The sequence below is a fragment of the Callithrix jacchus genome, chromosome 11 (assembly GCF_049354715.1).
Source record: "Callithrix jacchus isolate 240 chromosome 11, calJac240_pri, whole genome shotgun sequence".
Lineage (NCBI taxonomy): Eukaryota > Metazoa > Chordata > Mammalia > Primates > Cebidae > Callithrix > Callithrix jacchus.
In genome coordinates this window covers 113,101,484-114,107,231 of record NC_133512.1, presented here as the reverse complement: position 1 = coordinate 114,107,231, position 1,005,748 = coordinate 113,101,484, and the positions used below count along the sequence as shown (strand labels likewise).

The 1,005,748-nt window shown below is 39.1% G+C and overlaps 1 protein-coding gene, 1 long non-coding RNA gene and 2 pseudogenes across 6 annotated transcripts; 3 read left to right on the top strand and 1 right to left on the bottom strand.

Moving 5' to 3' along the window:
* Positions 1-44,038: 44,038 nt before the first annotated feature.
* Positions 44,039-44,933, top strand: LOC100410841 (large ribosomal subunit protein eL6; annotated as a pseudogene).
* Positions 44,934-147,470: 102,537 nt separating this feature from the next.
* On the top strand, positions 147,471-955,945 carry EXOC4 (exocyst complex component 4). 2 transcript variants are annotated; one of them, XM_035255084.3, is made up of 19 exons: positions 147,471-147,584; positions 171,343-171,532; positions 184,993-185,187; positions 202,332-202,516; positions 215,905-216,014; positions 254,992-255,235; positions 275,330-275,504; positions 372,854-372,999; positions 377,586-377,674; positions 422,703-422,789; positions 527,461-527,557; positions 716,449-716,668; positions 788,619-788,755; positions 809,861-810,016; positions 828,809-828,987; positions 886,590-886,731; positions 894,124-894,302; positions 897,215-897,374; positions 954,494-955,945. In XM_035255084.3, exons 1-19 carry the CDS (start codon positions 147,499-147,501, stop codon positions 954,729-954,731), a joined length of 3,015 nt encoding a protein of 1,004 aa, XP_035110975.3. In that variant the 5' UTR covers positions 147,471-147,498; the 3' UTR covers positions 954,732-955,945. The 2 variants fall into 2 exon arrangements, with proteins under 2 accessions (XP_035110975.3, XP_002752019.3); XM_002751973.5 differs by lacking the exon at positions 422,703-422,789.
* LOC118143825 (protein PBDC1 pseudogene) lies at positions 459,472-463,548 on the top strand (annotated as a pseudogene).
* LOC118143779 (uncharacterized) lies at positions 899,094-999,801 on the bottom strand. 4 transcript variants are annotated; one of them, XR_013524250.1, is made up of 5 exons: positions 998,201-999,801; positions 963,364-963,492; positions 951,119-951,398; positions 901,189-901,267; positions 899,094-900,394 (listed from the first exon to the last, which is right to left on the bottom strand). It is a non-coding gene; the product is annotated as an uncharacterized LOC118143779 (long non-coding RNA). The 4 variants fall into 4 exon arrangements; XR_013524249.1 differs by having other exon boundaries at positions 899,094-901,267; XR_013524247.1 differs by lacking the exons at positions 899,094-900,394; positions 901,189-901,267 and having other exon boundaries at positions 918,065-951,398.
* Between the last annotated feature and the right edge of the window lie 5,947 nt (positions 999,802-1,005,748).

The window sequence follows — 1,005,748 nt, the reverse complement described above, 5'->3', positions numbered from 1 at the left end:
GACAGAGAGGAAATGCATCAACTGTCATAGCCCTGATTTAGTATCATGAATATGGTAAATCATATTTTCCAAAAAATGGCCAGAGCAGCATTTCCAATATTTCTAGTCCCACATGCTTTTCCTGAACTTTTCATTTCCTATTAAGGGGTGGAGTCTGTTTTCCCTTCCTCTCAACCTGGTTGGGCTTTCTGACAGCTTCAGGGAATAGACTGCCATAGGTGAGACACCGTGTGGCTTCGGCAAGGCTCGGTTATAAAAAGCAATATCGTTTCTGCCTGGCTCTCTCTTTCTCAAGATGCGAAGTTTTGGAGCCCAGCCACATAGAGAGGAGGGAACCCTGGGCCACATAGAGAGGCCATGTGTGTTTGTTCCAGCTGACAGTCCCGGCTAAGGTCCCAGCTTCCAGCTGGCAGCACCCACCAGACCTGGGAGAGAGTGAGACTTCAGGTGATTTCAGCGTGTGTGGGTGGAGCTCAGATGAGCTATCCCTGCTAAGCCCTGCCCAAATAGCCATTTGTGAGCAAAATGAATGCCCTATTTTTTCAAACCATAAAGTTATAGAGTAATTTTGTTGCAAGAGGCATAGCAACTGGAGTAATGACTCTTCTAGATCTGGAATCGAGAAGCCTGAAAAGACTACTGCACTCCTCACTTACTGAGTCAGGTCACTCTCAAGCCAGGCCCAGAAACACAAATCCTTTTGCACGATCTCACTTACAAGTGGAATCTAAAAGAGTTGAACTCATAGAAGCAGAGTTGAATGGAAATTGACAGGGGGGAGGGAGTAGGAAAAATGGGGAGATGTTGGCCAAAGGGTACAAATTTTCAGTTATAAAGTGAACAAGTTCTGTGGTCTAATGAACAGCATGGGTGGTGATGGATGTGTTAATTAATATGACTGTGGTAACCATTGCACAATGTATACATATGTCAAACCATCACTTTATACATCTTGAAGATATTCTATCTTGATTTGACCATTCGATATTTCTTTGGGAGGCTGTGGCGGGCAGATCACTTGAGGTCAGGAGACTGAGACCAGTCTGGCCAACCTGACAAAACCCAATCTCTACTAAAAATATCAAAATTAGCTGGGCTTGGTGGCGTTCACCTATAGTCACAGCTACTCAGGAGGCTGAGGCAGGAGAATTGCTTGAACCTAGAAGGCGAAGGGTTACAGTGGGCCAGGATCACGCCACTGCATTCCAGCCTGGGCGACAGAGTGAAACTATTTCTCAAAAAGTATGCATATTTAAAAAAATTTTTTTTAAAGATAATACCAATGCTTTGCTCAAGTCAACAAGCTCTGTAAAAAAGCACTTGGTACAAGCCAGGTGCAGGATACACATCTGTAGTCCTACATCAAAGGCTTGAGGCAGGAGGATACATTGAGCCCAGGGGTTCGAGACCAGGTTGGACAACATAGTTAGACTCTGCTTTCAAAATCAAATCAAATCATTTTTTTCAAAAGCAGCACTCATACAAATAAAAGGCTTGATAGTCTTACTGGAACTATATAGAAAAAGGTCTAGAACAACAAACATCAAATTGGTCATTTTTGAGGAGGAGAATGGAACATGAGGTGATAAACTGGGGACTTTAGTTTTTTGCTTTATATACTTCTGTATTATTTGAAAATACAAACAAGTATTTTATAATTTCTAAAATTATAAAACCAACCAACTAACCAATTAATAAGTAAAAGACTTGCTTGTGGCTGGGCACAGTGGCTCACGCCTGTAATCCCAACACTTTGGGAGGCTGAGGTGAGTGGATCACCTCAGTAGATTGAAACCATCCTGGTTAACACAGTGAAACCTGGTCTCTACTAAAAATACAAAAAATTAGCTGGGCGTGGAGGCACACACCTGTAGTCCTCAGCTACTGAGGCTGAGGCAGGAGAATTGCTTGAACCTGGGTGGCGGAGGTTGCAGTGAGCCAAGATCCCACCACTGCACTTCAGCCTGGCTACAGAGTGAGACTCTGTCTCAAAAAAAAAAAAAAAAAAAATTGCTTGTTGGTTGACTTAGAATTGAAAAGATAGAATGGACATGTCTTGCCATCCCCAGGCTCTTTCTGGAGCACTTGGTCCCTTTCTGGATGTTGGCAAAAAGGACAGTGATGGGGAATCTTTCCTTAGACTTCTTCCCCTTTTCCCATGCAGGGCAGGTCTGGTCAAGTACAGGACACCTGTGGCCGGTAAAGTCCTGGGATGATTAGTGAATACCAAATCTAAGCAGCACCAAGCAGTCTCCCTCCCAGGATTTCCAAGAAAGTCTGATACCCAGATGCTGTTTCTCTCATTTGAATGTGAGAATGAAACTGTTCCTTTACTTTTCTTTTTTAGAACAAAGCTTTTAAAGCCATACCATCAGTTGATCATGCCTCTTTAGTTGCTTATGTAAGAATGGGAATACCTTCTCAAAGGACTACTGACAAACACTTGCCAGGTTTCTCTGACAGCCGCTCTGGCTCAGTTTTGGGAGATGTTGGTTATGAGTAGCTGGTGACACTGGGAGAGAACGGAGACTGAACTCATGGTTGAGATCCAGTAAAAACAGATGTTGGTCATTTTGAAGTGAATACAGCTAATCTTGTGAACAGAACATGGTGTCAGAATACAATGCATTCTTATCATATACTTTATTTACTAAGCAAACAGAGGTGAATGGCTTGATTTCTCTTATTTATTTATTTATTTTTTTGAGAAAGAATTTCACTCTTGTTGCCTAGACTGGTGTGCAATGGTGCAATCTCAGCTCACTGCAACCGCCTCCTGGGTTCAAATGATTCTCCTGCCTCAGCCTCCCCAGTAGCTGGGACTACAGGCATGCACCATCATGCCTGGCTACTTTTTATTTTGTATTTGGTAGAGACAGGGTTTCACCATGTCAATCAGGCTGGTCTCGAACTCCTGACCTCAGGTGATCCATGCGCCTCTGCCTCCCAAAGTGCTGTGATTACAGGCGTGAGCCACCAAGCCCGCTTTGATTTCTCTTTTACTCCTCCCCTTAACATTTAACTAAGTTCCCATTTGCACCAGAATGTTTTATCATTAGTAAAATGAACACAGATGACATATGAGTGACTTGTAGATACAAAAGTGTTGCCTTTTCCTTGGATATGCCTTGGCCAGGCCATATGTAACTTAAGCCATGGCTACCGAGAGTGACATTGTGTTAAGTTCCCCAGGGAACAACAGTGGCAGAATCAGAAATAAAAAGTTGACCAAAAGCTCTCATTTCATGCTAGCTGGAATTTACTGAAAGTGAATCCAGATTGCAAAAGGGTACTGAGGCTGGGTTGGAAATGATAAACCTCAGTGAGACACAAATAAAACACACTTTCCTATTGATGAGCCAGCAGTGCGGGCGAGCACTGCCCACCAACGAGACATCTGGGAGCATCCCTTCACAGGGATTCAGTGAAGTGGCACCGGGGAACAGGTGGCATTTTGATTGTGAAGGTTTCTTTGATTTGGCACTGCTCTGAGATGGAGCTGTTCCATAATAGATTTAGTGTGGTTATATACACAGTCTTGTGATGCTGGCTAACAGAAAGTTTGAATACTCAAGCGATACTTTAAATAATATACTTTTCAAAGAAACGTATTTTTAAGTTCCCCTCAATTCTTTCATTTCTTTTATCCTTTGAAACTCAAGGTAGGTGTTTCCTGATCAAATGGTACATTCTCTTTAAATATACTAATCATATGCTCAGCACTTCTTGCCTTCTTTTTACAAAATGATCAGATTAGGAAGAATGACATTGCAACTGCATTGCTAATTTCTTTATCTGTCCTTACAAAGGTTTAGCTGTCCAAAGCAACTTTAAACTTTAAGTGTCTATGAAATGCCATGCGCAGTCAGATACCGAAGATACAGTTCCCCTTGCAGTGACTTTCTGTTTCCAATGGCAGTTCTAAGCATTAATGTATTAATGTGCACCAGAACCACCTAATACAGTTTTTTTTTGTTTTTTTTTTTTGAGGCAGGGTCTCATTCTGTCACTCAGGTTGGAGTGCAGTGGTGCAGTCACAGCTCACTGTAACGTTGACCTCCCAGGCTCAAGTGATCCTCCCACCTTAGCCTCCTGAGTAGCTGCTACTAACAATATGCACCACCACACTCAGCTATTTTTTTTTTTTTCTTTTGAGAGAGAGACAGGGCTTTGCCGTGTTGCCCAGGCTGGTCTCCAATTACTGGGCTCAAGTGATCTGTCCACCTTGGGCTCCCAAAGTGCTGAGATCATAGGCATGAGCCAATGCACCTGGCCTGGGATACTTTTTAAAAATTATCATTATTATTTTGAGACTGAATCTGGCTCTGTTACCCAGGCTGGAGTGCAGTGACCTGATCTTGGCTCACTGCAAACTCCACCTCCTGGGTTCAAGCGATTCTCCTGCCTCATCCTCCCAAGTAGCTGGGATTACAGGTGTCTGCCACCATGCCCAGCTAATTTTTGTATTTTCAGTAGAGATAGGGGTCTCACCATATTGGCCAGGCTGGTCTTAAGCCCCTGACCTCAAATGATCCACCCGCCTCAGCCTCCCAAAGTGCTGGGATTACAGGCATGAGCCACCATGCCCAGCCTGAGATACTTTTTGTTTTGTTTTCTGAGACGGAGTCTTGCTCTGTCGCCAGGCTGGAGTGCAGTGGAGCGATCTCAGTTCACTGCAAGCTCTGCCCCCGGGGTTCAAGCAATTCCTCCTACCTCAGCCTCTGGAGTAGCTGGGACTACAGGTCAGTGCCACCACGCCTGGCTTATTTTTGTATTTTTAGTAGAGATGGGGTTTCACCATGTTGGCCAGGATGGTCTCGAAATCCTAACCTCATGATCTGCCCGCCTTGGCCTCCCAAAGTGCTGTGATTACAGGCATGAGCCACCGCACCTGGCCTGGGATACTTTTTAAAAATTGTCATTATTATTTTGAGACCAAGTCTGGCTCTGTCACCCAGGCTGGAGTGCAGTGACCTGATCTTGGCTCACTGCAAACTCCACCTCCTGGGTTCAAGCAATTCTCCTGCCTCATCCTTCCAAGTAGCTGAGATTACAGGCACCTGCCACCATGCCCAGCTAATTTTTGTATTTTCAGTAGAGACGGAGGTCTGACCATATTGGCCAGGCCCTCACCATATTGGTCTCAAGCTCCTGACCTCAAATGATCCACTTACCTCAGCCTCCCAAAGTGCTGGATTACAGGCACGAGCCATCATGCCCAGCCTGAGATACTTTTGGTTTTGTTTCGTTTTGTTTTTTGAGACGGACGGAGTCTTGCTCTATCGCCAGGCTGGAGTGCAGTGGTGCGATCTCAGCTCACTGCAAGCTCCACCTCCGGGATTCAGTGATTCTTCTGCCTCAGCCTCTGGAGTAGCTGGAACTACAGGTGAGTGCCACCATGCCCAGCTATTTTTGTATTTTTAGGAGAGACAGAGTTTCACCATGTTGGCCAGGATGGTGTCGAACTCCTGACCTCATGATCTGCCCGCCTCAGCCTCCCAAAGTGCTGTGATTACAGGCATGAGCCACTGCACCTGGCCAAGATACTTTTCAAACATGTAAATACCTGGCCCCATCCCCAGAGGTTGTGTTTCATTAGGTCCGGGGTGTGTCCCTGGCATCTGTCTTTTTAACAAGCATCCCAGATGATTCCGCAGAGTGGTCTGCGGCCGACACCACCGCTCCAGAGGTGAGAATCTCCTCGGTGACCTTCCTGTCTTCCTACACTAGAAATTGCCATTGCGCAGCATTTGATACTTCCCCGTCATTTTGCTTTTCAGAATTGACTTTTTATATAATGACTTTATTAAAACTCAGTTTTTACATTTTCCTGTTTGTCCCACAAGGTCCAGACTTGAGATAGAAATAGGTTTGGAGGAGCAAGATTACAGGGAAGTGGATGTTTAAAGTCTAAATCAGAATCTCATTTTGATGCAAGGTATAATGTTCACTTACTAAAAGCAGCTTAGGGATTCTGAGCTAAGACATATTCATGTGAATAAGAAAAAAAATCCATTGTAGAGGTAAATTACATATTCTTTTCAGAAATTTCATCCTCTATTTCATTAAAACAGTTTTAATGCTAAAGAAAAAAAGGGATGAATCCTGTTTAGCTTAACTGTAATTGCTGAAAGCATCATGATAGGACATTTCATTCTCCCAGCTCCCAGGCTTCCCTCAATTCTTGTTAATAGCCAGGTTGACAAGACACACAACTTGAACGCTGAAAAGGTCATCACATCCTGATTCAAGACCTCATAGCTAAAGAATTTATCATCTTATCATTGGGTCAAAAAAATTGTTACTTCTGTTTTGACCTTCCATAGACCTTCTTCTCTCCCTAGAGTTCCTCAGCATAAAACAGAATTGAGACCAAGGAAGCAGAGTCACAAATATTACCTCCCATCAATTCCCTGGGTTTCTTAAAGATGGTAGCCAAGGTTAGGAGAGTGGATATTACTCCTGAAGTGTGTGGATAGGGTGAATAAAGTTGTGAAATCTCCTCTCCTTCGATAATTAAGGGCCTTGAATAAAGTTGTGAAATCTCCTCTCCTTCAATAATTAAGGGCCTGACCACAGGAGAATAAGAAGAATTAGAAAAATGAGCGGTAGTGGATGATGATTGTTTTTTGTGTGTGTTTATTTTGCCCATTTAATATTCTTTTCTCCTTCTGGTAATTGAATCCCTCTTTTCTATGGGAAACTCTTTATGTGTGGTTTGGATAGAGCTGCCCCTGTCAGTCACCATAATCAGAGTACTCGGGTTCCTCCTATTATCCCCTCCGTTCCCCAGTCCCCATCCCTGGAATGGTTGGCTCAGGGATAAGCATATGCCTTAAAGGGGCCAGTCAATAACCTCCCTGGTACTTTTCTGCCAGAGGTAAGAGAAACCTTCTCTTTCCACTGGGATTGCTAAACCAACAGGAGGGGGATCTTGGGCTGTGGGGTGTCATCATTATCATCACAACAAAAGATCCTACCTGAGGGAGGAAAAGATAGATGGAGCTCAGGTGACATTATGTGAGCCCTGAATGCAGCCAAATCTGATTTTTAAATATGTGAGTCAACAAAACCCCTCCCATCACTTGAGACCAGGAGTTTGAGATCAGCCTGGGCAATATAGTAGACCCTTATCTTTCCAATTCAAAATTTAAAATAAGCTGGGCATGGTGGCACGTACCTGTGGTTCCAGCTACTTGAGAGGCTGAGGTGGGAGCATCGCTTGAGCCCTGGAGGATGAGCTGTGATTGTTCCACTGCACTCCAGCCTGGGTGACAGAGTAAGACCCTGTCTCAAATAAAATAAAACCCCTCCATAGACTGTTTGCCTGTAGGTTAGTTGAAAGTAGCTGTCTGTCATTTGCAACCAAAAGAACTCTGAGTAATACAGATTGCACATTTGTCCTAGAGATTTCTGGCATGGTGGAGTAGATGCTACTGATGCAACCAGTGGCCTCAACTCCCAGCTGCTATGAGTGGTATCTGATGACTTATACCTGGTGCCTTCCTGGAGCATTGCCCTTGAATGGCAAAGCACCCTCACCCTGTAGTGCCTGGGAAATTACATCTTACCCAGGAGACAGGCATGCACTTAGTGATATACTTCTACCGCAAGGTGGGACAGCTCTGCAGAGCAATTTCTGAGCCCGGGCTCCCCGAGAGATCCGCCAAAGCTAGAGTTTACCTGAGGCCACACAGTGCTCAGCTTTCACCCTTCCTTATCTGCTTTTCTTGCTCCCTTTCAGTTTTCCTGAAGAGCCTTCCCTCAGTACATTTCTGTTTTATTTCTTGAGATGAAGTCTCACTCTGGCCCAGGCTAGAGTGCAATGGCGCAATCTCGGCCCACTGCAACCAAAAACGTTCTGAAATCCGTTTACTCTTGCTTCATCTTCTATTTATTTTGGTCTTTGTGAGTTTATCCCTTTTTAAGAAATTCATTTACTCTTTATTATCTCACAGAGTTTTAAGAAAGAGGAAAGACATTACTTCTGGTTACTGTTTCTCCACTGGGGATTTGTTTTTAAAGAACATTTCCTTATTTTAAAATTAATGTATGTTTATTGAATAAAACACAAATAAGCAAAAGCAGGAAAATTAATATCACCTGTGATCCCACTGCCTAGAGAAAATAATTGTGACTATGGATTTTTCCAGAACTTTTTTTTTTTTTTTGAGACTGAGTCTCACTCTGTGGCCCAGGCTGGAGTACAGTGGTGAGATCTCAGCTCACTGCAACCTCTGCCACCCAGGTTCAAGTGATTCTCCTTGCCTCAGCCTCCTGAGTAGCTGGGATTACAGGTACGCACTACCATGCCTGGCTAATTTTTGTATTTTTAGTAGAGACGGGGTTTCACCATCTTGACCAGGCTGGTCTTGAACTCTTGACCTCGTGATCCACCTGCCTTGGCCTTCCAAAGTGCTGGGATTACAGGTGTGAGCCACCGCACCTAGTCCAGCACTTTTTACTGTATGTCACATAAAAACAGTTGTCATTCCTGTTGTTACCCACTGCCAACCCTATTAAGGGGTGGGAGAAAGGATGCTGGTAACAGGAGATCCCATTGTGAAACATTATAATGGGAAGGGTAATGCAAATTTGGAGTGGGAAGCTGAAATAGAGGATTATTCTACATAATTAAAGGAGATACCAATGTGTTTGGGGCTAGAGGGAAAACCTGGAGAAAGTGTACAGAGGCCAATGTTGAGTGTTGTATCAAAGATGAGTGGCAAAAAACAACAACAAACAAACAAAAAACCTATTGGCGGGCCGGGCGCCGTGGCTCAAGCCTGTAATCCCAGCACTTTGGGAGGCCGAGGCGGGTGGATCACGAGGTCTAGAGATCGAGACCAACCTGGTCAACATGGTGAAACCCCGTCTCTACTAAAATACAAAAAAATTAGCTGGGCATGGTGGCGCGTGCCTGTAATCCCGGCTACGCAGGAGGCAGAGGCAGGAGAATTGCCTGAACCCAGGAGGCGGAGGTTGCGGTGAGCCGAGATCGCGCCATTGCACTCCAGCCTGGGTAACAAGAGCGAAACTCCGTCTCAAAAAAAAAAAAAAAAAAAAAACCTATTGGCATCAAGGTAAGGAGAAGAAGGACTTTCAAAGCTGGACCTGACTGATGGATTAGTGCTTGCTTAAGGACGTGAAGTGTAAACCTACTTTGCTGTATTGTTCAATGATATCTAAATTAGCAGGCTCTTCCTCAGAAAATTCAAGAGCTACTTGGTCATCTGTACAATTCAGCATGAGAACGAGTATTACATATGGATAAAGGTGATATTTAGTTTTCTTAAACATATATGTATATTTTTAGGAAAAATGAGACCATTTTTATACTGGGCTCTTGTGAATCATGTTTTTTCCACTGCGTATACTATGAATGACTTTCACATTATTAAAAATTCCCCTACTGAGACAACCGAATAGATATCTAACTGCAAAAGTAAAAAGATAGCATACAAAAATGGGAGGAAATATTTGCAAATTATATATCCAGTATCCAGAATATGTAAAGAACTCCTACAACTCAACAGCAAAAAGTAAAACAAACTAAAAAAAAAGGAGACAGACTCAAATAGACATTTCTCTAACGAAGATATACAAATGGCCAGGAAGCACATGAAAAGAGGCTCAGTAGCATTAGTTATTAGGGAAATGCAAATCAAAACCACACGATGATACCTACTGGAATGGCTATAGTAAATCTTTTTTTTGAAAGACAGAAAATAGGCTGGACATAATGACTCATGCCTGTAACCCCAACATTTTGGGAAGCAAGGGGGGAGGATCACTGGAGGCCAGAAGTTTGAGACCAGCCTGAGCAATATAGCAAGACCCTGTCTCTACAAAACATTTGAAAAATTAACTGGGCATGGTGGTGCACATCTGTAGTCCCCGCTACTTGGGAGGCTGAGGCCGAAGGATTACTTGAGCTCAGGAGTTTGAGTTTGCAGTGAACTATGATCACACCACTGCACTCTAGCCTGGGTAACAGAGTAAGAACCTATCTCAAAAATAAAATTAAACACAGAAAATAAGTGTTGGCGAGGATGTGGAAAAAGTGAAGCCCTCATACATTGGTGGTGGGAATGTAAAATGGTTCAGCTGCTTTAGAAAATTAGTTTCTTTTTGGTTCCTCCAAAAGTTAATTATGACCTAGCAATTCCACTCCTAGGTATACACTCAAATGAATGGAAAACAGGTACCCAAATACACGTACGTGCATGTTCGCAGCACTATTCATAAAAGCCAAAAAGTGGAAGGAATGAATGGATAAAGAAATTGTGGTACATACATACAATGGAATATTATTTTCAGCGATAATAAGAGATGATCAACACATACATGCTCTACAACATGAATAAATCTAAACAACACTCTCAACTGAGACCCAGAAGCTCAAATGTCATATGGTTCCATTGTTTTGACATACCCAGAATAGGCAAATATATAGAGACAGAAAGTAGGGTAAGTGGTTGAGGGCCAGGGAAATGGGGAGAAATGGCTTCGAGTTTGTGGGTTTCCTTTTGGGGTAATGAAAACGTTTTGAAACTAGATCAAGGTGTCAGTTGGGCAAAGTGTAAACGTTCTGACTGCCACTAGGTTGTTCGCTTTAAAATGGTTATTCTTATGGCATGTGAAAAATTTCACCTCAAATTTTTTAAATCCCCTCAACATTGTTTTCAATGACAACAGCGTTGTATTTGGCAGATATACTAGAATTTTTAAAAATCAGTCCTTCATTTTTTGACATACAGGTTGCTTCTGGTTTTTCCCTGGTATGAACAGACTGTACAAACGCCCAGCAGCTAAATATTTGCACCCATCCCCATTTAGGAACAAACAATCCCAGAAGGTGAGCTTGCTTTGGCCAATGAAGATATATAGTTAAAGGTGTTTAGATAATTTTTCCAGATTGTCCACCAGAAACACTGAAAAAGATTAAGATTCATCTACTCCAAGGAAACGTTTTGTATCCACATGTTTTAACCATTGCTTAGAATGCAGTCCTAGTAACATCACACAGATTTTCCAACCTTACCACACTCCTGCAGTCCCGTGCCAACCATCTCTCATTCGTTTCTTCAAATATCTCCTCTGTGTGTATAATGTCGAAAGCTCTGTCTCCAGCCCAGCTTTCCCTCTTGAACTCCAGTCTTACATACTAAACAATTAGCTAGTTTATACTGCATCACAAGCCCCAATATTCAGTGCTTTGACCCATCTTTTGCTAATCAGTTTTTCCCCCCACATGGTACAATATGGACCAGCCAGTGGGAGGTGGAGGGAGGGGTATCCCTCTGCCCTGTTACTCAGGGACTGTATTAGCCAATAAGGACTGCCATAACAAAGTCCGCAGATTGGGTGGCTTACACAACAGAAATTAACTTTCTCACACCTCTGCAGGCTGGCAATCTGAGCTCAAGGTATGGGTAGGGTTATTGTCTTCTGGGCCTCCCTCCTTGGGTTGTAGATGGCCGTCTTCTCCCTCTGTTTTCATATGGCCTTCCCTCCATGCATATCTGTGTCCTAACCTCCCCTTCTTAGAAGCACACCAGTCACATTGGACTAGGGTCCACCCTATGAATTCATTTTACCTTAATCACTTCTTTAAAGATCCTATCTCCAAATACAGCTACATTCTGAGGTCACTTCAACATAGCAATTTGGAGGGCCACAGTTCAGCCCATAACCAGCACCCGTGTTGACAGAGGCTCTAGCATGGTAAGGCACTCTCTGGAACGTGGAGCCTTTCTTAGTGGGGGTGGGCTAGGGAAGAGAGAACTGCGGGGTCTGCATAAAGATTCATGCTTCAGCCCAGACATAGGACATGTCACTGTCATGTACAGCCCATTGGTCAGAACAAATCACACAGCCCTGCTTGTCTGCAAGGAGGCTGTGAAGTGCATTCTTTCATGAACCTGGAAGGAGAGGAAGAGCAAGTATTGACAAGTGCCAGCAATGCCTGTCACAACTACTGACCAAACATCTCCATCGCAATGGTACAGGCACCTCACATGCAACAAGTCTCAGACTGGGCAAGTCATCTTCCCCACTCCACGCCACCTGACCCACCCCACCCCAAGCCTGAGCTATGCTTGTTTGGAGACTGGCACCATTGATCAAGTTGCCCAAGCCCAAAGCTGGAGGCCACATTCTCCCTTTATCTCTAAATACAATTGGTCATAAAGTCTTTTTAATCCTGTTACCCTACCAGATTTTGGTTTAGCTTTCCCATTCCGCCTCTAATATGGTCTTAGTTTCAGCCCACCTTCCTTTTCTTCTAAGATACTAGAAGAGGCTGTCTTTATCGTTCCAGCCTTCTGGCTCCCATTCACTCTCTACTCTGCCAGCAGAAGTTACCCCTTAAAATTCAAATTGCAGTCATGTCTCTCCAATGTCTAAAATACTCCACTGCTTTCAGTCCATAGTTGGAGCTCCTTGGGGATGTAGGATCAGGTGCTGCTGCTATATGCTCCAGAAGTCAGAACATGTCCTCCTCTGCTCCGAGCCTTCCCATGGCTCTTCATTTCACACAGAGTCAAAAGCCAGTATATTTCCAGCGTCTCACAGGATCCAACTCAATCTGCCACCTCCCAATACTTCTCTGCCTTCACCTACTCCTCTGCTCCTTGTTCATCTTGCTCCAGCCATGCTGACCTCCTCAGCATCCTTCAAATACTGCAGGCCCCACCGTCATGGGCACTTGTATTGGCTGAACTTTTGCCTGGAATCTTGTTTCCCCAGCTCATTGCAGGATCGCCTGTTGTTTTCTTTAAGCCTTTTCTCCAAGGTCCCCTTTTCAGCTTTTCTCACTGTATTAATCTGTTCTCATGCTAGCAACAAAGACATACCTGAAACTGGGTAATTTATAAAGGAAAGAAGTTTAGTGGACTCACAGTTCCACATGACTGGGGAGGCCTCACAATCATGGTGGAAGGCAAGGAGGAACAAAGGCACATCTAACGTGGATGGTGGCAGGGAAGAAGGCATAGGCAGGGGAACTCCCCTTTATAAAACTGTCAGATCTCATGAGACTGTCACTACCACTATTCAGTATCATAGGAATAGCATGGCAAAGACCTGCCCCCATGATTCAGTTACCTTATACCAGGTCCCTCCCACAACATGTGGGAATTATGGGAGCTACAATTCAAGATGAGATTTGGGTGGGGACACAACCAAACCATATCACTTTCCCTACCCACCCCTCGCACCTACCAATCTACCCTGCTTTTATCTTGTTGTCCTCGTACTTATCACCTTGTAACATGTTATGCAATTTGTCTGTTTATTTTTGTTATTTACTTTCTGTCTCCTTTCTACTGGAATATAAGATCCGCGAAGGTAGGGAACTTTTGTCCATTCTGTTCACTGATGCATCCCTAAAGCACGCCCAGGTGCATAGCACACGGTAGTGCTTAGTGAATGCATGAAAGATTGAAAGAATGAATCTCTGCTTTATTTATTACCTTGCACAGAATAGTCAATTACCTATTGACTTTTCTGTTGCTCACACTACAATGTGAATTATTTTATTTCTTTAACTGCAGTCTGATGCCTGACACATACATGCTCAATCAATATGTGTGAAATAAACAAAATAAGATAAATCTATCACTCTAACAATAAGAACACAGAGGCCATAGATCTTGCTCCATACCGCACAATGAGGAAATGGTGAGGTCAAAGCTAGAAGCCAAGTTTTCTCTGTCCCTGGGCTGGTATCTCTCCACTATCCCACTGAGCTCTACTGAAAATAGTTTAAAGTCCATCTTGGCTTCCAATTATGTTATAGATTCTTGAGATGGGGCAAAACACCAAGCTGCTTTCAAAGCTCCCATGGTGCCTGATACGGTGCTAGATAGGCCTGATACTTATTCAATAAATATTCATGGTTTGAGTGCTCAGTAAAAATATTATTATTGTTACCATTGTTTCCACTTTTAATGACAGAAATGATAATAGCCTCCCAGCAGTCTGCTTTAAATAGGTTCAAGACACTGAAATACAATTTGAACAGTGTCTTCCATCAGCTTGCTCCCCGGAGAGATGAAATGAGTTCATAATGAAATTCCTGCCATGAGTCAAAAAGCAGAGGGAAGGAGTGCAAGGTTTTGCTGCAGTGGGCACAGATGCTTCACTGGCATTTGAGAGCCCAATTTTTCTCTGGGACTCAGAGGTAGCACCAGTCCATGGGGGACGTGCTGCAGCATCCAGCCCCCCCTCCCCAGCCCCCAATACTGAGCACACATTGTCTTTTCTGGGCACTGTCCCTTCAGATCTAGTTTAGCTGTGACAGAGGGTTGGTGGAGAACTGATTGTCTGTTCAGAATAAATGTAGTGTGCTACCAGCCTATGGAAACCATGAACTGCCTGAATCTCACACAAAATCACACATTCATTAATTGCCAGCAACTACAACAGGTTATTTTCTCAGCAAGAGATTGGCGCAAAGACTCTTACTTCAAGTTTCTGTTGCTAATAGATTTGACTTGCTTGATTTGAAAGTATAGGTTAACGCTAGCCGAAGTTTTGAAGCTTTGGCGGTGAACGTGTTACTTCACTGGAATCTGGGGCCAGAAGTGGCCAAATAATTGCATGGGTAAGGGTAGGGTTTCATCATTTCCCTTTATGCAACTGGCATTTCATTAGGAAAAGGAATAGAGGAAGGAGGAAAAATGAGCCACAAGGTCATCCAGCTCCTCACCTTGGAACACTTACTCGGCTGCTCTGGATTGAAAGGGCTCTTAAGACACCGCCTTGCTCTTCTCTATCTGAGGTCAGCCAGGGACGACTCCCCAGTGACAACCTTTCAAAATGCTGCTCTGTTTCTTCCATCTCCTGAGATACAATATCCAAGGGTCTTTTCCACCTGAAATGACTCTCCCCGTTTCCAGCTCCCTTTTTTTGTCTGTGAAACCATTTAGAGCCTCTCTCAGCATCTTCAATTTGCTTCCTCACAAAGAACTTCTTCCTTCATCAACCTTACAGGTGAGAGGGTTTGGAAATGACAAACATGTTTTCCTTTGTCACAGTAAGGGAAGGGGGTTAAGTGGGTCAGCTCTGGTCAGGGCAGTGTTCCAGTGAGGGCTCTGGGTCCAGGCAGAGGCACTGGCTGGGAGTGGAGATGTTCAGCAGAATGCACTTGATATGGTTCATATTGGTGTCCCTGCTCAAATCTCATGTCAAATTATGATCCCCACTGTTGGAGGAGGGGCCAGGTGGGAGGTGATTGGATCATGGGGAAGGATTTCCCCCTTGCTGTTCTCGCGACATTGAGTGAGTTCTTAAGAGATCTGGTTGTTTAAAAGTGTGCAGCACCAGCCGGGCACGATGGCTCACGCCTGTAATCCCAGCACTTTGGGAGGCCGAGGTGGGCAGATCACCTAAGGTCAAGAGTTCGAGACTAACCTGACCAACATGGAGAAACCCCTTCTCTAGTAAAAATACAAAAAAAAATTGGCCAGGCGTAATGGCGCATGCCTGTAATCCCAGCTACTCGGGAGGCTAAGGCAGGAGAATTGCTTGAACCTGGGAGGCAGAGGTTGCAGTGAGCTGACATCGTGCCGTTGCACTCCAGCCTGTGCAACAAGAATGAGACTATGTCTCAAAAAAAAAAAAAAGTGTGTAGCACCTTCCTCTGTTCTCTCTTCCTCCTGCTCCTGCCATGTAAGAGGAGCCTGCTTCCTCTTCGCCTTCTGCCACAATCGTTCGTTTCCTGAGGCCTCCCTGGCCATGCTTCCTATACAGCCCAAGGAACGGTGAGCCAATTAAACCTCTTTTCTGTACAAATTACCCGATCTCAGGTAGTTCTTTATAGCAATGCAGGAACAGACTAATACAGTGCTTCATCCCTTTGTTTCCTCATAAAGTGGGATTAATAACACCTTCCCTACCTCTTCTGCAAGGTGGGATTCTAGATGAGAAAGCACTGGAGAGAGTAATTAACAGAGTCTGCGAAATTACTTTGCCCTGGCCAGAGATTCTGTGATTACCTTCCCAGTCTTACAAGTTCTAGTGGTTTCCATCTGTAATCATTCTTTCTGTCTCCTTTCCTCACGGGGGCTAAAGAAAGCCAAAGAAAGCCTCCGGAACGGTTAGTGCATCACATCCGTCTAGTGCAACGCGTGCCTTACCAGCTCTTTTCCCCACACCCTTCTTGTTTCTAAGAAAAACATTGCATTGAAACTAAAAATCATCATCTTTCTATTCCTGATGCGCATTTTCTTCACTGAGCATTTATCTCCCAAGGTTTCTAGGGAAAGCACAGGGAGGAATAGTCACAATAGTAAATCGAATTACACTGTAGTGGGATGAGGAGGATTCTCAGGTGAAAAACAAAACAACGTATGAGGTATCTTTTATTATTTTTAGCAAAAGTATTTCTTAAAAGATATTTCACCCAAGGATTTTTCTATTAACTTGACACCCAATTTAGACACACACACACACACACACACACACACATTAAAAAGGCAAAACAGAGGAGAAACTGAAAATCAAATTAGATTGAGAGGATCTTTCTTCCCTCCCTTTCTCTCTGTTTTGCCATAATTCCCTGTACTGACGGCGAGAAGGAGACAATCTTCTGCCTGGGCATTCGTTGCTGTTAAGAGGAAGAAAACACCCACGGTGGGTGGAATTTTTCTTTGATGCCAAATTCTATTGCACAGGCTTTCAGAAAAACATTGGTATACTTCATTTCATTTTCAAAAAAGTAATCTCAAAAAATTTGGGTCCGGGTGCGGTGGGTCATGCCTGTAATCCCATCACTTTGGGAGGCCAAGGCAGATGGATCACCAGAGGTCAAGAGTTCGAGACCAGCCTGGCCAATGTGGTGAAACTCAGTCTTTATTAAAAATACAAAAGTTAGCCAGGCGTAGTGGCACTTGCCTATAATCCTAGCTACTCAGGAGGCTGAGGCAGGAGAATCCCTTGAACCCAGGAGGCAGAGGTTACAGTGAGCAGAGATCGCTCCATTGCACTCCAGCCTGGGTGACAGAGTGAGACTCCATCTCAAAAAAACAACCAAAACCAAAACAAACGAAAAACTTGGAAGCTCTTAGCACTACCTCGGCAATACCGCTAAATGTCCTAGGATTCGGTATGAGTTCTGAAATCCCTTCCCAGCTTATCACTTTCATACTTAATGGACCTGTTGATTCCACGACATGCCAGCACACGAATCCATCTGTCACAATGGCATGGTGCCCTTTCTGTAGGATGACATGCCAATAGCCACCAGCTCCAGTGCCAGCCAATGTAGCATTAGCAACAACGCCCTGCATGACACAATAAACTGTATACCGATTCAGCAAGAAGGTCTTCCCAGGGAGGACGTGAGCTGCCAAGTGAGAGGCACGCTACTCATTATGGCAAGTCGTGCATGGCCCATTCTAGTGCAGACCCTGTTCCATGGGTCACATTAGCTCTGTCTATGCGGAGGTATGATGATAGAGACCAATTCTGTCTTCAGCAGCCCCTTCGTGGTACTGACAGAACACACTCTGGAGAGGAGAACTATCAAATGTTCAGACACCCACCAGGGTGACCAACCATCTTGGTGTGCCAGGGACTGAAGGGTTTTCTGGGACATAGGACCTTCAGTGCTAAAAACAAGAAAGTCAAAGAAACTAGAATAAGTTGGCCACACTACCTGTATCCCCATCTTATTCCCCACTGGTAAGTTCCTCCTTGTCCTGTGTCTTCATCCAACCTTGTTTCACTTCCACTTTTATGGTAAGGCTCTGAAATGGCCTCAGTGAGCCCACTTCCACTAGAGAATGGGCTGGACTTACGCGCTTATTTCTAAGAAGGGCAGTAATGAATGGATGTCACTTCTGAGATTATCTTAGAAAAAAAAGACAACGGCATCCACCTTGGACACTCTATTTTTAATTCTCTTCCCTTCCCCAACATTCAACCCCTACCATTCTTTCCTTCTCCCTCTGAGGGTAACCAACTACCATGTTGCAAACAGCCCCATGGAGAAGCCCATGTGGCAAGGAACTGATGTCTCCAGCTGTTGGCTGGAGACTTTCCAATGGCCCCCTGAATGAGCTTGGATGCAGAAACAACCCAAGGTCTGCCAATAGCCCCCAGAGTGGGCTTGGATGCAGCTCTTCCTCTGTCCAGCCTCAAGATGACTGCAGTCCCATCTGATACCTTGTTTGCAGCCCTGTGAAAGGCCCCAAGTCAGGGCACCCATCTAGTCATGCCTGGATTCCTGACTCACCGAAGCTGTAAGATGATCAGCGTATGATGTTGTAAACTACATGGAAGTAGAGAACCAAAACAATTTTAAACTGTGAAGAAGCAAGACTCAGTTCTGAGACAGAATGAACTGAGAATAGCACTTTAGAGTTAACAGGAACCCAAGAGATCAGCTGTTCCACTCCATTCATTTGATAGGTGAGGAACCTGAGTCCAGGGGAGGCTAAGCACCTTGTTCTATAGCCCATTAGCTACTGCTAGACTATGCCCTGGGTCTGCTGACTCCTGCTTCGGTGCTGGTTCTCTTCAGTGCTGCTGCCCAGATTGACAAACCCAGTGCCCAGATTTTCAGGCTGTTCCTGGTTGTTAGAATCCTGCTTCCTCTCGTCTGGTTCACAAACAAAGATTGCCTTGAACAGACTAGTATCTTCTTAATCATCTCTTCCCTGCTGGAAACCTTTCTAACTCCTATTAGCTCACTGGATGCTTCTTTCAAAGGCTTTCTAGATGGGGCAGAATGGAAGTCCCATCCCGTGATTTGCTTCCTTTTTAAATTGCACTGTTTCTCTGAGATCTGGCAGGGAGAGAATTTATCTCCAGCTTTGTCACAGGGTTGATAAACTTCATAAAATCTTTTCTACATGATCTAGAAACACTGCAGATTTATTTCTGGCTCTGAAAATCAGGAAGCCACATAGCCTCTTTAAATCAGATTTCTGCAATGTAAATAAGCCATCATTTCAATTTAATTCAACAAATATTCCTAAAGAACCTATACCATTATTTGTTCTAGAAGGGTTAGAGTGGAAGAAGCCAGGAATGGAAAAAATGCGTAACATGATTATTATTCTCAGGGAACGTTTCTGGATGGAAGTAATAATCATTATCATAGTCATAATAACATTTGGCAAAAGGGACTTATCTATGTTTTTCTATAATGTCTTATTTTCTTTATTTAAAAAGATCTGAAAAAGGATGAAATGTTAGCAGTTGTTAATTCTGAATGGTGGCCTCATGGGTGTTATATTACTTTCTTTTTTAAAAATATATGCCATATTTTAATAACATATTCTTTATAATTATATAAAAACATTTAAAATCTACATTATATTTTGAGTATATATTATATATTAAAATGCATTATTATTATTATTTATTTAATTAGTTTTTTAGACAGAGTCTTGCTGTGTCATCCAGACTGGAGTGCAGTGGTGCAATCTTGGCTCACTACAACCTCCACCTCCTGGGTTCAAGTGATTCTAGTGCCTCAGCCTCCCAAGTAGCTGGGACTACAGGTGTGCCCCACCATGCCTGGCTAATTTTTGAATTTTTTTGATAGAAACGGAGTTTTACCATGTTGGCCAGGCTGATCTCGAACTCCTGACAAGTGATCCGCCTGCCTCAGCCTCCCAAAGTGCTGGGATTACAGACATGAGCTACTGGGTCCAGCCATAAAAATGCATTATATTTTCTAAAGGTAATTTTTTTCAAATTAAAAGAATCTAACATAATGACTCTGTCTGAGGCACTCTAATGAGCTCTTTGCATGAATATCTCATTACATCTTCCCACCAGTCCTCTGAGGGAAGTTCTGTGTTTTTGTTCATCTGTATCTCAGAAAGATTGAGTAATTTATTCAGAGTCACCCAGCTAACAAATGGAATTAAAATCTAGTTCTGTCTTATTCCAAAACCAGTGATCTCCATTGCCAATCTTTTTTTTTTTTTTTTTTTTTGAGATGGAGTTTTGCTCTTGTTACCCAGTCTGAAGTGCAGTGGCACTATCTCGGCTCACCGCAACCTCCGCCTCCTGGGTTCAGACAATTCTCCTGCCTCAGCCTCCTGAGTGGCTGGAACCACAGGCACGTGCCACCATGCCCAGCTAATTTTTTTTATTTTTAATAGAGATGGGGTTTCACCACATTGACCAGGATGGTCTTGATCTCTTGACCTTGTGATCCACCCACCTTGGCCTCCCAAAGTGCTGGGATTACAGGCGTGAGCCACCGTGCCCAGCCCCATTGCCAATCTTTAATTCCTGACAACAAAAAGGATATCTAGGCGGGAAAATGAGAAATACATGTATGAAACAAGTTCAGACAAACAATTTCAGCAAGCTGCTACATGAGATGTGTGTGTGTGTGTGTGTGTGTGTGTGTGTGTGTGTGTGTGTGTTAGACAAGACAGGGTACTGCTGCAGTGAAACTCACATTGTAGTGGGTTCAATCAAAAAGTACATGTCAAGAGTGACAATCAAAAATCATATGAGACTGGGCACGGTGGCTGGCGCCTGTAATCCCAGCATTTGGGGAGGCCAAGGTAGGCAGATCACTTGGGACCAGCAGTTCTACACCAGCTTAGCCAACAAGTTGAAACCCCGTCTCTACTAAAAATACAAAAACTCGCTGGGCATGGTGGCAGGCGCCTGTAATCCCTGAGAGGCTGAGGCATGAGAATCACTTGAACCCAGTAGGCAGAGGTTGCAGTGAGCCAAGATGGTGCCTCTGCACTCCAGCCTAGGCGACAGAGTGAGACCTCATCTCAAGAAAAATAAAAGTACATAAAGAAGACAGTTTCAAATTATGGTAAATACTAGGAAGAAATTAAAACAGAATGAAAGAGTAGTGGAAGTGAGGGCTTTTAGGTTGATTGGTTCAGAACACTCCACTGTTTAAAGTTTGAAATCAGTTTCCCTCCTCCTTCATTCTACAGAGGTCAAGGTCTCATGACTAGTGCACCCCCAGATTGTAATCAGTGAAGTTTATGGGGATGGGGCCAGTATGTGAGAATTGACTCTTTCAGGCAGAGGACCTTATTCTTCCATGCATATAATCTCATTTGGTAATATTTGGATATGTTAGGAGTGGGTGGTAAATAGAGATTTGCCCAATATGTGCTACATGAGAGCAAGAAAAACCATCATGCATTTGGACAACAGTGAGAAAGCAAATCAGATTAAAGGAGAGTACAGGGTACACAGTGGGAATTAGGGACAGAGGACTGCAGACAGATAAGGAACGGCCAGACTTTTGAAAGCCAGTATGGAGCCTTGGATAAAAAATTAGAGCCTGATTAGATACTGAGCAAGAGAATGAAATGATGAATGTGACAGTCTAAATGGCCTACTCTGCAAACACAGTATATAGCGGTGGAGATATCCGGGCAGGAGGAATCGTTTCAGAAGACTACAGTTTATATTGGCCATATGGAATCCTTATCTAAGAAGGCAGGAATTGAGAATGGAGTGATGTATCTGAGAGACATTGCAAAGAAAGAATCAACTGCTCAACCCCAAGAGGCAGGACTTTTGGATGAAAATTGCACGAGCTCTCAGTGGGAGGTGGCAGCATTGTTTTGCCCAACATTTCTGGGGATTAAGTTGCTCTGGTCTGTTGATGCTTGAACAGATTGTGAAAATGATCTCTCCAACTTTTTGGTTTTGGACCCAAGATGGAAAGTTTATCTGAACTATTTACTTGGGTACGTGGGAGGATCACGCGTAGGACTTGAGCTTCCGGGGGCAGAGAGCTGTTGCACAGATGGATACGTTACAAAGCACAGATCACAATCAACTCCAGCATTTAGAAGATTTCCTTTCTTACTAAAATTTATTCTACCCTTTGAGAAATAACAAAAGAACTCATGCCATATGCCTCAAATATCACTAATGCTTCAGTACTTTACAAAGATATTTAAATTACTATCCCTTCTCATGCCTATAATTAACACCCTATTTGCCAACGTATATGTATTTTAATTAGAATCTGAGTTTCAAAGAATAAAGATTTGCCCAAGTTGCTTTAAAATTCCATCTTGAAGTATGCTTCTGGAGAATGCAACTTGCAATGCTATTGCTATATGACCTCAATAGTCTTGAAATGTTGATTTCTTTTTTGGTCCTATCATGTAGCCAGTTTTTGTCCATTTTTCCATGAGTCCTTGTAAAGCATCATCATGCTAAAGATGTTGGCGCTGTGCTATCGGATGCCATTAGGCCAAGCTGGTTAATTAAACTGTTGCTCGTTCTAGTCATCTATATTCTTACCGATTTTTGTCTACCCTTTCTATGAATTTCTGAGAAAAGTGGTTAAAATTTCTCACTAGTCAGGTGCAGTGGCTCATGCCTGTAAACGCAGCACTTTAAGTGGCCAAGGCAGGAGGATCACATGAGTTCAGGAGTTCGAGACCAGCCTAGGAAACATGGTGAGACCTTGTCCCCACTAAAATTTTTTAATTAGCCAGGTTGTGGTTGTACACGCCTGTAGTCCCAGCTACTCAGGAGGCTGAGGCAGGAGGATCACATGAGCCTGGGAGATGGAGCATGTAGTGAGCCATGATGATACCATTATACTCCAGCCTGGGCAACAGAGCCAGATCTCATCTCAATAAAAATAAATAAATAAATAAAATCTCATGCTAAGATTATGGATTTATCTATTTTCTTTTTACTTTTGTCCATTTTTACTTTCTATACTTCGAGATGATGTTATTAGATATATATTAATTTAAATTTGCCATTTTTTTTGGTGATCACAATTTTGTCATTAAGAAGTAGTCATCTTTACCACTAGTCGTTTTTTTTTTAAGAAAGGGTCTCCCTCTGTCACCCAGGCTAGAGTGCAGTGCAACCTCCACTCACTACAAACTCTACCACCCAGACTCAAGTGATCCTCCCACCTCAGCCTCCCAAGTAACCGGGATCACAGGCACCACCATGCCAGGCTAATTTTTTTTTTTTTTTTTTGGGTAGAGACAAGATTTCACCATGTTGCCCAGGCTGGGTCTCAAACTCCTGAGCTCAGGCTGTCCACCCACCTCAACCTCCCAAAGTGCTGAGATTACAGGCATGAGCCACCATACCTGGACTACCACTAATAATTTTTTAAACTAAAACTCTGTTTTGCCAGGTATCAGTATAATTAAATCAGCTTGCTTTTCATTAGTATTTGTCCAGTATAACTTTGTACATCTTTTTACTTCTCTAAAAAACCGGCTCTACTGAAATATAATCAACATATAATCAATGATACAGAATTAAAAACCTACGGAGAAGTAAGTATTAACATAACACACACGAGATTATCAGCACAATCAAAAGAATGGACGTGTTCACCATCCCTGAAAGTCTCCTTGTCCCCGTCTCTTTCCCCCACTCTCCCTGCACCCTCCCCCACCGCTTCCCAGGCAACCACTGAGCTTGCCTTCTGTCACTATAGGTTAGTTAACTTTGTCTAGAACTTATATAAATGGAGTCATAATTATGTACTTAAAAAAAATCTAGCTGTCATTCACTATAATTATTTAACTGTATTCCTGTTATATGTATCCATAGATCATTCTCTTTTATTTCTTTTCTTTTCTTTCTTTCTTTTTTTTTTTTTTTTTTTGAGACAGAGTCTCACTCTGTTGCCCAGGCTGGAGTCCAGTGGAGAGATCTTGGCTCACTGCAACTTTTGCCTCTTGAGTTCAAGTGATTCCCCTGCCTCAGCCTCCCAAGTAGCTGGGATTACAGACATGCACAGCCACACCCTGTTAATTTTTATATTTTTAGTAGAGACGGGATTTCACTATGTTGCCCAGGCTGGTCTCAAACTCCTGACCTCAAGTATGCACCCACCTTGGCCTCCCAAAGTGCTGGGATTACAGGTGTGAGCCACTGAACCTGGCTGCATTCTTTTACTTTTAATCTTTCTATTGACTCAGGTTTTATATGTGGTTTTTTGTAAATAATGTGTATGTGGACCTTTTAAATCTAGTCTCAAAGTCTTTATATTTTAACTGAAGCATTGGTCTACTTTTCTTAAGCAATTGCTGATATATTTAGGTTTATATCTACTACCTCGCCTTTATATTATTTCTCTCTGCTCTATGTTTCTAAACTTTTTCTAGGCTCAGTGCAGTGGTGAGTTCCTCTGATTCCAGTGATTTGGGAAGCTGAGGTGGGAAGATTACTTGAGGCCAGGAGTTTGAGACCAGCCTAAGCAACGTGGTAAGAACCTATTGCCACAAAAAATAAAATAAAATATTAATCAGATGCAGTGGTTTGTGCCTGCAGTCTTAGCTACTCAGGAGGCTGAGGTCAGAAGATCACTTGAGCACAGGGAAATTGAGGCTGCAGGGAGCTATAATCGTGCCCCTCTACTCCAGCCTGGGCCACAGAGACCCTGTTTCTAATATATATATATTTATATATTTATATATATATATATATATATATAAAACTTTAAAAAATGTTCGCTTATTTCCCTTTTTGCTTTCTTTTGAATTGATTACTATTTGTTTTTCTCATATGTTCTCTGCAACTGCCTTGGAAGTTACTGGGCTATTATACTTTAAAGAAGCAAGTTTTGTAAACCTGATAATACAGTCAACAAGATTGAGAATCAGGAATAGACCAGAATCCAGGTGCCATAATGAAATCACAACAGGATTCTGAAAAGAGAATTTAAGGAATGAGAAGTATCCAGCATGGCTACTGAGTAGAAAATTAATTAATAATGGGACAGGAGATGCTGAAAGAGAATAACTTGTTGTTATCAGCACAGATTCTGGTGGCAGAGGTAAAATAGCAATTGCAGCAGTACTTTTAATCATGCTTACATGCCTTATGGGGCCAAGTGAGCAAATGAGTTTCTAAAGATTTCAGAGATGGTGGGAGGTGGGTGGTAAATCTAAGCTTTCTGGCTGGGCATGGTGGCTCATACCTGTAATCCCAGCACTCTGGGAGGCTGAGGAGGGCAGAGCACCTGAGGTCAGGAGTTCAAGATTAGCCTGGCCAACAGAATGAAATCCCTCTCTATTAAAAAATGCAAAAATTAGATGGACATGCTGGTGGGTGCCCGTAATTCCAGGTACTCAGGAGGCTGAGGTAGAAGAAGTGCTTGAACCTGGGAGGCAGAGGCTGCAGTGAGCCAAGATCACACCACCACACTCCAGTCTGGGCAACAGAGCAAGACTCCATCTCAAAAAAATTTTTTCTGCATCTTGTTCTTTCCTTAGGGAAATAATAATAACAATGACAGTAATGACAGAGTAGCTTACACTTTTTGAGTACTTAATTATGTAACGTACAATGCAGTTTTATATGGTTTTCTCATTTAATCTTCCCAACAATCCTTTGATATAGATACTATGTAGGACATCACCTGTGTACCACTTCAGATGCCCTCATCATTGCTCATCTGCTAATTTAACCACTGCTGCAGTGACCTGTCCTACACAGATGCAACCTGGTGACACTTGCTCCCAATCCTGTTCCACACACCTCTTGCTTCCTGCCCCAAAGCTTCTTTATTGATGCCACGACATGGAATCCTAGGAGAAAGTCCCGGAGTATGTCATTGGGCTAGATGTACTTGGAAGTTTGGAAGAATCTTCACATTATTTCTCTGACCTATAGAGAGCTTTCTACTCCACCTTACTGGTCAAGATAATAATAAAGCAATCATACATCCCAAAAGGAATTACAGTGATTAATCCCACCATGAAAGGTTTAAAAGATATAGGAGGCCAGGCGTGGTGGCCCACGCCTGTAATCCTAACACTTTGGGAGGCCCAGGTGGGTGGATCACCTGAGTTTAAGACCAGCCTGGCTATCAGGGTGAAACCCCATCTTAAAAAAAAAAAAAAAAAGATATAGGAGTAGCAGTCCCCACAATTATTCCATTCAATGCACCTGCCTGTATGCAACAAAGAGCAATAACAATATAGCTCATGGTAGATGACAGTCATAACTCTACTTAGATGGTATCCCCATTTCAGCTACCATGTCAGCTGCCGTATCTTTACTAAGGCAGATCAGCACAGTCTGTAGCTCTTGGTGTGGCTATTGATCTGGGAAATGCCTTTTTCCCCATCCAGATCAGTACAGGGAGAATCAGAACCAGTTCAATATTACATGCAAGGAATAGAAGTGCATTATTTACTGTCTTGATCCAGGGCTATGTAACGTTCCTGTTCCCTGCCCTGGTAGAATCTGCAGGGACCTGATTGCCTTAATGTTCTACCAGGACTTAATGACATCTTACTAATAGGCTCTGGTGAGAATGGATGGCCAGTAGGGTGGATAGCCTTGTCAGTGAGCCAGTTTGTGAAGATAAATCCTATGAAGACTCAAGTGGCAACCCCTTCTAATGTACTTATTTACTAAAAAGTTAAAGTTGTTTGAATTAAAACATTTAGAAACCTTTCTTATAGAAAATATTAGACAGGGCTGAATACGGTTGCCCATGCCTGTAATCCCAGCACTTTGGGAGTCTGAGGCAAGTGAATCACTTGAGGCCAGGAGTTTGAGACCAGCCTGGCCAACATGGTGAAAACCCATCTCTACTAAAAATATAAAAATTAGCAGGGCGTGGTAGTGTGTACCTGTAATCCCAGCTACTTGGGAGGCTGAGGCACAAGAATCACTTGAAAATGGGAGTTGGAGGTTGCAGTGAGCTGAGATCATGCCACTGCACTCCAGCCTGGGTGACTGAGTGACACTCTACCTTAAAAAAAAGTGGGGCAGCGGGGGGAGAGTGAGAGTGAACCAATGGACACATAACTCAGGATCCTTTGGTCCAACGACCTATCCCATTATTCAGAAGCAACCAGCTTAATAGAACACTTTACAAAGGAGAGTCCGATATGGTTTGGCTCTGTGTCCCCACCCAAATCTCATCTTGAATTGCAATCCTCACATTTTGAGGGAGAGAGCTGGTGGGAAGTGACAGGATCATGGGGGCAATTTCCCCCATGCTGTTCTCATGATAGTGAGGGAGTTTGCATGAGATCCAACGGTTTAAAAGCAGCAGTCTCCCCGTGTGCACTCTCTCTCTTGTGGCCATGTAAGACGTGCCTTGCTTCCCCTTCACCTTCTACCATGATTGTAAGTTTCCTAAGGCTTCCACAGCCATGCAGAACTGTGAGTCAATTAAACCTCTTTTGTTTATAAACTATCCAGTCTCAGGTATTCTTCATGGCCGTGTGAAAATGGACTAATACAGTGTCATCCCCAGGAAGGTTCCATTTCAGAGCTAACACTCTGCTAGATTTGCTCTAGGATAGAGAAATGCATTGAGCCAAAAGAAGACATGTGGTACAAGCTCTCCAACATCCTGTATCTGTGGTGGAGTGTGGGATGGATGAATGAATCCCATGGGACGTAGTCATTGAGCTTGAAATGGCCACTACCACCTAATCACTCTGGGATCTTCATGCTGAAGGACAAGGTAACTAAGAAAGGAATCATGACACTAGCAAGGGTAATGGACTCTGACTGCCACAAGGAGCTACTGCTACACGATTAAAATAGGGAGGAGTGTGCCTGGAACTCAGGGGCTTCAGTGGGGGCATCTCTTCAGGCAACCTCTGTGCGCCCTACTTTTCTCATCTGTGAAACAGGGGTTGTGAGGATTAAATGAGGCCATGTAGATCCTGGCATAAGTTAGCGCCACAAAATTGTTATTTCTCTTTTTCTCATTCTGGCCCTTAGTTTTTCTGCCTTAGTTCTTAAACATTTATAAGAACTTTCTACTAAACAGCCAACCTTCTGACAGGAGAAGCCAACTCCAGGAGGCCATTGGCTGTGATGGATTAGCTACAATATAATATTTAGGAATTGTTTACAAAGGAAGATAAAGTTATAGTCCTGGTGATCACATAGCTTTTTCCAAAGAAAGAGAAAAATAAAAAGTTACAGACCCATAATTACAGAGTTTTGTCACATTCACCGTGGAAACAGATTTGGGTTACTAACCAGAGGCATATAAACACAATGTAATAAAAAATAGATGATACTAGAGATGATGCTCCTTTTATTACTTTAGGAAATTTAAACTTTGTTTTATATGCATGGCAGTATTAACAAATGCTTTTTGAATTCCCACTATGTGTTCATCATTGCACTGGCCCCTGGGGATGGAAAGATCGATGCAAGCTGGTCCCTGTCCTCCAGACTAAAGTGCTGGAGTGTGGTATACATGAGATTTCACAGGTAACATATGCCAGGTGTCTTACTATTAGTACAGCTGCTTTGTCCTGGGCTGCCAATGGTCCTAGATAGTGGGCCAGGAGCAGTGATGGGGGTGGGGTGGGGTGTTGTGCAAGCCAGGCTGAGAGGATAATAAAGTGGGCAGGTCGTGGTCTACAGGGGGATTCTGGCTGGGCCCTGAGTGATATTAACCGTAAGGCTGCAGTTTCTTGTTTGAAGCAAGATGAGATTTAGTTGCAGCTCCACCAGTTCCTGATGGCTCCTAAGGAAGGATGTCTGAAGCTTGAACAAATGCACATGGCTGACTCTGGCCCCAGCTCCTATGTGGGGAATCCTGGTATTGTGAGAGTTTCAAGCTAAACTGTCAGCCTGTTGGGGTTCAGTATTCAGGGTAGCCCTTAGCTCTCCTGAGAGGACGTTTCTCCAGGTTCTTGGTCTATCCCTCACCCAAGAATAGGAGACCACAGCGCAGTGCTATCATAAAGTAAATACCAGACTCAAGGCCGGGCGCGATGGCTCAAGTCTGTAATCCTAGCACTTTGGGAGGCTGAGGAGGGTGGACCACGAGGTCAAGAGATCGAGACCATCTGGTCAACATGGTGAAACCCCGTCTCTACTAAAATATTTTTAAAAATTAGCTGGGCATGGTGGCACGTGCCTGTAATCCCAGCTACTCAGGAGGCTGAGGCAGGAGAATTGCCTGAACCCAGGAGGCGGAGGTTGCGGTGAGCCGAGATTGCGCCATTGCACTCCAGCCTGGGTAACAAGAGCGAAACTCCATCTCAAAAAAAAAAAAATACTGGACTCAAAAAGCTTTTGCATAAAAGTGATTTCTTTAGGTAGAGAATGAGAAAAAGGAGAAGAGAGAAAGAAACAGCTAACTCTCACACTGAGTGAGAAGGGTTCCCAAAAGGGGGAAAACCAGAGTAGGAAAGCTCCTCTTACAGTGAGAGAATCCAGAAAGCTGGAATCCAGGAGAGGAAAGCAGCTTCCACCCTGAGTGGAAGGAAATTGAGAGAGAGATGGAGTTTTGGAGGGGAAGACAGGCTTCCATGAGAGAGTGTGGAAGGGGACTCCAGAGGGAAAATCCAGGAGAGAGAAAGACGGCTTCCACGAAGGGAGTGTTCATGGAAGGGGATACAAACATGGATTCCAAAGGGGTGTGGAAGAAGGGGACTTTTAACCTGGAAGGAACCCCCACCTTCTCCAAGCCCCCTGGCCAATGAAAGGAGTTCCTTAGAACTTTGACTGGAGTGATTGACTTTTGATTCTTCCTGTGCCCGCAAAAATTAAAACAGAGACGGTTAAATATCCCAGATGGAGAGAGATGGGAGGGGGGGGCATGGCGCTGGAAAGTTCTTGCCCTTAAAACTACGCCCTTTGTGGACCCAGAAAGAGAACACATTCCCTCAAGCTGATCTCCCTTAATATGCAAAAGGAGGTTGAATTTGAACCTGTGGCAATGTCTGGGTCCTCCCTGGCCCACCTTGATGTGGTTTTTCCTTTTTTTTTTTTTGAAACAGATTCTCACTCTGTCACCCAGGCTGGAGTGCAATGGCACAATCTCAGCTCACTACAATCTCCAACTCCTGGGTTCAAGTGATTCTCGTGCCTCGGCCTCCTGGGTAGCTGGGACTACAGGCATGCACCACCACGGCAGGCCAATTTTTGTATTTTTAGTGGAGGCAGGGTTTCACCATGTTGGCCATGCTGATCACAAACTCCTGACCTCAAGTGTTCCACCCGCCTAGGCCTCCCAAAGTCCTGAGATTACAATTGTGAGCCGCCACCCCTGGCCTCGATGTGGTTTTTTCATGAGTAATTTAACATCACTGAGGGGACTGGGTTTCACTTGTGGGGTTAAAGCCCCCTTCTTGTTTCACCCTTGGCAGCTCATCTAGGGTCTTCAGGTTTCACTAGTGAGAATTCTTCTGGAGGGCATGCTCCTTGCTGGAAACTGGGGTCAGAGGCATGTCTGGTAGCATCTTTGAGCGTCCACTGAAGGGAGAGTCCCGAGGACTGAGAGGATCAGAAAAGGCCTCCCAGAGGTAGCATGTGACGGATTAGATAACCAATCACATTGTGGTCTGTGGAAATAGAGCCCTGGAGCTGTGCAGTGCACAAACTGTGTAACAGTATATGGCATCCCGGTAAATAAGCAAAGAAGAAGGGGATTAAGTAGTCCAGGAAGTGAAGACAACAGGAGCAAAGGCCCAGAAGCTCTCATTTGGTCCACATTCATCTATTACCACTGTACTCCAAGGAACATTCTATAACTCACAGGCATTTTCACCTCATTATTACTTCATTAACTCCCTCTATATCCCGAGAATTACTTTGTGAAAAGCATTATTACCCTCACAGCATCCCGAGTAGAATACATTAAAAGTAGCCACTTGGATTCTGAGAGTGAATTATTGGCCAGAGGCGGGGAGTGAGAATTTACCGCCCCGGACTCTAGCTCCTCTCCAGTCTTGCCTCAGATTCTATCACTTACATGTTTAAAAATCAACCTGACAGTTTTGAGGATGATAGGGGAAAACAGCAAGCTGGCCATGAGTACACTCCACCAAACAAGGGCCGAAGCTGGAAGGAAAAAATTAAAAAGTCACTTATCCTTGCGCAGTGACAAACTGAAGTTGCTATAAATGCCAAGAGAAAACAATACAGAGAAAATGAATGGAGTTACAGGAACATGTTCCTAAATTTATTCAGTAAACGTGCTGTGCATTCCCCAATTGGCAAATGCCCAATATAAGACAATATGAAGATACTGCAAAATCTAAGTTAGTATAACATTTCCTCACGATCCTATTGAGATTTATTGCCTGAATTTTTATGGGTTTTAAACAGCTTTTCCTTGACATTAAATGTTTAGCAGTTAACAGTTAATTTGTCGTTTTAATCTCAAATTGTTTCATACTGCATAATATGACGGGAGTCGGAGGGGGAAGAAAGAAGTGTGATATGGTTATGCCTTCTCACATTCGGATTTGTGGGCAAGCCTGGAGATGGGAATGCCAGATCGGAAAATTTCAATGTTTTGATTAATCTCTTGGACTTAAATTGATGAAATGATGTGTTTCAAGGCTCTCATGGAAGGTATTTGGGGGGTGAAAAGCAAGGTCTTTACTAGCATCACTATCCACTCCATCCACTGTTAGCAAGGAGAATAGATGTTGGTGATAAATTTCTACATATGAGAGAAATTAGGTACCAAAGCAAGTTTCACGTGGTTAGCAAAATATCGATAATTATTGGATCTGCATCGTGGGTACATGGGAGACCGATTAGTGCATCCCCTCTGTGTTTTCTTTTTTCTTTTTTCTTTTTTTTTTTGGTAAGTTTGAAAGTATCAATAGCAAAAAGGAGAAAGAGAGAGAGACTCTAGAAAAGAATACTTAAAAAGAAAAGAAAAAGCACGTTTTAGCCCATGACAAGATATGACTGAACCTGGGTGGCTGTCCCATTTTATCTGCACCATTTCCCTTGCAGGCATTCCTTCAGGCCTTTCTGAATCATGGCTTAGCACCTTGACTGCAAATCAGTATCGGACCCCTTTTAAGATTTTAGCTGGGACTGAGTGCAGTGGCTCATACCTGTCATCCCAGCACTTTGGGAGGCCGAGCATGGAGGACTGCTTGAGCCCAGGGATTCAAGACCAGCCTGGACAAAAGGGTGAAACCTCATCTCTAAAAAAAAAAAAAAAAAAAAAAAAAAAATACAAAAACTGAGCCGGGCATGGTGGCACGCTCCTGTAGTCCCAGCTACTTAGGAGGCTGAGTTGGAAAAATTGCTTGAGCCTGGGAGGTGGAGGTTGCAGTGAACTGTGATCCAGCTTGGGCAACAGAGGGAGATCCTATCTATGGAAAAAAAAAAAAAGAAAGAAAAAAGTATTTCATTTGGGAGAAGCCATAGGAATAATAAAAACATCACATTAAAAAGTAAGCCAGGCACAGTGGCTCACATCTGTAATCCCAGTGCTTTGTGAGGCCAAGGCGGGTGGATCGCTTGGATTTCCCCCTCGTGGGATCAGCAGGAGAATTTCACAAGTGCCAAACAGGAAAAGACCCCAGTCAAAAAGTCTGAGGTTCAGGGCAAGCCTCTTGGCCCAGCAGAAATCCTGGGAGTTCATATCAAGTACTCAGGGTCATTTGGGCTTGAGACCAGTCCCTGATTATCCTTTTTACTCTAACCTATTCTTGTCCCCTCCACCCTGTGGTTGACATAATGATTCCAGGAAATACCACTGTAAAGCTCACTGTGATTTCCTCAAGGGAAAGATCCATACATTAACCTTCCATACACTGTACTTTCTAATGCAATGCCTAGTTCCAAGTAGGTCCACAAAAATGTCTGTTGACAGTTGAAAAAATGAATGGGAAGAGTCTATGCAGCGATATGATATAGAAACTTCTCTTCTAAAATCAAGATGAGCCAAACAGATCAGGCCTGTCATTTGGCCCATTTCCAACAGTGCACATAACTCCCTAATTTTTCATAACTCAAAAGGTGATCACTGAAAATAGCAGGCAGTCCTCCACACCTGACTTCATTTGGACCTTCTTCAACCATGATCATTGCACTTGGACCTCCATGAGACCAGAGCTTCATTCCATGTCCCAGGTCTCCTTATGTAGGCCAAGCTTAAAATCCTGCAGTGAAGAGCTAGAAAAGGATATACAAACTTTGGAATGGTCAGACTTTCTCTCTTTGGATCTGTTTCTCATTCTAGGGTTAGCCCCATTTCATGAGCATCTATTGCCTCATTGCTACTGGAATCCAGGCTCTGGTTGCAGCAAGGAGAAGGCTCTCAGAGAAGCTCACTCAAGAACCTTGAGTCATCCTTACTTTGATAAGAGTCACTGGGAGAGCAATGCTCAACATGGCTCAGCCCTTATAACATGACTGAAATATTGGTGAACTTGCCTTTGCTTCTTACCACAATCCAAGGTAGTTGAGTTAAACCAATAAGGTACCTGCAAGCACAGGTACCTTAGAGACAGTGAAGACAGCAACTTACTCTGAATCACAACCTTCCTTTGCAGCATCAACCTTTGAAGCTGTGCCTGGGTTCCCTGTTGCCAGTGGACATCCCCTTTGTATCAGAGCCAGGGGCTGTGCAACCACCAGCACCAAGAAGATTGAAGCTTACCTCTCAGCTTTTGTCTTGCATCTTTCAGAGTCTGATGGATTGGTATAGCAAGCTTCCTGCCAATGCACCATCTGGAAGGGCTGGAGGCACTAGGGAATCTGGGTCTGCTGGGCCCCTCTTTCTCATTTGGTTTCTCTTATTTTGCTGGAATTATCAGTGTCTGTCTTAGTGTCCTCGTGATGGATGAGTGATATAGCACTTCGATTCCCCTTTAAGAAAGGAGGAATTGTTGCCCTAGCTGCTAAGAGCTGTAGGCAGCTGTCAGCCCCTTTAATAGATTGCTGGAGAGCCACCTTGCTCAAGGTCATGCTTCCTTCCCATGGCAGTCAGCTTCTAATGATGGTTGATCCACAGTAAATTTAAAAGACAAGCCCTCTTGCCCCAATAGGGGCAGCTCTGAAGCTCCTGATAGTGTTGGCCAAAACCATTGTTGAGCTGCCTTACAGCTCTACTTCTCCCTTAGCCCAATCCTACTATTGGAAGTCTCTTCCCTTTCATTTTTATCAATGCCAAGAGCCCTTCCCAGTAAATCCCCTAATCCCTGGAGAGCCCAACCTCCAGGCACCTGTGACAACAACTGTGACACCTGTGACAACTCTCACACTCCAGGTGTTGAACTTGCAAGTGTGGGAGTGGAGGGTAGAGACGTTAAGGTTTATCTATATGGACCAGTTGCAGATGAGTCACTGTCAGGGTGTGCTCCAAAGAGTCAAGGAGTGGTAGAAGAGATTTCCAGACATACCTAGGACCTCGGGACCTTCTCAACCCCGTTGTTTATTCTCTGTTCTCCTTGGATTGGCTAAATTGGTCTCTACCTTAATTTCAGTCATCCAAGGGTAAATCCTCTTGAAGAGGCCAGAAAATCTGAGCAGGGAAAAGTTGAAGCAATGGTTTTCTCTGCCAAGTATGTTTCAGTGGGGTTCAATGTTCCCTTTTTGTTTTCTTTGTCTTCTACATTGCTTGCACTTAATATAGGTTTTTAACTGACATTTGAAAATTAGGTTCTATTTTCTTTTTTTTCTTTCAGTAGAGTCAATTTGGCAATTAGCACTAAGCACTCAGATTGTAGCCCATGTAGCAAAGCTCATAGCCTCATGGAAAGAAGAAAGGCAGAGGGTGACTTCATGTATGTTTACAACCTTGTTAAGGCTCTCGTATCTTTTACTTTCCTGCTATGTTTGAAATTTCTCAATCCTGGTGGGGATGAGCTATACTCTGCATTCACTGCCTCTGAAAAAAAAATAGGGCAAGTTGGAGAGAGGCAAGGCAAGGGCATCTCTGGAAGCGGGATTGAGGGCACTTAAAATATGTTTTCTTTAAAATCATACATCCCTGGAACTGGACTATGTATATGTTAGTACACCTAAATAGAAGAGGGAACTCCAAAATTACATCTCCAAATACTGACTCTTATATTGACTTTGATAAGAGAACAAGAAAACTCATTTGCCCTTTCTCTGTTTTAGGGTCTTTATCTATTAAGGAGAAGTAAGGCTATCAAGCTGACTTCTGTGATTGGGCAGAAACATACCTGTTAGATGGTCAAATTCTCACAAATACAGAGCATGAAAGAAATATGAAGCAATTGACCTTAAGACATATTGCTTACCGCAAATTCCAAATACAGCAATGGTGGGAAAAATCTTTTAAAAAGCAGATCTGCAACTGTGGGTTTAACTATTGCCTTTGATCTGTGCTTTTCTTTAAGAATAGTGCTTTTCTTTAAGAATATCCCTGCCCTTCGGTGTTTAAAACAAGAGGGAAAGTTAAAGGATTAACTCCAGAATGTGAGGGCTTCAGTTTTTTTTAAATAAAAGTTCTTTTTCTAAATGGCAAAACCGCAGCACTACTGCTCAAAACTTTTTTGAAGAAGGACATGCTGTTGGAGGTGGAGGGATGAAATTGTAAAGAAGGGGCAGAAAGGGACCCCAGGAGACCAAATTGTTTCAAGGCAAAGTTGGCTCAGAGAGTGAACATTCCTGAATTCTCACTCCAGCACCACTGTCACAGGACACTAGGTACTCACTTCCCGTATCTCTAAAATGGAATTGGTCATACGTGGTGCCTCTCAGCTGTTGTAAAAGTCAATTTAAGCAAAATAGATCTTTCCACAACATTTTCACCTAGACGGAACCAAGAAGTGATGAGTGTCGAATTCCAGATGTTGATGATCCTCTATTGCCATCATTTCTCTCTGCTCCTGCCTCTTTTTTTGACAGCCCAGGGTATGGATGGTATCCTGAGATGGCTCACTGCTCTCTCTGTCTCTCTCCCCTCCCTTCCTCCCTCTCCCTTCTTTTCCCCCCTCCCTGTTTATTTCTCCCTTTGATGAACACTGCCATCTATCAGAGTAAAAAACTTTGCATATATTTAAAGGAAAAAAAATTCTTTTCTCCCCAGATATTGCACAAGTAGCAAACACAATCAAAGATCAACTGCTTGGAAATATGAAAAGTGTCTTTTAGATGGTCCCAGGGAAGTCGGATGCCTGTAACATGAAGAGGTTTACCATCTGCCATCCAAACATATTCCTTTTCTTCAGGAAACAGCATGGTGCTGGGCTTAGGGAGGTCCCATTCCTTCCTCCCTTTTTTTTTTAATTTTAAGGAAAAATCCTGGCTAATGGTTTAACTGGTTTTCTTAAAGACAGCAGCCTTCCTACAGTTTTTCATGATGCTTGCAGTTCTTGATGCCTGGAAGCTGTACTGATTGACAGAGAGGTAGAGAAATGCTAATGTATCCAATGGGTCATCAGACACATCCAGGAGCCAAGCAAACTCATCTCATCCACAGAGGCAAGCTTCCATTGCTAAGAAGCACTAAATGCACACAGATCAGAGGTCTAGGCAAGTTGCTGATGGGTGATTAACACTCTCTGAAAAGTATTCTGTATTACAAAGAAGAAATGTGAAAAGGCATCCGATAGAAATTAAAAAATAATAAGACTGGGCACAGTGGCGCACACCTGTAATCCCAGAAATTTGGGAAGCCAAGGCAGGTGAATCACCTGAAGACAGTAGTTCAAAACCAGCCTGGGAAAAATGGCGAAACCCAGTCTCTACTAAAAACACAAAAAATTAGCCGGGCATGGTGGTGCGCACTTATAATCCCAGCTACTTGGGAGGCTGTGTCAGGAGAATCACTTGAACCTGGGAGGTGGAGGTTGTAGTGAGCTGAGATCACGCTACTGCACTCCAGACTGGGGAACACAGTGAGACTCTGTCTCAAAATAATAATAATAATAATATTTATAAGGCACTCTGTTCTTTTATAAAGCTTGAAACATGTTTAATTCTCATCACAAATTTATAAGTTAAGAAAGACAGTTCTTTTCTAGTTGGAAAAGATAAATGGCTTACCATTCTTAGTCAGGGACCAAGACACAGTAAGCCCATATGGAATGAAGGCCTTCTGACTCCAGAACTGTGTTCTTTCCAGCACATGAGGCACGTGTTCCCCCAGGAACTGCCAGGCCAGCCAGGGGATCTGAGTAGCAGCAGCAGGAGGGAACAGTCCAACAGCATGCATCACAGCCTGGGGCCAAAGCTCAATCGTACCCCTACTCAGCTGCGTGGACATCTCTGCAGCAGATGGTCATGATGCACCATGCAACATCTCCTTCATCCACTTGATTTCAGCACCGCGGTGGTGGACAGTTCCATACATTTTACAGCATCCCTCCTCCAACATAAGGTCTCTGCCTTGCTCACACAAGCCTTCCTCTGAAGTTCAAAAGGCACTCAGCAGCCACCTGTAGGTGGAACCTGGACATGCAGAAAAGATAATGAGCACTTAATCAATGACAGAAGATCCATGGGTAAACACTACAGCTCCCCTGTCCTAGTTCTGCACTGTTCCTCTGAGGGTTCCCAGGACTGAGCCCCAGCTGCCCACAGCCGTAACCAGTCATTAACAGACCCTTTATTAGCTTTTCTCCCTTCCTGTTTTACTCTTTCCATTCCTCACTCCTGGCTCCTGAGCTCACCTCCCAAATAACCTTTCTATACTCAAACTCTTATCTCAGGCTTTGCCTTCAAAGAAACCCAAACTAAAGTCAGTCTCCACTTTCCCTGCAACTCTCACTGTAGTATTAGTCATGACCAGCCAGCCCCACCTTCTTTTTTTTTTTTTTTTTTTTTCTTGAGACAGAGTTTCGCTCTTGTTACCCAGGCTGGAGTGCAATTGCAATGGCGCGATCTCGGCTCACCACAACCTCCGCTTCCTGGGTTCAGGCAATTCTTCCGCCTCAGCCTCCTGAGTAGCTGGGATTACAGGCACACGCCACCATGCCCAGCTAATTTTTTGTATCTTTAGTAGAGACAAGGTTTCACCGTGTTGACCAGGATGGTCTCGATGTTTTGACCTCATGATCCACCCACCTCGGCCTCCCAAAGTGCTGGGATTACAGGCTTGAGCCACCGCGCCCGGCCCTCTTTCTTTTAACCACCCTCCCCTCCCATTTCATTGCTCAGTCAGTCCTCTTTGTAACAGCATTAACAATTGCTGGTGGCTGTTTGCCATCTTTGCTGTCCTGGAATCTTAAAGGCAGGGAGTTGCTGGCAATATTGATCACTCTTCCTAGCGCCCATCACATTATGAGGTAGCTTCCTCTTACATGTGCATGCCCCAAGACCGTGGCTGGCAAAATTTTTCTCTAAGGGGCCAGTCAGCAAATAATTTAGGGTTTTCGGGTCATACGGTCTCTGTTGCAGCTGTTCAACTCTGCTATTACAGTGAGAAAGCAATCATAGACAATATATAAACACATGAGCAGGGCTGTGTGGCACTTTACTTATAGACACAGGTCTGTGTTTCATATAATTTTTATGCCATGAAATTTTTTTTATTTTTTTCAACTTTTTTCAACCATTAAAAAATGCAAAGGCCTTTCTTAGCTCTTGGGTTGTACAGGAACAAGCCATAGCAGGACTGGCTGCCTCTGCCTGCCCTTACCCTTGGTTTTGAGCTACTTGAGAGAGGAAATGACTTGTTCAGGCAGCCTCTCCGATGTTTAGCACAGAGTGTGGCACTCAGAACGTGCTTAGCACTCACTGGGTGGCTATATAAATGAAGCAAATGCCAGCCCTTAGATTGCTTCCTAAACAACATTCGCTTGCTCAACCTCATATCCCATCTCCCCGTGAAGTCTCTCAAAAGGCAGCTGCTTCCCCAGCTTAATGTTCCTCAATCATCTGGGATGTTTTCCTCAGCACCAATGGCTCTCTGAAAAGCACTTACATTATATGAATTTGCGTTCATTGCCAGCAGCATAAAACCTCTTTCCCAGTCTTGCTTCCAAAACTTTCCAGGAAACAGTTTAGTACCCTAAGTATCTGAATTTGGGTGTCGAAAACAGGAACTTAGGTAACAGGTGTTTCTGTTCTGGCCAGGAAAAGGGGAAAATTTCAACCATGTTGAAAGCTTTGTTGTTGAAATGACACACACACCATGGAAAAATAATTATTACAGTCTGATCAAGCAATATTGCCAGACCGGTATTATGTAAGCCCCGAGTACATTCCCTTAGATGACACCCCATTGATTTCATCCGCACCGTTAGGATAACCATCTGCAGACTCAGCCTAAAGGATTTATCACCTCCTGGTTCTGCTGCTAGAACAAGTGCCCGTTGTCGATAAGATCAGGAGGCTGATTTAACAAATTGAACTCTAATATGATTTTCCTAAGAAAATTTATCATCCCCGGATCCCCTCTGGCTTGTTGAAACAGTCCCCACAGGCGATAAAGAGATAAGGAAGTTCTGAAACAGCATGGCCTTTGGGCTCAGCCCTGCCCTGATTCTTGGATCAAGCTTTGTGGCTGTGTGGGCACACGCCACATCCAAGAGCTCCTGGAGAAACATAGGTGAGGTTGGGGCAGACTGACCCAGCCAAAGCTCCTGTGTGGCGCAGGGACGCTGAGCTGACCTCAGGCAAAGGTAGGATGGGCACATCCATCTAAGCTTCTGATGACCTCATCTGAGTCCCCCTCTAATTGATGTGCTCCATACACCCCTATTGCCCAAAGCCAGGCCCTTGCGTCTTGGCCGACTTCTTCCCTATTAAAACTTGTTTTCGGAAACAATATCTGATGAACTTATTCATACTGAAATGCTGACTTCCCTAGAATAATTATAACTAATTGTTCAATGCCTATCTCTTTCCATTGGAATATAAGCTCCGGAAGGCCAGTGCCTGCTTATACCTTTTTAAACAGATTATCAATACATCTTTTTTATTTTATTTATTTAGAGATGGAATCTCACCTCAGTCCCCCAGGCTAGAGTACAGTGGCACAATCTTGGCTCACTAAAACCTTTACCTCCTAGGTTCCAGTGATTCTCCTAAATTCCCCATTTGTATGATCAGACCTGGTATATCAGTTCAGCATTGCTTTCCTTCCTGGAGATTATGATTATTTTGATAATGAAGATATAGAGATGATGAAGAAGATGAAGACAATGGCTTCAATTCAATGTGCTTTTCACATTCTATTCACTGTACATGAAGATCTTCTTTTGGCCAGGTGTGGTGGCTCACACCTGTAATCCCAGCACTTTGGGAAGCCAAGTCGGGTGGCTCACTTGAGGTCAGGAGTTTGAGACCAGCCTGGCTAACATGGTGAAACCCCATCTCTATGAAAAATACAAAATTTGCTGGGTGTGGTGGCAGGCACCTGTACTCCAAGTTACTCAGGAGGCTGAGGCAGGAGAATTGCTTGAACCTAGGAAGCGGGGGTTGCAGTAAGCCAAGATTATGCCACTGCACTCTAGCCTAGGTGACAGAGTGAGACTCCATCACACACACAAAAGAGGGCTCAAAGTGTGTGAGCCAAGATCACACCACTGCAATCCAGCCTAGGTGAAAAAAATGAGACTCAGTCTCAAAAAAAAAAAAAGCTCTTTTTTAAAAAATTAATTACCCTATTTAATCTTAGAAATAGCTCTCATTTTTATCTCCCTATTTTACAAACTTACGGAGGTTATCTAACTCACCCAGGGTTCAAATAGCTTATAACCAGCAAGGCAGAGATTCAAACTCGGGTCTGTTGTTATTCATATGTACTGTGGTAAAGGCCTTGCTTATTATCACCTCTAATTCTTGCCACAATGCTGCAAGGGAGGTATTAGTGGCACTTTTTTATAGCTGTGACAAATGAGGTTCAGAAGAGCTAATGACTTGTTCAGGGTTACAGCTAAAAAGTGATGGAGTTGATATCTGAACTGAGCATTGTTTCTTCAGCATGCAGTTTTGTTGTTCTAGAATTGTGAGTCATTATTGTCTCCTTTAAATTTAAAAAAAATCAAATTTTCAATAATAAGCATATATAATTTTTACTTGTATTTTTAATAGTCTTTTATTACAAAAGTAATATATGAATGCATGCTCACTGTAAAAACACCACTTTAGAAATTATATTACTTTTATAATGAGAAGAAGAGATTATAAAAATATTATTGCATGTTTCTTTATGTTTACTGATTCTTCATTCTTGTAATCACTAGTAATTCTTAGAGAAAAGGGGAAATACCCCCATTTTTCAAATAAAGGCCCTGGTAAATAGTGAGAGTGCTTTTTTTTTTTTTTTTTTTTGCAGTGAAGTGCAGTGGCGCAATCTTGGCTCATTGCAACCTCCACCTCCTGGATTCAACTGATTCCGATTCTCCTGCCTCAGCCTCCCGGGTAGAGTGCTCTTCACTATTGGTTTCTATTGAGAGATCCAGCTTATCACTCATCCTCCTGCTTCTACTCAGTCTGCCAATACTGGGACAGTCAAGGTAGGCTTCAGCGATACCAAGGGGAGATACACTTCTCCTGTTCCTCCTTCAGAGGCAGTGTGGCTTACAGTCTGCAGGGTGCAGGGTGATGGGGATAGATTAAGCACATAAGGAAATATTGGTGGTGATGAAGATCTCGAAACCCCGAGGATCACTAGGATCAGAGCAGGACAAAGCCAGTCCACTCAAGTGAAGAAATTGGTACTTAATGAAAGAGCTACTTACAAGGGTGTGGGCAGGGTTAAAGAAACCAATAAGTGGGCCAGGTGCAGTGACTCACATCTGTAATCCTAGCACTTTGGGAGGCCAAGGCAGTTGGATCATCTGAGGTTAGAAGTTCAAAACCAGCCTGGCCAATATGGTGAAACCCCATCTCTACAAAAAAAAAAAAAAAAAACAAAAAAATAGCCAGGCATGATGGTGTGCACCTGTAATCCCAGCTACTCAAGAGGCTGAGGCAGGAAAATCACTTGATCATGAAAGGCAGAGGTTGCAGTGAGCCGAGATTATGTTATTACACTCCTCAAACTGGGATTACAGGCATAAGTCACCATGCCTGGCTTCCTTTTTGAAAACAGACAAATTTTTAGGAAAGTATTAGAATTACAGAAAATGTTTAAAGGTAGTGCAGAAACTTCTACCCCAAGTTTCCCCTATTATTAACATCTTACATTAGTATTGAGCATTTGCTATAGTCAATGATCAAGATTGATGTATGACTGTTAATTAGAGTCCATTGTCTTTTCAGGTATCCTTACTTCCTCTGCAATGTTCTTTTTTCATTCCAGTTACCACATCACATTCAGTTGTCATGTCTCCTTAGGCTCATTTTAACTGGAGTGGTTTCTTAGGCTTTCCTTGTGTTTGAGGTCTTTGACAGTTTTGATCAGTTCTAGTCAGGCATTTTATAGAATACCCCCTCTGTTGGAATTTGTCTGATGTTCTTCTCATGACAATACTGCAGTTACGGGTTATTGGGAGAAAAGCCACAGAGGTAAAGTGCCATTACCTCACTTCATATCAAGGGTACCTGCTATCAGCTTGATTAGTGACTGTTGATGTTGACCTTGATCATCTGGCTGGAGCAATGTTTGTCAGGTTTCTGGATGTAAAGTTACTCTTTTTCCCCTCTTCTAAATATTATGCTCTTTGGAAGGAAATCACTGTGCATGGTTCATTCCTATGGACTGAGGGATTATGTCCCCCTCCTGGAGGGTGGAAGATCTACATACATTATTTGGGATTCTTCTGCACAGGAGATTTCTCTCCTCTTTCCTATTTATTGATTTATTCAATAATCTATTTATATCAGTATGGACTCATAAATTCTTATTTTATATTTTGGAATATAATCCAATACTACTTTATCACGTTGTTCAAATTGTTCTGGATTGATCGCTGGGAGCTTCTTCAGTTGCCTCCTGTGTTCTTTTGACAAACCTCTATCAATGCATCTCTCTCTCTCTCTCTCTCTCTCTCTCTCTCTCTCTCTCTGTCTCTGTTTGTGTGTGTGCGCGCGCACGTGCAGTTTCTTATCTTTTGGCACATGAGATGCTCCAGGCTTATTTTGTGTATTTCTGCCCTAGTCCCAGAATCTGTCATTTCTCCAAGGATCCCTGGTTTCTGTTATTGGAAAATGATATTTGAAACCAAGATTTGGATGTTAGGTGTGCTTGTCATCATCAAGGTATTGTTTCTTGTCACCCCTCTTAACTGACAGCAAAAAATATACTTGTATATCCTAGCTCACATCTATGTCTATACACACTTCTTTTTTTTTTTTTTTTTTTTTTTCTGAGACAGAGTCTTGCTCTGTCACCCAGGCTGGACTGCAATGGAACAACCTCGGCTCACTGCAACCTCCGTCTTCCAGGTTTAAGCAATTCTCCTGCATCAGCCTCCCAAGTAGCTGGGACTAAAAGTGTGTGCCACCATGCCTGGCTAATTTTTGTATTTTTAATAGAGACGGGGTTTCACCATGTTGGCCAAGCTGGTCTCAACCTCCTGAACTTGGGTGATCCACCTGCCTCAGCCTCCCAAAGTCCTGGGATTACAGGCATGAGCCACTGCACCCAGCTCCATATATATGCACTTCTATATGTTACCATCCGTATCTATACTAAGCTAAACATGAATTCATAGGATGTGTCCCACTCTAATCTTTTACTACATGAATCTCCTAGGCTCCCATCCTTGCTGATCGGTCAATTTCCACTCCAATAGTGATAAACCTGGCTCCCTCATCTGCTATTTATTCACTTAATTGTTCACATCCAATATATACGTATAGCAGTATCAGAACTGCTGGTGCATGCGCCTGTGGTTTACAACCAACCAACTTGTATAAATGCAGTGCTTTATCAACTAGAGTACAGTGCTTAGGGGCTGTTTCTTTTGTCTTCAGTCTTAGATTTCACTAATTACTGGTGACTTCGGTCAAAGTCATTTCTCTTGCCCCTTCAGTGAAGTTGTTTCTTTTATTTGTAACACAGTTAGATTCTCTTGCCATAGTCTGCACTCCTTCCTGGGACTCGTCAATTTCCTCAATGATTTTTTTTTTTAAACGTACATACATGGGCCGGGCGCGGTGGCTCATGCCTGTAATCCCAGCACTTTGGGAGGCCGAGGCAGGTGGATCACGAGGTCAGGAGTTTGAGACCAGCCTGACCAAGATGGTGAGACCCCATCTCTATGAAAACTACAAAAATTAGCTAGGCATGGTGGTGTACACCTTTAATCCCAGCTACTGGGAGGCTGAGGCAAGAGAATTGCTTGAACCTGGGAGGTGGAGGTTGCAGTGAGCTGAGATCGCACCACTGCACTCCAGCCTGGGGGACAGAGAGAGACTCTATCTCAAAAAAAATGTACATACATTAAGCTTCACTCTTTGTGCCATAAAAGTTCTGTAGGTGCTTCTTTCCCATCTTGCAAGATGGCCGGTGAAAAAGTTGAGAAGCCGGATACTAAAGAGAAGAAACCTGAAGCCAAGAAGGCTGATGCTGGTAGCAAAGTGAAAAAGGGCAACCTCAAGGCTAAAGAAAAGCCCAAGAAGGGGAAGCCCCATTGCAGCCACAATCCTGTTCTTGTCAGAGGAATTGGCAGGTATTCCCGATCTGCCATGTATTCCAGAAAAGCCTTGTACAAGAGGAGGTACTCAGCGGCTAAATCCAAGGTTGAAAAGAAAAAGAAAGAGAAGGTTCTTGCAACTGTTACAAAACCCATTCGTGGTGACAAAAACGGCGGCACCCGGGTGGTTAAACTTCGCAAGATGCCTAGGTATTATCCTACTGAAGATGTGCCTCGAAAGCTGTTGAGCCACGGCAAAAAGCCCTTTAGTCAGCACGTGAGAAAACTGCGAGCCAGCATTACCCCCGGGACCATTCTGATCATCCTCACTGGTCGCCACAGGGGCAAGAGGGTGGTTTTCCTGAAGCAGCTGGCTAGTGGCTTGTTACTTGTGACTGGACCTCTGGTCCTCAATTGAGTTCCTCTGCGAAGAACGCACCAGAAATTTGTCATTGCCACCTCAACCAAAATTGATATCAGCAATGTAAAAATCCCAAAACATCTTACTGATGCTTATTTTAAGAAGAAGAAGCTGCGGAAGCCCAGACACCAGGAAGGTGAGATCTTCCACACAGAAAAAGAGAAATACGAGATAACAGAGCAGCGCAAGATTGATCGGAAAGCTGTGGACTCACAAGTTTTACCAAAAATCAAAGCTATTCCTCAGCTCCAGGGCTACCTGCGATCTGTGTTTGCCCTGACAAATGGAATTTATCCTCACAAATTGGTGTTTTAAATGTCCTAATAATCTAATTAAATAACCGATTACCTTTAAAAAAAAAAGTTCTGTAGGTTTTGACAAATAGATAATAATATATATGCGTAATGTCATTTACCTACTGAGAATAACTTTACTGCTTAAACATCACTATGCTTCACCTATGCATCCCTCTCCTCATACCTTTGGATATCTGGAAACCACTGATGATTTTATTGGCCATATAGGTTTTCCTTTTCCAGAATGTTCTATCACTGGAATCATAGAATACATAACTTTTTTTTTTTTTTTTGAGACAGAGTTTCGCTCTTGTTTCCCAGACTGGAGTGCAATGGCACGATCTCGGCTCACCGCAACCGCCGCCTCCTGGGTTCAGGCAATTCTCCTGCCTCAGCCTCCCGAGTAGCTGGGATTACAGGCACGCGCCACCATGCCCAGCTAATTTTTTGTATCTTTAGTAGAGACGGGGTTTCACCATGTTGACCAGGATGGTCTCGATCTCCTGACCTCGCGATCCACTGGCCTCGGCCTCCCAAAGTGCTGGGATTACAGGCTTGAGCCACCGCGCCCGGCCAGAATACATAACTTTTTACGACCGTCTTAGAAACTTTGTTTCCGTCACGTATTTTTGTTACTTAATAGATAGCTCACTTCTTTTAATCACTGAATAATATTCCAGAGTATGAGAGTAGCATAGTTTGTTGATCCATTTATCTATTGAAGGACATTTGGCTGCTTCTGGTTTTTGATGATTATGAACAATGTTGCTAAAAACATGGATGTGCAGGTTTCTGTGTGAACATAAATTTTTATGCCCATTGGGTAAATACCAGGGATCATGTTAAAAGATTATGCTTAGCTTTGCAAGAAACTGCCAAACTGTGTTTCAAAGTGACTGTAGCATTCTGCATTCCCATCAGCAACGACCGAGGGTTCCTGTTGCTCTGAGCCTTCCCTTTTAACTCAAATCATATATCTCACAACATGAAGAAAAGCTCCTAGCCAAGCTTCTTGCCACAGAAGGCAGAGTTTCCATAAGAAGACGTAATGGGCCAGGCGTGGTGGCTCACGCCTGTAATCCCAGCACTTTGGGAGGCTGAGGCAGGTGGATCACCTGAGGTTAGGTGTTCAAGACTAGCCTGACCAACATGGAAAAACCCCGTCTCTACTAAAAATACAAAACTTAGATGGGCGTGGTGGTGCATGGAGGCTGAGGTAGGAGAATTGCTTGAACTTGGGAGATGGAGGTTGTGGTGAGAGAGGTTGAGATCATGCCATTGCACTCCAGCCTGGGCAACAAGAGTGAAACTGTCTCAAAAAAGAAGAGAGAAGAAGAAGAAAAGAAGAAGAAGAAGAAGAAGAAGAAGAAGAAGAAGAAGAAGAAGAAGGAGGAGGAGGAGGAGGAGGAGGAGGAGGAGGAGGAGGAGGAGGAGGAGGAGGAGGAGGAGGAGGAGGGGAGGAGGAGGAGGGGAGGAGGAGGAGGGGAGGAGGAGGAGGGGAGGAGGAGGAGGGGAGGAGGAGGAGGGGAGGAGGAGGAGGGGAGGAGGAGGAAGAGGAGGAGGAAGAGAGGAGGAGGAGGAGAGGAGGAGGAGGAGGAGGGAAGAAGAAAGAAGAAGGAAGAAGAGGAAGAGGAGGAAGGAGGGAAGAAGGAAGAAGGGGAAGAAGAAGAAGAAGAAGGAGGAGGAGGAGGAGGAGGAGGAGGAGAAGGAGAAAGAAGGAGAAGGAGAAGGAGAAGGAGAAGGAGAAGGAGAAGGAGAAGGAGAAGGAAGAAGAGGCAATGACTGGGGCATAAGTCCCTAGGATTCACCATGTCCATAACTCTAGCAGTCATAAGTTCATAGAAAATATGTAGGACTGCCATATTTTTGCAGTATGGGGGAAAGTGATGATTCCCTGAATGAATAAGAGAATAAGATATAGGAGATACACAAGATAATTGGACTTCTCATTATGCAGTCAGACAGTAGTTTTCTGATATCAAAAAGGAACTTCAGTAATCAACACTTGAGATTAACATATGTAACCTAGGTCCCAAATTTCCTCACATACATGACAGTCAAAACAAATTAACCAGGAGGAGGTTTTACAGCATGAAATTGTGACATAACAGAGCAATTAAGAACTTGCTACTTTTTCATTTACCAACACTCAACCTCAAAGATTCATTGGGCCTGTGCTATGGGCCAGTCACGTGCAAGGTGCTAGCATCCCAGAACTCACAGTACCACCAAGGAGCCTAACATGCCCCCAGATCATCCCTATCCAATATGGTACACAGAATATCAAAGAAACACACATTGACTTTGGAGCTGATGATACAAATCTGGTTAGGAAGACAGAACAAGTTCCGTGGCCATTTCAACAACAGTCTTTCATCCAAGGAGCCTGGTCAGTCAACCTGAGGGACCAGAATTACTTTTTCAGGGCTTATGCTAAATTACTGCAATGAGATTTGTATAGATGGATTTGAAAGAGGGGATGGATTCCCTGTGTTTTTGAGGCTATTGTGGAGGGAAGGGTGGCGGGGTCAAAGGAAGAAGTTCAGTGGTGGAGCAGCCCTGGGCAGAGAGAAGCAGAGACATTTATTACAGGAGCAGCTGCACCCCACACTCACCAGTTTCCAAAGCTTCCCTGTCATTTGGAGAAAAGGCAGCACACATTTTAAGGACACAGTAGATTGCAAGCAATTGATGGGTCAACACGGCTGGCTGGGCTGGTGATTTTGTAATTACGAAGCAGATTTTTTAGACAGAATGGTTACCCCAACTGTGTAATTAAGAGGATCGTTAAGGAATGTTGCTGGGCTGTGCATCACCCTGGGGCTGGAACTGCCACATGGTTACAATAGAAAAATGCAGTAAGGCTTCATCATACAGCCATTGCTAATTAATTGAAACAAATATTTGCAATAACAATTCCTATAGATGATATATTTGCAACAGTTGAATGCTGAGAGAATCTTAATAGGGAGGTCTGATCAGGGGTGAAAATAATAGAAAACCAGGTGGTAGTCCCCGGGTTAGAGAAAACCAATGGGCCGGGTGAAATTGGATGGCCTCAGTGCAGTTTTAGCTGAATCCAGCTCTGTAGCACTAGTTTGGACTTACTTTGTCTAGTGTATTTACTGTAGAATGAACATGGCTAAATTGGAGAAATTTCAAGATTGGTTTGAGTTGGAAAATAGCACCTAGGAGGAAGGTGAGAAAGAAAGAGATCATTTAGTCTGGAATGTAAGTCTACATAACACATTAATAGAGACTTTCAACATGATGAGAAGTTTTCCTTTCCAAGAATAGAAATTAGCCACGTCGATCTCCTCTGAGCAGAAAGAAGACGTAAACAGCTGCAGAATGAGGAATTGAACTAAGCAAAAGTTCTGATGTTTTACATTGTAAAATAGGAGACTACACAGGTATTTGATCCAATTCCCGTGAACACTTTTTAGAACTGCAGTGAGGCTGTAAATCCCAACACAGGTCCCTCAGTGATCTGTGCAAACTTTCATTTTGCTTCGTATTATTCTAGCCATCTTCTTGGTTGGAAATCTTTAAACTCCTTTTGTTAGATGAAAGCACTACTTTGGTTAAAAAAAATATAGGCCAAATCATTAACAAAGGACCCGATCTCATACATCAGAAGTGGGGTCGGTTTATAGCTTATAACTGAATCCACTTAAGGCTTAGGTATGGGTTATATATTCTTTGGAGGTGGCTTCCAACTTTAGGATTCTAGAAGGAACCACTTTCTTTGTATCTCCCATGACTGCTACTGTGCTCAACCCTTAGTAGGGGCTCAGTAACTATGGCTACTAGAGAGCATATGTAATAGAAATCCGCAGTGTTCTTGTTTAAAATGCAGATGAAATCAGAATCTCAGGAAATTTACATTTTAAATAACATCTGCCCACGATTTTGAAAACTCCTGGCCTAGGGCAACCAAACTTCAGCACTGGGCTTGAAGTCATCTTCCTGGGAACGGCATCCTAGGAGAAAATGCTAGGAACTCAGTGATCAGAGGGAGAAGCTCTTATCTGGTTAACAAATTCAAGCTGCATCTACTTAGCCAGCCAGGTTGGCATGCATAGATAAAAAACAGGAAGACCTGCTGAAATGAACCAAGATGTTTCAGGCACTGCAAATGCCTCATGGGTATGTGTGGAGGGTCTGTGAGAAGTTGACACACGCATCGCTCTCAGGGCCTGATTACGAATCAGTTTGTTCCAGCAGCCCCCTTTGCTTCTGCAGGGGTTTGACCAGGCAGGAAGGTGCATCACTGATAGCAGACAGAGGTGCACAAGACCCTCAGTGCTCCAAAAGCCAAGTTCCTTCAGCTATGGTGTGAGAAACCACAGGATGCATCTAATACCTTCCTAGTTTGTCAATTTTATTCAGTGTTCAGTAACTAAAAAAATTTTTTTACATTAAAACCAAGATGGTAGGCCAGGCACAGGGGCTTATGCCTGTAATCCCAGCACTTTGGGAGGCCAAGGTGGGCAGATCACCTGAGGTCAGGAGTTTGAGACCAGCCTGGTCAACGTGGTGAAACCCTGTCTCTACTAAAAACACAAAAATTAACCAGGCATGATGGCGGGCACCTGTAATTCCAGCTACTCGGGAGGCTGAGGCAGGAGGATCACTTGAACCTGGGAGGTGGAGGTTGCAGTGAGCGGAGATTGCATCACTGCACTTCAGCCTGGGTGACAGATCGAGACCCTGTCTCAAAAATACAAAATAAAAATTAAAAAACAAGGTATATGTATTATATTATAGAATGAAAAAATTCACATCTTTAAACACACACACACACAGAGAATAAAGAAATTTCTCCCCTAATAACATTCTTTTAGAAGCTCCAGAACCTCAGATATATGTACTCACTCTCCTCTAAGGATGTTGAGGGCAGCGCTGTTCCTAGAACTTTCTTCAACCAAAGAAATGTTCTGTATAGACATATATGCTACTGAGCCCTTGAAATATGACTGGTGAGACTGAGGCACTGAATTTTTCATTGTATTCCATTTTAATTAATTTAAATTTAAATAGCCACATGTAGCCAGTGGCTACTGCATGGGGCAAGTTTAAAAGAAAAGTTTACATTTTAGTCCCAATGTCTCCTGAGAAAAGTCTTTGGGAATTAAGGAAGAATTAAGAAAATGGAGCCAAGCAAGAGGCATCTGCAGCATTTTCCCTCTGTCCATCATCCTTCACTTCTGTTCCAAACCTTTTCCTTAACTGGAGTCCCTTTTCCAGTCTGCAGGAAGAAGGAGCACGCAGCAGGCAGAAAGAATGGCTTCTCTGGAAAGCCAAGAATGAGGAAGAGGGAGTGTGATAAAGAACCCATCTTTGGCCGGGTATAGTGGCTCACCTATAATCCCAACACTTTGGGAGACCAAGGCAGGTGGATCACTTGAGGTCAGGAGTTCGAGACCAGCCTACCCAACATAGTCCAACACTATCTCTACTAAAAATACAAAAATTAGTTGGGCATGGTGATGCACACCTGTAATCTCAGTCACTCGGGAGTGAGAATCATTTGAACCCAGGAGGCAGAGGCTGCAGTGAGCTGAGATTGCACTGTTGCATTCCAGCCTAGGTGACAGAGACTCTGTCTCAAAACAAAACAAAAACCCATCCTGGGTGTCTTCTGTCCCCTCAACAAGATCTTAGGAATCTTGGAGGCAGTCATCTTCAAGTTCATCTTATGGAAGTGGAAAATGAGACTTGGGGGTAGAAATATTTATTGTCCCAGTGACTTGGTGAATGAAATGGTGCTAGCTTTCTCAGCCTTCTGCCACCGTGAGCTCACTCCTATACTGCGCATGTGTCCTTCTCAGGGGAAGATGATGGATTGTTCTTCTTTAGCCTGCAAGGTTGCTAAGATTTCAAAGCAAAACAATATCCTTTAATTTGACCATATGTATCCCATGATTTACAAATGCCCCTCTGACCTAGGGATTCCTGCACTAGTAATTTATTCAAAGTAAATCATGGGGAAATGTGAACAATATTGAAATTAAGTAGAAAAAAACTGTGTGTTTGTGTGTGTGTGTGTGTGTGTGTGTATACACACATACAAATATATATATATTTTTTGAGGTAGGGTCTCCCTTTGTCACCCAGGCCGGAGTGCAGTGGTTCCATCACAGCTCACTGCAGCCTCAACATCTCAGGCTCAGGTGATCCTCCCACCTCAGCCTCCTGAGTAGCTGGGACAATAGGCACATGCCACCATACTTGGCTAGTTTTTGTATTTTTAGTAGAGACAGAGTTTCAACATGTTGCCTAGTCTAGTCTCAAACCGGACTCAAGTGATCCACCTGCCCCAGTCTCCCAAAGTGTCAGGATTACAGGTATGAGCCACCACACCTGGCCATATATTTAAACACATATATAATCTCAAGAAGAGTGTGTGTGTGTGTGTGTGTGTGTGTGTGTGTGTGTGTGTGTGTTTTAGATGAAATTTTGCCCTGTTGCCCAGGCTGGAGTGCAGTGGCATGATCTCAGCTCACCACAACCTCTGCCTCCCAGGTTCAACCAGTCCTCTCCTCCTGCCTTAGTCTCCTGAGTAGCTGAAATTACAGGCATACAGCACCATGCCCAGCTAAGTTTTTGTACTTTTAGTGGAGACAGGGTTTCACCATGTTGGCCAACTGGTCTTGAACACCTGACCTCAAGTGATCCACCCACCTTGGCCTCTCAAAGTCCTGGGATGACAGGCGTGAGCCACCGCACCTGGCCTGTTCTCAAGAGTTTTTTTTAATGCATGTGTACATTTATTGCAAAAATTAGAAAATATATAGTGATTATCTCTAGTAGGGTTATAGATGATTTTAGTTTTCTGCTTTATGCTTTCTGTACTATAATAGGAAAGGCCAACTGATAAACACTGACCCTTCATTTATTAATAGTGATTTAGTAGTTGCGATCAGTGAAAGCCTGTAATATCATCTTCGCTGTTGTGGACAGACCTTAGCGGGCTTTGGTCCTGCCTCCTGGGAGTGGGTGTTCTAGGTCAGTATGGAGTTTTACAGATCCTCTTCACCTCCCATGTAAGTTTCCTCTGCAGAGGACCCTGTGTGGAGGACGCATGTTTAGGAGGCAGTGCCCAGGCAAGAAACAGGTAGCCTATGGTCAAAATGTACAGCCTCATAGGCACCTGCTAGGAAAAGCAGTGCCTTAGTTTATAGTAAGTTGACTTCTGGCCGGGCACAGCGACTCACACCTGTAATCCCAGCACTTTGGGAGGCTGGTGGATCACCTAATGTCAGGAGTTCAAGATCAGCCTGGCCAACATGGCGAAACCCCCATCTCTACTAAAAATAAAAAAATAGTTAGCCAGGTGTGGCGGTGGGCACCTGTAACTCCAGCTACTCAGGAGGCTGAGACAGGAGATGGAGTTTACAGTGAGCCGACACAGTGCCCCTGTACTCCAGCCTGGGTGACAGAGTGAGCCTCCATCTCAAAAAAAAAAAAAAAAAAAAAAAAAAGTCGACTTCCAGGCTAACACTAGCCCTGCACAGACAGGCTTTTTGGTATCAGTGACTTGATCCTATTCACAGTGAAGCACAAACCTGGCAAACACATGCAGGGGCTACATGGGAAGTCGCCCTCACAAAAGCCTTCAAAAGTGAAGGCAAATGCCAATGTCTCAAGCACACCTAATTCCTAACCATACAATGCAATTCCAAGTTCATCTCTTCCCTGAGGTGGTGTGAGCTTGAAACTGGTGGGCTTCACTTTTGAAAGCATTTGCTAATAGAATGTGGGATTTCTGAAAGCAGTTGCTGATAGAACACGACTAATAACTAAGGAGTGGTTTCTAAGGTGTTGAGAGAGCTCATTGCAGAAGTGAGCCAGCTCCCCGCCGGACCACTGACAGATGTGGGATCAGTTGAGGCTGGGCTATCTGTGGTGACGTGCTGCTCCTACTGAGAGCACGCTGCTTTGCAGGCAGGACACGTAACGGTGCATTATATATCTCCCAGCTTGCCACATCCTGTTATGTTACATCCCATCAGCCTAAGCCATGATGGAGGCAAACACAACCCGGGATGACATGGAGCGCTTTGTAATGCATTGTAGCATTTAAATCTACATTGGCTAAGTTGCACACATCAGCTTGGACACAAGATGCTCATTATTCAGAGAATGTGATCTAATGTGCAGGGACTGCTGGCTGAGGGTATAAAACGCACTAAGGGAGAGCATGTGTGTCACACTCCATCTGAGAACCAAGGTTCATCCACTACATTGAATTCCCATTTCTCCACTGGAAAACTCCACAACCACCAAATCCTTACGAGATGGGATCTGATAAACAAAACATTCCAAACTTTTGGAAAGAAGAAGATGCCTCCTGGGCACTATGGGAAGAATCATGCCTTCAAGTATTGATTCTAATGAGTAGTAAGATGATTTCCAAAGCATGTGGCTGGATAATAGCTGGCAACTCCACTCAGAGTAATGCTAATTGATCTACTTGGAGTTTAAACTTAGGATCATTGGAATACAATGCAGCCATCAAAAAGAATGAGATTGTGTCCTTTGCAGAAACATGGATGTAGCTAGAGGCCATTATCCTATGAGATTAATGCAGGAACAAAAAGCCCAATGCCACATGTTCTCACAAGTGGGAGCTAACCATTGAGAATACATGGACATAAAGAGCGGAATAGTAGACACTGGGGCCTACTTGAAGGTGGAGTTGGGAGGAGGGTGAAGGTCAAAAAACTACATGTCTCACTACGTGAGTCATACTCACTACCTGGGTAATGAAATCATTTGTACACCAAACCCCAGCAACACTCAATGTACCCACATGACAAATCGGACATATACCCAGTGAACCTAAAATAAAAGCAGGAAAAAAAAATACTTATCATCTTGTTATTAACCTTCTTCTAACCAGGTCATTTCTATACATGGGACTTTTCAAGAGAGCTATGATGATGAGTGATGAATGAATGAAATGTTTTAAGGCTCAAAAGCCAACCCTTCACTACAAATAAAGGTTTGACACCAGAATTCTACAGTCTTCTCCAGCCGCTCCCCACAGGCCCAGGGCCTGATACTCAAGGGAAGCCTCATGCTCTCCAAACTCATCTCAAGGAGCAATCACGGGGCAACCAGCCCTCAGAGACTAAGAAGCGCTGGCATACAGCTCAAGTCGTTAGTCTCTCAGCTGGTTGGGAATCCTCACAGTTTCCTCATATGAAAGAGGGATTTGCTGCAATTTCAGGAGAGCTTCAAGAGCTCATCACCTCCCTTTAGATTAACAGGGGTTTTCTGTTATATCCTTTTTGAAAATTTTGTGTTCTGAGGTACTCTTGGCCAAGTCAGAGGGCAAAGAAAGCATCAGATAAGGAATGTCAAGCTCTGTTTCTCAGGATAGTGTTTTATTAAGTAGAATTGGAACCTTCCAATGGATAAGAGGACTGGGAGTAAGTGGGAGACCCAGAGCCATGGTGATGTCAGGTAACTTCTTAGCCTTCAAACCCCCGCCATCCTCTCCTGCTGCGACTAAATTCTCACCTTTCCCCTGAGTTGAGACTATTTGGTTAGCGGTAACAGAAACCCACTTAACCTAGCTCAGTCGGAAAAGTGCAGCTAGGCCAGGCACAGTGGTCCATGCCTGTAATCCCAGAACTATGGGAGGCTGAGGCAGGAGGACTACTGGAGGCCAGGAGTTGGAGACCACCCTGGGCAACATAACAAGACCCCTGTATCTACCAAAAAAACTTACCTGGGTTTGGTCCCAGCTACCTGGGAAACTGAGACAGGAAGATTGCTTGAGCCCAGGAGTGGGCTACCTCAGTCCATTTTAATTCTCCTCAGTTCAGGTGACTGGCTGAAGAAAGTGCTCATATACTTTAGATCCAATACACAGTCCCAAAAGCTTTGGTTCACATTGGGTCTACCCCAGTGCAATCAGTATTGTCCTCTGATCATCCCCCCAAGTCACTCAGTGTGACCTGGAAGGCACAGCTATGCAATGCACATACAGCTGTCCTCATCCACTCCTGTCACTGTGGAAAGTTCCCCAGATATGGGGCTGTGGGCTGGACGTGCACCTCCAAGGCAACCTTGTCCCATCTATTTTCTCTCCACTCTAATCACATCCCTCATCTCCTCTTCCAATCTAGATGTCACATAAACCATGGGATAGCGGAAGAGAATAGACTTAGGTTCTAATACTGGCTCTGTAATTACTAGGTTTATGGCCTTGATTAAGGAGCATAAACCTCAATTTCTCCATAAGAAAAGAGGAAATAGCATCTATCCTAGGAGCTGATTTTGAGGATAATGACCCATTTTGGAAAGAATCATCTAAATACAGAATTTCTATTTCTTCACTTTTCATTTACTGTATACCCACTTATTTGTGGCTTCTGCTTCTACCAGTCCCTTAAAATTGTTTTCATTAAGGTCAGCTATGATTTTTTCTGTTGCTATTATCTGTCCTATCATATTCGTTCTCTTTTTAGGATTGTCACTGTTGACCAATCTTTCCTTCGTGAAAATGCTCTTTCTATGACTTTTATTACAATACATGTTATGTTTTTTCAAATCCATGTTGGTTTCTTTAAAACTATTTTAATATATAAATAAGTGCTGGGTGCAGTGGCATATACCTGGTAGTTCTAGCTACACAGGAGGCTGAGGCAGGAGGATTGCATGATGCCAAGAATTTAAGGCTGCAGAGTACCATGATCAGGCCTGTGAATAGCCACTGCACTCCAGCCTGGGCAACCTGGTGAAACCTCATTTCTAGATTTTAAAAATTTATTTTAATATATAAATTAAGAAATCAGCAATTATTTGTATCATCACCAAAAATTAACTACCATTAACACATTTGATTCAATTTTTTTATTCTTTTCTTTTAAAAAATTCAATTAATATGGAAAGGTTAGAAAATATTTTAAATTTTAAAGTAGCCCAAATCCCTACATCCTGGAGTCCCATTTCCTTATTAAGGATAGCACAGTAAAAACTCTTTGTTATCCAAGGCATCTTTTTTTTATTACTGTACTTTAAGTTCTGGGGTACATGTGCAGATCTTGCCAGATTGTTGCATAGGTACACACGTGCCATGGTGATTCACTGCCTCCATCCCCCCATCACCTACAACAGGCATTTCTCCCAATGTTATCCCTCCCCAACCTTCCCAACCCCAGCTGTCCCTCCCCTAGCCCCCCCATCCCCCAACAGACCCCAGTGTGTGATGTTCCCCTCCCTGTGCCCATGTGTTCTCATTGTTCAACACTTCCCTATGAGTAAGAACATGTGGTGTTTGGTTTCCTGTTCTTGTGTTAGTTTGCTAAGAATGACGGTTTCCAGATTCATCCATATGCCTGCAAAGGACATTAATTCTTCCTTTTTTATGGCTGCATAGTATTCCATGGTGTATATGTGCCACATTTTCTTTATCTAGTCTATCATTGATGGGCATTTGGGTTGGTTCCAGGTCTTTACCATTGTAAACAGTGCCACAATGAACATACATGTGCATGTGTCTTTATAATAGAATGACTTTTAATACTTTGGGTATATACCCAGTAATGGGATTGTTGGGTCAAATGGAATTTCTATTTCTAGATCCTTGAGGAATCGCCACACTGTCTTCCACAATGGTTGAACTCATTTACACTCCCACCAACAGTGTAAAAGTGTTCCTATTTCTCCATATCCTCTCCGCATCTGTTGTCTCCAGATTTTTTAATGATCGCCATTCTAACTGCTGTGAGATAGTATCTCAATGTAGTTTTGATTTGCATTTCTCTAATGACCAGTGTTAATGAGCATTTTTTTCATATGTTTCTTGGCCTCATAAATGTCTTCTTTTGAAAAGTGTCTGTTCATATCCTTTGCCCACTTTTGAATGGGTTTTTTTTTTCTTGTAAATCTGCTTTGGTTCTTTGTAGATTCTGGATATTAGCCCTTTGTCAGATGAGTAGATTGCAAAAATTTTTCCCCATTCTGTTGGTTGCCCAAGACTTATTTTTAAAATGAAAGTGTAGAACTAGAAAAATAGAAATGCATTTTTTAAAAATGAGTTCAGGCCGAGTGCGGTGGCTCACGTGCCTGTAATCTTAGCACTTTGGGAGGTCAAGGTGGGCAGATCAAGTCAGGAGTTTGAAGCCAGCCTGGCCAACATGGTGAAACCCTGTCTCTACTAAAAATACAAAAAAATTAGCCGGGCATGGTGGCAGGCACGTGTAATCCCAACTACTCCGGAGCTTGAGGTAGGAGAATTGCTTGAACCCAGGAGGTGGAGGTTGCAGTAAGCCAAGATTATGCCACTGCATTCTAGACTAGGTGACGGAGTGAGACTCCATCACACACACAAAAGAGGGCTCAAAGTGTGTGAGCATAGGAGAGGGAGATGAAAAGAGGCTGGTGAGTGAATACGAACTCAGAGTTAGATAAGAAATAGAAAAAATAAGTTCTAGTGCTAGATGGCAGGCTAGGGGAACTATAGTTAGCATGAATATTTTTATATATTTGAAACTAGCTAGAAGTGAGGACATAAAATGTAACCAATGGATAGAAGTGATAAATGTTCATGGTGATAGGTACCATTAATGCCCTGACTTGCTCCTTACACATTCTATGCATGTAAAAAATACTCATATGTACCCCATAAATATGGAAAATACTATATATCAGTAACGGGAGAAAAAAGAAACTGTAAAAAAATAGGAGGATATAGTTACTACATTTCTATTTAAGATATTGACACTCCTACAATTTCTCCAGTCTTCCTTCCCCCACGTCTTGATTTGTGTGGCATTATTGTTTGTTTGTTTGTTTGTTTGTTTTGAGATGGAGTCTCACTCTGTTGTCCAGGCTAGAGTGTGGTGGCACAATCTCGACTCACTGCAACCTCTGCCTATCAGGTTCAAGTGATTTTCCTGTCTCAGCCTCCTGAGTAGCTGAAATTACAGGTGCCCACCACAATGCCTGGGTAATTTTTGTATATTTAGTAGACATGGGGTTTCACCATGTTGGCCAAGCTGGTCTCAAACTCCTGGCTTCAAGTGATCTGCCCACCTGGGACTCCCAAGTTGCTGGGATTACTGAGGTGAGCCACTGCGTCCAGCCTGTTTTTATATGTTTAACATTTCAGTTTAATTTCTGTTCACATAACTCCCACTGTGGTTGCCTGGAATCTGGTTTTGACTCTATATTCAAATGTATTTTATGCTTCTATGAGGTCTTTTGTCATGAAATGTCCAATCCAAATTTCTTTGTTTTGATTTACCTCCATGTGGAATTTTGTTATCAGTAGTTTTTTTCAGAAGTGCTTAAGTGTCTATATTCTTTGATTTATTTCATGTGTTTGAGTTATTTTCGTGTCTGTAGCTTTTTGCTTGAAGGCTTCTTGGAGAATGTTATGCTCACAGTCACACATACTTTCCCTTAGAACTTTGATGATGTTCCCCCTTTGCATTTTTATGGCATTGAATGATCTTGTGGAAAAGTCTGGGGCAGTCTTATTTACTGTTACTGGCTTGATGCTGGGCAAAAAAAAAAAAAAAAAAAAAAAAAAAAAATCTCTCTTTATCTGTGTTCATTTAACCAGATTAGTTTAGTTAGACTGGATCATGGTGTTCAGAGGCGATTAAGATTATGTTTGTTAAAAAATTGATGTTCATAAAATGCTCAGCTCAGAATCCAGAATGGGGTCAACAAATTATGGTCTACAGGCCGAATCCAGCTCACAAACTACAAATAAAGTTTTACTAGCACACAGACATATTTGTTTATGTATTATCTGTGGCTGCTTTCCTGCCTCAATGGCAGAGCTGAATAGCTGTGACAGAGACCATATGGTCTGCAAGTCCTAAAATATTTACTATCTGTCCCTTTACAGAAAATGTTTAACAATGCTATTCCCCAACGCACATGCTCACTCTGTCCTATAGAATCAGGAAAACGGGCTATTGAAAGTGACTTTACATCTCACTTTCTAGTCTAACATGTTGTTTTCTGCAAAAGCAGTTTCCATAAAATCTAGTTATGTGCTCCATCAACCTTAACCACTTTCAAAGAGAAGTTAACCTGCATTCTGTAATGTCCATATTACATGGTATTTCTTAATTTGAATATTCAATTTACTCTTTTGTGAATTGTCAGTTTATACCTCTCTAGGATTTTTAAAAATAAATATGTGTGTATATATATATATACACAATGTTTGTTTTTTAAATATATATGTGTATATTTATGTATTTGTGAGCCAGAGCTCACAAAATAGCAGCACCCGTGGAGGAGCCTAGAACTAGGAAAATATATATATATACACTTTAATATATATATATATTATAGTATATATATATATACTTTATGTCCTGGGATACATGTACAGAACGTGCAGGTTTGTTACATAGGTATACACATGCCATGGTGGTTTGCTGCACCCATCAACCCATCATCTATATCAGGTATTTCTCCTAATGCTATCCCTCCCCTAGCCCTCAACCCCTTGACAGGCCCCAGTGTGTGATGCTCCCCTCCCTGTGCCCATGTGTTCTCATGTTCAACTCCCACTTAGGAGTGAGAACATGCAGTGTTTGGTTTTCTGTTCCTGTGTTAGTTTGCTGAGAATAATTGTTTTCAGCTTAATTTATTTCCCTGCAAAAGACATGAATTCATCTTTTTTTATAGCTGCATAGTATTCTATGGTATATATGTGCCACATTTTCTTTAACCAGTCTATCATTGTTGGACATTTGGGTTGGTTCCAAGTCTTTGCTATTGTGAACAGTGCTGCAGTAAACACACACGTGCATGTGTCTTTATAGTAGAATGATTGATAATACTTTGGGTATATACCCAGTAATGGGATTACTGGGTCAAATGGTATTTCTGATTCTAGATCCTTGAAGAATCACCACACTGGTTGAACTAATTGTGTCTTCCACAATGGTTGAACTAATTTACACTCCTACCAACAGTGTAAAAGTTTTCCTATTTCTCCACATCATCTCCAGCATCTGTTGTTTCCTGACTTTTTAATGATGGCCATTCTAACTGGTGTGAGATGGTATCTCAATGTGGTTTTGATTTGCATTTTTCTAATTACCAGCGATGATGAGCATTTCTTCATATGTTTATTGGCCTCATGTATGTCTTCTTTTGTAAAGTGTCTGTTCATATCCTTCATCCACTTTTGAATGGACTTGTTTGTTTTTTTCTTGTAAATTTGTAAGTTCCTTGTAGATTGTGGATATTAGCCCTTTGTCAAATGGGTAGATTGCAAAAATTTTCTCCCATTCTGTAGGTTGCCTGTTCATTCTGATGATAGTTTCTTTTGCTGTGCAGAAGCTCTTTAGTTTAATTAGATCCCATTTGTCAATTTTGGCTTTTGTTGCCATTGCTTTTGGTGTCTTAGTCATGAAGTCCTTGCCTATGCCTATGTCCTGAATGATATTACCTAGGTTTTCTTCTAGGGTTTTTATGGTTTTTAGGTCTTACATTTAAGTCTTTAATCCATCTTGAGTTAATTTTTGTAAAGGTGTAAGGAAGGGTCCAGTTTTGGTTTTCTGTATATGGTATTATCTTTTGAAGACAGGCTCACATCTATGTCCAGCGACCCACCCACAATTGATGCATAATGATGTTTCAATTTAAAACTATATTCAGAAACTTTCCCTATTACCACCTCATGGTCAGGTAGTCCATGCCCAGTTGCATATAACCAATCAATATCAACAATATGGCTGTGGTACTTCAAAAGTGGGACAAGAGAAGAAAAAAAAGTTTTGTTTTTTTTTTTTTTAGAAAAACCTAAGAAAATGTTGGCTCACACCTGTAATCTCAGCACTTTGGAAGGCCGAGGTGGGCGGATCACAAGGTCAGGAGACCGAGACCATCATGGCCAACATCGTGAAACTCCATCTCTACTAAAAAAATACAAAAAAAAAAAATAGCCAGGCATGATTGCACATGCCTGTAGTCCCAGCTACTCGGGAGGCTGAGGCAGGAGAATTGCTTGAACCCAGGAGGTGGAGATTGCAGTGAGCTGAGATTGCATCACTGCACTACAGCCTGGGTGACAGTGCAAGACTCTGTCTCAATGAAAAAAAAAAGAAAAAAGAAAAACCTAAGAAAACGCAATGATACGTCTATAAAAGATGATTTTGAAATGGTCCATGTTTTAAGAGTTTCGCTGCAGCTGCAATGACTTTGAAATGCACTTGAACTGGAGTCATCGGGTCCTTCCTCTTGGGGAATGGGCAGCTTTCTACATAAGGAATACCTGCAGAGATTATTTCTGGCTCTGTGAATTGCTGTTCTGCATTCACTATCTCTCATGTACCAATTTGGGAAGAGTGATGAGGGTGGTGAGATAAGAGAAAGGATTAATAGTCTGCTTTCCAGTCACTGGGAATGTTGAGAATAGATATTTAGCAGAGAATGAGATAAGGAATCTCCACACTCTATGTGTGTGTACATGGAAGATATTATCAATATATCAGCCTTTCAGATAGCCACTTGCCTTAGGTCAGTAAAAATTAGAGGCAGACATTTTATTTAACCCTGTGTTATCTCCCCTTTGCAACCTGAAGTAGACATAGGCTAGTTAACACAGACTGTATCTTGGGGTGGATACATACTTGTAATTTATATAGAAGGCTGAAATATACCTTATTCTATTTCCTTGCCCCAAAATGGAGTAGGCCTTTATAAACTTCCTATGAAATATTACCACCTTAGAGCCAGCAGACCTAGGATGTGTGAACTTGGCCAAATTTCTTAATCTGCTGTGTCTTAGTTTTCTGATCTTTAAGTTGGAGAAATAATAACAAAAGCTAACCTTTGTCCAGCACTGACTGTGTGCCAGGGATGGCTGTAAATGTTTTCCGTGCATTTTCTCATTCAATTCCCACAACTGTTTAAGGTCTATATTTTACATATATATATTTTTTTATTTTTTCCAAGACAGTCTGGCTCTGTCACCCAGGCTGGAGTACAGTGGTGCAATTGACTCACTGCAACCTCTGCCTTCCAGGTTCAATCAATTCTCCTGCCTCAGCCTCCCAAGTAGCTGGGATTACAGGCACCCACCATCACACCTGGGTAATTTTTGTATTCTTAGTAGAGACAGGGTTTCACCATGTTGGCCAGACTGGTCTTGAACTCCTGACCTCAGGTGATCTGACTGCCTTGGCCTCCCAAAGTGCTGGGATTACAGGTGTGAGCCACTGCACCTAGCCAGGTCCATACTACATTAGGATGCCCCCTTGCTTGAGGAAACTGAAGGATGCAGGTAAAGCTAGAATTGACTCTGGCAGTCTGGCTCCAAAGTTTGTTCTGCCTCTCGCTAGTAGTAAGATTGTTAAAAATATAAAAACAAAAAATCAAAGAATATATTATTATGTCCTTTGTATATAGTAAGCATGAAACAAATGGTAATACTCTATATAATAGTGATGATGACTGTGATGAAAAGAACAGTAAAAAACAGGGTGGCTCATGCTAGGCAGGGTGGCTCACGCCTGTAATCCCAGCACTGTGGGAGCCAGTGGTGGTGGATCACTTGAAGACAGGAGTTCGAGACCAGCCTGGCCAACACGTCAAAACCCTGTCTCTACTAAAAATACAAAAACTAGCAGGGCGTGGTGACATGTGCCTGTAGTCCCAGCTACTTGGGAGGCTGAGGCACGAGAATCATTTGAACCCAGGAGGCGGAAGTTGCAGTGAGCTGAGATCACGCCACTGCACTCCAGCCTGTTACAAAGCAAGACTCCATCTCAAAAATATATATAAAAAATTCAAATATAAACAAGGTGATTTAGAAAATATATTATTATAATTTCTGAAAGGGCTTCTGGCCCCAAGCAAACTATTCTCCTACTAGAGAGAGGGATTTCTTAATTTGTGCATGGAGCTGACTTGGGACAAAGATTATCTGCTCATCCCACAGTGCTGATGATGTTCAAAGTAGCTGAGGCTGAGGCTACTATCACATCACAGTTCTGGTGTTTGGTCTTTGACTACTGGGCTTGTGTTCAGCCTTTGTCTTTTGCCAGCCTTAAAATCAGGGATGATTCTCATGTATTCACGTGCACTTCTGTCTTGGCCCTAGTAGGCAAATGGTGAAAAAGAGCCTCGGGAGAGAAACCAGAATCTGTAAGTTAAAGAAGGGAAGGCAGGGAGAGTCAGTAAGGAAAAGAGGTGGGATCCAGGCAGTGACAAAGAAAGGCTGTGGCAGGAGCTGTGAGTCCGAGAGGATGAATGTTGGGATAGGGTCACATAGTGAAGGTTCTACTCTTCACCACACTTCTAAAGAGTAGGAAAAGACCAGAAGAATAAAAAACCAGGACTTGAACAGATATTTGTACACTCATGTTCACAGCAGCATTAATCAAAATAGCCAAGAGGTGAATACAACCCAGATGTCCATTCACGAAAGATTGAGGTCAATGCTTTTCTCATTCCTGGAGACACTGGACTCCAGGAAAGGAGTTGATGGATGCAGCTGCAGTATCGCCATATCAGCAGATGAATGGATCAGCCGATGAGTGGATCAACAAGATGCTGTAGGTACATAATTGAACATTATCCAGCCTTAAAAAGGAGGAAATTCTGTCACATGCTACAGAATCAATGAGTCTTGATTCAGTGCTAAGTGAAATCAGCCAGACACAAAAGAGCAAATACTGTATGATTCCATTCATACGAGATATCTGGAGCAGTCAAAATCACAGAGACAGAAGTAGGATGGTGGTTGCCAGGGGCTGGGAGAGGGGATATGGGGAGTTATTGTTTGTTTGTTTGTTTTTTATTTTTTATTTTTATTTTATTTTATTTTATTTTTGTTTATGAGATGGAGTCTCACTCTGTTGCCCAGGCTGGAGTGCAGTGGCATGATCTTGGCTCACTGAAACCTCTGCCTCCTGGGTTCAAGTGATTCTCCTGCCTCAGCCTCCCCAGTAGCTTACAGGTGCCTTCCACTAGGTCCAGCTCACTTTTGGTATTTTTAGTAGAGGTGGGGTTTCACCATGTTGGCCAGGCTGGTCTTGAACTCCTGACCTCATGATTTGCCTGCCTGGGCCTTCCAAAGTGCTGGAATTACAGGCATGAGCCACCACACCTGGCTACAGTTATTGTTTAATGCCATGGTCCCTAACCTTTCTTGTACCAGGAAGTGGTTTCATAGAAGACGTGACAGGGGTTCGGGGAGTGGCTTTGGGATGAAACTACTCCACCTCAGATCATCAGGCATTAGATTCTCATAAGGCCCTCACAACCTACATCTCTCACATGCGCAGTTCACAGTAGGGTTCACACTGCTATGAGAATCTAACACTGCCACTGATTTGACAGGAGGTGGAGCTCAGGCGGTCATGCTCACTCACCCGCCACTCACCTGCTGTGTGTGGCCCAGTTCCTAACAGGCAGTCTGTGGCCTGCGGCTTAGAGACTCCTGTTTAATGAGTACAGAGTTTCAGTTTGTGAAGATGAAAAACTTCTGGACATAGATGGTGGAGGTTATGGTTCCCCAACAATGTGAATGTACTTAATGCCACCAAACTATATATTTAAAAAAATGGTTAAAATGGTATCTTTTATACTATGTCTATTTTAACACACTAAAAATAATAAAGAAAATCTCATAATAAAAAATTGGGCAAATATGAATGACAAGACTTAACTATAGCAGTCACCATTTAATGCACATCTATTATATAGCTGTATGTTTATGTATTCAGTAGTGGTGGCTGGGGTGAAGAGGAAACTGGCAAAATGTATGGAATTTCCATTTTTGCCAAGCGAACCAACCCGTTGGTCAGAAATAGGGCCTATAATTCATTCCAGGGAACTGTCACAAAATCTGGGCAGCCCTGCCTTCCCACCAATCACACTCCAGAAAGGACCATGGTGGCCAAGGGACACCTGCCTGTTGGAGGGTCATCACCAGGATTCTTGAAGACTGGAGCTGGTGTGGTTAGATCAGCAGGGAAGTATGTCAGTGCAGAAGCCACTTACTGGCTTGCAGAGACGTCGCCTGGGGTGCAGAAGAGCAGGCGGTGCTGCCGGCCATGCATCAGGACACAAGTACCTTCTTACACACCAGTAAAAGTTGTGAGTATCACAATAGCTGCCTAGAAACCAAATCACAAGATTTCCCGTGACTCTGGCAGGCTCGCTAGTGTTGGCAAATCAGGGCCTCACAGGACTCTAGTCTCCCTACAATTAAACAGATAATTAAGAAATAAGAACATATTTTTCTAATATAAATTGATAGATTCTAGTTGGTTATGTTAGCATCAGAAATAAATTGAGCTGTAATCTGCAAAGGATGTTATTGCATTATAAAAACAAAGATCTGTCTCTGCAACCAATCAATTCAGCAGATATATACCAATGATCAAATTGTTAAAAATGACTTCTATAAATTACCCAGGGTTCTGTCTAATGGTGCCAGAAGCAGCTGTGATACAATTTCAGGCTGATGTAACCATACGGCGAGAGTGCTTTTTCATTCTGATGTTTTTCATTCTCTTCAAAGCAGTTGTAGTAGAGCCCACAGCTTTGTTTAGTGCACCCATGTGAAAACGAAGTGTATTTTACTCCATGGGTTAGCGAAGTCATTTTGGCAGGAATATATGCATTTAATATGGGAAGAATAATTCAATTTTCTTTCTATTATTTCAGCTACAAGCTTGCAATATACTTAATTCTTCATTAAGCCCTCTGGCTTGCAAGAAAGTTGCCGTTCTTTATGAGCTGCCATACCTCTTTCAAATGAATGTGGAAAAGACCCACCAAGGGATAGTTATAATCATGTATTTTTCAGTCTTGTCTAACAGCCATTCCAATGAAATCAGAATGATTTAGTACTTTTTCTTAATACCTGCAGCACTTGAAAATTCAGTCTGTCCAAACTTTGATTGTTAATGCCTAATCACCAAGCCGCGCCAGGATCTGTCGGTGGCCTTTTTTTTCCATGCATATTCATGTCAGCTGAGAAAGCAGTTAAATGCTGGCTGAACTGAAAGCAATTTTCCCACTTGGGAGCCTTGACACAACAGGAATCCATCTTTAATATAACAGTTCCAAACTTAGTTCTTCCATGGAGGTCTTGGCTAGTAAGCTTAGATGGTGCCCAAGCTGAGACATGGTTTATTCTCCAGACGCAGTTAACAATGAGAGCAAAAACACAAACAGTAGCCACTGGACTCCCAATGGGTATTAAGTTCTTTCCTCGGAATATGAGACCAGGAGATGCATCAAGACAAACAAACATGATCCCTGCCCTCAAATAACTTACAATATAGTAAGGAAGTGACTAACAATTTGAATGGCTTGAGAATAACTAAGTGGATACAACCTAGGGCGAATCTCAGGAATGGATCTGCTTTTGGAGAAAAGGTTCCTATTTCTCTGTGAGATGGAGCTGAGCAGGCTCTGCACGGGACATTCAGCAAGGTACAGAAGGATCTAACAATCTGGTTGAGGAAGAAATACCAAATAATGGCTGATAGCATAAGGTGAGAGAAAGGAAGAAATTCAGGAGCAGGGGAAGGAGAGTATAGTTTGAGGGGTGCTGGGGTCAGGGACAGGTTTAGAGAGGCATGATGAGACACACTAAATTTGACATAGAAATGGTGCTCAACAGTCAGTTAAAATCTAAGTCTGGAACTCAGGAGAAAAGTCAAGACTAAAGATTAAGGTGTAGGTCAGGTGCAGCGACTCACATCTGTAATCCCAGCACTTTGGGAGGCTGAGGTGGGTGGATCGCCGGAGGTCGGAAGTTCCAGACCAGCCTGGCCAACATGGTTGTTGTAAGTGGAATTTTTGATGCTGCAAAAAAAATAGCACTAGAATATAAATTTCCTCAGCAAGGCAATTTACTTCTATAGAAGGGTGCAGCTCACAGATGGAACAATGGTGAGTGCATGCCAGGACAAGGAGGGGAAGGGATACTTATGTCTGACAGAGGTTGCCCCTATTGCTGTGTTGTTCTCCTATTGGCTAGGGTTAGACTGCACAGCCTAGTTTAATTCCAATAGGCTATTTTAAAGAGAGCAGGGGTACCAGCCGGAGTGGTGGGGTGGGTAGTTGGGAAGGAGGGTTACAGGCAGGTCAGAACAGGTGAGCAGGGGTCAAAGCAGGTGGCCAGAGGAGGTGAACAGAATGAGTCAGGATGGGGCAGGGGACCAGGGAACAGATGTGAAGTACTGATTAGAACTGGTGGAAAAGGTTGTTTACTGAAACTACAAGGAGGTTAAACTTTAAAAAAGAGAATTAAAGAATTAGAGAGCTGAACATACTAACATACTGATTCTTTGAAGAGAAACGTGGGGTTCACTATATCTAACATGGTGAAACCTGGTCTCTACTGAAAATACAAAAAATTAGCCAGATATGGTGTCAGGTGCCTATAATCCCAGCTACTCAGTAGACTGAGGCAGGAGAATGGTTTGAACCCGGGAGGCAGAGGTTGTAGTGAGCTGAGGATGAGCCATTGCACTCCAGCCTGGGTGACACATCAAGGCTTCATCTCAAAAAAACCCCAAAAAGATAGCGATATAGAGGTATTGCTTTTCTCCTAGTACTAGTCAGATATGTTGTAAAATGGCAACTAGAAATCCTGTTTTTTTTTAACTGATGCATAATAGTTGTACATATTTATGGGGTACTTTTTTTTGGTACATGTATACAATGTGTACCTTATATCAGGATAATTGGGATATCTATCACTAGAAGTCCTGTTTTGGGCTCTCAAAAATAGTTCATTTCTTTCCTGATGGGTACTCATTCTGAAATTCTCCATGAACACTCCCCATCCTTCAGTATAATATTTGGATATAAACATTTTGATGACTCCGAATTGGTCCTTGTACTAGAGATTTTCTGGAGGCATCTCCAGATTCCCTCTCCACTCTTCTCCTTCCTGCTTTTGCCCCAGGAGGCTGAGCTATGTGGACTGCATCCCCTTGCCCACTGGCTGCCAAATGGTTTGGCTAATGTGAGGCACAAATGAGAGATAACAAGCAGGAGGGAATGAGGTCAAGGCGCACATTGGTCATGAATCTCTCTTCGCCTAGCCATGATGAACCAGCTGCTTCTTTGTACAGCCACGTGCTTCAGGTTTCAGTCAACATTCTCCCTACTTGCCAGTCTGGCCTAGAGGTGACAACTACTGTTGTTAGCCTGTGGGGACTGATGCCATCCCTGTTAGTTTTCCTAAACCCTATCTATTCTTTTTAAACAGTGCTTTTGGTAAGCTTCATTAGCTTAACTTAATGAAACTCTTCTCAATTACCTAGTTTGAATGCACTATGTGTTTTCTGACATGACTGAAAGAGTCTTCTGCAAATATTGATTGATTGATTGATTGACGATATTATCCAATCTTGATTCTAATAGATCTTCCTTTAAAAAGTTCTACAACATAGTAATCACACTTGGGCTGATCTGTTTTCATGAAAGAAAGTACTTAAGATAGTTTTCTCTAAGTTAAATATTAATCGATAGAAAAATGATTAAATAAATTATGATCCCTCTCTCTATATGATACTGATTTTTTTTTAATGAGATGATCAGCTAGGCATGGTGGCTCATGCCTGTAATCCCAGCACTTTGGGAGGTCAAGGTGGGTGGATCATGGGAGGTCAGAAGTTTGAGACCAGCCTGGCCAGCATGGTGAAACCCTGTCTCTACTAAAAATACAAAAAAGTAGCTGGGCGTGATGGCAGGCCCCTGCAATCCCAGCTACTCAAGAGGCTGAGGCAGGAGAATCTCTTGAACTCGGGAGGTGGAGGTTGCAGTGAGCTGAGATCACGCCACTGCACTCCAGCCTGGGCAAGAAGAGCAAACCTCTGTCTCAAAAAAAAAAAAAAAAAAGAGAGACAGAATCTTACAGGTATGGACACAGAAATATCTTAAAGACATACTAAGTGAAAAAAATAAAGTGACAGAAAAATAGGCTCAGTATGACCCCATTTATGAAAACATTAAACAACATGAAACTATACATTTTACATAAACTCATATGAACACATGGGCCTTCAAACGCTAGTCCCACACTTCTTCCTTGCCTGGTACCCTGTTATTTTCCCACCTCAACCTTACACTTCAGGTCAGCAACTACATTATGCAATCGCTGAGTTAGAGTAGGCAGTCAATGTTTGTGGGATAAATGAATGAATTGCACTTTCCAAACACGTCCTTTACTTTCAAGGCTCCCTCTTAGTGTTTGTCCCAAGCGTTCCATCAGCTTAAAAGGCTGTTAACCCTTCCCTCAGCAATTGTGATTTAGTTAGTCCTCCAGCATCCACTAAATTCCACTTGATTTGCAAAGTCTTCCCAAACCCCTTAAACTAGAATTTCTGGCCCTCCTCTGCTTTTCTAGAGCAATTTGTAACTTCACCTGTGCACTCAGAACATCTTGATTTGCAATCAAATCCAGCTTCCCCTACAAGATTTTAAGATCCTGGGGGAGCTTTGACAATTTTGTATTCCCCATACTCAGCATAACATCTCACACATAGTAGTCACTCAGTGTGTTACCTTTAATTAAATCTAATTGACTGTTAGGGTCCCAGGGGCCAGGTACACCAGATCAGGTAGAGTAGAATAGGTACAATGCCTATTGTAGATTATTAATTGAATGTCTCCAAAGTAAATTGATTAATCATAAATTGAGTGCCATCCTTTAAATGATTTACTCTAAAACTTCAGGCAATTTAAATCTAAGACGGAAGGCAGGTGGAGTGTGTAAGAGCCTCTGTAGGACAAAGTTTTCTTTGTTGGATATCAAAGGGCCTCCAGGAACGATCTGGCCTGGCCAGTGTGGGAATGGACAAGGGAGAAGTACATAGCTGAACAACCTGCTCTTTCTTCTCTCCCGAGGAACCAGTGTATCTTCCCATTGACTTTAGTGGCAGGTGCCCCCTGTGGATTTCCCAATGACTCAGAAGCTGCCTCTGCACAGACCCCTAATCCACAGCTTGTAGGTATTTCCCAAATCTAATTTATTCAAAATTCATTTATTTTCAACAACACCAGATTTGCGATTAACTCCCCGCACCATGGGTTGTTTCATGCAGTGGGTTTCGTTGTCATTTCTGATTTCCCTAAGTGCTTGATTGATAGACGCTATCGTGGGCTTAGTCTGTCCATGTATTGTTCCCTAGTCAAGTGACAACAAAACACTTTCTTGATTACATTGCTGGATGTTCCCTCATGGCATTGGAGACTCATAGGCGTTAGGCTTTCACTTGGGCAACTAAAAATTATGCCTGGAAGCTTCACTGAGATGCAAGGCAGTTACCTGTGCACCTCCTGGAAAAGTCTGGCAGAGTCCACGGTTGTGTTTTCTCATCTGGTGCCAAGGAAGAAAGAGGTTTATTTTCATTTTGCCTTTTGATACGGGTGATGAAACGCACTAAGTAGTTCAGAACGGTAAATCAACTTTAAATACAACCAGTCTTATCTTTTGTTTTTATAATTTTTCTGACCCATTTAAATATTCAAGGAGAGTAACCCTTAGAATACAAGATAGAGTTGTTAAGCCTCAAAAATAAAATAAAATGAAATATGGTGGGGAGTGGCAGCTCATGCCTGTAATCCCAGCACTTTGGGAGGCCAAGATGAGAGGATCTTTTGAGCCCAAGAGCTCGACACCAACCTGGGCAACATAATGTGACCTCATCTCTAAAATAATAATAATAAATGAAATAAAAGCAAGAGCTGTTGCCACGCTGTTTGTGTGGCTAATCCCTTAACCTGCCTTCTAAACTGAGATTACTTCGTCAACACATCCATACACCTGAGCTACCCACAGATGTGAATTAGGCGGGAAAGCTGCCACAAAATGTCAGTAAAGGGGAAAGAAGTAGGTTTCCCACGTATTAGCAAAATGTCTTCACAATTTAGCACTTTCGGTTTGCTGAAATATCGCAGATCTCCCTTATATACCTTCCTCTGGTGTCTTTGGTGCTTTATCTTCCTAGCTAGACAAGGATCCTGGATGGAGGAGAATTGGTCCTTCAGTGCAAAGTCCAACACCCTCCCATTTCTCAAACATGAGAACAGATAACTTCCTAAGCAGTTCTTCCTTTCTGAACATCTCCTTCCACAACCCTCGGTGACTGTAGCCCAGAAATTTGGATTAACTTCTGTGCCAAATTTTTTCCCGTTAGCATGCATCTGACAGCTGAGATGTTGTGATGTTTATGAACTGTTCAGTCAAAGAGATTATTTAGCACCTTGAACAGCTTAGAGGACACACACTGTGTAAATCTAAGCACTAAGAAGTCAGGAACCTGAGAAGAAACCATAATTCAGGATAAGTCTCCCAATACCTTCCAATCACCTCTACTTGTCTCCCTGCGGGAAAACTCTAAGAGGGCAAACTAGAGAATAATGGCACAGGACCCAGAGTTCTTGAGATTTCACTTCCCTGGGCCCTTTCATTGAATATGAACAAGCCTACTTATGGGCAATCTCTTACATATAAATACAACTTTTCTGACACTGTAAGAAAGGTGAGCCCTTTGAGATATTTCTCAAGAGGTATCTACAGTAGTTTATCCACTAACATTTGTATGTAGACATGTATTTACTGAATGACTACATTTAGGATGAATTAGCACCGTTTACAAAAGCTATAGTTAAAATTATGCCATCCCCATTCTTCCCTAACTGATGAGATTTAAAAGCTAATCATTAAGATGTTCAAGACATGGAGAATGGGGAATGGATGCTTTTTGACATTGTTATATGTAAGTTGGTGCAAACCCTGTGGAAGGCAGCATGAGAACATCTGTCAAAGTTAAGATGTGCAGACCATACGCAGTGGCTCACGCCTGTAATCCCAGCACTTTGGGAGGCAAGTTGGGTAGATCACCTGAGGTCAGGAGTTTGAGACCAGCCTGGCTAACATGGTAAAACCCTGTCTCTACTAAAAAGATAAAAATCAGTCGGGTGTGGTGGGGACGTGCCTGTAATCCCAGCTACTTGGGAGGCTGAGGCAGGAGAATCGCTTGAACCCAGAAGGTGGAGGTTGCAGTAAGCTAAGATCGTGCCACTGCACTCCAGCCTAGGTGACAGAGCGGGACTCCATCTCAAAAATAAAAAAATAAAATGCACAATCAGAGATGTTTTTATTTTAAGATGGTAGTGAAAAGACTTTTTTCTGCCCCGCTCGTTTTAGGAAATTACCCCAAACCAACAAGGGTGATGAAAAAAACCTGCAAATTTCATTTCCTAATCCATGAAATTAGGAAATATTTATATGAAAATGAATGCAAGAGTTTTTAAAATGATGTCGCAGATTGGAGGTAGCCTGTATTGTTAATTAGTGACAGGATTTTTTTTTTTTTTTTGAGACAGAGTCTTGTTTTGTCACCCAGGCTGGATTGCAGGGGCATGATCACAGCTCACTGCAGCCTCAACCTCCTAGGCTCAGGTGATCCTTCCACTTCTGCCTCCTGAGTAGCTGGGACTACAGGCACAGGCCACCATGCCTGGCTGATATTTGTATTTTTTTGTAGCGACAGGTTTACACCGTGTTGCACAGCCTAATCTCAGATCCTGGGCTCAAGCAATCTACCTGTGTCAGCCTCCCAAAGTTCTGGAATTATAAGCATGAGCCACTGCATCCAACCAATGACAGGATTTTGGATGTTTTTTTTTTTTGAGACAGTTTTGCTCTGTTGCCCAGGCTGGAGTGCAGTGGTGTGATCTTGGCTCACTGCCACCTCTATCTCCCAGATTAAGCAATTCTTCTACCTCAGCCTCCAAGTAGCTGGGATTGCAGTTGTGCACCACGGTGCCCAACTGATTTTTATATTTTTAGAAGAGATGGGATTTCACCACGTTGGCCAGTCTGGTCTTGAACTCTTGACCTTAGGTGATCTGCCTGGCTCAGCCTCCCAAAGTGCTAGGATTACAAGTGTAAGCCACTGTGCCTGGCCAATGACAGGATTTTTAAGACACTAAATGTCACAGAAAGTAAGGGTTAGGAAAAGGGCTAGAAGTTGGGAGACTTATTAAAAGTCCATATAAGGAGCAGAGAATACCCCACCCTCTCCTGAGCAGCCAGGTGATTACCCCTCACATAATCCATACCAGAAAGAAATTAAACCAGTGAACCCCAGTCCAGTGAAAGGCTGGTAATCGGCACAAGGCTAAAAACTATCACGTGTAAAGCGAACAATGAGATCCTTACTGCATGCTCAGCTTCCAGAACACTGGGAACCAGGTTTATCACCATGGCCCCCTCCTTTTCCCACCACCCTCTACGCAAAGAGAACAAATTGTAGAATTCTTCTCCAGAATAACTGAATATCCAAGAGAAAATACCTAGAGATACAGATAGCTGTGAACGCTACCAATAAAAACAAGCAGCCTGCTACTCCACTCATCTACAATGAAACCAACAATGGAATTTTCTTTCTTTCTTTTTTTTTTTTTTTTTTTTTTGAGACGGAGTTTCGCTCTTGTTACCCAGGCTGGAGTGCAATGGCGCGATCTCGGCTCACGGCAACCTCCACCTCCTGGGTTCAGGCAATTCTCCTGCCTCAGCCTCCTGAGTAGCTGGGATTACAGGCACATGCCACCATGCCCAGCTAATGTTTTGTATTTTTAGTAGAGGCGGGGTTTCACTATGTTGACCAGGATGGTCTCGATCTCTTGACCTCGTGATCCACCCGCCTCGGCCTCCCAAAGTGCTGGGATTACAGGCTTGAGCCACCGCGCCCGGCCACAAATGGAATTTTCAATCAGCTCTTCGATGGCTCCTTTTTAAATATGAACTGACAACCAGGGATCACTTGACATTTAAGAAAATATTTTTCAATAGAAAAGACTCTGAAACATACACAAATGTGTGCATATGTATGCACACACAGAAGGAAAGGAACTAGGAAGAAACAAAGATAAGGTAGGTAGCAAAAAATTATTTTCAAAAATTAAATCTAATTGATATTCTTAGAAATAATGAAAATATTAACTCAATAAAAAAAGATTGAAAACTATATAAAAAAATAAGAGAAATGGAGCTCTTAAAAATTATAGATATTGGCTGGCCACAGTGGCTCATGCCTGTAATTCCAACTCTTTGGGAGGTTGAGGGAGGAGGATTGCTTGAGTCCAGGAGTTTGAGACCAGCCTGGGCAACATAGGGAGACCCCAGCTCTACAAAAATTTTTTAAAAGTTAGCTGGGTATGGTGGTGCATGTCTGTGGTCCCAGCTACTTGGGAGGCTGAAGCAGGAGGATTGCTTGAGCACAGGAGGTCAAAGCTACAGTGATCTGTGATTGTACCACTGCACTCCAGCCTGGGCAGCTGAGCGAGACCCTGTCAAAAAAAATTTTTTTTAGTATAAAAACAAACTTTTAATGTTATTTCAATAAAGAGGAAGAAGAAAGAGTTTAAGAAATCTCCCACACTGGCTGGGTGCAAGATCCTGTAATCCATGGCTCATGCCTGTAATCCCAACTCTTTGGGAGGTCAAGGCAGGGGGATCCCTAAGTCTTGAGCTCAGGAGTTCAAGACTAGCCTGGGCAACATGGTGAGACCCCCATCTCTACTAAAAAAAAAAAATGCCTGGCATGGTGGTGCACACCTGGGTCGCAGTTACTCTGGAGGCTGAGGTGGGAGGATTGCTTGATCCCAGGAGGTAGAGGTTGCAGTGAGCTGAGAGCATGGCACCGCACTCCAGCCTAGGTGACTGACAGAGTGAGACCCTGAAAAGAAAAAGAAAGAGAAAGAGAGAGAGAGGAATGAAGGAAAGAAGGAAGGAAGGAAGAAGGAAGGAAGGAAGGAAGAAGGAAGGAAGGAAGAAGGAAGGAAGAAGGAAGGAAGGAAGAAGGAAGGAAGAAGGAAGGAAGGAAGAAGGAAGGAAGGAAGAAGGAAGGAAGGAAGGAAGGAAGGAAGAAGGAAGGAAGGAAGGAAGGAAGGAAGGAAGGAAGGAAGGAATCTTCCACAGAGTATAATAAAGAAACAAGGAAATAAACCTTAGGAGAAGCTTAAAGGTTCTATTCAAGAGATTCAACATCTGATTTGTGAATGTTCCAGAGAGAGCAAAGAAAGTAAGTCATGGAGAGGAAATTATCGGAGAAATAATTCAAGAAAAGTATAGAACATGAGTCTCTAGATTAAAAGAGCCCTAAAATGTTGGTAAAAAGAATAAAAAGCACCCCCACCAAAGGACATCATTGTAACATTTCAATATGTCATCAGAAAGACTGTAAGCCTTTTGTAGATCAGAATGGCCTCAGTGGTCAGAATGGCGCTGGACTTTTTTTTTTTTTTTTTTTTTTTTGAGACAGAGTCTCACTGTGTTGCCCAGGCTGGCATGCAGTGATGTGATCTTGGCTCACTACAAACTCCACTTCCCAGGTTCAAGTGATTCTCCTGCCTCAGCTTTCTGAATAGCTGGGATTACAAGTGCTCACCACCATGCCTGGCTAATTTTTGTATTTTTAATAGAGACGGGGTTTCACCATCTTGGTCAGGCTGGTCTCGAACTCCTGACCTCATGATCCACTCACCTCAGCATCCCAAATTGCTGGGATTACAGGCATGAGCCACAGCACCCAGCCTGGCACTGGACTTCTTAAAAGCATTATTGGAAATTTAAAAATAGGTGGGAAAATGTCTTTACAATCCTAAGGAAAATCATACTCTACCTATATTGAGCCAAACTATCAACTATGAGAGTAAAATAAAGACATTTGTCAGTAGGAAAGAACCTATATATTCTGCTCCTCATGACCATTTTCGGGAAGCTATTAGAAAGTGTACCCCACAGAAAGTATTAAAACAAGAACAAAAAAAAAAAAAAAAAAGAGAGAGGAAGCAGAAAATTGAGGATCAAACAGGGGAGAGAGAGATAAAAAGAAATAAGAGAATGATGGTAAAGACCAGGTAACCCAGAGAGCAGCAAGTCCAAAGAGCAACTGTCAAGTCGGAGCAAGAGAATGGGAGGTTCTAGGGGAAAGAAGAAACTGATTGATTATCCGGTGAGTGTGATAGCATGAACAACAGCACAGAAAACTGGATTGAAAGGTTGTTGGAATAAAAATTAGATATTTAGCGCCGCCCCGCCCCCCCCCCCGTGCAAAAAAACCAAAATGAAAAATATAAGGCAATCATTAACATCAGGGGAATAAAATATCCAAGAAAGGAAACAACCACAGTGTACTACTTGGCACATCAATGAACAAATTTTGCACAGTCATGAAAAATGTAATGTAAATACAAATGTCCGTTTAACCTTAAACTGTGATTTAACCACAATTGAGTTTGGGGAGTCTTGAGGGTGGGGGAAGGGGTATGTAAGAAACCTAGACTTTTTCAAATAACATGAAATCAATAGAAAACATCAGAATGGATAAACTGAACATTATCGTTATCAGTAGGAGGATGTGACTTAGAAATACGGTGAAAACCAGAAGAAGCAAATAAAAGGTTGAAAGTGAAGGAATTGGCATGTGGGAAATCAAGAAATAGTGGGACAGGGGACTGTGGTTTTTAGTTATAAGGTTTATAGCCCTATTTGATTTAAAAAAATTGTCTACCTGTGATAAAAGATGGCACCTGTTTAAAAATAATACAGGAGGCCAGGCGTGGTGGCTCACACCTTTAATACCGGCACTGTGGGAGGCAGATCATGAGGTCAGGAGATCCAGGCCATCCTGGGCAACATGGTGAAACCCCGTCTCTACTAAAATACAAAAAATTAGCCAGGCGTGGTGGTGTGTGCCTGTAGTCCATGCTACTCAGAAGGCTGAGGAAGGGGAATCACCTGAACCTGGGAGGCAGAGATTGCAGTGAGCTGAGATCTCACCATTGCACTCCAGCCTGGTGACAGAGCAAGACTCTGTCTCAATAATAATACTAACAGGATTATATGATATGATCTTTAAATGTTTTTCTTAGCTATAAAATGCACTATTTGCTGGCGGTAGTGGCTCATACCTTTGGGTGTGATAATTCCAGCATTTTGGGAGGCCAAGGCAAGAGGATGACTTGAGTTCAGGAGCTCAAGACCAGCCTAGGCAACATGGCGAGACTTCATCTCTACTAAAAATACAAAGAAAAATTAGCTGAACGTGGTGGTGCACACCTGTGGTCTCAGCTACTCGGGAGGGTGAAGTGGCAGGACTGCTTGAGCCCAGGAAGTGGAGGTTGCAGTGAGCCAAGATCACACCACTGTACTCCAGCCTGGGGGACAAAGCAAGACTCTGTCTCATATAAAAAATAAAAACTTCATTCTTAAAAAAAGTGTGGGGGGGGGTGCTATTGAAAATTTCAAAGGAAAGAAACTTCTTGAAAGAGAAAAGTATGAAAAGTAACTAGCAGGTTAAAGAAATAAATGCTTTTTTTCTGCATATGCTTCTTTTTTTTCTGCTCTTATGCTAATTCCGTAAGCTTTGGACTAGAAAGGAAAATGTTTGTACAGTAGCTTAGACTGGAAAAGAAAATGTGTGATTAGAACTTATATCTGAACTTGGCCTAGGTTAACTTTCTGAAGCATAATTTGAAAGAACACAAACAGAAAAACTACTCGGCAATAAAAGGGAACACATATCTGATACCTGCCACAACATGGCTGAATCTTCAATGAATTATGCTAAGGGAAAGCAGCCAGCTCCCTAAGACTGTATAACGTGTGATTCTATTTATATGACATTCTAGAAAAGGCAAAACTATAGGGATAGAAAACAGATGAGTGGTTGCCAGGGACTAGACGTAGGGTTGGGGTTGACTCTGATAGTTCTAGAAAAAAATTTTGAGGTGATGGAATAAGTCTATTTCTCAATTGTGTTGGGGGTGGAACAACTATACATTGTCAACTCACAGAACTGTTTTCTGAAAAGAATGAATTTTATTTAGTGTACATTAACTGTCAGAGAGAGAGAAAGGAAGGATATGGCTTCCAAAATAGTTTAGCTTTATGTATTGCCAAATAAAACTAAAAATATCCCACCTCCTTGAGCCTCTTCTCACTGTACTGGGTATATCATGAAGACCCCATAAGACCTTCTTTCCCAGATGTGCCAGTTGGGATAGGAAACCCCAAAGTATCATGTAGGAGTCTATATTAGCTTCATGATCTACACAGTTTTTCTCCAAATTTTCTAAAAGCCAAATATTAAACATTAAAAACATCTCTACGGTAGATTTTGCAAACAGCTGTAATTATTCCTCTCCTTAAACCCACAGTACTTGGCAATGTGCCTTTGCAGTTCCTTCCCTCAAGAGGAAGAGTCTAGCTCTCCACCCCTTGACTCTGGGCTGACTTTGCGAATTATATTACTGACCAAATACGGTGGAGGTAAATTTGTTGCAGTTCTGAGCAGAGGCCTCAAGAGACCTTGTCATGAGTTCACTTGGAGCCCAGCCTAGCTACCATGTGAAAGATCCCAAGCTAGTCTCCATGAGAGATGTCTGGCCCAGTCACCCTTGTCACCACAGCTAATAGCTTGCCAACTTCCACACATTTGAGTGAGGCCATCCTACACCAGTAACCTCCAGTAAATCCACTGGCTGACCAGGAAACATTAGCACCCAGTCAAGTTCAGCCAGGCCTGGCCCAGAGGAGCTGAGTTATCCAGCTGATCCATAGAAACAGAAACAATAATAAATGGTTATTGTTTTAAGTCACTAAGCTTTGAGGTACTTTGTCATGCAGCGGAAGCTAAGTGATACAACATAAAAGAAGAACATACTTTTGTAAAAAAAAAAAAGGGGGGGAACAGCTCACATAGGTGTCTCTCTACTACTAGATATTTTTGACTAGAGATGAGTCATAAGATAAATGACTTCTTAAAGTTTCATAAAATAGCATATTACGTTGTGAAAAAATCAGTTTTACTTGCAGGAATTTACTCTATAGGTATACAATCGCCGTGTGTGTATCATTAACTAAGTGATCCCTGATCAGCCTAAATAAAGTTTTATTGGAACACAGCCTCAGTTAGTCATCTACATATTCTCTACAACTGCTTTCACACTACCATGGCAGAGTTTCATAATCTTGACAAGGTATATGTGGTGTGCAAAGCCTAAAATAGTTACTATCTTGTCCTTTATGGAAAAAGTTGGCTGACCCCCACCCCCACCCCCACCCCGCCGCCGTCTAAGCCAGTGGGTCTGGAACGTTAAGCGTGCATCAGAACGGCTTGAAAGACCTGTTAAGACACAGATTGCTGCATCGGCCTTCAGGGTTTCTGATTCAGTCAGTCTGGATCGGGCTGAAAGTTTTGATTTTTTTCTTCGGTCTCATGACCCTCAAATTAACCTGTGGAGGCAACTGCCTGTTCTGTGGCCTCTGTGAGCTCCTCAATCATCCAAGTGCAATTTAGAGCAGAGCTCAAAACAGCATTGCTGTGCCTTCCATGCACTGAGCATTCTGCTGAGCAGGAGGGTTGAGCTCATGGCTCCCACTTTGTCTTTTAAGTGAGATATTTCACCTTTCCTCCTAGGCATTTGGAGGGAGAGTCACAGAACCTGGAAAAGACTGTTAAGAACTGGGTTCAAGTTTCTACTGTGCTGTGTGCTTGTGTCAGTCAGTTTACCTCTGATACCCTGGAGATAATGAAATACTCTTCCCTACTTTCCAGGGCTATTGTGAGAATTGAATGGGAAATGTTATGCAAACTACATCAATGTTAACATCTCATAAAGTTAAATTATGTATTATCATTAGTAGTCTATTGTATTGTAACATTGGTAACCTCAGCAGTTTCAAGGGGAAGTTGTCATCAGCAGAGAAAAAGGCTTTGCCCAGAAAGAATAAACATTAATGAAATCAGTCCCTGATTAAAAGGAAGGCCTTTCACCTGTTATGTAGCTTCAGCCAGTACTCTGCATTCAAAGGTAAACATTTATCTTCATATTTATCTTTCAGGACATGTAAGTGGTGTTGATAGATCTGAGTTGTCAGTCCTGGGAGCTCAAAGCAAACCCTTCCTGTATCCCCATCCAGAACATCTCCTCAATCTTTTGGTTCCATTCTCAGCCTCCAAGGCCATGAGCCTCTGAGCACCTCCAGGTGCTCCAGCAATGTCTGCTGAATTGCCCCAGGAGGACTTAAGGCATCAACACTTGCCCACACAGGAATGCTAAGGAAATGCCTGACAGCTGGCTTCAGGCTACAAAAAGCCATTAGCTGCTCATGACCCCTGGCACGGCTGCTACAGGCTGGATTGAAAGTTGATGCATGTTCAACCCAACATTACCATCGCTGCTAGCCGTCCAGCTCCCCAGACGTGTCCAAGCTGACGTTTGCTGGCTGGCTGATCTCCTGAATGTCTTTGCTGAACCTCAGCTCTGTGCTTCTCGGGGAGGTTAGCCAGAGGGGGAGGCCTGCCTATTTGCGTCCTGTTTGCTCTTTAGCTGTTATTTCAAGGTCATCTTAACTCAATGGCAGCCAGGCCCCAGATTTCCCATCAGCCTGGTATATGCATCTGGTGTCCTGATTTGAAGCATGGTGCCTACAAGTGCTTTCCCTTGCCATACTCTCTGAGGGACAGATTTACTAATTCCAGCATTAGTGGCCTCCCAGCAATTCCTTGTGCTCAACTCACTCAGAACTCAGGTGAACCTCTGTGAGAGCTCTGGGCTGATGCCAGTAATTCAAATCCCAACAGCATACGGCAAGAAGGCTTGGAGCCCACCAGGGCTGTTAGGTAGCTTTAAGGGAACAGCTGTCGTCTAGTCCACAGGGAGGTGGAGTCTCCTGATCCAGCCTTCTTAGAAAGCTGTGCCTCCGAAAGTTAGAATGCATGTGGCTTCACCCTTGGAGGCACTAACAAGTTTGTACTGATGAGGCCAGAGCCCTCAGTGGACTTCTGATTAATAGCGTGTGATCTTCCCTTAGAATGAAGGAGTCAGAAGGCTGGATCTCATCTTGTTTCTGCCACCAGTTTACTCTGGGATCTCACACAAGTCACATCACCTCTCAAGCTCTTGGTTGCTTTCTCTAAAAAGCAAGGAATTTGCATTATGATTTCTAAGAATTCTTTGAGTGCCAAGGTTTTATGGTTCCCTTGAACTCTAGGGATGGTAATTCTACCCCCTCCCCCAAATATATACACACTCATAAAGAATGCAAACAATTTTTAATATGAATACAAGCAAAATGTAATAAAGAAGGTAAATTTGCTGCCCCAAATTTGCATAATGTATTCTCAAGCCAAGCAGAAATGGCATTTGGGTTGTGTGCTGTTTTGAATTATCTGCACCACCGCATCCCTGCATTTGTGCAGATAATTGGAAGGTGACTATATATGGGGCAGATACACAGTTGTCCATGTGGGTCACATCACAATAGCATTTCTCAGAGTTTAGGTTAATGTGATTCACTTAGTTGGTAGAATCCAAGGAAGACTACGAATCAGATCTCTGCAGTTTTATACACAGAAAAATCTCTTTTCCAATGTCCCAAGGTGTACGCCTGATCATAAAAGGAATAAAGAGGGTAAGAAAATGCATGTGTTAACTAAATTCTGAATCAGGAAACTCTTGCATGCATACATTTTGGTTTGTGATCAAAGTGACTCAAACGGCAGGTAAGATAATTTGTCACTTTATTGAACTATGAGCTTGAATCACCTGTGGTAGGTGATAGGTGACAAGAACAAGAGCTACAGATGGTGATGACACCAACCCAGTCTCAAGACAGACAGGCGGCCACTCAGCCTTGTCCTCATAGGCAGCAATACATGCAAACACTGTGAAGAAGCATTTCACTTAGACACTTTCATAAAGCTAAAAAGGCTATAAGCTTGTTCGTGAAGATATGCAAAGGAAAGACGTGATTTGGAATGCAACTCTGAAGAAAGCCTGGATCCTATACGAATGCTCCAGTTCACTTGAGTTCAGAAATGTGAACAGGCTCTTGCGGTGAACGTCTCAGGAACTACAGAGGTAGCCCCAAGAAGCTGTCTCAGGAGCTTGAAAGGGGCGGTTTCAGGACAGATACAACAAATTACTACTCGACAAAGCAGGTAGTAAAGAAATGAAACATGTTGCCCCTGAAGGCAATACAGGCTGAAAATAGAAATAGGTTCAAAAATTGCTTTGGATAAATTTAAGACCTATAAATCTACAACAGAGGTTTCCTTTGTAATAGGAAACCTAGGTCTACTTGACACTTGACAGAATAGCTGTGCTTGCGACAAATTGTCCTTCTTGCCACTCTCAGAAGCACTGCTGCTACCACTGCCCTTTGCTTTTTGAGTGCAAGGCACTTGCTAAGAGCTGTACATGCATTGTCTTGTTTAATATTCACAGGTGCACTGTATCGGGTACGATGATTCTCATTTCAGAAGAGAGGAAACTGCGTGTTGCGCAAACCTCCTGGGTGAACTGCTCGGCCCTCACAGTCTCTCCCCCACGTGACCACATCTGGATCTTGTGATCCTGCTCTCCTCCCCCCATCGCCAACTGATACATGGGCAAACCCCTGACCCAACCCAAAGTGAGTCAGTCACATTCTCTCTCCCAGAGATGAGAAGTGAGAGTGCACAGATGTGGCGCTGTGTCCATTAATGGCAGAAATCCAGATGAGGAACATAGTCTTGGAGAAACCATAACCCTCTGACACTGATGGTGGGAATGTAAAATGGTGTAGCCACTGTGGCAAACAGCTTGGTGGTTCTTGAAAAAGCTAAACACGGAACTACCACATGACCCAGCCATTCCACTACTATGTATGCATCCAAAATAACTGAAAATAAGGACTTAGATACTTACACACTAACGTTCATGCCAGCATTATTCACAGTAGGCAAAAGCTGGAGACAACCCAAGTATCCACCAACGGATGAATGCATAAATAAATGGAATCTAGACAATGGAATATTATTTGGTTACAAAAAGGAATGAAATTCCAATACATGCTACAACACAGATGAACCTTGAAAACATTATGCTAAGTGAAATTGACCAGACCCAAAAAGGCAGATAATGTATAATTCCACTTAAGTGAATTACCTAGAACAGGCAAATTCATAGAGACAGAAAGTAGGTTAGAAATTACTAGGAATTGGGAGAAAAGGAATACAGGAAATCAGTGCTTAATGGTTACAGAGTTTCTGTTTAGGATGATTTTAAAAGCTTAGAGAAAGATGGTGGTGTTGGTTACACAGCATTGTAAATGTAATTCATGCCACTGTATTATACACTCACAAATGGTTACAATGGCAACATTTTCTGTTATGTATCTTTTACCCCATTCAAAAAGTAAACAAAGACACAGCCTTCTACTGCTAGCTCCCCAGGGCAGCCCCAGCTGCCTGGATTCTTCACTTGGCTGTTTAATTGAAATGACTCCGAATTATGACAATAAGTTTCCTTCTGTTATTTAACTAGCCAGACTCAGTGATTTTACTGATGACCACTAAACTGAAATCATATATGAAGGTTTCAGGTTTCAGAAGGAACTTGCCTAAAGTCTCACAGCTTCAGAGTATCAGAACTGGAATAGAAGCCCACAAGCCCCAAACTGTCTGGCCTCAGACAGATCTCAGAGCCATAACTGGAACCACAGTGTCAGAAAACTGAAGTTGGACTGTGGAGGTCTGCAAGCATCCACTCTTCCAGAATGCAAATATCCCAAGAGCATGAAAAATGAATTCATTCATTCATCCATCAAGCAAGTTTCCCAGACAACCAGTCGATAGCTAGGTATTTGTTAGGTATACAGCACTGTACAGATATTCAAAGAGAGAGGGAGAGGGAAGGAGGAGGAGAGGAAGATAAAGAGGAAGAGGAAGAAGGAGGAGGAGGAGGAAGAAAGGAAGGAAAGGAAAGAAATGGAACCCCGCACTCTATAACTTTGCAATCCATTTGGGGGCCAAAAGCGTGGATAAAATACTAAATAACTAGGCAGTGTGATCAAGCCTTGCATGTCAAAGCATCTGAGGGCAAGGAGATTGAATAAAAAGAAAAGAAAAATTCATATGTTGTGAATTGGCTTCAGCAATAAAAGAAGTTCTTCTGGTGGACAGTCTAGGCCTGATGGAGAGAATTATTTCCAATTGGTTTAGCAGCTCAACACCCTCAATTACCGTCCCCAAATCCACTACTAAGATTTAACCCCTAGGCTGGGTGCGGTGACCCATGCCTGTAATCCCAGCACTTTGGGAGGCCAAGGCAGGCAGATCACTTGAAGCCAGGAGTTCAAGACCAGCCTGGCTAATGTGGCAAAACCCTGTCTGTGCTTAAAACATGCAAAAATTAGCCAGGCATGGTGGTGCATGTCTGTAGTCCCAGCTACTTGGGAGGTTGAGCCATGAGAATCTCTTGAACCCAGGAGGTGGAGGTTGTGGTGAGCTGGGATCACACCATTGCACTCCAGCCTGGGCAACAGAGCAGACTCTGTCTCAAAGAAAAAAAAAATTAACCATTTAACCCCTTATGTTATTCCTCAAAAGGCACTAGATGCCCTTTGTTTCATCATTTTTGATGTTACTCCTCATGTTGCTGGCTCACTAGATTTAACTGTGAAATGTTTGGCCCAGTTAGGAAATGGGGAAGGGGTGTTCGGTGTTCAAATCAAGAATAGGCTTGCCTTTATTTAGGCACAAACTTTTTATATAGTCAGAAATCTGACTAGTTACAGATGTTTTTAAGAAGAGTAATCCTGCATTTCATTGTCAAAAGAGAGTCTCACAAAGTTCCTATCACTGTGAACCACCTTCAAACCCAGTCTTCTCTCTGACTTAACACTTGGGATGAGCCTGATTTATCAGGTCAGATAGTTCAGCAATCAGCCATGTTAATCATAAAAGTATGTCTTAAATTTAATCTGATATGTTCTACCCATGAATACACACAAGGAAACACCCTTATATATGGATCCAGGAAGAAGTAACAACCACTACACCTGACTTGCTAAGGTATCTCCTTTGGCCCATGTGGCAGACACTCTTGAGAGATTATGCAGACACCTTTCTCAAACGGCTCTTCCTCGGCACCTCCCACTATACAGGGCCCTCTTTGCAACTAAGAGGGGTCTCATGATCCAATTCAGGCCTTTGAGATGTAAGTGCAAGACTGTTGGGTCAGGGTGAGAGGAAATTCTGGAAAAGAGCTTGCTTTCCTGATGAAAAGGGAGATGCCCCCTTCTTCATGTCATGAAGGTGAACATGACCGGGAGGGATGGTTATTGTCACATGCAGTGAAAGGCTTAAGGATGAAAGCCAATAACTGAAGATGGTAGAATACAGATATGTAAAGAGGGGCCCTGAGTCAATACCAGATCCATTGCTTTTGGACTTCTTCCTCCTCTTTTTAAATATTTTTTACTGAACTATAATATGCATGCAGAAAAGACCCCTACCATAAATGTACAGCTCAATGAAACGTCACAAGCTGCACACACAAGGTAAGCGGAACTCAGATCAAGAAAGAGAACATGGCCACCACTCCAGTGTCCCCTAATGTGGTCTCTCACAGTCTTTACCTCCAATGGGACAACTCCTTCCGTCTTCTAAAACCATTGATTAGTTTGGCCTGATTTTTGTGCTTTATATAAGCGGAAGTGTAGGGTGTGTATTTTTGTGTGTCTGGCTTTATTTGCTCAATATTATGTTTGTGAGATTCTTCCATACTGGTGTTGTGGTTTATTCATCATCTTTATTTTGTCCCATGTGTAACCCATGTGTGTATATATCACAATTGACTTATCCATTCTCCCTGTTATGATTATTTGTATGTTAACCAGTTTTTGGTTATCAACAAACATTCTTTAACAGTCTGATGATAAACACATGTGCACATTTCTGCTGGGTATTTACCTAGGATTGGGATTACTGGGTCACAGGACACACTGCCAAACAATTTTCCAAAGAGGTTGTGTCAGAAATCTTTCTATGCAAGAAAATATATATATTTGTTTAAGCCACTGTAAGGTAGGTTTTCAATAACTGGAAGCTGAATGCATTCCTAACCAATATAGCTTTCTTAGTGATTTAATTTTTTTCCAATTAGCTCAAACACATACATTCAGGGAACTTAACATGAAAAACTGCATTTCTAGCTTATCCTGAAATGTTAGAAGATCTTAAAAGATAGCACACATTCCTGGATAGAAACAATTGTCTGAATTTAGAAATAATAATTGCCAGCATTTATTCTCTTCCTACTATATGCCAGAAACCATTCCAGTACTCACAACAACCTTAGAAGGCAGGTGGTAGTGATGAGCTCATTTTACAGATGGGAAACTGAGGTGCAGAGAGATCGCATTTTTAGGCCATGATCACACAGTGAGAAACAGCAGAAGCAGGGTTTGAACTCGGACGGTCTGTTTCCAGGATCTGTGCTGTTGACTGCATACCACCAGTAGCAGGGCTGTGCCTGCTCCGGTTCACCACAGTCTCCATCAATCTGTCTTCTGACATCTAGGGATGCTCTCATTAATGTCAACTTGCTTGGTTTCTGTAGACTTTCAAATTTGCAACCTCAGCATTACATATTTAATGAGGGAAAGAAAGCCCAGCATATACATTTAGGATTTTTGCCATAACCTCCCAGGATCCTTTTCATACATTTAACCACATGCAAATTCCATACATTTAACCACATGCAAGAATTTTGTAATTCTATCACCTATTAAATTTCCCACCTCCTAACTTCCTGTGGATTTAAAAAAACAAAAATAAACAAACAAAAAAGTTTATTTGAGGGCAATAGTTTCAGAAGTAATTTGTGTTTCCATATGTTAAAGTCAGCAATGTTTTGCAGGTTAGAGGCCCCATAGGCCTGTCAGCTCAAAGATGCTAGTAGAATAGTGCAAAGGGAAGCATTAAGAGAGATGGGAGGCCAGGTGTGACGGCTCACACCTATAATCCCAGCATTGGGTGGCCAAGGTGGAAGGATCACTTGAGCCCAGGAGTTTGAGACTAGCCTGGGCAACATAGTGAGACGCTGTCTCAGCATAATAATAAATTTAAAAATCAGCTGAGTGTGGTTATGCACACCTGTGGTCCTAGCTACTTGAAGGCAGACTGAGATAGGAGGATTACTTCAGCCCTGGAGGTCCTAGGTTATAGTGAGCCATGTTTATGCCACTCTACTTCAGCCTGGGCAAGAGAATGAGACCCTATCTAAAAAAAAAAAGGGGGGGGATGGAGGGAGAGAGAGAGACAGGAATGGACAGCAGAATGGTACAGAATGCTGTGATGTAAGTGAAGGAAAGCAGAAGTAAATAGAATCTCAGAAAATGAACTGAGCAGAGCCCAGTCATCTAGAAGCATCTTGAAAGCAGGGAACCAATGCTGAAGGGAATATTTTCACTTAGGCCGAAAGCTTTGAGCAGAGAAAGGAAGACAGGAAAGGAGGAGTACACCATTTAGATTGACAAGCAACTGAGAAACTCATTTTCCAACTGGAACTGTAAGTAAGTGAAGTTATTCCTGAAAAGCAGAGAACAGGACCTTAAGTTTCTAGGGATGCAGAGGAAAAAAATAAAAGAGGAGAAGGGCTATGTGGTGGACACTGATTGCTTTTGCTTACCCAGAACTTATTTCCCCTTCTTGGTTATAACACTACTCCCAGTCGGCATCATTCTGATAGAACTGACCCCACCCATGGCTCCAGAAATTGGTATGTGGCCCAAGCATGGCCAGAGGATTCCATTCTTCTGGCTACCCTGGTTCAATGTGGGGAGTGCAATCTAAGCCAGGTGATCTAATTCAGTCCCGTGACTTTCACTGGAATCATTAGAACATTTACGCTTTCACAGATATTGCTAGCTGTATAAACGAACAGTAGATGCTAGAAGCTGCTGGGAGCTCCTATAAGGAGAACAACTTGAAAATTATGCTAATACAGATGAGAGAGAAGAAAATGGATTTGACATGGTTGAAGCCTCTGAACCCAGCCAGATCTGAAGCTCTGGACTTTTCCATCATGAGAACCAATAGATTTCTTTTTGTTTGAGTTAGAGTTCTGTCGCTTGCAACAATAAAAAATATCTTGATTTGTTTATTTGTTTATTTATACTTAGATTATGATCTAAAACTGTGAAGCTAAGCCATGATAAAATATAAACTCTTAAAAATTAAGAGAGAAAAAAGAAGAGAGAGACATAGTACAGAATAAAAGGAGGGAGGGTGTGTCTAAGTACATATATCCCAGAACTATCCAGAGAAAAGTGGAGCTGGGAAAGAAAACTAGAAGCGCTGCTGGTACCTTGTTGGTATGTGAAAGCAGGTTGGTCTGAATGAGCCATGGTGTTTGCTCCCTGCCCAGTCTTTATGCTCAGGTCTGGGCATAAACCTGCAGAGCCGCATCCATGTCTGTGTGATGTGGAAAATGTGTTTGAGAAAGAGCACCAGGGAGAGTGAATGCAAATGGCTCTGGACATAAGATCTCATGCTTTAGACACAAGAGCTCTGCATCTCCGGAAGACGGTGAATACATTCCTGTTGGTTTCATGCCAGCAATCTTCTGGGTTTGAGGAGGGCAGAATCTGGGGGTTGGGCTTTCCATGGCTGCTGGAAATCACAGGTGGACTCTGAGCTGAGCTGATTCACCAGTTGCTGCTAGTAGAAGTCCAATCTATGGCAGGATGCTGGGACTGGGGCTCAGTTATGCAGTCAATTAGCTGGCACGATGGAAACTATTCCCATTGAACAACTCCCCATTTCCACATTCCCCCAGCCCCTGGAAACCATAATTCTCTCTGTTTCCATGTGTTTGATTATTTTAGATATGTCATGTAAGTGGAATCACATGGTAAGTGTCCTTCTTTGATTGGCTTATTTCACTTAGTATAACAACCCCCAGAATTATCCATGTTGTCACATATGGCAAGATTTCCTTCTTTTTTATGCTCTGGCCCATGTAACCAATGACTTTTCTTGGGATTTCTTTTACTTTTCCATCATTTTTTTCTTTTCACCTTCTCCTTCCTCTGATCTGATTTTCTACTCAATTTTTCTTTTTACGTTTTTTAATCTTCTCTTCCTTGGGAATTCAAAAGAACTTCAGACTGTCATTAATTATTTGGCATTTAATTAGGTTTTCACTAATATCTGTGGATGAAGGTCACATCCTTCACTTGGAATTTCTGGCAGAATAGTGAATGTGTATGTAATTCTAACCCTGAGCCCCAAACTAAAACAGTATGGACTAGCACAGATTACCTGTCATCATTATGTTAATGTCCAGCTCCAAAATCATAAGACAAGTTTCTCAAGTACTACAGATAGTTTTAATTTCATCACCAGGACTATCCTTAAGTGAGCACTCATTTCCACTACTGAATCTTTTTTTTTTATTGCATTTTAGGTTTTGGGGTACATGTGAAGAACATGCAAGATTGTTGCATAGGTACACACATGGCAGCATGATTTGCTGCCTTCCTCCCCTTCACCCGTATCTGGGATTTCTCCCCATGCTATCTCTCCCCAACTCCCCATCCCCCACTGTCCCTCTCCTCTTTCCCCCCAACAGACCCTGGTGTGTGATGCTCCCTCCCTGTGTCCATGTGTTCTCATTGTTCAACACCCGCCTGAGTGCCCTGTTTAATAAATGGTGTTGAATCATTTTTTTTAATTGTGATAAAAACACTAAACATGAGATTTACTGTCTTAAATTTTTAAGACAGTACAGTATAGGGTTTTAACTATAGGCACCATGTTATACAGCAGATCTCTTAGAACTTAATCAGTTTGCATAACTGAAACTCTATTCCTGTTGAACAACTCCCCATCTTCCCACTGCCCCAGCCTCTGGCAGCCACAATTCTACTCTCTGTTTCTATGTGTTTGATTATTTTAGATATGTTGTCACGGGATCCTTGGGGTGTCACTTGGACAGCTGGAAACCTCTGTGGCCAGTGGCACCTTTGCCCAAGTTTTGCTTGGGCCCACTGGGCTCATTCTGCCCACTAGGCCTGGAAGGCAGCTCTCACCTCGCACTACTGGCCCGGATCCCACACCTGCTAAGGGTGAGCCTAGGGCAGAGCATAAAGGAGTATGTGAGCAAGTGAGCATGTGCACTGCACACAGCCAGGCACACTCGCTGCCACAGGGTGGACAGCTCCAGGAGCCAGCATGAGCGCTGGCTCCCTGCGAGGCTATGGTTAGACCAGGCATACTGCAAGCAGATTCCACAATGAGCACTGGAGAACGTAGTAGCACTCAGGAGCTTGGAGACGCCAGGAACTACAGAACCCCAAAGAGTCTGTCACAGCCCTGGCTCAGGGAGCTCCTAGGTCTGGGCTCCCTGAAGGGCCACAGCCTTAGCTCTTCTCTCCTTCTCTCTTCTCTCCTTTTCATCACCCACAACATGGTGAGTCAGGGGCATGTTTCAGTTGTGTTTGTGTTACAGTCCTTTCAGTCCTGCCATTTGGTAGTCTCAAGTTCTTGTCCAGTGTCCAGGAAGAATGAAGAATGTGGACAACTGGAGGGTGAGCAGGGTGAGAGGTGCTTTATTGAGTGACAGTATAGCTCTCAGGAGACTAGAAGTAGGTAGCTCCTATCCACAGGCAGGTGGTTGCCATCATCTGCAGCCCTCAGCAGAGAGGAGACCCAGAGTGGGTAGCTCTTATCTGCAGAGAAGTCATCCCATTGTCTGCACAAGTCTGGCTGAGTCTGGGGCTTTTATGGGTTTCAGAGTGGAGGTAGTGCCTGCTTATTGGTCTGTGGGCAGCCAAGGGTGGGCCAAGAAAAGCATCACAAGTTCTTTCTCCAGTCTGTGGAACTAGCAGCCCAGCCCCCATGCTTCAGGCCATCCTGGCTTGAAGGTGGAGCTTCACTGGGGACTGCCACTTTCTGCTCAGGAGTCTGTCTGCCTCCTGCCACCATCAACCTGTCATCCCTGGTGCCCAGAGCCCAGGCTGTTTGTGCCAAGGGATGTCTATAGGCCTGTGCCAGCCTGCCTTCAGACCCCGTCAGGGTACCTCCCATGCTCATCAGCACCCGAAGTCCAGAGGGGGCCAAGGAAGCAGGGGGCTGGCATGTCAGCACTGCCCTGAGTAGGTACACACCTGGCCAGGTACCAACTGCCCCCAGGCTCTGCCACAACCTTGCTCCAAAATCGGAGTGGGTGCTGGGAGTGGGGAGAAGCCAGGCAGTGTGAGCAGCCACTTCTGAGCCTGTGGGGGGAGAGGAAATCCCCAGGTCCCCAAGAACACAGGAATGCCTGGGCCGCAGCCAAAGCTGGGTGGCTGCAGATGCACCTGGGAGGGTGGGATGGGAGCCCCACTAACTCAAAAGAGGGCAGGGCTCCCACCTGTTCCTCCATGGAGCTGCAGCCCTGGCCAGGCCTTCCCCACTACAGCCAGTATTTTCAAAGTGGCTGCTCCAGATGGGCCGCTACTGCCATCAATGTCATGTAAGTGGAATTGTATGATCATTACCCTTCTGTGACCAGCTTATTTCACTTAGCATAACTCCTCCAGGTTTATTTATGTTGTTGCATATGGCAGGATTTTCTTCATTTTTATGGCTGAATAATATTCCATTGTGTAAATGTGATGGTTAAGTGTCAACTTGACTGGATTGAGGGATGCCTAGGTGGCTGGTAAAGTATTGTTTCTGGGTGTGACAGTATTGTCAGAGGAGGGCTGGGAGAGGAAGACCCATCCTTAATGTGTGTGCGCCATCCAATTGGCTGCCAGTGCAGCTGAAACAAAGCCAGTGGAGATGGGGATAGGCTTGCTTGCTGAGTCTTCTGGCTCTCTCTTTTTTCCCATGCCAGATTCTTGCTTCCTCTCCTCCTGCCCTTGGACATCTGACTCCAGGTATTTCGGCCTTTAACTCTGGGACTTAACCCAGCAGCTTCTCAAGGGCTCTTAGGTCTTCAGCTGCAGACACAGCTGCATTGTCAGCTTCTCTGGTTTAGCTTTTGGAACTTGAACTACTGGCTTCTCTCTCTCTCCAGCTTGCAGATGGCCTATCTGTGTGAGCCAATTCTCTGTAATAAACTCTCTTTTATATATACTTAGATCCTATTGGTTCTATCCCTCTGGAGAACCCTGACTAATACATTTTATACCACATTTTCTTTATCGGTTCATCTGTCAATGAATATTTAGGTTGTTTCCACATCTAGCTATTGTGAGTGCTGCAATGGATGGACATGGGGGTGTAAATATCTCTTTGGGATCCTGATTTCCCAGAACTGAATCTTTTAATTAAAAACCCTAACACACACACACACACACACACATATGTATGTATATATATACACACATATATATAAAGAGGTTGAGAATATGGGATACCTTTTCTTTTTCTTGTTTTAATCCAAAAGTTTCAGGAGAACACTTTTCCTCGTATGCTTTTTCTTTATGTGACTCAGGTAACCTTATTGATTCCATTTTCAATTGATGCTTATTATCACAACTGAAGGCAATATTGGGAGACTCCTTCTACTGTAGTGAAACATTAAAGGACCTCTTGATAGTTACATGTCAGTGTAACTATTGACCCATCAAAAGTGTTTGGAAGCAATTGAACTATCTTTCCAACATGTGTACATGAAGTTATCTATTTTCCATTTTCATTGGCTTCCTCAAAAATCATAGCTAAACTTGACTTAGCTATTTATTTTGCAGTCTCTTTTCCTCTTCCCTCCCTCTCTCATTCTCTTAGCCTCTCTCATTCTTTCTCTCTTTCTCTTTCAACATTTATTGAGGGTGCATTTTGTGTCAGTATTGTTGATTCTGAAATGACACTCAAATATCCCTTAAAGTGAAGTTATAGCCACTCTTGTTCCCCATTATTTAACTTAATACACTGAGAGAATAGTTTTTAATTTCATTGCTAGAAATTTCCTTAGCTTCTGATTTCCCCAGGGGATTGTGTGTTAAGCAAGAAAAAAATTATTCTTTTTTTTTTTTCATCTTAGTGAGTTTGAGGGCTGATATACATCATTGAAGTTAGCTATTAACATTAAGTTAGTTAATTATGGCAAGCACATTCTCAACATGCTGTGATGATGGAAGAGAGAAAGAATAGCCCATCAGTCAGAGAAGCTGCTGAACGATTTTGCCATAATCTAGGGATATTGAAATTGATGGGTCTCAGCCCATCAACCAACCAAATATAGAACCCGGCTCTTACCTCGGTAAGATGAGATCTGGAGTTTTAGGCAGGTTAAAATCCCCAGGCTCTGGGGTTGGTTGCAACATGTCACACTTGAACAAAGAATTATTTCCGTATCCCTCTGTTGTACCTCCCACACATGTCATGGAACAAACTTGCCCATATTCACTACACCAGCTGTCCTCAACCTTTTTGGCACCAGGGACCAGTTTCCACTGACTTGCGGGGGATGATTTTGGAGTGATTCAAGCACATTACATTTATTGTGCACTGTATTTCTATTATTATTATATTGTCGTATGTAATGAAATAATTACACAATAATGTAGAATCAGTGGGAGCCCTGAGCTTGTTTTCCTGCAACTAGATAGCCCCATCTAGGGTGATGGGAAACAGTGACAGGTCATCAGGCATTAGATGCCCATCAGGAGAGGGCAACCTAGATCCATGCATGCACAGTTCACAATAGGCTTCACAGTCCTATGAGAATCTAATGCCACCACCCATCTGATGGGGGCGAGCTCAGGCCGTAATGTGAGCCAGGGGGAACAGCTGTAAATACACCACATGCTGTGCAGCATAGTTCCTTATAGACTACGGACCAGTTGGGAACCCCTGTACTACATGGCCTATTCTTGGTGTCTTACGTCTTTTCTGACTGTTCCATTGCTAAGAGACACCTCTGGCTTTGACCCTGAAACTTGTCGCTTTGCCACCTGAGTTATGAGTTGCATGATTGGGTATGCTCCGGTGTTCCAGTCTTTGCCTCCAACCACAAGCTGCAAGATGATATCAGCCATTATAAATATTTTTTAAAAGATTTTTATTGTTACTATTTTTTGAGACAGTCTCTCTCTGTCAGCCAGGCTGGAGTGCAGTGGCATGATCTCAGCTTACTGTAACTCTGCCTCCCAGTTTCAGGCGATTCTCCTGCCTCAACCTCCCCAGTAGCTGGGACTACAGGCATGTGCCACCATGCTCAGCTAATTTTTGTATTTTTAGTAGAGATGGGATTTCACCATGTTGGCCAGGATGGTCTTGATATCTTGACCTTGTAATTGGCCCGCTTCGGCCTCCCAAAAGTGCTGGGATTACAGGTGTGAGCCACTGCACAGAGCCTATAAATCTTGAGACAACAGAAAATTTAGGAGCAGCCACTCCTGCTGTCCCTGCTGCGAGCCCCTTACTACACACCCACCTTGCCATGTAACTGGGAACGGGCAGAACTTGACAATTGAGATCCGGAGCTGCTTTGAATTGTTAATCATGGCTATCAGCAAACGGTTGGAAGACATTTTAGAAGCTGATGGAAATACCCATTCCTATAGGCCTTCTCAATCACCAGTTCCCTTCTCCTCCCCCTCTTTCTCCTGTGCCATCTTTCTCCTTGATTGATGCAAATGAGTATATATGGAACTTCCTTAATTGGACAGGGAGTCCTGGACTAAACTCAGTGCTGCTGGGAAGAGAGATTTATAACCCCATCACGCCAGGTCAGTGTGATGGAAGTCTCATAGTGATCATTTTCTAACCAGAAAAGGTTTTTAGAGTCTCTATACCAACCTGCTCTAAGCATTCCCCTCCATCTCGTAGCACGTCTCTGTCCTCATCTGCATACGCTTTTTCTCCTTAATAAGAGCTTCAGCAGCCTTGAGCAGTTCATGTTTCCAGCCTGACCTCTTCTAGCAATAGCTCTCCCTCAAAATTACCATGTATCATTTTCTCTGATGAAACTGAATATTAAAGAAGAACACAGAGAGAGGCTTTAGACCACACAGGATGACAGTCTTTCATCCTCGGCGACAGAGGGTGTTAGAATGTTCTACAGTTGTGCATTGAGGAAATTTCTTTTCCCTCACACCTCCATGCAGCCTAGAGCTATGTCTAACAGGCTTTCGGGGCCACGTTTAGCACATATTTACACTCTCACAGCTCCTAGACAGACATCTAATCTCGTTTCAAAACAAAGTCAGCCGGATTGGACCACCTTATCAGTCTGAACCTATTAAATCTTATTTATTTCCCAGCTGCTAGAGATTCAGGTAATGGTTATTTATGTAGGAATTTGGCAAATGTCAGACAAACCCAGTGATGCTTGTCAAGAATCCTGTTTGCAAAGGATGGCAGCCAAAGGGTTATGTGAGTATTTCATAACCTTTTCTCCTAAGACTACCCCCACTTGAGGTTTTAGACAACAAGGCCATGCAACGTCTAATCAGGAAGGAAATGGTGACAGTGACTGTCCCTTGAATGCTGAATGCTTCCGGAAGTAGAGCATGATTTATATCAATAGTATAAGCTGTTTATTCCACACAGTCAGGGTGCAAATATGTTCACAGGTCTTTTGCTTTTCTCATTATTGTTTGCCCTATGGCAAAACTTTCTCAAGCACCTATTGGCAGAAAGCCCAGGGTTTCTCTGCTGAGGTCCACCCTAATACCTTGAATTGTTACTGGATACTAAAGGCTTAATGCCTAGGGAGGGCGTACTGGGGACAGTGGTGACAGTGCTTCCAGAGACCCAGTTTACCAGCCTGCCATTGCCCAGGAGTGAGGTCTGTTGGTGTTTCCAGTCTTTCGTTGTGTTAGAGCCAGTCCTTCTTCCACGAACCTTTCGTTCCTCCTCTACCCTTCCCCAGGTGTTTCCCTTTCAGGACAGTCTTGTGTCTCTGTCAGTTGGTCCGCCCTTTCCTCAGAGACTGTCACCTGGGTGACAGAGATGCTGTCTCCAAAAAAAAAAAAAAAAGGAACAAAGAAATGACCATGTGGCCAGGGGAGCTGGCTTATACCTACAATCTCAGTGCTTTGACAAGCTGAGGCAGGAGGATCTCTTGAGGCCAGGAGTTTGAGACCAATCTGGGAAATACAGCAAGACCTCATCTCCCCCCCACCCCCCACCCCGCACACTAGCAGGGTATGGTGGTGTGCACCTGTAGCCTCAGCTACTCGGAAGGCCAAGGCAAGAGGATCACTTTTTTTTTTTTTTTTTTTTTTTGAGACAGAGTCTCACTCTGTCACCCAGGCTGGAGTACAGTGGTGCAATCTCGGCTCACTGCAACCTCCATCTCCCAGGCTGGAGTGCAATGACGCGATCTTGGCTCACTGCAACCTCCACCTCCCGAGGTTCAAGTGATTCTCCTGCCTCAGCCTCCTGAGTAGCTGGGATTACAGGCATCTGCTACCACACCTGGCTAATTTTTGTATTTTTAGTAGAGATGGGGTTTCACTATGCTAGCCAGGCTGGTCTTGAACTCCTGACCTCAAGATCCTCCTGCCTTGGCCTCCCAAAGCGCCGGGATTACAGGCATGAGCCACTGTGCCTGGCCCATTTCTTTGTTCTTGAAGCAGGTGTAAGACTGAAAAGCTCCCTAAAGTAACCTAGATATCCATAGACTGCAAGCTTATGGCAAAAATGAAAGTGCTCACGTTACCCCAGAGCACCATTCCCTTGAGCCCTACTTGCCAGACCTCCTCAAGTTCCCCCTGGTTCCTCCTGGGAGTCCCCTTCACTGCTTGCCAGCTGTCCACAGCAGGAGAGAGACAACTCAGATGTCCTTGAGGCCGGGGCCAGCCAGCCTGCAGCAGTGAGACCTGCTGGGCCTCCTGCTGGCCTGGAGTCCCCACCCAAGCCCCTGCCATCAGTCCAAATGGAATGTCAGGCAGTGGCAGCCAGCCACATGACTGCCTGGTCTCTGAAGGGTACCGCTCTTTGAGTTGACAGCCATTTTTCCAATAGAGGTCTCACAGTGCTAGGAAGGCTGAGTGAGAAGTTTTAATCTATAGGCCTAACAAGCAGAGACAGCCAAGCTACTCATGCTAAGTCCAGGCCACCAGCTCAGATTTTGTCCTCTTTTGTGGTGGTCTCTTCTCAGGGACCTGGATGTTCTGTTCTGTAGTCTGGCCTCAGGCTGGAGCACTGGTCTACCATAATACCTGTATGTATTTCATAGTCAGAGGAACTTAGACTCAGAGGTCTAATATATGTTCCCTAGGTAGCTCTTCTGCCTCTTATTTCTGAGTGCAAATTGACGAAGGCTAGAGTGGGAAATTACCTTTCTTCCTGCTAATAGCCAAGAACCATACCTCATCCTCCCATCCCCACCACAGCTCAGCCTTGATTCTTGCCAAGCCAAGCCTAAAATGGTCGGTTTTTTTTTTTTTCTTTTTTTTTTTTTAGACAGAGTTTCACTCTTGTCACCCAGGCTGGAGCTCAATGGCACAATCTCAGCTCACTGCAACCTCCGCCTCCTGGGTTCAAGCAATTCTCCTGCCTCAGTCTCCTAAGTAGCTGGGATTACAGATATGCACCACCACACCCGGCTAATTTTTCAGTAGAGCCCAGCTTTCACCATGTTGGCCAGGCTGGTCTCCAACTCCTGACCTCAGGTGATCTACCCATCTCCGTCTCCCGGAATGCTGAGATTACCTGTGTGAGCCACCGCACCTGTTCCTAAAATGGTCTTCTATAGCCACATGTGATGACAGTGATATATCTCATTCACACGGCCCTTTGTATTCCTTTCGCATTGCTAGTGTAATAAATCACCACCACCAAGAACTTAGAACTTAGAACAAGAACTTAGGATTTATTTTCTTATGGTTCTGTAGGTCAGAAGTCCAAAATCGGTCTCACTAGGGTGAAGCCAAGGTGTCTACAGAGCTGGTTGCTTCTGGAGACTGTGAGAGGAGAAGTTTCCTTATCTTCTTCAGCTTCTTGAGGCTTCCTGCACCCTGTGTCTCGTGACACCCTCTTCACGTCACTCTCACCTCTTGTCCCCATCACCACGTCTGCTACTCACTGCAATCTCCTGCCTCCAGAGCTCTTAAAAAGACATTTGTGATTACATCAGACCCACCCAGATCATCCGGAATAATCTCCCTATCTGAACATTCTGAACTTCATCTCATCTTCAAAGGCTCCTTTACCATTTAAGGTATCATATTTGCAGGTTACAGGAATTCAGATGCCTACGTCTGGGTGGAGAGAATCAGTCATCTATTATTTGGCCTACCACACCCATGATGCTTTTCAACAATGTTTTTAGATAAATTATTCCATGTAATATTTAAGACAACCTTGAGAGACAGGTTATGGCAATTTCTATTTTACTAGATACAAAATCACACAGGCTACAGCTATGTCATCCAATACGGTAACCACTAGCCACACATGGCTTTTATCACTTGAAATGTGACTAGTTCAAGTTGAATTATGCAACAAGTATAAAATTTACAATGGATTTTGATGATTTCTTATAAAAGAATGTAAAATATCTCAATAATTTTTAAAATCAGATTACATGTTGAAATAATATTTTGCATATATTAAATTAATTTTACCTGTTTCTCTAAAAATGTAAGTACTAGAAAACTTTAAATTACACACGCAGCCCACATTCTATTTTAATTGAGCAGTGCTGAGCTAAGGTCATACATTTAGTGATGGCCTGTCTTCTAACCCTCCTCTTAGTGCCCTACAACCCACGGAATAGCAGGAAAATGATGGGCTTCAGATTTAAGAGAACTGGATTCAAATTCTGACTCTCTCACTTATGAGAAATGTTTATAAATATCTCTGAGCTTCAATTTTAAAATCCGAAAAAGAGGCTAATAAGACCCACATTATGGGATTGTTTTAAATATTCGGTGGATGACCTACATGGAACATCTAGCATAGAAACTGGAATTGGGGAGAAATATAGTTATTCTCTCCTTCTTGTCTCTTATGTATAAAACAGCCACCATATGCAAATAGATAATAATTTTAAAGGTCATCAATTAGAGAAAAATGTCAGACTCACATAAAACTTTTTCTCGTCTACATTAAACCAGGGAAATCTAGTTTTTATAGCAATTTTTGTATAATTTTAACTCCGGGTACCTACTGTATGGTAGCTATCTATATAATGCCTGCATCTCCACCAGTGGACTAGTTTCTTCCATAGATGCAGAAGGAACAGGGCCTGTGGACATCAAGAAAGAAGCCAGACCCTCCTGGGACCCATTGTACCCATCAGAAAAGAAAAAAATTAACCGGTAAACACTTATCTTAATTTGTCAGAAGCTTGCCTTGAGTGAAGTATGGCAAATGCATGAAGATCAAGTCCTTTGCCCCATAGAGTCTCCGTTTGTAACATAAGCATGAAGCTATTACGCAGTACTCCACACAGAACCATGACCAGCATTTCATTTATTGCTGTTTAGCAAAGTGTGTTTAGCAGGAAATTAATAAATGTCACATGAAAAGAATACCCTGGTGAAACAAGTTCAGAAAACTGGGTTGAACAAAATATGCTGTTCTGCCTATGCTAATGTGCATCATGACTCAGCAGGAATCACAGTGCAGCGTGTAGATTTCCAAACTTACTTGACTAAGGAAAGCCCATTTTCTTTCGGCTACATATGGAACTGCTATGGAACTAAGTATGGAGTTTATATTCTGGGGAAATACTTCAGGGAATGTTGATCTATTTAAATGGAATTTTTGTTTTCTTTGTCTCTGTCTCTCTCTCTGTGTATGTGTGTGTGTGTGTGTGTGTGTGTGTGTGTATCTCAAAATCAGTTCTCAAGTTATAACCTAGACATGTTGTTGTTGCTGTTTATTTGAACCTCAGGTCCAGGTAATTCTATTATCATACTCCTCTGTTCATAGCACACGGTCAACATCACTTAGATTTGTTTTCCAGATCTTAAAACTCAAGACTGGGTGCAGTGGCTCATGACTGTAATCCTAGCACTTTGGGAGGCTAAGTAGGGAGTATCGCTTGAGGCCAAGACTTTGAGACCAGCCTGGGATCCATAGTGAGATCTCATTTCTACTAAATATTTAAAAATATATATATTAGCTGGGGAAGGGGTAGCTCTAGTCTTAGCTACTCAAGAGGCTGAGGTGGGAGGATCACTGGAGCCCAGGAGTTGGAGGCTGCAGTGAGCTATGATTGCATCACTGCACTGCAGCCTGGCCAACAGAGCATGATTCTTTCTCTAAAAAGAAAAATAAAAAAACAAAAAAGGCTCGGAGAAGTGCTTTCATTACTTTATTCTTCTTAGGACATCCTTTTATTGATTGATTTACAAGATAGTCAGATTCCCAGAAGAGAAATAACGGGATAAAGAGCAAAGGAGTTATTTTAAAGACAAACTCTTTAAGGATGAGGTACTTAAGTGGACTTCAAATGTAAAGGAAATCATTTTATTTTAATAATATGAAAAATTATAATGCAAATGTCTTCTTGCTTTGACAACCATGCTGACATTATCAATCTTTTGCTTCTCGTAGCTTGTACCATGCCCCGTTTTGTCCTTACCGAAAGGAATAATGTAAATCTGTCCAACTCTAACTTCCTCAGCCCACTTAAATGAGTCCTGAGAGCAGAAATCAGAGCTCCTGTGTCCTCTTCGTAGCAACTTTATAACTTTCTCACCATTCCCTGGCATTCGTACCAAATATATTGGAACAACTTTTATTTTATTTATTTATTTGTTTGTTTTTGAGACAGAGACTCACTGTCACCCAGGCTGGAGTGCAGTGACGTGTTCTTGGCTCACTGCAATCTCTGCCTCCTGGGTTCAAGTGATTCTTCTTCCTCAGCCTCCTAAGTAGCTAGGACTTAAGACATGTGCCACCAGACCCAGCTAATTTTTATATTTGTAGTAGAGACGGGATTTCACCATGTTGGCCAGGCTGGTCTCAAACTCCTGACCTCATGATCCACCCGCTTCAGCCCCCTAAATGCTGGGATTACAGGTATGAGCCACCACCAGCCAGTACAACTTTTAGATGAGCTGGATGCATTGTCTTTCTAGGACAAACAAATGGGTAAGCATTCTTTTCTTTAATGATGGCGTAGTCTTACTTTCTCTTTTTTTTTTTGAGACAGAGTGTCTCTCTGTTACCCAGGCTGGAGTGCAGTAGCCTGCGAACTCAGCTCACTGCAACCTCTACCTCCTGGGTTCAAGCAATTCTCCTGCTTCAGCCTCCCTAGTAGCTGGGATTATAGGCGGGTGCCACCATGCCAGGCTAATTTTTGTATTTTTAGTAGAAATAGGTTTTACCATGTTGGCCACGCTTGTCTTGAAATCCTGACCTCAAGTGATCCACCTGCCTCAGCCTCCCAAAGTTGTAGGACTACAGGCGTGAGCCACTGTGCCTGGCCATTATCTTACTTTTAATAGCAATCATTCTAAAAAGCAAATAGGCCGGGCGCAGTGACTCATGCCTGTAATCCCAGCACTTTGGGAGGCCGAGGCGGGTGGATCACAAGGTCAAGAGATCGAGACCATCCTGGTCAACATGGTGAAACCCCGTCTCTACTAAAAATACAAAAAATTAGCTGGGCATGGTGGCACGTGCCTGTAATCCCAGCTACTCAGGAGGCTGCGGCAGGAGAATTGCCTGAACCCAGGAGACGGAGATTACAGTGAGCCGAGATCGTGCCATTGCACTCCAGCCTGGGTAACAAGAGTGAAACTCTGTCTCAAAAAATGAATAAATTAATAATAATAATAATAAAATAAAAAGCAAACAATCTCATTAACTACTATCAAAAAGGAAAGCCTAGTTGGGTGTGGTTGCTCATGCCTATAATCTCTCCACTTTGGAAGGCCAAAGCGCCTCCCAAACCTGCAGGGCTCAAGAGATCCTTCCACCTCAGCCTCCTGAGTAGCTGGAACTACAGGCCTGTAGCTGCCACCACACCCAGCTAACTTTTCTATTTTTGGTAGAGATCGGTTTTCGCCATGTTGCCCAGGCTGATCTCAAACTTTTGGACTGAAGCCATCTGCCCCGTTGGCCTCCCAAAGTGCTGGAATTACAGGTGTGAGCCATGGCGCCTGGCTAGCACATGAATTTCCTATCAACAATGTGGACTATCTATGCTCCAGGTCCCGAACTACCTGCTATTCAGTGTCTGTTAATTACTCACCTGAGACCACTGATTAATTGAGAAGAACTGTCAGAAAAGCATTGCCAAAGATACATCCTCCCAGCCTAATTCTCCTCTAGCCTAAGTTCTATCCTAGGCTGAGTCAAAAAAAAAAAAAAACACCCAAAAACTAGCAGGCCGGGCGCGGTGGCTCAAGCCTGTAATCCCAGCACTTTGGGAGGCCGAGGCGGGTGGATCACAAGGTCAAGAGATCGAGACCATCCTGGTCAACATGTGAAACCCCGTCTCTACTAAAAATACAAAAAATTAGCTGGGCATGGTGGCGCGTGCCTGTAATCCCAGCTACTCGGGAGGCTGAGGCGGGAGAATTGCCTGAACCCAGGAGGCGGAGGTTGCGGTGAGCCGAGATCGCGCCATTGCACTCCAGCCTGGGTTACAAGAACGAAACTCCGTCTCAAAAAAAAAAAAAAAAAAAAAACCACCAGCAAATACCACACCTGTGATAGACTTCTTTAAGCTACCTGTGAGAAAACCTTAACAAATCAATGACTTAACCTTCTTCCTTAGGCACTTTTCAAGGATATATTTGAGAAATTTTCATATAACAGTTTCGATATCTCAAAATTAAATATAATAAATCTACCATATTAGTTGAATATCTCTATGACAGATAAATTCAGTTTAAAATTGAATAGTAGGAAAAGCATTTTTAAAGTTGGTATATTTAATTTCACAGATAATAAAGCCTAGCTCAGTTATTATCTTCTCTCTTTTTTATCTTGGCTTCCAGGGTTCTCAGAACCATGTTTTGGGATCAATTTCAATAGTTTTGCTAGAGCTGAGTTTTACGGCACAGCTATAATCCGCTATTGGTTGGCTCATATGCTTTCGCTATCTTTTAGTGGTTATCCAGTGTTTTAGTCTTTATTGTAAGTCATTTCAAATCCTCTTGAGCTATAGATAAAATCAAAATAAGGCCGGGGCAGCGGCTCGTGCCTGTAATCCCAGCACTTTGGGAGGCCGAGGCATGTGGATCATCTGAGGTCAGGAGTTTGAGACCAGACTGGCCAATATGGTGAAACCCCATCACTACTAAAAATACAAAAATTAGCTGGGCATGGTGGCGGGCACCCACAGTCCCAGCTACTCGGGAGGCTGAGGCAGGAAAATTACTTGTACTTTGGAGGTGGATGTTGCAGTGAGCTGAGATCGCACCACTGCACCCCAGCCTGAGTGACAGAGTGAAACTCTGTCTCAAAAAAAAAAAAAGTAAAAGTGAACCACACTTAATTTTTATATCATTTTCTAGGAATTTGGTAGAGTATAATTAGTGGTGGTAAGAGAATGAACTGCCACAGAAAAGGGGAAGGCACAGATGCAGAGTAAGGAAACTTCTGTTTAAGAGGAAAAAAGGGAAGAAATAATCTGACCTGTGCAGCCCACTTATTTCCTGAAATGGATTATGGTTTTTACACTCTCTGGATACTAAGCAAATCTACTGCCCCTTTGCACAAACTGTTAGTAATCTTTTAACAGAAAGAGAGGGAGATAAGATGTAATTCATTTTAAGAAGAATAAAAAATTAAGCCTACCTCTGTACATGAAACTTTTTTTTTTTTTTTGAGACAAGGTCTCACTCTGTCACCCAAGCTGGAGTATAGTGGCACAATCATGGCTCACTGCAGCGTCAACTTTCCCAGGCTCAGATGATCTTCCCACCTCAGCTTCCCAAGTAACTGAGACCACAGGCACACACCACCATCCTCGGCTAATTTTTGTAGACATGCTTTCATCAGTTGCCCAGGCTGGTCTGAAACTGCTGGGCTCAAGTGATTCACCTGCCTCAGCTTCCCAAAGTGCTGGGATTACAGGCATGAGCCACCATGCCCAGCCTGTACATGAACCTTTTAATGGTGTATGTTTGTTGCTTGCCTGCTTATTTGGGGGAAATTTTTTCTTTTCTCTTTCCTCCTTTCACTCCATGGTTTGTTCCTAGACTTGTCATTTTCAAGTACTCTAGAGACCAGGAGCTCAGATGTGTTCCACAGAGACACCCCCTCTCATCAGCGCATCAGTCTCCTGCACTGCCTTCTATACCAAAACTCCTTTCTCTGTCTTATGATTCAAGGTCAGAGTGAATTGACTGGGTGGCAAGTGTCTCTGACAATCCCTTCAACAACTTCAGCTGCAGGGCTGAACAACAAACAGGATGTCAGGCTCAGCTGATTCAGCTGATGAGATGGATTCTGTTTAAATAAGATCTGACGGGATGACTAGCACAAGACTTTCAGGTGCTCTGACAGGCAAGGGTCACACTAGGAGAGAAAAATTCAGAAGGGAAATTTATATGCTAGCAGCTTTAGATCTCACTGACTATAGAAAGGTATCTCAAACACAAGTTTAGGGACTGGGTATGGTGTCTTATGCCTGTAATCACAGCACTTTGAGAGGTGGGCAGATCACTTGAGGTCAGGAGTTCAAGATCAGCCTGGCCAACATGGTGAAACCCCGTCTCTACTGAAAGTACAAAAAATTAGTCAGGCATGGTGAATCATGCCTGTAATCCCAGCACTTTGGGAGACCGAGGCAGGCGGATCACTTGAGCTCAGGAGTTCAAAACGAGCTTGGCCAACATGGCGAAACCCCGTCTCTATTAAAAATACAAAAATTAGCTGGGTATGGTGGCATGTGCCTGTAATCCCAGCTACTTGGGAGGCTGAGGAGGCAGGAGAATCATTTGCACCTGGGAGGTTGAGGCTGCAGTGAGCCATTGCGATCCAGCCTGGGTGACAGAGCAAGTCTCTGTCTCAAAAAAAAAAAAAAAAAAAAGTACAAAAAATTAGCCTGCATGGTGACACAGGCCTGTAGTTCCAGCTACTCCAGAGGCTGAAGTGTTAGAGTCACTTGAACCTGGGAGATGGAGGATGCAGTAAACCAAGATCATGCCATTGCACTCCAGACTGAGTGACAGAACAAGACTTCATCTCAAAATACAAAAAACAAACAAAAACACAAGTTTAGGGGAAAATGTTACAATAAAAATTTTTTAAATTTTGGCTAACAAACCAACTTTGTAGTATGATCGTAATATGTAACTGTAAAGATGCCCACAATAATCAAATTCAGGTTCTATTAAGTGACAGTTAGTGAAATTTTTAAAACTTGAATACAATATTGCATGAGTTTGTGCAAACGTTCATCCTCCTGGAAAAAGGACTCATACTTTCATCAAATTTCCAGAGGTCAACACTCAAAAAAAGGTCCAGAACCTCTCACTGATTCAATCCAATGCCCTAATTTCCTAGAGACCATCCAATCAAAACTAACGTGAGCAGAGCTGCCAGGTGAGGGATTAGGAAAGATCAATTGCGGGAAAGAAACTTTTCTAATGAGTTTTTGTTTAAGTCCTATAGCTTGCAAGGCTAAAAACCTTGCATAAGGACAGAGAAGGCCTCGAGTCTCCCAACTCTTCAACCCCACCGCTGCCCCCAACATTTCAACAGATGACATTCATTGTCTCTTACTATACAAAGAAAATAAAGGTCATCAGACTGAAAATTTAGCAACTTCTTGCATCTGCACTGAATTTTTTTCCTTCCATTCTGGTCCAGTTTAAGCAATGTTTCTCCTTTGTTTAAGTCTAATTTCTCCTTTTTTCTTCTGGGTCCCATTCCCTCCAGCCTCATTAAGGAAACTCACTCCAATTACAATCCTTCTTTTCCAGCAGCATCAATCTTTCCTGCTCTATTTACTCCTTAACACAGTTCTCTAATCTTTAAAAAAATTCTCTACCTCAGACTTGGCAATAATCATCTTAACCAAGTGGTCAAGCTTGGCATCCCCCAAGTGGGACAGCCTGATAGGGTGTGACTCCTAAGGTAATATAGTTGGAGAAACAGAGGCTGACTTTTGTGGAGTTCTTTTTTTTTGAAACAAAGTCTCACTCTGTCACCCAGGCTGGAGTGCAGTGGCACGATCTTGGCTCACTGCAACCTCCGCTTCCCAGGTTCAGGCAATTCTCCTGCTTCAGCCTCCTGAGTAGCTGGGATTACAGGCATGTGCCACCACGCCCAGCTAATTTTTGTATTTTTAGTAGAGATGAAGTTTCACCTTGTTGGTCAGGCAGGTCTTGAACTCCTGACCTCGTGATCCACCCACCTCAGCCTCCCAAAGTGCTAGGATTACAAGCGTGAGCCACCACGCCTGGCCTGTGGAGTTCTTACAAGACAAACAAACATGACCTGAAATTTATGGCAAGGAAACAGATAAACCCAGATTGTGGGATAACAACTAGCCTAGACTCTTCAAATGATTCAATGAGATGAAAAATATACGGGACCATTGGTAGAAACTAAAGAGACACAACTGCCAAATGCAAGGTGTGAATCTTGATTGGATTCTGGATGAAAAATAAATACTAGGCCGGGTGTATGTATCAATAGTTAACTCCTATACGTTGCTGAGTAGTGTGCCATTATAGAGATATACTACAATTTGTTTAATCACTCATCTGTTGATGAACATTTGGGTTGTTTTCAGCTTGGGACTATGGCAGATAAGTCTGCTATCTACATGCGTCTTTAGATAGACATATGTTTTCATTTCTGTCCCTCCCTTTTTCCTTCTTTCCTTCTTTCTTTCTCCCTCCCTCCCTCCCTCTTTCTTTCTTTCCTTCTTTCTTTCTTTCTCCTTCCTTCCCTCCCTCCCTCCTTCCCTACTTTCTTTTTCTTTTTTCTTTCTTTCTTTCTCTTTCTTTCTTTCTTTCTTCCTTCTTTCTTTCTTTCTTTCTTTCTTTCGAGACAGCGTTTCACTCTTCTCGCCCAAGCTGAAGTGCAATGGCGTGATCTCGGCTCACTGTAACTTCCACCTCCTGGGTTCAAGCAATTCACCTGTCTCTGCCTCCCGAGTAGCTGGGATTACAGGTGTGGGCCACCACGCCCAGCTAAGTTTTGTAATATTTAATAGAGACAAGGTTTCATCATGTTGGCCAAGCTGATCCTGAACTCCTGACCTCAGGTAATCCACCCGCCTTGGCCTCCCAAAGTGCTGCGATTACGAGCATGAGCCACCGCACCGGCCTTCATTTTTCTTTAATAAATAATTAGCAACCGATGGCTGGGTCATATGATAGATAATTTTAACTTTTGTAAAAGCTGCCAAACTGTCTTCCAAAGGAGTTGTACCATTTTACATTCCCACCAGTAGTGTATGTAATATACCAAAATGCCAGTTACTTCACTCACTCACCAATGTGTGGTATGATTAGTCTTTTACTTTTAGCCATTATAATAGGAGTGCAGTGGCATCTCATTGTTGTTTTAATTTGCATTTCCCTAATGACTGAAGTTAAGCATTTTTATGTGATTATTTGCCATCTAAATATCTTCTTTGGTGAAGAGACCCCTCAAGTCTTTTTTTCCTATTTTTGTTTCTTATTGACTTTTGAGAATTCTTCATATATTGTATATTTAAGTTCTTTACCAGATATGTAATTTTAAAATATTTTTCCGAGTCTGTGATTTGTCTTTTAATTTTCTTAATCATGTCTAAGTTAATTTTGATGAAATTTGATGTATTAATTTTATCCATTATGCATTGTGTTTTGGGTATTTTTCATAAGAAATGCATAGTATTTTTCATAAGAAATCTTTATCTAAGGTCACATATATTTTCTTCTATGCTTACTTCTAGAAGTTTTACCATTAAATCTAAAATCCATTTTGAGTTAACTTTTCATATGGTATAAGGTATGGATCAAAGTTTATTTTTTCCATATTGTTGTCCAATTGTTCCAATGTTTTGTTGAAAAGACTATATTTCATTGAATTGCTTTATGTCTTAGTGGACAATCATTTGGCCACATATGTGTGCATATATTTCTGGACTCTCTAATCTGTTTCATTGATCTATTTTCTGGGTTTGTTTTCTTTTTTGGCCAATATCATGCTGTCTTGATTACTGTATCTTTATAGTAAGTTTTGAAATTAGGTGTAGTATAAGCCCAGAAGTGAACATATTATCTTTTTAGTCTTATTTGTGTCTTTATCTCAATGAATGGTGCTGCCATTCATTCATGCCAGAAGCCCAGCACTATCTCGTACTTTTTTACCTCCTACATTTCATCAATAACCAGTACTTACTTTTCCCCACCCTTCTTGTGGCTACTCTGAGCTACATTTTTATTACACATTCAATCTTTCTCTCTCTCTCCCTTTCTCTCTCTCTCTCTCTCTCTGTCTCCCCCTCACCAATCTTTCATGGGGCTCAATAAATGTTGGTTGAGCGAACAAATTAATTAGTTAACTTATCACCTGGATTTCTGCCACATGTACAAATAAGCCTTTTAACTGGTGTTCTACAATCTTGGACCATCCAGTACATTCTCCACAATACAACTGGAATAGTTTTTCTAAGCAAATCTGATCAAATGCATTGCATTTTAAAATTCCTTCAATGGCTCCTCATGACCTTGAAGATACCATCCAAATTTCTTAAATTGATTTTCACTGCTCTTTTGACCTGGCCCCAATTCTCATCACATCCATCTTTAACCTGACGTTCCATATCCTCTCTTATCTTTTGATCTTTGCTTACGCTCTTTGCTTACTTATACCAGTGTTTTACACTATCCCCTCTTCCTTTCCAGCAAGTTAATGCCTACTCATCCTCATGTTTCAGCTGAGATGTCTTCCCTGAATTTGCCACACCTGGGTTAAATGTTTTTCACAGTTGTGCTCAGAGCACCAGGTCTTTCCACCTATCACAAAATATTACAGTTACCCATATCCATAGAGGGCTTTGGAGGAGCAGGGAATGCAGCTATCTTGATCCTTGTATCTCCAGCTGTTCCTGGCACATAGTGGGGTGGGTGCTTCACAAATATCTTTTGAATAAATGTTGCGTACTCTGATCTATATGATTCTAACTGTGTGTATTTGAAAGATTCACATTATTTCAAATATATTCTTCTGTATTAACAGATTTACAACTCTTTTGAACTGTCCAACTTAAGACCTTTGAAAATGGTTTTGTTGTTGTTGTTTTGTTTTGAGACAGAGTTTTTCTCTTATTGCCCAGGCTGGAGTGCAATGGCACGGTCTCAGCTCACTGCAACCTCTGCCTTTGGGGTTCAAGCGATTCTTCTGCCTCAGCCTCCCAAGTAGCTGGGATTACAGGTACCTGCCACCACACCTGGCTAATTTTTGTATTTATTTAGTAGAGATTGGGTTTCACCATGTTGGCCAGGTTGGTATCGAACTCCTGACCTCAGGTAAGTCACCCATCTTGGCCTCCCAAAGTGCTGGGATTACAGGCATGAGCCATCACACCTGGCCAAAAATATTTAATTTTGATATATATGAAGTACTTTTTTTTTCTTTTTTCTCTTTTTTTTTTTTAAAGGTGGGGTTTCACCATGATGGCCAGGCTGATCTTGAATTCCTGACCTCAGGTGATCCACCCACCTCAGCCTCCCAAAGTGCTAGGATTACAGGCGTGAGCCACCGCGCCTGGCTATGAAGTACTTTTAAAGAAATCAAAATCTAAGCCAGCACTTCTTAAATTTTGGTGTGCACAGAATCATGTGGAGAACTTTCAGGAATTCCAGATTCCTGGATGCTGTTCCTAGAGTTTCTTGTTCAGCATATCTGGTAATGGGGCAAGAAACCTACACTTTTAATAGGCATTGTATTAATCAAGGTGTTCTGGTTGCCATAACAATCCTGCTACCCTAACCTCAGATGGTGAACAGAATAAAAGGTTCATTTCTCGCTTATATCCCAATCCAAATGGACTGGCAGCCTTCCATGCAGAAATTCAGGGACCTAGGCTTCTTACACTTTAAGGTTCTGTTGCTTTCCCAGGACTTGAAGTGCTACATGGCAAAACTGTCTCCAACCAAAAGATGAGGGAAGATTGAGAATGTGATATACATACTGTGTGAAAGGTTTGAGAAATTTTATAGGCTATCATGGCAGCGGGCATATTACGTCCAGAGCTGAACTCAATCAAGAGGTCACAGCTAGTTATAAATTGGGAAGGGGGAATATAATCCCATGATATGTTCAGGTAGAACAGAAAAGGCCTGGAGATTGGTGAGCACTAGCATTCCAGGTCTCTTATGCACTTTATTTCAGATGCGCTAGTCCATGGGCAATAGTTGGAAAACACTCTCGTGGGTGGTAAACCACGTTTCACTTCTTACAAATCCTGAACATTATCATTCTCAGCATGATCTACCTTCACAAGACTTGATTTGAAATGTCTTTGTAATTTCTCTTTAATTCTTATTTTAAAATCAGATAACATGTCAGAGGGTCTCTGTAGTCTGCCTTAGGGTGAAAAGTTGTTTTCGTATCTTCTGTCAACGATTGGCTATTGTTTTAACTCAAAGAATCATTTCGGTGACTCCCTTTCTTCACAGCTTCTGCTGAAGTAGTTTCTTTTCAGTTTCAGGTCTGATCATCAATTCTTCCCACGCAGCAGGAAAGGAGGCGATTATGACCAGGTAAGGCATTTCAGCCCTTCAGCAGAAACCTCTTGGTAATTAATTCTATTTCTAGGTCCCTCTTCACTTGAGTGCTTTTACATCTTTGCGTTTTACTTTTCTTTCATGGGAGAGCTCACTCCAAGTTATAACCATTTGATCAATATTTTATTTTGCACATAAATGATTTTCCTTAGTAACTTCTCAGCAACTTACAACTTTTATAAACTGCCTTCTTAAGTAAACTGCTGTCTGAGAAAGATTACATAAGAAAGTAGTTTGTAAAGATTATAAGCTGTAAAAGAGGGCTAATAAAAATTATTGTGAGCAAATTGTGTTTTTGCTTGCAGAATTCATATTTGGAATAGCATTTTAGCACCAAAACAAACCTGTTTAAAGGAGATTTTAAGTGTTTTTCAGGACTCAATGGCTGCAGTAATTATATGAATTATTTGGATGATTGGAAGTGGGGGTGTATGGGAGAGAAAGTGTTTCTTCAGCATTAAACATGCAGAGTCCATCTTCACCTTCATTTTCTGCATTGGGGAAAGAGTTATAGGTGAAACATAGGAGGAGATAATTATTCTGAGATGCTGAGGAATCACTGAGGGGAAGAAAGGGGAAAAATTGGGAAGCCTCTGGCTAAGTTTCTAATCAATTCATTATGCCATCATGGGTTTTCAAATTGCTCTTTTTACAGTCTTGGATATCTTTGACTCCATCACTTCCCTACTTCCTGCCTCAGTTTTGCCACTTTATGAGCCAAAATGTCCTGCACTAATCTTCGAACTTAGAGAATCACAGGTCAGAGAAATTATGTCAGATCTGAAAACCTCCTTGAATTCTATTTTTTAAAATAGGAAAATGAAAGATTGATAAAAATATTGTTGGTGAGACAAGGCCCTGTCTCCATTTATTAAAGGCATCGTTCTCACTCCCAGACCTTTCTCAAATGGCCAGGGAGAAGGGTCGAAAAGAGGCTCAGCCTCCTTCCAAATAAGTAAATGTTAGCTCTTCTAATGCAATCTAAAGTTCAAAGGATAAGCAAGGAGAACACATCTGGGACACAGTGGCAGGGGCTCTGTACACATTTCCAGGAATGAAATTCCCTTAAGCCTTGAGAGGGGAAGAGCCTGATGAGCGGTGGCCTTTCTCTCTCACCGCCTGGCTTCTCTCTCACTGCCATTTTAAACACTGGCAGATGAAAGTTTTGATAGTGTTTCAGTTTAGTATTTCCTAAGCTCTGACTCTGCGGACCTCACTGGGACTGAGTGCCAGGGTCTCAGTATTTTGATCTGGCTAGGTGGAGTGGATTCTGGAAGGAGCTTAGTTAGGATGGTGAAAATAGCCCTAATCTAAAAAGTTCTACATCATCCTCCTACTGATCCTAAGGTCTAGGAGCTTAACTTCCTTCTGTCTTTTTTCACGTTGAAAAACTTAGATGGTGCTGTCCACTAAGGTGGTACCAAAAGATGACAAGAGGACATATCTTATAGGAAGAATTTCTCTATGGCTTATATGCAATGTCAGACATATCACTAAATTTAGATTGCTTTTTTAAAAAGATATTTTTAACTTTTATTTTAGATTTGGGGGTACATATGCAGGTCTGTTACATGGGAACATCGCACCATGCTGAGGTGTCAGGTACAATTCATGCCATCACCCTGGTAGTGAGCATAGTATCCAATAGTTAGATTTTCAGCATTTCCCTCCACTTCCTCCCTCCTCCCTCTAATAATTCCTAGTGTCTACTCTTCCCATCTGTATGCTGAGTAGCCAATGTTTACCTCTCGCTTATAAGTGAGAGCATGTGGTGTTTGGTTTTCTGTTCCTGCATTAATTCACTTAGGATAATGGCCTCCAGCTGCATCCATGTTGCTGCAAATGACATAATTTTATTCTCTTTTATGGCTGCACTTAGATTACTTTTATATCAAATACAGAAAGTAGCTAATACTAATGCTATATCTCATGTAAACTTCAGGGGTTAATTAATTACGGCAAATACTGTATCGTTCATTAGAATTAACATAATTATAGCCCTTCTTAAAATCTATTCAACTTAATTTTTTTAAATACCCTTCCCAACTGAATTTTTTTTAAATACCCTTCCCAATAATTTCTCTCTCTCTCTCTCTTTTTTTTTTTTTGCCTTAAAACAATACCAATTGGAAGTCCAAAGTGAATCTTGTTGGGCTAAAGTCCTGTGCTCCTTCTGGAGGCTCTAGCAGAGAATCTGTTTCCTTGTCTTACTTAGCTTCTAGAGGCCACCACATTTGTTGGCTCAGGCCTCTTTGCTTCACCTTCAAAGTCAAGAATGTCAGGCCAAGTCCTTCTGACATTGCCATCTCTCCGGTTCTCTCTTCTGCCTCCCTCTTCCACTTACAAGGACCTTTTAGGGTTTGAGTGTTTGTCCCCTCCAAAACCCATGTTGGAACTTCATCTTCTAGGTACAATATTAAGATGTGGGATCTCTAGGAAGCAACTGGATCATGAGGGTGATTTCTTCATGAATGGATTAGTCCATTCATGAATTAATGGATTAATTGGTTATCACAGGTGTGGATTAGTTAGTTATAGTGAGAGTGAGTCTATTATGAACAACAGCTTGGTTCTCAGGGCACACACTCACTTTGTGATGCATTTTGCCATGTTATGACAGAGCACAAGGCTTATACTAAAAGGTGATGAGATGCAACTGCCCAATCTTGGACTTCCCAGCCTCCAGAACTGTCAGACATGAACCTTTTCTTTATAAATTATCTAGTCTCAGGTATTCTATGATGGCAACAAAGAATGGACTATGACAGGACCCTTGCAATTACACTGGGCTCACCCAGACAATCCACCAATCTTTTTTTTAATTAAAAAATTTTTAAATTGTGGTAAAATGCACATAACACAAAATGTACCATCTTTCTTAAGCTAGGTGGGGTGACATGTGCCTTGTCCCAGCTACTTGAGAGTTTGAGGTGGGAGGATGGCTTCAGCCCAGGAGTTTGAGACTAGCCTGGGTAACACAGCAATAACCTGTCTCTAAAACAAAACAAAAATCTTAACCATTTTTAAGTGTACAGTTTAGTACTGTCAAGCATATTGTTATGCCTTTTAGGTAATTCTTGTGTTAAAAAGGAAATTCAAGTCCATTTAACATATCATTTGAATATTCAAAACACATTTCTCAGATTTATTGGTTTAAAAAATCAATAATGAAATTGCATATTATTGAGAAATGAAGGACCCTAATAACTCTACATATTAAAACTCGTTGGATGTGTCCGAGGAAAATTAAAGCCTTAAATACATTTATTAGAAAATAAGAAAAATTAAACATAAATGAACTAGCCATTCATCACATAAAACTTTGAGAAGAACAAAAAAGTACAAAGGAAGTTTTATAAAAATAAAATCAGAAACTGATGAAACAAAAAGCAAATATAGTAGCCGTAATATAAACATAAATGAATTGTCTTAAAAGAATAATAAATGAATGTTTGCCAATTTTTATAAAAAGAAAAAAAGAAATTTTTGCTAATTTTTATAAAGAGAAAAAAATAGAAAAAATAGTAAGAAAAAAGAAGCAAGTAAAACTTATAACAAATGAAAGTACATGAATAAAAATTTTAGCAGTGGTTCTCCTTCCAAGAGAGTATGTAAGTTTTCTACCATTAAGTTTGAATAGGTAGCTAGAATGGATGGTTTTCTAAAAAAATATAAATTTTTCATATTGACTAAGGGAGAAATAAATAGTAGAAAACTGAATAATTCAATAACCATAAAAGTAATTTAATAGGCATTCAAATATCTATTCTTTAAAAGGCTCAGTCCCAGACAATTTACAGGCAAGTTCTAACAAGCTCTCAAGAAACAGATAATTCTTGTTTTATATAAATTATTCCAGAAATATGAAAAGATGGAATGCATTTCAGCTTGTTATACAGACATAGGACAAAAAAATTACATGGCCATGAATGCATATAAGTATTGCAATGTTAGCAAATCTTGTAATTTTCTACATTAACAAATGAGGGAATTGACATTGCTAAATGCTTTAAAAATCTGCTCTATTCAATTCTTTCTGATTAATATTTTAAAAACCCTCCTACTAAAATAGTAAAGGGAGAAAACACTCATTTTTTTTTAAATTGCATTTTAGGTTTTGGGGTACATGTGCAGAGCATGCAATACAGTTGCATAGGTACACACATGGCAGTGTGTTTTGTTTGCTTTCTCCCCTTCACCCACACATTTGGCATTTCTCCCCAGGCTATCCCTCCCCACCTCCCCCTCCCACTGGCCCTCCCCTTTTCCCCCCAATAGACCCCAGTGTTTAGTACTCCCCTCTCTGTGTCCATGTGTTCTCATTTTTCATCACCCGCCTATGAGTGAGAATATGTGGTGTTTCATTTTCTGTTCTTGTGTCAGTTTGCTGAGAATAATGTTCTCCAGATTCATCCATGTCCCTACAAACGACACAAACTCATCATTTCTGATTGCTGCATAATATTCCATGGTGTATATGTGCCACATTTTCCCAATCCAGTCTATCATCAATGGGCATTTGGGTTGATTCCAGGTCTTTGCTATTGTAAACAGTGCTGCAATGAACATTCGTGTGCATGTGTCCTTATAGTAGAACGATTTATAGTCCTTTGGATATATACCCAGTAATGGGATTGCTGGGTCAAATGGAATTTCTATTTCTAAGGCCTTGAGGAATCGCCACACTGTCTTCCACAATGGTTGAACTAATTTAAACTCCCAACAGTGTAAAAGTGTTCCTTTTTTTCCACATCCTCTCCAGCATCTGTTGTCTCCAGATTTTTTAATGATCGCCATTCTAACTGGCGTGAGATGGTATCTCAATGTGGTTTTGATTTGCATCTCTCTGATGACCAGTGATGATGAGCATTTTTTCATATGATTGTTGGCCTCATATATGTCTTCTTTCGTAAAGTGTCTGTTCATATCCTTTCCCCAATTTTAAATGGGCTTGTTTGTTTTTTTCCTGTAAATCTGTTTGAGTTCTTTGTAAATTCTGGATATCAGCCCTTTGTCAGATGGGTAAACTGCAAAAATTTTTTCCCATTCTGTTGGTTGCTGATTCACTCTAGAAACTGTTTCTTTTGCTGTGCAGAAGCTGTGGAGTTTGATTAGGTCCCATTTGTCAATTTTGGCTTTTGTTGCTGTAATGGAACAGAAGGAGTTAATTAAGTTTACAAGTCATGGACAGACTTTATGTTGTCTTCATTTCCTTATCATTGGGAGTATTCCGAGCTCAGAATTTTCCCAATGCAAAAAAAGGCTCTGAAGAGCCGGACCTGGGAACCTGGCCAGTTCCCTGATCCAATTTTTGGTAAACACCTCAAGGATGTTAGTTACATGATGAAGACATGGACAGTGTCCTGACTTGACCCTTCTTTGTTTTAAAAAGTATAAAAGATTGTTTAGCAAAAGCCGAACTGAGCTTCGATGGTGATTTGGTTTGGACTTGCGAAAACCCGTGCTGCTTTACTGCTGGTGTTGAAGTTTGTGAGCGTCTCTAGGTATCCTTGTAAATAAACTCTTTTTCTCTTTCTTTGTAAATAAACTCTTTTTCTCTATATACCTCGGCTGGTGTTTTTCTTCCCACGAATCTGCCTGAAAAGATTAGGAAATCCAAGCTTGGTACTGAGCAGTGCTCACACAGTTGCCAATGCTTTTGGTGTTTTGTTCATGAAGTCCTTGCCTACTCCTATGTCCTGGATGGTTCTGCTTAGATTTCCTTCTAGGGTTTTTATGGTGCCAGGTCTTATGTTTAAGTCTTTAATCCATCTGGAGCTAATTTTGGTGTAAGGTGTCAGGAAGGGGTCCAGTTTCTGCTTTCTGCACATGGCTAGCCAGTTTTCCCAGCACTATTTGTTGAACAGGAAATCCTTTCCCCATTGCTTGTTTTTGTTAAGTTTATCGAAGAGTGTATGGTTGTAGATATGTCGTGTTGCCTCCGATGCCTCTGTTCTGTTCCATTGGTCTATATCTCTGTTTTGGTACCAGTACCATGCTGTTTTGATTACTGTAGCCTTGTAGTATAGTTTGAAATCCGGTAGTGTGATGCCCCCCGCTGTGTTCTTTTTGCTTAGAATTGACTTGGCTATGTGGGCTCTCTTTTGGTTCCATATGAAGTTCATGGTGGTTTTTCCCAGTTCTGTGAAGAAAGTCAATGGTAGCTTGATGGGTATAGCGTTGATTCTGTAAATTACTTTGGGCAGTATAGCCATTTTTACGATATTAATTCCTCCTAACCATGAACATGGAATGTTTCTCCATCTGTTTGTGTCCTCTCTGATTTCGTTGAGCAGTGGTTTGTAGTTTTCCTTGAAGAGGTCCATTACGTTCCTTGTGAGTTGTATTCCAAGGTATTTTATTCTTTTTGTAGCAATTGTGAATGGCAGTTCGTTCTTGATTTGGCTCTCTTTAAGTCTGTTATTGGTGTAGAGGAAGGCTTGTGATTTTTGCACATTGATTTTATATCCTGAGACTTTGCTGAAGTTGCTTATCAGTTTCAGGAGTTTTTGGGCTGAGGCGATGGGGTCTTCTAAGTATACTATCATGTCGTCTGCAAATAGAGACAATTTGGCTGTTTGTTATGATTTCAGTTGTTTTGCATTTGCTGAGCAGTGCTTTACTTCCAATTATGTGGTCAATTTTAGAGTAGGTGTGATGTGGTGCTGAGAAGAATGTGTATTCTGTGGATTTGGGGTGGAGAGTTCTGTAAATGTCTATCAGGTTTGCTTGCTCCAGGTCTGAGTTCAAGCCCTGGATATCCTTGTTGATTTTCTGTCTGGTTGATCTGTCTAATATTGACAGTGGAGTGTTAAAGTCTCCCACTATTATTGTGTGGGAGTCTAAGTCTCTTTGTAAGTCATTAAGAACTTGCCTTATGTATGTGGGTGCTCCTGTATTGGGTCCATATATGTTTAGGATCGTTAGCTCTTCTTGTTTTATCGATCCTTTTACCATTATGTAATGGCCTTCTTTGTCTCTTTTGATCTTTGTTGCTTTAAAGTCTATTTTATCAGAGATGAGAATTGCAACTCCTGCTTTTTTTGCTCTCCATTTGCTTGGTAAATCTTCCTCCATCCCTTTATTTTGAGCCTTTGTGTATCCTTGCATGTGAGATGGGTTTCCTGGATACAGCACACTGATGGGTTTTGGCTTTTTATCCAATTTGCCAGTCTGTGTCTTTTGATTGGTGCATTTAATCCATTTATTTAGGGTTAATATTGTTATGTGTGAATTTGATACTGCCATTTTGATGCTAAGTGGCTGTTTTGCCCTTTAGTTGTTGTAGATTCTTCATTATGTTGATGCTCTTTAGCATTTAGTGTGATTTTGGAATGGCTGGTACTTGTTGTTCCTTTCTATGTGTAGTGCCTCTTTCAGGAGCTCTTGTAAAGCAGGCCTGGTGGTGACAAAATCTCTGAGTACTTGCTTGTTTGCAAAGGATTTTATTTTTCCTTCATTTATGAAGCTCAGTTTGGCTGGATATGAAATTCTGGGTCAAAAGTTCTTTTCTTTAAGAATGTTGAATATTGGCCCCCACTCTCTTCTGGCTTGTAGTGTTTCTGCCGAGAGATCTGCTGTGAGTCTGATGGGCTTCCCTTTGTGGGTGACCCGACCTTTCTCTCTGGCTGCCCTAAGTATTTTCTCCTTTATTTCAACCTTGTTGAATCTGACGATTATGTGCCTTGGGGTTGCTCTTCTTGCGGAATATCTTTGTGGTGTTCTCTGTATTTCCTGCATTTGAGTGTTGGCCTGTCTTGCTAGGTGGGGGAAATTTTCCTGGATGATGTCCTGAAGAGTATTTTCCAGCTTGGATTCATTCTCTTCGTCACATTCTTGTACACCTATCAAACGTAGGTTAGGTCTCTTCACATAGTCCCACATTTCTTGGAGACTTTGTTCATTCCTTTTTGTGCTTTTTCTCTGATCTTGGTTTCTCGTTTTATTTCATTGACTTGATCTTCGACTTCTGATATTCTTTCTTCTGCTTGGTCAATTCGGCTATTGAAACTTGTGCATGCTTTGTGAAGTTCTCGTATTGTGTTTTTCAGCTCCTTTAATTCATTCATATTCCTCTCTAAGTTATCCATTCTTGTTATCATTTCCTCGAATCTTTTTTCATATATTTTTTCAAGGTTCTTAGTTTCTTTGCATTGATTTAAAACATGTTCTTTTAGCTCACAAAAGTTTCTCATTATCCACCTTCTGAAGTCTAATTCCGTCATTTCGTCACAGTCATTCTCCGTCCAGCTTTGTTCCCTTGCTGGTGAGGAGTTTTGGTCCTTTCTAGGAGGCGAGGTGTTCTGGTTTCAGGTGTTTTCCTTCTTTTTGCGCTGGTTTCTTCCCATCTTTGTGGATTTATCCACCTGTCATCTGTGTAGTTACTGACTTTTCGATTGGGTCTCTGAATGGACACCCAGATTGTTGATGATGAAGTATTTCTGTTACTTGGTTTTCCTTCTACCAGTCTAGCCCCTTCACTGTATGACTGCTGAGGTCCACTCCAGGCCCTGCTTGTCTGGGGTGCACCTATAGCAGCTGCGGAACAGTGAGGTGTGCTACCAGTTTCTTTTTCTGCTATCTTTGTCCTAGAATGATGCCTGCCAAATGTCAGTCTTTTGGATATAGAGGGGTCAGGGAGCTGCTTGAGAAGACAGTCTGTACTTTATAGGAGCTCAATTGCTGAGCCGTGAGCTCTATTGTTCATTCAGGGCTGTTAGGCTGCTATGTTTAATTCTGCTGCAACAGAACTCATTAAAAAACCCTTTTTTTTCCCCAGCTGCTCTTTCTGAAGGGGTTGGGGCTTTATTTTTGAGTGTCCGCTGTGCTGTCCTGCCCAGCTAGGAGGCAGTCTAGTCACTATTTGCCTGCCGAGGCTCCGCCCTGCTGGTGTGAGGTTTGCCCTGTTGCTGCAGGCTCTGCCCTTCTGCTGCGGTCTCCGCCCTGCTGCCACGGGCTACGCCCTGCGGCGGAGTCTCTCTGTTGTACCGGGTTGCCTCGGCAATGGCAGGCTGTGTCAGCAATGGGCGTGTACCTCAGTAGGGGCTGATTGCCTCGGTAATGGCGGACGCCCCTCCCCCACGGAGCTGCGCTTTAAGAAAACCTCCTCACCGGGAGCGTTTGGAATCGCCGTTTTGTTTGCCGCACTGCGCTACTCCAAACGCTGTGTCCCTGGGATTTCCTGGGCTGGCTCACTGTCCAAGTCCCGTTCAGTCTCAAGTTCAGCCCTCTCAGGTCTCAGTTTGCCAGTTCAACAGGGCACCCATAACAGTGTGCTTTTGTATGGAGCGCTGTGGAGCACCTCTGCACTCCGGTGCGGGCCGCAGCCGCACCAGCTGCCGGCTATACCAGCCAAAACCTCTGCCTGGTGTCCCGCATCTCTTTTATACCTGGAAATTTCCCCGTTCTGTGGGCAACTAAGATCCATCTGGAAATGCGTCCCCGACTCACCCTCTCCATGCATCCAGCGAGAGCTTCAATCCTGGGTTGTTCTCACAGCGCCGTCTTGAGTCCTCCTCTGGAGAAAACACTCTTAACTTGATACAGACTACCTACCATAACTTCAGCATAAGCAATGAAACTTCAGAGGGAACATTAGAAACATTTCTGCTGACATCAGGACAAGGGAAGGGTGTCTGTATCACCTCAGCTATTGAACATTGTCCTGGAGCTTCGAGTCAATACAGGTTTTATTATTTTCATTGCTGGGTCATAGGGTATGTGCATTTTTGATAGGTACTCCATTATCTTTCCAACATAGTAATATGTTAAATCTGTTTTCAGTATTATGAATATATAAATATTGTTCACTGCTAAGCCAACCAATGTGCTATAATTATATTTATTTTCTCACACAAATTATTGTTTTTCCTGGAGTTAAAAATATACTCATATTTTCATTTACTTAATCATCTTTGAACCTACAGTTAAGCTATCCTATACAATTACAGAGACATGTAAAAATGCTATTGCAAAGAATTTTCTACATAGTCGAACTTTGCAGGAGATCGATCCATTCTAATATTCATTTCCTGGAAATATTCCTCTTACAGCCTCCACCTTCCCACAAATCTGGACCCTCTCTGGTTCAATTTCTCCAGAAAATAAATCTCTCATCTCTTGCATGAGTGAGTGTGAGAAACCTGTTGCTTGGGGTTATACTAACCAGATAGAGTTTGTGTTTTTGTTTGTTTGTTGTCATTATTGTTATGGATGATTCCCAAGAGGAGAAAGGGGTGTATTTTTCAGGGTCCCAAGAGGAAACATGTGCCATGCTAAATTCAGAGTGATTTGAGAAATGTTCGGTTAATGGAATGTTTACAAATGTATGAGCTGGATGTAGAGGAACTACAGGATACTATAGTGCCTGGGGGTATAGCAGAGCTGTTACTCACTTAGCCTCTTGCCCAACAGGGAGAAAAGAGACAAGTAGAACCCAGAAGAGGGAGTTAAGCAGAGGAAGCCGTTTTGAAATAGTCAAGTGACCTTTGACTCCAAAGGGAGTGTTAAATATAGTGAGCTCCAAGTTTCTCTTCAAAGAATCAGTATGTCAGTATGTTCAGCTCTCTTATTCTTTGTGTCCCATTTTAAAGTTTAACTTCTTGGTTGTCTTTGGCCCCTTGCCTCTAGTTTCAGTAAACAACTTTCCCACCAGTTCTAATCAGTAGTTCACATCTGTTCCCTGCTCTGACCTGTTCTGTAGCCATCCATCCCATCAAACTGTTCAACCTGTCACTCTGGCTCATAACCCTGCTCCCTTTAAAACAGCCAGTTGGAATTAGCTTAGACTGTGCAATCCAACCCTAGCCAATAGGCGAATGACACAGCAGTAGAGGCTACCTGCGTCAGGGATTAGAATCCTTTCCCTTCCCCTGTTTGGGTGTGCACTCACCATTGCTCCATCTGTGAGACATAGCCTTCTATAGAAGGAAATTGCCTTGCTGAGAAAAATTATATTCAAGTGCTATTTCTTTTGTGGCACCAAAAATTTACATATAACAGGAGGTAGAACTCTAGATGCTTCCTTCCTTTCATCTCCTGTGAGTGAAGGGGATGTCCCCCAGACTGCAACTCAATCAGGAGCCAGAGGGCCAAGGGCCTGTTGACAGCTTCGCACATACATATCAATCTCCTTGAGGAAGAGAACATGGTAGAGGGGAAGAAAATGGGTCTGGAGGGTTACACAGAAGATACCTGGCACAGGGGTAGAAATCTCTTCTGCAGCTTTTTAAAAATTGGAAGTCTGATATCCTGGCTTTAAATGTTATCTCTTATTTGACACCTAAATTGATGTTATTAAGGCCTAAATTTATATCTCAAACCAGGCTTCTCTTTTAAAATCTAGATTTATAGCTCCAGCTGCCTACTTAATAGCTTCACTTGAATGTATAACTGACATCTTGAATGGAACATGTTCAAAACAGAATTCTTGATTTTTACCCCCAAATGTGTGCCTCCCCAGCCTTTCCAAAATTAGCAGTTGCACTGCCAGTTTCCCAATTGTTCCAGTGAAAGACCTAAGATCACCATTGATTTTTCCCTGATTCTACCGTCAAAATACATCTTGAATCATGCCACTTCTCTCAATCTGTGCAGCCACGACCCAGGCCTGAACTCCCCTCATCTCTTGCCCCAATTATGCATTTAAAATATCTTCTAATTAGTTTCTCTGTTTGATGGCCAAATATCAAAGGCTACAGCTATGATTCATACTCTCTTCCAGCCCACCTAATTTTTTTGGTTCAAGAACTGATTGGTCTTTGTTGCATTCAGTTGTTCCCAAATTCTGCAACTAAATCGATCAACCCATTTCTATAGTCCATTTTCATACTGCTATGAAGAAATACCCGAGACTGGGTAATTTATAAAGAAAAAGAGGTTTAATGGACTCACAGTTCCACATGGCTGGGGAGGCCTCACAATCACGACGGAAGGCGAAGTAGGAACAAAGGCACATATTATGTGATGGCAGGCAAGAGAGTATGTGCAGAGGAACTGTCCTTTGTAAAACTGTCAGATCTTGTGTGACTTATTCACTTTCACAGGAACAGCCCTGGAAAAACCTGCCCCATGATTCACTTACCTCCCACCGGGTCCCACGTGGGGATTATGGGAGCTACAACTCAAGATGAGATTTTGGTGGAAATACAGCCAAACCGTATCAGTTGTGTTTAATAAGTAGCTTTTAAAAATTCCTGAAAATTTAATAGCTCTCATACACCTGTAGGGGCAAGTTCTAGCACACCACTGACTCTCATCTAGTGGCTTCCAAATTTTTTGGTTGCAAACATCTATCAGTAACAATTCTTTGAGCATATCATTGCAAAAGATTTGTAGTTATTTTTACATTATATACACACACTACCCTAATAACATGGTTATGAAATTTTTGAGGAGAAAATAAACAATATTTTAAAATAACTTTTGTTTCATTTATTTGTGATGTAATCCTTTTATTATGGAAACAAACTTTTCATAAACAAGAGACATGTGTCAGTTCTATTACATCACCACTGTTTTCACCTGTAATATGACTGAATGAGAGCTCATGCCAGAAGGAGAAAAAGTTATCAGCGCTGCCAAATTCTTATTGTTGCCTTTTGCTTGTGTTATTAAAACTCAATTCAATTCATGCTCTCTCTGCAGGTATATTTTAAAACTAAATAAGCTAATCCATAAAACCATGTAACTTTTTACATGAAAATTGCAATATTTCACAATTCTAGGAAATAGAATGAACGAGAATGGGGGAGTCCGTCTGTGTTGTCACAAAGGAATATCTGAGGCTGGGTAATTTATAAAGAAAAGAGGTTTGCTTGGCCCACAGTTCCACAGGCTGTACAAAAAACATGGCGCTGGCATTTCCTTAGCTTCTGGTGAGGTCCTCATCATGCTTCTGCTCACAGGGGAAATCAAGGAACCCATGTGTGCAGAGATCAGACGGTGAGAGCAAATCAAGAGAGCCAGATGGGGGAAGTACTAGGCTTTTTTTAATAACCAGTTCTCCTGGGAACAAAAGTGAGAACTCACTCACTGCACCCACTCCCCTTACAGGGAGGGCATTAATCTATTCATGAGGGATCTACTCCCATGACCCAAATACTTCCCATTAAGCCCCAACTCCAACATTAGGGTCGAATCCCAACACGAGATTTGGAGGATTCAAACATCCAAATTATAGCAGAGGTCATTGTCAATCCCAACTCATTATGGAATTCTCACTCTTCCTAAGACACTTGGCATACCAATGAGGGTGTCTTTGTGTATCCATATAGCAAACATTAAAGTTGAACTCCTTTCATTTTTAAGAGAAAGAGATAAATGTTTTATAATTTTTTCCTCATGTATGAATAGATCATTTTACCCAAACCCTGGAACGTCGCATTCAGGAATGAGGAGGAATACCTCACCCTCACCTCCCCCTTTACAGACCTATGGCCTAATCCTTTGCTAGAAACTAATGCTGACATATGGTGTTAAATGGCTAAATACAACCTCCCACAAGCGCTCCTGAAAGGCACATCCCCTTTTGTAAGTGGTAGGGAATCACTGGATAGAATGCAGGGGATATAAGAACACAGGGGATATGAGTTTGGAAGTGCTTAGCTAACTCTGGATAGCTCTCCCATGACACATGGGAATTATGGGAGCTAATGAAAAGACCAGAACACAGGAAGAATGTGTAAACAACAAACAAAAAATAGTAGCAGAGACCTAACATGAGTGATGAATGTGACAGTCAGAGTTACAGTGCTTCACTGAAAGCAAAAGTCTAGAAAAGTAAGATAAATGCATCACAAGCATCTTTTGAGTCCCTAAAGTTTCCTTTCCTGGGAAGATTTAATAGAAGAATATGGCAGTCACCATCCTCTGGCATAACATCTATAAATGTGTTATTCCTCCACCCCACCACCCAAAAGTCTTTCAAGGTGATCATTCAAATGCATATTTTTCTGCATATTATACAGTAATTTTTCACTTCCTTTGTGTTTTGATAGATGTTTGCTGGTGTTTAGCTTCAGAATGTTTCCTTTCATGCATTTGAAACATTGTCATTTCCGGGAGACTCTAATGTGGCTTTAAAAAGAGAGTATCACTCCGTCCCCAACTGTCACCTGCTCTCCAAGGGGGAGCTCAGTCCCAGGACATTGGAAGGTACTGATTATCTAGCCCGTCTCCGTTCAGCTTTGTTATCACTGTTATAACACCTTTGTCTAGTTGCTGCGGTTAGGGTGATGGTGAAGAATGTATATTGACAATGTTTCTTCTCAAGAGATCAAAGCCTGTATTAGTTACAGTATCGCAAAAGGAAAAAACCATGTAGTAAATTAATTGTTATAACCACAGCCTTTAACATCTTACAAAGAATTTACACGTCTTTTTCTCATTGAAGTCTACCTGCAGTCCTAGGTTGAGATTATTTTTATTTACCATTGAAAAAAACTAAGGTCATGTTGCTTACACAATTGACACAAGCCTTGTTTCTAAGGGAAATATCACAGACACAGCAGGTCCCTTGTTCTATGATATATGACAAGAAGAGACAAATGGAACATGTTTTTCCTTCTCTTTTGCTTCATGTTTTTCACTGCCTTCCTAACTCCATCTATTCCAGGTTGAGGTAAGCTGACAGTCTTCATTTACTTTCTGCTTGTTTTGAGAAGACTCTTGAACAAAATTAAACCTCAGGGGCAGGAAAAGAAAACTGGAAGAAAGAGACAGGTTCATTGGAAGACATAAACCATGAAGATGATCGCCAATATGGGGACAGACAAGGTTAACTAGAAATCTGTTTGGCTATAAGGCAGGAAAGATAGAGCCAGAATAGGAGGATCGGAAAAGAGACAGGAATCAGGAAAACTGCCACATTTTCAGACCACAATTTCACCTTTTCATAGCACCTTAGGATGAAATGAACAGAAACCCAGTTTCAGTATGTTAGACTGTGTAAACTACATGAGCCACCTGTATTCTCTGGGCCTGTTTCTCTCTCTCCTAAACACACACACACACACACACACACACACACACACACACACAAATTTAAGATAGCCAAATAAAATACCAGATACCCAGTTAAATAAGGATATCATACTAAAAGATAAATGCTTTTTTCGCCTAAGTATGCCCCATGAAATATATGAAACATACTAAAAAAATTGTTTCTTTATCTGGAATTCAAGTTAATTTGGTGTCCTGTTTTTTTTTAAATTAACATTAAGTTCTGAGGTACATGTACAGAGTGTGCAGGTTTGTTACTTAGGTATACATGTGCCATAGCGGTTTGCTACATCCATCACCCTGTCATCTACATTAGGTATTTCTCCTAATGCTATCCCTCTCCTATCCCCCAACCCCCCTGCTATCCCTCCCCTAGCCCCCGACCCCCTGCCAGGCCCCAGTGTGTGATGTTCCCCTCCCTGTGTCAATGTGCTCTCATTGTTCAACACCCACTTATGAGTGAGAACATGTTATGTTTGGTTTTCTGTTCTTGTGTCAATTTGCTGAGAATGATGGTTTCCAGCTTCATCCATGTCCCTGCAAAGGATATGAACTCATCCTTTTTTATGGCTGCATAGTATTCCATGGTGTATATGTGCCACATTTTCTTTGTCCAGTCTATCATTAATGGGCATTTGGGTTGGTTCCAAGTCTTTGCTATTGAGATCAGTGCCACAGTAAACATATGTGTGCATGTGTCTTTATAATAGAATGATTTATAATGTTTTGGGTATATACCCAATAATGGAATTGCTGGGTCAAATGGAATTTCTAGTTCTAAATCCTTGAGGAATCACCATACTGTCTTCTATAATGGTTGAACTAGTTTATACTCCTACCAATAGTGTAAAAGCATTCCTGTTTCTCCACGTCCTCTCCAGCATCTATGATCACCATTCTAACTGGTGTGAGATGATATCTCAATGTGGTTTTGATTTGCATTTCTCTAATGACCAGTGATGGTGACCCTTTTTTCATATGTTTGTTGGTTGCATAAATGTCTTCTTTTGAAAAGTGCCTGTTCATATCCTTTGCCCACTTTTTGATGAGGTTGTTTTTTTTTCTTGTAAATTTGCTTATTTATAGATTCTGGATATTAGCCCTTTGTCAGATGGATAGATCGCAAAAATTTTTTCCCTTTATGTTGGTTGCCAGTTCACTCTAATGATAGTTACTTTTGCTGTGCAGAAGCTCTTTAGTTTAATTAGATCCCATTTGTCTGGTGCCTTGTATTTTTATTTAGATATCTGGCAACTGAAACCTAATGAAACTTGAGATCAACTTGCTGCCACTAATTATAACCTGATGGAGCTGAGGAAAGCACTACTGACCATGGTTGGACTCTATTGGAACAGTCATTTTCTTGTTTTGAAACATGCATGTTAGTTGCAAATCTGTCTGGAGTTACTAAAAAATTTGTGCTTTAAGTGCAATTTCCACTCTGTAGATGTTGAGACAAGTTTTCAAGCAGGTCAGTTTTGGACTTTGTTCTCTCCTTCCCCATATTCCAGAGATGCTCAGCCCTTTCCACTACCACAAAGATAACTTCCTTTGCCAAACTAGCAAACATGTTCAGTTAATCATACACTGAACTCAGTGTCGACCTCCCATGGATGAATTACACATTACATGTGCCATTGGTGTGTATGTATTACACATTACTTCCTTTGCCAAACTAGCAAACATGTCCAGTTGAGCTAATGTCAACCCTCCATGGACACATTACAAAGACATAATCACCAATGTCGTGATTTTCCCTACAAATCCTACTCATTGGGTATAAGATCTATTATGAAAAGTTTGTAGAGCCTCCTTTCCTGGGAGTTGGTTAATTTGAGAGAGGTCATCTCAAATATATCAAATTCAGGTGTATCAAATGCCAGGGGGAAGGAATAGACGACTCCTCAGACTCCATCAATTATACTTTAATTTGTTATATTTCATTCTCCATTTTGCTAGGGAAAATATATGAAATTGGACTTGCAAAGATGGTGAATCATCTCTTACAAAGACTGTAGAGCGATACTCTCATCCCTGCATCTGACCATGAATTTGACCCTTTTTATAGTCCCCATGTTAAAAGCCAAATATGGGGCTATATGTGCTTTGTGTGCCCTTGAGGTGATTTTGGTGTACAGAAGAAAACATTCAGCAATCTAAATATTACTATTGAATGTATTAACTGTTAACTATGAAAATATAAATCTCATATCTTAAGTCTTTTCTTGAGGTGAAATTCACTTCAGATTAGCCATGTTGACCAGTTGTGGTGGCTCGTGCCTGTAATCCCAGCACTTTGGAAGGCTGAGGCAGGCAGATCACGAGGTCAAGAGATGGAGACCATCCTGGCCAACATGGTGAAACCCCATCTCTACTAAAAATACAAAAAATTAACTGGGCATGGTGGCAGGCGCCTATAGTCCCAACCACTCAGGAGGCTGAGGCAGGAGGATCACTTGAACCTGGGAGGCAGAAGTTGCAGTGAGCTCAGATCACACCACTGTACTCCAGCCTGGTGAGTGAGACTTGGTCTCAATAAATATATATATAGTTAATTAATTAAGTTAAAAAAGATTCGCCATTAAAAAATGGACAATATAGTGGCATTTAGTCCCAAAACATTTCCATTGGTCCAAAGTAAAACTGCCTTCCCATTAAACAGTCATTCTCCATTCCCACCTTCCCTCTCAACCTTGGAAATCACTAATCCGTTTGTTATCTCTATGAATTTGCCTATTCAGATATTTCACATAAATTGAGTCATATGGATGTGGCCTTTTGTGTCCAGCTTCTTTCATGTAGCGTAACATTTTGGAGGTTCATCCACATTGTAGCATGTATCAGTACTTCATTTCTTTTATGGCTCAATGATATTTTCCTTAAGTTTTTTTTAGTTCAACTTACAAATCTTATTATTCTATTTCCTGGAGTTAGCAAATTTTGAATGATAGCTTTTAAACTGACTGATTAATATTTAGTCCATTGACATAGTTAATTAAAATCCCTTTAAAATTTCAAATAGTATATATACATTTAACATGTTCAGTTTTCTTTAATAGACTTTTTAATTGAAGTATAACAGACATATGGAAAAGTACACAATTCCTCAGTACGCAGTTGCATGAATTTTGACAAATGACCATGCTTATGTAGCTACCAGCCAGACCAAGCAGAAGAACATGATCAGAATTGCAGAGAGTTCCCCTGCATTTTCCTGTGAAAGAATCATCTTTAAGTCCTGAATCTGTATGCTTTTCTGTGGAAGAAATACTTACCTACCAAATGTTCTACAAATTATTTGCCAGCTTCTTGTCTACCTTAACAGAAATGGCTGCAGGGTGCAAAAGACATGATTCAGAAAGAATCTCCCTGTTGGTCTTGTGGCTTTTGGTATCCCTCAATCTGTAGGCAGGGGCTTTTCAAATCCCTGCCTACATATCCATCCCTTTGTGCTGAGTGGATAGCACATATTGCCCTTCAGTGTGAAGGATGTGGAAATAGAAGAGAATGACACTATCTCAATTACAACTGGGTTTATGCTGAAGATCCTCTGCTAGTTGCTGTATATACATTTCCTACAGTTTTATGGGCAGTTAATCCTTTTTTTTTTTTGAGATGGAGTTTCACTCTTGTTGCCCAGGCTGGGGTGCAATGGCACCATCTCAGCTCACTGCAACCTCTGCTTCCTGGGTTCAAGCGATTCTCCTGCCTCAGCTTCCCAAGTAGCTGGGATTATAGAAATGTGCCACCATGCCTGGCTAATTTTGTATTTTTAGTAGAGACTGGGTTTCTCCATGTTGGTGAGGCTGGTCTCAAACTCCCAACCTTAGGTGATCTGCCCACCTCAGCCTCCCAAAGAATACTGTTTATTTTATTTTGTTTTTAATTTTTTTTTCTGAGACGGAGTTTTGCCCTTGTTGCCCAGGCTGGAGTGCAATGGTGCAATCTCAGCTCACTGCAGCCTCCACCTCCCAGGTTCAAGTGATTCTCCTGCCTCAGCTGAATGAGTAGCTGATATTACAGGGGCCTGCCACCATGCCTGGCTAATTTTTTTGTATTTTTAATAGAAATGGGGTTTTGCCATGTTGGCCAGGCTGGTCTTGAACCTCTGGCCTCAGGTGATCCACCCACTCTCCAGGCATGAGCCACCTCGCCCGGCCCAATTAATCCTTTTGTTATGAAAACCCTTTAAGTATTGCCAGATGTAGACAGGGAAATTCAATGGAACTCAATGGCACACACTGTTAAGGGTTCCTGTGACCAGACTAGGTAAATAGCCCACTCTTAGAAAAGATGCCCTGAGAATTCTTTCTAGCCAGAACAGACTTTAATAGCAGCAGCTAGATGAACAGAAAGCCCAGAGCTAAGATAGATGCAGAAAGTAAGTAAGCGTTCTGGTGGGAAAAATCGTCTGGGGCCGTACAGTACAGAGCTTCAAAAGCTAGGGCAGGAGTGTGTTGTGAGGCCATCAGGAATCACTGGAGGTTTGTGAAGGGAAACCCATTGGGGCGAATCATCCTCCTCTCCTGTATCATTGTTTTTATTTTCAGAGGCAGCTTCTGACATGAAGAGTAGGACTGATGAGTGGTTTTTCACACCTGTGACTTCCTGGGGGCAATGACTCTGTTCACAGAGACCTTTTATGAGCCCTCTGTCCTTACCGTGGAGTTAGTGAGCACTTACCCGGCCTTGTATTTTTGAGTGATGTTGGACATGTAATTCCTAGCAACCATAATAGTAGGTAACGGTATTTATAATGTGCTTGCCACTGTTCTAAGTTTTTAATCTTTTTTATCTTCACAGCAATCCTCAAAGTCAGTACTATCATTATCCCCATTTTATAAATGACGAAAGTGAAGCGCAGAGAGGTCAAATAGTTCACCCAAAGTCACCACTAGCCAGTAAGTGGCGGAAACAGGATTCACAGCCAAGTGGCCTGACTCTAGAGCCCATATGCTTAACTTAATCTACCCTATACTGATTCTTAAACCTAAGATATTTTATCTACATTAAAGCTGTATTTAATGCTCATTTTTGCACATCTGTAGGCTGCTATTGCAAACGTGGGATGAGGCTTTGTTTTTTTCTCTGTCCTTTATCATCTGGGCCCTGGGCAATTGCTCAAAAGTAGGGCTGTCTTCTGCAGCTCCTCACCTGTGCTTCAGAGGACAAAAATGGGCAGCCTGCATCATTTCTTGCCCAGTTATTCAACACTCATTGAGTGCCCATCTCAGGCAAAGCACCGAAAGGATTCAAGCTACACAAGATGTAATCCTTGTCCTGCAGGCTCTTACACCTCATCTGGATCCAGGGGCATTTACAGGAGAAGACGGACAGGCCTGGAAACCATTAAAAACAGGAATACTCACCTCCAGCCCTGTTAGGCTCCAAGCTTTGTATCTCTTACTCCATCCCTGAATCACTGGGGTGCTGTGGAAAAGCCACCACCTTCATGCATCTCCTTTTCTACCTGAAAAATGGAGCTTTCCTGACTTTTTTATTGTTTTTGAATAGGATACTGGCATGGTTTGTTAGAGTAAAAGTGGTTTAAGATCTAAGGGGAAATAACAAAGTGTTATTATCCGAGTACACAGCACACACTGCCCTTTCGGAACTGTTGCCTGTAGACTTACTGCACAGAGCAAAGCCCTCTGGGAACAAGCACTTACAACAAAAAATGGCTTATTATCATAATGGAGTATTCAATTATTTGCTCTGATGAGAGGTGGAGGGGATTCTAAATTCATTGTATTAATTTAGAGTTTGGGGGAGGGAAATAATTAAAACTGTAGGCCACCTATGGGTGCTACATAATGTGGATGATCCAGTGTTGTTATAATGGGAATGTGATACATTTTATTTATACAGTCTCTAGCTACAAAGAGTATATTAGGTATTTTGCAGTGGGGCTTAGAAGCCTAAAACAAACAAGATTAAAATCAGCAATAAAGCAGATCGGGAGAAGCCAGTGAAATTCAGCAATAAATCTGATGCAAAGCCAATGTGATATGCCAAAGGCCTTTTAGAATTTGCTGCGGGCTGATGATTATGTTTTCTTAGTTTAGTGATATGGGAGGATATAGAAGGTAGGGTGGATGACTGTGAAGGAGAGGTCAGCCAGGGAGCACTTCCTGCTGAAGGAAGAACAATTCTGACTTTGTGGAGGAGAATAGAATGTTCACGGCCTAAAGGTTTTTGTGAAAGCTGTGTGTGTGTGTGTGTGTGTGTGTGTGTGTGTGTGTGAGAAAGAGAGAGAGAGAGAGAGAGAGAACAAGAGTTTAACTCTCCACAGTTACTTATTCCTGTGTGATTCTTAAGTCTTATAGTCAGAAAATTCTTTCCACATCACCCCATATCATTTTGGGGGGTTTTCACTAATGTTCTCTTTGTTTCTTCCAGTCCCATGCTCTGCCTCTACTCTTTAAAAATCCCCAGACTCCGGTAATAATTACTCCTGGTATTCCTCATGGTAATAACACAGCATAGTAGACAGAAATAAGGCCCAGGAGAGAAGAATGTGACTTAACAGTCTTATGGGGTTCCCTGGGTCCGATCTCAGAATTCTATGAAAATGGCAGCAAAGATTTGCTGAGAAAGACTGCAGGTACCGTCTATTTTTCTCTTGTACACTTATATTAAACATGCCCTAAAGCATATCTTCTAATTCCCTGGCAAAAACTCTTAGCTCATATGTTGACGAAAATGGTTCTGGTCTAGTGTGTGCCCTCCTTTATGTGTCCCATGTTGTTCTTGCTGCGAATATAGATGCATTTGCCTGTCAAAGCATCACTTCTAAGGACTGAATATTATGTATTTTCTTTTCTTTTCTTCTTTTTAGAGACGGAGTCTTGCTCTGTTGCCCAGGCTGGAGTGCAGTGGCGCCGTCTTGGTACCCTGCAGCCTCCACTTCCCAGGTTCCTATATATGTATATGGCAATGAGCCATATACATATTGCTATATATATAAAACAATAAGCCAGACATGGAGAAAAAAGTATATTTACTGACTAGCTTATATAAATTTTATATATATATATATATATATAAAGAACATTCATGGGACATTTAATATATATGTGTATATATATGTGTGTATATATATATATATATATATATATATATACCATTTATTTTCTCATGTTTTCAAAAAGTTTTGAGGCATAATTGTACATCTTTATGGCATTACAGAGTTTTATTTTGATACATGTATACAATGTGTAATGATCAGAGAAGGGTAACTAGCGTATCTACCACATCGAACAGGGATCATTTCTTTGTGTTTGGAACATTCAAAATTCTCTCCTTTAGCTATTTGAAAATATACAATAGGCCAGGTGTGGTGGCTTACACTTGTAATTCCAGAACTTTGGGAGGTCCAGGTGGAAGGATCACTTGAAACTGAAGTTCAAGACCAGCCTGGGCAACATAGTGAGACCCCATCTCTACAAAAATTAGAAAACATTAGCCAGTGTGGTGGCATGTGGCTGTAGATCCAACTGCTCAGGAGACTGGGGTGGGAGGATTGCTTGAACCCTGGAGGTTGAGGCTGCAGTGAGCCATGATTGTGCCACCGTACTCCAGCGTGGGTGAGAGCTGGGTGACAGAGCAAGATCCTGTCTCTAAAAAAAAAAAAAAAAAAACAATTAGCCAGGCATGGTGGCACATGTCTATATAGTCCCAGGTACTCAGGAGGCTGAGGTGGGAGGATTTCTTGAGCCCAGGAGTTCCAAGCTGTGATCATATCACTGCCCTCTAGCCTGTGCAACAGTACAAGACTGTCTCTTAAAAAACTGACAAAAACTAAACAATAAATTAATAACTATAATCATTCTGCAGTGCTATAGAACACTATGTCATTCCTCCTGTCTAGCTTTGCTTTTGTATCTGTTAACCAACCTTTCCCTATCCCCCTCTTCCCACTCCCTAACCACTCTAGTAACCACCATTCTACTCCCTACTTCTACGAGCTCTTTCTTAGCTTCCACATATGTGAGAACATGGGGTATTTATCTTTCTGTGCCTGACTTACATCATTCACTTAACCCAGGTTAATCCATTAACATCTTACTATGAAAATGCTCAAAGCTAACTACAGAAAAATTGGAAGATTAGAACAGTGAAAGCCTGTACACTTTTACCTAGACTTACCAATTGTTAATATTTAGCCACATTTGCTTTATCTGTTCATATATACCTTAGTTTTTTCTAAAACATTTGAAAATAAGCTGCAGAAAACAAATATTTACATTTCATTTGTAAACATTTCAACACGCATTTCTGAAAGATAAAGATGAAAAATATATATAACCACAATATTGTAATGACACCTAGGAAAAATATACAGTTCATGTTTTAAATTCCATATAACTCAGGAGGCTGGGGTGAGGGGATTGCTTCAGGCCAGGAGTTTGAGACCAGCCTGGGCAATGTAGTGAGACCTTGTCTCAAAAAAAAATTTCATAATCTCAAACATTAAAAAAAATACTTGTTGTTACTATTGCTTTTATAAAAATATAGGACTTTATAAATGTTCATAAATTGAATTTTGTTCTTACATCTAAAAAGTCACTTTGAACAAATCTGGAAGTTACAAGTCTTCATTTATTTACTGTTTATTTACATTCATTTACTGTTTCTGTCCCACAGTTCTTCTTGGTAGAATCTGTGATGATTATTGCTACCTACAAAGATGATTGAGAAACTAGAGATAACAAGAATAGAACACGTAGCACAGGATGTAGTCAACATATCAGACACTTGTTACTGGGAATAGCTAAGATTAGAACATGGCTGATATTCTGGTGATATACGCCCATACAATTGCATGATTGCTAATATCAAAATGCGATTTACTGTTGGCACACTGTGGCATCAAGGCCTTAATTCCTGCCACCCCAGATGACCTCCAGGACCAAGACTAAGATGTCTGTTCTAATTGGTCACTATCTGTGTCGTGCTCTTAATTGAAAAAATATCCCTCCTGGATGAAAAAAAAATAAAAACCTCAAATAGACACATTCAAGAGTATTCTATTTCAGTTCTCCTGTCTATTAATTGGGATTATGGTTTTTAAAAATAGTTTTAGAATTTATATTTTACCAAGTCATTCATAGATTTAGGATTAAACAGTTTTTACTACTTACTATTTAGGTCATCCTGTTACTCTTATCATTTTCTGTGTTTTCCTTTTCGTTATACTAATATCAATCTATCATACATAAAAATTTCAGACCTATCTATATAACTATCGTATTTCCCAAAGGTAGAGCACATTTTCCACATGTTTACTGCAGCCAAAGAACCCCGCATTTGGTGTTCAAATAAAAGCCGTATTTATTATTTTATAAGTGTTGGCACTGAACAGATAACAGGTGGTAGTGACTGTTTCTTAAGAACTGTGTGCATATCTGAGCATTTATTTACTTAATATTTTTTAAATTAAGCGTAAAAATTTCACAAACCTGTAAAGCTAAACAAATTTCATCTATTTTGCATTTACTCAGTACATACAAGTGTTTACAGAAGTGGTGTTTCTGAGCAGCTATTTACATAGTCAAAGAATTTGATGAGATTTTGAGCAATAATTTCATTAAAGTTTAAAAAGTTTTAGAATGTATAAAAGTGACGGAATGGTTATGTATGAGTTCTGAGAACCTGCATCAGAAATGCCAATGAAACACTGAAGAGATTTTTTTTTTTTCTTTGAAACTGACATGGGACATAGACAGAGAATGCTGGAAAAAGAAAGAGAATGACTGGAAATGAAGAGTGGTTAGCCGGGTGTGATGGTTCACGTCTGTAATCCCAGCACTTCTGGAGGCCTAAGAGGGCGGATACTCTGAGGTCAGGAGTTTGAGACCAGCCTAACCAACATGGTGAAACCCCGTCTCTACTAAAAATATAAAATTAGCCAGGTGTGGTGGTTCATGCCTGTAATCCCAGCTACTCGGGAGGCTGAGGCAAGGAGAATTGCTTGAACCTGCGACACGGAGGTTGCAGAGAGCCGAGATGGTGCCAGTGAGCTGAGATGGTGCCATTGCACTCCAGCCCAGGCAACAAGAGTGAAACTCTGTCTTAAAAAAAAAAAAAAAAAGTGGTTAACAAGCTGTCGTCACCTTAGAACACAAATGTGAGCCCTGTGCAATTCACAATATGAAGTGCCAAAAGAAAAACACCTTAAGTAAAAGCAAGAATATTGACACTACTAGGATCTGCCAGAACAATGCATGTTATACGGCATAAATCTTGTTGTAATAATTTATTATTTTCTGAGCAAATACTAATTCATAAGTTTCAAAATTTAAGAAATGCACCCCTATCCCTCAGCCATGTATTTTTTCCCAAGAGGTGACCAAGATGATCATGTTATCTATTTCTTATATTCTTACAAGAATATATATTTCATATAATGTATATACATCTATATGATCAGAATATATATTCAGTGCATATGTTCACATTCAGAAAAGTGAACGTGTTTGACAATATATTGCCAGCTTCAGAAAAGTTAGTAAAATAAAATACAATCCCTACAAAGCACAAAATATAAAACACAAAAATAAATAAAACATAAAACAAAGTTAATATCTACGTAACCAAGAAAGAGAACCTTACCAGCACTCCCCGATTTCTACCCGGTCTCTCTTACCTGGAAGGTAACCATTATGTTGATATATAGCAATATATTTTGCCTGTTTTTTGAATTTTATATAGATGAAATTACACAGTACATATTCTTTTGCATATTTATTCATTCCATTTTATTTTGTTTTGTTTTATTTATTTCATTTTTGAGACACAGACTCGCTCTGTCACCCAAGCTGGAGTGCTATAGTGTGAGCACAGCTAACTGCAGCCTCAACATTCTGGGCTCAAGCTATCCTCCCACCTCAGTCTCCCGAGTAGCTGGGACCACAGGCACATGACACCACACCTGGCTAATTAAAAAAAAATAAAAAATTATAGAGACAGGGTCTTGCCATGTTGCCCAGGCTGATCTTGAACTCCTGGGCTCAAGCAATCCTTCTGCCTCTACCTCCCTAAGTGTTGGGATTATAGGTGTGAGCCACCATGCCCAATCCCATTTCATATTTTTGAGATTCATTCATGTTGTCTTGTATAACAAAAGTTGGTTTCTTGTTCATTGCTCTAGTATTTTCTATTGTATGATTGTGATACTGTTTATGCATTCTACTGTTTTGGGACATTTCTCTTGCAGTGCCCAGCAATGCTACAAACATCTTTTTTTTTTTTTTTTTTTTTTAAATACAGAATCTTACTCTGTTGCCCAGGCTGTTGTATAGTGGCACTATCTCAGCTCACTTCAGCCTCCACCTCCCACGTTCAAGTGATTCTTGTGCCTCATCCTCCCAAATAGCTGGGATTACAGGCATGTGCCACCGTGCTGGGCTAATTTTTGTACTTTTAGTAGAGACAGAGTTTCAACTTGTTGCCCAGGCTGGTCTTGAATCTGCCTGCCTCTGTCTCCCAAAGTGCTGGGATTACAGGTGTGTACCACAACACCCTGCCACAAATATTTTTTTTATGTCCCTTAGTGGACATGTACCCATATATCTGGAGAAGAAGCATGCACACACACACGTGTGTGTAAAATGTTAAAAGTTTTAATGTGTTATCTCTCCATCCACACACAATGGCTTTTCTTCACAAGGGCTTTTATTTTATGAAGGACTAATAGAGGCAAGTTGGTTTTGGGGAGCTTATTAGATTATATTATGTGGGTAGCTGTTTTACAACTATAAACTAAACCAACTCACCTTGATAATCTCTTTTCAATGGATGTTCATTTTAATACTATTCACACGATTTTTAAAAGGCACAAAAAATGTACAATAGTAGGAGGTTGGTAAAATAATCACATACCTGTTCAAAGCTATATTATTCAGCTATTTTTTTTAGTAGTAGATTATGTAATGATACAAAAGTTGTTTATTGTTTAAAGTAAAGCACATAACGAGAGAGTATGTATTGGCAGATATATAAATAAAATCTTAGAATACAAAACAAAATACTAATAGTGGCTATGTCTGAATAGTGGCTATGTCTGAAGTAGAATTATGTGGATTATTTCATTCATTTTGTTGCTCCATGTTATATTTTTCTATAATAAGCATTAGTTTCATATTATTTAAAAAGTTACTCAAAAAAGTGGAGGCAGAGGCTCAATGATTTGTTTTCTTGGACAGTGGTGAACATCTTGGAACTCTGTGGTGCTATGCCTCTTTCTGCCATGACTCCCTTTCATTTCCCTCTCCGTATGACTCTCTAATGGCTTTCTAGAATCTCACTTGATTTTTCTTTAATATCCTCTTGTATTCTTTCTCTCTTCCTAGGTTCCTTGTCTGTCCTGGGTGCTAAGGGAGCTAGGTGACTTTGCTGAGCAGCCATTGCTATAGGAGGTATCCTGCATATCATGAATCCACCCATTGATTCACCAATCCATGCAGAGCAGTTGAAATCATCTGTTAACTGGATTTCCCCTCTGGATACCTCCCTAACTTCGGCTTATCTATGGGGCATTTGTTATAACAAATGAAATGATCTCTGTGGATGGCTGAAAATACTCTCAGAGGAGTTAAACAGAAATGGTGGTCATGCTGTTGAGGCTAGTGCTTGTTGCAATGTGAAATGTGATTTTAGCATAATTGAACTTCTTGATGTCTGGTACACTTTTTTTTTTAACACTGATTAGTCAATTAAGGACCAAAATAGGCATCAACTAAGTACTAAGAGGCAGGCAGATCACAAGGTCAGGAGTTTGAGACCAGCCTGACCAACGTGGTGAAACCTAGTCTCTCTACTAAAAATACAAAAATTAGCTGGGCATGGTGACATGCACCTATAACCCAGCTACTCAGAGGCTGAAGCACAAGAATGCTTGAACCCAGGAGGAGGAGATTGCAGTGAGCCTAAATCATGCCACTGCACTCCAGCCTTGGTGACAGAGCGAGACTCCATCTCAAAAAAGAAAAATAAATAAATAAATTTCAAAAGCTTTTGTATTTGGATAGTGTTTCATTCCACACTAAACTCTATAAGGATTTTTTACAAAATAAGCACATGGATTTTTGTATCATCTACAGTTTTATTCATACATGGGAAAAATGTAAACATAACAGATGATTTTACTCCAGACAGTATGAGAAATTTTGGATATGAAATTATGCCACTGATACGGTTTTAATATTCCTTCCAGTTTTATGTATTAAAATAAGTTTATGATCTATAAATCAGTCAAAAATGATTTCTATTTTTGTTATTGTTCCCAAAAGACAACTTAAGTTTGCATTAATTCATCTAAACAGTGAAGTCTTTTTAACATTATAAAGGAAATACTGTGTTTAAGTCACTTATCATTAGTTTGACAACTGTGGTGACGTTTACCAGCCTCTATGGTGTAATTTCCCTTAAAATGAAGTATTTTTGAAAAGTTCAGTCTTAGCCTCAATAGATATTAAAGTAGGATAGAGGATGTTTCAATTCAACAGACACTGAGAGCCCTGCTCCATGGAAAGCATTGAGAGTATGAAAATGAATACAACGATGTTTCTGTGTTCAGGTTTACAAATGAACTTGACTAAAGGGAACAAACATATCTTCTATAACAGTCATATTATCTTTTTTTTTTTTTTTTTAGACAGTCTCTCTCTCTGTCACCCGGGCTGGAGTGCAGTGGCATAATCTCGGCTTACTACAACCTCCACCTCCTGTGTTCAAGTGATTCTCATGCCTCAGTCTCTCTGGTAGATGGGATTACAGGCATGCGCCACCACCCCTGGCTAATTTTTGTATTTTTAGAAGAGATGGGGTTTCTCCATGTTGGCCAGGATGGTCTTGAACTCCTGACCTCAGACGATAGGCCTGCCTTTGCCTCCCAAAGTGCTGGGATTACAGGTGTGAGCCACAGCGCCTGGCCAACAGTCATATTGTGTTGTTTGGTAGATCATACCAGTACTAACCAAGAATGAACAGAGTTATGGTGTGTAAAGGTGTGTGAGTGCTTAGGTGAGCTACTCAACTTTGACGATGAAGTATAAACAGAATTTTAACCAGATGAATTGAAAGAAACTTTTCTTAAAAAAGAACCCAATGCTGAGTGTCCTACATACATATCTCATTTTCTCTGAGTTTCACAACAACACTGAAGAGAGGTAGCCACATTTTAACAGATGTAGAATCTGGGACTCAGAGACATTTTAGGTATAAGGAAGAAGGGAAATATAAGAAACCTGGCTCACTTGGCACTTGGTTAGAGACTGGGGTACAATGGCAGAGTAATCAATAAAGAAGCTGAAAAGGTAGTTTGGAGCTGGTTTTCTAGTGAACAGTTTGTAAAACAGTTACATGGGCAGTGGAGTCCTTGGAATTTTTTAAAGCTAAGTTAGAAGGATCAGATTCACACTTCACTATATTCAGGAAGACGTGTGGTGGGTAGATTGGAATGACAACCAATCTCTTTTTTGTATAAGAAAAAGGGGTAACAACTGAGAAACCATTGCAACAGTTGATGAAAGAGAAGATGAGGCCTGGTCAAGGCAAGAGGAGTGGGAATGTGGAGAACATGAATTTGAGAACCACTGGCTGGGCTCAGTGGCTCACGCCTGTAATCCCAGCACTTTGGGAGGCCAAGGTGGGCGGATCACCTGAGGTCAGGAGTTTGAGACTAGTCTAGCCAACATGATGAAACCCCATCTCTACTAAAAATACAAAAATACAAAAATAAATAATTAAATAAATAAATAAGCTGGATGTGGTGGTGGGCACCTGTAATCCCAGCTACTGGGAGGCTGGGGCAGGAGAATTGCTGGGAGAAAGATTGCAATGGGCCAAGATTGAGTCATCACACTCCAGCCGGGGATGACAACAGCAAAACTCTGTCTCAAAACGAAAACCAAAACCAAAAAACAAACAAACAAATAAAAACAACAAAAAAACCTAGAACCACTGTGCAAGTGAAACTGATGATGGAACTTGGTGACCAACTGAAAGATGACTTAATGGATCCTAAGTTGGGGACTCAAAAGATTTTAGGTAGAGTTTGTAACATGAAAGGCACCATTTGAACATATACAATTTGGGAACATTTAATACATTCATAATGGTATGCAACCATCAAGGCTATTCATCTTTTGGACTCTGCATTCAGTGTTTACCGAACGATGGAATTTGGGAGAGAAACTGGGGGGCCAACAGCAGTCAGGCTTGCATCCCACAGAAACAAAAAATATTCCTCTTTAAATGAAGCTGTCCTTTAGTATGGAAAATAATATTCTTGACCAACTTCCTAAACACTCAGAAAGTCAAATGCAACATGAAGATTAAATCACAATTCCCCCATTAGACAACATAGGCTGAACCAGGTATTGAGAATATGGACAAGAAAGCTAACAGTCTATTGTGATCTACTTACAACATTTTCCTCCAAGTAGAATACACTCTGTGTATATGTTTAAGCTTTTATTTATTTAATTTAATGTCATTGAAAAAGCTAACATAAAATTTAAATCCTGAATAAAATAAAACAGTTGCTTATTTGATGACAACAGAGTCATTAACTTTTCTCTTCGGTTTCTAATCTATATGCTATACCTTGATTTACTCAGCCTTGGCTAAAGCACGTTTTTAATATCTTAGCTAAGCTGACTTGTAAGCAGGCAATACTGATGGGGGAAGGGAAATAGCCCCTTTCCAGGGTTCTGCCTACATGGCTGATATTATGAGACACTTCATTTTTTTTTTTTTCAAATCTTCTCTGTCTGCGTTGGGTGTCCTATAGACACCCAAGCCTGGGCATTTTCTGTGAATCTCAGGGAGCCTACTCTGCTGCTGAGCTAGCCTCACTTACACATTTCATTTATCCACAATAATAAGAATATCAATACCTTGGATTTATATAGAGCCATTCATCCAAAGAGGTCAAAGCATTTTAATTTAATTGGATGTTCCCGTGGCTTTAAGAGCCCCTAGATATATTTACAAATGTAATATTAGGAAACGGTCTTCCCTGGTTTAGATAACATGAAACAAGACCTGCATATATACTGTTTTTAGCCAGGTGTGGTGGTATGCGCCCGTAATCCCAGCTACTCCAGAGGCTGAGGGAGCAGAATCACTTGAACCCGGGAGGCAAAGGTTGCAGTGAGCCGATATCGCATCACTGCACTCCAGCCTGGGCAACAAGAGCAAAACTCCATCTCAAAAAATAAAAATAAAATTAATTAATGAATTTGGGTGAGCTAATTTATTCATCACTTAATTTCATGTCCATTTTGTGATGAAAGTAGGCCATAATTTCTGACACATCCAATTCGCCTTTAAAGGAGTACTTTTGTGTATTTCTGTTCATAAAAAGCAACACCTGGAAACTTTTTTTTTTTTTTGAAATGGAGTCTCCCTCTGTTGCCCAGGCTGGAATGCAGTGGCTTGATCCGGGTTCACTGCAACCTCCACCTCCCTGGTTCAATTGATTCTCCTGCCTCAGCCTTTCAAGCAGCTGGGATTACCGGCACTCTCCATCGTGCCCAGATAATTTTTGCATTTTTATGAGAGACGGGCTTTCACCATGTTGGCCAGGCTGGTCTTGTACTCCTAACCTCAGGTGATCTGCCTCCCTTGGCCTCCCAAAGTGCTGGGATTACAAGCCTGAGCCATCACATCCATCCCGGAAACTTTGTAAAAACAGAAAAGTGTAAAAAAATAATTACCTATATTATTGATGCTCAAAACAACTTTGTAATACCCCCAGAAATGTATTTTCAACAAAATTAGTCAGACATTAGTAATAATAGCTGATATTTACCAAGTGCCAATAATGTACATCTCACATATTCTTACAATGATCACCAGCTTTACAGATAAGGAAACTGAGGCAGAGTAAAGTTAAGTTACTTGCCCTAGGTAATCTAGCCAGGAAGTGGAAAGCTGGGATTGAAGCTAGGCCATCCTGCTACACAACTTGCATTCCTTACTTTTTTTTTGAGACAAAGCTTTGCTCTTGCTGCCCAGGCTGGAGTGCAGTGGCGTGATCTCTGCTCTCTGCAACCTCCGCCTCCCAGGTTCAAGTGATTCTCCTGCCTCAGCCTCCCAAGTAGCTGGGATTATAGGCTTGCATCACCATGTCCAGCTAATTTTTATATATTCTTAGTGGAGATCTGGTTTCCCCACGTTGGTCAGGCTGGTCTAGAACTCCCAACCTCATGCCCTCCCAAAGTGCTGGGACTGCAGACGTGAGCCACCACGCCTGGCTTGCATTCTTTGCCTTTTTAAAGGTGTGGTTAAAAAACACATAGCATAAAATTTATGATTTTTAACTACTTTAAAGTTTGTAATTCACTGACCTTTAATACATTTACAAGCTGTGCGACCATCGACTGTAGTTCTAGAACATTTCATCACCCCAAAAGGAAACCCTGTATCCATTAAGCAGTCATTCCCCATTTCTTCCTACCCTGTAGCCCCTGGCAACCATTGATCTGCTTTCTGCCTTTATGAATTTGCCCATTCTGGGTATTTCAGATGAATGGGATCATACATGATACTGTCTTTTGTGTCTGGCTTTTTTCATTTAGCCTGTTTTCAAGATTTATCAATATTGTAGCATATATCAGTACTTTATTCATTTTTATGTGCAAATAATATTACATTGTACGAAGACAGCACATTTTGTTTACACCACACTCATACACCTCATATTGTCGCACTTCATCGATTGTTGAATATTTGTATTGCTTCCACCTTGGGGCTATTTTGAATGGTGATTTTATGACTGTTCATGTACAAGTTATTTTCTGAACACTTGTTTTCAATTCTCTTGTGTACACACCTAAGAGTGGAATTGCTGGGTCATATGGTAACTTTACATTTAATTTTTGAGGAATCACCAAATTATTTTCCACTATGACTGAATCACTTCACATTCCCAAAAGAAATGTACAAGGGTTTCAGTTTCTCCACATACTTGCCAACATTTATTTTCCATTAAAAAATTGTAACCTACCCAGTGGGTGTGAAGTGGTATCTCATTACGGTTTTGCATTTTCCTATGATGACTAACGATGTCGAGCAGCTTTTCATGTGCTTCTTGGCCATTTGTGTATCTACTTTAGAGAAATGTCTATTCAAGTCCATTGCTCAGGTTTTAATTTTTATTTCCTTTTGTGCTGAGTTGTAAGGGGTTTTAAATATATTCTAAATACAGGATTCTTATCAAATACTGTATATAATTTGGTTTTATTTCTCCCATCCTATGGCTGTCTTTTCACTTTCTTGATAGTGTACTTTGATGTATAAGGGTTTTTAATTTTAATAAAGGCCAATATATCTATTTTTGTCTTTTGTTGCTTAAGCTTTTGATCTGTAGCTAAGAATCATGAAAATTTATCCTTATATTTTGTTCTAAGAGTTTTATCTCTTATATTTAGGTCTCTGATTCATTTTTAGTTAATTTCTGCATGTTGTATGAAGTAGGGTCCATTTTTACCTTTTCGCTTATGCATATCTGTTGAGGAGGCTTTTCTTTCCTTACTGGATGGCACTGTCACCCTTATTGAAAATCAATTGATCGGTTGGATGAGTTGGCTCACACCTGTAATCCCAGAACTTTGGGAGACCAAGGTGGGCAGATCACCTGAGGTCAGGAGTTCAAGAACAACCTGGCGAACATGGGAAAACCCCATCTCTAATAAAAATACAAAAATTAGCTGGGTGTGGTGGTGCGTGCCTGTAATCCCAACTGTTCCGGAGACTGAGGCATGAGAATTGCTTGAATCTGGGAGGCAGAGGGTACAGTGAGCTGAGATTGAGCCACTGCACTCCAGCCTGGACAATAGAATGAGACTCTGTCTCAAAAAAAGAAAAAGAGGCCGGGCGCGGTGGCTCAAGCCTGTAATCCCAGCACTTTGGGAGGCCGAGGCGGGTGGATCACGAGGTCGAGAGATCGAGACCAACCTGGTCAACATGGTGAAACCCCGTCTCTACTAAAAATACAAAAAATTAGCTGGGCATGGTGGCGCGTGCCTGTAATCCCAGCTACTCGGGAGGCTGAGGCAGGAGAATTGCCTGAACCCAGGAGGCGGAGGTTGCGGTGAGCCGAGATCGCGCCATTGCACTCCAGCCTGGGTAACAAGAGCGAAACTCCGTCTCAAAAAAAAAAAAAAAAAAAAAAAAGAAAAAGAAAAAACAATGAAAATCAAAGTTACTTCTGTATGGCTTATTCTATTATGTTTATCTGTGTGTTTATTTTTATGCAAGTACCATGCTATTTTGATTACTGTGTATTTTAAATAAGTTTTGAAATCAGGAAGTAGGAGACCTCCACATTGATTTTCCACCCCCGCCCCTCAGATTGCTTTGGCTATTTGGGGCTCTTTTCATTTCCATATGAATTTCAGGATCAGTTTTTCTGTTTCAGCAAAAAAGCCTCTTGAATTTTGATTGTAATTATATTGAATTTGTAGATAGATTTGGGGAGTTTGGCCATCTTAAAAATATTTGGGGAGTTTTCCAACCCGTGAACATGGATGTCTTTCCACTTATTTGAGTCTGCTTTAATGTCTTTCGGCAATGTTTTGTAGCTTTCAGTGTATAAATTTTTCACTTCCATGGCTAAGTTTATTCGTAGGCATTTTATTCTTTTTGCTGCTGTTGAAAATGGAATTGTTGTGTAAATTTCCTTTTGGATTGTTTATTGCCAGTTTACAGAAATACCACTGATTTTCTGTTGTTGTTATTTTGTATTCTGCAACTTTGCTGAATATTTTATTAGCTCTAATAGTTTTTTGTGTGTACTATCTAGGATATTCTATATATAAGATCATATCTTCTACAAATAGATATTGTTTTATTTCTTCCTTTCCGATTTGGATGACTCATTCATGTTCTTGCCTCATTTCTCTGGCTATAACTGCAGTACTTGGTTGAATAGATGTGGCAAAACATGGTTATCCTTTTCTTGTTTCTACTATTACTGGGAATGCTTTTAGTTTTTCATCAGCTATGATGATTGCTGTGGGTTGTTTATAAGTACCCTTGATAGTCTATAAGAAGTTCCCTTTTATCCCTAGTTTTCTGAGTGTTTTTATTGTGAGGGTGTTTTGGATTTTGACAAAGCATTTTTCTGGATCAGTTGAGATGATCACACTTTTTATCCTACGGCCTGAATTCTTCACCACTAGGCCCAGCTACCTCTCCCTTTCTGTATGAATTATTTAATTTTATAGCACACTTTTTGCACTTATACCATAAAAATCTTTAAAAAAAATATATATAAATAGATGTCTTGAGACAGAGTTTTCCTCTGTTGCCCAGGTTGGAGTGCAGCATGCAGCGAAACAATCTTGCTTGCTGCAATCTCCACCTCCTGGATTCAAGCAATTCTCATTCCTCACCCTCCTGAGTAGCTGGGATTACAGGTGTGCCACCACGGTCTGGCTAATTTTTGTATTTTTAGTAGAGATGGGGTCTCACCATGTTGGACAGGCTTGCCTTAAACTCCTGGCCTCAAACTCCTGGCCTCAAGTGATCCGCCTGGCTTGGTTTCCCAAAGTGTTGGGATTACAGGCGTCAGCCATCACATCTGACCCAAAAATCTTATTTTCTTTAAGAGCCATTAAAATTATGATTTCTAGAAGCTGTTGTTATTTCCTCATTTTAATGTTACATGATTTATTTGATACTGTGTTATTTCAAAAATTTCATTACTCTATTTTTATTTCTTTAGGAACAAAGTCACTAGAACTAGGCCAAAGGCTATGAATATTTTTAAGTTATCGTATCATATATATATGTGTATCTGTGTGTGTGTGTCTAATTTTTGACTAATTTTTAAAAATGTGGACTTCTACCAGCTTGATGTCTATTTAATAAAAGTAGTTGATGTGCTCTGAGCTTGCTGCTCTACAACTCCAGGACCTCTAAGTTAGTTTGCTTTCCATTCATTTAAGTTATTCAATCTTTATTGCTACTGAGCAGACCATCTCCTTCCTTCCTTTTAAATTTTTGTTATTATTCTTGTTCCTCAGTCTAACCATTTTCCACACACATTCAGATCTTGTTTGTTTTGTTCATTTGAGCTTATGAATTAATGACTAAGCTATTGGAGCCAAATGCAGGAAATACCAACAAATTACCAGTAAAAGTATTAACACAAATGTGCATTATTACTGTTTTTCATTTAGCATGGAAAAAAGGAATCTGTAATGTGGACTGTTTGTTTTTCAGTTGTACTGTCTTTCTTTCTTTTTAAATTATATTTTAAGTTCTGGGATGCACGTGCAGAACCTGCAGGTTTGTTATATAGGCATACACTTGCCATGGTGGTTTGCTGCACCCATCAATCCATAATCTGCATAAGGTATTTTTCCTAATGCTCTCTCTTCCCTAGCCCCTGACCCTCTGACAGACCCCGGTGTGTGATATTCCCGTCCCTGTGTCCATGTGCTGTCATTGTTCAACTGCCACTTATGAATGAGAAATACTGTCTTTTCTTTATCAATATTCATTTGTTCATTCCTGTGCATGTGCTTTTAGGACTATCTGGAAATATATAAGCATTGGGAAAAATTGAAGTCACACATAAACCTAATGTAGAAACATTAGTTTTACAGAATAAAGAAAAGCATTTCTGCTCATATTCATTTCGCATTTGACTGAATTTTTAAAAAATCACTTGTGCTTAAGGCAAACTTCGCACATAGGCATTCAGCAGAGAACACCCTCTTTCATTTAAATGCACACCCTCACACATTTGGCATCATCAGATAATTTGATTTAAAGCCTGACAAAATTCTAAAAGCAAGGAAGCCGAAAAAAGCTCGAAGTCAGAATAAAGATAAATGAAGATACTCATTATAAGACTTAGGAAGTTGCAGCTGATTTAGCTTTCCTGACCGTCCAGGAGACGCAGAAGGAAAACTACGATTCCCAGAGTGCTTAGAACAAACACGCACATCGCGGCCCCGAAACTTGCTCCCTTAGTCCCGCCTCCTCCCTTCAGTGATTGGGTTTTACCCTTCCGTGCCTCTGGAATACTCTTCATCCATTGGTGGAGACTCAGGGTCAAATACAGAATTTACGCACACTTGGCTTCCTTGGAGCCCAGCGGCTCTCCCCACGTCCAAGATGGCGGCGGAAGCAGCTGGTGGGAAATACAGAAGCACAGTCAGCAAAAGCAAAGACCCCTCGGGGCTGCTCATCTCTGTGATCAGGTGAGGGAGGCAGGAGGCAGGGTCTGGGGACGGGGGGCAGCGGCTCGACCTTCGTTTTGGAAGGGTGAAGGGTTAGCTGGGTCTCACCCTGCTCTCCCTCCCCTTCCCTCCTTGCCTCCCGCAGCTCCTCCCCAGGGCCCTAACCCCTCCCCAGGGCCCCCGCAATTTCCCCGCCCGTCTTTTTTTTCTGGGGTTAGCTATAGAGGGAGGAGCCCAGCCTCAGTCTTTTCTTTAGGGGCAACACCTTCTATTAGAGTCCCCGGCCCTTAAAGTACGCTGTTTGGGTTTGGTAGAGAAAACCAGGTGAAGGTGTGTTCATTGATTTCCAAAATGCTTGTTTATTGTTTTACTTTAGCTGCACTCACTGAGAAAGGCGTCTGTTTCTTGGACTTTGGGGTGGAAGGCCTTGGAGTCCGGAGACTCCTGTCACGAGTTGCAGATTGTGTTTTCACACTCTGGATACTTTCAACCACCTGTGCGTGGCCCAGCCTCAAATACAGGAATCTGCAATGAGCTGGTAGAAGGACTGTGGGTTTGAAGGCACACATCGGTTTTCGATTTTTGTTCTGCCTTCCCATTCTGGTCTATTTCTTAAAAGAAACGAAACCAAACCAATTTCAAATTATCCGCTGTGCATTCCCCCTCTGCACCTCCCAGAAGATTGGGGTGGGAGTGGAGTGGGAGTGGTGGACGTTTTAGGAGCTTTTTAAAAAGAGTCAAATATATCGAGGATGGGGGAACCCTTTCAACACCTTGAAGATGATACAGGGACTAAAACCATCTAAATAAAATTTATTATGGCACCTTTTTTACGTTGTTGGCATTTGAATTTCAAGTCAGTTATTTTACATAAACACTCCTACTTTTCCCCCACATATGCTAAACTTTTGTTTGCATTCTTGGAAGGCTCCTGGAGTGTCTTGATCATCTTTTCAAAATCCAGGGCCCAACATTATGTTAGGTACTGAGCACTTCAATAAATGAGTGTATCAGACCATTAAAACGGCTTGCCACTCACTAAGACACATCTCATAGGTCTTATTTAGGGGCCTTTAAGATTATGGGCTGTTAAATCATTACTGTTAATTTCATTTTGGGCGTAAGAGAATAAATATGTGTGGAAATGCTTAGGACACTTGGTGGACCATGCAGAGGAAGTACTGTTGTGAATCTGTAGGCCCGCACACAGGTAGCCTAGATGTATCTAGTGATACTAAAATTCCAATTAGAATGTTTGTCGTTTCCCATCTGAATTTCCTGTGAAATTATAATTCTTGGACATGAATTTATTTGGATCCTTTTTTGAACTTTTATTTTTCTGCCTTATCAACATTCATTTAAACAGTAGGTATTTAGTGCCAGTTTGTAGTGTGGTGTCTGGCACGTGTTACATATTTAATATTTGTTGACTGAGTAAATGCCCTGAGTTTTGCAAAGATGAAGCAGACACAGTGTTACCCTTGAGGAGAGTATAGTTTATCTGTGGGGGATAAAATATGTCAATAAAAATGATGACATAAGACTACAAGAGTGACATGAAATGCTATGGAAATCCAGGAGGAGTAGCTGTTTCCAATGGAAGTGAAATGTGCCATCTCATTACTTTTGATTCTCCAGGCTGTTCCCATTTCTTTTATGCTATTTGTGTTTTCTTCAGTGCCAATTGAATTTACTTTAAATGTCATATTTTTGATCACAGCATGAAAACCAACCTAAAGCTTTTTTTACTAATGCTAATTCAGAACATATATTGCCTTTGGTTGACCATTCCTTAATGTTCTCCCAAGGAACCCCCCTACTGCTCCATGGTGTGCACTGTGATTTTATGGTTATCCATCCATCTCTTTTGACACTTTATTAATATATGACCTTCACTTTATCACTGTGATTTTAGGCTTAGGCATTTTTTACTTTGATTTCTGTTGTGCATTATTGCTTTTCATTTTTCTTTTTCTGTTTTTTTTTTTGAGACAGAGTCTGGCTCCATCACCAGACTGGAGTGCAGTGGTGCGATCTCAGCTCACTGCATTCTCCGCCTCCCGAATTCTAGCGATTCTCCTGCCTCAGCCTCCCGAGTATCTGGGATTACAGGTGTGCACTATGACACCCAGCTAATTTTTGTATTTTTAGTAGAAATCGGGTTTCACCATGTTGGCCAGGATAGTTTCGATCTCCTGACTTTGTGATCTGCCCGTCTCAGCCTCCCAAAGTGCTGGGATTACAGGTGTAAGCTACGGCACCCAACCCTCATTTTTCTGCTTTATCTTTGACCACCTCAGACCACTGAATAACACTTTTGTTATATATTTTTTTACGAGTATGGTGTAAGGGAATGTCGAGACCTAGTATGCTGGCAAGTTTAGTAAGGCTTGGGATGTATCATTATATATGACCTTAAGACCTGGGCATGGTGGCGCGTGCCTGTAGTCCCAGCTACTCAGTAGGCTGAGGCAGGAGAATTGCCTGAACCAGGAGGCGGAGGTTGTGGTGAGCTGAGATCACGCCATTGCACTCCAGCCTGGGTAACAAGCGAAACTCCGTCTCAAAAAAAAAAAAAAGACCAAATACTGTTGGTGTTTGTATTTCAACACTTCTTTGAGTCACAGGGAGATTTTGATGTTGGAGTAAGGATATTGGTAGCTATGACTTCCTATTATTTGGTGTTGGAGTAAGGATGTTGGTAGCTATGACTTCCTATTATTTGGTGTTGTAAGGATATTGGTAGCTATGACTTCCTATTATTTGGTGTTGGAGTAAGGATATTGGTAGCTATGACTTCCTATTATTTGGTGTTGTAAGGATGTTGGTAGCTATGACTTCCTATTATTTGGTGTTGTAAGGATATTGGTAGCTATGACTTCCTATTATTTGGTGTTGTAAGGATATTGGTAGCTATGACTTCCTATTATTTGGTGTTGGAGTAAGGATATTGGTAGCTATGACTTCCTATTATTTGGTGTTGGAGTAAGGATGTTGGTAGCTATGACTTCCTATTATTTGATGTTGGAGTAAGGATGTTGGTAGCTATGACTTCCTATTATTTGATGTTGGAGTAAGGATATTGGTAGCTATGACTTCCTATTATTTGGTGTTGTAAGGATATTGGTAGCTATGACTTCCTATTATTTGGTGTTGGAGTAAGGATATTGGTAGCTATGACTTCCTATTATTTGGTGTTGGAGTAAGGATATTGGTAGCTATGACTTCCTATTATTTGGTGTTGGAGTAAGGATGTTGGTAGCTATGACTTCCTATTATTTGATGTTGGAGTAAGGATGTTGGTAGCTATGACTTCCTATTATTTGATGTTGGAGTAAGGATATTGGTAGCTATGACTTCCTATTATTTGGTGTTGGAGTAAGGATATTGGTAGCTATGACTTCCTATTATTTGGTGTTGTAAGGATATTGGTAGCTATGACTTCCTATTATTTGGTGTTGTAAGGATATTGGTAGCTATGACTTCCTATTATTTGATGTTGGAGTAAGGATGTTGGTAGCTATGACTTCCTATTATTTGATGTTGGAGTAAGGATATTGGTAGCTATGACTTCCTATTATTTGGTGTTGGAGTAAGGATATTGGTAGCTATGACTTCCTATTATTTGGTGTTGTAAGGATATTGGTAGCTATGACTTCCTATTATTTGGTGTTGGAGTAAGGATATTGGTAGCTATGACTTCCTATTATTTGGTGTTGGAGTAAGGATATTGGTAGCTATGACTTCCTATTATTTGGTGTTGGAGTAAGGATATTGGTAGCTATGACTTCCTATTATTTGGTGTTGGAGTAAGGATATTGGTAGCTATGACTTCCTATTATTTGGTGTTGGAGTAAGGATATTGGTAGCTATGACTTCCTATTATTTGGTGTTGGAGTAAGGATATTGGTAGCTATGACTTCCTATTATTTGGTGTTGGAGTAAGGATATTGGTAGCTATGACTTCCTATTATTTGGTGTTGGAGTAAGGATATTGGTAGCTATGACTTCCTATTATTTGGTGTTGTAAGGATATTGGTAGCTATGACTTCCTATTATTTGGTGTTGGAGTAAGGATATTGGTAGCTATGACTTCCTATTATTTGGTGTTGGAGTAAGGATGTTGGTAGCTATGACTTCCTATTATTTGGTGTTGGAGTAAGGATATTGGTAGCTATGACTTCCTATTATTTGGTGTTGGAGTAAGGATGTTGGTAGCTATGACTTCCTATTATTTGGTGTTGGAGTAAGGATGTTGGTAGCTATGACTTCCTATTATTTGGTGTTGGAGTAAGGATATTGGTAGCTATGACTTCCTATTATTTGGTGTTGGAGTAAGGATATTGGTAGCTATGACTTCCTATTATTTGGTGTTGGAGTAAGGATGTTGGTAGCTATGACTTCCTATTATTTGGTGTTGTAAGGATATTGGTAGCTATGACTTCCTATTATTTGGTGTTGGAGTAAGGATGTTGGTAGCTATGACTTCCTATTATTTGGTGTTGGAGTAAGGATGTTGGTAGCTATGACTTCCTATTATTTGGTGTTGGAGTAAGGATATTGGTAGCTATGACTTCCTATTATTTGGTGTTGTAAGGATATTGGTAGCTATGACTTCCTATTATTTGGTGTTGGAGTAAGAATGTTGGTAGCTATGACTTCCTATTATTTGGTGTTGGAGTAAGGATGTTGGTAGCTATGACTTCCTATTATTTGGTGTTGGAGTAAGGATGTTGGTAGCTATGACTTCCTATTATTTGATGTTGCAGTAAGGATGTTGGTAGCTATGACTTCCTATTATTTGGTGTTGTAAGGATATTGGTAGCTATGACTTCCTATTATTTGGTGTTGGAGTAAGCATGTTGGTAGCTATGACTTCCTATTATTTGGTGTTGGAGTAAGGATGTTGGTAGCTATGACTTCCTATTATTTGGTGTTGGAGTAAGGATGTTGGTAGCTATGACTTCCTATTATTTGGTGTTGGAGTAAGGATGTTGGTAGCTATGACTTCCTATTATTTCCTTCCTAATATGCTTCTGAACATACCCAGTGGTTTATATTTTATAAACAGTGATAGTGAATGAGAGGAGAGTGGTAGTATTACTTTGGTGTTTGGGATGGGGGAATCGGGGGAGAGTCCTGAGGGTAATAGAACCAGGAATGTGTATTTCTTGTTAGTAAATTGCACTGTCACTAGGAAGTTGCTGCTTGTTTTTCTGTTCAATTTGTATCCTTATGTTTCCCTTCTTGCAACATTGTATACATTATTCTTAATTCCTCATATAAAACTTTGATTACCTCCTCCTATCTTTAACCTTTTTATTTCAAATTCCCCCCAAAGACTGTAGCTTTCTTGGTTGCTTTGGCAACAAGCCACAAAAAGGAAAACCCATCTTAAGCTCACATTTATAAGGTCTGAGCATTCCTAAAATGTACCGGGTACTTCCCAGTTCTCTTTCATGTTTCAATGGACTTCTTTTGTCACAAAATAATTACTTGTTGTAGAGTCTACTGTCTTTTGAAAAGTTTGTTCAGTTTGTCTTTTTTTAAAAATCTTTTTCTATCACTGAGTAGCTTTTCTTTTTTGAATAGTGAATGTTAAAAATGCTCCTTTAATTCTCTTGCTCATGTGTGTAAAAATGTCATTTCTGTACTATATTATGTATTATCATAAAATTTTGTATTTTTTCAATGCTTTTTCTAATAGTCGGAGTAGCATTTATTGTTAGTCATTTTTTAATATTGTATTTTAACACTACAGGTAGAAAAGTGTTTGACTTAAGGACAGAGTAGGTATAGACGTGGGGCATGTCAAATTCATCGCTATTTCCAGCCTGTGTACTAAATAGTTAAATAGTGAGTCTGCATTTTGCTAGTATAAAGTATTCTGGTAATATAAAGTGTTTAAGCTTTAAAGCATTTAAAAGCCAAAAATTAAGATGTAGTATAGTTGTAATGCAAGTATTATATGATTTTTTAAGTGACTTGAGACTCAAAGATTCTTAATTGTTTAAGAATATTGAATAAAAATGTTTTAGGACAGCCGGATGTTTCAAAGGGTAGACTTCAGGGCTTTATGGAAGAGGTCCTCAGGCCTGCGAGGTGGGGCTTTGGTGAGGGGACAGGTAGTGATTGGGAGTCAGAGGCTACAGGTAACTGCAGCTTTTGGTTTTAAGTCTTACCACTGGCCCTTTAAAATGGAACTAGTTGGGTGGACAGAATCCCGATTACCTGCTGATGTATGATGTGCGATTTGGACAATTTTACACACACACACAGACACATACACCTACTTTTCAGTTGACCTGCTGATGTACGATTTGGATACAATTTTTCTACTTTTCTGTTGATTTCCCCTGCCAACCTTTTGTTTGATGGGAAGTCAGAGGAGGCAGCTTCTCTAGATGGGAAATAAGAAAGATGGCATTTTGGAGACACCTTATTTCTGTGAGTTCTTGTCAGATTTTTACTTGGGAAATGTGTCTACCATTTACTGTTAGGCGATTTGCTTTCCAATTAAATGTTGTCTTTCTTTATAACTTGGCCTGTAACGGCCAGTTTAATTGGGAAGACAAACTTTGGTTGTGACTTCAGAAGACCTTATTGAAACCTTGGAGCAGAGCTTTTGAAGACACATGCTGGTTACAGATGTCAAGGAGGTTTGAAGGCTCACGTTTTCATCAACTTTTATGTCTTCACAGAAGTTGAAATTTCAAAAACTTAGAAAATCCTTTATTGTAGACACCTGTTAAATTTCCTTCCTCCTTCGAGAGTATTTTGGTCAGCTCTGTTTAAATCAAAGTAAACTTTGTTGAAGCGGTCCAGGCTTTGATCAGGGCTTTGAACAAACAGCTTTGAGGCGCATGGCACAGTTTGTGGCAGGGAAGGAAAGTGGTCACTGTGTTTTGAGCCGAGTCCTGGAAGTTGGGTTAGGTGTTAATGCTTTTTTCCAGCACCATTTCTTCTCTCCATTTGAGCCCATCACATAATGGTTTTTTGGTCTCTAGCTCTCTTTGCACCCTGGTACGTCCTAGCCCTACTGATGCTGTGTTGTTTGAAAATTACTACTGGAATACCCAGAAACAATGCTGTCAGGGGGTCCTGGGATGTCTGGCAGCGTATGTGAATGTAAAGGGCCAAAAAATTCCCATATTCTGGTTAAACATGCAGATTAGCATCTCGTGGACCCATGTTTTAGTATACCTCATGTAATCGTTAACGCTGGGATTTCTTGAAGGCTTTGAGGCCTTTGGTTTTGATGGTGGGTGGTGTGGTCAGGTTTTTTCAAGCCATTACTTGTAGATAGGTGTGGTCATAGCCTGTGGTGAGAAGTGCTGTGGTGGTATGTTGTAGTTGAAACTTGCTGTATTACCTGTGTAACCCTAGACCAGTTACTTAAAACCACCGTCTTAGTTTCCTCAGAGTGGTTGGAAAATGGGCTAGTAATACAATCCGTGGTTTTTCGGAACATCTCACGAGCTAAGAGTATATAAAAGTGCCTAGCACAGTTTGGCACACCGTAGACACACAGATGTTCATTTCCTCCTTTCTAGGATCTGTAGTCTCTTTGGTTAAGAAGAAGCTTTTGATTTTAATATATTTCCCAGATAGCAACTAGGTTATAATGTTAATTTTCCACCAGGAATAACCCTGATGGGTTGACTAGAGTGTTTGATTCCATTTGTCAGAATGTTGTCTTTATAACCAGGAAATCTTGTACAGCTGAATTAAGATAGTACTATTACTTGGTAATTTGAAAGTCAGCTAAAAAAGCTAGATTTAAGTATATTATCCTTATGTGTGTATGTGAAACATGTAAAATATAAACACACATCAAGTATAAAACATATTAGAAGACAGAAAAGACTACAAACCAGCAAATCAAGGGGCCCATACTCTTAAGATAATTCTTGTTGTCCTCTATAAAAATTGTTTTGTACAAATTTGTAAAGACTAGTGTCATAGGAACATTGTCCAGCAGTCTCATTTCCCAAAATATTACCTGTTTTTCTTTTTCAGTTTTTCTTATGGATCTTGTCCATGTAGATACATTTTCTTTTTTTAATATTGCTATACCGTCTTCATAGTTATATAAGTTTTTTAAGTGAACAACTTAAACATACATACAACATTAGGGGAGGAAAAAATCACCCATATTTTCTTTCTTTTTCTTTTTTTTCTTGAGACAGAGTCTTGCTCTGTCACCCAGGCTAGAGTGCAAGTGGTGTGATCTCAGCTCACTGCAGCCTCCGCCTCCTGGATTCCAGTGACTCTCCTGCCTTAGCCTCCTAAGTAGCTGGGACTATAGGTGCATGCCACCACACCCAGCTACTTTTTGTATTTTTAGTAGAGAGATGGTTTCATCATGTTGGCCAGGCTCGTCTCAAACTCCTGACCTCAGGTGATCCACCTGTCTCAGCCTCCCAAAGTGCTGGGATTACAGGTGTGAGCCATGGCTGGCCCACCTATATTTTCTTCACCAGAATTATGCATTATTATTACTTTTGGTTCCAGTTTAAGAAAAAGAAATCACTGTATTGTTATAAAAATCGTAGTCCCATGATAAATAATTCAAACAATGAAAACGTGGAAAAGCATGAAGATGAATGTAAGAAAAAATTATTTCAAATTTTATCCTCAGCAAGTTACTATCATTGATATAAGATGAACCTAATTCCAGACCCCTCTCTTTTCTGTGGAATGTATGTATGTATATGAAATGTTGATGGCCAGAATTATTTTTTAAAGTTAAATATGGGATCTTACTCTATATGCTAATTTTACTTGTCCTCCTCTTTGAGATATACATATATATGCTAGAGTGCACAATCTCAGGTATATGGCTTGATGAATTTTTGCCTGTGTAATTACTGTCTAGCTGAAGTTAAGGAACACTTCCAGCATCCTAGAATGATCCTTTCTTACCAGTTTTTTTCCAGTATATTTTGTGTGTGTGTGTGTGTGTGTGTGTGTGTGTAAGGATATCCATTTGCAACACCACTTGTTAAAAAGACTATCCTTTATTTGCTTTCTTTTGCAACTTGGTCAAAGACCAGTTTACCAATTTTATGTGTGTGGGTTTATTTCTTGACTTTCTAGTCTGTTCCATTCGTGTTTATATTGGTAACAATACTACACTGTCTCGATTACTGCTTTTGTAAGTTCTGAAGACAGTGTAAGCCCTTTAACTTTATTCTACTTTTTCAAAGTAGTTTTGGTCTTCTAGGTTGTTTGCATTTTCTTACGAATTTTAGAATAAGCTAGTCAATTTCTACAGTAAAACCTGTTGGGATTTTTATTGGGGTTAATATATGGAATTGACATCTTTGAGTCTTCTGATCCATGGATGGGGGTATATATTCCATTTAATTCTTCGTCAGTTTATTTCAGCAATTTTTTTGGGGTAGATTTTAGTGTCTAGGTTTATCAGTCTTTGGTCAGATTTATCTCTAACTATTTTAGGCCTCTTCAAGTTGTGTCACAGTTTATGGAATGTTGATATTCATTAAAAAATGTATTTTTTTCTTTTGGTGTTTTGTTTTATATAGTTTCTGTTGCTATGCTAGTTCACTAGTCTTTTCTGCTATTCCTAATCTCTTGTTAATCACATCTAATGTTATTTTTATCTTAGATTGTACATTTCAATCTAAGATACAGAAGCTTTTCTTCTTTATCTGGAAGTTTGATTTGGGTCTTTTTCATGTCTCTGCTTACATGTTTAACTTTTCCTGTAGCTTTGGGAACAAATGTAATACAGGTATTATAACAGTTTTAATGTCCTTGTCTACTAATTTTATAATCTGTGTCATTTCTGTGTTAGTTTCCGTTGGTTAATTTTTTTCCCCTCTTTCTTTACAAGCCTTGTAGTTTGTTGTTGTTTTGTTTTGTTTGCTTTTTTGAGACAGATTCTAGCTCTCTTGCCCAGGATGGAGTGCAGTGGCACAATCTGCTCACTGCAACCTCTGCCTCCTAGGTTCAAGTGATCCTCTCACCTCAGCCTCCCAAGTAGCTGGGACTATAGGTGTGCCACTGCACCCAGATAATTTTTGTATTTTTATTTATTTTTTTAGGTTTTGCTATGTTGCTTAGATTGATCTTGAAATCTCGGCTCTAAGCAATCACCTGCCTCAGCCTTGATAAGTATTGGGATTCCACCTCCAGACACCTTGTACTTTCTGATTTGATGCTAGACATTGCCAGTTTTATCCTGATGGCTCTTGGTTTTGGATATTTTTGTATTCTGGTATTCTTGAGCTTTGTTCTGAGATGTGGTTATTTGGAAACAATTTGGTGTTTTCAGGCCTTGTTTTATGTTTTGCTAGTTAGGAGCAGAGCAACTTTAGTCTAGGGTTAAGTTTGTCTCACTACTGTGACAAAATTCTTTTGAATAATCCACTCAATACCCTAAGAATTATGAAATGTTTTCACTCTGGCCTGGGGGGATAGGCACTATTTCCAGCCCTGTGTGAGTTCAGATCATTATTTCCTCTAATCATTTCAGGTTGTTATTTTCCTGGCTTTGGGTAAGTTACCTGTTACACGTGTGTGATCATTACTTAGCTGATGACCCTCTACAGATTGGCAGACTTCTCTGTGCAGCTCTTTCCCATCTCCATTTTTGCCCTGCAGATTCTAACCACCTTAATATGCAGGGTTTTGAAACCTGTTTTGTTCGTTTGTTTGTTACTTTGTTAGTCCCTGCTGTTTCTTCTGTGCCTAAGATAGAAGTCCATCAGTACTTCATATTTAAAAAAAAAAATCTCTGAAGTACTATTTTGGACTGCATCTTCTCAAAGAGGGAAACTAAGATATTCAAATGTGCTATTTAAAGTGATGACAGCTCAGTGCAGTATGTGCCTGTAGTCCCAACTACACCAGAGGCTAAGGTGAGAGGATTGCTTGAGCTCAGGAGTTCAAGCCCTGTTGGGGCAACATAGTGAGACCTCCCCCTAAAAAATAAAAAAAAATTATAAAGTTATGACGTGAAAGCAAATGAGGTATCTCAACACTGATGGTCTTTGCAGAGTATTAAATAGTTAAACACCTTTACTTTCGGCCAGGTGTAGCTCACACCTGTAATCGTAGCATTTTGGGAGGCCTGAGGTGGGTGGATCACTTGAGGTCAGGAGTTTAGGACCAGGCTGGCCAACATGGTGAAACCCCATCTGTACTAAAAATACAAAAATCAGCTGGGCGTGGTGGCTGTGTGACTGTAATCTCAGCTACTTGGGAGGTTGAGGCAGAAGAATCGCTTGAACCCAGGAGGCAGAGGTTGCAGTGAGCTAAGATTGTGCCACTGTGCTTCAGTCTAGGTGACAGAGCAAGACTGTGTGAAAAATAAACTAAAACCCCTTTACTTCCTATAGTACTTTTTTTGGGAACTTTTAGAACTCATAGATATGCCTTGAAACTTAGGCGTGTTTATTTTATTCTTCATTTTTAAAAATAGAGATTTGTTTATTTAATGCCTGCAGTAGTATTGTAAATTATTGGCTTGAGGTGTAATGTGGCTGGTAGCGGGTTTTCATTGAGAAGCACAGTATTTCCAGTCTTTTGGTTGGTTTCTGGTTTTGTTTGCATTTGAATGTTTGCAGGGGTGAGCTCTGCTCTCTATTGTCTTTATGCTTTGCTCTGTCTTACATTTTTGTTAGCTACTTTCAAGCCATGAAATGAATTACGACCTTGGTCCTTATAGTGGTCAGTTTTTTTTATTTTTTATTTTTAATGTGCTAGGGGTTTAGCTTTGAAAAACTTGGGTGCTTACATTTAACAGAAAGTAATAAGGGAAAATTTTGTATTACATTTGACACTCTTGGTAAGAAAATTAAATATTTCAAGATTTCTAGGAGATTTTTTTCTGGCTTTCTTTTAGAAGTATTTATAAAGTCTTTGTCTCTAAATAAAGTAGAACATAATTAAAAAGTGTTTTTCCATTTAAAACCTGTGATTGTACTAAATATTATGGGAGAGTTATTTTAAAAATATTACTTGAGAGCTTGTTAGAAATGCAGAAACTCAGGTCGTACCTGACCTACCTGAGCTGAATCTGCATTTAAACAAGATTCCTGGGTGATTTGAAAGCACAGTAAAGTTTAGGTAGCCCTCAGAACACGAAACCCAGGCTTGAAATGTTCTCAACACATAGAAATGATAAATGCTAATGGTGATGGATGTCGTAAATGCCCAGATGGTTTGGCTGTGTCCCCACCCAAATCTCATCTTGGATTGTAGCTCCCATAGTTCCCATGTGTCACGGGAGGGAGATCTTTCCTGTGCTCTTATGATAGTGAATAAGTCTCATGAGATCTGATGGTTTTATCAATGAGAGTTCTCCTGCACAAGCTCTCTGTTGCTTGCTGCCATGTAAAATGTGACTTTGCTCCTCATTCATCTTTTGCCATGATTGTGAGGCCTCCTCAGCTGTGCTGAACTGTGAATCAGTTAAACCTCTTTCCTTTATAAATTACCTAGTCACAGGTATGTCTTTATTAGCATTTTGAGAACAGACTAATACATGTGACTTGATGATTACACAGTCTATGAATATTACAAAATATCACATGTGCTCCATAAATACGTCCAAATATTTTGCATTAATTAAAAAAGATAAGCCAATTGCAGTTGTTAATTTTTTTTTCTGAGATAAAGGTTATATAGCTATGTTTTTTTAAACAAGCTTTTTTTTTTTTTGTGGGAGGACAGGGTCTCTCTCTGTCACCCAGGCTTGAGTACAGTGGCACAATCTCAGCTCACTTCATCCTCTGCCTCCCAGGCTCAAGCAATTCTTGTGCCTCAGCCTCCTGAGTAGCTGAGACTACAGGCATATGCCATCATGCCCAGCTACTTTTTGTATTTTTTGTAGAGAGGGTGTTTCACCATGTTGGCCAGGCTGGTCTCAAACTCCTGGCCTCAAGTGATCTGTCTGCCTTGGCCTCCCAAAGTGTTGGGATTACAGATGTGAGCCACCACACCCAGCCAAAAGCATTATTCTTAAGCAGTGTATATACTGAAATATATACCGACAAAAATGATATCATGTCTGTGATTTGCTTCAAGATAATGAGAGAAGGGTTAGAGTCACTGGGGTTGTCAATGAAGAAGATTGAAATGTGTTGATAATTGTTGGAGTTGGATATATTTGACAGATTTAAAAATAAATTTTTGTTTTGTATTAGAGATGGGGTTTCACTCTGTTGCCCAGGCTGGTCTTGAACGCCTATCCTCAAGTGATCTGCCTGCTTTGGCCTCCCAAAGTGCTGGGATTACATGAGTCACTGTGCCCAGCCTATTTGACAGATCTTTTAATTTTTGTACATGGTTGAAAATTTCCATAAAAATGTATATGTGTATGTGTGTTTACATATGTATATATTAGGGGGAGGGAAGATGGCGGGAAGCAAGGTTAATCGATTGATATTTTAATAGATTAGTATATTACAGAAATGCTATATAATCTTTATGTCGTTCCGTCTCCCCCAGACACTTTGAACAATAACATATTAAATTGTTTCTGACTTCTGCGTTTAAGAAATCTGCTTCAATTGTGTAACCCAGAATTTCCAAAATTTGACCACATAACACCTCTTAATATTTTGTAAAACATTGTTTGAGGAACTCACCAGAAAACAAGATCACTGTGGACAGTGCTTGAAGAAGGATGCGAGGCTAAAAATAGAAGTTTAAAAAGAGGTAGAGTTGGGTGAAGTAAGAATGGGGGTAGATTTTAAGTTGACTTCGTCAGTGTTGGACTCAGTTTTATGCCTTAGTGAGGTGATTTCACTTGGTATTAGATAATGACCTTCTTTGTTGCCTAAGAGATTTGTAGCTTTTGGTCTCCAGAAGTGTTCTGTAACTGAGTTAATTGAAATATTGGAAAACTGTATGTGTTGGGTGTAGTAATTGGCCCTAAGTGCTGTCTGAAGCAAGACACCAATGAATTTTCAATTGACTTTACAGCAAAAATTGTTCACTGTCACTTGATATTAAATAAATCTCTTTGTACTGTTAGGGGATGTTGTTTTTATGCATCAGAAAACTTTTTCAGAGGGACTTGTCATTGTGAATTGCTATCAATTGGGATGGGATTATCTTGTATTTTGTGCACTCTAATAAGACATAATTAAGAAACAAGCAATCACAATGTATAATTGAATATAGTAAAATCCGATTTAAAAGTGTAATGTAGATTTGGTTATGCTTTGAGTGAAGCCGTATCTTATGTGATTAATAGTGATACAAATCTCCATCATTTCTTAAATGTATACTTTTTTTTACACATTAAACTCAAAATTCTGAATAACTCAGAATTATGATGAGGGTCTCTTATTTTTATAATTCACTGGGAGCATATATAGGCTGTTCATCATATACACAATATTCAGCTTAGAATAATAGGCTTGGAAGACCTATTTCTTAACTTATTTCTTTAGTGTTTATATTCTTACCTATCTCTTTTCCTCTTCAGTTTGTACTTTGATTCTATTCATACTTAAGACTGTCTTCTGTTTCCCTGATGACATAATAGGTATATGGTGCTGTCAGGCATTTCTGAGATTGGCTATTTCGTATTTTAAAGGCGAAGAGAACCGGACTGTCACACTGTGAAATTAAGGCTGAATAGATCTAAAAACATAACCTAATGTCTTCTGGTTAAAAGCAATTTGGAAAAGAAAACAGTATTTGTGTTGTAAAGAATCACATCAGCTTTAGACTCTTTTTTTTTTCTTGCATTGGGATCAATAGCAACAGGAATATTATGTTCTGGAAAAATCAGTAAGCTAATAATTCATTTTTTTTCCTTCTTGGAGTGAGATTTTATGTTGTAAAGAATCACATCAGCTGTAGACTTTTTTTTTTTCTTGCATTGGGATCAGTAGCAACAGGAATATTATGTTCTGGAAAGATCGGTAAGCTAATAATTTTTTTTTTCCATCTTGGAATTAGGTTCTGAAACTGGTCTTCAGCATTTGTTGAAAGTTTATACTTAGTTTTTGCTTTATGATAATGTCTTAGAATATTTTGTAAATAAATCAGGATGACTCCCTCTCTAGTAGTCTTTCCAAATCTCATTGGAATTGCCCCACCAAGAGAGATGGTAGCGCTGATTGGGCGGTTCAGGTGCTTGATGAGTAGAAAAGGCAGGGATTCAGTGACATAGTTTATCCAGTTATGTGCCCATTTTGAGTACCCATTTAAGAATGGGAGGGGTCACTGTGGAGATTTGATTGTGATTTAATCTCTATAGAGATTATAGAGCTGTTGCTTCCTGATAAGTGATTTTTGGATATGTGAAGCTCTACTTGTAATTAGTTTTTCTGTGTTGCTTGAAGGGATTTCTATTAATTGTTTTGTTAATCTTTATTATTCCTGGAGGAGAGGTCACTGGATGCCAACAAGTAATGTCCTTAGTAGACAATTAAGCCCATTAACTGTTTTCAGATGGCATGACTTAATGCTAATTATTCTGCAGGTGTCGCCAAAATTCAGGTGTATTACATTAAATATTTCATATAGCCAGTTAATTAGTTTAGTTATCTGGGGCTGTATTAGGCAGCTAATTCTTGTGGATTTGCCAAGAGTCTGTGTTGCATATGACTAAGGAGAGTGATAACATCTATCTTGAGACATTAACCAAAATAACACTGCCTGTGTTTTAAAGTGTGGTCTATTAGTCTGCTTGGGCTGACTAATATATCAGCCAACACTTCTGTCACACTTTATATTTTCAAAACACATTCACATGCTTCTCTAGACCTTAAAACATCCTGGTGAGGCAGGTATTCTTATTATCTTACCTGTTTTACAAAGGAAAAAAACAGATGCAGAAAAGTTAAGTCACTTACTGAAGGTCATACAGCTTGAAAGTTGCAGAGCTCTATTTGAATCTGGGTTTAAAAAAAATTCCGGAACCTGTGTTCCTTTAATATGTATGCAGATGGCTCTTGTTTGACATACTTGATGAGGTAGTAAGAGACTTTTCTCATGTATTCCTAATGGTAGAATTCAAGATTTGGGTTTTTCTTTTTGAACCCTTTTATTCCACTTGGGTGATGAGTTACTTTTCGTGACTGACCTTATTTTCACAGGTGTGCTTTTTCCTTTATTTGATCTTTCTTTTATCTTTAAGAATAATACTGACTTTTATGTATTTTCTCCTATTTGGACTCCATTACTCTATTAAGTCCAAAGTGAAAGCAAAATTGTTCCACAGAAGGAACCAGTGATGGTGACTGGTTATTTTCCTTTCAAAACATTTGATCGATTACGCTGAAATACAGAAGCTAGTATGAAAATGGGAAACGGACAAATTTAGTTTTAGATCTCCGGTTATTTACCCTGGGTTTTAATACTTGTTTATGGGACTCACTTGGAGCTCATGATTGTGAATCAATCCACTAGAACTTTGAAAAATATTTGTTCCTATTAGATGCTGTTAACAGTAGCTTAACATGTTACCGTGGTCCTTTTAGCCCTTTATGTAAATAAATTCCTTCCTGGGGATTAATTAGTCATGGTTAAGATGTAATTCATCATGCAAAATACCAGAGCTGTCTTAGTGAAAAATTCTTAATGATCCAGAAATGTCTTTGTGTCCAGCTTAACTGAAATCTAGTTTATTCTTTTATGTTCCTCCATGAACTTGACAATAGTTTTTAAGTCATAATCGTTTTGAGATAGGAATGGGAAAAAAATCTAGAGTGATTCAATAACTTGAATATATCTTGGGTTGGCAACATTATACCATTTGTCTTTTGATCATGTCTTTTATTTAGCTCATGCTTTTGAATCTTGTCCAGACTCAAGACTGTTATTACTGAAAAAGCTGCTTGGTGCTCTCTTTTCATCTCTAGCTGTCTGCTGTTCTCTTTACATATGAACTGTGGCTTGATGAGAGTACAGTCCTGCAGCTCAGAAGCTGAAGGCAGGAAAGATAGGATTTTGTAACATGTATAGTAGAAAGAGCATGGATTTCAGAGTCAAATATGCTTAGCTTTAATTTCAACTCTGATGTTAACTGTGTGCATTTGTATAAGTTACTTTACCTCTCTGAGCCTCTGATTCCTTATCTGTAAAAAGGCTGGTGGTAATATTTTATTATACTAGACTGCTTTGAGTATTGTCTTAGATTAGTTATGCAAAATAAGCACCGTATTGCCTGGTATATCATAGACACTCAGTAGTTTGCATCCCGTGCTTCACTTTCACCTTCCTTTCCAAACATGTAGGACGCAAGGATGCATGTAAATTTCGGCATTTAGTTTTAAAATTTAACAAGTAGAGGATGAGTAGGAGCTGACGTGTCACTTACTGTCAGAGGGATCTCAGATAATTTTTGTACTATATTTTAAAAAATGCCATGTAGTTTTAGGCTAAATTATTAGAAATATAGTTTTCACGTTGTGTGACATAAAACCTCTTTCCATTTGGAAATATGTTGTGTTTACTTCTGAGCACATCTGAGAGGCAGATTAGTGAAGCCAAGAAGAGTCATAGGGCCCAGGTTTGAGGTCAGACTCTGCTCCTTAAAGACTGTGCCTTGAATAAAAAACTCAGTCTCTTTATTTCTACAAAGCATGGCACTGATATGGTTTGCCCGGGTCCACATTTCATCTTGAATTTTAACTCCCGCAGTTCCCACGTGTTGTGGGAGCAACTCAGTAAGGAGGTGATTGAATTATGGGGGTGGGGTCTCTCCAGCACTGCACTTTTCTATTGATAGCGAATGGGTCTCATGAGATCTGATGGTTTAAAAAGGGGGAGTTTCCCTGCATAAGCTCTCTTCTCTTATCTGCTGCCACGTGAGACGTTCCTTTTACCTTCTGCCATGATTTTGAGACCTCCCCAGCCAAATGGAATTGTCAGTCCAGTAAACCTCATTCTTTTGTAAATTGCCCCCCTCAGGTATGTTTTTATCAGCAGCATGAAAACAGAGTAACACAAGTACCTACCTCATAAGGTTGGTTTTGAATACATGAATTATTATGTGTAAGCCACTTAGATTAATGCCTGGCACATAATAAGTTCTCTGTGAGTGTTACCTGTTTTTGAGGTGACTCCAGAGGAAAGCAAGAAGGATGGTGGGCTCCTGGAAGTCATGGTGTGGAAGAAACAGTTGAAGAAATTGGAGGTGTTTAACCCAAGAAAGAACTATTGGGAGTCCTTTACCATTTAATGGGAAATTGTATGGAAGAAAGAATAGACATGTTTTATATTACAGAAAAAGATGGGACTAGGATCAATGGGTAGAAATTATAAAGAGGCTGATTTTATTTTATTTTAACAGAAGGCTTTATAATAAGTAGAGCTGTTCAGAATTGCAGTGAATTGCTTTGTGAGCTGATAGAGCTCTGCATTGCACAGGGGCTTAGAAGGCTGAAGAGAAGTTCATGACTTGACTGGCGGGGTGAGCTCATTGACAAGTGTTCTCTTCTGCCCTGATGTCTGTTCAGGTTAAGGGACTAGAGATAATCCCACACTGAAATTTGCTGGGATTTGCTGGCATGCATGAGAACTTTCTCCCTAGAATTAGTTAGCTCTTTCATGCTTTTATGGTCTATGATTTATTCATTTTTATTGAATATTTATCTCAGACAAATATTTATTGTCCGAGACATTGTATTTCTGGTCTCATATTGCAGAAAAGAAAACAGAGCTTGGAAATGAATATTCACTGCCTACTGTTGCTTGGCACCATGCATTCAATCCTTGAAGGAACCCAATGACTTTACCTCAGGTCTCTTGTGTTTCTGAAGTTCTTGTGAGCCAAGCACCAATTGCCCTTTGTTTTAGGTTATCTTGCCAAGGACATTTGTTTAGCAAACAGCTTTGGAAGATAGAGATAGTCTCTCCCTCCAGAACAAGGGGCAGGTGTGTTTCCAGTCCAGTCTCTGAGCTTAGATTTAGTTTTCTGAGCTCAGGGTTCTTCTCCAGGAGCTGCCTGTGTGGGCAGGCTTCTTTTTGGGCCCATCTGCCTAACTCCTGTGGGACTTGGGGCAAGGGGAACTGAGGTGAACATGCTGTACTTACTCTACTTGCTGTGCTGTGGGTGTGATCAAGTCTTGAGTTTAGGAGCTCCAGGAGTTTTGTGTCTTCTGCTAGCATCTGTGAAACTGTGGCTACCCTCTTAGCTTGCCAGTAGGATAAAATCTCAGCCTTCACCATTCTTGACATGAAGGAGGAATAAAGTGAGAATTAGAGAATTTAAACCTAATGGCCAGAGTTTTTTTTTTTTTCTTTTTATATGAATAAGTATAAAAGGAATTGAAAAAATCCCGGTCCCAGATAGCTTTACAGATAAGTTCCAACAAACTGTCTTATAAAAGCTATCTTCTAGGCCAGACACGGTGATTCATGCCTGTAATCCCAGCACTTTGGAGGCCAAGGCGAGCAGAGGAGGTCAAAAGTTTGAGATCAGCCTGCCCAACATGGTGAAACCCCGACTTTCCTTTTTTTTTTTTTTTAGGAAGAAAAAAAAAAGAAAAGGAGTGAAGGAGAGGAAGAAAGAGGAAGAAAAAGAGGGAGAGAGAACGGGAATATAGCTTTATTCTAAAAATGGATATTAATAATGGCCGATCAATATTTTGTGTATTTAAGGTGGAGAATGTATATTTTGTGTATTTAAAATTGAGAGCTCTATAAATATTTATTGAGTTTACTTGTTCCGGATCTGAGTTCAAGTCCTGGATATCCTTATTAATTTTCTGTCTCGTTGAGTCTAAATCTCTTTATGGGTCTTATGTATCTGGGTGTAAGGATTGTTAGCTCTTATTGTTGATTGATCCTTTTACCACTATATCTTTGTTGCTTTGAAATCTATTTTATCAGATGCGAGAATTGCAACTCCTGCTTTTTATTTATTTATTTGTTTTTGCTCTCCATTTGGTTGGTAAACCTTTTTGCATTCCTTTGTTTTGAGTCTTTATGTATCTTTGGATGTGAAATGGGTCTGGATGTAGCATACCATTGGGTTTTGGTTGTATCTTTTGATTGGGGGATTTAGTCGATTTAAATTTAGGATTACTGCCATTTGATGTTAACTGGCTATTTTATCCATTTGTTGATGTAAATTCTTTATGTTGATGCTCTTTTCTTTTTGGTATATTTTTAGAAAGGCTAATACTAGTTGTTCCTTTCTATGTATAATGCTTCTTTCAGAAGCTCTTGTAAAGCAGGCCTGGTGGTAATAAAATCTCTGAGTACTTGCTCGTTCATAAAAGATTTTATTTTTCCTTCAATTGTGAAGCTTAGTTTGGCTGGATATGAAATTCTGGGCTGAAAGTTCTGTTCTTTAAGGATGTTGAATATCGGCCCCCACTCTCTTCTGGCTTGTAGGGTTTCTGCTGAGAGATCTGCTGTAAGTCTGATAGGCTTGCCTTTGTGGGTAACCTGACCTTTCTCTCTGGCTGCCCTTAGTATTTTCTCCTTTGTTTCAACCCTGGTGAATCTAACGATTATGTGCCTTGGGGTTGCTCTTCTTGAGGAATATCTTTGTGGTATTCTCTGTATTACCTGGGGTTGAATAGTGTCCTGCTTTGCTAGATTGGGAAAGTTTTCCTGAATAATATCCTGAAGAGCATTTTCCAGCTTGGATTCATTCTTTTTGTCGCATTCAGGTACACCTATCAAACGTAAATTAGGTCTTTTCACATAGTCCCATATTTCTTGGAGACTTTGCTCATTCCTTTTTATCCTTTTTTCTCTATTCTTGTCTTCTCGTTTTATTTCATTAAGTAGGTCTTCGACCAGAGTTAAGTTATCTAGTATTTGGGGATGGTGGGGTTTTAACTTTTGTCTTCAGAAGACGTACTTTTTATTATATTATGGAAAAACGCTATTGCTTTTGCTGCTGCTATTACTGCTGTTATTATTAGAGCAATAATAGCTAATGATGAAGACCAACATTCGTTGAGTGCTGATGACATACCAGACTTTGTTTGATCTCATTTAATTCTAACAACCCTATGTGGAAGGTATCATAGTATTTCCACTTCACAGATGAGCAGAATAAGATGCCATTCCCAAGGTCATGAGTAGTCAATATGGTGGAGCCACGATTCTAACCCAGGCAGCTTTACTCTGCCTGAAGAGACCCCACTCTGTGGCTGTTATGAGCGCAGTCTGAAAGCAGACCAACCTGAGTTTTAAATCCCCATGCTATTTCTAACCTTCGTTGTGTGAGGTGGTGCCAATTAGATTAACTTCTTCAAATCTCAGCTGTTTCATGTGGAAAAAGAGGGGAGGGAATAATAACAGGACTTACTCCAAAGGCCTGTTATGAGGATTAAACATACATTCTATAAAATGTGCAACACAGCTGGCTCCTGGCGGCTAGTAAGCCTCTCTAAATATTAGAGACTGTTATTATTTTTATTATCCTTACTGCCTTCCTTTTCTGTAATTAAAAAAAAAAAAGCTTTAATGGTGTTGTCTTCTGAGTTCTCTACTGTAATTACTTTTCACTAAAGACAAAATGTTACTCATCCCAGTTTATATCAAGAGGATACATTTCAAATGTGGGGCAAACCTGGCACAGGATATTTCTTACATAAGTATTTTCTTGAAAAAAGGAAAATGGGAGACAGAACCCCCTGTAGACCCAATTTGCTCTCTAATCTTCATTTTAGTAACCCTTTCTATTCCCTAAATAACTGCTAATGATCCAGTAATGTGTTAACAGTGACAGCTGATGCTCGCAAAAGTGTCCTCTCTGGGCCTGACATTTTCCTTAATGGTAATTCTTACTAGTTAAGGTAAACAATGTGAAATGTTTGGCATATTTTTTTTTTCTCAAATGGCAGTGGAGCGGAAATCATGAAAACCCTTGTAAAGATGGCAAACTGATCTAGTGTAGCTTTGACAATTCTGTGACTGCTGTTACAAGGGGAAATAATAGAGCTAGGAACTCTTACCTTTGGGACAGTTGATAAATTGAAGGCATTTTCTGATTGTGCTTTACTTTAGATTAGCAGCCTGGAAGTTTTCAGATTTAAAGAGCAAAGTTGTGTATCATTGAAACAAGAGGAAGACATGATACATGCTAAACTGCTCTGTACCCAAATATTGCGAGTAATCCTGGTAGCTCTATCTTTGAAGCCCAGTTTCGCTTACATTCCCCACCCTGATTTACTCTAACAGTCCAACACTTGGGTGGTATTCTGTACCCGCAAGAAACTTTGGAAGTAGTCTGGTTTAGGGGCACCAGTTTGCAGATGAGGAAATGGGATCTCTCATGTAAAGGCTTTAAATCAAGTCTTGCGGTATCCAGTAGTGTTGCTTTCCCGAGCATCCTGCACTGTCCTTAGTGGGTTTTGCCTTTCCCTTCATCGCCTTTGTTCTTGCCCTCCCCACACCCATTCGTGATATAGCTGATCTTTTAGCATCCGTAACACCTAACAAAAATCATTGTAAAATTCTTTTTGGAGGTTAGATTGAAGTCAAAGACTGCCTTGAATTTCCCTATAAATTGAAAAAGAAGTTTTATATATTGTGTCGCTCATGAGTTAAGATCGTTTGCTCTAAATGACAGTTCAGAGCAGATTGTTGTACAGTATTTTGCTTGCAAATATCTAGAAGTGGATATGTGATTGATTTGCTGACAGACCATCTCTGAAAGCAGTTCTAATGATGGACTTATAATTGATGGCATCCGTCGTAGAACCTAAAATATCCCCCCTCCCTAAATTAAAAAAGATAAATGAAATAAACTACGCTGAATGTATAACCTGACAAATCTGAGGGAATTTAATGAAACTCTAAATTACCACAGACAACAGATAAGAGGAAAAGGTTCCTTTGTTACTGATTACAATACTAAATTAAAAAAAATTATCCGAGAAGGATAGTAGAGGAAACGGATCTGTGGTCCATGTATCAAACGAAGTTATTGAAATATTTTTAATAAGTATGTCTATCTCATTCCCTGCTTATTGTTGATTCATATCAATCTTGTTAGTGCTGTTTGAAGATGAGTGAGTGCAGGAACCGTACTGTAGGATAGCTTGGATGCCTGTTGTGGTAAGAGATTTTAGAATTAATATGACCTTATTTCCAGATTGCTGGGGACTCCATACCAAATTCAGGTCATTCAAATGAGCTGTTTGGAAGGTGCTTCCTCAGTGTATTTTATCAGTTACTGTGCTTTCAGCTATGTATGAAAGAAGAGCAATTGAAAATGACTTAAACAATGGATATTTATTATGTCCCCTAAGAAGTTCTGAGGTAAGGCGGCTGCAGGGCTGGCTGCTTTGGTGGCCAAGGACATAGTGGTAGCTTGGCATTCCTCTTGGCTTTTCCTTCCATGGTTGTAACATGGCTGAAGTGTCTTGAGTATCTTACCTTTGTACAGTGATATCTAGGGTTGGGAAAGGGACCTTTTCTTGTTATTATTCTTGCAGGAAATTGTTCCTAGTACTTCCTTAGGTATATCTCATTGACCAGACTTGTCACTGATAAAGAGAATGGAATTATTAGGAATTACAACAGTTCACTCAAATCAAGAGTTACCCAGTCTCTTGAACAGTTCATGCCTGCCCACTCTCTGATTAAAATCAGTTCTAGTGCCCATGACACAGGTGAAGAGAAGGGCCCCTTGGATAGGCAACAACACATCCACTTAGATGGGCTATTGGAATTACTGTGGAGGAAGTTTTGTGTTTTCTGTTGGTAACTTATTTCATTTCCCATTTAGTAAGATGAATGTGCTAGCATGTGGACTAAGTCAGCTTTCTTTTGCGTTTTATTTCAAGTTTACTCAGCTTGATCTACTCTCTGCCTTCACCAGGACTCTGTCTACTAGTGATGATGTTGAAGACAGGGAAAATGAGAAGGGTCGCCTTGAAGAAGCCTACGAGAAATGTGACCGTGACCTGGATGAATTGATTGTGCAGCACTACACAGAATTGACGACAGCCATTCGCACGTACCAGAGCATCACAGAGCGCATCACTAACTCCCGAAATAAAATAAAGCAGGTATTCCTCCTTTCTTCTTGTCTGGTGATGGCAGCACTTCCTGTCAGTATAGGTGTTGCAGCTTGGAGAGGAGCCACAGTAGTGGCTAATGGTTCTTAACAATTGATTCAAAATGCTACTTTTCTGCAGGTATCTGGAAAGCCTGGCTGGGAAAGATCACAGAAGGCATCCTCTGTGTCTTATCCTTGGTTCTGCCATTACTGACTTCTCCTCTCCCCCGTGTCTTATCCTTGGTTCTGCCATTACTTCTCACTGCAATGTGATGGCCTCTGACAAACTAGGAGGAGTACTGGCCCTCGTATTCTCCATTCTCATTCTAGCAATTATTCTTGTACTTCACACGTCTAAACAACAAAGCAGAATATTCTGAGTGTTGAGTCAATGCCTGTTCTGAATCTTAATGGCCAACCTATTTACACTTACATGAATTGGAGAGCAGCCAGTTGAATACCCTTTTATCAGAATCCAAACCACATAAGAGGATATATCTCCTACATTGAAGTTGGTTGTGATTTGTCTGCAATTATTATGGATTCTTAGTATTTTTTGTGAAGTGAAGAAAATTTAACCTACAAATTATTTAAAAATATAATGAAATGTTTATGAAAACAATTTTTTTAAAAAAATAGAATTGAAGCCTTGCTCTGTTGCCCAGGCTGGAGTGCAGTGGTGCCTCACTGAAGCCTTGAACTCCTGGGCTAAAGCAGTCCTCCTGCCTCAGTCTCCCAAAGTGCTGCAATTATAGTTGTGACCCACCATGCCTGGCTAAAAACCAAAATTCTTGAATATCATGCTTTAGTCATGACTGGTTTGTATTAAATTTTATTTTGTAATTTTCTTTTCATGCTTTGGAGCAGTTTCTTTTTTATTCTTGTTATCTTTCTTCCTTTTTCTCCTCCTTCTCCTCTCCTTCCCCCCATTCTTTCTCTCTCCCTCTCTCTCTCTCTCTCTCCCCTCTTCTGCCACCCCTCCTTGTTCCTTCCCTGTACTATGCCTTTAGTACCTAAAGGATAAACGGGTTTGTAAGGAGTATTTTCATAATTGGCCAGAGAAATTTTATGAAAATAAAAAATTGTTTTCATAACTGATCAAATGAGGGTTATGTGGTATAACATTGAAGTGACGTGGTTCTCAGTTGTGTATTTTGAGATCACTCCTTTAATACCCTTTAGTACTACCCTGTGATAAATAACAATGATTGCTACCTCTTATGAACACTGATTCTTTGCAAGGCATGATTATGTCTAATTATCTCTCAATGAATTTGGAATTTGAACTCTGGTCTTCCTTATTCTAAAGCCATTGCCGCTGGTTTGCAGGCATTTTTAAAGCAACAGAAACCTTTTTTTTTTTTTTTTTACTATGATATTTTGCAGAATACCAGCATATCAAACATTAAGAGAGGCAATGTTCTCCTCTTACTTGGTTTTGGGTGAGAGGTCCAAAGCTTCATGCTTGGTCCCCTCTCCTACCATTGTGGGACTTAGGGATGCATGGTTTAAAATTAGCTGCCCTGTGCTATGAGATTGGTTAGGGGACTGCCTGGCCTGTGTCTGCCCAGGAATAGCTGTGCATATGGCATCTTCATGTTTTGTTTTCTGTCCATTAGACCTTACATTATGATTTTGTAAGCAGATACATAAATTATGCTTCTACAAATAGTGATGATATGTGACTTTTAGCTTCAAAGAGTCTAGTTCCAGAATTAGTATGCTCTTAACCTTTTTGGAAACCATGTGTTGATCTCTTTACATTTTAAAATTAACTGGGCATTCTTTTTGTTTTTATTGAGACGGAGTTTTGCTCTTGTAGCCCAGGCTAGGGTGCAATGGCATGATCTCGGCTCACCGCAACCTCTGACTCCTGGGTTCAAGCAATTCTCCTGTCTCAGCCTCCTGAGTAGCTGGGATTACAGGCAAACACCACCACACCCGGCTGTAACTGGGCATTTTTGAAAGGAGTACTGTAATTCTTTGCCTTTATAAGTGCTGAGTTCATCCTATGGATTTATCTGTGAAACTAGGTAAAGCTATAGATCACTTGCTCTAGATTTAAAGTAAACTGTAGTCCATTTTGACCCAATATTCTAAGCTCAGGAGGGGTCAGACCATGAATGTATAGAGCTGCCGACCTTCTGGCTTTGCCTCGGGTAATCACAGCAAAGGTGAAGGACCTCATGGTATTTGTGTTTTCTGATTAGTCTCGTTGACTGAAAGGACTTTGTCCTAATCTCATGGGAAGCACCAGCAGTGATTTCTGCTTTGCTTCCCATCACTCTGAGTCGATAGCATCTTTGCTGCAAACAAAGAATGTTCGCCTGATATTGAAAAAGAGCCTTGTCTTGATCATTTCACATTTGTTTTAGTAGCCACGTTTCTTACCATCCTCATTTTCAGTATGCCAGAGTTTTGAGCAAAAGAAAATAACAAAACTTTATTGTATCTGATAGTTGTCAAGAAAGTAAATGTCATATTATTCTGGGTTATGAATTAGCTTCAATATTGAGAAGAGAAAGGGTCAGAGCTCTTTTCAAAAGAGCCTTTAATAATTGATTAATGTGAAAATAAAAGTGTTGGGGGACAATGAAAATGAATTTGTTTTTGTTGCATAATTTGACAATTTTGTACCGTGACAGTCCATTTCTTATCACCAAGGAAACACTGATGCTTTCTCACTAATCTTTTCCTGTCATTTTTGATTTTTAATTGCACTTTGGATTATATATGAAATATAGGTATGCATTTTTTAAAAGTGAAAACATGGATGATTCAGTAACAATTGGGCTACGTTATCTCAGAGCCCAGCAAGATGCTGAGAATGTGTAGATCTGAGTTGAAATTTTTTTTCTGTTCTCTGCCAGATGAATAAGGATTCATGCAGCAAGTGTTTGTTGAGTGGCTGCTACATTGCTGGTTATGTTTTAGGTGCTAGGACTGCACAAGTGGGAAACAGCAGTTCCTGTCCTCAAGGAGCTTATGTGCAAATGAGAGGATAGAAAATGAACAAATAGATAATGTTTAACAACATTTATGTAGTGTCTGTGTATCAAGTGTCTGCTTTGTGCTGAGGATTGTTCTAGATTTTAGGGTATACAAGTGAAGAAATCACAAAACATTTCTGTCCTTGTGGAATTTACATTCTAATCAGGGGAGACAGACTCCAGACTGTAAATGAATGTATAAGTAAAGTGTGATCTAACAGTTGGTAAGAAGTGCTACACACACACCCATACCCCCCAACATCCCCCACCCTCCACCCCCACCCTGCAAGGAAGGGAGACTAGGAGTTGCTGTTTTAGCTGGGTTGGACAGAAAAGGCTTCACTGAGTTCCCATGTGAGCCAATACCTAAAGGAGGTTAGGGACAGTGCCAGGAAGAACACTCCAGGAAGAAAGGAAGCAGGTGCTCAGGTCATAAGGCAGGGGCATGATTGGAGGTTTGGAGCAGCAACAGCAAGGTGGTTGGTGAGACTGAAGCAAAATGAGGCATGGGGAGAGATGGCAGGAGAGAGATGAGAGAGCTAGGGCATGTGGTGTGGTGTGGTGGATGGGTGGGTGGAAGTCATGTAGGGTCTTGTAGGTCACTGGAAAGACATTGATTTTTAACTCTGAGTATAAGGGGAAAAAGTTTTGTAAGGTTTTGGGCACAGGAATGACATGATGTGGTTAACATTTTAAAAGGCCCACTCTATCTGCTGTGCTGGGAATAGATTTCAGTGGGAACCAAGGCAGATGAAGATGTTCATATTTGTGCATTGTCACCTTTAAAGCTTGAGATCACAGAACTGTTTATGCTTCCCATTTGAGATAGGGTCTCTGTCCATCACCCAGGCTGGAGTGCAGTAGCATCATCATGAATCACTGTAGCCTCAACCTCCCAGGCTCAGGTGATCCTCTTGCCTCAGTCTCCTGAATAGTTGGGACCATAGGTGCATTCCATCAGGCCTGGCTAATTTTTTTATTTTTTATTTTTTTTGCAGAGACTTTTACAAATTTTTTTTCTCCCTGTGTTGCCCATGTTGGTCTCAAACTCATGGCCTCAAATGGTCCCCTGCCTTGGCCTCTCAAAGTGCTGGGATTACAGGTGTGAGCCACTGTGCCTGGCCTACATGTCTCATTTTTTAACATTACTTTTATACATTGATTTATATTATATTGGTAGATTCTATGTTTTTGAGGATACATATGAGCTGACATATGGATTTAACTTTCTTTTCTGATAGTCGAAGCGTTTTTTTACTTCTTTCTTTTCCTTCCTTCCTTTCCTTTATTCCCTCCCTCCCTCCCTCCCTCCCTCCCTCCCTCCCTCCCTCTCTGTCTTTCTCTCCTTCCTTCCTTCCTTCCTTCCTTCCTTCCTTCCTTCCTTCCTTCCTTCCTTCCTTCCTTCCTTCCTTCCTTCCGTCCGTCTCTGTTGTCTGGGCTGGAGTGCAGTCGTGCCATCATAGCTTTTTGCAGCCTCAAACTCCTGGACTCAAGGGATCCTCCTGCCTCAGCCTCTTGAGTAGCTGGGATTATAGGTGCTTGCCACCATGCCTAACTAATTAAAAATATTTTTTTTTTTTGCAGAGACTAGGTCTCATGGAAGGCTCATAAGCTCAGCCTTGGTATCATGTACAATTGATCAGGTCAAGTAATGTGGACAATAAACAGAATAACTGGGCATTTGTATTACTTTTGAATGCATGGTAAAATTCTCAAAATGAGATGTTATTGCATTGGAAAACCTCCGATTTCATAGGTTCTGCCAATGTCTCTCGTAATAACGACCAGCTTATTATAGCAGCAGCACCAAAATAGATGGATGTGAGTTGACACAAATTGGGGACTTGGGCCAAATGAATTGGTATGTTTTTCTATGGTGTACTAGGTGAATGAGATGACCTCAGATTTCTTTAAAGATGCAAAATAGTCTAATGTTTATCACTGGAGCAGGGTAGGTTGAAGGGAGATAGATACTTGGCTCTGTTGTGATGTGCACACAAACACTTAACGTTTCATCCCAATTTTGGCTGCCCTATTGGTGCTAGATCAAGCTCTGAATCTCATTTTTCTTGGCTATAATGGAAGTAACTGTACGTGATTATTCATGTGAAGTTGTTAGGGCGGGCTTAATCACTGAGTACTGAAACATTCATTATTTAATATGTTCCTAAAATAATTTTGGCTTTTAAATGAGAGTGTACCTTGAAAGGTAGATTTAGAATGAGGAATAGCCTTAATATAAAAAATGTCCTAGTTGAACAACATGGTTTGGTAGGAAGTTATTTACAGCCCAAATATAAGATGGAAAATTCTAGCTGCTTATATTAGAAAAGGGAAGAAGGCCTTTGGGTTTCTAGAAATGGACATGCTAAACAGTGGGTAATAACGAGATACAATTTTAAATGTGTACAGCACTCTAGAGGGCATTAATGCAGTTGCAGGAACCATGAGGTGATCTTTCTTTCCATTAAGTTCAGGTGCGTGTGTATTTGTGTACTGTATTCATTCAGGCTCTGCAGCTCAGAGGAAGGTATTGGAAAGGGTTGAGGGGAGCCTCTCAGAATTTCAGGCCTTAGAGTGGCAGCTGAAAAAACCCAGGGAAAGAAAGCATGGGCAATAAAAGATTAAAGGTAGTTTAAAAATAATCTGTAGTTCTAAAAGGCTTTTAAACAGAACAATGAGTGGTATTTTCGAGATTCGTTCTTTCTAGGCGCTTTCTATATGACTGCATGGAAAAAAAATGGGTTGGTCTCTTATGGCAGGAGAAAACCTATGATAATGCTTTTATGTAGATTTACTTTTGCCAACAAAATTCAACAAAAACAAGACATCTCAATATTTTATACTTTTAAAATTAAGAATAATGTCAACACATTCATTTTCATTTACTGTCCTTTGCTCATAGAGACTTTTCAGGACATTTCCAGTCTATAGTTTCATGAGCTGTTTGCATATTTATTGTATTTTATTACAGATAATATGTATACACAGAGGCATTCCTTCCCTTCTTTATCTTTTTCTTAATCCAAATTCAGTACTTTTTTTTTTTTTTTTGGAAACAGAGTCTTGCTCTGGTGCCCAAGCTGGAGTGCAATGGTGTGATCTCGGCTCACTGCAACTTCTGTCTCCTAGGTTCACGTGATTCTCCTGCCTCAGCCTCCTGAGTAGCTGGGATTGTAGGCACCCACAACCATGCCTGGCTAATATTTGTATTTTTTAGTAGAGATGGGGTTTGACCATGTTGGCCAGGCTGGTCTTGAACTCCTGACCTCAGGTAATCTGCCCAACTTGGCCTCCCAAAGTTCTGAGATTACAGGCATGAGCCCAAATTTAGTACTTTTCTGATTTTATGACTTAAAAGTTACAGCCTTCCATTCACTTCCCCAGGCCTGTGTCCATCAGCCCCTCTCACTATATATATCTCTGGTCTTCCTCTTGCAAATGCTAAGGGAATGTTATACAAAGGCCCCATTAGCTTTTCTCACCCCTTTATCTTTCCCAAGAGAGGGTTGCAAAAATTTCAACTTCTCTGCTGTCTGTATCGCCTTATATTTCTATTCACAACAGCCTCTTGGGCTCTGTGTTCTTTCTTTTCTCTTTTTTTAATCGTCTCTAGTTAGGGTGACTTGCAGTTTTTGTGAAATTTTAGCTATTGCTGAGCAGGTGATTATGAGCAACTGTAAAGTTACTAAACCTCTGAGAAAGCAAAGGAAATTTGTTCCTGACTTGATGTCATGGCTTGAGCAAGCTGACTTTTCATAGATTGGTTTAAGGAAGAAACAGAGTAACATAATTTTTCAATCTTAATTATTCTTATAAATGAAATAGAATGAAATGAAAATACTGTCATCACATTTATAAAAGAACAGAGTTTTGAAAGATAAATGTTTCAGTGGAATTTGGTACTTTTCTAAGATTTGAATGTTATTATTCATTGATGGGTAGAGGCCTATTTCATCTTCCCCATTAAAAAACTTCATTTTTTAATTTAAAAAAATTGACAAATAAAAATTACATATATTGTATACAGCATGGTGTTTTGAAATATGTCTACATTGTGTAATGACTAAATCAAGCTGATTAACATGCACATCACTTCACGTGTTTGTCCGTTATTTGTGGTGAGAATACTTAGAATCTACCCTTTCGTCCATTCTTAAGCATACAGTACATTGTTACTAACTGTAGTCACCATGTTGTACAGTGGGTTTCTTGAACTTACTTCTCTTGTCTAACTGAAGTATACGTTATTTGATCAACATGTTCTCAACCCATCCTCTCACCCCAAGCCCCTGGTAACGACTGCTCTCTACTTTCTGCTTCTATGAGTTTGAATTTTTTAGATTCTTACATATAAGGAAAATCATGCAATAGTCATCTCTCTGTGTCAGGCTGATTTCACTTAACATAATGTCCTCCAGGTTCATGCATGTTGTTGCAAAAGACAAGAGTTTCTTTCTTTCTTTTTTTTTTTTTTTTTGAGACAGGGTCTCACTCTGTGTCCTAGACTGGAGGACAGTGCCTCGATCTTGGCTCACTGTAGCCTTGACTTACTGAACTTAGGCGATCCTCCCACCTTGGTCTCCCCGGTATCTGGGACCACAGGTGCGTGCCACTATGTCCAGCTAATTTTTTGTGTTTTTTATGGAGATGAGTTTTTACCAGGTTGTCCAGGCTCATCTCAAACCCCTGGGCTCAAGTGATCCACCCACCTTAGCCTCCCTAAGTGGTGGGATTATAGGTGTGAGCCACCGTGCCAGAACAGATTTCCTTCTTTTTAAATTCTGAATAGTATTCCATTGTGTTTATACCATATTTTCTTTATTCATCTGTTGATGGGCACTCAGGCTGCAGTGATCATGGGAGTGCAGATATCCCTTTGACATACTGATTTCAGTTCCTTTTGATAGAGACCCTGTAGTGAGATTACTGGATCATATGGTAGTTCTATTTTTTAATGTTTTGAGGAACCTCCATACTATTTTCCATAGTGGTTGCATTTTCCATCTTTATTGAGGTCTAGTTTACATACAGTAAAATGCACATATTTTGAAAGTGCAGTGCAATGAGTTTTGGCAAACGCATATATCCCTGAATGTATTACCATCACCCCGGAATTCTCTCCTGTCTCTTTGTGGTCAGTTCTCTCTCACATCCTGTTCCAAGCAACTACTGATTTAAATTCTGGCACTATGGATTCGTTTTGCCTGTTCTGGAACTTCGTACATTCAGCCCTCTTTTGTGTCTAACTTCTTTTGCTTGGTATACTTTTTTTTTTTAAAATTATACTTTAAGTTCTGGGGTACATGTGCAGAATGTGTAGGTTTCTTATATAGGTATACACATGCCGTGGTGGTTTGTTGCACCCATCAACCCATCATCTACATTAGGTATTTCTCCTAATGCTATCCTTCCCCTAGCCAGCATAATGTTTTTGAGATTTTTCATGTTTCTTCCTTTTTGTGGCTGACTGACCCTATCCCCCGAGTTTTTTTTGTTTTTGTATTTTGAGACAGAGTCCCATTCTGTCACCTAGGCTGAAGTGCAGTGGTGGGATCTTGGCTCACTGTATCTTCTGCCTCCCAGGTTCAAGCGATTCTTCTGCCTCAGCCTCCTGAGTAGCTGAGACTACAGGCGTGTGCCACCACGCCCAGCTAATTATTGTATTTTTAGTAGAAACAAGGTTTCACTGTGTTGGCCAGGCTAGTCTTGAACATTTGACTTCAGGTATCTGCCCGCCTTGGCCTCCCAGTGCTGGGATTACAGGTGTGAGCCACCGCGCTTGACCTCCCCCAATTTTTAAAAAAACATTTTTCATGTCTGTGACTTTCTAATCATAAAGCAGAAGCCTCAGGGCAATTTCGTATTAAAAGATCCTGTAGTTTTGTTGGTTTGTAGCTTTGTTACTGCAGTTTAGAGAATTTTGTTGATGTCATTTTCTACACAGCCTGTTGCCAGTTTTTTACCCCCACAAATTTGACTTCACCTTTCCTTCCGTGTAGTAAGCAAAAGTGAGAATTGAGCTGATTACCTTGTGTATATCCTAGTGTGAAATGCCACAGTTGTCATTTTCCAATCAGATAGGAGTTTGCCAAGCTGACAATCAGATAGGAGTTTACACTGACACCCTGTAAGTTTGTTCCCCACTCTGATCAAGAGCCTAGTTGGGTGTTGTGTTACATAAAATTTATTTTTAACTGTTTCTGCAGTAACCATTGCACATAGAGGAAAAAGCTGAGAATTATAGTAGCAAGGTGAGATGAGTAGGCTATCAGAAGTCAGATTCTAACAGATTTAAGCTAACATTTAAAATGGAGCCAGGTGGGGTGACTCACACCTGTAATCCCAGCACTTTGTGAGGCCGAGGCAGGCAGATCATGAGGTCAGGAGTTTGAGACAGCCTGGCCAATATGGTGAAACCCCGTCTCTACTAAAAACAGAAAAAAAAATTAACGGGGCATGGTGGTGCATGCCTGTAGTCCCAGCTAGTCGGGAGGCTGAGGCAGAAGAATTGCTTGAACCCAAGAGGTGGAGGTTGCAGTGAGCCAAGATTGTGCCACTGCGCTCCAGCCTGGTGAGAGAGCAAGAGTTCATCTCAAAAAAAAAAAAAAAAAAAAAAAAAAAAAGATTTAAAATGGAATGATTTAATAGCTGGAGTTCTTAACCCAGAGACTAGGAACTCCAGTGGAATCTAGGAATGGCTTTGAGAGATATATTTAAAAGTCAAATAAAATCACAAATGATGATATAAGCCTGGACTCCCCTGCTTAATCCTATATCAGTCCCAGTTCCAACATCTCAGAGGTGCTGACTTTTACTCTTTCAGTTTTTCTGTTTTAGGTATTTCTGTTTTTAATAGTGTGCTTGTGCTGTGTTTTTTTTATTTTAAATATTGTATATTAGCTTCCAACTATGGAAGATGAGGAGTTAGCTCCCTTCCCAATCTCTCCCCTCATCCCACCACGTCCTCTTTCTTCATCCTCTCTATGTAGTTGTATTCTAGTTTTGGTTAAATAGATGATCAGTGCTTACCTTTTTATAACTACACTAATATTTACATCCAAGCCATACAGTGCACGGTGATTATGTTTTCTCTTGTGTGGTTGTGTTGTTGTTTTCCTGAAGTTACTGATTGAATAGTCCTGCTGCCTTTCTTCTGTATTGCATTTCCTGGATCCCTTGTTTCTTTCCTTCTGTTTTCTCTTGTGGTGGAACACATTCTTCAGTAGTTTGCTGAGATACAGTGCATATAAAGTTGATTTTTGAGAGCTTGCATGCCTGAAAATGTCTTTATTCTTTCCTCATATTTGATTGATAGTTCTTCTGGGAAATAATTCTGCCTTAAAATTTTGAAGGTATATCATTTTTTTTGTTTTGTAGCTTTTAATGTTGCTGCTGAGAGAATCCGATGTCATTCTGATTCACAAGGCTTGGTGTAGGCTCTGTTTTTCCTTTTTTCCTTTCACAGCTTCCATGATTGTCTCTTTATGTCCTGTGTTATTACATGCCAGAATAATGGGTCCTGGCTTGGGTCTTTTTGCCTTCCATTTTCTTGAGCACTTGGTGTGCCTTTTCAATCTGAAAACTTGTGTCTTTTGTTCTGGCATTTTTTTTTTTTCTTCTTCTTTAAAAAAAAAAAAATTAGAGTCTTGCTTTGTTGCCTAAGCCGGAGTGCAGTGGCATGATTATGGCTCTCAGCAGTCTCAATCTCCCAGGCTCTAGTGATCCTACTGACTCAACCTCTTGGGTAGCTGGGACTACAGGCATGTGCCACCATACCTGGCTGATTTTTGAATTTATTGTAGAGACAGGGTCTCCCTGTTTTGCCAAGGCTGGTCTTGAACTCCTGAGCTCCGGCGGTCCTCTACCTTGGCCTCCCAAAGTGCTGGGATTGTAATAAGACACTGCACTGGGCAGGCAGTTTTTAAAAAAAATTATTTAATTTATTTAAAACTATTTTTCTACACTCCGTTTTTCTCCCACTTTTCCTTCCTTGGAACTCCTATCTGGTAAGTGTTGGACCTTTTGGATCAATCCCCTTGTTGTGTTTTACCTTCTATATCATTTTTGGTGTTTTCCTCTTTGGAGATTTCCTCCTCAAGGGTACCTTCTAACCTTTCTATTGGACTTAAAAATTTTCAGTTTTAATTTCTAAGAGTTGTTTTTCATTTCTTGAAAATGTTTATATCATCCTATCTTTGTTTAATTTATGTAATAGTTTCTTTTATTTTTCCTAAGGATGTTAATTATGGTTTAACAAAATTCTATTTCCTGCATAGTTTCTGTTCCCTCATGTCTGGCTTCAGTAATTTTTTTTTGTTTGATGCCTGTCATTCCATTTTGCAGGCTTACCCTGAATGTCTGGTGATCCTTGGCTAACCATTTGTGTGTAAGAGGCAGGCACTACAAAGCTGATTGGAAGCTCAGAACTTGCTATGGAGCTTGTCTATGATGATTGGGTAGGGACTCAGCAGTTTCTTCATTGAAACCTCAGATGTCACTATCTGTATAGATCTTTTCACTTGGACCCATTCACTTTCCCAAGGGAGAAGTCATATGTCCCCTGTGTTGGGGTGAAAAGTCAAGCTGCCAGTGTTTTGGAGCCTAACTGTTTGATGAAGACTGAGGGTCCCTGGGGCTGAGGATCATACTGTTGAATAGGTCCCACTTTGACTTCATCCTCCTGTTTTCTGTCTCATGCCCTCCCCTCACCCGTGCCTGGCTTTTCTTTGTCTAGAACCTTTCCAATTCATTTGCTCCTGATTTGGCCAATGCTGTGGGGAGGGAATTACCCATGTGTGTGGCTTGATGGGGATTTTGGGCTCAAAATAGTCCTATAGAAACTTTTAAGCCAATACCTCTGCCTTTAGTGTATTTGGTGCCTCCTTTTTAGTGTTAGCAAATCCTACTCCAGGCTAAGGTTTTCAGATTTCTCTTGCTTGCTAATTTAGTTGCTACTGTCCACCTTCTTGCTAGTTTCCAGTTTTGTTACCATCTCTTATTTGCTGTTCTTCCTCTCTGTTCTCTTTTTTTATGCTTAAAAAATTTCTTTGCTATTACTTTGGTAGGCTTGCAGGAAGGAGTAGAATCATTGGAATCATCTTCTTCAGGGTCTATGACACCCCCCCCATCAATAATCAGTCTATTATACTTATTAAGAGAGGTTTCAAGGTCTTCTTATTTGACTTTTTTTTTTTTTTTTTTTTTAACATGGGAGAGTTTCATAGAAGCATGATTTAGGTGTTGTCAAGAAGTTGTAGGAAGGGATTAGGTACTTTCTCAAGAAACCTTTTAATCTTAGCGTTTTGTCTTCATATTTTCCATACTTGTTGAGTAAGTGTTGAAATATAGTTTTGTAATCACCAGAAGTATAGTGTCAGTGAATATTTTCATCACCACACCAAATCTTGTAGATGAAGAATATAGATTTTCAGTTATCAAAAATATGGTAGACTCTCTGTGGTGATGCATGTGTCCCATGTATTGAAGAAGATTTGGATTTTACAGGTGTGTGCATTTGCCAAAACTTAACCATCTGATATACTTGAGATGTCTTCATGTGGTAAATGTTACCGCAAACAAAAACCAGAAACAAAACTGTGAAGAAATATTAGACTCAAATTTAAATAAAAATACATGTGAGCACTATCAAAAATATATGAAAGTAGTTCTGTGAATTTTGAAAGATCATGGTTTTTAAAATTTTTCCGTATTGAAAAAGTTAAAAATTTTCAATTAGGGGAGCAAATAAAAACTTACTCCTATTAGGTGTATCACAACTACCTCCTCCATTCCTCTCCAGTCCCCTTTATTTTGTCATGTTTTGCCTATGCTGGTTACTATACTGTGCAGATCTATAGGAGTGGTGGGGATTGTCTTATTTAATATCTAATATTCAGAATGTAAGGCATAAAAGCCTTGGTATGTCCTTTTATTTTGATATTGTCTGTGGTTGTGCCTACTCTCTTTTGGAAAATGGGGTTATTTTTATTTTAGTCAGTTGAGTTGAGCATCCAGTTTCTTGGTTTTAAACTTTAGCTGGAGTTTTAGAGCTAGAAGCATGGACCAAGTGACATATCAGCTGGATAGGACATTTGCAAGGAGAATTGGGGAAGGTATCATAGCATGGACTCTCACATTGATCATTCCCCTTTTAGATGTATTAATATTTATGTGGTATTTCAAATTTTCAGAGTGCTTTCTCTTTAGTAGTTTTTTCTAGATTCACTCAAATGTAGGTTGGGAATAGTTTTCTCATTTCATGGGAGAGAAATTATAAACAGAGAGAGGTGGAGATGTGCCCAAGTGAGTCAATGTCAGAACCAGGATTAGAATATTGGAGGCAGACTAAGGAGAGTAAGTGGCGGTGGGAATTAGGAACTGCTACATGCAGTAGTACTAGTGAAGACTACTAACTAGTTCATAGGTTTAGACTGGCAAGACTTTGGACTGACCAAAGACTGAATCTGTTTTATTGCAGGTAAAAGAGAACCTGCTTTCATGCAAGATGCTGCTGCACTGCAAACGGGATGAGCTTCGGAAACTCTGGATTGAAGGAATTGAGCATAAGCACGTCCTGAACTTGCTGGATGAAATTGAGAATATCAAGCAAGTGCCTCAAAAGCTGGAACAGTGCATGGCCAGCAAGCACTATCTCAGCGCTACTGACATGCTGGTAAGGGTCATTTTTGTTAAGATGTAAAAGCATTCTCTTTTGTTCTCTCCGAGCCCTGTAATGCATATAGCACATTATAAACTGCCCTCTTGGGATTCATGAGCCCTTGCAGGTGAAGCCTGGCTGGTTCTCTTTCTAATTCTCGTGTTTGAAATGGTAGGTGATTATTATTTATGTATTATCTGCCTTTGTAACAATGGCAAGAAATATAATAGTAAGAAACCAGTACTTAAATCAGGTTAGAATGGTAATGAGAAGTGTTTTTTAGCTTCAGAGGAAGATAGTTAATGAAACCAATTTTAAAGAATGAAATTTACATGAGACAGGACTTCTGAAGATTTATATACTAGTGTTCCACACATTTTTTGGAGGAAATTTTACATTAGGTCTTTGTTCTTTTCCTTGAAATTGATAAGAAATAAAGTTTTAGGAAACTAATACTGGAAGAAACTTTACTGAGCAAGAGTACTCCACTGTCTAGCCTTTAGCCTCTGTCTTAGTTCATTGTGCATGCTACTTTCTGAATTGCTAAAAGTTCCCAGAAGGATGGAATTGGTGGTTCATGTGGCTGAGTGTCAAGAAGATGAATAAAAAAATGGAAATACAGAGTTTTCTCCCTAATAAACCTGACTTTCCAGGGACTGTGGGTCTTAGGGCTGCTCTTTCTCCCTTCCCTTCTAGCCACCCGATCCCAGTTCCATCTCAGAGTTGGCTGAGGACTACACGAGCTCTCAGTAGCAGATGGGCTGTATTTGTATTGTTGTCTTTTTCTTCCCCACAGTAGGTGAAAGCCCTTTATCTTTGCTTCACCAAATTAGATTGGCTTTAACGCTGGAAAAAAAAACTGAGGGGAATTGGTAGAGACACAGGTTAAATGCTCTAAGTAGTTCTAATTCATTTAGACTTCCAAGAATTATGTTGCTAAAAGTCCTTTCTAAGAAGCTTTTTAAGGAAATTTGGTAACCAAGGAGTGAGAAGTGCCACTTTAATATCTGATAATATTTTATCAGCTATTAAAACCAGGTTATGTGATAAGACCGAATGGTTAATTTCCACAGTGGAAGGAGATTAATAATAGTTGACCCTTGGCTGGGAGTTCGAGGCTGCAGTGAGTCATGATCGTGCCACTGTACTCCAGCCTGGGTGATAGAGCAAGACCCTGTCTCAAAAAGAACCCCAAAAAACAACAACAACAAAATATTGGCTCTTGGGAGTGACAAAAGAATTGGCTATTTTCAGCATCTTTTTTACGGTGGCATCTTCTTTAATAATAATGACTATAGGGTGTCTGATAGGAAAAAATTACTTTTCACCTTTAGTGTTGATTGATGCATTATGAATGCATACTTGTGCTAAATCATCAAGATTCAGCAATCAGAATAGATAAGCATGTATATATTTATGTAGCAAATATACATCTATTTGAGTCACGATTTTTTGGAGTGGGCTTGTTTTTAAGTAAGTGCCACAGACTAAAATAGGTTGTTAGAATTTGTTTATGTGTTAATTATGTTCGTTTTAGGATTTCAGATTTTTGTGTTACGGTCTTTTTACTTAAGGGCTAATTTATTTACTGAATGGCTAATCAATAATGAATACTGTCCCTTTTTTCTGATATATTTTCTTCAAGACTCATTAAATACTTTAAATTTTTGGTTTTAAGTTACAGAAATTCACCTCTAGCTAGCTTAAGTAAAAATAATTGTTTGACTCATGTAACCAGTCTGCCAAAGGAACAGGAGTGTACGTGGAATGTCACCTGTGTGTTTTCTCTGCATGTCCTCTTCATTGTTCTACTGAAGACTGGTCCCTACTGTGTGTGAGGGAGGAGGTTGGGAGTTAAGGGAAAACGGGGTATAGGCTGTGTCTACATCTTTCCACCTTTACAGAAGAAAATCTTATTTTTTTCCCCCTAATTCAGAAATGTAGGGTTGGGTATTTCCGAATTGATTCTAAATTGAGCCAGGTTGGGTATGATAATCATCAATAAAACTATTTGGTTGGGGTGGGGGTGTGGGTGGAATAGGGAGGAAGAACAGTCACGTCCACCAAAGAGTGAGTGTGTAAGACACATTTTCTGGAGGTTTGGTTCCATTTTCTCTGTTTGGTTGTTTATATATTCTGATATTCTTCTTGTCTGTTAGATGGATTGCTAATATGTTCTCCCAGTGGGGGGTTTATCTTTTTCCTTTGTTTATGGTGTCTTTGTTACAAAGAAATTAAAAATTTTAATGCAAAAAAATTTCTCAGTATTTTTTGTTATGTGATTTTTTTTTTTTTTTTGAGACAGTCTAATTCTATTGCGCAGGCTGAAGTGCAGTGGTACAATATCAGCTCACTGCAACCTCCGCCTCCCAGGTTCAAGTGAGTCTGCTGCCTCAGCCTCCCAAGTACCTGGGATTACAGGCATGTGCCATCATGCCTGGCTAATTTTTGTAGATCAGGCTGGGTCTCGAATTCCTGACCTCAAGTGCTCTGCCTGCCTTGGCCTCCCGAAGTGCTGGGATTACAGGCGTGAGCCACTGTGCCCAGCCTGTTACGTGATTTTTGATGTAAGAAATTGTTTTCCATTCCAATGAATCTGCTATGTTTTCTTCTTGAAACTTTCAAAAGTCCATTTTTATATTGTATCAACTGAGGATCTAATTTTATCTTTTTTCTATATAGCCGGTTGGCTCCGGCTGTTTATTGAATCATTTTCCTACTGATTTATAATGCTATTTTGGACAGATACCACCAAGTTTTCACATATGCATAGATCTGTTTCTGAGTTCTTTATTTTGATCAATGGTATTATTTGTACCTGCACCCAAACCATACTGTTTTAACTCCTATAAATTTATAATACATCTTGATAGGATATGAAGAGATTCTCTGATCTTACTATTCAAAATTGTCTTTGTGGGTGGACATGGTGGCCCATGCCTGTAATCCCAGCACTTTGGGAGACTGAAGTGGGCAGATCACTTGAGGTCAAGAGTTCGAGATCAGTCTGGCCAACATGGTGAAACCCTATCTCTGCTAAAAATCCAAAATTAGGTGGTCATGGTGGTACATGGCTGTAATCCCAGCTAGCTCAGGAGGCTGAGGCAGGAGAATCACTTGAACCTTCAGTAGCTAATGGATTGAATTTAAGAGAATTATCTTTGCAATGTTAAGTCATCTTATCTGTGAACATAGTATTCCTTTCATTTATTAAAATCTTCATTTGTGTCCTTCAGTAATGCTTAGCAATATATTCCTTAGAGATACTATATATATTTTGTTAGATTTATTTCTGGGCATTACATTTTCTTGTCTTTTGAAACAGTAGCTATTTATTTATTAAGGTTTCTAGTTATTGGTTGCTGTTGCATAAGGATGTGATATATTTTTCTTTTTTAATTGACCATATATTTCCCTGAACTGATTCCCAGTACTGTCTGCCTGGAAAATGATGACTTATTTCTTAAGACTTCGCTCAAATTTCATCAACTCTCTGAATGTCCCACATGTTCAGATAGCTAGGTGCTTTTCTTTGTTTCCATTACATCGCATGTTTCATTTTAATATAACTCTTTTTGTTTGTGTGGTAGGTCATTGAGGGGGGAGGGGTTTTGTCTTATCTATTTTTGTCTATCCTGGTTCTTAGCATAGTGTAGCTCATATAGTCAGAGTTCACAAATCATTAGCCAAATGGGTGACTATCTGGAAGACTTTAATACCACTACCTAGAGAAAAAGGTGTTTCTTTTGTGGGAGCTTTGTTCTGCTTTTTCTTCATTATTTATTTTTTAATGGAAAGGTTCTCTAGTTTCTAACCTTTCCTTTTTGTAATAATTAAATGAATGACAATGATAACTGTAGCTAGTATATATTGAGTACTTACTATGTTCTGGTACTATTTGAAATATGTTACATTTGTTGACTTATTTGTTTCAACAACTCCACTTCTCGTATCATTACCATTTTACAACTTTGCATGATCTGGGGAATTGGCATATCCCAATAAACAATGATTTGTATATCCCAATATACAAAGATTTCGTGGAGGCAGGATTTAAAGTGCAGTTAAAAGGTTGGGAGATATCTTCAACTTGGTCTTCGGTATATAAAAGTGAGTAGTAAGCTCTATAATTGCTCTTTTATTGGGCTTCACATGAAAAACAATCACATTTTCTTTCCCCATGGTTATGTGCTGTTAGAAGTAAAATCTACTTAAGGCATCTCAAGGTTCCAAATGGAAGTCTTTGCTAAAAGACATCAGTAGAAAGTGAAGACAAAGCAGTCTAGTCTTTCAAAACTCCCTGATTTCCTTGGATTTATTTGTCAAAAGATTTTGCATTTCCATTTTAAGTCAGATGTAGATGCTTAGTAATTTCATCTCTACTCAGAATAGATTAATAAATCCAGAGTAAATAACTCTACGGTGACCCATTGCTCTTGGCAACTCCTGCTATTCCTACTTCACCATCAGACTGGTCTGGTAGCTATAGGCTTGGCTTGTAGGTGAGATATTATTTCTTCTTTTGATATGATAACCTGAGTATTGCATAAAATAATTAAATTGTCATGACAGGGAATGTCTGCAAATAGGTCTGGCCTTTTGTTTCTTTCTTCAAGGTAAACAGCTGCTGTTGGCTTATGAAAAGCTAAAAATGATCTTACAAGAAGCCTGTATCCATCACACTGAAATCAGAGACTTGATTAATATTGTAGCCTGTAGCTCTGTGATATGTGTGGTTTAAATTAGACCTTTGCAGTCATTGTGCTGGGTTGATGCAAGCACATTAATGACATAATTTCTGGTTGCTGCATTACATTTCTGCAGTCTATCCTTTGTATTCCACTCACATTAATTGAAGTAATTTTGCCAGTGAAGCGTGTTTCAAACCTCTGCATTTAAATTGAAATTTTAATTCCCTTATTGTCTTGAAAAGACGGCTGAAGATGCCTTGTTACAGGTTTCATTATCACTCAAAACACTCCAGCTGCTGGTTCTAATGTACAAAGACTGATTAATTCGGGGAAGAAATATTAATATAAGAATAGCAGCTTCTTCCCAGTGGCATGAGCTAACTAGGAAGGTATTTCATGATAGTTAATATTTTTATAAACTTTTTTTTAAGGGAAAATTTGTGTAGAAGTCTGCATTGAACTAAAATTGCACAGATGAGCTTTGAAAACCACTTACACAAGTTCTGATTTATCATCCCATAGAAGTCAATTCATAATTGCATTCAATCAGTGGAAACCAAGCCAGTGCAAATAGTTTTGAAGCACTTTAGCTGACAGTCACAAGGCTTGTGACTAAAATAATTTTTTCATTTTGAAGCCTTCCTGAGATTGTAGAGATTTTGAATGTCTCTTAATCATTTTGTCTGTCTTTATTTATATGCCTTTTAAAAAGAATCCATAGCTGTGTAGTCAGATAAGGATTATTATGATAATTATAATAACAACTTATATTTATATAGCTGCCTTCTTCCCAGAGGATCCCAGAGTGCTTTGCTGAGAGAATGGTGTAGTGGAATTATTTCACTTGCACTTGGAAAATGTGGCCATATCTGGGATAAATAGAGTAGAGTAGGGTAGCTATTTAATTGAATAGTTTTCTGAGATCTTGTGTAATAAAAGTAAGTATATTCATCGTATTTTTGATTAACAAGATCCTTTGTAATCGTTGGATAACATGGAGGGTTGTGAATGTCAGCATGGGTCTTCATTTGGGTTAGGTCGTCGATCCTTGAATCCAAACTTTGACTCTTACTAGCTTGGTGACTTGTGGTTAGTAATTTATCTTTGTTGAAAATTGGAGTTAAGAATAATATGCTATCTCCAGGCTGGGGGTGGTGCCTCACACCTATAATCCCAGCACTTTGGGAAGCCGAGGTGGGCAGATCACCTGAGGTCAGGAGTTTGAGACCAGCCTGGTCAACATGGTCAAACCCCATCTCTACTAAAAATACAAAAATTAGCTGGGCATGGTGGCACCCACCTATAGTCCCAGCTACTCTTGGAAGGCTGAGTCAGGAGAGTTGCTTGAACCTGAGAGTTAGAAGTTGCAGTGAACTGAGATCCTGCCACTGCACTGCACTGTACTCCAGCCTGGGAGACAGAGTAAGACTCTGTCTCAAAAAAAAAAAAAAGAAGAATATATATCTCCAAGGATTGAGGTATTAAACTATGTACATAAAGTATATGCAGTATAAATTAGTTTTTGAAATGTTATTTATAATAAATTCATAAATTTTACTGATAGGAAATGATATGATTGCTTTCATGTTATATCTCAAAAACTGTCTTGGGGGTGGACTTCTTTTGAGCTAGTAAAAGTTGAAGTAGGGTTGAATTAAGCAGTTTTGATTCCTTTTCTTCTTGGCCCAACATGAACGTGTATCTGAATGAAAGGCCAGCCCACCTTTTTCAAAGTTAAAGGAACTCTTGCAGGCGGATAGGATTTTTCTCAGAAAGCAATTCTAGTCTGCTCTAACACATGCACAGATGGGTCACCAAGACCCACAATTCTATGTTATACTTTTGGGATTTCTCATGGACAAATTTCGGATTCTGTGTCATCAATTACCTACTTGGTCTACATTAAAAATATGTTCATAGGGTACCAATTGATTGTATAATGGTAAGCAATGTAATTTGTTCATAAACTATCAAAGATCAGCTTGTAAAATTTACTTTTAGGTAACTAAATATGTTAATCCATTGGATATCATCACTAGATATAAGCCAGATCAGTACTGGAAGACGTTTGTCATCAGAATGTTTTAGTGTTAGAAGAGTTGGTGTTAAGCTGTTGTTTCTGTGAGTAATTAGATAGGAAGACCAGTGGACCAGTGAGGTTGCTTGTTGTGTCATTAGCAAATAGACTGATCTTATTTTCTCTTCTTTATGCACAAGGAATGAGTGATCATGCATCCACTGCGAAATGAATAATGTGCAAGCAAGAAAAAAGGGGACCGAAATGTATATCCCTTCCATCTGGCTTGAAAGTTTCTGAGATCTCACAACTGTTTTTTCTTATTACTCTGGGAAAAGTATCGATGTGAAAACTCTGTAGATAACAGGAGCTGGAATATTCTAGTGAGCTTATTGGACTAAACCTGAAAGTGTTTCAGTGACTGTACAACAATGTTCCAATATTCCATATGGATTTCTTCACAACATGATAAAAATGTATCAGTGATCAATAATGAAATAGCCATTACTAAAGCCCGTCTGTTCCTAGTGGAGAAGAGCAGCTTAAAAGACTGAGGCCAATATTCTGTGCTAATAATTCATCGGGAAATAATCTGGCACATATTTTGATAGAGACAAATGATTGGGTCTTTAACATGTGATAATGCCATTGTTGATAACTTCCGATGTTGGTATGTGTATCTGTGAAGGTGGCCTTAACCTTGGAGGATGTTACTTGCTAGTGGGAGGAGACAGATGGTGAACAAATAGTGTCTTTCATATTATGATAAGTCTAATTATTATGGAGAAAATTACAATAAGAAAGGGAGACTGGGAGTACTGGGGATTGGGGTAGGGGTGGTGGAGTTTGCTATTCAAATAGGGGTGGTCAGCTGTACCTGCTTTTAGCCACATATGGGACCCCCCTTCATTCTGATCTTCCCTTCAAGAAGATTTAGGAAAAGCTGAAAACAAAATGAGTAATTTGTCTTTTTATATCTATAATTAAGTGAGTAGTTTTGTGACACCTTTGTTTTTCTCTTACAGATTAAAAGTGCAGGGCTTTGTAGTAGCTATTTTTCATGCTGCTCAAGGCCCTTTTTATTTATATTTGTTTTTTAAATGCCGGGGTTTTTAGAAACCAGATTGTCTGATAAGCATCTGGTTATTGTATTCGTTTTCCTTTTAAAAATTTTTTTTTGCTTTTTTTATCAGCTGTTTATTTGCCTCTTTTATTTTAAAAACGAAAATTCTTTATTTTTTGATGATTCTTTTATTTCTTTATTTTTATTGCACTAAAGCCTACAAGGTTCAGAAATTTCCATTTGGCTTGCTTGGCTGTGGCGCAGTGATTCCCACACTGCACATTAGGGGATCTTGCAAGAATTCTAAACTCAGCCACGTCCTAGACCAGTTAACTAGAAATCTCTAGGGGTGGGCCACTGACTTCGGTTATTGACATTCTCCAGGTAATGCCAATATACAGACAAATTTGGAACTGTTGGTGTAGGGTGTAGCTTGTTCTGTGGAATTGAGCACTTCTTTTTTTATTGCATTTTAGGTTTTGGGGTACATGTAAAGAACATGCAAGATTGTTGCATAGGTACACACACGGCAGTGTGGTTTGCTGCCTTCCTCCCCTTCACCTATATCTGGGATTTCTCCCCATGCTATCTCGGAATTGAGCACTTCTTATTGTCCTTGTCTTCATTTAGCGAGCTGCAAGTAGTTGGAAAACAAGTATTTATGTAAGGCACATAACACATGGGGTGATATTCACAGTTATGTAGAAGTTTATTGTTTGAAGTTGCTTTGTTGCCATACTTCACTGTATGAATGAATGCATACAATAAAGTATATATTTTTATTGTATGTATAAATACATAAAGTATGTATTCAAGTATGACCCTTGAATGAATCCCCTTTATTTTCCCTTGCATGTCCTATACTCTTATTTCTCATGACTACGATTTTTACATGAAGACCAGTTTACTGGTGTCATGCTGTAAGCAGAAGTTACATGGATGACGTTATTACATTATTAGGTTTGTATTAACAATTGGGATTTATTGTAGTTTTGGGATAGAGCTGATGAGTATTTGGTTTTTATTCTGATTTTGTAGTCTGATTATTTCGTCAAATAGGTTTAGGTTAGTAGTTAAATGTGATGATTCTCCAGGTTTGGAGTGACTTGCACCCTTCAGAACTGTCATCTTGATGCTCTAATTTGTACATCTTTGCTGTGGGTCCTGATGTGACCTACTGGAGGGATTTAATGGATTGAAATTAGAGAATATATTTACTAATTGACAAGTGGTGGATAAGTGTAGTGTGTCATAGTAGAAACAAAATGGATTTAAAAGAAGGAAGTTCTTAGTTCTAGTCTGATTCAACAACTTACCAGTTCCTTAAGCTTAGATAAATAAATCACATTATTTCTCTGTTTTTTTAGTATCCGGATCTGTAGAACAGATAAACAGATACTTACCTGTTTATATTATAGAATGCTTATGAGATTAAAAGGGAAATATAGTGCAGGAAAAGTGCTTTGTAAAATATAAAACAGTATAAAAATTTAAAATGGTGCAGGTATCACCGTTGTCATCTTCTAGTGCCAGGTAAAAAGAAAATGCAGGAGTCTGGGCTTGTACACTGAGTAGCATTTCTATTCTGGTCTTACCATCACTAATGCACACCTGTTTTAATCACACAAACCAAATGTGACTGTGTTTACACAATTGAGTCTACAGAAAGACTACTTGGGGTAAAGAAGAATACCTAAGTCATTTGCTGCTATCCTCTTTCGTATTTCTGATTTCAACCTCACATATGACCTTTCTTGAACAGATTTTTGATTGGCCAGTCTGTAGCCAGATGGGAACTAGATATTTGTGTAAATTGCAGCTGATTTGACAACCCATGTTGTTGATAGGAGACTTCAATCTCAAGTTGATGATGGTCTGAGAATTCTAATCAGTAGCTTTTGCTTGGCTTGACAAGATAGGAGGAGCTTGTTAAAGAAGTCTATTTTCTCTGAGATTCATCCCAATACTAATTACTTGTGGTTGCCTAGCTCTTGAAATGAAAAAAGCCATATTCCTCTATCATTCCTTTGTGGGATTTTAATAGTTCATGTTAGTAAAGAGCTGTGTAAGTGCTGAGCGTTTCTAATGGATTTGGGGCTCTTGCAGAGTGTGGGCGAAATTGTCTTGATTGAAGTGTGAGCCTGAAGTGACTCTGAGACCTCCTTTGCCAACTCTTAAAAAGAGAGTTGTTCTGCAACTTTTTCTTGTCCCAGAGTAACAACATGACGGGGTGAGTGACTTTAGGATGCTTGTTAAGAGAGAATGGCTTTCCTGGTGGTCTCTTCTATTGCAGTTTGTAGTAGAAACCTAGATTTTAATGCTCTCTTATAGAACACTGATGGGAACTGGGAATTGAAGGGACCATGAGGTTAGGAACAAAAAAGGTTTTTTCTAAGCTTTACTTTGAGCAATTTACAATTATCTTTCTCTTACAGTGTTAAGTATAGGTATAGTTTAATATCATCAGGAAAGTAATTGTGAACAGATCTGTTACAAGTAATTAGGCTCTTAATTTGGAGTTATACATTGGAACCCCTGCAACTGTGCATAGCTTAGCACTTGGGATCCACTTCTAGAATTTTATTTTAAGGTAAGAATGAAGAATTGTAACTGTGTAGTGTTAAAAATATGTACACAAGGATACTTACCACAGTAAGATCTATGAAAGTAAAAAGATAGCAATGACTTAAATATAGGGAATTGGTTTAAGTCATTGTATATTTATACTCATGCACTAGTATGGAAATGCTAAACATAATGTTTAGGGATAGGCACTTGCTCCCACTGTATTGCCAAATGGAAAAAGCATGTTTAAAAGCAATTATTTTTGAAAAAACTTTGCATGGAAAAATGATTGGAAAGAATTAGCTTAAAATATTATATATTACTGCATCAGATGAGTGACAGTATGCTAGTCTTTTTTCAGGTTTTCTTGGTTGAGTAGGTATTATTTTTGTAATTTGGGAGAAATGCAAAGCTTAAGAAAAAAATATCATTATAGGTCTCACTTTTTTTTTAATCTGTGAAATTAGAGTGGGACCCCAGTCTTGACAACCTTTAAAGGTTTCTTTCAAGAGAAAGCTCTTACTTTTCATCTCTCAGATACTGCCGTTCCGTGAGGCTGAGGCTGAGAGTATGATGGAGTATCTTAGAAGACCTGGCTTCCCCTACTTTAGGAGGAAGAAAAGAAATATCACTTTTGCTTTAATAAAATATTGGAATTATTTGTGTCAGAATGCCCTGATATTTAAAGAGGAAAAACATAAAAAACAACAACAAAAGAGGGAACCCAAAGAATGCTTAAGAATAGCTCAATAAAATGGTATGCTTTTTGAACAAGTCTGCATTTCATGGTAGTAATGGGGTGAGTTCTGTCATGAAGGAAGAAGTCACATTTGATCCTGTTTTTGAATTTTATTTTCCAAGATAGATCTGAAGATACTTTAAAGAAGAAATTCACAAGTAAAGGTCCTTTTCTTTGACAGCACTTTATCTTGCAGGCCCTCCTCCCTTCATTCAATATCAATAACTTCATCTAATTTGCCTTATCCTGTAAATTCCATTATCTCCCTGGCTGGCAGTCTATTGCATTAAGTCCTTAGTACCTAATACCGCCTCATTTACATTGACACATGCTTGACCTCAGTCCTTCTCCTCTTTGTTAATGCACCAGCAAGCATTGATATCTCTCTGGAGCATTATCATTTGCTGTTAGCTCAACTAATAACAACCCTTCATTTGAGCTGATGAAGGTTTATTAAATAAAAACATGCAATAACGCTGGCAGTAATGAAGGGAGAGTGGAGGTAGACAGCATCCTTTTTTTAATGGTGAGAGTACACCAAGTCTGCTTTATACGTATGGTATTGGGTTTCCTAAGGGAGACAGGGCACCTGAATGGGTCTGATCGATATTGTTTTATCAGGCTTATTTAAGAATTGGCACTTTTGATTGTCTGACTTGATCAGTGTTGATTAGCATATAGGCTGAGGAGTTGGGGGAAAAATGTATTCTTGCTCTAGGCACTTGGCCTTGCTCCTGATGCAGCTATCTTTGAAAGTCTGTCTTCAGTACCAGACTGTCAATAACCCCGAGGCTTTCAGGCAGTGGCAAAGCTTAGCCATAGAGAGCCAGAAACATCATCTTAGCCTGCTCTGGTGAAGCTTAGAATCAGAGGTTGTTTTTCCCATAGATCCCACAAGAGTCCCCGAAACCTTCACAATAGCCCTCACCCTTGAATGAATCCTCTTAGTTTCCCTTGCATGTCCCATACTCTTTTTCCCCCTGACTACCATTTTTACATGAAGACCGTTTTACTGGTGTCATGCTATAAACAAAAGTTACATGGATGATGTTATTAGGTCTGTATTAACAGTTGGGATTTTTGGGTTCACTTGCTTGCACATTTATGTCACATACATATATTGTGGTATATTGTAGTAAAATTGTTTCTAGTGTGTCTGATGCACAGAGTTAAATGCACAGAGTTCTATAAACGCTACAATGTTCTGCAAAAAGTGCTGTGCTGTCCGAGATGTATCAGAGCTTTCTGCTGCTATAATTGTTAGGTTGGACCATAGGAAATAACGAGTATTTGGTAATTTTTGACCTGTAAAAAAAAATAGCAGTATTTTCAAATGGTTTAAATTAATAATGTGATGGATACCATGTTTGGTTTTTGTTTTGCTTTTTTCTGAGCTGCATTGTTTGTTCTACTAGTTTCTGTCTGATAAAGATAAAAATTTCTGCCTTGGGAAAAAGGTATAGCAAAGTAGAAATAGTTGGTGAGTGAATGATCTGGGATTCTTGGCTCCTATGTGATAAATACCTTCCCTGCTTGCTTAGGGGTGAGTCTGAATTATTCAGCATTCACTGGGAGATCTGGAGGCCTCTTGTGCCCACCCCAGGACTCTCTGATCCTGAAGGTGGACACTTGGGGGTAGGGGGTCCTCTAGGGAAGCAGGGCCTAAAACCACTGGAAGTTGCCTTCCAGCAGTTTAGGGGCAGGGCTGTGGCAGGTGGGTGACCTGGGAACTGAGTAAATCTAGGGCTTCAGGGCATGTTTCTTTTGTTCATAGGCAGAGATTTTGTGGTGTTCTTATTTATTAAATAGTTGAGACTGCTCAAAAAGTTTGTTTAACTGTGTCTTCCATATATGTGGGAAGAGGGAGCCTATCAATTCTCTGGAGTAGCCTAATTTCATATCTTTACTGCATCTCGAAGGTAGACCACAGCAACATTTTCATAATGGTTATGTTGCCTTACTAGAAAAATGCTTCCTTAAGGGAGACTGACTGACCTACTGAAAAGTGATAAAACATTTTGGAACCACATAATTTTCAGAGTCCTCAAGGAAATATTTGTTTTGGATTCAGTAATGGCAATACATTTGCTTTCCTTAGGGAACAGCGTTTCCCAAATAAGCATTTTCATTAGCTACCAGATGGTTTAGTTTATTAGTTGTGTTTTTTGTTTATATACATGTTTTTCTTCTTTTTCTGGCTTGAACCTTATTTCTATTCAGAAACAGATACTCATGTCATTTACCTTTGTGTGTCTTACCCACCTCAACTAAAAAAATAAAAAGATCAGTAGTTTCTTTTACAACATTTCTTCAACAAAGCAGCTGCTGAGGAAGGCCAAGTTTAGTGTTCCTCCAAAATATTTACATTGGTTCATGTCAGAGCACAAAACCAGATCTTTTTACTTAATAAGCTTGATTAAGACTGGCTAAAGACAAGCATTTAACTATGAAATAATTATTTCCTGTATTTTAAACTAAAATGAAATTGAGAAATAGGCTTTGGGAAAGAAAATGTAAGGCTATGGTGGTTCCTAATTGCAAAGATTTTCCTTTGTTGTAGACTTACGTCTCAACTCAGGCAAAATTTTTTTTGAATTCTTGATTATATACATTTTAACTGTGTGTTTTTGGGCTATTCTTTTGGTTATAGAAATATTTTTTAGAATTTTTATATTCTTACATGAATAGGTTTCTAATAGCAAAACACGCTTCCTGTTCAATATCATGTGATAAAATATTTGGAAAATGTTTGCTTATCTTCATAATCCTAAAGGAAATATTTGTTTTCAACTCTAAAACAGATTCCTATTATCTATCTGAGCAGTTTCCAAGTGTGTTGACTAGGACATTAATATTCTATTAGATGGTAATAGGGGTCCTGTGAAAAAATTCACTGATTTGCTTTTTCCTCCAAAATGCATTTAAAAATATCTCTATCTATCTATCTATCTATCTATCTATCCATCCATCCATCCATCCATCTATCTATCTATGAAGAATTCCAAATACATTTAGGTGACTCATTATTATATATTTGTGACATTATTCAGCATTACATATCACACTTATAAACCTGTTTTTTTCCTTTAATTTCTTATAGCAGCTACCCTGTGAGACTATTTTGTTGCTGTCTACTTTAACCCGACTGTGTCTCTTAAATTTCTGTTAATCTTTCCGTGTGTTATTTAAAAGTGACTCTGTAGTCATTACATTTGGAAAAGTGAAGTAATTTGTATAATGACCACTTCCCATATATTAAAACCATCTTTTTTTAATCATTAATGATGCACATTCCTAAAGACAGATGATTATTTTATGATTTCTAGTAAATCCAAAATCTTAGGAAATACCTGGAAACCGGACCTCCCAGAACAGAATTGACTGTCAGTGGCAGTCTGTCGGGAGGACTGCTGCCTCACCAACTTTTCCTTTATGTGGAAACTTTATGTTTCACACTCCTTAAAACCAGAGGAGATTTAGGAAGACTACTTTGTTGCTGTCTACTTTAATCCAACTGCTTTCTTATATTTCTGTTTAAGAGATTTAAATATTTTTTAAATTTCTCTTAAATCTCTTTTAATATGGCATTTGATGTGTGAATAGAGGCACAGACAGCATTTACTAATTCACTGTACCGTGTATGTTGTCTCTTAAATATCTTTCTAAACTGATAATCTAGAGAGCAAATGTTGCATTCGCAACTATTTTCTTTCAGTTGGTTTGAGTGCCACTTAGTATGGTTACAGTAAGTGAAGCTGGTGGACTTGTCCAGCTCTCATAATCATAGCTTTACAAATAGAACGTTAATAAGTGCAGACCAGAAAATAAAACACAGTGTTTTCCTGTAGAGATAAGAGACTACTCTGTCTTCTCTTTTGTGGTAAGGTTTTCACATATTTGAAGTTCTGAGACTACCTTTGATAATAGATACGTTAATTGTACTACTTGTATTTTGGGTCAAGGAAACATATTCAAAGTTTGTCATTTAATTGGTTACAATGGTTCAAAGATGGAAGGACCACTTACTGAAAATCCTTCACTAAAACATGGGAATACCCTCTCAGGTTTCTTTACTCATAGAATTAATAGGGATTGCTAAATATAATTTCAGTGAGCACTCAGGAGGTGCCAGGCACTGCGCTAAGTGTTTCACCTGAATTTTTACTTTTAATTTAATTAGGTGGCTTTGAAAGTTGACACTTCTCATAAAATTCAGTCTGTGGAACATATACTGTTTGGGTTAAAAATCTTCATGTAAATTCCTACAAGCAAATCGAGTGTGGATGTGCAGTGGGTGATTTTTAAGCTTAAATATCTCAGCTGGATTTAATTACCTTAAGGGATAAGGCTACATGATGGGCCAGTGGTTTACCAAATTATTTTTCATTTTCTGGATCTCAGTGTCACTGAAGGTTAATGCATCTTCTCTTCCCTGCTAGAGACCCGAGTTAAAATCCATTTTAGGGCATAAGTGTAAATGAATTTGTTGTTGTTGTTTCCTCCTTGGGGACACTGTGGTCATTTTGTGAGGCTGCCTTTCCGTTTGGAATTGCTGGCAGCTTGCTCTGGGCCCAGGGGCTCTCATAGCAGGGGCAGTGCAAGTCAGCGCGCAAGTCAGCGTGCAAATGAACTGGTAGGCTTCAGAGGGCAGAGCTGGCCCTGGGCTTGTCACTCTTCCATTCCTTGATTCTTTCTTGGTTAACTTAAGGAAACTTGCTTGCTACTGACATTTGATTATAGCACATCACAAGGCAAGTGATGTGGTTGTGGGTAAGCCATCACATTTTCTTTACCTGATTTCAGGCTGGTTTCTGTTTGGCAGCTACAAAGGTTTCTCTCTTCACTGTCCACACACTCCTAGATGACTCCTTAGAGTGGTGTAGATGTGTGATCAACATTTGTGATCAATATGTTTCATGGCTTTCTTTACCGATTGCTTTAGAGTAAATGCTTCATTCTTTAGGAGGATGTTTGTAGCCATAATTACATTTAAGGGTTTTACCCCGAAGTATTATTAGTTATTTCCTTTATCTGTACTTATTAGCAATATTTAATATAACCTAAGCAGGGAATAATACTCATAGCATTTTCATCCCTGAAGGAGCTCACTTGTGTTCTTTCCCTCTAAGCTCATCCTGTCATTTCTTTCTCTCAAAGAATAGCATGTAGAATATGTTCTTTAAGTTTTTTTCTTTGAAAATACACAAGATCTTTATACATAAAAACAAACATAATTTCGTATACATAAAAAAGTGGGATTATATCATGCATTCTGTCTTTTTATTTTTTTCTCCTTTGCAGATGTCACTTTGAGTTTCAAAGTGTGTTAGTTGCTCCAGGTTCCCTGAATCCTTCATGTTCTCCGTTTGCTATAGGCATTCCTGTACCAGTTTGATTTATCCAGCCCTTTTGTCTTGAAAATCTCCCAAACCACTTTGCGCTGGGAGTATCTTCCTCTTCATGTTTTGTCTTCCAGTCACCATTCATATCCCATTTCTTTTATCAAACTGAATCAGGACAAGGAGAGGTGATGACTACTATTGTCCACTTATAGCATTCATGTAAAAAAATGTATTTACCTCTGTGTGATGTGTATTTGAAAAGAGTGAGAGAGAGCCCGACTCTTGGTAAACACAGAGTCATGATTGCTGTGAGAATAAGTTCTTTTTAAAACATTTACATAGTGTTTATTTTTAAAGTCTTAGTTTAAAAAAAGCTAACTTTGAGTGAAAGTTGATTAAACCATTAGTACATGGGATTCTTGTGAGAATGTGAATGGTAGAATCATTTAAATAGGGAAGTCTCTTTCCATGTGTCCATTGACCAGTATGTGTGTGGGCATAAATAGTGTGCTGTGGTGCTGTGCACATGCTTTCATATTTATCTTTGTCAAGATTGTTTTATCATTATCTTAGGTGAGAAAAACTCTTCCCTAGCCACATTATACTCTACAGAGTCTTGTACATGCTGGTAAAGTTCTCATAAGCTCCCTTTTGTTAGTATTTTTTTAAGAAGTTTTTCTTATTTATAATATTGCCAGGTTATTAAGTTGTACTTAATTGTCTCTGTTTTTACTCTTTTCAGGTGTCAGCAGTTGAGTCTTTGGAGGGCCCTTTGCTCCAGGTGGAAGGACTGAGTGACCTTCGTTTAGAACTTCACAGCAAGAAGATGAACCTCCATTTGGTTCTCATAGATGAACTGCACAGGCACCTGTACATCAAATCGACTAGCCGAGTTGTGCAGCGTAACAAGGAAAAAGGGAAAATGAGGTTGGTTAAAAAACAAATGGGTGGAATGGTGTGCACCTGTAATCTGAACTACTCCAAAGGCTGAGATGAGAGGATGTCTTGAGCTCAGGAATTTGAGCTGCAGTGAGCTATGAGTGTTCCAGTGTACTCTAGCCTGGGCAACTGTGAGAAGACCCTGTCTCTTAAAAAAAAAATAGATGTAATGATTGAATTATAAGATTCTTTGTTACTTAGGGTTATGTTCAACTTTAGGCTGTACTTTTTCTAGAATAGTTTAGGAAAGGTTCAGAGAGAACGCTTTTATTCCTCGGTTGGTAATAGCATAGCCCTATATTTAATGGCCTGGATAGTCTCAAGAAATTCATTAGCCTGGTAGGGAATAATACTAGACCTTAAGATGGTAAAACATTGGAGTTTTTAACGTATGTTAGATAGCTGTGCATAGTACATGTCCTTCCAACATTTCTTTAGAATACACATCTTTTCAGAGGGCATTTTAGCACTATCTACTGAAATATATGTGTTCACACTTTTTCATTCAGATATAGACAAGAAGAGCACTGGAAGCAGTATGTACTGGGAATAAAGTCTTTCAAGTCTTATCCTGTTTGAATAAAAAAATCCCAAATTTGCATATGATGCTTCAGGTTAGTCACAGACCCTGACAGAGGAAGAGAAGATTTTCTTTTCAGCAGTTGGACACTAGAAAAACTTCTGGCAGGCAGGCACACAGAATTGAGCTAGGGATATATACCTGAGACATAACTTCAAGACTGACTCTGACTAGGGTGTCTGTCGATACCTCAGCAGAAAGTGAAGTGATGGCTAGGGGAGGTGCTAAGGAATTCTTCCCACAATGCCTGGTGCTAAATAGCAGATCTGAAGAGATTTCTTCCCATGCAAGGTTAAGTAATAAAATCACTATGAGTTTTGTGACTATGTTCTGTATTATAAGGGAAAATGAGCATTACTTTGAGGTCTCAGAGGAAGAATGTTTATTTAAAAAATTTTTTTTAAAGCAAGCAAGAAACATTTAAGAGACTTAAGCTCAAGGTTTCTCAAAAAATACAAGAAACACGATGTAGTAGACTATTCAGAATAATCACTCCTTCCCCCTCTACTTTAGTGGGAGAGGTATATTTCCTACCCTTTGGTTTTAGGGCTTTGGCTTTTGCCATCATTAGGGTACATGACACAAGCAGGGGCTTCAAACGTGCATATGTCGGTGAGTGTGGCCTCTCATGCCTCTGCCATTGCCTTGCTGTTGGTCCCAGGAGAAGGGTGAGAGACACAGGGAACTGACTGAAGATCAGCAGACCTGCCTCGCCTAGATCAGCCAACCACCAAAATGTATGCTTATTGTTGAGATTTTGTGGTTATATGCAGCAAGTACATAGCTTCTATGAAACAGTAACAGGGAGCGACAAGAACAGAAGGAGGAGAGATGCTAACAGAGCCAACTTAAACATGAACAAAATGTAAGGAAACCAAAATGAAGTAGAGACATTTACGTCTTTATTTAAAACTTTAGAGACAAGATCTGAATCACTGATGTGGAGGGAAAACTTTCCTCAATGAAGAAGAAAAAGACAAGATGCTGAAAGGAAGATGATAAATACAAAAGTTGAGCAGTGGTCAATCCAGTGATTTTAGGGTTTCCAGAGGATCACACTAGAATGATAGTGTTTGGGCTGAATTATGTCCCCCCTAAAATTCATGTTTTGAAATCCTAATCCCCAGTACCTCAGAATATGATAGTATTTGGAAATAGGGTCTTTCAGGAAGTAACTAAGTTGAAAGGAGGTTATTCGTGTGGGCCCTAATCCAGTAGGACTGATGTCCTTATGAAAAGGAAATGTGACGTAGTTGGAGGGAAGACCATATGAAGACACAGGTAGATGGTGGCCATCTACAAGAGGAGAGAGGCCTCAGAAGGAAGCAACCACGCCCACACCTTGATCACAGACTTCCAGCCTGCAGAACTGTGAGAAAGTAAATTTCTGTTGTCTAAGTTATCCAGTCTTTTGTTACTTTATTATGGTAGCTGGAGCGAACTCAGAGGGGATCAGAAGCAATAATTAGAGTATAAATAAACCTACTTAAAAAGAAAAACAAGAACTTGTTCTGCAAATCAAAAGAATTTAAGGTAAAATTAATAAAAAAAAAACTTTACTGTTAGATATAATCTGGAAATGCTTATGCTTTTCAGAAAAGAATTTTATAAGTACCAGGAAGAAATAGTATGTGATCTGAAGTGACAGAGATAATTATTTGCCCACCCAATATTCATTCTTCCCTTTATTTTTAATGACAATCTTTACTTTGTTCCTGGTGGCCATAGGCCCAGCTATAAGGCTACATTTTCCCTCCTCCCATATAGCTAGAGAGTGATTAGTGGGACTTTGGTTTGCAAGCTGTTGAATGGGGAGGTAATTAATTTTTCAGATATTCCAGTTAAACTGGTATACCCACTCTTTTACCCTTCATTTGCCTTTCCTTACTTTCTATCTGGTACATAGATTGGTGCCATCAAGACATCCTAGACACAAGGTGACTTTGAGGACAGAAGTCGCATCTTGAGCTCCATGATTCACACTGAACCTGCTTTCTAGTTCTGGGTGGGGTACCTCTTTTCTAGCTCTGGGTGGGGTACCTCTTTTATATGAGAGGAAGTCTTTATTTTACTCAGACCACTATTATTTGGTCTTCTGTTTTACACACTTAAATCCAGTTCAGTTGCATAGTAAGGAACAAAAATCAGGCTCACCAGGATTTGCTAAATAGTAAATGCCAGAAGACAATAGAGCAAAGTCCATAAAGCTGAATAGAGAAGAATTGGGATCAAAGACTTCTCTACCCAGCCAAGGGGATGTGTCAGACATTCTCAGAGATGAATTTATAATAAAAATCATTAGTATTCTTTTTCTGAGCAAAATACTCAGAGGTAAACTATAACACATAAGACAAAATTACAACTGGAGAACAGTAAAGTTGTTGGTAGTTTGAAACAACTTTGAGGGTCACATACCGTTAAATATATACATGTATGTATATGTAAGTAAGTGACATATACATTTTTACAAGATTGAAAATATCAGCTAAAAACCATTGTTGGAAAAAAGGTCGGCCGAGTGCAGTGGCTCACACCTGTAATCCCAGCACTTTGGGAGGCTGAGGCAGGAGGATCACTTGAGTTTAGGAGTTCAAGACCAGCCTGGTCAATGTGGTAAAATCCCATCTCTTCTAAAAATATAGGCCGGGTGCGTTGGCTCACGCCTGTAATCCCAGCACTTTGGGAGGCCGAGGCGGGTGGATCATGAGGTCAAGAGATCGAGACCATCCTGGTCAACATGGTGAAACCCCGTCTCTACTACAAATACAAAAAATTAGCTGGGCACAGTGGCGCGTGCCTGTAATCCCAGCTACTCAGGAGGCTGAGGCAGGAGAATTGCCTGAACCCAGGAGGCGGAGGTTGCGGTGAGCCAGGACCACGCCATTGCACTCCAGCCTGGGTAACAAGAGCGAAACTCCATCTAAAAAAAAAAAAATAAATATATATATATATATATATATATATATATATATATATATGAAAGTTAGTCAGGCATGGTGGTGCACGCCTGTAGTCCCAGCTACTCAGGAGGTTGAGGCAGGAGAATCACTTGAACCCATGAGGTAGAAGTTGCAGTGAGCCAAGATCACGCCACTGTATTCCAGCCTTAGTGACAGAGCAAGACTCCATCTCAAAAAACAAACAAAGAAACAAAAGGTCTATGTAGTTAAGGAATAGCCTCTAATAACAAACAGGATTTAGATTCTTTTTTACTCAGTTGATAGTCACTAGGAAATTTGGATAGATAGGAGAAAGCAATGCTGAATTCTTGCTTAAGATGAGTCAGAAGTTTTGTTTTGGACTTAGAATAATTAGGGAAAATATGTTTAATTTTATTTTTACTAATCTAGATATGAATATTTAAAGATTTTTATATTTAAAAATTAACAGAGAAGACAAAAATGTTCCCTATTACAAAGGATATTGTAAGTAGCCCTTCTTTGTCAGCAGGGGATACATTCCAAGACCCACAGTTGGTACCTGAAACTGCAGATAGTACCAAGCCCTGAATCTACCTGCACAGTAAATCCTCACTTAATGCCCTCAATAGATTCTTAGAAACTGTGACTTTCAGTGAAACGAAGCTGTAACTTTAAGTGAAATGACGTACAGAAGGTCCTAGAATAACATTGTGTCCTTCAAGTTCCTCTGTTGATGAGAGAAAAAAAAAGTGGTTTCATTATATGCCAAGATTCTTGATTGCAAATAGAGGAAATCAGTCTGGGTAACTAAAACAGGAAAATAATTTATTGGAAAGTTATCAGGTTGTTCACAGAATCTATGGGAAGTCTGTATAATCAGGCTCTAAAACCCAGTAGGAACCAACGGAGATTAAGCAGCTGAGCACATAGTCTTAGACAAACCACAGGAAGGGTCTGTTTGGATTGCTGTTTTTGCTGGCACCATGCCCACAATAGCTGGATTTTAAACTCTGTAAATGATCTCTAAATGTCCCTGCATCTTTCCTTATCTCTTCAAGATTAAAAGTTCTGGATTCAAGCATCCAGTTTGCTGGCCTCCTTCAGCTTCCATAGTAGGAAGTGGGGCCTTTTTGCTTTGATGCAGTCAGTGGGAATAGACTGGTCAGATTTCTACTGCAAATTTCTACCAACAAATTTCTACTGCAGGAGAAAACAGGAAATCACACGAAGGCACTTACGTATAAAGACCAGACATTTTTGAAGTAGAAAATAGGCAGTAGAATTGGCAAATGAAAGAAAGGTACACGCTTACATACAAATAATAAAAATTCTATTTGGAGGAAATGAAATGAATGATGAGACTCTCCTTGTTTTTGGCTCATAAAGATGTCAGTTCCGGTTAAATTCCAGTTGAAAATTTTGAAACTGTCAAATGAAATCAGAAGTTCACATGAAAGAATACATCCATAAGAATTGTTTAAAAGAATTGTGAAGGGAGGTTATGAGAGGGCGTTTCTTATATGATATTAAAGCATATTGTAAAGCTATTTTAGTCAAAATAGTAGAGACATGCAAAAATTAAAAATTAAAAAAAGAAAACAGTACAGACAAGAAAATAGAAAATCTGGTGGTTGAGAAATAGACCCCAGGATATATGGACTTCAGTATTTTTGAATGGTAGTTCAGGTCAGTTGGGGGGTAATGAAGGCTATTTAGTATATAGTGTTGAGACAATTGACTGTTGATTTGAAGAAAATAAATTTAGATGCCTACTTGTTATGAACAGATTATTCAGCCAGATTAAAAATCACATAACACTTTATTAGCATTAGAAAAACATATAGGAGAATATGTGTGGAGGAGCCTTTTCAAAGCATATCAGAAGACATAAAGAAATATATTAAATGGTTTAGCCACTTAAAAACCCAAAACTTATCTTCAGTAAAATGGAGTCAAAGGATAAACTATACTCTGAGAAAATATATATATATGTCATATAAAGCTTTAATATCTAAACCATGTAAATATTCTTAAGCTTAGTTAAAAAGGGATATAGACAGTTCGTAGATTGAAAATGTAAATGGCTAATAAACATAAGGTTATTCAATATCATGAGTAGTCAGAGAAATACACACTTGAAAAATTAAATGCAATTTCTTGTTCATAAGATGATCAAAATAACATTGATAGCATGTTACGGTGGCAAACATGGCAGAGATTTGTAGCTTTCTCTTGGTGAATAACCAGTATGCCTCTTTGGAAAATAAATTTGCATGTTCTTTGTCAAGGGAATTTTATTTCTATGTCTACATCCTACAAAAACAGTACCAGTTCATAAAAATACATGTAACGGGACATTTGTTGTGACATTGTTGGTAAGAACAACAAAAATATGCAGCTTAAATGTTCATCAAGTGGAGTATATTATATTGATACCATGTAATTATAGAACTTAAAAGGAATGATAATGATCTCTATGTGCTGATGTGGAAAGGGTTCTGAGGTGTGTTTTTGGGTCCCAAAAGCAAATTGAAAAATAGCATAGATAGTATGAACCTATTTGTGAAAGATTGAAAGGATAGAAACTTAAATATGTATACTTTACATATAGTATAAATATTTGTGTTTGTATAAAAAATGTCCAGACAGATAATGTCAAACCCTGATAAAAGGAATTACTTGTGAGAAGTGGAAATGTGAGGTGGGGAACAGGGAAGTAGAAATTCTTTTATTTCCTATGTACATTGTGAGCATGTTTTCAAAAATAATAATACAATTACCAATGATCCTTCTGAAGATTGTTTTTAAATTAAAGGGGGGGAAAAACGATCCAAGATGGCCGATCGCTAACATCCCGGGATTGCTGCTCTCAGGGAAGGCGCGGAGAACTAGAGGACGCCACACTTTCAGACAAATTCTGGTCGCTCACGGAGCAGGAGATCCCCCAGTGGAGGAAACACACGGGTGGCCAGCGCGACTCTCCTGGCCGGTGCAGCGGTTCCGCCGGCACCTTGGCGCGGCAGCTCTCGGAGCAAAGTAAACAGGCTCGGAGGACCGGCCCGGGTCCCCAGCAGGACACCAGAGCCCGGCAGCGGCTGTGATGGCACCTCGGCGCGGGAGCCCTCGGCGCAGAGTAAACAGGACCGGTTCCCCTTCTGACCGAGGTTTGGAGCCCCGGGAAGGCAGAGTCGCCTACTACGGACACAAGAAGGAAGCTAGACAGGAGAATCCTGGGCAGAAAAGCACCATCAGTTTTAACGCCGCTGCTCTGGCCCTGGGAACTAACAACCTGGATGTCCACTCAAGAGACCTAATCTGAAAGTTGGTAATTTCAAAGACGACAGGAGGATAAATTTACAATGACGGGAAGAAACCAGCGTAAAAAAGCTGAGAATACTCAAAGTCAGAACGCCTCTCCCTCTAAAGATGATCACAGTTCCACATAAACAATGGAACAAGGCTTGATGGAGAACGAGCTCATCCTGATGACAGAATCACTCTTCAAGGAATGGATAATAACAAACTTCGGTGAGTTAAAAGACCATGTTGTAGCCCAACGTAAAGAAACTAGGAACTTTGAAAAAAGGTTTGATGAAATCCTATCGAGAATAGACAACTTAGAGCGGAGTATGAGTGAATTAATGGAACTGAAGAATACAATACAGGAACTCCAAGAAGTATGCACAGGTTTAAACACTCGAATTGTTCAAGCAGAAGAAGGGATATCAGAGGTCAAAGTCCAACTTAATGAAATAAAACGTGAAGAAAAGATTAGAGAAAAAAGGATAAAAAGGAATGAGCAAAGTCTCCAAGAAATGTGGGACTATGTGAAAAGACCAAATTTACGTTTGATAGGTGTACCTGAATGCGATGGAGAGAATGAATCCAAGCTGGAAAATACCCTTCAGGATATTATTCAGGAAAATTTTCCTAAACTAGCAAAGCAGGTCAACATTCAACCCCAGGTAATACAGAGAACACCACAAAGATATTCCTCAAGAAGAGCAACCCCAAGGCACATAATCGTTAGATTCACCAGGGTTGAAACGAAGGAGAAAATACTAAGGGCAGCCAGAGAGAAAGGTCATGTTACCCACAAAGGCAAGCTTATCAGACTTACAGCAGATCTCTCAGCAGAAACTCTACAAGCCAGAAGAGAGTGGGGGCCAATATTCAACATTCTCAAAGAACAGAACCTTCAGCCCAGAATTTCATATCCAGCCAAACTAAGCTTCACAACTGAAGGAAAAATAAAATCTTTTATGAACAAGCAAGAACTCGGAGATTTCATTACCACCAGGCCTGCTTTACAAGAGCTTCTGAAAGAAGCATTACACACAGAAAGAAACAACAAGTATTAGCCTTTCTAAAAATACACCAAAAAGTAAAGAGCACCAACATAAAGAAGAACTTACACCAACGAATGGATAAAACAGCCAGTCAACGTCAAATGGCAGTAACCCTAAATTTAAATTGACTAAATCCCCCAATCAAAAGACACAGCCAAAACCCAACGGCATTTTACATCCAGACCTGTTTCACATGCAAGGATACACAAAGACTCAAAACAAAGGGATGGAGAAAGATTTACCAACCAAATGGAGAGCAAAAATAAATAATAAATAAATAAAAAGCAGGAGTTGCAATTCTCATATCGGAGAAAATAGATTTTAAAGCAACAAAGATATAGTGGTAAAAGGATCAATGCAACAACAAGAGCTAATGATCCTAACACCCAGATACATAGAGACTTAGATTCAATGAGACAGAAAATTAATAAGGATATCAAGGACTCGAACTCAGATCCGGAACAAGTAAACTTAATAAATATTTATAGAGTTCTCCACTTCAAATAGACAAAATATACATTCTTGTCAATACCACATCACACCTACCCATAAGTTTAAATGAAACATTGATTGGCCATTATTAATACTCAATCTTTTTCAAAATAAAGCAATACTTCCATTTACCCTCCCTCTTTCTCTTCCTCTCCTTTACTTATTTTTTTTTTTCTTTCCTTCTCTCAAAAAAAAAGAAATCAACTTGTAAACCTCTAGATCCAGGTCGGCAATGTCTCTCTCATTGCTTGATTTCCTTCCTTCCCTTCCCTCCCTCCCTCCGTCCCTCCCCGCTTCCTCCCTTCCTTCCTTCCTTCCTTCATCCCTTCCTTCCTCCCTACCGCCCTTCTTCCCTCCCTCCCCGCTTCCTCCCTCCCTTCCTTCCTTCAAAAAAAAAAAAAAAAAAAAAAAAAATTAAAGGGGAGAATGTTTAGGTTATACTTTTGAAGGGAAAAACTAGAATTCAAAACTATGCAGAATGATCAAAGAATGTTGAAAAGGAGCATGTGTGCCATTTTTGAGGTGTGTGATATGGGGAGGTGGACAGACAGAGACTCATTTTAAAATATTTTTTCAAGCAGTCCTTTTACCTCAGCCTTCTAAGTAACTGGCATACCACTGCATTTAGCCTTGATGCTACTTTCTGTAAGCTGTTTTGGAAGGCATTTATAGCAAAATGATGTTAATGGATTATTTTAATTTTTTGTATTTTCAAGAAAGGATTTATACCTTTGTAGTCAGATAAAATTAACAAAAAGTTGTTTAAAAAATAATTCTTTTATTTATTGTATGCATTCTGGGTTAACACTCGGTTTAACCTTGCTTCCTCAGCCATCCTGGGACATCCTGTAGCTCATGGAAGAGAAAATTTGGTGTCCATATTTGTCTCTGGGCATGTAAAGAGTGTTCTTGACTCCATTGTATTTGCTTCCTAACTATTTTGTTTAAAGATTTTTTTTTTTCTGTTTACATATGTTGGTTTTCTTTTTCTTTCAGTTCTTTCTGTTTTTTTCTTTTCCTTCTTTGCTTAGATTTTAAATTTTTAGCTTCAGTTTATTTTCTGTTACAGTGTCTTTACCCTTGGTCTGTTATTTGAAAGCATGACTCTTTTTTACTTTTATACCCTGTAAATCATTCATTATTCTTTCTGTATGTTCCACCAGATCTTAGAACTATTGAGAATTACTATGCCAGACTTTCCTGTTTCATTATTTAGTTAAGTCTTCTTACTAAGGGCACATTATCTTTGACAGATATTTCTGAGCTCAGTTTGATTTAACAAATTTATGAGCACTTGCTCTTTGACAGGTACTGCACCAGCTGTTCTGGTTATAGAAGTGAGTATATCAGTTATTAGATTTACAACTTAAAGTTCAACTCACCTCTGTCAGTTTTTAGCTTCATGAAATCAGCCAAATGAATTGCAGTTGTAAATTTTGGACATTGTTGAACCCATTTATTGCTAAGTGAAGGAACAGAAATACTTTATAATTAAAAAGTAGATGTTTAATAAGCTGTCAGCACTTCTAACTCCTCTTAAAAAACTGTTTTCATATCTTGAAATTCTGAAATCTAACATTTAGAAGCAGATCCTTACGAGTTGGATGGTTGGTTAATGACCAGGAAGTCCTTGAAGTTACAGTAGTTGTTGGTTGTTTTTGGTTTAATTTGTTGTATACTTTTTCTGTCCTCTACCATGTTGCTATTAAATGGCAAAATGCAGTCAGTTACAATATATAATTGGTAATTTTGGGGGGACCACTTTATACTAGGAGGGATTTACTGTACATCAGCTATCTTTTGATCTCAGCTATGAATGATTCTGAATGGATTTAAAATAAACATTTGTAATCATATATTTAAAAATCAAAATAACAATATTTCCAACAGCCTAATTTTGATTGTATTTTTTGTTTTCAAAAACTCTGAGAGATTAAAAACGCTTTGAAGGTATTAATTATTTCCTTCTTTATCTCTGACATGTGGTGAGAAGAAGTCTTTTTCTCTGTTATGAAATGGAAACAGGTCCCTACTATTTTATGCGATATTCTGTAATAGTGCCTACCTTCCACCGAGCTTCATGTCTGTAGTCACAAAGTGAGTGGGTGTGCCTCCTTTCCCTGGAACTTTTGAGACTAAGTCCTTTCATAAAACAGCAGGAGAAAAACTAAAGTCATTTCCAGAGTTATTTGCCTTTGGGTTAGTGCTCACAAAGGAGAAAATTGAAGCCTAAGGGAAAATTTTAGAGAGAGAAAGATGAGTGTATGAAAATAGTTTTGCAGTAAATTGACTTTCTAAAAGTTTATTGATGGAGTTCAAGGGCCCTTCTGGCTCTGATAATAAAATCAGCAGGTTATGTTTTCCAGAGTTGAAATGGCAAGCCATTTATCGCCCTATATTTAACTGAAAGATGTTTTTAGGTTAAAACTGAGAAGATAATTGTAGGATTTAATCTAAAGTGATTCATGTGTACATCTGTGTTCATAGAAGTGTGTACTATTATAAATACATACATAAAAATATCAGTGTGCACACACATAACTTTCATCATTAGGTGTGGCAGGCAGTATTCGAGCTATGTAATTGATTTTCTCTGCTAATTGATACCTTTGTTTACCTGTGCTTTAAAAATAAACCATTTTGTTATAGAAATATTTAGACAATGTATGATATATTTTTTCCTGCCATTTAAAGTTGAAGTTTTTTTACTCTATAGCAGTACCATGAACCTGTGTCTTCTTTTATAATTGAAAATTTTATTTTACTTTATTCTTTGGTCTGTTGAAGCATTTTATTTGTAAATATGTATTACATCCCTGGGATTTTCTCTCCTGTGTGTTTTTATGATGCTTCTTCATGATCCATGATGTGAGCTGAATTAGTGCAATGAAACCAAGCTGGTGGGATGGAAGCAGATTAGTCTGTGATTTTTCTAGATCTTTGCCTTCGATGTCAAATCTGGGGCTGATCGCTTCACGCTTGTTCACAACAACTATTCCACACTGTGAGGTTCACAACAATTTTCCCAGCTCTGTGATCATCAGTGATTTCGGATTTGTCAGTGTACTCATGCTTTGTCATCACAGATGAAGATGACACGAGACTATGACTTTGGAGCACAGTCTAATAAGAACCAGGTGTTTGCCTCTCTTTTCGGCATTCTCGATGGTCTTGAAAGCAGCAGACAGGACGTTTATGCACACCATTATGGTGGCAGGGAAAGATGGTGGGAAGAGCTCTCTGTGTCTTTGGGTATCTGTATCCAGGGCTCAGGGGGACCTGTAAAGCATTTTCTAATTGTGAGTAAAATGCAGGTGAAAGAGGATGAGGTCATTGAGTGGAAAAAAATGAGAAGACAAAAGAAGTCATAAAACATGAAAGAATGGACACATCTGTTATGTAATTTATTTTATAAATAGCTAAACCATTATGAAAAGTTATTGGATTTGAGTGCTGTTGCTAGGAACTTGTAGGTTTATACTGGTGGAAAAGAGTTTTTGGGAGGATGCCAGTTCAATTCCTGGTAAATGCTTTCAGTTACTTTAATATCTTATACTTCACTTTTCACATTAGCCTGTGAGTGATTGTAACAATTGGAAATATGCTGTTTGGTTTAGTTCATATCTTAGTCATACTTACATTCTCAACACTGAGCACAGGGCCAAGCACATAATGGATGCTGAAGAATTATTTGAGTACTGATTCCCTGTTTCCCTGTAATAAGTGAAAAGGGAGAAGTTAATGACTGTCATAGTAATCCTCAAGGCCTAGGACAGTGGCTCCCATATTATTTGTACTCAATAAAAAGAATAAAACCTTAAGTGATAATTTTGTCCTCTAACACAGTGAAATTATTAATTGAACCCAAATTATTACTTAACAAACTTTAAGTTTGTTTTTCAAAGTTCTCAGAACATGTTTGTTTTTTATTGGATTGTAAATACACACATACTTTCTTTCGTTCCAAAGGGAGTGTGGGAGGAAGATGGGGATATATTGCTGTGGTTGGGGCAGACGTTGTTCACAATTTCACACATCCTTCCAGCCTTCTATTTGAAGACATCTTTTCTGTGGGCGTGGTCTCTTCCCTGCTTCTCCTTTGCCTGCTCTCCTTAGCCACTGCTACTGATGATGTATTTCAGTACTAAAAAGTGACAGTTATGGCTTTGACTTCCCTACCCTTGGACTTGGCTTTGAGAGGCTCTTCTGCTGTAGACAGTGTGGCGAGATGATTTCATTTCTTGAGGGCAGGGAATAAGGTTTAGCTGGCTTGGCATTGCCTGTATTCTTGCACTTAACAGGTGCTCGTAAATGGAAATTACTTTGAAATTTTGTTTTTTATAGTTTTTGTGATTTAAAAGTAATGTTTATTTTGAAGAAAGTTGATTTATTAGTTTATTTAAGGTTTATTAGTTTATTTGAAGTTAATCATTAAGATAAGGGGCTTGGCCTTGTTAGGAAAGGTGAAATAGGTAATCAAATACTAAATTAACCTGTTTGACTTTTTAAAATCATTTTAATTGTTGTGATTCTCAATGTCATGACATTTATGAGTCTCTTTTAAAGAAAACTAAATGTAGTCAACTTCTGGAATATGTCAAAAACTCTAGCTGGAAAAACACAAATAAACAATAGTTAAACCTTTATTCGGTATCATGGCATGGTGTCATTTGATCTTTCTTTGTTGATAAAGGAATATTTAATACAGATACAAAGGAGGATAGTGAAATTGCCTGGCATCATGTTATTACAAGGTGGTCATCCGGTTGATCCAGAATACATTACACTAATTTTTAAAACAGCATTGAATGAGACGACAACAATTTAAGTACTTGGAACCCTAGTAATACATTTTTATACCCCTTTCTGTGACAGTCACCTCTTTATTGGAAGTATACTGGGGAGCTCCAGATGTTTGAAGGTCCAGTGTAAAGAGGGCTCATGACAGAAACAAAAGTGATAAGGGTGGGGTGTGTAGTGGGACTTCAGTTGGTTTTGGAGAAAGTGGTAACTAGTACTTCTTTTCCTATTCAGCTCCCTTGTGAAAGATGCTTCTCCTGTTCCTCTGATTGACGTTACAAACCTCCCTGCCCCTCGAAAATTCCTTGATACCTCTCAGTATTCTACTGCTGGAAGCTCAAGTGGTAAGTATTTAATTCTCCAGCCACTAAGCTTTTTAGTATGCCTCAGTTCCTAGGCAAAGGCCTGGGGGAGCTTTCTGGGGGCTGGCCTAGGTTGGGCTGGGCTGGGCTGGTGAGCCTGAACCTGTGATGAGCCCTTAGCAGCCTTCAGAGCAGATATGCACAGTGACTTATTGGGATGTTGCATTATCAGGGTTGAAAAGTGGCAGCCGAACCTGGCCTGCCTTGCGAAATCTAGCTGCATCTGTGTTTTCTTTTCTTTCTTCCCTCCCTCCCTCTCCCTTCCTTCCTTTCTTTCCTTTTTTTTTTTTTTTTGGATGGAGTCTTGCTCTGTTGCCCAGACTGGAGTGCGGTGGCGTGATCTTGGCTCTCTGCAACCTCTACCTCCTGTGTTCAAGGGATTCTCCTGCCTTGGCCTCACGAGAAGCTGGAATTACAGGCACCTGCTACCATGCCTAGCTAATTTTTGTGTTTTTAGTAGAGACGAGGTTTTCACCATGTTGACCAGGCTGGTCTCAAACTCCTGGTCTCAAGTGATCCGCCTGCCTTGGCCTCCCAAAGTGCTGGCGTTACAGGCGTGAGCACTACACCTGGGCCACCAGCACTGTTTTTTTAAAGTTGAGTTTGAATGCTTTTTGTCAGAGCTTGTGCTTTTCTTTGTGCTATAATCTTTATTACTTCTAGTAGCTTTTACCCAACTGTCTCATGTATTACATTCAACTGCTGGTCCTAGGGAGCTTTTGAGTGTGTAACCTCTGCCCTAGGCCCTCTCCACTCCTAAATGTGCGTGCATCCACCTGTGCACATACAGTCATACCTGTAACACACTTTGAGGAAATGCCTACAAACTTATATTTTCTTCTTTGGGGATATCCAGTATCCTGGTGAACAAGACCAAGCCATTTTGGGGTTATGTTTAAGGTTGAGGGCTGGAGGGTACACTTTGAGTCTGAATACAAAGTTTTAGCGACTCTGGTGGTTTGCCTTAAACCTACGTTTGCAGAGGGTTTAGCTCAACTGGGCTTGGAGAGCTTCTGGGCCTCTGCAGAGAGTTTCTCTGCTCTTGTACCTTTCGGTTGGGAGAGACGAAGACTGGGTGTCTTTTGTGGGATACCTCACAGGTGCTTTCTTGTGGCAGCCAAAATCTTCATTGCTTTTCAAAGAAATTGTAATATTTATTATCATTGTCTTTTCAGATAAAAATTAGTTCTTAAAGTTCTTATTAGTTTGTAGAGCTTGAAATAATGAAAGGGTGGAAAAAAATAGAAAAACAATTTGGATTCAATCAGTACATTTTGTCTAACTAATTGGAAATGTTTCTGTTGAGAGCTTAGTAATATATTGTTGGGGCATATTTTGTTGCCTTTAAAATGCCACTTAAAATTATTTAGGGTTATTTAGGCTTGGGACCTTGAAGTTTATTACTTTAACTACAGGAAAGTATAGAATTTTATATAGATTTTCCTTTGTTAGTTTAATTAGTAGCTGAGTTTTAAAAAATTGCGAACATTTATTTTTATTATGATACTTTTCAAAAGTTTGTACTCCAGCCTCTTCTTGGAGCTAGAAAGGTTTTGTTTTCTCCCTCTTTCTGATGTAGTGTTGCTTTTGAGTTTTAACACTGCTCTGAGCTGTTGTAGACTGTGGAATTATGAAACAAAATGCATTTATAGGTTTGATTTGTAGTTTATCTCTGCCTTTCATGGAAATTACCAATTATTACATCTTTGCTTTTTTATGATGTGAATCATCACTGCTTAGCCTGGTTATATTAATTTATGTAAATGTTGCCAAGTCAGTGGCCAAGTGAAATAAGAAATTTAATTATTTATGAAGAAATGATAGGGCAGGCTTTGCAAATGAATGCTGTATAAATATCAAATAAGGTGAAATATGTCAATTACAGCAAATTTCAGTAGAAACTAATTTTGTTACATCTATTCTTCGTTTTTTTTTTGAGACTGTGTCTCGCTCTATCACCAGCCTGGAGTGCAGTAGTGTGATCTCGGCTCATTGCAACCTTGGACTCCCTTGTTCAAGTGAGTCTTCTGCCTCAGCCTCGAGTAGCTGGGATTACAGGCATGCGCCACCACACCCAGCTGATTTTTGTATTTTTAGTAGAGAAGAGAGTTTTACCATGTTGGCTAGGATGGTCTCGATTTCCTGACCTCATGATTCGCCCGCCTCAGCCTCCAGAAGTGCTGAGATTACAGGCATAAGCCACCATGCCTGGCCCTATTATTCTTAATCTGATAGGCCTTACTATTTGATAGGCACTTTATCTGTCAAGTTCTGGTGTTTGCAGTCATCACTTAGTGGAGTTTATGGTAACGCTCTGACTTTGGTATTATTAGGAATTACTGTTGAAGAACTGCTTGGTAGTTGACTGGGTCTAGGAGCATTATGGAGACTGCTTGTAGAGATAGGTATAAATCTTTACTTATATATATATTTATTTGAGACAGAGTTCTGCTTTTGTGGCTCCAGCTGGAGTACAGTGGTGCGATCTCAACTCACTGGTCTCCTCCTTCTGGGGATTCGCCTGCCTCAGCCTCCCGAGTAGCTGGGATTACAGGCATGCACCACCACACCCAGCTGATTTTTGTATTTTTTTTAAAAACGGGATTTTACCATGTTGGCTAGACTTGTCTCAAACTCCAGACCTCAGGTGATCTACCTGCTGTGGCCTCCCAAAGTGTTGGGATTACAGGTGTGAGCCCCCACGCCTGGCCAGACCTTTCTTTTTAGATGGTTTCATTTCCTTGACTATTTTGAAGACTTCATCTAGCGATTTTTTTTTTTTTTTTTTGGTGGGGGACCAAAAAAGAAGGTAGTTAAAAATATATTATTGATTAAAATCAGTAATAGCAGAAGTTAATATGTGTTTAGTGCCTACTAGATGGTAAAGCAATGCCTTAAATGCTCTATGTGAATCAACTCATTTAGTCCTTCAGCAGTCTTTATGAGATGGATATTGTTAGTCCTGTTTTGCAGATGAGAAAACTGAGGCACAGGGAAGTTTATAATTGATAAACGTTTACACAGTTGACAAGTAGTTGTGATTTGCTCAGAGCCAGGTTCGATATGCTCTTCTAACCAGTTGGTTTTGCTGAAAACAAGCTAGGTATCCTCTGTGTATTTATTTTCTATGCACACAAACTCAGTTGGTTAAACAACATAAATGTATTATCTTACAGTTTTGTAGGCGAGAAGTCTAACACAAATCTGATTGTGATAAAATCAAAGTGTTGGCAGTGCTGTGTTCCTTTTTGGAGGCTCTAGGGGAAAATCTGTTTCCTTGCCTTTCTGGCTCCTAGAGGCTACCATATTCCTTGGCTCATGGTCCACTTCCTCCATCTTGAAAACCTGCACTTGTGGGTCACATTTGTCCCGTGTTGCCCCTCTCTGACCCACTCTTCTTTTTTTTTTCTTTTGAGACGGAGTTTTGCTCTTGTTACCCAGGCTGGAGTGCAATGGCGCGATCTTGGCTCACCGCAACCTCCGCCTCCTGGGTTCAGGCGATTCTCCTGCTTCAGCCTCCTGAGTAGCTGGGATTACAGGCACGTGCCACCATGCCCAGCTAATTTTTTGTATGTTTAGTAGAGACGGGGTTTCACCATGTTGACCAGGATGGTCTCGATCTCTTGACCTCATGATCCACCCACCTCGGCCTCCCAAAGTGCTGGGATTACAGGCTTGAGCCACCGCGCCCGGCCCTCTGACCCACTCTTCTGTGCCTCCTTCCTCTTTTTAAGGACTCATGTGATTAGACTGACTCCACCTGTAAAATTCAGGCTACTCTTCCCATCTCAAGGTCCTTAACCTTAAGCACATCTGCAGTTTCCTTTGCCATGTGACTAATCACAGGTTCTAGGGATTAGGACATGGATATCTTTGAACAACCATTATTCTGTATACCACACTCCGCACTGCCCATTTTATGACTTACCTTTAGGAGCAAGTGTAAAAAAAAATTGACTTTCTTCAAATTACGTAGTGAAATCTTTTTAAGTCATTGCAGTCTCGTCATTAGGACTCTATTAATCTGGATCACATTATTAAAGGGAATTGTATAAATGAGGAAGATTTAAATTATGTAGAGAACTGCACAAAATGTTACTAAATACATATAAAAGTATGGGGCTGATGAAATATACTATAATAAAAAGCAGTAATTTTCTCTTATTCTTAATAATGAACTGTAAGTCCTAAGAGTCTATTTGTGAAGTGCTCTGCAAGTCAGCCTAGAGAGTAATAGCCGTTTTCAGCAGGGAATTTAACATAGGCTCTTAAAGCTCCCCTCTCATTTTGTGAAATAGTAAGATTGAGGGTATAATCCATTAGAATTGACACTTTTATAGAGGAAGTTCCAGTAGGGAATCCCTGGGTAGTATGGATCTCCCATTGGGGTACCATAAATTAAGGTTGGAGGTGATTCCTGAGAACTTTCAGGTTATTATTAATTAAATGAGAATTTTGATTGCTTACAAACAAATTGTTTTTTACATGTCCTATTTTGAGGTAGAGTTGTGGGTGACTTTTCTGTGAGAGTTTTTTTTTTAATCATAATTTATAAGTTATAGTTTGTAAAATATATCATTTAAATAATGCAACAGTCCTATAAGATAGTTAGGGTAGGTAGTATGTGATTACTAGTATAATTATTGTGTTTATTGAATTTAAGTGTATGATCAGATATAAAACATTTGCTTAAAACATGCAAAGTCCAGGCACAGGTTGGTAAAAGCAAGTAACCCATTAATTAGAAAAATGATTAGCATCCACTTAGCTTTCCTACATATTACTGAAGAAAAGAAATGAGTAATAAAGAACTCAGCAAATAATGGAAAACTCACAGAAGAGTCCCTGTTTATGGAAGAATTGGCATTTTTCTGATGGAGATTAAGTATCTAGAATATGTAAAGAACCTCTATAAATCAATAAAACAAGCTAATAGGATAATAGGCAAAATTATGAACAGTCAGTTTGGATAAGGGAAAACCTATGCTAATAAATATATGAAAAACTACTTATATTTTAGTTAATTAGGTATTATTTTTCAGTCACTTTACAGATATGGAAGCTAGGGACTCTAGGGAGGTTAAGTGATTGGTCCAGGTTCAACCAAGATGATAGTTGTTGGAGCCTGGCCTCGTGCTGTTCCCAGTGTAAATATGTAGCAGATGTATTTTGCAAGCCTTTCTCTTATTCTCCTCAGTCACAATATTTTGTAACAGAGAAACTGACATCTAATTTAGATGTAGTGGTTCAACCATAACTTAGGTAAAAGGATGGGAGAGGTGTGGAGAAAAGCCAATAATTGTAGTAAAATGTTGGTTTAAGCTTTTAGACTCCCAGTATGTCTTTTCATTTGGCAAACTGCCTTAGCAGTACTCCCTGGGTACACAGGCATTTCATTTGTAGCCTCTTTATTCATTTTATTCATGCTTCTGCTGGGATTGCGTGAGTATGACTATAATGAAACTGGACTTCTTAGTTCTTTTATTTTTGGTACAGGCATAGGTTAAGCAATAAAAACCTAAAGAGAAAACAAATTAAATGATTTTTTTTTTTTTTTTTTTTTTTTTTTTTTGCTGCTGCTGTTTTCTTGATGTGCATTGTATTCCATAAAGTCTTATTCCAAGACTTAATATATATCTTAAGTATTTGGTATCTGGTATTTAAAGAGTTTGCTAACATAGAGGGAGATGATATTTCTCCTCTTAGAATTCACATATAGTGGTAGTGAAGCCCCGATTCTCCAAAATAATATAACACTTTTTGAGTTACTTCTGTTTTTAGGTCTGGGCCTCTCTTGGCATTTTACGTCAACTATTCCTGATCTTGCATTTGCTATTATTAAATATCTTTGTTGATTTCTATTATCGATTGTAAGTACAGTTGAAGAATATATACCAGGGAGACAAAATAGAATAATAGAATTAATAGTTTAACTGTTTCCAAATGTAGAAATAAGGCAAGGCCAGAGTTTATTGTTTAATTCTTTAAAATATATTGATTATAAATCTGTATTATAGCATATGAAGATTACATTTATATTTCAGAGATCAATATTCTCTGTCACCCCATACACTTCCCACTAGAGTAATACATCTTACTGTTTGCATATTTGCTTCAGATTCTCTTTTTAAAAATATAATAAAACGTTACAGATACTCTTTATGAGTGCATGAATCCTTTCCTCTCTTTTCTACCCCAGAAGTAATTGCTACTTTGAAGTTGTTCTCTTTTTGTGTATGTTCTGATACTTTCACTACATATGTTTATGTATAGATGGTACTTTTGTATACATATAATTTATATATTTGTGTAAGTATATACTTATTTATAAATAATGTTTATTGTTTATATATATTCAAATGACTTTTTTTTGAACATTTTAAGGCCTAAGGAAATTGTATAATGGAGTCTGATATTTAAAAAATATACATCATTCTACTATTTGGGTTTTTTATTCAACATATTAAAAACATTTTCACGTGACAATATAGCTCTAGTTTATTAAATTTAACTACTATATAATAGGCCACAATTTGTTCCTTCTCCTGTAGATACATAAGGTATGCGTTCTTTCCAGTTTTTCATTATTATGAACATTATAGCAGTGGATATTCTTGTACTTACTTTCTGTAGGACAGAATTTCCTAACCACTGATTTCTTGAGAATGGGTTATAGATACATCTGAAGTACTGAACCCTTCAGCCTTTGGGGCAGTCTGAATCCCTAGGTAAGTCATTTCTAGCCAAATGCAGCCACTTCCACTTTCCCTGTTGGGCTGTGTGAGCACTATTATTTTCCATTTGTGCCATGACGCTGAAAAGGTGGAGAAGCCTTACACTTAGGATGCATGTGTGTATGTGTAGGAATGTTATACATTTTAAACGTAGCTTGTCAAATTGCTTCTAAAACCTGATTATACCAGTGTAGATTCCTATAAACAGTGCATCAACTTTTCTTTCTCTACTTCTTTGCCTTTATACTGGTTTTGCTAGACTTACATTTTTGCAATTTGTTGTTATTGTTGCTTAGTTTGCATTTTCTTTTCTTTTCTTTTTGTTTTTTGAGATGGAGTCTTGCTCTTGTCGCCCGGGCTGGAGTGGGCTGGAGTGGGCTGGAGTGGGCTGGAGTGCAGCGGTGCGATTTCGACTCACTGCTACCTCCACCTCCCGGGTTCAAGCGATTCTCCTGCCCCAGCCTTCTGAGTAGCTGGGATTACAGGCGCCTGCCACCATGCCTGGCTATGTTTTTTACTTTTAGTAGAGACAGCATTTTATTATGTCGGCCAGGCTGGTCTCAAACTCCTGACCTCAGGTGATCTACCCACCTTGACCTCCCAAAGTGCTTACAGGCGTGAGCCACCGTGCTCGGCCTTTAGTTTGTATTTCTCTGGTTTGTAGTGGTATTGAGCATCATTCCAGGTATATGCACCATTTAGGTCTCTTGTAAATGATCTGTTGCTAGCCCAGGTTTTTCTTATGCCATTTCTTTTGCTCATTAATGTGTATGGAAATTAAGTGGGTAGTAATCATTTTTCTGTCAATAGTTTGCTTGCAAATATCTTCTAGTTACAGCTTGTCTTTGTGTGTTATTCTTCTACAAATGTTTTAGATTTTATTTTAATTAGTTAAATTTATCTATATTTTCCTGTGTAATCTGTATTTATCCTGCCTTAAGAAATTCTTTCAGCTGGACTTGGTGGCTCACACCTGTAATCCCAGCAGCTGGACTTGGTGGCTCACACCTGTAATCCCAGCACTTTAAGAGGCTGACTTGGGCGGATCGCCTGAGGCCAGGAGTTCGAGACCAGTCTGGCCAATGTGTTGAAACCTCATCTCTACTAAAAATACGAAAATTAGCCAGTCATGATGATGCACCCCTGTAATCCCAGCTAATGGGGAGGCTGAGGCACGAGAATTGGTTGACCCCTGGAGGCAAAGGCTGCAGTAAGCCAAGATAGAACCACTGCATTCCAGCCTGGGTGACAGAGCGAGACTCGGTCTCAAAAAAAAAAAAAAAAAAAAAAGACAAGAAATTCTTTCCTATATGGTTTCATAAAAGAGTTTGCTTATGCCTTCTTACTATTCAACAGGTTTGCTTTTTGAACTTGGCTCTCTTAAGCTATTTGGAATCTTTGTTTTTATTTTATCAGAAACTGAATTTTGTGTTTTTATGCCTAGTCAGTTATTCTAGCATATTCTGATAGACCATCCTTCCCCAGTAACTTTAAAATTTTTCTTAGACTGTTTATTTTAGAATAGTTTTCAATTGGCAGAAAAGTTGCAAAGACAGTACAAGGAAGCTAGTAATTTTTAATGCCATTTTTGTCATGTTTTCACATAAGTGGGTTTTTATAGTCTCTTGTTTCACTGGGCTGTTGTCTGTCCCTGCACTAATACCATACTGTTTTATGATCTATGGCTTTATGGTTTATTTTGATACCTGGCAAAGGAAGTATTCCCATTTGTTCACCTTCAATGCTGTTTGTCCTTTTCTTGGCCCTTTACTCGATACACATTTTAGAATGAGGATGTCGAGTTCCATTGACAACATTGTTGAGATTTTGATTGAAATTTTATTTCAATCAAATTTATTCTATAAATTTTATTTAATTTATAGAATTACAGAGGATTTATTGGGACTTCCCATCTATAAACTTAAGATAACCTCTCCATTTAATTCTTTAGCTTCATAAGTGTCTTGCTTATCTTTTATTAGAAGTATTTGTGAGTACTTTGTATTTTTTGTTCTTGTTGTGAATGATTTTTTGGGTTATATTTTATGTTTTGTTATACTTCTGGAAAGTTTAATTTTTTTTTATATTGATCTTGTATCTACCAATTTTGTTGAATTATTTTCAAAGTTCTAATAGGATATTTGAAAAAAAAATTGTATATTTTCCTTAATATTGTATGTAAACAGTCAGTGTCTATCTGCAGTTAAGGACAGTGTTGTCTCCTTTTCTTAAAGATTTAAAAGTTATTTGTCCTTTTTGTTTATTTGTTTTTAATTGTTGCATAGCTGGGAACCTATAGTGTAACTCGAATGGTAGAGGCAATAGTGTGAGTCTTGCCCGTAATGGAAATGCTTCCAAAATGTCATCAAGTATGATATTTCCTTTTCATTTTTGACTGGTTATTTACTCTTCTGCTGAGTAGGAAGCTTAATTTTTAGCTACTGTGCTACAGAGATATTTTAAAGTTATCAAATGTCTATTTTTCTTTAATATTTCAAATGCAGTACACATTTCCAATGTCTCATTCTTGCCTATAGCAGTTACCAGATGTTGGCCAAATCATGATTTCTTCTGTCATTTTTTTTTCATTTACTAATAGAATTTTACTGTGATGAAGAGCTGTGTCTTCATGTATTTCTACACTCATTCATTGTTTAAATCAGCAAAAATTTATGGATATTTACTTTTCTCTATGACTTGTAATCAAGTACTGTCATTATTTATTGCTCAAATTGCCCCAAATTTGGCCACTGGTAGCTCCTTCAGGTTGGTTCCTAGGTTGTTCCAACATGTCCCCATCCATTTTTGAAAACTTCTTTACATTCTGGTACCACAAGACATTTCAGACTCACCTTGTACTTCCCCTCCTTTTGCATTGGAATCAACCTTTTCTCTAAGGAGCTCTGATTTTTTTATTTTGGAGAATGATATTTTGAAACCTAGATCAGTATTCTAGTTGAATACATTGCTGCTGGTGTGTCATTGCTGTAGTCCCTCTTAGCTGACAGAGCTATGAGATAGGTATGTGCATTGCTTATGTATATTACATGTGTATAGTTGTGTACACCATACGCATGTATAGGCAGAAACATATACATATACATGTGTATCTATTTCGGTATCTGTATCTGTTTATTTCTGACCATCTGTATATATAAGTACAACATGAGTTCAACTCCAATTCCATGTCAACTACTGCGGTACAGTTGAGCCTTCTTCCTTTCCTTATTTCTAGCTATTTTCAATATTGAGAAACCTGATTCTTTTAACAAGCAACTTATTTGTATAAAATAATTTCAAAATTGCTAACCAATGAAAAACAATTCAGGGCAGTGAAAAACAAATTTATAAACTTGAGTACAATGTTTGTATGCGGTTCAATTTGCATATTAGAAGGGTTGTAATATTTAGTCCAAATAGTCAAAATCCAGGTACTTAGGTTAGTTCTTTTTGACCCCAACTCACTCACTTACGGTTATGTTATTTATTTGCAATACATTTGGGTTCATTTCTTACTGTTTTTATTTCATTTGGGTTCTCCTAGATCTCAGTTGATTCTAAGTATTTATTGTAGGGGGACATTGGAAACATTATCATGTTCTAAGCATTAGAGCTGTAACACACAGCACTCAGGCAAGTGTCACTTTTCTATCCCTATCTTTTATCCCATTCCCAATCTCCTTCCTGTTTGATCTATCTGTGCCTATAGGTCATCAATCACATTAATTTCTGCTTTATCCTTCCTGTATTCCTTTTTGCACAAGCAACAAGTTAAATGTATTTTTTCGAAAATTCTTTCTCTCTTACATGAAGGGTAAGAATACTATGGATACTCCTTTATACTTTGCTGTTTCACTCTATAATATATCCTAGAAATCACTCTGTATTAGTTCATCGAAATTCTACTCATTCTTTAGTGTTCTCTTTATATCTGCGTAGTACTCTGTTGGGTTGATTTATCATAGTTCAACCACTTTCTGTTTTTTTTTTTTAATACTTTAAGTTCAGGGGTACATATGTGGTTTGTTACATAGGTAAATGTGTGTCATGGGGGTTTGTTGTATAGATTATTTCATCACTTAGTTATTAAGCCTAGTGCCCACTAGTTATTTTTCCTGATCTTCTCCCTCCTTCTACCCTCCACCCTCCAGTGGGCCCCAGTGTGCATTATTCCCTTCTGTATGTCCATGTGTTCTCATCATTTAGCTCCTACTTACAAGTGAGAACATGTGGTATTTGGTTTTCTGTTCCTGCATTAGTTTGCTAAGGATAATGGCCTCCAGCTCCTTCCATGTCCCTGCAAAGGACATAATCTCATTCTTTTTCAGTGATGTAATATTCCCTGGTGTACATGTACCACATTTTCTTTATTCAGTCTGTCACCGATGGGCATTTAGGTTGATTCAAAAGGTAAGCCCATATGTATGGAATCTTTTTTAATAGCTTGAAAACATTTTTTAATGGATTAAAAAACTCATAAAATTTACCGTGCCATCCATTTCTAAGTAGACAGTTCGGTGGTGTTAAGTATATTTACATTGTTGTGCAGCAGATCTCCAGAACTATCTCATCTTGCAAAGTTGGAACTGTGTGCTCATTTCACAACTCCTCCTCGTCCACCCCACCCTAACTCCTGGCAGCTACCATTCTAGTTTCTATTTCTATGAATTCAACTAGTGTGGATACCTCATATAAGTGGAATCATGTAGTATTTGTCTTTTGTGACTAGTTATTTCACTTAGCATAATACTTTCAGTATTCATTCATGTTATACCCTGTATCAGTATTTCCTTCCTTTTCAAGGCTGAATAGTTACGCCACTGTATATATACTTTGTTTATCCATTCATGTGTTGATGGACACTTGGGTATAGTTATAGTGATACTATGAATGTGAGTGTGCAGATATTTCCTTGAGATCCTGCTTTTAATTCTTTGGAATATATACCCAGAATTGAAGTTGCTAGATTATATGGTAATTCTATATTTAATTTTTTGGGGATCTGCCATGCCGTTTTCACAGCAGATATACCATTTTATATTCTTACCAACAGTGTACAAGGGTTCCACTTCTTATATCCTCGTCAACACTCGTCATTTTCTGTATTATTTTCTTTTGATAGTAGCCATTCTAATGGGTGATTATTGTTTTGATTTGCATTTCTCTAATGATTTGTGATGCTGAACATCTCATCTTTTCATGTGCTTGTTGCCCATTTGTATGTCATCTTTGGAGAAATATCTACTGAAGTCCTTAGCCCATTTTAAGATTGGATTATTTGTTTTTGTTACTGTTGATGGTACAGGCTCTTTATATACTCTGTATGTTAACATGTTTTTAGATATGTGATTTTCAAATATTTTCTTCCATTTCCTGGGTTGCCTTTTTGCTCTGTTGATTATGTCCATTGATGCATAGATGTTTTAAATTTTGGTGTAGTCTAGTTTTACTTTTGTTATCTGTGCTTTTTATGTCATATCCTGGAAATCCTTGCCAAATCCAATGTTAGGAGGCCTACACCCAGTGTTGTTTTCTGAGAGTTTTATAGTTTTAGGTCTTTGATCCACTTTGGGTTATATAGTTTTGTTAGGTCTTGCCAAATTCTCCCCCAAAGAGAGTAGTACCACTCTGCATTCCCACTACCATTGCATCATGGTGCTTGTTTCCGCACAGCCTTGTCCACAGGATGTGTTTTCATACTTTATAATTTTTGCCAATCTGGTAAGTAAAAAATGTTATCACAGTGTTAATTTTCATTTCCATAATTATGTATGGGATTTGAACAGTTTCTAATATGCTTAAGGTTTATTTTTATATATTTTAGTGAATTATGTATTGTTTCTATTATTTTATTTATTTGAGATGGAGTCGTGGTCTGTCGCCAGGCGGGAGTGCACCTCCTGGGTTCATGTGATTCCTGCTTCAGCCTCTGGAGTTGCTGGGACTACAAGCATGCATCAACATGCCCAGCTAATTTTTGTATTTTTTAGTAGACATAGGGTTTCACCATGTTGGCCAGGATGGTCTCTATCTCCTGATCTCATGATCCACCCACCTCAGCCTCCCAAAGTGCTGGGATTACAGGTGTGAGCCACTGTGCCTGGCCATGTTTTATTTTTAAATGTATTAATATGCTATATTAATGGATTTCCTAATATCGAGCCAATTTTTCATTCTTGAAGTAAATCTCTCTTGACCATGGTGTGTTGTTTTGTCAGTGTGGTGTTAAATTCTATTTGTTAATATTTTATTTAGTATTTTTACATTGATGTTTACAAGTGATAGTATATGAATGATATTGTGATATTATATGAATGGTCTAAACCTTACCACATTTTGGTTTCATTGTAATTGCATCATAAAAGGAAGTAGAACGTTTCCTTCATTTTCAAGGCTTGGAGCAATTTATGGAGCGTTGGGACAATTTGGAATTTGGGAATTTTTCTGTGAAACCATTTGTGTTTTGTACTGTTTAACATTTTCACTTTTTTTTCTTTATAATTTTTTCTGTTTCTTTTTCCTGTACAAATTGGTCCTTTTAAGCATTTTGTCTCTAGTGAGATGTAATTTAACATCTGTATTTTTTTAGGAAATTACTCATTTCATCTAGTTTTTTAACTTTATTTATATAGAGATCTACAAAGTATTTTCTTATGGCTTTAAAATTTTTCATGTATTCCTTCTCCCCTCTACCCCCATCTTTCGAGATGGAGTCTCACTCTGTCACCAAGGCCGGAGTGCAGTGGCATGATCTTGGCTCACTGCAGTCTCAACCTTCCAGGCTTAGGTGATCCTCCCATCTAAGCCTCCTGAGTAGCGGGGACTAGGTGTGTGGCACCACACCTGGCCAATTTTTGCATTTTTTGTAGAGACACAGTTTCTTTATATGTCCTAGGCTGGTCTGAGACTTCTGGGCTCAAGTAATCCAACTGCCTTGGCTTCCCAAAGTGCCAGGTTTACAGCATTGAGCCCCCGTGCCCAGCCCATTTCTTATTATTTTCTGTTTGTATTCTCTCTTTGTGAACCTGCTAGCAGTGTGTCTATTTTGTTAGGCTTTCTCTCTCTCTCTCTCTCTCTTTTTTAGAGAAATAACCAGGATTTTGATTTATTGATTAGTTTTACTAGTTTTCTGTTCTCTATTTCATTACTTTCTGCTTTTATCATTATTTCTGTCTTTATGCTTTCTTTTGGTTTGTTACTCTTAAAAAATTTTGAGCTAGATATTTAAATCATATATTTAATTTTTTCATTTTACTGATAAAAATGTTTAGTGATAGGAAGTTTTCATTAATCACTGCTTTGAAAATACTCCAAAGGCACTAATATGTAGTTTTTTTTGAGATGGAGTCTTGCACTATAGTCAGACTGGAGTGCAGTGGCGTGATCTTGGCTCACTGCAGCCTCTGCCTCCCAGGTTCCAGTGATTCTCCTGCCTTAGCCTCCCACGTAGCTAGGACCACAGATACGTGCCACCATACCCGGCTAACATTTTTTTTGAGACGGAGTGTTGCTCCTGTTACCCAGGCTGGAGTGCAATGGCGCGATCTCGGCTCACCGCAACCTCCACCTCCTGGGTTCAGGCAAGTCTCCTGCCTCAGCCTCCCGAGTAGCTAAGATTACAGGCACGCGCCACCATGCCCAGTTAATTTTTTGTATTTTTAGTAGAGACGGGGTTTCACCATGTTGGCCAGGATGGTCTCGATCTCTTGACCTCATGATCCACCTGCCTTGGCCTCCCAAAGTGGTGGGATTACAGGAGTGAGCCACTGCACCTGGTCGTAGTTTTCATTATTTTATTTTATTTTTTAAAATTGTTTATTTCAATAGTTTTTGGGGAAGAGGTGGTGTTTGATTACATGGATAAATTTTTTAGTGGTAATTTCTGAGATTTTGGTGAAATTACCACTAAAAAATTTGGGTACGCTCACATGAGCAGTGTACACTGTACCCAATGGTGTAGTCTTTTATCCCTCACCCCCCTCCTTCCTTGCCCCCCGCCACCAACCAGTCCCCAGAGTCCATTGTATCTTTTTTTTTTGAGATGGAGTTTTGCTCTTGTTGCCCAGGCTGGAGTGCAATGGCATGATCTTGGCTCACCACAACCCACACCTCTTGGGTTCAAGTGATTCTCTTGCCTCAGCCTCCTGAGTAGCTGGGATTATAGGCACGCGCCACCATGCCCAGCTAATTTTGTATTTTTAGTACAGATAGGGTTTCTCCATGTTGGTCAGGTTGGTCTTGAACTCCTGACTTCAGGTGATTTGCCTGCCTCAGCCTCTCAAAGTGCTGGGATTACACGTATGAACCACCGCATCTGGCTTGTTGTATGATTCTTATGCCTTTGTGTCCTCATAGCTGAGCTCCCACTTATAAGTGAGAACATATCATGTTTGATTTTCCATTCTTGAGTTACTTCACTTAGAATAATGGTCTGCAGCTCTATCCAGTTTGCTGTGAATGCCATTATTTTGTTCCTTCTTATGGCTGAGTAGTATTCAATGGTTGTGTTTGTGTTGAATAGGGTGTCCTTTTCCTACTTTATGGTTTTGTCTGCTTTGTCGAAGATCAGCTGGCTATAAGTATTTGGGTTTATTTCTGGGTCACTAGTCTGTTCCATTGGTCTGTGTGCCTGTTTTTATGCCAGTGCCATGCTGTTTTGGTGATGGTGGCCTCATAGTTTGAAATCAGGTATTATGATGCCTCCAGATTAGTTTTTTTTTTTGCTTAGTCTTGCTTTGGTTATGCAAGCTCTGTTTTTGGTTGTATATGAATTTTAAGATTGTTTTTTCTAGTTCTATGAAGAACGATGGTGGCATTTTGATAGGAATTGCATTGAATTTATAGATCGCTTTTGACAGTATGGTCGTTTTCACAATATTGATTCTGCTCATCCGTGCACTTGGGATGTGTTTGCATTTGTTTGTGTTGCCTATGACTTCTTTCAGCAGTGTTTTGTAGTTTTCCTTGTAGAGGTCTCTCACCTCCTTGATTAGGTGTATTCCTAAGCATTTTATTTTATTTTTTCAGTTATTGTAAAAGGGGTTTAGTTATTGATTTGATTGTCAGCTTGGTTGCTGTTGGCATGTAGCAGTGCTACTGATTTGTGTACATTGATTTTGTATTCTGAAACTTTACTGAATTTATCAGGTCTAGGAGCTTTTTGGATGAAGCTATAGGATTTTCTAGGTATACGATCATCATATCATCAGTGAACAGGGACAGTTTGACTTTCTCTTTACTAATTTGGATGCCCTTTATTTCTTTCTCTTGTTTAATTGCTCTGGCTAGGCCTTCTAGTAGTATGTTGACTAGAAGAGGTGAAACTGGGTATCCTGGTCTTATTCTTGTTCTCAGGGGGAGTGCTTTCAACTTTTTCCCATTCAGTATTATGTTGGCTGTTTGTTACAGATGGCTTTTATTACGTTAAGGTATTTCCTTTTTGTGCTGATTTTTCTGAGAATTTTAATCATAAAGGGATGCTGGAGTTTGTCAAATGCTTTTTCTGCATCTATTGATGATCATGTGATTTTTATTTATAGTTCTGTTCATGTGCTATATCACATTTATTGGCTTTTGGATGTTAAACTATCCCTGCATCCCTTCTGTGAAACTCACTTGATCACAGTGGAGTATCTTTTTGATATGCTGTTGGAATTCAGTTAGCTAGTATTTTTTTTTTTTGAGGATTTTTATATCTATGTTCACTGGGGATATTGGTCTGTAGTTTTCTTTTTGTGTTATGTCCTTTCCTGGTTTTGGTAATAGGGTGATACTGGCTTCATAGAATGATTTAGGGAGGATTTCCTCTTTTTCTATCTTGTGGAATAGTGTCAATAGGATTGGTGCCAATTCTTCTTTGATTGTCTGATAGAATTCAGCTGTGAATCTGTCTGGTTCTGGCCTTTTTTTGTTGTTGTTGGCAATTTTAAAATTACCGTTTCAGTTTTGCTGCTTGTTATTGGTCTGTTTTGAGTTTTCATTTCTTTCTGGTTTAATCTAGGAGCATTGTATATTTCCAGGAATTTATCCATCTCCTCTAGGTTTTCTAGGTTATGCTCATAAAGGTGTTCATAGCCTTGAATGTTCTTTGTATTTCTTTGGTATTGATTGTAATATCTTCCATTTTATGTCTAATTTAGCTTATTTGGATTTTCTTTTCTTGATTAATCTTGCTAATGTTCCATCAGTTTTATTTATCTTTTCAAAGAACCAGCTTTTTGTTTCATTTATTTTTTGTATTGGTTTTGTTTGTTTCAATTTCATTTAGTTCTGTGCTGATCTGGTTTTTTCCTTCAGCTGGGTTTGGGTTTGATTTGTTCTTGATTATCTGGTTTCTTAAGGTGTGACCTCAGATTGTCTATTTGTACTCTTTCAGACTTTTTGGCATAGGTGTTCAATGTTATGAACTTTCCTCTTAGCACTGCTTTAATTATATCCCAGAAGTTTTGATAGGTTGTGTCACTGTTACTGTTCAAAGAATTTTCAGATTTCCATCTTGATTTCATTGTTGATGCAGAGATCACTCAGGAGCAGGTTATTTAATTTCCATGTATTTGTATTGTTTTGAGGGTTCCTTTTGGAGTTGATTTCCAGTTTTTTTCCACTGTGGTCTGAGAGAGTACTTGATATAATTTTGATTTTCTTAAACTTACTGAGAATTGTTTTGTGGCCTCTTATAAGGTCTGTCTTGGAGAATGTTCCATGTGCTGGTGAATAGAATATGTATTCTGCACTTGTTGGATAGATTGAGAGCATAAATATCTGTTATATCCATTTGTTCTATGAGTTGATTTCCAATTTTGTTCCACTGTGGTCTGAGAGAGTACTTGACATGATTTTGATTTTCTTAAACTTACTGAGAATTGTTTTGTGGCCTCTTATAAGGTCTGTCTTGGAGAATGTTCCATGTGCTGGTGAATAGAATATGTATTCTGCACTTGTTGGATAGATTGAGAACATAAATATCTGTTATGTCCATTTGTTCTATGGTATGGTTTAAGTCCATTGTTTCTTTGTTGACTTTCTGTCTTGATGACCTGTCTAGTGCTGTCAGTGGAGTATTGAAGTCCTCCACTATTATCATGTTGCTATTTCATTTCTTAAGTGTAGTAGTAATTATTTTGTAAATTTGGGAGCTCCAGTGTTAAGTACCTATATATTTAGGATTGTGATATTTTCCTGTTGGATTAGTCCTTTTATCATTATCTAATGTCCCTTTTTGTTTGTTTTAGCTGCTGTTGCTTTAAAGTTTGTTTTGTCTGATATAAAAATAGCTATTCCTGCTCATGTTTCCTGTCCATATGCATGGAATATTTTTTTCTACCCCTCTACGCTAGGTTTATATGAGTCTCCATGTGTCAGGTGAGTCTCTTGAAGACAGCAGATACTTGGTTGATGAGTTCTTATCCATCCTGCCATTCTGTATCTTTTAAGTGGAGCATTTAGGCCACTTACATTCAACGTTAGTATTGAGATGTGAGGTACTGTTGTGTTCATCATGCTATTTGTTGCCTGACTACTTTTTTTTCATTGTGTTATTGCTTTATAGGCCCATCAAATTTATGATTTAAGGAGGTTCTGTTTTGTTGTATTTGAATTATTTGTTTCACGATTTAGAGCTCCTTTTAGCAGTGTTTGTAGTGGTGGCTCGGTAGTGGTGAATTCTCTCAGTATTTGTCTGAAAATTACTGTATCTTTCCTTCATTTATGAAGCTTAGTTCCTCTGGATACAAAATTCATGGCTGATAATTGTTTTGTTTAAGGAGGCTAAACATAGGACCCCAGTCCCTTCCAGCTTGTAGGGTTTCTACTGAGAAATCTGTTTATCCGATAGGTTGCCTGATGCTTTTGGCTCACCGCTGTTAAGATTTTCCTTTTGTCTTGACTTTAGATAATCTAATGAGTATGTGCCTAAGTGGTGATCTCTTTGCAATGAATTTACTGTATGTCCTTTGGATTTCTTATATTTGGGTGTCTAGATCTCTAGCAAGGCCAGGGAAGTTTTCCTTGATTATTCCCTCAAATACGTTTTCCAAACTTTTAGATTTCTCTTCTTCCTCTGGAGTACCAGTTAGTTTTAGGCTTGGTTGTTTAACATAATTCTGAATTTCTTGGAAGCTTTGTTCATTTTTTTTTTTTGTCTTTGTTCATGATTCTTGGTCTTTATCAGATTGGGTTAATTTGAAAGCCTTGTCTTGGAGCTCTGAAGTTCTTTCTTCTAGTTGTTTCATTCTTTTGTTGAAACTTTCCAATGTATTTTGCATATCTGAGTGTGTCTTTCATTTCCAGAGATTGTGATTGTTTATTTCTGGTATCTATTCCTCTCAAGATTTTTCCATCCATAGGTTGTATTAATTTTTAAATTTGTTTTTCACCTTTCACTGGTGCCTCCTTGAGTAGCTTAATAATTGACCTTCTGAATTCTTTTTCTGGCAATTCAGTGATTTCTTCTTGTTTTGGATCCATCACTAGGGAGCTATTGTGATCTTTTGGGGTGTTACAAAACCTTGTTTTGTCATATTACCAGAATTGTTTTTCTGGTTTCTTCTCATTTGTATGGACTATGTCAGAGAAAGGATGTGGGACTTAAGGACTGCTGTTTAGATTTCTTTGTCCCACAGCATGATTGCTTGATGTGGTGCTTTCCCCATTCCCTTATGAATGGGGCTTCCTGAGAGCTGGACTGCTGTGATTATTATTGCTCTTTTGGGTCCAGCCACCCAGCAGAGCTACCAGGCCCTGGACTGGTACTGGGGAGTGTCTGCAAAGAGTCCTGTGATGTGATCTGTCTTTAGGTCTCTCAACTGGTCTCTCAGCTAGCACCAGCTCCAGTTATGACCATCACACCTGGCTAATTTTTCTATGCTTTGTAGAGATGGGGTCTCCCTATGTTCCCTAGGCTGAATTTGAACTCCTAGGCTCAAGCGATCCTCCCACCTTGGCCTCCCAAAGTGATGGGATTACAGACGTGAACCATGTACTTGACTTAATCCTATCTTTTCTTCCATTTTTTTTTCTGAGTTTTATCACTTTCTTTTCACTCTTTTGTGTTCTTTTGTCCATGTCTTTTCTTAGTTTTGGAATTTCTGGCTCAAGATGAGCTTTTCATATCCCTCATCCTGCCTATTTCTTTACCTGTACTTTATTCTCTATTTTGGTGTCTTGTATTTCCTCAGTGCTTCTTATGAACTATTCATTTGAGCCCTCTCTTCGCCATTTAATAATTTGTTATTTATTTTTGAGCTTTTTTCCTTTTTTTTTTTGACATGGTCTTGCTATGTTACCTAGACTGGAGTGCAGTGGTACAATCTTAATTCTCTGCAGCCTTGAACCCTAGGCTCAAAGGGATCCTTCTGGCTTTGCCTCCCAAATAGTTGGCACTACAGACATGAGCAACTACATTCAGTCAACTTTTTTATTTTTGCTTTTTTGTAGAGATGGGATCTCATCATGTTGCCCAGGATGGTCTCAAACTCCTGGCTTCAAGCAGTTCCTGGGATTATGGGCGTGAGCTCGGAGCACCCGGCCTATTTTGTCTTTTTCTTCAATTTTTTTTCTCAGTGTCATCATTTTCTTTTCACACTTCCCTGTTTTTTCGTCCATATCTTAGTTTTTGAATTTCTGGCTCAAGGTGGCTTTTCATATCCCAAATTCTTGTTTGAGTATATTGGTTCCATCGGGAATGTTGCCTTCTAGTTGTCTTGTGCTTCATGGTTGTTTTGTTGAAGGAAATTTACCTCTGTTGCTATGTGTTGGCTTTTCTGTCCTTTTTAAATAATACTTCAGTATGAGTCTGTTCATCATTTTTTTTCTGTTCATTTTTATGATAGTGGGGTGTTTTACAGGATTTTTAGCTCATTGGCTCCCTCTTCTGTCACTATAGCAAAGTCCAGATACTTTTATGGGTTTTTTGTTTGTTTTGATGGCAATGGAAGGTTGTGTGGTCTCTGAATATTAGCTCCCTTTGGGTCCCTGAATTTTAGCTCTGAAATTTAGCTCACCTAAATTCTTATTACTTCCCTCATTGGATTGGTTTCCAAATTTTTCCTTTTTGCCCATTTCTCTTTTGGCCATCCAATAGCCAAAGGGCATTTCTCTCTCTTTTTTTCTTATTTATTTCCCAGAATCTACATGTTTCAAAAACTGCTCCTTAAAATTGTGCCTGCTTTTACATCTCATCCCTATAGTCAGCTCTCTCATCTGTCTGGATACCTTTATAGTATTTTGAAACTTAGGGTTGACTTTATCTTTCCTCCAATGGTTTTAGATCAACCTTAAGTTCATCCCGAATTCCCTTTTCTCTTTGTCTTGGTTTTTCACCCTCTGCTTTTGTGTGCAAGAAGTCCTTCTGACAGATCAGGGCAGAGGAGGAGCGTGACAGATCACTTGCTGAGATTAGGTGTTTTTTTTTTTTTTTCTTATTTTTATTTACAGTTGTTTTGGATTTTGGTCAATTTCTTTTTTCAGTTGATCCAGAGGACATGGTTTTTGTGTAGTTTTGCTGCTGCTTCTTCTTCTCTCTTGCTTCTGGAGGAAATATTGAGAGAGAGATGTAGACATAAGCAACCATCATTGTCAGCCTGGAAGTTTCCAAAGCTGGATGTTTTAAAAGTACACTTTTCATTATTTTTCTTCATTTTGAGTTTTGATGTTACATTCTGTTACCTTATTATATTTGCACACCTCTGAGCTACACATATTATCTCCATTTCATGGATGAAGAATTCAAGGTCCAGCAAGATTAAATGACTCAAGGGAGATCACACAACCAGAAACCGGTAGAGATTCTAATCAACTCTAAAATTGTTTGATGCCAAGCTCTTGTTCTTTCCACTACGTCTTGTCATCTCCCTGAGTAACTGAACTTAGAAAACTCATGTATTGATGAAAGACTGCAATGTAATATATTTTAGTGATTATAAATACAAACTGTCAGTTTATTCACTGTTCCTTGTTCCTCCTGTTATTTTGTATTCCTTTTATATTTTTAGTAGCCTTGTCTCCACTGGCTGCTACTCCTTGACCTTCTAACATATATTTTCTTTCCTATAAATGAAATCATTGACATTAAGTGCTGTCCCTTGAAAAAATGATTCAACAGATGTCAATTTTGTTTATTTATTTATTTTTCTGATAGCAGTTTCTACTGTATCTCCCCTTAAAGCAGACCTACGATCATTTTCCTCTTGGCCCACTTTCACTTATGGGAGGACCTATGCATACTCACCTTGCTTTCAAAACTCACTGCCTTCCCTTTGCAAACTGACTACTTCATGGAAATGATAGCCCCAAGTAGCAGTTGGCAACGGCTTTTGGCTACCTCCTTTCTGGAGTGTGTGTTATATTGTCTGTAGTTTTCTTTAAAGTAATTTAATCTGCACCTTAGGGGTGCTTAGTTAACATTTTTGAAGTACCTTAATCATGAAACTACACTCCAGGGGTAGTTAGTTAACATTTGAAAGACCCTAATCAAAATTCTATACTCCAGAGGCAACCAGTGCATCAGACACTGTTCTCAACCTGCACCAGTGGGTGCATTAATTAGAATAAAAGATGTAAGATGTAATTTTTCACTGGTGAAGGGAATGCTATTTAAGATATGTAGTTGGCCAGTTTCCTACACAGAGCTAAGACATGAGTGGAGTCTAAGGATACAGATTTGGTGAGGGCAGCAGCCTTCCAGCCTAGGTAGGACCTTGATTTGGTCCTATGTTTGCTGCTTTTGATGAAGGATTTGGTTTTGTTGGCTCACCTGTCCCGTGGAGTGCATTAAATCTCCATGACCCTGCATAGGCCAAATCCAGCCTGCTTCTGTCTGCTTCTCCACCGAGTGTTCCTTGGACCTGTACTCTGGCTCCACTCATTGTTTGCATTTCTTGTCCACAGAGATTTTACTCTCAATCTTGAGTCAGATGATAGCTTTTTAATTTCTTAATTTATGTTTTTGCATATAATTATGTTTTGAGCATATTGGATATGTTAAGAGTGTGAATTTATAGTGCCATTTTGATCAGAAGCACTCGGATTATTTTTAAATTGTAACTTTCTTACAATTTTTTACTTGAGAGTATTTTCAGTATTCTGAGGCCAGGTTCCAATCTGTGGGGCTTGTAGATAAGTAACTTGTTTGATACTCCAGTGGTCTAATTAGGCTGAATGATGTTTTTGAACACTCCTTTTTATATTGAATTCTATTCAGTAGTGGCAGATAGTTCTCATGTTTAGAGGGATAATATTTTTGAATATGTATGATTAAGTTATATAGACTGAAATTATATACGTGATTTTTGTATAATTTTTGTATCATGTGTGGTATAAGGAATGACATCTACCAAGAGTTTCTATGGTTAACACTACTGTTGTCATATATCTTAGTAACATGTACAAATATAAATGAAATAATACAGTTTATTCAGTAAAAAGTTGAAGAATGTCACCAGGACCTTTATCTTCTGGGGTTTGGTGATGTATATGTATGGTATGGCATATGTTACTGATCTTGTCTTACCAAATATACTGAGGAAAGGAAACAGCTATGATGAACTGGTGGTCTAGATTGCTTTCTGTACTTGCTAGGACACAAAGTTATTTTTAAAATAAAATATTTAACTGCATAAATAGTCTGTTTAGCTTCTTTATATGTTATTTTAAAAATGATTAGTCTATATTATAGATATGCATATAAGTAGCTATAGGCTGTGTAACCAAGGATATATACACACAAACCGTATTTAATGGAATCATGGAATTGTGGAGAGTGAAAGGACCTTAGATATTATCTAGTCAATCTTTTCGTGAGTCCCAGATAATTTGAGCTGTGCCCTCCTTTCATGATTCCATGCTTAGCTTCAATCACAGAGACAATTTATAGCCATTTAGACATATATACCAATATATCCATATCTACCAATATATCCATATCTATACATATAACGTGTGTTCATTTAGACATATATACCAATATATCCATATCTACCAATATATCCGTATCTGTACATATAATGTGTGTGTGTGTAGGGGGGTGTGATCACAAGCACTTGGGGCCAATAGGATTTTAGTAGAAATAACTGATTAAATATTAAAATCTTTTAATATTTAGCATTATCCTATCAGTCTGTGAAAGTCTTCAAAACTAGGTTTGAGAAATCTGCACTCGTTAAGATCCTCAGAGCAAAAAAGTCAAGGGTCAGCGAATTGGGAAAGGAAGTATTTCTAATTTTAAAGTGTTCTAAAACCAACACGTTGAGTATATAGTAGCAATAAAGATACTAGGGAATGATTTGGAGTTCAGTACTTTGGAAATATGTATATTTTGTTATAATTCTGGTGTGAGACTTCACTGAATTCCCATTCAATTATTTTTGTACAGGGCTTTTTTCAAAAAGTACCAATAATTTTACCTGACCTCACAGGGTTTTGTGATATTAGACTAGTCATGGTTGATTATATTATCCTTTTAAATTGCCTTTTAATTTTCAGCTGAAGTAAGTGAAATAGATAATATAAATTAATTAATATTGGCTCTGTTCAATGTTTATGCTCTAGGAGATTTCAGGAGACAGAAAGATAAGGTTTTAAACAAGTGCCATTTGGGGCTGTGTCATTTATTATTCATTCCTTGCTTATTTGTTGTTTTTTAATGGGCTATCTATCATATTAGTGTGCATATAAGAGGCTGTATGTGACATAATCTCAGGCCTTATTGATTTAAACTGCATTTACCTCATCACTAATCACCCTTGTGGCAGGTAGCTGCAGTGTTCAGGTGGCACTTTCTATGTGTCAGGTTTGTGACTCGTGGTCTTTTGTGAAGAGCATTTTGTCTCGTCTAAATTCCTATTACTTTTTTGTCCTACCTGAAGCTCTGCTTACAGTTTTGCGTATTTCCACCCCCTACCCCCAAACATGCTGAATTTAGTTTGCTCGCTGGCCGCTAAATACTTTTCCTTCCTTGCTGTGAGGTTGGTTTTTTGGGTTTTGTTACATGGAGTACTTCTCTGTCCTGAAGTATCTAGCTTCTTCATGTGTAAAACAAAACCAGTAACTGAAATGTCGTGTTTGGAAATATCAAAGACTTTTTTTGATTTGTCTTCAGAGTTGCATTGTCATCTTTAGAAGCTTAAGACTTGGTTTTATTCCAAGTTTTACTAATATTGAAAAAGTATATATATATATATTTTTTTTCCCTCAGTGCTGGTTTCTGCATTTCTTTTTCTTTTTTTTAATTTTTATTTTTTATTGCATTTTAGGTTTTGGGGTACATGTGCAGAGCATGCAATACAGTTGCATAGGTACACACATGGCAGTGTGTTTTGTTTGCTTTCTCCCCTTTACCCACATTTGGCATTTCTCCCCAGGCTATCCCTCCACCTCCCCCTCCCACTGCCCCTCCCCTTTTCCCCCCAATAGACCCCAGTGTTTAGTACTCCCCTCTCTGTGTCCATGTGTTCTCATTTTTCATCACCCGCCTATGAGTGAGAATATGCGGTGTTTCATTTTCTGTTCTTGTGTCAGTTTGCTGAGAATGATGTTCTCCAGATTCATCCATGTCCCTACAAACAACACGAACTCATCATTTCTGATTGCTGCATAATATTCCATGTTGTATATGTGCCACATTTTCCCAATCCAGTCTATCATCAGTGGGCATTTGGGTTGATTCCAGGTCTTTGCTATTGTAAACAGTGCTGCAATGAACATTCGTGTGCATGTGTCCTTATAGTAGAACGATTTATAGTCTCTTGGATATATACCCAGTAATGGGATTGCTGGGTCAAATGGAATTTCTATTTCTAAGGCCTTGAGGAATCGCCACACTGTCTTCCACAATGGTTGAACTAATTTACACTCCCACCAACAGTGTAAAAGTGTTCCTTTTTCTCCACATCCTCTCCAGCATCTGTTGTCTCCAGATTTTTTAATGATTGCCATTCTAACTGGCGTGAGATGGTATCTCAATGTGGTTTTGATTTGCATCTCTCTGATGACCAGTGACGATGAGCATTTTTTCATATGATTGTTGGCCTCATATATGTCTTCTTTCGTAAAGTGTCTGTTCATATCCTTTGCCCACTTTTGAATGGGCTTGTTTGTTTTTTTCCTGTAAATCTGTTTGAGTTCTTTGTAAATTCTGGATATCAGCCCTTTGTCAGATGGGTAAACTGCAAAAATTTTTTCCCATTCTGTTGGTTGCTGATCCACTCTAGTGACTGTTTCTTTTGCCGTGCAGAAGCTGTGGAGTTTGATTAGGTCCCATTTGTCTATTTTGGCTTTTGTTGCCAATGCTTTTGGTGTTTTGTTCATGAAGTCCTTGCCTACTCCTATGTCCTGGATGGTTTTGCCTAGATTTTCTTCTAGGGTTTTTATGGTGCCAGGTCTTATGTTGAAGTCTTTAATCCATCTGGAGTTAATTTTGGTGTAAGGTGTCAGGAAGGGGTCCAGTTTCTGCTTTCTGCACATGGCTAGCCAGTTTTCCCAGCACCATTTGTTGAACAGGGAATCCTTTCCCCATTGCTTATTTTTGTCGGGTTTATCAAAGATTGTATGGTTGTAGATATGTCGTGTTGCCTCCGATGCCTCTGTTCTGTTCCATTGGTCTATATCTCTGTTTTGGTACCAGTACCATGCTGTTTTGATTACTGTAGCCTTGTAGTATAGTTTGAAATCCGGTAGTGTGATGCCCCCTGCTGTGTTCTTTTTGCTTAGAATTGACTTGGCTATGCGGGCTCTCTTTTGGTTCCATATGAAGTTCATGGTGGTTTTTTCCAGTTCTGTGAAGAAAGTCAATGGTAGCTTGATGGGTATAGCATTGATTCTGTAAATTACTTTGGGCAGTATAGCCATTTTTACGATATTAATTCTTCCTAACCATGAACATGGAATGTTTCTCCATCTGTTTGTGTCCTCTCTGATTTCGTTGAGCAGTGCTTTGTAGTTTTCCTTGAAGAGGTCCATTACGTTCCTTGTGAGTTGTATTCCAAGGTATTTTATTCTTTTTGTAGCAATTGTGAATGGCAGTTCGTTCTTGATTTGGCTCTCTTTAAGTCTGTTATTGGTGTAGAGGAAGGCTTGTGATTTTTGCACATTGATTTTATATCCTGATACTTTGCTGAAGTTGCTTATCAGTTTCAGGAGTTTTTGGGCTGAGGCGATGGGGTCTTCTAAGTATACTATCATGTCGTCTGCAAATAGAGACAATTTGGCTTCCACCTTTCCTATTTGAATACCCTTTATTTCTTCTTCTTGCCTGATTGCTGTGGCTAGAACTTCCCGTACTATATTGAATAGGAGTGGTGACAGAGGGCATCCTTGTCTAGTGCTGAATTTCAAAGGGAATGCTTCCAGTTTTTGCCCATTAAGTATGATATTGGCTGTTTGTCATAAATAGCTTTTATTACTTTGAGATACGTTCCATCGATACCGAGTTTATTGAGGGTTTTTAGCATAAAAAGCTGTTGAATTTTGTCAAATGCCTTCTCTGCATCAATTGAGATAATCACGTGGTTTTTGTTTTTGGTTCTGTTTATATGGTGAATTACGTTTATAGACTTGTGTATGTTGAACCAGCTTTGCATCCCCGGGATGAATCCTACTTGATCATGATGAATAAATTTTTTGATATGCTGTTGCAGTCGGCTTGCCAATATTTTATTGAAGATTTTTGCATCTATGTTCATCATGGATATAGGCCTGAAGTTTTCTTTTCTTGTTGGGTCTCTGCCGGGTTTTGGTATCAGGATGACATTGATCTCATAGAATGATTTGGGAAGGATTCCTTCTTTTTGGATTATTTGGAATAGTTTCAGAAGAAATGGTACCAGCTCCTCTTTGTGTGTCTGGTAGAATTTGGCTGTGAACCCGTCTGGACCTGGGCTTTTTTTGTGTGGTAGGCTCTTAATTGCTGCCTCAACTTCTGCCCTTGTTATTGGTCTATTCATAGTTTCAGCTTCCTCCTGGTTTAGGCTTGGGAGGACACAGGAGTCCAGGAATTATCCATTTCTTCCAGGTTTACTAGTTTATGTGCATAGAGTTGTTTGTAATATTCTCTGATGATGGTTTGAATTTCTGTGGAATCTGTGGTGATTTCCTCTTTATCATTTTTTGTTGCATCTATTTGGTTGTTCTCTCTTTTCTGTTTAATCAATCTGGCTAGTGGTCTATTTTGTTGATCTTTTCAAAAAACCAGCTCTTGGATTTATTGATTTTTTGGAGGGTTTTTCGTGTCTCAATCTCCTTCAGTTCAGCTCTGATCTTAGTTATTTCTTGTCTTCTGCTGGGTTTTGAGTTTTTTTGATCTTGCTCCTCTAGCTCTTTCAATTTTGACAATAGGGTGTCAAGTTTGGATCTCTCCATTCTTCTCCTATGGGCACTTATTGCTATATACTTTCCTCTAGAGACTGCTTTAAATGTGTCCCAGAGATTCTGGCATGTTGTGTCTTCGTTCTCATTGGTTTCGAAGAACTTCTTTATTTCTGCCTTCATTTTGTTGTTTATCCAGTCAACATTCAAGAGCCAGTTGTTCAGTTTCTATGAAGCTGTGCGGTTCTGGGTTGGTTTCTGAATTCTGAGTTCTAACTTGATTGCACTATGGTCTGAGAGGCTGTTTGTTATGATTTCAGTTGTTTTGCATTTGCTGAGCAGTGCTTTACTTCCAATTATGTGGTCAATTTTAGAGTAGGTGTGATGTGGTGCTGAGAAGAATGTATATTCTGTGGATTTGGGGTGGAGAGTTCTGTAAATGTCTATCAGGTTTGCTTGCTCCAGGTCTGAGTTCAAGCCCTGGATATCCTTGTTGATTTTCTGTCTGGTTGATCTGTCTAATATTGACAGTGGAGTGTTAAAGTCTCCCACTATTATTGTGTGGGAGTCTAAGTCTCTTTGTAAGTCGTTAAGAACTTGCCTTATGTATGTGGGTGCTCCTGTATTGGGTCCATATATGTTTAGGATCGTTAGCTCTTCTTGTTGTATCAATCCTTTTACCATTATGTAATGGCCTTCTTTGTCTCTTTTGATCTTTGTTGCTTTAAAGTCTATTTTATCAGAGATGAGAATTGCAACTCCTGCTTTCTTTTGCTCTCCATTTGCTTGGTAAATCTTCCTCCATCCCTTTATTTTGAGCCTTTGTGTATCCTTGCATGTGAGATGGGTTTCCTGGATACAGCACACTGATGGGTTTTGGATTTTTATCCAATTTACCAGTCTGTGTCTTTTGATTGGTGCATTTAGTCCATTTACATTTAGGGTTAATATTGTTATGTGTGAATTTGATACTGCCATTTTTATGCTAGCTGGCTGTTTTGCCTGTTAGTTGTTGTAGATTCTTCATTATGTTGATGCTATTTATCATTTAGTGTGATTTTGGAATGGCTGGTACTGGTTGTTCCTTTCTATGTGTAGTGCTTCTTTCAGGAGCTCTTGTAAAGCAGGCCTGGTGGTGACAAAATCTCTGAGTACTTGCTTGTTCGCAAAGGATTTTATTTTTCCTTCACTTCTGAAGCTCAGTTTGGCTGGATATGAAATTCTGGGTTGAAAGTTCTTTAAGGATGTTGAATATTGGCCCCCACTCTCTTCTGGCTTGTAGAGTTTCTGCCGAGAGATCTGCTGTGAGTCTGATGGGCTTCCCTTTGTGGGTGACCCGACCTTTCTCCCTGGCTGCCCTTAGTATTTTCTCCTTTATTTCAACCCTGTTGAATCTGACGATTATGTGCCTTGGGGTTGCTCTTCTTGCGGAATATCTTTGTGGTGTTCTCTGTATTTCCTGCATTTGAGTGTTGGCCTGTCTTGCTAGGTGGGGGAAATTTTCCTGGGTAATGTCTTGAAGAGTATTTTCCAGCTTGGATTCATTCTCTTCGTCACATTCTGGTACGCCTATCAAACGTAGGTTAGGTCTCTTCACATAGTCCCACATTTCTTGGAGACTTTGTTCATTCCTTTTTGCGCTTTTTTCTCTGATCTTGGTTTCTCGTTTTATTTCATTGAGTTGATCTTCGACTTCTGATATTCTTTCTTCTGCTTGGTCAATTCAGCCATTGAAACTTGTGCATGCTTCGTGAAGTTCTCGTATTGTGTTTTTCAGCTCCTTTAATTCATTCATATTCCTCTCTAAGGTATCCATTCTTGTTATCATTTCCTCATCTTTTTTCATATCTTTTTTTAAGGTTCTTAGTTTCTTTGCATTGATTTAAAACATGTTCTTTTAGCTCACAAATGTTTCTTATTATCCACCTTCTGAAGTCTAATTCTGTCATTTCATCACAATCATTCTCCATCCAGCTTTGTCCCCTTGCTGGTGAGGAGTTTTGGTCCTTTCTAGGAGGCGAGGTGTTCTGGTTTCAGGTGTTTTCCTTCTTTTTGCACTGGTTTCTTCCCGTCTTTGTGGATTTATCCACCTGTCGTCTGTGTAGTTGCTGACTTTTCGATTGGGTCTCTGAGTGGACGCCCAGATTGTTGATGATGAAGTATTTCTGTTACTTGGTTTTCCTTCTACCATTCTAGCCCCTTTGCTGTATGACTGCTGAGGTCCACTCCAGGCCCTGCTTGTCTGGGGTGCACCTATAGCAGCTGCGGAACAGTGAGGGATGCTACCAGTTTCTTTTTCTGCTATCTTTGTCCCAGAATGATGCCTGCCAAATGTCAGTCTTTTGGATATAGAGGGGTCAGGGAGCTGCTTGAGGAGACAGTCTGTACTTTGTAGAAGCTCAAGTGCTGAGCTGTGAGCTCTGTTGTTCATTCCGGGCTGTTAGGCTGCTATGTTTAATTCTGCTGCAACAGAACTCATAAAAAAACCCTTTTTTTCTCAGATGCTCTGTCTGGGGGTGGTTTAGGGCTTTCCTTGTGAGTGTCCGCCTCGCTGTTCTGCCCAGCTAGGAGGCAGTCTAGTCACTTTTTGCCTGCCGAGGCTCTGCCCTGCTGGTGTGAGGTTTGCCCTGTTTCTGCAGGTTCTATCCTTCTGCTGCGGTCTCTGCCCTGTTGCCACGGGCTGCGCCCTGCAGCGGAGTCTCTCTGTTGTACCGGGTTGCCTCGGCAACGGCAGGGTCCGTCAGCAATGGGTGTGTACCTCAGTAGGGGCTGATTGCCTCGGTAATGGTGGACGCCCCTCCCCCACGGAGCCGCGCTTTAAGAAAACCTCCTCACCGGGAGCGTTTGGAATTGCCGTTTTGTTTGTCACACAGCTACCCCAAATGCTGTGTCTCTGGGATTTCCTGGGCTGGCTCACTGTCCAAGTCCCGTTCAGTCTCAAGTTCAGCCCTCTCAGGTCACAGTTTGCCGGTTCAACAGGGCACCCGTAACAATGCGCTTTTGTATGGAGCACTGTGGAGCGCCTCTGCGTTCCGGCGTGGGCCACAGCCACACTGGCTGCCGGCTACACCAGCCAAAACCTCTGCCTGGCGTCCCGCGTCTCTTTTATACCTGGGAATTTCCCCGTTCTGTGGGCAACTAAGATCTGTCTGGAAATGCGTCTTCGACTCACCCTCTTCGCGCATCCAGCGAGCGCTTCAATCCTGGGTTGTTCTCACAGCGCTATCTTGAGTCCTCCCTGCATTTCTTTTGAAAAAGTATATTTGTTAAATTTCATATATCAAATGCCCTCCACATGGCAGGGAAAACCACGTGAATCTGGTCATTATGCCTCTGTCTCCTCGTGGGTTTCAGGATTCTAATGAGTCTACTAAGATTCGCATCATGGATAGAGGACTTCTTCACATAAGAATAAAACTTGCGTAAGTGGTTATCATGTGTGTAATTAAAATGGTTTCAGTTCAATTTATATGCTTTCTTTATTGTGGTAAAGTCACATACCATAAAACCTACCATTTTAACTATTTTTAAATGTACTGTTCCACAGTATTAAATACAATGATAGTGTTGTGCAAGTATCACCACCATCCATCTCCATAACACTTCTCATCTTGTAGAACTGAAACTGTGTACTCTAAAGACCAAATCCACATACCTGCTTTCTCCCAGCTCTTGGCAACCACCATTCTACTTTCTGTTTCTATAAATTTGACTAATCTAAGTATGGCAAAGAAGTAGAATTATACAATATTTGTCTTTTTTTTTTTTTTTTTTGACTGACTCATTTCATTTAGCATAATGTCCTCCAGGTTCATCCATGCCTTAGCATGTGTCAGAATTTCCTTCCTTTTTAAAGCTGAATAATATTCCATTGTATGTATATATCATATTTTGTTTATCCATTCATGTGTTGATGGACACTTGGATTGCTTCCACATTTTAGTGAATGTGAATAAAGTTGCTGTGAAAATGAGCCTACTCTTCAAGACCCTGCTTGCAATTCTTTGAGTACTTAATTAGATTTCCCGAATGTATAGTAATTCCGTTTTAAATTTTTTGAGGAACCACAGTACTGGTTTTCATAGTGGCTCTACCGTTTTACATTCCCACCAACCGTGTATAAGTGTTCCAGTTTCTCCATATCCTTGCCGACCGTTGCTATTTCTGATTTTTTTGGGAGGGTGATTGATATTAATAGTAGCCATCCCCATAAGTGTAGGGCAGCATCTCATTTTAGCTTTGATTTGCATTTTCCTAATGATTAGTGATGTTAGGCATCATTTCATGTGCATATTGGCCATTTATGTATCTTTTTTGGAGAAATGTCTATTCAAGTCCATTGCTCATTTTCAGATTGACTTTTTTTTATTGAATTTAGGAGTTCTGTATATATTTTTTATATTAATTCCTTATCTGATAGGTAATTTTGAATGTTTTCTCCCATTCTGTTGGTTTACTTTCTACTCTGTTCTTAGTGTCTTTTATTTTTTGATACAGAGTCTTGTTCTTTCACCCAGGCTGGAATGCAGCGGTATGATCTTGGTTCACTGCAACCTTCATCTCCTGGGTTCAAGTGATTTTTCTGCCTCAGGCTCCTGAGTAGCTGGGACTATAGGCACATGCCGCCATGCCCTGCTAATTTCTTAGTGTCTTTTGGTGCACAAAATTTTAAAAAATTTCCTGCAGTCTAATTTGACTATTTTTTCTTTTAGCACTTGTGTTTTTGGTATCACATCCAAGAAATCATTGCCAATTCCAATGTCATGAAGCTTTTGCTCTGTGTTTTCTTCTGAGAGAAGTATCGTTTTAGGTCTTACATTAAGGACTTTCTCAATTTTGAGTTAATTTTTGTATATGGTGCTAGTTAAGGATTCAGCTTCATTTTTTGTATGTAGATATTGTTTCCCTGTATAGCATTTGTTGAAAGGCTGTCCTTTCCTCATTGAATGGCCTTGGCATTCTTGCCCAAAATCATTTGACTGTATATATGAGGTTTTTTTCCCTAGGGTTTCTTTTCTATTCCATTGGTCTACATATTTGTCTTTGTGCCAGCACCACAGTGTTTTGATTTCTGTAGCTTCTAAGTAAGTTTTGAAATTCGGAAGTCCAGGCTTCTTCTTCTTTTTCGAGATTGTACTGGCTATTTTGGGTCCGTTGAGATTGCATATGAATTTTAGAATAGTCTCTCTGTCTGCAAATAATGTCATTGGAATTTTGATGGTGGTTGCATTGAATTTGTAGATTGCTTTAGGTATAATAGTAGTGACATCCTAACAGTAGTAAGTCTTCCAATCCGTGCACATGGGATGTGTTTTCATTCATTTATATGTTTCTGTTAATTACAGTTTATTAATTTATTTCAGCAATGTTTTATAATGTTTATTATATACATTTTTCACCTTTTTGGTTAATTTTTTTAAAATGTAAATAGAATTATTTTTATAATTTCCTTATGAGTTTATTCACTGTTAGTGTAGAGAAATGCAACTGACTTTATCATGGTATATAGTCCTATAAATATGCTGCTGAATTCAGTTTGTTAGTGTTTTGAGGATTTTTACATCAGTGTTCATAAGGTGTAACGGTCTGTAGTTATCTTATACTGCCTGTGTCTGGTTTTGGTATCGGCAATGCTGACCTCATAGAAAAACTTAGGAGTGTTCCTCCTCCTTCTAGAATTTTTTGGAAAAGTTTGATTTTCTTTATATGTTTGATAGAATTGACCAGTGAAGCCATCAGGTCTAGGGATTTTCTTTCTTGGGAGATTTTCGAATACTTATGTAATCTTTTTACTAGTTAAAGATCTATTTGGCTTTTCTGTGTTTTTGTGATTTAGTGTTGATAGGTTTTATGTTTCCAGGAATTTGTACATTTCATCTATGTTATACAATTGGTGTTGTACAGTTATTCACTGTTCCCTGTTGTACTAATTTACTTCTCTAGAACCAATTGTGATGTAACTTTCATTTCTAAAATGTAGTCATTTGAGTCTTCTCTATTTTTTTCTTAAGTCACCTGGCTAAAGATTTGTCATTTTTTGATGATGTTTTCAAAGAACCTACTTAGTTTTGATATTGTTTTTCTATTCTCTATTTCATCTCTGCGCTAATCTTTATGTTTACTTTCTTCTGCTAGCTTTGGTTTAGTTTGTTCTTTGTTTTCTAGTTCCTTAAGCTGTAAAATTAAGCTGTTGTTTTGACATCTTTCTTGTTTTTTTACTGTAAGCATTTATAAATATAAATTTCTTTTTTATTATTGCTATACCTGCATCCTGTCAATTGTCTTTCATATGGTGTGTTTTCATTTTCGTTACTCTTTAAGTAATTTTCTAATTTCCTTTGAGATTTCTTTTTTGATCCATTAGTTTTCAAAGAATGTTGGTTTACACAAATGTGTGAATTTTTTCTTCTTAAGTTACTGATTTCTGACTTCATCCCTATTTAGTTAGAGAAGATACTTTGTATGATAATTTCTACTTAAATCTCTTGAGACTTAATTGGCAGCCTAATATATGGTTTGTCCTGGAAAATGTCCCATATGTACTTGAGAAGAGTGTGTATGTTGCTGTTTTGGGGTAGAGTGTTCTGTTTATGTCTGTTGTTAGATCTAAGTTGGTTGATTGTGTTAAGTCTTCTGTTTCCTTATTTCTGCCTGGTTGTTCTATCAATTATTCAGAGTAGGCTATTGAAGTCTTCAACTATTGTAGAACTGCATATTTTTGCCTTAAATTTTGTCGGTTTTTGCTTCATATATTTTGATAGTCTGTAATTAGGTTTATAAATGTTTGTAATGGTTATATCTTCTTACTATATTGAGCCTTTTATTAATACGTAATGTCCTTTGTCTCTTGTAATCATTTTTGATTTAAATTCTATTTTTTCCTGATATTAGTATAGCTACCTCTGCTCTTTTTTTGCTACTATTTGCAGGAAATATATTTTTCCAGCCTTTTACTTTCACTCTGTTTTTGCCTTTGAATCGATTTGTGCTTTTGTGGACAGCATATAATTGGATCATTAATTTTTATTTATTCTTCTAGTCCCCAACCAATGTTTTGGTTGGAGAGTTTTTTCTTTTTAAGTTACTGATTTCTGACTTCATCATTTTTCTTGCCCCCCATATTTTACATTACTGTATTATTTTGTGTTTAGTTGTCTTTTTATAATGAAATGTTTAAATTCCTTTCTCATTTCCCAATGGTATACATTCTGAAACATTTTTCTTTGTGCTTATCATAGGAATTATATTTTACATTCTAAAGTTTTAACTCTCTAACTTGAATTTATATCAGTTTAACTTCAATAAAATACAAAACATTCACTCCTTTAATGGCTCTGTCCCTATCATTTCTGGTTGTTGATATCACAAAATTACATCTTTATACACTGTGTGCTCAAAAATATGAACTAATAATTCTTTTAAATGCATTAGCTTCTTATGTAGAAAACAAGGTGGATTTACGTATCAAAGTTAGCAGTAATACTAGCTTTTAGACTAAGAATTGTGTTTTAAAAATCTTTTAATGTCTTAAATTATGTAGAAAACGAAAGTTACAGTTAGAAATCATTGTCTTGTTACAATACTCCTAATTTTTATAATTGCCTAAGCATTTATCTTTATTGAGATATTTATTTCTTCATATGCCTTGTAGTTACTGTCCAGTGTCCTTTCATTTTTAACATGCAGGACTTTCTAAAGCATCTCTTGCATGACAGTCTTGATGGTACTGAAATCCTGTAGCTTTTGTTAATCCTGTAGCAGTTTTGTTTGTTTGTTTTTAGCATTTTGAATTAATCCACTGCCTTCTGGCCTCTGAAGTTTCTGATGAGAAATCTGTGGATAATCTTATTGAGGATCTTGTATGTGATGAGTTACTCCTCTCACTACTTTTAAGATTCTCTCTGTCTTTTGAAAGTTTGATTCTAATGTGTCATGGTATAGGTCTCTTTGAGTTCCTCTCACTTGGAGTTTGTTGAGCTTTTTGGATGTTTATATTCATGTCTTTCATCAAATTTGAGATGCTTTCTGTTCTTATTTCTTTAAATATTCTCTGCTCTTTTCTCTCTCTCTTCTTTCAGAACTCCCAGAATATCTAAGTTAGTGCATTTGATTGTATCCTGTGGGCTCTATTCACTTCTCTTCAATCTTTTTTCATTCTGTTCTTCAGATGATAATTTTTGTTGTCCTATCTTGATGTTTGCTAATTCTTTTCTTCTCCCTGCTCATATCTGCCTTTGAATCTCTCTAGTGAATCTTTCATTCCAGGTATACTTTTCAGCCCAATAATTTCTTACTCATTTTTTAAATTAGTTTTTATATCTCTTTATTGATACTGCCAGTTTGTTTGTACATCATTTTTTTCTTGACTTTCTCTATATTTTTTGTTAGTTATTTGAGCTTAAGACAAGTTATTTTTAAAAGATATTTTTTCTTTTTTTTTTTTCTTGAGACAGAGTTTCGCTCTTGTTACCCAGGCTGGAGTGCAATGGCGCGATCTCGGCTCACCGCAACTTCCACCTCCTGGGTTCAAGCAATTCTCCTGCTTTAGCCTCCCAAGTAGCTAGGACTACAGGCACATGCCACCATGCCCAGCTAATTTTTTGTATTTTTAGTAGAGACGGGGTTTCACCATGTTGACCAGGATGGTCTCGATCTCTTGACCTTGTGATCCACCCACCTCAGCCTCCCAAAGTGCTTTTCTTAATATATCTACCATTAAGTCTTTTTCAGGGACAGTTTCTATTGATTTATTTTTTCTTTGAATGGGCCACATTTTCCCCTCTATTTGTATGCTTTGTGATTTTTTTGTTGTTGTTGTTGAAAACTGGGCATTTCAGTTTAATGATGTGATGACTCTGGAAATCAGATTGTTTCTGTTTTCCAGGATTTGCTGGGTTTTGATGATGTTATTGTTTTGTTTTTTAAATTATTGTTGGCAGTGTCTATTCTAAGGATCAGCCTGGGTGTTAATTTAAGATCTCCTCAAATTAAGCTTTTCTAGGCCTGCATCTTTACATGAGTATGCATGGTCACTTTATAATTTTTTTAATACATGCATTTGTTTTTGAATGTCTTAGTCCTAATGTTTGCCTTTAAAAAGGGGAGCAAGAGAAAAATGAAGGCAGTTGAGGGGAAGACTGCTGGCTCTTTAAATTCCCTGAAATTTACATCAGCAAGAGTGGGAGGGGCTTGAAATATTGGAGGAGGTGCAAGAACAATGGTCATCCACCTCTTTGTACCTCTGTGATTAGAGGAAGTAATCAGCTATCAGAGCTTAGATTCCTGACACTTGGCAGGCGGGTCCTTTTTGCTCACCCTGTCCCCCACCAGGTGCGTGCAAGCTACTCCAGGAACAGGTACAGGGATGTCTGCCACAGTGCCGGGTAGCTATGGTAGTAAGAGCTATAATTGACTGAAGTTAACCACAATTTACCATCCAAGACTTCCCTTGGAAGTTGCAAGCTTTCCATAGACTCCAGAGTTAGAAAATAGTTATTTCGGACAGATACTGCCAGTGCAGTTGTGTAGGTCGGGAGATTCCTGGTGCTTCCTACTCTGCAGTCTTCCCAGAATTCTCCTTAAGTGCATTTTGTAAGTTGGGAACCCCCAAGATAGGGACTGAGGAGAATGGCCTACAGTGGATTTCACATCCTCTGAAGTATAAGTTTTAGAGACTTTATGTAGCAGTTACAAGAACTCATTACATATACTGGGATGTTTTCTTTCTTCCCTGGTAGATTTCAGTACCATTACAGTAGTGCTGACTAACTTAGAATGGCTTGTAGTCTAATTGAGTTTAAATCTACTAAGGAAGAATGTATTCATTCTTTCAGGATATTGCATATTTTAAAAATTTCCCATTTTTTTTGAGGGATGAAGGACAGAGGTGGATGGGGAAAACTTTTGACTGTTAGGCTCCATCTTCAGGCTTATACTGAATTTTGCTTTTGCATATCTTAATCCAGCCATATGTAAAACGAGGCAGTTACTTTTAAGCCAGAGATTTGTAAACTCCGGTTTTTATGGCAGTTGTGAAACCGGGGATTCCTATGTGAAGTTTTGCATATATATACATTCTTTGGAGATCAAGGCCTATTGCTTTCGGGAGATAATGGAGATCTCCTATCACCAGTTCTTCCCTCTCCCCAACTTGCCACAGGGATTAAAAACCAAAGTTTTGGCTATTCCATTTCAATGTCAAATTGTTTGAGTGATGCTATATTCTAAAGATCTACAGAGGCTTTTGACATATAATATTACTTCTCAGAAAACTTTCATGGATTATTAGCAAGATCTGTCTCCTATAGAGAATGATGTTGTAGCACACACATGTTTAAAGAAAAATAGGAGTTTGTTCTTTTGTATTTATGAAATACCTCTTCATTACTCTATTTTCTCAAAGTCTTGTCTCACTTCTAAGGGTATTGTTTTTCCTTAATCTTTTAAAAAAATTTATTACAAGTTTTATTTATTTACCACTCATCCCCCTGTGGGTATTTATGATGTCTTTTTCTCCAGCGACTTATCACTTCTAACTAACAAATACAAACCTGAGGCTAGGATCCAGCTCTTTAGAATTCTCTTACAGCTCTACATATGGCATTTTATAAACAACGAGTGCCTAATAAATGTCATAAGCCAGCGGACTCATGACAGAAGTAGTAGTCTGTGGAAAACTTCCCATGGTGATTTGTATACTCATTTTCATTGCATCTGCCTCTTATTACTAACTGATGGGTATGATTTGAGGAATATGAATGTTATTTTGTGACTCCTGGATGGTTACTCTATAAATATAAGTTAATTGAAAAATCCTCTTTAATTCTTTAAGAGAGTAATCAAGGCAGTGATTTCATTTATTAGACTGCTCTGTTTTGGGGTTTTTGAATGGAACCTGTGTCTATTATTATTGTTATTTAATTTTTCAGTGAGGGAGATAAATCTGCAGGACATCAAGGAGGATTTAGAATTGGATCCAGAGGACAACAGCACCCTTTTTATGGGTATCCTCATTAAGGGTCTGGCCAAACTGAAGAAGATCCCAGAAACAGTTAAGGCAATCATAGAGCGCTTGGAGCAGGAGCTGAAGCAAATTGTGAAGAGGTCTACAACCCAGGTGGCAGACAGTGGCTATCAGCGTGGGGAGAACCTTACTGTGGAGAATCAACCAAGGTAGGTGGGAGTGTAGTTTATATTTTTCACAACTCTGGTACATTTCTATGGCGGGGTGTAAGTGACTTAATCTTCTGTTGGTGTTTTCTTGAACTTAGGATACTATAGCCCATATAGGCCAGGTGCAATGGCTAATGCCTGTTATTCTAGCACTTTGGGAGGCTTAGCCTCGTGGATCACTTGAGTTCAGAACTTCGAGACCAGCCTGTATGGGTAGTGAAATCCCGTCTCTACTAAAAATACAAAAATTAGCTGGGCATGTTAGTGTACCCCTGTAAACCCAGCTGCTCAGGAAGCTGTGGCAGGAGAATCACTTGAATGTGGGAGGTGGAAGTTTCAGTGAGCCGAGATCACACCACTGCACTCCAGCCTGGGTGAAAGAGTGAGACTCCATCTTTTAAAAAAAAAAAAGAATACTATAGCTTATACAGACTTAGATTGGTAAAAACAGCTTGACTAGGCATAATTCAGCTGTCTGTTTTCTCATGTTGTTGAAAAGTTTTAAAACATATTGTCACTGAGTGAAAAATATGGACATATTTATAATAAAGATTGTCGATATTTAGACATACTTAAAGAATAAATAAATTGAATGAAATAATGTAGCAGCTATTGCACACATACTAAATACTAAGCAATGTTCAAGGCAATTTATGTATATTATCTCACTTAATTCTCATCACAACTCTATGGGTTAGTTATTAGTATCCATATATTGCAGTTAGGAGAACTGGAGCTCAGAGATTGACTAATATAGCAAACTCTTAGAACAGGTGGCTTGTCTTGGTGTTGAATATTAGTCCATTTGATTCTAAAATCCATGGTTTTGCCTCTGTCTGATGCTTCCTTCTTTAATGTATAATGATATTTTCCAATAGACAAATCAGTCTCAGGAATTTTTACTGAAAACAATAAGGTTTGAATTGCATAATTCTTGTTTCATATGGAGAGTATTGAAATTGAATTCCGATTCTAACTTTGTGACTATCATATACTAGGAGATCCTGCATGATAAACTAGAAGGAATCATAATCTTGTAGATATGTTGTTAAGGAAATATCTACTGTTACACTTAAGGCTTAAAATATTTTTTTAAATAAGATAAAATTAAGGAGAAATAATAATTCATTTAGTATAGCGTTCTCTAGACTTATTTAAATTTTTTGTAAAATTTAATGTATTCTGTATTTCTGTATTCTTTTGTGTATCTAACATTGATTTCATTTAACATTTCAAAAATGATTTCCTTGTTAACTTGATTCGAAAGTGCTATGATTAGTGAAAGGAAATACCCTCTATCCTTCTCCTGCCACAGAATGTTCTAAAGTAAATATTTGGCCAGTTGCGGTGGTTCATGCCTATAATCGCATCACATTGGGAGGCCAAGGTGGGCAGATTGCCTGCGGTCAGGAGTTTGAGATCTGCCTGGCTAACATAGCAAAAGGCCTACTCTACTAAAAATACAAAAATTAGCTGGTTGTGGTGGCACATGCCTGTAGTCTCAGCTACTTGGGAGGCTGAGGCACAAGAATTGCTTAAACTGGGAAGGCGAGTGTTGCAGCGAGCCGAGATCACACCACTACTGCACTCTAGCCTGGTTGACAGAGTGCAACTTCGTCTTAAAAACAAAACAACAACAACAACCCCCCCCCCAAAAAAAACACAAAGTGCATTTTTAATGGCTTTTGGGACCTGACTTTGTATCACCTGGCTTTGTGATTTTCAAAAAATAATACCTGTCTTACCTAAGAGTTGCTTGCTTTAGATGTGGTTATATGGTTGCGGTGCATGCTTAGTGGACTAGCACCAGTAAGTACTGTAACGTTCATGCATGTTTATTACCAGTGTCTTCCTCAATTCCATGTTCTTTGATCACTTACGTCATGATCCAGAGAAGCTGAAGAATGGTTCTTTGAACTTTGCCTTTTTTCTTTGTGTGGTACCTGGATTTTTGCAAAGACCTTTTGACTCCTTACTGATGAATACTCTAAAATTCTGGTTTGCTCTTAGCCCTGTTGCTGCAAGTTCCCAGATGAATACAGTGAACTTTCCTAGGGAAATAACATTACTATAGTATATTTTGGAAATAAAATGAAAGGGCACGGATCAATAGCTTTTCTGCAGATCTCATTATAGTACCTTTAAAAGCACTGTGTCTTTCATAGGATTTTCATCTTTGTTTTTTCACCTTGCCTAAACCCCTTACAGAATTCACGAGTAGAAATTATAGCACTAGAAATATAATAGAAATTCAGCACATTGCCCTGGGAAATACTAAATGTTTCTCTATGAGGAATGAGTCAGCAGCAGGATTTTTTCCCTGTTAAGTTTCTTTTTGTTGTCAGTAGTTTAGAAAGCTTTTGTAGGCAGGATATATTGGACACTAACAAGTGAATGAGCTGTTTGCCTTGGCTTTATGTCTGTAACATAATCCCATTTTGTAAAACATACAAATTCAAGATTTGGGACCCAAACTGTTTATTTCTCATAATAGTGCAGAGAAAGCAAATATTTGGAGTAAACCACTTAGTTAGAAGATCAAAGATTAAATTTTGGGGCTGGGATTCCAAATGAGTGATAATGTTGAGCACAGCTCAAAATTATCAAATGGTGGTTGCGTGCTATCAGATGCTTTAAAACTTTTCAGGAATTCTCTTGAATTAAGCACAGTCATTAAAAAAATGATAAGCATTATTGCTTCTAGAAGATCGGAATTTTAGTAGTAATATTGTCAAATTATCACTTGAAGCTTGTGGTGCATTGAACTTAGGAAGGTATTAGTGGCATTGATTTCAGAGAGAAGTAAAATCACATTACTTGGCATTATTATTATTGTTTACCATTCAAGGAATTTTATGGCTACAGATTCATGAATTTTTTTTTTTAAAGAAAGTTGGAACATAGGCCAAAAAATTCGTGAATTCTTGTTCCCAACATGCATATTTTCCCCCCACCCTCCAGTGAAATAGCCTGTTCCAAAACATTAGCTATTCTGAGACAAGATACTGTAACTTTCCCTAAAAGTTTCATCATCTTATTAAGTATATTCTGGTTGTGATGCATTGCAGGCTTGTTTTCATTTGTTTTTATGTAAAGAGAATCAATGTGTGCTCTTTTGCTAGAAATGTAGAAAAGGAAACAAGCTAGTGAATTCTTTCTTGCTTTTAATTCCTACAGAGTCAGGATACTTTCCCAGCCAGTTTTAAAAAAATCACTTTGGTGACCTACTTATTATTTTATTTTATTTTGTTTTTGATCTCCCAAACTATCTGTTGCCTATTTTTAGGAGAAATATTTTATCTTTTCTGTTCATTCATAATCTTTCAGTGTCTTTAAGCCTCCACTTACTATTAAAGGAAAATATTCAACTACAATTATTGCCAACTTGATAAACATTAGGGTAACATGTGCCTTGCTAATTTACCAGAACCACCTGCTACCCATTATTTCTCTAGAAAGACAGGCAGCATCTTCAGCTTCAGATGGTGACTGTGGCCTGAAGCCTCTGCATTTCAGAATCAGTTTCTTCAACTTCTGCTGCCTAACTGTTGATTCTTTCCCAAAATCTAATTCATGAGTATTTTTATATTATTTCTATTTGAAAGAAGCTGGAAGGAGTTCTGTAATATTTAACAAATAAGAAAAGCATAAGGAAGAGATGGAAGAAAAACTTCTCAAAGATGTGATATCTTGTCAAGAATATGGAAGAAAAGAATGTGGAAAAAGAGAAATTGGTATGTGTGAGGCAAATTGGCCTGTTTAAATGTGAAGGCAAAAATTAATTGCAGGAAGAGATGGTGGAGGTCAGCTTCATTTAGAGCTGCTGGTCCTAGAGAGTGCAGAAAGCATTGCGGGAGTTGCAGCCATGGCTGCCCGGGAGGTCCTTCCCTCTTTTGGAAGGAAACCATTTTAAAAGGGTCATTGACCTCTGTTATGAAAAGAGAAGATTAAATGTCAGATGTGAAGAGCAGAGAACTTTGTGTGTTTTGGGCCTGTTGTGATATTAAGAAAGATTCAGGAAAACATGGGTGAGAAATATACTTTAATGCTAAAAGTAGTTGTGTTTGGATAGTAAAGTTGTAGTCTTTGTTTTTTCCTCTCTATTTTGCTCCTTAAGTTATGGTGAAAAAAATTCATTATCAAAAAATTAAATTATTAATCGGGTTATTTTAATCACAAGAAATTATTAGAAAATAAAATGCCTATATGGGTATGAATGCTCATAACTCTAAATTTTAATATAGAAAAATATACCTGTTTTTAGACCAACTGGACAGTGTTCATTAATTGTATTATATATGTGTATCTTTGTATATGTTTGGTTATTTATTGACTGCTTCTAGAAAGCAAGAGAAGAGAGCACTAGTTTGTCTTGTTCAGCACTGGTATATCTCAAGAATCTAGGACAGTGCCTACCTGATCCATAATACATATTTGTTGAATGCAAGGAGAAATTCCACATTTATTAAATATCTGCCATGGACCAGACATTGGTCTAAAATGTCCAGTGAATTAGATGTGGTCCCTGTCCTCATGGATTTTAAAGGAGAAGAAAGGCATGACTCACAGAACCCTAAGATGTGAGAAGAAAGCAGCCAGATTCTTGATACGCCATTTTCATTGTTTTTGCTTACCTCTGTGTTGATTAAATTTTTACTATTGCCAAGTGTGCTTTTCTTAGAGACGATGCCAGTTTTTCATGTCATGAATAATGTTTGAGAGTTCCTATATCCCCTTGCCAACAGATTGTATTATCAAATGCTTTTATCTTTGCCAATCTGAGAGGTGAAAAATGGTGTTTCCAGGGTGGTTTGGATTTGCATTTTTAAGGTTAAACTTCTCTTCTTTTGTATAAAAGTAACTTGTTATGATATCTGGGTTATATTTGGATGTATTGCTTCAAAATAATCTGAGTTGAGAGTGGGTGAAGCTATAGATACAAGAAGCCATGAAATAATACTGAAGCAGGGTGATAGGTACAAGGTGGTTCATTATCCTGTTATCTTCACTTTTTTAGTGTTTGGAATCTTCAACAATATAATATTTAAATAGTGTTTATTTCCTTTCCAATGCACTATTTTTCTAATATTTTTGTTTTTTTTTTGATTTGTAGGAACTCTTTATATTTTTCTAGTATGTTTGTCTTTTATTATTATTATTTTTGAGATGGAGTCTTGTTTTGTCACCCAGGCAGGAGTGCAGTAGCGTGATCTTGGCTCACTGCAGCCTCCACCTTCCAGATTCAAGCCATTTTCTTGCCTCAGCCTCCTGAGTAGCTGGGACCACACAGGCATGTGCTGCCTTGCTTAGCAATGAGGTTTCACCATGTTGACCAGGCTGGTCTTGAACCCCTGACCTCAAGTAATCCACCCACCTCGGCCTCCCAAAGTGTTGGGATTACAGGTGTGAGCGCCTGCTCCCAGCCATATGTTTGTTTTCTATTGATTTATAGGAATTCTTTACATACCTAGGAAATTAGTTCTTTGGGATTTATTTTGTAACTTTCTGCCAGTTTCTTTCTCTTTTGACTTCGTGATCTTTCTGGGCATGTAAACATTTGTTTTAATTTTTTATGAGGCTATATTTTAATCTGTGTTTTATAGCTTCTCAGTTTTGTGTCATACTTAGATCTTCCCTACTCTTAGATTATAAATAAAATTTTCAATACTTTTCTAGTACTTATATAGTCTCATTCTTAATATTTATATCTTTAATACATCTGGAATCTGAAGGAATGGCCAAACTACTTTTGAGCACACTTGACATGTAGGAAACTATATGGTAAGGGGTTGTACACCCCTTTCATTTCTGTCACCCATGTATCTGTCATGTAATTGATTATATGTGTTAGCTGCATATTTGCTGAATAATTCTAACACTGAATCTTTTACAATATAGTCATGGTTCTTTGCAAGGTTGGTATTTGCCTCATTTTCTAAAACTCTTTCATCCCTTCTGTTTTCTCAGTCTGTGAAGACTATAGATTTTCAGAAATACATTGAATTATGGCTCTAAAATTAGAAAAATATACTTTTGAAATATTTTTTGTAATTTAGAGGGTAGAATTCGGAATGAGAGCATACTGATGTAATAGAACATTCTAATAAAATGGTTTTATCTGTGAAGAAGACTAAAGGCTCAGGCCTCAAAGATGGTTTTATAGTATAAATACAATGTTTATGGAAAAATAAATGAAATATTGCTCATGATTTTTTTAGACCTGTGGCTAGAGTCAGGCATGAGTTTCTTTTTCACATAAATAGCATTTCCTTTCATCTCTTCTTTCTATATTGGTTACCCTTCTTCTGAGTATCTGAAATGCAGGACATAGTGGAGTTGGTCATTTTATTTTACAGAAAAGTCATTTAAGAACAGCTTTGAAGCAAGGTCAGGCATTTGTCCTTGTGGCTTCTTATAGCCATTCCCAAGCACCACATGTAGCACCTGGACATGCTTGGAATCAGGAAGGGCCTCTGTGTAATTTAGATGAGTAGTTAATTCGAATCAAAGCAAGCGGGAAGCAAGTAAATTTGACTTCAGTGATTATGATTCCATTTGATTAAATCTCTACTTTTGATTACATGTATCAGTGAGAACATACTTTAAATATACCCAACTATTAAATATTGAAGGGGATGAATAGGATGAACCAGGGACATATAGAAGAAATTCCACTTTTCTTCAACTAGGATATATCCCCTGCAGCTTAACTGAAATATTTTTAGAACAAATGAAAGGAATTAATTTTTTTTTTTTTTACATATGGGACTTATTACTCCAATTGTTAACTAAAATATATAACTCATTACGATGGAGGGTCCCAAGCCTATATACTTTCTAGTAAAACTTAAGTAAATTAATTGATAATAGCTTCATCACAAACACAGTGACTTAGAGATGTCGATAATGTTCATAGTTCTTTTGTAAACATGATGTTGGGCAGCTGTCATTCTGGTTGTGTATTGTTCTTTGATTTATAGTCATTGGAAAAGGTTTCTTGGCTGAATAGTCCAGTGATGTTACTCAGTATTATATTTCTTCAGCCTTTGTTTTTTATGAGGCAAAGTAAAAAACCAAAGAAACACGAACTCTGCCTCCAATTTCTCTTGTTTTACTTACTATAGCAGGTTCAAATTAGAGATCGGAACAGGCTAAGAGGACTAATAGATACAGTCTGTTTCATGGACCATCGTAACTTCGTTTAGATGTCAACCATCGTGCTCTATCAAGGCTGCTTCTCTATTTGCTAGAGTGGGAGCTGCCTTAGGTTTTGTCATTTTCGTGCACTTGCTATTGTCATAATAGGAAAGGTGCCCCAGGCTCAAACTGATACTGGATCTTTTCATTGCAAGAACAAACTAGCAAACCTATGTCAAAGGAAATTGTTCCATTGATGATGTGTAGGGGTGGTGTCATAAATGATTCAAGCACCTTCATGTGTATCTCAGGCTGTATTTCATATTGTCTGGGCTCTTCTAGCTCCTGGCACATCCCCTTGCTATAGTCTCTATTGAGTTTAGACTGTGAGTTTATAAGGGGGTAGGAGAGTTTAACTTTGTGTTTGAAGCCTGATTAGGGCTGAGCACATATTAAATGCCTAAGAGTTTGTTTATTTTTATGGAGATGTGGTCTCACTCTGTTGCCAAGGCTGGAATGCCCAATCATCATGGCTCACTGTAGCCTTGACCTCCTGGGCTCAAGAGATCCTCCTGCTTTAAGCCTCTTGATGCGAATACCATGCCTGGCTATTTAAAGTCAGTTAGTTAGTTAGTTAGTTAGTTAGTTAGTTAGTTTGTTTTGTAGAGATAGTGTCTCACTGTGATTTCCCAGGCTAACCGTGGTGAACTCCTGGTCTCAAGCAGTTCTTTCACTTTAGCTTCCCCAAATACTGGGATTACAGGTGTGAGCCACCATGCCTGGCCAGTTTTAATCAATGAATGAATAAGAAAAAGATGCAAAGAAGATAATTTTTTAAATAAGTGGAAGTGATTTCTTTTTTAGCGTTACTGTGGGCCCACATCACAAGCCTCGCTTGAGAGTTGGAAATGCAAATTTCCCCAGGAAGGGGTGGAATGTTTGGGTGCAGGGCCCACAGGACTCTGTGCTTTAGGTGATTCTTATGCACACTGAAGTTTGAGAACACTCTTTAGATAACATCAGGAACATCATAGAGTTTTGCAGTTTTGTAGTATTCATGCTTTGCAAAGCAGTCTGCCATCTGGTATCTCACCTGAGTGAGCCTCACTACTGGCCTCCTCACAGGCAGGAGCATTATTATTAATCCCAGATTTACCCAGAGAAATGTGAAAGCTGAAATAATTTGACAGTTCACAAAGCTTGTTCGTGGTGCAATTAAGATTAGAAGTAGTCTTTTTCCACCATTAAGTTTGCTTTCTGGCATATATAAAGATGATGTTGCTAACACATGTCATGGGCCTGATTTTGTTTGTCCTCAGAAGGACAATATCTGTACTAAATATGCATTTTCTTGCCTATACCCCACGTTGTGGCCAGTGGCAGGCCTCAGAAATAGCTGGACATGTTGAGAAACGTGAAAAGCAGCCACAGAGTGCCTGGAGTCTAATTAGGTCACTTGAGAATCAAATTTTATTATCTAAACAATTGTGCTAGAGGCATTCTTGTACTAAACGATATACAAAAAGTACTAAGAATATGCACCTAAATCGTAACTTTTGTTATCCCCAAGGAGTGGATTTATGGATAATTTTTCTAATATTCCACTACAATGAAATATTGCTTTGGAATGGGGGAAAGGATTTCAAAAGAATGATCCTGATACTTTAATTCAAAGAAAGAGGGCCTGGGTTTATTTTCTGATTTTCACCACTAACTTGGCATACATCAGGATTAGACGTGTGAGGTTATCTCTCCAGCATTCAGAAATGACTTGACAAGGAGGGAGAAACACAGGAAGGAAGTGACTAGAGCCAGGCCCCAGTTCAGTATTCTTGTTACTTTTACTGTGTTTCATTCTATATTACTACTAATTTTTTCCTGCTCTTTTCATAGAGCAGATGGAGAATTAGTCAGCACTTTTTATTTATTTTTTTTTTTTTAATTTTTTATTGGATTATAGGTTTTGGGGTACATGAGCAGAGCATGCAAGACAGTTGCGTAGGTACACACATGGCAGTGTGCTTTGCTTTTCTTCTCCCCTTCACCCACATTTGGCATTTCTCCCCAGGCTATCCCTCCCCACCTCCCCCTCCCACTGGCCCTCCCCTTTTCCCCCCAATAGACCCCAGTGTTTAGTACTCCCCTCCCTGTGTCCATGTGTTCTCATTTTTCATCACCCACCTATGAGTGAGAATATGCGGTGTTTCATTTTCTGTTCTTGTGTCAGTTTGCTGAGGATGATGTTTTCCAGATTCATCCATGTCCCTACAAATGACACGAACTCATCATTTCTGATTGCTGCATAATATTCCATGGTGTATATGTGCCACATTTTTCCAATCCAGTCTATTATCAATGGGCATTTGGGTTGATTCCAGGTCTTTGCTATTGTAAACAGTGCTGCAATGAACATTCGTGTACATGTGTCCTTATAGTAGAACGATTTATAGTCTTTTGGATATATACCCAGTAATGGGATTGCTGGGTCAAATGGAATTTCTATTTCTAAGGCCTTGAGGAATCGCCACACTGTCTTCCACAATGGTTGAACTAATTTACACTCCCACCAACAGTGTAAAAGTGTTCCTTTTTCTCCACATCCTCTCCAGCATCTGTTGTCTCCAGATTTTTTAATGATCGCCATTCTAACTGGCGTGAGATGGTATCTCAATGTGGTTTTGATTTGCATCTCTCTGATGACCAGTGACGATGAGCATTTTTTCATATGATTGTTGGCCTCATATATGTCTTCTTTCGTAAAGTATCTGTTCATATCCTTTGCCCACTTTTGAATGGGCTTGTTTGTTTTTTTCCTGTAAATCTGCTTGAGTTGTTTGTAAATTCTGGATATCAGCCCTTTGTCAGATGGGTAGACTGCGAAAATTTTTTCCCATTCTGTTGGTTGCCGATCAACTCTAGTGACTGTTTCTTTTGCTGTGCAGAAGCTGTGGAGTTTCATTAGGTCCCATTTGTCTATTTTGGCTTTTGTTGCCAATGCTCTTGGTGTTTTGTTCATGAAGTCCTTGCCTACTCCTATGTCCTGGATAGTTTTGCCTAGATTTCCTTCTAGGGTTTTTATGGTGCCAGGTCTTATGTTTAAGTCTTTAATCCATCTGGAGTTAATTTTAGTGTAAGGTGTCAGGAAGGGGTCCAGTTTCTGCTTTCTGCACATGGCTAGCCAGTTTTCCCAACACCATTTGTTAAACATGGAATCCTTGCCCCATTGCTTGTTTTTGTCAGGTTTATCAAAGATTGTATAGTTGTATGTATGTTGTGTTGCCTCCGGTGCCTCTGTTTTGTTCCATTGGTCTATATCTCTGTTTTGGTACCAGTACCATGCTGTTTTGATTACTGTAGCCTTGTAGTATAGTTTGAAATCCGGTAGTGTGATGCCCCCCGCTGTGTTCTTTTTGCTTAGAATTGACTTGGCTATGCGGGCTCTCTTTTGGTTCCATATGAAGTTCATGGTGGTTTTTTCCAGTTCTGTGAAGAAAGTCAATGGTAGCTTGATGGGGATAGCGTTGATTCTGTAAATTACTTTGGGCAGTATAGCCATTTTCACGATATTAATTCTTCCTAACCATGAACATGGAATGTTTCTCCATCTGTTTGTGTCCTCTCTGATTTCGTTGAGCAGTGGTTTGTAGTTCTCCTTGAAGAGGTCCCTTACGTTCCTTGTGAGTTGTATTCCAAGGTATTTTATTCTTTTTGTAGCAATTGCGAATGGCAGTTCGCTCTTGATTTGGCTTTCTTTAAGTCTGTTATTGGTGTAGACAAATGCTTGTGATTTTTGCACATTGATTTTATATCCTGAGACTTTGCTGAAGTTGTTTATCAGTTTCAGGAGTTTTTGGGCTGAGGCGATGGGGTCTTCTAGGTATACTATCATGTCGTCTGCAAATAGAGACAATTTGGCTTCCACCTTTCCTATTTGAATACCCTTTATTTCTTTTTCTTGCCTGATTGCTCTGGCTAGAAGTCAGCACTTTTTAAATAGTAACCGCTTTTTACGTGAAGATTTATTAATAAATGGTAAAACTTATTTCTCTCCCTTTAAAGTGGGTATTAGATAACCTTGAAGATTAAATGAGCTCTATGTCCTATTTGAAATGAAAAATAGTTGCCCTGCTAAGCCGATTACGGAATTGTGTATGAGAGATATAGGCAGGAAAAACAAAGAACATTTTTATCTAATTGATTGTTCATTTTTTTTCATAAATTATAAATTTTTTATATACAGTCTAAGCTCTGGGTTCACTACTTTCTTCCCTTTTAAAGCATAGTGGGAGGGAAATAAACATTGTGTGGTTATTGCCTTTGTCTGTCCGTGGGGAAACATAGAACCCTGATATTAAGGTCTCAGCAGATAAGTAGTAGAACAGAACTGATTTTTCTACCTTGTGTGTACCTCTGCTTCGTGACCAAGTATGGCAGCTTCTTGGCGGCAAACGTGGGTTTTCCAGCCAAATGGCTAATTCAAGGTTCCCTGGATGTTAAATTTAGATGGAGGTAGTCTTATCTCACCTTAAATATCGAACATTTTTCACAGCTTGATGATGCAGCTTTACACTGTAGCTGCTTCTTGCCTTGTGTAACTGTGACTACTCCTTAACATGTGCCTCTTCTTAGCCCTCTGCCTTTTTTCATGGTGCACTTGAAGGTGAGATACATAGGGATTGCTTCCGGTAGGAAGTTAGTAGATGATCTGGGAGAATAAGTAACATTTTACTTCTCTAAAAAGTCTGGTTTAAAAACCTACTGGGTAATTGTGTTTAAAGAAACACTTTTCTTCATCCTGATACTTTTCTGTTTTAAATATAAAATCGATTTTATTGCAATATTGTTAAAGTTGGCTGTTGTGTGTGTATCATTCAGTTCCTAATTCTACCTCGTGTTCTCATGTTTAGCTTGATAAGGTTACCTTTTTGAGAGCGTAGTTTTGTGTGACATATTTTTTATTGTGAGCTTCTAAAAGGAGGATATAATCTGTAACACTCATTTTCTCACCAATTCTTATCTGTAATCAGGCCTCTGTCTCTCCCATTCTGCTGGAACCCACTTTTTCATTCCTTCCTCAACAAATACTCATTTATTGCCTATCATATACTATTTTGCTAATTGGTGTTATGCCAAATATTGGAATAAAGTAGTAAATCAGAAACTTACACCCATAGCGAACTTACAGTAGAGGGGAGGAGGAAAGGACTAGGGGGAAGGAGACTAGTTTGAGGACTGTTTTATTAATCCTGGCAAAAGGCAACATGGCCTGCATGAGCAAGCTAACAGTGGCAATGGAGTGAAGTAGGCCTACCTGAGAGACAGTAAAGAGGTAGCAGTAAAGAGAGTTGGTGTGGCTTGGGTATGAGGGAAGAGGGCAGGTAAGGATTTTTTTGCTGGGGCAAGCATTACCATTTACTGATGTAGAGAACATGAAGAAATAGGTTTGGGGAAGAATATGATGAGTACCACTTAAGTCATGTTAAGTTTGTGGTCTGCAGCTCAGGGGAGTAATCTGGCCAAGAGATACTGTGTGAGAGTTGATAGCAGGTAGATAATTGAAGAGGTAGGGGCAAATGAGCTCAGCTAGAGAGAGTATGAGGGTTGAGAAGAGTTTACTGCATTTAAGGAACAGGCTGAGGGTGAGGTTCCTGAGAAAGAGCAACTGGAGAGGTGGCAGGAAAGCAGAATAGTGGAGGGTTGTGAAGACAGTGGAAGACTGTTTCAAGAAGGCATGAGTGGGCAGTAGAAACAACTGTAGTGGCTATTTGATTAAACACCAAAGTAGATTTCTTGGATAGAGCGAAATTATTTTTTAGCAACAGTTGTTTTAGTAGACTCCCAGGGGTGAAAATCTGTTTGCAGAGAGAAGTAAGAGGCGGTATAGACAGTTCTGTTGGCTCTCTTTCTAGCCTTGGCTTCCCTAGCATTACAGAGGACTAACATCATTTTGACCTCTCTTCTAAAATAGTTTCCTCGGTTCTAACACCCCTAAACATTCTTCAAAATTGTTTCCTTTGTTCTGTTCTTATCTCCGAACTTCAGTTCCCTTGTCTGTAAAATGGGGATAAAGTAGTACCTTCCTCGTAGGACTGTCCCGAGGATGAAATGGGAGAATCTAAGTAAATCACATAACACAGTGCCCAGCGTGGTGTTGTGAGTAATCAGGAAAGAGTGGCTATGATGAGCATAGTTCTCTTTTTTGTTGCTGTCATGATTTCATCGTCATTGTCACTGGTATTTCAGTCTTACTTTCTTGGGGATCTCTTCCATTATGACAGGTCACTAACTATCTGCTCCCTGTAGAAGAAGGACTTCAGGTCATTATCTTTCATCCTAGACTTCTGCTCATATTGTCATCCTGTATTGCTCATTTGTTTACTCATGAACTCATTTGCCCTCAAAATTGGACTGCTTTCTTTATTCTGGACGTTGGCCCATGTGTTGGAGGAGAGATATGTTTACAAAGAACTATAAAAGAGGGATTCTGCCTTCGCTTTCTGGCCCAGGAGGCCATGCATACCTGTTTTGTCACTTCTCTCAGTTCATTGTAGCAGTTTGTTTGGAGGGACTGTAGAATCACAAAGGAAAGTTAGAATTGGCTCTTATTCTGTGGATTAGGCCTCTTTGGTTATTAGTATCAGAAATTGAAATCACCTAACTTAAGCAAAGAGGGGCTTTGTATTAGAATGATACAGAATGATCATTATGGAATATAAGCAGGACTTTACTAACCATGCTATAGGAAGGAGAGAGATGCAGGGCCTTAGGAACATCCAGAGAATCTCTTCCTTCCCTCTAGAGAGTAAATGTTAAAGGTACAGCAATCAATTCATTGTTACTTTTAGTTTGCTTTTTTTTTTAGTGTTACATTTTTTAGTGTTACTTAGCATATTTTTATATATAGCCCTCACTGTCAATTTCTGATTAGGAAATTGTGACTGAGGAACCTGACATTTGAAGTCTGTGATGTCTTGAAAGCCCCATGTCTATTTAGCACAGCTGGTATTTGAGTCCTGGTTTCTAATTCCAGTGCATTTTGCTGGCATTTATACCTCATTGCCATCCAGGGTTAATATTTTCTTTCACCAACTGTGATGCTCTATTGGGTATTCCTACATACTGTTTTGTGACCTTGGAAATAACCCGTGAGAAAGGGGTATGTGGGTAACTTTTTTCTGAAGGGTAGAAATTGCAGTTAATTGAAATTCAAATCTCTAAGGTTCTTAGGCCTTTACTAATTCAGTTCAACCTAAGGAATCATGAGGTAATTTAATGATCTTGTCTGCCTTTTTGTTTTTTAAGATCAGTGGTGAAAACCTTGATCCTAACAGGATGTAAGCAACTGAGCTAGTGGCAACATAATGTTTTATTTCTATTATTTAATATTTTGTGATGCGAGTGGGGCAGGGAATGATTTCAGTGGGGCCTTGTGTGTGGGTCATACTTAGTGTGTCTGCAGCTAAAGGCAAGCACCTCTTTCTCAATCTTGTGTTGTAGGCAGTAGGAGAGAGTATATAAATATTAACAAGGTATTTCAGTTTAAATTGGGCCAAGCTAGTGCAGATTTACATCCTGTTTGTGTGAATGATTCCTAATCTCTTTTATGCTTTGATGCATCAGAGGAGCATCGTCTTCCTTTTTCCTTTTCTTTTTAAAGGAGTGTACATGCTGGTGAGGGACAACGTATGATTGGCTTTGGTTTCCTTTTCCTTATTAGTCATTCACTGCTTATCCCACTATTGAGTTCCACTCAGTGATCCATTGAAACCCTTCTTGTCAAGGTCACTGGGGACCTTAAGTTGTAAATTTCTCTCTTTGCTTTACCTGACCTCTGTCATAGCCTTTGACTTTTCTGGTATTCTCTTCTCTTTTGTCTTCTGCAATGTTTCTGGCTTCCTTCTTCCTCTCTAGTTACTAACCATCTTTTTAATGATGCTCTTTCCTGGAGTGTTGGTCCTGGACTTCACTTGCTTTTCTTATTCTGCATATTATCCCTGAGTGATCTCATCTCATCAAGTATTTATCTCTTTTTACATTTCCAGTATCATTCTCTCTACTGAGCTCCAGACTTGCATATCTGACTACCTAAGGATATAACACCTTAAACTTAACATATCCAGATAAAAACCCAACATCTCTCCTTCCAGATTTCTAATTTCACTTCAGTTTAGTGTGCGTGCTCTCTCTTTCTCTCTCTCTCTCTCTCTCACACACACACACACACACACACACACATACACACACACACACACTCACTCACTCTCTCTCTCTCTCTCTCACATAAACCAAAGAGTATCTGAGGTGGGTCTCAATTTAGGAAGTTGATTTTGCCAAGGTTAAGGATGCACCCATAACATAGCCTCAGGTCCTTAAGAAATGTGCCCAAGATGGTCAGGGCACAGCTTTTTTTTAAAAAATACATTTTAGGGAGACATGAGACATCAATCAATATGTGTAAAATATACATGGGTTTTGTCCAGAACGCTGGGGCAAGTCGAAGTGAGGAGGTGGCTTCCAGGTTGTAAATAGATAGAGACAAACGGTTGCATTCTTTTGAGTTTCTGATTAGCCTTTCCAGAGGAAGCAATCAGATACAAATTTATCTCAGTGACCAGAGAGATGACATTGAGTCTGTCTGTTCTTTGTCCACTAGGAATTTCCGTGTGGACAAATTGTGAGGGAGGTATGTAGCTTTTAAAAGAAATCTTTGTACCTGTCTTTTTAAGGACTAGAATGGGAGGCAGATTTCCCCTAAGCAGTTCCCAGCTTTACTTTGCTCTTTGGCTTAGTGATTTTGGGGTCCCAAGATTTATTTTCCTTTCACACAGCAAAGGTATCCATTCTTCTCACTGTTGCCAGAAATTCAGACAAAGGAATCCTGAACCTTCCCCTCTCTTTAGCATTGTACCGTCACCTCAGCTAGTTCTGTCCATTTTCCAATACGATTTTCCAGCAGTGTCGTGAGTCTCTCAGAACAGTTATTAAATAATACTTTTGCTTTGCAGATGGGGCACTTGGAGAAGTTGGGAGATTTTTTTCATAATGGAAGTTGTAGGAAGTGTCAGTGCTGGGAAAGAGTGGAAATCTGTTGTTTCTTACATGTTATTTAAGAAGGAGAAACAGATTAAAAACCAAGAGAATTAAAAGAGAAAAGTTAACATCCTCATGGTAGTAAGAATGTAAAGGAATCAGCTTTCACAACAGCTCACTTTTTGAGACGCCAGGTTCCATTTTTCAGTTTTATATATTTCCTGTTAACTGCTAGAGAGGTGTTGGATCTTTACCCTCCCCACTCAGAGCCACAGCTGCTGTTCTTTTAACAGCTATATTGAGGTATAATTCACTACTGTGCAATTCACCCACTGAAAGTATACAATTCAGTGGTTTTTAGTACGTGCATAGAGTTTTGCAACCATCACCACTAGCTGGTTCCAGCATGTTTTTGTCCTCCCTAAAACAAATCCCATATACTTTATCAGTCAGTTTCCACCTACCCGCAGCCTAAATAACCACTAATGTATTTTGTCTCTCTCTAAATTTGCCTACCCTGAACATTTTATATAACTATAATCATGTGACCTTTTTCCACTTAGCATAATAATTTCAAGGTTTATTCTGATCATACCATGTATCAGTACTTCATTCCTTTTTATGGCCAAATAATATTCTATTGTATAGATATACCACATTTTGTTTATCCATTTATCAACTGATGGATATTTGGATTGTTTCTATCTTTGGATTGTTATGAATAATGCTGCTAAGAACATTTGTATACAAGTTTTTGTGCGTACATGTTTTCATTTCTCTTGGGCATATAGCTAGGAATGGAATCACTGGCTCCATATAGTAACTACATTTAATGTCTCGAGGAACTGCCAACTGCTTTCCAAAGCAGCTGTCCCATTTTACATTTCCACCCGCCCTGTATGAGAGTTCCAATTTCTCTACATCCTTACTGATACTTTTTCTTGCTTTTCTTGTTGATTATAGTTGTTCTAGTGGACTGAATTTCTCTCTCATTGTGATTTTGATTTGCTATGGCTCTGATGGCTAATGGTGTTAAGCATTTTTTTGTTTGCTTATTGGCCATTCATATATTTTCTTTGGAGCAATGGATATTTAAATCCTTTGTCCATTTTTAAATTCAGTTGTCTTTTGATTATGAGTGTACGAGAGATTTTAGATTTGTCTTTTATCAGATTAATGATTTTCAAATATGTTTTCCCATTTTGTGTATTGCCTTTTTTTTTCATGATGGTATCATTTGAAGCACAAACATCTTACATTTTGGTGTCAGAGCTGTGCATTTAATTAAATAATAGGACACCATTGTGCTTTGGTAAGGTGGACAGAACTTTCCTCTTGTTAAAATGGTTGGAGGTCTCAACATAGGTAGAGCTCCTTGTGAGGTCTCACCACTTGTGGTCTATCTCCTCCTAGCTATTATTATCTGTCTATGTGATCTATCTCCTCCTGGCTACTCCTTTACTTCCTCCCTGTGTAGGCTGTTCTGTGGCTATGATGACCACACTGTAGGAACAGGCCTGTTTTGACTTTGAGCCTCCAGGAGTGGCAGAAGCTGGCACTGTGTCAGCATTTTATAAAGAGATTGCTATTTCCAAGATATTAATAGATGCTGTGAATCTCATCTTACACCTCATTTCTCTACTGGGTTTCTTTTCTAAATGTAGCACTGCTCCTGGCTGCTGAGCAGCTCTTGTGCTTGACTGACAGGCAAGGTACGCAGTCATGGAACTCGTTGGCCCTGGAGATAACCAGATAACAGCATCCCTAATAAGAGGAGCCACTTTTCCATGAAAACTTTGCTGCTGGTTCACAATCCTGTATCTAGAACTTCATGCCACTGGGACATGAGACACCAGTGTGCCTTAGGCATCTGAATGTCATGGATCAATATGATATCAAAAAATGTTGGGGTATTAATATATAGTTACTAAGTTTTAATTTTCTCCAGTAAGGAAATTTGGTACCATAACTGCCATCATGGCAGAAAATAACTAAGATTTTCCTATCAAGGGAGTGCAAAAGATGTAATGTCAGAAAAATTTACCTTTGTGAAAAGTCAATATCTTGTTCTTACTTTGCTATCCACCACTCAAAAACATATTACAGTCTATAGATTCATATTTGAGAACCACAGTCTTACATACTTAGCGTAAAGCTTTGATGGAAAAGTAGAACCTTCACTTAATCAGGTATTTACTGATTAAGTTACTGATCTGTATGATGCCAGGTACCAGTTTTATACCGATTATTTCCCTACACCATAGTAACTGTTTCCTTTGGGTATTTTTAGACACATACTTCTGTATTTTGTGTGTATCTCTGCTGATATTCAAGTAGTTCTCTAGTAACACAGATGAGAAAGTGGAATTATTTTAGATACATGTGAGTATAAATATGAATTTGACCTTTAAAGGATCAAAAAGAATAATCAGTCAAAAGGTAGAATAGCTTCTATTTATAAATACAATGTGTAATTTCTGGATTATGTATGTGTATTCTAGGCTGGGAGTACTACATAAATTCTATTGATTTTTATCTCATCTGAATTACAATGTCAAATAGATATTAGGATTTTACCATAAGATAGTTATGGACTGTCACATTGGCACATTAATTACAATAATTGGGCAGTAAAGAAGCCATAGGAATAGATAATATGCTGTACGTTTTGATGAGATTGTAGTTATAACTCCTTATTTATGGTAATAAAACCTTGTAAATTGACACTGCTGACAAGCTCTTTTGCTTTCCTTTTCAACTTTCCAAGTTGGTTTATCAGTCTATTTAGGAATTATAGGCCGTGAGCCATAAAATATACAATAAAGCTCACATTCCAGGATTTTCTGTACTCATTCATGCTGTACACATTAAATTCATTCTGTAATGTTTGCTAATCATTGTCCTAAGTGTTGCTAATCAGAGATGTATAAAGCAGTGCCTGCTCTGAAAGCTTAATGACAGAGAAGTGAGGTAAAATGTCTATGTATAAATAAATATGACCGATACCGATTGAACCACATATGTGAGGCACATGTGATAAGTTCCTTAGAAACAGGACAAAATACTGTACAAGTTCAGAGGAGGAAAGGATGATTCCAGATCTGCGTGATCACTGAAGCTGTAAGGCTCAGTGGTAGAGGAATTACTTTGCATCTGTGATGTAAATCTCTGAGCTATCTCTAAAGATACATCTGCATTTTAGAACTGTAGTGAGAGGTAGGTGGCTAAATGCACTGACATGGAAATCAACTTTTTTTCTAGGCCCAGCTGCACTGCAACCTTATTTTGTGTCCTTGAGTATATAAAATTGATGTAATAATATGTGTCCAGCATATCTCACTATGATGAATGAGATAATATGGATGCCTAAACTGCTCCCTGTGGTGAAAGATTGCTTGGCAGGTGTATATTTTTTTTCAGGCAACTCAGGCCATACATTTGTATGGTAGTAAGCATAGTTTTCCATGACTAAAAGGATTAATATCTGTATCAAAGTGCCTAATTTATTGCTAGGGAAAAGCATATTCTGTGTGACATCTGAGCTGTTGTCTGAAAAAATTGCGTGAATTCCTTGGAGAAGCTACCTGCATGAATACATAGTATTATTGTAATCAGTGAACTGTGTTACAAAGGCAACAAATGTTTGTTGAGATGCTATTGCTGGTTTACGGACTTTACAATTGGTTTTAAGATTCTTATATCATTTCTAGTTTATAGCAGAGGAAACTGAGGCTTAGATAAGTTTTTAAAAGTCGCTTAGATCATACAGTTGTTTGAATTCACATCTGCTGAAGTCTAACATTTATGCTGTTTACATTGTAGAATGCTACGTTGCTTTAGTTTGATGTTTTTCTTGCAGGTTACTGCATGCCATTAATATGCAGGTGTGAATATGTGTAAATGTTATTTCTTTGTTTATGTCACTAGGTTGCTTCTAGAACTGCTGGAGTTATTGTTTGACAAGTTTAATGCTGTAGCCACTGCACACTCTGTAGTCCTGGGATACCTGCAGGACGCTGTAGTGACTCCGTTGACTCAGCAGGAAGATATCAAATTGTATGATATGGCAGATGTGTGGGTGAAGATCCAGGATGTTCTACAGGTAAGCGCCTTTTACAAAGGGTGTCATCTTGATTCATAGTAACAGTTTAGAACAACAACAGCAACAACAAGCCACCTAAAACATTATCTTAAGAGTCATAAACAGGGTGAGAAAGTAATGCTTGCATTTGAATCTGATGCCGCTGATGGCATTAACTTCTACCATCTTCAGAAAACTTTTTAACAGGGTGGGTGCAGTGTCTCACGCCTGTAATCCCAGCATTTTGGGAGGCCAAGGTGGGCAGATCCCTGAGCTCAGGAGTTTGAGACCAGCCTGGCCAAACGTGGGGAAACCTCGTCCCTACTAAAATTACAAAAATTAGTTGGACATGGTGGTGGGTGCCTATAATCTGAGTTACTCAGGAGGCTGAGGCAGGAAAATCACTTAAACTGAGGAGGCAGGGGTTGCAGTGAGCCAAGATCATTCCACTGCACTCCAGCCTGGGTGACAGGCCAAAAAAAAAAAGAACAAAAAACAAGACATAGTAACAAATTTCTTTTTTTTTTGGCCAGACTTTAAAAATAGAAGTATATTCTTAATATGTATAGTATCTGGCTTTCTGTTTTAGTATACTTTACTTCATTGGAATTAGTAATATATTAAGGTAATAATATTAAAATATTCTTAAGCATGATTTTATAAACATGTATGGAGCTTAATTTTGTTGACTATTCGCTTTCAGTAAACTTCTGCATATAGTGGGTTACATGACAGAACAGAGCTTATTTTGAGAGATGAAAATTGATATGTAAGGTGTAAATGTATCATTTCACTTGATTTGTTGAAGATTAGAGGAACGATATTTCTCTTTGGTATGATGCTGCTGAGATGATATTTAGAAATTGTATTATATTTTTTCTCCATGTGTGAGCAAAATATATTTTATTTGGCCAGATGGAAATTAGAAATATAATTAAGAGTTAGCTGAAGCAAGTTTCACATAACTAAATAGAATTGACTTAGATAGTATCTGCCAATATGAAAAAAAATTAAGTATATGTAGGGAATTGGAAAATGTAACTGTGGAGGAATAAAATTACTTGCATGGCAGATAGGAGTCTTTGCAGGAAAAGTGAATCATGAATGTAAATTATGGTCATTTTTCAGAATGTAGACTTGCTCTTGGTGGATTGAATGATTGATTCTTGGTTTTTCATTCATTAGACATCTTTTGGTACAGTGTGTATGCTTTACTGGTGGTTCAGTAGAAATAATATTGGTTGAAACTACATTCTCTGAGTTCCTTTTACTGCTTTGCCAATTACCATGCCTATAGTAGGTGCTTGGTGAATATTTGTATATTGAATAAAATATCTTTATGGATTGGAGGCTGGTTATTTAACATTTTGTATCTTGATTTTCTTATCTGTCCTATGTAAATAATGTGTGCCTTTCATATCCATGTTTAAGTATGAAATAAGATAATGGATTTTAATGCTAGATAAAACATAATTAGAATAATTAGGGACTTCTGCTTCTCATCTTGATGAAGTTACCTTTTGCCATAAGCAACTTAGGTAGTCAGCACAGACAGCTGAGAAAAAAGAACACACTAGGTGAGCTCCACCTTCAGCCCTGTATCTTCCTGAGGGATACTTTCCAAATTATTAGCCCTTTGGTCAGATATAAAGCTGTGTATAGCACAAGGCTTAGCAGAAAACAGCTACTTTGGGACTGTGAGTTGAATGAAGATTTCAGAAGTTGGAAAATTCTCAGCAGTGTTGGAGCTCAGACCAGCCAGTGTGGGGAGAGCTTGCTGAACATACTGCGTTTTCAGCTGTGACCTCAGAAAGGTCACACCTTATGAGTAGGGCCATTCGAAGAGTAGAAGACAGGTTACTATAGATCTCATACAACAAAGCCCCAAACCAGGCCTCTATTTTATCATCTTGATCCACCTGTAAATTTCTTGTCTGATAGAACAAAACTCTCTCTAAAGTAAGACAGCATAATCCAGTTTCTCTATAACAAAGCACCTGCAATGTCTAGCACAGAATTATTATGCTTGTTAAAAACCCAGAAAATGTGACTCTTAACCAGGATAAAAAAGTTGATAGAAATAAGTATCTCAAATGACGAATTCACCAGGTTTGGTGGCTCACGCCTGTAATCCTAGCACTTTAAGAGGCCAAGGCAGGTGGATCATTTGAGGTCAGGAGTTCGAGGCCAGCCTGCCAATATGGTGAAACCCATCTCTACTACAAATACAACAGAATTAGCTGAGAGTGGTGGTGGGTGCCTGTAATTCCAGCTACTCAAGAGGCTGAGGCACGAGAATTGCGTGAACCTAGGATGTGGAGGTTGCAGTGAGTCGAGAGTGTGCCTCTGCACTCTAGCCTTGTTGGCAGCGTGAGACTCCGTTTCAAATGAATGAATGAATGAATGAATGAATGAGAAATTCACCAGATGGATTTAGCAGCAGATTACATACTGTAGAAGAAAGGATCAGTGAACTTGAAGATAGATCAATCTATATCATCCAATTCAAAGCACAGAGAAAAAATGGACAAGTGGAAAATGAACAAAGCTATAATATCTTCAAGGTATTATGCAGTTTAACAATTGCATGGTTTACAGGTACAGAAGGCAAGAGGACAGAGAGACTGGGGTAGAAAAATATCAGGAGAAATAACAGAACGTTTGATATTTGTTTAGAAACATAAACCCACAGATGAAAGAAACAACAAATCCCAAGCAAGATAAACACAAAGAAAATCAACACATATGCACATTATGGAAACCAAAGAAACAAAGTCTTAAAAATAGCCAGAGGAAGAAGGACATATTGCCTACAAGCAGTGATGAAAATTATCAGTGACTTCTCATCAGAAACAATGCAAGCCAGAAGTCAATGTATTCATTCTAAAAGTGCTGGAAAAAAACCAAAATTGTCAATCCAGAATTTTGTATTACTGAAAATGTTCTTTAAAATGAAGGTAAAATAGAGACATTTTCAAATGAACTACAACTTAAAGAATTTGTCACCACTAGACTTGCACTTAAAGAAATGTTATAGAAAGTTTTTCAAACTGAAGGAAAATAATACCAGATGGTAATTTAGATCTACAGAAAAAAGTAAATAGGGCCAGAAATGGTAAATATGTGGACAAAAATAAAATGCTTCCTCCCCCATTTCTTGATTTCTTTATTTTTGTTTAAAGAATTAAAAAAATTCCTGTTTAAGTCAAAAACAATTACAGTATATGTGGGTTTTATAATATACTTTGAAATGCAAAGTATAACAGTAATTGCATAAAAGATCGGAGTACTGTAAATGATAGTATGCTATGTGAATTTCCTACATATTACATGAAGGGATATAATGTTTAGGGTAGCTTGTGATAAGTTATGCATACATATTTCAATTCCTAGAGCAAACATTATCTGAGATAGATACATAGCTAAGAAACCAGTTGAGGGGATAAAATTGAACAGTGAATAAATATTTGGTTAATTCAAAAGAAAGGAAAGGAGGAAAAAGAACAAGGAAGAAAGAAATGATAAAGAACAAAGCAAAGATAGAATGAATAGAATCCAAAAGCAAGATGGTAGACTTAACACCAACCACATCAATAATCACATTAGATGCAAATACACTAAATAGTCCAGTTGAAAGACAGAGATCATACTGGATTAAAAAATAAAAAACAACAAAACCAAGACCCAATCATGCTATTTTAAAAGATGCATTTAATGATACTTTATTACTTTTTAAATTTTTAAATAATTTTAAATTTGTAGAAAAGTTGTGATAATAACAGTAGTACAAAGAACAGCCATATGCCTCTTTATTTGGATTCAGCTTTTCTTAATATTTTACCACTTTATTACCTATTTTCTCTATCTGTGTATATATGGTGTCTCTCTCTCTCTCTCTCTCCCCCTCTCTCCCTCTCACTTTTTTTTTTGAAAAATTGACTTCAAGTTATTTACTCCGCTCTCTGTGTTCTTGTTTTGTCAACTGACCCAGTAATGTTCTACATAGGAGTGTTTTTGCCTCTCCAGTACAGAAACCAGTTTAGCATCAGGTATTGCATTTAGTTGTCTTTAAACGTGAACATTTATCATGGTTTTTTTTTTCTTCTATGATAATGGCACTTTTGAAAAATATATCTCCCCTTTTAATACAAGTTTGTTATTTTGAGTTTTAAAGATACCCTTAAACATAAGATTAAAAGTATGAGAATGGAAAGAGATATACCATGAAATACTAATAAAAACAGTATTACACAAATACATCAGACATTATTAGAATATATAAATGTAATTATTTGTGTTTTAGTACTTATGACATTTAGAACTTGAATACGTCAAGGCCTTGAATGTACGTTATCGACTATGTACTTTTACTATGGCAAGGTCATAAAATACTTTCTGAATAAGTTTTTATAACCCCCTAGCTTTGGCTTTTACTTATGTTCTAAATTGAAAACAACTATTAAATCTGTTAGGATCCTATTTATAATACTACCATGTGGAATTAATTAATGATTATGAACAAAGCAAGATACCATGTCTTCCCTAAATCTGCTCACTTAGTAATTGTCAGATGTATGTAACTCCTGTACAGCTGAAAATGAAACCGATTATTTCATAATAAAAATGATTATAATGAACTAAGCAACTTTAAATTCCATCAGATATTAACAGGTTAAATTTACAGATTAAAAATAGATATTTCTGGCTTATTAAATGAGTTATGCCTTTTATACATGTAGTTTAAAATGAGTGATTTGGGAATTCTATCTTTAAGTTATAGAATGAGTTATTTAAATAGCTTTATTGAAATATTTATGTGCTATAACATTTACCTATTTGAAGTATAGATTTCAGTGGCTTTTTAGTATGTTTATAGAGCTGTGTAATCATCACAATAGAACATTTCCATCTATGCCAAAAGAAACCTTGTGTCTCTTAGCAGCCCTCATATCCCACTCCCTTAACTTCCTGGCCTAGTCTGCTAGGTACTGATCTACTTTTTGAAAATGACTTATTTTTATTGTGGATCCATGATCTTGATTTTTTTTTTTTTATTTTTCTACAATATGGATCCTTGGAAAATATTGTTTAAGAGAAAGTAGACAAGATTAAGACACTAAAAGATGTATTAGTTATGTGTTACATCTATCAGAAACTCGTAGTTTCCAAATTAATTATACACTGGGCAATACTGCTGCTATTCCGTGTTAATGCATACAAGCACCAGTGGCATAAGCCATTTGACAGAGACAGAACATGGACCTGAAACTGTTCTAATGAAAGGTGAGAGATCTGACATAGAAATAACATTTCATTTCATGTATGTAGTTTAATTGCTCTGAGGCCAAGATATGGCAGTGTTCTTTGCCTTTTTACTTGCTTTCTCTTTCTCCATTTTTCTTCACCTCTTAGCTATCTACTTTTCTGCTCTTATCTTCTTCCTTAAACATGTTGTGGAAGAATGACCTTAGTTATGACTTGAGTTAATCTGTTGTTTCTTAACTATTTATTCTCCTCATCTTTATCCTATAAATTTGAGCATAGAGGACTTTTGAATAAGAGGTTTATATAAATATTTTAAATTGTAATTGCTATGTAATAAAAATGTTATATAACTTTTAAATTGTTTTTAGATTTTCATGTTTTCTAATTCTCTCATAATTCTTTCAGGTTACACAGTACTGAATAATACTAGGCTATATATACCCATCAATGAACTAGATGGCTAATGGCATAGACATGCAGAAGGACTAATGTTGCTGAACGCAAGAAGAGTAGTAGATGTAATATGTAATGTAATTATTCTGAGACATGTTGAATGGCCCAAGAAAGGTTTTTGAGATTGATGATGACTTGATCCTTAGAGAATTCCTAGAGGTATAGGAAATGGGAAATGGCACTCTGCGTAGATGGAAAGGCTAATGACATAATGTTTGTAAGTGACAAAAAGGAATGAATAGACAAGGATATTCAGGGATAGGTAAGAAGAAGAGTTTTTAGCATAACCAAGGGTTTATTTTGTGGATGTGATGATAAGCTTGGATAGGTAGATTTGGATGCAGGTTTGAAATGCTTTTAGGGTTATCTAAGAGGTTTGTGATTTATCTTTAGAGTAATAGTTTTTGAACCTGGCTACACATTTGACTTACCAAGGGATTGATTCTTAGCTTCATCCTACACCTTATGAATGACAGTTGCTGTGGATAAAGACTACATTCTGTTTTTTAGCTCCTAAAGTGATTCTGATATATTTGTTTAGGAATCTTGTATTTGGAAGTCATTGTGTTGGGTAAGTCGTTCTTAACATATATTTCTTGGACCATCATCAGCGTTATATGGGAACATATTAAAAAATGCAAATTTTTATCCCCACCTTTGACTGAAACAAAAACTCTGGGGGTGGGATCCTGCATTCTGTGTTCGAACAAGTCCTTCAGGTGATTCTTAGGCACACTGAAGTTTGAGGACCTTTGCTGTAGGTAATATGGGACCTTTGGAGATTTGGATTGGAGTGTGATGAGATGAAGGAAGATTAATGTGGTAGCAGTGAAAAGGACTGAGTATAGAGGCTAGAGACTAAGGCAGGCATACTATTTTGTAGGCTAATGGAGAGTCTATGCCTATATTACTTGAGGTATTTTTTAATAGTAAAGTAAACAAGACAGGGTTCGATGGTGTATAGCAAAGGAATACAAAGAAGGGAGAAGAAGATTTATAAACCTGTTGAGAGTCTTTTAGAAAATCTGTAAGATGATATGATCCATCTATCAGCCTCATTTCCAAATACGATAGATATTTTAATGATGGTTTAGTGTTAAATTATTGGGGCCAACTATGTGCTGGGTACTGGGGAATAAAAAAAAAAACATGAACACAGGAGAACTCCTGGCTAGGAAATAATTAATGTTCACTTATATGGAGGGTTTAGGACGAAGATTTTTGGTTAAGTTTCTATGTACAGTTTTACACATAGGGCCAATTTAGTTTTCATATACTTGCTGAAGGAATGTTCTTTAGGTTAGAAATCATTCCCGGAGAGCGAAATAATTGAGCAGAATACTAGAGGCCTTTAGTGAAGTATGTAACAGTATGAATGAAGGTGATGGGATAATATGATGAATAGAGTTATAAGTGTTTGGAGTTCAAATTTCTGTATTTCTTTGAATGGAAAATGTTTCCTGCTGAAGAGTTGAAATTTTCCTTGTATATTAAGTTCTTCGTCTATTAAATTAATTATTGGAAGAGAGAATACTTTTTGCTCTTTAATGACTTCAGCAGTTTTGTTTTTTTTTTTTCCACTGGAACTTGGGCTTTCTCTGGCGGCCAGAACCCATGCTTTAGTTGGAAGACTCATTTGTCTCAGCGTGTTTTTGTCTGGAGACAGACAGTGAGGAGACAAGGCTATAGCTATCATAGTAACGGGGTGTCATAGTTTTTCCCTGGTGTCAGCCCTGTGACCACACACCATTGCACTCCTTTTTCAGTTTTACACTCTTTTTGAAACTGTGATAATGGAAATACATGTTTTTGCCCTTTTGAGCAGCAGCAGCACCTTCCAAAATGTCACCTACTTGGTAATATGTGTGTCATATTGTTGGCTGTGTGTTTTCAAGTGTATAAAAGACTGAGGTACACTAGAAACACAAAATAGTCAATCTTGTTGAATTCTGCATAGCAAAGGAAGAGGATCACTTGAACAAACCCATCCTCCAGATGTTCTGATTCTGAAAAAAATCTAATTTTTTTCACATTCCATTTCAAAACAAAACTGTTTAGCCATTTTTTGGCTTAAATGTGTAACCCCTTGGCATGCTGAGCAGTGTCTACAGATGAGGACAGTGGGTTTTGATTACATCATTTACCACTAACAGTGACACCTAGAACAAGTCACTTTACTTTTTTTAACGCTTTGATTTCTTTTTCTGGAGTTTAATGGAGACAGAATGTAAAATCATTTTACTTTTGTTAACTGCCATATATATGTTTAATAGTGGTAAAATTAACCTCTTGCAGAGAGAACTTGAGGTTTGCTGTCAGGTAAGAGAATCCACAAAATTATTAGTATTGATCCATGACCTGGAGGGGGTTTTCAAGGAGACAGATGCAATTTCTATTTTGAATCCAGGTCTGAAACTAGGTTATTCTTAGGTTTTGTTGAATTTGATATTTTGGTTAGCTGAGGATTTCATACCTTAAAGAAATCTAGCCTATTTTAGTCTTTCAGGCCAGAAAATTTATGAGAGCATTCTCACAGAAATAGTTTTTCTTCATTTCTCAGCCTGTAAAATTTTTTTGATGACCTCTGTTTTGGCTGGGATCGTGAAGTCATGTTGTCGGCAAGGCCGCTGAGTCTCCACAAAAGTGCTTGCTCCTAGAATGTTTCTTCTGTCTTGTCAATGGATAGTATGCTGCCAAGTGAACAGAATATAATTAACATTTAAAAGTTAAATAAAATCTTCTAAATTCAAGTTTGTTTCTATAGCACCAGGACTCTCCCTGTGTTATTTTATGTTTACTACCAATTCTTCAAGCAGGGACTGATGGGCAGGGAGATTCCTCTGGCTCCTAGTACAGATGTAGCAAATGCCCGACTCAGAGTGCTATGGTGTCTAATGCCTAGTGAAGTGTGGTATCAATGTCGTGGACATCTGAATACACTGGGGAAAACCAGAGAAAATAGTAGCTTGGCAGGGGATTTCCCAGAATAAGTTGATCTGGAAGGAAGGCTGTTCTCCTTAATTTTCACATTTCCAGGATCGGTCTGCTCGGGCCTCATTATGTCTTAGTCTAGAGAACACAAGTGTAAAATGGCAGCTCTTCCTTTTCATTCATTGCCTCCAAAGCTTACCTCTGTCTGGTTTGGTCTGAGATTTTAGAGGGTGAACTGTTAAAAGCCAAGTGTCCATTAGACTGATGCAGCCACTGCTCTGTTGGTGTACCTGGGCTAAGGCAAGAATATTGCTAGGAACCAAGAGGCCATGATACATGGTGGTGATTAATAGCATGAAATGAAATAGTGTGATGTAGAAAGTATCAGGCTGTGATTTGAGTGAAATTAAAGCTACTGGCATGACTTTCACTGACATATTGCTCTTGCCTACTTGAGAAGGTTTTAGAGCAGCAATAATTACATTTTCCTGAATTGGTCATCTTTTTTTTTTAAGCGTATTAAAAAATTGTATTCTGATTGTAGAAGCAATGAGTATGTCTGAATCCTTGAGTATAGCAATAGTTCTTTTGATTTTTTTTTTTTTTTTGCTGCATACCATATTCTTCAGAAACTTGGTGACTTAGGACAGCAACCATTTTATTTCTCATTGTTTTGTGAGTCAGGAATTCATGAAGGTTCAGATGCACAATGCTTCTACTTGACATGCATTGGCTGAGATCATTCACTTGAGTGCACATCTGCAGCCTGGACTGGGTTATAAGGTTCAAGAAGACTTTACCATCATGCTTCTCCATGTGGCTTCTGTTTCACCACAAAACCTTGCAGCAAGGTTGTCTCAGGGTAGTTGGATTTCATACATGATAGCTAACTTTCAATTGAGAGCATTCTAAAGGGTAAAGGCTGCAGGTCTTTTAAGGCCTGGCCTTGGGCATTAAGTGTATCATGTCTACCATGATTTCTTGGTCGTTTGGGTAGCTCGGATTCAAGTGGAGGGAAAATAGAATTTATTTAGTGTGAAGAGTGGCAAGTAGTTTGCAGCTATTTGTTTTTCTACCACTTCATTGTGGACTTTGCAAGGTTACCTTTATAGAGCCACCAGAGTCAGAAACTGGCTTGAGGTTGTTGTCTTTGGGTTTGTGTCTCGAGATAGAGGTCTGTGTTTCATTGTCTACTGCTCTTAATTTGTTAGAGAATCCTTAAATGATTACCAGAATCAGCAACATTTCACCAGTTTGATCACCTGAAAGTCGATTCAAGATACATTTAGGAAAATACAAGTCTTTTACAGAACTCCTTTGTTCTAGTGTGTTAATTCTTTTTTTTTTTTGAGAGAGTCTCTCTTTCGTTGCCAGGCAGCAGCTGGAGTGCAGTGGCGTGATCTTGGCTCACTGCAACCTCTGCCTCCTGGGTTCAAGCAGTTCTCCTGCCTCAGCCTCTCAAGTAGCTGGGACTATAGGCTTGCACCACCATGCCCAGCTAATTTTTGTATATTTAGTAGAGACAGGGTTTCATCTTGTTGGCCAGAATGGTCTCGATCTCTTGACCTCATGATCCACCCACCTTAGCCTCCCAAAGCATTGGGATTACAGGCGTGAGCCACCATGCCCGGCCTCTAGTGTGTTAATTCTTACAAGAGTTACACTTTGTCACTTTATGCTCAAGCGTCGAAATCATTTTTTTATGTTATTAATCCCTTTGATCTTTCTGTTGTTACAATTTGTCATACTGTGCCCCATTTTAGAGATGGAGAAAGTGCGATGGGTTTAAAATCATTTTTTTTTTTTTTAGCATCGAAGTGTCAAGTATGGAACTCAGCATGCCCTAGCTTGCTTTCAGAATTTTTAAGTCATTGATTTAAAAGTCTACTTTGGCTTGTACTTTGGCTTCTTGACATTTTCCTTAAGAGAATCCATATTAACTCTTTCAGCTGATTCATTTAGTTGAAATGATTTCAGTTCACGTATTTTTAAAATTAAGACTTTGTGTTGAGGAATGTCTAGCCAGGCATTTTACTGTTTGTATATGTAGAAGTGTGTTTACAATTGTACATGTATGCATGTATGATTGTTTTCCAGTTGTGAAGATTCAGGATTTCAAGTTTATTTTTTACATTGACAGATATAATTGTACATATTTACTCTGTGGATTTCAAGTTTAAAAGAATTGCCATCTCTGCATAGAGATTTGTTTTTTCCTGTTTTAAAATACTAAAGATTTTGATAAAGGCACTGAGATCGGTTTAAGCCTTTGCATTACCCTATACAGTCAAGGAAAGTAAGGCTATGTCTTTTTTTTTTTTTTTTTTTGCAATGGCTTCAGATTAGATCAGCTGAATGTTCTGAATGTTTCTAGTTGCAGCTATTCCAGTGGTCACTGGGTCTCCCACCATTACTCTCCAGAGCCAATGGTAACTGTAATAGCTATGACTTCCTCCTTCCCTGTTTTTAGAAGGTGTTGTTTTCTCTTTTATATCTTGCTTTTATGAAGTGGCTGCCAGCAGGGAGCACAAAGAGGCTGTCTGGCAGTTCCTTTGAGAGTGTGCTGCTTTTGCCTGTTTGTCACTCCGGTGAGGACGGCATTCTGGTAGTGAAGGGAGCAATCCTTTGCCATGTTAGTTTGTGCTGCTTATACTCTTGTTCAGAGGGGAAGACTGGAATATAGAATGGAGGGATATTGCTGATACATGTACCATAATGTGTATACAAAGCTTAATTTAAAACTGACAGGAAGTGAAATTGTAGGATATTAATATTTTATGCCCTTGACTTTAAACCTTCTGTGGTGAGTGAAAGGTGACGTAGAACCTGTTATTGCACCATTTCTTCTAATCTTGGCCTGTAAGATCTCCATTAGCTGGAATTCTGCAAATGAAAGATGTATTGAAAGAAGAGTATTTTTTTTTTTTTCTGTGATGCTTGCTGTACTAGGCAAGACCCAGTTCCGGTAAAGAGGTCGTGAGAAACGCCAATGCAGAAGTCAGACACAGTGTACAATAATGTATTGAACCCCATTATTTGGTCTATTTTAAATATATGTATAATCTGATGGATGAAGTCTTGTGGATTATGTAATCCTAATAATGGACAGTCTTAGTTTTGTTATCTTTAAGCAGCAAGTCTCTGTGGGGATGCACAAACAGAATGGCCTGTGGACCACACATCTCGAGAGCATGCTTCACTAGGATTCTAACTGATTCTAATGCACACTCCTGGTTAAGAAGCATGATGAGTAAGTGATACAGGACTGGTCATATTAAAATCAAGTCCATTAAAGTCTTAAGGGGTTGAAGAGGTTTACAGAAGGCAAATTTTGATTCATTTTGAAAGATATGTCACGTTCAGGAGAGTGTTTGTGTTCTGTAACATATAGCAAATGAAGATAGAATATGAAACTTCATAAATATGGGAAAGTGTTTTAATGTACATTACTATAAAGGGAAAAGAAAAACTAGACATCTGTGCTTTAACTGATCTCCATTTACAGATTTTGGTCAATTTTATTTAGCATAGCAGCCAAAAGTTGGCAAACATGGATAATTCCTATTTCTGACTTGAACAGTTGAGAATGTTGACACATCCATTATTTTATCCAATAAGTTTTTGGACTGGAAACAATTACATGATAATGTTAATTGTCTGCTATTAAGAAGGGGGTTTTCTAGGTTTTTTCTCCCTCTACCTTTCCATTTATTACTTGCATGAATTTTTTAAAACTTCTATTGATGGGGGTTTTTTATATAATGAAGGGGATATATTTTTTCCTTTTTAACATGTTCATGTAAAAATAATTTAGGAAATTATTTTAATCTTGCTGGGAGCTAAGACAAAACACCAACCAAAAACATTGCAGAACAGTTTATGGTCCCATGGACGAATGTTCAGTCTGAACACAAGTGCTAGAAAAGACCTTGGAAGGCTGAGGCCAGGATGGACTAAAGAAGTTGAGTTCATGGGCGAAGCGGGGCTTGGCATGCTTTCACACAGTTAGGTGTAAATGTGTAATGTGACTAGCGTTATAAAGAGCTAGGGAGGATGGGTTTTCAGGGGTTTGTTTTCTTAGAACATGTCACCAAAAAAAAAAAAAAAAAAAAAAAGAAATGGATTGGCCGGGCGCGGTGGCTCAAACCTGCAATCCCAGCACTTTGGGAGGCCGAGGTGGGTGGATCATGAAGTCAAGAGATGGAGACCATCCTGGTCAACATGGTGAAACCCCGTCTCTACTAAAAATACAAAAAATTAGCTGAGCATAGTGGCGCATGCCTGTAATCCCAGCTATTCAGGAGGCTGAGGCAGGAGAATCGCCTGAACCCAGGAGGCGGAGGTTGCGGTGAGCCGAGATCGCGCCATTGCACTCCAGCCTGGGTAACAACAGCGATAACTCTGTCTCAAAAAAAAAAAAAAATGAAATACTTTTGGGTGATAGGGAGACCTTTGAGGAGGAGATTGGGCAGGTTGGACTTTAACTTTTAAGCCATGAGCTGCCATTATATTTTTTGTTTTGTTTTTATTATGGAAAATTTCAAACATTGAGCCAGTAGAATGGTTCCCCATATATTCATCATCCAGTTTGATCAGTTTCAGCATTATCAGTTTATGGCTAATATGTTTTCTACCCCTCCCTGTTTCCCTCTCCCTTATTATAGTGAAACATTCCTTGAAATTATACTGTTTTATCTATATGTTACTATGTATCTTTAAAAAAATAAGAACTCTCTTTTTAAAATTGTACTTAAAAACTGGCTGGGTGTGGTGGCTCATGTCTGTAATCCCAGCTCTTTGGGAGGCCAGGGTGGGCAGATCACTTGAGGTCAGGAGTTTGAGACCATCCTGGCCAACATAGTAAAACCCCATTTCTACTAAAAATACGAAAATTAGCCAGGCTTGGTGGCGTATGCCTGTAACCCTAGCTACTTGGGAGGCTGAGGCAGGAGAATTGCTGGTACCCAGGAGTCTGAAGCAGGGGAATTGCTGGTACCCAGGAGGCTGAGGCTACAGTGAGCTGAGATTGTGCCACTGCATTCCAGCCTGGGCGACAAAGTGAGAATCCACCTAAAAATAAAAATAAAAATAAAATAAAATAAAACCTAAAAACATAATTTCTTTATCATCACATATCCAGTCAGTGTTCACACTTCTAGTTGTCTCAAATATCATAATTATATTTTTTTTACATTTTGTTTGAATCAGGATCCAAATAAGTTTTAAATATTGCAATTTGATTGATAAGTTTCTTAAGACTCTTTCAATATATAAGTTCTTGCTCCATCTGTCATTTTATTTTTATCTCTTGAAATTTATTTATTGAAGAAACGATATCATTTGGTTTATAAAATTTTGCACAGTGTGGCTTTGGCTGATTGCTAGTGTCATTTGCTGTTTATTTTTGTACTGTAACTTGGCTCTAGAACGTTGATCAGATTTAAGTTAATTTTTGGAGACATGATTACTTCATAGGTATTATGCTTTTCTTTTCTTTGATAGTGTTTTTAGGATGGTTTACCTGGCAGCAGTATGGAAAATGAATTGGTAGAGGAGAAAATAGAGAGATTCCAATTAGAAGTCAAGCTCAATCAATGCTTGAGGGAAAGGCTACAGTAAGGCAGGCGCAGGGAAAAGAAAGGCAATAGAGATGAGAGAGGTTTTCAAAGAATGAATTTTCAAAACATTTTAGGTTTAACTATTAGAAATAGAGAATTGGCCGGGCATGGTGGCTCATGCCTGTAATCCCAGCACTTTGGGAGGCCGAGGCGGGTGGATCACGTGAGGTCAGGAGTTCAAGACCAGCCTAAGCAACATGGTGAAACGCCGTCTCTACTAAAAGTACACAAAAAACTAGCCAGGCATGGTGATGGGTGCCTGTAATCCTAGCTACTCAGGAGGCTGAGGCAGGAGAATCTCTTGAACCCAGGAGGCAGAGCTTGCAATGAGCCAAGATAGCGACATTGCACTTCAGCCTGGGCAACAGGAGTGAAACTTCATCTCAAAAAAAAAAAAAAAAATGGAGAGTTAGAGTCAGGGTGAAGTCGTGAACCTAAGTGATTGGGAATAGAAACAGGAAGATGGTGCTTTGTGCATGCTGAATTGAAGGTCTGTGTATTGGTAGACTATCCCTGCAGAATTGTGTTACAGGTAGTGTATTAGTCTATTTTCACGCTGCTGCTGCTGCTGCTAAAGACATTACCAGAAACTGGGCAGTTTACAAAAGAAGGAGGTTTAATTGGAATTACAGTTCCGCGTGGCTGGGAGGCCTCACAATTATGACAGAAGGTAAGGAGGAGTAAGTCACATCTTACATAGATGCAGCAGGCAAAAAAAAAAAAAAGGGGCTTGTGTAGGGAAACTCCCATTTTTAAAATAATCGGATCTCATGAAACTTACCACTATCACAAGAACAGCACAGGGAAGACCCACTTATATGATTCTGTCACCTCCTACTGGGTCCTTCCCACAACACGTGGGAATTCAGGATGAGATTTGGGTGGGGACACAGCCAAACCGTATCAGGCAGCTAGATTGATTCTGGGACACTAGGAGAGAGGTGAGGGCAGGAAATAGAGATTTAGGGATTCTCTGTCTGCCTGAAACTATACAAATGGATCAGCTCAGAAACTTATGAGTGAAGTGAGGAACACTTTCCTTAAGTAGCTCATCAGCTTAATCAGCTCTTCATAGGCGTCACAGCAAAATAGGACACAGTCCTTAGAGACTGGAGTTTCTCATGATAATGCTGCATTTTGCCTTTCTTTGCTTCAGTGATTTTTCATCATGTATAGGTAATTTTTGGTAGCAGATTTTTGAGCAGGACCCAACTGCTGTTCAGGTCAGGAATGTTAGCTTTCTGAAGCTGGCGATTCCACTGTGGATGTAGACAGACAGCTTGGGAAGGAAATAAAAGCTGAGTCCGTAAGTGAGCCTGGAAGGAGTGAAAAAGCAGAGCAAGCAGGATAGAAAGTAGATGAGGCCCGCTGTAGGCAAGACCTTGGAGTTGAGGGGCTTTGGTAGACTCTCCTTAGTGTCTTTTAAGTCCTTCAGAAGCCCAGCCTGAACTACATCATGAGGGAACTGGTTAGTGAGGATGTGGCACCAAGAGTTCCCTAGTGTCTTCTCCTGCTGTCTCTCTCTTATATCCACTGAGACTACAGAGAACCTAGTTAATGGGAAACTACAAAACTTCTATATAATCATTTCAGAAGTCCTCCCTAGCTAAAAGGATTTTAAGAAAATGTGCTATTCAGAAATATCCTTTAACCTGTATAGTAGCATCTTATTTACTCTTCTGTGTTTTATGAATACTTTTCCCTAGTTGCAGAAGGATGGCAAAATAAATGTTTGCTATCAAATCTATACCTGTAATTCAGTGAGGCATTGAACACAGGTGATGGGCCCTTCTTCACAGGGGAATTGTGTTCAAAATCATTTTAACTTTTTATCCTCAGTAAGATTATATAGCAAATCTTATAGCTCTCAAAAGTGCAGATGATATTTTTCTGTAGTAGTTCTGGGCTTCCTAAAAATTTTTCTTGGTGTTGCAAAGAGTTGTATCACATAAGTGAGTGGTACAAACCTTTTTTGACTAGCCACCTGAAAATCATGAAGGGTTTTGAAAATAAAAAGAAAAACATAAAGTGAACACTACCACCACCACTGTCAACAAAAGCCATTGCTTTGGATATGATTCCACAGGAAGATGACGGCTGTCACCAATTGAACTACAGCAAATGACGAAAACTCAGCACGAATTAGCCAGTCTCACTGGGGTGATAAATGACAGCATGTTAAATATGTGTTAGCAACGTGATATGGCAATGAAAAAAGCCAACACTATTTTTGGCGGTGCTGCACAAAACAGCATCTCATCGCTGAGCTGGGGCTGATCATTCCTTTCTACCCAGTACTTGTGAGGCGGCATCTGGGATACTGTCTTGAGTGTAGGACACGTGTGCACTGGAAAGACAGACAAATGAGTAGGAGTCCCAAGCAGAGCAGCTGCCGTGACTAAGGACTTTAGATAAGACAAGTTTTGGTGCTTTTTAGAAGTGGCGTATTTAGGAATGAGCATGGAAGTAAAGAGATGTTAACCTTTTCAGAGACAGGATGATGTTGAAGAAATACATCATAGAGTCCTCAATAGTTGGCAGTAGTTTAGTACGGTGCGCTTTAGAGGAATTACCCAAATGCTTTTACAGACAACATATCATCAAACAGGGTCTCTAAAGCAAAATTAAGCAAGGACTCATTTATGGTCAACTGCGTTTTAATCAAGAGATTGACATTGGCAGTGCTTGCTATATTGTGAGAAGGAATAGAAAATAATAGATTATATAAGTCAGGTGCTTTTGATTGGAAATTCAAATGCAAATATTAAACCTGGGAACAGTGGGGGTGAGACTTTTTAGTTATCTTTAGAAATTCAAGTAGGAAATAAAGGAGTTACTTACTTATTACAATAGATAGGCAAGCACAGCTGAAAGAAATAATATAAGAAATACAGAGTATAAACTGAATGTCAGGGAACATTTTTGCAGTGGGAACTATTGGACCATAGGATATTCCCCTAGGAAAATTGGGTTGAATTTCATTGGACATTTGATCCTGACAGAATTGAATGTGTATCAGTAGGGAAATAGATTGAATATCCCTATAGGCATTTTTGATTTCTCTCTTCTCTGATTCTGGGCCTTGTTGATCTCTGCACCTGCTGTGATCAGGAAGAAATTTCATCTCTTGTTTTTCTCCACCCAGGGACATTTTAGATGCTTTGCTGATTGACTTAGACTAAAAGTGGAACTTCATTGCCCTGAGGCTGACCTGGCACCATACCTCCTGATATTATAGAATTACTCGTTTCTATTTGGAAGGCAGTGTTGGGGTCCTTTACCAAAGGTGAATACATGTGATATAGAATGGGCCTATGTGTATGGGGTCAGTGTCTTCTTTAAAGATATCTAATAACCCAATAGGCTGCAAGCTGGCCTTTTTGGGTGCTTTGGGAGTGAATGATGGTTTCATCTCCCCCTCTTCTCCCAGGACTTTACTTTGAAGAAGAAGGATATTTAGCTGACTAGGAGACCACAGATTTTTACTGTGTTCTTTAGAAATGTGAAAATTTCAGGTTCCTTGATGGGAAAGGGCTACTGGAGAAGATCTTGACTCCTTATGGTGTGGCAGTGGTGTGTATGCCATTCTTTGCCTGTAATAGTATCATTGTATAATCAAAGAAGTAAATTGAAAATGCAAACTAAATTTCAGGTTCATTACAAATGGTCTGTATTTCCTTGTTATAGACTAGTCTGTTGGATAAGTTTTTTTTTTGTTTTTTTTTTAGCATGGCATTCAAATGCCTGTATAATTTGGACAAAGTCTCTACTTTTCCAGGCTTAGTTTTACACTTTTCCTATAGAAATGCTGTATTCGAATTAAATCAGTGTTTCTTTCTGTTTTCTAAATATGGCTCTGTCTTTTCTTACAGTAGTAGTTTTTTTTATACCATATATGTTTCCTACTGTCCTTGTCCTCATCCCTGAATACCTTCTCTGGTATGTTCCAGTCCTCTATCTTATCTATGAAGCATTCATTGATCATTTCCCTTCAAGAACTCATTGCGCTTCTTGTTTTTACTGCTCATTTGACATCTCTAACAGTTATATTTTTCTTCCTCTACTGAATCCACATCTTTCCTTTTTAATCAGATTAAAAAGGCCCTCTTGAGGACCATTTCTTATATCTCTTTAAATTTCTCACAGTGCTTTTGCACTTCCATTTTTAAATTCCTTTTTCAGCTAGTCTTTGAGCCTTTAGAGAGAAGGAACTATGAATTATTATTGTCTGTCTCCTCCCCTCCACTCACAGAATTTGGCAGTATGCACTTAGTAAATATGTTTTAAAGAAATGAGCAGTAGATATTCTATACATATCTATTGATTGGTTGATTGAAAATTTGCTATAGACTGAATGTTTATGTTCCCCCCTCCCCACATTCATATGTTGAAATCCAAAGCCCAGTGTGATTTGGAGATGGAGCCTTTGGGAAGTGATTAAGTCATGATAGCAGAGCCCTTATGAGTGGAATTCGTGCCCTTATAAAAGAAGCCCCAGCGAGCTCCCTCAGCAGTTCTGCCGTGTGAAGTTACAGCAGGAATATAGCCATCTATGAAACAGGAAATGGATACTCACCAGACATTAAATTTGTTGATGCCTTGATCTTGGACTTCCCAGCCTCCAGAAATGCAAGGAATAAATTTCTGTTGTTTATAAGCTACCCAGTGTGTGGCATTTTGTTGTAGTGGTTTGAACTAAGACAAGGTTGAATTTTAAATGCCTTGTAAATGTGATGAACTTTGTAGATTTAAAAATCATGTAGCAGAGGATCGTAAAACTATGAAAGGTTTGCTACTTTCCCAGGAGACCAGTTCCTCCTGCTTTTTCCTAGACCACCAGCCTGCAATTAAATCATCTCTATATGAAGAGTTTCTGTTGGCCAGGCAGATTTTTAGCTTAGATTTCCGGATAAGAAATGATATCATGAAATAATGCTGGCAAGAGAAACCATTAATAATTAGGACTGTCATAGTATTACTATTATATAGCCAATGCTCATGCATAGATAGATATCATTTCTATTATAGGTACGACAAAAAAAATGTAGAAAAATGGTGAAAAATTTGATAGTAGGTTAAGTGAAAATAGATTATACAAACTTGTCCCTTATTTTTGAAAACAATTTAAATTTTTTATTTTTCTTTTTAATTTTCTTATTGGTGTTTAAAGATTTTTCCTTCATATCTTGCTATAAGTGAAATGTACTTGCTACAAAATAAATCCACTTCTTTCAGTGATATCTTTGGTTTGTAATTACCTTCTTTTAAGTGTTAAGTATGTCTTTAGGAATGATCAGAGCTTCTATTATATAATTCTTTGGAGTAAACGCCAGTTAATCAGAGCATGCATTTCACTGGAGGGGCAGCTTTCAGTGAATGATGTGAAGGTATTTCCTTTGAGAAACGGAAACAGTTATGAAGTGTTTTGGTCCTCTGGGAGTTGAGGTGCTATAGAAATGTAAGTCTTTTATTACAACTCCAAACCTACTATACAGGACCATGCTAACATCATTGATTATTCTTTTGCATAATCAAAGAATTAAACATAAAAGTCATATTAATTTTCAGCTTCATTAGAGATGCAAGAATCAAAAGAGATGTTTGCCAAATGGGAAGGCACTAAATTGGTAGGAGAAAGAATTCTAATTTTAAGCTTCAAGTGAATGTTATAAATAACCTAACATAAAAAAAGACACTACCCAAAGTGCCTGACAGTGTCCGTTTTAAAGATCAGCAGCGTTAAAAAGGGGAAAATGTAAAAAAGAAAAGAAAAACAGAAACTACAAAAATACGAAATTAAAATTGCTGTATTTGAGTCAATTTATGGTAGTAAATTACTTCTGAGGGCCTCAATTTGAAGATGTCCAGCTAGTCTATGGTAATTAGTATAATTTTGCTGTGGTCACCAAATCTTTATATCATATTTGTTGGTCAAATAGCAGTAGTTTTTGCCTTTTTTTGTTTTTTAACTTGTTCGCAATTGAAGATGATGAAAAATCCATTTACTCGTGAAAGGGTAAATGCAGCTTCCTGAAGTGAAATAGGGACATTTAAAGCACTCACATTAAGGAAAGTTTACATTTTAAATATGAAGTGGTCTTAAAATTTTTCTCTACCCACATATAAACAGCATTTCATATGTGTCAAGAGCTGTTGTTCATCTTCTAGGATCACTAATCAGAGGATTAAAGCCATGAGGAAGTATATACAATGAAGAATGTTGCCCCTTTCTTTAAAATAAAAATGTGGAGGCAGCCAGAAAAGCTTGGGAAAATTCTCATATTTTGTATCTATTATGCTCTTGATTTTATATCTACTGCATCTCCCTGATCTGTGGCCAGCTGGGATGCAAACAGGGCACAGCCAGTTAGCAATATCAAAGGAGCAGGTGAATAGGACCTCAGAACTGTGATTGTTATCAAAGTATTGAGATTATTAGATTTAGGCCCTATGTAATTCTGGAGGCAGTGAGTTTTGCTGCTCAGTAGAAAATTATATATATATATATATATATATATATATATATATACTGTATATATAAAATACATACACACACTGTATTTAGAAAGGAAAAGACCATCTGTTCATTCTGTCTACATTTCTGTGGGGATTTAATCTGACAGTGAATCACTTGGGATTTGTACAGAATAAACTTGCGGTAACATTTTATGAAAAAGGGTAGGGAGGACGACCAAAATTTTCTCTTTAGGGATTGTTTAACTTTCAACTCAGCAGATGCTTTTTTCTTTTCTTTACAGCGTATGAACATGACAATATGATGATTGACGTTTAAAAAAAATTTTTTTTTTTTATGTTAGCCTTTTCTGATTCTACAGGAGATGTTCATTCCTTTGTCTTAGCATGAAAATTTCTGAGGATAGACAGTAGCATCAGGAATGGTCTTTGACAGACTAGTGGTTCTCAAAGTGTGGTTCCCAGACCAGTACCATCAGCATCACTCAGGAACTAGTTAGGAATGCAGATTCTAGTGCTCTATCCCAAATCTCCTGATTGAGAAACTCTTAGAGGATGGGCTCTGCAATGTGTGTTTCATAAGCCCTCCCGGTTTTTCTCATATGCAGAAGAACTATGGAATTAGACACAGACTGTAATGATGAAATGTTAGTGTTATTTCAAGAAACTTCAACACTCAGACTCACTTATACTGATGAATATGACCTGGGCCAAACCTTAAATATCTTATTTCCTTCCACCCTCATAACACGTCCGAGAGCCTGCCATCATTATTCTTCTGTTCAGGTGATGACACTCTGTTCATGCTCGTTTGATTGGTAAGCAGTAAACCAGACTTTCAATCTTGGTCTGCTTTCAAAGTTTATTTTCTTAACTGCTGTAGAATAGGAAGATCTGAAAAAGAATGATTTTAAGTGCCTATTCTTGTGACTTTTTACAGTTAAATATGTTATCAATTAGGAAGGTACCCGAGAGGTTGAGTGGCAAGTTGGGTGCCAAGCGCAAACCAGAGTGTAAACTAGAACTTAGTTGTAGCCCTGACTCTGCCTTTACTTTTTCTCATTCATTTAGATGGCCTAATATCCTGAACCGGCTTCCTCCTGGGAGACTTGATTCCTTAGATGACTTTACTTGCCCTGTGAAGTGTGCTGCCTATTTTACAGTGAGACTTTCCACTTCAAATTGGAAAAATAAGCATAGTAGAGTGACTTTTCAACGTCATTATCCCCTTTCAATGGGAGAGCTGTTGTTTGCTTCTGTTCACTACCATCCTGTTTTGATGCAAAAAGAGATATAAACCAACCAAGATACTGAAGTTTGCTTTTACCTACATTTTATTCAGGGGTTCATTTGCAAACCTGAGGTACTTCATTGACCTGTACCTTTGCTGTTTGTCACAACAACAATCATGGTTCTTCCGTCTCAAGCCTTGATTTGAAACAGCTTGGATCTGGTCCAGACAGAGCTCATGTATCTAGGCCTGTCCATATAATGTTCATTTTTGTTTCATTTGGTTTTCTTACCTGTCACCTAAAGTTGCAGTCGCCTTAACTGAATTGTTAGTTCTTGGGCATTGAGGACCGTTTCTTTGCTTTTGGAATGTAGACTATTACTGTGTCATTTTCACAGCACGAGCTCAATAATGTCATAAGGAATTAATATTTGGCCTCTTCCTTATTTTATTGTCTTTTCCTATTATTTTCCAGCCCATCTTCTGTGTATTATTCCATTTATCTTTTCTGTTCATGATGTTTTCCTCTGTTCTCTCTGAGCATTTATACTTGCCATTCCTCTACTGCAGATACAGCATTGTTTTCTTCTCTCCATTAATAATAAAAAAAAATTAAAAATTACAGCTAACATTTGATGAGCATTTACCACACACCACTGTGCTTAGTACTTTATATGCATTATTTCATTAACCCCACATTTATAATGCCATTATCAGTCTTAGTTTATAGGTGACACAAATGAAATTTGGAGAGGTTAAGTGCCTTCCCCCAGCGGTTAAGTGGTGAGACTAAGACTCAAATTCAGCTGTTTCCTAATTCCTAACCAGTTAAACATTTAACGACTTTAGTATATTGTCTCCTCTGTTTTCAAAAGATGTAAAAACCTTTATGGCTTTGTCTGCTTTGCTTTAATATGACATCTTACTCATGTATTAGGCTTAACCTGCTTCTTGTAATCTGGAAAAAAAATATGTAGAGACTGCTAGGCCGATAGGCACCTACACCTAGAATATGGATTTTCTGCTAGAAGGAACTGAATGTCATATGGGGCTGTGATGAGCTACAGCCTCCCAGGCTGAGACTTATTTCACATGGTTCAAGCTATCTCCTCACTCTAGCAACGACATGTTAATGTGTATATGTTCATAACTAAGCTTGGATGCCATTTTTAATAAATACTAATACCAGTATAAGGTAAGGACAAGGATGCACACACAGTCCTATTAGGAAATAGGGCTGTATCAGCATTTTTGTAGTTTAGTTACTTCCTTCTGGTATTTCAATTCCTTTCAATCCAGGATCTTGGTGATTTTGTGTTTTGCATGTAAACCTTTTTCCTATTTCATGCTCCCTCTTTGCATGTGCTTTATTCAGTTGTATTGAATTTCTAATGTGGATTAGAGCAAACAGTAGGGCTGGATCTTCATTTTAGTAACTTTCCTTTCCAGGCACTTCTCAGTAATCGTTTCTTTCTTTAAGCCAGGTTTAAGAGGTAGCTAAAAGCAGAACAAGACATTTGAGTTTGTATTGTTGTTCTTTATTTTCCTAAGTTCCATGTTCTCAGCTGAATTTCTATGGATGAAAGAGAACTCAATTACCTTTAGTTCCTTTCAGTGCTGTTGTAACTAGTGACTTGACTTCCATTTCTCTAAGTGGAAATATTTACATATATTTCAGAGGATGCCCTCTGGCTTAATTAGTATCTCTACACTGATTAGAGAATGTAAATTGATGTTTAAGTGCTTATTATTTTTTAATTACATTTATAAAGGTTAAAATATAGATAACTCAACCATTATTATTATCATCATTTAGAATTTGTATACCATTTACATTTCCAAAGTGGTGTGTTTATGTAAATTAGCTAGGCCTCCTGGCATTCCTATAAATTATGTCAGTATTAGCCTCTGAAATGTTGCCATTTTCAGTTTATAGTTATTATTTTTATTTCAGCCAACTACACCTTGTTAAAAAGGGGAAAGTTATTAATAGCTTTAAAACCACTAAAGGTAAACATTCTTCAATACTCTTGAATTCAGGTAGATGCCAGAATTGCTGAGATGACTGCCAAGCCAATGTTGGAGAATTTATTTTTTTGTACAGATCATATATCTTTGATTTTCTTCTTCTCTTCTCTGCTTTGTATTTTTTATTCCTACAGGAATGTGCACACATTGTATATTTTTCACAAATGTTTATGAACTAAACCTACCCACTAAACCAACGCTTGGGTCAGGAAACAACAGGCTACCAGCATCACTCATTTATTGAATCTTGATTTTAGTGCGCAATTCTGCCTTACGGACTGAGTCTGTCTAAACATCAGCATAGCTGGAATTATGGACACAATGAGTTTTCATGCTCAGATGTTGCTCCTATTATAAAACTCATTTCTGTATGTTCCAGAAATGTTATCTTACTGGATTAAAGTAACACTGAGTAGTCACAGTAAGAGATGTACACAAGATGTGCCTCATGAGTGGTGTAGACAAGATATACTGTTGGACATCATAGGAGCAAAGTTGTACCTTTTTAGAAATGCTTCACATGGAGGTGGAGTTAGAGCTGTATTCCCCACTAGGGATAGAGGGCTTCGATGTAAGTGTAGGCTTCAGTAAGAGAAATAAAAATGAGCAAGTAGTGGTGGCATGTATCCCAAGCAGGGAAGATATGTCTTGCACATTACATGTTTTGATGCAGGGAGATTTCCAGTTTGTTTGGAGTGGAGGGTTCATGTAAGGGTTTAGTCACCATTCAAATTTGAAAGTTAAATGGAGGTCAGATCTTTGAGGACTTTGAGTGCTAGCTAAAGACTCATAGTGAACTAACACTGAATACCAGCTCTGTGTTAGGCACAATGCTTAGCACTTTTATGTACATTTTGAATTTCTGCTCAAGACACTTGAGGCTGCAGGGGCAGGAGTTAATGGCACTGAGACATATGGGCAACCTGTGGAAAAATGGAGAGGCCAGAGATAGAAATAACAGAAGGCTATTATAGTCGATGATACCTTAGATTATAGTTGATCCTAAAATTTATAAATTTAGCTACTTAAGACCTGGTTCTAGAGGATTGAAACTTCCTGTTTTCTTGGTTATTCTACATATAATCTAGTTTAGTAAGAACTTACAATAATGAGTATTTAGTTAATGGATATTTATCAATCACCTCCTCTCTATACATCTCTTTGTTAGATTTGATAGGCTGCTTACTGTCTCCCTCTGCCCACCTGATGTTAGTTAATATGGGAGACAACCATGTAATAAGTTACTTCATAGCATCTGTAATGACCAGTTATTTGGGAGTCACTTGATTGACTGAAGACTGTTTTTACAATGCTTTCTCCTTTATTTTTTTCTTAGGAAATTTTTTCTTTTCTTTTTTACAACAGCATAATGTGTCGCATCACTGAATCTAGTTTATAGTTTTTCATTTTTTTCCCCCTCTGTATTTCCATCATTTTAGAAACAAAAGCCACATCTCTTTGAAGAAGTACTTCTTTAGTTCTTGGTCATAACAACTATCTAAGGTTTGTTTTGGGCCCTCCTTTCCTTCCATCAGCCCTCTGAGGAGCTCTTGTGCACTGTTTTGTGTTACATGGTAGGTTAATAAATGAGGTAATGAGGGGATGAATGTAGAGATGGGTGGAACATACATGTTGTTAGATTAGTGGATATTATGGAAAATGAATTGTGTAAGAGAAGATAGAAGTTGAAAACAGAAGGATGGAGAAAATGAAAAGGTGTAAGACCTCAGAGTGGTGGCATGAGGAGCTGTTTGTAGCCACAGGTTTCTGGTTAAACTTGGATTCCTAAACTCTGAGCTGTACAGGAAGCAGTGAAAGTTATTCAGATGTCTTTCTAGTTTTCTTTACCATCTAGAAGAGTGGCTGGGATTTTTAATTTTCTTTTTAGGGTGTGCCTAAGAATCTTAGTACCATTACCATTTGTATACAGTATTGTTCTTTGATGCTAGAGCCTACTTTTTTTTTGTTGAGCAATCTGAAGAGACTAGGCCTCTTTGTAGAGGCTTTGGTGCTAATATTGATCCAAATTTAGTTTAAGTGCCAGTTTTCTTCTGTCTTCTATTCAGTCAAGTATTTAACCTCTCAGTGATTTTAGTTGTCCTGAAATTATGGTCTTTCTTAGCAGGGACAGTTTATTTTATGTTCTTTACTAGTTAGAGGATGACTGGGCTCATGCCTGTAATCCCAGCGCTTTGGGAAGCTTGAGGTAGGAGGATCATGAGCTCAGGAGTTCAAGACCAGCCTGGGCAATATAGTGAGACCCCCTCATCTCTACAAAAAATAAAAACATTAGCTGGGTGTGTTAGCATGGGCCTGTAGTCCCAGCTACTTGAGAGTATAAGGTGGAAGGATTGCTTGAGCACAGGAGGTTAAGGGTGCAGCGAGCTATGTTGCTGCCAGTGCACTCCAGCCTGGGTGACAGAGTGAGACCCTGTCTCAAAAAGAAAGATAAATCATTACTCTGAAACTTTTTCATTGAGATTTTTTTTAAATAGCTAAAGATATTAGGTAGTGTATACAGTGATTTCTGCATTATTTTCTTTTATTTTTGTCTAAATCTTGTTTGCCTTCTTCAGCCTTTTAATCTGTTCCTGAATGCATTATTTTTAATAGATGTGCTATTTATTAATATTTTGGAATTAGAATATAAATTACCCCTTTTAAGGCAAATCACTATTCAAAACACATTAACTGTGCCTTCACTAAGAACCTTGGTAACACATTTGCACCTGACAAAAGAGGGTGGGCAGAAAATTAGCTAATGAAATAGTTGTTCTGGATTACTATATAATTAAGGGTTTTGCAGAGCCCCTGGGGAAGCTGGAAGACTGGGGATGAGTTAAAAGTATGTAAGTTTTCGAGTGCTTTAGTAAATAAATGTGTGGTGGAAATGAAAATTTTCCTCTGGAAAGTATTTAAAACAAGGGCAAACTGTAATTATATTAGCTTGCCTAGGTATTCTGGCCTTTAGGAAATCCTGAAGTTACTTTTGGATGGCTAATTGCCACTAAGTACTCATGTATAGTGCTTTGTAAGTGGTATAATTTGAAGGCCGTTGTTGAGTAACTCTTTCAAACATTTATGAAGTCAGCAGTGCTGATGTTTCATTTTATCTATAGGGAATAAGTTGTGGACAAGTCTCCAAATTCAGTGCTTCTCAAGCTTTAACACGCATGTGAACCACAATCACTGGGAGATCTTAAAATATAGACTTTAATTCAGGATTTCTAGGGTGGGACTAGAGAATTTGCATTTTTTTTTTCTTCTTTGAGACAGTCTCATCTCGGTTTACTACAACCTCTGCCTCCCAAGTAGAAGTGAATTCTCCTGTCTTAGCCTCCCAAGTAGCTGGGATTATAGGCATGCGCTACCATGCCCAGCTAATTTTGTTTTTGTGTTCTTAGTAGAGACGGGGTTTCACCATGTTGGCCAGGCCAATCTTGAACTCCTGACCTCAACTGATCCACCTGCCTTGGTCTCCCATAGTGCTGGGATTACAGGTTGAGTCACCATGCCTGGTGGAGAATTTGCATTTCTAACAAGGTATCAGATGATACCAGTGCTGCTTAGACCACACTTTGAGTAGCAGGACCCTAATACTTCTTAAAAAAGGGGAGAAATCCTTTACTCACAGGAAATATACATACGTAAACACATGTGTGCACAAGCATGCCTGCTATCTCTACGCGTTTGTCATCTTTCAGATGATGGAGATGTTTGAGACCCTTAAAGGACTGTAGTCACGACTCCTGTCTTCTCAGTATCCCTTTTCCCTAATCACTGTGATTCTACTGCATTTATGGAAAGACTGCTGGCGAGGCATCATATTTGACCCAGAGCTGAAGTTCTCAACTTCCTTGTTGATTGTCAATGTTAGTAGGAATGAATTTAACCTGTTAAAGTGATTCTCAATTAGAATGATACCGACATTATCAATTAAATCCTGTCTGTTTGCTTAACTCAGTTTTGGGTGCTAAGCCAGCTGTGTTCTCCATTTTAGTAACTTCTGAGTATTACCATTCCAGATGCTTTGCATCAAAAAGCTGCATATCGCCTGGGTGTTGTGGCTCACACTTGTAATCCCAGCACTTTGGGAGGCCAAGGCAGGAGCATTGCTTGAGCCTGGGAGTTCAAGACCGGTCTGGGCAACATAGCAATACCTCATTTCTACAAAAAACATTAAAAAATTAGCCAGGTATGATGGTGCACACCTGTAGTCCTTGCTGCTTGGGAGGCTGAGGCAGGAAGCTAGCCTGAGGCATTAGAAAAGTTCCACATCAGTCATGAAAGTCTAACAATTCTACCTCTTCCTGCCTCTAAAATTCTCTTAAGTCTCTTTATGTCTCTCTAAGACCACAGCTTTAGTTCAGGGTACTGGTCTCTCTCCCCGGCTCACTGTACCATCCTGTTAACTGATCTTCCGGTCCTATTTGGATATACTCTCCATAGTGCAGCTGGGATCAACTTTCTAAATGACAAATCTCTCCTTAACATTTGAAATCTGAAAGTTAATTCCAAATTGCTTGAGATGGCACACAAGGCCTTCCTTGAATCTGGCCTTGGAAGCTGTGTATCTCACAGTAGTTTCTTGCAGCGGGGGTGCGGTGGTTCTTTTCTTTCTTGCCTCCAAGAGGGGTAAGAAAAGATACCCTCTATGCAGGTTATCTTTTCTACCCCTCTTTCTTTGGGTACCTCATTTATCTTTTACTTTTCAGCTTCAGTATCAAGCTTTCTGGGAGCCAGTTCCAGAACACCCAAAAGAAGATTAGGTTCCTTTGTTGTAGAATTCCCTAAAGTGCTGTGCACATTTCTGTCCCTGCAGTTTTCGTCTTTTGTTGTTATTGCCTTTTCTTGGCTCAACTGGGAACTTTCTTGGGGCCATTACTGTGATCTGTGCACATAATAAATATTTATTGAATAAGAGGCGAAATGAAAAAGAAAAGACTGGGTGCAGTGGCTCATGCCTGTAATCCCAGCACTTTGGGAGGGTAGGGTGGGAGGACTGCTTGAAGGCCAGGAGTTCAAAAGCAGCCCGGGTAACATAGTGAGACTGCACTTCTTTTCCCCCTCCCCCACCGCCAAAAAAATTAGTTGGGGTTATAACCTACACTTGTAGTCCTAGCTACTTGGGGTGCTGAAGAGGGAGGATCCCTTGAGCTCAGGAGTTCAAGGCTGCAATGAGGTATGGTCATGCCACTGTATTCCAGCTTTAGTGATAGGGCCAGGCCCTGTCTCTAAAAACATTTTTACAAAAAGAAAATTAAAACTTAGGTAAGTACTGTATCTTTATTTTGTATAAGGTAGAATTTGCAATGTTGAGGCTATGGAAAGTTTATATTACAATCATGCAACATTGATTTAGTAATAAAGCTTTAATGATGTATGTAGAGCAAATGTCAATACAACAAAATTTGTAATTTTATATTAGTATGTAGGCAATGATTCATATTAAGTATGAAAGAGGAGGGAAAAGATCTGGAATAATTATCGTAAGACCAATAATAAGTATTTGAGTATAGATAGAAATGTTGTAGAAAGTTAAAAAGTAAAATTGTTCTCCTTTTTGTGGTTTCTCTATTTAGATCATAGTAAACTGATCAAAATATTGCTATTATAGTCTTTTTGTTTTTTGAATATGATTTATTTGCCTTTGGTAGCAAATGTACCACCTTAAGATGGTAATTGGATTATAATTCAGAGCTAAAAAACAGGAAGGAATTGCCTCTGTCCATCTATAGAGCAGTCTTCCCTTATTCGTGTCATATAATTTCCAGGCTCCCCAGTGGATGCCTGAAACTGCAGATTGTACCAAACCCTATATATAGCATATTTTTTTTCTACACATAACTGTGTTACAGTTTAACTTATAAATTAGGCACAGTAAGACTTTAACAACAACAATAATAACAGTGGAAACAGTTTGTTATCATAAAAGTTATGTGAATGTGTGCTTGTGCACTCTTTCATGGACACACTCTCTTTTCTCTCTCAAAATATCTTATTGTACTATATTGAGGGTATGTACTATACTGTGGGTAACTGAAAACGTGGAAAGCGAAACTGTGGGCAAAGGCAGACTATCCATTCATTTCACTTAGTAAATATTTGAGTGCCTACTGTGAGCCAGACACTGTGTTAGATGCTGGGTTTATAAGCAAGATATATGAGATCTGAAACATAAACTGTGTCCATTATTTGCAAAAACATCTTACATGTGAGTGTTTTTTGTTGTCTATAGATAACAAATACATGTATAGTGACTTACTGCTCATAGAGCTCTTTCATGCATCTTATTGCCTTTAATTCCACATCGCAGATGAGGGAACCCAAGACTGAGAGTAATTTGAACAAAGTGACACTGCTATGCAATGGAGAAAGTAAACTTGAACCCAGGGTAGGCTCTGATTCCAAATCCCCTGCCATTTTCTTACACCATACTGTACTACATCCATTGGCGATTGTGGAATATCTTACAGAATCATATCAAGTTTTAAGAACATATTTGAAAAGCACTTTTCTTTGTATTTATGACACAAATGCTTAATAATTTTTGAGCTTTGGGGATAAGCACAACCTAACTTAAATCTATCATATTACTGTTGGGTCTCTGTCACTTTAAAACATTAAAAGCATGGTTTTACCCTTAATGTTTTCTGGAATTGTATTTTTTAAATTAGCTGTAAAGGGAAGGTATGTATTTTTTGAAATTCCTTTTGATTCTTTCTCTCTGCCTTTTGCAGTTTTCTTGCTATCTTGGTAAAATACAAAGGGTGAGGTTCTTATAGCTAGAAAGAACGTTAGAGAAAGATATATTGGAATTACAGCACATGAATAAAATACGGTTCTCATAGTCCACCCCAGTTTATTTTTCTATCTGCTTCTGCAGAAAGTTTTCATTTAGGCAACAGTCTTTTATATTGACAGTATCAGTTGATAAATGAATGTAACTGTCATTTATTAAATGCAATGCATGTGTTATGTGAATGTAAGGTGACATTGTAGTCTTCCACTTGGACGGAGAGTGAGAGGGGACAGTCCATTGCCGCCGGTATTGATGTCCTAAAGTGTGTGCCATGAAACTTCTGCTCTTTGTAGGAAGGTTACTCTGGCCTGCATTCAGGACTTGTTTACTCTTGGATTTGACAAAGACTGTTTCCTTGACAGACTTCAGTTAGGTTCCTCTGAGCCCTCTTCTCAATTTGGACTCAACCTTGGGTTTCTGTGTTTGTCCTTGCTAAGTTAAGTTTTAGCAAGAATCCTGCTGTGTCAGTTTATTAAGAATCCACCCCCCCCCCGCCCCCGCCGCTTGATGCCTGATCACCCTTTAAATCTGATCAAGTTCCACATCCCCCACCTTTGATCTGTAAGTCCTTGACCTGCCTTTAGCAACAATCCTGTTAGGTTAGTTTCATAAGAATCCCCCCTCTCTCAATGTGTTTCCTTTTAGTACTTTTCCATCCACCATCCTCTTACTCTGCTTCTTGGCTATAAATCCCCAATGTCTTTGAGCCCAGCTTCTCTTCCCTATTGCAGTATCTCCATTATTGTGGTCTTGGATAAAGTCTTCCTTACCATTTTTAACATGTTCGAGAGTGAGTTTTTTTCTTTAACACATTCTCAGCTGCAAAAGCAATTCAAGTAATCAAGTGGATGATTGGCTATAGAGGTTAAGGTCTCTGGCCTGAAGGTAAAAGGAGATATCAGCCATGTTCAAATATATAATGTTTAAATAAGCTATGAAGAATAATAAGATGTGTGTAAGATGTGGTTCTCAGCAAACTGAAAAGGGTAGCAATAAATCCTACTAGTAAGATTAATTTAAATAAAATGGTGATAATAAATAACAGCATTACCAAACTATGGACCATTTTTCCTTGAAAGAGGATGCAAAAACATTTAAAATCAAGCTGGAATAAGCAAAATAAGAATTTAGTTAAGAATGGGGTTCCTGTTGAGCTCTTAGATTTCTAGATGCTCACCTAGTCACTTTTTTTTTTTTGTCCTTTCATTAATTATGAGAAGTCAGGACCATTAATTGTTTTTCACTTTTAGATGATAAACCTGAGGTTCAAAATGGTCAAATAATTTATTTGAGGTCAAGTAGAACTTAAACCTGACTCGAAGACCTGTAAAATAATGGTGGTGGTAATGATGAAGGAGAAGGGTGGCTGGGGGGAGTTAGTGGTGATGGTGGAGATGTTGATGGGTATTGTAGGTGGTGATGGTGGTGGCGACAGTAGCAATGGTAGAGATGTTTGTGGTGCTGCTGGAGGTGGTGGTCCTGATAGTGCAGGAGGTGGTAGTGATGACGGAGGTCATGTTAAGGTGCTGATGATGATGGAGGAATTGGTGGTGATGATGGAGGTGGGGAAGAAATAGTGTTGGGGTGGGACTGGTGATGGTGGAGGTAGTAGTGATGTTGGAGGTGGGGAGGGTGTGGTGATGGTGGGATGGGACTGGTGGTAGAGGTGGTGGTAGTGGTGATGATGGAGGTCATGCTAGGCTAGTAGGCATGATGGAGGGATTGGTAGTGATGATGGAGTTGAGGAGGGGGTGGTGATGGTGAAGATGTTGATGGTAATGATGGGGTTGATTGTGGTATGGTGGTGGCATTGCCACTTACTTAGGATTTCTTTCGTCCTAACCTCTGGAGTGATCTCATTTCACCTATACCTCTGCATCCGTAATTTACTACCTGCCTGTTAAGTCGCAGAGCTTGGATTGGAATTTAAATTTGTCTCACACCAAAGTCCACATACTTCGCAGGAATGTTACATTGTTTCTCACATTATTTCCAGTCCACCATATGTGAATTCTGTGTAGTTTCACAGAATAATGACACCTGTATTCTGGGACTGTGGGACTAGTATAAGATGGTCAGACTGCTACCAATGATTCTGTTCTCTTACCTTTGCACATTTCAATATCCACCACTTTGTTTATAAGACCAAAAGACCTTTCTGAACTATTATAGGTAGCCTGTGTTAGGGCCATCATATGTAAACAATTATCTCTTGCTGCAACTATCTGGAGTGACTGCATAAAAAAAGAAGTGTAATCAAATCAGATAAACCTCCCGGTAGGTTAGTCAGTAGGTAAATCACCATTGTTCTTATAGGCTGTAACTCTGCGTTGCTTGTAAAGGATTGTACAGTAACCTAGCAGATTTGTAAATGTTTAGCTAAGATTCAACAACAGAATGATCAAGTTTTTATTGAGGCTTTGTTTTCCTATTAGAAAACTACCTTTTGATAGTCTACTAAAAATACCAGAATTTTAGTGGTATTAGCTTTACTCTTAATTCATTGCTATTACAGAAAGTTTTATAACACAAGTAACAGGAGAAATCGATGTATAAATGTCTGTGTAACATGCTATAAGCACAGTGATTCCCACCGCCACCCCCCATCTTCTCATAGCAGTTAAGTATCACCAGCTATGAGAGACAGAATATGCTGGAGGCTCAATTTCTATGTTTTTCGTTAAAATGTTTCAAAAAATGGCCAGAGGAGTTAATTTCCTTTTGTTTCCATGAGTATTTTTACTGTTTCCTTTGGAGATCACTAACTCAGATCAGTACATATGACTTTCTGCTGTCATCGTCCTGACCCCTGCTAAACGTTTCTTACTGTGGAAAATATTAACAGCTGACCTTATTCAGACATTTAGCAGGCTGGAGTCACTTGACTAAGTCCTTCCTTCTTTGCTACATCTTTTCACCACCCTAGGGATCTGGTATTCTGAAGAATGTTACCATTGGCCAGCTTGATAAGTTTGGGAAATACTTTCCTCTTCATAGCTCTGGGTGAGCTAGCCTTATAAGACTAGGAAGGAGAGTTGAATGAGAGAACTAGAAATTACTAGATCTTTCTTACAAGGCAAACCTCTTTTTAGCTAACATTTGAAAATAATTTTGTATTTTTTTTTGTTTTTCAAAATTGCTAGATCTTTCTTACAAGGGAAACCTTTTTAGCTAATGTTTTAAAATAATTTTGCATTTTTTTGTTTTTCAGTTGTTAATTTGTTATCTGTATGATGTTCTAAAGAGAATATTCAGAATTGTTAACTTGATTTTACAAATAAAGATTAGAGACTGAGCATACAGATTTGCTGGGAGTCTCTTTTTCATGCTAAGAAATGAAGTTTTATTTTACCCAGACCTCCCTGCTTATCATCTTTTCATTTCTTCGCTTCCTCCAGACAGCCCATCCTGCTGAGCCAATACACAGTGAGTGTACTTTTGAAATGGTTTTATGTCTGTGAGCACCACACGGTTAGGCTGCAGGAATCATAATAATGTCTTGGACATGTGTTTCAAGATAGCTCAGTCTTCTTATCAAGACTTATATCTCACAGGGTATCAGAGGAGGGAGGGAATAAAGCATTATATTAGGGAAAAAAGCATTATATTAGGGAAATTAGAGTTTTGCACAGGGTTATCAAATGAACTTTAATATTGTATATCTATGTGATTTTTTTTTTCTCCACGTGTGGCTCTACTATATGCATTCACATTGTGCACACATGGGCATCTATCTATTGCCTTATTTATGTTATTTATTTTTTTACAACACAATCACCTAATTTGACTCACCTGAGGGATTATTTGGTTATCAGCATGTGTTCTGCTTCTAGATTAGGTCTATTTCGATTCAAACCTTGGATTTTTCCCTTCAGGATTGTGTGTTGGGTTTGGGGGGTGTTGGGAATGACACAGGGAGAAAGAAAGAGTTTTATTTTTATTTTTCTAGTAAATACTCATTGAAAAAATTATAGAATATGGAGAAAATAAAATTTACTACATAACTCTCCTATGCAGGAACACTGTTAGCTGTGTGTTTCTTTTCTGTATATGTTTATATGATTGAGATTATGCATGTATACAATTCTGCACCGTAGCCTTTAAAAATAACATTACATCTTGATAATTTCCCAAAGTCATTGGAATTAATTGAAGGTAAAATTGATGTATCACCTTATTTTATATTCTATTTGAATAGTACATCCAAGGTCACCAAAAGATGGCAGTGAAATGTGTTGTTTGTAATTGACATTAGCATCAATAAATATGGGCCATTTAAATTGTGTCTCTGAAATTATTTCACTTAAGTTTAGAATAGGCACCGCATTGGGTGGGACTATGATCTTAAGAGTCTCTTAAGAGGCTAAAGTTACAGAGTCTAATTATCTTTGGATTAGTTAACTTTGGCCATTTCTTAAATTCATAGACTATACCCAAAATTATGGCCAGCCATATTAAAAGTATCCATCTTTGGTATAGAAAGGATTTAGCAAAAGAATGTATGTAGATTAGTGCAAACTCATTCTCACTTTTCTAAAAAATAGTTAAACTTGATGTCTTACATCTGTGGACTCAATTTTGGACACAAAGTCTGAAATAGTTTCTGTTAGCTAAATATAAAGACGTTGAAGCATCTTTGTATATTCTGTAGCTCATAGATCCTCATTGAATCACTTTACCATAGTGTAGTCTTTAACAGTTTGTAACGTCATTAGAAATAAGCTCAAGAATTCTTATTACTATAGAATAGACGTTCTATTAATAAGAATAGAAATATTCCTAGTCATTTATGCATTAAAAAGACATTTCCCATTTGCTGTGCTTTTCCTGACCTCAGCCAGTACATTAGCACTTCCGTACACTGGCAGAATTCTAACTAGATGTTATCACTGATTGTGTATCTGTAGATTTAATCTTTCAGACTTAGCATCAGCAAAAGTAGGACAGTTTTTTTAGTCTTTATATTCCATCTAAACATGTATTGACATTTTCAAGAAAGTCATTTGAACAAAAATCCCAACATCCAATACTCCAGAGAAGGCATCTCCAGGTGCAAATTAGGATCAGATTATGGGAGATTTATCTTCAAGGTCACAAAAGTATGGTGGCTTTGGGGGAAGCTGTCTCATAGTGTCAAGTGGAACATGCTAGTTTATTTTGTACTCATGCAGTGTTGTTTATACTGAAATACTTGAATGTATGTGCTCACCTGTTGTCTTTCTTCTGCCTTTTAAAAGTCTTGGAGTACATCATTATAACAAAGCAATTTTTTTTGATTATGCATTGCAAGTTTTTGTTTCTCTCTAATGATGCAGTTTACTTCTAAGTGTGGCTTTGATAGGAAGAGGTCAGACCTTCAAGTGGGTCACTAAGTAATAATCACTTATCTACCATTGAGTTTGTTATAAGATGTGTTGCTTTTGATGGGCTGTTACGTGACTTCTGGGTCAAAGTTAGTCTTGCTCTGTTTTAGGCAATCTAAATTTAAGCCTTGAAGAGTGTCTAGATTGTGCAGAATTTCTGATCTGTGTCTGCTCAAAACCTTCAGAATTCAGCCTTTTTTTTTTGTCAGTAATTGGTTGACAGGTATTAGCTGATAAAAGTGGCATGTTGTGGTGGGGCGTATAGGAGGATTAGACATACCTTTATTTGAATATATTTGGATATTTTCATCTTTATTTGGGATAATTTGTCTGATGGTAGCCTAGCTCTGCAGCTTCACAATTAACCCCAAACCACCATGAAAAATCAAATATCCTCTTTACCTGTGGTCCCAGTTATGCTGGAGACTGAGGCAGGAGAATTGCTTGAGTGTAGGAGTTTGAGTCCAGCCTGAGCAACATAATGAGACGCTCTCGAAAAATCAGAACAAAACGAAAGAACAGGACCTGGTCGTAAGCCTAATTCATGTGACAACATCAAGCATCAGAACAGAGTAGTAATCATAGAGAGTTTTTCATAAATACATTTTGAATCATATTACATTTTAATGGGAGAAATGAAATTTGAGGTTTTCTTTTTCTCTCCATGAAAATAAAATTTAGATGTTTACAATTATTCTGCGATCTTTCCCAAAATAGTGGCTTAATGGCAAACCTCTCAGCAAGGACTCTGTATCTTTCTTAGAGGTGCTGAAGGCGTTGTTGGTGCTCAGTTCATGTTTAATAATAATGTTATTTTGGGTTGAAGTGTGGCTAATATACCAGGGTTAATGCTGGTGCTTTAAGGAGAAGGGTGATTGGCATTTTAATCAGTGGAAATGTTCAGAACCTTTGTCTGAATGACTGTATTTCCAACTGTTCAGATTTCTCAGTTCTGGTTCAGTACCAATTCAAAGGGGAGAGCTCCATCTACTGAAGACCTATTTCGGAATGATTTCTTCTGTTGAGTTCAGTGATTTTCCATTTGCACAGCTCATTGCAGTTTTTTCTGATTTATGAGCCCCAGTGAAGGTTACGATGAAACTGGCAATTCGGTCATTTCAAAACCAAATTCCTTGTCTTTTGCTTAGTGCCTAAACCCAAAGGACTTACCGGGGAGGCATTCTTAATTAACTCTATTTAATAGTCATGTTTTGCTGGGACCTATATAGATAGTAAGACTGCTCTTGCTGTAGATGGTCTTTCCTAGCTTGAATCCCTTTGCATGTACTCACATTGGCGTTTTATTGGTGATGTCATAGAACTGCAGTGATTGTGTCAGGTTTAGGCTTGACTTTCAGTCTTGCTACTTTCAATGGCTCTAGAATATTGTGCAAGTGACTTAATTTTTTATAAACCTCAGATTCCTTATGGGGACTTATAGCCATGTTTAATGATTTTGGACTTTGTCTGAAGTGCAGAAGAGTCTTTGAAGTGTTTTAAATAGGGGATCATTCATATTTGCACTGTAGGTCAGACCAGAGATTTTGGTACCCAGCTCGTTTAGAGATTACCAAAGCTGGTGAGAGCTATGTTGTCCAAGATCATACACCTTCCTGGTTCAGCCCATAGTGACTGATCAGTGAAGCAGGTATAAAGGCCAGGCCATCTCAGACAGACTCTGAATAAGTTTAAGGGGCCATACTTTCATGACATTGTAATAGAGAAGTTACTTAAAGTAGATATAAAAATCACAAGCCCTAAGGGACGGACTTAAAAAAAATTAACGTAAAAATCTTAAATGTAACAAAAGACATTAAAACAAAACAAAATGACAGACCATAGACTGGTAGTATGTATTTGAGCAAAGAGAATTATCCAGAATTTGAAAGAAGTCATACAAATCAATAAGAAAAGGATAAACAACCTAATGGACAATGGATAAAGAATATGACTAGGCAGTTCACATAGGTAGATGCTTGAATGGCCAATTATAAAAGATGCTTAACTTCGCTAATAGGGAAATGAAAAGTAAAACCCTGGTGAGATTTCATTTTACACCTATTGATTGACAATACCTAATAAGCTTGATAACACCAAGTGTTGGCAAGGATGAGAAGAAACAGGAACTCTTGTATATTACTGATGAGAATAAATTATTGCAGTCTTTTTAGCAGCAATCTAGAAATATCTGGAAAAGTTGAAGTTTTGCATATTCTGCAGCTCTGCTGTTCTGCCTTTACATGTTGGCCTAGAAAACAGTCACATATATAAAACAAAGAGGCATGTACAAGGATGTTCATTGTAGCACTATCTACTTCAAATAGAACAAAAGCAGAGGAATGGATAAATGTAGGGTGATTTTTTTTTCCTCCATACAGTAGAGCAGTTAAAATAAACAAACTCGTTGTACATGTATCCACATGGATACATCTCAGAAACATAGCCAGGGTGGAATAAGCTGTAAAAGACTATATAATATGTGTAATATTACTATTATAAATTTGTGATATACATATATATAATGTGATTGTATATATACATGTATGATCAAAGTGTAAAAATGGGAAGAGAATGAGTGGAGCTTTAGCTATATTTGTGTCATTTTATTCCTTAGAAAAAGGGCATTAAGCAAATTAGGCAAAATATTATCATTTGTTAAAGTTGTGGTGCTAGATACATAGCTGTTATATTATTTTCTATTTGTGTGCATGTGCTAAAATATAGGTATGTATAGTTGTAGTCGACGACCTCAAAATAATAGTTGTTGTGATGAAAGTGGAAAATTTTGCCAAGGAAGAATAAAAACATAATACAAGTTGCAGAAATGCTTTGGTGCATGCTTACATTTTGTTGAGATCTGACAAACAGGAAATAAAACTTGATGATAAAGGTAGAAGTTGGAGAATCATTTATTAGTACAGATACTAAGGAAAGGTTGTGTGCAATGTCAGATGGTGTAGAGAGGGAGCAAATGTAGTTAAATAAAAAACAACAGGCTGGGCGCGGTGGCTCACACCTGTAATCCCAGCACTTTGGGAGGCCAAGGTAGGTGGATCACGAGGTCAAGAGATCGAGACCATCCTGGTCAACAAGGTGAAACCCCGTCTCTACTAAAAATACAAAAATTAGCTGGGCATGGTGGCGCATGCCTGTAATCGCAGCTACGCAGCTACTCAGGAGGCTGAGGCAGGAGAATTGCCTGAACCCAGGAGGTGGAGGTTGCCGTGAGCTGAGATTGCGCCACTGTACTCCAGCCTGGGTAACAAGAGTGAAACTCCGTCTCAAAAAAAAACAAACAACAAAACTTTATATTTGACAATTAGCTTATTAATATCCTCCTAGGATGCAATTTTCATTTTAGAAGCAAGATTCAAAATCAAATTGTAGGGAGAAAAATAGATTGTGGTGTATATATATATACTCTGTGAGAAAAAGAGACTGTGGTGTAGAATACATTAAAAAGGTTGTCAGTGAATTGAAGGAGAGAAATAGGGCACGAGAGGAAAAGTGGATCTAAGAAGTTTGCCTTGTGCATCAAATTTGGTGTAGTACTTGACCATCACCTGTGTGAACAGTTTGAAATTTCAAAGTGGTACCACAGCAACAGTATCGATCCGACTTAGATACCCAGAGTGACAAGTTTTATTCATACCTTCTCTCTTTCGTCTCTTATTAAAAACATGTTATTTGCATATATGGTTGTTTCCTTTTCTAGTGCTCAAAGATCCTTTGAGTAAGGAATAATGGTTTCTATACTACTACTGCCAACCACAGAACATAGTCAGATGCATAAATACTGTATCTTAAAAAGAACTTTATTCAGCATGGAGAGACTTGGTATGTGGGAAACCCGTGAAAAACATGGGAAGATGAAACAGTGTATAAAGTACCATCAGCACTACCTCACTCATGGTCAATAAATGTTAGTATTCCTCATGTCTCCTCCACTGTCAGATATTTGAGAAGAAATAATTGAGAAAAACAGTTTCAGAACACTCTGAAAAGAATGGAGAGAAAGAGCAACAGTATATTTTAAAAAGAAAGATGGATGACTTTTTGCTTGCAGGGAGGGAAGATAAGTCAATGTTGGAGGAGAGAAGGAGCTGAAGGAATGCATGGTGACTGCCCTCTTGTTGGTGGGAGGTGGTTCTGGTGGTGTTGAAGGTAGCAATGTGGGTTATTACAGGGAATGAACAACATGTGCAATGTCTTTGGATGAGTGAAGATATAAAAGACAGATGTCTAAATGCATTATCTAACAACATGGAGGATTCACTTGGATTTAGATCATATGAATGATAAGGTCTATGTGATTACATGATTTTTATGCTTTGGAAGCTGGGATTGAAGAAGAGCACACAGGATGTATAATAGCAGGGATTTTCAGGGCTACAAGGAAAGATTTGTTGGAGATGTGGCAGTTTCCTTGAAATGTTTGAACATTTCTTTATGGTTAAGTAATTCTTTTAATTCTGTTTTATCATAGGACAGAACTCAGGCACTAAAGAATCACAGAAAGTCAGGTTCCTGCCCAGTAAAAATAAATCATCAGTAATTAGAGCTGTCTAGTCTTAGAATACACTGTCTTTTTTTTTTTTTTTTTTTTGAGACGGAGTCTTGCTGTTGTTACCCAGACTGGAGTGCAATGGCATGATCTCGCTCACCGCAACCTCCTCCTCCTGGGTTCAAGCAATTCTCCTGCCTCAGCCCCCCGAGTAGCTGGGACTATAGGCATGCACCACCATGCCCAGCTAATTTTTGCATTTTTAGGAGAGACAGGGTTTCACTTTGTTGACCAGGATGGTCTCGATCTCTTGACCTCGTGATCCACCCACCTCGGCCTCCCAAAGTGCTGGGATTATAGGTGTGAGCCACTGCGCCGGGCCAGAATACACTGTCTTTAGAGGTAGGAAGTTTCCTAACAAGGGAAGGATTCAGAGAGACAAGGATGTGAAGATGGAAGGTCTGACTGCATGTCAACTGAAAACCTTTTTTATAATCAGAACATTGATGGGGTTAAAAAAATCTCATTTATAATTAAGAGTAGAATGAATGTAGTGACTGTAAGAATTCAGGCTAGGTTAGAATACCTGAGGTGACTATAATATAGAATTTAGGTTAGGTTCTACTTGTAGCCAGAATGGAGCCAACGATATAAGACAATTGGGGAATATCTGTGCCACAGTTTACGTCATTTTTTTCTGCCTCTGTACTATTGACATCAAGGACTGATCATATAGTAATATGGCTTCATACTTGCTATGATCCTTAATCAGTCTACCTCATCAGTACCTTTAGGCACCATATTTTTTTTACCCTCGTTTAAAATTTCATTTGAGAGTAAGTCATTATAATTGATAATTCTTGAAATTCTTTAAAATAAAAAACCAAGGCGTATTAATTTGTAGATTGTGCCTGTGAAACATTAGAATTCTTTATAGATTTTTCAGTTTTTGCATGATTTTTTTCCTCTGGCATCAATCAATAGATGAATTTTTGATTTTAAGTAAAAACCATACTATTAATAACTAAATTATCTTTTTTTATTTTTACTAAAAAGGAATTTTCAAGTAATTCATTTCTACCTTTTCTTCCCACTTTCATGTCCACTTAGTAATAGAAAGAACATAGCAGATTGATCAGTTTTCACTCATCTCATAAAGATAAAGTCATCAAATGTATTATGAACTTCAGGACAAGAGACAACTGTATGTATTGATTCCTTTCTTGATTTAGTGCTTTACATATTTAGACTATAGGCTGCAATCTTGGAGGATCCCGGACTCGACACTTTTTTTTTGTTGCTGTGGCACATTAGTGCCCAGAAATTTAGTATTGATTACCGTAGTTTCTCTTGCCTCATCTGAATGTGAAAGAAATGGCAAAGTAGCTTGGTTCATAACGTTGGCCAGCTAGCTCTTTTTGCTTAGTGAGTTTGTGCAGTGGTTTTGGAGAATACTAAATAATCAGTCTCAGAATTACTTTCACATCGTTCTGCTAAGATACTGTTGAATTAAAGTCACAGTGTTCATGGAAAGTAATGTGTCAGAAATTACTAAGAAGAATATCTGAAATGTGCACAGGTTGTGAAGTGCTGGAGAGAAAAAAATGGGTCAGTGCATTGATTCTCTTGGGGTAAGGTTGGGTGCCACATTCTTTAAGGGGCGATAACGGAAGCTCTAGTTAAAACGTTTCTAAATATGTACTACCCACCCCCTGAGGTTCAGGTGTAGCTGTCATGCCCAGGGTTTGTCGTTTTCCTTTATTCTTCTGTGCATTACTCTGTGTACTCACTATTTGTAACTACTTTTAGGGTTACCATGAATATTGTTAGATATAAGATGAATTGGTGAATATATACCCTGAGGCTGGGAGACCACTGTAATTGATTGGTCAGGTATTTTATAGCAAACTTTTATGCAGGACATAGGATTAGATAAAGCCTTCATACATGGTAAGCTTTCAGAATTTAAATGAAAAATGAAAAAATAAATGGAGATTTATGGGAATATATTGTAAGGATGACAGATAATTTCAGTGGTGAGAAAAAGGTCATCTTGACTATGTTTGAAAGTCATAAAGTGGTTCAATATGATATTCTTGCTGTAAGTGCATTCAAGGAGTGTTGTACAGCAGAGGAGACATCCTCTGAATAACTGTTATTTCAAGAGGCTGGGTGTGTAGGCAGAATTAAAGAAGGTAGAAGTGGAAAGACGATTTCAAAAAAATAACACGGTGGTTTCAATTTGAGAGACATTAGATGAATCATCTAATGAGAATTTTGGGTGATTATGGACTTGCAGCACTACCAGCAGCAGATGAGCTGATGTATGGTTAATAGGACTGAAAAAATGTCAAGGAAGAGGAGGAAAGGAGACTCATGGTATGGAACAGATTAAAGACTTATTTACAGTGCAGTGACAGAACAAATTTGAAAATCTCCAATTCTTTGAGCTGGTATTTATGATTAAAAGAATTAAGCAGTCAGTTTTGGGAACTAACAGTAAAGGAATTGACCACCTGACTGGTGTTTTGATGTGAAGCAGATTTAAAGGGATACAATCTGTATGATGGGAGATCAGTAAGGTAACAGTGGTACATTCATACACAGCCAACACTCAGGTTTATTTGAGTAGTGTTCTGGGGAGCCATGGAATATATGATTTGTGTTTTGAGGGGATCATAGTCTGATTGGCACAGGGATAATATCAAAGGCCAACCCAAACAGAAGACAGCAAATGTTGGTGGGTCAAATGAATGTTAGTGCTGTTTGAAGTGTGAATCCCAGATCCCTGGCCCCAACCCAAACTGACTCTTGTTCTTTTCCTGTGGCTGCCTACAAATTACCACAAACTTAGTGATTTAAAATAGTATACACTTACTATCTTACAGTTTCTCTGGGTCAGGAGTCTGGGATGCTGAGATGGCTCCTCTGCTTCAGGGTCTCTTACCATGCTGCAGTCAAGGTGTTAGCCAGGGCTGGGTTCACCTCAGAGGCTCCGACAGGTGAAGAGTCTGCCTCTAAGCTCCTGCAGTTGTTGGCTGAGTTCTTTTCCTTGCTGCTCCAGATTCATGACAACTGGCTTCCTGAAAGCCAGCAGTGGGGTTGGTAGGAGGGGGTCTACTATTTTCAGAGTCTTTTATAGTGTCATGTGACAGCCTGTCATCTTTGCCATATTCTGTTGGTTAAAAGCAAGTCACAGTTCCCTCGTACACTGAAGGGGAGGTATACACGCAAAAGCATGGACAGTGGAAGGTGGGGATTGTGGGGTGTCTGTAAAGTCTTGTCTGTGGTACCTACTGAGTCAGAATCCGCATTTCAACTACATTCCCTAGGCAATTACATGTTTTGTTTTTTGTTTTCTTCTTTGGCAATTACATTTTAAGAAACTTATAGATGGTAGGTGCCAGTGAACTTTGATTTAGAGGGAGAAGAAAGTTCTTTGGGCTTGACCTGGCCAGGTGAATTGTTTAATGGTCAGCAAAATAGTTTGTTGTGTAAAAGCTTATTCATATCAGGGAATTTTTGTTATTCTTTCTCCCTGCCACTTCTGCTTGAGTATAGTGTTTTTCACTTTTGTAGTGCTGTTGAACTCTCTGAGAGAGTTTCTAATTTCCTAACTTGGGCTTAAAAACAAAAAAATTATTCCTTTCCCTTTCACTATTCCATTTTGGTAGTAGGGGTTGGTGGAAAGTAATGGACATGGCTCTGGCTTAATAGCAGAGCAATCTTTGGAAAGATACTGAACTGTCCTTAGCATCAATTATTTTGTATATAAGTTGTAAGTTAATATATAGATTTAGAATTATGTGTTATATCAATTCTTTGGATTTGTATCAATTCCTTTGTATGTTAGTTGTGTCATTCCTCTCTTACATTTCCTGTAAGATACAACTTAAATTTGCCTTTAAGTTGTATGATTGTGTGAGTTAAAGTGAAAGTTCTTGGTAAAGTGTAAAGCATTATATAATGTTGTAGTGGACTCATTTTTTGTTATGCCTTATTCACAGTACTGCCCTCTTCCTACCCATAGAATTGTGTACCCTAAAGTCATGATTGTTCCTTGATTCTGTCTGACTGCAGGCATGGATGACTGATCCAAACTGGGTCACACAGATTCTCCATCTTGAAAATTTGGATCGGGACCAAACGATGACAGTTTAGTTCTTGCTGATCTAACGTAAAGGTATTAGAAACCAAGGAAGCTGTGGGGCAGCTGACTTCTACTGTGAGAAGCAGAGAGTGCTCCTTGCAGAGGACAGAGGGAACTCGAATCTGAAGAGAGGAGGAAAGTTATGGAGAAAGAGGGCTCACTGCTGGGGGCCCCTCTGCTTTTGATTTTCTGCTTGCTTCTCTGGGTCTTGGCAGCATTTTTGCCTTTAAGTTGTATAACGCATAATTCTAAATCTACATATTAATAACAATTTTCACTCTTTTGTTCAAGCTATTTTGAGTTGTTTTCTGTTACTTTCAACTAGGGATCTGAAATGTAAGCCAGTAAGTATGTACTTAAATATTATTAAAAATCTCCTAACTACTCATTCATTTTTCCCAAAATGCCTACATAATTTGTTTTTAAAGGCCAATTATATTTCTTCATTCACTGAATAGTCTTTGAGCATTTTTTTAGGATACTTTACAAATGCCATAATGAAGAATATGATCCTTGCCCCGAAGCAATTTTTTAATTTACTAAGAGAGATGGACATTTAAATGATACCTATTATACTAGCAGAATAAAGAAATAAGTACTATGTGCAATTCATTTGAGATAACTTTTATTTTATGCTCAGTAACCTTATTGAAGATCGTTAAAAATTTAACTTTTTTGCAAATAACTGAGCCCTTTTGTCCTTGATTGATGATAAGGTCCTGACATGCTTTTGGGCCCATCATTTTTGCCTGTGTCTCTGAACATGGCGGGTAGGCTGGGCAGTCTGGCTATATATACCTTTCTTTGTTAAGTAGGCAGAGGAAAATACAGTGAGGTAGGCAAAACTGAAAACGAAACAGAAGTTCAGATCAGAGATTTTAAAAAACTTGCTTAACGAAGTTATTTGATTACTTGACTAAGTCATCCTTTAGCTCTGGGGTGATTTCCTTATTTAAGGTTTGTTTTAGAGCTTCTGTCTTCCCTATAGCTTGCGTCGTGTATAAAAAGGGTACTTATATACCTTACATTACGTAATAAATAAAGAGGATATGATACTGCTTGCATTGCATAATAAAAAGGGTGCCTAACAGAGAGTTCTTATGTTGGCGTTACATAATAAAATTGGTGCTTAAATTAGATGGGAGCCAGTGAAATTATAGTCAAACTGCATGAGGCTGATTTTGGAACTGCATTTTCTTAACACGGAGGTTATGTAGGTTACATACTTTACTGGCTCATGCAGCTCTTCAAAATGACCCAGTTCAGAATGACATTCAACTTAGAGAGAACTGATTGAAATGGGCATTGGTGGAAAATCCCCTGGGGATTTATGGAGCAATTAAAAAAAACCTTAGGAATCTCATTCTTTTTAATAATAGAAAAAAATCTGTAGTTAGAAAGAATTTTAGAGAAGTATGTGAAGGTTTTATCTTACTACAGAAATTGTGGGAAATGCTTACTTTTTAGAAGGAGAAAGGGAAAGAATCTTATTTCGAAAATTATCATAAGGTAAAGTAATAGAATTAACGGAGCAATCCAAAATGAGCTAAGTAAGTTTCTTAGTGAGAATTCTTTTAGAGATTAATTCTAGAATTCTTCTAGAGACTTCATAATATATGGTAAAACTAATATTGCTGCTTAGATAGTGTGTGTCGCCTTTTGTCCTCACTTTAGGTAAGCCGTATGTAGTTTCTCATAGCACTCTCTTACTTTACATCACTTTGCTCATTTGGTGATTGCATAGGTGTGAGTATATGCACATTTGTAGACTTTTGTCAGTTTCCTTCCTGCTAAATTTTAAGCTCATTGAGAGTAAGAACCATGTGATTAGCTTGTTATCATTATATACCCTATACCTACTGCTGTTCTTGGACCTAATAGGCACTTATTAACTACTGAATGAACAAATGAATATTTTTATAACCTTGTACCCTACAAGCATTACTCATAAAAATATATGCCTGAAATGTTTAGAGGTAACATTATTTTTAGAGTCAGAATATGGTATATTCAGAATATGGTATATTCGATGTGAGGTTTAGCACTATGAATAGAGTCAGTAAATAATCCATAAAAATGTGATCAGCATGATTCTTGTTTTTTAAATTCTCTCGGAGAGAAGCTAAACTTAGAGAGGGGGATCATTAGATGGGACATTTAAAATCTTTAGCCTGTGACTTGGCAAATAAACTACCAAAATTCTCTGGAGGCAAGGCATCTAGAAACTAGGTTAGCTAGCACACAGAAAACGGTAGGGGAGTTTCCAAAGCTTCAGACTACATTAGTGATGGCAACCAGTTCAGTGAGGAAGCAATAGTATTTTCCTAGGGCCAGAGCTCAGGATGGGGAGACACTGCCATGGTACTCTCTGGGGAAGGGCATGGTCTCCATGGACTCCAGTTCCAGTTGGCAGGGAGAAGAACTTCAAAGACAGTGAGTTGAGCAGCCATGGAAGCTGCAGGGAAGCTGTTGGTAGGGAGTTGGGTTTTCAAGGGAGGACAGAATATAGAAGTTGGTAGACTGGGGAATGTAAACCAAAAATAAAATTCTAAAGCCTCCAGTCATCTGAATGCACTTCATCCTCAGCTAATTTACTCTTAAAATGTAATCGGAAAGACTTGCTCAAGTCGTGACTGGAACATGGGGAGTTGGACTTGCCTTCTTCTACCCATCAGAAGGCGTGAACATCAGACGCTGTCTGATGAGAAACATTTGATAACCTCTTCTCTCTGAAGCCTACTACCTGAAGGCTTCCTCTGCAAATAAGGACTTTGATCTCCACAATCCTTTCTCTTAACCCAGACATTTCTTTCTATTGATCCCAGGTCTTTAGATGAACTCAACCAGTTGTCAATCAGAAAAATTTTAAAATCTGCCTGTAAGCTGGAAAACCCTGCTTTAAGGTGTCCTGCCTTTCTGGACCAAATCGTTAAATTTCTTAAATGTATTTGGTAGACATCTCATGCCTCTGAAATGTATAAAACCAAACAGCACCCCCAACTACCTTGGCCACATGTTCTCAGGATCTCCTGAGGGCTGTGCTACGGACGATGGCCACTAATATTTGGCTCGGAATATCTCTCATCAAATATTTTACAGAGTTTGATTCTTTTTGTCTACAGGAAGGAGGCAATCAGTACATCTTTCCTGTAGATTTTTTCTCTGTTTCTGGTAATGATGTTTTTGGTGTTAGATAATTCAGCCTTGGCTATTCTATGTTCATTTTAAGGTTGGTAACATCATGTCCCAGTTGGGGATTATGTGTCTGTGATTGCCCCAGAAGCAGCTCTGTGTGTAATATCTGCAGCTGGCTCTGAATCTGTCAAGGAAAGAGCAAGTAAATATTTTCTTACAAATATAAAAGGAAGAGTTAAACACTTATTGTTTGGAAACCAAGATGATAAGCATATTATATTGTCTGAGGCCCCAGAAATAAGCAAATTAATTACATGCAAATAACTGTTGCTCATGAAGTGTGGGATAATAATAGTATCTGTTTGGATGTTTATGGCAAATTTATTTACATGGCTCAATTTTCCACTAATTTTCTTGTGGAAAATAATAAATATTGGTTCCTTTTAGAAACACTTTATTGAAATTATGAAAGCTATTACCATGTCTTGCTGTCTTTGTTTTGCCAAGGGCAATTTTAAAGACAGTATTTTTAAATACATGGTGAAGAAAGAACTATTAATATATGTGGGTTCTTTCTGCTGTAAACAAATGGTTGTCATCACCAACATCATTATATAATACAGAGGTTCTTATTATTGAATATTAACATTCAATAGTTCAAGCCCATTTGACTTTCTGTTGCTCTTTTTCATGAACATCTTTCGATGTCAGCTTCTTGCTGAGCTTCAGACATTTCCTCTCTTAAGGTGAAACTGGGAATTGAGCAGTTTATATTGACAGTATGACCCATGGTCTCTGTCTTTTTCACTAATGAGTGATTGGATTCACGTTGAGAAGATGGCTCTAAACTCTGCCTAGTGCTCCATACTCTGTAAAGGAACCTTAGCCTCCAATGTAATTCTCTTGATCCTTCCTCGCGCGTGCGCGGGTGTGTGTGTGTGATATCAAAGGTGACTCGAGTTATTTTTTTTTCCAACATAATCAATTTTTGTAGTTCATTAATGTGGATGGTGTGTCAGGTGACTAATAAGCGACGGAACATCTTTAGTTGGGATGAGGAATGTTTGTTTTTGTAGCCAACTTTGTAGGCTGGGCTTTTTCCACTTTAAGCCTTTCTTAGGCTGATACACAGCTCTACTAGGTTACTCTTTTATTTGTTTGCTGTCTATATGCTAAGTCTCAGGCATTGATACCACCCTTGTGCATTTTCATCAACAACCCTGACATTTTGACATGACAACCTTGAAACTATTATCTTAAGGAATGACAGAGACACCATGATTTGTTGTTCACAAAACAGGAAGTAAAATGGAAATGGACCCTGTTTTAATTTTTGGTAGAGCAGGAATTTTAACATCCAGTCAGAAAGGAAAACAGCAATTTTGGATTAATTTTCACCAGCTACTCTCCAACCTCGTTTTTGCCATCTACAAGTGTATTGGGGTGCAGGGAGATGAGATACGGGGTTGTCACAGGCAGGTTAAGCCACCAAATTCTGTACTCTATAAATGAACACCTTGCTTTTGCAAGGACTCTGCCGGTTTTCTCCATCAGTTGCCATGGTAGAGATGAGAGTTTGGGAAGCTGGTGGCCAAATACTTTCTTACTGTATTTCCAATGGGTGAGGGGGTGGTACCACATGCACCTTGAGTATTCCATTGTTCTTCCTTTCGGTTTGAGGTTCCCATGTAGAAAAATTATACTGCATTTTAGTAATCTGATTAACAGAAGGAGAAAAATCAATTGGTAGCTTTTGAGGAGAGAATCAATTTCCTTATTATAGAAGAAGATGAGAGACATAACTACCTTGTGTTTGCAAATTATTTGCTTTCAGTCTGTGATGCTTTCAAGAGTTTGAGAAATAGGGTATTTAACTTCCCAACTTATGACTGATAGGATCATGGTAAAAGTGCTCCAGCCTAATGGAAGCTTAAAAATGCAGCTCTCAAAATTGCTGGATCACACTTGACAGTGATTTGTATGTCTATGGATTATTAAACCTCAGCATAGAGAATGTCCTGATTTAAAATTTTTCAATTTTATTCACTTGGTCTGATGGGAGAGGCAGCCATCCTTCCTGTTGTCTTGTGTGGTTGAATATAAATTTCTCAGCTACAGTCAAATTTCTGGTCAAGACCAACCACACTGAGCTTTAAGGAGTTCTTCTCCCTTGGGTTTCTCAGAGAATTGCTGACATTTCACCTTTGACTTTGTTCTCTATTGACAGTACCCATGAGCGTTTGCCACCAAGTGGAGCACATGCCCTAGAGTGATCAGGAAGAAGCAATGTCAAAACAAATGATAATCACTTTCTGCTAATCCTGTCCTGTCCTGTCCTGTCCTGTCCTGTCCTGTCCTGTCCTGTCCTGTCCTGTCCTGTCCTGTCCTCCCCTCCCCTCCCCTCCCCTCCCCTCCCCTCCCCTCCCCTCCCCTGTCCTCCCCTCCCCTCCCCTCCCCTCCCCTCCCCTCCCCTCCCCTCCCCTCCCCTCCCCTCCCCTCCCCTCCCCTGTCCTCCCCTCCCCTGTCCTCCCCTGTCCTCCCCTGTCCTCCCCTGTCCTCCCCTCCCCTCCCCTCCTGTCCTGTCCTGTCCTGTCCTGTCCTGTCCTGTCCTGTCCTGTCCTGTCCTGTTTTTATTTTATTGCAATCCTTGGAGCTTATCCAGCTTTGGTTAGTTATGCACAAACTCAATGCTTAGAAATTTGCCGTTGTAGAAATAATAAATCAGGAAACGGATTCAATAGTTGTGGCTTGAAGACTTGTTTAGTATAGTATTTGGGTTCCTTCAGTTATATTTTACATTAGTGTGTTTTCTGGTATGCTACTTTTTTGCCTTTATACCACAAACATCTATTGGTGCTTATTGTAGATAAATTTTGAGCCAGGGTATACCAGGACTCATTAAAGTTCATTTTGGTAAAATTTGCTTGCCGTATCATCATTTTTCTTATTTTTATGTGTGTGTGTTTTGTTTTCCCCTTTTTCCTGGATCAAAAGTTACCTTATGAATTTATACACATGTGTAGATGAGAAAATTCTAAGCATAATGAGTCAAAAGTTTGACTAAAGGGGGTTTTGGAAATATTGATGCCTTGAAAAGGCTGAAGTTGCAGGGAAAGTATTAAGCAAGAGAGGCATGGCTGAGAATAGGGATTGAAGTGATTAACAGCATGGGTTGGGAGAACACTGATGAAGGAGAAGTAGCGAGGATATTGATTTAGTAAGTGAAAGGGCACTGAAACAATGAAGTCTTAGAATATTAGAGAAAGAATTGATGGAAACATGACTTTTCATGTTTTGTTTGATTCCATTTTAATGATGTTTATTTTGGATCTAAAACAATAAATCAAGTATAAGACTGCTTTGAAATCATATTCTGAACATTATTTTAAACACTTCACTAGCAAATCATCTGCTCTCTATTTTAATATGCTGTTTTCTAACTTTGCTAAGATAATTGATTCTGTTACATATTAGGACGTAAATTTTTTCCATAAGTTTAATTTTTTTTTAATTAAAAACATTGAGATACGATTCACATACAATGAAATTTACCATTTTAAATAATATAACACAGTAGTTTTTAGTATATTCACAACGTTGTCGAACTATCACCACTGTCTAATTCCCGAACGTATTTGTCACTCCAGAAAGAAAACTGGCCATTAGCAATTACTCATCACTACCAGTCACTCCCATTCCTGCTTCTCTTCAGCCTTTGGCAGTCACCAGTCTACTTTCTATCTCTATAGATTTGTCTGTTCTGGACATTTATGTTACAGCATTGCAGTACCTAATTTCTTTTTATTGCTTAATAATGAGATGCGAGAATTCCCTTGACCCCCTCATGGGACTTGTGACAGGGTGTGGCTCACTTACTGGGCTGTAGCTGCACTCAGACCTCTTACAGGAGCGGGAGCATGCAGATGAGTTGGTGCCAGGGCTGGGGCAAGTGCTTTTGGGCTTCTGCCCCACATTAGCATCTAGGGGTTTGGTACAATTAATGCTCTTTTAGCAGTTGTCATCCGTGGACAGCTAAGTGTTAACCAGCTCAGTGGAGAGTCAGGGTGACAGCCTTTACACCCTGCCCTCTAGGTAACAGTTCCTGCCCAGCATCCCAGAAGAATCAGGTTACATGGACTTGAGGGATGTGGAGATTTTATTGAGTGATGGAAGTGGCTGTAAACGGGATGGGGAGCTGGAAAGGAGATGGAGTGGGAAGAGGATCTTCCCTTATCTGTTACCGCTCCCAGCCGAGCTCCTCTAAACATTCAGATGCTTCTTTTCTTCTCTCCTTCTCTCCTGTGCTGCTCTGTTCTTCTGCCAGTGGTGTTTGGGGTTTTTATGGGTACAGGATATGGGGCATGGTGGGCCAGGGTGGTTTTAGAAAAAGCAAGAAATTTGCACTAGAAAACAGGGATAACTCTTCTCATTTAGGGCCTTGGTTTCCAGGCTTGAGGGTGGGGCCTTTGCTGGGGAACTGCCCTCATTTATCTAAAATTTCCCTGCCTCCTGTCCTTATTAATATTATGTTATGTGGACATTTTTTAAATCATTCATCAGTTGGTGGACATCTGGTTTATTCCACATTTTGGCTGTTATGAATAGTGCTGCTATAAAAATTTGTATGCAGGCCGGGCGCGGTGGCTCAAGCCTGTAATCCCAGCACTTTGGGAGGCCGAGGCGGGTGGATCACGAGTTCAACAGATCGAGACCATCCTGGTCAACATGGTGAAACCCCGTCTCTACTAAAGATACAAAAAATTAGCTGGGCATGGTGGCGCGTGGCTGTAATCCCAGCCACTCAGGAGGCTGAGGCAGGAGAATTGCCTGAACCCAGGAGGTGGAGGTTGTGGTGAGCCGAGATCGCACCATTGCACTCCAGCCTGGGTAACAAGAGTGAAACTCCGTCTCAAAAAAAAAAAAAAAAAAAAAAAAATTTGTATGCAAGTCTTTATGTGAATATTTGTTTACAGTTTTATTATACCTAGGAATGGAATTGTTGGGTCATATAGGAACTCTGCGTTTAACTTTCTGAGGAACTGCCAAACTGTTTTCCAAATTGGCTGTACCATTTTATATTCCACCACACATATTGGGCATATTATTTGAAATGTAACTGATATCCTTACAAAAAATAGGTTTACCCTTTCTGTCTTCCCTTTTGGACATCATATATACTGGAATCAGGTATCGTCTGATACTCTGAGAGACCATAAAATTGTAGAGCTTGAGAGGTTTTAATGAATCCGTCTTTCTACTGGAATGGAAAATCCCTGAGGTCAGGCACCTTGTCCATTTTGTTCACTTCTGTGTACACTCCACCTGTGTCAGCACTGTAAATACTAGATGCTCAGCAAATTTTACTGAATAAGTGAATCCAATGAAACCCCTGTGTTTTATAATGGAAAAAAAAAAATGATGCCTAGATATCAGGTAACTTTCTAAAGGTCACTAAGGGATTTAATGACAGAACAAGGACTAGAATTATGGTTCTGATTTTGTAGCCAAATTCTTGCCATCACGGTCATGTTGAATTCACTGTTCTTCTTCCTGAACTTAGTGGTCCATTGGTGACCTGATAGAGAATTTTCTGAGAGTTTTATAGTCGTGCTTTGGGGGTTTGTTGACATTTAATGAGTGTTTTTGTTCTTGTGAAGTCATTTACATGTTTACTGCTGAGGCCAGCATTCATAACAAGAAAAAAAAACATTTAACTAACTGCATTTTACTCAGGGAAGATAAATTACAGTTGCCTATCAATAAATAGATAACTTTCATTGCTGCCAAGATTATTAGATTGTGGAAGGCAATAAATTTGTACCCTCCCATGTGAGTCCCTTGCCTTAAAAAATTCACAACTAATTATCTGAAAGTGAGACAGGTTAGTGCGGGTTTGCTATCTACTAATATTCTTTTCTAATCACCCTTTGGGAATGGATGGAAGAATCCATTTTATCAGTCTTTCCTTCTTACTCTGCTCTTCCAGAGTAATATATGTGTAAATTAAATGTAGCATGGCTTAAGTAAGCATAGATTACTCTGTATCTGATGCATTGTTCTTAGAGCTACATTTGCATGTTAAGTGGAGTTGTGTGCCATGAGGGATAGGTTTATAGACTGGACCTGTAATGAAGTTGAGAATCATTGTGCAAAAGCTGTAGACTGCAGGTAGACATCTAGAGCCTTTGAATGCATATATTTGAAAGCATATATTTCACTTCCTTTTGCCAAAGACTTTATTTTATAAGGCTTTATGGGAAACAGTGTGTTCAATTACTTTAGTTAAAACCCATTCCAGGAAGCAGACTATTAAGATATTACTTGAAAGTAGTGAAATTCCCCCCTTTTTGTAACTTTTGACCAACTGATTGATACCTGGTATTTAAAAGATTCCTGAATTTTGTTGTATCTGTGAGACATATCCTAGGGAGGATCATAAGTCTATTATGATTGTAATTATGTTTCTGGTCTACTCTATTCCTTTAGTGTTGGGAGTTGAGAATGGGAGAATATAAAATAATCCTTTTGGTTCAGGTGAAAAAAGGCAGTTTTAGAGAGTTAGCATGGGATAGTCAGGAAAGAAGAAACAAAACAGGCTTTTATGTGGAAGGTTCGTGTTCAAATTCTGGCTCTACATCTAATTAGTTACAGAATCTTAACTTTATCAAGGCTCACTTTACTCATTTGTAAAATGTGGATAATAATAGTAATCCCTACCTTACAACATAGCTTTGTATTTGGTGAGCTAATGTATGGGACACGTAGTAGGCATTTAATAGCTGATAGTGAAATCCGAACCTGGGCTTCATTGGACCTTCTTAATAAAAATTTGATAAACAGATATATGAATATAAGTATTACATACATATTCCTCTCCCCCCTTTATATTGCCATGCCATATCTTGTTTCCAGTAGGATTTAACTGGTATGTGGTTGTCAAGTTACCTTTTAAATGTATGTAGATAGAGCCTTTTACAGTTATCTTAAAATGTTCACTGTAAAGCTTCATAAATAGCTGCTCTGAATCTGTTTGTCAAAGTGCTTTCTACTCTTTTCCAGTTTCTGCTAATGCCGCTACTATTGCTTACTGCATTATCCAAGTTGGAAACCTTGGCATGATCTTTCCTGCTTTCTTTTTTCTTTGTAATTCTGCTGTCTAGCAGGCTATTTCTATGCAAAACTAACACTGCATAAAATACTGTCGATGCCAATCTGATGTAAGGTAGACAGCTTAGCAAGTACATGGACTTGAAACACTAGAGTATATTAAGCAGCACTCTATAGCTGTAATGTATTATCCATTGTCAACAGATTTCTGAGACATCAATGAAACTCCTAATCATGTCCATTTATACACTATAATACCAATTTTACAGTTTTTTCTGCTTAATTCTTATTCTTATTTTCTAATGGTACTATAAATGGCAGACTTAAAGAAAACTAGAACTTATTTACTTAGATGATGAGATCTTGTTATTCCATAAGCAGCAGGATACCAGATGTGGTAAACAAATAACCTCTAGCAGCCTGAATGGAAGGATGTGGTAGATTGGATTATTGTTCAGCAAATATTCATTCCCTTACCCACCGACCTCCACCAGCCCCCCACCCAACTGATAAGAGCATTGTGTTTCCTCATCCCATTGCTGTTGGGCTTGGTCATGTGACTTGCTATGACCAATCAAATGTTAGCAAATATGCCACTAGCAAAGGCTTGAAATATGCTTGTGCAGTTGGACTTGGTCTTTGCACTTCTGTTGTTTGCCTTGAGAAGAACATGCTTCTAGTAGCTGCTAATTCAAGCACTGGCTCTGAACCTGATCTGCAGCTTGGTACCAAGCCCAATGTAGTCCAGCCTACAGCCAAGTCCTAGATAACGAGTGTACATGTGAGCAAGGAAGATGTTCTTGTTGTATGCTGCTGAGTGCTGAGGTGGGTTGTTACTCAGTATTGTTGTAGTAGCCAGCAAATACAAAAGGATACTCATTTCTTTTAAAGACTTTCTTTGGGCACTGTTTTGGGAGCTGGAGCTTTCCATGTAGCATCAAGAACTTCATGGTTGAATGGCAGCAATTTTGATGCCAATTTTGTCTCTGGTCGCTGGCAGAACTGTCCAGGATTGAAAGTTTAGTTAAAAGAAATGCTTACAGTTCAGATGGGAAGAAGAGTGCTGGTTGACCCTGTCTATCTCTATCTCCATAAACCTTTTGGTACTTGGAAATTGTTTCTAGGAAAATATAATGGCCTGTGACTTTTTTTTTTTTGGATAAGCTAGTTGTATGTCCTTAGTGGTACAAAGGGCAGTGAATACACAAAGAAAGCATCTTTAATTATGGAAAGAGCCTATTAAAATTCCATTTTGTCTTAAGAAGTAAACATATAAAAGGAATCTGGAGGAGGCCAAGCGCCTGTTTAAAATAATGATTGTCTTGGGCTAATTCCTTTCTCGTGCCTTCAGCATCATTAGATGCCAGTCCTACTGTGTAGGTTCATTTGCAAACAAAACTGATTAGAGACAGGAGGCTGTGTGCATGAGACTTCCCTAAAGCAGAGGTTTCAGAAACCTGCACGTTGTTTAAACTGGTTACCCTCAGCATTACTTTTATTTTCTCTCTATGTGGCGTGGGGTTGAGGGGGAAAGAAGGTTGTTTATTTCAAAGGGTATTAGAACCCATTCTTCAAAAGAGAATGCTGAAAAAAGAGAAAAAAGGATATTGTGTAAAAACTCAGAAGGTTTTTAGAATTTCCTTTTTTGCCTGTTATAAACATGATCTTTCCCTTTGCTCTGAGCTCCCCCCTCTGGCATTCATGGTATATTTCTCTTTTTATTACTGTAAACTTCAAAGCTCCCCCTCCAAGTCATTTTGCAAACCCTCTAGACTGTAAAGTAATGGTAGGGGCTGCTTTTATTTCCCAGAGTTGATGGTGGGGGTGGATTGAGAAATGTAGAGGAACTGCCTGGAACATTTATTAACTTTTAATTTGGTACAGAAAAAATCTGAAACCAAGTACCATATACTGTTGATGTTGCTTCAAAGGTACTTTGACCTTGTTTAACCATTTTTTTAAAGCTTGTGTGCCAGGACTGAAATGAGGTGCCTTTAACACAGACCTCGGGATTGTGCTGTCATAATAAATAAATCCATATATCTCTTTGTTTTTGTAATTAAAGCCTTATCCTTCCTCTTTTTTGTCTTCAATGGCTGTCTTTGTTCTGATAGAGACTGATTGCTTTATTATTAGTAAACTCCTAACTGTTGCATGATACTTTCTTGAAAAAGACGACTAGTGATGCCCGATTTATTTAGCACCATCCAGGAATCTGATTTTCAATGTGACCTAATTTTCCAGAAAATAAAATATCTCCCCTTTAAGCATTGAAGGTTGTATTTTAACATCTTTAATGGAAAATTTTGTAAAATACGTTTTTCAGATTTGGTCGTTTTGTCACAATATACTGAGCGCATTTAGACTTTTTTTGGTGACTGAAGGGCTGTCATTTTGAACCTGGTTAATGGATTCTTTGGTTGCACTTTTGCACACTACCCTTCATTGAATGTATTGTGATATGTCAGAGGTCATCTTATCACAGGCGAAGGCATGGACAGTGTTCCACTGTGCTGAACCAGCCCCAGGCTTCCATTAAAAAAAAAAAAAAATAACTTGGGCCAGGCGCGGTGGCTCACGCCTGTAATCCCAGCACTTTGGGAGGCCGAGGCGGGTGGATCACGAGATCAAGAGATCGAGACCATCGTGGTCAACATGGTGAAACCCCGTGTCTACTAAAAATACAAAAAATTAGCTGGGCATGGTGGTGCGTGCCTGTAATCCCAGCTACTCGGGAGGCCGAGGCAGAATTGCCTGAACCCAGGAGGCGGAGGCTGCGGTGAGCCGAGATCGCGCCATTGCACTCCAGCCTGGGTAACAAGAGCGAAACTCCATCTCAAAAAAAAAAGAAAAAAAAAACTTGTGTGCTCTTCATGCCATCTGTCTTTTTTTTTCCCCTCGCTTTTTGGGGATAGATTATCATGTCTAGCTGTTTATTGTGTCTGTTTCAGACAAGCTTCTCTTGCTAAGTTGCTCAACTATTGTGGTATAAGCTGGAAAGACAGAGAATCAAGGTGGTTAGAATTGTGTGTAGAATAAGTGACCAGAGAGCACTCTCCGGCATCATGCACATGAATTCCCTGCTATGGATTGTGTAGCTTAAGAAAATTTTGCCCCTGGAAATGTCCCTTTTTTCTTAATTTCTTCTTCTTTAGTTTCTGCTATTCTTGGTGGTCCAGGCTGCCAGGTAAATTAGGTATTATTCTGCTAATAATGGCAATCAAATGATACCTAAAACACTTTTATTATAGAATTATCTCTGCCAGTCCTGTCCGTCTGTATTTTTGTTACTTAAGTTTCACCTATTCCATGAAGATCTGTTTCTGGAAAAAATGCTCCATTATCTAGTTATCTGTTAATTTCTAGAAGTATCTAGGTTGGGGGTAAAGTTTTTTCTGTTTATTATCCCACCTGGATTGTGCTGAATGGATAGGTGAATGAATAAATATACTTCTTTTGATACTGAAGCAAGTAGGTTTTTTTTTTTCCTTGTGATTAAATATTTGTTTAGATTTATTTTCCTTCGTAATTTGTTCTTACTTGTCCTTTATTCTTTAGAGCAATATAAGAAAAGGCAGGCAAAAGAATTTGAATTATCTCGGTTTGTTTTTTTTTTTTTAAAGTAGATGGAGTTTCCTCTTGCTACTCATTACAAGAAATTGGTGCTCTTGCATCAGGACCTGCTTGTTTTTGAAAGATGTTTTTCTTGGCATTCATGCAAACTAACAATATGAACTGTATGAAACCCAGAGTGGGGTGGGCCTTCCTTGTACTGCCTTCTGACTTTTTCAGCTGCTTTGTCTGTACTTGCCCTCCTATGCGCCCTGAGCTGTACCCTCTGACTGAGAAGATCTAGAATTTGTCCTCTTTGGGTCAGATCTATCGTTACTCATATAAATGATATTCTTCTTGAGTTAGCTTTCTCTCCTTTCTTCTTCATTTGGCATCAAGACTAATAAATGATGAAACTAACTTCCTTTCCAGTAATGAGAGCCTTTCTCTTTTTCTCTTCTTTGTCCCTCTTTTCCAGAGTGAAAGCAGCGTAGTGTTACAAAAGCAGTGTAGTATTATTCATATCTTATGGAATATTCTACTGGCATAATACTTCTTTACTAAAGCCTACAACCATAGAGTTCGGTTTTGGGGACCTGATCAAAGAAATAGGAGCAACCTATGAAATAATCAGCCTCTTTAAGTATCATCATATACTCTTCTTACATATGAGCCAGTGGCTTTCAATTTGATTTAATCAGTGTGTGGTTATTAATATGCACTATATGGAATGTGCTGTGCTCTATGCAAAAAAATATCCAAAAATGAAATCTTCGCATCCTCCCTCTTTATTTTACCTTGTAGGAAATGCATTTCTTGTATTGTGCTTATGTTTATAATGACTTTAGAGTAACTTACGATTTTTTCCCATGAGTTCAGTGTCAGTTTCCTGGAGGCACATACTTTTATATATATTTGCCCATCTGCCCTGTCTATACATTGAGGATGAATTGATAAAAAAATACATCTGAGTGACTATGGATGGGTTTGTGTTGGAGTGTGTGAGGATGTGAGGAACTTCCATGATTCATTAAGATATATAATGGTCATAGTAAAGGCTCATTTCAAAATTTTTCTTTATTTTTTATTTCTTTTTAAACTTTGCGTGTTATCCAAATGTGTTAGAGGGTTTCTTTTTAAAGAAGTACTGATAATATTTGCCCAAATTAATGGTTTGTGTTCTACTTTTTTCCTGCTTTTATAGTTTCTCAAATTTACTCTATTTGTGTTACGAGAGGTTTTAGATTTTTATTCTGATTATGGCTTATGATTTAAATATCTGTCAGATGTTTAAGTGTTTTACCTTTTGCTGTTATTTATGAGAGAAAAAAAAAATGGACTGTAAGTTCCCTGTGGTACAATTTTCTGCTCAGAAGAAATGGAAAAGTTTGGTGGCATTCATTTTCTAGCTCATGGTCTTTTTCCATTTTCGATTATCTGGTGATCACTTACTATTTGCTGTGAACTCCAGACTAATGCTGGACATTGAAGAAGAATGCCTCTGACCTCATGGAGCTGGATGGGAAAACTGTGCTACTGTTTTCACCACTAAAATTTTCTATAATCTTTCTTTGTGACCATTTTTAGATCGATAAGGTATTTCATTACCTAATGTTTTTTTCCACTTCAGATCTTCTATTTCCCTATTTTTCTGTGATGTTTCCATAATGATTGTAAATGACTCCACAAGCGTGTGCATGAATTCCCTTAAGTTCCTCTGCTTCCCATCATCCAGGCCTGCTGATTGGTATGAGTTCAGTATTGTCAAGTGTTCCCCATCTGCTTTTTGTCAGTCGCTATTTTTGCAAAGTCTTCATTCTCTCTAATTATACAAATATGTCTTCTTCATTTTTCTTGTCAAAGACAAATTAAAAAGAATTAGTTCAGTTTCTTAGCTAGTTTAGTCTTCATTAATTCCAAACCCCACTCCATTTTTAGCAGCATTTTTCTTTTCCTAGTCTTTGCCCATCTCTTGGTAATTTTAAAAGCTCATCTTCTCCTGTCTGACTTATTTGAGTACCATGAATTAATTTTCTACCTCTGACTCTTTTCTATAAGTTTTAGTGACTGTAACAAGATACTTTTTCACTTTTCTCCTTATTTAGTTCAGATCTGTCTTTGACTGTAGATATTTGAAGAGTCATTTGTGAAACTACATTAGGTGTTTCTTGTTCATTATCATTTTCCCCAAGAGGAATTTTAATCCTATGTGTGTTAATTATTTAATTATCCTAATGATGTCTCATATGGTATCCCTGGCCTCTTGCACACCGATGGAATTAATCCCTTATCCCAGGGCTCCTGAGATTTCCTGATCCTTTAATGTTTGTACATTTATATTTAAATAGTTCTCATATTAGTTTTTAAGTATCTTTCCTCTGGATTTTTCTTATCATCTTGATTTTGTCTCTTATTTCTCTAATGTCCTATGTTCTTTAGATTTAAATATTATGACATTAGTTTCTTCCTTTCTGTTGCCTCCAGTGGGGGTTGTTATTATCTAATATACTCTGGATTTCAAGCTTTAATAGCCATGAGAATCACTGGAATCTTGTTAAAGGTCCAGATTCCTAAGTCTTAGCCCCAGAAATTCTCATTCATTTGGTCTGTGAAGAGCCTAGATATGAGGAGCCAGACATCCCTAGAAGTTTTAATGAGATGGTCCACTGAGATGCTACCACCTGCTAACTGCCATCCTTTATCTTAAATACAACAGCCAGATTTTTCATCTCAGAACATTCATTTATAAAATGCCTGCTGTCTGCAAAGCACTGTGTTGGGCACTCAGAATATCACAGTGAGCAAAATGGACATTGCTCCTGATCTCACAGTGTTATAATATGTTGAATTGTTTTCTTCATGTTTTCCTCATCTCAGAATCTTCGATTACCTGTTGCTTACAGATGACAGTAGGTCAGTTCATTAGTATTTTGCTGAGGCGCTGGTAGAACATAAGAGCAGTGACTGGGAATCAGGAAATTTGACTTTCAGGTTTGGTTTTACTTCTGCCTCTGTACACGTGTGTGTTTGTGTATGTGTGTTATATGTATGTGTGTGTTTCACTTGCATAATGAAGGAGATTGGGTTAGATTACTACTGTTCCTTTCAGTCAATATTTGAACCTCAGTTTTGGTTTCCATCTTCAAGATGTTACAGTTGCTTAAAAGAAATGTACCATATTTCAGTTTCATCAGTTCTAACATATCATCACTTATCAGACCCCTCCCAACTTCAGAGATGTTAAAATGTGAAATAAAGTGGATCATATGATCCATGTGTTATAGTATATGTATTTGTGTGTGAGTATGTGTATTTATGAGCATAATGATCACATACGAAGCTACCTTCTGACTACTGACACATGGTTACTTGGGACCAAAACTGTATCACTGGTCTGACACTCATGAAAGACTCAGGATTTATGAAGAGACATAACGCCTGTAACACAAAAGAAGCATAGATGTAGGAGGAGATTATCAGTCTCAGCCCTGATGACCCTTCGCATGTTTTCCCTGGACCTGCCTCGCTGTTGAAATGTGGAGTGTGTAAAGATTCCTAACAACCAAGCCATCAGTGGGACTATAACTCAGTGGGTAACTCTTCCATCTGTCACTCAGCTCTGACCTCCCCAAGAAACCAAAGTCAGATGCTTATTGTGGGTTACAGACGCTTTATTTATATTTTACTTTTTAATTACATATTTTCATTTAAAAGCATTAAAAAAATTTAGTCATCAAACTGAATAATCATTTACTGGCAGCTCTCTCCCACCCCAACAGGGACACACATTTAACCATTTCTGATCCAAGGCCTTGTGTAGGTTGCATTACTTTTTACGCTTTGCAGAAGTTGCCATAGTTCTTGAACACTGCAATGGCTTTCTTATTTCTCTTTCTGTTTCACTGGATCTGAGTCTTCCTGGGAGGGAGGGTGACTTATTTAGGGATTCAGAGGAAAGCTGAGTACTGGAATCAATTCTGCATTTTTCTGAAAGCTCTCATTCTGTTTCTTTTCCCCCCACCTTTATCTCTACCCCCCATTACCCATTCAGTTCTCTCTTCCTTCCAAGTACTTTTAGCCTTAGGATTAAATTCTCATGTTACAGTTGATCATCTGTGTTCATGATGTGACTGCAAATGTCAGAGACATTTAAACCGGAGCAACTAATCACAGGATATGATAGGAGTTCAGCACAATATACAGGTCATAAAGACCTTGCTGATGAAATAGTATGCAGTAAAGAAGTTGTCTAAAACCCAACAAGAACCAAGATGGCAATGGGAATGACCTCTGGTTGTCCTCACTGGTACACTCCCATCAGCAACGTGACAGTTTACAAATGCCATGGCAAACTTCCATATAGGACGTTACCCTAAAAAGGAGAGAGATGAATAATCCACCTCTTTTTTAGTATGTCATCAAGAAATAACCATAAAAGGGGTAACTGTGAAATGAAATTCTGACCACTTGGTCATTCAGATCTACTGGTAACTAATGATTGACCCACTTAACTTACCATAAGCAAACCATTAGAGGTTTTTTTGTTATCTTATTTTTTGTGTTTTATATTGGTTTTAATGTCTGTTTCTTAATACTTGGCAATTGATAGTTTGAAATTATTGTCTTAGAAAGGATCTACTGGACATAGTTGATGAATTGCAGGTGATAGAAACTTCAGCCAAATTAAAAAAGACCTTTTGAAAGTCTAGCATGAGCTGAGGGGGGACAGAATAAGGACAATGAGAATAGAAAGAGGTAGTTATTAGACAGTAGAAAGGATGAATTAGAAAATGATTAGAGGGAGAATGTATTCATTTAGTAAACATTTATTGAAATTTATTACACTCTGAAGATTTAAAGCTGAGAAAGCTGAACTCCATTTTAGAGAGCCCCCAGTAGTGGCCAGTCTGACAAGTATGTAGTGATGGTATGCTGTGCTTACCGATGAAACAGGGTGAAGTGCCCTCAAGGCATGAAGTGCCGCCTCAAGCTAGTGGGGATGGGGAATGGACTACAGAAGAGCTTGTGGGGGTGGTATTTGGGCCTGTTTCTAAGCAAAGGGAAAGAACCAGTAGAGCAAAAGATTTACATGTGATCTGGGAGAGAGAAAGGATAATTACTAAAGTGAATTATGGAGGAGGTGGGAGTAGTTGGATTTTGACCACAAGGAGAAAGCATTTGAAGGACTTGAAGATTTGCTGGATACTGAAGAAAGGAATGAATCAAAGATGACTGAGGAATCAGTTTTGTGTGACTGAAAGAATGGTGGTCCCATTTATGATAAAGAGAAGATGAATCTATTTTCAATACATTTGAGTTTGAGATAATGGGAGTCCAATAGGAGGCTTGTATTGAAGGTTGATAAGGTTGACCCATGAAAGATGAGGTGAACACCATTGATTACAGAGGAGTGCAATGACAATGTAATCTACAATACAAAGTGCTTCTCTGCCGGACTTGAGCGTTTGTGAAGTGGTGGAGTGAGAAGCCCTAGTTGCTGTGACAGGAGCCAGGGAGTGAGATTTAGAACAATTCATCTCCCTGTAGAGGTGGTGCTATAGCTGCTTTGTCTTCACATCTTCTTCTATAATAGCATTTGTCCAGGATCTCAGGCACAGGCCTGGTTGTGGAGGCTAGACCTCGCATGGGCAATAGAAGTACTATTAGACACAGAAATGTACTTTTCAAAACTGAGGGTGGGTTCCCAGGAGACCCTAGGAGGAGAGGCCAAGGGCAAGGGGCAGTTGATGCAGCAGCCTCTTGGTAAAGTCTCTCTCGCGCAGTATAGAATGTGGGCCCATCTCTGCTTTCACCACCAGAGAGCAGCTGGATAGCCTTGGCTAGAGTCAGAAATCAGCCTATAGGTCTGTGAATGCATAATAGTTGTCCCTGAGTCTATTATCACTTCAGTCTAGTGGTAGAAACTCAAATAACTAAAAATTCCTCTGCGACCTTTTCCATGGTCAAGCACCAGGGTGCAGAATGCAGCAGATGCTTTGGTTGAGTAAGTGTTTGACTCTTCTGCGCTACAGATGCACTTCCATGGATGTTGTCCTGACCTCTCTGGGGGTAGCAGTGGGTGGTGTGAGTGGCCTTTAGCAAAAGTTCTCCCATTTTCCTGGCTGTGATGAGGAGCCAGAACTAGTTATAGTATCTAAGGATCCCAGAGCTCCCATCTTCTCTATCAAAGTTATATTCCCGGAAAGATCAGTTGGAAAATGCCTCCTCTCGAAGGGGCCTGTGGTGCTTTAGTTGTCTTCTATACACAAAAAGCTCAAACTGTATAAGAAGTACCTGTATTGGAAGATGATGCCCAGATAAGGAAAGCTTGGAATGGAGTGTAGCCATTATTTTTGGCCATTGTGCCAGGACCAGGGACAAATGACAGACCCCAGGAACTATGTGGCTCAGGGAATTTGGAGCACTGCCTGTTGTCTTGGGTCAGGAGACCTGGATGTACTGATATCCTGGGTGGCCCAAAAGGTATGCTGAAAACCAGGTCCTCATAAGAGTGGAGTATAGCTCACTTACTGATTGTGCATGGCCATGGGTTCAATCTGAGTGTTTCTTCAGGAGGAACCAAATTATAAAGGCAGGCCAGCTGACCAAAGGAGTTTTAGTCCAAAGGGGCAAGAGAGATTCTGGATGGGAGCCAGCAGAATGGACCAAGGAGACCAGCAAATGAAGAATTGGAGCAGAGGGTAGCAAGTAGGGCCTGGTGGTTTCACCAGGGTCTTTATTTTTCCTGAACTTCCCCTCCTTTCATATGCTTCAGTTTGGACACATACCTAGCTAACTAACAGACTTAGCTAACTAACATTTACTGAGGTTTGACAGGTAGTGTTTGATGTGTTGGGGCCACAGCAATGAACAAGAGAACAAGACAGTCTTACACCCCCTGCTTCCTGCCCCATGGGGCTTATGTCTTAGTGGGCAGGTGGAGACAGTAAACTCATACCCACATAGGAAAATTCCTTACTGATGACTTCCTATGAAAAAGATACAATTAAAGAAACAGCACTGTAGGGTGTGATTTGTTCTGGAGGTGTTAAAGCCAAGGTGGACAGCAAGCCTTCTTTGAAGAGATGGCATTTGGGTTGAGTACTGAGTGATGAGAAGAAGAATGCCACATTAAGATTGAGGGAAGGGAGAAGAAAATTGAAATTTGTATTTTGTCTGTGTTAATTGTGGGGTGCTTTTGGGATATGAGATAATGAGCAGGTAGGTTGATGGTGTCAGCTTCTCAGTGCTCAGGTCAGAGGTCTGGGATACAGATTGCAGGGTCTTACCAGATAGATTACATTTTAAAGTCACAGGACTGGATGAGATGACACCTTCACACTTGTTTTGGGGGGCTCTTTTTAATTAACTACACATAAAATTCTTATTTTAAATAGAACAGATTTTTTGATTGAATTAGGCAGAACTTTTGGGGCATGAATATGATTTTGTGTCTGTATGTTTTTTTCATGTTTCTGGACTGTATGTGTACTGATTGACAGGTTCCTCCTGTCATGTACTTGATGGCTAAAAGACAGCAATTCTCAAAGTTTTCAGCTTATATCCTGACAAATTGAAAATTTTCTAAACTCATTATAGAATCTACTCAAGTGTGCATATGCAGTCATAGGTTTGTGATCCTCAGATTTATTAAGAGTCCCTGAAATCTCTCTCTTAGTAAATATTGTATTTGAAACAGATGGCTGGAATATGTGTAAAGTGCTCTACAGTTAACACACATCTGAGGTTCCAAAACCGGTGTAAGGTAGGAAGTTGTTATATTCTTTCCATTACAATTGTGTAGGGTAGGACTTTGGAATATAAAGTGACTCTGACTGGAAAACACAGCTAAAATTTGTTAGGACCAATCTTAGAATCTAAGGCCTTAATTTATATGCCAGGGCTCTTTCCACTACCTCTGTGGTTTTCAGCCTGGGCCCCATGTTAGATTCTTCTTGGGAAGTTACAAAATAAAATAAAACAAACCCAGCAACTCTGCCTCCACCTCAGAGGCCTGGACAGTTATTTAAAACAATTCATCAGTCAATCAATCAATCAGCCTCTCTTGGTGATTCTAATGTACAGTGGTAGCTGTGGGCCTCTGCCCTGTTCCACATTGCCTTACCAGGAGCTGCATTATCCAGTGGGGTGTTTCCCTGTAATTCCAGCACTTTAGGAGGCTGAGGTGGGAGGATCGCTTGAGCCCAGGAATTTAAGAACAGCCTGGGCAACATAGCAAGAACGCATCTCTACAAAAACTACACAGCAAAATTAGCCAGGCGTGGTGGTGCATGCTTGCAGTCCCAGCTACTCTGAAGGCTGAGGTGGGAGAATCAACTGAGCCCAAGAGGTCAAGATTTTGTAGTGAGGTAGGATTGCATCACTGTACTTCAGCCTGGGTGACAGAATGGAGACCTGTCTAAAAAAAAAAGAAAAAAAGATGACCAAGCCAACCAGGATACTTCTAATGACCTTGTTAAGGAAAGTCTCTCTTCTTTTTTTAATGGTCGAGCAGAGCCCTTCCCCTTTCTTGTGACTGTTGCCCTTTCTGGTTGTGAGTTTGCAGGCATGACACATTTTTTTGTCTGGTATTAGTATTATCTCTGCCTGTACTTGAGACCAGTGAAGCTGGGCTAACCCCTTTCTTCCCACAGCCCAATTTAATTACAACCAAGACCTGTCAATAAAACGGCTTTCTTATTTACGAGGGAGACCTTATTCCATTTTTAGGATTGAGAGAGATGCTTTTGTATTTTTTGCCCCACTCTGTGCTGTAACATTATATTGAATAGTTATTCCTAGCTTTGAAGGCAGGGCTGTCTGTAAGATGAAGATAGCTTCTTCTCTAGTTTGCTCACTGTTAGCTAGTGAAAACATGCCAACTTCGAAGTTGGCGAGATTACTGCGAGGTCCTCAGGCCAGCGCCTGATCTGCTCACTATTACCCGTCCTTGATGAAGTAAGTACAGACATTGAGATAACGCCTTTAGAAACTCCTAGTGATTTGAAAAACATAACTAGATTTCGTTCATCTTTTTTACAAATATACTTTTTAATGTTTTATAAAGTATCAAAAACTGATGATCGTCTTAGATAATTTCAGAAGCCGTGGACTAGATCTCTTAATCCAGAAAGCACTGAGAGGACTAATACCTACTCTTGCTTTTTTCACATGAGTAGAAATAATGTTCTTGATTCGTGGCTATTTTGAGGATGTAGAGGAACACACTGTTAGTGGTAAATTTTACGTTCTGGCAGTGGGCATTAGCCTAGAGCTTAGCCTTAATCTGCAGTATACATTTCTTGACCTGCTTCTGATACTTCGCTACTTACTTGTCCTTTCTAGGCTGCAGTTTTTTGTTTATAGATGTTTATGTAACCCTTTGAAGACTCAGGAACATTTTGGTTGGGTTTTAACCATGAGTGAAATAATAAAGGGGATAGATAGATTTCAGTTTGCTTTGGCAGCTTTTGTTTTCATTTCTGAGTGATTCTGGCCAAGTCAACTCCACAGTTCATCATTTTGTATAGTCACCTGCATCTTGGCCCTACATTATTATATTCTAGAAAGCACATCATTTCCTAAAGTATATTGAGCATGAAAACATCAGTGTCACTCTCCATTTCTATTACACATTGTTTTAGGCAGTCAAAGACTTCTGCTTGCTTTTTTCCAGTTAGAATATATAGATCTTCTTGCAGAAGAGAAGTGAACATTGCTTCACTCTCTCTTTTTCCTGTAGAGTCTACCAGGCAAGTCCTCCACTCCCTTTTTGTGTATTGTTATTCTTACTGTCAGAATAATGCATGCTTATTAGAGAAAATTTGGGAAATACAGAAAAGCGAAAGAGGAAAGTTAAAACTTTTTTATATTCCCAGCACCTAGAGAGTTCACATTTTTTGTGCATTTCCTTCTTCAAATTTTGCTTGATTAAAAATTATAAAACTGTCAACATATTGGGAGTGCAAAATTATATGTGCTTATTTAAATAAGCTATTTTTTCTTTATTAATAAACGTAGATATGTATATTATAAAAATTTTAAGAAAATAAGGAAAACTTAAAAAGAAGATTTAAAAATCACCCAGAATCCTATATCCCAGGATAATTTTTTACCTTCATTTATATTTTACTTTTTTTAATTGGCTTCATATCATAATTATTTTTAGTGTACCTAATACAGGCATCGTCACAGGTTCCAGATGAGGGAAGAGTTAATAAAAAACTAATGACTCAGGTCATTCAACATGAGTTTCAAAGATGTGGAAGATTAATTCTGAAGTTCCTAAGCAAAAACATGTCTATTATGTTGTGATATGTAACTCTTCCCTTTAGAGAGAAAGATGTACTTTTTTTTTTTTTTTTTTGAGACGGAGTTTCGCTTGTTACCCAGGCTGGAGTGCAATGGCGTGATCTCGGCTCACTGCAACCTCCGCCTCCTGGGTTCAGGCAATTCTCCTGCCTCAGCCTCCTGAGTAGCTGGGATTACAGGCACGTGCCACCATGCCCAGCTAATTTTTTTGTATTTTTAGTAGAGACGGGGTTTCACCATGTTGACCAGGATGGTCTCGATCTGTTGAACTCGTGATCCACCCGCCTCGGCCTCTCCCAAAGTGCTGGGATTACAGGCTTGAGCCACTGCGCCCGGCCACATATACTTTTTATTTAATAGTTGTCATGGAATATTGTCCCAAATGTGTTTAAAATAGTTGAGCCACTATTAGTAAGTGCTAGAAAGAACAGCATTACTGTTGTGCTGTTGTCTTAAGTGTTCACCTAAAGTATTTTGACTGTGTGTTAAAAAGTGGCTCTAGGTGAGGGACAGAGCAGGCAAAAGCACAGTTCAGGGAAGCGTTTCTGGGCCTTGTTTTGCCCTGGGCTGTGGAGTGTGCCCCACTCTGCTTAGTCTAGTTAGATAACTAACATTGGAGCTGGGAAACCCCACTAGTCCTTTCCTTTGTAGTTTGACTTCTTTATGCTTTCAATCCTAATTTCTAGGCATTCTTAGGTTGTTGGTTTTTTTTTTTTTTTTTTTTTTTTGAGACAGGGTCTTGCTCTGTCACCCAGACTGGAATACAGTGGCATGATCATGGCTTTACTGCAGCCTTGACCTCTGGGCTTAAACAATCCTCTCATGTCAGCCACCTTAGCAGCTACGATCACAGGTACACATCACCATGCCTGTCTTATTTTTAAATTTTCTTTTAGAGACAGAGTCTCACTGTGTTGCCCAGGCTGGTCTCAAACTCCTGTCCTCAAGTGATCTTGCCACTTCACCCTCCCAAAGTGCTGGAATTTCAGGCATGAGCCATGATGCCCAACCTAGAACATGTCTTAAGCCTCTTTTCTCCACCTACGGTGGATAGAATTGTATCACCCCGAAAGATATGTTCAAATCCTGACACCTGGTACATGTGAATGTGACCTTATTTAGAGATAGGGTCTTTGCATATGTAGTCAAATTAACGTGAGGTCATACTGAATTAAATTGGGTCCAATCTAATGACTAGTGTCCTTATCGGATGATAGAAATTTAGGCCAGGCGTGGTGACTCATACCTGTAATCCCAACACTTTGGGAGGCTGAGGTGGGTGGATTGCTTGAGGTCAGGAGTTCGAGACCAGCCTGGCCGTCATGGTGAAACCCCATCTCTACTAAAAATACAAAAATTAGCGGGGCTTGGTGGCACATGTCTGTAATCCCAGCTACTAAGTAGGAGGCTGAGGCACTAGAATCGCTGGAACCTGGGAGGCGGAGGTTGCAGTGAGCCAAGATCATACCACTGCCCTCCAGCCTAAGTGACAGTGAGACTGTCTCAAAAAAAAAAAAAAAAAAAAAAAAAAAAAGGAAAAAAAGTTAGAAATTTGATTACAGAGCAGACACACAGGGAATGCCATGTAGTGATAGAGGCAGATATTGGAGTAAAATTTCTACATACCATGGAATGCCAAGCATTGCTGGCAACCACCAGAAGCTAGGAAGAGGCAAGGAAGACTCTTCCCCTAGAGACCCCAGAGGGAGCATGACACTGCCAAAACCTTGATTTAGGATCTGCAGCTTCTAGAGAATTCTGCAAGAGAAAACATTTCTGTTGTTTTAAGCCACCCGCTATGTGGTCATTTGTTATTGCAGCCCTGGGAAACTAACACACCTCTCAAGAGCACTGGTGTTCTGAGTTCTCTCAAGTAGTTTTCTGAGCTTTCTTAAATGTGAGGATAATTTTTTTGAAAACACTGTTTTTATTTAATTAATTATTATTATTTTTTGAAATTGCATTTTAGGTTTTAGGGTACATGTGAAGAACATGTAAGATGGTTGCATAGGTACACACATGGCAGTGTGGTTGCCTGCCTTCCTCCCCATCACCTATATCTGGCATTTCTCCCCATGTTATCCCTCCCCAACTCCCTGCCCCCCCACTGTTCCTCCCTTGTTTCCCCCCCACAGTCCTCAGTGTGTGATACTTCCCTCCCTGTGTCCATGTGTTCTCATTATTCAATACCCACCTGTGAGTGAGAACATGCAGTGTTTGATTTTCTGTTCTTGTGTCAATTTGTTGAGAATGATGGTTTCCAGGTTCATCCATGACCCTACAAAGGACACGAATGCATTGTTTTTTATGGCTGCATAGTATTCCATGGTGTATATGTGCCACATTTTCTTGGTCCAGTCTATCATAGATGGGCATTTGTGTTGGTTCTAAGTCTTTGCTATTGTAAACAGTGCTGCAGTGAACATACATGTGCATGAGTCCTTATAATAGAATGATTTATAATCCTTTGGATATATACCCAGTAATGGGATTGCTGGGTCAAATGGAATTTCTATTTCTAGGTCCTTGAGGAATCGCCACCCTGTCTTCCACAATGGTTGAACTAATTTACACTCCCACCAACAGTGCAAAAGTGTTCCTATTTCTCCACATCCTCTCCAGCATCTATTGTCTCCAGATTTTTTAATGATCACCATTCTAAGTGGCATGAGATGGTATCTCAATGTAGTTTTGATTTGCATTTCTCTAATGACCAATGATGATGAGCGTTTTTGCATATGTTTGTTGGCCTTGTGTATGTCTTCTTTTGTAAAGTGTCTGTTCATGTCCTTAGCCCACTTTTGAATGGGCTTGTTTGTTTTTTTCTTGTAAATCTGTTTTAGTTCTTTGTAGATTCTGGATATCAGCCCTTTGTCAAATGGGTAGATTGCAAAAATTTTTTCCCATTCAGTTGGTTACCAATTCACTCTAATGATTGTTCCTTTTGCTGTGCAGAAGCTGTGGAGTTTGATTAAGTCCCATTTGTCTATTTTGGCTTTTGTTGCCAATGCTTTTGGTGTTTTAGTCATGAAGTCCTTGCCTATGCCTATGTCCTGAATGGTTTTGCCTAGATTTTCTTCTAGGGTTTTTATGGTGTTAGTTCTTATGTTTAAGTCTTTAATCCATCTGGAGTTAATTTTAGTGTAAGGTGTCAGGAAGAGGTCCAGTTTCTGCTTTCTGCACATGGCTAGCCAGTTTTCCCAACCCCATTTATTAAACAGGGAATCCTTGCCCCATTACTTGTTTATGTCAGGTTTGTCAAAGATCAGATGGTTGTAGATGTGTGGCGTTGCCTCTGAGGCCTCTGTGCTGTTCCATTGGTCTGTATCTCTGTTTTGGTACCAGTACCATGCTGTTTTGATTACTGTAGCCTTGTAGTATAAAGTCAGGTAGTATGATGCCTCCAGCTTTGTTCTTTTGCTTAGAATTGACTTGGCTATGCAGGCTCTCTTTTGGTTCCATATGAAGTTTAAGATGGTTTTTTCCCAGTTCTGTGAAGAAGGTCATTGGTAGCTTCATGGGGATAGCATTGAATCTGTAAATTACTTTGGGCAGTATGGCCATTTTCACGATTTTGTGTTTTTTTCTTTAAAAAAATGTATAAACGTTGCTCCTTAGTCTTCTGTTATTTAGTGTTATAGGATGTGTACAGCTATTGTGATTTTTGTTCTTTTTTAAGTTCTTTATTCTACCTATATCTAGATGAGTGTTACTTTATTGTTTTTCCCCCAAGATGTGGTGAACTCTTTTGTCATACTCATGCTATTTTTTTTTCCTAAAGCAAGAAAATGCGTGTGTGTGTGTGTGTGTGTGTGTGTGTCTGTCTGTCTGTGTGTATATACATGTATGTCTTTTTACAAAAGTTATTTCTGTAATTTTTGGATTGAATCTCTGTTCTGAAACCTTCATGTCTATCATCTCTTCTCAACCTTTTCGGTCTTCATTGTTGCTGTTTTTCCCATCTATATTTGGGAGTACTTCTCAATTAGTTTTTTGCACCTCTGATTTTATTTTATGGAATATCAATTATTATTATCCTAGTTCCTTTATTATGGCTTTCTCTTCTGAAGTTACAGCATTTTAACCTTCCTTACAGTTCTTATCTTTCCCTTGTCCCCCTTTAAAAAAAAATCTTATCCTGGTATCTTCTCCTTTCAGCCTCTTTTTGCTTTAAAGATTTCTTTTTTTTTTTTTTTTGCCCGCTCTTGTTACCCAGGCTGGAGTGCAATGGCGTGATCTTGGCTCACCGCAACCTCCGCCTCCTGGGTTCAGGCAATTCTCCTGCCTCAGCCTCCTGAGTAGCTGGGATTACAGGCACGTACCACCATGCCCAGCTAATTTTTGTATTTTTAGTAGAGACGGGATTTCACCATGTTGACCAGGATGGTCTCGATCTCTTGACCTCGTGGCCTCCCAAAGTGCTGGGATTACAGGCTTGAGCCACCGTGCCCAGCCTTAAAGATTTCTTTTGCTGTTGGAAGAGGCTATGTGTTCTTGTATGCTACTGAGGAGGCCAGGATTTACTGAAAATTTCTTGTTTCTAGTTTTTGGGGTATTTTTTCTTTTGAGACAGAGTCTTGCTCTGTTGCCCAGGCTGGAGTGCCGTGCAGCTCACTTCAGTCTCGAACTCTTTGGCTCAAGCAATCCTTCTGCCTCAGTCTCCTGAGTAGTTGGGACTACAGACGTGTGTTACCACACCCATTTGTTTTTTTGTTTTTTTGTAGAGATGGGGGTTTGCTTTCTTGCCTAGGCTGGTCTGGAACTCCTGGCTTCAAGTGATCCTCCTGTTTTGGCTTCCCAAAGTATGGGGATTACAGACATGAGCTACTGCGCCAGGCCTCTAATTTCTTGAAATGCATCTTTTCCTTACTTTTTCTTTTCCTTGTTTTGTCATTCTCAAATTGGAGGAAATCTAACTGGACCCCCATGTCTGCTGACTGTTGGAATACAAAGACTGCCTTTTAGCCTATTATTTATACGTGTGCTAATGAAATCATTTTCTGAGTTTTACTGCTAGTAATCAATTTCGTGTACACCACGGCCAGCTCAACTCCTTGTTACCATGTAATGCAAATTCGTTTTTCTGAGATGAAACTTCAACGTATGTCACTTTCTGGCTTCCTGAAACACAGAGAATAATAAATGAATTACTAAGGTAAACATAAACCATTTTCCATGATTATTTGTATTTTTCTACAGTATTTTACAAAAGATGATTCTTTTTGTCAGAACTCCATGGTTAGTCCTCTCCACTTCTTAGTATATTTTATACTTTGAAGTACTTTTTCTAATGGAAAATGCAGGACAAAAGATGAGATGGTGAGTGGGAAGGCTAGCTGCCTCTCAGGCCAGCAACTGTGCGGTCATGAACAGTTGCCCGCTTTGGTTTGGTTTGGAGAGTACAGATAGTGCAAGAGTGGGAAAGGCTTTTTGTCCCTACTTCCAGGTAAGCAGATTACTTTCCTTCCATTGATGCAACACATACCATTCAGTGTACGTTTTAACTCTCTTTCATTGACCTTGTATTCAGTGGAGATTGTTTAAAGATTCTGGAAGTATTGTGTTTGGGTCCAGAGTTTTTTGGCACTGTAAAGTTTTCTTTCTGTCTTTTGCTTTCACAGATATTTTAATAGGTATGTGGGGGAGATCATGTGGGGTATTACTAGGCAAATACCGTTTTAACTTGGAAGTCTGACATTTGTTCCTCATTTCTACTTGTAGTTTTCCTGTTAACTTGTAATTCAGTATCCTCTTTTGATTTTATTTTCTTTAGCTCTAAATGGGATTTCAGATTTAAATGTGTTTTGGTTAACAGATTAACACACGTGTTTATTAATTCAGGTAATTTACTCATGTTTATATAAGAGAACATTATTTTTCTTGTATTCCTGAATGGATTTTTTCTTTCATTTGTTTGATAGACTCATAGTATTTAAAATTTTTTGCTTTTTCTTTTATTTGTATATTTTCCTCTCTCATCCCCAGACATACTTTATTTAAAAACCTTGAGTCAGCGAGTTACAGGAACTTATTTGGGGATTTGAGCTGATGGCCATGCATCACCTAAACTGCCTTCCTAGCAGCACAATGAAGTGGATTCTCATTTCTGATGTTTCTTCACGAAGGTCTCCAGCATGATGCTAGTTTTTAGTATATTGGTAGGGTAGATCTGCTCAGCCCGTAGCTAATTGATATGATGGAAAGAGGTCAATGATTTTGAGATGGAAACACAGCTGCATGTCAGGATAATTACAGAGAAACCTGTTGCCCTGCTATTACCCTTTTTTGTAAAAAAAAGATTTAATTGTAGTAAAAAAAAAATAAAATGTATCATCTTAACCATTTTTAATTGTACAGTTCAGTAGTGTTAACTATATTCACATTAGTGTTACCTTTTATTGCTTTTACCTTTGAAAGCTTTTTGTCCTACTCACGAGAGCCGAGACTCTGATAATTAGCCTGATGCACCATGATTGTGGAACAGTCCAACTTTTCCCATGGAAGCAACCGAAGACAAAACGAGAGAATAAAAGCAGAGAGGAATATAGCTTAGATTGGAAATGGTCCCTACAGCAGCATTATTGGTAAATATCTCTTGCCTTGATTCCAAGACACTAGGAAGTATAAGATTAGGAAAGAACGTAAAACTACCTTAAATGCGTATGTCTATCATAACTGTTGATTTTTACATACGTGAAAAAATGTGAGCAAATGTGCACCTTAGAATCTAAGAAATACCAGGGAGTCTCCCACATGGTGATGAGAAGCAGCAAATGTTGTGTCTGAGGAGGAAGTTGGTGACCTGAGTAGAACAGTGCCATAGCACAGGCATCAAGAAGGGTCACAAGTCATCTACCCTCAACAGCCTCTGCCATCCACATGCCCCACCCAGCCTTTAGCTCTCTGTGTATCTCCTATGTCCAGAATAGCTAAGGCTCATCCATTCTAGATAGTAGTTTTATTTTTTTCAGTAAGTGTTATTTTTAACTAAGTTTTTTGATTCTCTACCATTATGGATTGTTGAGAGCAACTGACAGGCTGACAAATGTACCCTGTGGAACATGTGCTTAGCAATGATGACAGAATAGCCAACAGAATGTTGCATATGTAAACTACTCAGCTTTGTGTTCACTCTGGGCAAATGAGCAACATATGGACATTTGAAATATATGTATGTTTAAAATTCTGTCATGTGAGGTTGTGGAATTCGATAGTCCATTTTTTATTTGTTTCCATGTGAAAAAGGCCTTCTAGTGGCATCACCAGTTGTTCATTAATCTCCTTTCTCTTATGTAAAGTGTGCTTTTGTCCTCCTTCTGCCAGTCCGTAAGTTTATCATGACATTTCTACATGGAATGGATTGTTACCTTTTCTGGGAGGAGAATAAAACATAAATATGAACGAGGCATTAAAAGAGCTTAACATAAATCACTAAGAAAAATCTGTAGACTGTGAGAATATAAAAATCCCCGTGAATTATAAATAATACAGCAAGGTTATAGAAATCACTTGATATAAAGGCAGACATATATCTCTACTTCTCACAATAAGGCCGAGTGATTTTAATATCATTGCTTGGCCAGATTCTATGTGGAATATAGTAGAAAGTTCCATAGTAAAAATTCTGGGAGATCATTGGTAGCATGGAACACTGACACTTGCTATTGGAGGTTGCATTTGCTTTATGTTGTTATCAAAGTATGAAAAGAAGTCTTTACATTTTTTTTCCTGTATTTTCTCTTGGATAGCAGCATGCAGCTGTGTAATTTAAAGAATGAAAATCAGTATTGAAAAATTTAAACGTTATTTTTTAACTTAATTAAAATGTCGTTTCTCTGAAATTAGTGATTAACTTTTGGACTACTTATTTATAAAGCATCTAAAGAGTCTCCTTAATTGTTTTTTTCCCTTTTATATCTACTTTAACAATATTTTCTAGAGAAAATTAACCATAAACATGTAAGTTTATGTATATCTTTTAAGAATGTATTAACGAGTATTCTTTTTACTAAAGGTATTATCTCTTGGTTAATTAGTTCTGTTTTAGCAGCTTATTCTTTGCTGAAGAAAGTTTTCTTTATAATATATAACTCTTAAAGCATTATATGTTAAATGCATAACTTTATTGTGACAGCCAGATGATTTTCCTTGTATGTAAAAAGTGTTTCATTCATGTCACTGGAATTAAGCCACCCCTATACATAATACAAGAGATAAAGAAGAAGTGTAAGACACACTGTTGTTCTTACATTGCTTTCTAGTTGAGATCAAGCTAATACAATTTTAACAGCACTGGCATTTCAAGACAATTTGTGATTAAGTTTTAAATTCTTTTGATTCAGATTGCTTTTAAATGTCAGTCTTAAAGAAAATTAAAGACAGGCTACTATTGCGGTTTCAACCCTACTCACACGTAGCCAGACTGAAAACATTCTAAACGTTGTTTCCAGTAGATAAGGAAATCTTTTCCTGAATTCATTTCTGAAAGGACATTTTTTCATACTAAAATAACTCTTTTGTTTTGTATTATATTTTAAATAATTTCTGCAACACTGCCTTCATTTATTTTGTTTTTGTTTTCGTTTTTTTTTTGAGACAGAATCTCACTCTGTTGCCCAGGTTGGAGTGCAGTGCTGTGATCATGGCTCACTGCAGCCTTTGCCTCCTAGTGAAGCGATTCTTGTGCCTCTGCCTCCCAAATAGCTGGGTTTACAGTGTGCTACCACACCTGGCTAATTTTTGTATTTTTAGTAGAGATGGAGTTTCATCACATTGACCAACCTGGTCTTGAACTCCTGACCTCAAGTGATCTGCCTGCTGTGGCTTTCCAAAGTGTTGGGATTATAGGCATGAGCCACCTCACCTGGCCACTGCCTTCATTTCTTTTGAGGAGTACCTCTGTTGTTAGGCCAAAGTTTATGAAACAAAATTTCTGTTTTACTAAGGATAGAACTTATTTTATTTCTAAGGTGTCAATATGGGATTACAGTAATCCTCCCTTATCCATGGGGGATATGTGCCAACACTCCTCGTGGAAGCCTGAAACTGAAGATATTATAGAACCACTCTGTATGCTATGATTTTTCATACATATTTATACCTATGATAAAGTTTTATAGGTGAGGCATAGTGGTGCATGTCTGTAATCCCAGCACTTTGAGATACTGAGGAAGGGAGATTGCTTGAGGTCTGGAGTTCAAGACAAGCCTGAGCAATGTGGTAAAACCCCATTTATCCAAAAAAATAAAAAAAATTAGCCATGCATGGTGGTCCCAGCTACTTGGGAGGCTGAGGTGGGAGGATCATTTGAGCCTGAGAGGTTGAGGCTGCAGTGAGTCAAGATTTTACCATTGCCCTCCAGCCCGAACAACAGAGTAAGACCCTGTCTCAAGAATAAATATGTATACACACACACACACACACACACACACACACACACACACACTAAATAAAAAGTTTAAGTTATAAATTAGAGTGAGAAATTAACAACAACAGTAATAGAACAATGATAGCAATATGGGCTGGTGCAAGGTTTTGTCGCATTACTCAGAGCAGCACGCAACTTAAAACTTATTATTTCTGGAATTTTTCATATAATTTTTTTGAACTGTGGTTGACTGTGGGTAACTAAAACCATGGAAGGCAAAACCATGGGATTAGGGTTGGGGGAGCTGGGGATAGGATTACTGTATTATTTAGTAGTAGTATTTTCTTATCTAATTTTATCTATGACAAAGTTCAGGAATACCACTATCTAGATTTTAATCACAGATTTTCAGTTAAAGTGTCATGGTTGACATATGAGAAAAATAAGTTTATTTTCTAAATTTGTTACTTGTAGAACCTGTTTATTATAGAGAGTTCTAGGCTTTGAAAGCTGTTCTCGAGTTGATACATCTGAACATTCAAGTGGTAGCTATGTGTGTGAGTCAATATCATGGATAAGGCTGAGCTAGTGGTTGTCCAACAAGTAAGTGCTGACTTCAGCTTTAAAACGACATCTATAATATGCATGATGGGCATTCCATAGATTTATGGCTTTTAAGTTACTGCTAGATCAAATGATCTATCTGTAGTGAAGTAACAGAATCCCTCGCAACATAAGCAGTGCAGCTCTTGCAATGTCTGTTGTATCCCAAGTCATACACCTTTATTATTTGTTAACTGGGAATTATTGATTGCAGTAGGTTTACCCTCTGAGAAAATAAATTATAAGAAATAAATTATGTGAGCAGTTTGTCTCCTTCCACCTTGGGCTAATCCAGAATGTCTTTGGTTGATACGCTTCATTCTGTAATCAATATACATGTATTCTGCTTTTATTCATGGAGGCTATTCTGTAAAGGTAAGTACATCTTTATCAGTTGAAGGTAAATGCAAAGAAAGTGAAAGCACCTCTATTCCAGCCTATGCATTATCATTAATGAGTCTCATTTCTTCTTGCAAGTTACTATACCCGAATCCTAGAATCACTAAATTCTGCAGAGGTCACCATGTAGCTGGAAATTATTTGGGTTTTAGTTTTATGTGCCCAGAAGAAAGAATGGCTGGAACAAGGTCAACAAAATGGGCAATAATTATTATATCTTCACTGTGGAAGTGCTGTAGTATCAGAAATCACAAACTTTGTTGCTTTTAAGGAGCATACCACCATAATTCACATTCATATGATCATATAATTGAATTGGCTTAGGACGTAGAGAAACTTCAGATGGAGCTCCCTGGTAGTTTGGTAAATAAGTGTAAGCCATGTTCTCTACTATCTAATCAATGTCTGATATGAGAAAACTTAGGAAACATCATGAATTAAGCGCTGTAAACTCCCTTGAATGGTGTGAATAATCATCTTGAACTTGAAGGGAAGGTGTACCTTCCCAAGTTCTCTGAACTCACTTTTGGACTGCAGCTACTGCCAGTATGAAATCAGGTATCACAGAGGATGAGGGACATGATAGGTAGTTTGGAGAACCGAGTCACTCCACAGATCACCTAGGTGACAAAGGAAGATACCTGTGGTGGCTAGCACACAGAAAGCACTCATAAATGCTTTTTAAGCTAATAAAGGAAATTACAGGAATAGGCCGTAGACTGTGAAGAACAGAGATGACACTGAAGGTTAATTTTATTTGCGGGATTATTTGTATGAGCCAGCAGAGAAACTAAATGTAATTCAGAGAATGGAAGACCACTGAAGAACACTGAGAGCCCCTTCAGAGCATAAATTGTCTTATTCATCTTTTCATATGCAATCCGTAACATAGCGCCTGTCATTCAATAAATGCTCGTCGAATGAACAAACTTTAGTGAAAAGTTAATATTTGTGTTGTGCCTTGAAAGGTGGTTGAATTTGAGTTAGCAAAGAGAAATAACATGACTTTTCAGAATAGTAGGTCTCAATAAAGGCACAGATGTTGGAATGAGCTTATTTGATTTTGTGAGACACAGGAGAGGTGAGTCTGATGAGAGGCCCATGGTGTGTCACGGTGATAATGGTTGATAAGAGGTTGGTATTGATTGAACACACACAAAGACTCAGTGCAGGCTTCTTTGGAGAAATACAAAGGGGTTAGACATTTCTACTGGGAAATTCTGTCTCACAGACTAGTCTCATAACTCCAGATCAGTAGCCTTACTACAGGCTGTTGGTCTCAAAAGGGCACCAGCAAGAAGTGAGTGCAGTACATAGCTCAATACACCCATCTTCTTTCAGCTAGCTCGCCATAAAGAGTGGGATCATTTTCTCAATTAGGTTGCTTATCAAAATTTGTTGATACTTGTTGGATTGAATTGAATTTAAAACTCTGAAATACTGTAATTTTTCCTTCGTATTTATATGAGGAAAAGGGTTCCTTTCAAGAAGCGTGTACCCTTCTCCTTTAAAGTTGGTATATCCCATTGTCCTTGAGGGGCAACCAGGGACTCTGCTAGAAGGACCTCACAATCTGGCAGAGACATTTTCTGAAAACAATTATTTAAAAATTCTTTTCTTGTCTGCATCTTTTTTTCACCTTAAATTGGATAACCGTTATATTGTAGTACTTTTTCACTTATGGATTTATTTAACCCTTAGGTGTTTTGGTTAGTTCTGTGGTCAAATGTAATCATAATAGTACAGCAGTAGGTATAGCTTCAGTAATAATGCTAAGAATCTATGTTTTTCTTTTAAAGACTGCTGTTGTAGGTACTTGAATTTAGCAGACACCTATTTTTTCTCAGACTTTTCGAAGAAATAAAAGAAGGAAGAATTAGAAGCATAATCAGAGACAAATGTTGGGGTTGGCAGAAGGGATGATTTTCTTAATAGATGTATACCTAAAGAATAATTATTTTTACTGGCTAGACGTCACACTACAAATATTTTCTGATTTTGAGTTCTGTAGTTATTTTGTCTAGAGCACTACACAGCTATTCATCTCATTCAATATTGCACTTATCGATGGTTGTACCTAGCTCCTCTTAAGCTGGAGAATCCAAGATTAAGTGTTAGAGCTGGAATAAGGACCTTACTCTGGGGGTTGGGATTGTCATTTATCGTATTGCAGGTTGCAAGCCCTCGCAAATTTTGTGAAGTGCACTCCAAAGACATGGTTTTGCTTTCAACAGTGATGACACTATAATTGATCAAATATATTCTTTCAAAGAATCATAAATTCTTATTGGAGTTTGAGGAGATGTCATGTTCATTTGTCAACATGTCACTCCAGGGACACAGGTGCAGCAAATTTATGGAGGAAGCACCTCGTGTTTCTCCTGAGTCACATAAATATGAAGCAGAATTGATTGAAAATGTGTGGCTTTAGATTACTCCTCAGGTGGAGAGCAATTAAGATCTCTCTGTAAAGGCATTTCACTCTGCTTCTCAGGTTTTCTTGTAGCATAGGCAGAGATCAGGTCTGAGGGGACCCCAGAGAAATTTTTGAAGACCTGCTGGTGTCTTCTCAGAAAAGAATGCTAAGACATTTTGCTGGCAGAGAGAATATTGCACATTTTTAGTCAAGTGCATGATTAACTTTGACATTTGGAAATGGAACTTCTCGTAAAAATAAGCATGGTACTTCTGCATGTTTAATTAAGATGTTTAGTTCCTGTCAAGGCTGATAAGTTTGTGTCCCCCCACCCCCCCACCACGCACCCTCCCCCTACACCGTGAAGGGCAATATATTCTCAACTTCTGAAATTTTAGAAACCTGTACTTAACCTTTAATTGTTACTCCATTTACATGGAAATCTGATTAACAACTTTTAAAGTTCATGAGCTCCTGGTAAATGCAATTAAGACCTTTTTGGAGTTTGTTATTAAGAGCTGGCATTTAAAGAAGACTAGGGCCTGGCTACTGTTGCTGTCTTCTCTGTAGCAGGATATCTTAAGCAATTAGCAGAGAACATGAGGTACATGAATTGTATGGTATTGCTTCTGCGTTAACATGGTTGGTATTTAAATAGCATGCTGTCTTTTTTCTTTTCTGTGACTTGTTTTATGGTATGAGCTTGTTACTAAATGGTAGGATAGAGCTGAGAATAATTAGGTGGAGCTGTGATGGTTTTTATAAATACCAGAGTTAGGCACGGTTCCTCATCCCATTGGATGTTCTCAAGTTATGTTTATAAACACTCACTCTCATGTCATATGGAGTCAGGTCTAATCATCCTACTGTGATGAATTGATGGTATCCATCTCCTGACTGTAGTTGTCTTTTTGAGAGTTAAAATTAAAAGATGCAGTTTTTGGAGAGGAATGATCCTGATATACAACTAATTTCTGAAATCGGGCATTTGAGCCATTCAGCCATTCCCTTGGGTCATGGGGGCAGAAGCGGGAAGGTAAGTTTGTTGGAGCAGACATGTGTAGTGTAATTTGCAAACTGAAGTGTGCTGTGATAAGTGGAAAATGAGGAGTAAATAGTTGGAAGAAAGGATCTTATTGGATCATATGCTGCCAATCAGGCAGTGTTTTCTTCATTTACGGATAGAACTGGGCTGTTGGATGGATGTATATAATGAATTTCTTAGGTACTTTGTGTATACAGGACACTGTGCTTATTAGAATTTGAGGGATGACAAAAGGAAAAACAATGAAATGATAAATCAACAACGACATATTATTTAAATACATTTCATATTATTGTGCTGTTAAAGAATACTTGAATCTACATATTTTTGTTCTCTTTGATATGTTTATGAATATATATGTTTTTAAATTAGACGATCAAAATAAAGAATTATTTGGGAAAAAATAAATAGGAAAGTCAATGCAAAAGAATTAAATTGGATGTCAGAAATATCAGTGAAATAGTTCACCATTTTTGTACACTAGCAGTGGTCCTTGCTCTAGTATAAATAATGTGTAATAAGTACTTATTGTAGATGTAACACTAGTGCACAGGAACCCTTGCACAAGAGTTTTTACACTTACCACAAACTTACTTAAACCAACAGTGCAGTTCATTTGATTAACCTTTTAAATTTTAGGCTATCCTCAAATGTAGTATATAAATAAAATAGTTTAATTCCATGTTTTGAATGAACACGTAACATTCAGTACAAATAATGTATAATAATCAAATACCTATTGTAGACGTGGAAATTTTTTTTAGCAACAACACTAATAGAATAGTATTACTTTTTGTTTAACCAAGCTGTCGACAGGTATTTTTCATTAATTTAGTGGCTTGCTCAAGGGGCACACACATTCACACCCACACTCACATACACCATCACCTTCAGACAGAAGAATTTGGCTTATTTCTTAGACAGAATCTTTCTTGTAGATGCAGGAGTTGACAGAGTCAAGAAATTAGTGATATTAAGTTATTCTTTCAGTCATAAGGGATTTTAATAAGATATGTCAGTGGAAATATCATTAGACATGAATTTTGTCTAATAACATGCTGGTATTAGATACAATGCCTTCTCCTCAAGTCACGTTGGGAGGGTAAGAGAGATATACAGGAAAAGTTAAATATACAGCAGTATATAATTAATTGCCAAGTCCAAATAATCATCTGTGGGTCCCCTAAGAGTTTAAAGGATAACTTCAGATAGATTGGTCAGAGAAGATTTTGAACATGGGTTACAAGCTGAACTGGTCCTTGAAGGAAGGCTGGGATATAGGTACGTTGGAAAGATCACTGTAGATAGGGATAGTATGCATATATTCAGAACAGTGAGCACCTTACTGAATTTCACCAGATCCTGAAGAGGCTTCGATGAATTCAGTTGAGATATTCTTTGTGGACTCCTTAAAGAAAGGAACCACTTTATTTGTCTCTGCATTCTGGTGTCTTGTATTCTTGGTGCCTCCAAACCCCCTTATCTCCTCGGCTTTACAGTGTTCCCCTCAAATCCCCTTAACTGTGTTAAGAAGGTACCTGACACTGTTCCTGGCACTCAGTGAGTACAAAGTAAATGCTGGTTGAATCTGAATTTGCAGTTGTTATCTTTAAAAATTGTATTTTGAGTGAATGTTTTTTACATATTGCAAAGAACCAATCTAAAAGCATCTTTAGTAACTGAACTGCTAATTAAAAATGCTGGGTCTTAGCCACTTAATTGAATAAACTGTCTCCAGACAGTAATTTGGGTCTTTTCCAAGACGCATTAACTCTTTCAGGTTATCAGGGTGGCACTTACCTCGTCGGAGCAGAAATGTAATAAATGGTATTCCTATAATGTAAGTCAATTAGTATACGTCAAAAGTCTGAAGTTTCACCATGGGTGTTGTATTTGTACTCTGAAGAGCTCATCTGTGAATTAGAAACATCAAGTAGCTGCTCTTTAGAGCATCTTACTTTCAATTTAGGTAACTTAAAGAGAGCCTTTACATTGTTTAAGACACTGTGCCTAGATGTTGACAGAGATACAAAGAAAAGACATGGCTGACAGGCAGCAGAGGAGGCACATAACTGCAAGATGAATCCTTGAGAGATACTAACTGCTGTATGGGTTTTAATCTGAGTGAGATATCATAGTTGACAGTTGAGAATAGACGGTAATCTCGCAGAAGGCAGGAATCTTGGCTTTCTTACACAATATGCACATTCATGTTTATTTTCTCAGTATATAGACATGTATTTGTGTAAATATTAATATGAACAAATATATATGTAAATATGAATTGAATAAATCATAAACATGTTTTATGGTTTTCATATGTGTTTTTTTCCTGTCAGAATATGAAATATTAATGTCTAACATTGATCTAAAGTGACTCGTAAGTATGTGAAAACCAGAAAAAAAAACATTATCTTTTAGAGATATGCGCTATTCACCAGTTGCCTGTAACCTCAACTTGAGTGTCAGCTTACTGGTGGGATATTGACCTTTAACTAGAAAAGAATATAAGAATGATTTTATTCTACCCACCAACATGTTACACATTTACATCTAATGGGAACATAGGGGCACATAGTTGTCATCGTAAGAGCAAGGGGAAGTGACATCAAAGGAACAGTACAAAAAGCACTTTCAGAAGAAGGTAGAGATAACACCTCCATGAGAAGATAAAACTTCAAAGCTATTGCACCTCCTTCTGTTTTCTCATGTGTGGGGCTGGCTTCTTCACCGTGTGTGTAAACTCTGATTAGTAACATCTGAATGGAGCAAAAGTAGTTTGCTAAAATCCATTAAATTCTACTTAGATTCACTTTCTTGATCTCATACCGCATGCTTTAAAAAAAATTTTTTTCTCCTCTGGTACCTGATATACAGCTAACATTCCCCATACTTGATAAATGGAAGAGTAGTAGTTGATGGCAGGAAAAAAAAATTAGATAAATTTAGACATGATGGAAAATCTTGGGAAATTATTTAAGAAACAGGAAATAATACTTAGTTTAATCAAGTCGTAATTACGTAGAAAGAACTAATAGGAACTAACCCTACAGAGGTTGATTGGGGCTGTGTTGTGAGAGGTGCTGAATAATAGGAGATAGAGGTTTATTTTGAAGGCAGGAAGAAGCCATTGAAGAAACTGAGGTTGCGAGGCACAGAGAGGTAATATCATGGTTGTATAGTTACTGGAATATATTAGAAAGTAACAGATTTCTGAGCCTTATTCTGAAAGATAATAATAGTCTGTTATGTGCTAAACATTTTATGTGTGTTATTTAAAAAAATTCTCATATTCTATGAATTTTTTTTCGATTTCCAACTTTTAAGTTCAGGGGTATATGTGCAGGATGTGCAGGTTTGTTACACAGGGAAATGTGTGCTTCTATGAAGTAGTTCTATTATTATCTTTTATTATTGTCTTTATTTAACAGATTAACCAAGTTGGCAAAGGTCACATAACTAATACGTAGTAGAGCTGATTCAAGCACAGACTTTCTGCATTTTTATATGACCCTTTCATTTTGTAGTTCTAAGGCAGGCACACGAATTTCTATTAAAGGAGTTCTCCAAGTGATTCCTCTGTGCAGACCAATCTTCCCAGAAGTTTAGCACAAACTGAGAAGGAAGAGGTATATATTTTTTAGGAGGAGATAAAACACTGTGGTCAGAGAGAGCTCAGAGTTGGTGACCTTATAGATGCAGTATTTCCTAAGGACCCAGAATCCTAAAGAGGTTACTGGAATCGAGAAGACTGCAAAAGACTCTGTGATGATAGAAGGAATCAATATATTATGCTGAAACATATTAGTCTTGATACAGAGTAAAATTGTATTAATTACAGAATTAAACACCAGTAGCTGAAGGTTTTTTTTTGTTTTTTTTTTTTTTTTTTTGAGGTAGGGTCTCACTTTGTCACCCAGACTGGATTGCAGTAGTGCAGTCATAGCTCACTCTAATTTTGAACTCCTAGGCTCAAGAGATCTTCCTGGGTTAGCCTCCCAAGAAGCTGGGACGGCAGGGATGTGCATGCCCGGCTAATTTTTATTTTATTTTTTTTGTAGAGTCATGTCTTCACTATGTTACCCAGGCTGGTCTTGAATTCTTGGCCTCAGCTATCCTCCTGCCTTGGCCTCCCAAAGTGTTAGGATTACAGATGTGTGCCACTGAACCCAGCCTGAATTTTTTTAATTGTGTAAGAAAATTCTAGAGTTTTGTAGTCAGAGTCAAAAAGGAGAGAATGCAATGTAAATAGGTAGAATGAATTTTATAAAATATGTTTAAATGAAATGGGCAGAGAATATATTGAAGCTATAGTTAGGAATATACCTTTGGATGTTGAGACCATTTTTGTGCCTTCCCCTAGCATTGTCTCTTTTATTGGTCTTTGTTTTTTAAGAGTGAAAGTAGGTCGGGCACAATGGTTCACCCCTGTAATCCCAGCACTTTGTGAGGCCTAGGCAGGCAGATCATGAGGTCAAGAGATAAAGACCATGGTGAAATCCCGTCTCTACTAAAGAATACAAAAGTTAGCTGGGTGTGTTGGCACACACCTGTAGTCCCAGCTACTCAAGAGGCTGAGGCAGGAGAATTGCTTGGACCTGGGAGGCGGAGGTTGCAGTGAGCCGAGATCGCACCACGGCACTCCAGCCTGGCAACACAGCGAGACTCTGTCTCAAAAAAAAAAAAGAAAAGAGTGAAAATAGAAATAACAAACTATCAAAATACTATGAGATCCAAAATACATGGAGAAAAACTGACCGAAATCTAAAGAAGAAATGGAAAATTCAGTAATTATGGTTAGTGATTTTTTTAATAATGAATACTTTTTCAGTAATTAATAGAACAACTAGAAGAAAATACAGAGAATACTTATGTATCACTGTTAACCACCCTGATTTAAACTGACATGTATGGTACACTCAACATCATCAGAATTCAGATGATCTCCAGGTCATATGGAATATTCTCCATATGAGTCTATATGCTAGATCATTAAGTAAGTCTCAATACATTTAAAAGAATTGAAATCAAACAAAGTATATCCTCTTGCCACACAGAATTAAACAAAAAAAGGGAAGAAATTTGGAGGTCCCCAAATATTTGGAAATAAGACAACAAACTTCTGAATATACTATGAGTGAAAAAAGAAACACCTAAAATCAACATCATACATTTTCATCTCTAGAGCTAGAAAAATGGGAAAACTCAGCCAGGCATGGTGGTTCACACCTGTAATCCCAGCACTTTGGAAGGCTGAGGCAGGTGGATCACCTGAGGTCAGGAGTTCAAGACCAGTGTGGTCAACATGGTGAAACCTGGTCGCTCCTAAAAATATAAAAAGTAGCTTGGCATGGTGGCTGGGCACCTGTAATCCCAGCTACTCAGGAGGCTGAGGCAGGAGAATCACTTGAACGTGGGAGGTGGAGGTTGCAGTGAGCTGAGATTGCGCCATTGTATTCCATCCTGGGCAACAAGAGTGAAACTCTCTCTCAAAAAGAGAAAAAAGAAAAGGAGTAAACTCAAAGCCAAAGCAAGCAGAGGTCAGGAAATAATAAAGGTAAAGTGGCAATCAATGAAATAAAAATCAGGAGAACAGTAGAAAAGAACAATGGAACCAAATAGAGGTCTTTTGACAAAGATCAAATATTGATAAACCTTTAGCTTACAACAACCAGTTAAAAAAGAGAGAAGTGTAAAGAATACCAAAATCATGAAATGAAAGAGGAGATATAACTACAGACTCTACAGAAATTAAAAGGAATCTAAGAGACTACTATGATATGCCAATCAGACAATGGAGATGAAATGGACAAATTTCTACAAAGACACAAAGTACCAAAACTGACTCAAGAAACAGAAAATCTGAATTGTTTTATAACACATAAATTAGCAATTAAAAATTTTCCTGCACATACGTACTTCACACAAATATTCTGTCAAACATTTAAAGATGAAATAATACCAATCTTTTGCAAACTCTTTGAGAAAATAGAGATGCAGGAACAGTGTCTAGTGCATCCTACTAGGCCAATATTACCCTAATAACAAAGCCAAAAATATTATAGGAAACTGTAGAGCAGCTTTACAAACATAAGTATAATGTTAAACAAAATATTGGCAAATTGAATGTATTGACATATAAATGGTATTATACACCATGATCAATTGGGATTTATTTTAAAAGTCAGTAAATGTATTACCATATCAATAAAGAACCAAACTCATATAATTATCTCAATAGATATAGAAAAACACTTTACCTCCATCGATTATTTATTAAAAAGGAAACTTAACCTAATAAAAGGCACTTGTGAAAAACCTGCAACTAGCATCATAAAGAAACATTTTAAGTATTCTAAAATGATTTTGGCAATGGTTACACACACTATATACAGTTACTTAAAACTCATCAAACTGTACACTGTCATGGGTGAATTTTATGGTATTACATAAACTATACCTCAACAAAATTGTTTTAAATCTATCATGGTATAGAATTACATTTACCAATCTTTTAAAATTAGACTTAATTAAATTACAGATATATGTCCTAGGAGTACTGATAATTTTTTATGAGCTTATAGATATACATTTAGCAGTCCTTGTGCAAGCTTATTAATTTATAGATCATGGAAATACCATCAGTGCTAACCTATTTACATTATGTATTTCAAGGTTCATAGGAATAGGACCATTCCTATTATTCACGAGGAAGTATATTCCAAACAAAATTTGTTGTTGCTATGCGATATGAAACCCATTCTTCATGTGTTCTTAATTATTGTACACAGAACCATAATTTTTTAAATCCCTCAAATAAGCAATCGTTTAGCCATTGCTTTTATTCCTCCTTTTTTTTTTGTAGAATGACTGATTAAATTTTGTTCATTTTTTTCCCTCTGCATTGACTCTTCAATTTGTCCTAATTGTATGATCTTACTGCTACTGCTTCAGTTTAAAGCCTTTTAATTTTTTAAATTGAGCTGTCTTGGTAGGTTGTCTCTTCTTGCCCTCCTTCCTTTATAGGATTTTCCTGATCATTCATTTTTGCCCCCAATCCCATCTCCTTCCAATCAATTATTTTGTATGCTGTCAGATCAATTTACGTACAGTATATTTACCACCATTTTATTTGCCTGTTTAGAGCTCTTTTTTTGTTGCCTCATTTTTTATTTGGCTTGAGTTCGTAAGTTTATTACAGACTTTTTAATTTTTTATTTATTTATTTTTTTTGAGACGGAGTTTTCATTCTTTTTACCCAGGCTGGAGTGCAATGGTGCGATCTCGGCTCACTGCAACCTCCGCCTCCTGGGTTCAGGCAATTCTCCTGCCTCAGCCTCCTGAGCAGCTGGGATTACAGGCACGCTCCACCATGCCCAGCTAATTTTTTGTATTTTTAGTACAGATGGGGTTTCACCATGTTGACCAGGATGGTCTCGATCTGTTGGCCTCATGATCCACCCGCCTCAGCCTCCCAAAGTGCTGGGATTACAGGCTTGAGCCACTGCGCCCGGCCTATTTTTTACTTTTTTTAAAATTCTTGGCAATTTGTTAGTGTACTTTCTTTCCAGGCTTACCTTGCATTGTATTTGTTATTTACTGAAAATGCCCTAAATTTTCCTGGCTCTATTTCTCTACTTCTTCTGTTCTGCGCCTTCTTTTTCTGTGCTTTCATTTTTTTCTTCATCTCACACATTGTAAGATTCAATTTATGTCCTTCTATAGTTCCATGATCTTGAAGCCTTTTTTTCTTGTCCTAGTTAGGAGTCAGCCTGTCCTCCTATAAATGCTCTTAGCCATATTTTTGTTCTGATGGTTTCCTAACAGTTTCTCCTTTGTATTATAGTGATTCATGTGTGTCTATTACTAGATAAGTACATTGAGGGAAGGACTTATTAGTGGGTCCTGGTTTTATATCTAGCACAATACTTTGCATATTTCCTGTATTAAATCAACATATATTTAATTTAAAATGAATGAAAACATTCTTTTGGAAGCTATTAAGACTGGGTTTTCTTTGCTAAGAGCTATTCTCTTGGGAAAAAGAAAAAGATCAAAACATGAATAGTTCGATCAAGTGTTTGATACAGCACTAAAAAAATACATGTTTACTCTTGGAAATTTTTGATTTGTTTTATTCTGAACACTAAACTAATGAACCATTCATAAGACCACAGCATTAGTGGTTTTAATTGTACAACTGCCATTGACAATGAGTATAATTGAGCAGGCATCCATTTTATTTTCAAAATGACTATTTTTTCCTTTGCTTTACTTACTGCAGAGTATTTTAGACTTTAAACAATGGGGAAATTAGACTGCTACATTGGAAAAATAACTTTTTCTGTTACTTAACATTCCATTCACTAATAACTCTATGGGGAAAACCTGGTAATTTTTGCTAATTTAAAATAGACATACTAATTAAAAATATTATTGAATTATTTCAGTTTCTTGGCTGTAATGTTTTCAGGAATCAAGGTTATAATCTGGGGGCATATTACCCTGATTTTGTGTCCACCCTTCTCAAATTCCTTTGAGACATCCTCCATCTGGTAAGACCCTACTTTCTGCTTGGGCTCTTCCCTTGCTCCAGGAAAACGGGAGGCTCCTTCCGGGAGAAAGCCAGAGGAACTCATCTACTCTGCTTCCTTGCTTCTTCCCGGCATCATAGCTGTCAGTTTCTGCCTAATCTGATTCCTCTCTAGGATCTTCGAATTTTTATTTTTTAGTATTTTTTTGGCTTTTACAATTATTAGCATGAGGACCAGTTCAATGAAAACTGCTTTGCTCTACCCAGAATACATACTCTTGGGCACTTACATTTTAAAAGAACAAGTTACTGAAAATTCCAGTATTTAATATACGCACATTTAAAATATTGCCCAAGAGAAGTTGAGTCTTAGTTCGGGTTGGGAGCCCAAGGTGATTCTTTTCATGTTACTTTTTCTCATGTCATAAGAAGCAGTCTAATTCTCAGATTCATCAAGGAAGACCAATATACTATGGCTTAATGTAAATTACTGAATATGTGGCGTTAGTAGTCAAGAAAATTGGGGCTGGATGCAGTGGCTCACACCTGTAATCCCAGCACTTTGGGAGGCCGAGGCAAGTGGATCACATGAAGTCAGGAGTTGGAGAACAGTCTGGCTAACATGGTGAAACCCCGTCTCTACTAAAAGCACAAAAATTAGCCTGGTGTGGTGGCGAGCATGTGTAATATCTGCTACTTGGGAGGCTGAGGCAGGAAAATCACTTGAACCTGGGAGGTGGAGGTTGCAGTGGGCCGAGATCATGCCACTTTACTCCAGCCTGGGTGACAGAGCAAGACTCCATCTCAAAAAAAAAAAAAGAAAAAGAAAAAGAAAAGAAAATTGGGTTCATAGTTGTACAGATTGAAATCTGTGCAAACCACTACTCCTGTTTTTATGAGATACCAGTACTCTGCAAAGATAGTACTTTTGGTATAAATGTCAATAGATGCATCTTAGTATATACTCATTAATCCGTAGGTATCTTAGTGAAGTAACAAATACTCATTTAAGCTATCATAAGGAAGATACGTTAGATGCTATAAAGACATATTGCAAACCCATAGCATAGAAGATCTTAGACCTTATCAGCAACTGAATGTGAGACCTGTAACACTATAGAAAACACTATAAAGGTTGCAACATTCAAGTCTCTTTCCTGTGGGTTTCTTATTTCTTGCTCTGGCCAGCTAGTTCATTCTCTATTCTCCCTCTGTAGATTGACTTATTTGATTTTTTTCTATCCACATTATAAAAGGTCATTGCTTCAAAGAATTTACATCTCCTCACTTACATGACCAGTAGAGAATGTACTCCCCTGACACATTCATGAAAAAGATAATTTAATTGGCTATTTGGGTGTTGGTTGTCTCCCTGGTGGACATTTTGGCTATGGCAGAGAGGGTGGAATCGCAGGGTATAAGCGTGGCTACCAGAGTCCACTATGTGGTTGGGGAATAGTTGTTAGAGGAGGAGAGGGTTTTGTAAGCTGAAAAGTTACCTGAAAGGGATCTACCACATCAAATACCTCAGAGGATCTGAGTGTTTAAATGAGTAGCTGGGATAAATGGAGAAGCTAAAGATAGAAGATATGTTCATTCTAAGCCTATGAATCTCATATTTATTAAAAAAAAAAAACTCTGCAAGTATAACCACAAACAGTTATAGGCAATATGTTAAAGGAGATTAAATGGTAAATGAGGAATTAATTCAAAATGATATTAACAATGTTAACAAATTATAAATCTTAAAAGTTTCCTTCCGCTTTAATGTCATGAAATTGCTAAGTAACATCTTAGGAACTGCTAATCAAATATAGCAGAAGTGATGCCTAACCACCCCAGTTTGTATATTCTTTGAGGCACTCTATATCTTTGTTTAAACCACAGAGCCATTCAACATAATAGGTTCTCAGAAAATATAGTGTATCATGATATCACTTGGATATATAGATTTTCAAGTACTTTCCAACTTTTTTTTTGGTTGTTTCCTGCCTTCAGTTTTTACAGATTATGCCTTTTAAGTTGACATACCCATCAATTTTGACTTAGATTTTTGGACTCTTGATCAACAATAAATAGAAATTCATGGTACTTAAAAATAGTAAAGAAATTAGTATCTAAGATATGAAGGAATTGAGAGCCAACGAGAATATGGGATTACCTTCTGCACATTTTCTGTAGACAGGATGTATTTGATATTGTATGTAATGCTCTTTGTTCCAGAATTCCAATCTTGGGTGATTTTTCTCAGACAAATGTCAATCAGAATACCTTGTTTACTTTTATGAAAATTAAAATTTGAACCCATAGGTGTGTGCTTAGAATATATACAATTTGGAAGGTACAGTTCATTATCCATTGTGATGTGAAATTGTCAATAAATTATATAGTTATATTTTAATATGAGGCTTCTCATGTTTGTGTCAAGACTGTATAGAAGAAGATTTAGCTCAATTCAAACACATTTCAAGTATCCTAGAAATAAGGGCTTTTTTGTTCTTTGAGATATTTAAAAATTCCCTTTTACTAATTTGGATACCAAAATAAAGCTTCACTTAAATTTCAAATAGTATTTTCCAGTTGGTGGTGAGAATTTTCCAGCTGGTGGTGAGTATTTTCCAGCTGGTGGTGAATGGTATTAGGCTAAAGAGGCAAACGATGAAGCAAATGCAAATTGCAAACATTTAGCCTGTGGTTAAAAATCACATCTATCCCTTTCCTTTTAAATTTTATTTGTATTATAGATTTTTTTTTTTTTTTGAGATGGAGTTTCACTCTTCTTACACAGACTGGAGTGCAATGGCACAATCTCGGCTCACCTCAACCTCCGCCTCCTGGGTTCAAGCAGTTCTCCTGCCTCAGCCTCCCAAGTAGCTGGGATTACAGGTGTGCACCACCATGCCCAGCTAATTTTTATATTTTTAGTAGAGACGGGGTTTCACCTTGTTGACCAGGATGGTCTTGATCTTGACCACGTGATCCACCCGCCTCGGCCTCCCAAAGTGCTGGGATTATAGGCATGAGCCACCGCACCCAGCCGTGTTATAGATTTTTTGTACTGAGGATTACTTTACAGAGTTCATTCTACTTTAGAGACTTTTTAATTTGCATATAACAATGTATTCATTGAGGCTTCTTATATACTTTTAAATAAAATTCAGCAATTTTGTTTTTTAATTTGCTGGTGTGTTGTATGGCTCTATGGTAGAAGTATGGAAATATAATGCTTTAAGGAACATATTATTCAGGTGTCTTTTTATGTAGTAAGGACTAATAATATCCAACAGTTTTTGATGACTGCTTATTGAATTATGTGGAAAGTGGGTGTTTTAGGAGTTCAGGAAAGGGTTTAGCCAACTAGAGTGGCCTGGGAAGGGCTTATTGAAGAACAAACATTGGAATTGTTCTTGGAAGGGTTTGTTGGTATTTATTTAGGAGAGAGGTAATCTAGATTAGGCCTTCTAGAAATGAGAATGCCCACATATATTCAGGGAAGAGTTAACTAATTTTGACTGCAGTGTTGGGTTCACATTTGAGAGAATAAGATACGCTTGGAAATACGTATTGAAGTCAGAATGTTGTAGATGATGAAGGGAGTAGCCTTCTGATGATAGCAACAGTGTTTTAGACTCTCAGTCTGTTGATTGCATGTGAGGAGGACCGGAAGAGTTAAGAGATGAGAGGCAGAAAATTAAATAAAACTACATGAATTGAACCAAGTTGATGGCTCTGAAAATGGACAGAAATGGCAAACTAATAGTTGAGGACCAGTCATTAATGATCTTGAGGACTGATTTCTTTATGGGCACAAAGGATATGAGAATGTATCAAAAGATAGTTCTGAAGTTTTAAACCTGGAAAGTAGTGAAAATAAGAAACTACCAGCAAACAAAAAGAAGATGGAAGGAATTAATGTTTTTTATGGGAAGATGATTTAGGTTTCAGAGAAGTCGATTTTATCAGTGAAATGTGTGAATATATGTTAAGCATGCAGAAACAGATGTGCGACTGGGGTTCAGGAGAGAACTCAGGAATAAACCACATTGTGATAAAAGAAACAGTAGCTGTGAAGGCTACTTTTTAAAGTTTGGGACCCAAAGACAAAAGGAGAAAAAGATTATAGATGGAGCTTAATGACCAATGCAAGATTTTTGTTCAGAAAGTAGGAAACGTATGTGTTTACAGATTGAAAGGAGAAGTGGGTGGATGGGAACAGACTAACAAGGCTAACCAATTAAGGGGACTTTACTGGTGATGAGAAAAGGAACAATGATCTTAAAATACCTGTGTTTTGAGATCAATATTTTATTTTACAAGGCCTCAGTCATTGGATTCTAGGACAGTAAGTATCTCAGAAGAGTTACTTGGATTAGCACATTTTCACACTTTGGTAGAAACACCATTCTGTCATTTTGGTGTTAACCATCTGAAATATGAGTGAAACAATGCGTTTATACACATCTTTCTGTTTTATATTAATTTGAAATTCTTTTCTGGTTTACTAGTCTTCTTTTGATCACAGGTTGTTGAAAATCTTATTAGCCGCAGTGCCAAATCTACAATATAATTGAGTCCCTGAGTTGAGTTGTTACTAGAGACCCAACTCAATATTCCCTCTGACCATTGGGTAGTTGGGGTGATGTATTAACAGGGATAGTATTTATCATTTTATTATTTTATCCACATACTGAATAATACTCTAGTGGCTTCTAAATAAGTAAAAAGTATTTACCAGTCTATTGACATGTTTTATACTTTCCCAGTACAATCCTTATTGTATAGAAAAGGAAATACAAGTCCATTTACTCCCACCTGTAGACCTGTAATTATTTGGGTGCTCTGGTATTGGGTGCATATATGTTTTCATTTACATTGTGTTGTTATTGATAGGTAAGGTTTCACTGCTGGCATTTTGTTACTTGCTTTTTAGTTGTTTTGTAACTCTTCCTTCTTACTGGTGTTTTAATTTGCTGCCTTTTGTTTTTAGTGTATCTATTATCAGTTTTTGCTTTGTGATAATTGTTTTAAATTGGATTGATTTTATAAGTAAAACCCGTTGGCAGTAGTTATTTATTTATTTATTTAGACAGAGTCTCACTCTGTCACCCATGCTGGAGTGCAATGGTGTGATCTTGGCCCACTGCAACCTCTGGTTCAAGTGATTCTTGTGCCTCAGCCTCTCAAGTAGCTGGGACTATAGGTGTGCACCATCATGCCTGGGGAATTTTTATGTTTTGTAGTAGAGACAAGGTTTCACTATGTTGGTCAGTCTCATCTCAAACTCCTGACCTCAAGTGATCCTCCCATCTCAGCCTCCCACAGTGCTGGCTGGGATTACAGGCATGAGCCACCATGCCTGGCTAGAGGTTGATTTTTTTATAAAGCAGTTGCTTTTCTTATGTTGAAATTCTCAATATGAGTAGTGGCTATGGAAATTCTTTGCAGGTCAAGACCTCTTAGCTTCCTATGGCCTCTCTATACCTCTCATTGGCAGGTTTGTTGGAGTATTTATCTATTATGTGTTATAGTGAGTGGTAAGATCATGGACTCCCTAGTCTACTAGGGATTACTTTGCAGGTCTTGAACCTCTGTAAGCCCCATTTTGTTATCTATAGTCTAAATTTATCTGTTAAAACTTTTGTGCTTTAAAGGAGATAATACATTTTACGTGGATTGACATGTTGCCTGTATCATAGTAAGCCCTCAGTAAATATTATGGCACTGCTGCTAATGCTGCTGTAGTTCAGAATAATGAGGATTAAATTGTAATTAAAGAGGAATGTTGATTAACTCACTCAGCACAATATCTGGCACATAGTGGATATTCAATAAAAACGTTCCTTTTACTCCCATGTTCAAATGCCCACCACACCCTCTTCCCCATGAATCTGTAACAAGTAGATGACTTACTAGCTATAATGAATCTTTTCTTAGATCCCCAGCTTGAAAAATGAAGGACCAGGTTAATATACTCCTGAATGTCAAGGATGAGGTTTTATAATTAGATTTGCATGGTTTAAAAGTAGTTTTTCTTAATAGTGCATTATAAATGTGTATATTAACTGGTTTATCTGGTTGTACAGATGCTGTTAACTGAGTACTTGGATATGAAAAATACTCGTACGGCCTCTGAACCGTCAGCTCAACTAAGCTATGCAAGCACTGGACGTGAATTTGCAGCCTTTTTTGCCAAGAAGAAACCTCAAAGGCCAAAAAATTCTCTTTTCAAGTAAGTATTATTCTGCTGGTAAGAAAATAGGTTTTACGAATTGTTAGACTGAAATAAGATGACTTCTAACCTTATTGATAGCCATAACTTTCTCTAGCTTAAGTTGATCGAAGTAATTTAGAGGAAGTGAATATATATTGACTTTTATTGACTTTTGTTTTCTGTCAGGTGAAGTAGCTGTTTGGGTATGGTTACTGGACTATCTGAAACTCCTAATAAAAATTTCTGGAACTTGTTTCAGGGGAGTTTTGTGTAAAATTAAGAGAAATGAAACTCCCCAATTGTTTCTGAGGAATTTTATATGAAATGAAAGGAAATGAAATATGTCAGCCTTCAAAAAGCCCCAGGAGCCAAGAAACAACCTTTGTTAATAAAGTTAGGCAAATATCTCTAGCTATGCAGTATTGGGCCTTATGTGGTTATCTGTTTAATAAAAGAACAATATCTGGGTTTGTTTTTTTTTAAATTACTGCCTCAGTTAACTCTACCAAGCCCTGTGCCCAAAGTGTATCTGGCTTAGCAACAGCTAATAGTTAACAATGTTGATAATAACTTCAGTAATAACAACAGGTACTGTTAACTAAGTGTTTCCTAGGTATCAGGCACTGTACTGGGTGAGTTTACCAAAATAATCTCAGTTAAAGGTACTTTAAATTGGATTATACTAAATTTCAGTAGCAGCAGCAGTAGCTAACATTTACTGAGTTCCTACTAAATGCTAATCAAGGCATTAAATAATTTTCATAGATTATTTACTCATTACAATAACTTTATAGGCAAGGGTTGTATTTTTTAATACCTTTGTAGACATAAAAAAATTGAGACATGAGAGTTTAAGTAAGTTATATAAGGCGACATAGCTAACAAGTGGTAGAAGGAGGATTTAAATCCTGACAGTTTTACTTTAGCCCTGTTTTCTTTTGAGGATTTAGTAGATATTTAAGAATTTGTGTCTGTAAATATATGCATGTACAGTGACTACCACAGAAGTATTCCAGTATATTGAATTTATTTTTTTTCAGCAGTTGAAACTCTGATACCTTCTACTGATTCATGTTTGAGGCTTGATTTTATCTTAGATTTGTAGTGTTTTTAAAGTTTCAACACTTTATTTTGTGATCTAGCAGAGAGAAGATTTATTTAGTATGTCCCTGCCAGAAATGAAATCTATTTTGTTTGTTGAATGCATTCCTTTTTAAACAGTTTTATTCAGAGTAGTTGCAATATCAGTTAAAATGCTTTAGGCTGCAAGTAACATAATAACTAAAATACAATAGATTGAACTATAGGAAAGTTATTATCTCACATAATGAAGATGAATGTGGAGGTTTCTTTAATTCAACTCTCCAGTATCATAAAGGACTCAACCCTTTCTATCTCTCTGCATTTCCATCCTCCACACATTAGTAATGTTTTCTATTGTCATAACAAGGTTTATCCATCGGTTCCAGTCCTGTAAAGACAGTGTTGAAAATAAAATAGTATGCGATTCTCCCTGTGACTCTCTCTTTAAAAAAAAAAAAAAAAGACTTTATTTTTTAGAGCTGTTTTAGGTTTATAGAAGAGTAGAGCAGGAAGTAAAGAGAGTTCCCTTATAATTCCCCCTTCTCCCCATTTTACCATATTAACATCTTGTATTAGTGTGATCTGTTCATTAGAATTGATGAACCAGTATTGAGATGTCATTTTTAACCAAGTTCCATAGTTTACATTAGGGTTCACTCTTTGTGTTGTGCAGTTCTGATGGGTTTTGGCAAAGGCATAAGGTCATGTATCCACCATTACAGTGTCATACAGAACAGTTGTACTGCCCTAAACATTTTCCATTTACCACATGTTCATCCCTCCAACCTCCGTAAACTCTGGCAACCTCTGATCTTTTGACTCTCTCCGTAGTTTTTGCGTTTTTCAGAATGTCATATAGTCAGAATCATACAGTGTGTAGCCTTTTCGGAATGGTTTCTTTCACTTAGCAATGTGCATTTAAGTTTCCTCCACATCGTTTTGTGGCTCTATAGATGTCTCTTTGTATTGCTGAGCATAACATTCTTTTGGGTGAATATGTCATAGCTTGTTTATTTACCTAGTAAAGGACATCTTGGTTGCTTCCAACTTCGGGCAGTTATGAACAAAGCTGCTCTAAACACTCGTGCAGATTTTGTTGTGGACATAAATTTTCAACTTGTTATAAATACCTGGGTGCCACATTGCTGGGTCATATGGTAATAGTATGTTTAGCTTCCTAAGATGCTGTCAAACTGTGTCCTAAAGTGGCTGCACCATTTAAAAATTTTAAAATTAATACTAGTTATCAATTTATTTATAATTTCTGCTAGTGACAAAGCCCCTCTGCAAGTTCCCATTAAGCTCTAGGATTGGGTCTTATACCCATTTCTAAACCAGTCACTGGCAAGGTGAAGCAGATCTCAGTGTTTGCCTTAAACTAGGCAGGTTCCTCTCTGGTGCTAGGTTTCCAGCTGGAGAGGAAGCCACTTTTTCTGAGCACATGGCTGAGTAAAGAGCAAGGAAGCAGAATGTCCAGATGGAATCAGGGCTATGTCAGCAAGCACAAAGATAGTGGAAGGAAAAGGTGGTTGGTAGAGGCAACTGAGACTGTCTCAGATGCACCTAACCAGGCCCTTTCCTTTTTTTTTTTTTCCTCCTTTCTCTCTTTTTTCTGTTCTTTTCTCTATTTCTGGCTCCATTTAGCCTTCTAAATATGGAATAGTTTCAAAAAGCAGGCTGTAGGGTTTTTTGAGTTCATGCTCTCAACCATCACCGCTGACTTTCAACCTCAGTCAGACCGCATACACACTTTCAGACATTTAGCCAATGCTTCTCGAAGTTGTGGTATTGGAAAAATGTATACAAATTGTTGGAAGTGAACAAATTAGCTTAAATAGTTGTTACATATTTATTATTATTGGGCAGTAATGAAACTTATCACAGACACAGAATTAGGCCGTTATCACAGATTTGTGTATTTCCAGTCTTGGTTCTGTCATGGAACCCATGTGTGCCTGAGCAGGTCTCATTGCTTCTGTGCCTATTAAAATAAGGAGGTGAGACTCAGTAATGTCTAGTGCCTCTTTTACTGCAAGATTGTATCAATCTGTGACTTGTTGCAGGCACAAAAAGAATTCCGAAGTGCAAAAATACATCAAGTCATAAAGGATTAAGATTTTGGGGAGCCATAATCTATTTCTATCACATCTGTGAAGGACTTCAGTACCTCTTTAATTGCCCCAGCTAAGGTTAATTAAGTGTGTTTAAGTCCTGCCTTATTGTGCTATGTGTGCCTTTCTATTCATTGCTTAAGAGTTTATTTTTTTTCTTTGCCATATCTGATCAATAGCTGTCAGCATGCTTTTTGGAGGTCAGTGGCTTCTTTTCTGCACTTGACTGGCAGGTGGCACGTTTGAAGTACTGCACACTTTGCCTTCTTTCCGGCTGTTAGTGCCCTCTTAGTTCTTGGCAGGGTGCAGAGAGGAGATCAAGTAACCCAAGTGTTTCCCTCACAGACTGACATTCATCTCAGTATTCATCTTCCTTGTCAAGGAAAGGATAAAGAAGGCATATTAAGAAAATGATGGTGTGCCTGCCTTGTTGCCAGAAACCTATCCCATTAGCACTGTTGCTCTTACTATATTGCTGCTTACCCCTTAGTGGCAGTCATTCTTAGAAGGATTCCTCCGTCTGGCAGGTTGTTATCCTGCCTTTGAAATCTCGGTTTGAAATGGAATCTCTTAGCACATCAAAGGATTTACTGTTTGAAATAGTCATACTTTTATGTTTTTTTTCTTACCTGCACGTTTCTCTTAAGACTAATTTGTTTTTGTTATTTCTCTTTATAGTTATTATTTTAGGTTTTAGAGACCTGTTCTTTATCATGCGTCTCTCCACTTCCCTCCTTCACCTGTGTGTCTAATCTCTGAAATAGTTCCTGGGTAGGTATGAACAAACATTTTGTAGCTTGGTATTTTTGAGCGTATCTTACATGGTAGGCAGCAGGTCAAAAAACTAGCAGCCATTTGGAAAAAAGACTGTTTTTTAGACCAGTTAGGGAGAGCCCGTAGATGCCTTGTTTGTCTGGTGCCATTATTCAGCTGCATTTCTCTTATGTCCTTTGTCTAGTCCTCTACCTATGGGAGGTAGAAAGGTACAAGTTCTGCTCTGAGGACCCAGTGTGTCTGTGTTGGCAGCTGGCAGTCACTGGTGGCTTTTGAGCTGGATGGTAACATAATTAGAATGACTTCATAGGATGCTCTCGTTGCTGTTTGTGTAAGGATCCTGGCAAAGGCTGATAGGGGTCTGAAGGCAAAAGGAAGTTGGGGCAAATCAGAATTGTGCCAGTTGAAATGGAGAATAAGCAAAAGATCCAGATATGGTTGTAAAGGAGCCTTAGCCAGGAATATCATTCGTAAATCAAGGTCTGTGGCAGCTGGCCCTGGCCCTGTCATGGTATAGCCAAAGTGTCATCATCACGGAACATTGGGGAGCATCACATAGACCAGAGTAGAATACATGGAGGACTGCACTGATTCGATTGACACCTGTTTGTCTGTTTCCCCTGTGTTTCATTGCAGGTTCGAATCGTCCTCCCATGCCATCAGTATGAGCGCCTATCTGCGAGAACAGAGAAGGGAGCTCTATAGTCGGAGTGGAGAACTGCAAGGTGGGTGATGGGGCTTCTCTGGAAAAATTAATTTTCCAGAGGACTATTTGGAGCCTTTATTTCACGTGAGTTTGTGGCCTGTATTCACAGGATTCTTTCAAGATAACAAATGCTTGATGACTTAATGATTTGTTTCTTCTATAATTTCCCAGCAACTGCTGCCAAGCAGGTAACACTTGAAGGGAGTGTTAGACCTGCAGGACTTATAGACCTGCCACTGTTCAAGTGGGAATTCAAAGCAAAAAGAGATGAGGCCAGCCTCATCTTGCTTAGATAGAAGACCTGAGTCCAGTCACAGTGTAGGAGAATGCCTGTCTTCTGCGACTGCCACTGTGACTTCTAACTGTTGTTTTTGACACCTTCTGGAATATGACAGGGGTACCTGAGATTTGGGAAAGGGCAAATGCAACCACTGCCATTATTTAAAGGGAAAAAAGTGCCTCTAAAGAGTATGTTATAATCAACATAACTGATACACAGCATGTTTGATACCCATGCATGGTTACCAAAGAGTTGTAAACTGAAGAGAATATTTAGAAAATAAATTAAATATTAATAAATTAAAAAAATCAGACTTAATGTTTTCTTCTGGGACAAAAAGATGCTGATTATAGTAAATGTAAGGAGTTATGAAAAATTTAGAATTCAGGTGTGGTGACTAATACCTGTAATCCTAGCACTTTGGGAGGCTGAGGTGGGCACATCACTTGATTCCAGGAGTTCAAGACCAGACTGGGCGACATGATGAAACCCTGTCTCTACAAAAAGATACAAAAATTAGTTGGGCATGGTGGCATGTACATATTCCCAGCTACTCAAGAGGCTGAAGTGGGATTGCTTGAGCCTGAGAGGTGGAGGTTGCAGTAAGCTGAGATCACACCACTGCACTTAATTCAACCTGGATGACAGAGTGTGAGGGCCTGCCAAGCGTAAGACATCTTAGGTATTTGAAGTAATGGAAGTTGGGCATAAAGAAATATAAAGCCTAAAGATCTAGTTATGAAAGTAAAGTGTGTGTGTGTGTGTGTGTGTGTGTGTGTGTGTTTATGTCAGCAATATCAGGAAGTAACTACTAACAACTGCTTATTCTCCAACTGAGTGGATGGTGTGGATAAATTGCTAAATAAATTACAAGAAGGGAGTGATTACTTAAATTATTTTAGAATTCTGGGCTTTTCTCCATGAAGGATGGGAACGAATACTTTTACTGTCTTTGATGCATTGGGAGCAGTTAGCATTTTGCAGTGACTGGCTTGTGTAATTAAATATTTAGTTTTTAAGACTCATAATTCTGTACCAAAATACTATGAAATAACTGCTCAACCTTTCTTGATTTAAAGACTGTTGTCATTCCTAACTTCAGCTTTATTATTAATAGAATAACATCTAAGTTTTTCCAAAGATGCTGCTATACTCTCTCATATTTATATCATAGTAATAGTTCTATAGCCCATATGTGTGGTCACAGAAGTAAAAGCCTAGGAGTATGTTCAGGGTATTAGGAAAAGGAGATTAGCCTACCAACATTTTATTTACTATTAAAGTGTTGTCATACCTTCTGGAAGACATGCAGTGTGCACGTTAAGAGTCTCAATGTAGAGGAGTACAGGCAGTAGTTACACTTGGAACACATGAGAGGACAGAAAGGAGTGAAGGAGGAGGGTGACCCATGCTCTAGCCGGCTGCGGCCTCCTAGGAGAATAGGCTAGGCTGCCAAGAGTGAACGGAAAATGGTGGTAACAGAACACACGTTCTTGCAGGAGGTAGGATTGTGCTGGAGCTGGCCTTAGAAGGCTGTCTAAAGCGAGTATATCTTCCACACTCATGGTGTCCTAATTTTAATTTATCTTCAGAGTTGGCTTAAGGAATAGTTTAAATTTGCCTCCATATTTTCTCTCCCCCGTCCGTCCTCTAATACACATGAATTTATTTAATGGTGACAAAGTGTCTCCTTTCTTCTTCTTTTTTAGTTCGAGTCCTGATTATTTTCTTTCTTAAAAATTAATAAACATTATCTGTGAGAGCAGTTATAAGGTCACAGCTAAACAGACTGGAAAGTGCCAAGTTTCCTTATGCTCTTGTCCCCACACATGCTTACCTTCCCCCAGTGTCGATGTCGGCAGCACAGTGCAGCCTTCCATTCGACCCTTCCAGACGAACAGGCAGAGCATGTCCCTGTCGTTACGTAGGGACAGGGGACCTCTCATCCCCCACTCACACTCAAACACAATTAGTCAACAAGGGCACAGGACTGGTGGCAGATTCTTTCTGCTTCTCTGAGTGAGAATGGAGAGCACTCTGTGCAGCAGCCATGGGGAGGCTTTTCAGTCTTGCCCCAGTGGTCCACGTGCTCTTAAGAGACAGTATAGGGTGGCAGTGCAGAGTAGGTGGCTCTGGGCCCAGGTTACCTCCAGTTAGAAACCTAGGTCCCTAGCACTTGCTTTGTAACCTCCGGCAACTTCCATGATCTCTGTGCCTCTCTTTTCTTTTGTCTAAATGGGAGTAAAAGTAACACTCTGGGCCAGGCGTCAGTGGCTCACTCCTGTAATCCCAGCACTTTGGGAGGCCGAGGCAGGTGGATCACAAGGTCTGGAGATCGAGAGCATCCTGGCCAACATGATGAAACCCCGTCTCTACTAAAGATACAAAAAAATTAGCTGGGTGTGGTGGTGCATGCCTGTAATCCCAGCTACTTAGGAGGCTTAGGCAGGACAATCACGTGAGCCAGGTAGTTGGAGATTGCAGTGAGCCAAGATTGTGCCACTGCACTCCAGCTTGGCGACAGAGCAAAACTCTGTCTCCAGAAAAAAAAAAAAAAGGCAACACTCCGTATTCCATGAAGTGATCGTGAAAGTTAGGTGAGCTAAGCTAGGAAGTGTTTCAAAAAGCATCTTACATATACTGAATGCTATGACTTTTTTTTTCTCTTTTGATGATTTCTAGTACTGTGATGTGACTTCAGAGTTTTCACACACATTCTGTTTGTCCTTTCTGTCATCTTTACATGGCTAAACCCTCCTGAGCTTTCCAAGTTAAATTTAGGTATCACTCGTTCCTATGTGCTTCCTTGCTGGTCCCACCTCTCAGCCTGTCACAAATACACACACGTTTGGGGTTGCGGCCCCCGCTGTGTGTTCCTGCCACGACTGTAATGATATTCTTCTGAGTACCTTCCATACTGCATTGTGGAACAGTGCTAATGTTTTTGAGTTTTTCACAAAATTATAAGCTCCAAGAGTAAAATACCATTTTATTTTCTGTGCTTCGCACAGCACTGGGTGCAATAAATGTTTGATAAATGTTGGTTGACTTAGTGACTGAATGAATGAGGACAGTTAGGATCTAAAGTAGGATAGAGAGCACCATGGAGAGGCAGAAAGGGCCTGAAAGGAGCCACTGTCAGCTTTATAGGTTTCCATTAGTCTTTAAGTTGAAGGCAAAGTGGAGGGTATACACATAGGGTTTTGTCCTCTGCAGTTACAAGCTTTATTAAGTAGAAATGTTGCCCTTGAGCTGTCTGGCCCAGGACAAAACTACTGTATGTAATTGAAAAACATTTTCAAATGTAAGTGACAGAGAAATTTTGCTCTGATGTGAGGATGGTTAATGGAAAAATCACTATAATCTAGGAATTTTCCCATTCTTCAAAAAGTTAATTGAAATATGGGCTTTCAAGCACAAGTTTATCGAACTTACCAGTTTTCAGCAAGGAATATTTCTGGTTACAAGAGAAAGTAAGAGTTAGCAAACACGTTATATTCCTAATAATTATTAAAAATACTTTAGATGAGATTACATATTGCACACTTGGTGAGAGAATGAATGAGTGGACCAGTTTTTTTTAGAAGTCTGATGGTGTTTCATGCAGTAGGAAAAATTGCTCTGATGAATGCTTTTAACATTTCAAAAGGAAAAAAGAGCAGAAAATCATACCTGTCTTCTATTAAAAATGGCTGTTCTTTTTCAATTATTTCATCAATTTGACTGGTCTAAGGACTGCGGTAAGATCTGCAGTTCAGCTTATCCCTGAAAAGGCAAAACTGAATAGTTCAGTCAAACCATGAGAGACGAGGGGAAGATTTTTGTTTCTTCTGTTAACACCACATGGCTGTAGGCTTTGTTTCCCAGTGGTTTCGGTTCATAGGTCAACTTTTCCTTCTGTTGCAGGGGAGCGGCAAAGAAATCCACCAGAAAGACAATCAAAGTAATGTTAAAAAACTCAAATTTTGCAAAAGTGAAGTTTCTGCCAACATTTTCAATTTATCATACAATTAGAAATGTTACTCAGTCTAACAACGCACAAGGGGATAAAAGGATTTAAAAAATGAGATTTCTTTGGTGTTATCAACCCATCTCAATGGGCTCTGACTGTTACGGTACAGATGGTTCATTATATAGTCTGCTGTTGGCAGTTGGGCTGCGGAGATGGGGGTGCTGCTTCAAAATGTGTGAGATACCAGGTGGAAATTTAACTTGTGGATGTGTCTGTGTTAATCATAGGCTTCCCGTGGTTTTAGCCTCTGCTGCTTCATTGTGCTTAGACAGCAGTGTTGTGAGTGAAGGAAGATACAAGTTTTAATGGACATTAAATTTGAATATAGTTTCTCAGGTTTAATGTGTAGTTCTACAGGGGGATAGATGAATGTATTATCTGGTAAGGGTTAAAAAAATAATCTGAAGACTGCCACTCCTGACCAAATAAGCTCACAGGTTTATCAGTGACATTCTGCCTCAGTTTTCTCATAGGAAAAAAAATGGAAATGTTATCAGTCCTGACTACTTTAGGGGAATGTTGTGACTATTAACTTAAATATTAAATTATTAATATTAGAAATTTCTAAATTAGAAAAATTAGAATAGCAATGTTGATTTAGGTTATAAAGTGGTGTTTTAAAAAGTAATTATGGGTCTGGCGCGGTGTCTCATGTCTGTAATCCCAGTACTTTGGGAGGCCGAGGTGGGCAGATCACTTGAGGTCAGGAGTTCAAGACTAGCCCGGCCAACATGGCGAAACCGTGTCTCTACTAAAAATACAAAAATTAGCTGGATATGGTGGTGGACGCCTGTAATCCCAGCTACTTGGGAGGCTGAGACAGGAGAATTGCTTGAACCTGGAAGGTGGGGGTTACAGTGAGCCAAGATGTCACCACTTACTGCAGCCTGGGTGACAGAGCGAATCTGTCTCAAAATAAATAAGTAAGTAAGTAAATAAATAAATACATAAAAATAAAAACAATTATCATCATGGAGTTAACAGTACTGCATCTACTTCTTTACCTCCCATTTTCTCCTCAACTCCAGTCCACTAAATTAGCTCTCCTCCTAGTCACCAGTGACCTCTGCTTGGCAGACTTAGTATTAGCTTTTTCTGGCATTCATTTCACTTGATCTTTCCATTGTTTTTCTTTTCTTATCCTCATGCTCTCTCTGAGCCTTGTCAAAAACCTTTTGGAGTACCTCATGATTTGGTCCTGGGATTTCTTCTCTGCTTACTTTGTGTACTCTCCCCAGATGATCTCAGCCAAGACCAAGCATCACTCAGTACCCAAGCGCGGCTGGCCTCCGTGTCTGTGTCTCCTGCCCTTATCTCATTGTTTCCCGACCTTTTCTAGCATCTTGTCTGCCCACATTATAATTCTTTATCACAATATTTAAAAATTGTTTTCTTATACTTTTCTTTTCTTTTTTTTTTTTTTTTTGAGGCCGAGTTTCGCTCCCGTTACCAAGGCTGGAGTGCAATGGCGCAATCTCGGCTCACCGCAACCTCCGCCTCCTGGGTTCAGGCAATTCTCCTGCCTCAGCCTCCCAAGTAGCTGGGATTACAGGCACGCGCCACCATGCCCAGCTAATTTTTTGTGTTTTTAGTAGAGATGGGGTTTCACCATGTTGACCAGGATGGTCTCGATCTCTCGACCTCCCAAAGTGCTGGGATTACAGGCTTGAGCCACCGCGCCCGGCCTCTCATACTTTTCTTAATATGTACATGTCATACTAATTTGTTAACTTGTTAACTTACACTTCCCTTGACCCAGAATGCAAGCCTTATTCATGGGTACATGTTAATGCCTAGAATAATGCTTGGCTTGAATTAGGCACTTAAAAACATTTGATAAACATATACTATTCTATCTTTCATATCTCCTTATTTGTAGGTACAAGGCTACTTATTTGAGAAACCCTAGTGGTTGTTTAAATAAACAGACTGGGATTCCTGTGATTTGTCTTTTTTCATTTTTAAGGATAATAAAACTCATGAATGGGTAAAAGTATATTAATTGCCATTGATTGAAATAGAAATATATACTCAATTTTGATTATGGTTTCTTTTCTATCTTGGGGCTACTTAATACTTCTGTTTTTATTCAATGATATTACCTTTAGAGTACCATTTTTATTTCCATTAGTATAATGAGTGACCTTTCTATAGCCCTAACATAAAAATGTTCTATAGCTGATATGAAAATGTTCTGTAAAGCTCTAGCCGCTTGAGACTTCACTTCTTTAAGATGATTTGCATTACATAGTAAATATGGACATACAGGTATAGGGAAAAACTGAGCTCTTACACTGGCCTGACCTGAATTTTCTGAGTTTTTCTCTCTAATGGATTGTTTGTGACTAGGATTATGAATACTTAATAATATTGTATGATCAGTTAATGATATTGTATGTAATTAATCTGTTCTGGGGTGTGTTGCCTTAAGAAAAGACAGTATTTGAGGTAGATGAACTATGAGTTATCTTTTCTTTCCAAAAGCATGTGTAATAGGAGTCTCTTAAATAATAAGCTGTACTATAATATAGCACTTAAGGCAATATTTCACTTTTGCATACGTTTTCAGGGTGATATTGATTGAAAGTGAGGTGCATTGTTTAGTATAGCAATTTTGTGCTCGTGATGTATACTCATTCTGCAGCCTTAAATATAAGCAGCACTTGCAAAACTTTATACCCTGAAATTTGAGTGGAAAATTCTTTGTCGCCTTCTAGAATTTGCTTAATGATGTTGTTAATAACTGGTAATAATACGCAGGGAACATGAAAAAAAGTACATTTTTTTCTTCTGAAAATCGCACATAATTATTTTGAAATAACTTAATTTTTCATAGTTATCTTTACTGTTTTAGCCTCTAAAATAGTGTTTAAAATTGATTCCCTTCGGCCGGGCGCGGTGGCTCACGCCTGTAATCCTAGCACTTTGAGAGGCCGAGGCGGGTGGATCATGAGGTCAAGAGATCAAGACCATCCTGGTCAACATGGTGAAATCCCGTCTCTACTAAACATTCAAAAAATTAGCTGGGCATGGTGGCATGTGCCTGTAATCCCAGCTACTCGAGAGGCTGAGGCAGGAGAATTGCCTGAACCCAGGAGGCGGAGGTTGCGGTGAGCCGAGATCGCGCCATTGCACTCCAGCCTGGGTAACAAGAGCGAAACTCCGTCTCAAAAAAAAAAAAAAAAAAAAAAAATTGATTCCCCCTTTTCATATATTTATATTATTGCTTTATAAAAAAATCTTAATTTACTTACTTGTAAGATTTGTCTTATAATAAAGTTATAATAGAATTTTTACAAATGCTAGTTTCTTTGTCTATCCCTAACATGTTGTAACTAAAAAATATACTTTCCTCAGGTCATGAACAGAATGCATTATTTCGTATTATTTAGGATATCAAAATATTCTTATGCCAAGATTGTTATCAAGTGTACCACTTTTTAACCTTAATCGGTATGATATAGAAATTTATTTTATTTAAAAATGTTCTTTCATTATGGATTTAGTCTATATAAATTGGATTTGCTTTCTGAATCAGTATGATCTGTGCAATATTTTGTCTAGCCAGTAGACAAACCAATGGTAGCTGAACCATATGGAAGAGCCTGAAATTTATGATAAAATGGATTTTGGGGGTACAAAGTAGCCATCACAAAGCCCATTACTTAGTAGAGCCTAAGAACCTCACTCTTGAGATATGATACTTGATCATCACACAGAACCAGTTGATGACATCTAACCTTATTTCTAAAAAAATTGTTTATTCATTTTTTAAAATTCATTTTTATAGGTATGAGAAAAGAGGGAATGCTGGTAAATGAAATATAATGTATTTGAATTTTAAAATTTGAACAAATGCATTTCTCTATATTTATTTTATACTTGAATTATAAGGTTGTTTTTTTTTTTTTTTTAAAAACAACAAATTTATGGCTGGGTATGGTGGCTCACTCCTGTTATCCAGCACTTTGGGAGGCCAAGGCGGGTGGATCACCTGAGGTTAGGAGTTCACGACCAGCCTGACCAATATGGTGAAACCCTGTCTCTACTAAAAATATAAAAATTAGCTGGGCGTGGTGGTATGCACCTGTTGTCCTAGCTACTTGGGAGGCTGAGGCAGGAGAATTGCTTGAACCCAGGAGGCGGAGGTTGCAGTTAGCCAAGATTGTGCCACTGTGCTCCAGCCCGGGTGACAGAGTGAGACTCCAACTCAAAAAACAAAAAACAAAAACAAACCAAATTTGTGAAAAAAGTTTTTATTTTCAGAACAAAAACTTCTGAAATGATGCAACAGAAAAATTTAAAAGTTAACTTATTTCTCATATTTTTAATTATTTCATTCACATTAGTTTTTTAATAAGGTAAAAATAACAGCTTTGCTCATCTTATTAGACACTTTCTAGGCCCACAAGAAAGTATATTTTTGTCAATTTTAATAGTTTATGTACTAGCACTCATTATGAGTTAAGCCTTGTTAAAGTATAGAGAAGACCACAGACATTTATGACATATAGTAAGGAAAGTAATTATTAGATGAAAATGCTAAATAAGGAATTTATTATTGTCCCAATAAACACAATTCATAAGACAATTTTATATTTGAAAATGAAGTTTGGATTCTTTTAGGAATACTGTTAGTATTAATAGAAATTTTTTGGTCTGAGTGAGCTATCATTTGAGGGTGATATCTAGAAAATAAAACAATAGATTTTAGTGTCGGAAAGTGTTTTAGAACTTGGCCGGGCACGGTGGCTCACCCTTATAATCCCAGCACTTTGGGAAGCTGAGGCTGGCAGATCACGAGGTCAGGAGATCCAGACCATCCTGGCCAACATTGTGAAACCCTGCCTCTACTAAAATACAAAAAAAAGTAGCTGGTCATGGTGGTGCATGCCTGTAGTCCCAGCTACTTGGGAAGCTGAGGCAGGGGAATCATTTGAACCCAGGAGGCAGACCACTGCACTCCAGCCTGGTGAAAGAGCAAGACTCTGTCTCAAAAAAAAAAAAAAAAATTAGTATTTTAGAACTCATAGTCTAGTGCTTTTTAAATTCAATTTTAGTCATATACTAATTCCTCTGTTTAACCATGAGAAGACAACTTTGGGGTTAGAAGAGTTCCCTCCCAACTTACCTGCTCCCTCATCCTCCATCTGGGATGTCAGACACCTATCATTAATTGGAGTCAGCAGTGATCACATATACTTTGTTTCCTGTGTTAAAGGACTTTATGTTTATTAATCCTGTACAGATTTATTATATGTTTACCATGCTGGATACTTCACGAGGCCCTCAGGATACAATCATGAACAGGACCAAGTTTTGCCTTTGAAGGCCAAAAGAAAAGAGACCTTAAATTTGTCACTCAGATGGGCACCTGCCTCTTAACATTTATTCTTCGTTTCCTCCAAATTAATAGAGCCCCTGGTATTTCGCTCGGGGCCCCCCAAAATATCAACATTTCTAACTTCCTTTGCAGCCAGCATAGATAAGTAATTTAATTGTGGTTAATTGAATGTGGTTGAAAGTAAAGTGTGTAACTTTGGGTCCTCTCTTAATGGGAAGAAGGGCTGTCTTTCTCTCCCAGCCCAGCATGTGTGTGAAGATGTGAATGTGAATGGAGTGTGGTAGTGAGTTCTCCTAGACCATGCAGGTGAGGCAGTGCTGAAAGGAAGCTGCAGCAACAAGGCTAAGGGAGCTTGGATTTCTGATACTGTGCAGAGTCATACCTTGATGACTTCCTGGACCAGAGCCACCACATCATCCCAGACTTCTGCAGGAGAGGAGTAAACTCTGACTTGTTAATTCACTAGTGTTTTGATTCATGTTATATGCAGCCCTAATTCTATCCCAGTTAATTCAGCAGGAATACAAGTGATCACAGCTCCGTGATATACACTGTCATGTTTGTATACATATATACAACCAGGATGTATATACAAGTTCTGTGAAAGTTAGGAAGACATCTGGAAGTATTTAAAGCTTAAACTCAGTTATAACAGATGAAGAGAAGTTTTCCAGGTAAAGAAATTGAGGCAGGCATTTCAGGCACCAGGCACAGTATGGATAAATGTATGAAAGTATGAGAGTACAGGCTCTTCTCTCATGCCAATTTGACAACATGAATCAAATGTTTTTCTGTTAATTAAGGAACTGAGTTTATATATACAGACCTTTACTGATTATAATTTGTTACTTTCAGGAGTCAGAGGTGAAAGTACATCAAAGCTATTGTGAATGGCTTTGGTCATTGTCCATCTTAATAAGAGATTAAGAATTTATAAGAACCAGGCTGGGCGTGGTGGCTCACGCCTGTAATCCCAGCACTTTGGGAGGCCGAGGTGGGTGGATTGTCTGAGGTCAGGAGTTTGAGACTAGCCTGACCAACATAGTCAAACCCCATCTCTGCTAAAAATACAAAAAAAATTTAGCCGCGTGTGATGGTGGGTGCCTGTAATCCCAGCTACTCAGGAGGCTGAGGCAGTAGAATCACTGGAACCCAGGAATAAGGTTGCCATGAGCTGAGATTGCGCCATTACATTCCAGCCTGGGCAACAAGAGCAGGACTCCATCTCCAAAAAAAAAACCCAACAACGGTGTACTGGTGATGATAAGAAAACAGAAGTCATTATAATACCTGAGCAAAGAATAAATGTAATCACACCCAGGAATTTCTGAGTGTTGTTCAAGTGTTATAGCTATGCAGCTTTATTATTAATAATTCTATAGGAAAAATAACTTTTAAATGCAGTTATTATAGCATATCATGTTAGACTGTGCATGGTAGCTGAGGCTGGAAATATTGGTAGGGTCCACAGCACCACTTATTTCTAAAGTACCTTGAATCAAAAATAGAAGGTTCAGCTTGAACTGCAGGTGATCGTGATGGCAGCCTGGTTCTGTATGGAGCTTGCAGAGCTCTGTGTGCTCACGTCTGATTTCCAGCTTGTAATTTTGGTGTGGATGAAAACATGCATTAAGTTACTTTCGGCTTCCCCACAATTTTAAACTAGAAAAGCCCATATTACAGTAATATACGATAGTATGTATGAATGCGACATGAATATTGTAATAGTCATAATATAGGATGTTCATTCCTAGAATTGTGATGACATCTACTGAATTGCAGTCAGTAATTTGCATATTCATGCCCACTTAGCTCAAATAAGTCCCTGTTTGTTTGCACATTAATGTCTGATTTCAGCACCAGCCAACTCATTTACATATCCCTGTTCAGTTGGTTAGTGATGTTCATATACGGAATACTGGTGCAGCTCTGTTTGGGCTTTGAGTAGTTTGGGGAGTGTTATGGTTTAATAGAAGGATCACTCATTAGTCATCCTAGTTTTTGTAGGCAAGTCAGTTTACTTTGCTGAGCTCTAGATTATTCATCTGTGTAATGAAGTTAATGCTGGTTAGTTCTTAGGGATGTTGTATAAGTTGGCACACTGGAGGTTATGGTGATCAGTCAACATTTCTGGGCCAACTGTATTTCTGGGGCCTGTTCCTGGAACATTTTCTGCAGAGGTGTTCTAGATACTATAGAAGGTAAGACATGCAAAACAGTCACTGTTTCAGTGAACATTACAAGTCCTCTGGGGAGTACAGAAGTGAAAACACTTAACATTTTCAGGGGAAGTCATGGGAGGTATTACAAAGGTGGAATCCTTACGTAAGATGAGTTGAACACACTGACCAAGGACAGGGAACTCGCTGCAAGTAGGGAGAAGACCATAGGGGAGACAGGTAGGCAGATCTCAAAAGACCTGGTATGCCATAGAAAGAAGGTTTGGTTTTTGTCTTAAGGGTAATAAGGAGTCCCCCAAAGGTTTAAAGTAGGAAAGTCACATAATGAAACCTGCATTGTAGAAAATGTTTTCTCACAACTTTTTGGAGAATGAATTGAGTGGAATGAGACTGGAGACAAGGAGGCAAGTTGTGTTGTTATTTCAGGTGAGAGCTTGCAGAAGAACATGCCAGCTTTTTAGGTGAGGTGGGAAGTGACCCAGAACCTATTTTCGTGGTAGAATCAGTTGGCCATGGTCATTCATTCTGTATGGTGTTTCAGCAAGAGAGATGCATTTATTGTCTTGGGTAGGTAGTGATGTTGTTTGTTAAAATAGGAAATATAAAAAGTGGAGCAGTTTTTATGGAGTGTTAGGAGTAAAGATGGTGTGTCATTATGTATGCTTTCATGTTTCTCTTGTAGTTGTTTTAGGTCTATCTGATCTAACCCAATATAATTTTACTACGTAATTCAATCTAATCTTTTTTCCCTGAAGTGTGAAGCTTTCAGCAGTTTGTGATTACTCATAATCGTTCCTTTCACCAAGTTCAGAGTACTGGAGTTATGGTTTTCTTCCATCCTTCTTCTTCCTTTTATTTTTAATTACAAATACTATTTTCATTTTTTCTAGGCTTTTGTTGACGTATTAGTTTTAGTGCCAATTTTAGTCTCTTAAGCATGTGAATTCTTTAATTTTTATTCCTTGATGTACCTTGTATTTTTATTATTAAAATCAAACTAGTATCAGTGTTTCTTGATAACTTGGTCTGACTTTGTACAGGTGACTTGTACAGTTTTCTCAGTTTCAAAGGGAAGAAGGTAAATGATTTTTTAAAAATCTCATTTATCTCCAAAGGTCTAGGTTCTTGCATTCTCAGTCACTTGCCCACCATCTGTTCCTCAAAGCAGAGTCTGGGGACTAGTTAAAGGTTCAGAGTGTGGTGTCTGGAATTTGGCTTACTACCCATGTGACTTTGGGTGCATTAGCTCCTTCTTTGAGTCACTTTCATTTTCTTAAACTGTGAATATAATATTCCTAACCTTATAGGGCCGTAGTAAAGATAAAATGAGTTAACACATGTAAAATGTTTAAAACTGCCTGGGGCTGGGCTCGTTGGGTCATTCTTGTGATCTCAGCATTTTGGGAGGCCGAGGTGGGTGGGTCACCTGAGATCAGGAATTTGAGACCAGCCTGGCCAGCATGGTGAAACCTGGTCTCTACTAAAAATAGAAAACTTAGCCAGCTACTCAGGAGGCTGAGGCAGGAGAATTGCTTGAACCCAGGAGGCAGCGGTTGCAGTGAGCCAAGATTGTACCACTGTAATCCAGCCTGGACAACAAAATGAGACTCTGTCTCGAAAGAAAACTAAACACTGTGTCAGATACATGTTAAGAATTAGTAAATGTCTGCAACCTTTATTTTACCTGTGACCTGTAGCACCTGCCATCATTCTTCACACATAGGAGGTACTCAGTAAATGTCTTTTTTTTTTTTTTTTTTAAATTAATGAACCAATAAGCCTGTTAATGGACAAGGAAGTTCTAGTAGTATCTCCTAGAATGGTCCCTCGAAACTCTTCCCCACCCCCACCCCCCCATTTTTCCTGTTTTCTTCTCTGACAGCGGTCTTCCTAGAGTGTTGAGAAAATGTGTTTACTTCAGAGATTGTTCCAGTCTTGTAATGTTAAGTGGCATTCATTTTGAGAAGGTAGTTGTGATTCACGTATACCTCTGACTAAGAGGGCCATACTTGGTGACTTTTAGTAGTGAATTCCTCTTTCCGGCTTATTTCCACCCCATAGATAAATATGCACGGCCATAATAAACATAGCCATTTTTCTTTGAAAACATTTGATCTTCATGAACTAAATTTTACTTCACAAATAATTTAGTATTATTGGAATATGGCAAGTAAAGAGGTTAAAATGGAAAGGACAGCCCTTCTGTTTATGAATCAATGACAGCTGAAAATTTGGCATTGTTTTATGTGCATTATTGTGTTGCCTTCTCTTGCCTCCAGTTTGACATCACTTTCCTGCTGCTTGTGAAAACAAAAAATAAAAATGGATTTGTAATCCTTTAACATATTGGGCAATACATTGGTGAGGGAGAGCTTCTTTCCTCAAGTCTACAGATTGGAAAGCTGACCTCTTCCAGAAATACCTCGTAGACCACCCAGAAATAATCCTTTACTAGCTCTGTGGGTGTCCCTTGACCCTGTCAAGTTGACATATAAAGGTAACCATCACAGACTAAAACAAAGTTTTAAAAAAAACTTTATAGCTGATCTGAAAGGGAAATATTTGACTTGGCTCGGAAAGCAAGCAGTGAGTTGTTTATGGTTATCATTTCCCACACCACGTCTGCCGAAAGAGGACTGATAAAAGCAAGACTATTGATGGGACGAATCATTCACTCATTTATGATCATCTGCCATTTCTAGATTCTAAGACTGTTACTGAGAGCCATTAACTCCTTATCCAATATGTCATGAATCATTTTTTAAAAATTTCTCAAGAGAAGAACTTTTTCCATTGAGAATTCTTTAACGTGTAAATTGAGTGGTTGACTGATCATTTTTAAATTACGGTATTTACCCTAACACAATAGATATGGTTGCCTTAGAATGGATACAGAATTTGGTCTGACATATTCTAACCAATTGAAATCCTTTGTCATCCCCAAATTATAATCAGTATGGTCTTCTTTTTACTGTCACTTCTAGTACATTTTTTAGGCAATTATAATGCCCAAGAGGAATAATTTGCTCTTTTTAAGTAACTTCTAATTTTCTATCTATTTTAGATAGTTTCTCTTTAATTATTAGCCATATTTGTTGCCTGTTACACTTTGAAATTTGTAGTTCCTATAAATACTTTTAGAAGTAATAATATACATTATATAAAAAAAAAATGGGGCTCGGCATGGTGACTCAGGTCTGTAATCCCAGCACTTTGGGAGGTTGGATACCTTGAACTCCCAAAGTGCTGGGATTTTTTTTTTCCCCCATCATTTAGTTTTGTGGATCACCTGAGGTCAGGAGTTTGAGACCAGCCTAGCCAACATGGTGAAACCCTGTCTCTACTAAAAATACAAAATTAGCTGGATAGGTGGTACATGCCTGTAATCCCAGCTACTTGGGAGGCTGAGGCAGGAGAATTGCTTGAGCCTGGGAGTCAGAGATTGCAGTGAGCTGAGATTACACCATTTTACTCCAGCCTGGACCACAAGAGCAAAACTCTGTCTCAAAAAAAAAAAAAAAAAAAAAAAAAGGATCTTTAACACTGGAGATTTAAATGCCTGTACACTGAATCTTTTCTGTTCTTTCTCCCTTTCTAAAATCTTAGTTTATAATATTATGATTACAATTTGATTATATTTCACTTATTGAGGTGAATGTACCTGCAGTGAAATGTTTAAAGTGTGTTCATCTTAAATGTACAACTAAATTTTTGCATATATATACTCCCATATAACTACCACCCAGAAGATTTCTCATGCTTCTTACCACTCCCTGAGGGTCAACACTATTCTGATTTCTAATGCTATCACTTAGTTTTTGCTCATTCTTTAGTTCTATATTGTGTCTTATGTGTCTGGCTTCTTTTAATCAACATAATGTCTGTGAGATTCATTCCTGTTGATTTGTGTATCAGTTTTTATTATTGCATAGTATTCCATTCTGTGACTATAGGGCAATTTATTCATTCACCTTTCAATGGACTTTTATTATTTCCACTTTGGGACTACTATAGATAATTCTCCTAGGAACAATTCTGTTACAAATGCACTAATTTCTCATGGGAATATACCTAAGAATGGAATTGTTGCTTCATGAGATAGGCATGTGTTTGGCTTTAGGTGATACAAGCATTTTACAATTACAGAAATTGATAAGAAATTGCATGACAATATCAGTTGCTCTACATTCTCACTAATGTATTTTTATCGGCTCATATTTTTACCATTCTCTTGAGTGTGTACTGTACCTTATTTATTTTGCTTTTAAGAAAAGAGTCTAAGTTCTCCTCATTTCTGCTTTTCCGCTGCCCCCATAGTGGCAGGAGTTTCTAGATATGATTATTTGCTATACAGACTATCTACCAATTTACTGATTGGTACAGCATTTTTTTTTTTTTTGTGTGACGGGGTCTCGCTCTGTCCCCCAGGCTGCAGTGCAGTGCACCGGTGTGATCATAGCTCACTGCAGCCTTGACCTCCTGGACATCAGGTGATCCTCCTGCCATAGCCTCCCAAGTAGGTAGGACTACAGGTGTGCACCAGTGCATGCACCATTACACCTGGCCAGTTTTAAAACTTTTTTGTTGAGACAGGGTCTCCCTTATCTGCTGAGGCTAGTCTCAAGCTCCTGGCCTCAGCTTCCCCAAAGCACTGGGATTACAGGCTTGAGCCACTGCACCCAGCCAGTATAGTTTTTCATGGTTCAGTGTCAGTGATCTTGTATTCTTTTAGAAGTTCTCATTGTGTTCATACAGTTTCCATTCAGAATTCTTTTTTTTTTTTTTCGAGACAGAGTCTCACTCCGTCACCAGGCGCCAGGCTGGAGTGCAGTGGCGCGATCTCAGCTCACTGTAACCTCCGCCTCTCGGGTTCAAGCAATTCTCCTGCCTCAGCCTCTTGAGTAGCTGGGACTACAGGTGCGCGCCACCATGCACAGCTAATTTTTTGTATTTTTCGTAGAGACTGGGTTTCACCATGTTGGCCAGGATGGTCTCGGTCTCTTGACCTTATAATCCGCCCGCCTCAGCCTCCCAAAGTGCTGGGATTACAGGTGTGAGCCACTGCGCCCTTCCCCAGAATTCTTTAGTGGCCTTTCTTAGCACCTTCAAGGTAGAAGATAAAGATACTTCTTCTTTTTAACTTTTTGTCATTTTTTTTGGTCAGTGGTTTTCTGTTTTGGATGATCTTTTTATTGCATGTTTCTTACTGATATTCCCACTGGTGGTAGGCAGAGTTCTAGAATGACCCGCATGACCAGACCCATGCCCATGTATTTATTTTTCCCCTTGTATATGAGTGCTATTTAAGATTGTGATGGACTGTCGCTCTCAGGGTTAGTTTTTTTTTTTTTTTTTTGAGACGGAGTTTCGCTGTTGTTACCCAGGCTGGAGTGCAATGGCGCGATCCTGGCTCACCGTAACCTCCACCTCCTGGGTTCAGGCAATTCTCCTGCCTCAGCCTCCCGAGTAGCTGGGACTGTAGGTGCACACCACCATGCCCAGCTAATTTTTGTATTTTTAGTAGAGACAGGGTTTCACAATGTTGACCAGATCGTCTCGATCTTTTGACCTCGTGATCCACCCGCCTTGGCCTCCCAAAGTGCTGGGATTATAGGGGTGAGCCACCGCGCCTGGCCCTCAGGGTTAGTATTTTATATGGCAACACTGAATGGATTTTGCAAGTGTGATTAAAATCCCTAATGATTTGACTTTGAGTCAGTCAAAAGGGAAATTACGCTGGTTGGCCTTCACATGATCATTTGAACCCTTAAAAGAGACAAAAGGCAGCAGAAGATGCTGTTCTGTTAGCCTTAAAGCAGTAATTTTTGTGAATAGATTAGGCCATGTTGTAAGGGCCTGGGGCAATCTCTGTGTAACAGCCAACAGAAAAATAGGGACCTCCATCCTACAACGAAAAGATACAGAATTCTCGGAACAATCAGGATGGGCTAGGAGGAGGGCCCTAAACCTTAGATAAGATTGTTACCCTGCCTGACACTGGATTTCAGTGTAGTAAAACCCTAAACATAGGACTCAGCTAACCCATGCCTGGACTTCTGACTCACAGAAATTGTGAGATTATCAATTTTTGTTTCTTTAAGCTGCTAAATTTGTGATGTTTTATTATACATTCCTAGAAAACGAATACACCTCCCAACTTTGGTATTTGACAGTTGTTCCTTTGAAACTCCCATGTAGTCCTTAAGGCGGATGGATGGAAGTTGCTAGACTAGTTGTCTTCTTATAAGAAAGAAAGACAACTCTTTATCCTACACTAAATTTACTCCAGTAGTCTGGCAGTCTTTTTTTTTTAATTTGAGATGGAGTCTTGCTCTGTCGCCCAGGCCGGAGTGCAATGGCATGATTTTGGCTCACTGCAGTCTCTGCCTCCTGGGTTCAAGCGATTCTCTGCCTCAGTCTCCTGAATAGCTGTATTACAGGTACCTGCTACCACACCTGGCTAATTTTTATATTTTTAGTAGAGATGGGGTTTCACCATGCTGGCTAGGCTGGTCTATAACCCCTGACCTGACCTCGTGATCTGCTCGCCTTGGCCTCCCAAAGTGCTGGGATTGCAGGCACGAGCCACTGCACCCTGGCCAAAGTACACCTTTGCCTCCTTGTTAGGGAATCGAACCCTGGTTTCCTGTGTGATAGGCTGGGATACCACTAAACTAACAAGGAAGACACATCTGTCAGTCTTAAAATATCTCCCTGCCCCTACAATTATCTATGACTTTTATTTAATTTGGAAGCTGAAAGGGGCTTTGGGAAAGGATGGAGGTCTAAAAGGTTTCCTGTGTTGCTGTGGGCTTTATAGTATGAAATATGCATTTTGAAAATGTTTGTAGTTATAAGTATAGTAAAGACATCATTGTGGTGATAGCACACAATGGTTTTCCCCTGAGGAAAGCAGCACAGATTATCGTGTTATCTTTCTGGGCTGTCTTATGAGCACTCGGCACTGAACATGCCCAAATCACACTCATGATTCCTCCTTCTCCCTACCACCCACAAACCTGCGATTTTGTTAAGTGACACTGCTAGTAGACCTGAAAGCCATCCTTGACTCCTCCTCCTTTGCCATAGACAGTTAATCTGTTAACACATCCTACTGATGCTGCCTCCTAAGTGCCTTACAAACCTATCTACTGTTTCTTTTTAAAATGTCCCTTGCTTCTTCTGCCCAGGTTCTAATTGCCATCATCTCTTGATTGTTCCTGCTTCTGTCTCGAATCCCTTTAAACCATTCTTTATATAGAACTAGTGTGATTTAAATGTATTTAATAATTTATTATGTACTTAAGACTAAACCCCATGTCTTCAATGTGCCTAAGAAAGTTCTGCATGATTTAGCCATCACTACATGCAGCGGCTTCTTGACCAATTGAAAATCATCGCCTTGAGGACTTCTCAGAACATGCTGCACTCATTCAGGCCTTGGGGCCTCCTTGCGTGCTGCTGACTGTACATGGAGTTGGCTTTCTTCCATATTCTTGAGAATTAATTGTCGTCTTTCAGATAGTGCTCTCTGTATAGTAAGAATTTTATATGATGCTTATTAAGTATTTACCATGTGTCAGCCCGTATTCTAAAACATTTTACAGGTAGTGTATCTTCTTCTTTTATTCTCTTAATCATATTTCCTTGGAGAAGCATTTTGAAAAAAATAATTACCCTAGATCGGGTCAGCTTTCTTCTTTGAAGCAAACGGCATGCTTACAATTATTCAATTGGCATACTTACAGTTAGTCAATTAATTTTTTGCTGTTGTTTAAAATGTTGTGTTTATCATTTTTAAGTTCCTTGCAGTCAGGGACCAAGTCAGTATGTACCAAGCACTAGTATAGTAAGCACCTGGTAAATCATCATGCTTATTAAAAGGAAAAGAAGTTTAATATTATTAAACAAGAACCTGAACGAGACAGTAGCTTAGGTATTTTCCCTTCAAGTTTAGAGCTTTTTCCATAAGCTGATAATACTTGTGGATATACAGGAATATATCATAGATTATATTAAGAAGGAAGATAAGAGAAACTAATGTTATTGGAGAGAAGAGGATGAATTGACTGAGATAGAATTATTTTGGGTATATGCATAATTATTTTGTTCTCATAATTATTTTGCCAAGTAGGCTTAATGATATGGTTTATATATGTGTCCCCACCCAAATCTCATGTCAAATTGTCATCTCTGTTGTTGGAGGTGGGGCCCGATGGGGGTGATTGGATCATGGGGGCAGAGTTCCCACGAAAGGTTTGGCACCATCCGCTCCATGCTATTCTTGTGATAGGGTTCTCATTGATTTTCCTCTTGTTCCTGCCATGTAAAAAGAGCCTGTTTCCCCTTTGCTTTCTGCCATAATTATACATTTCTTGAGGGCTCCCCAGAAACAGAACCGCTACACTTCCTGAACGGCCTACAGAACTGTGTGCCAGTTAAACCTCCTTTCTTTATAAATTACCCAGTCTCAGGTATTTCTTTATAGCAATGTGAGAACAGACTAGTAATACACCTTATTATTTCTTTTGTAGCTAAGGAAAAAAACTATGGCTCATGGAGGTTTAGTAACTTGACCAAAGTCACAAAACAATAACAAAGTTGTTACGTAATAGTTTTATTATATAGGGTTTGCAGAATAACTTGCATTTGAAATGGCTTGTGCATTTTCCACTTTATTGAGATAATTTATATATAATCCACATTTATTTGAAACGAACAGTTTGATAAGTTTTGGTAGCTGTATACACCTGTGAAAATAATGTCACTATTGAGATACAGAACATTTTCATTACCTAGAAGTTTCTTTGTGTCCTTTTCAGTCTGTTTCTCCCTCGATTTCAAGCCGTTGGTAACTGATGAAATGGCTTATGTCATAATAGATGAGCTTACAACTTCTAGAGTTTGATATAACTGGAATCATACAATACACAGTTTTGTGACTGGCTTCTTTTACTCCACATAATGATTTTGGCATTCATCCATAGTGTTGCATTCATCAGTAGTTGTTTCTTTCACTGCTGAGTAGTACTCTGTTGTATGGAGATACAACTTATTGCTTATCCCTTCAGTTGTCGATGTACATTTGGGTTGTTTCCACTTTTTAGTTATGGTGAATAATGCCACTGTGAACCTTTGTATACAAGTCCCTGCATGGGACGTAAGAGTGGGATTCTTAGGTCATATGGTTAGTATATGTTTAACTTTTAAAGAAATTTCCAGTTTTCTGAAATAAATGTATTTTATCTTTCCAGCAGCAAATGTGTGTCAGCCCTTGGTAATGTCAATTCTTTTAATTTTAGACTTGGTATTGTTCGTTCTTTTAATTTTGAACATTGTGCTGGGTGTGTAGTAGCATCTCATTATGGTGGTTTGTTTATTTTTAAAGTAACATCTTATTGACATAGGAGGCTACACAAATATGGATTCAGGCCTTCTATATCCAAGTTAGAATCAACCTAAAATCCTTTTTTTCTTGTGAGAATTCATCCAGACCTCTAATTATATGTCCTGTCTTTTGGAATAACATTTATCTACCTCCATGAAGTTTTTCAATGCAGAGAAAATACATGTAACTATACACACACACACACACACACACACACACACACACACACACGCACACACACACACACATACGTATATATGTATATACATAACTATATATATACATACACGCACACACACATAGGTATGTATGTGTGTGTGCGTGCATGAGTGTGTGTGGCATATATATATATAAAATTACACATTAAAAATAGTGCTTGCTAAAAATACTCATTATTGTACATCTGTCTTTCCAGCATCTTCTGAAAGTTTGTGAGTAAGTTCTGAATAAGGCCTACCTTGAGGCTAAAAATTCCCAGTTGTTGCTTTATTAGTAATCACAGGGCCAATGCAAAGCTCTGATAATTAAGACTTTATGTTTTTCTTTGAGTGCCACCATGGCAGCAAATGGTATCTTAAACTGACAAGCTGTAAATTAAAACTTTGAGAATGCAAGTCCTGGTCTAGGGGAAATGAAGTTATGTATAGGTGACTTGTTCTGTTTGAATTAATCAAAGGGCTGCTGGTGTAGACCAGCTGTGTTCTCTGATGACAAAAACGAATCTTGACATTTTGGGTAATGAAAATTCAGTTCAGCACCTCTTAGAGATATGTGTGATAATATATTGTCAGTCAGAAACAGAGAGAAGGGGGGAAGCCCAAACCTTGTCTTATTAAAATAGACATCGTGACAAGTGGACATTCCTGGATCTCTGGCCTCTAGGGGAAAAAATGTCAAGGGAAATCTCTTTTTTTTAAAAAAATGATGGGATTGGCTGTTTTATGGAAGCAGGGTGGAAAGATTTGACTTCTGATGCATGACCCCTTTGACAGTTGCCTTTGTTCGTGATTCCTAGTTTCATGGTTTATTTTACTGGGGTACAGGGTAAGGCCTAGAGAAGACCTGGAAAGGAAACTCACTTTTTTGGTTTGACAGTATTAATGCAATCATCTAGTTCATACCTTGTAAGCCCACTTATTATTTCCTCTGCGTGTGTTTTTTCTGGTTTAGCGGATTAGCTGCACTGTCTCTTCAAAGTCTGTCCAATCAAGGAGGGGTTATTAAAACCAGGGTGATTTATGACTGAGAATTAATTAGAGAAGCATTTTCATGCAAAACATCCAATTTTTTGATTAGCAATGGAGCAGGGCCGCAATTAACACTCGAGGAAGCTTAAATTTCCAGCTTTTTGATTCTCAGGAAATGAGATTATCAAACCAGGGTCAGACACTTGACAGAAAAGCAGGAGTGGGGAGTGTGAAATTATACCTAAAAAAAAAAAGAGTCTTTTGATTTTGATTCTGAGATTGCCATTAAGGCAATGGGAAATTCAGAGGAGGGAAATGATAAAAAACTGAAATGCAAGAACCTGAAAGGACTGATTCTTTAGTGGCCTATTTGCTATGCAAATTATCTGTTGTAAATGTTTGCTCCAAGTTCATTTTAGAAGCCTGGCAATATTGTTTTGTTCCTTCATTGTTACTTATTTTTCAGTTTTTCTCTCATAAATTTCTCTTGGATATTCAGTCGTTGAACAAATATTTAAGATGTTTATATATATTGGAGAGAGGCCAAATTTCTTTTGTTAGAAAAGGGAGATTCTTTTCTAAATGATAATTTTCTTTTTTTCAGGTGGAGGGGGCTGTTTCTTTTCATTGGTGTTTTTAATTTTTTAAAATCACTCAAGACACAGTTTAGGTAGTGAGTTATATCAAGCCTTAGATGACCACTTATTGATAAGTGACCTTGTCAAGCTTAAGCGCCTGAGATAAGAAGTAAGGCGACACCAGGTTTGCTGTAAAACAGAATGTATTCTGTCATCAGTACAATTGGTGCTCCCCAAGGAATGCATCATCATGAAAATTCATTTGTTCTGGAAAATATTTTTCATCTTGTCTCCTCTTAATTTGGACATCTAGTTTTTATGGAGAAATAGAGGAGCAGTGTATCTTTTGTTTTAATTCATTCTACCAAGTTACAACTTACTTGTGTCTGCTCTTTATTCATTAGGTTCTAAGATTCTTGAAAGACCTTGTCAGTATTTTTGAATCATCCAACCTTCTCTTCATTGCCCTGTTTTCATATTTGCATGTATGATTAACTGCCTATCTGTAAGTAGTATAAGAATAGTATAATACAGATATTAAGATAGTAATATGTACTATTTATAGATCGCTTGCCAATTGATATTAGGGAAATTGTTGACATCCAGTTCTGAGAGGGAACACAAGTGAACAATGTGTCGTTGGCCCAGGATGGGAGAGGGACTGAGAAATGGTTGATAGTCTCATGTGAATCTGGTTTCTCTCATATTCTCCTAGCATTGGTTTCTCTATTTAAATAAGGGGTAGGACTTCTCCTTAGAATCTGGGTAGTTATTTTAAAAAACATCTTCATAAGCAGGTTCCAGACTATACCAGAAATGAAGGGAAGAGTTCATATGGCATTTATATAATCAGAGATTTTCGCTATTACGTTTTTCTCTCTAAAGCCCCTCTGATTTAGGAACATGATCCATTGATCTAGCCTATCATTCTTGCAATCCTGCTATGGCTTCTCAGCTGTCTTTGTCGGTCTTGCTTAATCCTCCTTCCTTTGTTGATGAAGAGTATCTATTACTGGCTGGATGAAAATTGGCTGCAGTTTAATCTTGGGGAAAACGGAAGAAAACTGTCAGTCAGAGGCTGAAGAGTTGACCTTGTCAGATTTGTAGTCATCAGTTATCAATGCTAATCTTCATGTTTTTAGATGTTGATGATTACATGCTTTTCGGCATCCAATACACATTTGCGGAAAGAATTTATAGTTATATTTATGCATGTTTTCTTTGTTGGGAAATGTTTCTACATTTCCAGGTCCATAACAAAGGGATTCTAAGCATATGAATTAGGGATTCTTAACCTATGTTTGTCATGTGTTGGGTGGTTTAGGGGAGGGTACATGGGTAGCCTTCAGGAAGTCTGTGACACCCAGCAGGGTCTTGTGATTAGAGGAGTGGGGAGCAAGAAGTTACCTAGTTTTCATTAGGTTTACAAAATGCTGTTGTTACGTGTGTGTGTGTATGCAGATTCAAAAATACACATACAAATATAGTTCCCAACTTGGAGAGCCTTATTATTAACAGATGAAACAATATAACAACTTTAATAAAAGCACATAAAATGATAACCTTTTGTAATAAATGTGAATGAAATACATCTGACCTATATTTAAATGCTTGGTAACATTTAATATTAATTATATTAACATCACAGGTAGGCAGAGAAATTGAATTTATAAAAATTGAGAAAATTAATACAGGGAGGCATACTAATTAAGTGTAAATCATTTTAAAGAAAGTAAAGAGTATTTAGTGGAGTGGAAAAGCAGAAAAGCAAAGCTATTCTAGGTTGGTTTGTTTTTTTTCCTTTAATGTGAAGTTTTTTAAAAGTACAGTTTGATATAGCTCAATTGATCATTTAATTAAGGAACTTGATTTGCTTTAAGAGGCTGGCAATTGATAATAATCATATTATCATGTTGAATTCCCAGTGGTGAGGTGAGGGTGTCAGCTGTTATACTGGCACATTTTTGCTTTGCTTGATTTGCTCTATCCTCAGTTTGTATTGTGGTAGATGATGGATGTGGAAGAAGGCTCTTTAAAAATCATTGCTGGTGATGGGTGGAGAATAATGCCTTTAGTTTTTAGAATTATATAATTAATCTTTAATAGTGGTTGACTAATGTATGTTTATATAATAATATAAAATATCCACATCTGTATAGATATTTAACTATTAAATATATAGTTATTATTGGAGTTTCTGCTGGGATAATTGTGTTATTATTGAGTCTCTGGAACTCTTTTCCACTTCTTGTCGAAATACTTGGTGTGATAAGAATATCCTACTCTAGCAGAAGTCGTGTAGGTGCAGCGAACCCCATTTTCTTAGGATTATGGTCATTCTAATTTACAAAATTAGATTTTTGTGAGCATGAAACTGAATGTAGGCCAGTGAAATGAAAGATGGAAACATCAGGATTCAAAGCAATGGGTTGGCATAGAGTGTCAGGTCAGAGGTTGAAATGTTATGAATCATCTATAAGATAAATGGAAATGCTGGAGTTGTTGAGCTTTTTTTTTTTTTAAAGATATAATAGGTAAAAGATTTATTAGGTTGTTCATCCTTTTTTTATTATTACCTTTAAGTTCTAGGGTACATGTGCAGAATGTGTAGGTTTGTTACATAGGTATACATGTGCCATGGTGGTTTGCTGCATCCATCACCTCATCGTCTACATTACTTATTTCTCCTAATGCCAGCCCTCCCCAATCCCCCAACCTCTGCTATCCCTCCCCTAGCTACCCCCACCCCCCCAACAGGCCCTGGTGTGTGATGTTCTCCTCCATGTGTCCATGTTGCTCAACACCTGCTTATGAGTGAGGACATGCAGTGTTTGGTTTTTTGTTCTTGTGTCAGTTTGCTGAGAATGATGGTTTTCAGCTTTATCGATGTCCCTGCAAAGGACATGAACTCATTCTTTATTATGGCTGCATAGTATTCCATGGTATATATGTGCCACATTTTCTTTATCCAGTCTATCATTGATAGGCATTTGGATTGGTTCCAAGTCTTTGGTATTGTGAACAGTGCCACAATAAACATATGTGTGCATGTGTCTTTATAATAGAATGATTTATAGTCCTTTGGGTATATATCCAGTAATGGGATTGCTGGGTCAAATGGAATTTCTATTTCTAGATCCTTAAGGAATTGCCCCACTGTCTTCCACCATGGTTGAACTAATTTTAATTTACACTCCCACCAACAGTGTAAGAGTGTTCCTATGTCTCCACATCCTCTCCAGCATCTGTTGTCTCCAGATTTTTTTAATGATTGCCATTCTAACTGGTGTGAGATGGTATCTCAATGTAGTTTTGATTTGCTTTTCTGAAATGACCAGTGATGATGAGCATTTTTTCACGTTTGTTGGCTGCATAAATACCTTCTTTTGAGAAATGTCTGTTTATATCCTTCACCCAGTAATAGATAGAAAGAAAAACTCTAGACTCTGCCTAAGGAAAAGGCTACTAGTTTGTTGAAGAAGGTTAGCTTGTGAGACTTGAGGAGTGTCTTGAATAAGTAGGGGACGGGCAGGCAAATGGACACTTAAGGTTTATAGTGTGAAACTCTTCTACCAGCTCTTTGAAAAACATGTTTAAATGAGTTCTTAATGATTCCCAGGAAACACAGTCTGATTTTGGCTTTTGTTTCCTGTGCTCCCCTTTCAGTTTTGATAACTGTACCTTTGTCTCTGAGCCCATTTTTTCCAAAATTCTGGGTTAATTTTAATTGTTTAATAGTCTGCTCTTGTTTGCAAGTTCCAGAGTTAGAATTGTGTGATTTTTGATCCCTATGACAATGGTCAGTGAAAAAGAATTTTTGGCTAACTATGACATCCTGTTTTTAAAGAAAACATTTTGTTTTAATGACATGAAACTAACCATAGCCATGAAAATTTTTCTCATGTAACATCAAGAACTTCTCTTTAAATTTTATATGAATCTTCTGTGAGGTCCAGCTAATTGCAAGACCTCCAAAGTTAGAGATCCCATACCCATTCTGACTCTTCTAAGAATTTAGTACTATTTTAGATTACATTAAGGTTTTCAGATTTTTCTCTAACTGCTTGATAACATAACAGAAGCTTGGTAGTATAATAACAAAAGCTTGTTGTTCTGTACATTCTTTTTAAGTAATGTAAAAAATAGTTTTCAATGATTAGTAGCTTGGACGACTTCTTACATTCCTCTCTGGGAGTTTCAGCTGCTGTGATTTTGTGGTTGTGTTCAGCTTAATTGCCATTAGCTACTGCTGAAGTCTCCTGCGTACTCCCTGTGCGAGCAGTGTCCATCAGCAGCATTTAGTACAGGATAAATGAACAGTTCCTTTTTGTTATGTTCAATGAAATATGTAAATACTTTCAATGGCCTCCTTCAACTAGAGTTTCTTTAAAACGAGAGATATGCTGGAAACATACTTTGAAAAATACTCATTTTCTATGGTGGTTGGCTTATTTTGTAGTTAGATTATATTTGGCAATTGGATGCCAGGTTATGTTTTAGAATACATAAAAAAATTAGGGAGGACATATTTCTTTACATATGATTATTTTAAGTTGTAGAAGACCCTCATGGTGATGGTCTAGTAATCTGAATGTACTCATGTATGTGATTGAAGTTTGGATAATCGTTAGTGATATTAAACCCCTCAGAAAATTATATTCTTTCCTGGGGCTAGGAAGCATCTTCTGAGTTAATAGACTCTAGCAGTTTTAAAACTATTTATGTTCCCTTGAACACTTCGAAGTCTGGAAAGGTATAAGAAATTGGGTGATCAGAAGTCTCAGTTCTTTCTTGAAAGCCTCATCCAGGGATGCTTAATTTTTTTGGTTTTGTATGTTAGGGATTTCACACAGACATATTTTCTAAATTTTGCTATTTCAAAAAATAATACAGTACAGACTTTTATGAACATTTGTGATACTCCCTTAATGTAGGTATCTGGAAGATAAATTATTGGGTATAAAGATAATCCTATCTAAAATTGATAGACTACCAAATTGCTTTCCAAACAGTGTTTCCCAGTTTACACTTCCTTCAAAATCTATGAAAACATTATTTCTTTCATCCTTTACATCATTTAATATTACTATTTTTTAAATTTAAACTTTGGATCTTGAAAATTTGAAATTTTACCTACTTGATTAGAGTGTGTACCTGATTACTAGCCAGGTTTAGCATATTTTTTGCATTTACTTGACATTTGTAGTTTTTCACTGAATTATTCTTGAGTCTAAAAATAATCCTTAACCTCTTTCCTATTTTTATTGGACTCTGTTTTTTTTTCTTTTTTTTTTTTTTACTGACTTTTGGATACTCTGTATATTCTATGTATAACTGTGTTATCAATGCTTTTCTTCCTAGTCAGATATTTAGATAAGATTTAATTTGGGGACAAAGACGATTTTTCTAAAAGTAATTTCAAAGCGATTATAGTAATATTTTTTGATAGTATGATTCCTTTCAGATGGATGGATCTTTTAAAACAACCATAAAGTAAGTAGATATTACAGTGTTCCTTGTATAATCTGTTCTAGTGTCTGAATAGACTTTTTCAACTAAAAAAAAAATCTATGTGTTCCTGCATTAGTCTACATACCTGTCCAGCTTATTTAGTAGTCTAAAAAAATTTCCTATTAACAGGAAGTTTCAAGATTTCATTAGGTTTTCAAATTAAATCTCTAATCTTTTGTTACTAAGTAGCAACTTGACTGCTTTTCTTCTTAAAATTACTCTGTTTTATAAACTGTCAGCATCGTGATATCCTTCTGGATAAATTGTGAGTGGGCAGCATCTGTACTTTTCAGAAGGGAAGAATAGATATTTAACAGTTTACTGAAGGTTGTATCACTGCAGAATCAGAAATTAGAACCTCGGTCTGTTGAGATGTGCTCTCCAGTTAAAATACATATGCTGTGCAAATAGGGCATAGCTTTCTTGTCTAGCAATGGTTGGCCAAGTATGTGGCCCAACGTATAATTCCTGTAGAAGGCATGAGAATCATTTGTTGATGACCACGGCTAAACATGACTGGAACAGTTCTAGCTTGACCAGTTGACCCTTTTTTCCTATCACCACTGACTAGTGCTGATGAACTAAATTATAAACTGCAGCATTGTAATTCCTCTCCTGGTAAAAAGAAAACTCATTACTGTAATCCCAGCACTTTGGGAGGCCAAGGTGGGTGGATCACTTGAGGTCAGGAGGTCAAAACCAGCCTGTTCAATCTTCTGTCTACTAAAAATACAAAATTAGATGGGTATGGTGGTACATGCCTGTTATCCCAGCTACTCAGGAGACTGAGTCAGGAGAATCGCTTGAATCTGGGAGGCAGAGGTTGCAGTGAGCCGAGATCATGCCATTGCACTCCAGCCTGGGCAACAAGAGCAAAACTCCATGTCAAAAAATGGAAAAATCAGTAACAAATGCACAGGTTGTTTGTTGTTGTTGTTGTTGGTGTGTGTGTGTGTGTGTGTGTGTGTGTGTGTTTAAATCCATGGCTATAAAGATACCCAACTGAGTAATACATCATTGTCCTTGAGAACTCTTGTCTTGTCCTGTCCTGTCCTGTCCTGTCCTGTCCTGTCCTGTCCCTGTCCCTGTCCCTGTCCCTGTCCTGTCTTGTCTTGTTGACTCTGTTGCGCAGGCTGCAATCTTGGCTTACTGCAACCTCCACCTCCGAGGTCCAAGCGATTCTCCTGCCTCAGCCTCCCGAGTAGCTGGGACTAAAGGCGAGTGCCACGACGCCCGACTAATTTTTTGTATTTTTAGTAGAGATGGGGTTTCACTGTGTTACCCAGAATGGTCTCAATCTCCTGACCTCATGATCTGCCTGCCTCGGCCTCCCGAAGTGCTGGGATTATATGTGTGAGCCTGGCCAAGAACTTAAGTCTTTTCAATGAAAGAAATGAAATATGAAGTATTACCTGAGACTGTTCTTTCTTTGGGGTGCATCAGATAACTGGAGATCTTGTGAACACAGCCTGCTGGACTCCATTACCCGAGTTGCTGCCTAATAGGTTTGAGAAGGGGTCTGAAAACTTGCATTTCTAACAAGTCCTTTTATGATGCTGGTGGAGGGAACATTTGAGAACCACTACTCTAACCCTTGTAACAAAATGATGAAAGGTGATGCTAATCAGGATAGTCTTGTTGCCTGGGACCAACTACTTTTGTTTCCTCTTTAACATTGTAACACTTAGGAATTATCCAATTTCCCTGGGAGAAGATCAAACCTAATAGAATTATGCATGTGCTTTAAGAGATCATCAACCTTACACCTTTTCCCTTGGGCCTAGAGCAATTTGAAAAGAGACATTTCTATCAAATGACATAAAACCTGTAGCTACAGTAACAAATTAACAATAACCTGAGTGTTTGTACAAGTCTCCTTCTTTTGGGTTTTATGCATGAATTATAAAACTGAAGATGGGAAAATAGGAAGAGGATGAAGGAGTAGCCTCCAAACTGTTATTCCAACAGAGATTTCAAACTAATTTTGAATTGAAAATGAGTAGTCAGTTTAGATGCTTGCTTATAAGGCATGCCACGCTATTAAGAATAATAAAATGCTGTAGAAAGATATTATTATTGTGCTACAGGTTTGGTTGTACGTTACTGTTGAGTTTTTATTCCAGACTTTCTTTTGATTATTTCTGGTCCAGAGCAATTTTAAAAGGCACATAATAGAAATTGCTGGTTGCTTAGAATCCAGTTACCCACCCCTTTCTCCTCCTCCTTTCCCCCTTCTGATTGTACTTAAGGTGACAGTGTTCCCAGTGATACATTTCTAAGTGTGTTTTGCAGCTGGGTGCAACCCCTGAAATATAAGCAGAGGTAGTTGGATAGGGCTTCTGAAAAAATTCTTTAAAGAAGGCTCAGAGCTGGAAGGTGCTCTTTTATAACCCTTCCTCTTCCTCTCTCCCTGGCATTTGAATGTTTCAGTGGCCATCCCAGACTCTAAGGCCACTTTGAAATTGGAAGCCAAGCACTAGTAGAGGAGCAAGGAGCCTTGATGCCACATGACCTCAGATGAACATTTCCAGCCCTGGACTGTGTGCCATCAAATTGGAGATAGAAGTAAATGTCTGTCTTGTTTAACCAGTTTAGTTGGATTTTCTGTTATTTGTAAGCACACCTTGCTATTTATATTGAAGATGGTATTGTCTCTCTCTGTTAATGAAGGGTATCTCTTTAAAACCTATGAGGTGCTTTTACTGATGACTGTAAGTCCGTTGTAAATTATTCCACATGTATCACTTTATCCCCGTCATCTTCTCTTTCTTCTTCTTTTCACTTAGTGAAATAGTGTGTCTTTTGGAGTCTGATACACCTGTTTTATTTTTAACAACTTTAATGAGGTATAATTATAGAACATAAAATTCACCCCTTGTAAGTGTACAGTTTAGTAATTTTTACAGCATTTACTGATTTACAAACATTACCACTATTCCGTTTTAGAACATGTCAACCCATTTACATTACCGCTCATGCCTGTTTCCCACCTCAGCCTCAGAAGATCACCAATCTTATTTCTGTCTCTATATATTTACCTTTTGGGACATTTCATGTAAATTGAATCGAGATTATGTGGTCTTTTGTATGACTTTGTTTTATTGAGCATAATGTTTTAAGGTTTGCTTGTAATTTAGCACATATCAGCAGTTCATTCCTTTTTATTATGGAATAGTGTTTTATTGAATGAGTATACTGTATTTTGTTTATCCATTCCTTAGTTGATGGACATTGGGTTGCTTCCACTTTCCGGCTATTGTGAATATGCTTCTCTGAACATTCCTCTTCAAGTCCTTAACACACCCGGCTTTGAATCTTAGCTCTGCTTAATAGTCTGGTGACCTTTGGGAAATTGCCTAACTACTCATCTCTGAAACATGTGATTTTCTTATCTCTAAAAGGTGATGATGCACACTTCCTCATGGAGTTGTTGTGAGGATTAAATGAAATACCATAAGAGATCATTTGGTTAGCCATCTAAACACTGCAGGCATACGAGCAATAGCATTTTTTCAAAAGCATATTAAAACAACCCTCACCATTAGAGTGATTTTCAGTAATGCACTGTGGGTGGCGACAGTGGGACCCACAGGGCTTCTAATGATGAGTTAGTATTGTCTTGATAGTTTATTTGTTCATTAAAGGCAGAGTGGTACAGATCACAGCAGAAGCTGTAGTGACTGTATTGTGATAGTTCTGGTAATGCACAAGTTGTCACTTTTTCATTGCTCATATGGTTTGGCAAGTAAGAGCCATCTTAAAGATCAGAATTGCAGTGCACTGCTATATAATCTTAATATACTGTTATGGCTTATTTATAAATGAAGGAAAAACTGATAGAGTATATCCACAAGATCTGCATAATATTTTTTTTCTATTTTCTTTACTGGCAGGTAAAATACCCAAATTTTGGATATATTATTAATCCAGAACATTTAGCTTCCAGACATCCTGGCTGCATAATTTTCTATTTACCCTCTTAGGTGTGTGCCTGAAATCTGTGAATTAAACAATAAAAAAGACAAATTAGCAAGATTGACAGAAGAGAAAGCATACCAATTTTATCTTAAATTTTACATGTGTGGAGTCAGAAAGGAAGTGAAATCTCAAAGAAGTGGTTAGATTGGGGGCTTATATACAATTTTAACAAAGGGTAGTAAATTGTTGACAATTGACTAGATAAAGAGGGTTTGGGTTTCTAGGGGCAAAAAAAAATTGTTGTAAGATTAAATATATGGGGGAAACTAATGATAGATAAAGGTTATTTTGCAAGTGTTGATTATGCAAACTCATTTCAGTGCTCTCTGTGTCTCTGGTGATAAGGATTGTTCTTCATTTCCTGGCATGTGGTAGGGGCGGGCCTTCCGAAGGGAGAATTAATGCCTGCTTTTAGGCAGTTGGGGAGTGCAGAGAGCTATTCCTGTTGCTGCTTTTTCTCAGTTTCTTCCAGCTCAAAATCATTCTTATGTCAAAGTGGCATATTTTGGGGTGACATATTCTGGTTCTCTTAAGTCTAATCATTGTAGAGCAAGTGCAGACATAGTACCTGTGATGTAAATATTTAGTGAATCTTCGTCCTGTGTTAAATCTCTCTCCCTTCCCCTCCCATTCTTTCTCACTACTTCACACTTAACCACAGCACAGCATTCTTACTTTTCTCCTCCTGCTCAGCTTTGAGGATTCAGATGACAATGAGGCAAAATGGATCCTACACTCCTGGAGTTACAGTCCAGCAGGGGAAACATATATTAAACAAATATCACACAAATAGTTGTTAAGTTGTGATAAATGCTATGAGAGGGAGGTATAGGGTGCTTTGAAAATGTGCCTGGTGTGGTGGCAAAGGCCTGTAATCCTAGCACTTTGGCGTGCCAAGGCTGGTGGATCACCTGGAGTCAGGAGTTTGAGACCAGCCTGGCCAACATGGTGAAACCCCGTCTCTCCTAAAAATACAAAAATTAACCAGGTGTGCTGACATGTGCCTATAATCCCAGTTACTTGGAAGGCTGAGGCTTGTTACTTGGAAGAATCGCTTGAACCCAAGAGGTGGAGGTTGCAGTGAGTGGAGATTGTGCCACTGCACTCCAGCCTGGGTGACAGAGCAAGGCTGTGTCTCAAAAATAAATATAGTATATGAAATCTTTAGCTGTATGTCTATATTTTTTTATTTTAAAAAATTTATTTATTTACTTATTTTTGAGACTTGCTGGGTTATGAGACTAGCTGATTTTTCTATTTTTGGTAGAGACAAGGTTTCACCACATTGCCTAGGCTGGTCTCAAACTCCTGAGCTCAAGCATAATGTTTTAAACATGATACACCTTTTTATTGATAATTTCAGGTTGTCATATCAGCTTCAAACAGCATGTTACACTAAAGTATAGGTCTGTTTGTCCTTGATTCAAATGATCCAGCATCCTGTCTTTTTGTGTTTTTGGGTCTGATTTGTATTTAATTTGTTATTTCTTTCTTTCCTTATTGTCAAGCATCTTCTCCCAGTTCATAGCTTACTGTCTTCTAGCAGTCTTTGTGTCCTTCTTTCTTTTACAATGAGAAATTGGGTGTAAGAATGTGTTGCTCTGTGTAAAGTAAAAGCGAATGGACTTGAGGTAAGTAAGTAATAAGGCTTGTGAAATTTTAACATCTGTCTTGTCCCTTGAGAGGCTATTTTTGTTTATTTTCAGTTCTCGATTATTATGAAGATTCGTGAAATTGCTGGATATGTGAGCTCTATTTGCTCTCCAATTTGCTGGATAGTAATTGCACAGAGGAGAAAATAGGCTGTTCCATTGGGTAGTGTTTTTCTAGCACGTTGTGGCCGGCTGGCTCAGGGGCTCATATCATGCTTATTAATCTGTGTATGTAGCATGATACTTAATTAACATCTATTGTTTGTTATACCCGGACACTGTCCTAGGTGCTTTACATGTATTAAGGGTATTGACAAAATTTTGTTTCTATTGTATAATCAGTTTGATTAATGTAGTTCTAATATCCATCTTCTGGAACATCTTTATATTTAAAACAAGTAACTTTCTTTTTCTCCATGTAATTTCTGATAAACTCACTCCTAAGATGAATGTTCTAGAAAATTTGACAAAGAGGTGCTTTTGAGCAGCATTAGATGACCCCTTCAGTACCGAAAGAATTGATGAGAGACTTCCTAGTCTAGATTTAGAGTCTTTTTATGCAGGCAGCAAGAAGCACCAAAGTTTTGAAAAGGAGAATACTGAAAATATAAAAATTTGTATAGACAAATAGGTTAACATTTTTTTGAGTTGATTACATAGCAAGGAAAACCAGAGGGTTTAGACTTAGGAGTGCTAGGAACTAGGCACTATAATGAGAAAAATGTGGGTCCTGCAGGAGAATGTGAATTACTTTTGATCCAGTGTTTTATGCCTCTTGTACTATGGTAAATATCATTTCCATATAAGGGCATTTTAATCTGACGCATTGGATGAAGGATAGTCTGAACTTTTTGTTGCTACCACCACTTTAGTCTTTATCATTAATGAGGAGTTCAGATTGATAAAGTAATATTAAACTATGGTTCTTAATATATTAATGTCAAAAGAAAATTTTAGAGCGCTTTTTTGTATATATCTCTACAAGATAGTTTATGTTGATTATTAGCTGCTCAGTTTTTTTGTATGTTTGGAATATGGATTTACTTGATTGTTTTAAATTATACTGAGAGGGATAAAGAACTGCGCTAACATTGTTTTTACAATTAGTTTTGATGCACAGCGCAGTATATTATAAAAACTTCAGGACATACTTTTTTAGGTGTGTTTGTAAAACCTTTTTGCCTTCTGATTGTGGAGGTTACTCCAATCAGTAGCCCAAGTGTACACACATGCGCGTGCATGCACACACACACACACGTATATTTGTACTTATATATAAACATATGCCTATATATACAGATACATACACATATACACACATGTATATATGTACACCCATTTATATGTGTATATTTTACATATATATATGGGGGGGAGAGAGAGAGAGAGAGACTGTTTCATATTGTTTCTGTTGCCAAGGCTGGAGTACAGTGTCAAGGTCCTAGCTTACTGCAGCCTGGAACTCCTGGGATCAAGTGATCCTTCCACCTCAGCCTCCCCAGTAACTGAGTCTATAGGCAGCAGCCATTGTGTGTGGCTAATTTTTAATTTTTTTCTAGAGACAAGGTCTTGTTTCATTGCCCTGGCTGGTCTCAAACTCTTGGCCTCAAGTGATTCTCCTGCCTTGGCCTCCCAAAGTGCTTGGATTTCAAGAGTCAGCCAAAGTTCCTGACTGGCATTTGCTTTTTAAATCAAATCAACTTTTTACAGAAGTTAAAAAATAGACACTTCACTATGCCGGTTGGTCCTTTTCCTCTTTCCCTCCCTCCCTCCCTCCCTCCCTTCCTTCTTTTCTTTTCTTTTTTATCTTTTTTTTTTTGAGACGGAGTTTCGCTCTTGTTACCCAGGCTGGAGTGCAATGGCGCGATCTCGGCTCACCGCAACCTCCACCTCCTGGGTTCAGGCAATTCTCCTGCCTCAGCCTCCCGAGTAGCTGGGATTACAGGCATGCACCACCATGCCCAGCTAATTTTTTGTAGTTTTAGTAGAGACGGTGTTTCACCATGTTGACCAGGATAGTCTCGATCTCTCGACCTCATGATCCACCCGTCTCGGCCTCCCAAAGTGCTGGGATTACAGGCTTGAGCCACTGCGCCCTGCCTTTTCTTTTCTTTCCCAATTCTTTGGAAGAATGTATCTTTTTTTTTAAATTGTACTTTAGGTTCTGGGGTACATGTGCAAATCATGCAGGATTGTTGTATAGGTACATACGTGGCAAGGTAAGGTTTGCTGCCTCCATCTCCCTGTCAACCTATATCTGGCATTTCTTCCCATGTTATCCCTCCCCAACCTCCCCACCCCCACTATAGCCAGTTTCTAAATAATTCACCAACAACATCTCTTCTTACAATTTATGATCATTTTCAAAATTGTTTACATATGCTATCGAAGACCCTTATTGACTATATTTGTGGTTTCATCAATCTGAATAGTAAGTTTGTCATCTAGTTGTTCTTCAATGTTAATTGACATTATCTATATATCTGTAGATTGAACCATTGCTCAATGGCAGTGCTTTGAAATAGTGGAAGAATATTGATGCATCAGTGTTGAAATTACAGTCTCTAATGTGGATAATATGGCAGTCTTAGCAACTGTATGACCACGACAAGGTTTGGGAGACTTTTTTGTTTTGCTATTTTACTTTTACGTTTTAAAAAGCAGCTGTATGGCAATACAATTCATATATCATACTATTCACCCATTTCATATGTAAAATTCAGTGGTTTTTAGGATGTTCACAAAGTGTATAAGCACACTGCAGTGACTTTAGAACATGTTTATCATCACCGTGAGAATTTCTGTACCCATTAACAGTCACTTCCTCTTCTTTCTTTTCTCCCCTAGTCCTAGGCAGCCAAAAATTCATTCTGTCTCTATGAATTTTTCCTTTCTGGACATTTCGTATAGTGGAATCTTGTAAGATGTAGTCTTTTGTGACTGGCTTCTTTCACTTAGGTTTTCAAGTTCATGCATGTTGTAGCATTGGTCACTAATTCATTACTGAACAATATTCTGTTGTATGGACATTTTATATATCCATTCATGAACTGTTAATGGACATTTGTGTTTTTTCCAGGTTTGTCTACTATGAATAACATTCATGTACAGGATTTTATATGCACATAGGTTTTCATTCTGCTGGGACAAACACCTAGAAGTGGAAAGTCTGGATGATGTGGTCATTCAGGGTTTATTCTTTTGGAAAACTGCCAAGCTAGCTGCTCATTTTTTTAACAGAATTTAAACCATTTGTTGACAGTGGAAAACATTCAGTTAAGATATTTTTGTTTTAGGCCATTGCCTTCAAGGTGATTTGCTTATTCTTCACTCTTTAATGTGTGTACTTGTCCATTGGTGATGTAGATCAGTCATCACATCACAAATGGTAAATGTAAACATACCGTTTATATGCATTCAACTACATCTATTCTTTCTAAAATGTATATATCTATTTAAGTATCTGTCTGATGAACCAAGGGACATAAGTATGCCATAACCATAATGAAATTGATACTGGTTTGGATACTGAGAATAAATGAAACCTTCACAGAGCAATAGGAATTCTATACATTTATTTAAAAGACAAATATTTGATTTGTAGAAAATGATATCAAGACGGTTGGGAGACATGTTTGAAATTGCATGGGAAGGCAGCAGATTAATAGAAAGTACAGGGTTGGGAAGAGGATTAGTTATCGCAGCTTCACATGAGTTAGGAGAGAGGGTATAATGGCAGTTTGCAGGGAATAACAGAAAAACCAAGGAAAAGGTAGTACCTGGTATTATCAATTGTCTGTTGAGATAGAAAAATGAAACCTACAAGTCTATTTATCATTTGAGAATATTAACGAAGATAATATATAATTTTTGTTCTCTTGAGTCCCTTCCCCCCCATGTGTATTAGTTCATTTTCATGCTGCTGGTAAAGACATACCTAAGACTGGGCCATTTACAAAAGAAAGAGATTTAATGGACTCAGAGTTCCATGAGGCTGGGAGGCCTCACAAATCATGGTGGAAGGTGAAAAGCATATCTTACATGGCGGCAGACAAGAGAAGAGAGCTTGTGCTGGGAAACTACCCTTTATAAAACCATCAACTCTCATGAGACCTATTCGCTGTCATGAGAATAGCATGGGGAAGACCCACCTCCATGATTCAATGACCTCCCACTGGATCCCTCTCACAACACATGGTAATTGTGGGAGCTACAAGTCAAGGTGAGATTTGGTAGAGAAATGGACTTTATTTTTTGATGGGAGGTCCTGCAAAGTCAAAGTGCAAAAGTGGTGTGCGTGCAGAGATGGTAAGAAATTTTGTCCCCCCACCTTTTTTTTTTTTGTTACAGTCTTCTACATTGTCTAAAGAATCGAGATCATTCATTCATGCCCTCTCCTATTAGGTTTTTAGTTCTCCTAAGGTAGTTTTAGGTTGAGATTATTCATTCATGTCCTTTCCTATTTCTTTTCTTCTCCTAAGGTAGCTTTAGGTTTCTTTTGTAAGGAAATTATATGAGATATAGAAGAAATAACTTAAAAGGATAGAAAACAGGGACTCAAACAGATATTGTTATACCCATGTTGTAGCGGCATCATTCACATTAGCTAAAAGACGGAAGCAAACCAAATATTCATCAGTGGATAAATGGATAAACAAAATGTAGTATATATATATATAGCAGAGAGTGTTACTCACCCATAAAAATGGTAGACATTCTGATACATGCCACAACATGGATGAACCTTGGAAACATTATGTTAATACAGTCACAAAAGGAAAAATATTTTATGACTCCACTTATAGGTGGTATCAAAGTAGTCACATTCATAGGAACAGAAAGAATGATGGTTGTAAGGGATGAGAGAGAGGGGAAGAGGGGAATGGGGAGTTATTTAATGGGTACAGTTTCAGCCTGGGAAGATGAAAAGTGTTCTGGAAATGGATGATGGTGATTGCACAACAACGTCCCTGTGCTTAATACTACTGAACAGAATACTTAAAAATAGTAAAAATGGTAATTATTATGTATATTTTTCCTCAGTAAAAAAAAAAAAAGGATATTCATTGCAACAATGAAAAATTGGCAACTACTAAATGTTTAACAAGAGAGAGATGGTAGTTAAGTAAATACTTTATTTAAGTTTTAGAAAGTATTGCTTATTAATTTAGGTTGGGTGTGATGGCTCATGCTTGTAATCCCAGCAATTTGAGAGGCTGAGGTGGGCCAATTGCTTGATTCCAGGAGTTTGAGACCAGCCTAGGCAACTTGGCCAACTCTCATCTCTATAAGAAATACAAAAATGAGTTGAGTGTGGTGCTGCACACCTCAGGTTCCCACTCAGCAGCTATTCAGGTGGCTGAGGTGGGGCAATCATTTAAGCCCAGGAGGTTGAGGCTGCAATAAGCTGAGATTATGCCAGTGCACTCCAGACGGGGCGAGAGAGTGAGACCCTGTCTTCAAAAAGAGAAAGTATTAGTTACTCATTTAAATATTTGTGAAGAGTATTTAATAAGAGAAAATACATCATAAAATCAAGGCATAAATTTAAACACTACAACCTCAAACATGTAAATAAAATGCATGAAACAGGTACACACTGCCTTTCAAACCATGAGAAAAAGTCATTTAAAAATAGGAGGAGAAAAAGCCAGAGGAATCCATAGCCTTTTTAATAGCAAACAAAAATATGATAGAAGTTGACTACAACCTAATTAGCCCCCAAATGAGAATTCAAAATAGTTTAGAGAAGTTGAGCATTTGCAGGAAGTCAAGTTGTCCAACTAGTAGTAGTACCGTTAGGAATTTTTCAGATGAAGTTCCCAGTGTAAAGCAGACCACCAGACTAATGGAAATGAGTACACATCTCAGTTTCTATGAGAACTTATTGTATATGATCATTCAGTGTGGAAAGGATGTAGTCAGTAAACGGTGCTACAAAAATTTGGAAAAATCTCACAGATAAAATGTGTGGTTTAATTCACCTCACATTGGCAAAATTATAGATAGCTAAGTAGTGAAATAGAGCAAATGAAACAAAAAATTAGAAGATATAAGTAAATATTAATTAAATGTTTAGCTATACAAATACTTCTTGCATAATAATAATGAAAGAACTCTTAGAGGCAAGAACTTAATATTGCCACATAAAAATGTAAAACTTTTGGCCGGGCGCGGTGACTCAAGCTTGTAATCCCAGCACTTTGGGAGGCGGAGGTGGGTGGATCACGAGGTCAAGAGATCGAGACCATCCTGGTCAATATGGTGAAAACCCGTCTCTACTAAAAATACAAAAGATTAGCTGGGCATGGTGGTGCATGCCTGTAATCCCAGCAACTCGGGAGGCTGAGGCAGGAGAATTGCCTGAACCCAGGAGGCAGAGGTTGCAGTGAGCCGAGTTTGCGCCATTGCACTCCAGCCTGTGTAACGAGCGAAAACTCTGTCTCAAAAAAAAAAAAAAGTAAAACTTTTTATAATCCAAACATATAAAATTAAAAGCCAAAAAATTTAATTGAGTGATGTTGTAACAAATACAACGGAAAGGGTAAAGTTCTTACCAGGTAAAATCCTCTTTTGGGTGCACCAGAAAACCCGAGCATGTATCTTATTCTTGTTCTTACCACATTATTTTATAATTACTGTTTTTGTATTAGTCTCACTTGGGGTTGGATATGTGTGTGTATACCTTTTACATATTGTATTTTCAGGGACAAACACAGAGTATTCCAGAAGGCATTTTGTAAATGTTTGAGTATGAACAAATTGGATTCTGGGGCTGTTATTTTACTGTGGTCTGAAATGCTGACAATTGCATTTGTCAATCGATGAAGGAAATTTGAGAAGGGGGAGAAAATGTTCAGTTAAGTTATTGTGCAAATGCAGCATACATTAACTTTCTTGGTGCAAAATATTTTAGAAGATGAAATGTATATTCCAATAAAATTTTTGCTGGCTATTGAAGTTATATTACAAAATGCAACTATCACACATTGTTAGTTTATATGAATCAATTACAGGGAGATCTTTTTGGTGCCATTTAAAATTTTTCCTCCTTCCAATTGCTGAAGCTCTACCTTCATTCCTCCTGTCTTAATTTTACTGCTCCCTTCTCTTCATCTCTTTCTTTTTCTGTTCTCCCTTCCTTTCTTTTCCTTTCTCTACCATCTTACCCACAGCAGCTCAGTGAAAGAGTAAAGTTTTTGAGTTTCATTTATGCCTTTCCCTGTTTTGCCATAAAAATCAACCAAGGAAGCCTTCAGATAGTACCAGTATGTTGAGAGAAATAAGCTTTCATGGCAGCTCTTGGTGATGAGGTATAAAGTAAAGGGAAGGATGCTATATGGAATGTTGACCCTTCAGGGCTTTTAAGTGCACATTATGTGGTCTGGATGGTAAACTGAGCGAGTTTCCTATTAGCTACTGGAAATGACAGTGTTTATAAATTTCAGAATGACGTTTGTATCTGTCAGGCTTTACCTTTTATTGCACTGAATGCACTTACTATATTTTAATATTTTTCTAGAGCTGCTTTATGCTACGGGAAATAATAGTTGAAAATTTGAAAACCTGGCCGGGCGCGGTGGCTCACGCCTGTAATCCCACCACTTTGGGAGGCCGAGGTGGGTGGATAATGAGGTCAAGAGATCAAGACCATCCTGGTCAACAAGGTGAAACCCCGTCTCTACTAAAATACAAAAAAATTAGCTGGGCATGGTGGCGTGTGCCCGTAATCCCAGCTACTTGGGACGCTGAGGCAGGAGAATTGCCTGAACCCAGGAGGCGGAGGTTGCGGTGAGCCGAGATCGCGCCATTGCACTCCAGCCTGGGTAACAAGAGCGAAACTCCATCCCCCACAAAAAAAAAAAAAAAAGAAAAAAGAAAATTTGAAAACCTTAGAAATTAGATGATTTTTATTTTACCTTATCTTTTGTATTAGTTATAATCGTGATTTTATATTTGTAAGTCACTCTCCCAAAGCACAGGAGAAGAAAACAGATTTTTCTTCCCTGATTTTCTCACTGAGAAGAATTTCTTATCTACTTAAAAATACTTTTTTTTAAACAATAAAAGTGGCTCTATTTAAGCCTATTACTTTAAAAAATCAGAAAGTATTTATTTGTTAACACTTGTTTCTGTAGTCTTTGAAATTTTTATTCCCCCCCAGTGTATATTAGCAACAATGGGAGAAATGAAGGATAACCTAGAATTACATCCCCAGTGCCAGATATACTATTATTTGTGATTCATGTTAGTTCTGTGATACATATATGTGTTTGTAACTTAACATTATAATAATAATGGTATAGATTTAGTTTTCTTTAAAACTGGAATTGTGTCATTTATTTTGTGATTCCTGTTTATCAAATCAAAATCAGCGAAACTGTTTCATCAACATTTTTCTTTTCAACCATTTTAGTAAATTTTAGGAAGTGAAAGTGGACTGTAATACCAATCATAAAGCTAGTAAAAGCTCTTCCAAAACAAACATACAAACCCCTAAAGTATGGGTGTGGACCTTCATTATCTTTTCTGAGTGTTGTGCCTTTAATGTGTTTGAGTCTCTCTGAGATGCATAATACGTGATATTTGTTTGAGTTTCAGCCGGAACATAGTAGTGATTTTTCTCCATTATAGACTTTGCACATAATGAATTTCAGGAAATACACAACAGCTTCTTCCGCTTGTAGATAAAGACAGTAATATGATGGAGTGATCAAATACAAATGCTCCTTTAATTTATTTTACCAAGACATTTATCCATGTTTTATTTATAAGGCAATTGAAGTCATTCATTTTGTATGGAACTCTTTCTCTTCTGAATAACAAATAATATATTATCATATATAGCGCTTTCGGGGAGGGAGTGATGAAAGCCATACTTGCAAATAAAAGTTTAATATTTTGGGCTCATTGGGCACAATTATAGTGGTACTATCTTTGTTTTCAACGGAATCATAATTGTGTGTGCAGATTTTTAAAAAACCAGGATGGCATGCAGCACAGAGTAGCATGGAAAACAGAATATCCTTTGTTCAAGGAAAGTGGTTTTTTCCCCCCCCCGAGTTTAAGAGCATTTTAAATGCTCTTCATCTGTCTCGGAAATATCCCTGTGAAAGATCTTTGCAAACACAGGATGTAAAACGCCTTCATTCCATGGGTGACTAGTATTAAATGGGAGCCCACATTCCCAAGAATCTCCGATATGACCATATGAAAACCATGACCAACTGGTTTGTTTTTAACTCTTACCATGTATGAACCCATTTGAATGGCGTTGACAATATTTCAGTCCACTGTCATTTAACTCACCGCCTTGTGTTTGCTGTTGCCTGATGCCAGTAAGAAATACATCGAAAGCTGTAGTAGAATGATAATCATTATTTGCCCTGAGTTAAAATTCTAGCTAATGGATATGATGTGCCCATAGCTTCATACTGCTTGAGACTACCCACTTCTAGGATGTTTTAGAATAAAAGATCAGACCAGAAAGAAAATTTTAAAGTTCAGGATCTCATAGAATAAATGGCAGATAATTAATGAAGTAGCTCTGTTAAAGCAGATTCTTTATTTTAAATTCAGTAAGGATTTAAATATGTTAATGGTTAATAGCTTCCTATAAATTGGTTTGGGGAGGCCCATGTAACATTGAAGTCATAGTTTACTGCCATCTTTTTCCAAAGTATGGCCTCAGGTGTTTGGGATATATATGATCTAATCTGAAAATTAAGAGTATATGTACCTTTCAATTCTTACTATGTGTTTCAACAGCGAGCTCTTCCTTAGCACTTTGAATGTATCTGGCTTGTAAAGCACTGTTTTAAGAATATCTCTTATATAGAGATCAAAGCATATCTGATTATTATGAAGATACTAGGTTGTGATCATTTTAATATCCAGTTTGTCTTTCACAAAGTTACTCTATTGTCATTGCATTTGAAATCCTTTCTGTACAAAGAGCCCTTGTAATACATCTTTTAAGTAACATTTAGCTTACTTGAATTGTCTCCCATAGTGTAAGAGCCATGGTTCTTGGAGCGCTTCATAGTGTCCCTGCAGGGGTGGAAGATGTGGGATTTTGGATGGAGGAAAATGTGGCTCCTGATACTGTGTTTGCTGAATTATTAATATCACTGAACTGCCCTTTTGTTTCTCAGAATAGCCACTGATGGTAGGCTAATATTTCTAAGGTCAAACTGATTGCTAGAAATTATTCCTATTGAGACCAACTAGGCCATCTCAACCTTTACTTAGGTTTTATTGTAATTTCCAAGTAAGCATAATAAGCTAGTGTTGTTTCCTAACTTTTGTGTGTGCATTTCAGAACAGAACAATTGCATATGTTTCTTGGCAGATTCTTTTTCATGTTGGAGTTTATGCTGGACTTTGTGAGACTGCTTCAGAGCATTTCTTCTTCCCATCTTCTGTCTTTCCAAAATTGAGTTTTTAACAGTTTTTTTAGTCATGGACCCCTTTTGATCTCTCAGAATAATGCTTTCTACTGTATTAAGGAATGCAAAGAGTATAAAAGGAAATCCACTATATTGAAATACAGATATAATAAATAAGATTTAGTGGCAAATCTAACAATACTGTAATTTCAAATTAGTTATGAGTATAGGTATAATTTTGAGATGCCTGAAATACCTGTAATATGGTGTGAAAGTATTTGTCACACTTTGTTGGTGACAGAGTTGCAGGTATGTTAATAGTATTGTAGTTGTCTGTAATCATAGTTGAAGGAAATGCTGAATTTCAGTAGAGTTTGGTGAAATAAAAGATACGTATTTTCCCCCTCCAAGTTCATGCCTTTTTTGGATTCTATCCATGGGTTCCAGATTAAGAAGGATTTTTCTAAAGGGAATCCTGCTTGTCTGATTACTATTTCTCTCAAGCCAATATTCCAGAGACAGACTGCTGTTTCTTTTTCTTTCCTGAAGGGCTGAGTTCCCAAACATTAGTGACAAAGCCTATAATGCTGCCAAGGCTCCACTGTCCTTTGCTTCTTCTGCCAGCGAAGACACATGGTTGGTACATTATTTTCTTTTCCCCAGATAATTGGCCCTTCCTTCCTTCCTTCCTTCCTTCCTTCCTTCCTTCCTTCCTTCCTCCCTCCCTCCCTCCCTCCCTCCCTCCCTCCCTCCTTCCTTCCTTCTTTCTTTCGAGATGGCGTTTCGCTCTTGTTACACAGGCTGGAGTGCACTGGCGCGATCTCGGCTCACCGTAACCTCCGCCTCCTGGGTTCAGGCAATTCTCCTGCCTCAGCCTCCTGAGTAGCTGGGATTACAGGCACGCGCCACCATGCCCAGCTAATTTTTTGTAGTTTTAGTAGAGACGGGGTTTCACCATGTTGACCAGGTTGGTCTCGATTTCTCGACCTCGTGATCCACCCGCCTTGGCCTCCCAAAGTGCTGGGATTATAGGCTTGAGCCACTGCGCCCGGCGGCTCTTTCTTTTTTGAGAGACTAAAACAATATTGTTACCAGGCTCTTGAGAAATTCTTATTTCTTTGGAATGGTATAATCCAAAGGATGAATCAGTTTTCCAGAAATCCCTAGTCCTTTTCTTTCTAATATGCTTAAATAAGTTAATCTTATTTGTGAATCTTGATGATTCTTTCATTATCCAAGTTGACGTCAGGTTAGGAATTTGCGATATAGGACCGCTAATTTCAAATTGGTTTGCAGAGAATTCTTTAAAACAACAATGGCAACACACAATGGGTAAAGATTTTGTAAAACTTTACCCATTGATCTTACATTCTGTTGCTCAAGTGAGACGATTACCAGGATGTAACTTCTTGAAGCCAACAAATTTTTCGTGACTACCTAGTTTAGCACATAGATTTGCAAAGGCATTTCGTGCCCCTGGGCCCAGTAGAGAGAATCAGCAGTAAGAATATAATGACTTTACTCTTACTGTAGAAACATAATCAAAACTATATATAGATTCTAATAGAAAAGGGGGCAAAGTTACAAAGGGATAATAACTATAATACCACTCCTGTTAACTGTATTTTTCTTACATCAAACTGTGGTTGTTTTAAAATAATAGGCATTTAGCCGGGCCAGGCGGTTCATGCCTGTAATACCAGCACTTTGGGGGGCCAATGTAGCTGGATCACCTGAGGTCAGGAGTTTGAGACCAGAGTGACCAACATGGTGAGACCCTGTCTCTACTGAAAATACAAAAATTAGCCGAGCTTGGTGGTGGGCGCCTATAATCCCAGCTACTTGGGAGTCTGAGGGAGAGGAATCACTTGAACCCGGGAGGCAGAAGTTGCAGAGAGCTGAGATTATGCCATTTCACTCCAGCTTGGGCTACAGGAACGAAACTCTATCTCCAAAAAAATAATTAAATAAACGTATGTATTTAAATCATCCAGTTGATGGGCCTTCAGGTGGTTAACTGAAGACTAGAGTATACAGTTAGAAATTTTTATCTGATTTATCTGAACCTGGGATCTTCCTATGGTGTGTCTGTTGTTTCTACACTCAGAGCAATAGGTAGAGGAATAATAAGAAAAATAATGTGGCTAGAAACTAGTTAGAGTAAATTTCAAGTTGTGTATAAGAAAAAAATTGTGTTTAGTTAACACAGTAGGTTTCAGTTCATTTTGTGATGCATGGAAAATGTAAATTACATTGAAAATATAGCTGTAATTGAAAGAGTTCTGTTTTTAGGCCACTATATGAAGCCCTACAAAACAGTCTGCAGTATTCCCAAATAAAATACAAGATTGATTCTCAGGAATCGTTCTTGTTTTTAGCCAAAATAGTTTGTGTGTGAGGGTGTGATGTGGTAGGGCGATATTTACTGTTCATGCTCACTTCCTTTTTATACTTTGTCAGACATCTTTGAATGTATCAGTCATTCTTGAACTTTATTTGCATCAGAATCACCTGAAAGTCTTGTTAAAACACAGACTGCTGGGTACCACCCCCAGATTTCTGATTCATCAGGTCAAGAGTGGGACCCAATAATTTGCATTTCCAAGAAGTTAGGGACCATACTTTGATAACCACTGCACTATATTGTCAATTTAATTTTTCCCAGCAGTAGTGAAGACTCACCTGACAGTCTTTGGCTTAATGACAGATGGTATCTATGTGACATGATACAATTTTCTCATTGTATTAAAAACAAGAGGGAGCAGTTTCCTAGTTGAAGAAGCTGTATAATAAACATAAACGGAGCTCTGAGCCTTGATCTCAGGAACATTCCAAGTCCTTTAGATTGGAGAGAGATTTCTTTATAGTCTAAGGAAATATAGGGGTCAATGAGATGTTAATATTTTTAATTGTCTGTTTAAATGCTAATTTTACAATTAAACTTTAGTGCTACATCAGTGATTGTGATTTTTGAATTTGGCGTTAGTGATCGCTTAATAGGAACTATATAAATCTACTGCTATATATATTTTTTCTGGTGACTGATCATTGTATTCTCTTCAGATTGTTGTCACTATTAGTTGGTTTCTGCAAACTTAAAATGGGGAAAGGCTTTCAAGTTATCCTCTCTGGTCTTTTATATATTGATTCATTTAAATACTGGGTTACCGTATAATATTTTAAGTCAAACAGGAAATGTGAAAGTGCTCAGAGTGAGAGAGTATATTAAGCATTCCCTGTATATCCTGCTTAATTTTCTGTAAACCTAAAACTGCTCTAAAAGATAAAGTCAATTAATTTAAAAAAAAGTATTCAGAGCCAATACATTTGTCTGAAAAAAAGAGATGAGAAAATGTACATAAGTTTGGAGAAGAAAGATCCTGAATGTGCAAGGGTTTTTTCTTCTTCTTCTTCTTCTTGTTAAATCTCTCTTCATTTATACATCCAAACATCAACGGATGTATGATTTAGCATTTGCCCTGCACCTCTGGCTCTAGGGACCATGGAGTTTTTGTATATGGATACTCTGCTGCAGTGAACTCTTGTCATTGTTCTGAACAGCTGGGAATGGAGTAGAGCTCATTAAGACAGGAGATGTTATCCAAGCCTCCCCTGGCATCCTGAAGAGTAGTGGATATGTTTTGCTTCCTGAGATCTAAAGTATCCATTTCATTACCACCTAGTGTTCTCTTGCTTTTATTGAAAAAAACTATTGGCCCCATTGCCTCTTTGAATGATGTGCACAGTTTATGCCAGCTGTTCCCTTTTTAAATCCTTTTCTCCTCCTTCTTTGCCTTTTTATTCTGTTGAGGGTGTGTGCTGTGCCTTGTATTTAAAAAATAAAACCCTAGTGTAATTAGTACATATCACTTGTTGATATAACTAGAAGAATATTAAGGACAGATTTTCACAATAAATCTATATCATTCCGACATCCCTGCTCCTTTTGATATAAAACGCCACTTTACTGGAGAGAAGGTTGCGGTTTAAGTTTCTCCTACTTATCAGGCTTGGGAGCTTCTATTTGAGTTTTTATTTTATATCAGGTGCTTAGTCCTATTACTCCATTTGATTGCAGTAATAAATCTATAAGACATAAAGACAGAAGAATTATTATCTCATTTTGTAGATGGGGCGCTAAGGATCAGAAAGATCTAAAACCCAATTAGTAAATTGTAGAGCAGGAATTCATAGTTGTGTCTTTCTGGCTCCATCATCTCTCTGTACCATTTATGCAACCTTTTGGTGAGTTATATATAAATTCAGATGTCTGTATTCATTTTCCGTTTGCATCATTGTCTGCTTATGTGGCATGATTATTTAGGACAAAAAGAAAGATAAGAGGACGCATGTTAAACATATCACTTCTATCCAGAGATTCAGATATATATCTAGGACATCATTTTTGTATTTGGAGAGTTATTCAGGCTTTGCAAATGAAATAGGCAGGGATGTTCAGGAATAGCAACCAGATGCTTTCTTTGAAACTGTAGAGAGGAAAATAACCTCTCCACTAATACATATTGGGAGTTTGCTATGTGCCAGCCACATACATGCGTTATTTTATTTAATCCTCTAGGTGGTGTAAGAGTAGATGTGGAAAATGAGGTCCAAAGCATTTAAATAATATGCCCAAGGTCACATAGCCTGCAAGTGTACAGCTGGGGCTAGAGATGCCATCTGATTCCAGAGCTTGGGCTCTCAATCACTACACTACACTGCCAAGGAATGGCAGTTTAAGAGGTGGGAGTGGTGTGACATAGTAACCTAGAAAAAGAGAAGTTAGTTATTTGAACAACAGGACATTTTTGTTTTCTATCACCAAGAAGAAATATTAAAAAAAAAAGGATATACAGTCATGCGTCACTTAGTGAGGGAGACGCATCCCCAGAAAGGCATTGTTAGTTGATTTTGTAGTTGTGCAGACATCAGAGAGTGACTTACACAAACTCAGAGGGCATAGCCTACTACATACCTAGGCTACATGGTGTGGCCTGTTGCTCCTGGACTATACACCTGTATAGCATGTTCCCATACTGAATACTGTAGGTATTTGTAACACAGTGGTATTTGTGTATGTAAACATAAAAAAGTACAGTAAAAATACCGTGTTACAATGCCGTGGAACCATCATTGTATATACAGTATGTTGTTGATGGAAATGTTGTTATGTAGTACACGACTATACGTTTATCCATCCTCAAATGCTAATCTCCTGAGGAGAAATGAAAGTCACGTAGATTTACTTGATAACTTTTTATCAATCCAAGAAAGTTAGTTATGTGATTTCTAAATCACTCTTGTTGGGTACAGATGAACTAGGGGTTGTGAGAGTCAAAAAGGAAGGTTAAAGCAGCGGCAGAGAAAGGCTGGATGGGCTCGGCACATATTCAGCTTTGTCAAAGGGACTGTGAAGGATTTCAGTTCACTTTACATGCCAAGGTATCTGTGAGGACGGAGAGAGTGATGTCATGTGCTTTGGCAGGTTAACTGCATAACCTTCAGTGTAGTCAAGGGGCTTATCCTACTCTTTTTTTTTCTAGTTAAAGTGTCTCTAAAGTGTCTCCTTGGATTTGTGATTGACATCTTTCTGTCATCATGGCCAGACTCATAGAGGCAGGGCTTAATGGAGGGTGAAATTATCAGTATACGTATACATGCAAATACTTCTTCAGATGCATATTTCCTATAGAGAATCCAAACTGCAGGAAAAGGATAAAATGAAGTTTCTCGTAAGGAAAATATTTTAATGGAAATAATAATATAGTACCCATTATTATTCATTTCCTTTAAAATACAGTTGATATTATCCTTATAAGAAGTGGTGTCTTTATTTTATTCGCTATAAATGTACTTGCGAAATCTTTCCTAAGTTAACTCCTGAAACACAGATTCTAACACTGGTATTGTATAGAACCCAGCCATCCATGTTGGAGAGTATCTGTGTGGCTTTGATTAGTTCTGAGATAATAAACCATCTCATGTTTAGCCATTTAGATTTACAATATGGTCTGGTTGGCATCTAACTACAGATCATTGACTGAATTTATATCCAATTTAAAAATTTCGACAAGTAGGTGAAAACTGGAGGGGCAACAAAGGAACATTATAGTAAAACCAGGAAAGGCTTGCCTTTAGTCAGGGACTGTGGCAGTTCCAGTTATTTGAGACCCAGGCAAGACTTGTAAGCAGATTTACGGGAGTCAGCATCCAAAGTTAGGAAGAAAACGGACACGAGAAAAGTTCTTCTTATGTGAAAAGTATAGTAGTCCTTAGGTACATAAATCCTCCTCAGATTCATGATTGAGAATTCAGTTGTACTGCTTCTTTGCAGTGAATCTTACTTTGAATAATGTGATAGCTTTTTTTATTTTCAAAAAACCTTCCTTTTGAATTGTTTTAGAAATTAGTTTTGGGGACTAGAGTCCTGGTAGACCTACAGGCCAGATTGAATATCCCATATCCCAAATGCTTTGGACCGGAAGCATTTGGGATTTTGGACTTTTTCAAATTTTGGTATATTTGCATATACATAATGAGATATCTTGGGCGTGGAACCCAAATCTAAACACGAAATTCATTTGTTTTTTATATACGTAGGCTGAAGATTTTGTACAATATTTTAAATAATTTTATACATGAGACAAGGTTTATGTTAAGTACTTGTGTAGAATTTTCTACTTGTGGCGTCGTAACAATGCTCAAAAAGTTTTGGATTTTGGAGCACTTCAGATTTTGGAATTTTAGATAAGACATGCTCAACATGTACCCAATACTTAGTATTTCCAATGTTGGGGAAGCCAATAATTCCAAAAATATTCTAAACTTTTTTTTTCTTCATTAGCTTGAACTGAACTCTTTTATTGTCATTCATCAATGTATGAGTCATCATTTAGAAATATTTTAGAAACATAAAAGGAGGCATGGGTTGAAAAAGACAAAATTTATGATAAATTTCTTCAGTGAAACTCCTCTTAGGAAATGAGTATTAATTGCATTCTCCCACTGAAAACAGGAGCAGAGTAACCACACTGATTAGTTAGTTAGAGGTGGTGCCTGGTTTTATAGATAATTTATTTTCCTGGGTGCCAAATGCTTTTCATATATGGAGCTATGATAGTAACTTAATGCCAAAAAAAAGAAGCATAATGCTAAAAGAAACACAGTTCTAGGAGAAAGCCTGCTTTTAATACCTGTTTCTTCTAGAAGTGAATGTACTTTGGTGTGGGCAGTTTAAAAGTTGGCCCCATCAGATTTTAAGTTTTGGAAGCCATATTTGAATCTTAGCTTAAATCATTTAGAAAAATGAATGAATTATTTATTCCAATATAAATTTTTTGGGGGATGTCAGTGACTGACTTACTTAGTAGCAATAAAGCAATTCAGATAATTTTAGAAAATTTACTTTTGAGGAGGAATTCTAATAAAGGATAATTTAAACAATTATATCATGCATGAGAAATAACTACTTACTGAACAGGAAATAGGGTTACTATAGATGGTTAGAATTTGAAACTAGAGATTTGCTTTGAATGTAGTTTTTTCTTTGAGATTTCAGGGTGAAAATTGCATGGTTGGAGCATGACCCAGAAACAGCCCTGTCAATGATTGCCACTGGGAGTATAGTAATTGAAGATTTGCCTGTGTTGATTGACTTTCATTATCTGATTACAGAAGCTCTGAGCAATGTATCTTGTTCTTTTATCTCCTTTGTTGCCTCCTTTCAGAAATGCTTGTAAAATGTGTCTGGTTTATCTATAGATTTTTGGATTCTTAGAAGGCCACTTACCATTTCTGTTTAGTATTTATCAGTTGAATCAATATGAATAGTAACAAAGAAAACCTGAATTAAAATTTACTAGGATTCTGAGACTGTTATATCTGTCATGTAATATACTTTTCTAATTTATTCTTTGTAGAACCTCATCTGTGTAAATGTTTTGAAATGCTTTTGGTCTTAAGTGACAGAATGACGGCCTATGCCAGGACATCGTAGCTTGTGGATGCTTACTCTTTTTAAACGACTTGACGGTACAGGTTAATATTTTGAATAAATGTTTAGGAATTAAATTCCCATCAACAGTGAGAATCTGACCACTTTATTTAGAGCTTAACAGAGGCAGAATGTATTAATGGACTGTAGTTTTTTGTTTTTTGTTTTTTTATAAAAAAGGACACTGGTATCATCTCCTATTATACACTTAGCATGTACAACGTGGATTATTTATGATCCACTTGTTGCCACAGGTCTTCTGTGTTACTTTTAAAAGCTATGATAGTGCCTAGGCTGACTGCGCTACCTCTGTATGGATTTTCTGCTTGTTTTTAAATTTTGTTTTAGTGAAACTATAATATGATGTCAGAAACATTGGTCGCTGGATTAAGTGCACTCTGTGGGAAAAGAGAAATGTGTTACCTGCTTGACAGAAGTACAGTTTGGCTCTCCTGTAAGAAGAGTTCAGTGATTCTTCTGTTTCCCAGATGTGTTAATCTAATGATTTGGTCTCTATGGGATGGGAGTAGCTGGTGAGAAAAAGGAAGGGGAGGAAGAGGTAATTGTCCTGAATTGTACTTGGATAAAGTATCTAACTCTCCAAGTCTTTGCATAAGACAAAATGGGAGAAGTCCACATGGCATTTGGGAATATCTCTTCTAAATTTCTCAGTTCAGGTCAGAGAATTTTACTTCAGCTCACATAAGCATTTGATCTGTTTCTAATGTTCCCTATATTTTCATAACCAAACCGTAGCCTCTGCCTTTTGACGTTTTGTTTCACTCAGCACTTTGATTCTGTGTATTCAAGTTTTTGTTGCCGTTTTTGATTTAGTGCAGGATTTGATTAATGACTGCATACGTTTTAAACAATGTCACATTGAAATATACATTTGCGCCAATTTCTGTATAATCAGTAAACATATGTTTTTGGTCTTTCTGTTTCCAAGATGCATGTTTGCTTGCAGTTGTTTCCATTCTGTCCTAGGTTGAAGAACCTTAGCTAATTTTAATCAGCCCTGAGCTGTCATTCCTGTTCATCACTGTCACATTAACATCATTCGTGTTCATCAATGTCACATTAGCAGCAAATCTGAACTTGCTGATTAGTAAAGTGGATAAAAATCACAGCTCTCTGTGTGTCCAAATAGCTACTCATCAGCAAAGCTTGTGATAGGGCCTGATAGTTTAATGCAGGCCTTAATCAAGGTCTAGGAAATGTTTTCTCTGCAGTTTAACCTAGTAGTATTGAATTATATTAACATGTATATACACTTGCATACACATACATAGTAGTGTTGTATCTGTGTTGAAAGTCAATCAGGCCAAATCAAACAAAAGAAGAAAATAGATTTTGCAGATAACTTTTCTTGTGATTTTAGTAAGCAAACATAAACAGCACATTTTCCTTTGGTCTCATTGATTTCCTCATATCCAGCTTAAGAACTGCTTGATTAATAGTGTACTATCTTTGGTGACATGGACTGAAAACTATGGGGTAAATGGGGTGAATTTTATGTTTGGAGCTGTTATTATCCCATGTGGTATCTATTGCTTCCTTCTCAGTGGCACTTGTATACGTGTGTCAACAGATTTGAAGTTTTGTGCCTATAAGGCAGAATACTTAAAAGGGCATGAGAGTCATTATTTGGAGATGAGATGGGCCCTCACATTGTGCTCACAATATCTCTGTGCGAGCACATGGAACAACCAGAGTTTATTTTTTGAAAACAATCTTTTTGAGTGATCTGTTGAGAGCTCATTGTAAAACTGAATGTCTTTGTGGCACTTGACTTTTGAGATGATTTTTTTTTAGTGTCTCATTGTGGAAGGTGAAGTGTCATTATCCTGATTTTACTCATGAAGTTCTGAGCAGGTAAGTGACTTGTCCAAAGTTACCCTCCCCATAAGTAAAAGCCATACCTTGAATGCAGGCCTTCCAGCTCCAGCTACTGGAATTTTGTCTTTCAGCCATGTAGCAGCTGCCTTGTTTATGTGACTAACATGATGCTAGGTAATTATGAGGAGAATTTCATTTAAAGGAATTCCTCATACCTGGAAGTTTACAATCATATCTGAATGACCACAGCCGTGAGAATTCTAACTTCGGTCAAGATAACCACTAATACTGGAAATGCTGTAGAAGCAAGGATGGCATCACAGTGTCTACCAGCATTCTGTGAGAGGCTTATAGGATTTGCATGCATATCAAGGGCGGCCTGGGTAATCAGGAATCGTACTGTTTTATGGAAAGCAATTTAATGCATATTTTTAAAGCAATATCAGCTCTTTTATATGATTAAAAATGGTTTCTACCTTATACATTTTAATTTTCTTTTATAGATTTCAGCCCTGGAATTGTATCTATCCTACAACCATGTCATTTTCTTCCTCTCAAGGCTAGTGATATTTGTTTTAGTATTTCCAGCGTACATTTTGTGCTGTTATAAACTCTGAATCAGCACCTTCATTTTCTTCCAAGATTTCTGTTACTATCACATCATCTCTTTCTTTCCTGGTGGTTCATATTAATGCAGGCAGTGCTAACACATTTGTTTCTTTTGTCTTTTATGACAGTCTGAGTTTTAAAATTTTGCTTCTATTCTGAGTCTAGTAGTTTTTATTCAGAAAGAGAACTTTGAGGCAGCAGCATCAGGTAATGGAAAGAGCATGGGCTTTTGAGACAAAAACCTGGATTTGGATTCTTGCTGCTCCACTCACTGGCTTTATTGAGTTACTTAAATGCTCCCAGTCACACTATCCTGTTTGTAAAATAGGGGTTAGTTCTGCTATTGTGAGGATTCGATAGGACAGCCTAAGAGAAATGCCTGCCATGGTCCCTTACTCAGAATAAATGTTCAACAAATTACAGTTCTCCTTTATATGCAGTACTGTTTCTCATGCTTTTTAATTAGATATTTTACTCCCTCTGTTCGCCCCTCCCTCCTCCTCTTTTTTCTCTTCTCTCTCTGTTTACAGCCCCGAAGTCCTAGTAATTCTTATGAAATCACACGTATCCACTTTAAAGTTTACGTTGACCAGGCTCTGATCATACAAATAGTATGTTTCCAGCCAGCCTTCTTCAGCAAAATATTACTGGTAGCAATTTTTATCATACAACTTTTTCCAGTCATACCCATTGTCTCCCACATTATCTATTTTATCTGCTCTGTTTTTTTCTTTGTTGTCAATCCATTTTAAAGGTCTCCTTATCTAGTTGACAAGCTTCCTTTATCCTGGCTGTAGGAGTAGGTTTGGTTGTGAATAACAGGGACTCAGCATAACAGTGATATAACAAGATAGAATTTTATTTCCCATATAAAAGTCTGGGAGTCAAGTGCTGGTATAGGGACTTTGATCTACAAAGTCCTCAACGACCCAGGCAGGCTCTTTCTATCTTAATGCTTCACCACATGTGTGCTCCATTCCTAAGGTCTCCTCCTGGTCCAAGGTGGATACTTGAACTCTTACTATTGTACCTACATATTAGCCAACAGGGAGTAGATGGGGGAGAAGTAAGACATATCCTCTTTGGAAGTTGCCTATGCTGACTTCATCTTACATTTGATTGGCCAGATCTGTATTACATGACTATGTCTAGACACAGGGAAGACTCAGAAATGTATCTTGTTTCGGTTATCCACATGCCTAAAAGAAGGAGAGAATGGCTATTTGGGGGCAACTGGCAGCATATGAGATGTGCTGTATCTTTAGTCAGGGTTTCAGGAAATCAAATCCTTTGATTTCACACTATTTATACATCTTGATTTTTTTTTTCTTTGAGACAGAGTCTGACTCTCTTGCCCAAACTGGAATTCAGTGGTGTGATTTCTGCTCACTGCAACCTCTGCCTCCCATGCTCAAGTGATTCTTGTGCCTCTGACTCCCAAGTAGCTGCGATTACAGGCGCCCACCACCGTGCCTGGCTAATTTTTTTGTATTTTTGGTACAGACGGGGTTTCACCATATTGGCCATCCTGGTCTTGAACTGATCTCAAGTGATCCTCCTGCTTTGGCCTCCCAAAGTGCTGGGATTACAGACATGAACCACCGCACCCAGCCCTAATTTCACACTATATAGCTATCTATTGTTGTCCCATACTTTATCCTTCTACGTCCACACTATCTGTAGAAATAGAATACCACTTGTACTCTATTTTGTTCATTTTCTTGCAAAGGGAAGTGTTTCTTCTGGTCGATTTCTTTGTTTTCTTATGAACCACCACCATGGTCAGTGACTGTAGTCTTAGCAGACAAATCTAGCAGAACGCCATATTGAATTTTTTCCCTACATTCCTCTGAAAGTAGTCCAACGTAGATTTTACTGTTGTTTTAACCCAGAATAATGGTGGTATAACACTCTTCTGTTTATATTTATCAAAAGCATTTCTGAAAGTGTGTTCTATTTTTGAAATATATTAGAGCTCAAGTGTAGTCATGAAAGAACGTCAAGAAAATTGTACTGAAGATGGGGCTGTAAACCATTTCACATGTTGATCACAATAGCACAGTTTTGGTTCATTTTATTTTATTTTATAAATAAATATTTCCTTTCTTTAGTAGGAACCACAAGAGTTTTCCCTGTTTTTTTTTTTTTTTTCTTCTTATACTTGCTTGTTACCGACTGGTATCTGAGGCTATAAGAGTATTTTTATTTTAAAAGATGAGGCAATTGAGTTCAGAGGTTGGTTAACTTGTCCAAGGTCCTATAACAGATAAGCGACAGATCCCAGAATCAAACCCAGGCCATTTGACTTCAGATTTACTTCCTTTTTCACTCTGGTACAAGAACTGGAAAATAAGAGCATTCTTTTGCATATTATAGACTGAATTCTCTAAATTCTTTATTGCCACTCTTTCGGAATGGATGGTTCATTCTTAATGGAAGAACCTCAACTCTGCCATATTTTTCAGCTGCTATAGAATTGTTTCCCTTTATTTGCTGCTAAATGATTTTCTTCTCATCCATAGCTTGACAAACATCTCCTTTCTGGTTCTTAAAAATCTTTTACTCTTAGACCTTTTCCCCTTTCTTTCCTGTCACATAATATTTTTTCAACAGTTGTGTATATGCTCTCAAGGAACCTTAAATCTCTTTAGGGACGCATAATATATGTATGAAAAAGGACTGGTAGGAAAGGAGTGGTAGCTCATGCCTGTAATCTCAGTTCTCTGGGAGGCTGAGGCTGGAGGATCGCTTGCGGCTGGGAGTTTGAGACCAGCCTGGGCAACAAAGACCTTTGTTTCTACAAAAAATAAAAAAATAAAAACTCAACCAGGTGAGGTGGCATGTGCCTTCACCCCTATATGCTTGGGAGGTCGAATCATTTGAGCCCAGGAGTTAGAGACTGCAGAAGGAAAGAAGGAAGGAAGGGTTATACAAGGTTATACTTGTCTCTGAAATTGCTGTTTTTTTTTTTTCTTCTTAGTCTTTTTTAGAAAGGAGGGAGGGACGGAGTGAGGAAGGAAGGAAGGAAGGAAGGAAGGGAGGGAGGGAGGGAGGGAGGGAAGGAGGGAAAGACGGAAGGAGGGAAGGAGGGAAGGAAGGAAGGAAGGAAGGAAGGAAGGAATTACACTGTCTCTGTAAAATTGCTGCGGTTGTTTTTTCTTAGTCTTTATCCGTAAGGGAGGAAGGGAGGAAGGAAATTGCATTTGTCTCTGTGAAATTGCTGCATTTTTTTTTTCTTAGTCTTCTTTATCCGGAAGGGAGGAAGGGAGAACGGAAATTGCACTTGTCTCTGTGAAATTGCTGTGGTTTTTCTTAGTCCTCTTTATCCAGATTACACTTATCTCTGTGAAATTGCTGCTTTTTTTTTCTTAGTCTTCTTTATCCAGTACATTTTTAATATCAACTCCTGCTGATCTGTCATCCTTTATTCCGGAAATGTTTACTTAATTGTCTGTCTTCACCATTTATCCAGGTACCTTGTACCTATGGTATGCTTAAGCCTCTGCTCTACCTCATTACTTCTAGAAAAAGCAATTTGATACGTAGACATATACATGCATATTTTACGATTACAGAGAGTGAGACAGAAGCCAGTGGTAGAATGTCCTGCCCTCCCTGGGAATGGACAGAGCAGCATTCTTCATTCTCTCCTACTTAAGCCCTGAGATGCTTTGATTCAGTGTGAGACTTTTTTTTCTTGTATTGTCTTTATTTTATTATTTTATTGTCTGACAAAAATAGCCATCTCTCCTGTATCTCTTTTTGCCCTTAACCTTTTCTGCTGGGCTGTATTTTTTTCCTGTTGCATAACTGGCAACGTCTGAACCTTATATTGAACTCAAATTATGAACTCTGAAGTGAACGTCCTTTGGCAAGAATGATGTAAGAGTTCTAGATCTCAGTTGCATTCTATTCCCTGTTGATTTAAGTAAAGACAGGCTTTCTTAGTGTCTGTTAATCAAGAATAGGAAAGTCTATTTGTCCCAGATATATATTCTCTCTAAAAGCTAACTATAAAGTCAGTGTAGTAGCTTGGATACTTTAATAATTTGGAGGGTTGGCCAGGCGCGGTGGCTCAAGCCTGTAATCCCAGCACTTTGGGAGGCTGAGGCGGGTGGATCACGAAGTCAAGAGATCGAGACCATCCTGGTCAACATGGTGAAACCCCGTCCCTACTAAAAATACAAAAAATTAGCTGGGCATGGTGGCGTGTGCCTGTAATCCCAGCTGTTCGGGAGGCTGAGGCAGGAGAATTGCCTGAACCCAGGAGGCGGAGGTTGCGGTGAGCCGAGATCGCGCCATTGCACTCCAGCCTGGATAACAGGAGCAAAACTCCGTCTCAAAAAATAATAATAATAATAATAATTTGGAGGGTTTATTTTTTGCTTTTTTTGTGTGACTTAGCAGTTTTTAAGTATAGGAAAGGAAATTATATTATGGTTTTATAAAAATGAAACCTGTTTCAAGATCCCATCATTGATGTGCCCTGAATTTTTCAGTTGGTCTTTGCAAAGGAGATCATTGCTCTGTGAAGTTTATGAATCCCTAGACCTGTGAATTTCTAACATTATCCTACTAAGGAAATGTATAGATGCTCTCCCAGAAGATTCTGAGGAGGCATGCCCTAGGGGCACATCTGCTGTTGAGGTGATGAGGTAATCTCACAGAATCCCTTCTTGCTTGATGATTTTTTGGTAATTCTATAATTCAGGTATGCCAAAAAAAAAACCAAAAAATTCACCACCAGCAACCTCTCAAACCTGGGAGGAACAGTTAGCTACTTCCTGGTAGTAGTTTTGAGCACTTTAGAAGGAAGACACTAGATAAACATAAGGCATTTTTTGTTATTACTGTTGCCATTACTTGTTATCATTTATGTAGCACCTGCTTCTCTAATGCAATTGCTTACAGGAGCTGCAATTTTACTCCTGATGGCTACTTTTTGTCATTATGTAATCTGTGGCAAACCACATACCATCTAAATGTTGCCATTGGATTTCTTTTTTCTTCAAACCCCAGCCCTGGAATTCTGTTGCTGTCCTATTTGTCAGTGAACCACTAATAGAAATTTCTTAGGAACATATGGCACTAGATGCCCAGGAAAAAAAATATATTAAAAACCAGTGTAACTCCAACTGATTACCCCATCATAGTTTTTATTACTTCAGAAAACTATTAAAAGAACATTAATAAGTTTTCCATGCATGGCTTCATTTTTATAACCAATTGCTAAATTGCTAAGTTGCCTTTTTGTTCACTTTCAAATTTACAAACAAGTTCCAAGTCTGTGCTTTCATTCACTAATGCAAAGCTCTTTGCATCTATCTATATATACATGAAGTGTGTGTTTCCTGGTAAACGGTTATTCCTTCCTTATTCAAAATCTTTGGGTGTCTTATTCTGGAGATTCCTGCCGGCAGTTATCAATTTGCATGTTATGAAACAATGTATTGACCTGATAGACTTTGCCAGTTTTACTTGCAAAGCTAACAGCTTCCCATTATAAAGTAAAGAAAGGCTTTGTTACATAGATACATTTATTAATTCTCTATTTACTGCTCATCAAAAAACTAAAAAGTATTTTGTTCTGAAATTTGGAGTCTCTTGATGTTTGGAGTATTTTTACACAGTGAATCGAAGCACTTCTTGCTATTTCCCCTTTTTGACATTATTAACAATTTTGTTTTATAATTTCAGGAAAAGGAAAGGTTTTACAGTAAGATAGGCAATAATGAGGAAAACTGTGGCATATCTTCTGAATATTTATGCCTACATGAAATAATTTTTGAGACACTAAGTTATTTGTAATATAGTGTCCTTAGGTTTAATTAAGAAATTATAGTCATTATTTACCTTTTTTCTTATTAAAAATGATTCTCCATATTTTTCAAACAATTTGAGAAATTGCACGCTATGCAGGAAGTATGAGTTAGGTATGCCGTCTCTGCGAACCTGTGCTCAAATGGCCATCAGCTTAATTTTTCGTGTTTGAGTATTGGTCACTGTTACCTATTCGTTCTGTGACACTGTGGTCAGAATCTCCCTGATAGCTCTAGAAAATGTTGACTATAAACACTTGGGAATAATGATGCATGATTTCTCGTTAAATACTTGCCTCATAAATAGCTGCTTTTAGGCATGAATCATCCACCAAGGTATATTTGCTTTTATTTTATTTTATTAGTTGATGTCATATTATTTTATATTATGTGATTGAGAGACTACGTTAACTTCTCTTCCCGTGTTCACAAGGGGTGTGGTTTCAAAGGCAAGAACTTCCCAGCGCCATGCCTCTATCCACCTCCCCATGCAGGAATCTAAAGTTCTTTGTCTAACTTTCCAGTGGGCAAAGGTAAAATTCCAGGTGAGCTTCCTTTGTTCAGTAAGCCTGCCAAGAGCCCTGGAAGGAGGGGCTCTATTGTGACCCCAAGCAACCAATCTAGAATCAGAGTCGAAAATCAATCACTCCAGAGGAAGTTTGAAAGAAATCCTCTCATTGGACAAGAACATGAATGGGGTGGGAATAACTTCAAAGTTAAAACTCCACCTTACCTGTGCGGATTTCCCTCTCTGGGATCCCCTCCCACAACTGTGTGGGAGAGCTCTCTCTACTTCTCTTTCTCTCTCTGCTTAATAAATCGCTCTCTGCAAAACTCTTTGGGTCCAATATTTACTTGACCCGTAAGTTCATCACACCGCCAGGGCCTCTTCCACATTCCTGGGGCTAGGGAGCCCAAAAACCAAGGGCACAACAAATGAGAGCGGGGAGCTGAGCCCCGTCCTATCCTGCGACTCAGTTACATTATTTTTTTTTTTTTTGAGATAGCATCTCACTGTGTTGTTCAGGATGGAGTGCAGCGGTGCGATCTAGGCTGACTGTAGCCTCAACTCCCGGGGACAAGTGATCCTTCCATCTCAGCCTCACAAGTAGCTGAGAGACTACAGGAGGATGCCACCAGGCCTGGCTAATATATATATATATATATTTTGTAGACATAGGGGTCTCACATGTTGCCTAGAGTAGTCTTGAAACCCTGGGCTCAAGTATATTTGCATATTAAAGGAAAATTCTTAGTGGATGTTAGCCTTTATTTGGTAAATAAATAAGCAGAATGATAGATTTAAAAAATTATAGGTAACATTGGGACTGATATTTTGGGAAAGAAATTTTCCCCAGGCACTGTATCCTGTGTCATGTGAATGAGGGGTAGGTGACCAGTGAGGAATTCCAGCAGAGGCTGAAGTCCCATTTGTGGTGGTTATGCTCTTTTGCTTTCTAGTAGATTCAAGGTTCCAGAATTCTTGTTAGGAATCTTTTTTTTTAGGATACAGTATAAGTACATTTTAAAGACTTATTTTAAAAGTTATTTTGAAGTAATGTATGTATAGGTCAAGATTCAGGTTCACTAAAAATTCATTTGGCAAAATGCAGATTCATGGAGAAAAGGCAGACAAATTTCATTGTGTGTGTGTGTGTGTGTGTGTGTGTGCGCGCATGTGCGTGCACACATGCGTGTGCCTTCTAAGTATAAACAATCATGTAGAATTATGATTGGACAAAAGAGTATGGTCCTAATTCTCATAGGAGCAGTGGGGAAACCTAGCAAGGCCTGTCTGTTTAGATTCTTCTTGGCCTCTCAGAGCATGCATGACTTCCTCCTAGGTGTGGGGCAGGACCCTTTCTGGAATTGTGTGGGAAGGCATCTTATGACCTATAGTAAAACAAAATTGGTCAGATAATTTCCTTTTGGCCAGTTTTAACAGAGAAATGTGGAGAGAAAGTTGTCGTGATATTCTTAGGTTTTATGGCTGACCTTGGGGAAAAGGTGTTCTGGCCTCTGTGACTAGTCTTGGGCAAGAGGGACTCTAGTTTCTGTGGGTAGCCTTAGGGGAGAGAGGGACTGAGGAGGGGACGTGAAGATCAGAGAAAACCTTCAGCTTCTGAAGCCTTCATTTTGGGGATATTGTCTTCTGAGCCACAATATACGTCACTTGGAGAGTGCCTACTTAGAGGTGTTCAGAAAATGATTTGAAATGGTTTGAAACTGATCTAATAAATAGCATTTAATTCTGTGTTTGATGGTTAGTACCATTTTAGTTTTTCTTTTATGTATTGAGAAAAATTTGGATTTTTAAAAAAATTGTTGGATTCAGAGTAAAAACTTAAAGAGTTATAAATATTGATAGTATTAAGTGTTTTATACTAGAAATATGCTAATTGTGTACCCTAAGATGACCACAGCTATGAAAAGAATGTTTTGCTTATTTTCAGTTATACCACAAACTTAACAGCTTGAATATATTGGGAAACTGGAGCTTTTTAGATTTGTCCTTAACTCTTGATTGGCTTTGCAGTTTGTTTTCTGGATAGTGTGGTAAAGGATTTAATATCCTTTGGTATTGATTTTAAAAGGTAATGAGAGATTTTTAAAAAATTCTTTCAAAATATACTTTGTATATAAATTGAGTGTCCTGACATAATCTCAGTAGCCTAAGATTTTCCTCTAAGGCAAAATTTTAGGTTTCTAGTCAATATTTATTTGAGCTAACTCAAGCATCTCGATATAATTTAATTAATTCTGGTTATTTCACCCAGCTCTTATCAGTTGATATTCCCTGTTGTTGAGTCTCAGAGGAGTATTTTTATATTTTCATCTCTATGGTTATACTGTGGCCATTTTCCCCCCTCATTTTACCTGGTCCTTTAATTCCATTTCTCCCGAGTTGCTGCTCCCTTGAACAGCCTCATCCATCCTTCATACAATAAGCTTTCATATATTTAATAACTATTATTAGGTTAGCCTTATGCTTGTCTTTTCTTCAGCCACAATAATCCCAGTTCCTTTAAGCTTTATTTTTATACTGATTTTATCCAGCCTTTAATATTTTAGTGGCTTCTTCTGGATCTTCTTTAGAAAAGAGTAGCATGAGATTATAAAACGAACCAACTGCTAGAAGTGTACTTGTCACTTATCCTCTCTAGCAGTCAAATTCTTTGAGATCCTCAAACCGAAGCATCCATGGGAACATTTATTATTCGTTCAAATATGGCCATAAAAATCGACTTTGCAATCATATTGAGTCATCTTGACAGTGCTGTGAGTGACAGAAACTAATCTTATCTGCTGGCTAGCATTTTAAAAATGATAAATGGACCCTCAGTCTTTAGTTTGCCTGTAAATGAAATTAGGTTTATCTTATTTCTCCCAGAAATAGCATTACTTAGAAAATTTTGAATTATATCTTTCTGAACAAAGTTAAATGGCCAAGGCTAGGGGCCACATTTAGATTATTATTATATACATATATTTTTTGCCTGTCTTTTATCAGCAAATAATGGTGCATTGGGAAAATTCAAGCATTAAGAAATCAGCACATATTTCCTAAACGGAACAAAGATTCCTCACCATCTAAACTTGCAGCCTAACTGAGAAATACATGTTCAAATTAAATTTTACTGAATATTTGTTCTTTGAATTTTTGGAGATCTAAAATAAATTTTCAAATCTTGATTATCACAGCATGTTTAGGAGTAATGTCTTCATTGTTTTATCTGTCTTCCTTTTAGTTGCCTAATCATTTAAAGATCAAATTAAATTGAAATCTAGTATAATTCCTGCTGGTAAAGTGACTTTTACAGTAACTTCTGCCATTTGTTTGTTTTCTCAGTAGGAAACTGATTTACCTTATTTCTACATGTGTTTCTCATATCTTTATTTTGAAATTGTCTTTTCTTTGTCAGTCAGGATCTAGGACTTGAGAACCCATTTGTATCAACTCCTATAAGAAACTAAGTTAGGTCACCTAACAGTGTCTAATTCCTTTTTCTTCTGCATTTTAACTTAAATTTTAGAACTCCAATTCTGTCTCCTTTTTTTTTCTTTCTTCTATTCTTGGTCTCTAAGACCATGTTAGTAAGTTTGTTAGATGATAGTTTGTCAATTGTGATTTTTAACCAAATCGAGGGATTTAAAGCAATAACTTTTTTATGTTCTGTTTCTAAAGCAAGAGGACATTGCTGTGCAGGGTTGATTTTTTGAAAAACCGTTTGTCTTTCACTTGTAGATTTCCTTTCCTTTTTTTTGTTGGGGGGGGGTTGTTTGTTTTTCCTTGTCAGGTTGTTTCAGGGTCTTTGCATCTTGCATATGAAATAATATGAAAAGAAGATTTGAATGAATGGGAGGATAACACTTCACCTTTTGGTTCAATTATTTTGTTTTTAAATTTCATTTCACTTTGGGCCTTTAAAAGCATGTGTGTGTGTATGTACATATGTATATGTGTATATATGTATGTGTTTAGTATCTGGAAATTTGTGAGGGATGAAAAGGTTACTTCAACAATTCCTTTGTCTATGTGATACTATTTCACTGCCAAATACTCATAAATGAGATATTCTTTTTCCTCCCCACTTTAGGTTCAAGACTTTTGCATTATAGAAGAAAAAAGTATAGCAATGCCTCATTTGTTAGTATCATTAAGAAACGAAGTGTCTCTCAAAAGTTAATTTTCCAGATAACTAAATCCTACCTCTGGGAATCACAATAGCGCCTCCATTTTTAGATGTTAAACAAGTTATAAATTTCACTGAACCTCAGTCTTTTCTAAAGTTAGACATATAATACCTATTTTGATGATTGGTCTGAGGATTAAATATGTATAAAATGTCCAGAACCACAAAAAACTTAGTACCTTTAGGTATCAAAAAAACTGGATACCTTATAGCCAATTAATAAATACTAGGTTTTTTCCCTTTTCCCATTAAATGTCATATCTTAATTTAAATTGTCTTTTTATTATTTCTTTATATTTTCATACTCATAAAATCATTCAGATTTTACATTCAAATTTAAAATAAATATCACTTTGTCCATTTAAATTTTATCATGAGATTGCAGCAAGTTTGTCCATCTTTTGGCTCCACTTCTATTTATGGAGAACAAGCAGAGTACATTTAGCATAATTCTTAATGGCCCTAGGATTTTTAGCACGGTAAATGAACATTAGCTTCAACTTTAAGTCACCAGCTGCATTAGCCTCTAACAAGAGAATCAGGCCTGTCCTTTGAAGCCTTGAAGGCAGGCATTGACTTCTCCTCTTTAGCTCTGAAAAGTTGCAGATGGCATCTTCTTCCAGTAGAAGGCTGTTGCATCTACACTGAAAATCTGTGTAGTGTAGCCACCTTCATCAGTGATCTTGGCTGGATCTTCTGAATCACTTGCTGCAGCTTCTACTTTGGCACTTGCTGCTTCACCTTGCACTTTTATGTTATAGAGATGGCTTCCTTCCTTAAATCTAATGAACCAACCACTAACAGCTTCAGACTTTTCTTCTGCAGCTTGCTCACCTCTCTTGGCCGTCATAGAATTGAAGAGATTAGAGCCTTGTTCTGGATTAGGCTTTTGCTTAAGGGAATGTATTGGTTGGTTTGATCTTCTGTCCAGACCACTACAACTTGCCCCTTATAAGAAAGGAGGCTGTTTCACTTTCTTAGCCTTTTTTCTTGGTTCACTAGAATAGCACTTGTAATTTCCTTCAAGAATTTTTTATTTGTTTTCACAATGTGGCTATTTGGTGCAAGAGGCCGGTCTATGCTTTCTACATACCTTCCTCACTAAGCTTAATTATTTCTAGCTTTTCATAAGTTAATTAATTAATATATTTTCTTGAGACAGAGTCTTGCTTTGTTACCAAGGCTGGAGTGCAGTGGGGTGATCTTAGCTCACTGCAACCTCTGCCTCCCAGGTTCAAGTGATTCTCATGCCTCAGCCTCCCTAGTAGCTGGGATTACAGGCGTACATCACATTTTTGTATTTTTAGTAGAGACAGGCTTCACTGTGTTGGTTAGGCTGATCTCGCACTCCTGGCCTCAAGCGATCTGCTTGCCTTGGCCTCCCAAAATGGTGGGATTACAGGTGTGAGCAACCACACCTGGCTTGTAGCTTTTAAGGTGAGAAATGTGTGACTTTTCCTTTCACCTGAACACTTAGAAGCCATTGTAGGGTTATTCATTGGTATAATTTTGAAATTGTTGTGTTTTGTGAATTGGGAAGCTGGAGGAGTGGGAGAGAGGTGAGGGAATGGCCAGTGAGTGCTCGTCAGAATGCACACACATGCACTGATTAAGTTTGCAGTCTTGTATGTTACCATCAAAGATCACTATGATGGCTATAATAATAATGAAAATGTTTGAAATGTTGCAAGAATTATCAAAATGTGGCATAGAGACACAAAGAGAACACAGGCTGTTAGAAAAATGGCACCTATAAACTTTCTGGGTACAGAGTTTTACAAACCTTCAATTTGTAAAAAATGCAGTAAAGGAAAGCAGACTTTTAAAAATGTGCCGGTACATGTATTTTAACCAAGGACAGCAAAAGAAATCTTGGCAGATGTCATGTTGAAATCTGGAGCATGACTTTAAGCCTAGATTTCCATTACATAAAAGTCTGGTAACCTTTTCTGCCTACTGATATGACTTTGAAATTATCATCTGGCCCACTGTTTATTGAAATTCACATCTTTCTTTGACATTTTTGATTTTGAAATGTATGTGTCTGATACTTTCCTTAAGTATAAGTTGTACAAAACCAGGGGATTGTGTTTCCCAATTGGCTATTTCTTATGAATCAAACTTCTCTAAAGTATATTTTTACGTTTGAATTGAAGCCATGCTTTTTGTTACAAAGCTCTGGTTGCCTTCATTAGGTATTAAACAACCCTACACTGGCAGGGAGAAGTGTTATGTAGCAAATCATTTATATTTACTGAGGCCCCTGAGGGCAGGCACCATGTCTCCCCTGTGTACTAAGGTGACCCCAAAGTCAAGCACAATGCCAGACACATGGTAGGTACTCTCAAATCAGAATCCCTAACTCTAGCCTAAACTTCTTTCATAGCTGAATGTACTATATTCTGTTGCACTTAATATGAGGCCCTGTTTAGACTTGCTTTATTATACATTTATGGCTATTACAATAACAGAGTTATTCTTCCTGCAGGAATTTAAATAATAAAGATTTTCCTGAAAAGTGTAACTTAAGTTTGAGACTATAAAATCTGTATCTCAGAGCAAATCTAGCATTTAATGACATCTAGCTTTTGCTCAAAAGTAATGGCCTTACTGTGCTTTATTACCACCAATAGTATTGTAAGTGTAAGGCTTTGTACTCTTTGTTTATCACTCATTTTTATGAATTTCAGAAAATAAAAGATAAGCACTCAACCTTAGCCGAGATGCGGTTGTAAGAGTACTGTCCAGAGTTCCCTGACCTCACAAATGAGAGCATGTTCCTAGCTTCCACATTAGAAGCTGTGATGGCCTTCTTGATATGTTGACATTGCTGGACTACCGTCCCCAGTTATTCAGCAAACACTAATTTAAGTGTTGTTGCAGTGGTATTTTATAGATATGATTAAAGTCCATAATCAGTTGACTTCATGTACGGGACATCCTACTAGATGCTCTAGATGGGACAGATTCAGTCAGCAAAAGTTCTTACAAGAAGAGTTGTAGCTTCCTGAAGAAATTTCATTTGTGGACAACCTCTTCAGCTAATTTCCCAGACTTAGACCTCGCCTTCCTGACTGCGTGTCCTAATGATTTCGTACTTGTCTGGGTAGCTCCCACACTATTCTAAGTCAATACTCTGTAGTATATTTCTTTTTCTTTTCTTTCCTTTTCTTTTTTTTTTGGAAACGGAGTTTCGCTCTTGTTACCCAGGCTGGAGTGCAATGGTGCACTCTTGGCTCACCGCAACCTCCCTCTCCTGGGTTCAAGTGATTCTCTTGCCTCAGCCTCCCGAGTAGCTGTGACTACAGATGCGTGCCACCATGCCCAGCTAATTTTTTGTATTTTTAGTAGAGACGGGGTTTCGCTATGTTGACCAGGATGGTCTCCATCTCTTGACCTCGTGATCCACCTGCCTTGCCCTCCCAAAGTGCTGGGATTATAGGCGTGAGTCACCGTACCTGGCCTTATATTTCTTAATGTATATCTCCATTGGTTCTCCTCCTCTAGTTGAACTGGACTGATATATTACGACATCAGAATGGTGGCTCCTGATAATTTTATAAGAAATAGTGTGATGCTAAGCATGATTCCTAATTAAGCATCCTATTCCTATATTACATATCAGAAAAGACCCTTGTTGCATGATAGATTCTTGACCTAAACATACTTTTCAGTTGCAAAGCTGCCACAAACCATACTATTGTATACTTGCTGATTTGTCATCTGATTTTTTTTTAAATTTCTAGGTTTTTCTTTCTAAGGATAGTTTCATTATGTCATTTTTCTGATCTAGAGTACAGGGAAATAATATTTTGATAATTTTAATTGTTTCAAAATTGCTCTCTTTTTTGGAAGGAGAAATGTAACTGCCGTGCATTTTACTATAGTCAGTAGTTAAGTGTATAACATGTTAGCTCAGAAATTAAAATGTGAATGTTCTAGAGCATGAGTATGGAGAGTTGATACAAAGGGGATGTCAATTGCTCCGAAGTTAAATTGAGGATTCTGTCACATGCTGATAGAGTGCCAAAGCATATGGATCTCCATATGGTGCTGCTTTGGGGGTTTATACCACCTGTAATCTAGCTGATTTTCATTCATTTAAATTTGTCCAAGAGGTAAGCAAACTGAATAAGGAAATGAAAATAATATGCCTGTGTTAAAATGCCAAAGTTTGGGGATGAGTTACTGTTATTACAGTGATTACCAAGAAAAAAAATGATTCATTAAAGGAGTGCATTAGTAATATAGCAGTAGTGCTTCTCTCACCTCATTAACAGCAGGGAACAGTGTATCCATTTCTGACTCATGGAGTGGAGAGAGATTAATTTTTTATTTTATTGAGTCTTCATGAGAAGATGGAGTTAGATCATTTTGGACATTTTAAAAAGTAATAATAGTAATGAATATAAATATGTTTTCATGGTTCAGGAATAATGATATTGTGAATGGCACTTGGCATTTTGATTGAATATAAAAAGTAATAAAACTGGTTGCATTTTGACTGCATCATATTGCAGTTGTTTTATATCATTAAGAACCTTTGATTTCAGAAACAGAAAAATAAAACATGCCTCAATTCAACCATGGTATTCAGACCTCATAAAAATGCTTCTCCAAGCTTGAGGCAGTTATTGGTTTATGTGTCAGCTAGCATTGTTTTACATTGCATCTTAAATATTTTCGCCTCTCAAAGCAGCTGTTTTAATAGACAGGGCAGAAATCATTGAGGATGTCTTTGTGTTACTGCTGTCAGGTAAAAACAAAAGGTACTATTTGTTTACAGTCTAGCAAATATTTGAGATTTTTAACTGTGGGTATTTTATTAATATCCAACATGTGAGGGAAATTGAGCCATAATTATTGCTGTTAGAAATTACTTCAAAAGCCAGATATGTTAGGCATTACCTTTTTTCAACCATAGCCACCTCTAGGGAGAGATGGCAAATTGGACTGTTTCTGCAGACTCTGAAACTCAGTGGTGACTTAGTGTGGGGGTAATGAGGAGGGATAGTTTTTTTAATTAGTGATAGAAATGGTTATACCTATATGATCAGCACAGTCAGCCACATGGAAGTATCTGCCACTGTATTCATAGCATCTGGCACAGTATCTGGTGCAAAATACATAACACCATATTTTCCTGAGAATAACAAATCATATTTTTTCACACTTAAATGTTTGTCATTAAGGTGCATCTTACCCATTAATGTGTATATTTACTGTTGTTTTTGGCCTCCTCTTTAAATTTTATTAAATATTTGAGTAAAATATATTTGGTAAATTAATAAATAAAGAAAGGAGTCGAACTTACCTTTTTAAGGTCTGATCTATGTGCTTTTGGTGTAATTGAATGATCATTGGTGAGGATAGCACTAAGCTCCAATACTATCCGTGCCACTTCCTGGTGGGTGTGTAACACTGGGCAAGTTACAGTATCTCAGGCACTGACTGATTCTTTATTGATAACGTAGGGGTAGTATTATATATATCCTACTTTATAGGATGATTATGAGAATCAAATATGATAAGGGCTATGAAGTGTTTTATGAAGTGTGATATACATATAAAGGGTATTACTAATCACAGTGTGCCTGTAATTTGCATCTTTTTTTTTTTTTTAATTCCGTCTGCTCCAGCTAATTCAGGCCTTTTGCTATCTCACACTTAGATTATGCCTATCTTCTGCTAAATCACTTCCCTGTCTCTTGCTTTTGTAGAATGTGTTGAGTAGTCCTGAAATAATGTTCTATATATGGTTACTTTCCTTTTCAAGGCTTTTTGCTGTGCCACCTGTCTACTCTTCTAGTCCTTATCTTCTTATACTCATTCCTCCCATTTCATCCCCTGAGCTCTTTATACCTGCCACCTACATGCCTGCGCATATGTTGTTATTTCTACCTAGAATCCTTTCTCCCTTCTAACCTGATAGTGGTTCTACTCAACAAAATCTGATTTGTCTCTCAAGGCTCATCTCAGATATGACTTTGTCCCTTAGTTTTTTTCTCCTTTGCCAGTCCCAATTTTTCTTTTATTGAAATGGAAGGAATGGGGGACAGCAGCCAGGGTAGAGAAAGTATTCCCAATTTGATTTTCTGTTGTTACCAGCACAGTGAGAGGTGATCCTAGGTTTTATTTTGCTGTTGGAGAATTTAAAATTGCGGTAAGTTTTTATCACTCATGTAGCATGTCACCACTTTCCCCTTCCTCCACCCATGTCTATTCTTTGGTACTTACATTTGTACTTCCAACTGATAAGGGGATTTTTATGTAGGTCGATAAGCATTCTTATCTTATGTAATATAGATAATAAATTTTTAAATAAACTGTATAATGTAAATTCCATGGGAAATACACTGTTTAGAGGAATGAAGAGGTGAGCTATCTAGAAAGCAAATAAACAGTTTTTACGTTGAAAAACCCCCAGTTTATCTGTTGTGTAGATTCCTTTATATTAGCTTTTCTTAAGTTATACTTTATCTCAGGTGGATCTTTAAGAAAATAGTAACTTTACAGCCTAGGCCTATTCCCAAGAATACTGAAATCTTCATAGACTATACTTCTATAGATTGATGAAATGTTCTATTTTATCTCTCAGTAATTTAAAACCATTCTGTAGAAATCATTCTTAATATTATTTGAGTATCAAAAATCTCGTAAATGTCAACAGAATAGCCATATATGTCTAAATTCTAAGTTCCTCAGCTCTTTACACTAAAAATAGAATTGATGTCATACATTTTCTCAATTTAAAAATAAATTGAGGTCTGGAAGAGTTGTTTATTGCTTGGCTATCCAACCTTCATGTAGTGCTGGGCCAGTATCTACCTATCTGACTGATCTGCGTTTCAAAATGCTACTAAATTGATGTTTTTTTCTTTGACAAAATCACCATGAATCAGAATGCCAATGACAGGGCCCCCTTGAGTTTTAGGTTTTGTGGCCATTGTCATTTCCTCCTCATTATTTGAAACCTATCCTTTCCTAGGCCTGCTGGTTCAGGCATCCTGTAGCCTCCTACACATATCACTTTGCATCTCTGGAGCCCCACCTGACCTTTTAGAGTTAATCTTCCCTTTCCTATCCCAGTAGCTCCTTATATGTAACAATTAGCATATTGTATTATAATTTTGTATTTATACATTTATCTCTCCAACTGTCATGTGAGATACTTGTGGGCAAGGGATTATGATTTATTAATTTTCTGTAATCCCATACCTTGTACATTACATGTAGTAAATGTTTGTGGAATCAAAAGATAGATTAACAATTGTAGGATTCCTTATCTTGTAGTTTCCCTTAGGTATAGCGTATGTCACGATTTCTATGGATAGAAAATACTGGGGAAAGCAGTGGATTAGAAATGACTAGAAAAATCAAATGTAGCCTGTAATTCCTCCTGAGATGTGGATTAATTCCTGTAACAGAGAATGGCCTGGGCAAGTTATTTATCTAAATAACAATGAACAAATATTGAGTCCCCCTCAGCTCAAGGGACTGTGGTAGACTTGACTATTCTTTATATAGACCAAGGCATCTAAATAGATTGGTAAACTAGTAATATTAAAACGCCTTTTTTCTTGGCTAGTCGCTGAGCGTGTAGTGGTTAAAAAGATGGTAATATGTTAGTGTTAACTATTTTCACAGGTAAGACGTTTCACGTTTCAACCTCAAAGATTACCTATAACTTTATTCTTGTTAGCTATATTTTTTCTTTACAGTAATAAGTTCTTGAGTAATATGCATATATTCCATTTTTACTTCTTTAATAAAATTGAAAGTCATTTAAGTGATTCATCTAAGAACCTAGGTTTATAATCAGAAGCCATAGGGTCATTTGAAAGACCTACAGAGAGAAAGAGCACAGACTGGATAATCAAACTGTGTGGGTTTAAATTTTGGCTTTGCTACTCTAGCTGTATGATTTTTAGGAATATTTAGTTAGCATCTTTTTGCTATTTTGGCATCTGTAAAATAATGGCAGAAGTGGTACTAACCTCATGCTGGGGTAATTCTGAGGATTAAATGAGATAATGCCCATAATCTTAACCGTGATTGTTAGCTATTATAACATATGCTCAATAGACAACTATTTTCAAAATAAAAATTCTAGTTTGGCATACTCCTACATAGCATGCAAAATGCAATTTTGAATTTTTATACCTTTTATGAGTAAGATAGTTCTGCTTTTGTGAGAGGACTGTCCAGATACATTAGTTTGTTTCCAATAGAACTAGGACGTGTACATCACTTAGAAAATTATAACCACTTGACGTGATTGTTCATAAACTTCATTTGATCTGTCAGTTGTTGCCCGTAGTTCAGTTGTTGCAATGCAGCTTGGTACCTGCACTTTTTTACTTGTCACCAACTGTGTTCTTCATCAATTGTTGTAACTTTAATGAAATCTAGTCTTGCTGAATCACTGAACCTGTTCTCTCCTAGAAGGCTCTTTATTGGGACCTGACAGATCACCTCTCCAGAGCCTTCCGACGTCCTGGCTCTCTAATTCTTCTCCATAACGAGTTTTGTGCTGCATGATAAAATATTCATGTTAGAATAGGTTCTAAACTAATTATCGTAGCCGGCAGTTGCCACTGCAGTCATTTGCTGTTAGCTTGACTCAAGTTAATGGCTTGTATTACAGTACAAATAGTCCCTTCTGGCTGTTTTCTGTTGCTGATTCTTATCCTAAATGGAATTTCCATACATATCTAGAGTTAATTCTTCTTCTTTTGAAAGGAGATTTTTTTCATCTCATTTTATTAAGATTAGCTTATTTTAGTGTCCAGTTCCTTGTTATTTCTTATCCATCTTCAAGTCCTACGTCCCTTCCAAATTCATAACTCCTACACTGTCCAAAAGGAAATGGTAATGCACCAACTTTAATAAAATATACCATGTCAGATTTTTGAAGAAACAAAAATAGGGTACCACTCTAAGGATGGGATCTAATTTCAGTACGTACGATAAGCATTTCTGCTTAGTTGCTGGAGACCTACAAAGGACGTGTTATGATAGGAATTAGCCACTTTGGGAAGAATTATGGGGCTGGACGTGAGGGAGATAAGGCACTAATGGAATATTTTTCTGTGGGTGTTGCTGGAAATGATGGATGACTTGCTGAAGGAGTGGGAGAGTTCAGTATCATATCAGAGGACTAAGGACTTGATCTTCGGGGAATCTGTACTTTGATGTAGGAGTGAAAAGAGCTGGAGCCCAGCTAGCAAGGAGACCTTTCTAATACCCAAGGATGGGGTTAGGGTCTGTGGAGCCTTCTTAAACCCTTTCTGCTTCCCTCTCTTTTAGTGAGTGATTGAGTGGATATGAAAGGATAACTCAGAGAAAGAGAGGAAATGTTACTAGGCAAGTACAGGATGGACTTCCTTTAGAAATTCGAAGTGCCTCTCTCATTGTGGTCACTGAGCTGTTCAGAAAACAGCAGCTAACCTAACGTGCTTAACTGGAATGTTGGACCAGGGAGACAGGTACCTTTTCTTTAACTAGCTGTTACAGCTTTCGTTCCACCTTTTTCAGAAAGTTGTAGTCATGAAACTCTTAACCACCACCTGGTTTCTCCTCCCTCCAACCATGCTCCCTCTCGTCCCACCTTCCCCCTCAAACAAACCAAACATAAAAGGCTTAGGTTGCATTTCTTTCGCACACTAAACTCTATATTTCAGTTTTATTTTGTATTTAATTGACATATAATAATTATTAAGTTGCGTATTGATTCTCTCTGTCAGTTAAATGGTATATGCCATATACATTCTGTTAATGGCCTAGGGATTTCGTGGGCCCAAGGTTAGTGCTTTGGTTTTGAAATCAAAACATTCAGTTTTTCATGAACTTTAAAAAACATTAGTTCATTTTGAATAAATACAGTCATTAGGTTCATAGTGTTAGGGCTTGTCAGGATGTTGGAATACAGATGTGTGGTGAATAAAACATACATGATTTTTATGGCATTCTGAATAGTAAAAATATTTCTGATACTAACTACACAAATCCAACATTTTATTCTCCATTGTACTTAAAACAGCACAAATGGCTGGGTGCGGTGGCCCATGCCTGTAATCCCAGCACTTTGGGAGGTCTAGGCGGGCAGATCACTTGAGGTCAGGAGTTCGAGACCAGCCTGACCAACATGGTGAAACCCCATCTCCACTAAAAATAGAAACATTAGCCGAGTGTAGTGGCAGGCGCCTGTAATCTCAGCTACTCAGGATGCTGAGGCAAGAGAATCATATGAACCCAGAAGGTGGAGGTTGCGGTGAGCCAAGATTGTGCCATTGTACTCCAGCCTGGGCAAAAGAGCAAGACTCCTTCTCAAAACCAAAACAAAACAACACAAATATGGGAAATCAGTATAAGTGTTTTCCCCTCGTGCATTGTTTCTGACCTGTGTCTTATGTTTGTTAATTCATCTGCATTTTATTCCTTGATCAAAGAAACATGCCTATTAAAACACTCGTGGTGAAATGATTTCTGAAAGGAAATGCTAGCTGGCATTTTGGTTCTTTTTTTAAAACAAAAGCACTTTTTGTCTGGTATCCTGTGAGATATGTAACAGATTAATCTAATAAAGCATCAGAATTATGGCTTCTTGGAATTCAACTATAACTTGGAATTTAAGGAGTTACATATTTTGCTTGATATTTATTCTGTATGTATAACACCGCAATAATCGATTTCTTTAATTAAATGCACAAATAATAGTTTAAGTTCATGAAGTACCTGAGGCACTAGGGAGAGGGGTGTGTTAAACATTGACTAATTTAATGAGAAACATGTGTTATAATCTATTTCCTCCTTTAATATAGAACAGTAATTTTGGAAATTACAAACAAGTGGTTTATATTCTTCAGATATTTATTTATTTTAATTTTAAGCATATAGATTTTATTTTTCTTTTGTTAGTTTTTTTCCCATAGACTGTGACTGCTCACCGGAAGGATATGAGATAGATAGAAACTGTTCCATGGAATGCTGATCATCTAAGATATCAGAGTTAACACTGTAAATCATTTAATACACTTTTATTTGCTCAGAATAGAAATGCTACTGATGACTGCCTTCAAGAGAAGCCTGAAGGGCAGAGGGAGGAAATCCTGTGCCCCCTGTCCTCCAGGGTAATCATATTACCAACCATAGTAGCCTTATAGGAGGAGAAATTCTTGGTAATATACCAGGGTTACATAAATGCTTTTCAGGTTTATGATTTTAAGCAATTAAACCAAATACTCTGAACTTGGAACTTTTACTTTGGTTTACATTTGCTGTTTGTTTCTATCTGTCTGTCCGGATTACCTGTCCTTATCCCTTTACTTTGGTTTACATTTGCTGTTTGTTTCTGTCTGTCCGGATTACCTGTCCTTATCCCTTTACCGTATTTATATTCTTACTGATTGGTATATATTTGTATATATTATGGGTATCCTTTCCCAAGTGTGGCACATTATTTTCTTCCAGTTTGTTGCTTATGTTTCAAGCTTTTACATTATCTATTATGTAAAGGCATAAAGTTTATGTCATGAATCATTTTTTCTTTTTTTATAGCTTCTTGGTTTTTAAATTTTCTTTGGTTGTGCTTCCTCTACACTAATAGTGAAAACACACACTTTTTTTTCTAGACTTCATTGTTCAATTTTCCATAAAGAATTTATTTCTGTGTAAGATATTGATTTAAGTTTTGCTGATGTAAAATAAGTGTCTCAGCATGGTCGGTTGGTCAGTTCTGTCCATTCTCAGTGATTTTAGAATGTACTGTTTTTCCCAATTCCAAATGTGTAATTAGAATTTCTTGATTTCAGGTGTAAAATGCTCAGCTTAATGATCATAAACAAAGTTGGGTAATTACTAAGGAGAATAGGCTTTGCCTCCAGACCACAGAGTAGGTGGCTATGCCTTGGGAACAGCTATTTACAGGAACTCAAATACCATCAGGTTTCATTCTCTTTCTTCCTTTGTCTTCATTCTCATTTCTTCTCTTTTTCATATATGGCTTCATTCTTCTTTCTCAGTGCATACTTTCTCTGAATGGTTCCTGAGTGTTTCATCTACTCATAAAACCGCTCTCAGATTTGGGTCAGCTGCCCTTCACTGTGTTCTGGAAAGAAAGTCATTAAGAACATAGCCAGCCCTGACCATAACCATGTGGATGAAAAGCTAATTCTTCTTTAGGTAGATTAGGTATCTAGATCTCATTCTGGACTCTCTAGAAGTTATATCTGTTTATCCAGGCCTATTTCAGTTCAGTGCTGTGTCAATCACTGTAGTTTTATGTTTGGCTTAGAAAACTGTAGGGCAAGTACTCTTTTTTTTTTTTTAACTTTCAAAAATATTATTGGCTGGTATTTATTCTTCTCAATGAAATTTTAAATCAGCATGTCAAGTTCCATTACACATCCCATGATTTTTGATGGGAATATATTGAATTTATAGGTTTCTAAGTGGAAATTTGCCTTCTTATTTTGAGATTTTTTTTTTTAAACAGTCTCTGTCTGTTGCCTAGGCTGAGTGCAATGGTGCCATCTTGGCTCACTGTTATCTCTACCTCCTGAGTTCAAGTGATTCTTATGCTTCAGCCACTTGAGTAATTGGGATTAAAGGTGTGAGCCATCATGCCCAGCTAATCTTTGTAGTTTTAGTAGAGATGGGGTTTCGTTGTGTTGGCTAGGTTGGTCTGGAACTCCTGGCCTCAAGAGATTTGTGTGCCTTGGCCTATCAGAGTGATGGGATTACAGGCATGAGCGACTGTGCTGGGCCAAGATTTGTTTTCCAGAATCGTGGTATGCCTTTCCATTTTCAAAAGTCTTTTATGGTAAAGTAGGCTTATGTGGCTATATTACTGTCAAATGAATCCCATTACTAATCTCTACTTAATCAAATAAAACTTTGTGGAATAATAATTTGAAAGCAAAGATAAGTAAAATAAGAAAAAGATTTCTTGTAATCCTACCATTTAGGGATAACTGTATACATTTAGGCATATCATGGTGCTGTATCTTCCACAGAGGTTAAATGTTTAGGATACAATAAATTGGCATTTGTATCAGGAATACATTCTCATTTAAGTAAAAAGAAGCCGACTAACAATATGATTTTATTACTCATAATCAAAGAGCTTTGAAGATGCTGGTTCAGTGACTCAGACAAGTCAAAAATGATTCTATACAGTTCTTTTGGCCTTTCTCTCTTAGTCACAAGATGATGGCTGCTAGGACAGTCATTTTATAGATGTTTGAGCTAAGAGGGTGACAGAATGTTTGATGGCAGTTTGTCCCTTGTCAGTAAAATGAAAGCTGTTTTCGGGTACCTCTGGTCTTGCCTGCTCACATGACCACTTCTCCATGCAGGTAAGGTTGACAAGCAAGCATGTGGCTTTTTAATCTCTATTGTGGGAAGTGGGATTAGATTGGCCTTTAGGTAGCCAGTCAACACCATCTGCCTTTGCAAATGAGACCAGAATTACTCTTGATCTTAAATTGTACAAGCCAAGTTTTTAGACAGCGGATAAATAAGTTCTTCCACATCTTCTTTAACCAGTGTTTCTCTAAGCTCCTTAATTTATTCATTTCTTTCCCTTAGTGATTTCTAGGAAGCCATTACCTCTATTTGCCTGGCACCAATCCAGTGCAGAAAAGGGTCCTGAAAACCCGAAAAGTCATTCATAGTGTGTTTCCATCATTTTTTAAATGACATTTCTTGATTGCTTAAGACTAAATTGCCTTGGGCATTCTTCACTGAGCTAGAATGCTGACTCTCCAGCAGGTTCTTGAATAACATCGCTTTGTTGTAATGTTGATGAGAAAAAGAAGTGGATTCCTGGAGGGCCTGACTGTCTGTGTGAAGTTAGGACATTCTCTCCATGTCTGTGGGTTTTCTCCGGATATGCCAGTTTCCTCCCACATCCAAAAGCTGTGCAGGTTCTTCAAATTGTCATGTCTGAATTATCCCAGTCTGAGTGAATGTGGGTACATGCGCCCCAAGATGGAATGGTGTCCTGTTCAGGGCTGGTGTCCGCTTTGTGCCCTGAACTGCCGAGATAGGCTCCTGCCACCCGCCACCCTGAACTGGATTAAGTGGGTAAATATCTAACTTGTCATTTATCTCAAATGTATGCACAGCTCACATTTATTTCAGTATTTAATATTAGCATTTTTGTTTTCATTTCGAGGTTTGGTGATGTTTTTGCAACCTGAAATATGCCGTAGCAACTCAACTTTTGTTTATGTCAATTAGGCAATGGGGAAATTTGTTTTGTGGTACATCATTTTGCTTAAAATTGAAGTTTCTAAGGACCTATAGATGGCATTAAGTGAAGAACTCGTTGCATTTCTGCTTATTTATTTGCTTTTTACTGTGAAGAAATAGTTGAACTTCTGTGAAGGGTGCATTTGCTCTTAGTCCACTGTGTCCTGCTCTAGGCTGTCCAAGCCCAGGGGTTGGTTTCTGCTCCTGTGATAAGAAGGCACTCTGAGAATTCTCACAGGGCCCCTAGCCTGACCTTTGGATTAGGTTCTCATGCTGCTGCTCTGGTTCCTGGTTTCTGCAATGCTAGGTTCCCCGGCTTGCCTGACGTTGCCACCTTGTGCATCTGGTTAATGTGGTTCTCTAAATCCCATTCATCTGACACTTCCAGACCAGTCATTTTTATTGGGTCTCATTGCTTCAGCAGTTATGGCATTCTCCTGACTAAATAGGGTTCCTTCTTACCTAGGGAAAAATAGTAGCTTTATTTTAACTAGAGCTGTTTTCACAAGTGTGTGAAGAGCTGGAAAATTGCAATTAGCTTCAGATAAGCACAGTTGAAATATTCTTGTTTTGTACTAAGGCAACAAATTGAAAAACGATTGAGGGCATTGAGTCATTGTAGTTTCTAACGATACAATGAATACATTATTGGGTTTGTGTTTCGTACTGGGACCTTGTTACTTACAAAATCTAAAATAAAAGGATCTTGATGTGTCTTTAGTAATCCTCATGCCTCTTAATAAGAACTTTTAAGTTTTGGCACCTGAGTCGTCACATTTTGGTATTGCTAGCCCTCCTGTGGCCAAACTGAATACTTTCCTAATTAATTTTAATAATAGAAAGACTCATTAGGAATGCACTGATCTGCTGGGACCACTGTGGTGACGTATGAAGTCACGAAAGGAGGAGGAAATCATTTTGGGCATTTCAGTGCCATCTTTTTTTTAAAATGGATATTTCAGGCCAGCAAGCATTATTTGTGGTCAGCATTTGGGAAGCTGAGTGTTATATTTTCAACTGCTATATTTCATTTGTTTGATTTGTGATAGTGGGTTGTCACACTCTGGCATTAGTGGTCATTTTTAATGGCTATTTTCTAATGGCATATGAAATTGAAAGAGACTGAAGTGTTGGAAGGAAGGAAAGTTCGGGTTTTTTTAATTATTAAAGTATCCCAAATAAAAATGGACTTGTAAAGAATGTCTCAAGAAATGTGTTTAAAAAAAAAAGTCAGTCAAAATTGGACAGATGAGCTTTTGCTCATGAACATCTGTAAAACATTGAGTTTAATTGCCCTGCAGCTGCTGTTGGCTGTGAGGTTTCTAGTTTTTCTCTTCCGTTTCTCCTCCATCTTCACATGTCACTTCATTTCCTCTTTCCTACTGTTGCCTGGGTCACATGCATTTGCTTGTGTAGAAAAAGTAGGATGATTTAGTTATTTTTAAGCTCCTAAAGACAAGCATGCTTATCTGTTAAAGGCTTTTCCTCCAAGCACCTGTTAAGAGTTGAATTTAATCTACGCCAGCTGTAGCCTAGTTATGTGTAGCTGGAGTAGGAGGTGTCTGATACATTGTCTTCTCTGTTTTCATTGAGATGGATTTGGTAAAACTAGGTGGCATAAGTTAGTTGGGAAAATTTAGATGTATCTTAGATTAGATGAAGACCTTGCAAAATAGGGCTTTAAAATAGAACGATTCAAATATGTTTGCTTATACTTTTATCTGAATTACAAATTGGTAGACAGTAATTTATTTCTACAGAATTGCCCAAAATTATATTGCACATTGAGACCACTGACTTTTGACACTGGCCACTTTGTCCATTTGGATTTTCTTGCCGAGTTACACTTTTGGACATAATTCTGCAGAATGGAAGTCTTTAAAGAAAAATGAAGGTGCTGAAAATGTTTTATTCTTGTTGACATATGAATATGATTCAAATCGAGTTTTATGGAAAGATCACTTCATAGAAATTCTTTTATTTTACCTACTCAATACCAGCTTATATTAGTCCATTCTTGCATTGTTGTAACACCTGAGACTGTGTGATTTGTAAAGAAAAGAGATTTAGCTGGGTTGCAACACGGCGGCTACCAGTGGAACTGATGAACCGGTGAGACGCTGCTCTCGGATCGGGTTTCCCAGGAGTTGGTGTCTGTGGCACATGCGCTTTCCCACCCAGCAGAGTCCTATGGCAACGATCCTGACATTGAGATGGCTTGGGCCATGAGGGCAATGCAGCATGCTGCAGTCTATTACAAGCTGATTTCATCAGTTGACCCACAATTCCTGAAACTCACCAAAGTAGATGACCAAATTTACTCTGAGTTCCAGAAAAATTTTGAGAAGCTTAAGATAGATGTATTGGACCCAGAGGAACTCAAGTCAGAATCAGCCAAAGAGAAGTGGAGGCCATTCTGCTTGAAGTTTAATGGGATTGTTGAAGACTTCAACTATGGTACTCTGCTGTGACTAGATTGTTCTCAGGGCTACTACACTGAAGAAAACACCATCTTTGGCCCCAGGATACAATTCTTTGCTATTGAAATTGCTCGGAACCAGGGAGGCTATAACAAAACTGTTTATATCAGTGTTCAGGACAAAGAAGGAGAGAAAGAAGTCAACAATGGAGGAGAAAAAAGAGCTGACAGTGGAGAAGAAGATAACACCAAGAAGAGAGGAGAGAAAGGAGCTGATAATGGAGAAGAAGAGAACACCAAGAACAGAGGAGAGAAAGAAGCTGATAGTGGAGAAGAAAAAGAGGAAGGAATCAACAGAGAAGAGAAAACTGACAAAGGAGGAGATAAGGGGAAGAAGCTGACAAAGACATCAACAAAAGTGGTAAGAAAGCTATGTAAGGTATACAGGGAACAGCACTCTAGAAGCTATGTGTCAACTGAGCCTACACGTACCACAGTGCTACTTGCACAGACCTCTTTGGTTAAATGTAAATTCTTATACAATTTAAGAACACTCAAGAGGACATCCTTCTAGCCTAATAGGATCTGCTCTTGTGGTTCCCTTGTGTGAACTGTCCTAAAGACTAATAGTGAGTGTTAGTTGATTTTTTTCTGGTATACTGTTTTTTGGCTGTCACCACTGGTCAAGTAAGAAATTTTGTAAATAAATGTCTTTTGGTTCTTTTTTTTTTTTAAAAAAGAGATTTAATTGGCTCATGGTTCTGCAGGTTGTATGGGAAGCATAGCAGCTTCCACTTCTGGGAAGGCCTCAGGAAATGTACAATCATGGCAGAAGGCGGCAGGCAAGCAGGCCCATCTTACATGGCCGGGGGAAGGAGCAAGACAGAGAAGGGGAAGGTGCCACACACTTTTAAACAACCAGATCTCACGAGAACTCACTATCATGAGAATAGCACCACAGGAGAAATCCACCCCTCTGACCCGGTCACCTCCCACCAGGCTACACCTCCAATATTGAGGAGTACAAATCGACATGAGATTCGGTCGGGGACACAGATCCAAACCGTATCACAGGTCAAATTCAAGCTCCTATTTTTTTGTCCTCCTTCTCCACTTATTTTAAATTGGAAATTAAAAAACAGAATATAAGATGTTTTAGTCTTCATGAAATACTTTTACCAAATCATACACCATACCTTAAACCTAACTAAACCTCTTTTTTGATCAATTTTCAAGGTAAAACCCAGTTAAATGCTGAATTTTGATGACCAGCAGGAGACTAAGATTTTTCACTGTTCACTTAATATTTTTTAAGATTTGTAATGTATGAAGCTTTTGACATGTGATGTGAAAGACAAAAAGGAGACATCTCTTAATTCTATTCTTAATGAGTGGAAATATTTTCTAACCTGGGAGTTAGCTGCAAACTATCCTGGATCTGGACCTTGAGGCCTATGAGGGAAGGTTGCTAAAGCCAGGGCCAGTGGTCTGAATCACAGTGTTCCAGGGGTTGGAGGAACTCAAATGTCACCTAGCCAAGTACAGACAACCTAGAGGTCTAACGTGGTGAGAGGGAATTGCAGTAGAAATTGAATTTGGTGAATAGCGGTGGTTGGATGCCCAGTTTTAGTTTGAATTAGAATCGTAATAGTAGCCTTGGGAAATATTTCTCCCATTTTCAGAACCATAGCAGAATGGATTGAGGTTCAACGAACCATAACCTAATTAGGAGCCAAGGGAGGAGCTAATTCCCAAGGATTGGACATGCCTGGTGGGCTTGATAGGGAGGACCATAGGCTTGGTTTGCTTTCTGAAGCATGCTGAATCCTGGGCTTAATCTCTTCTACTCTTAGTTTTCTCATCTGTGAAATGACAGTAATCAATAATTATAGTCACCTCATGGGGTTGTTTATGACCATTAAAAGAGAAAATCCATAAATAACATGTAAAATACTGCCTAGACATAATGAGTGTTCAGTAGATATGTTGGCAATTACAGATACTACCTACTACAAAGGAATGGGTTTTTACCTTAGGCCCCACAGTTGTTTAGAGATCACCTTGAGGATTTGTTAAAACACTGATTGCTGGAAATGACCTTCAGAGTTTTCTTGATTCAGTAGCCCTGGGGTAGAGTTACCAGGTAAAGTATAAGAGGCCCAATTAAATTTGAAATTTCAGATATACAGTAACCAGTCTTTTAAGTATGTCCCATGCAATATTTGGAACATAGTTATATTTAAAAAATTAAGTATCTAAATTTTTTATCTGAAATTGTTTATCTAAAATTTTAATTTAACTGGGTTAAATTCATTGTTTATCTGAAATTTGAATCTTCTGGGTTTTTGTTTTGACTACATCTGGAAAGCTGAGTCTAGGGTGGGGCAGTTTGAATTGGCATGTCAGTGTGTTCCTTCCCATGTGATGCTACTGGTGGTTCTGGACAACACTTTGAGAACCTCTGGATATGTGCAGCTGGATCTAACTGAGGAATATGTTGACAGTCATTTACAACTAACTATAGCAGAAGGCGTCACATTCCCTGGGAGTTCGAAATAAGCCCAAGATACAGGGCAATAATGTTAGTGTCTAAGTAGTGACACTTTAGTGAGGGTTATGTATTTGTGGTTAAGTCTTTAAAATAAGGAACAGGAGTTTAAGATCATTTATAAAGGTATGCAACTAGGTGCATTGGCCTAAATAAAAATATAGATTCCATCTTTTTAGCATGATTTTCATTGAGCTACATCTTCATGAATTTCAAATTTGTAGCTTTTTAATGCCAGGAATTATTTTTGGGGTTTGGAGTGAGAGAGCCCAGGGTGAAACTTTAAACTTATCTGTAATCTCTTTAAGTCAGAAGCCAGTAATTAGAGTCATACAGGAGGCAGTGTAGAGAGTGATTATTTCATGGGCTTTAGAGTTATTTCTCATTTGGATAGTGGAACTAATAATAGTACCCATCTCATAGGACTGTTGTGAGCATGATATAAAAGAGTACATTTAAAGCATGGTTTAGCAGACAGTGAGCACTTAAATGTAGACTACAGTAGGATTAGGATTAATAAAACTCAAATCCTCAATTTAGTGGGTAAGTTTTTAAGCCATTGCTAACAAATCCTCTGAGTCAAGTTTTTTTTTTTTTTTTGGTTCTTGTTTTTGACTAGGAACATCACTGATTCATGGTAGACAGAAAGTTACATATTAGAACTTGGTTACTGGGTCTACTATCCACTATAATATTAGCTCCACAGTAGCAGAGACTATTCTTGCTTTGTTGCTTGTTGTATCCTTAATGTCTAAAACATGACCTTCCATATAATAGATACTCAATAAATATTTGTGGAAAAACAAAAAATGACTACCGTTGGTAAATGCTTTCAATAAACTGTGTTTAACGGATTTTATGATTATGTGTATGTGAAATTTTTGTATCAGGTTATGTTTCCATGGATATAACATTAAACTAAAGGTTTAGAATATCTCAAATGACAAACCTGGGTACATATACAGATTCATGTAGAGTGTCAAGAAAAATCAAAATGTTTTAAATGTCTGATGTAAGAACAGTCACTTGATTTTTATTCTCCTTTTTTAACCTTTTGATCTACTATGCTGGCTTAGGAAACCAGCTTAATATAAGTAAATTTAAATAGGCAATACATTCTCATGCTTTAAAATGTAAAAGTATGTATGTTAAACATCTTAAAACTCCTGTCTAATAGATACCCTGTTATCTTTCCCACAGGCAAGTTATATCATTAGTTTTTATGTCATTATAGAAATATTATTGGCATATGTAAGCATATATATATATATATATATATATATATATTCTTTTTTCTTCTGTTTTACATAGATGGTAGTATTATGAATGCTGTTCTGAACATCAATTTCTTTTCATTTTGTGTATCATTGAGTTTTATTTCTTCATTCTTTGTTATGGCAACAGTATTGCATTGTATTGGCAAACCATGATTTATATAACCAGTTCCCTGTTAATAAGTATTTAAGTTGTTTCTAGTTTTTTGCTCGCACAAGCAGCGCTACAGTATAACCATCCTTGCATGCATGTGGCAACATGTCTGTAAGATAAATTCCTGGAAGTGGAGTTTGCGGGTCAAACCATTCTATTCCAGGGTTTGTGCATTTGGACTTTTGATAGATACTGCCTGTCTTCGTTCATTTTTTCCCTGTGTAACAGAATATCATAGACTGGATAATTTATGAAGAACAAAACTGTATTTGGCTCACACTTCTGGAGACTGGAAAGTCCCAGAGCATGACACTGGCATCTGGTGAGGGTCATTCCATAGCAGAAGTGAACACAGGAGACAGAGAAATGGGCCTGACTTTATTCTTTTATCCTGAGCTCACTCCTGTGATAACTCCTTCCATTTCCATGGTAAGAATACTAGTCAATTCATGAGAGCTCTGCCTTTTTAAGGTTCTACCTATCAACCCTGTTACAATGGCAGTTAAATTTCAATGTGAGTTATGGTGCAGACATTCAAGCCATAGCATTGCCATACTGCCCACCATAGTGGTTGTGCTGCTTTACACTTTTACCAAATAATGTTCATTATTTACATTTGTATCAATACAGTATGTTAACAAACTCTTGACTCATTCCATTCTGTAAAATGTTTTATTTTAGTTTGAATTTATATTTCTCTTAATTGTGAGATTGCACATTTTTTCATACATATGTGTGTGTATTTTTCTTTTTTTTGAGACAGAGTCTCATTCTGTTGCTAGGCTGGAGTGCAGTGGTGCTGCCCAGGTTCAAGCAATTCTCCTGCCTTAGCCTCCTGATTAGCTGGAGTTTTAGCTGCCTGCCACTGCACTTGGCTAATTGTTGTAGTTTTAGTAGAGACCGGGTTTCACCGTCTTGGACAGACTGGTCTTGAACTCCTGACCTCATGATCCACCTGCCTTCGCCTCCCAAAGTGCTGGGATTGCAGGCGTGAGCCACTGTGCCTGACCCATTTTTTCTTATATTTAAGAACTTTTTGTGTTTCCTTTTCTATGACCTGTCTCCTCAAATTATTTTGAATAATTTTTCAATTGCCTCTTTTTTCCACCCTTACTGATTTGTAGGATTTTCTTTTTTAAATCAGGGAATGTAGCAATTTGAGATATGAGCTTCCAATTTTTTTCCATTTATACTTTGGCTTTCCTTACCATAATTTTTGCCATGCAGAAATGTTTAATTTTTATTTTATTTAATATAACAAACTTTTCTTTGATGGCTTCTACATTTGTGACACAGTTATAAAAGACTTCCACCAGCTGAGGTTATAAGAAATTTTATCATAATTAAAAAATTTACTTTTATAGTTTTTTCATTTACATTTTAAATTCATTTGGCAATTATTTAGTATAGAGTATGAGGAAATCATTTGACTTCTTTCTTGACTTTTTAATTTATGACTTCACTATTTCAACCAGTTTTTATTGAGTATCATTTATGTACAAGGAATTTCAGTGGGTGTCCCTCATAGGGCATATTAAAACTTGGTAGGTTGACTAGGATTTCCAAAACAAATAATGAAAAAGCATCAGAAGTGTTATGGAAGAGATATTTTGGAATACATAGAAAGGAGTGATTCATTCTTTCCTTGTATAGGAAAGAACAGGACTCAGAATAAGGAAATATTTATGCCATACTCATTTTTGAAGTCAAATATCTTAAACCAGTTTAGTTTATATGAAACACTAACTGAAGGATTTATTTAGAAGAACAGACATAGTCTGAATTACAAGAATGTTGATGTACAGAGTGAATAGATAACTGATATGATTCACGTTTATAAGATTGGCAACTTTCTACTGATATCTTTCAGCAAAGTAAAAATAAATAAGCAAATAAGACGAAGAAAACTAATTTGAGAGAGTCAGTTTTCAAGATGTCGGAGAGGTAGTAATGAGAACACGTAGACTCAGGGAGAGGAACATCACACACTGGGGGCAGTTGGTGGGGGTAGGGGAGAGATATTGGGGTTAGGGAGGGAGGGGAAGGTGGGGAGGGATAACATGGGGAGAAATGCCAGATATAGTATGTACCTAAAGTAAAATAAAAATAAAAATTAAAAAAAAGAACACTAACTTCCAACTATGTGATTTTGGAACTCTCTTTGAGAAGAAAACAAAGAATAATTAATAAAGATTTTTTAAAAGTCCAAAGTAATAACAATAAAAACCTCAGATAACTTGAAAGGTGACAGAATAAACTGGGAGGTGATAACAATAAAGAAACTTAATCATGGGCCAGGCGCGGTGGCTCAAGCCTGTAATCCCAGCACTTTGGGAGGCTGAGGCGGGTGGATCACGAGGTCAAGAGATCAAGACCATCTTGGTCAACATGGTGAAACCCCGTCTCTACTAAAAATACAAAAAATTAGTTGGGCATGGTGGCACGTGCCTGTAATCCCAGCTACTCAGGAGGCTGAGGCAGGAGAATTGCCTGAACCCAGGAGGTGAAGGTTGCGGTGAGCCGAGATTGCGCCATTGCACTCCAGCCTGGGTAACAAGAGCGAAACTCTGTCTCAAAAAAAAAAAAAAAGAAACTTAATCATATGCAGAAATGTATAGTACTTTGTACAGCCGATAAAAGCAAGTAAGAATTTTCAATCACTCTTTAGAACTTTAATGCAGGGGACAACAAATACCTTCGATATACCCAAAGGACATAACTAATAAGAGCTTCAGTTTTGAAAGTAAGATAAAATGCATAAGTTTACATAATCTTCAGGAAAGTGAACACAATTCCCATGTTAACTACAAGCAGGCAGTTGCTTTCAACTAGAAAGATAAGAAAGTCTTTTAAAAACAGTATAGATATATAACTTTATTGTTAAACATGCATAAACAGTGTTATTAGGAGAGTAAAGAATTAGGAAAACAGTATTGAGGAAAGCTGTGTGGATTTTATTTCAAATGTATATATGTACGTATGTGTGTGTAAGATAAACATATAATGGTGGAGTGATGGGTTTTGTTTCCAGAGAGCCACAAGAAGTATAAACTTTTTAACCTTCAAATTTTGACACAGGCTTTTGCCTTTCATTCATAAAGAGGAATATTATTCTTTTCCTTCATAATCAAACGCCCAGGTTTCCAGGCTGGTTCCAGTGAATGTATGACTGCTGCTAGAGATTCTGTATTTTACAGATTTGATATTTTACCTAATATTTTACATCTCTGTCACCGCTGGAATATGTTTATGAGATCTGGGCTTATCACCAGTGTACATACTTGTCTTTCTGTTCACCACTAAGTTTTATAAGATAATGGCAGAACACAATAAAACATCACACAGTTGCCTAGCCACTTCTATACCAAGATGTCAGTGCTGCTGAAATTGAATTATGAGGTGGCAGGAAAGGTTGCTGTGGATTAACAGGAAATATTTGACAGTTCAAATTTTGTATATAAAAGTTAGTAGTGTCAATATATAATGTATAATAGATGGCACTGTGAATATGCATGGCACTCATGCATTTAAACCTCTGTACACTTGAAATATTGTGGGGAATAGGAGCTACCAGGGCTTTTTAGACTGAAAATTAAGAATTGGAGGTCTTACTGTCTCACCAGTTAGTGATCATCCTGTTTAGTCACATTATTTTATAGTAGGAGAGTGAAACCTAAAGAAGGAATTTTTCAGGCCAGGCACGGTGGCTCAAGCCTCTAATCCCAGCACTTTGGGAGGCCGAGGCGAGTGGATCACGAGGTCAACAGATCGAGACCATCCTGGTCAACATGGTGAAACCCCCTCTCTACTAAAAATACAGAAAATTAGCTGGGCATGGTGGCGCGTGCCTGTAATCCCAGATACTCAGGAGGCTGAGGCAGGAGAATTGCCTGAACCCAGGAGGCGGAGGTTGCGGTGAGCTGAGATCGCACCATTGCACTCCAGCCTGGGTAACAAGAGTGAAACTCCGTCTCAAAAAAAAAAAAGTAATTTTTCTGTGTGTACAAAGCAAATTTGGTGGCAGAGATTAACAATCAGGTTTTATGTCTTGTTTCATTGCTTTTCTTCAGCGCATGTTGTTTTTTCACCGTTGTGGTTTTCAGCTCTCAGTGTACTATGTGTGATTCTTGGTAAAAGTGCAGATTCCTGATCTCCAACCTCAGAAATTTTGGTTTAGCAGGCCTGGGATGTGGGCCTAAATATCTCAGATGCAGATGGCTCTTGTGGCAGGCACACTTTAAGAAGGCTAGACCATGTCATGCATGAAACTGAAATCATAGAAGTTTTGTATCCAAGGTCACACATGTAGGAAATGGGGAAACCAGGACTCCTATCCACTCCTCAATGTTTTTTGATGTATAGTTTTTCACATTCTAGAAATTGAAGTGACTCACACTAACTAGAGGTGTGGAACAAGATTTGAGAAGCATCTAAAATCAACATGATGCTAGTTCCTAGGGTGATGTATACTTGTTAATAAAAAGTAAAATTGCCCAGCATGAGCCATCTTTAATTAGCATTTCAAAAAAGTAAGACTGTGCGATCTAATATTTGAAAATTGATTTAATTTAGAACTGATGGTAATTTAAGTATTGGTATTCCATCTTTATTCCTGTTGAGCAACCTGGGTGGCCTTATCTTCCATGCCAGTAGAATTTATAATTATTTCAAACTCTGCCTTTAGGTAACTTAGAATCTTATAGAAGAAACAACTTATAAACAGATTTAAAGAATGATATTTTAAAAAGTGATTATTAAATAATCACTTGTGTATCTCTAGATCCTGTGATAGTTTAGAGAAGGAGAGACAAGTTTCAGTCATAACTGTTGAGAGAAGCCCCTTCGATAGGGCTTAACCTCAAGGGAGCCCTTGTCTGGTCAAATGTCATCAGACAGAAGGGGGCCGGTGAGTGTGGAAATTACTGATAAAAATGAAGAAAAATGTCTTTGTCCTTTTGTGCCACTTTAGCAAAATACCATAGATTAAGTAATGTATAAAAAATAAAAATTTAGGCTAGGCGTGGTGGCGCATGCCTGTAATCTCAGCATTTTTGGAGGCTAAGGGAGGTGGATCTCCTAAGGTCAAGTGTTCGAGACCAGCCTGGCCAACATGGTGAATCTCTACTAAAAATACAAAAACTTAGCCAGGTGTGGTGGCATGTGCCTATAGTTCCAGGTACTTGGGAGACTGAGTCATGAGAATCACTTGAACCCAGGAGTCAGTGGTTGCAGTGATCCGAGCTCACGCCACTGCATGCCAGCCTAGGTGACAGAGTGAGACTCTGCCTCAAAGCAAAAAAAAATGTTCTCACAGTTCCAGAGGCTGGAAAGTCTAAGACCAAGGTGCTGGCAACTTTGGCTGTCTGGTCAGAGCTGTATCCTCCAATGAGGAGGATACTCAGGTGTCCCGACATGGTAGAAGGCAGAAGAGTAAGAGAGCTGAGAGCTGCAAGAATTCTGTTTTTGTAAAGAACTGAATCTCATTCATAAGGGAGGACCCTCATGGCCTAATCACCTCTAAAATGCACCAGCTCTTAATTTCGTCACATTGGCAACACCTGAATTTTAAAAGGGACACTTTGAAACCATAGCAGAAGGTTAATGAAAACTTAGTATTTGCTGGGAATGTAGGCATGGGGATTTTATTAGAGAGTTCCTGGTTGAAAATATACAATGATGTGTACGAAATATACAGTCACTCTAATGGAAAGGGTGGTAGTGTTTGTGAATGAGGAATTTAAATGTCAGTGGGTAGCAAAGAAAGGAAGCAGTTATTTCGATGGTTATACTTGCGATTAGAGGTTCTTCAGTACACCACCTAGTCTGTTTTTTTTTTTTTTTTTGCATCCTTACAGCTTATTTGAATAACTCAAATTCTTGTCTGAAATACTTTATAAATTCCTCCAAATTTGCACCAAGGCAAACAGTTAATCTGAATCCTAGCAGTTAATAATTGAACAGCTTAAAACATGAACTGGAAAGGATGACTGGAACTGAAAAATCAATAAGCTTAGGGAAAAAACAACTTGTAAAAGCTTATTCAATAAAAGAAAAGAATAAATCAAGAATAATAAACATTCAATTGCTTGAATAATCATTTTACTTTGAACAATACAAATTTCAAAAAATTGATAGTATTCTGTGTATACATGAAAGATTTCTAGATTTGAAAGATTACGGCAGAATAAAGGAAATACAAGCCAAAAAATAAAAAAATAAAAAGAATTCCTTCTAGCATCAAAAAATCACTTTAGGGAAATGACAAACTTTAGTGTAGATATATTATTGAATTGAGGAGGTGTTGGCATTCCAGGGAAGCATCTGGGGTCTCTAAATGTCAGTCCGCTGAAACAGCATGATTATGATTGCTGATTAATAATCCAAGAATAGTGATATCTGAAAATTGTCTATAGTGATTAAAAAGGCTTGTGACCACCTTCCCATTTGAAACAACTAAACAGTTTCCAATTTAATTATCTCAGTTGCCTACTATGAAAATGAGGATTGTTTGGGAGAAAATAGTCTATTATTTTTGAGTTTTTAAGTTAGATGTCTTCCATTCACCAGAAAGCACTATCCAGATTCTAAGATAATAGTTCAGTATATGACCATATGGCAAAGTACTTACTATATATAGGTAATTTGAAAGTATACCAGTTCTAAAACAAACAAAAGGATGTGGTCATATATAGCAGTGGTAATACATGAACAGTTAGATCTTGAGTATAGTTAATATGTTGACTGTGGAGTTATCTGATTAATAAAATAAAAACAAAAACTAACCTGTGATATATAGGATACTTACAACTTTAGATATATTGTTAGATTTGGAAGGAACCCCATTTTTACAGAGTGACAAAACTTAGTTCTGGAGAGATGAATTGACTAGTTATTGACAGAGATGAATAGGCACTATGATAGATAAACCATAAGGTGACTTAGAAGAGGGACTGGGTAAATGGTTGTATTTCCCTAAAGGATAATTAAGGTCAGGGTGCTTTGTGCGTGTATAAGTCAGTCACTTTGTCTAGAGGGTTGCTGAGCTGCAACCACCAATAGCTGCCTTGACCCTGAAGTATCTGCTTTTTACACGAATGAAGAATGAAGCTCTTGGTCAGCATGACCACTGCTTCTCAGAAATGTACATTTTCTCACTCTTGTGAATACTGTACTTAAGTCTCGTGCTGGCTACTCTACTACTACTCTCCTTTTCTTCTCTTCACTTTGTTTATAGTAACTGTCTCTGCCCTGTGCACCCAGATGCATCTGAAAAGTTGTCACCTGCAGAGATGCTATTTGGTGAAGATTTGAAACCTCTTAAGAGTTAAGAATGATCCTTTATCTTCAGCATCAATGGCAAACCTGTTAGAAACATATTTCTGGTTGAGATATTGTAATACAAATGAAACTTCGTGAAACAGATGACCTGATTGTTTCGTGTGCGTTTATATTATACCTATTGGTGATTTGCTCCACAGGATCATATAATTATGATTATACACACATGTTGAAAAGAAATGCATTCAATTCACAGCTAAGGAAGTTTGAAAGTGATTTTTCCCCAACAGAAGTCAGAATGTTTTCATTTTTTCTCTGCATTTCCTTCTTAGCTTAGAGTTAACTCTTGTGGCTTCCTAATTTCATTGCTACCACATTGTCCGAGTCTTCATCACCTCAGACCTGAGTTACTATATGCTTAATGCTTGTTTCTCCTGTTTCTAGTTCATTCTATATACTGTATACTTCAGCGCACATTTATTTACTGTGGTGGTGATAGTGGTGATAAGATTTTAGTTCTAGACTAGATATCATAATTTGTCAGAAAGTGCACAAGAAGGGTATTGATTTGTAATTTTTAGAGCACTAACTTTAAAATAGCCCCCCACCCAATTTAAAAATAATTGTTGACCTATAACATAGGTCTGCTTTAGATGTTGAAAACATTTAATATATTTAGTGAAATGAAATATTTTGTTGATTTAAAAATTGTGCTATGATGGTGGGATATGATAATGGGATGACTCTAGAGAGGAGCAAATCCGGTATATAGCATGTTCATTGTCCAAAGAGAACCAGTTCTGGGAATGAGTAGAGCCCTTCTTGAAATTAACATTGTAATAAGCACAGTGCAGCAAAGAACGTTTAAATCATAGTGATGCCTCTCTCCTTCCTTGCTTCCTTGATGTCCAGTGGTATACAATTCAAAAATATCTGGTGAGTGGTTATAACATTTCTCTAATTTTCCTCTTTCTTTTCTTCATCTCCAGGTTCATCTTAAATGAACCTCTCCTTGGTCCCATAAGGCCAGTCTGTTTTTGCATTCCTCAGTTCTGATTTCTTTTGGCAGGAGGACTAGATGTGGTTGACAGATTATATCTGAAAAGGGCTTTGGTAATTGCTCGTTCTCTTCGGCGACTGTGTTGCTGACAGATGGGCACAGTGAATATTGAAAGTGTTCTGGACCTCCGCTTACTCCTTCAGCTCATGAGTGGTGAGCACTGCCAGCATTTTTCTTATTATCTATTAGCAAATTTAAAAAGAAGTGCTTGGATCTTTACATCTTTTTGGACCTGTAACTAAATCACATGTATGGCTAGGTTCTCTCCCACCTCTTCTACTTCCCCCATTATGTATTTTTTGGAATAGAGAAAATTCTCAAGATGTTAGTGCAGGCTGGCATGAATGAGTGCCAACAGTTCTTACAGACTTGTTAAAAGATTTATTTTTTGCCTGAGAATTACACATATGGCCTAGAATGATAATATTAGGATCTGTGTTGGTTGAGATAATTGGCAGATCACACCTTAAGAAAAGTGATTGGTTGGCTTGTTTCTCTCATTTTAATCTGTTGTCTCCGTCACAGTCAAATTAGCATTATGTAGTATATTACTACACTGAAAAAATTATTTAACCCATTTATAGATGGCATCTGTCAGTTGCGTTTGAATTATTTAAAACATTTTCTTACATTGGCCAATTTAGTAACAGCAAGCAAAACCAAAATGAGCAAAGGAGAGGATCCCAATAATCTCATATCTGTAAAGCAATGATTTCTCAAGGGGGTAGTGATAACCCACCTAGATATTGCTAAATGTGGTCTCACTCAATAGAAAAAGAAACAATCAGAAGTGAGCAGTGGGAACTGTGAAACCACCTCAATGAAGACTTGTTGCCAACATGGAGATAGAGGATATTGGTCTACAATGTACTGTTGGAGAGGTAACTGTGAGGCCATTACACCTAGACGGCCCTTCTGTGCACAGGAAGTCTTTACTGAACTCCTCCAGATTTAGGGCAAATTAATTCATGTGTTTTAAGATAAATTCATCTGGGTAGTCTGTTTTTTAAGATTAACTTGTTTTTTCTTGCTTTCCAGATCTGTTATTCACTGCTTGTGTGTATGTGGATGTGCGAGTGAGAGTGAGATAATATGCCCAGGGTTGGGTATCTCTTTTCATTTATTATTAAGTAGAAAAAGATACTCACATGGTTGTAGGTACAGAAGTTTCCACATAGTAGTCTTTCACAGTGTGGGTTATGATAGACGTAATAAAAAAGAGTATACTATACAAGTGATAGAGCTGTGACAGACCTTTATTAAATTTGGTTTAAAACTGTTTTTAAGACAACCATTTCTACAAATTATTCCAGGGATTACTATAAAATTAGAAGATCTCTTAGATAGCATCTAGTGTGATTTAGCAGCAGAGATAACTAAAGTCCGCAAAAGTGAAGTTACATGTTTAAGATTACACAACAAGTTAAGTCAGAGTATGGAGAAGAACCTAGATCCTCTCATCCTTGTTCAGTACTTTTGGTTCTAATGTTGCCTCCTATCACATTCTCAGTCTGGGGGAATTGACTATAAATGTCAAGGGTATGCTGTTTGCAGTCTAATTTAGCAATTATGATCAATGTTTTCAATCATGTTTTAATAATAGAATTAAATAGAGTTAAAATTTGTTTTCCGTAGGCCATATATTTAAAGCATGCTCAATACATATTTGTTAACTGAATGAATGAAGCTGGTGGTTTTGTTTTACATATTTGGTTTTTCTGACTTCCAAAAAAAAGTTAAAATCAGAAAAGAAACCAAGATAGATCCATCTGGCTTATTTGGAAGGACATTATTGCATAATGAATTCCAACACAATCACATTATGAAAGTCAGTTTCATTATCACAGACAAATCCACATGGTAAAGATGATAGATGTTCAGAATAGCATAGGGGTTCTTTTAGTAACCTTCCAATAAATAGGTGCAAATAGTTTTTCAACGGAACATACCTTTGAAATTATTATACTTATATGATTGTCTTAATTTGTTGAAATTGTCATATTTTTGTAATGTGATTGCCACATTGGATTCCAGAAAGAGGAGATGTATGATTCTATATCCCCTTATTGACCCTGTTTCTCCCTTTTAAATCAGTTTCACCTCTCATCTTGTACTTACTGGGATTTTCATGAACGTACCTGACTGTCCTTTTTACATAGAAAAAAAGACTCTTTTCACTTTGTTAAATTCTATAAAATTTTGAGTGTATTCCCTCTGGAGGCAGCACCACACATCTACAACCATCTGATCTTTGACAAACCTGACAAAAACAAGCAATGGGGAAAGGATTCCCTGTTTAATAAATGGTGTTGGGAAAACTGGCTAGCCACGTGCAGAAAGCAGAAACTGGACCCCTTCCTGATACCTCACACTAAAATTAACTCCAGATGGATTAAAGACTTAAACATAAGACTAACACCGTAAACATCCTAGACGAAAACCTAGGCAAAACCATTCAGGACATAGGTGTAGGGAAGGACTTCATGACCAAACCACCAAAAGCATTGGCAACAAAAGCCAAAATAGACAAATGGGACCTAATCAAACTCCACAGCTTCTGTACAGCAAAAGAAACAGTCTTTAGAGTGAATTGGCAACCAACAGAATCGGAGGAAATTTTTGCAATCTACGCATTTGACAAAGGGCTGATATCCAGAATCTACAAAGAACTAAAACAGATTTACAAGAAAAAAACAAACAAGCCCATTCAAAAGTGGGCTAAGGACATGAATAGACACTTTTCAAAAGAAGACATACACAAGGCCAACAAACATATGAAAAAATGCTCATCATCACTGGTCATTAGAGAAATGCAAATCAAAACTACATTGAGATACCATCTCATGCCAGTTAGAATGGTGATCATTAAAAAATATGGAGACAACAGATGCTGGAGAGGATGTGGAGAAATAGGAACACTTTGGCACTGTTTTGTGGACAGTGGGGAGTGGGGAGTTGGGGAGAGATAGCATGGGGAGTGTATATTAGTTCAACCATTGTGGAAGACAGGGTGGCGATTCCTCAAGGACCTAGAAAGAGAAATTCCATTTGACCCAGCAATCCCATTACTGGGTATATATACAAAGGATTAGAAATCATTCTACTCTAAGGACACATGCATATGAATGTTCATTGCAGCACAGTTTACAATAGCAAAGACCTGGAACCAACCCAAATGCCCATTGATGATAGACTGGACAGAGAAAATGTGGCACATATACACCATGGAATACTATACAGCCATGAAAAATGATGAGTTCGTGTCCTTTGTAGGGACATGGATGAACCTGGAAACCATCATTCTCAGCAAACAGACACAAGAACAGAAAATCAAACACCGCATGTTCTCACTCATAGGTGGGTGTTGAACAGTGAGAACACATGGACACAGGGAGGGGAGTATCACACACTGGGGTTTGTTGGGGGGAAATAGGGGAGGGACAGGGAGGAGTGGGGAGTTGAGGAGAGAGAGCGTGGGGAGAAATGCCAGATATAGGTGATGGGGAGGAAGGCAGCACATCACACTGCCATGTGTGTACCTATGCAACCATCTTACATGTTCTTCACATGTACTCCAAAACCAATACAATAAAAAAAATTTTTTTTGAGTGTAGTTCCCAGATGGCTAATTATTTATTTGGTGGCTAAAAAAATCCAGCCTCTTGTGCTCCAGTCACATATGTGATTTTTTGATCTTAAGATATATTTCTATATCTCGTATGGCTGATCATAGAATTTCCAGCCATTATATTTCTTATCACTATGGTTAACTTTAATATAATAACATGATGTTAAAATATATATAACCCTGACATGGTGATATACTTTTGAAAGCTCCCTGTATTAACAGGTTATTTGTACAGTTGCATCAAAAAGAGTTGTCTCACTTCAGAGGATTATCAGTTAATTTGCATGAATGCTTGAAAGTTGAAGTAATGCACTATTAGTTTTATAAAACAGTTGGCATAGCTGTCAGAGTTCTTAATGTTCTTTGCAGTGTTAGAGCTACAATTTCCCAGTGCATTGAAAGAAAAAGCAAAGAAACAAATCTTTAATAGTGTTACATCCCTCTTGTTCTCTTGGGCTGGTAGTGAAGAACAGGTGTTGAGGTGGTGTTGAAATTAGTTTGGAATCATGAAAAAATAAAATACACCTCTTTCAGGTAACTAGGGCAAAATGACTTTGCAGTGCCATTACTGCTCTGCCCCTATCTGAGAAAATGCTCCTTGTGCTCAGTAGCTCTTGTTAACCTGAAAAACTCAAGAATTACATAAATAATGAATGGATGCAAAATGCATTGGTTTTTGTAATGTGGATGAAGGTAAGATGTCCTGTCAGGAGTGAAATTTGCATATTAGAATAATTTAGTTATCCTATCTTGTTGTTTAAAGCAATAAATGACTAAGAATATTCATGGTCAATTAAAATATTAATGGAATACTGATACTTCAGTTTTAGGTCTCTAGCCATTTATAAAGTTTCATTTAAACTTGATTAACAGTGAAGGGATACTTTAGCATAGTGTATAATGTATTGGCATTTTGCTCTGAAATGAAAATATAGTACCTGACATGAGTAAATAATTTGCTTACTCATGTAATTCATCATTTCTTTTGATAACAAAACATTTTCTTTTTGTATAGACAAACAGGGACATAGTATATGTATCTTTTGGTGTTGAAGTACTCTTATTTTTTAAAGCACTAGTATTTATCTTTATTATGTGGTTGGAGTTTTATTATTTAGTTGCTTCAATTGACTTTTAGACTTGAAAAAATTTTTAAGTGTACAATGCATATAAGATAAAATTTACTATCTTAACCACTTTAAAGTGTAGAATATTACTAACTACACTCACAGTGTTCAACCTTCACCACTGTCCATCTCCAGAACTCTTTTCATCCTACAAAATTGAAGCCATATCCATTAAACAATACTTCCCCATTCTCCCCTTCCTCAAGTCCCTAATAATCACAGTTTTACTTTCAATGAACTTGAGTTTCTTGATTCATAAAAGTGAAATAATATAGTGTTTGCCTTTTTGCCACTGGCTTTTTTCACTTAGCATAGTGTTCTCGAGGTTTATCCATGTGGCAGTATGTGCCAGAATTTCCTTACTTTTTAAGGCTGCATAACATTCCAAAGTAGGTACACACCACCTTTTGTTTGTTCATTCTTCTGTTGTTGGACATACATTTTAGATGTGTGACTTACATGGCATGTAAATTATTTGGGTTGCTTTCAGCTTTTGGCTTTTGTGGATAATGCTGCTCCACAAACATGGGTATACAAATTGTTTTTGAGACCCTGCTTTTAATTCTTTTGTAACCTACTCAGAAGTGGAATTGTTGGATCATATAATTTTTTTCGAGGGATCTCTCTACGGTTTTCCATATGACTACAACATTTTACTTTTCCACCAATGGTGCACATAGGTTCCAATTTCTCTACAACCTAGCCAACTCTCCTAAATTTCTGTTTAATACATTGATTTTTAAGTTATAAAAGTTGCATGTTCTTAGTGTAGAGATTCAAACGATTCAGAGAGGTGTAAAGTAAACTTGAAAATTATTCTTTATTTTCCCTTTAAAACATTGATTAACACTGATTGAATCAGGCCCAAGATGAGGTTTCAAATTCCTCTAAAAAATCTTCCTAAGAAAGGTTTTTATCACCTTTCCACGCAGATCTGTAGATAGTTATCCTTTCTTTTGAGCTTCTCTTTTAGGTTATTGTATCTTAGTGTAGTAACTTCCGGTTAGTGAATGCTGCTGAATGTGGATTTGTGTTCGACACTGTACTAGCCACATGTTTTTCCACTTTATAGCACCAGCAGTGCCTAAGTCATAGTGCTGGCAAGTCATAGGTCTTCAAAATAGATATGATACGTGAATACACATGTCCATTCTGGGAGGAACTTTTCAGGAAGTAACTAACATGGAGCTCTTTCCTTCCCAATGCTGTATAAGGAGTCATTCGCTGGTGTGGCTTTGAGCATACATTTTCCATACTGTATAATTTAATATTGCTTTAAGGCATACATTGGGCCTATGAAGACTGATTAAATGTTTCCTGCTGCTTTTGATACAGAATCAGAAAATGTTTGGACCCACCAACTATTCTCTCATTTGTTAACACTGGCTCAGAATTATGGAAGTTTGAATTTGGCTTGAAGCTATGAGATGATTCAGTGAAAACCTTATTTGATATCTGAAGAGACTGACATAAAGACTTTTACTATTGTTAGGAACAGCACTGTTTTTAAACCTTTATTTTAGGTCGGGGTCCATGTGCAAGTTTGTTAGGTAGGCAAATTGCTTGCCGCACGTGTACAGATTATTTCATCACTCAGGTGATAACCATAGTACTCACAGGTACTTTTTGATCCTCACCCTCTATTAGTTCCTTTTCACAGTGATATAAAGAATGACCTGAGACTAATTTATAAAGAAAGAGGTTTAATTGACTCACAGTTCTGCGTGGCTGGAGAGGCTTCAGGAAACATAACCGTGGTGGAAGGGGAAGGGTAAAGAAGGCATGTCTTTTCATGGCAGCAGGAAAGAAAGAGTGCAGGGTACACTGCCACTTTTAAACATCAGATCTGGTGAGAACTCCCTCACTGTCATCAGAACAGCATGGCAGAAATCTGCCCCCATGATTTAATCGCCTCCTACCAGGCCCCTCCCCTGACATGTGGGGATTACAATTTGAGATACCAGTGGAGACACAGAACCAAACCATATTACCCGCCTCCCTACCTCTACCCACAAGTAGGCCCTTGTGTCTCTTGTTCCCTTCTTTTTTTTTTTCCTTTGAGACGGAGTCTCACTCTGTCACTGGGCTGGAGTGCAGTGGCACGATCTTGGCTCATTACAACCTCCACCTCCTGGGTTCAAGTGATTCTCCTGCCTCAGCCTCCTGAGTAGCTGGGACTATAAGTGCAAACCAGCATGCCCAGCTAAGTTAGTAGAGACGGGCTTTCAGCACCTTGGCTTCCCCATGTTGGCCAGGATGGTCTCTATCTCTTGACCTTGTGATCCACCCACCTCAGCCCCCCAAAGTACTGGGATTACAGGCGTAAGCCACCGAGCCCAGTCTCATGTTCCCTTCTTTTTGTCCACATGTACTCAGTGTTTAGCTCTCACTGATAAGCAACAATATAATGTGATATTTGGTTTTCTGTTCCTTTGTTAGTTCCACTTAGGATAATGGTCTCCAGCTCTATTCATATTGCCGAAGAGGACATGATCTAGTTCTTTCTTATGGCTGTGTAGTATTCCATGGTGGATATGACCACCTTTTCCTTATCCAGTCTACTGAAGAACAGCACTTTTAAACAATGATCTTTATTTTTCAAAGCCTGATTGCTAAAGTGTCTTATATTATAAATGTTACTGAAGCCTTTATATCCAAAACAAAATAAAAGAGACTGCTTTGCTGTGTTAAAATCCGGTTCTTCAAATATAGTTAATCAAATAAAATTCACCTAATGATATTGTGATAGTCCTTATGGGGTCACAATCACTCTATTTTCATATTTTAAGTAAGGAGAAGTGTAAATGAGTTTTTCCTAATGTTATTTATGTGTGCAAAATGATGAGATACCTTGCTATTTTAGTGTAAATATAAATAATGATCATGGAGCTAATGATTAAAAATAAAAAATTAAGAAAAAGACATTTTAAATGGCAACAGAAACAAATCACAAGGACCAGATTTACCCTATTTCTCAAGCAATCAGAAAATTTTCCAAACAATAATTAACATGTTAAAAGAAAAAAGAAATAGAGTCTAAAGAAATACAAAAGAGTTCATGGGTTTTGAAGAGTTTCATACTTTGCAGATGAATTGCATCCTTTGGGAAATAACAGTATATGCAGAAGTTAAGAAATATCAGTACTAGGTATTCTTTAGTGTTGTTTAACAGCTTTTTTGAGAACTAATTCACATGTCATGTAAGTTACACACTTAAAATTTACTATTTAGTGGTTTTAGTATAGTCATTGAGTTGTACAGCCATTGCTCTGTTCTAATTTTACAGTGGACTATTTTTCATTTAGAGTGTTTTTTTTTCCCTATATTTCTGCATATTCTTACCAAGACCCTCTCTTCTTTTCTATTTACATTTGATTTCTTTGAGACCTTGCCTACTTTTTTTGGCTGTTTCAGCTGTTAACTCTGATTTTAAACACTTGTCCTACACTCCAGCTTGTTCTTCTCACTTCCGTAATGCTACTTCGATAATCTCTTATGTGGCCTGCTATTTTATGCATTCATTCAGTATTTATTGAGGGCCTGTTGTGTGTTGGGCACTGAAGAATGTTGGTCTAGCTGGGAGGACAGTTAGGTAAACAAGTAATGGTGACACTCCAGGGACTGAAATGCTGTTCAGGATGCTCTGGGAACGTAGAAGGATACTTGAGAGGCACAGGGAAGGTTTTGCAGGAGAAAGAACTCTTGAGCAGAATCTCAAAGAGTGGGTAAGAGTTAGCCAGATGTACGAGACAGAGAATGCCAAGCAAACGGATTATTGTATATGAAGCTTCTAAAATTTGAAAGAACCAGTTTTATTTAGAGGAAAGTAACCAGTTCACTCAGTGGTATGGCTAGGAGAGAAAAAGTGAGAGGTGCCATTGAAGGGAGAGATGGGGAAAGGCCTAATTTTGAAAGGCCTTGAATGTCATGTTAAGGAATATCACCATTATCCTGATGGCAGAAATAGCCTTTGAAAGATTGTAAGTGGAGGAAGAAATGATAAAGCTGGTGATGGATTTTAAGCAGAGGAGTGTTATGATCAGATGTTAGCGGGAGGTCTGAAGGTAAATTTGGAAAGCCAGGGCAAGGAGGCAGGGTGTCCATGAGGTAGCTGTGGTTGCTTTAGTTAGAGGTGATGGACTGTGGCTGTGTCCGGAAGCTAGTGACTGTTTGGGTCCGGGGGAAAAGAAGGGTTATAAAGGACAGGGAAGAGTGTGAGATGACTATGGCTCAGAAAATTGCACGCTGGAGGGTTTAACTTTGGTGGAAGAAGGAGAGGATGTAGAGAGGAGGAGCTCAGATATGGACTTGTTGAATTTGGGATGTATGAGCTATTTAGGTGAAATCTGGAGTTAGGGAGAGAGGTCTGGGCCATATGTGGCTTTGAGTATCATTAGTATTCAGATGGTTGTTGATACCATGATTGTGTGTTTGATCAGTAACACAATTTGATAGAGTAAGAAGAGCAAAGAATTGAGAACAGAATCTTGGATTACTAAGGAATATCACCATTATCTTGAAGGCAGAGATAGCCTTTGAAAGATTTTACGTGGAAGAAGAAATGATAAAGCTGAGGATGGATTTTAACAGAACCTGGGGACCCCAGCAGGTGAAGGATTTTGAAGGTGGAGGAGACAGTCCTCCTCCTCATCTGCTCAAAACCCTTTTCTTTCTAAACTTTCTTGTTCACTCAAAATAGCGTCATTCTCATTGTAGTTGAAGCCAGAGCCGGGAGTCTTTTCTCACAATTAACTTTGCCTAATCTCTCATCAAATTCTTTTGCTATTTTTCTGTGCAGTGCTTTTCAGAACCACCCTTTCTTTTTTCCCACTTGTATCACTATTTTTTAGGTCTCTTTTTTTTTTTTTAACTTATTTCAGGTTTTTTTTTACCTATTCCAGTTTTTTTTCTAACTTGTCTTGTCTCCTGATTTTTCTGTCAGACTTCTTTTTTTGAGATAGAGTCTTGCTCTGTTGCTCAGACTGGAATGCAATGGCAGGATCTTGGCTCACTGAAACCTCCGCCTCCTGGGTTCAAGCAATTCTCCTGCTGCAGCCTGTAGCTGGAATTACAGGTGTGTGGCACCATGCCCGGCTAACTTTTGTATTTTTAATTGAGACAGGTTTTCGCCGTGTTGGCCATGATGGTCTTGAACTCCTGACCTCAGGTAATCTGCCCGCTGTGGCCTCCCAAAGTGCTGGGATTACAGGCGTGAGCCATTATACCTGGTCTAGATTTTTATCTCTGTAATATATCAGAGTTCTATATAAGATTTCCAGTGACAAAGAAGAGTTCTACTGTGGAAAAAAAAGTTTGAAAGTATTCATTTATAAAAATACAGATCCTGGCATTCCAGGCCCTTTGGAGTCTCTCTGTAATTTATTTTTTCCAATGTAAATCTCAGCATAAACCTTAGGCTTCTGTTATTCTGTGATATTCAATCTTCCTGAATTTTTATCTCTGCCTTTTAAAATGCTGTTTCCATTACTTTTTTTACTCCTCACACATGCAAAGGTCAAATTCAATAATTTAAGCCTCATTTCCTCTTCGAAGAGGAGGCAGTGTGGTATTTTATAAAGCTTTGTGCAAATCCTTGTGTGGCTACCTATTATCTATGTAACTTCAGATGACGGACTTCCCTGAACTTTACGTTTCTTACATTTCTTATGTAGGCTAAATTAATAAAGTGAATGATCTCAGTCCCCTGGGCATCCTCATTCATTCATTCAAGAAATATTTTTTGAGAGGCCGAGGTGGGCGATCATGAGGTCAGTAGTTCAAGACCAGTGTGGTCAATATGGTGAAATCCTGCCCTACTAAAAATACAAAAATTAGCCAGGTGTGGTGGTGCATGCCTATAGTCCCAGCTACTGGGGAGGCTGAGGCAGAAGAATCGCTTGAACCTGGGCGGTAGAAGTTTCAGTGAGCTGAGATTGAGCCACAGTACTCTAGCCTGGGGGACAAAGCAAGACTCCATCTCAAAAAAAAAAAAAAAAAAAAAGAAACATTTACTTTGGCATTACTGTGGGCAGCGGTGATACAGCAGTGAAAAAAATCAACCAGAATGACTGTCATCAGCCAGGGATGGTGGCAAACACCTGTGGTCCCAGCTACTCGGGAGGCTGGGTGAAAGTATCACTTGAGCCTTGGAAGCTTGATGCTGCAATGAGCTGTGACCACACCACTGTATGCCAGCCTAGGTGACAGAGCGAGACCTGGTCTCAAAAAAAAAAAGCTGTTATCACAGAGCTTATGTTCTAGAAGAGGAGATAAATGATAAGAAGTATATACTTTTTTTTGAGACGGATTCTTGTTCTGTCACCCAGGCTGGAGTGCAGTGGTGAGATCTCGGCTCACTCCAACCTTTACATCCGAGGTTCAAGAGATTCTCCTGCCTCTTCCTCCCTTGTAGCTGGGATTACAGGCGCATGCCACCATGCCTGACTAATTTTTTGTATTTTTAGTAGAGACAGGGTTTACCGTGTTGGCCAGGCTGGTCTTGAACTCCTGACGTCAAGTGATCTGCCCGCCTCGGCTCCCAAAGTGCTGGGATTACAGGCATAAGCCACGGCACCTGGCCTAGAAATATAAACGATTTTAATAATGATAAGTGTTAAGGAGGAAAGGAAGACATGAAATAAGAGGGATGGTAGAAATTTTATTTATTTTTTTAAGTTTTAGATTCAGGGGTACATGCACAGGTTTTTTAGACAGGTAAATTTTGTGTCATGGGTGTTTCATGTACAGATTGTTCCTCCACCTAGGTAATAATTATAGTACCCGACAGGTAGTTTTTTGATCCTCACCTTCCTCCTTTCCTCCACCGTCAAGTAGGTCGCTGTGTCTGTCGTTCCCTTCTATGTGTCCATATGTACTCAATGTTTAGTTCCCATTTACAAGTGAGAACATAAAGTGTTCAGTTTTCTATTTCTGTGTTAGGTTACTTACTATAATTTCCTCCATTATTGGGATAATGACTTCCAGCTCCATCCATGTTGCTACAAAGGATGTGATCTTGGTTTTTATATTTTTAATGGCTGCATAGTATTCCATGGTATATATATGTACCACATTTTCTTTATCCAGCCTACCATTGATGGGCATTTAGGTTGATTCCATGTCTTTGCTATTGTGAATAGTGCTGTGATGAACATACATATGCATATGTCTTTATGGTAGAATGATTTATATTCTTGGGGTGTATACCTAATAATGGGATTTCTGGGTTGAATAGATAGATTGAATGGGAAAGGCCTCTCTAAGAAGTTTTCTCTTTAGAAATTGGGAAATAGGTGACATACTCACAGTGCAGTCATTGACATGCTGCTGCTGTCTATCTAGATATACTGGTTTTGTCAGATGTGCCCTCACCTCTTTTGTGGGCTGTTTGTATTCCTCATCTCATTTTTTTTGTTTGTTTGTTTCTTTGAGTCAGAGTCTCAGTCTGTCACCCAGGCTGGAGTGTAATGACGTGATCTTGGCTCACTGCCACCTCTGCCTCCCGATTTCAAGTGATTCTCCTGCCTCAACCTCCTGAATAGCTGGGATGCCTGGCGTTTTTTTTTTTTTTTTTTTTTTTTTTTTTCCCCTTTCATGATTTTAGGAGAGATGGGATTTCATCATATTGGCCAGGCTGGCCTCAAACTCCTGACTTCAAGGGATCTGCCCACCTTTGCCTCCCAAAGTGCTGGGATTACAGGTATGAGCCACTGTGCCCGGCCCTCATCCCATTTTTATTGCAGTAGAAGTATAGTGACAAGGAATTGGTATAGTATCAAAATATAACGGGAGATAATGGAAAAGGCAAGACCTTCATGTCTAGGAAGAGGCTGGTGGAATTCTATGGAAGTTAAATATATAATGCTTGTTTTGTCTAATTTTTATTAGTCCAGACACTTGCAAAATGAAAACCAGAAGAATAAAGGCTACTTGCCTCTGCCAGGCTAGTGGTGTCTTTGAGTTTCATAATGAAAACTGGATCCCCGGGGGAGAAATTGGTTGATCTCAGAACTAACTGAAGCTCTAGTGCTCAGAGTGAAACTAAACTAGACTGGCCTTGGACAGGTGTGGAGTTAGCAGTCAATTTTAGTCACATTATTTTTCTTTTATAAAAGATGTTTACATGCCAGATTGAGCAAAAATTAAGTAAACTGCCCAAGCTTTAGCACCATTGTTTGAACCTATCAACAAATTCAGATGGCTTGAATATGTAATTAACAGTTAAATTCGTCCTCCAGATTTTTTTTTTAGCTTCCAGCATACCAGGCAGGAAATTGGAATTAGAAAGGAGAACTCAGGATGTGAAACTCTCATTTCTGGTTCAGTTTTTTTTCCAAAGAAGCTATCCAGAGAAGAGTTAAATTTCCTGCCAACGATAACATGAAAGCTATGTTGTTGCTATTGCTTTTGTTTTGAACTTTGCAAAAAGGAAAAAAAAAAATTCACCGAACACTACACTTTGATTAGTTCTTGCAGTGTTCTTTCTTTCCCTCAGGGGAGACTGTAGACTGTAATTTCATCACACAAAAAACATGGTGCCTGTGCTCCAAGCAAAGTTTGAGTTTGTTTTTCCCTTGAGGATTTGACATTTTCTGTTTCCTGATATTTTTACCATTGTTAGACACACTTCTTTGTATTTTTGCCCTATATTCATCCCCTAAGGGAAATTGTGTATTTTATCTACTAGAAGGCAGGAATGCCTTCTGTTTTGGGCAAGCCATTTAATTGTTCAAATAAATTCAGCTATAGTGTAATAGACCAATCATTAGGAACTGGGCCATGTGGCAGCATTTAGATTTATGAGACCCAGGTTCTTAGCTCATTCCAAAAAAAAATTAAATACTGTGGACACAGAATGAATGATTTCCGTTTCTCCCTTCTTTATCCCCAGGGTTTCCCATTTACCCTTTAAAAATATTAAGTGATATCCTAAATACAAACCAAATGCTCTTTGTTTTGGTATTTATGGTTTGCTTATTTGTGGTTTTCTGTTTGGCGGTTAATAATTTACTTACCATTAAGAAAAATTTTAGCAATTACTTTTTGCCATTATTCTGTATTTTCTCTATAGAAACGCAATGTCCACATAAAAGGGAAATGAAGCCTTAACCACTTTTTTGCCTTCTTTTCAGCATTTTGGATTTAATTTTAACTAATAACTAAATATGTGGCCGGGTGCGGTTGCTCACGTGTGTAATCCCAGCACTTTGGGAGGCGGTGGCGGGCAGATCACCTGAGGTCAGGAGTTCAAGATCAGCATGGCCAACATGGCGAAACCCTGTCTCAATTAAAAATACAAAAATTAGCTGATCATAGTGGTGTGCACCTGTAGTTCTGGCTACTCGGGAGACTGAGGCACAAGAATCGCTTGAACCCAGGAGGTAGAGGTTATAGTAAACTGGGATCACTCCACTGCATGCCAGCCTCAGTGACAAGAGTGAAACTCCATCTCAGAATATATATATATTATATATAGTATATATTTATATAGAAATATATAAAATATAAATATATATACCACACATATATATGTTTGTGTGTATATATAAGTGTACATTGTATGTGTGTATATATGTGTATATGTGTGTATATATACACACAATGGGGAATTTAAAAGCTCATGGATAAAGGAAGTAAAAGATATAAAATAAAAAAGTATAAACTGGATTTCTCAACATATGCTCCATCAAGATCAGGACACTTTTATAAGTGATGGTATTAGCCATTTAGTCGTTTCCTAAAGAACTGAGGGTCCTGGGAACCTAACCATGACAGTGCCGTCTTTTTTACATTAATAACTTAAGAAAAATTGGTGGCCTTTAAAGATCAAGATTATCTGGACATTTTTCTGCTAAAAGTTTGGCTAACTTTCTCAAAACGCTCTTGTAATAAGTGAATAGTATCATTCATTGGCCCTCTAGAAAGCTCATGAGAATGCCTTGATCACCTCAAAAAGCAGTTGCCATGACCTTTGCTCCTCACCTGTTCATTTTTGCTTTGCTAGACCCCTTCCACCTCTTGGGAGGCATTGCTTTGTGCTTCCTCTTCAGGATTGCACTTGCAAAGCCAAGTTCTGTCTCCTGTTATAGTTCCTCAGAGAAGTGCTTCGGGATCTTGATCTTTCTTTGAAAGCTCTGTTCTTGGTCTGCAACAGCTCTGAGCACAACAGTTTTGCCAAACAGAGTACAAAGTTTGCTCAACTTTAATTTTCCAGTCAGGAGTGTAGGTGAGCTGAACCAGATGGGGTATCTACCATGTTGGCTATTGTTTGCGCTGTTAGTTGTCAGACCTCTTTAATTACGGCATGAGCAAGATTTTTTCCTCACAAATTGATGTGTATGGCCTGCTGCTATAGGATTCATCTTCAAGATTGTCTTGTCCCTTCTGAAAAGGAGTCATCTATTTATAAACTGCTGATTTCTTTGGGACATTATCCCCATAGTCTTTACATAAAGAATCAATAATCTTGATGCAGGATTTTTTGTTCCTTAGTTCACCTAAAATCCAAGTTCTTGTCTCATGACCAGGAAAAATTAGGCATGCAAACACATTGAAAGGTGAGAAGAGTGGAATTTATTAGAAGAAAGTTGTCAGCAGAAAATAGGGGGTCCTGCTAAAAGGCTCCCACCTCGCAGATGGAATACCAGGCCACCACATGCAAGCTGAAGACGCCTGGCTCCCCTCCTTGTCTATGGCTCGAATTTCTGGTGTCTCCACCCCATTCTTCCAGTGCACATGCTGGCCCCTGGTTCATGCAGGTTGTCTTAACTGCCTCTTGTATCTATCAGTTTCACCACTCTTCCACCCAAGCTTCACCATATTTTTTTCTATTTTTTAAATGTAATTAATTTATTATTATATATTTTTTTAAAGTAGGGTCTCACCCTGTCTCCTAGGCTGGAGTGCAGTATAATTTTGATATGGACATGAAGCAGGGAAATACTAAGTAGAAAGGAGTGGGGTCCTGGCAAGGGCTCCAACCTCAAGCCTGGACCCAGAGCCCAAAGTGAGAACATAAATTCCTGTTTTCCCACCCAAATGCTGCCTTTTCTAAAATCACCCTGGCCTTCTCTGCACCTATCCTATACCCATAAAAACCCCAGGCTCCACTGACAGAGGAGCAGGGCAGAGTGGCAGAGAAGGAGAGAAGAGAAGAAGCAACCGTATGTCAGGGAGAAGCAGGTTGACTTCAGAGGGATGCTTGATGGTGAGACTTCAGGGAAGAGTTTGGCTGGGGAGGGCTGAACCCCAGGGGAAGACCACCTTCCCACTGGATCCTCTTTCCAGCTTTCTGTCCCTCTGAGAGCCACTTTCATCAGCAATAAAATCCCTTGCATCTACCATCTTCAATTCAGTCCTGTGACTTGATTCTTCCTGGATGCCGAACAAGAGCTTGGGATATGGGGGGCCGACACTCTGAGCTGTTAAACACTTAGCCATCTGTGGATGGCAAAGCTAAGAGAGCATACTGTAATATTCCCTCTGGGGTATCACCGATTGTGGGCAGGGTACCTCCCTAGACACTGCCATGAGGCTGGTACGGGGTTTGTTCCTGCTGTAAGGCACTTGCCCCAGCCCCTGCACCTGGTCACCTGTGTGCTCCCCTTCCTGTGAGGGGTTGAGAGCTGTGGGCTAAGTAAACGAGCGACCCTCTTTGAGAGTCCCACAAAAGGGTCAAGGGAACTATCTTGCTTCAATTGCAGCCTCTCTCTGGTTGCTGAGAGTATAGGCATGTTCACACCTGGCTAATTTTTAAAGTATTTTTTGTGGAGATGGAATCTCACTATGTCCCCCATGCTGGTCTCAAACTCCTGGGCTAAAACTGTCCTCCCACTTCAGCCTCCCAAAGTTCTGGGATTATAGGCTGAGATTCTGGGATTATAGGCCTTGGCGCCCAGGCTTCACCATAATTTTGATGGTCATTCTGGCTTTAATTTTAGCAGAATTCATGTTGCTCTGTTAGAGGCTCTTTTTAAACTGATGTTTTATCCTTTTTAGTACCTCAAAGTAGATCTTGTTCAGGCATGCAATACCAAGTTAGTACAGACTTACTGTGATACAAAAAATTTTTTGAAACCCATATATAGTTTTTTTTTCATATGCATTTTCTATGATTTTTTTTTGAGACGGAGTCTTGCTCTGTCTCCAGGCTGGAGTGCCGTGTCGTGATCTCCGCTCACTGCAACCTCTGACTCCCTGGTTCAAGCTATGCTCCTGCCTCAGCATCCCAAGTAGCTGGGATTACAGACGTTCGCCACCACGCCCAGCTAATTTTTGTATTTTTAGTAGAAACGGGGTTTCACCATGTTGGCCAGGATGGTCTCGATCTCCTGACCTCATGATTCATCCACCTCGGCCTCCCAAAGTGGTGGGATTACAGGCATGAGCCACTGTGCCTGGCCTGCATTGGTAGGTATTCATTAAAGCTTAACCTTTCAAAATTAGGCACGTCTTTTGTTTTGGTGTCAGTAATTCTTGTTATTCTTGATTTTTTGTGAACCACTGGAGAGAAAAAGTGCTATGAACAGTCATCAGTTCTGTATTGTGGTAAGCACTGTGATGCTATTGTTTCATTTTGTTTTTACAAGTGAAACAGGCAAATGAATCACATATCGGCAAGAAGAGATTTGTCAAGGCAAGATTGGAGATGCTGCTTCATTGTTCTGGTTGTTTCTTCGTTAGTTCTTGGTATCTCTTGTTCATGATCTGAAATTAACTCTGTTAATCCTTACCCAGGAGGCATAACCTTCAGAGCCGAACAGAATCCAGCTAGAAATCTTTAAGCCATAGGCTATCTTGCTCCCTTAATCACTAATGTGTAATTCTAATGTGTGTGATTATAAATTGGGAATCGGTGTGTTTTGGAGAATCTGGATTGAGAAGAGTAACTGATGAAGTTTAGTTGTCAATCTATATGGTAAATAATCACGGGGGATCTTTACAGATGAAAGCGCTTGGATTATAGAAATCTCTCCTGACTCTAGATTCTTTTTCAGTTCTGATTCCCAGCATATTGCAAGGCTTTCAAACACAATTCTTCTCCACTTGTGGCAACTCCTGCACCTCGATTTTCTAATTTTTTGGAAAAGTATTTCTGTAATAGATTACCAAGCGTATGTTGAGCAAATATAGTGAAATAGATAACATTCTTAAGAAGAACATGCAAAATTATTTATTAAGCAAACAGAAGCAGACAGTTTTGTGTTTTATTCTGATTAAATATTAAAACAAGACTAAATGCTTTCTAATTTTGTATTGGAGCACACATTTTATCTGGTTATTTAACAATGTAGAAAGTTAAATGATTTTTAAAGAATGAATATCAAAAAAAATCTGTGCCTAACTTTAGATTAGATAAAAATAATGTTCTTCCAAGAAGTAGAATTGAAGCACAGTAATTAAGAGACTATCCTCAAACTGAGATAGTCATATTGACCGTTCTGAGTGTTATTGAGGCAAAACTATGTTAAGATGAGCTGAGACAGTCATCTTAAAATCTGTGTATTGTCAGAACCCTTAAATGTGAACCACTTTGATGCAAAGTATCTGTTGCTTCCCTTTAACCAAAAAGAGTTGATGTGTGAGTCTTTGTATATTAGAGAGACAATGGCTAAAAACTAACTGGAAGAAAATATAATCAGGTGATGAGAGATAGAGTTAAAAAAAGAATGAATAATATTGCCATTTGAAGACCTTTTTGTCTTCTTTTCCTTTAGCAAATATTATTGAGTTCCTACCGTGTGGTAGACAGTTTTTTGGGCAGGGGGTATAGGGAGTGAACAAACAGACAAGGTCGCTGCTTTCATGGAGCTTACATTTGTTATGGAGAGTAGGTGAGACCAAAAATAAATAAGCTTGAGTCTTTTTAAGCCTACTCTGGCTCAAGAGCCTGCCCAAATAAAAAATTAATTAATAAGTAAAATTAATTAAGAAGCAGATCTGATTATGGGAAGTGCTAACAAGAAAAATGAAGCAGTTCAGGGGACAGAGTAATGATGGGAGTAGTTTTCAGTTGCTATTTCAGATCCAATGGTCAGGGAACACCCTGGTAAGGTGACATTTGAGCAGGAATTGAAGGAAGTCAAGGAACCATGCAGATGTAGAGGTGGGGGTGGAGGAAGTCGTTGAGGACCAATAAGGAAGCCAGCGTGGATGGAGGAGTGTAGGTAGTGGGGAGAGTAGGTGGATGAGATCAGAGAGGACTTTTTTCCCCCATGGAGGAAAGGAAGAGAAGGAGGATGGAACCAAGTAGACTGTGTAGGAGCATGCAGGAGAATCAGAGCTGGTGGAATCCTGGAGGCCAAAAGGAGGGAGTTGATAATAGTCTGTGTCAGATGCTGCTGATACCCCTAGAAGTGGTGAACAAAGCTCTTGGTCCTACAGCCTAGAAAGTCTGTCTCTATCTTTCCCCTGTCCTTTGTCCCTTGCAAGGTCTATAGTTCCTATAACTAACTTGCTTTTATTGCATATGCTTTTCTTAAGACTTTTCTCACAAATACCTGTTTTGCATACCTCTGTAGATGAGCACCTGCTTTTATGGAATGAATTATTTCTGGTGTGCTTGTTTTGTTTTGTGTGTTTGTATGTCAGGAAAACATTTTTTAGTTCTTTCTATGTGTCAGGCATTGTGCTGAGCACTTGATGTGCATGATCTCATTTAATCTTTGTTACAGCCTTATGAGCTGTAACTACCCTTATCCCCATGTTACTGATAAACTGGTGACCAGAGAGGTTTAGAAATCCATGCAAAGTCACAATCAGTGGCAGAATTGTTTTTTAAATGTCAGTCTTTCTAATTCTAAAACTTTTACTCCTAGCAATAAGGAGTTCCTTCCTGTACCTTGTGTTGTCTTCTCACCAAATCTGTCTACTCTTAGTGTTTTTCTAAGAAACTGATGGAAAGGCTCAGATTCTAGTATCTCCCCCTCTACCTACCCACTGTGCCTCTGTCTTCTCTGGATTCTCCTACAGAGCTGAAGCCCAAATTCTGGCAGTCCTGTCTGTTTTTCTTTGTCCTGGCTAAGAGTGGCTCCCAACCAACCCCATCTTTCCCCCGCACTCCTATTTGCTTTGCTCCAACAGGCTCTCCCTGTACCATTTTATTCCCATGTTGTCTGCCTCTGCCCTTTTCTTCCCGTGCCTTTCATCTGAGTCATTTCTTGCTCTGATTTCATGGCCTAAAATGCTGCATTTCTTTGCTGTCTCAATCCTTGGCCTAATCTAGATTTCTTTCATGCTATTTAATGAAAACTCTATTTGGTTTTCCACATTGGAAAAATAAAATGTTCCATGGATTTGTGAGAATTTCTGTGATTTCTGGCTGTTTCTTTTTATGTTTTGTAATGTGCTGCCTTATTTGGAGAAAAGACAAAAATAGGCTTTGTTTTAAAACTAGGGAAAATGTGCATGAAACTGTTCATATTTGCAAAATGAATTGATAGTAGAACTACTTAAATTAGATGTTCCTACTTTAAACTCCCTTTCTTTATCATAGATCCCTCTGTTTCCATAACTCAGCTATGTATTTTTGTTTATCGTCGTTTATCATCGTTTGTTTGTTGTCTTTGGAGTTTCGTAAAAGAATGAAATGATTTTGTAGAGAAATTCACTCTTCCCTCCATTAAAGTGGCTCCCCCAGAAGTGCAACAAGGAATCTCTCAAATAGAGTGAGCTTAAGTCACTTTACAGGAGTTGGATTCCAGTTTCATTTCCCCGCCAGTCTCATGGTTTTTCCCTTTTCCACATATGAACTTCATCTTCAGCTTGGTTCTAAGGTGGGCATAATGCCCAGCATCATAGCTCTCATAGCTGTAACAGCCACTCAAGACCTCTAGAAGCAACAAAGGGTCATCTCTTTCTGACTCTGTAAGGCAGTGAACCTTTACTGGAAGACTCCCATGTTTCCTTAGCCTGAATTGTAGACCTTGCCTGTATCTATTTATGGCCAAGGACTTTGGGTTTGTCTCCCATGAAGCATCCTGCTGTCCAGAAGAACAGAATCTGGGTTCTTTTGAGAGGAAGCAATCATGGAGGATATGAATTTAGGTTGACAGCCAGATTTTTAGTTTGTCTTCTTCAGTATATGTGGACTATCCCCTCAGCCAGCCAGATTGTCCAGATCAAGTTTTGTGAACAGCACAGAGATAATTCATGTCACTGAAGCACCCCCGCTCCTCACTTTTATCAGTATGGGTTAGATTCTGCTGCAAGTAGCAAAGACTTAAAATAACAATGACCCCTCCAAGATGGACATTTCACCTTCTTACTTATAAGTCAGATGTAGTTCAGGGCTGATATGACAGCCTTGTTCCTTAGAATGCTTGAAGAGTTAGGCTTCTTCTAACTAATTCTATGGCTAAACAGTGGTTCAAAATGGTGGCCATTGCAGCTACTGAATGGAAAAAGGGACAAAATATTTAGGTTAGTGCAAAAGTAATTGTGGTTTTTGCCATTAAAAGTGATGCCGTCATGTCTGTAATCCCAGAACTTTGGGAGGATGAGGCAGGCAGATCATCTGAGGGCAGGAGTTCAAGATCAGCCTTGCCAACATGACAAAACCCTGTCTCTACTAAAAATACAAAAAATTAGCCGGGCATGGTGGTAGTGGGCACCTGCAATCCCAGCTACTCAGGAAGCTGAGGCAGGAGAATTGCTTGAACTGGAGAGGCAGAGGCTGCAGTGAGCTGAGATCACGCCATTGCACTTCAGCCTGGGCAACAAGAGTGAAACTCCACCTCAAAAAAAAAAAAGTGTGATGGTAAAACCACAATTACTTTTTGTACCAACCTAACAGGGACAAAAGGCTTATACCAGCTGTCATTTCAAGAATGTTCTAAAAAGCTACCACAGAACACTTCTACTTATGTCTCACATGACAAAAGCCATACCTAAGTGCAACGGAGGGTCAAAAGTGTAGTCTTAGTTCTAAGAAAAAATCAGGGGAGAATAATTATTGGCCACAACTAAGTTTCTGCTGCATCCTCATCTAATCACCTGAGTTAATTGTGTTAGTGAACAGACAATCAATTACTTAGTATTTGGACTTTGTTGATCTCCATTTGTCCTTTTGAAAGCTGTGCCAGTATCAGCAGAATGATGTCTGATGTTCTAGAGACTGCAGAACTTAATATGTGTGGCTATTCTGTCTGGCATAGCAGCCACAAGTCACATGAAACTATCGAGTTCTTAAAATGTGGTTAATGCAACTGAGGAACCAAATTTTAAACTTAATTTAAATTAAAAACTGATATTTGATTCAGTTTGGGAAACTTTTAATTATGTCTGGAACAACTTGGGTATGTTACTCTACTTTTGCAAATGTGAATTTTATAAAATCTAAATATAGATCAAATATTTCCAATGAACATTTAACATCTGAATTGAATTGTACTATAAGTATAATATGCAAACTGGATTTCAGAGACTTTAGTCTTTAACATATCTCAGTTTTTAAATGTGACTGCATGTTTGCATGACATTTTGGCTTTCTTAGGTTAAATAAAAATATTAATGCAACTAATTTCACTTGTTTCATTTTACCTTTTTAATGTGGCTATTGGAAAATAGAGAATTACATATGTGACCTGCATTATAGTTCCATTGGTTGGCACTGTTATAAAGCCTCATCTCTTAATAGAGCACATGACTGTGTACAAATGAGGAGACTTCTTAGTATCTCCTGATTTCAGAAGAAACAAATTTTTAAGATGAATACAGCTGGGCCTTATCTTTTTGTCATAATGTCCTTGCTGAATGCGACTGTCTTCCTTTTTCTTTATATTTGTGTATTTCTCTACTTCTTTCACATTGTCATGATCCTTTTCTCAGCCTTCCCCTTAACCCTGCCTCTGCCAGAAATAGGACTTCCCTAATGGCTGTTTAACAGAAGATGACCATACTGTGTAATCTTCATGTGGTTTACTTCACTGAATATGATGCATCATTGCCTCTTTGATGTCAGATACCAAATTAGCTTTTCTGACATTAATTTCTATAGCTAGGATGGGCTTTTGCTGGACATTGGTCATTTCTGAGATGATATATGAGCAGAGACCAAACCTTTTATTTTTTGAAATTGTGTTGAGTATATCGTGTCCAGAGCATACCTTTTATTTACTATTTTATTTCTTTTGGTATCTCTGGGGGATAAAGTGGTGTGATTCTTATTCTATAAAGTACAAACTCATGTTCACCTTGACATTCTTACCTCAAAATATCACACTACAAGTTAACTATAGAGCAGGTATTAGAAATTGAACAGATCCGTGAATTTTGCTTTTTTGGGGACAGGTATTCACTCTTGTCTCCCAGCCTGGATTGCATCTTAAACCTCCTCTGCTCAGGTAATCCTCCTACCTCAGCCTCCCAGGTAGCTGGGACTACAGGTGGGTGCTACCATGCCTACATAATTTTTTGTGTTTTTAGAAGAGATTTCACCATGTTGCCCAGGCTGTTTGTGAACTCCTGGCTTGAAGCAATCTGTTGGCATCGGCCTCCCAAAGTGCTGGAGTACAGGCATAAGCCACTGTCCCCTGACTTTTGAGGTCTTTGAATGTTGCTTACATTGTCTAGTGTTTTTATTTATTTTCAACCACTAACCATCTGTGAGGATGTTAGGCAAGATGCTTCACCTTTTGGTATCTTGGTTTTCTCATCAGTTGCTTCAGTAACATTTGCTTTACCTTATAATACTGTGAGGCTCAGAGAAGAATATGACTGCCAAGGCAATTTGGCCACTTAGTAGCTACGTTATTGTAAGATATTATTTACATAGACCTATTTTCTTCTTCAGTGAGATGAGAGTGGTGTCATTTTCCACTTTCCCAATCACCTAGGTGCAGTGTAGCCTCTATTATTTGCACTAATGGAGAGAATCAATGTTGCAAATTTTCCAAAAAGGCATATAATTAGAAAACCATTCAGAAAATAATTTAGCATTTGCATTTACATATGGGTCTCTCTTGTGTTCCAAGAATTCATAATTCAGAAAACAAAAGCAAAAAAAAAAAAAAGCCTGACTCAGAAGAAAATAAGCTTTACAACTTGTCATCTGTCCCACAGCCTGCTGTGGGACAGAGCCATGTCTATGTCTCTAACTGGTGCAGAGTTCTAGTTTACAGCATTTTTGGCTTATTTTTATTTTTTAACATTTCAAACCTCTAGTCAGATGGGAACTGACTTGTGTGAAGCATCCTTTTTCTCAGCTTCTATAGCAGTATCAACTACATACAGATTATGCTAAGAAAGCGTATAATTAAATCCTGTCAATGTACATTTGAAAGCAGGGTGGCAGTGAATCACCTCTCCTGGGAATAATCCTGGATTGTCCTGGAAGAGTACCTAGAAATGCAACAGCTGTACACTGCATTGCCCAGCCTCCCCTTGGTTTATATGCTGCTTTTTAAAAAATTGAGGAATAGGTTGTTTGTCATATTCTTTTCGTAGACCTCTTGGTGATTGAGGTTTTTTTCCAGGGTAAAAATCTGATTGCTCTTTTAAGTCATTGAAATGCTGGATTTTGTTGTTTTATTGGTGTCCTTTGACTTGGTATACTTCTTGATAGTCACGTTATTTTTATTTGAAGAATAGCTTCCCTTTTATCAGTGGAAAGATATAGTGGAAATCTTTGGAGGCGTGTGTGTGTGTGTGTGTGTGTGTGTGTGTGTGTGTGTATCTTTGAGGATACATATTTTTCAAAAATTAAGGACTAGTTCATTCCCTTTTATTCTAATAGGGCATAAATCACTCTGAATTGTTGTATATTTCTCCCACCATTGTATTCATGTTTACTGGTGGTCATGATCTTTATAGATGAACAAAACATTTCAGTACAGCTCTCTCTCCCTGTTTTCATGCTCCTTTCCCACTGCTACTTTGCCTACTTCTCTCCTAGTTGTAAAAAGAGAAATGCCCTAGAAGTGGGATTCGAGCAGACAGGATAGGCTAACTATTTCCGCTTTCCTTCTCTCTCCTCCATGATGACAGAGGGCAACTCCCTTGTTTTCGCACGAGCCACAGTAGCAGTGAGAATCGAGCAGACAGGATGGATGAGCAATTTCTGCTTTCCTATTCTCTCCTCTTGATGAAAGACAACAACTCCCCTGTGCTCCCATCAGCCACAGTAGCAGTGGTGGCAGCTGTTGTATCTTAAGGTGTGATTGTGGCCTTTGCCATTTCACCAGGATGTTACCTAAAAATAGAGCTGGTGGTGGAGTTAAGCCACATGGTTTCCTGAACATTGGGGGACATGTGTTTGTTGCTGGCTTGGCACTGAAAGTGCTCTATTGCAAATTTCTGTTTTGAAGAAAGCCTCCCAACTATCTCTGGGGCATGGAGGCAATCCAATCCAGATCCTGCACCTGCCCACCCAGCTGGCACCAGTTTTGCAGGTTCATGTTTTCCAGTGCTTTTGTTGCCTGTGTAACCTCAATTGGGTGACTGCATGCTTAAATGACAGTATATGTGTGTGTATGTTTGTAAAAATATACAGCTCCCAATAAAGAGGTTGTATGTCATATCATAAACAAATTTTTATCTATAGAAGGTACATAGATATAAAGTTTTTGGAATTTGGCTAAATTGAGTCCAGCATGATACTGCCACCCTGACTTTCATGAAATTGGTTTTTATTAAAGTCTGCAGGTTGTTCTTGCCCTGGCAATGGCTTTGATTAAGCAGTGTAGTAGGGTCATATCCTAGAATAACAGCATTTCCAAATCCCTGGCTATTTTTGAAAGAACTGTGATTAAAGTTCTGGCTGTTTTCCCATGATTACTAATGTCTGCTGAGAGTTGAGTTTCTCAGGTTGTTATTGACTATTTAGTTGTGTGGCAGCCCCTGTGCTTTCTTGCCAGTATCAGTGGCATTCTCCAGGGGAAAGTAATTTCACATTGAAATGCGAGAACTAAAAGCTGTAACCAAATTAACACGGGGTCTAGGGTTTCTGATGTGACTACAGAACTAGAATGGGACTGTTGCCTAAAGCCTAATTCATCTATGATTGAATTTCAGACTAAACAAAGCTGCCATGATGAGAAGGTAGAGAAACCCATCTAAAAGAGATTATGGATGAACAGGGTAAAGTCTAGACGAGCATCTATTTCAGCTTCAGCTGGGCCTTTCTTCTTGACAGGTGTGCTCTGTGCCTTGGCATGAGCAGCTCAGGCAGCAGCTCACATGGGAAAACCCATGCTGTTCAGAATGATCTCTTTGCCTGCCAGTGGAAAATGGGAAATGAGATCCTTTCTTACACAATATGTAGGAAAAAAATCAGTGTTGTGTGTGTTGGGTGGCAGGGGTGGCTCCCTAGGTTTTAAGATGTATTATGGAATTATGGTTGTCTGAAATCAAACAAACAATTATTGAACATCTACTCTTTCCACATTGAAAAAAATATGCCGCATTTTAGAAATCAAGAATATTGAATATGAGCTGGGTTTTTTGGTCCTGTTTTTGTTTTGTTTTTAAGTTGCTACCAAACTTAAATTTTACATAATTTTCCTCTTTCACCTGCTGGTCTTTTACCTTGGAAATTCTAGAACTGGGGGTATTAATTCTCTTACATATATAGGTTATGAAGTCCTTAGGTAGAGCACTGTATTTTAGCTTCTTTTTTTTCTCTCATGGTGCCATACTCAAAATAGTTTTGTAATGCCTGTCTGGATTGATTTAGAACTTCCTCCATGTGCTCTACAAAAAATAGTTTTTAAATTCAAAAACAGCTTCATGCAAAAACCTAAATGCAGTCATTTGTCACTTAATGATGGGCGTATCTTTTAAGAAATGCATCATTAGGTGATTTCATCATTTTGTGCACATGATGGAGTGTACTTTCACAAACATGGATGGTATAGCCTGCTACACACCTAGGCTATATGGTACAGCTTGTTGCTCCTGGTATAGTTTATGGTATGCCTATTGCTTTATGAACCCATACAACACATTACTGGGCTGAGTACTGTAGGCAGTTGTAACCAAGGGGTAAGTATTTGCGTATCTAAACATATGTAAACATAGAAAAGGTACAGTAAAAATGGTCCATCTGTATAGTGCCTTTACCCTATGAATGGGGCTTATGAGACTGGAAGTTCTCTGAGTGATGAGTGACTGTGAAGGCCTAGGGCCTTACTGTGTACTACTGTCGAGGTTATAAATATGTACACTTAGGCTTTGCTTAATTTATAGAAAATCTTTTTCCATCTTTGGTAATAAACTTAGCTTACTGTAGCTTTTACTTTATAAATTTTCATTTTTCAACTTTTTTACTCTTTTGTAATAACACAGCTTAAAACACAAACACAATGCACAGCTGTACAAATATATTTTTGTTATATCCTTATTTTGTAAGCTTTTCTCTAATTTTAGAATTTTTTTTTTTTACTTTTTAAACTTTTTTTATTAAAAACTAAGATACAAACAACACACATTAGCCCAAGCCTACACAAGGTCAGGATCACCAATGTCACTGTCTTCCACCTCCACATCTTGTCCCACTGCAGGGTCTTCAGGGACGACAACATGCATGGAGCTGTCAGCGCTTAGCATAACAATGCCTTCTTCTAGAACACCTCCTAAAGGAGCTGCCTGAGGCTGCATTACAGTGACCTTTTTTTTTTTTAATAAGTGAAAGGAGTACACACCAAAATAATGATAAAACTGTAGTATAGTAAATACATGAACCATGTCAGAGTCATTTATTATCATTAGTAAGTATTGTGTACTGTTTGTAATTGTATGTGCTATACTTTTATATGACTGGTGGTTCAGTGGGTTCGTTGATACCAGCATCACCACAATATGTGAGTACTGCGTTGCATCGTGACATGTTAAGACAGCTATGGCATCACTAGGTGACAGGAATTTTTCTGCTTCATTAGAATGTTTCAGGATCACCATGGTATATGCTGTCCATCATTGTTTGAAACATCAGTGTATGTATGGCACATGACTGTAATTAAAAGGACTTTTTCTTTGGGTGAGTTCTGAACTTGACACACTTGGTACTTCTTTAGCTCTGGTATCATCTTTGCATTAACCTCTAGCGCTGATTTCAAGACGAAACAGTGGACTTCTGGCCCAGCCTCTTCTCACCTTCCGTAAGTTGTTCGGTATTCATGTTGGAAGGAGAGAGAGAAGCAAAACAGGAGGTGTGTCTATGTATGGACAGTAGAGACTCATTCATCAATTACACAGCAAATGTTTTCTTAGTGCACACTGTTGTCAGACTCAGCTTTAGGTGCTTAAGATATGAGAGCAAACAAAACAAAGTTCCTGCAGTCTTTTATTTTTTTTGAATATTTTGTTGAGACAGAATTTATATAATATTCATTTCATACAGTTGTACAATCATCACTACTATGTAATTGTATGATTTTTATCACCTCTTCAGGAAACTGCTATTCATTAGTAGTCACTCTGCACCCCTCTCTCCCCAGCCTCTGGCAACCACTAATCTATTTTCTTTCTCTATGGATTTGCCTGTTTTGGATGCTAAGTATAATGGAACCATACAATGTGTGGCCTTTATGTTGGGTTTCTGCCACTTAGCATGATTTTTTAAGGCTCATCCATGGTATAGCATGAGTCACTACTTTATATGTTTTTCCTGAAGTAAGGATGACTTTTGAAGGAGCAAGCAGGGGATTACAGGTGGGTCAGAGTTTGTATTTGGACCTATTAAATTAGAGTCATGCTTAATGGAATTCCAGGGAAGATGTTGAGTAGTTAGTTGAAAACACAAGTCTGGAGTTCAGGAGAGAGGTTTGGGCTAGAGATATAAGTTGAGGAGCCATTAGCATATAGATGGTACTTAAAGATACCAGGTTAAATCAAATCTACTACGGAGTATAGGTAGAGCAGAGAAAGGGTTCAGGAGTTTAGACTGGGGGCACTCAAATGCTAAAAGTTCAGAATAATGAGGCTGAATTAGCCAGACAACCCCAGAAGGACTAGCTAGTGTGTTAGGAGGAGGATTAAGATAGTATAGGGTCTTAGAAGCTAAGTGAGAAGGTGTTTCTGGAAAGGAATGGTTAATTGTGTCAAGTGAGACTGCTAGATCCAGTAAGAAAATAAGAAAGATAAGGACTGGGAATTGTTCATTGACTGAGACCGTTTTATAACGTAGCTTCCACACTAGCATTGGCAAGAGGGAAGGCGAGGGCCTGAGAGCTATGGATATTCCTGACCATTTCCATGCTCCGAATCTCCTACAAGTCTTTTTTTTTAAATTAAATTTATTTTATTTTACTTTAGGTGTATACTATATCCAGCATTTCTCCTACAAGTCTTATGGCCTCACCTTTACAGTTGCATCTCATCATGCCCTTTGCCTCATTCCTGTCAGCTTCCACAGAGAGTCCAGGACTCACTAGGTATCTGCCGTTCTCAGGCTCTTTTTCCCCAATATTGCTCTATACATCTCTTTTTCCTTTCAGTGTGCATTACCTGAACTTCCCTGTTTCATCATTGCAGATCTCTCATATCCTGAATGTCTTCACTGAATGCTCCTTTAACCTTTTTTCCAGGGCAATTAGAATTAAACCCATCTTCCCCTTGAGAATCTGCTTCCTTTCCTTCTTCTTCTTCTTGTTATTATTTTTGGAGGCAGAGTCTCTCTCTCTCTTGACCAGGCTGGAGTGCAGTGGTGCAATCTCAGCACACTGCAATCTCTGCCTCCCAGTTTCAAGCAATTCTCCTTCTTCAGCCTCCTGAGTAGCTAGGACTACAGGGGTGCGCTGCCATGCCTGGCTAATTTTTTTTTGTATTTTTAGTAGAGGTGGGGTTTCACCATGTTGGCTAGGCTGGTCTCGAACTTCTGACCTCAGGTGATCCGCCCACCTCGGCCTCCCAGAGTGCTGGGATTACAGGTGTGAGCCACCTTGCCTGGCCCTTTGCTAGTGTTTTAAATGGTGGCTTGTCTCCAACGCATTGGTGTCATAAGTATCTTCTTTGTCTCTTCCAGATCATTTTCTTTCTCTTCTTCCTGAAAATTCCCATGCTTTTGGATTATTAGATCTGCTATTATTTCTTGCACTTATTTGTAGATCCTGGATTGTTCCACTTTTTTCTAGCTGTAGATCCTACAATGTGTATTTGCTAATAGTAATTTATTTTCCGAGTTCTGGCAAGCATCAGTGTTACAGCCTGGCTTCTATGTAGTTTACAATAGTGAGGATACATTTCTGGACCAGTTTTTCTGAGACATTAGTAAATATGGAAGATGACGAGTGTATTAATCAGGCTTCTGCCATACGGCCCTGATCTTTAAAAAACTGCATGAATTTTAAGTGGTTTGTATAGTTGAAAGGAGAACTTAACACGTGTCTGACAAGCTGATCAAATGATAAAGAGAAGGAAAATTGAGCCTCAACCTTTTGGGCAGCCAGTGAAAGTAAAGGCAAGTTGCACTTTTCTGAGGTGGATGGAATGTGAAAAACTAATAAATCAGGTTTTGAAACATGGAAGAACAACTTATTTCAATGCATATGGTGTTGGATTTCAGACAAGATAGTATTGGAAATAAAAATAGATTAGGCAGCATCAGAAGGATATTGTATCTAACCTAAGCATTATCTGCATATCAATATTTAAATGCATTTCATGGCATGAAGCTCCGATATGTAGTAAATAAATAATTATATGGCACCAAAAGGAGCCTTCAGAGTTGTACATGAAAGACATCAGAGTGAAATGGTACTATTACAAGCATTCTGTGATCATTCTAATTTCTTCATCTCTCTTGTGCTTTAAGAAGATCAGAAGACTGTAATTGATTTATAGACTTTTCATAAGAAACACTAAAGTTGGAAGTACACATTGTTATGATGGATAAATTTTGCATTAATGCTTGCTGTAGGCTGTGTGGTCATCTGTTATTCATGGAGTGATATCAAATGGACCATTGCATGCAACGACATACCCATTAACTATAAAAACAAATTGCAGAAAAGCAAACAAGCATGGCTCTGAAATTAGAATTTCATATTCACCAAGTGAAGGGCTGGTGGGGGGAGCAAGCAAAAATTGATATCAGTAAGTCATTTTAAAGTCGTCCTTTATTGACTTTTTCAGTTGGTAATAGAGTTAGAAATTTTTTTTTGAAAATTATTTTGAAATCTGGCATTTATTAGTAGAATATGATTCAACTCAAAGATGTTCAGAATTTCATAATAGAATTTTCCTGAGGGGTTATTATTAAGCTAGATTCTGGGAAATTAGTTTAATATGGAACACTTTAATCTGAGTTTGGGACTTAGTTTTGGTTGGGTAAATTGAAAACAACAATGGAAATACATTTTCCCTTGAAAAACAGGATAAAGAGTCTAGTGGATATTTTCTCTTATATTCCTCAAAGGTATCTAGGTTAATAGTTTGTTTGATTACCCCATTTGAATTTGTGGCCATTTCTTTCTGCCTTCTCTGAATAGTTCTGTATTTGTTATGCTAATCAACTACTGAACACTATTAGAAATTTAGGCATTACACTGAAATAGGAGTTAAAAATATTTTCCCTTCAAGATGGTTACAGTCTCTGGGGAGGGAGAGAGCAATATATCTAGCTGTTTCTAAAAGCACGGAGAATGAAGATGAAATGGAATATTAAATATGAGATATGTGAGACTAGTTTGGCAAAACAGTAATATGCTTTGGGCCCAGAATTTGAAGCTTTTCTCCTGTTACAGTAAGTTTATAACCAACTTGTACCCAATTGTGATGTTTGACTTTCAGCCTCCTTCATATTTGGAGATGTGCTGTAAGGATATGTTAAGCCAGGTTATTCCTTTAGTTAGTTACTTTTGAGACCATTGCCTTGTACCCCTGCGTATCTCTTGCTAAACCTAATGGTTCTGATGATAGACACTGGATGTCACGCTACTAAGCCTTCTACTTAGCATAACTCTTGGCTTACTGGGTGTATACTCTTTGCCAGGCTGGTAGTCAACAGAAGGAATCCGGATGACTAAAGGCAGGCATTTACCTTGAGGGAGGTTACTTTAATAGGAGAACAATTAATGTTATAAATACGGTGATACAGGTTGAGCATCCCAAATCTGAAAATCCAAAATCTGAAATGGGCTGAGTGTGGGCCTCATGACTGAATCCTAGCACTTTGGGAGGCAGAGATGGGAGAATTGCATGAGCCTAGGAGTTCAAGACCAGCCTGGGCAATATAGGGAAACCCTGTCTGTACTTAAAAAAATACTTTAAAAAATAAAAACATAAATCTGAAAGGCTCCAAAATTAGAAACTTTTTGAGTGCATCCATGAGGCTCAAAGAAATTGCTCATTGGGATATTTGGATTTCAGATTTGAGATGCTCAGCTGGTAAGCATATAATGCAAATATTCCAAAATCTAAAACAAAATTGGAAATTTGAAGTACTTCTGGTTTCAAGCATTTTGGATGAGTGATGTAGTTATTTGTGCAAGGTCAAAAAGCCCTGGGAAGGTCCTGTGGTTTTCTATAAACACTTTTGAATTGGAAAATACTATCCACAGTTTTGGCCTGAGGTGTTAAATTTTATTATCATCCTTCAATTGTTAAATAAAGATTTTAATAAATGAATGTAGTATTCAAACTTGCTGCAACAGGGTTTAGGAGTACATTATACTAAAGACTCTAGTGGATGTGGGGAAAATTAATAAATGGTTGTTATCTCTATTAAATATAACTGCTGTCTTTCTCCTTCCTTCCCTCCTTCCTTCCTTCCTTCCTTCCTTCCTTCCTTCCTTCCTTCCTTCCTTCCTTCCTTCCTTCCTTCCTTCCTTCCTTCCTTCTTTCCTTTCCCATTCATTCATTCATTCATTCATTTATGACGGAGTCTTACTCTGTCGCCAGGCTGGAATACAGTGGCATGATCTTGGTGCACTACAACCTCTGACTCCCTGGTTCAAGTGATTCTCCTGCCTCAGCCTCCCTAGGAGCTAGGATTACAGGCACGTGCTATCATACCCAGCTAATTTTTGTGTTTTTAGTAGAGACGTGTTTTCACTGTGTTGACTAGAATGGCTTATCTTCTGACCTTGTGATCCACCCACCTCAGCCTCCCAAAGTGCTGGGATTACAGGCGTGAGCCACCATGCCCAGCCTTAACTGCTGTATTTCTGGTAGATTTATTTACTTTTTTTGGAAGAATTTCAGACAAACACAAAATTTGGGAAAATAATATAAATATAACTTCTATGTTCATTTGTTGCATTTAAGTGTCATATAGTTGTCAAGATTTTATAATATTGGCTTCATCTCCTATTTTATTTTCCTTTTTGGAAATATTTTAAAGCAATTTCTAGACATTATGTCATTTTGCCCCTGCTTGTCGAATTCACATCTTTAAAACTAAGAGCATCTTCTTAGACATCCACAAATCCATCAATTGGAATATCTAAGTGTGGGAACTGTAATTACACATTTTGCTTCCATTTAGGGCTCACTGATTAAAAGGAGGTAATGAAAAAGAAATAACTTTTGTTATATGGAATCCAGTACAACAGTACAGAACTTCATTCTATTATTTTATGTGTGGACTATTTCCATACTGAAATTGAACTTGTAGTTCTTCCAGGTCTTGATTCAGATGTTTATGCCAAGTGATTTTTTTGGCTATTGTGAATATAGCATATTCCAATTACATGTATATTGTGCCTGCAGTGAGTTGGAAAATAATAATTTTCTGATATTGCTAATTCATAATAGCTCTGTAGCAATTGCCCTCTTCTCTTAATTCTGTGATAAGCACAGGGAATACATAGAAGTCAGCTGAGAAGAAACATTAATAGAAGAATATTTCCCATCAACTACAGCTCTCATGTTGACACATAAATCAAAATTTATATGTGTAAAGCATAGTTATTACTAAACTGGGAAGAGTCTGTATTTAAACATCAATGCTTTACATGTGGTTTTATCCTGGGGATGGGGGAATGAAAAAATTACAAGAATCATGAAAATAAGTGATAGACTCGGTAGGCCAGAGCAGGGTCAAGCTGGCTCACTGGAGCTAGTGGTGCACATCTCTTCCCACTGAACATTCTGTGTTCAGTGTCATCATGTTAGTAGCTTAGAATCGTCCACGATGGGTGGAGTTACACTACGCAAGTCAGCAAATGCTGCAACAGGACTCTAGCCTCTCTCAGAGAGCTGGTTATCCAACATTGACCAACACATCAGTAATTATAGTCCATGAACAGCTTTTTACCTGTAGGCTGAGAGGCCCAAACACTGCTTTATTGTTCTGTAATCTTAGTCTTCTTAAACACTCTTCTCATTGTTTCGTAATCACTTGTTCCTTGATGTGTGCACTATTCCTTTTTGTTCTTGATAGACATAACTAGATAAAATTAAACTTGTTAGAAATTTAATTTCCTTTCCATGATCCTCTACAACTGTGACAGGGAATACCAGTGAATTCTTCGGGGAAGTTGATACCTGGTGCAGAAGCCTTGATGATGGTCCCTGACTTAATATTTATGGGTGTAATCCCAGGATATTTTGATGAAATCCCAAAGTCTCACTGTTGGAATTGATTCTTACTTTCTAATCAATGCTTTAAATCTCCTTTATGAGACCACAAGTGGACTTTCAGCTTCCCTTAGGAAAAACAGAAGACTTCAGTTGCAGGAAAGAAACTGTCGTCTAAGAAAGTCATCACTTTTTCATGCCCTTCTTAGTAAGTTTTTGCTTTTATAAAGTCAGATTGGCCTTTTTGAAAATTCCAACCTGTTTATTTTAATACTGTTTTCTAGGACCATGGAATACAATTTTAACTCCTCTTTCATCATGTAGCTCTTCACATGTCACAAGACAGTAATCATATTCCTCCCCACACCTCCATATCTCTGATGTAAACATTCCCCATTTCTTCCACGTTTTGTTTTATATTCTTGATAAAACTCTAAAACTTAAACCTGCTTTCCTCTGAGGATTCAAGTCTTTTGTGATTGCCTTACAGCAGGAATTAGCAAAATGTACAACACTATTTGCATGTTACAGTAACTAGCATTTATAATGTCCTTTATACAAATTTTACAAAGAACTTCACACACATGTATTTGTTGTCATTGTTGTCGTCATCGTCGTCGTTGTCGTTGTTGTTGTTGGTTTTAGTGACAGGATCTCCCTCTCTCACCCAGGCTGCCATGCAGTGATGTGAGTATGGCTCACTATAGCCGTGATCTCTTGGGCTCAAGCGATCCTCCCACCTCAGCCTTCAAGGAGCTGGGACCACAGGTGTTGCACCACTATGCCTGGCTGTTTTCTGTATTTTTTTGTAGATGGAGTTTCACTGTGTTTCCCAGGCTGGTCTTGAAATCCTGGGCTCAAATGATCTGCCTGCTTCAGCCTCCCAAAGGCTGGGATTACAGGCCTGAGCCATCATGGCTGCCCTTTATTTGTTCATTTAATGAGAGAACTATGAGAGAGATTCTAGAGTGGTAATGATCACATTGTTATTCCCCAAGAAAATACGCCAATGAAATAGGACTGAGAGGTGTGATGGGCTTTGGTTTTTGTGGCCAGAGGTTTTGGGACTTCAGCATGGTTGATGATGGTCTCAAAGGCCGCAGACCCTGTGTGCTGCTTGGCAGGGAGAACTGGAGACATTGCAAATACTTTGCTTTGGAGCAGATAGGAAAAGCATTTTGAAGCTAGACTTTGTATCAGGATTAACATTAAGAAAAAGATTGTGTCAGCGGTTACTCTGAGTTTTTAAAGACATGCTCTTCTGACATCTTCATTATATCACTTGCCTGCTCTAAATCTTTAATAGCTCCCCATTGTACTTAGGATAAAAAATGTCTTTTCTTTCATAGGACCTACCACACCCTGTTGATCTGGTCTACCTATGTCCCTTCTTTGTTCATTCTCCTTCCTTGCTAGCCTTCTACACTAAACTGTTTTCAGTGCCTTGAATGTGCCAGGGCCTTCACACGTGCCCTTCCTGTGCCCAGAACACACCTTCCTCCACTCTTGACAGATCAGCTCCTACCCATCTTCAGGTCTCTGTATGCCAATTCCATGAAATGAAACCTGAAAGAGGTTTCCCTGGCCTTGACCTAAATAGCCCCAGATAGATATTATAAAGATTATTGTTACCTATTATAGAGATATTAGGGTCTCTCCTGCCATTCTCTTCTAATCTTTCATAACACAGAAGACAATTTGTAATTACTTATCTTTTTGCACGATTGCTTAACATCATTTACTATGTGTAAATTATCTCATTTACAGTATGCTCAACTCCATGAGGGCAGGGTCGATGTTGCACCTGCCATAGTGCCTGGCACGCAGCAAGCTTTTTAAGAACAACTGTTGAAGGGTGAATGTTTGGTGCTTCCCTACAATGTTTGGAATCGTTAGTATTTGTGTTCTTAATAATATTTAACAACATGGGAAAACACTTAGGATAGATTATTAGCAGGAAAACCTGACTCAGACATTTATATATACGTGGTTTCAATTTTTATGTGAATTGTGAGTTTGTGCAAATGTTTCCTTTTAGTGGGCATTCCCTGTGTAAACTCTCACAGGTATATCATCAAGGGTGGGTTTTCGGAACTTACTCTTACTTGCTAGTATGTAGAAGTATACATTTTCTACTGACTAGATTTAATATTTAAATGATGCTTTTTATATTGGATTTTCCTCTTACTTTATATGCCAAGGAAGGGCTTACTGAGAAGAAGGTAGTGAGTGGAGACCTGAAGGAGGGAAGAGAGTGAGATCTGCAGTTCTGGGGGAAGAGTGTTGAGAGCAGAGGGAACCAGATGAGCAGAGGTCTTACAGGTCATTTTAAGGAGTTTGGCTTTTACTTCAAATGAGATGTGAAGCTTTTGGAGCATTCTGGAGAGAAGAGTAACTGGATTAGGGATCCTTTTTAACAGTGTCACTCTGGCGTGTATGACAATCCACTTACAGTGGGCGAGGACCAGTCAGGAGGCCAATAATCCAGGAGACAGATGGTGGTGCCTTGGAGGCTAGTAGCAGTGAGGGTGGTGAGAAGTATTGGGATTCTTTATGTTCTGAAGACAAAATAGAAAGGACTTGCTGATGGATTGGATGAGAGGTAGACAAAATACAAGAGTGAAGATGACTCCACAGTTTTAGACATGAATAACTAAATGTGGTTGTTCTAAGCATCCCCAGGGCCTTGTACTAGACCTGTACGTGGCTGGTACTTCATAAATCTTGTTGGATGTATAGTAGACCCAGGATAACATGGGTTTGAACTGCGCAGGTTCACTTATGTGTGGATTGAAAAAAATTATATTGAACCAATTTTTGGAAATTACCTATTTTCCAAAGGTAATTTGGAAACGAGCTCAAGAGACAAAGTATGTGGTCTAGAAATATCAGAAGCATTAAGAAAAAGTTAGCTATGTCATGAATGCACAAACTATATGTTGATATTAGTCTATTTTTATCATTTATTAGAAAATATACGTGAATCTATTATAAAACCTTAAAATATATCAGAACTTTTACACAAATAAAGACCATACATGGTGCCATTCATAGTAGAAATAAATGTAAACAAACATGAAGATTCAGTGTAAAATCATAACTGCATAAAATGAACTCTAGTGCATACTGTAGTATTGCAGTAATTTTGTAATCACCTCCTATTGCTGTTACCGTGAGCTCAACGTAAGGTCAAGCGTTGCAAGTATTTGCTTAAAATGCTGTGTGATGCTAATCATCTACCTGTGAGCAGTCCATCTCTCCAGTAAATTTCATATGGCAGTAAAACGTGATCTTTGGCACTCCTCTTGTATTTTCCATCATGTTTAGTGCAATACTGTAAACCTTGAGTAACTCCATGGAACCATACAAAGCACCATTAGTCACACTGGAAGTGCTCCCAAGAAGCAGGGGAAAGTCATGACATTACAGAAAAAAAAACATTGACTGGCTTGATATGTACTATAGATTGAAGTCTGCAGCTGTGATTTCCTGCCGTTTCAAGATAAATGAATTCAGTGTAAAGACCATTGTAAAAAGAAAAGGAAATTTGCGAAGTTGTCACTGAAGCTACATCAGCAGGCATGAAAACCTGGTTCTTTTTGCAAAATATCTTTTTATCTGGTATTGAAAATGCAGCTTTTATGTGAGTATAGGACTGCTATAAGAAAGGCATACCTGGCCAGGATGGCTCACGCCTGTAATCCCAGCACTTTGGGAGGCTTGAGGCGGGTGGATCACGAGGTCAAGAGATTGAGACGATCCTGGCCATTAAAAATACAAAAAATTAGCCGGGCATGGTGGTGTGTGCCTGTAATCCCAGCTACTTGGGAGGCTGAGGCAGGAGAATTACTTGAAACCAGGAAATGGAAGTTGTGGTGAGCTGGGATTGTGCTACTGCACTCCAGCCTGGTGATAGAGCGAGACTCTGTCTCAAAAAAGAAAAAAAAAAGAAAGAAAGGCATACTTATAGACTCTAATATGATTCCAGAAAAAAGGAAGTCATTATCTGGTAACTTAAAGAAAAAAGAAGGTGAAGGACATAAAGCTGGAGAATTTGATGAAAATTGAAAGAATGCAAAGGATGGTTTGATGATTTTAGAAAGAAGTTTGGCCTAAAAAATGTCAAGATAATAGGAGAAGCAGCCTCTGCCAACCAAGTCATAGCAGATGAGTTCCCAAACACCATTAAGAAAATCATTGAGGAGAAAGGATGTCAGCCTGAACAGGTTTTTAATGTGATGAAAGTGCCCAACACTGGGGAAAAAGTGCCACAAAGGATATTTATTAGGAAGAGAAGCAGACACAAGGATTTAAGGTAGGAAGAGATAGGCTAACTCTACTCTTTTGTACAAATGCAGGCAGGTTTATGATTGGGACTGCCCTTGTCTATAACCACTGAATCTTGAAGGGAAAAGATGAACAGCAGTTGCCAGTCTTTTGGTTTGTACATCGAGAAGGCTCGAATAACAAGAACCTTTTCTGGAGTGGTTCCATTAATGCTTTGTCCCTGAAGTCAGGGATCAGTAAGGGACTTCCTTTTAATTGGGCAATACTTCTGGCTACTCAGAACTCTGTAAGTTCAACATTGAAGGAGAAATAGTCTACTTGTCCCCAAACAGAATATCTCTAATCAGGGGATCATAAAGACTTTTAAGGCTCATTGCACATGGTACTTTATGAAAAGGACTGTCAACATATGGAAAAGGATCCCGACCCGGAGAACATCATGAAAGTCTGAAAGGATTACACCATTAAAGATGCCACTGTTATAGAAAATGCCATGAAAACCACCAAACCCAAAACGAATTCTTGTTGGAGAAAACTGTGTTCAGATATTGTACATGACTTCCCAGGATTTATAACAGAGCCAATCAAACAAGTCATGAAAGAATTGTACTTATGGCAAAAAAAAAAAAAAAAAAAAAAAAGATGGTGGGGAGGGGTTTCAAGATGCAGATCTGGGAGAAATTCAAGAGTAGACAATATACTCGAGGAATTAACAAAAGACAACTTGATGAAATTGAGTTCTTTCAAAACAGTGCCAGATGATGAGGAAGAAGATCTAGAAGAAGCATTGCCAAAAAACAAACTGACATTAGATAATCTGGCAGAAGGGTTCAGATTATCCAAGACTGCATTTGACTTCTTTTATTACATGGACCTTTCTGTGATATAGTCATTGAAAATAAAGCAAACAGTTGAAAAAGGATGTTACCATATAGAAACATTATTAGAGAAAGTAAAAAAGCAAAAATTCAGGCAGAATGCCTGCCTCTCCTGCCTCCCCTTCTACCTTCTCTACCTCGTCCACCTCTTCTGTTTCTTCCACTCCTGAAACAGCAAGACCAACCCATCCTTTTCCTCCTCCTCCTTCTCCTTCTCCTACTCCTTCATCTACACAACATGAAGACAACAAGGAGGATTTATTTTTATGATTGACTTTTAATGAATAGGAAATATATTTTCTCTTCCTTATAATTGCCTTAATATTTTCTTTTCTCTAGCTTACTTTAATATAACAATACAGTATAACACATATAAAATGTGTTAATTTTTGTATTTATGTTGTTGGTAAGGCTGTTAGTCAACAGGACACTGTTAACAGTTAAGTTTTTAGGAAGTCAAAAGTTATATAGAGATTTTCGACTGGAATGGGAAAAGCAACCCTAACTCCTGCTTTGCTTAAGGGTTAGCTATATTTGAAGTTAATCTGCCTCTTGTCTTTTTGTTTTAATTTTTCAGTTCTCTATTAGTGGAGTGGTGCTTGGCGATTAAGATAAAAAATGTTTATCTTAAGTTGTTTTCCATGGACCGTTAGTTTTTAGGCTTAAGTTATTTTGTGTATTATCAGAGCCTTTTCATTGGTACCCTCTACCTTCTCTGTTCTCTCCTGAGCGAAATCGACAAGTACATTTTATTTAATAAAAGCTTTATCTGTATTTTAAACTTTTGAAAAACATTTAAAAAGCACAATCACCAATCTAGAAAGAAATACAAAGAAAAAGTGTTTTTCCAGGAAGAGGTTGTAGCAGTAATTTTATATGATGTATTTGGAAACTGTTGATAAGTAGCTCCTTTGTTCTGTGATTGAGTCACTGTTTTTGATCCGTCAAATGTAGTATGTATTGAATACCGATATTAGGAGTTCTGTATTATGTGTTACTGTTGCCAGTCTGTTTACTTATATTATTAATATTGGCCTATTTTGTAGAGGAACAGTGTCCTATTTTCTCTTCGAAACAATGGTAACTTCATGTTCCCCTCCTGGATTTTATTATGCGTGTATAAGTTGATTTCCAAACTCAAAAGCAATGGGTTTGTCTTGTTGGAAGGATTATTTATTCCTTTGCTTTATCTTTTAATAGCTTTGCTTGCAATTTTGGGTCTGTTCTTTTTTATGCCCTAATCATAATGTGAACTTAATGAGGTCATGGATTATGCCTATTGGTTATGTTTATTTCACCATGAGCCCACTCCTAGTCACAAACATGCTGATTATAGATTACTAAGTATGGATTATTGAATGAAATGAAATAAATTGTGTTTCCCTATTAAAGCAATTCTGAAGGAAATATACTTTTGAAAACCATTGATTATAGTGATTTGTTTAAAATTCAGATACTTGTTTTGAGGTAAATAATTGAGAAAATTTTTAGACTAAAATTAAATAGACCTGTCATGAATTCTGCCCATTTTATTTCTCTGCATCTGAGAATTCTTGTGATAATCATGGCAGGATCTGCTTCTTAGAAAAGAGAGTATAAAATAATCATAACTAGATTATGTAAAACTGTCAGCCACAAACAATACCAGTTATTTTTTCCTGAAGCTCTACTAATATCCCAAAGCAAAACATACAGTTTATTCTCATTTAAAATCCCCTAAAATTATTGCCTGTATCAATGATTAATAATTGGACCACCTTTTTACTTGAAAAAGGTGCTACTATGCCATTTTATGCAGTATCAGAAAAAATGTAAATAAAACCAATGGACAGAATATAGTGTAAAGGAAATTTTATAATCTAGGAAATGAAAAGAGGTTTCTCATGAGCACATCTGGTTTCCTTATTTTATTGATATGAAATAGAAGTCCCAGATAGGTGAAGTAGTAGCTTACTTAATGTCATATACCTTATGTCAAAGTTAGACAGAGAACTTTATTTTCTTAATATCTGATTTTGTGATCTATAAGTTGCATTGTATTCTATATCATTATACTTCACTAGGTCAAGTTAACTGAAAACATATAAGGCAAAAGCTGTATCCTGCTCAGTATTTATTATTTTTGGCTTATTTATAGTAATTGCCTTAGGATTATAAGAAAATGGACTAATAACAGAAAAACAATAATAATATGTCTGAGTAGAATCCAAAGACACTTGCACTGTACAAACTGAATAGTGAGGTGAAGTTATTCGTAGACTGTTCCATAAAGAGAGGGTTGCCTAGAGACTTGTTTCTCTGGTATAACTAGTACCTTCATTGATCATTTCTTGAAAAAACTAAAAAGGCCAGATAAAACATTGAAAAACATGTTAAATTGCTTTGATCAACTGACAACAAAGATAGAATGACAGTAAGTAAAACAACACAAATGGACTGCAGAGAGATATTAGACAAAGTACTGCCAAAGCCAGCTTTCAAGCTAGGGGTGTTTACCAAACCCTGGTGTACTAGCACAGCACAGGAGAACTGAAGCAAAGCCCAGACCTGTGCAACCTGAGAGTCTGACAGAAGCATCCCTATCTCCTACATAAAGTATCTGGATCATCTAAAAATATCATCTCTTTCCCATAATACCCACCTCCTATAAGAGACTGGAAGAAAATTGGTCACCTCGACACAGGCTGAGGGGAGAAAAAAATTCCTAAAGAATTCTTAACTAGATGTCTTGTCAAAATACATGTCCTCTGGGTAGTGTGAGGAAAGTTTAAAGTGAGAATTGAGTTCAAAATGGGTTCCAGGTTGGTAGTGCTCTTAAGTGGACTAGCAGCACTATTGCTAATGTTTGGTATAGGACCTACTTTCAAACCCAGGCTGTAAAGAACTGTTACAGATAAATTTCTAAGGAAGAAGAGATTATAAAACACACAAACATAAACATAAACGATACACACACAGCAAAAAGTGAACCAAGATTCTGCAGAGGTGAAAGGTGAAAAACCAGATCAGCAAAGACTTCCAATATTATAATTGTCAGACACATAATACAGTCTTATTTTGTAATATGATTTAGATCAATAACCATTTGCCATAATGACTCCTATCTTTTATATCTTTTTCTTGCTTTATTGCTGTGTTCATTTTTAATGGTTGCATAATATTCTAGTTAATATGTGTATGTATGTCTATATTTATATTTAATCAATTATCTGTTTTGCATTTTGAGAGTTCTTTAAAAGTTCAATATACCATTTTGTGAGGAACATCTTTGTTGCCAAATCTTTTTTTTTTTTGAAACAGAGTCTCACTCTGTCACCCAGATGGAGTGCATTGGCATGATCTCCTCTCACTGCAACCTCTGCCTCTCGGGTTCAAGCAATTCTCCTGCCTCAGCCTCCCAAGTAGCTGAGATTACAAGCACATGCCACCACAGCTGACTAATTTTTGTATTTTTAGTAGAGATGGGGTTTCACCATGTTGGTCAGGCTGGTCTCAAACTACTGACCTCATGATCCGCCCACCTTGGCCTCCCAAAGTGCTGGGCTTACAGGCATGAGCCACTGAACCCGGCCTGTTGCCAAATCTTAATTTCACTCCTGCTATTATTTTTTTATTGAGGTTAGGAGTAAATTTCTAGAATTGGAATTTTGAGATCAAATAGTGTTCAAAATGTTAACACTGTGCTTTTGCTTCATAACAGTCAAGACTAATCAAATGGAAAATAAAAATTTTGAGTTTACATATAAGTGTGCTACACAAATGAGCAAAGAAGATTGAAAAAATTCACTACATTTTGCTTTGGTGGATGGTTGACATTGAGCTTACTGAATTCAGTGAAGGACAGAGGTCAGTGCTTCAAACATAGAACACTTACCTTTTTCTATTGGTTGGTGTCATTATTTTAATTGTAGATATGTGGGAGTGCTGTATTTCCTTTTGTTATCAATAAGGTACTCCATTGGATCAAGAATTTAAAATGTATCATACCTTGGAGATCTGGGAAATAAAATGATGATTATTTTTTGTCAATTATTTGTTGAATATAGTATATGTACAACAAGTAATATTAGTAATATATGTCATAATGTATAATATTTTCTATGTGAAAACAGGAAAAATGCCTCTATCAATTATAATTTTGAGTATTGATCATGTCATGGTTCATATTTCACTGACTTCAAAGGCCAATTTTGATTTTTGATTTTGTTGGAATATTACAAAAATTGCTGCCTAGAGTGCCTGGAAAGTTGACTGTTGCCAGTTAATCCTAAACAGCAACTATTGGTTTGCTGGTAAAGTTATTTAAAACCACCTGTGCCTCAGTAATCCAGATGCTTCTAGTGAGCCATAAAATAATGCATTTTCTGTTGAGATGCCAGCTCTGATTATCTTTGTCGGTAAGCTAAACGCCACCATGTTTTACAACGTGTATTTTGACTCTGATTTTGTATTTACAGAGTGCACTGTCTTTCTTACTTCTCTTAGTTATTTTGAGTTATAATTTATACCTGTTATGCCAATCCCTTCAAAATAATTTCTTTCCAAATCTGGGAGTACTTAATTTAAGCACACCTCTGTGCATGAAGACAATGACAGCATTTAAACAACACTATTTCTTCTCTCTGAACTAGCACCAATCATTTCCAGTGGCCTGAGCTCTGTCGTGGTCGACCCATTCACACACAAAATAAGATTGATAGGTTCAGCATGTTTTCAGTTTGAGGCTTATTCGCATCATAAATCTACTGCTCAACTGGCAAGCCATCATCAGAGGATTCTCAGCTAGCCAATCATTCACTTTAGGTCAGCACTGAGATGTGCTCATCTGATTAGAGTGCTTCATGGCATTCTGCTGTCCTTCATATCACTCTTGCTGCAACAAGAATTACAGAGCAAACAGTAAGATCTTCTGTAATCTGAAACTTGAGTGAGAAGAGAAACTTTATTGTCTGTTTTAATTGTGAGTGATGAACCAGCCTAGACACTTAGTTGAAACAGTGCAGTTAGCACAGATAGTTTCCTAGTTGGCCCAGTTCCCCAGTGGTTTTGCTTTAGCCATCAACTGTTGTATTTGATAATGCCTTCTCAGTAATTCTTTGATATACATGAGACCACCCCATAAGAGGCAGGCGAGAGGGCCTGGAGAAGAAAATATTCATACTTCTTTCTCTGCCTGCTTTCTACCTTCTCTGTCTCCCCATTGTTTTCTTTTCTTTTCCCTGTTGTTGTTGCTGTTTTTGTTTTATTTTTGAGAAGGTGTCTGTCTCTGTCACCCAGGCTGGAGTGCAGTGGCCCGGTCTTGGCTCACTGCAACTTCTCCCTCCCAAGTTTAAGCAATTCTGCCTTAGCCTCCCAAGTAGCTAGGACCACAAATGTGCATCATCATACCTGGCTAATTTTTTGTGAGACCAGGTATCACCATGTTGCCCAGGCTGGTTTTGAATTCCTGACCTCAAATGGTCCGCCAGCCTCAGCCTCCCAAAGTGCTGGAATTACAGGCATAAGCCACCGTGCCCGGCCATTTTCTGTTAATCAACTAGTTATTTAAAAACAACAAAACCTAGCATTAAGGTCCAGCCTCTTTGAAAAGCAGTCTGGCAGTTTCTGAAGATGTTTAACACAGAGTTACCATATGACTTACAATTTCAGTTCTAGGGGTAGTTATCTACTGAGGACAATTGAAACATACATCCACACAAAACTTGTACGTGAATGTTTCTAGCTGCATGATTTGGTCCAAAAAGTAGAGATGCCCAAATGTTCATCAACTGATAAATGGATAAATTAAACGTGGTATATACATGCAGTGGAATATTATTCTTCCATAAAAGGAAATGAAGTACTGATACCTGCTACACCATTGATAAACCTTGAAAAACTGTGCTTAGTTAAAAAAAAAAAAAGAAATGACATGGTCAGGCGCGGTGGCTCAAGCCTGTAATTCCAGCACTTTGGGAGGCCGAGGAGGGTGGATCACGAGGTCAAGAGATCGAGACCATCCTGGTCAACATGGTGAAACCCCATCTCTACTAAAAATACAAAAAATTAGCTGGGCACGGTGGTGCGTGCCTGTAATCCCAGCTACTCAGGAGGCTGAGGCAGGAGAATTGCCTGAACCCAGGAGGTGGAGGTTGCGGTGAGCCGAGATTGCACCATTGCACTCCAGCCTGGGTAACAAGATCGAAACTCTGTCTAAAAAAAAAAAAAAAAAAAAAAAAAAAGAGTGGAAGGAGAAGAATTACTGCAATCTTCCAAAGGAAACTTAAAATAAAGTGAATTACAGGGTAATGTCACGAAGATAGGAATGCTTCTCAAAAGTAGTCAGTTAAAACTCCCTTGTGTCTTATTGATCAACCATTTAAGAATATGCATGCAGCCACTGCAGATCCTTTGGTAATTGGCTCATATCTTACATTTTGCTCTTCCTAGAACATGCCATTTTCAGACTCTATTATAGAAACACTGGGCACTGCGGCTAATGGATCCTCTTTTGACTTACGCTCATGGAAGAGCTCCAGGTGAATACATTGTACTGTTGGCTCAGAATGAGCTATTATTAACCTTCAAATTTGTTGCTTTATTTTTATTTCTTCCCTTGTCATCTTATCCTTCCAATTCTCTTTTATTGTAAGGAGATAATTGATAAAGCTGGTTTTTTTCTCTTGTTTTGTTTTCTAAACTGATACTATCTCAAAATAAATAGATTATGATAGAATTCATTGTTACTTAGGAGCTAGAATGTATTCAGTTGTTGAACAACAAAGGAATATGATTTTCATTTCTACATGAGAATTATTTTAGGGTCATTGGCCAAAAATCTAGGAGAGAGTCTTACTTGAAGCAAAACTCTGATTAGTTATTTGCATTCTAGCAGTCTGCTGATGTGGAAATTTCCAACACACATAAGGTACTGCACATACACATAACATACTGTTCTTTTTACTCCAAAACATATGAGAGATGTTCTTCTCACAATAATCCATCACTACGCAGTCCCAAATTTAGATTCTCTTTTTGACATTATACCTATACCTGTGAGTGATTCTTAGGGAGGACCAAATGATCTTTACTTTCTCCTCTGGATTGATCCTTGGAATTTTCCTTATTTCCTTCATTTCTCGGGAGCCTATGGCCACTTGTTAAAGGCCCTACTTCTTAATACTGTTGCTTGGCAATTAAATTTCAATGTGAGTTTTGGAAGGGGACATTCAAAGCATAGCTTTTTTCTGTGTTTTGAGGAAACTGTAAGACATTGTTTTGGTCTTGTTGATGAGAAATGTGGAAATGATTTGTGGTAACAGGAATGAAAGTAAGAAAGATCTTTTGGCTATTTTTCTTTCATCCATCCTCCATCCATCCATCCATCCATCCATCCATCCATCCATCCACAGGATCTCACTCTGTCACCCAGGCCGGAAGGCAGTAGTGCAGTCATAGCTCACTGCAATCTTGTACTCCTGGACTCAAGCTGTCTTCCTGTCTCAGCCTCCCAAGTACCTGGGACCACAATTGCACCTCACCATGCAGGGCTAATTTTTAAATTTTGTGTAGAGATAGGGTCTCGTTACATTGCCCAGGCTGGTCTCTAACTCCTGGCCTCGAGTGATCCTCCCATCTCAGCCTCCCATAGCACTGGAAGTAAGGGTATAAGCCATCATGCCTGGCTGATTTTTTGCTTCTTTTGAAGGAGAGGAAGAATAGATGGATTTCTGTCAGTGTTTCTGGTATGACAAGCAAACTCTCCAAAGTTCTTTTCTTGAATGTCACAAGCCTTTTTATGTTCCTCCTTTCATGTTTTTGACATCCAAGGAACTGTCACCAGCAGATTGAGGGGTAAGGATGGGATAAGTATCATCATAGCCACAACTAGTCAAGAGAGATAGGAAAACATAGAGTTCTAGCTTCAGTTGAACCGCTAAACATGTTTTCCCCCAAACAATGCATACATGATCGTTATATTTATATATATAGGACATAACGTATATATTGTTTCTCTTAAACTTCACCAACGTTTATAATGAGGCTTTTTGTGTTTTGGTGTGAATAACCAGCTGCTTTACTTAGTGTAGATTCCATGGCATTTTGTGTGTCAAACCATCACAACGTCCGGGTTTAGTACTCTCTGTTTTAGACTTCTCCTGCACTACCATCATCTGCATCCTTTTATTCAACCTGCAACTCCCTGGGAAACATACAATGCTATTAAGCACATGGTAAGATATATAGTTGAAAAAAATTGTTCTTGGAGAAACAGACTGAAGTTTGATTAATGGACCTACTCTGTGTGTGACCCTGAGCAAGACACTTCATGCCCCTTACTCCCCTGTCATGAGCCTCCATTTCTTCATCTCTATAGTGGATGATATTATGACAGGTGTATTATTAGGATGAAATGAGTATTTTTATGTAAAGGATTTAGCATAGTACCAGTTACCATGTAGATGTTTGATAAATCAGAATCCCCCTTTTCCCTTCTTTCACCTTTTTTCTACATATCCAGGTTAATATTTGGCACCTGTATTAACCTAAAGTACATCATGAGAGCTACACAAGAATAAAATATAATTGAGCACAATATTGGCAAGACATTTACTTGTCTTACAATGAGCATAATGAATTTATTTCTATTTGGGAAATTATCTTTTATAAATAATACTGTCATCAATATACTTTTTCAGCCCTTTCTTGAAACATGGATTTCTCACTGAGCAAACTTTATGTAAAAACGTAATTACGATTTATTCCTTGTTGGTTTGTAGGAAGAATTCACTTGGTCTAAAAAAGACATTCTCTCTCATTTTTTGTTTGTGTATATATTGATTCAACAAATATGTACTATGTGCTTATTCCCTGGAAGAAACTATCTTAGGCACAAAGGATAAAATTATGAACAAGATAGTATTGTTGTTATTAATAGTAATGACACACTACCTAAGAGTTGAGTGCAAAAGTTGATTCTTTCCTTGAAGGGGCTTGTTGCCTGGGTTTTCTTCCCGTGTCCAGCAGCAACTCTCCCTTGGGTAATACGGTACCATCACCAATCCTAATTTACTTTGCTGGTATAGTAAACCATTTGAGGGTAAGGGTAAGTATTTTACCTTTATTTTCTTCTTGATGTAGCAACAAACCCCAAGGTCACATACTTGTAAGAAGGTTTACCCTTGTGAGAAGTTTAGTGGTGGTGGCAGGAGCAGCAACAGCATTAAGCCTAAGCATTAATGATCACATATGCTTTAAGAATAAGCACTTGCTAAGGAATGTAATCTAAAAGAACCCCTCTGGCATGGTGACAGCTGTGAATTCAGGGAACTCTTGGACCATTCAGCTGGCTCTTAAGCCAGCTAAAGACCCTGTTTATTGATGCAGTCAGGAATTCCATATTTATAATACTGTATACTATCCTTAGAAAGTAGTTATGAAGCAAAATATTTGCTCTAAAAGAATTCACCTTCACTGTGGTTCTTTTCTATATGGAAAGGCCAATTTAAAAATCAGGGCAAATTAAAAATGTCAGATGGGGCATGTGGCTCAAAAAGTCATGATCAGTTTTATGCTATTTTCATTTGAGCACTTGGTACAAGATGGTCATGGTTTCAACATCTATACATTTAATATTGATTATTTTTAATTGAAAAATTAAGAGTAGGGCTGGTCACTCCCTACTACTTTGGGAGGCCAAGGTGAGAAGATTGCTTGAGTTTAGGAGTTCAAGACCATCCTGGGCAACATACTGAAACCCTGTTTCTATAAAAATTAAAAGATTAACCAAGTGTGGTGGTGTGCACCTGTTGTCTCAGCTACTCAGGAGCTTGAGGTGGGAGGATCCCTTAAGCCTGGGGGGTTGAGGCTGCGATGAGCTGTGATTGCACCACTGCACTCCAGCCTGGGCAACAGAGCGAAACCCCATCTCAAAAAAAAAGAAAGGGTAGGGGGAACTATGGCTGAGACTGTCTAATGTTTTTAAAAATTAAAGAAAAAAGAGAAACATTAAGACTAGAGAAAGCTTTTTTTTTCTGTCATGCAAAAGTGTTCCCAGCAAATTTCTAAATCTTTCACTGCAGTAAGGTATCCACAAAAATAAGGCAAGCATGGTTTAAACATTTGTTGTAAAGTTGCTCTCATTAATGATATTGACTGGTATTCTGTTGCCTAAAGTAACAAGAACACATTTTTTGAATTTGGGCTTTTATTTTCCCTTTCATTTGTGAAATCAGTTAGATTCTTCAGTGATTGGTAATTTTAATGGGAGAAGGAGAAGATAATTGGAGAGGTACTAGGCACAGAACACTGTACCGAAGGCCCTTGTCTACGTTATCTCTCTTCAGCATCGCAACAAGTCTTTGAAAGAGTTTATTGCAATCCTTATTTTATAAATGGGAAGGCTGAGGCTCAGAAAATTTAAATAATTTTATCACACTTATACTAATAATAAAGAGTGGTCTGATGTTTGAACAAGATCATTTTGATTCTTCTCTCTGTTCCATAATAGTTTCAGTGAGAATCCTGTTTCCATTTCTTTCTGAGGCTTTGGTTTCTGTTTGTGTTTTATTAATATGACAGTATTCATTATGAACTACATTAAGTTCTAGTTGGGTAGAATCAAGGAACAAATAAATGTGGAAGCTTATTACTTAAAAGTAAATGAATTCTAAAAGAAGGGACCAGCCTGTGAACACTAAGATGTTGTCATTCTAGCAGTTATCAGGTGGCGTCGGTGCCTGCTGCCAGCTGTCTCGGACAGCGTGTCAAATTATTGTCCTCGTTGTTAAAAATAGGAAATATGACCAGGGCTTTTCTTCTTTTCCTTTTGCACAGTATGTTCTTCTTGGAATACTATTGTCAGTTTCCCTTTTATTCCAGCCATCCATCATCATTCAACATTTTCCCTGGTGCCTATCACCTGGCCTCTAACAGCTGCAATTAGACTGTAAATGTAATGAAGGGAAGGGGTGCTCTGACCTGTCCAGTTCTCTAACCAGGATCAATCAACATGTTCCTTAAGAAGGCTCCTGGCCAGGTGTGGTGTCTCATGCCTGTAATCCCAGCACATTGGGAGGCAGAGGCAGGCAGATTGTCTGAGGTCCGGAGTTTGAGACTAGCCTGGCCAACATGGTGAAAGCATGTCTGTACTAAAAATACATAAATTACCCAGGCGTGGTTGTGGATGTCTGTAATCCAAGCTACTCAGGAGCATCACTTGAACCTGGGAGGCAGAGGTTGCCGACATCTCACCATTGACCTCCAGTCTGGGGGAGAGAGTGAGAGTCCATCTCCAAAAAAAAAGGTTCCTGGCAGTAGGTCCCAGGTTATTTGAGTATGAGAAGGAGTATGAGGAAAAGTGAGTTTTGTTTCTCATCTAGAGTACTGAAATGCTGAAGTAGATTTCAGAGGGTGTCCCCAGGACTCAGACCTTATGATTTTTGGCCATGGCCTTTACTTCTGTTTCCTGACAGCTTTATTTTCATTGGGTTGGTTCTGTTTATTGGTAATATAGTAGGAAACATTTGACTTCTCATCTTCAAGAGGAAATCATGACAAATACAGTATAGATGGCACTTGGTAATGGAACTGGAATCATATATGAGGTTCCTGTAGGTGGAATTCTGGTTAGGGGTCGGTGTGGGGAGGAGAGTCTCTTTTTTCATATTTCTGTCCTGACTTTACTTTTTATTTAGCTTCACTGCACAATGTGAATCAGTAATCATCTTTCTGTAGCTAGCAGGGTTTAGAACTAATGAAAGTATTGTTTAGTTTTTAACCTCATAGCCTGTCATTGTGCCTATATTTCCACAGCCAAATCTTCATCTCACTGACATTTCTAGTGACTCTGATGCTTTATTTTTGGTATTGTGGCTTATCTTTTGTTATCTTTGTTCTCTGTAATATGGTCATCAACAAATGTTTATTAAGCACCCCCACTACCTGTACAGCTTTGATGATGTAGGGAGATTTGCTTACCTTATTAGTTTTTGACAGTTGCTTATATTTCTTCTGCTTTTGACAGTTTACATTTATTAGGCTTTCACACATACTGTCTCATCTAATTGCTGTAACATTTTAGCAAGTAAGATCTTTTTTCCTTTCACTCAGCAAATGTATTCTTGTATAATCACTTTCCAGGAAGTTACATTGCAGGTGGGAAGAAGTGACATAAGGAAGAAAACACATGGTAACAGAAGTGACTTGTTTTAAGGTTCAGATGGGTTCTTTTATACGCGGTCACTGTTAATGGAATTGTGGACAGTGAGAGAGGGGGCATTTGACAGTTTAGGACTTAACATGGGACCTAAAGAAATGGTACAAAGAGAGAGGACCTTCAGATGGTTGCCCAGTGTGGCTCAAGCATAGAGGTGCATGTGTGTACCATGCATTTATTACACGTGAAGGTTTTAATTTGAATGAAGCCAGGTTAGTCAGGTCTGAATTTAATTATTGAGTACCTAATGGTGTAGCACTTCAGAATGTACAGAAACCATTGGAAATCATCTAGTCCATCTCATATAGGTTATTAAAAGACATGCTCATATAGAGTAGGTTACTGCATTATTTTTTGTGTAGACTATTCCTGAAGTGTAGACTATATCCTGGTTTCTTCTATACACATCTCCTTTGTGAATCAATTCTGACTAGATTTTATAATCTTAAAAGGAAATATGTTGTTAAGGAAGTTACATTTATTCTATCATTTTTGTAACTATACCATGTGACCTTTCAAGGAGGATTTTATTAAAGGTGTAGCATTTGTGTAAGTCTTCACGCTTTCCTTAAGTCAGCAAAACTTAGCAGCACGTTTATATCTCTGTTGCAAATATTGTACAAAATAGATATTTTTCAAATGAGAGAAAACAGTCCACAATTTTTAATTAAGGGTTGAACATGCCATTGTGCTTTTTGTTATTCTTAAGAAAAAGTACGCTCTGATTGATTAGTTGGTAGAAACAACTGATCCAAATGGTATTTGTCTAGACAGTGATGCCTCTGGGAAGTCCTGATGATCCAGGGTATGGATTTCTGAAGCTTCACTTGTTTTTATCAGTCAATTTCCAAGATGCCTAGAGACCATTAACATAGATAATAAATTAAGCTGTGTTTGGTAATATGCAAAGAACTATACTCAGAAAGAAAACGTTTAACTTAGAAGAAGGAAACCAAATATTGTAAGTGTAGATTGCTAGGGTTTTGAGGAAACCTACTCAATAGTAGCCATCTTTCCTGCTGGAGTTTTGAAACTATTGAGAAATAAGATAGATAGTAAGTGAAATGTCACTTTTATATTGATTTAAGCCAGATTGCAGGATATAACCCAGTTTGAGGATCAAATGGGGCTTGCTAACTGAAGATGGCAATTAAACAGACTTACTCACCCATTTAGAAAAGATGTTGGCCCATGTGAGGCCTTCTCTCACTAAGCGGGGCCTTTATAGTTTAACGTACACCAGATACCACTTAACTATCTTCAGGCATTCTAGTTTCTAGGGTGCAACATGGGAGTTGCTAAGCCATCATGCCCAGCCTTTTATTCTCAAGTTTTATCAGTTAGAGGCATTATGTCACTTCCCCTGGAGTGGGTAAAAGATGGAGAGAGGTCACAGATGACATTAGTTGAATTTCATTCTAGTGACAAGAAATACAAGTGGGGGTAAGGCATTTCTTCCAACATCCAAAGTGATACATCTTTTCACATTCAAAACTCTCTGAAATGAGGATGTGTCTGAAATCAGTGGCATCTTAATGGCTGCCTACTGGAAACCAATCATGATGAATTGTCACTGCTGCAGTGTATGTGAGCTTGGGTTGCTCCTCACGCCATGACCCTTCAGTGTTTCAGTTAATGAACTAAGTCATGATCATTTGAGGAAAGAGTATCAGTCCTGGTAGGGGCAGGAAAGCCTTCTGTTTAAACCTCCTGACTGCATCACGAAAGCAACAACTTCAAACTTTGCAGGGCGCGTATCGGCAGCCTGGAATAAATTTTTACAAGCTACCCATCTGACAAAGGGCTAATATCCAGAATTAACAAAGAACTAAAACAAATATTCATGAAAAAAACAATCCCATCAAAAAGTGAACGAAGGATATGAACAGACACCTCTCAAAAGAAGACATGTATGTGGCCAACAAACATATGAAAAAAAGCTTATCATCACTGGTCATTAGAGAAATGCAAATCAAAACCACACTGAGATACCATGTCACCCCAGTTAGAATGACAATCATTAAAAAATCTGGAGACAACAGATGCTGGAGAGGATGTGGAGAAATAGGAACGCTTTTACACTGTTGGTGGGAGTGTAAATTAGTTCAACCATTGTGGAAGACAGTGTGGCGATTCCTCAAGGATGTAGAACCAGAAATACCATTTGACCCAGAAATCTCACTACTGGGTATATACCTAAAGGATTGTAAATTGTTCTGTTATAAAGACACATGCATACTTATGTTCACTGCAGCACTATTTACAATAGCAAAGACTTGGAACCAACCCAAATGCCCATCAGTGATAGACTAGATAAAGAAAATGTGGCACATATACACCATGGAATACTATGCAACCATAAAAAAGGTTGTTCTTCTCCTTTGCAGGGATGTGGATGAAACTAGAAACCATCATTCTCAGCAAACTGACACAAGAACAGAAAAGTAAACACTGCATGTTCTCACTCATAAGTGGATGTTGAACAATGAGAACACATGGACATAGGGAGGGGAACATCACACTCTGGGGTCTGTTGCGGGGGTAGTGAGATTGGGGAGGGATAACATTAGGAGAAATACCTAATGTACATGACGGAGGGATGGAAGCAGCAAACCACCATGGCATGTGTAGACCTATGTAACAATCCTGCAAGATCTGCACATGTACCCCAGAACTTAAAAATAAATACAGTATGCAACATGGAACACTCCTTTATGAAACATATACTCTTGGTGACACTGGATGACAACATTTATAAAGCAGGGACATTGAAAACTCTGAGTCAGAGTGATTCGGAAGAGCTAGACTTCAAATATTATTTAGTTTGAAGAATCACAAACTTATTTTTCTTGCATTTCCTTATTGAATGTGCCTGAAAGGTTTATGGTAACCATTTGTTTTTTGTTTGTTTGTTTGTTTATTATACTTTAAGTTCCGGGGTACATGTACAGATTGTGCAGGATTGTTACATAGGCATACACATGCTGTGGTGGTTTGCTGCCTCCATCCCCTGTCATCTGTGTTACGTATTTCTCCTAATGTTATCCCTCCCCAACATGCAGCAACTTTGAATGGCAGGCACTTCATCCTTTCTCTGAAAGCTTTACATGACATACTGTCCAAGATGGACACTGGTCATTAGAGATCAAAATTTTCACCTTAACTGAATTGTAGCCCGGCACTGTTGCTTTAAATGTAGCATTTCTTCTTACCGTGTGTCTGTGTTCTTACTCCAGAGTGAAAATGCTGTTGTGGTTTTTTGTTTGTTGTTTTGTTTTGTTTTTTTTGAGACGGAGTCTCACTCTGTCACCCAGGCTGGAGTTGTAGTAGCACAATCTTGGCTCACTGCAACCTCCACCTCCCAGGTTCAAGCCATTCTCCTTCCTCAACCTGCCGAGTAGCTGGGATTACAGGTGTGTGCCACCACACCTGGCTAATTTTTGTTTTTTTATTTTTTAGTAGAGACAAGGTTTCACCATATTGGCCAGGCTGACCTTGAACTCCTGGCCTCAACTGATTTCACCCTCCTCAGCCTCCCAAGTGGTGGGACCTCCCAAAGTGGTGGGAAGGCGTGAGCCACTGTGCCTAGCCAGAGTGAAAATTCTAATCTATTGTTTATTCAAGTGAAGAAGACTGGATGAAATAAGGCAAACTAATTTTATACATATAGAAGGTAACTAGTTGGAAAGATGGTCCTACTTATGATAGTATAGGACTCATCTAGTTATGCTTGGTTTCTTTATTTATAAAAGTTTCAGTGAGCTACATCTCTTTTTTTTTCTTTCTTCCAAAAGGGGGTCCTGATGACAACTTAATTGAAGGTGGAGGAACAAAATTTGTCTGCAAACCTGGAGCCAGAAACATTACCGTCATATTCCATCCATTACTAAGGTACGTCTAGTGCTATGTTGTACTTACTGAAGATCAATATTTTCATGATTTATGCAGCTCTACTGAATGCCAGTTGTTGAGTCAGCATTGAAACAAGTCATGAAAGAAATTTGTTCCATTTCTAGGGCCTCACTATCAAAGTTAGTCAGTTTAACAGATAATGGCAATACCACTGAGTAGCCACTTATTTTCAGGAGTAAATACTTGTATTTGATTTTCTTTCTTTCACACTCCCTACGTTTGTCCCTTCCTCTTATCCATCTGAGGAGTTGGCAAACTACGGCTTATAGAGAAATCTAGCCTGAACATGTATTTGTAAATACATTTTTATTGACACACAGACATGCTCATTTGTTTATGTATCGCCCATAGCTGCTTTTGTGCTCCAAGTGCACACTTGTAATTGCGACAGTACTCATATGGCCCAGAGAGCCTGAAATACTTACTCTCCGGCCCTTTACAGGAAAAAATTGCCAACACATAATTTGTCCCTCTCATTTACACCAATGACTGAGATGTCCTTTGAGAACTGGCAGGTCTCTGAACAAATACGATTTATAAAAAAATCAAAGACATACACATCGAGTGTATGTTTGTGTATATTGAAAGATAACGTGATGGTGACTAGTGTGAAATCTGCTGTAATGCTCAGTTCATTGTGATACCACGATTATAGGGAAGGAAGAATCCGTGGTGCTTCCATTGAAGAAAAAATTTAAACGCTAAATACTTTGTAAAAGGTGCTTTTCAAGAGTGGAAGAAAGGGACAATTGTTGAGTAGATAAAAAATTTCCATTTTATGATTGAAAAGTTCTAGAGATCTCTTACATAACCAGGTGCACATAGTTAATGCTGTGTGGTACATTTAAAAAGAGTTGATGATAAATTTAATATTATGTATTTTTTACCACAATTTTTAAAATACACCTTTTGGGTTCCAGGTATCTAATATAATGTTAATTGTATGTTTTCTCTGTAAAGAACCAGTGTATATTTTGTGGCATTTTCATGTAATAGGCCAGAAACTCCTGGGTTTACTAAAAGTGAAGTACTTTAGGATATCACCTTACTTTTCTCAGGTCACTCTTATAAGATTTCAGGCATTTGGAATAACAGTTAAACAATTGCTGTTGAATTTGCCAGAGATAATATTATGTATATTTTCTCCAAGCATAAACAGCTTACAATTTTCCTACTTTCTTATTAACAGAGTTATTAAATTTATGCTATTAGAACTAATTACATTCTGATATCTTGTATAGGTAAACAATGTTTTGAATTCTACTGGATTACTTTCCTCAATTGATTTTAAATGGAAAAACACAAATATGTAAATTAAATAACAAAAACTTGACTTTCACACAATAAAAAAATTTTAAAGAAATTTTATTGACTTTAAGAAGTCTGGTTTTGGCAGATTTGTAACAAGTAAATTCATTTAGGAACTATGGGATTAAGAAAATTAAGATTACTAAGAGATTAAGAAAATTAAAACTCTCTGTAGGTTTAGTTGATAAGTACTATATATATATAATAAGTAAATTATAACATACAGACTTTATAGGTTAAATAACTGATTCTATATATCAATTGACTTGGGTAATTTGTTTTCACTGTCTTCTTCAATTATGATTGATTTCTACTTAGTTATGTTGCTAATTGTTAGAAATTGGAAAATGCCTTAATCATGATAGACATCATCTAACCTAGATTTAGTGCCCTAAGTTACTGCTAAGTTGCACTGTAGTTTGGATAAATGGAATTCTTGTGCTTACATTTCTTCCCAAGTAGAGAAGAAACCCTTTAGAAGCTATTAACAGTATTGTCAGTAACCACTTTTCAAGAGATTTTTCCTTTATTTTTCTTTTTGAACATGAATTTAGAAGAAGAATATATGTATATATATACACACACATGCACACACATATATGTTATTACTTTAGACTTAAATGCATTTTTTTGTAGGAGACTAGTAGAACTGAATGTATTACAGTTCTTGACAGTTTTTTGTTGGTGTTTTTAATACTGCTTTGCTAGATAGTTGTTTCAAGGCTTGGTAGTACTCCCAGTGGTTTTACTCACTTGGTTTCTACTTTCATTCAGAATTTTAACTTATTATTGGTTAAAACTGGAAAAAGTTTGTTGCTTGATACAGTTTATCATTCATTCTTTCTCTGTGTATCTCTTAATGGAAATTCCAAGAATATTATTTGGTCTACAAGGTAAGTTCATTCTTTGACGAGCAGATGACCATGATAGAGTTGAAATTTACCCTTAGACCAAATTGCAACCTTGTGAAAAACTCCTGATTGGCTTGTGGAAGTTCAAATGACTAAGATCTTTTAGTGGTTTTTTACTTTTTTCATTTGAGTTTTACACTTGAGCATTTGCTTAGTGTTGGATTTATTATTTCTTCTAAAGTTTAGAAGTTTAGTTTTTGTAATTAGAAGAACCAGTGTGCTTTATCATACTAGTGTGCTTTATTAGTACTATTATAATGTAAATTTTTTCTTTTATATTCAATGAATTTTTATTGAATATTTATGATGCATATTTTCCTATTTCCAAGTTAGATGTGGTCTCTTTTTCAGATGTACTTCTGTTTTTATGAGATTATGTAAATAAAATAAAATGCAGATATGTTTTCTATCATTTAGAATGGTCACTGCTTTTATTCTATGCTAGTTTAAGTGAGTATTAGTTAGCATTCTGTTGTTTGAAAGATAGTGTAGTATAATGGGAGACACAGTGTAGAAGAATGAAAGATGGAAAAAATAAAATAAACAGGATTGCAAATTTCAAATGAAAAACATGACAAGTGATCTTGGTTCAGGTCTAGGCTCCTTCACTTCAGTTTTACTCACTGCTTGTTAATAGACTCTGATTATGCCATGTCCTGGGGAAACAAAATAAGAGCATATCCTTGCAAGCTCCTCTCTTGGCAGCTGCATGGGTTGCAAAAATGAAGAAACCTGAAATCACCACATATTGGTGAGGACGTGGATCAGTGGGATCTCTTCTACCTTGTGGGAGGATGTAAATTGGGTTGGCCTCTCTCAAAACCGGTTTGACATTATTGAGAAATCACATTTCCTGTTACCCAGCAATTCCCTCTCCTAATGCTATTGAATGTGTTTCTTATTTGTTATCAACTGACTCATTATTTTTCCATCCCAATTTGCCAAATCTCTTTCTAATTGATTACAGTAATTATTCTTTATTTATAAATTAGCTCATATTAAAAAATAAGTTCAGCCAGGCATGGCGGCTCACACCTGTAATTCCAGCATTTGGGGAGGCTAAGGCAGATGCATCACTTGAGTTCAGGAGTTCAAGATCAGCCCGACTACTAAAAATACAAAAATTAGCTGGGTGTGGTGGTGTATGCCTGTAATCCCAGCTACCAGGGAGCCTGAGGCAGGAGAAACACTTCAACCCAGGAGGCAGAGATTGCAGTGAGCTGAGTTCGCGCCACTGTGCTCCAGCCAAGGCAAGAAGAGCAAAACTCCCTCTCAAAAATAAAATAAAAAAGTTCAGGAGGAACTTACCACAAGTTGACTTTTATCAAATTCAAGACCTATTTAAACATTGTATATATTTTTTCTTACCTGATCTCTTGGCAATGTCAGATTTTTTTTCAGTGGAGAGAGAAACCCTTTCAAGTGTGTGGGTTCTTCACTTTCCTTTGCTGCTTTTTCCCTGTACCTTGTGTCACTGGTACTCTGTCTTCCTCCAACTTTTCATGTGACTGTTCTACACACTTCATTTATTAAAATTATTCCTTTCATAATTTTCATTCAGTTAGCAGTGCGTTCTTTGCAGCCTTGAGGGTTTCTGTATTGACAACTTCAACCACCCTTCTAAGAATACCGCAGAGCGGATTCCCGTTACACTGGTTTATATATTCCCAGCAGTCATTCATACTGTCCTCTCATAAAATTATTGTGTGGGGTCCTCAATGCTGGTAATCTTGCTCACTTATTTTTATACTGTTCTCATAGTTACTGTAGTTCCATCACTAGGAAATCTCTCAGGATGTCAGAGCAAATGTACTGACCTCTAATTTGTGTTCACTCCCCATTAACTCTGCTTGTCCCTTTACTTGTTTATTTAATGCTTTTCCTTAATATTTTCTCTTTACAGTCAAGCATGTCTCTTAGAGAGTAAATTTCTAAAAAGAAATGGGGTGTAGTATTATCTTACTTGCTTTACTCTTAGCCTACGAAGACATTGTCTGTAATTAAACCTTTAATGAATGTTTTTAATAACAGGTCTTTTTTTTTTTTGATACGGAGTCCTACTGTGTTGCCCATGCTGGAGTGCAATGGGGCAATCTCGGCTCACTGCAAGCTCTGCCTTCTGGATTCAAGCGATTCTTCTGCCTCAGCCTTGGAATAGCTGGGATTACAGGCACTCACCATCACACCCAGCTAATATATTTTAGTAGAGATGAGGTTTTGCCATGTTGGCCAGGCTGGTCTCAAACTCTTGACCTCAGGTGATCCGCCCACCTCGGCCTCCCAAAGTACTGAGATTACAGGTGTGAGACGCAGCGCCAGGTCAATAACAGGTCATCTAATCAGTGTTTCTACTTGTGGGTCTAAACGAACAAAACCATATTAAGAGTTTCTACCCATGCCCAGCTAGATTCCAAAATACTTTCCCCAAAATACAGACTCTGAAAATGATATAACTGATGTCTTTTTTTTCTCCCATTGACATGTTTGCTCTCTTTCAGTTTTCTCTGGAAGGCTTTAAGACAAATGAATGAATTCATTCTGATAAATGAAATTTATGTTATGGGCCTTGATTTTGGGGAACAGAAGGAAGATATGTTAATGTTGGAATTTGAGTGACATTATTTCCCTTCTTTTGTGTGGCTCTGACATGCATTTAGGTTTCTTTCCAAAAATAATTACTTTTGAATAATTACATCATGGTAATTATTAACCATGATCCAGATATAATAAACCTTTGGCAATGAAGTACATTTTATTGCGGTATCAACCACAATTTAACTCAGGGTGACACTTTTTATTGTAATTAATATATAATATAGTCTTTTCAGGAAATTTGAAATTACTTTGTAGCTGTTATTTGTGGGGTCTGTGGGGAGAAGGAGTGAGAATTTATTTTTCTCTTTGTTTTTTCATTCATTTCTTATTATTCTTTATTCTCTGCAAGTCTAACAACAGATAATTATTATGCCTTAGATTTGTTAGTACAGTTGTTTCATGTAGCAAACACAGGTGAGAACACAAATTATATCTTAGAAAATCTAAATGCTTGCACTTAACTAAAAGTATCATTCAGAAAATAATGCCTCCTTTTTTCTTCCTGGGCCCTTAAGGCATATTGGTGGGAGCATTGCTAAATCGAAACAAAGTCATGTCTTTGACAGGTGCACTCAGCACCTCACAACCACAGATTCCCAGTTAGACAGGTGGAATTATCAAAGTGTGGCAGCATTTAACATGCAGCCCATCACTTCTTTAATAACAGTGGTTAGCTAGGACATGACTCAAGAACAAGCACATACTGGCCCAAGGAAACCTTCTGTGTCCTCACATGGCCTCTTCCCTGTACACTGGGACACAGCTCTCTGGTGTTCCTTCCCCTTACAGGAATACTGGCTTTATGGAATCAGGGCCCTGCCACTGTGACCTCATTTGACCTTAATTGCCTCCTTCAGAGAATATACATTAAAATTCACAATCAGAAGAAACTATTCATTTAAGTGGTATTTAATCATCCTTTTAGCATTGGAGCCCTATTTCAATTGGAAAGGAGTTCTGTATATTGCATGAGAGAGAGAGACTAGGACACTAACAGCGAAGTATTGGGACTGAGTAGAAGTGAACGCATTCTAAGCTTTGATGTCTGCCAAATCATTGTGAGCCTTCGTTTCCCTTATCTGTACAGGAAGGAAAAACAGTCATTAAGTGTTTAATGACAGACAGTGTCTTGGTAGGTAAAGAGTAAAGCAAGCCAGATAATACTATACCTCATTTCTTTCTAGAAATTTACTCTGTAAGAGACATGCTTAACCCGAAAGAGAAAACTGTAAGGAAAAGTATTAAACAAATTGGTTGGTTTGGATACTGGTTTCTATCTGTTAAGTTTTGGGATTCTGTGACTGGACAGTGCTTTTTATAATATTTAGGGAATCTGAAGGCCTGGCATTTTGAAATTTAAAAGTTTATGCAATAAGCGAGTTTTCTAGTGTGTTGGAGAATTGTTGCTTATTTGCTTCAACTAGCTTTTAAAAGGCATTTGGCTCTTTAGGGTAATGAACACTTGGCAAGCATGAAGTAATATGTTTCTTATGGGACAATTGAAGAAGAGCTATTTGCAGTCTTGTGGTGACATGGCAGAGGCAAGAGGCTGGGGACATGGGAATGATGAAGGCATTTAAAGTTGTAAAATGTTACTGATTCTGGTTCGGTTGAACACAACTGGAATATTGAATATCTGGGCTATGAGCATTTTTTCAGTAGTATTTATCCACACCTCATTAAGATCAGACATCAATTAATGTCTTTCTAGGTAGAACAAATAATGAAATATTTATTGGTCAATGAGGAAATTCCTGGCATCTAGGTCAGTGAAGATGAACCTCTCTTGGCCAATTGGGCTTTTGGTGATGGGCAGTATGGTTGGCTGTGTTCCATTCTTAAGACTAATAGCAGTCAGAACAAGTAGTTGCCGTCATATCATCTACTGTATAGAGAAGAAGAATTTCTAAAAATTAGATACAGATGCTACATGTAGAAATCGCCATATTGTAGCAGTATAGGGTACTGTCTTGTGGCCTGTTTGTGAAATAGCTTTGAAATGTTTATTATGATGAAGAGATGCTTAAAATTAGGAGGACAGGAAGTAACTGAAACCAAACCTGGAGCAGTGCAAGGCTCCCAAAGGTGGTTATGCTATTAACCGGCAATTCACGTTTGTTTCCAAAAATGATGTTTCAAAGTAAAAGACAATTGTGATTAACAATTTTATTTTATACTTTTTGTTTTAATAATTACATAGTTTTAATATCACATATTTCCATTTCAAAGGCATATGTAACTTAATGTTATAATTAAGCACATATTTCCTAATATTTTTATCTTTAAAAAATGCCGTGACGTTGTTCCACCCATGTCAGTTTGATGTGTACATTGATATTTATTTGGCAGAATATTATTCTCAGTGTTCACAGGTATGTGATATTTTTATACAGATGCATGTTTGTTCTTAATGAGGTAAAGCTTATGTAGACATTTTGAAAGATATTGGTGATTAGACAGCCTAGCAAATAATGCTGTAGATCATATATTATTCATGCATGGGAGGAAATGTGGCCACCTTGTTGCATTTTTATGAAACACAGCCATTTTTCCCCCGTGCTCAAAATTATGAAAAAATACTGCTAGTTTTCGGTCTGCCTGACCTAAAATGCCTGTGAAATGCTGAGTGGTTGGTATACATAGATTTCAAACCCTGTATTTGAGTAACTTCTTTTGAATTAATATTATAAATGTTAAATGCTGTAAATCTTCAAACCACCTAACTTTTTGGAGATTAAAACATTTTCATTCTAAACTTTTTTATTTGTATATTTTCAAAATGTATGATATATGGCTAAACACTGATCCCAACTTACTGGCAGTTTTGTAGTAAGGAGTAAAGTGGAGAGTCAGTCAAGGTTTCAACCCATGTATCTATACGTATTTCAGCAATTTCTAAAGAGGTGTGATTCTGTAAATCTCTGATTGCAAGCCTTTCCAATATACTGTGCAATTTCAGAGCTCTGGTTAGATGTTTCTTCCAGTCTTGCTCATTTGAGTTACTTTTTTATACTTCAGCTTAATGCTGATGATTACCATTGGCAAGGTCAAGAAGTATAGTTGACTTCGATGTCACTTCCACATTGACTTTCTTCTTTCTAACACAAGGAGACTCATGGAGCTGTTGTTAGCCGAACTCCACCCCTCCCTACCGTATAGTTCCTTCTATCCTCTTTCTTTTTTTCTTCTCTGTTTTTATTTTTGTTTTTTTCTTTGTGTTTTTCATGTCCAGTAACTGGTACATAAGAGTATAATTTAACTCTTCTAGTGACTGTTAAAAGAAAACTAATTTTCTTCTGTTGTAAAAGCTAATATGGGACCAATACTGTGTTTCCAGATAAGCCTAAAATCACCATGACTTTGCTGCTGTGATTTTGACATAGATTTAAGCTGATATTTTAGATTCAGGTTTTCCTCTCTTTATCAGTTACATTTTTTATTATCAATTAAAATTATTAGCAACTTAAATATAAAAGATAGTAGAAAAGACTATTCAGAACAAAATGCTTGTGTAATCTGTATGCTGCTTTTTATGTATTCTGAACATGTATTAGTCTTTTAGACTGCAGTAGCCAAAATATGCTTATTCAGCATTCAATGAAATATGTTTATGTCCAGCCACAGGGCCATTTACATCTGATTTTGAAATCTAAATTGGTAATGTAATTTGGTGTTAAAAATAACATAGGCACACCTGGGGGAAAATACAGTTTCTCCCTTTAATAACATATATTCCTTTGCGTGTTGGCTATGCATTGTTTCTTTGTACAATTTAGAAAATTATTTTATTAGCCCCTTGCTCCCCAGAAAACAGAAAGACATGCACGCACACACACCCTCTCATACTGACTTTGTTCTGTTTCTGTTTTGCATTTTGTCACTGGGCCTTCTATATAATATCAAAGACTCTTATTTTTTCATAATTGTCATTTGAACATTTGATCATTATCATTGCCTTCTGTGTTTTTAAAAAATGTGTCATCCTGCAACTGAAATATTTTTCATTTCATGGTCATGAAATCTCTTTCTATTGTCCTTTTGTAGTTAAACAGAAATAAGCCACAACCAAAGGAACAATATTTTCTCAGGACTTTATTATTTAATAACTGAGAAAGGAAACTTCTTTGATTGTGCAAGATAAGTAAGAACAGCAAGCTAGAAAGAAGAAGAAAGGTGGAAGCATCGTAAAGGAAGATTTAGTTTTTAATTGCCTTAATTTTCATTTTTTGGTAAAAGTAGTGATTACGAACGTGGGAAGTGCTGGGTCTGACTTTTGTATTGCTCTTAAAATAGTTGCTGGAATGTTTGATGTTTTCATCTTGTTTTTATTAGTTGCGAAAAGGTAATTTTGACAATTACTGTTTTTAAACTCAGTGAGCATTCTTTAATCACTATTTCTGTAAAATATCTCATTGTAAAGAGGTGAGAAAGTATTAGATAATGTTAAGAAGAAAAAAATTGTAGTGCTAGCAAGTTTCTAGACTATCACTCTTTAGTGAAATAATATGGAAATACGTTACTTAATTGAACTCTGAATTCAGAATCTATAAATTTTAAAAAATCTTTTAAAATATTTATTGAGATATACATATACATTCAAATGTATAAGTCTTTACATATATTTCTGCATAGTCGTATCTCGGTATGAATTTGTACATGTATATACACAAGTGTCACCATGATCCAAATCAACACATAAGACATTGACATGGATCATTTTCAGTACCCTGGAAGACTTGCTTATATTGACAGTCAATCCCCTTCCCTGAGAGATAACCATTATTTCGAATTCTGTCCCCACAGATAGATTGGTGTTGCCTATGGTTTCACTTCATTTGAATGGAATCATATAGTAAGTCCTCTTTGGTGCCTGACTTCTTTTGCGTGACACGATGTCTACGTTAACCATCCATAGGCTGACACTGATTTCTTTGTTAGTCATTGTGTCAATATACTACTGAAATTGGCAATTATAAAATATAATATTTCATCATTATTTTGGAATTAAAGAACTTTTATAATTATATGGTCCTAAAAACAGTTCACAATTTAAACTTCTAAACAACTTGCCAAGAAATCTTTTGGTTTCCTGTCTTATAGGGCCAAGGGGGTTCTCAGTGCAGTAAGAGATGTCAGGGGTGTGGCAATGTCCAGCAGGGCAGTGAGCCAGTGTAGTTGGAAGCCATATTCTTCCCATGATGCATGTAGACTGTCTCCTACAGCTTTGGTAGTAAAAGCCAGAGAGGCAAAAATTAATTGATGTGTTTCCTAGACTTTGGGTTTTCTGATCAGTCAGTGAAAAGATAATTGGCAATTCACGTGAGTTGCTACTTTTATGAAAGAAGAAAAGGGATTTTTCTTAGAATTAAGATCCATCATTTTTAAAGAAAGATAATTGGCAACTTAAAATTGACATTCTCTTTTTTTTTTTCTTAAAAAAAAAAAAAAGATCTCACTGTGTTGCGCAGGCTGGAGTGAGGTGGCTCTTCAGAGGTGCAGTAATAGTACACTGCGGAATTCATGTTCTTAAGCCAACAGGAATATGTAGGCTAGTTTTTGGAGACAGTAAACTCAGTCCAAGAGGGAGGAGAGAAGCTTGACATGAGGGATTAGCCAAGAGCCAGATGCAGAATTGTCACAGGAAGCCATGAGCAGGTATGGACCCAACTGAGAGACTCTAACATAGTTGTAGTGAGTTGGGAATTTACATTTATTGATTGTAAATCACATGATTCTGGTCCCTAACAGGCAGTCATAAAAATGTTTTGAGCAAATGAGCAAATGTATTGAAGGTAAGTGGTGGGGCAGTTTTAAATGTATAAGGCAAACTGGATGGATATTGAGTATTCTTTCAGTAGGTCTACAGAATCATTATAATACTTGAATATTAAATATACTTTTTAACCTTTTGATACTGTCCTGAGTGCATATATACACACACACACACACATATACATACATACACATACACACTCATTGCCTTCACTTTAGCTAGTTGATTATTAGAATATATTCTGTACAGTTACATTTATCACAGCCACCTTGTTTTTCCAGTTTTAGTACATCTGCAGCTTCTCCTGGTGGCCAGTAGTATCACTGTCAGCCGCAATGCTTTGCCAACCTCCCGAAACTCTCTTACTCTGACCAGTGTGCTGAAGGGGTAGGCATTAGTGAAGCCATCAGCGTCTTTTTTTGTATATTCTATTTATTTTTGCTTTTTTCCTCAGTGAAAAATGGTAGAACATCTTTTCAGTGTAAGAGTGGAAATAAGAATAGTAAAGAAAATGGTACAAAAATAGGCCACTAAATTTATTCTTTAGCATGAAATTAGAAATGCTGAACAGCTTGATAGAGGTATATCAATGCTCAGAAATGCATCTAAGAGAATCTACAGTTCTTTCTTACTTTGAAGCTTTTAAGAAAATTGATATGAGGATTTCACTGAAGATTAAAAAGAAACCAGCTTCCTTCTCTGAACGTTGGAGATCTGTCTGCTTTATAAGCCTCAACTCATTACATTTTGTTTTTTACATGTTTTTGATTGACATCTTCATTTTAAAGATGCAACTGCAACATCCAGTGGGAGTTGACAATATTTAAACTGAATTTTGGGGCAAAATTCTTCAATTTAGTCATAGTTTTCTGTTATTTTTCATTCATTCTTCTTTTTCCAGCAAATATTTGCTGAGTGCTTACTGTGTGCCAGACACTGTCCTTGGCCTTGTGGAGGCTATGTTCCTAATAAGGTTATTGTGGTAATTTGAGAATAACAGAAAATCTGTGACAAAGGATCCCATCATTCCACTGGTGCTAAATTTCTTCCAGTTTCCTTTTTTACACTGAGAAGATTATCTGTTGTAGAGGTGCATCTCTTTTCATGCCATTCCTTTTTCAGAGGCAGTTTCACCTCTGGTCTTCCTCCCACTTCCCTCCATCCTCTTTGGAATCCAGATAAAAAAATCTTGGGTTCCTACTTAGAAGACCCTTGTCCCTCTTAGCCCACACATCTAGTGTTGCTGATTTCTACCAGTTCTATTTTATAAACATGTCTCGAATTTATCCATTCCCTTCTTTCCATACTTGTTGCCATTGCTGTAGTTGCTCAGCTTAGTCATAGCTATATCCCTTTCATCTTTGTGTTTTCTTTCTCTCTACTTGATGCCCTTTTCCTCCTCCTTCGCCTGATGAATTTGTACTCATCCGTCAGCAACATCTTTTCTGGGAAGCCTTCTGCCACCTCTCTTACTTCTCTTCTCTCAGTCTTTCTTTTTCCTCTGTGCCCTTGTGGAATCTAGCAGATTGTTTCCTGAGTTATCGTTCTTATATGTTTCTCCTTCATAAAGAAGATGCTAGGGAACTTTTTTTTTAATTGGCTTTGCCAATTAAAAAAATCATACCTCGAACTTGAATGATTTTTAGCACACACTAGATTCTCAGTAAATATTTGGTGAGTGAATCAATAATGTGACTTTTTCATGGAAATTAAGGTCATATAGTTCTCACTGTCAGAACCAGGACATCGAGAACAGACAACTGGTTGTTAGGAAACCACACACAATTCATGGTTCAGGTTTTGTGCTCCTGTGTGCCTTTAGACTGTTGCCCTCTAAAACAGAATTGCATCCAGTGTTTCTTCTTGGAGTTGCTTTTGATATCCAAATAGACAAATTACAAATATGCGGTTCCAAATGTATTTTGTGGTAAAGTTATTTAAAGAGGACTTCTAATTTAGGTTGTGGTAAAGATGAGGCTGAAGCAGAGAAAGAAGGTCTCTTCTTTTGCAATCTTCAGTGCTTTTTGTCTGCTGACAGGCTGCCTGTATTTGATTAAAAATGATAGTCTGTAAACTCCTTAAGTTAGATGATTAATTTCTTATGACAGCACATGAAGTTTCTCTTCTCTTCTCCTCCCCAAACCCAAGCACACGTATCAGAGGAGCCTCCTATGTGAGACATTTGTTTAACGTTGCCTGTCAGAAAAGGTGCTACAACAAGTCAGTCAGGTTTGGAGTTTGCAAACATACTTCCACCTTACTGAACATCACAAAGGCTGTCAAAAATTTCATGTCCTTATATTTTTTCTTCTCTCTAGAATAAAAACCATTACAGATGTAAATGTTAGAGAAATTTCGTCATGGGTTTCGGAGCTTCTGCAGGAAGTATTTTTCATAGTTTGGATGAGAGTAAGGAGGAGGCCTCTGGAGGAAACATTTGCAATCTTTCCAGCATTTTATATGAACTTTACAGTGTACTACACTACATGAGAGTAGATATTTTTTCTTCTAAGTAATATTTATATCTCATGTTTTTGTTTTCTCTTTTCTCTGAAAATGAAAGTGTAAGCTTTTTCAAATGGCCTTGATAGTTCCGAAATTTCTATTTTTCTTGTAGTTTCTTCTGAGTCTTCTAGATGCTTTCCACTAAACCCATTTCTGAGAATTATCCACATGTGTCCTTACTTGGGAGTTGGATGAAAGAGATGTATATGTGGTATACCTATTTCAGATATTATTTTATTTGGTGGATGCTGAATAACTACTAAGAGAGAAACCAGTTGCTCTGCAAAATGTAATTAGCAACACCAGCCCTGGAGAAGTTCACATTTGGTTGTGAGAAAGCTAGTGGTATGCCCTCTGTGAAGGAGAGAAGGGAAAGATGGATGCATTTCTAATGCAATCAGGAAACCCCCTCTATAATTTAAATGTATTAGCATATTCTAAGAAACCCTGGTATTTAAATGTTCCTAAGACAGCTCAAAGTCTTTCCCAAACAGCATGATTAAATTAGTTGGAACACATTGAAACTGCACACGTGCTCCTCAGTGGATCAGCATTATCAATACTCATTTTCATGGCAAATGCCAGGAAAACCATCACTGAAGCCATAAGGAGTCAGATTACTGATGCAATCTTAATGATTTTGCTTGCATTGCTCATATCCAGTTTGCGGCTAAATGTTTGACGCCATGCAAACACTGGATTTTGCAAACATGTCGTTTCCTACTTGTATGTAGAAATAGTGAGCATACGTCTTGAATGCTTTTATATTATTTCAAGAAAGTAAAAGTTTTTAAATGTTCTGAAGTCTGGGCATATTAGGATGATATGCCCATGGAACTTACTATCTAAGGGTACATTCTGAGTCTTGAAATTTGCATATGTATTGCAAAGGTCACAATCAACTCAAATAAATAATAAGAGAAGCTAAAATTATTGAGCCCTAGTGGTGAGCTCAGCTATGTTATAAACACTTTGCATATATTATCTAATTTAGTATTTCTGGCAACTCTTTGCATTAGGAAATAGTATCACCTCCATTTTATAGCTCTGGATTACCAGAATCAAACAGCCTAATTAGAGCCATCATGGAAGATGACTGCTTCATAAACAGTTCTCCTGTTAGGTTAAAATACAGGAAAAATCAATTTTTCTGTTAAAAAAATTAAGATGAAAAGATAAAATATGACCAGCCCCACATGCCAGAGACTTCCCAGGCCAGGTCAAGATGAGCTCCTCAGAAAACTTGATTATGTTGGTCCAGCCCAGTCACTATGCCTTTCTATTTTTTTGCTTATAAAATATAAGAATCTAGAAATAGTTGGGCCAATGTAGAAGAAAACATTATGTATTTAATGGGCTAACATAGATATAATTATTTGTATAACTTAAGGACTTTTATTAAAGACATTTACCCAAGGTAAAATTTCAAGTCTATTTAAAATTAATTTATTTAAAAGAAAATTGATCTATACAGATTAGGGATATCTCTGTTGCAGAAGAGGAGCACTTGAATATTTTTAGAATAGAATATTGTTGATTTCCCTATTCACTTTGGGTCTTGGTAGGAAGTGAAACGAAAATATTCAACAACCTCACATGCTGACTACAGGACTATGTCCTTTGTAAACTTTCTCTAATGATGCTATGTTCTGGAGAGGATACACTTCCCTACATTTTGTGGCATTACATTATTTCTCAAATGACTTCTGCCTTTGTTTTTTTTTCCCCCCTCAAATGACTCTTCTTCTTTCTTCCATGAGATATGTGAAATATAATATTCTCAAATATTTTAGTCTTCGTGACACTATTCTGAATCAGCTTTAAACATATATATCCCCCAATGTGTGATGTATTTCTTATTCCTTATTTTATAGTAGGATGATATACTGGGTACCGTAAAAGGGGGGAGGAAGACAATTATGACTTGAACAGACTGTATATTAGTGCCACCTTTGAACCTTAGTCTTACATGAGGAAGAGTAGATACATGCACATATTTATTTGGAAAAGGTTGAATAAAGGATTTGCAGTTTGATTCAGAAACATCATTAATTTTTAAAATTTATTTACTAGCTTATGCCTTTCTGAAAAGACTGTGAAACAGTTACCTGAATATTTCATTTGAGGGACAGTTAAAAACAGAAGCTGTAGAAAAACAATGTTGGCAAGCATTCATGAAAGGAAAGCAATGAACGCATTTTTGGTACTCATTTCTCTTGAAATACCTGTGCTTTTCCATTTAGTGCCTTTAATATCACAAAGAAAGATCAAAGGGTTGATTTTTGTCTATGGTGGATCGCACTAAAGCTTGAGTAGACTTTTTTGGTAGTTTCGTAAGTCTCAGTATACCACTCATAAAGGGAAAAGTCATTTTGGCTTTTTAATTTAGTTGGGCTTTTCCTTGAGCTTATTATTTTAAAATAATAATACCTTCTCTTTTAAAAATTACTGGTATTGCAAACCCTTGTTTATAATTTCTTCCTAATGTTTGCAAAATCCTCTTGAAGATACTTATGGTTCTATGGAATTCCTCTTCTCCAGATATTGACAGAATCACTCAACATGCCTGAAGCTTCATGATGACTTTTCCAGCACCAGTTTCGTTGCGCTTTATCATTGCATTTAGTTATGTTTCATCTAGTTTTCAATATACACATGATAGAGTTCATAGCCCAGCCAGCTGGAATGAATTTGGTCGCTAAGCATTTCACAGGCTGGCTCTGTAACATATTCTGCTAGACCCTACCATGTGTGAAGCATCACTGCTTTTTTACCAGTGAAGATTATTTATAACTTTGATTTTGGCCTGGCTCATTGGTGTTCCTGAAGAAGGGAGGGAATGGTGTGCCCCATCAGAGTGTTTCTCTTGGCTGTCTTCCATGTAAACCTCACTAATAATTTCCGTCACCACCTTCTGTGTCATTTCTTTTGAGCAAAAGGAGAAGAAGTGGAGTTAGGTTGAAGGTCGTGCTTTGCTTTTCAGAAGAGAACGCTCTCAGAAGCGCTGGTGTAGTTCCCACGCCTTATATCTACGGCTGCCTGATAGTGGCTTGAAGTGAGCATTTAGAGGGAGAGTATGGCTTGGTGGGAATGTATCTCATTCAGTATTTTTTTTTTTGTTGTTATTGGAAGGAACCTCAGTTAATGATTTTAAGAGCATAGTTCTTAGAAGTTATGATGGTACATGACTGAATAAGAACCTAGTTAATGTTGTTATATCACAGAAACAGGAGAGTTGATGCCCTTTTCCTCCTCCTTCGCCTGGTGAATTTGTACTCATCCGTCAGGAGTAAGAGAAAGTTTACATTCCTAAGATTTAGTTATTTTCTAGGTTTTTATCCTTTTATAAATATACAAAACTATTCAAAACAGACTTAGTTAATACTGTGAACCAGCTTGGAATACACTCCTTTATTTGATCATTTTTCCTTTTTTTTTCAGTTCAGTAATTTAATTTTATGGTCATACATGTGTTCCCTAGTCTAGAGAGTTATCTTACATGGCATGATTAGCAGTTGTGTGTGAAATGATTATGTGGCAACATTACTGGTGAATTACAGCTACTCTAAACGCTGTATGTTTTTGCTTGAGAACATTGGCTCTGGAATGTATTTCTGGCACTGAGATGGAAAAAAAAAAAGGCTTGATGATAACATGCAGCCAGAATTTAAATTGTGAAATGGAGCTCTAAACTCAATTTTTCCTTCCACTGGTGGCAACTTGAGATTGTACATTTTCTTTCTCAAATGAACATTGTGCCCTTTTAAGAATACTTAACTTTTAATCTTCAAATTGGTGTTTTTTTAATAAAAAGAGCCAGAAGTTTACATGGCGTGTGTTTATGTCTGTATATTATTATACAAAGGATGTAAATTATAAGCCCTAATTCATACCACTTCAAACTAATGGAGTAGCTGTTTCAAGGTCCCTAACAGTAGTAGTTATTCCTTGGAATGAGGAAGTGAATCTTATTAAGACTTTACACTAATAATCCTGGATGACTTTGTATTGAAGCCCGAATTTGGAGAAGTGGTCCCACCATAAGATATAATCAGTAACCTACCCTGCTAGATATTCACTCTTTGGATACTAACTGCACAGTAACTGCAGTGGAAGAAACAAAGCAGATATAAAGCCAGGGACATATTCCTATTTTTTAGGTTATTTTATCCCATTATAGAGAGCAACTGTTCATTTAGGATTATAAATAAAGCTTTCTTAGTACATACTGAGATTGGTCAGTTTTATTTTTTGAATGGGCATTTATTGTGTGTCCTCAAAGAAAGAACGCAGGAGGGACTTTTCTTAGTGATTTAACTATTATGACTGTGCAAGTTTCTTTGAATATGTCCAAAGTACTCCTCATATAAGAAGGAAAAAAATGCGAAGGAAGTCATACACCACATATCCCTCAGTTTCTGTCCAACTAAGACCTCAGTGTTCTGTAATAAAAAGTCCCTTTCTACTCACTCCCAGCATTTGATGTAAATGATTGACAGCATGTATAGCGCCTTCTGCTCCTTAGGGTCTAGGTCAAGGAAGACATCGTAGCTAAGAAAATCAAAACTCAGAACTGAAGCAGAAACTTTTCATTCGAACTTGAATAAATCTAAAGGAAAAGGATGTAACATCTTCAAAAAATTAAAATTCAAAACAAAATGAGAAAAAAAACACCTGTAGTATCCTTAGCACTACAGATTGTGTTTATTTCAGAAAAACATCATGATTCATTAGTCTGAAAAATTATCACATTATCATAAGAAAAGGATTATTGACTTTAATGGAAGTAGGCTTTGGATCACTTATGATATGAATAAATGCTTAGCCTCATTGCATTCAGCCAGGATTCAAAGATACAGATTGCTTGTTCATTGCATAGAAAGATTTTTAAAATTACTTTGAGGACTTTTATCTGATATTAGAGTTGCCCAGAAGAACCACAGGTTGTAACTCAAACTATACTTGTTACTAGATTTTTTGAGATGGAATCTCGCTCTGTTGCCCATGCTGGAGATCAGTATCAGTGGCATGATCTTGGCTCACTGCAACCTCTGCCTCCCAGGTTCAAGGGACTCTCATGTCTCAGCCTCCCAAATAGCCGCATACCACCACACCTGGCTAATTTTTGTATTTTTAGTAGAGACAGGATTTCACCATGTTGGCGAGGCTGATCTTAAACTCTTGACCTCATGTGATCTGCCTGTCTCAGCTTCCCAAAGTGCTGGGATTTCAGGCATGAGCCACTGTGCCTGGCCATACTTCAAACTCTAGAAGGCAGTTGCCTCTTAGTAGATTGATTCTCATTATTGGCTTAGAAATAAATGGAAATCCTGGTTGATTTTCTTTTCCAAGTAATCCGACTGTGATGTCAATGGTTTATAACTGCCTTTCTCCCACTGACCTTGACAGTAAATATTTTCCATGTAGATGAAAAGCTACCAGCATAAGTATTAACATGTATAATAGAGGAATGCATTTTTTAAAAGATTTACATATGAAAAAATATCAATTGTTACAACTTTCACATGCAGCCTAGACATATAGTATCTTTGGATGAATGAAGTTCAAGGAGAGATTTTAATAAAGTGAAATACTGGTAAAATACAAGGGTGTTTTTGTTGTTGTTATTGTGCTTAAAGAAATATCAGCTATTAAATTTTCTTTAGCATAATGTAGAGATTATAGTGCTTTATTTACTAAACTTTTAAATTGTTTAAAAGTTTAAAAGAACAAAATGGCAGTTGTTTAAAAGGATAAAATTGGCTGGGCGTTGTGGCTCACGCCTGTAATCCAGCACTTTGGGAGGCGGAGGCAGGCGGATCACGAAGTCGGGAGTTTGCGACAAGCCTGACCAACATGGTGAAACCGCGTCTGTACTAAAAATACAAAAGTTAGCTGTGTGTGATCACATACACCTGTATTCCCAGCTACTCGGGAGGCTGAGGTAGGAGAATGGCTTGAACCTGGGAGTCTGAGGTTGCAGTGAGCCAAGATCACATCACTCCACCCCAGCCTGGGCGACAGAACAAGATGCTGTCTCTAAGTAAGTAAATAAATAAATAAATAAAAATAGATAAATAAATAAAACCAAACCTCAGTTCCTAAAAGCCACTTAGCAGAGGGAAGGAGTGAAGAGTGGAGTTTCCCCCTTGCCCAGTGGCAAAGGGAAGCCGTATAAAGAAGAAAGACAAAGACAGAGAGACCAGGGTCCAAATAGGGGCGGTGGAGGAAGGGCAAGAGGGAGTCCTGCTTCAAGGAGGAGACTCAGGGAGAGAGAAATGGGGACATCAGGATGGCTGGGAAGGGAGACGCAGCCACAGGACAAAGGGCCTTAGGTAGCCCCCTTAGCCTTTCCGCCTCTGAGCAAGCAGCTGTTTTTGCTGTTTTAATGAATTTCAGCTGTTTCTCCATTCCAACATCTCATCATAATCAGTTTGACTTACAGATAGGAAAATGAAAATTGCTTTAATGCTTTTGTGGTAGTATCCTAAAAGCTTACAGACTGCATACTGTATTGAAGTAGACTCCTTTTGGACTTAAATATCAATCCTGCTTTTTCCTGTTTGAAAAAGCAAAAATCTTTAGGACATAGGAATTTTAGAAATTTAAAACTATCAGTGACCTATTTTGTCAGTGCTTACAATTTTTTAAATTAGGGTAACTCTTAGAAGAGAGCAGTATCAGTAAATAAGTGAGATTGGGTCCTTTAAGGATTTTGAAACCTGAGGATCTATGTTTGCATCTGCAATGGAACAGTTATATGTAATGGTTTTCTACATACTTACATGGTGGGCCTTGGGGCGTCTTCTAATGAAACTTCAGAGAGGAAGAAGATCATTATTAATATGTTATATTTCTAAGTAGACATTATATTTTCAGATTCTCTATTAATTTGAGTTAGTTTGGAATCCAAAACCATAACTTAGCTTTCACTAGCTTTTTTTACCCTAAAGGATAATTGCCATGATAAAATGTTCTCAACATATCTGCTTCTAACTTTTGAAAATACTTACTGTACCAAAATACCCCTTTATTTGTAAAACGGTGTCTCAAGAGTGATTTTTTAAGTGTACAGGACCTTTCTGTACTATTTTTGCCCTATTTTGTGTTTGCACACAAATGCAGCAGTACATTTACCTTTCAGAAATGTCAATTCTCTCTGGCAAGTTGATAGGGTAAATACCCTGTCTAATCTTTTTTTTCTCTGGATCTTCAGCTCTGCAAATATCCCCTCATTCCTTGTAAACTGTCCAAAGCTCAGCAAATACCTTTTCCTATATAGCTGAATATTCTTCCCCATGTAGCTCCATTTTCCTCCCTTTTGACAGATAAGAAAAAGTAAGCCTGACTTTATGAACCTTTTTCTGAATTGTCACTCTCTAAACAACTCTCCTGTTTCTGAACTGCACAGCAGAATTTGAAGTGAGCAAATTAGAAATATTGAGAATGGTGTTCTCTCTGTCCGTAGCCACCATTTGTGGGTGTGAGAACAGAAGGGCCCAAGAGTGCCCAGGGCAGCAGAGAATTTAGGGCTGGAGAAATTTCATTTCTGTCGGCCAAAGTGAATAGGACACAAGAAAGTCTAATTACAGTTAAGAAACCTAGTCGGGGAAAGTAGGGATAGTCATGGAAGAAGTGACTATCTTCTTGCCTAGAAATGTTTCCCCCTTTGGGACTCATAAAATGGAGTTTTTCCTTAATAAGAAATTGAGTAGTGCAGTGGCTAGTCTCTGTTATTACAGCATGTGTGAATAGGGCTCATACAAATCAATCCTGCATGAAAGAATATACCTTAGTAGGGATTTAGAATATTTAAATTCATTAGTATTCTGAGAGCTGTGACTGCAACTGTTTAGCCCTAAATGCAGAAATACATTAAGGTTCAGGTTTTAGAGTCAAACTAATCTAAGTTCCATTCTTGTTTTAGAATGGAACTGAAATTCCCTAAGCCTCGGTTCCTTCAGCTGTAAAATGGGAATAATGTCACTAAGCTTTCTGGGATTGTTAGGAGAAGATGAGCCATTATACCTCAATTAATTAGAAGTGTACTTGAAACACAGGTCTTGTTCAATGACATTTGTAGTGGTTGTTACAGAAACTGAAAATGGATGGTTAAATGGATTAACATCTTTAGAGGATCTGAGAGGGCTCAGCATTTGGGGTGTTGGTTATGGAAAGAGCAAACTGAAGGGTATATGGGTGAATGGTCTGCTTCTTCCCTCCTACCTCAGTACTGGGCGCAGCAGTTCTTTCTTTCTTTTCCCTGTGGCTCAGGCCTAACTCATATTAAAGTATAGTCATGCGTCACTTAACCATGAGGATGTGTTTCCAGAAATGCACCATTAGGTGATTTCATCATTACGCAAACATCTAGATGTTACGGTATAGCCTATTGCTCCTAGGCTGCAAACCTGAACATCAGGTTACCCTAACGAACCGTATAGGCAGTTGTAACACAATGGTAATTATTTGTGTACTTAAACATATCTAAATGTAGAAAAGGCAGAGCAAAAATATCATATAAAAGATTAAGAAAAATATACCTGTATAGGTCCTTTACCCTGTGAATGCTGCTTGCAGGACTAAAGTTGCTCTGGGTGACTCAGTGAGTGGTAAGTGAATGTGAAGGTCTAGGATATTACTAGACCTTCATGTAAAGTCCTGTAACCTTTAGAAACACTGTGTACTTGAGTTACACTAAATTTATTTAAAAATATTTTTCTTTCTTCAGTAATATGTTAACCTCAGCTTACTGTAATTTTTTCAACATGATAAACTCATTTTTTAAAAAATTTCATATTGACATATTCTACATACTGGGGAATAGTGTGATCTTTCAATACATGTATATATTTTATAATTATTAAATCGGGGTGGTTAGCATAACCATCACCTCAAACCCTTATCATTTATATGTGGTGGTTACTGTCACCTTTTCTAAGCTATCTTGAAATGTACAATACGTTGTTATTAGCTACAGTCACCCTAATGTATAATAGAACACCTGAACCTATTCCTCCTAACTGTAACTTTTTGATTCTTTTGTAATAACATTTAGCTTAAAACACAAACACATTGTACAGCTGTGCGAAAATATTTTCTTTTTTATATCATTCTATAGATTTTTTCTGTTTTGGAAATTTTTTATTTTTTTTGCTTTTTAAACATTTTTGTTAAAAACGAAGATACAAACTCACACATTAGCGTAGGCCTGCACAGGGTCAGCATCATCAATATCGCTGTCTTCCACCTCCGTATCTTTTCCCACTGGAAGATCTTCAGGGGCAGTAATACATGTGGAGCTGCCATCTCCTATGATAACAATACCTTCTTCTGGAATACCTGTTGAAGGACCTGCCTGAGGCTGTTTTACTATTAACTTTTTTGTTTGTTTTTTATTTTAATAAGGAGGAATGCACTCTCAAATAATGATAGAATCCTAGTAGAGTCAATACGTAAACCAGTGACATTTGTTATTCTTATCTGGTGTTATGAACGTTACATAATTGTGTTTGCCGTGCTTCTATAAGACTGGCAGTACAGTAGGTTTGTTTACACCAGCATCAGCAGAATACGTGAATAATGCATTGTGCTGTGACTTTAGCATGGCTATGATATCACTAGGAGATAGGACTTTCTCAGTTCCGTTAGAATCTTGTTGGTCCACTGTGGTGTAAAAAGCAGCCCATCCTTGACCATAATGTCATCGTGTGGTGCATGACTGTGATAGCATTTATTGCCTCACCACAGTATTTGTAGTACAAAGGACTTGGAGAAAGATCACTTACACTTAAATTATTAAGGGCTAAGTTTGAAGCTTTAGTGGCAAAGATATCAGTTGGCAAGGGGGGAATTCATAAAACACATAAAATATACTACTTTCTTTTCTGCCTCTGAAAAGAAATTAACAAGTTTGAATATTGGAAGAAATGGAAAATGAATTTCATCTTGTAAGGCTTCCAGAGTATATATATAACTGGAACAGTGAGAATCACTATTTTTGAATTCTGAAAATATTAAGAAGGTAATAACCCCTGGCCAGGCACGGTGGCTCACGCCTATAATCCCAGCACTTTGGGAGGCCGAGGTGGGTGGATCACGAGGTCAAGAGATCGAGACCATCCTGGTCAACATGGTGAAACCCCGTCTCTACTAAAAATACAAAAATTAGCTGGGCACAGTGGCGTGCGCCAGTAGTCCCAGCTATTCGAGAGGTTGAGGCAGGAGAATTGCTTGAACCCAGGAGGGGGAGGTTGCTGTGAGCTGAGATCACGCCATTGCACTCCAGCCTGGGTAACAAGAGCTAAACTCCATCTCAAAAAAAAAAAAAAAAAAAAAAAAAAAGGGGGGGGGTAATAACCCTTTCAAATAGAGAAAAAGCGCTAGTAAAATGGTGAGTGATCCTGTTAAGGTAATAGTGCAAATGAGATGACAGCCAACTACTGATGAAATGACCCATCACAGACACGTGTTAAATTAATTGTGAGGACTTTAGTGAATCCTTACAGAATAAAAACACAAGTGCTTATCTATTTGAAATTGTTTCCATCATAAGCAGAAAATATTTCCACAAACAATAGAGTTGTAGTTATTTGTATTAAGTGAATCAGGTCTGACTTACTACACATGATTTGTGCCAGAATGCTAACATAAATTTGAATATAGTGAAATGATGTAGTACAGCTTTGTAGTGATTTCTGTAAAGTTGTATATACTTGCCTGATATTTACTTCTGATGGTTTAGGAATTAAGTTATGATTTGGGGACTTGAGAATAATTCAGAAGAGCATTTCAAATAACAAATGGCACTTCGGGGAACAAAAGCTCATTTATCTAATTTAACGTATGCTATGAAGATGTGGAGACCGCCAAGGAGAATATCAGAAGTGGCAGATGTTATCTCCTGTCTTTTCATTCATAGTCTGGAAAGGTAAAATGGCGTGTCCTCTAGGAATTGAGCCACGACTAAGGAAAACAAGTTATGCTAAATGCATGGTGACAGTTGCTGGTCCCTTCCGGTTTCTTATTAACTTAATGGTATGAATGAAGTTCAGCAAATGAGAAGCAGGGATATCAGTTTCTTTCCATTCCTAGTTAATATTCAGCCCAGGAAGGGATGGTCATTCACAGCTGCTATTAAGAAAGCTTTAGAGTTTCATTACTGAGCATAGAGAAATAACATTTTAAATATCAAAATTTTACTTCCGAGCATTTTTTTTGGCATGGATATTAAATATCATCAACAATTCTGTATGAGTTCTATCCCAACTCCCTTGATAGACACAGTTAAATTTTAGTGATGTTGGTATTTTACTAACGACGGTCATTATACTTTTAGTCTAAACTGTAACTCTAAGCAGAAAGGATCTTCAGTTTCCCAAGGACAGTGTTTTTGTAAGCCATGTGCTTTTGAGTTTCTTCTCATCTAACCAGAGTTGCACTCTCATGTTAGAAATCATTGTGGATCCTGCCTTGATTGAGTGTGGGATCAGCACTGGGAGATAATTGAGTCAGTTACAGAGGCTGCGTGGAGAAACTTGGAACTAGGAGATAGAGGTTCTCTGTGCATCTTGTAATGGTTTGCATGGTCTTGCCCTTTGGTGCTTTATTCTGCTGCAAGGAAGCAAACACTTGAAATAAATCTTATAGAATTGGCTCTGCCATGAACCTACTGTGGGTCCTTAGACTTCGTCAAGGCTTAGTTTGCTAGCTTATTTGTTTGTTGGTTTATTCATTAGTTCATTCAGCATTGTTTACTGAACACCCATTGTGTGGTTGGCTCTGTACTAATAGGAACAAAATAGACTTGAGTCATTCCAACCCTCATGATGCTTACAGGTTGGTGGGGGACATAGGCAATCATAGAGAAAGCAGTTAGGCACCAAAAAGATGGGAGAGTATAGTAGAGTAATCTAGCTCTACCTTTGAGGGCCAGGGAAATCCTCCTAAAATAGGAGATGTCTAAACTGAGACCTAGGGGGTTACTAATATTTAGTTAGGGCTATGGGGAAGACCTTTTCTATCAGAGTACAGCATGTGCCAAGGCAGTAAAGAAAAGAAAGGGTGAAAGCAAGCAAGAGAGAGAGAGAGAGCGCAAGAGTGAGCAAGAGAGATCCTTATACATCTGTGAGGACTGTTTGAGTCTGAGATCTACTGGATTATGCCAATATGAACTAGTTTGACCATCAGCTCTTGTACTTTCTCACCTATGGTTTGAAAACCAGGTGGTTATAGGCTGCATGACCTTCTGCCAGTATATTTTAGAGCCTTTAAGGATCCCCGCACATTAAAATCTACTTACATCTGCCCTGTGCCCAAATGAGGAGGTCCACATCTCCTGTTAGTGTGACTGCTCCTGGTGAATATCCTCTGTATGGCCAGGCTGCTATGTGGCTCATGTCACCCATGCCCCAAAAGTGCGTGATTGCCCCTAGCCTGTGGGGTGCTGTCTGTTCCCAGCCTGTGCTAACTGAAATCATGAGATTGACTATGCCTTTGGGCTAAGCTGCAGTTTACAGTCACCTCTTCTACAGATTTATTATGACAGTGAAGTAAGTTGTAATCACAATGGAAAATTCCGACAGAAAAGAAAGATGTGAGGGGTGGATGCCTGATCACCTCAAGAGGTTTCCTGGGAAGGTTGGAATCAAATGAGATCTTAAGTAAAGGTAAGGGAAAGGAATACTGTTTCAATAAGGAGTAAAGGCGGGTGTTGAATAATCCTATTTAATCTCAGTGCATAGTTTTTTGAGGGACTAGTGTATCTCGAATAGTGGCTGCATCTTGATATTGTTGCAAATTACATTGCCTAGGAAAGAAATGACCTTTTGGTTTACTTTCAGAGAAAAAACAAGTCTCGCCTTAGTCAAAACAAAAAAACTCACTTTAGTCAGTCATTGATTCGGTGAGACTTCGGAGAAGCTTATTTTGGTGGTTCATATAAATGGGGAAAGGGGCTGGTCTGAGGGCTGGTTTTTCCGAGACAGAAGTAGCTATGGTGTCCCCTCTCAGGAAGAATGCTCTCAAAGCATTAGTCACTGACTCTCCGTAGGGAATTGAGACAGAGACGGTGATGGAAGGTCAGTTTAGCTTCATGATTTCTTGGCTGTGTGATACTGGGTTGGTTGTTTGCCCTGTCTTCCATCTTTCTAATGTGGACAGTACTAGTAACAGCACCATCAGCAGCTATTTGATGGAGTTGCTGAAGATTATGTAAGTATCCGGTAAGTGGTGCCTATGGTGTCAGTTGTCTGCCTGTGTTTGATAATGATGAGTCTTCATTCCCTCACTCATTGATTCACTAAGCAAATATATTCTAAGGATGCTTGAAGGGACTTGTCACGTGCCTGGGTTCTGGGGAAAAATGAGTGGTTTTATATTGTTATTTGCATTTCTTCCTTTATTTTGGCAAAAGCAAATGTTTGCTTATTTTGGTTCCGTTTATACTTCTACAGTGTTTGTCGAAGTGTGTTCTAAAAACTGCCTGCATCAAAATTAGCAGGGGTTCTTATTATAAGTGTGGATTTCTGGTCCTTACATCAGAACTACTGAATCAGAACCTCTGGGCAGGGCATGGAGAATCAGCATTTCGAACAGGCTCTTAGGTGACATGTGTATATATCGAAGTTTACAAGCTGTCAGGGTCATGTTGTCTCCCTGGCCTCCCATTCGGGGCTACACTAAGGGAAGGCTAACAGTCACTTTCCTCTTCTTTCTATTACATATTCAGTTTTTCTACAACTGTGAATCCTGACAAATCCTCTTTGCTTTACTTTGGATGGAGAAACTGACCAATGTACTTCTTAAGCAGGCTGCATTTATGCGAATACTCCCAGAGATAAGTAAGATATGACTGAACTCACTTCCATTTTAGATAAGTCTTCTCTTACTAGCGTCCATTTCTCTGAAACCAGAAGCAGAGACTAACACCTTCGGCCACCAACCTGCAGTGTCATGGCGTTACCAATGCCCTTTCCCTTTCCCCATCCTGGGGTTTGTGATTTCCCTGGAGCAGTACACTTGGGATTCACAACCTGAATGCTAAAAACAAGCTAAAAATGGACTAGAACTTCTGTGGGTTTTCATTACCTGTTTTTTTTTGCAGCTTTGAATTGATTCCTTCCCTTACCCAAAGCATACCTAGTAAGACTCTGATTTACTGTGGCTTGATCAATAGACTGCAGAATGATTAATTTGTTTCCACTCATTTCTTTACTGAGTATTTTCCAAGTAAAGTGAGTTAGGAAACTGTGAGCTAGGGTAAGGGGAAATGTTGAGGCATAAATAGCTGTCTGCCTCTGTTTGCTGCAGGAGTTTTTAGAAAGAATAAGCAGGAGAAAAGGATGGTCATGAAGATGCCTACCCCTCTAAGGTATTGCTTCAGCCACATTGTGCGGAAGCCTTCTTGTTAACAGGAGTGTAGCACATATGTGTCTTGTTTTTGTTTTCAGCTCATCTCCCTAAGCCATGGAAAAGAATTTAGTCCCTACTGAGTGGTCTTAGTGGAGCGCTGCGAAATTTAAAAGCATCCAATCACAAGAATATTAAACCTTTGAGTGAAATTTAGGGCTTTCCTTATCTTTTAAAAAAATTATTCTTCACTTTTTTGCCTCTGATTACTTGTTAGGGAGACCCAATGGTAGTTTTATTCCATGGGGATACATGGTAAATGCTTCATTAGAGTTGAGTACAGAATTTGATGAAAAGTGTGGATGTGTGGGATGTACTGCCAGTCCACACACTGCCTGGAGGGAGAGAACTGCTGTTTATTCATTGATTAAGCACTTGCTGTGTACCAACTACTTTTCGTGTCTTATCTTAATTCTCATAACAGTCATTTGATATTAAAAAGAAAAACAGAAATCTGAGAAAGCGATAAAGTTTACAGAACATCCTCCTATGTGTTGTATTTGAGATTTTAATTTACATTTGTCTGTTTTTTCAGTTTCATTTGCTTGTCAGGACACCCCATGAAAATGCCAGGCAGGGCATTTTCATGGTACACTTGAGATACCTGAGGTGACAGGCAGCATCAGGCCAGAGAGGGGAAAGGATGGGAGCCCACTTTCCAGGTCTGTTGCTCGCCACTCTCTTGCTGCATGCTAGTAGAGCCACTGTATGTTTACAGAGGCTCTGGGAATTAACTGCTTAAGGAGCTGTCTTCCAGAGGGAGAAAAACAAAATCACAATTAATCATATGCGCATTGTACTATGCTAGGTCATTGAGCAATGCGGGAGGGATTTTATACATTTTAGCAACTGTCTTCAAAACCTGGGCTATAACCCTAACCCTAACCCTAACCCTTCCTCTGGGCAAAAGTGAAACGTTTGCTGCTACAAAGAATACAGATAACTCACAAAGAAATGCTAAAATACACATTTAACGGACCCTATGGATATATCATATTAACTACTTATCATTAGGGGCTGTGTATTTGTAAAATAAAAGAATTTTGATCACAGTCACACTCTATATTTTAAAATAGATTATTGGCCAATTTAAGATTCTGACAACAAATACAAAGTATCCAGTTCAAAGTAACTAGTGAGCTGGGTGTTTAGCAGGAGTTTAACGTGATGACGTACATTATGAGACTATCTAGGTAGTCCTATAAAACATATATAGTCCTATAAAGCATGGCATCACATCAAACTCCTTAGTGCTTCGAGAGTAGTCAGAAATTAAACTTCAAATTAAGAAAAGCTGGAGCTAGGAATTTGTACTTGGGAGCCTCCGTATTAGCCAACATTTTTAATGTGTTTAACACTTGCCATTTTCTGTGTTGAGCCTTTTACGTGAATGAGCTCATTAAATCGTCACCAAAACTCCACTAAGGTAGTATTAAAATCCACATTTTACAGATGAGGAACCTGGCGCAGAAAAGATTTTTATAATTTGTCTAGGGTCACACAATTGCAATTGTTAGAGCGAGATTCAAAGGCAAACCTTTCTGATGTTTAAATCTAAACTCTTCATTCCTGTGGTAGTCTGCGTAGAGGTGATTTTGGAACCTTGAATATAGTTGAAAGCAGGGCTCAATTTAATCTTAGAATATTCCTTTATTAAGGGTGAGAGAAGTGTTGGGATACCACCTGATGAGATAGCAAAGGATGTAGAAAGCCAGTTTGAAAACCGCACAAGAGTATTTAATAAAGAGAGTTATTAAAAGCTACAAAGAAGTCAAGGAGAAAGGGAGAGAAATTGTTGGATATAGAGATTTTGTGTCTTTAGGGACTTTGACAAGAACGGTTTTGAGTAGAGCATTTAGTCATATCTCAATCTGCCGTTCATTTTGAAGCTTTGGATTAGTTGATTCAGTGATTATCCTCGCCTATCACCTATGGCTAGTTTGAAAGTGTTGTTTAATCTAGGGAACCATTCTGAATGTTTTTTAACCAAAAAAAAAGTGCATGTGATATTTCCTTTACTTCTTCATCTCATTCCTCCTCTTTTCTAAAATAAATAAATATGTATATAAAACAAGAAGAAACGTTTGGCATAATGTCTGCTTTACCAAGAACAGAATTAGGTATTTTTCTCTATTTTTCCCCAGAAGTATTTTGCTAAGAAGTAGATAGAAGATGGCAATAGGGAATAGGGTAAATGTGTTAGTGGACTCTATTGAAAGTGAGATTTCCTATATCTTTTACTGAGGCACTCAAAACAGTTCACAGACTGGCTTAGTTTTTATAAATATATATTGTGCAAAAAATAAGGCTGTTAATTTCCCTTTGTTTCCCCTTTGCAGTGGAGAAATTGAAACAGAAAGGAGTGATATGGGACAAATGCAACCCCCAGTTTTCCTTTTCTGTGCAGTGATTCCTAGTCCACATTTTTCCTGCTGATCAGAGCAAAGTGTCACTACCATTGTGACCAGTGATTTTGACATGTTACTAAATCCATCTATAGTATTTTGAGGTGGCTCACTGGTATCTCCTTCTTGAAAGACTACCTTCACTTAGATTGTAGGATATGTGCTCTTCTAACTTTCCTCCTGCCTCATTGTCTCCTCCCAACTCTGTCCCCTTCATCTGCCTGGCCCCAGGGTTTAGTCCTTGATGCCTTTTCTTTTTTCATGTACACTTACTTCCCTGGTAATCTGATCCAATCCTAAGACTTTCAATACCATCTCAAGCTGATCACTTCCAAATGTATATCTCCAGCCTGGATCACTTCACTGAATCCCAGCCTTAAATGCCTTTTGGCTTACTTAACATGTCCACTTCCTTGTTATATTGGAACCTCAAATTTAAAGTGTCCAAAACTGAGATCCCAATATTCCACACTATATGTTCAACACCTGCTTTCCCTTAGTCTTTGCATTTCAATGAGTGGCATACCATCCTTCTAGTTGTCCAGACCAGAATCCCAGGAGTATCCCTTTTCTCACACATGTCAGAAGCAATTCATAAGCATGTCCTGTTGGCTTTTCAAAAAATGCCCAGAATCTAACCATTGCCTACCACCTTCATAACTACTACCCTGGTCTAAGCTGTAAACATCTCTTGCCTGGATTAGGCTCCTGAATGGTCTCAAGCTTTATCTCTTGCACCTCTCCCTTTTAACCATAATGATACTATTAAAATGTAAGAAACATTACAAGAACATTTTGGCGCTGAACTTTTTAACAGCGATTCATGCAGAGTAAAAGCCAGAATTCTTTTCAGTGGTTTGCAGGTCCCTAAATAATCTACCCCTACTGGCTGATGCTGATTGCATTTTCTACAATCTTCTCTGTGGATCACACACCTCCAGCCACACTGGCCTCTCAGCTATTCCTTGAACCTCAATCATTTGCACTACTTTTCTTCCACCAGGCATCCAAGTAACTTGCTCCCTTAATACCTTTATGGCTTTTTCAAATGTTACCTTCCTAGTGAAGCCTACTTGACCATCCTACTGGAAACTGTGATATCTTCTTCCAGCATGCTTCCTTCTTTTAAATTTTTTTCTGTTGCCCTTATTACCATGTACATACTTTATCTGTTATCTGGCTTATTGTCTGTATTCTCCCACTAGAATATAAGTTCCAAATGGGCAGGGATTTTTGTCTCTTTTGTTCATTGTAGTTTTCCTACCATGTAGAATGGTTCCTGTAGACCCTCAGTTAATGTTTGTCAAATGAATGAATGAAGTTTCAGAGCCTAAAATAGAGTGGTTGAATCAGGGTATGTAAGTGTATGTTAGTCTGCGAGTATGATTTTTCTACTGATCTGAGAACTAATCTCCGAACTATAGTCCCAAGACAGCAGTTTTCCACCTCTGAACAGAGGTGCCTCTAAGTACCCAGATCTTTGTGTCTATGTACAAGCACTGCCTATTAGAGCCGAAACACATACTACTAGCGCCAATTCTTTAGAGTCCTTTTGGCCCAGAATGACTTCAGCATGCTATCCCATAAAGGCAAACAAATCTAGAGACCTTTGTAGTTTCCCTTAGCCTCTGCTGCATTAGCTGAAGATAAATCTATGCAGAGTTCACTAAAGGGAAGAGACAACTGCATTAAGCTGTGTAGTGATGAACACTAATGGCTTGTGACAAAATGGGTCTCTGTAGGCTGAGCAACCATGCAAGATGGGGATTTTTCCATGCTTTTGATAAGGTAATGAAAAAAGAAAAAAAAAAATCTCATCCGAAGATGCAAAGAAACAATCTACTGGCCCAGGTGATTTTCATGGTATCTTTTTTTTTTTTTGAGACGGAGTTTCGCTCTTGTTACCCAGGCTGGAGTGCAATGGCGCGATCTCGGCTCACCGCAACCTCCGCCTCCTGGGTTCAGGCAATTCTCCTACCTCAGCCTCCTGAGTAGCTGGGATTACAGGCACGCGCCACCATGCCCAGCTAATTTTTTGTATCTTTAGTAGAGACGGGGTTTCACCATTTTGACCAGGATGGTCTCGATCTCTTGACCTCATGATCCACCCGCCTCGGCCTCCCAAAGTGCTGGGATTACAGGCTTGAGCCACCTTGCCCGGCCCTCTTTTTGTTTTTGAAAGTACATGCATATTGGCTGAAAAAGGTACATGCACCATTTTACAGTGATAGGGGAATCTCTACTGTATTACACAAAAACACAGTGCTCTTTATTTCCAACTTGGTATAGTTCATTCATTCCTTTTCCTGTGGTATTCACATGTCTTGCAAATTGTTATGTTGAGTTTTTTAGTTCCTTGTTATTTTTACCTATAGACGCTTAAACCGTGATCACAGGAATCTCTACTGATTTGTTTCATTTTCCATGCATTTGTTCCCATTGTTAATTTAGTGAGAAGCATGTGTGTTATTCCCCTTTTCATCTGACTTTTACATGGTTAACTGGTGGTCTCAGGTTGATCAGTTAACTTTTTCTGTTATGCATGATTGTTGTGGGGATCAAACGTGTACAAATATGCTTCATAAATGGCTGTACACATTTAAGTTAATGGTGCTCATGTGGATATTAGACCAGTTAATCTCTAAGACTGCTTTCATTTTTATACTTGAATAATTCTAAGACTTCTGAAAGTAATCCTTTTAGCAGATTCTGTAAATTAAGGGTATTGTGGTATGTGTCAATTTGGGGTTCCTAAGAATTGACCATGAACTATTGAATGGTTTGAAGTGGCTGAGGATTTTTTTTTACTCTGTTCACAATGTCACTATGACACACTTACTCTATTTCCAATATTTGCTTCTGAGATATTCAGAACACCTTTTACCCTACAGCAAAATTATTTGACAATACATTTCCTTCCTGCCCTCTGAATCTTCCTGGATGATCTACAAAAATATAGCATCTCCATTTGTGACAATATAAAGCCCTAGTAGGACTCTCTTCTATAAATCCAATTTTATTACCTTCTTCCAAAGTAATTTCTGTTAATCCAGCCAGAACCTTCATTTTTGTTTTGTCATTTTCAAGCTAGAATCTCAAGTAACAGAGCTTACTACAATTTTAGCTTAAGAGCAAAAGAGTTTCAAGGCCTATTTCAAGACCCTGGTTTTGCTACCTCATCTACTAAATGTATAAATTCTAGGAATCCATTTAGTTTTTAAAACATTTCTGTTCTTATTTTCAGTACCAATTTGTTTCCTTCAGCTTTCCCACATGCATGACTTTTATAGCATGGCATAAAGTAGAGTGCTCTGCCATATTGATTTAATGGTATGTTTCAATAAATTTCCCCTGTTACATTTCTTGCTCCATACCAGGCATCCAACAGGGAAACAGACGGATGTGCTGGTTAACTAATTTTAAAAGCGAAAAAATTCCATTTTCTCCATCCTTTAATGTCATAGCTGTCCTGCCAATGACCTGATACTGAGATATATTAGGTTTCCCTGACATATGTTATAGGAAGTAGTGACCTGACCTTTAAAAAATTTTTATTAACATTTATAAATTTGTTTTAGTGTATTATGTTAGAAGCAGTGATTTTTCTCCAGAATGGATTGGGGTGACTGGTGTACAGATTGATAGCCATGTCATATATTAAGGTGGTGGACATTTTGTAGAGTTTGGAGATGCTGTCTTTTTTCCCCTCCCTCTTCTCTCCTACCTTTAAGGGTTATGCTAATGGGATGGAAACATTTAAAATCTTTCTTTAAAGCAGTTTATAAGCAGCTGGAACCATTACTGTCAGCTTTTTGGTAGCTGGTTAGGCTTTTACTAACCAGCTTGATAAAACATTGAGACATAGATTTTCATCCATTTATTCATTCAGCCTTTCGTCAGTGCTTAATGTTTGCCTGATACTGTGCCAGTCACTAAGATGTAAGAGTGATTGCCACAATTATTGCTTTCTCAAGTAATTTATAGACTGATGGATTAGGAACCAGTGGTCTACAATCAAGAACCTAATCAAAGATTTTTTCAAAGGCCCGTTCAGTGTCTTCTCTCTCTTTTTTTAAATGTTTATATATTTAGGGGGTACAAGTGCAGATTCTTATATGCATATGTTGCATAGTGGTGAAGTCTGGGCTTTTCCAGATGGGTGTCTTCTTTTACCCTCCCTTCTTCCCTCTTTCTCTCTTTTTCCTTTTCTTCTATTCTGTCTTACCCTTCCTAGGAAATAATTTATATATATTTTGTAGGCACAAATACTTGTCATACATGAAGGGAAATCTTTATTAATGTAAAGCATTGGAACTGAGCAATATCCAGTTTTATTGCCTTAGCAGTTCTTATCTTTCCTCCATACCTTAAGTAATCAAGAAGAGTGTGGCTTTATAAAAAGGACACCTCTCCCTTGACAGAAAACATAGGAGCCCAGAGAGTTGGCATGCTGCCTTTCTAACCTGCTTGCCACAAGAGCAGTTGTGAGCAGTGATGATGGCTGACACTCACATCTATCATCTGCCTTCTTCCAAATGCTTCTGAAACTGAAATTAAGCCTCCCAACCCCTCTGTGAGTATAGATGGCTGTTTTATTTTATAGTAAGTATTTGTTTATTTTCTAGACAGGGAAAGTGAGGCATTGAGAACATAAGTGGGTAGATAAATAACTTATGGACACTGCTGGGAAGCATTAGCTGATGTTTACTGAGCCTACGTGGAGTGTAATACTTGCCCAAGCCCTGTGCGGTGCATTGTGCTTCTAGTTTTCTACCTTGTACTTAAGCAAAGTATTCTATGGACCCTCGTGGTTTGAATTCACTCTTTTGTCTTTGTGGAAGGTTATTGTTTTGCTGTTGCACATTTCACAATTACATTTACATTTTCTCCAAATATTTTATTTTTTATTATTGCGATGCAAGACTTAATAACAAGAATGTTAGCTGTATTTCCAGACCCAGTCACTCAGTTTTGGAACTCCAACAGCTAGTGCATTTGGTACAAACTTACATAAATGGCCTTTACAATCAAATAGACAAAAAATACACTGTACAACCAATAGTTATTTGCTATTTTCCCACAACGATATCTGAATTTGTCTGCTGTTCTTTTTTTTATTTGTAATTTTCTCATATGCTGCCTATCCTAAGATTCAGGATGTTTTGTACCTTAATAGCCATATCATGTTTTAGGCCCTGGTGGGCCTCTCTCCTTCATGCTCCACAGACAAACATAAAGTGACCCAGTGTTAAGATCTGATGCACTACAGAAGCCCTGTGTGGGTTATGTTCTGAATGGTTTCTATGTCAAGGGAAGTGAAATGCATCTAGGCAAGGGAATAAAGCCATTAACTGTATGAATGGAAAATATTTTATAAGAAGGCCTTTTTCTCATAAATGTGTTCCAGAAACATGTGTAAGTCAAATAAAAATGTATACATGCAGTATATTCAGTGGTTGTCTTTAGGTCATTTCACAGTCATTGTTTAATTGCCTGTTTTGTGAAGCTGTTCTATAAGCAGAGAACCCCATACAATTGTAAAAATATAGTTTTTTACTTGTAAATGATTATAGTTCATACATCTTGTTCGCTTGTAAGTCAGTTGTTTGAAATTCAGAATGCGTTTTCTCATAGACCTAATTATCTTGTTTGGTGCAAACTTCTGCAATACACGTTTGTCCATAATGTATCTTACTGTGGCTTTCTCAAATTTAACTAAAATCTTAACCATGTGTCCTGGGAATGAGCTTAGAGTTTGCCTTGAGATTCTAGGAGCACATTTCTTCCTACTGAATGCTGTGCATGCATCAGAAGCTCATGCAATGTTAGGACATGGTCAACAGAGGGGACCTTAGAGCTTATTTAGTCCACCTTCTTTAGTTGTGCGAATGAGAACATCACCTCCAACATGCCCTAGTTATGGTTCCCAGAGCCTGGGCCAGAGGTGCCTTTCTGGATAGAGCCAGGCAGTGAGGGGCAGCCTCCAGGGGTCACTGGTATAAGAAGTGGCCTGGGTCAGATGGCAGCTTTGGGGTGAGGCATGGGAAGGGCAGGTGGTGATGGGGATCTGAGGATGGGAGTGAATATGTGGGCCCCTCTTGTTGTGCACAACAGAATTGTTCTCCCTTTTTTTTTTTTTTTTTGCCTGTCACTTCATACTCTATTCTATCTATTTCCCTTCCTAGTTAGTAGGTCCTGTTGGGTGAACTCCCCTTTTTTGGCAAGAAAGCATTTTATTCTCTTCCCCATTGCCACTGCCAGCACACTAACACCGATTCTCCCCTTCACTCAGGCAGGTCATGACTGGAGGGAGGGGTGAGGAGCCAAATCGATCTGTCTCTGGTGGATGCAGTGTCTGCAGTGGTGAGAGGAGGAGCAATGTTCTAACATTGCATGAGCTTCTGATCCCTTGCATGGCATTTTCAGGCGTCTATGGGAAGACTACAGGAAGAAGCTAGCTGGGTAGCAAGCAGCTTTTCTGTCAGTTGTAAGGAAAAGGGGCTTCTGTGGCCTCCTGGCTGGCATGTGCAGTGGATGAGGCTGCCTTAGTGCGGGGCAAGGTCCACACATCACACGGCGGGGCAAGTCATTGCTGAGGAGGGGAGAGTCAACAATACCAGCTCTTTGGCCAAGGCAGGGCACCTGTGTGTGTGTGGGGACGACGACTGAAGAAAGGGTTCAGTGTTTTCCTGAGGATTCAGAATTTCTCATTTAGTGACAAATCATGGAAAGTTTAGCATGGAAACCTTTTAATTTTAGAAACCAATTAGGTAATATTGAAACACAGCAGTGAAGAAAGAACTATGTTCACTAAATGCCTGAGTGTGTTTAACGCATGAGAAGATAGGTCCGTTTACCCTGAATCTTCTAAATATGCATAGTTTTAAAAGATAGAAATTTGTGGTAAAATGCATTTGTGTATATTTGCGGTAAGAGAGGATGGTTGGGTAGAGAGGGAGACTAGATGAGCTGAAACATGAAATAAATTCCTTCAGAGACCCTTTCATTCATGGAAAGCTTCTTGAAGGGCGTCAGGAGACAGCATTCCCATTTCTGAGGAACACTTACAAGGACTCTAAGGAATGTTGTTTCTCTAATTGTATTTTTACATCACAACATTTTATTTCCACAGTTTATTTCCATTTTATTTACCGAGTCTGTCATTGTAGCTGTGTGATTTAGCGAGGGAGATGGGGTATTAGGAAGTTCATTTTCTTTTTAAGATTGAAGTTTCTAATGAAATTTTGATAGATTTCCTGAAGGTTAGTAATTTCAACCTCTGGTATTACAAAGTCATGATTGGTTTTAATGATGAGCATTAAGATTGCAAATAACTGCTGTGGGGAGGGTGTTTCTTTGTGAATTTAAAGTGTCATTTAAAGATTGGTGCCTGCATTGCTAGGGTGCATACCACGCTCAGTAGCTGTATTAACTTATCTCAGGTTGCAGAGTCTTTGGGGTCGTGCTTGGGTTAAAATTCTAGCCGTGCAGCTTTGTGACTTAGGGCAAGTTCTTTAATCATTTGAACTTGTTTCCTCACCTGTATGATGGAGCAAATACTTCCTAGCTCACCGTGTTGTTCAGGTGTGAACTTGATTGATATATGTGAAAGATTCTGGCATTTCCTAGCCGCTCAGCCACGGTATGGTTTGTTTTAGTTTGATTCTATGTGTGATTGCATGCTCTTGGCCTATTGTTAACGAGCAGGCAGAGAAATAGCAGCAGCACAGTCTGGCTGGAGGGTGTCTGTTGAGCCGCAAGCATTGAAGGGCAGCCTGGAAGACTCCTTTGCCTCTTGGTCAGGGGCCCGAGCCTCCAGAGTCTCTTTCCTAGATTCCCTAATTGTGTTCCTGCCTCCTTGCTTTGTAACATGTTATACTGGGAATCTATTCTGAATATGTGTTTGTACCTCTATCTCTGTATTTGCTGTGACAGCATTTGCCTGACTGAGGTAATCCCAACAGGTGGGCAGAGGTGACAGATTTGGAGAACGTTCTTATAACATTCTGTTCAAGCATTTACCACCATGATGTGATGAGTGTTTATATTTAACAATATTTATTTAACTTCTGTTATGTATCAAGAAATGAAAACAATGTGCTTTCATGGAGTGTACATTCTAATGGCAGGGGCAGACAATAAGCAAATGTCAAATGTCTCAGGTGTGTTAAGTACTGTGAAGAAACATAAAGCAGGCTAAGGAGGAGTCAGATAGGATGCTGCTTGCCATAGGGTGCTGAGGACACGTGGTCAAGCAAAGACTTGAATGAATTCAAGGAACAAACCGTGAGATATCTGGGAGAGATGCATTTCTGATAGTGGACAACAACTCTGAGACCAGTATACCAGAAGATAAGTGACCAAGGAAGGGAGCGTGTCAATGGTGACATCAGAGAGATGCTAGGGGCATGATTATTTAAGGGCATTAAATAGTAATAAGGACTTTGAATTTTATCCAGAGTGAAGTGGCAAGCTATTAAAGAGTTTTGACTAGAGGGCTGTCAGAATCTGATTTCACCTTTTAAAGGACAGATTTGGGCTGGGCGTGGTGGCTCATATCTATAATCCCATAACTGAGGGAGGCTGAGGCAGGTGGATCACTTGAGGTCAGGGGTTCAAGACCAACCTGGCCAACATGGTGAAACCTCATCTCTAATAAAAATTTAAAAATGAACTAGGAATCGTGGCAGGTGCCTGTAACCCCAGTTACTCAGGAGACCGAGGCAGGAGAATCACTTGAACCTAGGAGGCAGAGGTTGCAATGAGCCCAGTTCATGCCACTGAACTCCAGCCTGGGCAACAGAGCAAGACTCCATCTTAAAATAAATAAAGGATGGGCTTGGCTACCATAAGAAGAATATGCTGTAAGGGAATAAAAATAGTAGCAGAGAGCAGAAAAACATTGCAATAATTCACGGTAAGATACGGTGACAGGAGAGGGGATATGTGGTCGCATTCTGGATGAGTATAAAGATTTGCCGGCCGGGCGCAGTGGCTCAAGCCTGTAGTCCCAGCACTTTGGGAGGCCAAGGCGGGTGGATCACGAGGTCAAGAGATTGAGACCATCCTGGTCAATATGGTGAAACCCCGTCTCTACTAAAAATAGAAAAAATTAGCTGGGCATGGTGGCGCATGCCTGTAATCCCAGCTACTCAGGAGGCTGAGGCAGGAGAATTGCCTGAACCCAGGAGGCGGAAGTAGCGGTGAGCCGAGACTGCGCCATTGCACTCCAGCCGGGGAACAAGAGTGAAACTCTGTCTCAAAAAAAAAAAAAAAAATTTACCAATTGGTTTATTGTACATGTAAGAAAAATAGGAAGAAAAACAGGAATCAAGCAAAGGTTTTTCACTTAAGTGAAATGTAATAATGGAAATGTAATTTCACGATACCATAGGAAGACTATAGAAAGAAGCTAGCTGGGTAGTAACATAGTGAGTTTGGTTAGGGACATGCTAAATTTGAGATGTTTATTAGATAGTCAAGTGTATATGTTGAGAAGCTGGTTGAATACGTGACTCTAAAGTTCAGAAATGGGAACCAGACTATCACTGTCCAAAAGAACTTTCTGCTGTGATAGAGATGTTTTATATCTTCACTGTCCAATATAATAGCCACTAGTTATGTGTGGATATTGAGCACTTAAAATGTGCCTAGTACAACTGAGAAATAGATTGGTTATCTTATTTAATCTTAAAATGTAAATAGTCATGTGTGGATAGTGGTTATTTATTGCTTAGCATGGAAGACTATGGATATAAACCTGAAAGTCATCAACATTCCAGTGTTTTGTAAGGTCATGAGACTGGATAAGTCCCCCTGGGGGAAGCATAGGTAAAGAAGAAAAGACATCTCATGATCCGCCCCCCTTGGCCTCCAAAAGTGCTGGGATTATAGGCATGAGCCACCATGCCTGGCCGCCTTTAAGAATTGTTTTCGGGAAATATGCTCCCTTATTTGAGGTCTAAGCACTGCCATCTTAAAGCTGCTTCCTGTTGGAAATCCCAAATTCTGTTCCTCTGACTCATCAACCACCCACCATCACCGCTTCCCAGTTCTTCCAGGGCTTATTTTAGAGGAGCTGGATTGGAGATAGCATCAATATTTCCTATTTCAGCAGTTGAGGTTAAAGAGCCAAACATCTGCCTAGCCCTGGTCTTTCCCTTTCTTCCTTACTTTGCTCTTCCATGGTTCCTTAAAGGAGTACTTAAAAGGAGTTTGTTCCTAGATAGGGAAGCTACATCTGTATGTACACTTGGCCTGTGGCAACTTGTAGAAAGTTATTATGTATGGTTAAAAAGTAGATTTTACCCCAAATCTCTGATAGCTAGATCTGATTATTTTTTCTGTATTTTTCTCCTCTCCTCTTTTAATTCTTCTTCTGGGCTTGAAGTGTTGAGAGTTAACCTTGCATCTACTGTCTTTCTCCTTTCTACTTGTTCTGTTCTTCCCTTTTTTCCTCTATTTTGAAAAGTTCCATTCATTGTTCCTGTGTGTGCCCTGATTCAGGGTCTTTCTTGGTCTCACCACACACATCCTTGCTTGTCTTGAAGGAAGCTAACACGCCTGCATTTGGAATTTCTCTGCATGTCCCAAACTCTAGTTGTGTTCTGTGTACCTGGCTCAGCCTTAGCTTCCATTCTGTATTAGATATTCAGTTTCCTGTACTCTCTGAGCTATTACATTAGCATGGAGATAAATCTGAAAAACAAGAAGACAACATGGATGCTTTTTATCCTTGCCATTTTTAATATGTTGATTATAAGTCTTATGAGAATTCTATTAAGTATGTTTTTCAATAATTACTATGACACTCTTTTAATACTCATTTTTCTTCTTCCTTATATCTGTGTTGTACCAGCTCATAATTCTAAACAAATATTATAATTGACACAGAACATTCATCCTCATTCCTATTGTTTAAGCCACTCACAGTCCTGTGTGTAGTGTTTGTACAGCACTGTATGAGGAAGAGCAGATGCTAGGGTAGTATGGTGCCCTACTCTTAAGACCCACTGTGACTTTCTATAGTGGAGTTCAAGGAAGGCAAGGAATTTGTGTCACTCTCAAACTCTCTAGATTTTAAATCTGCCAAGGAAAAAATACAGAGCTGGAGCCTGCCTTGAATGATTAAAAGTCACATGAGGAATGGGGAAAGAAAATCCCAAAGGATTGATAGCTAGAAAATCTTTTATAGTCAAAAGCTATACCAAAAGCAATTGCTCAAAACCCTAGAAACCACAAATGGAAATGAGAGTGGATAAAACAGTATAAAATGCAAATACACTTTCCCCACGCAATGGACTTTACTATAAAACAAGCCAATTAAAACAAAATGCACAGTAATTAGGAACATCTTAGGAGGGGTCAGGGTTGCTGGACTTTTTATACATTCATACACTTAATTTATTTTAAATTCTGTCAGAATAATTACATTATTTTAAGGTTTGAATTTTTGTGATTCAGGTCTATAAAAATGAGAGATTATTAAATGAGTTTGCTGTGTTTAACCTCATGATTCACTTACATGCCGTTTATGTGCCTTGCCTAGAATGTTTGCTTTCTAATGTTTCTGTGTGTTACTCCAGCTGCCTCCCTTTATTGCTGCCATATTACAATGAATGTTTTCTGCATTTTTATGAAGAGCCTATTAGCAGCATAGGCTTGATTTAAAGAACTTCTCCAGCTTATGGATACAGTTCATCTCTGTGAATGAATTTAGCACTTTAATGCTATTTATTTACTCCACACCATAAAATGTACTGTAATAAATAATAGGTCCCTTGGGTCTATGGTAAAACACACTGATCATCCTCTCAGCAGGAAGATGAACACAACTTGAGTGGAGAAGTAATGATCAAAATTCACCACACTCACTGGGATGTCATTTATATACCTGAATCTAATAAAGGCAGAATTACAATGCTTAACAATGTGCTCACTACTAGCATCTGAATTCAGTGAGACTCAAGGAGGGAAAAGACTCAGTTACATGAGCAAGCAACATCTGAGAAGCTTATATCAACTCGAAATTGGCAATTCAAATAAGAAAGCGTTCTTTAAAAGCATATAATGCTTAATTTCTTTTGCTAAATACACACTAAGTTAGTGTTTTCAACTGTCTTTACCCATGGAAAACCCTTAGTTTTTGGGGGGTTGTGTTTTTGGTGAGGGGTCATAAGGGGCAGAGGATTACTTCAAAGTCTCTTCCCTATCTATTCCATTTGGAGTTTTCAAGGCAACCCCAGCTGTCAGCTATCCATAAATGTATTGTCTACAAGCCAGAACATCTGTGTGGCCTTTAGTCAGTAGAGCCATTCTGTTTTATGGTTGAAGTCTAGAAAGAGTCAATATATGAGTGTTCAAAACTCTGTAGATGAATGTATGCCTGATTATATTCTAAGATAATTTGGTTTATTTTTTGTATTATCTTTGTTTTTTAATTGATATGATTTGCTTTCCTAGCTATTTGTTCCTTTAAATAAATTGTCACACATTTCAGTGCCTAAAATTGGAAACCAGGCGATGTATTATAGAAACAGTATAGGCCACAGTTCTGTATAAGGGAAGAGTTGACTTTATTCTGGAAGATTTTGTGGTCTGATTTACTAGTTGTCTACTTCTGTGTGGACAAATCATTCCACTTTGTAGATTATTTGATTTAGAGCAGACTGCATTCCTGATGGCTCTGCCAAGATGAATTAGCCCCTCACTACGTCTCCAGATAACAGTGTAGGAGTGAGGAACCGTATACAGTATCACTCTGAAGAGAAGCTTCAAAAAACACAATCTTGATTTGAGTAGTTGGGAGTTGTTCCTTTGGTGGACAGCTTTAATTATTAAATTGCGATGAAATATGCCTTCTTGTAATTTTTAATACTAATTTATTCAACCGCAGAATTCCCAGTACACTCTTTGGTTCTCTTTTCAGGCAGTTGTTAGTTTCTTCCTTGTGTATTATTTATGCTTGTACTGTGAATAAAGGATGTCTCATCTCTATGTGGCAAGGTTGTCTGCTTCATGAGCCGACAGATTTAAAGAGGAACACGAGACAGTCAAATCTGTTCATGCAACTCAATCAAGCAGGTGGTTGCAAAATTAGTGGCGTGAGAGTTGCAGTCAGTCATTCATTCATTCAAAAAATATTTATTAAGTGCCCATTATGTACCAGGCAGTGTTTTAGACACTAGATGGTACTTATCCCCTATCTCTTACTTTTATTTCTGACCATATACTCTATGAAAACAGGGTTCTTGTCTGACCACCTTTTATCTTCTACTTCACCCAACAAAGTATGTTACATTTAGAATGGGCTCAAAATTTTATTTTAAATAAGTGAAACACCAAGTATAACTATTTTGTTTTAGTTGCAGCTGCTGAAATGGGACCAAGTATGCCTATTGTGAAGAGCAACAGAGAGTAGTTCTAATCACTTTATGACAGCCATTAATGATTTCAATCACATTAGCCTAAAGTCTACAATGAATAGCACTAGTTCTTCTAAATAGATTGGCCGCCCGCCGGGCGTGGTGGCTCAAGCCTGTAATCCCAGCACTTTGGGAGGCTGAGGCAGGTGGATCACGAGGTCAACAGATCGAGACCATCCTGGTCAATATGGTGAAACCCCATCTCTACTAAAAAAAAATACAAAAATTAGCTGGGCATGGTGGCACGTTCCTGTAATCTCAGCTACTCAGGAGGCCGAGGCAGAAGAATTGCCTGAACCCAGGAGGCGGAGGTTGCGGTGAGCCGAGATCGTGCCATTGCACTCCAGCCTGGGTAACAAAAGTGAAACTCCATCTCAAAAAAAAAAAAAAAAAGACAAATAGTTTGGCTGCCCTTCTGTGGGTCTTCTCTAGTAGCTTCTTGCCTCTTTTCACATGTAGAATCCAGGATTGAAGGCAGTAATTGTGAAAGGACCTAGCATATACAAAGTGAAGAGAGGATATTATTGTATGTGATTTATTACTTTCCCATAGATGTTTTATTAGCTACCACCCTATTCTTTTTTCACAAGGCAGTCTTTTCTGTCTTTAATTAAGTAAATAAATTAATTAATAGGGCATCTATGTGATATCTGACTGTGTATACCCTTGAGCTATTTATTTTCCTGGTCATTTTCATTAGTTAAAAATCTGTTCTTAAGATCTCTTATTTACAGTAGGAGGTTCTTATGTATATTATATAAAGCTATTCAAAAAGTTATATTTATTTGTTCAGTAAAATTATTGGGGGGGTATGCAGTAAACTGTGTGTGTGTGTGTGTGTGTGTGTGTGAACAAAGTGATGAATCACCAAAGCTTCAGAGTTCTTGCCTTTTTATTCTGACAGTCATTCTTATTTATGCTGATAACATCTGTCTTATTCTTATATTATTGTTTTATTTGAGCTCCCTATTTCATATACATGAGATAAAACTTAGTGGTTTAGTAATTCTTAGTATCTCCCTTGTCTTTCATTTTTTGAATTTTAGAAAATAAGAACAGAAGATTCTTGTTAACATCCTTGTTAAGATGTATTGTCGTTTCCGGGAACAAATGACAAATCCCGTGTCTTTGTCATTCCATAAGCCTTCTACCAAATCCATGGGTCAAAGTGCTGTATGCAGGTGATTTACTGTGCTTGATTTGTTCCATGATTTCATCTTTAGACACTTCCATCTTTGTCAAGGCCATGCTAATCTCACCACAGGGAATGTGTACTAGAATTTCTCAAATGTCAACTATATTGTGTACATGAAAAAAAAGATTGTCATCTAAGTTATCAGCCATAAAAAGAAAATTCCATAGCTTTAGTTTGCAATTACAAGCTTGTGTCTTGAAATTTGTTTTGCTCTGATTTTTAATTTGGCATTTTCTTTCTTTATACACTGCAGCTTCTTTCTTTTAGTTGAATAGCACAAATATTTCTTAAATGTTGGCTGTGTGCAAAGAATTGTTTTAGGCACCTAATAGTTACAAAGATTAGTTAAAAGCTCATTTCTACTTTCTTCCACCCTAAGGCTACACAAACCTGCAAATCAATCTTAAATCCTTCTCTTTCTACTAAATAGCATTAGAAAGCATCGCTTTGAGGGTTTTTTTTTTTTTGTATTAGTTGTAACTGAAGTATTTTTGTATATTTTAGGTGTTTATTATTGGTAGATATATTTGAGAGACCTTACTTCACGTAGTGGATTAGGATGTTTAGTGAAGGGCCTGTAATGTGGTCAACAGTGTACTGTGGTTAAAAAGCATCACTATAATTGTACCCTAAAACTTTCTAGTTTTAGTATCTTCATTGCCTCCTATATTTGTTGAAATTGGGTAATAACCATTTAATATGTGTGAACTTTATGGTATGGAAATTATATCTCAGTAAAGGTGCTATATAAAAATGTATAACATAAAATATCTAAATTATATTGTTGTGTGTTAAAATACAAATAGCCTTCTTTTGTTAGATTTAATCCAACATGTTAAAAATTTGCTGGGCCATTTTGCAGCACCATGGATTGACTGCTTTATTCCACATACTATACTTCTAAAACATGGGAAAATCTTAGTTAACTAATTGAAACACTTATTTGGATAAGAACTTGAACATGGTTCAGTAATTCTCAATTTCCCACTTTGCTTGCAAAACACAATGTAAGTATGGAATTACCCTCTTCACAGCCTGTTACACTATGTGTTCACTCACAGAGAAATAATTTAAGGCAATATACTTCCAACTGTTTCCCTCATACTGACCCCTTTCTTAAAGTAACGAATTTCTCAAGGTTATGTTTATTTTGAAATTATTTTCTTGGGGGTCATAAATTTAGTCACACACTTGGTTGGTTTCATTCTCCTTTTGTTGTTTTCCCCTTTGAAATTTTTACATCGTGTCACCAAGTGAGCTCCTGATGTCTTCCACCCTTTTTTTTTTTGTTGAGACACGTTCTCACTGTGTTTCTAGAGTATGTGGCATGAACACAGCTCACTGCAGCCTCAATCTCCTGGGGTCAAGTGATCCTCCTGCCTGAGCCTCCCTGGTAGCTAGGACCACAGGTGCATGCCCCCACACCTGGCTAATGTTTTTTTTGTTTTCTTGGTAAATATGTTGTCTTGCCATTTTGCCTAGGCTGGTCTCAAACGCCTGGGCTCAAACAATCCCCCTGCCTTGGCCTCCTAAAGTGCAGGGATTACAGGCGTGAGCCACCACACCTGGCCAGTTTCCACTGTATTTATAGTTTCTCCTCTTGCCTACTTAATCCAAACTTCTTTCACTTAAATACTCTATTTTATTTTTGTGTTTATTCTTCATGCATTCAAAGCAACATAATAACTTCTGTTTTGTTGAAAACTTTAAGGCCTATCACACATTAATAACTTAGATCCTTGCCTTGGTGTGTTTTCCTCAGTGCTCCCAACCCTAGAAAAGCAGGCAGGTTTACAGTTGCTGTTCCTCTGAGTCTGATGCTTCTTTCCCCTAAGTTGTACTTTTGGGAATGAGCATCTTGCTGAACATGAATGTGCCATTTTGAAAATCTTAGCAAATTATATTTTCAGATTTTATAAGGCCATTTTTTCCCTTTTGCTACCTTTGTACCAAATTATGCTTTTGAAACAATCTTTCTCCCAAATTATTTCTATTAATAATACTTTTCAGTTCTCCCTCTTATAACCCATTGTGATAAATTACCTCCTCCTGCCGTGATGTTAGTAATCTGGAGGCCTCTGCGAGTTCTCATTGTGAAAGTCTACTACAGAGCTATTGAGAGCAGAGCCTTTGGCCTTATGTTCCAGGAGCTCTTACTACTGCCCCATCCATCCATGCATCCATCCATGCATCCATCCATCCATCCATCCATCCATCCATCCATCCATCCATCCATCCATCCATCCATCCATGCATCCATCCATGCATCCATCCATCCATCCATCCATCCATCCATCCATCCATCCATCCATGCATCCGTCCATCCATCCATCCATCCATCCATCCATCCATCCATCCATCCATCCATCCATCCATGTATCCGTCCGTCCATCCATCCATCCATGATAGCTGCTCTATCATTCCTCAGAGCTGGCCCTGGGCAGTATTTTTAGCTTCACTTGAGTTCCACCTTCTCCTCATAGAGTGGTATGGACATTGTATTTACTCTTACACTATTATAATCAGTTGACATTGCCAGTCATTATTTGAGGAAGGCATTTGTTCTCCTAGAATTTGCATTTTCTCACTGCAAAACATTCTGTAGAATGTTAGAGCTAAAAGATTGCTCATAAACGGTCATGTGTGATAGCATGCAGTACACTAATTTGCTTATTTGTTTATGATTTAATTATGAGAGTAAATGGAAAAGAAAGCTTAGACTGGCTAACAAATGATACTATCTTAATATTAAATAGTGGAGGTTTTGTTATTATTTTGTGAAATTGGTGAAAGTCCTTCATGCTTTTAATTTTTTTAATTTAAATAATTTGTATGTTTTCTCCCTCCAAGGATCGACCTTTAGTCTTCATCATAATTCCTATGAATTAGAGGCTAAAAATCTTTGTTTTACATCTGGAGAACAAATGGATGTTCCTGCCTCATTCTTAGACAAGCAAGTGATTGAAAGCTTTGATATGAAATTCCAAAACAAAATAAATTTTGTCTCAATCTGAGAGTAAATAGTGATAATACAGGTCCTTTCTGCCAGCTAACTCAGGCATATAGACCTTTTTTTTTTTTTTAATCTTTTTTCATTGACTACAATTCTAAATTGAAAAATCTCACATTTTGTTCTAAAGTTGATTTAACAATATGGTTAACATTTAAAAATATCTAAAATAAAGAATATAGCACGTTCTGCTGAAATAGGTAGCCAGTAGTTTATGCATGTTTGGTCTAATACATTCATTCCTCACCTTACATAAATCTCCAGAAAAGCTATAGGAAGGAAACACATTCCCCTGACATGACAGGATGTAAAATGAATATAAACCAGTTACTTTTTGCAGTTCTCAGAGTCTCAGGAATACTGACCCTTCTGACTTCATTTTCAGGCAAGAACCCTCCGCCCCCATCTTGTAAGGAAAAATAATTGAGCTGAATTTTTAGCAAGAAGCAAATCATGATTTTCAAAAAATAATTTTTCTAGGACCTATGGAGCAAATCACCTTTCAAACATGCCAAAGGTAGTTATTTAAATACAGTTAAGCCCCTAATCACAGAAGTCGTTTGATGAACTTTTCCCACTTTAAATACATCAAATGAAGCAAAGAGAGTAGAGAAAGCCATTAGAAAATCATTAAAATAAATACCAACATTGATCTACTTCCCTCTCCTTTGGAACCTCCCCTTCCCTGTTTTAAGCCCTTTAGGTGGGCTTTATGTAGTAAAGTAATCAAAACTCTCAGGCCATTAAAAAAGAAATGTAAATGATTTTTACAAAAACCGTTTTCCTTGTTCAAGATTTCAAGGAACCTGGTTAGTGCCGGGAGGGCTCAGTTTTTGGCTGTGACTTTCAAGTTGAACCTTTTTGATGGTAAATGGCCTCCTGCTTATGCCTGTGTGTTTTGGCTTGAAAAAAATCAATCTCTGAGAAAATGGGCTTCCATCTTCCTTTCAGCCCTGTCTCCTCTGATGATTGATGTTAATTCAGTAAGCTGCTGACCCAAGAAAAAAAGAATTGTTTGTGCTGTTGTTTTGAATAAATAAACTTACAAAGAATCAATGGCTGTAACTTAGAGAAATTAGGTAGTAGAGAGCATAAAGTCTCTTTCTGTTGTGTTTCTCATGTAAATAAAGCAAGGTAAAGGGCATTTCAGCACCAGATATCTTTTTGAATGATGAAAACTTGCTTCAAGGGCAAATTTTTTTTTAATTTAAAACTAAATGTTCTCTCCCTATCTATAGTGAGAAAGGTCTGTATTTGTGACAAAATAGGACACCTTCTGCTTATTTGCATAATAATTCAAATAAGTAGTGAAGCAAAGCAAATTCCTCAGTCACTGGGCCCAGCTTACATTCAATATTGTTAGTATGTGGACTAAAGTCTTCCTACTGTCGTTTAGAGAAATGTTTCTGAAGGACCTCAGGACACTATATATAGTTTTAAGTTGAAAGGCAATGTGATATGCCAAGCCAAAATACTTAACTCAGGTGATTTTTCTGAGTTCCATCTCTGGCTGTTTATTGACTGGTCACATATTAGTAATTTTGCTTTCCTGTGTTGCAATTTCCTTTACCTAAACCATGCCACGAAATGTACAATCATGGAGGGAAGATGACATCCCCTATCACTACTGGTCTTCAGCAGAAATGTGATTAAGTGGATTCCTTGCCAAGAGACTCACAGTTAGTATTATAAACAGTCAAAGATAATTGAAAATTTAAAGGCACCCTTACTTCTTAGTACTCTTTATTTTGGTACCACTTACCCAGCGATGTCAAAGACTATGTTTTACTTCTGGTTTCACTTAATCCACAGTTCCATCTAAATCAGCATGCATTTGTGTTGCTAATATATGCAGAGTCAGAATTTAACATTAGCCATGGTTATTACCATTTTATATGTTGTAAACAACTTAATCATTAAGAAATAGTGAACCGAGTGTGGTGGCTCATGCCTGTAATCCCCGCACTTTGGGAGGCCGAGAAGAGGGGATCACCTGAGGTCAGGAGTTCAAGACTAGCTTGGCCAACATGATGGTACCTCATGTCTTCTAAAAATACAAAAATCAGCTGGGCATAGTGGTGCATGCTTGTGGTCTCAGCTACTCAGGAAGCTGAGACACGAGGCTTCTTTGAACCCTGGAGGTTGCAGTAAGCCAAGATCATGCCACTGCACTTCAGCCTGGCCAACAGACTGAGATTCCATCTCAAAAAAAAAGAAGTGGAATAACCTGGTAAATCAATCTTATTTTTGGAGAATGTACTGAGATTCCATCTCAAAAAAAAAAAAAAAAAAATAGTGGAATAACCTGGTAAATCAATCTTATTTTTGGAGAATATACTGTCATATAGTGATGACTCAGTTTCCTTTTCTGTAAAATGGGGATAATATTTTCAGGAAAATTACATAGGGCCGAGGTGAATATTAAATAAGTTCATGTACATGAAACACTTAATGACTGGCATATGAGCATTATATAACTGTTATTATCTTATTAGTGATATATTATAATTACGTCCAAAAGAGTTTTTATTGGCAAAGTTGCTTTTATATATGTTTCAAGTGAAAATGGGATTATAAACACAATATTATCTCAGCCATGTAAAATATTATTAATAGTAGGATATAATATAATTTTAACCATGGTTATCTCTGGTTATTGTATTCTTTTTTCTACTTCTCTGTATTTTTTATGTTTTCATCCATTGTGTTTTATGATTGTTAAAAATGTGATTTTTAAGTGTCAATAGTTGCCATACAGGGTTCAAGAATGAATCTTATCTAAAAGAAGTGATCTGATACTTTTAAGTATGGTCAATGGTCAGGCAAATTCAGATACAAATAAAAAGAGGAAATACCCATCAATATAGGCAAATGTAGATTTACAGTTTAATGTAGTTCTCTCTAGTTTCATGTCCCAGCTCCACTGGTTCCTGGACAGTTGGTCTTAGGTAATCCACTCAAGCTCTAAGAAGTTCATCTGTGAAATGAGAATAAGGTCATTTCTTCTGTGGACCTTGTAATGTGGTTGAAAAGATTGAATGAGAAAATAAACGTGAAAGTGCTTTATGAGGAGTATCTAAAAATATACAAAATTGTTTCAGCTCTTTTGTGCTTGTAGAACTTGGAATGAACTTGCAGATATGAATAGTATTAACTAAAGATATTTGCTAAAAAGTTTTTAACAAAGCACGAAGTATGATTTAATTATGAAAATAGATTTATATAAGAATGTATCTTAGGCTGAAGCCAAAGCTGTATTCCCCACTACGTTCAGACATTTGGGCAGTTCCAGTTATATAGCCCGGAGTCCAATTTATTTTACAAGAAAAGAGAGTCAAGTAGACATTCTTAAGTCAGTAAATAATACTCTTGACTTAGAAAGGGAATTGTGATTTTTTTCATACCTCAGGCATCAAAAATAATTGTCTCCTAGTCCAGCCCTCTTTCTTACTTTCTGTTATTCATATTTAGTTTGTTGCAGTGAGGTGAGTTACTGAGAATGAATGGGGATACCCATGTATGCCTGCAATGGCTGTGTGGACAGTGAAGTCTTCCCTAATATACTGGAGCTGGGCAACAGAATTAGTACTACCATTTAGGTTTACAGTTTTAGCACAAAACTGGGAATCTGCTTTACCTTTTATTAATAGTTAGCCAAGTGCATCTTTTTCAGGTTCTGTTTTTCTTTATAAAGTAATGGATTCTTTTTTTTTTTTTTTTATTGAGACGGAGTTTCACTCTTGTTACCCAGGCTGGAGTGCAATGGCGCGATCTCGGCTCACCGCAACCTCTGCCTCCTGGGTTCAGGCAATTCTCCTGCCTCAGCCTCCTGAGTAGCTGGGATTACAGGCACACGCCACCATGCCCAGCTAATTTTTTGTCTTTTTAGTAGAGACGGGGTTTCACCATGTTGAACAGGACGGTCTCCATCTCTTGACCTTGTGATCCACCCGCCTCGGCCTCCCAAAGTGCTGGGATTACAGGCATGAGCCACCGTGCCCAGCAAAGTAATGGATTCTTATGATGTCACATAAAATGGTATATATCAAAATGGCTTTTGAAAACACTTAACTTGAAGAAACAGAGGATTTTTATAGCCTTGAGGTATCTCTCCCAAAATAGTTGTTAATTACTAGGGTGGCTTTAACATAAGCCCACAAATGCTTTGCTGCTGCTTCCTCTGCAAGGCAAAACATAATTCCCCTGACCTAGAGTGTGGGCTGGGCAGTGATGGGGTTCACACGCACTACTCCAAAATATGGCATCTTGGCATTTCAGAAAACAGTAGAATCAGGAAGATCACCGGCTGAGTGTCTCTTGCCTTCTTCTCGAAGCAGACCATCAGATCGAGAAAGAACTTTTTTTTTTTTTTGAGAAAGAATTTTCTAAGCTGGGCATGGTGGCTCACATGTTGAATTCCAGCACTAGGCTAAGGCTGGAAGATCACTTTAAGGCAGGAGTTTGAGACCGGCCTGGGTGTCATAGTGACACCTGCCTGTCTCTACAAAAAAATAAAAATAAAAAATTAGCCAAGTACAGTGTCATGTGCCTATAATCCCAGCTACTTGGGAGACTGAAATGGGAGGACTCCTTGTGCTGGGAGTTTGAGGATGCAGTGAGCCGTGATTGTGTCACTGCACTCTAGCCTGGGCTATAAAGCAAGACCTTGTCTTAAAAAAAAAATTCTGACCTTCCCCTGAAGTAGACCATAAGACTCTCATGGCAGAGGTGGCTACCCTATCTCTGGAAAAGAGGAACATCCTTACTTCTGAAGACACAGCGACACAGGAAAGAATCTGAACAAACAGACTTTGTGATGCTCCCCCCAGTTGGTCACTGTTAGGTCATACTTCCATACTAATCAGACTTCCTTGTAACTATCCATTTACCTGTTCTTCAAACTTAGCATAAACACTTGGTAGCTGACCTGTTTCTTTGGAATTTCATCTCTGAAGGCTCTAAAACTTAGGTTAATGTCACCTAAAACTTACATTAAATACATTTTATGTATGCTTTTCTCTTGTGGAACTGTAAATCCAGTTAAACCTCTTTTTGTTCCCAGTTTTGGGGATCTTTATCAGCAGTATGAAAACAAACTAATGTACCCCATATCTGAGAATTCTCATACTACGTTTATACCATTAAGTTTATTGGAGTAATACTCAGATAACCATGTATAGCATTGTGGAGGAAGGGCAAACCCTGAGCCCTTTCTTAGCCAGCTTTCTCATGAACACATTATAATTTCACTGCCTGCTAGTCATCTACCACATGTGAAGTAGTGGTAAAGATCAGACCCTTTTACGACCACATAGAGTTTGAGGCTCTCAGTCAAAATGACTCAAATGCTGCACCTGCTGGGTCCCAGAGCACATTTGTTATTTTCTCAAGTACCAATAACACTTTTGAAGGAATGAGGTTGGTGCAGACATGTAAAGGGATGTATGGATTTACCCTCTTGTGCTGAACATCATGAAATGCTTTTCTTTCAACACGTTGGTTTTCTGATCCTACGGAGATACTGTCATTCTGTGAAAGGGGGAAGACTATGAAGGCTCATTTAAAAGACCACCCTTCTCACCGTGATCTTCTGAGCACTATGACTCTTTTGAATGTCATCTCTCCTTGTCTTTTACCCCTGTCTTTCTTTGTGGGACCTGATTGCTCCTTCTCTGTGTGTTTATATTGCATAGCTCATTCTAGCTGACACATTTTGTTAGTGTTATCGGAGAGATTAGAAGGAGTAAAATCACTGAGAGTGTTGTTTCTCATTCTTCCAGGTCAACAAGCTTACTTTCAAAGATAGCACTCCTTGATTGCTCTGCTTGGGACATAATTGATCAGTATCAAGTTTGTAGTTTATTCTACATCTGACTTGTTAATTTAACTCACAGTGTACTGATTTTATATGCAGTGTTGGTTCATATCTTGGGGCTCAGTATCTAACATATATATTAAACTGTCAAGAGGCTGGCAATAGGAGAAGGAATGCTTTATAATTTGATCATCTGAGCCATTTAAACTAATATCTGTACCTTTTGAATCAACTGAAAATATACTGTGATAATTATTCTCACACTGATTGTTAACTAAGTGTTGTTTTGAGGTTAGAATTATGAAAATAATTTCTAGTAAGGCTCCCATTTGCAAGTCCTACCCCTGTAAATAAAACAAAAAAAGCCAGGAAAAATAAAAAACTCCTACGTCTATTACAGTTGTATGATCTCTACATAGCACATTATCTCTTTTTTCCCATTTTGGGGCACTCATATGAGATTGTAGGCATTCTTCAACCAAGAAGCAACTTTACCAACTCTATTAAAATTGCCACTTTTTTAACAAATGGTGAAAAACAAGATAATATTTATTAACATCAAAATATAATGAGCTGGTAAATATCTTTTCTATAGATCTAAATGCACAAAATATAAGGCCGCAAAATAAAAGACCTAGAAAATATAATTTTTTCTTTTTTCAAAGTTAAACATAACACATTAAGCAAATGATCAGAGTGTACACCCAAGTTAGTTTATACTTGTTTCACAATCTGTCCTATATGATTTGGAAAGCCAGGGAATCACATTTTCTATTTTAAATATTTATTGTTCTGCTATAGCATACACTGTTTATCCAAATTATTTAGACACCTCTACTTTAAGAAACTATAACTCATAGATCCTGCTTAGCACAGGTATAAGGAACTTAAGTGAGAGCTGGTGATACTGCTCAGAAAAGCTGTCTCAGGATGTCATATCATTCTTGCTTTACAAATCAAAGTGTTCATCCTTCATGATAAAAACATTATTTAAAATATCAGAATACTTTAGTCTTTGAGTTGCAATACACTCATAACTTTGTAAAAGATTCAAAATTGATTATTTAAATATTATGTGTAAAGTTGATACACTTCTAAAGCAGAGAATTATAATACAAATTACCGTATTTTGGACTGGTAATTTTAAAAAGTACTAAATTACTTTGACTTTTAAATTATTTAATGTGATAAGGTAGAAGGCTGTTCCACGATATCTGATACATTTGTGGATTCTATGTCTATGAAAATGCAGAAGAGCCAGGTGTAGAGGCATGCAACTGTGGTTGCAGCTACTCAGGAGGCAGAGGTGGGAGGATGGCTTGAGCCCAGGAATTCAAGGCCAGCCTGGGCAACATAGTAACACCTTATCTCACAACGAAAGAAAGAAAAAGTGGGGAAGAAAATATATTAGAAAGGACCACATAAAAAGAAAATGAAAGGACTTTGATTCCTGCAAGATTGAGTGCAAAAAAGTCTGGTAAATTTCCTGGTACAAAGCACTTAGAAATGCTGGGTAAAATGCAGTAAACTTCTTAAAAAGTATCGTTTCATTGCAGCACAGTTTACAATGGCAAAGACCTGGAACCAACCCAAATGCCCATCGATGATAGACTGGACAGGGAAAATGTGGCACATATATACCATGGAATATTATGCAGCCATCAAAAATGATGAATTTGTGTCCTTTGTAGGGACATGGATGAACCTGGAGACCATCATTCTCAGCAAACTGACACAAGAACAGAAAATCAAACACTGCATGTTCTCACTCATAGGCAGGTGTTGAACAATGAGAACACATGGACACAGGGATGGAAGCACTACACACTGGGGTCTGTTGCGGGGGAATAAGGGAGGGAAAAAATAAAATAAAATAAAAGTATCATTGACCTTGTTAGAGAGTAAGAGGTCTTGGGGATGCAAATAAAGAGAAAACTAAAAACCAGAGCAGTAAACGGACACTGATATTGCAGCTGCCTTGGGGCATTTGTCAGCCTCAGTAACCGAGAGGTCCAAGTTTTAACAGCTGGATCACTACTGAAGACAGGGCCTTGGACCCGTACAAGAGGAGATGGAGAATTGAAACCTCCTTTTTATAAAGCATGTAATTTTTGAAGGGTTACATCTTCCGTTAAAGGGTAGAATAGAAAAAAGTCCAATTAGCAAAGGCAGATGGCAAGGAAATTTGTCTTGGCAAAAGCTTCTCTTGAGGAATTTGCTTTCACTTTTGGCCTTTGTTCTTCCCGTGGATAAAATCTTCTAAAACATGAGTTCACAACCCCCAAATCATAGAACTATACAAGGAATATGTAACCATAAGCTGGAGTCAGCAGTAACAATAAGCAGTTGGTATGGTTAGGCTTTGTGTCCCCACCCAAATCTCATTTTGAATTGTAATCTCCATAATCCCCATGTGTGAAGGGAGAGACCAGGTGGTGGTAATTGAATCATGAGGGGTGGGGGTGGGGGGTTTCCCCCATGCTGTTCTTGTGGTAGTGAGTTCTCATGAGATCTGATGGTTTTATAAAGGGCTTTTTCCCCTTCGCTCAGCGCTTATCCTTCCTGATGCCTTGTGAAGAAGGGGCCTTGCTTCCTTTTCACCTTCTGCCTTGATTGTAAGTTTCCCGAGACCTCCCCAGCCATGGTGAACCATGAGTCAGTTAAACCTCTTTCTTTTATAAATTACTCAGTCTTGGGCAGTTTTTTAATAGTAGTCTGAAAATGGACTAATACAGTAGTTCAGTTAGTTCTCAATATCTTTAGAAATGAGATTACTGATTGCAGAATATCAAATGGCTATGTTTTAAACATTTAAGAAATAGAAACTGCATAAAAACAGTAAAATTAGTAAAAGATTAAGATGCTGCCAGAAAAGTCTGGGCAGACTTGAGAAAGAACAAGTAGACCTCAAAAAATGAAAATTTTAATTATCTTAAAATTTATAAAAGTTTAAGGTATAAAGTGCAGTTTTGTTACATAGACATATTATGTAGTGGTGCAGAGTCTGGTCTTTTAGCGTAGTGATCACCCAAATAATGTACATCGTACCTATTAATTTCTCACCCCTCACCTGCCTCCCACCTTTCCAAGTCTCTAGTTTCTATTATTCCACACTCCATGTCCATGTGTGCACATTATTTATCTTCCACTTATAAGTGAAAACATGAGTATTTGGCTTTCTTGTTTCATTGAGATAACCACCTCTAATTCTATCCGTGTTGCTGCAATAGACATGATTTTATTCTTTTTTTTTTTTTTTTTTTTTTTGATTAATGAGTTAATGGGTTAGAGTGGGGCTTGTGACTGTATAAGAAGAGAGACCTGAGCTGGCACAGTCAGCCCCCTGCTCATGTGATCTTCAGCGCCACCTCATGACCCTGCAGAAAGTCCTCACCAGATGTGGCTCCTTGACCTTGAACTTCTTAGCCTCTGTAAGAAACAAATCCCTTTTCTTTGTAAATTACCCAGTTTTAGGTATTCTATTATATGCAACAGGAAATGGATTAAAACACATATTTTGAGTTCAGAATTTCTGTATTGGCATTTTCCTCTTCTCTGTTGCCTCTTAGCATTTTTTCCCACACCTCAGGACTGAAAACCAAGGGAATAGTCCTACAGGCAGTTGTTTTCGGATAAACACAGCAATTGATCCTTCTGGTCCTAAAGCTTGAAACTTAACATTTGTTTTGTCTGAGTTCCTTAAAGAAAGTCCACAGGAAAGGACTCTCAGGCCTCCCAAGAAAGTAGCAAAAGAATCGAAAAGTAGGCAAAGGACATGAATAGGCAGTTCTCAAAAGAAGATATACAAATGGCCAGTAAACATGTGAAAAAATGCTCATCATCACTAATGATCAGGGAAATGCAAATCAAAACCACAATGCAATACCACCTTACACCTGCAAGAATGGCCATAATAGAAAAATAGTAGATGTTGGCGTGGATGCAGTAAAAACAGAACTTTTACGCTGCTGGTGGGATTATAAACTAGTACAACCACTATGGAAAACAGTGTGGAGATTCCTTAAAGAACTAAAAGTAAGGATACCATTTGATCCAGCAATCCTGCTACTGGGTATCTACCCAGAGGAAAAGAAGTCATTATGCGAAAAAGATAATTGCACACGCATGTTCGTGGCAGCACAATTCGCAGTTGCAAAAATACGGAACCAGCCTAAATGCTCATCAGTCAACGAGTACATAAAGAATTGTGAAAGGGGAGTGTGTGTGTGTGTGTGTGTGTGTGTGGGTGTGTGTATGACAGAATACTACTTCGCCATAAAAATGAATGAATTAATGGCATTTGCAGCAACCTGGATAGAACTGGAGACTATTCTAAGTGAAGTAACTCAGGAGTGGAAAACCAAACACTCTGAAGTTCTCACTCATAAATGGGAGCTAAGCTATGAGGATGCGGAAGCATAAGAGTGATACAGTGCATTTTGGGGACTCGGGAAAGGGTGGGAGGGGAGTGAGCGATAAAAGACTACAAACTGGATTTAGTGTATACTGTTCAGGTGATGGGTGCACCAAAATCTCACAAATCAGCACCAAAGAACTTATTCATGTAACCAAATACCACCTATTCCCCAAAAACCTATGGAATTAAAAAATATATAAAATAAAATATCATATTTAAAATTAAAGAGGAAAAGAACTGAAACTCACCAGATCACTACATTCAGACAATAAGATGCTGGACCTGTCATCCACCATGATTGCTTCCTTGCCCCTCCCTAGTTCCCATTTTCTTTACACATTGTTTCATTTCTTCCCTGCTATAAAAACCCGTAGTTTTGGTCAGTCAAGGAGATTGATTTGAGACTTGAGTTCCTGCCTCCTTGGCTGTAGCACCTGACTAAAGCCTTCTTCCTGGCAGTAATCACCATCTCAGGGATTGGCTTTCTGCACGGTGAGCAGCAGGACCAAGACTGAAGCCCTGATGTTTCTGTAGCATTAATACATATACCGATTTTTCTCCTAACTAGTTACATTCTTCAGTCTGTCCTAAAAAAAGAATTCAAACAATTGGTCATTATTTTAGCTTAACGAGCTTTTAAATCAGTTGTCATGAAACGTGACTTGAAAAAAAAACAAACCTGGTAGATAAAGATATTTATTTAATGTAAATATTCTCATTGCATCTTAAAATACTAGTGTATAAATCTAACAAACTGTGTGTGTACAGGCATGTGTAAAACTTACTTATTTTAGGATTAGAGAACATCTATATTTGCCTTAAAACTCCCTTAAAATAGTTAGTTTACAGAACTATTTAGCATCACTTTCCATGCCATTGAACTCAGTGTTTAAATCATGATTGGGACACCCTATAATGCAAATAGAAATGTCCTGAGATCATTGTGTAATCTTATAGGGGTCTTCACTAAACCAAGGAAGAAGGCAGTAAGCTTTATAGCATGATTAACTCAAAGATAGGTGGCCTTTGTGTGAGGTGGGTTGAAATGTGCCTCTCTATAGGCACACAATGTATGGAATAGACATTTCATTATGTTCATGTCTACCTATATTTTTCCTTTGATCAATGCATATGTTTGATTAAACAGAATGAAAATCTACAAAAGTAAAAATACGTATTGAAAAAACTAGCAGCAGTAAAGCAATATCTTGCAGCTTTTTACTTTGAGTCCCAGTGGATTCGTGATTTTACTTTACTCTAGAAATGACAGTATAGTGATGATTATTGCTCCTTTGGGACTGATAAGAAAAGAAATGGTAACCAATTATATTAATCATTAGTATTCTCTGTTATAAGTAGTATGGGAAGCTTGTGGAGCTAGAAAAATGTGGCCTGAATGTATTTTTAAACAAGTAAATTATCTTTCAGTATTGGCAAAAAATGTAGTTTGTCTGCCTTAAAAAAATAAAACCTTCATACGTAATTTAGCTTGTCTGTCATTTTAAACATTTCAGGAGACATAGCCCCACTGTCTAGGCCCATTTTTTTTTTTTTTCAAGAGATGCTTCATTGGTTCCTGTGTAAAACTGTTGACATTTATATTACACTCTGAATACTTAAGAAACCAAAGGATTCTAGTTGTTTTGGAATTACCCAATGGTGTCTCATCTACTAGTCAGGCACTCACAACATTCTGTGCACATGCTGAATTTGTGCTAATGTCTTCTTTCCATAGATATATTTTGTTAATGTGACTATGTATATATTATTTTTCATATGTGGCCCAGTCCTCATTCCCATGTAGCCGCCCTCCTTCCCCAAATGTCTTGCTTTATGTCAAATAGTTTGGAAGATAAACACAGTCCTGAAACTATGCTTTGGTCTCTAAGTAGAATAACCAACAAATCCAGCAGTTTCTCAGTGAATGGCTGTAACAGTAGAGGAGATTATTTATGATCATGATGAAATAACTTTCCCTGACCAGTTTAAGCTTCCTTCTTTAGTGTTTTCATAGTTGCTCTTACAGCTGGCTACTCTAGCACATATAAAACACAGAAAGCTGAGCAGTCTCATGGCCTAATTTAACAAACCAATCCAACAATGAGGGCTACGAAGAAATTGTTAAAGGAAAAACACTCATGATACTTATTCAAGATAGAATTTATTGAAGGGGGGCTACTGCCATGAGGTTTGTAGTGGGGTAGAAAGATCAAGTTCAACTGGGAATATATCAAGAACAAGTAGAGATTTATAGCCAAGGATATGGATGGGGCTCAGCGTATGGAAACTTACTAAGAAGAGACATCAGGGGTAACAGGGTCTTGGCTAAACCAACTTGATAGGATTATTGCTGAAGGCAGGCCAAGGTGGTAAGACACTGAAGGCAGGAATTAAGGAAGTTGACCAGTTATCAAAGGTAGTCAGATAACAAGGCTGGGGAGAAGGAATTTGATTAGATATTCACGATGAGGGACTTTTCCTCAACTGACTCAGTATAATTGTTGCTAAGACCGGACTGAAGGAGTCAAGGACAGAACCCAAGGTCAGGGACCTCGTCACAGTGAGAGCTCAGAGGAGCCTGATACAAGTCTGGTCAAGGGAAAGAATTATCAAAAGACAAAATTACAACAAATGTAGCTTAAAGATCTTAACTGGCTTTTGCAATTTTAGAATCAAGCAACGCCTCATTCTATAAAATAGAATGAGTGTTTTGATGAGCTGGAGCAGAGGAGGTTGGCTTTCTAGATTGAAAATGGCTGTGGAAAACAAAAACACACTGCAAAAATGAGATTGGTCCTTTCAAAGTTATTTTCCTAATAAAAGTTAAAGCATAGGGGACTTCTTTATTATGTCAGCTAAAACTGGCCTATTTGGAGATTTGGCTATCATCTCTCCTGGTTTCTCGGAAGGTCAGATGAACAATTTACTGTCAGCTTGGTGGCTTGGTACTTTCAGCATGAGTGACTGCATTTTGGGTTGGTCCCTTGGGCTTAGTGCAGGAACTGAGTCCAAACCAATAGCCTCCTAAATTTTATTTCACAGTCTTTGTCAGAATAAAGGTATTTACTCTTGATTTTCTTGAAGAGGATAGCGTCACTTTTTAAGATTCACCTCACAGCAAAACTTTGTAAAAGCCCTCTTCAGATATCTCCTCCTCAGCCCAAAGTTTGCAGTCATGGGAGCTGCTAAAAATATGCCCACAGGCTGGGTGCAGTGGCTGTAATCCCAGCACTTTGGGAGGCCCAGGTGGGTGGATCATGAGGTCAGGAGACCTAGAGCATCCTGGCCAACATGGTGAAACCCGTCTCTACTAAAATACAAAAAATTAGCTGGGCATGGTGGCAGGTGCCTGTAGTCCCATCTAGTCAGGAGGCTGAGGCAGGAGAATTGTTTAAAACTGGGAGACAGAGGCTACAGTGAGCCAAGATCTCACCACTGCACTCCAGCCTGGTGACAGAGTGAGATTCCCTCTAAAAGATATATGTGTGTGTGTGTGCGCGCGCGCGTGTGCGCCCACAGGCCCATGTCACCGTGGCATTTCCTTGTTACCATTCCCTTCTCAAATGTGTCCTTTTGCAACAATGCCTCTTTGGACACAGGATCATTCCTGCTCTGGGCTTTTTCCCAAGAGGGTCAGCTCTCCTGGGATTCTGGCGAATAAAATGCTTCATCTCAACAAACAGATATGTTTGTTTATATTCTCCCCTTTTCCATGTGGTGGGAGGAAAAGCTTTTTCACTGCATTTTTCAATTCAGTGCCTGGGGACCGGTGAATTAGAATAACAAAAGACAGATTAATAGGATATAAGTTACACAATTTTTATTAATATTTACATACATGGGCATTCACAGAAGAGAAAATCAAATAATGTGGTTAGTCTCAGTGTCTTCTATCATTCAAACATAGGACAGCTGGGAATTGGGCTTCAAGGGGCCATAAATTGTGGGGAAGTGACTAGGAATATGAGGGAAACTAATGAAAGATAGGATTATTTTAGTAAGGATTGCTTACGCAGTCTCATCTCGGTGCCAGCTCCTCACCTTGTGATAACTTGGGATAAGAGTTGCTCTCCTTTCTCTGGTCCAGAAGTGGGGAACACATTCACAAGGAAATTTCTGCACTGCTTTTAAGCACATAAGGGAGGGCAGAGAACTCTTCCTGCATCTGTTTATTCTCACATGCCTTCAGCTCAAAATAATCTTTGTGCTTGAGCAGCATGTTTTAGGGTAGTGTATCCTTATCCCCTTCATCCACAGAAGATTTAAGGTGACTTTTGCAGATGCAATTAAGTAAGCTAAACTTAATGATATATGAGAAATGTGAAACTGTGGCTCAAAAAGTCAGAAGCAATCACTGATGTTAGTGGTTGGAGATGGACTGTGAATATGTCTTGAGCTTTCCAGCAGTCAGCACAGAGATGAACATATATATGTATAATCTAATTTGATTCCTTGGGTCTATCATAAAAAATAAAGCATTTGCTCAGAAGAATTATCTGTTCCTGAAATTGGGATAGCCTCTAGAGATTCTCTTGAAAATAATACTTTGTAATGTAATGAGTATATCTTTATGAAGTAAATGTAGTAATATAATACATATTTACTGAATATATTCTATATGCCAGAGCATATTAAATATGCTGTATATATAATAGTGAACCAGACAGACATGACCTGTGTCTTCAAGGAGCTTATAAATATAATGGGAAGAGACAGATAAGAAGTAAGCAAGCAAAAATATCAGGTAATTACAAAATCCAGTAAGTGGCATGTAGGGAATCATCAGGCAGTAATACAATAAAGAATAAAATTGGGTGGCCACTTTGAGAAGGTTCAGCCAAAGTTGCCTCCCTGGGGAGTTGTATTGAAGTTGAGAGTTGAAGGTTCTGAGGTGAGGAACAGCTTGGCACATTTGAGAAATTGAAAAGCAGCCAGGGTACCTAGAATAAAGCTCTGCTTAAAATCACAGGAAGTCTTCACATGGAAAAGATGTTACTCTTTGACCACCTCCACTGTGTACATCATAATCTCATGACTGATGTTTCAATCTGCTATTGGACACACCACCTCATCTCTGATGGGAGGCAAAATAATACAGAGAAAATGATAGGGCGGGGTCAAGAGTGTCTTTGGAAGACATTCACGTCTCACCTAAATAATGAGGCTGTGGCGTATGCCTGTGGTAGGTTTAACCTGAAAAATTTATGAAGCACCAGTAACCAAAAAAACTACCTTAGAGCCAATAAACCCAAGTAGAAAAAACAAACCAAAAGTAATTCTCAAGAGAGTATTTCTAGAATCCAGCTATGAGCAGTAGAATTTCCTGGTATACTCGCCAAATGTGATTGCAAAATATACACATTATTAGTTGAATTATGTCACTTTGTAAAATAGTTTTTACTCAAGTCTTTTCTCTGCCAATCTAGGAATTGCTCATTGTGTGCTTTTCTTTTTACAGCATCACAGGCTTTCTTTGTGTCTCCCCTAACTGAGCTCAGGTCGGTGGTGTACAGCTCTTAAAACACTTACCTCCTGCGCTGGGACACTCACAGGGGCTAAGAACCTTTTATGGGAAACCTCAGGAAATCATTGTTGGTTGAATGGGAAAATGGAACAAATCCTAGATACTATTAAGCACTTCCATCTTATTATTATTTAATAGTGTTATAATTTAACCAATGACTTATCATTATTTAAATGTTGGTGTAAAACCAAACCATCATCAGCTTAAATAAGTTTGCATTGATCATTGTTGCAGTGACATAGAGATAGCATCTTTTCTAGTTCATTATCATTGATGTCCATTGAGTTGTCTCAGCGTTTAACAAGTTTGAAATGGAATTCCAGAGGCATCTGAATTATGCTTATCCTAACACTTATGTTGTATGAATCAAATCCTATTATAGTAAAAGCCAAGGTACCATCTGAATTCATTTGTTAACCTGAAATATGGATGTATATTGGGATTGCTTGAAATACTGTTTTATTATATGAAGATTAACACGTAAATATGGTTCAAATATTTGCCACATTTTAGAGGTTATTTGTACTACTTCTTAGGTCACTAAAAACTCAAAAACATTTTCCTGATCAAGGGGCATTTAAAGCATGACATTGTTAAAGTATGCCCTTGACTGACAAGGTGGACTTCCTGTGGCTGAGATGCTTTTTTTTTTTAATTGCATTTTAGGTTTTTGGGTACATGTGAAGAACATGCAAGATTGTTGCATAGGTACACATGTGGCAGTGTGATTTGCTGCCTTCCTCCCCTTCACCTATATCTGGCATTTCTCCCCGTGCTAGCTTGTTAAAACAGAATTTTCCTTCCTTGGCTGGGTGAGGGTGCAGTCATGTTCTCTGTGCTCTGCAGAAATGCTGTTAAAAGTGTCACAGAAACCTCCCTTTCTACAATCATGCGAAAACAGTTTCTGTTGTCAATGCAGAGATAGGCTGTAGCTGGAAATCCCCCAGCTGACCACCAGCAGACCATCTGATACCAACCAACTGACCACCGAACCAGCCAATTAAGAGACACTGGTGATTTAGGGCTTAAAGGTCATCCAATCAAGACTATTCCTCACTCCCCTTACTCCCCTTCTCTGCCCTGCAGTTTTTGCCTTCATAATCTCTGAGTCTCCAACCCGTCATCAGAGCCAGCACATTTTGTTTGCACTGTAGGCTTCCGATCCGCAATCTGCATAGTGCGTATAGGAAATAAAGCTCTTCCTTCCCCCGACCCTCGACATACCTCATGGTCTTATGTTAACACTATCATAAATGCAAAACAAATATATGTTCTCACTCAAATTCTGTTCTCTTTTTCTGTGTAATTTTTCTTGTTATTGACAACAGAATAACATAATTATTGATTTCTTATAGCTGTTTTAGAGCAGCACATTAATCCCGCTTTCCTCTTCGCTGTGTTTCTGTTGTTGCATTTGTCACAGTTTTATTTAATTTCTTTGTTTACACATCAGCCTCTCCCTTATTAAGTCGTAAGGGGAAAATGTCTTATTTGTCTCTATATCTCTTGTCCCTTAGACGTTATTAGTGTAGTTTCCCTTTTTGATGATTTTCCAAGTGGCTCAATTAGTTAATCATGTGCAGTATATTCATTTAATAGTCATTTTTTGAGCACAAACTGTGTTAGAACTGTTACTTATTGTAGGAAATGTGTTCCTACTTAGCACAGGCCTGGCTGCATCATGTTACTTAGGGAACTTTGAAAGTAGTTCTTACTCCTATACTCCATCCCTGGTGATTCTGATACTATAGGGTAAGGCTTGGGGCCTGGGAAGGTTTTTGTTCTTGTTGTTGTTTGTTTTATTTTTTTTTTTATATTTTTATTTTTTGAGCTCTCATGGTAATACTAGTGTTCTGTCATGGTTCAAGATAAAGACATTGTCCTTTCCCTACACTGGATGTGTCATCTTCTTTCTTTTCTTCGATTAATATCCTTACCTCTATTTTTAAAAAATATTTCTCCTCATAAGGTAAAATAGAAATTGGGAGACCGAATAGCTTATTTTCAAGTTTAAGGAAGGGGAAGGCACTTCAATATAGATCATCTTATTTCACTCAGAATAATTCTGTAAAGTAAATATTATTTCCCTTTTTGTTGTTGTTGAGCATTGAAGGTTTTTAAACTTACAGAAAGCTAGAAAACTAGTTAATAGTAGAATATGGCTTGGAATTCAGAGGTGTGTAACTCCAGAGCTCATATTCTTTTCCCTTCAAAAAGCAGTGTTAACGAAAAAAAATTATTCTTGGCACTTGTTAAAGATGGCGAGGCAGGCTTCATTCAAGAGGTCGTGGCCATGGGTATGGGGATCACTGCGATGGGGCCTTGCAGTGGGGAAGAGAGATTGGGTTTTACCCTGATTCCAACAAGGACAAGAGGGGATTTGTAACCAAAGAGCACAGCGCACGAGAGGGTGGAAAAGTCACTAAATGGAAGCATCAGCTGCAGGGGTTGCTGGCTAACCTGACTTGATAGGACCATTGTTGAAGGCAGGCCAGAAGGTAAGTTGTCCAGGGTGGTCAGGTATCAAAGGTGGGCGATTTTCCTGAAACTGACATAGCTGGATTCTTGCTCAAACTGGATTCTACAAGAGCAGAAAAGGAAGCCCAATGTCTACTTACTCAGAAAGGACTCAGGGGTGCTGATTCAAGTTTTGGTCAATGAAGAGAGTCTGTCACCAGCTCTACCATAAAACCAAAGTTAACTGTTTTAAAACTGCGTTGTACTAACTGCATATGTGTTCTGTTTTGAAAACAGAAGAAGGTGAATGAGTTATTTCATTAAAAACTTAAATAATTTATGAAAAAAATTAAGTCAATTTATGTGTGTAACCTTGGTTGTGTTGTGTTTTGTTTACCCCTGCTCTGTGTATCAGTGCCTTTCTTGTTGTTGTTTGTTTTATTTTGTTTTTGTTTTTGTTTTTTTAGCTCTCATGGTAATACTAGTGTTCTGTCATGGTTCAAGATAAAGACATGTCTTTCTATGGGAGGGAAAATAATCTTAGGCTATTGTTTTTTAAAAAAACATTTTGTATAGTTTAAGTATTGCCTTCACTTCTGTATTAAGACTGTTATTCTTTTTTTTTTTTTTTTTTTGAGACGGAGTTTCGCTCTTATTACCCAGGCTGGAGTGCAATGGCACGATCTCAGCTCACTGCAACCTCCGCCTCCTGGGTTCAGGCAATTCTCCTGCCTCAGCCTCCTGAGTAGCTGGGATTACAGGCACGCGCCACTATGCCCAGCTAATTTTTTGTATTTTTAGTAGAGACGGGGTTTCACCATGTTGACCAAGATGGTCTCGATCTCTTGACCTCGTGATCCACCCACCTCAGCCTCCCAAAGTGCTGGGATTACAGGCTTGAGCCACCGTGCCCGGCCCAAGACTGTTACTCTTAAGAAGATGCAAGCTGGTTGTAGTGATTCATGTCTATAACTCAGAGCTTTGGAAGGCTGAGGCAGGATGATCGCTTCAGCCCCGAGTTTGAGACCAGCCTGAGGAACATGGTGAAACCCCCGTCTACAAAAAACACAAAAATTAGCTGGGTGTTTCAGTGGCCCCCCTTAGTCCCAGCTACTTGAGAGGCTGAGGTGGGAGGATCGCCTGAGCCTAGGAGGTTGAGGTTGCAGTTAGCCAAAATCGCGTCACTGAATTCCAGCACACGCAGCAGTGTTGTCCAAAAAAAAAAAAAAAAAAGATGCGATGCATATACATATACAACTTCATATTTTCACACTACGCACTGTATAGCTATTTCTTAAACTTAGAAAAACAGCAACCTATATTCAGTGTGCGTATTTCTCTAACACATTACTCTGTACCTTGTTTTTTTTCTTTTGGGAAGTATGTTGACTCTTGTTTTTCTGTCTTGGTGGTTTTTGAGGCCATGTATTGTGATTGTGAATAGAATATTGAGGGTTAGAAATTGATTAATTTATTTGTGTATGATGTATGTCAGGATTATGGAAATTAAAAACAGACTGTAACAATAAATTATGAAAATGAAAAAATAAGCAATAAAATAGGCATGTGCTTTGCCAGTTCTGTAGCATATATATTGTATTTCTTGTGAAACTATCCACTAACTTGAGGTTGCTTTCTAGAAGTAATGTTATTGTTTAGTATCAGAATTCACCTTTCGTAGAATCACACTGATGGATATAATATAAATATTTGCACAGGTGAAATTAAAATGCACATTAAAGAGGATAGTCTGAAATCTTAACAGAGGGATATATTTATTTAATTTAGAGTGTTTAAAGATGCATGTTCATATACTCTTCTCTATGTTTGGAATTCTCTTTCCCTTTTTTGCCCCTGGAGCAAATCGGTATGCATCCCCTCAGGTCCATTTCTCAAAAGAGCCTTCTTCGCCTGACACTTTTCTTTACTTTTTTTTAATTTTTTATTATTTATTTTTTATTGCATTTTAGGTTTTGGGGTACATGTGCAGAATGTGCAAGATAGTTGCATAGGTACACACATGGCAGTGTGTTTTGCGGCCTTCCTCCCCTTCACCCACACTTGGCATTTCTCCCCAGGCTATCCCTCCCCAGCTCCCCGCCCCCGCTGCCCTTCCCCTATTCCCTCCAATAGTCCCCAGTGTGTAGTACCCCCTTCCCTGTCTCCATGGGTTCTCATTTTTCCTCACCCGCCTATGAGTGAGAATATGTGGTATTTCATTTTCTGTTCTTGTGTCAGTTTGCTGAAAATGATGTTCTCCAGATTCATCCATGTCCCTGCAAAGGACATGAACTCATCATTTTTGATTACTGCATAATATTCCATGGTGTATATGTGCCACATTTTCCCAGTCCTGTCTATCATCGATGGGCATTTGGGTTGGTTCCAGGTCTTTGCTATCGTAAACAGTGCTGCAATGAACTTTCGTGTGCATGTGTCCTTATAGTAGAACGATTTATAGTCCTTCGGATATATACCCAGTAATGGGATTGCTAGGTCAAATGGAATTTCTATTTCTAAGGCCTTGAGGAATCGCCACACTGTCTTCCACAATGGTTGAACTAATTTACACTCCCACCAACAGTGTAAAAGTGTTCCTGTTTCTCCACATCCTCTCCAGCATCTATTGTCTCCAGATTTTTTAATGATCGCCATTCTAACTGGCGTGAGATGGTATCTCAGTGTGGTTTTGATTTGCATTTCTCTAATGACCAGTGATGATGAGCATTTTTTCATATGATTGTTGGCCTCATATATGTCTTCTTTTGTAAAGTGTCTGTTCATATCCTTTGCCCATTTTTGAATGGGCTTGTTTGTTTTTTTCCTGTAAATCTGTTTGAGTTTTTTGTAAATTCTGGATATCAGCCCTTTGTCAGATGGGTAAACTGCAAAAATTTTTTCCCATTCTGTTGGTTGCCGATTCACTCCTGTTTCTTTTGCCGTGCAGAAGCTGTGGAGTTTGATTAGGTCCCATTTGTCTATTTTGGCTTTTGTTGCCAATGCTTTTGGTGTTTTGGTCATGAAGTCCTTGCCTACTCCTTTGTCCTGAATGGTTTTGCCTAGATTTCCTTCTAGGGTTTTTATGGTGCCAGGTCTTATGTTTAAGTCTTTAATCCATCTGGAGTTAATTTTGGTGTAAGGTGTCAGGAAGGCGTCCAGTTTCTGCTCTCTGCACATGGCTAGCCAGTTTTCCCAACACCATTTATTAAACAGGGGATCCTTTCCCCATTGCTTGTTTTTGTTCTAGACTGAGTCAGTGTTATTCCTGCAGTCTGTACCTGCAGTGGTTTATTTCAGTGCATGTCTTGTCAACCTAACATAAACAACAGAAAGATCAACTCTCCAAAGAGTTTATTCAGGAATAGGAGAACAATCCATGATATGCCTGCTATGATGAATCATAGGTGCATCCAGAGAGGCAAAGGAAGGTTAAGAGTCTGTAAAGGGAAAATAGTGAGGTCACAGTAGCTGTTTGGCATCAGTTCATTAGTGGAACAGGCAGTTGCTGGGCAGGTGTCCTCATAAAACTAATCTGTATGTAGGGTTGCAGTGGCCTTTTATGTAACATTGTGGTTTTGACAGAGTCTCTTACGATGATTCCTGTTGTCCAGCAAACATGCATGAGATCCTGTCCTTCATGGCGTCCCGGCTCCATTTTGTTGGAGCTTGACATAAGTGCCTCTATTTTGGTATGGACAACTTTCATAGTCTTCTCAAGTACATGTTAGCCCCTTCATGTAAGGACCATCTCTGGGAGCTCCCTTAGAGTCTGAAACAGTGAACATTCACTAAATGTTTCATTTTGAGTTAATGAATAAAGTTTATTGTTTGCAATAGAAAATGTGACACAACAACTAATTTCACATTATATAATTGTGACATGTGATTCTTATTTTTAGAAAACTGAGGTCTGAGGTAGCTGAATACCTTGCTGAAGTCATACAGGTTGTCCCTTAGATTTAGTCTGACTCTATGTTCATTTATCTTTCAGTCCTATATACTTTTCAAAATACCAGTATTTGCCAACTACCATCCACATGGCACTATTGCTACCAAGAAATGTAACTGGAATCATGGCCGGGAGAAGGGAAGAGGGATTTTGGAAAAAAACCTCTTCATTAAGTGAAAGTTAATAGTATCTTTTACTTTTTACTCCGGGACTTTCCTCAACTATAATGTGCTAAAGTGCATAGTACCAAAGAGATTGATACAGCATGCAATATTTAGCAGTTATATGTTAACTGAATCCCTCTCCAATATTACTCTTATTTTCTCCTGGGGGACTATTTTCTTTCAAAGATATAATTTGGAGGAGCTGTACTAATGTATTCTGTAAGATGTTGATTCAAGTTCTTTATATCAAAGTCATCTCAGCTTTGTATGTTAACAAAATAAATTGAAAAGATATTGGTGTGGGCTCTTTTCCTAGATTGATCTCTGATATGCTCAGTGAGTTTTGACAAATTCTAAAATTGCAGGAAATTGTTTCCATTTGTTCATTAGCAAGAGGGTTATCTGAGGAGACACATGGTCAAATACACAGCTTTTGAATTTCATCCTGCAGTCATTGTTTTGCTAATGGTCTTAGTCAAGATGTATATATGTCAGATCATTTTATGACAAATAATAGTAGACAATCCACATTCATTTGTTTTACTGTATTTATGTTTTTAGTGGCTGAAAGAGGTTGGCTTGGTAATTGTTTTTTATATGGAGCCTTAAGTATCAAATTTAGTCCATGGAACATTACAGGGAGCCCCCTCTGTGGCCATTATTTTTAGTTACTAAAGGGAAAAAAGAGGTCTTCTTTGACAGTCAATATTAACTTAATAGTATCTGTTGTAAGGTAATTTAACTTCATCAAATTCAAATATTAGGCTTAGTATGAGCTCAGGAGTTCAAGGTCAGCTGGAGTAACATAGTGAGACCCTGTCCCTACCAAGAAAAAAAAATTATAATGTATTATAATGTATTCTGACCTGTGAAATAAATAGAAAAGACCAGGTAAGCAGTATGAGAATAAAAATTACTTTGAACTTGCAAGTTATATTCCACCAGAGTTAAAAACACCTATGAAGTCTTGCTTTTCCAACTTGAATTTCTCCATAGGTAATTTAAAGTAAAATGTCCTACACTTGAGAAATTGTTTATTATCCAGATAGCTCTTACATGCCCAAAAATTCTCTACAGCGTGTTAAGAGAGTTCATAATTCAGCATTGATCTGAATTGAAACTGAGTTGAAGCATAGTATTACCTTAAAGATTTTAATGAAGGAAAATATTAACCTGATTAAACAAGATCATCAAGCTGAAAAGGAAAACATTTGTCTGTTTAATCAACAATATTTCAGACACTGTTAAGGATTTTGCTTATACTGGGGCCTGGCCTTGCTGTGTTGGTTTTTGGTTAGAGTAGTTTCCTCCTTATCCATGGGGAAGACATTCCAAGACCTCCAATGGATGCCTGAATCCCTACATAGTGCCAAGCCCTGTATATACTGTGTTTTTTTCCTATATGTAAATACCTGTGATAAGATTTAATTTATAAATTAGGTACAGTGAGAGATTAATAATAACTAATAATAAAATTGAGTTTGAATATCCCTTATGTGAAATGCTTGGGACTAGAAATGTTTTGCATTTCTGATTTTTTTCAGATTTGGAATATTTGCATATATATAATGAGCTATTGGAGGATAGGCCTCAAGTCTAAAAACAAAATTCATGTATGTTTCATATATACTTTATACACATAGCCTCAAGATAACTTTATATAATATTTTTGATAATTTTGTGCATGTAATAAAGGTTGTGTACATTAAAACATCAGAAAGCAAAGATGTCACTCTCTCAGCCACCCACGGGGGCAACCTGTGGTTATTTGGAATCACTATCATTTCTTTTTTCTGAGACAGTGCCTCCTTCTGTCACCCAGGTTAGAGTGAGGTGGGGTGTTCTTGTCTCACTGCAGCGTTGACCTCACAGGCTGAAGAGATCATCATTTCTGACTCCAAATATATATGCTGCTGATAAGCAATCATTTTCTTATGTTTATTCACCCATAAATGCTTAATAGAAAAAAATATACCATTAAAATAGTGAAAAAATAATGTGTTCAGGGTAAGTAAGCAGCAAGCAGCATCGCCAGAACACCTGCATCAGCTGCTGAAACACAGCAGCAGCAGAGAACAGCCAGCTTTGTCACCACCAACCATGCGGGCTCTGCTCTGCTCTTCTCTGCTCTTCTTTCTTTTCCTTTCCCTTTTCTTTCAACAGGGTCTCACTCTGTTGCCCAAGCTGGAGTGCAGTGACATGATCACATCTCACTACAACCTTGAAATCATGAGCTCAAGCAATTCTCTTACCTCAGCCTCTTGAGTAGCCTGGATTGCAAGGGGGTGTCATGACTTCCAGCTAATTTTTTTTTTTTCATTTCCTGCCTTGGCCTCTCAACTCGCTGGGATTACAGATGTGAGCCACTGCACCCAGCCTATATTTTATTTATTTAGGTGAGAAGAAAGATCAGAAACAGTTGAGGGACCAGGAAGCAGATCCTCTAGGGTTGAGGAAGCATTCTGCTGGGTGGCTTTTAAAAAGCCATCCAGCACAGTCATCTGCCTCCATAAGGATTTTTGTCTTAGAAATCCGTCTTTAATTTTGTAAACTATCATGTTCTGTTATGAATGTGCACTGCTCTGGTTCTTCAGTAAGCTCATCACATATTTTCACCATGTTATCTATAGACAGTAATTTTGCAATGTTAACAATGCCATCATTATCATCACTATTAACACAGTCACCTTGATTCAGAACCATTTTGGTTATTTTGCCATCAGTCAATGAATGAATAACTGAAACTTCATTATTAATGTTAAACTTCTTTAACATCCACTTCTTCTAGCATACTGATGGATTCTGAAGATGTGTCTTTCGCATATGTAAGGAGATCAGACATTTTTTTCTCCCTTGATATGTAAAATCTTTCAGAGTCACCATTTTGTTCATCATTATCACTGAACATACAGGTTAGAAGCTGTGCCAGGCATACACAACTGTGTCTTTAGTCACTGTGTTCTAGGAGTTGGCAACAGTATATGTAGCATACTTTACGCTAAACTCCTTTTGAAAATCTTCCACACCCACACCAGTGTTCATTGCTGCTAGCATGTTGTTCAGGAATGTGTCTTTATATTCACTCTGCATTGATGTAATCACATGGATGAATTAATAAAGTCACATTTAGGGAGAGTATATGTGGCATAAACATGATTTTTTATGAGAATTTCAGCTGAAAACTGAGCAGAACGGTGGCCAAGGAATAATAAAGTCTTGCAGTTGTCCTCCTGGCCAGCTTCCCTTCATTGAGTACAAGTCACTGCTACAAAATGTCTGTAAAACCCATAAGGCATGTCCCTGATGATAGATGCCTTTTTGTTCATATAATTGTGGGCCAGTAAGAAATTCACTCCTTGAAAACAGGGAGGACGTAGCCTTTGCCTATCATAACAAATTTATGCTTATGCATGCCTACTGCATTGGAATATCCCAGCACAGTTATTCTGTCATTGGCATCCTTAATCCCCGTGGAAGCTGTCTCATCAGCTGTAGCCAGTGTCTTTCTGGGGCAATACACTAAAACAGTGATGTTTTGACAGCATTATAGATTTGTTCTGGCATCAGATTTCCATCAGTGATGACCTTGGCAAATTTGTCAGTGAATTGCTGTGTTGCTTCATGGTCAGCAGATGCTTTCTCACTGTATAAATCTTTAAAATAAATTGGATTCCATGTCTTAGGTTTCTACAAGCAGCCTGTTGAATATTTACAGTTCCCTTCAATTTTCAGTTCATCTTGATAGATCTTTGCTTGTTTCATCATCAGCATACCATTAAGTGGCATGTATTCACTGTGACACTGATGGATCTACTCGTTCAACACCTAAAATTTTTTAGTTAATTAATTAAGTAATTTTTAAATAGGACATGCCATGTTGCCCAGGCTAGTCTTAAACTCCTGCAGTGAGGTGATCCTCCCATCTTGACCTCCCAAAGTGCTGAGATTAGAGGTGTGAGCCACCATGGCCATCCCTAAGATTTTTATTTTTAGCTTTATGCAGTGTTTTAATATTTTTTATTAACTTTGTTCTCACTTTCAGCATGGAAAGTCAACCCTTTATCCTTGCTTCTTCAGGTCATATATAGTGGTTACTGTGACACTGTAGTCTTCTGTGACAGGTTTCATACTTACACTGTGTCACCGTTTCTCCAACAGCCTGACTTTCAGTGCTGTAGAGAAACATAAATGCTTTCTCTTCTTTCCTATCGCTGCTATCCACTGGCATATCTGCAAGCCTTCTTGACATTTTCAACAATATCTTTGCACCACAGAGCAGAGAATAAGGACAAAAACAATAATACTTTTGCACCACAAGCAGAGAATAAGCGCAAAAACACAAAAGTACATAGGTCTTAGCTTCATCCTGGCGAACCTGTCCTTGCTGCATCTGGCCTGTACACGTGGCATTATATTATACTTTGTGAGTGTGCTTTTACAGGGAGCATCTGGGTGTGTGTGGAAAAGATACACTGCAGCTGAAGGAAAGAAAAATATCTGTCCTGGGAGGGTCATTTGTTCCTTAGGGGTGCTGAATAAGCTGTGTTGTGCACCTGCAGTTGGACTATGACTTGTCGCCTGAGATCACATGTGGAATTTTCCACTTCTGGCATCATATGATGCTCAGTATGTTTCAGATTTTGGAGCATTTCAGATTTCAGACTTTCGGATTAGGGTTGTTCAACATGTTGAACAATTATAACAATATGCTGTTCACAATTTCACAGATAGAAAATCTTTTCTTACCTTAGATCTTAGTAACCTCAGCATATGATTTTATTTTCTTTCCCTAAGTTAAGAACTTTCACCTTTTCACTTAGCAGAAAAGCCAGGTAGGGCCGGGTGTGGTGGCTCACATCTGTAGTCACAGCACTTTGGGAGGCCGAGGCAGGGGGATCATGAGGTCAGGAGTTCAAGACCAGCCTGGGCAACATGGTGAAACCCCATCTCTACTAAAATAAAAAAAATTAGCTGGGCATGGTGGTGGACATCTGTAATCCCAGCTACTCAGGAGGCTGAGGTGGGAGAATCACTTGAACTCAGGAGGCAGAGGTTGCAGAGAGCCAAGATTTTGCCACTGTGCTCCAGCCTGGGTGACAGCGATACTCCATCTCCCCCAGGTAGATACTATAGTTTTAAAAAAAAAAAATTAATAGAGGGGCAGGCCCGATGACTCATGCCTGTAATACCAGCACTTTGGGAGGCCAAAGTGGGTGAATCACTTGAGGTCAGGGGTTCAAGACCAGCATGGCCAACATGGTGAAACCCTGTCTCTCACTAAAAATATAAAAATTAGCCAGGTGTGGTGACACATGCCTGTAATCCCAGCTATTCTGGAGGCTGAGGCAGCAGAATCACTTGAACCTGGGAGACAGAGGTTGCAATGAGCTGAGATCGTGCCACGGCACTCCACTCCATGCCACTTGATGGAGAGGAAGACTTCATCTCAATAAATAATAATAACAGTAATAATAACAATAAAGATAGTTTACTTCTAAAGTTATACATGTACTGGAACTGCTAAATTCTGTCTGCTGTTAGTAGAAACTATAGTTTAGTAAACAAATAAAAATATAGTAAGTCCTCTCTATCCATAACTTTGCTATCTGTGGCTTCAGTTACCCATGGTCAATTGTGTTCCAAAAATATGAAATATTTAGAAAGCATCTTATGACTTATCTTTGACATATCTAAATTGCCAGCATGACTACTTTTGCACTTTGGAGGCCTTGTTAAGTAAATTAAGGGTTGCTTGAGGCCGGGCGCGGTGGCTCAAGCCTGTAATCCCAGCACTCTGGGAGGCCGAGGCGGGTGGATCACGAGGTCAAGAGATCGAGACCATCCTGGTCAACATGGTGAAACCCCGTCTCTACTAAAAATTACAAAAAATTAGCTGGGCACGGTGGCGCGTGCCTGTAATCCCAGCTACTCAGGAGGCTGAGGCAGGAGAATTGCCTGAACCCAGGGGGCGGAGGTTGCGGTGAGCCGAGATTGCGCCATTGCACTCCAGCCTGGGTAACAAGAACGAAACTCCGTCTCAAAAAAAAAAAGGGTTGCTTGAACAGATGTGCTGCAGTACCCATCCAACAGTTGACTTGATAACCGAGAAGGCTGCGAAGTGACTAATGGGCAGGTAGCATAAATGGCATGGATACACTGGACAAAGGAATGATTCATATTCTGGGTGGGACAGTATAAGATGGCATCACATTACTCAGAATGGTGTGCAATTTAAAACTTATGAATTGTTTATTTCTGGAATTTTTCTTTTTATGTTTTTGGAACACAGTTGACTGCAGGTAACTGAAGTCACAGAAAGGAAAACTGGGTGAGGAGGAGCTACTGTATTTTTATTTGTTTATTAAACTTAGTTTCTGCTAGACACAGACAGCATTTTGCCAGAAGTTCCAGTGCAATTATAGCTTTAGAAATAATATCTCTTAATTTTTTTACAAAAAGCATAGTATTCACTTGACTTTTCTCCTAAGTTGTGCATAAACCTCCCTCCCAACAAGTCTGATTTAATGTCATTTTGATGACCACCATGTGTATGTATATCTGCAAGTCTGTATCTGTGTGTGTGAAAAATTGTGTATGTATCTTTTTATTAGTTCCATTAGCCTCACTATAATTATTGTACCAAAAATATCCAGGTTAGCAATTTCCAGCATACTACTATCATTTTACTTTATAAGAATTTATAAAATAGGTTTATCAATTACAAAAGCATACAGCAAATGAGAGGTGCACACACATGTTAGTATTTGTACTTATATATATTTGCATTTATACACACATACATGGAAATCACCAAGTCATCATTAGACATGGCTTTTGGTGGACCAAGCGCCTTCTCTCACAGAAGAAACATAATGCAAGCCACAAACGTAATTTTATTTTAATAGAAATCATATGAGCCACATTAAAATAGTATAAAGAAACAGATGAAAAACATTTTAATAATATATTTTATTGGATCCAGTGCATCAAAAATACTATCTTTTCAGTCTGTAATCAGTATAACATTTTTAAGGAGATATTTTACATTCTTCTTTTCATATCAGGTCTTAGAAACCCAATGTATATTTTACACTTAGAACACATCTCCATTTGGACTTAGCCACATTTGAAGTGCTTAATATCCCCTTGTGGTTTATGGGTGGAGAAAGGGGAAAAGGGTCCTGGAGGGAGGAGAACCTGGGTCTCTTCTACTTTGCATAAGGGCACTAATGCCCTCCTGAGTCCCCACCCTTATGACCCCATCTAAACCTAAGCACCTCCCAAAGGCCCCACCTTGTAATACTATTACACTGGGGATTAGGCCTTCAGGCTGTGAATTCTGGGAAACACAAACATTCAGACCATAGCATTCATAAACTTAAGCTTTCACGTCTCTATCACAGTAAACCAGAGCTCTTATAAGACATGCATGTGAACAAGTTAGGTGGCCTTTTCTTACCTGTTTTTATTTAAACCAATATAAAATTGAAGCCAAGAGACTAATGAAGGACATAATTAGTTGTGAAGTGCTTTGAAGGATCTGTATTAAAGCATTTACTGGTAAAAGTGTAGAATTTACATTTATCAGTAAATACTTTAATAGAGATCCATGATTAGCCAAGAAAATGACAGAAAATATGGTGGTGCATGTCTATAATCCCAGCTATTCTTGGAGGCTGAGGTACAAGAATCACTGGAACCCAGGAGGTGGAGGTCGTGTGAACTGAGATCATGCCACTGTACTCCAGCCCGGGTGACAGAGTGAGACTCTGTATAGACATATAAAAAGAAAAAAGAAAAGAATAGACGACAGAAAAGTCATTGTTGTTGTTGTTTTCCTCCACAAGGGTCAACTTGAAAAAAAGCCATTGTTAAAGAGAAACAAAGAAAAAAATTGAAAATGAAATACCAACTAATTAATTAGGAATCTACCCACTTTTTGCTCACCTCCCAAGTGCTTATTTCCAAACGATATTTGCTATCTTTTTTTTTTTTGAGACAGAGTCTTGCTCTATTGCTCAGGCTGGAGTGCAGGCATGATCTCAGCTCACTGAAACCTCTGCCTCCTGGGTTCCAGCGATTCCCCTGCCTCAGCCTCTCGAGTAGCTGGGTTACAGGTGCACACCACTGCGCCTGGCTAATTTTTTTATTTTTAGTAGAGATGGCGTTTTGCCATGTTGGGCAGTCTGCTCTCAAACTCCTGACCTCCAGTGATCCACCCACCTCGCCTTCCCAAAGTGCTGGGATTACAGGCATGAGCCATTGCGCCTGGCCTCATTTTTGTTTTTGATGGATTGGAGTCCCTGGAATTTTGAAATTCTGAAATTCTGGTTATCATGAATCACCACATTTATAATGGAATGATAAAAGTGCCAGAAATTTTTAAGGTGCTTTGTGGTTCATATTATTCAAAATGTGCTTTTTTTGAAATCCTCAAGATAGAATCTAATAAAAATTCTCGGACTCAGAAGTTGGGAGTAGGAGTACTGACTTCTTAGTATAAGGTGAAGTGGAAGTATATGACTCCTTATTACAAGGAGAAGAAGACACAAAACTGGAAGGATATGTGGTCAATACAGAAAAATAGGAATTCTTCATACGTGACTTGATAAACTAAAATAAATGAAGAATTTGAGGCATTTATTATCATAACCTCTTCTCAAGTTTGTGATATTGAGTTTGAGAAAGAACAAACATTTTGTTTCGCCAGGTGGGGAACATTGATATAAAAGGATTCAGTAAGTTACCTATGCCTAAGAAAAGAATTCCATTCCACATTATGGAAAAAGGGAAATCAACATTAATTGACAATGAGTGGATTGGAAGAAGCCAGTCAGCACATTTATTCATTTATTTATTCAGTAAATATTTATTGGACATTTATTACGTGCTGCAGAACAGACAGGATTCCCTGCCATCGTAGAGGTTAAATTCTGATGAGAGAGAAGTTTCCATTTTCTTGTGAGCACTGTGCTCGGTTCTTCATGTTCATTCTCTCATTTCAGTCCCACAGCAACTTAGGGCATTATTATATTTCCAATTTAAAGATGAGCAAACTGAGTCTCAGTAAGTTACTGAAGATTACACAGTTTGTAAGTAACTGCTGCAAAGGTGATCAGTGTATACTTATTTACAAATTCATCAAGTTACATGCATTAAATGTGTACGGCGTTTTGTTCATCTGTCAGTTATATCCTAATAAAGTGGTTTCAAAAATCAAAAATCTCTGTTAGTCTGACCCCATGGTTCCGTAGCTCCACTACTGTACTGTCTCCATCCATGATCACACTCTTTACAAGAAACCCTTACCAAATATCTACATTTAATAATTTTATATGAGTGTGCTCATCATGCAGTTGCGTTTTTCCACAGCAGTAATTTTGGAGTGTTAGGCTTGGTTATGTCTTCAAAGAAATGGAATCTGATGTGCCTGATCTGGTTGCACAAATGGCTACTTCTCCTCACTAACAGCGGAAAGATGTGAAGGGACGCTGTGTTCAGAAAGGTGGTTCTGATAAGCAGCTTCCTCTTTACTAGTGCAGCCTGTGAAATGGCAAGGGACAAGTTATCACCAGGCAGTGTCTGCCAAGGTGGGCATTGATGGAGGCGCTGTGGAAACATAGATTCTGCGGATGAATAGGACGTAGGAGATGACATCAAGGAGGAAGAAAAAAGATAAAAGGGGAGGCAAGACAGTTCCACGCACAGACCAGTCAGCCACAGTGAAGCATCCTGCAAACTGATTAGCAGCAGTGGCTGTCACCAGGCTCTGCCCCAGCAGGTGAGAGTTGCTACCTGCCAATTTGTTGAGATACCTTCTTTGTTATTAAAGGTTTTCCTTACATCTGGTCTAACAGAAGGGGGCATAATCATATTTAATATGGGTTTGGCCAGACCTCACACTAGATAGCTGGAAGATTATTGTCTATTCATTGCCTATAGTAAGTTTAGCATTGTTTTAAAATATCCTCTGATAGACTCAACACTATCATAATCTGTTTTCCTTTTTTTTTCTTCAAAGTGATGTGAGGTTTCAGGTCGTGGTGAAGATTCTGTGGCTTTTTAGCCAAATCGCCTTAATTCCAATCTCTTACTACTTGTGAAACCTTGGTCAAATGACTTAATCTCTTGTCTCAGTTTCCTACTCTGTAAAATGGGAGTAGCAATAGAACCTACTTGATAGGATTTTTGTGAGTAAAGCACTTAGAAGAGTGCTTGGCACATGGTAACTTGTGTAGGCGTTAGCTAGACTGCTATTATTGGGATTGTTGTTATTGCTGTAATAATTATTACACGTGTTGTCACACCAAACTTAAATTGGTCACCATCCTCTTATCATCAAATGACAGATGAACAAGAGCATTTACTTTTAGATTCCTGGTACTTTGCCTATGAATGTTGTCAAATTTCTGTCCTCTATAAAATAACTTAGGAGTTTGATGAAACATTGTATGCCATAGAGGCCTGGTATTTAGAGCAGAATACTTGGGAAGAAGTGTAGCAGAAACAGCACTGGTGATGATCTGGGCTTCCATCACAGGGTGGGACAGACCTCAAGGATATGCTGTCTCTGTACTTGATCTTTCAAGCGCCATCCTGAGTCTTCCCTCTTGCTCAAAGGCCTGGGTCAGTGCAGCTTCAACGGCTCAATTTGTATGGGGATTTCACTCAGTGGTGAGATGATTTGGACACAGAAACTAGTTGTGATATAAATTGGAGTTGCAGATGCAAAATGCTACTGCATGAGATCTGTCAACTAGCCTCAACTATTTGTATTAGTCAGAGAGACAGAAATGTATTTCAGGGCAGCTGCTATTAATTTCTTTTTTCTTTTCTTTGTTTTGACATGATACTTTTTGCCAGAGGCTGTTCTTTATTATATAATCCTAAGTCAGAAAACCATGTCATGGTATCAGGCTTAATTTAAACAGCCAAAAAAAAAAAAGCCACCAAGATATAAAATATTTTACAAAATGAATGAAGGAAGAGATTTTGAGCATAGTATCGGTAGAGTTCAAGGGGTGAGAGATGTGATATGCCACACTGTCCCCGCGGAAAAACAGCAATACAAAATGAACTGTATCATTTTTTACTGACTTTTTCTGTTGGTGATTGAGGCATTTCAGTGTACAACCAGGAAAATAATAGGTTACTTTCACAATGGTAGAAGCTTAACAAATGCTCAATCATTCACCCTACATCATCGCTGTCATTGGTGAGAGCTTTACTGTATGATATTGATGCCTGGCTTCTTTCTTATTGCTGTATTCTTTTCAGATTCAATCTGTCTGCAATGGGCCACTAAACATTTCAATTTGCTACCTGTAGAGCTGGATTGCAATGCTCAGACTGAAATGAGAAAGAAATGGATTTAGTGAAACTCAGAATAGGGAGAGTTCCATGGATTTTTGTGGAAGAATGCACAAACTGAAACCCATGGATAAAAATACACACGCTCCCTTTTGAGTCTCTCATAAAAGTACATGGTATTAAGCAATTCATGGATTTTTTAGGGGAAAATAGACTCAGTGAGATGGAGAGTGATAAGACCCCCTACACTTAGAGGAACTCAGACTCTGTCAGTGTGGGAAGTAGTTGTATTTAGTCAATGCCATTAGCAGAGCCCTTGAATACGGTACTTGTAAAGCTGCACTCGTTTAGGTGCACTTAAGAGAACTGAGCTTGCAAAGAACAGGATGAAGTCCAAATTATTTTCTGGCTAACCTTAGCATTTAGTCTTTTCCTAGCAGGAATCGTTTAGGAGATTTCCTGGACGGGAGAGAGGGTTCATTTCATATGGGTGCCTCTTATTATTGTCATTTCCTGACTGCTGCCCATTTATTCATTTATGCCCATTTTGATTTGTTTTTCTCTGACCATCACGATGCTCTACATCTGGTTCAACTGAGTGTAGATCAAAAGATCATTGCATCTGTGTTGAGCATGTACAGACATTTTCAGCACAACTATTTATATAGTATTTACATTGTATTAGTATTATAAATAACCTCGGGATGATTTAAAGTATGTGGGAGGATGTGTGTAGGTTACATGCCAGTACTGTATCATTTATATTGGGGACTTGAGCATCCATGGGCAGTGGGCTGGGGTTGTACCTGGAGCCAGTCCCCAAACAGATACCAGGAATGACTGCACTAGACTACAAAAGAGTAAACAGATTTGGACTTCAGCCTCTGCTCTGCTACTATATGACCTTGAGAAAGACTTCACATCTCTGGGCTTCATTTTTCTCTGTGGTATGATGGGGTAGGCTTTATCTGTTGATCTCCAGCTTTTCTTGTGGTTCTAATACCTGATTCCATTTTTTTGGTTTTTCTTTACTCTTCAAAATCATCATGATCACCACAAAAGAGCAGCAGTTTTTTCCCGGGTTGTACAAAAGAGGCTAGACGGCAGAGACCAGAAACTGGGCAACCTTGTACTGAGTATTCCAGTATCTCTAATTGCAAAGTAGTTATTTAATGATTCTTATTTCTTTTAGAGACAGGGTCTTACTCTGTTGCCCAGGCTGGCCTCAAACTCCTGGGCTAAAATAATTCCCCTGCATTAGCCCTCCTGAGTAGCTGGGACTACAGGTGTGCCCAAATCAGTTATTTTTGAGACTTCGGTGTCCTCATTATCCTTTCATTTCTTGTGGCCACTACTGAACACTAACTAGAAAAGGTGTAACCTGACTGCAGACCACAAAAATGGACCTGGTTTCTAGCTCCCTTCTCTGCTACCCTTCAGGTAGCCACTAAATCACTAAATCTTGCACATTTCTAATGATTGTTTTTTTGGAAGGGGGAGAAATTGGGAATGCAACCAATGGGAGAGATGAAAGTTACAAGTTCTAGTAATTCAGTCGTTCAGCTTAAAAACCCTTATATTTTGAGCGAATATAGGAAATTTTTTTTCTTTTTTTCTCGTCTTTGTTGAATTCAAAGCTGACCACTTTTTGCCTCTTCTACATTTTGTATGTTGTTTCAGCAGACATTGTTTGTTGTTTTCTTTTCTATTGTTAGAGGCATTCAGAGAGAGAAAGGAAGGGAAGAGAAGGGAGGGTGGTGGGGTACCGATGTCCTTTAATTCTCGTGAATCTGTACTATAGACCCATGAGGCTAGGCAGTTTACTTCCCATGTTAACGCTAATTCTCAGTCTAGAAAGCATATTTCTTCATCGGAAAGTTACTGTCAAATTGCTGTATTATTCCTGTTCAAATGGGGAGAACTATTTATAGGTGATACAGAATCATTAAAGCAACTAACTCAGCCTGAGGATGTAGGAAACACACAGTATCTCAATCGAGGAATTGTTTTCTGCTTCTTTAAATTACTAAAGTCAAATTCTTAAAGACTATACGCTACAACACTACCTTCAAAAAGGTTTATTCTAGCATCGTACTTATTATTTTTCTAGATGCATTTCATTCATTTAGGCATTCATTCAGGAAATGTTTATTGAATACTTATAATGTGCAGGGCACTACAGAGTGCTGGACATGTAGCAATGAAAAGTTGACGTGGGACTCTAAGTGGCTTTCACTGTGTTGGGGAAAACAAATTGAAAAATCAAAGGGCTTGTTATAGAGCTGAAGTACTTGTATATGGGAGCAAGTTTTGGGTGAATGCAACCTATGTATACAGATAAGTATTTAGAAAAATGTAAGAGCAAAAATACTACTTTGGAAGGATCTATAAGAGAAATTCTCCCTATTCACAGAATAGTCTATACTTTCTACATTTAATCTTGCCTGTTAGACTTGAGAACATAAATGGATTTAATATAGATTTGGTCTCCTGTCATGGCATATAGAAATGAAAATGCCCAAAAAGAAGAGCTGACTTATAGAATATTTTTGTAATTATAGGATTGGTTTGTTTTACACTAGTTACAAAATATTCTTTAAAAGTACATTTCTCAGCTATTCGGGAGGCTGAGGCAGGAGAATTGCTTGAACCTGGGAGGCGAAGGTTGCAGTGAGCTGAGATTGCTCCACTGCACTCCAGCCTGGCACCTGGTGACAGAGTGAGACTCTGTCTCAAAAAAAAAAAAAAAAAGTACATTTCTTCAGTTGGCCATAATTCCTACCAGTTCCATGTTCCTTGAACTCAAATATAAATTAAGAAGCAAGAAATTTAGTTTTTCTTTCATTGTTACATTAAAAAAAAAAAAAAACTGGTATCTTGAATAGATTCCAATAAAAAAAATTCCAAAGATTAACTGTTAAAAGTTCTAAAAGGTTCACTATTTTTCTTATCCTTTAAAGTGGCTGCTGCCAAATGATAAAATCAGTAAAAATTGCCTTTTTTGTGTAATTCAAGGTTAATAACTTGTGGGAAAACTTTTGATCATTAAGTGAACTTTATAATTTTATCAATGATAGAACAGTCTTCTCTTAGATTAGTATTATTTATTTAATAACTAAAGAGTTGGTGTGTTTCTCATTCAGTTGCAGATGTTTTCTCCCTTTTAGTCTGATTCATCAGAGCACTACTAGAATATAACTGTTCTGGTTGTACACATGCTCCCTGCCCCCAACCTATGAGCCTCCATGATGTTCTCTCCATATTACCCCATGGTTCTGCATAATTTTTTTAATATATTGTTTATATATTCATCTTACTGCTAGCTTGGGAGCTTCTTGTATGAAGACAGTATCTTTGTGAACCCAGTGCCCCACACGGTACTTGGTGTGTTAGACGTGCATATATAAATAATGAGGAGATGAAGTGTGGTCTTGTGAAGGACAGAATATACTTATGCACATACACACGCAACCAGCAAATATATGTTGAATGCCTATTTTGTACGTGTTTATATCTGGGTCTGTTGAAATTACTAAATATAGGGCTCTTGTCTTACCCTTGAGGAGCTTACAGTTTCATTGAAACCAAAATCGACATTTGTGAAAAAGTTGCCTTAACTAAAGATGGTATATATATCAAAGCCTGGCTTTATTCACAGGCTAAAGGATCACCTTTCTTATAAACAGAGGCTAAGGAACTCCCTTTAATAAGGAGAATCAGAGACTTCTTCACAGAGGGAATAGGGCTTTAGCTCAACCTTAAAAGAATGAGTAAGACACATGCCAAAAGGCACTGTTGTATAGCTGGTAGTGGTTTCATTCACTGGATTTCATCTAAATCTCCATTTGTCATGCACCAGAGTTCAACACTGATTGCCCACCTTACCCAGTGTTGGTTGAGGAATAGGTTTTACTGGTGAAAGGGAAAACTTAACAAGGCTAAGTCAGCAAGAGAAAAGAAGGCGTACTAGGTTTGAATGTACTAGGTATACTAGGTTTGGACTCTTCTGAACCTAGTCTGTGGGTTTGAGTTCCCCTGGTATTCTGCTTGCCACAGGGCAAGAATAAGGAAGCATTCCTATTGGTGAGTGATACAGAGGCTACTTAGGACCAAGCAGTTCATTTTAGGGCCCCAGCTGCCTGTAGAAGTTGTCTGAGAATGTCAGCTGCTTGCCTGGTACTTAGATGCCTTTAGACCAATGTGAATTGGCAGTTTTCTCTTTTTAGTGAAGCCGCTAGTGCTGAGGATAACTGATTTGGGAGGAAGGTGTTCACCAACCCAAGCCAGCCCATTGTCCAGGCAACACTGAGTCAGCTCTAGGGTCACTGTCAGATAATCCTGCTTCTTGCACTACAGTGGTTAAAAATTTGTACACTAAAAGTAAGTCCTCAATTCAAATCCCTGCTTCCCCACTCACTGGCTATGTGAACTGAGGCCCTTAATATCTCTAGGCCTCATCAGTATTGTAAAATATGAAGTTGGGATAATAATAGTTCATTTTTCCTAGGATTATAGTGAGGATTAAATAAAATAGCTGTGTAACACATGGTGAATGTTTAGTAAACATTAGCCAAAAAGGAAGGATCCTCTGAGAGAGTGGTGAGGAAATTGTTATGGGCTTAGGCCTCTTTCCCAGTCTTTTTAGGGAAAGGGCTCATTCTAGGGAGAATAGACTGGATTTGTGGAGGGCCCTTAATATAAGACCAAGGAGTCATCTTCCTTTCCATTTGGAGCCATTCATGATTTTCATGTCGAACCATGTGAAATAGTTTGTGTCCTTACCCAAATCTCATCTTGAATTGTAGCTCCCACAGTTTACATGTGTCATGGGAGGGACCCAGTAGGAGATAATCGAATCATGAGGGCAGGTCTTTCTTGTGCTTTCTTACGATAGTGAATACATCTCACAAGATCTGATGGTTTTAAAAAGAGCAGCTTCCCTGCACAAGCTCTTTGCCTTCCACCATCCACATAAGATGTGGCTTGCTCCTCCTTGCTTTCTGCCGTGATTGTGAAGCCTCTCTAGCCATGTGAAACTGAAAGTCCATTAAACCTCTTTTGTGAACTGCCCAGTCTTGGGTATGTCTTTATCAGCAGCATGAAAACAGACTAATACACAATGACATGTAGAAGAATTTTTAGGAAAAGTAATGTGGTTGTAGGCATTCCACATAGATTAATGAGTGAACAAATTAAAAGCATTGAGGCTAGAAGTAGTCTATTTTCCAGGAAGCTGTGGATTTCAGTTTTTGAACTTCGACTTCCATCTAGTCTGCCGTCAGCCTTCATTCCTTAAGTTATGCCCTTAGATTCAGTATGCCTTCGACCTTTTTCTGTCTGCTGCTGCTCTTCATTGTGTGCATGGATTGAGGCTTAGCATTGCAAAAAGAGGTAAGAAATAATCAGAATTATTTTTAATAAGGCAAAGTGACAAAAACAACATAAATGGCATTTCTCTGAAGTGAGTTTTGGTGATTTCTCATTAAATTGAATTGACAGAAACTCAAAAACAGTGTTTCCTAATTTCAAGAAATGGTAATTATTTTTAATGCTGTGAGCCAGAGTTCAATAAAAGTTTGCAGTGTCTTGTTCAGCATTCTGTTTTCTCTGTCTAACATAATGCTTGTAAGAAACTAACTTCTTCTTAGGAAATGATGGATGGATGGATGGATGGATGGATGGATGGATGGATGAATTGAAGGTCTGCAGACGAGTTCAGAATCACTGGACATTATCCCACTGGATTGTGATTGATTGTATATGATTGTCTAATATGTCCTCATCATGGCCACACTTGACTGTGGACCTCTTGGTCTGTGTCTCTGTTTTTCTCACTGGATTACCAGTTCCTAGCTTGCTGGCTAGAATAGTCTTTCATTAAGTGAGTAAGTAAATCTACCCCCAAAACAAGGCTAAGTGTGGGGTTCTGGGGGAGTATAGCACCAATAAAGTATTATATTCTGGCCTTGGACCTTAAGCCACTTACTTAAGATCTCTGAGCCTTGTTTTCCTTATCTGAAAAACATGTCTATAGTACCTATTTTGCCAATACATAATAGGTTAAAATATAATAAAAATACCTTGTGTAATAATAACTAAATCTGCTATATATGCAACTAATCGGGGAACTTATTTAATGAGTATTGCACATAAACCTTCATAACTATGAGGTTGCAAGGCACAGCCACCAGTGAGGAAATAACCTCTTTACACACGGAAAAAATAATGCACAAATCAGTCTACCATAGGATCTTATTTTGGGGGTATTTTATTTTCTTATTCATGTTAAAGAAAATAAAATAGTTAACTTTGGAACATAGCAAGTTGTACAACTAGAAATTTCTGATAGTGTGATGGATTTTTCATGACTGGCTCTGTTGTTTTCTGGTAAAATACCAATGAAAAATAAATTTCAAGAGAGTCAGGACATTATTTTTGCTTAACTTGTTGATGATACTTAATGGCCACCTGCTATTGTATTTAGCAAACTATTTCCATGGTAGATAAACAGAACAGAGACTATTTGGAGATGCAGAAAATGAACATTCCAGCAAGAGGATAGGTAACTTCAGACTGACCTGACTGCTATCCTAAGTGTGCCACCAAAAAACAGCGAATACTTATTTAGGACTTAAATGTATCTGGTAATTTAGAGAAGAAATCTTTTGAGCTAGAATCTAACTTTTTAGCATTAAATAGGAGCCTTCAGTTTTCCTACAGTAAATATGTAGCTTAGTGGTATTTGATGTTAAAATGGTAGTTTTGCTCTATTCCTTTTGCCTCCAGTAGACTTGCTCCTGAATTTGCTATCTGTATCCAATTAAGGGAAAATAGAGAACTTGAAATTCAGAGAACTCATTCTTCCTGTCACTAAATTAATGGGATGGCCTTGGTTTTGTGTGAAGATGAGAAAATATGGAGCTTCATTTTCATTTTTTTCAGTAAGATTATGAAAAAAATCTGTATTTTGCACATTTATCAGCAATGGCATTGCCTTGCAATTTACTGTTTCCCATACTCATAGGAACTTATTATAAAGAAAAATACCTTGAAACATCATCAGGCGTAGTTTTTGAGTGTTACCTATTGGAGGTTCATATCGTATCCTTAGGGAAAGAACTACGAATCAAAACTGGTAATTGGAACCATTAATAAGATAGAGGCTCTCTTATAATTTGGAGGCAGGGTGGTATGGCAGAAAAACGATCTATTAGGAAGTTGAGGACTCTCATTCCTATTCCTAATGTTGTTGCTAACTTTGTCAGAGCCAGATTTTGTTACATTAGACATAGTCCATTTTAAGATTTAGAAAAAGAAAAATCCAGATAAAATATGATGCCTGGTGTATGATGCAGTAGGTTTTGAATCTTCGTGGTCAACCAAAAGCATCAGGTCTTTTTCAGGACTTCCTAAGAAATCAGATGTCTCTTTTCATGTAACCATGGGGCAGGTTTACGTGATGAATAGAGGCACAGTGACACCCTTTCGGTTATGAACTGAAGGATGGTTGGTTAGTGAACAGGTTTGGAAGGAAGAGATGATGCCTCCCACTAAATGATGATACTGTGGCTACTGTTTTTGTGGAGAATAATAAAATATCTTTTGTTCCTGATCCAGTTGGGGGGGGGGTGTGTTTGTGTGTGTGTGTGTGTGTGTGTGTGTGTGTGTGTGTTTAAACTTCTACCAGCATCCATGAAATGATGGCAGGCTAACTTGTTACTTGCAAGTAGGGTAAAACCTGAGATTCTTCACAGACTTGAGTTTGAACATACTGAATTTAAAGTAAGGGACAGGGATGAAGTTATATATCTGATGCAATTTGCAGCTGCGCATAAATTCTGGCACACAGACTGGAGGTCAGAAATAAAGATATAAAAATGTGGCTTTATGATTTCTTGCTAAATAGGTCTTGCCCCTTATCCCATTTGGGACTTGGATGCCTGAAAACTATTCTTTCATTGCAATAAAATGTTGGAGATCTATTGATAGTTCACTTTGATTCTGGCAGTGTTAAGACATAAAACCAGAGAAAACTGGCATCTCTGGCCACACGTATTCTGCTACTTTACCTGGGTTCATTACATTCTTGTTGCCTTTGCATTTGTCTAGAATACAGTCCTTTTAAAATGGAGAAAATAGTTAATTTCTTTTAGAACTCAAGATTCTGCAGAATGAGGAATGCTAAGGAAGCAACATTTCTTTTCCCCCACAGGGAAAGGGAAACCGGCTATTGTTACAACTGCCATTGGCAATTGCGTGTCTCTATCAGTAGCCAATTAGGAAATACTGAAACGCGGTTTTTTGGTGTAATACAACTGGTGTAGTAAGCAGCGGTAATAACTGTTAGGTACTTCACCTTGAATTTTAGGCATTGTAAAGGTCATTGGGGAAGGGAAAATCATCCATTAATTTTTACTAGAGTGTTCATTTAAGTGTATTCTGTGAAAATCAATGTGAAATTTCACTGCCATTCAAAATGCAAAGTGGTGTTTAATATCACTACTCCAAACTGCCCTAAATTGTTGCATTTTTAAACAAGCAGGTTTTGAGTTATGCCCTTACCTCATAAATTCAGCTTCACAGATTGGATTATTGCCATATGGATGTAGGAGCAGGAAAAATAAATTTGTGTCAGTCTGAATTCTACTTGTGCATTTATTAAACTACTCTTAATCTTTTCCTAGGTCAGGGATCATCGTACAGATTTGCTTTCTGTATGCCTCAGAGAAGAAAAATTCCTTTCTTTATGAATATTATTTATGAGTTAACAGTTACTTATCCGTTTATATTAGTAACCTTAAATTATTTACCTGCTTTGGAATTCATATAATTTGCCAGATGCAAGCTGCTAGATGAATGAATATATTTGTGCTACTTGTCTGTTGCTTATTAAAGTAGCTGGTTTGGGATTCACAGCAAAAATAAAAAGTGTTATTAGGGGCAGAAAAGCGGGGAGAAGAGGTCAGACACTTTATAACAAAGTCTGCTGTGCTGCAGCTGGCACTGGCTGGTGCCTTTAGGCAGTTGCTGCTAAATGTTGAACAATTGCTTTTACTCTTCCATCTCCCATGTTGTTTCATTCATTCACTCTTGGAATTGGTTAGGGTGGAAAAATAGAACGCTATTTAAAATAAGAGAAATGGTATATCCCTCTGGCAGAGAACACGGGTAAGACATTACCTCTTGTACTTGATGGGAGAACATGTTTTGTTTTTTTTTTCTTTCTCTCTTCTTTGTTTGTTTGTATGAGACAGAGTCTCACTCTGTTGCCCAGGCTGGAGTGCAATGGCGTGATTTCGGCTCACTGCACCTCCACCTTCTGGGTTCAGTGATTCTTGTGCCTCATCCTCCTGAGTAGCTGGGATTATAGGCATGTGCCATCATGCCTAGCTAATTTTTTGTATTTTTAGTAGAAACAGGGTTTCACTATGTTGTCAGGCTGTACTTAGACTCTTGGCCTCAGGAAATCTGCCTGCCTCAGCCTCCCAGAGTGCTGTGAGCACAGGTGTGAGCCACCATGCCCAATTTATTTATTTTCTTCTTTTTAATGAAACAGGGCCTCAGTATGTTGCGCAGTCTGGCCTTGAAGTCTTGGGCTTCAGCAGTCCTCCCACTTCAGCCTCCTGAGTAGCTGGATTATAGAGGTGCCACTATGCCCAACTGAGAATATTATCTTGATCTACCAGATAAATATAATTGGTTTCATAATGACTTATGTGAAATTAAAAATGAAGCCCTGAGTTATAGAAACAAACAAAAAAACTTACATGCAACTGCTAGTCAGGCCAATCTAACTTACATGAGAGTCAAAAATCTTACACAGTTAACAATTTAATGATGATAGATTATTGATTATAATTAAACCTAGGCTGTCAGACTAATCACTGCTAAGTTTAGTCTGAGGCCTTGAGTGGTGAGGTCAGATCTGGTTTTCCCAGGCTGATATTTCAAGAGTCTTACAGTCTTTTTATGTTGAGATTCCTTCACTGACTTTTCCAGTTACTCAAAAGGAGACCTCAGTCAGACCAAGTTTGATGGAGGTCAAGATAAAAATTTAAACCGTATCTGGAAGCTTGGTCAGTGCAGCAAGGCACATTTTAAAGCATTACTTCATATACCTGAATTCTGCTGGAGACTGGTTTGTACGGTGTTTTCATTTATAAGTTCACTTACTCAGCACTCATTCAATAAATATTTTTTATTTTTTTTTCAACAAAGATTTCTCGAGCATCTACTGTGTACGTGATATTGTTCTAGGCTCTGGGGTTACATTAGTGACAAAACAAGAAAAAATTCTGTTCTTTTGGAACTTGTAGTAGGGAAATACAGATACCAATAATATCATATCTATTATTTTATTAATGAATCATAAGATACAGATAATAGATCATCTGGTGACAAGTGCCATGAAGGTAAAGTGGACTGAAGGGCTAATTAAGCAAGGGGTCTCTGAAGGTGATATTTGAACAGAAGCCAAAGGAAGTACGGGAATGGCTCATGCAGATATTTGGAGACAGATGTTCTATCAAGAGGGAACAGCAAGTACAAAGTACCTGAAAGAACCCTGCGATTGGCATTTTGAGGAACTACCAGGGGACTGGTATGATTGGAACACAATGAGTGAGAAGTGAAGGGAGATGAGGTCAGAAAAGTGGTGTGGAACTGGGGATAGAAGCTGATCACATAATAGGCCATAGCAAAGATGTTTGCATTGAATTAGAAAGCTATTGGAAGGTTCAGAGAAACAGGGGAAAATGATGTGACTTTTGTTTGAAAGTGGTCCTGAACAATAGCACTTTCTGTGATGATGGAAATATTCTAAAATCAGCAGTGCCCACTAACCCCTTGCGGCTATTGAGCACTTGAAATGTTGCCAATGCACCTGAGGAACTGAACTTTTAAATTTAATAGAGTTTTAATTTAAGCAGCAGCATATGGCTAGCATATTGGTCAGCAAACTTTTATACATTTTCGCAGGTTGCTTTATGGAGAATAGTATGTGGAAGTAGAGAGAGAAAAGCAGGGAGAAGCCTTAGGAATGCGGATCAAGGCTTAGCAAATATTTTTTTGTAAAGGGCTAGCTAGTAACTATATTAGGGTTTACATCATTTCTTCTTTTTTCTTCTTCCTCTTTTTTTTTTTTTTTTTTTTTGAGATGGAGTTTCACTCTTGTCACTGAAACCTCTGTCTCCCAGGTTCAAGCAATTCTCCTGCCTCAGCCTCCCAAGTAGCTGGGATTACATGCACCCACCACCACACCAAACTAATTTTTGTATTTTTAGTGGAGACAGAGTTTCACCATGTTGGCCAGGCCGGTCTCAAACTGCTGACCTCAGGTTATCCGCCCACCTCAGCCATCCAAAGATGCTGGGGTTACAGGCGTGAGCCACTGCACCTGGCCAGGGTTTACATTTCATATGGGCTCTATGACAACTACTGAAGTATGTTATTGACAATATGTAAATGAACTAGCGTGGTTGTGTTTCAATGGAAGTTTATTCATTCATCGGTCAGAGTTGACAAGATTTATTGGTGGATTGCGTGTATGGTGTAAAAGACAGAGGGGATTCAAACAAATGAAGGTGTTTGACCTTCACGTTTGACTGAATGGAGTTGCAATTTACTGTGATGGGAAAGACTCGGATAGAAGCACATTTGGGAGAAATTGTTAAATTTGGCTTCAAGTTTAAGTTGTCTGTCAGTTATCCAAGGGCAGTTTAGAGGTGAGGACTGAGACTGGACTGCAGGTTTGTATACTTGATAGTTATTTAAAAAATGGCATTAAAACCATGGGTAGGAATAAGATCTCCTAGAGAGAGAATTTGACAAAGAAGAGAAAAGGTCTGAAGACTAATCCTTGCCATACTTCAGTATGTAGTAAAATGCATAAAACCGAGTAAAGAAGATGGCGGAAGGGTGAAAGACACCAGAACGTGTTGTTTTAGCGCAAGTTCGTCAAGGAAGACTTTATCAGTACTTACTAAATGCTGCCTGGTACATAGTAGACACACATAGTTGTACTAAGTCAATGAATGACTGGGCACACAGTACTCTATACTGACTTCTGTTGAGTTGTAATGTACAACACCCCTTTACTGCATTCAGAAGCCTTTAATGGCTCCCCATTGCCAACTCCTTGACCAGGAATTTGTATTTTAATATAATATGACTGAGCTGAACTGCAGCACCTCTTCATAGGCCTCCAATAGGCTCTGCAATTTTGCATTTCTTTATTTACTCATTCTCTGCAAATTCCCTCATGTGTGAAATGTCATTCTGCCCTTTACCTATTGAAATCTTAGCCCTCTATTAGGGGCCAATTCCAATGCTCCCTCCTTCATGGGTACTTCCCCTTCCCTCCACTTTTCTTCTAACCGGTCCTTAAACCCTTGTCATGACTCTATTGACATGCATCTCACTTTACATTTGGTTCCAGTTTTTCAGTTTATTTTGCACATGAAATTTTGGGACCCCAGTGAGCAGGTGCATGACACCATAGTGGAATGGTAATGAGCGTGGGGAATGGTACAAACAGACCTGTTTTCAGATACCAGTTTTTTTTATTTACTAGCCTGTGACTTTCTTAAGTAACCTAAACTCTTGAGTACTTCTTTTTTTCACTTGGAAATTAACACATAAGGTGTCATGGAGATACATGAAATAGTTACGTTTATTCAAATATTGCACTTATTGCATGTGAGATTAAAGCTAAATTTTTTCAATTTAAATTATTTATTTTTAATGGTTTGTCAATCTGTTTTTGCTGTTAATCTAAGCACTGTACACTGCATATATACTTTACATAAATGGGTGACAAGCTAGTATTAACAGATAGCTATTCCCAGTGTAAGAATATTCCATGCCTACCCAAAAATATCGGAAGGAAGTAAAACCAGTCATCTGAGAGAGAAAGAGTCAATGCAATGGCTAATCTTTATTGCAAAGAAGAAACTTCACAGCACATTTTGAGTAACTTAGTGCAGGGGCTCAGTGGGCTACCTGCTGGGACACCACCTTGTAATGGGTTCTACAATTGGGGCCTCGCTAGGTCTTGCCTTTGTGCAGCCAAAACCAGATGATGACGCTGTTGTCCTCTTCAAAGACACAGCCCACTATTTGCTTGTTGGTGATGGAGAGGACCAAATTAGGCTCCTCCTTGGTTCCTGAAGGTGCCTTTGCGGTCTGTGTATTATAGGATCCAGTTTCTTCAGTGCAGGCATCATGACCTCTGTCTCTAACCCAGTCACCTGCTCGCCATCACTAGGAGCACACTGCAGTCACCCCACTGGGACTGTAGGCCTGCACAGTCAGTGCTCCAGCTCCAGAAGGTAACCTCGAAGCCATCACACCCACGACTAGCAGCAGCACCTCCAGGTAAATAATTTAATAAACAACTGTGTGCAAGGAAAAGTTACAAGAAGATTACTCCTATTTTTATTCATGTTTTTATATCTTTTAGAGTGTTTACCACTTTCCCTGTGAACACATATTCTTAAATTATTCACATTGAAAGGATTAAGCATTAACTTTTATGCTTTAACTTAATTACAGTTGAATTTCTATCTTTTTTTTTCATTTTACACGCCTTGTTAAAATTCTTTTAAACCATTGCCGACTTGGTAGTTTATTGCCTTGATAACAGCAAATGAGTGCCCGATTCTTCCTTTACACTTTGCTTGTTGATCAGCAGCATCACTGAGTGAAAAGGAGCTGCAGCCAAAGTCAATATTTATATCTTTATCATTAGACCTTAAAATCTTACGTTAAAAATTTGTGGTAGTGCATCAGGTAGAGAGAGAGGAAGTTCCATGGGAAGCTGAACCTCTGCTTAATGGCTTTGTGAACCTTGGGCAGTAAGAAGCATAGTTGCTCTTTCATGAAAGTCACTGTTTGCTAGGGAGCCGTCTTGAAAGGATTATTTTCGTGGCAGTGTGTACTGGGGAATTTTTAATTGAGTCTTTCTATTGATGTTGTCACATAACGTTTACTGGAGACAGCATTTTATTTCAGAGCTCTGGATAACACTGAGAGTTGTAGACGGTCTCAGCTTTTTGACTGTATAGAATGACTCAGAAAATGTCTTTACTTGTTAGATATAGGTTGGATTTTCTGTCTTTCCCATGGAAAATGGTTGTATTTTCTGGAAATTTGTCTTGATATTTAGTGCAAACTTCCCTTACTTCATTGCCGTCTAGCTATTGGTAATTTACAGTGTGTGCCACTATAACATGATGTAAAATTCATCTACTTTGTAAACTTATTTTGGGCTCTTACCCCATTTCATTATTAGTTGTACGATAGCATTAAAAGAATGACTTTTATGTACAGGTCTTTATACTTAGACCTTGAAGGTTTTCTAGTCCAGCACCCTCCAATTCTTGTTTTCTCTCTAGCATCCCTTCATCCTGAATTTTGTCCACCCTAACGCTTAGATTGTTAGTAATACAGAACTCTCCACCTTTTAAGGGAGCCCCTTCCATCTTTTAATGAAATTACCTATTAGAAACCCTTCTTTTAAAGCAAAACACAGTCTCCTCCTAGCCTTACCTGCCCTTAAATGATCATTTTTTGTGACAGTATATACTGGGGAGATTTGTTTCACTTCTAGCCTTTGGGTTTCTATGAAATAGTCTTTCTCCCTTCCACAAAACAGTTCTTCAAATCTTTAAATGACAGATCCATAGTTCTATTCTGTAGACTCTGTTGGTTTTCAGATAATGTTGGTTATTGATCAATTTTCTTCCTTTATATTTCCTTAGAATTAGTTTCAAGGAAAGCTAAAAAGAACAAATACAAAAACTTAGTTGTAAACTAAAAACTTGAGGCAAGTTGTGAGAAGAAGTGTGGGAATGATTGACAGCTGGCTTGGTTACCTTCTATTGAGTAAATGTATAATTATGCCTTTTTAAAAAAATCTTGTTTTTTTGAGATGACAGTAATTGCAGTAGTCTATTGTATGATTGTTAAAGCAATGCTATTTGCTTATTTGTCTCTAATCAATGGGTTTGGACTCACACTGACCTAATATAAAAATCTTGCAAACTGCTCTTTGAGGGCATTGGGGAAGACAGAAATACATAAAAGATACTGCCAGGTAAATATATATTTAACCAGGAAGAGTCAGCACTGTCTATTCAGTTCACTGCATATGAGGGAGCAATGAAAAGGCCTCACTGTGCTTCCTTTGACTGAAATGATCATATCTAGTGTGACTGAAAGGGAGTGCTTACTTATAGAATCACTTCTTTGGTCCTTGAAGGATAAGACTTTTCAAGCTTTCCTGTTATTTTTAGTTATAGATTTTTCTTTTAGAGTCTTTTAAACTTCATTATTTTGATGGTAACTTTTCAAAAAGAATTGAAATAGTCATAATCAGCTTTTATATTTCTCCTTTTCTAACTGCTTCCATGTATTCAAAAGATAGATTCTCTCCTCACTATAGAAGACTAAGAAAACTTCCTTTTCCAAGTTTAAAATAGCCTAGTCTCTTTGTCAAAGGTATATGATAAATTAAATCTTTATTTGGAAACCTCCCAGGGCAAGATAAAGTAATTGACCTTTAGAAATTAAATGTGATAGCATTCGGATAAATGATCATTGGCTGTTGTGATTACTTTTCTTATATTTAGGTGAAGGAAATAAAAGATGTGTGTGTGGTTTTTTTTCTTTTTTCTTTTTGAGACGGAGTTTCGCTGTTGTTACCCAGACGAGTGCAATGGCACGATCTCGGCTCACCACAACCTCCACCTCCTGGGTTCAAGCAATTCTCCTGCCTCAGCCTCCCGAGTAGCTGGGACTACAGGTGTGTACCACCATGCCCAGCTAATTTTTGTATTTTCAGTAGAGACAGGGTTTCACCTTGTTGACCAGGATGGTCTCGATCTCTTGACCTCATGATCCACCTGCCTCGGACTCCCAAAGTTCTGGGATTACAGGCGTGAGCCACCGTGCCCGGCCAAGATGTGTGTTTTTGAGCAAATAACATCATGGCTTTAATTTCCTGTTATCCCAGTATTGCTACTCTTTCTAATAACCACAAATTAAGGATAACAAACAAAACCACCCACTAGATCCCAAAGGCAGCTAAAACAGCTTCTTAGTGATCTTCTCTCTGACCTACATTGTACAAATGAGATGGTTGGAAACAGGATAATAATTGATTTTGACAATATGAGAATCTTATTAAATGTTCTTGATATTACATTCTCTACCTGGACAGAGACCTTATAGGGGAGATCTTAGAGGTAACGGGATCCTCATGTATGGAGTGTTAGGATTAATTGTCTATGATGGCCCTTTACTGAAATGTTCTAAATTCTCATTATTTTTTCAAACAGATTATAGATTGGTAAGTTGGTATTAATAGTCCTGCCCTATCTGCTGAGCACAATTCTTAAAAAAAAAAAAAAAAACCAGCTTTCTGATATAATGAAATTCAACTTGGTAAGCTACCAGCTGTTTCAGATTTGGAAGATTTCACATTCGATTTGGGATGCCTGTTTGGATATGTTTATAAAGTCATTATAGTCCCCAGTCTCTTCTCTCTTCCTGCCTTCCTTTTTCTATTGCTTGTTGAATTCTGGACATACAGCAAAGCGTAAGACGAGTCTCTGTCTTCATGGAGCTTACAATCCAAAGCATATTGAAAGAAGAGTTCAAAAATACCAATACTGAATATCAAACTATTTGAAATTATGTCAAAAATATCAATCAATATTGAATGTCAAACTATTTGAAATTATGTGCTTTATCAGTTTTATTTTTCAGTTTTGTATGGATTAATGCACAATAACAGATAAACGCAATATAGTAAGCTTTAGTCATTTTTTGGTGAATGCTGTGAAAGACAGGCCTTTAGAAAGGTTAAATATTCTGCTTTCCTCTATTAGATCTCATCTGACTTCACATAACTCAATAATCATTACACAGTGAATCCAGTTTTTCCAATGAAGATAGGTTTTAGATATTTTTTTTACTTTAGATTTTACTTAAAAGTACAGATTACATTTAAATAAAAAAGCCACTCCTCAGCAAATGCAGAAGAACAGAAATCATAACAAACAGTCTATCAGACCACAGCGCAATCAGACTAGAACTCAGGATCAAGAAACACACTCAAACCCGCACAACCACTTGGAAGCTGTACAACTGAATGTTCACTGGATAAACTTCTGAATGTTGACTGGATAAACAATGAAGTGAAGGCAGAATTAAAGATTTCTTTGAAACCAACCAGAATGAAGCCACAACTTACCAGAATCTCTGGGACACTGTTAAAGCAGTATTGAGAAGGAAATTTATAGCAATAAATGCCCACCAGAGAACAGATGAAAGATCGAAAATTGACACCCTATCATCAAAACTGAAAGAACTAGAGGAGTAAGATCAAAAAAACTCAAAAGCTAGCAGAAGACAAGAGATAACTAAGATCAGAGAAGAACTGAAGGAGATAGAGACACGAAAAACCCTTCAAAAAAATCAATAAATCCAGGAGCTGGTTTTTTGAAAAGATCAACAAAGTAGACAGACCACTAGCCAGATTAATAAAAAAGAAAAGGGAGAAGAATCAAATAGATGCAATAAAAAACAAGAAAGGAATATCACCACTGATCCCACAGAAATACAAACTACCATCAGAGATTACTACAAACAGCTCTACTCACATAAATCAGTAAACCAGAAAGAAATGGATAAATTCCTAGACACTTGTACTCTGCTAAAATTAAACCAGGAGGAAGCTGAAACCCTGAAGAGACCAATAACCAGGGCTGAAGTAGAGGCAGCAATCAATAGCCTACCAACAAAAAAAAGTCCAGGTCTAGACGGGTTCACAGCCGAATTCTACCAGATGTACAAAGAGGAGCTGGTTCCATTCCTTCCGAAACTATCAAACAATACAAAAGGAGGGAATCCTCCCTAACTCATTTTATGAGACAGACATCATCCTGATACCAAAACCAGGCACAGACTCAACTAAAAAAGAAAACTTCAGGCCAATATCCATTATGAACACTGAGGCAAAAATCTTCAATAAAATACTGGCAAACAGATTGCAACAGCACATCAAGAAGCTTATCCATCATGACCAAGTAGGCTTCATCCCGGGGATGCAAGGCTGGTTCAACATACAGAAATCCGTAAATGTAATCTGTTACATAAATGGAATCAAAGACAAAAACCACATGATTATCTCAATAGATGCAGAGAAGGCCTTTGATAAAATTCAACAGATAAAATTCAAATCGGACTATAGGCATGTAAATTAGTTCAGCCATTATGGAAGACAGTGTGGCAACTCCTGAAAGACCTAGAACCAGACATACCATTTGACCCAGCAATTCTATTACGGGGTATATACCCAAAGAAATGTAAATCATTCTGTTATAAAGATACATCCACACATATGTTCATTGCAGCACTATTCACAATAGCAGAGACATGGAATCAACCCTAACACCTCTCAATGAAAGATTGACTGGATAAAGAAAATGTGGTACATATACACCATGGAATACTATGCAGCCATGAAAAGGAACTAGATCATGCCCTTTGCAGGGACATGGATGGAGCTAGAAGCCATTATTGTCAGCAAACTAAAACAGGAACAGAAAACCAAACACCACATTTTCACTTATAAGTGGGAGTTGAACGATGAGAACACATGGACCCAAGGAAAGGAAAAACACATACTGGGCCTGTTGGGTACGGAGGGAAGGAGAGCATCAGAATAAATAGCTAAGCATGTGGGGCTTCATACCTAGGTGATGGGTTGATAGGTGTAGCAAACCACCATGGCAGACGTTTACCTATGTAGCAAACCTGCATGTCCTGCACATGAATCCCAGAACTTAAAATTAAAAAAAAAAATTAGAATTAAAAACAGTCTGAATTTTAAATAGATTCTTGAACCCATCAGCTCATGCAAATTCAGCAACTGTCTTGTCTCTAGTAGCTTTTCCAGAACCACTGCCTTCACCATGAAGCTCCGTGCCTTTTCCAGTTCCAACTGGGGCTTCTTCAGCATTTTTACTTTTCTAACAAAGACATCATGGAAGGATAAATAGATTGGCAAGCCATTTTAATATATGTTCCAGTGCTGTCTGAAGTCAGTTTACTGACCACTTCCTTCAGGTCATTTGTCTTGCACTTTTTGGGTCATAATTTTTATTATCTGGATTTGGTGGACCTGCTGGTGCTGAGTGTACAAGGTCTTTCATATCTGATTGTTGCGCTTTTTAGTAAAACCAACACAGAACAGATGAAGCAAATCTCCATCAGTAGTCTTGATATCAACATGAACTTCAATTATGGTCTGCCATTTTTTGACCATGGAACATATTTTGTCACTGGTAAAATCCATGCCATGAAGGTTAGTCAGTTTTACCTTGATCATCTTCAGTATCACTTTGAATTTTCCAAATGCGACTTGATTGCAGATCTGCAAGGCTCACTTCAAACATAAACCTTTGAGGCCACCCCATGCAATGTTGGTTCCTTGAGTCCTGGTGGCTAGTGTCTTTGCAGTATTTCTTATATTGAACGTAGCAGATACTTTCGCGTCTCACTAGTCTCTCTCAGAAAATGGGTCAGCTACTTTCTTGACTTCCTTTTTGCCACCTTTTGTAAAGCACTCGTTCTTAGCAGCCACCGTGGTGCTACTGAGAGAGCTGAAAGAACAGAAGAGCCTCAAATGTTAATGTATATGGCATGTGGCATATACAGATACATGGCCTAAATGTTTTCCTCTTACTGCCTTTCCTTGCTAGTTCTTAACTATTTGTCATTACGCTTTACACAGTTAGGTGTCACTCTTTAATTATCATTCTCCCTGAACTTTAATTTTTACAAGTCTATGGTAACTTTCTCTTCAGTATTTGTAGCCACATTTCTGTAGAACTCCTAGGGTGATCTATTGAGATTCTTCACCCTTCACTTCTGATTCCTCATGATGCTACACAAATGACCAAATGATGGATTGTGGCAGAGAAATATGATATTCAAATAAAACCCTTAGAATCTAAAAAGTGCCTAAGTTAACAGCTTTTTTTTTTTTTTTTTTGAGACAGAGTCTTACTCTGTCACCAGGCACTAGGCTGGAGTGCAGTGGCACAATCTTGGCTTACTGCAACCTCCACCTCCCGGGTTCAAGCAATTCTCCTGCCTCAGCCTCCCGAGTAGCTGGGACTACAATCGCACGCCACCACACCCAGCCAATTTTTGTATTTTTAGTAGAGATGGCATTTCACCATGTTGGCCAGGATGGTCTCAATCTCTTGACCTCGTGATCTGCCCGCCTCGGCCTCCCAGAATGCTGGGATTACAGGCTTGAGCCACTGCGCCCGGCCTAAGTTAACAACTTTTTGAAAGGGCTGTTTTACCAACTTCATAATTGACATTCTGTCACTGCTCAGACTTTATTTCATTTCTTCTCAACTCAATATATGGATTTTTATACAAACCATTTACCAACCACTAGACAATAGCGCCTTTGGCAGATCAAATTTGTACAGGTAAGTTGTTTGTTATCCACAGGAGAACTTCATTGTATCCTTGGGACAGCTTCCGTTAGCAGCCCAGAGTGAGAGTTGGTGACACTCAAAAGCTCAAATTATTGACGAGAACACCCCAAGTACTCGGAAGAATTTAAAATTAAACCTTTTAAGCCTGTGCAGTCATTATCACATTAAGCAGGGAGTTGGTGATGGGTCATAAATTGGTTTTCTATTTTATTTAAACAGGACCTGGCAGAATGTAAATGGAATCTTTGAAGTTCACTTATCTCATGATAATTCTTCACTTTTTTTTCACGACAGTTATAAGGCTGAAACTTTAGATCTCTAATTGTTTCTATTAGATTCCATTTATTGGAAAAATTACATTTTGAGGATTTTTCCTCCAGTTTATTTATGCCTTCCAGAAACCCAGGGATTTCTTTGACCTTCTAGTTTTCCTTTACAGGTTGAATCTCACTAATCTGAAAATTCAAAATCTGAAACATACCATAATTTGACACTTTTTGAGCACAAACATGACATTCAAAGGAAGCGCTCATTGAAGTATTTTGGATCTTGGATTTCTGGATTAGATACGCTGAACTGGTAAGAATGTGTGATGCAAATATTTTAAAGCTTGAAAAAAATCCAAAATCCAAAGCACTTCTGGTCCCAAGCATTTTGGATAAGAGCTACTCTGCCTGTATCGGTCTCCTCCACATTTTTGAAATATTAGGGATGTAACAAGTCATGACTCGCCCTTCATTGTCTGTGTACCTGAAATGTTAAGGGACAGTTTGCTGTTTGTCAACTGTTTTCAAGCCATTTCTTACTCAAAACTTTGATCAGATCTTTAATTTTCTTCAGACTTACTGTACATGTTGAAACATCAGTTTAAGCAGCCCTTTTTCTTTTTTATACTGCACCTGGGATCTGACTTTTAATCTTGGTATATTGTTTATAAACCTCTACTAGATGACCTACCGGTTTATCTGAGTCATCTCCATGCACACCACTCGTCTTCCTGATCTTTTCTTATAAGGAAATCTGGTTTGTTGCATTAGAAGATTATGTACCTGCCTCAGTTAAATGGGATCTTAGATTCTTTATTTTTGGAGATATTATAGTCCTCCACTTTTTACCATTTGAGACCCTCTGAAGAGCCTCCTTCTACATGCCCCTACTCTACTCAAAAATCTCTTTTTATTTTTCTCTCCTTTTTTTCCTCTTTTTCTGAGGAACAAGTTATCTTCTGCTATATCAAGCGAAGCTCCCCATTTGTGTTTTATATTAGAAACTCTCCGAATTTTCTAGAATCCTCCTCCATCATCCCCCACCTAACCCAACCCACCCCTCTCTCTATTACCATAAGATAACTTATTTTCTGCCTGGGAATGGTGGATCATGCCTGTAATCTCAGCACCTTGGGAGGCTGAGGTGGGCAGATCCATTGAGCTTAGGAGTTCAAGACCAGCCTGGACAACAGGGTGAAATTCCATCGCTACAAAAAAAAAAAATTAGCCTAGTGTGGTGGTGCATGTCTATAGTCTCAGCTACTTAAGAGGCTGAAGTGGAGGATTGCTTGAACCTGGGAGGCGGAGGTTGCAGTGAGCCTACATCGCACCACTACACTCCAGCCTAGGTGACAGAGGGAGACCCTGTCTCAAAAAAAAAAAAAAAAGATACTTATTTTCTCTATGTCCACTGATCTCTTTCTTTCTACTTACAAGGGTGCTTATTCTCTCCTTATCCTAAAGAAACCTTCCCCTAACCTGAGATCCTCTCAAGACACTGCCTTCTCATCTACCCCAAGTTTATCCAAACAGTAGGCCATGTTTCTTTTCTCTACTATAACCACTCACTGGCTTTAATCTTTCTCGTTTTAATATTTTTGCCTCATCATTCTGTGTAGAACAGTGTTTTCAGCCCTGGTTGTATTATAATCATCTGAGTTGCTTTTAAAAACATCTAATGCTTTGGTTCCATCCTGAAAAATTCTGATTTAATGGGTCAGTGATAAGTCTTCCCATTGATAACTTTAAAAATTTCCCCAGAAGATTCTAATATGCTCTGAGTTGAGGACCGTTGCTCTAACCGATCACTATACTACCCCCTAAAAGTTAAATTCAACAGATTTCCTCCCCAGAATTTACCCTTCTTGGTTTATTCTTTCAAAGTAGTTGAAAGCATTTCCTAGACCCATAAATATTCACGGTTGAAATAGTGAACCATATGTATCCTCCCTCCTTTCTGATTGCTCACTGTCTTTGTCCTCTTTTGACTGGTCTTCCCCTTTCCTATTCCAAAAATACTGCTTCTGCTCCAATTACAAACCTCAGTAGTTGTTCTAGTCTATACAGTCTACAGTAATGATCTTATTTCCTTGGTTTTCCATTATGTTTGTGTAGTATTATCCTACTTTTGCCCAAAACCCAGAATCCTCAAAACAAACTGCCTTCTAAACACCTTGATTTATGCATATCATTGGCATTCTTGTCCAAAGAAGAGCTTATTATCTTGTGGAAATTGTTTTTCTTTTTCTTTTTTTTTCTTTCTAGCTCCTGTATTTTTTTCAGCCACCCGTGCCATAAACATCATATTTAAATTTTATCTTTCTTTTTGTCACTAACAGTTATTATCTGAAACCTATAGATTCCATCCTAGGAACCGCTTCTTAATTTGCTATTCTTTTAATATTCCTACAGTCATTAATCTTATTCTGGCTGCACATGCACAATTATAATAACTTAGTAGCTGGGCTTTACTATGTACCACTCACTGCTATCATATTTTCAGGCACAGCACCAATCTTTTCATTGTCTTTTAATATGTTCTATGGCTCCTTATTGACTATAATTAAATACAAACAATTAGGACAAAATTCTAGGCACGTGGTGATAGTTGTCTGCCAGCATTTTAAATCCATCTCCATCACTCTTCTGCAGAGGCTCTATGCTTTAGCTAAACTGGGCTGCTTGCTGTTCCCTAGCCTTTAAACTTTTTTTTATAATTTCTTTTCTAGTATAAATGTTCTTTTTTCTTATGAAGCTTATAGTTTTTTTCTGAATCCCTTAGGAAAATATTTATCTTGTTCGAGGCTATATCGGTCTACCTCATGTTATTTGACTACAAATTCAGTATAGCTCTAGTAGCTAAAGGTTTCTAGTTGTTTGGATCTCATTTAACTAGGATATGTTTGTACATAGAAGATGGCTTGTGGCTGATTATGATGTATGTGACATCCTGGGGCCTTTGTGTAGCAGATTGTTTTTTCCTTCAAACCATACATGGTAAAGAAGAGGTTTTTCAGGTTTGTTTTATTTGTTAATTACCATGGTTTTGTAGGACAGAGTCTATCTTTATAGCCTCCACATTTGGTGAAATATGCCATTCAGACTTTGAGTTAAATGACAAAATAAATATCCTAGAAAGTTGGACCCATATACTTTTGGATTCTTTTAACTTTGCCCACTTTTTGTGCCTCTTCAATTGTTTTTTTTTTCGAGACGGAGTCTTACTCTGTCACTTAGGTTGGAGTGCAGTGATGTGATCTCAGCTCACTGCAGCCTCCACCTCCTGGATTCAAACACTTCTCTTGCCTCAGCCTCCCAAAGGCATGCACCACCATGCCAGGCTAATTTTTATGTTTTTAGTAGAGATGGGGTTTCGCCATGTGGGCCAGGCTGGTCTCGAACCCCTGACCTCAAGTGATCCTCCTACCTCAGCCTCCAAAAGTACTGGGGTTACAGGTGTGAGTCACTACTGCCCAACTCCCCTAGATCATTAAATCTAAATTGTCCTCTTGCTATCTTGAAAGAAATGAAATTTCTAAGTAGTAGCAAACTATGTCAATTTATTTGAGACCATTGATGACTCATTTATAATGTCAGCAGTCACATGAAGGCTAGAAAAATTAAATGTGTAGCACCATTGCCTTTGTGGTTAGCATTGCTGGGAAGTGGCAGGGCGCTTAGTGCAACATGTTAAAAATCAAGAAGAATTCTTTGGGAGAAGAGCTTTATAGCTGAGCATGTGGATAATGGAATAACTTCTTACACTTTGAGCTGCCTTCTGTGAGACATTCTTTAGGATTAACTGTCAAACTCAGCGTGTATGCAGAAGCTCAGTGCTCTAGTCATTGTGACCTGTTTTGCATAAATAATTTTGACATGTATTTTTGGAGTTTTGAAAACACCATTTTCAGAGAACACGATTTAAAATATTTTTAAAGTAGTAATTATTAGAAATCATCTAAAGTATTAGCTTCTTCTGATTTGAAGATAATGTTATATCTCCAGGGATACTGGAAAAAGGAGCTTAGGTACCATGTGAACCAGCATGTCTGTAAGTTTCCTGTCAACTACAGGTTGTGTTGGTACTTCCATTCTGTTCAGATTGTCTTCAGTAACTGAAATGAATATGCTCTAGATTAGTTTTCCTTTTTGCGTATAGAATACATTTATGAAATAGATGGATATTTTAACAGTTTGTGGTTGTGGAAGAGAGCAAAACTAACCTGCCCAATGGAGATTGAAACATAACTGGAGACCCAAAAGTGTACTCTTAAATATAAAATGTAATATAAATGCAAATTATTTGTTGTAGTTCAAGACCTGATACTCTTACTTCTGGTCCCCTTTATGAATACCCACCATAGTATAGGACTATACTTTTTCTAACAGAATAAAAGACATTTTATGAAAGGACGGTATTGAGCTTCATCATGACATCTACCTACCTTACAGAAGCTACCTACTGTAGGGGTGTGTGTGTGTGTGTAAAGAGATTTGTTGCAGGAACTTGACCTCATTTAATTGTGGGATCTGGCTAAACAGTATCTGTAAGACTTTTGTCTTTACAACTCATGCTGGAGCTTGAAATTTACAAGGCAGGCCATCAGAAGACAGAGTTTAATATAAAGTCAGGGAGAATAATGCACAAGCTGGAACTGTGAGAATGGACTGGAATTCATGTCAGTTCTCCCTGTCTTCAGTCCTAATGATGTGGATATCCCGTAGGCAAAGCATCATTTTGCTAGAGAAACACTTGGCTTACATGTCTGTCAATGAAGCAGAAGGGGGATCCTGGAATTTGCAGCAGCTGCCCCATGAAAAGTTGCTAAGCAGCAACATTAAGGCTGCAGCTACTGAGTTTCTAAAACACACTGGCTACTGCTTTACTTTCATCCTTCACTGCTCAAGCAAAAATGTCTCTTTTAGCCCACCCTAGCCCTAAACACACAGGGAAGAGAATTCTGGGAAATGCACTTCAGCCTGGCCAAGTTGCACATTACCAAGTTGCACCATAATAACAAGCCTTTCACATAATTTCTCTAATATTTCAGAAGGGTAGTATTCTGCAACCAGAGCTTTTTTCGACTTTCTCATAATACCTGGATGATGAAATTAGGGTTATAACCAGTGTATTTCTTTGCGTCATTATTGTTTCAGTGGGGCTGAGAGTCCTATAGCATGGCTCATTGTATTTGAGAATAAAGGATTCTAATGTAGCAAAATTAAGAGTAAATAAATGAAGATATTAGAGGAAATTTCTTTGAAAAATTTCATCATCAATTTATGACATCTGCTTTACAATGTTTCGCATTAGAATATAGTTTGATTCAGTGACTTAACTTTAGCAATCAGAAAGATACTACCAGCATCATAATAGTAATACTTGCTACTTTCATATAACTGTATGAAATAAAATTCTACTGCGGGTAAAAGTTAATGTTAAGACTTGACAAGAAGACTTGATACGCATTAGCTTGTTTACTGGAAGCAACAAGTAAGCATATGACCCTTTGAAAACTCTAGAACCAAAGAATTTCCAATTTTTCACACGTTTTATATATAAGAGTCTGCATGAATGTTAGCATGTACATTAATACTAAGACCTGTTCATCAAACTTCAAGTTCTTGATGTGTTATTACCCACTGGGATAGTGGAATCGCTTCATAAATGTAATCCACTTTCATTCGCATAGTGACATTGCTCAAGAGAGTCTCTGTTAAAAAAAATTTTCTGGAAACACTCAAACTGTTGGGCAGTTTCATGGTTTGTTGGTTGTCTTTCATTCAGTATAATCCAACCTTCTTTCCCACAATGACCATATAAAATGCTTCAGAAACACACATCTCAGCAAATTGCTTTTCCTCATGACAATTACTTGTTCTTCTAATTAACACTATTCAGAGACTGGTGATATTTTCTGAGAACCAAAGTCCCCTTTCTCACTCCCCCTTATAATAATAATTGCATCTAATTGTATACAGAGAGTTTACATATGTAATCCTCTAGGAATGATGGCCCCATTAGATAGTAGGCATAGGTTCTCAGGGAAATGATGAACCTGTTCGATGTGTAGGCAGGTATTAACATCTTCACGTCAGAATTGAGGAAAGGAAGACACTGAGAGTCGGAGGTATAATAACTAGAGTGGTTTCAGTCTCTTACAGTGAAACCCTCTTTGCCACTTTTAGTCAGTTTCCTGTCACTTGCAGCCCAATTAATCCTGGTGGAAACAGTCACATACAGAGTAAATAGTAGATCTAGGACTTAAATCCAGCCCATCCAACAATAACTTCAAAGCTGTTTCCATTATCCCATGCCTATAAAGTTGGTAAGAACTAGAGTTCAACTTCTGGAAGATAACTGTCTGCCTTTTTATTTCATCTTTCTTTACTCTTCTCTTTGTCTCCCAAAGTAGCCCCCAGCAGGTATCTTCATCACTCTTCCCACCTTTTTCTCTAAACACAGGTCTGTTCTTACCCATACTGGTTTGTCTCTTCCCCACCTGAGGCCTGGACTGACCTGAGCATGCCAAGGGCTTCTTTCTGCCTACAGTTCCAGCCCTGATGCTCTCCCTTTGATGATTTCAATTATGTTTCAGGATACAGCTTAAATGAAACCTTCTACAAAAGTATGAAGCGTCCCCTTTTCTTTCTTGAACTAACATAACACCTTGATCCTATCATAATTATTGTTCCTATCACGTTGTGTCATAATTATTTGAGTGTTTCTCTCCACCAGGCAAAGTCTTTTCTGGAGAGAAAGCCTACGTCATACCTGCCTCTCTATTCTACCATCTGGGACATAGTTGGCACCCAGAAAATGTTTCCTGAGTATCTTAAATATTGACTGCTCTAATTGAACTGTGTGCATAGTACGGTATTACTTTTCAGAATTAGGTAATTCAAAATTCTAAAGATATTTTTCAGCTTTCATTTCTGAACATTAAATTTAAGGTACCGGAACTAACATTTCACTAAGGCATGTTTGAAACCTATGTTATGGATGAGTACCTATGACTTTGATGCTTTTTATACTGTTGTATAGATTGTAGTATGACTTTGTTTCTTGGTACCTTCCAATTAATTGCTTGCCATTTGCTGATCTAGATTGGTGATATTCTTATTCCTGAGACTAGCTGATGACAATACTCTCATGGACCAGTGAAGTTATTTTAGTAGAAATCCATTTGCCCTTTCATGAAATGAATGACCCCAAAGTCTATAGAATTGCACATGTAATGAATGTGCTGTTGCAGTTATTACAATACACTTTATAGGTACTAAACTACTTCTGTGGCTGCTTCCACTGCTCAGCTCACCATCTGTGTTGAATACCAGTCGTTAGCCCTCTTTTTCAGTCTAATGATTTTTAAATTCATTTTTCCTTTGAATCCATTGGATTCCTTCTCCTGTCACTTTTCCCATGCTTCCCACTCTTCCCATACATTTCTCCCTGACAGAGTTATCAGAATCCGTCAAAAGCATTTGTCAGTGATACATTAATATTCAGGATAGCTCATGTAATATTGCTTAGATTTTAGATTATACAACACTAATACCCTTTTTTAGGGCTGTTGCTAGCTAGCCCTTGAGAAAGTCCCCTTTTTAGAGATTTGCAGATACTTTTAGCATGAGAACTGCTCCTGCTTCATTTATTTCTTCTTAGAGTTTTGCTTTAAAAGGTACAGTGACACAGAATGCAGCGTGATTATACTGGTTTATAAAGGTCGTCTTGGCTCCTAGAAAATGGATTTGCAGACAACTCTGCTGAATGATGTTTGCTTAAAGTGAGCTATACCTTGACAGCAATTTAAGACTCTCAACATACAAGATATTATTAGTGTTCCATAAAACTTGGATTTATGAGAAACCAAAAAGTTTAAAGTACTTTAGAAGTATGTTTAAAGCTAGTTTCATATCCCACAACAAGAAAACTATACATTTCTCCCTGACAGCGTTATCAGAATCCATCAAAAGCATTTGTCAGTGATACATTAATATTCAGGATAGCTCATGTAATATTGCTTAGTTTTTAGATTCCCCGCCTCCCCAAGATGAAACTTTAAACACAACAGCATTTAAAAGGAAGCACATGCAGCTCAAAAGGAAGTCACCTTCATTCCTGGTTTGTTCATCCCCCTGGAGTTGTTGACCTGTGAGTTCTAATAGAATATGTGTTAAAAATAGGGGAGGAATATTATTGTAACACCAAAGAGGAACCAAGAAAAAGGGATTGGTTTGGCATTTCCCAACTGCCCTCTGGTGGCAAAGGCACAACAGACAGCAAAAGTTAACAAAGATTCTTGCTGTGTAGGTGCTGCTGGTGGCTCTTATGAGGGCCTTAAACCAAAGTCTGTAGTGTACATGTGTGCTGCTGAAAAAGAACAGAAATTTTTTTTCTCGTAATTACATTTTGCTTCCCAGTGGCATCTGTTCTTATCATAGTAGCACCAGGCTCTACTAGCTCAGTCAATACTTGTATATTAACAAGAGACAATCGATAGAAAAATTAAAAAGGAAAGTCAAGGTAATTAGGCTAAAGCTGCTGCTTATGAGTTTTCAATAATTACTTTAGCTTCCTCTTGTTTTTCCGTCTCCAGAAAAATAGGGCCTGATTGAAGGCCCTGATTCAAGGACCTGGGTCGTGTTTGACTGAGGACATGTCAAAATTATACAAAGCCAAGCAGGGAATAAAATTAAGCTGTATTTGTTTTAGAGCAGTAAAAGGGGCTTTGCGTGATGGCATGGGAAGAATAGATGTTGATTTAAATGTATCCCTTGGCAGCTGTGCCATTGTTGGTACCTGTTTCATGTCATCATTTTCTGTGCTACTGACGGTAGCCCACTCAAAAGCACTGTGACATGTCATGTATTAAAGCTCCAGAGGAAGAGAGTGGATGGATTTCTCCCCAAAACATTAGGATATTTTGGGAAATTAGATGCTCTCCTTTACAAAGCCATGAAAAAGTCAAAAACCTCCATGGTTGCCATGTGGGCCATACTTAGACCATTGTTCTTTATGGACATAATTGCTAGAGATCACTGTCTGTTCAGCGAGCCTTAATCAACAAGCCAGACACTTTAGCTGAAGGAGCCTAATCTTTGGTTTTGAGCTTCTTGCGTGTTTTCATGTCTTGATGCTGTGAAGTCTTCTGAGTAAATCAGAGCCACCCTGCTTCTCACTGCTGCTGATTAGGTTTAGGTGTCTGCCTCTGAAGGGAAGGAGAAGACCAGAGGAATTCATTCCTAGTTTGGGAGAGAAAACTCTATGGAGGAAGGATAGGCTAGTGAGGGAGATATTTCATTTTTTATGTTCATTTACAGTCTTCATTTGCACTATTTCTGTCAGCTCAAAGCGCTTTATAAACTTTACAGCCAAATTGTGTACCAACATCATTTCATTCATTGCTGATATATAGTTGTTAAACATCTGCCGGGTACACATTTCCTGGAGGCAAAAAAAAAAAAATGTGGAAGAGAATTAGATCTTGTTAAATGTACACAGAAAATGTAGATATGGAGCATATTATATGAAGATATTTATTGTGCACCTATGTACAAGGCATTATGGAAGACATCTTAGGTACAGGAAATACAGCAAACTTACTTCCACCCCTCACCACTGCTGCCCCACTGAACCTCCCCTCCTTCCCTCCTATGTTTGTTAATCAAAAGTGATTGATGGAGCCAGGATTTGAATCCAGGAAAGTCTGGTTTAAAAGCACAAAGCTTTCATTACACTGCAATTTTTACTTGATGTTAAAAAAAGCCTTTCCAGGGGAAGAAGGAATGTATGAAGCTAGTATGAAATCTATGAAGCTCAGTGAACCCAAAATCCAACTGATAGAGATGTTCATTAGGGAGAGTGAGATAGATAAGTATTGAATTAAACATACATGCCCAAAGACATTCAAAGTTTAGATGAGGAGGCATAGATAGAACTAGAGCTTTGATGAGCATTTATTATTATGAAAAGAGTTACTTATTCTTAATGCTACAAATGGTTTTATATTATTGCACCACTGGTTAAGCTTGCCTGTGTGAATCCCTGTTGGGTGTAAAACCTCCAGGAAGTAAAACCTTTGCTGATTGGTGACTTGTCTGTGTCATTTTTATAAGATCGTACCAAGGCTCACAGAAAATTCTTGATTCTATACGCCCTTTAGCTGAGGCCAGTGAATTGCACACGCAGCCAAACCTGGATGTAGCCCATGGCTACCTTTTTGCTGCTTTTTGCTCATGATCCCAAGTGTATAGAAGGTTCTAGCTGATGATTTCATGGTGAAAGTAGTACATAATAAGCATCTGTTCCTTTACCTAAAAAAAGTTATTCCAAAGACGTAATCACTTCTGGATCAGCAAAGTTTAGAAGTTTGTCAAGGAAATAATTTTTAAAAGTTCACTTTTCTCCTCTTCCTTCACCTTTTTCATTTAATCATTCCCAGGGAAGTTTCTTTGTGCTGCTCTGCCTTTTTTTTTTTTTTTTGTCTTTGTTGCTTCCATTGTCATTCCATAGTTTTGTCTTTACTGTTTTTGTTTTCACCCTATGGAAAGTTTGTGCACCAAATACCAAATAAGAATGATGGAATATTATGGAAGCACTAAGGCAGTATACTGAAGTGATGTAAGAAGAGTTTACACTCGAGTACGACTGCCTGGTTTGAATCTCAACTATTATTTTAGTTAATTATATCATCTTCAGTAAGTTATTTAAACTTACTGTCTAATTTTATAATTTATAAAATAAGAATAATAGAAGTATCTTCTAGTATTGTTATCAATACTAAATGACTATGATATAGGAAGTATCATGTACATAGTGCTCTATAAATAAATGTTGACCTATTTAATAACAAAAACTATTATTCAATTATGTCGATAATATTTATCTAATGATATTGCAAATGTTCGTGAGAGAACTTTAAGACTCAGGATATAAAGTGACATGATCACAACTGTTAAAACAAGCATTTAAACATTTTAAAAATGACTGGGATAAAATTGAACAAAATATTTCATATTAATTATAGTTCATTTTAGAACGATTGACTCCTGTTACTCTTCTTTTGTCGTCGTTGTTCCTGTTTGGGTTACTTACGACGATCCAGTTATTGTATTGGTCTATTTAATTGGTTTTCATTGACTCTCCTTCTAGCATGTATGTTTTAAATAAGAAAGGACTCAAGTTGGCCAGGCGCGGTGGCTCATGCCTGTAATCCCAGCACTTTGGGAGGCCAAGGCGGGTGGATCACAAGGTCAAGAGTTCGAGACCATCCTGGTTAACATGGTGAAACCCCGTCTCTACTTAAAATACAAAAAATTAGCTGGGCAAGGTGGTGCGTGCCTGTAATCCCAGCTACTCAGGAGGCTGAGGCAGGAGAATTGCCTGAACCCAGGAGGCGGAGGTTGCGGTGAGCCGAGATTGCGCCATTGCACTCCAGCCTGGGTAACAAGAGCGAAACTCCGTCTCAAAAAAAAAAAAAAAAAGGAAGGACTCAATCAATCTTTTTCAACCATTGTATATTGTGTCTAATGCTAAGTGTCTAGCACAGGACATCTCTTCAATAAGTACGTGTTGAGTGCAGTTGTTTACTTCTTACTTTTCTATGTTTTCCAGTCATATTAACAGAAAATCCCTGTTACAACAGTTTTTTTAAAAAGACTATTTTAAAAACATTTGCTCAGCTTTCTTAAAGGCTTAAAATGGTAATACTTAAAAGTCTTAGCCTACAGTTCATGGTAAAGTATCAAAGAAGAAGAAAAACATTCTCATATTACATGTTCACTTGTTTTGTTTTGCTTTTAGAAGTGGCCATTTCAACTCACAGCCTTTATTTATTTTAACTTTTTGATGTTTTTTTGTCATTAGCTTTTAATCAATCTGAGAAAATCCTAAGTATATTAATTTCCTACTATTCTATTTTACACACACTAAAGCTCTTGTTTTTTGATTAGGATAGATGTTAATTCCAAGCAACTTAAAAAGAACTTCCATTATTTTGCTAGTTAAATGTTACCTTCAAATCCTATGCAGATGAGAAAATGTCCCTTTTTTAATTCCAAAAATTGTAGCCTGATTAATAAACTTGCAGATTACTTTAGTGGTTTACTCTGTATTAATTTTCCAAGTGAAAAAGAGTTTCCACTTAGTATGTTTTGACTCACTGAGCCATGTACATTTCTGCCTAAGGCTGAGATACATGTAAGTTACCTGCAGATGTGCCAGTGAGGGGGGATACATGATTCTGTGCCAGAGACTTTGCTTTCCAGTAAAACTTGGCCTTGGCATTCCCTGTTGAGGTTCATAAGGTTTTCTGGTAGCTCTGTAAATCAGTGCTCATTTTTAAAGATGAAACTTCAGTGAAATAGGATTGTAATGAAGCACACAGGTTCATACAGAGAAAATTCAAACAGAATGCAGAAACTTTCTCATCTGTTACTAAAAAATTTCAAAGCCAGAGGTGCAGCTCATCTTTCTCATGATTCCTCATTCAACTGCCAGATTGACAGCAGCAAATGCTACCATGGTTCTTATGAGTCAGGGCAGAGTTTTCTCTTTTCTAAAGAAGGTCTCACTGAAGGACTTTAGAGAAAGCAAAAACAGGAGATGAGAGAAAGAGAGAAGAAAATAACTTGAGGAGAGAGGCTCAGAGGTTCAGGCTAGTATTGACTGGGTAATACTAGTAGCACAACTACATCTGGGGAATGTTATGAATTAAGACAAAAGTTATGTTGTTTGAAGCAGTACTTGGAAAAGCATCCATTTCTCTAAATCTTTGGTCCAAGTGATATAATTGGACATGCATAATGAATCTTCCGATAGCATTTTGTTACTCTGAAGATCTGAGACTTCTCTGGGCCCTGAACTCCAATTTGCTGGTATATTCAGTTTTCTGAAATACCATACTATTATTGCTCTATATTAAGATCTGTTGTTTAATATAGTATTCGAAAGTATTGCAGTGGACACACCTAAAAGCAATTACTATTTAAAATAATGTAGTCCAGAATAAAGACAACTGTATACTGCGTAGAAAGAAGAAATGATACATGTTGAGTTGGTCTTATGGCATTGGTAGTACTCGTGGGGGTGGTAGTCCCTATCACTGTTATTTTATTTTTCTTACAGGAAATAAACTTGCCATGTTTAATTGTAAGAACTCCAAGAAGGCTAAAATTATAGTACTATAGTAACATTTATTTAAAATCATGCCAGAAATAGTCACAGAAATTGGTATACTGTGAGTATCAAATGAAATAATTTGTGAATTGATTTTGAAATGCATGTACGTTGAAGTGTATGTTGGTAAAATAGTGATGGTGATGTACCTTTCTGATCTTGATGGGTTCATTTACCCTTGTCAAGAATAAAGGTGATTTGAGCTGTTTTGCCCCTCAGAGGATCCAGTTGAGCATACAGCCTGACTTCCGAGCCACTCTGTGGCTCCCTGCTCCTCCATCCCCACCCCAACATAACATGCTACCTATTCTGAAACTGTTTTAAATCTGTATTATTCAACAAGAAAAAAAAAGTCAGGAAGAATATTAATCATTTTCTTGACTGTCAGTCACCATCACATAATTGCAACATCTACATCCTGATTGAAGATTTGGTCTTTCACATTTAGAATGTCCCATTAGCTTTTTGCTCCCTTTCTCATACTGAAAAAGAATCTAAACAGTCACAGACACTAGCATACCAGTAGATTTTCTCTTCCTGGGGGCATATACCTAAATTTTGTGCTAGACCAGCCCTATTTGCAGATCTAAGAGTTACTGGTGCATTTATGATAGGAGACCCTGCAAAGCCTGTATTGTCCCAAAAATTTTTTTTCAAAATTATTATTTTTTCAGTGATCAATTATTGACCGATCATCTTTCTACCTGGCCTTAGATTTCTACCATCAGAGTTAATACTTTGGGTTAGAAAATGAACCTGAGGATATTTTTTTCAAAAATGATACAGTGTTGAAGGAAGATCTTAGATCTTAGAAATCTACAGTGACCCTTCTTCACTAATACACTTTATCAATAATCTAGGAAAGTTAAAGCTAGGCAGGTTTCAAGAGGGGGAAAGTGAAGCCAACCAATCAATGAGCCCCAGGGATGAGAAGAACCACATGAAGGCCCAGATTGGATAGGTATTCCAGCATTGCATTGAGGTCACCGAAATCACTCCAGTGTTTAGAGATTCACTAGAAGGACTTATGGGACCTTAGCATATAACTGCATTTATGGCTATGATTTATTACAGTGAGGTAGTAAAGTTACTCAACTGGATAATAAGGGGAAAAAGAGGAGGTGGTGCGGTCTAGAGGAATCCATGTACAGGCTTCCTGTGTTCTCCCCCTTCCGTGAGAGGGTCATATAGAGCACACTCTTCCCCAAGAGACAAAATTGCAACAACATTTGTTGTTTTCAACAGTTTGTGAGAGATTCAGTGCCTAAGATCAGGGACTCATCGCCTGGTCATGTTGGCACTCTCTCGCTAGCATATACCAAACTTTCAGACTTCAAAAGGAAATCAGGTATTTGCCACAAACCATGTTGTTTGCACAGTCAAGCACAGGAAACTATACTTATCAGTCAGGGAAAGGTAAGCTCACTTCCAAAATCCAAGTTCCCAACTCCAAGGCCAGCCTTGAAAACAGGCCCTTCTTTTTTTTGAGACGGAGTTTTGCTCTTGTTACCCAGGCTGGAGTGCAATGGCGCAATCTCGGCTCACCGCAACCTCCGCCTCCTGGGTTCAGGCAATTCTCCTGCCTTAGCCTCCTGAGTAGCTGGGATTACAGGCACGTGCCACCATGCCCAGCTAATTTTTTTTGTATTTTTAGTAGAGACGGGGTTTCACCATGTTGACCAGGATGGTCTCGATATGTTGACCTCGTGATCCACCCACCTCTGCCTCCCAAAGTGCTGGGATTACAGGCTTGAGCCACCGCGCCTGGCAGACAACAGGCCCTTCTTAAGATAGCAGTCTCAGCCTGCACAAAGGTAGGTACGTGGCTTCAGTTATTTTAGTGGTTAGGCAACACGTAAAATTAGACAACATGTAAAATCCCAAAGTGCTGGGATTACAGGCATGATCCTGGACAGTTGGCGCCTGTTTTCATACTTGAGAGATAAACACTTCTGTCCTTGCATTAGTACATATAACTCACTATTAGTAATTTAAGGGAACTTTATTACTTGCAAATTAAATTCAGGAGATTCTGGTGTCTTGATCTTTTGTTTGAGAATCACTGCCCTCTGTAATAGAGTTTTCACTGGAGCCCGAAGGGGTGATGGAACAGAGAGATATTCCCCCAGATGGCCTACTTTACAATTTTACCCATGTCTCTGGGTCCTGATGGATGGTGGCCCATATTTAAAAGACTTCTGCATAATCAGACTGAAGAACTTAAAAATGTGACTCAATGGTTCTGAGTCTTTTTTTTGAGCCAGAGTCTCACTTTGTCTGGCGTGCAGTGGTGTGATCTCTGCTCATTGCAGTCTCTGCCTCCCAGGTTAAAGTGATTCTCATGCCTCAGCATCCTGAGTAGCTGGTACTACAGGGGTGTCCCACTATGCCTGGATAATTTTTTGTATTTTTAATAGAGACAGGGTTTCGCCATGTTGGCCAGGCTGGTCTTGAACTCCTGATCTCAGGTGATCCACCCACCTTGGCCTCCCAAAGTGCTGGGATTACAGGTATGAGCCACCAGGCCTGGCCTGTTTTGAGTCTTATTCAATCTATGTCATAAGTAAATATAATCTTGTTAAACTTCAAAGGGCTAATTTTGTGTCTAAAATTTCAATTTAAGCACTGAGCAGGATTAAGTATGAACTGGTATGTTAACATCAAGCCAGTGGTCAATTATTTTTCTAAGATGAATTGCTTCTCCTTTTGCAGTTACTTGAGGTTCAGTAGAAGAAGAACCTTAGCACTTGTTTAAGACATTTCTGCTCTGCCTTGTTGGGCTTCCTAAAGATGGTTGATTTTTTTTTTTAAACCAGTGGATTTTGGTGCCATGAATTCTAAGCAGATAAGCCACTGAGAGCAAAATGAGATTGCTAGGGATTTAGCAGAAGTAAAGGAATGGTACAAGGCCTAACGTACTTTTCTTTGGTCATAAGCAGAGAAGGGAGGTTGTATATTAGAATTATCTGAGGATTCAGATTAAGTGAATTTCTGTTTCTCCACTGCATCCGCTTCCCATTGTCTGCTTTCCCCAAAGATTCTGGATTCCATGTGCCCTTAATAGTGAACCACTCTCATGATCACTGATGGAAATGTGCTTTATATTTCAAGCATATTTAGATCTCAATATGTGTGAGGATCACTGACCTAAAACACCTTCGAGAGTATCCATTGAACTCCATTTCCTTAAGAGGTCTTACATTCTTTTGGTTTTATATGGGGTTCCCTAGTTGGAGATTCAGAGCACCATTGGCAGCTCACTGTAATGAATATGTAAAGTAGAATGCTTGTGCTGCTTCGTGCTGTGAGGAATCCAGCTTTAAAACTGTGGTCAAGGTAGTGTGCTGCTTGAGAACATGAGTAACTTGTGTGAAGGGATTATGGACTTGTTTTGAACCTTTTTTTTTGATACAGGGCTTGATTCTGTCTCTCAGGCTGGAGCACAGTGGCGCAGTCATAGCTCACTGCCACCCAAATCTCCTGGGCTTAAGTGAGTCTCCCACCCTCAGCCTCTCAAGTAGGTGGAACCATAGACTCACATTACCATGCCCAGATAATACTGTTTATTTTCTGTAGATGTAGGATCTCCCTATTTTCCCAGGCTGGTCTCAAACTCTTACACTGAAGCTATCCTCCTCCCTCGGCCTCCCAAAATGTTGAGCTTTACAGGTGTGAACCACTGTGCCTGGCCTTGGACTTTTTTGATGGGAAAACTTACAAAGACCCATTTTGGGAGAGCATAAAGTTTCCTGAAATACAAGGATCGAACCACTTGGGCAGAAGCTGTTTGTATTTCACACCCACACACATGTGTTAGTGTGGAGGAGGATCATTTTGGAAGAAAGTACTTTTTCCCCTAACTGGTTTCCTGAATCCTTTGAGTTTCGTGTTTTATGGAAGACCATCAAAATATTTGGAAAGCCAGCTTATTTCATGGTCACAAAGGCAGCTTTAATTGCTTGCATAAAGTTGGAGCCTGTCTTTCTCCTTTTCCAACAAAGTGACATTTATTAGCATTTCTCTGGTAGTTATTTGTAATTGCACTAGTGTTCACCATTCGCAAATGTTACAATTAAATCATTTGAGAGTCTAGTCACATTTCTAAGCAGATGTACCAAATTACAGCTCAAGACTTCTCCTTGAAATCTAGAGATCCAATTAGTAAAATTTGGGGGCTGAAAAGGGTTAGCCAGGGAAAGACCTGAGAAAATATATAGCCAAAAATAGTTTGAAATTTCCTTGCTGCTTTGCCTCCACCCAAAGTTGATTTGTCAGCATGTAAGGGGGTGTTACATTTTCTCAGAAACTACTTGGTTTTCCTTTCATTCAAGTTTAATTGGTTTTCATGGACTGAATTGAAGCAGGAAGGCAGAAGTTAGGTAGATGATGTAAGTGAGCAAATCTCCACACATAGCAGCATCTTGATTTGGGTGTTTGTTCTTTGTTGTTCTTTTATTTCTATCAAAACCACAGCTTCCTATATAGCTCTTTTTTTCGTCGTCTTAAAACTATGAAACAGTTACATCTACTTTTCCTCTTTAACTTGTTTCAAGAGCCCTTGAAATTATCCTTTTACGTACTATTTTTTTTTTCACTTGAAGCAGCTACTCTATTACATTCTCTAAATTTTCTAACTTATTTTCTTCAAGACCAGCATTAGCCAGGTGCTGTGGCCCATACTTACAATTTTAAAACTTTTGGGAGGCCAAGCTGGGGAGATCGCTTGAGGCCAGGAGTTCAATACCAGCCTGTGCAATGTAGTGAGACTATGTTTGGTGGAGACTATCTCTCTACCATCGAAAAAAGAAAAAGAAAAAGAAACTAAATTAGCTGGGCATAGTGGTGTGCCTATAGTTCTAGATACTTGGGAGAGAAAGGCAGGGGGATTGCTGGAGCCCAGGAATTTATAGGTACAGTGAGCTGTGATCATGCCAGTGCACTCTAGCCTGGGCAACAGAGTGAGACTCTTTCTCTTAAACAAACAAACAAAAGAACATTATCTAAAATTTCTTTCGGCAGTAAGTATTTTCTGTAGGACTCATTTGTATTTCCTCAGCACTTAAGAATTTAATTTTACTTCCTTTAAAAGGGAAGCTCTGTGATCAAGAGGAAAAAGCATAGGTGGCAGTCTTAAACGTTTTTGGACTCACACCTGCTTTTGCTGCTTTCTGTCTCTGTGAATTTGGTGAGATCAGCTAATTTCCCAGTCATGATATTCTCATCGTAAAATGGGACTAATAGTACCCACCTTTCTGGGATGATGTTTTCTTATTTTCTCGTTTGTTCTTTCATTCATTCAGGATGTGTATTGAGCATTTACCCTCTGTCAAGCCCTGTGCCAACACCAGAATGTCGGGAAAGACATAGTCTATGCTCTCATAAAACCCACAATCTTTTAGGGAAAGTAAGCATTAAAAAAGTGGTTACAAGTGTGATTACCATTTAAAAACAAAACAGAGTGAGTACAGGATGCCATGGAAGCATTAAACAGGAGAAGCAACGGGAAACCATCTAAGTCTTTCTTTTTTGGTGGGTATGGAGAGAAGGCACGAGCAACTTGACTCAGCATGTAAATGTTAACTTATTGAATGTCTTCATGAAGGATGAGGAAAAATACACCGTGTTTTGCTGCGCTTAGCAAAGCTTGCAGTTGTTTCACCAGTCTCGATCTCCTGGTTCTTCCCAACCTTTGAACGCTCCACTGCCTCTGTCAGACGTCATCCCATGTAGATGCCCACCTCCGACACCGTGTTTCACAAATGCCGTCCTGCTCAGGCAAAGCCGGTTCCTTTGTCTTTTTTTCTTTGTGGTTTGATCACTCCCGTTTCTCCAACACCATTCTTTTTATCCTTATTCTGAGGAATATACTTGATATTTTTCTCCACCATATTGACCACATCATTTAAAGATCAAAGAACTCAATCTTTTAAAACCGTGCTTTATATATAAATTATGTTCTTTGCCTTTTCAGCTTAAATATATAAATATAAGAAACCTGATCCATTAGGAATAGGAATGGGAAGAAGCTGCCTTAACTGTTCTCTGCAAAGACCACCTTCGTAGTCCTCATTGTAACTATTTATTTTTTGAATCTGCTACCTTATTGTGGTCTCAGTGAGGCAGGATTACAATTCATTCGCCTGTGTATTACTAGCAGTTATACCCAGGAATGATAGACACTTGATACAATGTTATTTAAGTAAAGAAAAATATTAACATTTAGGATTGAGCTTAGACTATATCTAAACAACAAACCAAAACTCTAGAAATGAGTTATATAAATATCTAATAGGTACTGCAGGATATAATTACTATTACAGAGATATACTGAAGACATTAGATTGCCCTTACCGAGGGCGGTACAGAAAAGCTCGATGAACATTACATTATTTATAGTAAAAGATGACAAGAATTTCCCCAGGTGAACAAGGAAGGAAGTACATTCCTGCCTGAGGAGTCAACCTAGAGAAAGCATAAAATTGGAAGGAATCTCACATTTTTGCACAGCTACAAATTGCTCACTGTTCCTAGCATGCTGAGGGTATTTAGTGGTGTGAACTTGAGGCTGAAGGGTGGGGCAAGGCTGGAGCCTTAACAGCCTGCTTTATAGAGGACTCAGAACTTTTGACTATATGGGTTGGAGAATGTTGAAGGAATTTAAGTCAAAATGATTTGATCAGATTTGAACTTGAAGAAAGTGAAAGAAAGGGAAGGGAAAGTGATTATAATTCTTCTAATATGCCAGACAAAAATTCACATTCTTAATATATACTAACTCATTTACCCTTCAATCTTCAATGTCCACAATAATGTGTCAGTCATGTAGAGGATGTTTTGAATGGGAGCAAAACCAAAGGCAATGAGAACAGCTTATTACATTACTCTGGTTGAGAAATGATGGGTTCTTAAAATCAGATTGTTTCAGTAAGGCTGACATAAGGGGTTTCGTCACAAGAATTGACAGGTCTTAGACAACCTGTTGGAGGTACAGGGGAGGGAGAAGGCCACGATGACCACCCCCCCCACCCCACCCCTGCCGCCGGTTCTGTCCTAGGCAGCTAGCGATGACTAGTGTCTTTCTCTGAGCTAGAGACTGAGAGCAGAAGCAGATTTCTGAGGACACATACTAAGTTTAGGTTTGAATTGTGGCATTTGAGGTCCTAAAGAAATACCGAGAAGGAATACATTTGTTAGGAATGTCTCTCAAGAGCTCAAAGGGCTATTGGTAAATGGAAGGGTGTTATTAGTACTTGGGTGCTAGCTGAAACCATGTGAGTAGTTGAAATGAACTATGGAGTTTGTTAAATAAGAAGAGAACTGGGTGACACCTTAGGGAACACAACCATTTAAGGAATAGTCAGAGGATGGGGACTAAAGCGAAGATTCTACTACTGTAAACTGTCAACATTTTTACTGTGATAACATGATTAGCCATCACAAATGAACAGTTTTGATTGATTATATGAGATGCTCTGATGTATATTAGCTATGCGTAGGTATCATTTTAAAATCCAACTTGATTTTACTTTAAATTTAATGCTAACAAGTAAGACAAACGTCACATATTTACTTAATAATAATTTTCTTTCTTTCTTAGAATTTAGAAGGGCTAAGAAGTATTATTTCTAAGATGTGGTCTAAAGCTCTTCAAAGGGAATAATTGGATGCTTTCTTTTTCTCTACATATTTGCCCTTGCTCTTAACGAGGAGGGGTAGTTTGCCTTTTCCCACAGATCTGTAAACAGTATTATAGTTGCTGGTCAGTGTATGCATATTGATGATTTTTTTTCCATACTTAAAGTCTGGCCAGAAATGTTGACCCTGCAGTTTTTCCCCACACACCTTTCTTTATCAACTTAGCTTGTTTAAAATATAATGAAAGTCTGAGAAACAGGCTAAAGACCACTAGAAAATAAGTGCTAACAAATCCTTCATTCACCAGTTTTATTTCCTCAAGACTTAGTTGATGTATGTAAATTCTTGACACTGATGAAACAGTTAGTAAACCATTAGTTTATAATGTTTAAAGGGTCTATAGAATAATAACAGTAACACCTAATTCCATTTGCTGAATGCCTAACACACTAGGCTCTGTGCAAGTAGGTACAGAACATGTCTCCTCTCATCCACAGAATTATGTGCTCACCCACCCTGAGCTTCTGAAACCATTTCTAAGATGTTCCTGTTCTTAATTTCTAAGTGTCTGCTGTCCAGATGGAATCTTTGACCCAAATAGCTTGCCCTTCCTTCCTTTTCTGTATCCTCTTCATCCTCCATGACTTAGCTTGTATTACCAGACTCTGCATGGTGCCTCCATTCTCAGTAAGATCATTGGGAAAATAGTCTGATACTAATGAAATATTTGAATCAAGAAAAAACATCACGTTCTATCCCAACATAACTTTTAGTTCTGTACCCTCCAGCTCTTTTCCTCATGCCTATGTATTCTTATAAAACCACTATTTCGTATTCTGCTTTTCTCTTACACAGCATATTTTTTATATTTCTATATAATTTTAATAATTATCATTTTCATCATAGAAACAATGTTAACCCATTACATAAAATAAATCAATGATAATTGCTATCTTGATGACACTTACTGCTTTTTTTCTTCTAAGTGCTTGTGTTACAACGTAAGGTAAAGGGTGGGGTGTTTAGCTGAGGAAGCCTAGACTGTCACTTTTAATTTCGATAATGTTACTTTTTCACAAGAGTTCTTTCAGATTCACTTAACCTTTCTGAACTTTCATTATCTCACCTGTAGAGCAAGAGTGTTGAGCTTGATTATCTGTAAGATTATCTCAAAAGTCCTGTGAAGCTCTAACTAGTCTCTGACTCTGTGACCCTCTGAATGTTGTAATCCTCTGTAATGTTGCTAATTCTTCACCTTTTTTGTGTCATATATCCCAATGAGAATGCTGTGAAAGTTTTGAATTCTCCTCCATTTAAAATTGCCAGTCAGCACAAACATATATAATATTTCATGCAATACCATCTGGGGACCAAGAATCTTTTGCCCTAAGCACAGGACAGAAAAATTTATGGAAATGACATAGAATTCAGAAAGTATTCCCTATGTAAGAGGTGGGAGAATTTATGTGGCTTATTTTACTCTAATATTATGCAACAGAGAAAGTAGAAAATTGGAAGATATTCTGGAAAGCATGTATAAACACATTGCAAGGTTACATGAAATAGTGACTAAAATGAGTTCAGTATATTTGGATCTGATCTGATTACCAAGTTCAGGAGAATCGCTGTTGTCAAAGATGGTGACTCTTGGAAATGCTAAACTCAGGCTTCTATAATGAGAAAGGGAAAATGGGCAAGGTTATGATGGTCTAGCTGCCTTTTAAAAATATATATTAAAGGATTGAATATGTTTCCTAGCTTCACTGTGTATTGCTGGAAAGTCTGTGAAACTGGTTGTTGGAGATTTGGTTTTCTGTGTGTAAGTGGCTGTTCAGATGTTTACGTGCTGTCTTAAAACCGAAGATGCCACCCTTTATTCCAGGGTCCTCTTCTTGCATGGCAAGATACTGGATCCTACTTTAAAATGTGATTATAGCGGGGAAATGATATGACGCTGAATGTGAGCCATTGAACACAAATTGCATCTTATGCCTCTAGTTAAACGGCTCAAGATTGTTCTGCTGAGTTAAGCGGGGTGGGAGGAAGTAGTTTTAGGAAAAAATATGAAACCCTCTTATTTTTTTTTAAATGCAGATTGTGCTTGCTTCGTGATTTTGATGTTTAAAGGAGTGTCATGAGTAGGCTTCAGCTTTGGAAGTGTCCAGGCTGAGATGACAGAGAAGAATGTCAGAGAGCCCTTTTCCTAAGCAATTTTCAAGTCAAAACTACTTGGTGGATTCTTCTGAGGCCTACACCATGGAACCGCAAGTTAGATTAAATTATAGTGAAATAAGGACAATAATCCCACAGTGGGATATCTTTCATTGTCCGTGGAAAACCCTTTTACGTTAACATTCTTGGAATACTGCAGAGCAGGATAAATACAAGGTATTCATGCGTCTGGATTCAGCTAATTATGTTTGTTCAGTGACCCCCAGTGGCTCCTCCTCAGCCTTGAGTCCTCTCCATACGACAAACACTGTGGGTGCTTCTTGTTCATTAACTGATTTAATCCCTTCAACACCCCTATGAGGTAGTTACCTGTACTATTAGTATCCCTCATTCTTAAACAGAAGAGGAGACGATCTGAACATTTTTACACAATTTGCTCACGTTGACGCAGCCAGTCAATGGTCAAACAGAGCTTTGAACTCAGGCTGTCGAGCTGCAGAACCTCTTTCTTACCCAGAGACGTTAAGAAGGGTCACATTTATGGTTGCTTTTACTTTTTGTTCAGTTGGGGGAATTTCAAATTGCTAGACTATTTAGGAAACATCTTTAATGGGATTATTAGTGACCATGATCCAGGCAGAAAGTTATGAAGCTAATATGAAATAATGAAATCAGTGCATAGTTTATTTATTTTTTGTTTTTGAGATGGAGTCTCGCTGTGTTGCTCAGGCTGGAGTGCAGTGGCACGTCTCGGCTCACTACAACCTCTGCCTCCCAGGTTCATGTGATTCTCCTGCCTCAGCCTCCCAAGTAGCTAGGATTACAAGCATGTGCCACCATGCCCAGCTCATTTTTGTATTTTTAATAGAGACGGGTGTTCACCATGTTGGCCAGACCGGTCTCAAACTCCTAACAACACGTGATCCTCCTGCCTCGACTTCCCAAAGGGCTGAGATTACAGGCATGAGCCACCACACCCAGTCCATAGTTTATTGCTTGAATTGAATGCTTACATTATCCCAGGCACTAGGGATAGAAAGATGATTAAAGGCTAGGCCTCAATCCCTGAGGAGCTCCCTGTCAGGGAGAAGCAGATATACAAATCAGCAGGTGCACAGTGTCACATATACAGATGCCATGAGGGCAATGGGGATTAACACGTATTTTTTGTTTTACTCATACTTCATGAATGCATTTTATTTTTATAAGTAAAATAGACGGATGGTATATAGTTATTCACTGAAAGTGTGCCTGCGTACGTAACAGTTTAATTTTTCTTGCCAGACAACCAGATGATTCTTTCTTAATCTTTGAAGTTCAATAACCTCACTAAGATATAGCTCTTCCACTGTCCCCCAGACACACAGCATGCCTTTTTAGTCGGTAGACTACAGAGGACAAAGATCGTGTTACTCCTAAGGGAAAATCAAGAATTCAAGTGCTTAGGGAAAAAAAGGCTGAAATGTTGAGGTGCTTCTAGAGGATAAGGAGGAATGAGGAGAGGGCCCGCTATCATGTTGACAGAATAGACAGTTTTAAACATGATGAACTTTTTTGGATTTAGGGATAGCTCCCCATGCCAAAAATCCCCAATAGGCACCCCTCCTGGCCCAGCTAATTTTTTAATAAAGGTTTTTTAAAATTTTGTTAGAGATGGGATCTCACTTTGTTGTCCAGGCTACTCTTGAACTCCTGGCTTCAAGCAGTCCTCCTGCCTTCACTTGCCAAAGTTCAGGGATTACAGGGATGAGCCACCGCACCTGTCCAGAATCTGTTTTCTCATGGAATATTAAACTAAGATACTGTATCTTTGAGCAGTCATCTTTTAAAACTCAAATGGATCTGGGAGAGGCTAGTAAATGATGATGAGATGATGGTGGTAATATTATGATGTTTTAAGATAGTATATAACTGCACTGTGTCTCAGGCAGAGATCTACAGTAGCTTTACTTGTACAGGTATTATCTCACTTAAATACAACTGTCTTATGAGCTTCCTCATTTTGCAGATGAAGAGATTTTGGCTTATCAGATTTACATAAGTTTTTCATGGTTACATGACTAGCAAGTGGCAGAGCCAGGATTCAAACCCTGATAGTATGACTCTACCCTCATCACATATAAAGTTGTCATTAGATACTTGCCACATGGAATCATTTATGGATTCCTTTCCTCTATCCTCTATGACAGCAAACTGAGAGAAGGTTCCTGCTTAGTTGGTGTTCTGATGGAGGTTGTGGGAAAGGAAGGAGAAAGGTTATTAGTCCTTGTATGTTGGGGGTGTGAGGATGGTCAGTTTAGGAAGGAGTAGAGTAGAAGAAAAGTACTAGGTGAGTAGAATGCCGTGGTCGACTCACCTGCTTTCCAATTTGGTCTAGAAGTAGTCTCAGGTATGAGAAAAGAACACACAAGGACTGTAGAAAAGAACTGAGAAGGAACAGTGTGCAAGTGAGAATGCATTGTGCCTCTCCATGTCAGCATGAGTTTGACCAGTGATGAAATAGTGGGATGAGTGAAAATCCCTTACTGGTAAAGTCACCAGAAAGTGAATTCTGTTTTTAGGGGCACTGTTGTGCTGCTCAGTTCTGTGTAATCAGGCTACTCTCTTTAGACAGCCATTGTAAACACTGACTTCCTGATAGGGATACAGCACGTTGTATAGAGTCAAAGCCAATTTGTATAACAGAACCATTCAGAAGACCCTATCCATTTTTTGTTTAGTTCTTTTAATGAAGAAAGTAACATTTTGAGTGTAGTGTTTGTGTATAGTGGCTATATTGGAATATAATGTGTAATGCTTTCAATAAACCCAGAAACTTTTCCACAATATTGTCTTGGTTCATGGAATGTGTTAAGGAAGGATATACATCATCTTAATATTTTCCTCTAATAGAATTTCAATTCTTAGAGTAGGGGTGGGGCAGGGAAAGTGGACTATAAAGTCACTGGCTATAAAATCGACTTGTCCCCTTTGAATCTCAGAATTCAGTGTCTTCTGGGCAGATCTCTACGTGTCATCTTCACCTGATATGACTGCACAGCTGAGTGCCTGGCACCTGCACTTTCTCTTGCTCTGATGATCACTTCCGTTCTGCCCATCTGTTTTAACCTCACACCGTTCTGGGCTTTGAGGAAAGGCATTTGTAACAAAGGCAGGACCCAGGTCTCCTGGTTTTCATCCCCCTATTGTTTTCACTATATTATAAAACCTTTACTTGAAAAAAATGTTTAAATGTAGTCCAGCATGCTTAATGCCCTATCAGATTGATTTTAAAGGGACCGTTTACAGACAACAGAAAGTTCTGTGTAACAAAATATTTCCAAGGCCTAGGAAATGTTCTTATTTCAAGCAATATTTGATATAATAAAATTTAGGTAAATGAACAGATACATATCACATTTTGTATTTCTGTTTATCATTATTTGACCCGTAACACCCAGTTTTACAGCTTGATTGCAAAAAAACGAGATGGCAGATTCACAGCCTTGCACCAAAATTATCGTGTATTTAGACTATTGATGATAAGTGAGAGCACAAACAAACCGATAAATTAAGAATTCAGTATTAACAATAAATCTACTGGGGCTTCAACCTTTCCTAATTAAGAAGTCTTAGAGGGAGATTAGCATTCTCTGTTGATGTTTACCTTTGAAATTTTGAACAAAACATTGTAAGCAGAAGATACCCTAAGGAGCATTTTTGGAAAAATCCCAACAATTGCATAGACCCACACAGATGAAATGACTTAATTAGCTTGGATAACACTATTTCTTCTAAAGTATCTGAAACAGACTCATGAAACTCATAAAATGCCTTGTATTTTCTAGCATATGTGAGAGTTTAAGGATGCTTAAGAGCCTGCTTTGAAAGATTCGCTGAGTCTCCCTTGGTAAAAATTATCATTGCCAGAGTTACATGGAAAAGCATCAATCTGTAGTATTCTCCAGTTGTCAGTGTCATCATGGAATGTAGAACTGGAAAGAGACTTTAGAACTCTTCTTATATGTCTCTTCCAAAAGGGTGAACTGATGCATTGGCTGTTGACTCAGTGAAGGTCCCACAGCTGGCTTAGGCAACAGACTTAGGGCTAGACTCCATGTTGCCTGAAAGATAAAAAAGCGTTCACTGGGCCAGGTGCAGTGGCTCACGCCTGTAATCCCACCACTTTGGGAGGCCAAGGCAGGCGGATCACGGGGTCAAGAGATCAAGACCATCCTGGCCAACATGGTGAAACCCCATCTCTACTAAAAAAATACAAAAATTAGCTGGGTGTGGTGTCCCAGCCACTTGGGAGGCTAAGGCAGGAGAATTGCTCAAACCCGGGAGGCGGAGGTTGCGGTGAGCCAAGATCGTGCCGCTGCACTCCAGCTTGGCGCCTGGCAACAAAACAAGACTGTCTCAAAAAAAAAAAAAAAAAAAAAAGTTCACTGCTCTTCCCATCTCACCATATGGCCTGGCTATTGTTTTCAATGTACAGTCAAGTTGTTGATTGAGCCAATAACTTTTAAGTGAATTATCTTTATGACTGTGTTCATTTGTAACCGTGTCCCTGTGCCCTTTACTAACTACTAATCTGTAAGGGAATACTTTCACCTGGGCCCAGTGATTTTTACCGGTACTGACCAAATCAGCAAGTTAGGCTGGCTTTTGCAGGTGAAGTGGTGGTTCTCCCTCCTCACGTGAGACTTCACTGAAATGACTTGCCAAGAAGAAATGAGAAAATGGCATGTGGAGAGATAGGTGGATGCTCTTCTCTGCCTCAAGCTCAGCTCTCTCATGCTCAATCTGTTCTGTCTGTGCCCTTTAATATAAATGATTAAATGTTAACATATCATTGGGTACTTGGTTATAGGAGAAGGCAGAGCTCTGAGTGGAATCCATGATGTTTCTCAGACTAGTGATCGGTGTTTTTTTCTTTTCATGTGTATATGTCTTATATCCCAAATTGAGAATTATATCACTGTGTGGGTGATATAGCTTCAGAATCTTGAAGGCTAAGCTATGAGTTTGGACCATATGAAATTGCTCGGTTTCAACTCTATTATACCTACAAAAAGCCAAGTTCATATGGCTTAACCTAATGATGAAAGGTGGGCATATAACTGATATCATTTGATTTTTACTTTTTAGGTTAAAAAGTAAAAATCCAATGATAACAGTTATATGCAAAAATGTCATAAATGGCTGGTGAATATGTAGTAAGTTCAACACTACTAAGAACCAAAACATGAAAATGAAAATAGGAAACCATTTTTTTTTTTACTTGGTCAAATAGTAAGTAAAAAATTAGTCTTACACTTTCCTGGTTTGAGCATTGATTAATATAACCAGTAAATATGCAAATATTTAAACTCAGTGTTTTTCATTTATAGATATTTATACCAAGGTACTGCATTGATATGCATATAAATGATTTTTGCACAAATATGTTCACCACTACTTGTTTATAACAGCAGAAAATTGAAAACAAGCTAAATATCTAGCAATAGGGAAGGTAAGTTAATCATACTATATCCATATTATGTATTGTTATATAATTAAAATTACATAATTTCTAATTAAAATGATATTTACCAAGTGTTTTAATGACACTGGAAAACATATAGAATATAAGAAGTGAATAACGTGGTTTCAGAATAGTATATACAATATAATTGTGTAAAAAGCCTGTAAACATAAAAAAAAACAAAATACATCAAAACATTGACAGTGTTTTGACTTTCGACAAAAAATTTTTTTCTTTGCTATTTTAATTTTGTTATGCAATTAACATCTGTTGTTATATATCATTAATACATCTTAATTACATACTTATATTCTGGGAGGACATTTAAAATAATTGTTGTATACCAATAACAGGGCTGAGTACCAAGTATAAATGCTGGCTCTGAGTCACAACAAATTAAAGTTCCTGTCTGTGTCCCTTTCACCTAGTGCAGTGCATTACTTAGGAAAAAATGTTCAGTTGTGTTCGTTGGTTTACGGAATGGATTAAGTGGTAAAGAGTGCAGTTTTGAAATCATAAAACATGAATTGGAATCTTGGCTCCATAAACTTAACCCTGATGTGATGTTGGCCAGATTACTTAACCTCTTGCTCCCCAGTTTGCACAACTGTAAAATAACTTCATGAGGTCGTTGGGAGAAGTAAATGAGTTAATACACATGTTTTGGAATAGCCCTTAGTAAATGTTAGCAGCAGTTGGTACTGTCCTTTAGGATTGCCTGCATCTTTAATATTTTTCAAAAAAGAAAAGTTATTTGAATACTTAGCACCTTCCCCCCAAAAAAGATTACAACAGCAAACACTTTCAAGAGGGAAAATTATAGTTGTTGTTGTTGTTTATATTTTACTGCACGTGCTGTAGAACATGCAGCATGGTTACATGGGTACATACATGGCAATGTGGTTTGCTGGCTCCATCCCCGTCACCTGTATCTGGCAGTTCTCTCCATATTATCCCTCCCCAACTCCCTACCCACTGCTGTCCCTCTCCTAGTCCCCTGCAACAGACCCCAGTGTGTGATGCTCCCCTCCCTCTGTCCATGTGTTCTCACTGTTCAGCACCTGCCTATGAGTGAGAACATGCAGTGTTTGATTTTCTGTTCTTGTGTAAATTTGCTGAGACTGATGGTTTCCATGTTTATCCATGTCCCTACAAAGGACACGAACTCATCATTTCTTATGGCTGCATAGTATTCCATGGTGTATATGTGCCACATTTTCCTTGTCCAATCTATCATTGATGGACATTTGGGTTGGTTCCAGGTCTTTGCTATTATAAACAGTGCTGCAGTGAACATATATGTGCATGTGTCTTTATAATAGAAAGATTTATAATCCTTTGGGTATATATCCAGTAGTGGGATTGCTGGGTCAAATGGAATTTCTATTTCTAGGTCCGTGAGGAATCACCACCCTGTCGATTGAACTAATTTACACTCCCAACAATGGTTGAACTAATTTACACTCCCAACAACAGTGTAAAATTGTTCCTATTTCTCCACATCCTCTCCAGCATCTATTATCTCCAGATTTTTTAATGATTGCCATTCTAACTGGCATGAGATGGTATCTCAATGTTGTTTTGATTTGCATTTCTCTAATGACCAGTGATGATGAACATTTTTTCATATGTTTGTTGACCTTGTATATGTCTTCTTTTGAAAAGTGTCTGTTCATGTCCTTTGCCCACTTTTGAATGGGTTTATTTGTTTTTTTCTTGTAAATCTGTTTTAGTTCTTTGTAGATTCTGGATATTAACCCTTTGTCAGGTGGGTAGATCGCAAAAATGTTTTCCCATCCTGTTAGTTACTGGTTCACTCTAATGATTGTTTTTTTTTTTTTTTTTTTTTGCTGTACAGAAGCTCTGGAGTTTAATTAGATCCCATTTGTCTATTTTGACTTTTCTTGCCAATGCTTTTGGTGTTTGGTGTTTTAGTCAGGAAGTCCTTGCCTATGCCTATGTCCTAAATGGTTTTGCCTAGGTTTTCTTCTAGGGTTTTTACGGTGTTAGGTCTTATGTTTAAGTCTTTAATCTATCTGGAGTTAATTTTAGTGTAAGGTGTCAGGAAGGGGTCCAGTTTCTGCTTTCTGCACATGGCTAGCCAGTTATCCCAACACCATTTATTAAACAGGGAATCCTTTCCCCATTGCTTGTTTTTGTCAGGTTTGTCAAAGATCAGATTGTTGTAGATGTGTGGCGTTGCCTCCAAGGCCTCTGTTCTGTTCCAATGGTCTGTATCTCCGTTTCAGTACCAGTACCGTGCTGTTTTGATTACTGTAGCCTCATAGTATAATTTGATGTCCGGTAGTGTGATGCCTCCAGCCTTGTTCTTTTTGCTTAGAATTGACTTGGCTATTCGGGCTCTCTTTTGGTTCCATATGAAGTTTAAGGTGATTTTTTCCGGTTCTGTGAAGTGGGTCATAGGTAGCTTGCTGGGGATAGCATTGAATCTATAAATTACTTTGGGCAGTATGGCCATTTTTACAATATTGATTCTTCCTAACCATGAGCATGAAATATTTTTCCATCTGTTTGTGCCCTCTCTTATTTCATTGAACAGTGGTTTGTAGTTCTCCCAAAGAGGTCCTTTACATCCTTTGTTAGTTGTATTCCTAGGTATTTTATTCTCTTTGTAGCAATTGTGAATGGCAGTTCGTTCTTAATTTGGCTCTCTTTAAGTCTGTTATTAGTGTATATGAATGCTTGTGATTTCTTCATATTGATTTTGTATCCTGAGACTTTGCTGAAGTTGCTTATCAGTTTAAGAAGATTTTGTACTGAGATGGTGGGGTCTTCTAAATAGACATTCATGTCGTCTGCAAATAGAGACAATTAGACTTCCTCCTTTCCTAGTTGAATACCCTTTATTTCTTTTTCTTGCCTGATTGCTCTGGCTAGAACTTCTAATACTATATTGAATAGGAGTTGTGAGAGGGCATCCTTGTCTAGTGCCAGATTTCAAAGGGAATGCTTCCAGTTTTTGCCCATTCAGTGTGATATTAGCTGTGGGTTTGTCATAAATAGCTTTTATTATTTTGCAATGCATTCTGTCAATACATAGTTTATTGAGAGTTTTTAGCATAAAGGACTATTGAATTTTGTCCAAGGCCTTCTCTGCATCTATTGAGATAATCATGTGGTTTTTGTCTTTGGTTCTATTTATGTGGGGAATTACGTTTATAGACTAGCGTTTGTTGAACCAGCCTTGATCCCTGGGATGAAGCCTACTTGATCATGATGGATAAGCTTTTTGATATGCTGTTGCAGTTGGTTTGCCAGTATTTTATTCAAGATTTTTGCATCTATGTTCATCATGGATATTGGCCTGAAGTTTTCTTATCTTGTTGAGTCTCTGCTGGGTTTTAGTATCAGGATGATATTTGTCTCATAACATGATTTGGAAAAGATACCCTCTTTTGGAATTGTTTGGAATAGTTTCAGAAGGAGTGGTACCAGCTCCTCTTTGTATGTCTGGTAGAATTCAGCTGTGAACCCATCTCGACCTGGGCTTTTTTTGGTTGGTAGGCTATTAATTAGCCTCAACTTCAGCTCTTGTTATTGGTCTATTCAGGGTTTTGACTTCTTCCTGGTTTAGACTTGGGAGGGTGCAAGTGTCCTGGAATTTACCCATTTCTTCCATGTTTACTGGTTTATGTGCATAGTGTTGTTTGTAGTAATCTCTAATGGTAGTTTGTATTCTCTGAAATAGATGGTGATATCCCCTTGCTGCAGCGGAACTCATAACCGCCTTTTCTTCCCAGGTGCTCTGTCCTGGGAAGGTGGGGCTTTATTTATAAGTTCCTTACATGCTGCTGCCTTTTTTCAGAGCTGCCCTGCCCAGCTAGGAAGTAGCCTAGTCACAGTCTGCCAGCAGAGGCATTGCTGAGCTGCTATGGGCTCTGCCCAGCTACTGTGTGAACTTCCTTGTGGTTTTGTTTATAGAGTTATAGTTAGAATTGCCTCAGTAATGGCAGACTGTCTCTGTAATGGTGGGCTGCCTCAGTAATGGCGGACTGCCTCAGTAATGGCAGACTACCTCAGTAGTGGTGGACTGCCTTGGTAATGGCGGACGCCCTTCCCCCCACAGAGCTGGACCGTCCCGGGTCCAGCTGTGCTTGCTGTGAAACTCTCAATCCAGAGTGTTTCAGATCTTTGTGGAGATGGGACCTGCTGAGCCAGATCACCTGGCTCCCTGTTTCAGCCCCCTTTTTTTCAGTTGAATGGGCGATTCTGTCTCCCAGGCATTCCAGGCACCAGTTGAAATGGCTGCCCAGATGTGTGTGAGTTTTTGTACGGAGACCTACTGGGCTGAAACAGCCGTGCTGGAGACTCGTGGTACTTTTCTGCCCGGGAATCTCCTGGTCTGTGGGCAGCAAAAATCGTTTGGAAATGTGGTGAGTCACTCACCGTCTGTGTTCTTGCTGGGAGCTGCACTCCAGAGCGGTTCCTATTCAACCATCTTGGATTGTCTTCTGGTTTTTTTTGTTTTGTTTTGTTTTTAATTGACTAGAAAAACTTGGAGAAAGGACTATAGCGAAAATCAAGTTATCTGGAAGTAATATGGCAGATCTTACTGGACATTTCTGCTTTTAGTGACTCTAACAGTCCCAGGATTTACTAACTAGGAGATCTATTAAAAGCATGTGAAAGTTTCTTAGTCTTGTTTTGCTTTTTGTAGCCATATGAAATTGCTACAAAATAACCAGAAAATTTTTATAAAAATAAACCACAAAGAAGCATGGAAAGTTTTCTCTTTGACCTCAGTAGAATCCTTAACTTGTGATTTTCCCCTTGTCTCTGTCAATGGTGACAGTACTCACTCCCTTGTAGGTTAGTTGTGAAGATGAGCTTAGGAATTTGCAAGGCTCCAGGCACACAGCTGATTCAGCTTCAGTGTTAGTTTATTTTATTTTTCTCCCCACTTTTTCTTCTGCTCATCCTGCATCCCACATTCCCGTCATTTTTAAATGTACAGAAGTCAAGATTGTGTTGTCAGTAGGATTGGCAAACTTTTTCAAGAACTGCCCTAACAGTTCACAATCTAATAATCTTTCTGATAGTTCCACAATTAAAAAACATGTGCTCTAAGAGTTCATCCAAACCGTCAAAATATGAAGACCTCTTTCTCTTCCAGGACAAGAAGACTTCATGAATATTTTATGATGGCATCTCTATATTAGGGATGAACCCATTGCCCATTCCTAGGAGAGCTCCAGCATGCTGTGGGCTGCCAGGACTTAGCCCAGGAGTATGGTGCCACTGGAGGCAAAGGTGCCACTGGAAATTGTTTGGTTTGAGGCATTCTGTTCAAAGACTTTCTAATCCTAGAAAAGTTAATTAATTTCCTGTGAGAGGATTAGGAAACAAACTTTATATCTCATATATGCACAATTGCCATTGAATTTTCTTTTTAGGTAATATTGAAATATGGAGAAAGTTTGTAGTTTCAAGTATATTGGGTAACTTTTCTAGATAACATGTTTTGCCGTCAGCTAACCCACCTGGGAGGTGCTTAATACTGATCAGGCTTTTGCTCCTCTGGAGAATGATGATGTCTGTTATCCACGTATACAGATCTTTGCTCTCTTTGACATTTGGAAGATGATGGGAAAGAATAAATTAAAAATACAAAGACTGATTTTGAGCCCCAGTTGTGCCTCTTATTAGGTGGTCCTGAACAAGTTATTTAACCTCCACAATCTCAATTACCACATCATTAAATACAAATATGAATCGCTAGGTAACCACAGTTTTGACCATCAACTAAGTTAAAATGTGAGAAAATTTCTACAACCTATGGAGTCCTACGTAGAGGGAGATGGGACCTCTACTCCTCCATAGAGGTAGGCTGTTGCTGCTATCTTTATGTTACATTGTTTATGAAAATAAGTTTTCTTTTCTGTAAAGTAAGCACACCTTCATTGCTTAGGGGGGATTTACACTTTGATTGAACTGAGTATTTTGTTCAATCAGGATTGCTGTTTTTTTCTCCTTGATTTAGACTTTAACATTTAAGTGAAAGTGATCCCTAACACATATGGCTATAGCCCACCTACCTGCCTTTTCATCGAATTGATCACTGGTTTAGAATAACCTGTATGATATGAAATTTCAAAAGCTGAATAGCTGATTTTTTTTGAATGCAGAGTAGATCACGTTTTGAAATGGCTTGTTCTGATTTCAAAAACCCAAGGCAAATAGAATACATATAAGGATGATGGGCTTGGGAATTAAAAGCTGTATGTGAGTTTCCAGATATGCCCTGCTCACATGGGCAAATGGTTTACTTCTCAATCTCTAAAAGCATCGTAGTTTTTGTATGTTTAGGATAAAAATAAAAAGGGAATGTGGTATTTTAAGATCTTTGCATAGCATAGCATTTTGATGTTAAAATGTATACTTGGGCTCATTTTAGAAACTACCTAATTAAGTTTTCCTCTTTTCTGCATTAATCTCCTTCTTTTGTATTCCAATCTTTCCTCTAAGGAAACTAGCAGACTGACCCATCATTTTTCTTTCCTCAGTGTTAAATAAGAATACGTATTTTAAACTTTACCTGTGAATCATATTCCTCTCTCTTTGGTAATTTATTCCCCTACTCTCTAACTCTTTTGGTACTCAAAGTAGTATATGACTTCTAGATGACTTGCTTTCCTTTCGAAGGACAGAGTACTCACTACTAGAAGATTATGTAAAATCAGTCTTTTAAAAATATGACTTTGTCTCTCCTAGCTTAGAGATGCAGCTCCATAAAATGGAAGTGAGGATTCTATCTGGCAAAGTACAGATGGAGCCAAAGAATCAAAATCAACTGAACTTTTACCAGGTCCTTAATGCAGCAATCAGTTGCATTATCCAATGCTCCTCCTTTGATAAGATTTCTGTTATTTGTTTTCTTTTCTTGAATATGGCTTTTAGGAGGCTTATATTTAGAGTTTCTGTGCTTATGAAAAAAGAGATAGCTTTATAATTACTATGTAAGACCTATGAAGTGGGAAAGAATACATTGGCAAGACATATTACAATTACTTTGTCATGCATCTGGTTATGTTGGCATATTTGTTTAATTAAATTCCCTGCTAATTATAACTGTATGTACTTGTGTTAATTATTATTTGCCTAACACTGGCAACAGTGTAATTCTTTAAAGGAAAGCAACTCATTTTCTGTTTAAATTAAACTTCAATTTAATATGCTTCCTGAAATAATAGTAGTGACATTTCATTAGAATGGTAGTTGAAAAATCTTTATCTACCTCAGTGGAATTTGGACTGGCTAAAATTTGACAGAGTTGTTTTAATATCAGATTGTAATTAGGAATCTTAAGTTTTAGAGTAAAACGGTTAACATGACCAAACCATCAGCTGATGCTGCACGTGGTTCATCTGCTGAAGGAAACATTTTCATTCTTTAAGGAAAACCTAGCCTGCCCTTCCAAACTTCCTTATCACCTGCTGTAGAAGAGAGAGGGAGGGAATTATACTCGACAGTGATTCTCAAAGACCCAATTAGAGTGGGTCTAATATATTCTTTCCAGCATGTGTTTAAAGTCAGGTTGCCCAGGTCACTTGGTTGTGACTACTCACCCAGATACTTAGTGTATGTGTGGGCTTTTTCAGGGTTGCAAATCTATTAGAGTTAAAATGGGATTCCCAATGGAGTTGAGTCTTTTCCATTTCCTTCACTTTATCCTTTCTGTTTCAAAATTCTTCTACCTCTACAGGTGTCCTTTTCCTCCCACGCTTTGTCAGACACAATATTTTTTTTAAATTTCCCCTACTTATCCTAGTAATGAGCGGGGAGCTCTTATTTCCATAGCTGCTCCCTTTTTTTGCATGCATACTTGAATCTATTCAGAGGGTTTGACTCTTATGTGGTTTTTCCCCTTCAATTTAAAACTACCTCCTCTCTCTGAAATGCCAGTCTAAACAATTTTGCAGTTTTCTTCTAACTAGTCACTCTCCCTAATTTATGTCAGAAGCTTTCTTTTCTATCACAAGAACTTGATCTTTGGCTCCAGACAGACTTGATCTTTGGCTCCAGACAGAAATGACTTTAAAACATGCCTCTTCAGGTAAGTTGCTAATTTTCTGAGCCCCAGAGTCCTTATTTATAAAATGGGGTACTCAGTGAAGACAGCCATCTAGGGCTGGAGAGAAGGTGAAATGATGTAACATATGTAAAGCTTCTAGTTCATAGTAGGCTCCAATTAACTAGTAGCCTTTTATAAACTCACACACACACACACACACACACACACACCTTATATATGTGATATTTTATACATACCAACAAAAGGAACTATAGCTGAGTTCCTTTTGTTATATTCTCCCACTCTATTTCAAGAGACAAAATATACAAATAAATGAGACAGAAGCTACTAATGTCAGTGCTTTTCAAGCTTTCTTACCAGTGAAAAGTCTTTTCAACTGCAATCTTACATGAAGCCATATGAAACTTATGTGAAGCAGAGAAAGGGGTAACTGCTCTCCATGAAATACAAGGTCCTTTTGTGTTCTAAGTCAGACCCTGCAAAATCAGACAGTTCTGAGGTATATAATTTAAAGGCTTCTGAACCATTATTTTGAATTCACTCACATGAATGAGTGCCCACTCCATGAAGGGCACTGTGCTGGAACTAAACACTAAGACAAATTAAGACATAGTGCCCCTAAAGGAGTTCCTTGTCTGGTAGACAACCTCTTTGAACTCTGAGATCCAGCAATTCTAGATTCAGATAAAGAAAGTAGTTTTCATTCGGACACAGGAAGGAGAACATCACACACCGGGACCTGTAAGGGGGTGGGGGCCTAGGGGAGGGCTAGCGTTAGGAGAAATACCTAAAGTAGATGGTGGGTTGATGGGTGCAGCAAACTACCATGGCACATGCATACCTGTGTAAGAAACCTGCACACTCTGCACATGTATCTCAGAACTTAAAGTATAATGATAATTTTTTAGAAAGAAAGTAGTTTTAAGACAGTATACATGGCATAAATGGAATGTGTAAGTACCTAGGGGATAGAGAGTTGTCTTTATCCATGAACTCACCTACAAAGGCTTTCTCTGATTGATGATTTGAGCAGTTTATGCCTTGGTTGCCAGACGGTAAATGAATCCTCGTGTCAACAAAAACTCTGCAAGACTATCAAGGACTAAGAAGACCTAGAAACCTGGGTAGGAAACAACAAACATATTGCTCCTCAAATTGATCCTCTTCAATGGGAAAGAACGAACTAAGAAGCTGGAAATGAGGTAGATGGAAAGAGAAGGGACCAGTTGTTCGATGATTTGAAATAAATATTTTTGATCAATATGAGGGAAATAGATTTTTTAATTAAGAAAAAATGCAATTCGGAAAGAATGTTATTGTCCATCTTGAAGTTTTAATTGTCTCCCCACCCTTCCCCAGTGTCAATTGAGAATGGGCAATCAGGCAGCTGTCCGGAGGAGAGAGGGCCTAGGGTATATAAAATACTGTGGATAAATCTGCTGTGTCTACAACAGCAACTGGGTTCTCTAGGAACCTAAAAATAGTCAAAACTTTTCAAGTTCACACTGTCACCAAAGTTAGATAACGAACCTTAATTGGCAAAATGAAAATGCTGCAGTGTTTTTTGAGAAGGATTCCCAGTTATCATATGAAATTTGTACCTGCTTCGTAGTAAAGTCTTACTTATTAGCCACACCTAAAATTTGTTGCTGAATGTAGGAGAGATGTGCAGATCAGTGTCAGCACTCTTTGAGATTGACTGCCATGTATCAGGCACTTTATTAATTGCAAGAGGAAAGAGACATGGCCCCTCTTCTCAGAGAGCCCATGGTCGTGAAGGAGCCAGATGAGGGAGTAGATAATTACTAAATATTGTGGTAAGTGTGATGGAAGAAATCTAAAGAACAGGTTATAGAAAAGAGAATGTCACATCAGAGGCCACGACACTTAAACTGAGTCTTTGAGAATGAATGAGAAATTAGGCAGATGAAGCCACAGGGAGGGATGTCCTATGTGCTTTCTGTTGAAGTGCAAATCACATACACTTCGATGTCCGATACTTGGGCCAGTTATTTGACTTCTCTGAGCATGACTTTCCACATCTGCATTTAGTGTTTACTACAAAACATTGTGAGAATTGCATAGGTGAATGCAGGTAAAGCGGCTTCTCAAGCCTGGTGCATAATCTTTTAAAGATAGGTTGGTTTCCACTATGGCACATGTATACCTGTATGACAAACCTACATGTTCTATACTTGTATCCCAGAATTTAAAGAAAAATAAAAAATAAAAATAAATAGGTTGGTTTCTTTTTAAGTGCTGCAAATATTGCTGTTTCATAGCAGCTGAATCTGCCAGCCCCACCTACCCAGTTGTTAGGCTACTAAAATGCAAAGTTTCATTTCCAATCCATGCACCATTTTTCTCAGAGACTTTGAGCACTCATGTTTTTGATCCATCAAATCTTTCTGTCCTGGGGTTGTGTTTGGTTTTTATTCCAATTCTTAGGTCTGTCTGCATACACTGTGCCTTGAGCCATGTAGCACGTAGAAGGACAAACGCTTTCTTCTTATTATTTTTATTAACCACTGAGGGGAATCGTTAACATCTATTTAAGAATTAAAAAAAGACTCACTTGAGAGAAACTTGGTTATTTTCTAGTGAGGGGAAAAACTCTAAATGCAGTGTGTCAATCTTGTTTCCTAGATAACAAAGCAAATCTAAAACAGTTTTGAACTTTTTCCTTATTCCCTTTATCATGAATGTTTAATATCCAGAGGAGCCAAGTTTTGTTGAGAATTAGCTTCCAGGTTTGAAGACTATTAGCAATCACCGCAGGGAGCCTCAAACGTCATTTCTATTTCCCACCCTTTTTCCTGAACCGGAATCATTTTCTGTGTAGTTACAGCAAGTCTCTCTGTTTTGCTACCCTCATCTGCTGTTTTTAAATGTCCACCTGTGCCAAGCTGAAACCTCATGAAAGTAATCAAATTATGTGTTAGGAAAGAATAGATCATTGCTTCAATAAACTTGCTGGAATCAACAAGTGTCCATCTAAGTGGACTGTCACTTTAATCTCTCATGTAGCTATTTCAGTAATGTCATAAATGTTCTTATAATCATTTTATAATCATAATATTAGTTAATATGTTTTATCACTTAACTCATGCTAAGCATCTATCGTGTATTATCCAATTTATATTTACAAGAGTTCTCTCGGGTAGATGCCAGAGTGATATTCAGTTTATTGTAAGGAAGCTAAGGCACAAGAAATTAAGCAACTTGCCCATTATCCTACAGCTAACAGTGCTGGATTCATACCCAGGCCTGTCTGGTTCCAGAGCCCATGCTCTTAAATGCTAGGCTGTACTTCACCCTTTTAATCTTTTGTGATCTTTAAAAAAGACATGACAGCCACTGCTGTAAACCATAATTTGATCTCATGATAGCACTTATTAGCTTATTGGTAGTTTCGTTTGTAAACATTGAAAGCAAGCTTTAGCCAATGCAGACTTAATAAGATTTGTATTCAGCAAGTGAACTTTTGCTAATAGTAATCCAGACATTGTATTAGGCATCAGGGGTGAACTATACATACACATCTGTGTATACATCGTGACCTTGAGACGGTCACATCTAGTTGGGGAAACCTACTAATTGTACATAATCCATTATCCACAATTCTAAATTCTGAAATGCTCTAAGAAATGAAATTCCAAAAATGTGTAAACTCATTTAACACTAATGCCTTAATTCATATGAGGCCACGTTATATAGAGCCTTTGTTTTACCTCTTAATATAATTTTTCATACGTGTGTTTGGCTCTGAGGTGCTACCCCAAGCTCTCCTGGCATTGTTGCATAATATGTAGTAAATACTCTGAAAATCTTTCTAAAATCCGAACTTTTTGAATTCTGAAATATATTTGGCCCTAAGGGTTTAGCAGAGGGGATTGTGGCCATATGTAAGTGGACATGTTGTAGCCCAGAGAAAGGAATGATTTACTTCCCCTGACTGAGTTAAGGATTCACAGAAGAGAGTCTGCAGGCGGTGAAACTGGAGTTTACCAAAGGTGTTTTGGCAATCCAGACAGAACCGAAGTCACAGCCAAAGACATCGATTTATAGAGAATCTGGAGAGGGCATACATGGGAGACAGGACTAGAAAAGCAAGTTGGCACCAGATTATGGAAGGCCTCCCATGTCACAGGAGAATGTGTTCTTTTTCTATCAACTGACAGCCTTTTTTCTGATTGCATTCAGCCTCATTTGCTGATGTGCCTTGCTTTGTTGCAGTACGTCATGGATCCATTTGGAGAAGCTGATGTGTCGTCTTGTGAATGAAAAAATGAAATGAAGGAAATCACTTACTTTCTGTGTTGATTTGGGCCCCGTTTCATCTTAACCCCCTAGTTAGAGGACATCAGTAATGATTCAGTCTCTGCAACTCATTCCTAAATAAACTTAATTGGAAACTAGATAGCTCCCTAATAACCATGCTTGTTTTTGCATAATAGAGGGAGAAAAGGATTAAATTCTTTGTTCTAATTAATAAGAATGAAAATAGAATTGCAATCCGTGGTTTGGCAAAATGAGAGAAAATAAGGCTTGTAAGTAATTTTCATGGTTGTTTAGGAATAATTGTTTCATTATTGAGTTAATAGTTTTTACAAACAGCTTCCATTTCCATATCATATTTCTGCAGTTGCTCTTTTTTGAGATTGCCTCAGCAGAAGATGACAAGAAGTTGTTTTAAATCCATCACTTGTCTAAAATATGAGTTCCAAAGTAGTTAGGGGAGAGTGTGCAGTAGGAAAGAATGAGATACGGGAGGGAAACGGGGGGTCAGATGGAAATCGGTTGATTAATAAGACAACAAAATTCATTCACCAGCTTGTTTCAAAGGAGACTTTTATTATCCTGGAAAGAAATTAGACATCAGATCCCTCATAGGCCCCAGGCTCTGACATGTGTTTTATAATGACAGTTAATTAGATACTGTCTGCAGCAATCATAGGCTGTCATTTCTAATACATTTCTGGGAAGTTGAAGGACAGGAGAAGTCAGCCCCTCCTCCTATCCCCCCTTCCCGTAACTAAAATCGGTTGCCAGAATTAACTCTGAATATATGAGGCACGAGTTCAACAATTATACAGCCGTTCTGCACATTTATGCTTCCTACTTAGTATGTACTCTGCATCCCAGGCTGTGCTCGGCATACATTTTGCAGACAGAGATGTTACTGCTGCCCTGGTAATATTTAGGAACATCTCACACAGCAGTCTTAACACCTGGTCTCAAGTGGAAGATGCCACTTATCATTGCAAGTTATGCATTAGAACACAAAGAATCTTTCACACCATTAAATTCAAACTACCAAGCTCCCCTCTTTTCTAAAACAGAACTTGCAATGCATTAATTAAAGTCATCTATTCTCACATGTGTAAAAACCTTAAATTTGAATAATTCCTGCAGTAGTATTTAGCCTAAAATTTTCAGGCTTTTACTAGACAGCATTATAACATGACAATAAAGTATATTTCTTAAAAAACTAAGCCATGAGGTAGAAATTGTCTTGATGTCATAGATTGTTAACATTTTAAGCATTCTTGGGAATTCTCTAGTCTAATCCTTTTGCTGTGCAAACAAGTTCATTTGAGTCCCAGAATGCTAATGTAATATGCCAAGATTGTGCAGTCAGTTTCTGGGCAAGCCTGACTTGGAATTTCATTCTCCTGAGTTCTAGGCTGTTACTCTTTCCCCTTGAGAGCACTACCTTGTGACATTACCTGAGTGACTTTGGGCTAGGCCCTGGATGTTCCTGAGCTTGAGCCTCCTAGTCTATAAAATGGACATAGAAATAATATGTACCTCATAGAATTACCGTGAGTGTCATTGGGGAAGCCACGCTGAAGCCTTCTGTGAGACTCCAAGCAACCTTATGTTGCCTTCCGATTGCTTTTATCCTTAGGTATCCCTAGGTCATTCCTTCATCCCAGAGCATACCTGGAGCTTGTAAGTGCCTCCTGAGGGGCATAAGAAGGCTCTCAGTGCCTTTATGATTGAAAACCATGCTTTTTTATAGTCCACCCAGTACCTTTATTTCTTATTTTAGAGGCCTGCTTACTAAAGCCATGTGCTGAAATTCAAGCTTTTTCAACCCAAGTTATGATGACTGGTGTCTCTAGGGCAGTGCTTCCCAAACATGCTTTCCAAACATGCCAGAGTAGGAACTACTTGGAGAGTGCTTTGAAAGCACAGGTTCTCATTCCCCGACCCACTTAATGCCCTTCTGTTAATTCCCCTCAAAAAAAACCTTTAATACAAGAAGTTTGGAGAAGAATCTGTTAATCTGTGTATTTGCTAGGTTTTGTTTTATTTGTTTCTGCTTTTTGAGCCCCCGGATAATTGTGAAGAGCAGCCAGGGGTTAGAGTCACTGCCTGGCTCTATCGGAGCAGATCATACCATACCCAAAGTATACTAGCTTCAACAGCTGCTAAAATCTCCAGGTACTTTTTTGGGTTCTAATGAACTTTCACATGTTGAGGTTTGAAATATCAGCAGTGAACTGATAATGTAAGTTTTCGGAAGTACTGGCATTTCTTTTCTTGTGCTTATGTACTCACACATGAACAAAGCTACCCAGCATCCACTATCACCTCTTGGTCCACAACCCTTATGGCCTAAATGGATTATATAGTAAATAGCTGCTAGAGTCTGTGAAGATAAGCCTGCTGTCTGCTACCAGTAGAAAACATGTTTGAGATTTGTTTCCTTTTATTTTATGGTGGTTACTGTTTTAATCCCCTCATACCCACCATCCTAATAATATGACTGGGTTTATATTAAGCCATTCCTTCTTCCATCTGGTCTCCTCATGATCAAAGATACAGAATTTTAAAACACGTAGCTGGGATTAAGGATATGGTGTGTGGTTATTCTCTGTGCAAAATAAACTGGCATCAGAAAGCATATTAAGCCATAAAACAAGGCCTGACCTTATATGATTCTCTACCCAATGAGCTAACCAGCCAGGGCAGAGTTGATAAGGCTACAGGATTGCAGGCCATTAACATCCCTGAAGAGCCAGGCTGATATCTTGAATTATTCTCAGGCATGAGCAGAGAGTGTATGCAATAGCCAATTCCATATGTTTCTATAACAGTTCACTTGCTTTCTAAATGAATGCAGCCTCCTTAGCAGCTGTGGACTCTTAATGTTTGTAAAGGTTTAAAGATGCCCCAGTAGGAAGTACAATGACATTGAATAAAGATGTTGAAAAAGGAATGCAGCTAAAAATAATGAGTTAGTATATATTAAAGTTCGTTTAGCCAGAGCTCAGCGCATAATAAGCTTTCAAATGTTAGCCCCAGTTGAAGTTATTACTATTATTCTTGTGCCATCATTATTTAACTCAAGTTATTACTGATAATCAGTGGCATATTGACTGTGGATGTGAAGCATAGAAAGTTGAAGGCATTGAACTTGATTTTCTAGAAAACAGCACTTTAAACAATCTACTTTGTTCAAGCCTAACTTCTTTCCCTATTTGTGCATATTACAGTATATGGTCCTTAACTTATGGACATTAGTTCTGAATTCATATTTCCATTGGGTTTAGTGAATTGGATGTTTTTAGGTGAACTAAATGGGCTGTTTAAAGCTCATCTCTGGAATAATTTCAGGAATCACTGAGGCTTATGGATAATTCACATTGTCAATTCAAAGTTTATGATTATTTTTCCCTAAAGACTCTTAATCCTTCACCCAGCTTGCCCCCTCCCCCTCCTCTACCATTTTATTAGTTGAATAAATAAGGATGAAAACGTGGCTAACCCGACAAAAGTCTGTTTTCTCTAGCAGTGGCCCAGATATGGCAGTGGGATAGAACACTGTCTTTACCCTTGGGACTCCAGGTCTGGGATTTTAAATAGAGTTAACTCTATGGAGCTATAATTATAGCAGTTTTTCAAAAAGGTAGACAGCATTTTACATGATTTTTTTTTCTTAGTGTGTCTCATCAGAAGTGAAGAATTGCATTTCCCTCTTAAACTCGTTACTAGGTTGTACCATGTGCCAGGATTTCTTAATGTCTTTAATCTGTAGTATGCCTAACCTTTTGGAGAAAAGGAGTAGAAATTCAACATGGATGAAATGCACAGCCTTTGTATGTTAGGGTTTATATCAGATAGAAGAGTGTGCATTGATCATTTGTAGCTTGTCCACAAATGGATAAATGATATCAAGCCACCTGTGAGGCCATTCATTTAAGCAGTTTGACAATCTCACAGGGTGATCTGCAAACACGTGACATTCTTAATGTGGGTACACAATGTAGCTCTGTTTATATATTCTTGTCTTTTAGTTTGTTGTCTTTAATAAAGTTAGGCAGGAGGATAAATTAGTTTTATCTGTGATATATGTAACAGGTATATCAGCAGGAATGTATATGACTACACTAGGCTATCTGGGATATATTTTTCCTATAGTTTTCCTGTGTATTAAGTACATAGGGAGAACTGTGGCACAGTTAAAGCATCAAAACGTCTAAGAAAATATATGAGTTTTTTTCCCCTGTCCATGTCTCCTGTGGGGCATCCGTAAGCTTTTCATACTTTTCTATTGTGCATCCTGGGAGACAGTAGGACTGATATGGCACTTTCAGTGGAGAAAGTCATGGTTTATAGACCATGTGGAATGTTCTTGCGTCTACTATAGAAGAATTGAAATTTGATGTTCTCTACTTTTCTTCACTTCAGGAAACGATTTCTAGGAGATATAAGATTAGCCTCGATGTTAGAAGGAAACTACATCATCGGCTACCTAGAGGGAATTGCATCTATATTCTTTTTACTTACAGTCTTAATGGACTTTACTTCTAGTCTTAATGGACTTATACCCACTGGACATTACTGGGTATTCTGTAGATAAAAAGCACTCTTACAGAAATAAAGCGAAATAAGCTGGATATCCATTTCTTCCTGGGCTTAGCAAGTAAGGACTTCAAGTTGCAATCATGATTTTAAAGAATAGGTTAACAACTTAAAGATACTGAGTTTTTCAGTTTCTTTTTCCACTATCTCTTTATTGATTGTCATGAGTCTATTTTCTGATTCCACCCGTTGGTTGTAGGAATACAAACGGTATTGTCTTTATGCTGTTGCAAAATAAAACAACAACGCAGCATCCTTCTTAAAGGCTACTCTTTCTCCTTTTCTGAGGCTGCCAACTGAAATGACATGGTTTGTATGTTAATTTCAGTTCTATATTAATTTATTCAGTCATCTTTCAGGAGTTCATTGAACATCTTGTCTTCTGTTCCAGACATTTGGCATGTGATGTCCCAATCCCAATTCCTTTATGTGGAAAAAGGGACTGCCAAAGAAGGCTAATTGACCTTCTTGTGAATGAAGGGCTCCAGAATGTGAACGATGGATTGGGATCCATTGTCAGTTTTTAAAATCATGAGTAATTTATGAAAAATTCAGTTAATGTTTGATTGGTACCCTCTTAAATCATCAACATATTATTTTTTAAGAGTTATCAAATGTTCAAGAGCTAACATTTGGCTTAGAATAATCCTATGCATGTGCCAAATAATTTGGATGAAATTCAGAAACCTATTGCTTGGGTCTTCCAATGGCTGGTCTTAGCAAAGTATGATTCTCTCTGTTTCTTTATTGCAGGTTATGGGCCATGAATTTTGTTCCCTGCTTTACTGATGTTCTCCTAATCGCTTTGAATCTAAGAATACTTATCTGTAATTCACTGCCATATGAAAAATATGAAACAAAGCTGTTCTGTAAGAAGAAGCTCCATTTAGCCTTCTGGAAAGTAACAAAAATGAAAACAAGGAGCGGGAGCCTTAATTTTGTTCTAAATACAGGACCATTTGAGGGCCAAGAGAATTGCTTAATTTATATTTTTAAACATTATTTTATAAATATATTTTTGTTGATTTTTTTTTTATATTTAGTCTGCTAAGATTATAGATTTTAAATGGTTTTACCAGGATCTTTAATGACTCTTGTTCCCTATGAAGCAGAATTCTTTGAGCGTAGTATTTATCAGAACTTCTCCTGAGGTTGAAGATCATGTATACTTTCTTCTAGACCTGTACTTGGTCTGAGTGAGAGATAGAAAGAGAAAGAGAGAGAAAGCAAGAGAGAGAGAGAGAGAGAATATGTATATATCAATTAAATCTGATTTTATTAGACATATTTTCAGAAGAAATTTTCAAGAAACCTTATTACTGAATTCTAGATCCAGGTCTGATTCAGACAATCTGAGGATCACCTTTTGGACCACGATGTATAGAAAAATACTTCCTGCAGAGGGTCGTGTGAGAAGTTGCTACTCCAGACCTGAAAAGTGCTTTTGCATTCTTAGTGCATTTATTCTAAGGAACAGGAGAGTGTGTTATGATTATTGGTGGAATTAGGATGAACTGATTTGGAATTGTAGTAGAAGTGAATGAGTAATATAGATGAGAGACGGCAGCACGTCGTTGGGAATGTAGACAGTCTGGGTTCAAATTCTGACCCAGTCACTAATTAGCTTTGTGACCTTGAGCAAGTCACTAAACCTCTCTGTGCTTCAGTGTCCTCATGTAATATGTGGGGATGATAATGATAGTACTACCTGTTATAAGGTTGCTGTAAGAATTAAGCTTGTTAATACATGTGAAGTTATTAGAAAAGTCTCTGGCATATAGCTAGTATATATGAATGAGTATTGAGTCGTTATGAAGTTTGTCTGGGTGTACCATACCTTACCCAGGTAGTAGTCTGTGCTCTCTGGAATTACATCATCTCTGCATCTCTGTGCTAATTGCAGCCTAGGTATCTAGTAACATTCATTCAACATCTTAAAAAAAAAATAGTCTCTGAAATGTTTGTAAAAATATACTTGATTGAGAATTACAGGCAATCTCCCAAGAATATTTACATTTTAACCAGAACTGTACCATGATTACATCAAAGGAAAGTCCAAAGTATTAAGAGTTCTGACCCAAGTTGCCATCCATCCTACTCTATTTCTTGATGCTTATCTTAGGAAGTAATTAGTGAGAAAAGAAAAATGTAAACCAAGTTCATCATGAATCTCTTAATAACTTCAAATGGGACTGAATCTGAGATATTATCTCATTTAAGACTTCTTGGGCCGGGCACAGTGGCTCACACCTATAATCCAAGACCGGCGAGAGGTGGGGGGATCACTTGAACCCAGGAGATTGAGACCAGCCTATGCAACATTGGGAGACTGTCTCTACAAATAGTAAAAAATTAGTTGGGCTTGACATGTGCCTGTAGTGCCAGCTACTGGAAGGGCTGAGGTGGGAGAATGGCTTGGGTCAGGGAGATAGAGGTTGCAGTGAGCTGTGGTCACATCACTGCACTCCAGCCTGGGCAAGAGAGTGAGACTCTGTCAAAAAATGAAAGACTTCCCTACTATTTCTATGATGCAGATTGGTCAGAAGGTTATGACCACTAATCGTGTCCCACTATTACTCATTCAGAAAGCGTCATCTAACCAAAGTTTCAGAGCTATGTCCTCTTCATTCTATCACACAGCAGAAACAATACCCAAGCAATAACTGCTTTATCTAATCCCTTATTACTCTATAATGTGGTCTCTTGTTATGTCATTTTTTTCTTTTAATTTAATTCTACTAAAATACTAACAGTGTTTCCTGTCTGATTTAGCCTCGTATGGGCTGCATCAGAGACTTTTAAGTAAATTGTTACAGTGTTAATTAGGATTTCATGGTCAGGCTCCATTCCTTTAATAGATATGATAGGATTTTGCCTCCTCTGTATCTTCTAATAAGCGGTCCTCAAACATCCTTATGATCTCTCCTGCTGCCTTAGAAGATCTGAGATAATGGAGGGATGGTGAAGCAATCAAACAAAATCTATTGATTCACCTTGGTGAGTGTAATTTATACATCAGTGAGTACCTTGGATGCAAAATTACGTTTGGAGTTTAAATTTCATTGGAAAGTTGTATTGGAAAGGTAATTTTGTTTTGTTAGGCCACGGGGTTTTGCTTTCTGATACTGTAAAATTTATATCTACTTGCCGTCTTCATTGTATAAGTGAGAGGTTTAAATGCTATGCATTTAATGCCCCTGTCTGTAAAAATGAGGGTTTTTTTTTAATGGCTTTCTCAATACTACTAACTCTTATTTTTGCTGCAGTGTTGAGAAGTATGGATTTATGGTACTATAAAATGCAAAGAATAGGGAGGAAAGGAGAAGGAACACTTCAAATATCATAGAAACTCTGTTCCTTGAAACTTTTCTTACTTCAACTAGGCCTTTGGATTATTTTGGGATGTTTCAGTTATTGAGTTCTTGATATTTAGGTCAGAGGACTTATCCTAATGGTGTGCTGGACATCAAGGCAGTGTGTTCTGGGGAGTTGGAAGAGCAGAGGTTAGATGCTGGAGGGATTTTGTTCAATAAGTCATATTATCAGAAAACTAATGGTCACTAATAGTTTCTTAAAACTAGCTATGTCTTTATTTCTAGTCATCAAGCAGTACCCTATATGCCTTAGTAAGCATAGTTAATCATGCTTTCCGGAAAAAACCTTCGTTGTCTTCATATTTGAAATACTTTTCTTCCTGTAATTGCTTTTGAAGAATCTAAAAAAAAAAGGCCATACTTTTAGCATTTTTTGAAAGTATTACCAAGTTAAGATAAGGCTTTTTGTTTTGTTTTTGTAAATCTGGAAAATCAATGACATTAGCAGCTTCAGCGATGTATCAGATTTGGGAGCTCAAAAACTGGTGTTAAGAGTTTGTCCTTAAACTGCCTGCTTCTGACACTATGTTTTTTAACATTGAAGCGACGGCATCTTGCTTGGACTTAATAACAAGTCTCCCAAATTCACTTGGAGTCTGCAGGAATTACGGTTTGTACAGATAATTCCTGGGAGAGATGTCTTTTTTAAACTCTAGAGAATTACAGTGCTATGAAGAATCCCACATTGGGCAGGAGTGGCCCAGTTCAGGTTGGCCTGCCATGCTTAGTCACTGGCTAGGAGTAACCTGGGGGAAGTGGAACTGGCTTGGCAGGAACTCCATGAGGACCAAACAGCTGGCGCCTGTAGACCGGCCTGTAGATCAGCTCTGCTCCCCACAGCAGATTCTCTTGAAGGGAGATCTAAAGGGGGCACCTACATAGCTGCCAGACCCCTGTTAGCATGTTGGTATTTTTCAAATGAAGAATTATGAATTATTATCTCCTGGAATGCTAAGTGAGTATTTGACCCTCTAAAGATCCCTTTAATTACATGCTATGCTTCACGGTGACTCCACTAGGACATCGCAAGACTGGGTAGATGACCTTTTATTAGCCTTTGGAAGCATGAGACACTGGCCAATGAGTGCAACACCAACGGGAGTAGAATGTGCTGCCTGTGTAACTGCCAAAACTTTGGTTCTAAAAGAAAATGCTGATTCTTGGATATTACATCTTTCTATATAACAGAAATATATAGTATCAAGAAGCAAAATTCCCTTCTAAGTGTTGAATTCAAACCCATCTGTGAAGAGGCTTTTGGAAGCAGAAAACTTTTGAAGGCCATTCTAGGTTTATTTGTTCGTTTCTTCATGCCCTAGGGTGGCCATGAAACTCAAGGTCAGACCAGATCTCTTGGGGTTCCTGGAGTCACCATAAAAAATAAACTGGCTTTCTGTAGGCTGTAAAATCTACAGATGGTTCATCCACACTGAGATGCCATTAAAAGAACAGTGGGCCTGGAGTCTGTAGACCTGAGTTTGGAATCCGGCTCTGCCACTACTGGTTGGGCTTCCTTGAAGATATCCGTTAGTCTTTCTGGGTTTCTTTCTTTCTTTGCAGAGTGTGAGAATTGGAATGGCAGCCAATGCAGCGGCCCTGTACAATCCTAAAACTTAGTAATTCTGTCAGTTTTAGAGCTAAGTAATTCCAGATGATTGTACCCCTCAAAGCCCATCCTCCCACATACTTAAAGCTTGTGGGAGAGATTGATTTGTCTCTGGAGAGTCAGCCTTGCACTGGGCCTTCTTCACCTCTGTGAGTCTCCCATGCGAGGCTCAGCATTGACTCATGATGATCACTGGAGCAGTAGGAGCTCAGAGCCTCAACTCCCAGTTATGTTCTGGACTTGCAACTCTTAGTGCCTTTAACCAAGTTGTCTAACTTATCTTTAGTTTCACCAGCTGCAAAACACAAATAATGTGTACTTCCAGGACTGCCACTGAATCAGTGATAACACAAAAAAAGCTTTTATTGTATCAGAACCAAGCTCTTCTAATTTTAATTATTACTTTGTGATGTCTAATTTTATGAATGTTTTCTTTGTAATCTTAGCCTATATGAATCATTTTAGGGGATGAATACAACCAAGTGGGGACAGAATGGAAAGGCTGCCAAGTGTCACTGCTGCTTGGGTTGAAGTATTGTCTGCAACTAGTATCTTAAGCTTTTGTTAAGACCATACTGGCTTCCTTAGCTCAGAGGAAGTAAAAAATCCAGACATTGGTAGTTATTTATCAAAATGCTACATTAGGAAATGTTATATCTATCCATATCTAGATTTACTAAAATAAATGTAACCTCTGAGGGCATGCAATCATTCAGGAATCCAGACTAGCTAGATTCTTGGGCCTCTAGGCTTACAAATAAGCAAGTATCCCTCCTTGGTTTTATAAAGTTGTTGGATTATTTCAAATCACACAAATTCACCCATCCTTGGGACCTTGAGGGCATTAACATTAATCAAAGTGATGCAAAATTCAATTAGAAATTATCTGATGCTCCCTGCATGTTGATTCTACTGGGCAAGGAGTCTCTTTTGCAATAATCTGCTTGAACAGATGAAACTCAGATCAGACAGGCTGAAAGCTGTCAAAGGATAAGTTCCAAATAAGGGCAGAAAAATGAACCCGACATGGGAGCCTTCTTCATAGTCATTCATAGTAGAAGTGGAGCCTGAAGCAAATCACTCTAACAGGTCCCCTGAAATACTTTCTTTTGTAGTTAAAATCTGGTTAAATGAATGCCAGGAATGATTGTCACCTTAGATTAAATATTCCTTGGACCTGGGTACATAACTACAATTATACTAGGCATGTGAAGAGAGGGGCACGATAGCAAAGGTGAATGGTATTGTGAGGCATGTATAGGAAGACAAAATTAGTCTCCATTGACCTTCCTTCTGGCTTCAAGACCACCCACTGGTGGATTCTGTACTGGTCACTCACCCAGGCCATGGGAAAGCAGGGTGACAGAGAGGAAAGACCCAAATGTCAAGACAGACTAGGGTCTGAATGCCAGCTATGCCATTTATTTGCTTAGTGATTTTGGACAAGTTATTTAATATCACTGTGCCTCCAGTCACAGGGAACTTAAGTATATGATGGTGTCTTCATAGCATCCTTAAGTCTCATTGTTGCCCATGTTGCCAAGGCCAACTCTAGTTGGACATGTCCTGGGATCAGGGGTTGGTCATAGGTGACTGTTGGAAGAGTGGATCATAAGTCTCATATCCATATGGACTTTGATGCTTACATATGAAGCACTGCTGTGTGTGACATCATGATATCAAGCCATGGCCCTAGCCGTCATCCTATTTGTGGTTCCCTTAGGACATTACTGCTTTTATGAGCAATGAATTTCATATGATTCCTAATGGCAGAGAGCCAGAATGTTCATCTCATTTGCCATGCAGAATTACTCATCCATCTATATTCTCTTGAACTCTGTTACATTTAAGTAGTGTAATAAAGTATGTATTCAGTGACCTGTGTGGAGACGTAGTATATGGGATCATTGCTTGTTGGTAGTTTTTAAAACTGTAGATGATTTGGAAAGGAAGAAGGTTTAGACTTTGACAGAGTTAAAAGATAGCTCAGTTCTTTCTTCCTTTATATACAATATACGAGACACATGTTCTCAATAACAGGAGGTAGTACAGATAAGGGCTGTGATGCTTTCAAACTTTGCCAGACTCTTTCATATAATTTAATTGCACAGGCCCTTAGTTGATGGCATGAAGAGAACGTTTTATACAGTAGATGAAATGCATGTTTATTTTTTGCGTGGTTTAGTTTGTTTTCTTTGGACAACTTATGCATGTAATATATTCCTCATACCCCCATCCTTCTGCTTTTAAAGAATAGGAATCATTATTTTAAAAATGTCCATTTTAACTCTCTTTCCATTTTCAGTGATAATATTACTAATTATGTTAATGATTCTAATCAATAAAAAATTCCACTTAATTTTTAAAGTGATTTATCATTTGATTAACACATAAGCTTCTCTTTGCTCATTTTTTTTTCTTTATCATCCTCTTTTTCTTACTAGGCAAAGGCCAAGTAGAAGTGCTTGTAATAGTGCATAGCACTTATTGAACTCTTGTGGTTAAGACTTCAAGTTCATTAAGAGGACAGAAAAATGTACCTTTGCTATCTTAATCTGATCACTCTAATTGAGAAAATACACCTTAATAATTATTCAGTAGGTATATTGACCCGATCATTCATTTGCCTTCTAATTTGGACCCTTGATCTTTGCCCTTCTGAGTTTATCTCCATTTAACCAGGTAATAAATGGAGCACCCTGGACATCAGTATTCAGGGGATGGAGCACAGGCCTTTCTTCCTCCCTGGGGTTTGTTCTTTCCTGTATGGCATTATCGGTGAGTGCCATCGGGAAGCTGACAGTACAGGCTAGTTATAATGATGCTTTCAGATTTCTTCAGAGTCGGTAATTAAATGACGTCACTGAGTCTTAAATGGCATCTGCTGTGAAAGTCAGAAGGCTAAATTATCCCATTAAAGAGAGAAAAGTGTTACTTGCTGTCACAGAATCCCAAGTTTAGTATGCTGAGGAGTTGCTTCAGGAAGGCTGTTGAAAGCCAGTTGAGCATGGAACATAGTGGGAAGATTGGGAGGCTGGAAGGCCATGTGGTTCAGAACAAGCTGTTCAAGAATCACAGCTGCACTCAGGCTCAAGTTTTTAAAAAAGAAGGCATTAAAAAATTTCTTTTGCTTTCCCAAATGCAATTAACTACTTGGCTGCTGGTTTTTACTCCTTACAGCTGTGCTATTTTGGGGCCTCCAGAAGATACCTGTAGCTACATCACTACAGAATAGTGTATTGTAGTTAATTAGAGCATGGTTTGCGTGAGACCGAGGCCATGAGTTCAGTTTCCATAGGGCTAACTTCCCTAAGTTAAACCGCCAGTTAATAGATCCTCAGCCTTACTTACCCGTCTTCCAGATTTCCGCCTCCTAGCAAAAGGGATCTGGAGAAAGGAACTTCTGTTTATCAGCCCAAGTGTCCACACTATTGGAACAATAGCTGAAAATTATATTCTCCAGGTCTATTTGCCTACACGGGTAATTTCTTTTTCTTTTCTTTTCTTTTTTTTTTTTTTTTTTGAGACAGAGTCTTACTCTGTCGCCAGGCTGGAGTGCAGTGGCGCAATCTTGGCTCACTGCAGCCTCTGCCTGGGTTGAAGCGATTCTTCCGCCTCAGCCTCCCGAGTAGCTGGGACCACAGGCGCGTGCCACCACGCCCGGCTAATTTTTGTATTTTTATTAGAGACGGGGTTTCACCATGGCCTGGATGGTCTTGATCTCTTGACCTCGTGATCCGCCCGCCTCGGCCTCCCAAAGTGCTGGGATTACAGGCGTGAGCCACCGCGCCCGGCCAGATAATTTCTATAATTAAAATTAATTTTTTAATTTTTAATTTTTTAATACATTAATTTTTCAGTTACCAGTTGTGATGTTTCCTTTTACATATAAAAAATTGCAATGTAGGCATTTGGTCAAATCTGAGTACTGTCAGTACCCATTTTCTTTGACACCTTTTCTTCCCATGTGTGTCTGATTTACTACACTGTATCATAACTTAGGAGTTTTATCTTTTGATGACTGTGTAATAGAGGGAGAGAGCGAAAGACAGGGAGGAACTGAGATGACTTGGACAAAACCCACCACATACTCCTTCCTTTTTTCCCCCAGCACATACTTACTTTCTCTAAATTGCCTGGCTGCTTTTATCAGCAGCCCCCAAGAATGCCATTATTTTGAGGCACCAAACTGAGGTCAGAGGAAGAGATGGAGGACAGAAATGGGCACATATTTTATTTTCTTGGTTTTACTTTAGAAACTTTAAAAAATATTCTTACTTCACACTTCAACTTCTTTCCAGTATACCAAATATATCAATAAAGGATTCTATTTGGTAAATAAAAGAAAGCAGTACAAAAAAAGGAGAACTTATAAGCAAAACCAGCACTTTATTTTTTTAGTTGTACTGTAGGTTCTGGAGCACATGTGCAGAACATGCAGGTTTGTTACATAGGTATACACGTGCCATGGTGGTTTCCTGCATCCATCACTGTCATCTACATTAGGTATGTCTCCTAATGCTATCCCTCCCCTGGTTCCCCACCCGCTGACAGTCCCCGATGTGTGATGTTCCCCTCCCTGTGTCCATGTGTTCTCATCGGTCAACTCCCACTTATGAGTCAGAACATGCGATGTTTGAAAACCGGTACTTTTTCGGAGAACAATAGAATGTCTCATAGACTCTAACCCTTTGGAAGGACAAAAACCGGGACAGCACTGGGGACCTTAGCAGGAGGAGTCTGCAAATCTTCTTTCTGGGTCGTTACGTAAACCCAGTCATTGCAAGACCCAGTTATCGCTAACTCCTATGCCCCAGGGGTCTTTGGCCAGGGGTCTGCTTATACTGTGCACATCACCCAGAGCAAGGCAAGTCCGTGAGACAGAGAACATGGTTTCAGAGCCCACCCTGCTGGAGGCTGTGCATCCTTCCCTGAGTAAGGAGGCTGGGTGTGCCACCCAAAAAGTATCCATCCATGTTGGTGGATCCAGAATTAAGGCCAGGCCCAGAATATAATTTAGAATATCACAAAACAGGTATCAGAGTTTTCCAGACCAGCTTCTGTTCCAGAAATGTGAGGAAAGCTCTCGAAGCATATTCAGTACTTGAGAAGTTTAGAACTCTAGATCAAAAGAAGCGTTTTTCCTTAGGCTAAGAGCACGTGGAAGGTCTGCGCTCTGTGTCACTTTACATTTTACTGGCCTTTATTCAATTGTGTACCTCTTCTCCCCCATCTAACAAAAGGCGGTGTGAGATCCAACAGTGATGATTTCACCATCCTGGCTATTAGAAGACTTATGGTTCAAGTATCTCATATTAAATGTTTCCTCCTAATCATCTAGGCAAACAGAGAAGTCAAAATGTGTTAGTCCACTAATATATGCTCAGCATCTGCTATGCTCAGAGTATTGTGCTAGAATTGTAAAAAATATTAGGAAGTTGAGCCAGTTTCTGAATTCAAATAGCTTATACTTTAGTTAACAATATAAGATATAAACAGAAGTAGTTACAACTATTCTTCAAGGTTTTAAGTAAATTTCAAACAATCAGTATATAGATGCAAAGTGCTTTAGGCATAAAAGATTCATGAATAACAACAGTAATATATAATATTTATTGAGAATTTTCTGTCAGGCACTTTTTTTTTTTTTTTGAGTCAGTGTTTTGCTCCACTGCCAAGGATGGAGTGCAGTGGCAGGATCATGGCTCACTGCAGCCTCCAATTCCTGGGCTGAAGTGATCCTCCCACTTCAGCCTCCCAAGTAGCTGGCACCACAAGCATGCATCACCATACCAGGCTAATTTTTTATTTGTTTTTTTGAGATTATCTCTCTCTATTGCCCAGGCTGTGGTAAGTACTTACACCGAGCACTTTTTTGGGGTTAAATCATTTAATCCCTCAACATACAGGTGGTAGTGCTTTATAGATAAAGAGATGGGCTTACTTAGTCACTTTGAGCTGCTATAATAAAATACTGTAGACTGGGTGGCTTAAATAGCAGACAGTTTTGGAGTCTGGAAGTCCACGATCAGGATATCAATGTGTTCATGTTCTGGCAGAGGCTCCTGCTGGCTTACAAACAGCCTCCCCCTTGCTGTGTCTTCACATAGGGTGCAGGGAGAGAGCACGAGCAAGCTCCCTCGCGTTTCTTCTCGTTAGGGCACTCATCCTGTGATGAGGGCTCCATCCTCATGATCTTAAATAAACCTAATTAACTCCCAAATACCCCACCTCTGTACACTCACATGGAGGGTTTGAGTTTCAACATATGAATTTTTGGGATGGGGAGACCCAATTCAATCCTAGCACTCATAGAGGTTAAATAGCTTATTCAAGGTCACACGGGTGGTGACTTAGATACTTCTTCCCTGTGCTTATATAAATAGGGAATTTTCTAGAGGAAAGGGAGCTTGAATAAGGTTCCTATGTCTTCTGAACACTGCACTTGCTGGGTTCTTGGTTGGCTCTTCTGCTTTACATGCTGTTGCTTTTCCTTTGCCGGCCCTCCTCTTCTCTACCTCTTAATTGGAGTATCTCAGGACTCAGTTTTAGACCTCTCCTCTCCTCTTTTCTATCAGATCCACTCCCTAGTCTAGGGCTTTAAATAACAGCTATATAAGAATAGTATCTAAACTTTTATTGCAGTTCCAATCTCTCCTCTCAACTCCCAGTTCATATATCCACTGCCTATCTCAAGTCTCCGCTAAGATGTCTAATCAGTATCTTAAACTCCGTCTGTCAAAAATAAATTCACCAAAATTTTTTTCCCCAAAACTGTTCCTCCTTTTGTCTTGGTCATCTCAGTAAATGCTTCACCCTCTCATTTGCTCGGACAAAAACTCTTCATGTCATGTTCAACACTTCTTCTTTTTTTTTTTTTTTTTTTCTGAGACAGAGTTTTACTCTGTCTCCCATGTGGGAGAGTGCAGTGGGTGATCTTAGCTTACTGCAACCTCTGTCTCCCGGGTTCAAGCAGTTCTCCTGCCTCAGGCTCCTGAGTAGCTAGGACTACAGTTGCCCACCCCCACACCAAGCTAATTTTTGTATTTTTAGTACAGACAGGGTTTTGCCAAGTTGGCCAGGCTGATCTTGAACTCCTGACCTCAGGTGATCCACCCACCCCAGCTTCCCAGTGTGCTGGGATTACAGGCATGAGCTACCACACCTGGAAACACTTATCTTTCTTTATATCCCACATGCAGTAGGCCCTCAATAAATCTTGTGTGCTCTACCTTCAGGCTGTGTGGAGAATCTGACTTTTTCTAGATAGCAAGATCTTCAGCTCATTCACCATATAATACCTGAAATATATATATATTCTCACAAAACAAACTTGCTACCCTATGCCATCTCTACTGCTACCCTTCTGAATCAGGTCACCATAATCTCCCATCTTCAGTATTTTGCAATGTCTCCTGTTGGACACCTTTTACTAGTTCTCTTGCCATATAGTCTGGTTTTCACATGGCAGCCAGAATGATCCTAAACACAGGGCAGATTATGGCTCTGCGTCAGGGCAGAGCTCCAATTCTTCACCATGCCCATAAACCAAGAAAGGAAGGAGGAAAGGAAAACTAGGCAACAGAGTTTTCTGAGCCAGCATCGATTCCACAAATGTAATGAAAGCCTCAGTTTATTCTTTATCTAAAATGTTCCAGAACACAAGTCTCCAGAAAATACTTGAGGAAAAGATTACAGCTACACAGAAACTCTCCATTTAATGCCACTTCACATTTTGCTCATGTTTCTTGAATTCTATGCCACTATTCTCTCTCCTTCCCCGAGATCAAAGGGCATATACTTTGCTTTTGAGGGCTTCTTCAGTTGTTGATTTTTAGCAAGCTTCTGACTATAGTTTCACACTAATGATAACAGAGTTACGGTTTGATGGTAAAATAAAAGAAGTATGATGTCTTGTATTGGAAAGAATACAATACACCCAGTCTTGTATTGTAGACTGGTGAGGATTTGAAAGCTGTAGATTGTAGGCCTGTTGCTAATCCTAGGTATATTTTTGCCCTACTTAGACAACTTCATACCTACCTCAGTGACTCTGTGGTTATAAGATTGTGTTACTGTTTTAATAATTGCAGGTTTACTAAACAGCCCGTCTATGCATTTCAAAGGGAAATTGTTATTTTGGTGTCAATTGCAAGGTAGGAAGGGAAAAGACTTTCTCTGTTCAGTTTCAGTTTCTAAGATACACTGTTGTTAATAGTGATAAACTTTATATATAAGGTGTGCATTTTAACCATCACAGCCATATTATACAGATTTACTTTCTAACTCTCCATCTTAGATGTAGTCAACATATTGATCATGTGTTTTAAAGTATCCAAGGACTTGCCCCTCTTTCTGGATAGGGAGATCTTCAACCCGTTGACCACATAGTTAGGTGAAATATATATTTGCATGTAGCAAACCTGACGCCGGTAATGTTAGGCAGCTCCTAAGGGAGTCAGAAGCTGCTTCCAGACTCGTAAATAATGAGCACATAACTAACACAACCCAATCTTCCCAGCAGAAATAAGTCAGCCTACTTCACAGTGTGCAATATGGTCAATGAATCAGTGGTTGCTGCGTGAACTGCACTTCCCCCAGCTGGAGGAGAAACAAGCTTTTTTCTAGCAATAGGGCATCCAATAGAATGTAGATGGGAAGGGAATCTGAGAATTGATTTTCACTGGAAAAGTCTCAGAGATTCTTTATCTGAGATTGTTTAATAGTCCTAAAGCTTTAAGCTGCTAATGAGTCTCTGCCCAGCCCACTGGGGGCACTCACATGTTGCTAAGCCCCGAGTAGGCTGAAACAAATCATGGAAAAACATGCTTCCATTTCCTAAAGCTGTAGGGAGGATCGCTATAACGCCTCACGTTGCACCAAAGTGATAGAACTTAGACAACGGACAGGAAGTATGTGGAAGCAATTTGCTGCTGTCACAAGTTCACATGTTAACCTATTTCACCCAATTTATATTTTGTGGGTGACCACATGCATTCCATTTGAAATAAATAATTAGGCCAATTCTTCATATAATTCATCTCCTATTACTAGAGGTAGGTTGTCCTTCTATTTAAAATTTACAACTAACCGGTAACTGAAGGCAACATATGATTGAAATATTCTTCAGTTCCATGAAACAAGCCTTTCCAGATTGAGATTTGCAAGTAGAGTTTCATGCTGCATGCGGCTGGGGGCTCTCTGAAACCTGCTTGTCAAATAAACAGAACATTCATTCTCAGGCATGTGGTCCCAATAGCTTTCACAAGCATTAAACTCACTTAGAAAATAATTAGTAATCAAAAAATGCATTTAAACTCAACTCTCTGAAGCATGGAAGGAGATGTGCATTACATCGATTGAATTGTCATTACAAATATCTACTTTAGTTGTAAATGTAATTAGGTTTTACTGAAAGAAGACATTTATGGCTGGGCGCGGTGGCTCAAGCCTGTAATCCCAGCACTTTGGGAGGCCGAGGCGGGTGGATCATGAGGTCGAGAGATCGAGACCAACCTGGTCAACACGGTGAAACCCCGTCTCTACTAAAAATACAAAAAATTAGCTGGCATGGTGGCGTGTGCCTGTAATCCCAGCTACTCAGGAGGCTGAGGCAGGAGAATTGCCTGAACCCAGGAGGCGGAGGTTGCGGTGAGCCGAGATTGCGCCATTGCACTCCAGCCTGGGTAACAAGAGCGAAACTCTGTCTCAAAAAAAAAAAAAAAAAAAGAAGACATTTATGTAGATTTGGGGTTGTGGAAGGTTTTAATCATTGAAATACCATTTTTATGACAACTGGATATTACGGACTTGATCTTGAACAATGGATCCACTCTTTTTCCACTGAGAATGGTAGAATCTTCACATTTTAGAACCAGAAGGAAGCTGGCAACTGATTTCATTCAGCAGCAGCCTGTTTGGGTCACTCAGCCCCTAGAAGTCTAAGAAGTTGGTAATAAGGTCTACAAGTTATTTTTAGTGTATTCATGAATATTACCACAACATTCCAAATCGATTTATTTATATTTGTGTTGGAGTTACATCAGCTAAAACTGTAGCATGCATTGTATGCTCCATAAATTAGGGGCTGGGTCTGCCTAGTTCAGTTCTGAGTCCCTAGCTCTCATAAATGGTAGGAACTTTAATATTTGTTCATTGGGTGGTTGAACAAATGGGTGGAAGAAGAACTAATCAGAAGTTCTTTTGGCAGTTATAGAAACTTACTCGGATTAATTTTCTTAAAAGAAGAAATAAATTACTGTTTAATAAGCACTCTTAAAAAAGAAATAAATTACTGTTTAATAAGCACAGTTTGGTTAGTAAAAGTATTTCAAAACAAAATCTCCATGAGAGCAAATTAGGAATACAAGTTCTTGGTGTGAAAACTACTTTGCATAATTGTAAACTAGGGCCCAGAAAACTGAAGTGTCTTGCCCTAAGTTGAGCAGTGGGGTGATAGCAAAACCAGGATTAGAATCCTGAGCTATTGGTCCATGGTCTTCCCACCACAAACTATGTTACTGAAAACAGATCAGTTTCCTTTAGATGACCTTTATGAATAAAAATGCTATCTAAGATTCAGAAATCAAACATCCATGGCTCTAAATAAAACTTACCTGTACAGTTACTTCTCACTTTTATTCTTACATCTAAAGGTGTGGAAACATCATTGAACATTGTTTTTCACATGCAGGTGAGACTCTGTTGAAGGGAGTTTTGTGGCTTAGGGGAGTTTGGGGGTTACAGGTACCTTTGAGAATCTGATGACAGCTGTGGAGACTGAACAAACACGTGTATGCCCAGACCCAGGCAGTTTTACTCATGGTATCGGGCAGTTCACAGACCCCACAGTGAGGATCCTGATTTGGGGTATCTGCCACCATTCTGTTTGGCTCTCTTTTGTTTTGGATGTTCCTTTCAGAATTGATGAGCTTTCGCTTTTTTTTCAACTCAGATTAAACAGTTCATGCTGTTTCATCATTTAAGATGCCCTAAAACAAAGCCGGGGTAATGGCTGATGCCTGTAATCTCAGCACTTTGGGAGGCCGCGGCAAGAGGATCACTTGAGCCCAGAAGTTAGAGACTAGCCTGAGCAATATACTGAGACCTTGTCTCTACCAAAAATTGAAAAATTAGTCAAGTGTGGTGGCACACACCAGAAGACCCAGCTACTCAAAAGGCTGAAGTGGGAGGATCTCTTGAACCCGGAAGGCTGAGGCTGTGGTGAGCTGAGGTCACACCACTGCACTCTAGCTTGGGAAACAGAGTGAAACCTTGTCTCCAAAAAAAAAAAAGCCTCAAAAGGTACTTCTTACATTGTCTGTAGAAGGTGATTACAACTAAGGCATTTTCATTTTTGAAAAATATGGAATATAAAAAAAAAAACCTGTGTAGAAGAAAATTGTTCACAATGAGCAAAAATCTAAATCACTATGCTATGTTGGAGCCATAAGTAGAGCTATTGTAAAATGTGCATTTTTATCCCAAAATGGAAATGGCACTGTAAAAATGGAGACAATTTTAATGTTCTGAAAAAGTGTATACAAATAGCCTGCATTTATAGTTCTTCAAGAAAAGGTACCAAATAATAGAATCGTCAATGGTAAGTTGTCTGAGTGGATTTGGAGGCTCGTTAGTACAGAGAACCAAATGGTGAGTCATCCTCCCAGGCTGCTGTCCTACCTTCAGAACATCAGCAAGACCCTCATGAGGATGGGACGATGCACATGGACAGTCACCTTGGCTTTTTTTTTTTTTTTTTTGGCATTCCCCCCATAACTCCACCCATTTTCTTTACCTGAGGAAATAAACCAGTTGCTAGAAAAGCAAGCCCAGTGTATCCAATTAGCAAATGAAGCTATTTAGTAAAAATGATGCCTCAAAATCTTGAAAGAGCGGAGTTAACAGGGAGTGCTTTCAACCCCTTTTATCTTCATCAATACTTTTAATTCCGGTGATTTGAAGAGACGTTAATAGAGGCAATAGTACTCTGTTGATGTTGACTATATTAATACAAGATGAGGGAAGTTTGGGGGTTACAGGTACTTCTAAGAATCTGATGACAGCCATGGACCCTGGACAAACACCGGGATGCCCAGAGCCAGGCGGTTTTACTCATAGCATCAGCAGTTCACAGACCCCCATGGTGAGGATCCTGATCTGAGGGATCTGCCACCATTCTGTTTGGCCCTTTTGGTGTGGATGTTCCTTTCAGAATTGATGAGCTTTCACATTTGTTTCAACTCAGATTAAACAGCTTATGCTATTTCATCATTTAAAATGCCCTAAAACAAGGCCGGGATGGAGGCTTACGCCTGTAATCCTAGCACTTTGGGAGGCTGAGGCAGGGGAATCACCTAAGGTCAGGAATTCAAGACCAGCCTGGCCAACATGGTGAGATCCGTCTCTACTAAATACAAAAAATAGCCAGGCATGGTGACACATGCCTGTAATCCCAGCTACCCTGGAGGCTGAAGCTGGGGAATCTCTGATACCAGGAGGTGTAGGCTGCAGTGAGCTGAGAGATCACACCTCTGTGCTCCAGCCTGTGTGACAAAGTGAAAACTCCTTCTCAAAAAATAAGAATAAATAAAATAAAATGCCCTAAAACAGCTGGATAAAGTTAATCCTGACTGTATTTATCAGGTACCTCACATAACTTTTGAACTGTGGATCTCAAATATACAACTCCAAGAGGACTTTCTGCCTTACATTCCCCTTCTAGACCAATAAAAATGTTCCCCTTACTTTTGGCAGGTTTTTCCCTCCATATGTTGTCCTGATACAGTGAGAAACTGATTGAAGAGTTAGATTCAAGGACCTTGAGCTTCTCCTCATATATCTAGTTCATTTTCTTGCTACTAAGTGGTTTGGGCTTTTGGGGGACACTTTCCAGTTTCTAGAATCAGCTCTGAATCCTCCGTGATGCTTCTAGTGTTCTTTATCCCTAGTTGGATAAATAACTCTTTGAAAATACCTTATCACGTACATTCAGGAGACATAGTAATTTGGGTGACATTTTCATCGTTAATGCCTAGATGAGTCACAGGCTAAGTGTCTGTTTCCGGGTTTAAGTGGTGAATTCCTTCAGAAAGTCACTGGCAGACTAGCCCCTTGGCAACTGTCTTAGTAACATGGCGGCTACCTGGCCTCTGTAGTGAGCCCAGGAGAGGAACCTTATTCTTCTCCTTAGGAGTTCTTTACTTTTAGCATTTGTGAAATCTCAAAATTAAGTTACCTGTTTTCATGATTTTGAACTTTAGTCACTAGGCTGTTCCATCTCTTAGCACTAAGAGGCACTACCCTCAGTTCCATTTATTCAGGTTTCAATTCCTTCCGCCCAGATGTTCCTTCTGTCATTATATTAGTTCCCTTGGAAGCTATCCAGGCTGCTGATAATAGCTTGAATGTGTCACAACCCACTGCCACTTCTCACTTTCTCTTCAGTAGCTGAACTCTTTGGCCCCATTGAGTGAGCAGCTCCCAATCGAATCACAATGAATAGTTTTCAGAACAACTACCCGTTATGCATGTTTTCTTAAATGGTACAGTGAAGAGACTATATATTCAAAAACCTTTTTTTTAAGATCAAGTATTACACAAGCAAGCTCATCTATAACCATAGTTCAGTATAACTATTGCCCTCAATAAATAAGAAATGATGACACTCAGAAAAGAGAGAACAATAGTGAGTGGGTCTGCTTTTCCTTCTAACCACAACTGTGAAAATATAATCCTCATTAAAGGGCTATAAAGTTGTCTGCTCTAGCGGTTCAGCACGCTAATGTCTGCTTTTAGTGCTGTTTTAGTTTGTTGACCCTCTGTTCCCTGCAGCTGGGAGTTTATTAGTCTTTGTGGCCTTTGGGAATGAATATTCATAATGAGATAGCAGTGATGTTTCAGATCCTTTTTAAGACCCCAAGAAAATCACTCTTAGCAACTAGGAAAACTGAGAAAAAGACAAAATCATACCAGCATTCCATATTGAATCATTGAATGTGAGGCTGGACGCAAAGGACCTGGTGAGGAAACTGAAGCCTAGGGCTGCACAGTGATGAACAGCAAGCACAGCCAGTCCAGAATACAGTTCTTTCCATTCCCAGTCCATACTCTTTCTGTGACATCATATTTTCTCCATATTAATTCACCTTTTCCATTCCTGAGGTTATAACCCATGAAAAAGACAAAACGTCAAATATCTAAAATTAGAATTTGACCAAGATGGTGGAACATATGTGACAGAGCTATTCAAGAAGGGCAGAGGAGTAGAAAGGCATCTCTATCAACCATGCAGTTTCTTAGAAGGAAACTCTAGTTATATATGGGGGTATTAATTTCACCAACTATATAACATATTTTTACTTTTAAAAAATTACTGTCATTATTCATATTTTAAAAACATCTTTAAGCTTATTCAGAGTCTATGAAACACTTGTCAAATTGTATTTACCTTTCTAAGAACAATAAAAATTGATCATTATGGTAGATAGAGTCGAGAATAAAGAAGATGTATGATGATGCTTCCTTTTACTTCTTTTTTCCTAATCATCTTATAAACATCCTGTGAAGCTAAGGCAACTTCATTAAAACTCTTATGATTGCATCTTAATTTACTAAAGACATTCAAGCCTTAAAAGTTTTCAGTTAAATTCTACATAACTTTCTCCACAGGCAGCTGCTTTTAGTCAGTGTAGTACTTCTTTAAATTCCTAATAAGCTCAGATCAGATGAGATCAGATGAATGAACTGTTTTTCTTTCTTAAGGTGACATCATTTAGATCCCAGACTGAGGATGCTGTTTTCCTTGAGTGAATACCAATCAGACATACAGGTTGGAGGAGAAAGGCTCTGGTGGAAGTAAGGCCAGAGGGCCACTCTTCCTGCTCAAGTCTGCCCAGAAAGTTTTCTCAGTTTTGAAGAATGAACTGGATAGCTTTGCCTATTACAGGCATGGCGTTGACGTAACATTGAGTTAACAAGATTATTTTGGCTATGTATGGTGGCTCACACCTGTAATCCCAACACTTTGAGAGGCTGAGGCTGGCAAATCACCAGGTCAAGAGATTGAGACCATCCTAGCCAATATGATGAAATCCCATTTCTACTAAAATTACAAAAATTAGCTGAGTGTGGTGGTGCACACCTGTAGTCCCAGCTACAGGCCAAGGCAGGAGAATTGCTTGAATCCTCCACCCGGGAGGTGGAAGTTGCAGGGAGCTGAGATTGTGCCACTGCACTCCAGCCTGGCGACAGAGCAAGACTCGTCTCAAAAAAAAAAAAAGCTTATTCTTAGTAATCTATGTCTTTAGGTATATTTGGAAGACACCTGACTTCATCAAAGGCTCCTTCCACAGTTACGTGCCTGGGAAGCTAATTATTCAGTCAGAGGGTAATGAAAGACCCTGCCATCTGTCTGCCGACTTAATGGAGTGTCAGCATATCCCAAATAGGAAGTAATTGGATTGACAGACACAAAGCCACTTATTAGACTGTTATTATCTGATTGGAATAAAAGCAGCCAGAGAAGCATACAACAGTAGCAAAAACTAATCTGATGATGTTTGTTGTTCTGGGAATGTGGAATCCGCTACACAGAACGCATGGGCTTTGAAACCCCTGACTGGCTTAGGAACGTTTGGAGTTCCTTCTCTCAGAATTCATCTCTGTATTCTTATTACAAATCATTATAATGCAATCGAATAAAACCCAGTTTGCATAAAGATGGGGCCCATTTATAAAACTGTCACCACAGCCACTCTATTAATAGAGCCATTTTAAAGATTTATTGTGAGCATATGTTGCTTTTTACAGGGGGCCAGATTGAGAGCTGCAGGATTTGAACATGGAAGAATGTGCTATCGGTGATAATTCAAAAAAGAATTAAAGCTATTCTGCCCAAGTAATATCATTAGACTAGTACTCTTTTCAGGTGTGATTATCAAAGATCAATCTTAACGAGGCATTAAGGACAGGTGACAAGGTCTAGCGCAGTGCTACATAACTACTTTTTTAGATTCACAGATTCTAGTTTTACTCCCTGGAGCTGCTAAAGGTCAGGGAACACATGGATGGGCTAAATATCGGGGTATGGAAGCAGAACTGGGTTATGAGCTTTATTCTCCTTTGAAAAACTGGCTGCGTGTATCTGATGGGGAGGAATTAGTAAAGGCATCACTCTATGTATTCACTGTTGATTCAACCAGAGTCACAGCCCTGCTCCACGGGATTCCTGGAGTCTCTAGTCTTTGGAGTTTATGCAGAGAGCTAAACTATTCCACAAGCTTACATTGATTCAACAAGTATCTAAAAGCACTTACAGTGTGCTAGGCACTTTCTTAGGTTCTAGTTATACAGCTGTGAATCAGTCTAAGACCCCGCCCTCATGGGACCTGCATTCCAGTAAGGCAAATGGAAATTAAACAAAGCCAACGCATGTGGTATCAGTTTGTAAGTGGTGTAAAGGAAAAAAGAGGCAGTGAAGGGAGATTGAAAATGATCTTAAGAAGGTGATATGTATGCTGGCACCCTACTGAAATCAGAAGATGTGTTGTGTAACTGTCTGGAGGAAGAGTGGCCCAGGCAGAGGGACCAGGACTTTCAGAGGCCCAAGTATATCATGAGTATTTTTGTCAATCCTACCACCAAGAAACGTGCTGCTTCCAGGTTCCTTTGCCTGATAATGTTAGAGTTAGTCCCCAACATTTCTTATTTGTAAGGTAGAGACTACTGATAATATGCATGAAAAGGTACTGCAATCTACAAACTATACATAAACATAGGTTATTGTTAGTAAGCTCCAAATAAGCTTTAGATATCTCCATCATTATAATCTGAGTCATTAAAACCTTTGAGGGAATTCCCACTTAAAAAGACCAACTCTGTAGTGGCATCACTTTTATCACACAAATCTTTTAGCAGTAATTTTCTTGGCATATTTATAAATAAATAAACAAAGGAATTAATTGCTAATAATATTACCTAACCATATAATGAGCACTAGTATATTTCACACACTGTTTATAGACACTAGGTGAATATAAGGCACTACTACATTACATATGTCACTGCCAACTTTATAATAACCCTGCAAGGCAGATATTATTTCCTCTTGTTGCAGATTAGGAGCCTAAGTGGTCAGAAAAGTGCCACAGTTAAATATCTGGGAGAGCTGAAATTCCAGTCCAAGCCTGTCTGACCTCAAACCCTATGATCATATATTATGTTGCCCAAAAGAAAATACCATTGAGTTCTTAATATGAGTGGCACACTGTGTTAGGAACGATGGGAAAGGCTGGGCATGGTGGCTAATGCTTATCATCCCAACACGTTGGGAGACCTAGGCAGGTGGATCACAAGGTCAGGAGTTCGAGACCAGTCTGACCAACATGGTGAAACCCCATCTCTACTGAAAATACAAAAAGTAGCTGGGTGTAGTAGCACATGCCTGTAATCCCAGCTACTCAGGAGGCTGAGGCAGGAGAATGATTGAACCCAGGAGGCGGAGGTTACAGTGAGCCAAGATCACAGTACTACTACACTCCAGCCTGGGTGACAGAGTGAGACTCCATCTCAAAAAAAGGGAAAAAGGAACCTTGGGAAAGACAAAAAAAAGAACTTAGTGAGTCAGGTAGCTGTAGCTTTTTAAAATGTACTTTTTCGTCCATCCATCCATCCATTCATCTACCCATCCCTGTACCCATCTATTTTCTTTCCTCCCCCTCTACATTTATACTTATGGTCAAACATATCACTTCCCCAGATAAGAGCCCCAGCTTAGCACTCTAAAATGCTGGTGGCATTAAATTAGGTAATGAATGTGAAAGTGACTAGAAAATTCTGGAAACAAATTTGAAATGTTATTATCCAGTTGTCATCCTTTTGGATTCTCCTAAAGTCACGTTTAAATTAGGTAGATTTATATTACTTGTACCTTTGAAAATAAATATATCCTTTAGTGATTCTAATGATTTTTATTCTGATTCCTTCTGCATTTTTATGATATCATCTTCTAGAGAATTAATTGATCAAAAATAAAGGGAGTATTTCTCTTTTTTAAGACCTAAAATAATCATTTTGGTTCCTTTGTGATACTCTGAATGAAAAATTCACAACTCTAAGAATAAAAGTTTTCCAGGTTTTTTTTTTTTTTAAACAGCTAAAAACAGTTCTTTTAGTTTACACCAAAGAGAAATTCCAGGTTTGTTTTAATAACATTCCTTTTATTGTCCTCACAAACCAGTATTAAGTAATAGTCATATTATTGAGTAATATTTTTGCAATGAATTTTCAGTCCTCTGATGATAGGGTTTTTTTTTTCTTTTGTTTCAAAAGTTGAAGCAATCTTACGAAGAGTAGTCAAAAAGAAATTCATTTAGGGAAACATTTCAAAGATTCCCTGGTCATTGCTTTCAAAGTTTAGATGACCCAAGTAACGGACAATGTTGACATCTAGTTATAACTTCAGTGTGGGCAGGCAGGCATCTTCTATTCTCTAATAACGATACTACAGAATGCTAGGCATACATAAGTTTTCACATCTGAGCATGAGATACAAAATTTTAAAGATAATCTCATGCTTTTGATCCATTCCAGTGTTTTAACTTACATCAATTATCTTGGGGAATATCGTGGCTCAGGCTTGTGGCTGAAGTCGATCAAGCCCTTCTTTTGATGAGTAAGTGAATAAAGGGATACCCATGTCTGCTCAGAACCATTTTTGGCCTGACCTTATGAATAGCACAGATATGCCCCCCATAATCTTGACCTAAAGAAATAAAAGAATTGTCAGCATCTCATTCTGTCACCTCCACTGAGATGCCTACAACAGGATAATGAATTATATATTTTTGGGAAACAATTCATGTAGTCTAAGGGTAAGCAAAACATGTACCACCCTCAACTTTTCATTCATTTTCTCTCACTAATGGTCCCTTTTTATTCGGCATGCTATTGAGGATTTTCCTGAAACCATGACAGAAGGGATGAAATCTACCTTCAATTATTTATGGTTTAAATAAATGCAAATAAGACTTTCTGGCTTGCTGTGCTGATACTCATTAATAAATATTTCACTGGGTATTAGGAAGATTCAGATGGACTAAATGAGGCTCTTTTTCAATATAAACAAAAGCCCTTGTGTATTTCACTACTGTGCAGGCTTGATTCTTGTGGCTGGCTTTCATGAAGGCAAATGAATGTTAGATGGGTGCATCAACACAGGGATGGATCCTGGGGGAACCCGAGTCGGCGGGGGGCTCTGCAGTGAAATAATCCTCTAGTTAAACCAAATTTAATCTCATTAGCAGGGTAATTGTGCTGTTAAAGAAAATGGCCAACCAGGTTACGGGGAAACCACATAGTCTAATTATTCTTTGGCTTCTGTCACTGGAGAACTCTGAGGCAAAAGATGCAGATTTTGTGCTCAGCCTAATATTGTGGTTAAGTGTTAGAAAATTCCAGATCTTACACACATTGCCAGAACCTGTGTATGGCATTGGTCATGTCTTACACATTCTGGGATCCTTTCCTATATAAATTAACACACCAATAATATACAAGTTCCTGTCATATTGCGTCTTTTTCTTTCTTTTTCTTTTCTTTGAGACAGTGTTTTACTCTTGTTTCCCAGGCTGGAGGACAGTGGTTAGCTCAACCTCTGCCTCCCAGATTCAAGAGATTCTCCTGCCTCAGCCTCCCAAGTAGCTTGGATTACAGCATGCACCAGCATGCCCAGCTAATTTTGTATTTTTAGTAGAGACTGGGTTTCAACATGTTGGTCAGGCTGGTCTCGAACTTCTGACCTCAGGTGATCCACGCACCTCGACCTCCCAAAGTGCTGGGATTACAGGCATGAGCATAGACATTTTGCCCACCCACTTTTCCAACCGCACATCAGACTTTGCTAGTGTTTTAAAACTGTTCACGATATAGTAGTGTATCAGAAAGTTCTAAAACTACCAAAATAAAACTTAGTTATGAAAAATAAGCCTTTTCATATTTCTGCTCCTTGGGAAATTTTCTGGAATCTGTGAATCTGTGATCATGTATTTTACATTCCTCTGAATTTACAGGCATTATGGGCTTTGCCATTTTTAGGATGTGGTATGGAAGAAAGAATGGTGGACTAATTAGAAACCAGATCTGGCTTCAAGATACAGTGTGAAAGCTTGATAGCAGTGTGACCTTCAGCAAATTACTTATCTTATCTGAACTGTAATTTCCTCATATGTAAAATGGAAATAATTATCACTGTCAAAACAGCCCCCAAAGCAGAATGAGGTTCAAGTATGTGAAAGTCTTTTGTACCTGCTAATATGCACTGTCGATATGAGCAATAATCATGCATCCACTTGACTTATATGACTTGGCATTCCTATCTTCTAGGGCACAGCTTACATATGGTAAGTGTTAGTTGAATTAATTAATTACTTAGATGTTTGGTTGGCTTACTGTCATGTTTCAGGTTGTTGCTGGGATCTTACATGAATAATTATTGCTGAGAATTTGTCAAAACCAAACAGTAAAATGGATGCTGCTCCATATTTTTTAAAAAGAGAAAATAGGCCGGGCACAGTGGCTCACACCTGTAATCCCAGCACTTTGAGAGTCTGACGCCTGCAGATCACGAGGTCAGGAGTTCGAGACTAGCCTTACCAACATGGCAAAACCCCATCTCTACCAAAAATACAAAAAATCAGCTGGGCCTGATAGCAGGCACCTGTAATCCCAGCTCTTTGGGAGGCTGAGGCAGGAGAATCACTTGAACCTGGGAGGCAGAGGTTTCAGTGAGCCGAGATCGCGCTACTACACTCCAGCCTAGGCAACAAGAGCAAAACTCTATCTCAAAAAAAAAAAGAAAAGAGAGAGAAAAATACAGTGAATACCTCCTATCCAAGAAGGGCTTATTATATTGCTACCAAAACAAGATATGCATGTGGGAAATGACAAAAAAATAACACTTTTAAAGACATTAATAAGTGTGAATGCATTGAAGTAATGAACTGAATACATAAAAAGTAAAAATGCAAATCTAACTTTTGTGCTTGTGGCTGTCATGCCCCGTTGCCATAATTTTTCATTGTCAACCTTGCAAAAATGAACAATTTTACGAATATTGTCATATTTAAAATAAACTGTGGTAGAACTGGCTGCTAGTATGACTGGAAATTTTTTCACAAGTTTGAGCCAAAGTAGTTTTCTGAAATAATTTTTCCCATTAAGATGTACTTTGTATTTGTGTTACGATAAAGCATATATTCCTTGAATGTTTCCATTACTTTGAAAACAGGAAACGTCTCTCAAATGAAACCAAGGCTTTTCCTGGGGTGGTGGTGGTGGTGTTTCATGTACATATGACTTCTACAGGTTTTTCTATCTGCTGTGTATTCAGCTGAGTGTAATATACTGAGCAGAGTCACATGATTGCAGACATTGACTCTTGCTTGGACAGCTGTTTTATCTTCTGTGGGTTTTAGGAATTTGTCATCAACGTAATCCAAAAGAATATCAGTTCTGCAGGAACTGATAATATTGTAATCGCAATTCTTCTACAGAGTCTAGTTTTTCTTAGAAAATGATGCATATGCTATCATTTTAATGGCTATACAGTTGATAGATACTCACTTGCAAGTAATCAGGCAGGAAGATACCTTTTCTTTATTATCTCATATACAAATACAACAATCTATACTTTTCTATAGCTCAGATTTGTGAGCAGAATTTTTAACTCTGATTTAGCCTTGCAGGGAATATGAAAATGTAAGTAAAATAGAATGGTGAAAATACTGAAGTCTTTAATTCCTGTCTAATAAGTGGACATATTTATTAAACTAACTATAAAGAAGAATTTACACTGATGCCTCTGGAAGGAACGAAGAGCGGTAAGAATGGAATGCTGGCCGAGAGGGCTTAAAATATTTAGCTTGGTCTACTGTTAGTTCAGTGCTGATGTTAATTTGATGTTGCTCCAACCCATTTTGTTATGTTGTGTGTGATATATCAATAGGTGACCCAAAGTGAGACTCTAAAAGGCAATAATCTCTTAAGTAGGAAAGGGCTCTGGAGGAGGGAAATTGGAGAGGAAATTGGAACCACTGTAGAAAAATAACCGTGAAGACTGTTGCAAGATAATTGTAGATATCGTTCAGGCAAAGTGTAGATGTGGGAGCAGAGAAAGAAACTAACAGTGATAGAGAAAGATTATCCTGGCTTACCTGAATTAATGATCAAGTATGTGAATGCAGGAAAACAAAAATAGACAAGTTTAAGGGACAAGACTCATATCATAATTGTTATTTTCTGTCTATGACTCATATCATTAGTGACTGCTTTTTTCTTAGGGGACTATGCATTCAGAACACTTAGTCAGTTAAGGGATAGTAAATATAAGAGTGGAATAAGAAATATTCATAAGCTAAGTTCAGCAATAAGGGCAGTTGCCAAATTGGCTCATTAGAAGTCATTCAAACTGAGTTTTCCAAAGCATTCGTTTATTAAACGTATTGAAATCCTGTTGAAAAAGAGTGGAAGAAACATAGAACCAGTTTCTTTCTTCCAGACAATATGTACTATAATTTTGTCCCAGTAGGTACACAAGTCAGTCGTGTTTTCAGCATCTGAAATACTTCCGATCTGACTTCTGTTACTGACGTCTGAGTAATGTTCAACTCAGGCCAGCCTCACTAAATTTCACATTTGAGGAAAGGACCAAGTTTTCATTTGCTGATAGTTGGCCTTGAAAATGCCTCATATTGATATGTTTAACGTGGTACATGCGTCATTTAGCTTCACAACTTTATTTTCTTTTATCATCTCTGTTCCCTATCTTGCTTAGCCAAGCCATTTTTCATTCCTAAAACATAGCCTTAAAATAACCTGTGTATTGTAACCCCTTTAAAAAGGACTAGCCTTTAAAGACCAACCTATACAAGCTGTAAAAATAACTTAACATTATTTATTAAAACAATGTATTAATGATGTCCCCTGTACTTGATACAGTGTTAGGTGTTTCAGTTGTGAATCGAAGATGTACAAAGTACAGTTGCTGCTCAGAAGGAACTTAATTCTGCTAAGAGAGAAAAACAGGTAGAAAAAAAAACTAATGCTAGGAAGTAATGAAGTAAAATAGTTCAAATACATAACGCAGTTTTGTTTTTTTGTTTTTTTTTTTGAGACGGAGTTTCGCTCTCGTTACCCAGGCTGGAGTGCAATGGCGCAATCTCGGCTCACCGCTACCTCCGCCTCCTGGGTTCAGGCAATTCTCCTGCCTCAGCCTCCCAAGTAGCTGGGATTACAGGCGCTCGCCACAACACCCAGCTAATTTTTTGTATTTTTAGTAGAGACGGGGTTTCACCATGTTGACCAGGATGGTCTCAATCTGTTGACCTCGTGATCCACCCGCCTCGGCCTCCCAAAGTGCTGGGATTACAGGCTTGAGCCACGCGCCCGGCCTCATAACGCAGTTTTAAAGACAGCAGGGAATACTTTGTGAGTGACTTTGTTTTGAAGTGGTTCTTGAAGAAAGGCTATTGTGAAAATGATAAATTTTCAAACCTCCCCTTTAGCTGATTTGCCACGATTTAGAAAATGTAAGGGGACACTAGAACTAGGCCACATGATCATTATAAGAAAAGGCAAGTACTTAAAAAAATGCAGAGAGTACAAGGAACTCAGTTTGCTAATGAGTAGCAGTAGAACTAATGTTAGACTTATTTCTTGAGTTTCTTGAGTACCTACTAGATACCAAACATTATCTACCATGAAAAAGACGTGTTCCCTCTTTTCAAGATGTTTAAAAACCAGTCGGGCATGCAGATACCACCAAAGCAGAATTCTGTGGACTTGGGATTGTGTGGTGGCATAGTAAAAGGGCATTCAGCGTACACTTAAGGGAGAAGGGCCTCTGGAGGAAGTGACATCTAAGCTAGTGGCTACAGGACAAGTGACAGGAAAGAGATACGGGGAGAGTGTTCTAGGTGAACGGACCAGCATGTGCAGAGACCATGCTGGAGGCAAGAGAAAGCAAGGCATGTTTTAGGAAACTGTGCGTAGTGCCATATTCTTTGCTTTAGTGATATTGACTAAATAGTTACATGTTACACAACTTGAAGGAAGAAGGGATGGAAGAAGGAAAAAACAGGAGATAATTTTAGGGAGGGCCTGGGAAAAGTTTTGCCATATTTTAATTTCTGTCGATTCACCTGCATCATCCCATTTTATAAGAACCCGCTTTAGTATGTGAGTGTTAGAAATGGAGGCACAGGAATGTCTGCCCGAGTTCCAGCATTAAACTACTTGAACACTTCATACATATGCCAAGTGGGTGGTAACTCCTGGGGCATAATTCTTTCACTGTAGGTGCTCTAGCACCTCGAACACTAATGTAGTGCCTGCCTTTCAGCATAAGGAGTAATAAATCAGTGAAGGGGTAAACAAGTAGAGAAATGTGTGAACTTAAGATTTAATATAAAGAGAATGTCTGTACATCTAGAAGCTTCTTGTATGAGTAGCAAGGCTGAAGTAAAAGTAAAAGATGAGTTTTAAGCTTGAGTTCAGGGAACTGGAATGATGATGATACAAAAAGAAAGTAGGAGAGGACTGAAATGATAATGGGAGTGCAGCAGCAAAGAGCTCCATATTGGACAGAGTTTGAGTCATCAGGAGGACATCATTTGAATGTATCTATCAAGTGTGGAAATGCAGGTCAGAAGCAAGACGTCAGGGCTGGAGATAATATTTGTTTTATTTTAAGAGAAATTATTCAGTCTTTGATATATTCAATGCTTATATTTAGCACTATTATGGCCCTCTCCATTCACACAAGGTCTCACTACCCCAGCCCACACTTTAGGGTTTCCAGCATTGACTTAAGTCTATTGATTGTCATCCCCTTACCAGCCCACCTCTGGAGTTCACCTGCGGGTGGACCTTTGAGAGGCAGCGATGTTAGAGAAGTACATTGGAAAGAGTGATGAAGTCAGGCATGGCGTCTGGAGACACACTGTCCAAGGCCAAATTTTGGCCCCGTCCCTTACTAGTTGTATGATTTTGGGAACGTAACTTCATCTTTCTGTGCCTTCCTGTCTTCTTCCAAATGGCAATTCTAAAAGTACCTAAATTCATAGTGTTATAAGGAATATGTAAAGCGGGAGGGTGGGGAGTTCGGGAGAGAGAGCATGGGGAGAAATGCCAGATATAGGTGATGGGGAGGAAAGCAGCAAATCACACTGTCATGTGTGTACCTATGCAACAGTCTTGCATGTTCTTCACATGTACCCCCAAATCTAAAATGCAATAAAGAAAAAAAAAGGAGTATGTGAAGCAACGCATGGTGATTACTTAAAACAGTGCTGGCCTATTCAGTTGGTCTTCTAACAACACTGGTTTGAACTGCACATGCCCAGTGCTATGCAAATTTTCTTAAATAAATACAGTGGGCCGTCATATCAGAGGGTTCTGTATCCTTAACCAAATGCGGATCGAAAAATCAGCTTTCCCAGCATGTGAAATCAGAAGATACAGAGGGCTGATTTCCATATATGCAGGTTCTGCAGGGCCAAGTGCAGGACTGGAGTGTGCACAGACGCAGGTGGTCTTGGAACCAGTCCCCCCGGGATAGTGAGAGATGAATATAATAAGAACAATGTAACTGTCAGCTGTTAATGTCACTGCTATTTTTTCAGCTGCTCAGTTTTATCACATGTAAAATGGAGATAGTAAAAGCGCAGTCCTCATAGAGTGTGAAAATCACATAAAAGAATCCCTATAAAGATCTTTGATCAGGACATGGTAAAGGCTCCATGGGTGTAAGCAATTATTAATTCAGCTCCTAGCAACAGGTAGAAGCCTTGCCAGATTCTCCTATGTCTTGCATTGTAGGGTCTGAAGGCCAAACTGATACTGGGTGCCTAAAACCAAGTTTATTTAACATGTGATTCATACGTTCCCAGGTGTATGACAGACATTTTCTAATAAGTTGCAGGTTTTCTTGGAAAATTTTCTGACCGCTTTATATTCTGTTAAAACACACCTACACGCGCACACACACACACACACACACACACACAAAAGGTTATTTTACTGTAAGATAAATGGAAAGGATAAAAACAAAATTCCAGACCTATTGGAAAAGCAGGTTTATTATTTTGTTCTCTGAGTTTTGTGTCAGCAGCCCTTACTTACTGATTTATGTAATTTTTGGTTTAAAAAGATTGTTTGATATTAAGGGTTAGAGTTTAAGTCACTTCAATTTCCAAATCATATGCTTACAAAATTTAACAGCTGTCATTTTTAAGAGGCTTACTTCATTTTACCTAAAGTGCTGCTCAGTCTGGAGGGAACACTTAACTGTAGTCGCAAATCACTTGCAATGTGCTCATGGTAAGATTTTTTTTAAGTTAAATTTGTTTGTAAGCCTGCGGAGTCTAAATTTTGTAGATAATATTCTTTCTCCCTTTATTTAGTGATTTTTGCCCCTTTTCTCCTCTACTTCTAGACATGAATTTCATACATTACAAATAAGAGCACCCAAATCCCTTTTTATTTGATTAGTTCAGCAAATTGCCTCCTATGGGTATGGGCTGAGGCCATGATTGGGCTCTGCAGTGATGAGCTTATTTTGCACTTTTACACAGAAAATCTTTATATACAAAAGGCACAGATAGTAGTTTACACTCAGCATGGACAATTACAGCCTGTTGTGGGAACGCCTTTTCCTGATGTGCCATTGGCTCACTCCCATGAATTAAGAGGCAAATGTGCTCCAAAGTGCATTAACCTTTATGGATTTTTCTTCGGTTTTCATGTTCCACTGATTTATGGTCTTAAATATGCCTGTTGCTGCTGCTTCTGAATGAATCCCTTGTAAATCATTTCTAAATGATCTCTTTCGACTTAGATAATACAACTAAGTTGAATATATCTCAAATCAATTCCTTCGAGCCTTCTTTCCTTCTTTGCCCAAGTCGTTTTCCAGTTTGCTCTGTGTCTTAAATGTCATACCTGATAGTGGTTGAGTGAGTAAGAAATATGTCTTAAAGGAGTCCTGTTTGCTGGGGGTGCCTTCTTTCTGCAGACCGAGTTGTTCCCAGACTTTGGCATGGCCTCACTTGGGTTTGATTACCAAGGCCCATTTATCATCTGAGTATAGTTAACTGGTCACAGTTCTTTGTACAATGATGGACCCATGTCTGGGGGTGGATTTTATTAGGAGTTGTAGGTTGATTCTTTTTTTTTTTTAAATATAAATCTAGCATGGTAGGGATTTTGAATATACTGTGTTCTCATAAAAGTCCATGATTTCCCTTAGAGTGGTGTGCAGAAAGCGTCATCAGAATGCCCAACTCTGTTATTAGTGCTGTTTGCCGTCTTCGTACATAGGTCCGTATCTCTCCTGAAAAGTTCTGCATTTGACAGTCAATGTTTCATTTTCATTCTGGGTCCAAAGATGATTTCAGTTTGGCAGATTTAGGGGGAAATGTGCCTTTTATTTTCTCTTTGTAACTCATGTATCATTCATGCTACAGGCTTGTTATTACTGTTGTTTGTATTCTTTACGTCCAAACAAAACTCACAATCAAAGGTACAAAATTCTCATGCAGAACGGTGGCTTTTGTAGCACACGTAATTCATTCATGACTGTGTCACAAACAGTATGTCACTATTTATTGTTAATTAAAATTTTATTGTATGCATTTATACACAATCTGTGTTATATAACAATATTAAAAGTACCTTTATTAAATGTGACAATACAGGATTGGCACAAGGAGGATGGTACTGTGTGGACTTCTTTCTGAACATGCAAAGCTTCTGCAGACCTGTAAATGTCATACAACTTTTCACATAGATATCTTGGACTAAAATGGAGATAAGAGAATTCAGATTTTTTTTTTTAGTCTTTAAAATTATTAATAGAAGTGATTCACAGCTTCTCAGTGGAGGTAAGGATGGTACATCTTTGCAGAGAGTCAAGACTAGATTAGAAAACATCTTAAGAGGAAATGATATGTTGAGAGATGCGGCAGAATGCAGAAGTCATAAAGGATAATTATCACACATTGCTACTGACTGTTTGTGATACATGGAATCAGCAACAGAATTCCCAGGCATTCTAGGTATCCATATTAATGTGTACGTTATTCATCCTAAACTACCAGATTATATGTGGTAATATACAGCAAAGTCAGGAAATAGCAAAATGAAAAGTTTACATTGTATGATATAGATTACACATATATAAATGTATACATTTAAAAACGTAATTAGCAATAAACAGTGAAAAAGTAATTCACATACATGAATTACTTGTGCTTTAAAACCAGAATCCTGAATTTGAATGTTCTGAAATGTGTACCTTTGATTTTGTATTTTGGTTTTATGAAAATGATGTGCTCTCATGATGAGATTCAGGTTATGCATTTTTCAGCAAGAATAACAGAGAACAATACTGTTTTTCTTTATATCAGGAGGCACATGATATCCATTTTGTCCTATTATTAGTGATGTTGGCCATGAAATTTTAAAAGCTTTTTAGGGTATGAATGTAAGGCTTACTTATTTAATAAGCAATTATTTTTATTCAAATAAATAAAATATCACTGCTTTCATTGCAGCTTCTACAATACGATACAGGCCCTCTCTGTTCAAGGATATGTCCAGCTGGTAGCAGCCACAATTCTTGGCTGAGATGAAATGGAAGAAATGGAGCTGTACAGTGAAACAGAATTTGTGATAAGACTGGGCTAAGTGAGGGATGCTTGAGTGAAATTTTAATTAGTTTCTAATTTCCCTGGATAGCAATCAAATCAAGATTAAAAATTTGAAAATATGGGGTGAAATGTTGGTAGTGTGTGCTCATGTGCGCATTCCAAAAGACTTCAAACTTGCTGCAAGAAAGTAAATTCAACAACACAGGTGTTGCATGTGTACATACTGTTAAAGGGCTCTTAGTTGAGAATCTGAAAACGAAAGCTTCAATTAAATATTTACAAATATTAGAATTTAGGAATTTTAAGATCCACACTTTAAACATTCTAAAGCAGTGAGAATCAGCTGCATGCTCTGGTTTGTCTCTTGCTTTCTCCTACTTTACAACCTTAGGTTTAGGAGGCTAATCTGAATAAAGATCTTCAAAATCCCGTGATGCGATACTCTCCGTGCAGCATTATGTATGTACACCCTTTTCTTTGACTCTCATAGTCTCTTTCTCCATATACATAGATGGACCTCTACTTTGTGTTTGCCTGCTTATCATTTACAGGGACAGGAATTTCCTGATGTAAAAGCACTTCACACAGTTAAACAATGCTCTTTTGACAGGGTTCCATCTGTGTTCTAACTTAACTTTGAAGTGAAGTATTTTCTTTTCTAATGAGATTCTTTTCACTGTTAAAAATTCAATGTTTTCATACTTCCATAGAGCTAATGAGGAGCATTGTTGGGAAAATTGGGCTTTTTGATTATTCTCTTCTATACCCTTAACTCTCCCTCCTGTCTCCCATTCAACAGATCATTTTTAAACACTTATTGGTGAAAGGGCCCATGCCGTACACTGTGGCAACTTGGGGAAAATAAAATATAGACTCACCAAAAATGTTGAGGAGCTACTTACAGTATTTTAATTTGTGAAAATAATTGAACAGAAGCAAAATGAAGATGTTCCCTAGTAGATGTTTGGTTAATAATACTGAGTTCATTAGCTTGATACAATGAGTCTGTAATACTCTGTGAAAGAGCAGAATGCAAAGTAGTGTGAACAGCCATATTTCACAAAATATAAAACAGTGTGGGATGTGGATAATAATGAGAAAATCCTCTGTCAATAAGAATTACTGGTTTCTTTTTTTTTTTTTTGAGACGGAGTTTCGCTCTTGTTACCCAGGCTGGAGTGCAATGGCGCAATCTTGGCTCACCGCAACCTCCACCTCCTGGGTGCAGGCAATTCTCCTGCCTCAGCCTCCTGAGTAGCTGGGATTACAGGCACGCACCACCATGCCCAGCTAATTTTTGTATTTTTTTTTAGTAGAGACGGGGTTTCACCATGTTGACCAGGATGGCCTCAATCTCTTGACCTCATGATCCACCCGCCTCGGCCTCCCAAAGTGCTGGGATTACAGGCATGAGCCACCGCGCCCGGCCAGAATTACTGGTTTCTAATGGTGGAGAATTACTCTACCATTGGAATGGTGGAGAAGCTGGATGATTTTTTTTTTAATTATTGAAAACTATAGTCCAAATTCTATAGTCATTACATGTCAGATAGATCGTGTCCTAGTTTTAGGAACTATGGGTTATGATCAAAGGATCTGTCAGTTATTTTATTTAATATTTTATTCAATAAACATTTCCTGCAAGTCTACTGTGTGCCAGCCATAGAGTGGTACCACTAGGCATGAAGCATTCAGCAGTTAACAGTTTATACTTTGCCTCTGGCCACATGGGGTTTTTTGCTCATTACTGCATCCATTTATTAGTGAAATATTCCAAGTATTAACCTAATGGTCTGAATTGCTGGCTAGGGATGACTAGATGGGAAAATAAAGGAGCAAAGTAAAAAAAAAAAAAATCACAAAATATGTCACATTTTCCTCTAATCTCCAGCCTCATCAGAGTTGATGTAAGATAGTAATTCTAAAAACCACAGCGGCACCATTTACTAAGCAGTTACTGTGTGCCAGTCTCTGTTTTGAGTGCTTAATTTTTATTTCCTCATTTAATTGTCAAAACAATCCTGTGAGGTAGGTAGTGGAAGACACAAGTAAGAGAGGCTAAGTAACCTGCTCGAGACTGTGCATTCCAGGTCTAAACCCTGGAAGCCCTACTGTAAGTGTTCCGCTCTTGACCACTCTCCTCTAAGTCATTCTCCTCTGCGGAGTGACAGTGAGTGAGGTTCACCTCTTGGATGGCCAGGAAGGTTCGTTTACTGTGTCCTTCCCTGCTTGTGAAAAGTAGGTTGCCCATTTAATAAAACTACTTTTTTTTTTCCATTTTTACTTTTAATTGAAAAATAGAAATAATATACATTTATGATATACATGTTTTGAAATATATATACATTGTGGGATGGCTACCTTGAGCTATGTAATATGTATGACTTCACATACTTATTCTTTGTGGTGAGAACACATAAACTCTGCTCTCTTGGTGATTTCTAGTATCTACACATTGTTACTAACTGTAGTTACCGTGTTGTACATTAGATCTCTTGATCTCTTGAATTTACTCAGCCTGTAAATTTTGTATTCTTTGATCAACATCTCTTCCCCACCGCCATCCCTTGGCCACCATTCTACCCATTTTTCACTAAGATAAAGAAGAGACAACATATGAAAAAATGCTCATCATTGGTCACTAGAGAAATGCAAATCAAAACCACATTGAGATACCATCTCATGCCAGTTAGAACGGTGATCATTAAAAAATCTGGAGACAACAGATGCTGGAGAGGCTGTGGAGGAATAGGAACACTTTTACACTGTGGTGGGAGTGTAAATTAGTTCAACCATTGTGGAAGACAGTGTGGCAATTCCTCAAGGATCTAGAAATAGAAATTCCATTTGACCCATCAATCCCATTACTGGATATATACCCAAAGGATTATAAATCGTCCTATTATAAAGGCGCATGCACACTGATGTTTATTGCAGCTCTGTTTACAATATTAAAGACCTGGAACCAGCCCAATTGCCCATCAATGACAGACTGGACAGGGAAAATGTGACACATATACACCATGGAATTCTATGCAGCCATAAAAAACAACGAGTTCATGTCCTTTGTAGAGACATGGATGAATCTAGAAACCATCATTCTCAGCAAACTGACATAAGAACTGAAAACCAAACACCACGTTATTTCACTCATAGGTGGGTGGTGAACCATGAGAACACTTGGGCACAGGGAAGGGAACAACACTCACAGGGCTAGGTGGTGGGGGTGGAGGGGAGTGGAGCAGAGGGACAGCAGGAAGCGGGGGACGGGGGTGGAGAGGATAGGAAGGGATAACACCGGGAGAAATGCCAGATGTAGGTGACAGGGTGGCATGGGCATGGAGACAGCAAACCACCAAGGTATGTATGCACCTATGCAACAGTCCAGCATACAATTAAAAAAAAAAAAAAAGAAAAGGAGGAGATTGGTGAAGAAGCGTTAATTTTTCTCTTTAATTCTCACCCACTTGTTTTGTGCTTCTGCACAGTGAGGTCCCTTGCAGCTCTGAAAGCAGATTTGGAAACATGTTGAGAGTCCCCTCCAATTAGGGCTGACAGCATCAACCTGGATGTGTCATGTGAGATGGATGTGTATGGTCTAGGGAATAAACAATTTGAATTTGAAAGAAATCACTCAGCCAGGAGCGATGGGGGCCCCTCTGTCTGTACTGCTCAGTGCAGTTCATATTTCAGGAACACCAATGGCAAATAGGGGACCAGGAAAAAAGAAAATGAGTCTAATTTAGAGTCTTCTGCCCATCTGCATAGGAGCAGTAAAAGTTTTGACTAGTAAAAGTTTTGTTCTAATAAATCTTAAATATTTTGAAAATGTAGGAAATACACTCAGAAAACTCTTTTTCAAAGTCCCTTTGGAGAAAATAGAGATTCTGATCATTAATTCTCATAATATTAAAAAATCACAAAGAGTTTTAGTGTATTTACTATTAGCAAATTAACAACAGTGGTTTTTTTGGGGGGAGCCAACCAGGTAGGCTAGGATGTACCTGGGCAGGGGATCTTTTTGAGGGTTAGATGAGATCAGAAAGGGTCAGTGTAGCGGGATGTGGTATTTGGAGATCTTCCAATTGTGGCCTTGCTTTACCATCTACTTTTATTTCTCCATTTTTCCTGCCTTCTTCCACTCACCCTCTCTTTAAAGATCCATTATATCTTGTTTTTGGTCACATTTTATTTTCCTTTCATGTTGATAATATCAGTTAGGAAGCCTCAATGCTTGCTTGTGCCTTCTCAATTTCATCTCTCTTTCCTGCATTTCTTTGAAGGAAAGCGACTTTTCTCATTACGATAATCCTATATATACACCATCTTCATCCCCCCCACCACACGCACACACACCCCAGGGGTTAATAAAGCATTTAACTGGTAATATGTAAGGTTAACTGCAGTGTATTGATTTAGTAAGTAAAGAAAACTCTTTATTAGGTTAAACAGCTAAACTTGAGGAACTATTTACACACCACACTTTAAATGTGTCTACTTAGACAGCAATTTATGAAATATGGTCTTTGATACGTATAGGCATTTAAAAATTTTTCTAATTTAAGTTTATTTGAGTAGTGAATACATTAACAGTTTTTAACAGTCAAATGATTATTAAAAGTTATAATTGAAAAGACTCATTTCCACTTCTCTTCCACACCTGACCCCCACCTCTGCCTCCTGTGGGTACTTAGTAGTTTTTTTGTGAGACTTCCCAGGGTGTCTTTATCTAAAATAAACAAATGAGGATATATCATAAAATATAAAAAATCTATATTTTTATAGAGAGGTTAGTGTAGCAAATACTATTAACTAGATTGATCTGAGCTTGCTTTTTTTCCATGTGACAATATATCCTGGATATCTTTGCACATTAGTACATGAAAAGCGGCCACATTCGGAGGTAGTGGGAGCTGTACAGTATTCCAATATGTAAATATACCACAGTTTAGTTATTCCCTAATGGATGAACTTTCAGGTTGTTCCCAGTCTTTTACCTAAAAACAATTCTGTATTGATCTGTATACCCTGTATGTAGATTATCACATCCATTTTTAGACACAGCTCTCAGAAGAATGTCCCAGAAGTAAGATTTCTGGGCCATAAAGAAGTGCATCTGGAGTTCTGAATAATAGTGCCAACTTGCCTTCCATAAGGGTTCTACCATTTTTCACTCATATCAGTAATATATGAGAATGCCTCTTTTTTCATATGGCAGCAGAGTGTTTTCAAACTTTTGGAACTTGGCCAGTTGCGTTAGTGTAAAAATTGGTATCTCAGTATAGTTTACTTTGCATTTTTCTTATTATGAATGAATACTTTTTTTCTAATGTTTAATGGTCATTGTATTTCTTAGACTATAAACAGTCTTTTCATGTGTTTTGATCTTTTTTATTTTTTACCAAGTTATTTGGGTTTTTTTTCTTCTTGAGTTCTGGCCATCATCTGTGACATAAATTGCAAATATATCTTCCCAGTTGGTTTTTCATTTTATATTTTCATTTATTTTTCTTCTCCCCTTTTTTGAGAAGAAATTGAAGTACAATACAGCTCTTGCTTTCTATAGCATTGGAGAACTGCAAAAATGACCGTGCAAGCTGAAACCACACAAAGCAATCTTAATCAATGAGGATAGTCACGATTGTTTCATGACTTTAAAATGTTCTGTCAAAACATTAAAAAACTTTGAGAGGCCGAGGAGGGCGGATCATGAGGCCAGCAGTACGAGACCAGCCTGGCCAATATGGTGAAACCACATCTCTACTAAAAATACAAATTAGCCAGTGTAGTGGTGCGTACCTGTAATCTCAGCTACAGGAGAATCACTTGAACCCAGGAGGTGGAGGTTGCAGTGAGGCAAGATCGTACCAAGTCTCACTGTACTCCATCCTGGGTGACAGTGAAACTCTCTCAAAAAATTAAAAACTCTCTTCCTGTCATTTATAAATATATACAGAAATGAAAAATGAGAAAACTGATATGTATTCAGTATACTGTAACATTAGAAACATTGAGAATTAAAGTGTCTTATTTTTTGGCAAAATCTTACCAAGAGTAGCTTAGCAGTGCTTGCTACCCCCTTGTATGCTTTACAATAAACAGCAAGCATCTTTTCTGGGCCTCAGCGAATTGCCATACTCCTAAGTTTGCATAGCTGCCAGCATTTTATCTTTTTTTTTTCAATGTTGTGAAATATCTCCAGGAGTTTTTTTAATGTGAAATTTGTTGCCGACATCACTTCCTCTGTCATCTCATCCCTCTTCACCCTCTTCATCCCTTTGGTCACAAGCACCTTCCTCGTTTGTGCTGGCCTGCAGTCTGGCTGTGCCGCTCCAATGGCGACAGTGTCAACATTCCCACGACCAGCTGTTTCTCCCGTAACTCCGGTTACATTCCATTCACATTTCACTTCCAATGTTAACACTTTGCGGTACTTTTATCTTTGTTGGCCAGTTCCCGCTTTCAATTTTCCATTGTTATAAAATATCACATGGGTGTATCAGTGGGAGACAGGGAGGCACCCCAGCTGCATGCTTTGCTGCCTGTATGTGAACTGAGTAACAAATGCACAGTGACCAGTTGCCAGTAGACATTGGAAGAAGTGATGTGATTGGTCACTAATCGTGATGAACGCACATCAGTTATTTATATAGGGATTTCAGAGAAGCTAGCAACAAAGTGTATACTGTAGTTACTTAAATTTAATGTACTGTGGTGACTATACTGTGGTATTGAGGTATGTAAATTATGTAATGGATAGACTGATGTTACTTAACTAAAAAACAGTAGTCACTTCAATTTGTTCATATTAAACCATACAAAGCAGGGGCTGCTGTATAGAAAATTATAAAGAATAATGTAACAAACATCTATAGATTCATCTCTGAAACTTAACAATCATTAACCTTCTGTTATATCTTCTTTGTTTTTATTAAAGGAAATAGATAACTACAAGTAAGGTGGAAGTTCTCCTTTATCCTCCAACTCCCATCCCATTCCCTTTCTTTACCTCTGAACTCACATATCATCATGAATTTTAGAGTATCCTTCATTCTCTCTCTTTTTGACATTTAGACTCATACGTGTAAAGCAGCAGTCCCCCAACCTTTTTGGCACAAGGGCCAGCTTCATGGAAGACAGTGTTTCCATGGACAGGGGTTGGGGGAGAAATGGTTTCGGGATGAAACTGTTCCACCACAGGTCAGACATTAGATTCTAATAAGGAGCATGCAACCTAATTCTTCACACACACAGCTCATATTAGGGTTCATGCTTCTATGAGAATCTAATGTGATGGCTGATCTGACAGGAGGCGGAGCTCCGGTGGTAATACTCACCCAGCCAGGTGAGCTGTGCGGTCTGGTTCCCAACAGGCCGAAGACCCATACTGGTACATAGCCCCTCGGGGGGTGGGGGGATGAAAGGGGGGACCCCTGATGTAAACATTTCAGTGGGAAATATGTAGTCTTGGGGGCGTGCTTTTTAATTTGCATGAAAACTTGTGGTTTTTGTTTTTCACATTTTCCCATGGTTTCTCATAGTCTTATCTCCTTGAATTAAAAATACTTTTTGTCTTCTCCTTCCCTGCCATTTTTAGAAGTCATGTTTTCCATTTCATCCTATTTCTATTCAATTAATGGAGTAATTTATATTTTTAAAAGATTAAAAATTATATAGAGATGAGTATTACTGATGACCTACCCTCTTCACAGAAATAGCCAACACCTAGACATACTCACGTCATCGTGTCATATTTATTTAACATTTTCCCGATAAATGTAATAACCGTCTTACTGTTTGTCTTCCAGATTTATTCAGGAGATTGAACATGCCCTGGGTCTTGGCCCAGCCAAACAGTGTCCTCTTCGAGAGTTTCTCACCGTGTACATCAAAAACATCTTTCTCAATCAAGTCTTGGCTGAGATCAACAAGGAGATTGAAGGAGTCACTAAAACATCTGACCCTTTGAAGATTCTGGCTAATGCAGATACCATGAAGGTGCTGGGTGTGCAGCGGCCTCTCCTACAGGTAATAATACACTTTGAACTTATTATTTTTGTCAGCAGTTTTTATTGACTTGGCAAGAGTCATAAATTAAAAAAGAAGAATTGCCATCTGTTTCTATATTCATCAGGGACAAAACAAGAGAAGATAAATTAAATAGGCACTAGGGAAATTTAGGTTTAATGTAGTTGGATAATGGAAGTTCCTTAAGATCTTTAAGGAAAAACACCAGTTAGTTAGCTTTGGATATGAGAGATGGTGAATCTCATTAACATGCAGGCAATTCCTCATTACTGTGCCTGGAATTTGTCCTTGAAAGGAACTATTTTTCCATTAGTGAATGCATCCCAGAGTATGGAAGATTAACAGGAAGGAAGTTATGATGCCTAACCTCAATTACCAGCAGAAAACTCCCTGTACCTTCTAAGGGCAGACTTGCCTTTCAATGACTTGGCTACCTCACAGAGAATTTGAACCAGTAAACTGGCCTTTACAAGTCAAATCACAAATTCACATGATGGTCTTGTTAATATTGAAATTTTACTTTGTATACAAAAATGGTGTCTTAGCATCAGAAAAAATAATCTGTCAGTAGATATTTTTGATTAATAGGCTTGAGGCATATATTTTATATGCATTTTAGCTAATGACTGGGAGGTAAATATAAAACTAAAAGAAAATTAGTGCAAGTTTAAATTATAGGTAAACATTAACTATGATTACATTGGAATTGAATCCTTATCGTGTTTCTTCATTTAAGAGGATAGACAGTCTCACACTTTTACGGAAATTGTACAATATGAGACTATTCAAAGTGTGGAAGACTTGAGCTTTTCAAAGAGAAGTGGCATAAATGGAAGGGAGTTATACTTGCTCCAGTTCCCTGACCTTACCTGCCTTGACATATGTCTCCCTTTATTTTTCTATGTACATTAGAATTAACAAAAGTGCTGGACCTTTCTTAGGGAAGCATCCTAGTTATGAGCATTCTTTTTTAAGAGCAAGCTTTTTTTATGATGTTGAGAAAATAGAATAGGAAGCTATTCATTTAGATGGTCTAGGTCTCTGTTAGCCAAGCACCTGGTGAAGATCTGTACTGAGTGTGGGGTGCAGTGAAGGGGGAATGCTAAAGGCACGTGCTCGATCCTTCTTCTGCTGGATTGCTCTTCCACCAGCTCTTTGCGTGGCTGGGGTCTTCTCCTCTCTGGGTGTCACTTCAAATGTCACCTCCACTGGAAGGCTTTTCCTGACTGTCCTACCTGCGTAGATCCCCTTTCCTGGTTATTCTCCTTCCTCATTCCCCCTCACACCACCCCAATCTATTATCAATACCAAGGCCAAACCCTATGGACTGTGTCATGGAGGCCCACTTGCCAGGTGACTTCTCATCAGGTTCTGCCAATAGGCAGCATGAGTAGAAGACTGGAAAGTGGGAGGAGAAAGCGGGTGGGTGATTTCTTCCTTTCTTCACTTCTCCCTCTATAACCGGAGTTCTTGCCAGGTGACACATCCTCCATAGCTCCAGCTTTCACTAGACTCTGGCAATACCATTTCTTCTCCTTGCCTCTTGATTTCAGCTGTCTGCTGTTACAAGTCTCTGGGTGCCTCAGTATTCCTTGTTGCTTCTTTCAACCCTGCCCATACCTCTGTAAGTTATTTCTTCATTCATATGTCTTTATTTGAATTATCTGGATAGCAAACTTTTTTTGTCAAGATCCTAGATAGATCTCCCCAGGTAATCAGTATTTTAACACTTTGTTTTTTTCTTCCTAACACTTATCACAACTCTAATTATTAATTAATTTCACTGACTTGTATATTTTCTGTCTTTTTCCACTAGAAGGTAAGTTCCAAACACATACTATAGTGCCAGGCAACAGGAAGGTGCTCAATGAATAACTTATTAAATGAATGCATGATGGATGGATGGATGGATGGATGGATGGATGGATGGATAGATGGATGGATGGATGGAAGGATGGATAGATGGATGGATGGTTGGTTGGAAGGATGGATACTGTGAATAAGTTTTGAGAGTCATAAATACCTGCAGAGTCAGAATGGGGAGATGAGAAATAGAGAGTAACAAAAATATTTTTACTTTTATGTGTTGTCTGACCATATCATTAGCCTCATTTCCATCAGAAAACCTTTTAGTATTTATTTCTCTGAAGTGTCACACTATATGTCATACAGAGCAACTTGAACATGCTAAGAGTACTGAATTTAAAAGGAAAAAAAATGCAACAGTACACTACAGAGTGAATCTATGAACTAATAATGCTGGCTTGTTAAATGTGATAATTTTCAGCTTCAGTAGCAAAGATGAATTAAAACTCTTAACTTGTTGACTACAGTCTGGGCCATGTCAAGGCCATTTGCTACCAGCTAAAGGATGAATCTGGGCAGTCTGTCTATGAGCCTGTCAGATCACTCCCAACCTCGACCCCAGCCATTTTGTACATGTTACTGTGCCTCGTGTCCTTTATGTCACTGTGAGGCTAGGTAAGAACTCCAGCTTTACCTCTTTTCTCTTTGACCTCGTCAAGATATATACAAGTGAATAAATCTTGAGACTAAGACCATTCAAGCTATTAACCTGCAAACTTTTTTTCCCCAGAGCTAACACACCTGCTTCATTTTTTCGGTGATTATATTGCTCTATTTGTTTTTATAGAAATTTTATGAAAATGCAAATTATTTAAACTATATTAATAAGTTTGTTTAATATTCTCAGAGACAGTTATGTATGCAGTTTAAAAAGCAAACAAGGAGCTGATTATTTTCCTTTCCTATCTTGGATATTCTCCTGCCTTATAGTGATTGTAAATTGTTTTCTAATCATTTCCCATACTCAGGCTTCGTTTCTTTTTTTGTCTTCCTCTACATGCACAAGGTGAATTTTATTCTTGAATGTGTTTCTATGTTTCCTTAATATTTAATTCAGCTAACTGTAGGTGGCTAATCCGAAGAAAGAGTAAAAAATCATTTTCAAAAATTTTAGCTGAGAATCCAAAACCAGTGTTAAGAAGGAGCTTGGAGAAATATGTGTATGTGTGAAAGATGCATGTGGGTTAAGTATTCCTATAATTAAGTATTCCTAATTATAGGAAGTATAAATATGTCCTTTAAAGTTCTTCCCTTTGCTAAACTGTTGTTAGGTCACAGAGTAGGAGAGAGGACGTGCCTTTCCCTGAGGCAGCACCCAGTGTCACACAGCATCAGCCCAGCCAGATTCTCCAGGATGGTGGGAGGACAGCTGTCTCAGTGATGCTTCCCTTTGTTTGATGACGGACAGACACAGTGCCTAGGAACTCTGTGAAGAGAACCCCAGGACACTTTGTCCTTGTCTTTCTGAAATGGCATCTGGGCAGTACAGACACTTGGGTTGTCAGAGGCATTTCCATGGGTGCTAACATGTGTTCTCAGTGACTTCACTTTCTAGTCACAGATTCCATAGGAGGGAAGGAAGGAAGTCAGTAGGAAGGAAGAATTGACAAGCAGCATTTTATACATAAAACAACTGTGCAAGTGTTGGCCCAAGCTGATACAGCAGAGTAACACTAGTAGTAATAATAGAAGAAGTAAAAACAGTAAGATAGCAGTTATAATAGTAGATAGTAGAATGATAGCAGCTCACACTTTAGTAGCATTTACTATGAGTCAGACACTAATTCTGAGTGCTTTGTCTGTATTGACTTGTAAGTGTTTAAAATGTATGGCAGCAACTCTGAGTGGTATTCTTTTTATGGTGAGAAAACTGAGAAACAATGAAATTAAATAACTTGCCCACAGTCACATAGCTGCCAAGTAGTAGACTGTAATTCAAACCCAGGCACTGTAACCCTGGAGTCTGTGCTCCCAGCCAGTTCTACTCAAAGTGGATTCTGAGGATTTTGCTTGTCTGCAAGCTGTCTTTCACCAGTCTGCAGTGAGACATAGAGAATTTAGGAGTGAGCATTTAGACACTTAATTTTTTTTAGCATTTTGACATTGTTGAATCCAGTAATAAAAAATTGGGCCTTATGTTTTGTCTATCTTCGTGGGTTTTAAAATTTCTTTTTTCTAGCAATTCATTTTTATATTTTATCAGTATGCAACAGGTTGGTGATAAAAACTGGGCTCTTCAGTTAGAGAAGCACTCTCTAAATCCCTGACTTTTTTATACTGACTAAAGCACAGAACCATCTCATTTGCCTCATTGCCTAAAGCATTTTACAATAGATAGATAGAAAAGCATGAATATGTGTTGTAGTTGGGTCTCTCCTAAATCCGCAGCTTGTCAAATAGTGTCTGCCATAGAGGAAACACTCAATATTTAATAAATAGATGAATGAAAGAGTGAATGAAATGAATTAATGATGATTTCCTTAGTACAAGGACACGCTTGTGTTTTCTGATTATGGTATAAAACTCATGATCTTGGGTTTAAGATTGTTAATGGTGCTTAAATTAAAATGTCACAGTTCTTATGACTCTGATGCCCCAGGATGAGGGCAGGCTTGGACACATCTCATGGTCTTACCATTGAGATCCCTCTGTTGCTATCACTTTTTCTGCAAAATGGCTTCCACCTGTTGCAAGGCAAAGCATGTTGATTCAAACTAAGGAAATCTCTTAAGAGAGAGTACTCATTTCTCCTGAGTCAGATTCTGAACATGGAGTTCTGTAAACAGTCCGTTGAAGTGGATACCATCTCATGCTGTATATGTCTCCCAGAGTACAAATTATTCGTTCCTTAAACATGGGGAGACAGATTGAACTGATTCACTTCAGTTCCCTAGTTTGTCATTGATTTGGAGACCCATTTAATTTATGGCTTCTTTGGTGTCTCCATCTGAAAAAAGAATGAGGGGACTGATGCTTAAGGTTTTTCACCCCCTACCTATCAAATTGCTGAATGGGCAACTATCTATGTGAACAAATATTGCAAGCAACTTTCTTTCTCTATCCCCAATGGAATATCCCATACCCTTGCTACTTAGAGTGGTCTGTGGCCAAGAGCATCAGCCTCTGAATCAGTCTCATATGTACAAAATCACCAGGTGATTTGTGTATACATTAGAGTTTGAGAAACATCGACTTACACCAGTGCAGAACCAAGTGTGGCCCATGGACTGGGAGCATCAGCATCACCTGGGAGCTTATGAGAAATGCAGATTCCTGAACCTTATTCCACTCTGGAAATCTCTGTTCAAACCAGCCCTCCAGGTGATTTTGATACTTGCTAAAGTTCAAGAAGCATTCTTACGAGACAATGTCATCGTGCCCAGCTTGAGGTTAGGAAATGGAATCTAATGTTGCAGGCTCTTAGCTTTGTGGTGAACAACAGTAGTCGTTTTTTAAAAAGGATTCAGCTTTGTTTCATGCAGGCCGAGGAATTGTAAAAACAATATTTGCAGCAGCAGCAGAAGCTGCTTCCTAGTCTAGCACATTGATTTTGCAAAGTTGTTTCCAAGTACAGGATGAGCCTACATTTTCTGGCTCATGTAGGGCAATGTGAGACAGAGGCAGCTTTTCTAATGCTCAGGCTTAAACTCCCACATCATTGGAGGAACAAACATAAGCTGTGCAAGTGCAAATTCTGGGCAGTCTTGAAATGTTTAAAGCATATTTTCATTTTCCTCTCTGCCCCAGTATTTGTCAGAGTGACTTTTGAGAAGTGAAATGGCTAGAATCCGCCTGCAAACACCACACTGTCATCTCTTTCTCTGCCAGCTGCACTTCCCACTTATATCTGCAGGCTTAGAGCAGTGATTCTCTCCATCACTACCCATTAGAATCACCCACAAACTTCCTAAAAATACCACTTCCCAGATCCCATTGATTGGTCAGGGGTAGGACCTGCATGGGCATCAGTGTTTGATATGATGCCCAGATGATCCCAACATGCAGACAGAATTTATACCACTGGCCTTGATCTTTCTACTCCATAGTATCAGTTACTGTTGGGAGAGAGTACATCAAAAATTATTGTTGAAGGCCAGGTATGGTGGCTAACACCCATAATCCCAGCACTTTGGGAGGCTGAGGCAGGTGGATCCCTTGAGGTCAGAAGTTCGAGACCAGCCTTACCAACATGGCAAAACCTCCATCTCTACTAAAAGTACAAAAATTAGCCAGGTGTGATGGCGCACCTGTAGTCTCAGCTACTCGGGAGACTGAGGCAGGAGAATCACTTGAACCCAGGAGGTGGAGGTTGTAGTGAGCCAAGATCGCGCCACTGCACTCCAGCCTGGGAGGTAAAGCAAGACTCTGTCTAAAAAAAAGAAGAAAAAAATTATTGTTGAAGCTTTCTTTAATGCAGTCACGTTTATAAAAGACTTCTCTATTGGATACTTTGAACCGAGCCTTGTACATAAGCCTTGGAATCACACAAATGGATTTAAGTCCCAGCCATTTCATTTGATAGCTTTGTGGCTGTCAGCAAACTGCTTAACTTCTCTGTATTTATTTCTTCCCCTATAAATTGGGAATCTTAAAATCTGTGTCACAGAAACACTCTAGTGGTTCAATGGAATAATGAGTGTAAAACGTACCCCAGGTCACCTGCAGTGACTTCTCCCTGTTCACTGCTCTGTATGCTCCTTAACGCCCCCCTTCCTTCCTGAACTCTACTGACTTCTCCTCAGCCCCTGCCATCTCTGCCCAGATTTTCAACCTGTATCTTCTCATCACCAGCTTTCTGTTTGCCCACCTTCTGTTCTTTCTACTGTAGCACCCACCTAGTAACTTCTCTTTCCGGCCTTTTACTACCCTGGTGTGACAGCAAGAGATTATATTGTTTCACCTCCTTTCTCCTTTTCCTGGAATTGCCAGCTGGTCATTTATTAGCAGCACAAGCAGCATGCAGTGTTTTTGACCATTAAAGCTAGGAGATTTGTTTCTTAAGGCTGCCATGACAAATTACCAAAAACTTAGTGCGTTAACACAAATATATTCTTGCACAGTTCTGGAGGCCAGGAGCCACATTCCCTGCAAAGCTCTGGAGGAGGATCCTTCCTTGCCTCTTCCAGCTTCTGGTGGCTAGTGTTTATTTTTGGCTCTGGCAGCATAACTGCCATTTCCGTCTCTAGCGTAACTTGTCCTTCTCCCCTATATCTCTGTGTGTTCTTTTCTGGCTCTTGTAAGGATACTTTCATTGGATTTAGGGTTTGTCTTATTCCAGGATGATCTCATCTCAATCCTTACCTTAATTACATCTAAAAAGATTTCCATTTAACTCACATTCTGAAGTTCCATGTAGAACTTTGGAGGGAGACATCATTCAGTCTACTACAGCTAGTAACTAGAATGCAGTCAATTCAATTTGCTGTTTTCCTTGAAGACTCTCTGGCAGGAAGCAGTGTAGAAGTATTGCTCTTGGCCAGTCTGGGTGGCACACATCTGTAATCTCAATACTTTGGGAGGCCAAGGTGGGGGTATTGCTTGAGGCCAGGAGTTAGAGATCAGCCTGGGCAATATAGCAAGCCACTGTCTTTAAAAAAAAAAAAGAAGAAGAAGAAGAAGAAAAGAAAAAAATATTGTTAGGTGTCATGGTGTATGCCTGTAGTCCCAGCTACTGGGGAGGCTGAGGCAGGAGGGTTGGATCATTTAAGCTCAGGAGTTTGAGGTTGCAGTGAGCAATAATCATGCCATGGCCCTCCAGCCAAAATGACAGAGTAAGACTCTGTCTCTAAAAAATAAATAAATAAATAAATAAATATGTATTGTGTTAAGGCAATAGGCCCAGGATGGTCTAAATTCTAGATGTCAACCAGGTTCAGAGTGAAAGTTTTTGGTAGGCTGAGTGATTACTGAAGCTCTTACTGAACGTTGGTGGACACAGCTGCTTACAGTGTAATAATTTGCTAGAGATGATTATACCGCTGCTCAAATCAATTATCTCCTGAGCCAAGCCAAGGCACTGCCAGTAACTCCTTCTGGTTTCCCAAGGAAGTGTGGCCAGCAGCAGTAGCATATTGTTTTCATCATATCACATTATGTTCCTAGGAAGAACGTTGCATTTGAGCAGCATTTGCCTCACAGCCAGTTGTTGCTGTGCCACTCTCTGGTACAGAATAGATTCAGCTTTTATTAGTGTAAATAGATTAGTCCCATTTAAGGTCTGCTGGAAGTCATTATGAAAATCATTAGGTTGAAAAGAGAACTGATCAATTGATTTTTTTTTCCCTCTAAGCTCTGAGAGATGGTGCTAATGGTCTCCCTGTGCTAAAATAAGACTTAGAACCATGATGCCTTGGGGTCTAATCTGATTGTTCAATGTTTATCGATAATCTGAAGAAACACTAAGTTACCTCTCATAGTTTTTTTCTTTGCATTTTACTCTTTTTATTTTATTTCTTGACATGAAGAGGCAAAATAATTCTGTTAGTGAACAGAATTATTTTGCCTCTTCATATCAAGAAATAACCAACCACTTGTGGCTACGTAAGACTTTATCCAGGAAAATGGAGTGGAAGATGCCTTTGTCCTTGTCTTTGTTTAGATTGTCCAGCACTCACCTGTTCACTTCCAAGACACCAGAGCAAATTAAATCTTTTATTGCTAATAGAGACTTTTGGGATTTTATGACATTCATCTGTGTTTTCAGATCATTTTTATCAAGTCGTGTTACTTATGCTATTGTTAATTCTGTTACTGATTTAGTACATTTTAATTTCATAATTTTGTTGTAATTTTTCATAGCCATCTTTGACAGTGCTTACTGCTAAGTTTCATAGTAGTGAAGTGGGAAAAGCATATAAAATAGAGATTTGGTCTCCATAATTTATCAGCTCAATGACCGTAGACAAGTCCAAGCCACTTACCTTCTCTGACCTTCCCTTCTCTCATGTATAAAATGAGAATGATACTTGCCCAGACTACCTCTGAAGAGTAAGATGAGAAGTACAATGGGATCATGGATTCAGCAGGGCTTTATGAAGTCTTCAACATACTCATCTGTTTCATAATTACTATTAGTGGTCCACATGTCAATCCAATTGCTCCACTCAGAAAAAATTCCACTAGTGTTAAAGGGAGTGGTGCTAAGAAAACATCTATATAAATAAAAATATCTTCTACTAAACAGAAAGCTTCGCTAATATTTACTGGTTAGTTTCATACATGATTAGACAACCAGTATAAGAACCTGGCAGTATTTTTTCCAACAGTTTATCATGAAGATGTTTTAAACATACAAAAAAGCTAGAAAAACAAATGTCTAGTGAACATCCACATACTCATCACCTGGATTCTACCATTAACATTTTTCTATATTTGTTTTATAACCCAACCTGGTCATTTTAATTCCTCTTCAGCCTTCACAGAAATGAATTCCCAATCATTCCCTGAGTACCTTACCATGATGCGGTTCACAGGATTTTAATCTTAGAAAATATGAACATCCAGAGAGATATATTAAGTAAGAAAGTAGTTGCTTCAAAAGAGTATTTATTTTCTAAAAGTACTCATTCAAATATTTCCTTCAAATAGTGTCATGGAATAGGAAGTTGACTACCTCATTCTTACGATTAATCTATAAGTAGTCCCTTTATTGATAGAGTACCACAAAGGAACTTGCCCTCATAACTGTTGATGAAGAAGGCTGCAAGTTGAGCCACTGAGCGATGATTTTTTAATATATAGGCAGAACGGCCCATTATATGATCAAATTTAATTTTCATAAATATTAAGTTATTGTCTTATCTTTGAATGAAAAAGAAATAGGATCTCATCTGATTAGCTGGTTTTCTTAAAGAAGTTCCTGGCTAACTAGACTTCTGTAAGTAACTTTCTGCAAAGCAATGAAATAAAAAATAATATTTAACTATATTTAAATGAGCTTCTATATAGTATAGCCAGCTAGGATTTCGGGATAATACCAGAGGGACTAGAGATAAACATTCTTTTCTTTTGTCTTCAGAAAATCCTCTGCAACCAACCGTACACATTTTATAAGGATCCTTAATGATCTCAGCATTTTTTATCTTTGAGGTCAGCCATTATTCTGAATGTTTTCTGCAATGATCCATCATCTCTCATAAGGTATTTGGAACAGATTTTAGTTTAGATGCAACTTTTAAAGAATTCATCTACTACATCTGCGTTATGAGGTCAGTTTAAAAAGAACAAACTGGAAGCCTTTATCTCCTTGAGTAGAGGAGTCATGAGGGACTACCGAATAAGAAAATAATTATAGTCAGTGACACTTGTTTACCAGATTTACTTGGTGCTAAGAAACTTTTCTGAGTACGAGACTGTTTCAGAATGACATCAGTATAGGGAGAACCCTGGGTTTTAAAGTAGGACTCTGAGTTTTCTTTCTATCATGAGTAAAGGAAGCCCACTGACGGTCATCTTAGTTGTCACCTGGGCTGTTCTCTGAAACAGGGTTTATTTCATGTAAGCATTTTGAAGTGTTGATTGGCTGCTGTCCATTTTGATCTTGCCTCAGCCCACTCCTGGGTGGATAAGCAGGAGATAAGGTAATGACTTATGACAGATCTGCTGACAGGGACTGAAATACATTAACACTGTGTCACTCAGATCTTTAGAGGACTGCCTTTGCCTGAAATATATTTGACTTTACTTGCTAACAAAGGCATCTTCAGATTTATTTCTTTTCCTTAAATGTTAGAGAAGAGGAAGAGCATCCCATTGAAAGATACTAGGAAGAGAAAAGGCTGGCTCGACAGCCCAAGCAAATGATAGTTATTATTCTTGGGAGCAGTAGAATTGCTGATCACACAAGATTACTAGTAGGAACCAGATGAGTATAAACAGAGAATGGCTGTACTTAGGAAATGTTTGAGGTTCTTATCCTAAGCAGTTTTTGCCCCATGTGAATGTTGCAGCTCTGGCTTAGAGATGTTCTAGTAAGAAAACGAAGAGAGAGAAACAAGACTATCTCAACTTGAAAGTTTAATGGCCCTTTAAGATTAACTGTTCAAATAAAGCAGGTGCTTTCCTTCATGCTTTTCAAGGATCCTACCCTACTCAAAAACTTGTGTGTACTTAATCTTAGGATAGACAATCTCAGATGGGCTAGTGAAATCTGAAATATCTCTTATAACAAGAGTGATATGACACAGTGAAAGAATTTCCACCGTTGAAGTTCTAATGAAATGAAATGATTAATATTTATTTATTAAACACCTGCTTTGTGCTATCACTGGACAAGGTGATGTAGGGATACAGAATAAAGCAAGACTCCTTCTTCTCAGGAATTTAGTAGGGATCAATTAGGAAACCAGAATGTCTCACACCTACAAATCCAAGAACAGTAAAGGACACTTTATAATTGAGTACTGAATGTGATGGTTTAGAAGATTTTCACTGTAAGAGCTGAGGAGAGAGACACAGAAGGCTGGAGGATTCAAGAGAAAGCTTAGGCAAGAATTGGGCCCTGGGGCATTGTAGGATGTGTAGAAACAGAGAAGGCAGAGGAGAAAAGTGACCCGAACAGCGGTCACAACATAAGTAAAGACACAAAAGGTAAAACTGACCATTGCGTGTTTATGAGACAGTGAGAATCTAGTTGAGTGAAGGAATGAAAGGAGAACGAGCAATAAGGCTAACAGGGACACAACACTCTACCAGGGACGTATCAACCTCTGAATTTTGAAGTGGAAATGATACAGAATGGTGAAAGGTTTTAGAGAAGGGACTTTTTAAAATCGATGCACTTTTAAGAAAGAGTGGGCCTTGGCAATTCAGATAGGATTAGAGGGCAGAGAGCCTGGGGTCCCAGAGGCCAGCTAGAGCAGGGGTCCTGTAGTTTAGCTCCGAAGGGGAGACAGAAAGTTTTATGTGTGTCTCTCCAGACCAATGTTTTGGGTGATGACGTCATAGCTGCCTGAGATTCGGTGAACCCCAGTATTTTGCAAAGCTTAGCATTTGTAGTCAGTCTTTTGATTGATGTCCTAATTGACCAAACCACTCCAACGGTCTGACTTTCTGGGATAAATACTGCACTCATGAATCTCCATGAGGTGTTCCCTCCTGAGCCCTCAAAGGCGTGACCAGATGGGGTTTGTCATCCCCATTGTGTCCACAGGAGCAGCCATCTTGGCTTTAGCACGCTCACATTTGTTTAAAGATTAAGCTGTACATTTCTCATTTGTTACTTTTTTAGACACACAGGAGCTCTGTCAGTTAAAGTCCCGCATTGGGGAAAAGGCAACACACAGCCAGTTTATTAACAGGTTATCTATGTCATTATGTCCTTTTTGGATTGTGCATATTGGAAATAGAGTCTTCTGAGGAGGGAAAAAACAAGTCATCTAGGCTTCTAGTTTCCCTTTCTTTTTCTTCTTCATTTTTATCTGCTTTTTTCCCCCTCTATAGTTACAGCTGTTCCCATGATGGATGGTCATATCTGTGGAGTCCAGAATACTGAGTATTCACTTGCAAATGGCTACAAAGTCAAATACAGATAACTATACTTAAATGAGAGCTATTCTCTACCTCTCCTTACTGCACACACACTACTTCTCTTTGCCCCATTTCAACTGCAGGAGCTTAATTGCTTCTTCCTTTTTATTCCACAAAGCATTTTGGAATTTGTTGTCCCCTTGGTCATTTCAAGGTCAAGGCTGCCTATCAGGCGCTTGCAGAAGTGCTCTGGTGTGTATGCGCATGACTTCCAAGACTACCAGAGTAAGCAGACTGCCTGAGCAGAGGGAAGGCTGGCCTGTCAGTTAATTTCTTGCCTCTTGAACAGGAGGAGTACGCTTTTCTTCGAACCTTTCAAACTGTTGCTTTAGAGCCAAAAGAAATCTTTGACACATAGTAGGCACTCATTTGCTAAATGAATAAAATGAAAATTGCCAACAGCTATGTTTAAGTGTGGCCTCTGGGTTACCTGGTTAGGGGTGGGGTGTGTAAAAGCAATCCTCTTTCTGTTTTTTAAAAATAAATTTTTATTTCAGAAAAGTTACAGATTTATAAAAGTTGCAAAGACAGTACAAAGAGTTCCCATATGCGCCTGCTTTCTCTTTATTAATACCTCATATACCTGTATTTCTATGGTGCATTTTTTACAATTAATGAGCCAATATTGACGCATTATTATTAACTAAAACCTACACCTTATTCATACTGCCTTGGGGTGTGTGTGTGTGTGTGTATTTTAAACTTAATGCCCTTTTGCTCTTCAGGTACAATACATTTATATGGCTGCTTCGGCTCTCCTAAATGTGTCACTTTTCTCACTTTCCCTTCTTCTGATGCCCTTGACAGTTTTGAGAAGTGCTAGTTAGGTATTTTGCAGAATGTCCTGCAATATGTGTCTGTCTGCTATTTTCTTCTCATAATTTCACTGGGATTACGTGTTTCTGGTAGAAAGACCGCAGGCGTAAAGTACCATTTTCATCACCTCATATCAGGGTATATACTATCAATGTGACTTAGCACTGTTGATATTAACCTTGATTACTTGTCTGAGGCAATGCTTCTCAGGTTTTTTCACTACAGAGTTACTTTTACCCCATTTCCACTGTGTGTTCTTAGGAAGGAAGCCACTTTGACCAGCCCAAACACTTACGGTGCAGAGAGTGATGCTCCACTTCCTTGAGGATGGACTATCAGTATAAGCGATTTTAAATGCTTCTGCATGAGAGATCTGTCTGTTCTCCTTCATTTTTGTAATTATTTGGTCATTTATTTGTCAGTACAGACTCGTCGATTTGTATTTTATACTTGAAGTTGTAATCCACTACACTTTATTTTGCTGCTGAACTCTTTCTAGGTTTGGGCATCAAGAGCGTCTTTGACTGGCTTCTGTTATCTCCTAAGTCCCCATCTTTGTGTTTTTAAAGCACTGCCTTACTTTCTGGCACTACATGGTGCCCCTGGCTCATCTTGGGTATTGCCTACGCCAGGCCTAGAATCAGCCATTTTTCTAGGGATCCTAGTTCCTTTTATTAGAGAATAGTATTAGAAACCAAGATCTAGGCTTTTAGAATGTTTCTTGTTACTTGAGTATCATTACTTCTAGGCTCACTCAGCTGACATTGAAAGGAAATATATATGTGTGTATACTAACCCTTGAATATATTGACGTCCATTTATATTTCTATATGTAACCATTTATATCTATATTAAGCTAAAATGAGTTCATACTGATATCTCCAACACTAATCCATTACTACATGGAACGTTCTAGCCTCCTCTTAGTTAGGTGACTTACCTCTCCCACAGTGAGAAACCTGGCTCCCACCATCTCCCATTAATTTACTTAACTGTATACATGTAGTAATAACTACATGTATATATCTTGGTTTATACATGGAACGTTCTAGCCTCCTCTCAGTTAGGTGACTTACCTCTCCCACAGTGAGAAACCTGGCTCCCACCATCTCCCATTAATTTACTTAACTGTATACATGTAGTAATAACACAGTCATGCAATTCCAGTATATATGCATAGCTGAATTGTTAACCCATGCCCCCGTGGGAAACAACTTTATCAGCTAGTATGCAGTGCTTTTATGGTTTCTTTTGCCTTTAGTCTTATAGACTATACTCATTTCCAGTGTTACCTGGGTCAGTAGCTTTTCTCCCCACCCCCTTCAAAGACATTGTTTTATACATTTGTAATAAAGTTAGATGGTTTTAGCACATTCTGCACTAAATCCTAGAATTCCGTGATACCTCGAATGATGTTTTTAATTTGCATACATTAATGTCCATACTTTGTGCTTTAAAGTTCTGTGAGTTCTGAAAAATGCAAAATGTCATGTATCTGCCATTATGATAGCACACAGAATGGTTTTTACTACCCCAAAAAATTCCCATGCTTCACCTATTCACCATTTCTCCCTTCTCCGTAAGACTCTGGCAGTCACTGATTTTTTCACTGTCTCTATAGTTTTGCCTTTTCCAAAATTCACATCACTGGAGTCATACAAGCAGTAGTTTTTTCCAACTGGCTTCTTACACTTAGCAATATGCATAAGATTCATGCATGGCCTTTCGTAACTTGATAACTCATTTCTTTTTATCATTGAATAATATTCCATTGTATTGATATACCATAGTTTCTAAAATACATTCATCTATTGAAGCACATCTTGATTGCTTCCATTTGGAGTGATTATGTGTAAAGCTGTTATAAACACTTATGTGTAGGTTTTTGTGTGGATACAAGTTGGATTTTTTTTTTTAAGCTATGTATTGAAAGTATAGGGGTCAATGGGCTTGTGGTGGTGGTAGGGGCAGATTTATAAGTAAACAAGTATATCACAGTGGTAAGAGCTTTCAGAAAACTAAATATAACATGTAAACTGTTGAATCTACACTAAAAAAAGGCAAAAGTTAAAATACTTAAATCATTCTTAGATTCTCCTGTAAAAAAGATAGTATTTAGCAGTTCTTTCCAGGAAAAACACTCCCTTAACACATACATATGCATGCACACACACACACACACATACACACACACACACACACATACACACATACACATACCCCAAACCAACCTAACTTGCTGAAGACACGCTGTTCAAGTTCTAACAAAGATCGCAAGTCAGGTGGTAGACTCCTGCAAAACTTAACACAATTATTTTTCTTCTTCCAACTCAAATAATAGGAGAGGAAATTCATATAGAAGTGAATAAATAATTAGTTCTTAACCTTGAGAAGGAAAGAAAAAAAGGCCTAGGAATGTTTAGATATCTGTAAACCTTGAATTAATTAATAAAACAAACAAATATAGGCCGGGCGCGGTGGCTCATGCCTGTTAATTATCCCAGCACTTTGGGAGGCTGAGGTGGGCAGATCACAATGTCGGGAGTTCAAGACCAGACTGGCCAACGTAGTGAAACCCCATCTCTACTAAAAAATACAAAAATTAGCTGGACATGGTGGCTCATGCCTGTAATCTCAGCTACTTGGAAGGCTGAGGTAGGAGAATTGCTTGAACCGGGACCCAGGAGACAGAGGTTGCAGTGAGCCGAGATTGGGCCACTGCACTCCAGCCTGGGCTACAGAGCAAGACTCCATCCCTGTCCCCCCAAAAAAGGGACAAATATAATTATTTTACCAAGTCATTTAGAGATAGCAACAAGTAATTTTGTCTGGGATTTGGGGGTCCTCCCAGATATTTCTTAAAGAGGAGCTAAACCTGGTGGAGCTCACCAGATGGTAAATGAAATCTTCCTTTGTCAAGAGCTAACTAGTTGTTTTTGTTAAGCTTCCGGAAAGAGATGGCTTTGATCAGGAGGCCTTTCAGAGGCCTCTTGCTTCCAACTTGCACACCTTTGTTTGGTTTTTTTTTAAGACAGGGTCTCACTCTGTCAGCCAGGCTGGAGAGCAGTAGTGCAGTCATGCCTCACTGCAGCCTTGATCTCCTAGAGTCAGATGATCCTCCCAACTCAGCCTCCCAGGTACCTGGGACCACAGGCATGTGCCATCACACCTAGCTAATTTTTTTTATTTTTTATAGAGATTTTGCCATGTTGGCCAGTCTGGTCTCAAACTCCCGGGTTCAAGTTATCAACATTGGCTCAGCCTCCCGACATGCTGGATTTATAGGTGCAAGCCACCATACCTGGCCCTTACACAGCTTTCTATATTAGGTGGCTGATTCAGCTGGGCCAGTTAGAACCTGACTTATATACCAGTTATCGGTGAAAAGGAGAATAGAGAGAGAGAAATATGTTTACCACCTAGCCAGTGGAACACAAAGGAAGAGGTACTGGCACACCCCCCGCCTTGAATGCACAGTAATCCTGCATATTAGTAAGATATAATCTAGGAGGCTTGACTAGATTAAGAAGCCCTCTTCATTTGAAGCAGAATTAATAAGGTCAAAGGAGTATAAGCAGAGGAGCCAAAGTATAAGTGCAGAAAGAACTTTCTCCAGCAGCCAGCATGACAAGAAATTTATTAACAGTAAGTGATCAGAAGGGTTGGATACATAGAACATAAATAAGAGAAAATTTAAGATTTCTCTTTCAGTGAATGATATGGTTTGGTTGTGTCCCCACCCAAATCACATTGTAATTCCCACAGTTCCCATGTGTTGTGGGAGGAACCCAGTGGGAAGTGATTGAATCATAAGGGCGAGTCTTCCCTGCACTGTTCTTGTGACAGTAAATGTGTCTCATGAGATCTGATGGTTTTAAAAATGGGTGTTTTTAAATACCCATTTAATGCACAAGCTCTCGTTTTTTTTTTGCCTGCTGCCATCCATGTAAGATGTGACTTGCTCCTCCTTGCCTTCTGCCTTGATTGTGAGGCCTCCCCAGCCATGTGGAATTGTAAGTCCATTAAACCTCTTTCCAGTATAAATTTCCCAGTCTTCCGGGTATGTCTTTATCAGCAGTGTGAAAATGAACTATTACAGTGAAAAACAAGAAACTCAGAGATAAGTTATAATTAATGTTACAGTTGTGAAGCCCAAATGTCTGAGATAGGTCTCAGGAAGTTTATTTTGTCAAAGTTAAGTACTCGCACCCATGAGGCAGCCTCAGGAGGTCCTGACAACATGTGCCCAAGGTCGTCAGGGCGTGGCCTCATTTTATATATTTTAAGGACACATGAGATATCCGTCAATACATGTAAGATGTACATTGGTTTGGTCCAGAAGGGTGGGGCAATTGAAAGGAGGGAGGGGGCTACCTCTTCATAGGTAGGTAAGATACAAAGGGTTACAGTCTTTTGAGTTTCGGATTAGCCTTTCCAAAGGAAACAATCATATATGCATCTATCTCAGTGAGCAGAGGGATGACTTTGAATAGAATGGGAGGTAGGTTTACCCTAAGCAGTTTCCAGCTTAACTTTTTCCCTTTAGCTTAGTGAATTGGGGGTCCCAAGATGTATTTTCCTTTCACGTGGTTTAGCTGGTGAATGTTTTTAATTAGTCCCTGGGTAAGTGTATTTTTAAAAATCTTGCTGTAGTTCATATATTTGTCTAAAATGCATTAGTTAAATATTTATGTGATTAGTTATATATTTATAATGTCGGCTTTTTATGGAGTTGTTTTATAGAAATCATCATAAATGAACAGATTGGAAGCTATCTTGACTCTTTCTCAGCTAGCTTTATCTAGGGAAATCTAAGCTAACTGGCTCATGAAACTGTTGACCAGATTAACTTCATGATTACTAACCCAGCTAAAGACTTTGTGCCTGGGTAGAAATAATTAATTGCTTTAGTGCTAGTAGCAAATGCAAATACTTAAAGTAATAGCAAAAATTCTATCCTTATTTCAATTCTGTTTCCTTATTTCTTTCAGGTTCTGGACATATAGGCACAGGCTAGTTTACTTACATGATGGAAATATAATATAGCAGACAGGCAATGCTTTAACCAACTCATATACATGAAATAATTATTCTAAGTCATAAATCTTTATAATAAAAGCCTGATTATGTATAGTTAGCCTACATTATTAATTTTCCTGAGCTAGCACTGATATTTTCTAGCATGTAAAGGCTAGACTTCAATAGAATGTTAAGGCTAAAAGGTATACCTTAGAAATTAATTTCTTCACTGGAGTCAAGTTCAACACATTAAGTGCCTTGTCTAAGATGACATTTCTGGTAAATGGCAGATCCAATAGTAGAATCCAGACTCTTCTCCTTCTGTCCCAATTCTATTTCTCTTCTACCTTTTATGTCCTGGATCATTTATTTATGTTGGATTTTAACAGCACCAACACTTGTACTGTAAGAGAAATATTTTGTTCCGATGAAGTTCCAGGAAAATAACATCTTAAACCACCTCCTTCTTAGGGTGACTTTGCCTTGCCTTTTGCTCCTCTCTCTAAAGGCATAACACGTTTCATTCCAAAGCCAAATAACACACATCTCTCTCCTAATTTATGGTTTTCAAAATTTCAGAGTGGTTTTTTTTTTCCCCCTTGCTGTCCAGAATGCTGTCTGAAAAGTCACAATGATTTAAATAATTGATGGCTACTTTATGAAATTGTCAGCCTGGATTCATCCTCCTGCCTCCCTCAACCGCAAGTCCTTGAGCAGCTAATCCTTTTATGTTGGATGCTTTTTTTTTCCCCCTTCCTGGTTTCATTTAGATAATTATATTATTCACCCTGGAATATAATTGCCATTATACTGTGGGGGATGTGGGAGTGGAGTAGGATGGGAGCTGCCTGCTGCTGGCATCTGCAGGTTGTAAAATGTCTGTTAGACTCTAGCCTCTAATTTTTTTGCCATCCCACCTTTTAAAGGTTTAATTATACCTGTGTAAAAGCATAATCTGAAATCTGACTTCTGATTCTTTTTGGAAGATGAAAAAGATTAATCCATTGTTAAATATGAATAAGCATGGTACAATGGAAAAAAACTTTGACCTGGAACTCAGTTGAACTAACAATTTTTGAATGCCTACTGTGTGCCAGGGACAGCACCAAAAATTAGGAAGTGTAAAAATTGAAAATAAAGAAAGGGACTGTCCTTCAAGAGTGTTCATCCTGGTGATCTCCTACTAACTTGTGACATGACTTTGCGCAGTACGCTTAATCTGTCTGGGCCTTAATTTTCTCATCTCTAAACAGAAGGTGTTGGACCGCTTCTGAATTTTCTCCTAGCTGTAACATTTGGCAGTGCTCCAAAAACAGACCATGAAATAGCAGCCACATTACTTCTTTGTCAGATTTAATTGGAAGAATAGGGAGGGGTAAAAGGTATAAATTTTCTGTGTCAGAAGTCAGTTTGTCATCTCCGATTTCAACTCTTCCGCAAAGGATCTTGAATGCGTTTTCTACCTGTTAAGTCCTGCAGGCCCAAAGCAGGGTGTGTTTGGTAGCAGAAGGTAACAATGTCTCAGTAACTGAAAGTTATCAAAGCAGCAGCACTTTCTGTCTCAAATAACTGCCTGACATCATCTTAGCTCATGAAGCTGTTTTTCCAGTGAGGATTCTAATTCTAACATGGTTTTTACAAGCCTTAGCTTCACTGTCTATTGGTTAGAAGAGAAAGTCACAAAATGGGTTTTGTGCTGCTTTATATTTTATGCTTTTCTCTTTGGAGGTGTCTAATTTGAATATGGTAAAACTTCCTAACTCAAAAACTTAGAAAACTTAAGAATCTTAACTGTAAACACAATAGGGCAGGCTTTGCAACTTTAAGAGGAAACGCTGTTCATCTCTGTCAGGCCCTTATAGCGCTGGATAAAGTAAACCTCAGATGACAGCGTATAGCCTGTTACAAATGGAACACAAATAACACATGATAAAATAGAGATTTAGAGTGGATTTTATAACATGTTTATTTTCAGAGAGCAAATCATAACCCATTTGCCTTACTGGAAAAACAATTTTCCTGTTACACAGGGAAAATGGAGTATTTAAAAAGGAAAGGAATATGACAACCAAATGTATTTGGCTGAAATCAGCAAATTTGTTTCTTATTTACTCGTCATTTTTGTACTAGGGAGAGTGATATGGGGCCCAGATTAGCTCTCAGCAGTAATGGTTCTTTTATGAAGGAAAGAAAGAAACAAAACACCTAGCCATCTGAGTTAAAGTAGTTTTCACATGTCCCGTAGTCTCTAGGGGTATAAATTGATGCTGTTTAATAGAAATCTCGCCCCTTCATCTACAATATTAATGTGTTCCCTAATTTGCAATCCATCTCCTTTTCTCTCTTCATCTTTTTTTTTTTTCAAACAGAGTCTCACTCTGTTGCCAGGCTGGAGTGCAGTGGCGCGATCTCGGCTCACTGCAACCTCCGCCTCCTGGGTTCAAGCAATTCTCCTGCCTCGGCCTCCCGAGTAGCTGGGACTACAGGCGTGCGCCACCACGCCCAGCTAATTTTTGGTTTTTTTTTTTTTTTTTTAGTAGAGACGAGGTTTCATCATGTTGTCCAGGATGGTCTCTATCTCTTGACCTCGTGATCCGCCCTCCTCAGCCTGCCAAAGTGCTGGGATTACAGGCGTGAGTCACCGCGCCCAGCCATTCTCTCATCTTTATAAAAATCTTTGCAAGCAGCCCTGTTCTCTGCTGTCTAATAATTAAGTATTGTGAGTCTAGTAATAACTCTGCCCCTTTTGTGGTGAGTTTATTTCTCTTTATACCAGGGCTTCTAAAATTTTAATATTTACTTTCATCACCAAGGAGATCTTAAAATGCACATTCTGATCCAGTCAGTCTGGTTTCAGCCTCATGTTTTACGTTTTAAACAAGCACTCAGGTAATGCTTACGCTGCAGGTTCATGGTACTTTGCAGTGGCAAGGCTGCAGACCATGGGTCAGCAGACTTTTTCAGAATAGAGCCACAAAGTAAATATTTTCAGTCTTGTGGTTTATATCATCTCTGTTTGATGGACTGTGCCATAAGAGCAATCATAGATAATATGTAAATGAATGAGCATGGCTATATTTCAATACAATTTTATTTACCAAAAAAAAATGTGACAGCTGGATTTGGCTTGCAGGCTGTAGTTTGCCAGCCCCTGCTTAAGCAATGTATTTGAAGTGATTTGTTGTTATTTTTTAACATAAGCGTTGTCATCCATATGTCTACAGGGGATTGTTTTTATAATGATGTTAAGGCATCTATATAATGACTAGAGGTTAATTCACACTATACCTAAATATTATGCAAGAAAAATTTTAAGTCAGTTAACAAGATGTCCTTTTTCTTCTAGAGGACTTAGAATAAGGTGGGAGGCATAATGGCTTAGCTCTATTGTGGCATACTAGTGCCAGCATTTTGAAAAATACTTCTTTGGCAAGCAGTCATTTACACTTGTATATTGCTATGTGCCTGCCTCTCTCTCAACTCTGACTTTTTCCTGCGTATGTGCATTTCTTCTATCCCATCCCTTGCCATATCATTTGGCTCTGATCCTATTTGGATAATGAGATAGTTTGTTGTGCCTGCAATGAAGAAAATGATTTTAAATGTTTTTTAATAAGTTAACAGGAGCAAGTCTTGAAATTACCGTAATGAGATAATGACAGTGTAGCATATTGCTTTGAAGATTGTGCTCTGGTGAAAAATGTATGCTCTTAATAAATTCATTTTCACTGTATTTTCCTTGGCAAGGTTGTTTAGCATTTGCCTATTTGCCTACCAGTAATAGGAAAATGGTCATATGAGTTGGCAGTCAATATAGAACGAAGACCAAAGTTGGTACTCAGATAAGAATTCTGTTGAGCTTTAAGATATCAGCCATGGAGGTTGTTACCAAGACCAAAATCCTACAGTGACAAGTGCTTTTTGGAATGTTAAAATCCAGAACCTCAGGCCACTATACTAGGTTCATCTTTTTAATCTGTTTATTACTGTAGATCACATGTGCTTTTATTCTTTGAAGTTCTAAGTATTATACTTGAAAGTTTTCTAATAGTTCGTGCACTTATTTAGCCAACATATGTCATATATGTATACTCAATCCATAGCACAGTCTCAGGCAGTGGAGCAACAGAGGTGAAGGGGACCTGAGTCCTGCCCTCAAGTGTATTAGAGAAGGGCAGATATACTAATAAATCAGTATTGTATCTACCATGATCTACACTTGTATATGAAACATTGGGAGTTTAGGAGACAGTGGTCAATTCTGCCTTGAAGGTCATTTTAAAAAGATTTCATAAAGAAGATGATGCTTAAACGGAATCTAGAAAGGTAGATGGATTCCAAATATAGGAAAAAATATTAACAAAGGTATAGTGGCATAGCTTATGGAGGGGAATGGATACATTGTCCTACATACCTATAATGGAATCCGATACAGCAGTGAGATAAATGGATGAGCCGCATGTTACACAGAGCCTGCATAAATTTAGCAGTGTTGAAAGAAGAAGACACAAAAGAATACGTAAAATTTGATTCTATTCATAACAGGTAAAATTAAGCTATATAGTATAGGGATGCATATCTAAGTGGTAAAATCATAAAAAATCGCAACAAAAAAAATCTATTATAAAGGTTACCTCTCAGATGGGAACAGGAGAAAGTTTTGGTTGGGCAGGGGAGTACTTGGGAGACTGGAAAGTTTTATTTCTTTACCAAGTTTGTGGTTCCATTGGGTGTTTCCTTTATGATTATTAAGATGTGCATTTTTATTATAATCTTTCTCGTAAATATGTTACATTTCACAATAAAAGAGATTTTTTTGAAAGACAATGAAGGCCTGAAATAAGGCAGAAGGAAATGGAAGAATGGGTATTGTCATTCAGGCTGCTGTAACAAAATACCACAAGCTGGCTGGCTCATAAGCAACAGAAACTTAATTCTCACAGTTCTGGAGGTCAAGTCCAAGATCAAAGTGCCAGCAGATTTGGTGTCTGGTGAAGACCTACATTCTGATTCATAGTTGGCTCTCTTTTCACTGGAACCTCACAGGGTAGAAGGGACGAGGGATCTCTCTGAGAGCACGAATCCCATTTCATAAGGGCACTAATCTCATTCACAAGGGCTCTGCCTTTATAACCTAATCACCTCCCAAAGTCCCCACCTCCTCATACTGTCACCTTGGAGATAAGGATTTCTTTTTTTTTTTTTTGAGTTGGAGTTTCGCCCTGTCGCCAGGCTGGAGTACAGTGTTTCAACCTCTGCTCACTGCAACCTCCGCCTCCTGGGTTCAAGCAGTTCTCCTGTCTCAGCCTCCTGAGTAGCTGGGACTATAGGCGAGAGCCACCACGCCCCGCTAATTTTTGTGTTTTTAGTAGAGACACGGCTTCACCATGTTGGCCAGGATAGTCTTGATCTCTTGACCTTGTGATCTGCCCACCTGGGTCTTCCAGAGTGGTGGGATTACAGGCCTGAGCCACTGCATCCAGCCCCCGGGCTAGGATTTCAACATACGAATTTGGGAGGTGGTTCTTAAACATTCAGTCTATTGAGGATATGAAGGGTGTTACGCATTAGAATCACATGGCCACTGATAGGAGATGAGGAGCCAGGGTCTACCATGGTTCCCGAGTTTTTTAATTTGTTGACTAGGAAGCAGGCATGGGCTGAGATAGAGAATATAGTTTCCACATGGGCAAGGCTTTTTCTGCTACAGCTTTTTTTTTTTAATTTTCATTTTTAGGCCCATTCTTATTCTACAAAAAGGTTATTTTTCCTACCTACTTCTTCAGGTAGGAATAAATCACTACCACTTCCACCACAGTCCTGCCAAGAAAACTATTCAATTGCCCATCTCTATGTATTTATTTATTTCCAGAAAGTTCTTTTTAAACTGTTATTTTAGGTTCGGGGTACATGTGCAGGTTTGTTATGTAGGTAAATTGCATGTTGCAGGGGTTTGGCATACAGATTATTTCGTCACCCACATAATAAGCATAGTACCCAATAGGTAGTTTTTTAGTTCTCACCCTCCTCCCACCTGCCACCCTCAAGTAGGCCCCAGTGTCTGTTGTTCCCATCTTTGTGTTCATATGTACTCCGTATTTAGCTCCTACTTATAAGCGAGAACATGCAGTTTTGATTTTCTGTTTCTGCATTAGGTTGCTTAAGATGATGGCCTCCAGCTCCATCCATGTTGTTGCAAAGAACATGAGTTCACTCTTTTTTAGTATTCCATGGTATATATGTGCCACATTTTTTTATCCAGGCTACCGTTGGGAGGCATTTAGGTTGGTTCCATCTTTTTGCTATGGCGAACAGTGCTGCAATAAACATTTGTGTGCATGTGTCTTTATGGTAGAATGATTTATATTCCTCTGGATATATATTCAATAATGGGACTGTGGATCAAATGATAATTAGTACTTTGAGAAATCAGCAAACTGCTTTCCATAATGGCAGAACTATTTTAATTTTCACCAGTAGTGTATAAGTTTTCCCTTTTCTCAGCAACCTCACCAGCATCTGTTATTTTCTTACTTTTTTTTTGAGACAGAGTTTTCCTCTGTTGTCCAGGTTGGAGTGCAATGGTGCAATCTTGGCTCACCACAACCTCCACCTCCTTGGGTTCAAGCAATTCTCCTGCCCCAGCTGGAATTATAGGCACCCACCACCACACATAGCTAATTTTTAGTAGAGACAAGGTTTCACCATGTAAATCAGGCTGGTCTCAATCTCCTGACATCAGGTGATCCACCTGCCTCAGCCTCCCAAAATGCTGGGATTACAGGTGTGAGCCACCACACCTGGCCTATTTTTTGACTTTTTAATAATAGCCATTCTGACTGGTGTGAGATGGTATCTCATTGTGATTTTGATTTGCTTTTCTTTAACGCTCAGTCATACGTTTCTTGGCCACATGTATGTGTTCTTTCAAAAAGTATCTGTTCATGTCCTTTGCCCACTTTTTAGTGGGGTTGATTTTTGCTTGTAAATTTGTTTCAGTTTCTCATAGATGCTAGATATTAGACCTCTGTTGAATGCATAGTTTGCAAATATTTTCTCCCATAAGGTAGGTTGTCTGTTTACTCTGTTGATAGTTTCTTTTGCTATGCAGAAGCTCTGTAGTTTAATTAGGTTCCATTTGTCAGTTTCTGTTTTCATTGCAATTCCTTTGTTATGAAATCTTTTCCAGGTCCTATGTCTAGAATGGTATTTCTTAGGTTATTTTCCAGGATTTTTATGGTTTTGCATTTAATATTTAAGTCTTTAATCCATCTTGAGTTGATTTTTGTGTATGGTATAAGGAAGGGGTCCAGTTTCAATCTAATGTACATGACTAGCCAGTTATCCCAGCACCTATTATTGAATAGGGAGTCCATTCAACAAATGAACAAATCTCTTTATTTCTCATTTTTGTGGATTTTGTCAGTCAGATAGTTGTAGATGTAAAGCATTATTTCTGCTCTCTAATAGGGCTCTTTATTCTGTTCTATTGATCTGTGTGTCTGTTTTTGTACCAGTACCATGCTATTTTGGTTACCGTAGTCTTGTAATGTAGTTTAAAGTTGGGTAATATAATCCCTCCAGCTTTGTTCTTTTTACCTAGGATTGCCTTGACTATTTGGGCTCTTTTTTGGTTTCATATGAATTTTAAAATAGTTTTTTTTCCCCCTGATTCTATAGAAAATGTCATGGGTAGTTTGATAGGAATAGCATTGAATCTGTTAACTGCTTTGGGCAGTATGGCCATTTCAACAATATTGATTCTTCCTATCCATGAACATGGAATTTTTTTCCCATCTGTTTATGTCATCTCTAATTTTTTTTAACAGTGCTTTGTGACTCTCATTGTAGAGATCCTTTCCCTCCATAGTTAGCTGTATTCCTAGGTATTGTATTCTTTTTGTGGCTATTGTGAATGGAATTGCATTCTTGATGCGGCTCTCACCTTGGATGTTGTTGGTGTACAGGAATGTTACTTTCCTTTTTTTTTTTTGAAATGAAGTCTCCCTCTGTCTCAAGGCTGGAGTGCAGTGGCACGATCTCGGCTCACTGCATCCTCCACCTCCCGGGTTCAAGCAATTCTCCTGCCTCAGCCTCCCAAGTATCTGGGACTATACAGGTGCATGCCACCACGCCCGGCTAATTTTTTGTATTTTTAGTAGAGATGGGGTTTCACCATGTTAATCAGAATGGTCTGATTAACCAGGTCTCCTGACCTCGTGATCTGCCTGCCTTAGCCTCCCAAAGTGTTGGGATTACAGGCGTGAGCCACTGCACCCAGCTCCCGAATGCTACTGATTTTTGTACATTGATTTTTTATTCTGAAACTTTGCCAAAGTTGCTTATCAGATCAAGGAGGTTTGGGGAAGATACTGAAATTTTCTAGGAATAGAATGATAGCATCTAAAAATAGGGATCATTTGACTTCCTCTCTTCCTATTTGGATGCCTTTTCGTTCTTTTGCCTCATTGCTCTGTCCAGGACTTCCAGTAATATGTTGAATAGGAGTGGTGAGAGAAGCCATTCTTTTCTTCCTCCAGTTTTTAAGAGGAAGGCTTCCAGCTTTCCCCATTCAGTATGATGGTAGCTGTGGGTTTGTCATAGATGGTTCATATTAGTTTCAGATATGTTCCTTCAGTTCCTAGTTTCTTGAGGGTTTTTAACCTGAAGAGATGTTGAATTTTATAGGCAGCCTTTTCTGCATCCATTGAGATAATCATTTGGTTTTTGGTTTTAGTTACGTTTATGTGATGAGTTCACATTTATTGATTTGTACATGTTGAATCAACCTTGCATCCCAGAGATAAAGCCTGCTTGATCATGCTGGAGTAGCTTTTTGATGTGCTGCTGGATTCAATTTGCTAGTATTTTGTTGAGGACCTTGAAATCTATATTTTATCAAGGATATTGGCCTTAAGTTTTTGTTGTTGTTGTTGTTGTGTCTTTGCCACGTTTTGGTATCAGAATGATGCTGGTCTCACAGACATTAGTTAGGGAGGAGTCCCTCCTCAATTTTTTGGAGTAGTTTCAGGAGAAATGGTACCAGCTCTTTTGTACACATCTAGTAGAATTCAGTTCTTTCAGTTGCCTATCTTGAAATCCAATGATTACCTCAAATTATTTCTAATCTCTTTTACATTTTTACCAAACCAATTTAATTGCTTGGATTCTTCACTACTACCACACATTCCATTCTTACCAGCTTGACAAATGCAGTACCTCCTGCCCATTGTTCTTCTCATTGGCCTTACTTCCCTCCCAGACTTATATAGGTAGAAGAGCATCAAAACATCATTTACCTCAAACTCAACTCAGGAGTTTATAACCAAACTTAACCCCTTCACTACCTCATTCTGGACTAAAAAGAGACCATTTCAGGCACTCTTTGAAACATGACCTGGAAACACCCATGTCCACATTAAAACCACACTAGATTTCCTATTTTATAGTAAATTTCATTGTATCAAGTAAGAATCTTATTTGAAAGGGCCTTTGGTTAGCTCAAGGTTCAAAATCTAAACTTATATCTTAACATTAAAATTTGTATGTGTAGGTAGACTCGACATCCTGGGAACTTTGGGTTTTATTGCTTATGTGTTTTCTCTTTGTATGAAATAGAGTGAATTAACTATTGCCTATTTAGAAAGATGATATAGAGATCTATTCTCACTAGGTAGACATGAGCTTGATGTTGCTTTTCTAGTGCAAGAGCTGCAGTTGCATGATCCACGCACATCCTGTTGCCTGTTTTGTTTTACTAAAATGGCCTACTGGGAATATTCCCTTCAGTTAAGATGTACTGAGAACCCAGCATGAGCCAACTAGCATGATAGCCAGGTTAGGAGGGAGGGAGTGTGTGTGTGTAAAATACAATATTAGATATACAAATATACTACATTTTATATATATCTTATAAGATATATAGATATATGATATATCTTATATATACTAGATATATTATATATATCTTATGTATACTAGATACATAAGATATATAATATATAATGTATAATATATATACTAGATATATAAGATACATATAGTTATATAAGATACATAAGATATATCTAGTATATATAATATATATTACATATACTAGCTATATAAGGCATATATAGATATATAAGATATATGTGTGTATATATATTATATAACTATATATAGATATATAAGATATATATTATATTTTATATATCAAGTATCTATAAGATATGTCTAAGATATATAGGCTATACAGATATATAGTATATCTTATATATCTTATATCATATATAGTATATCTTATATACTTATATACTATATATGATATAAGATATGTAAGTATATAAGATTATAATATATGATATATATATACTATGTATACTATAAAATATAGTATATTTTATATAAAATATATTTGGATATAAATATATATACTATATATGATATATATATATGATATATGTATAAAATATATATAACTATAGTATATTTTATATAAAATATATTTATATATAAATATAGCATATTTTATATATAAGATATATATGCTAGATATATAAGATATATATAAAAGAAATATAACTTTTGCCCATTATACTAACTGAAGATATTTGTGAGTTAGACTCATCCCAAACTGTCCAGTATCTGGCTCTCTTAGAAAGTCCAAAAGCTTTTCACGTAATTTGGTGGGCTTTCTCCCCGACAGAAGCATTTCACACATGTCTACTCTCTAGCATGTCATTCCTGCCGCATATCTCAGCCATGGGCGTCTCTCTTTCAGCTAGTGGAGTCTATCTTGATACCTGCCCAGAGCTCGGTATCAGCAAAGCTCTATACACTTCATGGTGCATGCAGTGGGCTAGAGGAAGCTTTGCTTACTTTCACAGATTGCAGGTTTAGTTTATAATCATGACATGAACACAAGGTAGAGTCATCTGATCCTTTGCTGCAGTGGCATTAGACCACTGATGGCAAACTTTACTTTTTTAGGGGTAAATGAATTGTCTGGTTGCCTGGATAAACTTTTCAGTCTTACAGGATTTGAAAGAATATAAAAGGCAGGCATTTGCTTAATGTGATAAAACAATGGACTTTGCAATGAATTCTATAATAACTGCCTTTTACTCCTCACTACCCTCTCCCCACACACGAGAACTTTATAGCAAAAAAAAAGTTAAACATCACACTTATTTTAATCTCTGAAGTTGGTCTTCAATCAAGCAAAGAAATAGGGGATAAAGTGAAAGGAAATTTGAGAAAAGACCATGCAAGAAGCAAGCTGAGACTAGAATTTTATAAAATCCATTTCTAGCCCTGTTAGCTGCCTGCCTCATTACCTTGGGCTTTCGTATAATCTTTTAAGTCTTTAGTTCAATCTTTCTACTCAGTTCTTTTTCTTCAGTTTCTTGTAAACTTCAAAAATGCCAACAATAGAAATAGTAGGCCAACCTGAAGTTAATGCAGTACCTTTTAACCACAGCCTTTTTACCACCCTTAACTGCGCTGTGTGTAGGTGGCATGCATCCCACAGTTGGTACTCTGGGCATAGAGAGTCTTTGCATGATGTGTGGGTGGCATTTATCCCATAGAGTTCCTATGGGTTTAGGGAGTCCTTTTCTAGTACCCAATCAGATATAGATTGTTCCTTTATATGCTGGGCTGAAAGATTCCATACTTTTGTTTCTAGGAATTTAGGACCATTCAGCTACGATAATATGGTCTAATGCAGAGACCAACCATCTTTTATCTTTGTGGGCTATATGGTCTGTGTTGCAGCTACTCAGCTCTGCCTTCGTAGTGGGGAAGTAGCCATAGACAATATATATATAAGTGAATGCATGTGGCTGTGTTCCAGTAAACTTTATTTACAAAAAGAGCTTGCAGGCCAGATTTGGGCCTTGGGCCATACTTTGCTGACTGCTGGTATATGGACAAGATTGCTGGGTTTCAAGCAGAGGTTTCACATGGGGCTTGAGACCCCTATAATCACAATGTAGTCTCAAGTGGGTCTCATCACTTTTATATGCATTTGTAAAGTTTATGGTAATAGCACATGCCATGCCTTCCTTAGAAAGTTACATGGATAATTTAATTTTTAATTTTTTTAACATTCTATAAAGTTAAATTTTTTTAATTAACACATGATAATTATACATATTGATGAAGTGCAATTTGATACTTAGTTACATGTGTGTGTTATATAATGATTAAGGTAGTTAGCAAACCCATCACCTCATGCATTTATCATTTGTGAGAATATTCAAAAGCTTCTCTTGTGGCTATTTTGCTATATACAATACCTTACTGTTAACCTAGTCACCCCACTGTGCAATAGAATAAAGAGCATAATTTAGATAAATAAGATGTATTCACTATGACATATTATGTAACATAGCCTTTTTTCCTAATAAGTATTATTAGCAGCAGCAAGGGCAGGTTTTCTAGAGGAGAAGAGGATTAGGATTCACTTCTTTTATTTTATTATTATTATTTTTTTGAGATGGAGTCTCGTTCTGTCCCCCAGACTGGAGTGCAGTGGCGAGATCTCTGCTCACTGCAGCTTCCACCTCCTGGGTTCAAGTGATTCTCCTGCTTCCCAAGTAGCTGGGACTACAGGCACGTCACGTGCTACTACACCTAGCGACATTTTTTTTCTTTGTATTTTTATTTGAGATGGGGTTTTACCATGTTAACCAGGCTGATTTCAAACTTCTGACATCAGGTATTTGCCCGCCACGGACTCCCAAAGTGCTGGAATTACAGGCATGAGTCCCTGTACCCAGCTGGATTAGGATTTGTTGTTTTTTTGTTTTGTTTTTGTTTTTGAGACGGAGTTTTGCTCTTGTTACCCAGGCTGGAGTGCAATGGCGCGATCTCAGCTCATCGCAACCTCCGCCTCCTGGGTTCAGGCAATTCTCCTGCCTCAGCCTCCCGAGTAGCTGTGGTTTTGTTTTTAAGACTGAGTTTTGCTCTTGTTCCCAGGTTGGAGTGCAATGGTGTGAACTCAGCTCACTGCAACCTCCTCCTCCCAGATTTAAGTGATTCTCCTGCCTCAGCCTCCTGAGTAGCTAGAATTATAGGCACCCACCACCACACCCAGCTATTTTTTTTTCTATTTGCAGTAGAGATGGAGTTTCACCATGTTGGCCTGGCTGGTCTCAAACTCCTAACCTCAGGCGATCCACCCACCTCACCCTCTCAAAGTGCTGCGATTACAGATGTGAGCCACCACGCCTGGCCCAGGATTCACTTCTAATTCCCCACAGCTATCCCAGAATATCTTTGAACACAGAATTTAGTGTGAGAACCATAACAAACCCTATGAGAGTGCCATACTGGGTGGTACCCTGCACCTGGAAATGTCCGTATGAATGTGATTCTAATCTGAAATCCTACCAACAGATCACCTAGCAAAGGAAACACACATGAAAGGAGGCATTTTGCCTGTGTGGATGGCTTCAGGAAGAACACATAAGAGAAGGGGAGGAGGCCCACAGGGTCTGATATTTTACATCAACTCTGGTGGTCAGTGAGGTGATATAGCTGGTTTCCCTTCCATCTGAGTGTTCCCATGTGAAAATATTCAACTGGCCAAAAATTTGATACACTCAAGGAACATCATATTACAACTTTCCCAGTCTCTGAATCTTTAACACTAATGAAGCTAGCAGGCAAACATATCTATAAGGACAACAATGGAGGGTAATTGTATCTTAGTTAGAATGATATATTCTGTATAACACAGGCCTTCTCATTGGTCTAGTTATTGTCCCCGAATGCATACATGGCATTTTCTTGGCCCCTTACCCTTCCACAGCTCTCCCACTCTACCTGAAATATCTTTCATGCTTTCCTTCAGCTGTCTGATCTTATCCATAAATGTCTCATCCCTTCTCTAGGATCTTAAATATTCTCATTTTCTAAATTTTAATATCACCTTGTCTGGATCATTATTTAAAAGTCAGAGTTTACTCATTTTATTATTATCCTTTTATATCTTCTCGAGATTATAAATTTTGGGGTATCAGGACATTTCTAATTCAGTTCCGCATCTGTCTCAGAACCTCGCATGTGGTAGGTTGTTCAGTACATATTTATTGAGTAAAAATATGTTTAAGCAAAAGCAAATACAGTTTTGTTACAGGAGAGCCCTGCTTAATCTAAGAATACCAGAATACAAAAATCTTGTTTGATAGCTTTTACATTTTAATGGAGGACTCATCTGTTTTAACCTGAAGGCTTGAGACAGGAAGAAATGTACAGGAGCACACCATTATATAGAATTCTCATAATATGGACATAATAAATGCAAATAACCCCAAGAGTATAAAGAGACTAGGTGCAGGATTCACCCCTGTAATCCCAATGCTATGGGAGATGGTAGGACTGCTTGAGGCCAGGAGTTTGAGACCAGCCTGGGCAGCATAGCAAGACCTCCATCTCTACAAAGAAAAAAAAATTAGCCAGGCATGGTAGCACATGCCTCTGAGCTAATTGGGAGGTTGAGGTGGGAGGATTGTTTGAGCCCAGGAGTTTGAAATTAGAGTAAGCTATGATTGTGCCACTGTGCTCCAGCCTGGTGGTAGATCAAGACTTTGTCTCTTAAATTAAAAAAAAAAAAAAAAAAAAAAAGAGCTTAAGGAGTAGTAAAATATATAATAAGATAACTGGGAAGTGAAACATTTTGAGTATTACCATTGTTTTTAATAAATTTTATTTAATTGTACCCTTGTATAGTTTTTAATGATGGCTGTGTTTAACAACTGGCCCGTGAAAGTCCTAAAAATTTAGCAGTCCATTCTTATGAGCCTATAAGAGCCAGATGCAGCACGTCACTATTCTTATCACCATTTATATATGGCTGATTTCATTTTCTGTCTCTTTCCCTGAATGAGTTCTCTGAAAGCAGTGATAATGTCTGTTTGCTTACAATTAAATCTGTAATGCCTAGCACATAGTAGGTAATCAAGTATTAGCTAACTGACTGAATCCAATCTTTTGCATTCTTACCACATTAATACAACTTAAAACAAAGGAAAAAGGTTTGTTGTCTAAAACTCCCATTTCATTTTCTTTCTTTTGATCAGCTTTAACAATATACTATAAACATTCATCTGTAAGCATTTCAGCATATGAAATATTAATGTTTTCAATATCATGCAAGTAAGTGTATCTGAGTTATTCATGGCCATAATGTTCACAGAAACAACTCTCAATGCAAATATGTTCAGGATCCATTTTTCAGTAGAATGTCAATTTCTTTGAGCTGCGTGTGTTCTAAACCAACAAAACACTGCCAATTCCTGTGATATGTAGATCATTTGTCTTTATAAAATTGCAGAAAATTTAAAAATTTTCTCTACGTACTGTACCTTTTTCACATTTTTAGCCTAGAGCTATGGCACTGACCAGAATATAGAAATAGGAATTCTGGTATTTTTGCATTTTAGGGCATTCTAAGGAGACCAGAATTCTCTCCCTCTAGTTTAGGCTACCATTTCCCAAAATGTATTCCTTGGGCTCCAGCTCTGTGGGACGTTAATAGGTAAGATATCAAAACTGATTCATTTCCAGATGGGTCTGGAAAAAATTGGTTCAGTATTAAATAAGTTTTTTGTTTTGTTTTTTTAACAGTAGCACATCACCAAAGGGGATAGAGTATACGGTATTTCCCAAATGAATTGTTTTTCACAAGAATGTCACGGGAACCTAATGTTTCATTTCTGTTTGGGAAATGCTGTATTTATGTACAGAATCTTATGTTCAGACATGAGGGCTTAAAGGTTATCTAGGTTACCCCCCCACACACACCCATGTCAAAATCCATTTTACGTCACTCCAACAGATGGTCATCCAGCCTCTGCTGAATACAGACCTTAGCAGGAAACTTCCCATTCCGAAAGTCATTCCACTCCATGGCTGGCCTCCTTTCCTTTTTTATCAAAGATTTTCCTTATAATTGAACCAAAAATCTGTTTCCCTGTAACTTACTCGTTCCTTCTAGTTTTGCCATCTGGAATATTGGCAAAACAAGTTTGCTTTCCTTTCCGCAAGATGACTATCATGTTTCCTGTTCACCTTCCCTTCTTCGTACTGACTATTCCTCGTAGGAGGAAGTTTCTAGAATTCTCAATATCCTGGTTATTTTCCCCTGGATAACATCCAGTGTCCCTCTTAAAATAAGATACCTAGAATTAAACATGGTCTGCTGTGATCTGTCAAGCACAAATGTTTAACTTTTTATTCAACAAATACTTCTAGAGCCACTGTCTTCTTTGGGCACTATTCTAGATGCTCGGAATATAGCAGGCAAGAAAACAGGGAAGGTCAGATATTTCATGGAGCTTATACTCTCATAGTGGAAAGATCCAGCAAACCAGGAAACAAGAAATAAGCAAGATGGTCTCTGGTAGTCAAACATGTTACAAAGAAAGTAAGACTAGGTAATATGATAGAAAGTATTTGCAGGGAGGTGGCATATTTTTAAATTTTGTTTATAAATAGAGTCAGGGTCTTGCTATATTACCCCAGCTGGTCTCAAACTCCTGGGCTCAAATCATCTTCCTGCCTTGGCCTCCCACAGTGCTGGGACCACAGGCGTGAGCCATTGGCCTGGCCAGGGTAGCATGTTTTTCTGTTTTTGGTTTGGTTTTGTTTTGTTTTGTTTTGTTTTGTTTTTGAGACCAAGTCTCACTCTGTCACCAGGCGCCAGGCTGGAGTGCGGCAGCACTATCTCGGCTCACTGCAACCTCTACCTCCCTGGTTCAAGCAGTTCTCCTGCCTTAGCCTCCCGAGTAGCTGGGATTACGGGCACGCACCACCACACCCAGCTAATTTTTTTTTTGGACATGGAGTCTTGCTCTATGACCAGGCTGGACTGCTGTGGCCCGATCCTGGCTCACTGCAACTTCCATTTTCTGATTTCAAGCAATTCTTCTGCCTCAGCCTCCCAAGTAGCTGGGACAACAGGCACGTACCACCATACCCAGCTAATTTTTGCACTTTTAGTAGAGATGGGGTTTCACCATGTTGGCCAGGATGGTCTCAATCTCTTGCTCTCATGATCCGTCCACCTCGGCCTCCCCGCAGCTAATTTTTTGTATTTTTTAGTAGAGACAGAGTTTCACCACGTTGGCCAGGATGGTCTGGATCTCTTGACCTCACGATCCACCCTCCTCAGCCTCCCAAAGTGTTGGGATTACAGGTGTAAGCCACCATACTCGGCAGGTGGCAGGTTTTGATCAGTGGTGAGTGAAGGCATCTCAGGAGGTGCCATTTGAACTGTTCCTGAATAATACAAAGGAACCAGAGAACGAATGAAGATCTGTGGGCATCGCATTCCAGGCAGAGGGAGTGGTACATGGCAGGCTCTGTGGTCCACATAAGTCTCATCAAAAGCAAAAGAGGTCGTGTGGAAAGTATAGCAAGAGGAGAGTCACTTCAGTAACATCAGAGAGGAAGGCAGCAGCCAGCGTATTTAAGGCATCATAGCCGTGTTACCGTGGCTCGGGTAAGTATAGGCTGTAAGCACAGTAGGTGGCCACTGGAAGATAGTCTTGACAAAGCCAGTAATTTGGAATCTCAGTGAAAAACATTTGTTGCTCTTAAATTTTAATGTTGAATCCTGACTTTGTCATTAGTAATACTACAGCTTTCTCAGCTCTCAAGTTTATTACATTTAATAAATAAATGTTTTATTCAAAGTTGTCAATAAAGTCATTGTATAGATCATTTCTTTTCTTTTTTTTTTTTTTTTTGAGATGGAGTCTTGCTCTGTTGCCCAGGCTGGAGTGCAGTGGTGCAATATCTCCTCACTGCAACCTCTGCCTTCTGGGTTCAAGTCATTCTCCTGCCTCAGCCTCTCGACTGGCTGGGATTACATGTATAGGTCATTTCTAAGGCCTGTAGTCTGTTACAAGTATCCCTTTAATTGAAAGAATTCATTAAGCACCCTTTTCCCAGTATAGTTTTTCAACCACCTGCTAATACTTGACTACATGAATTTTCATTTCCCCATATTTTTACTGCAAGGATAGCCCATGAGATAATTCAACACATAGAGACCTCTTAGTCTGCTAATCATATAGGAAAAGAAAAGAAAATTAACTTAATATCTAGGTGAATGTATAATGGCTCTTAGTTAACATTTCTTTATCTAAATGTTCATAATCCAAGAGATGATTGAATTTTAATCAATAGTTTCTAAAATCCTTTTCCCCCTTTTAAAAAATAAGCATAGCATTTTCCTGACTCCAGTCTTTGAGATGGAGACTGGGGAACAAGTAAGCACTTAGAGTCTTGTTGAATAAAAACATTTTTTTTTTTAAGGGAAAGGAATAGCAACATTTGCTGTCACTTAAAATCCATCCTTAAAGTCACATATAGCACGTTTATTGAGTACTTTCATAATGATCTAGGGACCAAAGAGTAACCAAAAATAAAACAATACATAAATACACAATTGGGCATCTCTGCTCTCAAGTATTTCTTGAAGGCCTGGCAGAATCTGACATGGATTAAGTTACTGGAAGCTGGATTTAGTCAATTACCTGTCTTTTTGCTCCTAATGTTCAGAATCCAGTAAATGGATATAGCCTAAGGTAGAGAAGTACCAGTTAAGTGTACTTTGACTGTAGTTTAAGCAATCCAGATCATCTCAGGCTTCTTTGGAACAATGCCATTCTTTAGCATGACATGGAGGATAACTGTGTGCTTATTCACTAGATGGAACACCTGCTTCATGTAGCTGGCTGGGCTGTTACCATCAGTTTGTTTCTCTCTCTCTCTCTCTCTCTCTCTCTCTCTTTCACACACACACACACACACACACACACAAACACACACTTTTTAGAGACATAGAGACAGGGTCTCACTATGTTGTCCAGGCTGGTCTTGAACTCCTAGGCTCAAGCAGTCCTCCCACTTCAACCTCTTGAGTAGCTGAGACTATAGACATGCACCACTGCACCTGGTTTCATTATGCATATTGTCAATATCTCATCTATGTTTTTGACCATCACCACTCCTGTCTTTTATGGGGAAAGAAAATCTTTCATTGCCCTAATATCTATGTAGCTTAGGCACACTTGAGAACTGGGAAACCAGTCCCAACCGTTGCCAGTGGGAAGACATCCTGCTTCAATTTGGTGTAGTTAGCCAGCGTTTATTGAGCCCTTCCCCATGCTCATGTTTGTATTCATCTCTGGATGATGAATAGCCATCCTATTCTAGAGACATTTCCCACCTCTTCTGGCCAGATTAAAACCAAGAAAAACCTGCTGGTTCCCGTGAGCTGAGCAGCCTGTTTGTGTTCTGCCCTCTTTTCAGGTGCACTCTTTGGCCGGCATATCTGGGGCACAGGTATTCATGAACAAGGTTTCAGCAGTTTACAATACCTGGGGTAGGGGGTGAGTCAAAAACATTTACTCTGTTTCCATTTGCCTTCTGGAGGCAAAGTGTTTAACCTCCAAGTAGATGTGGTGCTGGGACGAAACAGCCTCAACCAGAAGCTGGTAGATAGCAGCCTCATTGGGGCATCACTGTGCACAGGGAAAGAAGGAGTGTGTTGAAAGGTCCATCTCATTTGGCTGTGGGGAGAGGCCTCATAATAACATGGCAGTAGCATCACTTTACACGTGCCTTTGCAGACACTAGCTGTCCAGCTCCCTGTTCCTCACGGTGAGGCTGGGGTAGAGCTGGGAATGATGGATTCTGGGGACTGATGCGGGGGCAGTGCCTTCAAGACTGAGGATGGTGTTCCCTTGCACATGCTTGCCCCCCTCTTATTGGTCTCCCAGTTCCTAGGGAATTCTCTTTAGCATTCTCCGCAACTGGACTCAGCTGTTAAAAGAGCACGCGCGTGCGCATGTGCATGCACACACACACACTTTAATCCTATGCTTCACATGCTGTGAAACTACAGAAGAGTGCAAGAGGAAAGCAGCTTACATCAGATCTGTCAGTCTCACTGATCGTTGCTGATAAAAACTGGCAAAGGGAAAAGTAATCAGAGCCTCAGGAATTCAATTCACTCCTTTAATCCACTCAGCAGATATTTTATTTTTAAAACACAAGCTCAGCCATCAGCAAAATTGAGAGGCTGTGTGGGACCCCAAGGCACTTTAAACTTTTGAGCCCTCTTAACTCCCGCCCCAGCCCTACGTTCAAATAGTCCCTCTTAGCCATTTCATCTGCTTGGGTGTGTCTTCCTCGCCATCCCTTTTCTTTACTCCCTAGAAACCAATTTAAAAAAAAAAAGAACTTGCCTGTTGGCATTAATTAAAAAAGGAAGACACCTTATGATCTAGATCTTCAGCTAGAGACTTGTGCAGTATATTATCCCTACTTTTTATGATTCTCTTATTGTCTTCAGGTCTTTCTCATTTGCAGCAAGCAGACAACACAGTGCTGCCCTCTAGCTAATTATGGGATTATAATGGCCTCTCTATTCCTAAGGCTTTTTTTTTTTAAATCAGCAAAGAGATTGGACAGTTGTTTTTTAGGTACGGCTTATCCCAGACAATCAGTAGAGCGCTGCTGCTGCTTTATACTCTCTCAGCCCTCCTGAACTAACCTTCCTGGAATAATCTGATAATCTAAACCAGAAAACCAACTTAGTTCCACAGTGGATTTCAACTGTTCCCCTACACTACAGCAGATACCCTGTCAGATTTCTTCTGTTAAGAAATGAAAAGATGTACAAACACCCATGTCTGTACATCTTCCATTTACCAAGCAGGCAGGATTGATTCTTTATCTTGATTCTAAAGATATCAGCACATTTGCAGATACGTGGCCTTTCCTTCTAGGAACCTGGGATTCATATAGCCTGTAACTTTCAAATCTCCAGATTCATTTTCTCCACCCTAAGTGCCTGTGTAGTGATGTAATAGCACTGTTAGCATAACAATAGAATGATCAATGATTCTGAAAAACACAGTGTGCATCTCTCTTGGGGAAGAGGGTAAAAGCAACTGATAGGAAAGTAAGCCTTAGTCAGCTCCCCACAATCCATCTGCCAGTCAAAGTAGTTAGCCTTGTATTCCCCTTGCCACTCAAGAATGTTAGTGTACAGTTATTACATGGCTGTGATAATTATCTGTAAGTGTCATACCTACGGATGTAGACTGCATCTGACTACAGAGAAGGCACTGATTTAGATTTTGGCATCTGGTTTTAAGCCATTGACTTTATCAACCATGTACATAGGGTATCACCCATATAAAACAACACCCATGTACATAGGTTGTCACCTATCCCTCACAATTCTGAGCCTTGATTTTCTTACCTGTCATCTGAGATAGTTAACCTCACAGCATTGCCAGAAAGGTTAAAAGATCTGGAACACGTAAAAGCACTTTGTCAAACCTGACGTGCATATTAATTTTAAGAAACTAGCCTGTGTCATTAAAAGAGCATGGGCTTTGGAATTAGACGTGGGATCCAATTCGAGACCTGCTCCTCACTAGCTATGTGCCCTTTCACAGGAAGCCTAACTTCCTTGAGCCCTGGCTATAAAACTGAAGTAATACCAATTTATAGCACCAATATGGGGATTAAATCAGTAATGCGTTTAAAAGAATGTAAGTCCTATATGGATTTAGGTTTTGGTGCCATTGTAAGTGGGAAAATAATATGTGCAATGCTTTAGTGAGTTGTGAGAGAGCATCAGAATGGCTAAGCACCTGGAGCACACTGCCTAGGCCTGATCCCTGACACTGCCATTTACTAACATTGTGGTGTCACCTTCTTGTAATTTCTTGTTTACTTCCCTGTCACTCACAAGTCTGAATTCCTCGAGTATAGAGAGATTGTCTTCTCTGTGTGTGCAGCTTTTAGTGGAATATCCAACATGTAGTAGATAGAGAAAGTGTGCTGGCCGGGCGCGGTGGCTCACGCCTGTAATCCCAGCACTTTGGGAGGCCGAGGCGGGTGGATCACGAGGCCAACAGATCAAGACCATCCTGGTCAACATGGTGAAACCCCATCTCTACTAAAAATACAAAAAATTAGCTGGGCATGGTGGCGCGTGCCTGTAATCCCAGCTACTCAGGAGACTGAGGCAAGAGAATTGCCTGAACCCAGGAGGTGGAGGTTGCGGTGAGCCAAGATCGCCATTGCACTCCAGCCTGGGTAACAAGAGTGAAACTCCATCTCAAAAAAAAAAAAAAAAGAGAAAGTGTGCTGAATGAATACATGTGTGTTTTTTATCATCTGCCATATCTTTTATCCTATGATACCTAGATATCATTTACATTTATAAAAATAACTATGAATCGGAATTGGTAGGGCAGTGGCTAATTAATGTAGCTCATAGGAGATCCAGATGCTTTCAATCTGCATCGCTAGGCTTCTTGATGCCTCTTGGGCCTTGCTGGATAGGTTCTTAGCTAAATTCATAAATGCAGCGGAGAAACAGAACACTTTAAAACTTAACCTCTGGGCCAGCACAGTGGCTCACGCCTGTAATCCCAGCGCTTTGGGAGGCCGAGGCAGGTGGATCATGAGGTCAAGAGTTTGAGACCATCCTAGCCAACGTGGTAAAACCCCATCTCTACTAAAAATATAAAAATTAGCCAGGTATAGTGGTGGACACCTTTAGTCCCAGATACTCAGGAGGCTGAGGCAGGAGAATCACTTTAACCTGGGAGGCGGAGGTTGCAGTGAGCCAAGATTGTGCCACTGTACTCCAGCCTGGGTGACAGAGCAAGACTCTGTCTCAAAAAAAAAAAAAAATTTACCCCCACTTAACCTCCCTAGATGATTGTCTTGGTGTCACAGGATCCTTGGGGTGTCACCTCACCAGCTGGAACCCTCTGTGGCCGGTGGCACCTCTGCTTAAGTTTTACTCATGCCAATGGGCTTGTTCTGCTCCCTTGGCCTGGTGAGCTGTGCTCAGCTTGGCTACTGACCCAGACCCATTCCTGCTGAGGGCAAGCCAGGCATGGAGCAGCCAGGGGTGTGTGAGCAAGTGAGCCTGGGGTCCAGTCAGTGCACACAGCCAGCCACACCAGCTGCTGTGGCAGGGCGTGCGGCTCCAGGCTCCATACATGTCTGTAGCTGGACTAGGCATACCACAAGCAGCTTCTGCTGTGGGTGCCAGCATCTGGATGAGAGGGGAATGTAGTGACATCTGAAAACTTGGAGGTGCCAGCAACCATGGAGCCCCAAGAGATGGGTTGGGGGCGTGCTGCAGCTCTCTCGTTTCTGCCACCTACAGCTCAGCGAATGGGTGCTGTGTTTTCAGTCCCACGCCTCACTCTGGCCAACAGCTCCCAGGCTGCCCTGGCCCCATTGCTGCTTCCTATCACATGGGATGGCTGCCCAACACCAGCAGAGGCCAGGAGGGATATAGTGTTACAGCTCTGGCTTGGTGAGGTCTGGGCCCCAGAAGGGTCACCACTGTTCACTCCCTCAGTCTCATGAACAGGAGCATGTTGTTCTACAGCTCCGCAAGCTGGCCAGGAAAGGGTTACAGCCCTTTTCGCCCGCACCGTTTGCTGTGTTCTGAGTTCTTGTCCAGCATCCAGGAAGAATGAGTTTACACAGACAACTGGAGGGTAAGCAAGGCAGAGAAGAATTTTATTGAGCCACAGAACAGCTCCCTGTAGAGAGGAGACCCAAAATGGGTAGCTCCTACCTGCAGGTAGGTAGTCCCAACATGTGGTTGAGTCTGGGGGTTTTTATGGACTCAGAATAGGAGTGTGTGCTGATTGGTTTATGGATGGGAGGAAATGTGTGTTGATTGGTTTATGGATGGGAGGAAGTATGTGCTGATTGGGCCATGGGTGGGCCTGGAAAAATCACCATTTGATTGACCAAAAGGCATTAAAGAAGTTCTCACTCCCTGTAGTTGTTTCTCCCTGAGATTGGCAGCCCACTTTTCAGGCTTCCCACTCTCTTTGGCTTGAAGGTCAGGTTTCACCAGGGACCTGCCCCTTCCTGCCTAGGAATTTGTCTGCTTCCTGCTGCCATTATTAGTAACCTGAGACTAAACAGACATAATTTTATTGGAAACTTCTTGAGGGTGGAGACCTGGTATTGTACAGGTGGTCCTCAAATGTTGATTCCGAAATGGAATGGTGTTCTGTTCAGTTCACAGCCATCAGAGTTTTCCTGACTTTTACTCCATGGCAGTTAATCCAAACCCTATAATATTAAATTATTTTCAAATTAGTCAAATCGGTGTTACATCTTAGGTACCTCTATGCTTCATCTGTTCTCAACAGCAAGTGGCATCTTGTTGCTGCTTGCTATCCAATCCCAAGATGCGCTTCAAATGCCAGGCGCCTGTTCTGTGACAGCCTTCCACTCTGGCAGGTCTCTTTCTTGCCGTCTTTTGTTGCATCCTCTGGGTATTTGACGCTTCTCCCCTCCCCCCAAATTTTTCAGAACCTCACCCAAGTGGCACAGTTTGTTTCTCAAAAGCCTTATTCTACGTGTCTCATTCTTTTCGGTTGAGTTAAATCTACAACCACTGCTTGTGCATCTTCGTTTTTCCAAGCAGCCGTTAGAGGCAAATGGCACCACAGCTCCTGCTACATTTCAAGCCATGTCCCAGAGGTGGCAAGACAGAACATCAATCTTCAGTGCCACCTGGCTCCCTGATAAGCTTTTGTTTTATGTGTGGCTATGTTGTCAGGAGCTTCAAGCCCTCTCTTCCCACCACCTCACCCAGAGAGCTTTTCTGAATATGACAACCATCTAAAGACGAATTATCTCCTCGCAAAGTTAATTTCTGTTCCTCAGCAGGGAGCGACTGCTTCCCGCTGGGCTTGAAAGTGCTGCTGTTTGGTTAATGGATGAATGTCTCTTGGATCCTGGTACCCACACTGGAACTGCTGCAGCGCCTGGCTTTCCATTTGCTTTAATTTCCTACTTGCAGCTGGTGTTAGGAGACCTAAATGGGTTTATTCACGGGATAGTGGCTTACAGTCATTAGCACTGGGAGGAAATCATATTGAAGACAAGGACTAGAGAGCTGCTTTCGTGGCATCCTTGAACAGTTAGGGCAGTTTGGTTGGTTGGTTGATTGGTTTTGGCTTTTTTAGAGAGCAAATCCACAAAATCCTTCTAGAGATAGAACAAAAGCCCTAACATAAAAGCTTTATTTCTGATTTTTAAGAGTTAGAAAAAAACAGTATTTTTTTTATGTCTTCAGTGTATGGAATGGTGAAGATAAAGTAAGATGCTGGTTGAAAATTGCTCTGAGCACTTTTAAGTGTAATAGTCAATGTTGCTATTGTTTGGTATGCTGAAGCTCTTTAAAGTGCAGGAAATTTTCTTCCAAAGATTTATGCTGTCTTCTATAAAGCGGAGCCAGCTGCAGACTAGAAAACTCCAACTCATGGAACATCTGGAATGTTTCTGTTCATTATGAAATTGCCACTTTTGTAGGTCAAACAAGGTCAAATGTTGGCAATTTCATGCTATTCAACCTATGCAATCCTGGCTTTTTTGATAGAATTCTGAAGGCTAGGAGAGCACCATAGATACATTTCTCACTTCTGGAAAAAATCCAAAGCCTGTAGGCCGGTGCCTGTTCGTCCTTGAGAGGAGCCCAATTCTAAGCTGCTAACTGTGTGAATCTCAAATGTGCCTCAGAATTGCTACGCTTAGGGGAACATCTGGTTACGCAGACTGGCTAATGTCGGACAGCTCGAGCTCCCTTTCTCTGCCTCGTATTCCACAGCATTTCTGCGTATTACACCGACAAGCTAACAGAGCATGAGAGAACATCAAACTAAAAGTTCTGAGGAAGAAAGTACAAGTGCAAGCAATTCCTCATGCCTAAAAAGTGCCGCTGACAATGAAACATTTGAATACTGGTGACTCCGGAGATGGCAGTGTGTGAGAGGGAAGAAGGGACTATGGAAAAGAAAAGGAAATCTTTCCCCCTTACAGCTGCTGGGTGACTTTGGGCAAATATTTAATAACTGCTCATTCTGGATTTATTTTAGAGAAATGTTGTTGAATTGAAGAAAATCAAATAGCTAAATATCTCATACGGAGCGAACACAGGCATAAGTGCTTAATGGATGTTACTTCTTTTCCTCTTTCAGTTTTCAAACATGGAATTTAAATGCTTTAATTTCAACCAATGAAATAATAATAATAGTAATAATACTCTTTGCAAAGCCCTCTAAACTTTTAAAAGCACTTCCACATACGTGCATGAGGTCACGATCTACCTAAATGTGTTAATATACATGATGTCAACATGTATGTGTTTGTTTCTCTATATATGACTAAAAAGAATCCGGGTACTTAAAGCCAAACCCAGCTGCTGCCTTTCCCCTTACATTCTGAAAGAATTCTTCTTTTACTTTCTTACCCCTTCACTTTTCTATATTGAGAATGCCCTTACACCCATCCTGAGATATCCAAATATTAGTGACTCAGCTGCCACCTCCTTCACAAAACAGCCTCATCAGCTGAAAGTAAACTGTTCTCAAGTCAAAAAGGGAAGAGAGGCATGTGAAGAAGAAGATTCCTTCAACACTGGCCTATGCTTGAACAGAGTCAGCACTAACTCAGAGAAGAGAACCCTAAGGGTTTTCAGGAACTGAGGAGATGCTACAATAGGACCAGAAACAGTGGTTCTTGAATTTGGGTGCATGAAAATTGCCTGTGGACCTTATTTAAAAGTGGAAAAACTGCCTATCAGGTATTATGCTAATTACCTGGGTGGCAAAATAATATGTATACCCAACCCCTGTGACATGCAGTTTACCTACATGACAAACCTGCACATGTGCCCCTGAACCTAGAATAAAAACATTTTAAAAATAAATGCAATTTTAAAATAAAAATTAGAATGGAAACTCTTGGGCCCCACTCCACAGATTCTGATTCTCTGCATCTGGTGTAGGGATCAGGAACCCACATTTTGTTTCTTTGTTTTTGTGTTTTGAGATGGGGTCTTCCTCTCTCTGCTTGTCGCCAGGCTGGAGCTCAATGGTACAGTCTCAGCTCTCTGCAACCTCTATCTCCTGGGATCAAGTGATTCTCCTGCCTCGGCCTCCCGAGAAGCTGGGATTACAGGTGCCTGCCACCATGCCTGGCTAATTTTTATATTTTTAATAGAGGCAGAGTTTCACCATATTCACCAGCATGATCCCAAACTCCTGACCTCAAGTGATTCACCCACCTGGCCCTCCCAGAGTGCTGGGATTACAGGCATGAGCTACTGTGCCCAGCCAGGAATCCCCAATTTTAATAAGCACCCAGCATGATTCTGCTGAATTTGTTTCCTGGACCTGCTTTGAGAAACTCTGGTTTAGAGGACAGGTACCTTTCATATCAAGGTAAACCATGGTACAGAAGGTAAAGTTGGGAATGTCAGAGAGATACTTTCAGAGTTTCATGTGAGATCAAGCCCATTTTTCTCTGATGATTTAAAATAAAAGTCATGAGACAAGGTGCTTGGTCAGCAATGTGAGTGTAGCTTTATAAGCATTCCCATAAAGCCGTAAGATGTGTATCAGCACTGGCCATGGTTCATATCTTTAGTTTTCTTTCTTATTTTTTTTTTAACTTTACCTGCTTCATTAAAAAAAGCTTTATTCCCAGAGGCTTCATTAATTAAGGAATGTTACTTTTAGTTTGATTGATTGATTGACTAAAGTACTGGTTACAACAGAAAGGATGGCCTTTAGTTAAACAGAATCTTTGCTTTCCAGCTGTGAAACTGATAGCTGTTGCTGAGATTTTTAGGATGTCTACAAGAAGTCAAGGTTGCTCTTTAAGCTATAGATACATACATACATCCTACATACATATATGCTACACACATACATGCATGCTACATACATACATGCATATATACATGTTTCTTTTTAAAAACTGAGGTAGGCATTATGTAGGGAAAACATTTGTCTCAATTCTTTTTGGTATGTTTACATTTGGTAATGTGGCAGATTTATGTTAACAGTGAGAAAATATGCCAGAGCAAATATATGTGAGTAAAACCATTTGAAAATTAACTTGTAATTCATAGTTATCATTGTGAGGATCTCTGTATCACAAGGATCCATGAATCAGAATTATTAGAGTTCATACGTAAATGTACCATTTGTTAACATGGGTAAAAGCTGTAATGATAACTATAAAATAATTATAAACATTACTGACATCATAATATTTTTGAGTAATTAAATATGTTATTTATCAATGAATACTGAACATACAGATGCCATTATGGGGAGATCAGCATGATTTTTTTTTTTCATTAAGAAGAAATCAGTGGAGCATAATAGAAAGTCAAAACTAGACCAACCCCTGACTATGGCAACACTGCCATTGCAGGGCTGTAGGGGAAGGGTAATCCTCCATATTGGTGCTGGATCAACTAGATATCCAGATGAATTTTAAAAATAAAAATTTGGAAAGATAAAATAGGAGAATATCTTCATGACTTGTAATTAGGCAAAGATATAATGGAATATCATAACAATGAAAAATAACTAACTAAATGCCACAATGCGGAGAAATCTCATAGAAATAATACTAAACCAAAAAAAAAAAAAAGCTAGGCACGGTACCATATACTGTGATGTTTCATTATATAAAGTTCAAAAACAGGTCAAACAAATCACAGGGACAGAAGTCAAACCAGGGCTTACCTTTGGGCAGGGATAGTGACTGGCAGAGTCCAGCAAGAGAGGCTTCTGGAGTGCTGGCAGTTTTCTCTCTTGATTTAGGTGGTGGTTATATGGGTGAGTTCACTTTGTAAAAGTTTATTATGCTCTATACCTATACTTAAAATTTATACACTGCACTTTTCTATTTGTATATTTTCTTTCATTTAAACATTTTGCCAAGAAAATCAAGACTGTATTAGAGGATGCTATCTAGTTTGGAATGGCTTTGTTGCTTAGAAAACCTTCCTGCTCTGCAGCTCTGGGCTAGTGACTGGCAGTTATGACATTCAGCAGTTCTATTGCAATCTACTGACCAAACAGAGCTATGAGTAAACAGATTTCACAAAAGGCCGTGGGTGGCCATTGAGTTGTTTGTTTTCTGCTTGTATCTGCTTCGGGTGGTATTAGCAGGAGTGATAAGTGTACCTTCTAATGTTGATTCTGGAATTTGTTATTTGTCAGACTTGTTCTCATCACCATCATCAGTTCTTTTGTTGATTGCTGACCACGTCTCTGCTGTAATCTCTGATGGCTAATTTGCATAAATGACCATGCTAAAGTAAAATAATACAGAGCTTTGTGTGTCCACTGTAGTTTTTGTTTACAGGTTCTGAAACTTGATCTCAGCCTACTCGTTTATATGTGGAAATTGGTATTAATGAATGTCTGGATAGCATTTGATTTAATGACTTTGCGTGTATCACGTGTATAACAACTTTGTGAGAAAGGTTATTTCTTCTATCTTGTAGGGAGGGAAACTATATGACTTAGTTAATATAGCACAGCTAACAAATGGTAGCCCAGGACCTAATATCCAGATCTTCTAACTCTGATTCTGTGTTCCTCTCACTCTGTTACACCTCCCCTTTTGGATCACGTGTAGTAGCTCCCAAACTGTTCCTATAACTGTTAGAATTTAATAACTTATAAATTATCAACTCATGGCATGTTGGCAATCAGTCAATTGCCAAGTTCTTTCCTTCTGACTTTTAAGACATTTATACTCAAATTAGAAAAAACAGGGAGATTTGGTAACTATAAATAATTATGGAACAAGAAATGTATCTTCTGTCACTCACAAAACTTTGGATTTTGTGAGTATATGTGCCAGAAAGGGAAACAAGCAGTGTCACATGTGGTTCATCTGTATCTAGCAGTCTTTAAATGGTAAGAAGTGAAAAAATGTAGGAGTGAGGCCAGATATCAGATTCCTCAGAGCAGGAGTCTGGAGGGCAGAAACCCCAGGAGTGGACAGTTTTGTCCCCATAAGCCCTGATAACACTTGATAAATTTCATGGGACAGAGATGTTATCTTAACTAGTTTTATTTGCCCAATCAGATTGAAGGTGGTTTCTAAGATTTTTAGTTTTAGTGATTTTCTTACTAAACTACCTGTTAAGAATTGGGATTTATTTAGGAAATCCTTGTCTGAAAAATGAAACTGAGTTAGTGAAGGATTATTATACATGTAGTTTAAAAGATATTTACTGTTTTATAATACTTTTTTTCTTTTTCTTCAATAAATATCATGGGAGAGGAATGTTATCTTAACTAATTTTATCAGCTCTTAGGGGGATTCTAAGATTTTTAGTTTTACTGATTTTCTTTTTATTTCCTTGAAAAAGTCTATATCAACAGAAATGAAGAATAAGAAACTCATGGCAGTGCATTGAAACAAATAGATGAATACATAAGTATAGTTTTTTATAATGAAAACCTCCAGGGTCCTCTCATGTGTTTTACCTAGAAATGACATATAAATTCAGCGTATGCCAACAGTTCTTTTAAATCATGGTAATATTCTGAATATACAATTGTACTACATTATCTTCCTATCTCTAGCATTTTCATGTTTGTTTTATTTATTCCTCTGTAGAAATACTTACATCTTAGTTGCTTTTTTAAGATACCTCTACTAATGATCAGTTGCGTTAATTTGCTCTCGCACTGCTATAAAGGACTACTTAAAACTGGATAATTTGTGAAGAAATGAAGTGTAATTGACTCGCAGTTCCACAGACTGTACAGGAAGCATGGCTGGTAGGCCTCAGGAAACTTACAATGACGGCAGAAGGCAAAAGGGAAGCAGGCACATCTTACCATTGCAGAGCAGGAGAGAGAGAGCAAAGGGGGAAGTGCTACCAGTTTTAAACAACCAGATTTTGTGAGATCTCACAGATTTGGTGAGAACTCACTCACCATCATGAGAACAGCAAGGGGGAAATCCACCCACATGATCCAGTCACCTCCCACCAAGCCCCTCCCTGCAACTCTAAAGATCATAATTCAACATGAAATTTCAGTGGGGACACAGAGCCAAACCATATCACCAACCACTGTGCTATGTATATTTTCTTAATAAAGATTATAGTCATTTATCAATATTTTCTCAGAAAAATTCCCTTCTTTCAACTAATATTTATGAAGAGGGACATATAATAACTCTGGGACTAACAGCTAACATTTATGTTCAGGAGCTCTTAATAAATAACAATAACTAATGGGGGCACATTACTATTGAGTAACATGCTTGTCATATACATGATCTCATGTAATCTTTGCAACAATCCTGTACAGCACATACTTTAAATATGAGATTACGTGAAATTGAGTGACTTCTCAAGATCACAGAGTGAGTCACTGACAGAGATGGGGGTGCATCCCGGCCCTTCTGTCCCTGCTACACACCGCATGGCTCAGGTACTTGGCTTACTGGGTACCAGACATTGACTAGATGCTCAGGATGCACCGGGTCTTGTGTGTCTCAAGGCCTAGTTGGTATGTGTTTGGGGGCAGGGAACTAAGGAATAGGGGCACAGGTGTGCTCTTCACTACAGCTGTGGAACATGGGGAAGGTAGCAAGAAATAATGCTAGCTAGAGAGGCCCTGCTGGTGAGGCTGCCATCCTGTTATGGATGAGGGGTAGCTAGTCATGTAGGCTGGGCAATGGGATTGGTTAATCTGAGTCATCGCCACTTTCTTCTTCCACTAACTCTCAGCTCTAACAAGTACCTTTTACTTTATTTACTTTCCTTCTTCCAAAGTAAAACTCATTTTGATTCATTGCTGGATCTGACAGCCTATGTGCTCTGAAGCTTTGAGTTTAAAAACAAGTTCCAGCTTTACTGAGATATAATTTACAAATAAAAATTACATACATACAAGGTGTACAGTGTGCCAATTTGATCTATGTATCCATTGGGAAATGATGCCCACAATCAAGCTAACACTTACCATTTGAAACCTTGATTTGGAGAGCTTTATAAGAGTTGTGCAACTTCTTCCGCTGAAGAGAGAAATGTGCATGCCCTCTCTCCTGAAATGGATTTTGTCCATCATTGTCTTTGCTGAGACAGTCACTTGCAAGTCCCTTCAGGAGATTTGAAAACATTTGGTTCTGCTGTGCCCTGTGATCTCTCCACTCATGCCAGTCAGACTCAGCCACTGGAGGGCTCCTCAGTCCAGGCATTCCCAGGCCAGGCATCTACTATGAGTAAATAAGCCAGTGGCTCTGCAGCTGGGGTTCAAGTCCTGGCCTTGCCATTTACTAGCTATATGGCCTTGGGCACGTTATTTATCCTCTGTGCCTCAGTTTTCTCTTTTGCAAAATGGCAATAATAGTGCCCTCTTCACAGGATTGTTGCAAGGATTCGATCAATTAGTATGTAAATTTCTAACTTGCATATTACTATGAGCACTTTCAAACCCAGTAGTCAGCACTCAGTAGATGTTCAATTTTGTTCTCATTACCGTTATTGGCATTAATCCTTACAAAGTATATTAAACCTCTTACCCCTTCCCATTGAGGGCAGTCCCAGCTTCCTCTCTCAGACACCTGGCTGGCAGATTTTTAGGGGGAAATTTCTTGGAGCAATCAAAGCTGTTAATCCTTTCCCAGGGAACCAACAACTGATTATACCTTTCAAGTGAGGGCAGAGAAGGAGAAAAATACCTCTGGGGTGTCTTTCCCTACCTCCACCCAGCCCCCCACCCCCGCTTGCCAAGTTTCCTGCAGCAGTTAGAACAGAAATTAGTCTCTCAGAAGATTATCCTGCCACCTTCACTTAAATGTGATGCATAGTGTGACCTGTAGGATAACAGTGGAAAACCCTAATCACTTACTTAAACCTGCCACAGACTAATTTTTAGAAACCTCAGAGGTAGGTGTGCATGTTAAAAGAGACCAGGTCCTTTCCATAGGACCCTGAGCAAATGTGTATTGATTAACTTAATTAAAGGAAGATTATGACTTGGGCAGTGCACTGTGTGTTATCTTACTGTATGGTTTAAGGGATCTTTAAAGCATGTGTGCTAATGGCCTTCTCTTTTAAACTAGTGTGAATCTGAGGTTATTTCATTAATGTGGTAATCAAATAGTTGCTAAGAACACAGAAGGTAAAAAGCAAGCATTTTCTTCTGTAAATATATTAAAATACTTTAAACCGTTTTTTAGTAATAGTTTTATATGGAGTTTGGTTTAAAGAGATCCTTTTTCTTTTTCAGATATTAAGGAAAGGAGTTCTTTAGCTTTTATTTATTCTTCTCACCTTCTTGGCTTGAGCTAGTGTCACAGAACCATGAAGAGTGGACTGGGCCATTTATTCGTGAAACCTCCAATGTCAGTGTCTTTAGGTCTTTTGTCCTAGACCAGACTTCACAGAGAAGCATTCTCTAATCTGCCTTCTGGAGAAGGCCTGGCTGCCAGTATCCAGGAAACCAAATGGGAAGACGGTGGAAGAGAGCTGGGAATTTTTGGCATCCAGTATATGCGAATTCACTGAATATTTCTGTTTTCTTCCACCCCTAATTGTTCATGCAGTCTACCAGTCCAGAGGTAGAGGTTCTTCATTAGACATACTCTATTCATATCCAGCTGTACCACACCAACTATGGCAGGAAAGCAGAATCCCTTCTCTAAACTAGAATCATGTGGCAGGAAGTTCTTATCACTTAAGGGGCATGGGGAACTCTATTTTATTCTTTCCAGAAAATAAACCTTCAGGTTTTTGCTAGGGTAAAGAGACAGTTGCCCAGTGAGGGGAGGGATCTAGGGATCTGACTACTTCTTCAATAGACTTTCAAGTAATTCTTTTATGACACACTCCCTCCCTTTTGCCCCCACATTGTCCTAGGGCTGTCAGTAATTCAAAATAGAAATTAGGTTGTTTCTCAGCAATCCCTCCTATTCACACAAGATTCCATTTGCTTGAGCCTATTAAAGGAACTGACCACTTTAATCTGCCTTCCAGCTTCCAAAATTATGTTGCTTTTGTTTTCTCCCTCCTGTTCTTCTTACCCTTGTAGGTATATGTCTTGGGGAAAAAAAATAATCTCTTTGTCATCATTTCAATGGGTTTTCAAGAGGGGGGAGAATAAATGTGTATTTTGAATCTGTGCCTTTACTTAGAAGGCCCTGCTCTGCCTCTCCTACCAGGCACGTGGAGGAATATGGAACACCCTCGCCCCTTCTTTTCTTCCTGTGCATGCATTGCAAATCCAACCTTTCTAATTACCCTCCCTGAAGGCCTAGCTGAGATTCTAACTTGTTTATAAAGCCATTCTATAGCATTCAGAATCATGATGAGTAGTAAGTAGCACTCATATATACCTCCTGTGGGCAACTGAATTCTGTGTATGCATCTTTTCTATCCTCTTCAAGAAGACTCCAACTAGATCAACTAGACCACGTTTGCCTTCATGCCAGGGCCTTGCCTGATAATTCTCAAAACAGTTGCAATGTGGTATAATAGAAAGAGCAGGCCTTGGGGTAGGACCACCCTGGGGGCAGCTCTGGGCTCCACCACTTCCTACCTGTGTTCTCTTGGGCAAAGAACTTAACCCTACTATAGCTCCCTGTCATCATCTGTAAAATGAGGCACGTGAGTACTAAATGAGATGAAGCATTGTCCCTGCTTAGCATAATACCTGGCACAGAGGAGGTATTTAATAAAAGTTAGTCTCCTGCCCCTTCTGTCCATCCACACATAGCCATATAGCACAGTGCTTTCCTTGTCATAGGTGCTCAAGAAATATTCACTAAATGATGGTTCTGGAAAAAGAACTTAGTAGAGATTCCTCATTAGACATAGTTACTGTTTGTTTCCAGCTGTACCACATCAACTATGGCAGGAAAGCAGAATCCCTTCTCTAAACTAGAATCATGTGGCAGGAAGTTCTTACCACTTCAGGGGCACAGGGGAACAGAAACACAGTGTTCAATCAAACTGAAAGGGCCTTGGTCTCGATGTTGGCTTCACCAAAGCCAACCTGAGGCTTACAGCTGTGCTTCCTCTTTCCAATTATAAGTGAGAACTGTGTTAGCTAAATTCCAATTCAATCCACAGCTTGCCACTTGGGATCTGGAAGCTAGCTGATTTTTTGACCCAAGGTGCTCTGCTAGGTAGGGTTGCCAGTTATAATTATATGTTCAAGTGTCAATTAGCAGAACAGCCTATTATTTGGCAGTTTGGAGTAATGAGATGGATCTTGCACTAATCTTTCAATTCGGCAAGCATTTTGTAAGTACTTTATGCGTAAAATTCTATATTGTGCTATATCTAGTAAAGGCTGCAGGAAGAGCTGGGGGTAAAAGATTGTAAGTGTGCATCCCTTTGTGAGCCATGAATCTTCTGTTATCTTAAGCAATAAAGAAAAAGGCAGAGGGTTTTCCATTAAAAACATTTTTTTTCTCACACACCTCTCCCTACCTCGCTTTTTACTCAAGTGACAAAAAAATTTTTAAACAGTTACCTCGTGGAACAGATATCATAGAAATCCATTTAGTGGAAAATTCTCCCTGAGTGTGATTGTACTAGACTCTGTGCTTGGTTCTGGGGAAAGCTGGAGTGAGACAGATTGTTGCCCTCCAAAGATTTCTAGTTGCCTTTGATGTTTTCATGTTTGACTTCTTCTCTACCAGGGCTGTCTGGGCAGATTTTTCTCAGTGCTGCATCCAGCTTTATGCATAGATGGTTTGCATTAATCTCCTGAATTGTATTTTCTTTTTACCCAGTTGATCATTGTGGCTCATCTAAAGAGGATCATTTTATGAAATGTCTCTACTCCTTCTTGACATCTGTTTCCTATGGGTAAAAATCTTGGTATGACAGAGAGGGAAGACACAAAACCTCGCCTGGGGAGTTGAGGGTAGTTGGCAAGGTTGTTTTGCCTGCCATTCATGGCCTATAGCTTGGTAGAGAACACAGACTCAGCCCTTCTTGGGACTTGCCTTCTCAAAGTCTTTTTCACACTTGACCTCTTCCTCCTTTCTTCAGGTTAGAGAGGGTATTCTGTTTTTCATAAGTTCTGTCATTTTTGTCTTTTTTCTTCGTGCATTTATTTCCTAGCTGTGGTAAATTTGAGATGTTTTGAAGATCAAAACTCCAGATCACTCTCCATCCACTTACTTGAAAATAGAGGTACTCGGGAAGTCACACTCACGTTCCCTGTGCTCCAGGGAGCTGGTTGTCAAATTTTCTGAAATTTTGTGTGCTGGTTGTTAAATATGGCCATTATTAAAAAGCAAATTCTAATTAGCTGGGCATGGTGGCGCATGCCTGTAATCCCAGCTACTCAGGAGGCTGAGGCAGGAGAATTGCCTGAACCCAGGAGGCAGAGGTTGCGGTGAGCCAAGATCACACCATTGCACTCCAGCCTGGGTAACAAGAGCAAAATTCCGTCTCAAAAAAAAAAAGCAAATTCTATAATATAACAAAGGTAATAAATACCAAGACTCATCACTTCTTAATTATTTTATAACATTTCAAGATTATCTATGTTCTTGAGGGTATCTGCATCTGTTGTTGCTGATAGCAGAATTATTATACCTTATGACTATTTGTGTTACTATTTGTCTCTTCCCAACTCTGAGTTCAGCAATATCCTCTAGTTCAGTGACATCTCAGTGGTAGCTTGAAATCAGCCATGGTGGGACTAATTACACCACGAAAACCAGCAAATATCACAAATCAGAACCCCTCCATTTCCCCAGAGAGCTGGTTGTCAAAACATTTACCAGCACACCGCTAGTCACACTCTTCTATTTCTGCTAGTCATCAGTGACCATGAGTCACACCAGTTACCATTCATCTTCAAGATGGCAGCACTCTTCCTCCAAGGTGGTTCCACCAACCTTACAGGTTTTTGCTCCAGCCTTATGAACACCAAACCCAGATTTTTACTCTGGATCCATGGTTACTCCTAGGCTGCCTCTCCCTCCATCTTTCTTATCCCTGATGATTCAGTCATTAATTTCTCTCTTTCTCCCTCTATTTCCACTTCCCATCCTCTTCTCCTTTCTCCTTCTTCATGCTCCTCCTCTACCGATGGTTAAGAGCAAGGGCTCTGGAGACTGACGGGCTTTGAATCTGAGCATCACCATCTACTAGTTACGATATGTTATGTTACCTTGGGATTGTTACTGAACTTTTTATGCCTCGATTTTATCATCTGTAAACAGTTTCTACTTGATATAGTTATGATGAGGACCAAATGAGTTAATAATTTTAAAAGCACCTAGAATAATGGCTGGCCTAGAGTTAGCAATATGTGCATATTTACTTAATAAAATGAAAACTTGCATTTGTCCTCCAGCCCTTCCCTATGTGCTAACGTTCAAGACCAGAAGGAAAACAGCAAGGGAATAAAAGAAGCGGCAAAACGGCCTGGGATTGTATCACAGGAATGGTGTGAGAGTCCTAGGGAACTAGGAAGACAGTCAGTGAAATGAATTGGAGGAAGGGCGGGAATCAGGAAGGGAGACAAATAAGAAAAAAAGTTACATTTCAGAATAATCTGTGAAGATTAAAATATGTGTAAGAATAGCTTTTAGGCCGGGCGTGGTGGCTCAAGCCTGTAATCCCAGCACTTTAGGAGGCCGAGGCGGGTGCATCACGAGGTCAAGAGATCGAGACCATCCTGGTCAAAATGGTGAAACCCCATCTCTACTAAAGATACAAAAAATTAGCTGGGCCTGGTGGCGCGTGCCTGTAATCCCAGCTACTCGGGAGGTTGAGGCAGGAGAATTGCCTGAACCCAGGAGGCGGATGTTGCGGTGAGCCGAGATCGCGCCATTGCACTCCAGCCTGGGTAACAAGAGAGAAACTCCGTCTCAAAAAAAAAAATAAAATAAAAAAAGAATAGCTGTTAGTAGTTTATTTCAAATACAAACCCCAGGAAAATAAAGGGATATTTTTTATAAATGCATAGAAAATTCCCATTTCGATGTTAGCAGTTACATCAATTTTGGTCTTCATCCAAGGCAGAAATGTGGTAGCCACATATTTAAGGTAGCCATGTATTTAAGCCACATACTTAGGCTAAATCAACTGTGTATTGAACAAGAGCCATGAGGACAGTGAGAGATGTGTGTCCATATCTATCAAAAACGCAAGCCGGGAGCTGAAGTACTCATTTGTCTGACCATCTGGAAATCTCTAGTGGTCTAGGCACTTAATTTTACCCTCATTGTTAGAACAAAAGGGAAACAATAAAAGAAGAAAATGGGCAGCAGGGACATTTTACTTTTCATTTAAAAAAAAATCTTAGTGATAAAAGAAGCAGAGAGTTTAAAAGAAATAAATGAGAAGCCATTAAAATGATTTGAATGCTCTGTCTATATTTTGCGGTGAGCTCTATTGTTTTCAGTTACGTGGGAACTGTGCTAATTTAATGAATCATTAGAATTTTTTTTCCAAATTATAACTGCATGTTCTTAAAATCCCTCCTAAGTAACCCACAGTAAGAGGCTGTTGAACAATTTCATTTAACACTTTTGCGTTTCATATTAATTTTATATTTTAAAAAATACATAATAACCCAAAGATAAAATCATTCTGAGTCTTTGTATGTTTTCTTTTCTCTGCCTTTTAAAACATATGACCCCATCTCCGTCCTCATCACAGCCTAGTGAGAGACTTGAGAAAATGCAAAGCCCCGGTTTGGTAGAATCATGACTTCTCGTTAAAAGCAAAAGTTCCGTTGGGCACAGTGGCTCACGCTTATAATCCCCACATTTTGGAGGGCCCAGATATAAGAATTACTGGAGGCCAAGAGTTTGAGATCAGCCTGGGCAACATAGTGAGATCTATCTCTCAAAAAACTTTAGCCAGTTGTGGTGGTATGTACCTGATGGTGCTATTGCACTCCGACCTAGTCAACAGAGCCAGACCCTCTCCCTAAAAATAAATAAATAAAAAGAAAAGCAAAAGTTCCTCCACCTCACCCAAAGTTGAAAAATATCACAAGAGTCAAAGGTGGTGTTTTGGCTTATGTCTCATCAGGCATAGTTATCTGCGAAACATTTGCTCTGTTAATGATAACTCACACCTCCTTTCTAGAGGATGGTTACCAAAAGCCTGTTCACTAACCTGGGACAGCCAGTTTAGCATGTGATCCACAGAAAATGGGTAATGGGTAGTGTGCATGTGTGGGAGACAGGGTATATGTGAAGATTTCAAGTTTATTTTCTTAGAAGAGATTCTCCTTTTTTCTGATATTATTTTCCTCCTATTTTTTGGTATTAAAACATTGCCATTATTTTATGAAAACAGTGGTATTATGGATGCTCTCCCTTTGTTTTGTTTTAAACATTCTAACTTGATCAAATAAAAATTGGATCTGTATTGGTTCATTATTTTTCTCCCAGTTGGTGAAATCTGAAAGTTTGAAAACTATGGTACGTTCCCAAGTGTTGGCTGTCACCTTCCCAGGGTGTAGCTGTTTCCTGTGTTGTCTCAGAGGGAAACTTAGCAAAGCTTTGATATTCTGATTTGTAACCACTAACTGTTCCTGGACTTGGGAGAAAAGCTGCTTCCCTGGGCAGTATGTGGGTTGTTCTGTTACTGTTCCTTTCATGTAAACTTGGGCAGGATGCCACTGAGTTTAGTTCATCAGAATGCATCCTAGTGATTTCCGATAGCATATTGGCTTATTTCTTGACAAATTATGGGCTCTGATAACTAAAATGTAGGAAATACAATGACTCATCTCCCAAACTCAGGGAGAGAGATGAGTTAAAGCCGAAGTTTACTTTATGGTGGGAAGGCTGGTGATATCACCATGGTTCATAAAGAATATCATACCCCTCACAAATGAAGAAAGAGAGCAACTTGTTCAATATCTCAAAGTCAGTCAATGTCAAAAGTATGTTTGGAGCCCAGGTCTCCTGTTGGCTAGTTATTTAATTTTTGCCCAGTGGTGCATTTTGTTTTGCTCGGCATGAAAAAGTCATATAAAGCAATTACATTTATTTTTGGAATGCACTAGAATGCTGGGTTTGCAGCAACCAGTTTTGTTAAAAACAAGAACTACTTTTGAAAATTCATTAGTTCTCCTTAAATGTTATTGTCCTTCCCAGCAGGAGGCATATCCGAGTTGAATCTCCACTCCTGAACAAATTTTCCCTTGCGTGTGTACACTGGCACGCTTGCTTGCACACTCTCTCCCTCAAACAGTTCCATATGTTCTATTTTACTGGAATCCAGGCTCCCTGCTCATTCTCCTCCTTAGAGAGCTCCAGATCTCACCTCCGAGGTGCACATGTAACTGAAGCTGAAACAATTTGTAGGGAAACTTGTCAGCATAATTGATTATTATATGGTGTGAGCTACCAAAGACAGGTGAGCCTGCACAGAGCGGAACAATTGTGTATGTAGTATGCATCTCCCACTGCGTCCAGCCAGACTTCCTCCTCTGACATGTTGATTGATATATTTGTAGCTCTTCCCTAATGAATCGTGCCCCCTTGTGGGTCATTGGAGCCTCCTGCTGAATAGACCTTACCTTTGCTAGCAAAAAGAACAGTAAAGGTAATCTGCTCTGTGAATTTTGGGGTTTGCTTATTGGCTCTAAAGGAGTGGCTGAGGACATGTAATCTTTAAAAGGACAAAATAATCAATAAAATGCTTAAATAACATTGCTACATCAAGAGGGGTTTCTGTAACTACAGATGCTTTGTGACATAACAAACTAGTTGGTGTAGAAGGAGAATCTGAGATACCTGAAGAAATGTAAGCATTTCAGACCACCTTTCTGGAGTTCTTTGAAAACCTTTTTCTAGTGTTATACTTGTTCGATGGAACAGCTTTCAGTGTTAGACTTGTGATAAAATAGGGATGATAATGACTGCTCTACTTTCTCACAATCTGTTGGGATATTGATTGAGATATTTGCAAGTACTCTGAGTTCTCAGGAAGAAGGGTGGTAGGAAATGCTATGGTGATGTTTTTAGCAGGGCATGGAACTTATGCTAAATTTCAGAAAGGTGAGTTTGAAGACAGGTTGAATTATTGGCCTGCACCTGGATGGCAATCACGTGCCCTTTTGGTGTTCCTTCTGTCTTAGGTGTCAGTTCTGAGTGAATTTAGAGGTCAGGGTTTGAGGAATGCGGGACGAGAGAAGAGATCTTGCTGGCCTAAAACTGCCCACAAATTATCTCTTTGCTGCTGGTATTGATGTGGCCTGTGCCTCCACAGGCTGGTTACTGATGATGGTCTACTGATGGTCAGGAGGGTCCAGTCCTGACCTGACTTCCTCCTATCTGCTTGCTGAGTTACTTGACACCTTTCTTTCCACTAACAAATGTCTCCAATGACAGTCTCTCTTCCTGTACCACACACTACCTTCACTGCTTCCTGTAAACCTAGTTTTGGTCTCATCAATCCCGCCATTGAAACTGTCATGTGAAGAAGGTCACAATAACCTTCTTCCACAAGCAGTCTTCATTCATCTTTACCATGCTACATTTGGCAACATGGACTACCTGAAAAGATTGAACTGACTGTTTTTTTTTTTAACTGGAAGCAACAAAAAATAGTGGTTACGGTATGGGCTCTGGATTCAGGCTGCATGGGTTTCAGTCATAACAGTATAAACTGTTTTGCTGTTGTATTCAAGAGCATAGCATAGTAGTAGTGTCTGGCACACAGTAAGTGTTCTATAAATATTGGATGGATTCACAGATAGGTAGGTAGGCTCATTCTAACATTCACATTTATATAATAATACAAATGCTATTGATATAATATCTGCAGGTATACCCAAAATAAGGGAAAGGAAACAAAAGTACTTGGGTGTTTTACCTTGTAGGGGCTAGAATTGGTTATCTTTGCATTATATCTGTTTGCTGTAAACTCATCTATATTTGTAGCTTTTCATGTTTTTTAATTTTTATATTGCTTCTTGCTATTAATATATTTCTTTGAGTAAATTACACTTTAAAAAATTAAGTCATTGCTTGGATTAAGGAACAGAATGAAGGGGTGTGTGTGTGTGTGTGTGTATGTGTGTCTTTGTGTGTGTAGGCTGTAGAGCAGGGAATCATACTGGGTCCTTTGAACAGGAAAAAAAATTTGGAAATATACAACAGGGAAATAAAACTCCAGTGGAAATTATTACCTCAAGCTAGTCTTCCCAGGTTCTTCTTTCTTCACTGGAAGATTTTATGAGTAGGTGACTTCTTAAAGGTCCAGTTTCCATACATGATCCCTTTTCCATAGAACTTGCATTTTTCTTAGCTTAGCTCTTATCACACTTGGTCTTCATCTTTGTCATCATCTTCTTCTTCTTCCTTCTTCCTTCCTTCCTTCTTTCTTTTTTTTTTTTTTTTTTTGAGACGGAGTTTCGTTCTTGTTACCCAGGCTGGAGTGCAATGGCGCGATCTCGGCTCACCGCAACCTCCACCTCCTGGGTTCAGGCAATTCTCCTGCCTCAGCCTCCTGAGTAGCTGGGATTACAGGCACGCACCACCGTGCCCAGCTAATTTTTTGTATTTTTAGTGGAGACGGGGTTTCACCATGTTGACCTGGATGGTCTCGATCTCTTGACCTCGTGATCCACCCGCCTCAGCCTCCCAAAGTGCTGGGATTACAGGCTTGAGCCACCGCGCCCGGCCCTTTTTTTTTTTTTTTTTTTTTTTTGATCTATGTTCTACTTCTTTTTTTCTCTGTTGGGTCCTCTTTTTTCTCATGATACCACAGTGCAACCCACCCTAGACTACTGCCAGGACCTTAGTCAGATGCCTTTCTGTGAACTCTTACTTCTTCAGGCCACCCCAGCATGCCTGCCAAGTCTTCATCTCATACCATTTTCCCCGGTAAATGTTAAGGGAACATCAAATTGGGAGCAAAAAGGCCTAGATTATTCTTTTTCCTTTCAAATCTCATTTCTTTTCTTTTCTTTTTTTTTAATTGTTGTTTTTGTTTGTTTGTTTTTCTGGCTGTTTTTAAGATTTTTCTATTTAATCACAGATTTGCAGCAATTCAATTGTATCACAATATACTTTCTATAGTTTTTGTTGTCTTCCATTTGAGGTTTACTGAGCTGTTTGAATCTATGGGCTTGTACTTTTCATCAAATCTGGAAAATTTCCAGCCACTGTTTGTTTATTTTTATATTTTCTCTGCACCCCCACCTCCTTTGGGAAGTTCAGTTGCCTGTATATTAAGCTGCCTGATATTATTTCACAGTTCACTGACTCTCTGTCCTGTTTTTTTTCATCCTTTTTTCTCTGTTTTATTTTGGGTAGGTTCTATTGCTGTGTCTTCCATTTCTTTTTCCACCATGTTCATATTTTCCATTATGTTTTTAGACATGGGACCCTACTGCTAATAGCTGTTTTAACCTCCTTGTTTATTATCTGTGTCATTTCTGGGTCTGTTTCTCTTCACTGATTTTACTTCTCCTTATATGTTTTCCAACTTAATTCCATATGCCAGTAATTTTTTTATTGGGTGCTAGACATGTAAGGGTTTTTTACATTGTTAAATGCTGGATTTTGTTATAGTTTTTTAAATATTGTTGAACTTTGGGAACACATTTAAGTTATTTAGATTTTCATCATGTCAGGGCTTATTTCTTGGCTTGATCAGACAGGTCCAGGGCAGCTTTTACTCTGAGGCCGATTTGGCCCTGCTACGGACGCAGTACTGTTTTGAAGCCTATCTGTTAAGAGGTTCCTCCACTCTAGCTAGTGGGAACATGGACCATTCATTGCCCTGCGTGGACTCTGGAATTATTCTCCCTGCTCCATTGAGGTAGTCCTCTCTGGCCTCAGTAGTGTCTGTCTCACGGAACAATACTCAGCCTAAGTTTTGAGGGGAGCCTTCTGAAGATCTATACAGATCTTGTGTTCACACATGCTCTCTTTTGCACACACGTGCTCTCTTTCTTCCTCTCCCCACCCTCCCCTCTCTTTGTGAAGCTCCCCACCCTTCAGTGTTTTGCCACAGTAAACTGTAGCTGCCTTTGTCTTCCAAAACTCCAGTTCTGTCTCCTCAACAAGATTGTCAGGCTCTGTTCGGGTCCTTTCTTCCTGCATTATGGCACAGAAATTCTTCAGCTGGGGCACTCATAGGGCTAACATCATTTGTTTTTCATCTTTGGTGTCTGAAACTGTTGTTTCCTATATTTCGTCTGGTTTTTCTAATTGCTTACGATGGTATTTCAAGTTATTTTATACTGAAATAACTTGTTTTTACTTCTCTGCAGAGCAAGAGCATTTTCTTCATTATTATTAATGCGTTATCAAGACAGCATTATCACTGTCACAATTAGAAAAAGTTTCTAGTATCTCCATATTTCTTACATATAGTCAAGTTTGCATTTTCCCAGATGCATTGTCCCAGAAATGTTCTTTTCAGCTGGTTTGTTCAAACTAGGATTCCACCTAGGACCATACTTGTTATGTGGTTTAAATGTCTTTAATCCCAAGCAGTCACATTTTTCATGACACCGATACAGTGAACAGAACCAGCCAGCCATGCTGTGGAATATTCTGTCTTCTGTATTTGTCTGATTGCTTCCTCTATTCCTTGTTACTAGAAGAAGTTAGATCTGAAAGCTTGATTAGATTAAATTTAAATGTTTTCAGTGAGAATATATCATAGATGATGTTATATTCGTATTCTATCTCATCCACAGACCTGTAAAGAGCTGGCTTCCTTACATTAATTAGGTTGAGCTGAACCCCTGGATGAGGGTTGTGACCTTCTAATCCCTCCATTGTGTAGTTTGGTTTTTGTTGTGGGGAAGTAATTGATGTTCTATAACTTTGACCCTATATGGATGTTCATTTCCTGGTCAGCTTTCATTTTGTTTGTTTGTTTTTGAGACAGAGTCTCACTCTCTTGCCCAGTCTGGAGTGCAGTGGCACTTTCTCAACTTGCTGCAATCTCCACCTCCTGATTGCAAGGAATTCTCCTGCCTCAGCCTCCTGAGTAGCTGGAACTACAGGCGTACACCACCACGCCTGGCTAATTTTTGTATTTTTAATATAGATGGGATTTCACCATGTTGGCCAGGCTGGTCTCGAACTCCTGACCTCAGGTCATCTACCTTCCTTGGCCTCCCAATGTGCTGGGATTACAGATATGAGCCACCACACCCAGCCTCAACTTTCATTTTGTCTTAGTACCAGTGGATAACCTTTATCTGAATCAGTTGTTTTATTAGGTGCCACAATATGATTTTCTTTTAAGAAACAGGGTCTGACTGTTGCCCAGGCTGGAGTAGTGGTACGATCATAGCTTACTGTAACCTCAAATGCCTGGACTCAAGCACTTCTCCCACATCAGCCTCCAGGGTAGCTGGGATTACAGGTACACACCACCATACCTGGCTAATTTTTCTGTTTTTTGTAGAGACAGGGTCTTGCTGTGTTGCCCAGGCTGGTCTCAAACTCCTGGGCTCAAAAAGTTCTTCTGCATAGGCCTCCCTAAGTGCTGGGATTACAGGTATGAGCCATCACATCCTGCCTTATTTTTAAATTATATTATTTTTTCTACATTTATTAGCTGGTATTCTTTCTTAAAGTAGAAATTTTTGAATTTGATTATGCTGAAATATAGTTCCTACTGTAAAGACAGCACAGATGTGTAATTTTTATTTACCAAATTTCAAAGGTGATTTTGATTTATTTAATAGCCACCTTAAATGGTGACAAATTAGTTTCTTCTGATTTTCTCTCTTCATTGATTTTTCATATTTTTCAGTACACGTAATCACCTGTAATAATTTACTCTTTGTGATGTACTAATCATCAGCTCTGGCCAGAGGGACTCACAGAGCTGGATTCTAGATTTTGAAGTATCACAAACTGTCTATGTATTTAATGTCTTTGACAGGCCTTTTAATATTGGTTATGGTTCTTTTTTAAACTAGAGAATTAGTACTAGATAACAAGGTTTGCTTTCGGCTCTAGGATTAGGATCCTGAGCTCTGCTACCAAACACACTGCCGTGCTTCTCTCCAGCTGCAGAAAACCCTCAGCCTGTCCGTCATTCAGGCCTTCCACAAGCTGGTTCCGCACAGAAATTGCGTTTTCTCACCACACTTGTCTCCTCACTGCCACACGTGACCAGCTCATCCCTCATCCCCAGCCTTTACCTACACCTTTCCCAATGCCTGAAATACCTTGCCTCTGCTCTCTAAGTATCCAAACCTCCCCATCCTCCAGATACAGTTCAGCCTCCCCGGTCTTTTTATTTCTGTCAACTTACCTTGTCTTTTATACTTATTTTCTTCTTCTCTCGGAATATCACTGTTTCCTGTTCTAATTGATGTTTTCCCAAGTAGATTACCATCACCCCTGGAAAGAAAAGCCCATGCTTTTTACCAAGAACATTGCTAGGCCCAATAGAAGGACAATATCTGCTAATGTCATTGTTATATTTCTGTGTCTTTCCTCACATGTAGCACCTTCTATTTTGCTGAATAACAACCTTAAGGTGCTTTCGAAGTGTGCATGGGGTGTGTGTGTTGGGAAGGAGGGTGTTGGGGATGTTTCTTATAAATGCTGATACTTTCCTATTCATTGATCTGTTTCTACCCATATGTAATGGGTTCCATTAAATACCAAGAGGTATTGACAACTTAGCCACAGAGTTACATTGACTCAAAGTACGTAAGTCAACAAATACTGCCATATTATGTAATATAAACTAGGGAAAGAAAGATGGCCCTTGGGATCACACAGTCTAATTAAGCACAACTGTTGTAGAATTTTTCTCCCTTTCTTGCTATTACGTTTTGTTTTGTTTTGAATATGAAATCACAAACCCCCAAATAAACCTCATAAAGAGACAGCTGTGCTTATAAGATTATGTTCGGCACAAATTTTATTCAACCGTTAAAGATTTCTTCCAAAATGGTAAAAAATATATATTATGGATAATTTATATCATATACATTTTCCGTGTTTTTATTCACAAATTTAATAACATGTGAATTCTAAAGGTATATAGTTTTTTGATTGTCTGAAATTTTACCTCATATTTTTTGTTTAAGCCTATTTGTAAATTCTGCCTGACTCTTAAGCCTGACAGAGCTTCAGAATTTGTTTGTTATATAAGTATATTCATCTTTTCTGAACAGTGAAACTTTTTGAAATTATCTTCTATACTTGAAGTGGATCATCTAGTGATTAGTGACATCAGATTGAATTAATTATTTATATATTCTTGCTGGAAAAGAGTGATATTCCAAATGTTCAGGTTCTCTATGTGTGTCTATGTTTATATATGTCATAAAAGGACATTTGTGACTTGGCTTCTGACTGCCTCTCTTAGCCCTCCCACCTGATCACACATACATGCCCCCCAGCCCCCACACCGCACCCCCTGCATACCCTTCACCCCAGCCGTGAACAACCACCGGTAGTCCCCTGAATCCCATGCTGTTTCATGTTCAGACTGCCCCATCTACCCGAGGTGCTCTTTTTCCATCTTTGTTCATCCTGCAAACCACTATTATTTATCTTGCAGGACTCAGTTAAGTTGTAAATTCTCCTTTCCCACCTCTCTCTCTCTCTCTCTCTCTCTCTCTCTCTCTCTCTCTCTCTCTCTCTCTCTCTCTCCCCCTCCCTCCTCTCTCTCTCTCTGCCTTTCACCCCAGTCCAATTAACTCTTTCTTTCCCTGTGCCTCCACTGTCCAATATGCAGATGCCCATCACAGCACCTAGGACATTTTATTGTCCTTATTTGTGAACTTATTTTCTCATCCTGCTAGTATCTAAGATGGTAAGAGGGCAAGAATCTTACCTGGCTTTGTATCTCCTGTAGTTAGGCTAGTGTTTGGCCTAGAAAAGGTACTTAAGCCTATTTGTAAATTCTGCCTGACTCTTTAGCCTGACAAACAGAGCTTCAGAATTTGTTTGTTATATAAGTATATTCATCTTTTCTGAACAGTGAAACTTTTTGAAAAAAGAAATTAGCCTAGTATGGTGACCTCTGCCTGTAGTCCCAGCTACTGGAGAGGCTGAGGTGGGAGGATTACTTGAGCCCAGGAGTTTGAGACTACAGTGAGCTATGATCATACCACTGCACTCCCATCTGACACCGTCTCAGGGAAAAAAAAAAAAAAAATCAAGCTAGAGCTGCAGTAAATAAATTAAACTGTTGTGAAGATTTGTGTTCATGTCTTTTGACTGACATGAGCACTCATGGCTGTGGGAGTTGGAACTTTCAAAAAGATCTCTGTGTTCAGGGAGGAGGCTGCTTCGGGGGAGAGCAGAGGTGGCAGTTCTTCAGGCACCAGCTCTTGATTGTGTAGCCTTTTGCAAGTCATCTTAGTAAAGAGAAGAAGACACATTCAAACAGTTTAAACATCACACAAATCAAAGCATAGATTAAAAAATGGAAAGCATGTTTCCTTTTGGCTTCTATCATTACTGTTGTTTTCATAGTTATTATCATTGTTTACACCCAGCTATGGCTTAGGACAGATACTAATGGGAAGGACATTATGCTATAACAAGTTTTACTGACTTGTCATTGAATATGCTTCAATAAACAGAACCGTTATTGTCATCAAACATTTGTGAAGCCCACTTTTCATTATTGCTTCTTGTTGAGCCAAACCTTGGTTAACCTCAGTAGGAAGGGCACCAGGTTCAAGAGGTCAAAGAAGAGACCCAGAGCCAGCAGAGGAGACATGAGATTTTATTAGGGGCCGACGTACAGGGGAGAGAGTCCGGTGGGGACAGGCTGGGCAGGAAAACCACAGCCACCTACAAACACCACACAGCTAATAGAGCATTTCCACTTACCACCCCTCCCACCAACAACCTCCACCTGGCAGCCTTAAGGTAACCCACAACACGGGACCTCAGTCCCCCATATGGCTGGTGTCCCACGAAATGGGCCAGGGGCCTCAGATGTTTACCATAGATAAGGAAGGAATCTCCAGGTTAGCCACTCCCAAATTACCTAGCTCAAAACATACATTCAGGTGCATCTGCCACACAGGATCATTCTAAGGGGATGCTTAAATAATTGCTGTCAGGTGTGCTTGCCCTACCGTGTGTGTGTGTGTGTGTGTGTGTGTGTGTGTGTGTGTGTGTGTGTGTGTGTGTGTCTGTCTGTCATGGTGCTGGAGACATGTGTCTGAAGTGATAGAGGTATTTCTCTGCACCATTTAGAACTTTAGGTTCCTAGCAGCATCTCTGAACCATCTTCTCAGGAGCTAAAACAGTCCAAATACAGAGATTCCATTCTCCAAACTGAAGCTGTTTTGGTTTTGGCTTTTTTTCTGAATTGTGTATTTATTTCTGTCCTAAAACTTTAAAATCAGCACATTTGTGAATTGGGAATTTATTTCTTAAAACTTTAAAATGAGCACATTTAGTTATATATACATATGTAATGAATTGCCATTATAGAAAATAATACAATCAGGTGAAGTTAAGAGTACTGTTGTGGAAATACCCAAGACTTTCAGCCACAACAAATGTTCAGTCCTCAGAACCGTGGGAATTAAGATACAGTGTAGTAATAAGGAGTAAGTGGTCTGATTTCACCTTACCGAATCAGGCTCTTAGCTGTTACTACAGTCTTACTCTAACTCTGTCTTTTGACCCGGCTTTGAATGTGCTGTGCATGTGCATTAAATTAATAAATATTTATTGAACACCTGCAGTATGCTGGATACCTTGCTAGGTGTTAGAGATAGGAAGGCACAGTCACTAACCAACAGGAATTAGCAGCCTAGCGGAAGAGATAACCAGTTAGACTAGTGATTGCCACACTCCATTTAGAGCGTGAGCCAAAAAGCCAGAGTCCTCTGCTGGCACAGAATGGGTATTTAAATTAGAGCAGGTAACCCTTGAGCTGATTCTTCAAGCATGAGAGTCATGAGCTAGGAAGAGTATTCCAGACACTAAGATCAGGAGACAGAAAGGCACAGAGGCAGGAATTAGCCTGGTGCAAGCAAGGAGTCACTAGTCATTTAGTGTGGTTGGAGCAAGATTTAGGCGTGTTCAGAGGAACTGGAGAGAAGCATAGAGGAAAAAAATTTTTAATTTTAATAGAGAAAAAGCTTTTAAAAAGAGAGAAGCCAGCTACTCAGGAGGCTGAGGCAGGAGAATTGCCTGAACCCAGGAGGTGGAGGTTGCTGTGAGCCGAGATCGTGCCATTGCACTCCAGCCGGGGTAACAAGAGTGAAACACCATCTCGAAAAACAAAAAAGAGAGAAGCCTAGAGGGGTAGGCAGGAGGCAGAACTGAGGATGGTTGGTGTGTATAGGAAAGGGCCCAGATGGAAGGATCCAGAAGTAAGAGGTCTGATCAAGCTCACACTGTTCACAGCGGTATGCCTCATGTGTCCTCAAGCATGTCATTGGGCCTTAGGGTCCTCATCAGTATAACCAGAGAACTGGGGAGAGTTGTTCCCAAACCATGGAACATCTTTCCAGTAGATGTGAAAAGATGGGCTGTGAAAAATGGTTTCATTACTTTCATAGTTAGGGGAAGACTGAATACCTCATTGGCCTCTTTAAGACTAATGATGACTCTAGCATATTAAAGGTTTCTGAAGTCCTCCAGTAAAAACACTACTTCAGTTTTCTTTAACTCAGTATTTTCCAAATTATGTGGAGTGAAAACTGATTTTCTGTAACAGAATTATTAGTATCATGAGGCAGAGCCCCATTCTGGCAAGCAGTAGACTAGTTCTCAAAGGTACAATCATCTTTATTTATTCACTGATTAATTCTTTTAAATACAGAACCAAACACCTGGCTCATATACACCCACTTTATACTTCAAATTACCATTGTGTCCCTGTAAGAGACTTTAGGTGTTTATATTCCACAGCAATGTTTTTTATTAGTATTATTACATCAACTGTCCTGGGATTTTTTTTTTCTTTTTTCATTTTTCATGTCATGCACAGACTCTATTACCTGGTAATACATTGGAAGAAATGTGAATTGAGTTGTTTCTAAGCAAATATCAATCATTTATGATTTGTTTAATAGAAATTATAATGAAGAAAATCAGGGTTTTGCTTATTATGAAGTCATTATAGTCAACATTAGCAACCCCCAAAATTAATAATGTGTCAGTAAATCATTTGCATTGCTAAAGAGCTCAAATAAATAAAAACAGGGTTGACCTTGTTAAAATTTTGATGTTTTCAACATTTATCTGTCAGAGCCACTGATTTGGAAATTGTTATAAATTCTTGAAAAAATGGAAACTTTTTTCCCTGTAAAAATATCCATCATTTGGCCAAATACAATGTCATTTTTCTTGAAGAGAATGTAGTGATTGATTATCCAGAGTGCTACCATGACAAGGTAAACCAACCAAATAGCTGGAAAATTGTATGTAATCATATAGCATCACAGAGGCTCTGTGTTGTGCACAACCATTAGAATTAAACAATGGCATTCTAATCATTCCCTGCCAGTACTTCCTGTTCATCCCCAAAAGCTTGACCTCCAGTGGATATGCAGAGGTGTTTGCAGTCATCCCTTCCCCTCCAGATGCTATCAGCACAATTCTAGTCAGCTGAAAGCACTGCAGTAAATACAAGCCAAACCCAAACCACCCAAGGAGATTTCAAAATGCAAAGGTGTCTGTGTCTAACATCCCTCACACATAAGACATTCAGAGATTTATTCTGTCTATTCTCATTACTAATATGGTTTCTTTTATTAGTAGTATTGTCTTGAAAATGCTGAGAGATTATAAACAACTGGGGGAAGGGAAGGATGGAAGATGGACGAAAAGAGGAATGCTGATTCCTCTGGAGAGGCTGATAATCTATTCAGGAAGACGAAATACACCTGAGGTGACTTGAAGGCGGTTACACCGTATTCGCCCAGTGTGAGAGTACCAGTACACAAATTGAATACATGAGTCATTGGGGCCAACAAAGTAAAGGAGCGTTCCAATTATCCTTGGTTATTAGAGAACTAAATTGAGTCATAAGAAAGGAAGGGGCACCCAAACCTACCCCAGAGATGGTTATCAACAGCATAATTGGGAAGAGAACCAGGCCCTTTCTCCCCATAATCAGAGGAATCTCCTCATGCTCGTCTTCCCTGCAATGTTTTAGATTTTAAACAGGCTTTGTTAGGATAACTGAACTCTACTCTCCTTTATTAATTGCTGTCCACATGTTGTAGAATATCTTGTGTTCTGAATCAGGATGAGGATTTTAAATTCTTCTTAGTGTAGGGACGTGTAGCCAGGCAGAATCAATTCCTGTCACTCACACACAAATACAGAGGAATGGGATTATGGATCAGGGTGAAGCTGCAGTGCTTTAATCTTAAAATCAATACAGAAAAGGAAGTTGAACTTGTGGGGATTCTATAGAGACTGTAATTTGGCTTCCTATGAGGGTTGCCTTACAGAATAAAACTGCTCCTTCCTTTTCACCTTCTGATGATTGTATTGGGGGTGGGAAAAATGAGGGGAAGGCGAAAGATGACAAGAAATGTCTACCACCAAATCTTCTTGAATAAGCATGCAAATGCAACTCATAATTCAAGCGAATCCCCCATTGTGTTGAGAAGAGCTATATACCTTTGTTTATTCTTTTGATTTTTAGAAAAATAATTAGCCAAAACCCTGTACCCCATAATCTGTATTTAAGCATAATAAAAATGCCTTTGATTCCTTCAAAGTTCACTGTCAGACTGGAAAAGTATTTTTTTAAGCTTACTCTTATGGCTAAGCTTACCATAGCCTATGTAATTTAATATAAATACAAAATCAACAAACCAGTTATTGACCAAAGGATTCCACGCTGCTAAGCATGTGATTAATATTTACCCCAATGTAATTCTGCTTCTTTTGAAAGAGGCATAAACTAATGGTTTAAACAACTCAATCTTTTCTTAATCAAAGATTTAGAATTTGTTGAATATGCCTCTTTTCAGATATAACACTGATTTGCTGCATAGTGCTGTCAGCATCTAGCTTTAAGATGGGCTCTTTTCCCCTTCGGATAGTTTTTTAATTCAGTTTTAAAATATGTCTGAGTGTGTTTGGACCCTGCATCTATAGTGGTGACAGCAATATGAAACACTGTAATCTCATGGGAAAATGCACTGTGGGCAACAGAACTCCGGTCTGGCTCTGAGGCAGAATGGCATAGTTAGAAAACCGAAGCCTAGTGCTCCTTCTTCGTTTACTTCGTCTTTCTAAGCTTGTTTCCTCATCTTTAAACTGGAGATGATTATAGGAGCCACCTGATGGATAGGAGTGTTGAGAGAGTTAAATGAAATAAAATATACAAGTGCTTAGCATTGTACTTTGCACTTGTAAGAACCCTATAAAGGTTCATGATTATCACAATTATTATGTGAGTCTTAAGTGCAATAACATATGCTGTGTATGTGAAAACATTCTACAAGCTGTAAAACACAATACAAATGTTTGTTGTTATTCTGAATAGATTGATGGTTTTGAAACTTTTAAAATAAATCGTGAAAGGTTTTTTCTTTGTGCTGCCTGTCGTAGGTCCCTAATCTCAAAAAGCCTTGGAGTGATAAATCAGGCTCCAACTGAATATGTATTTTCTGTCTTAAAAGCCACAAAGTTATCTTGTGAATGTTAAGAAATCCATGATATCAACTTGAAAATCCCTATTCTGTGTCCTTCCAGAGAAAACACTTGCTCAGGTCTTGGGAAGACCAGCACTGTGTAAGATACTTACTTGGTTGTTGTTTTGAGTTCATATTTCAAAATGTCACGTTCTTGCAGCAAAGCTCAGGTACCTTAAATTATGACATACTTGGAGTTGTCCTTCCTTGTCCTATACATTACTTGACTACAGAAATCTCCTCTGTGTCTTCTCTTTATTGTTCATTTCCAGAGCACAATCATTGTGGAGAAGACAGTGCAAGACCTCATGAACCTGATGCATGATTTGAGTGCATATTCAGATCAGTTCCTCAACATGGTGTGCGTGAAGCTCCAGGAGTACAAAGACACCTGCACTGCAGCTTACAGGTAGAACTTCTGTTAGGAGCTAGGCAAAGTAATGTTTGAGCCTGAGGGTGGTTCTGATTGGTGAAATTGCCTCAATAGCCTAACTTCCAACATTATAGAAAAGGATCATCTCTGAGTTTGTCAGGAGATGAGAATATGCATGGCAGAAATAGTCTCCTAGACCTTTGTAGAGTCAGACCAACAGAGCAAATGAAAGTGATGAAGGGACAGGGCCGCTAGGACTGCCGTTGAGTGGCTCAGATTATGTGTCAGCCTTGATGTTCATGAAAACCTAGAATGGTAAGATCATGTTCCTCAAGGATATTCCAGATCTTGGTTAGCCTGTCTTGTGATTAAAAAGATCCTTAAAGTAGAGCAATTTGAAACTCTTAATAATCTTTAATAGTATTTCTTTTTAATTCTTAAAAATATATTCTTCCTGATGTTTGATCTGTAGCATTCCTATTGTCACAAAAGGACAGTTACCCCGTTTTTAGCATCAGTAGCAATGAAAAACCATTGCTATGAATTTGAAAACCATTAGTTATACCTCTGATTTCTTTCCCTAGGTTCAAAAAAATCTCTCTGGGCTTGTGGAAAAGATCATAGCACCTCTCAGAAAGCTAATAATAGGAACAAATTATGGTCTGGTTGGTAAGACATGAAACAGTTAGGGAAAGGAAGAATGTATAATAAAATACTAAATTATATGTGATATATAATTAAGAATAGATAGGTGAAGTGTACTACATAATCAGGTGCTACTTGTACAATATAGACTGTGAAGGCAGAAGGAACAAAACACAAGAAAGAGAAAAGGTTGTAGTCAGGAATTATTTTACAGTGAGATATGTGCTGGACTGATGAAATTTATGGAGGTGGAGAGATGCAGGGAGCAATAAGACAGCTGCCCGCTATTTAAAGGGGACAGTTAGGAGGAAGTTTGACTGGAACTGAGTTCCCAGGAGAATATAGTGGGAGATAATGTTGAATAGGAAGATTAAGATCAACTAACAAGGGATCATAAAAAAAAGAAGATCTGAAAATATACATGTTGGATAGCAGATAGGGAATCATTATAAGTGAGCAAGGAAGCCATGTTTAGGGAAGATTAATTTGGCAGAGGAATACAACCTAGGTTAAAGTTTAAACTTCCTCATTCCTGCAACAAGAATTATCTACAGTTTCGTGGACAAATGAAAGAACAACCATCTCACCGAGGTGCAGTCCCAGTAACCTTTTGTGTTCCATAATTATTTATCAAAAACTACATTTAGGTTAAAATCATACATATAGTTACCAATTATGTCAATTGGTTGTGAACTACATAATAATTGTGATAGTAATTCAAACAAAAGAAAGTTAAACTGTAGTGTTGTGGTAACAGAAAATTTAAAGTTTTTGGATTTTAATTTATACAGATAGTCTTTTGTAGGAAGCTACTATGGAATAATAAAATAATTTTAAGCATAAAAATATATTTCATTAGGATCAATTTCAGTGAGGAAATGAAATAGAAATGATAATTCAAAGAGAAAAAGGAAAAATGAAAAATACCCAGCTATTAAAGAAGAGCTCATTTCTATGTATTTTGAATGTATAATGGAGAGTATCAAATCCCTGTGGCATCAGGATGCCATTGGATCCTTTTTAACATTTTTAACTGACAAATAATAATTATATGCATTATGAATTATGAGTACAATGTGATGTTCTGATATATGAATACATTTATGAAATGATTACATCAATCTGATTCCCATATCCATTACTCCTCATACCTGTCTCTGTGTGTGCTGCAAACGTTTAAAATCTACTCAGCATTTCGAAATATGTATTACATGATTATTGATTAGAGTCACCATGATGTTCATTCAATCTCAAAATGGCATTCCTCCTAACTGAAACTATGTGGCTTCAGCAACATCTCCCCACCTCACCCACCCCCAACCTCCGGCAACCAGTGTTCTGTCCTCTACTTCTATGAGTTCGACTTCTTTAGATTCCTCATATAAGTGAAATCATGCAATATTTGTCTTTCTGTGCCTGGCCGTTGGATACATTTAAAATCGTGATTTTTTTTTAACAGTGTCAACCTTGAGCATATGCCAAAATTTATATTTTCTGCATCTGTTTAAACACATGCTTAAAAATGTTAAATATCAAAAAGGGAAGGAGAATATAGTTTTTCACAATTATTTTAAGGGATACACCAATAACAGTTGTAAAAGCCACTATTCTAGGTTAATTGCCTGAGATTAGAATTTTTGGGCCATAGAGTGTTGCATTTTCAATTTTACAAAACCAAACCCCAAAATGGTAGTACCACCGTCTCATCTACCAAAAGAGAATTTAATAAAATGGTTTAACTATTAAAACTTAGGCCAGGTATGGTGGCTCACACCTGTAATCCCAGCACTTTGGGAAGCCAAGGCAGGTGGATCACCTGAGGTCAGGAGTTTGAGACCAGCCTGACCAACATGGTGAAACCCTGCCTCTACCAAAAATTAGCTGGGTGTGGTGGTGCACACCTATAATCCCAGCTATTCAGGAGGCTGAGTCAGGAGAATCACTTGAACCTGGGAGGCGGAGGTTGCTGTGGGCTGAGATCGTGCCATTGCACTCCAGCCTGTGTGACAGAGTGAGACACTGTCTCAAAAAATAAAAATAAAACTTAAATATGAAAAAGTTTAAAATTTTTTAAATAATTTCATTTTAATAATATTACATTATAAATTTATACTTAACCTCCATTCAATGTAAAGCTTTTTTTTAAGTAGGGCATGCCCTCTTTTTCTAATAAATTATCTGATTATGGACACCCAATAACTTCTCACAAATAATAATGTTGATAAATAGTAATTGTAGTGGAGATGTTGCGTAACCTGACCACAATAAGGTCAAGTTGTCTCTAGAATGTAAATCCCCCTGATGGCCATTTATATAGTATTGTTGATGTTGTTGTCTTAAAAGACATGTTTTAAGTTCTTGTAGCTCAGCACCATATTCATCATGGGTGATCTTTTTTCCAATCATTTATATTCCTGCCTCTCAATATGTCAAGTGGCTGGAGGCCACCGCATCTACATAGCAGACTGGTCATTGTTGAATAGTTTTCATCTGGAAGTTTTCTCTTAGTTTGGAGTGATACTCTCCTATCCGCTGGACATAGTTCTTTTTTCTTAGTGATAATAAATCAGTTTAATCATTTTATGAAAGCCCTTCCAAAATATGAAGATAGTTACCATGGTCAATTTAGTCTTGTTTTTCCTCCTTAAACTGAAGATTCCCAGTTTCTGGGATGCCCTGGTCTACAAACCATCCCAGTCATCTTTCTCCATTACCCATTAGCTTGGCAGTGTCCATCTTAAAAAGAAGTGCCGCAGCCTATGCCCAGTGTTCCAGATGCACTCTTTTTTTTTTATTTTTTCTTTTTTTTGGAAACAGAGTCTGTTGCCACAGCTGGAGTACAGTGGTGCAATCTTGACTCACTGCAGCCTTTGCCTCCAGGTTCAAGCAGTTCTCCTGCCTCGGCCACCTGAGTAGCTGGGACTACAAGTACAAGCCACTATGCCCAACTATTATTCTTTTTTTTTTTTTCAGTAGAGACAAAGTTTTGCCATGTTGGCTAAGCTGGTCTCGAATTCAAATTCCTGGCCTCAAGTGATCCTCCCACTTTGGCCTCCCCAAGTGCCCAGATGCACTCTGGGTGTTGAACAGCACCATCGCTTTCCTTGTTCAGGACCCAGTGCTGGACACAGTGCTTCTTAGTGTGTACTGTCATTGTGTTTGTCAGATATTTACTGGGCATTTACCAAGATGCTGTGTGGGTATGTGGGGATAAAGAAATTAATCGGTCAAAATTCTACCTTTCATGTGCTCATATTCTTGGTGAAGGATAGAAAGGGAAATATGGGACAAAGAAATAGAAAGTGTATATCCGCAGCATTAACTCATGACAGAAAATATGGCAAGATAACTCATGGCAGAAAATATCCCGTAAAAATGCCTTGTTGCAGGAGGAAGAAATTACAAAGGAGGACAGGGAAGGCTTGGTGAAGGATATGAACTAGGCTTGGTGAAGAATGAGGAGGATTTAGACAGAGGCTTGTGGAGGGGAAGGAGGAAGCCAGAGCAAGAACACGTGATAAGTGTCTGGGAGGTGGAAAGGAAGGCCTGGGTCAGACTGGAGGATCACGACTGTCAGACTCAAGGAACTTTCCCTTTTTCAATTAGGTAGCGAGGAGCCACTGAGGGTATGTAAGCATGGAGTGCCACATGGAGACCCGTGCTGTAGGGAAAGTTTTCCGAGTTTTGCATAAGATGGATTTGAAAAGCAAGAGTATAGAGATAGAAGGGAGAGAGACATTAAGCGCTTGAATTAGAGGACAGGCAAGGAAAATGGAGAGGACAGATTAAGAGATACTAAAGAGGCAAACTTGATACGACTTAGCAACTGATTGGCTATAGAAGAAGAAAAACTGATTGAAATTAGTATTATCTTTTCTATGCTGTATTTGTGATGATTTTTGTAAAACATAAATTCAGGCTCTCACATTTACCCATTAAATTTAATGATTGTATGTTTATTTGTTTCTGAGATAGTCTTGCTCTGTTGCCCAGGCTGAAGTGCAGTAGCACAATCGCAGCTCACTACAGCCTCTGCCTCCCAGGTTTAGGCAGTTCTCCTGCCTCAGCTCCCGAGTAGCTGGGATTACAGGTGCCTGCCACCATGTCCAGCTAATTTTTGTAGTTTTAATAGAGACGGGGTTTCACCATGTTGGCCAGGCTGGTCTTGAACTCCTGATCTCAGGTGATCCACCTGCCTCGGCCTTCCAAAGTGATGGTATTACAGGTGTGAGCCACCATGCCTGGGAAAATTTAATGTTATTTTCAACTCACCATTTCAGCCTATTGAGATATTTTTGAATCCTCATTCCATCATCAAAAAATCTTAGCTATTTCTTAGCTTCCTTGATTACATAAGCAATCTTTTTTTTTAATGCATGTCATTGAAAAAATGTCCAACAGCATCGGACTAAGTTGAGAATTTTGGAGCTGTACCTCCTGACACTTTTTTTTAGGTTGACATCTGTTTATTACTTCTTGCTTCAGGAGTTTATATGTTTTTCTAACTAGGAACCTGGGCTTTAGCTCAATAACAGGCCCTACAGCTAAAGTTTAAATGTCAGCTTTTCTATCTACTTCTTATATGACCCTGAAAAGCTACTCAGCCTCTATGCCTTGATTTCCTCATTGCAAAAGGGTAGTAATAGTCCTTTTCTCAAAGCATTGGCTCAAAAAGTATCAATCATTTTTGCCTTCACCAGTTTCCATAACAGTATTCCACGTATTTCATCATCTGTCCTATAAAAGACTTTATCAGATTTCTTGCTGGTGTCTTCCCAGCCTGATTCTTTTAATGCAACCAACCCTTCTTCATGTCCACCCAAGACGGGCATGGACAAGCCTATTATGGGCAATACTAGATATTTTGTTCAGGAATCCTCCCTTCCCTTTACTCTTAGAATCCACTTCTCCTAACTGAACCATTCCTTAAGAGCTCTCTTCTTGGGCAGCTTTCAGATGACCTTTAGAAACAAGGTCAAGGCAACCAAGAGCCAAATCTACCTGCCCCAAGTCAGAAAAGGAAAGTCAAATGACCTATTCTTTGTGAGATCCTCCTAGCTTCCAGTGAGGACTACTTTCTAATTATTCATGAACTACCTTTTAATTATCTGTTCAGAATTTTGCCTTTAATTCCAAATTCACCTCATTTCTGTAATTTATGTTCCTTTTCTTTTATGAACATCTGGGATTTACTCCCAGGTATTTTTTCCTGTCTGTCAGGATAGCTTCAAAATGATCAGCAGTGGTTCTGTGACTCCATGCTTTGAATTATTTCGGTACTACGAGATCCTTACCTAAATTGATTAAACCTTTCAGGAATTTCTTTGATCTTAATAACCATTAACAAAAACAGGAGATCACTGCATCCTTCAAACAGTTCATTCACTTGGTTTCTAGAATTGCATATATTCAACAAGTGTTCACTGAGTGCTTGTACACGAGTTTGTAGATGTAATAGTGAACTAAACAGATTAAATATCTGCTTTCATGGGGTTTATGTTCTGTTATGGATGGGAGAGGGGAGATGGACAATAAATGAACGTAATACAGAAGCATAAAGAATTTTAGAAGATAATAGGTACTGTGGAGGAAACAAATGGAGAAAGCTGGATAGACTCAGAGTGTGGGGGGAGGAGTTTGCAGTTTTAAATAGGGTGCCCAGGGAGGCTCTGTTGACTTGAGCTTAGAGGAAAGGCTCCAAGGAGTTGAAACAGTTTGACAAGCCATCTGGGAAGAGTGTGCTGGCATAGGGCAAAGGCCAGGAGGCGGGACTTTCTGGGACACTTTTAAGGAACAGCAGGGAGATGAGCATGGGTGGAGTAAAGAGAGCCAGAGGAGGGAGGGTATTGGAGGGTGGCCAAGAGGGAACAGAGAGCAGACCATGGAGGGCCTGGTAGGCTACTCTAGGGATGCTGAGTTCTACTCCAGGTGAAATGGGGAGCTGTTGCAAGGATTGTACCTAGGAGCAGCATGATCTTACATTTTAAGTATTGAAAATAGGCTTTAGGGAGACAAGGATGGAAGCAGTGAGTGAGACCAACTAAAGGCTAGAGTGGTAATCCGGGTGAGAAACAAAGACTGCACTGTTGGTAGCAGCAGAGATGGGGGGACTGGGTGAACTCTGAATATTTGAAGGAGCAGCCAGCTGAATTTCCTGCCAGATTGAAGATAGGGTGGGAGAGAAAGAAAGGTATCAAAAATAACTCAGGATTTTTTTTTATTTGAGCAGTGAAAAGATAAGAGTTGCCAGCTATTGTGATGGAGGATGCTGCAGGTCTGGGCAAGCAGATCAGGGCTTAAATTTGGAGTGTCTGTTAGCCACGTGGAGGGGGGAGTTGGACATATGCATCAAAACAAGAGAGGTCTGGCCTGGAGATAGGTATTTGCCAGCTATTGTCACATAAATAGTATAGCTAAATGGGATTTAAAACTATAGGACTAGATGAAATCTTCACAGGAGGGAGTATAGTCATGTCAGAGAAGAGGACCATGGACTTTATGAAGTTTGCAAGATGAGGAGAAACCACCAAAGGACATAGACAAGCAGCAGCCAGTGGAGTAGGAAGGAAATCTAGAAACTGTAGTGTAGTGTTGCCAGCTTTAGAACTCAGCATGGATTGAGTGATAAATGTCGCAATGCGGAGGTCGTTGGTGACCATCACAAGAGCTGTTTCTGTGGAGTAGCAGGGATTAAAATTGGACTGGAGTGGCCTTAAAAAAGAAACTGGGAGTAGAGGAATTATAAAGATAGGCAAAACCTTTACACTGAGTTTTGCTGCAAAGGGGAACAGAGAAGTGGCATAGTGGCTGGAGAAGTGAGGTCACAGGAAGGTTTTTTGTTGTATGTGTTTTTTTAAAAATAGAAGAAACAAGCACATAATTGTATTTGAAGAAAAGGATTTGGGAAGAAGGGAGATTTGGTGTTGTAGAAAGGGGAAAATCCCTGAAATTATGTTTTTGGCCAGAGAGGTAGTGGGGGAGCAGGGGTACGCAACTGAGGGATTGGTTTTAGGCAGGAACACGGATAGTTTTGCTCACACTGTCTGTTCGTCCTATAGGAATTGAGTTATTTCTCCGACATTTATATTTTACCATTTTGTGCAAACAGCAAAACTCTATCTTCCTTTGACTACTGCTTCTGGAACATGGCCATTGCTTTTGGGTTTTGTCATGGTGTGGTCGTCAAGGGCATTTTGATTCCTTCCCCTAAGAAACTCCACTGCTTTGGCATCTCTCTGAGCCACAGTCTCTGAAATGGTGTCCACCTGTTGGTGCCCACTGTCAGATCACCGGGCATTATCGGGGAGGGATCCACCATGGTTGCTGAATGACAGACCTAGGTGAAATTTTTCTCAGGATCGGGAAAAGCATCTGTGAGGCTTTGCAAGGGAATAAATAGAAAATCATCTTTATGGTTGTTGTACAACAGTGCACACTCAGGCACAACACATGCCCCCACGGTGCAGTTGCCTGCTGGTTAATCAGCGTCTTCAGGTTTCTGGAGAAAGTGTTTTCTTATTGTATGACTCTGAAGATGCAAAGTGTCCTTACTTCCTCTCTTCCCATTTGTTGCCCTCCCCCAGATTGGCACCTGCTGAGGAGTAATTAGGGCAGTCCTAATTTGGACGGCCAAAGCCTGATTACAGTGAGGGGAAAAACAGGAAATGTTCTAGTTTTGCTGCCAGCAAATGACTGACTTAAATAGAAAGCCATATACAATTCAAATGATCCAAAATGGTATAACACTGGGGAAGGAGGAAGGGAGCAGGAAAACATTGCAATCTGATTTTCTCCCATGTGATCCTCAGCAGATATTCTTCAGAGAAATCAAATCTAGAAGCTCACAATGCCCTCTGCTGAGGGTTGGCTTGTTTTCCAAGCTTCCCATGAGAACCTGAGCAGCTCCTGGGAGCTTAGAGATCTGAGGAAAAGTCAAAAACATATCCCCTTGCTAGGAGTACCTCACTCTGGAGAGAAAGCCTGTGAATCAGGCAATGATTTCAGGTTACATGCCTTGGAGAAAGGGGTTTCCTGAAAAGGGAAATTAGGACTGGAAGTCTTTTCCCTAATTATCCACACCCCTCGGGGCTTAAAGGGAAACTCAGCTGTGAATTCTGTACTGTGCCACCTTAGCAATCAGTCACTTGGCCCATGAGTCTCCTCCTTCCAAGCTGAGTGCTTCCATCCCCTTGACTGTCCTCTGTCCAGTAGCTCATGTGTCCCAAAATAATAATGTCAAGATTGGTAATCACAGTTTTCAGAACTTTCTGTCTGTTCCAATTTAGCATCAGTTCATTAATCAATGTTTTTCCTCAGAGGTGGGGGATAAGGGGGCTCCCTGCCTTGTGTTGGGCCTGGCAGAGAATACAAATAAAACCTCTTCTCTAGTGTTAGAGACTCAGTTGATAGAAGACACAAGCATGTTACTTTCTAGGAGAGGTGGAAGCATCCTCAGGGAACCCCTTTCCCTACATCATAAAGGAACCAGAACTCATGTAGGACCTGAAGAACGAGTGAGAGGAGGATAAACTTTCAATCACTGATGGCAGATATCGGAGCTGGCACCGGGCTAGGTACCTTGTTGACCCTTGGTGTACTTGTTGAATGAAGGAGGAAATTTCTACCAGACTGATGATCAGGACGAGCAAGCAGTGGGGCAGCATGGATGACCATGGTGCATGGGAGAAAGGTTGAGAAATCACAGCATCTAGAGTGGACAGTGTGGTTGGGTAGAAATGGGCAGGCAAGGGGATTTTTGAAAATTTCCTGTATTAGGTTAAAGTGTGCTGTCATAGGTTTTGATAAGGAGGATGACATGATCAAAATGGTGTTTTACCATCTCACTGGCCCCACTGTGCTAAATAGCAGAGACTAGACACTAGGGGCTCTGGTGGCTTCAGAAGCTCTTCGAGTTTCCTGTATAGCCAGAGGCCAGGGTCCTGTAGGAGCGAGACTCTCCTTGAGTGGGCCTTGGAGCTTTTGCCAACCTAACTTAACTTTGAACCTCAGAACAGCCAAGGGCATACACCCTCTGCAAGCTCCAGCTTATGATCTGTCTTTTGAAGCTATGTTGTCTCCTAACTCTAATATATATTCATTTCTACTAAACATTAAATAAGTATCATCCTGATACCAAAACCCAGCAGAGACTCAACCAAAAAAGAAAACCTTAGGCCAATATCCATATGAACATAGATGTAAAAATCTTCAATAAAACACTGGCAAATCAATTTCAAGAGCACGTGAAAAAGTTATCCATCACCTTCAAGTAGGCTTCATCCTGGGGATGCAAGACTGGTTCAACATACACAGGTCTATAAACGTAATTCACCACATAAACAGAACCAAAGACAAAAACCACATGATTATCTCAATTGTTGCAGAGAAGGCCTTTGACAAAATTCAGCACCCCTTTATGCTAAAAACCCTCAATAAACTAGGTATTGACAGAACGTATCTCAAAATAATAGAAGCTATTTACGACAAACCCACAGCCAGTATCATACTGAATGGGCAAAACTGGAAGCATTCCCTTTGAAATCCGGCACTAGACAAGGATGCCCTCTCTCACCACTCCTATTCAATATAGTACCAGAAGTTCTAGCCAGAGCAATCAGGCAAGAAAAAGAAATAAAGGGTATTCAAATAGGAAAGGAGGAAGTCAAATTGTCTCTATTTGCAGCCATCAAAAACAATGAGTTCGTGTCCTTTTTAGGGACATGGATGAACCTGGAAACCATCATTCTCAGCAAACTGACACAAGAACAGAAAATTAAACACCGCATGTTCTCACTCATAGGTGGGTGTCGAACAATGAGAACACATGGACACAGGGAGGGGAGCATCACACACTGGGGTCTGTCAGGGGGAAATAGGGGAGGGACAGTGGGGGATGGGGAGTTGGGGAGAGAGAGCATGGGGAGAAATGCCAGATATAGGTGATGGGGAGGAAGGCAGCAAATCACACTGCCATGTGTGTACCTATGCAACAATCTTGCATGTTCTTCATATGTACACGAAAACCTAAAATGCAATAAAAAAAGTACAAAAAAAATTATAAAATATATATAGTATCCATTTCATAGAGGCCATTCAGCAAGTGAGCTTTTATTATATGCTCCTGAAATTTATTATGCATAACTTTATGCTGGTATTTATTCCATCGTATTGTAATTTAGACTTTGAAATATATCATTTCATTAGTTATTGGTTTAACTTTTTTCAAAAAAAATACAAAAACAAAAAACAGTGTTTTTCAATTATAGCTACTCATCAGCGTTATTTGGTGAAATTTCAAAACACAAATCCTGGGTTTTCCATACTAGGCCCACTGAGAGTCAGACCTAGGCAAGTATAGTTTAAAAATATCCTCAAAGTGATTCTCATGTGTTACTGATTAGAAATCACTGGTCTGGGCCAAGCACAGTGGCTCATGCCTATAGTCCCAGCACTTTGGGAGGCCGAGGTGGGTAGATCACCTTAGGTCAGGAGTTCAAGACCAGCCTGGCCAACATGGTAAAACCCTGTCTCTACTAAAAATACAAAAATTAGCTGGGCATGGTGGCAGGTGCCTGTAATCTCAGCAACTCAGGAGACTGAGGCAGGAGGCTATGGTGTTTGAGCTCAGTTCTGAACTGAGATCATGCCACTGAGGCAGGAGAATCACTTGAACCTGGGAGGCAGAGGTTGCAGGGAGGCAGAGGTTGCAGTGAGCCAAGATCATGCCACTGCACTCCAGCCTGGGTGACAGAGTGAGACTGGGGTAAGGAGAAGGAAGAAAAGAAAAGTGGAGGGGAGTGGGAAGGGAAGGATAAGGGAGAGAGAGAGGGAGGGAGGGAGGGAGGGAGGGAGGGAGGGAGGGAGGGAGAGAGAGAGAGAGATCACTGGTCTGAACTTTTAAGAAAGCTTAGCTTCCAGAAGTAAGTTATTATGTCATTTTCTACACACTTGTCTCCAGTGTCTTTCACGGGGTCTCTATAGAGGTCGTTCTTGTTTTTGATCAAAAGGAAGAACTTCCTTCACTCATCCTTCTGGCCAAATACGGATGCTGCCCACTTAACCAGGTGTCCTACAAATTCTTTAGCAAGCAACCAGTCCTCATTTCTCCTACCCAACTCGCTCTACCATAATCAGATAGGAGTCTGTTGCAGTAAACTTAACACAAAGTAATCAGGACTTAGACGAAAATGAAAATAAATACTCAGTAAAGTATTAATACATAGTCTCTGTGCAAGGGGCTTCAGAGTCATACCTTATCTAGTCAGTTGCAACAATTCTGTTAAATTAGATTCTCCCTGCCTTTCAGATGAGGAAACAGAAGTTCCGAAAAGTTAATAAAGTGGCAAACGCCACAAAGCGTAAAATGGTAGTGCAAGTGTGAAAGGCACTAACTTCATCTCACTTTATAGCTCTAAGGAAAGGCAATGGAATTGAAGGGGAAATAGGAAACCTGAAAAAGATTTCAAATGGTTTAGAGAGACAGTGTAATCATTAGGAAAACAGACTACAGAACAGTGGGTCTGGATTCCGTTTAGGTTCTGCCTTGCTAGTTGGCTGACCACCATCAAGTTCCCAGCCTTCTGTGCCTCTGTATTTCGCTTATCAAATGGAAGTAATAATAGTACCTACCACACAGAGTGCTTATGAGGATTAAAAGTTAGTATATGCCAAATGCTCAGAAGAATGCACAGCTCATGGTAAAGGCTAGTCAGCCTATACGATGATTTGTCGTTGCTGCAGTTGATGCTGTTTCGTATTATTTACTTTTAAATTAATTCATTGATGATATTGTTGATATTCAGTAATAAAAGGGCACAAGAAAGATATATTTATGTCATTTGTTCTTTTCCTGGTGTTCTGTGCTCCAGTCGCGTCATTCATTTCTCCAGTCTGTTACTCATTCGGCAGTACTTATGGAGCACTTGCAGGAGCCAGCGTTAATCTAGGGCTAAGGGTGAAGAAGTGAATTGACTAGGTAAGGTCCTTGTTTTCATGTATTTGACCTTAATGGAGGGAGCTAGATAATAATCAAGGAAATAAACAAAATACATTTCTCACTAATAAGGATGATGTGATTTAGGAAAAAAACAACAGATTCAAGTGAGGAGTAGGTTCAGGAAACACCTCTCGGAGGATGTGGTGTTTTAGCTCAGATCTGAAGGATGAGAAGGAGTCTGGTGGAAATGTGGGGAAGAGTACTCCAAGCAGAGAAAGGAACAAGTCCAAAGATGGGAACTAGCTTGAATTCAGGCTAGTGAGCAGAATGCATTAGAGGAGGAATACTGAGTGACGTTAGACAGGTACAGGGGTCAGATCATTTGGGTCATTTCTGTCTGGACATGAGAATCACATGGGAGCTTAAGACATATCCAGACTGAGCCCCACTTCAGCCTGTGAAATTGATATATTTTTTAAATGCTTCCCAGATATTTTCATGTGCAGCCAGGATTAAGAAGCATTGATAAAGGATTTTGAGGTGAGAGAATTTGAATTTTATTCTCAGCTCAATGGGAAGACATGCAAGGTTTAAATAAGGAGTTATCTGATCTAAGATCTGTTTATAAAGATCTTAATGATATTCAAACACGGGATGTATTTAAATTTGCTTTATCATAAGAAAAATCTGAACATTTGATGATTGAGACAGATTTTTTTTTTGAGACAGAGTTTTGCTCATGTTGCCCAGGCTGGAGTACAATGGTGTGATCTCAGCTCACTGCAACCTCTGCCTCGCAGTTTCAAGCAATTCTCCTGCCTCAGCCTGCCTCCCAAGTAGCTGGAATCACAGGCATGTACCACCACACCCAGCTAATTTTGTATTTTTAGTAGAGATAGGGTTTTACCACGTTAACCAGCCTGGTTTCAAATTCCTGACCTCAGGTGATCCACCCGTCTCGGCCTCCCAAAGTGCTGGGATTACAGGCATGAACCACCGCACCTGGCCGAGACAGATTTTATATGAATTATTGGTCTACTACCTGTGTTACAGTATAATTTTTTTTCTTCTTGAACTTTTAAATATTAAACAGTTATGACCCTTCCTATGAGAACTTGTCTATTTAAAGGTTGTTACTAAATTATCCCCAAGAGTTACCTTCTGTAAACTGTCACTCCAAAGCTGTTTTCCTGGGTCCTCTTGGATGGTTTCTGTTTCCCGTGGCCTTTCTCCAGAGTTATCAGAAGTTGTCATTCTCAGGTAGACATACACACTGTCATAAAGCTCTCCGACCTGCGTTCAGTATGATATCAAAGATGTTACGGTGTTTCTCTCCTCTTTTCCTATGTATCCTGTACCGTCTTAACTGACTTTTTGGTTGTGGTTCTGTGTTTGTTTTATTTGGCAGCATAATACTATTATCTTTGCATACCTAATTGTCATTTTCACTTGTGTTGCTGGACATTTCACTGCAGTTTCGTCTGCTGCAGGGCCAGTCATTCCCAGTCAAATTTGGACGACGGCACTTTAATTTGGACCAGCCTTGTCCAGGGTTTGTTTGTTGAACTTGGCTTCCAGTTTTTGAAGTATCTTGAAAGATTCAGTCTGGGAAAGCAAACACCATGCCCTGGCTGTCACCAAACAGTTGAATCCAATTAGCCTCACCTGCCCCTGGTTGTTTACCTAATGAAAGACTCAGCTCCCCAGCTGTGTCCAGGGACCATGCACACTCACACTTCCCAACTGTTCCAGAGAGGAAGCAATACACATCAAAGCCAGGCGACACCAGCAGATGTTTTCTGAATGAAATTCACTCAGCCGTATCTCGAGGGTGGACCTTTCTCTTGGCAGCCTCATCACCTGTACCAAAAGGTACACCTATTTTCCTCTTCCTCCTGGGAACAGATACAAACAGTTACACAGATGGCTCTGTCTGTGGCCCATTGAGCTGTGAATTAATGAGTAGATTATGGTTCTGGTAGGGATGATTAACCTTGCTCCTGCTTTGGAAAAATTGTTGGAGATGTAGCTCTCCTTTTTTGAGGCTATTTGAATATGTCCTGGAGTTCTGTAACCCACATGATGTGGTTTATCAGAAAATCAAAAACAAGTAAATGCAGTTAATCAGGGTGGAAACTTGCCACTTGAGTCAAAAATTTTCTTTAGGGTAATTGTATATTGCTGATCAGTGTCAATATTTCAAATTAGAATTTTTGGGATTACTTTTGGGATTGATGTTCACTCCAATATGTACTAATAAATTTATTGTTGAGGGCCGTATGTTAGTAGCATTTTAGTTAATTTGGATAACTTTTCTTTTTTTTTTTTTGCGACAGAGTCTCAATTTGATACCAGTCTGGAATGCAGTGGCACGATCTCGGCTCACTGCAACCTCTGCCTCCCGGGTTCAAGCAATTCTTCTGCCTCAGTGTCCCAAGTAGCTGGGACTACAGGCATGTGCCACCACACCCAGCTAATTTTTGTATTTTTAGTAGAAACGGGGTTTCACCATGTTGGTCAGGATGGTCTCAATCTCTTGACCTAGTGATCCACCCACCTCAGCCTCCAAAAGTGCTGGGATTACAGGCGTGAGCCACTGTGCCCAGCCAACCGTTCTTTAATAAAATGGGATCCATGCATAGTAGAGACAACATAATCTTGATTTACTGAATTAATCCAGTTCTTTAAAAAATATGTAAGTAAATAATGTGGGTAGCTTTAATTTCATCCAACCTAACGTAATTTTTTTATTTAAGCTAATGCTAAAATGGAAAATTCTAGCCCCTCAAAATATATGATACCATTTCACACCTAAAGATCCAACTCTTTCCTGAAGCTGAGGGCAGATGTATGCCAGCATGGATGAGCTCAAAGATGTAGATGCTGGAAAAATGAGTTGGGCTTGGGCTTCTAACTCTGTGGAATGGAATTTGACCTACAGTGTGGATCGAAGAGGAATTGAACCACCCAGCCAAGATTCTTTCTAGATAAGAATGGTGAAATTGAAATTTTATATAATTTCCACATGTCAGAAAACTATTGCTTTTTTATTAAAAAAAATTTTTTTTTTAATGTCAATGCCATTGTTAGCTTACAGGACATACAAAGACAGCTTATGGGTAGGTTTGGTCCACAGGTCATGGTTTGCCCACCCCATTATATCAGACAGAGTGCTAACTGGGAAGTTATGGAAAAGTGTAAAAGGAGAGCTTTTGTTTGTTTTGTTTCCAAAGGGAGAGATCACTGTAGGCTGACTTAGTCAACAAATTCTTCACAGAAAAAGTGAGTTTTTGAGGAGACTTTCCAATAATAGGCCACCTAGGAATAAGTAGCCTAGAAGGGAGAGGCTTGTCAATAATCTCTCTTTGGTTCATTTGTTTTATGAGTCAGGACTATTTTATGTTGGGTTTTTGCAGAGGGGGACACACCTGTATTCATTATCCTGGTTTGTATTGAATCCAGAGAGGCAAGGTGAAGGGCATGGCACAGAGTGATCTGTGATTTGGTTGAATGCCAAACGACTTGACAGCTCATCGAAGGTGTTTAGTGCAGAGAAGAAAACGGAAACCATTAAGATAGTTTTAGTGTAATAAGTTAACTCAACTTTTGACATTAAAGAGGGCTTCTTTTTATCTCTACTTAAGTTCTTATATGCCTTCCAAATACCAGGTATTGTGCTAGGCACAGGGGACACAAAAACTAGTAAGAAATCAAGTTTGCCCTCAGAAAACTCATCATCCAGTATGGGATTCCAGCTTGCAAAAAAAGTGTAGTAGGACCAGTGAAAATGGAGGTTGGAAAATGCAAAGGTTGTGGCCCTTGAGTGCCCGTTTAAATCACATGGGAAACCCCAGAAGATTCAGTTGCCTGGATCTCACACCCCAGAGATTGTGATTTACTTGGTCTTGGTTATGGCTTGGTTATGACTTGGGCATCTGGGTTTTTAAATAGCTTCCCCAAGTGATTCTAATGTGTAGTCAAGGTTGTCAACCTCCGGTATAGGAGTGATGAGGCACAAAAAAAGAGGACTCAGATGTATCAAGGGAGGAGCTGGGGCAGTGCTTGATAAGTAGAGGCAAACAAGGAGGATGAGAAAAAGGCTTTCTAGGTCGAGATGACACACAGAAGCAGGAAATAATAGATCCTATTTGGAAAATTTTGGAATACTCATTACAGGTAGTGTGTTCAACCAGCACAGGCAAGGGATTGGCTAGGAATCGTGAACAGACACAACGGAGGAAAGGAATACCAGGAGGTGAAGGTAGAAAGATAGGTGTTCATGGCTTGCTAAGTCTAGCCTTCGTCTTACCTGGAATTAGGAGTCACGGAAGACTTGTAAGAAGGGTTATAACATGATTGTATTTGTAGTTTAGAAAAACGACTCTTCTGACTGGTGTGGTGAGTCAAACTGATGGTCTTGTAGCTGTAGGCAAGAAGCCCAGTTACAAGGTTATTGCCAAGTCCAAGTGAAAAATGATGAGTTTGAATGTAGGTTAATAGCAGTGAACCTGGACAGGAAATGACAGATTTATTAAGATATTAAGGAGGAGGAATTGGCAAGATGTGGTGACTGGGTAAGTAGGATGACTCTGCGTTCCTGACTCTAATAACGGGATGGCATGAAGAGGGAACATTAGATACTTAGTGGGAGAGAGAGACAGAAGTAGTTAGTAATTGAGTTCCTCTTGACTCATTATAAGTTGAAGTGTGGATGGAACTTTCAAGTAGAGTTCTACAGTAAGCCTTTGGCTATGCAGATAGGAAACTTAGAAGAGAGGGCTGCCCTAGAGATAATAATTTCAGAGTCATCAGAATATAGGTGGCTCAAGTTGGGCAAGAAGATGAGACTGTCCAAGTGGGAAATGCAGAATTCTGTGGAACACACCATTTAAAGTATGGACAGAGAAAAAGAGCTATCTGTTTGGCTAAGAAAAGTTAGGATGGTAGGTAAAGAACATGATGTGGAAAGCAAAAGAGTAATATTTCAAGAAGAGAGTGATCAAAAGTTTTGGATGCTTTAGAATAGTCAAAGAGTACAAAGAATAAAATAAAAAGTGCTTATGGGTTGGTGGAGCAATTTCAGTGGAATAATGGTTCTAAAACCCTGATTGCAGTTGATTTAAGACTGGATTTTGATTTCCTGTCAAAAGTTTGGAGTGAATAGATTTAAAAAGCTCTTTTCTTGCTTCTAACTTATAGAAATTCTGGATAAAAACAAAATTATAACTTTAAACATATTTTAAATATGTAACCAAACTCAAAAGGATGAAAGAGAATTCTCCAGATGCCATGAATGAAAGAAGAATTAAAAGCCACAGAAAGATGTGGAAGATGAGTGGGCTACAAAGGTTTCAGGACCACATACAGAGGTCAAATAGAGGCTAGTCTTTTGACATCTTCCAGGCAGGGAGGGAGGTCTGTCTGTGCAGAAGTTACACAAGGGACTGTTTTCATTCATATTTCTTAGTTCACTCATGAATGGAACCAAGAAAACTTGGGACTTAAGAAGGAGCCACCCAACCTGGAGTAGAAAAGTAGTCCCTAAAAGAAATCAGAATCCCACAGCTTATGTGATATGTGCAAGTAAGAACCTTAATTTGTACTACCTGCATAGGGAGAAAAAGCCTTAAGTCAAAAAGAGAAAAGAAAAGAGAAACAAAAATTATAAACCTATTTGGAACCAGTGGAACTCATAGGATTCAGGAGAGGCAAATGCAGACTACCTAATAGTGATACCTTGAAAATTCAGAGCAAATGCAGGATTCCTGCAGAGGACAAGTCCCATTGAATAGAGCTTCCAGACCAAAGTAGCAGACCACATGAGGAAATGCATCAATAGAAAAGAAGGCAGATGCAACAAATAGGACGCTTGATATCTATGAGAACTACCAAAGAATATAAATCCACTTCATAAAAGGAACCTAAAAATTGTTTTCTAAAACATTCGAGGAGATTAAAAAAAAGACCAGTTTCCATGATACAAGAACAGGACATTTTAGAGGGGAAAAGCTAGTAGATTTGTAGAGAGCCAAATAGAAAATCTAGAAATGAAAAATATAATAACTGAAAATTTTTCAAAAAAGCAGTAGATGGGTTAAATCATAAAGTAGACCTTGGAGAGAGATTTCATGAATGACAGATGAGGCAGTGAAGTCAGTTAGTTTAGGTGGCTCCTTTGATTAATACTTTTGAAGGAGAGGGAGCAGCTTTGTTAGAGAAAAATGTAGGGAAGAGATTAATTAATTAATTCATTCATTCATTTAAAAAATAACAGAGGATTAGGGAATACATAGTGGAAAGACTAAAAATACAGGAAAATGGGGAGATAGGTCAGGAAAAAAAGATCCCCAAGAGCCTACATAGAGGAATTACTGGAAATGAGTGAGGATGAAATAGATTTGAACATATTTCGGTTGGGGTTAAGAGGTCAAATATTTGAAAGCATGTAATTAGGTTGCTTCCTTTCTCTGTCAGATAGGAAGGATATGGGGGATAAGCAATAAGACATACAGAAAAGGCAAATGATTTTAAAGAGATAGCTACTAATATAAATGGGGAGAGGAACCTGATCAGAGACAGGTATAAACAATGCCAGAGAACATTGAGGGTACACCTGCACCAGAATCTCGTATCTGAGTTGGTACCGTGCTATAAGATTGCAATGCAAGTATAAGATGGTAAAAGTTAGATTGCTGGATTAGTCCGTAAATATTGCAGAAAAGATACAAGGAAATAGCAAAAGAGGGAATAGAAAATAGCATTAAGAAAGTAATTTCAGAGATTGGCGGGAAGTAGTTTCTGTAAACCAATTTTTGTGTCTCTGACCATAGTTACTATAAGAAAACATTCCTTATAATGAGTTAGAAGAATTCTAGAATCTGTTTTCCTCCTGCCTAACCTCATTTCCCATGTAAGTATGCCTTGAGCTCAAAACTTTAGAAGAATAAGAGAGCAAATAAATAGATCTCTTATTTATTCGAATTCATTTTAAACGAACCAGGGTAATATTGCTCCCTACAACAGTGGTTTCCAACCTTTTAGACACCAGAGTGGGATGGGATGGTTTCAGGATGAAACTGTTTCACCTCAGATCATCAGACATTAGATTCTCACAAGAAGCTTGCAATCTAGATCCCTCGCATGCGCAGTTCACAATAGAGTGTGTGCTCCTATGAGAATCTAATGCCATCGCTGATCTGACAGGAGGTGGGTCTCAGGTAGTCATGCTCACTGGCCTGCTGCTCACCTCCTGCTGTGCTGCCCTGTTCCTAATAGGCCACGGACCAGGACCAGTCTGTGGCCCAAGGGTTGGGGACCCCTGCCCTACAACATGAAACTATGTTACCTTAAGTCAGTCTGTCACTTAAGTCAGTCAGTCAAGGTTTGTAGGCTTCAACTTTTGTTTTTGTTTCGTAGAGATGGTCAATCTATGTTGCCCAGGCCAGTCCTGAACTCCTGGCCTCAAGCAATCCCTCCACCTCAGTCTGCCAAAGTGCTGTAGTCATAGGTGTGAGCCACTGCACCTGACCTAGGCTTCACCTTATTTTTTCTATAAACATTAATTGTTGACCCAACCCAATTGTCTGTTGGGTCAAGGAGGTATCATACATACATACATACCATATATATTGTTTATTTGGAAGTGCATCGTGTCCCCCAGAATGACCCCTGTACCAAAAGAGATTCTTGCCTGTGATGGGGACAATCACATGGAGTCTTGGTCAGCTCCAGAGGGGTAGCCAGCTAATTGGCACTCCCTTCATAAATAAATGTCATTTCTGTCACCTAGTATTGCTAATGAGGATATTTAGATCATTGAAATTAGTTATAGTGACAAATGTTGAACAGAAAGAAAAGCTTTTTAATTAAGTTGAAATTGTTAAGATGCATTTACAGGTAACATTCCGGTAAGAGCAGTGTTAATAGCTAACCCATGGGTCCTATTAAAAGACTCAAAGTGTGTCAGCTCTAGGTCACTAGTCAGAGCCTGCTGGAGATGGCAGTAATCAAAGGCTTTTTCTGCCTGACATCTGGGGCTGAGGGTTTCTTTATGATGGTAGATTGGCTGTGAAGAGAGGGGTGTCCATAATTCAAACAATACCCTCAACTAGAACTAATTGATAGTTTAAACCAAGAAGTCAGAGTACAACCTTTTGTAACACTTCTGTCATCTTTCAGGTACTACTTATGTTGTCACTTAATAGCATTCTTTTACATGGTTATCCCACTTTTTATTCAACATTTTCTTAAAAGATTCCTCCCCCCTAAAAATACCATGCACTTCTATTTATCCTAAGGGATCAACTACGGTAAATGGAACTAATTAGTATTATCAACTATCATGATTACTCAACAATTAAGAAACTAAGTATGAAATGTAGAAATGCTGTTTCCCAGTAATGTGAGCTATTCATGGGTATCACTGACTCCAACTCAGTTAATGGAGTATGTTCAAAAGAGACATAAGTGTGATAGCTTTTTTCTGCAGCAAAGTAGCTGAAAATGCTAACTGAATACCAGACATCATGCTGCAGCATCTCTTTTCTATCGACCGTGTTTAGGGGTATTGTCCAGTCCGAGGAAAAACTTGTCATCAGTGCGTCCTGGGCAAAAGACGATGATATCAGCAGACTCTTGAAATCTCTACCAAACTGGATGAATATGGCTCAACCCAAACAGCTGAGGCCAAAGAGAGAAGAGGAAGAAGATTTCATCAGGTAAAAGGTCCATTTTTCTAAGTTGCACTAAACATGCAAAGGAAACACATCTGTTTAGCTCATCTTTTCTTACATGAAATTTTGGCCAGTTCTAAAAATCAAGCAGCAATTAGTTGAACTTAGTAAAATCTGTTTTCCTCCTGCCTCACCTCATTTCCCATCTAAGTGTGCCTTGAGCTCAAAACTTTAGAAGGAAAAAAATTAATGTGAGTCAAATTTGGAACATTGCTAAATTGGATTAAAATGTCTTTTAATTTATACATTCTTCTTTCCTCTTAGCGAAAAAATATCATTCATTCATTCATTCAGCAAAGCTGTTTATAGCCCCAATGTGGGCCATACCTTTTCAAACATGAGAGTAAGATAAGTTTGTCCATACAGACTATAATTCTTAACATGTTCTTCAGTTCATAGAACTTAGTTGGACTTTATGGAAAATACAAATATGCTTCCTGTGCCTGTGTGTACATACATTGTATTCTCTGTGCCTGTGCTCTGTGTTTTGACAAAAGTAGAGTCTTTCTTTTAACTTTATCACCCAACATTTGCCTTTGTTCTATTTAAATTATTTACTTTGCCATGAAAATGTGCCCTAATTTGATGAAGCTACTCATTTCCATATGGTTGGCTTGCCACAGTGAACATTTTTACCTCTGTCACTTTAGAGCTTTGTAAAGTAGAAAAATGAGGGTAGAATTACTTTGTCACATCCAAGTTAAGTTTAGTATTATTTTCTTTTGCCTATCTAAGTGAATGAATAAGTTGTAAAAACAAAATAACAGCATTTTAAAGAAACAAACACTAGAAAGGAATAAAAAGAGAAATGCCAACATTTTAATTCATCACAGAACTGTGTTCTCATTTCTCCCTCTCAAATTGTGCAACCGTAGACAAATCTACTGCTCACAAAGTTAACCTATGTTCATACACTACAGTGACATATTTTTTCCAACTTTTTAGTTTGAAAATTTTCTGTAGCATCATGTTAAACTTTCTCAAAACCATGGTACTCAAAAGTACATGTGTAATTTAACCTAAATCCTTGCTGTTTATGTTTCTATTCCTTATTATTCACATTATCTCAAACTTGTTAGCTAGGTTCATTGATATACGAAAACTCTCTCTCCCCACCTTTCTTTTTTTTGGTTGGGGGGCAATTTTTTTTGGTGGGGGGTCAGAAAAACTTGAACAGAAAGTACAAAGAGTTGCCATCCCCTTACGCCTCCCCCAACCATTTCCTCTGTTTTTAACATCTTGCATTCATGTGGTATATTTGTTTCAATTGATGAGCTAATACTGATACATTATTAATGACTAAAGTCTGTAGTTTACATTACTCCTCATGTTCCACATATATGGGTTTTGACACATGTATAAGGAATATATCCACCATTACAGTATTATGCAGAGTAATAATTTTGCTGCCCTAAAAATTCCCTGTGTTCCTCCTTTTCATCCCTCCCTCCCTCAGCACCCTGAAGCCCTGGCAACTACTGATCTTTTTATTGTCTCCATGGTTTTATCTTTTGCAGAATGTTACACAGTTGAAATCATACAGTATGTTACCTCTTGAGACTGACTTCTTTTGCTTAGCAGCATGCATTTAAGTTTCCTCCATGTTTTTTTTGTGGTATTATTGCTCATTTCTTTTTCTATTTGAATTATGTTCCACTTCATAGATGTACCACAGCTTGTTTTTTCACTCATCTATCAAAGGGTATCTTAGTTGCTTTCAAGTTTTGGCAATTATGAACAAAGCTTCTATAAATAATTTGTGTGCAGGTTTTTGTGTGGATGTAAGTTTTAACTCATTTGAGTAAATAAATACCAAAGGTATTTATTTGGATCATAAGGTAATGTATGTTTAGTTGTATAAGAAACTGCCAAAATGTATTCCAAAGTGGTGGTATCGTTTCACATTCCTACCGGCAAGGAAGAAGAGCTCCTGTTTCGCCACGTCCTCGCTAACATTTGATGCTGTCAGTGTTGTGGATTTTAGCCATTCTTGTGGATGTGTAGTGATGTCTTATTGTATTAATTTGCAGTTTCCTAAGGACATGTGATGATGAACATCTTTTCTTATGCTTATTTGCTGTCTGTATGTCTTTGATGAGGTGTTTATTCAGATCTTTTGCCTACTTTTTAGTTAGGTTATGGGTTTTCTCTTTCAGTTTTAAGAGTCATTTGTATATTTTGAGTAGCAATTCTTTATCCGATAACTATTTTGCAAAGATTTTCTCCCAGCCTGTGGTTTGCCTTTTCTTTCTCTTTATGATGTCTTTTGCAGAGCAGAAGTTTTAATCAACATATGTTTTTTTATTTATAGATTGTGCTTTTCTGCCTTCTCTTGTTTTAATTATTTTGTATGATTTCATTTTTTCTCATCTTTTACCATTAGTTACACTTCTTTTTTTACTCCTTGCATTTGTAGTTTACCTTTATAACTAATCTGAGTCTGCTGTCAGTAACACTATACCACTACACAGGCAGTGCAGGTACCTTGTAACAGAGTATTCCGAATTCCTCCTCCCCATCCCATTGCTGTCATTGATTTCATTTATCCATAAGCTAGAATGATTGACTAGGTGGTGATGTTGTTATGATGAACACACTGTTCGAACAAGTAAGAATTAGAAAAGGTTTATTTTTACCTTGGTTTATTCCTTCCCTAATGGTCTTTGTTTCTCAGTGTAGATCTAGATTTCTGATCTGTGTCATTTTTCTTCTCTCTGAAGAAGTTCTTTTAACGTTTATTGCAAGGCAGGTCTACTGGCAGCAAATTCCTTCAGTTCCTATTTGTCTGAGAAAGTGTTTATTTTTTCTTCACTTAAAGGATAATTTCACTGGGTGCAGAAATCTAGACTGATGTATTAGTCAAGTCTTTGCCGAGAAACAGACCCAATAGGATGGAGTGATGGATAGATAGATGGATTGATTGATTGACTGATTATAGGAATTGGCTTATTAAATTATGAGGCCGAGAAGTTCTACCATCCACCATTTGGCAGCTGGAGAACAAGGCAAGTCAGTGGTATAATTTATTCCAAGTCCAAAGACCTGAGAACAGGGGTGGAGGGTGGAGCTAGTATAAGTTATGGAGTCTGAAGACTTGAGAACCAGGAGCTTCAATGTCTGAGGACAAGAGAAATGCATGTTCTTCTCCAGCTTACAGAGAATGAATTTACCTATCCTCCACCTTTTTGTTCTATTCAGGCCCTCAGTGGATTGGGGGATACCCATCCATGTTGGTGAGGGAGGATCATCTTTACTAAGTCTACTGAGTAAAATGCTAATATCTTCTAGAAACTCCCTCACGGAACACCAGAAATGTTATACCAGTTATCTGGGCATCTCTTAGCCCAGTCAAGCTGACATATAAATTAAACATCAAAATTGATGGTTGTTTTTCTTTTGACAATTAAATATTTCACTCCACTCTCTTCTTGCCTGCATGATTTCTGAAGACAGATCTGATACAATTCTTATCCTTGTTCCTCTATAGGATTTTTTTCCCTCTGGTTTCTTTAAAGATTTTTTTTTGTCTTTGAGTTTGTATACTTTGAATATGGTAAGCCTGAGTGTAGAATTTGTGGTGTTTATCCTGCTTGTTGTTTCTGAGCTTCCCGGATCTGTGGTTTGGTATCTGTAATTGATTTGGGATAATTTTCAGTTACTATTGCTTCAGATATTTCTTCTGTTCCTTTTTCTCTTCCTTCTCCTTCTGATATTTCCATTATGCAGGTCTTACATCTTTTTTAACTGTCTCATAGTTCTTAGATTATGTGTTTTTAACTATCTCACAGTTCTCAGATATTCTGTTGTTTTCTTCTTCTTTCTCTTTGTGGTTTAGTTTTGGAAGTTCCTATTGACATTTCTTCAGTGTCATCAGTTCTTTCCTTGGCCATATCCAGTCTGTTACAGAGCCCACCAAGCTCTTCTTTTTTTTTTTTTTTTACAGTGTTTGTTTATTTCTAACATTTCCTCTTGATTTTTTCTTAGAGTTTTCACCTCTTCTTACGTTACCTATTTGTTTTTTATTAAATATCTATTTATGATATATACATACTTTTAACGAAGCATAATAAATATACAAGAATGTGCACATATCAAAGTCATCGCTGTGCCAATTTTTACACTTTTCACTTTTGTAATCAATACTCAGATCAAGAAATAGAACATTAGCAATAGGAAAGAGAACATAGCAACAAAGGGCCTTCTTGGCCTTCCTTCTAGTTACTGCCTGTCTCTTCGAAAGTTACCCTAGCTGACATGTAACAACTAGGCTAGTTTAATCTGTTTTTGGACTGTAAATAAATAGAATCGTGCAATTATATATATATATATAGTGTGTGTGTGTGTGTGTGTGTGCGTGTGCGTGTGCGTGTGCGTGTGTGTGTGCGTGTGTGTGTGTGCGTGTGCGTGTGCGTGCGTGTGTGTGTGCGTGTGCGTGTGCGTGTGTGTGTGCGTGTGTGTGTGCGTGTGTGTGTGTGCGTGTGTGCGTGTGTGTGTGCGTGTGTGTGTGTGCGCGTGTGTGCGTGTGCGTGTGTGTGTGTGCGTGTGTGTGTGTGTGTGTGACTGGCTTCTTATACATTATGTGAGCAAGATTCATCCATACTGTTGTATATAGTTTCTCACTACTCCATAGTCTATATTGTATTTCATGATGTGACTAACACAAGGTTTTTAAAAGTTTATACATATGCATGTCTATGTGTGTGTATATATGTATTAACACATATTGTGTATTAATACATTCATTTTGCTGACAGGCACTTGGAACTATTTCAAATAGTGCTGTTGTGAATATTCTGGTTTTTTTTTTTCTTTTTTTGATAACCATGTACATGCATTTTGGTTCAGTATATCCTAGGAGTAGAATTTCTGGGTAATAGTGTATGTGTATGTTGAGTTTTAGTATACACTGCCAAATAATTTTCCAAAAAAGTGGTAAGAGTTTACACTCTTGTGGTGTTGTATGAGAGTTCTAGTTGCTCCATATCTCACCATAAATTAAGTGCCATATATTAGCACTTAATTTTTTATTTTAGCCAGCCTAGTAGGTTTGAAAGGGGATCTCATTGTCATTTAATATGCATTTATCTCTTAAATAATGAACTTGAACACATTTTTTGCAGTTTGTCTATTTGCCGTTTGGATATCCTCTTTTGTAACATATTTGTTCAAATCTATTGCCCATTTTAACTAGCTTTTCTGTCTTTTCTCTAGTGATTTTTAAGAGTTCTTTGTATATCTGGCTGTAACATCTTTGTGATAGATAGATAGGTAGATAAACAGATCTTCTCCCACTGTATAGGTTGCGTTTTTTTCCTCTTTTTTTTTTTTTGAGACGGAGTCTTGCTCTGTCGCCAGGCTGGAGTGCAGTGGCGCAATCTCGGCTCACTGCAACCTCTGCCTAGGTTCAAGCGATTCTTCTGCCTCAGCCTCCCGAGTAGCTGGGACCACAGGCACGTGCCACCACGCCCAGCTAATTTTTGTATTTTTTGTAGAGACAGGGTTTCACCATGGCCAGGATGGTCTCGATCTCTTGACCTCGTGATCCGCTTGCTTCAACCTCCCAAAGTTCTGGGATTACAGGCGTGAGCCACCGCTCCCGGCCTACTCTCTTAATGATATCTTTTACTAAACAGACTTTTTAAAGTTTTAATCTAATTTGTTCTTTTTTATGGACAGGACATTTTGAATCCAGTTTAAGAAATCTATGATTATATCAAAGTCACAGAGATGTTTTCTTCTAAAACCTTTATTGTGCTGAATATATTTTTCCCCAGCATCTGAAATAAATCTCTTACATTTTTGTTTCCTCTACCTGTTCTCTTCCCTTAATTTGCATCATGTTGTCATGGCTATAGTGTAGAGAGTAACTTCAGGATTTTTTTTTCTATCAAGACAGGTAAAGAATGACTGAGAGATCGATTGGTTAGAGCCCTGAGTAGAAATAATTAAAGTGACCTTAGGACAAAGGTCAGGCCACAAGGCTCCACTTTTTCACAGTATTATCATAATATTTTCCCACTGCCAGATTTGGAAGAGGCCTGGGTGAACCCCCACTCCTTCTCTGTAAGCATACTCATCTAATTATGGCTGGCAGCCTTCACAGTTGCGTTACAAGCAGTTTATGGAAGAACAATTTTTTCCCAACTTTACAGATTTTTTAAAATGACTGTACATCTTGTTGTTCCTCAGCTTATTTTTGTGTAACTCCTTAATTATATTTTATGCTTGGCAATGGGATTTTCCATCAGTCTTACTGGGTATCTTCAATAGCTTAAATTGAAGGGAATGATTTCTAGCCCCATTCTGGAAAAGAGAATACTGAACCAAAGAAATGAGTTTTTACCACCTCATGCTTCTGATTTAGAAAAGCTAGAGTCAAGATCCTGGCTTTCTTTATTCTTGTTTTGCTCACTGAATTATGTCACTTTCCATCTTAAATTTGAAGGCAAAACAAATTAAATGTACGTTTCTTAATACAGGAAGTCAAGTGTAATCTTAAGTGTATAACTAAATGTAATGTTATATCTCATTATATGCCATCCCAGATCAAAATATACAGTTTTTCTAGTATCCCCAAAAGTCCTGCTGCCAAAGAAACAGCTATTCTGACTTTCATCACTGTGGTTTAGATTTGCTTGTCTTTGAATTTTATATCAATTTAATCATAGCGTCTGATTTGTTTTGCTGAACATTATGCCTAAAGGATTTGTCCATGTTTTTGCATGTAGACAAGGCTTGAAAAACAAACTGTATTTGCCTTAACAGAAGAAAAATAACTTTTAGGTCTATTTGGTATATGATTGACTCTTTCCTTTTAACCTGTCACGTTCTCTATCCCCGTTAGAAGTTGAAAGCACAGGTAAGCAGAAGAGGACGCTCTTCATTGATATTCCAGTGTAGTAGACGCGACAGAGTGCCTTGATTTAGCACTTTAGAGTACTGTATAATATGGCATGAGCCAAAAAGACTGAAAAGTCACCATCTCCCCCTATAATTAGTTTTTAAAGCTCAGAGGGCTGCTTGGCACATAGATGAATATAGAATCCAGTGCCCTTTGCATTGAATAAAGGTTACTTTCCCTTCATTACTAAATGAGGCTCTTTTCTATTCTTGTTTTTTTTTAACTAAAAAATAAAATGTATTATTTCCAGGCTTAACTTTGAATGGAGGGGGAAAAAAATAGGTCAAGCAAGGGCTTTCATAGAAAAAAGAAAAATAGAAAATATCCTTTTATTCCCAAAGAAGCTGAAAGCAGGCTTTCTAGCCCATTGTCTTTGCACCTGCCATATCTGTGTATATATTTATCCTTTTGAGATCAATGAGTATCTGCTGATAAAAGGCATTCCTGCCTTCTGGAGATGTAATTAAGAGAGGGATAAGGTGTTGGGGGAAGCAACGAGAACAGAGAAGGAGCTAGGGAGGCCATGTGTATTAGAAAAACAGCCCCCCCAATAGTTATCCCCCTTTCATTCATACCCTGAATGAAAGGAGAAGAATCTGTTCTCTAGGGCTGAGTTTGAAAATCCTTAAGTGGATAGGTGTGATTGGCACGACCTGGAGCAGAATTTTCAAGTGATAAAAGTCAAGCAACATATAAAATCTCCAGATTAGTCTTGAAAGATGCACAATAAAGAATTAAGATTGTCCAGTCTGTTCCAGCAATCACAGCAGTACGAGTTTTCAGTGGCTGACACTGTACAGCAGCAGTACAAATTTTCGGGAATTGTTATTCCTACTCAACATATGAGGAAACTGAGGTGCAGAGGAAGTAAGTGACTTTGCCAAGTTCACCGAGCCACTAAGTGACAGGGCTAGAATTTGACTCTAGGTTATCTGACCAGAGCCACCACACTATGACTGACCAGCCTAAAAATGGGTCAGGAATTTGTGGTTTTTAACATTTGAACTATTCCTTCATTTCCATTGATCATCATAATCTTGACTGATATTTGAGTCATTTTATGCTAATGTCACAGACACTTATCACGTAAGAATTTTGACTCTGTATTTTGTTATCATTGGTATTCATTATGTTATACCTAATGTATTATATTGTTATAGGTTCTCTCCCTTCCAATAACAGGTTACTAAACAGAATATCCAGCTTTATTTGGGGGACAATAATATGTTGAATATAGGTGCTTTAAAACTGCCTGTCTTATTTTCCTCTGAGTTATATGTTTGACTAATCAATCCAAAGAAAAAGTAATAATCATTGTTAAAAAGATGGGGGAATGAGATATAAAAATAATATAAAATAAATTACATTCAGTTTAGGGTAGAGGGTTATGCAGTCCTGAATAAGGAAGAGAGACTAAAGGACATTTTGTAGCTATTTTTAGTTATTGAGTTATTTAGAAAATAACTTTTTGTCTGGAGAATCAAATGAGTGGTATGTTTATTATGATTACCTTTTGTGGTTTTATGAAATTAGGAAGTCAACATGATTAACAGCAAAATATTAATTTCCAGCAAGCAAGGCGGTTGATCTTAAGTTTTTATTTGGCATGAGTCATATATTAAAGGTTTAGTGAAAAAGGAATAAAAGCCAAAATCGAGTTTGCACTTTTACTTTTCTTCTGTGGAATCCTCTTAGCATAGGTCTTCATGCCATAGGTCCTCAGTAAATGTTGAATGAATGAGAAGAATGAGCCACTCCCCAAATGAAAGGAATAAAATGTAAAAAAAAAAAAAAAAAAAAAAAATGAGGAGGCCTCAGCCTTCAGTGAACTCTCTAAAAGTTATATACATAGTAAGAAATTCCCTTTGGTAACTCACTGGCCTACATTCTGGTCCTCAGAACTATCATTAACTAGTTTGTTTTGTTTTTGTCTTTAGTAGGTCTTTATACCTCTTCAATTTTTTTCATCCAATTCAGATTAAACAATTCTAAGAGAATCAGAAATCTAGCAGAGCTAGGAATGTGTTTAGATGTGGAAATTATATGAATAAAGTAGAGCATAAATGATTTTCAGAAAAGTTCCAGTTGGAAATTTGAAAGGTTCTCAAAGTAATAGAAGCAACAGCTGTTAAAAGGTTCCAGATAACTATAGCTATGAAGAATCTTTAGGTACGTGTGAAGGAGTAAATGAAAGGAGCGATGCAGGCAAGGAGGACTTCAGCTATCTTAAACAAAATGTTCATATTTATGTTCATAAAGTAGAGACATTTGTTTCATTATCTCTGGAGGCTTAATATGACTTCTTAAATATAATTGTAAAAGGAAAGATAAATCAGAAAACATGAATATATTAAATAAGTGCAAGAGTAGAAAATGCTTTACTAAAATATTTTCTTTTCCCTAGTTAAATGAGACAAAGGTCACAGGTGGATATAGGACGCTGTCAGGCAAGTCTGGATGAGAAGCTGACTTAAATCTTAAAACTAAACAAGAAAGACAGGTCATTAGCTGGAGACTCAGCTGCAGACATATCAATTAATGTTCAAGATGATCGAATTAGGCATTTCGTTATTATATGAAAATGATACAATTCTTGTTAGCATAAGATTAGCAGTAAATGGGAAAAAAAAACAAAATTTAAAATCTCCCCTACACATCACATTAATGCTAATGTATTTGGACGATTATTTGAGAATTATAATTATCTGTTAGTATCATTAAAGTGTCACTAATTTGTCTACATTTCATTTTTTTTGTTTAATTTCAGATATAGTTATTTAATTTTTTTCATTAAGGTGGACATTTAATACCATTCCTCTTTAAGTTGAGGCTTAATAAAAGAAAAAAAATGCAATTCTTCCAGTGTAGTCCCACTTAGCCCTTGAAAAAGTAACGCTGGCAGTGGTCGCTTGTGCCATTGTGGTGATGGGCAGGATGTCTGTGATCAAGCCTAGGTAGGTTGCAGGCAGACATGTTCCCAAGACAAGGGCAAGCAGTGAGACCATCCAGAACCACTGCTGAAAGCCCCATGCCTGCTGTAGGCTTAGCCCTGCTCTGTTTCTGCTGATGCCTGTTTTCTGGTGCAAGCTGAAATTCCCTGCCAGGGGATGAAGAACCACCTGCCTCCTCACATTTGTCTTTCTCTCCCTGTTGAACTTTTTCAGCTTCCTAGTTCACCATCCTCTTTCTTCATCTTTGCCATCAAGATTCAGCTCAGGTATCAACTCCTCCAAGATCTCCTCCCAGAAACCCTCTACCCCTCCACACCCCACCCTGCTTCCCTTGCTCACAGTCTGTGGGTGAGTCAAACAAATAAGCAGACCCTTAATAGTGTGGTGAGCGCTACTGCTGGAGGGAAAAATATGGATAAACCTACACAGAAGAGACCAGGGAACTAAAAAGCATCCTACAACTACCTTAGAAACAGGAAGGGAATGGAATTGGAGCTCAGGGGAGGGGATCCTCACCTAACCATCAAGCAAGAGGTCAAAACACAATGTCTAAAATTAACATCAGCAAGTAGCCATTTCAACAGATTCTTTAGAGAGATGGCGAACATCACTGGAATAATTTAGAAGCAGTAGTACCTTTTTAAACAGTGATATGTGATTGTTTCTGGGGCACAGGACTGAGACTGGGGAGTAGTAGGACATTGGGGTCACTACTCATTAATATAGGTTATTTAACCATGGGTAATTATTCCTTTGGTTTAAAATTGTTGTTTGCTTTTAAAAGAATTATCTACACATCCTCTGACCCTGTGACTGCTCCGATAGTTCCCTGTTGCTCTGCAAACACAGTGTCATTTTAACACTTGTATCCCAGAAAAAACAGTGGGTCATCTTAAGCCATTTTCACTTTTTGCCAAGTTTACACAAAGCATTTACTCTTCTGTATAGTATCTCTTTTTTTTTTTTCTTTCCAACTTTTATTTTAGATTCGGGGGTATGTATGAAGGTCTGTTACATGGGTAAATTGCATGGTTTGGGGATTTAGCATACAGAATATTTCATCACCCAGTTAACAAGCATAGTACCCGATGGGTAGTGTTTTGATTCTAACCCTCCTCCTACGCTTCACCCTCAAGTAGCCCCCATATCTACTGCTCCCCTCTTTGTGTTCATGTGTATCTCATTTTGCCCCTGCCAAGGCTCACATCTCTCTCTTCCTTTCTCCTAAAACCCCCTCCCTTACTCATTCTTCATCCCTTCCCTTCTCTGTTTCAAGAGAGCTACCTTAACTGATACCTTGTTGCTCTTGCCCGAGATCAATTGTTTAATAATGTCTCTGCTCTGAACAGATTTAAATTCTTCAAGAGGAAGTCGTATGGCAATTTGAGAAATAACCAGGATAATCAGCAGGCTGGTATACTCAGGGAAGGAGTTCAGTGCTGTATGAAGTATGGCTTTTAAACATATACTCATTCTCAGTAGTTGAGAAACCAGAGTATTATATGTTCAACTTAAGTGATTATTGGTTATTTTACTCCTGTCACCTGATAATCTATTTTGAAGTTCAGGAATTTTTTATGGAAAGTAATTAATATAATGATGCACTCTATAATGCCTATTATACAGTGACTCCTGGCAGAAAAACTGCGTAAGTACGGAAGTCCTAGCACCTAAATTAAAAAACATGTACCCAATTGTTTACACCTAGTGTTGCTCGCCAACATCTGTGGAGCAAAGTTAGTGGCCAGGCTTATTTGAATGGCTTACCTAAATAAAGAAAGATGTGTTCTTTTCCCAAGCTCTAGAGCATTACCATGCAATAGTGTTCCGAGTCCACATGTCATAACTCTGAGCTGGTGCCGTCAGCCTCCAAGTAACGTGCTGCTTTGCAGTTAGCGTTTTGCTTAGTTCCTAGTGTCAGTTTTCATGGAATTTTTTCACTGTCTTTACCCACTGATGTATCAGTATACTCATCTGCTTGGGACCAAAAACGGGGATACAAAATATGGAGAAACCCTGAGACTGAGACTTGGGTTCCTGCCCCCGCGTGCCACTAACTCCCCGTGTGTCCCTTCCTCCTCTGCACCTCCTGCTCTTTCTCTGTAAACGACAACCTGTGAGTCTCCAACTTATTGGCTATTTTTTTCTGAAGTGATGTGTGTGTGTGTGTGTGTGTGTATGTGTATGTGTTTTTGTGTATTTATTTGCTTTAACTAGCTTATTAGGTCGTATTTAACATCCAGTAAAGCTTATGTTTTTAACTTACGTATTTATGCTTCAGAGTAGGTTGGAAACGCTTGTGTAATTACCTAGTGTATTCTACCCATTTTGAAACTTTGAATATGATTGTTCTGTTTTTAGTTACTACTTCAGGTTCTAGTTTACATTTATGGCTTTTTTTCCCTCAATTATTTGTCATTTATTTAATGTCTCAGAAACACAACTTTCAATTGTAAAGCTGTTTTAAAAGAAAATTTGGTCAACTTTTTTATAATTACTATTTTCCAGTGAGGTTTCCAGAAAAACATTGTCATACAACCAAAGGCTGCCTGTGAAAGCATCAAGTTCTTAGATAAACTCAGGATTCAACATGGTATCAAAGGTACGAGGTTACTGGCCAGAGTGCCTAGCTAGTTTTATTGTTCCAGAATTTAAGTGTTGAATGACAGGCATCAAATGAGTCACACAATAGTGGCTTAATAAATACTTGGTGAATGAATGTATGTCTGTATTCATATGCTACCAAGAGAAAAATATAGTGAAGGAGTTATCTCAGAATATGGAGTACAAATACTTAATGGTTTGCCCAAATTCTGAGCTGCAGTTTTATATCGTCAATTGAAAACTATTCAGAAATAAAAAAGTTAACTATTTAATATATAGAATACATTGTTAACAATATAGGCAAAAGAACAACTTATGCTGCTAGGAAAGAAAAATTGTAACTTAAAAGTATACTCACAGAGAAATTTTAAAGAATTTCTTCTCATACACATTATATAGATCTGAGTCAAATAGGAACAGTTTTTTTTTTTTTTTTTAACGTAATCTCTCATACTAATGCATTTGGACTTACCAGACACCTTGACCTGTGGTTAAGATTTTGGCCTCTAATTGGAGAAGCTGTTTGAATCCTGGTGTTTTGCCACCACCCCAGCCTCTGTAAGAATGATGTGTTTGTGTCTTTCTTTGGACTGGGAGCCTACATGGTGGCAAAGCTGCCTTAACAGAGTGGTGTCTGCAATTTACACTCTAGACCTTTGCCTCTAGCATAGCCTTAGTAACTAACCTTGCTTCTTCTGGAAGAGGCTAAATTATGCATAACAGTTTCTCTGTGCTCGCCCATAAGAACACAACACATAAACCAGTCCAAAATACTTACCACAAGGATAGAAAGATAGACTGACAGAAGAAACTGTGCATTTATGCGTTCCTGGATTGAACATGTCAAAACGTAACTGACTGCCATTCTAAATTTTCTCTCTCTAGATCTGAAATTAAAATGGCAGAGAGAGTTTGCAGGGATTCCGATTGCTTTAGTTTGGTGCATTAACTTCTTGTCGTACATATTATATTTTGTATAAAACCTTCATTTACAGAAAGCATGGTAGGCTGGGAAGAAATGAGCACTCTCAAGGGGTCAATCTAGGAAGTGATTCCCACTTCTCCATCGTAGGAACTACAGGAGTAGGAGAGATGCTGATTTCGAATAGTCCCCCAAAAATTCTTTTTCTCACTTCTTATTTGTTCCCTGAGCTTAACTCTTGGTTTTTATTTTAGAAATTTGAAAAATGTTAAACCCACAGAGAAGTTGAAACAACAGTGCAATGAATGTGAATGTACCACATACTGACAGACTTCCTGACCACTGACATCTTGCTATACTCACTCTTTTCTCTCTCCAAATATATACACATACTTCCCTCTTGTCAAACCATTCCAAAGTAGACCACAGAAATAATGACCTTGATTCTTAAACTCTTTAGCATGCATTTCCCAAGAACGAAGACAGACTCTTCTGTACCCATATCATTACCATATGTATTAGTTTTATGTTGCAGTCTTGTAGCAAATTAGCACTGTTGTCAAATATGCTTGGTAATTTGAGTCAGTCTTGGCCTTTCCCCTGCTCTGTTCTTTATCATAGGGGAACCGACTTTGCAGGCAGCATTTCCTAGGCTCTTAGGGCAGTTAGTTATCTTAGGTCTAGGCTCAGCAATCAGAATTGGTGATGGTGGAAGATTTGGGGGACAGGGCCGGGAGAGAGGGACAGGTCTGAGTGTGTATATATATATATATATATATTAGGTGATCGGATATAGCACAGGTCTGCAGATCAATCCTTGAAACTATTTGCGATGTTTCCTTCATAATTGTATCAAGTCTGCTGAAAGTGCAGGGTTTTCTTTCTTTTTTGCTTTCCTTTCAGTAGATAACAGAATTCTTTAAAGACTAAATGGAGCCAATTTTGAGCATCTTTGGCAAAATTTCCTTAAATGAATTCTTGTCAGATAGACCTTTTTAAAGATTGTAATTGTGTGGTAAAATTAAGTTAAATAGGTTTAACACTCTTGGCAAAATTATCTTAAATGAATTCTTGTCAGCTAGAGCTCTTTACAGATTATAAATAATTGTATGGTAAAAATTCAGCTTAACAGGTTTAGCCTTATTCTTTAGTTTCATAGGCTTCTATGAGAGCCGGTTGGCCAACCGATTAGAAAGTCAAGTCCTCAGACAGGATCCAGTACCCAAAACACTCATGTTGTGAGTTCTGATTTCTGCTCCTGGCTGTGTCTGATCATATTTGAGCAATTACTGAGCACCCGTTACTTCTGAGTTTCTATTACTTCACCTTCTGAAGACAATGTTAATTTGCTGCCTATTTCATTCAAAAATACATAGTGTCTTCATTAAATAATGCGTTGTCATAATAAGCAGAAGATGAAGGGTATTTAAAATTCAGGCCTAGAAAGAGGAAATAATATTGTCCAGTTGCCTGGTAGCAGCCATTTTGTCTGTGAGGTCCTCTGCAGGAGACAATGACTATGTCTTCCACAAGCCTGGAGCCACCAATCCAGACCAGCTTCAGACCAGTGCACCTACTGCCTCCGACTTTGGCACAAGTAACTAATACCCATGTCCTCCAGTTTTATGTGCTGGGATAACTGACGTGCCCACTTGTAAGTTCTCTCATACGTGGTGAGATGTTCCATTTTTCTCTTCACTAAAACTTAAACTTGTTTTTTGGAGAATATATGGACAGTATAGAAAATCACAACGCATGATACAATCCTGCAGTTGACATTTTGGCATGTAGACCTCCAGCCTTTTTGTGGTTCATATATTTAATTATTTTCTTAATATCATATAGTACCTATAGTTGGGTAAGTTTATTTCACACAGCTGCATATCATAATGAAAAATAAGCTATACCAAACATTATTCTATGTTATCAAGCTTTTTGTATGCATAATTCCTAATGACTTCATGGTTTTCCATACTGTAGATAGATCATATTTTAATAAATCAGAGGGTTTGGAAAAAATCTGTAGTCAAGCAGCTAAAGCCATCCCTTTAAGGTTATTCTAACACATAAAACCTTCCACCAAGCTCTTTGACACACACAAATCCTCGAAGGAATGATTTTTTTGTGTGAAATGGTTATAACTGTCAATCACTTCTTCTCTGTGTCATAGTTTCTGTGCTCTTTTCAGGTTGTTAGGGGGTGATTATGGATTCCTGTCAAATGAGATGTCTGCTATGTATTCAACATGAGGCAGTTTGGATTTTTCTCAGTCTATTGCTCTCCTGTCTGAGGAGGTTAAGCAAATCTCAGGGAGCCAGAGGGAAATGGGATAGGCATCAAGCCCCGGTAGCACACGGCAGACTTACCCAGGGCCCAAGATCTCCACTCAAGCAGATTAGGCTTCTACATAAATACATTTGTCTTGATTGTCACATTCCACCTAGGGTTCCACCTAATCTGCATAAAAATGGCTCCAAGCCTGGTTTTCAAAGCCATTTGCCTCCCCTGTTGATTTTTCACCACCCAGCTCAGAGGCATTTTTTTGTGTTATATCTATCACAGATGATTAAGGGGCTCGAAGAGTTGATATATAAGGGCAGATTAAGAAAACTAAATATTTACAATCTGACTGAGTGACAGCCAAGGGGAAATGCTTTAAATGTGTTCTGGGCTCGAATCATGGAGGAGACATTGTTTTGCTTTTCCTAGTAAGTGGATTTTAGAGCTATCCAAATTCAGAGAAAGTTTTCTTAGGATGACATCTCGTATGCTAATTAGATAAATGACTCAGCTAAAAATTGCATTTAGCAACTACTAACAGAAACTTGAAATAGCCATGGCTTAAACAAGTAGGGTTTCATCTTTCTCTGCTATGACATGACGCTCAAAAGCCCTTTTATTGTCTGGGATTGCATTGTTGCTCCGTGAGGGCATCAGTGCACCATCGCCCCATTGTATTTGGGCTCAAGGACTCTCAGCACTGGCTTCCGTACTCGAGGTCCCCTGATGTTTGAGAAGAGCTTCTGCAGCCCCAGTTGCCCTGGCTTTGTTCCAGAAAGAGAGAAGGCAAAAGAGGTCTCTGCCAACTGAGAGGGCTTCCTCGAAGCCCACCTACTGATTGTAGTTTACATCTCACTGGCCACCACATCTGCAGGAAGGGCAGGAAAATTTAGTGGGGTTTTTTGTTTCATTTTAAGTTGGATACATTACTGAACCCAACAGCATCAGGGTCCTTTTACCAAGAACACATGGGATCATGGATACTGGGTAGGCAACTAATGGTTTCTGTCACGATAATTAACTTCCTGAAGATGCTGATAAAAGTCTGGACTGTGAGACACTCTGGTGTTACAAGGTTCTATTTGTAAAACTAGCCCTTGATATGTAACATATTTCTTCCTGCTCATTCTTAACTACTTAAATTCATTCATCATCCCATATCTTGCGTCGATGCTAAATAAACTACAGACTCAAACTCATCAAACTACATCTCAACAGACCTAAGAATAATAATGACAACACAAGATGTACCAAGTTGTTTGCACTGTGTTATCACCTGAATGATTTGCTTCAAAATATTCTGAAGTGGTGTTGGGGAGGCGTAAATAAGGATAAATGGAATAATGGAGTCCATGAGTTGCTAATAGTTGGAGCTGGGAGAGAGAGAGTTACATGGGAGGTTATACTCTTCTTTCTAGTTTTACATAGTTATTGAAATTTTCCCAGTGAAAAGCTATAAGAGTCACATCCAATCCTTACATTACTTCATATTGGGTCGATTCTTTTACCCCTAGATAATAATGCTTGGGAAATTAAGCAGTGTCACACAACAAGCAAGTGGCAGATTCAGTATTCAGACCCGGGTTTATCTCATTTTGAAGTCTGTATTCCACGCTTGCTATTCAAGGAGAACATGCTTCTCAGACAAGCAGCCTGGGCATCACCTGGAAGTCAGTTAGAAATGCAGAATTCAGGGCCCACCCCAGGACCTTTTCCTAGCCCCTTAGATCAGAGTGGTGCATACCCACATTCCATGTGCTCGGTTCACTGCTCCTCATTGCCTCAACATCAACTGCAATTTTTCCTTTAAAAAAGATAACCCTGTGCTAAAATAAGGAGGCTAGTCATGACTCACTACTTGGTAGCATAAGCATTTTAGATAAGCATTTGATTCAGAGCAGTTGTTTCTTTCAACATTGGGCATCTGCTGTAGTGCTGGGCGCTAAACGCCTATGTGTCAATTAAGCATCTTTCTGACTGTGTCAACAATTGTTATTAATCATTGCACGCTTGAAACTTAATTTGGCTTGTTCTAGTTAAATTAAGCTCTTGATTCTTCTCACTTAAGGTGTGTTGGATTTTAAAAGCCTTGGGACTTACAGAAAACTCTCCAGGTGCCTATTCCAACCTCCTCCAGCATCAGTTCTGCTTACTCACCTGTGTGTAACCTTCCTGAAAAGCCGTGACTTTTTTCCCTAACATTCTCAGTCATCTTTTCTAATTTTAGCTCTCTTCCTTTTTAAAGGGAAAGGAACCTGTAGAAATTAGCCCGCCTGAGTCCCAGCTTTGCCGCTCATGTGTCATGTAGGCAGAACAGTTGACTGTTGGAGCCTCCACTTCATCTCCGCAGTGGCTAAGCTATATGATCTCAGGTCCCTTCCAGCCCCATCCTTTGTAACTTGATTTTTAACCCCTCCCTTCCCCCACACAACATATTGAAGACATTGGGCTCTGTGTGAAACCCACTCAATTATATTTTTCCAGTCCGGAGAAGGATCCCAATGTTGATTTTTTTTATTTGGTTTCTCTTTCCAAATGCTAAATGCCTTAATACTTATACTTTATTTGTGTTGGATCCTTTTTAGAACAACTAAGTAAATAAATAAATGAATGAAGCCTGTCATCCCTCTCAGTTATAACCTACTCTCTTAATGAAGCTAGGTCTTCTTTGCTTTTGAACATTATTCAATATTTTCTAGGTGCCAGATTAACTTGGTTGTTTTATTTTTACTACAATAAGCTTTAAACCATATACATATTTAACACCCTAAGCTGTTTATCAACTTCTATAGCATGAGAAGAGGCAAGGAAAAAAACATACAGGAGAGCAGTATAGATGCCATCCCTAGGGACTGTCACTGTATAAATCAGGCCCATACTGGTCCCTGTTGAAGGCACAATCATTGGAGTCTCTTGTTCCTTCTTCCGAGAACTCTTTCCCCTACCAGAATAATGTTACATAGGCATGTGATAGTTGTCTCACAAAGTTAAACCTAGGAAAAAGCATGCTGTAAAATAGTGATTCTGTCAGTCTTTGTGCTAGGCATGCCTAAATCAGTGTTACCTGGTCCTACCTTTTACATGCTGTATATGAAGTGTGTTTCCAATTTGCTTTTCAGGGCAGCTTTTGGCAAGGAGTCTGAAGTTCTTATTGGGAACCTGGGTGATAAATTAATCCCTCCACAAGACATCCTTCGTGACGTCAGTGACCTCAAAGCCTTGGCCAACATGCATGAAAGCTTGGAATGGTTGGCAGGTCGAACAAAGTCAGCTTTCTCCAATCTTTCTACATCCCAGAGTAAGTATCCAGTAGGAAGCTGTCATGGGGACAGCTGAGGAGTTAGACTGAATGCTTTCATTGAAAGATGAGAGTGTACACTGGCCACCATGTAGGGGCATGTCCCAAGTTGCCAGAAGATCCTGGTTAGAATTCTGTTTGCGCTGCACCCCTCCTACTTTGTGATTCTGGGAAGGAACGAATCTTGGTTTCCCTGTGTGGAATATGAGAAGCCAGGAAGGCCCATGTTGACATAGCTTGATATCACGCTGTAGAAACATAAATTCATCTAGGATTGAGTCACAGTGTGTCAAGAACAGAAAGCAGTACCTTCTTTCCTCCTTACAACAACTTCTCAAGGGCAAAAACTGTCTCAGAGCTCAGGGCTGTGCACACAGCTGACATCCTCATTTTAACTTGATATAAAGCTAATCTTTTTATTAGAGTCATAGAAGTGATTAAGGTGCTGGAAAATAGAGACAATGAAGACAACAAGTATTCCGGAAAAAAGATGGCTACGAGATAACAATCACAGGTTTCAAGGAAATTAAGGAATAGAAAATGAAATTAGGAGAAGCCTGTTTTTCTATCAAGGACCAATGACTTAGAGAAAAATAATTTGAGAACTTTAGGGCACATAAACTTTAATAACTATAATATTATATTTAAAACATTACTTCAGGAATATGTATAGCACAGTTAAAATAGAGACAAAGAAAACGTGATATACAGAAGGAATAAAGGAAAAGGCAGATTTATTTATTTATTTATTGAGACAGTCTCACTCTGTTGCCCAGGCTGGAGGGCGGTGCTACAATCTTAGCTCATTGCAACCTCTGCCTCCTGGGTTCAAGTGATTCTCGTGCCTCAGCCTCACCAGTAGCTGGGATTAGAGGTGTGCGCCACCACACCTGGCTTTGTGTTTTTAGTAGAGATGGGGTTTCATCATGTTGGCCAGGCTGGTCTCAAACTCCTGGGCTCAAGCGTTCCACCCGCCTCGGCCTTCCAAAGTGCTGGGATTACAGGCGTGAGCCACCACATTTGGCCCCAAAGACAGATTTAGCCCCTTGAGTGCTCACTACATGTGTGGCCTCATGCTGATGAGGCCCCTTGAGTGCCTATCCCACGGGCCAATGCAGGGTAGGAAGAAGGGACTGAAGAATGGGCTTCTGAGGGAGACCATAGAATCTTCACTATAAATCTTTTTAAAATATTACTACATATTTATACTTTTATTCTTATGTCTTTTATTAAAAATATTACTTACTTTTGAGACAGTCATGCTGTTACCCAAGCTAGTCTTGAACTTCTGACCTTAGGTGATCCTCCCATCTCAGCCTCCCAAGTAGCTGGGACTACAAGCACGCACCACCATGCCCAACTCTAAAAGACTGCTTTTTATCTGATGATAAAATTATACAAGTTTATTCTCAGAAATCTATAAGAATAGAAAATGTGTCCACCAATTAAGGGTAGTTTGGGCACAATATTACTTTTGAGCAGATTCTGCAAAAGGAGGTATCCTTAAAGGCCCCTTCAACTTTATAATCCTGTAATATCGGGCAGTTCTATTACAAGCAGCAGTTTAAAGTATATGTTTTATCTCCCAAACCCACTCTGTTCCCTGCCGCCCTCTAGAAAAAGTCAGAAAGAAGTGATGTTTTCCTTGCTAATAGCAAAATGAACAGCTCTAAAAAAAGGGACCACTTGCCTCCTTTCCTGGTTTCTTTAACTTGCAAATGCAGAGCTGCTAAGTTAGGTTATGTAGTAATGTTTGGAAGGAGTGTTCTCATTTAGTATGTCATTACTGTCTAATATTTAATGCTACAGTCTCTTATTTCTAATGACACAGCATTCTGGATTTCTGTTCTGTCCATTCTAAAAGGACTTCACACAGCAACACAGTACATAACCTCTGGGGCAAGCCACTGAGTGATGCACACAGGCTAACCTGGCATCAACTGTTTTCAAGAGGAGAAAGCTGCATTCTGAGTTATGCTTAACTTTATAATTGCACAATTTAGCTGTTGTGTTCATGTCACTGAAAGTACCCAGTAAAGTTGATGTCTAATTCATGCCTATAATCATCTCTCTTATTCTGACAAAGATCTCTTCTACCATGCCTGTTAATACTTTGCCTCATGTGCTCAGTTCCATTTTATAATATAAGTTGTACCCTCTCAGTTCCTTGCAGGGTGATTATTCCACCCAGTGAGTGACTTAAGTAACTGTCAGCATTTTGAGGATCAGTGCAAAACCCAAGTGAACTGTAATCACTACTTATGGTGTCTTTGCTAAAACAAAGCATCAAGCAAGCTTGGTTTATCTTGCTAACAGCAAGCCTGGCTCACCCCCACTTGCCTGCTCTTTGAATTTCCCAGAGAGATGCCCATTGATGTTTATAATTTGAACAAAGCAGGGGATTCTCTGATAATGGCTTCCTTTGATTGCTGTGTCAGGCTGACTCTAGAAAGGGAACAAGGGGAGAGCATTTTATTAATTTTTTTTTTTAAAGTGAACCAACTGATTACTGCAACAAAAGTATTTCCAAGTCCAGAGACTAGATAGAGAACATGAGGAAAATGCTCAGCAGGATGGGAAGAAGCCAAAATAAGAAGGTCTTTGGTTTATTGCTTGTTCTACATTCTGTTGACTATTTCGTATGGTAAATGCCATGTTTTATTAAGCTTAAGAAGCTATCACTGTGATAAGGTGGAAGAATTTTGCACAAAATTATTTTCAGAGTAGACTGTGTCTTCGGATAGAACAATAGGAATCTCGGCCGGGCGCGTGGCTCAGCCTGTAATCCCAGCACTTTGGGAGGCCGAGGCGGGTGGATCACGAGGTCAACAGATCGAGACCATCCTGGTCAACATGGTGAAACCCCGTCTCTACTAAAAATTACACAAAATTAGCTGGGCACGGTGGCGCGTGCCTGTAATCCCAGCTACTCAGGAGGCTGAGGCAGGAGAATTGCCTGAACCCAGGAGGCGGAGGTTGCGGTGAGCCGAGACTGCGCCATTGCACTCCAGCCTGGGTAACAAGAGCGAAACTCCGTCTCAAAAAAGAAAAAAAAAAAGAACAATAGGAATCTCATCCACCTGAATATTTCATGTCAGGTATTACATTTAGAAGAAAGTAGAGAAAAAAGTGCCACATTTTAGTGGCAGAGCATGGCTGGCTGTACATTGTTCTGGAGTTTAGAACTGATGATTTTTTTTCTAAAGTAATTTTTTCATCTCTTTTAGTATCGGCCTATATGTTACTCTGTCTCCTTTAGACATAAAAATGTCTCCTGGTCTTATCTAGCTCCTGACCACACCAAAGGTACCACTCTTGCATTTGTCCTACCACACAGTCTATGGTTCCTTGTTCTATCTCCTCTGGTATTCTCCCCTCAGTCTTTCTGACACTGGTTCTACTTAAGATTCTTTCAGTTGAAGGTCACAGACTTAATTGAAGGAAAAGAATGCATTGACTCATACAACTGATAAATCAGAGGACTTCAGGAGTGGCTAGATCCAGAGTTCCCAAAATACCATCCGGTCCCAGGCATGCTTACACACCTGCTCCCTCCCTCTTTCCCCTTGACCCCCACTTCGGTCTCAGTCTCCTAGCCTTACTCCTAGAAGACCCTTACATTCAGGACCTGCTTTAACAGATGTGCTTTCAGTACAAGGAAGGTGAGCAGGATTATATTTAGCCTTTGGAATTCAGGATCTAAGTTTCTACGTATTTTCCTGCATTAATCACAATTTCAGCCATGTAATAAAGGCACAAATAATGCCTACTCTTTGTAATGCCTGCTGTTTGTAAGATCCCTAAACAAAGGCTCCAAAATTATCATTAAGAAACCTCTCAGAACAAAATATGACCTACATAAAAATTGTTAGACTATTTTTGAATTAACATTAATGACTTTCTTTTGCAGGGTAACCTTTTGTTTTAAAGATGGGTTGTTTTTAAAAATAGACTGCACAGAATTCAAAGGAGGCTCAAGGGCTTATTTTGTCTCCATTGCTTCCTTAGGGAGGCTCTTCTCTCCATCTTGGATTCTGTAAAAATCTCTGGGATAAAAGAAGAGATTCTGCAACTCCCTTGATTATATATTCTGCTCCTTGCCATCTAGCAAGTCTTATTTTGTTGTTTTTTTAAGCGAAGCCTCTGTGCTTCAGTCTAAGCCTCATTCTTCTTTTATACTCTCTTCAGAAATTAACGACTATTTTCTCTATAGAATACTATAATCCATCCAAAAACATTTCTATGGCCTTGTACTTCTCTGTGTCTGGATTTTCAAGATTTTTGGACCTGTGACGATCCCAATCTGTGAGTCAAGGACACCCAAATCTTGTAGGATTAGGAGCCCCGATCAGGCACAAGTTCACTTTCTCAAACGATGATTTGGCTGTTGGCTTTTGTGAATGTGGGCCTTAGGGTAGGATCTTTGACACCAGGCTTACCCACTCCAGCTCTCTCAGTTCTTGTTGCCGAACTTCTTGCTAAATCCACATACATGAATAATAAGAGGAAGAAAAACCATGTCCTAGTCTTTTTCAGTCTGAGCAACCACAAAATTAAATGTTCTTCTGATTTTTAGGGCAAATAAATCTTATAATTTGTGTTGCCAGAATTGGTTTGGAAATTGCAGTATTAGTCATACAGTTCTTTCTTTCTTTCTTTCTTTCTTTCTTTCTTTCTTTCTTTCTTTCTTTCTTTCTTAACTTATTGTTAGGCATCTTAGAAATCATCTGGTATAGCTCATTTATTTTGCATATGAGGAAATTAAGGCCTCAGTGGTCCTACCACATGTCTGTGCCAAACTGGGACAGAGCAGGTCTTCAGATTCCCAGTTTAATTATCTTTCTGCTACATCAGAGCTACTAATTGGACCTTTCATGCCATATTCCTATTAAACCATTCCAGCAAGGTGGACATATTTTATTTTAATGGAAGCACTTTAATGCTTTCAAGTAACTTGTGATCATTTCTGATCATTTTCTTGTGCCTAAACACAATATTTAGGCGTATTTCTGTGCCTAAATATATGGAATTATTGTACAGTTCCCTCCTGAATTTCATCTTAGTTGCAGTAAAACATTTCTGTGATTTGCTACTCTCTATTTTTGTTTTGCAAGTATTTTCCAAGTTAGAAACTCCATCTGTTTCCTTATCATGCTGTGTAATATATTCTAGATATTGCATTGTCCTATATAGTAGCCACTAGCCTTGTCTGGCTATTTAAATTTAATTAAAATTAAAAATATAGTTGCTCTGTCATACTAGCCACATCTCAAATACTCAGTGGCTGTTATATTGGACAGTATAGTTCTAGAACATTTTTTATCATCACAGAAAGTTCTGTTGGGTGGTGCTGTAGACATCTCATCACCTAGGTCATTGATCACGGTTAAAAATAATGCCAGTCCATATACTCAGCCTTTGAAAGATACTTGAAATGCCTATCTGGTTCTATCAGAACACGGTGAACTACTCTAACTGTCCATCCTCAGATCACATGTACCCTCCTGAGGAAGGTTGATGTTTTGGGCTCTGCATTATCAAAATTTCTCCTCTTGATGTTAACTGATGCTAAAGGGAAAAGGTTTTGTGATCAAATAGACTTGGAAAATATTAAAGACCATTAAATATAATTCAATACCAGAAAACTTCTAAAATCTTTAATGTATTCACCAGATGATTAACAGCAGTGGGATGTTTCTTACACTTACTTTTCAGTGGAATTCTTTTGTCCCAAAGCATCTCACAGGGCTTTTCGTCCATGAGACAACTTCTGGGCAACACTGCCTGTTGCTGTATTTATATAATTTGTTTAGAATATTTTATTTCTCCCAACACCATCAGGCTCAGGGCAGATGTCCCACTATTGCGGGAACCTAATTTCATATTATTGGCAAATTTGTATACCATCAGATTACTTATTTTGCAATTTGGTTATCTGATTATTTGATTCACTTAGTGATTTTTAGCAATGCTCAAGTCTACCAATATAAAATGACCGTGGTTTCCCTTTCTGCCTGTTTCAAGCTTGGCTACTGCTATACTTACTGTTTTCCAGTCATTGTGTTTTACTCACAATCCTCAAAGATTCTAGCTACAATTTTATAACACACCCCAATTCATGGAATAATATGAATATATCCATTGTGGGGCTCCTGATTTATGATAAAAGTTTTGTTGTATAATAATTTTAGATTTAGTGTAAAGTTGCAAAGATAGTACAGTTAATCTCCTTATCTCTCTCATCCAGTTTCCCGTATTGTTAATATCTTGTATGACATGATACATATGTTACAATTAATAATATTAGCATGATACATATGTTACAACTAATGAATCCACACTGATACATTTTTATTGATGAAAGTCTATACTTAGTTCAGATTTTCTTAGTTTTCTCTGATGTTCTTTTTCTGTTCTAGGATCTCATCCAGGATGTACCACATTTATATCACAGTTTTCCCATTTCACAGTTATCACATGTACCACATCATGATGTCTCCTTAGGCTCATCTAGACTGTGACAGATTCCCAGATTTTCCTTGTTTTTTATGACCTTGAGAGTTTATAGGAATTCTGGTTGGGTATTTGTAGAATCTTCTTCAATATGGGTATATCTGATGTCTTCATGATTAGACTGGGCTTTTGGGTTTTTGAAAGGAAAACTACAGAGGTAAGGTACCGTTGTCATGAAATCGCATCAGGGGTGCGTATTAGCAATGTAACTTATTACTCATGAGGTCTGGGGTTGGTTTTGTGCCTCCAATTGTGTGGTCCTCTCTACGCAGTTCCTTCCAAATTCTGGATTGACTCTCCACTTTCCCATTGCTTATCTTTCTAGCAGCTATTTTTTAACATGATAGATGCATCTTATTATAAGCCCAATGTTTGGAGAATTTGAATATTTGCTAAGAAAAATGGTGTCTACCTTAAACAATTATGCAGTTGATCTTGTGGGTCTGAAAGACTGTGGGAGGAGCTGTTTTTTTAATACCCTGAGCTACTTGACTAAGTCCTGTAGCTACTTTTTGGTTGCTACGTGTGCTAAACATCCCTTAGTAAATGTATATAACCATATTAATTTCAAACAAAATCATGCTGAGATTAAAAGAGTTTAACTGAATTTCTTCACTAAAAATAAAGTCTTATTTTAACCCATTTTAATTGAACTGTAATGTGCAATGTGGACTCAAAACCCATTCATAAGTGGAACTCACTTCCTGAGGCAAGTCTTTTTAGAGTAGGAGATCTCATACTGAGCTGCACATTGGTTATAATCAATTAGAGAGCTTTAAAAATACTGATGCTGAGTTCACTCCCAGAGATTTTGATGTAATCGTTCCTAGGTATGACATGGGCATCAGGCTACACCCCAAACCAATCAAATCAAATCAGAGGCAGAGAACCTATGTTCTAAAGGAGTGATTTTCAGCCTCACCTCATTAGAAATGCCCGTGCTTTGTAACATATCCCCAGCAATTTTAACAAACAGCCAAGTCTGAGAACCACTGATATAGAGCCCCTAAAAATTTCTTCTTCAATTTCTGTCACTCTCTATATTTGGAAAATGCTTTGTAATTATTTTGCCAGTTCTTCTATCCTCTGAAGCTTGAGATTAACATCATTTCCCATTTTGCAGACAAGAACAGTAGGCACGAAGACACGTGCTTTCTGTCTATGCCAGAGTTGGGACCACAGCCTTGCTTAGCAGTTGTTAGCTGAACTGCCACCCAAATCTGATTAAAAGCAAAAATGTTCCTCTTACACTTTTCAAACCAGATAAATGGGAAAGGCACAAGGAATCTGTGTCTCTCAACATAAAAGGCTGCAGTTGCCAAACCAATGGAATGAATGTGACATGTCACTGAAATTGTATCATTGAAAATAAATGGGAAAGGCCCAGGTGTCAATCCACCCCCATCCCCCAGGTCCCTGGTTCTGCAGTATTCCAGGATGTCTTTATGTATTGCCTGTGGTGATTTAATATTTTCTATGAGGTGGAATGTGAATTCTCTCATACTAGAGCTCACTATCATGGACCCTTTGTGCCTTAATAGTGAGTGAAAAATAAAATGCAAATCCCCCAGCCGTTTGTTTTTCTGCCTTGGCACAAATGAGAATAAAAATTTCCCTACCCAGTATCTCACGGGAAGCTGTCATGTTTCAGGTTTGCTTTTGTCAAACCATTAAACCAGAGTTTTCCTTGTCATAATTTCATCTGATTCTTTTTAATTAGAACTCTATGGGTGATAATTCCTCTCCCGCTTCAGTATTTACAAGTTTCAAATATTTGTTGACTGTTATCAGACAGCTCCTCCTCAGCCTACCTTACATGTTTAGTTTCTCTAATCACCTTTTTGTGGTTAGACTTTCCGGGCCCTTCATCTTTTTTCAGTCTAAGTCATCATTTTCCTAAGCTGACTCTCATTCTGTGGCTTTTCTATGATTCTTCTTTTACTGATGATACCTTCCAAATTCATTGTCATTGGTTGATTTCAGGATCATGCTATTTACTAAGAAAATTAATTCAGCATTGGTATTATATTTTGTTCAGGAGTTTTTCACCTACTATCTGACTCTAAATATATGTTGGCCCTATCTTATACTTTGTATGTGCCTTTCTCTCTTTGGGAGGCCAAGGCAGGTGGATCACGAGCTCAACAGATCGAGACCATCCTTGCCAACATAGTGAAACCCTGTCTCTACTAAAAATACAAAAATTAGCTGGGTGTGGTGGCACACTCCTCTAGTCCCAGCTGCTCGGGAGGCTGTGGCAGGAGAATCACTTAAACCCAGGAGGCAGAGGTTGCAGTGAGCTGTAATCACACCACTACACGCCAGCCTGACAACAGAGCGAGACTCCATCTCAAATAAATAAATAATTTTAAAAATGATGTCCAACTATATTTCCATGTTGTGCTCAATGTCACAACTGATGTTTTATAGGAACAAAATCACCAACTGATAATTTTATGATGATCAAGTTTTGTTCATCATCAGTCTTAATTGTACTCTGCTTATATTTGCAAACTCATTGAAACTTATCATAATGAAGAAAGTATTGTGTGGAAAGCCCCTGTGCTTAGTGCATTCACCTGATTGGTCTTAGCCCTCTTCTGAAACTCATGTTGTTACAGGAATGGAGATGCTGCTTATTCTTTTGTTTAAGGAATACCATCCAGACCTCTCTATCTCCTTCTGTTTATCACACAAGCTTCAGGTTGGCCACAGTGGGGGTCCCCATGTTCCTTGGCTTTGAGCACATTTTAAATTGCTGATACACAAGGGTTACTCCCTTTTTTTTTTTTTTTTTTTTTAAATTTTTTATTGGATTATAGGTTTTGGGGTATATGAGCAGAGCATGCAAGACAGTTGCGTAGGTACACACATGGCAGTGTGCTTTGCTTTTCTTCTCCCCTTCACCCACATTTGGCATTTCTCCCCAGGCTATCCCTCCCCACCTCCCCCTCCCACTGGCCCTCCCCTTTTCCCCCCAATAGACCCCAGTGTTTAGTACTCCCCTCCCTGTGTCCATGTGTTCTCATTTTTCATCACCCACCTATGAGTGAGAATATGTGGTGTTTTACAACTATACAATCTTTGATAAAGGGTTACTCCCTTTTAAAAACATATTTACTCTCTTGTTTTCCCTTTCCTGTCATTGAGTGTCCTCCCTTGGCTCCCCAATCATGGTTGTTTTTGACTCTCCTCACAGAGCCTTGTTCTCCTTTTAACTCATAGAGTCTTTGTCATTCTTCTCTTTTAGTCTAGGAAACATAAAGCACGTATTTGACTTTGAAGTCAGACACACTTAAGGACAAATCAGGCAAGTTAGTGTATAACCAGTGGAAACTGTTTAGCCTGCCTGAGCGAAATAGATCTTTTCACCTGTTAAATAGAAATAATGATGCAGCCAGGTACCGAGGCTCATTCCTGTAATCCCAGCACTTTGGGAGGCTGAGGCAGGTGGATCACCTGAAGTTGGGAGTTCGAGATCAGCCTGACCAACATGGAGAGACCTCATCTCTACTAAAAATACAAAATTAGCCAGGGATGGTGCTGCATGCCTATAATCCCAGATACTCAGGAGGCTGAGGCAGGAGAATTGCATGAACCTAGAGGCAGAGGTTGTGGTGAGCCAAGATTGCACCATTGCACTCCAGTCTGAGCAACAAGAGTGAAACTCCATCTCAATAATGATGAAGATGATGATGATGATGATGATGATACATACTCCTTGAGTTGCTCTATTAAATGATTTGATCAACTTGGAGTTTGAGGCAGTGTCTGTTACACAGTGGGGCTCACTAAGGGTTTTATGGGCTTCCTACCATGAATCTTATTCCTGGAGCTCTCATTCATTGTACTGGGTCTTCCCCTTTCTCCTGCCCCTTCAGGCTTCTCTTTTATCTCAAGTTGTATGTTTGCTTTCAAAACTGTTAATACATGTGCTCCTGAATCATTTCTAGCAAACTGTGGCTCTCACTCACCAGAGCTTCCAAACTGTATCTGAGGTCATGGAAATGTGTCTGGGAATGGGCCTGCATCTGAGGGCCTACAAGTGCTCCTCTGAGAAGCCAGTGTTGAATTTGAAAGGGCACCTTTTTGTTCTTCAAAACTCTCAGCTATTGTTGAAAAACATGTCAGATCCAACCACAGTTCGCTTCTGTCAATCAGCTGGTTGTTAGTAGAGTTCGTTGTCCTGTGCTGAGCACTGATTAGAAAGCACTACCCCATTTCCCTCCCCGTAAGGAGGTGATTGTCAGTTGCTGAACTACAGAAGGCTACTGCTGTGGGCATTTCAATGTAATTATGGAGTTCTAAGTACTTGCCCATAAAAAATTATGTGGCTGTTTCTTTGGAAATGCCAACATTTGTATCCATAAGGGAAATATTTTATTAAAATATGATAATATCATGGATGCTTAAGTGTGTGGCCGGGAGCTGCCAGCTGAATGATTGTATCTTCAAGCAAAACTATAAAATGGAAACAGGAGGAAGAAACATAAATGAAAAATCTCTGGGAAAGAAGAGAGACAGGAGTTAGAAAGCAAGAGAGGTCTCTAAAATGGCATGCTGAAATTGCAGAGCCAGACAGAGAAGATGGCGGAAATGCAGAATCACCCGAGCCTGAGCTGACACCCTTCACAGCAGCAAGAAGGAGCAGCTGCTGCAGCAGAGTGACTTGAACAAGACATCTGAGGGGACTGATTTGGTTGCCAAGCAGAACCACACGTTCCAGTGAGGAGCAGTGGAAGATTGCACCTGAAGGCGCTGATTGTGCTATTCAATCTGGCCCCTTATCTAGAAAAGCCTTTAGACACTTGGGTGCTTTAAAACCTGAGATAAGCCCAGGAACCAGTGCGAAATCATGACTTAATGAACTCCTCACCAGAGGAAGTGTGTGTCTTTCCATTCTTCACCCTTGAAACAAAGTTTAGATCTCATGCAAAATGCCGTGGGTGAGGGGAGACAAATCCTGACGGGGAAATCAGAAGGTAGGTGGAGGGCTAGCCAAAGTGACATGGAAGAACTCTCCATTACTTGGTGGGATTGGATTTAGAAAAGTGTTCTAAATGTAAACTGGATGTGCTTTTTTTGCAGACAGCTTCCTTATTAATCAATAGTCCATAAAGACTGTTTCCAGACAGCCCAGGAAAATGTCGCAAAGGGGCGGATACTACAGTAATGATAATGGACTCAACATTCAGATTTCATTTCAGACTTTCAGGGACTTTTATAACCACTCATTCTTAATCTCTTATCCCTGCCTCAAGCCATAGTTGACAGACTAGCCTTTATATTCTCAGTTTTACAAGGCATGATCATGAAATGCAGAAGTTTGGCAGTTGCCCAAGGTCAAAACATTCAGTGACAAAAATCTGGACTACATCTGTCTGTTCTCAGAGTGCAGACTGGTGCTGGAAAAACAACATAATAGCCTGTTATGAGTTACGAGTGACGGAGTTATGAGAACACCAAACCAGTGTGCCTTTGTTTCCCCACGGAGGGTGTGCTGTTGCTCAGCCATCTCCCAAAGCTATAGCAGCAAGGCAAATGCAATGCTGTGTGTGCCTCAATGGTATTGAATAATACACTTTCAAAGGAAGAGTGGGGGAAAATGAGCTTCACATTATTTTATTCTCTTTAAGAAGCTGAGGTGTAAAAGCTGTACCTCCTGCCCCCAGAGGACTTATTTTTGAACCAAATGTGGTAACCATGCATTCAGGGAAAGGTTCTCTTGTAATCTGAAATTCAATACTGTGATTTACATTAAATATTGTAAATTATACAATAAAAATATAAGAGTTCCTTCTTCCTATGGGTACAGAGATATAACAGGAGTAGGTCTCTAAGGCACAGTGTTCCTTGTAAATAGCAGTTAATTCTGTGTACTAACATCTTTGAGCTCTGGTCATTGAACCCTAGGTGGATTTTACTAGAGTTCTTAACCAATATCTTAATCCAATTTTTATGAAAGGAAGAATAATGAGGACTTTACTGTAAGACTGATGAAAAACCTAAGTGTCTTTATAGAAGCCAAGAATATCTGATCAGATTCTTCAAGGAAGCAAAAATCCTGTAAATGTCAGAAAGATGTTACATGCTGCAAAACCCCTTTGGTCAAATTCATCTAAAGAAGGTACTATTTGTAGGTGACTTTTCAGCAAGTCTGTCAAAAGCTTCTTGCTACAGATAAAAATTCAATAACCTTTCACTGTGGATGTGCCACAATTATCACTCATTTAAAAACAGTCCCTCTAATAGAGTATTTTATCATGCTGGACAGTCTCTGCATTGTTCATTATTTAGTGTTTGCTAAGCTGATGGCACTTCCGCCACACTTTTCTTATCTCTACTTCTTCAGAATTGGATTTTATATTTCCAAACCAGCCAGATATGACAAGTCATTTTCTTCTCTCTTGTCTTTTAAGAAACGCAAACTTGATTTCTTTCTTTCTTTTTTTTAACAATCACCACTTAAAAGATTAAAGTTATTGGAAATGTCTGTGTTAACTAGCATTGGGACGTGCAGTAGAGGCTATTGCATTTTAATGGCAATCGGGGTCTTCCCTTCTTTTTTTTTTGATTTTCCAATATATGTGTATTGTGTGTCTCTTTGGAACCCCCCATTCTGCTAAAGCACATGGTATATGGCAAAGATGAGGTTTTATGAAGCCTGATGTGGTTAGAAGACAAGGCAAGGTGAGTATTATCAGAATTATTATATTATAAAACCTCCAAAAGGTGGTGATAAACGATGTAAGTAGATCTTTCGGTAAATATAGACTGTCTTTATATGAGAAACTTCCTGAAAGGAAAATGATAAAGTCATTAGCCTGACACCCGAGGGAGACATGCCACTTCAAACAACGTCTCTTTCTAGCTATAGCTCATTATTAAAATTTTTAACTACTTGAAGTCTGAAAAAAATTCTACTACCTGTGGTTCTGAAAGGATTTTAAAAGATCTGTGTACTTTACCCAGGCTTTGGACCACAGTAAGGCAATCCCACATCTTCCATCATTGGGAACTCTCTCCGTAGCCTCAGTGCCTGTTCCGCTGTCCAAGAATCTCCCAATTTTCAGAGAAGTATAGAACTTTATTCAAGAACTTTGATGAGAGGATTTTGACCTTTAATGGGTATAGTCTTTCAGTAGTGATCTCAGAATGCTGACAAAGATTGTGTTAGAAAATCTCACCAAAATACTCACTTTAAGATTTATGGATTATTGTTGTAAGCATCAAACAGAAATAGCATTATAGTCTGTCTTCATACATTAATAATAAGGGCTGTTCTTTAGGATTGACTTTACAAAGAAAAATATTTGCTCAAACTTTACCCAGAGACAGGAGATGCCTGTCATGACTGCTTCTAAAAGAGGGAGTGTGACTAAAAATCCACCATCGTATTACTTGTTTAATGGTTCCCCAAATCCAATTAACGCATTTGTTCAAGCCAACAGCCTTTTAGCTTTTCGCAGAAATCTTGGAAGTGTGCTAGCGAAACACCCCCACAAAAGAGTTTTGCATATGCTACTGTATCTGCCTCTCTCCAGGAAGCGGAGCACGGGTCACTGACAGACAGATGGCTGCCACAAGAGCCACCAGCAGCCGGAAGCTCCTCCCACCAGCTCCTATTCCCACAAAACAAATGGGAAGGGGTGCTTTTCTTGATTGTTGTGCCCAGACTTTCTCTCCTTGACCCAGCCCTACCCATGGAATACTGAGGCAACCCGAATATCTGTTACACTCCTGCCTTAATTCTCTTCCTCAGCACCAGCATTACTCAATAGAGGAGTGTGGGCTTGTCCTTGGACAAGGTATTTGACATTGTTGGCGGTGTCGTTCGTATTTTAAATCCCTCATAGGTTGTTTGGAGGATCAGGTCAACCAATGTATACGCAACACCTGGTCCAATGCCTACAAACAGTGATCATGTGGTAAATAGTAGTTTCTTTCTTCTGCTCCTTCTTTTTTAAGCCCTTTTCCTCATTCTTAACCATCCTGAGAATATTTTATTTCTTGCTTTCTCATTTAGCTACCAATATTTGCCCATAGTGGTACTCAACGTGAAATGCCCAAGTCTGCCCTCTGTTTATTTCTCCCTGCTCCCGTCCTTCCTGTCGATAGCTGGGCCATCCTGCCCATTCTGCCTGATAGTTAAATTTCACTCTCAAGAGACCTTTGCTGTATTGCATTTGAAATTAGATTTTGAGCTCTTAAGTTTAACAGCCTCCCAAAATCCATGTGGCCTTGAACTTAGGCATAAGGTAAGGCTGTATTTATTCAGGGCCATAATGAGTGAAACTTAAGGTTAAACCTCCTGCTCTCATTAAATGACTTCCTCTGTGAACTCGTATGTCGGCATATCAAGAAATATGGCACGATGAAGAGGCTGCTGAATTGTGGCTTCAGTAAAAACTGTAACAAAAATGGCAGACCAGCTAGTATCAGAGCTCACGGTAGCTCTGGGACTCAGGCCTTTCACCTTCAAGGGATTCTGTCTGGATTGAGGTGGGCTCTGGAATAGCTTCAGCTGGGCTTTCTCCCCAGGGGTGATGATCTGTAGCTGTTTACCCCTTCTCTGCTGCCTAATAACACTTATGGGAGTTCTGGGAGTCTCTATTCTGCTAGAATCTTAGGAGTGTTAAGTAGAAATGGAAATTTGTGTTCTTTTTTTATTGTCATTTCAGCCCATTTTAAATGTCTAGTTGGGTGGCATTAAGTGCATTCACATTATTCAGTAACCATAACCATCACCTATCTTGAGAACTTTTTTGTCTTCCCAAACTAACACTCCATATTCCTTAAATAATAGTCCCTCATTTCTCCTTCCCTCCAGCCCTTAGCAACCCCTATTCCACTCCCTATCTCTATGAATGTAACTACCCTAAGTGGCCCATATAAGTGGATCATATAGTGTTTGTCCTTTCGTGACTGACTTGTTTTGTTTGGCATGATGTCTTCAAGGTCCATCCATGTTGAAGCATCATGTGTCAGCATTCGCTTCTTTTTTGAAAGCTGCATGAAATTCTCCCTTCATCCATCAGTGGATGCTTAGGGTGCTCCCACCTTTTGCCTATTATAAGTAATGCTCCTGTAACAAGGGTAAACAAATTTCTGTTCGAGTCTTGGTTTTCAGATCTTTTGGGTATATACCCAGAAGTGAAATTGTGGAAATTAGTCACTTGAGATTAGATGTACTTCACATGTTTTTCTACTTCTTCTCAACTGTCTCATTGCTTATATAAGTGACATCTTCTGAAGGAAACTTCAGTATTTTTCTCAGATTTGATAATAATAGATGCTAAGATCTTGGCCAGGCATGGTTGCTCATGCCTGTAATCCCAGCACTTTGGGAGGCCAAGGCAGGTGGATCACTTGAGGTCAAGAGTTTGCTGCCTTCAAATCAATCGTTACATCTTACCACCTCTTGAAATAGAAAATAAAAAATTTGGCCAGCTGCAGTGGCTCATGCCTATAATCTTAGCACTTTGGGAGGTTGAGGTGGGAAGATCTCTTGAGCCCAGAAGTTCGAGACCAGACTGGGCAACATAGGAAAACCTCCTTTCTTTAAAAGAAAAAAAAAATTTAGCCAGGTATGGCCCCATTTCAACAAAAAAATTTTTTTTTTAGTTAGCTGGGCATGGTCATGTACACATGTGGTCCCAGCTTCCCAGCTACTAGGGAGGCTAAGGAGGGAGGATCATTTGAGCCTTGGATGTCAAGGCTGCAGTGAGGTGTGACTACACCACTCTACTCCAGCCTTGGCAACACAGCAAGACCCTGTCTCAAAAGAGAAAAAGAAAAGAAAAAAATTTAAAAGCCCAAATAGTGCCTTCCTTTCACTCCTAGAGAATTCAATATTTACAATAGAAATTTAAGCTTACTGTCTTGTTCTCTAGATCAGCTGTTTATAATGTAAGCTATATAGCCCCCCCAGGAATTATTTAAAACAATACATCAAAGCATGGGAAGGAAACATGAAACCATTTATGTATGCTTTTTAAAAACAAAACAGGCTGGGTGCGGTGGCTCACGCCTATAATTCCAGCACTTTGGGAGCCAACGCAGGTAGATCACAAGGTCAGGAAATCGAGACCATCCCAGCCAATATGGTGAAACCCCATCTCTACTAAATACAAAAAATTAGCTGGGCGTGGTGGTGCATGCCTATAATCCAAGCTACACGGGAGGCTGAGGCAGGGGAATCACTTGAACCTGGGAGGCAGAGATTGCGGTGAGCCAAGATCATGCCACTGCACTCCAGCCTGAGCGACAGAGTGAGACTGTGTCTCAAAAAAAAAGTAAAACAGTCAGTAACAATGCAAGTTTTACTAATATTTAACATAAGAGATGACATGATAGCCTTCATTTGAGCCATTTGTGAAGTACTATATGGGAGGAGTCCTGCAGGAATCCTGAGGTTTCCTCAGCAGGGAGAGGCTAACTTTGGCATCTTCTGCATTTTAAAAAATGTTCAAAATTTTGTAATATGTTCCAAGTGAAGTAGATTTACAGATTGCATTTCCTAGTTTTTACTAAACTCACCTTCCCCAAATGGGTAAGTGACTTAAAAGGAAAACTGTGGATTGACACTATAAGCAAAAATGAACAATAAGGAAATGGCAGAGCTGGCATTCTCAGTGCTCCTGGTGGGGATCTTCATCAGTCACATTATAATTATCTAAGCAGTAATAATCTAATCAGATGACTAGAAACTGGCAAAAGAACTTGTCAAGGATATTATTTAGAATATGGATTTATATCTACAATCATTAACACGAACCTTGCTCTAAGTGTACATGTACCTTGAGGTATTACTAATACATGTTGAAGCTTTAATCATTAGGAAGATATTTAGTATCACTTGTTTCATTTTTAGCTTACTTCTTATTGATTTCTTTTCTGGTTACATTTTTAAACTTATATAATGCATTAGTACCACAATATATATAAATAACTAAATGAACATTTACTATTAATCTGGACACAAATATTTTTCACTGTTGGAATATATAATCAAAGAACTTTGGAGATCATTGTGTTATAGGATCCTTGGGGTGTCACTTCACCAACAGGAAACCTCTATGGCCTGTGGTGCCTTTGCCTGAGTTTTACTTGGGACCATTGGGCCCACTTGGCCTGGTAGGCTGTCCTTGGCTTGCACTACCAGCCTGAACGGTTCCCATGCCTACCAAGGACAAGTAGAGCAGCGAGAGGGGTGTGAGCAAGTGATGGTGGGGACCAGCTACTGTGCACAGCCAGATACGCTGGTCACAGTAAGGTAGGCAACTCCAGGCACCAGCATGGGCGCTGGCTGTCTGCGAGGCTGCAGCTGGACCAGGCATACCACAGGCAGCTTCTACAGCTGACATCAGGGAACACAGTGGCACTCAGAAGCTTGGAGATGCCAGGAACTATAGAGCCTAAAAGATGGTTTCACAGCCCTGGCTTGGGGAGCTCCTAGGTCTGGGCTCCCCAAGGGGCTGCAGCTCTTCTCTCCTCTGTTCTCTGCTTCTTGTGGCTTGCAACTTGGTGAGCAAGGGGCGTGTCTGAGCCCTGTTTATGTTATACTTCTTTTAGCCCTGCCATTTGGCAGGTCCCGAGTTCTTGTCCTGCATCCAGGAAGAATGAGTTACATGTTCAAATGCTGGGTGAGCAGAGTGAAGAGGAGCTTTATTGAGCAACAAAACAGCTCAGAGGAGACCTGCAATGGGTAGCAGGTCTGTAGCAAAGGCATCCCAGTGAGTGTTCAGCTTTCAGCAGAGAGGAGACTGGTTTCTCATCTGCAACTGGTTTCTCATCAAGTGTTCAGCTTTCAGCAGTGAGGAGACTCTGGAGTGGGTAGTTCCTCTCTGCAGGCAGGTCATCCTGTCGAGTGCTTAAGTCTGGCTGAGTCTGAGGTTTTTATGGGCTTCAGGGGGGAGGAAGTACATGCTGATTGATCCATGGGTGGGCCCAGAAAAAGCACCCTAAGTTCCCACTCCAGACCGTGGGACAGGCTTCAAACCTTCCCCTGCTTAAAGGTGGGGCTTCACTGGGGACCTGCTCCTGTCTTCCCTTGAGCTTGTCTACCTCCTGATGCTGTTCAGTGGTGCCCAGGCTGTTCATGCCAAGGGGTGCCTACAGGGCCACACCAAGCTGCCCTCAGCACCCCCTCAGCCTCCCTCCAGGGCTTGTCTGTACCCAAAGTCCAGAGAGGGATGGTGTGTCAGCACTGCCCTGAGTGTGCACTCATCTGGTGAGGTTGCAACAGTGCCCAGGCTCAGCCTCAACTTTGCTCTGAAATCAGAGTGGGCGCTGGGAGCAGGAAGAGGCCAGGCAATGAGAGCAGGTACTTCTAAGCCTTCAGAGGCAGTGGGTGGCTTCCCAGGCCCCTGAGAGTGCAGAGATGCCCCGGTCCACAGCTACAGTTTGGGTGGTGGCAGCTGTACTTAGAAGAGCAGGGTTCCTGCCTGCTCCTGGCCCCCAAGAGCACAGGGAGGCCCGAGTCCGCAGCTGCAGCTGTGGGGCGGCCATCAACTGTTTTATACACTGTTGTCTCCAGATGAAGTTGTTATGGGACCTCAGGGACAGTAGTGCCATTGCTTTTTGTGTTTTTTTTTTTCCTTTGTTTTATTTTTAGATGAACACTCTGAATTATAGCAGATAATATGACATAATTAGGACTTTAGCTATCTCCAGATTCTTTCCATGTAACTTAAACTAAGTGGTAAAAGATAGAGGTAGCTCAAATAGGATGGGATTGTGTGACAGAAAAACAGACTAACAATAGTTCTTCCTCCATGGAAGCTCTTTTGTCTGTTTTAATCATTGCAAACTGAAGCATATCCTGGCCAAAGAAAGGTTCTACTGGAGTGGACAGAAACCTGGCCTTTCAGTTATCTGTACCTGGTACTTAACAACACACCACCTCAGATACTTCTTGCAATTCAGTGAGTTGACTGAGCAGCTTTTCTAGCCAGAGCTCTTCAAGAAGCTGTGCTCAGCTGTGCTCAGCTCAGTGGGGGCTGCATCACTTGGGAAAACTGGGGGCCTCTCTCTGTGTGGTCCTTCATCTGGGCTGCTTCAGTGCACACAGGTCTCAGGAAAGCTCCAAGAAGGCAAAGACTGAAGCTGGAATAGCTAAGGCCCAGATTCCGATCCTTACATAACAGAACTTCAGCTATATCCTATTAGTTGGTGTAAGCTATAAAGACAGTCATGATTCAAGAGGTGGGGAAAAGACTCCACTTCTTAATGGAAAGATCTGCAAAGGATTGTGATCATACTTATTCCACCACACTGGTGAATTATGAAGAAACAATACCAAAAAAGATATATTATTTATAATTAATCACTGTGGCCTGTACAGAGAGCATGTTGATTTTTTGTTGTTGCTGATTTTTTTATTTTTTATTTTTTGGCAATGTGAGGACTATATAGAGAGGCTAAAATGTGCCGTTAAAATGATGCATCTTTTTATTGTTCCTCAATGGCATACTCAAATGATCTTTATATTCATGACTTAAAATTAACTAAATTAAGTTTTCAGTGCAAGTGTTCCCTAAAGTCAAAGCTTTTCTTCCTTTCTTCGTTAGAGATTAATTTGTAACATGTCACATTGAATGGATTATTCACAGTGATTTTTTTTTTTCAGTTAGACCTCTTAGAAATAGTTTTATTTTAGAAAGGCAGAAAAATTATAGACTGTTAAATGTCCGAGTGACCCTGAATAGTTCTAGGAAGGTGTACAGAATACTGATATTTCCTTAATGCCATATATGCTGGAAGTTTTTAAGCAAATATGCATTAATTTAAATATCTACCGTAACTTTCAAGTACTTGCTTTTTAATAACTATAGTCTTTAGTCTTCAGTAAAATCCTGATGCAAAGTATAACTTAGTCCAAATTAGGATTTTCCTTATAGAGTCTAAGGAGTTCACACCACCCTGGTCTTTGGAAATCAAGATTAGTAAATGTTTATGTGGTATTTTTTTGTGTTTTTACTGTTTGGATAATGGATTATTCCATCATTTCTTTTGTATGCCCACCCTTTATAAGGATTATTTCTTGAAGTTTCACATACATCATGAAACAACAAAAGGCTTCATTATCAGGAGCTTCTGTTAGCTTCAGCAGAACCATTTGAAACATCTAAACAGTTAAGAAATGCATCCAGTAATACACTCGGAAGGGCTAGGAAACAAGAATAGTGAAAATAGCTATTTAGCTCAAATTCATTAGAGGTTAATTAGCCATGTTGCAGTGCACTTAATTTTCTACTTTCCACACCAAATTAGTCATGTGTATTACTTAACCCAGCCACCACTGCCAGATCAGTTAGCACTACAATTCCTTTTCCTCATCAGTGCTTCACATTGTGACTTAGATTGTAAACTAAAGCACCAGGTAGAAATCACAGCCAATCTGAATGTGCTGCATGGGGCCTCGTGATACGTCCTGTGGATTTAGATATTGACAGGGCCAGTATCAGTAATAAAATTAGTTCAGGGCATAACTCCTTGAACATAGCATGCACTTAGTACATGTTTTACCAGATTGAATTAAATTAATAAAATGCTTCCATTGAGGACCTGAAATCTTCTACCCTGCTTTTATTTGCCAAATTGGCTACTTAATCAAATGAATCAACCCTTTTTCTTATTTTTGCAAGTACTACCATCCCTTTTCCTTTTTTTTTCTCCCTCACGTTTCAAACACTGATAATAACAATTATTAATGTCTTCTAGCACAGGGACATTCCTCTCTGGTCATTCATTTATCTCTGTTAAGAATTTCTCTTAGGATTAATAGTACGATTACTATTTCCACAGTATTTTGGTCATTAATGTACATATTTAAAGCAGTGTATTAAATTATATGCCTATTTTATCCCTTGCTAAATGTGGCTTTTCTTTACTGAAACTGTTCTCTCTGACCTTATACTTTGACTTTTTTTTCTTAAACAATCTTTCCTATGGCACCTACTTTGACACAGATGTCACTCACTGAATAATATATGTGTTGCATTCCAGAAGTTCTTTTTTAACCCAAAAGGTAGAGAATTGGTGTATGGCTACTGACATTGAAAGAGAAAATGAAGGTAAGGCTAAAAACAAGAGGACTTGTTAAAAGTCTGCTTAGAGATATTTACCCTCAGATTTTTCTCCCTTACTTCATATTCCTGTGCCACTGCTCCCATCAAAAATGCAGCTGAGCACTGGAGGTTTAGTTTCTTTTTTTTTTTTTTTTTGAGATGGAGTCTTTCTTTGTCATCCAGGCTGGAGTTCCCTGACCTCGTAATCTGCCCACCTCTGCCTCCCAAAGTGCTGGGATTACAGGCATGAGCCACCATGCCTGGCTGAGGTTTAGTTTCTAAAAATGGTAAAATAGAGATTCCTTGGACTGAGGGATGTAAGTCATAGCTGAGTGTGAGGCCTCTTACTCTGAAATTAGGCAAAGTTTACATTAATGACTGCCGAGATAAGCACCAGGATGGGGCAGGTGGAGGTGGGAGACACTAACATCAGTGGTTCTTCAATAAAAGAGACCAGCCAGATCACCTATAAAGATGACTACAATGCATCAGCCTTACCTCCAGACACCAAACTTCAGTCAACCCCACTTAAATATGAGCACAGAGACAAGAAGAGTAGATGTTTGAGGAAATGTTATAGTAGGAAACAGAACAACTTAGAGGAAACAGGGGTTATCTAGAAAAAAGCAATTTAGAGGGAACAGGGATTATCCAGAAATTAAGAAAAACTGTAAAAAATGCAAGTTAATATCCCCAGAAGAAATGAGAGGATACTGTATTCATGAAACAAGAATAGTATACCATATAAAAGGAACGTTCAGAGAACAAGAACTCTTAGAAATAAAAAGTAAAGTGAAATAAAAAATCTCAGAAGACCAGAGTATAGAGTTGAAGAAATATCCGAGAAGGCAAAAGAAAAAGACAAAAAAAGAAAAAGTACCCTATGAAACAGCAGGATATTCCATAACTGAATTATAGGTCCACAGAGAAAATAGAGAGGGCTGTAAAAAAATTAAGAAAACTTCCCAAAATGGAAAACATTAATTCTCAAAACGAAAGGACCCAGTGGATGAAAAACAGACCTACATCCTCACTAAGGCATTCATCACAAATCTGCAGAACCCTCAGGTTAAAAAGAAAACCTTAAAACTGTCAGAAGAAAAAAATAAATAAAAGCTTTTCTGGAAAGGACTTCTAGACAAGAAGCAGAAAAGCAATGATTTGTCGAAAGTGGCACAGGAAGCTAGATGACAAAAAGAAAAAACTTTTAAGATTCTAAAAAAATTGATTTTCAACCTAGAATTGTGTATCTAACCATACTACCAGTTCAATAAAGGGGAAAAATACAGACATTTTCAGACACACAAGTTCTTAGGAAACTTAACTTCCATGTAGTCTTCTATAGAATCTACCAAACTGAAGGAATTTACATAAAAATAGTAAGACATGGGCTACAATAAATGGGGATTCTAGACTAGTTACAGAAAGGAAGATCCCAAGAATAATCATGACAGGAGATGCCAAGATAACACTCTGCCACAAGCATAGGAAGTAACTAGCTCAGAAGGGAGCAGCTGAGCTCTCAGGAGAGCTTTGTGAAGGAGGAGGATGCTGATTAGAATACCTAATGTGTTTGGATTTATTGAAACAAATAATTGTTCCATCAGAAGACAGTGTGGAATTGAGTACTTAAAACCAAACAACTAATAAAACTGTTAAAAAGAATTTACCATCTATGTTCATCAGGGATATGGGTCTGTAGTTTTCTTTTTTGGTTATGTCCTTCCCTGGTTTGGTATCAGGGTGATCAGTGCTGTCTTCATAGAATGATTTAGGGAGGGTTCCCTCTTTCTCTATCTTGTGTAATAGTGTCAATAGGATTAGTACCAATTCTTCTTTGAATATCTGGCAGAATTCTGCTCTGGTCCTGGACTTTTTTTTGTTGTTGTTAATTTTTAAATTACTATTTCAATCTCACTGCTTGTTATTTAACATACACAAGTTGATAAATGTGATACATCACATAAACAGAATTAAAAACCAAAATCACACAATCATCTCAATAGATGCAGAAAAAGCATATGAAAAAATCCAGCACCCCTTTATGTATCCCCAGTATGAAACCCACTTGATCATGGCAGATTATCTTTTTGATATGTTATGGATTCAGTTAGCTAGTATTTCGTTAAGGATTTTAGCACCTATGTTAATCAGGGATACTGCTTTATGATTGATTATAAGATCACAGAACTTGCAAGTTTGACAGAACCTCAGCCAGTAGTCAGCTCCAATGATGAGCGCTGCCCTTTATTGAGAATTTATGCTAACGCAAGATGCTGTACTGCAGATTTTAGGATATCATGTCTGATTTTCACCACCCTGTTTAGCTAAGTTTCGTAGGCAGAATAATGGCTTCCCAAAGATGTTCATGTCCTAATCCCCAGAACCTACAAATATGTGAGGCAAATGACAATTAAGGTTCTCGGCTCACCTGAGAATAGGGAGATTATCTTGGGTTTTGCAGGTAAGCCCAGTGTAATTACAAGTGCTCTTAAAAGTGGAAGAGGGAGACAGAAATGCAGATTAGAGTGATGGGTGAGAAAGACTCAGCCCATCATTGCTGGCTTTGAAGCTGAGGAAGCCCATCACTGCTGGCCCAAAGCTGGAAGAGGCAAGTAAATGGATTCACCTCTAGAGCCTCTGACACCTATTTAAGCCATTGAGACTCATTTCTAACTTCTTTTTTTTTTTTTTTTTTTTTTGAGCCGGAGTCTCACTCTGTCACCCAGGCTGGAATGCAGTGGTACAATCTTGGCTCACTGCAACCTCCACCTCCCAGGTTCAAGCACTTCTCCTGCCTCAGCCTCACAAGTAGCTGGAAGTACAGGTGCATGCCACTGCACCCAGATAATTTTTGTATTTTTAGTAGAGACGGGGTTTCGCCATGTTGGCTAGGCTGGTCTTGAACTCCTGACCTCAGATGATCTGCCTGCTGCGGCCTCCCAAAGTACTGGAATTATAGGCATGAGCCACCGTGCCTGGCCTCATGTCCAGTTTCTAATCTCCAGAAACATAAGATAATAAATGGATGTTGCTTTAAGCCATAAGGACCTGATGATGTCACAGCAACACTGGGAAGCTAACACAGTGGTATTAATGCCTCTGTTTTTCTGATAACGAAACTAAATTTCAGAGCTTGAGTAACTTCACAAAAACTGTGGCTTAGTAACTGGCATGCCAGGACTAAAACCTAGGCCAGTGCGACTCCCAGACCAGCCTCTTTCAACAGCAATAATAGTTGACCTTTATAGAACCCCACCCAGGTAGAAAGTAGGCTCTGGTCTGTGCACTCTAATGTGGCCCCTTGTCTCCTCCTTACAGCAGCCTATGGGGAAGGTGGTGTCTGCTTTCATTTCTCAGAGGAAGAAATGGAGGCCAAGCATGGTAGAAACAGGGTTTAAAGCTGTGCAGTCAGACTCCAGCATCCGCACGCTTAATCTCAACACCTCTGTGCTATCTCCTAGCAGTTTATGAATGAGAAAACTGAGCCAAGATGTCTGACTCTCCCAAGGTCACACATCAAGGTCTAGAACCCAGGTTACCTCCTGCCTCATCTAGGGCCTTGTCTTCTTGAAGAAAACATTTACTGTGGAAATATAGGTGAAAATCCCACATCAAAGATACCAAGTAACAGCTCGAAGTAGACAATGATGCATTTGCTGTCTTCTTGTTAGTGTAGTTTAATTTCCTGAGAAACTTTACACATACCCCAAATCTTTTCTGTCAGAGCTAATTGTGCAGCTCCCAAGTAGCTGTCCTGCCTGTATTTTGTTACTTGGGCTCATTAACATACCCTTTTCCTTAGATGACACTCTCATTAGGTTAAATTAGTTAAACCATGATCTCTGTGGCTACATAGCTTCAGCAAGGGCAGAGATGTGCCACCGTCATCCCTCTGGTTCCCCTCAACAGCCTCTGTGGAGACATACCCCAAGACATTTAAAAGGCCGTGCTCTTACTTTCTGTCACTCTTTATATGCTATCTAAATCTTACCACACAAACAACACTTAGCATGCAAGTTAAACTGATTTAAATTTAAGCAAAATTGAGTGTCACCACGTGCTTATGCCAGATCTGTATAATTCTTTTGAGGTTTTTGGAAACATGAACCAAGCCATTTATGCTTCATAGGAACAGATTATATCATTTGAAATCCTCAATAAAAATGCAGTCTCATATTCTACAGATGGGTGTCATTTAATTAAAATATGTATTTAAAATGCAAAGGGCTACATTAATTCCACGCTACGGCTGAGATTTTAATTGCACTCAAGTTAGGAAATTCTGAGTTAATGTTCCCCTGGCATCTCTCATTCAGCCTCTTAGAACAGATGTATTGTGATCTAAAGAGGATTTCAATATGTTTTCACATGCTGCACATGCAGGAATGGCTTTGAGATAGAGGGTGGCAGCATGATAGAAACAGGAGTTGATCCCAAGCAAGGGCAGGGAGTGGCGCAGCCTGTGGCTGCCTTCCCCGTCCCCCAACTTCACCAGGCACCCCTGCTCGTCAGTCACCATAGCTGTGGCTCATCCTATCTCCTAGATCAGGTGTCACAGAAAGGTTGTTGGGCATTCCCATTTTTGTTTTGCTGTTGGAGAGGGGAGGCATCTATAGTACTCCAAACTGTTAAAATACTTATAAATTTTAAAATCTGTGAATGCTGTTGTAAACAGTGCCACAGTGAACATACATGTGCATGTATCTTTATAATAGAATGATTTATAGTCCTTTGGGTATATACCCAGGAATCCGATGGCTGGGTCAAGTGGAATCTCTATTTCTAGGTCTTTGAGGAATTGCCACGGTGTCTACCACAATGGTTGAACTTCATGTCCTTTGTAGGGACATGGATGAACTGACACAAGAACAGAAAACCAAACACTGCACGTGTTCTCACTCATAGATGGGTGTTGAACAATGAGAACACATGGACACGGGGAGGGGAACATAACACACAGGGGTATGTTGGGGGGCGGGGGACCGGGGAGGAACAGCAGGAGGCGGGGAGGTTGGGGAGGGATAACACTGGGAAAAATGGCTGATGTAGGTGACAGGGGGATGGAGACAGCAAACCACCATGGCATGTGTATACCTTTGTAATGAGCCTGTAAGATCTGCACATGTACCCCGAACTTAAAGTACAATTAAAAAAAAATCTGTGAATGCCTTTTAGTTTTGGAGTACATTTTAGGGTATACATTAAGGGTTTAGGGTATACATCGGCCTCGCTTAAGTACTGTCGTAATGGAATACAGTGAAAAATCTATTCCACGGCACAACGCAGACATTTTGAACCCTCCGGAATTTCTCTTTAGACTTAAGACAGCCCACGGGCAAAAGAAATGGCAGCACTCAGCGGTGTTTCTGACAAGTAAGGCGAAATGACAAATAGATGTTGTGGGCACCAGAACCCCATGAAATAACTGCAGCGTGAAGGATCTGGGGGAAAGACTGGTTTTATGCTTAAATTATTAGAGAGTAATCCATGATATTAAAGTGTCAAAAAGAAAAGAAATGAGAAGAATTCCCATGAAAACAGAGAATAATGTGAAATTGGCACTGAGCAAGAAAGGATCTGTTTCTTCATTCATTCTGTTGCTTCAATTTTTCAAGCCTGCTCAGTGCCCAGGACTGTGTTAGGCATGGGGCACTGAGCGGTGATTATTAGATGTGGGGTCACTTTGGGGATTACAACATAGTGGGGGCATTATCTACATAAGACCTGAGTTAAATCAATGCAGAGGCTTTTGTTTTATTTTTAACATGGTTACCTAGGAAATATAGACAATTACGGAGAAAAGAAGAAAGGAGTAGTTCGTCTTCAAAGGATGAATGTTAAGAATGTTAAGTACAGAAATAGGGAAGCGTCTTATATATTTTATGAGAATGTTTTTATTATGTATGTATGCCCTTGTGAAATCTTTTTAATTAAAATCTGCAAAGCTAATATGAGGTAATATATGAGAACGAACTTCAAGTTCTTAGAAATAGGCAGTATGTAAGTCTTTGGGGAAGAAAGTAAATCCCAAACCTCCTCAGAAAAATCAACAAAATAACCAGTCATAGAACTCAGACCTCTGGGCTCCTTGTCTAGTTCATTATGTCAGAGTCACAACTTTTTATATTACAAAAGCCAACTAATTGAAGAACCGGGGTTTTATATGTACATATCTAAATAGATATATATACACACATGTACCCTTTAAGTTCTGGGATATATGTTCAGGGCGTGCAGGTATGTTACACAGGTATACATGTGCCACTGTGGTTTGCTGCACCCATCAACCTGTCATCTACATTAGGTATTTCTCTTAAAGCTCTCCCTCCCCTCACCCCCTACCCCTAACAGGCCCCAGTGTGTAATGTTCCCCTCCCTGTGTTCATGTGTTCTCATTGTTTAACTCTAACTTATGAGTGAGAACATGCAACATTTGATTTTCTGTTCCTGTGTTAGTTTGCTGAAAATGATGGTTTTTGAGTTGCATCCACGTCCCTGCAAAGGACATGAACTCATCCTTGTTTATGGTTTTACAGTATTCCATGGTGTATATGTCTTCACATTTTCTTTATATGGTCTATCATTGATGGGCATTTGGGTTGGTTCCAAGTCTTTGCTATTGTGAATAGTGCTGCAGTAAACATACATGTGTATTTGTCTTTATAGTAGAATAATTTATAGTCCTTTGAGTATATATGCAGTAGTGGGATTGCTGGGTCAAATGGTATTTCTGGTTCTAGATCCTTGAGGAATTGCCACACTGTCTTTTACAATGGTTGAGCTAATTTACACTTCCTGTTTCTCCACATCCTCTCCAGCATCTGTTTCTTGACATTTTAATGAACACCATTCTAACCAGCATGAGACGGTTTCTCATTTTGGTTTTGATTTGCATTTCTCTAATGATCAGTGATGATGAGCTTTCTTTCATGTGTTTCTTGGGCACATAAATACCTTCTTTGGAGAAGTGTCTGTTCATATCCTTTGCCCACTTTTTGATGGGATTTTTTTCTTGTAAATTAGTTTCTTATGATTTCTGTTCTTTTGCATTTTCTAAGGAGTGTTTTACTTCCAATTATATGGTCAATTTTAGAATAAGTGCGATGTGGTTCTGAGAAGAATGTATATTCCTTGATTTGGGGTGGAGAGTTCTGTAGATGTCTGTTAGGTCTGCTCGGTCCAGAGCTGACTTCAAGTCTTGCATATCCTTGTTTATTTTCTGTCTCACTGATCTGTCTAATATTGACAGTGGGGTGTTAAAGTCTCCCATTATTATTGTGTGGGAGTCTATGTCCCTTTGTAGGTCTCTAAGAACCTGCTTTATGAATCTGGGTGCTCCTGTATTGGGTGCATATATATTTAGGATAGTTAGCTTTTCTTGTTGGATTGATTCCTTTACCATTATGTAATGCCCTTCTTTGTCTTTTCTGATCTTTGTTGGTATAAAGTCCGTTTTATCAGAGACCAGGATTGCAACCCCTGCTTTTTTTTTCCTTTTTTTTTTTTTTTTGGCTTTTCATTTGCTTAGTAAATCTTTCATCCCTTTATTTTGAGCCTATGTGCAACTTTGCACATGAGATGGGTTTCCTGAATACAGCACTCTGACGAGTCTTGACTCTTTAACCAATTTGCCAATCTATGTCTTTTGATTGGGGCGTTTAGCCCATTTACATTTAAGGTTAATATTGTTATGTGTGAATTTGATCCTGTCATTATAATGCTAGCTGGTTATTTTGCCCCTTAGTTGATGCAGTTTCTTCATAGTGTCAATGGTCTTTACAATTTGGTACGTTTTTGCAGTGGCTGGTACTGGCTGTTCCTTTCCATGTTGAGTGCTTCCTTCAGGAGCTCTTATAAAGCAAACCTGGTGGTGACAAATATCTCTTAGCAGTTGCTTGTCTGTCTGTAAAGGATTCTATTTCTCCTTCACTAATGAAGCTTAGTTTGACTGGATATGAAATTCTGGGTTGGAAATTATTTTCTTTAGGGATGTTGAATATTGTCCTCCCACTCTCTTCTGCCTTGTACGGTTTCTGCAGAGAGATCCATTGTAACTCTGATGGGCTTCCCTTTGTGGATAACCCGACCTTTCGCTCTGACTGCCGTTAACATTTTTCCTTCATTCCAACCCTGGTGATTCTGATGATTATATGTCTTGGGGTTGCTCTTCTTGAAGGGTATTTTTGTGGTGGTCTCTGCATTTCCTGAATTAGGATGTTGGCCTGTCTTGCTAGGTTGGGGAAGTTCTCCTGGATGATGTTCTGAAGCATGTTTTCTAACTTGGTTCCATTCTGCCCATCACTTTCAGGCACACCAATCAAACATAGGTTTGGTCTTTTCATACAGTCCCGTATTCTTGGAGGCTTTGTTCTTTCCTTTTCGTTATTATTTCTCTAATCTTGTCTTCACACTTTATTTCATTAAGTTGATCTTCAGTCTCTGATATCCTTTCTTCTCCTTGATCGATTCAGCTATTAATACTTGTGTATGCTTCACAGAGTTCTCGTGCTGTGTTTTTTAGCTCCATCAGGTCATTTATGTTCTTCTCTAAACTGGTTATTCTAGTTAGCAATTCATCTAACCTTTTTTCAAGGTTCTTAGCTTCCTTGCATTAGGTTAGAACATGCTCCTTTAGCTCAGAGGAGTTTATTACTCATCTTCTGAAGCCTATTTCTGTTAATTCATGAAACTCATTCTCCATCTAGGTTTGCTCCCTTGCTGGTGAGGAGTTGTGATCCTTTGGAGGAGAAGAGGTGTTCTGGTTTTGGGAATTTTCAGCCTTTTTGCACTGGTTTCCTTATCTTCATGGATTTATCTACCTCTGGTCTTTGATGTTGGTGACCTTTGGATGGGGTTTCTATGTGGACATCCTTTTTGATTTTAATGCTATTCCTTTCTATTTGTTAGTTTTCCCTCTAACAGTCAGGCCCCTCTGCTGCAGGTCTGCTGGAGTTTGGTGGAGGTCCGCTCCAGACCCTGTCTGCCTGGGTATCACCAGCAGAGGCTGCAGAACTGCAACAATTGCTGCCTGTTCCTTCCTCTGGAAGCTTCATCCCGGAGGGGTACCTGCCAGATGCCAGCGGAGCTCTCCTGTATGACCTATCAACCTCTGCTGGGAGGTGCCTCCCAGTCAGGAGGCACAGGGGTCAGGGACCCACTTGAGGGGTCCTTTAGCAGAGCTCGAGTGCTGTGCTGAGAGATCCACTGCTCCCTTTAGAGCTGGCAGGCAGGAACGTTTAAATCTGCCGAAGCTGCACCCACAGCTGCCCCTTCCCTCAGGTGCTCTGTCCCAGGGAGATGGGAGCTTATCTATAAGCACCTGACCGGGCTGCTGCCTTTCTTTCAGAGATGCTCTGCCCAGAGAGGAGGAATCTATAGAGACAGTCTGGCTACAGTGGCTTTGCTGAGCTGCCGTGGGCTCTGCCCAATCTGAACTTCCCGGCAGTTTCGTTTACACTGTGAGGGGAAAACCGCCTACTCAAGCCTCAGTAATGGTGGATGCCCCTCCCCCTGACCAAGCTTGAATATATCAGGTGGACTTGAGACTGCTATGCTGGCAGCAAGAATTTCAAGCCAGCGGATCTTAGCTTGCTGGGCTCCGTGGGGGTGGGATCCACTACGCTAGACCACTTGGCTTCCTGGCTTCAGCCCCCTTTCCAGGGCAGTGAATACTTCTGTCTTGCTGGTGCTCCAGGCACCATGAGGGTATGAAAAAAATACTCTTGCAGCTATCTTAGGGTCTGCCCAAACAGCCACCCAGTTTTGTGCTTAAAATCCAGGGCCCTGGTGGTATAGGCACCCGAGTGAATCTCCCGTTCTGTGGATTGCAAAGACAGTAGAGAAAACATAATATGTGGGCTGCAATGCACCGTTCCTCATGGTACAGTCCCTCACAGCTTCCCTTGGCTAGGGGAGGAAGTTCCCCAATCCCTTGCGCCTCCTGGGTGAGGCGACTCCCACCCTGCTCCTGCTCACCCTCTGTTGGGCTGCACCCACTGTCTAACCAGTCCCAATGAGATGAGCCCAGTACCTCAGTTGGAAATGCAGAAGTCACCCGCCGTCTGCGTTGATCTCACGGGGAGCTGCAGACCAGAGCTGTTCCTATTTGGCCATCTTGCCAGTCATCCTTCTCTTGGGTTTTTAAACTTCATTTTTATCAGTATAGGCTTCACAGCTTCAAGATGGTGAGCTATAGAGCAAACAGTGACCACCAGAAAACTGCAGCTTCCAAACAGCCTTCCCCCAACCTGCCTTCCTTTTTTCATCTACTCACTTCGCAGGCTGAAAATGATTCCCAAATTGCTTCTAAGTCTTTAAGAAATGACTTCTTGGTGAAAAACCTACAGAAAAGCTGGTTAAAGACTGAAGAGAGACCCTCACCCCTAACGGTAGAGTATTTGTGAGATATAAAGGTTATAAACTCCAGAGAAATGAAATACCATTATGTGCATCAGACTCCCAGGCTTGTCTTTCTGATTCTGCTGGGGTAGAGAAAGTTTAGAGGATTTTGACAAATGGAGAAAAATCTAATCATCAGGGTTAATGTACAGGACTTGACGAGTAAGAGATTGATTTCTCTTCGTTATGAAGGCCAGTAGGGCTTTCAGAGTTGTTGGGTTTTTTAAGGAATTTTTCCAGCTCCTTGAACCTGGGCTCTTATAAGAATATGTCGGGTGTAGGGGCGGAAAATATATGCATACATATATATATATATATATATGCACACACACATATACACAACATATAGTTTTATATGATTATATAAGAATATGTATTATGTAATAAGAATATTCTTATAAGAATATGCAAATATATATACATAAATATATATTTTCTTATAGAATATTGTCTTGCCTCTTATTTTTTATTAAATAGATTTTTCTATAAAAAGACGAATTTTCTTAAGGCCGGATGTTTGCAGAAAGTAATGGAAAACAAACCTTTTTTAAAGGAATAGTTGCCTCCTCAAAAGTGCTCATTTCCATGTGAAATTTATACCTTCCTGCAGAGGCAGTGAGGAGTACCCCAGGCAGTTGGAAGGAGACAGTTCATTACTGGTTAGTGTACATACACCATGAAGGACATTAATTCACAAAATGAAAACCTAATAGAGTGTTTAGCTGGCTCTTTGTCACCAGTGGCTGTCTGCACTGTCTCCATCATTAGTGTTTACTGAGCTGATGGAGACCGCAGTCAGGCCTGCCTGTCACAGCTCATCTCAGGTGACTTTACAGCACTTTCGGGGCTTTACCGGTCATCCCTCCGCACTTCTTTGAAATGAGGAATCTAGGCAGCTCAAGGAATCTATGAAGTTATTGTGTCCATTTTTAAATTTTCTTCCCATTCTCCTTGACTTTCTGATATCAGCAAAACCTCTCTAGCCCTAGTACATTTGTATGTTACACTGTAGACATCCTGCAGCCACTTTCTGAGCTGATTAGAGAGCTAACATCTTTACTCCCATTTTGCAGATGGAAAAACTGAAGTGTAAAAGGTATGAACTACACTTAGCCAGGGACAGAGCTGGGATATTAACCCAAGAGCTATGTTACTTTTCTTCAACTAACAAGAAATTTTATCCTGCTTCTTTTTCTCCTTCTTATAGTCACTATTTTCCATTCTTTCAGTACCTGTCATGTAGATGATTAGTCTGTCTACTGTATGATTTCTACTTTCTCATGTGACAGAAATATTTTTACTGATCAAATATTTGATCAGTACCAAGCAAAGGTGCATTTCTTCTAAAAATCTATTTCAGTGATTCTTGGACATTCTTTAATTTTCTGGATTAGAAAATTCTTTACTTACCTTTCTTATCATTTCAGTTCTTTTCTTAACTAATAAAATAGGAGGCCGGGTGTGGTGGCTCACACCTGTAATCCCAGCACTTTGGAAGGCGATGGCAGGCAGATAACGAGGTCAGGAGATTGAGATCATCCTGGCTAACATGGTGAAACCCCATCTCTACTAAAAATAAAAAAAATTAGCTGGGTGTGGTGGCGTGCACCTGTAGTCCCAGCTACTCAGGAAGCTGAAGCAGGAGAATCACTTGAACCTGGGAGGCGGAGGTTGCAGTGAGCCAAGATCATGCCACTGTACGCCAGCCTGGGTGACAGAGAGAGGCTGTCTCAAAAAAAGGAAAAAAAATAGGTATGATGACATTTTAACAAACTTGAAATACCAGAATTGCTTCATTAAGTTAAAAGTAAATTTAAAAATATAGTGTGGTAGGATATGCAAAGAGAGGATCGTCTGCATGCCTTTATATTGAAATAAAGCAGAGCTTAGATAAATACTGCAAATGCGAAAACCCAGGGATTGTTACTCTCTATATTAGAGAATTTCTGGTAATTTTGTGTGTTGTGGGTTTTTGAGTTATAGAGCACGAAGAAGTGCTGAAAGTGGTCTTACTTGAGAAAGGAAATTTGGCTTCCCTGTTTTTGCCTTTGACCTCTGACCCCCGCCATTATATTCTCTGGCTCTGCCCCCTGCTTCACTCTCCATCTTCTCCAGTAGGCACCGCCTGCTGAGGAAGCAGACAGATAGTCAATCAGCTGGGTAGCCACAACTGTTACATGCATAGACAGGGATTCATACATCGTGTGTTCTGGGGAATTTTTCCCACAGAAATTAAACTAAATCAGTGGTGCACTATCTTATGGGGACATTAGATAACATATTTATTTATTCAGTAAATATTTGTAGATCAGTTCAGTTTAAGAAATAACACATTACCAGCTATGTGCTAGGCCATAGGGGCATGGATAAACAAGACCCAGCCTCTGCCTACAGGGAATTTAAAAGTCATGGAAAATACAGGCATGAAAGTAATTACCTCATAATGTGATTTGGCAACTATGGGAAAAGCACAACGTATAATTGGAGTATATGAAGTATACATCTTAAGAGGAATATAAGTATCAAGGAAGGCTTTCTGGAGAAGATGGTGCCTGATCTGTGTCTTGAAGGATAAATAGTAATTAGCTAGATAAAGAGGGGTCATTTATTTTAGATTGTTATTATAGAAGTCATATTATGGAGGGTAAACTAATGAAAGAAAGGAAAGGAAAGGCCATGAAATGAAAGAAAATATGGTGAGTTCAGGTTAACTCTCATATTCAGTAGGGCTAGTTTGCAGGGCTCACTATAGGGGAGGAGCAACAAGTAACGAAGCAAGAGATGTGGGCAAGGCCAGTTGAGATTTTGTGTGGAGGACACTGTCAAGCTACTAAAAGATTTTAGGCATAAAAGAGACGTGATCAGATGGTGTTTTGGAATTACTTCTCCAGTAAGAATGCAGGGAAATGAATTGGAAAAGAATAATTCTTGAGGCAAGAGATTATTTAGAAACCTGATGCACTAACATGGATGACAGATGGCAAAGGATTTGTCTTAGTCTGTTTTGTGCTGCTATGACATAGTACCTGAGGCTGGCTAATTTATAAAGAACAGAGATTTATTTCATATCGTTCTGGAGGATGGGAAGTTTCAAATTGATGGCACTGCATCTGGCAAGTGCCTTCCTGTTGTGTCATCCCATGGTGGAAGGTGGAAGGCAGAAGATGGAAATGCAAGAGAGAAAGTGGGGGCGGCAAACTCAGCCTTTTCATAACTAACCCATTCCTGCTATAATGGCCTTAATCCATTCATGACGGTAGAACCCTCAGGCCTAGTCACCTCTTAAAGGTCGCACCTCTTGACATTGCTGTATTGGGGATTAAATTTTCAGCCCATGCTTTTCAAGGGACACATTTAAATCTTAGAAGGCTGTACCAAGGCAGAGATAGTGGGGTTGGATTCAAGAGATATTAAGAAAGAATGATATAGAGAGTACAGGAAACAGGGGCATCAGAGGTATTTCCAAGTTCTTTGTACAACTGGGCCCACTATGGCTATATTAAGCACTGTGCTAGGATACAGAATCATCTGTGCCAGGCAGAACCATATGTTAAAATGGCATTTATTAAAATGAAACTTGACCTGTACCTCACAGATGTGTAGTACAGCTTAATTCTAAATACAACTAAAGAAAACTATCCAAATTATTTAGTTGAACTAGAACTTCATAAAGTTTTCCTTAGGAGATACTGTTGATTCATAGAAATATCTTCTATGAATTTGTAGTAATGTTATTTGATCTGTAGTACACAAATCTAATCTTAGGTATTATTCTCTAGACATACCTGCTAGAAGCAGCAACATGGACTCACTTGAATGTCATTTTGTTCGTGCCCTGTATTTGTCCCATTTGGGAGTTAGAGTGAAACAAGGGTTCTGTTTTGGGGTTAACAGGCAGAATTATAAGCAGCTGAACAACCTAAAAGAGTTCACACACAAAGACAAAAAAAGTAATTCTCACCCCGAGCGATAAGCTTTTGAATGTCCCTGAAGTAACTGAGCTCGTTAGTAGTCCTCGTGAACGGTTTACTGAAGGTAAAAGTTGATGTTACTAACTGAAATAAAATTATAGAATTCTCTGTAAGTTTCACTGAGAATTGAATCTATTGATTTTGCAAGTAATTATCAACATCGTTGCTGTATGTATAAGGCTTTCACCTCAAATTATGGCGAAGCACCAGATGGGCCATTTGCAGCAACCAAGTAAATTCAAGCCCTGTATAAATTCCTTTACCTTTTTTTTTTTTTTGAGTTCTGTATCTCCTATAGAGGAAAATGCAAATATTTATTTACCATCCTTGTCTATAAGTACAGTGTAAGAAATGTTTTTGGAAATTCACCTCTCTGAGAAGTTAGAAAAAATATTCAAATGAAGATTGAAATAAACGAAGATGAAAGAAGCAAGTGAAATTTTCATAAAGTTATACTATTCACTTAGTGAGATGTAGGGTCTGGATCATGCTTTCTTGATACAAATGATGACACTGATACAGGGATAGTAAGGATGGTTTCAATTAGCTTGACATTTCCAGAAGTCAAATTCAGCCAAACTAGAATGATAGATAAGTACTTGACTCATATTCTGGATGATTTTTCTTCTTTTCTTCTCAAGAGGGAAACGTGGAGATCCAACATTTTGTGCATAATTCTGACCAAAAGGAAGAATTCACTGGGAAATTAAAAATCACAATAATCTTTAGAGAATATGTTATATCATGTTGAAATTTACACAGCAAAGAAAGTAAACACTAGGCATAGCTAGATGTTTAGTTTTCAGAAAGTTAAATTTTTAGACATATGATCTCATGAATAGAGCGTATCAAAAGGAATGTAATTTATGATGAGGGGTGGGAGATTATACAACATAAAATTTGAACTATAAAATGCTAAGTAATTTTAACAAAAAGTAATAGCAAGCACTCAGTATTCTAAAATACACATATACACACACAAACTATTCACTTTTACAATAACCCAGGAAGTAGATACCATAATCTTCATTTTTACAAACTGGGAAACTGAGTCACAGATTAAAATCACTCAAACAAGGACACGCTGCTATTAAATGGTGAGGCCAACATTCGAACCTATTTAGTATGCCTTTTCACCACCACACTATCGCGTAGCCTTCAGAGGACTCTCTGATGAGGTCACGGAGAAGAAGATGTATTTAAAAATGAAAGAAAAGCCCTGCCGTCAATCACAGATGAGTGCACCTAGCAAACACACCAAATGTCCAGTAGGTACAGTGTTGGGGAGGCTAAAGCCCGGAACGACTTAATGGGCATCACAGATGCTAAGGACAACAAAATGCAGGGTGTGGCTATGTGTAGGCACAAAGAGAACATGAAACGGGTAGGTCCACAGAGGAGTGAAGTGGTGAATGTAATGTTAAGAAAAAGCAGAACAACTCTAACTTCTCTTTTGTTTCTCTTATTTAGAAAGAGGCGTTTTCAAATGTAAGGATAAGACAAATTGTGATAAGAAACAGCTGTGAGGAAAGTATCAGCTGGCATGTGGCTTCTTTAGACTAAACTCAAATAGATCAAATCCGAGGGTGTTAAGGAAATTTGCTGAATTTGAGAAATTGTTGAGCACGTAAAGGTGACAGAACACCCAGGTTACAGCATATATTCCTATTCGTAAGACAGAGTGAAGAAGAAATTCTGGAAACTACAGACTAATGTGAGACAATGATCCAATATGATAGTTAGCACATGGAAAAGGATATGAAGAGTGCCAGGAGCCAACATGGTTCACAAGAGGGAGAAAAATTATCATAGGTTCCCAAGGGCTACTGAAAGAAACTGGACAGGTCTTACCATGGAAGGAACAGGGGTGCTATGCATATATCCTTGTAGTTACCAATCAGAGACCAAGTCTTGCCACAGTCTCAAATACCTTTGTTTAGTTTACGAGTTGGTATGAATACATACATACACACACATACACACACACACACACACACACACATATTTTTTTTGAGACGGAGTTTTGCTCTTGTTACCCAGGCTGGAGTGCAATGGCGCGATCTCGGCTCACTGCAACCTCCGCCTCCTGGGTTCAAGCAATTCTCCCGCCTCAGCCTCCCACGTAGCCAGGACTACAGGCGCGTACCATCATGCACAGCTAATTTTTGTATTTTTAGTAAAGACGGGGTTTCACCATGTTGACCAGGATGGTCTCGATCTCTTGACCTTGTGATCCACCCGCCTCCACCTCCCAAAGTGCTGGGATTACAGGTGTGAGTCACCGCATCCGGCTCAAATATATATATATATATTTTTTAACTTAGCTCTTATGTCCTAGCAAATCAAAGTTTACCAGTATCAGCCCAGAGTTTCTCTGAAAATCAAATCTGACTTAATCCAGCAAGGGAACACGTAAAACTTCAAGTTTCAAGTGAATGTTCTGATGAATGAGCCTAAGAACAAAGAGAGCTCTAAGCTTTTCTGCCTCAATAGGTGGTTCCTTCTCAATTTCATACCTTTAACCTAATTGCTGAAGGTTTGCTTGAGGGTTGGCTGTCTAACCTAAAGAGCCCAGAAGTTGTAACGCACTGAGTATACTCATGGGCATGGACTTTGTTTGGAAGATACATTCAGCCTTAAGCTGAAGCTTTTGCAGAATAATGGAAATAATTGAGTGACCTTGCTAAGAAGTCTGCTTTGATGAGGGCTACATTTTTAATCTGAGATTCTGGAAAACAGTAGTGAAACCCATGGCATACTTTTCTGAAAAATTAGAAAGTAAAATAGTCCTGTGAAACATTTTCTGAAGCGAAGGCTAAATCTACTTTGCAAGGGAATCTTGTGTGTGTTATTGAGAATAAGAGCAATTCCTAATGTGTTCAGTACTCACTAAATACAAAAAAAAGATACCAGAGTTTATATGGCAAAAATAATGAAGAGAAGGGAGAAAGCAAATCACTTGCTTCCACATAAATATGATTTATACAGATTTTCCTACCACTCGTCCTCAGTGTACAGGAAGTGTGCCATATTTTAAACGTTTGACTTTTATCCCTGCCTTGGCTAGCAACTGGATAGTGGAGTGTAGGAGGAACTTGTTTGCTGTGACCAAATCCTTCCTTTCCAAAGATAGTGGTTTGTGAGCAGCTGGTTTTTTGTTTGCTTTGAGTTGGTTTCGGTTTTTGTTGTTGTTTTTAGCAGCATAACCCTTTCTTCCAGCAGAATTTTACTGTAAAATCTTAACTGGGTAACAAGTTAAAGTGGAGCCTCTCTGATTAAGGAAGCAGGGAGGGCAAGACAGAGAGAATGGAGGTCGAGAAATGTTCAATTGAATTAAGTTTGGCCCAAAGCTGCCCCTGTACCTGTTTTAAGTTTGACCTAAAGACTTCTTTTTGCATAGTGAACTGTAACCTAAGTTGATTCGTATGCAGACTGGAACCTACTCTTGTAACAGGTAGCTGAGTCTCAGCCAATCACAGCAGCCCAGCTTTAGTCAGTGACTGGCAGCTAGCTCCTCAACCCAGGTTCAAATGAGGCAAACACTGAGCTGTAACCAAGTGTGCGGCCTTTGTACATCACTTCTGTTACATGTCACTTCCTTTTCTCTGGCTATAAATATAATCTGCGCATGTGGTAGAGCAGAGCATTCTGAACCATTTTTGGTCTGGGCTGCTGTACTATTCTAGAATCACAAATAAAAGCCAGTTAAGATCTACATTTGTTGTAATTTAGTCTTTTAACAGAGATTAGGAACTCTGTAGGGCACTTCCCAAAAATCCTTGCTTTAGAGGTTGCAGCATTGCATTAAAGGTGGCTCAGAGATTCTTGGTGATCCTTTATCTCACTCCTTCCTGCTCTGGTGTTCTCTGAGATTTAAGGTGCCAGAGTCAAAAATATCTCAGGAGTAGAAGGTTACGTTCATTCAACAAGGCTCAGTTGGGAAAATAGAAACCATTTTAGGTATTTCAAGCAAGAAGGAACTTAATATAGGGAATGAGATGTTTTGGAAATTGCTGAAAGGGCTTAGACAGCAGTTGGAAGGGTACAAAAAGCATGGAATCTAGCTGTTGCCTTTCAGGAAGATCAGGAAATGCAGCCGGGATTTCACCTTCCTGCTTCCAGGAAGCAGCTGTCTGCAGGAGGTCTTCTGGAAGCTGCTGAAAGTTTCTGATTGGCCAGCTGCCTAAGCATCTTTCTGCCACTGTAAGAAGAGAATCCTGCCTTCCCTTTCTTTTTGACTTACACATCTTTTGGGAGTACCCCTCAGTGGCAGAATCCACACCCAAAACCCCTTCTGGCAAGAAGTTGTAAATGTTCCTATACTTCCAGGAAAGCAGCTAGAGGTGACGCTGAGTTGACAACAGACAAGAGCACAAGGGCATTTTCCCATTTCACTCTCTACAGTAAATTTAGTCTAGAGTAATAGGAAGGTAAACATATTTCCCAGACAGCAGATAAAATAACAAGACGCCTGTGATAGTAAACATAAAAAGCATCTTTCCAAAATAATCCTGATTCAGCTGTTTTAAGCCTCAATGGAAAACCTGATTGTCAGTGTTTTATGTGCATATTAAAATAATTTATAACCCAATTTCTGTTTCTTTAGGTGAAAATAACACAATTTCTATCATTTCGGGTCAAAACTTCATAGGTATCATAATGGCTCTTTAGATTCAGAATCATTACCATCTTAGCTTTACCACCAGGAATCACACTCATGTAATCTTCCCTCTCCTAGTGCTTCTTTGGCAAAGGAAATAAACTGTGGACAGGAAATAAATGCTGACTCCAGGCCCTGTTTGAGGAAGGCAGACGTGATCTCTCAGTCACATGAACAATTTCAAGGCTTCGGTGAATACTCTTTGAATTCCTAAAATAACCCCTCAGTTCTCTTTGTTAAAGAACCTAGCTTGGCAGACATCTTTTCCTTGGAAGGGGAAGTCCTTCCGTTATAACATTAGTCATTCCTCAAACTAATGTTAAAAACACCGCTTTCTATCGCCTTCCAAGCTGCTCCTCAACGTCATTCCTCGTTTTCCTACCAATCTACCACCTGCCTCATGCCTCCTTGAAAGGCCTTCTCTACCACTGAACTGGTGACTCTGGAGAAAGGCATTCTCCCCTTTTTATGTATGAAAAGATAAAATTTGAACCTGCCCTCTGCCTTAATCCCTTTTCTCTCCTGTGTGTTTTCACTGATTTGGACATTGCCAGAATCCTGTGCTGTTCTCATATTTCTATGATTCCTTATTTTAAGCTCAAAATGTCATGGTCATGATCTTTACTTAGTGTATATGTTCAATGTATTAATGTGTCATTTTCTTTCTGGCCATTAGTCCCATACTAGGCCCACAGATCTCAGATTTCTTGCACGGTTTTTCCAGGAGTAAGGGGATGAGTCTAGGAATCTCCCTCTGCCAGGATCCTCACCAGGGGCTTCCACAACGATCACTTTGATTTGCTGAGCACTTACTAGGTGCCAATTATTGTTCTAAATGTTTTATGTGTTTTATCTTGTTGAATCCTTACGATGATCCTCTGAGGCTGAAGATGTAGTCACTTTGACATACAGGTTTACCGATTTGCCCAAGGTTATCCAGTTACTGAGTGGTTGAATCATCATGTAAATACTACTTTCCAGGCCACTCAAAAAGAAATGATTGTCAATCCAAAAGAAATGTTGTGCATAGGAATTTGGTGCTTAGTTATAGAATACTCATATCCTTTTACTTAGAGAAAGATAATTAGATTTTGAGGTAGTATCCTGAAATATACTCAACTGACAGAGAAATGACTGCTTCTCTATATAGCTTACTCTCAACTGGCATAAACACAGGTTATTAATCTTTTACTTTTAAAGAAATTGATTCTGTTAGCATCTATATGAACTGTTAATTATTCTAGGGATTATCTGGCAAAACTGGAACAGGTGTGTGAATAGTATTCAGGTGTTACTAATGTATAAAGATGGAAATATAGTTGTATATTATTAACCTTCACAAGGCATTAGTCAATATGTGTATTGCACCAGCTCATCAATTCAGCCTGCTCAGGGACTATCTGACACCACAGAGATTAAAGGAGAGGTACTTAACTATTATCTCTGCCACATGCTAAGAAGTGGCCACACTTGTCCTCACTGAGTAGAAATTGTCTTAGCAAGATTTATACCTGCAAAGTCTGTAGCATGTGTCAGCAGGTTAATTCTCTGTCTCTTTTTTATTTCTAACATGCTTCAAAGGAGTCCCCACCAATTACACGGATAGTCACGGTGATGATCTATGTGCTTGATGGCAGGGTCAGCTTCTTCTTCCAGATAAATCAGTTGTCTAGACGTTATCCACATGGCAGTGGGATCAGAGTGGCCATGACTGCTAAGATTCTGCCTGTTTTCCTCTGCAGTCTCAGTGGCTCTCAGGTTTTGCGGTTAAATGTGTAAAGCTAGTGTCCCCACATAAAACTGCAGACAGAGTGAAAAATACTGGATTTTTAATTTACAAGAACAAACAACCCTATTAAAAAGTGGTCAGAGGACATGAATGGATATTTTTTGAAAGACATACATGCATTCAACAAGAAAAAAAGCTAAATATCACTGATCATTAGAGAAATGCAAGTGAAAACCACAATGAGATACCATCTCACACCAGTCAGAATAGTTATTATTAAAAAGTCAAGAAAATAACAAATGCTGGCAAGGTTGCAGAGCAAATGGAACACTTAGACACTCTTGGTGGGCGTGTACATTAGTTCAACCATTGTGGAAAGCAGGGTGGTGATTCCTCAAAGGGCTAAAAACAGAACTACTATTCTACCCAGAAATCCCATTACTGGGTATATATCCAAAGGAATATAAAGAGTTCCACAATAAAGACATATGCATGCAAATACTCATTGCAGCACTATTCACAATAGCAAAGACATGGAATCAACCTAAATGCCCATCAATGACAGATAGGATAAAGAAAATGTGGTACATATGCACCATAGTACACCATGCAGCCATAAAAAAGAATAAGATCATGTCTTTTGTGGGAACATGGATGGAGCTGGAGACCATTATCTTTAACAAATGAATGCAGGAGCAGAAAACGAATACCACATGTTCTTTCTTATGAGTGGAAGCTTAATGATGAGACCTCATGGACCAGGAAGGGAACAACAGACTCTGAGGCCTGCTTGAGGGTGAGAGGAGGGAGAGGATCAGAAAAAAATAACTATTGGGTATTAGGCTTATGCCTAGGTGACAAAATAATCTGTACAACAAACCCACATGATACAAATTTACCTGTATAACAAACCTGCACATGTACCCTTCATCCTAAATTAAAGGTTTAAATTTACAAGGTACTAGGTTTTGGTTATTAATTCAACACCTTTAGTGAGGAGGAAGAAGAGGAAGAGGAAATGCCATGTATTAGCAATTGTGTGTCAAATCTGTTCCAAGTCTTTATGTATTTTCTCATTTAATCATCAGAATCCTGTGAATTAAGTAGGATGATCCTCCTTTCACAGGTGGGGAATCTGTTATAGAAAACTTCTTCCAAATAGTATAATATATTCGAAAGTCAGAAATCTGAACACAGGTCAGTCCACCTCCAAAGGGCCACCTTCCTGTTCACCATACTTGGTACTTACGTGCTGGTTTCAGAAAACACATTATGTGTTGAGGATACAAAGATAAAAGTGAGGTTGTACCTGTTGTTGGTTAAAAAGTGTGCTAGTCTGTTCTTGCGCTATTAAAAATACCTGAGACTGGGTAATTTGTAAGAAAACAGGTTTAATTAACTCATGATTCTGCAGACTGTATAGAAAGCACAGCACCGACATCTGCTTCTGGAGAGGCCTCAGGAAGTTTCCAATCATGGCAGAAGGAAAAGGGGAGCAAGTATATCACATGGTAGGAGCAAGAGGCAGGAGATTCACAGGCTTTAAACAATCAGATCTTGTGAGAACTCATTTACTGTTGTGAGGATGACACCAACCCCTAAGGGATCCTCCCCCGTGACCCAAACATCTCCCACTAGGCCCCACCTCCAACACTGGGAATTATATTTCAACATGAGGTTTAGAGAAGACACATATTCAAAATATATCAAGAAGGTAATGAATATTTCAACTTAGATCCAAGTTTGTGAATGATGCAGCTGCATCAAAAAGAAACCCATGAAATAAAGCAAGTGGAAAAGTTAAGCTGAAGGGGAACTCCATCTGGGACTTCCAATTAACTTCTCCAGCTCTATCCCTACTTACTTGCTGTGTCATATTGGGAAGTGTGCTTTATTTCTCTTTAGTTCAGTTTCACCATTGTAAATGGTCCTAATGTTTCCAGTTTACCCAGTGAATAAGCCATTCCCTAAGGCTCTTTGGAAGATTTACAAATGCTTAAGCTACGAGGATCCTATTTGAACACATAGACAAATGTTCTCTCTCTGCTGTGTAATATTTTTGCCCCTGCAATTCCCCAAAGCTTAAATCTGTGTCCCTTATTCATCCAAAATACCTGGTTAAGTATTTGTTAACATCTTTAGTTGTTCTTTGATGCAGGGTTTTACAGAAATACAAAAGGCTTACAAAGTCCATGGCAATCTAATATAGCACCGCCGTAGTGCTTTTCAACAGAAGAACAGGAGCTGTTCTTTAGCCTCCTCCACTCCCCTACTCACCCTGTTTCTCTTTCATATCCGGCAGGAGCTGAATTGGCCACACCATACGCCTTTTTAGCAGATGATTTTTTTTTTTTTAACCAAGCCTTAGGGAGGATTATTTGGAATAATGGAAAAATCTATCTTAATGTTTCTCCCCAGGACTGAAAGAGACTGAGGTCTGTCCTATCAATCACAAGGTATAAAAATCATGTGTCTATGCTGGTTTGCACTGTATGCAGATAGGACCCCAAAGTGAAACGTCCTGGGGGACCTGGGGCTTGCTCAGCCTTGTTACCATCAAGCACTGTTTCCTGAGTAACCAGATGCAATTTTCTCGCTACAGAGCTGTGCAGTGTGTAGTGTGTACTGTTGGCTTGGTACTGGCCTCATATCCCATGGTAGCCTAAGGGAATGACTGTCCATTTCTACTTTGGCTCTTATTTTTGTTTTGCTCATCAGAATGGGCCTTTCATGAATCTCCTTTGTTCCTTCTATCTAGTTTAATATTTGGAATAATTCTTCCATTTCACATGCTCGTACCCTTGCTGGAGCTTCAGTTTCTTACCCTGAAACAGAATAATGTTCCAGGCGAATGAACTATTTGGAAGACATTAAGGTAAAGGCATTGTAGAAACATAATGAAAAAAAATGATTATAAAACTTTTTGATTTGTCCTTATCTTGAAGATAAAATTCAACAAACATTATCAGCAGTCTACTGAGGGTAAGGAAGAGCTCCACACTGAGAGATTCCAGGGAGAAGTAGTTATTGTTTTTGTTATCACAGATCTCACAAGCTACTAGGAATGCTGTGGGCACATACAGTGCAAGATGAAATGTGCTGAGTCTGTAGGAGAGAGGCAGAGTGCTACTGGAGTTCGAAGGATGGCCCTTAGCTTTGTTGCAGGCACAGTGCGAGGTGCCACATCTCCCATTTGCTCCTCACAGCAACTCTCTAAGTTGTGTTGAGGAAAACGAGACTTAGAGTTGTTAAGAAATTTGCTCTAGAGGTAATAAAAAGTAGAAGAATAAATTATATTCCTCTGGGAAGCAGCAGGGAAGAGTATGGTTTCATAGAGATGAAAATTTCTCTTAAGCCACAAAGTTTGGTTTTTACTCTTTTGGGAGGCTCATAATAATATATTCTCAAACAAATGTTGAGACATCTAAGACATTAAACTGGTCAGTGAATGGAACCGGCATATCTTTTCTTCCCCAAAGAGTTACTGTTTGTAGTTAGGGTAATAGATATTTCGGAGGAAGCATTCTAAGAAACATTAAGAAGCTATATTGTCCATAGTCTTATGACCAGTGGTTGGGGGAGGTGTAACACATGATCATTTAAATAACAAATAGTACTGCATGAAGGAAAGTAGGTCTCTGCATCCTCTACCCAAATATAAAACTCTGTGAAAGTTCATCATACAAATTGAGTCATTTTTGTCATCCCTACCTAAATCAAACTCAAGAGGCCAGAGGTAAAATCACTCTGTGTACCTAACACCTGCTCCAACAATTAAATTTTCCACAAGCCTGGCTGCTGAAATGGCCTGCTGTAGCTCTTAAGACCAGTTTTACCTAGTAGCTGCCGAAACGACCTGCTGTGACTCTAAGATTGGTTTTACCTACCACCGTCACTGCCAGTCAGAGCTTGACAGCTACCAGAAGCTCCTCTAGGGCCAGTGAGCTTTCTTTTGAAACCATATGTAACATTTGTCTTTCTCATAAGACCCCCAACCTTCTCTTTGTTCTTTGGACATATCATAAACCACCCATTCTCTGTGTGTGCCCTGAACTGCAATTCTTACTTTCCAAATAAAATGTTTTAAATTTACATATTCATATATGTTGTATGACTTCACCACCTCCATATTCTGGAAGCATTTTTGTAAACATAAATATATTACCAGTTATATGACTAGACCATAAAAAAGCACATATAATTAAGACACCTTCCCCCCATCTCCAGATCCCCTCATTCTTACCACTTTTTTTTTTTTTCTGATAATTTCTTCCACTTTTCCCCATCCCAGTTCTTAATCCCTTTCATCTGCCCTTCCTCTGCAAAAGTGGGCAAAAGAGAGAGAGCAATGAAAAGGCTGGGGATTATTCCTTCATTATTGAGATGTAAAAGGATTCGTTGGTTGGATGCTGTGTCTCAGAGAGTAGGCTTTATTTCTACAGCTGTCTATACACACATGTGTGCGTGCGCAGGATCTAATCTGACTGATGTGCACTACGTCCCCAGCCTTTGCAATCAGAAGGAACACTATCAGTGAGCATGGTGGTTTTCAAAATCAATTGACTTTGCTATTAACAGTCCAAACCTAAACTTGCTGGGGTCCATGAAAAGAGGTAGTTATTATTTGGAGGCAGAAGAACTGTTGCTTCTGAAATAGGAAGCAACATGAAGAGAACTTTCCAAACATGTTTCTTAGATAAGGCCCGTTCTTATGTAGAAACATAGCAGAAGAACTTAAAACTAGATCATAGCCGGTTTGGAAGATGGGAAAGAACAAGTGAATGCATGAATTGCTAATAGTGGCAGAAGCCACATACTGCTGGGAAAATAGTAGTGGCTTTGGAAAATGGGACTCAGGAAAGAGTGATCAGAAAGAGTTACCATGAAATTGTAGTTTGGCATAACGATCAAGAGAAAAGCACATCTCTATGCCAAGAAAATTCAAACCAGATGTTAATAAGATGGTAGTTACTTTAGCATGTGATGATCACCCCTCCATTCCAAAAGCCAGTAGGCTTCATCAATAGATTAGCGTCTACAGTGTACAAAGCACTAGGATAAGGAAAGATTAGTTTGTGTATGTTTGCAAATAATTCAAGGCAATAAATAAAATGTAGGGACAGTAGCACAGAGAAATTATGAAGACTGGGGGTAGAACTAGTTGCCATTGAAGCTCCAGCTTAGAACTGGAGTATTATGGTATCTGACATTTAAACGTGACCCCAGCATTAGGCTTGATAGCAGCATATCCCTTAGGCATTTAAGGAAAAGAAAGACGTTAGATGGAGGGGCCTTCTGTCACTGTCCTTATTGACTGTAGATCCTGTGAATTCTTAATATCACAGACCTAAAACAAGCACTCCTATTTTAATTTTTTTTCAAGTATTTAGTTTTGTCCAGGCAACAACATCAAAGGATTTCAGAATTGTCATAAGACCTAGTAACATATTGCTGTAGGAATTAGGAAGATACTGTTAAGGGTTTTCTAAAGAGGGAAACTGAAGATTAAAAATTACATAATTTTGGGCTAGGCATGGTGCCTCATGCCTGTAATCCTAGGACTTTGGGAAGCCAAGGTGGGAGAATTGCTTGAGCCCAAAAGTTTGAGACCAGCCTAGGCAACATGGCAAGACTCTTTCTGCACAAAAGAATTTAAAACTTAGCCAGGCATGGTGGTGCTCGCCTGTAATCCCAGCTACTTGGGAGATGAAGTGGGAGGATTGCTGTCTTATAAAGAAAGAGAAAGAGAGAAAAGAGAAAGGAAGGGAGGAAGGGAGGGAGCAAAGGGAGGAAAGGAAGAGGAAGGAGGGAAGGAAAGAAGGAAGGAGAGAAAGAAAGGAAGGAAGAGGGGATGAGAGAGAGAGGAAGAAGAAAAGAAAGAACTTCCTTTTTCCCAAGTTAGAGTAGAACTGTAGTGTCTTTCACCTCTGTACAAATAGGAAGACGATTTGGAAATCATTATACTGAAATTTGATCTTCGAAAATGTTTTCAATGAGAAAGTCTCATGGGATTATTCTTCACTGTCTGTCTCTATCTTCTAAAAAGTTTGAATTCACAGTGTTAACCTTTCCTTTCCTGCCAAAATAACCATCTTTCCCTTTTCAATTTATCACTTTCCTGACAGCTGATACCAGTCTAAGCTAATACTGTAACAATTTTAGATAATATTGCAGATGCACAAGGACATCCTCATATGAATCAATTAAAGAAGTCACAGTAAGTTGCCATTGAAAGTGTAGCAGCTGCATCCTTGAAAACAGATGCTCTTCTGGGTCTGAATGAGTCTAATTTTAACTAATTTTAAGACCTAAACAGATTTCAGTCTGGTTAATATTAGGATGTGGAACCACTTGAGACATCCTAATGTCCTCATCTGATTACTTCTCCATGACATTTAGTATGTTGGCTTTCCTTGAGAGATGCTGGGTATTTAATGCCAGGCATTTTTATGTCAATAATATAGGGAGACCCCCAAGTCATGGCTGCAGCAAAGTGGACTGACACATCATGAAACTAAAGTGGCTTCTAACAGCAGCACGATTTATAGGCAAAGAACTTGGGGTATAGGGATTCACCAAAATTGCTTTAAAATCCCCAAAAACCAGCTATAGTGAACTACTTCCCCATCCCTACTCCCTCTCTAGATTTTACTCAGGAAACTAAGGAGAAAGTTAGAGTTGTAAATGGAAAGTTGTTTCTTTTTTCTGATATTTCTTTAACAGTCTGTTACTATGTTAATTCTTTGTCATATTGCATTAGTAAGTTTAATTTAAAAGGCATTGATTGAGCTTCTGCAATGCCTGTAGTTATTCTGCTGGTCTTGAACATGGAAAAATACATATAATACGTAATTCCTTTACTGAAGTCATTAATGATCCAGAAGGGAGATATAGTTAATGGAATATAAGTTCTGTTTTAGAATTGAGAGGGGTGAGGGAACATCCAGAAGAGCCACTGACCCTTCCTGGGGAATCACGAAAGACTTTCTGAGCCAGAGAAGGCATGAATAGTTTTAAGAGTAAGAGCCATCACAGGTGTAGAATCATGAGACAGCATGATATGTTTAGGAAATTTTCTTTAAAAGTGTGGTAAATCAAAGGGTCAGGCTTGGAGAGGGATATGTTGGAGAGAAAGAAGAAAGTGCCAAGAGTTGGAGAAAATCTGGAGGGTTGGATAGAAATTTAAAAATCGTGGAAAGCCTTGCTAAGGAGCCTAGATTGATCATATAAGCAGTGAGAAACATTGATGTTATTTATGCAAGAAATTGACATAGACTAATTTGCATTTGGGGTAAATAACTTTAACTCATATTTAATTAGATAAAAGGGGGCCAGGTAAGAAGCAGAGACACCAGTCAGGAAACAATTGCAGTAGTCCATGGAAGAGATGAGGTTCAAACCAAGAAAGTGGCAGTAGATATAGAAAAGAAAAAATTGGCCAGACGCAGTAGCTCACGACTGTAATCCCAGCACCTTGGGAGGCCAAGAGGGGCAGATCACAAGGTCAGGAGTTCAAGACCAGCCTGGCCAACATGGTGAAACCCCGTCTCTACAAAAAATACAAAAATCAGCTGGGCATGGTGGCGCATGCCTGGAGTCCCAGCCACTTGGGAGGCTGAGGCAGGAGAACTGAACTACTTGAACCCAGGAAGCGAAGGTTGCAGTGAGCTGAGATCATGCCACTGCACTCCAGCCTGGGTGACAGAACGAGACTTGGTCTAAAAATCAAACAAACAAAAATAAACAACAAGAAAAAATAAGTATTAAGAAAATATTTGTAAATAAAATTGGAAAATTGGTAGAAATTTGTCTTTGCTGGAGAGAGTCAAAAAATTACACTCATATTTGCAGCTTAGATTCTCAGATTGATGTATCACCTATAAAAAGATAATTCAGAATAGAGAACAGATGCTAAAGAAAGATAATGAGTTTAATTTTGAACACACTGCATTTGAGATGCCTATGGGATGTACAGGTAGCAATATCTTGCAAATTGTTAATCGAATAAGGTTTAGGAGTAATCATTTTATGGATAGTAGTGCAAACAATGAAAAGAGATGAGCTCACTCAGAACATAATGGCAAGTAAGGAAGACCACTAGAGGAAAAAGTCCCCAGAAACACCAGCATTATGGACGGACTGAAGGAAGGGGATTCAGTGAGGGAAACTATGGGAGAAATGTCAAGAGAGATAAAACAATGCCCAGAAGAATATGCCATATAAGCCAAAAGAAGATGATTTCAAGAAGTTAAGGGCCAGTTAATTCAGAGGTAGCAGAGAGCCTGCATGAGATGAGGACTGAAGAGTGGCCAGTGGATTTGGTAATTACAATATCACTGATGGCTATTACCAGAATAGTTTTGAATAAAAAGGTGAAGGCAGAGTCAGATTGTGGCACACTGAAGAGTTAATAGGAGGTGGGATGGGAGAAAGTCAGTGTTGAGATTCCTTTGAAGTCTTTGTTGAAGACCAATAGGGAGCAGGTAGAACAAAGGGCCTGAGGAGAGAATATCGTGAATTTGGAGATATTGCTGAGAAAGGCAAGGATCTAGCCAAGCACTAGGGAAAAGATTGGTAAGTGGTACCGAAGCTTTTTTTTTTTTTAATTACAGAACATTTTAGTGGCAACAGTATATACTTTTTTTCTTTTTAAATCAATATATCATAGCTCTACATATTTGAAGGGGTACATGTGACATTTTGATAAATGTATACAATGTGTAATGATCAAATCAGGGTAACTGGCATATCCATCACCCCAAACATTTATCTTTTTATTTTGAGAACATTATAATTCTCTTCCTCTATTGTGAAGTATACAATAAATTATTGTTAACTATAATTACCCTATGGTACTATCAAATACTAGAACACATTTCTTCTAAGTGTATCTTTGTGCCCATTAACTAACCTTCCCCTTCCCCCACCCCACCCCTCTTTTTTTTTTAGCCTCTAGTAATCACCATTCAGCTTCCATGAGATTCCCTGTTCAGGTCCCACATTTGAGTCAAAACATATGATATTTGTCTTTCTGTGCTAGCTTATTTCACTTAACGTGATGACCTCTAGTTCTGTCCATGTTGCTGAAATGACAGGATTTTATTTCCTTTTATGGGTGAATAATATTCCATTGTGTAAATCTACCACATTTCCTTCATCCATTCATCAGTTGATACTTAGGTTAGGTTCCCATTTGGCTATAGTGAATAGTGTTGCAATAACCATGGGAGTGCAGCTATCTCTTTGATATACTGATTTCCTCTGTTTTGGATATACCCAGCAGTGAGATTGCTGGCTCATATAGTAGTTCTGTTTTTAGTTTTTGAGGAACCTCCACGCTGTTTTCCATAATGGTTATACTAATTTACATTCCCACCAACAACGTATGAGCGTTCTTCTTTCTCCACATTCTCACCAGCATTTGTTTTGTCTTTTTTATAATAAGCCATTCTCACTGGTGTGAGATGATGCCTCATTGTGGTTTTGATTTGCAGTTCCCTAATGATTAGTGACTTTAAGCAATTTTTTCATATACCTGTTGGCCATTCAGATGTCTTCTTTTGAGAAATGTCTGTTCAGATCTTTTGCCCATTTTATAAATCAAATTATTTGTTGTTTTTTATTTTTACTATTGAGTCCCTTATATATTCTGGTTATTAAGTATATAGTTTGAAAATTGTTTGTTTTATTATGTAGGTTGTCTCTTCACTTTGTTGATTATTTCTGTTGCTTTGTAGAAGCTTTTTGGCTTGGTGTAATCCCATTTGTTTATTTTTGCTTTTGTTGCCTGTGCTTTTGAGATCTTACCCAAAAAAAAAAAAAAAAAAAATCTGCCCAGACCAATGTCCTGTAGCATTTCCCCAATGCTTTTCTCTAGCAGTTTTGTATTTTTTAGTCTTACATTTAAATCTTTAATTCATTTTCGGTTGATTTTTTTTAAATATGTGAAAAGATGAGGATCTAGTTTTATTCTTTGGCATACAAATAGCCAGTTTTCCCACCAATGTTTATTAAAGAAACTATCTTTTCCCCAATATGTGTTCTTGGTGCCTTGTCAAAAATGAGTTGGCTGTTAAGTGTGTGAGATTTTTTTCTAGGTTCCCTATTCTGTTCCATTGGTCTCTGTGTCTGTTTTTTTATGCCAATACTATACTGTTTGGGTTACCATAGCTTTGTAGTATAATTTGAAGTCAAAATAGTGTGGTGCCTTCAGCTTTCTTCTTTTTGCTCAGGATTGCTTTAACCATTCTGGGTCATTTGTGGTTCCATTTGAATTTTAGGATTTTAACGTCCTTGGTATTTTGATAGGGATTGCATTGAATCTGTAGGTTGCTTTGGGTACTATAGACATTTTAATAATATTAATTATTTCAGTCCAGGAGTGTGAGATAGCTTTCCATTTTTCGTGTGTATCTTCAGATTCTTTCATCAGTGTTTTATAGTTTCCCTTGTAGAGGTCTTTTACTTTGGTTAAATGTATTCCTACGTTTTTCTTGTTGTAAATTGGAATTTTTTCTTGATTTCTTTGGTGGACCGATTGCTGTTAGCATCTAGAAATGCTACTGAGTTTTGTTTTTTGTTTTTTATTGTTTTTTGTTTTCAGTACAGAGTCTTGCGCTGTTGCCCAGGCTGGAATGCAGTGAAGCAGTCTCGGCTCACTGCAACCTCTTTCTCCCAGGCTCAAGTGGTCCTCCCACCTCAGCCTCCTGAGTAGCTGAGATTACCAACACCCACCACCATGCCTGGATAATTTTTGTATTTTTAGTAAAGACAGGGTTTCACCTTGTTGGCCAGGTTGTTATCAAACTCCTGGTCTCAAGTTACCTGCCCACCTTGGCCTCCCAAAATGCTGGAATTACAGGCATGGGCCACTGTGTCTGGCCTGAGTTTTGTATGTTGATTTTGTATCCTGCAACTGTACTAAAATCATTTACCAGTTCTAAGAGTTTTTGGGTGGAGTCTCTACGATTTTCTAAATATCATGTCATCTGCAAACAAGGATAATTTAATTTCTTCCTTTCCAATTTGGATGCCATTTCTTTCTTTATCTTACCTAATTGCTCTAGCTAGGATTCCAGTATGTACTGAATAAAAGTGATGAAAGTGGGCATCCTTGTCTTATTCCAGAACTTAGTATAAGGCTTTCAGTTTTTCGCCATTCAGTCTGATATTAGCAGTGGGCCTGTCATAGATGCCCTTTATCATGTTGAGTTATGTTCCTTCTATACCCAGTTTCTTGAGAGTTTTGATCACGAAGGAATGTTGAATTTTATCAAGTGCTGTTTTTTGGCATCCATAGAAATGATCATATGATTTTTGTTCTTTATTCTGTTGATGCAATAGATTGCATTTAGCGAACAGTATGTCTTTTGTTTTCCTTTCAAATGATGAGTTGTAGAATTGACTCAATGTTATCTGAGTTTTAGGGCAATTATAGTGAAAGAAAAGTGTTCAATGGAGTTGAGGTTTATGGTCAAAGAGTAGCTCAGGGGATCAACCATATAGTCCATGCTGTGGGTCCTAAGAGGGACTTTTTCTACCAGGAGAAAATGAAGGCAGAACAGCATTAAAGTTATAATGGAAATTAGGGTAGGAGAGAGGTGAAAGAAGAAAAGTTTTTGATTTGAGAATGTGATATTAGAATTTAAAATTTCCGAGGCTGAGAGGATTTAACTTGGCAGCAAGTTACTAATATATTTTTTAATTTGCAGTGGTTTGGAGAGGTGTTTTTCTGTAATGGATGGAGTGAGCAAGGGAGAGAATGGAATTAGAAGCTTCTGTGCTGGTTCGCCAAAAAAGCAGTGTCTGCTCCAAAGACCAACGTTCAGCTTCGTTTTATGGAGCAACGTTTACGTAGTGCAGAAAGCCATGATCATCCTGCCACAAACAGCTAGCTAGGTGACTTAAAGATGTATGCTTTATGATGTTCCCCTCCCGGTGTTCATGTGTTCTCATTATTCAACTCTCACTTATGTGTGAGAACATGCAATGTTTGGTTTTCTGTTCCTGTGTTAGTTTTCTGAAAATGATGGTTTCGAGCTGCATCCATGTTCCTGCAAACGACATGAACCTCATCCTTTTTTATGGTTTATAGTATTCCATGGTGTATGGTTTCCAGCTTCTTCCATGTCCCTGCAAGGGCATGAACTCATTCTTTATTATGGCTACATAGTATTCCTTGGTGTATATCTGCCATGCCTGTCGGGCAGGTGGGGGAGAAGGGCAAGGGGAGGGAGAGCATTAGGACAAATACCTAATGCATGTGGAGCTTAAAATCTAGATGATGGGTTGATAGGTACAGCAAACCACCATGGCACATGTATAACTATGTAACATGCCTGCACATTCAGCACATGTATCCCAGAACTTAAAGTAAAGTAAAATAAAAATAAAAGATGCTTTATGAAGTGGTCATAGGAGGAACAAGGATATTAAGAAAGATCTGATGTCACCCATCCCCAGTATTAGAAAACAGCTCAAAGTACATGTCTTCATCAAGTGATCAAGTACTAACATATTTAAAGCCTAATACGCGTGAGCTCTGCTGATATGAAGAGCAGTACCAGAGATAAATATACAACAATGTAGCCTCTAAAAGGTTTTGTGTGTGTGTTTCTAGTAATTTCATACCTTAACTGTAACCTCCTAAGCAGATTGTGTTAGCGCTGCTTTTTTGTAGATTTTCATTTGACACTGAAGAGCTAGTTAATTGCTTTCGTGTTGTCTTTGTTTGCCATGTTTAGTATTTCTTTGCTCAGTATATTCCTTCTTGTTAAGAAAACTTTATAAATTTCAGTAAGCCCTGAGGAGCTCACAAGCCAGCTTTTTAGTAGTGCTCTGGGCATAATTTTTCATGTTGCTTTAATAAAATGTTATGTTTATGGTCAAGTGAAATAAACAATGTGCTGTTACTTGAAACTACTTTTACCTCATTCATTCTAAGTTTTACTTCAGCAGCTAATCTTCATAGACTTACTCAACTTAGATTTTGTTTTTAATTTGTAATTTGACAGTGGTCAATTGCCACATGATAAAATTATGTATTTATAAAATAGGAAAGGGGAATTTTTTAAGTTTCTTGGCGAGATTTGTCCAGAATGCCTTTGATGGAATTTGGTCAATTAGTACAGCTTTGGACCTCAGACCAGGAGTGAGACTTCAGAGTCCAACTTCTGCTGCTTCTCATTGATACACAGATAACTCTCTATGCTATAGTCACTGTCACCCAATGGAGGAATTGAAGGGCTAAAAAGCCCTAAAACGCTTTGAAATATTATAGTTCCATAGTTGCTTTCATCTAGCCTGTTCCGTGAGAACATTGCAAAAGCAGTGATCTTGCCTTGCAATCAAGCAACATGATTAATGCTAACATTAGAGAGGAGATGCAGTATCATTCATCTGGGCTCCAGCAGATCAAGTTAATAAACATCTAGGATGATATCAAAGCTGGCAATAATTTAAAATCTACATCGCTGCATTCCCTTGCTTCTCACCCATCAGTTCCCTTGAACAAGATTCTTTTTTTTTTAAATGTTTGTCATGTTATTTTAATTTATTAAAGTCTAGTTTCACAGAGGAGGACTTAGCCTTACATGTTATAAATCTAGATTGTCTGTCTAAGCCCTTTTCTGGACTTAGCAAAGTTTAGGAATGGATACTGTGCTAAAAGGCCATAAGTGTAGACACTACATGCTATGGCAAGACATTGGCTCTCTACCCTACAGGGTGAATGACCTTCTTAGTTAGTGATGCCTCACCAATTCCCATGTTCTCTAAGTCCAGAGAGCCTCTTTCTTCTGAAGGATTCTCTGAAAAAGAGAAGGATTTTCATACAGAAAAGCAAAAAGTATCAGAAATTGAATCAAGATGAATAGAGTTATTTTGTGTTATTGTAATTGAGCTTAAGACCTAACCTGGACAAATCACTTGCTAAAGAATAATAATAATTGCTCATGTTTCTTGTTTATATTAAGTTTTATATGTTGTTACTCTAAGTGTTTTGCCTGCATTAATTCATTTAACCCCATGATATAGGTACTATTATCTTCACTTTACAAAAGGAAATAATAAGGCAGAGAAAATTTAAATAATTCTCTCTTGGTCACATAAATTAAGTGCTGAAGCAAGGACTTAGAGCTTAAACTTTGAGGCTCTAGAGAGCTAAGGAAACTTTTGAGTGAGATTACCAAATTATTGTTGGTTGGTAATCTGTGAGAAATTGTGAGGAAATGGGGATACAATAGAAGTTTAGAGATAAACTAATATAGTTTACATTTTTGTTGTTCAGCATTTTTTTAAGAAAATGTCTAAGCGGTGCTAAATATTTTAATAAATTGTTTTGCAAGTATATAGATGGTAGCTTTATCAAATTTTCCAGAAAAACCTTTTTAGGGTTTTTAGTTGGCCATAAGCTATATGTGAGATGAAGTGGAATATAGTACACTACCATGTCCTCCTCCCAGAATTTAGGGAGGTGTAAAGCATCATAGCATCTAGAAAAAGGGAATCAGCCGTTCTCTATAGACTGTTCAGGCCCTGTGTGGTATTCTGTTTTGTCCTGAGTTCTAAATTTCTAGGGAAATAGAGAACAATTTGAATGTTTTGGTAGGTAGATTTTGAGAATTATAAAATGATTTAATTCAATCATTAGAATGGGTAAAGAACCGTGGACATTCCACCTAGAAAAGAGAAGACTTCAAGGAAGCCAAAAGAGGTATCTTCAATACTTGTAGTACTGACACATGTGGGAAAGATTACAGTTAGGTAAAATCAGAGTCAATGATTACAAGTTAATGAAGGCAGATATTGGCTTGTGATGTAAGATGGTCAGATCTTTCGGAGGTGGAATAGGCTGCCTCAAAAGGTACTGATTTTCCTTTCACTGGCATTTGTGTAAGGGTGCAACCAGAATGTGGCCAGCCACTTGAAAGGTGCACAGAAGATGGAGGCGCAGACCAGATGGTTGGGCCACATGGCAGTGAAGGCCTCTTCCAGCTCAGGTTCCGTTTCTCTAGGAAACTTTCAATGGCAAAAACCACAATTATTTTTGCACCAACTTAAATGTTATTCTGTGAATTGATTCAAGAGAAGCCACAGAGGTTCTGTGTGTAATCAAATATAGAAATAGTCTATCATGTCTTGGACTTACCATTAGTGAAAGTAGTAAAAATAACAAGATGAACAGCAAAATAATATGTCATTTCAAAAAATCTGTGGGCATCTAATGACATGATTGGTGTTTAATCCTTATCTTTCAGCGCTTTCCCCTGCTCAAGACAGCCACACGAACATGGATCTCCCCCCAGTGTCAGAGCAGATCATGCAGACTCTCAGCGAACTTGCAAAATCGTTCCAGGATATGGCTGACCGCTGCTTGCTAGTCTTACATCTAGAAGTGAGGTATGTTCCAGCCAAGCACAGGACCTTGCAATTTGAATGCACTGTGGTTCATGAATCAATTGCTTATTTGTGGGGAGTATCACCATAATTTCTGGCTCATACTATTGATGTTAGCCCTTTTTACACTGAAATGATTTTTAGCCGTATTCAATGACGACTTGAGCGCACAGTGTATTGTGAGTGTGATGATTCAGAGCTGGCATGGTCTATGAAATCAGGTCACCTGGATCGGAATGTCACTATCAACCGGTGAGGTGATCTTAGGTCAGTTAATTAACTTTACAAACCAGTTTCCTTATTTTAAAAAATGGAAATGGTAATTTCTCACTTGCAGAGATTTTATAAATGAAATAATAATTAGCACAATGCCAGCCACACAGTAAGTGCTCAAAATGTGGTAGCTGCTATGCTGGTGACTTTATTGTTATTGATATTTTTACTAAGGTGCTCTGCTAATTAAGAAGGGAGTCACATTTGAAGAAGTAGAGGGAAACGGGTAAAAAAATTATACGAATTTATTTTAGTTAACCCAGTATATCTAAAACAGCATTTCAGTAGGCAATCAACAGAAACAATTGAGGTATTCAGCATTTTTTTTTTTGGCACTAAGCTTTTGAAATCTGCACATTTTATACTTACAGCACATCTCAATTTGGACTGGTCACATTTTAAGTGCTTGGTAGCTACATGTGGCCAGTACTAGCATATTGGGCAGTTACCAAGGATGGCTGGGGTTGACTAGGAATGGGATTTTTGTTTTAAGATAAAATGGTCAGAAGAAACGTGGCAAAGTAACAAGAATGATCCATCTGTACAAAGACCTAGAGGAAGAGAGTTTCAGACAGAGGTAGGCACACTCACAAAGGTCCTGAGACAAAATCAGGCTTGGCAGTTGTAAGAGCAGAGAGGAGGCTGATACGCTCAAAGGGTGATGAACAAGGTGGGTGGGGAGGACTGAAAGAATAAGGCAAAGGAGACAGGCTGGAGCAGGGTCTTACAGACCAAGTGAATTGTTCAGATGTCATAGAAGCCATAGAAGGGTTTTAAGAAAGGGAGTGATATCAATTAATTAACATTTTTTAAAGGTCGCTCTGGCTCTTGTATGGAAAAGGAATTACAGGGAAAAAAATGAAGGGAAGCAGGGTGACCAGTTGAAACCAGCTCTGAGCATCAAGATGACAGAGGTGGATGTATGAGAAGTGTAGGATTTGCGACATATGCTGAAGGTAAAGCTAGTGAAGTTTTGTCAGTAGACTGTATTGGACACGGGGGCTGGTACAGTGAGAGAAAAGACTCAAGGAAAACAACTTGTTTGGGCCAGAGCTACTGTGTGGATGCTAGGGCCATTAACTAAGGGGAGAAAGACTGGGGGAGGAGAAAAGTTAAGGAGAAAGGTGGAAATCAAGAATGCCATTTAGAGATGTTCAGTTTGAGATGCTTATTAAACAACTGGGTAGCAATGTCAAAACTTCAAGGTCAGAAAGTGAATGATGTGGTAATAATTCTGTTCTGAATTGCTTTGGAACATGATTAACATGGATAAAATATTTTCTTTTCATTCAGCGTCTGTACGAGATTTAGGTTTTTAAAAATGTAAATAGGACTTTGTTTGATAGGTGACCCCTGGGAATATGTTTGGACTGCACTTAGAACTTGGATTTCTTCCCGGGGCGACTCCTTGTGTGTGCGTGCCACTTGTGTTTTTCCTTCTTTATTACCGTTGCCCAGTGAGTGACCTCTTTATTGCTTGTGAGAACCTTGTGAATGGAACACAGAAGTAACATTGCATATTTAGAATCTATATTACTCAGCATTATTCCTGATGTTATTTCTCACATTAAGCTGTCCAGAAATAAAGCTCTTTCTGTATATTTTCTGATTTGTTTTACAATAACTTCCAGATTTGGTGTCTATTTATTTACAAGTAGACAGTGAAATAAATCAGGTGTTTTCTATGAATAAATATATCCAATAGATGGAAGGAAATGAAAAACAGCAAGTAATATTTTAATACCGCTGTTCCCTGAGTTACAAAGGAAAACAAGGGAATGCCAAATTAAATACTATCACAACTCCTGGAACTTATACTATTGATTGTCTGCTCATATGTGTTCTACATGTGTAGTTAGTTCCAAGTGGAATATTTACAACGTATTTAAATAAGATCTTTTAAATCCTTAACCCCTATTCTGCCCTTTTGATACATCTTGGCAATACTCTTCTTAATGCTGAACATGCTTTAGTCATTAATTTACAAGAAACTATACGGTGCCATAACACCAGTTGCTATATCTTCTTCAGTATTAGTCTAAAAACAGAAAAATGTCATTTTTCAGAATAAATAACAAAAAATAAAAGACTGAATTTTAGAGCCCTGGATGTGGAAATTACCTTTTCTTGAATTTAACTCACACAAAACATGGGGGTTTTTTTTAATTAAATTTCCTCACTTGCTCTATAACGTGGTTCCAACACTCAGGCTGCTTTCTTATGAGTATGCTCCATCTTGTCTTTGTTCCTTTTAAAGTACGGTACATAAAACTAGCAGAATACACCACGTGAGGCTTGGACAGTCAATGTAGACACACTCTGTCCTGGTCATGTCAGCAGTTTTTTTTCAGTTTGTACAGTGACAATACAAAACGAATGAGACAGGTTTCATGCCAATGTCATAAAATAACTCTAGAATACAGGTGTTTGCTAAGTGCACTGGGTGCATGACTGCAGAAGAGACCATCAAGCAGCCCTTCCAGGTGTGCCTTGTTCATTGTTATGGCTGGTCCCAAAACCTAATGTATCCTGCTGTATATTAGGTGCTCGGTAAAAATGTGATTAAGACTTAGCTGGTTTGAAACCAAACCCAGATAAAATAAGTGCTACTTTACCAAACAAAACCTGTTGTCTTTGAAGAAAACAAATTGGTTTGCAGTTTCTGCTTTCACGCAGTAGTCAACTTGTAAGTCCGCTGCATTGTCTTAAGAGGTACAGAGACTGTGTAGCCAACATCATTCTCATCAGCAAATGCTTGTTTTGTTCCCATCCTGCTGTTAAAAAAAAAAAAAAACACTAGAACCTGGACCAGGTTGTCCAGGAGCTGGTATGGTGAAAACGTGGCTGGTTAGCTCCTGTCTCTGGCACTTTTAGCCAAGAAACCATTGTAATAAGAGAGTACAGATAGAAGAAACAAAATTCATGGGAAAAAGTAGTGGGATATGCCAGCAAGAAGTCCAGAACAACTTCAGATGCCAAAAATTGGTCTTGTTCCCCAAAATGTCTTTATATCCATAGACTGTATTTTTCTTTGACATTGTAAAAGTTCAAACCAAAAACTGTTTTCAAATCCAGCGCAGTCTGTGCTGAAGGATCCATCTAAGGAGCGTTTGACATTTTACCTGTGTCATTGTAGGTCACATTTTAACCACCAAGCAGCCCCTCGCCACGGTTTGAAACATAAGGCAAATAATACCCCCAAGAGATGAAAGACATGGTGAGCCCATTAAAAACTGTTGAGGTTTGTTTTTTCTATTTGAACTTTAGAAGGAGAAAATTAAGTTGCCATTTGAGTCCAAGATGCCAAGAATGTCACCTTTATCAGCTGATTTTTCTCACCATCAGGAGGGCTCTAAGTGGGTTCAATAGCAACTGCCTGTCACTGTTGGGATCCGAAGTATGCACTCTCTGAAAATCAACCATCCCACTGTGTGATCAGCAGTGTTTGCAGAATTCCTTAATGTCAAAGTTATACTAAGGTCAGCAACAACATGCCAGAATTTCAATTCTAAACAAATACTTATTTGAATTTGGCATTTGCTGATGACTATTTTAATTTCCTTTTTTAAAATCTCTAATCACTTGGGAATAAGATAATACCTTAAAGAAAAGTTATATGTCTTCTCTCCTAATAGCTTCAAGACCTCATAAGCTCTCACCTCCAATTCATAAGAATTTCCTAACTAGTCTCTCTACTTCCAGTTGCTTCCATTCTCTGCTGTTAATCTACTCGTATACTGTGCCAGGGTGATCTTGCCAAAGCTCAGGTCTAATTATTTTATTTACCTCTTAAAATCCTCCTAAGGCTCCCAGTGGCTTCTAGGATAAAAGCCTGATTTCCTACATGGCCTTCAGAGCCTGTGATGACCCGGCCCATGCCTATCTTCCCAAACTCATGACATGCCTCTAATGTGGGATCTGTGTGTAGCAGAAAAGAACCACTCACCAGTCCTCAGAACATCCTGCATTTATAATCTCATGCTATTTTACATGGCCTTCTCGTTGCCTGGAGTCATAATGTCTGTAATTTACTTTTAAAATACGTGAGCATAAATGCTTTATTTTATTTTCAACAAAGTGCTACTTCATTTAAATTTCAACCACAGTAGCAATCTGTTGCCCTAGTCATGAAGCCCATGCCAGAGTTGGTCAACTTGCATTAGAAAGATTGCATTCTAGAGAAGGATGCCACCAGCACCATTATTGGGGTTCCTATAAAAATTATACATTTTGGCTAATTAGTACATGAATGTCAGAATGAGTTTTTATTGGTGAAATTAGTCATTAGTTAATTAGCAACTGTTAAGATGAGCATCTATCAGTAAAAATGAGCAGTAGTCAAGATATTTGGATTCTCTTGGATGAACCGATTATAAGAATATAGCACATTCCTCTATAAAACTGAGCTTAAAATGGATTAGTCACCTAAACGTAAAATCTAAATCTCTAAAACTTCTAGAAGAAAACATGGGAGAAAATTTTTATGATCTTATTTAGGCAGCGATTTCTGAAATGATAAAGGACTTTTATCTAGAATATATAAAGAACTCTCAAAACTTAAGAAAACAAAACCCCAATTTTTAAAACTGGGCAAATGATTTGAAGAGATATTTCATCAAAGATATATGGGCAGAAAATAAGGACAAGAAAATATGCTCAACATCATTAGTCATTAGGAAAATGCAAATCAAAGTAAGATACTTCTCTACATTATTAGGATGACCGAAACTTATTATTTAAAACTGACAGCACCACGTGCTGGTGAGGATATGGAACAACTGGAACTTTTGTATACTGCCAGTAAGAAAGCAAAACAGCACAGCTCCTTTGGAAAGCAGTTTGGTAATTTCTTACAAAATTAAACATACACTTACCATATGATCCAGCAATCTCACTTCTAGGTATTTATCCAAGAGAAATAAATGCAAAGTTATATGCCCACAGAAATGTGTACATGAAGTAGTTTTATCCACAACCACCTAAAAAACTGGAAACAATCTCAATATCAGTGAGCAAATAGATAATCTGTGGGACATCCATTCAGTGGAAGGCTTTCCAGCAATAAAAAGTAATGAACAATAGAGATGAATCGCAAATGCTTTGTGCTAAGTGAAAACGCCAAACTCAAAAGGCTACATACTGTATGATTCCATTTATATGGCATTCTGGAAAAGACCACTGTAGGGGCAGAAAATAGATCAGTGGTTGCCAAAGGCTTGGGAGTTGAGTAGGGATTGACTGCAAAGGGACACGAGGGCATTTTGGAGGTGATGGTTGAGTTCTATAATTTGATTCTGGTGATGATTATATAATTGTACATGTTTGTTAAAACTCATAGAACTGTACATTATAACAGTTCTGTTTTAATGTTTAAAACAGTTTTACTGTTTGTAAATCATTTCTCAATAAACCTGACTGTAAGTAAAGAAAGATGACAGGGAAAGCCTGTGGTTGCATCATTAGAAATAGTAACGCCCAAGGCTTTTGCAGTCATGCATTTAGGAATATTTCTTGTTACTTGATGCCAACTGTAAAGGTAACAGAACATGGACCCTGGATTATATCATCATGTCTACCTCCATTGAACCTTCCATGCAAGGTCCGACAGAGCACCTAAAACAACAGAGTTAGGACTGGAGTGGGCTTACAGAACAGCCTGTTTGAACTCTGCCTGCCAAGGGATACATGTAGGGCAGAATTTGGACTGAAACACTGTGATTACAACTTTAAAAGGCTGCGGCAGTGCACCCAATCCATTTCCACCTCAGACTTCTTCAGCAGCTACTAATACCTGCCAAAAAGAACCTGAGAATTGTGTGTGACCAACTGACACAGGCCATTTTCACACAGAAATGCCTTCCTTCCTCAGGCTGTCAGATGCGTTCACAGAACCATCACCAGAATCAAATTACAGAACCCAACCATCACCTCCAAAATGCCCTCGTGTCCCTTTGCAGTCAATCCCTATTCAACTCCCAAGGCTTTGGCAACCACTGACCTATTTTCTGCCCCTACAGATGTTTTTTCCAGAGTGCATCACCTTCTGTCAGGACCCTTTCCTGACGCCGCACAGCGCATTGCCATGGCACACCGTGTAGACGTGCTTGGAATGAGATGCTGTTCTCTTTCAATCATTTCTTTCTTAATCAGCCCCACTAGGCTATAGGTCTTTTTGTTATTTATTTACTTATTTAGAGACAGAGTTTCACTCTTGTTGCCCAGGCTGGAGTACAGTGGCACGATCTCAGCTTATCGCAACCTCCGCCTCCCAGGTTCAAGGGATTTTCCTGCCTCAGCCTCCTGAGTAGCTGGGATTACAGGCACGTGCCACCACTCCCGGCTAGGCTATGAGTCTTTAAGGATACAAACTGTCTTATATTTCCAGGGCCTAGCACAATTTCTAACAAATTCATAGAGGTTCCGTACCTGAGTTAGTTAACTAATAAATTATCATTAATAAATGGAAGACTAGTGATGTCAGCCAGTACTTACTATGCGCTCCATTTGTGCCAGACACTGTGCTATACTTAACACTTAATATGTAGTAGTTACTCACAGCACCCCATGAGGCAGGTAGTGTTTTCACCCCCATTTCGTGGATAAGGACACAGGGATAAAAAGATAAAGTAACTTGCCTACAGTCATACAGCTGGTGATTGAAGCCAGAGTAGTCTCCTTACACTTTTAAGATCTGTAAACCCTGCCTCTCATCTTCATTGCAACAATATATATTGAAAGTTAATAATGCTTTTGACACTATGCCTGCAGCCCACGCATTGCAAAGAATTTTAGAACTCCTTACCAACACTGTAGGGATTAAACAAGCAGTGATCATAGCAGCTGGCTTGCCCCAGATCACCCAGTTGTTCCATAGACTAAGATGGCTTTCTGGTTAAAAGCAGGGAGGGTGTTTACATTGAAACACACAAGGCCACTACTGCTTCATATTAAGTGTATAGCGCAGGGTCTGGCACAGACAGAATACACAGCAAGTGTTCGCTATCATCACAAATCTTACATTTATTCATAATGTATTAGTTATTTTGGTGCTCTGTCCCAAGATCATTGCCCTCCCTGGAAAGATTTGTTATTAACTGCTCTCCCCATCTTCCTCTTTTTCAGGGTTCACTGTTTCCACTATCTCATCCCTCTTGCAAAGGAAGGGAACTATGCCATTGTGGCTAATGTGGAAAGTATGGATTATGACCCCCTGGTGGTCAAGCTCAACAAAGATATCAGTGCTATTGAAGAGGCCATGAGCGCCAGCCTCCAGCAGCACAAGTTCCAGTATATCTTCGAAGGTCAGACCCTGCTTCTGTCTCTGGGATTTTGGGAGGAAGAAAGGATGAAGATTTTCCTGATTTTTTCTATTACTGAAGTTCAAGACTTGTAGAAAGGAGTTGTTTGTTTTCTTGCTTGCTTGTTTGAACTAAATCTGCAATACCTAGCCTCTTTGTGTATGACTAGGTAGACAACAGTATGGCTGCCATCTGCTTCTGGTTGATAAGGAGATTTAATCCAAGATAAGGCAGATGGCTGCCTCCCTGACATGCCACTCATGAGATTTGAGAGAACGTACAGAGTGGGCCACAAATTAACTCTAAGAGGAGCTTATAAAATAAAAAGAAAATACACACATACACACAATGAGGAGAGAATCCTGAAAGATCGCTCATCAGCTAAAATTATCACTGGAACAGGAAGTTTTCTCACAGAATGTATAATCATCTGCAAAGAACAGAAGCCTCTGATATTAGCAGCGATTTTTAGGAAGGGTATGTCCATAAATGCCTCCAAGGGGCAGGCAGGGAAGGGTGTGAGAGACAGGAAGTGCCATCTCAAAACATTACCCTTCACAGTTCTGAAAAGATGTGATGGCACCCCAATAATTTTCCATGGTGAATTTCACCCAGAGGACTCCTGTTAGGATTTCACAGTATGTTTCCTTTGCCCATGTTTTGGTTTGTTTGTGCAAAAACTTAGATGGCCAAAGTATCTACATTCTCTCACAGAATTAAACTAGTATTATTTAAAAACAAGAAGGTACATTGTCCAGAGGACTGTGGCAAACTGACAATACATGACCAATATTTGCTTTGTGAAGGTTATATTCCAGCAAATACGGACCCTCCCAAAATGCAATCCATAAATGTATATGACGTTATAAAGAGATATGTTCTGCTGGGTTATATCTCTCAAAGACTTTAGCCAAAAAGTGTAAGTGATTAAAGGGTTAGCTGTCAGTTAACACCGTGACACTGAGTTTGGTGACATCTGTAATATTTTCCAGCTTTAAGCCACAGTGCCTATCTGAGAATTCACTTTTCTGTTATTATACCAAGTTTCCTCTTTGCTCTTGACTATGGCTCCTCCCAGCCCTGCATAGCAACATTTGTTTTATTCCTATTACAAAATGCATTTATTGAATATATTTATTATAATGTATCATTAGTTCTTATTCCCTACAAACAGTGTACCCCTTCATTGCCCAGACTTGCAGACCACATTATATTGTGGCACAAAAAAAACTGTACCTAAAGTTACTGGCTTGAGAGAACGACGCCAGAACTTGGCCTACAGAGATTTTTCATATAAATAAGTTGTCTAGCTGTAAATGTCGAATTTGCGTTGTGTTTTTCTTGGAGGAAAAGCTTTTCTTCACTTTCAAATAGTAGTACATGCAAGTTGGTGGTCTTGAAGCAGTGTTGGGTGGGTGTGGCTGAAGCAAGCGCTGAATGCATCTCCTCCATCTTTTCTACTTTCACCTTGATCAAGGGAAAACTCATTTTGAGACATGAAGAGCAATGAACCTAAGAGATGAGCCCCGCACTCTGATCTACAACTCAGAGTCATGGGGAAGAGACTAGCCTTCAAAACAGGAAAACAACCAATAGCAAACGGTTTGCGACTAGTCAGACCAGCTTTAGAGTTCCAAGGAAAATGTCCTGCTAGCATCTAAGAATAAGAAAGAAGGAAGAAACGTTTACTGAATTCCATTTAGAATTAAAATCCAGCTTTTAAAAATAGTAACCCTTATGTGTCTCATGTTGTTCTGAACCAGCGTTTCTCAACTTAATTACATGGGGTATCCTAAGGAGGACTTGTTAGTTTGCTGATATCCTGAGCTGCCCTTTGCTAAACTTCTAAGACCATAAGACAACCCTCCAGGCATAAGAACAAACCACTTATGGGGCCCAAAAATGTCCATGGGTGTCTCACAGGAAGTCACCAGTTAATATATAATCTGCTTTTCCTTCACCCTTTGTTTCTAATTACATTTTGTCCAGTTACTACTTTAGAAATACTACTTTCTGGCATGAACCATATATTTTTAACCTTTCTTCTTCAATCTATTACTCATTTATTCCATTACCACCCTGATTCTCTGCTTTTCTGTCCTCCTCCTTCCTTGTCTTTTCCTTTCTATTTGTGGGAAAATAAGAGAGAGAGTGTGTGTGTATGTGTGTGTTTTCATTAAATTCCCTGTTTTAGGCTAAATTTGGTGGAAAGCCTTCCTTGCTCAGATCAGGGAAACCAGGTGTGACTGAATGCTGCATTTACTTGGTCGCTCTTATGGGGAATGATCTCATTATTGAATTAGTCTAGTCATAAGAACATTAACAATATACCCGTATTAAGGTATGTTAGCATTATTGCCAATAATCCAATTTCTTATTGATTTATTTTTTATTTGGCAATGTTGAAATACATTAACATTATTGACAATATCCAGTTTCATACCGATTGTATTTATGTAGGCTGCCAATCAATTTTTGAGCCCAAAGTGTCCCCCTCTACTTTGTAGGAGGAAGGAGAGTCCAAATGGGTCATTGTATATGCATTTGTTCTACTCTGCTGTCCGGTTATCTATAAAGAAAAGCAGGGTTTCCTGTGCACTTCAGTAGTTTATAATAACCTGGCATCTTCTCTAAGGCCATGGCATGGTGACAGTAGGTGTACATGGCAATGCTGGAGATGTGGCTATACCAGGCTTTGCTGCCAACATAAAGTCCACTCATTTGTAACTACTAGGGCAATGTAGAAATACCTTAAAATTATTGTCAGATCAGCAGATGCAACCATCAGGTATATTTTCTTTGGTCACTTAAATGTGTAGAGGATTAGAAGACAGCAATGTTGTGTGCAAGTTTCTGCAGGAATGCCTCTAATCCGTCTTCCGTTTTCTCTGCACTGCACTGTGCTGACCCCTCAGGCCTGGGACACCTGATCTCCTGCATCCTCATTAATGGTGCCCAGTACTTCAGGCGCATCAGTGAGTCCGGCATCAAGAAAATGTGTAGGAACATTTTTGTTCTTCAGCAGAATTTGACCAACATCACCATGTCGCGGGAGGCAGACCTGGACTTTGCAAGGTAGGAGGGAAAATTGGGCTGTTTCTTGTGCCAAAGTCAAGACCTCATTGCCTCTGAAGCCATTTTTAAAAATGGACTCTTGGTGCATAAAAAGCTTAGTTTAAAAAAAGAAAGAAAGAAAGAAGCCTGGATAGATGTTCTTAGGTCCTATAGAGAAGGTAATTCCACAGAATTCTGTTGAATTTTGTTTCTTTGGCAGGTAGTATTTTCTGATGTCTCACCCAAGTTCTTACTACAATACTGAATAATTTTTTTTTCTGAGTTTAAAAGTGTACATGCTCATTGCATAAAATATATAAGATAAAATACAAAGAAGAATATAAATCTTTGATCTAGAAGCTAAGATATTTGGTATATTTTCTCCTGGCTTTTTTGCATGTGCTGTGTTGTTTATGTGACTTTTCACACATACTCAAGCATATGATTTCCCTTTTTCCAAAATTAGAACTATGTTAATGCAATTTTATATTAATTTAATTTTGTTTTCCCACATCAATAATGTTGTTTGAAAACATGATTTTTCCACATTCATTAATACTCCTTGAAAACATTACTTTTAATGATGCCTGAACAAATATTCCATGGTATAAATGAGCCATATTTATTTTTTCATCACTTGCAACTTTTTGAACATTTGAATTTTCCCTTTTTTTCCTCTTGTTGTAAATTACATGTATCTACTATATTTTTACATGAGCCTACTTCTCATTTTTTCCATCTTGTTCCAATTGAAATCCATCTCTTCTTCTTCTTCTCACTGGAAGGGAAGTGAGAACTCATCACTATCCTTTCTCTTCTGTAAGTCTGCTCATCTAATTTTTTTTTTAAGTGACAATGTCTTGCCCTGTTGCCTAGGCTGGAGTGCAGTGGTATGAACATAACTCACTGTAGCCTTGAATTCCTAGGCTCAGGGAATCCTCACAAGGAGCTGGGACCAAAGGCCCACACCACCTCACCTGGCTAATTTTTTATTTTTTTTATAGAGACAGGATCTCACTATGTTGCCTAGGCAGGTCTTGAACTCCTGGCCTCAAGCAGTCCTGGCCTCCCAAAGCATGGGGATTACAGGCACAAGTCACTGCACCCAGCCTTGATCTCAGTCTTTAATGTTTTTGTACAATGTACTTTTCAAAATTGAGAGTTAATTTTTTTCTCTTCATTTGTCTTAACCCCTTAACTAGAATATCAAACCTTTGGTGACTTAATGAAAGCTTAAGCAAATTGAAGCTGATAGGTGATACATGTGTTACCTGTGTGCTATGCTGCTGCTTATACCTAAGTGGTTTATTCTGTAAACTCCCTTATTTTCCAAAAGCCTTTATGGCTAGGAAGTCATTTGTTTTTAATAATCCCCATTGTTCCTGCCTGAGACTTAGTATTTCTGTGTCTTTTCACTTGATTTTTTTGATTCCTTGAGAAGTTCAGGAAAATTTGAAACAATTCTTGAGGCATTTACGTAGATGATGAAATATTATATTACTTTAACAATTATAAAGACAGATACACTACGATCTTTGTTTTAGGTATGAACCATATATTTTTTACCTTTCTTCTTCAATCTGTTACTCCATTTATTCCATTACTACCCTGTTTCTCTGCTTTTCTGTCCTCCTCCTTCCTTGTCTTTTCCTTTCTATTTGTGGGAAAATAAGAGAGAGAGAGAGAGTGTGTGTGTGTGTGTGTGTGTGTATGTGTGTGTTTTCATTAAATTCCCTGTTTTAGGCTAAATTTGGTGGAAAGCCTTCCTTGCTCAGATCAGGGAAACCAGGTGTGACTGAATGCTGCATTTATTTGGGCGCTCTTATGGGGAATGATCTCATTATTGAATTAGTCTAGTCATAATAACATTGACAAGGGGAAGTTAAGAACACAGAGGCCTGAGGGATACAGAAACCCATTACTAATGCTCTAAGGAATACAAGTCCTAAATTCAATCATCCTATTTTAAATGATTTTTTTTTTATTTAGCTGAAATAAGTAAATTAACACAGTTTTTGGCAGACAGTATGGGGACTGCGAAAGCTGACATCTGAATGATGCAATGCTAACTGGGCAGGATTGAAGTTGGCATCAGCAGGTCATGTGGCCATGAAGCATTTCTTCAGGAAATAACTGAATGGCAACCATGCCATGCCTTTCAAAGTTGTATTGGTGAATTATGTCCCAGGAAGTAGGTACAAGTAGCATGTGACCACTTGGGAGATGTGCTACTACTATTATTCTTTAGTCTGACATGGGTTTTTGAAGGGAAATAGGCTAGCATAAACACATAGCACTGAATGATTTTGTTCCTCTGATCCTGCTTTGGAAAACATCTCCTTACTAATACTAAAGCTTCAAGAGGCCGAGGCTCTTTTCTCAGTGCCTGTAACAAAGTAAGTGTTCATTGTATATACTGAATGAATGAACAGATATCAAATCAAGGCTAATTTTGGTGTGGATGAAGGCCTTGGATATTGACAGGTCAGTTTATGTTTAATTCCCTGAAGGTTTAAACCAGGCGGCATGGGTCAGTTTTCTTATAAGTTTGTAAGAAAAAAACGTATCTTCCTTGCACTTCATTCTTTGTAAAACAGAAAGCATTACAAAAAGGAATAATGTAGCTCTACTATTCATAGTCTCTTTCCCTCTCATTTTTTTCTTTTTTTTGCTTTCATACAGACACAGTTAATAGCCTGATTTTTCCCCCCTACTTGTTTTTGGTAGAGACAGATTTTGTGAAAGGGGCTCCATCAATTTTACCAAATTTGAAACTGTGTAAAATAAATATAACAGTAATACCAAAAGAGCCAGAAATAACAGACTGCAGCAGTGTGCCTCAGCATTCCTTAAGCAATGTCTAATCAAGCATGGACAGCATCTGTATTTCCAGCAAATCTCTATAGGAATGTTATCTTCTAACACAGTAATTAATCACTAGTTGCCATGTGTCAGAAAACTTATTTAACAAGAAATTGCAAAGTGCTTGTAGTTTTCTTACCTTCTCAGCCTTCCTGGCCAGTGGAAAATATAACACCTTTCTGTAATAAAGAAATGAGGGCTCTGGAGCAATTCCATTGATGTTGATTCTTCTACTCATTGTATTGTTAGGTTGTCTCTCTCTTTTCACACACACCTTTCCTCTAACTAATCTCTAATAGGAGGGTAGATCTTGGATGAGCAAAGGAACAAGACAACCTATGACATTACCAGAAGTACAGAGAGCCTCTGTCCTCTATAGTAATGATCATTTAAGCTCTCTTACAGTTTTGACCCCACTGTTAATTTTCAGAGTCAAAATGATACTTTATCCAGGGAAATCAGTGCAGAATAATTAGAAAGTGGAAGAGCTTTATGAGTGTGCTTTTTTAGTTCCTTTTTATCACAGATCATCTTAACTTGAGCTGTCATGCGCCTTTCTGTATGTGAGTCATGGGAGCCACCTAGGAGTCCAGATGGTGGGAGCATAACAAGACAGGTCTGAACGAACCGTGGTTGGAGTCCCCAAGGTATATCTGACAGTCTTTCTGGTTTGAGTGGCGCCATTGTTCAAAACAAATATCCCAGCGTTTTCTTCCCAGTTCTTCCTTCTCTACCCCATTTTGTCTCTTTCTCTGCCTCTTCAGCTGTCTCTTTTTTCTCCTTTATTTCCTCTATTGCTCTACTTCCTTCTCTCCTCCTTCAGGGTTTCACTGCTCCTCAATTTTTCCCCTAATTTTGGTTTTCTATGGACTGGTATCTTTCATTCTTAAATCTGCACAAGATAAGGAAATGAAAGCTAAGTTTCAGGAAGTGGTAGGGAGAAAAGTTGTGACATCCAGGACAGCTTCCTCACCTTGTTATGCCTTCATGTCTTCATTCCTTCTTCAAATATTTATTGAGTGTGTGTTCTTGTAGGTCCTGGCCTCATGAAACTTGCATTATTGTGGGGCAAGACACAAAGTAATAAATAAATAAATACATAGTATTTCAGATGATAATATATGCTATAGTTAAAAAAATGAGACTAGGTATGGGAAGGGGACTAGCGGGTGCCAGAATATAGTGGAGGTAATCCGAAATTTTAGACGGTTCATGGAAGTCCTTAATAAGGTGGTAACATTTGAGGAAAAACCTAAAGGAAGAGTAGGAGCAAGACATGAGGCTATCTAGGGAAAGCGCATAGCAGGAAAGAACATCTAAGGGTGAAGAGCCAGAGGGTGGAGCACGCTTCACATCTGAAGAACAGAGCAGAAAAGTCAGCATGGATGGAGTGAGTGAGCAGGGGAAGATTAAGAGATGAAGTCTGAAGTTTGATCTAAGGAGGTTGGATCTTGAAGGTCACTGTAATGACATTGAGTTTTACTTTGCTTGAGGTGGGAAGCTATTAGAAGGTTTTGAGCAGAAGTGCTACAATAATGTGAATCACTCTAACTGCAATGTTGAAATTAATGTCGTGGTTGTTAGTTGGGATGGGGAGCTTGCAGGAAAAGGCAGAAGCAGGAGGCTCTGTTGGAAACTGTGGCAATAATCTTCTAGGTAGTGGTGATTCAAAACAAGATGGCAGCACTGGAGAGGATGAGATATGGTCAGATTAGGATATATTTTAAAAGTTGAGCTAACAGAATTTGCTGAGGAATTAGAATTGAACCAAAGACTCCAAGGTTTTTGATCTGAACAGTTCAAAGTATGAAGTTTTTATATACTGGGATGAAAGTGAACAGGACCATAGGAGAGGGTATTGAAGTGTGTACAGGACAGGGCCGGGGGGTCAGATAGAAAGGGGATAACAAGAAATGTTAGTTTGAGATGCGTAGTAGGCACCAGAATAGAGACAGAAAGGGAGCTGACTATACAACTTGGAGTTGAGAAGATAGGAGTTTTAGAGTCATCAGCATATAGATGGAATTTAAAGCCATGAGAAAGGGTAAGAGGCGAGATCTCAATGGGAACACAAGTATATTAAAAAGAGAAGCTGTTCTAGAATTAGACCTTGGGCCACCCCACTGTTGAGGCGCTGGAGTGCTGGAGAAGAACCAGCAGTGAAAGTTGAGGAGCCAGCCAACAGAATAGGAAGCTGGCTAAGAAAGGATATTGTTCCAGAAGTCACGGGAAGTGTTTGAAGAGGAGTGCATCTTCATCTGTGTCAAATGTTGCTGATAGGTTAACTTAGTTCAAGACAGAGAACTGGTGACTGGTGGGCTTGACAAGAGGCCTCAAATGTTTTGGCTTGCATTCCTTTCTTTCATACACAACTTACCTAAAATAGGAATAAGCTTCAAACGTATATATTTGGGAATAAACTCCTCACTCCTCAAGTCTACGATAGGATGTGATCAGGGCAAAACAAAAACACAATTAGAGTATTTTTAGCATGCTAAAAGCCCAAATTGGCAGCCTCTCTTTTCTTGAGGTCAATATCAACATGCATAAATCATGTTGACAGTATGTCTATGTGCCCTTGACATGATGTGATGAAAATGGCACTTTACCAAACCTATTACCTCAATCTAATCATGAAAATGACATCAGAAAGATTCCAATAGTCTGTAAAATGCCTGATCAGTACTCATGCAGTCAAAGCCATCAGAAACAAGGCAAGTCTGAAAAACTCTCACAGGCAACAGGAGCCTAGGAGACATGACGACTAAAATGCACTGTGACCTCCTGGATGGGGCCCTGGAACAGAAATAACATTGGGTAAAAACTACGAGGCCCTGAATGAATGAACTATAGATTTGAGTTAAAATAATGTATTCATATTGGTTCATTCATTGTAACAAATGTACCATGCTAATATAAGATGTTAATGATAGGGAAACTGGATACAAATTATATGTCAACTCTGTATTATCTTCTCAGTGTTTCTGTGAATCCAAAACTATTCTAAAAAATAAAGTCTATTAATAAAAATATTAGGCAGAGTATTTCAGAGGACACTTATCCAATGGAGATATACAGGGGGCTAATTCATGTTGAACCTGAAAAGATGCTCCAATTCATTTGTCATTAAGGAAATGCAAATGAAAACCACAATGAGACACCACTCTATGCCCACCAGGATTGCTACAATAATTTAAAAAAAAAACGGACAGTGAAATGTTGGCATGCATATGGAGAAACTAGAACCCTCCTTTGCTGCGTGTAGAAATGTAAAATGCCACAGCTTCTTTGGAAAACAGTGTATCATTTCCTCAAAAAGTTGAACATAGAGTTATCATATAACCCAGGAATTTCACTCCTAAGGATATACACAGATAAAACATACGTGTGTACAAAAATATGTACACAAATGTTCATAGCAAGCATTGTCTATAATAGCCAAATAGTACAAATAACCCAGCTATTGATCAATGGATGGATGAATAGAATGTGGTATATCCACAATGGACTTTTTTTGGCCACAAAAAAAACATGATGTGCTGAATCTTGAAACATTATGTTAAATTTAAGAAGCTATTAACAAAAAAATTTTTCGTATGATACTATTCATATGAAATGTTCAAAGCAGGCAAATTTATAGAGATAGATTAGTGGGGGTTGAAAGGAAATAGGGAAGTGGCTAGAGGAGTCTTTGGGGGTGATGAAAATGTGCTAAACTAGATTGTGCTGATGGTTATACAGCCCTATGACTATTCTAAAAGTCCTTGAGTTGTACCCTGTAAATGTGAAAATTATATGTGATGTGAATTGTATCTAGATGCTGTTTAACAAAAAAAGATGTTGAGCTTTAAGACTTTAAAAATTAAATAATTTGTCATAAGAAATAAAGAGCCCAAGAATTATCCTCTCATTAATGGGGAAATTTTTAAAAGGAAATATTTAGCTCATTTTTTAGTTTCCCTAATCCTTCCTGAGAGGTAGAAGATAAAGGAAGAATTTTTGGAGAAGGAGGTGATGCTTCACAGTAGTCTTGATAGGAATTATCCAGAATAGGAAGAAAGTCATTTGGAAGAGAAAGGGTAGTTCAGGGGACTGGAGAGATGTTCAAGGAAGGAGGTTGTGAAAAATGAGACCTGAGTCGTCATCAGGGCTGAAGTCAGAGCTGGCTTAGGATAAGCCACAAATGCCACCTTGTTAAGGCCTTGCAATTTCTTTTCTTTTTTTTATTTTTTATTTTTAGACGGAGTCTTGCTCTGTTGCCCAGGGTGGAGTGCAATGGTGCGATCTTGGCTCACTGTAACCTTCGCCTCCCAGATTCAAGCGATTCCCCAGCCTCAGCCTCCCGGTAGCTGGGACTACAGGCACGCACCACCATGCCCAGCTAATTTTTTATATTTTTGTAGAGATGGGGTTTCACCATGTTGGCCAGCATGTTCTCAATCTCCTGACTTCGTGATTCACCCACCTCAGCCTCCCAGAGTGCTGGGATTACAGGCGTGAGCCACCATGCCCGGCCCTCTCCCGCAATTTCAAAACATGCCTTCCTCCCCCATTAGTACTCCCTATTCTCCTTACCATGATTTTAAAAATGATGTATCTGATGGATTTTATATTTACTTATTTGTTCCTCATCTGTCTACCCTGAATGGAATATAAGCTCCATAGGCAGGGACTCTCTTTTGTTCACTGCTGTAGCCCCAGGGCCTAAACTAATACCTGCCATGTAGTAGATATTCCATAAATACTTGTGGGATGTTAAAGTTATTTGGACTTTATTCTGTAAGTAACTGAAGGATTTTAAGCAGAGGAGTGAGATGGTCAGATTTATATTCTACGTATGTCATTTCAGCAGCAGTATAGGACTTGGATTTGAAGAAGGTAATACTGGAGGCCCTGCCAATCGATTGGAAGGTGATTGCTAAGAAAGTGACATGTAGGGCTTCAGCTATATCAGTGCTTGGCGATGGGTGGATGGGGGATGGAGGGGACATATTTGAGAAGTGTGAAGGAGCTAAAATTGGCAGGTCTTGAGAGTGATTGAATAGTGAGGGTATAGGGAAGGAGTCAAGGATGACTCTCCAATTTCTAACCTGAGTGTCTAGCCGGATCACACCACCATCAAGTAAGATGAGGGTACACAAGGAGAGAGGAGTAGGTTTGATGGAGGGAAGATCATCAGTGACTGTGGTGAATGTAAGATGCCTGTGCGACTTCCAAGTGGAGACATTTAACCTGCAACTGGATATGTAAACTGGAAGCTTGAGGGAGAGGCCAGGATTGAACAAACAGATATGGGGAATCATCAGCATGGAACTGTTTAAACCATTAACAGGGATCAACATGGTAGATAAACCATTAACAGGGATCAACATGGTAGATGGAGAGCAATCCCCTGGGGAAGACCCAAAGTAAAGGGGATGAGAAGGAAGAGGAGTCCCTGAAGAAGATAGGAAAGGAATGGTCTCATAGGACAAGGGCAGAACACAGCTCATGAAGACCAAAGAGAGTACGTGATCACATAGCTGCCTGCACAGAAATGCTGCTTTTCCCATAAATTGATACAGCATCCTTCTTCCCAATAAATGGGAGAATTTTTTCATGTTAACTTCTCCAACTCTTGGAATTCAGCTGTCCAGATACTTTCCTCAAGTGACAGAGTGACAAAGCCAGCCTAGCAACTAAACATACAGATGCAGACCCCTGCTTTATCCTTGACCTTGTACCTTCACTAAAGCCAGGAATAATCTCTGGCATGGCTGAGAATGCTGAATTCCTCCCAGGGGAACCGTTTACATAAACCTATTTCCCACAAACCTATTGTACCAGGAACATTACTTTGGTTTTCTGCAGGAAAGGTTGTGAGTTTTCCTATCTGGAATGAACAAGGTGTAGTTTGATAAAAGAGGATTAGTAATGATATGCTGCCACCTACTGGAAACACCCACCGACAGCCAGACTCAGAATGTCCGTGGTCTCCTAAATCTCCCCTTACTTACTCTTCTGAATTAAGAGTGGGTACTGCCCCTGAAGCAGACTTCACAGGTGACTTGGCTTGAAAATATGAAACGCCCCACCTATTAAATAAAAATGTATCTGGCTGCTTTGCTAGAAAAACAATTTTGTTTCTGAGAAAGAAGCACAATATTTTTCACATCCTCTTCTCTGTTTGCTTTCCCCAGCTTTATTCTGCCATTGGTCTTCTTCGCCTTCCCAATCCTAGGGGCGCCTCTCCCTTTCCCAAGATTTACCTTGTATACTCCAAACTTTTGACTCAAGGTTATTAGAGTCATGTAGATTTGGGATTAATTTTGTAGAAGAGAATAGTCTGCTGCCAAAAATTTCTTTTTTTAATGATGATGCCCCTTAAAATGCGTTATATCTCTTTAAATTAATAGTGATGAAAAGCTAGCCCTGATTTCCCTAGGAGCCCGAGTAAATTGGGAAATATGATGGTTTACTTGGCTGCTGCTGCTGCCTGATAGAAGGAAATATGCCAGTTGGTAAAAGTCGGTAATAAAACAAAATCTTGTATGGCCTGATTGGATGGAATTTCCTAAAGATCTTTATATAAATAGACTTTTAAAATATTATATCTCTTTAATTCAACTTTCATTTGACCTTGCTATTCCATTTCTTACCATGGAGCTTTTTTCTGATCTCCCTTTTCTTTTTACACTTACAGTAGGTCCCATGCATTGTAACAATTAATTGATCCCTAATTAATTGTTTAATTAGGACTCTTTGAATGCAGGTGAGCAAGCCTTACTGGTCTGCATATCCTTCACAGAGCACTTCAGAGCAATAAATACTTCTAAGCCTCTCAAAAGAAAACACTCTCAGTAACTAATGTTTGACTCCGCATAAACATATCTCATGTGTGAGGCTTTGATTAAGTAAGATTTCTTTTGATTATGCTCAATTAGTGTCACCATATTTTGTATATATATATTGTCAATGTATAATTGAGGGTTCCCCAAGATTACCAGCAGACAGTGACAGGCTTCCCTTTGTAGCACATCTGCTGGAATTGGAATGATTCAGAGATTAGCAGAGATAGCGGGTGTTATTTTTATCCAATAAAAATCCCACGGAACAGAAATAAGAAGTGACTTGTCCAAAATCTCTCATCAAATCGTGCTGTTTGTATATCCTCCAATACCTTTGTATTCCTCACAGTTAATAAGGTAAATTAACCCACCCAGGGAGGCTATTTTTCTGCCAGGGAAGGGTTGCATTGTACTGAAAGATATTAAGCTTATTCTGTGACTGAAGCCCAAGAATGATCATTTACCAACTCTGTTAGAATTCTCACTGAAAAATTTGAGACTGGAAGCTGACCTTTCTTGTTTTCTAAATAAAGATGTAATGTTTAAATTTTGATGCTTAAAAGTAAGAAACGGGCACAATCGCTGTTTTAAATACAGAGTACAGTCCCTTGCAAAATGTATCAAGGCCAGACTTTCTATCCTCCCCTTCCCTTTACCTGGTTTATCATATACTGAAAGAGAGGCCTTCTCTTCATTCCCACCTCCTGCTTTGCTGAACACCCTTTGCTGATCCAAAGAGAACAAGATCAGAGTACTGAAGGGAGGTCACATGTCCACAGAGAATTCTTTGGCCAGCACTCAGCTCAAGGACCTTTTGTTCTCTGAAACCTTCTCCAGTGTGCCTGGCCCGTATTAGTTGCTCTTTTTATAATCCTTTTTTTTTTCTTTTGATTTTCTGTACTCTAAAATTAATACCTCATTATGTGCTATATTGCCCTTCATTTGTTCCAATCTTTTAATATTTTATTCCTCTAATTTTTATTAGCATGTCCTCTCTCTCCTGAATTATAAAGTTCTCATGACTAGTTACCATGATTTCATTTTGTTTGTTTGGTTTGGTTTCTGGGTGTTTTTTCTCCTTTTGCTTCTCTGTAATAGACTAATTGTCAGCAATCTAAAGTATTTATGAAAGTAATTTGGGTTTTAACATATGTTTGATATATATGACTTTTGATAAATGTTTTGGAGAGCATCCATAGTTAAATACAAATAGGTTATCAAGAAATAGCTTTTGTACTTTTAGGTATCTATTAGGTATACAGACCTTTAACTTTAAACTACTTTCTCTAAAACAAGGAAAGCTCCTGGGAGACATGTGATTCTTTTTTTTTTCCACAAACCATCCTAGAGGCCTATGTTGGTGACTTTCTCTCAGTGATGATGATGATGATGATGACATATTACCATTATGAGTAATTATAATTACTGACATAATGATCTCAGCACATGACATGAACTTCAGTAAATGCTTTACCTACATTGGTTCACTGAATGTTCCTGAAACTCTATATGTAACTATTGCTGCAAATAGATGAAAAAACTAAAGCTTAAGGAGGTTAAGTAAATTCCCAGTTTACATAAGAAGAGAGGCAAGATTCAAACGTAGGTCAATCCAACCCCAAAGTCTATGTATGCTCTTAACTAGGTGAAGTAAGAGCATTTTGGTCAACGATGGTTCTCCATTTTGCTTTGTTATATTAAAATACGATTTTATTTTTCAGTTAGTCTCTTAGCTATCAAACATTTTCTTTTCCTTTGTTTTCTCTGGTTGGGTGTCTTTCCCCCTTGATTTCCACTGAGCTCTGATTGCTAACCATTTTAATCAGCTTTAATGGGCACTTTGACTGCAGAAGGGTCTGCAGACCCTTGGTAGGTGTTATGGGGTTGGTTTTGCTCAGACATCAGGTGCTTGTGGGTCTTCTGCTGGCCTTCCAAACAACTGTCCTGGAGGAATAGCGCTTAAACCCAAGACTACTGTCTCAGAACCACACCACAAATTAGCACATCGTCCATGGCACTGCTGAGCAGCCCTAGCAGTAATCCAAATGCATACACCTGTGCTTTTAAGACAATAAGCAGCTAAACCAAGTGCTTCACAAAGACTGGGAGGTATAAGAATGTCCTGATCAACTATAGGGTCTCTTGCAGGGAAATTGTTTTAAGTGGAACCTCTTTGTCTCCATCCCTAAAAATCCTGATTTAGAAGACTGAAGGTAGGGCTTGAGTATCTGCAGTTTAACAAGTGCTCAGGAGATCATCATGCAGAAGTACTGACCTGACCTCATGTTCTTTGAGATTCATGCAATATCCAGGCCATTGTCTTTCAGCCTCATGTTCCTCCTTTAGTCCCCCTTACTCTCTTTATTTTTTCTTTTTTCTGAAACGAGGTCTTGCCCTGTCACCCAGGCTGAAGAGCAGTGCTGCGATCTTGGTTCACTGCAACCTCTGCCTCCCAGGTTCAAGCAATTCTCCTGCCTCAGTCTCCCGAGTAGCTGGGATTACAGGCACATGCCATCACACCCGGCTAATTTTTTGTATTTTTAGAAGAGACAGGGTTTCGCCGCATTAGCCAGGATGATCTCAATCTCCTGACCTTGTGATTTGCCCACCTCAGCCTCCCAAAGTGCTGGGATTACAGGCGTGAGCCACCATGCCTGGCTGTCCCCCTTTCTTTTATCTCCTACTGCAGGCAGTGAAAGTAAAAATAACCTTGAAAGCAGTTTTCTAGATAATCTTAAATTGTCATTAAAATGACCCACAAGGTAGTCACCATTATTATTCTCAGTTTACATGTGTAGAAACAGGCAGAGTCGGGTTGTATTCTTGGAAATTTGGGAGTAAACTAAATTGCATTTTATTCACCTAGTAGTTGGCTAATAAATTCAACCTTTAATTGTTGCACGAATTTGAGTAAGTCACTTCAGCTCTCTTGGTTGAAGTTTATTCATCTGTAAAATTAAGGGGTTGTGCCCATAATGCCAGCACTTTGGGAGGCTGAGGCAGGTGGATCACTTGAGGTCAGGAGTCTGAGACCAGCCTGGCCAACATGGTGAAACCCCATATCTGCTAAAAATATAAAAATTAGCCGGGTGTGGTAGCACATGCCTGTAGTCCCAGCTACTGAGGAAGCTGAGCAGGAGAATCACTTGAACCTGGGAGACGGAGACTGCAGTGAGCGGAGATCACGCCGTTGCTCTCCAGCCTAGGCAACAGAGCGAGACTCTGTCTCAAAAAAAAAAAAATGAAGGGTTTGATTAGAAGATCAATTATAATGTCTCTTGCAGATTGTACTTGCCTAGAGTTTCATGATATGGAGCCAGAGAGGGGTTCAAGAGACCTAGAGCCCTGCCTCAACTCCTAGCTCTCAAAAGAGACTATCACAGGAAAGATATTTAAGAGGAAGGAAATTAGGTCCCATCCAGTTCCATAAAGATACTGTAAAGATTTCTGAGATACAGTATATAACAGGCATTTTGATATTCGTTGACTGGACAAACTAATGCATGTGTATATAGATGAATGAATGAGGAGGGAAGTACTGTAGGTTGCTTTCTTTTCATAGTCAAGATCATGCTTATAGCATTTGCTCACCACACATGCAGGAGAGTAAAACAGAGGTGGACACTGGCTACTGCTTTTGCATGACCTATAAAGGTCTTATAAGGCTCTGAACAGTAATTCAAAAAATAAACATGTAGGTACTCAAAAACATAAATGTCACATCTGCTTTAGCTCTTCATCTCCTGTGCTGTGCCGTGGCTTTCCAATTGATGGAAAGGTTTTATTCACATCAGCCATTTCACTTTTTCCTGGAGGCATTCTTAATCTCCGAGTTCTAACCTTTAACGATATAGACTTTAGTGGCCGTGTAATGATTTCCATTGCCTGGCATCTACATGTTTAAATTCCTCCAAAGAATTGTACACCTTCTATTTTTCTCAGTTGCGGATGGAGTCAAACCAGAAAAAAACAAGTGGAGTAGGAGAGGCCAGCTCTTGATTGACTTCTCTCTCTTGACACACACGGTCAGGGGAAGGAACGGATCAATGGCCTCAACTTTTCAGCAGGCATTACCACTGCATCTCATTCTCCTTCAGGCAATCTGTTTGACAGAGAGGCTGATTAAACATTTTTTGGTATTGGGGACCGAAAGAGAGAGGGAGAGGTTGGGGATTTTTAGTGGCTAGAGTCTTTTATTGACAACATTAAAGGCTTCATGATATATTTGACCAGAAATTAATTACAGCCCAGTTCCGCATTTCTCCCTTAGGCGACAGTCTTCTGTTGATGTGTGCTGCTGTGAAAGTAATAATAGGTTTCAAATGTTTGTGAAAAACATAAAGTAATTACTTGCTGTGGTAAATCAGTCATTTGAAGCTTCAGCTTCTCTCTGTTCCTTGTGTGTGGCAGTCTCTGTTTCTTTTGTTAACTTTAATTATATAGCATATAAGAATTTTTATTTTTCAGTTTTCAGGAATTTTGCTTTTTTCATTTCTTGGTGCATAGTTCTCCAGGGACATAAGTATTGAAATGATAGTGACACATAACCAGCATCTGAACAAGGGAAGCATATGTATGCGAGGAAGCTGATCGCTTAAGTTGTTTCGTAGCTATTGGCTATCAGCTATTTGCCAGTTCCTCTAATGGGCCTTATATATTTACTGTTTGTTGTACAGAGGGGAAGAACTGGCTTTCAGGCATTTTAAGGCTCCTTCTACCAATAGCCCATATTTACATTATGGGCTCTCAAGCCAAAGAGTCTGTAATAGCTCTTTCCCCTTTTTTAAATTTAAAAAAAGAATTGTTTTTTTTTTCTAATAAAAGCTGTAGCTCCTTGCCTGGGGCTCCTGCTTTCCAATAAGGTCTGTAAAGATCTACTTGGATAATACCAACCTCTGTGTTGACTGACCTGGACAAAAAGAGAGAAATTTCCTTTTGGCAGCTATCTTAACAGGGATCCTTGCCCAGGCAGATAAAATAGTGAGGCCTGTATACTGGCCAGCATGACATATTATCACACATCAATTTCCTTCTGTCTGCACTAAGGCTAGCTCAATCCTCAAAATACGAACTGTTGATGTGTATTTTCAACTCAAGTAATTCATGTTTATATAATTTTTCTATTCTGTCTAATTTCTCTGTTCATTACTGATCAGTGAACTATCCTAAGTCCTAATTTCAAAGGGTCGCTTAATTTTCCATACCAAGATGCCCCTCTTAAAACAATGTTTTCCTCTTTTCAATGTTAACCTCTTTCTTTGAACTATTGTTTATATTTACAACCAAACATAAGAACAGTAAGAACTGGTTATCAGTAATTCCTCTATATGGAAAATTGTGCTAACTAGGACTCTGCTTTTACATTGCAATGATAACTGGGATCCATGATGTTTGCCTGAGTCTAGAGTGTCCGATCCATTACCAAAGAAGAATACTACTACAATTTAGTATAGTTAGCATTGTATATATTTTACTGTATTCTGTCTTTGAAAAACTGGTGACTCAATATGATATATCTGAGAATAAGCAAGAATATCTGATTAAAAATAACCCCTCATTTTCTTTTCATACTGCTTCACAGAATTTTTATATCTCTATAATTGTCAGAGCATGTCATTTCTTCCATAAGACTAGGTAGTAACAAACTGCTTAAAAGAATTTTATTTTTAATGTTGTTAATAACTACTATCAATTGAGTACTTTCTTTGAATAACTTATGTGATTTACACACATTATCTTATTTAATTCCTATACTAATCTAGTATGTTTACAAATTAACATTTTCATTTGCAAATGGAAAAACTCAGTCTCTGAAGGATTAAGTAACCCAGGGTCTACACTGTAGCAAATGACAAGACCACGATTCAAAGTCAGGTCTATCTGCAGTTCAGCCCCTGCACTATACAGCTTATGACAATGTAATACATTAGTATTTCAAGAAAATGTACCACAGCCTCAACGCTTTTCTTGACTGTATTGCACGGTATTCCTAGTCAAAACCTAAAGGAGGAATGGGAGCATTTCATCTTCCCTGAGAGGAAGGGAAAGGAGATGTTGTATAGTAGACCTGCAGGGATAAACCAAAGAAGACCCAAGAAAATGATGAGGGAGGATTTTAGCCCAGCACCTAAGGCGGCGTGTCTAGGAATGACCACAGTCACCAAGACCCAACGCAGGCAATGAAGGGGTTTAAGACCTCGGAGAGACCTGGCATGGCAGCAGCATCAGGGGTGCCCAAATCCAGGAGGAAGGCTGCACCACACCTTGTAGGGAGAATGAGTCCACCAGGTACAAGCCTCAATTCCCACAGTATCAGTAGAGCTCCTACCTAGGTGGTACCACAATGACTGATGGAAGTGTCTTAAAATAGCTCTTAAGAAATTAGTATGTTTTTTCTAAGTTAGCTTAAAATATTCACAAAGGAGGAGAAATCAAGAAACTCTGTCTTTTGTTATTTCAATAGAAAATCCAGTCATATTAAAAGACAAAATGTAGTGATATATTATTGACCCTTGTCTCTTTGGCTATCCCTGCTCTAAAATCTATGTTTAAGGAATTCCCCACAATCTGGTCTTGGGGTGGAACAAAGTCTATCTTCCATTATAAACACTAAAAAAAACCCAGGCTTGCTTACTGTGTGGGGAACAACCTAGGCTGCACCAATCAGATGTACCTACTTCGATCTCTGATCAGGGAGCTAAGGACTCCAACCACATAAGGCTGTATCAGCAGCAGTGGCAACTTCTGGTTGCCTAAGTTGGCAGCAGTAGTAGTGGCAATGGTATGGCTAACATCCACTTCTGCTGGCAGCAGAGCAAGACCTGGTGTTCTGTGTTTAGATGCAGCTGTGGTGGTATCTTCACAAAACTATCTTTGGGAGTGATTCTGGAGAGATTTTGGCCACAGTCCCAGCTGCTGTCTAGCTTTGTTTATTCCTGCTCACTTTCCAAGTCTCATTCTCCAGCCTTCCTGGCTCATCTTGGAGTTGCCCAGTATCCTTTAAATAATTCCTTCTCTGCAACTTTGAACCCTGATTGTTACATACATGTATTTTTAGTAAAATCTAGTAATAAGCGTTCATCTTAGCTATTGATTCTAGCAATCCACAGTAAAGTTTGGAGTCTTACATTGTTATTATTACTATTGATGTTTCAACTCACATTGTATCATTTTATCTTGGTAATTACTTAACAAACTTAAGTACCTATCAAGGATTTTTATTTTTTAAAGAAAAAGCAAAATTGACTAGATTGCATGCCCCGAAGCTTGGCTACCCATATCTGGGAAAAGTTAGGTATTGGATCCACACGTTTGTTTCCAATAAACCATCCCAAAGCACAGGGCCCAAAACAACCACCATCATATTAGTTCTCTTAATTGAGCAGATTGGGCCCAGCTGTAAGGTTCTTCTCTGGACTGCCTTGGGTTCTTTTGTGTGGCTGCAGTGGGCTGGCAGCTGGGGCTGGAGCCTCCACAATGGCTTGCCTCATCTGTCTGGTGATTTGGTGAGGCCAGACAGCTGGAAGCCTGGACCCAGCTGGGAGAAGGGAATGGCTCAGTTCCTCTTTCTCTTTCTATGTAGTCTCGGAGGTTCCTGTCTTCATGTAGTTTTTCCATGTGATTTCTTCATCAGGGTAGGCACACCTCTTACATGGTTACTCGGAGCTCCCAAAAGCGTGAAGCTATCAGGCCTTTTTAAGGCCTAGACCCAAGATTTGCATAGTATCACTTCTGTCACTTTCTTAAAGCAAGTCACAGGGCTAGCCCAGATTTAATGCAGGAGAGGACTAACCAGAAGTGTGAATAATGGGAGGCATGTTCATTAGCAGTTATCTTTGGAATTTAGTTACCGCTGTATTTAAACTTCAGCCTCCAGTTACATGCACCAAACTCAGTGCCTCATGCAGTAGACATTCCATCCATTTGTCAGAGTGCTTTCAGCACAAGGAGCAGAAACCAAATTCAAATAATTTAAGCCAAAAAAGGAAATTTCTTGAGTCATGAAGCTAAGACTTTCAAGGGATGGTTGGTGTTAGTCTTGCTTTATCCAGGCATTCAGACTGTGTCAGCAGGACTCGCTGCTTTTCTTTGTCCAACTCCTGCTTCTATTTGCATTTGCTTGGCTTTATTACTACATAGCCTTTCTCCCCACAATGGCAAAGAAGGCACCCAGACTTATACTCATAGCTGGAAATCTTAGGGAAAGGGAAATCTCCCTTCCAAAATCCATGGAAGGACTCTTGATGGGCTCTGTCCATTTCTGAGCCAATTCCTGTGGCCAAGGGGAATGGAGAATTCTGAGTGGACAATTTCAAATCACCCATCTGCACCTGTGGTGGAAAGTTGCTCAGTCTAATCTGGACCTAAAAGAACATTTTCTAGAGAAAAGGAAAGTTTTGTTACCAAAAGAAGAGGGATAGATGCTGGATAAACAAAAACAAGATAATCGCTAAGCCCAGTAGCACTTTGCTGAATGAATAAAACGTAGGTTATAAATGAGTGGCGCAGACACTACCATACTGAGTTTATTAGGTGTCAAAGAAGATAGACATTTAAAAACAATGAAGTGATAGAAAGACATTTTTATGGAACATTATTCAAAGTGGGTTGAAATCATTAGAGAAAATGTTGTAAAAGCGGTTTTTGAGCTGTACCTTTTGAAAAAGGTAAGATTTAGAAGGAAGGAAGATTTTATAGGCAGATGAAACGTTGCTTTCTTAAAAAACAAATGCTGTTAATATAAGAGAACGTTACGGAGTATAATTTTAGGATGCTTCTGATCCTCTGAAATGATACCTATAAGAAAATCAAGAGTTTGGTTATTATAGTATCTTGAACGATATAGTTGCAGACTTAGTTGGTTCCAAAAAGATTTTTTTTTAACCTAGATATGACAAATGGGTGTTTTAATGATTAAGGTGGTGGGGCTCATACAAAAACAAAACTCTCAGGTGGTTGCTATCAAGGAAAAGAAAACCCTTCCAAAAATATACAGTATATTCATTTTTGTTGTCCTTTGTCACTTTAACAGTAGACACTGAAATTGTCAGAAATAACAGTCATCTGTATTTATAGTACTTTTGTGAATCTGAAGGTTTCCATAAATGTAAATAAATTTGCCTCCACTCTTATGAACGCTGGAGGAAACACTCCCAACCACCCCACCTGCGCTTCTGTCTGAGAAAGGCAGTGAAAGAGGACTGTGAATATGAGGAGAAAAGCAGCAAAAACTAAATTGGCTGAGCTGACTTTATAGTTCTCCTGAGGTTAGTGAAGGAGAAAGAAGTAAAGAACAGAAACAGGATTTGAATTTGGTAAGAAGAGAGTCCTGGTTGGCTCAGATTACTAGATCGTACTGTCTGAAGCTCAGAAAGTCTTAATTGGGTGTGACCTTAGAGATGGTGTCTTCTAGCCCATTTGTTTATCAGGCTGGAAACTTGCTCTGAGAGATGGAGTAACTGGCCACAAATGATCCAGATAGGGCTAAATCCTAGGTTTCTGAACACCTTGTTCTAGGCTCCCTCCTGGAGCTCTCAACAGCCCCTGCAGAGTCCTGTCAGAAGCTCTCAGCCTTATTCACATTCTCACAGGGAAGAGTGATGCCTTAGGGCAGTGACTGGCAACCCAGGAAGATGATTACTAGAATCCTCTGGAGGAGGAGGGTCATCTTGTGATGTGAACCTCCTCTCCCTATTTCTGATACAATCCTGAGTATCATGTTAACCTCATTAACCGTAACATCCGCCTTCTCTAATACTAGAGTAACATTGCTGTGGACACATCCTTATAAACAAAAATTACTATATGACGATAATTATGACTTCTGTTCACATACTCATGTCCTTGTTACTAATAAATGCAGAAAGATTATTAGTTTTATTAGCCTTTGGTATTGAAATTGTCATGTTCTCTCTTAGCTATAAAGACCTGCTCTGCCCACATCAACTTGGTTCTTTTTTCATTAGGAAATTAAAGTAGAAACTATAACACAATTAATTACTGTCAAAATTCTACCAAACTGTAAGTCGAAGCAAAATATAAGAACCGTGATTATGTGAAAATAACCTGTAGGAGACTTTTCCTGCTTCTAAGATGCAGAAAATGAGATCTTTGGAAGAAGGCATGGAGTTTGTAGGTAGCCATAGTGTGGAAGGTCACTGGACTCCTCTGTCGCTAGCAGTGAGCGTGGTGCCATTGCCCACGCTTGGAAGATGAGTGTCTTCGCCTAACTTGGTAAGTGCCAACTAGTCTTCTGCCTCCAGTGAAGATCTCTCCTTAGGGTACACAGGTTCTTCACCTGAGCCCCAGAGTTTATGATCATCCTCTGCCCTTAAAGTGTGGGTGGTAAATGAGAATCTCTATACCTCTGACCAGTTTGGAGGAGAGCAGAGACTTAGTGTTGGGGGTCACTTACACATAATCTCCGTATTCTCACTTTTTAGCTGAGAGGAACGTGGTCTAATCTGGACACCTGCTGGCTGCCTTGAAAGAACATTCTCAGCTGTACTGGCATATCTAGCAAAGAGATGTGAAAGGATCCTCAGGTGGCCCCTTCAGGGGTCTTTCTGAAGAGTTAGGAGGGACAGAGGGAAGCAGCCCTTGTGTCCATAGGACACCCAACCAGGTGGTTTCCTCTTAGTGTGATAAAGGAAGCTAACCTTGTTGAGGCCAAGATGTCTACCCAGTGGGTTATCTTCCTTATGTGGAGGGATGTCGTATCCTCAGTATCCAAAACATTCTGATGTCTCCCTCGTCTATTTACATTATGCCTTCTCCTCACTGTAGGGCCTTAGTGGTCTTATCTATTGATTGACTGACTGATTGATTAGGTTTATTTTATTTGTTTCTTCATGAATGACAGGGTTTTACTCTGTCGCCCAGGCTGGAGTGCAGTGGTATGATCACAGTTCACTGCAGCCTCAACCTCCTAGGCTCCAGTGATCCACCCACCTCAGCCTCCTAAGTAGCTGGGACAACAGGCACACACAGTCATGCTCAGCTAATTTTCAAAAAATTTGTGAAGAGACAGGGTGTCACCATGTTGCCCAGGCTGGTCTTAAACTTTTAGGTTCAAGCAATCCTCCACTGTCGGCCTCCCAAAGTGTTGGGATGACAGGCATGAGCCACCATGCCTGGCTGGTGGTTCTTTTAAAGTAGCCTCTTCTTAGGCTCTTACACATCTTTGGAACCATCCGCCATTGGGAGCTTCTTTCCACTGCTTTCTTCAGTGAGAATAGTCATGTACAAGCATATGATTTAAACTGTTTGAATATCCGGAACATTTCCTAAAGAAGTCACTTGCTTGAGGTTATGACAGATTGGCAAGGAGTCAGTCACTCCATATATGCATCAAATATTTATTGAATGAATTGAGAGCTAATCATTCCTGGAGCTATGAAGATAAAGATATGATTCCTGTTTGTACACACAGAGTACAACACAGTAGGCCTCAGTAATGGGAGCTGAACCTTGTGATAAGAATTAAGAGAGAGAAAGGATTAAGGTAAGAAAGGAGGTTAAAACCTCATAAGATTCCCTCCTAAGTGTATACCCAAGAGAAATAAAAAGCATGTGTCCACACAGAGCCTTACACAGAAATGTTTATAGCAGCGTTATTCATAATAGCCAAATGGTAGAAACCACCCATATGTCCATCAGTGATGAGTGGATAAACAAAATATGGTATATCCATGCAGCAGAATATTATGTGGCCATAGTGGACTTGAAGTACTGATACATGCCACATCCACATGGGTAAACCTCAAAAGCATTGTGCTAAATGGAAGTAGCCAGTCGCAAAAAACCACATACTCCATAATGTAATTCATATGAAAGTCCAGAATAGGGCAATCTACAGAGTGTTCACTTTAAGGCTGGGTGGAGAGTCAGAGGGAAGAGGGTAAGAGCTAAAGGATATGTGGTTTCTTTCTGAGTTGAAGAAATGTTTTAAAATTCATTGTGGTCATGGTTGCACATATCTGTAAATATGTTAAAAGCTATTGAATTGTAAACTTCAAATTGATGAATTGTATGGTATGTGAATGATAGCTCAACAAAGCTGTTTTTTTTTTTTTTTTGAAGAAAAAAATTAATAAGAGCAAAAACTGAGAGCAGTGATAAGGAATAGCAGAGAGTTTTTTGTTTTGTTTTGTTTTTATTCTCTCTTTCTCCAAAAGGGAGAACGTTTTTATGGATTGCGGAAAGACAGACACAAGGTTTGTAACCCTGCCTGGAAGTAAGGAAATGGTTTTAGTAGTCCTGGTGATTTAGTGTCATTACTCTCACCCTTGTTATTCAGAGTTGACTGTGGAGATACCTAAGACTAAGGAGCTTCCAGGTAGAGGACGAGCAGATTATACTCGGGAGGGTAGAGTTTAGAATCGGACAGACACCTCCATCCACCTGGAAGATGAGTTACTTTTGCTAGAAAAGGGACTGTGCTGCCATAAGCTACTGAAGAAATAGCAATTCCAAAGTTAGAATGGATGCATCCAAAGAAGAGAAGGAAACTTCTATACAAACGAATCTGAGACTCCATTGTACACCCATGAAGTTAAGTACAGCTAAGGAAACGTACAGAATTCTTTCGTTTTATACATGCAACAAAGATTTTTTTTTTGTAAGTTTTCATTTGTTGCTGAATCTCTCTCAGTTGTGGTTATTTTAATGACCAGTGAGTTTATAAAGTCCTGTTTTAAAATACTACATGTCTGATCTCTCTAGTTATCCCAAGCATCTGGGATTATAAATTATGACTCTTTATTGCCACCTGATGACATCAAGAGTACAGCCTTTCTGGAAACTAATTTCTTGAAAGTTGAAATTAGGAATCATTGATTCAGAGATGGTGACAAAGGCTTTTTATAAGGTCCTTCAGCTTGATATGAGAAAGAGGCCCCTTGTCATACACATCTTGAAGCATACTGAAGTTTTATAACTACATTACCTAGAAAGCGACATCCTCCATACTGAAAGTGATTTTCAATGTATTACACTGAAGCGTTCAGCATGCATTGCCCTAAGTCTGTCAACACTTTCTCCTGAAGTCGTCGCTGCTGTCCCTGTCCAGTGGCTGTTCCTCTGGTGTCTGAACAGCTGCCAGCCTGTTCTCACCATTGCTGCTGTCATCACTATCACACACAAGCTGTTGCCCCCGCCACCATTTTCCTGCTGTTAATGGGACTGATTGGCACCTCTCCACGCCACGTCAAGGTGCAGGAACTGTTTCCCCTGCCAGGCTCAGAGCCATCTGACACTTCTTACTGCCACCATTTATAATCACCCTCACAGCAGTGAAGCCAACAGGAACTAGCCTAGACCTGAGCTGAGGTGCCTCACTGGTGAAGTGGGTGTGGTAGCTACCTTGCTCCCTGCTGAAGCAGCTGGCAGGCTGTGTGAGCACTGCTCAGTACCAAGCTTGGATTTTCTAATCTTTTCAGGCAGATTCATGGGAAGAAAAAACACCAGCCGAGGTATATAGAGAAAAAGAGTTTATTTACAAAGAAAGAAAAAGAGTTTATTTACAAGGATACCTAGAGACGCTCACAAACTTCAACACCAGCAGTAAAGCAGCACGGGTTTTCGCAAGTCCAAACCAAATCACCATCGAAGCTCAGTTCGGCTTCTGCTAAACAATCTTTTATACTTTTTAAAACAAAGAAGGGTCAAGTCAGGACACTGTCCATGTCTTCATCATGTAACTAACATCCTTGAGGTGTTTACCAAAAATTGGATCAGGGAACTGGCCAGGTTCCCAGGTCCGGCTCTCCAGAGCCTTTTTTTGCATTGGGAAAATTCTGAGCTCGGAATACTCCCAATGATAAGGAAATGAAGATATAGAGTCTGTCCATGACTTGTAAACGTAATTAACTCCTTCTGTTCCATTACACAGGCCTCTCAACGAGACTGGACCTGGGGGCTCAAAGAATTCTGTACTTTTAGGGGTCAGCACATTAGAGCCCCAGTATGTCTCTTCTGTACTGGATACCGGAGATGAAAGCAGTTCGAAAATTATTCTGTCTAGAAGAGCGGACAGCACCAACAGCTTCCTCCTCACCATGTGCCTGCATAGGTAGCAGAAAGGAGCAATATTCCTTCCCTCCCTGACCACTGGGTGAAGATTAATGCCTTGCATTGAAAGTTATTTTAAAATGCCCTGCATCTTCTCTAATATTTTTAACAAAGCTTGTAAGGTTTAGGTAATGTGTAGAGTATAAGATGGCAGACTTCATTACTGTATTTTCACAAAGAAACAAAAAGGAATAATCACAACTGAGGAAGAATAGAAGGATTTAGCAATAAGCAAATGATGACAGCAACTTTCTGGAAGATAGGAAGAAGACAGAACATTATAAAGCAGTGGGGATAAAGCAGTGGGGGAAAAGGAAACCTCCAGTCTAGAATGTGCAGTGAGGACCTTGGAGACATTCCAGTCTCATGATCAGCAGTTCAAAAAAAAAAAATGTAGGAGTGCCAAGAGAAACTGAACATAGAGACTAATGAAAATTCTTTAGACATAAAAGTATATCCAACAGCACTATTTTCTTCACCCTCCGAAATGTTGGTATCTGGAAGTTGTTCTTGAAGGAACCATCCTAGGAAGTATTTAGGGAAAGTCAAGACTTCTGGTGGATGTTGGAGAACGGAATAAAACCCTCCTCATTCTAGCATTGGAGGAAGAGGTCCCCAACCTGACAGCTGGCATCCCACCTGTTCATCCTAAAGATGTTAGCATCTTCTGTACCACCCCACATAACACTCCCAGGGAGAACTCCCTCCCACTAAGAGAAGGCCCTTTTTACAAACATGATCTTGCCTATAATTAGAGGCTCAGGATCCAATTGGAGTCTGAGGAAAAGAGAACAGAAAATGAAGGGGGTGAGAAATTATTGCCGTACTAGTAAAAATGCTTTTCTAGAACTCAGGAAGGGCACAAGTCTTCATATTAAGAGGCTATCGGAGGCCCAATGCAGTCAATGAAGAAATAGCCTCACCTAAAACACAGCCTCATGAATTTTCAGAATGCCAGAAGTAAACTTACTAAAAGCTCCAGAGAGAGGGGCATAAAAAAAATGTCAGCTGGCATGAGACTTGTGATCAATAGCACTAAGTACTAAGAAATAATGAAGCAATGCCTTCTCAGATCCAAGAAGAATGATTTCATCCTAGAATTAGTCGTCCAAACAGTGTATCAGCCAATTCTGAGGGTGCGATGAAGGCATCTTCAAATTTATAAAGACTTGGAAAAGTTTATTTTTCATGCTCTTCTTCCTAGAGAACTATTTGAGAATGCATTCAAGCAAAGCAAGTAAATAAACCAAAAAAAAATTAGAAAACGTCATGTCTAAAAACCCTTGATCCAGCTCAAAACAGGGAAAGGTAACCATGAAGCAGGCTTAGAGAATGACCAGTCCAAATTGGAATAATGAGATACAGCTGCTCTGGGAAAGGTCTCTGGGTGGGAAAAGACTCAAGAAAATTGATAGTGTGGTTGAGAGGCTGAAAAAGAACCAAAGGCCTGAAAAATTCAAGTAGTACAAGAAAAAGGAAAGGAAATTGGAACTTTTTAGGGGAAAAAAACAACTATACAGGAAATGAATGGTCTACACACAAAGTGAACTTCTAGAAGCATCCTCTTTGAAAGGCCTAAGGGCTGTGATATGGTTAGAATTTGTGTCCCCTGCCCCACCCCATTCTTATCTTGAATTATAATTCCCATGTGTCAAGGGTGAGACCGGGCAGAGGTAATTGAATCATGGGGGAAATTTGCCTTATGTTGTTTCCGTGATAGTGAGTGAGTTCTCACGATGTCTGCTGGTTTTATAAGGAGCTCTTCCCACTTCCCTCAGCACTTCTTCCTGCATCTTTGTGAAGAGGGTGCCTTGCTTCCCCTTCACCTTCTACCATGCTTGTAAGTTTCCTGAGGCCTCCCTACCCATGTTGAACTGTGAGTCAATTAAACCTATTTCCTTTATAAATTACTCAGTCTCAGACAGTTCCTGATAGCAGTATGAAAATGGACTAACACAGGTTGTAAGTGACTGACAAAGAAGGGAATATAATCCTTAGCAGTACTGGCCAAGCACTATTTTTGTACATGCAGTGGCGTAAATGCTTATTGCTTTTCATGCAAACAAAGCATGAAAAACTCCATTGCGTTTGCAGGACAGTAAGTGTTTACCTTCACCCAGCAAAAGTAAGAATGTAGCTGAGAGAAAATAGAAAGTGAGAGACTGAAATAAGGTTGGGGGTAAAGAAGGAAGAAAAAAAGGTTTTTAAAAGGGTCATTAATAGTCTCATCATATAAGTGGGGGCACACAGATTTGTTGAAGTAAAAATAGTGGTTTAGGTAGTTAATTTAAATTACAAAGGTCAGCATTTTCACATAAAAATGATCAAATATAGCCATAAAATACTAGAAAAAGGAGAGCAGTATTACAGAAGAGCCATATCTTTGTCTTCCACATCAGGAGATTTATCTTTTAGGATACTTTTAACTGCATGTAAGGGAAAATACTGACTTACGTGACTTTAAACTTTTTTTTTAAGTTTTCTCCCATCTAATGTGAAGTCCCAAGGTAGGGTGGCTTGTGGGTTGGCTAATTCAGTAGCCCATTAATGTCATGAAGAACCCGGGTTCTTGCCATCTCCGCTCTTCCTTCCTTAAAGTGTGTTGGCTTCATCCTCTGAAGCTTCTTCTATAGTACAGGGTTACCTTCTGAGTTTCCAAGCAAGCATCACAGAAAAACAGTGGAAGAAGAGTGTTTCCTTCTGGACTTTATCTTCACCAGCAGGGAAACATTTCCTAGCAGTCCCTCAGCTGACTTCCTCTCATGTCCTGTTGGCCAGAAGTTGATCTTACATTCCCCCTAAACCAGTAACTAGCAATGGAAATGGAAAGCTGGTTTCTTGCGGCCACTCTTCAGCAGATTTGATCTGTTAGAAGTCCCTGGAAATAGCAACTTGTATCTCAGCATGGACCTAAGACTGAAGTGTGACAACTGCTAATCTCATCTTTCCCTTAATTGATAAGTGTGCATACCGGTAGACCTCTTACAGACAAGTTGTCTGTGCTGTCTCTGTACTAAGTTTAATGACAGACGCAATTCAGAAAAAAAAGGCCATGGTGACTTTCTAGTTTCCTTGTTCAGTGACTTTCCCTTGAGGTATAGAAAGAGAGCATCCTTCTCTCCAGCTTATGTGTCATATTAAAATCCTCAGAGCTAGCTGGGTCTGGTGGCTCAGGCCTGTGATCCCAATATTTTGGGAGGCCATATCTGGCAGATGGGTGGATCACTTGGGCTCAAGAGTTCAAGACCAGCCTACAAAACATGAGGAAACTCTGTCTCTACCAAAAATAAAAAAATTATCTGGGTGCGGTGGTGCATGCCTGTGGTTCCAGCCACTCTGGAGGCTGAGGTGGGAGGATCCCTTGAGCCTGGGAGGTCAAGGCTTCAGTGTGCTGTGTTCATGCCACTGAACTCTGGCCTGCAAGAGGGAGCAGGACCATGTCTCAAAAGAAAAGAAGAGAGAGAATCCCCAGAACTGCTGACTGAGTTTTTTCTTGGATTAAACAGCTTTATGTAATTCATAGCTTGTAAAAGTGTTTTCGTCTCTATAAATCTAAAGGTTTTACATTTACATATGTAGAGATTGTATAGAGGCAGAACGTTTCTGTGTCTCTTCTCAAAGTTTCCTTGTTTTGCTGGGTGAAGTGGAAACAAAATGCAAGCTAGGGCTTGAATCTCACCTTTTACTAGCAGCTGCTTAGCCTCCCATAGCTTTTTAACCTCTTAATACTTTGGTTAGCTTATCTATAAAACAGAGATTTCTTTACACTTTAGGATGGTTGTAAGGGTTAACTGAAACTGCAAGTGAAATGCCCAGTACAAATAGAAGGGGGAAGTTAGTGATTGTTCATTCTTATTCTTCCTATTGTAACATGTAAGAGGATATCTGGCACTAGATTTCCCAGTTTTTATATTTTTGATAGTAGCTTGATGTTATTGAAAAGTGAGTCAAATTAGGCAGCAAGGCAGAGGAATTTAATTCTCATTTTAAACAGGAATGTAGTAACATGAGGACAGATGAAAGACAGCAAGGATAAAGACCGAAGGGACAAGATATCAGTGGTTTTGACCAAGTTTTCTCAATCAAAGACTGCAAGCTGTTCCCACGTTGCCCTGAGCTAGATCCTATAGAGCTCCATTGAAGGGGATTTCAGTGGAATGGTTTCCTCACAGAAGGAAACCAGGGTGACTTTATTTCTTTACTGAGACACTTTGATTATGAAAAGAAATCAGATGATCAAAAAACATGAGATGATGGTTGAAATATGTTATAGGATTATAATTCAATAATAATTGAATTTCTCTGGCATTTTTCCCTCGTAGGAGGCTCAAAGAAGTTCAAATGTATTATCTGGATTCATTTTGGCATACATCAGTGGAGAGGGGTACCTGGTGTTAGACTTCCCATTCTTCACACCCTACCCAGGCCATAAGACAGGAGCAGTGTTCCTGTAGCTTTGCTAGTGTGGCTTTATAAACATGAACATGAACATTTTAGGCACAATTTAGAAGTGGATTGTCCCCATCCCTCCTCAGGGAGAGTCCTTAAGTAGAGGCGTCATCTTTCCAGTTTCTCTTCTGAATCCCCATAGAGCAGTTGCTTTAGGTTCACACAGTTCGTGAAACAGAATGCCACAATAAAACTGAAAGACTTCCTATGACTTCTTACAAGTTCTTATTTCCCAGTGATGGCTCAGGAGTTCTTGAAAAAAAACGACCTTTTTCCTTTCTAGTATTCCAGTTATAAGATAGCAGTCCTCATATTGCTACTCACCAATTCAGGTGTTCTCTGATTCTGAACCCGGGAGTACTTTTCTTTTTTTTTTTTTTTTTTTGAGACAGTTTCGCTCTTGTCACCAGGCTGGAGTGCAATGGCGTGATCTCGGCTCACTGCATCCTCCGCCTCCTGGGTTCAGGCAATTCTCCTGCCTCAGCCTCCTGAGTAGCTGGGATTACAGGCACACGCCACCGTGCCCAGCTAATTTTTTGTATTTTTAGTAGAGACGGGGTTTCACCATGTTGACCAGGATGGTCTCGATCTCTTGACCTCGTGATCCACCCATCTCGGCCTCCCAAAGTGCTGGGATTACAGACGTGAGCCACCGTGCCCAGCCCGGGAGTTCTTTTCAAAATGCCTGGAACTACGAATAACAAGGTACTAACATAGATAACTTGTCTTCCACTGTTTACCTTTAAAAGGTCAAGACCCAATGCCATCTAGGCCCCCTGTCTTACTATGGACCACACTGTAGAACAGACATCACATTTCCTGAGGCCAGTCTGAGAAGCATGAGCTAAGGAGTCACAATATCAACTGTATAAGGATTAGCATATCTGGCAGATGGGAACTGTCTGAACTCATTCAACTGAGAGGCATCTGCACCCAGTAGATTCGCATTGCTGAACTTTCACACAGCACATTTAGAATTTTAACATGCAGCCCGACATGTGGCAGCCTGAGACTTCTCCCGTGGCGATCCAGTGAACATGTAAAAAGATTTAAGTCTTTATTAGTTCCACGATATATTAGACATTACAAAATAAAAATATTTTCCCAAGTGCTGTATTGATACTCTTGGCACCTATATTTACATTTGTGTTCCTCGGGAACCACTACATATAGTTAGGTATTCAGGGATTGTTGAACTCTCTCATTTGCTTTATATATCCTTTAACTGCCTTAGACTGCTGAGCTTAATAATGTGAGTCAATTAGTCTTTTTTGAGAAATCACTTGTAACGCACTAATTTTATTCTCTGTTACTTCCTTCTGGTTCCTCATCTCTTTCCCAATTTCCACCCTCTAACTCATTCTCATTTTTATTTTACTTCTCCTATTTATTACCTTATGTTCCTTCACTATCCTCCATGGCCCCATGCCCTCATCTTCCCAGAGTGCCATGAGGCCTAGACCAAGCCGAGCAGCCACATCACAGGCTGCTCCCAGTATGTATCAGTTACCATTGGCAATAACTGGGGGCTCTTGGAACATCCCTGAGCCATCAGTTGGAAACAAGATCTTTCTAGGGCTTGACTAGGTCTAGGTCAGGATGCTGAGAATCAAGATAAATGGACATTTGCTTACCTAGCACTCAAAGCACTCAATGTGCATGTGTAAAGATATACCCATGTGTGTCTACATGGTAAATCCCCTACCTTGTGTTTCCACTGCTGGACATACTGAGGTTTCTGCCTTCATTTTCCTTCCTGCAACATGGAAAGGTCCACCCACATTTATATCACTCCCCTCTCCTGCTTCTTTATGGTCTGAATAGACATCTTGCTTAATCAGAAATAGAAATGGGTGAAAGATTGCTACATGAGGCCTTAATGATAGACAGATGGTTAGATGGATGGATGGATGGATGGATGGATGGATGGATGGATGGTTAGATAATAGAATAGATAAATGTATATGTACTCACATAGGTATGGTATATGTCCATGTAGAAAAGATGAGTCTGTCTATAGGGCCGTGTGTGTGTGTGTATGTGTGTGTGTGTGATGTGTAGAGTATAAACCATGTACTCCTGACTTGGGAGTACATGATAAAGCTTCAGGAAGTCCATAAACCCCCCAAAATTATATGTAAAATCTATGTTTATATAGATGTGATTTTTTTTTCTGGCAAGACAGTCCATTATTTTACCAAATTTTCAAAAGATGTTGTGAGATTCTAAATCTCTTCTCTTTGGCTGGCTGTATTTGCTTTCTTGTTCTTGGAATTCTGAACAAAACATCAGGGATCAGAACAGGCAATGATATGAATGCTGAAATGAAATCATCTTTTCAGGCCTGCTAGTGTCATCTCCTTCTCCACTGCCCTCCATCATAGTCCTCCATTCACAGCTGACCTCCCCCCCCAGCTGGTCATGCTGCTTTTCGTTGTTGCCCCAGTACAATGAGCAACCATGGGAACAGGGATACCCAGGTTTTCACTATACTGAAGCTTTTACATTCAAAAACAACTCATTATCTTCTGTCATACAGCAAGTCCCCATTTCTAACTCTGATAGCATTCTCCATTCAGGAGGGAGTCTTGGATGGTTGGTCACTCCTGATGCTCTTTCATCATTTGTATCTGGTCCTAGCAACTCTTCTTCCAAGTTTTCAGTTATTGGTAACAGACTAACAGCTTCATTCACTTGGTTTGGTTCTCGGTAAAAGTAGGCTCAAGATCTGCCAAATCCAAATCTTAGTTCCATTCTCCATCCCTTAACCTTAGATTTCGCATTACACAAATTGCCAATACTTCTCTTTGGCTCACCCATCTGTCTTGTCAGCCCTTTATATCCTGGTAAACACACAGACTTGTTGACTCTTTCTTCCTTCAGATGGTTCTCAGTTCGATATCTGTTTTACTGTTTGCACCATCGCCACCATACGCATCTGGAATAAAGCAACAGTACCACAGCTGCTGTTCATGTCTTTTGGTCTCTTCCCTTCAGCCATCCTTTGTGATGCTGATAGACTAATCATCCCAAAATACTGCTTCTCTTCATTTTTTGCCAAATCCATAGAGTGACTTTTTTTTTAAGTTTTTTTTAGAGAAAAAAGAAAGAGGGAGAGAGAACAGGAATCTTGCTCTATTGCCCAGGCTAGAATGCAGTCTAAAAATGGGTATTAAAAACCTCTTTTATGCCAATAAATGTGCTTAACAATGGAGACAGGAAGGAATAAGGGAGGAAAATAACAAACAAGCAGTCAACCAATATTTCATTTAAACCTGTGAAATGCTATGCAATTGCTGAGGAGTGATTTACTTCCAATTTTGTGGTCACTTTTAGAATAGGTGTGATGTGATACTGAGAAAAATGTATGTTTTGTGGATTTGGGGTGGAGAGTTCTGTAAATGTTTATTAAGTTTACTTATTCCAGGTCTCAGTTCAAATCCTGGATATTCTTGTTAATTTTCTGTCTCATTGATCTGTCTAATATTGACACTGTAGTGTTGAAGTCTCCCACTATTATTATGTGGGAGTCTAAGTCTCTTTCTAAGTCATTAAGAACTTGCCTTATGTATCTGGGTGTTCCTGTATTGGGTATGTATATATTTAGGATCGTTAGCTCTTCTTGTTGCATTGATCCTTTTACCATTATGTAATGTCCTTCTTTGTCGCTTTTGGTCTTTGTTGCTTTAAAGTCTATTTTATCAGAGACGAGAATTGCAACTCCTGCTTTGTTGTTGTTGTTGTTGTTTTGGTTTGGTTTGTTTTTTGCTCTCCATTTGGTTGGTAAATCTTCCCCCATCCCTTTGTTTTGAGTCTTTGTGTATCCTTCCTTGCATGTGAGATGGGTCTGGATGCAGCATACCAATGCAGTTTTGGCTTTTTATCCAATTTGCCTGTCTGTGTCTTTTGATTGAGGGGTTTAGTCCATTTAAATTTAGGATTGATATTGATATATATGAGTTTAATACTGCCATTTAATGCTAGCTGGCTGTTTTGCCCATTAGTTGATGTAAATTCTTCATTATGGTGATGCTCTTTACCTTCTGGTATGTTTTTGGAATGGCTGAAACTGGTTGTTCCTCTCTCTGTGTAATGCTTCTTTCAGAAGCTCTTGTAAAGCAAGCCTGGTGGTGATGAAATCTCTGAGTACTTGCTTGTTCGCAAAAAAATTTATTTTTCCTTCACTTATGAAGCTTAGTTTGGCTGGACATGAAATTCTGGGTTGAAAGTCCCTTTCTTTAAGGATGTTGAATATTGGCCCCCACTCTCTTCTGGCTTGTAGGGTTTCTGCTGAGAGATCTGCTGTGAGTCTGATAGGCTTCCCTTTGTAGGTAACCTGACCTTTCTCTCTGGCTGCCCTTGGTATTTTCTCCTTCATTTCAACCTTGGTGAATCTAACAATTATGTGCCTTGGGGTTGCTTGTCTTGAGGAATATCTTTGTGGTGTTCTCTGTATTACCTGGAGTTGAGTATTGTCCTGCCTTGCTAGGTTGGGAAAGTTTTCCTGGATAACATCCTGAAGAATATTTTCCAGCTTGGATTCATTCTCTTCGTTACATTCAGGTACACCTATCAAACATAGATTAGGTCTTTTCACTTAGTCCCATATTTCTTGGAGACTTTGTTCATTCCTTTTTAGCCTTTTTTCTCTAACCTTGTCTTCTCATTTTATTTCATTAAGTTGGTCTTCGACTTCTGATATCCTTTCTTCCGCCTGATCAATTCAACTGTTAAAACTTGTGCATACTTTGTGAAGTTCTCCTGTTGTGTTTTTCAGCTCTATTAATTCACTTATATTCCTCTCTAAATTGTCTATTCTCATTAGCGTTTCATCAAACCTTTTTTCAACGTTCTTAGTTTCTTTGCATTGGGTTAGAACATGTTCTTTTAGCTCACAGAAGTTTCTTATTATCCACCTTCTGAAGCCTGATTCTGTCAATTCATCACACTCATTCTCCATCAGGCCTTGTTCCCTTGCTGATGAGGAGCTGCGATCCCCTGTAGGAGGAGAGACATTCTGATTTCGGGTGTTTTCAGCCTTTTTGCACTGATTTCTTCCTGTCTTTGTGGATTTACCCACCTGTTGTCTTTGTAATTGCTGACTTTCAGATTGGGTCTCTGAGTGGACATCCAGCTTGTTGGTGATGAAGTTTTTTCTGTTTCTTAGTTTTCCTTCGGCGGACGCCCCTCCCCTGCAGAGCTGGACCTTCCTGGGTTCAGCTGTGCTTGCTGTGAAACTCTCAGTCTTCAGCATTTCCAATTGCTGTTTTTTTGTAGGGGTTGGGCCAGCCAAGCCCGATCACCTGGATTCCTGTCTCAGAGCCTCTTCTTTTTTCCCCTGCAGTGACCCACTGTGCCGGCTGAAACAGCAGTGTTGAGATTCGTGGCACTTTTCTGCCTGTGAATCTCCCAGTCTGGCTCCCCACTTCAGTCCCCTTCTCAATCAGCTGAATGGGTGACTCTGCCTTCCTGGAGCTCCAAACGCCAACTAAAAGGACACCCAGTCCCATATACTCCGTACTGAGGACCACCGTGCCGGGGCGCCGGCAAAACAGCCACGCCGGCCAATAGAGTTGTGCTGGCAACCCGTGGGAATCTTCTGCTGGTCCGTGGGCAACAAAACTTTGTCTGGAAGTGTGGCATCCACTCACTTTCTGCACTTTTACTGGGAGCTATGATCCTGAGCTGCTGCTAATCAGCCATCTTGGATCTCTCCCCATAGAGTGGCTTTTTTTACAAATACAGTATTTGGCTCCAACTTGTCAGGGTTAAATAAAAATTTGCCTGATAACTGTTCTTCCTTCATTGGCCAGCTTCTTCTCTCATTATTTAACCTTATGTTCCCACTGATTTAAGAGTCCACTTTATGTGTGACTCATAGTCCAACTCCATGCCTTTATTCTGGGTGTTCTGCTGACTCATTCTTCAAATCCCTGCCTTGAAAACACTGGGATTTGAAGATTGAGTCAGCAGAAAACTTCCACCCCTCGTCTAGAATAATTGATTACTCCAGTTGGCCCTCATTTTTCAGGTTTCTGAAGACATTGACATGTTACTTGAAACTTCCATAATGAAGCATATGCCATAAAATAGATATTTAACATTTGATCATTTCAAAGATAGTTTTTTAACCAATGGAATTGAAGAGCAGTAAAGGCATGTCTTGGGGGAAAGCATAATGGCTAAGTAATCACTGCACAAATTTTTAGTAATATGTAGCTAATTCTGAGGTCACTAAATTTCAATTAATATTTTTAATAGTTACGGTATTCATGTATGTCAGCAAAGAAAGATGTAAACATGTTTCAGAATGATACTTCTAAAGGATAGTTAGTCAATCACCTGTGGAAACCAGGAATGGTACTATTACTGGTCAACATATATGGTATAGGTGATTGAGCCTTCTCTTTAATCAGATGAATATTTAATATAGCTTCCCAAGCCTAATCCGTGGCTGAACTGTGAAATGTGATCAGCTGGTGTAAACCTTTACCCTCTAACAAAGCTGAAGCATGCCCATCCTTCCCATCCCTAAACTGATGGTAAAACCCACCAAATTTGCATATATCCACCTCTCCCTGTGATTATGGCATCAGGTGTTTATAGATCTGCTTGAGTTGATCCTAAATAAGGGAGAATTTTACCATTGTAACTGCTGTTCCCAAAGGGTAACATAAACTGCTTTAGTCAGCAAAATATATATGTCATCTTTGACTTGGTAGATATTGAATTGCTGACTGTCTCCTCTTTAGACCCAGTAGTCATTTCTTTACCTCCTTAATTTATGCATGAAGCCAAAAGAATAATTGCTTCATATTCCTAATAAAACGGCATAAGGTTTAGATAACTTTTTACTATATGCAGTAAAAATGCAAATGTGTGTGGCTTATTTGCAAATGTAGACATTAATAACTGATATTTAAACAGGCTGTATTAGCAATTTTACTGATATATTTAAGAGATTTTTCCAATAATTTGCACAATCAAAATCAATTTGAATACAACATGTAAATTGAATTTAATTTTTGGATATAAAATTGTAGTTATCAGCTTGAACCATTAAATTTTCTATTTAATATATGCTTTCCAGATCACTTGGTTAGAATTTCATTGCACCTTATCTATATAAATTTAATTAGGCTTGATATCATCAGTATATTATAGAACTAATTAAAGATTTAGATAAGTGCTGAGGGGGCTTATTGAAAAACTCCATAAAGTTCCATTTGGAAAATGAGATATTCTTCCTTCAGTTCATTGTGAGAGAACGAAACAGCAAGAATGTTTCTGGCAGTGTTTCTGAAAAATTATTTAACTGAATTTAATTGGCTTATTCCATCCTTTGAAGAGCTTTTTAATTACTCTGTATCTTTGTGCAGTCCAGCAACAGTTACAATCTTTATTTAAAGGCTTTAAAATCCTCATTTCCCTCTTCTCCCACTGAGCCCGCTGTGTTACATTCTGCTAGGCTGGAGTGAGAACGTATGTGCAGGTAGGCAGTACAGGGTTTGTGTACCCCGATTGTGATCATATAATATGTAGCGGCATTTGTTGGGAAGTCTGTCAGTCCTCCCAAGCAAAGTAGACACTGAGAAAGATCAGCAAGCACCTGCCACAAATGTCTTAGGAAAAGAGAAAAGAATGAAACCCTAGGCCAAGAGGATACCTGGGAAAAACTGAGGCTTCCACTCAAAAAGATATGGCGCCTTTGAGTGAATCATTTTGCAGAAATCACTTTTGAATTCCCTTGTATCTCCATCTCTGCTATAGAGCATAAAACAGATTAGTTTAAAAGACTATTATTTCAACTAAGTGCTTTGAGTCTTCATTACAAAGCACAAAAAAGCTTTTTAATACAATAAAGCCTCTATTACTGTCCCTTGAATATGCCTGGAAATAAAGCTGCATCAACCAAATTTCCCAGTGTGCTCAATGCTCTTGTCAAAAGCACTTTTTCTTCATTGGAGATTGAGTGACACAATGCATGCTAGAAAAAAAAAGAAAAGTGAAAGGACACATGACAAATGTGGGCCATCAACAACTGGGCACACTGTTGATTACGACAGAGGCCCAAGGAAGCCAGGGAACCGAATAAATTGTCAGAGCCTGTGTGGTGTAATGGAAAGGTTACAGGCTTTGGGCGCAGGAGATGCAGATTAAATCAAAGCCCAGCCACTGATTAGCTATGTGACCTGGACCTCATCTTTTAATATTAATAATGCTGCCCCATGGCATGGTGGCTCATGCCTTTAATCCCAGCACTTTGAGAGGCTGAGGCTGGTGGATCATCTGAGGTCAGGATCAAGACCAGCCTGGCCAATCTGATAAAACCCTGCCTCTACTAAACATACAAAAATTAGCCAAGTGTGGTGGTGCACACCTGTAATCTCAGCTACTGGTGTGGGGGCTGAGGCAGGAGAATTCCTTGAGCCCAGGAGAGGGAGGTTGCAGTGAGCCGAAATTGTGCCACTGCACTTCAGCCTGGGCAACACAGAAAGACTCCATCTCAAAAAATAAGTAAATAAATAAATAAATAAAATGCTGCCCTTCCCCCACTGCAGTCTCCCTCATGGGTTTGGATGGTTTTCTAGATGTCACATATTCTAGTCTAATCCATTTTTTTTCCAGATATGGAAACAGGTCTAGTGGTATTGCATGGCATGATCATGATCACTAGTTAGCTAGTACTGGAGCAAGAGCTGGAATAGATGCGCCAGAGACATCCTATCCTGTCTACACTGTCACACAGCACATAAAGGAGCAGATCATTATTTTCTTAATGATACCCTGGCTGCATTTGGTAGGGGTGGGATTTTATTCCCCCAAGCAACTATTACTGAAACACATCACTGCAGTTTTCCTGCTCAAATGGTTTGTAAACATTTACACCTCCCAGCCTGAGAAAACACTTGCAGAAACATTTGGGTCACAAACCAATGTTTGTCTCACCACCACATTTGAAATATTTCTCTTGGAAAACATTAGAAATGTTTTTCAGTAAAACAGATTCTCAACAGACGTATAACTCTAGAATGGGAGGGACACCCGCAGCCACCTGATTTGGGGCATTCAGGTTCCTCCAGGGATAGCAGGTCTTCCTGGACAATAGGAACGTGTGATACCTCCCAGCATCACCTTAGACTTCTACATTTCTCAGATGTAAACCATTAGGGGTAACTGAGGAGTTCAATGGTTTTGGATGAGGTTTGGAGGCAGCAAGTGAATTCTCTCATGCGGCTGTGAATGGAGAGGAGTTGTTGAGAAGGAAGTGTAAAGAGAAGAGGCAGAGTTTGGCCAGGGGAGTCTCCCTGCAGAGAAGGACAGGCTGGGGCTTCCTTGATTCTTCCTCATTTTTCCTGCACTCCCCAGCACAGCCTCTGCAGCTCCAACACAGTCCTGCTGATTGGAAGTGGAGTCTTTAAAATAACCTTGGTTTGCAGCCCTGGCCTGATCAGTGATGGAGGGTGGTCCAGGGACTGGATCAGCAGTTTGGCGTCCAAGCAGAGCGGGTTGAATCCTAACTCTATTTCTGAGTCATGGATAATCTCAACTAATCCACCTTGCTGCTGACTGAAGCCCAGTGGAGAAGAGCTCAAAGGAGCCTGTCCAGAGTTTGCTCAAGGGAGTCATTGTCACCACCTTCCTCCCATTTTGTTTTCTCCACTGATAGGCAGATCATGAAAGCAGCACTTCCTCTGAGTCACAGGAAGTAATCAATAAGGCCACATCCTGCTCACTGACATCCCCACCGAGACATGTGAAGCACCTGTGGAAGGTGATGAGATTTTTTGAATGCACTGGAAATTATGAGACCGATTCTGAAGGCAGCTGTTGTGAGGGAAATGGAACCTCTGCTGTGTGTTGCAGGATTTGTAAAAAAGAAAAAAACTAGGTTCGGGTTTCCAGGCTACTTTTGCTACCTTTTGAACAGTGTCTACTTTTTCAACTAGGGATCAGCATGTATTTTCTTTGACATCTGTATCTGCTGAGATCACAGGCCTTCCTGGTCACCACCTTGCTGTGTAGAACAGCCTCAGCTCAACTGTGAAGAGTCATCCATTACCACAAATGAAGATCTGAAGGTCCACTCCATAAAACAGCAGACAATTGCCAGGCATCTCCTCTTTCACTTTAATGTAGCACAAGTTAGCACAACATGCACACTTTGAGCAGACATCTGCACCTCAGTTGCCAGCTCCCCAATCCAATACCTGTTAATTTGTTCTTGCTAGATACTTATGTTCACATAGCACTTTACAGTCAACATGGGGCTTTCACAAATCTGATTTCAGTGGGTCTCTTGGTGAGTAAACATTTTTATCTCCCCAAGCATTTTCTGATTTGAACTGTTTTCTCACAGCCTAACTCAGCAGTTTTCCTGGAATGATGTGTGGGAGGTAGGGTAGGATAGTGTATTGCTATATAGTCAAACTTTAACTCTGAAAGAACAAAAGAATTCAGTTCTGGTGCCATTGTTAACTAGCCAGGTGACCTTAGGCAGGTGTTTTGCCTTTGGAGCCTCAGGTTGTGAGGACTTAATCAGGTATATGTGAACGGACCTGGTATATAACAAGTGTTAAATGCTAACTGTTACCCCTAATTATGGTCCTTCTTAATAATAAACATTAACAGAATCATTAATGAATCTTTGGCTGAATTATACTTCTGTCATGAATAGAGTTGTTCCCAATTCTAACCTATATTTCTTGTAAGGGTTACTCCTTGCTAGTTAGCAGAGTTTCTTGAGAATTGTGTATAGGGATGAAGAGAGTTCAAAGGCATTTATTACAAAGATGCTGGGGGTCTGTAAACTTACAAAAGTATAGCGCCATGAGACATGACTTTAATACATTTCCAGGGCACTTAGTGAAAATGTGAGCTGGTCAAGATGTTGCCATGTCTGTCAGCTTACAGAATCTTCCCTGCAATGATTGCAGGAGAACGTGGAACTGCAGCAAACGTACAAACAGTATTGGCTGTGAACAAATGTCTTCAGTATAGTTAAGAAGTCGGGGTTCTAGTTTATAGGATCTGCATTTTTATAACAGCTTTATTGAGACATAATTTTCATACCATAAACATTAACTATTTTAATGTGTGCAATTCATTGGTTTTTCAGTCTAGTCACAGAGTCACACAGCCGTCGTCACCAGCTACTTTTAGAGCATTTTCTTCAGCCCCAGAAGAAGCTCGGTATCCGTTAGCAGTCACTCCTCATTCCCCCAAACGCTACTCCTGGCAGTCACGCATCTACTTTCTGTCTCTATGGTTTGCCTCTTCTGGATAGATCATAGAAATGGAACTACACAATATTTGGTCTTTTGTGGCTAGCTTGTTTCAGTTAGCAGACTATTTCCAAGATTTATGAAATTAGCATTTCTCTTAATAACAGGGTGTGAGACAGTTAAAAATATACTCAGGTACGCATCCCAACACCTGGCCTACAACCCGCTCTTTTTCATCTCCCTTTTCTGTAGGAGTGGGGAGAAGGAAGCTAAGATATTTATATAGAAGTATGCCATACACACAGTAAACTGCACAGGTCTTAAGTACACAGCTTGATTCCTCTTGACAAAGAGAATATACCCTAATAACCATCACTCCTATAAAATTAGGGAATATTAAACCACCTCAGGGCTGGGCACAATGGCTCATGCCCATAAACTCAGCACTTTGGGAGGCTGAGGCAGGTGGATCGCTTGAGGCCAGGAGTTCAAGACCAGCCTGGCCAACATGGTGAAACCCCGTCTCTAATAAAAATAAAAAATTAGCCAGATGTGGGTAGTCCCAGCTACTTGGGAGGCTGAGGCAGGAGAATTGCTTGAACCTGGGAGGCAGAGATTGCAGTGAGCCAAGATTACACCACTGCATTCCAGCCTGGGCAACAGAGTGAGACTCTGTCCCAAAAAAAAAAAAAAAAGGCACAGATCGCCCCCTCCTAGTCATTGCCCTGATTTTGTTTGATTTTTTTTTCAGGGTTTGTTTCCCTGTATATGTGTTAATACACATAGCATGTAGTCTCCAAAGCCCAGGGAAAACAAAGCAGCACTGAGCACCCAGGACCCACAGCCTCCTCTTCTGAACCCAGGGACTCCCATGCCTTTGTGTTTCCTCCTCAATTTTGTCCGCAGCTTTCCTTCCAAACACCAGCATGCTCATTGCAAGAAACAGTTCAGGGGAGTGGGACAGGCTATGGGAGGAACATCAATCCCTATCAGGGACAATTTGGGGCACATGTTGAGCTCCAAAGGCAGATGTTTTGAGGAGGACTCCTAATTATGACAGAGGCAGCCTTGCACACTGGATGCCAGCCAGCCTCGCACACTGGATGCCAGCCAGCCTCTGCCATTAGCTTGCCTGCCTCCTCACCAGTATGATCAAACAGGTACTGCTCTTATGAAGTTACGTGTGTTAGCTGGCTCTTCAGAAAGGAAATTTCTTTTCTTAAAGAAATTAGGGTTTCATTTTAGATTCACTTTATGGTCTTTGAAAAACTTTAGTTTTTGTGTGGTCCAGTGCTATAGGTTAACATTAGCATTTAAATAGAGGCATTAAACTTGCCTGAAGATCTTCCTCTCATAATGTTGCCCTTTCTAAGAGGTTTCTTTCAAATCAGATTCTTTTTCGTCCTAAAAAAAGAATGCAACTGCTCTCTATATTTTTCCATCAAAGGCCTTTTTTCTTTATATATAGACTTATGAGAACCACATTGTGGAGCAGCCTCAGTATTAGTCTTTTTATATGCAAAGGGCCACTTTAAAAAAATTGCTATTCTCTCCTACAATGCCTGATTTTCTCTGCTGACTCTCAGGATGTATTTTCCCATGGTTAATTTTATCCTATTATATCTCATTCCACTACAGACATCCCCCACTGAAGGCACAAATCCTAATTCTACACTAAGAATCTAATGTAAACTCCTGCTATATAACTGACTCGGGGAGTTCCCAGTGCCCCAAGCAGATCCCATAACTTTAGAAGAGTCAAAGCCTGAGCTTTGGAATTGGATGAACTAGAGTTTGAATCATGTTCATCACAAGGAAGTTTTGTGACCCTCTTCTCTGACCCTTTATTGATCTGTCAAATTAAGGCTATGAAAGCCTTTCTTGTATGTTTGTCAAGAGTTTAAATGAGATCATATTTGTACTCCTAATTTATACTCTATGCTCTTAGGTCCTGTAGCCTAACTAGACAGGTTCTTCCTGCCTGCTGCACAAATAAAGACCATGGCATTGCAGTAAAGAAAGAGTTTAACAGATGCAAGGCTGGCCATGCCATATAGTAGATGGAGTTATTACTCAAATTAGTCTTCCCCGAAATTCAGGGATTGGCATTTTTAAGGATAAATTGGTGGGCAAGAAATCAGAAAGTGGGGAGTGCTGATTGGTTGGGTCAGAGATGAAATCATAGGGAGTTGAAGCTGTTCTCTCGCACTGAGTCAGTTCCTGGGTGCGGCCGACAAGACCAGATGAGCCAGTGTATTAATATGAGCAGTCCCAGCAGATCCACTGAGTGTAGGATCTGTAAAATATCTGAAGCGCTAATCTTAGGTTTAACAATAGTGATGTTATTCCCAGGAGCAATTTGGGGAGGTTTAGAATTTTGCAGCCTCTAGCTGCATGACTCCTAAGCCGTAATTTTGAATCTTGTGGCCAATTTGTTAGTCTTGCAAAGACAGTCTCATCCCCAGGCAGGAAGGGGTTTGTTTTGAGAAAGTGCTGTTGTCATCAAAGTTTAACTGTAAGCTAAGTTCCTCTCAAAGTTAGTTCAGCATATGCCCAGGAACAAGGAAGGACAGCTTGGGAGTTAGAAGCAAGATAGAGTCTGTTAGGTCAGGGTCTCTTTCACTTTAATAACTTTCTCGGTTATAATTTTTGCAAAGGAAGTTTCAGTCTTCCTCCCTCACATTTCAGCTGGGCCAGTTGAGGAGTAGGGTAAGAGGAACCTTTGAGTAAAAGGTATCCTCTTTTGTTTCTTATGTTCTTACTGCCAGCCTTCTCTTTCCTCTCAGCCTCCATCCTCATCTCAGTACAGTTGTGTGAACTGTAATGGTTCCAGGTCAGTCAGTGTAGACCTGAAGGAGACAGACTAGAGGTGAGAACCTGATATGTTGTTCTTTACTGAATTGCCAGCACCCTTCTCTCTTTGAGGTTGGTTTTGTTCAGCTGTAAGCCTGGGAACGTGGAGTTGTGAGGAAACCTTCTAGAAGATTGGTATGATCTGATACTAGAAAAGAAAAATAGCCAGGTTGCCCAACAGTCTGAAGGCTTTCTTACTCTCAGGTCCATCCTCCATACTGCAGTTGGAAAGTCTTTCTAAAACACAGTTGTAATCATGTGTGACTTCTTTCTAAAATCATCTGTTTCCAGATTCCTCCCCATCAACGACAGCATTGGTTCCAAATGCCAGGGTTTATGTAAACTGAAGCTGATTGTCCTCATCCACAGGAAAATGAGAAAAATAATGACTGTGCTTTGTGTGTTTCTCATAAATAATGACTAAGAGTTTCTGAGTTTCCCACACAATAAAACATTTAATCTTTTTGTTCTGTGATTATTTTCTAATTGAGGAGTGTTAAAATAATTTCTTTTATGAAATCCTGGTAATAGATAGTAATTATTTTGTTTGAATCACCTAGGCAGAATAAAGGTTTTGTCCTTCCACTCACCCATGAAAGTCCAAAGTCTTAGTATGGCACACAGGTCTGTTATGCTCTAGGCCCAGCTTGCCTTGCTCACCTTTCTTTCTCCTTGCCCTTCCCCACACCCCAAGCACTCGAGTGAGAAATAAGCCTCTTGTCATTTCCCCCAAGTACCGTATTCTTCCTACTCTCCCACCCAGTTCACATATTCTGTTTCCTTTGCTTGTGGAGGACTTGCTTTCCTTCATATTTGCCTCATTGTTGACAATTTCCCCTTCTCTAATAAGCCTTCCCTGGCTGCTCGCAGAAGCCTACAACCCTTCCTGCCTGTGATCTTAGAGAATCTCCTCTATACCTTTATTATAGCCACTGTCACATTACTGTAAGTACATACAGTGCCTGGCTACTGCTACTTTCACACCAGACTCTGCATCACCAGAGAACAAGGTGCTTAACCTCTGCATCCACAGTATCTACAGTATACCACCTGGTATGTCACCGATACTGAAATATTTGTTGAGCAAGTAAACAAATTTAAAAAGGACTTTGAAAGGTACTATATAAGCAGTGAGGATGATACAGAGAGTCATAAGACATAGTCTTTGACATCAAGAAGCCCTGCCATCTAGGTGAGAATAATAAATATGCATAATGGTACATCCACACAACTGAGTACTCTCCCACTATTAAGAAGAATTAGGCAGATTGATACGTACTGAAGGGGAGCCTTCTCCAAGCTCCATTGTTGAGTAGAAAAAAGTAAGGTGCAGAACAGTATATAAACACCATTTATCTTTAAATATATTTGTGTGTACATAAACACTCACTCAAGAAAGACTGTGCTTGTATATGTATAAAATATATTTGGAAGGATACCCTGGAAACTAGTAACAATAATTATCTCTAGGAAAGGAAATGGTAGGAGAGAAGCTTTACATTATATACTTATTTGGGGCCTTTATCTTTTTATGTAACAAAAATATTATGTACTAGGCGCTCTTCTAAGCACTTTATAAATATTAACTTGCTTAGTCTTCTTAACAATCCTATGAACTAAGTACTATCAATATCCTCATTTTACAAATGAGGAAACTGAAGCCTATAAAGGTTAAATAACTTTCCCAAGTTCACACAGCTAGTAAGTAAATACCCTAGTAACCTTTTTATTCTATTGTCAGCTCAAAAAGAATATTGAGTTGTTTTTTAAAAAGATATGATTCTGCATGATACATGGGAAGTGGGTGACCTATGCAATAAGTGACATAGAGGAAATAAATTGCTCAGGATAGCTTCATAGAGGGTAGAGGATCTCGCAGTTTTGAACATGAAGTGGGCTCTGGATACTTAGAGCCAAAAGGTACTAAGTATTATTCAAGGGACAGTGAGTAGCTCAGTTTGGCTTGAATGGAAGGTTGAAGTAGAGAAGAATTGGGAGAAAAGGTGGAATACAGGTCATGTCTTTAGAAGGCCCTGGATGTCAGTGTTGGAAGTTTGGACTTGATTCTGTTAGCACTAGTGAATACACAAGGTTTTTTTTATTAAACACAGAACAGTGATATGATCCAACTAAGAACTGGGGGTTAGTCTAGAAGGAGTGAGTGAGTGAGGAGGCCCGTTAAGAGCCACTGTAACAAGGCAATGAGAAGTGTATTATACCTGTGATAGTGAGATAGGAAAGGAGAAATGAACATGAAAGATGTCGCATTGATAGACCTGGTGACAATTGGACAAAAGAAATGAAGGAGAGTGAACATTCAAGGTGACACTGAGATTTTGAGGTTTTGCAAGCTAGTTCTGTTAAGCAAAATTCATGGTTAGGGAGGCCACCTGACAAGGGCAGCTGATAGAAATGTCTGGAGACAAGTGAAAATGAAGCTTTGATCTATTGAGAAAGAAGATCTTGAGAGAGATATCTGAGCATTACATGCACAGATAAGACTTTTAGAAGCAGAGAGAGAAGAATAGAGGGCCCCCATCTGACTGGCAGGAACACCTACCGCAGGCAGACACAGAGCCAATAGCAGAATCAGAGAAGGAACTCAGAGGAAGCTGGGAGAAGGGCTTGAAAAATGTGACTCAGTGACAGCTGAATTTAGGATGGAAAACCGTCAAGGAAAAGAGGACTTAGCAAAAGCCACTGTGTATATCCATGAGGACATCATTGATGACCCTTTTCATAGACACAATGGAGACAGTAGAAGAACAGGCAGTGAATACAAATGATTTGTTCAAGAAATTCAACAATGAAAGGGAGAGAAGACACAAGGGGAGAAATGGAGTGGACAGGATCACTTAAAAGGGCTTGGGGTTTGTTGCTTGATTTGTTTTTCCAAAATATGAGAAGTATAAGGATGTTTGAAGCAGACATGAAAGAACCAGTGAAAAGGGAAGATACTGGATACAAGAGTTAAAAACAAAACAAAAACCCAGCAGAGGCTTGAAAGCATTGGGAAGGGTGAGGATCAAAGGCATAGGGTTAATCTTAAAAAAAGAAAAAAGAAAAGGAACCCCTCTTCTTCTGAGTCAAGAGGGAAGGACTGATTTTTTTTCCATGTATTTTGGTATAGAGGATGTGATAACTCATACAATTGTGAGACCCATAGAGATAATATATATATGAACAGTGACCAATACAGACTATAGAGGAGTATGCAACGAAAGTTAGCAATTATTTTAATCATTTTTCATAGCAGGCGCTCTATCGAATCATTTGATTAATCTTCAAACCTAACCTGTGATGTAATATTATGTATCCCATGTCTAAATGAAGAAACTGAAGTTGAGACAGGTTCAGAAATTTCCAGAGTCATGCTTCTTAGGTGAAAGATGAATTCATGTCTAAATCTGCCAGAGAATGAAAAAGCTGAGAAGAATTACAGATCACTAGCCAAAACATGGATCTCTTTTCTCCCACTTTTCCATTAGCGACCATTATCCTGACCATCTCCCCCCGGGAGTTACAGCAGAATAATCCTTTGTGTTTTATGTGGATCAATTATTTCATTCATAGTTCCTCTCTTCCCAGTGTCAGAGAATCATAGACTGGTTTTTAGCTCATATGCCATACTTAATGAAATGTATGGACTATCGGCTGTCTCATTTATTCATTCTTTTGCATTTACTCAGCACTCACTGGTTACCTTCTTAGGCCAAGGGGTAAGAGCAAGTTGAATATAGAATTCAGCCCTGCTCTCATAGAACCTGCATGGGAGGAGGGAAAAGCAGATATTTGTTTATGTAATAAATGCTTCTACCTTCTTACTCTGTCCAGCCACTGTTCTTAATCATTTAAGCCCTGGGACAGCTGATAGAAATGTCTGGAGACAAGTGAAAATGAAGCTTTGGGACAACTCCATGTTACTATTTCCTTTCCTCAGATGAACAGAATAAGGCACAGTGAGATTAATAACTTGCCCAAAGTCATACAAATAGGAAGAGGCAGAACTGGGTTTCAATCCCAGGCCATCCCATTTCCCAAGTGCATGATCTTAACCATTATATATGCTGATCAAAATCTCTCTGATTTTATATATACATATACTTAAATATATAATTTGAAATATATGTTGGAAATATATTTTTTAGATGGAGATGAGTGCTAAAAAGAAAATTAAAGATCATTTAAAGGACAAAGCTTGATGAGGATGGGGCAAGTATCATTTAAAATAAGGTGATCAGGGAAAACCTCACAACCTCACTTATTGATAAGTAAACATTTAAGCAAAAATTGCCCTAAATCTCTTTTAATCTTCAATTTTCCTCCAACCTACTGGCCCTTTAATCCCATCTGATGCTCTTTTCCAATTTTCTTTCAATTGGCTTGCATTGTAAAGCAAAAAGAACTATGAAGTACAACAAAGATAGATTATTGTCCCTTCCTTTCCCTATAGCTGGTACTTTTCATTTTACTTTATTTTAATTTTTTAATAATTTTTTCTAAGATGGAGTCTCACTGTCACCCAGGCTGGAGTGCAATGATGCGATCTTGGCTCACTGCAACCTCTGCCTCCCAAGTAGCTGGGACTACAGATGTGTACTACCACACTCAGCTAATTTTTTGTATTTTTGGTAGCGATAGGGTTCTGCCATGTTTGGCAGGCTGGTCTCGAACCCCTGCCTCAACTCCTGAACTCCTGTTTTACCTGCCTTGGCCTCCCAAAGTGCTGGGATTACAGAAGACCTGGTACTTTTTAAATAGGAAGTAAGAAATGCTCTAGTTCCATAGCCCTTAGCCACCCACCCCAACACACCCACCTCCTGCTCTCCAGTCAGTGACCATTCACCCAGCTGTTCTAAGGTTTCTCCCAACTACTGAAGGAATATAGGAGGTTAGAATTTCTCCCAGACAAAATCACTTGGGTTTTTTTTAAGATGAATCTCCTTTCATTACTTGCTTCCCATAATTCCAGATTCCCTGGAGTCCTTGATGTGATTTGTATTTCTTGTTGCCATTCACAGCCCTTCCCCATTTACTAACATTGGCCCCTTGCACCACTCTGTATCTTCCTGTGCATTATGCAGGTATTAAGTGAGATCAGTTCTAAAGGCAGCATCCTGAGCATTCACTAGATGCTTCTCTTGTGCATTTGTTGACTTGCTGTTATCATTACCCTCTGTTTGTTTTTCCTATCAAGGGTAGCCGTTCAGAATTTCATTTTGCTAGTTATATTTTTCTAGAGGCACTGTTTCAAATGGTTCACTGGCATCCAAATATATATCACCCACAGAAGTCTTTTCATCCCCAAACTCACATTGCTATCCAAAGCTATCCATCACATTTGTCAGAGTATTTGGGTCTTTAATTAAACCTGCTGGATATTGTTCATATTTCCATTAGTTCCTTTCTAGTTAGTCTATTATTTTTCTAATTGACATCTGTTCTGCATCACGTATCCTTGAGTCTCAGGTGGCCCATTTTGTAGCTTTAGTTTATTTAGGTTTTCTCTCTTTCATAAATTACCTGAGGGTTTAGTTAATATACCCTTAAGTGTTTGCCACTGGGACCTGTTTATTCGCATATGCTCATACTTCTCAAATAATCCACTGAGTTTTTTTATTCTTCTACCAAACCTTGTGTGTGTGTGTGTGTGTGTGTGTGTGTGTGTGTGTGTGTGTGTGTGTGTGCGTGCCTTCAGCCTTAAAAGATGTGGTCTTGTGTCTCAGCAAAGTAGGGAGACCTTCTACAATTTCAAGAACTGTACTGGAGTAACTAACCAGGAGCAGAAGGCCAAGAATCAGGGTTTGAATGACTCAGCCAAGTGATGGCTGAATAGCAGTCCTTGAGTCTTAAGCCTCCCAGCAGCTGTAGTGGGTTGCAGTAAACTCTCCATTTAGCCTCCCCTAGCCCTGTCTAAACATCACTGTGAGGTAGCTGACTAGGGACAGAGTCAATGGCCAAAGAATAGAATGAATTGGCACCTGCCAGAATCAACCATTACCTTGGCCTCACTGGCATCATGCTCATCATGTTCTCTTTGATGGGAGCACATGTTACCGTCAAAGCCATGCATTCCATGCCTGTTCCCACTGACCATTCTCATCACACACTCACAAGTAGGGCAAGATCCAGTATTATAAATACAGAAGGCCCATTACCCATTCACTGCATTAACTCGCTTCTAACTCTGGTCATCACTTGGAGCAGAAGCATTGGTTTTTATCCCTTCTCCAGGGCACTCCAACTCTTTTTGCCTTTCTTATGTACCAGGAGACAAGGGCAGGCAGGCAGACTGCCAAGTCCTAGTTTTGCTTTACTTTAAATTAAAACATTTACTTCATGCCTTGGGTATTTTTTATCTGGGCCTGGATTGGATTTTAAAAATAAATGAATAAGTAAAAGAAGCTTCTTGAAGCCAAGGACTATACCTTTCTATATGATATTAACATTTAAAATATTATTGGAGTTTCCTAAGCACTAGTAATAACATTAGGCTTTGATTTGAAGAAATCCTTTGCATTATTTATTGAAAAATTAATAATGTGATTTTATTACTAAAAATTGAAAAAGCCGTAGGGCCTCTCAGCAGTTGTTTCCCAGATTGCTAATCTGAAAAATGTAGATAATACACAGTACCAGAGTCTTGTGCTAATTGACTTAAAGGTTATGTAGCTTTGTGGCCAGCAAAGTACATACTATAATGTCTTTTTTATCAACCTATGATATTAGATAAATTGTCTTTAAAAATTGGAAAGACTCTCTAAATTGATATTTGATGAACTATTTTCTTAAACTGAAAAGACTCTAAAGTGATATTCAGCTCAGAATAGCACTTCTTAACCTGGACTCACCTTTTGATAATCAAAAGAACATTTACAGAAGTATGAGGCAAACACAATTATGAAAGTAAAATGAAGGCCCTAAATAAAAAATCACAGAACAAGAGGGTAATTCTATTCACTCTTTCATATTTCATTACTTGATAACATCAGAAGATGAATCCATCAGAATTGCCTTGGCAAGTGCAAACAGAAATGTGCCTGATCAATATTTATTAAAACCTTCAAAATGGGAGAAGGAGTTGAGCAGACTTCTTAATGGACTGAATAATTATTCATACAAATGGGGTTTGACCAAAGGCAGTGCCAAACCAAAGAGACACAGTTTTAATTGTAGTGAATTTAAAATGCAGAACTTCCTCCAGCCCTGTTGTAGAAAACTTAATTTAAAAAATTATCTGATGTAGCGGAGAGTGACATATGAATCCTTAAGTTGTTGAAGAGGACATTTCAACCATAGATATTTATAAATTTAGAATGTGTTCCAAAGGTGGGGAGCAAAGTTGCTAGCTAAAAGAACAGAAGGAAATTTCCTCCGCATTTCAATGACTGTAACCGAGCTTCGGAGTGTGTCATCATCTCGATGGTGATGGGGATGCCCTAGAGGAGTTCCTTGTCTCAAGTGGTTTTCTTTTCTGAAGAGAGATAAAGTAAGGTTCTGACTGCTGCTGTCTATCAAAAATGTCAGGATATGTTCCTGAGAGGAGTGAAACAGCTGACTTTAACTTTCAGCATCTCCTCAGGAGAGCCCCAATCCCTGCAGTACTGCCAAGGCGTGATGGTTATCAGAACAAGGCCAAGAGGTAACTGGTAACTGCCATTTAAGGATTACACCATTGATGAAGGGTGGGCGCATGCATGTGTCACTATATATAAAAAACAGGTAGGTAGATGACCGATCAAAGAAGCCCAAGCAAGCCTTAAAGCAACAGACTCCCAGGCTATCTTTAACTCTTGAATGATTTTCTGCTGCCACCAGCTGAGGGAATATAGGCAATATCTTTTCTAAAGACCATTCTTTACTTCTAGCATGTCCTGATCAGAACAAAAACTTGTATAATCTGTTGTGAGAAGTGCTAAAAAAAAAAAAACCCCGATATAGAATATACACCTAATTGTGCCACTAACTGTCTGAAAATTATTTAGCTTTTCTCTACCTTAGCTTTCTCATTCCTAAAATGGAAGTAACTTCAGCTCATTTCCAATTAGGATTTTCAATCATGTTTGTAATAAACTCTAAGCTCTTTCAAGGGGAATACAAATAAAAGCAATTAGATTATACTTTTTAATAAACTAATTTATTCTTCTGACACACAGGATTACCATTTATGTTATTTTGGGTCTGGAAAGGTCATTTGAGCTGAGATAACACTTGTTTGGAGTGTTTTCAAATCAATTGCTACTGTGTCTTGTCTACTATTGCTTGAAGAAAATTAGCATCAGCTAATTCTGATGGGGGGCCCATGATTTTAAAGGACCAAGCAGGGGGTGCTGTAAAGGTTTAAAATCCAGAAATGCCAGTGCTTAAATAGCATCTGCTGTAACCTATTTGGCACACGAGAAACAGATCCAGAGAGCTGATTGTGTTTGCCTAAGGTCACATGGCTAGTTAACAACAAGGAATGAAAAACTTAAACAGAATCTGACTTTAGTTGATCTCTTAAATATTTGCCTCACTAAGTTGTTCTGCTATAACATGACCTCTCAATTATTTATGAGACGATTATCTGATTTATGGATTATCCTTTTTTCTCTTGCCATTTCCCTGTTATCATAGGTATCATTGAGTGGGCAGAGAAAACAGGTGTTTACTGCTTCACTTGACAACATAGAGACTCATCTACTGTTGGGTTTTTATTACAATGCTCAAAATGCAGTAGATATTGGCTAAAAATAATGCTGGCAGTTACAATCAATACTAAGTTTTATTCAGGTAAATTTTTCTCTCTCTCAAATTTATATTTCAGAAGCCAGATTGAGCACATAATTCACTTGTTGACATTAATACTAGAGCTTTATCTCAGGAAGGACTATAAGAGAAAGTCTTTACCGTGAAAATAATTATCTCCCTTCCCCAAAAAAATACTGAATCAGAAGGACAGTCAACTTTTGGGAAGAAAGGTTACCTCATTCATTACCAGCTTGAAGGGGCAAAAAGGGAAGAAATAAAGAGGTGGCAAAGTGAAAAAACCAAAAATCATTTCTGTAAACTCCCAAATTAAGTGTTAAATTTACAACATGACTCCATTACTTGGTTTGGAGCACAGAATTCCCAGATCAAATCCAGTGTTGTTCAAATATAACTGCAAACTTTGTACAAATGAATTTGAATTGCCGCAATACTGGCTCATTGCATTACAATGAAAGGCAGAGCTGAGTATGGGAATTTTATATAATTCATATTTCTGTACTCATGACTCAAAAGATGAGATCATGATTTCTGTACTCATGATAAAAATATTCTTTTCAGTTCCTTTGCTTTTTATAGTTTCAAATATTTTTTATTAAGGTGGTTTTAGAGTAAATACAGGGCTCAAAGTCTTTCATTCTGAGGCCTTAGACAAATCACTCATCCTCTATAGAACTCACTTTTCTCATATGTAAAATGTAGATAATTGTAGTACATGTTTAAAAGGATTGAAATGCACCTAAAAACTAGACGTTATTATTAATATTCTACAATCATAACAGATTCCAAAACCCAGCATGAGATAAAGCTGTATATTTTAAAACACAGTTTTCATTCCGGGATCCAGGACTCCAAATTCCACCGAGTAAAGAAGGCAAAGGCACAGCTTTCCTCAGGTACCTTGGACAGTTCCCCAGTCACCTTGGACAGTTCCCCAGTCACCTTGGACAGTTCCCCAGTCAGGGCCTTGTCATCCCTACACGCAAAGTTTATGGAAAGCCTGCAGGTACAAGAGTTGCCATGGGCAACTAGATTATTTTAGTGAATATTTCTTCCTTGAATTTGCGAAGAAGGGAACTGGAACTGTTTCTAATCACTTCCAGGGATGCAGTACTGGCTTTTGCACTGAGCAAGTATGCCAGTGTGGGAGGTAGAACCAGGGATGAGAAAACTCCCTGGCCTCTTGGCTATGAAAATTTATGAAAAGCTCTTACAGAGAAGTAAGAAAAGCATTAATACTCAAAGATAAAACTATATCAACAATTTGTTTATACATACACACATACCTACATGCATTAAAAACAAATACATAGATGAAAAATTATTCAACCTCATGCAAAGCAAAAGAATGTGAGTTAGATACTGCCCATATGTTGTTGACAGGAGGATAAATTGATAGAGCTTCTTTAGAAAGCAACTTGGCAGCATTGTCAAGTGGCCTAACTAATGTACTTATCTTTTAACTAATTCTGTTTTTAGAAATCTATCCATGAGAAAGAAAGCCTTTATAATCAGCAACAATTGAAGTATCCAATAGTGTTCCAACCTAAACATTTCAGCTCTAAAAAAGAAATTGGCTAGAACACTGCATGTGCTGGAGGTGAACTACAAGAAAATATGCCAAACTGTGGTTTATCTATATGATGGAATTATGAGAAATCTTTCTTTATGGCCCATATATTCTATATGGCACATGTATTAACTTTCCAATCAGAGGAAGATAAAATTTTAATTTAAAACTTTAAAAAGATCTGCCCACCTTTCCAAAATACCCTGCATTTCCTTCCTAGTGGAAATGTTTTCAGACAGAATGGATGAGGGAGAAAGAGTCACAGTGCAGTTCCATTAAAATAAAGAATGAAGGAAAAAGCCATAGAGAACAGTCTATTGATAAAGCAAACACGACGAAGATAAGAGAAAATGATCTGTTTGCACCGGAACAAAGCACAATCATTGTCATGTTCTAGACTCTGCACATGAGACCAGTGTCTGTGAAATCACGCCTCTACTTCTCTGTCACTCCACTCCCTCACCCTCTCTGCTCATTATACTTTGGGAACTGCTGCTCAAAGGCACATGGCATAGAGTAGGAGAAACCACAGCAAAGGCACACATCTCCTCCTAGAATGTTCCATCCACCAGGATGACATGAAACTCTTTGGTCTTCAGAATAAGATACTTGGTCTACATATAGCAATTGGATGCTGAATTATTGTAGTCTATGAAGAGGCTGTGAAGGGCTACAAGCCATGAGCTAGAAAATGTCTCAATCAAATGTGTGTTCACTGATCCCATCCAGGCAGCCCAGCAAAGTGTCATTGAATGGAAAACACATTGCCCTGGAAGCCATGGCTGCTGTTTTAATGCTTGATGGTGAAGACCAAGCTTTCCATTTCCTGGGGCCTCAATAAGTGCTGATAAATTACTTATCCCTATTGGGTGACATGATTTTATTTCAGTCTGTCAGTGTTTATCATGGAAGCTCATTCTAAGGGTATAGTTTGGAGGCATTTTTCTATTTTCTCTTCAGGGCACCTGGCAGCACCTTTTCCCCACCTCCAAGTGTAACTATTGCTATGTCAGTTTAGTCATCTTTGCTCCTGGGTACCATTCTGAAAGATAAATGAATTCCATTCTGTCTTTAAATATTTATGATTCTTATGATCTAATATATCATCATGGTTGTAGGGGATTTTTTCTCCCTAACTATAGAAAATACACCATCAGTTACCTGTCAATTTTGTTGAATAACTCAGCTTTGTAATTCAGGGGCATTGTTCATCTGAGGCTCTTGAGGACTCTTTTAGTCTCTCAGTCCACTTCAGACTGTCATTCTGGGAGTTATAAAGGTCTTCATTGCACAGAGGATATTGAAACATTAAGGACTTAAGTGGCTTGACCTTTATCACTCAGCGCACTGGAAGATCCAGGAGTAGAAATGCAGGCATCTTTGTTTTGTTGTTTGCTCCCAGCGTGGAACAACGGCCTCTGTAGAAAACCAGCCAGTATCCCTGGAAACAATTCATCAGATTTTTCAAAAGAAATCCAATTTCATCTGGCACGATGGGTTCAGTGTTACTTCTTAAGATAAATGATAAAAATATCAACATCCTAATACAAAGAAATCCTGTTATTTTGGTTTAATCTCAGTGAAAAGCATCACAACCCTTTTATTACTTCTGTAGCCTCCCCTGATGCGTTTAGGTCGGTGGCTGGAGGAGACAGGAGTGGTTCTGTAACTATTCGTCTACCAGACAGACTCAGGATGAGTCTTGGCCGGTTCAGAACCTTTAAGAAACATTGTGTCTGGGGATGGGGCCTCAGGAATCTGCACTTTTCATAAGCGCCCCAAGATAATTCTTAGTTAGGTACCCTGAAGTTCAAGAATGGCTAGTCTAAAAACCGCAGCTTTCAGGATTTTTCTAGCTTTGAAAGAATCGTGAATCCCGTATTTGCACTCATTTCATTTGATAAATCTCAATGCATGCATGAGTTCTTCTTGAGCAATTTTAAAAATGTATATTCTTAGGAAGTTCCATTAATAGACAGCTGTCTCCTTCACCTGTGCATCCACAGGAAACAGAATTACATGACATAGGGCCTCATTTCTCAAAATAGGGAGCAATATCAGGAAGAGCAGGGGACATGTAAAGCTGTAGGATAAATATGAATATGATGCATCTTCCTGCAGCATCAAGTTTTTCTTAGAAACAGTGTATTTAAATTACAGCAGATACATTGAGGAGTAGAATGCAAAGTTCACGTGAGTTTTATGCTAAACATGAAACTTCAAAAGATTTACTGGTTATAGCGGATACTGGCTTCTCATACTCCTGGAAGTGGAGTTTTTTTCTACTCTTCTACCAAGTATTTTCATCTACATTCAGGGTCACCCTGGACCAGTGATTGCTGTGTATCTGTTTCTGTGACGTTAAAATGAACACTCATTTTAAACCATTATAGAAAATTAGCCCCCTGTACACAGGGATACTGACCAGTTTGCTCATTAACTGACCAGTCTACAAAGAGCACTTTCCATTTCTGCCACTATTTAGGGAATATTCACAAAAGATTATTTCCCGTATTTTTTAAAGAGTGTGTTAATTAGAAAAGGAGGATTAGCAGGAGGAAAAGAAGCTAACCATGTGAAAAGGCACCGCAACTCTTCCTGACCACATTCCCCTTGTAACAGCAATTAAATAAAATATGCCTGAAATTATGGAGTTCCTAGAATGTATTTCTTACCACAAAGATAAATTCATTTTCCCATAGGAGGTTCTTTTTTTCAAAATGTCCCTGCTGAGAAAGAAACACATTCCAGGCCCTGAGTCTAATGGTTCAGGATTTGTGAGCCAGTGATCCTGCTAAGCATGTAAGATTCCTTCACATCCAACAGTTGCCTTGAGCACACTGCTTGGTTTTGTCCCCTCAATCTTGGCAAAGTTACCTTTCACGTCAGGAAGAGAGAAGTGATCAGTTGATAGACAAAGAGGAAAAAAAGAAGAAGAAAAAAGGAAGCGAGATGTGAGTAACACTCTTCTTCCTTTTGCTGTCAGAGTCAGTGTTGGACTTGACCTCCTGGGTAATTTGGAGTGGCCATGCAAGTCCCAGCCTCAGAGTTCAGTAGACTCGGAGAGATAGCAGTGGCATATTATTGGTTTAAAGAATGGCAAGTAGTAGTCTTCTCCCCTTCCTGACTCCTGCCTTCATCTCCTCGCTGCATTGAAGAATCACTCTAATGCATATTTCTATTACAGGTGTGAAGCTTTCTCCACCACCCAGGCCAATGGCTGTGCTGTTAAGTGGCTCCCAAGTCTCCTCTTTCTGCTTGAATTGTAACCAATGCCCTCCCAGACCATTCTACACTCCACTGCCACATTAAGCTTCCAGAAGCACAACTTTGAATAGCACCTCTGCTCTCTGGGGGAAAGAAGTACTTTATGGGCTTAAATAGGTCTAAAGTCATAGCCTGATGTTCAGATGCTCTACATTATGGCTTCAACAGCCTTATCCCAGGATTCTCTACTATTCCTATGTACTCCAAATCTAACCAGATTATTCTTCCATGCCTTTGCTCGTGCTCTTCCCTCCAACCAGCATTTCCTTCTTGGAAGCCCTCCCTGACAGAACCTTACCCCATACGAAGTCTTCCTTAGTCTCACACAGTCCCCTCAGCATGGTGCAGTTTCTCCTCCTCTGCTGTTAATTCACTTGGACCTTACTTATGGCACATATAACATTCTTGTGACTTGTCAAGTGTCCACAAAGAAAGTCTTGAACTTAGAGTCAGAAACCTGGGGTCTTATCCTGGCATAGTCAGTTCCTGTCTTTGTGACATGGGCAAGCAGTCTAACTTCTCCGTGCTTCAGTCTTTGGGTCTGGGAAAAGGAGGGTAAGTGGCACAGTGCATGGGAATGAACTTGGTCAACAGCACTGGAATCCTTACGTCTCTGCTTTTCATGACCTTTCCTCCTTGTGTCTGAGCTACTTGAGGAAAGGGGCTGTGCTTGCCCATCCGTATATACTACAATTACTTTTATTATGTTACTATCATACATTAGCATGATGATAGTTCTAATAATAAATCTTTGTGAAGCACCATCATTCTGAGTGCTTTATATGTATTAATTAATTCAATGATTTCAATAACCCCAAGAGGTAGGTACCCCCTTTATGGAGCAGAAAACCATGCACAGTATTTCACAAAGCCTCCAATGAATAATGAATGAATGAGGGATTGAATGAGACAAAACCTGTTAGCAATACCTTCTTTCCTTCTTCAGGCTACACCCCTACTTCTCTTTTTTTCTCACATGGTAAATGCAAAATTAGCAGAAAATGTAGAATGAGCTGAGCTCCTGAAAGGTGTGTGGCCTCTCTGGATCCTCACTTAGACTTCTCTTGAAGAGAGCTCCTGTGAGCTCCAAAGGGCAGAGCTTGTGGCGGTCGTGTTCTTTATTCTATTGGTGGGGCCTAGAGCACTGCTTGCTGATGGATAGTTATGAAGTAAGTAGAGGAATCAATGTATAGACAGCATATTTGTCCCCTTGAGACCCATGTTACCAACGCTGGAGTGGGTGAGCAGTGTTCTCTCTTGCTTTCTCAGGCAGTACTACGAGATGCTTTACAACACAGCCGATGAGCTCCTGAACCTGGTGGTGGACCAGGGTGTGAAGTACACGGAGCTGGAGTACATCCACGCCCTGACCCTGCTGCACCGCAGCCAGACGGGGGTCGGGGAACAGACCACCCAGAACATGAGGCTGCAGCGGCTCAAGGAGATCATCTGCGAGCAGGCTGCCATCAAGCAAGCCACCAAGGACAAGAAGATAACTACCGTTTAACAGCACTCACTGTGGTTGGTGGCGGGGGTCCCCTCAGTCATACTCATTTTTCTCCTCGGTATGTTATTGGGTATAATCTGAGCTTAGTTTTCTCTAAACTGATGCTTTAGTGGAGAGGAGGTGTAAGGATTTTTTTCTCTCTAGTTTTGGCTTTTCATATAAATGCTAAAGGAAGGCTACAGTAGAGGGTGTTTGGGTTGAACTATTTTAATGCAGTCAAGTCTAACAGGACTGGGGTGGGATAGGGAGGAAGCTGGTATCAAATGTTTAGACTCTGAAATACAAGTGGATGCATTACTAACGAACATTTCCTTTATTACTCAGTATTTATATAATTCCAGCCTTGGAAAGTAGACTGCTACCTATGTTTTAGTCCCTTCCCAAAACCATTTCATCGGGTTCTATTACATGAACAGTGGGGGTTTTTCCTCTCCTGACCTTACCAGTTTACATTTCAATGAAATAAATGTATGTGCATTGCTGTCTGTCTCTATTGCCAAAATCAAATAAATGGCTTCTCAGCTGGCTGCTGTTTACAACAAACTTCCCTAACCAAAACAGGACCTCTGTAGGGCTAGGAATTAAAATTCTTCGATCCCAGTCCCTGGGACAGTTTTGTATGCTATATCTTATACACAGGTTATAGGCTGGTTTATTGCCATTTTGTTTTATTTCTGCTATATAAAAACCAAGAGCCATAAAATTAGACAAATATGGAGGAATGAAAGGTGATGCAACCATCTGCTTGATTTTCCCCCTCTAATTTCTGAGAGAATAATGGTTAGAGAACATTTCATCTCACTTGAAACATCGTTTGTGGGTAAATGATTCTTAGGTGCTCACTTGGTCTGAGCTCAGCTGAATGCAGAGAAGGTGGGACAGGGTGACATTTCTCCTCTGTGCGGCCTCCAGCTGAGCCTATCTCTGAATTTTCCCCTCCCCGCAATGTTGGCACTCACTGTGTTCCTGGCATGGTGACCTCACCATGTCCCCAGGCCCCAGTCCTCTTGCTGCCTGTGGTTCATAGGTCACAGAAGGCAGCAGTGCACTGACTGGGCCACATCTTGAAGACTCATGGAAAGGAGAAGAGAAGGGGCTTTGACCACACACAGTGATGCCTCATACCCTGAAGGTGGGGGATTTTATACCTGTTTGTAAAACTTTGGTCTTGATGGGAAAAACAGAAAATTAAAGAGTGTTTTGAGAAGCTTAAATGTTTTATGTTATTTTTCTTGTATTCTTTATTCAGCAAATATTCCCCAAAAGCCTAATATGTGCTCCATGCTGCCACACACAGGGGCAATTGGACAGACGAAGAGGACGCCGTTGTTATCTAAGCATGTGGGAACTAGACTTGAGCCAAAATCCCAACAGTTCGAACTCAGGGCTGGGTCAGAATCAGGTCAGGCAGTGGGGCTGCCATGAAGGGGCACTGGACGTTGGACGTTCCAGAGGATTCCAGTGGGAAGGAATGTCATCAATCTGTCTGACTTCGAGGGCCTGACTGGGAAGAAGCTGAATCTCTATAGGAGACAACTGTGGGAAAACACACTGCCCTCAACAATATCATGAGAACTAGTCTATCCTAGAAGCAAGGGTGGGAGGAGGGGGACAAGAGAAGATTAGGGTTGCCTAAGCTGCTTCCTCATGGCCATGACCCCCAGCATCGATTCTGTACCTTTTTTTTCCTGTCCGCTCCAGATAGACAACCCTGACTGGTGACAGTGATGCCAGAAGAGCCATGATGGGACTGAAATCACTCAGACTAGTTTTTTTGGGTGTGGAAAGAGACATGTGTTTGGATTGAGCAGAATGTCAAGAACCCTGAGAACCAACCAAAAAATGGCAGATGAGCTGCTTCAGGGGCAACATTTAGGAAAGTGAAATCCCTGCTTTGCTGACAATGATGGGTTCAAAAAAGCAACTCTGCACAGAAAAGGGGCTCTGGGACTCTTCCAAGACAGAGGTACAAGTTCATCAACTAGGATCCAGCTCTTTTGTATATCAGCAAATTGTGTTCTCAGAAGTGCTGGTAGTGCTTTCTTCTACTTTTTGTTTTTTTTTTTTTTGGAGACAGAATCTAGGTCTTTCGCCAGACTGGAATGCAGTGGCACAATCTCAGCTCACTACAACCTCTGCCTCCCAGGTTCAAGCGATTCTCCTGTCAGCCTCCCGAGTAGCTGGGATTACGGGCATGTGCCACCACACCCAGCTAATTTTTTTGTATTTTTAATTGAGACGAAGTTTCAACATATTGACCAGGATGGTCTCAATGTCTTGACTTCATGATCCGCCCACCTCAGCCTCCCAAAGTGCTGGGATTACAGGCATGAGCCACCGCACCTGGCCTCTTCTACATTTTGTGGTTACTTTTAGCTATCGTATTATTGCCTGTCAGTATACCTTCTAATTTATACCTGAAACTACTCTTTGGGTAATGTTGTGCCCCTTACCCCACAAGTACTTATTTCTACCTGCTCTATTACTACAGTTTCTTTCAGGGGCCCTCAACATAGGACAGTGTTTTTATTCGTGCCTCACAGTAGGATTTTACTTACTCCCCAACTATTTCGTTTTCCCCCTCCCCACCGATTCCATCCCAATGATTAGACAAGGATTGGTTCCTCAGGCTGTCCTTGCTGGAAGAGCACAAGTCCTGTTTCCAGGCTCTGAGACAAGTTTATTTTCTAGTGTCCAGATCCGCTCAATTTTAGTGGTAAGACCAGGCCTGAGCTGCTACAGCCCATACTCCTGAAACAGCGAGTGACACAGCACTGGAATCCTTGCGAAAAGCAGACTTTCCATGACCTTTCTTCCTTGTTTCTGACTACTTGAGGAAAGGGGCTAATATGCTTTGGCTGTGTCCCGCCTAAATCTCATCTTGAGGGACCTGGTAGGAGGTCAATGAATTATAAGTCAATGAATAAACAGTGAATTAATGTTTTCATAATAGTGAATAAGTCTCATGGGATCTGATGGTTTGATAAAGGGCAGTTCTCCCGCATACTTCTCCCTGCCTACTGCCATGTAAGATGTGATTTTGCTTCTCTTTCACCTTTTGCCATGATTGTGAGCCCTCCCCAGCCATGTGGAACTGTGAGTCCATTAAGCCTCTTTTTCTTTATAAATTACCCAGTCTCAGGTATTTCTTCATAGCAGTATGAAAATGGACTAATACAGGGGCTGTGTCTTGCCCATCCTTAGGTACTGCTATTACTTCTATTACATTACTACGAATCTGCTGGGACCCTCTTCTGGCAGTTACTGCCCTCTGCAGAGTAACCCCATTCCAAGAAGCCCGAGCTTCTCTCCAGGACTTTATTCTTGCCTGAATGTTTTCTGAGCCTGACCGTCCTTATTTATGTTTCAAATAGTTTGGGAAGAAAAACTCCAATACAGACAAGTTGAATTGGCAACCAAACCCTGATGCTTCTTATTGTCAAGTCATATCCACGAATTTCGTAGCACTAATGCATTCATTGAGTCCTTCAAATAACTAGAATTGCCTGTTACAGCTCAGGGGATATGGGAGTCAAGCAATGGCAGGCAAAAGAGACAGCCCCTTGCGACATGGAGCTTATACTTGCACTGGCTTCTTACAACTCCTCTCTGATCTACCCTTCCCATCCCAGAGTACATATTTCTCCCTCAATTCTCTGAGACTACCTTTTCATTTAGGAAGACAGCTCGAACCTTCAGCCTGAGTCTCTGCACTCTCTTCTGAGCTTTGCTCTTCTGGAAGCTTAGGACTGTCAGGATCCACTGTGCCCCACTGGCTAGCACACCTAGCAGTTCATCCTTTACCATTTCTTCTTCTTCTCCTCCTCCTCCTCCTCCTCCTCCTCCTCCTTCTTCTTCTTCTTCTTTTTTGAGACAGGGTCTTGCTCTGTGGTGCAGGCTGGAGTGCAGTGACGCCATCTTAGCTCATTGCAACCTCTGCCTCCTGGGTTCAAGTGATTCTCATGCCTCAGCCTCTTGAGGAGCTGGGACTACAGGCATGCCCCACCATGCCTGGATAATTTTTGTATTTTTGGTAGAGATGGGGTTTCACCATGTTGGCCAGGCTGGTCTCGAACTCCTGGACTCAAGCAATCAGCCCACTTCAGCCTCCCAAAGTGCTAGGACTACAGGCATGAGCCACCACACCTGGCCCCTTTACCATTTCTTGATGGAACTAACGGATCCTATCCCCCAGGCTTTATGAATGGACCAGGATTCTTGCTCTGGTGCATAGCTGTGGCTGACTCCCTAGGACCAGGGCCCAGAAATTTCACAGTAACCAATGAAGGAGACCAGAGGCCAGCTCCAAGCCAGGGTCACTCCATTCAGGGCAGATGTGATCAGAAGACCAAACAAGGGCTGTCCCTCTAGCAGGATGTGAAAACAAGGAGAGTCCTGGTCAACACAATTTTGCTTAGAAAGCAAAGTAGATGCTGAAATACACACACCTGAGAGCGATTGTCTTAATGTGGCAGGAATGTAAAACAAATTGGACATAATTTGGAGGGAGGGTAATGAGGTACCAAGAACAAGAAAACAAAGAATCGCTTGGCACGGCAAGGTGTCAACCCCGTCCTAATTAGGCACAGTTATTATAAGAAGTACATAATTAATAAGCGTGTGACCAGATGTGAAATACAGTGGAGGGTTTTCCTGAAATGGAAGTTGTAATGAACTGTACGCAGCTGGAAGTAGTTGTCCTAATTTGGCGGAGGCGGAAGGCCTGCCTGGAATTTTGAAGAGGTGTAGTAAGATGCACACCACAGGTTTACACCTGAAAACAACTAATCCTATTCCAACTGGGCTGGGGTGTAATGAGATAGAGCTAATTATCAAGAGTGTAATGACATGCAGAAGCCATTGGAACTGAGCTGGAAATTTCTTTAAAAGTGAACTAAGGCGCAAACACCAGGAAAGAATTTCTGCTAATGGAGATAGGTGTGAGTGTGATGAAACGTACACGATACGAGGGGGTTACTTTAACATGTCTGGGCCAAAGAAGCATCTGTAATTAAAAATATTGCCAGGACATTCACACACCTGGAGCAAGAGTCCCTGGGAACCTAAGAATGCAATGACTTGTAAAAGCCGCATGCATACTATTAAGATGTATGTAAGCGCTTATGTGTACAAATAACCGGAAAAAAAAATTAGGAGGTTAGGTGTTTTCAGGTGAGTGCAGTTCCCCTTTTCCTTGATCCCATTTAGAAAGGTGACCTCAGATTCCTGCTGACTTTGCAATAGATACTCTAGCAGGAGCCTGATCCAAACAGAAAACCTGGCAACCTCATCCCAAACTGATTTAATTACCTACCAGGCCAAGTTTTCATTTCGTTCACAAGGATTTATTTACTGTGAGATCAGGAAACCATTAGTAGCTGCTTTTTGTGGTGGTTTTTGTTTTATGATTGCCCTTATGTTATTCTAGACACCATGTATGGAACACTTCATGTGTATCAGGTGCTGTGCTAAATGCTTTACCACATTATTTCATTTAATCCTCACAATAATCCTACGAGATGTATAGTATTATCATTCCCACTTTACAGAGGAAACTAAGGCTCACATTAAGGACTTTGCACCAGATCTGGTAAGTGACCCAGCTCCGCCCAACACTGGAGTTCATGATTGGAACCGTCGCCAAATCCAAAGCTCATACCACTCATCTCACAAAAGCCAATAAGACAAGACATACTCAACTGTTTTTTCCAAATAAAGGAAAATGACTTTGAGGAAGCCAGCAAACCGAGAAGATGGTAGACTGGTGTCCTAAAGAACCATCTTGAAAGGCATGAATCTCAAGCTTCTTTTTATATTGGGGAAAGGGAAGAAGGAGGGGGGTTAAGGTCAGGAGGTGACAGGTGACCACAGACATCTGGGTGTCAGCAAGAGTCTGAGGGAGTTTCGTAACTTCTTTGTCCTTCGTCAGGTCACAGCGCTCATGTCAGTCTTTAGCATAACATTGTTACTTGGGTGTATGCCCTCATCTCTTCAGGGGTTAGTTTTGGGAAAATAGTATATTTATGTAACAAATAATAATATTATCTTGTCTGTTTCTTTGAGGAGTTTCAGACACACTATCAAGAAAGCCTGCTGTGTTGAAGCGTAGTAAGAGTGCAGCCCCCCTTACTGCGCCTGTTGGTTAGAAAGCCCAGGCTATGGTAGGGTGGACCCAAGACAGTTACTTGCTGTATGTGGACACCTGAAGGCCCCCGGAACTGGACGTTCTGATCACAGGAACTGGATGATCTGATCTTACACGGTTGTTTCAGTCCCCTCCCCACACAGGCGGATTGCCCTCGTGTGTCTGGTTTCTTAAGCCTGCTTCCATTTAGCTATTAGCGAGGGTTTTGCATCTCATTGCCTGCCAGCATATTATGTGCATCTCATTAACTCTGAAGGCTCCAGTAGCCTTTAGGGACCAGACCTTCACAGACTTAATGGCCTTCTGCCCGGGGTTTGAGTTTGCTGTTACTCTTTCCACCTCTGTTGAGGAATGTCAGCCCATGGATTCCTAATACATTCACAAATTGCTCTATGAAATTGAGGTGAGAAAAATGTCACATTCTTTTTTCTTTTAATTTTAAAATATCAAATCTGGCTCTGAGCCCCCACTTACCATTCTCAGCAGAAGTCCGACTCCAGTCATTGTGACTTTCTCTCGGGCAGGGGATGGGGGTTTGGGGGAGAGGCTTCCCCTCCTTCAGGTTGCACCAACACCCTGCTGCTGAAGCAGGTCAGGAAAGCGGGGTAAGCACAACATCATCAGGGCATCCTCATCACTCTGTCCCCGTGCTCCTCCTGCGACACAGTGAAAGCTCTGAATACTGGTGCTGTCCTCAGGCCCTGTGCTCCACACACAGAGTCCTCTCCAGCATGCCCAGGCTTCGTTCCGGGGACCTCCAGGCCTCCGTGTCCATCCACCACAGGCATCCCTCACAGTCACCCAACCCAAGGTCCTGCCTGCTGTGAGCTAGACGCCATGGAGCTGCCGTGCATGCTACAGCCCTTGTCTCTTCTCACCTGTGGGGGATCCAACACTCCGGGTTGGGCAGTTCTCTCCTCTTTCCTCCCAATGCCAGTCTCTCTTCCTTTCTGCCACCGGGAAAGCAAAGCTTCCTTCCCTGGGCCTAGATCTTTCAAAACAATAGGCCACTGGAGGGCGTATCTGAGTGAAGGTAAGTTTTCTCTCTCCCTTCCCTTCCCTTCTTCTCCCCTTTTTTCCTTCTGCCCTGAAACAAGAAGTTTGTTAACCAGACTCCCAAATCTTTTATTCTAATTTGGAGTGGGGGGTTGGCATCAATTACTTTCTCAATAACTCACTCTATCGCACATTTATTTAACTGCATAGAACTTGAGAGAGCTTCCATCCCAACCATCTCACTTTTCAAAGGAGCCAGAGGAGCAAAGGGAGGAGACCCAAGAGAAGAGAGTGAGGATGCCTAGTTCATGTCTGAGCCAGGACCATCATCCAGTTCTCGACTGCCACTCCCAGTGTCCTGCATTTGGGAGCCTCCATGTGAATCACACTGTTATATTGCCAAGTAGAGAGACAGAAGGCAAGGTCCTGTCTTCAAAGACATGATTGTTACATGAAAGAACAGGGCAACATACATGAATCCACTATGGAGTATTGTAAGCCGGTGTAGCACTGAAAACTCACTGTGTGGTTCAAGCTAAATACCTGAGGAACTCCAAAAAATGAATAATGATTGTAGACTATTGTTAGTGAAATTCACCTTAGCTGGGGAAAAGGAACTGGACCGTGGTCTTGAAAAACAAGTGGAGTTAGAGAATCAGTGTGGGGGTTGAGATGACGGTATGCATTTTGTCAACCTGCACAGTATAAAAAAAGTAAAGAAACTGAAGCAAAAGAAAACTCAAGAGTATGAGGAGGATCAGCACAGTGCAGTCATGAGAACTAGCGAAGGAGGCAAACCAGCCTACTGGAAGGCCTGGCACATTTTGGATGTTCTTGACTTCTTTATTCTTACCTAGCTGGGAGCCAGCAGACATATGGGATCTTTGAATCCTCTAGAATTATGTGCCTACAGCCTGGGTGATTTGGGATGATGGTGTATAAGTGTATTACATGAAATCAGGTCTGAGGTTCTCATTTGTTCTCAATATATCCTGTTCTCCATCTTCCAGGAATATAGTAGGATCACATTTCTGGGCCTATATTAGTCCATTTATACACTGCTGATAAAGACATACCCAAGACTGAGTAGTTTATAAAGAAAAGAGGTTTAATGGACTCACAGTTCCACGTGGCTTGGGAGGCCTCACAATCATGGCAGAAAGCAAAAGCCATGTTTTACATGGCAGCAGGCAAGACAAATGAGAGCCAAGTGAAAGGGAAAACCCCTTATAAAACCATTACATCTCATGAGACTTATTCACTACCACAAGAACCGTATGAGGGACCTGCCCCCATGATTTAATTATCTCCCACTGGGTCCCTCCCACCACACATGGGAATTATGGAGGCCACAATTCAAGATGAGATTTGGGTGGGGACACAGCCAAACCATATCAGGGCCCTACTATGTTTGGGTGGTACCACGTGATTAGGTGGCCAATAAGGTATGAGTAGAAGGGTGTCGCTTCCCACCCAAAACCATTTAATTACCTGTGTGAAACAAACCCTTCAGAGCTCAGTCCCATCTCTGTCACAACAGCCAGCAATGTTCCAGTTAGTGACTACTCACTTAGCTTGGGTTCCAGAGGGAGGAAGATGCAAAGCAGAGCCCCAGCTGACCTGCAGTGGACACATGAGGTAAGCAAGAAATACATCTTTGTTGTTTAAAGCCATTGACATTTTGAGATTGTTTGTTACTGCACCAAAACCTTGCCTGTCCTGACTGATACAACAAAGAGGCTGACCATGATGCGGAGAGCAGAAAGAGCAAGGGAATTAAAATGAGGGATGAAATTCTGATTTTAAAGAGAACTAGTTGAATGGAGGATTGGGAATAAAAGCCAAGTTTAGAAACTGAAGGGAGAAAAGATAGTGTTTTGCCAACAAGTCCTCAGTCAGTACTTGTTTGTCCTAAAGACAAAAGCAACAGGTATGTATTGTTTACCCAAGGAGTGTATTAGCCAGGGTTTTCCAGAGAAACAGAACCAGTAGGAGATATACATACATATATATATATAACATATAAACAAAAATATATAGCTAACATATAAACAGAAAAAAACTATCATCTATAATTTTATATATATATGTATCTCAAACAATAAATGAAGAACAACAAATATTCTTCACTTTTGTTTTCTTACCTTATTAGAAGTCAGCAGATACATAGAATCTTTGCACCCCTAGAATTATATATATATAGATAGATGGTCCATAACTTACAATGATTTGACTTAAAATTTTTTGGCTTTACATTGGTTCAAAAGCAACACTCATTCAGTAACACTCCTTGACTCACATCCTGATAAACCCATCATAAGTTGAGGATCTGCATATATGTATGTGTGGGTGTATAATCAAGAGAGCAGAGCAAGACAGACAGACAGAGACGAGAGAGATGAGGCGACAGAATTATTATGGGAGTTGGCTCACATGATTATGGAGACTGAGAAGTTCCATAATCTACCATCTGCAAGCTGGAGAATCAGGAAAGCTGGTGGTATAATTCAGCCCAAGTCTGGAGGCCTGAAAAGTAGTAGAGCCAATGGTATAACTCTCAGTGAGAGACTTTCAGGTAAGGGTCTGATCTAAGTCTCAGAGTACAAAGACCCAAGAACCAAGAGTTCCAGTGTTTACAGGCAGAAGAACATGGATGTCCCAACTCAAAGAGAGTGGGAAACTCTTGTCCCTCTTCCACCTTTTTATTCTATCAGGGCCTTCAACAAATTGGATGATGCCTACCCACATTGGTGAGGACAGATCTTTACACAGTCTATTGCTTCAAATGCTAAGCCCTTCTGGAAACACCCTCACAGACAGACCCACAAATAACGTCTTACCAGCTATCTGGGCATCCCTTAGCTCAGTCAAGTTGACATATAAAACAAACCAACACAACGAGCAACCCTGGATCCCTCCCAATTTATTTATGTCTTTTGCTTTCTCCACCTTCTTCCTTTATTTGAACTCCTAAAGTGTTAGTGAACTCAGATACACAGGCCTTAATTCACTGTCTCTGAATATTCATAGGAAAGCTTCTATGTAAATCCAATATAGAAACAGAAAAAAAAACTATAATAGTTAACTATATATAATATATCTATAATATCATAGATAAATATTATAGATCTGCTATCTATAATAATTAACTGTTATTAAAGCTTAAACCCCTCCACAAGATGCCACACATCCATGCTCCAAAATCCTGATGTCTATCTCTCTGGACCAGCCCCATTTTCCTTAGGAACTTTCCATTTCAGTAGCATTTATTATCCATCCTCAGAAATGTTTATCCTCTGACAACGTAGGCCCAATCACCAAAACACGAAAAAGCCTGGGAAAAAGTATATATTTTTCTATGCTCCTCCCCAACAGCTTAGCGTTCCTTATATTTCTCTGATGTCCCAGTGGACGTAAATGTTAATGGTTTTGAACAAGATTTGAAGTTGCATTCTTAAAATGAGAAAGCATACACTTAAATGTGGTTAACTCAGCTAGCTTTAAGAGACTAATAAAGCCCTCAGTACTAGGCCTTTTGGCAGTTAAAGAGCAATTCACTGGTCTATGGTACCAGCAAACATTAAAGTATTTGCATAGGGGATATAGAAATTCTTGCATCTTACGGTTGTATTAACTATCATCATTTTCTTAGATTTTCGTTTCCGTGTTTCCTGGATGCCCCTGAGATCCTTACACACTGTTCCAGACCCTATAGAGTTCAGAAGGGAAGTAAGAGTAGCTACATCGTTCATCCCATATCTCACCCTTCCATGGAGGACTGACCTACGGTGATTTGACATTCCTGCTGTCCGGATTCCTTTAGTAAACATCAGTAGCCTTCTGCCATAAGCAGAGGTGGAAGCAATGTGACTCCTCCCCACAACTTTGCTAACAGGTAGTGTGCTACAAAGTAAGCACAGAAAATATTCCTTAGCAAGCAAGTACGAGCATCAGCTTCCAACCTGCTCAGGAAGCACTCTCTGTCCCTATTCTCTGACCAGCACCTTACTGGAAAGTTTCCTCTGAGGCAAGCACAATGAGGTTCTGTCAGCAGGATCAGATCCACCTTCTAGTTAGATCCAGAGGCAGAGTTCTGCATGCATTCTGGGTGTTGAGGACCCAGAGTGCTGTTTCAGAGCTGTCACGTACTAGGTTTACTTATTTTTTTAATTCATTCGCAAAAAGTTGCTAAAGCCCGTAAAGTCTTACCAGCCCACCGCATGTCTTGAGCAATTTCAGCACTCATTTCTAACCCCTTTTATGCTGAGTAACCAACCCTCCAGTACTATTCCTATTTAGATGGCAGTCCTTGAAAACTTTGCCACAGCCATCTCTGGAGAGTGTGTTCTGGAAGGAGGTGCCTGAGTCTGGAGGTGCCAACCCCGGTTGGGCTGTACTGTCCCTCATTAATAAATGCCCTGCCCTTCATATGCAGTGTCAGTTCTGGTCCTCCACAGTAGGACGTCTACTAACCGTTACCTTCCTAGTTGTGGTCATGAGTTTGCACTGAGTCATCCACATGTCCTTGGAAACTCCAATGCAGATTTGCAAGGCAGGATCCAGGGTCCAGTCCTGGCCTGCATCAGAGCACAAGGATGCTAAACATATTCACCAGAAACACGCTCTCTCCCACAAGACCTAACCCCTGTTGCTAGTCCAAACAGGATCCCTCTCCAAGGATACAGAGCCTTGTACTCTGATCATGCCAAAATCTAGAATCCATCCAGCCTATGATATTAATAGCTAGGACCATGCCACCAGCCCATAGCTTATTAATAATGTATAACTGCAGCCCCTGACTTAGTGCAGCTATAAACATCCCTCATCTGCATGATTAGCTCTTATCTTACTGATTAGAAAGTTTCATCCTGCCACAAAACCTGCTTTCTGAATGAATGACTCTTTTAAAGGCAGCCAAGTTCTCTAATATACATCACAAACCCAAATAACAATCTACAACAAAAACAAAATTTCACTATTTTCTTTATGGAATGAGAAGAAAGGAGCTTAAGAAGGTTTTTAAAAGTTCAGCTCCATGCTTACTGAAGGGACTAAAAGTAGTTGTAACTACAACTGGGGGCTTGGGAAGATAAGGTTGGAGAATAATTCAGGGGCCAGTAAGAGATGTTAATTTATATATATAATATGTATAATTTGTTTTTTTACCTTGAGGAATCTGATGTAACCCACTAAGGAGTTTTAAGCAAGTAAGTAGTATTGGGTTTTGACTTTACAAATATCACCCTGCAGGGAAGATGGATAGCGGATTGGAAGGTAGATGGCAGGAAGACTAGTCAGTGGTCAAGGAGAACAGTGGTAGTGGCTTCATCCTCTACAGATGGAGGGAGGTAGACAAATTCAGGAACTACTTGGAGGGCAGGTCTCAGGCCCATAATCCCATTCCTTTGGGAGGCTGAGACAGGATTGCTTGAGCCCAGGAGTTCAAGGCCAGCATGGGCAACATAGCAAGACCTCATCTTTACAAAAAAATTTCTAAAATTAGACAGGCATGGTAGCACCCATCTGTAGTCCCACCTACTTGGGAAGCTGGGACAGAAGGATTGCTTGAGCCCAGAGTTCAAGGTTGAATTGAGCTATGATCATGCCACTGCATTCCAGCCTGGGCACCAGAAATGAGACCCTATCTCGAAAAAAAAATTACAAATACATAATAAAAGCATGATTGCTCCCTCACTTCCTTTAGTCTCTTAATTTTACCTTCTAAATGAGTCCTTCCTTGACCACCTATTTGAAACAACAGCCCTGGCCGGGTGTAGTGGCTCACACCTGTAATCCTAGCACTTAGGGAGGCCAAAGCAGGTGGATCACCTGAGATCGGGAGTTTGAGACCAGCCTGGCCAATGTGGCAAAACCCCAGCTCTACTAAAAATACAAAAATTAGCTGGGCATGTTGGCACATGCCTGTAATCACAGCTACTCGGGAGGCTGAGGCAGGAGAATTGCTTGAGCCCAGGGAGTGGAAGTTGCAGTGAGCCAAGATTGTACCACTGTACTCCAGCCTGGGTGACAAAGCCAGACTCCATCTCAAAAAATTAATTAATTAATTAATTAAACAGCAGCCCCTTCCCCATGCCCCATCCTTTCTCTACTTAATTTTTCTCTATAGTTTTTGTTGCCATCTGACATTCTGTATATCTCAATTGCTAATTTCATCATTGTTTGTCTTCCCCAACTAAAGTATACACTCTTTGGGGTCAGGGATCTTTTGTTCTCTGTAGCCCCCAATACTTAGAATAATCCCTGGCACACAACAGATGGTCAGTAAATATTTTTAGAATGAATGAACAGGTGAAGGATGACAGAACTGACAGGCTGTGATTATTGGTTGAATGGGAGTCGGTAAGAGGCAGTGGAAAAGGAGCAAAGGCCGGTTCCCAGGTTCCTACCTAGGTTAACTGAGGGGATGGCATGCTAGTCAGTGAGATAAGGAACACCAGGCAGGACGGGGGGAAGCAGGTTGGGAGGTGAAGGGTTGGAGGTGTAGGAGGTGGTGATAAACTTGAGGCACTTGTGGGCCATGTACAGGAAGATGTAGAGGGGATGGGACTTTGGGCTGAAAGAACAGATTATGCAGCCTTTAGAGTCTATATACATTCCAAAAATATTTGTTGTGTACCCACTTTGTTCCAGACTCTACACCAAGCATGTTGTATACACAGATGAGCAAACTGAGGTTGTTAACTAAAACGGTCCCAGTCGAGACCACAAGAGAGGGTTCTTGGATCTCATACAAGAAAGAATTCAGGGAGAGTCCCTACAGTAAAGTGAAAGCAAGTTTATTAGGAAAGTAAAGGAGTAAAAGAATGGCTACATCACGGCAGAGCAGCCCCAAGGGCTGCTGGTTGCCCATTTGTATGGTTATTTCTTGATTATATACCAAACAAGGGGTAGATTATTCATGAGTTTTCTCTGACAGGGTGGGCAATTCCGGAAACTGAGGGTTCCTCCCCTTTTTAGACCACATAGGGCAGCTTCCTGGTGTTATCCATGGCATTTGTAAACTGTCATGGCACTGATAGAAATGTAGCAGTGAAGACAACCAGAGACCACTCTCATGGCCATCTTGGTTTTGGTTGGTTTTAGCCAGCTTCTTTACTGTAACCTGTTGTTTTTGTTTGTTTTTTGAGACGTAATCTTGCGGTGTCACCAGGCTGGAGTGCAGTGGCACGATTTCGGCTCAACCTCCACCTGCCTGGTTCAAGCGATTCTCCTGCCTCAGCCTCCCGAGCAGCTGGGAATACAGGTGCACGCCATCACACCCAGCTAATTTTTGTATTTTTAATAGAGTTGGAGTTTCACCATGTTGGTCAGGATGGTCTTCATCTCCTGACCTCATGATCCACCCGCCTCCCAAAGTGCTGGTATTACAGGCGTGAGCCACCACACCCGGCCCACTGCAACTTGTTTTATCAGCAAGGTCTTTATGACTTGTATCTTGTGCTGACTTCCTATCTCATCCTGTGACTTAGAATGCCTTGTCTGGGAATGTAGCCCAGTAGGTCTCAGCCTTATTTTATCCAGCCCTTATTCAAGATAGATTTTCTCTGGTAAACACCTCTGAGGACAAGGTCATGCAAATGGGTGACATTACATTATAAAATCACAGTTACCACACAGTTGATAAGAGCCAGTGTTACTGAGGGGGCAGGGAATAAGCACCGTAATAGACCTTGGAAGGAACTGGAAAAGGGTAGAAACTTTCTGGAATATAATTTGGCAGTATGTATCAAAAAGCTAGAAATGTACACATCTATGACTCAGCAATTTCCCTTCTAGATATATAGTTGCTGGTCATAAGCATAAGATTTGCTCTTCATCAAGAGGACAAGGGAGGTTCATACTTGGGTATGACCAGCTTGTGTACCAAACAGGCACCTAAGAGCCCCATCCAGTGATGCAGCAGCAGGACACCCTAAGAGGGGTTATATGGGCCCCATCTAGATGTAGAAAAGTCAGGGTCTACCTCTGGTCCCTTGCTATGTCTCAGGCACACTCTCCCAGAAGGGCAACTGGCTCCCTGTTCCGGTTATTTGTCTCTGCATAACAAACTAATCCAAGACTTAGTAGTTTAAAACAGTGATTCTATCTCTGATACTATGGGTCAGGAATTTGAGCAGGGATCAGCTGGGTGATTCTTCTGTTCTATATGGCACCAACTAGAGTCACTTGATGATACTAAGCTAATACCTGGGCCAGTCTGGAACATCTAAGATGGCTTCATTCACAAGCCTGACACCTTAGTGGGAACAGCTCTTGGGCTGTAGTCTCAGAGCCTCTCCATGTGGTCTCTTCAGCAGGGTAGTTAGACTTCTTAAACGGTGACTCAGAGCTCAAACAAAGCAGAAGTGATCAGTCCTTTTAAATGCTAGTCTTGAAACTAGCATAGCATCATTTTGACCATAGAGTAAAGGTGAAAATGTAATAGGCCAGTAATAGATCCCACCTCTTAACAGGAGGAATATCAGTGAATTTGCAGCCATCCGTAATCGGCCACACTCTGATTCAGGATTTTCAAGGGGGCAATAGCTGATGTGTATATCCAAGCTGTTCTGCTCCTCTACTATGTGGGCCAATTTCTCTCTAGAAGTGTCTTGCAAAGTCAAAATCTCTCCATTTCTTTCTTCATAGGAAATGAGGCTTATTATATAGCAAACAAAAAGGATCCCTTATACTATCACTCTAATACCAAGGCTGTCTGGCTCCAGTGAGATGCTAAGCTGACTCTCCTGAGAAGGCCATTTGCTGTGAAAGAGGTGTAATCATCCTGGAAACATGACTCATCCAAGGGTGTGGAGTTTCTACCAATCAGTTATCACACTGGTCACCAGCAATAACCGGCCATTCTGAAGGCAGCTGCTTCTAAGCCAGATGTGCAGGCCTTAGTTATAATTCCTAAATATTCTTGTGAAAGTAATTGAAACTTCCTTATTTCTCAATAGTAGAGAGACGTAGCTCTTGTCAGTGTTACAGTTTAAGATCTCTTAAGGCATCATGAACTACACAAAAAGTGCTTGAGGGGTGACCAAAGGTGAGACAATAGCTACCAATTGGTGGGGCACCATCAAGGCAAGGAGAAGAGTAACCAGTGGCACTGGGAAACCTCACTGAGAAAGCTGATCAGCGAGCAGGTTATAAGAGGCTGGAAGATCCTCTCATCTCAGGCTGACATTGGGACTCTCTTTGGATTATCTTTATATCAGGAGGGCCTCAGGAAGGTTTCTCTGTATGTAGATGCCTTCCTACCTTGCAAAGCTGGCAGGTAGTTACAAAGGGCACAAGCTTTCCAAATACTTTTAATCAGCCAATATGAATATTTTCAAAGAATTAAAGGAAATCATGTCTAAAGAGTTAAAGAACAGCATAAGAATAATATCTACCCAGCAGAAACCTCATAAGCCAGGAGATACTGGGGGCCTATTTTCAGCATTCTCAAAGAAAAGAAATTCCAACCAAGAATTTATATCCCACCAAACTAAGCTTCATAAGCCAAGGAGAAATAAAATCTTTTCCAGATAAAGAAGTGCTAAGTGAACTCATCACCATTATACTAGCCTTACAGGAGATCCTGAAGGGAGTTCTAAACATGGAAACCAAAGACTGATACTGCCAGAAAAACATACTTAAGTGTCTAGCCTTCAGACCTTATGAGGCAAAAACACAATAGAAATTACAAAGCAAACAGCTAACAACTTCAGCATAGGATCAAAACCTCACACATAAATATTAACCTTGAATGTAAATGGTCTAAATGCCCCACTTAAAGGCACAGAATGGCAAGTTGGATTAAAAAACAAGACCCTTCCATCTGCTGTGTTTCAGAGACCCATCTCACACATAATGGTGTCCATAGGCTCAAAGTGAAGGGTTGGAGAAATATCTGTCATGCAAATGGAAAACAAAACAAAGCAAAAAGCAGGGAGCCACTCTTCTTCTATCAGGTAAAACAGACTTAAAACCAACAACAGGAATAAAGGACAAAGAAGGGCATTACATAATGATAAAGAATCCAATTCAACAGGAAGACTTAATTATTCTACATATGTATGTGCCTAACATTGAAGCACCCAGATTATCAAAGCAAGTACTTCTAGGTGTACAAAAATATTTTAGATGGCCACACAGTAATAACGGGGTCTTCAACAACCCACTGAGGGCATTAACAGGTCATCGAGGCAGACAAGTAACAAAGAAATCCCGGACTTCAACTCAACACTTCACCAACTGGACCTGTTAGACATCAACCACAGAATATACATTTTTTTTCTCATCTGTATGTGAAACAGACTCCAAGATTGATCACATGCTCATTCATAAAGCAAGTATCAATAAATTTTAAAAAACAAAATTATACCAACCACACTCTCAGACTACAGTGGAATAAAACTAGAAATCAATGCCAAGAAGATTCTTCAAAACCACATAATTACATGGAAATTAAACGACTTGCTCCTGAGTGACTTTTGGGTAAACAACAAAATCAAGACAGAAATAAAGTTATCTGAAATAAACAAAAAAAAACAGAGACATGATGTATCAAAATCTCTGGGATGCAGCAAAAGCAGTCTTTAGAGGAAAGTTTATAACACTAAATGTCTACCTCAAAAAGTTAGAAAGATCTCAAATTAGCAATCTAACATCACACCCAGAGGAACTAGAAAAACAAGAACAAACCAGCTTCAGAGCTAGCAGCAAAGGAATAACTAAAATCAGAGCATAACTGAACAAAACTGAGTCCCAAAAATCCATACAAAGAATCAACAAAATCAAAAGTTAGTTAATTGAAAGGATAAATAAGATTGATAATCTGCTACCTAGGTTAACAAAGAAAAGATCTAAATAAGCACAATCAGAAATGACAAAGATGACATTATAACTGATCCCACAGAAATACAAAGATCCTCAGAGTCTATTATGAACACCTCTACACAAACAAACTAGAAAATCTGGAGGAAATGGTTAAATTCCTGGAAACACACAGTCTCCTAAAATTGAATCAGGAAGAAATGGAAACACTGAACAGACCAATATCAAGTTCTGAAATTGAATCAATTTAAAAGCCTACCAACCAAAAAATGCCCCATACCAGGTGAATTCACAGGCAGATACTACCAGACATGCAAACAAGAGCTGGTACCAATTCTGCTGACACTATTTCAAACAATCTAGGAGGAGATACTCCTCCCTAACTTATTCTGTGAAGCCAGCATCCGTTTTTATACCAAAACCTGGCAAAGACACAATGAAAAAGAAAAACTCCAGGCCAAGATTCCTGATGAATATAGATGCAAAAATCCTTAAATGCAAATCAATAAATGTGATTCACCACATAAACAGAATTAAAAACAAAAACTGTATGATCATCTCAATAAATATAGAAAAGCCTTCAATAAAATCCAACATCCATTCATAATAAAATCCCTCAGCAAACTAGGCATCAACGGATCGAATCTATGACAAACCCACAGCCAGCATCATACTGAATGGGCAAACGCTAAAACCATTCCTCTTGAGAAACGGAAGAAGACAAGGATGCCCATTCTCACTACTCCTATTCAACATAGTACTAGAAGTCCAAGCCACAGCAATCAAGCAAGAGGAAGAAATAAAAGGCATCCAAATAGGAAAAGTCAAACTATCTCTCTTCATGGATGACAGGATTCTATACCTCGAAAACCCCAAACACTCCACCAAAAGGCTCCTGGAACTAATACATGACTTCAGCAAAGTTTCATGCTACAAAATCAATGTACAAAAATCAATTACATAATTTCTACACACCAACAATATTCAAGCTGAGAACCATATCAGAACCCAATCTCATTTACAATAGCCACACCAAAAACAAAAAACTAATAACAATAAAAACAACAAAAAATCTAGGAATACATCTAACCAAGGAGATGAAAGATCTCTACAAGGAGAACTACAAAACACTGCAAAAAGAAATCATAGGTGGCACAAACAAATGGGAAAATACTCCATGCTCATGGATTAGAAGAATCAATGTTATTAAAATGGCCATACTTTGCAAAGCAATCTATAGATTCAATGCTATTCCCATCAAACTACCGACTTCATTTTTCACAGAAGTAGAAAAAAATTTTTTAATTTGTATAGAACCATAAAAGAGCTCAGGTAGCCAAAACAATCCTAAGCAAAATAAACAAAGCCAGAAGCATCACATTACCCAGCTTCAAATTATACTACAAGGCTACAGTCATGGAAACTACGTGGTACTGGCTCAAAAACAACACACACACCAGTGAAACAGAATACAGAACCCAGAATAAAGTGGCACTCCTACAGCCATCTAATCTACAAAGTTGACAAAAATAAGCAATGAGAAAAAGACTTCCTGTTCAATAAATCTTGCTGTATTTATTGAATACTGGATAGCCATATGCAGAAAAATGAAACTGGACCCCTACCTTTCACCTTATAAAAATATTAACCTGGCTGGGCATGGTGGCTCATGCCTGTAATCCCAGCACTTTAGGAGGCCGAGGTGGGTGGATCACCTGAAGTCAGGAGTTCAAGACCAGCCTGACCAACGTGGTGAAACCCTGTCTCTAAAAAGAAAAAAAAAAAAAATTAAGATGCATAAGTAATTTTAAGACCCCAAACTTTAAGAATCCTAGAAGAACACCTAGGAAATACCATTATGGACATGAGCTCTGAGAAATAATTTATGACTAAGTCAAAAGCAATTGCAATAAAAACAAAAAATGACAAGTGTGACCTAATTAAACAGCTTCTACATCAAAAGACACTATCAACAGAGTAAACAGACAACCCACAGAATGGGAGAAAATATTTACAAACTACGTGTCCAACAAAGGTCTAATTTCCCAAATCTATAAGAACTTAAATAGAGGAATTTAAGAAAACATTAAAAAGTGGGCAAAAGACATGAACAGACACTTCTCAAAAGGAGACATACAACAAATATATGAAAAATGTTCAACATCACTAATCAGAGAGGTGTAAATCAAAAGCACAATGAGATACTATCATTGGTGAAATGTTAAGTACAGGAGAGAATTAAGATAAACAAGGAAATGTTGCCGCACAGCTAGTTTTGTTTTAATAAAAAGAAAAACTTTACACAGGAAGAGTAGCCCACAATGGAATAAGTCATATTTGAAAGTGGTGTGCTGCTTGTCACTTAAAGATGTCAATCAAAGATAGAGAGAGGGCCATTCATCACAATGATGAATGTGATTTTCTTCTTTACTGGGTAGAGGATTTTTTAGAAGACCTCTTGTATTAGGTTCTCTAAAGGGACAGAACTAATAGGATATAGATGTATATATGAAGGGAAGTTTATTAAGGAGTATTTACTCACACGATCACAAGGTGAAGTCCCACAGTAGGCCATCAGCAAGCTGAGGAGCAGGAAAGTGAGTCAGTCTTAAAATCTCAAAAGTCAGGAAGCCGACAGTGCATCCTTTAGTCTGTGGCCAAAGGCCGGAGAGCCCCTGACAAACCAGTGGTTTAAATCCAAGAGTCCAAAAGCTGAGGAATTTGGAGTCTGCTGTTTGAGGACAGGAAGCATTCAGCACAGAAGAAAGATGAAGGCTGAAAGACTCAGCAAATCAAGTCCTCCCATGTTCTTCTGTCAGCCTTATTCGAGCCTCGCTGGCAACTGATTAGATGGTGCCCACCCAGACTGAGGGTGGGTCTGCCTCTCCCATCCACTGACTCAAATGTTAATCTCCTTTGGTAACACCCTCACACACACACCCAGGAATAATACTTGGCATCCTTCAATCTAATCAAGCGGACACTCAATATTAACCATCACATCTCTGTTTTCAAGTTTTCTTACAACTTGACATCCACCACCACCATTTAAAAAAAAATATGAAGTAGTATGGAATTCTGACAAATATACATTAAAAAGATACAAATTAAAAAAAAAAAAACAACAGAGATTGAAAACCATGTGAAAGACTTAGGAGAGTTGCAATAATTAAAATTAAACCTCATGGAAGCTCAAAGAAGAAAATCCAACTCCCAACCATTGGAGATGTTGATTTCATGCATCTGGCATGGAACCTGGTAATATATTCTTTTTTAAAAGCCTTTTATCTAAATCTCGTTAGAGATTGACTGCCTCAAGTTGTCTCTCTGAACTCTTTGTCATCTCCTCCATGATTTTGTCAGGGGCTAAACATTACCTAATTTAAGGCAAGCTGAAGAGTATTCCTGTTACAGATAGAAAGAAAAAAGTTCACGGGCAGCAGATCCCAGAAGGCGGGTATGAAAAGCTTAGCTCCCTTCTTAACAGAGAAAAGCAAATCTCCCTGTCTGCTGTTCACAAGGACTGCTTTGTAGTCCCCTGAAGCCAGGCTGTTTTATCCTGCCTAACTTGAGAAGCATTTTCCTTGGTTCACCCTAATGGAAAACGAAGGAGAAAATGGTCTATAGACTATTCTTGCTGAGAAAAGCCTTTGGGTAGCGCAAAACTTCCTGCATAGTGACTGGAAATCTACCCCAACAGCGTGATACGGGAGGAAAACACCCAAGTTCCCAGAAAATCCTGTTTATCCATAAGACCCTTCTCCTGGTAATTTCAGCCTCCCTAGGGATAGACATTAAAGTGTTAGAGCTCTGGTCCACAGCATGAAGAGTCATCTGGGGCCTGGAGGATGTTCATGGTAGTATCAACTGGCCACCTCAGTCATAAATGGTCCTGGAAATACGGACATGGAGTTGTATTGTTTTCTGATCAAAAGTCAGATGATCAGTGATATCCAAGATCCCTAATAACTGCTGAATTCTCAGATTCCAGTGTGTGAGCATGAGGCTATGAAGGCAAATGGGTGGGACCTGGCACACACACATCCCAAGCGCTGTCACAAAAGGCGGACTCACACGTATCTCCATTGAGTCTGAGACAAAAGTAGAGAAACAGCACCTGATGTTCTTTTGAACCAAGATCGCTGCTTCAGTCCAAACATATTCTTCAGGCTGGATGTCGGGCACCTGAAGGGTGATCAGTATTCTGCTGGAATTAAAGCCTGCTGTGATGTTAATGAAGAACCGCCAGTGGGTTTGCTGGAAGGTAATTTAGATCTACATAATTATGACTTAATCCCTCACCCGGTGACATCAGAAAGGTCCTTACCCAAGTGCAAGCTCCATGATTTCATGCCACAAAGAGTGCAGCTGAGTAACTCCTGTTCTCTTTTGTGAGTAGCGCTCACATCAGTCATGTTAGCTTTATTAAATGGTGTGACCCGATCCAATTCTTGCATACAGAGTGCTGTTTCCTAATCAAAACTGCAAAATGCTGCTGAGCAGGCTGTGAAAAGCAAGCTAGATCTGCATCTTAAATAGCAGATTAACTGCTCTGCATGGGAAAGTTGCTGGGGTGGAGGGGTGGGGACAACTGAGAACATCAGCACTTCAGGGGTAGCAATTGGAGGTACTGCCTCTCTAGCAGGTCAAAGTGAAAAAAATCCTCAGAGCTATCTTCAGTAATCTACCTCTGGTTCTGGGGACAACTGTCATGGAAGGGACACATCACATACAGCCAGTTCTCAGGGCCAAGGAGAGCTCTCGCTGAAGTGTTTATGCTTCTCCAAGGGAGAGGAGACATGGGTGTGAGAAAGAGAAACCATTGAGAAAGTAGCTTGGAGCCATGTCCAACACAGTGCCCAAATCAGATGCAAAGCTAGTGTTTTGTGCCAGCAAGCATGGAAAAGATGTAAGAGTTTCTTAGGCCAGAGGCATTCGAGGAGAGATGGAATTTATGTCAAGCTGGGGGTAGGAAAGTGGGGGAAGGGTCAAGGGTGTTTCCAGGAGAGGGCATTTGGGCTTGGCCTAAAGGATGGTGTTATGAGTTGAACCGTGTCCCCCACCAAAATGTGTATTTTAAGTCTTAACCCCCAGTACCTCAGAATGTGACCTTATTTGGAATTAGGGTTATTGTAGATGTAATTTGTTAAGATGAGGTCATACTGGAGTAAGGCCAGCCTCTAATCCCTTAAGTAGTGTCCTTGTAAAAAGGGCGGTGGGATTCAGGACATGCTACCGAAAATATGGCAGGTTGGCATTTGAGAAAACAGCAGAAGCAGGAGGTCATCATCACCGTCCCCTTCACCCTTTGTCCCCGCAGCAGGCCATAAAACCTAGGCCGGTCACTCTCTGACCTCCCTCTCTTCTCTCCTGAAGACCTTCATGTGACAGCTGTCCTGTACTATACCTGGAGGGAAGGAGTGTCACACAGGGACATCAAGAAGGAGCTGAATGCACAGGCCTTCTAGTTCCCTCCAGTGTATTACCATCAGATGGTTCCCTTTGCTCTTCCCATCCCACTTTTTTTAAATTTAGATGGAGTTTTGCTCTTGTCACCCAGGCTGGAGTGCAGTGACATGATCTCAGCTCACTGCAACCTCCGCCTCCCGGGTTCAAGTGATTCTCCTGCCTCGGCCTCCCAAGTAGCTGGGATCACAGGCGCCTGCCACCCTACCCAGCTAATTTTTGTATTTTTAGTAGAGACAAGGTTTTGCCATGTTGGCCAGGCTGGTCTCCAACTGCTGACCTCAAGTGATCCACCCACCTTGGCCTCCCAAAGTGCTGGGATTATGGGTGTTAGCCACCACGCCTGGCCCTCCCATCACACTTCTACACACCTTTCCTTGGTTCTTTGGGTCTTCATTGCTAAAGGCTCCCAAGTCACATGAAAAATAAACATCTGCATTTTTCTTGCTGATATGCCTTTTGCTGTGGTGGTCTCAGCCATGAATCTTGTTGACGGGTGAGAAAAATACCTTACTTTTTCCATCCTACAAGGGGAAATTTGGAGACAGACACATACGTGGGGAGATGCCATGTGAAGAGTTGATTCTGCTGAAACAAGCTAGGAACTATTAGAAGCCAGAAGAGAGGCCTGGAATAGCTCCTTCCCCAGCGCCTTCAGAGGGAGCAAAGCTGTACCAACATCCTGATTTTGACTCCTCCCCTCCAGAACTGTAAGACCATATATTTCTGTTGTTTTAAGCCACCTAGCTTGTAGTACCTGGTTACAGCAGCCCTGGGCAAAGTAGTACAGGTTTGTAGGACTGTATTTTTAGAGTTGGAAAGGAGAAACTCGAGGGAAGAGCATGAGCTTACTGGGGTAAGAATATGTATTTATATATTCAGAGCATTCAGCAGTTCGGTTCTACTGGTACCAAAGTCTGATAGGGAGCCATGGGAAGGTATATTGTGACCAAGTAACAGAGGCTTTGAATGCTGGAAAAGACACCTACATTTTTATCTGGGGGAGTTTGCTTTTTTTGTGCTAATATTTATTTCTATCCATCTTGGCCTAAAATGATTTGAGGTGGCTGACCTTAGCATGCAGATCATGGGGTATCAGGTTGTGTGCCAGGAAGTGACTTGATCAGCACCTGCACAGGAAGATGACCTTGGATGCAACTCCTTGGAGAAAAAAAGCCAAGCAGCTGCCTAGGTGAGAAGCTGTGGCCATCATCTGAAGGATATGCAGAGCCGGTCTCAACTAGGAAAATGGCAACAGGTGAGAGAATAGGGGATAAAGACAAGCGGTGAAATGATAGGTCGACCAGCCAAATGCTTGCATGTGAGGGGAAGCGAAGAGAGGAATTGAACGGAACGTTGCCAACACTTGAGCCTGGTGACTGAGGAGAGTGGCACTATTTGCAGATTTCAGAGGAAGCATCACGTGAGGGAGGTTGAGGAGTTTGTTTTGTGCACATTGACTCTCAGGTGATGGAGGAGTCCAGCAGGCAGTCGGACTTAGGAGAAAATGTGCCGTTATTCATCTAAACCAGAGAATTGAAATTCTGATGGCAGCTAAAAAATAATGGTTCTACTCTACAAGAAATGAAGTGAAATGGTAAAAAGAAAGAAAGAAAGAAAAAAGCAAAATAATCCACCCAATTAATCCATCTAAAGTGTGTGTGTGTGCAGGCGTGCACTTACCTACTGTTAACAAAGGAAATGGCCAATGGCAAAAACTACTTGAAGCCTGCTTTTAACAAAGTGATTCCTCTCTTTAGAAGGATGAAGTACTCTTGTTTATCAGGAAGATCTCTCTCAACTAGAAAAACAGATTCAGGAACTCAAGCCCAAGGTCCCCACGGCCCTCAGGGGTCATCTCCGGCTTTGCTCTTTGGCTGTCACAGGAAGCAGAAGTGGAAACATTTAAGATGATGGCAGCTCTGCTTTCTTTGGAGAGTTAATTAGCTGGTGAATACTGAGCTCTCTGAGAGGAAACTCAGGTGATCAAAGTATTATTAATTGATGCATCTGGAGAAAGAGAAGCAGCCCCATCTGGACAAACCTTTGATGCTTTTAGCACCAGAATGGAAGAAAGCCCTTTCCTGAAAGCACAGTAAGAAAAGCCTGGTTGAGCTTCTCAGCGAAGTGTAGTAGAATCTACACTCAACCCTACTTAACACCTTCTGTTAAGTATTTATTAAGCCTAGTACAAGTGACAAATATCACATGTGATCGGTTGTCACCAAAACTCATTAAGACAAATGATACTGAATAAGATCACACAGGATAGCTTGCTATCGGAACTACTTACTGCTTCAGGCTGGGTGCCATGGCTCATGCCTGTAATCTCAACACTTTTGGTGACTGAGGCAGGTGGATCACCTGAGGCAAGAAGTTCGAGACCAGCCTGACCAATATGGCGAAACCCCATCTCTACTAAAAATACGAAATTTAGCTGGGTGTGGTAGTGGGTCCCTGTAATCCCAGCTACTCAGGAAGCTGATGCAGGAGAATCACTTGAACCTGGGAGGTAGAGGTTATAGTGAGCCAAGATCGCGCCACTGCACTGCAGCCTGGGCGACAGAGCAAGAGCCTGTCACAAACAAATAAACCACATACTACTCAGTGCTGTCCAGTACAAAATAGAATAGAAGCCACAAGTAATTTTAAACTTTTTTTTGAGATGGAGTTTCCCTCTTGTCTCCCAGGCTGGAGTGCAATGGCATGGTCTTGGCTCACTGCAATCTCCACCTGCTGGTTAGTTTCAAGCGATTCTCCTGCCTCCGCCTCCCAAATAGCTGGTATTACAAAAGCCTGCCACCATGCCCAGCTAATTTATTGCATTTTTAGTAGGAACAGGGTTTTGTCATGTTGGCCAGGCTGGTCTCACACTCTGGACGTCAGGTGATCTGCCTGCCTCAGCCTCCCAAAGTGCTAGGATTACAGGCATGAGCACCCAGCCAATAATTTTAAACTTTCAAGTAGTCACATTTTAAAAAGTAAAAAGAAACAAGTGAAGTTAATTTTAATAATATGTATTATATAACTCAGTGTGTCCAAAAGATTACCATTTCAACATGCAATCAATATTTTAAAATATTGAATTATTTTACTTTTTTTTTGGTATGAAGTCTTCAAAATCCAGCATATACTTAAAGTGTATCTCAATTTTAATGGTTTGATGGTCCCATGTGGCTGATGGCCCAGTTATTGGAAAGCACAGCACCACCTCTTCTGAACAGAAGACTTCAGTCCTTGCTGTTTATACAAACCCATTCTCTAGTTATGGGGGTCACACCTCATTTTCACAATGGCTGATCTTCTGATTAAAAAAAAGACTTCAGGCTGGGTGCAGTGGCTCACACCTGTAATCCCAGCACTTTGGGAGTCCGAGGCGGGTGGATCACGAGGTCAGGAGATAGAGACCATCCTGGCTAACACAATGAAACCTATTAAAACTACAAAACATTAGCTGGGCGTGGTGGCACACACCTGTAGTCCCAGCTACTCGAGAGGCTGAGGCAGGAGAATCCCTTGAACCCAGGAGGTGGAGGCTGCACTGAGCCGAGATCACACCACTGCACTCCAGTCTAGGCAACAGAGCAAGACTCCGTCTCAAAAACGAAACAAAACAGAAACAAACTTTAGACAAGATACATTTAACAGAGTTGATCAGAGCAAGGAACAATTCATGACTTGGGTGACAGTCCAAAGCAAGAGAGGTTCAGAGAGCTCTGCAGCTGTAGCAGCAGGGGGAGTGAGCTTTTATAGGCTGGCATGGAAATAACACAAAGAAAATCTATTTCATTGCTTAGAGTAGAAAGGCGTTACTTGGCTGTTTGTTGGCAATTTCTGGTTGGTGAAGTCTTCAGTTTTGTGTTACTGTTTACATCAGGCTTTGGTCTGCTTACGTAGAAACAAAGTATTAGAGTCACCCCAGTCTAATGGCTTCCCATCCTCATATTTTTTTTAACACCTCAAAATGTGTGACCAATTAATTTGCTAGAGATTTCTTCAAAACCATAAGGTATTTCCTCCTGTTTAAAAGCTACAGGACTCAGGGTCAGACGCGGTGGCTCATGCCTATAATTCTAACACTTGGGAGGGCTGAGGCAAGTGGATCACTTGAGTTCAGGAGTTTGAGATCAGCATGGACCCTATGGCAAAACCCTGTCTCTACTAAAAATACAAAAATTAGCTGGGCATGATGGCATGCCCCTATAGTCCTAGTTACCAGAGAGGCTGAGGCATGGGAATGTCTTGAACCAGGGAGGCAGAGATTGCAGTGGGCTGAATTGTGCCACTGCATTCCTGGGCAACAGAGTGAGACTCCATCTCAAAAATAAAAAATAAAAGCTACAGGTTTCAGTTGACAGGTATTATTTTGTACTGATGGGGTTCGGGATATGCTACCCAAAAATATGGTACTTGACATATTAAATATTGTAGGCTGAAAGACTGTGAGAAAACCAAAGAAGCAGGAAGCTCACTTTCTGACTTTCTTTCACACTTCTCTTCTGACCTTCCCCTGAAGCAGGTCATAAGACCTTTATTTGAGAGGTGCCCTCCCTACACCTGCAGGAAAGGAACGTTCTCATCTTTGAGGATACAAAGACACAGAGAAAAATCTGAACAAATAGACCTTGCTAAGATCTCCCTAGTTTATTACCATTAAATCACCACCCCCACTTATCCAGTCTTATTTCTCCATGACTGCCCATTCTTCACTAAACTTAGCATAAAAATATACTTAAAGTGCTTCTTTGGGTGATTTCTTTAGAAAGGCTCTAAGTACTTAAAATTTAATAACTAAATTTGTATGCTTTTTCTCTTGTTAAGCCATCTTTTGTTATAGGGGCTTGAGACATGAAGCTAGCAATGGATGAGGAAAAGATGTTTCTGTTCCTTACAGTGCAAAGGCAAGCTTGAATCTCAAAATTTAATGGAAAGGGATTGGAGAGAAAAAGAACATTTACTAAGTGTTTTTTCTGTGTGCCGCATATCATGCTATGCACTGCATTTATACTATTTCATGTAAGTCTTACATTCAACTGAGCAGTCCCTATATCACCACCATTTTTCAGTTGGGAAAACTGAGGCTATAAGAGGATAAATGTCTTGCCCAAGTACATATTACCAGTAACAGCTGATGTTACCAGTAAAGGCCCTAATTCTCAGTGGTACTGGTCCTTTTAACTCTGAGCATCATAAGGACAGAGGCCAACCCTATCGGCAGTACTTGGTAGATTTCTGTATCTCTGTCATTGAGCAAGTCACATGGCGTGTGTTACATTGGGCTCTTTTAGTTTTGCCATCTGTAGGCAGCTTGTGCTAATCAGCTCAGTTAGACCCTGTGCCTTAACACAGGACAGAAGGCTTTCTGTATTTCTGCTTTCTGTAATCTTACCTTAGTGTACCGGAAAAATTGGATCACACATGGCTTGGAGAATTAGTGAAAGGTTTTATTGAAGGGGTCTCCTCTGACCGCCCTCGGCCAAACTGCATGTTGTCCTGTTGCAAATGGCCTGCCAATGTCTCTGGTATCTGCCAGTGTTCTCTTCTGCCAATGAATTCCTCTTGACCTCCAGCCACTTGTGTCTGTGCCGTCTAGGGTTTTGGGGTTTTTATAGGCACAGGATAGGGGCATGGCAGGCCAGGGTAGTCTTGGAAAATGCAACATTTGGCCATGAAAACAGAAATGCCTGTCCTCACCTAGGTCCATGGGCACAGGCTTGAGGGTGGAGCCCTAGCCAGGGACAATGCCCTTTTCTACCCAACACTTCCTTGTCCCTGTCCTGTATCAAATGCAGGCCATGTGGTATTCAAGCCTATCTCACATTCACATCAAGGCATGTGGCTCATTGGATGCAGCCCATCCCACTGCCCTCATCCCACCCTACAACAGCACCATGCAGATCTCACTCAGCACAACACTGAACCCACCTATACCTACTGACAGGGTGGGGTAGACAGTGAACCTTATCCACAGACAGAGGCTAAGGGAGCTGCCCACTCTCTACCCTGGGAAGCCCCAGACCCTCTCCTGTTAAATTCTTGTTCCCTCGATTGAGGCTGAGGGATGAGACTTTACTCGTCATCCTGGGGCCAGCCCTTCCTCATGCCCAGCCTTAGGAGAGCCCAGGGAAAAGGGGTGGCAGCCAACAGCAATAGAATATGTTACTGGTGGAGGGTGTCCAGGTTTTTGGCATCTTGAACAAAGAATTGGACAAAACGCACAAACAAAGCAAGGAAAGAATGAGGTAACAAAGCAGAGATTTATTGAAAACGAAAGTACATTCCATAGGGTGGGAGTGGGCCAAGCATAGGGGCTCAAGAGCCTGATTACAGAATTTTCTGGGGTTTTAATACCCTGTAGAGGTTTCCATTGGTTACTTGGTGTGTGCCCTATGTTAATGAAGAGGATGAAGTCAAGATACAAAGTCATTTACTTGGTGTATGCCCTGTGTAAATGGAAAGGATATTTCCTGTCATAGCTGAAGTGTTTCCATTTGATTTAGTTCTAGGAAGTCAGTGCGAATTGGCCTTATGTTCCCTGCCTCCAGACCCTATTCTCCTGCCTCAATAATACTACATTTTAAAAAGTGGTTGAAGAGGGCTCCTCATTGCAGTGGACAAAAAGGGCAATGGGCTAGTTAAGAAGAGGGGTCAAGAAAAGTGTGAGATGGAACAAATGGTGGGGACCTGCAACCTGCAGAGTCCTGCAGCTGATCTGCAAAGTGAAGGAGGCAGGAGCTGGCTTCCCTCTTCTGCCCGCCCCTCCTGTCTGCTCATCCGCAAGGCTCACCTGCCCTTTCTTCCTCAACTGGTCAAAAATGGGACCCTGATTTGTATGTACTCTCTGCTTACTTTACCCGATTTATTTCCCTTTCAAGAGTATAAGCTGAGGGCAGAGACTTGACTTGGGTTTATATCTTGCACCACTCTTATCACAGTGCTTTGCACATCGTAGGCAATCCACACCATCTGGTGGATTTAATGACAATGATCTGGGGTGCCCTGTGAATTTAAGGTTGCAGAGGGTTTAAGCGTAAAAAGACACCGAATATTGAGACATTCGTTTGCATTTGAGAGAGAGGAGTGGGAGGAGGATACAGAGAGGGACTGAATTGGGACAAGAGGTGCAAGTGGGGTACAGTCTGAAGACCCTTGAACAGCCCTGGAGAAATCCGAGACAGAGCATTATCTCGTTATCACATTAAAGAGCTTGGATGACTGCTTTTTGTTGACAGATACCTGTTTGATGTGACAAAAGAACACGGGGAGGGAAGTTTGCTCCAGCTTCCTGTGTAATTGCTCTGCATTTCACAAAGAAAGCACTCTACATCTCAAGAAAATAAGTGAATGTGTAGTAATTAATTGCCCCAGATTCTACAAAAAATGATAAAAAGAAGAAGATAATATAGCTTAAGTAACCATTTAACTATTGGAAACATCCAAAGACAGTTACCATCATCAGGGGAAATAACAAAAGGCCCAAGCCGGTTTTCTGCGGCAGGCACAGAATGTGGTAGAAAGAGCACGGGTTTAGGGGTCAGAAGACCTGGGCTGACATTTTTTGCAGCACCACGGAGTAGCTTATGTGCTCTTAGTCTTAGACAAGTCATCTACACTCATAAACTATGTTTGTTCCTCTGCAAAATGGGGATAATAACTGTCTCCATTATAAATATTAAGAAACAGAAAGTGTATAAAGAACTCAGTACAGTGCCTGGATTATAGAAGGTGCCCTTATTGTGAAATCCCTTTATTCTATCTCCATCCAAAATGGTAGCAGTACCTGGTGGGCCAGCTGCTATTAATTTGCTAGCAGGTTGATAGCCTCAATTTGTTTCCAAACAAAATGCATTAAATAATTTACAGTTCCACAGCATCCACAGGGAAAACTGATAGGATTGGGTATTTTCATAAAATATGGAGGAAAGGAGGCACCTAGAGCCATTAAGCAAATTAGGAGGCTCAAACCGCAAAGGAAAACACTGGCATGCTTTCTCTCCTCACTAGGACTCGGCACTGCACTTGTTCACTAGTCTATGAGAGTGAGAACTGCTGAGTACAAAAAGAGCTCCACTGGCCCCCATTTCTGCTGCTTTCTCTTACCCCTGGTCCATAGCTCCATTAGTACACAATCACACTGTATTACAACACCCACCCAGCTTTACGAGTCATCTGGACTTAATTCACTTTCGCCTGCTAGACCATGGGTTAGCCCAGGCACATTTTTAAGAAACTCTTTTTGTCTTCCTAAGGGAAATTCCAGGAATCTAGAAGCTTCTGTGTAGTATGTAAATTACAGAGAAAGACGACCATTTTCCAACTGAAATATGACCCCTTTTGGTGCTGTGATGAGGTCACAGCCTGTTCACAGGGTCTTTAAGTGATAGCTACCCTCAGAGGAACCGTTAGGAAGGCAAGGGAGAGCTGAACCCACATTGCATTATTTAAGAATCTGCCATCATCTTGCTAAGTCATTCCTTTTTTTCTTTTTTTTGAGACAGAGTATCACTCTGTCTCCTAAGCTGGAGTGCCGTGGCGAGATCTCAGCTCACTGCAACTTCTGCTCCAGGGTTCAAGTGATTCTCCTGCCTCAGCCTCCTGAGTATTCTCCTCCTCAGCCACCCTTCCTGGGATTACAGGTGCCCGCCACCACTCCTGGCTAATTTTTGTATTTTTAGTAGAGATGGGGTTTCACCATGTTGCCCACGCTGGTCTCAAACCCCTGACCTCAGGTGTTCTGCTCCCCTCAGCCTCCCAAAGTGCTGCAAGTGCTGGGATTACAGGCATGAGCCGCCGTGTCTGGACTTATTCTCCCTGCCCCCACATTTTTTTTTTTTTTTGACTCTCAGCCTTTCTCAGCAGCTCTGTAACCATTGTTCTTTGAGAGGGAGTTCCTGTTCCTCTCTTCTAGTAGAGCAGCTCCAAGTTTATGGAATCAGATTTCTTTAATTTGCTGTTTTTACTTCAGAAATTTGCTGTGTGCCTACTGGAGTTTCCTTAAGAAGAATGTTTGATTTTCTGGTTATAGTCTAGAGTTGAACAGTGGTGGCTTCATCCTTGTTTTGCATTTCTATGCATTACGCATGCGGTGATACTTCCTCACCTTAGAGGCTTTGGTCTTTGAGTGGTAGAGCTCAGAATTGTAGCTTTGACAGTCTATAGCCTAGATTCCACAGTTCGTCACATAATTAAAATGCCTGTGCTCCTTTGCCCTCAATTAATACATCAGTGGGCCTGCTTAACAATGAAATTTATTCAGTTTCTGTATCTATCATCTGAAATCATGAATAAGGTAGGTGGGTAGCCCTGGTGATCCTAATAGTAGACCAGCATTTGTTTGGGGGAGGGGAGACAGGTTAGGGTGGGAAGGGATAATCAGACCGCAAACCCAACTCCTGTGCCCTGTAGGAGAGGAAACTGTCTCCTTCCAACTTAAGTGCATTGGCCGGGGCTCCAAAAGACAAATTTATTTAATATAAGTTTTATATGACACAGGAGCCTTCATAAGTAAGACCTGAAGAAGTGGCTAAACCTGAGGTTTTTTTTGTTTTTTGTTTTGTTTTGTTTTGAGACAGAGTCTCGCTCTGTTGCCAGGCTGGAGTGCAGTGGTACAATCTCGGCTCACGGCAACCTCCAACTCCCTGGTTCAAGTGATTCTCCTGCCTCAGCCTCCCAAGTAGCTGGGATTACAGGCATGCGCCACCACACTAAGCTAAATTTTTGTTTTTTTTAGTAGAGACGAGGTTTCACCATGTTGGCTAGGATGCTCTCGATCTCCTGACCTCATGATCTGCCCACCTCGGCCTCCCACGTGTTGAGATTACAGGCATGAGCCACCACGCCCAGCCAAACCTGAGTATCTTTTAGTAGAAGGTTTGATGAAGGGCAGAAAATTGTGGAGAAATACTTTAGGGCAAAAAGCAAATGATCTAATGGTAATAAACTGAGGGAAACTTACAAAGGCCTGCTCAGTGTCACTTCTGTGTCTTCAAAGATAAGAATTTTGTTTCTGTCACATGCAGGGTGGGCACCTCCCACATTAGTCTTCTGTCCTGCTTCAGAAGAAGGTCAACAAGTCCTTTTTAGGTTTTATCACCTGCTGCAGAAGGTTGGGGAGGGTGGATGGCGGTCAGAGTGACCTTTCAGCTTCCGTGGTTTTCGAAAATTCTTTCAGCGTAAAATATTCAGTACAACAAGGTGACATTTTGCGGAAGCATTTCTCAAACCCTATCATCCCCAGGTAAGTTCTGGGCACCAACTAATATCCCAACGATGGAAGTTTGCTAAGGACTTAAAGCCAATAGCTGTATTAACACTTAAAGGTAAGTGGACTTGTCTTCGATCCTGCATGACATGACCTCCCCGCAACTTTTTTTTTTTTTGAGATGGAGTCTCTCTCTGTTGCCCAGGCTGAAGTGAGTGGCGCAATCTCGGCTCACTGCAACCTCTGCCTCCTGTATTCAAGCAGTTCTCCTGACTCAGCATCCCGAGTAGCTGGGACTATAGGCGCCCACCACCGGGCCTGGCTAATTTTTTCTATTTTTATTAGAGACCGGGTTTCACCATGTTAGCCAGGATGGTCTCAATCTCCTGACCTCGTAATCTGCCCACCTTGGCCTCCCAAAGTGCTGGGATTACAGGCATGAGTCACCACGCCTGGTCATGACCTTCCATTTTAAAGCACCTGATCCTTTTTTGGACAATGTCTGGCCCATGCTCTCGTTGGTGTCCAGTGTTCTTTTCCCCTGGGTTGAGGTGCTTGCCTCTGCTCTTTCTTCTTGCCCTCCCTCATCTGTTTCCTTCCCCCTGGAAACAGTATTGCTGCTTCCCATCTGAGTTTGCTTATGCAATCAAGACTCAGCATATTCCATGGTGCATTCTTTTCTCTCCCTATCTTTCCCCTCTGTTCATCTATTTCTTTCTAAGCAATTCAAATGACAACCTCTTCCTACAATGGCAGCCTCTCTGGTAGGTGCTGTTGTAAAACAATATAGATCTTTTTCTTCTTTACTCAGAAAAACTAATGTCTTTTGTGGTCGGAAGAAAATTAGTAGCAGCTGAAAGTGGAAGTTTAATGACACAACAACCTAATTGTTATTCAGTTTAACTTTAAATCCTACCTCCTCTTCCACAAGTTCCTATGAATTCATCAGCTAAATAATGTGGCTTCTACTAAAGATTCTGACATCTAATTCTCTGCCTGTGCAGGTTTATTGCCAGGGTGAAAAATACTTTGTCTTTTTATTTTCATTTTGAAGAACAAGCATAATGAAAATATAAAATATTGTTTAGGATGTATCTACGAAGATTTGGCAGCTTCTTTGAGAAGCGGTTAGATGAAGAAATCTGGATCAAATTTAGAAGTCTTCTAGCTTTAAGTCATTATTTCAATACGTATGAGCTGATTAGATGGGGAGAAGATCTAGCTGTAGTTATAACTATGATCCGTGTCCACCTATTTATTTTAAGAAGTTTAACGTAAAGAGTACGTTTTGACATAACAAAAGATTAGAAATTAGCCATGTAACTGTGTAAAATGTGATGGTTGTTATCCTTGAAATAGGCTGGGTTTACAATGCTCGTGCCTGGCTGGCTACCTAATGTAACAAGGGGATGCAATCCCTAGGAGAGAGGACTAAAAGCAAGAGCAAGAGAAATAGAACTCTTAGGTAGTCCCAGATTGGTGTTATAGCTCTCATTCGCTTCTGATGATAGAGTTTGCTTAATGTAATCCAGCCCTGGGTCCACTTCTTATATCCACATTATAAATGTATTTCTGTGGCTGAGTGATACATAAACAGTGCTTAATGTCTTGTCTGGATTCAGGGATACTGGAGAAACCCTCCTGGAGCCTTTAAGCTGCTGGTAGTGTAAAATCCTCTTACTTGTCTGCATATAATAACTACATTAATCACTACTCAGTAAGAGACGTTGGTCTTTTACATCAAGTTTTTCCTTTGGAATCTTAGCCTTTAAAAAACACACACACGCCTCAGAATTTCCCTTCTCCTTCTTTCCCCACAGTTCCCTTCCACATACCAAAAAATTAAAAGAGGAAGAAGGACGAGGAGGAGGAGGAGGACAAGAAAGGAAAGCACAGGAGACATGACTCCTGGGTCTCTCTCACTTAACCCTCAACTTCCAAACAGGATGTAAGTACCATGGTGAATATCTCTCTAGACAAACTAGTTTTGTTGGCACCTTTCAAATTGTTGTCTTTATGTTCACATATCATTCTTATTGGACAGGAGCCCAGCAGGAAACATTTGGCCCACTCAAAATTCTGAAGAGAATTTAATAAAGGGACTATTTACACAATTGTGGGCAAGGTTAAGGAAACCAAGAGAGGATGCTGAGGTGACCAGGGTCTAGCCACAGCAGGAAGCTGAAGGATCAAGAGAAGCAAAAATATATTTCTTAAAAGCAGTAGTATCTTTTCAACAGATGATGTTGGGACCACTGGATATTCACATACAGAAGAATGAAACTGAACCCTTATCTCACACCATATATAAAAATCAACTCAAAATGGATTAAAAACTGACCAGGCATGGTGGCTCATGCCTGTAATCCTAGAACTTTGGGAGGCCATGGAAGGTGGATCACCTGAGGTCAGGAGTTCAGGACCAGCCTGGCCAACATGGAAACCCTGTCTCTACTAAAGATACAAAAATTATCTGGGTGTAGTGGCACATGCCCATAGTCCCAGCTACTCAGGAGGCTGAGGCAGGAGAATTGCTTGATCCCAGGAGGCAAAGGTTACAGTGAGCTGAGATTGCACCACTGCACTCCAGCCTGGTGACAGAGCAAGACTCTGTCTCAACAACAATGAAAAAGGATTACAAACTTAAACATAAGACCTCAAACTGCAAAACTACTAGAAGAAAGCACAGGGAAAAAGTTATTCTTTTAAAAAAAATTTATATATATATATATATTTTTTTTAATTTACTTATTATATTTTATGTTCTGAGGTACATGTGCAGATCATGCAGGTTTGTTACATAAGTATACATGTACCATGGTGGTGGTTTGCTACATCCATTGCTCCGTCATCTACATTAGGTATTTTTCCTAATGCTATCCTTCCCCAATCCCCCCACCCCCTGCTATTCTTCCCCTAGCCCGCCAACCCCCAGACCCCAGTGTGTGATGTTCCCCTCCCTGTGTCTGTGTGTTCTCATTGTTCAACACCCACTTATGAGCGAGAACATGCAGTGTTTGGTTTTCTGTTCTTGTGTCAGTTTCATCCATGTCCCTGCAAAGGACATGAATTCATCCTTTTTTATGGTTGCATAGTATTCCATGGTATATATGTGCCATATTTCCTTTTTATAGTCTATAATTGATAGGCATTTGGGTTAGTTCCAGGTCTTTGCTATTGTGAACAGTGCTGCAGTAAACATACATGTGCATGTGTCTTTATAATAGAATGATTTATGATCCTTTGGGTATATACCCAGTAATGGAATTGCTGGGTCAAATGTTATTTCTATTTCTAGATCCTTGAGGAATTGCCACACTGTCTTCCACAATGGTTGAATTAATTTACACTCCCACCAACAGTGTAAAAGCATTCCTATTTTTCCACATCCTCTCCAGCATCTGTTGTCTTGTGATTTTTTAATTATCGCCATTCTAACTGGCATGAGGTGGTATCTCAATGTGGTTTTGATTTGCATTTCTCTAATGACCAGTGATGATGAGCTTTTTTTCATATGTTTCTTGGCCGCATAAATATCTTTTTTTGAAAAGTGTCTGTTCATATCCTTTTCCCACTTTTTGATGGGGTTGTTAGTTTTTTTCTTATAAATTTGTTTCAGTTCTCCATAGATTCTGGATATTAGCCCTTTGTCAGATGAGTAGATTGCAAAAATTTTTTCCCATTCTGTTGATTGCTGGTTCATTCTATTGATAGTTTCTTTTGCTGTGCAGAAGCTCTTAAGTTTAGTTAGATCCCATTTGTTTATTTTGGCTTTTGTTGCCATTGCTTTTGGTGTTTTAGTCATGAAGTCCTTGCCCATGCCTATGTCCTGAATATTTTCACCTAGGTTTTCTTCTAGAGTTTTTATGGTGTTAGGCCTCATGTTTAAATCTTTAATCCATCTAGAGTTAATTTTGTATAAGGTGTAAGGGATCCAGTTTCAACTTTCTGCATATGGCTAGCCAGTTTTCCCAACACCATTTATTAAATAGGGAGTCCTTTCCCCATTGCTTTTTTTTGTCAGGTTTGTCAAAGTGGTACTGATTGATCATATATCAAAATAATAAGAGCTATTTATGACAAACCCACAGTCAATATCATGCTGAATGGGCAAAAACTGGAAGCATTCCCTTTGAAAACTGGCACAAGAGAAGGATGCCCTCTTTCACCACTCCTATTCAAGATAGTATTGGAAGTTCTGGCTAGGGCTCTCAGGCAAGAGAAAGAAATAGCGTATTTGAATAAAAAGAGAGGAAGACAAATTGTTCCAATGAGGGAGGAGACCCTTAATCATCCTTAAGCATCTTTCCATACTACATTTCAATAGGAGAAGTAAAGCCTGACAGACCAGTCACCACCTTAAATGCCCTCCTATAGATCCACAGACATTGTACGGAGGAATCTTTCTGGAAGGAATTGTTTTTACTTAAATAAGATCAAACCCCCGACCTAAGTCACTATGCCCCATGACTACTCCACAGCCTAAGACCCTTTCACATGTAAATTCTAGAGTTGTAAGCCCAAGACCCTTTCATATGTAATTTCTAGAGTTTTGAGCCTTTAAAAGGTCAGGGACTTTCTCTGTGAGCTTGAGCTTGGCTTTTAGGCAGCTATGCCACTTTGCTCCCAGCCAAATAAATCACCCCCTCCTTCCCAGTTCTGTGTTTGAGAGGTTTGTTTCCCGGCCTTTTCCTGCTTCACCTGTTTGCAGATGTCTTAATTGTATATTTAGAAAACTCCATCATCTCAGCCCAAAATCTCCTGAAGCTGTTAAGCAACTTCGGCAAAGTCTCAGGATACAAAATCAATGTGCAAAATCGCAAGCATTCCTATACACCAATAACAGACAAACAGAGATACAAGTCATGAGTGAACTCCCATTAACAATTGCTACAAAGAGAATAAAATACCTAGGAATACAACTAACAAGGGACGTCAAGGACCTCTTCAAAGAGAACTATAAACCACTGCTTAAGAAAATAAGAGAGGACACAAACAGATGGAAAAACATTCCATGCTCATGAATCAATATCATGAAAATGACCATACTGCCCAAAGTAATTTATAGATTCAATGCTATCCCCATCAAGCTACCAATGACTTTCTTCATAGAATTGGAAAAAACCACCTTTAACTTCATATGGAACCAAAAATGAGCCTGCCTCTCCAAGACAATCTTAAGTGAAAAAAACAAAGCTGGAGGCATCACACTACATTACTTTAAACTATCTTACAAGGCTATTGTAGTCAAAACAGCATGGTACTGTTACCAAAACAGAGATATAAACCAATGGAACAGAACAGAGGCCTCAGAAGGAAAAAAATTATTCATAACATTGGTCTTGATGTAAGCCAAAAATAAAACTCTAAGCTATTCCCCTCACTCCCAACTGACTGAATAGAATACTGTCTCAGCCAAGGACATTCCAAAGTAAACCTGAAAAACTAGTTCAGGCCCTGATCAGAAGAGGGGGTCAGACATTATACTCTCCTCCCTTTGGAATACAGGCACAACTGACCAGCATTAACATTAAAACAGAGAGCTTAGGACTGACAAAATAGACTCTTTGTAACAATAAGATAGTGAATTCCAACCTGACTCTAGTATAGCAGCACATGACAGATAGCAGGTCTTTGATTTGAGAGAAATCAAAGTATTTTATCCCAAAATATATTTCTTTGACATATTTTGAAATGGCCCTGCAAAACTGTCTCTTGCAGGGAAAATTTACATTCTGTAAATAATCCCCTTCCATTTCCAGATCTTTTCCTGATCCAGGAGAGAACTAACTAACAGTCTGGCACCTTTTTAGATCTGATAGGAGACATGCACCATCCATTCTCTCTGAAGCCTGCTACCTGGAGGCTTCATCTACATAATAAAAACTATGGTCTCCACAACCTGTTATCTTAACCCAGACACTCCTTTTATTGACTCTAGGTCTTTAGATAAGAACGTCACTATTTCAACCAATTGCCAATCAGAAAATCTTTGAATCCACTTCTGATCTTGAATCCTGCACTTTGAGTTCTTCCATCTTTTCAGACTGAACCAATGTACACCTTACATGTATTGATTGATATCTGATTGCAACTTCTGTCCCCCTAAAATGTATAAAATCAAGCTGTAGCCAACCACCTTGGGTACATGTTCTCAGACCTTCCTGGGGAACGTGCCATGGGCCTTGGTCACTTATATTTGGCTCAGAATAAACCTTTTTAAATATTTTGTGATTTGACTCTTTGTTGACATTGGTCTCAGCAACAATTTTTTGGATATGACACAAAAGCAAAGATAAACAAGTGGCATTGCATCAAAATGAAAAGGTTCTGCACAACAGAGGAAAGAGTCAACAGAGTGAATGAGAGAAAATGTTTACAAACCACATATTTAATAAGGTGATAACATCCAAAATGTATAGTGAACTCATGTAACTCAATAGCAAAGAGCACAAATAACCTAATTAAAAAATGAGCAAAGGACCTGGATAGTTTGCTTTTTCAAAGAGGACATACAAATGGCAAATAGGAATATGAAAAGATGCTCAGCATCGCTAATTTTCAAGGGAAACAGGTGTTGGAGAGTGATATGGTTTGGCTCTGTGTCCCCATAAAAATCTCATGTTGAGCTGTGATCCCCAGTGTTGAAAGTGGAGCTGGTGGGAGGTGATTTGATCATGGGGGTGGTTTCTACTGGTTTAGCACCATCTCCCTAGTACTGTGTCATGATAGAGTTCTTGTGAGATCTGGTTGTTTATAAGTGCATGGCACCTCCCCCTTTGCTCTCTCTCCTGCCAGCCATATGAAGATGTGCTTGCTTCCCCTTCACCCTCCACCATGATTGTAAGTTTCCTGAGGCCTCCCCAGAAGCCGAAGCATGTACAACCCACAGAACCAGGAGCCAATTAAACCCCTTTTCTTTATAAATTACCCAGTCTCAGGTATGTCTTTATAGCACTGTGAGAATGGATTAATTCACTGAATGCATTAATTCAGTGAGGATGTGGAGAAAATTGAATCCTTGTACACTGCTGGTAGGAATGCAAATTGATACAGCTATTATGAAACACAGTATAGAATTTTCTAAAAAAATGAAAAATAGAGCTATCCTGTGATCTGGCAACTCCACCAGTGGATATATATCCAAAGGAAATGAAATCAGGATTTTGAAGGGATAGCTACATTCCTGTGTTTATTGTAACGGTATTCACAACAACCAAGATACAGAAACAACCTGAATGCCCATTGACAGTTGAATGTATAAAGAAAATGTCATATATATATATATATATATATATGGTGTATATATATATATATATATATGGTGTATATATATATGTATACCATATATTTATGTGCCATATATATGGTATATGCCATATATGTATGGTATACATATATATATAGTATGTAATATATAAAAAATTGTGTGTTTTTTTTTTTGAGATGGCATCTTGCTCTGTCATACAGGCTGGAGTGCAGTGACATGATCTTGGCTCACTGCAACCTCCACCTTCTGGGTTCAAGCAATTCTCCTGCCTTGGCCTCCTGAGTAGCTGGGACTACAGGTGCATGCCACCACACCCAGCTAATTTTTGTATTTTTAGTAGAGATGGGCTTTTAACATGTTGGCCAGGCTGGTCTCAAACTCCTGACCTTCAGTGATCTGCCTGCCTCAGTCTCCCAAAGTGCTGGGATTACAGGAATGAGCCACCACACCTGGCCAGTATAAATCATTGTTGATTGTGGTGTTTGATGCACATAAGTTTTCTATTTTGATGTAATCTTGCAACTTTTCTGTCTTTGCTTTTGTTTCCTGTACTTTTGTGTCATATCCAATTATATGTATTATACAAACACACACACACACACACACATATGAAGTGAAATATTATTTAGCCTCAAGAAGAAAAGAAATCCTGTCATTTGCAACAACATGGATGAACCTGGAAGAAATGCTAAGTGAAATAAGTCAAACACTAAAAGGCAAACAGTGCATGACCTCATTTATATGTAGAATCTTAAAAAAGTGAAACTCATAGCAACAGAGAGTAGAATGATGGTTGCCAGGGGCCTGAGAGAGGAGGAAAAGGTAAGATTTTGGTTAAACTGTACAAAATTTCAGTTAAGTAAAATGACTAAGTTCAGGAGATCTAGTGTTTGGCATAGTGAGTATAATGAACAATACAGTATTGTGAACTAAAATTCACTAATAGAGTAGATCTTAAGTGTTCTCACCACACACACACACACACGAAAGAAAATGATAATTATATAAGGTGTTATGTTAATCAGCGTGATTGTAGTGATCATTTTACAATGTGTACTTACATCAAAACATCGGTTGTATACCTTAAATATATATAATTTTTATTTTTCAATTATACCTCAGTGAAGCTGAAGAAAAAGAGAACAGTTTAATGATTTTGGATTTGGCAATGATTTTTTGGAAATGACAGCAAAAGCATAGGCAACAAAAGTAAAAATAGATACACTGGATTACGTCACAATTAAAAACTTCTGTGCACCAAAAGTCACAATCAACAAAGTGAAAACACAACCCATAGAATGGGAGGAAAAAACACTTGCCAACCATAGATCTGATAATAAGTTAATATCCAAAATATACAAAGAACTCCTACAACTCAATAACAACAAAGCAAATAACCCAATTTAAAAATGGGCAAAGGACTTGAATAGACAATACACCAAAGAAGATATGCACATTGACAGATGAGCACACGGAAAGATGCTGAACCATCATCAATAATTAGGGAAATGGAAATGGAAACCACAATGAGAAATAATCTTCCACCCATTAGGATGACTGCTATAAAAAACAGAACATAAGTGTTGATGAGAATGTAGCAAAATTGAATCCCTTGTGCAGTGTTGGTAAGAATGTAAAATGGTGCAACCACTATGGAAAACTATATGGGATGTTCCAAAACTAGTGTTTTACCATATGATCTAGCAGCTCAACTTATGGGTATACCTCAAACAATTGAAAGCAGGATCTTGAATGGATATTTGCACACCCACATTTATAGCAATATGATTCATAATAGTGAAAAGGTGGAAGCAACCTGTGTCCACTGACAGATGAGTGGACAAGCACAATGTGGTCTATCCATAAATTGAAATGTTATTCAGCCTTAAAAAGGAAGGACATTCGGACAGAGGCTACAACATAGATGAACCTTAATGACATTCTGCAAAGTGAAATAAATCAGTAACAAAAAGGCACATACTGTATGATTTCACTCAGATGAGATATTTAGTCAAATTCATAAAAGCAGAAAGTAGAATGGTGGTTTCCAGGGACGAGGGGAGAAAGGATTAGGAAATTACTGTTTAGCAGGAATGGACTTTCAATTTTGCAGAAAAATCTGGAGACAGGTGGAATGCGCTGCAATGTGAATGTATTAATGCCAGTGAACTATACACTTAAACATATTTAAAAGGTAAAATTCACGTTATGTGTATTTTACCACATTTTTTTTGAAAAGCTGTAGCATTAAGAGCAACTCAATACCTAAAGAGTTAAAATTAAAGTTTTCTGAAATGGTTTCTCTTCAAAAGAATTTTGTAAAAGCCCATAAATCACTTTCTGAATAAATTTACAGTCAAGATGGACTCTTGAGTAGCTTAATTTGGTCAGGAATGAAAATCAGAACAAGACGAAGTGATAACTTCTTGAGGAGGCCTCAATAATGAATTGAAAAATGCCCTACATCTCAATTTATTTATAATGGAAATACCAAGCCTACTCAGAGCTGTTTGTATCTGCAAGACTATCTACATAACCATAAATAATTCAAACACAAAATCACTCACCTTGATATCCAAAGGCAATGGGGGGCAAAGGTCAGGCTTCTGTCTTATTCCTCACATGGCTATGGATTTTTGTCTCCCAGAAATGCATATTGCTGATGTCCTGTGCCTCACCAGAAGGCCCTGTGTGAAGTGACTCAGGGTGTGATTCTCTCTTTATCATACTCTTCCCATTTTAAACATTTAATGTTTGATTTGAAGGGGAAAGGATTTCAAAGCTGCTTCTTATTTACTTGTATTTTTCATGCAAGTATGGCTCTTTTTGCTACTATTATCATTTTATTTCTATGTACATCCTAGACTTTTTAGTATTTCTTGATGGTTTGCATCATTACAGACTTTAAGGAAGCCAGGAGCACTTTCCAGACAGTGGCGCATGGAGGAGGAAATTCAATAGAGCATCCATGAGGCCCGCTTGGCTGGATGGGAAGACTGGTACAGCAACATTCACAGTTGTAAGGTTTGTTCTTTCCCTTTAAGAGATTCCAAAGAACTTTCTGTTTCCCATGGTTTGAATGTCTCCTCCAAAACACATGTTGAAACTTGGTTGCCATTGTGAGGTATTAAGAGGTGGGGCCTTTGAGAGGTGACTGGGCCATGAGGACCCTGTCCTCATGAATACATTATGTTTTTATCATGGGAGTGAGTTAGTTATTTGGGAGTTTGGCCCCCTTTTCCTCTCTTTCTTGTGCCCTCTGACCCTCTCTTGCCCTTCTGCCTTCTGCCCTTCCATATGACCCTCGTCAGATGTGGCACCATGCTCTTGAACTTCCCACCCTCCAGCACTGTAAGAAATAAAAATCTTTCCCTTGTAAGTTACTGTCTTTGGTGTTCTGTTATAGCAGCGGAAAACAGACTAAGATGCTGTCCTTTACTTAGAAACTTTCCGTAAGTGTTACATGCTGTGATAGTTAATTTTGTCCATTTGAGTGGGCCATGGGGTGCCTAGATATTTGGTCAAGTCCTTATTCTGGGTGTATCTGTGAGGGTGTTTCTAGATGAGGTTAACATACAAATGGGTGGACTGATGAAAGCAGATTGTCCTCCCTAGTGTGGTACGCTTCATCAAATTAATTAAAGACCTGAATAGAACAAAAAAGCCGAGTAAGCGGAAACTTTGTCTGCCTGGCTTCTTGAGCTGAGACTTTGGTTTTCCCCTGCCTTCAGACTGGCACTTACACCATCGGCTCTCCTGGTTCTCAGGTGTTTGGACCTGTACTGGAATTGTACCACCTGTTCTCCTGAGTGTCCAGCTTGCCAACTGAAGATCATGAAATTCTCAGTTTTCAAAATTGCATGAGCCAATTTCTTATAATATGTGTGTATGTATCTATATCCCGTCCTATTCATTCTGTTTCTCTGGAGAACCCTGACTATGAATACTTGCACTGAGGGAAAGAATTGCAGCTTCTTTTTTGGCCTTTATAGCAGCAAAGATTTGTTTCTTATGGAATATAGTTCTCATAGTAGCAAAGACTGTTATGAAACTAATCACTTCAGTGAGAGTCAGAAAATAGAGATTCTAACCACAATCTTTTACTAACCAGTTGAGTGAGACTGTAGGCATCTCACATCCGACATACATCTAGACGCTGTATGTATAAGTTAACTTTTACTGCATTCCAAACCATCTCAAATATTAGTGGCTTAAAATAGCCATTGATTTAGGTTATGATTCTTTGGGTTGACTGAGCAGTTCTTCTGGTCTGAGTCATCTCAACTGATTTTGACGGTGCTCCCTCATAAATCAGTGAGGCAGCTGGCTCCGGATAATCTCGGCTGGCTTCATTCTCATGTCTGGCAATGGGATGTGGTTGGCCAGGCCCACAAGGGAAACTGGTCCCAGCATCTCTCGTTATCCGGCAGGCTAGCCTAAGTTTCTTCACAAGGCGGTCACGGCATTCCCAAGAGCAGCCAGTGCCCAAGCATTTGTGCCACAGTTGCTGCTGTGCTGTTGGCCGAAGCAAGTTTCATGGTCAAGCTCAGATTTCAGGGGTGCAGAAATAGACTCCGCCTCTTAACTGGAGGAGCTACAGAGTCACCTTGCAAGGGTCGTGCGTGCAGGGATGGGAAGAATTGGTAGCTGTGTTCACGATCTAGCACACTGAATCCGCCAGTTTTACACTCACGTCCTTTAACTTGTCCTGTAACCTTGGAAGGAAGGCATTCGGGCTGGTTTGGATTAGATCCCAGGACTGACTCTAAAGGAGTCTTGTTAGCCCCTCTGAATGCTGCTTTGTGTCTTTTTAATTCTTTGGAGGCTTCAGAGTCTAGGCACTCCTCTCTGAGACAAGCATCCTGATCATTTAATTCCAAGCACTCATCTGCACAGATGTCCTTTCACTCAGGAGGAATGAAGTGGCAGATGCATTTGGCATAATCACCATAAAGATTAGTTTGTGAGCAGTCATACATGTTTGTAAAGCACACTACTATGTGCAGGAGACTTTCTGCAAGAAAGAGAGGCACTCTTGCGGGAGAAAAGTAACTGAGGAAGTCTGGATACAGGGTATGAATAAAAGTTCTATAAGGTGCCTAAAAAATACAGTAGATCAGAGACAACAGAGCCTCCTATTAGCCTCATGGGAGAGCATCATCTGTGTATAATAGACATCATGTAAGAGCAGGAGTTTAAGGCTCCTGCCTTCTCCTCACAGCTGTCAGGACCTCTAACTGTGTCCATCTCTTCTTCCTTTGTTTTAACTCTCATCTCTAGATTCTGCTCAGACATTTTGACACATGAGGCAATTTCCTCCTTTTCCTCACTCATGTCCCTTTTTTCACAGGAAGGCAGTACCTCCTCCTTCTTCCCGACTTGCTGTGAGCAGAATTTATTTCCATATTATTAGTAATTACTTCTCAGAGACTTCCTGCAGCACATCCCAGCCAGCCTCCTCCCTTTATCTCTGCCACTTCCCATCCCAGAATGCCCACTTCTTTCTCCTCTCTCAGGGTCTCACTCAATTCTAACCTCTTCCCTAAAGCTCCTGAGAGCAACCCTGTCTTGGGGCATATTTGACCCCAACTGAGATTTTTCTCTTAACCCCCCTGGACTGGTTCAGGCATTGCTTTATCTGAGTCCAGGAGTGAGCCCCATCTGCCAGGAGCGGTGAGAGGGAAGTGATGGTCACTGCTGCCCCCAATTCAGTCCCTCCCTGAAGGCCTGTGATGTAACGCCAGATCAATCAGGTGGAACTTATCTCCCCTTGTATACTTTTAACTTGTATGTCTGTTGTATGTGTCCTGCTGCTCCAACCATAATGCAAATCCCTTGAATAAAGAGACCAAGACTTTAACTTTTTCTGTATCCCCAGTGCCTGAAGCAGCCCTCTCTGTGGAGCAGGGTCTTATAGGTTGTGTAACCAGTCAGTGATAATGGTGACTTGGGTGCTACCTGTGCTTTATATCAGAGTCTACATGATTTGCTTTTCTGTAAAGCAGCACTGCTCCTCATTTGTTCTTAACTAGATGAAGTGTGTTGTTATTTTTGAAGTGTATGTATGTGCTCTGGTAGGATTTCTTGCCCCTTTCATATATCTTCCTTCTTTTTTTTTTTTTTTTTTTTTTTTTTTGAGACGGAGTTTTGCTCTTGTTACCCAGGCTGGAGTGCAATGGCGCGATCTCGGCTCACCGCAACCTCCACCTCCTGGGTTCAGGCAATTCTCCTGCCTCAGCCTCCTGAGTAGCTGGGATTACAGGCACGCGCCACCACGCCCAGCTAATTTTTTGTATTTTAGTAGAGACGGGGTTTCACCATGTTGACCAGGTTGGTCTCGATCTCTCGACCTCGTGATCCACCCGCCTCGGCCTCCCAAAGTGCTGGGATTACAGGCTTGAGCCACCACGCCCGGCCAGATCTTCCTTCTATTTGCTCTTCTTTCTTTTTTTATTATTCAGTGCCATTAAGATGCTTTAGTTATTAAAACTTCTGTCTCTCAAGCACCTCTTCCTTTTACCGCCTCCTGTGATAATTTCTTCCTGAATTACTCCTGGTCTTCTTGGATCTGACTGCCCTAGTGTAACATTCTCAAGTCCTCGTATCTTCATGCAAAAGATTTCTAACAGTCCCTTCTGGTCATCATTTTAATCATTTCGATCTTAAGTCTTGGTGACTTCTCTGATGATATCCAGTTTTCTGTCCACTAAGATAATCTGAGCTAGAAATTCTCAGTAATCCTTGTCCAGTCCTGTGTTCAGATTTTATTCACCACATGATGCTTGCAATTCCTTTGCAACAATTCTTCATTGACTTGACTTTTTTGCTTTAGTCTCTGAGCTTTTAAGATGATCTTTTCCTGGACTGCAATTTTTATCTTTGATCTCAACGTCAGTATCTGATCTGGGTAATCTATTAGTGGGGCAACCTCCAAAGCACCTTTGATGTCTGCTAGGATGGATATTATTTGGCTCAGTCAACTTCTGCCTAGAATTTATCGGCTCTCATTAGCTCAATTACTTATGATTATTATAATCTGAAGGGAGCTGATTTCTGCAAAGGTAGCACATGAATTCCTCATTTGTTGTTGGCTTTTCCCAACTTTATAATCATGAGGCTCAAAGTGTTTGTCTAACATTTTAAAGGGCCCCTCTCCGCCATACTGGGTCAAGGCTCCAGGTAAAATTCTCATGGCTTTTATGTTTTCCCTCCTTAGCCCTTATGACAAATAAAACGACATGATTATTAGTGTAATTGTTCACTTAATGTCTATATACCCACCAGGCTTTTATTCGATAATAAGCTTTCTTTCCTTCTTCCTAGACAGGGATAAGAAGCCATCAAAGGATAATAAGTTAATTCATCAAATTATCTCAAATGTAAGGTTCTCCTCCATAAAGTTTTACTGATGTGGTTGAGCAGAAACATCCTTTGATTAAGGATGTAGGCTGGGAGACCAGACTTTGTATCTGAGTGCTAGCTTTGTCACTGTTTGACACAGTGGAATGAAGGGTTACATGACATCTCTATGACTATCCTTCCTCATTTATAATATGAGAGTGATAATATTAATCTCTAACTTGTAGGGTACCTATTGGGATTACATGAGTTTATATATGTAAAGCACTTAGTTGTCTGGCACTTAGCGATTACTCATAAATACTAATGTGGTTGTGTTTTAATTGTTATCATTATGTTAATACTAACGGTGCCTTCTATTGTCTATCTTCTTTTTTCATTTCAAGGCGCTCTGTAAACACTATAGTGTTTCATAAAAAATCACCATGGGTTTAAAGTGCTGCCATCTCAACTTGTCTGAGAAGCACTGTTTGTCCTTGCACAAAAAGGGTATAAGTATGTACGGGGAAGGGGGCACACATTCTCTGCCTTGCCCAAGGTCTACACTCCTAGAAAGGCATTCTTTCCAAATATAGGCAGTAGAAGGCTCATCTGGCCTCTTCTTTTCATTCTGAATGAGGGGAACACCAGACTGAGGGAATACTTCAGTTGCACACAGAAGAGTTCAAGATAAGTAGAGATTAATAATAACACCAACGCAAAGATACCATGAAGTTGAAGCTGGAGTCAGCCCCCGCTTTCTGACTTAAGCTCTTTACCCCTTTGGGTCTCCCTCCAAGAAGCCTATCCTGGATACCCTCTCAAAAAAGGCACTCTTCAGTATCATCATGTCACTCTTCGAATTCCTCCTTCCTCTCACCCAAGGTGGCAAGGATCCAAGCCTATCACAGAAGACCCTGCTCTCTGTAATGATCATATCCTCATATCCCACCGTCTCTGCCTACCTCACATCATACCCTGGTCCCAGAACTTGAGGTCTTCCTCCCTGCTCCAACACACACACACACACATTCTCACTCACTCTATCTCTCTCATTTTTAGTATTTCACCAGGGCCGGGTTCTCTATGTCTCGTGATACGTTCCTGAGAAACTAATTCATACTTTTGGAGAAAGAAGAGTATTAATAGTTATTTCAGGGGCTTTAGATCTAGGAAGACCTGAGTTGGAATGCCACTTTAGACACAAATTTTGTAACTGGGCAATTGCTTACCATCTTTGGGCCTCTTCTTCTCCTTTGAAAATAGGGATGTAAATCCTATTTCAGAGGGCCATTGGAATAATTAAATGAGATATGTGTGTAGCACTTAGCACAGGCCTGGTTTACAGTAAGCAGTGAATAAATAGAAGCGATTATTGATGTTTTTGTACTCATGAGAAGAGTTTAGAATAAATATTTCCTCCCTTCACCTCCTCTCCCTCTGTTTAATTGTCTTCTCTGATAAAATAACTTGTTTTTTGGATACAATGCCTTGTATTGTGATGCCCAGAATCCCAGAGGAGGGATTCTATTAGTAAAAGTCTAAGCTAGTGAGCAGTTTGGTGAACTGGCAAGAGCAAAAACTCAGCAACAAGAGGTCTAGACTCTAATTCCTGATCTGCTGCTAACAAGTCAGGCAATTTGGGCCAAGCCGTTATCCCCTGAATGCTGTATTTCTTCTGTAAAAAGAACTGGGATAAGATGGACTTGTAGGTTCCTTCTGATTTTTATATTTTATGGTTCTTTATGAAAAGGTTTTCCTCTGAATGAATTCTTTTACTGATACTTTAAAAACCTTGGCTGATGTATTTTTTCTTGTGAGACCTCTTCGTGCATATCTTTATCTTGCCTCACATTTTCTTCACACACAAAAGCAGTAGTTGAAGGTAGACCGTGGAGTTGGTCCTTCTAGGTTTGGATTTCAGCATCACCAACTGATTTGGCCAGTTATTTGACTTCTCTGAGGCTCAGTGGTCTTATCTGTGTAATGAGGATAGACAGAAGGTAGATGAGAAAATGAAAGGAGACAAAATGCGTAGACTACATAACCTCAAAGGCTATAGTTTGATTGCCCTGTAGGACATTAACCAGTTTTGTCTATAACTTGGCAAACTTATTTCAGAATGTCTTTTCTCATGGACTCTGAATACCTGATTACTATCTTCCTGATTTCTTCATTAATCTGTGAGTCGAAGAGAATCTTTCACAAGTGCTTCGTTCTACTTTTTTATATAAGAATCCTGTTTTTAAATTTTTGAAAATTATTCTTTGACTGCCTTCAGACACTCTTCTTGATAGACTGACATTGGCAAAACTCACTAGAAATGCTGATTAAATTATTGAAAAAAGAAAAACAATTGAGATTTGCATTTTTATACTTTCTGCTGGATTCTTCCTTATGTCACTTAGCTGAAACCAGGCCCTACAAGGCTAAGGGTGGGGAAAATTCCCTTGGAGGAATCTCTACTTACTGGAAAAAGAAATAAGCAAGAAGCAAGATGAGCCTGGCAGAAAGAGATACTTTGGTTGTGGGCTTTACATTTATGACCAGCAAGATAATGAAGGAAGGTAATTCTGGAAGCTTGATGTCAGTTTTAACGGTCCCTCAAGCACTGAGAAAGATAATAGTCAATGGATGGTGTCCATAAGGATTTTTTCTCCTTCTCCCCTGACAGCAATTGACAGGATCATTTTGTATTTGCAACTACTGTCATTGAAGCGTGCAGAAAAAGTCCTGTAAGGCCAGGAGGATGAGGGCTACTTCCCTGCAAGGATCTC

Excerpts from the sequence above, each read along its gene's own strand:
- EXOC4 (XM_035255084.3), top strand. The coding sequence starts at position 147,499 with ATGGCGGCGGAAGCAGCTGGTGGGAAATACAGAAGCACAGTCAGCAAA. Across the intron at positions 422,790-527,460 it reads TCTGCCAGCGAAGACACATG|GGGGTCCTGATGACAACTTA; the intron begins GTTGGTACATTA and ends TTCTTCCAAAAG. Across the intron at positions 527,558-716,448 it reads ATATTCCATCCATTACTAAG|ATTTATTCAGGAGATTGAAC; the intron begins GTACGTCTAGTG and ends TTTGTCTTCCAG.